Source organism: Giraffa tippelskirchi, chromosome 6 (genome assembly GCF_054371585.1).
Source record: "Giraffa tippelskirchi isolate mGirTip1 chromosome 6, T2T-mGirTip1v1.2.pri, whole genome shotgun sequence".
NCBI classification, from domain to species: domain Eukaryota; kingdom Metazoa; phylum Chordata; class Mammalia; order Artiodactyla; family Giraffidae; genus Giraffa; species Giraffa tippelskirchi.
In genome coordinates this window covers 138,946,941-139,922,115 of record NC_137280.1, presented here as the reverse complement: position 1 = coordinate 139,922,115, position 975,175 = coordinate 138,946,941, and the positions used below count along the sequence as shown (strand labels likewise).

General features: G+C 38.9%; 1 protein-coding gene, 3 long non-coding RNA genes, 1 other non-coding gene and 1 pseudogene across 16 annotated transcripts in view; 5 read left to right on the top strand and 1 right to left on the bottom strand.

The window, feature by feature from the left end:
* Positions 1-18,797: 18,797 nt before the first annotated feature.
* Positions 18,798-565,079, bottom strand: LOC145510507 (uncharacterized). 9 transcript variants are annotated; one of them, XR_014057065.1, is made up of 6 exons: positions 363,502-363,790; positions 349,543-349,654; positions 281,936-282,045; positions 276,499-276,562; positions 167,238-167,401; positions 18,798-19,310 (listed from the first exon to the last, which is right to left on the bottom strand). XR_014057065.1 is itself a non-coding variant. In XM_081501901.1 (4 exons), exons 1-4 carry the CDS (start codon positions 363,621-363,623, stop codon positions 150,756-150,758), a joined length of 375 nt encoding a protein of 124 aa, XP_081358027.1. In that variant the 5' UTR covers positions 363,624-363,790; the 3' UTR covers positions 150,690-150,755. The 9 variants fall into 9 exon arrangements, 1 of the variants encoding a protein (XP_081358027.1); XR_014057063.1 differs by lacking the exons at positions 281,936-282,045; positions 349,543-349,654; positions 363,502-363,790 and adding exons at positions 222,363-222,681; positions 229,792-233,614; positions 277,201-277,377; XR_014057064.1 differs by lacking the exon at positions 349,543-349,654 and having other exon boundaries at positions 276,499-276,555; positions 363,491-363,790.
* Positions 129,827-141,872, top strand: LOC145510512 (uncharacterized). Of its 3 annotated transcripts, none has more exons than XR_014057075.1 (5): positions 129,827-129,884; positions 131,095-131,287; positions 131,963-132,100; positions 137,223-137,344; positions 141,671-141,872. It is a non-coding gene; the product is annotated as an uncharacterized LOC145510512 (long non-coding RNA). The 3 variants fall into 3 exon arrangements; XR_014057076.1 differs by lacking the exon at positions 141,671-141,872 and adding an exon at positions 139,166-139,671; XR_014057074.1 differs by lacking the exons at positions 129,827-129,884; positions 137,223-137,344; positions 141,671-141,872 and adding exons at positions 130,286-130,458; positions 132,617-134,698.
* LOC145510514 (uncharacterized) lies at positions 363,451-384,978 on the top strand. Its single transcript, XR_014057078.1, has 4 exons — positions 363,451-363,688; positions 377,499-377,579; positions 378,480-378,573; positions 383,019-384,978. It is a non-coding gene; the product is annotated as an uncharacterized LOC145510514 (long non-coding RNA).
* On the top strand, positions 367,257-368,528 carry LOC145510510 (histone H4-like; annotated as a pseudogene). Its single transcript, XR_014057072.1, has one exon. The product of XR_014057072.1 is annotated as a histone H4-like (transcript).
* Positions 565,080-958,823: 393,744 nt separating the features above from the next.
* On the top strand, positions 958,824-958,896 carry TRNAE-UUC (transfer RNA glutamic acid (anticodon UUC)). Its single transcript has one exon. It is a non-coding gene; the product is annotated as a tRNA-Glu (tRNA).
* A 12,560-nt stretch (positions 958,897-971,456) lies between these two features.
* The window catches only part of LOC145510503 (uncharacterized), a 12,857-nt gene continuing 9,138 nt past the window's right edge, over positions 971,457-975,175 (top strand). The window contains exons 1-3 of the long non-coding RNA XR_014057060.1: positions 971,457-971,647; positions 972,830-972,974; positions 973,471-973,625. This is a non-coding gene — a long non-coding RNA (uncharacterized LOC145510503). The remainder of the gene's footprint in view (positions 971,648-972,829; positions 972,975-973,470; positions 973,626-975,175) is intronic.

Here is a 975,175-nt window from a genome sequence, read left to right as displayed (position 1 = left end):
AATTCGGAGAAGGCAATGGCACCCCACTCCAGTACTCTTGCCTGAAAATCCCATGGACGGAGGAGCCTGGTGGGCTGCCGTCTATGGGGTCGCAGAGTCGGACACAACTGAAGTGACTTAGCAGCAGCAGTGACTAAATTATTACGATTCCATTTCATTATGATGTACCGGACACATTTATAGGCTTAAGCTCATTTTTACAGCTATATGTAACAGAACAGTGTCATTCTAGCTTACATTAAGTAAGAAGGTAAATGTATAAAATAGGTAGCTAGTAGGAAGCTGCTGTATAGCACAGGGAGCTCAGCTTGCTGCTGTGGTGCTCTAGAGGGATGGGATGAGGGGTGAGAGGAAGGCTTAAAAGATAGGGGATATATGTATACCGATAGCTGATTCACTTTTTTGTACAGCAGAAACTAACACAACATTTAAAGCAATTATAGTCCAATAAGAATTTTTTAAAAATAAGAAGGTAATAGAAGAAGTGAAGTGAAAGTTACTCAGTCGTGTCCGACTCTCTGCAACCCCATATAGTCCATGGAATTGTCCAGGCCAGAATACTGGAGCAGGTAGCCTTTCCCTTCTCCAGGGGATCTTCCCAACCCAGGGATCGAACCCAGGTCTCCCGCATTGCAGGTAGATTCTTTACCCGCTGAGCCACCAGGGAAGCCCAAGAAGTTAATGTTCAATACCAATTTTTCTATGTATGTTTAGTCACTCAGTTGTGTCCGATTCTTGGACCCTTTGAACTGTAACCCACTAGGTTCCTCTGTCCGTAGGATTTTTCAGGCAAGAATACTGGAGTAGATTGCCATTTCCTCCTCCAGGGGATCTTTCCAACCCAGGGACTGAATCCATATTTCTTTTGTCTCCTACATTGCAAGGGGATTCTTTAGCCCCTGAGCCTTCTATACCAATTCTTCTATAGATCCTCCTTTAATACCAGCTGGATCCAGGACTCCAATATCACTCATGTGGGTTTTGGCCACCACTTTCTGTCTCTCTGCCTCCTTAGTCCCTCAACAATACACTCTCTAGACAGTAATCGCCCCTGTGTTCAGATAAACTATTTAAAGCTTCCATTTCTCTTACAGATTCCTAACAGGAATTAAAAGGCATTGGATGATCTCCATCTTATACCTTCTGCATGACATTCTGGAAACAGTTTACAGGTCCCTTCTTATATGAAGATTTCTCTTTGTCCTTGTTCCTCTGGATCCAGCTCTATATTAAGCCTTCTGTTACATGCTCCACAAAATTCTTAGAATTGTTTCCTGTCACACTACTTGTCATTTTTTATCATTACTGCTCATTCAACGTGTGAATGCTCATCTAGATTGTCAGCTCTTGAGGACAAGCGTTGTGTCTGTCTGTCCATTCATTGTAGCCAGAGCCACCCCACCATGTGGGGCAGAGTAGATACTACAGTCATTGCTGGATAAAGGAAGGAGGAAGGTGAGAAAGGTAGTACCAAATGTCATACCCAGAAAATACTAGTGGTAGAGACAGTACTTGTGGATTGGAGCACTTAAAACAAAACGATATTTATAATGTAGTTCATAAGTTGGATTCATAAAATTTAATCTTAAAAATGTTAACCTGTGCTCTGCTTAAATACTTAAAGTGCTTACTGCCCAACGTAATTTCCATTTAAAGCTTACTCTCAGGCTTAGTCTTTGTAGCCTGTTTCAGGAGACAGAAACTTTTAAACTGCTATGTTAACCTATACCTTGAATATCACATCCAAGAAGTTCAATCAAAATAAACCCCTCAAAAATAATGATCTTCCACAAGACTTAGCCTTCTGTTTGCTTAACATGTATTTTTGACTAAACTGGATGTTTTCTTAAAAACTCTTTGTTGTAACTAATTATGGGAAACTTGAGACATCTCATCACTAACTCAATGATTACTGAACTGCCATTTCCGGGGAGTTTCAGAAAATGTTAACTCAGCTTTTCAGGATATACAAAAAGACAATGTTAGATTAGACACCTAAATATTTAATAGAAAAATATCAGGATGCCATGGGCTGTGCTGGATTTCTTGTGTACATTTTCAAAGACACCAAATTGAACAGCGTTTACAAATCAATAAAGAGCTGTATTAGCAGAGAAAACATGCATTTGAAAGTGAAGTCTGGATTTAGAAATAGAAAAACTATTCTTGGACTTATTAAATGGAGATAGCTACTACCCTTACAGTCTATGTCCCCATTACCCTAAAACGTTATTACCCAACTGTACTCATCATTGATATAACAACATCAAGCAGCCCTTAAGACTCAAGTAGCTTCACTACCTCAAATCTGATTGTTCACAGCCATTCTGAGGTACTCTGAGGGACTTCAGGAAACTTGACCTTAAAGGATATTATGTTTTGTAACAAAAACTGAAGATGCTTAGAATCTTTTCATTAACATAACATTTACATATAATCCTAGCAGCCAACATTGACTGTGTCCACTGTGCACCATGGGCTTGAATTATAGTATCTCTCTTTACCACACAAAAACCCTGTATGGTTAGAATTGTCTCAGATTGATATCCATTTCTTTTGTAAAGAGTCAGATACTGAACATCTTAGGCTTTGTGTGTTTCACAGTTTATTGCAGTTTCTCAGCTCTGTAATTACAACTGAGAGTAGCCATAGACATAGAATGAGTGTGTCTCATTCCAACGAAACATGTTCTGAACATGTACTTGTGAATTGTATACACTTTTTGTACTTTGTGAAATATTATTTTTCCTTTTTTTGTTTGCTTTCAATTATTTAAAAACATAAAAACCATTCTTAGCTCATGAGCCTTATTAAAATAGGTAATAGGCTAGATATGGCCTGGGGTTGGGGGGTGCATAGTTTGTCAATCTCTGAAGTATCTAAATATTTCAAGGCAGGGAATTATTGCTCAGGGAGATAGCTCCTAGAAAGTACAGAGCCAGTTCTGACTCTAAGGCCCTTTCTCCTTTCAATTCCTATGTCTCTGTGTCATCGTTATATTCAATGCAAAGGCTAAAATCTTCCTTTTAAAAGACCTTAAAATGACTAACAAGTGAATTAGGCTTGAGTTGATATGTTTCTTCTTCAAGTAACACTAAATTCAACTACAGATTATTACCTTCAGTGGAGCTTTTTAGTCTCATTTGGAAGGGAAGTGGTCCTAGCATATCAAAACTAATAAATTATACTTGAAATTACTGGTCCTTAAAATGAAAACAAGTTAGTTTTCCTATTACTGTATTTTTTATTTGTATATTCTAGGACTGGCAAATGACTTTTTTTCTTGTTGTTAAAACTAGAGACTGTTGAAGCCAACTTCTGGAGAAAAGGTGAGAGAGAAAGACAGGAAGAGAAGGTGTAAGAAATAAAGTATAAATTATGTTCTGTGTTAAAATTTTCTTTTAAATTTAAGTCTTTTAAACAGTCTCACACATTGCTTAGAAGAGATGAGGGGGACAGAAAGAAACATGAAAATAAATCTGGTTGGAAAAGAGGAGACATCAAGAGAGCTTTGTAAATAAATAAAGCTTGAAAGGAGTGAAAGAATAAAACAGTAGTTCCCTAGACAGTGTCTATGGGAGAAAGGATCTTAGAAAATCTTCTTCCAGGGCTAGTTCAATTACAATAGATAAATAAGGAAATAGATAAATAAATAATTTCAACTGGGATCCCAAGGTGGCGCTAGTGGTAAAGACCCACCTGCCAATGCAGGAAACATAAAAGATTTGGGAATGTAGGGAAAATCACCTGGAGAAGAGTTCAGCAACCCACTCCAGTATTCTTGCCTGGAGAATTCCATGGCAGAGGAACCTGATGGGCTACAGTCCAAAGGATGGCAAAGGGTCAGACACAACTGAAGCAATTTAGCACAAATTAATTTCAATTATTTAAGAGTTAACTATTCACCAGGTACTGTGCTAAGTGTTTTCCATGTGTAATTCAACCTTTAGGACACCCTTATGATTGAGGTGCTGGAATTTTGTTTCATAAATAAAGAAACTGAGGTACAGAGAATTTAAGGGACTGCCCCAAAGCACAGTGGAGGTAATCCCAGGAATTAACTCAGGCTTGCATAAGGATGAAGTCTGTGTCCCTAACTGCTATGCTAAACTGTGTCTTCTTCCTATTAATGAATGTGAAATTAAAGTAGAGTGGTGTTATGATTTAATATTTTATATGAGCAATGGACTAATGTAATTTTAATAGCACTTTGTAATTTATAAAATGCATTTGCACACATATTGCACTTGCATTTTGCTATGTGGTAGTTTAGGATTACCTCCTTCTAAGTATATCAGTGAGTAAATTTATATTCAAAGAAGTGATTTGTTCAAGGTCACACAACCAGAAGTGTCAGGTTAGTGGAAGAGAAAGAGCCACCTCTATCTATCTATCTGGGAACCCAGGCCTTGCCACTTACTCAAGTTTTGCACAAACAAACTCTTTCCGACTCTAGTATCCACACCTGAAAAATGGGGGTAGCTTTAATTTTTCAGAGTCTTTCTCAGCATAAAACAAACTAACCTGCCTGAATTTCTAAAAAGAGAAAACATTTTTTTTTTTTTTTTTTTTTGGCCTGATGCTGGAAAGCTTGAAGTGACTTAAAGGATAAAAGACTAGGAAAGCAGGGTTTCCAAATAGTTCTCATTGCAAAAAAGAATGAAGCAATAGAAAGAGGATCCTGAGAATGGTTTCCAAAGCTAGCTAATTATATGGTGTGAAATAAGATCCTTGATGCTTGATTTTTCAGAGCTTTGCATCCAATATGTATTGTGAACCTCTAAGAGGGGACTAACACAGAGAGCATTTCCTAAGCCAGTATGACCCACTGCCTTTTTTAAAATGGAGCATTTTATAGGATTAATGTTCGATAGAACACAATTTCAAAAATTCCACTGCCGAATAAGGTTAGCTATCAAGAACTCTCCTTGTTTTAATCAGTGCAATCTCATCAACTAATTACGTGACATCAATAATGTGCCCATCTTGTGCTAGAAGGCCATAGAGACAGGAAAAAAAGTAAAAAGAAAAAAAATGTCTACAGGGCTTTTTCTGCAGGACAAAGAAATGGACATGTCATGTAAAGGAATAATACTCTAAGATAAGACAGTGGGATCCAAGGGGTCAGTTTCTGGATTCAATCAAGTTAATCAGGGAGTGACACAGAAGTGAAAGATGAAACAAATTTCCTGGAGCTGATGGTAGCAACCTGAAACATATTTGAGAAAAAAAAAAATAGTGGGCTAAAGACATGTTTATTTCAGAACCCAAGTTTCTCTTCCACTCATCTGTGGCAAAGAACTAATGGCATTTCTTTTCATCCTTGGTTCCATGAAATCACTAGCACAGTGACGTTGCCAGTTAATTTTTTTTTTTTTTTTTTTTTTACTGTGTTGGCGATACAGTGACTGTCATGAATAAAAAAAGCCTCCTCTGTTCTTCTCTGGACAAATACTGAAGATAACAGTGCTCTTCAGGGTATACCACATAGGGCTTACTGTAAAAAATAAACACTCTAAATCATCAACAAAACCCAGTGAAAAGAAAGTGAAAATCACTCAGTTGTTTCCTTACTCTTTGCAACCCCATGGCCTGTAGCCCACCAGGTTCCTCTGTCTATGGAATTCTCCAGGCAAGAATACTGAAGTGGGTTGCCGTTCCTTTCTTCAGAGGATCTTTCCGACCCAGGGATTGGACCTGAGTCTCCTGCACTGCAGGCATATTCTTTACCATCTGAGCCATCAAGGAAGACCAGAGAAGAACAAACCCAGAGACGCTGCCAAATAAAGTTAATCTCAAATGGGCAAAGAATGTTTCTTCCATTCTGGATTCCACTGGAATCCAGTGGGCAATAGGAAGCAGCCCTATTAGTGCACATAGAATCATGTAAAAACTCTTAGTTCCACTCTGTTAGGTGCTTTATGCCCCAAGTGATGGCCTCAGAATTCTTGATTTCCTTAGGTCTTTGACAACTACTCAGAAAAGACAGGGAAAGAGAATTCAGTGGCAGAAAAGCTCTCAAGAGTTCTTCTACCCAAATGACTATTTCCAAACTGCTTCCCATCATGACAACAAGGTTCATGACTAAGTGTCAAGATCCACCTTGTATAACTTGTATGCTTTAGATTCTCTTAGTCCTCAGGTAATGTTTTAACCATTTATTCTAACTCAAACATATGCCTGCAAATCAAGATTACTACCAGCATCATACACAGTATAGAAGCAGGGTCTGGAGTCTGGCATATAAAATCTTTAACCTTTAAAACAATACCAACAAAGGGGATGTGTATGTGCCTGCTCTCGCACACACACACAAAGACATGTGGACTTGTGTGTGTGTGTGTGTGTGTGTGTGTGTGTGTGTGTGTGTGTAAAACTACGGTTCCAAGAAGGTAACGTGTCCAAGGCCATCCGGCTGGTAAGAACCAAAATACAGAGTCACACTGAGATTCCACAGACCCTACCACCTACAGTCCTTCCCCTCAACCAGATTGCCTCAGTTTTTCACCACCTTTCTCCCATAGAGATTTTAGTCTTCCTTTTGTTTCTCTTTGTGTCCATCCTTTCAGACATTTCCACACTCCTTTCTCTCTAGATGTATTTCTAAGCCTTCTTACTACCTTCTAGTTCATAGTTTCATAGTGAGCTCCTGACATAAAACATTAATATATGTTGAAGGGGAAAAAAGAAGCTATAGGAAAAAACCTCAAAGCAAGCAGCATGATCATCTTTGGGGAATGGTATAAGGGACTTCTACTGTCCATGTTATTTATTAAATAAGTTAATACTTGTAAATTCTTAAAACAGAGATTCCACTATTTTTTTTTTAAAGAATATTTGAGTTAGAACCACATTAGACCAAATGGTTAACTCCCAGGCTGCAGCCCAGACCTGATGAATAGAAATATCTGGGGATAGTGCATGAGAATCTATGTTTTGATCAAGTTAAGAGATTATTTTGCACAGCAAAGTTTGAAAACCGCTATTACAGTTATTGGGAAAAAAAAACAATGTGCAAATTTAAAATCTTTTCTTCATATGCTATGGCTGAGCCCTCCACTTTATTTTTCATCATTTCACTTTTTACCTGAGAATGTGCTCTGTGGTTACCCTCAGTTGTATTTTCCTTCTAGAATTTAAACTCAATGAAGCACAGGTTTTTTTCTCTTTTCTTCACTGCCATTTCTCTCTCTAATAGTACCTATTAAATGATAAATAAATGTTTGTTGAATAGATTAACAAAGGAAAGGGGACCATTCTATGTTTAGCCTCTCTCCCCAGCAGACATCCACTGATGGGTCTTGTGAACTTGCCAAACACTCCATGTTTTACCATCCTTCTGCTATATGATACCATAAGCTCAAAAGCAGTTCACATCCGTTCTTGACTTTCATCCTCACAAAATGCCCCAAGAAGTTACACGTGCATACATATGAATTAACAGTTCAGGAAACAAAAGCTCATAATAGTTAAATTAGCAATCCATTTCCTAAATGAAAGAACCAACTGGAATAGAACTCAACAGTTTTCATTCTACAGATAATGTTTTTTCCTCATAATACCAGATTTTCATCCTAATCAACTACTTCTTTGTGGTTAAGCCCTGATTCTTTAAGTAGGGTCCCTCACTATCAGCATCACTTGAGAATTTGTCAGAAAGTCAAAATGAGACACAAATACAGACCTACCAACTGGGTCAGAAACACTGAGGAGTGGTCCAACTATTCATTTTAACATACCTTTCAAGTGATTTTTGGTGCCAGATCAAATTTGCAAAGCACTGAGTTGGGAGAGCAAACTGCTGTTAAGATGAAAACGCTATTTCTAAGGAAGAGCACACTGAGCAATCGTCACTAATCATCACACGGGTAAAGAAATTCATGAGATGAGCAGGTAGCACAACGGCAGCAGACAATGAAGTAACGTTCTTGGCACAGTCAGTCCAATGGTGAATGTTATTTTAAAAAAAGCTAGGAAGAATGGATGCCAGAATAAGTAAGTATCAACAAATATTAAAGAAGAGAGCAGGAGACTGATCTGTTGATCACACTGAGTCAGAGTAGAGCTCGATCTGTGGCCAAGAAATACAACTCAGTTTTTCCGTTTCCAAATACCACTTAAGAATGAAATGCTTACATGGATCTTTCCTCAGGACCAATACTGATTATCATCTCTTTAATGGATTACACAGTCTTGGATAAAGACTAACCATTCTCCTGAGTGTGAATTTGCTTCCAGTTATTTAAATGTCCCTATTGTATACAAAGTTTTCTGGGGAATAATTTAAGGAAAATAGGTCTGTAGAGTCTGTTATTGGGCATAATTGGAAATGTCCCATTTCATCTTTCTAGCAATAGTCACTTAATCACCCAGAATAATTTTTGAAGTACAATATATGGGCAAAGAATATCCGATGATACCATGTACATTCATCTTCAAAAAGAATATGTTTTCTCTACTTAAGATATTTACCAGTTGGGTTATCTACTTTTACTTTAAATTTTAAATGTGCAGTTGAATGTCTTGGACAGTGAAGGCAGATACAAAGCATACCAATATCTCTCTTTAGAAGAAGGAAATTTCCTTTTCCTTTTTAAGAGAAAATAGTTTTAAGAATGCATATATATCAGACTTAGAGAGTCAGAGTGAAGGATAAAAACACCCATTGGCCTAAATCAGTAATTTTTCAATGAAGTATCTAATAGTACCCAACTATATTAAAATGAATTAAGCCATCACTTGTTCAATCTATAAGGCAGTTAAAAACACACTGCTGCTTTACAATTTTCCCTACTACCAATGGTAGAAAACATTACTTAACTAGGGCAGCCATGATCATGTATCTAAGCCATTCATTTATTCATTTGCTCATTTAGCAAAAGTTTGAGTCCTTATCACAACCCAGAAACTATGCAAATTATGGAGAATATGATGTTCCATAAAATAAAAAGTCCTTCTCCTTACATACAAACACTCTAGTTCTATTTTGTTGCTTCAGAAAACAAAATCACAATAAGCAAATCAAAGTACACTAGATTATGCCATACAAACATTCATCTTGCCTTCCTCTTATAGAAGCATCCTCATTTTGCTTGGAAAGCGAGCCCTTCTGTTTCCAGCTTACTTGGTGTGATGGCTTAACTGCACTCCTTAGTGCCAGAAATGATCACATGACCAAGGGCTAGTCTGCCAACATATTCTCTTCACTGATGATTGGCTCACATTTGAAATATGACCTGAACCATGCTAATGAGACTCACTTGTGGAATTTATATTGGAACTCCTGGCAAACATGCTTTATCTGCTGAAATTGCTAGATTTTTAGATGATTTAAGCCTGGAACTCTGAAGAGTTACTATAGTGAGAGAGCCTAAGGTAGAATAAGGAAACCAAGAATGAGAAAAAACAAAAAGTGTGATTGACATCATTTGATCCATTTCCTGGCTCTAGCCATGCCTGAAGCTAGACTTACCTCTAGATTTAAATTAGAAGGCACACACACACTCCATATCATTTTTCCTGCCTTAGTATTTCTTTCATCTGACATTTGATATATTTTGCATATTTATTTTCTGTTAGGACCTTCTCCTTCCCTCCCCACTCCAACAAAATATAATGCTCATAAAGTCCATTTCTGCCCCCCCACCCCGAGGCAAGGTCTATTTTGTTCACCACTGTATCTAGATAGGCCTGAATACATGACAGCCACTTAATAATTATTTTTCAAAAAATAAATAGGAATCATTTTATTCCTAGCCTTCCTTCCCATCATCTCCTTTCCTACACATCCACAGAGGATATACGCTCATTGATCCTGCTACTCATTGACCCCAAATCCTCTTAGGATCATCATTCCTTGTATTCAATTTATACTTTTTTTTTTTCACATTTTTCCCTCGATGTTAATTATCAGAAAGAGGTATAAAAAATAAGTAGCCAGATTTTTATTTTGCATAAATCATGAAAATCATCCCTGAAAGAGTTAAATTAATAATTCATTCCCTAAATGAATATGCTGTTGTTAGAAGCTAACATTTATATTCCTAAATATAACACTCTACAAAATACCAATATGTAAGTTCCTGTCCTTCTCACTTGCATATATTTTTCTATCAACATTACCTAGATAGTTTCTAGAATCCTGTACATATTCAATAAATGTCTGCTGCACACTGAATGCGGAGAAGGCAATGGCACCCCACTCCAGTACTCTTGCCTGGAGAATCCCAGGGACAGGGGAGCCTGGTGGGCTGCTGTCTATGGAGCCGTACAGAGTCGGACATGACTGAAGTGACTTAGCAGCAACAGCAGCAGCACTCTGAATGTTGAATAGATGTGAGTTCATTGGTTAAAATTTCACTTTGTAACACTATATTGAGTTTTCACTAACACCTATGTCTTTAATTCTGGGAACTGTCTCCTAATTAAACCACCTTGCTCTATGGGTTGGCTCTAATAATGATATTTGATTCCAACTAATACAGTGCACTGGGAAAACTAATTCACTGTAAAAATTCCTCCGCACCAAAGGCAACAAGGGTGGAGCATATTGGGTTGAAAAAGTTACTGGCAGGAATTGTATTAATTTTTTTTTCCCTGACACTGAAATGTGCCCCCTCTGTGGATTGCCTGTGCTTGTACTAACTATGTAAATGTATCCATGATTGATTTTTAAAATAGCACACCAGGGTATATTCAGCCCCCGAACAAGAAAAATATCATCCAACTGTAAATATCCAGTGGAGCAATAAAACTGTTTTCTTCTCTGCCCTGCATAATTGCAGAAGCCTAGGAGAGAAGGAACGCTTCCCCAAATCTGGCTTCCCATTAGATTGAATAAATGTCAACTTGAAAATCAGGAAACAAAAATGCCATTATGAGGTCTTCTGAAATATAAAATATTCAAAAGGCTCTGCAGCTCAGGAAGAATTTCTCAAACTGCTTGGCACTTTCCAGCTTCAATCTGCAGGTGTATGTTTTAAAAGTTTCTATTCTAATTGCACACTGTTATGTGTGTGCTCCTATTCCCAAATCAGACACTCTGGGTTTCCAGGGGTAATGGCATTGGATGCCTATTAATACAATGCTCTAGGAAATTCAATCTGGTGGATGAGCAGTTCTCAGCATCACAAGAGGCAAAGCAGGGGTACAGCACTGTTGCCAGTTGTCGGTGGGTGTGAGTTTGTTTCTTTTTTCTCATTAATACATAAACAAAAACGTGCACTGCTGAAGTGGGTACACAGCCATCAGTGTTGTTGTTCACTGTTCAGTTGCTAAACTGTGTCTGACTCTTTGCAATCCCATGAACTGCAGCACGCCACGCTTCCCTGTCGTTTACTATCTCCCAGAGTTTGCTCAAACTCATGTCCATCGAGTTGATGATGACACCCGACCATCTCATCCTCTATCACTACTCCCTTTTCCTCTTGCCCTCAACCTTTCCCAGCATCAGAGTCTTTTCCAGTGAGCCAGCTCTTCGCATCAGGTGGCCAAAGTACTGGAGCTTTAGCTTTAGCATCAGTCCTTCCAATGAATATTCAGGGTTGATTTCCTTTAGGACTGACTAGTTTGATCTCCTTACTGTCCAAGTGACTCTCAAGAATCTTTTCCAATACCACAATTCAAAAGCATCAATTCTTCGGCACTCAGCCTTCTTTATAAATTATCAGTGTAATATCTCATATTATCTGGGAGGAAGGAGAGACTGGACGATACATTAGAGAACATTCTAGCAGTAAAATATTTTAACAAAGGGAAAAAAAAATCCCTGCTATGTACAGTCTTCAATAATATTCAGTATATAACTCAGGCTCCAATCACTTCACAGAGTAGTAGATTCCTATGTGGATTATTTGTAGGCCAGCAATTGTGGGTGGGTTCTATGTGGAGCCATTGTCTTTGTCTGAATGTACAGTTACACTCTCTTTGTAGTTTTTTGAAGATTCTCATCCAGGAGAAGTAATATAGGAGGTGCACCTTCTTCACACTTATCATTTTCTATCTCCGTTTTCCCAAATAAAATTACCTAGAAAAGAGCTTAGCATAGTCCTTCCTCATGAAAAACGGTAGAGGGTAGTCACACTTTTCCAACACTTTCTCAAAGGGGAATGGATTCTGGTAGATATGAGAAGCAAACACCAACCACAGCATTGTTTACTACTCCTTGTTTTTGTTTTTTATAAAGGTGTAAGTGGCTTCTCAGATGGCTCAGCAGATCAAGAATCTGCCTGCAATTCAAGAGACACAGGAGACACTGGATTGATCCCTGGGCCAAGAAGTTCCCCTATGGTAGGAAATAGCAACCCACTCCAGTATTCTTGCCTAGAGAATCGCATGGACAGAGGAGTCTGGCGGGCTACAACCCAAAGGGTTGCAAAAAGTCAGGCACAACCAAAGGACTAAGCACACAGGTAAACTGGATACACAAAACTATTTGATTTTGCATCTTTTAAATTTTAAAGTTCTTGAATACATTTCTCTTATTTGTTGTTTTTCTGTATCACTTCATTTGTGAACTGTCTATTCATATACCTTGTCCATTTCATCACTGGATTATTTGGGATAAGTATTTCTTATGATATCATGTTAACAAGTAGGCGCAATTGAGATCTAATTTGGACGAAATCTGTAGAAGTGTCTGTTGGGAATATGTCCTGAGTGTTAGATTTGTTAACAACATGATCTAAATCTGAAAGAGAAACTACTAACTGAATATTTAAATTTTCATTAGTACAGTCTACAGCTCTCTATTTGATTTCCTACATGGAATTCTTTATTTCTATTGTAAAGTCTACAGAATGGAACACTCTGAACAATGGGGAAGGTTTCTGGATATTTAAAATAACTTACGACCGTTTTTGTTTCCCATCCTGCCCATACTGGACTATCATCACTGATAACAAGCTAAGCCCTCTCCAGCTACATGCAGACGCCCAAGCCAGTAAACATTCTTCAGGTTTTCTCAGCTGTGGCATTATGGACATTTTGGGCTAGATAATTACTTGTTGTGGGGGTATCCTGTGTGTTGAAGGATGTTTAGCAGCATGTCTGGCTTCTTCTCATGAAACACCTCAGTTGTGATAACTAACTCCAGACATTGCCAGACATTCCAAGGATAAAACTGCCTCCATTTGATAGCCATTGGTCTGATTTGTACAGAAAAATCTTTAATAGGCTTCAAACAAAACTGCTTCCAGTTGAAAATGACTAATCTCATTTATATATAGAAATATTTGATAGTCTTCAAGATGGAAACTCAGTCTTGTGCCAATGCAAGCTATTTTTCCCGGTGAAAAACCAAATCAAGACAAAAACCACACAAAAAGAAATCAAAGGCGAGCAATTTGACATGGAAGGGTACACTAGAATAGAATGTTGAGTTACACCACTGATAACTTTTGAAAAGCTAACTATATTACACAGTGTGTTCTGTGGTTATATTTCTACAGAAAAATACGTTAAAAAAAACAAAACTACAATTTCCAGAAAGATAGATTTGAAAGGTACTTGTGAGGCTGCCACAAAATGACTGCACGAAGAATTACTTCACTAAAATAACTGTGAGTCGAGTTCTATATCCCACAAGGCCTCCCTCTTAATCACTCCTGACTTCCAATCCATCACCAAGTCTTAGGTTTTGCCTTAAAAAAAAAGTATTTTGAGTTGATCCTCTTTGTTTCCATGTCCTTCACCATCTACCAGATGGGGCCCTCATCCTTTCTTACGGGGGTGAAATCTTCTTAACTAGTTTCCCTAAATCCACCCATCCCATTTCTATCAATACAAGCAAGAACAGCCAGAGGAAGCCTGAAAAACATTTCACTCCAACAACATCAGTCCTGTGTCTTAAACACTTTGGTAATGTCTCACTGCTTCAGCATGAACCCAAAGTTCATATCATAGTTCAGAGCCACTACAGAAGAAGGGCTCAGCCTATACCCAGCTATGTCATTGGCTGCCACCTTTCCCCCTTGCTCACAATGCATCAACCACATTGACCTCCTTTCTGTTCCTCTCTCACCTCAGTCTCTTCACACACACTCCTCGCTCTGCCAGAATGCTCTTATTTCTATTTTCATGACCAGTTCCTTCTCATTTTAAGTTCCAGCTCCAGCATCACTCTCCCTTTTACTCTAATCTTATGTTTTCCTTTTTTTCCCTCTCTTATACCAACCTATTATTTTCCTTCATAATACACATCTCAGTTCAATGCTTCATTGACTCTGTATACAATTGCATGCTTAACATCCATCTCACAAGTCAAATTAAAATTATGAGATCAGGAGCCACATGTGTCTTGTTTGTCTGGTGACAACACAGTGTCTCACGCACAGCACATGTGAGATACAGATAAATGGAGATGTGAATGATCATTTGCCCCTCAATCATCCTTGCATCTATAAGCCCGATAGAAAAAAAAAAAAATTAGCTTCCCTATAAAGCTGAATATCCTCCATGGAGGCTAAAACCACCTCATTATCCCAAAGGAAAGCAAAGATCCAGACTGCTATTTCTCAAGGTAGAGGCAGGGGGATAAATGAGAGCCTGATGGCAAAACCACTCAGGGTTTCCCTCACCTCTTCAAAGGGCAAAACTGATCTATCATTTGTCACCCAGGTACTCTCTTTTGTCCTTTTACTCCCTGAAGTTTTATTACGCTGTTGTCAATACTCAGCAGCGAATGCTGCAAATGGGAAGAGCCCAGCTCAGAGAGCCCGCACCTTCTTTGCATTTTTGTCCTTCATTACAACAAGTGGGCTATTTTTATACCTGTTAGCTGCTAACAATTGGCAAAACCTCAAGCTTGGAATAAAATATGACAAGGGCCAAGAGAGGTTAACAATAACAGTGCTTGCACTGCAGCCAGCTTGCCATTAATAATAGCAAGGAGAGGGATTAGAAGCAGAAGGAAGCCTCTTGGACCCCAGCAAAGACACCATCTTAGGGTAGATAGTTACCTGGTCCACCCAGCACTGCCACCCATCTCACTCCATCCCCTAACTCTCTGGCTTAAAATCCTTCAACATAGTGAATCTTAGAACCAGAAAAGTCTCATGGCCTGTCAGGGCCTTATACTTCCTAAGGTAAAACAACCATAAGATGTTGATTTCTTACAAATAACATAATACACCATTTTGAAACTTTACAAAGTTCTTTCAAGACAATATATTTGCACATGAGAGAAAAGAGGCATCCACAAGGATGTTCCTTGCCTTGTGGATTAGTAACAAAAATGTGAAAACAATCTACATGTTTATCATAGAGGAATGTCATATAAATTTTGGCACATTCATGCCTTGGAATGTTACTAAATGACTCTCATTCATTTTATATGTCAGTGATTGCTAGCTGACATTGCATGTATTTTATTATTATTGATACATATCTACTATACATTGTAAGTGGATTTAAGGTTCATTTCCATTGCTAAAATGCAAAACCATGGGGGCATAGAATCTGTGCTCAAAACAGTTCTAGGCACATAACAGCCACACAATAAATGTTTGTTGAATGCATAAAAACAATACAGGGAGTGTGCGGTATATGCCAACTCTGCAGCACTGAAGGACATACTAGAAAGACAGGAAATTGATTCTGAGTGGCCAGTTACCACATCTTCACAAGGTCAACTTATTTATCCTAATGAGACACTCAAAACCTTAGCTAAGGTTTTGAAATCCAAAGCCTCTTATAAATGAAAGAAAAATGAAAGAAATACTGTTACAATCTTCTTGCATCATTTTGACCTACCTTTGCACCAGTGGTTTGCCACCTAGTGATGATACCAAAGTATCTTTTAGAATAAAATGGACAAACTCAGTAGATGCTGAGCCTCCCTGAAAACAGAGTGTTTCTGTATTCTCTCTCTCTCTCTCACACACACACACACACACACACACACACACACACACACACACACACACAGGGCAGGGAGCGAGGGGACAAACAGATGAAATGAGCAAGCCTGGCATTCAGAGCTGACCAGGACACAGAAGATTATAGAATAAAATGGTCCTGAGTATAGGTTCAACATTCTGGTCAAATTAGGTTGAAACCACTTGATGTAGCTACAAGACCTTGGGTAAGGCATTTATTCCCTCTGAAGGTCAGTGTCACCATCTTAAAGAATGGGCATAATATCTCAAACTAACACAGTACCATTTTAGGGACAATTTATATAAGGAATTTAGGATAGCACCTGGCACAGGGCAAGTATTGAATATGTGACAGTTATATAGTTGTATTTGAGGTTCTAACAAGGAGTTTCATGTTCTGAGGGTACATTTAAGATTGCTACATTCGCAAGGCATCCCCTGGACCAATATGGCACCTCAATAATGACATATATTTCACAAAGAAGGGGCCAACATGGGTTGGTAAGGACAGTTCTTTCTAAGTTATTTTTATTCATGATAAACAATTAAAAGCATGCCAGCTAGAATAGAATGTCTGTCTCTTCCAATCCTCACCTCCTTTCCACCCTTTCCACCCTGGCAATTCTGAAGCCAGAACAATGAAATGAGGGCTTGGATGATGCTACCCAGTGAAGGGAGGCAGACACTCTTTATAGCATCATTTTGTACAAGAGCAGTAACCATCATGAAGCACTATGAAGATCTGATTTCATTCCCTTTATACTTTGGGTTTTTTTTACGCGTACCCACTCCAATAAAAATGTTTTAAGCATATATTCCTACTATATGAATATTCATATATTATACATATGTCCTCTGAACTAATACAGTATACACAACTTATAAATGTTTTTAATAGATACTTTAAACAGATGAGAAAAAGAATCAAATGGAAATTCTGGCACTTTATTCTGTACCAATGGGCGGCTTGTTCATATCCTGGGATGGGAGGATCCCTCAAGGAGGAACCGTCTTTTAGATACTCCTCTCTGAGACCTTTGTACCCTTAGGATGGGATGGTTTGCCCATTCCCATTCTTGTCTAAGCAGAGGCGGCTGAGCTGGGGGAGCACAGGGTTAATACATGTCAAATCTGCCCTCACACACATTTGGCTCAAGTTGGGTTTTGTTTCAGTTGCCAACATTTTACAATCAGGATATTTCTTTGACTTAAAGAATTAGGAAGTCCAGAATATTGGGTCCCTGTTGTCTACTACTGTGTGGTTGCACCTGAATATCAGTCATGTACTACCCTTTAATACAGTCTTTGACAAATCTGCAACTCTCACTTGCCAAACCTACTCTAACTCTGTAGGTATTTGAGTTTGCAACAACTCATAAGATTCTGGGAGCCTTGGGCCAAAAGTAAAGAGGAACATGTCTAAAACCAGAGAAATTTGACTTGCCAAGACGTCACATCTGGTAGAGAAGCAGGAACATGGCAGGGATTAATCATGGGTTTTCAAGCCACCCTGGGTTTTCAGATACTGTGATCTCTATTCATTTTACTCTGCCACTGAAGACAGATTAAAGGGCTATCTGAACATTCTTCTTGATCTAATATTTGCACTTGCCCAAATAAGAGCAGAACCCTTTTGTCATGACAGCATCATGCAGTGCACTGGAGCCACATGGGAACCTAAGGGTAAGGACAACATGGGAGCCTTAGTCTAAGAGTTCTCCTAGGAACACTTATCAAGAGAACCTCCTATGTTTTGAATCAAGTACAAAAAGTTAAATTAATAAAAGCTCTACACTCACATACCTACGATGACTATAAAGAGTACCATGCTGACTAATGATGAGCCATTTAGGGGGATGGGGAGGATAACACCCACTTAGACTTAGGACCACTGATAAACTGTTCTCCCACTGCTCCATAATGCAGGTTCCTATGGCAAACAAACAACCTACCATTATTTAAAATTTCGCTATTTTGTTAAACATGAATTTTTGCATTACTCTGGATTTAAAAAAAAAATCTGGTGGGAAGGGAAATGGAGACTTAGTGTTTAATGGGGACAGAGTTTCAGTTTAGGAAGGTGAAAAATTTGGGAGGTGGATGATGGTGAGTGTTGTGCAATAATGCGAATATACTTAGTCCCACTGAGCTGTACAGTTAAATATGGTTAAAATAGAATGTTTTATATGACTTTTACCACAATTTAAAAAAACAGCATTAAAACAAAATTTGGCATTGAAATAGGATTAATCTGAATGCTATCCTTGAAGGTTTTTGGCATCCCCTCAACTTAACCCACTCCGGTACTCTTGCCTGGAAAATCTCATGAATGGAGGAGCCTGGTAGGCTGCAGTCCATGGGGTCGCGAAGAGTCGGACACGACTGAGCGACTTCACTTTCGCTTTTCACTTTCATGCGTTGGAGAAGGAAATGGCAACCCACTCCAGTGTTCTTGCCTGGAGAATCCCAGGGATGGAGGAGCCTTGTGGGCAGCCATCTATGGGGTCGCACAGAGCCAGACACGACTGAGCGACTTAGCAGCAGCAGCAACTTATGTGCCTGGAGTTAATGCTTCATTCTCTCCCTGTGGCTCTAGCGTCACCCTGGTAGCAGGTCTCCATCTCCAGCCACAGGGCCCAGTGCCAAGGTTAAATGGGTTAAGCATTTTCTTGTTTGTTATTTACCATATTCAAGGGAGGCCCTAGCACCATCCCCATATTCAGGCCACTGCACCCCTGTGGTTGCTGAGGGAGCTCCTGCAAGACATGCTTGGCCCAGGGTACATGGCTTTGGGGTTACATTTAATTCCTGAAGAGAACAGAATTGGGACTCCTCACTTACTTACGCTCTGAATAAGAACATGATAACCTTACAAACACAGCAGTAGCTCTCACACTACTGATTCTGGCCAATAGGGACTTATTTTTAATTTTTTTTTTATCAAGTTTTCTCATTCTCCTGAGATCCTGTGATAACTCCCAAATGACTCATCTCCACCTGCCAGCAGTCAGTTCTTTCCCACTTTTAAAAATTCCAAAGCCAAAGGTTCAAAGTGCCCTGTATAGCAAATATCCAAGACTCCTCTTCTCCCACAGCAGAAGGGGTGCTAAAAATTCTTTTCTTTTAGATGATGAGATTCTTTGAAAGGTCAGAGGAGAAATAAATTTAGCACAGGCAGTAAAATGCAAAGATCCCATCAAAGAGTTCCAGGGGAGTGCAATTAGAAAGGTATGCTGGTGCTGAGACTGCTCTATTGATCCCAAGTGAGAGAAACCACAAGTGAGCAGAGAGCTGACAAGGTGCTGGGAGTGAAATTCTAGTGCTGTCACCGCTTCTCTCGCTGTCCCATTGCTTCCTATTGACGTGCACGAAAAATGAGTTCAAATCAGCCTGTTTGGGTTTCTGTTCTTTTTCTTGTATCTGAGGACAGACAGACTGTAAATAAACAAAACAAGCAAAACAATTATTTTGCATTTGCTCTTTCAAGTTAAGGGAATGCTAAGGAAAGAAGAGGATCTGGGGCTGGTCATTATGGAGCTGGCACGTGGGTAAAAAGAAGGAAATGATCCTTAACGTGTCCTGCTGCCTTCCCTTGCCTCCCTACCACCCGCCTCACTGATGCCACTTCTACTATTTCTCTCTTCTACGCAGAGAAAGCCATCCTAAGGAAGGTATAAGGCGAGTCAAGTTCTAATTTCTCCAGGGCAATATTTCACTCTAAAGCAAAGGCCCACAAACCCTTTTTTCCCCAAAGCCCTGTATTAAATATCTGGAGTTTTGCAAGTCATACCATCTCTTCACAACTACTGAAGTCCACCATTTTAGCACTCAAAATGAACAGGGAGAAACAATACATAAACAAACAAATGTGTCTGTGTTTATAACCAAAACAACTGTGTAGGCCACAGTCTGCCTTCCCCTCACATTAAGTTCCCCTTGACTCTTGAAGATTAAAAACAAAGAAAGGAAGCAAGCAAGATGCAGAAATACAGTCTTGAGCAGGACGCAAGAAGACTTAGTTTTTTGCACAAACACAAGGCATTCCTCAGCTTTGGAACCATGCGTCTGTGCTCTTCTTATGGATGGTGTTCTATTGGAGACCCTATCTTTGGGTCTACACAGGACTCTTAATTGAATGGAAAATTCTAACACAAGCAGAATTTTGCTTCTGCTAAGAAAGGAAAGCACAAATTTCACATGAGATTGCATCCTTTCTCATTTAGACATGAGCTTTACGTCAAAAGTTGCCAGAAGTCACGGTGTGTTACCAGAGTGATGGTAAGTTGCTTGAGCATGACCTAACTGGAAAAATATAGCAATCCATGGCCTTACCCACTGTATCTGTTGCAAAATTCGCCTGGGCCACTGCTTCATTAGCTAGCTAACTTTAGACTGAGAGTAAGGGGACAGGAGGAATTCATCATGTTCTCTGGGACATGCTCTTGGATCATGGTCTCCTCTTAGAAATAGCTTCCCAAGGGCTGTTCTCTGTGGCAAATAAAAAATCACAGACATATCTCTTTTATTCTTAAGCTAAAAGATACTCCAAAGCAGTCATTTTTAATACTTTCAACTCAGGGATGACTTCAAGTATTTAATAAAAGCTATATACATGTCAGGAAAAACAAACACACACAGGTTTATATGTCATTTTAAAAGGCTTTGAACACTTGCTCTCCCACTCCCCCACCGCATCCTCCAAAGCCTATCTAGAGATGCCAGCATAAGCATTTCCTGTCTCAGAGACATGATATTTTTTCTTAGCATCAGGTAAGACCAGAGCAAGGGTAGAGACCAATCCACATTACCACCCCCTCCAAGCTCCATTATCCCCTCAGATAGCATGGCAGCAACCCAATCGTTTTCCCACTTGGAAAGGCCATGGAAGCTCAGCCCTAAGTGCCAGAGCTTTCTTGGGAAGGTCATTCACTAAATCAAACTACTCCTGATGCTATCCAAGCACATACTAAAACTGGAAATATTTTTCACCAAAGACCTTATCCAGTGACTATTTACAGGGATTACAATAAGAGTAGTTGTTTATTTTTGTGGAGTCCCTTGAGAAGAATTGAGATGGCCTTTCTTTCCTCCAAAAAGCTACCTCCATTAGAAATTCATTATCTTATTTTAATCCATTTTATCAATGACAGTGGTAGAGGCAACATGCTTAACCTTATTTAGTATTTGAATGTTGCTTGACTCAAATGTTGATGCTGATGTTAAAAGAATGTTTACGGTTCATGCTAAAAAGAAAGCCATTCAATGTTTATTTTTTAGATAAAAACAGTATGAAGAAAGCAGTTCAGGGTGTGGTCTTTCCTGCCATCTATATGATCCTGGACCAACACTAACAATAGCTACCATTTCTTGAGTGTTAGTTATTTTATCAAGTGCTCTCACTGTGTGAGGTGACTTAGTCCTTTTCATAGTCATATCCAATAGGAGGTGAAGACTGATGCTTAGGGACAGGAAGGGACTTTTTTTGGTAATGTATAACTATTGGTTTGTCCACAAAGTTTGTTTGGGTTTTTCCAGAAGATGTTATGTAGAAAACAGGAAATTCAAGCCCTACTTTCCATAAGATGTTACATAGAGAACATGAAATTCAAGCCGAGGTCCTCAGACATCAAGCTCTGAAGTCTTATCTATATCTGACATATTAAGTGCTACAGTTATCTTAACCCTACCTCCATGGGGCCACAGGTCATTCAATTTTGAGGGCTTCAGCTCTAAAATTTAACATTGAAACTAGATAACTATCTCCAGGATACCTATCATCTAACTTATTTCACAAAGTATGACTTCTTATTACTTTTCATAGTATCATTGCCTTGGATCACTTTGTAAAAAATATTTATTTTAATTGGGGGCTAATTACATTACAATATTGTAGTGGTTTTTGCCATATGTTGACATGAATCAGCTTTTATATTGATTGTAAATTTCAATAATTTGCAAGTGGAAAGTAAAAGTGTTAGTTGCTCAGTCATGTCCAACTCTTTGCAACTCCCATGGACTGTAGCCCATCAGGCCCCTCTGTCCATGGAATTCTCTAGTCAAGAATACCGGAATGGGTTGCCATGCCCTTCTCTAGAGTATTCTTCCAACCCAGGGATCAAACCTGGGTCTCCTGCATTGCAGGCAGATTCTTTACCATCTGAGCCACCCGGGAAGCCCAGATGTAAGTAAAAACAACCAAAAAAGCTTAAAAAATTGAACTTTAATATTAAGTTCTAAATTTGGCTTGGTCAAATTTTTCAGATATAAATTTATTCACAGGTCATTAGGCTTTGTCAATGTACTTGATGGAGACTCCTTCAGTAGACCTAAACTACTAACAACATGCAGTTATATTCTTCCCAAGGTTTACATCAGATACTATCTCTGGAGCCAGCTTCACGGGGGCTTGAGAGGGTGGAGGGAAAGAAGCACCAGAAGAGAAGGCATCAATGTGTAGGGAGCCCCTCTTTGTTCCCAGGGAAGAGAACGAGAGTTTTGTTTCAGGCTGGCCTCTGACAACCTGCTGCAAAACCTGGAAAGAGGGTGGGATCAGAAATATTAGGTACAGAGGCTAATCCAGTTGACAGTGAGTTTGTGTCTTGGTTTGCCCTGTAACTGTTGACAATTTCATAATTTTTTTTCAAATAGTTAGGATGGGGATGAAGCCTTCAGAGAAGAGAAACAATTTTAAAATGTGACATGATTAGGAAGAAAAGCCATGATGGGTTTTAAGAGAAGTCTTAGAATTTAGAAAGAATTGTGAGAATTTACTACTCAACATGATGGAGATTTACAATGGAATGGGACAGAGTTACCTTTAGTAAGGAAACTATCACTTATTAAGTGATTAATCACATGCCAAACTACCTGTTACTAAATTATCTCTGCACAATGAATCAAGGAAATATGATATTTCCATCTTATTTATGAGGAAATTGAGCTCGAGAGAGTTCATGACTGGCTGAAGTTTGCGCAGAGCTGGGTGAAGAATAGGATTGATATTTGCAATAAAATGTCAAAGGGACATGATATGCAGTGTTTCATAACAATGTTTTATAGCTTACATTGTATATTTGAATGTTCTGTACAAGTCCAGAACAATTTTGACTCTGTTTGGACCCTGCTATTTGATCCTGAGGATGTTTTGACTCCATGGTGGTGAGCACCATATTCACATTATACTAACATAGATGATTTTTTTAAAAATTTTGGAGTAAATGCCATCAAACCAATTTAATTTGTTGACCAATATTCTATCCAACACTATTAAGTAGTGATTTTTTTCTGACTTCTTTTTAATTTTCATTTTGTTAAAATTTTTTTTAGGTTCAAGCCTTTTGTGAATATATTTCATAGAGGGTTTTATTAAACACTGTGACCATAGCAAGCATCACCTCTCAGTTTTCTTTCAATTCCAGTGTTTCTATTAAGCACAATTTTCCTAGGTCAAAATTTTAAAACATTATTATCTGACCCACAGTCTTTGTCAATTTTACTTCCTGATGACTGCATCTGTTATATGATTATTTACAAGATAAATGTTCAAAAGTTTGTTTTTTTTCATATTAGCTGATTCATTAAAAAATTGATCTATTACCCTCAGACTTTCTAGGATTTCTCTTTTGTCAAAAATTAATATATCACATCACTGGTCTAGCTGTTCTGTGTATTATTAATCTCATTATGCTTATGCAGTTGGTGATTTGTGAAGCAAAGACAAATGTTTTGGTAAAAATGGGAAGGTCAAAACATTCTCATTGAGAAATGCATGATATACTATTATAATTAGTAATAAATTGTCCTAATTACAGTGAAGGGGAGAAAGAAAAGTCATTTAACAGTCTGGCAATTTTTTCACTAGTGAGTAAGCTCAAATCCCAGTTTATTTGACTCAAATAGTCAACTGGCAATCAAGTAGCAATTAAACAACTCAAATCTCAGAGATGTATAACCAATTTCATATTTCTGTAAGAAAACACATGATGAACAGGATTAATTATGCTTAATGTAGTCAGTTTCTCAAAAAACAGTAAATTCATTCTCCCTAATTAGCAATTAGGAATAACATTTTCCTATACTTTTTCATATCTATCACCAATATTGTACATTGGTTTCATTTTAAACCTTTTTTCTCTCTCCTACAAAGACTAAGAGTAGAATTGAGCTATTTGGATCAGGATATTTAGAATCAGACTGACCAATCTTTCTAAAAGAAGTAAAGAAATTCCAATTACAACAATGGGTAAGAGCTGAGCCTGCAATTCAAAGACTCATGAAAAGCTACTGTAACTATTTGACTCCTGTAGTAAAGTGTAAATATATCATCCAAAATCAAAAGGACTGGGGTTGAAGTTCGTTTCTGCTGCCCTGTCACTATGGTTATGGAACCACACACTTCTCCCCATTTGTCTAATCCAACCCACTGAAGGATGGCAGTAATGAAACTGAGTCCCTCTAATACTGAGTTCCTCTGCTGAGTTTGTGATTAACCTCTTTATCCAAAACTTCACTTCCTTTCTTTTCTTCAACGTCTTCCTTTCAATATTGAAGTGTATCAAAGAAAAGGGGGGAGATTAAAACTATATACAGCAAGTACTCCCCACACAAACATCCAAGTAGTGAACTTTCAAAATGAAAAGGTGCGTTCCATCAACATCAGAAGTGAGTGAAATGGCAGCATGTCCTCCGTCTCCTATTGCTGATGATCCATCAGATCTACCATCTCCCACCTCCTTTCCATCCTCAAGTCAGTCCTCTTCCTGCCTGTTCACTAGATGCTAGCCCCTGTATGCCAGCTGTTGTACTGTATGTACTACTGTATTTTTCAAGTTACTGTACTAGAAGATTGGAAATGCTTTCTTCATTTTTTTATTTGTTTCTTTTTATTTATTATTGGTGTGACAAGTATTATAAACCTATTACAGTACAGAACTCTACAGCCCACTGTGTTAACTGGGTATCTAGGCCAACTCTGTTGGACTTAACAAACGGGACTTCCAAAACACACTCTCAGGACAGAACTCATTTGTACGTAAGGGACTTACTGTACAAGCCCCTGTGTCCCTGTCCTTTGGTGTAAAGGCATTTGCTTTAGTTTTCCAGGTCTCTCTTGAGTCTCTAAAGGCTAGTTCAAGAGTTAATGTGAATTGGTACAGCCACTATGGAGAACAGTATGCTGCTGCTGCTAAGTCACTTCAGTCGTGTCCGACTCTGTGCGACCTCATAGACAGTATGCAGGTTCCTTAAGAAACTAAAAACAGAGCTAACGTGTGATCCAGCATTCCTGCTCCTGGGCATATATCCAGAGATAAACATAGTTCAAAAGAACACATGTACTCCAATGTTCACTGCAGTGCTGTTTACAACAGTAAAGGCATGAAGGCAGCCTAAATTTCCATTGACAGAGGAATGGTACATATATACAATGGAATGGTTGTTGTTGTTCAGTCACTAAGCCGTGTCCAACTCTTTGGACCCCATGACTGCAGCATGCCTGGCTTCCCTGTCCTTCACTATCTCATCTATAAAACAGAATAAAATAATGCCATTTGTAGCAACAGGGATGGACTTGGAAATTATGATAATAAGTGAAGTCAGTCAGACAAATATCATGATATCATTTAATATGTGGAAATAAAAAAAAATGACACAAATGAACTTATTTATAAAATAGAAACAAACTCACAGACTAGAATAATGAACTTATGGTTACCAGGGGAGAAGGGTGGGGAGAGGAGAAATAGGTTGGGAATTTTGGATTGACATGAATACACTGCTATAATTAAGATAGATAACCAACAAAGACCTACTCTATAGCACAGTAAACTCTGCTAAATACTAATAACCTAAATGGGAAACAAATTGGAAAAAAAATATACATATATGTGTATTACTGAAAAACTTTGCTATACACCTAAAACCAACAGAACATTGTTAAACAACTATATTGCAATATAAACTAAAAGTTTTTAAAAATAAATTTTGAAAAATTAAAATAGTATAGAGTTAACAATCAGGAAATGTGAAGATGTAGAAACAAAGAATAGCTGTTGGGCTGGGAAACTGATAATAATTTAGACTATAAATTCAACAAAATCAGAATCACTGAATAAACAATTCTCTAAAAGATATGCACCAATGCTTGATACACATTCCAAAGTTGTTTTTATAGGAAGCAAACTCCCACCAGAAAAAATGACTAAGAAGTTTTCAAAACTGATGAAAAATATCAATCCACAGACCCATAAACCTTAGTGAACCACAGGCAGGTTAAATACAAGGAAAAATACACCTAAGCCTATTTTAGCAGTCAAACTGCTAAAAATCAAACACAAGAAAAAAATTCAAAAGGAAGACATTTGGGAGCACTATAATAAAATGAAAACAAGAAGATAGTAAGATGATATCTTTAAAATGTCGAGAGTGGGGAAAAGAAGTGGGATTGTCACCCTACAACTCCATATGATATAAAATTAAACAGTAAAAAAATATGCTCAGACAAAAGGTGAAAAATGATCTCCAGCGCACTCACTACAAGAAGTGCAGAAAGACTTTTCAGGTTGAAATTAACTAATTTCAGAAGGAACCTTAGACCGCTGGAAAAAACGAAGAGTAACGAAAAAGTATGAGTATCTAGGTTAAATGTAAAATATCTGATTCTTATCTGCCCTTACATAGTTATCTTTATTAAATTTGTTTAAAACACTACTGATTACTTGAAACAAAAATAGTAATTATTTATTTATTGGCATATGCAGTGATAAAATACAAGATAATAAGAGCACAAAAGGCAAGAGGACATACTTTGCTGACAAGGTTCGGATAGTCAAAGCGATGGTTTTTCCAGTAGTCATGTATGGATGTGAGAGTTGTACCATACAGAAGGCTCAGTGCTGAAGAATTGATGCTTCTGAACTGTGGTGCTGGAAAAGACTCTTGAGAGTCCCTTGAACTGCAAGGAGATCCAACCAGTCAATTCAACAAGAAATCAATCCTGAATATTCATTGGAGAGACTGATGCTGAGGTTGAAGTTCCAATACTTTGGCCACCTGATGTGAAGAGAACCTGATGCTCACAAACAGTGAAGGCAGGAAGAAAAGGAGATGACAGTGGAAGAGATGGTTGGATGGCATTACCAAGTCAGTGGACATGAGCATGCTCCAGGACATGATGAAGGACAGGGAAGACTGGCGTGCTGCAGTCCATGAGGTCACAAAGATTCAGACATGACTGAGCAACCGAACAGTAGCAACATAAAATTCTAACACTAGTTTTGAAGTCATACACTTAAGAAATGACTAAGATAACTTGAAGATGAATATTGTAAGCTCTAGCTGCTGCTGCTAAGTTGCTTTAGTCGTGTCTGACTCTGTGCAACCCCATAGACGGCAGCCCACCAGGCTCTGCTGCTCCTGGGATTCTCCGGGCAAGAACACTGGAGTGGGTTGTCATTTCCTTCTCCAGTGCATGAAAGGAAAAGTGAAAGTGAAGTCGCTCAGTCGTGCCTAACTCTTAGCGACCCCATGGACTGCAGCCTACCAGGATCCTCTGTCCATGGATTTTCCAAGCAAGAGTACTGGAGTGGGTTGCCATTGCCTTCTCCATATAAGCTCTAGAGAAATTGCTAAAATTTAACATTAAAAATCAATACAGAAAATAAAATGCTAAATATTTAGTATAGTTATATTTATATAATATATATATCACTCAAAGTCATTGAAAGAATAAAGAATAAAACAGGAAAGAAAAAAATTAAAGAAATAATATTAAAAGATATAATGTTTAAATTCAACAAATTGATGGTTAGATTAAATGAAAATAATCAAAACATTCAATGACCATCATCAAATAGTTTACACATAATAAATGCTAGAAAGGGTGACGAGACAAGGAAGCTCTTCCACACTGCTGGTGAGAATGTAAATGGGTAGAGTCACTATAGAGCACAGTATGGAGACTCCTAAAATATTAAAAATAGAGCTACCATAGGATCTAGCAATCTTACTCCTGGGCATATAACCAGAGAAAACCCTAATTTGAAACCATACAGGCTACTCAGTGTTCACTGAAGTATTTACAGCAGCCAAGACATAGAAGCAACCTAAATGTCCATCAACTGAAGAATGGATAAAGAAGATGTGGTACATATATACAACAAAATATTACTCAGCCATAAAAAAGGAATAAAAAAATTCTATTTATAGCAACATGGTTAGCTCTGGAGTTTATGATACTATGTGAAGGAAGTCAGAGAAAAACAAATATGATCATCACTCATATGTGTAATCTAATTTTAAAAAATGATACAAATCAACTTCTTTAAAAAACAGAAATATACTTATCAAAAACAAACTTATGGTTACCAAAGGGGAAACTTTTGAGAGATGGATAAATCATGAGCTTGGGATTAATATAAATATATTACTATATATTAGATAGATAACCAACAAAATCTACTATATAACACAGGAAACTCTACTCAACATTCTGTGATAACCTAGATGAGAAAAAATCTGAAAAAGGATTAAAATAAGTATATGTATAACTGATTCACTCTGCTGTACATCTGAAACTAACACAACACTGTAATTCAACCATACTCCAATAATTTTTTTAAAAACAGACTATGTAAAAGACATAGATTGCTAAACTGGATAAAAATGTGAAATCCAAACATTAGATGTGTATATGAAACACAGTTCTATTATGAAGACAGATATATTCAAATGTTTAAAAGAAATGTAAAAAAAAAAAATGTACCATGCAAACACTAAGCAAAAGAAAACTTGTCTTTTTATATTATTTCCAGAAAGAATAGATTGAAAATCAAGTGCTAACAGAAATAATAGATCAATTTACCGAAGAAATATAATACTAAATATGTATGTATCTAAAAACAGAGGTCCCAGACTCATAAGGCTAAACACTGTTCAAGTAAAAATTTTTTTAAAAAGTCAAATCTATAACTCTAATACTACAGAAACTTAGAAAATAAGAAAAAAAAATTCCTGTTCATTTTATGAGGTCACTATAACCTTGTTAATACAACAAACCAGTAAAAATATCTTATAAGAAATTAAAACATACCTTGTGACTGTAGACACAAAATACTTATGAAATATTTGCAAATATAATCCAGTAATATATAAATTAGATAATATATCATGACCAAATTGATATATGTTAGGAACACAGGTTGATATGACACTAGAAACTCAACAAAACATATCACAATATAATTCAAGAGAGTGCATAATCACTTCAACAGATGCAGAAAAAGCATCTGAAAAAAATTAACACCATTCAAGACTAAAAACTCAGGAAAACTAAAAATAGAAATTTTCTCATGATAAAAGACATTTAAGATAAATATGTATCTAAAATTGTATTTAATGGTGACAGATGTAACACTTCCTAATATCAGGGAGAAAAGGTAAGGATGCTTATTTCCAATAATCCTATTCAAAGTTTTACTAGTCCTTCTAGACAGGGTAAGAAAGCAAGAAAAAGAAATCAAAGAGAAAACTTAGTAAAGTAGCAAAAATTTTGGTTTATAGACTGTGTGACTATATAACTACCCAATAGAATTTACAATCTATTTGAACAAATAAGCAAATTTAACAGTCACAGTTTATAAAATCAATGTTTCCTACCAATGGGCATTAAGAAAATCAACTTAAAGTATTTATAATAGTATCAAAATAATCAAATAGCTTGAAATAAATAGGAAATGTGTGAAAAGTTTATAGTGAAAATAAAGTAACACTGAGTGAATTTAAAGAAGATCTAAAAATGGATATCTAAATCATGTTCATAGATAGAAAGACTCAATATTTCAAAGATATCATTCTTAAATTGATTTATTCTTAAGGATTCAGTAAAATTCTGAATAAAATTTCTGGAGGCTACTTAACTAAAACTATTTGGAAGTGCAAAGAATATTGAATAACCAACAGCCTTTTAAAAAGAAACATATTCATAGAACTTCAGTTCAGTTCAGTGGCTCAGTCGTGTCTGACTCTTTGCGACCCCATGGACTGCTGCACTCCAGGCCTCCCTGTTCATCACCAACTCCCGGAACTTACTCAAACTCATGTCCATTGAGTCGGTGATGCCATCCAACCATCTCATCCTCTGTTGTCCCCTTCCCCTCCCACCTTCAATCTTTCCTAGCATCAGGGTCTTTTCAAATGAGTCAGTTCTTCACATCAGGTGGCCAAAGCATTGGAGTTTCAGCTTCAGCATCAGTCCTTCCAATGAATATTCAGGACTGATCTTCTTTAGGATGGATTGGTTGGATCTCCTTACAGTCCAAGGGACTCTCAAGAGTCTTCTCCAACACCACAGTTCAAAAGCATCAATTCTTCAGCACTCAGCTTTCTTTATAGTCCAACTCTCACATCCATACATGACTACTGGAAAAATATACAACTTAGGCTATCTGATTTCAAGACTTTCTATAAAGTTACAATAACCAAGACCATGTAGCATTCATATAAAATAGATGTATATAAAAGTAACAAATATGAGTAATCATTAGAAATTGCTATCCATTCAATGAGAAAAGTTTCTTTCTAATCTATAATCAGATTAGATAAACACTAGATAACTTTAAGAAAAAAATAACCCTTGATCCTTCTCTTACTCCATACACAAAAATTAATTTGATGTGGATCACATATCTAAAGATAAAATCCAGAACAATAAAGCTTTTAGAAAAAAATAAGGCAGAATACATTTGTAAAGTTTGAGGTAGACAGAAATCATGAAGAATAAAAGATAAATTAAACTTAATCAAATTTAAAAATTTTGCTCTTCAAAAGGGACCATTATGGAAATGAGTAGATAAGCTATGGAGTAGGAGAAAGACCTTTATAGGATATATCTAACGGAAAAAAATGTATCCAAAGTAGACAAAGAGTTCTACAAAACAATTAAAATGATGACTAAGTCAATAAAACAATAGGCCAAAACTAAAACACACAATCACAGAAGATAAAGGAATAGCCACTAGATATTAGAAGATATTACAGAGCAAAGCAAACTCAAACTACACTAAGGTATGACTTCACACCAATAGAATGGTTAGCTATTTTTTAGTTAAAAATAGCAAATGTTTGAGATGAAATGCTTATACAATACTGGTAAGAATTTAAATGATAGAGTTACATTGAAGACATTTGGTAGTTTTTTTTGTGTGTGTTTTTTTAATGAAACCGTGGTTCTCAGACTTTTAAGTCAGGATCCCTTTACTCTCTTAATTCTTAAGAAGCCCTAGGAGATTTTGTTTTTATGGTACTTATCAATATTTACTTGCTAGAAATTAAAATTGAGAAAAATTTAAAACATTTCCTTGTAATTCATTTAAAATAATAATATATTTTAATGAGACACAACAATATTTGTCAAAACAAAACAAAAATTAGTAACAGTCATACTGTTTCACATTAACAAAATCTCTTCAAATCTGTCTTAATCGAAGACAGCTTGATTTGTATTTCCTTCTCTGCATTCACTCTCTTGATACAGTTTAGGATGAAGCATATGAAGAACATTGTGCCTTACAGAAAAAGGTATTGGGAAAGAAAGGGCTATTTTAATAGCCTTTTTCAGATAAATGGATATTTTCATAGATGAGAAATGAACACTTAGTGGTAGTGGTATTCTTGAAAGTTACTTGCAGAGTGGAATCAAACCATATCAATAAAATTTTTTTACTCAATTACATTAAAATCTACTGACCCATCTTACACTAGCAATTGAACCTTACCCCCTGCAGGATTTTTAACACCAGAAAACGAACATTTGGAAAACACTGGTTCTCTGAGTTGTGTAGATCTTCCAAACATTGACTAACTTTATTATACAATATTTTGATATTACATTTGGCAATATCACCACCAATGTCATTAGAAATACTGCAAAGCTATTAAGCTCACGGTAATAAATAAATGTTTTCTGAAATTCTAAATTTTGCTGCAAAGTTAAAATTTTATCACTGACAACAAATTTGGTTAGGTATTGTCCTTGAAGTGACAAGTTTATTTTGTTTCCGAGAACGTATCTGTCAAATATACAGATCTAAATAATCAGTTTGTCAATTAAAAAAAAAATAACAACAAAAAAACCCAGCACTCCATGAAAAGAAGTAGCTAGTTCAGCTTGTAACTCAAAACAACTGCACAAGTGCTTTTCCTTAAGATAGCTATTACACTTTCAATATGTAGAAGTACTTGTAGCAGGCAATTGAAACGATGAGTATTCAAGAGACAGTTTTAACATAATTAATTTATAGAGTCATCAAGGATGTCCTTAATTGAAACCAGTGTACTGAAGATATGTGGTGGAGAGTAAACAGTCATACCTCAACTACTCATAAGGTTCATTCATTTTGTACCTAATGATACTTTTGCATCATTACTGTAAATGTCAACTCAGTGAAAAAGGCAAATGCCTGGTTAGTATTGTCACAAAAATGATTTTGACCTTTGGAAACCCCTACAATGGTCTTTAGGTGCCCAGAGATCTAAAGACCACATTCTGAGAATAATTGTTTAAAAGTTAAGCATATATCTACCCTACAACCCAGAAATTACATTCTAACATGATTATACAAGATAAACAAAAGTGTATGTCAATCAAAACACTGTAAAGGAAGTTTATACCAACTTCATTAAAAATCACTTAGAACTAGGGGAAATTAAAACAAATATCTAGCAGCAGGAAAGAAGATATACAAATTGTCATACATCTATAGAATGGAATGACTAGAATATAATGAAAATTAAACACATAGTAGATGCAACAGCTGTATGTTTTTGTTCAAAACATTATGTTAGAGAAGCAATACATACTTGAGTATATACTGTGCAGTTCCATTTGTATGAAATTTAAATACAGAGAAGATTGATGTATGATGAAAGAAACCACAGTTCCCAAGGAGATGAGACTGAAATGTGGCTAAAGGGAAATTTCTTGGGGTGGGGAGATTAATGCTTTGTACTTCTTTGTTCTTATTTGTTGGAGCAGGAAATGATAACCTATTTCAGTATTTTTGCCTGGAGAATTCCATGGACAGAGGAGCCTGTCGGTCTACAGTCCATGGGGTCACAAAGAGTCAGACAAGACTGAGCAACAGACCACACACATTCTTGTTTGTACTTGCAACTGTTTGGAGTAAATACAATTTTTAAAACAATGAATTAAATGCTTAATATTTGTACATTTTATGGTGTGATGATTCTATCTCAACAAAACATAAATAATCGTTTTATATTTAAATTTTAAAAAAGAGTATAACTTCTTGAGTTTTTTAGGTTATGCCTTGTTCACTTGGAAAACACAGACTAGAGAAACCATGAGCAGTCTATCAGAGTCTCTGAATGAACAGATGCACAGAAAAAACAAAAGCATATTCAGGTACGCATGAGTAAAATCAGCATTTTCTGTGTATTGGAGATATTTTCACTACCTCATGAATTTACATTTCCACAAAAAAATCTTAGTAGAAAATAAATCTCAATTACTAAACTAAGTGTTCAACTTATAAATTTACAAAAAATAACAATACAGAACAAGGGAAGTAGAAAGAGGTAATAAATGTTAGATTTAATAAAATAGAATACAATATAGATCAATGAAGCCAAAAGTTGATTATTTGCAAAAACTAACCAAATAAACAAATCTGTCAAGATTTATCAAGAAAAGAGAGAAAACATAAATAATAACTATTATACCTGAAAACAGGACATGACAGAAAAAGTAGGGCTATTAAAGCAGCCAAAAGAACAATGACTTTATGCGAACAATTTTGAAAACCTAAATAAAACACCTAGAAAAATAAGTTACCAAACTGACCTAAGAATCTAGCCCTTCAGTGGAAACTAGACAGTGATTTCACATTTGAGTGGTACCAAAATTTCAAGGAACACATTCAAATTTCACATACCTTTACCCATTTAACAGAAAAGGAGACTCAGGTGAGTTTTAGCCTAACACCACATCAGTTTTAGCCTGACACCAAAACAACATGTGAAAGAAAAATAAGAAGTCTACCACACTAATTAATATACAGTTTAAAATTGCTTATCATATGTGAAACAGAATGCCAGTCCAGGTTCGATGCATGAGACAAGCGCTCAGGGCTGGTGCAATGGGATGACCCAGAGGGATGGGATGGGGAGCGAGGTGGGAGGGGAGTTCAGGATGGGGAATGCATGTAAACCCATGGCTGATTCATGTCAATGTATGGCAAAAATCACTACAATATTGTAAAGTAATTAGCCTCCAACTAAAATAAATAAATTAATAATAAAAAATACACCTTAAAAATAAATAAATAAACATTAATAAATAAATAAAATTGCTTTAAAAACCTTACCAACATGAACCCAACATATTACTGTAATATACTATGATAACCATGATAAAATTGGATTTATCTCAACGATGTGATAATGGTTTATTGTTAGAAAATGTAGAACTGCTTTTCACAGTAATATCAGATTTAAAGAGAAAAAATTAATATGATTATTTCAATTGATACTAAAAAAGTGATACAATTTAGCATATATTTAGGGAAAAGAGAGCTTCCCTGGTGGCTCAGAGGGTAAAGAGTCTGCCTGCAATGTGGGAGACCCAGGTTTGATCCCTGGTTTGGGAAGATCCTCTGGAGAAGGTAATGGCAACCTACACCTGTATTCTTGCCTGGAAAATCCCCATGGACAGAGGAGCCTGGTGGGCTACAGTCCATAGGGTCGCAAAGAGTTGGACATGACTGAGCGACTTCATTTTCATTTTCTTAGGGAAAAGAGTACAATTTCTTACATCATTAGGAACAGAATGTTGCTTAGCCTGATAAATCAGTTCAGTTCAGTTCAGTTGCTCAGTCGTGTTCGACTCTTTGCGACCCCATGAATTGCAGCACGCCAGGCCTCTCTGTCCATCGCCAACTCCCGGACTCTACCCAAACCCATGTCCATCGAGTCAGTGATGCCATCCAACCATCTCATTCTCTGTCATCCCCTTCTCCTCCTGCCCCCAATCCTACCCAGCATTAGGGTCTTTTCCAATGAGTCAACTCTTCACATGAGGTGGCCAAAGTATTGGAGTTTCAGCTTCAACATCAGTCCTTCCAATGAACACCAAGGATTGATCTCCTTTAGGATGGACTAGTTGGATCTCCTTGCAGTCCAAGGGACTCTCAAGAGTCTTCTCCAACACCACAGTTCAAAAGCATCAATTCTGCGGCGCTCAGCTTTCTTCACCGTCCAACTCTCACATCCATACATGACCACTGGAAAAACCATAGCCTTGACTAGACGGACTTTTGCTGGCAAAGTAATGTCTCTGCTTTTAAATATGCTATCTAGGTTGGCCATAACCTTCCTTCCAAGGAGCCTGATAAATAGCACCTACTAAAAAAATAAACTTGGACTTCCCCGGTGCTCCAGGGGTTAGGAATCTGCCTGCCAATGCAGAGGACACAAGCTCTGACTCCTGGTACTGGAAGTTCCAACATTCCATGGGGCAAATAAGCCTGTGTGCCACAAGTATTGGGCCCACGTGCCCTGAAGTCTGTCCTCTGCAACAAGAGAAGCCACCACAATTAGCAGCCTGTGCACTGCAACTAGAGAAAACCTGTGCACAGCAAGAAAGACCCAGCACAGCCAAACTAAATAAATGAATACTTTAAAAAATAACCATAGCAAACACAGTAATAAATGGTTAAATTTTTTAAGCATTCTCTTTAAAATGGGAATGAGTCATGCATGCCAACCATCACTGTTAGATTTAACGAAATTACAAAGACCCCCACCATTACTGATGCTGAAGCTAAAATTCCAATACTTCGGCCACCTGCCGTGAAGAGCTAACTCATTAGAAAAGACCCTGATGAGAAGAGCTGACTCATTAGAAAAGACCCTGATGCTGCAAAAGACTGAAAGCAGGAGGAGAGGGGATGACAGAGGACAAGATGTTTGGATGGCATCACCAATTCAATGGACATGAGGTTGAGCAAGCTATGGGAGATGGTGAAGGAAAGCCTGGCGTACTGCAATCCAAGGGGTCACAAAGATTCGGACATGACTGAGCGACTGAACAACAACAACAGCCATTACAATAGAACTAGAAATGTAAGAAATGAAAACAAAGAAATAAAACTGACATTATTTGCCTATTATACTATAGTTTACATAGACATCTCCTTCCTCAAATATATAGACAATTCATTAAAAATGATAAGAGAAGGTGGCGTTTATCATTTACTTTGTAACTGTGACTTCATGGATCTTGCTATATTCAGCTTAACCATTAGTAGAAAGTTTATATCCTCTTGGAATTTAGGGGAAATATCATTTTTAACCTTGAGTAAGCTGAATATAAGTGATAATTATTTTCAGAATTGTAGTGAACATGTCTTTCAGCTGGAGGACAGTTAAATCTTTTTTTCCCCTTGTTTAACTGAGGTTAACTGACTAACTTTAGTTTCTATTATCTGTGATACCTGAATATGAGTCAGACTTTTTTTTTTTTTAGACATCTAGACATTTAGACGTCTAGACATCTTTCTGATGAATTAATTTACTAGGTGTATACTTTACATGTGGTCAGAGTAGTATTTCAGATGATGGAAAGTTCTATAGCAACAGGAAGGCCCCTCTGGACAGCTAAAAGGCAAGGGGCCAATTACAAGAGAATGGAGATTTGTTCATAGTATGTTTCTCATCCCTCAGCTTTTTCCTTGAATTCTCATCCCAATACAAAGATGCCCATGTTTGGGGACTGCTTTTAGCAAACCGTCTCTTTCTTGATAATATAAAATTGGAATGGAAAATTAATAGTTCATTTTTCCTGTTCTTTGAATAGAGGACTCATTATTGCAGGAGATGTGGGGAGGCCCTATATACTGGGCCATGGTCTGCAAGAGATAGAGAAGCATGGATCATACACTCAAACGTCATTCAAGAGAAGAAAGAAGTCAGCCCAGAGAGGCACAGAACCCAAGTCACCCGCAGAACTCTGTTCCATTTCCTGATCCCACCTTCAGCCCAACTCTACTTTCTGACAGCAGTTCTGTGAGACACACTTGTCTCTTTTTAGTCAACACTCCCACTTCAGCACATATATTGTTAACAATTAAAGTTAGCCATGTAACATATGATATAATTTATAGGCAGAGTCTGAAAAAAATGGTACAAATGATCCTATTTACAAAACAGCAATAGAGTCACAGATGTAAAAAATAAACTTATGGTTACCAAGGGGGAAAAGCAGGGAAGGGATAAATTAGGAGGTTGGGATTGACATATAAGCACTAAATATAAAACATGTAACTAATGAGGACCTACTGAATAGCACAGGGAATTCTACTCAATACTCTGTACTGATCTGTAGGGGAATAGAATCAAAAAAGAGTGGATATATACACAAAAGATTCACTTTGTTGGACAGTAAAAACTTAACACAACATTGTAAATCAACTATATTCCAATAAAAATTAATTAAAAAAATAAAGTATTTTCACCTCTTAAAAAATTAAACTAGTATTGTGAGCTTCTGCTACTTTTAAGCATAGAGCCTTGACAAAGACATATGTAGGTAGAAAAATAAGGTGCATTAGTGCATTACAAGGATATTTTATTTTAGCAAAGCAGATGTTAGTGATCTTGCCAGATACTTCTAAATAAGTGAATCTTATAAGACAGCATTTTGTGCCTTTTTCTAACTAGGTCCCACGGTCTCCAAGGGCATCCAGCAGTATATTAGTGGGCATTCAAAGGCACAGGATAAACATGATGCATCTTTCTGCAGTGTCAAATTTACTAGATATTATGTAATTTAAAATACCTTTTTTTTAATTACACTAAGACTTTGCATGAATATTTAAGATAAACTAACAGACTTCAGAGAAATTTCCTACTTTTTGGCAGACTGCTTGAGGCTACGTGTGAGCCTCATGGGGTCCCCATTGCTCTCCTTTGCCTTTAGGGGTTCTTCAGAAGAAAAGTTTGAACACTACTCATGCATTATAATACCAATAATCAGAACAGTCCCGAAAGTAATTCCATTTGCCAGAATGTATAATTTAGTCTCAGATCTTCTTCACAATTTCTCATTTAATCATTACTATTTTTTAAAAGGACAAACATGTGGAGGTCTACAATAGCTTATGCAAAATCCTACATTATTGAGTCACTCTCATTCTACATATTCACATTACTGGATCCAAAATACCAATATGAAAAATGAATTAAGACTTCTCTGATGGTCCAGTGGTTGAGACTCTGCCTTCCAATGCAGGGGACATGGGTTCTATTCTTGGTCCAGAAAGATCCCACATACCACAGTTCAACTAAGACCATGTGCCACAACCACTGAACCCACATGCGCTAGAGCCTGTCCCCTGCAACAAGAGAAGCCATCACAATGAGACGCTCACATACGACAACTAGAGAGTAGCCCATGCTCGCTGCAACTAGAGAAAGTCTACACACAGCAATGGAGACTCAGTGCAGCCAAAATTAATTCATTAATATTAATGGATGTAAACATATTCAAACTAAAGTTATGAAAACAAGGTCACTAACTTTACATATAAACTTAAGGGGATCTTGAAATGAAGGTTTTACTAATAGGAGACGTTCGATAAACTATAGCTTCAGGGTAATGGGGGACTAAATACAGTGTTAATAGAATAAGGTAAATCTTAATGGTATATATCCAATAATAGTACTGACTTTTAAAAATGAGAAATAAAAGTTATGTAAAATCAGTTTCTTTTCTGAAAATACAAAACACTCAATGATTCTCTATATTTTCCATGATCATTTATTTATGAGTGTAAAATCTATAGCAAGAGGTCTCAAAAAACTTACTCCAAATGACTAATAGTAGTTGCCTTTGAGAGAACAGATCTAGGTCTAGACAGACTCTTAACATCTCATTTATATCCTCTGCATGCAAACATGGTCTTCAACTCTTTATAAAAGCAATTACTTTGCAGCCACAATATTTCCAGATCTTCTTTGGGCACTAAGAGATAAAGGGGAAAAATCTATAAGGCTGCCTACAATGCACAAGTGAAAACTATAAAATAGAAAGAAAGAAAAAAGAAAAGTGATATTTGATTGTTTTTTTTAAAACATGAAAAGATCCATTAATGATTTGCATTTCTAATTTCTACTAAAAGATTTCTATACTTATAAATGCAAAATGTGTTTATATTTTAATAACATCTTAACCTAAGTTTTCTAAGATAAGTATAATTTGGTAAACCATAAAATTGAGCTAAATTCAATAAACTAAAGCAAAAAAAAATTATTAAACTCTCTCCAGAGCAATGATTGTTTTCAAGCTCTTGGTTAAGTGTCTATAAAAAGAGCAACAAGATACTTAGCTATCTCTTTATTACCACTTCCCTGATTGACTTACTAGGTAATTTCAGATATGCTTTATTTTCAGTCTGGATTCAGTTTCTATTGGCACTGACTTCAAACAAAAGAGTTTTAATTTTCCCTGATCACTAACTCCCAAATTCCAGTTCTGTGTCAAACAGTTACTAGTAATAATTTGTAAAAACATTAGAATAAACTAGCTGAGTCTTTCTTAAAGGTATTTCTGGATTTTGTTACAGAATCCTAGGGTTAGTGTATATTATAGACAAAAATGAATACTGATTATACTTTTCATTTATCTTATTTATCTTTTTATTCCCAGAAAAAATGGAAATGAAGCAGGAGAGCCTTATTCAGGGACTTAAAGCTCATTACAGGGAGGGCAGGATCTGGACACTAATTCTCAGTCCAGGATTATCCTTTCTATGCTCCCTTGACTCTGGGTAAAGCAAATTATTTGGAGTTTCATACATTGGATTTTGACATATTTAAATTGAAGCCTCATTAATTTTCTCAGGGGTCCTTGTGGGTTTCACATGTTTTCCATATGGATCATAAGAAGAATAAGTACCACTTCCCCATTGTATATAAACATCAGATTTCATTTTGTAAAGGCACCTCCCTATCTGGGAAATATCAGTGGTGACAAAGGCAGTCTTCAATGTTTCTTTATAAATTATGTCTGGCTTCACAGTAAATGCCAAAAAAGAGGAAATCAAAATTGACACTGCTGGCTTTCAAGAGCATAGAATATCCAAGCAGGAGAATGAATCAAAGTTTCAACATTCATGACAGTTATAAAATTCTATGGGAGCCCAGAGACAGTCACATCACACAGTTCTTTACCTTATCATTTTTTTAATGTGTAAAATATGCAGCCACATAATTTAAAACCTATATAAGCACTAGGCCAGGGAATTTTTCTTATCAATTTGATAGCCAGATTTTTTCCAAGGGTGTATTCTTTTATATATACCCTTCTTAAAAATAAAGTTTATGATTCTGATTTTCTGAGTAATAGCAGGCATTTTAGAGAATTTGGAAAATGCAGAACACATACATGTATCTTCATTTGACTGTGTTCTATTTATGTGCCAGGTACTGAGATAATGCTCATACAATATTTTGTTCTTCATAATAAACTTACGAAGTAACTTTTATTCCAATTCCTACAGAATTGCATAACTGAACTGGAGGAAGAAAAAGAGAATTCTTGTATAAGGTCACACAGCTAATAAGCAGAAATACCAGGACTCCAAGACTTGAATTAATGTCTTTTAAGACATTAGAAGATCCTAAGCATTTTACCTTATATCATCTGCTTGTCTTAGAATTTCTAAGACTCAGATCATAGAGGAAACCAAAGGGTCTAGACATTTGCTTAATGTCAACTACAGAAGCAGGACTGTTACTATATTCTGCAATCTGACACCCATTCTCACGAAAACTGATTTCCTTTTGCTAATCTATTTTTCAGTCCGCATCTTACGTGACTTCCTCTCAGTAGCCATTTGATGCTGTTACACCTGTCTCCCAACTGAAACACTCTCTTCTCCTTATTTCCATGACACCTCACTCTGTTGTTCACTTCCTATTTCTCTGCCCATCCATCTTTCACACCATTATAAGTTTTCCTTCCTCCATCCAGCCATGAATGCTAAAGCTCCTCAAGGCTCAGTCCCAGTATCTCCCTCCTGTCACCCCGTACATTACCATTCATACTCAAAGCTTTCATTTCTACTCATCCACATGAGACAATCAAGGAGCTCTGACTGGTCCTACAAATACATATACTCAAAGGCATCTTTAAATCTTCAATCCAGCCTTTCAAAGTTACCTTAAAATGCAGTTAAATTTCAAAAAAAAAAAAAAAAAAAGGATGTTTCTCTCTCCAAATCCAGTGTCCTTTCAGGGTTAAATAATTTGGTGAGCAACAACTTTATCCCCTTCTGTTAGACAAGATGCCTGGAATCACCGTGAACACCAGCTTGCCAAACCCCAGCCATAAAACCCCATCCATACCAACGCCTATCACAAATGGTTTCTCTCCTTCTCAACTGTTAATATCCTTGTCTAATCCATCTTCTCCTTGTGCTCAGAGACTTCCACTACCTCATGACTCATCTCTCACAAAATCCCAACCCCTTTTCCACAGTGGCCAGAGTCATCTTTTTGAACGTCACAGTGGCTTTATCTTAGGGTAAAGTCCTCAGTCTTTATAATTGCCCTACAAAGCCCAGGAAGAATTAGCTCCTCCTTGCCTTTTGAGGTTTCTCTTCTAGTTCTCTCCTCTCACTCTCTATACATCACTGAACTTTGTTTTAAAATCAAGAAGCCAGGCGATTTCCCAGTGGTTAAGACTTTGCCTTTCAGTGCAGTGCGTGTGGGTTCCATCCCTGGTCAGAGAGCTAAGATCTCATGTGCCTCTTGGCCAAAAATAAAAACTAACATAAAATAGAAGGAACAAATTCATTGTAACAAATTCAATAAAGACTTTTATAAAGTCTGAATAAAAAAAAATCTAGAAGTCAGAATTCCTTCATCTACCTGGAGTATCCCATTCCTCTCCATCACACTCACTAAAATTTCCTCTTTCCTGTGCATCTCACATACAACTCTATACTGTTTGGCATCCTTAATTCTCTTTCTCTCTTACCCTACAGAACAGAGCCCAAGATGTCTTCTCAACGGAAGCCTTTTCTACCCCATCCCTGATTCTGGAAGACCAGAAAACCATGTGCTGTCCCTTCAGGATATGTATTTCAGTTTATAATTAGTTCCATTACTGTGACTGTTTAATGTCCATGAAGCAGGGACTGGATCCCCAGGCCTACTGAAGCACCAAGCATTGTATGTACTCAATAAACATGAATGAATCAATTTTTGCTTTAAAAAAGGATCCAATGTGAGAACCAGAGATAATGAATAACACTAAAATTGAAAAGGCTAATTGTTTCCAAAACTATTACTTTAAATAACTAAATACCTCCCTTGGGGTATTCTGACTGCACCAAGAGTACTGTAGTCTATCAAGCTGTCCATGTTAGAATGCTAAACATCATATTGATTCCTTCCTTTCTTTCTATCAGTTGAGCCTGTTGCATTTATCTGCAATATACACCAAGATGTCTTCATTTCTCTCCTCTCAAGCATCACTGAAATCTGGTCAGAGGCACTACATCTCTTGATTGGATTGCAATTACCTCTTATCTAGTCTCCCTACTTTCTCCCTCATTCTCCTAAAATCACTTCTCTACTCAGAAACTAGAATTATTACTGAAATTAAGTAAATTAGATCACTTCAAATCCCTATTTAGAAACCTTTAATATTAAAAATATACTCTCTATCATGTCACCATTTTGTTGTTCAGTCACACAGTCGTGTCTGACTCTTTGTGACCCCATGGAATGCAGCACCCCAGGCTTCCCTGTCCTTCATCATCTGCCGGAGCTTGCTAAAATTCAAGTCCATCGAGTCGATGATGCCATCCAGTCATCTCAACCTCTGTCATCTCCTTCTCCTCCTGCCTTCAATCTTTCCCAGCAAGAGTCTTTCACAGTGAGCTGGTTCTTCGTATCAGGTGGCCAAAGGATTGGAGCTTCAGCTTCAGCATGTCGTCATTACTCTATCATATCATCATTTTCTTCCTCTTATCATTACCTTAAATTGTTTATTTTCATCCAGTTTTGACAAGGATGTAAACTCCATGAGGGTAAGAATGTAACTACCATTCCAAGCACATAGTAGGTGCTAAAAACTACTGTTAAGTTACTGAACACATAGTGACTGTAATCTATTTTACCAAAATTCTTTTATAGGAAATTTTGGCAGAGCTCACTTACTGGATAAAGTCAGGGACTCATTTTACACTGAGTCTCACTGCGAGCTTCAAAAACCAGAGGAAGCTCAAGAAGGGACCAAGAAATGACTTCTAGTGATTAGGCCTCCACAGAATGCTTATTATGTCTTGAATAAAATGTACTTAACAATTCATGACTTTCAAAATTCATATGAAAGGGCCTAATGTGATACTCTAATTTCCTATTCTTTCCAGTCCTAACACTAAGTGTGGCTAACAGGGCAACAGGGTAATAATCTTCATTATCTCTTCCTCTTTTCAAAATTACTTATGAAGTGCTTCAAATGAAAAGGGGCCCACTGGTGCCCCAGGATAGAGAGTCTAAGCAGTAGTGCTTTTTTGTTTATGCTAATTAAGTAGTCTGCAGACTGGTTACTTAGCAATATCCCTCATTGAGATGCACAGTGCTGGGAACCTAATTATATGTTTGATGCCTAAAGTGGTCATTATTAAGATGTGAGCAGGCAACATCCATGGACTGTATGCTATTTCAGGGGTCTGGCATGATGAAACTCATGGCACGTACAAAGCCATTTTTGGAAAGATGTGCTGAATTACACTGTGGTATTTTATTACTGATTGGGTCACAGTGAACACAAAAAAGAAAATTATTTTCTTAAACAAAATTATTTAAGTATATTTGTACATATTTAAATGTAGTAGAATATACTGATATCACATCCTTTGCTTGTGGGTTTGAAAAATTTCCCTTAGCTTTAGCATATTCCTTGTTCATGTGAAGCAGTTTCTACCTGCCTTCAACTGGTGTGAATATCAACTTCCTCAATCAATCAGCTCAGTATATGTAGAAGAACAACTGCATTGAAAATCAAATTTCTCGTGGGCTTTAATGGAACTCATCAATACTGTGTGTTGGGGGGGGGGATCTATAACTCTTTTTTTCCAAACAGAAAACAAACTATTGATTTTTTTCAACAGAATTTTACTGTTTTAAGGGTTCTTTTTCCACTCAAACATCAGTCTCCTGCCATTATCTGTGTGGCAGAGATGAAAATGTGCTGATTTTATGCAAGTACAGCTGACTAGAGATCGCTCCACAGAAGCAAAGCAAACACATGTAAACAACATAAAATATTTAAATCGCAGAAACATTAAGAGCAATTTTGGTGATGGGCATGAATTATGTTTAGTGGACAGATCATCTACACAACAGCAAGGTGCCCATAATCCTCCAATGTTCTTACAGACAACAGAAAAATCATAGTTGGGAATAAAAAACTAGAAATCTGGCATATCTCAAGGCAGTCACCATTTAAATGTATCAGATATAAACATGAACTGAATTCTGTTACTGTGGTTGCATATGTAGTTTGCATATTTTCCTCAAGCTTAATCAATATCCATTTTGTCTCACATTAACAAAGCCTCTAAATATTTAACTTAGAGAACATGTGTAGCAATTGTTTTCTGGAAAGCTGATGGAAGACACACATTTGGTTCACCACTGTATCCCCAATGAAGGTAAAAGTCAGTTGCCAATACTAAGGGTGAAGGGGTGGAAGGGAAACCGCTCCACAATAAGGGGAAGCAGAGAGATGTTAAGTATATAAAAAAGACATTCATTATCTTTTCATGGTTGTCTCTCTGGCATTTACTTAACACTGCTTCCTCTAGTACACTTTCATCAATTTAAACAATTTTCCTATCATCATATTACTTTTACAATTTTTGATGATGATCAGACACATTCCTTTTTGTATGAAAGGCACCTCAGGGTAATAAAATAGTTATTCATAGAGAGTTATTCTTTAGAGACATATGCCAATAATAAATGTGTGAGAAATGACAGAATTTGAATGTCATCATTTTCCATCCCTTACTGAACCAGAAGAGCCAAGCAATAATAATCAATGGCTTATAAACACAAATGGCGAACACCCCACAGGACATTTTATAATGGATGGACTGCAATGATAACACAAAAACCTGATAAGCAATCTTAACAAAAAGACAGACAAACTGACACTACATATCTTCTAAAATAGAGCAATAAGAAATATGTGGACCACCTTCAAAATAAGTCCCGAATTTGCACCTGAATGATAAAGCCTCTAGTCACCAGGTAGTTTACATGAAACGCAGGGGATAAATGAGCACGTGAAATCACTCCATGTGATGTAACCACAAAAATACAGAAGGGGAGGAGGGATAAATTGGGAGACTGGGACTGACACATACACACTACTGTACATAAAACAGATAACTGATAATAACCTACTGTACGGCACAAGGGACTCTACTCAATATTCTGTAATGGTGCACACGGGAAAACAGCCTAAAAACAGGTTGGAGGTGTGTGTACGTGCAACTGATTCACTTTGCTGTACAACTGAAACAAACACAACACTGTAGGTCAACTATATTCCAATAATTTGTTTTTAAATCCAGAAGGTAAGAAATTCTAGAACACAGCAAATATTAAAAAAAAAAAAAAAAAGAGAAAAAGAAAAAGAGGAAGCTTACAGATTACTGAGACATAAGTTAAACAAATGCAATGTGTAGAAGTTGATTATTCTGAACAAGGCAACTGTAAAAATAATTTATGTGATAAATGAACAAACTTTAACACTGAATGTTTATTTGAAGAGATTGAGAAATCTTCCTCACATTTATGGTGTGATAGAAATATTGTGGTTAATTCTGAAAAAATACACAAGAGATGTTATCATACAGAGGTATGTACCAGGCAGGGTATTTACTGAGGGTTATGATGTTTGAATGTGTTTTAATTAACCCTTTTAGGGGGAGAAAGCAGCTTTAGATGCTATGTCTTGAAAATTGTTTAAGCCGCATCATGGGTGCATGGAGGTTCATTCTATTACTACTTGTACTTATAATTTAAATTCTCCCTTACAGTTTGAAATGAGAGGTTCTGTGGCAGGTTCACAATAACAAAGCACAGATAATTTGTTTCATGCTAGTATTTATAACTCTCAATACCTAAGGAATGAGCTGTTAAAATCTTCCTAGGTTAGTCTGCTTTTTTTAAATGTTTCTTCATTTTTATTAATATGTAAAATTCACACAATCCCAAATGTACAGAAAAATGCCAACAGAGAAAAAAATACCTTTAAAAAAATCCACTAAACCATTTGGCAACAAGAGTTGCCAACCCAACATCCCATTACTATAGAGTACTTTGGTATGTGTTTCCTACGTCCTACTATACGACTTAAGCACATTCTATAACAAAGCATAGATCCATCAAAGGCAGAAAATTGACACTGATGCATTACTAACATTTAATCCTGAGACTTCACTCTAGTTTCTCCAATTGTTTCAAAATATCTTTTATAGCAATAGAACACTGATATCTTGTGTCTTTAGTATTCTTAAAACTGAAATAGCTTCTCATTTTTTTTTCCTTGACTTTCAGGATCATTTGAAGCCTACATTCTTCAGGTTAGGTTTGTTTGATATCTCCTCTTGATTAGACTGAGGTCTGCACATTTGGCAGTAAACATCACAAACAATGCCATTCTTATTATTGCATCCCCATCAAATGACTCACAATTTGATTAGTCCCAATGTTTGGTCACTTGACTGACTTAAGTAGGATAGTTTATGCCACTGGAAAGTAATTCTTTAAAAATCAGTAAGTAGTTTAGAAGCAGACACTCTGAAGCAATGTAAATATTCTGTTCCTCATTAATCTTCATATTTGATAATTTACTCATTTATATCAGTAGGGGTGCTGATATAAATGCATGTGCTTTTCTTTTAATTCACTGTATTTTAACCTATCCCTGTCGATTATTTTGTTGCTATTATTATGCCAGATTTATTCAATATAAGCTCTTTGAGCTGGCCTTTGTGTCTTTTTGGCATTTCTCTACCCTGAGCAGTTGCTTGCTTTATTTCAAAATAAGATGTTTCAGGTTCATCTTACATTTTCCTTGCTCTATCCTTACAATCAGCCATTTCTTCAGAGACCCCTAATTATTTTAGAAAAAAAGGTGGTCTGCAGAAGTCCAAAACTGGGTGATATGTTTGTCTGGTGCTACTGGGGTGTCACTGTCTCAAGGGCATCTCAGTAGACAGAGATTGAAAACACATGAATATTTATGAGTTCTTTGATATATTTATATATATATAAACACTGCATAAATTATAACTTTACTTCTAATTCTAATCCAGCACCAATGGGTTTATTTTAGTTTCAGTTCAGTTCAGTTGCTCAGTCATGTCTGACTCTTTGAGACCACATGAACTGCAGCACGTCAGGCCTCTCTGTCCATCATCAACTCCTGGAGTTTACCCAAACCCATGTCCACTGAGTTCGTGATGCCATCCAGCCGTCTCATCCTCTGTCGTCCCCTTCTCCTCCTGCCTTCAATCTTTCCTAACATCAGGGTCTTTTCAAGTGAGTCAACTCTTTGCATGAGGTGGCCAAACTACTGGAGTTTCAGCTTTAACATCAGTCCTTCCAATCAACACCCAGGATTGATCTCCTTTAGGACGGATTGATTGGATCTCCTTGCAGTCCAACGGACTCTCAAGAGTCTTCTCCAACACCATAGTTCAAAAGCATCAATTGTTCTGCACTCAGCTTTCTTTATAGTCCAACTCTCACATCCATACATGACTACTGGAAAAACCATAGCCTTGACTAGACGGACCTTTGTTGACAAAGTAATGTCTCTGATTTTTAATATGCTGTCTAAGTTGGTCATAACTTTCCTTCCAAGGAGTAAGCGTCTTTTATTTTAGTTTACTCTTTTCATATTCTGGACTCCTGTTTCCACCAGTAAAAACAAAGATACCAAGCTCTTATTATCGTTAACATATTCATGGTGGAGAGGTCTGACAGAATGTGGTCCACTGGAGAAGGGCATGGCAAACCACTTCAGTATTCTTGCCTTGAGAACCCCATGAACAGTATGAAAAGGCAAAAAGATAGGACACTGAAAGATGAACTCCCCAGGTCAGTAGGTGCCCAACATGCTAATGGAGATCAGTGGAGAAATAACTCCAGAAAGAATGATGGGATGGAGCCAAAGCAAAAACGATACCCAGCTGTGGATGTGACTGGTGGTAGACACAAAGTCCAATGTTGTAAAGAGCAATACTGCATAGGAACCTGGAATGTTAGATCCATGAATCAAGGCAAATTGGAAGTGGTCAAACAGGAGATGGCAAGAGTGAACGTCGACATTCTAGGAATCAGCGAACTAAGATGGACTGGAATGGGTGAATTTAACTCAGATGACCATTATATCTACTACGGTGGGCAAGAATCCCTTAGAAGAAATGGAGTAGCCATCATGGTCAATAAAAGAGTCCTAAAGGCAGTACATGGATGCAATCTCAAAAACTATAGAATGATCTCTGTTTGTTTCTAAGGCAAACCATTCAATATCACAGTAATCCAAGTCTATGCCCCAACCACTAACGCCGAAGAAGCTGAAGTTGAACGGTTCTATGAAGACCTACAAGACCTTCTAGAACTAACACCCAAAAAAGATGTCCTTTTCATTATAGGGGACTGGAATACAAAAGTAGGAAGTCAAGAAACACCTGGAGTGATGGGCAAAATTGGCCTTGGAGTACAAAATGAAGCAGGACAAAGGCTAATAGAGTTTTGCCAAGGGAACACACTGGTAATAGCAAACACCCTATTCCAACAACACAAGAGAAGACTCTACACATGGACATCACCAGATGGTCAACACCAAAATGAGATTGATTATATTCTTTGCAGCCAAAGATGGAAAAGCTTTATACAGTCAGCAAAAACAAGACCGGGAGCAGACTGTGGCTCAGATCATGAACTGCTTATTGCCAAATTCAGACTTAAATTGAAGAAAGTAGGGAAAACCACCAGTCCATTCAGGTATGAACTAAATCAAATCCCTTATGAGTATACAGTGGAAGTGACAAATAGATTTAAGGGACTAGATCTGATAGATAGAGTGCCTGATGAACTATGGACAGAGGTTCATGACATTGTACAGGAGACAGGGATGAAGACAAACCCCATGGAAAAGAAATGCAAAAAAGCAAAATGGCTGTCTGAGGAGGCCTTACAGATAGCTGGGAAGAGAAGAGAAGCGAAAAGCAAAGGAGAAAGGGAAAGATATTCCCATATGAATGCAGAGTTCCAAAGAATAGCAAGGAGAGATAAGAAAGCCTTCCTCAGTGATCAGTACAAAGAAATAGAGGAAAACAACAGATTGGGATAGACTAGAGATCTCTTCAAAAAAATTAGAGATACCAAAGGAACATTTCATGCAAAGATGGGCTCGATAAAGGACAGAAATGGTATGGACCTAACAGAAGCAGAAGGTATTAAGAAGAGGTGGCAAGAATACACAGAAAATTGTACAAAAAAGATCTTCATGATCCAGATAATCAAGATGGTGTGATCACTCACCTAGAGCCAGACATCCTGGAATGTGAAGTCAAGTGGGCCTTAGAAAGCATCACTATGAACAAAGCTAGTGGAGGTGATGGAATTCCAGTTGAGCTAATTCAAATCCTCAAAGATGATGCTGTGAAAGTGCTGCACTCGATATGCCAGCAAATTTGGAGAACTCAGCAGTGGCCACAGGACTGGAAAAGGTCAGTTTTCGTTCCAATCCCAAAGAAAGGCAATGCCAAAGAATGCTCAAACTACCGCATAATTGCACTCATCTCACATGCTAGTAAAGTAATGCTCAAAATTCTCCAAGCCAGGCTTCAGCAATACGTGAACCATGAACTTCCAGATGTTCAAGCTGGTTTTAGAAAAGGCAGAGGAACCAGAGATCAAATTGCCAATATCCGCTGGATCATCGAAAAAGCAAGAGAGTTCCAGAAAAACATCTATTTCTGCTTTATTGACTATGCCAAAGCCTTTGACTGTGTGGATCACAATAAACTGTGGAAAATTCTGAAAGAGATGGGCATACCAGACCATCTGACCTGTCTCTTGAGAAACCTGTATGCAGGTTGGGAAGCAACCGTTAGAACTGGACATGGAACAACAGACTGGTTCCAAATAGGAAAAGGAGTACGTCAAGGCTGTATATTGTCACCCTGCTTATTTAACTTATATGCAGAGTACATCATGAGAAACGCTGGGCTGGAAGAAACACAAGGTGGAATCAAGATTGCCGGGAGAAATATCAATAACCTCAGATATGCAGATGACACCACTCTTATGGCAGAAAGTGAAGAAGAACTAAAGAGCCTCTTGATGAAGGTGAAAGAGGAAAGTGAAAAAGTTGGCTTAAAGCTCAACATTCAGAAAACTAAGATCATGGCATCTGGTCCCATCACTTGATGGGAAATAAATGTGGAAACAGTGGAAACAGTGTCAGACTTTATTTTTTTGGGCTCCAAAATCACTGCTGATGGTGACTGCAGCCATGAAATTAAAAGATGCTTACTCCTTGGAAGGAAGGTTATGTCCAACCTAGATAGCATATTGAAAAGCAGAGACATTACTTTGCCAACAAAAGTACATCTAGTCAAGGCTGTGGTTTTTCCAGTGGTCATGTATGGATGTGAGAGTTGGAAGGTGAAGAAAGCTGAGCACTGTAGAATTGATGCTTTTGAACTGTGGTGTTGGAGAAGACTCTTGAGAGTCCCTTGGACTGCAAGGAGATCCAATCAATCCATCCTAAAGGAGATCAATCCTGGGTGTTCATTGGAAGGACTGATGTTGAAGCTGAAACTCCAATACTTTGGCCACCTCATGCGAAGAGTTGACTCATTGAAAAAGACCCTAATGCTGGGTAGGATTGGGGGCAGGAGGAGAAGGGGACAACAGAGGATGAGATGGTTGGATGGCATCACCGACTCGATGGACATGGGTTTGGGTAGACTCCGGGAGTTGGTGATGGACAGAGGCCTGGCGTGCTGCAATTCATGGGGTCGCAAACAGTGGGACACAACTGAGCGACTGAACTGAACTGAATTCACTTCTTTGATAATTTCCCTGAATGTAACCAATCTCCCATCACTTTCACAACTGCCTCCCTTATGTAGATCACCCCCGCATCCCACACCTGGCTGCTACTTTCCTGACTATCTGCCTCACCGAGCATGTGCCACCACACCACACAGAAGTCCTCCTCTCCTCATGTAATCCCTGGCACCCTATGCATAGATAACATTCTCAGCCTTTCTAAGCCCTGATTGCCTATTCCAAACTACCCTCCCACACAGACACACCCTTCCTCTTGTTTGGGCTCCATATTTCCATGCCAGGCTGTCCTTTGGCATGGACATAGCCACCAACCTTAAGTTCTGACATCTCACGATCAGTTACTCTCTCCACCCTCCCCACATGTGAGGTAACCAGTGGGAACACCCTCCTTACCTTGCTTACCACATCAGGATGTCTCTTTATTTGGAAAACTTTCTCACACTGCTTCCAGTCTGACCTTGATATTCTGGTCACCCCATGTGCACATCTTCTTCCTGCCTCTTAGAATCTGACATCTTGTTCAAAATCACCCCTCAACCAGCCCAACATAGCCATCTCTCACATTTCCTCAGGCTCCAACACCACGTGCTAGGTGCCCTTATTAATGCCTACATTAATGCCATCTGCTTGGCTTGTCTTTTAAAAATTAAATGTTTTATTTTATGGCTCTTATCAAGAAGAGAAGAGACAACAAATTGTTGGCAAGGATGTAGGGAAAAGGGAACCCTAGGGCATTATTAATGGGAATGTAGAATGCTGCAGCCACTATGGAAAACAGTGTGGAAGTTCTTCAAAAAATTAAAAATAGAACTACTATATGAATCAGCAAGTCCAACTGTGGGATTAAACCCAAAAGAAATGAAATAATTATCTCAAAGAGATATCTGCACCACATGTTCAATACAGTATTAGTCATAATATGCAAGGCACAGAAATAACCTAAGTGCCCACTGACAGATGAATGGAAAAAAAAAATATAGCAAATGCACAGAGGTATCAAATAACCTTACTGTGGTAATCATTTCGCTATATTTGTGCATCAAATCATTCCATTGTATACCTTAAACTTACATGTTACATATTGGGGTGGAAAATCAGTGATTTGTTGATATGTGTTTGCTTTTTGTTTTTTCCATCAACCTGCCACAGATACAAACACTTTTGTAAGATACACTGAATATGAATTATAAGTAAAATAAAATTAGAAAATAAGACAAAGAGCAACAAAACATAAGCCTCAGTTTTAAAAATTAAACAAACAAAAAAAGCACTCTGTCAAACTGGTCTGGACTTTTCAAAGTACTCATTCTTGATGTCGGTTATCTCATCATGGATGAGTAACAGTGCACTATGGCGCCGGGCTGCAGCCCACACTCGGAGCAGCACTGGCTATACCGACCCAGATCACAGCTAATTATAGCTTGGCTTCTGCTCATTCTCTCAGACCTCGTGCATTTGCATATCTTCATAGGGACTTTCCATGCTCTTTGAGGTCAGACAATGTTTTCTATTTTGTTAGCATCTCCCAAAGCATTCAGTCTGATAGAGCTTAATAAATTCTTATTGATCAACAGAAAGCAATTTATTTAATTCCTTTGATTCTCTCCTCAGCTTTTCTCCCCTACTGCATTCTATGTTTAAACATAACACATTTTAAATCCTTTTTGCAAGTTGCAAACTGGTGACCTACCAGCTAGATAGGGACAATAACGAACTCTGTCGCACTCAATCTACTGTAAGTAGGCCTTTAACTTAATTAAAAACACTGGTAACCCTGGGCCTATGGCAGCAGCATGAGGTGTTTGTGAATAGGGTGGGTCACTCAACACCCCACAGGCCTCACTTGGTTAATCCACTTATTTAAATTACCTGTTTGGAAACTTTAGCCTTTTGAAATCACAACCACTAATCGAGACAAATAAAGTTGAGGTCAGTGGACTCCACACACACAGTAAAAAGCACAAAAAAGAACCCCAAGGAACTATTGCAGGAGCTTATGTTTTCATAAAAGTTTATAGGTTCAAAACACTTAGTTATCCCATTGAAATCCCACAAAACCACATGAGAGGGGCTGGATAGAATGTTCTTATTTATAGGCAAGAAAACTGAAGTTCAGAAGATAAGTAAGCTTTTCAGACACCACAGCAAGTAAGTAAAAAGACTTGGCCTCTGAGTCAATGTTCCTATGTAGCAGGGCAGGGTCTAGACAGCATGTATTGCACATCCACAAACTAGATATAATAGTTTCATATCCAAAATGTTTTCCATACAGACTGCAATGAAAAATGAGATTATTTTTCCACTAATGTACAAAATTATTTTCATATTTATCTCTTCAAACTTCACAGTGAATCTGTGACAGGAACAATAATTTTTAGCTTGAAACTAACCAATTAAAAAAATTTTTTTTCTCATCTATTACTTTGTGGGCTTCCCTTGTGGCTAAGCTGGTAAAGAATCTATCTGCCTGCAGTGTTGGAGACCGAGGTTTGATCCCTGGGTTGGGAAGATCCCCTGGAGATGGGAAAGGCTACCCACACCAGTATTCTGGCCTGGAGAATTCCATGGACTATATAGTCCATGGTCACAAAGAGTCAGACACAACTGAGCAACTTTCACTACTTTGTACTGTACTTCCTCCTTGAACCAACCAAACCTGACACTATTTCTGAATCAAAGATGCTCTACTGGGCCCCAAGCCACTTTGGAATGGTCCAGGAATGGATCAGGTTGTCAAACGAGACCCTGCAGCCTCACTTTTTGTTGAAAAAGGTTCTAGACTATTGTTTGGAATCCCAGTGACAAAACATCAACTTTCATCCAGGCCAAACTCCAACATCTCACTCAGAAGCTCCCGGAGAATACTGATGAGGAATTCTTCTGTGAGTCTTATATCACAGCAAAAGAAGCAAGGCCAAACTTCCATTAATAGCCTTCTGGAACAGACTGTAAGACATTAATGCTTTGGGCTCACAACACATTCACAAGCCACAATTGAGTACCAGCTTAAATAAGGGCGCTTGGCTTTCTGTGGTCCTGGGAGTTGTTTCAGCCAGTGAAAAAGCCTGGCTCCACACATTTTACCATGGAAGTGTGCTTGGTCAGTAGTGTAGCCACAAGCCACATACAGCTATTTAAAATAATTAAAATTTGGTAAATTTAAAATGCAGTTACTAGACACACTGCAAACACTTAGTGGCCATAAGGGCTGACAGAACACCAAATCCATCTTGTGCCTCAGCCACAGGGAGAGGGCTTGAGCCACAAGGACCAGGCTTCTGCATCCTTAGGGATAGTGAAGTGCAATTCTGAGACTGAGACAGTGGTCCAGAGGCTTGGGCAGCTGTGAGACATGAGCCACTGAAACAGCTGGGAGATAGATACTCCATCCAGTGAAAAGGATCTAGACTCCAGCAGCATCTACAGCAAAAGGCAAGGAGTTGTAATACTCCACTGAATAAAGTCCTTCCAAATACAAAATGGCAAATACAAAATCGAACAGGTAACATCATTCATTTTACTCTCTATCTGCCTTTCCTTCTATCCTTGGGAGTTATACAGTGATTCTTCACTTCTCCATCTGACTATAATCTCTTTGGGTGTAGGTGCCATGACTCCCTTTGTACACTGTAGCTCTAGTATCTGGCACGTCTTAGGTGTTCATAAATATTGACTGAATAACTGTTGACTTTAACAATTATCTTTAGAGCACTACAATTAGGGTGAATACAGATCCTGTTTTATCACATTTATTTCAGTTTATACCAGTTGCTCTAATATATTTATTAATAAAATCCTCTTTTCCTCTCAAAAGTGACCCAAGTTGTTTCATAAATTATAGTCACTCCAGCTTAAAGGACATCTAGCCAAGGTGCCAGGAAAACACTAAGAACAGAAAGAGTGACTATAGCAGAATCTTCAGTTAACTCCTTCAGTGCATCTGCAAGCCTGCATTTAATCTAACAGTACAGGTGATCCCCTTAAGAGACAACACATTCAAATTTAACTTTTTTTTTGTTTTAAATCCTAGCTCAGATATGCATTACCCTACTGGTTATAACCTGGCTTCTTTGGTGTCAGGAGGCAAGAGAACATTAAAATAAATGTATATAAAATTAGCAGCATATGCTGGTAACTAAGTTGTATGTATAAAATGATCTGTTGATATTCTAATCTCCAGATGGTAGCAAAGTTAACTCCTGCAGACTGAGAACTTTCTAGAGCTGAAATTAATGTCTTTTGGCTAAACTCAAAAGGATAATATGACAAACTAAATGAGGCTGGCCCTGAGTGTATAATAAGGCACACACTGTATTCCTGTCTCATTCCTAGGTATGGTACAATTTTAGGGGGAAAAAAAATATTTTGGTCAATTCATTATCCATTCATCTCTGTATATGCTTGGCGGAGAACTTATTTCTAGAGACAGCATCAATCAGAGTTTTCTCCTTTAATCATTTTCTAAAATAATTTTTCTATAAAGGTTGTTTGGTACATTACAATATCAATAAGTATATATACTTTTTCTTGAAACAGAAAAATATTACAATATACCTATGTCCTACCCACTAAACTATGTTTGTTTACTTCAAGAATCATTTGATGAAGTGGTTTGGAAGAATACACTGATTTCATGAAAAATATCTCTCCTTTCTCTAGATTTTCCAATTTCCATAATAAGAGAGACAGGATAGATCTTTGAATTCTCAGATTAACAGAGCATTTTGGAAAATAAATTCCTCAAACAAAATATTCAGTTACAATGTTATTTGAAGTACATCCAGTTTTTCAATGAACTTTTACATAATAGATTCAGATTAATCAAAATCCTTAAGACTCTAGATAAGTTAATTACAGTGGTTTCAATTGGAGGATAGACCATGTTGTATTTCAACCTAAATTATTGGTAATGGAGAAAAGAAGAAAAGAGCTGCCTCTTTCATTAAGAAATGAAGTTGATTCATAATCAATAGAAGAAAGACTATCTCTGACAAAGCTCTGAGCTACATTTGTGCTCACCAAACACATGTTTACACTTGGCTTTTAGAAACCTATCAAAGCTGGCATATTTCTCTAGTTCCATTTTCTTCTTACCCTATAGACAAGAAGCTTGTATAAGTTAAGAGTCAAATCAAAGGGGAAAATACATCTTTAAGATATTAATAATTAAGTTCCCATGTTTAATCGTTTCTTTTTTTTTGTTTTTGCACTGATACAAATTATCTAAGACTCACATGTTGCAATATGATTGATCTTTTGCCTCAGAACAAAGCTGTACACCAAATGGAATTATGAAGTCCAGGTCAATCAGGCCACATGCACAATTATGCAAATCTGATTTGTAATAATGACTTTATGCTATTTATCCAAACTACGATTCATTCACTCTGTTGAGAATTCCTCCTCTTCTTATAAAAAGTCCTCTCTTCTCTATGTAAATCCCACCAGATAGGGTTAGAATGGGAAGGACTATATGATCGGGTCACAGATTTTGATTGATGATCAAGTCTCAGTGGTATTACAGGAAACACTCTTCGGCTCTGTAAACTCCTCTATCAGAGATGAATTATACACCGGTAGATTACACCCACTTACTCTTCCATCAGGACTCTTTTGGTTGCAAGTGACACAAAGCCCAGGTACAGATGTTGACCCATGGGATCATATGATGATAACCCTATGTGGTTCCTCCACCTCTCAGATTTGTTCCTCTCCTAGTGGCATTATACTCAGATTCTATGTGGTAGCATTTGGCTTCTAGAAGCACAATGACATTTGCCCACATCTAAATCCAGCATAAATGTATCAATTCTTATAAGTTCTCTAGACTCTTACTCTTGACTATGAGCTTATCTATAAGCCGACCATTGAAGCTGTGATGGTGACTGACAGGCATAAGTGTCATGTTCATATTAACCTCATGGACCAAGAGCAGAAACAGGAGGTTCTTACTAAGCAAAATCAGGCACTGGTACAAAAACTGAGAACTGACTGAGGAAACATTTTGTAAATGTACCGCACTTCAAATGTGAGAAAGTTTCCTCTTCTCTAAATTGCCATGCCTGCCTCAGAGGCAACTTCCTTGATAATGCCAAATATCAGAAATTATTGCTTGAAAATCCCCTGTTACTCAAGATACTGCTAACTTCTGTATTAAATGAAGATGCTCACTGATAGGACATGTTAACTATGACTGTTTCCTTGAGTCCATTTATTAGGTCCCTGAGATCCTTCAAGAGAAACTGAGGATGTGAGAATAGAAGGAAAACACTTGTAAATGACTTTTCCCATACTGCAAAATCCTGCCCCTCTCATTTCTTAACAATCTATAATCACAGAGCCTCTAATTTGGAAGATGTGTGAAAGCACCCTTTTCCAGCTTGAATTTCTCAAAAAGATTTCTACCAAATGGACTCCCAACTTTGGACATTTCTAGGACTCAGAATCATCTAGTATTGGGATTACCAGATAAAACATACTGCCCAGCTAAACTGGAATTTAAAATAAATAATGAAAAAAAATTTAATATAATATATTCCAAGTATTACATGGGACATATTTATCCAAATATCCAAACAAAAATTATCTGTTGAATATTTGAAATCCCAATGTAATTGGGTGGCGTGTATTTTAGTTGCTAAATCTGGTTACTCTATCTGCCACCCATAACCACCATTCCCTCTTTGAACTATTCTGACAGTTGAAAAGTTCTCCCTTATCCAAAGTCTTAAACTTCCAGAGAGCAGTTAGGACTATCAAACTGAATTCCCATCAAATATTTGGTCGATCAAGTGCTTATAGCAGTATAGTTATTTGTTTTCAAACTGTGTGGCACAGCCCAGTGTCCTAATGGCCTCTCTATGGAAAAGATGGGGAACAGAACTACTGAATTAGTCTCATGCCTTCCATATATGCCTCTGCTTTACTCTAGGGTATTAATTTAAACTTGAAGGTTAGAATCTACATTTTTTAATGATTGCAAAATATTAAGAGAATGAAAAGACAAGTCATAATCTTGAAGAAACTATTTGCAAACCATCTATTTTATAAAAGACTGGAATTCAACAACAAAAAAAAACTCTTAAAACCCAACAAAGAGAAAACCAGTTATTATTATGATAATACTGTATTGGATATTTTAAAGTTGCAAAGAGAGTAGCTCTTTAAAGTTCTCACCACAAGAAAAATAACTGCAACTATATATGATGACAGATGTTAACTAGATTTATTGTAGTGATCATTTTGTAATACATACAAATATCAAATCATTACATTTTATACCTGAAACTAATATAATGTTATATGTCAATTATAGAAAAAAAACACAAAAAAGAAAATAGACAACCCAATTAAAAACTGGGAAAAAGATGTGAACAGACATCAAAGAAGACATGCAGATAGCAAACATTGATATGAAAAGATACTCAATCTCACATATCTTTAAGGAATTACAGACTGAAACAGCAATGAGATATCACTGCACATTTATCAGAAAGGCTAAAATCCAAAATACTGACAACACCAAGCACTAGCAAGGATGTAGAAGAGTAGGAGCTCTCATTCATTGCTGGTGGGAGTGCAAAACGGCAAAGTCATTTCAGAAGACAGTTTCACAATTTCTTAAAACACTTTTGGAGGCAACAGACTTGTCTTTTGAAAACTTGAGCATTTACTTTTGAACTCCTTTGAAACAGGGCATCTGTGCTCTCATTTGACTGAATCAAACCATGGCCACGTGTTCCCTTTCGATAGCATGCTGACATTCTAAGATTACACCACCTATCCCTCTCAATGTCCTGCATGTGTCAATGCTCTAACTAGCTCTAAGTTAAGTGAATGCTTGACTTAAGGTACCCCCAAACGCCCTACCAACCTTTTATTTTTCTTCACTGATATTAAATGCCCTAGTCTCTAAAAGTTTGCCTCTTGAACACATTCTTGTTCAGTAATAGATTTAGCAGAAATAAGTGGAAATCCATATGCAGGATAACTGAAAGGTAAGCTGTGCTGAGAATATTCCAGTTATTATGTTTAATTACTGGAAGTTATAGGAGCTTTCAAACATAAGATTTGTTACTCCATTTTATTATGCTTTATTGCAAACACATTGTACAAATAATTGTCTTTCTCTGGATAAAATATGAAGCAAATCTTGGCATTTTGCATAGGCAACAGACATAGCCTACATTCATTTGTCTTATGTAATATTTTTCAGTTTGGATATAAATTTCATCATGGTTTCTTTAGAATAGGCAAAATCAATTGCCATATAGCAATCTTTCTCTGGTTTCCTGTTGTCAAGAAAATACATACATTATCCTCCAAGAAGGGGAAAACTATGCATCAAAAATTTATTTTAGCCAATCCCAGAACAGCTCTCCATCTCCAGCTACTATACATCAGAGAGCAGTTAAAAGGCATTTGTTTTTGTATATACAAAGAAAATTCCTGTATTTTTGTTTCACTTCTTTTCTGATGGGATAAATGGTCCCTTTAATGGAAGGGAAAACACTGGGGAGATAAAGGATTGTAGTGGAAGAATTCCAGAATATATTACTCAATAAATATACATGGAGTGCACTGTGAATAATGGCAAAGCCTCAGAACTGCCCAGAATAAAATGATATGTTTATTACAGGAGATACTAATAGGCATGTTAATATACTCAGAAGGGGCTACAATTCCATTAAGAAATCACAGTCTGACAAATCACTCCAAGTTTGGAATGAGGAGAGTCGTCTCAATGATACACATTGTATTTATACAGTTATAATACAGCTTTTATAAGTTAAAGAAACACTTTGTTGCCATTAGTTTCTCAGAGAAGCTGAGTTAAAAGCATTAAATCATCAGATGGAACATGAAAGGCTGACCAATGCAAGATAGGTCATTAGACTGTGTGTAACCTCAAGAAAGGCAGAACAACAATCCATGGGTAAGTACATAGAGAGATGGATTTTTGCCTCAACATTAGGCAGTTGTCCAATAATTGTAACTGTCGATTAAATAGCTCTTAGAAGTGAATATTGGAAAAGGCCAAGCAGAGACATTTAACAATAGTTACTAAAGGATTTCATTCATTGCACAGGTCGTTTATTCAACAGAGTTCTAACCCATGTCATCATCGATTTTTTCAAAAGCATAAACACTTAGGCTAATTGTAGCAAAACATGAGGGTGTTAAATTAAGGCTTATGGAAGTTTTAAATTTCTGAGTGCATTTCACTACTTTAGATGTAAACAGTGTTGGGTCTACTTTAGGTTTTCATTTTCCTTTACAGGATCTCTTGATTTTCTCAGCCTGTTCTTTTACTTAAAAATTTTTTTTTTAATTGGAGGATAATTGCTTTACAATGTTCTCAGCCTGTTATTATTAACGAAGATGAGGGACCATTTTTTTGTTTGATTTGGTTTTGGTTTTTTGTTGCCCAATCTAATGCCCTAATGCTTACTGATATACTGCTTCAGAGGAACATTCCTAATGCTGACAGTGTCAGTGAAGCTATATCTCAAGCTGTCTTAGTTAATCAATCTACGTCAAGAGAAGATTGGGGTATTTCAGAGACCCAAGGGTAGGAAAACCACAGTATGTGTGTGATCCATAAGAACTGGAATTGGGAAGAGGAAATACATCAAGTTCCAAAGCAATCTTCCCATTTTCCTGACTGGCATGTGTATATGGTACATGAATCCTGCTCCCACCAAACAAAAGTAATTTTATAATTTGGGTAACTTTGATACCAACTTTCTTCCCAACTCCATATTAATCTATAGCTCTAGCAGTGTATACTATGTTTTTAAGTTTCTAATTCTTAGTCCACATTGTTAAAATAATCTGAGCAATTTATCCTGAGTCAGTAAATTCTCTGGCTCAATAAACTTTTCCAGGGTTTTTCAGTTCCACATATAGGTGATACCATATGATATTTGTCTTTCTCAGTCTGACTTACTTCACTCACTGACAACAAAAAGCAAATAATCCAATCAATAAAATGAGGAGGAGACCTAAATAGACATTTCGCCAAAGAAGACATACAGATGGCCTATTCACACATGAAAAGATGTTCTATGTTGCTAATTATCAGATAAATGCAAATCAAAACTACAATGAGGTACCACCTCACATCTGACAGAATGACCATCATTAAAAAAATCTACAAATAATAAATGCTAACTGTTCTGCACTGTTGGAGGTAATATACATTGGACCAGCCACTACGGAAAAAAGTATGAAGGCTCCTTAAAAAAAAAACCTAAAAACAGAGTTACCATATATCTCAGCAATCCCTTTCTTGGTCATATATTCAGAGAAAACTCTAATCGATAAAGATGCACACATCCCAGTGTTCACAGCAGCACTAAGCACAATACCCAAGACATTGACAGATAAACGGATAAAGAAGATGTGGTACATATATACAATGGAATACTATTCAACCATAAAAGGGAATGAAATAAAGCCATTTGCAACAAAATGGATAGACTAGCAACTATGCCAGCCCTTTTAAAATAGCCCTTCTTCCCCTTTAAAATAGCCCTTCTTCTGGTCCCTATTTGTTTATCTATCCTCAATCATTTCTCTCAAAAGTCCCTATTCAGTTTACTTTCTGTTGTTCTCAACCTGTTTCAGTGTAGAGAACCGATTATTTTTGTGTGATGGATACTGAGGAGCTGATTCTTACATTTTATGGTGTGCTTGCAAGAATCCCTTAGAAGAAATGGAGTAGCCATCATGGTCAACAAAAGAGTCCGAAATGCAGTACTTGGATGCAATCTCAAAAACGACAGAATGATCTCTGTTCGCTTCCAAGGCAAACCATTCAATATCACGGTAATCCAAGTCTATGCCCCGAACAGTAACGCCGAAGAAGCTGAAGTTGAACGATTCTATGAAGACCTACAAGACCTTCTAGAACTAACACCCAAAAAAGATGTCCTTTTCATTATAGGGGACTGGAATGCAAAAGTAGGAAGTCAAGAAACACCTGGCGTAACAGGCAGGTTTGGCCTTGGAGTACAGAATGAAGCAGGGCAAAGGCTAATAGAGTTTTGCCACGAGAACGCACTGGTAATAGCAAACACCCTATTCCAACAACACAAGAGAAGACTCTACATGTGGACATCGACAGATGGTCAACACCGAAATCAGATTGATTATATTCTTTGGAGCCAAAGATGGAGAAGCTCTATACAGTCAGCAAAAACAAGACCGGGAGCTGACTGTGGATCAGATCATGAACTGCTTATTGCCAAATTCAGACTTAAATTGAAGAAAGTAGGGAAAACCACTAGACCATTCAGGTATGACCTAGATCAAATACCTTATGAGTATACAGTGGAAGTGACAAATAGATTTAAGGGACTAGACCTGATAGACAGAATGCCTGATGAACTATGGACAGAGGTTCGTGACATTGTACAGGAGACAGGGATCAAGAAAATCCCCATGGAAAAGAAATGCAAAAAAGCAAAATGGCTGTCTGAGGAGGCCTTACAGATAGCTGGGAAGAGAAGAGAAGCGAAAAGCAAAGGAGAAAAGGAAAGATATTCTCATCTGAATGCAGAGTTCCAAAGAATAGCAAGGAGAGATAAGAAAGCCTTCCTCAGTGATCAGTGCAAACAAATAGAGAAAAACAACAGATTGGGAAAGACTAGAGACCTCTTCAAGAAAATTAGAGATACCAAGGGAACATTTCATGCAAAGATGGGCTCGATAAAGGACAGAAATGGTATGGGCCTCACAGAAGCAGAAGATATTAAGAAGAGGTGGCAATAATACACAGAAGAACTCTACAAAAAAGATCTTCATGACCCAGATAATCACGATGGTGTGATCACTCACCTAGAGCCAGACATCTTGGAACGTGAAGTCAAGTGGGCCTTAGAAAGCATCACTACGAACAAAGCTAGTGGAGGTGATGGAATTCCAGTTGAGCTATTTCAAATCCTCAAAGGTGATGCTGTGAAAGTGCTGCACTTGATATGCCAGAAAATTTGGAAAACTCAGCAGTGGCCACAGGACTGGAAGAGGTCAGTCTTCATTCCAATCCCAAAGAAAGGCAATGCCAAAGAATGCTCAAACTACCGCACAATTGCACTCATCTCACATGCTAGTAAAGTAATGCTCAAAATTCTCCAAGCCAGGCTTCAGCAATATGTGAACCGTGAACTTCCAGATGTTCAAGCTGGTTTTAGAAAAGGCAGGGGAACCAGAGATCAAATTGCCAATATCCGCTGGATCATCGAAAAAGCAAGAGAGTTCCAGAAAAACATCTATTTCTGCTTTATTGACTATGCCAAAGCCTTTTACTGTGTGGATCACAATAAACTTTGGAAAATTCTGAAAGAGATGGGCATACCAGACCATCTGACCTGTCTCTTGAGAAACCTGTATGCAGGTCAGGAAGCAACAGTTAGAACTGGACATGGAACAACAGACTGGTTCCAAATAGGAAAAGGAGTACGTCAAGGCTGTATATTGTCACCCTGCTTATTTAACTTATATGCAGAGTACATCATGAGAAACGCTGGGCTGGAAGAAACACAAGCTGGAATCAAGATTGCCAGGAGAAATACCAATAACCTCAGATATGCGGATGACACCACCCTTATGGCAGAATGTGAAGAAGAACTAAAGAGCCTCTTGATGAAGGTGAAGGAGGAAAGTGAAAATTTGGCTTAAAGCTCAACGTTCAGAAAACTAAGATCATGGCATCTGGTCCCATCACTCCATGGGAAATAGATGGGGAAACAGTGGAAACAGTGTCAGACTTTACTTTTTTGGGCTCCAGAATCACTGCTGATGGTGACTGCAGCCATGAAATTAAAAGACGCTTACTCCTTGGAAGGAAGGTTATGGCCAACCTAGATAGCATGTTTAAAAGCAGAGACATTACTTTGCCAACAAAAGTCCGTCTAGTCAAGACTATGGTTTTTCCAGTGGTCATGTATGGATGTGAAAGTTGGACGGTGAAGAAAGCTGAGCGCTGCAGAATTGATGCTTTTGAACTGTGGTGTTGGAGAAGACTCTTGAGAGTTTCTTGGACTGCAAGGAGATCCAATCAATCCATCCTAAAGGAGATCAATCCTGGGTGTTCATTGGAAGGTCTGATGCTGAAGCTGAAGCTCCAATACTTTGGCCACCTCATGTGAAGGGTTGACTCATTGGAAAAGACCCTAATGCTGGGTAGGATTGGGGGCGGGAGGAGAAGGGGACGACAGAGGATGAGATGGTTGGATGGCATCACCGATTCGATGAACATGGTTTTGGGTAGACTCCTGGAGTTGGTGATGGACAGAGAGGCCTGGCGTGCTGCAATTCATGGGGTCGCAGAGAGTCGGACACGACTGAGCGACTGAACTGAACTGAACTGTGTATCCAAATAGCCTGAATGATCATTAGCAACACTGATGACAGTCAGTAACTGTCCTGGACTTATGGAACTCACTTATTGGATCACTAAGCATTTACTAAGTACATTCTACATGCAATGTGAAAGGCACTGGAGATAAAACAAGGGATTGTTGCTGTGTATATCCTGATTCTATCACTTGTATACAAAATGATTTCAAATAAATATCTTCTATGCCCAACAGCTTCTCATTTTTTTTTTTTGCTTATAAAAGTAGAAATTATGCAACTATGTAAATCATCATGTGGTATAAAATACTGTTGTTCTTCTGTAAAACTAATCAAACTCTTGAGTCAAATGATGAGGGAGCATCTCCTAGATTTCTAGTTCTCTTTTATCATTTGTGCTTTTTGTCTCTATTTTTGAATGTAAATCAAAAATCTCTTCTGTCAGTCCCAATAGCTACTTCAGTAGACACTGATTCTCTGTTCCTTTATTCAATAGAGATTTTAATGATACTATTTAAAGAGTCAAAAATCAAATTGGAGGTTTACAATGACAGTCAAATTTGGCATTCATTCTCTTAACAAACTGTTTATTTCTGAGCCAGCGGCAGCAGCTAGCACTTAGGATGCTGAGTAGGTGGGTCCTGGAGACAAAATCGAGAGTGGCAAGAATGGCATCCTCTGGTACTAGATATTCTTCCACATTAGTTTCTCAAATGGCTCTGTGAATTTTTAACATATTATTGAGAGAGGTGATTATAATTCTAATAATAAAAACAATAATCAGTCTTTTAAAAAGATTGTGCTTATAAGAAGTTTTCTGTAAGTAACTTTGTGAATTTGGCAAGTACCCTATTAACCTTCACAGTGTGCCAATTATTTTTATGTGTCTTAAGAAATAAATATTTCAAGGTAGCTTGATATCTAATTTTTTTTTTATCACTCAGGGATATTTTCAATCAAGAAGCAGATCCTGTATTGGATACTAAAGTTCAACTAACAGTGAACTGTAAAACATCGAAGGGAAAAGGAAAATATTCAAACTAAGGACCCCTTTGACACTGGCGGAATGTTGTGTTAGTCTTTAGTGGCTTTAAAATAATTGGGAAGTTGGAGTTGACATATATACACTGATAAATATATATTATATATATATAATATATATATATATTATAGATAACTAATGGGGACCTAGAGTATAGCACAGAGAACTCTACTCAATACTCAGTAATGACCTATATGGGAAAAGAATCTTAAAAAAGAATGAGTGCATATACATACATACATACATATATATATATATATAAATATATAATTCCCCTTGTTGTACAGCAGAAACTAATGTTGTTGTTTAGTTGCTAAGTCATGTCTCTTTGTGACACCATGGACTGTAGCCCACAAGGCTCCTCTGTCCATGGAATTCTCCAGGCAAGAATACTGGAGTGGGTTGCCCTTTCCTAATCCAGGGGATCTCCCCTACCCAAGGACTGAACCTGTATCTCCTACATTGGCAGGCAGATTCTTTACCACTGAGCCACTTGGGAAGCCCAGACATCTTCACCAACACTGCCCTAAAGCAGACCTGTGAAAAGGGTCAGCCACAATCTACCCAGCTCCAGGGATCAAACCTGTGTCTCCTGTATAGGCAAGGGGGATTCTTTACCACTGAGACACCTGAGAAGCCTGCAGAAAATAATACAACAATCTAAATTAACTATACTTCAATAAGAACTAATTTAAAAATTAAAGAAATGCTGATAACAACAAAAAAAGACTTGCATTGGAGATTCATAATAAGGCAGTCTGTAAGGAAGCTATTCTATTTCAGAGATGATAAAATAGATGTAAGGAGGTTAAGCGACTTACAATAAACAAAGAGACTTGCATAAAATACACTTTTATCCTTATTTTCTGGATAAGGATAAAACTCAGGAAGAGATATCAAAGCCACAGTTAATTTCTGCAAAGAGGCAAAGGCACAGGTTTTTGTTTTTATCTTGGTAATAACCCTTTTCCCATAGCTCCTCCTTCAGTTCATTTGAGATGGTCTAGTTACATCAAGACCTACTGGTTCTTATAAAATGGCCAGTTTACAAAATGAAAATATATCACTTAGGGCTAAAGCACAATCTGGAAATTAATCCCCTTGTAGTGTGGTTGTTGTCAATAACAATGACAACAGTAGTTGGTTGGGTCACTAAAAGCCTGTTTGTTTCCTTTTTGGCTCAAATACATTCCCTCTTTCTTTCCCTGGGCCACTCCCTTTCATGCTTTGTCCACTTCAAATGCTAATTGAGGAATAATGGTTTTTCCTCCAGGGTAGGTCATGATCTGAAAGTTAATTATGAAGTATGCTGCCAAATTCTTAAGAGAATGGGTCTGGGTCTGAGAGACAGAGATTGAATCCTGGCTCTACCATTTACTGGCTGTATAACTTTGGACAAGAGTCTCTACCTTTCTAAACATCAATGTTTATATATAAACACCCTCTAAACACAGGGGGTGAAAGCTGCACATATACAGACTAAATAAAATGATGCATATAAAACACTTAACACAATGCATGTTATACAGTAAGCCAGCAATGGACAAATGAGAATTGCTGTTATGTTTACACAAATTCGCAACTACTCTATGTTGACATTTATTATAAAAAGTCAAGCAAAAGTCAAAGAAGATATAGATTATAACTGGATTCATTAATTTATGATACATTTTTAATTTTACCTTCATTGGATGCATACCTTGTCACATATGTTGATTTATCTAGAAACACATGCCCTGTTGTGATTACTGTTCCATCTGCAGTTGTCCTTCGACAAAAAGCAATTGTCACACAATCTATCCTGCTGTTTTGTTGTCACAGTGGTCACAAGCTAGTAATGTCATTTAGGTTCCCCCTCTGCATTCAATCTGTCACTATATCTTGTTTAATCTTCCATGGCATCATTAATGTCAGCCCTATGCTCTCCATTCTTGTAAACATAGCATTCAAGCCCCTGTAGTCACAAATTTATGCCAAGTCCAACCTATTTCCAATGAAATTTGCATGAAGCATTTCCTTAAGAAATCAATGAGACCAATGTCTTGCCCAATTTCAGAAGTCCTGCCCTAAGAACTTCCAACTCAAACCACAAGCAGTATAACATATGTGCTTATTTCCCGTATGAGTCTCATTTTGGAATTCTGCATTGTTCTCCCTTGTTATAGCACATCAATGTAACTCAGTTTGCTTACATCTTAGCAGGCTTCTTTATTTGAAGGGTGAAATTTACATAGTATGTGATTAATCTCTCATAGCATCTGATTTCTAGACACACTTATTACAGTGACCACTGACCCAGCTGTCTCAATTAGTCACTTAAGAGTCCATCTGTACAAGTGGCCCTGAGTTTTCATAACCCTATATCATGAATTCAATTATTTTTAAAGAGTCAAAATTCCTTTCTTCTTATCTTTACCAAATTTTTCTCCTTCAGCTGATAAACTATGACATTCAAGCTAGGAAGAAATTGCACACCGCCAACTACCCCCCTTTACATTCATCCAAATATAGGCCTCTCAATTCACTCAGTGTTGTCTGACTCTTTGCGACCCCATGGACTGCAGCATGCCAGGCTTCCGTGTCCATCACCAACTCCCAGAGCTTGCTCAAACTCATGTCCACTGAGTCAGTGAAGCAAACCATCTCATCCTCTGCTGTCCCCTTCTCCTCCTACTTTTACTCTTGCCCAGCATCAGGGTCTTTTCAAATGAGTCAGTTTGTTGCACCAGGTGGCCAAAGTATTGGAGCTTCTGCATCAGTCCTTCCAATGAATATTCAGAACTGATTTCCTTTAGGATGGACTGGTTTGATCTCCTTGCAATCCAATAGACTTCCAAGAGTCTTCTCATACATCTCAGTCCAAAAGCATCAATTCTTCAGCACTCAGCTTTCTTTATAGTCCAACTCTCACATCCATACATGACTACTGGAAAAACCATAGCTTGGACTAGATGGACTTTTGTCGACAAAGTAACATCTCTGCTTTTTACTATGCTGTCTAGGTTGATCATGGCTTTTCTTCCAAGGAGCAAGCATCTTTTAATTTCATGGCTATAGTCACCATCTGCAGTCATTTTGGAGCACAAGAAAATAAAGTCTCTCACTGTTTCCATTGTTTCCCCATCTATTTGCCACAAAGTGATGGGACCAGATGCCATGATCTTAGTTTTCTGAATGTCGCGTTTTAAGCCAGCTTTTTTATTTTCCTCTTTCACTTTCATCAAGAGGCTCTGCAGCTCCTTTTCACTTTCTGCTATAAGGGTGGTATCATCTGCATATCTGAGGTTATTGATATTTCTCCCAGCAATCTTGATTCCAGCTTGTGGTTCACGCAGCCTGGCATTTCGCATGATGTACTCTGCATACAAGTTAAATAAGCAGGGTGACAATATACAGCCTTGATGTACTCCTTTTACAATTTGGAACCAGTCTGTTGTCCCATGTCCAGTACTAACTGTTGCTTCTTGACCTGAATATAGATTTCTCAGGAGGCAGGTAAGGTGGTTTGTTATTCCCATCTCTTTAAGAATTTTCCACAGGTTGTTGTGAACCACACAGTCAAAGGCTTTGGTAGTCAATAAAGCAGAAACAGGTGTTTTTCTGGAACTCCCTTGCTTTTTTGATGATCCAACGGATGTTAGCAATTTGATCGCTGGTTCTTCTGCCTTTCTAAATCCAGCATGAATATCTGGAAGTTCACAGTTCACTAGTGGTGAAGCCTGGCTTAGAGAATTTTGAACATCACTTTGCTAGCATTTGAGATGAGTGCAATTGTGCATTAGTTTGAACATTCTTTGGCATTGCCTTTCTATGGGATTGGAATGAAAACTGACCTTTTTCTAGTCCTGTGATCTCTGATGAGTTTTCCAAATTTGCTGGCATATTGAGTGTTGCACTTTCACACCATCATATTTTAGGATTTGAAATAGCTCAGGTGGAATTCCATCACCTCCAATAGCTTTGTTCATAGTGATGCTTCCTAAAGCACAGTTGACTTCTGTCTCCAGGATGTCTGGCTTTAGGTGAGTGATCACACCATTGTGGTTGTCTGTGTCATTAAGATCTTTTTTGTATAGTTATTCTGTGTATTCTTGCCACTTCTTCTTAATATCTTCTGCTTCTGTTAGGTCCATACCATTTCTGTCCTTTATTGCGCCCATCTTTGCATGAAATGTCCCCTTGATATCTCTAATTTTCTTGAAGAGATCTCTAGCCTTTCCTATTCTATTATTTTCTTCTATTTCTTTGCAGTTGATCACTGAGGAAGGCTTTCTTATCTCTCATTGCTATTCTTTGGAACTCTGCATTCAGATCTGAGGGTATATCTTTCCTTTTCTCCTTTGCCTTTCATTTCTCTTCTCAGCTATCGGTAAGGCCTATTTTCATATGTATATATACATATATATCATAATTATTTGTTTATATAAACAGCAGTGAATCTCAGTACAAGTACATGGGGGACAGGGGAACAGAGGAGGTGACTAGGAAGGCATATTAGAATTATCAAGATGGAGGAAATTCATTTAAAAACAAGTAAATAAAACATGATTGACAACAAAGGTATCCTGAGTGGTGCTTCATCTCTCACTTTATATTTTCAACAAGCAGATAGGCCCAACAATGACAATGAAATAATCTAAAATTATTTTAAACCATGTTTCTTTAAAAAGTCAAAGAACCGTATCTCCTTCTTGCTTTTAGCATGTATTTTAAAATGTATTATTTAGTTTGAGATTTCAAATAATATTAAAAACACTCCATTCTTAGGCACCCCTAGTAGGTTTTAGAATTTTTAAGTTCACATGAATCTGAGAGAGTAGCATTGAAACACAAACATACATTCAGTTCAGTTCAGTCACTTAGTCATGTCCGACTCTGCAACCCCATGGACTGCAGCACACCAGGCTTACCTGTCCATCACCAACTCCCAGAGCTTGCTCAATCTCATGTCCATTGAGTTGGTGATATCATCCAACCATCTCATTCTTTGTCATCCCCTTCTCCTCCCGCCTTCAACCTTTCCAAGCATCAGGGTCTTTTCCAATGAGTCAGTTCTTCACATCAGGTGGCCAAAGTATTGGAGTTTCAGCTTCAGCATCCGTCCTTCCAATGAATATTCAGAACTGATTTCCCTTAGGATGGACTGGTTTGATCTCCTAGCAGTCCAAGGGACTCTCAAGAGTCTTCTCCAACACCACAGTTCAAAAGCATCAATTCTGCATTGCTTAGGTTTCTTTATAGTTCACCTCTCACATCCATACATGACTACTGGAAAAACCATAGGTTTGACTTCATGGACGTGTGTCGGCAAGGTAATGCCTCTGCTTTTTTATTACTATAAAATATATAGATACCCAGTGGGAATTTGCTGTATGAGACAGGGAGCTCAACTTGGTGCTCTGTGTCAACCTAGAGAAGTGGGATGAGGTGGGTGTGGGAGAGAGTTCAAAAGGGAAGGGATGTTATGTATACCTATGGTTGATATATTTTGATGTATGGCAGAAACAAACAAAGCATTGAAAAACAATTTCCGTCCAATTAAAAATAATAATACAAAAAACTAAAAAAAATAATAACAATAATCACTTTACTTGCCTCAAGAGTTCTTTCAAGTAACGACTTCTATCTGAAATTTTCTTTCACCAAGAATGCAAATTTACCTAACTAACCACATTATAATCTCCAGTAAGAGCTCTTGAAAGAAGCTGAGTATAAGAATTTGTCAAAACTTGTCAGTCCATTACCGTCCAAAAGAAATTAACACATTTAACTGATTAACTAGCATAAAGTGAAACTTTGGTATGCAGTAACCTCAAAATGTTGTACAGGAGACAGGGATCAAGACAAACCCCATGGAAAAGAAATGCAAAAAGCAAAATGGCTGTCTGAGGAGGCCTTACAGATAGCTGGGAAGAGAAGAGAAGCGAAAAGCAAAGGAAAAAGGGAAAGATATTTCCATCTGAATGCAGAGTTCCAAAGAATAGCAAGGAGAGATAAGAAAGCCTTACTCAGCCATCAGTGCAAAGAAATAGAGGAAAACAACAGACTGGGAAAGACTAGAGATCTCTGCAAGAAAATTAGAGATACCAAAGGAACATTTCATGCAAAGATAGGCTCGATAAAGGACAGAAATGGTATGGACCTAACAGAAGCAGACGATATTAAGAAGAGGTGGCAAAAAAACACAGAAAAACTGTACAGAAAAGATCTTCACGACCCAGATAATCACGATGGTGTGATCACTCACCTAGAGCCAGACACTTGGAATGTGAAGTCAAGTGGGCCTTAGAAAGCATCAGTACGAACAAAGCTAGTGGAGGTGATGGAATTCCAGTTGAACTATTTCAAATCCTCAAAGGTGATGCTGTGAAAGTGCTGCACTTGATATGCCAGCAAATTTGGAAAACTCAGCAGTGGACACGGGACTGGAAAAGGTCAGTTTTCATTCCAATCCCAAAGAAAGGCAATGCCAAAGAATGCTCAAACTACCGCACAATTGCACTCATCTCACATGCTAGTAAAGTAATGCTCAAAATTCTCCAAGCCAGGCTTCAGCTATATGTGAACCCTGAACTTCGAGATGTTCAAGCTGGTTTTAGAAAAGGCAGAGGAACCAGAGATCAAATTGCCAATATCAGCTGGATCATCGAAAAAGCAAGAGAGTTCCAGAAAAACATCTATTTCTGCTTTATGGACTATGCCAAAGCCTTTTACTGTGTGGATCACAATAAACTGTGGAAAATTCTGAAAGAGATGGGAATACCAGACCACCTGAACTGCCTCTTGAGAAACCTGTATGCAGGTCAGGAAGCAACAGTTAGAACTGGACATGGAACAACAGACTGGTTCCAAATAGGAAAAGGAGTACGTCAAGGCTATATATTGTCACCCTGCTTATTTAACTTATATGCAGAGTACATCATGAGAAACGCTGGGCTGGAAGAAACACAAGGTGGAAACAAGATTGCCGGGAGAAATATCAATAACCTCAGATATGCGGATGACACCACCCTTATGGCAGAAAGTGAAGAAGTACTAAAGAGCCTCTTGATGAAGGTGAAAGAGGAGAGTGAAAAAGTTGGCTTAAAGCTCAACGTTCAGAAAATTAAGATCATGGCATCTGATCCCATCACTTCATGGGAAATAGATGGGGAAACAGTGTCAGACTTTATTTTTTGGGGCTCCAAAATCACTGCTGATGGTGATTGCAGCCATCAAATTAAAAGACGCTTACTCGTTGGAAGGAAGGTTATGGCCAACTTAGATAGCATATTGAAAAGCAGAGACATTACTTTGTCAACAAAAGTGTGTCTAGTCAAGGCTATGGTTTTTCCAGTGGTCGTGTATGAATGTGAGAGTTGGACTGTGAAGAAAGCTGAACACCGCAGAATTGATGCTTTTGAACTGTGGTTTTGGAGAAGACTCTTGAGAATCCCTTGGACTGCAAGGAGATCCAATCAATCCATCCTAAAAGAGATCAATCCTGGGTGTTCATTGGACAAACTGATGTTGAAGCTGAAACTCCAATACTTTGGCCACCTCATGCGATGAGTTGACTCATTGGAAAAGATGCGAATGCTGGGTAGGATTGGGGGCAGTAGGAGAAGGGGACGACAGAGGATTAGATGGTTGGATGGCATCACCGACTCGATGGACATGGGTTTGGGTAGACTCCGGGAGTTGGTGATGGACAGAGAGGCCTGGTGTGCTGCAATTCATGGGGTCGCAAAGAGTCGGACACGACTGAGCGACTGAACTGAACCTCAAAATGTAGTAATTATAGATGTTTTCTACTTTGTGTCCCTCAATTAACATTTGCTAAATAGTTAAAAGCTCAAGTGTAGAATCTTTAGCAGTAGAAAGAACTTTTGAAATAATCTAGTCCATTTTTTCTGTCCTCCATGAGAAACTCTTCTACTTGAATTTTGTCTGAAGCTTGAGGTCAATAATTTCCAAGGACAGGGTACTTATTCTTTCTAGAAGATTCTATTTTACTTTTTTTTTTCATAAAAGAAAAAAAAATTTCATGTTTGCAACATGTACTCATTGGTTCTAGTTATGCCATGTGGAGCCACCTACAACAAGCTTAACCATTTCAACATGATAGATCCTCAAATATTTCCATTTCACACAAACTTCAAAGTCTTCCATTATCAAAGCCACGAGTTGCTCCAATTGTGCTTCTTAAAAAACTGAGACCAATTAAAACCATGAGCTTGAGAATCAGACTGATCTTTTAACAGTTCTCAGGACTAGTTTTGTACTGCATTAGCTGCAGGTCCTTGAACAAGTGATTTACCCTCTGAAATCTAGGTTTTTAACTGTGAATAACAGCAACCAGTTCACAATTTCGTTATGATAATTGGTACACACTGTATGTAACTTGCTTAAAGCACCCATTAAAACTTTCAAAAAAAGCTTTGCTGTTATCATCATAATGGTTTTGCTCTACCTCTATCACCAGTCATTGTCAATTATCTGACAGATCTGTAAATATAAGAATAAGAATATTAAACATAATGAAATTACTATTATTATCATGATTACAGTTACTATGTCATTGAATCTGTCTAACTGGTATATCCAGTCTACCATTCAAACCATTGCTTATTAATGCTTTCTTTAAAGATACAATTCTGTTTTCTGATTATTTCAGTACCTATTTCATGCTTGTACCTGACTTTTTTTATTTATACTGATAAAGTTAAAAAAAAAAAAAAAAGCTGGTCTACTTATAATAGACTCTGTTGGATACATGGGTGAATTCTTCATAGCAACAGGACATGTTAAGATTTAAGCACATGCACACACATACAATATAAAAATGGAACAAACTCCCATATCTTGCTGGTACTCTGAAGTGTGAATCGAAAGCCCTAGGAACAGCAGTTCTACAGAGATAAAACTCCAGACATATGTACTCAAAAAGACTGAGTTTTGCAAAGTAAATAACAAATGAAACTGGAAGTGTTTCTTCCCCAAACCTTGAATCACTATGACAGTTCCAGTATGTGTGAATTCTCAGATACTTATCAAAATGATACCTGATTTTTAACTGAAAGCAGCAATGTGTGGATATGTATTTTGCCCTACATCCTGCCACTAGCATTCATCAAAATCTACAGAAGCGTTGAACTAGTCTAAGACTTCAGTTATGGGAACTTTATCCCTGGGAATTTAAATGCAGAGATCATATTCTAAATTGGCACTGTTGCTACCATTGCAAAACATGCCTTAGCTGCCAGGGTGTTTTTGTAAATTGTATCTCTGCATGTTTTAATCAAAAATATTTCTATCATAGAGGGCTCAGGCTCTGAAAGCTATAGAAACAGACCAAGATAACCAACTATTTCCACCATAACTAAATCTAACAGCTGGCTTCAACTGTCATTGAATCAACTAAGTGTCTAGTTGGCAGAAAAGCTATGTGTAGCTATGTCACTGACAGTTATCAATATACTAAGGCTTTGGCTTCTATTTTTAGTCTGACCTCAATAAATTATTGTAAAATTATAGCTACTTCCCAATGAAGATTGAGCTATTCAAATCACAAGGTCTCATTCAGCAGAGTCAGTGATCCTCAAGCATGTGAAATACTTTCTCTCAATGCAAGAATTATGTTAAAAAATCAGATTTAAGATGCTTTCACAACACAGTAAGTCAGTATAATTTATGGTCAGACTACCAGAATGGAAATTGTCTCAAAGATATATATACATGCACACACGCAATATAGGAAAAGAACACACACACATACACAAATATGTATATGTGTATTTGTGTATAATGTATATGTTCAGTGTGTTTTTTCTTTCAATTTTACCCAATTAAACAAACCTTTTTAAAAAATTTACTTTTCCACATTTTTAGAACCCTTTCCTCATTTTATCCATACACTACTCTTCTTATAGGGAAAGTTGAACAGATGTGTCCTTTTAAAGATGAAGAAATTGTAGTAGATAAGGTTCTAATAAATTTAACAAGGTCAAAAAAACAGGAATTGAGGGCTCTTGACCTATAGCTTTGGAAATTTCAACTAAATGGTGGTATAAAAAAAAGAGTAAGAAAACTACCCAGAAACATTTATATGCTTATAGTACATTTCTTGCTTATGAATATATCTTATCTTTTGATGATATATCTATTATTAGGCGGAGAAGGCAATGGCACCCCACTGCAGTACTCTTGCCTGGAAAATCCCATGAACGGAGGAGCCTGGCGGGCTGCAGTCCATGGGGTCGCACAGAGTCGGACACGACTGACGCGACTTAGCAGCAGCAGCAGCAGCTATTATTAGGCTAATTACAGGACAGAACGGTGAGTAAGTGTGTGATGGGTAAGTTTGCTACATGGAAACACTCTGCTCGGTCCTGTGGAACAGGGATGTAAATGAGACAGGGTTCATTTCCTTCTCAGGGATCTTCCTGACCCATGGGTCAAACCAAGGTCTCCTGCATTGAAGTAGATCCTTTACTGTCTGAGCCACCAGTGGAGCCCTAATTATAAAGAGAACATAGCATTTGTGACAATAGAGATGGACCTTGAGAGTATTGCGCTAAATGAAATAAGTCAGAGAAAAACAAATACTATATCACATATTGTACAGAATCTTACAAAGCTGTTTCTCACAGAAACAGAGTAGAATGGTGGTTGCCAGGGTATGAGGGTTTGGGGGGAAATGGTGACATGACGGTCAAAGAATACAAACTTTCAGTTATAAGATAAAAAATGTGGGAAGACCTAATGGACAGCATGGCAATTATAATTAATACTACATTATATATTTGAAAGAGAATAGATCTTAAATTTTCTTACCACAAATAAGAAATAGTAACTATGTGATGTGATCCACATGTTAGCTAATGCTATAATGGCAATCTTTTCTTGCAATATATATGTAACAAATCAACATTCTGTATGCCTTAAATGTATACAGTGCTAAAGGTCAATCAGATGTCAATAAAACTAAAATAAAAAAGGCATGGTTTTCCACTGCCCCCCAGGAAATTTACTCTCTAACAGGGATAAGCATGAAAACTATAAAATATGCTAGTACATTCACTATTTATATTGCCTGTATGGATGTATACAAAATATATACACAGAGAATGGGGACTAAGAATTCTTTTACCCACTGGTGGACAGAGCTTCAGAGACTGCAAAGAAATAGCTGTAGGTAGTTATATTAACAGTGATCAAAACATAGAGTAAAAATTGCACCCGACTCATGACTCTGGCCTTTCCCAGAAGATTCAGGTCAATCTCACCAAGACCTCAGAAGAGGGTTTTGGAATCAATTGCCGTGTTGGCAAAATCCCAATTTAGGAAATTGAGGTAAGTAAAATTAAGTTTTGTCAAATATAAACTTTTGGCCTTAACATGGTTCTATCCAGGCTCAAAATCTGATGTGGGTAAAATCTATTAAACCACTGACATCTGAAAAAACAGATGCCAGCAAATCTAGGGCAATTTTTCTTTCAGCCGGCCTTAATGTTCAGCTTCCCTGGTGGCTCAGTGGTAAAAAAAAATTAACTTGTCAATGCAGGAGATATGGGTTCAATCCCTGGGTCAGGAAGATCCCCTGGAAAAGGAAATGGTGACCTTGCCTGGAGATCCTATGGACAGAGGGACCATAGGGTCACAAAACAGTTGGACAAGACTTAGCGACTAAAGAACAACAGCAAAAGTAAATGTCAGTCATCTTGTCTCTTGTCTTCTTTTTTCCCCCAGTCAGTGATTTGTGTAATGTCTTTCATGTTGTTTTAAATGACAACATCAAAACATCATTTTAACAACTATGACACTGTTATTGATGTTAAAATTAAAAAACAAATTGTCTCATGATTAAGCTAATCATTACATGATTTCAGCCATCATTTTATGATGAACATATAAAACATATTTTAAAAGTCAAGAAATTAAAAACTTCTCTCATACACAGACTCACCTATTCTTACAATCTTAAGGTAGCTATTGCTCTATTACTTTCTCTGTAACTCAGTATGGATGGGTCAAAAGATTAACATCTGTTCTTTTAAATTTATTTCTGTCCTACCTCATTAAAAAAAAATTTGAGGTAGTTAAAAATTTTAACATAGTTCAAAACGTCAAGCATCTCTAGGTTAAGCCTTTCTTAGCTGTTACTAAGGCAAAAGAGATGAAGTAGAACTGATTTGTGTGAAAAATAATACAATTTAAAGTAAAAGTTAATAGGATTTAAACCTCTTGTATGGTTACCCTACATCAGTTCCCTATACCAAGAATTCAATAGAAGGAAAACCAAAAGAAAAGAAATTAATAATTTTATGGTTAGCTTAGAAAACCAATGGCTAATATTATTCCTTGCTGATGTGTCAAGGTATGATTATACTTTTTTAAAAGATTAGGGTGTGATTTTTAGATTATCTTTAGAACTGAACCATGTTTCACTATTAAAAACACAAAATTTTTCATGATCTTATAAAAATTAATATCTAGCATCAAGATGCTTAACAGAAAGATATTTATAATAACATGCCAGTTTCAGAGATGCCATTGTTTAAAGAACCATGCCATGCATTCTCTTTTTAATCAAGCTTACACATTTTGGCCATAGAACCCTTAATATTAACATCTTACATTCATTTGCTTAAACTTTTTTTTTCAGAACACATATCATTGAGGTATCCTTTTTCCCTGGAATTCCTCAAAATATTTTCACCTCATCCCTACAACAAAATGTTTTTAAAGGCCTGAAGATGATTATAATAGAATACACACTACAAAACTGCAACAAATGCATATCTCCATTTGCTTCTGAAAAGGTTCATATTTAACAATGCTAAGTATGCTGCAGGAGACGCATACGTGTTGGCATCAAAGGGAACTTAGAATAAAATAAGCATTTTCATGGAATTATAAAAAATGTTTACATAAAGAAACCCATCTAGTATTACAAATTTATGGTTTATCTTTATAGAAGTACAAGCACCAGGACAGAAGAATATATGTACAAAGATGCCTAATGAAGAAATACTTCTAAGGGCAAAAGCAATGAGTGTGCTATTTATTAATAGAGAAATTGTTAAATATTTCCTGTTAAATATGACCTGTTTCCTCTTTATTTCAAGTATAGCCTGTATTAGTATCTGTTCCTTCCAAGTGAAGAACCTTAACTCTCACTAGTCTAAAGGAATATGATAATAAGTCATAAAGCATCTCTCAGAAATATGTTCAGGCACATTTATGGTCGTTAGGTGAAGAGGGTCAAACGAGACTATCCTTCAAGAAGCCCAGACAATATTTTCAATGGAACCAGAAAACCCCAAATCCTTTGAATGGCTGATAGGTACTTAACTCACAATCAATGATAGCTCTCCAAGGTCCTGAAATTTAAGTGCCTAATCATTCGTAGCACTAGTCACAAAGATGGCTATGTCAGCCAACTCCAAAAGGCTTAACTTGCCAAGAACTCACAGGAGTTTCAGAGGCACTGTAGTACAAATGACCTTATTTTGAGTACTTTAATCCATTCTCATAGTTTATTTTACACAGTATCTAACTCATATACACTTGTGGTTAAGTGCAAAGATGTCTTCTATTTAGTTTAGCAAAAATTTAACTCTAAAATGCTGCAAAACACCATTTAAGATGTTCATCTTACATTAATTAAAAACATACTATATATGTGTGTGTGTGTATATATATATATATATATATATATATATATATATATATATATATATATATATTTACCTATCAAACTGAGCACATTTAAGATTCTAACCAAAAATGTGTTACTGAGGCTACAGAGAAACCAATAATCTCATATACCATTAGGTGTAGTTGGATGATTCAAACCCTATAGAGAATTTTGCAATTACTAACAACACTCTACATGCATTCACTCTCTGACCAAGCAACCTAGGTGTTTATCTATAAGAATTAAACAAAAAATGTTCACAACTTTGTAGAATATTTTTGGTGGCATTAAATATGACAGCAAAATATTGGGAAAAATCGAAATGCCTAGGCATACAAGACTGTTTGAATACATAATAATATGACATTGTGTAGTATTATATAGCCATATAAAAATAAAATCTTTATGAACAAATATGAAGTGATTTGTAAGATACACTTTCAGGTAAAACTATCAAGGTGTGAAAAAATATTTATCATGTCTACATTTTGAGTAAAAAATATGGGTAAATACGAGTAAAATATGTAAAATATGTATACATATATATAAAACATATATACATAAATTCATGTGCATGTATGCAAACAAATATATATTTCTTTGCATACATGTGTGCGTAGGTAGCATTTGTTTGAACATAACCACTATGATTAAATAGAAAATAATAAAATGTTTACAAATGGGAATGTAGGAACAAGGTAGAAAATAAAGATAAAATTAAGACTTTTCTGAGGATACCTCTGCATACAGTTTAAATTCTAAACACATAAACATTTTATATTTTCAAAAACTAAATTAAAATGGATAAAATTCAAGTCTAACATAAAAGACAAAGAGGAAATGAACTTAACACTAAGCCACATTGATTATATAAGCACATATAAAAGCAGGTAATTCAAGTATATTTCTTGGTCAGAAACACTCTAAAGATGAAAGGAACTTCAAAGAAACATGAAACTTCACTTAGTGTGTATCATAAAAAATAAAATCATAATACCCACCTCATAGTTCTGCTCTTAAATCTACATTAAAAATACATTCACAAAATAACGGAAATTGCACATGGGGTATATGGTGATCCTCTTTAATATCTTCACAATTTTTCTATAAATCTAAAATAATAAGTTTAAGAGGGAAAAAATATATATACAACTAAATATAATACTCACTGAACATTAGATGTTGGCATTGTTTTGTTGTTGTATTCTGGTAGAAAATTTTACTGAAACTAAAATTTGAATAATATACCACATTCAACAATTTCTGAGCAACGAGATAATTCAGCCACAGTGAGGAATCTAAATTACCTTATAATTATACTATCTATAGGGTATTATATTTATACACATGCACACAAATATCTATACAGAGAAAAGAACTCTTCATGGTTTTTAGGGGAGTTTCACACACTATCTTACCTAAGCCTCACAATGACTCATCAAGACAGAGCAAGGCAGCTTGAACAAGATAGAGCAAACTCCCTTGAGCAAATGAGAAAACATGTGTAGAGATGTTCAAAGACTTGTCCTTCTTCACACAGGTAAACACCTTATCTGTGATGGAGCTAGCACTAGAATTCCACTGACTCCTAGTCCATTGTTTTTCTTCACATACAATACATCCTTTTCCCACATAAGGGGATTAGGATCCTTTGAAATTAATAAGGTACTGATATCTCAAAAATATTGAAATTTGATGTATTTCATTTAGGGTGGAGGTGACTATCCTGTCCTTTTACAGAAAAGTATATTCAAGTTACAGTCTCAGAAGGTATAATTATTATATGGAATCTAGGCCATCCTGTATGCTAGTTAGGAAACTCAAAAACACTGCGGCGGTGGGGGGAGTAAAATTTATAGACATTTACTCTCTCAGTAGGTTTCTGACATTACAGTACAGTACTGTTTTATACAATGGAGGCTGTGTGGTTATCTTCCAAAGTCTTAAGCAGTCTAGCTCCATCCAAGCTTTTAAACATTGCCTTCTACTGTTCTTCAGCATAAACTCTATCATTTATTAGCCCAGTCTACTCATGGTAACATTTCATTTCTTTGCTTTTAAGCTATTTCCTCTTTATTTCAAGTATAGCATGTATTAGTTTCTGTTGCTTACAAGTGAAGAACCTTAACTCTCGCTAGTCTAGAGGAATATGGTAATAAGTCATAAAGTAGCTCTCAGAAACCAAGGCTTTTGAAAGAAAATAACCAGGGTGTTTGGGGGAGTCTGGTTTTCTGGAAGTTCTGAACAGACTATTCTGATTATACACTCTGAGCCTTTGCTTTATGTCCTGCTATGATTGGGGATGGACAGTTGATCACAGTAAAAATCTACGTATAATTACTGGAAGACAGGAAATGGATGATACTTAGGTGAAAGTGACATGTGTGGAGCCATTATCTTAAGTTAAATTATCCCTGTACATTTTAGGAATTTTTCTCTGGTCTTTTGAGAACACAGTGTTAAAATACTTATTTCTACATCTACAGCATTCATTGTCAAATGACACATCTGACACAAGTTTGCAATTTAGTTATAAATCTCTTCCACTGACTTTCAAGTGGTTACTTAAACCATATCTTGCCATCTCACTGAGATCCTGTATAACTGTAAGTTTTTTTAGAGAGAAAGGAAAAGACAGACCACAGTTTGACACCAATTATCTGAAGAGTCACGCGTGCCCACCTGTATACCTGCACTTATTCCTTCAATGATTCCATGAGGTAGTGACTGTTACCATTCAATTTTCTCAGATGAAGAAACTGAGGCTTAGGGGAGGAGTAAACTTGCTAAGATAACATGTGCTGATATGCACACAGGAGGTTTTAATAATAAAAGACACTAACTGATTCACTGTCCACATGATGCTTTTGAACTGTGGTGTTGGAGAAGACTCTTGAGAGTTCCTTGGACTGAAAGGAGATCCAACCAGTCCATCCTAAAGGAGATCAGTCCTGGGTGTTCACTGGAAGGACTGATGCTGAAGCTGAAACTCCAATACTTTGGCCACCTCATGCAAAGAGCTGACTCATTTGAAAAGACCCTGATGCTGGGAAAGATTGAGGGCAGGAGAAGAAGGGGACGACAGAGGATGAGATTGTTGGATGGCATCACCGACTCAATGGACATGGGTTTTGGGTAGACTCCAGGAGTTGGTGATGGACAGGGAGGCCTGGCATGCTGCGGTTCAGGGGTCGCTAAGAGTTGGACACGACTGAACTGAACTGATACACTTGGCATGTAATCATGGTTTATCAATCCAAACAACAATCTAAATCTAGTTCATGTCGTATTGTGAATGTGTGTTACCTCCTTGTTTAAATTTTAACCTCATATTATATACGTAATACCTTACAATATGCACATATTTATGTCACCCACTTGCTTAGCACACTGTCATCACACTATAAACCCCTAAGAAGTGATTCAGACTGGCTAATACATAATTCTCAAGAGCCATAAAGTCATCATCATAACCATATTTTGTGTATGGTATTTTAACTCTGACAGCAAAACTACACTCTCACACTTCAGTGGGTTTATCTCCTTGAAATGTAGACCTAGTCACAACTGTTAGGAAGTAATAATCCACCTCACTCTCCATGACCCAGAACCAAAAGACACAATGGGATGACAACTTTCCCCAAATCACACTTTTTGCTTTTATTGGTAATTCCAATTAGCCATCAATGTAGTCATGAGATTAAATAAACTAGTTTTAAGCAATATGAACACGTTTAGAATGTAAGCGCAATAGGGACATAGTCTTCATTTAGTACATGGTAAACAAGCAATAAATATTCACTGGATTAATAAAATCATATATGGAGATCTTTCTCAGTATTTTTCCAACTTGGAAGAAATTTCTGATTTTAGTCATACAAAGTTCATCATTAATTAAAAACTACCTCTCATGCCTGCATTATAATATTAGACCACTAGATGGAGCATTGAATTCCACCCAAATATTTGGGTACCGTTTTCTACCCTGCCTCTTGTTAACTGTGATATCAAGCAAGTTATTTCATTAGACTTTTGGTATTCTAATGGGTTTGTACAAAAAATTGGAAAGCTGACTTCTGGCTGGAAGTCTTCCTGAACTCTATATATTATTATTATATAGTTTAAGAATCAGATGGGATCAGAGATTATGTTTTATTCATCTTCATTTCCATAATACAAAGCATAATGCCTGAAATACATGCAATACATGTAGGATGATGAAAGAAGTTAATATTAATAAATTACTGGGATATATAACCGTTAAAGACCTTTACTATTCCATGAATTTATAACTATATAGTCTCACAAATAATCAAGCAAATCTCAAAAATCTTTCCTTTTGATGTTACCATTTATCAGTGTTAAATGTCAAGCTACTTCCTTATCTATGTAGTCATTAGAAGGAGATGGTTACATTGTCCAAATTATCTTAGTGATAGAAAATAATTTAAATTCTAAGTATCAACAATCTACATGTGATCTCCAAATAGAAATTTTTATTGGATAGACATAATGTAATAGAACAAAATGGTAGAGAGAATGTCATAGAAAATACAGAAACTAATAAAAGGTATATGTGAATTTACATTCAAAATTAGAGTATTATTTCCCCAAGTGGGAAAACACTAATACTGAAAAATCCCCATAAAAATTTCTATGATCAAAATCTTTGGGCTAGGATATATTCTTTGACATCTTACTAGAGTTGCCAAAGTATGCAACTGTATCAAAACTTTGAGATATCTGAATTTGTTAAATACATTTCTCAAACTTTCTTGAGCACAGAATCCACGTTTTATGGAAGAATCAATTAAGACACTTATCACCAGTGCTTAATAAAACATACTGTGGAAACACTGTTACTGAGCATGGAACCTAGAAGAAGCAAGCAGAGCACATTCTTGTCCATGCCCAGTGGCATTAAAGTCAATCACTTTCAAACTATGGTCTTATAAAATTAAAAACAAACCAACAGAATGAACCTCTATTATTCCACTGTGTTATCCATGAATACATCTAGTACTCCTCATTGTATCTGGATTCTGATGCTCCTGGGAGACCTTACAAGAAGCAGAGATCTCATCTGCATTTCAAAACCTGGGAGCCATAACCTTACTATTTGGAACCACAAACCTCTTTAGAAGAGACTTTGAAGGGCTCTTCCAGTATTAACGTTTCTCTGTGGCCTTAGTTCGATCAATGAGGGTCAAGGAGTTTCAGTGCTAAAAGCAACTGCAACAGTTTATCATTAGCCTAGTACCATTCAATTGACATTCCCATGCTCCTTGGAAGAAAAGCTATGACCAATCTAGACAGCATATTAAAAGAGACATTAATTTGCCAACAAAGGTCTGCCTAGTCAAAGCTATGATTTTTCCAGTAGTCATGTGAGAATTGGACCATACAGAAGGCTAAGTGCTGAAGAATTGATGCTTTTGAACTGTGGTGTTGGAGAAGACTCTTGAGAGTCCCTTGGACTGCAGGGAGATCCAACCAGTCCATCCTAAAGGAAATCAGTCCCGAGTGTTCATTGGAAGGACTGATGCTGAAGCTGCAACTCCAATACTTTGGCCACCTGATGCGAAGAACTGACTCATTTGAAAAGACCCTGATGCTGGGCAAGATTGAAAGCAGGAGGAGAAGGGGACGACAGAGGATGAGATTGTTGGATGGCATCACCGACTCAATGGGCATGAGTTTGAGCAAGCTCCTGGAGTTGGTGATGGACAGGGAAGCCTGGTGCACTGCAGTCCATGGGGTTGCAAAGAGTTGGATACTACTGAGCTGAACTTAACTGATTCAATTGATTCAAGGGCTATAATATACCTGAGCCTCATTTAAAAATCAAAGGCCAAATTAGCAACAGCAGAATCATACTGTAAATTCACAACTCTAAGTCAGTTTGGTTTCCATGTGTTCACTGAACAAGAATTTATTTTAAGCCTACTATGTGCTTGGAATTGCACTGAGAGAAGTAGCAAGTTCTGAGTAGTCCAAAACACTAATCCAGTATAAGGAAACTCATCCAAGACGTATTCAATACTGAGTCTTGATGGGGTCACATCCCATCAAGAGATCATTTTAACATTAAGGGTCCAGCAAGAAACCCCTAAGTGATGTCTTCCCTCAAACAAGGAGGCAACTATGTTTAAGCTATGTTTTTAAGGTTATAAATGAATGGTGATTAGAATGAATTACTATAAACTTGGATACTTTTTTTGCAATCATCATCATCAACATTGTGAATGCCTTTCATTGAGAAGACCCAGAGAGTTGTTTTCCAAGTCAGGGCCACTCCAGTAGTCACTCAGACGGCTGCTCCCCTGTGGCCTCATTAGCTGACTCTCATAAGGTACACACTGGAATAGTGTCCTAGATTCCCACATACCTACTCTGACATCTAAAAAGCACTTTCAGTTCTGAAAGACAAAAAACTCAGCATTCTTGCAAATCTCATAATAACTTCCAAACATCCCTGGCTCAGGATGAGAAAACTAAAAGAGATAAAGCAGTTATTACATTAAAAAAAAAAAAAAATCTTGGGTACTATAGGTTTGTCCTCTTCTCTCCTGCATCCTAAAGCAATTATTTGATTTTAATAACACATTTTCCCCTTAGAAAACACTCATTGCATTAACTTTCAAACTGGACTTATTTGTAATCGCCATGGTCCTAGGATGCTGGCAAATCTACCAACAGACAGTGGTTTCCCTGTTAAATTGTGGGCTTACAACCAAAATCTCCCATGGTGATACTTTAATGTCACACTGAGTCTTCTTGGCACTACACATTGATTCCAGCCTTGCTCACTGCTATGGTGGGAGTGAAGAAGGCACATCAACATGTGAACTGAAACTATGTTCTGGGTTACAGCTTGCACAAAGATGACACTTTGGACTCCTTAGTTTTTCAAAATATAAAACATTATTTAAAAAATAACCAAAATAGTGGAATGTATTATGCACTTGTGTGTCATGCTCTGTTGTATCATTTTTTTCACTGTGGTAAAAAACACAAGATTATATCTACCATCTTAACAATTTTAAGTGTACAATTCAGTAGTGTAGTATACTCACACTGTTGAGCAACAGATCTCCAGAACTTTTTTATCTTGTAAAACTTGAATTCTGTTAAGCATTAATTCCCACTCTGCCTCTCATCAGTCCTTGGTAATCTTTCTATATTCTGTTTTTATGATTTTTCACAACATTAGACATATCATATAAATGGACTAGTACAGTATTTGGCCTTTTGCAACTTCCTGGTTTTACTTTGCATGATATCATTAAGGTTCACCCATACTGTAGCATGAAACAGGATTTTTTCTTTTTAAAGGTTGCATAATATTCCTTTGTATGTAAACATGTTTTCTTCATGTATTCATCTGCCAGTGGACATCTGGGTTGGTTCCATCATCACACTCTTGTGAGCAATGCTGCAATGAACACAGGTGTGCAAATCTCTTTTCAAGATCCTGCCTTGAACTCCTTTGGCTTTATATCCAGAAGTGAGATTGCTAGATCATATGGTAATTCTATCTTCAGTTTTCTGAGAAAAGTTCACACTGTTTTCTATAACTGTTGCACCATTTACCTTCTTACTAACAGTACACAGTTCAGTTCAGTCACTCAGTTGTGTAAACAACTCTTCTTATATTTATTTGTCCTCACTAACACTTGTTATTTTCTACTCTTTTGATAATGGCCATCCTAATGGATAGGAGATCATCTCTCATTAGGGTTTTCATTTTCATTTCTCATATGATCAGTTATGTTGAGTGTCTTTTCACATGCTATTAGGCCATTTATATATCTTCTTTGGAGAAATGTCCATTCAAGTCCTTTGTCTATTTTTTTAATGAGGATTTTGGCTGTTGTTGAGTTACAGAAGTTCCTTATCTATTGTATATATTAACTCTTAAGAGATAAATGATTTTCAAATGTTTTATCCCATCCCTAGGTTTCCTTAAACTCTCTTGATATTTCTTTTGATGCAAAGAAATTCTGAGTTTGGGGCAGCCCTACTTTTGCTTTTGTTGTGTTTGCTTTTAGTGTCATATCTAGGAAATCATTGCCAAATCTAACACATGGAAAATGTCCCCTAACTTGTCTTCTAGAAGGTTTATAGTTGCAGGTCTTATATTAAGGTTTTAATACATTATGAGTTAATATCTGTATATGGTATAAGGTAAGGGACAATTTCATTTTTCTGCATATAGATACCTAATTTGTTAAAGAGATTGTCCTTCCCATTGTAGTCTCGGTACCTTTGTTGAAAATCATTTGCCACTTATATGAAGGCTTATCTTTGTGCTCTATTCTTTTCCACTGGACTATGTATCTGTCTTTATGCCAGTATCACAGGATCATGATTACTGTTTGAAATCATGAAGTATGAGGCCTTCAACTTTGTTCTTCTCTTTCAAGTCTATTTTAACTATTATTTCTTGAGATTATGTATGAATGTTAGAGTGTTTTTCTCTATTTCTGCAGAAATTATCATTGGAACCTTGATAGAGATTGCATTGAATCTGTAGATCACTTTCCATAGCATGGACATTTTAACACTGTTAAGTCTTCCAATCCACGGGCACAAGTTACTTTCCCATTTATATTTTCTTTGATTCCTTTTACATCACATCATTTTAATAAGGCCTTTATTAGATTCTTAGAACATTAAAAGCCAATAAAATTATGTAGGCAATATTTGTTTTTAATCTGAGGCCCAGTTATCTGAAGTTCATGAAATTTTGAAAATGGACACAACTTTTTGAGTGTGTATCTTCTGTGGATTGGGATGGAAAGATCAATGACACCCATTAATTAATGAACCTGTATTTATTCAGCACTAAAGCAACTCCTATGAGTCTGGAAGTGGGTATACTTTAGCTAAATTGAGATACAGTCCTGCCTTAATGAAGTTGTAGACTTTTGGTGGGTGAATGATCTATAAAAGCTCAAGATTATTACTTCAATGTCATTTTTATTACTTCATAATAATTATTATTCAAGTAATTATTATTACTTCAATGTCATTTTTTAAAAAGGAAGATATCTCGTCAGAGAGAGATACAGTAACTTGCCAAAGGTTAAAAAAAAAAGCCAAAAGATGGCAGCCAGAAGTGCAGCTGTAGAGCCCCCAGACTGCCAGTTCAGTGCTCTGTATTTCTTTTACTGCTCCTCCACTGATACCATTACTAAAGACGGGTGTTGAGGTGGGTGACACACAACTCGCCTCACAGTTGCCATTTCCAAAAAGTCAGGCTAATGTGGGATAGTCACAATGTGCTTACCTCATTTAATTTATCCCTTCCAACATCTCTGAGGCAAAGATTTTGTCCTAGACTCAAGGACTGACAGAAGGCTGGTTCTGAGCTGATAGCCAAAGTAACCAAGTCAAAAATCTCATGGAGCCTCAACTTGCTCTGTTTTTGTGACAGTGATCAGATCAGATAAGGAAAGGCAAGTCACCATTATCTCAAGCTATTGATCCACTCATATAGCAGTGTTCTCTAACACTACATATTGAAAAGCCTTCAAAGGCTTTTCTAGTCCTATAGGCAGAATGTCCTAGATTTTATTTTTCCACTAAGGCAAAACAGTGTGTCTGTGTTGTGGGGATGGGGTTACTGCATGTACATCACCTTTTCCTCAGGCCAAGTAGATCATTATTAAAACACTCATTCACTAAAAAGTCCTGATTCTAAGCACATTCGCCCTATTCAACGTATCTCAAGTCCATAACTTTCTCAAAATTGAAGCACAAAAGATGATTGTCACACCTCAAATTTAAAAAAAAGGATATTGAGAGATTTCCTACTGATGTGCATTAAAATCCCAGTAAGAATCCTTTGTGCCATTTAAATCCTCAATAAAGCACCAAAAAGAAATCATTAGTTCTTTCACATCTAAAGGGTAAGAGTCCAAAGACAGCCATTTCTTGAAGGCAGTAAGAGGTTAGAGTGGGGACACTAGAGCCAGAATCTCAGTGCAACCATCCACACACAATTACCAACCACTAGCCTCAGGTCCATTATCAACACAGTGGGGAGCATAATAGTACCTATTCCATAAGACTGCTGGGAAAATAAATGAAGTAATTAGTTCAAGATCCCTAGTATAGTGTCTCACAATCCAAGGACTCTAAATTATTATTATTGAATGAAGAAGAAAACATTAAGTTTATTTCTAATGAGATACAAAAAACAGTCACCTATACACAATTATCACAAGGCCAGGTTTCTACTTGGATGTGCTCCAAGTAGTCTAGCGGTTCCTAGACTATGTATCTACCATCTGCATCTGTCCCTATCAGTAAAGATCATCGTTTATGCTTCCTTTGTTTCTCCCACACATTCATAGTGTCTCAAAAATTAACAAAAGGATGAACACGTTCTGAGCAGAAAAGAACAGATGTTGGTGTTCTCAATGTAGAAAGTACCTCCCTGAATTTTAATATTTCTATTATATTTACACAGAGAGTGTACAAGGGAATGAAGTTAGAGGCTGAATAGAGAGGTGAGGAGGGAAGAAGTGAGAGCCAGCATATTTGGAATCAAAAATGAGGATAGGCTTTTCTTTCCTTCCTCCCTAACTCTCTCCCTCCCTTCTCTGATCTGAACCCTTTCCAAATTCATATGTTGAAATCCTACCCCAGAAGGATGATGGTACTAGGAGGTAGTGCCTTTTAGAGATGGCTTAAGTAATGAGGGTGGAGCCCCAATGAATAGGATTAATGTTCTGATGAAGATACTTCACAGAGTTCCCTAGCCTTAACCACCATGTGGGACATGGCAATAAGGCACCAGCTATGAACCAAGAAGAGGGATATCACCAGTAACCAAACCATGCTGGTGCCTTGATCTTGGACTTCTAGCCTCCAGATATAAACCGTACCATATAAACGTTGTTTACAAGCTATCCACTCTGTGGTATTCTGCTAGAGCAGCCCACCCAATAGACTATGGTGCTCCCTCCCCCTTCTTCCTCCCCTCTTTTTTTGGCTGGGGCTTGAGAGTAATCTAGAATGATTATTTAAGAGAAAAACAAACAGAAGGAGAAGCTAGGGGAGATGCAGAGATCAGAACCAACATGCCCCAAAAAGCATGTATGTATAGATAGATAGATAGACAGACAGACAGACAGATATATCAATGTGTATATATAGAATTAAGATTTACAAGAAAGATAAAAATATAAAATATAATATCTCTTAGGCTTTGTCTTAACATTCATAGAACAGTATGTGTTTCATCCTTTGATCTAGCCTTTATTTTATACTCTCCCTTTCTTATTAATCACTTTTACTCCTTTGGCTCTCTTTCAATCCTACTTCAGTTATAAAAGTCAAGCAATGTATAGAAAAAAGGAAGGAAGAAAGAAAGAAAGAAATTAAATCAATTTAATTTTTAAAAATTAATGAGATTTTACCATGTGGGAACAAATGGTAATTCAACAGATGATTAAAAAAAAATATTAACCAAGACAGTGCTATGAATTGGGTGAGAAAAATAGTTTAAACTTTTTGTGGTGTTGTTTCAAATTAAATAGTGACAGTTGGGAAATGCATGTCCTCATTCATTATTAGTGGAAGTGTCATGGAAACACCCTATCTGTTGGGTAATTTGGCAGTGTACTTCAGAAGGCTACAAAAAGATCTCTATAGTTTGACCTCTCAATTGCACTTTTAGGGCAAATTTTTTAAAGAAATCATTAAGAATTTATGCAAATATTTATATACAGGACAGTTTAAAAGGTTTTACTTCTATATTGAAAAATTATAAACTATAAATAACTGACAATGAGGGATTATTTAAATAAATGGTTATCAAGAATAATTTATTGAGAGTGATTAATGACATGTGAAGACGTTCATAGTAGATTAAGTGGAAACAAAGATTATAAAGCATTGCATAGTCCATATGTCAGTTTAATAAAAATAATATTTGTGTAAAGTTCCTTGTTTGATCAATACTGAATGCATGTATGAGAAACTATTTTGCCATAGTTAGGCATACTATGGCTGGTTTTAGTCCCATAGAAGCAAAATAATCTTTCAGACATCATCCGTTACAATATATTTCTAGCTTTTAAGATACATTACTAACTTTTGTTATTTTCCCTCATAATACAACACAAGGGTTGACGGGCTTAAGGCCAAGTATCCACTAGTGGTAACTCCAAATTATCCCCAAATTATATTCAATTCATGTCCAACAGTGTATATCCTCAGTATCAACACTCATTTTTCTTTCCTTCACTTATATAGAATGAAAACTTAACGCCTATAATATTAAACAGCTGTAGAAATTATGATATGCAAAGATTGTGATACTAAAAAGACTCACCAGTAGGCTGATAGGCAGCATCATAATACTACTGTCCAAAATGTCTGTACTGGCAGATACATAAAGTCTGCATTTGGGAATGGTAGTCTTACGAGTAATTTTCAAGAAGAGGATGAAAACCAGATGAAAAGCTGAGAATCAACTATATATTGAGCACACCAATCAGGATCCATTCATTCTTTTAACGCATAGAATTTAATATATAGTCATAGTTCAAGAGATATAGGAGCATTAGAAAGGCAAAGGGAACATCTAGGCATTTCAATGATAATAACTACACTAAACAGCAACATTGCTTTTCTTTGGGATTGGAATGAAAACTGACCTTTTCCTGTCCTGTGGCCACTGCTGAGTTTTCCAAATTTGCTGGCATATCCAGTGCAGCACTTTCACAGCATCATCTTTGACGATTTGAAATAGCTCAACTGGAATTCCATCACCTCCATTAGCTCAAACTACCCTACAATTGCATTCATTTCACATGTTAGTAAAGTAATGCTCAAAATTCTCCAAGCCAGGCTTCAGCAATACGTGAACCGTGAACTTCCAGATGTTCAAGCTGGTTTCAGAAAAGGCAGAGGAACCAGAGATCAAATTGTCAATATCCGATAGATCATCAAAAAAGCAAGAGAGTTCCAGAAAAACATCTATTTCTGCTTTATTGACTATGCCAAAGCCTTCGACAGTGTGGATCACAATAAACTGTGGAAAATTTTGAAAGAGATGGGAATACCAGACAATCTGACCTATCTCTTGAAAAACCTGTATGCAGGTCAGGAAGCAACAGTTAGAACTGGACATAGAACAACAGACTGGTTCCAAATAGGAAAAGGAGTATGTCAAGGCTGTATATTGTTACCCTGCTTATTTAACTTACATGCAGAGTACATCATGAGAAACGCTGGGCTGGAAGAAACACAAGCTGGAATCAAGGTTGCCAGGAGAAATATCAATAACCTCAGATATGCAGATGACACCACCCTTATGGCAGAGAGTGAAGAAGAACTAAAGAGCCTCTTGATGAAAGTGAAAGAGGAGAGTGAAAAAGTTGGCTTAAAGCTCAACGTTCAGAAAACTAAGATCATGGCATCTGATCCCATCACTTCATGAGAAATAGACGGGGAAACAGTGTCAGACTTTATTTTTTGGGGCTCCAAAATCACTGCTGATGGTGACTGCAGCCATGAAATTAAAAGGCGCTTGCTCCTTAGAAGGAAGGTTATGGCCAACCTAGATAGCATATTTAAAAGCAGAGACATTACTTTGCCCACAAAAGTCCATCTGGTCAAGGTTATGGTTTTTCCAGTGGTCATGTATAGATGTGAGAGTTGGATGGTGAAGAAAGCTGAGCACCACAGAATTGATGCTTTTGAACTGTGGTGTTGGAGAAGACTCTTGAGAGTCCCTTGGACTGCAAGGAGATCCAATCAGTCCATCCTAAAGGAGATCAATCCTGGGTGTTCATTGGAAGGACTGATGTTGAAGCTGAAACTCCAATACTTTGGCCACCTCATGCAAAGAGTTGACTCATTGGAAAAGACCCTAATGCTGGGTAGGATTGAGGGCAGAAGGAGAAGGGGATGACAGAGGATGAGATGGTTGGATGGCATCACCGACTCGATGGATAGGGGTTTGGATAGACTCTGGGAGTTGGTGATGGACAGAGAGGCCTGGCGTGCTGCAATTCATGGGGTCACAAGGAGTCGGACACACCTGAGCGACTGAAGTGAACTGAATTGAAACAGCAACAACCCCTGGAGCTAGTGTAACAAAGAAATGAAATGACAATGATCAGAAGTGAGAAGCTCCAAGGGATCCAGGACCTAGAATTCTGAGAAAGGGCCCTTCTGGTCCATTGCTGGTGCCTTCAGAGCTCAGAGGAAGGCTCCAAAAATTTGAAACCTGTTGCATGCAGGAAAGAGTGCATAGGTTTCATTCTGGGAGTATGGGAATAATGTGGAGTTTAACACCAACTGATATAGAGTTCAACTGCTGCCTTAGTAGAGCTCTGAGTAAAATGTAGTTGGTAAAACAATGAGGAAAGAAAGGCAATTCCTTTTACCAACCCACCATCTTTCAGCTTTTTTCTTACTCTTCCAGTTGGCAGGACCTGCCAGGGAATCAACAGCAAAGACGATTTATGATTTGCCCTGTTTTTTCACAGCATTACAAAGCAATGCTGAGGAGTAGGTTTGGTGTAAATGACAAGACTTTAATAAAAAATATATGTATATATACTAATGGAAAAAAACCCCACAACACTGAATGCATCAACATGTTAACAGTGGTTATTACTGAATGATGAGAGATCATGAATGATTTAATTCTATTGACATTTTCCTTCATTTTCTAATTCTTCTACAAAAAATAAGTCATAACAGTTTTCTAACCTTATACAGAAAAGCTGCCTTCTGATTAAAAGGATGTTAAATGATATCGTATCACATTTGGATGTGAAAGTCTTTGGTATATTTGAGAGCTTTTTAGGAGAAAATTTCTCATTTACACTAATTTCCCTAATGACATCAAGAATAAAATGCAAACTCGTGTTTACCAAGCTAAACAATGATTAATGTTAAGCATCTGGAAGCATATGGCAAGACTAATGAATAGTTTTCTCTGTTTGAATATGGTAACGGTTTTGTGAAATTGCTAGCCTGGGGTTTAAATGAGGTTACTAGATCAAAACCAAATATTAATAATCTAGTTAATAATTTTGGAAACACCATTTACCATGAAAATGGGGTAAATAATTATTACAGAAATAAACATCCCCTAAAGAACATTAAAATTTAGCAATAATGGACATTATCTTAATCTGTTGCTGCAGCTTGTTTCAGTTTTCCCTGCAATTTGACTGGAGTCACCATCATTACCAAAACCACCTTTACCACCACCACTGTTATTATGCAATTATCAATATGTGTTATACAATTATCTACTTTTACTCCTCACAATAAGCCTATGGAATTTGTGCTATCACTTCCACTTTGGGGTTCAGGTAATTGAGCCACAAATGGTCTAACTGCCTGACCCAAGATTATACAACAAACATTAAATGGAGAAATAGGACTCCAAAGGAGCTTAACTTCTTTAGGGTATTACATTAATACACTATTATAATATTATTAATCAATTTAAGGATATTTTAATACATTTAAATTCTATTATAATATTAATCACACAAAGATATTATATTAACCAATTCAATTTATTTGTCATTGTGTTACTTCTGTAGTTCATATATGTAAACTAGTTTAAAATCCTACAATAGAATGTGATCACTCTTTCACTGTTGCCCCCACCAATGCATATTACTTAAATTAAAAAACGATTAGTAATTTGCCAACAATAACAAAAATAAAGAGTTTCACATGTTAAACCTATGTTTCTACAGAGAGTATTAAATGTCCAAATAATACACTTCAATAATTATTTACTTAAAATTCTTAACGTGTTCAAGGAATATGTGTTAGTAAATTTAAGAAGACTGAAATCACATCAAGCACCTTTTTTCCATCACAATGGTATACCAGAAATCAATTACAGGAACAAAATTGAAAAATCTATAAATACATAGAGATTACACAATGCATGCCTGAATTATCAATAAGTCAAAGAAGAAATCAAGTGAGAAATCAAAATAATATCCTGAAATAAAAATGAACATACAATTTACAAAATGTGTGAATATACAATACACCAAAATTGCAGCAAAAGTAATTTTAAGAGGGTATTTCAGAGGGATAAATGACTAATGAAAAAAAGATTGCAAACTAACTCTATACCTTGAAGACTAGAAAAACAACAATACAGGAATACAAAAGACCAAAAAGACTATTATGTACAATTATATGCAAAAAATTAGTCAACATCTAAGAAATAGATAAATTCCTAGAAACATATAACCTAGCAAGACTGAATATAAATAGAAAATCTGAAAAGATCTACTACTAGTAAGAACATTGAGTAAGTATGCAAAATCTCTCTCAAAAATTAAAGTTCAGGTTTCACTGATGAATTCTGCCAAACACTGAAAGACGAATTAACTCTGAAAAAAAGAAGAGAAAGAAACACTTCCACTTCCCATGAGACCAGCATTACACTGATACCAAAATCACACTACTAAAAAATAAAAAAGAAAATTACAGGTTATTATCCCTGAAGAACACAAATGCCAAAATCCTTAACAAAATTAACAAATGGAATTTAACAGTAAAAAGCTCATATATCATGATCAAATGGGATTAATTCTGAGGATGCAAGAATGCTTAAACATGTGCAAATCACTCAGTATAATACAACACGTTAACAAAATGAAGGATAAAAATTATACGATCATCTCAATAAATGCAGAAAAAGAATGACAAAATTCAACAGTCACTTATGATAAAAAATACTCAACAAAGTAGATATAGAGGGGAATGTACCTCAACACAATAAAGGTCATGTATGACTAGCACACAATTAATATTCCACTTAACAGTAAAAAGTTAAAAGCTTTACCTCTATAGTCAGTAGCAAGACAGGGATGTCTACTCTTGTTACTTTTATTTAACACTGTACTAGAAGTCCTAGCCAGAGAAATTAGATTACAAAAAGAAGCAAAATGCATCCAAATCAGGATGGAAGAAGTAAAACTGTCATTATTGGCAGATGACATAATATTATATGTAGAGAACCCTAAAGACTCCTTCAAAACGTTGTTAGAACTAATAAACGATGGATGGTGGTAAGGTTGCAAGACACAAAATCAATATACAAAAATCATTTGCATTTCTAACACTAATAGTTACTATTAGAGAGAGAAATCAAGAAAAAAATCATGTTTATAATTGCATAAAGTAATAAAGTACTTAGAAATACTGATAAACACCAAGAGGGTAAAAGACTAACAACCATAAGAATTAATAAAAAAAAAAAATCAAAGATAACACATATAAATGGAAAGATATTCTGTGCTCAATGATTAGAAGAAAATTGTTAAAATGTACATACTAACAAAGAAATCTGCAGATTCAATGCAGTCTCTAACACAGTTTCAGTGTTATTTATCGCATTAATGGAACAAACAATTTTAAAATTCTTGTGAAACCACAAAAGACCCCAAATAGCTAAAGCAACCTTGACAAAGAATAATAAAGCTGGAGGCACATACTTTCTGATTTTAAACTACATTATGAAGCCATATTAATCAAAACAGTTTTATATTGGTATAAAAACAGACACACAGATCAATGTAAGAAATAGAGAACCCTCAAACAAACCAATGCACATATGGTCAATGGATTTAAAATAAACAATCTTAAGAGTATGCTATGGGTAAAGGATAGTCTTTTCTATCAATGGTGCTGGGAAAACTGGACAGCCATGTGCAGAAGGATGCAACTTGAGCACTACCATACAGCTGACTCAAAAATCAAATAAAATGCATTAAATACTTGAATCTAACACCCAAAACCATAAAATTCCTGAGGGGGGGGGACACAGGTGAATAACTTGACATCAGCCTTGGTGATGACTTTTTGATGTGACACCAAACATAAAAACAACAAAAGCAAACATAAATAAGGGCAACTATATCAAACTAAGAAGCATTTCCACAGTAAAGAAAACTAACAACAAAGTAAAAAACAGCTTATGGAATGGGAGAAAATATTTGCAAACCACGTATCTCATAAGAGGTTAATATCTAAAATGTGCAAGAATTCATGCAACTCAATAGCAAAAAAAAAATAACCCAATTAAAAAATATGTATAAACTCTGAACAGACATTTTTGAAAAGATGACAGAGATGACATAAATGATCAAAATGCACATGAAGAGGTGTTCAACATCACTAGTCACCAGGGAAATGCAAATCCAAACAAAAATGAGATCGCACCTCTTAACTGTTAAGGTACCTTGTATCAGAGACAAGAGGTAAAAATGATTGGTAGGATGTGGAAAAAGGCAAACATTTGTATACTGTTGGTGGGAATGTAAATTGGTACTTCACTAGGGAAAACAGTATGGATGTTTCTCAATAAATTAAAATTAGAACTACCATATGCTCCAGCAGTCCCACTTCTGGATATATACCCTAAGGAAACACAATCACTACCTCCAAGAAAGAACTATTTTCTCACATTCATTTCAGTATTATTCACAATAGCCAACTTATGGAAACAAACTTAGTGTCTTTTGATTATTGGGAAAAAAATGTGACATATATGTACACGCTATATATCATATGTATATGATATGTGCATCATACATACACATAATAGAATATTATTTAATCCTAAAGAAGAAAACCCTGACATTTGCCATTGTGACAATATGGATAGACCTGGAAGCCACTACACTAAGTGAAATAAGCCAGAGAAAGATAAATAGAACATGCCATAATATGTGGAACCTAAAAAAAAATAAAAACTTAAAAAGTTAAATGCATAGAATCAGAGTAAAATGATGGTTGCCTAGGGGTGGTGGGTGAAAGAAATAGGGACAGGCTAGGGAACACTGCAAACTTTCAGTTATAAGTGAATAAGGCCTGAGCATCTAACGTAAAGCATGGTGCACTATAATGTAGAAAAATGAAACTTCTACGAATGTAGAACTTAAATGCTGTCACTAAAAATGTGTTAGTTAATTTGATATTGGGAATCCTTTCACAATGTATACATGTATCAAATCACTACATGTACTCTAAATATATTACAATTGCATTTGTCAATTAAATCTCAATAAAGATAAAAAACCATAAAATCAATATGCAATACATAGTTCTAGAAAAGCACTTTTGATTAAGTACAAAAGATGAAACTTCTTAAAAAATAAGAACAAGGTCCCTTTTCTGTGGGCAAATTGGTCTCCTCTTAAGGGAATGGACATTCTGGCATGTCTTTGGTTAAAAAAAAGGGGGGTCCTGAGACAAGGTAAGGAAATTAGGCTTATATTGGTGGTCAAAAGGAGCCACCTTCCTCTCTTCTGAGGCATCCTCTATTATGTCTGGCCTCCAAGGTGGCTAGACGTCCTGGGACATACTGGGTGAGCAGGAGGACTGTGATTTTTTGCCATACTGAGCAAGAAGGGAGCTAGCTATGCAGTCTGTGGATGTCACTAAATGGAAGAAACATATACTAGCTTGTGAGTCAGAGTATTCATTTTTACAAAATAACCTACAAAATTGGAGAAGAGAATCAAGTCTAGCTTAATTGTTCAAATGTGGACTAAGCTATGTCACAGGGCAAGCATGGAAAAGTCACATGCTCTTGAATGACTAGGGTAATGAGCTATTGGTGATAATGGTGACCTGAGAAAGTGCTTAGAAAAATAATCTTGAACAAAACTCCAGCTGTCCTTCTCTATGAACATGCTCGAAGAAATAGGGTTTGACAACATTAAGAAAACAAGTTCACTGTGTCGATTAGGTTGTGTGAGACAAGGATCAGCAAATTACTGCCTAAGAGCTAAAAATAGATTTATTTTTAAATGGTTAAAATATCCAAATGATGAAGAATATTTCATGTCATGCTGATTACATGAAAATAAGATTTCAGTATCCATTAATCACATTTTACTGGAATACAGTCACTGTATTTTTCATGAAGTCTCTAGTCATTTTTACAATGACAGTATAGTTGTAATGGAGACCACATGGCCAAAAAGTCTCAAGTATGTACTATTGGGTCTATTACAGAAGAAGTTTGTCAATCCCTACTAAGAAAGATAAAATAAATAAATAAATAAAACAACCAGATAGCCAATAGAGCGCCTTAAGGATGTGTGTTCACTATTAGAATTTTATGATTGAGTGTGCTAAAATCTCACGGGCTTCCAGGGGATGCAATGGTAAAGAATCAGCCTGCCAATTCAGGAGACACAAGAGATGCGGATTCAATCCCTGGTTCTAGAAGATCCCCTAGAGGAAAAAGTGGTAACCCAGTATTCCTGCCTGGAAAATTCCATCGACAGAGGAGCCTGGCGGACCACAGTCTATGGGTCTATGGGGTCACAAAGAGTGGACACTACTGAGAACAGATGCAGGCAAAATTTCAGAAATATATCACTTATAGGATATCTGTTAAGTATCCAAATATATCACCACCAGATTTTAAGATCATTCCATTATGGAGAAACTGCTCCAAAGTGATCAAATGTGGGTGGGCCCTTACCATCTCTTAAATTCCCTCTTTATTACAGAACAGGAACCAACTTCTGAAAAAGGAGAAAAAGGGAAGATGACTACCATTTTTTCATCCCCAGATCATTAAAAATAACTTTCTATAATGTATATAATCTGACAACTACCTCAGTCATTACAATTCATCTTTGAATTGTACTAAAGCATATAATTTTGCTTATTTTAACAGTTTTCTGAAGGGGAGAAGATGGAACCCAGGGAATCCCAAAACCCCTGGGTTGGGTGCTGATTGCCAGTCAGGCTCTTCTGCAGCTGAGCTGTGAAAGTAACTGGCTGGTTCCCACTGAGCCCCAAGCTCCATTGGTTGCTTCCTACTGAGCTGTGACTCTGATCGACAGCTTCACTGCCTCTCTCCTGTGAGAGAGTTTGCCTGTGATTCCTTGCTGTTAGCAGTGCACTGGTACAGGCACTAAGAGTGAAAATGAAAGAGCCATGATCTGTAACTCAAAGTTTTGTTTCCTTTGTGTTCTCTTAACAAAAAAGGTGGAAGAAAGGAGGGAACTCTAGCAATAAGGGAAGGAGAGAACTAGGCATGTAAATCAACTTACTGGACATATAAAATTGATGTCCTACAAACCATGGGTTTTAGATCCAACTCAATAACATATCTAGTTTAAATCATAACTTAGAGTCCCAGAAAGAGGATGTCCTTGACTCTAGATACATGTATTCTAGAAATTGAAAATATGCATTTATATGACTGATGAATTAATAAAATGTAAATCCTATTAATTCATATTTTGTGATTTTGATATGGGTAGATGCATCTCTCAGTGCTCAATCAGTCACTGGACTAAGTGATGGAAATCTAGAATCTAGTCTCAGGAAACTGGAATTATACCTGAGTGTCTTTAAGAACCCAACTTTGGGATCATCATTTCAGTACCCTGATCTTTCCTTTTGTCATCTCTATAAGACAAAACTTTACAAAAATGACATAAATCTCTTTATTGAGATTGGACTATGAATCAGGTGATGCTAAGTTATTGCCTTGAACATCATTTTCTCAATAAAAACAAGATCCCTCCCCTTAGCTCCCATCTATTAAATAAAAATGAATTCACCTTACTTAACCAAAGAGGTAAAAGGCTTGTACAATGAAAAGAAAACTACAAACCATTACAGAAAGAAGTTAAAGAAAACTTAAATAAATGGAAATAAACTCATGTTAACAGAGTTGATGACTTAATAATGTAGAGATATCAATACTACTTACAAGTCTATTGTATTTCCTTTCAAAATCCTGTTGACATTTTCTACAGAAATATTAAAAAAATCTCAAAATTCATATGGAATTTCAAATGACTCCAAATAGCCAAAACAACATTGAAAAGGAAGAGCAAAGCAGAAAACTCACATTTCCTGACTTCAAAACTACTACAAAGTTACAGTAATTAAAACACTGTGGCACTAGAATAAAAACAGACATTTAGATCAATGGAATATAATAAAGAGCCCAGCAATAAACCCTCTCACTTAAAGTCAAATGATTTTTGACAGGGTGCCACGAACATTCAATGGAGAGAGGACAGTCTTTTCAACAAATGGTGCTGGAAAAAAAACTAGATATTCACACACAAAATAAAAAAACGTTGGATTCATAATTGACACCATATACAATAATTAACTCAAAATGGATCAAAGACACAAGATTTAAGATCATAAATTGTAACATTCTTAGAGGGGGAAAAAATAAAGGCTTCACAACATTAGACTTGGCAATGATTTCTTAGATATGACATCTAGAACACAGATAAGAAGAAAATTTTAAAAGTGGTCTTTATGAAAATTAAAAATTTTGTGCAGACACTAGCAACAGAATAAAAAGTAAACCATGGAATGGAAGAAAATATTTGCAAGTAATATATCTGTTAAGAGATTAGTATCTAGAATATATAGATGACTTCTAAAACTCAGCAATGACAACACTCAAGCAAACACGAATTCAAAAATGGGCACAGGATTTCAATAGACTTTTTTTCAGAGAAGTTATACAAATGGCCAGTGTGCACATGAAAAGATGCTTAACATCACTATTCATTAGGGAAATACAAAGCAAAACTACAATGAGATATGACATCATACAATTGTGAGAGTTATGAGCCAAAAATAAAAAAAAAAACAAAAACAGAAAATAGAAGTGTGGGAGACGAGGTGGAGAAATTGAAAAATGTGTGCATTGTTTGGAATGTAAAATGGTATGCATACTGAGGGAAACAGTATGACGTGTTCCTCAAAAAGAAATAAAAATAGAATTACCATGTGATCCAGAAATTCTGCCTCTGGGTGTACACCTAAAATTATTGAAAGTGGGGCTGCAAAGAAATCTTTGTACACCCAAGCTGACAGCAGTATTATTCACAATAATGAAACATGGAAGTGACCCAAGTGTCCATTCATAGAATAATGGATAATCAATGTTATATATATGTATGAAGGAGGATATTCAGCTTTAAAAAGAAACAGAGTCTAAGATATACTACAACATAGATGAATCTGTGGACATTTTGCTAAGTGAAATAAACCAGTAACAAACAAATACAATGTTATTCCACTTATCTGAGGTACTTAGAATAGTCAAAATGATAGAGACAGAAAGTAGAATGGTGGTTGCTAGGAAGTAGGGGAGAAAGGAGAATGGGAAATTATTACTTAATGAGTACAGAGTTTCAGTTTTACATGGTGAAAGAGTTCTGGAGATGGAAGGTACTGATGCGTGCACACCACACCACTGTGAATGTATTTAATACCACTGAACTGTACACTTAGAAGCAATTAAGATGGTAAATTTTATGTTATGTATATTTTGCCATGATTTTAAAAATGAATTCACCTTTGGACATGCCCTCTAATTCACAAAATTATTTCAAAAACGGCAACCCCTTATTTTGTACTTCTGAAAAGTATAAAAGTCATACATATCCAAAGTGTTTTTCATGTATGTAAAGAAACATTTTTCAGAAGCTAATTATATTACGTTCCAAATTTTAAAGAAGGTTATATTAGGTAACCATTCCTGATGGATTTGAGTTGATACGACAAATACTTCGAGCTGGCCTGGGCAGCTACTCCTTTACAACAGGGCATCTACGTGTGTGAACTACTACTTTTATCCCGTTTTACCTTTTTTCCCCTCACAGTACGTATCATCTTCTAACATAATGTATAATTTACTTAGTAATTACGTTCATTATTTTTTGTTCTCCTGTCAAGCTCCACAAGAGTAGTTATTTGTCCATTGTGTTCACTGATACGCACCATGTGCCTGGAATAATGCAGTCACATAGTGAATACAACAGCAGATACTGATTTGGGCAATTTTTATCCACCCCAAGTATATACCAGTAAGTTACAGAGGGTAGATTGGTCACCAGTTCTTGAATTATTTAACACATATTTATTAAACACCTACTATGTGTTAGGCCCTCTTCTAGGTCACTTCTTTTATATCATTTCCATTATGTCACTCACTGTGGCTGAGTCCGAGTGTGGACTCATAGGTTCCTACGACTAATGGAGCAGATTTACATCCCCAGGTCCCTGTTACCCATTGGAAAAGATGGCCTGAACTAGTCACGCCACATAGTGCTGCCTAAGCCCCATTTCACTCCAGGTGACAGAACGTAGCAAAAAGTCTGAATGCAGGTCATAAATAAAACAGAGAAAGCCAACCATTCTGAGGCTTACCTATTGTGACTATTTCTCAAAAGAAACCTAGTTGCTCCTTAATGAATAACCGTTGATTGAATGAAAAAAAGTCTATCCTCTAATGTTTTTCCCCAATGCTCTCTACCACAAAATCAGTGGCCTTTCATGGTATCTCATTTGCTTAATACAGCATTCAAAGAAATTGCTCTCAAAATAAGCTTCAACATACTCTGTCCTCAGTAGCATGCTCTTCTGTTTGTATGTTAGCAATGACATAAAACCGAACCTAACAAACTTTGAAACTCTAGTGCTTTGTGTTTCCTTTTTATTTGTTTTTTCGGGTCTCATTTATTTTCCTGATTTTTCTTGTCCTTTGCTGCCCTTAGTCCCCTCCACTTTCTGTCTTCAAATGTCTCATTGTCATGTGTTCTGATGTATAAGCTCTTGGCCCTAGTTTCCTGTTCGCAATCAAAGCTCTCTCCCTTTATCACTATATTTACAAAGGAGATTTTCCTAATGAAATGATCTTTGCACTCATCACTTCTAACTTTCATTTCATATCTGCTTTGCTAGATCCTCGGCAAGGTCCCCTTCCATTTCTAAAATTCTATGACATTTGTGCATGATAAATATTAAGGAGATCATAGAATTCATCACTCCTCTCTAAATTTTTAGCATTACAGCCTGCTTTTTCATTTCAATGATATTTTACAGTCAATTTGCCTTTAGAGTTTCCTCAGAGAATCACTTCAAGTGACTGGAGGTTTCTGAGCTTCCAAAAAACAGAACATCTGTGTCACTGGCAAGTACACTCCATAACCATCTTAATGGCAGGTGCGGAAAGAGCTAAAACTTTTGGTATATCACATGCTAGAGAAGGCAAATTGATGGAAATGATAGCCTAGCCCTCTTCTTCTGGGTGAACCCACAGCAGATGGTACCAGTGGCTCCTGGAATAACTTTGTGCTGAGGGAGGAAGTAGTTTCCAAATACTTTTCAACCTAGCAGGCTTTAGATGGATCTGCATATGTTCTGCAAACTGAATCTTAGAACTGGCCTCAGTCTTCCTTTAAAACAGAGTATTTCCAAAGGAGGCAACAATATACAATGGAGAAAAGACAATCTCTTTAACAAGTGGTGCTGAGAAAACTGGTCAACCACTTGTAAAACAATGAAACTAGAACACTTTCTAACATCATACACGAAAATAAACTCAAAATGGATTAAAGATCTAAATGTAAGACCAGAAACTATAAAACTCCTAGAGGAAAACATAGGCAAAACACTCTCCGACATAAACCACAGCAGGATCCTCTATGACCCACCTCCCAGAATATTGGAAATAAAAGCAAAAATAAACAAATGGGACCTAATTAAAATTAAAAGCTTTTGCACAACAAAGGAAACAAAACTATAAGCAAGGTGAAAAGACAGCCTTCAGAATGGGAGAAAATACAAATGAAACAATGGACAAACAATTAATCTCAAAAATATAAAAGCAACTCCTGAAGCTCAATTCCAGAAAAATAAATGACCCAATCAAAAAGTGGGCCAAAGAGCTAAACAGACATTTCTCCAAAGAAGACATACAGATGGCTAACAAACACATGAAAAGATGCTCAACATCACTCATTACCAGAGAAATGCAAATCAAAACCACAATGAGGTACCATTTCACGCCAGTCAGAATGGCTGCTATCCAAAAGACTACAAGCAATAAATGCTGGAGAGGGTGTGGAGAAAAGGGAATCCTCTTACACTGTTGGTGGGAATGCAAACTAGTACAGCCACTATGGAGAACAGTGTGGAGATTCCTCAAAAAACTGGAAATAGAACTGCCATATGACCCAGCAATCCCACTGCTGGGCATACGCACTGAGGAAACCAGAATTGAAAGAGACAAGTGTACCCCAATGTTCATCACAGCACTGTTTATAATAGCCAGGACATGGAAGCAGCCTAGATGCCCATCAGCAGATGAATGGATAAGGAAGCTGTAGTACATATACACAATGGAATATTACTCAGCCATTAAAAAGAATACATTCAAATCAGTTCTAATGAGGTGCATGAAACTGGAGCCTATTATACCGAGTGAAGTAAGCCAGAAAGAAAAACACCAATACAGTATACTAACACATATATATGGTATTTAGTCAATCGGTAAAGATAACCCTGTATGAGAGACATCAAAAGAGACACAGATAAACAGAACAGTATTATGGACTCTATGGGAGAGGGCGAGGGCGGGACGATATGGGAGAATGGCACTGAAGCATGTAAATTATCATATGTGAAACGAATTTCCAGTCCAGGTTCAATGTGTGATACAGGGTGCTCGGGGCTGGTGCACGGGGATGACCCAGAGGGATGGGATGGGGAGGGAGGTGGAAGGGGGGTTCTAGAAGGGGAAAACATGTACACCCATGGTGGATTCATGTCAATGTGTAGCAAAACAAATACAATATTGTAAAGTTAAAAAATAGAAAATAAACTAATAAAAAAAATTTAAAACAAAAAAGGCCATTTCCTCATAACACACCCTGAACATCTGTAAAAACAATTTCTCCTCAAGCCCACAACTGAACCTCATAATAAAAACTCACCACCCAATATAAAAAAAAAAACAACAACAGTATTTTCAGATACGAGTTACTGCCTTTACTATGCTTCACCTACATCTTATTTCATAGAACATACCACATTCTAACATAATAAACAATTTACTTAGTAGATCTACTGTTTTTGTCTCTCTTGCTAAAATATAAGCTTCATAAGAGCAGAGATCTCTGTTCACTCTGTTCAACTCATGAGTGCCAACCATTTGGAATAATGCCATGCATGCACATGTGCTAAGTCACTTCAGTCATGTCCAATTATGTTTGACCCTATGGGCTGTATCCCATCAGACTCCTATGTCCATGGGATTCTCTAGGCAAGAATACTGGAATGGGATGCCATGCCCTCCTCCAGGGAATCATCTAAATCCATGGACTGAACCTGCATCTCTTACATCTCCCGCATTGGCAGGTGGGTTCTTTACCACTAGTGCCACCAGGGAAGCAAATACTTCAGAAAGAAGCCTCACTATGGAAATACTCATTTCTTTCTCCATCAGCATCAGAATCTCAGGGCCCAAGCCAGAGTACCTTGAATGAAGCCTCAACACTGTACTAACACAACCATAAGAAGGCAAGTGTGTGTGTGTGTGTGTGTGTGTGTGTGTGTGTGTGTGTGTGTGTGTGTGTGTGTGTGTGTGTAAACACAAGGAGGCAATAGCAGATGTCTCATTGCACCCTGTCTCCACTGAATCAGGATCACTGTAGAGAGATGGCGGCCTGGGAATTTAATTTCTAATGAGCTACTTACTCATTCTTACATACAGTTTTAATTGAAAATCATTTTTAAATTAATCCGTGTTGCCAAGATGGATTATTCACTAAACCATCTCTGGCCAGTTCCTTCATCTCATTCAAGCCCCTTCATGACCTTTCTGCAGCTTAGCTTTCCCTGACAAAATTCTAATAGTAGCCAACACACAGTGTTGTCTAACCCCCAGGCACTGTTCTAAGAACTTCACTGTATATGATACACCTAATGGTCATTTAACACCATGTGATAGGTACTATCATTATTTTCATTTACATGTGAGGAATGATATGGCACAGAAAATTTAAATAACTCACCTGCAGTCACACAGTTATAGGGGCAGATTTAGGATCCAAACTCACATAGACTTGTTCTGGAAACTATGTTCTAGACAGAGTTTTTTCAACATTCTACCTCAAAGGAAACTGCTGTCATGCAAGTCCTAGATCCTCTCAAACTTCATCCCTTTATTTAGTTACTCTCTTTACTAAGAAAGCTTTTCCAGTCACTCCTTTACCAAAATCCTTCCTGTTGGAATCATACCCATGATCCAAGGAAAATTCTATTTACTCTATGAAGCCATCTTCAAATACCCATGTGTAAACTATCCTCCCCTCCACCGTGGTCACTTATCTTGGTTTCCTACTGTTCTGTCTACATCAGGTTTGGGTGTAGAACTAACCAGATAGGACTAAATATTTTGAAATACTAATTCTAATTAAGACATATCTCCTTTTTCCCACTGACCCCTTCCGTCATTAAAGCACTGGCCAAATCATTCTGTAACCTAGGCTTCTGGAGAAAGATAAAATGTCATGAAGAGAAAAAAGAAATTATTGGCTTTTAAGTTTCAAAAGCCCAGCACATTCTCAGTAGAGAAGAGAACTTACTCTTAAGCAAAGGCCATCGATTTGGAAAAAATTTTGATAGGAAAAGGCCAGAGGTATCTGACTGACTTTCATTTCCACACATCAATTCAGATAAAAGTTCCCAATTGGGATGAGGAGGAGATGGCAGGGAAGAAGTGAACAGAGATTTTAGGTCATGAAAAAGGGGAGTTCTTCAAGTGCAGATGTGACAAAATCAGTTAAGGGAGACAAGAGAGTGCCTGTATATCAATTGCAGGGTAGAACCCAATAAAGCAGAACTCCATAGAAAAACTGGTTTCTCTCTACATAGGCAGAGGGCATTATGCAGCCTAAATATGACTTCAGAGCAACAAAACAACTGATTTGCCTAGAGCAGCACAAAACCCGATGTAGTCTTAGCACCACAGAAACTTCCTTAGCCTATGGTTACATTTAAGCAGCAGGATGCTCACATGTCCCAAAGCAGTGTGGGAAGATCTGAGAGAAAGCTGTGCTTGAACTGTGAGTATAAAGGGTGATTCAGCAATATTTTGCATGGATAATAAAACGTATAGCACACGAGTATCATGCGTATATTATCATAGACAGACACTGACCAGTCCATTTTCTTCATGTGCCCTCTGCCAATGGCAATTCCAGTATGCCAGGATTCTGATAGTCACCACCTATTTCTATTTTACCTTCACTTTGCATGAAAATATTTCTCTTCATTATGATCAACCCCTTAAGTCCTGGCAAATAAGGGGTTTAATCCATATTTATAAATGAATAAATGAAGTTGAATTAATCTCACAAATTTGGAAATTGGTATTTTTGGCAGGGAAACCTTCCAACAGTACCAGTAGTCATCAGAGTGGCCAGTTAGAAGACTTTAGAAGCTGATGTTTCTATCACAGCTTGTTATCCCCTGTCTAATCACAGATGTTTGGTGCAGATCAAAAACATCCCCAAGTCCTGAGTGAGTTCTAAACACAGCAGTCATGAACACAGGAAAGAAGCACATGGGAGATATGGCTATTTTATCCTAGTTCACAAAAATCACAGTCCATTGAGTTCTTAAAGACTCACAAAAGAGGTGACATTTGCTGAGGTCCCGCCTGAGAGAGCCTTTACGAAATTTGTTAAAAATGAATCCCATTGTTTCCAGCAAGTTTTCCTTGGGGGAAAGTTAGATGCTGGATTATCCTTAACTTCAATACGTATCCTTAACTTCTGTATGTATCAGACAACTATAGGCCTTTGTTTTTGATCAAGAGAAAAAAAGGATATCAATGCATACATTCTCTTTTAATGGGTATACATAGTGAGGACAGGAAAAAAAAATGAAAAACAGGAAACAATAAAGCAAGTCATTTTACTGTCTGACCACTACCACTATGGGAGCTTTTTGAGGAAAAAACTTATATTTCAATTATTTTACACATAAGAAAATTTAGAGACTAATTTAAAAGGAAAGATATGAAAAGTGAGCATCCAGGGGAATAATTACTCATTGAATGAGTGTTTGAAGGCTTATAATAAGATATAGGAATACTGAATATTACTGAATCAACTTAAATCTAGTTAACTTTGTGAATGTATTGTTTTTATGATCAGTCCTCCAAAAAAATAAGATGTAGGACCCAAACTCAACTTTGGGGCAAAATCAGGCAGTATTGGTTCACTTGAGTACTTTTGACAAAACTGGTTTCATTATAGGTTGGTGGTCCTCATATTACCTGTGTCCTTATTCTGGTGGTCTCATCTTTGGCTTAGAGGCATAACTAATGGCTGCAGCAAACCAGCAGGGATAGATGGACTCAAGTGATGGGAAGAACACAATCTTCAGAACCAGTCATGTCTTTTTCACATGTACTGAACCAAGTAAAGCCTGAGGCATGTCAATTAAAAACACTCCACATTTTTGATATTTTAGCATATCCCTTGAATTTTAGATAGGGAAGTAAAATGGAAAGCAATGAAAATGTGAGAATGCATTACAATATCAGGGGTTAAATGAAGGATAGACTGGGATAGCTTATAATTCAAACAACTTAAAATGTTTTACTAAAGTATTCCTAGTACACTGGCTTCCCAGGTGGCTCCAGTGGTAAAGAACCCGCCTGAAAATGCAGGAGACTTAAGAGATGCGGGTTCGATCCCTGCATTGGGAAGATCCCTTGGATGTGGGCATGGCAACCCACTCTCGTATTCTTGCCTGGAGAATCCCATGGACATAGGAGCCAGCGGGCTACAGTCCACAGGGAGGCACAGAGTTGGACATGACTGAGTCAACTCAGCACAATGATGTTAATACATCATTTAACAATCAACTAACAAGATTACTTAAAATGAAAAACTTCTGTCCTCTCAATCTCCTTTCCCAGCCTTCCACATCCAAGAGATAACATCTTCAACCCTTTTAGTTGTTCCTTCTAGTATTAGCTGTCATGTTTCCAATTAACACAATTATATATTCCAAAGCTATTGATTTTCCTTATTTAGCTATTACTCACTGGTTAGCTACTAAGAAAGATGATCATATAACTCCTGTGTCAACAGTCACCCCACCATCTCCACCCACACTGACTTCCCCTACTTCTTCCACTTGATAGGAGCTTCATCAGTTTTAATTAAATCCATACGTGATTTTTAAAATCATTATTATGACTATGTAAACACTGTTCATTACTAAGCTAAGCTAAGTACTATTTCATTCCATTTCAACTTTTAATTTTCCTGGAATTAATTGCCTCTTTTATTCTTTACATATTTGTCTTTCTTTGAAATTTGTCTCTTTCCAAACACTCCAGTGTTCCATCTCTAGGATGATGACCTCAGCTGGGATAACGGTAGTAATATGGCTCTGCTCCATGTGGCTCCCTCCAGGATGCTAGCTGGATGAATGATGGCCATCATGATGGCCGAGAGAAAAAGGCAGAAGCAGAAATGTGCAGGTATTTTTTCTAGGTTCTTCATATGTTACATTTGCTAACATCTCACTGGCAAAGCAAAGGTCACATATCAAACTCAGAATGAAGGGGCAAGGAAGTAGACTCTGATACTCAGATCCTTTGGTAGGAGAAACTGCAAATAAGTACCGATAAAGGAAAGGATGAAGAATCAAGAGCATTCATTTATAGTCAGTCTATCACAGTCATTAATTAGGTGACCACAGTTCTGTTTCTAGATTCTCTAGCTTGATCTCTTTACTTATTTGTTCCACTCATGGACCAGTATAATAATCTCTTTGTTGTTATAGATTTATAATAGGTTTTGAAATCTAATAATGCCAAGCCTTCAGATTTATTGTTGCTCACGAATGTCTTGTCTATTTTTGGTTCTTTGTATTTCCATATAAATTTTAGAATCCGCTTGTCCATTTCCACAAAAGATCTGATGAGATTTTGATTGGGACGGCAATGAACTGACAATATCGGTCTTTACCTAAGCCATAGGCTCCTGTAAAATGAGAAAAGTCAAGAAATCTCCTCCAACCTTGTGTGTTCCAGGAAAGAGCTTCCTGCAAAGAACTACTACCCTTCATTATATGACTTAGTGATTCACAGATGGCCATACTTATGTATGACAAACCCAGATAAAGATCCCCCAAATTGCCATTTGTTGCTTCAGAAATGATTTGCTGATCTCTTTGTGTTAGTTGCTCAGTCATATCTGACTCTTTGTGACCCCATGGACTGTAGCCCAACAGGCTCCTCTGTCCATGGAATTCTCCAGGCAAGAAAACTAGAGTGGGTAGCCATTCCTTTCTCCAGGGTATCTTTCCAACCCTGGGATCAAACCCAAGTATCCTGCATTGTGGGCAGATTCTGTACCCTCCGCCACCAGGGAAGCCCTAGTATCTTTACATTCATTGACAAAATATCTACCTGCTGCTGCTGCTAAGTCGCTTCAGTCATGTCCGACTCTGTGTGACCCCATAGACGGCAGCCCACCAGGCTCCCCCATCCCTGGGATTCTCCAGGCAAGAATACTGGAGTGGGTTGCCATTTCCTTCTCCAGTGCATGAAAGGGAAAAGTGAAAGTGAAGTCGCTTAGTTGTGTCCGACTCTTAGTGACCCCATGGACTGTAGCCTACCAGGCTCCTCCGTCCCTGGGATTTTCCAGGCAAGAGGACTGGAGTGGGGTGCCATTGCCTTCTCCGACCTGCCTGCTAACTTGACTGAACTAAACTTTAGTCAAGCTTCTCTCCTCCCCACAGACTCCTGAATTTTGACTTGTCCCTTAGTTAAGCAAACATTTGAGAGTGCAGAACAAAGGGTCCCTTTTCCAAGAATCAACTGTTTACACAAAATCCTTCCCTGAACGACTATCTGAGGATAGTACTTTGCTCACCTTACCTGTCTGCCCCACTCCCCCACACCAAGTTCTTTCTAATCTCGCCTACAAAAAAAAAAAGTGTTTTCCCACCTGACTTTTCAGACATATGTAGATATTCTGGTCAAGGTGATGTCCTGCTTGCAACAGTACTCCTTTCCTTACTACAATAGTTTTCCATTCATTTTAATGACCCCTTTGAATAAAATATCTCTTTACCTAAATCTGGATTTTTTTTTTTAAACAAAACTATGGGGCAACTTGGGAATTAATATCTTTACAACATCAAGTTTTCCAGTCCATGAACAAGGTATAGTCCTCTAGGTAGAGCTTCCTTAATGTTTCCAAGTAATATTTCATACTTTTTACCAATGAGATCATGTATTTCTTTCCTTAGCTTTATTCCTAATTACGTTTTTTTTTTTTTTTTTCCTGGTATTATTCTAGTGGTATTTTTTAAATTATTTTTCTAAATGTTTGTTATGGGTGTAAATATTGATCACATACCTAGTAATCTCACTAAATCACTTACTAATTATAAGAGGTTGTCTATGGATTCTTTTTTGATTTTTCAAATCCACAATCATGCTGTGAATGGAGACAAGTTTATCTTTTGTTTTCCAGTCCTTATGTTTTCTATTTTGAAGCATTGTTTCACTGCTCTGGCTAGGCCCAACAGCACAATATTTAAACATAACAGTGATAGCTAGCATGCTTATTTCATTCCCTATCTTAAGTAAAAGCTTTCAATAGTTCACCATTAAGTATTACATTTGTGGCAGTTTGTTTATAGCTTTTCTATATATTTTTAATATTAAGGAAAATCTCTTTGTAGTTTAAGAGTTTGTATCCATCACTAGTAAATACTTTTTTAGAAGAGGAGTTGGAATATAAGATTTTTAGGAGAGGAGCTGGAATATATTCATAGAGGTGAAAACTGAGGCACATTATATTTAATTGACTCTTTAAACATCATATGGCAAGAAAGTTGCTTCACTTCCAATCCAAGTATCTGGATATCACTTTTGCTATCCTCTCAAAAGGAATATATCCTCATGTTTTTTTACTATGCTTCCATATAGCAACTGAAGCATCAAGTGAAAACGCTGGAAAATTAGTAACTTACTAATACACATCCACTAGGGTAGAGAGGAAAGAATAACTTTCACAGTCATTATGGAGGGCAATTTATGAACACTCATTAAAACTCTTATACTCACATCATTTGACTGTAAGATAATTTTTAGAAATGATGTTTTTAGGTATCAGATTTAATAACCAAACAATGATGTATGTACAATAAGATTTATTGAAGCACTGTTTTTAATAGTTAAAAAAGAGAAATAATATAATACCTAGCAATAGAGGAATGGATAAATACAACTATTTTTTAAATTTATTTATTTTAGTTGGGGGCTAATTGCCAACTATGGTAACAGTACATTAAGTTTAAAATAAAGAAAAAAATAAAGATGGCCCAAATGGGAAAATATCCTTTTTGTTCAAAAATCTATATGTATATACATGCATATTTAAAGTGCAAAAGTAAATATTAAAAAGTTAGTAGTTAACATTTTATAAACCACACAAAGTGTATATAGTACATATGCTTCTACCTGTGCTAAAAATAATATTAAAAGGATGATGGCAGTAGGAAATGATATTGTTAGTCACATACAAACAAATTTTTTGCTATTTTGATTCTGAAATTTTGTTATTTATCAGCCTTAGACTGAGCTTTGGCCTTAAATTATTCATTTCTGAAAATAGTGATTGAGCATTGGACCTTTTGGGAAACAGTATGAAATTTTAGACACTGCTGGAAACTCAAGCAGCATATGGATACTGACAATCGCTATTAAGTTCAATTATGTGTGGGTTCTGATCTCGGCTAATACTACCAAACTGTCATAAAAACAATTACCATTTATTAAACATGTATATGACTTGTCATTTGCTAAGTATTTTGCACATATCAGCTGTCACCAGCATGCTGTAGCAAAGGAAAATTAAGCCTTCTATGAACAACATTTATCATTTACCTATATAAATAATAAATTTCTGATATAGAAGGGGCTTCCTGGTGGCTCAGAAATAAAGAATTTGCCTGTGATGCAGAAGATGCTACAGGTTTGACCCCTGGCTTGGGAAGATCCCCTGGAAAAGGGAATGGCAACCTGCTACAGTATATTTGCCTGGAGAATTCTATGGTCAGAGGAGCCTGGCGGGCTACAGTCCACAGGGCTGCCCAGAGTTCGACACGACAAGCGATTGAGCACGCATGCACACACTGATACAAAAGAAAATTAACCTGAGATGTATATGTACAGAGACTACACTCTAATTTGCAAAAGGGGTTTGCTGTGACCGCTTTCATACTCATCTGTTCCTGTTTCGGAAGTGCACTCAAAGAACGAAGCTTTTGACATGGCAGTAATTAATTGAAAACAGGTCAAGCTATTTCCTTATAAATCTTCTCTATCTGAATTGACATCCTTGAAGCATTATCAAAATAGAATTCTCTTTAGTTACTATTTAGATATAATTTATGCTAAGCCCTCCCCACCCTTAATGCCATTCCTTTTCTCTATATCTTACCAAATTAGTCAACATCCTCCATTGAGTACGTCTTTTAAGCATATTTAAAAGGCTACCCCTTTTGTCATTTCAAAGATATTATATAAATAGAATCATAAAGAATGTTTGAGGAATGGCTTTTTCACTCAACATAACTCTTTGAAAATTCATCCAAGATGTTGCGTGTATATAAGTTATTTCTTTTCATTATTTTTTTAAACTTTTTATGTTGGAGTATGCTAAGTTGCTTCAGTCATGTCTGACTCTTTATTATAGCCCACCAGGCTCCTCTGTACAGGGGATTCTCCAGGTAAGAATACTGGAGTGGGTTGCCATGCCCTCCTCCAGGGGATCATCCCAATCCAGGGATCAAACCCCCATCTCTTACATCGACTTCATTGGCAGGTGTGTTCTTTACCACCAGCATTCTTGCCTTGAGAACCCCAAGTAATGGATTGAAAAGGCAAAAAGATACGATACTGAAAGATGAAGTCCTCAGGATGGTAAGTGCCCAAAATGCTAATGGAGCAGACCAGAGAAATAGCTCCAGAAGGAATGAAGAGGCTGAGCCAAAGAGTAAATGACACCCAGTCATGGATGTGTCTGGTGGCGAAAGTAAAGTCTGATGCTGTAAAGAACAATATTGCATAGGCACTTGGAATGTTAGGTTCAGAAACTCAGGTAAATTGGAAATGGTCAAACAGGAGATGGCAAGAGTGAACATCAACATATTGGAAATCAGTGAACTAAAATGGACAGCAATGGGCAAATTTAATTCAGATAACCATTATATCTACTACTGTGGGCAAGAATCCCTTAGAAGAATGGAGTAGCCCTCAAAGTCCAAGTCTATGCCCCAACTAGTAATGTTGAAGAAGCTCAAGTTGAACAGTTCTATGAAGACCTACAAGACCTTCTATAACTAACACTCCAAAAAAATGTCCTTTTCACTACAGGGGGCTGGAATGCAAAAGTAGGTAGTCAAGAGATACCTGGAGTAACAGGCAAGTTTGGCCTTGGTGTACAAAATGAAGCAGGGTAAAGGCTAATAGAGTTTCGCCAAGAGAACGCACTGGTCATAGCAAACACCCTCTTCCAACAACACAAGAGAAGACTCTACACATGGACATCACCAGATGGTCAACAATGAAATCAGACTGATTATATTCTTTGCAGCCAAAGATGGAGAAGATCTATGCAGTCAGCAAAAACAAGACCAGGAGCTGACTGTGGCTCAGATCATGAACTCCTTATTACAAAATTCAGACTTAAATTGAAAAAAGTAGAGAAATTCATGAACTTTCAGGTATGACCTAAATTAAATCCCTTACAATTAGACAATGGGAGTGACAAACAGATTCAAGGAATTAGATCTGCTAGACAGAGTGCCTGAAGAACTATGGATGGAAGTTCGAGACATTCTACAGGAGGCGGTAATCAAAATCATCACCAAGAAAAAGAAATGCAAAAAGGCAAAATGTTGTCTGAGGAGACCTTACAAATAGTTGAGAAGAGAAGTGAAAGGCAAAGGAGAAAAGGAAAGAAACCCATCTGAATGCCGAGATCCAAAGAATAGCAAGGAGAGATAAGAAAGCCTTCCTCAGTGATCAATGCAAAGAAATAGAGGAAAACAACAGAATGGGAAGACTAGAGATGTCTTCAAGAAAATTAGAGATACCAAGAGGATACTGCATGCAAAGATGGGCACAATAAAGAATAGAAATGGTATGGACCTAACAGAAGCAGAAGCGATAAAGAAGTGGCAAGAATACACAGAAGAACTATACAAAAAAAAAATTTTAATGACCCAGATGACCACAATGGTGTGATCACTCACCACGAGTGAGATATCAAGTCTGGGGTGTGAAGCCAAGTGGGCCTTAGGAAGCATCACTATGAACAAAGCAGGTACAGGTGATGGCATTCCAGCTGAGCTATTTCAAATCCTAAAAGCTGATGATGTTGAAGTGCTACACTTAATATGCCAGCAAATTAGAAAAACTCAGCAGTGGCCACAGGACTAAAAAACATCAGTTTTCATTCCAATCCCAAAGAAGGGCAATGCCAAAAGAATGTTCAAACTCCCACACAATTGCACTCATTTTACATGCTAGCAAAGTAATGCTCAATATCCTCCAAGCTAGCCTTCAACAGTATGGGAACTGAAATGTACAAGCTGGATTTAGGAAAGCCAGAGGAATGAGAGATCAAATTGCCAAGACACACTGCATCTTAGAAAAAGCAAGAGAATTCCCAAAAAAAATCTACTTCTGCTTCACTGACTATGCTTAAGCCTTTGACTATGCGGTTCACAACAAACTGTGGAAAATTCTTAAAAAGATAGGAATACCAGATCACCTTACCAGTCTCCTGAGAAACATGTTTGCAGATAAAGAAGCAACAGTTAGGAATCAGACACAGAACAACAGACTGGTTCAAAATTGGGAAAGGAGTGAATATTGTCAAGGCTGAATATTGTCACCCTGATTCTTTAACTTACACACAGAGCACATCATGTGAAAAGCGGGGCTGGATGAAGCACAGGCTGAAATCAAGATTACCGGAAGAAATATCAAAAATCTCAGACATGAAGGTGACACCATCATTGTGGCAGAAAGTGAAGATGAGCTAAAGAGCCTCTTGATGAAAGTGAAAGAGGAGAGTGTAAAAGTTGCTTAAAAGTCAACATTCAAAAAACAAATATCATGGCATCCAGTCCCATCAATTCATGGCAAATATATGGGAAAACAATAGATACAGTGACAGACTATTTATTTGGGCTCCAAAATCACTGCAGATGGTGACTGCTGCCATGAAATTAAAAGACGCTGCTCTTTGGAAGAAAAGCTATGACTAACCTAGACAGCATAATAAAAAGCAAAGACATTACTTGCCAACAAATGTCCATATAGTCAAAGCTATGGTTTTTCTAGTAGTCATATACATATGCGAGAGTTGGACCACAAAGAAGGCTAAGCGTCAAAGGACTGATGCTTTTGAACTGTGGTGTTGGAGAAGACACTTGCAAGTCCCTTGGACTGCAAGGAGATCCAATCAGTCAATCCTAAAGGAAATCAATCCTGAATATTCATTGGAAGGACTACAGCTGAAACTGAAGCTCCAATACTTTGGCTACTTGATGCAAAGTGCCAACTCACTGAAAAGATCCTGATAACGGGGGAGACTGAAGGCAGGAGGAGAAGGTGATGACAAAGGATGAGATGGTTTAACGATATCACCAACTCAATGCGACATGAGTTTTTGCAAACTCTAGAAGATGGTGAAGGACAGGGAAGCCTGCCTGGCCTGCCGCAGTCCAAGAGGTCGTAAAGAGTTGGACATGACTGAGGGACTGAACAACAAATTGGAGTCTAGTTGATTAACAATGTTGTGTTAGTTTCAGTTGTATAGCAAAGTGATTCAGTTATGCATATACAGCTATCTTTTTCCAATTCTTTTCCCATTTAGGTTGTTACATAACATGAAGCAGGACTGTGGTTTTCAGAGTTAAGTAGAGAATGGGGGCAGGAGGGAAGTGACCATGGCTATAAAAGGGCAACAGGAGGGATCCTCGTCGTTCCAGTGCTCTGAATCCGTACTCTTTCAATGTTGCTGTTGTTCATTTGCTAAGTTGTGTTGACTCTTTGCGACCCCATGAATGGCAGCAGGCCAGACTTCCCTATCTTTCACGATCTCCCAGAGTTTGCTCAAACTCTTGTCCATTGAGTCAGCGATGCTATCTAACCAATCTCATTCTCTGCCACCTTCTGCTCCTCTTGCTCTAAATCTTTCTCAGCATCAGGGTCTTTTCCAATGAGTTGGCTCTTCCAATCAGGTGGCCAAAATATTGGAGCTTGTTTGTGATGTTGTATTACAGTCTGGCAAGACACTACCATCATGCGAAATGGGTTTAAAGGTATGTGGACTGTCTCACTATTACTTCTTATAATTGCCTGCATATTTACAATGACTTCAAAATGAAAAGTTTAATGTAAAAAAGACTACTCTGTCAAACTAAGCTATTATATACAAAGAAGAAAAGCAGTTCACTGGTGCCCATGCCTGGGAGGGACCTTTGGGGGAGAGGAATAGCCTTCGAGATGGATTGAGAAAATTTGGGGGGAGGGATGGAAAAGTTCTCTATCCTGACGTTGATAGTGGTCATTTCATATACATATACATCTGTCAAAATTGAACTGTACACTTAAAATGGAAGCAGTGAATTGTACATAAATTGTACCTTAATAAATTTGATTCAACAAACTCCCTGGATAGCTGGTGTATCATTATCCTCAGGAGAACTTAATGATCGAGCAGCAATTCTCTTTCTGTTTTCTGAAGTTTACACTGGCAATTTCTCTAGCTCAATTAGATTGGAAGGCCACCTTCTAGACAATCAAGGTATATTTCGTTAAAAATATTTCCACAAGTTAAAAGATTTTTAGGATCCATTCCTTTTTGTTTGTTTCAGAGTTGACATTCAAACATCTATTTGTAGTATATATCATTGTTTATAGGAAGAAATTAGAGGTCCCACTATCTTTTTTTTTTTTTTAGCCTCATCCCTGACAATATGTCACCTTGTAATTATCTCAAGCTGAAAGAAAATAAAGAGAAAAGAGAAAAGGAAACTGAAGGAGAAATAATGTTTTTCTTTTGAAGATAGACATATTTAGACTGGAAAAACACCACAATCAACATTTTTCACATATAATTATAAAGCATATTGCAACCTAAAATATAGAATGAAGAGAGCCCCAGATTTTTTAAAGCTTTATCAAATCAGTCACAATCATCATGACTTTTATGGCATGTAAGGTGTTTCTGAGTCCTGAAGGATAAACACGCGGAGCTACCCACCCCCACGCCAAAGTTAACAGAAATAACATATATTATTTCTTAAACACACACACAGAAACAACTAAAACATTAGAACTAGTTTGAAATTAGGATTTCAAAAATGGAATACAGCTTGTTGTAGTATAGAAAGAAATTGTCATTTTATGTATAAAACATTCTTTATCTCTTGGCACTTAAAGAAATAGCATAAGATTTTCATTGGATATGTTCCGAACCTATTTTTCTTCTCATTCTTCATCTCCACAGTATATTTCTATTTGAACAAAGGCTATATAAGTAAATAACTATATGCCCTTTGTCCATAGAAATAATTTCAGCATACTAAAATATTAAAACTAGACAGTTTTGCCTGGCTGGAGTTCATAAAATAGGAGAATGCACAATGACATCTCCAGTCAGTAAATTCAGTAGATTAGGTATGCTGCTACTAAATGCTGTCTGAGCTGACAGCCACCACCCACCCAATGAAAGGTTACTAAGTGAAATGCCTACTCCAGCTCACTAAGCTAAAACCAACACAAATTGAAAACACTGGGACCAGCTTTCTGAAAGTGGTTCATTTGGCACCCAACAGCAACTCTTCTTATACTATGCCAGTAACTCTTTTTTTGTTTTAATTATTTAAAAAAAAAAAGCACAAATGATTCACTAAAAAATTGCTACCATGAGTGTTTATTTAGGTAAAGATGCATCTATCTGAAATGAACACAAATCTTTGCTCTTCAAAGTGAGAGCACAGTCATTTTGTATCCTTAACATATGGTTTAATTTACTTTCCTCATTATTGATTACCATCATCAAAATTATATTAATTGAAATTCGTAGGGAGTATAAATAACAGCCTATCTTTCTGAGCCCATGGCTTTCAAGTAAATTTACTTGGAGCATATTTCCATTTTTCTTTTCTGTACAAGTAGTTACTGATTCACTATCCATTTTTCAAAAGATAAATTAAAACCAAAAACTCCTTCCTGTTCTTTACTTTCCACCAAGTCACAGCCTCTTAGAGTGGTACATTTTCCTATGTTAATTATTGTATCTTTGGATAATATCCTTTACAGGAGGACAGGGAGATGATTGATCAAGACTGCGTTTGTGTGAACAGAAAGAAAACTACATTGGTGCTAAAAAACTAGCATAGTTGCTGATATTAAAATACACAAAATATTTTTTTCTGAATAGGATGCCCTCAAAAAATAAGAGCCACCATAGGGAACTATATTCTGCTGCTGCTGCTGCTAAGTCGCTTCAGTCGTGTCCGACTCTGTGTGACCCCATAGACGGCAGCCCACCAGGCTCCGCCGTCCCTGGGATTCTCCAGGCAAGAATACTGGAGTGGGTTGCCATTTCCTTCTCCAGTGCATGAAAGGGAAAAGTGAAAGTGAAGTTGCTCAGTCGTATCCGACTCTTAGCGACCCCATGGGCTGTAGCCTACTAGGCTCCTCCGTCCATGGGATTTTCCAGGCAAGAGTACTGGAGTGGGGTGCCATTGCCTTCTCCGGAACTATATTCAATACCTTGCAATAACCTATAATGGAAACAAATATAAAAAATATATATATGTGTGTGTATAGGTATATATGTGTATATATATATATATATACACATACACATATATATGCATACATACACATATATATATGTATTTTATATATACATATAAACGTGTATATATATATGTATTTTGGTATTGTTGTGTTGCTCAGTTGTGATCAATTCTTTGCGACCCCATGGACTATAGCCCTGCCAGGTTTCTCTGGCCATGGGGTTTCCCAGGCAAGAATAGGTTGCTATTTTCTTCTCCAGAGGATCTTCCCGATCCAGGGATCAAACTTGAGTCTTCTGCAAGTCTCTTGCATTACAGGCAGATTTTTTAGCACTGAGCCACCAGGAAATATCATATATATAAAAGTATATACAGATATATATCTGAATCACTTTGCTGTACAGCTGAAACTAACACAGCATTGTATTTTTGTTAGAATAACTATTTTTATTTACTTATTTATATTTTAAGGATAAAAAAAGTCATCTTTATCTCTGCTACAGTAATTCTCAGCTTTTGCTAGAAGTGATAAATAAGCAAAAAAATCCTAAATCAATTACATTCAATTAAAAAAAAAAGCCAGATGCACTTGTTTTTTCCTCTATTTCTTCAGTTGATTTTTTACTATTTAATTTACTATTATTTTTCTGTACATTCAGAACTGGCATCAATAGTAATCCCTTAAAGAGTAACTATTTACTAGAAAAAATTTAGGATTGTGTACTTAATAGTCATTAAACTTAGAAACAATTTGTCTTAAATATTCTTGGCTCTTTTATAATGTTTTTCCTTTACCCACGCACCATCTACTCTAGATGTCCAATTATGTTGGTATCACTGAAAGGTACTGATCTTTCATCAATCACTTTTCTACTGTTGCTTCATTTCATACATCTTCTCATCGCTAACTCTTACTCTTTCCCTGGACTCCCTTCTCTCTCCCAGTAGGTTTACTGTTCTTGCTCACCTAATCATTTTTTGATTTTTTCAACTCTTATTCTCAAATCCCTGACAACAGACATTTCGTAAGAGTCAATCATCAGCTGTCACTTATTCTTTGTCTACATTCCTTCCCCATGAAAGCTGTTCTATTCTTAACAACCTCAACAATTATCAGTGCCCTTCTGGAACCTTCTGATGAAAAGCCATGAAGATTTTTACTTCTTCATGCCACACACATATGCAACTGCCAATATTACACCATCCTGAGTGATAGTGTTTCACAACCATGTTTTCATATTGCTTCATATTATCTCTTTGTTCAGACTGATACCTATGCTGCCAACCCAGAATCACTTTAACTCCTCTGTTATGCCCACCCTAGTCAGCTACTTTTATCCATTCCTCTATTCACAAGAAATGCCTTTTCTCATCACCTGAAAAAGCAAGTAGGACATAGCCCCTGACCTTGAGAGACACGGTTGTATGTAGTTGGCAAAATAAAATTAACTGAATAACAAGTATATTTTGATTGTTATCACATGAGAGCTCAGAAACTTAGAGAAACAGAGTTTTGAGAGAAGACAGGACATTCACAAATCATTCTAGATGGAGGAAAGAATGTATGTAGAAGGGTGGGGGAAGGTGGGATGGACAGAGTATGCAACTTACGGAAGAGCATAAAGATCCCACATGGAACATTTAGTGGTCTGTGGCAATGAGGCTGAAGGTAAATGAAGGAAAAAGGAATTGCCTTGTGTTTTACACAAAAACATTTGGACTTTCATTAGTAATGGGAAAATACAGAAGGATTTTCAGTAACTGAGGGTGGGGTGGGCATGGATGAAAGGAGAAGGCAATGGCATGACATGATCTGATTCTAGAAGACACATTGTAAAGTGCAACTCTAGAGTCTTTTTCATTACCCAGGAGAGAAATGATGACAGCTTGGACCAAAAATACCAGCAGTGCAAAGGAAGACAACAGGATAGATCAAAGAGATGTTTGGGAGTTACAAGTAACAGTTGAGATCACCCATTAACAAGGAATCATGAGAAGAATCAGGAAGACATCACATATTTGGCTTTCAATATTTCTACTTTCATCTACAGATCCTACCTCTAACTTTGTGGCCACTGTGAAAGAAAATGTTAACAAAGTAATTCTTAAACAAACCAAGAGAGCCAATTGCCTCAGAGGAGTAATCTCTCTGAACTTTGCTTTTGGCAACTTTTATGGAATAACTCCAATTCTTAATCATAAAGCTTATCCAAGATTCCAGAACAGTATGGTATAGATGGCCCCATATGACCTGCCCTCTGTCTTTCTCTCTCACTCCATGTTTTATCTCTCTTCCTCAAAGTTCATTATGATCTATATACAGGGACCTTCCAGTTGGTTGTTCCTTCAATGTAGCTTGTTCCTCCATTGGAATCTTCCTCCCTTAGATCCCCTTTGTTGTGGCTCTTAACTCACAGGTTACTTTCTGAAAGAGTCTCTCTGCAATCCATGTCAGATCATATCTTATTTGACTTTTCATTGGTTACCTTATCTAATTAAAATTTCAACCCCTTGAGTACAGATGTTTTTTTTTTTTTCTGCCTTGCTCATGGAGGCACCATGAATTCAGCACATAGCACACTGTCTAAGCACTCAATAAAAAAATGAATGACTGAACTATTTTAACTGCCAAAATGCAGCTCTGTACACTTCTCAATGGGCATTCTAATCCATTAAGCCTCTGATGTAAAGCAAGTAAAAATAATAAGACTTCTTGTATGCACAAAAAACTGCAACTCAACGAGGTTTCCTGACTTAGCAAAGTCACAGACCTAGTAATTGCAGGTGCAACACAAAGAACTTAATTTTCCATATGATTGATCATCATTAAAAAATTATAGGCAGTGTTTTCATAAAACTCACTATGAAAAGGATAATAACTAAAGGTCAAGTCAATGATAAAAGAAGGTATTATTTCATTATTCTAAAGTAAAGGAAATACATTTATATATTTAACATGGTATGAGAAATTTTAGGAGTTCACTAAGATTTTTCTGCATCAAGAGTAGTTAAAAGGGTACCAAAATGAGAGTAATCAAAAATGATTTTATTCATGAAAGCAATAACATAGAAAGACATCAATTTAATCTTGTGTACTGAAACAAATGGAAATGCTTATATACTTACTCAGTTTATCCACTTTCTTTTTCCTGACTATAACAGCATTTAGCAAAATGACAATTAACTTCCCTTTCAATTTTATTCCTTTCAGTTGAATAACTGCTTATTTGCTTCTTTCGCTTTTGTCAAGAAAAAAATGAAATTGTGTATTTGTGTGTACACCAACATTGAAGCACTATAGCTATCATCAATATCTTGCAAAGAAGGTTAGTAAAAGCCATTTAAAAATAAATTTTTTACACTACATACCAGGAAATGATATTTTAGCCAAGTACACATGATTCTTTTTTGTCTTGTATTTTGATAATATATTATAAAGTGGGTTATAATGAAACAATATTGAATTTTTAAACATCTATTCACATTGGCTAAATTTCTTCTGAGGTTCAGAAACTCCATTTTTATTATCAACTTTTGCTATTTGGCTTAATGTTGATTACCTATGTTAGATATTTTAAAAAGAGCTAATTTTATTTAAGTGATATTTAAAATTAAATAAACAGTATTAAATTCATATTAATCCATGAATTATAAATTATTGTGTTAATCATACAGTATTTGGTAATAGTGATTTTACTCTTACAAACCAACCTATGATAGGAAACAAATTTCAGAATAGCTTATCACTCTCTTCATTCCTGTACTGTTGATAATATGTATTGACAAAAATAAATATATACATGGGGTCAGTCGGATAATTAGCAATGAACAACAATAAAACATATACAAATCTCTGTTAAAAAATATTATTATTTATGATAAGATTTCTCTTACACGTGTTCATACTTTCTGGGGTTGGGAAATGTTTCACCAGAGACAAGGAAGATTAGATAAGGAGATGGGAATAACACAACAGCTTACTTGCCGCCTGAGAAACCTGTATGCAGGTCAAGAAGCAACAGTTAGAACTGAACATGGAACAATAGACTGGTTCTAAACTGGGAAAGGAGTACATCAAGGCTGTATATTGTCACCCTGCTTATTTAACTTATATGCAGAGTACATCATGCAAAATGCTGGGGTGGATGAAGCACAAGCTGGAATCAAGATTGCCAGGAGAAATATCAATAACCTCAGATACGCAGATGACATCACCCTGTGGCAGAAGGCAAAGAACTAAACAGCCTCTTGATAAAAGTTAAAAAAGAGAACAAAAAAGTTGGCTTAAAACTCAACATTCAAAAAACAAAGATCATAGCATCTGGTTCTGTCACTTCATGACAAAAAGATGGGGAAACAATGAAAACAGTGAGAGAATTTATTTTCTTTGTTTCCAAATACTGCAGATGGTGAATGCAGCCATGAAATTAAGACGCTTGTTTCTTGGAAGAAAAGCTATGACAAACGTAGAAAGCATATTAAAAAACAGAGACATTACTTTGCTGACAAACGTCCATCTAGTCAAAGCTATGGTTTTTCCAATAGTCATGTATGGATGTGAGAAAGAAAGAAAAAAAAGTGAAGTCGCTCAGTCGTGCCTGACTCTGCGACCCCATGGACTATAGCCTACCAGGCTCCTCTGTCCATGGGATTTTCCAGGCAAGAATACTGGATTGGGTTGCCATTTCCTTCTCCAGGAGATCTTCCCGACCCAGGGATTGAACCAGGGTCTCCCGCTTTGTAGGCAGACGTTTTACCATCTGAGCCACCAGGGAAGCCACCATGGATGTGAGAGTTGGACTATAAAGAAAGCTGAGCGCCAAAAAATTGATGCTTTTCAACTGTGCTGTTGGAGAAGACTCTTGAGAGTCCCTTGGACTGCAAGGAGATCCAACCAGTCCATCCTAAAGGAGATCAGTCCTGAGTGTTCATTGGAAGGACTGATGTTGAAGCTGAAAATCCAATATTTTGCTACCTGATGCGAAGAGCTGACTCATTTGAAAAGACCCTGATGCTGGGAAAGATTGAAGATAGGAGAAGGGGATGACAAAGGATGAGATGTTTGGATGGCATCACCAACTTAATGGGCATGAGTTTGAGCAGGCTCTGAAAGCTGGTGATGCACAAGAAAGTCTGGCTTGCTGCAGTCCATGGGATCGCAAAGAGGCAGACACAACTGAGCAACTGAACTGAACTGAAGGAGGATTACTCAGAGTAAGAAAGGAATGTGGATGAGAACTTAAATGTCACATAAGCACCCTTTCAGACCAAAAGGCAATTTTCCAGAAATCTTGAAAAGATTCCACTGGATAGAAAAGTTGAATGGTAAGATTTCAATTAAAACTAACTATGTTTAGGTCACCAAGTCAGAGTGTTTCAGAGCTGAAAGAAGCCTCATGCATAATGAAACCTGATCTCTTTGTTTTACGAATGAAGAATCAGAGAACCAGAAGACATTAGGAACTTGCCAGGATCACAGTTAATAAATGGTAAGGCCACAATTGACAAGAATGCCTCCTACTACTTGTTTGAGAGCAGGTTGTATATCAAGGAGCAGAGGTGACAATTGAATCCACCGTCACCAAAACTTTTGATTTAGAGGAGTTATGTTTTACTCCAAGCCTTAGTTTCCTTACCCATCCAGTGCAGGTCAAATTATACCCACGACATAGGGTTAATGACAGCTTACAATTAGGCTTAATAACTTCATTATCATCACTACTGTCCCACAGTTGCTGCTTATTGTGTTGTATGTACACTGGGACATTGCCTCTAGGATGGGATTTGAAAGGCACAGCAACAATTTCCAAACCATCTCCCACTATATTATATTCATCTTTAATTTGAATTTTTATTTCTAAATAATTTTAGATTTACAATAGAACTGAAGAGATATTACAGTGTGCTACTGTATATCTGTCACTCACTTGCCACAATGTTCACATCTTACATAAATATGTTACCTTCAATAAACCTAAGAAGTTAACATTGGTAGAATACTTTTGAATTAAAATGTTTCCATTAACTATAGAATTTATTTGAATTTCCCCAATTTGTATATTATTGTCCTCCTTCTGTTCCAGGATTCAATACAGGATACCATACTGCATTTAGCATTGATATAACCTAGGCCTTAAATTCAATTTTATGTGAATCATATTAAGAAAGTATCTGTTGCAATCACTCAAATTACTAATTGCATGTTTCACAGAATTGGAATAAAACATTTTGTAATCTGTATAGCAACAAAAAAGACCCCAAATAGGCAAAACAATCTTGAGGAAAAAAAAATTGAGCTGGAGGAACCAGGTTCCCTGACTTCAGATTATACTACAAGGCTACAGCAATCAAAATAGTGTGGTACTGGAACACAAACAGAAATATAGATCAGTGGAACAAAACAGAAATTCCAGAGATAAGCCCATGCACCTAGGGACTCTCATCTATGACAAAGGAGTCAATAACACACATTGGAGAAAACAGTCTCTTAGATAAGTGGTACTGGGAAAACTGGACAGCTACATGTAAAATAATGAAATTAGAACACTCTAAACATATACAAAAGTAAACTCAAAATGGATTAAACAGGTAAGGCCAAATAGTATAAAACTCTTGGAGGAAAACATATGCAGAACACTCTCTGACATAAATTGCAGGAAAATCTTTTCTGATCTACCTCCTAAGGTGATAAAAATAAAAACAAAAATAAACAAATGGAATCTAATTGAACTGAAAAGTGTTTGTACAGCAAAGGAAACCATAAACAAAATGAAAGCCCACAGAATGGGAGAATATTTGCAAACAATGCAAGCCACAAGGGATTAATCTCCAAAATATACAAACAGCTTATGCAGCTATATATATATATACATAAATATAGAATCCAATCAAAAATGGGCAGAAGACCTAAATAGACATTTCTCCAAAGAGGACATACAGGTGGCCAAGAAGCACATGAAAAGGTGCTCAACATCACTAATTATTAGAGGAAATGCTAATCAAAACTACAATATGATATCACCTCACACCAGTCAGAATAGCCATCATCAAAAAAATCTACATACAACAAACCCTGGAGAGGATGTGGAGAAAAGTGAACCCTCCTACACTGTTGGTGAGAATGTAAATTGGTACAACCATTATGGAAAACAGTATGGAGGTTCCTTAAAAAACTAAAAATAGAGCTATCATATGATCCAGTATGTCCACTCCTGGATGTATATCCAGAGAAAGTATTAGTCGCTCAGTGGTTCCCAACTCTTTGTGACCCCATGGACTGTAGTCCACTAGGCTCCTCTCTCCATGTGATTTCCCAGTCAAGAATACAGGAATGGACAGTCATTTCCGTCTCCAGGAGATCTTCCCAACCCAGGGATCAAACCCAGATCTCCTGCATTACAGGTGGATTCTTTACATTCTGAGTCACCAGGGAAGTCCATATTAGGATAAAACCATAATTCAAAAACATAATATACCTCAGTGTTTGTTACAGCACTTTCTACAATAGCCAGCCAGGACATGGAAGCCATCTAAATGTCCACTGACAGAGGAATGGATAAAAAAGAAGTGGTGTACACACACACACACACACACACGGAATATTACTCCATCATAAAAAATGACAAACTTATGTCACTTGCAGCAGCATGGATGGACCAAGAGATTGTCATTGTGTGAAGTACATCAGACAGAGAAAATTACTTACGATAATACTTATATTATACAATACTTATAAGTGTCGTATAATAATTATATAATATGATATTACTTATATGTGAAATCTAAAAAAATGGTACAAACGAACTTATTTACAAAACAGAAAGAATCATAAATGTAGAAAACAAACTCACATTACCAGGCCTGGTAGGGGGAGGATGGATTAGGAGACTGAAATTGACAAATAGAAACTAGTATATATAAATAGACCACTAACAAGGACCTACTGTATCGCACAGGCGACTCATTATTCTGTAGTGATCTATATGGGAAAAGAATCTAAAAAAGAGTGTATGTATGTATATGTGTAACTAACTCACCTTACTGCACAGCAGAAACTAATACAACAATATAAATCAGCTATCCTCCAATAAAATTTCTAAAAACCACTATCGAGAAAAAGAAAGTAACTGTTTAGATCTATTGATCAAAATCAAGGGACTTGCGTGTAAGCAAATAACATTGTGGATGGATTCATTTCATCCATTAGAGTAAGTGCCGCAAGCTTACATTAACCAACCCGCAACACAGCATAGGTGTTCTGTCTTTTGTTTATAAATTAAGTTCTTGAAATACCAAGAGGAAAACAGCAGATATGGACACCTTTGATTTACATGCTTTGGTATCCTATTTTTGTCCTTCAGAAATTATATATTTGTTTCTAATGCCCAAGCCACAGACATAACCTTTCAATTAAGAAAAAAAAAAAAAAAACCCTGCCCTCAGAAATCAGACAGACTCTAAGACAGGTCACTCATTCACCAAGGAAGTAGAAGGTTATTTCACAAATTGGAAAATGAACTAACAGTGTACCTAATGGAAGGTATCTGGCAACATGTTATAAATGCCTATATTCTTCCAAGTACTAATTCCAACACTGCAAAAAGAAAGCACTTGTGGAGAACTATGGGAAAGCACCAATTTCTTTGCATGCAAAAGCCACACGGGGATTTATGGGGCGATGGAACGTGATTACAGCCTGGAGCGTAGCGAGGGCAGGAGGGTAACAGGATGATAGTCTCTGCCCATGTTAACAAGTGACTTTCATGATGGGACTGATATTTCACTGTTCCTCCGAATTTTTTTACCTGGCATCCCATTGTAGATTCAGAGGAGCAAGAAGAACTATAAATATGCCTCATGGCACTGCCTGATTAGCAGAAGTTAGAGAGGGAAGACACTGAGAAGACTTAGTTCGGAAAGTTATGATGTCACAAAAGCACTGGCTCCCTGGGAAGTGCTGGTAAGTGGTGTCGTTCCCCTGCCATTCTATTCTTGCATTACTGCTGCAGGAACCAAGGTAAGATCATTTACTGAGCACTTACTATGCCCAGACATCCTGCCAAACAGATCAGGGTCAAAATTTGCCTGCTACAATTCAGGTGAACAAAAGAAAACTCTACTCTGCATTTTCTATAATTGATGTCATCCCATTTCCAGTCTCTCTCCCCAACAATAGTAGAAAATCTTGGTGATACAAGAAACATCCATTTTTCTTTTGACTTCTTTAAGCATTATACTGTATTTCAGAGATTTCCCATACTGTGTATTGGCTCCAAAATAACTCTTACTTGACATCATGGCAGAGAGGGTGCTGCCTCTTAGGGTTTTGCAGGATCCTTGGTGACTATGATGGTGTCATGCCTAGACTGTTCACTCACTGGTTTAAGGCCCAGTGGCTTTGTGACTCCACTTTCCTTCAGTCCTTGCCTGTGCTAATTCTTCAGGTCCTGTCTGCAAAGCCCCTGGTCATCCACCTGTGGGGAGGTTACCACCAATACATGTATCCCTCTTCAGCTGAGACCCTTAGAAATTCTTCATTCCCATCAGACTACAGAGATTTCTATCTCATCAATAGCACCCCCATCACACAGGTAAATTGCTCTCCCTGATTCCATTTGGCCTCCTCACAACACACTCCGCACACAGCAGGCAGAGTGATTCTTCTCAAATGTCAAACAGATCAAGTCCTACCACTGCCCCAAACCCTCCATGGCTCTCCACTGAACTGAGATTAAAAATCCACAATTCTTGCCAAGGTATATACGGCTGTGTCATTTGGAAACAGCTCTCCACTGCCTCCCTTGATGAGTAATCTACCAACCTCCTTTGCTCATTCAGCTCTAGCCACACTGGCTTCCTTCTTAATCTTCTAATGAACTGAATATACTTCCAACACAGGGCCTTTGCACAGGCTCTTAGCTATTCAGCCCACTTTGGACATTTCCCTCAAGAACTCACATGTTGATCCCCATTGTCTGGGGTGACCTTCTCTCTACCCCATCTGAAATCGCACCCTGGCTCTGTCTTTTGCATCCTTGGCTTCATTTTTCTTTATGGAACTTCTAGCCACCTGACACCTTATACAGCAATATGCTTGATTAGTTTGTCCCCTTCCCACCAGAATATAAATCAAAAGGAAAAAAAAAAAAGCAAATACCTAAGTTTTTACTAATTATCAACAACCCTTTGTGGTTGATTTCAAGATTGCTATTATTTCCATGGTACAGGTGACAAAATGAAGTTCAGTGAGTTTAAATGATTTGCAGAAGCAAATGATGAAAAGGATTGCTTCTACCCCAAGGAAGAACCAAAGTATACACAACATGCAGTTAGGTAAAGGAGTCAACGTGTAAAGAAGACTGCTAGCAACTTACCCTGTGTCAGAGCACCGGGGCCAGAGATGAGACCTGACCAAGCGCAGTAAGTAGGCCATTGACTGCTCAGAGCTAATTCCGTCCTTCCATACAAACAAACCTCCTAGGGGAGGCCTGTTCATTTTTCAAGTGGTCAAAGGAGCTGCTGGGTTGCAGATAATCAAGAAGCCTGGGGGCAATTAGTTCTAATGTTTTGAAAGTGAGAAAGTGGGAAAGCCTCAGCATTTTAGGATGTCATGCTTGGGAAGTTCTTTATTAGGCCTTGAGATCAGATGTTTCTCACATCAGCCATTTTGACTCCTATGTACAAGGGCTTATGCCTTTAGCCTCACTTCCTCCAGAAATACACTGATCACCTCCAGGACACACAGTGGGTGGGTGGGGAGGCTCCTGGTCAGCAGTCCACTGACTATTGATGACGCATGTCTATTCTTTTTGCTGAGCTTCCAGTCCTTGAGAGCCCAGCTCAAGGCTGACTCCTCTATCTCCCCAAGCACCTGGCAGAGAACAGGTGTTCAATACATCTCTGTTTTCTCAAGTTGGCAGTTCACTTAATCAGGGCAGTCCTTTTTCTAATCTGCCAACTTGGGAGAGTGAAGCTCTCTATAAGGATTACTGGGATCAACAAACGAAATCAAATGGATTTTTTAAAATAACATATGAGATACATTGGTTTTATTTAATTTTAAAAGGTAAAACAAATATGTTGTGATCCTTTTAGGGCGCATGGCCTTATGGCATTTGTCAAGGAACATGGTTTTGGAGAGGGCAAAGTTTCAGTTATTGTTAGAGCTACTCATTCCTTCAGAGAGATGACACTTAGGAAATAAAGAAAATTAAATCTACATTCACCCAAGGAGTAAGTATTCTCATCTGTTCTATCTGATTATCAAAAAAAACCCCAAAAAAGTCATAGTGTAAATTAAATTAATAATATTGCCTTACATTGGGCTTCCTAGGTGGTGTTAGTGGTAAAGAACCTGCCTACCAATGCAGGAGACATTAAGAGACACAGGTTCAATCCCTGGGTTGGGAAGATTCCCCTGGAGGAGGGCCTGGCAACCCACTCCAGTATTCTTGCCTGGAGAATCCCATGGACAGAACAGTCTGGCAGGCAGAAGTCCATAAGATCGCAAAGAGTTGGACATAACTGAGGTGATTTAGCATGCAAGCAGCACACTTTACATTAGTCTAATATCAATACTTAAGAGTTTTTGCTTGTTCTAACCAGATAGTCCTGAAAAGACAGTTTTATTTTCTCTTACTTACTATTAGATAATTTAATATGTGCTAGGTACTTTATTGAATGCTTTATTTGAATGATTTATTTGTTCCTCAAAATCATTCTATAATTTTTTTTTTTTTCATTTTCAAGCTTAACCCACTTGCTCAAGATCACACAGCTAAGAGATGAAGCTGGTAATCAAGCCCATGTATTATAGACATACACATGACCATATTTCCTCCTTGAAATCAACCAAGACGAACCATGAATGCATGCATGTATCCATCCAACATCCATCTATCCAACATCTATCCCTCTACAAGCCCTAACCATGTAGAAAGCCCTGTAGTAGCTGCTGGGGAATACAACAAGGAGAAAACAGGCACAGTTCCATCCTCACAGACCTTGAATCTACAGTAGGATAAATAACGTTAAACAAGTAATCAAACATGCACATAATAACAAACTGCAATCAGTGCCAGGAAAGAAAATTACAGGGCACAGTAAGAATATACAACACCTCAAGACAGAGTAACTGGGGAACTAATGTGGATGGTCAGCTGAGGAAGAGCAGTCAGGGAAGGATCCTTGCAATGAATCTGGGCTGAGAGGGAACAAGGCAGCAAGGTTCATGGGAGCACTGAGGCAAGGATCGTGTATTCAATTAGAGCCACATGTCTATGGAGATGCTGAGGTGGGGGACCTGAGAATGAGGGAAGCAAAACCAGAAATCAGAGGAGACTGGGGAAGGGAGTGAAAAGAAAGGCAGGATGGAGAATTGAAGAGAAAGAGAGAAGCTACTAAAGAAAAACTTTAAACTGCTGGGGCACGGTGGGGTGTAATCGCCTTCATGGTGCAGGTTGGAGAACTGTTAAACAGTTTGAAAAGTGGAGACAATGGCAATGAAGAATACTCTTTCACGGGTGCAACTAAGTTCGTTTTTCAGCACAAAGGATTTGAGTAATGCATGAATAGCTCTAAGCAGAGAGAAAAAGCCCAAGGGTGTCTAAAAATTCTTCCCCAAAACTTCAAAAATGCTTTATTTCCTAACTCAGTAGACATTTTGGGCATAGGTCTTTGTTCATCCTGAAAGATGGTACCATGGAGCTCTGCCCCACTGTGCCAGTGGACGGACTCATCCACATACCCAGAAAGCTGTAGGCACTGCAGTCTCTCCAAAGCAGTTGACTTTACATCCTTATAAAGCAACAATTAGTATTATTTTCTTAAGAGATACATTTAAGCGATGTACTTAACAGATTAACGGAAATGAGGTACATGAAATAAGAAAACATCCGTTAAATTTTGAAGCCCTTTAAGAATTCCAAAAAGGCAATACAAATAACAGATCCAGGAAGCAAAGAGACGCTACTATCTAAGAAATTAAGAACCCGCCAAGGGTAGCTGACTAGAGGAACATTTTTTTTTTTTTATTCCAAGTAAGTTAAGGAGCAAGAAAAATACTGCCTTGTCATACTTCAAACATCTCTCTCAAAAATGTTATTTCCTAAAACCTACAAGAAAATCTTTGCAAGATGCACTAGTCTAAAATTCTTCAGGCACAAGTAAGATTTTCCTCCTTCTTTGAAAATATCTATTACTAAGTTTTCACAATCAGGGGATACTCAAGACAGAAAAATCAGTAAGTAAACCAGTAAAGATAGTGGCACTGCATCCTAAAATAGCCTAGCTGCAACTTTCAAGCAGGTTGAAACATTTATCCTTAGAGACCAATATTTGAAAGATATCCAAAACTCGTATACAAAATCTGAAGGCAACTGTCAATATCCAGGTTCAGGGCACTCTCACAAGCTCATACACCTGCAGGTTTGGTTATTCAACTGGAAAAATCAACAGATTTCCAGACAGTGTGTTGTATAGATTGGAGCATCTGGGCTCCATCACCTTGCATTTTTGCAACACAAAAATAAAGTCCTAAAGTAAAAATCTGTTACAATGTGATTCAGCTACCCTTCTCAGAGGATATAGGCTGAACAATTCATTTGCTAACAGTATCTCTGAAATAGATTTGATCTTAGTCTTTTTTTTTCTTAAAGAGTTTTTGTTTCACACAATGCTGAGTATCAAGATTAAAGAACAAATGACACAGAAAGAAATGATGTTCTTTCACTTAGAATGTCCACCGACAAGTCTTTATTTCTGCCCCTCCTTATTGGAAACCATTCCTAATGTGCCAATTAAATTCCTATTACCTCCAGGAAACTTGCAAAACTGCAGCCTCAAAGACTACTGCCTCCTTCCCTTCTGAAGTCCTGGTTATCAATACAATTTGACTCAAGTGTATATAGTCTGGTGAGATAACTTGAATTAAAAATATACATATCTAATACATAGTAAACAAACAGTGGTTACCAAAAGGGAAGGGAGGAAGGATAAAAGAGAAGTTGGAATGAACAGATACACACTACCATATATAAAATAAACAACAAGGTCATACAACATAGCACAGGGACTGTATTCAATATGAAAGTGAAAGTCGCTCAGTCATGTCCAACTCTTTAGGACCCCATGGACTATAGTCCATGGAGTTCTCCAGGCCAGAATACTGGAGTGGGTAGCCTTTCCCTTCTCCAGTGGATCTTCCCAACCCAGCAATCCTGTAATGGAAAAGAAGCTGAAAAATAATATAAATAGATATATAAAGACATAGCTTTGAATCACCTTACGATACACTAGAAACTAACACAAAATTGTCAATGAACTATAATAAACATCTTTTAATGTGTACACACACATACTACAGTTATAAAGAATGTAAAAATTACATTTTACAATTTTGAAAATATATTAGACATATGTGTGCATATGTATATACACACATGAATGCACACATATATACATACACATATAAAATTACTCAGCAATTACATTATTTTAGGTCCTGATCAAATATTTAATTCATTTCATTGGCACAACAACTCTTAGAAACCATTACATTGTTGGTTTCCCAGAGGAGGAAACCAAGGGAATTAATTTCTTCATCAGTTTTTTTAATCTTTGAGTTATTTACAAATTGAGGACGGCAGCTGTCTTGCCTCATCAAATAAGTTCATGAGACCTTGGAGGGCTGGGATCTGTGTTGTCTATTCCATGTCCTTCAGAAAGTCTAGCACACGGTTTCATTTACAGCATGCACTTGCATATGCCAACATGTTTGGATTTAACGTTGAAAAGACAAGAAAGGTAATGCTTACTTAAAATGTTCCCTCTAAAATGACTGACATTTGAGTTCACTATTGACTTGGAAATAAAATCCAAGACCCACTCACATTCAGCACTAGAATCAAATACCAAATGTATATAAATGGGAGGCATTTCCATGTCTGCCATTCTTTTGGTTATTTCTAGCATGGGCATGAGCAGCGTGGAAATAGTCAGAGATGGGGGCTCCCTCACTGTAGAACAATGATGCTGACACTGGGGTTCAGTGCCATTTCATGAAGGGAGCTGCAAAGGCAGGATGGGGAACAATGCTGAAAAAGCTGAGAAAAAAGAAAGGGAAGGGAAAAAAAAAAAAAAAGACATTCACATCCTTTGGATTAAAAATCTGGCAAAAGGAAAAACAGGAGCCAGTCCAACAATTGATAGAATTTTAAATGCAGTCAACCTAAGCTTCAATATTTATTCCAACAGGAAAATTGAACCTCAAGTCTAAAAATGACTCTCAGCTCCCATTCTCTGCCCAAATACACATACATTTACATTTATGGGTGACTATGTGGTTATATTTAAATTCTCAGCTCTAAAAGCTGCAAGACTGTAAATAGACTCATTTTAGCCATTTTATCAACTTGTATTAGCTTTCCTTCCCTGCCATTCTCCAAGGCAGGCAAAGTTCAGACGTGCAGAAAATGTAAATGATTGCTTTTGATAACAGTGCTGGTAGATTCCAAACCCAGAAATCAGCTCATGCTTATTTCTGAGAGTTTGTTGAGTGATGCCTGGTCATGGCTTTGTGCTAAGGGAATGAATTTCAGCATAAGGAGCCAAAGGAGTGTAGTACATCAAGGCAGAAATGAAGAAAAAATGCCACTATTCTAGCACCATATAGTGCCTCAGACCCAGGAGGGCTTGCATGCTGGATGGAAGCAAGGATCAAGACTGAACACATCTCCCTATGGAGGGACTTACGTGTGGTTAATGACAGTGTCTTTTATGAACTTTAAGACAGAGGAAGTCCAGGTCATTACCAGTGGGTCGATTCTTCCAGGAACACTGATGCACTCTTAGAAAGACATTAGCCCTGACCTGGCTCCTCAAGGCTTGATTTCCGGAGAAGGGGACTCCACTCCCATGTGCCTTACTCCTCAATTCACATTCACAAGTGGTGAGATGGTAATGCATGGCTCAACTATTCATTATCTCCCTAAACTTTCATTACCTTAGTATTTCCTCATGATCTCTGTTCAAATGGGAGAAAGCATATTATAGTTCATTGAGGGAAAAATAGGCAATTTAAAATATTTGGCTGTTAAGTCTCTGCAGTCCACCTCATGACAGGAAAAAATTAGAAAGAAGTCTGACTATATCCCCACCCCAAACCCCACCAGCCCAATCTAGTAAAGTGAATCTCTTAACTGAGGAGGGAAGTTTGATATTAAAAATAAAAGATAGTTAGATGTTACTATGATAATACACTCCTGCCCTGCCTACTCCTCAGGTCCTGAGTATGGAGAGCATAGAATCCAATGTAATTTTAAGGGTCGAGGACAATTGTGGTTCATATTATTTTCAGAATTACAGAAGCAGAATGTTTCAGATCCACCCTCCACCGGTGTTTTGATGTACATATGAATCACTTCCCAGGGATCCAGAGCAACTTGGGGAGACCATAAAGACTTTTCCTCCTCTGAGCAGGTAGGAAACATCTGTTGAGAGAATTAAGTTAGAAATCCAAATATTCCTCAAGGTCAAAATGAAAAAGAAATGGCAACAGCCACCATTTCCTCAGAGACCATGGTAGGACGTGAGCAGGTGATTGTACTCTCAGGAAAATGAATAAGAAAAAAAAAAAAGGAATAGTCAAGTCTAAAAAGGAGTTTGGCCCCTTGCCTGCAAATGGTAACATGGCACATGGAAAGCCCTGTTTATTGCATTTGGCTTATGTTCCCCATGATATTGACTGAGCCCTACATGGCTCCTTGGTCTTTGGCCATTTGATAAAATGCAGAGCTGTGTGCACAACCATCAAGGCATCATTCATCAACATCACACCTCTCCTCACTCCACATGAGGGCTGACTACAGCATAGCCACCATCATAGCCACATCAAAAGGAGCTCCAGCATCTCTGGCCTCCAAGCCTAATGCCATCAGATCACAGACAGTCTACCTCTTGCCTTCAAGACTCAGTGGAATACTGTTCACTGGGTTCAGAATGAAGATTCCCCAATGGTTGCCTAGAGATCCTATTTGATAAAACCCAGAAGGGTAGGCAGAACTTTGACCAGTAAGAGGGAGTCATCTATGTTCAGACTTCCCAGGTGGCTAAGTTGTAAAGAATCTGCCTGCCAGTGCAGGACCCACTCCACTATTCTTGCCTGGATAATCCCATGAACAGAGGAACCTGGCAGGCTACAGTCCAAGGACTCGAAAAGAGTTGGACACAACTGAGTGACTGACCATGCATGCACACCTGTGTTTATTTGTCAAACTGTAGCCAGTTCTGTAATCTACTAATTCTTTTTTTTGCTTATTTCCTTGCATGTCTCACTTTTCTTTTTTCCCTTCATTTGCACCATCCTGAGACTAAACACTAGGCTAATCATTAATCTGTTTTGTTCACACACTCTGTTTCCAAGGAATTCTGGACTAAGGCACTCTAGTACTTTAATTCCAGGGTGGAACAGAAGAGGGGAAAAAATCCCTAATTTGACCTGAAATTAATAACAAATGGCTAAATCTGACTTAATTTAGAAGATTGGACTAGTTTGGGAGGCTATGCAGGTATTATAAACTATTACATCTTTATACTTCCAAATCTGTGGCTTATGAATTAAATAGCTATACTAAGAAAGCACCAAAATTTAAAACTTTATGAAAACCATTTGCCTACAGCTTTGAAACACACAATTGTGATTCAAAATTAAGGGCCATTCAGGACAGAGAAAAGGGCAATAAAGGAAAATTTTCATGTCTATGCTACAAAGATAGAGTTCTCCAACTTTTCTGTATCACACATTCCTGGTTTTACAGTAGAAATGGGAAACACAAACAGTGGCTAAAAGTTAACATAGATGAGTATGGGTTTTGGTGTCAAAGACAGCCAGTCTTAGTATTATTTCTGAAGTTCCCCAGCTTTGTGTCCTTGGGTAATTCCAAGGCTCCAAGTCTCCCAATCCATAAAACAGACCCAAGAGCACACCTCAGAGATTTGCTATGAGGACAAACATACAGTTCCTAGGACTGTGCCTGGAGAAGGGTATGAACTTAATAAACATTTGGTATGATCAGCATCATAGTGTGGTTTAAATGCAATTTGAAGAATTCTTCAATTAACAAAGAGAAAGCACCTTGGTTGACACATAGGTGGATATACACTATAGAATTAGGGACAAAGTATTGAATTGGCCAAAAAGTTTGTTATGGAAAAACCTGAAAGAACTTTTTGGCCAACCCAATATTTATCATTCTCCATCAGTCTTACAAGCTTTTCCCACTCTTCCCTATGGTAAAATAGGGCTTCCCTGGTGGCCCAGATGGTAAAGAATCTGCCTGCAATGCACAAGACCTGGGGCTGATCCCTGGATCAGGAAGATTCCCTGAAGAAGGCAATGGCTATCCACGCCTGTATTCTTGCCTGGAGAATTCTGTGGTCAGAGAAGCCTGGTGGGCTGCAGTCTATGGGACTGCAAGGAGTCAGACACAACTGAGTGACTAATACTGAGGTAAAATAGACAACTGAGTATCTTCAAGACAAAATGGAAACTCCTATATTTGATATGTTTGGGCAATGATTACCTTAGTTAAAAAAAAAAAAAACATTCATAATAGAGATTCAGGAAGAAATATATATTCATAAATGAAAATACACAAACAAATGTTTCACACTAATATCCAAGACAAGGCCCCTGAAGTAAATCCAGTGTACTGTCTTTGCCAATCCATTTTATTGGACATGCCAGTCACATTCATTTGCCTATTATCTATGGCTATTCCTATAAATAAAGAGAAAGTTTATGGTCCACAAAGGCTAAAATATTTACTATTTGGTTCTTTAAAGAAAAAGGTTTGCTGATCTCTGTGAAGAAATTTAGGGTAGAGGCAAGAATAGGAGACAAGCTGGTAGCAAAGAGTTAGAAAATGTTAAATGAGGTAAGCTTAAATGGTAAGACAATATCTGTTAGGTGAGGATGGGTCCAAATATAGAACAGGCACAGAAACTGTAAAGTTAAGTCAAGCTCAACATTAGTAGAAGTCTAAGGGCATAAGTGCTGCTTAAGGCTAAATATTAAAACCAAGAATGTAACAGACAGTCTCTTGTATGAACGGAATGCAATAAAAACTGGATTTAATTTGTTATGGTTGTTGATTTATATGATTATTAAAGAAACATTTTTGTGAATATAAAGAATATTTTCAAATAAATATAATTATGCAATATTTTTACTTTATTACTTCAATAAATGAATTGAAGGAATAAAATATAGGAAGTGGAGCCTTTTTTAAATAGAAAAACTAAAGAAATCAATTATTCAAGAATCTCAAATTAGTATAGATAAGACTGATGTTGGGCCAGATCTTTATCTGCACATTGATACATGTCTCTTAAAGGAACAAATTTCCTTCCATTTTCATGTTATAATTGTTTAAAAATTTAACTTATTTAAGATGATGATATATTTCCTTTTCTGAGATAGTTTTATTCATTAGGTAATTATTGTATCTTATTGTGAAGTACTTGTGAAAAATTTAACTTAAAGACTTAAAATATGTCTCAGCTGATTTAATTCAGTAAATCATACTGACTCAAATATTTACTGAAAACTAATCTGCTCAAGAACTCATTTCTTTGCTAAAAAGCTACAATTTCCTATTGTCTCTATAAATTCAGTCTTTCGTAAGTACTTAATAACGGAAAACATCACATTTTCTGGATAATGAAAAACACTTTACAGTTCTTGACATATTTAACAATACAAGACTGGTTAAAGAAATTAAGGTATTCTTATAAAGCCATTAAAATTATCCTAAAATAGTTAATGACATGGGGCATACGTTAAAAATATATTAAATGAAAATGTTACAACAATGGATTCCCCTTTTGTAAGAAAAACATCCATGTATATATTTAAAAACACACAGTGCTGCTTTCTACAATTGGGAGATTATTAGTGACTTTTATTCTCCCTTAGACACTGTATTTTATAAATTTTACTTTTTTCAATGTTTATTTCATCTGTGGTTAGCATAAGTAATAAATTCTATTAAACATCTCGTTAACAGTCTTAATATAAAAGAAAAAAGTTACTACAACTGAAATATAATGCTTTCTGAAGCAGAAAGTGTGATAGTTTTTATTTTTAATGGGTAGTTGGGAGAAAAAGCATATGATATACACAGTGGTTAGGATTCTAAGATTTTGTAGCTAGATTTTCTTCATTTGCCTGAAACCTATTCTCAAAAAACTGATAATAAAAAATTGATCATCTTTTAAAAATAAAGCTTAAATTGTAATAAACTACTCAATAGATATTCAAAGCACTAAAAATAAGTAAAACTCATATTTTTACTCGGTAGCAAAAACTCATAACTTCTATTTATGATTGTATTATTATGATTAACAACCATAAATTTTTGTATAGATAGCACATGACATTTTGTAAGGGTCTTTGGTTACTGTCTTTGATCTTCAAATAATCTTGTGAAACAGGCAGGACAGATATTCCTATATTTCATTATAGGACACCATTCCTATAATGGTGGAAATGAGGCTTAGAGTGTCTGTCATGTAAGTTAACAAAAGCTGTAGAAAGTGTTTGTTGCTTAGTTGTGTCCAACTCTTTGTAACCCCATGGACTGTAGCCCACCAGGCTCCTCTGTCCATGGAATTCTCCAGGCAAGAATACTGGAGTGGGTTGCCATTCACCTCTCCAGCAGATCTTCCTGACCCAGGAATTGAATCTGGGTATCTTGCACTCATCTTGCATGATAGTAAAGTAATGCTCAAAATTCTCCAAGCCAGGCTTCAGCAATACGTGAACCGTGAACTTCCAGATGTTCAAGCTGGATTCAGAAAAGGCAGAGGAACCAGAGATCAAATGGCCAATATCTGCTGGATCATCGAAAAAGCAAGAGAGTACCAAAAAAACATCTATTTCTGCTTTATCGACCATGCCAAAGCCTTTGACTGTGTGGATCACAATAAACTGTGGAAAATTTTGAAAGAGATTGGAATACCAGACCACTTGAACTGCCTCTTGAGAAACCAGGATGCAGGTCAGGATGCAAAAGTTAGAACTGGACATGGAACAACAGACTGGTTCCAAATAGGAAAAGGAGTACGCCAAGGCTGTATATTGTCACCTTGCTTATTTAACTTATATGCAGAGTACATCATGAGAAACGCTGGGCTGGAAGAAACACAAGCTGGAATCAAGATTGCCGGGAGAAATATCAATAACCTCAGATATGCAGATGACATCATCCTTATGGCAGAAAGTGAAGAACTAAAGAGCCTCTTGATGAAAGTAAAAGAGGAAAGTGAAAAAGTTGGCTTAAAGCGCAATATTCAGAAAACTAAGATCATGGCATCCGCTCCCATCACTTCATGGTAAATAGATGGGGAAACAGTGTCAGACTTTATTTTGGGGGGCTCCAAAATCACTGCAGATGGTGCTTGTAGCCATGAAATTAAGAGACGCTTACTCCTTGGAAGGAAAATTATCACCAACCTAGACAGCATATTAAAAAGCAGAGACATGACTTTGCCAACAAATGTCCATCTAGTCAAGGCTGTGGTTTTTCCAGTGGTCATGTATGGATGTGAGAGTTGGACGGTGAAGAAAGCTGAGCGCCGCAGAATTGATGCTTTTGAACTGTGGTGTTGGAGAAGACTCTTGAGAATCCCTTGGACTGCAGGGAGATCCAACCAGTCCATCTTAAAGGAGATCAGTCCTGGGTGTTCATTGGAAGGACTGATGTTGAAGCTGAAACTCCAATACTTTGGCCACCTGATGCAAAGGGCTGACTCATTGGAAAAGACCCTGATGCTGGGAAAGATTAAGGGCACGAGGAGAAGGGGACAACAGAGGATGAGATGGTTGGATGGCATCACCGACTCAACGGACCCGAGTTTGGGTGGACTCCGGGAGTTGGTGATGGACAGAGAGGCCTGGCATGTTGCTGTTCATGGGGTCACAAAGACTCGGACACGACTGAGCGACTGAACTGAACTGAACTGTCCTGTCTTGCAGTTCGATTCTTTACTGTCTGAGCCACCAGGGAAGCCCAAAGTTGTAGAACTGGGATGGAAACTCCAAATCCCATTCTCTTCCAAACACAGCATTCTGCTTCTTGAAAGCATGATGAGAACTGTTCCACCTTGAACAATGGTTAAAGGAAAAATCTTATTGCTCACATCCAGGTATTTAAGACAGATGATGTGAAATTCAATGATAGCCATTACAGTAGAGATTGCCATTTGCAGTCAGAGCTAGAAGATCTCACTTCTAGTCCTTTCCATCACTCTAGTATGCTGTGTGATTTTTGGAGACCCCAAGTCTAGATTTGTGAGATCCCTTCCAGCTTCTTGACTCTGTCTGCTGAACAGTTCACATGAGAAAATAGATGATAATGAAGTCCTTCCATCTGTCCTTTCAGAATGACTCTTGCCTTATCTATGATTCCTAGTGCCCTGGAAACTGAGCTGAATGGATTTTTACCAATGGGCTCCTTGATCTTCAACACTTTTGGTTGGGTTTGGTCAATATGAGGCATTAGCAGGAGATCATGGAGCAGAAGGAGAGTGGGGTTAGGTTACCTCTGGCTTCTATAAGGGAACAAAATTTGCCACCCCAAAGTGTCTCTTTGGCAAGTAGACTATTGCAAGCTGAAAACCATCAAGGCTCAAAAGACAAAGGAGGATATTCTGACATTACCCCTAATTGCATAAAAGAATTTGGAGAACCTGTTCCACAATAGAGCTGTCACTAGGTATATCCGCAAAGAATCTGGGATAGGTGTGCTAAGGGAAACTCTACAAAGCCTAGAGATAAGAGTCTACTCTGTATCCCATTATCTCAGTGTGGCTCAGCAAACCATTTGCTTACCAAGCCTTGGCTTTCCATCTTCCTGTGAAGGCCTTCCTGCCTTTGAAGTCCCAAACCACTACCCTACAGCATCCTCCTCTGTTTTTAGTTGAAGATGATAGTTAAGGTGAGGGCTCTAGTCATGTTGGCCAGTCACTCTTGTTATCTGGGTTTCTACCATGTATACATGTTATTGAAATCTGGTTTAATTTTCTTCTGTTACTCTGTCTCATGTCTAGTTAATTCTTAAGATAGCCAGAAGAATCTATTTGTGGAGAGGAGAGGTTCTTCCTCCCTGACACTCTCTCCTCTGACTCCTTTAAGAGTAGAAGTGGTTATAGCTCCCTACTGTGGCTGGGGCCAGAGTACAGTGCTATTCAGTTTCTCTAAACTCTCCTACATTCGCAGTTTAAGTATGCCATCTGTGTCCTAATTCTTTAGATGGAAAAATAAGGGGAATTTATTTCTCTGGCCAATCTAACTTCATGGAAAAAAGTCACTTTCCCATATGATGGATGCCAAACAGTGTCTAAGATTGGTGGGAACTCATAGGTTAACTTCAAAGGCAGCTTCTCAGACCATCCAATGAAATTCAACACCTTTGTTCTATAGATATAGAAATGGTTGACCAGAGCTTGCCTCAGCAAAGATCACTGGCTTGGGTTTTCCTGGTAGTCTAGTGGTTAATAATTTGCCTTGAAACGCAAGGATACCAGTTCGATCCCTGGTCCAGGAAGATCCCACATGCCATGGAACAACTAAGCCCATGTTTCACAACTACGGAGCCCAAGAACCCTAGAACCAATGCTGTACAACAAGAGAAGACATCAAAATGAGAAGCCCCAAATCACAACTAGAGAGTAACCCCAGCTCACTGCAACTAGAGAAACCTCACATGCAGCAACAAAGACCCACTGCAGTCAAAAAAATTAAAATTAAAATAAATAAAATTAAAAAGAAGATCACTGGCTTTAGTGTCTAAACTGCTAGCACCCAGTTGTCCTTTTCCATCAATAGAAACTTAAGGCTAAAATGGGAGAAACCTCAGAAGTTCCATAAACAATGAAGCAACCAAAGAGAAATGCCTACCTGCAACATTCATAAAATTCAAGAATTCATGAATCTTCACAATAATAAGTTTATATTCACAATAATGGCAAGATTTTTTGTTTGCTGGTAAAACTAATATCCTAATATAGAAATACTAAATATACAGGTTCCTTTTTCCTTTGGGTCATCAATATTAATATTATGTACTTCTTGACGACTGTTTCGGGTGATTCACATTATTTTGAAATTTGAATATAACTGCAGAATTTAATATTTTGGTATCACATTATTTCAAAGTCCTCCAATTCCAGGGCTCAAAAACTGTATTGGACCCTATTTCCTATCAAACAATAGGTTATATAACCAAAGGACCAAAAGCACTTAACTATTATAATGCTGCTGCTGCTGAGTTGCTTCAGTTATGTTCGACTCTGTGTGACCCTATGGACTGTAGCCTGTCAGGCTCCTCTGTCCATAGGATTCTCCAGGCAAGAATACTGGAGTGGGTTGCCATTTCCTATTATACTAGAGTTCCTTTCAGTTCAGTTCAGTTCAGTTGCTCAGTCGTGTCCGACTCTTTGCGACCCCATGAATTGCAGCACGCCAGGCCTCTCTGTCCATTACCAACTCCCGGAGTCTACCCAAACCTATCTCCATCGAGTCAGTGATGCCATCCATCCATCTCATCCTCTGTCGTCCCCTTCTCCTCCTGCCCCCAATCCTTCCCAGCATTAGGGTCTTTTCCAATGAGTCAACTCTTCGCATCAGGTGGCCAAAGGATTGGAGTTTCAGCTTCAACATCAGACCTTCCAATCAACACCCAGGATTGATCTCCTTTAGGATGGACTGCTTGGATCTCCCTGCAGTCCAAGGGATTCTCAAGAGTCTTCTCCAACACCACAGTTCAAAAGCATCAATTCTGCGGCACTCAGCTTTCTTCATCGTCCTACTCTCACATTCATACATGACCACTGGAAAAACCATAGCCTTGACTAGACGGACCTTTCTTGGCAAAGTAATGTCTCTGCTTTTAAATATGCTATCTAGGTTGGCCATAACCTTCCTTCCAAGGAGTAAGCGTCTTTTAATTTCATGGCTGCAATCACCATCAGCAGTGATTTTGGAGCCCAAAAAATAAAGTCTGACACTGTTTCCACTGTTTCCCCATCTATTTCCCATGAAGTAATGGGACCAGATGCCACGATCTTAGTTTTCTGAACGTTGAGCTTTAAGCCAACTTTTTCACTCTCCTCTAAAAAGTTTCATTTTCAAAAACCTTTGTGTGGCAGCACACATTATCAAAGTAATAAATATGTGGGTGAAACAAAGCGACAGAACAATGTTTTCCTCACACAATGAAGAAAAGTTGCCCAGAATGAAGAAATCTCTTGTTTATGTACTGCAGGAGACAGTTTGCATTTCTGACTGTATACTTAGTGGCACAATGTTTGTCCCCTTACTAAACTTCATTCCAGTTTTTGTAGTGTCCACGGCCAAATTGAAGTGAGGGAATACTGATGGATAGAGGTTCTGAGCAAGTGAGATTAAAGATCTTTTTAAAGGATGTTGATGGAGAGTCATTCATGAGACCCATGTAAAAAGCTGAGGGGTCAGCTATGGAGCTCAACACCTGGCTTTGCTTATTCTTAACTACACTTTTCAGGGAAGATTTTCTAATCCAAGTCTTGATTTTCTCAAGTGTAAAATGTTGAAAAGAATACTCATACCTCATTGCATATGACCATTAAATGAGATATAATATGTAAGAGCATTTACTGTAGTTCTAGTATACAAAAGGGATGCAATAAATCCTATTTATTATTTAATTACTTTTATTATGTTGACAGCTATTCATTCTCAACCATAGAAGACATTAGAGATCTCAGTGACTTGAGTGAAATATCTTATCAAAAGACTGCTTTTCAATACATTTGGTATATTTCATTATTCTAGCCTTAGAGAGGAATCCTGGGAATGATGCTCACATAATAACTTAGAATCTCAAACACAATAAATCTTTGAGCAGGCTGTAACTAAAATTTGGCAAGCATCAGGGATCCATGACGATGAACCATTTCTATACAATGAATAAAAATTTCTACTCTTTGAATTTGTCTTAGAAGGCAAAAGTAAACAATCCTGCCTTACAATCAAATATTACAGAGTACTGTGAATATCCAGAGTTCCAGGTCTCCCGCATTGCAGGTGGATTCTTTACCAGCCGAGCCACAAGGGAAGCCCAAGAATACTAGAGTGGGTAGCCTATCCCTTCCCCAGCGGATCTTCCTGACCCAGGAATCAAACCGGGATCTCCTACATTGCAGGCATATGCTTTACCAACTGAGCTATCAGGGAAGCCCACAGTTCTATTATTCTATTCTAGCCCACAGTTCTATTCTATATTAGAATTCATTTGTGATGCAGGTCAACAGAAAAAAAAAAAATTCAACCTAAAAGTTGATAGGTTTTACACAGTGGACTTCAAAACTGAGGACTTAAGTCTGAGACCCAGCATCTCAGATAACACTGAGAGACTGAAAGAGGCAGGTGGGGGAGCCAGGATATATAGGAGTTTTTGCAACAAAGACCAGGTAGTCAGACCATCAAAAGATTACCGTTAATTAAAGAAAATCAGACATCTGAGATTAAGGAATTTAGTGCCTTTCTATGCTGGGAAAGATTGAAGGCAGGAGGAGCAGGGGGTGACAGAGGATGAGACAGTTGGATGGCATCACTAACTCAGTGGACATGAGTTTGAGCAAATTCTGGGAGATAGAAAAGGACAGGGAAGCCTGGCGTTATGTAGTCCATGGGGTCGCAAAGAGTTGGACACGACTGAGCAACTGAATGACAACAATAAATGTATTGGAAGATGCAAGAGCCTTTCAGGACTCACTGGAATCATTCCTTTGATGTGTACCTCTGCTATCTGGGGCCAGGATCCTGGGCTTCTCACTCTGAATCTCCTCAGGGTGTACCATCAGGGTGGCTGCAGTGTCTGACGATTCAAGGGTGGGCATTAAGTTTCCATCTTGAGTTCCCTCAGGGTTCATCAATCGGTGGGGGAGGGAGGATTGGTGAAGGTGGCTGTAGTGGCTGATGGCTGCAACAACCTTTATTTACTGATATGGCAGCCAGCATTTTTAGTTCACACCCAGTAGGGTGTGAAGTCACAGACAGAAGTCAGTGATTGACAACTACCTCTCTGCAGAGAAATTGTCTTGGAGTAATTCAGAGATATGAAAAATGCACATGCCTAGTCCCCACCTCTGGAATTTAATTCAGTAGGCCTGGGGTGAACTGCACAGCTGGGTTTTAATGCTCTTTGTGGTATTACGCACAGTCAGACTTGGGAATTACTGGAAAATGAACTAGAAGTTAGAAAGACTTGGTTCTACTCTGGCTAACTTTACAGAGCACCCTGTGCAACTTCTCTTTCCTCTCCAGGCCCCACTTCACACATTTTCAATACAAAGGACTTACATTACTAGTACCTTTATGATCTCTTCTGGAGTGTTCCATTTTACTTGGGATGCTAAAAGTAGGTGTGATAGGGACAGAGTAAAGGGACAAAAATGGGACTTCCCAGGTGGATCAGTGGTAAAGAATATGCCTGCTGATACAGGAGATGCAGGTTTCATCCCCAGGTCAGGGAGATGCCCTGGAGGAGGAAATGGCAACCCACTCCAGTATTCTTGCCTGGAGAATCCCATGGACAGAGGACCTGATGGGCTACAGCTCACAGGGTCACAGGGAGTTGGAGACGATGACTGAGTACATACAACAAGGAACAAAACAGGTGATTAAGGAGTATTTCCACTAGGGGATTATAAGTAGAAAAAGTATGAGACACCACTGTGAGTTACTCAAGAAAGCAGGTTTGCTTAACCACTAGACTTGCTTAGCAACAAAACCATGCAACAGAAGCAAAAGACATGCCCCAAAACAATGAAACAGTGGTGGCATGGGACCCACATTTTGCCCAGTGAGCTACGTTAATGATCCCTAAGACACAGAAAAAACAATAATTTGTGGACCTAGCTTGACCATGCAGGGAGAAGAAAACTCCCCTGCTCAACCTGGTAGAGAAGCTGATGATGGAAGCATGTCTACTCAAGAAAAAGCAGTTATTCTCCCCCTCCCCACATTTCCTTTGACTCTAAAACTTTAGCCCAGGGAGTTCTTCAGCTGTGGTACCCCCTTGCCAGCAGAGTTGTAAGGCTCACAAGCATCCTATTCTAATAAATCACTTCTTATCTATCACTTTGTTTTTTGTTGAATTCTTTCTGCGCTGAGACATAAAGGACTATGGTACCAGATTTCTTTGGAGCCCCTGAAATGACATTAATCAGTTTCACATAGAAACAGCTAGAAAGAGGAAATACCCTGGTAGATGCATAAAAAGGTCAAAGCACACCTGGTAGAATTTTGGCAAATCAACTGAATTTTTGATAACTCCTTGGAAGGCTTTCCCACCCATGAAGCAAAAAAGCATTATCCACAACCTTCTGTTTCCTCTTATCTTAGAGAAGGGCTGTCTCTGCAGCAAGGCTGCCACTCTCCTCATGCTGAAGTGTTCATCAAGTAAACGTTAATGAGAAACTGAGCCTTGGCAGGAAGCCTGCTGCCACCTCAACTTTCCTGGTGACTGGCAAGACAGTGTGAGTCAGTCTACATAGAGGGAGGAGAGCCACTTAGTGGCCTGTTGACAATGACACAGAGCAGCCAGGAAGCTGATGGACCAAAAGTTGAGGAAATTATGCAGGAGCAAAACCCCTGTGCTTTTGGTTCTAGGCCTTGCTCACAAAATTTCCTGGTTTATCCTGCTTTTCATTTGTCAGGTTTTGTTTCTTTCTTCCCCACTGAAAATAAACATTGTGACCTGGAGGCCCAAAGCTGGAACTAGATTAACAATACCATTTGTTTGGCCTCTGCAGAGTTTTTATATCACTTAAGTCAACATTGGAAAACTGAATTATTTTACATAAAAATCCAATTTTCCAGATTCTCCAGAACAAAGGTCTAGAAAAAGGGGCCACGCACCATCTTTTAGAGCTGAATTATTAGCTGCCCATCTCTAGGGAACATGTGTACTCCAGGCCACTCCTGACTATCACTCCCTACATGGACACTGAGGTTTAATGCCTATGGTCATTTACTAGTTTGCTCCTGATATGGTAATATGTTTTTAAATAGTAAAGAAATACTTTGGTAGTTAACATTTCTAACCAAAGCAGAAGCATGGCGTGAGGGGTGCCTGGCCTCAAAGAGCAGTGTGCTTCAGAAAAATCAGATGATGTAGATTTTCCTACATGCTTAAAATGCAAGTGTGACCTCTGCTTCTCTTAGTAGCACTCCCTGCCTTGTCCCAGTGGACAGTTGCTGTGCAGCCCCTGAACTACATCCAGAGCTTGTGGAGAAATGAGGAAACAATGTAAGAAGGGGCATATTAGAGCACAGTGCTGTTCAGCCCTTGACAGTAAGATCCCTTTAAAAAGAAAAAGAGATTGCTGAAGAAAACAGCAATCTGATTATCTGATTATCTGCTGAGAAGTAGCTGTGGTGAGTGCTTAAGTGCAAAGTTTTAGAGTCAGGTGGCTTTAGTTATGTAAAAATGATGGTTACTTCACCCTTCTGCCTCTGTGTTTCACAATGGAGATAATTAGCAATTCTTACCTCTGAGGGTTCTTATCATGCTTGAATAAAATATCTACTCAAATAAAGCACTAAATGCAGTATATGGCACATAGTAAATGTTCAGTAAAGGTTATTAATATTGCAATTATTGATTGATAAAATACATAATGACACAAAGCTAGTAGGCGTACATTATCATTTTGAATGAATTTATTTTCTATTATCACAGTGGCATCTGCATGCATATGAAAAATAACATTATATATATTTGTCACACATTATTTATTTAGTCCACCGACAGTACTTGGTGCTTAGGGAGTTCTAGCTGCTTCCTCACTGCCTCCAAGGGTTCTCAGGTCTAAGGTGAAGAGGGAGAGATGTGAGAGGAAAGGTCACTATCACAATCCAAGATAGAGTTTTATTTTTATTTCAGCTCCTTAGCTAGCTGCAATCATCCCTGGGAGGCAAGAAATTGGGGGTGGAGGTGGGAGAGGGACAATGAAGGAAAAGGGAAAGAAAGAAAGAATCCTTGGGCAGGTCACAGAACAGGTTTGAGCCTGGCAAGTGAGGATCTCAGATTAAATCAGTGGTTTTCAATTAGTTCTTCAAGGAGCCCTGTAGTTTCAGGGAAGCCCCCCAGGGACCACTCAGGGATAGGGACCAAGAAGCGGACAGAGTAGGGAGCTTCAGAACCAGCCTTATTTTAGACAACAGCACAGCTTTTATGGAATTTTCTCATATTATTTCACGTGTAAAAAGTATTTACCAGCTTTCAAAGTGCTTTCCAAGAACCAGCTGTGCTAGGTCATCTTAAAAGCGGTGGTTTTCAAACTTGGCCACACACTGGAATTGCTCCGAGGAAGTATAAAAATACTGATGCAGGGGACTTAGCCCAGATTTAAATGGCCTTGGGTGCAGCCTGGACATCCTTTGGATGTACAAATGCCTCTCCTTTGATTTGGCCTTGAATATGTTAGCCAAGACAAGGTCAAAGTCACCCACAGGTCTACCCTCAGTCTATTCAACAAAAGAGCATATGAAGTATAAGCAAGTAAAAAATTCAATCCCACAAGGAGCAGTATTTCAGGAAAATTCAGATTCTTAAAGAATGCCAGTGATGTTTGTTTATTTTCTTAAAGCTTTGATTTCTAATTACTTCCCTTCATGAAGATAGTAATAAATATGTAAATACAGTTTGAAAAGAGTTATATATACCAATGTCCACATTAAAAAAAAAAAAAAAAATGCCATTACGTCCTAGATTCCCATGAAGAGTCAATAAGGGAACTGAATGAAGTCTTGCTTTTGGCAGAAAGAAAAAAATTCATTTTTGATTCACTTCACCATAACAGCTCCTTTCCAAGGTTATTTATGTAAGACTTTGCGGCAAGTGTGAAACATTTCAATTCACAGAACGAATAGAAAGTTGTGGTCTGGCCAGGCTTCCAAACAATGTTTGAAACATTTGAAGAGGACAACCTAGCAGATTGTCTGGGGAAAATGAACTGATAGGAATACATGTTGACCTACGTTTACACCACGTGAGGCTTAACATGTTTGAAAAGTGGAGATTATATCAATTTCCTTCCCCTACATTTGCTCATCAAATCCCACCTAGATCACTATATAACTATCTCAAAGAGAAAGATAGCTTCGAACGTATTTTTGGTGAACAGTAAAACAGAAGGAGGGCCATAACATTTCTAATTTTGAAAAGCACATATATTAACTGAGCAAAAGGTATTTTGACTGCATTTTCTTCAACAAGGCGTATCCACACAAGCCACAATTTAAGGCAGTGCCTTCCAACAGAAATACCCTAGTGAGAGATACCGATTTAAAATTTTTAAGCAGTCACAAGAAAATGTAAAAAGAAAATGTGAAACTCATATTAATAATGTGTTTTAACCTCCAAATTATTGCCATTTCAACATGTAATACATATTTCATGTATTAGAAATAGGTGAATTGCACAGTGTGTGAATTATCTCAATAAATCTATTAAAATTATTAGAGATATTTTACATTTCTTTTTTAACAAAGGCTTAAATCTTATGTGTATTTTCCACTCACAGTGCATCTCAGTTTGGACTTCTCACATACACTTCAAGTGCTGGATGGCCCACGTGGGCAATGGCTCTTGTTCTGATATGTGACTGAAATGATTCACATGCACAATGACTCATGCAAAGGAACTAGCACATGCAATGAGGCTAGTCCTCTTTAGCTCACCTCTCCATCCCTTGATGTTCTCAGCAAACTATATCTGAAACTGTCAGGGCTTTAGCCCTTCATCTTCTGAGTCACTCATTGGTGGGAAGAGAAAAAAGCAAGGAAGAATTTCTTCTATCTATTCTTCAACCTCTCTCTGTCTCTCCTTCTTTCCATTTATCACCTGTCCCCATTGGCTGCCCTTTATGTACCCAGATTTATATTACTGTATAACTGAACTGTTTATGTTCTTCTCTGTCCTTAGTTTAAATGCAGAGTAATGACATGTTCAGTATTTTTCTTTCCACAATATGTTTACCTATTGAAACCACTATATTTTTCTATTCCAGTTAAGAGCCCTTGAGATACTAAACATTTCAACCACTAGGGCTACATGAAATTAGACTATGTATTAGAGTTTATGAGAGTGCTTCCAGATCTTCATTGTCATGAAGAAAATTTAAAGATCAGTGAGAGTCTTTCAGGACAATAGAGGACAGCTGATGACCCATCATTCAAAAAGCAAAACAAGTTCATTATGAAAATAAGCAAAATTACTGCATGCAACTGCCTTCTCTCTCAAAATCAGGGATTTTAACAGACTCTTAACAGAGAAAACACCAGTCCAAAGACCACCATGAGGAAGGCACAGTCTCTCCCCTTATGAAATCTAATATCCTCACAGTATTTCATGTTTGCCACAAGCACTGTTAATTCAATGCCAAATCAATGCCTATTTATTCAGGTCTGAACTACCTCCGTGCATGACACTGTACCAGGTACTGATGAGAAACTATCAAACAAGACAAAAATTATCCTATCAATTAAGGGAAATTATAGCCCAGTGAGATATTATGAGTATAATCTAGTGTATGATGATTATGACATAGAGGGTCAGGGCACGTTGTCTACGTATGAAAGGGATAAATTAGCCCGGCAGAAGAGGTTAACAAAGGTTTCTTACTGCAAAGTGGGGCCTTGAAAGATGTATAAAAGCTCCTCAAATGAAGACCAAGGACATGGGCAGCAGGGTGGAGAAACATCCGTAGGGTGGGCTGGCATTGGCAAAGTCTAGAGTTGCCAGTTTAGAGAAAACGAAAGGAGACACAGAAAGAGGGGACAGAAAGAATGAGGTAAAGTGTGGTGACAGGGGAGTAGCCCTGAAGACTAGAAAGAGCCTCATAAACTAAAGCCTTGCCCTTTTTAACTCTAACAGGAAGTGCAGTGTTAAGACAGAGGAAAGATGTGATTTGGTATGCATTTTTAAAAAGATCTGTCTAGCTGCAGAGTGGAGAACAGACAAGAAAACAGGGATAATTACTGGGAGGCCAATTAGGAAGCTAAAAAGGTCTTTGTTCTCAAGGGCTAGTCTTGGGTGGTCAGCTGGCTCCCAAGTGAATGGCACCTGCCAATACATCTCATTTAGTCCACAGGCCATGCTGATAATTAAGCAACTGCATATAGAAATCTGCATTTCCAGCACCTCATGAAAGACAGCCTTGGACACTACAGGCTCACTTAAGTATCCAAAACAACCAGCTGGAGCTGAGTAGTGCTAGCCTCTTCCAGGAGAGCCTGGGCCCTCCCACTCCTCAAGAGCCCCAGCTAGCCACATCACCTTATTTTTGGCCTCTTCTCCAAGCCCCTTTAGAATCTGTAGTATTTGACCTCCACTGGAGAGCCATCTAGTCATCAAACCCAACATGAGGAAGAGTTAAAGGGCCTGTGCTCCAAGATGAAACTGGTGAGCAGGTCATCCCCTGGGCTGGGAAGGGAGAGTCAAGAAACCATGCCTACCTCTGACGTCCCAAGATAAGCTGAAAAGCTTGATTGCAGGATGATGCAAAAAGCAGCTGTACAGTACCATCCAAAACATAATTCATTGTGTTTATCAGAATATATGCTAAGTTTAACTCAAAAGACCATGGTTCAGTTATATCAACAGGAGTCAATTTAATCTACTTCAAACAAAGACCCTTAGTTGGTGGGGGGGAGGGTGGGATGGGGAAGGGACAACATATACCAGTAAGACATATAAATAAATAATGCTCAACAGCTGCTAGGAGTATTCAACTTCTTCTCTTGATTGGACAGAAGTTTTTGAGAGTCTTGAGGCTAGCTAGACACTCTAAGTATTCTTTTAGACAAGACAAGTCAAAAGTCATTCCTGTTTCCAAGTACAATGTTTTCACAGGTTTTGTTTGGAAGAGGGGCCATTTCTAACAGCAGGGGAAAAAAAAATACAATTATGGGTTTTAAGAAAGTGAAAGTGGCACTAGTCCTTAGCACCAAGTATGAAATAAACAAGACAACATTTTCTCCCTGAAGCTTTCCCTTTTGTTTCACTCAAGAGTTTATTTGGTATTAAGACATAAAGGTTTACAAAGATCCAAGAATGAGGTGGGGCTACAATAAGTCATTTAACCTAGCAGTACTTCTGTGTGAATTCTACTTCCTTTAACATTTGAATGTAACTACAGTAAAAGACAGAATTTCTCCTGGCTGTTGACAGGGACAACTTGCAAATTGCCACATCAACAGATTCTGTAGATTTTCTAGCTACTCATTTACTCATCTTCTCTCTTCTGTGTTCTTATTTCTGATTTTTTTTTCATTGTATTATAAAGATCAGTTCAGCTCACCTCAGTTGCTCAGTGCTGTCTGAATCTGCAACCCAATGACTGCAGCACGCCAGGCTTCCCTGTCCATCACCAACTCTCAGAGCTGACTCAAACTCATGTCCATTGCATCGGTGATGCAATACAACCATCTCATCTTCTGTCGTCCCCTTATCCTCCTGCCTTCAATCTTTCCCAGCATCAGGGTCTTTTCCAATGAGTCAATTCTTCAAATCAGGTGGCCAAAGTGCTGGTGTTTCAGCGTCAACATCAGTCCTTCCAATGAACACCCAGGACTGTAATGGCTGGATCTCCTTGCAGTCCAAGTGTTGGGAGCCGTTCTGGAACTACTGCTGGATAACAAAGTCAGGGCACCACTTAAGAGGAAGCTGCAAAGTGGTTTCTCTCCTGCATTGGAACCTTCCTTCCTTCCTGTTTCTATGCTTGTGTTGTGGCTAACTCTGTTTCATTCTTTGATGGCTGGAGTTGTAGGGGCTTCCATGATGAGGTCATGAGAGTCCAGGAAAAAGAAAAATGATCCCTTGCCCCAGAGAAACATTCCAAAAATGATTAAACCTACTGAGGCCCCTGGCTGGTGGGTCCCTAACACTCAGCCAGGGAATAAGGCCATGATCATTTGGAAAACAAGCCCTAAGCCTATTGTGACCTGGGCTCATGAGGAGATTGTTATTGATGACTGGAAAACTTGGATCACGTATCAGGGAAAGTTACAGAAACTAAGCCAATTGCCTTTTCTCATAAAGACTGGGATGCTAGAGATGTTTGTGCCCCTTAGAATCTAAGCGTAAATGGAAAGAAATATGTGAATTGTATTGTAAATGATTTCTAGGTAAACTGCAAAAGACTTGTCCCTCTCAGAAATAGCCTTGTGTTATGTGGATAGATGGTAAACAAACCACCTCTGACAATGGCTGTACTATGAGAAACTTTTGCTCTTAGACACCACTATAGTACTTATTCACCGAAGCAAGACGCTGTATTCGCTGTAGTAGCAGGCTTTACAGAATAAGTAGATGGAATGATATGATTCATAGACTATGTTTTAGTAAAATAAAAATAGGTTTCGAGGTAAACATGTAACCAAAATGTGACAAAGGACTAGGAAAAAACTTCTAACACATCTTAGAATCAGGGGATGTTGATCTGAACGGAAATGTATTTAAGAATCATTACGTAGAAGAACATGTGCTATATAAATAGAGACTAAAGCAATAAAGATTATGGTCCTTGGGCCATCAAAAACTCTGTCTCCTTTCTTTTCCTTTCGCTGCCACCGTTCATCCCTTGGGGACCCCTGGACCAAGACTCCAGCAGTGAGACAGCAAAAGAGACACAGATATAAAGAACAGGCTTTTGGACCCTGTGGGAGAAGGGGAGGGTGGGATAATTTGAGAGAACAGCACTGAAACATGTATATTACCAAATGTGAAATAGATCACCAGTCCAAGTTTGGTGCATGAAACAGGGCACTCAAAGCCGGTGCACTGGGACAACCCAGAGGGATACGATGGGAAGGAGGTGGGACGGGGGTTCGGGATGCAGGACACATGTATACCTGTGGCTGATTCATGTCAATGTTCGGCAAAAACCACCACAATATTGTAAAGTAATTAGCCTCCAGTTAAAATAAATTGATTTTTAAAAATAAATAAATTTAAGTAAAAAAATCTAAAACTTTGTCTCATTTCATTAATCTCATATGGGAAAATCTTGCCTTTCCATTTTGTTAAAGATATTCATGAAGTCACCCTTATTTCAGCTTTTGACTCTGTACCTAACATCAGATGTCAGCATTGGCCCTTACTTTCATTTTCAAGGTTTATAACATTTGGTTAACTTGTTGGTGAGTTTGTTTTATAGGTGGATCCTAAAGTTTGAAAAAAGATTATTATAAAGACTTTTCTGTATAGTTTGTTAGACCAAAAATAATTACATTAAAATATTGCTCAGAGATAAGATACCACCTGTCAGACACACAATCTAGATATCTTTACCACTAAACCTAGCCTTCAGGACTCTAGTTTGAAAATTATCTGTTAAAAGTAGTGTTTTAAAACCTGGAAAATTTCCAGGCTTTAACATTAATAGTATTTTCAAACTATAGAAACAGCTCTTCAGTCATGTTATACTTGGTAAAATGTTGCAGAAGTGCTTCTTGACTTCTTAAATCTTAATGGATCAAGCCTGATGGCTTGTTAAACTTTCCCAGAATTCTAATATAAGATCCATAATTTCTTAAGGAAGGACTCAAGCTTCAGAAATAAGGAAGGTAAGAAGTATGTGTTTGTTCTAAAAGCAATCAGGTCCTGACCTTGGAAAGAGTTACTGGAAGCTCTGGAAAAAAATCTTCCAGTCCAGAAATGGCAAGTGAGTTTTATCTTCCATGCTAATATCAATTAATGTCAATATTCAATTATTTTCAAATAACATAGAAAAGTCCAATGGATAATTGATTTATAATCATAACACAGCTGGTAAGAGCAGACTTTATTTTTGGATTCCAAAATCACTGCAGATGGTGATTGCAGCCATGTAATTAAAAGACACTTACTCCTAGGAAGGAAAGCTATGACCAACCTAGACGACACATTAAAAAGCAGAGACACTACTTTGCCAACAAAGGTCCTTCTAGCCAAGGCTATGGTTTTTCCAGTGGTCATGTACGGATGTGAGAGTTAGACTATAAGGAAAGCTGAGCGCTGAAGAATTGATGCTTTTGAACCATGGTGTTGGAGAAGACTCCTAAGAGTCCCTTGGACTGCAAGGAGATACAATCAGTCCATCCTAAGGGAGATCAGTTCTTGGTGTTCATTGGAAGGACTGATGCTGAAGCTGAAACTCCAATACTTTGGCCACCTCATGCAAAGAGTTGACTCATTTGAAAAGGCCCTGATGCTGGGAAAGATTGAGGGGAGGAGGAGGAGGGGACAACAGAGGATGAGATGGTTGGATGGAATCACCGACTCAATGGACATGAGTTTGGGTAAACTCTGGGAGCTGGTGATGGACAGGGAGGCCTGGCATGCTGCAGTCCATGGGGTCGCAAAGGGTTGGACACGACTGAGCAACTGAACTGAAGAGCTCCCGTTTCCAGAAAAAGAAATATAATCCATTATTACAGTCATTAATTTTCTGACATCTTTTTTCAATCAATGACATTTCTGGAGTGGTATGTTGGGAAGATTCTAAGATCCCTAAATTGGGGTTAACTAGTGATGTCTGCCAAGGGCACAGGAAAGGTGGGAGGTAGTGTATGTGCTAGATGAGTGCTAACCTTGCCTAGTCAGGGTCATGAGAGCTTAAAAGAGACTGCAAAGCACAGTGATACATAGGAGAAAAAATGATAATAAGAATAGACACTGTAGCCAGGAGGAAAATAGGATATATCTCTAAAATAATTATATAAACATCAGGACAAGCAAATAAAATTCAAAATAAAGAACGACCACCAAAAACAAAAGAACTTTAAAATCCAAAATGAAATAATAAACTAGGGAAAAAACAAACTATTTCTAAATTAAATCCATTGTGCAATACATTTAAGCACAGTTTTCCCATTCCAGTGTCTGTTGAGTACCTACTGTGTTCCAGGAAGAACTGAGAAATAGAAGATATATTCAAGAAGAAGAAAAAAAAAAAAGTCTTTTGTTTTTCTTTTTTTGGTGACACCACAGCTCATGTGGGATCTTAGTTTCTGACTTAGTTCCTTAGTTCCTTTCAGTGCACCCTGCATTGAAAGCACGGAGTCATAACTACTGGATGAACAGGGAAGTCCCCAAGAAACTCTGTCCTGAACATCTTGCTTTCCATTGATGGAGACTGACTTACAAACCCAGTCAGTTTAATATAATAATATATATATATATAAACATATATGTTAATTAATATATATTAGTAATATAATTATAATGTAATATATAAAATATATAATAATAATGCTAATAAATATATATTATAATATCCTCTCTATACAGTAAGAGTTACACTAAGGTTTTAAAAAAAAATGTAGTGAAATCAAAAGAGAAGAAATGACATTGGCTCAAGAGAGTCTCAGAAGGTTTCAATTAATTGGATCTTAAAAGATGAACGAGTTTTCATAAATGCGCAGGGGTGCAGTGGGTAGGAAATGGCAAAGCCACCAGCAGGAGCAAATTAGTGGTGACTTAAGAAAACATGGCATATTTTTTTGGAAAAATGGAGAGGGTCATCACAGCCTGTGGAGAGGCTGAGGTTGGGGAGAGGGGAGGGAAACTGGCAAAGAGATAACATAAAAAAGCAGGATGGAATAGGAGGGGGATGGATTGGGAAAGTCTGGACAGTTTTTGAGGGTGGTACAGTTTTCAAATTCCATGTGATCCTTACAATAAATATCATGGAAAAACTTGACAAAACTTTTTGGCCAACCCACTATATAGGATGGGCATGTACCAACTCTGCAATCCAGACGAAATCTGAGGAAGTTGCTAGTGTGAATATCAGAAAGCGTCGTGAAAAAGAAATGGCAGAGTAGGGCAGCGTGGGGACAGGTTTAGCAGCAAAGCAAAGAGGAAGCAATGATCAAGTCAAAGAGAAAACCTTTCTGAGATCACCTGTTGATAAGAATTTGCAGAGGCTAGACATTTAAATGATGTTAGGTTTGCATCATGAAAATGACACACACCAAATTGCAGGAAAAGTTCAAATAGCCATTTTGTCATCACTGGTGGTGGGGGTAATGGGTTGAGGAGGAGGGTATTTTAACCTGGCTAACAAAACCTACATCTGTACAAGATTGGAATACAGCAACAACTCAAATTCTGTAGTTTCAAAGGCCTTGGGTAAAATTCAACTCAAGTAAACAGACTGCAAAATGTCATAATCAAGGGGAGAAACACAAATCTTCTTTTCAATAACTGTCAAAAAGGAGCCTATTCCTAAAATGGTAGTTGTTTGTGTTAGAAAAAACAAGAGCAAAAAGGGATGCTGCCACCTTCAGAAACATTAAAATCATCAAAGAACATTAAAGCAGGTATCCTTCAGTGCAGGGTAAAAAGTCTGGTGAATAGAGTTGGGCTCATTACAGGCATTTTAAGAATCCAACCCAAAGAAAGTTTCTTATCCTACCAGTGTGGTTTTAAGAAAATTACTTGACTTCTCTGCTCCTCAGTTTCCTCATCTATAAAATGAGATAGTCTCTTAAGAGCCAGTATTAGAGGTAGAAATAAAAAAAAGAGATCTCTTGAACATATAGAGGGAACAATTAGATAATATGCCAAATAAGGCTTTCTGATTGGTATTCTGAAATCTCATGGTATAAAGTGCTAAAAGTCAACAAGTAGACTTATACAGAATTTTTATAATTTCTTTAGCTCAGTCTCTTTGAATCTTCATGTTCTATGTTTCAATTGATCCTTACAGGTAATTGTCAAACATGTTCAGAAAATGTTGCTATATCAACATTAATTATCAGCTTATTTGAAATTAAATACAGCACTATTTGCTGAAATCTAGGCTTCTTTGACCCAAACTCCCATTTTGCATGCAAGGAAATTGAAATCCAAAAGAGGACAGGTATCATGAAGATAATAAGTAGCAACCTTGGCACAGCCCCTAGCTCACCATACATTGGCTCAATAAAGAAATAAACCAAGCCATCTGTGAGAAGTGACAGGATGGATTCCCCAGCAAGAGTCTTCTCTTTTCATAAAGCAGTTCTGCTGATGCTTTCATGTTTGACACTAAGATATTTATTATCTGAGATGAAATTTCAATGCATGATGAATTTCAGGGTAAATTCAGTGAAGGCTGTGGAAAACCATAAGAAAAGAGCCATCCTAAGACTTGATAAGTCAGCCACTGTTCTGCTGATATGCTAGGAGGTCCAGAAAATACAAAAAACATTATTTCCATATCCAAAGGAAATGGATGAATACAAAAGTGATCCATGACAAATACTAACACTTGCATGAATCCAGCCCAAGAAAGAATTTATTGATGAGAAAGATTCCAGAGGAGGAAATACACACACCATACACATATCCCCACATACCCTGACAGTACTGGAAAGGTTCTTATCCTCACTACCCAACTTACCACACGTAGTGGTGACAGTCAGAAACAGGGACAAGCACTACCCTCAAAAGCAGCCTTCAATTTCCCTTTGATAACATTTTTGGAGGTGTTTATCGATTTTTCTAGGGGCTTCCCAGGTGGCACAGTGGTAAAGAACCAACCTGACAATGCAGGAGACAGGGGTTTAATCCCTGGGTTGGAAAGATCCCCTAGAGAAGAAAATGGCAACCCACTCCAGTATGTTTGCCTGGAGAATCCCATGGACAGAGGAGCCTAGTGGACTACAGTCCATGGGGTTGCAGAGAGTCGGACACAACTTAGCAACTAAACAGCAACAGAGAATTTTCTACCTTACACAGCAGGTTGGTGATAGACTAATTTGTACTTTACAGGAAAAGCACTGTTAGTGTGCACATATTTGCGACATCTCTGATCTTAAATTTTTACTATGGAAACTGAGACTTTCAAAAGCACAACTAAAATAAAGACTATACCCAAGTCTAGTGAAAACTGTTACGACAGTATCACAAATTGGAGAGGTGCATAAAGGAATTCAGCTCCTTACCATTCCTCAGAAAATTAACCTTGCTAATACCCGTTAAACATGCTAAATAGTTTCAGGCTGGCTTTCAGTCACTCTGGACAGATAAAATGTAACATCTACATTAAATGACAATCTTTTTCTCAACACAATTTCCTGCATATTAATTTTTTTTTTGGCAATAGGGTCAACTTCTTTGACAGTTTCCAAATTCTTATAATGAAACTGATACAGTTTTTTAAAAATGGCAGTATTTTGCTTTCAGCTACAGTTAAGCGGATGCATAGATATACATAATGACTCAGAGGCCACATAAATGGGATATAATATTAATATTTTTGCTCAGGATTTACCCAGGGATTGTAAGGAATCAGCAAGCACTTCACAAGCATAGTTTCACTTGATCTTCACTCTGTATCAAGTGGGCACGAGAATCACCCCCACCCCACAAATGGAGAAACCAAGGCTGGCAGCAGTTCAGTGAACTACAACAAAGTGGAGGAACCTACACTTGATCCCAGGCAGCTTCCTTTTAGTGCTTTTAAATAAATGGTATCACCTCTGCCAAGTATCATACAGTGCTTCCTAAATTGTATGCTTTACAGTTTCTGATACTACTATTTATATTATATTCTATAATCAAGAGGGGTCACACTGAGAAAACAGACCTGTGATTATAATACCAACCGGAGTTATTCCAAGGATTAAACAAGTGTGTATACACACACACACACACATACATATAAAGACAAGTACTCAAGCAACAAGGTCCTACTGTATAGCACAGGGAATTATATCCAATATTCTACGATAAACCACAATGGAAAGGAATATGAAAAAGAATGTATATAGACATATGTATATATTAATATATATGTGTGTATATAAGTGAATCAGTTTTACAGTAGAAATTAACACACTGTAAATCAACTGTACTTAAAATAAATTCTTTAAAAAAGAATAGTACTTTTGACAAAGCACTCAATAAGTGGCAGCTTAAAAGTTCTTTCATGCATTTTTACATACATAATTCACATATAGTGAAGTGTTTAGTGCCATTTCATCAGTTTTGATGAATAAAGGCACACATCATTTTCATTACCCCAGTAATTTTCCTCACATACCTTTTCCAGGTAATCTCTTATTAGAAGCAAGTACTGATCTGATTTCTATCAGCATCCATTAGTTCTGACAATTACTTATTTCATATACATTATAAACTAAGTATTTTTGTGACAATGGGATACTTTCACTCATACTGTTTTTGAGGTTCACCTGTTTTAGTATGTTTATCTATCAGTAACATTTTTTATTGTAAGATTGCATTTCGTGAATTTATCAGAGTTCATCCATTTTCCTATTGATGGTCATCTGAGTTGTTTTCAGAGCTGGATTACTATAAATAAAATTACTATGAGCATGTGCGGACAAATGTTTTCAATCCTCTTGGATAATACCTAGGACAGGAACTGCTGAAGCTTGGGTATTGTATCACTTTATAAGAAACTGATAGATCATCTTTCAAAGTGGTTGGAGCATTTTCCACTTCTCTAGTGCTATATCAGAGTTCCGATTGCTCTGTATCCTTGGAATGTTTGGTACTTTCAGTCCTTTTAATTTTAGCCATTCTGATAGAGTGGTGGCATCTCATTGCCTTTTTAATTTGCATTTCCCTGATCACAAATTATGGTAACCACCACCACTTGTGTTTATGGTCATTCCATATGGTGTTTCATGAAATACTCATGTATGTGTTAGACATATGTGTTGTCAGTATTGTCTCCCAGCCTGTGGTCATGTCTTTATTTTCTTAGTATTTTACTTTGTTCTTTTTAATGAGTAGGTATTTTAAATTTTGATGAAGTTCAATGTCTTTCTCCTCTTATGGTTGTTATTTTGTGTCATTTATAAGACATCTTTGCCTCCTTAAGTTACAAAGTTAGAGATTCTAACATTTTTATTATCTGTGTTGTTGCAGCTTTTCTTTCACCCTGCAATCTGACCCAAATCAATTTTTGATATGGAGTGAGTTTGGACTATTCATTCTTCACATAAATATCCTGTTGCCCAAGGACTGTTGAAGCAGTCCTCCTATCCTCACAGAATTGTTTCAGTGCCCTTATGGAAAGCCAGTTGACTGCACATTTGTGCATCTATTTCAGAACTCTGTTCCTTCCCACTGACCCACTCATTCATAACCTCAGCTATTCTAATATTTTCATTATTTTATATAGATTTTCACTTTTCTATATTTCAAATGCAGTGATTAACCTCAGGAAGTGTATTTTGGTATTTGAAAAGATTTCCCCCTCTCAATGCCATATATATATGTATATATGGCACATATATATATATACACACACACACACATATGTATGTGTGTCTATATATATATATATATACACATACACACACACGCACAAACATACATATACACAGTTATTGTTTGGAAGACAACTGCTGTTGTTCTATCACTAAGTCATCACTCTTTTGCAAGCCCATGGACTATAGCCCACCAGGATCCTCTGTCCATGGGATTTCCCAGGCAAGAATACTGGGGTGGGTTGCCATTTCCTTCTTCAGATCATCTTCCCAACCCAAGGATTGAACCCATATTCACAAATACAGGTGTGTGTGGTTATAGAGACACATACACACCCACATTTAGATATATTAATCATTAAAATTTTTAGAGTTTCATAGTTTTTGGACATGAGTTATTTTTAAAAACTTCCTACTTTCTCAGAGAGCAGGAAATATGCTTAGCTGTGGTTTTCAAATTTTAGCAAAGCATCTGAATTATCTGGAGAGCCTGTTTGAAAACAGATCCCAGAACCTCACATTCCAAGAATTTCTGATTTAATAAGTGGGGCGAAGGGCCTGAGAATCTGCATGTCTAAGAAGCTTAGGTGATGTTGAAGCTGCTGGTTTATAGACTGAACTTTGAACAGCACTGGCTTAGAAACATTCAATGGTTTTTCTAACATTCAGGCAAAGTCTGATTTGCCTTTTCTAAAGTCTGAGTCCATAGTCACTATTTTATACTGTCTTCGCTTGAAAAGACAGCTGAAAAATCTTTTCACTAGAGCATGGGAGCCAGGTAGCATCATGGTAGACTGATGACCCGGCACTGCCTCACTTTCTTCTTCCTTCCTAGAATCTGGGTGGTGGTCTGTGAACCGGAGCATGTACGCACAAGTACCAGATGAATCTAGCCCTGTGATGAACACCCATGGCAAAGCAGACTTCCTTCTCCCTGTATACTCTGTCAACAATCACAGAGTTTTATTTTCCCCTTAAGGGTTGACTGGTCTCTAAACCAGGAACATTTTTATGACCAAGTCCTTTAAAACTTTCTTCAGTGAATTTATATTTTAAGTACTTGGCATCTAGGTGAATATTCCTGACAGAACACATGCATTCTGAATTTAAGATCAATGCTCTTAGGGCAAAGAACTGTCATCAAAATCCCAACCCAAACCTCTAAGTTTCTGTAGGTTTTCAGGACAAGCTTTTGCAGCTTTCCTTTCCAACAGATCTAGGATGTGTGGGCTACGAAGTGCACCACAATGACACATCTGTTATGTAGGATGTTTATACTGGTGCAAGCACTCAAAAAAGGCATACTGTAGGATTTTTCTTTCTGATTGTTAACTTACCTATTTAGCCTTTGAAATCTTGTTAATGGAAAATGAATCCATTAATTATACTTAATCTGCTTTAAAGATGCCCTTGGAATCAAAGAAGGAAAAACAATCTATCTCACTTTACCAAAAAAAAACCACCTTGAATAAAGGGAAGAGAAGTGTTTGTTTGAAATACCACGCTCACATTTTCATCAGTCTGTTAGCACACTTTCAAAGGTACTATGAGGAACATGAACATGACAGCTTGAAGCATGGGCACTGGAGGTTTTTACAAAAACCAGACAGCAAGTGTATGTACTTTATCTTGATAGGAAGGTCTATTCACGATCAACTAAAAGTGTGCACCACACTTACTCCAGCAGTGAGAAGTTCAGAGAATCAATAAAAGCAAGCTTGTGGACAAATAATTTTTCATCAGCTCTGGGCCTCCATCTTGCACAAATGATGAGGCCTATGGTGCCACAGTAGGAAGCCAGGCCAACACCTCAGCTACCTTGCTCTCCCAGTTTCCAGAAGCCTTTGTGTCATAAGCACTTTTTTCTTTGAGGCATATTAAATTGACAGCAAATGAGTTGTCAGTTGAATTGTCTGAAATATTCTCCAGCTTCTCTTGGATATGCCCTGTGCTCCTAGGTTGATACAGACCCACTATACTACACAATAGGTGAGCACAGACTTAAATTCTAGTAAGTCTAGGAAAGAGTCTGGACCCTGACCCCCTCCTGCTATGCAACCTTAAAAAATCTTTTTACTTATCTCTTCTCTGGCTTCCCAGAACAGAAATCTCTATTTAAGATGGTTGTTACCAGTTGTATTTGTGACTTTTCAAACCTTACAGTACAATGCCTGACTCACAATAAGCTTGCCATGAGTGGTGGTTTTGGAGGGCTCTCTTTCTCCTTCCTCCATCTGTCCCTCTCTCCTACCACCCTCCATATATATAGATCATATATCTATATCATATATGTATGCTCTATATACATATACTCCATATATATAGATAATACATACATATCATATATATGATCATATATATGATCTAATACATATATGTATCCCTATACATATATAGAACAAGTATACAACACTCAACAAATAGTGTGTATATATATATATATAGAAATACATATATAATACATACACATGTAAGTATGTGTGTGTACATATATACAATACACACACACACACAAAGAATGATTATCATTGTAACTAAAAAAGAAGATGGGATCACCTGACTCAACCTAGAAGATTCTAACCCTAGCCTAGGTATGCATCTAAGAGTTATATAAAGACAATTATCCCCAAAAACTTAAGATATAATACAACATTTTGCCAAAAGTTTTCTGTGGACATAGAACATGGAAATACACAGTTTATCACATACACCACTTCTTTACATGTCTCTTATCACATAAGGAACAATCTTAATTTCTTTCTTCTATCAAAGACGTCTGCACAAATTTCTCTTCATGCTTAGACTGCCTCCCCTCCGATCACCTCTGTTATTGAGACAGGGTAGCCCTCGATTTCTTCCATTATAATTTTATCCATACCACCACATCCCACAAGCTGGTAACAAAAAACCAGATCATTGCTTAAAAGGAGGGAGGGAGAAAGGCAAGAGAAAAAGAAAAAGAGCAGATGAGGAGGAGAGAAGGCTGTGAAAATGATTAACTATCTTTAAATGTATTTGCCTTCAAAAAAGATAAAAGTCACAAGTCCATACCTTAGCAGTCCTAATCTTCTGAAATCTTGAATGCAAAGTTCAGGGCAACATTGGGGTTGAAATGATCTGCTCAGGCCACCACCAGAGGGATGGTTTTTGTAACCTCCACGCAGGTTCCAGGACAGCCTTTTCCAAGTCTTTGAGGATGGAGGTTTCTTCCAGGTCTACAAGACCATAAGTGAAAGAAGATATTCAAACCAACGTCAACAACAAAAATACAACAATGATATTAGATTCCAGATCATTTGGTATAAAGAAATTAAACAAATGACACATTGTATTCTGACTGACATAACATGCATACTTACTTAAATGGATTCAGTCCTGATCATAAAGAATAATACCAAATCAGAAAAAGTCATAGTATATCAAGGTTAGATATTTTCTGAATACATGACTAGCCAAAATTGCTCACTCAACATATAGGGAAACTAAAGATCAAAGAGGAAATGTGATTTTCTCATAGTGACTCATTATCTGTGGTACGTTTCAACCAGTAAAGCAAGCAAATCCTAGTAAACACAAGCAAAGTATTAACACTACGGTCAATGCTAAAATGAGACAAAGGGACGATACATCACTTCTTTATCCTAAAATACTTGGCTTCTAAGACACCAAACTTGCTTGTTATCAAGAGGGCCACAGTCCGTTGGTTATATCTGTTAGATCTATTCAATCTCCCTATCCCCAACATAAGAGCATCCTGGAACTCAGCCCTGAACCTTCTTTACAAGTACACTTGTCCACCAGGGGGCGTTTCAAGTTCCACAGCTTAAAATACTATTATACACTGACAACTCTGAAATGTGTCTCCAGGCCCAGATATTTCAGGTAACTCCAGATTCTCCTATTAACGGACTGTTCAAAATTTGTACTTGGAATTTTAACAGATATGTCAGATAGTGCATGCCCAAATACCAACATCCTTCCAAAGACAAGGAAGGCCCACACACTTCCTAGTTTATGCTTTCTCAGTCAATGCCAATATAATTCACCCCGTTAGTCAGTCCCAAATTTTTCCAGTCAACCTTGACTCTTCTCTTTCATCCGTGTCCTCTAAAAAATCAGCAAATTCTGGTGGCTCTATCTTCAGGATAAATCCAGCAGCTGATCACTCTTGTCACCTCCTTTATATTACCACACTGGCCCAAAGCATCATTACAGACCTATAGGGCTGTACAGCAGGTGTGTTCAAACCATGGTTGTCACTTTCAAATGGCCCCTTGAGTAAGACAGTGACACTACCTTGCTCAAAAGTCACACTGACATTCACAAAGTCATCATTGTTACCACTGCCTTTCTCCCACTTGTCCCACTTATTCATCTCCAGCCATGCTGGTCTCCAACCTCTTCCTCCAACATGTCTCTGACTACTGGAGATTCGAGCTCTCTCAGTTCCCTTTACCTGGAGTCTTCTTTTTCCCATCAACACTTCATATTTTTGTCACACTGTTACCTTTTCAGCAAGGTCTCTTGTTATCATATTATTTAAAACTTTAAAACCTGACCATATGTCTTCATTCCCCCTTCTCTGTTTAAAACTTGCTGAAGACTTTCTGATATTCTATATGGTTTTCTTGTTTATTACCTGCCTTCTCTAATAAAAATAAACTCCACATTGACAAGGGATTTAATCTCCCGTATCCTTCTATCTCTTCTAGCACTTTCCCCACAACCTAGCAAAAAGAAAGACATCAGTATATATTTTCAAATGAATGAACATAAAAGCTAAGTAAACCTTCTCAAGGTCACTCAGGTGACAAGTGGCTGAGCTAGATTTGAACCAAAAGCATTCTGTCCCAGTAAACTTGATTCTATGTGACTGTGGCTACGTGAATGCCTTCCAGTGCAGGTGTTAGAAATAGATTCAGTTGAATCTGGCATGTATTATTATAGGAATTTGTGGATTAAACAAATGAAATGCCCAGAATGTTTTCTAGAAACACATAAAGAGTACATGTTGCATGCACTGGGATGAAGCTACCTACATACTAATTCCAATTTCACTGTTACTTTCTCCAGGTCTTCCTCAGTTTGCCCTGCCCTTCCCTCTATGACTTTATTTCTTGTCCCTCCCTGAAGGTAGATGAAGACAAGGGATCCAAGATTAGACAAATAAAAGGAAAAAGATGTTTTTGGGAAAAGATGTGGCCCAGGAAGCAAAGGACTTTGCATCTGGGTCTAATTCATCACCAGTTCACCTTGTTCTTTAAGGGTGTAGAGTCTCTTCATTGCTAGGCAAAAATACATGCCCTACAGAGATCTTCCAACTTTAAAAAATGATTATTTTCCTTTTTGATTAATAAAAGGCTCCCTTATTCTTAGTAGTCTAAGATTGGTTAGGAAATAGAGGGCAACACTTAAGAATGAGACTTTGGGATAATTAGAGAACTCAACTCCTGGTTCCACAAGAATAAAACTCTGACTAAGAAACTCAATCTCCTGAAGGATCATATTTTTATTCAAAAGTGAGATGACAGAAATACCTATCCCTTTAGAATGCTTATAAAAATGAAACAGGGTAACATAAATCATTCATTACTGTACATGACATAAGTACTCAATAAAAGTTTGTTGCTCTTAATGTTTTATTTTTATGGTTGCAGGCTTACATTCTGCATGACATTTCGTGATTTTATCTACCTGCATCTCACTGCCCCTCCAAAGCTTGAGTTGTTCCTGTCCTTTATCACATGAGATGGCTTCTGCTGCCCTTGATGTGACTTCGAGTAACTTTCTCTGGACAGTCCTCAGGCTCAGATAAATATCATTACCCCAACTGCCCCTACAGTCTGGGGCAGATGACAGAACTTTGTAACATGAGAAACTTGTTTTCTGGTTCACTTCTTTTGCTGATGCCTGGCAATTTGAGGATGATCTTGGCCCTACTATTATAGCAGGCTGATAACTGTCAAGCCATAGTCTACAATTATCCCTGTATTCCAAGGCCAAGAAACACAAATTTGAAAGCAAACAATGCTATAATTCAGCACAATGATATATGGAATTATTAAAGAAATTGTGCTGACTGCTTTGAGAATTCAAGTCTCCAGTCTATCCAAACACATTTTCTTTTCTTTTTTCCTAACTAATATCAAGAAACTGTCTATGTTTGGGTAGTAACAACACAAAAATATGTCACATACCTTTCAGATTTCATTACACCACAACGTAGTAAAAAATTAAGGTGCTTCAGGGAAAAGTTACACTTCGTTCTAAGTCACTGAAGTTCTACTTCTAAGTCACTGAAGTATAATACTACTTGCTTGGAAATGCATTTACTAACAAATGTTTATTGAGCACATAATATTTGCCAATAACAAGGACTGGAGATATGGTAAGAAACATTAAAGACTTCATTGCTACCCTTGTCCAGTTTTCATTCCAGGCAGCTTTTGTCTTTTGCAATTTCCTAATTTCTGTCCCAGGTGTGGGAAGACATGGCAACCCCCCACAAAATCGATGGTTCACCAACATAGAGACAGAACTGTACTAATATAAGGAGTCTAATTTATGCTTGATATGTAGAGAGAATTCTGCAACTCTTTGTTTACTTGGGAGAAAATCTCATGTCCTTAGTATGCTCCCCACTCCTCACCCAATATACCCATCTTCTGAGATGATACTGGTTTATTTACCACTATCAGCAAAAGTATTCACCAAATCCACAAGTATATGATTCATTAATAAGATGCTACGTGGGTGGTGGGGTGTACAGGACACTGGGCTCAGACAAAAACTTCAGAAATTAGCTTTTCTGAAATCTTTGGAAACAGTGATGGAATTAATGCTATTACACAGCAAAATAAACTGAGAAAGTATATATACTACAAATATTGTCAAAGGGATCACATCAAGATAGACCAACGTGCCTTTTGAATCACCAGTGACTGTATGGTGAGAATGCTCATCATAGAGGCAAGTGGCCTCTTTGTGTGTCGGCCAGCCTTGAACGCTTCAGGGAATATGTCATTTTTCAAGAGGTATCAATTAAGGACTCTTAGGTGGCAGAATGTGAACCACACCCAATGGTTGAGTGTGCATTAAAAATGACTCCTGTGAATACAGCACAAGTATGTGTGCTGATCCACAAACGCAGACACAATCCCAAGAGAGGCAGGCAACTAGAAAAGGCAGGGCCAGGGAGAGAATAAGGGGGACATGAGGGTACTGTGACTCTAAAATGCATCTTGATTAGGATTTCTGAGTGGAAGTGTTTGGGGGAAGGGATAAACTGTGAATTTAAATCTACCTACACCAGCAGGGTTGGGTCTTGCCAGAAACTGGAGAAGCAATGCTAGTATCTTTCAAAGGGAACTGCCACTATGCATACATCACATATATCTCCAAGGCTATGCCTCAAGTATAAGGGAGTTAGAGTTTGGCTTAAGTGACTGACTTGAAAATCATTCAATGAGAAAAGGAGAGGATTCAGATTCAGTGCGCAGTGTATGTTGCACTCAGTCACTTAAGTCATTTCTGACTCTGCATGGACTATAGCCTGCCAGGCTCCTCTGTCCAAGGGATTCTCTAGGCAAGAATACTACAGTGGGTAGCCATTGCCTTCTCCAGGGGATCTTCCTGACCCAGGGATCAAACCTTTGTCTCTTGTGTCTCCTGCATTGCAGACGGATTCTTTACCTCTAGCGCCACCTGGGAGGCCCCCCTGATGCTTAGTGGTGTCCCCCAAGCATGCTGACAATCACAATCGATTCTTTCCTAGATTTTATTTCCAATTAAATCTAGTTCTGAAACTTAGAAATCCCTCATTTTGAACTCTGAGGGAAGAATGCTGTCTTGTCTCCTAAGAATGTCAGTGTGAAAACTGGCCCTACTCAGTCTCTGTCGAGGACAGTGAAGGCATACAGACAGGAGAGGGCACATTTCTTCCAAAGTCAGAGGAGGTCATGTGACACATTGGAATAGTGGCTTCCTGAGCAGCAGAGATAGGGGACCAAATCAATTTGCAAAATATAAATCACATTTTCTACTAGTTGGCATTACTAAAATAATGTCAGGCCCATGCAATGTAATAGATTTAGGGAATTGAGGTACCCCCCCCGCCCCAGAACTATAATCACCCACCTCTGGCTACATATTTGAAGACCTTATTTGATATCCATCCATAGTTTGGACACTATACAAGAGAACTGATAGGCGATAGCCAAAGAAAATCTATGCGGATAGATTTTTAAGGAATATAAAACACATCTAGTGACTCTAGACATCTGAACTTCCAATGCATTAGCACCTGGTTTCCTTATCTGATCAGCCTTCTAAATGGAACAGTGAAATAAAAAAGACTCTAGAAAAAAAGCCACTAAACATTATCATGGAATTTTAGGAAATCTCTTAGCATTAGGGCTAACTTCTGGTATGTATTCTTCTTTGCTACTTAATAAAATATTATCTCAAACCTTATAAAGTCAGTCAAACACTGATGGTTTGTAGGTAGTAACAGCAGTAGCTCATAAGATGTGCTTTTAATAGTATTCATAGAAGACACAACACCCACCCTCACCCCTCTCCATCAGCACCTCCCCACTAGGCCTCCAAGTCTGACACCTGCTCTTTCAGATATCCAGAAACACAGGTCCTCCTTTTGCATTAGGAAATTGATCTGTGTCGCCAGAGAAGCCATCCTTGTTAAGCCTAAAAGCAAGTATACATATGAGTTCCCTAAGTAGATCTGCTGTTTGCAGGACTTGCCTTTTTCTAATCGCCTAATCACAAACTTTCACATTTGCCTGTGGACCAACATCCCATGTAGATACAAACAAGATTCATAGTGGCAGCACATGCTATACCCACATGACCCCAAATGTAAATAGTGGGTGTTCTCTGCTGCCTTAAACCTGAGAGTAGTTGAGTTCATCACACCCTCCTTATCTGTTAGCCTGAATATGCCACTGGATCACATTCTTAGATGGTCAGTGATAGAGTTACCAGGGACCATTTTAAGTGACAGCTTTCCATATATCTCCAGATAGTAACACAATAAAGAAAAGTATTAAAAAGTATCACCTCAATCCTAGAACACTGGTCCCTGATCTCCTATCCTTGGTCACATACGTGTTAGATCTATTGTACTGCGGCACTGTGAACACCACGGAATGATGTTCAGCAAAAACCTATAACAGGAGGCTGTCAACCAGGATACTGTTTTGTCATGATACATCAATTCCAAAGGTTATACTGTTTTAGATTCCAGCCCATGTTTATTTCCTAACTCAGCTACCCACTATCTCTGTTTCTGGGCATGCTATTTAACATTTCAATGCTTCATCTGTAAGACAAACCACAATACCTAATCAAAGGGTTCTTTGTGAGGAGTAATTTGAACACACCAATGTTCAATCTGAATTAATGCAAGGCATATATGTTATTAATTCATGGTGCTTTGAATTTTATTACATAAAACCTTACCATCATTCCTTACAAGGATTTTAGGAGAGTAAAAATAGTAGTATGTGTGACAATACATTTATGTCTTGCCTACTAGACCAAGTCATTGAGAACATGAACTCTATTGTGTGTACTGTTTATTTTCTCTTAGGCCCAGTGTAAGAATGCAAAAGAGTCAATTCAGAGACACATCTGTTTATGGATATAAATTATTCATTTATGACACTCTTTGGTGATTGATTTCCAAATGAAGCTACAGTATTCTTTGCTACCATTACGGTAGTCAAAAGGAAAGACTGGCCTAGGGAGTGACCAGGTCTTCTCCCATGCTGATGTGTTGGGTAAACCCAAATAATCTGAGAATCTGAGAATAACCTGGGAATAGAATAGATCCCAACACCTATCCTTTTAATGAAAGCACAATTGATTACCATCACTATTGGTAATCAACAAGAAGAGTCTCAGATATTATTTTTTGAGCCTGTATGTGCCAGCACTGTGCTGAGCCTGTATTTGCTCATGAAATGTTTCCAATAAATGAATGAGATAATGTTTTTAAGATTCCCCTAAGCCCCTGATGCTGGGAAAGATTGAAGGCAGGAGGAGTAGGGGAAAACAGAGGATGAGATGGCTGGATGGCATCACTGACTCGATGGACATGAGTTTAGGTAAGCTTCAGGAATTGGTAATGGACAGCGAAGCCTGGCGTGCTGCAGTCCATGGAGTCGCAAAGAGTCGGACACGACTGAGTGACATAACTGAACTATCTCATATGGTGAACGTAAGGGCTCAGAGTATTAAAGTAAGACATGCAACATCATAGAGCGTTGATGGGAGCCCTGGAAAGTCTGAGCCTGGGGTCTCTGTTTCCAACTTCTGTGATACTCTTCCCTACTGAGGTGTGAATTCATCTTTGTCTGTGATAAAAACTGTAAATATAGTTTTCCAGTTTGTTACTTATATTCTGACATCACTAATGTAATTTTGTTAAGAATAATCTTTTCATTTCATAAGAGCAAAGAGGTAATATTCCTGATATTAGTGATTTTCTGAAGAGAGAAAAGAAAAACACTAGTAATTATCTAGAATAAGAGGCAAGTGATAGCAATAGGAAATTTAAAGAAAAATAAACGCAAATAGCCTATAAACTCAGCAACACTCATACAAAATGCCAATTATGGATGGGAAAATCAGAACATCAATGAGAATATTAACTGCAAAGGAATAAAACACTACAGATACATTTAAAAGTATGAATGTATAGTGATACTAAGAACAAAGGGCCCCATAGGTCACATTTGGAAGATGACAGAGACTCACATCAATATTTTGAAAATGGTAAATAAAAGAAAATAAAGCATTTGTCCTGCCTTTCCTTGTGACCAATAAACAAATAATGATAAAAAGAAATTTCCATTTGTAGAAGTTTTTCATCAAAATAAAAATAAAATTTGAATGCCAACATTTTGTAAGTCCTAAAGAAATACTAGATACCGCTAATAATTATCAACGCCTGCTATGGTCACAAAAGAAAGACATTTTACATGCCTCTTAATGGAAGCACACAGCCCCATCTATGAAGTAGTCTAGCCAGAAACAGACAACCTGTATTTAATCTGCTAGTAAATTGGAAATATGGGTGACTATGACATTTGCTATACACAGCACAGAGACACAATCAAGAACATCCAGACTGTGGGACTGTCTACAGGACAAACAGCCCTATTGTCTTCAACAAGTAGAGTATGAGAAAAAGAAAGGAGGGTCATGAGGAACCTATGGATTAAGAGACTTAGGAGACATGAAAGTTAATTCTAAGGATGGAACTTATTTGGATCTTGATTTACAAACAAGATCAAAGAAAGTATATAATCCGTAATTTTTAAACTATCTAAATATTTGATAGTTCTAAATAATAAACAATATCTTTAGTGTAGTAATGGCATTGTTATATTTACAAAAAGGATGTCACCTTTTAGTGATGAACACTGAAATATCTGGAAATGAATACAAAGAAAACAGTTGGATAGGGCAGTAGGAATCAGCCAATTAAACCCTCTATTTTGCAGATGAGAGGAGTGACTTGTGATACAGAAGTGGTTGGGGTTAAGTAGATGATAAAAATCAAGGTCTCTAAAGCTCAGTTACTGTAATTCAAGACCAAGCCAGTCCACATGACATCTTAAATACTTCTATGATCCTATTGAAAGTACAACTTATCTTTTATATATTATCAGAAAACTGATAGGAATTTGTAGTACACAGGAAGAGGTGTGCATTGTGTAAATGAACTTGAGATGGGAAAGAGGGCTTTATTTTTGTGTAGACTTTATTATAGCAGTTTTAGGTTGACAGCAAAATTGAGCAGAAGGTATAGAGAGGTCTCATACATGCCCTGCCCCTACACATGCAGATCCACCTCCACCATCAACATCCTGCACCAGAGTGGTACAACTGTTACACCTCATGAACCTACACTGATACATAAAAATAACCCAAAGTCTATGGTTTACCTCAGGGTTCACTCTTAATGTGGTACATTTTATAGACTTTGACAAATATACCCACTATAATAGTATCATACAGAATGGTTTCCTGCCTGAGAAATTCCCTCCTCTCTATTCATCTTTCCCACCACCCCCTGGCAACCACTGATCTTTTTTATTTTTTCCACAACTTTTCCTTTTCTAGAACGTCATATGGTTTGATTCATACAGTATGTCGCCTTTTCTAATTGGCTTCTTTCACTTAGTAAAATGCATGTAAGTTTCTTCCATGTCCTCTTATGTATGGCTTGATAGCTCATATTTTTTTTCAGTTCTGAGTAACAAACATTACATTGTATGTACCATATGTTATTGATCTAGTCACCTACTAAAGGGCATCCTGGCTGCTTCCAAGTTTTGGTAATTATGAATAAATTTGTGTAAAGATCCACATGTAGGTTTTCCTGCAAACTTAAGCTTTTATCTCCTTTGGGTAGGTACCAAGGAGGAGCACAATGGCAGGATCATAAGGTAGGAGTGTATTTAGTAAGAAACTGCCTAACTGCCTTCAAGTGGATTTAATTTAACAAATCAGCACCTAAAATGAAAATCATACATATCCAATGTCATTCTAAAAATGTCTTAGAAAGATAGAATGTTGAGAATGAATTATAGATCTCAGAATTTCTGTGAGAGAAGAGGATTTTTTAGCAGGTCACTGTATTCCCAATAGTATTTCCAGTACTTTGAACAGTGCTGGTACATAGTAAGTTCTCATAAAATGTTTGTTAAATGAATAGATAAGCCCAAAAGGGAAAAAAGAAAATCAGTTTTACAGCAGATAACTGTTTATTAGGTTTAACAAGTGAAGTGAAGACTCATCTTAGGGGGCTGGTAGTGTGAAAAGCAAGTATTTTTCAACAATGGATTGTCACTCAGTTAGATCAAAGTCTTCATCCTGGAGAAGATGTGAAAGCCTGGAATATACAGAGAACAAAGCAAAATCCTGCCTCTCTTCTTACTCTGGGCATGTGCTCATTACATGAAATGGGGAACAGAATCTTCCACACTATTTAAACAGTTCTCTCTTCATTTGCCATGCACGTACAGTTGAATTTATGTAAATTAAATGCACATAAGCTGAGGCTCCACTATAATTACAAAGCCACTGCATTGGAAATAAACTTTCAATGAAATTACATTAGAAACCAGAAAGATTAAATTAGATTTAGAAACATATTTGGCCCCATGAAGAGACAGACTATGGAAACTTTATAAAACAACACAGATACACATCATACACCAGCAGAATATCTGGCTAGGAAAAGAAACAGCCTTGTTACCTAGACCAGGAAAAGAAAGCTGTCATTTAATTTCAAAACAGTAACTATGGAGTCAATCAAACTTTTGAATAAAACCCCTGCTCTTCAAATGTAAGCAATTCACCTACTCATCTGGCCTTAGCTTCCCATGATATAAAAGAGATAATAATACCTATGGTTACAGAAAGGAGAAAAAACATATACGACAAGTCTAGCAGCTTAGTTTTCAATTTTTAAAACAAACATACAAAAAATCATAGTAACAATTCCTAAATCAAAATATGAAGTTCTGGGAAATGCAGGTTTGCTGATCCTAAGCCTTACCAAAGTATGTACTTCCAACCACTGCCCAAGCTAAACTACTATTTAAGAATCAACAGATCTCTGAGTTATATAAATGTGCCTTAGATGGCTATTATTTTTCCCTCACCCTTCTTCCCAGACAAATAGGAAGCTAAATTAGTCACTTATCATGAAGTTCTCTGAAAACATTTAAGTCTAAAGAAATGGCTGATAATTGTTCTCAGCCATCTGGCATCAAGTTATGCTCATGAACTGAACTGAACCATTTGGTAAAAATCCAAAAAAGTTTATGATAATTTTACATCTCACTTACTAAAGGTTCTAAATTGAAAATTTCTAAGAGGAAAAAACAGTATATTAAAAAGGAAAACAAAAAGTAAATCCTTGAGTGCATTCATAATCACATAGGAAAACTTAAAAAAATCCCTGCCTCTAACATCCAGTTTTAATTAATATACACACTTTACCTATTCATACACATACTGATGTGTATACACACATAATACAAACTGCAAAAATTAAACTCTGGTTGCTTTTCTAAGCCCTTTAACATGAATAGCAACACATCATCTTGCTATGAAACAAGCAAAACTTCCAGCAAGAAGCTTAACTACAATGCTTCTCATGTGAAGGAGAGCTCTACATGTACCATGAGCCACTCATCTCCTTCACAGTGAGCCACTAAAAACAGTTCTCACTTGCCGGATGATAATAGACCTCTCAGTTCAGCCCAGTCAGTCAGTGGTGTCCAACTCTTTGTGACCCCATGGACTGCAGCATGCCAGGTTTCCCTGTTCATCATCAACTCCTGGAGCTTGCTCAAACTCATGGCCATCGAGTACGTGAGGCCATCCAACCATCTCATCCTGTTGTCCCCTTCTCCTCCTGCCTTCACCCTTTCCCAGCATCAGGGTCTTTTCCAAGGAGTCAGTTCTTCACATCAGGTAGCCAAAGTATAATAGACCTCTACTTGATCTCTAATCAATTCATCTCTAGCTAACTGCAATCCATTTTTTATAGTATGAATGAGCTTATCATGATAAATTGTTTTTATTCCCCAGCCTAAAACTTTTCAAAGCCTTATCACTGCCCTTAGGATAAAATCTCAAATCCTTAACATGGTTTAGAAGATCCTTGGAGACATGGCCCTTATTTCACCAGTCTCATCTTGGATCGTACACTTCCACTTACCCAGTGTGCATCAGCCATACAACCCACTTTCCCATCACTGTGAGGTGTCATATTCCTTCTGGCCTCAGGGTTTCAAGCACATTGGAGAATACAAATACCTTTACCTCATAAACCCTCAAAAATATATGAAAACAGATTTTGCAATGATTTCTGGATGACTTGGAGTCTCTCTTTTCTCATTCATGTGGAAGTTGGGTTTACCGTTCCAGGAATGTTCCCTTCCTTCCTTTAATAGTGGATATATATTCTCTTTGTTGATATCATATATTCTAATATGTTTTTCTTATCTGAATATTTTCTCTCTCATTCTGCCCTCACCACCCTCACCATGTATATAAGCTGGCAACCTGGATGCTAAATTCACTTCTCAAACAGGGTTGGGATCAATTGAACCCCTCTTCTGAAGTAGTCAGAAGAACATTAATCTCTCAATGATTTTATGACAAGTTCCAGCTTCTGAAAATTACTGGATATTACTCTAAAAATAAAACATTACAGATAATTACCCCTTAGAATGGAACAAATCATTATAATAATTCAAAAAGTTATCTTGGATATGGAGAAGAATGTACTTTTTTTAAAAACAAATTGCCAATGTACATGAAAAGGCTCATTTCTGAGAGGAAATAGAACAGGAAATTGCTTCATGCTTTCTGAAATTCATTATGCTGATGCTAATAACCAACCCAATGGTGTACAGTCTCCTAGAGCCCTGGGAAAGAATTACACAAAGTGTGCTATAAGCTAAGGAAGGAAAGAACATTATAGGTGAGTTTGAAAAGTAGTTTCTTAATTTTTGTTGGAGATGTTATCTTGGAATTTTTTGGATAGGACCTCAGACATGTAAGTTAAAGGAGAAATATGGCCATTATAACTTCAAGGGAAAAAGTAAAATATGGCTTGTGACAGAAATATAGTCAAAGCTATGGGTTTTCCAGTGGTCATGTATGGATGTGAGAGTTGGACGGTGAAGAAAGCTGAGCGCCGAAGAATTGATGCTTTTGAACTGTGGTGTTGGAGAAGACTCTTGAGAGTCCCTTGGACTGCAAGGAGATCCAACCAGTCCATCCTAAAAGAGATCAATCCTGGGTGTTCATTGGAAGGACTGATGTTGAAGCTGAAACTCCAATACTTTGGCCACCTGATGCGAAGAGCTGACTCATTGGAAAAGACCCTGATGCTGGGAAAGATTGAGGGCAGGAGGAGAAGGGGATGACAGAGGATGAGATGGCTGGACGGCATCATCAACTCAATGGACATGGGTTGGGTGGACTCTGGGAGTTGGTGATGGACAGGGAGGCCTGGCGTGCTGCGGTTCATGGGGTCGCAAAGAGTCAGACACGACTGAGTGACTGAACTGAACTGTGACAGAAAAAAAGTAGGTATCAAAGTGATAGTAAAATCTAAGTCCCATTCATATGTATTAACTCATTTATTCTTCTTACCTAGCTTATAAGGAAGGTTCTATTATAATCTCCACTTCACAGGTGGCAAAACAAAAAACTTGTCCAAAATAGCAGTGCTGGGATTTGAATCAAGGTGATTAGACCCCAAAGTCCACATGCATAACCATGGTACTGATCTGCTTTTTTCATCATAAAGTCAGACATGAAGGGGTATCTTTAACATTACACTGCCCACTGATGCCCAAAGCACAAGTGAGTTAGTAGTTCCAGACAATGCAGGAATACACACACACACAATGCTTTGTAAATGAGTAAAACTGTCTTAGAGATCTGACTTGTACCAAATGATACAAGATCTCCTAGTTCCTAATCCATAAATGTACCCCCAAATCAAGGTTCTCCCTTCTTTGACACGTGTCACTGTTTTGATGGTACGTCAGGCAGTGGGTGGCAAATGATTTAGTAGCATAAATACGGGCCCTGTGGGATCAGAGAGGGGTAACCTTCACTTGGTGTAGTGAGAATGAGACGCTGCCACAAGATCTGAGGCTGAAAGAGTATATAACTGAATGAATGCGTGAGAAGACAGGAAGAGATGTCAAGACATTTCTAGGGAGGAAAAACTGCATGTAGGAGAGTCTGGAAGAGAGAATGCTATGTTTTTAAGGAAGTCTCAATATAACCAATCACAACGGAAAAACAAACTGGGATGAGACCACACAGAGCTATCCAAGCCACGTGGAAGAATTAAATGGATAAAGGTATTTTTGGATTTAAGGAGAGAGCAGGACTTCTAGCTGACATGCCTTCCCCAGTCCCCTCTCACTTCTCTACTAGACCACATCCCCATCCCTCCACTCCCCGCATACAGAAATCAGAGAAGAACAAAACTGAATGAGTGACATCCACAGAGGCTAAAAGAAAGATGAAGCCAGCAAGATAAGATGTGAAGGGAGAGCAGGGAAGAAAGCATGTATCCAGAAAAAAAAAAAAAGAATTTTACTTCCTAAGAAGACAAGAAACTACAGGGTGATGAGATCAAAGGATTTAGCAGCAGTATGTCAAAGCCAGCTAGCAAGAGCCACATGTTAAATTTTCAGGAATTTTGTGAGCTGGTTGTTAAATCACTGGTACCTTGAAATCAGACATGTTGGGAATACTTCCTCCCTGAACATCAGCAGATGCTCTAAAATAAGGATTTTGCTTTTGGAGAGCTAGTTGTACAAAATGTATTGAATAAAAGCAATACATTTGCTTAAGAAAGGCAATAAGACTTGGTAGAAATGTCATCTATGCGTCTCGACCCTGCCAAAGATCTGATCAATGGCCTCAATATCCTTAAAGTAAATAAAATTAGGAGTTTTACAAGGTTGTTTCAAATACATAAAAGAACATACCATGAAGATATATTCCAAACAGTATACGGAAAGTAAATACCTAATAACTTTTCCTATTATTATTTATTGTAGATCAGATTTATTGAAAGCTTGCTATATGTGTAAGGCATCCAAATGCATAAAAACTACACTTGGTTACAAGTATTATCGCATTTTACAGGTGAGAAAAATCAGGCTTAAAAGTCAGTGGACTTTCCTGGCAGTTCAGTGGTTAAGATTCTGTGCTTCCACTGCAAGGGGTGTGGGTTCCATCCTTGGTAGGGAGGGGAGATAAGATCCTGCACACTACACAAGCAAAAAAAAAAAAAAAAGTTAAAAAGCTTGACCAATATTGTATAATTATTAAGACACAAGGGTCCCCAGCCACTGACTCAATAGCAAAAGCTCTTAAAACCTATGTATAAGTGCTTCAGAAAGATATTTCAATGTTATTAGACAATGCTGTGAGATGGAGAGTACAAAGTAATTAAGTTATAATATCGAAAATTAACATTATTAAAATGAAACATTAATAATGTTTCTAGAAGGCGTGTATCTTTGTATAACTCCTGTTTTTCTGTCACAATAATTAGTGGTTCCCAGGATTCAAATGGATTAGTTTCTTTATTGCAATAGAAACTCTCTTAAGTGGCCTACAATACACCAGCTTACCAAATTAGACAATACTCTTCATGGTTTTTATCCATGTTAACTGAAGCCACTGGACTACTTTTTTGCATCTTGTACATTTCTAGCCCAACCTGTTAAACAGTACACATACCAAGAGGCAACTATGGTTTGTTCCCAAACCTGTTTAAGTTAGTTTTCTTGCTTATAAAAGTAAATATTTCTACAATGTTATAAAAAACATGTACATCAATAAAATACGTAGAAATACTGGAATTGTTGTTTCCATACAGAATAAGTTGAAAAATAGTGGTACAGGGAATTCCCTGGCAGTCCAGTGGCTAGGACTCCACACTTTCACTGCCAAGGACGCAGGTTCTATCCCTAGTCAGGGAACTGAGATCATGCAAGCCATGTGGCACAGCTGGAAAAAAAAAGAAAAAGAGCGGTGCACATTTCATTGTAAAATGGCAGAAGATGTTAACTTGTACAAAAAGACATCCATAAAGTTGAACAGGAATTGTGAATGGGGATGACAAATGTTAACTACTTTTAGTTGCCATGAGAGTACATGAAAGGCAGAGCAATTCATGGAAGAGGCAGTAATTGGCTTAATTTTTAAGAACGACTAGCATATTGGAAAGTGGATATTACACAAATTTAAATTAATATGACCACACAGGGACCAATGGTAGAGTCTAATTTGAAAGCATATTTTTACAGAGAACTACTGAATTGGAACAGAATAAAGAGAGAACTGCCAGTCCTGGCAAATAATTATTATCCAGTGGTTTCAAACTGAAACCAGAATGAGCTGCTAGGGGTTCCATGAACCCCCTTCACTTTGCAAAGAAAAAAAAAATGTGTTATTTTCATTCTCCCTAAGGAAAAAGGGCCTTTGGCTTCTGATCCAAAATGAGATTTAGAACCTCTAGCCATAAGTCTTACTCCAAGGTAAACAGATGGGCTAATGAGGTAGCTACCGCTTGTCTCCTAGAATGGCAAGTATTCTTGGGCTTCCCTTGTGGGTCAGAAGGTAGATTCTGCCTGCAACGCCAGAGACCTGGGTTAGTTGCAATTGCTGACTTTATTTGCTTGCAAGTACTCATAACAGACATCAGAAGTAAGGGGTAGTGGAAAGCTGAGAAACAATTCTGGGCAGAAAAATGAAGTGGAGTGACCATGTATCTCATTTCAAAAAACTCTTAATTCTATATAAGCTGACAAGAACTCCATATTTCCATATTCAGAGATGAAACATCAAGGGGAAGAAATGCATTCTGTAACCACCACCCCCCAAAAGAAAGCATAATAACAGGACACACATCTTCCAAAAATTACTACCAAGGAATTTAAGCCTCTTCAAGATATTGAATAAACTAAAATAATCACTGAAGACTGAAAAAATTAAAGAAAAATGTCAAAATATTATGTTTTCATATATTCAACATCACTAAAGGAGGAATTCACATCTCAAACATGCCTGTGGGTAAGAAAGAGAAGCAGCTGTATTTGTTCCTATAAAGACATTTTTATAAGACATGTGTCCCTTCTAATATGCTCCAGAATTGCACTTTTAGTAGTGTGTTTCAAAGTGGTGAACAGTTCAGTATAGATCATTAATCAGTGCATGTTTAATTACATACCAGTATTTCTCAAAGATCAAAAATGTCTGTAGTTCAATTATTCCCACGTGGCAGGTCCCATTTTCTACTCATTCAGTTTGGAACAATGTAGTCACAAAATAAACTGTTTTAGATTAAAATCTGTTTGATAGTCCTCCACAGAGCTTATTTCAAAGGGGGAAAGATACATCTGCTTCACATTTCAGGGAGAATACCAACTACTGCTTTCTGCATTACTTTTGATTCTAGAGAACAGCCATGCCCCCTACTTGGCCGTTTCTCTTCCCCACTATGTTCATATAATCTGTTTTCACACAGCTAGCCTTTAAAATTCAAGTCATGAAAAAGAGCTAATCTTTTGTTTAAATGATCTCAACTCTAGTTTTGAAGTCATATACCTGTAACAGAAGCAGATCATTCTCAGAGATTGGGGTCAACGCATGTAGTTACCAGGACAATAACATTCTGAGGAAATCCGATGGGATCCTCGGCAAGAACTCACCTCAGGCAGAGAAGAAAAACTGACAGTATGTAGGGTCTGATATAAGGTAGAAGACCCAGAAAAACAATTTAAAATATACAAGTGGTGCTGGGAATAATTTGCTTGATTACACGTACTGCAAGTATTTTCCTTCATCTTTTTGTAAAGAACTTGTTCATGAAAAAACAAATTTACGTCTGTTGTCTGTGTCATTATGAGCTGAGCTCATTTGGTGTGGAAAACCTACAGTTTAATTGCTTGATTTAAATTTGGCTAGTAGAATGCATACTGAAACACTACTCTTTTAATTATGTTAATTTATAACTGAAGAGCTAAATTTACAAAGGCAATAGCATTAATTATTTACTTGCCCATTAAAGCTGAATATATATTACAAAGCTAATTGGTTTCATAAGTCTGCCAAAAAATTAAAAACAAGTTTGTTCATTGATTTATATCAGAAAGGTACACATATTCTCAGCAGGTTACTTGTTTTTTATTGTATTACATGAAAATATGTGTAAAATACTTTATCTGTACAATATTCTGCATTTCCTCATCCTTCTTGGGTTAAAATACATTTTAAAAAAGAAAGGGTTAGAATTCACTAACATTTATTCAACGCTTATTATGTATCTTATATACTTATTTCATTTATACTTATATACATTATCTCATTTAATCTCAGAACTGAATAAAAAATAAACCATTATCTCCTTTTTAAAGATGAGGAAACCAATGTTCAGAAAGATTAAAAAATGTGCCAAGGCACAGAACAAAACAATCAAATCCAGGACATGCTCTGGAAAGAGTCAGGACCATTATGCCTTACTATTTTAATACCTATTACTCACAGCAAATTGGACACTTGATTCAATACAATTTTCTAAAGAGAAGACTTGCATCAATGTCAAAACCAAATTCTTTAATGAAAAATTATTCATAACTTCATTTAGATACTGGCATAAAAATAACCATAGAACACAATCAAAAGCACAGAAGTCACCAATGAGTGAGTGCTTCAGGGATCTAAAACCAGAATACTACAAGGAAAAAGTACAGCAAGTATACTTGAACCTTGTTTCTGAAGTGGGATTCAATATTGAGCAGATTCCTCGTAGACTGCAACTGAACAAGGGCACTTACAAATTAAAGATTACAATACCTATATTACTACCCTCCTGAGCATATTGTGAAGATCAGATATGAAATTGAGATAAGAGCTATGAAAATTATCAAGCATTATGCAAACCCAAGTTAGTACAATTAGTGTAAGACTGATTTGCACCTCAAGAATTCCCATGGAATTTACTCTGAATTTTCATGCAGATTACAATTTAGTTGCATTCTTACGTAACATGAAAGGCTTATGAAATTTATCTAATATAGAGTAAGTTCAACCAGTGTCTTGTCCACAGAAAAACTCTATTAATATGTGACATAACGAGGAATGATTAGCAAACAGTCTTTAATTAATACTCAATAAAACATAAAATAAGAATGCCTTCAAAAGAACTTGGGTCATTGTATTCATTAATATTTGAAGCATTTTATACCCAGGAAAAAAAAATCCAAGTATTAAGCATGTATTTATGCATGCACACTTTAAATAATATAACTAAATTGCTAATGGTAATAAAGCAATTAGAGCCATATTAATATGTAATGAAAGGCAAATTTGTTTTTTTTTCTAAGAGAGATTTAAATTATACTATGAATGTCTGCAAGTCTACTGGAAAGTAAAACAATACTCCACCTTACCTGATTCCATGAAACTTCCAAATGTGACTTGATGATCTTAGAGATTTTTTATAGTCGTTTCAAACCAAACATATCATCATAAATTTATTTTCTAAGACTACTGTGGAATACTCTATATATCATTCATCATGATGGAGTTTTGCTGAGCTGGGGTGTAAAATCAATAATTAGGTTTACATTACACTTTGATTCTTCTTTTATTCAACATTTAAGCAATATCATATTATTTGTCTGTGAAAAGACAGAGGTTATTATTTCTAAGTATGGGGAAGAGACGTAGATTTATATATTCCTTCCATCATTAAAACAGAACCATTTAATTTTTTTAATTGTGTTTATTAACTAAGACATAAAAATATTCCCTATCTTGGGCTTCTTGGTAAAGAATCCGCCTGCAATGTGGGAAACCTGGGTTCGATCCCTGGGTTGGGGAGAGCCCCTGGAGAAGGGAATGGCTACCCACTCCAGTATTCTTGCCTGGAGAGTTCCATGGACAGAGGAACCAGGCAGGTCCATGGGGTTGCAAAGAGTCAGAGATGACTGAGCAACTTTCACTTTGGGTGAACTAATTAATAACCAACATTTCGACTTATAAAACATGTTGAGCATTGCTGGGAAAATACCATTTAATACAACACAGTTTTGCCTTTTCTGAACTATAAATATTTATAAGAGAAAACTATAAGAGAGAAAAAAGTAAACATATACAATAGTGGGCTCTCACTGAGTTCCTGAAAGAAATGTTATATACAAAAGCTTATGCATTACTCTGCATAAGCAGTAATTGTTTTATGAAAAAGAAATAAAACAAAAGGTCTGTTTTACTCAGTGAAGTGCCAGAACTGCAGAGGACCACAGAATTGGATGTAATACTGCTAAGCAAACAAATACCAGTATTATTTAACATGTGAAAGTCAAAGTGTATTCGGTCAGTTGTGTCCGACTCTTTGCAATCCTATTGACTGTAGCCCTCCAGGCTCCTCTGTCCATGGGATTTTCCAGGCAAGAATACTGGAGTGGGTGGCCATTTCCTTCTCCAGATCATCTTCCCGACCCAGGGATCAAACTCGGGCCTCCTGCACTGCGGGCAGTCTCTTTACCATCTGAGCCACCAGCGAATCCCATGTATGACTTTTGAAAAAATGTCTCAGGATCTAAGGCCACACCATCCTAAGCGTGCCTGATCTCATCTGAAAAACTGTCTCAGGAACTGTTAGAACCTGGATGTATACATCAGCTGGCTTGAATCACCAAACATGTCACAATATGTAGAACAACCTCACGGAAAAAAGACATTTGGCCAAAAACCTCTTCAAGTATGGAAAAATCAAAAACCATGAATGAATTCTTCTAAAATAATGACAAATCCCAGGCTAAACCATGCCCTTTCCAGCATATCACACATCCTCTCACATAAAAGAACAATCAAGAAATGTTCATTTGCATCTAGAGAGCAGATTCATCACTGGCTGGAGTTATTACAGTCCAGTCATTGGAAGCTGGGGTAAAACAGAAGGTGGGATAAACATTCTGATATATTGGCAGCATTCTAATTTTCTTCTACATTGAAAGACAATGTATTTTTTTTCTTTTTTTTCATTCTGTTCACAGAAATTTCTTTTTTAAAAGAGATAACCATTTCTGTAACATTTATCCTACAAATAGTTACTGAGCATGGGCTAGGACTATTCAAAGACCTAGTAGTATCAGAGCTATGACTTGATGAAGAGAAACACAAATTCTGTGAGGTTATAAGCAGCCATTGTTTATACTCTAGGTAACACCAATTCATACAATTTTTTATAGAAAGAAAAAGAGAACGTTGGAGACACCAATGGACAGATCATCCTGTACATTTGTAGAAAGTGTAATTTAGTCAAAAATTTATGGTTCTACTCTAAGATTATCTTTGAAGCTTTTTTATCTATTTTGTATCTGATTTTCAAAATATCTCTAGAATATAGGAATTTACAGTTTGAATTTCAACTAGAAGCTGTAATGTCTTTTGCTAAATGTGCCAAAAAAGGAGAGAAACCAGTGAAAAATACTGCTGTGTAATTTAGGTAATTAAAGTACATTTACTGAAATGGCACCATGGTCAATTTACTTTCATTTTCAAATGTGAAAGATACATACATTTATAAGTAACTCAAACCAGAAACAAGGATTCAACAAAAGAGAACTTCTCTAGTTCAGGCAAAGGTAAATTCCTATACTCTCAACATCACTTCTGTGCTAAAACAAGATTCCCTCCATCAGACACACAGCTTTCCCTAGTTTCCAACACAGTCCTGTTCCACTCATAGGACACCTGTGAGGTAAGAGCCTAGACCACATTAGAGACTTCACTGAGAAGACATATATACATCTCATCCTATGTGCCTTATACTGACGAGCTGGAAGTGACAAGTGCTGCATTATAGCAAAACGCCCACCTGAAGCCTCAACAGGCCCATCTATGACCATAGTTCTGAATACAGTTAGATTTCTAGTGTTTTGCCTCTAAAATCAAGGTAGATTGTGGCAGTCTTTGTCCTAACTACTAGTGTACACATCACTTTGAAAGAAAAACAAAGGAATTAAAAAAAAATTCCTTAAAAAAAAAATCTCAGTTTTGAGCAGAGTCCATCTTCATATCACACCCTTCCTTGTAGGTTGCGAAAACAGTATTTTTTGAAACATGATTTATTATTTCCTATTTTTTTAAGTTGAGATTTTGATCTCACAAGCACAATTAAAGAAAACCACTGTTAATTGGAAAAATGAACAGGTCAAATAATTATGTATAAGAATAATAACTATTCTTGATTTCTAATGACAAAGAGATTCTATAAGAAATACAGATACCTAATGCTACCTATTTATGGTAAAGAGACAAAATTTACACACATTTACATACACACATACCGCCAAGAGCTGACTCATTTGAAAAGACCCTGATGCTGGAAAAGATTGACGATAAGAGGAGTAGGGAACAACAGAGGATGAGACTGTTGGATGGCATCACCGACTCAATAGACATGAGTTTAGATAAACTCTGGGAGTTGGTGATGGACCGGGAGGCCTGGTGTGCTGTGGTTCACGGGGTTGCAAAGAGCCGGACGCTACTGAGCGACTGAACTGACTGACTGATACTGCTATTGTTGTTTTGTCACTAAGTCGACTCTTCAGCAACCCCATGCAGGGACTGAAGCCCACCAGGCTCCTCTGTCCGTGGGATTTCCCAGGCAAGAATACTAGAGTGGGTTGCCATTTCCTTCTCCAGGGGATCTTCCTGACCCAAGAATCAAACCAGCGTCTCCGGCATTGCAGGTGGATTCTTTACCACTGAGCCACTAGGGAAGCCCACACATTTATTAGACATCTGATAATGATTAATGTTTTGACAACCCCAGAAGATAACACTATTATAAAGTATAAAAAACAAATGTCTTTTCCTGTTTTTCTGTTTTAAGCCAATCCTATTTTTACTGGTTTCCTAAGGCATCAAAGACAAAAAATGTCTTTTCTTTGACTCTAGTGGAGTGGTCAGCATGCTAAGTTGTCCCATTACTTAACCTAGGGAACACTCTCATGTGAACAACTTTGCAAAGAGAATTGCAAAGTAGACATAGTACTGCATAATAATGGCAAAGAAATGAGGGAGAAATCATAGTAGACATGTCTACTATGTCAATAAATCATTTTGCTTCAATACAGGGTATGCAGATTAGAGACAAGTGGAGTCAAAATGCACACATATATGGAATAACCAATATGCAAATGTACTGAGTTGGCCAAAAAGTTCATTCAGGTTTTTCCATATTATGGAAAACACCAAACAAACTTTTTCCAACCAAATATTTGTGACACGAAAGTAATATTCTTATGAAAACCTTTATCACACAGAAAAGTATAAAGTGAAAATTGACAACTTTTCCACTGTACATACTAATATAAAAATGGGAGTGAATTAGTTATCTGTTGCTAAATAAAAAATTACTACAAACAATGGTTTAAAAGAACACACCTTCATTATCTCACAATTGTTAATTGGACAGAGATTCTATGCACAAATTAATTAAGCTCCTCTATGTCATCATTTTTAACAAGGTTGTAATGTAATCAAGCTGGATAAGGAAATGGCTATTCACTCCAGTATTCTTGCCTAGAAAAACCCTTGGACAGAGGACCCTGGCTGGCCCATGGGTCCCAAAGAGTGTACATGACTTTGCGACTAAATAACAATAACAATGAATGTAATTAAGACGTTGATCTGGGTTGGGTTCTCATCTGAAACTTAACTGAGGTAAGAATCCACTTCCAAAATCATGAGGTTATTGGCAGGATTCTCTTTTTTACAGGTTATTTGGCTTCTTTTCCATGGAAATTTCTACAAAGAGCAGTTTGCTTCATCAAAGCCATCAAAGGACAGACCATAGAGAAAGTCTGCTAGGCAAGATAAAAGTTACAATTTCTTGCATCTTAATCACAGTGGTATATCCCATCACCTTAGATATATATTATTGGTTAGAAGTAGGTCACTAGGCCAGTCCATACCTAAGGAGAGGAAATATTCACAGGATGCAGGATCGTTAGGGTTATCTTAGATAGTAGACTTGGCAACAAATATGGAAGTTCATTTTCTATATACACTTTGGGAATTCTGTTTTATCCACTTACTAATACTATATCATAGTCTTCTGCCCATTCTGGTCTAGACAGACTTATTCTTTTAATGAGCATATAGCATTTACTTTATATATTTAACTAGTTTCCTATGCCATATCTTTTCAGATGTCTTTATTTTTTCCTTGGTATTTCATCTACAGCATTATAAATAAATTTTCATCTGGACATTGTAAATAAATCATGATTAAATTTGAAAAATGTGAATCAACCTTTAGTAAGGTGAGGAAAAAAAATGGAAACATGGAAAACAAAAAGTAATAACACGGTATACTTAAGCATTAATGTACTGATTTTTAAAGTTTCCATATATTTTAATTTTTTTAATTGAAGTATGCTTGATTACAGTGTCTTAATTTCTCCTCTACAACACAGTGATTCAGTTATATACATATATGACTACCTTTTTTATATTCTTATCCCTTATGGCTTATCCCAGGTTATTGTTACCTCTGCTATACAGTACAACCTTGCTGTTTACCCATTCTATATGCAATAGCTTGCATCCACTAACTAAAAAGTGGCAGTCCATCCCTTTCCCATCCACCCTCCTCCTTGGCAACCACAAGTCTGTTCTCTATGTCTATGATTCTGTTTTGTAGATAGGTTCATTTATGACATATTTTACATTTTATATATTCACTTCAGTTCACTTGCTCAGTCGTGTCCGACTCTTGCGACCCCATGATCTGCAGCACGTGAGGCCTGCCTGTCCATCACCAACTCCCGGAGTTGATCCAAAACCAGGTCCATTGAGTCGGTGATGCCATCCAACCATTTCAGCCTCTGTCGTCCCCTTCTCCTCCTGCCCTTAGTCTTTCCCAGCATCAGGGTCTTTTCAAATGAGTCAACTGTTTGCATCAGGTGGCCAAAATATTGGAGTTTCAGTTTCAACATCAGTCCTTCCACAGAACACTCAGGACTGATCTCCTTTAGGATGGACTGGTTGGATCTCCTTGCAGTCCAAGGGACTCTCAAGAGTCTTCTCCAACACCACAGTTCAAAAGCATCAATTCTTTGGCACTCAGCTTTCTTTACAGCCCAACTGTCACATCCATACATGACCACTGGAAAAACCATAGCCTTGACTAGATGGACCTTTGTTGACAAAGTAATGTCTCTGCTTTTTAATATGCTGACTAAGTTGGTCATAACTTTCCTTCCAAGGAGCAAGTGTCTTTTAATTTCACGGCTACAGTCACCATCTGCAGTGATTTTACAGCTCAAAAAATAAAGTCTGACACTGTTTTCACTGTTTCTCCATCTATTTGCTAGGAAGTGATGGGACCAGATGCCATGATCTTAGTTTTCTGAATGTTGAGCTTTAAGCCAACATTTTCACTCTGCTCTCTCACTTTCATCAAGAGACTCTTTAGTTCTTCTTCGCTTTTTGCCATAAGGATGGTGTCATCTGCATATCTAAGGTTATTGATATTTCTCCCAGCAATCTTGATTCCAGCTTCTGCTTCTTCCAGCCCAGTGTTTCTCATGATGTACTCTGCATATAAGTTAAATAAGCAAGGTGACAATATACAGCCTTGGCGTACTCCTTTTCCTATTTGGAACCAGTCTGTTGTTCCATGTCCAGTTCTAACTGTTGCTTCCTGACCTGCATACAGGTTTCTCAAGAGGCAGGTCAGGTGGTCTGGTATTTCCATTTCTTTCAGAATTTTCCACAGTTTATTGTGATCCACACAGTCAAAGGCTTTGGCATAGTCAATAAAGCAGAAATAGATGTTTTTCTGGAACTCTCTTGCTTTTTCAATGATCCAGTGGATGTTGGCAATTTGATCTGTGTTTCCTCTGCCTTTTCTAAAACCAGCTTGAACATCTGGAAGTTCACGGTTCATGTATTGCTGAAGACTGGCTTGGAGAATTTTGAGCATTACTTTACTCGAGTATGAGATGAGTGCAACTGTGTGGTACTTTGAGCATTCTTTGGCATTGCCTTCCTTTGTGACTGGAATGAAAACTGACCTTCTCCAGTCCTGTGGCCACTGCTGAGTTTTCCAAATTTGCTCACATATGGAGTGCAGCACTTTCACAGCATCATCTTTCAGGATTTGAAATAGCTCAACTGGAATTCCATCACCTCCACGAGCTTTGTTCGTAGTGATGCTTCCTAAGGCCCACTTGACTTCACATTCCAGGATGTCTGGCTCTAGGTGAGTGACCACACCATCGTGATTATCTGGGTCGTGAAGATCTTTTTTGTACAGTTCTTCCGTGTATTCTTGTCACTTCTTAATATCTTCTGCTTCTGTTAGGTCCATACAATTTCTGTCCTTTATTGAGCCCTTCTTTGCATGAAATGTTCCCTAGGTATCTCTAATTTTCTTGAAGAGATCTCTAGCCTTTCCCATTCTATTGTTTTCCTCTATTTCTTTGCACTGATCACTGAGGAATTAACATCCAATATATATAAAGGTCTCATACAAATTAACGTTTTTCTAACCAATAACATGTTTTAAAAAAATGGTAAGAAGACCTGAACATTTTTTTAAAAAGACATACACAAAGCTATCAGGTGCATGAAAATTTCCTTAACATCACTAATCATTAGAGAAATACAAATCAAAATCACAATGATATATCACCTCATGCACATCTTTTCATTTGCTATTGATCTCAGGTATGATTTTGAAAAATGTATTTAAATAATTTCTCTTTATATAGTCTAGATACAAGTTCCTTTTCAGATACATGCTATATATGAATATACAGTATATATTTCTGTCTATTCTGGGGTTATCTTATTTTCTTGATAGTGTCTTTTGAAGCACAAAATTTTAATTCTGATTAAGTCCAGTTTATCTGTTGTTTTAATTGCTGTGTTCTTGGTGTTATTGCTCAGCAACTATTCCTAACTGAAAATCTTACAAATTTATGCCACTGTTGTCTCCTAGGATGTTTAGTTTTAGCTCTTATATGCAGTTTGCATTAACTATTGTATATGGTGAGAGATTTGGTTCCAACTTCATTCATCTCAGGTGGCTATCCAGCTGTACCAGCGTAACTTGTGGAAAAGACTATTCTCTCTCCACTCAGCATCCTTGTCAAAAATCAGTTGACCGTAAGTAAATGTGCAAGCTCATTTTGAAACTCTCAATTCTTATTAATCTGAATGTTTATCCTTAGGCCTGAACAACACTTTTTTGGCTCCGCAGCTTTGTAGTAAATTTTGAAACCAGAAAATTTGTTTCTTCCAATTTTGTTATCCTTTATCAGTATTTTTTTTTTTGTAACACAGATCATATTGCTATTTGTAAATATTTACCATAAACTTATATGATATAAGTACATCATTCAAAACAGATTTGTAAAGTGGAATAAAATGTACACAAGACAATTATATCCTGCTCATAAGAAATTTACTTCAAACCCCAATGACAAAGATAAACTAAAAGGATGGAAAAAAATATGTGTCAATATTAATTCAAGTAAGTAAAAGTAGCTGTATCAAAATCTGACAAAGTAGATTTCAGAGCAAAGAAAATTACTAAAAGTCAAAGGGGTAATGCCTCTTGAAAAAAGAATCAAGCTACCAGGAAGACATATCATAAATGAGTACGCATGGAACAACAGAGCCTCAAAATACATTTTAAAAGTTTATAAGATTAAAGAGAAATTGATAAATCCACAATTATGGCATTTTACACCTCCATCTCAAAAATTTATAAAACCTCTGTCAGAAACCAGCAAGGATATAGACTATCTGAACAATGCAATCAAACTAATGTTCTAGAACATTTCACACAATAGTATACTTTTTTCCAAGAACCTATGGATGAACATGATGGACTACAGTCCATGGAGTTGCAAAAGAGCTGGACACAACTGAGGGACTAAATAACCACAAAAAAGAAACACTGATGTAACATTTAATGAATAATAAAACAAACCTCAAATTTAAAATAATTGATCACATATAGAGAATATTTTCAAAAATATTGGAATCAAATTAGTAATCAATAATAGAAAGACAACAGAAAAATTTCAAAAATGATGAAAACTAATTAACACTTCTGAAGAATCTATGAGTCAAAGAATTCAAAGGAATTTAAAACAGAGCTAAATGAAAGCAAAACACACAGTATATCAAGATATAGGGTATAGCTGAAGCAGTGATAAGAAAATTCGTAGCAATTAATGCAAGGAGATCAAATCAGTCAATCCTAAAGGAAATCAGTCCTGAATATTCACTGGAAGGACTGATGCTGAAGCTGAAGCTTCAATACTTTGGTCACCTGATACGAACAACTGACTCCTTAGAAAAGACCCTGATGGTGGGAAAGAGTGAAGGCAGGAGAAGGGGATGACAGAGGATGTGATGGCTGGATGGCATCTCAAGAAAAGTAAATGTAAGGAAGGACCAGAGCAAAAAATTCAATCAAACTGAAAATAGAAAAGCAATAGAAGAAATGAAAGAAACAAAAAGCTGGTTCCTCAAATAAGTTGGTATAATTAATAAACCTCTATCAAAACTGATGAAAGTAAACATACAGAAAAAACAAATCACCAATATAAAAAATGAAATAATGGATATCATTACAGATTCTGTGGCAATTAAAAAAAGAGTACTACAGATAACTTTATACTCATAAATTTGACAACTTAGAAGAAATGGTTCAATATGTGGAAAATCACAAACCACCTAGGGTAGGCAGAAAAAAGGGCCCTCAAAATGTCAATATCCTAATCCTGGGAAACTATGAGTATGTTATGTTATAAGCCAAAAGGGACTTTGCACTGATGATTAAGTTGACCAATCTTGAGATGGAGAAAGTAAAGTATTAGTCACTTAGTAGTCTGTGACTCTTTGCAACTCCATAGACTGTAGCCCACCAGTCTCCTCTGCCCATGGAATTCTCCAGACAATACTGGAGTGGGTTGCCATTCCCTTCTCCAGGGAATCTTTCAAATGCAGGGATCGAACCCACATCTCTTATGTCTCCTGTATTGGCAGGAGGGTTCTTTACCACTAACACCACTGGGAAGTCCCGAGATGGCGAGGGTACCATGAATCGATCCACGAAGTGTCCAGGTGGGCTAAATGTAATCACACTAATTTATAAAAAGGAGAAAACCTTTCCTAGCTGTGGCCAGAAGCCCAGAGAGATGGCAGGGTGAGAAAGATCTAGCCTAGAGTTCCTAGTTTTTTAGGGGGCCTAAGCCAATGTATTCTGCTTAGTCACTCAGTTGTGCCTGACTCTCTGCGACTCCGTGGACTATAGCCCACCAGGCTCCTCTGTCCATGGATTCTCCAGGCAAGAATACTACAGTGGGTTGCTATGCCCTGCTCCAAGGGATCGTCCCAAGCCAGGAATCAAACCCGGTCCCCCACATTGCAGGCAGATTGTTTACCATCTGAGCCTCCAGGGAAGCCCCCATAAGTCAGTGAAAGCTGGCATTCTCTAGAAGTTGGGAAATGCAAGGTAATACATGCTTCCTTTGTCTTCCAGGAAACAATGCGCCCTGCTAGCACCTCGATCTGAGATCAGTGAGACACACATCACACTTCTGACTATAAAAATATGAGATAATACATTTTTATTATTTGAAACCACTGTTTATTGTAATTTGTTACAGTCGATTAGAAAACTGACACACTACCAAACTACAATCAAGATTAAACAGATTATCTAGTAGCCCTGCTATGCTATGCTAAGCCGCTCAGTCCTGTCTCACTCTGTGACCTCAGGGACTGCAGCCTGCCAGGCTCGTCTGTCCATGAATTCTCCAGGCAAGAATACTAGAGTGGGTTTCATTCCCTTATCCAGGGGATCTTCCCAACCCAGAGATCGAAGTCAGGTCTCCTTCAGTGCAGGCGGATTCTTTACTGTCTGAGCAACCAGCGAAGCCTCTAATAGCCCTAAACCATATAAACTGAATAATTTAAATGCTCCTGTAACGTTATCTTCAGACCCAGATGGTTTCAGTTGAGAATTCTACCACACATTTAAAGGGAAATATTAATGTTACACAATCTCTTCCAGGAAACAGATGTGAGAATGCGTCCCAACTCATTTTATGAGGTCACTATCACCCTGATACCAAAATCAAAGACAGTCCAAAAAAAGAATAAAATAATCAAAACTGTAGACCAGTATCTCTCATGAACTTAGATATAAAAATTCTAAATACAATAATAACAAACCAACCCTAACAATATGTAAAAAGAATTAACATACGATAACCAAGTGAGATTTATTTAAAAAATGTAAGACAAGTTCAACTTTACAAAAAATGTAATCAAGTATATAAACAGGTTAAAGAACAAAAATGATATGATCATACCAAACGACAGATGAAAACATTGGATAAAATCTAACACCAATTTCTGATTTTAAAAACTCTTTAAAAAGTCACTTCAAATGGATAAAAACCATCTATCAAAAAAAGCTATTTATCATCATACTTAATGGTAAAAGGCTGAATGCTTCCCTGCAAGGCTGAACACAGTACTGGAAGTTGTAGCTACTGCAACAACACAAGAAGAAGAAATAAAGAGCAGGCAGGTTGTAAAGGAAGAGACAAAATTATCTCTATTTATAGATGACAGCATTGTCGACACAGAAAATGTCAAAGATTCTACAAAAAAAAAATAATAGAAGTAATAAATGAGTTTGATAAAGTTACTGATAAGATATATACAAAAAATCAATTTCATTTCTATGGACTTCCTTGGTGGTCCAATGGATAATGCAGGAGACACAGGTTCGATCCTTGGTACAGGAAGATTCCACATGCTGCAGGGCAACTAAACCTGTCTGCTGCAACTACTGAAGCCCTTGCACCTATAGCCTGTGCTCTGCAACAAGAAAGAGCAGCTTCCTCAATGAGAAGCCTGAGCACCACAGCTAGAGAACAGTCCCTGCTTGCCACAACTATAGAAAGCCTGCATGCAGCAACCAAGACCCAGCACAGCCAAAAATAAACAAATTTTTAAAAAATCAATTACATTCCTGTATGCTAATAATTTTCATGCAGAAACTGAAACACATAACCGCCTATAATCACTTCAAAGAAAGAAATATAGAAATATACAGGTAAAACTGGTATACACTATATTTGTACACAAAAACAACCTCTGAAGTTTTGATGAAGAAATAAAAGAAGTCCTAAACAAATGGAAACACACACTATATTCATGAACTGAAATATTCAACACAGGAAAGGTGTCATTTCTCCTCCAGTTTATCTATAGGTTGAAAGCAATGCCTATCAATCAAGCAAAGTTTTTTTGTTTTTTCCTAAAATTGAATTGAAAAGGCACAGACTCTTGAGTATCTAAAGTCATCTTTACAAAAAAAACAAATGAAGTAAGAGTAATGGGAGTTATTCTACCAGAAATTAAGGTGTCTGAGAAAACTACAGTAATCATGACAATGTTGTATTGTTGGGGACATAGACACAGAGAATAGAAGAGACAGGAATAGATCCATAAAGATATCCTCAATTGATTTTTAACAAAGAGACAAATCCAATTCAGTGGAGGGAAGGGAAGTCTTATCAACAGATTTTGCTGGAACAACTCAACATCTACAGGCAAAAATTGAATTATGACCTAAACCTCACACCTTATACCAATGTCATCTCATAAAGAGTGAAATGTGAAACAAACCTGTAAAACTTTTAGGAAAAAAAAAGGAGAAAAATCTATAAATAGGACTAGGACAGGAGTTCTTAAATTTTATACCACAACACACAAAAAACTAGTCAAATGGGACTCATTAAAATCAACTGCTTTAGGTCTTTGAAATTCTATGCAAAAAGGACTAAAAGACAAACTACAGACTGATAGGAAATGTTTGCAAATCATATATTCAAGGAAAGACTAGTTTCTTGAATATATACAAAATTCTTACAGCCCAACACTAAAAGAACAATACAATTAAAAATAGGGCAAAACAGATAAACAATTTCACTGAAGAGGATATACATATGGCAAACAAGCAAATGAAAAGATGTTCAACATCATTATCCATTAGAGAAATACAAATAAAACCACACTGAGATAACACTATCCACCTATCAGATTTGTAAAATTAAAAAAGAATTGTGACAACACCAACTGCTGGCAAGGATGTTGAAGATCTGGGTGACTCACATACTGCTGGTGGCATTTTAAATCGGCACAGCTGCTTTGGAAAAAAACAGTTCTGAATTGTTTTTAAATAAAAAATTAAACAGGCAACTATCATATGACCCAACAACAGTTCTCCTGGGCATTTACTCCATTTATGCACTCCTTGCATATTCCAAACAACTGAAAACTTACATTTATACAAACATTGGTGCATGAATATTCATAGTGGCTGTATCTGCAATAGCTAAAAACTGGAATCAGACCAGCTGTTCTTCAAAATATGAACATTTAACAAACTTGCATACCATGGAATAGGACTCAGTAATAAAAAGGAACAACTTGATACACACAACAACTTGGATGAATCTGCAAGAAATTATGCTGAATTAAAGCTAATCACAAAAGGTCACATACTGAAATATTCATTTTACTGGACACTTTTGAAATGACAATATTTCTTAAAAATGTAGAGCAGTATAGTGGTTGCCAAGAGTGAGATACAGAGGTATGGAGGAAAGAGGTGGGTATGGTTACAAAAGGGAAACATGAGAGCAACTGTGAGATTGAAAATGTTAAGCATCTTGCCTGTGAAGGTGATACACAAACCAGGTGATGAAAATGTATAGAACCTAGCACACGTGTGCACACACAGGTGCACTTGAGTACAAATAAAATTGCAGAAATCTGAATAAGATTGCTAGAGTGTATCATGGCGAAGGAAATGGCAACCCACTCCAGTATTCTTGCCTGGAGAATCCCAGGGACAGAGGAGCCTGGTGGGCTGCCATCTATGGGAGTCGCACAGGACTTAGCAGCAGCAGCAGCAGAGTGTATCAATGTCAATATCCTTCTTGTGAATTCTACGACAGTTACGCAAAATATTCTATTGACTGAAACTTGGAAAAGTATACAAGGGATCTTTCTGCATTATTTCTTACAACTGTATGTGAATTTATAGTTAATAAAATTTTCTATTAAAGGAAAAATGTGAACGATAATAGTACAGCAAGATACTCCAAGAGAGACAAGGCCAAAAATTGTTTCTATTCTATTGCCTTCCCTAAAGTTTGGCACTTTCCTAGAATAAGATAACAGAAAGGAGGGTTTTTTGGGTGGAGAGGTTGTCTTTGTGTTAATTCAACTCAAGGCTGGAAAACATAAGCAGATATTTACATGAGAAGGTTTAGTTAAAATGCCAGTAAGAAGTTAATTTTCATAACTTCATAAATATTGGTTGTCTTTTAGATGCTTTACTCTGAGGCCAAACCACAGAATTCTTAGAAATCACATTAAAACACAAAGCATCTGTCTTGGTGCTGCTCTGTCCAGGAACAGAAACTGACCAGGCTGAAAAGGCCTGCGAGCACAGAGCGTGCTAAGATGCAGAGGGAGGCTGGATTACAGGAGATGCCAATTCTTAGAAAGTAGAGGAAAAAGAAGTATAAGATGCATCTTTGATGAAGACTGAAGGCAATTATATTTTTAAAAAATTAAGATCGTATTTCAAAAAAGCATTCTTCAGGGAAACACTAGAGGTACAGTACCTGTGAGAGCTGTGGCCAATACACCAATGAAAAGTATGTTAAATATATCAACAATAACCATCGCATTTGTGTATTTAATGTTCAAATAATTCATATATTTTGGTGGGAGTTTAATATGCACAGATTTTGTTATTAATTTTTGAAAAGAATTTAAAAACAATATATAACTTTTTATAAGTTCACCAATATAATAAAACATTTTGTTGATTACTGAAAAAAAGACAAGTAGAAGAGCTGAGGTGTAGAGTGGGGTTGAGGAGTCAAGAAAGCAAATGAAGATTAAAGACTGTATAGAGGAGGGTGAGAGGAAGACTCTCTGCTGATCTAGTACAGTGTGTGTGAGGGCAGGGAGTACAAGATGACAAACCCCAAGACTGGACGATGAGGGCTCCCCAGTAGTGACTGGCCCTTGGGGACAAGCTGATAGGCCAGAGAAGACACTCCCATATTCCTACTGCTCTGGATTCTGAGTTTGATAAGAAACTTTTTCCTAAAGAATAAATCGAACACTCCCTGGGATTTATCTGGCCCTTACTGATAACCAGAGAACATTTTATTGCTGAATTGTCCTCCTTCAATCCCCATAAGAGAACAGAAGGCTGGGGTTAGAGAGAAAAATTACTGGGAAAAGGCAGAAATGGGCAATTGACTGTAGAGGTATCAATGGAGGGAAGGGGGCTTCGTAGAGACCTGACATCTGAGATGGGTCTTAAAAAAAACGGAAGGAGTTTGCCAAATGGTGACGTATTCTTACTATGTATTTTCTGTTCAGGAGAACGGAGCCAAATACCATCAGAGAGAAGTCATTAAAGACATATATCTTATTTGAAATATGCTTAATGGGTGTCAGTCCCCTCAAGATCTGTAAGAGGACAAAATGAGGGAGGGAGGGGTAAGGAAGGGCAGTTATCCAGGTGTTTTCAGAGATATTTTTCCCCTTCTACCTTTCCCCTTTCATACATAATCCTATCATGTAAATATTATATCTCTTTTTGGGCAAATAAATTCAGGCTAAGAATAGAGGAAATGCCTGGGTCAAGGCCACACCCTGTAAGGTAGAAGAATATTTAAAATACAGGTTTGATTAAAACTCCTGGCTTCTCCATCACCCTCCTATTCTGATTGCAACAGATATGCTCATAGAAGAAGGGATACATTACAGGCATGATGCCCATTACACAAGAGTGGACCAAATGGGTACTGAAATAGCAGGGCCCCAAGAGCAGCAAAGAGGGGAAAGCAAGCAAAGATATTGAGAACTGCTCAAGATGAACTTCACTTCTGCTACATTCGTCAAGGCATTCTTTTCCATCAAGGAAGATGATCAAATGCTTAAAAAAGACCCCAAAAGAGCACATCTAACGAGTCCAACATTGCATTTGAAGATAGCAATGGATGGTGGTAAAGTGAGCATGTTTTAGAAACAGACTGGCTTGGGTTCAGAATTCGGTTCCTTTGGGATCCAGCTCTGGTTCCTCCTCTGACTGAGCACTCAACTTCTTGTCCATCCCTGATTCTATCTTTTGCTGGAACAATCAGTTTCAAGCAGGCTCTATCCAGCTTCACAGTGGTGTACACTGACAGCATCTTACTTTGGGCCCTAGACACATACCTGTCCCAGGAATTCCCTGATGATGCGGTGGGAGACCTCAGTGGGAACCCACTGGCACTCGGAAATGCATCATCTAGAAGTCAGAGTAGGACAACAGCCAATGAATAGATGTTTCCCTTTCATCCCCTAGGCTTTAAAGTTTTAGGATGCATTTCTAAAAAGCTCCTCAGACTGTCCTTCCAGTAAATTCGAACAATAAACTTACTATTGGTGTCCAACTCAGTAACAAGTCACACATTGGTTCTCTCCTTCACTCCTTGTTACTTTACTCCTGCTCCAGGTAGTCATTTCCCAGGAGACTGCTTACAGGAGAACCCAGGCCAAGAAACTAGCTGTATGACTTGATCAAATTATTTTATGTCTGAAACATAATTTTCCCCAAACATAAAATGAAATTAATAATTATATTTTCCCAATATTTTTAGAATTATGAACAAACATATTACACGTAAAGCATTTGGCCTGGTGTTGAGCCCACAGTAAGCAGAGAATAGATGACAGCTATTTTATTCCCTGGTTCCTCTGTAAAGTCATTGCACATCTTATTTGGAAGCCCAGGATGTACAGCAAAGAAGGTCTCCAGCAAACGCCCAAATGCAAGCTATTACATACCCTATGGAGAAGGCAATGGCACCCCACTCCAGTACTCTTGCCTGGAAAATCCCATGGACAGAGGAGCCTGGTAGGCTACAGTCCATGGGGTCGCTAAGAGTCGGACATGACTGAGCGACTTCACTTTCACTTTTCCCTTTCATGCACTGGAGAAGGAACTGGCAACCCACTCCAGTATTCTTGCCTGGAGAATCCCAGGGACGGCGGAGCCTGGTGGGCTGCCGTCTATGGGGTCACACAGAGTCGGACACGACTGAAGCGACTTAGCAGCAGCAGCAGCAGCAACATACCCTATTTTAAAAAAAAAATGTTTGAAGCTTATTACCTAGATACATTAGGGCCCAAGTTCAGAACTCTATCATTGCATCATTGCAAAACTAACAAAAGTTTGAATAAAAATTAAAATATCTGAAAGGTGAGATGGAATTGGGGGAAAGTAGGATTATCTACTGCTGATGTAATACATATGTTAAACCATAAAGTAATGCCAAATAGACCAAACTTGATCACATAGCTAGCTAGCAATTCTAAGGAAATCTGGGGACTGCTTTAAGTCTTTGACATTGCTTCAGTAGAATGCCTATTTTCCTCTCTTCCATCCTCACCAGGTTTCTTAGGAATACTTTTGAATCCCCCATTGTGTTAGGAGGTTTATTTTGAGCTGAAGAAGGTAGTAAAGTTTTATACTATACATTACATAAAATTATGGTAAATGAAATAAACTTATTTGGAAGAGTAAAAATGAACATTATTTCCACAAGTTCTTAGGAAAAAAATAACAAAAATAGCAGTGAAAGAGGAGGCAAAACCCTTCTGCTATGTCAGATTGAAGACATACAGAGGAAGGAAAAAAGAATACAAAGAGAAACTTGTGAGATGAAGCAACCACAACAAAACAGAAATGGCACAGAATGACCTCATCACTTTTCCAAGGGACCTAAATCTGCCCATGCTTCAGCACACTGACCACACCCAAAAAAGTTCTGCTCCTTCCTGGAGCTTCTTTCATTTTAAACAAGCTTCTTTCGTTTTAAAGCAAGCACCCAAAGCCAAAAGAAGTCCTACTGGTCTATGATATTTTGCACATGAAAAATAGAAGATTTCAGATTTGAAAGACAAAACCAATCAGTGTAGAATTCTGTCAAGCCCCTAAGGCTACAACAGCCTTTGAATTGCTATTCAGATTGTCATCACAGTGATCAGTGTAAATTGAGAGATGAGTTGCACATTGAAAATGATGAAAAAGAAGATGATGCAGTGGACTCTTCAAATTATTCTAGCCAGCCATGACACCTCATTAACTCTGCCTCTGTGAGATTTTCTCTATCAAACATTTGTACTGTTCATAACCCTATCACCCAATACACATGTTAATCACCTCATATTTGGAATAATATGAAGAGTTTGTAATAAGACTCCCTTGAACACCATTTTCCTTTCCATCCACCAAAATTCATCAGAAATTCCTGTGTTATATTATCCTTGCCCAATACCAGTAGATAGAGTTCTTGGGTGATAAAGGGATGTAATGAAGGTAAGATCTGATGAAATACAGGAGACAGGCCATCTCATCCTAACTTTACTATCTACACCCTGCTGAAATTTTCTACAAGCCAGTCTCTTGAATTTCATTTATGAAATTAGTAAACGGGAAGGGGGGACATTACAGCCATACTCGATATAATTTTACAGCTGAAGAGGCATTTCATACCACTCCTGGTGGACAGGAAGGTTGAGAAAGCAAGGGTGTTGGTTAGAAAATGGTTTCAATGAGTTTTTTTTGTTTTAATTTAGGTATAATTGATACACGATTTGATTAGTTTCAGGTGTCCAACATAATGATTTGATATTCACTGATCAATATTTTTAAAGAATTCTATCAGTTAATAAAAATTGAAACTCCCTAGGATAGATTATTACCAAATGTCCTTCAGCTGCAATTCTCTGTGATGGCAATACCCTGTAATGCAATTTGATGTAGCTTGGAAGAGCGCCCCAACACATGTCCCCAAATCTGTCAGATCATCAATGCAATCTATCTGAAATGATCCAGATAAGCCATTGGAGAGTTCTTGCTGTACTTCTAAGTGTTCCTTTACATTAAAAATAAATTTCTCCTGCTCCTAGCAGTCTATTTCTTACCAATTATTTAACAGCAATTTATGCATTGTTCTTCTACTACCACCTGGTAGAGCACAAATTTATACTCCAATTCCTACATTTTAACACTACACCCTGAAAATAGCTTTATTTCAACTCAGGGGTCCAATTCATTAACATTCATGCAGTGGTTCATTTTTAGATCTTTCCCTCCCAGTCTTAAGGCAGAAACTAAAACTATGTGGATCCTTATTTCATGGGATGCCAGTTCTATTCTATGAATTTCAATACATCCTTTAGCTAGCCCTATTGCTCTTCTCTGGTCTACAACTGCAGGTAGGCAGCGCAGGTGTATAAGATACAGCTGTAAAGAATCTGTACTCTACTAAATATAACATGCATGGTGCTGGCTTCCTCCAGCCTCAGTTGATAGATAAGACAACTTTCCTGGCAAATAACATGCTTTTCTTTTACTTCATCCATTGTATACGCTGAAAATAACAAGTTCACATGCTATAGCAGATGTGAGAAAGCCATTTCTCTAGATTTGCTATTCTGGGGCAAGATTTGATTTAACCTTCCAGGGTCAAGCCTGAGAACAAGTAAATACTGAAAGAAATCAGGAAGCAAGCAGACAAAACAGATTTCATTAACCCTAGTTACAATGTCATTTTTTTCCAATTATGTTTTTTGTTGTTTAATTTTGGATTTAAAACCAAAATTCAGGGTCTTCAGCTAAAGGTAATGCTTATGCTCTCGGCATTGCATAAGAATTTAGGCATAGCCTCTACAGTTTGTAACAACATGGATGAACTCTTGGACAATTTTAGCAAGAAAAGGTGCTTTCTATGCAGAAGTTACAATTCTTTTAGACACTTTTATAGGATATTTTATTTTCTACCGACAATAATCACACAAATGTAAAACGTGTTTATAAGACTAGTGTTTTGGTTTAGATGAGGATGAAGTTGTGAAATGAATAGATTTTAAATCAATTCTCCTGAGAGTCCAGGTGTAGAGCAAAGACACAGCAAGCCAGCTGACCCAGTGGTAGGAAATGGCCATGTTAGACTGAGGGCCCATACAGAGTAAACTCACATCTCAGTGGCCCTATCTTATGGTTTTGTTTTGCTTCCCAAAGAAGCAACATCAATTTTCTGTTACATCACTTAAATGCATTTAATCAAAATTCATATGCCCTACTTGTATTTTTTAGTACAAAAAATATTTTTTCCCAGTCTATACTTACAACATCCAGGGCAATTAATCTCTAACATGAGTTTCCATTTTACACAAGATTTTATCCACTAACTCTGAAGCATCGTGGGAGAATGCATGACCTGAGCAGTTTTGTGACAACCATATGCATAAAGATAACTGATAGTTTGAGAACATTTCAGCACTCCTTTGGGGAAAAGAGTCAAGCCTGAAGTCCATTAACAGCTAAAAAAGGAGAATGTAAACGATAAAAAGGTAACAAAGTAGGAAACCCTTCAAAGATTGGTTTAAATGGCTGGCGTGAATATTTTATTTTCTACTGGCAATAACCACAAGAATAACTTCTATTTATTGCATATGTACTCTTTCTAGGCATTGCACTTTTAAGCCTCTGAGGTGGCCTTGTTGTTTCTTTGTTTTACAAATCAGGAAATACAGGCTTAAAGAAGGCAAACCACTTTGTCAACGCTTCGGAGCAGCTAAGGGGAAGGGCTAGGATTTGCACCCAAACTTTGTTATGTCCAAAGCCTATGTGGCTTAAAATCATTAGTCTTTTACCTTGCACTTGTCACAGAGCCTCTGGCAAACCACACGTAGGAAGAAGGCCAAATTCAGGTGGTGCTCCAATCTCGCAGGATCTGATGCTTGCTGTAAGCAGGGATTTCTAAGGCACTTTTTCTGACAAAAGTTTAAAATAGCTTGACTCAAGATGTCCCAGACTTTTATCCTGCCCCTCTCAAGCCCTTAGTTCTGAGGCTGCATCGTTGCAAAAGACCACGTAGCCTCTTCTCACGGTGTAAGTTTCCTTCAGCAGAGGAAGAAGCCAAAGAAATGTGCCATCCCCTTCTTGTTTTCTCTCTTTTCTGGAAAACTAGCTTAATTCATTTCACCTGTGTTCCTCTAGGTGGGGCTTGGTTTTCCTTGTCAAGCCTAAACACTTCCAGCTGGGCCAGTGATGAGTGGCCTCTCCAGAAAATAACAACAGTATTGATTTTAAAAATAACAGGTAGACTTGTAGAAATTTAGAAACCATGGGGCAGCACAAAGAATAAAATAAAAATGACCAATAACTACCATTAAATTTTGTAGAATAGACTTCTAGCTGTTGTTGTTGTTGTTTTTTCTATGCATGGGCAATAGATATTTACAAAATAATTTTTCTCATGGAAAATTTCAAAAAGATACAAAAGTAGGCAGACTAGTATAAAAACTCCAATGTACCCATAACCCCACACAATTAATAATTCATGACTAAACTTATTTTTCATCCATACTCCAACCCAGGTACCCCCTTACTCCAGGTTATTTTGAAGCCATCCTAGACATCGGAGCATTTCAACTGGAAAAAGTTCATTATGTACTTTTATAAAATAAATGAGCTTTTCATTAGTCATGATCTAATACCATTATTTCACCTAAAAGTTTAACAATAGTTCATATCATGTAACAATAGTTCATATCAAAGTAGAAATAGGAACACTAAATATGGGCAGTTCATATCATAATACACCCCTATTTAGTGTTCATATTTCCACTTTCTCATGAATCTTTCCTTAGTTAGTTGTTTGAATCAGGATAAAATTTAGGTCTACACATTGCTATGAGTTGGCTTGTCTCCTATATCTTACCTCCTCAAAGTGTAGTCAGGGTGCAGCACCCTGGGCTCCCCTGGGAGCTTGTTAGCTATGCAGAACCTCAGCCAACCCCCACCCTATCCAGACCACCTGAGGCAGAAACTGTGTTATAACCAGATACCAGGTGATTCATATGCCTAGTAATTAAAGTCTGAAGCTCAATGTTTTTAAGTCTCTTTTAATCTAAGTTTCTCTCTCTTCAGCTTTTTTCTTCATATATCTTTTTTAAAAATCTACATTGTCTTCTCAAGTTTCTCACAGTGTGGCTAATGCTAATTGTATCCTCATGGTAATGTATAACACTACTTTTAATATAAAATGGAATTATATCTAAAGGCCTGGTCAGAAGCAGGTTCATTTTCTGGGTAGGACTTATTTACATCACCTGGTCTTTCAAATCTAGAAGGCTGAGCACTGAAGAACTGATGCTTTCCAACTGCAGTGCTGGAGAAGACTCTTGAGAGTCCCCTAGACAGCAAGAAGATCAAACCAGTCAATCGTAAAGAAAATCAACCCTGAATATTCATTGGAAGGACTAATGCTGAAACAGAAGCTCTAATACTTTGAACACCTGATGCAAAGAACTGACTTACTAGAAAAGACTCTGACGCTGGGAAAGATTGAAGGCAAAGGAGGAGGAAGCAGAGGATGAGATGGTTGGATGGCATCACGGACTCAGTGTACATGAATCTGAGCAAACTCCGGGAGGTGGAGGAGGACAAAGGAGCCTGACATGCTGCAATCCATGGTGTCAAAACAGAGTCAGACGTGATTAGTGACTGAACAACAACAACGACAACTGTTTCAAACCTACTTGGTTATAAGCTAGTTTCCTCCCTCTTGATAAAAAAACTGCTTTGACCACCTCTTACACTAAGTAGGTATCAATCCATGGATACTGCAATAAGAACACTCTTAAAACCACTTTCAGAGAAAGCCCAGTTGACAGAATTAAAATGAATATTTGCTGTGGAACATAGCCTAACCTCAACTTCGTTACTCATTTTGATGAGTCTAGTCCACGTTGTCATTTATAGAAGTAAAATGTTAAGAGTGACTGATTTATACATTTTATTCTGATTTTGAAAAAGAATTTAATCCTAATGAATTTTGTATGCTTTAGTGTTATCTAAATTCTTATGAGTCAGAGTTGATATTCTACCTATTATTTTTTTATGCCACTAAGCATCTAATACCATGCTTTACTTATGGCAACTTTTATTACCTGTATGCTGAATTAACTTTCCCGACTCCCTCAGGATTGTTGAACTAGAGTGTATAGCTCTGACTCTTCAATTCATGCCCAGTTGAAGTCTTATGAGTATTTACTGAATGCTTCTTATTTACAAGGCATTGTGCTTGTTTTAATCTGTTAGAGAAATTCGGTTTTTTAGAGAAGTTCCCTGTAAAATATAAAGTCTAAACATGGTCCCCTGAAACATCCTTTCTTTACCATCTAACAATAGTAAAGGTACGAGAGAGATGTATTCCTTTAAACTGGGCCACTGTAACAGGTTGAATACAAGGGACAATCTTAAGATCCATATTTATCTATAAGAAGAGATTTCTAACATAATTTCTAATTATGCCCCTGTTCTCAGTGGGATGCCTGCAGCATTAACTGGAGGTGGAGACTGCATAAAATCCAGAGCTTCTGATAAACATGTTCCTAGTTTTCTCTCACGTCATCTTGAAGAGACCCAATTTAGAAGTGTCCTGCCTAGAGGTCAAAGACAACAATCACACCTTAACAAGGAACCACCGTTATAACACATCTCTGCAGGTTCTATCAGGCACTAACTTACTTTGTCCTTTAAAAGAAAGAAAGAAAAAAAGAACTAGCCTAGGGGCTGAATCCATCTAGGGGAGGAAAACAAGATACATGAAGCCTGACACTGCTACAGGCAAAGCACTAGAGGAAGGTTTTTCTCACATATCACCGGAAGGCAAACCTCTTGTAACTCCTTTGAGCACAGAACTCTTGTTTTAAATTATTCTTGACTCCTTTTCACATACAACAGGTGAAGAGGCGAGTGGTCGAAATAGCTTCATTTTGAAACATATTTATGGGAAAAAGAGCAAAAAACACACAAATAACAAGCACGAAGCCCAGACTTTTCAAGTTTAAACTATATTTGAGGCAAAAGGATCTAGTCCAGCTGCACATTTTGATTATATTTTAAGAGAAAGAAGATTCTAGTGTCCCTCGTTGTGCATTTATAACACCATATAGAATCGCATACACTGAAGATCAGAATAATTCGAGAGTTATTTTTTGCTTGAGAAACAAAAATACTATTTGGAAATTGCAAAAGTCAAAAGAAATGGAATTGTTAAGAAAGGCCTTTGGAAATTCATGAATGCCATGGTCAAATAAATACAGAGGTTTGCTAAAAGGTGTGAGATATTCCACCACAGAAAATCCTTGTTTACCTAGAATCCAAATATCCAGATGTCTGGAGCTGCACTTTACTTTTGTGAGAAAGAGTTAACAGGATGATTAGGTTATGACCCTGAACATTTCAAAGCCTCCAGAACTTCTAAAAGCTCTAGACTTATATTTCCAATTGCTTCCTTGACATCTTTCCCCAGATACATCAAAGGCATCTGGAATTTAGCTTTGTGAAACTGAAGACCTGATTCCCCCTTGCAAACTGGATAGTTTTCACTCTTGCCTCATCTCAGCAAATGGCCCCAAAATTTACCAAGAAACTTAAGTCAGAAACCCAGGAGTCAGGCTAGCTTCATGGGCTTGTTCCAGCAGAGTCACACAGAACATGCACTCAGAAAGGTCCTGCACTTAAAATTTAATGCTTTGTGGTTGCCGTCTTGAATTTCTTAATTGGTCTTCTAATTTGTGTTTTATAAGTGAAACCTGATGGAACAGTGAAGCACCCCAAAGGCTTGGAGCTTCGACTCACATGAGGAATTGCCTCCCGCCACCTCCCTGCCTCCCAGGACAGGTTGTCAGTCTCTTGTTTCCTGTTCGGTAGTATCCTGAGTCATCCCTAGATGCCCCCTTCCTGTTACTGCCATGTTGCCCTCTACCCTTGACGGTGACCAGATCATGTTGGTGGCCAGAAGAGGCACTGAGTTTTGCAATGTGGACCTGAGCACAGGTCCATGGACAGTCTAAGGTAAGCACATTTAGCCTGTGTTGTCTCAACAGGGAATAGTAGTGGCCGTCACAGCCTTGGGCTGGCAGTGCCGTCACGTATGTGAGGGCTAATTGGTGGGGGAAGCCTCTTTCCCAACCCTCATCCAGGTACCAAATACATCCTCGCGCAGAGGCTACAATACCTTGGGGGTTGCCTGTTTCCTACGGTTGAAGCAGCAGGCCTACGGAAGTGGGGGATTAACTTCCCAGTACAGGGCACAACACATCCATCTGTCCCATTGTTGGCAAGACAGTAAACCCAGCAGTTAGCTTGACTGTGCCCATACTGAGCTATGGGACAGAAACCAGGGGTACCTGTGAGGGTCTGGACTTTGTCCTACAAGCATCCTGATGCCCAAGGGAGAACGGCATTAAAAAGCAAATAAAAACATCATGACAGATGGAGAAAAAGACCATGGATGAGAAGAAACAGTTTTATATTTTTAGTGACACTTTTTTCCTGTTCTTTGAACAAGGAACTCGCATTTTCATTTTTCACTGGGCCCTACATGTTACACATCCAGTCCTACCAGGAGACATCATTTGGACGTCCGTATTTTCTGCCTACAAGCTCTGATATTTCCACTGCCAAAGTAGACTCTGTATTCACATCTCTCCACCACAAATCTCTTCCCTCCACTACTTTATTAACCTTCCATCAAGGCCTGGCCGCTACAGTCTCTTCACAACACCCAGAATAATCTTTTGAAAAATTGAAGTCACTTTAAAAACTGAAAGGCTCCCCATCATACTTAGAATGATGTTTGAAGTTTTGAAGCCAGGGCTAGCTGCTTCCATTCTACAGGCCCTTCCTTACACAGAGTTTTCCAGATATCCTTCCTAAGTCTTACTCCTACACTATGCTGTTTCCTTCATGTGGCATATGTTGATTTATGCATTTGATTCTTTATTTTTCACCTGTTTTCTATCGGCCTCCTACTCTCATCTGCAGACTCCATGAGGACAAGTCTGTTTTTCTCAGCCAATCTCTATCTGGAGCCTGGTAGAGGGCTTGAGCATAATACTCAACAGTTGTCTATTAATTTAAAAAATATCCATTACAGTTACAGGATCTGAGCTATTATACATCAATTTGAAGACTTCAGAAGTGGGAAACCTGGATATATTAGGAGTAGGTATCAAGTTTACCACAAAGCAGACAACTCCTTTATCTCCCCATGTGGTCAAATACAAATTTGCATATTAATTTTTAAGTTTCAACCCAATCATGGAAATGTTGACTAGGGAATTTATGAGTCTTATTTTCATGAAAGAATGGAAATTCTGTGTTACTTTGGAAAGAATACATTAAATTTTAAGTTGATTTAAAAATTATCTAGAGGGATAAACTCAAAATTCAGCAAGTTTTCACTCTCCCTCCCTTCCTTCTTTCCATCTTTCCTTGCTTTTGATAATAGTCCAGAAAACTCATCCTTCAAATTTCATTATAAAGTTTAATAAGGCAAATAAAATTGTCTTTTAGGTAAAATGTTCAGTATTTATTCCAGTTATTATTTTAATTTCTGGTAAAGGTCTATGTGGTAGGCTGAATATGCAGAGTACATTGTGCTAAATGCCAGGCTGTATAATTCACAAGCTAGAATCAAGTTTGCCAGGAGAAATATCAATAACCTCAGATATACAGATGATACCACTCCAATGGCAGAAACAGAAGAGGAACTAAAGACCCTCTTGATGAGGGTGAAAGAGGAGAGTGAAAATGCTGGCCTAAAACTCAGCATTCATAAAACTAAAATCATGGCATCCAGTGCCATTAATTCATGGCAAACAGGGAAAAAGTGGAAGCAGTGACAGACTCTATTTTCTTGACCTCCAAAATCACTGTGGATGATGACTGCAGCCATAAAGTGATAAGATACTTCCTCCTTGGAAGGAAAACTATCACACCTAGACAGTATATTCAAAATCAGAGACCTCACTTTGCCAACAGAAGTTTGAATAATCAAAGCTATAGTTTTTCCAGTAGTCGTGTATGGATGTGAGAGTTGGACCATAAAGAAGGCTGAGTGCCGAAGAATTGAAGTTTTTAAATTGTGGTGCTAGAGAAGACTGAAGACTCTTGAGAGTCCCTTGGGCTGCAAGGGGATCAAACCAGTCAATCCTAAAGGAAATCAACCCTGAATTTCCATGGGAAGAACTGATGCTGAAGCTGAAGCTCTAATACTTTCGCCGCCGGGTGCAAAGAGCCGACTCATTGGAAAAGATCCTGATGCTGGGAAAGATTGAGGTCAGGAGAAGAGGGCAGCAGAGGATGAGGTGGTTGGATGGCATCATCAAGTCAATGGATATGGGTTTGAGCTAGCTCCAGGAGATAGTGAAGGACAGGGTAGCCTGGTATGCTGCAGTCCATGGGGTCACAAAGAGTCACACACAACTTAGCAACTGAACAAAAAAAGATGTCCACATCCCAATCCCTGGGATTGTGATGATTTCACCTCACATGACAACAGGTTCTTTGCAACGTGACTAAGTGAAAGATCTTATGATGCTGAGATTCGCCTGGATGATCCAGTTTGGACCAGTGTAATCAAACTGATCCTTATAAGAGTGAAGCAAGAAGGCCAGAAACAGAGAGACTGGAAAATGCTAGCTTGCTGTTTTTAAAGACAGAGGATGGGGACATGAGACAAAGAATGCAGGTAACCTCTGGAAGTTAGACAACACAAGGAAATTGATTCTCCCCTAAAGTCTCCAGAAGGAATACACTCCTGCTGATACTTAATTTTAGGACCTCTGCCCTGCAAAACCATAGGATAGTACATTTGTATTCTTTTAACCACCAAATCTGTGGTCTTTGTTGCAGCAGTCACAGAAACTAACATGGCTTATGGTTAAAGACATTTATATAGTTTATGTATTTATATAGTGTACAGCAGAAGCATAGGTGGAAAAAAGCCTTAGTATATGATCTACCCTGCTGTTTCCTATACTTGTCTAAGAATCAGAGTCTTGTGGGGAATTTGTTGTAAACACGACATCCAGTACTCCTTCCTTAGACACAGTGGTCAAGAATTCTGGTCCAATACAGGAAATGAAGCTCATGAAAATGAAATGATGTTCCTAAGGCTGCAAAAACAGTCAACAGCCTGTCAAGAGCAAAACTCTAACCTTCAACCTGCAGTACTGAGATTACTGTTCCACAATGAGATTTTATAGTGACCATGAAAGGATCTTACAAACAATTTATAGAGATTAGAGTATAATTTTGTTTCATAAAAGATTAACATGTTTCAACAGATTGAATCATACATAAAAGTGGGAGGGGGATTTAAGCTAGATTAAAGAGTCTTAAGGATCTATTACAGAACTGAATGTTTGTGTCCCCTCCAAATTCATATATTGAAGCCCTAACCCCAGGGGGACAGTATTTAGAGATGGGTCCTCTAAAGAAGTAATCAAGGTCTAATGATATAGTAATGATGAGGTTAGTGTCTTTGTAAAAAGAGACACAGCAAGCTTGTGTCTGAGCTCTCTCTCGGTACATGTACACAATGGAACGGCCATGTGAGCACACAGTGAAAAAGTGGCCATCTACAAGCCAGGAAGAAAGGTCTCACCAGAAACTGATCCTGTTGGACCTTGATGTGGGACTTCTAGCTTCCAGAACTGTGAGAAAATAAATTCCTGTTGTTTAAGCCATCCAGTCTGTGGTATTTTGTTACGTCAGCCTGATCTGAATAACACAGGACCAAAAAACCAGATGCATGTGTGGTCCTGAATTGAATACTGATTTAAGTAAACCAGCCTTAAAGGGCTTATTTGATTCAATTGGGGAAATGTGAATGAGGTCCAGGTATTAGATTAGATGAAAACATATTGAAATGGAAAAGTGAAGCTTATGAACTGAAAATATACAGACTACAAAATAATATGTATAGTATTACGTTATGTCGTAAAAAATACAAAATTGTGTGTATGCATATGTGTGTGTGTATATATATATATATATATATATATATATTCACAAATTAAAATTTTCTACTATATATATGTATTGAAAGTGAAAGTGTTAGTTAGTCGTGTCTGACTCTTTGCAAACTCATGGACTATATAGCCTGCCAGACTCCTCTATCCATGGGATTCTCCAGACAAGAAAAGAATACTGGAGTGGGTGTCCATTCCCTTCTCCAGGGGATCTTCCCAACCCAGGGATCAAACCCAGGTCTCCTGCATGGCAGGCAGATTCTTTACAATCTGAGCCACAGGGAAGCCCCATATATATGTATTACTTCCATACAAAATTAAACATCATTTTAAAAAACTGATACCAAGTCCTTCTCTACAAAAATCCTGTCAATTTATGGAACGTTTTTATTTTCTTCACGCCTTACACTGAACCATTTGCATTATCCTATCTTTCTCCCAGTGAACCAGTCACAATTATGATTAAATAGCTGTCAGTAAGGAAAGCTGCTAATAGATACCCTGCCTCATGAAAAAGGAAAAGCAACAAGCATCATCTCTCTACTGGGTCCAAGCCTCCGTTCATTTATAGTTGAGGTAACTCATGATTCAATCTAATTCAAATAAGATTTGTTGAGTGAATTAATCCATTTCCCCCAAGAAAGTATTCTCAAACATTAAAAAGGTATGTAATATCATCTTCCGGAGAAGGCAATGGCACCCCACTCCAGTACTCTTGCCTGGAAAATCCCATGGACGGAGGAGCCTGGTAGGCTACAGTCCATGGGGTCGCTAAGAGTCGGACACGACTGAGCAACTTCACTTTCACTTTTTCCTTTCATGCACTGGAGAAAGAAATGGCAACCCACTCCAGTGTTCTTGCCTGGAGAATCCTAGGGACGGCAGAGCCTGGTGAGCTGCCGTCTATGGGGTCGCACAGAGTCGGACACGACTGAAGCGACTTAGCATAGCATAGCAATATCATCTTCTGTTCTAGTAGGAAAGTATTAGGAACCCATCAGACATGGCAGTAGAGGGATATAACTGAAATATACAAATTTAATTCTATTCAATTCAACAGCCTTTACTGAGTATTGAATGTGTTCACAGCCCGGGCTAGAACACTCCACTCCCTCTCTCCTGGAGATGTTTTATTCTTTCTTCCTTACTTATCTGAATTTCACCTCTTTATAAAGACCTACTCCCAATTTCTCCAAGAAGCCTGATCTGACTTCTCTAGGCCAGAGTAGCTATTCTCTTTGTCTGAAAATGCAGGATGCATAATGTCTCTTTGAGCACATATGAACCTTCAGCCCTCAGTTATTTATATACATATAGTTTAACTTTTCTCCCTAGAGAGACTGTACGGCCCTGTGGGGTAGAGTTCTTTTTAAGAATCATCAATATTTTCCACACTGTTCTGTTATCTGGTAGACACTTAATAAATGTTTGTTGATTAACTGACAAATCTGGGATTTGCCTTTCCCTTGATTCAAAAGTATAGTACAAAACTGCTAGCGTACAGTTAATACTTGCTGAAATGGATGCCAATTCGTGGTCTTAAACATGGTAATGATCCTTTTCTAAAGAGTCTTGGATTTTACTCTTTTCTAATTGGCTCCACAAAGGGTAGGGCTGGTGTGTTAATTTACAATACAAAGAAGAAATCTCTTCCTTCCAGTCTGTGCCAAATGGGTTGAAAAACTGAATGAGAACTGGAAGTTTCCACAGTCATGCACCAGGTAACAAGAAGCTTCTTCAAAGGAGTAAAACTGTTCTTTCTCTGCTAGGAGAGCAACTTAAGAAGAAAGAAATAGCCAGGCTGAAACTAGTGTCTTTACCCCCACTTTTCCAGTGCTAAGCCAGGAAAATGAGCTACTGAAGAGGTGAAATGTTGCCAAACCCCTGAGAAATGAGGCATGTGCTGCTGGGTATGCAAGAGGGTTGGTGACATTTAATTGAAGAATTGCCCGATTTTCCATCTGGTTGAGAAAAAAATCAAGGTGAAACAGTTGGGCCCCGATGTGTGTGACTGACTTAGAGGCAGGTGCCATCCAATTTCATTTTCTTAAGGCAGTGAATCTTAGCAATGAGATGGCTCTGTTCCACCGTCTGAGGACGCAATTAGAAACACGGGAAGCTTCATGTCTTGACTCTGGTTCTTCCAGAAAGACATTTAGAGCATGTTAACTTTTGACCTACCTACCATGCAGCAAACACTGATCACAGTTAAGACATTGGCTGTGGAGTCATATAGATTTGTCTTATATTCTTGGATCATTTACTAGCTGTGGACCTTGGACAAGCAGTTCTCTTTGTTGCTTAATTTTGTCACCTCTGAAATAGACACTATCATATACACACACACATATATACACATATCACAATGACTGGCTAGGCAAGTAATTTTTAGGACTTCTTTAAAAATGGAATTTTCTATTGTTATTCTATACTATCACTCAGGGCACTCTGAAATCCTTATAAAATCAAAATTCTGAGTCTACTGAACTTCCAGTCTTGTTAGAAATGGTCTACCCAAGGCAGACTTACAAAAGACTACACTAATTAGAATCATGGGAGGAGCTGCATCTTAGTGTTCTCTCACTTCAGTTTTCCAAGTCTCCAGATTGTTTGTTATGCTATTCCTCATTTGGATCAAGTGCTTTATACCTGTGCCTCGTCACGTATTTATCCCTATTCCTAGCATGTCCTCGGCTGCCAGTCTCAGTGAACCAAGTCCAATCACTCTTCAAGGCTTAGTCCAAGTCACTGCCTCTGTGGAACTGTACTCCACAGTCAGAGGCTACCATTTTCCCCTGGAACCTCCCCACACTGTAATTTGATATTATTTCCCTTTCATGTGTATTTCATTCTATTTTACATTTGGTTATCTATTTTGACAGGCAAACTTTTGGCATCCTCAGCAGCAAATGTCTCGTTTCTCAAGGATTTATCTTTCTATAGAGAGTATAACTCTGCAAAACATGTATTTCACACCTAGAAGGTGTGAAAACGATCCACAGATCTAGAGATTTTTTATATAATTGATGCACAATAAATGGTTGATGAATAAATAGATGAAGCAATTGAAGCCTATTTTTCAATCAGTTCAAGAACTTGACCAATTCTATAGGAGGAACATCCATCCTCCTCCCACCCCTAATTTCCACCATCCCTAATCTAGTATTTCTACTTTTCCTTAGAAAATAGCAATGTCTGCTCTTTTGGAAATTATGCTAAGAATATATCTGCCAATTCTCCTACCCTGCTCCACTCATTCCTGCCCAAATGAGGAGGATGGAAAATCCTCACTAGTAAGATAAGAAAGGGGCCCAAGAACCAGGCAACCAACCCGCTCCAGAGGCTCAGCTTGCCACCACATGGGTAAGTCAGCCTGATTCAAACATGGCTTGCCCATGTTTCCTGTGTGGCTTTTCACTTATACTGGGATGATGGGTGTCAACTGTCCCTATATACATATCTGATAATAATTTTACAAGTCCTGACACTGATTTAATGTTGAGAAGAATACCAAAAAAAAAAAATATTTCAAAATATGGCATTTTTGAAGGAAAAACAGAACATTGTACAGTTTATACATCACAGGGATCAGAGAAAAATCCCAAGAAGCTGTAATCCTTCTTTGAATTGAAATTCTAAATATGATGTTTTATTAATAGGCTACTATAAAATCAAAATGGGCTTCTAGCCAGTGCATTCCTAAATTAGAGGCTTACATATCATTGGAACAAGCTCTTCCAGGATGGCACTAGATTCAGCAGAGGATGTTAAAAGCCCTAAAATAATTTGATGTAAGGTTTAATAGGAGGTGCCCCACCATAAAAGATTAAAAATATCATCTAAATGGAAACAAAGGCATGCATCTTCCTACACTCACGGGAGGTTCACAAACAGCAAGATGAGAGATTCTAACCACAACACCACACATCTTTGTATTCATTTACTGCAATAGCAAATGCAGAAGAGCATAAAGTGGTGGCTTTTCACAGTCAACAATTTTAATTCAACAAGGATCTAATGAGTTTCCATTTGGTATGCAGTATGCTAGTAGAGCAAGATCCCCCTAGGCATAAAAACACATGTCATCTAGCTTGTCATGTACTCCATACCGGTATTTTTGTTTGAATTTCTATCCCGGATAATTGTAATTGGGGCAGTTTCATATTTTATGGAGCCTGAAGCTTACACAATTTGGGAGTATGCTCTTTAAGAAAAACAAAACAAAATTATAAACACAAAATCAAATGGACATTCTTGGAAGGGGTTCTTGCAAGCCAGGGAATTGAGGCTTAAGACACATTAGCTTTTCAGTAAATCCTCCACTGGTTATAGCACAGCAAGCAGTCTTTGTCCTAATAAAATCCTCTAATTAACAGCATGGTCAATATTTACCATAAAAGTCTCTGCAAGTGATGAAACACAAATGATGATGAAGATAATGAATATGATAATAATGAAGAAGATGATAATCAAAAAGAGGAGGAGGAGGAGGGAAAAAAGATTTACACACAGGGCATATCTCTGTATCACTTCATGCTCTTGCCACTGGCCAGTGGAAACCCACATCAGGAGCCTAGATGATAGTACTCTCCTAACTCAGTCATCTTCTAGCTCTTTGCTACTCTCTTGCACACACAAACCCTTGCCTGGAGCCTGCTGCTCCTATAAATGGTCTGACATTCACTGTAACTTATCTTTAGAATGCACCTTTGAGAAGAATCTGAAGGGACTGTTCAACAATCTCTTTCATTTCTAGAGTAGTTTAGAGGAATTTTTTTTTTCTTTTATACAGAAGTCGTGACAAGAGGCTACTGAAGCTTTTCTGCAAATGTATCTCCTGCAATATGTTACTTCTCTTTCTTTCATTACTGTGAAACAGAAAAGGAAGACAACTTTCTCTATAGAAAAAGAAGGTTCAGTGAACACCCTGCAAGGTGTAAAGGCTAAAATTAGGAGAAAACATATGATTATTTCAAACTAGCTAAGTTAGATTTCCAACTTTTTTTTTAAACTGCTCAGTTGGTTTTCAGAGAAATGCTTCAATTGTCTACCTTTCATCTCATGACCTATTTATTCCATAGGTAGTTTAAATGTTGACTCTCCCCCAAGAAACACTGCATTCACCTTATCAGTGTGGGTATAATGCATTTATTTGGGCACCAGGCTGCAGAGGGGTAGGTAGGGATCATTGCATACAGTATTAAAAATAACAAATAGTATTTGAGAGGTTTTTTTTTAAATGGGCAATAAAGTTTATCAGTTACAAATGTATATATTAATAGTGTGTTGTGGAGGGAAACAATGATAGGCAAGGCTAAGTGTGTGCTGGTTGTTTCACTAGGGAGGTACAAAATACTACCAGGGTTAAAAAAAAGAAAAAATTGACAAATTGGTTCATAGGTGGTGGTGAAGACCAAAATGGAAGGCTACCTATGACCTAAAGATGGACTTCTAGTACTATGTGTGTATGGGGGCAAGGGTGCCACTCCCTGGGCAGATAATCAGTTCTTGTGGCAGAAAAGTGCATGATGTGTTTGCGGGAAGAAGAGGATGAATAAACTGTAGAGAAAAGGTAAGCCTGGAGAGGGAGTCAGAGGCCAAGTCTTGCAGAATTATAGCCCATACTAAGGATTTAACTTTTGACCTCATATGGGCCATTTTACATATTTGTGAAAACAGAGAGAAAAAAGACTAAAACAGTTTCCATATGGAGTATGGTGGATGGAAAGAGCTCTTTTTAGGAGTGTGCAAGCCTTTTGTACCAACACAGAGAAAAGACTCCCCAGAGTGGGAAAAATTTCTTACCTCCAAGTTCTCCAAGCCTAACAAAGTAAGACTCTGGGTGGTCATGTTGCCTTTCTCAATTTCAGTTTCCCTATCTGTAAAGTGAAACCTTAGCCATATGGTATTTGTGTATATGTGGCCTCATTTTTTAACTTTATTTTGAAATGATTTTAAATGTGCAGAAAAGTTGTAAATCCAGAATTCCTAGGTATACTTCACCCTGCTTCACTTAATACCAGCATCTTACAGAACCATGGTATATTTATAAAAACTGACAAATCATCATGGGTATAAAACTTTTCATTACACTGCAAACTTTAGATTTCATTGGTGTTTTCATTAACAGCTTTTTTCTGTATCAAGACTCAATTCAGGTCATCTCATTGCATTTAATTGTCATATATCCTTAGTCTTCCCCTATCTATGACAGTTTTTCCACCTTCCTTTGTATTTCATGACCTTGACACCTTTGAAAAGCAGTGGCTAGGTAATTTTGTAGATCATCTCTCCCCCAGTTTTCCCATGGATAAACTGAGACTGTCAATTTGGGGGTAGAATACTCTCTCATTGGCCACATGATTTTGTCTTCTGCGCCAGCTTGGGATTTTATAAAAGGAAGTCACTTCCCCTGGTCTCTACCTTTTTTATCATTCCTCCAGGTCCAACATAATCTGCACATTAGACCTGAAAGAAGCTTAAGATAGACAGTCACAGAAAGTCCTGTGTTCTATCTAGTTTTATTTTTAGGAGCCTCCTTAATCTTCAACCTTTCTTAAATATTATTTATTCTCTTCATTTCTTATATTTGTTCCTTCTCTCTGTACCTTGAAGCTACCATAGATGCAATATGTCTAAAATGACAAGATAAGTATTACCTTCTGTAGAGGAGTTTTCTTTCTGACATGATTATTTTCAGTCTCTAAAACCTCCCAGGGAACCTCTTTCAAGGTAGCCTAGTCCATCTACATTGGCAGGGAATTAGCATATGCGAGAACTGTGTCTGCAAATTTTCTAGACCTCACAGCTTACTCTTTAAAAAGACAATGACTCATTCCTAATTATGTTTTCTCTTGAAGAAAGAACTGTCTTCCTGGATTTAAATCACACCTATCAATGTGCTAGTTAATCTTTGGATGGAATCTGTATAATTGGAACACAACAAAAGCGAGATTTCTTTATGCCTTAAGATAAGCCTCTAAGTCAGTTTGTATAGATAACTTTCATTTTAGATAAATTTGACGGGCAAAATTGGCTGCTTTTGGACTTAAGAAATTAGGATCTGAGAACTCTGCAGATGTCATAAGGTGAACTCAAAGGCCTGTAGAAATGCTGGGTGTTGGGGAAAATATGGAAGAGAAAATAACTGCATTTCTACTTCTTTAAAAGTTCCATCACACTTGCTCTTTTTTCCTTGAACACATAATGCTCTGCTCTGACTCAGGGCCATTGCACACAATGCTCCTTCTGTCTACTTAACTCCCCTCCCCATCTCTCTATTGTTTTCCTTAGGAAAGTCTTCATTCACCTTCCAGACTAGATCAGGTCCTCCTTCAGATCCTTTCATGATTCCATGTTCTTTCCCTTCATAACACTTACACAAAATTTATAATTATGTATCTGTGTTGTAATTTAATAACCCTAATGTCAGCTAACAATAGGAAATAATTATTTTACAATTTACTTTACTGGTATCTAGAGATACAAACTGCATTACTGTTCAACTCTTGCAGAACCACTGAAATAGGCTCTCCATTTTACTCTTCTGGTATATAAACTCACCTGTTTTAACCACTTTGTTAAAAGTTTTGGCAGCAGGTGGAGTACTCTTGCCTGGAAAATCCCTTGGACAGAGAAGCCTTGTAGGCTGCAGTCCATGGGGTGGCTAGGAGTCGGACACGACTGAGTGACTTCACTTTCAATTTTCACTTTCATGCATTGGAGAAGGAAATGGCAACCCACTCCAGTATTCTTGCCTGGAGAATCCCAGGGACGGGGGAGCCTGGTGAGCTGCCGTCTATGGGGTCGCACAGAGTTGGACACGACTGAAGTGACTTAGCAGCAGCAGCAGAAATTATATGATAGATGGTAGAATAGAATCCTAAATTAAAAGATGCAAGAGACAAAAGAGACTCATGATATTAGCATTTCAAAGTTGGAAAGCAAACAGAAATATTCACAAAGAAAAAGGATAAAAAACACCTTAGATGATATTCCTTTGAAATATCTCAATTCTCAAAATATCAGAATGGTTATCTAGTGGTATCCATTTAGTCCTCCTAATTACCTTATAAAACTTACACAGCAAACTTGTAAAAGACGGTTATTAAAAATAAAAATTGTCAACAAAATATGTGAGACTAAGGAGTGCTTACAGAAAAATGACAAAACGTGCTTACGTTTACTAAGCAGTTATGATACACTAGGCTCTGAGCTAGACACTTTAACAAATTTTATTTTCACTTCACCCACTGATATTTTTGGCGTAGTAAGAAAATTAGAAGTAGGTGGGTTTTTTTTGGAACTTTCTTGCTTTTATGATGATCTAGTGGATGTTGACAATTTGATCTCTGGTTCCTCTGCCTTTTCTAAATCCAGCTTGAACATCTGGAATTTTTCAGTTCACATACTGTTAAAGCCTGCTTGGAGAATTTTGAGCATTACTTTGCTAGCGTGTGAGATGAGTGCAATTGTGTGGTAGTTTAAGCATTCTTTGGCATTGCTTTTCTTTGAGATTGGAATGAAAACTGACCTTTTCCAGTCCTGTGGCCACTGCTGAGTTTTCCAAATTTGCTGGCATATTAAGTGCAGCAGCATCTTTTAGGATTTGAAACAGCTCAACTGGAATTCCATCACCTCCAGTAGCTTTGTTCATAGCAATGCTTCATAAGGCCCACTTGTCTTCACATTCCAGGATGTCTGGCTCTAGGTGAGTGATCACACCATCATGTTTATCTGGGCTGTGAAGATCTTTTTTGTACAGTTCTTCTGTGTATTCTTTCACCTCTTCTTAATATCTTGTGCTTCTGTTAGGTCCATACAATTTCTGTCCTTTATTGTGCCCATCTTTGCATGAAATGTTTCCTTGGTAAATCTAATTTTCTTAAAGAGATATCTATTCTTTCCCATTCTATTGTTTTTCTCTCTTTCTTTTTTAAAATTTAATTATTTTAATTGGAGGCTAATTACTTCACAATATTGTAGTGGTTTTTGCCATAAATTGACATGAAACAGCTATGGGTGTACATGTGTTCCCGATCCTGAACCCCCCTCCCACCTCCCTCCCCATCCCATCCCTCTGGGTCATCCCAGTGCACCAGCCCTGAGCACCCTGTATCATGCATTGAACCTGGACTGGCAATCTGTTTCACATATGATAATATACATGTTTCAATGATATTCTATCAGTTCATCCGACCCTCGCCTTCTCCCACAGAGTCCAAAAGACTGTTCTATACATCTGTGTCTCTTTTGCTGTCTCGCATATAGGGTTATCATTACCATCTTTCTAAATTCCATATATATGCATTAGTATACTGTATTGGTGTTTTTCTTTCTGACTTACTTCACTCTGTATAATAGGCTCCAGCTTCATCCACCTCATTAGAACTGATTCAAATGTATTATTTTTAATGGCTGAGTAAAATTCCACTGTGTATATGTACCATAGCTTCCTTATCATTCGTCTGCTGATGGACATCTAGGTTGCTTCCATGTCCTAGCTATTATAAACATGTCTCTTTCAATTCTGGTTTCCTCAGTGTGTATGCCCAGCAGTGGGATTGCTGGGTCATATGGCAGTTCTATTTCCAGTTTTTTGAGGAATCTCCACACTGTTCTCCATACTGGCTGTACTAGTTTGCATTCCCACCAACAGTGTAAGAGGGTTCCCTTTTCTCCACACCCTCTCCAGCATTTATTGTTTGTAGATCTTTGGATAGCAGCCACTCTGACTGGCGGGAGATGGTACCTCATTGTGGTTTTGATTTGCCTTTCTCTGATAATGAGTGATGTTGAACATCTTTTCATGTGTTTGTTAGCCATCTGTATGTCTTCTTTGGAGAAATGTCTATTTAGTTCTTTAGCCCATTTTTTGATTGGGTCCTTTGTTTTTCTGGAATTAAGCTGCAGGGGTTGCTTGTATATTTTTGAGATTAATTGTTTGTCAGTTGCTTCGTTTGCTATTACTTTCTGCCATTCTGAAGGCTGGCTTTTCACTTTGCTTATAGTTTCCTTCATTGTGCAAAAGCTTTTAAGTTTAATTAGGTCCCGTTTGTTTATTTTTGCTTTTATTTCCATTACTCTGGGAGGTGGATCATAGAGGATCCTGCTATGATTTATGTCGGACAGTGTTTTGCCTATGTTTTCCTCTAGGAGTTTTATAGTTTCTGGTCTAACATTTAGATCTTTAATCCATTTTGAGTTTATTTTTGTGTATGGTGTTAGGAAGTATTCTAGTTTCATTCTTTTACAAGTGGTTGACCAGTTTTCCCAGCACCACTTGTTAAAGAGCTTGTCTTTTCTCCATTGTATATTATTGCCTCCTTTGTCAAAGATAAGGTGTCCATAGGTGTGTGGATTTATCTCTGGGCTTTCTATCTTGTTCCACTGATCTATATTTCTGTCTTTCTGCCAGTACCATACTGTCTTGATGACTGTAGCTTTGTAGTATAGCCTGAAGTCAGGCAGGTTGATTCCTCCAGTTCCGTTCTTCTTTCTCAAGATTGCTTTGGCTATTTGAGGCTTTTTGTATTTCCATACAAATTGTGAACTTATTTGCTCTATTTCTGTGAAAAATACTGTTGGTAGCTTGTTAGGGATTGCATTGAATCTATAGATTGCTTTGGGTAGTGTACTCATTTTCACTATATTGATTCTTCCACTCCGTGAACATGGTATATTTCTCCATCTATTTGTGTCCTCTTTGATTTCTTTCATCAGTGTTTTATAGTTTTCTATATATAGGTCTTTTGTTTCTTTAGGTAGATATATTCCTAAGTATTTTATTCTTTTCATTGCAATGGTGAATGGAATTGTTTCCTTAATTTCTCTTTCTGTTTTCTCATCGTTAGTGTATAGGAATGCAAGGGATTTCTGTGTGTTAATTTTATATCCTGCAACTTTACTATATTCATTGACTAGCTCTAGTAATTTTCTGGTAGAGTCTTTAGGGTTTTCTATGTAGAGGATCATGTCATCTGCAAACAGTGAGAGTTTTACTTCTTTTTTTCCAATCTGTATTCCTTTTATTTCTTTTTCTGCTCTTGTTTCTGTGGCCAAAACTTCCAAAACTATGTTGAATAGTAGTGGTAAGAGTGGGCACCCTTGCCTTTTTCCAGACTTTAGGGGAAATGGTTTCAATTTTTCACCATTGAAGATAATGTTTGCTGTGGTTTGTCATATGTAGCTTTTATTATGTTGAGGTATGTTCCTTCTATTCCTGCTTTCTAGAGGGTTTTTATCACAAATGGATGATGAATTTTTCAAAGGCTTTCTCTGCATCTATTGAGATAATCATATGGTTTTTATCTATCAATTTGTTACTGTGGTGTCTTACATTGATAGATTTGCAGATATTAAAGAATCCTTGCATTCCTAGGATAATGCCCACTTGGTCATGATGTATGATCTTTTTAATATATTGTTGGATTCTGTTTGCTAGAATTTTGTTAAGGATTTTTGCATCTATGTTCATCAGTGATATTGGCCTGTAGTTTTCTTTTTTGTGGCATCTTTGTCTGGTTTTGGTATTAGGGTGATGGCGGCCTCATTGGGAGTTTACCTTCCTCTGAAATTTTCTGGAAGAGTTTGAACACATGTAAACCCATGGCTGATTCATGTCAATGTATGGCAAAAACTATTACAATATTGTAAAGTAATTAGCCCCCAACTAAAATAAATAAATTTATAAAAAAAAAAAAAAGAGTTTGAGTAAGATAAGTGTTAGCTCTTCTCTAAATTTTTGGTAGAATTCAGCTGTGAAGCCTTCTGGTCCTGGACTTTTGTTTGCTGGAAGATTTCTGATTACAGTTTCGATTTCCATGCTTGTTATGGATCTGTTAAGATTTTATATTTCTTCCTGGTTCAGTTTTGGAAAGTTATACTTTTCTAAGAATTTGTCCATTTTTTCCAAGTTGTCCATTTTATTGGCATATAGTTGCTGAATGTAGTCTCTTATGATCCTTTGTATTTCTGTGTTGTCTGTTGTGATTTCTCCATTTTCATTTCTAATTTTGTTGATTTGATTCTTCTCCCTTTGTTTCTTGATGAGTCTGGCTTATAGTTTGTCAATTTTTGACAAACCATCAGCCAGCCTCTATTTCTTTCAACTGATCGCTGAGGAAGGCTTTCTTATCTCTCCTTGCTATTCTGTAGAACTGTGCATTCAAATTGGTATATCATTCCTTTTTTCCTTTGCCTTTCATTTCTCTTCTATTCACAGCTATTTGTAAGACCTCCTCAGACAACCATTTTGCCTTTTTGCATTTCTTTTCCTTGGGGATGGTCTTGATCCCTGCCTCCTGTACAATGTCACACACCTCCGTCCATAGTTCTTCAGGCAGTCTGTGTATCAGATCTAATCCCTTGAATCTATTTGTCACTTTCACTGTATAATTGTATGGGATTTGATTTAGGTCATACTTGAATGGTCTAGAGGTTTTCTCTAGTTTTTTCAATTGAAGTCTGAATTTGGCAATAAGGAGTTCATGGTCTGAGCCACAATCAGCTCCCAGTCTTGTTTTTGCTGACGGCATAGAACTTCTTCATCTTTGGCTGCAAAGAATATAATCAATCTGATTTCAGTATTGACCATCTGGTGATGTCCATGTGTAGAGTCTTCTCTTGTTTTTGGAAGAGGGTGTTTGCTATGACCAGTGCATTCTCTTGGCAAAACTCTATTAGCCTTTGCCCTGCTTCATTCTGAACTCCAAGGCCAAATTTGCCTGTTACTCCAGGTATTTCTTGACTTGCTACTTTTGAATTCCAATCCCCTATAATAACAAGGATATCTTTTTTGGGCATTAGTTCTAGAAGGCCTTGTAGGTCTTCATAGAATTGCTCAACTTCTTCAGCATTACTGGTTAGGGCATAGACTTGGATTACTGGGATACTGAATGGTTTGTCTTGGAATCGAAAAGAGCATTCTGTCGTTTTTGAGATTGTATCCAAGTACTGCATTTCGGACTACTTCTGCTTTATTGACTATCCCAAAGCCTTTGATTGTGTGGACCACAATGAACTCTGGAAAATTCTTAAAGAGATGGAAATATCAGACCACCTGACCTGCCACTTGAAAAATCTGTATGCAGGTCAGGAAGCAACAGTTAGAACTGGACATGGAACAACAGCCTAGTTCCAAATAGGGAAAGGAGTACATCAAGGCTGTATATTGTCACCCTGCTTATCTGACTTATATTCAGAGTACACATCATGAGAAACACTGGGCTGGAAGAAGCACAAGCTGGAATCAAGATTGCCAGGAGAAATATCAATAACCTCAGATACGCAGATGACACCACCCTTATGGCACAAAGTGAAGAGGAACTAAAGAGCCTTCTTGATAAAAGTGAAAGAGGAGAGTGAAAAAGCTGGCTTAAAACTCAACATTCAAAAAACTAAGATCATGGCATCCGGTCCCATCACTCTTTGAAAAATAGGTGGAGAAACAATGGAAAGAATGACAGACTACTTTCTTTGGCTCCAAAATCACTGCAGATGGTGACTGCAGCCATGAAATTAAAAGATGCTTACTCCTTGGAAGGAAAGCTACGACCAACCTAGACAACACATTAAAAAGCAGAGACATTGCTTTGCCAACAACAGTCCGTCTAGTCAAGGCTTTGGTTTTTCCAGTAGTCATGTATGGATGTGACAATTGGACTATAAAGAAAGGTGAGCACTGAAAAATTGATGTTTTTGAACTGTGGTGTTGGAGAAGACTCTTGAGAGTCCCTTGGACTGCAAGGAGATCCAACCAAAAGGATCCTAAAGGAAATCAGTCCTGAATATTCATTGGAAACACTGATGCTGAAGCTAAAACTCCAATACTTTGGCCACCTGGTGTGAAGAACTGACTCACTGGAAAAGACCCTGATGCTGGCAAAGATTGAAGGCAGGAGGAGAAGGGGACGATAAGTACGATGAGATGGTTGGATGGCATCACCAATGCAATAGACATGAGTTTGAGTAAACTCTATGAGTTGGCAATGGACAGGGAGGCCTGGCGTGCTGCAGTTCATGGGATCACAAAGAGTCAGACATGACTGAGTGACTGAACTGAACTGTAATATATTTGAGGGCTTCCCTGGTGGCTCAGATGGTAAAGAATCTGCATGCAATGCACGAGACCTGGGTTCGATCCCTGGGTTGGGAAGATCCACTGGAGAAGGGAATGGCAACCCACTCTAGTATATTTGCCTGGAGAATTCCAGGAACAGATAAGCCTGGTGGGCTACAGTCCATGGAGTCACAGAGTCAGACCCAACTGAGAAAGTCACACTTTCGCTTTTCACTATGACATATTTATTCAACAAATATTTATCAGTGCTTGCAATGCATCAGCCACTATGCTTAGAACAAGACAGACAAGATATCTACCTACATAAAGCGTGCAGTCTAGAAGGGAAGACATATGTTAAACAGTCTCTTAATGTTTATGGCATAACTGAGGGTAGCCAGCTCATCCCAATTTGCCTGGAACATTTCGGGTTTTCAGAATGAAAGATCTGCATCCTCTAATACCCTCTCAGTTCTAGGCATAGAGGGAAAGTTGGTCCCAAAGCAAAATGACAAAAGACATAGTTAAATATAGTAATAAGCACTATTACAAAGAAGTGTAGGGTTATCTGAACTAAGAGTGATTAGCCCTCTTTGACAGATGAAAAAAACTGAGCTTTACAAAAGTTAATATGCCCATGTCGGTATGTGGTGAAGTAGGAATCTGCAGCCCAGTAGTTGTGACTCCCAATTACAGGGCTTGATTCCATGCTGAATCCGTAGAATACCTTCTGAGACTTTATATTTGAGAGTACAAATCTAGACTTGCACCAATTGATGAAATGCTTCCAAAAGGTTTGGTGGAGGAATAGTCATCATTGTAAGAAATGAAAGATTTCAGAGCAAATCCTTTGGGTCTGGATTTTGAATGCAACTCTATCCCTATTGGAAATGCATGAAAGAGAAATAGTTGCCTACCCTCTGCTATCCCCACCTTTCAGCTGTGGGTTGCTCAGGAACAAACAAAGGAAAGCATTTTTCAGCTTGACTGCAGTCTTTTGTAGGAAACAAATTGTGTTTCTTCAAGTGTAAGGAATAGGGTAGGAGAAGAGGACCGTTAAAAATTGACAGGGCATAGCTAAATACCTCTGGGCAGTGGAGCAAAATGCCCCTGCAGGGGGTTTCAGCAGACTACACCTGTTTCTTTTGCTTAGAAAGACACAGTTTTCCATTGGTGTAAACTCAGTGAGGGAAGGATTGTGTCTTGCATTGAGCAGTTCTATTTGGCTGGCATCTTTGACAGGATGACACAAAACCAAGTGATTTAGAAAACTGGCAACGTGGGTCAGTAAAAGAGACGGGGTTGTGAATTCCTCCATCACGTTAGCTCCGATGATGGAAGGGTCTTTGGTTTGTTTTGGTCACTGCTGTACATAGAACAGTATCCTACACAAATAAGCACTCACTAATATTTGATGGATGGATGGATGGAGGGAGGGAGGGAGGGAGGGATGGAGGGATGAAGGGATAAATGAATGGATGAATGAGAAGATAATAGTCCTAGTTTATAATTTTGAATGTAGTACATCTACTTTACCTACCTGGACCTTGGCTTTCTCATCTATTAAATGGGAGAATTTAACTGCATGAGTTTTATCCTTTCCAACAAAATTCAGAATTCTGTGCTCCAAGGTCTATACTTCAGGTTAATAATACATCCACAGATAAGATAATTCCTAGACTATCTGTCTGTTTAGTCACTAAGTCATGTCCAACTCTTTGCGACCCCATGGACTGTAGCCTGTCAGGCTCCTCTGTCCATGGGATTTCCAAGGAAAGAATACTGGAATGGGTTGACATTTAAGATAATTCTCAGTATCCAGGCATATTTCTAGATGGCCAACTAGAGAAGAACAGTTCAATATATCATGGCATGCTCATAAAACAAAATAAATTACAACTAACATTGATATTATATGAGTATATCTATTGACAAAAAAAAATCACTGATGGTATTGTTAATTTTTTAAAGAGTTATAAAATCACATAAGCAGTGTAGTGTAATCCAAATATGTATAAATATGCAGGCTTAGACAGAAAGATGAAAAGATTCAAACATACATGCTAGCAGTGCCTATCACTGGATAGTGGATTTATGGATCAGTTTATTTATTTTTTTACAATTATTTCTATCATCTAATTTTCGTTTATGATTATGATGTTGTCATATAAGGTAAACAGGTATAATGACCTAGCATCTATTAGATCCTAGATCTACAGTAGTGAGGGGCTGTCATGTAAGAGTTAGGACATGAGCTCTGAAATCAGACAGCCTGGTTCAAAACCTGGTTAACCCCTAGCTACTGTGTGACCTCAGGTAAGTTACTCAACCTCTCTTCGCTCCACTTTCCTCTTGTATAAAACAAACAGTAATACCCAACTCACAGACTGGCACTGAAGTTTAAAATAAGTAATCTATGCAAAGTGCCTGGCATATATTATACATTCAGTAAAAGTTATCACTATACTAAACACAAAGAGATTTTTTTTTTAACAAACCTGCCAAATGACAGTCATTATCCTCAGACAGTTTTTAATTTGGTGAAGATAGTAAGACTAACACACAAGAAACAAAAAGCATGACAATAACCTCCCAGAGTCAAAAATGTAGAATAACTAATGCCACTCTCTCCCTGAATCTTTACATGTGATGAGCTGCCAAGACCAACCTGGTGGGAATTTCTTACCTCATCTTCATGCCCACCACCACTCCCTCAGCTCTCGTTTATCTTTTATCTGTTCATTACATTAAGCTCCAAAGGGTTTCTTGGCTTCTTGTCTCTACAAATTCCCATCTCTCTACACCAGGGGGCCTCAATGGGGGTTCCCAGATTAGTAGTGTTAGTATCACCTGAGAACTTATTAGAAATGCAAATTCTTGGGCTCCACCAAAGAGTTACTGAATCTGAATCTGTAAGGATGGAATCCAGTAACTGTGTTATAGAGTCTTTGCTGGATACAATACTGTCAGATCAGTTTCCCAAATGACAAATACTTCTGTCCCTCTCTACTCTCCAAATCTCTGTACCTATTGAGTAAATGGTGACAGATTTTCTTCTCCTCTTGTTGTAGGTTTTCCCTCTATGATATTTCCCCAGTCTACTTCTCCAACCTCATCTTCAGCTACTTTTTGCCCTCACAAAATGCTCTAGAAAACTAAAGCAGCTAATTCTCCCTGGACACAATGCATGTTATGATTCTATTCATACATGTCTACACCTTAACTCATGCTAATTCCTAAAATTGTAATGTAATTTCTTCTTTCATCCCATCTTAGATGTTCAAACCCTGGTAAACCTTAAGACCCAGTACCCATTCATAAAACTTCCCCCAGTATACAACCAATCCCCTATAGAGGTGACTGTTTTCTCCTCAGCACATCTGAAGCATTCAACTGGACCAATCATTCCTCATTTCCAATCTTTCCTCCTTCCTTCTTTGGACTCATGATATATTAGCTTGGAGTTGGTGATGGACAGAGAAGCCTGGTGTGCTGCAGTCCATGTGGTCACAAGGAGTTGGACACAACTGAGCAACTGAACTGAACGGAGGGCTACCATAACAAAATACCACAAACTGGAAAACTGACAACAACAGAACTCTTTTCTCTCACAATTCTGGGGACTAGAAGTCTAAAATTAAATTGTTATCTGGGCCATGCCTTTTCTCTCAATGTCTGGTGTTTCCAGCAATCAGAGTTCCCTGACTCATAGACACACCACCTCAAGCTCAGCCTCAGTTATCAAATGGCATCCCCCTGGCATTGTGTCCATTCTCCTCTTCCTGTAAGTTCACCACTCATGTTGGATTAGGACTCACTTCATCTTAACTTGGTTACACCTGCAAAGACCACATTTATAAATAAGGTCACATTCTTTGAAACTGATCGTTAGGATTTATTTCAACATTCTTCCCAATATGTGGAGGAACACAACTCAACCTACAGTAATGTGCATATATGACACAGTACTTCTAATCCATAGCAAGCTCCTTGAAAGGAGGTTCTTCAGCTTATTGCTATTTTCCTTTCCCTATGCATCCTCCCCAAACCTTTGATCCAATCTCCCCACAGGACCTAGTTCTGAAAAAGAACTCCTTTAGCATATTACAGTTGAATGGATAAAAAGCTAAGGACACAAGATGTAAGGTAACTAAGCACTGGTTACATTAACTAGTAATTAAACACTAAATTGTGTGATGTGATCTATTCAGTTGTGGGGAATTGGGAAGTCACAGAAAGAGGTCTATGAGGGGTGGAGTGCTTAATACAGGTTTCTTGAAGGCAGTTCAGTTCAGTTCAGTCGCTCAGTCATGTCTGACTCTTTGCGACCCCATGAATTGCAGCACGCCAGGCCTCTCTGTCCATCACCAACTCCCGGAGTCTACCAAAAGTGGCTAATGAATGGACAGCATTTGGAGAGAGAAAGAAAAGAGAGTATAACTTTCCAAGTAGGGAAACAGTATGAACAAAAGATTGTGGAAATGAGATTTTTTTTTCTATGTATGTAGAACCAGAGCCCTAGCAAGCAGATCTGGAATGAAAGGTGGACACTGGGCAGAAAAGGGAAACAATCCACTGCTTGTCTTATTGTTAGCTCACTGATCATTGTTTGATTTTTCCTCTATTTCTCCTGCTTGTTTATTATTCCTTAGCTGGCTTCTAAATTCCATTTCTGAGAGAAGATAATTGAGTTGGCAGCCTTATATGCCTGTGGAATCCTGGACTTCATTCTCCTGACAGTAATCATCTTCCTGTGCTGGAGGGCAAATGAGAGAGTGAGGATAAAGACCAGGTCTGGTTAAGTTACTGTAGTATCTCCAATGCTTGCCATAGAAACAGGCTCAATACAAGTATCTTGAATGAATGACAAGATAACTCTAAGAATGTCTGTATGTATCTATACACATGCATGTGTGTGTGTGTGTACCTGTGTATGTGTATTTATCAGTGGTTATCCCATTCCATTAACTATAGCTTCCTGATCACTGGAAAAGAACGATTCAATTGTTGCCTTGGGTTCTGAGGCAGTGGTAATTGCTTATTTGACTCCATATTTTGTTGTTTAATCCCCAAACTTGTTTGTATTATTAGTCCATTAGCTAGGACTTGCATTTATTTCTGTTTTATAATCAGCTGAATACAGCTTTGTTTGACCAATATTAAATATACCAAACAATACTAATGAAGAACCGGCTTATATTCAAATTCAAATCAGACAATGAGGTTGAAAATGGTGACCTTAATAAATTAATTCTTGAATTGTAGTGTGAAAAGATCAGAAAAGCCTAAAAGCTAAATACAAAATGTATAATTTTTTCTTTCATACTTTCCCCCTGAATTTCCTCCAGCATTCACACTTATAGTGCGTTAAACAAGCAGTCTACATGGTTTGTGATTTTGTGCCGAATCGTATGTCCTCCTAACAGATAGCATTAACAATGACGATCTTTCTCTGACAAGCAACGGTAGGTTTGGGACAGCATCATGCTTTATTCCCTTCCTTGGGAAGGAGGATTATTAAATTTTTATCTAGTGATTCAGATGAAATATTAAATCTCTTTCAAGGAAAAAAATTCTTCCTAACTTTCTCAGATCTCATAATATGTGATACGTACATTTTAATGACTCATCTAGTATCACTGCCTTCATTATGAAGAGAAGCTTAAGAAAATAAAAATGATATTCTGACTGTAGAGCTCACCATCATTATCATCATAGCAAGTATTTGTTGAAGAATTCCTATATATTAGGCAAAATTTTCCATACTAATTAAGGCAAAACATTAAGTTTTTTAATTTAACCATTGTGATAATGCTATGAGCTAAAAAGTGTGATTACTATTATTTTATACAGGAAGAAACAGATATGAGAAGATAAAGAACTTGCCCTAGGTCATATAGCTAGCAATTCAAGTAGTCAGATTTTAATTCAGATCTCAATGACTAGAGAACATATGTGCTATTTGCTACATTATCATATACTCATTTTTTAACAGAAAAAAAAAGTTAAGCCATAAGAAAATCAACTGACTTTATTAAAAAAAAAATTACATATCAATGTTCAGGGGCTATTTCTGGGCTGAATGCACATTCAACCCCAATCATAGCCATCAACAATCATTTAACCTAGAAATTCCATAAGATTCAGAGGAAATTGAAATAAAAAATACTTGTCTTTGTGGTCCCCAAGTTTTTTTACAAGTAGATAGATAGTCAGCTGTACAACTTTTTTTTTAACCTAAATCTTGAATCTTGACTGATGTATTATACAAAAAAAATAGCAGTCTTAGCTTTATTTGCTTATGCATTCATTTATTCATTTTAAGCATACTTACTAAGCATACCTGAGTACCTCTCATATATGAGGCTTTGTGAAGAACATATAACATTTAAAAATGTAACCTCTCCCATTAAGGGAGAGAATGAAATAATTATCATGATATCTGCTATTCAACTGTCACCATATCCTAGTAAAATTAGAATCAGTATCAGACACATAAAAGTCATGGGACAGGAGCCACACTCTGATTGTAGCATTCTATTTCATTTGCTCCCCAGGTGGACAAGTCTTCAGAGAATCTTTCCATTCATTCAAAACTCATTTTTAAAGCCTTTCTTCATACTAAGGTGCTAAAGCTGAAATATATTAAAGCACTTCCCTTTCTAGAAAACTTAGTAACTAACTTGGATTTTAATACTTAATAGAGATAATGTACTAGAAGGAGGGTTTGAAAAAATCACATGGGAATGAATAAGGTTTGCTTTTGATGGAAAGGGCAAATATGCTTTTCTTAAATTTTAAAAATTACACTGCGTTTGCTGACCCTGTTTGAAATACCAAAAGGATGTCACCAAAATGCCTTTTTTCATTTGAGAAACTTTATGGGTTGTTTGACAGTAGATAAAACCAGGTATTCAGGAATTATGGATTAAGCTAAGGCTCTGCAAACTATGACCCATGGCTAAATATAGCCTGCCCCTTGATTTTACAAATAAAATTTTACTGTAACACAGCCATATCAATTCCTTTACATATTGTCTGGTTCAAGGGCTTTTTCTGGGCTGAGTGCAGATTCAACCTCATCTTCAATATTCCTATCATGGCCATCAACAGTCATTTAACCCAGAAATTATATAAGATTCAGAAAAAAAAAACTGAAGTAAAAATATGTGTCTTTGTGAAAGACACTCATGGCCAGTAGGCACATCACTAAGTATCAGAAAAATGCAAATCAAAACTACAATGAGGTACTTACTCACACCATCAGAATGGCGAGCATTAAAAAGTGTACAAATGACAAATGCTGGAGAGGATGTGGAGAAAAGGGAACTGTCCTATACTGCTTGTGGGAATGCAAGTTGGTACATTCACTATAAAAAACAGTACGGAGATTCTTCAGAAAACTAAAAATAGAATTGCCATATGGTTCAGCAACCCCACTCTTGGGCATATATCTGGATAAAACTATAATTCCAAATGATGCATGCACCCCAATATTCATAGCACTATTCACTATAGCCAAAACATGGAAAAAAACTAAATGTCTATCAACAAATGAATCAATAGAGAAGATGTGGTACATATATACAATGGAATACTACTAAGCCATAAAAAATGAAATAATGCCATTGGCAGCAACATGGATGCAACTAGACACTATCATACTAAGTAAGTTAGAAAGAGAAAGACAAATACCATATGATGTCACTTATATGTGGAATCTAAAATACGGCACAAATGAACTTATGTATGAAACAGAAACAGAATTACTGACATAGAGAACAGACCTGTAGTTGTCAAGGGGTCGGGGGAGAGGAAGGACTGGGAGTTTGGGGTTGGTAGATGCAAACGATTACACTTAGAATGGATAAACAACAGGGTCCTAATGTATAACACATGGAACTGTATTCAATATCTACTGATAAACCATAATGAAAAATAATATAAAAAAGAATGTATATATGTGCATAACTGAGTCACTTTGCTATACAGCAGAGATTGGCACATTTTAAATCAACTATACTTAATTTTTAAAAATTGAAGGAAAAATATTTGTCTTGTGGCCAGACCAAAATAAATAATTTTTAAAGTTTATGATCAAATAAATATTTATTTATCTATATTTTCATACTGGTAAGCAGTACAGTGCTTTTTGCATGATAGCAGCAGAGCTTTGTCATGGCAGAAACCATATATCAGGCAACGTCTAAAGACAGATATTGACATATACTCACTATTGATACTATGTATAAAATAGATAATTAATGAGGACCTACTTTATAGCACAGGGAACTCTACACAAAGCTCTGTGGTGACCTAAATGGGAAGGAAATCCAATAAAGGGGGCTTACATATGTAAACATATAGCTGATTCACTTTGCTGTCCAGTAGAATTAACACAACATTGTAAAGCAAGTATACTCCAATAAAAATTAATAAAACCTTTTTAAAAATATTTACTATGTGGCCTTTTAAAAAGTTTGCTAACTGTTGCTTTAAACCATCAGACAAATTCTTCCAAAATAACCATACTATGTCTGGACTCTTTAGCAACTGCCCCTTCAGAACAGCTTACCTTGGGACCTCTAACAGAATCCATGTGGCTGGGAAAAATTAGGTAATGCTATTCTTGGAATCGGTTACATTTGCGGTTGATATCACTAGGAGCTAATGATTAAACTCAATTAATTTCATTTAGGTCTTACTAAGGACAAAGTCTTTCAATAGCTCAGGCTCAAAGAACTCTGATATAAAAATGAAGTTTGTATAATCAAAACTGTATAGATCCACAGAGTGATACGCTTACACTCAGGATCTGTCCTCTGCCCTATCTGAGATTGCTCATTCCTTGTTAGTCTGGGAGCTCAGACTAAATAATGTACCACTTGTCTCCATCAAGCTCCTTGTTTTAGGATTTCACATATTCCTTTCACACAGAACATGTATCTCAAGTCATTTTAATACATTTGTAAGTGTGATTATTAGATTAAAATTTTTTTCTCAAAAAAATCTGTAATCTTTATGATAATTGTCACCATGTCAATTTCTTGTTCCTTAACAGATTCCTTGAAAGGACTGATGATGAAGCTCCAATATTTTGGCCCCCTGACGCTAAGAGACAACTCATTGGAAAAGACTCTGATGCTGGGGAAGAGTGAAGGCAAAAGGAGAAGAGAGTGGCAGAGGATGAGACGCTAAAAAAGCATCACCGACTCAGTCGACATGAGTTTGACCAAACTCCAGGACATAATGAAGGACAGGGAAGCCTGCCATGCTGCAGTCAATGGAGTTGCAAAGTCGGACATGACTTGGCAACTGAACAACAACTACAACAACATACTCCTTAGGAATTCCTTATATTCCTGAAGAACTTATTACAGTGTGGGGCACAGAGGAAATCCTCAACAAACATCTTTTGAGTGGTATTTATTGTCTATTTAGCAACAAGTATTTATTGCTGTTTACCCCGCATAATACTAGGTTGCAAATTTCTTTTGACTCTTCTCAGAGCCCATCAATGGGGCCCGCATTTATTGGAAATTCAGTGACTCTTCTTTGATAAACTCAAAGTCCAATCAAGTTTGATTTAACAACAGCCAACTAGAGATACCATCTCTGCTACTCATTTTATAGACAATGATGTCACCCAGCAGCTCAAATAAACTTGGTGGCAGCTGTTATTTCACATGAGTGATAATATTTTCATCTCCTAGTCTTCTAAAATAAAAGGCCAGTAGACTGTAAAAACAGCATTAACCATTCTACTACCAGAAGGCCACTGTTTCCTTGTCACCCAGCAATTACTTCTGCTAGATTCCAACAGTTTGCTTTGTCTTTTCTGAATGTGCTCTTTACAGACACTGAAATGCAGCTAGGAATTGCAATGCCAAGTACTATGTTTTTTTTTTTTTAGCAATTTCCATGTTAATAAAGGTTTACAAATAGGACCACCACAAGGGAGATGAGAATAAATGATGCTAACAGTAGCAGTGAGAAAGGAAATGTAGAAATTATCTCAGTTTTTATCAAAACATCTTCCGTGGACTAGTCATGTGGTAAGAAGCTCCAAGAAGAAGTGCTATGATCATGTGAATTTGGGGAAAATCACAAAGAATGGGACCATCTTGAAGATGGGCAAAGTGTGTTACCATGTTCAACACTTCAAGAAACTTTCTACAGTTACAGAAATGTGACACAATTCAACTCAAGAAGTAGAGATTGCTAGTGCTCATTCATATCTGGGTTTTTTTCTACCTTTCCTAGGCAAAGGAAGAATCTCAACATTTTGCCATAGGGTGGAACCCTAAGGCTAGTTCCAGTCAATGAAATGTGAGTGTGTGTGTGTGACTAGTGTCACTTTCAAGTAGAGGCAAAGAAAGGCTTCTGTGTGGGCTTCCAGATCAGTAATTTCATACAAGGAAATCATGAGTGCCATGATGTTCCAAAGACAGAGCCATTTGATGGGAATACATCATGCCACTAAGTCACCCCATGGAAGCCGGCTGCCCTGGGAAGTTTCCCAGGTATCACAGGACTTCGAATAAGCAAAAAAAAAAAAAAAAAATCCTTTTTTAAACCACTGACTCTTCAGAATTCATTTGTTACCACAGCATAGCCTACCCTCATTTATCAAATAGTTCTTAAATTGATTTAACTACAGAATTCTTTATTCTCACAAAAATATATATATCACAAAGAAAAATTATTACAGGGAAATGTACTGGGAATCACCATGATATCTAAAATAGTTTTTTTTTTTCTTCCAGGAATCATGGCTAAAAACATTTTGAGCAAATATAGACCAACCTGCAAGAGAGATAGAGGGAGAATTCAAGAGAGGAAATTCAAAAGTGGAAGAGAGGTATGAGAGCAGACAACTGGGTTGAAAATCCAAAAACCAGAGTTCTCCCTGCTTCTGCATCCCCTACGAACTTTCTCCAGTGTTGTAGACCCAATGTTTCTTTCTTCAATAATCCATTTAACAAGTATTCATTGTATACATCCCAAGCGTATTGCATGGTATGAGACACAATTTGGGATTGACACCTTACCCCTGTCTTCCTTAATTATTCTCTCTGGTGGGCTATTTTCTCCAGCAAAGAGGCACTGTCTATCAATCTCCTGACATTTACCTCAAATTGCTCTGTTTTGATGGTGACTCCATGGTAAAGAACCCACAGCATACGAAACAACTGACAAAGAATTAATTTCCAAAATTTACAATCAGCTCATGCAGGTCAATACCAGAAAAACAATCAACCCAATCAAAAAGTGGGCAAAAGACCTAAACAGACATTTCTCCAAAGAAGACATATACATGGCTAATGTGTGTGTGTGTGTGTGTGTGTGTGTCTGTGTTAGTTGTTCAGGCATGTCTGACCCTTTGAGACAAGATGGACTGTACTTGCCAGGCTTCTCTGTCCATGGAATTCTCCAGGCAAGAATACTGGAGTGGGTTGCCATTCCCTTCTCCAGGGGATCTTCCCAACCCAGGAAATTAAACCCAGGTAATAAACACATGAAATGATGCTCAACGTCACTCATTTTTAGAGAAATGCAAATCAAAATCACAATGAGGTATCATTTCACACCAGTCAGAATAGCCATCATCAAAAAGTCCATAAACAATAAATGCCGGAAAAAATGTGGAGAAAAAGGAACCCTCTTACACTGTTGGTGGGAATGCAAACTGGTACAGCCACAATGGAGAACTGTACTATGGAGAACTTCACTATGTGGAGATTCCTTAAAAAACTGGGAATAGAACTGCCATATGATCCAGCAATCCCACTGCTGGTCATATGCCCTAAGGAAACCAGAACTGAAAGACACACATGTACCCCAGTGTTCACTGACCAACTGAGCAAGCATGCATGCATGCATGCACACATTCACGTCCTATCTTGAGAGCCATCCATTCACTTCTACTGAGCAAAGGCTGGAAACATCATGGCCTCCTACACCTCCCAGTACTGAGGCTGCCATGTCTGGAACCCCAGAAAGGCTGGCAGAGGCTTTTACTATCACTGTGGAAGCCAATGACTGCAGCATCAAACCACAGGGGAACTAGATCCATGTGATCACCTGTCTTTAAGAGGCTTCCCTGCAAGGATGTTAGACACTGTATTCCAACCAGAAACCCAGCTAGACCTTCTCTCTTGCAAAGCTTTAAAGTCAGAAAGATAGCCAGGCAAGCGGTAGCCACAGAAGAAACAAATGCACTTCAAGTGGAAGTTGAGATGAAGACAGGAGACATGCATAAGGCAAAGACTCTTGAAGTGGCAAGCTTATCAGATATCTGAGGATGTACTGAGTCAATAACAAATGGCCATCCTGAATGGTGGTCCAGATCTCCATGGCTCCCTGCTGTGGCATCACTGAGACAGTTGCCTAAATGTTCTCACGCATCTTCCAGGTAAACTGAGCCCATCTCAACTCCTTGGCACTGAAAGGAACCTCACCAGTACTTATCAAACTCATATTCCAACTTGCTTGAGAATGGTAACCAGGTGCTAATCCCCTTACTAAGTCCTCCACAGTGCTAAAAAAATAGTAGACTCACGACCTTAGAAATATTTAGAAATATTTACTGATCTATCTAAGTCAATCTCAGCTGCAGAAAGCTTTTAATGAGCTATAAGTGTTTCTGATCTTTTGGAGCTCATATACTTATAAAATAAGAATAATCAAATAATAATATAAATAAATAAAATATGTTATTAATTTTACAGAAATGTAAAATCATAATAAAGTTTACATATAAACTTTTAAAAGTATAACTCTAATATTTGATTGGTTGGATGAGAGGAATATTAAGCACAGTCTTGACAACACTGGAACATGTGGAAACATGGAAAGCAAGGCATAAAGAATCATGTGTGGCACAGTAGTCAAAACCTTCCTTCTTTAATAACTACCATTTAGTATGCCAGGCACATGAGTGGGTGCCTACATATGCTTTCTACTTCAGTCCTTCCAAGATTCCCAGGTCAGAGATGTCATCATTCCCAATTCACAAGTGAGGAAATGGAGGCTCAGAGAGTTCACATCATTAAGCCAAAGTATGTGAGTCCTAGAGTCATAACTCAAATTCTGTTTTTCCCTAGCTCTTTGAATTCTAATTTTTCACTCTTTACACTGTGCTACACTTAGGGGGAAAAGATGAGCTCTTTCAGCCAGTGAACAAAGAAGCGACAGCTAGGGTAGAAAAGCTCACTGTTGTACCATATTTTCACTGTGCAATTCCTAGTAATCTGACAGCAGAAGATTATTTTCCAGAGTGAGTTTCTCATATAGTAGGGGGAAAAGTAATTACCATCTGATTCTACCTCTACCTTTTTATTTTGTCATGGCAAGAAAAAGAAGAAAGAAAAAAGAAAAAGGCAAGATAGCACGGAGTGTTATGTTTTAAAACAATTAAAAATATTGACTAGAAATTAACTTTGTCCCATTAATTTTTTTCAGAAGAAACACGTTCATGTGTTTATACCACAAAAAATTTCTGTTCTGATAACCAGTTTCTACCCATTACTAGGAAAGTATAACAAATGTATCTAAACCTGCTTATTCTATAACTGGTATTATAAAATGTGTCAAGTTTACATATTCTGATAATGTTGTAAAAAATTAAAAACTGAGAAATGCTGGAGATATTGTTCTTTAAAGGAGAAAATACTTATTATCTTATTTTAGAGGTCACAGATGGCTATTGGCAATAATTCTGTTGCATGATATTTAAATGTTTTAAGAATAACAATTAATAACCAGGATGTAATTTCACATTTCTACTATCTTAAAAGGTGAGCTTATTTTAGGATTTAATGTCTCTGAGGTATTCTTACAAGTTGTCGAATTCACTGTACAACAACAAAGATAAAATATAACCAGCATTTAATTGGCAATAAAATTCAGCAATTATTCGGCAATAAAAAAGGAAAGAAATCCTGATACATGTTACAACATGGATGAATCTTGGAAATATTTTGCTTTGTGAAAAAAGCCAGACACAAAAGTCACATCTTCTATGATTCCATTTATATGAAATGTCCAATACAGGCAAAGTCATAGACATAGGAAGTATATTAGTAGCTTTGAGAGAATGGGGGATTGAGTAAGTGAATATGGGGAACAACATGTAATGTGTGATAGGTTTCCTTTTAGGGTGATGAAAATATTCTGCAATTTGATCAAGATTATATTTGCACAACTCTGTGAGTATACTCAAAACCATGGAATTATACACTTAAATGAGAGGATTGCACAGTATGTGAATAACATGTCTGAGTGGTAAAGAATCCACCTGATAAGCAGGAGATGTGAGTTAGATCCCTGGGTCAGCAAGATCTCCTGGAGAAAGAAATGACAATCCACTTCACTATTCTTGCCTGGGAAATCCCATGGACAGAGAAGACTGGCAGGCTTACAGTCTGTGGGGTTGCAAACGAGTTGGACATGACTTGGCAACTAAACAACAATAATAATGCTATTATAAGGGCTTCCCAGGTGGTGCAGTGGTAAAGAATCCACCTGCCAATGCAGGAAATCCAAGAGATCTGGATCATGATCCCTGAGTGGGGAAGACCCCTGGCGTAGGAAATGGCAACCCACTCCAGTATTCCTGAAAATTCCATGGACAGAGGAGCCTGGTGGGCTACAATCCACGGGGTCACAAAAGAGTCTGGAACAACTGAGCATAGCACAGTACAAAGTTATTACACCATATATTAACACATATGTAAGAAATTTAGAAAAATAGTACAGATGAACCTACTTGCAGGACATGAATAGAGATGTAGACATAGAGAACAGACTTGTGGACACAGAGGGCGAAAGAGAGGGTGGGACTAATTAAGATATTAGCACTGACATATACACATTACCTGGAGAAGGCAATGGCATCCCACTCCAATACTCTTTTGCCTGGAAAATCCCATGGGCGGAGGGGCCTGGCAGGCTTCAGTCTATGGGGTCGCTAAGAGTCAGAAACGACTGAACAGCTTCGCTTTCACTTTTCCCTTTCATGCACTGGAGAAGGAACTGGCAACCCACTCCAGTACTCTTGCCTGGAGAATCCTAGGGACAGCAGAGCCTGGTGGGCTGCCGTCTGTGGGGTCTCACAGAGTCGGACATGACTGAAGCGACTTAGCAGCAGCATACACATTACCATGTGCAAAACAGATAGCTAGTGGGAAACTGCTGTGTAGTACAGGGAGCTCACCACCCCAGAGCTCTGTGACAACCTAGAGATGGTGAGATGAAGGCATGGGTGATGGGAGGGAGGCCCAAGAGGGAGGGTATAGATGTATACTTATAGCTGATTCACATTATTATACAGTAGAAACCAACACAACATTGTAAAGTAATTCTCCTCCAATTAACAATAATTTTTTTTTTTTTTTAATTACCAACAGTGTCCAATGGCAGCCTCTCCCTGAACTACTTTTCTCTTCCTTGGTGCTGAGATCACACTCTTTCCTCTGGCTCATGAGGATCTCATCCAGGCCAGGCCATTCCTGCCACTCCCACCACTCAGCCGGCACCCTTCTACCTCAGACGCTACCTCTAACCTACCACCTGACCCACACCGGGCTCAACTCTCCTTGAACATCTGATGGCTGCTCTCATGTGACCACAGGAAGCTTTCCCTGATTCTCCAGAAGCATCCCAGTAAAGAGCATTCATGATCACTCTGTGTACCCACATGTGTATCCTAGCTTTATTACTGTTCGAGGTGTTTCTACTCTTGCTGGTTCCTCCAGAAGGCAGCACAACACCTGGCATGGAATGCATGCTCAGTGAAAATTTCAGAAATGAGTGACTTTCTAAACTTTTTTTTTTTTAAACCATAAAAGGTTTTACTCTCTCCTTGTTTGTTTTCCCATCAAAGAAATGTAGTTAGAATTTTCCTTAAAAACTTGCAAATAAACTGTTTATTCATGGATGTACTAATGGATCTATGGGTATTAACTAAGCAGATCTTTGCTTTTCTTCTCCACTAATTTCTTTCAGAAGATAGTTATCCTCAAGGAAAGTAACCAACAGAACTGCTAAGACAATGTGTGGTTCAAGGAAGAAACATCTCTTCTTTATATGAACAATGTTTCATTTACTTTCTGTGAAAGTTTTCCCCTTGCTTTGTTTCAGGCATCATCACTCAGCAAATATCTCCAGAGAGCCAGATGGGTACAGAGGAGAGCACAGCAGTTAGGAGTAAGTCAAATCCAGCCTCATAAACTGAGTTCAAACATAACCGCCTCCTTTTGCAAGCTACTTGACCTCTTTAAGCGTCGGTTTTCTCACGTATATGGTGGTGGTGGTGGTTTAGTCACTGTCATGTCCGACTCTCTGTGACCCCACGGACTGTAGCCCACCAGAATTCTCTGTCCATGGAATTCTCCAGGCAAGAATATTGGAGTGGGTTGCCATTTCCTACTCCAAGGCCCATGTATATGATGAGACTAGTAACACGCAATTCCATGAAGTTGTTCTGATGACTAAATGAAATGCATCTAGTATACAGGGTGGACAAACAAGGTCCTACCGTATAGCACAGGAAACTATATGTGATACTCTGCAATTAATAATAATGGAAAAGAACATGAAAAAGAATATATATAGACATATATTTGTGTTTATATATATGTATATAAAAAACTGAGTCACTTTGCTATATAGCACAAATTAAACACAATGGTGTAAATCAATAAATTTAAAAAAAAAATAAAATGAGACACATCGATAAAGCAGTTAGCATAGAACCCGATGGATACACACTAATGATGATAATAACAATGATTCCTTTACCATCAAGAAACCTGCAAGCCTTTAGGGGAGGGGATGGCCATAAAGAAACACCATTAAAATAGTTACCATTCAAGATAAAAAACAATCTCCCTGCCAGGATAAATTCTACTAATAATCTCTGCATAAGTTCTCCAATATAAATATTTAAGAGTGTTTTCTACAACAAACAGAATTGTTTATAATGGACTTTTAAAAAGCAACCACTAAAACCAACTAAAATATCCATTAATGCAGAATCATTTTAATTAAATTATGCTGTGCCCATATGATATGCTAGAGCATGGTTGTTAAAAATATGAAGAGAGCTGTTTAAAAACTGAGAAACTGCAACCCTTTTCTTAGCTCTCTCAGCTCTTTCTATTACTTCTATTTCACCTTTAATTAAGAAGAAAGAAGCAATGGCACTCCTCGTTTATTCTTCAAAATCATTTAACAAAGACATTTATATTAAAAATGAAGAGGAGGTATACGTGCTCAGTACTTAAAGATACCTCAGATATATTAAGTGAAAAAAGTAAAGAATAAAATAATAGGTACAACATAAACCCTCTTGTGTATATGAAAATATATAAAAATAGGCACAGAAGTAGGTCACATCTAGTGGGAAGAATCGAGAACTATTTTACAGTGGATTTGGGCAACTGGAGATGGCAAACTTGAGAAGGGATTTCCAGGCTGAGCAAAGTGTGGGCACGAGGACCTGGAGGTAGACAGGCATAGGGAGAGAGAGGTGAAAGTGTGCAGATTCCAGAGGCAAACAATCAGGGAAGGTGCACAGGTAACATGATTTGAGTTTTGAGGCAGGCGTTAGGCTGAATGTGTAGGAGTTTCAGTAGCAGATGGGGGCATCTAGACTTTGTCTAGTAGGCACTAGGAAATTACAGAAGACTTGTAAAGAGGGAATAATATGATCAGAGTTGCATTAAGGCTGCCCACGTGGAGGGGTATGTAGGCAAGAGTGGAGGGAACAAAGAATGAAGTAATGCATTAGGATACAACTACAAGTTGCCCAGTTTCTCCCTCAGCATATTACAAATGCTGTGTTGATAAACCTTCAGTTTTACTTCCTAATATAATGCATGTACTGCTTACATATGAAATACACCACATTGAATGGATTCAGTGATTCCTTTAGAAAATTCCTGATAGATGTTCCACACAATCTAAAATTACTGATCTCCATTCAATAATCAATTCTCAGCAGATATCATTTTTCAAAGAAATGCTATATTGCCAGTTAAATGAAAGGAAGTGAGATCATTAAAACTGTTTCCTAAGTAATGCATTTTAAATGAAAGGCTCTTTTGAGTCTTTGGGGGAAAAAATATCAAAAGTTAAACTGAAACATTCAGGGAAAGCTCAAATTAATATGTCAATTCTGTCAACATTCAAATTTCTGAGTACAAACCTGGAAGTAACAGCACATATGGTGATTTACTGCTCCCTAGCTATAATTTTAACTGTTTGCTGAAATCACAAAAGAAATGTTATGACAGAAGTTTTCATCACTATTTCAGTGTAAAATATACAAATCTTATAACTTCTCCATTTTGTTTTGGAGATCAATATATTACACTAGGAACCATCAGTGATTTTCATTAAATATGTTCAATGAGGTTGAACTGGAAAAAAATGACAGGTCAGTATGCACCAATTTTGTCCTCACAGTGACAAACGTAATATCTCTCTGTGGACATTATGTATTTCCCTGTCTTTCATCAAAAAGACAATGAACCTTTGAATTATAGGTAAATGAAATTACATGGTTAAAACTCAATAAAACTCTAAGAAAGATTATGCAGCATCAACTGCTGAGATTTACATTTCCTATTTATCTGTTGCCATTGAGGAACTGCCATCAGTGCTCTGGTGAGGAAAAAAAAGTATATGCATATGAATGCTGAACTAGGTCCATAAAAGAGAACTTGACAGAATCACACATACTCTATCCTTCTGTGGGTTAAAGAGTTTTAAAATCTTTGTCTCCTAGAACTTAGCTTTATGCTCTATACCACTAGGTGAATGGGAGATATTCATTGGATGGACAAAGAGACAGAGTTTGCAGAGATGGATTATGTAGAAATGGATAGTGGATTGAAGACAGTACCATTTCACGCTATGGTCTTCATTCCATTAAGAAGAATTTATCAATATACATGTACAGAAACATATAAAAATATGACATGTTGAAAAAATAAGCATCTGTTTACTATCTGTTAAACTCATAAGATACTTGTGTCTAACATTTATCTATCTACCCATCCATCCATCCATCCATCATCTATCTTTAAAGATGCATAATAAAACACCTCGGACAGTTATTTCTAAATTTCCTTTAAAAAGATTGAGCTAGGCATCATCTACTTTAAAAGTGTTAATTATGGAGTATAGGTAGTATTGGTATAAAATTTAATTTTTATTTTAATGATGAAGTAATATAGGCATTCCCAAGAAAGTCACTGATAAGATGAAACTTTCCACTGTCATAACCAGCATCTTAAGTTGCAACAAGAATCTGAAGATAGGAAATTATGATTCTTTTTTTTCTTCTATATAATAAATGCTATATAATTACATTATGACTAATGCAACAAATGAAGAAAAGATATAGAGGGCATAAAAATAAGGAAAACAATGTAGATGCATTCGGTTTTTAACATGTCACTCAAATAAAGACAATGTGAAAAGTTAGATGATTCCCAATAAGTATAAAAATCAATAGTGTTCTTATATATCAAAAATAACCAACAGGAAAAATTGAGAAAGTATTCTAATTATAACAACAATAAAAAACAAAAAAATATTTAGTGAGGTCCTCAAAAGAAATAGGTAGAAATATTATGGAAAAAATTAGAAAACACGAATAAGCATAAAAAAAAATAAAACTATAAAAATTATGGAAGAAAAGATGGAAGATTTTCTCTATAGCCTAGGTATAGAGAATGACTTCCTATTCATGAATCAAAATGCAGTTGCAGTAAAAAATTTAAAAAAAAAAGTCTGGTGCATTTGAGTACATAAAAATATTAAAATTTAAAGTGTGAATTATATTTTAAGCCAGAAAACAAAGTTTTTGCATGGAAAACAACACAACATACAATGTCAAAACACATAAAATTAAGACAAGATATTTGCAATAATATCCGCAATATTACCTTTTAACATTTTTAATTTTTAAATATGGGGAAATAAAAACACAGAAACATAATGGAAAAGAAGGCAAAAGATACTTCATAAAAAGTTTTCAGAATGGTTTTTAAATATATGAAAAGATGTTCATTTTCATATTCAGTAAGAGAAACCATAAAGGACAGAAATGGTATGGACCTAAAAGTAGAAGATATTAAGAAGAGGTGGCAAGAATACTCAGAAGAACTATACAAAAAAGATCTTCATGACCCAGATAATCACGATGGTGTGATCACTCACCTAGGGCCAGACATCCTGGAATGTGAAGTCAAGTGGGCCTTAGGAAGCATCACTACAAACAAAGCTAATGGAGGTGATGGAATTCCAGTTGAGCTATTTCAAATCCTAAAAGATGATGCTATGAAAGTGCTGCATTCACTATGACAGCAAATTTGGAAAACTCAGCAGTGGTCACAGAATTGGAAAAGGTCAGTTTTCATTTCAATCCCTAAGAAGGCAATGTCAAAGAATGCTCAAGCTACTGCACAATTGCACTCATCTCACACGCTAGTAAAGTAATTCTCAAAATTCTCCAAGCCAGGCTTCAACAATATGTGAACTGTGAACTTCCAGATGTTCAAGCTGGTTTTAGAAAAGGCAGAAGACCAGAGATCAAAGTGCCAACATCCGCTGGATCATCGAAAAAGCAAGAGAGTTCCAGAAAAACATCTATTTCTGCTTTATTGACTATGCCAAAGCCTTTGACTGTGTGGATCACAATAAATCATGGAAAATTCTTCAAGAGATGGGAATACCTTACCACCTGACCTGCCTCTTGAGAAATCTATATGCAGGTCAGGAAGCAACAGTTAGAACTGAACATAGAATGACAGGTTCCAAATAGGAAAAGCAGTATGTCAAGGCTGCATATTGTCATCCTGCTTATTTAACTTCTATGCAGAGTACATCATTAGAAATGCTAGGCTGGATGAAGAACAAGCTGGAATCCAGATTGCTGGGAGAAATATCAATAACCTCAGTTATGCAGATGACACCACCCAGAAAGCAAAGAAGAACTTAAGAGCCTCTTGATGAAAGTGAAAGAGGAGAGTGAAAAAGTTGGCTTAAAACTCAACATTCAGAAAACTAAGATCATGGCATCTGGTCCCATCACTTCATGGCAAATAGATGGGGAAACAGTGGAAACAGTGGCAGACTTTATTTTGGGGGGCTCCAAAATCACTGCAGATGCTGACTGCAACCATGAAATAAAAAGATGCTACTCCTTGGAAGAAAAGTTATGACCAACCTGGATAGCATATTAAAAAGCAGAGACATTACTTTGCCAACAAAGGTCCGTCTAGTCAAGGCTATGATTTTTCCAATAGTCATGTGAGAATTGGACCATAAAGAAGGCTAAGTGCTGAAGAATTGATGCTTTTGAACTGTGGTGTTGGAGAAGACTCTTGAGAGTCCCTTGGACTGTAAGGAGATCCAACCAGTCCATCCTAAAGGAAATCAGTCCTGAATGTTCATTGGAACGACTGATGTTGAAACTGAAACTCCAATACTTTGGCCACCTGATGCGAAGAGCTGACTCATTGGAAAAGACCCTGATGCTGGGAAAGATTGAAGGCGAGAGGAGAAGGGGACCCCAGAGGATGAGATGGTTGGATGGCATCACCGACACGATGGACATGAGTTTGAGTAAATTCTGAGAGTTGGTGATGGACAGGGAGGCCTGGTGTGCAGCAGTCCATGGGGTCGCAAAGGGTCGGACACAACTGAGCGACTTAACTACTGACTGACCATGCCTTCCTCCAGGAGATCTTCCTGACCCAGGGATCGAACCTGCATCTCTTATAGCTCTGACATCTCCTGCATTGGCAAGCAGGTTCTTTACCACCAGTGTCACCTAGGAAGCCCCCACCCCAACCCCTACCTCTTGCCAAAAGTCTCTATAATTACATATGTCAAAGTTGAAATTTCTGTCTCTTGGCAAGTACTTCATATTTTCAATAAGTAATATTGGAATAATATTATAACAATTTGAGAAAAATTAAGCTAGATTCTTAAAGAATAACCAAAACATTTCAGGTACAAATAAGTGAGCATAAACAAATGAAAATACACACACATACACACACACACACACACACACACATACATTCAATGAAAGGAAAATACTGAATAATAAATATCTAACTAAAGAATTGAGAATTCCATAGTTTCCCTGATGGCTTAGTGGTAAAGAATCCGTTTGCTGATGCAGGAGACATGAGTGTGATCCCTGGTCTGGAAATTTTCCACATGCTCCACAACAAGAGAAGCCACCACAATGAGAAGCCCCCACACCACAACTAGAGAGTAACTCCAACTCACAGCAACCAGAGAAGAGCCTGTGCAGCAATGAAGATCCTGCACAGCCAAAAATAAATAAATAAATATTTTTTTTAAAAAAGAATTAGGAATTTTTAAAGTATAGAGACAAATTATAAAACTATTAATGAAAATATTAATTATTCTGACATAGAAATAAAAGACTGCTACATGTAGAATATTACCATAAATAAAATTAAGTGCATATAAAAAAATTGAAAAAAATTCCTATCAGTTACAGCAGATAAAAGTGTAACCAATAATGATTTACTCATTGGCTGAGTGCCATGGACTGTAAGCTGAGAGCTAGTGATAGAGCAAAATGCGTCCTCTATAAGGCAGGAATGAGTTGATAGAAGACAGCACAGAGTCTTAGGGGTCTTTAGCACATAAGAGCCAACAAGGGCCCAGCCAGAACAGAACTTCATGGAATTTTTACCAAGTCAAAGTACACCAGGATACAAGTTACACTAACCAAAGACTCTAACACCAAGCCCAAGTAAATTATTGAACTACATCACAGCAAACTGCTAGGTGAGGAATTTTGCCTCAGAGACCAAAGGGACAGAGGACTCCTACTAGTCCCAATCTGCATTTGGTCACCTAAGACACTGCTACTCCATGTGGGGAGGATGGGTCAGGAGCATCACCTAGGAGCTTGTGAGAAACGTAACAGCTCAGGCCCAATGCACACCGACTGACTTATTTAATGCATTTTAACAGGGTCCCAATCAACTCATAAGCATCTTAAAATTTGAGAAGTACTGAATGAGGCCGCACCCTTAACCCCTACATCCAGGCACTATCTCAAAAAGAGAAATGGGGAGAAGGCGTTTGAGATATAGAACACCCTGACCAGAGATCAGAACCCTTACTATTTAGGTGGAGAAAATTATTAGCTTAAGGTAAAATTTAATTGAAAGTTTGGGCCATAATATAAAGAATCTATTTGTGCCCACGCATCTGTGTGTTCTTGCAGGACTGACCTGGCAGCAAGAAAGGCAAAGAGCATGGTAGGGCACATGCAGGTCAGGTGGTGAGCAGGACCAGAGCAAATGAGTAAGACTTCGCATTTCACTGACCTTGTGCTCATATCACTGAATCCACTGTTTTATTCTTTAGATTCCACATATACATGATACACAGTATTTGTCTTTCTCTGACATACTTCTCTAAGCACAGAACACTCTAACTATGTTGCAAATGGCAGGGTTTCATTCTTCATTATGGCTGAATTGTGTTCCTTTGTGTGAATATTGTTCCACTATTTATAAGTGACTGAACTGTAAGTCACATAACCTCTCTAAGCCACAGTTTCCTAATCTATGGTGTGTGGATAATACACATCTAGAATCCATAATCCACAATTCTGAACCAAAAGATCTGAAAAAGAAACGGTTTTCAGAGTTTATTTGGTAGCAAATCTAACCTGACATGAACTCACCTGGTGGTAAAATGTGACCTGAAAGAACATAGGACCATGAATAGTCTTTATTTATTCCATTTAGGATGATGATATATGCATTTTACAGGTTTTTCTGACATCAGAAAAGCATATGGGGACTTCCCTGGTGGTCCAGTGGTCAGGACCCCGCTTCCACTGCAGGGGACAGGGGTTTGATCCCTGGTCAGGGAACTAAGATGCCACATGCTGTGCTGGCATGGTCAAATAAAATGAAATCTAATGTCTAACTGGAGAAGGCAATGGCACCCCACTCCAGTACTCTTGCCTGGAAAATCCCATGGACGGAGGAGCCTGGTAGGCTACAGTCCATGGGGTCGCTAAGAGTCGGACGACTGAGCGACTTCACTTTCACTTTTCCCTTTCATGCACTGGAGAAGGAAATGGCAACCCACTCCAGTATTCTTGCCTGGAGAATCCCAGGGACGGCGGAGCCTGGTGGGCTGCCGTCTGTGGGGTCGCACAGAGTCGGACACGACTGAAGCGACTTAGCAGCAGCAGCAGCAGCAATATCTAACTGTTAAAAAAAAAAAAAAGCATATGACTTGATGAAGGCTTCTGTCTGGGATCCCAGCAGAATATGTACATTGTATTACCTTTCTTAAAAAAAAAAAAAAAAAAAACTGAATTCTAAAACACACCTGGCTTGTAGAATTTGGGTAAGGGATTGAATATTGAAAATCATTACAAGAATTTAACACATGAAGTATCTAGTTCAATGTCTAGAACAAAGTGGATGCCTAAAATAAACTAATTTCCTCTTCTCTCTTTCTTCATTCCTAAATCTCTCACTTAAAAAGTAACTATAGAAAAGATGCATAAAAATGCACATTATAATCATTAAACTTTTAATATCTTTCTCTAAGATATGCAAGTTAGTCATGATTTTGTTTGGTAAAGAAATGAAACTAAGCATAATGAAACTGTGTGAATGAGCCATAAACATAAAACCAGCCATAACAATATATACCACCAACAACACTTTCTGGAAAAGGCAGTCATGAGGAGTACATCATTACTAACATGAGGCTTGGTATCAGGCAGCTTTGGGTTCAGTTCAGGCTTTGCTTCTAACCATCTGCATGACAGCAGGTGAGTTACTTAGATAAACAAATTAACTTCACCAAGCCTCAGTTTTCTAAACTGTAAAATAGGCATTAAAAGTGTCCCTCTCACCCCCATGATTGTGCCAAAGATTAAATCAGATGATGTACGTAAAGCACAATCCTTGTCACATCACTGTATGGTAACAGTAGTCAGTTCAGTCACTCAGTCATGTCCAACTCTTTCTGATCCCATAGAATGCAGCGCTCCAAGCTTCCCTGTCCATCACCAACTCCCAGAGCTTACTCAAACTCATGTCCATTGAGTCGGTAATGGCATTCAACCATCTCATCCTCTATTGTCCCCTTCGTCTCCTGTCTGCACTCTTGCCCAGCATCAGGGTCTTTTCAAATGAGTCAGTTCTTCCCATTAGGTGGCCAAAGTATTGCAGCTTCAGCTTCAGCATCAGTCCTTCCAAAGAATATTCAGGACTGATTTCCTTTAGGATGGACTGGTTGGATCTCCTTGCAGTCCAAGGGACTCTCAAGAGTCTTATCCAACACCACAGTTCAAAAGCATCAATTCTTTGGCGCTCAGCTTTCTTTATATTTCAACTCTCACATCCATGCATGACTACTGGAAAAACCATAGCTTTGACTAGATGGACCTTTGTTGACAAAGTAATGTCTCTGCTTTTTAATATGCTGTCTAGGTTGGTCATAGCTTTTCTTCCAAAGAACAAGCGTCTTTTAATTTCATGGCTGCAGTCACCATCTGCAGTGATTTTGGAGCCCCCCAAAATAAAGTCTGCCACCATTTCCACTGTTTCCCCATCTATTTGCCATGAAGTGATGGGACCAGATGCCATGATCTTAGTTTTCTGAATGTTGAGTTTTAAGCCAAGTTTTTCACTCTCCTCTTTCACTTTAATCAAGAGACTCCTTAGTTCTTCTTCACTTTTTGCCATAAGGCTGGTGTCATCTGCATAACTGAGGTTATTGATATTTCTCCCAGCAATCTTGATTCCAGCTTATGCTTCATGGTAACAGTAACAACTTAATAATTGAAGTCATTTTTCTTACAGATTAAAGTTATAGCCAACTAGATACTATAATCAAATAGACTCATTAGATATCACTGTATGAAAAATCATTTCAATTCCACATCTGATTATGCACTGGGTAAAAATATATTTATAAAGTCAATTTATACATTAATTGGGTTTTAGCACTAATAGGTTGTAAGAGCTGCCTAATACATTTTGACATCCTTACAGCTATCGGGCATATTCTCACACTAAACTACAACTTTGTAAATATTTTGTCTGCAAAAAGCCACAAAATAATTACTGTATTAGACTTCCAACTGCTAAATCTTCACTTGAAGCTTAAGATATTATGTAATACACAGAGAATCGAATTGCTACTTTGCGTAGATTTTCTAAAACAACCCCAAAGTTATGGTAAGTACCACTTATTCACTTTATCTGAACTTGGGAAAAATTAAGAAGTCAATGACACACATTTTATTTTATACATTAGCACATTTTAATTAAATCTCTCAGAATCTATAATAGTATATGTGGATCTAATTAACTAAATCATCAAGCTTCTAAGTGTACCAAAGAGTAAAACATTTGAACTTAAGTAAAGCAAGATCATTAAAGAAGAAAATTTGCCAAAATTTGTTTGAGTCTATAAGGAAAACTGGCCTTTTTATCCGTGCTGATTTTTGGCTTTCTGAAAATATAGATTCCCATTTAAAGAAGCCTGAGGATGTGCATTTCAAAGGTAGTAGATTAACATTACAGACAGCTGTTAGCCTATGAATAGACTGTGATTTAAAGGTTCAAAAAGGTGTCAGAGCCATAACTCAGAGGACAAACTAAGATAGACAGTTGAAGAGAGTCTTAAAAGCCTGCAAAGGAGAGGCTGGCAATTCTTAATGATCTATGACAAAGATAAGAGTTTGAAGAAGGAAGTGGATCTGCTGGCAGCATTTGGGCCAGCTATAACTTACTTGTTCGCTTATTCCTTTAATCAAACAGTTATTGCACATCTAACACTATACTGAACACTATACTAGCAGTGAATATCCAGGAGATCTGGGAGCAGAGAATATGGCTACCAGACACAGGAGCCAAAGACACAAGGACTAACATCACCAAAGATCTGAGCAAGGAAGCCACGGACTAAACTCACAGTTGTTAGAACTGCAGTGCAGTAGCACAGAAATTAACTGAGCCATGTGGCCAAGGTCCTGTATAGATCCACGTGTGTATAATGGTAGAGATGGAGATGGATTAGCATCTGTAGCTGGGGGAACTGGAGAGTTGAAAGGCAGGGCAACTGAGCAAGGCATTACAATTTGTGAACTTGGTTGTCTGGAACACACAGGGTCATTTTACCTATGAAAAAGTCCACAAACATATATTCCATGAGAAATCTCATGTAATAATCTAGTGATGGTGTTAAAGAATTTTCCCTCCTTTTATAAGTTGTTTCATAGAGCAGAAGGTATACATGACATGAGGGGATATATCTTTCACCACCTGCTGGGCTAACTGATGTGGAATTAGAGACACTTCCTTCCCTCTTTCCAGTCAAGGGCCAAAGATTCAAAGTCCATGAAAAGTTTCAAGCTGATTTCATACCCACTCTCCATCCCAACTTTCTTACTAACCTCAGATACTTCTAAAGATGGTCCAGGTGTAATTTCCAAAGTGTTAAAACCATGACTCCCATATAAATATACAGCAAAAATATACTAAAGTTTTTGTTTTGTTTTTTTTTATAAATTTATTTATTTTAGTTGGGGGCTAATTACTTTACAATATTGTAGTGGTTTTTGCCATACATTGACATGAATCAGCCATGAGTTTACATGTGTTCCCCTTCCTGGACCCCCCACCCACCTCCCTCCCCATCCCATCCCTCTGGGTCATCCCATTGCCCCGGCCCTGAGCCCTTGTCTCATGCATCGAACATGGAATGGTGTTCTGTTTCACATATGATAATATACATGTTTCAATGCTATTCTCCCAGAACGTCCCACCCTCACCTTCTCCCTCAGAGTCCATAAAATTGTTCTATGCATCTGTGTCTCTTATTCTGTCTCGCATATAGGGTTATCGTTACCATCTTTCAAATTCCATATATATGCATTAGTATACTGTATTGGTGTTTTTCTTTCTGGCTTACTTCACTCTGTATAATGGGCTCCAGTTTCATCCATCTCAGTAGAACTGATTCAAATGTATTTTTTTAATGGCTGAGTAATATTCCATTGTGTATATGTACCACAGCTTCCTTATCCATTCGTCTGCTGATGGACATCTAGGTTGCTTCCATGTCCTGGCTATTGTAAACAGTGCTGCGATGAACATTGGGGTACACGCGTCTCTTTTCAATAAATAAAAAATAAAGTTTTTATTTATCTTGTTCATGGGAGAACAAGCAAGATGGTTATTGTGTGTTGAACTGTGTCCTCTATAATGATACGTTGAAATCCAAGCCCCCAATACCTTCAATGCAGCCTTACTGGGGAAATAGTGTCTTTGCAGACGTAATGAGTTAAAATGAGGTTGCACTGGAGTAAGGGGGCTCTTTATCCATTATGATTGGCATTCTTATAAGAAAACAATATGAAGGCTCAGAGAGAACACCAAGTGGCAGAGAAGCGAAGTTTGGAGTGATGTAGCTGCAAGCCAAAAAATACCAAGGGTTGCCAGGCAAATATAAGAAGCTAGGAAGAGTCAAGGTTAGAATTCCCTACAGGTTTCAGAGGGAGAATGGCCTTCCCACACTTTTATTTTGGACTGTGACAATGTGAGTTTGAACTCCAGAATCATAAGACAATACAGTTCTGTTGTGTTGTGTGTGGGTGCATGCATGCCTGCTAAGTCGCTTCGTTGTGTCCAACTCTGTGCAACCCCATGGTATGTGGCCCACCAGGCTCCTCTGTCTATGGGATTCCCTAGGCAAGAATACTGAAGTGGGTTGCCATGTGCTCCTACAAAGGATCTTCCTGACCCAGGGATCAAAAATGCATATCTTATGTCTCCTGCATTGACAGGCAGATTCTTTACTACTAGCACCAGCTGGGATGCCCAACCTCCCCAAAATGTGGCAATCTGTTAGGGCTGCTCAAGGAAATTAATATTAATGAGCATTTGAGAAACTGGATATTTATCATGATTTTTATGGAAAAAAAGAAACTTGGAAAAACACTATCAAAGAAACAAAATTGGTTTAATGATCTAGAGGACAGTAAAATCATTACCTTCGTAAGAGAAACTCTGTCTCCTGGACAAAGTTCTACAAGTTACCACATAACTTATCCAAACCTGAGCCTTTAATCAATGGTATTCAGCAAGCAGGTTCAGACCCTGGGTCGAAAATATCTCCTGGAGTACGAAATGGCAACCCACTCTTATACTCTTGTCAGGAAAATTCCATGGATGGAGAAGTCTGGCAGGCTACAGTCCATGGTGGCACAAAGAGTCAGACATGACTCAGCACACATGCACGCACGCATATAGCAAGACAAGCAAGTCACACTCACCTCATTTCAGTTCAGTCGTTCAGTCATGTCCAACTCTTTGTGACCCCACGGACTGCAGCATGCCAGGCTTCCCTGTCCATCACCAACTCCCAGAGCTTGCTCAAACTCACATCCCTCAAGTCAGTGTTGCCATCCAAACATCTCATCCTCTGTCGTCCCCTTCTCCTTCTGCCTTCAATCTTGACCAGCATCAGGGTCTTTTTCAATGAATCAGTTCTTCGCATCAGGTGGCCAAAGTATTGGAGCTTCAGCTTCACCATCAGTCCTTCCAATGAATATTCAGGACTGATTTCGTTTACGATGGACTGGATTGATCTTGCAGTCCAAGAGACTCTCGAGAGTCTTCTCTAACACCACAGTTCAAAAGCATCAGTTCTTCAGTGCTCAGCTTTCTTTACGGTCCAACTCTCACATCCATACATGACTACTGGAAAAACTTAAAAACCACAGCTTTGACTAGATGGACCTTTGTTGGTAAAGTAGTATCTTTGCTTTTTAATATGCTTTCTAGCTTTGACATAGCTTTTCTTCCAAGGAGCAAGCATCTTTTAATTTCATGGTTGAAGTCACCACCTGCAATGACTTTGGAGCCCCAAAACATAAATTCTCTCACTGTTTCCATTGTGTCCCCATCTATTTGCCATGAAGTGATGGGACCAGATGCCATGATCTTAGTTTTTTGAATGTTGAGTTTTAAGCCAGCTTTTTCACTCTCCTTTTCTACTTTCATCAAGAGGTTCTTTAGTTCCTCTTCACTTTATACCATAAAGGAGGTGTCATCTGCATATCTAAGTTTGTTAATGTTTTTCCCTGCAATCTTGATTCCAGCTCATACTTTATCCACCCCAGCATTTCTCATGATGTATTCTGCATATAAGCTAAAGAAGCAAAGTGACAAAATACAGCCTTGACATACTTTTTTCCAAATTTGGAACCAGTCTGTTTTTCCGTGTCTGGTTCTAACTGTTGCATCCTGACCTGCATATAGATTTCTCAGGAGGCAGTTAAGGTGATCTGGTATTCCTATCTCTTTAAGAATTTTCCACAGTTTATTGTGATCCACACAGTCAAAGCCTTTACCATAATCAATCAAGTGAAGTAGATGTTTTTCTCACTTAGATAATTAGAAAACCCACTGGTGGGCCCATTCATAAATGCTCCAACATGATATCAAAAGGACTTACTTTCCTCTCCCAACCTTTTAACCTAATACCCAAGACGTTTACCATTTTTCCTTGACAAGTTGCTATTCACATGCCTGCCTCCCTTGAATCTGGAGTTTTACTAGCATGCTACTTTGGCTTCTACTCCCCGACTTACTCACTGCTTCCAGATGAAGCCTGTCACCCTGTCCACCACCCCAAGAACTTTATTCTTTTTCCAACCCTGATGATGATTAAGCTCCTCCCCTTTAATGTAAGTAGTGCTTTAGCAATATTAGTCCACTTCTTAAATGCACAGGAGCCTTAATGAAATACAGCTATTTCACTAGGAAACAAAAAAACAATACCTCATGACAGAATCTGGAAGAAAGAACAGTCAGTCCATTTTAATGTGAAAACTTAACTGTTTTGTTTTTCTTCGATGCACAAGGAAGGTAAAATGAAATACTCTTTCTTACCTACCAGGAGGGTTTGCAGATTAAGTCCATCCTGCCTTTTGAGAAGGAGATAGAGACTCTACCTTCCTAAGAATTTGGACTCAAGGTTAAACGGGCCAGCAAGAACTGCTGCAAAAGAAAATGGAACTGGGGTGGGGGCATCTGTTCAACATATTTACCATGCACTGTAGCAAGAACACTGAGTAATCAGACTGGAAGCTGGTGCTACAAAACAGAAACGGGTGTCTGGAGGTCTCCAGCCATGCCTGGGGTTAACATTTCAGGTGACAGGAGGAACTGGGTGGGGTGGGGAGAATGGGAGGATCATGGGAAGGAGATCAGGGTAGGCAGAGGAAGGCCCATTTGAAGGGGGAGCTCTTAGAGACCACCAATTAAGCACATGAAACTATTTCAATAGATTCTAAAAATATACAGCTGCATCAGCAAGCACCTGCTAAGTATCAGTTCTAAAAAATTACAAAGATTGAGCAGAAACAGAACAGGAAATAACTTGGTTAAACAAAGCAGAGGAAAGGATGGACTTCTCAGGAACTCTAGGACAACCAAGAATCCAAGAGAAGGGTATTAGGGCTGTTGGCTTTTGGGGGTAGGTGTCAGAACTCCTTTGAACACAGGTGTTTCTGGTCATTGGACAGCACTAGTTTGAGAAACCCTCAGCTGGAAGAATGATCCATGTCACCCTAGTACAGTCGATTTCTGTTTTAAAGCTTAAAATAAAATAGAATCCATTAATTTATCTCTTATTTTTCCCCACTAGGCAGTGCAGCACAAATAGAAGGATGAAAATCTAGGGGTACATTTTTACATTTTATCTTTGGGTGGTAGAAGTTAGAATGATTTCTCCTTTCCAGTGTCAAGTGAACAGAACCAAATTTTTCTGGCTCTCAGCTATGGTAAATGATTAGATAGATAGCAAAGCTCAGTAAAGTGGTGGAGTTTCATTTCCTGGGAGGAAGAGAGGTTTAAATCCACCAGACAATTCATTTGTAACAAGCTTACAAGTGCTTGCAAGAATACAATAACTATCCACCCTGCTTGAACAAGTCAGTGAATGAAAGAAAGGCTTTTGACCTCAAATGAAAAAAAAATTAAAGGGATTTGTCATTTTGACTTTGGTTCTGAATTCAAAATCAATGCCAAGGCAGAAAATGCAATGATGCATATAAATGCTGTCAGTGACTTTCTTTAGAAAATGGGATGAAATACTAGCAGTCACGAGAGAATTCAGGTCTCACACACAATCAATAGGGATCCTTCATTCCAACAACAACAACATCAACAATATAATGATAATAATACGAACAGCTCCAAGTGATTGAATGTTTATTCTGCTAGTGGTGCTAAGGGCTCAATCTGCATTCTCCCAATTGATCTGAAGACACTGAAGTACTTATTTTTCCCTGATTTTACAGATGAAGAGATGCAGACACAAGAAGTTATATAACTTGTTATTAAGAAATGGAATGGTGTTCTGTTTCACATATGATAATATACATGTTTCAATGCTATTCTCCCAGAACGTCCCACCCTCACCATCTCCCTCAGAGTCCATAAGACTGTTCTATGCATCTGTGTCTCTTATTCTGCCTCACGTATAGGTTTATCGTTACCATCTTTCAAATTCCATATATATGCATTAGTATACTGTATTGGTGTTTTTCGTTCTGGCTTACTTCACTCTGTATAATGGGCTCCAGTTTCATCCATCTCAGTAGAACCGATTCAAAAACTACTACAATATTGTAAAGTAATTAGCCCAACTAAAATAAATAAATTTCTTTAAAAAAAAAAAGAATAACAGCAAATTGCAATAATATTTGCAAAGATAGTATTCTGCTCATTTGAGGAAGAGACCTCAGAACTGGTTTATTCTACCTGTTTAAAAAGTTGTTCTTTAAAATGCCTAAAGATATCCTTTGACCAGAAAATGTACAAAGACAATAAATCGATGTGTTAAGACGTATACAATAAAAAATAAATAAATAGAAATGGAGAAACTGGAGTTCAAACTCAGACCCATGAGATAATACAGCCCAGGATCTTAAACATTTTTCATACCATCGTATAACTTAACAGCTCAGAAAAAAAAAAAAAATCTGTGAGGTACTGTCTAATGACGCACCCTCAATTGTGAGCCCAAGAGGAGTGAGCCCAAGAAGCTGCCCCTGGCACTGAAATAAAAAACCCCCCAAATTGAAGACTGCTCTTGAAAGCTACCTAATTTTCATTTTACTGTGATTTGATTTCCTTCCTTGAGATCTTTCTTAATTCTGTTAGAATACCCTCAGTGAAATACAGACTCAGCCCAAACTGTCCTAATGCAAGCTGGAAAGCAAGATCAATCAAAAGTCCATTAGGAGAGGGATGAAGGGGAAGTGGCTGAAAGCAGCCAGCACCAAGAGACTGGCAGGATGCTTCTCAAGTGTTTCTTACGTCTTCAGTATCAGCCGCTTCTTGAAATACTATAAGTCTAGAGTCAATTTCCCATTATCCACCTGTGAATTCCCTACTCAACAGATATATCTGGAAGCCTTTGAATCTCTGTGACCAAAGTGGCCCCCATCCTCATGTCGCTGACTCCAGGCCCACTCCCTCCTCCCAGTTAGCGCTCACCACACAATGGCTGCTGCTGCTGCTGCTGCTGCTAAGTCGCTTCAGTCGTGTCCGACTCTGTGCGACCCTATAGACAGCAGCCTACCAGGCTCCGCCATCCCTAGGATTCTCCAGGCAAGAATACTGGAGTGGGTTGCCATTTCCTTCTCCAGTGCATGAAAGGGAAAAGTTAAAGTGAAGTCGCTCAGTCGTGTCCAACTCTTAGCGACCCCATGGACTATAGCCTACCAGGCTCCTCCGTCAATGGAAGGCCGACCAATTAGGCTGTGTGGTTCCCCCAATTCTCTACTGGGAAGTAATGACTTTTCTTTTGTCTATATTTAGGTCTGTGCCATGACTTCTCTCCCAGCCCAGTGTGCTCAAAGAACCAGAGGCAAGAATGTGTACAATCTAGGAAAGCTCCAGGAGATGGTGATACACAGGGATGCTTGGTGTGCTGCAGTTCATGAGGTCACAGAGTTGGAAATGACTGAGCAACTGAACGACAACGAGGAAAGGGAAAGTGTTAGTTGCTCAGTTGTGTCTGACTTTTTCGAATCCCAGAGACTGTAGCCCGCCAGGCTCCTCTGTCTATGGAATTCTCCCGGCAAGGATACTCAAGTGGGTAGCCATTCCCTTCTCCAGGGGATCTTCTCGACACAGGGATTGATTGAACCTGAGTCTCCTGCATTGCAGGCAGACTCTTTACCATCTGAGCCACCAGGGAAGCCCCAATCAAGAAAAGAGGGGTTAATTCAATGTGGCTGGAGCCAAAAAATATGAATTCATTTCAAGAGGTGGGCTCCAACAAGGATTCACTGTATAGACTATGGAATTATGCCCAATACTTTGTAATAACCTATAACAGAATATAATCTGCAAAAAAACTGAATCACTATGTCGCATGTTGCTGCTGCTGCTAAGTCACTTCAGTCATGTCCGACTCTGTGCGACCCCATAGACAGCAGCCCACCAGGCTCCCCTGTCCCTGGGATTCTCCAGGCAAGAACACTGCAGTAGGTTGCCATTTCTTTCTCCAATCATGACAGTGAAAAGTGAAAGTGAAGTCACTCAGTCATGTCCAACTCTTCGCGACCCCATGGACTGCAGCCTGCCAGGCTCCTCCATCCACGGGATTTTCCAGGCAAGAGTACTGGAGTGGGGTGCCATCACCTTCTCCAACTATGTCGTATACTTGAAACTAAAATAATATTATACTACACTTCAAAATCAACTATACTTCAACTGAAATAAATTAAAAAATAAAGGAAGTGGGCTCATTCCCCCAGCTTATTGAAGATTTGTACTGCATCATCATGGTTCATAAAATAATATTACAAATCAACTATACTTCAACTGAAATATATTAAAAAATAAAGGAAGTGGGCTCATTCCCCCAGCTTATTGAAGACTTGTACTGCATCATCATGGTTCATTCTTTGGAAAGATCACATGACAGAAAGGTATGAATGAAGAAGGTCAAGTGTCAACCTTTGCTTTATCTGATTTATTTTTTCTTTCCTAATCAAGATGAAGCTTGGAACGGTTGAAAGAGCTCAGGCTTTCTAGAGAAGTTGATCTGGGACTTAAGTTGAGGTTCTACCACTAACCAGCTGGTTGACCTTGGGCAAATTATTACTTCCTTCTGTCCCTCTCCTAATCTGCAAAAAGAGTACCAGTACTTATATCTTCTGGGTGGTTGTGATTATACAATGAGATAATATATGAAAAGCACCTCATATAATACTGGGAACCCTGTGGTTGTACAGTAAATTGGAGGGATCATCACTATCATGATCATTAACAATATTAGTAACAGAGGCAGCACTGTTACAGAAAAGAGCAAGTTACATATGTTGGATATGTTCTGAATAAGAGTTACCCCTCAAACGCAAAAATTTTATTTAAAAATTACACACATTTGTATATGTTTAAATAAGCATTGCCTCTAGCTAGGAATATCAAATAGAATCCTGCTCTGAAATAAGGACTAGCATAACTAATTAAGATGCTTTCCATTTATTTCTTCTTTGAAGATACTAATTCAAGAGAATTGCTTAATCTTCTTCTTTCTTAATCTATTTAAGCATGCAAAACATAAATGGACTTTCCTGAGACCCTAATAATATGAAATATAAGATAAGGCCACTTGCTTTCAAATTAAAACAAAATCTATGTTTCTATCTTTCTTCCTAATATAGTGACTAATGGAGCCCTAATGCTTTGATCTTCCATTTGAAAAATATTAAAACATCTTTAATATGCAAATGAACGCAAGAGCTTCTGGGGTCATCTGCAGCAGGTTTTTTCCCCTCTTATAACAGTAATTGGAAAATCTATGGTGGCCCTAAGGATCATTACTTTCAGTATAACTTACCGCTAACAAAAATCCACTAGCTTATCCTTAGTCACATTTGGAAATGAAATTTAGATATTAAATAGTATTGATTTCAATTCAAAAGCTGCTTTGACCACCGCTACATCAACCCCCCTGACTTGGAATGAGGATGGGTAGAAATCATTAAGTCATTTATCTTGTCAAAAATCTTGACACTGTGCCCAGATGTATCAAATGCTGGATGAGGCTACTTTTAGTTCTCATTTCCATCAGATAACTGACTTCCCACAAACTCTTCAGTCAGCCTCGGCCTGGGTCAGATAGCTCTGAGGAGGAGGGAAAGGAATTTGAAAATACACATCACTAAAACTGATGAGAAGGATCTTTTGACATTGGGGGGGGGGTGGCAGTGAGGGTATGAATTAAATTTCTTTCCAAGTGATGTAATGACCTCTAAAGCCCTCATTCACACTCCCAGGGCTTTTCAACACATGACCTCCTCCTTTCTTCATTCAACCAATACTTATCTAGCTTTTATTTTCTGCCAGCATGTTGCTAGATGCTGAGATTACAGCAATGAACTGATACAAAAGAAAGTCCTTACAGATCTTAGAGGCTACTGGGGAAGGCAGAAAGTAAACAACTGACTGTACAAATAAATACACAACTGTAAGTTATGACACCTACTACGAAGGGAAATAATAATAGCATCCTCTGAGAAGGAGTAATAGAGAAATTGATTAGATGGGGCAGGACTCTAGAGAGGAAGCAACATTTAAGCTAAGTTATGGGGTATAAGTGGGATTTAGTCAGAAAGAGGAAGCAGTCCAGGCAGAGGAAAGCTATATGGCAGGAAAGTGGAACTCAGGAGCAATTAGTGACTAAAAGGTAGCATGAGGGATTCCCGAGGGATGCTGCTATCCCATGATGACTGTGGTTTGGTGCAGCCTCTTCTGCAGAGCTTCCTTGATCATAGCAAACATGGTAGAGTTGATTCTAAGTAAATGTGAATACAGTAGATCAAAAAAATCTACTAGAGTTTTCTAGAATACTAGATGTACTAGAGCATTTCATTTGATTCCTCCACCCTCTGCCCCCTCAGAAAATTTCTAAAATGCAGCTTTTCCTCTTGCTGGGTTTAAGGCAGTCTTTGATCAACAGTGTTTCCTTCCCCCAGATCTCCTGCAAAAGAATCAGCCAAGGTAGTTGTTAAAAATTCAAAAGTCCACTGTAGATCTCTTGAATGAGAATCTTTTGGTATGAAGTCTAAAAATTTGCTTTTTAAAGGAGCACTCTGAGCAATTTCAGCACACTCTAAGTTGGCGTGAACTCAGAGGTATTGGACTCAGCAGTGATCCCATGGATTGGACAGAGAAGATTCACTGTGAAGCAGAGCACATTAAGGGCAGGCTGACATCACAAGGATGACACAAAAGAAGCCAGGGGGCACCAGCAAACAGACTCCAGGTGGGACCTGACTGGGAGAGGTGCAGCTCTCTCAGGGAGCATGCAAGGAGCATGCCCACAGGACATTTCATCCACAAAACATAACACCTACAACACCCATCAGTATTAACTTGCTTGGGCTGCTATAACCAAGTATTACCAGTCTGGGTGGCTCAAACAACAGCAATTAATTTCCTCACAGTTATGGAGGCTAGAAGTCCAAAATCAAGGCATCAGCATAGTTGGTTTCCTTTGTGGCTTCTTTCTTTAGTTTATAGATGGCTGTCTTCTCTCTGTGCCTTCACATGGATTTTCCTCTGTCTGTGTAGGAATGCCTGTCTGTGTACTAATCTCTTCTTAAAAGAACACTGCTCTTATTGGATCAGGAGTCACTCTAATCACCTTATAACTCAGTTGCCTCTTTTAAGATTCTACTTCCAAAGGCAATCCCATCCTGAGGTACTGGTATAGAACATCAACATATGAATTTGGGAGAGATACAACTTAGCTCACAACAGCTCCTGACTCTCCCTTTGCTGCATTACAAGCTTAGGTGTCACACATCAGGACAATCTCTGTGCACCTCTTTTGATCCTGGGTCTCACTGTCAGTTTGTCAGATACAAACCAATTGTATCTTCTGACCTAACTTAAGCTCCTCAGAAGTATCTATTTTTAGAGGGCCTGACAGGCTACCTGGGGGTGCTTTTCTGATTGTCCTTTCATCTTTACTGGTCCTTCTAGGTCAGTCACTGGAGGTGGGGCTCCGCCTGAGTGCTGACACACTATATTTATTTTTCAATTTTAATGCAAAAAATATATATCACTCCTACTATTTTACTCATAATCACCCTGTCTTCATTTCCATATAATTCACTTAAAATATAATTGCTGGCCAAGATAATAAATGTATGTAACAGAAAAATAATACTCAACTCAAGCAAATTATATGTTCAGTAATACCTCTTACAGAACATAAGTATTTGAAAATTGAATTCTTAATCAACAAGAATATTGTTTAAATGGAAAACATTAATAGTTCAAAACTGAGAATATGAGGCAGAAAGATTCTATTCAGACTGAAAGTTATTCTTAATACGAGAGCAAAATGTGATTATATCATTTATCAATGAATCAATGGAATATGAAACACTTTTTTTCTAACTAAAACCAACATTTAATGAATCTTTGACAAGATTCTGAAATTCAGCCAGTTACCAAAAGAACAAATTAGTGTCTATTTTTGACTCAAAAAGTAGTGACAAAAATCGTACCACTCATTTCAATCACATCTTGTTTTGAAGACATTTTTCTAATCTTAAAATAATTTGTTTACACAGCTGTTTCAGCTCTAAACGGAAAATGTGAGATAATGCAGTGGCCTTTCCTAACTGCCACACGTAACCATTTAAATATAAGCTCTTAGATCATATCACTGGCATCCAAAAAGGAAGCTGATGAAAAGGAAGCTATGTCAAATACCAAGCAAGGAGTAGACCTTGCTGTTCGCCCAACAAAGCCTGTTCCTATTTTATAATTTCTCCATGCCATTTACATGACAGACAACACTTGGAGGTTTCCAGTGAACGACACCAAGCTCCAAAAGCTTGCAGGAGAATTCTTAGGCATCATCCTCTAACCCAGTGATCTTTAACATGTCATCTCTGGATCACAGCAGCACCTCTGATGGGGAACTTATGAGAAATGCAGATTCTCAGGTGTCATCCTTGATCTCCTGAAATGGAAACTCCAGGGATGGGGAAGATAGCCATCTACAATATGTTTTAATAGGTCCTCTGGTCAACTTTGAGTCCTGCTCAAATTTGGGAACCACTGGTCGAGACCAAAGTCAGAGCCCCCAGTTTCCTCTAGGTACTTCTGGTGTTGAGTAAGAGGAAGGCGTGAATAGCAGAGAGAGTGGGGGCTGATGTCAGGGAAGAGGGAAGGCAGAATGCGGACACAGGGGTCAAAACCAGTCAGGGCACATCATAGACTCTGGTACTGACTATGAGTACTTTTCCTTTTCATCTGTTTCAGAAATTAGGACTTCATATATGGCTTCATTGAAAAAATAATTTTTTAAATTAAAAAACCCTCTGTTACAGGGAGTACTTCCCTTAGAACAGGAAAAGAAGTGTCCTGAGCTTTAAAAATCCCCTGCTCAGCCTCCTCTGACCACACGTATTCCCAGAAGAACAAGGGAACGTGCCCACCTGGGGCCCAGGACCTTCCAGACTCTGTTCCACACTTGGGGTCCCCGAATTGCCAGACCATACATGCCCACATCGCCTCCTGGGCCTGTGCTGCTGGCCTCTTGCCCAGCGTCATCTCATGGGTAGACTACACCATAGGAGTGCACTAAGAGGTCATGTATTATATCTTGTTTTTTAAATGTTCTATAGATTATGATGTTTTAGCATCTTGAAAACAACAATAACAAAAAACAGCTGTTTTACTGGAGAGAATCTATGCCTCCTGGGGCTAGCTGATTCTTAGAGAGAGCAAAGGACCCAGTCAGATGTATGCCTTTGAATGCAAACCAGCCAATCCTAAATTTATGCCGCAACCACTGCCTTATTAAACTCTTGTACCCTATGCCCCAAAGCATTCCAGGGCAGGTACCAGGTGACCAGAAACCATTCCTGTAGCTTAGATACCTCGGAAATATTCAACCAGCCAACCCTAAATATTTACACTGTCCTGCCTTGCTGTTCCAGCAAGACATTTTACATACATTGGTTTGTATATTATGGGTATTTTCCTATATGAAACACTACAAGGTGCAATTATCCAAGTGGCCAGACCCACAATTCAAGGTTGGCAAGAAAGATCTACACTACAGAGGAAAATGTGCCACAAATAGATGATGAAATGAGTGGATCATCTTTTATGGTGAGCCATCAATGAAAATTCTTTGCATTTTTCTGATTATAATGTAAGCCAACAGAAGAACCCAGTGAGCAGAGAGAAATGGCACTAGTCAGAAATTTTCTCAGAAAACACCCACATGGAATTTTAAATAAGCTTTGAATTAAACTAAAAACTGCCTTTTCCTAAGTTATTTTCTTGCCTGACAATAAAAGATATTTTTAAAATTATTTTTAAAGTCAGACAAGGTGTAGGTAACATGACCAGATTTGTCACAAACAGACCACACAGCTGATTTGCTGACTGTAAATTTCTATATTTGGCCAATATTTGGCCAAACCTAGTTATGTTTTGAAGGGAGAGGAAATTATTTTTATGAAGTTTGATGATTATGTTAAGCTGCAATAATTTCATCACTTTATAAAATTATCATGCTACACAAATCTTCCATTTATGAGAAGTATCAGCATCTTCAATGCCCAAGGCAAGGCTTGTCATCCTAACACACAAGACAATCCAGTCTTAACTTCAGGCAGCCCCTGATACATGTACACTCAGTGCATACAAGTTTCCTTCCAAATCTCATATCCTGAGGTTGTACTTTTTAAAATAATCTGCCCTGTGAATGGACAGTGGGAAAGTTCAGATCCAATATAGGACTGTGCAACTATTAACATATGAAGAGGTTCCCTGTAACACAACTTTAAAAGTCCACAACAAGTTGGTAGTTTCAAAGAGCAGCCCTCCACAGTATCTTTGGAGGGCACTAGGGAAAGCATGCAGTCACGATACCCTAATTTAGAATTACAGCGTTCTCCCTATGGGAAAATGCCTTCTGAGATTCAAACAAATGACACATCATTTGGAACACAGTGCATTTGGAGGTAGAAGACAAGCTCCGGTACTGTTAAGACTTCCTCACAAAGTAAACATAACTGCCTTTCAGGCAGAAGGTAAATTCTCTGGTAAGACTCAAGCGTTCACCTAAAATTGAGAGAGGAAGACATTCCCATATGTTCTACTCTTGTCCTTGTTGTTCAAGAGGATTCTATGTTGGTCAGTATTACCCATGATGAAAAATCCATTGCTAAGGTCAGTATAACTCCTGACTTTTCAAACAGGCTTATGATAAAAAAAAAAAAAAATGAGGAACAGTGAAGTACTTACACAAGTCTCTCAAGCTTACAAACACATGCAGATATTCCTAATTCTCAGAGTTTTATAGATCAGTAGCTTGACCCTCTCACTATACTACGAGTTAGTATAGCACAGTAACAGAGAACAGGGCCTCCAGTTCCAACACTTAACAGTTGGATGACCTTGAGCTTTCTTTCTGTGAAATGAGATTAATAGCAGTATTCACTCCCTTATGTGGTTGCAAAAATTAAACGAGTTATTACCTGCAATATGCTTACAGTATCACATATAGTCAATACTAAATAATAACACCACAATGATTACTATATTCAACAGGACCACTTTCCCATGTAATCAATCTCCTCACACAATCTCTCAATAAGAAAAATATACGTCAAAAGTTACAAATTTTAACTTCTTCTAAAAACATAGATAAAATAACTTGCTATTAAAAATACAGAAGTACAACAAGGAGGCATATATGTGCGTGCACGTGTGTGTGTATGTATGTGTGTGTGTTTATATACAGTCAAAGGCTGTCAAAAGATAAATTTTATATGTACAAAATTTATATATATACCATATTATTATATATATTATACAGTATGAATAATATAAAATTTATATATATGTGTGTGTGTATACACACACACACACACACACACACACACACACACACACACACACACACACACACACACACACACACACACACACACACACGGCTTCCCAGGTGGCACAATGGTAAAGAATCCGCCTGCCAATGCAGGAGACGCAAGAGACACAAGTTGGACCCCTGGGAAGATTCCCTGGAGTTGGAATGGCAACCCAGTCTAGTATTCTTGCCTGCAAAATTCCATGGACAGAGTCAGTGTTCTATAGTCCATGGGGTCACAAAGAGTTGGACACGACTGAGCAACTTAGCACACACACACATGTATGTATCATTTATCTTTGGGCAGCTTTTGATTTTGAAATGCTGAATAAGTTCCCTGATAGCTCAGTTGGTAAAGATTCCATCTGCAATGCAGGAGACCCCGGTTTGATTCTTGGGCTGTAACGATCCACTGGAGAAGGGATAGGCTACCCACTCTAGTATTCTTGGGCTTCCCTTGTGGCTCAGCTGGTAAAGAAACCGCCTGCAATGTGGGAGACCTGGATTCCATCCCTGGGTTGGAAAGATCCCCTGGAGAAGGGAACTGCTACCCACTCCAGTATTCTGGCCTGGAGAATTCCATGGACTGTGTAGTCCATGGGGTCACAAAGAGTCGGACATGACTGAGCAACTTTCACTTTCAATAAATAAGTAAAACAACCCTCAATCACTCATTAAACAAACATACATACAGAAGAGAGGACACTACTGATTTTGAGCCCATCTCATCACTGAATGCTGACACAAAGCATGGCTTGCTCCTGCACAAATAAAGCCAGTTAAGAAATCAGCAGACCCCACATTCTCATCAAGCCATTGAAACATGCTCCTGATGTGTCTCGAGGAGCAGAGGGGATGCCCAAGCTCCTCCTCTATGGAGGCAGCATTCTCCTTCTCCTAAGTGCTGCCAGGTATCTTTTAGGTAACAGGGATGGACTACAGCTACTGAGCTCAACTCTGACCAACATGTTTATCATTGAGAAGTGTGGCCAAGGACCAGGGTCAGTGTGGTTTTTCAGGATCAGAGGCTGCCATGCAGAGGATAAATTTTGAGCTGTAGAGTCAAAGGGCTTCAGAGTTCCAATCCAACTCCCAAGGGCTGTATGGTCTTTGATAAGTTACTCTCAACAGCCAAAGATATCCCATATGACTATGAATGACAATGGTACCCATAGGTATATCATGAGAGTTCAACCTGATGAATGTAGTCAAGTGTCCAGCACAGTTTCTGGCACCAAGTCAATGTCCATCTGAGTTACTGTTTCTCACCTACACTGCTGCAGCCTTGTTGTCCCTATGGTACCAAGATCCCACGACAATCTGCATTAGGATCATTATAAAACAACTGTACAGCCAGTCACAAACTCTTTCAAAACTCACAGTTCATTTGAAAATAAGAAGACAGGAAAACAATTAGTATGCCTTGCAAATAAGAAAAAGTCAGGTGGTCGGTTTTCTGAAACCCCAAAGCTAGACTTCAATTCCACATAATGAACTTTTCCACTTAGAGTAACTTTTATTTAATAAAATCTATAACATTGTATCTTCACTTAAGATGATCTTGCTTCCCACCATCAGTGGTGTGATGTCTCAATGTTCTTCACAGTTCAAGTCCTAGAAGAGGTTAATATATAGATGCAGTACCAACTTGCACCATGAGTACAGCATGGACTTTCATATGTCAATTGTTACACTAAATGCTTTACATGTGAGACCTCATTGAATGTTCAGAACACCAAAATGAAATGGATGCTGCTAACAGACCCATTTTCTAGATGAGAACACTGAGTCATGGGGAGGTTAATGAGTTCCCCAATGTCACACAGCCAGAAAAGTCAGAACTGAAGTCCAAGTCCTTTTGGACTCCAGAGTTCTTAACCAAAATGAACTCAGTATAACAAACCTTTAGTGTGTCATGATCTTTTCTGTTTTCCTGCCTCTGGGATGGTTTCCATTACCTCTCAGGAAAGATGCATGAAGTGAAAATCTTGGAGGTAGACTGTATTTTCCAAAGAGGATCCACTATAATATCTTTCATTCCACATGCTCCTTTTTCAAAATATGAGCTTGATAAAGGGAGTGGTTAGGGTATGGACTCCAGATTAGTTGGTTTGCATAGCAAAGGGCAAGTGTCGGCTATCTCTAAAAACTAACTAACCCTTTGAGGGTAGTCTCTCAAGCACCAGGAAGGTTCTAGATGTAAAATCATCATAAATACAGAAAATAAAAAGGCATCTTCCACAGATGGTTCCAGACCCAGCCATCAACTCAGTTCAAGACTTAAGGTCTTTTCAGTTGAGGCGCCAAACATTTTATAGCAGAGAAAATCTATCCTTGCTGTGTCTAGTCTGAATTCCTGACTGACAGAACCATGAACATAGTGAGGGAGCTGTTTTATCCCATGACATTTTACAGTAGAATAGTTTGTTATGCAGCAGTAGATAACCAATACTAAGTTTTGGCTTGAGTGATGACCGTTTCAATCAGTTCTAGTTCATTTTGCCTTGTGGAAGGGGGAATTCCTGAGTATACTCTTTCTCTTGGCATTACATTTTCACCAATTAGTGCTCATGAATGATATGAAAATGTGTTTAGGTTATTTTTCCCTATGCCTGCGGGAAGAGTTCTCACAGATTAGTGGTGCTAATTTTTCAATGTTCTATGAAAATTTCCCTTATTAAAAAGAGAAGAGACAAGCTGCAATTTTTAAATCTGCACCACCTGAGGCAGCCCCAGTGAAAAACATGTATCCTGACCTTCCTCAGCAAAAATGAGTTGCAGTCATTTGTCTAACTTGCACCAAACCAGAAGGATAAATTCTCCAGAGTGTGCACAGAACAGTAAGAAAGGAGCAAGCAGGGTTTGAAGAGGTCTTTCGATCTGATTTAGCTTGCATTTCACAATAACAGAACTCTGGTCTCAATATGATAGTAGCACCAACACAGAAGAGGGAAAAATTTATGTATTTTGAGGGAAGATATGAAAATTAAAATTCAAAGGCATACATCTATTTGAAAAAAGAATCTAAGAGCTTTGAAGATTCAACCCCATGAGACGTGGAAAAGTGACATGACAATCTCCATGTTAAGATAAAGAGAGAAATGAGGAAAGGCAGGAAAATAAATTAGGGACAAAGCTGAATTCTTCTCCTTCCACCTTATCAAAAATCACGTCTCTGGGGAGTTCAGAATACAGTCCCCTGTTGAGAAGGTAATTTTAAATGACAGGGGGAAAAAAGCCCTCATAGACTTGACTTTAAGTAAAAATAGTCACAGGTTATTAAGGCTTTCATCAAAAAGTAAAAACAAATGTATGATAATGTGTGACTTCCATTTTATCCCAATATATGCAACTATATATTTAGTAATAATTTTGGTCATAAAATCTAGAAGTTGCTTTGGGCTCAGAACAAAAAAGGATGAGTCAAAAATGACTGCAAAGTGTTTCTGATTCTATTCATACTTAAAATAGTCACTTGAATTTTTACTGAAACCTACTACACCCATCGCACCGTGGTATGATTTTCATGTCAGACAACACAGGCACACTTTCCAGAGTATATACTCTTCCCTTGAACTAAGGGAACTAATTCAACAAAAATAATCCATCAATTTGTTACTTCACAACCTTGAACAAAGACTCTGCTGTGCGACCAAATTATTTAGGTCCAGATTCTCAAACTGTGGTTGATCATCTGAATCAATAGAAGATTTTACTGAAAGGGATCTATGCAAAGATGGTGGTTTCACTCAGTACAAATGAGACAAGCTGCAATTTTCAAAAAACCTTTCCTCAATATCAAGAAGAAACGATAAAAATATTACTAAAAATAACAGCAGCAGTAGCAGCAGCAACAAAATAGAAATTCAGAAGCATTCAAGAGTCTAGATTAAAATATGGGACTTTCAAGCATGGTGATTGTACCTAACAACACTGCATCGTACACTTGAATTGGCTAAAACAATATATTTTTTTTTTGGTAGAATCAATGAACACTGCTGTAAACTGTTGCCAAAATCTGTTTGTGAAAGTCTTTGTATGTTTGATGTACATTTCCACCAGATTTCAAGTCATTCTGGCTACCAAATGCCACTATCTTGATGGTAAAAATTCTGGGTGCATAGTTTTGTGCCTGCCTGGTACACTGTTAACCAAGAACTGAAAGGCAACAGTCAGTTGTAAATATTAGCAGATTTCATGAACACCAGAGCCTGTTTTCATAGGGCAATTGGTGGTGAATCTGTTCACACAACTGGATGGGATTGGATCAGATAAGTGTGCTTCAATTTTGGCTTTCAACCAGCTTTGTACCACTATCTGTGAGGTTCTGTGCATGTATGGAGGCTTCACATAGTGCTTCTAGGTGCTTTTGACCTAGATTTGTCAGTTTCTTTCTTGTTTACATCACAGCTGGGATATCAACAACCAAAATGGGATCTGTGACTTTTAAAACCTAAATAAGTATTTTGGACTATGTCACTAACCAGGTTGTGAGACCCTATAGTCAATTACCTCAATAATTAATCAGATTTTAAAAATAGGTACTTAAAAGTTGCTATGAAGAGTAAAACTACTCAAAGTATTGGGGATACAGAGTGAAGGAAAGATGTGAAAAATAATCACAAGAATATTGCCTTCTTTAAGGTGAGACACCATTTCCTACAGGGAGGGATGTCACAATACAAATTTTAACTGATATTAAAATATTATATTTGTTTCAAGTGTAGGACATAATGATTTGATACATGTATACACTATGATCATCATAATTAGTTAATATCCATCACCACAATACTTGCAAATTTTTTCCTTATGATGAGAACTTTTAGGATATACTCTCTGAGCAACTTTCAAACATACAACACATGATCATTAATTATAGCTGCACATTACATCCCCAGAAATTACTACCTTATAACTGGAAGTTTGTACATGTTCACCAACTTCACCCATTTCACCCAGCCCTTCCCCTTCACCACCTGTCTCTGGCAACCACCAATCTGTTCTCTGCATGTATGAGTTGTGTGTGTGCGTGTATGTTTAGGTTCCACATGTAAGATCATATAGCATTTGTCTTTCTCTGTCTGATTTATTTCATTTAGCATAATGCCTACAAGGTCCAACCATGTTGTCTCCCATGGCGAGATTTCTATCTCTTTTACGGTTGAATTATATTTCATTGTGTATATATGTGTGTGTGTGTGTGTGTGTGTGTGTGTATACACACACACACACACACACATATATATATATATATATATATATATGCATGTGTGTGTATTATAAATAGTGCAACTAATATGGGGCTGAATATTATCTTTTAAAGACAGTGATTTAATTTCCTTCAGATAAATATACAGAAGTGAATGCTGGAACAGATGGCAGTTCTAGTTTTAATTTTTTGTGGAAACTCCCTATTGTTTTCCACAGTGGCTATATCAGTTTACATTCCCACTAACTGCACAGGGGTTCCCTTTTCTCCACTTTCTTGCTACATTTATCTTTTTGGTCTCTCTTTTTTGTGTGTTTTTGGTAATAGTCATTCTAACAAGTATGAGGTAATATCTCATTGTTAACACATCTTTAAATCGCAAGACACTGTACCTGTGGTGAAGTTCGTGGTTGAGGGGCAGAAGGCTTCTGCGTCTTACTGAGGACTCTCTTCACCCTCAAAGCAAAAAGAGTTACTCTTTAAGAGGCACTTTAAGGAACAAAGGACCACATTTGACCATTTTTAAAAGACTTGAGCTCTCAAAAAATCTTACATTGTAGTTTTGAAAGCACACATTAATTTCAACACATCTGCTATTAATTTTATTGTTAAACCTCATACTGATCCTTCAGAAGAGAGAATGGTTATGGTCAGTACACACACATGGTTATCAATTCAACTTCAAGATTTTGTTCCTAATAATAATGTCAGTACTATGAAAGCAAGAAAGAATGTATTTCATTAAAGCTTTAGGAAGGAAAAGGAGTGATGGTGATTATAGCTAATGATATCATACTATACACATCAATGCTGCTAAGACAGTAGAACTTAACTATTCTCAATACAAGAAAAAATAATGGTAATTATGTGACAGGAGAGAGGTTTTAGCTAATGCCACAGTGGTGGACATTCTGCAATACAGAAACAGGTCAAATTAACATACTGTACACCTTAAACTTATTCAACGTGATATGTCAATTATATCTCAATAAAGGTGGAAAAATAAAAATAAAATAGAACTTTTCTATTAGGCTGCAGTCCATGGGGTCGCGAAGAGTTGGACACGACTGAGCGACTTCACTTTCACTTTTCACCTTCATGCATTGGAGAAGGAAATGGCAACCCACTCCAGTGTTCTTGCCTGGAGAATCCCAGGGATGGGGGAGCCTGGTGGGCTGCCGTCTATGGGGTCGCACAGAGTCGGAGACGACTGAAGCGACTTAGCAGCAGCAGCAGCCCGATTTGTCCCTCCCTGCCTTTCAGCCTCATTCCACTCCTCCTATGGTGGGATGAACCTCCTTTGACTTCCTCTGAAGCACCAGGCTCTTTCAAGTCTTAAGGCTTTGCTCATCCTGGAACCTCTTCCTTCACCCATGATGCAGTCAACTACTCTTTTCCCTTTAGGTCTCAAGCTGAGCTAGAGACTCTCTGACCCCAGAGATTAAGTCACTCTCTCACTGCGCTAGGTTGTCACAGGGCCCTGCATTTCATGTGTCTCCTATTATGATGCGAATAGAACAGAGAATTATGTGTGGACTCTTTGCTTGATGTGTATCTCCTTCAACAAAACCTGAGCTGCAAAATGGCAGAAAACATAGCTTACAACCTATGTACCCCAGAACCTAAAACCTCCTCACCTCCTAGTGGATCCTCCATACATAACTGTTAAATGGATTGATAACAAACATCAAAGACTTTTCCTCTTGAATAGGATCAACGTTCACTTCTTTCCTAAATTCATTTCAAATTCTATTTTCTCTAGAAAGCTTTTCTTTTTGTTTTATAGTTGATTTACAATTTTGTGTTAGTTTCTGGTATACAGAAAAGTGACTCAATCTCCCTCCTGCACATGCTATATATACATATGTATATATATTATATATATACACAGACAAACATGGATATATCATATATATTTTTCCATATCCTTTTCCATTATGGTTTATCATAGGATATTGAATGCAGTTCCCTGTGTTATATAGTAGGATCTTACTGTTTATCTATTTTACATACAGTAGTTTGTATCTATTAATCACAAACTTCTACTGTATCCCTCCCCTCCTCCTTTGGTAACTTTAAGTTTGTTTTCCAGGTCTGTGAGTGTGTTTTGGAAATAAGTTAATTTGTATTGTATTTTGAATTCCACATATAAGTGACATCATATGATATGTTTATCTTTCTCTTTATGACTTACTTCACTTAGTATGATAATCTCTAGGTCCATCCATGTTGCTACAAATGGCATTATTTCATTTGTTTTTATGACTGAGTAGTATTCCACTGTATATCTATAACATATCTTCTTTACCCATTCATATGTCAATGGATATTTAGGTTGACTCCATGCCTTAGCTATGTTGAATAGTGCTCCTATGAACATTGGGGTTCCTATAACATATCTTTTTGAGTTAGAGTTTTAATCTTTTCTGGATATATGTCCAGGAGTAGGACTTCTGGATCATATGGTCTTTAGTTGTAGTTCTTTAAGGAATTCCATACTATTCTCCAGTGGCTGAATCACACCTTATATTCCCATTGACAGGGTAGGAGGGTTCCCTTTTCCACACCCTCTCCAGCATTTATTATTTGTTCAGTACAGTTCAGTCCCTCAGTCATGTCTGACTCTTTGCGACTCCATGGACTGCAGCACTCCAGGCCTCCCTGTCCATTGCTAACTCCCAGAGTTTACTCAAACCCATGTCCATGGAGTCGGTGATGCTATCCAACCATCTCATTCTGTTATCCCCTTCTCTTCCTGCTTTCAATCTTTCCCAGCATCAGGGTCTTTTCCAATGAGTCAGTTCTTCGCAACAGGTGGCCAAAGTATTGAAGTTTCAGTCTCAGGATCAGTCCCTTCCAATGAATATTCAGGACTGATTTCCTTTAGGATGGACTGGTTGGATCTCCTTGCAGTCTAAGGAACTCTTAAGAGTCTTCTCCAACACCACAGTTCAAAAGCATCAATTCTTCAGCACTCAGCTTTCTTTATGGTTAAACTCTCACATTCATACATGACCACTAGAAAAACCATAGCTTTGACTAGACAGGCCTTTGTCGGCAAAGTAATGACTCTGCTTTTTAATATGCTGACTAGGTTGGTCATAGCTTTTCTTCCAAGGAGCAAGTGTCTTTTAATTTCAAGGTTGCAGTCACCATCTGCAGCGATTTGGGAGCCCAGAAAAATAAATAGTCGGTCACTATTTCCACTGTTTCCCCATCTATTTGCCATGAAGTGATGGGACCAGAGGCCAAGATCTTAGTATATTAATGTTGAATTTTAAGCCAACTTTTTCACTCTCCTCTTTCACTTTCATGAAGAGGCTCTTTAGTTCTTCTTCGCTTTCTGCCGTAATGATGGTGCCATCTGCATATCTGAGGTTATTGATAGAAATTTCTCCTGGCAATCTTGATTCCAGCTTGTGCTTCATCCAGTCCAGTATTTCTCGTGATGTACTCTGCATATAAATTAAATAAGCAAGGTGACAATATATAGCTTTGACATACTCCTTTCCCACTTTGGAAACAGTCTATTGTTCCATGTCCAGTTCTAACTGTTGCTTCTTGACCTGCATACAGTATTCTCAGGAGGCAGGTCAAGTGATCTGGTATTACCATCTCTTGAAGAATTTTCCACAGGTTTATGGCTTCCTTTGTGGTGCAAAAGTTTAAAATTTTTATTAAATCCCATTGGTATATTTTTGTTATTGTTTCTATTTCCTTGGAAGATTGACCTAAACCACATTGCTATAATTTATGCCAGAAAATTCTTTGTCTATGTTATTCTAGGAGTTTTATGGTATTGTATATTACATTTAAGTCTTTAAGCCATTGTCAGTTCATTTTTGTGTAGGATGTGAGTGAATGTTTAATTTCATTGATTTACAGGTGGCTATTGGCTCAGGGGTAAAGAACTTGCCTAACAATAACAGCAGATGCAGGTTTGATTCCTGGGCCAGGAAAATCCCCTGGAGAAGCAAACAGCAACCCACTACAGTACTCTTGCCTGGGAAATCCCATGGAGAAAAGGAGCCTGGTGGGCTACAGTCCATGGAGGTCACAAAAGGGTCGGACATAACTTACCAACTGAACAACAACAAGCCAACTTCTAGAAAGCATTTCCTAACAATCTTCTATATGATATCAAGTCTTTGGCATGCAGGAAAAGAATCTAATAGAGAGATATTGTGGGTTCAGTTCCAGACCACTGCAGTAAGGAAAGTCACACAAATTTTCTGATTTCCCAGTGCAAATAAAAGGAGTGTTTCCACTATACTTCAGCCTATTAATTATGTGATAGCATTATGTCTAAAACATTGTCATATCTTCATGAAAAAATATGCATGGTTAAATTACTAACCATATCTGAGCCTTCAGTGAGTTATAATTTTAGGCAATAGTGACATCAAAGATCACTGAACACAAATCACCATAACAAATATAAAAAGAAAAAGTTTGAAGTATCATGAAAATTGCAAAAATAGGACCCAGAGATACAAAGCAAGTAAATGATGTTAGGAAAATGATGTTGATAGATTTAATCCAAGGTTGCCACAAACCTTCAATTTACAAAAATAAAAACCTACAATATCTGAAAGTATAGTAAAGTGAAGCCTGATAAAACCAATTATGCCTGCCCCTTATCTAAGGGTAATGCCCGCCAGAATTTCAAACACTTTGGTAAGTGTTCAATAAATATTTGATACACCAAACTCATTAGTTTGATTTTCTTTTTAAATTTCTATAGAAAATGAGCAACCTCATTTGATGTTTTAACATAAACAAGGAAAGCGTCAAAAGTCAAAACAGTCATTTGTCTTGGCTTAACATTCTTAATGTATACACCAAGAATAAAGACAAACAATAGCAGTGAAGCAGATAGTCATCTTTTTTTAACCAAAGAGGTATTTCCAACATTCTATAACTGGATATAAAAAAGAAAGTTTCTGAAGGAAGGGAGATGATAGTTATAAATGAATGGCAAGTTCAAAAGAAGGCTTATCATCACATATTGAGCATCACCCGCAAAAAATCATCTTTATTCAAAAGTTTCTTACCAAGTATTGCTTCCTTTCCCCTTCAACGTATCATGCAATCTTCCTAAAGTCTCCTAATCATACCACTGGCTCCCTCTTGAGCTTGGAGTTACAGCTGTGAAGTAGCAAAACTGGTTGACAGCTACATGCTGTTGGCTGAAAACTCCATTCAGTGTGATCTCTTTGAGCCTGAATTCACACTCAGCACCATGTACCACACTATGCTGTTTTAGAAAAACAGCTTGGTCCTTAAGAGATTAACCTTCCAGTCACAGGAAGATGCCTCACAGCCCCTGGGCACAGTCAAGCTGTGTAAAAACAGTGAAAGACTTAAATGGAGCTTTGAAGTATCAAACCATTTATTTGTATATCTATCTATGTTATAATTGTGTGTATGTAGTATTTACTCATGAAATGGAATTTGTCTGGCTCAGATAAAACTCTGAAAAGCATAGTGCTTTGCTTTTAGGTAATGTTTTTACACTTTCAAAAACCTTCACACAGATAATAAACAATTAGACAAAGAGAATAATATCCCTGACTTGGGAGGGTGTTTACACTGAGATTCTCAAAGTGCCTGTGAGCATGGAAGGAGAAGCATTAGCATAACCTGGGAACTTGTTAGAAGTGCAGATACCCGGGTCCTATCCAGCAATACTGATTCCCAAACATTGAAGATGAGTTTTACATGTCCCCAGCGACTGTAAGACATGCTCAAGTTTGAGAATTGCTGGCTTAGAGAAAGACATACAGCAGATTTGGCATGGTGATGGTGAAGATCACAGAAAATGCTCACCAATTGTTAGGGTTGAAACCTCACTCCTCCACTTCAGCAAATTGTTCAATGACATAGTCTCAGTTCCTCCATTTCAAAAATGTAAGTAATAGTAATATCACAAAGAGTTCCTGCAAAATTTAAATGGTAAGATGCATGAAATGCTTGGGATAGCATCCAGTAAACACTAGCAATTTCTGAATGGATCAGATTCATTAAAGTTGGGAAAGGCCTTGAGGCCAAGAGGGTAGGAAAACACTAAAATTATATATGACTAAAGAAAGTATAAGCCAATAAATAAATGCCAGTGCCCCAATGTTCAAAGCAGCATTATTTACAACGGCCACGATATGGAAACAACTTACACGTCCATCAACAGATGACTGGATAAAGAAGATGTGGTATATAAATACAATGGAATATTACTCAGCCATAAGTTAATGAAATTTTGCCATTTTCAGCAACATGAATGGACGTGGAGGGCATTATGCTAAGGGACATAAGCCAGAGAAAGACAAATACTGTATGATATCACTTACATGTGGAATCTAAAAAATACACTAACTAGTGAATATAATAAAAAAGAAGAAGGCTCAAATACATAGAGAACAAACCAGTGGTTACCAGGGGAGACAGGGAGATGGAGAGGGAAAATATAGGGATAGGGGATCAAGAGGTACAAGTTATTATGTATAAAATAAACTACAAGTATATATTGTATAGTACAGGGAATACAGCCTATATTTTATAATATCCATAAATGGGGTGTGACCTTTAAAAATCATAACTCACTGGGGCTCCCCTGGTGGCTCTGTGGTAGAAAATCCATCTGCCAATGCAGGAGACATAGGTTCAATCTCCGGTCTGGGAAGATCCCACATGCCACGGATCAACTAAGCCCCATGCACCACAACCACTCAGCCTGTGCTCTACAGCCCAGGAGACGCAAACACTGAAATCCACAAGCCCTAGAGCCTGTGCTCCAAACAAGAGAAGCCACCATGATGAAAAGCCCACACACCACAACTAGAGAGTAGCCCATGCTCTCCGCAGCTAGAGAAAAGCCCTTTCACCAATGAAGACCCAGCACAAACAAAACTAAAACTAAATAAAAAAGTGTGACTCACTATATTGTACATCTGTAAGCTATAAGATACTTTATATCAACTATATTCATATATCAGTTCAGTTCAGTCTCTCAGTCGTGTCCGATTCTTTGCAACCCCATGAATCGCAGCACACCAGGCCTCCCTGTCCATCACCAACTCCCGAAGTTTACTCAAACACATGTCCATCGAGTCGGTGATGCCATCCAGCCATCTCATCCTCTGTCATCCCCTTCTCCTCCTGCCCCAATCCTACCCAGCATCAGGGTCTTTTCCAATGAGTCAACTCTTTGCATGAGGTGGCCAAAGTATTGGAGTTTCAGCTTCAACATCAGTCCTTCCAATGAGCACCCAGGACTGATCTCCTTTAGGATGGACTGGTTGGATCTCCTTGCAGTCCAAGGGACTCTCAAGAGTCTTCTCCAACACCACAGTTCAAAAGCATCAATTCTTCGGCGCTAAGCTTTCTTCACCGTCCAACTCTCACATCCATATATGACCACTGGAAAAACCATAGCCTTGACTAGACGGACCTTTGTTGACAAAGTAATGTCTCTGCTTTTTAATATGCTATCAATTAGTATATATATATATATATATATATATATTTATTTATTTATAAAAATAAATAAATAAAATGACAATGCATGCATTCACTGCAAGGTTAAGTATTATTTTTATAAGTTGATTCATATGGAAATCCCAGCCTACCTCACAAGCATCACAAAATCTGATAACATCATATAAGTTCTCTCACGAGCTTTCCTTATCTATAACACAGATGGAGGAAGAGTAAGCAAAGATGGATATATCGTTACATCTTTATAACAGTTCTGCTATTTTTCAAGTCAATACATGTTATATCCAGAAATTCTCTGGCTGCCTTGTTTCAGTACCATTATTGATATTAAACATGTTTCTGTGGCTGCAGGAAAAATAAAACAGATATGTTTTTGTGCAAAACAGCTTAGAGGGAAGCACTGTTATCTCATAGCTGCTCAGAATCCTTAGTTTAAGAAACGGTAAATCCTCCCAATTGTACAGCTTGCAAGCATGCTTTTTTTTTTTTTTTCCTTTTGGCACACGGAAACAAGTCAAAGGCATCAAATGCTGGCTCTGACAGCTGTTGTCTCTCATTTTCAACATGACATGATGAGTTTCAAGACTTCAAGGCTGCTGCCCAGAAGTGGTAGTGAGGCCTGAGTAACTGGTTTGAAGAAAGAAGAAACTGAACAAAAGGAAAGAACAAACATGGTCTCATTTTTATTCTCAAGCTATCAGACTGGAGTTTATTTACTCCTGGTGGAATTCTACAAATCAAACCATGATTCTTCATGGTGCAAAATAAGCAAGGGTATATTCATCCTGTATTATATATGCACACTCTAGTGCCACAAAAAGATCAGATGGACACAGGAGGGTGGCTGGGCAGAAGAAACCTGCTTACTACCTGTTGAGAGTGTGATATGATTTCTTGCTTCCTCATAAGCCAAGAATATTCTCATTATATTTATATTTATTTAAAGCTACATATTATTTATATGTACCATACAAAGCTACATTATTTCCTTACAGAATGCAAAATAAAATTCATTGTTTTGGAATTGTGTACTGTCATTCCAGTAAGAGGAATTAGTGATTTGCACATTAAAATCCCTCTTGCCAATATTGAAATCCTCCATATTCAAATAGGAAGTAGATTCCATGTGTGAGGGAGTGAATGGTAACTGTAACCTAGTATGCTAGAAAAGATGGTGATGGTATTAAGTGGAACAAGGAACTGGCAATGACCCACAGGTCAAATAGAGCCACCATGGGCTAAGAGTCATTTCCACACTTTTAAATGGTTGAAAAAAATCCAAGAATAACATTTCATAACTCATGAAAATTATGTGAAATTCGAATTTCAGTGTCTATAAATAAAGTTTACTGGAATGCATACATATTGTCTGTGACTATTGTGATGTGACAAAGAGAGACACAGTATAGCCAACAAAGACTAAAATACTTACTATCTGGCTCTTTTTAGAGACAAATTTACCCACATTTGAGTTAAAGAACAAAAGAGGAGATGGGTTTACTGGTTCCATCTTTCACTGTTACACTTCCCTGCCAATTCCAAAGAAACATACACTCTTAAAAAATGTAATAATTACAATAATAGCAATAGCCACATTGCTTCCAGTGTTCTGGAGAAATGAAGCCTGCAAGATTTCATTGAATCCTCACACTAAACCTGTATTGTCATTATTATCATTCCAATTTTACAAAGGAGGAAGCTGGAGCTTAAAAAGCTTAAACTTGCCTGGTTAATAATTAGGACTTTTTTTTTTTTTTTACCTCTTTCAAACATCATTTATTCTTCAAAATATCACTCAGTACATTACTTTTAGTTTTGAGTATCTACCCTTCTTGTAGGACAATAAAAAATTGGAAAGTACAGCATGATGGAGGCTGAAAGATAAATTCAGTGTGAACAATGAAGGAAAATAGCATGCATTCTATAGTTGGTGCTGTTAGTTGTCTACCTATTATCTATATCCTCTCTTTTTGGTTAAAAGACCCTGATCCCATTCTTGGTGGATCTTTACCTATCCCTTCCTAAATCTCCTTGACAGCCAGAGAGATCCAAGGACAAGGTTTGAGTCAAGGAGATGCAGATAAAAGTCTGTTGGGAACTCTTGGAAAATATTTTGTTATAATAAAAGGAAAACTTATAATTGGAACCACTCTTGTTTTCTCTTTCTGTATGTTTTAAAAGTGGATGTGACATCTGGAATTAGAGCAGTCATCTTGTGATCATGATGCAACATGCACAGAGGTAAAACAAAGAATTGTAGAGATGCCACTTCTGAACCAATGATAGCAATAGCTATGTCCAGATTTCTTCATTTAGGTCCCCACCTGCAGCCATTCCTAATTGATAGAGCTACACAGCAAAGCAATACAAATCTAACTCATCTCTGCATTCAGTCCTTCCTGTTTCCTGGATGAATTGTCCCCAACACAAAATTTTTCAAACTCATGATATTTATAAATAAACAAATATTCTATATTTAACCCAGCTAAGACTTTATTAGAACCTAATAGCCATTCATTCTATCTTTCATTCTCTCACTCAAAAAATATATTTTAAGAATCTATAACTACATTTTTCCTCTAAGAGTTCTATAGTATCCATCCTTACATTTAAGTCTTTAATCCATTTTGAGTGTGTATGGTGTTAGGGTGTGTTAGGACACTCTCCAACATAAGCTGCAGAAATATCTTTTTTGATCTATCTCCTAGAGTAATGAAAGCAAAAACAAAAATTTAAAAATGGGACCTAATTAAACTTGAAAGCTTCTGCACAACAAAGGAAATCATAAAACGAAAAGACAAACTACATGACATGAGAAAATTTGCAAACAATGTGACCTACAAGAGATTAATCTCCAAAATATACAAACAGCTCATGCAGTTCAATATGAAAAAGTAACAACCCAATCAAAAGTGGGCAGAAGATCTAAATAGACATTTCTCCAAAGAAGACATACAGATGGCCAATAAGCACATGAAAATATGCCCAACATCACTAATTGCTAGAGAAATGCAAATCAAAACTACAATGAGGTACCACCACATACTTGTCAGAAAGGCCATCATCAAAAAATCTACAAACAATAAACACTGGAAAGGATGTGGAGAAAAGGGAGCCCCCCTACATTGCTGGTGGAAATGCAAACTGGTACAACCACTATGACAACAGTATGGAGGTTCCTTAAAAAACTAACAATAGATTTACCATAGCATCTAGCAATCTGACTCCTGGGGATATACTGGAAGAAAACTGTAATGCAAGGAGATACATGCACCCCAATGTTCACAGCAGCACTATTTACAACAGCCAATACATGGCAGCAACCAAAATGTCCATCAACAGAGAAATGGATAAGAAGGTGTGGTGTACACACACACACACATATAACTGAATTTTATTTAGTCATAAAAAAAAAACAAACAATGCCACTTGTAGCAACATAAAAGTTCCTAGAGATTATCATACTAAGTAAGTCAGAAAGAGAAAGACAAATACCATATAATATCACTTACATGGGGAATCTAATAAAAAATGATACCAATGGACTTATTTACATAACAGAAACCAACCTACAGATATCACAAATCTCAAAATCAAACTTATGTTTACCAAAAGGGAAACATGGGAGGAAGTGATAAATTGGGAGATTGGGATTAACATATACACACTACTATAGACAGAACAGATAACTAATAAGGACCTATTCTATAAAACAGGAAACTCAGTATTCTGTAATAACCTATATGAAAAGAAAAACTGAAAAAGAATGGATGCATGTGTGTGTGTATATATATTTATATATGTGTGTGTGTGTGTGTGTGTGTGAAACTGATTCACTTTGCTATATACCTGAAACTAGCACAACATTTTAACTCAATTATACTGCAATAAAATTTTCTTAAGAATCTATTAATATACATCAGGCACAGTTATAGATATTTAAGGAAAAGAAAGCCTCAGAACTCACAGAAGAGAAGAAACTCTTCTATAACCAGAAAGTCTAGTTGCAAGGGATCACTTCTGGTACCATACTCTGGAGCACCATGCGAAGCAACCATAAACAATCCAGTTGCTTACGTCAAAAAGATCTGGGTTTGAACTCATGTTTTCCACTTTTGAGCTGGGGAACTTATAAGAGTTACTTAACTTCCTCCTGAGCCTGTCTCTTCATCTGTAATGTGAGAATTATAATATCTTCTCATAATGTTGGTGGGTGATTCAGTGAGACAACTGTTGTGCCCAGAACAGCCTGACACAGAGTCAGTTAATGGAAGTTGCCATGATTATTGTTGTTATCAGCATACCAGGATATGAACAACATGTATTTAAGTGTTGATGAGGAAAGAAGATCGGATGGGAGACGGTAGACTTGAATCAGAACAGGCTGTCTGGAGAGAGGGACATCTTAGCTAGAAATGGAAAGATGAATAGGAGTTTGCTGGAGAGAAGTAAGAGGTAGAGTGGAATATTTTGAACTTGGATAACTGCCTTAGGGGAAAAGTGTTTGGCAGAGAGGGCAGATGGAGTAAATACTGGCATGAGCCCAAAGAACTGGCTGGCAATGAAACCGAAAGGCCACGCTGGAGCCAGATCGTGAGAGGCCTCATAAATACCAACCTGAGTCTGATGCTTTATCCCATAAGCAAGGAGAAACCTCTGAAGGATTGTGAGCAAGAGAGTGACATAACTGGGTCTCTGTTCTGGATGGATAATTGGCAGCAGAAAGGCAGATGGACTGGAGTCGCGAGAAATTGAATAACAAGAACCATTAGGAGGTTATTTCTATGAATCAACCAAAGGATAATGAGGAATCAAACTAGACAGTGATACTGGAGCATTGAGCAGGTGGAAAAGGGTAGCTTTTAGAGGTATTTGGGGAGCAGAAAGATAAAATTTAGAAACCAGTGGGTTTTAGAAGGTTAAGAAAGTTGAAACTCAAAATTGACTCTGAATTGTCTCAACTGTGGGGTTGCTGCTGCTGCTGCTAAGTTGCTTTAGTCATGTCCGACTCTGTGCAACCCCATAGACGGCAGCCCACCAGCCTCCCCCCTCCCGTCCCTGGGATTCTCCAGACAAGAACATTGGAGTGGGTTGCCATTTCCTTCTCCAATGCATGAAAGTGAAAAGTGAAAGCAAGGACGCTCAGTAGTGTCCGACTCTTAGCGACCCCATGGACTGCAGCCTACCAGGCTCCTCCGTCCATGGGATTTTCCAGGCAAGAGTACTGGAGTGGGTTGCCATTGCTTTCTCTGAACTGTGGGGTTGAGGGGCTATTAAATGCTACTAGCTATGAGAGGGATGTTCAGGAAGGATATTAATAAATGAAAATTCAAATTATAAGAATATGGTATTTTGGGGAAGTTAGCTATTTCTGTTGAGTCCTTACTCAAAAGTTGCCTAAGCCTTCTCGAATGCCACTCAAGCCTTCTTTGTCATGTGGCATCAGTGCATGGGAACAAGGATTGGCCACATTCTTTTCTTAACAGGCCGTTATGAACACTCGTGAAGGAAGTTTAATGAAAAAGATGATCTTCAGCTCCTCTACTGACAACTCTATAAGGGTTTTGCAATTGAGAAACACAACTCATACTCTACTGTCCACCTTGCTGCCACCATGTCTAGTGCAGGGCCTTCAAATGTAAGTGCTTAACAGGGTTGTTACTTTGATACAATGGTAAATCACACTTCTTAAGAGTCAACTTGAAACTCTTCAGTGGTCATCATGCAAACTCTGGAGAGACGACTGTGGAAGCAAGTATCAGAAGGAAAGAGTGTGGAGCTATCTGCATGAATCTGGACACTCAGTGCTTTGTCCATACAAAATACAGCATTCTATGGCCTGAGTCCCAAACTCTTCTCCGTGTTTCTATGTATGATCAGTTCTCAACCTATGACCCAGCTTTGCATGTTCTTCTCAATTTGCATCCTTCCCATCCTGCAAAGAAAGAAGAAATGGCAACCCATTCCAGTATTCCTGCCAGAAAAATCCCACAGACAGAGGAGTATGGCGGGCTACAGTCCATGGGGTTGCAAAGAGTTAGACATAGGTGAGATGAATCATCAGCCCACAAAATGGTGATTTAAAACAGTGGTCCCCAATCTCTTGGGCACCAGGGACCACTTTCATGGAAGAAAATTTTTCCACTGATCAGGGTGGGGGTTGGTTTGGGATGATTCTCATAAGGAGTGCACAACCTAGATGCATGCGCAGTTCACAGTAGAGTTCACACTCCTATGAGAATCTGATGCGACAGGAGGTAGGACTCAGCTAATAATGCTAGTGATGCTAGTGGTGGGGAGCTAGCTTGGCTCCCTGGCCTGCCACTCACCTCCTGCTGTGTGGCTCGGTTTCCAACAGGTCATAAACCGGTACCCACAAACTGTTTCAGGGCACATGCTTCCTGTATTAATCCTGCCAGAGATGATGTCATGCACATCACAAGCCACAGAGGAATCCTCTTATACTTTTTTCCATCTCTAACTTCTCTTGTTCTGTGTTCTCAAGCACCATTTCCCATTGCTCTCTAGAACCTTGGTTCCATGCATACTAATCATATATGCTAGGGGAATATAAGCATGGTGAAATAAGTTTGGTAAATAATAGATCCTTTTAATATGCTAAAATGCCCTGAATATATTCAGGAATAGAAGATCCTTCATAATATTTCTCATACTGACCTGATAGTGGATGTTTTAAATGAGTGTATCATCTCCAGGATGGATAAACAAAAGGTATACTGACCTACACACAAATATCAAAGAGTATTTTTAAATTTTTGGTCATAAGATATAGGGAATGAATAAATGAATGAAAAAGAAAGAAAGAAGGGAAAGGAGGAGGGCAGGGAGGAAAGGGAAAATGAAGAAAGGTAAGTCAATGGAATCATTGAAAAAATTACCTATTTTTTTTTAATCTCAAATTATTATCCCCCGCCCCCTTGAGATGCAAGCATACTCTATTCCTGACTGTATCAAGAGAAGAAGAATAGCATCAGGGATTCGAAAATGCAAAGAAGAAATTCTGAGGCATCCAAATTTAGGAAACTCCCTTTTAGAGAAAGACTATTATCTTGGGCAAACCCCCAAGAGGAGTCAGTCCCGTGAAAGAGGCAAAGTGCTCACAAGTAGGTGAGGGGTAACTCCAAAGGCACGGCCATCTATTAAAGCTGACAGCTGTCTGCCACCAAACATACTTCTCTCCTCTGTCCATTTTGTGAACCTCATTTGGTCAGCACTCCTGCTCCGTAAGGAATCAGTGCACTAATGTGAACTGCTACCACTCAAAAGTAATGGAGTGAGAATGCCATTATTTTAAATTGTTTGAAGCTATGCAGTCCCTAACTTCATTAGCTCCCCTTCTAGGAAACCTATCTACCAAATTCTGTGCCATCTACAGAAAAGGAAGAAAGCCACAGAAATGTCATTCTATTACAAATGCCATTCTCTTCATTACAATAACTCACACACAAATGTATATACATTTGACTTATGGTAGGCAGGAAAAGGGTCACACAAATATGCCCATGTCCTAACCCCTAGGATATGTCAATCCAATGAGATTATACTAGAATATCCTGGTAAACTATGGAAGAGCCTGAAAAGCAGAAGAGGTGGGAAAAACAAGAGTCAGAAAATGAGGCAGAGGAGAAGGCAAAAGCTGATAAACACAAGGAGAGTTCACGACCATGGGCTGAGGGCTGTTTATTCCATGAACTAAGAGTAGCCCCTGGCTGAAAACCTGGAACCACACAGAATTCTACCAAAAACTTGAGCAAGTCTAAAAGCAGACTGCCCCTCAGATAACAGCCCAGGCCTATCAACACCTTAACTTTGACCTCGTGACCATAAGCAGAGAATCTGAGTCATCTTGTACCTAGGCTTCCGACCCATGAAAACAGACAATAAATAGATATTTTTGTAAGCCATCAAATTTTTGGTAACTTGTTACTACAGTAATAAAAAATTCAAGATTTGTGTGAGTAATCCAAGAACATCAAAGATCCAACACGGTGAGCCTTACTTTGATTCATTCACCCAAATATCTGTTTTTGGAGTGTCTCATCTACTCTTGTTAGGCACATGGTGGTAACTTTTACATGAATTAAGCTCCCTAGTGGTGAACAAAAATAGGCATCCCCTCCACTGCTTTCAGTCCAGTTGGGGATAGAAATATTAAATGAACAACATTTACGTAAATACATACGCAAAGAGCAGTCAAATGGAGGGGGGGTGCTCGGCACTAAGAGTCTGTATCAGAGGTTCTGGTAGGAATGTGTCAACTAAAATTCCCTGGCATGTTAACAAATCGAGAAGGTGCAGATTTGAGGTAAGAAAGACCAGTGAGAAACTGAAAATGCTGGAATTGTAGGATTGGGCTGAAGACGGATGTAACAGCTAGATCGAGAGGGTGTTATAAACTACTCTAAGGGTTTTCCATAAAGAAAATACAAACAGGACCCATGCTTCTAAAAGAAAGGGACTGTTTACTGATTAATCCAAAGGAAATCTTGTTGATTAATAATTCTAGAAACTGTTATATACATGAAATGATATTCAGGCTGCCCCTGTGAGCAAAGTTTTAATCCATGGCTTAGGAAATGAAGTACAGAGTCTGTCCTTCAAACATCAGCTCACCACAGGTTTAAAGAAGCCCTAATTTTGGCACTGTAAGACTGAGAGAGGCACCGAAGGTGATTTATTCTCTCTGAGATTCAGTTTACTCATCTGCAAAATGGAAAGGATACTTTTATGCAAATAGGAGACACAATAAAAACTTGCTGAGTCAAGAAGGGAATGAATTCCTGCCCTGCCTGACTCAGGATCACATGAAAACCAAGTACGTGAACATGCTTTGTAAAGCGGAAAATATTTTACAAATATGAATAATTTTTATTAAGCAACAACATCTTCATACAAGAAGAGATGACTTAATGTTTCCAAAGACAGAAATAATAGTTACCCTAAACGGACTGGAACAGGTCAGTGAAGGTCAAGAAATTTCCACCCACTTATGCCTGGGACAGTGGCCATCTGCTGTAGACAGATCAGGGAACTATGAGCAGAGTGACAAGGAGTTATTCCAGATCAAGCATCTTGAACCCTAGGTTTCTAAACTTGCTCCAATTAGAACTAGAATAATATAGTTGCTGTTGTTGTTTAGTCACCTAGCTGTGTCCGACTCTTTGCGACACCATGGATTGCAGCACTCCAGGCCTCCCTGTCCCTCACCATTTCCCGGAGTTTGCCCATGTTCATGTTCATTGCATCAGGGATGCATTCCAGCCATCTCATCCTCTGATGCCGTCTTCTCTTTCTGCCCTCAATCTTTCCCAGCATCAGGGATGTTTCCAATAAGTCATCTGTTCTCATGAGGTGACCAAAATACTGGAGCTTCAGCATCATTTCTTCCAGTGAATATTCAGGTTCGCTTGTCCAGGGGATCTTCCAACCTAGGGATTGAATCCAGGTCTCTCACAATGCAGGCAGATTCTTTACCATCTGAGCCACTAGGAAAGCCCAAGAACACTGGAGTGGGAAGCCTATCCCTTCTCCAGGGGATTTTCCCAACCCGAGAATCGAACAGAGAACAATATAGTAAGTCCCCTATAAACCAACAAGTTCCGATCCAAGAGCACATTTGTAAATCCAACAAAGTTATCCTAGGTACCCAACTAACACAATTGGCTACATAGTACTATAATGTAATAGATTTATAATATTTTCACACAAGTAATACATAAAAAAACAAACACACACAAAAACATTTTAAACGTAAAGTGTAGCACCTTGAAAAGTACAGTAGAACAGTACAACAGCTGGCATACAAGGGCTGGCATCAAGTGAACAAGCAGAGAAGAGTTACTGGATGGAGAAGGGAGAAGAGGTGGGAAATGGTAAAGCTGAAGGATGGTAAGCAATAGGAGATGGAGGGCGAGCAGCAATATCACTCATGCCTGACATTGATGACACAGGTTCTGGTTTGCTGCCAGAACCAGACATTTGTTAGCATCTTTGAAAATTCGCAACTTGAAGGTTTAGGGGACCTTCAGTACAATTGCCCCAGTAACTCTGGGGGGTTATTAACGTAACACATGGTTATCGTTAAAGTAAAAATCTGCCAAAAATTACGATCATTACAAGTTTGACATTCTCTAAAACAAAATGTTTGTAGGTTGACCACTATCCTTCCTTGGAAACCTGAGAAAATGTTATTTCTACGAGAGCTCTCTTTCTGAAATCTTTCCAGCCAAGAATTTCAGTCCAAGTAGTTTCATATCACAGAGAGAATATAGTAGTATTAAAAGCCTGAGGTGTGGATTCCAAGACAACTGTGTCTGAGTCACAGCTCTCCCAGCTAGTATGAAAGTTATTTAAGTGCTGAGGTTCAGTTTTCTCATCAGTAAAACAGGAGGAATGAGAGGACCTAAGACACCTGGTTGAGCTTTGTGCAGTGACTAGCACAGAGCAAGACTTGGCAAAAACACTACTATCATCACTGCTGCTAACTGATCCATGTCATCTGAGAGAACCTCAAAGAGTGAATTTTTTTAAGATAGGAAAAAATATTGAAAAAATAAGCTGCATCTCACTAATTGTTTATCAGCCTATTTCTTTTCTCTCTACTATTAGCAAAGGGAAAAATAAAACTGAAAACTGCCTACACAAGATTTCCCAGCTGTGCTACTCATCTTCACTGGGAGTTGTCTGTTCAAGGCAGAAATAAAAACTGCAAAAATTCAGGGTTGTGTCAAGTACAAAAACCAGTACATCCTAATTTCAAAGCCCAATCTCAATTGCTGGCATTTGAAATACTTTGGAGATAGGAGTCATAATAATTTCAAAAAAGCCTTCCCCCCAGAAAGCAGCCAGACCAAGTCATTCATCTGCAATATCATAGCTGAGGGCTTAAAGCGAGCCCAGAGTTCAGGCATGTGGTAATTAGGTCTTACAAAAACCAGTACATCCTAATTTCAAAGCCCAATCTCAATTGCTGGCATTTGAAATACTTTGGAGATAGGAGTCATAATAATTTCAAAAAAGCCTTCCCCTCAGAAAGCAGCCAGACCAAGTCATTCATCTGCAATATCATAGCTGAGGGCTTAAAGCGAGCCCAGAGTTCAGGCATGTGGTAATTAGGTCTCTAAATTTACTCCACTGGCTGGGAATCCTGTCAAAGAAATTCTTATCACGGGCAGAGTTAATTATACATAAAATGACAGAGCAGACATGCTGGGAGACAAACCTGGAGAGAGAGATGGCCAGAGGAAGGGCAGTGAGAGGCTGTGTTTAGATCTGGTCCCTGTGAATATGAAACCCTACCAGCCTACAAGTACAAATGAGTCTAGTGGGATTGGAAAACACTGTCTTCAGTGTCCAAACAGACTTATTTTGAGTTCATTCATCGAAAGGTAAAATATACTACAAAACCAGTAACTGAGAACTTTCTACTCTTCAATTTACTTCCTCACCAGTACAAGAAGTTCTTTATATTCTTCTTTCATTTCATTCATTTGTTCAAACATCATTGACTAATTATAGACATGCATCAGACAGAAAACGTGACGTGGAATGACAAAGCCCTCCCCTTGCACCACTAACAGTCTAAACAGAAACAGAAATCAAACAGCAAAACACAAAACAAATAAGTCTTTCTATACTGTGATGAGTACTTCATAGGAAAAGAACGGTGCAAGGAAAGGCACGTTTGGGATAGAGTGTATAATTTGAATTGTGAAGGACAGTGGAAGGGGGTGATATTCACATTTCAGACTGGAAGCAAAATAGAGATATTAAGAACAAGAGGAGTGTCCCAGGTCAGAGGGTTTTAAAATCCTTTGTTTCCTTTAGGTCTCTTCTTTAAAAAAAAAAAAAAAGAAATTATTTATTTACTTGCACTGGGTCTTAGTTGCTGCATTCAGGATCTTTAGTTGCGGCATGTGGGATCTAGTTTCCTGCACAGAAATCAAACTGGGGCCCCCTGGATTGGGAGCACAGAGTCTTAGCCACTGGACTACCATGAAGTCCCAGTTCTCTTTCTATCCTTCCTTCGTTCCAGTCAGCCAGACCCCAGAGTATTGGTTTAGAATAGTCCAAATACTGTTACAGATAAAGGGAGGATATAAAAGAAGAGAAACCTTGTCTTTACCCTTAAAAATTTTTTACCTAATTGGGGCAGCAAAGCTTTTATGTATGTGAGACACATTATAAACAGTGCCAAAGAGCATACTGGACAGACTCAAACTAAGCAGCCTGGGGCTATGTCTCCAGGCCACCAAGGCTTCCCTGACTCTTGTCCTTTCCTTACTCACACCTCATTCTCTCCCCACTGGGTTCAGAGGCTTTTCCCAGCTGGGCTCCCTCTCCTCCATCCTCTGGACCATGAAGACCACCTCTGTCTGCTGTCACACCTCCCTCTCTTACGAACCAGATGGAATCCTCCCAAAGTGAACAAGGATCCAGAGTGAGCCTGAGTTTGTTGTGTCCCTTTGGATTTTGTGAGTTGGACCACTAGATTTTCATACACTGCCATTCTTAGCTGCTAAATTCCTGCCACTGACCATTCTTTCTCAGCTTAGGAGCCATCAGTGTCCCAGTCTGCCCAGCATGAGTTACTGATATGTTCTGAGACAATGTTTTTTTTCACATGTATTTTTTGGGGTGAGTTATTTTTGTATACTCCCATTACATATAGATACTTTCTTTTCAAATATGAATAAGTTCAATATTTTTAAGATGCACAAAAAAAGATTTATGAAACTAGTGATCACATTTGCAGTCCATGCACTAAGTGCCCTTTGAGAGGTGTCTTTGAAGCTGTTTAGAAATCTTCAGTAGTCCACATAAGCTGCAATCACCAGGAGTCCATGTCATGATCATATAACTCTCCTCTGAGCCAGCCTCAGCAGGCACCCCAAGCACCAGTGCAGAGAACACCAGGATGGGCATTACCTAGAACATATTATTGTCCTCAATTATAAACTCTCTTTGAGAATTGCCCTTGTGAGCCTTCCTACAACTAACGGGTGGTCCAGGCAGGAGCATCAAGGCTCGGTTTCCTTGTCTCACCTTGGGACAATGGTAGAGAGCCACTCTAGCTTCAGAACTCCCCATGAGGTTGGCAGAGGCGTCTTTGAAACTGCATCATGCCCTAACTTCTCCATCTGCTCAATCTTTCTTTCCCTTCCCTTCCACAAATATTGATCCTAACTGCCCTCATTAATTGAAGTAATACACATTAATTTCTGTCTCAGAGTCCAGTTCCTGGAGATGTAATATTCCCCAACCAGAGACTGGAGGAATAGTCATGTGGATTCATCTTAAACTTCCTGCATTTACTCAGCACAGATGTGACCAGGTATTGTGTTCCCTTAAGAAGCTTATATTGCTCCAAATCTCTATCAAATTACCAATGGCATTGGTAATTGTTCACAGAACTGGACCAAAAAATGTTTTAATTTCTTTGGGGACCAAAAATACCAAAAACAGCCAAAGCAGTCTTGAGAAAGAAAAATGGGGCTGGAGGAATCAGGCTACCTGACTTTAGACTATACTACAATACCACAGTCATCAAAACAGTATGGTTCTGGCACAAAAATAGAGTTATAGAACAATGGAACAGAATAGAAAGTCCAGAAATTACCCCATGCATCTGTGGTCAGTCAGTCTACAACAAAGGAGGCAAGACTATTCAATAGAGAAAAGACAATCTCTTCAACAACTGGGGCTGGGAAAACTAGACAGCTCCATCCAAAAGAATGAAATTAGAACATTCTGTAACATCATACACAAAAATAACTCAATATAGATTAAAGAACTAAATGTAAGACTTGATACTACAAAAACTCTTAGAGGAGGAATACACTTTGATATAATTTGCAGTGGTATCTTTTTTCAAATTGTCTCCTAGAATAATGGAAATAAAAACAAAAATAAACAAATGGGACCTAATTAATCTCAAAAGCTCTTGCATAGCAAAGGAAACCATAAACAAACAAAGAAAAAAAACAACCCACAGAATGGGAGAAAATATTTGTAAATGATCTGACAAGGGATTAATCTCCAAAACCTACAATAGCTCATGCAGCTTAATATTAAAAAAAAAAATCAAAAAATGGGTAGAAGACCTAAATAGACATTTCTCCAAAGAATACATAGAGATGACCAAGAGGCACATGAAAAAATACTCCATACTGCTAATTATTAGAGAAATGTAAATAAAAAATATAATGAAGTATCACTTCACACCAGTCAGAATGGCCATCATCAAAAAGTCTACAAACAATAAAAGCTAGAGAGAGTGTGGAGAAAAGGGAACTCTCCTACATTGTTGGTGGGAATGTAAATTTGTATAGCCACTATAGAGAACAGTATGGAGGTTCCTTATAAAACTAAAACTAGAACTACCATAGGATCCAACAATTTAACTCCTGGGCATAAATCTGAAGAAAACTATAGTTCAGAAGGATATATATACCTGAGTGTTCATTGCAGTGCTGTTTACAATAGCTAAGACATGGAAGGAACCTAAATGTCCATTGAGAGAGGAATGGATAAAGGAGATATGGTACATATATCCAATGAAATATAACCCAGCCATTAAAAAGAATGAAATAATGTCATTTGCAGCAACTTGGATAGATCTAGAGATTGTCATACTAACTGAAGCAAGTCAGAGAGAGAAAGACAAACATCATATGACATTGCTTATATGCAGAATATTAAACAATGATACAAATGAACTTATTTACAAAACAGAAACAGACTTACAGACTTAGAAGACAAACTTATGGCTACCAAAGGGTTTTCTTTTGGTTAGGGGGAGGGATAAATTGGGAGTGGTATTCACAAATACACACTACCATATGTAAAATAGATAAACAACAAGGACCTTCTCTGTAGCACAGAGATCTCTGTTCAATATCCTGTAATAACTTATATGGGAAAAGAATTTGAATATAATAGATAGATGTATACGTATAAATGAATCACTTTGCGGCATACCTGAAACTAACACAACACTGTTAATCAACTATACTCCGATATAAAATAAAAATTATAAAAAGAAGATGATAGCTTTACTGTAGAGCTCAGTCTTTTTTTTCCCACAAGTATACATAAGTCCATTAGAAACTTGTCTACAAAATCTAATGCACTAGTTGTTATTCTAAAGAGTTTGATCCTTAATATCCAAGGTAGTTGCAGTGATCCAATGTGGACCATCTGTTGTTGTGTCAATCTGTTCAGGCAAGAGAGTTAAAATCCTAGGAGAGTCTGGAATCACAAGTTTCTTGCATTCAAAAATAATGTGGCAGCATTTTCAGCCCAGCTGTGAAGTGCTGCATGACTAAGAAAATACAAGTCCCCTAGGAGACACACTGTGCTACATGATAATGAAATCAGGACGAGGCCAGCTTTAGGATCTAATTGGTTATCTGAGGGGCCAGTTTTTTGTTGTTGTTGTTGTTTTAAAAACCGGGCTTTAAATAGAAATTTCTTCATTGTAAATACTCTTTTAACAGCAGCTTTTCTACTCATCACTTTCCATCTTTTTTTTTTTAACTCCAACTTTCCCCCAAAACACTCTCTCCAAAGGAACAGTTCTGCTCCTGAATAATAATTTTGTAAAAATAACATGAAATGCTTGCATTTATAGGGCTGAGGACTGACAATATATATCGTTTTGCATGTGTGCTAAGTCGCTTCAGTTGTGTCCAACTCTGCAACCCTACGGACTGTAGCCCGCCAGGCTCCTCTGTCCATGGGATTCTCTAGGCAAGAATACTCCAGTAAGTTGCCACGCTCTCCTTCAGGGGATCTTCCTGACCCAGGGACCAAACCTGCTCTCCTACAACTTCTTCATTGGCATGAGGGTTCTTTACCAGTAGCTCCACCTGGGAAGCCCAGGTATATTGTTTTAGAGCTTAAATGGGGTCGCAAAGAGTCGGACACGACTGAGCGACTGAACTGAACCGAACCGATCAGCATAAAAGTTCTGGGTTGATATTTACACTTGGTGAGGGCTGAGTCTAGACAGGGAAGTAAAATCAACATGAATTTTTATCATGTAAGAGTTAAAAGTAGAAGCCATTATGTGCTACAGATTAGTTAGCACATTTCATTGGTGTAATAATGGCATCACCCTCCTTGTTAAAGGGAATCTAGTGACACAGTTGCTATGTCATGAAGATGTACACCATAACTTGTGCTTCCACTAAATCAAAAGGTTGTAATTGGTCAAGGATTTTTAAAACTGCTTGTGTTTTCCTCCAATGTTCCACCCCACCTCCACTCTTTTATTTACTATTTTGATTCAGATATTTGGGCTCTGGTACATCTGAATGTACTGATTCAGAATTTCTTTCTAGATATGCTCTGGACTCTGCATTTTTCAGAAGCCAAATGCGATTCTTATATATAAGAGCATTTTGTAACTAATCCTTTGACAAATGAAATCATAAATGGAACCCCCAAACACAAATGAACTATGCCACATTTTGATCTTTTCATAAATGTATGCATTCCAATCACTTGTATGTGACTGTCCCCCAACCATGAAAACATCCACCATGACCTTCAGTTCTTCACTCTTTACTTCCTTGGTCTCCTAGCCTGCTGGCCTCTAAACCTTGACTCATGCTAGTAAACTGACATTTCTCTTTCTTTTTGGTGGCCACTCTGGACAAGATTTTCACCCTTCAGATCCATGCACCACATCACAGGGAAGAGACAAACTGAGATCACAGGCAGTGGACTAGCTGAGTTGTCTTCCTGTCCATTTACCACATCAATAGAGAAAAACAAATTCATTCATCCACTCATTCATTTAATCCTTTATTTACTCAGTATACAGTTATTGAGTATGGATATCCCTGGTGACTCAGTGGTAAAGAATCTGCCTGCAATGCAGGAGGTTGCCTGCAACACAGGAGACACTCGTTCAATTCTTGGGTCGGGAAGATCCCCTGGAGAAGGAAATGGCAACCCATTCCACTAGTCTTGCTTGGGAAATCCCATGGGCAGAGGAGCCTGTCAGGCTACAGGCCATGGGGTTGCAAGAGTCAGACATGACTTAGTGACTAAACTACCATCACTTGTTGAGCACCCCATTACCCAGCATGGAGAAGAAAATGGCAACTCACTCCAGTATTCTTGCCTGGAAAATCCCATGGACAGAGGAGCCTGGCAGGCTACAGTCAGTGGGGTCACAAAGAGTTGGACGTGACTGAGCAACTAAACCACCATTACCCACCAAGCACTTTCTACACCCTGAGGATACAGTCATAGAGAAAACAGGCTTGGGACTCATGTTATGGTGTTTATATTCCAGCAAGCTTTAAAGTAATTAGTTACTTTTTCAATGAAACTTGTGAATACTATAGAGAAAAAAGTGTTTAGTGAAATAAGGCAGAGCAAGACAAATACTAGATGATATCACTTATATGTGAAATCTGAAAAACAATATAAATGAATACATATGCAAAAGAGAAACAGATTCACAGATATAGAAAACAAACTTGTGGTTACCAAAGGGGAAAGAGAATTGTGGAGGGACATACCTCAGGTGCAAAAGTGCTTAGCCAAGTGGTTGGAAACCCAAGGGAAGATGGGCAAGAAAGGAGCCTGCTATCTTAGATCATGCCTGATCTTTAACTACACTAAAGATTTTCTTTGTATTTAACAACCATGTGAAGCCCTGGGAAAGGGAATTAGGGGATGTGATCTGCATGTCAAGCACTCTGCTCAGATCTAGAAGATGAATAGGAGAGGCAGCAGGGAGAGCTGTCAAAAGGCTATGGCATGTGGAAGATGACCGTAATTGAGAGGAGAAGAGCAGCAGGCAGTGGAGGTGAAGAGAAGTGGGCAGTTTGGGGATTTAGGAAAGATGGATGATTGATGAAAACAGGGGATGAGGAACAAGGTGGTGTCAAGGATTACACCCAGTGATGGACACATTGCTCCTCCCTTGTGAACCCTCATTCATGGTCTCTCCTCCAGGATGGAGGGGGAATAGCAGATGAGAGACACTAAGAGAACAGATTTCAAGTGATTTGTGCTCCACATGCTGCTCAAAGCTTTCATCTACAACATAAAGAAAATAAGAGTATTTCCTGCGTAGGATCATGGGGAAGAATAAATGACTTAATACACATCAGCTACTGAGAACAGTGTCTGGCACCCCATAAGCTCCTGTCACTATTACTTCTTCCTTCACTGGCTCATGCGGGAGAAGTGACAAAGGTGTGGGAGTTAAGAGTGTGAGCTCTGGAAGCAGTTACACCTAACTCTGGATCCTGGATCTGGCATTTCAGCTACTATTTACTATTTAGCCACTATATCATTTTAGCTCTATTTTCTTTGCAATTAATTTTTTAAAAGTTGAAATTTCTCTTTAGCTCTATATTTTTTTCCAAATATAAGCTATTTCAAATGTCCAAAAATATGGAAAAAAAAGAGTCAGGCATTCCATACACACTCCCAGATTTAACAAATGTTTACACTGTGCTTCACACCTACTTTTAAAGATGTAAAATGGTGCAAGACCTTATTAAAGAACTCTCTCCATTGATTTCCATTTCTTTCCTTCACAGAAGTAACTGTTATTCTGAAATTGGTGTGTCTCTCTCTGCTATGGGCTTCCCTAATAGCTCAATTGGTAAAGAATCCGCCTGCAATGCAGGAGACCCCAGTTCAATTCCTGGGTCAGGAAGATCCACTGGAGAAGGGATAGGCTACCCACTCCAGTATTTTGGGGCTTCCCTTGTGGCTCAGCTGGTAAAGAATCCACTGCTACAGGTTTTTAAAAATACTTTTATTACATATGTGCGTGTGTGTGTATACATATATCTCTCTCATAAAAGTAGTACTGTTTTGTATGCTTAAGATTTTCATATAAATGGTATCATACTGAAAGGAAGTAGAATTTTTCTCAGGAAGAAAGAATGGTGTTAACATTTGAAAATCTATTGCTAGAATTTATCACATAAATCGATTAATAAGGAATTAACATAACTTTCTGAATATACTATAAGCATTTGCTAAATACTTAATACTTATTCATGATAAAATGCTCTTCAAATTGCTAATGCATCACATAACACCAAAATTTCTTAACTGGGATATTATTAACATTTTGTTTCAGGAAATTCTTTGCTGTGGGGGCTAAATATAAATTATAGAATGTGTAGCCTGAAAGAGTCTCCTATTCATGACAATCAAAATTGTCTCCAGACATTGCCAAATGCCCCTAGTGACAAAAATATCACTTGGTTGAGAACCACTGTTAGGCAATTTTTTAATCCCTATGAGATTCAGTTTTCTCACTTACAAAATGGAGAAAATAATAGGACCAAATGCTACAGAAAACCTGTGCAATAAAACGACACAGTTACAATGCATGCCGGCAGTTTCCCAATAAGCCCTCAATAAATGTATTTGCTTGATGGTGGTCATGGTGATGGTGATGATGGTGCTGCTGATGATACTGATGCTGATATGGGCAGGACAATACTGTTGAAAGACACACAAGCATGTTTGTGGTTTTGTTCTAAGGTTTTCCACTTCACTCATCAGAGAGGCCCTCTGTAGTCATTTCTTTAGCGGGGATGATGCAGAAGAGTCAATTTCCCGCTTCAGGGAATGTGTGGTCTCACTGACAAGTAGCAATGGTTTTGGGAAAGATGTGCCGAATAAAGTGGAAAATTTTTCTGCCCTGGTATAGAACAAACATCCTAGGATGAGGGGAAAAGGAGGAATCAGGATGCTACTAGGAGGATTAGAGGACAGAGTGGCCTCTGATAGGAGGATCAAACCTGGAGGAGTTGCCAAAGGGACACAGGTCACCTCAAGAGGCCTCCCATCTTCTGTGGGGCAACCCACGAGGGTCCACTGTTCGTCTTCCACATCCCTGGGAAACCAGCAAGCTCCAACATCTCATCTAGTGGGTTTACATGAATAGTGTTTATCATCTCACCGAGGCTGCCAATAGCTGGCCTTGCAGGCTCTGTCCAGCAGGGAACTCCACACGTACTGCCAGCACACTGCTCCCCTGAAATCAAGCAGGACCCTACGGGTCCCCCTGAGCACAAGAAACTTTCTGTGTCCCCCATTTCTTGTTTGTAGGAAAAAGGGTTCAGCCTCCTATACCTTCCATGAGTCCCAAAGGGCCAATTCAAACAGTGACTAACTAGTGGGGTGAGGGAATGCAGAAAGAAACAAGAGCAAAGTGATGGGGGACCTTGTCATGGCTCCTCCTTGAGAGACATGCATACATATCTCTGAGTTCCTCTACAGGAACTAATGCCCCCACCCAGGTGGAGGATGGTAACTTCAGGCTGAGCACAAGCAGACCCCAGATGGGTTAGAACCATAATACTGATGACTGAGATTCCTGGAACATCACCTTATTACCTCCCCACCAATCAATCAGATAAAGGTCCTGTACCCTGCAGCCCTACCCTCAAATGTTGCCTATAAAAATTCTTCCTAGAAAACCATCAACAGGTCTTTTGAACATGAAAAGCCCTATTTTCCTTGCTTGGCTCTGCAATAAAACCTTTCTCTGCTCCAAACTATGACATTTCAGTCTGTTTGGCACATGAACTGGGTTCAACAGCACACTCGGTGATGCTATCTGTCCAGAGTGAGCTGCACTATCCGTGCCCTGGACACTAATGGACACCTCGTGCATCATGACCTGTGGGAACAGCTCTCCTGGACATACAGATGGCCCTTGACAGTCTGGAGAAAGAGGATGTATGGATGAGAAAGTCCATTCCTCGCCCTTACATGGGAAACAAAGGAAGCACCCCAAGACCCTCAGTGCTGCATTACAACTTTGTAGTTGTTGCTTTTTATCATGATGACTAATGTTTGTTGCTGGGCAAGTAACAAAACTTGCCTGAGTCTCAATTTCCTCTACTATACATGAGCCTGGAATCACTCAGCTCTGAGCCTGGAATCACTCAGCTCTAAAATTTTATGGTTTATCTCTCTCTCTCTCTCTACTTTTCCACAGATTAACTGTTCTTCATAAATATGTAGTAACGGCTTGAGAAATATTCAGATGTCATCAGTTTTAAGTCACGAAAGATTGAGATGTAAAAAATAATGTAAAAATGAAAAGTTGGGCTACTTTAACAGACAGCATGAATTGACTGCCGGGGAGAACTTGCTTATAAAATGCCAAATTAATGGCAGTTTTACTCAGTTTTTATTCACTTCCCTCATTTTCACCTGCGATGATTTTTAAATAGTGCTTGTACCCGAGGCCAGAGTGTGCCCAGACTGTAGCATCAACAGTGAAACGAATGTCAGAAATGAAAAAATAAGTGATCTTCGGGTAATGGCAGTTTCAGGCACTACCCCCATTTTAGAGAAGGAAACTAAGGCTTTGAAAAGTTAGATAACTTGTCTCACATAATTATTAAATGGAGAAGTCGGAATTCAAAGCCAGGCCTACAAGACTGTAAACTCCACACTCATAATCAGAGAATACTCAGGTACAGATTCTATACGTTTTATTCCATGTGTCATTTATATTCATCTTGCCTCACTAACTTGCAGAGTTAGTTGAATGGTCAAATATCATAGCCAATCTTTCACCTTTTTTTTCTTTCTTCTTTCACCTGACTGATTTACTCAGATCCCCTTCATTTGGAAAACCCATAATTTACAGGTTTGTGTTGAACTACAATGTCATCCACTAAAGGAATCATTTAGGGAAAACAAAAGCATGAAACTTTCTAAGAATTTTCTAAGTTACTCATGAGGTTTTGCAAGTAGGTCACTGACTCCCTTTTAGAGTAGAGCTAAATTCAAAGGGGACTATATTAAAAAATGAGTCATTCATCTTTCAGAACTAATTTTAAATGGTTAGAGAATGAGAAAGTTTGTGTAAATATGCTATGGTTATTAAATTCTGGTTTGGTCTGCACTGCAAATGGGTGTAGGTAAATATCAGCCATAGAATGGTAATTACTCAAGTTTGTGAACTCCCATATTGCCGAAGCTCCACCCGAGTGGATTTCCAACTTAAACTATTGTTATAATCAGACTGTTTCTTATTTTTATTTTCATAGCAATGAGACCATAAACTGAGAAAGAAAAAGATGGATACGTTTGAACAGATAAAACAGTTTAAACTGGCATGGCAGAAGACACTATGAAAATAAAGTGAAAGTCGCTCAGTTGTGTCTGACTCTATGCGAACCCATGGACTATACAGTCCATGGAATTCTCCAGGCCAGAATACACGAGTGGGTGGCCTTTCCCTTTTCCAGGGGATCTTCCCAACCCAGGGATCGAATCCAGGTCTCCCGCATTGCAGGTGAGTTCTTTACCAGCTGAGCCACCAGGGAAACCCAAAAGATACTATAAACACAGCTAAAAGACAAAAGAGGAGTAAAAGATTGACAATGTAGGTAATATACCTACGGTAAATATTTAAAATATCTAAAGAATTTCATCATCAAACAAAACAATCTAATTGAAAAAGGACACAAAAATGTAATGACAAAAGCATTAATGACCAATAATCCTTTGAAAAGATAATTGAGATCACCATTAATTAAGGAAATGAAAAATAAGACAGATATGTAACTGTTTTATCTTTCAGATGAACAATGACAAAGTGCCTAATACCTAGTGTTGGTAAGAGAAGGGCAATAGACACTCGTATACTACTGATGGAGAGTAATTCTGTAATAGCTATAAAATTTTAAGCACAACTACTTTCTAACAAATCAACATCACTTCTGGATAATTTTCCTATGAAAACACTAGACACTTGCTTAAAGGTACATATATATGTTCAATAATGGTTAATAGTAAAAATTTTAGGAAAAATCTAAATGACCATTATTAGGGAAGTGAATGGAAGAATCATAAATCATCCTTAAATAAACTACTATGTGGCCATTAAAAATAATTAGGTAGATGTGTAGACACTGGTATGGAAAGAGCTTAATATATTTTTCATAATAAAGTTTAGGCAACAAAAGCTGTCAAGCACTATTATATTCCACTTGTAGTGATATCAATAATTATTATTATAAAATATTAACAACTGCAAATGGTTACTGAAAAATGTCAGTATGGATATAAACTAATCTGCAAATAGTATTTATCTTTTGGACCTGTGACTAAGGTTGTGTTGTGTAAACATCTGTATTGTTTGTCCCTTTGATAATAAGCATGTATTATTCTTTTCTTCAATTAGAAAATTGCTGGAAAATATTTTTTAAGCAGTTAATCATTTAATCATTTCACTTTGAAAGGCTTCTCAGTTCAGTTCAGTCGCTCAGTTGTGTCCGACTCTTTGTGACCCCATGAACTGCAGCACGCCAGGCCTCCCTGTCCATCACCAACTCCCTAAGTCCATCCAAACCCATGTCCATCAAGTCGGTGATGCCATCCAACCATCTCATCCTCTGTCGTCCCCTTCTCCTCCTGCCCTCAATCTTTCCCAGCATCAGGGTCTTTTCCAATGAGTCAACTCTTCGCATCAGGTGGCCAAAGTATTGGAGTTTCAGCTTCAACATCAGTCCTTCCAATGAGCACCCAGGACTGATCTCCTTTAGGATGGACTGGTTGGATCTCCTTGCAGTCCAAGGGACTCTCAAGAGTCTTCTCCAACACCACAGTTCAAAAGCATCAATTCTTTGGCACTCAGCTTTCTTTATAATCCAACTCTCACATCCATACATGACTACTGGAAAAACCACAGCCTTGACTAGATGGACCTTTGTTGGCAAAGTAATGTCTCTGCTTTTTAATATTCTAAAGCAAGTGAATAGACATATTCTAGGAATGATCATTCTGTATCTCACCAATGATAGTTCAGAATTCAGGGCAGTCATCTGAAGGAGAGTAATTGAATCTATGTTAACAGAGTAGGGTTTTGTTTTTTGGTTTTGGGTTTTTTTTTTTTTTTTTTTTTGGTAAGATTGAGGAACACATGATGAGAAAATATTTAAGTTTATTTTAATATGTTAGGTCATTTACTTTCTTCTAGGTATTAGTTAAGCCATGTAAGATGGCAATAATTATCCCCACATCACTTTCTTGGTTAGCTGTGCAAAGCCAATGAGTCCATACAGGTAAAAACAGATATAACCTGCAGGATAGTCAATAAGTGACGAATTCTTTAACTCTGGATAACTCCCAAGTAATACTATATCAGTATTTCTTCAAAATATACACATTTGCTTTAGTACTTTCCCTGTGACCCACTATCTAAATTGCATCTGCCAGCATGCTTGTGGTCTCTGGATTTGTAACATCATCCATCAAGCACAGGCAAACTCTTATGATACAACAGGTTGATCAGAGAAAAAGATGGGCCAGAAAAATTCCAGTGTCTGGGAGTTACACTTAAAAGAGCAGAGAGTGATATTATCAATGTTAGTCATATAGCATCTAAAACTTCGTTGTAACCTCCTGTGTGGTGGCAATAAAATTTTAGTAGGAGCTGTCACTAGCATTCGTCACCTCCTCCAGATCCTGGAGTAGATGATGACTATCCCCCCAAATCTGATAAAGACAGACTAGAAGAGTAGAACTTTGCTGCCAGATAAACCTGCCTTACCACATGCACTTTTGGGTATGTAATTCATGGCAAAGCCAACACCAATCCGACACTCATGTCCACTTTCTCCCTTACAGTCTTTCTCTACAGAAAAGGCAAACATTAAATACAGTACGATTTCCTCAGTCTTCCCCACAGAAAGAGGTGGCCAAGAGACATTGATCTTCCCAACAAGACTACAGACCCAACTGTCAAGGCTACTTTCTTCCCTGAGACAGACTGGATGGAACAGTTACCTCTCCCCCATCCTTGCTTCTGCCTGGAATGCAGACATGCCTCCTGTGGAAGCCAAGCTAAGTCTAAGAGGAGAAGGCTGAGAATATCAGAGATGAGTACCTTGATATCACTGAGTTCCTTAGTCAGAGTCAGGAGCTGCCTCCTTCCTCAGAGTTCTTTTCCCATTAGAAAAAAAAATTCTGTTTAACTCAATATTAGATGGATGCTCTGCTACTTGCTACTGAAAATCATTTCTAGTACACACTTAGTGTCAGTTTACTAATATGTAAAACGGGGCGAGTAATGTTTATCTTCCAGTGATGTACAGAAACATACACAACATCTAGGTATATAAATATGATAAAATCTGTGATATATTCACATATATTTAAATCAGTGCTCAAGTGATAGTCCTTGGAGAGGCCCTATCTGACAACTCCATGTAATTAGTATCTCTCATCATTATCCACTGTATTTTTCTTCATAGGAATTTGTATGAAGGAAAAAAATAGTATCAGCTTTTGTTTCTCTAATTATTGTCTGAGACTTTCCACTAAAATGAACCCTTAATGAGACTAGAATCTTTGAGTTTATTGCTGTAACTCCAGCACTTGGAAAAGTGTTTAGCACGTAAATCATATTCAATAAATATTTATCAACTACTGAATGAACAAATTAGAGTATGTAACATGTTGAGGTATATAAACACCTTAATAAATAATAGTGTTTTAGCTGTTGATAAAATAGCTAAATAGAGAGTGATGGTTAATGCACAAGCAGCACCCACTGGGAGAGACAGAGCCTGACAGCAAGAGGTCATTACATCTACCATGGAGATCTAGCATATTCGTGCATATAAAGTCATATATACAGATGTTCACTGCAACACCTCTCTTGTTAAAGCAAAACAATGCAATTTAAATATCTGTAGGAATGCAAAATACATTGTGGTACATTCATATCTCCCTTTATTAATCACAACCTTGTGAAGGGGCTCAGGTAACTCGATGAAGTTATGAGTCATGCCTTGCAGTCACTCAAGATAGATGGGTCACAGTGAAGAGTTCTGACAAAATGTGACCCACTGGAGGAGGAAATGGCAACCCACTCCAGTATTCTTGCCACAAGAACCCCATGAACAGTATGAAAAGGCAAAAACATATGACACCAAAAGATGAGCCCTCCAGGTCAGAAGAAGTCCAAGTGGGGAAGCATGGAAGGGTAATTACTAATAACTTCAGAAAGAATGAAGCACTGGGCCAAAGCGGAAATGACGCTTAGTTCTATATGTGTCTGGTGGTGAAAGTAAAATCTGATGCTGTAAAGAACAATACTGCATAGGAACCTGGTCCATGAATCAAGGTAAATTGGATGTGGTCAAGCAGGAGATGGCAAGACTGAACACTGACATCTTAGGAATCAGTGAACTAAAATGGATAAGAATGGGCAAATTTAATTTCAGATGACCATTATATCTACTACTGTGGGCAAAAATCTCATTGAAGAAATGGAGTAGTCCTCATAATCAACAAAGAAGTCTGAAATGCAGTACTTAACTGCAATCTCAAAAAACGACCGAATGATCTCTGTTCATTTTCAAGGTAAACCATTTACTGGACAGTAATCAGACTATTCAAATATTCAAATAGTAATCAAATAGGAAAAGGAGTACATCAAGGCTGTATATTGTCACCCTGCTTATTTAACTTATATGCAGAGTACATCATGAGAAACGCTGGGCTGGAAGAAACACAAGCTGGAATCAAGATTGCCGGGAGAAATATCAATAACCTCAGATGTGCGGATGACACCACCCTTATGGCAGAAAGTGAAGAAGAACTAAAGAGCCCCTCGATGAAGGTGAAAGAGGAGAGTGAAAAAGTTGGCTTAAAGCTCAACGTTCAGAAAACTAAGATCATGGCATCTGGTCCCATCACTTCATGGGAAATAGATGGGGAAACAGTGGAAACAGTGTCAGACTATATTTTTTGGGGCTCCAAAATCACTGCTGATGGTGATTGCAGCCATGAAATTAAAAGATGCTTACTCCTTGGAAGGAAGGTTATGGCCAACCTAGATAGCATATTTAAAAGCAGAGACATTACTTTGCCAACAAAAGTATGTCTAACCAAGGCTATGGTTTTCCCAGTGGTCATGTATGGATGTGAGAGTTGGACGGTGAAGAAAGCTGAGAGCCGAAGAATTGATGCTTTTGAACTGTGCTGTTGGAGAAGACTCTTGAGAGTCCCTTGGACTGCAAGGAGATCCAATCAATCCATCCTAAAAGAGATCAATCCTGGGTGTTCATTGGAAGGTCTGATGTTGAAGCTGAAACTCCAATACTTTGGCCAACTCATGCGAAGGGTTGACTCATTGGAAAAGACCCTAATGCTGGGTAGGATTGGGGGCAGGAGGAGAAGGGGATGACAGAGGATGAGATGGTTGGATGGCATCACCGACTCGATGAACATGGGTTTGGGTAGACTCCGGGAGTTGGTGATGGACAGGGAGGCCTGGCATGCTGCGATTCATGGGGTCGCAAAGAGTCGGACACGACTGAGCGACTGAACTGAAGAGATGACTCTACATATGGCCATCACCAGATGGTCAATAGTGAAATCCTACTGATCATGTTTTTTGCAGCAAAAGACAGAGAAGCTCTATACAGTCAGTAAACACAAGACCTGGAGCTGACTGTGGCTCAGATCATGAACTCCTTATTGCCAAATTCAGACTTAAATTGAAGAAAGCAGGGTAAACCACTAGACCATTCTGATATGAGCTAAATAAAATCCCTTATGATTATATAGTAGAAGTGACAAATAGATTAAAGGTATTAAATCTGGTAGACAACATGCCTGAAGATCTATGGACAGAGGTTCATAATGTGTAGGAGGAAGTGACCAAAAAAAAAAAAAAAAGAAAAGAAAGAAATACAAGAAGGTAAAGTGGTTGTCTGAGAAGGCCAGGCCTTATAAAAAGTTGAGAAAAGAAGAAAAGAAGCAAAAGGCAAAGGAGAAAGGGAAACATAAGCCCAACTGATTGCAGAGTTCCAGAAAATAGCAAGGAGAGATAAGAAGCCTTCTTAAGTAAACATTGCAAAGAAATACAGGAAAACAATAGAAGGGGAAAAACTAGAGATCTCTTCAAGAAAGTTGGAGATACCAAGGGAACATTTCATGCAAGGATGGGTATGATAAAGGACAAAAACAACCTCAGATATGTATATGATATGACTCTAGTGGCAGAAAATGAAGAGGAAGTAAAGAGCCTCTTGATGAGCGAGAAAGAGGAAAGGGAAAAACCTGGCTTGAAACTCAGCATTTAAAATCCAAGATCATGGCATCCAGTCCCATCACTTAATGTCAAAAACAAGGGGAAAAATTGGAAGCAGTGACAGATTTTATTTTCTTGGGCTATAAAATCACTGTGAATGGTGACTGCATCCATGAAATTAAAAGATGCTCACTCCTTGGAAGAAAAGCTATGACAAACCTAGACAGCATATTAAAAAGCAGAGACATCACTTTTCCAACAAAGGTCTGTATAGTCAAAGGTATAGTTTTTCTAGTAGTCAGGTACGGATGTGAGAACTGGACCTTAAAGAAGGATGAGTCCCAAAGAATTCATGCTTTCAAATTGTAGTCCTGGAAAAGACTCTTCGGAGTCCCTTGGACTGCAAGGAGATCAAACCAGTCAATACTAAAGGAAATTGACAATGAATATCCACTGGAAGGACTGTTACTGAAGCTGAAGCTCCAATACTTGGACTACCCGATACAAAGAGCATTGGAAAAGACCCTGATGCTGGAAAAAACTGAAGGTGATAGGAGAAGGGGGTAGCAGAGGATGAGGCAGTTCATCAGCATCACTGATTCAATGGACATGAAACTGAATAAATTCTGGGAGATAGTAGAGGATAGATGAGCCTGGCGTGCTGCAGTCCATCAGGTCACAAAGAGTTGGACATGACTTAGTGACTGAACAAAAACAACCACACCCATGTCATGGAATACTGTGAGCATCCTGACAGAGGATGAGTGAGTGGATGGATGAAACTGAGTAAGGTCTTTAATCCTATAGTGTTGTCCATCAAATCTGTACACTGTGTGTGTGTGTGTGTGTGTGTGTGTGTGTATCCTACTAACTAAAAGGCTTACAAAGACAATGAACAAAACTTCCGTTTTTCAAAAAGAAGAGCTACTTGTCAAAATGGAACAAAATTGCAAAGGAGATTTGAGATTATCGAATTTGGCTTCCTCTTTTAGAGAGCAAATAGCAGACTTAGTGAGACTACAAGTAAACTTGATCAATCTCATAAGGATAGTGAATGATAAGAGTTGAGAGTAGTAATACTTTCTAAACAATACACTACTGATGGCCCACTGGGTGGCAGGTGCTCACCTAGACATCTTACACACACTAGCTCTTTTCATCCTCATGGCCACTCTGAGAGGCAATTTATAGTCAACTCTGTTGTAAGGAAGCTTAGAAACAGCCAGTTACCAGAGATCTCAAAGGTTCCTATGTCAGAGGCCCAGGGTTCAAACCGAGCATCCCATACATCATGCATGTTATCCTCACCCCACATGTCTTCTGCATAGTGTGGTGAAACAACTCAAACACAACATCCCTTGGCCATTCTTGATCACATTCATTTTCACTTTTATGGGAGATGATCCCAAATGTTGATTATCATGAACTCTTGGATATACTTTTCAAAAAAATTTTGATAGTCCTCTCCATTTTGAAGTATGCACATTCAGCTCTGCATGGTTTCTTCCAGGCAAACAAACACAAATAGTCAATCAACAGGATGGCCTGTCAACAGATTCCAATAGTGCAATGTTCTAATAAAAACTAGTTGTCTGTCCTAGAGATCTAGCACGTGTATGCATAAAAGGACATAGACACAGATGATCACAGCTACACCTTTTTCATAAAAGCAAAATAATGCAAGGTGAACATCCACCCACGTGTAAATAAGTGTAGTACATCTAAATCTTCACATACTATTCAGCAATTAAGAAGAACGACCTAAATCTATGTGTATTCATGTGGACAATCTACAAAATATAGTGTTAAGTGAGAAGAAAAACATAGAAGTAATCATAAAATATGGTCATATTTACATAAAGTAATCACAAAGCAAAACATATATATTGCTCTCTGCACCAATCATACAGTGTATTCATGCCAAAACATCCACAGGACACACACACCTAACTAATATTAATGAGGCAAGGAAGAAGTTGAAGGCTGGGGGTGCAAGTGCAAAATACCTCTGTTCTTCCCTACAAGAACTTTACCAAATATGTATTACTTTATACTTGTACAGTAAAAAAAAAAAAAAAAAAAAAAAAAATTACTAAAACCATTAGTCAGGAATGGAGTCTGAAAATAACAATGTGTCCCGTGCAACATATAAGCAAATCTCCCACTTAATTCCAAGTTTCCTTTCATGAGAAATCTCTCAAATACTAGACAGTTATCATTTAGGAAATAGAACAATTTATTTTTCAATTTAGAACATCCACAAAAAATAAACATTTTGATTGTATACTATCTTTGCTTGGCTCTGAGAAAACAATGATCACTTTAATCCCTGTTTCACATAAAAACAACGACAACGACCACCATCACAATATCCCATCCACATGCTGAAGCAGCTTATCTGATTAGTGAATAGTCCCAGGGAAGAGAAATCGAAAAACTCTATAATTATTTACATTCCTTCTTGAAAAGAAGGTGAGAATGCTCCTGGGAAAGGTAAAGTACATTGAAGTATTCTTCTGAAGAATACTTCTGACTCCTATTTCCAGAAGCCCCACACCATCTCCACCAAATTAAGAGGAAATGGGTTAAGGAGAACAAGGTAGTGAAAGCAAATTGTCCATTCACTCCTGGCCGCCTCAGAAGTCATTACTGAACATATTCCAGAGGATAATAAATAAAACTGATTGGATGTGTGGTTAAGAGCTTTAAAGGAAGCTGAAGCACCTTTAAAGAGAATTGTGCTGAGAGAAGAGTATTAAAAAATGAGGTATTTTCCTCTCTTCACATTTAAATGTGGTGGCTTGGGAGAGAAACCATACTTGAAATGGATAGGAGTAATTTTCCATCATTATGGAAACCTTAAACCACCTTTGACTGCTTCCACCATCATCTCTTAACATCCTAGTAAATTGCAGTTATTTGTTCCAAACAAACAGAAAGGCCCATGGTAAAATGGAGCCATTTAAGGCTGCAAGAATACGACACCTGTAATTCAATTTCACGGCAGCTGGTTTCACAACATGCTCCTCTACCTCCACTTATGACATAGGAAACTTCCCTCCAAGTGTAACAACTCTTCTCTCACTAAGCCGTGGGCTCAAGGCGATAAGTGGACCTTAAATGGACAGAGACACTCATCACAGGTGAGGTATAACTCAGGTTCACTTCCCCGGGCAGCTTGACAACCACAAGCCACTGAGGCTAGCAGGGAATTATTAAAGTCTCAACTCCCAGTACAAAGCAAGGAAGAATTCTAGAAGAAAGAAGTGCTCTAAAAAAAAAACAAAACAAAAAAATCACCAATTATCACAACAAATCTCTAATATGCAACACAGTAAAGGAGCTATGAAAATATGTGTTTGCATATGTATATACGTATATATTTAGAAAACCTAAACTATCTTTTGTAAAAGAACTGTAAATAAAACACAAGCTTGCTAGTAACTATGGCTGGTTAAAATCTGATTGGTGGAATGAAATCCTAAGAAGTTAATCAACATCTGGCGACTATCTAAACTAGTATTAATATTAATAATATCACTGAATGAGTATTTACCCTTGTGCTAACTGACTTCCGTATATTCTCACAACTTCAAGAACTGCAGACTGCCACTGTCACTCCCATTTTAAAAATGAGAAAACAAATCTCAGAGAGCTTTATACTCACCCAAAGTCACACAGCGTATAAGAGGCTAACGCAGATGATCAAACCCTGGCAGAGTGATTCACACCTAGCTGCATCCCGCAGTGTCCTGAAACTTGCCAGTGTGGATCAAGGGAATGCTTTCAAAATGCTGTCATGAAAACTTCAGACTTCTGGCTATTGTTTACAAAGTGTTACCCCACATAATGCCTTCCTAATTTCTTCTATCAATACCCTAATAGTAAGAAAGGGTATAATTATCCTCATTTTACAGTTCAGGACATGGAGACTCAGATGACACCAAGGGAGTTGCCCTGAGTCTCACAAGTGGCAAAGGAAAACTTGATCCCTGAGCTTGATACCAAAATTTGCCTTCTCTGTAGGTCTGAGATTGGAATATTTGTTGACGTTCAGGGTGTTGAAGTCAAGTTGATATGAATTCACATTGACTGGGTGGGTGTTTATTAAAAGGTCAGTGGTTCTATTTGGATTTGATAAGAATATATATAACACAGGACTTCCAGATACTTATCTTTGCATCAGGAAGTTTCTCAAGGTTTGTGTTCAAGTGAGTGCCGGCTGTTTTAGGAGGTTTATCAGATTTGCAAACATTTACTGATGATTTCAAAATGGCTTAAGTCAAAGAAGCAAAACTGTCTTTTCAAGAAGAGAGCACCAGGCAGGGAAATTCTCTTTTCTTCAAGTCCTCCTACTCATATTTATTAAAATCAGCTAAGAGATGTAGCAATAGAGAGAATTACAATGACACATAAGAAAGAACTTTTCTATTTTTTATAGCTAGAGATTTATCACCTGTGCATCATTAGCTATAGGCAGAATCTGAACTATGGCAGACATAGAGACAGACAATCCCAAGCTTGGGAGCTCCTTCCTCTGCTGGAAGGGAACCAAGGTCATGAGCAAGTGCCTCTGATACAGATGAAGTAGGCTGAGGGCTAGGATGCATCAGAGAAGAGAGCTCTGAGATGTTGGTACAGCATCAGGTACCACAGAAGTCTACTTAAAACAAAGGAAAGTATTCCATAGCAAGGTGCAGCCTCAGGTTCACAGACACCTGTGAGAATATTTAGTGTCACTACACTCAACTTCTGGTGTACAGGACAAGACCACATGGACTGTCTAAATATTGTGAGAGGAGGCAACAGGGATTCTTGCCCCTTTCTCTGAAAGTTGCCTTCAACAACCTTCACCATCTTACAGTCATGAACAGTCCCAGAACCTTCTTGTTTGACCAGCAAATTTAACAATATATTCAAAGCTGAATACAAAAGATAGACCATCATATCACAGATACCCATGAAAAGTGCATTTCTCTTCTTTCCCACCTTGATGGGAGAAAGGGAGATACTAAAAAATGTTTAGGCCAAAAGGAATAGCCACCTGTCTTAAGGGAAAACACCACCCTGGTCATAAAATCGAAGAAAAGCAAAACAGATCTAGAGTGTATATAAATGGGTTGACTCTAACTATAGCATTAAATGACTATAAAAGAAAGCAGCCATTCACATGTGTTACTTCACATACAGTTTCCACAGAAATCGGTTCAGGTACAAGGAGTGTTGTGGGGCTAGGAAATAGGAACAAAATCTGAGTATTTGCAATGACACACCCAAAGCATCAATTTTTCAGTGCTTCAATTTCAGGTAATTTTAATTTTTCTGACTTTGGGGGATCAGTTTTATTTAATATGAAAAAGATAAATGAGTTGTGAGAAATACAGTAAAACACTCAACTTTTATTTTTTAACAGAGCACCTACTGAATACATCACTGCAATAGTGGAAAGGCAAAGAAGCTTGGGTTCTTCCTAAGTAACAGGTCACCTTTATCAGTCACAGAATTATATGCAAACCATTCCCTGAGTCTCTGTTTTCTTATCTTCAGATAGGAAGATAAGAATAAAGCTTTCTTTTATCTTTCCTTTTGAGAATGTTGTGAGGATTAAATATGACATGAAATATAATTAGAGCAACACCTAAAATGGAGTTAGCACTCAAGAAACATCATCATCATCACTGTTATTGTTCTAGATCATTTTGTGAGCCAAGAGGACAACTCTCAAGCGAAAGAAGAAAACTCAGGGAAACTGATATATGGTATGGCAGAGTTAATGAGCTCTTGACTAATTTCAATCAGATACAGTTATAACTAGATAAGTGTTTCAAGGTGATATCAAATAATTGATTTAATAAAATTATGAATATAAATTTCAAAGCTTGTTGATGAAAAGTATCTGCCTTAAGATGCTAAATTATTCCAGAAAAACTGCCAGTGTCTGGAACTTTTGTTTGTTTTCCTTTTCTATTAAAGTCAATAAACTTCCATTGAACATAGGTGATGAGCTGGCTGACGAGTTGGTCACCATGGAGGATACAAAGACAAGCTCAGCGATTACCTTAATGGTGTGTAAGGTACTTTTTTCAATATCCACAGTGACAGAAAACCTTTGTCCTTGAATGTTAGCATTGATTATTGGAAACAGTTCAAATGAGTTTACAGCCAAGAGGAGGCAGGTGACTAAACTGAGTAATAAAACCCAGGCCTGCTCCAAGAGTCAGATTTTCCCGTGTGCCTCAAAATAATTCTGAAAGTAATTTTTCAAAGGGCTTTTGCAAATGAGCATTGGCAGCACTGCTGAAATTAGTGCATGGATCACTAAGGTGACTACTTTAAAAAGACAGCATTAAGATTTCAATATTTAAGGGCTGGAAAGACCCCCACCCCCTGCAGCAGAGCCCATATTTTCTCCTCCCTTTATATCTTCCAAGGCCACTTAGTCCTGTTATGCACACACAATGCAAGCCCAATCAAGCACCTATTCTACCATCCTACCAACTGTGAAAGACGCCCATAGGTGGTGACCCATGCATTTACCCCCTCACGTTTCTAAATGGTTCAAGACACTTTCTTATTTCAGTCTTGCTACACTCAAATGAAGCATAACCCATTGCCTTCTGCTGCTAATGTATTTTCTGTTGCCCGTGCTACTACCTCAGAAGGCTTCCTAGCATTCAAGCTCACAGGTCTCCTAGGAAGCACAGCAGCTGCAAAGAAACCACTGGAAACAGTGTCTAGAGGGCAGTGGGAGTCCTTGCTATGATCCAGTTGAATGGAAGGACCAGAAGAGTCCTGTCAGTGCCATTTGCATGCAAAGCCCCAATACAGCCTAGACCAGTAACTAAGGTGAGGGCGCTGGAGGGAATGCCTCAAAACCACTTACAAAGGTAAACAGACACATTAAAGCTTCTCACAGACATCAGATAGCATGCTTTGACTTTACCCTTGACTGCTGTGTGACCAGGCACACATCACATCACCCCTGAAAGCCTAAGTTTTTTCATACAGGGATTTTAGTAGTTCCTAATTCATTAGACACTGCAGTGATTAAATGCAACAAAGCCCTTTGACACAGAGTAAGCACTTAACAAGGCTTCTCAGGTGGTGCTAGTGGTAAAGAACTCTGCCAATGCAGGGGACATAAGAGACCTGGGTTCAGTCCCTGGGTCGGGAAGATCCCCTGGAGGAGAAAATGGCAATCCACTCCAGTATTACTGCCTGGAGAGTCCATCGGATTGCAAAAAGTCAAGCACAACTGAAGCAACTTGGTACACACACACAAGCACTTAACAATTATTTATAGTTATTATGATTTTTATTACTTAGAAGGTCTTCAAGACTATAACTATTTGCTTAACGCTTCCAATTAAACTGTTAAATAACTCACAGATATTTCTTCATAAGAAACATGTACTTACCAAATACATAAGCACAAAGCTTCTACCATGCCAAACACCATTCTGTTTTCACCTTAAAAGAAGTTACTTTTTTCACTGAAAACCTGTGTTAGTCCGTAGAAGATTTGGATTCAATAAGAATTTTAGAAATGATTCTGCAACAGCCCAAAAATAAAATGTCCCATGGTTTAATAAATGCCTTACTTTCCTGCTTTCTGAAGTAACTGATAACCCTTGGTCTTAATTTCTGTCCAGTGGAGATTAAACCTTACCAGGTGATAGTAGGTGAGCAACACAGACCACAGCTAATTGGATTTTTAATCTTCACTAGTCTTTAGCAACAAATACCCACAATGTTTATTTGTTGGCTGCAATGTTAAATTGTCAGCCAATTAAATGCCAAAAGGAACAACTGGTTAACTGGATATTTATAGTGAGTCATACTTGGTTTTCAGAGCAACATTTTAAATTATTTCCAATCTACAGTATACAAATTACAGCTGCCACTGAATTAAAATGAGAAATGTAAATACTCATCAGCCAAGGAAAATTATCTTTAAGACTAACTGAGATATAATTACTTAAAAATTAAAATATATAGAATAATAATAGAAGCAAGTAAAAGGAAACATATTTTTTTGTCTTTAAGCAAGGCATAATTCTACAAATAGTAGCTATTGAATATTAGAAACACAGTAGAGAAGGACTCTAAAGCAAGTGAAAGGTAAATTGGGTTGATATTTGATATTCCTAATACATTGTTAGAACATCAAAAATTTCAGTCCATGAAACTGACAGGCAAACAATTATACTAAAGATTGTTTTCCTTAAAGTTCTAATTATTGAATTCATAGCTAGTTTTTCTCCCAGATCTTTCTTAGCCCTCATTATTAATTTTCCATCATCATATAATCCCAATGCTTTATTTCTTTAAAGTGAGATACGGAATTTTCAGTTACAGTTATGGAACAACATTCCTCAGACTCAGAGTGGACTCAGTGTAAACTGAAAACTACTAGCTGTTCTGTGTGTGTCTGTTTCAGTATTCTGGGAGAGAAGCTGGAGCCCTGGTAAATTCTAATTTTGTCCTGTAGGGAATCACTTGTATAAGCCCATTTAGATATACAGATATAAAGCCTAACTTCACTATCTTGAAAAATATTGTTTTGGGTGAGATGAAGGGGATGATATAAGCTTCTAACTGTTTCTGCCCCCAAGGATGTGCTCAGAGACAATGAAGCTGGAACTTGCCAGGAAAGAGATGCATGCCTAAACTGGGTAGATGTCATAAAGCACACCTAGCCTGGCCTTGGTGCTGGGCCAGGGCCAGGATATTGGTGTCCTACCCCTAAATGTGAGCAAGCAACTCAGATGTGAGTAAGCATCTGTCAGCTCCTAGAGTGCCTCCCCTGGGCCCTGGCAGGGGTGGAGGAAATGCACGTTACCACTCTCAGTTATCACCGAGCAACAAAGGAGAGGTGGAGAAAAAAGGAGAGAGAGGGAGGGGAAGAGAAAAGGAGGGAAGGGGCGACAGGAGGAGGAAGGAAGAGGAGAAGAAGAGAGAAGGGGAAGGAAGGGGAACATAGATGAAGGATAGATGAAGGAAAGGAGGGGAGTGGGGAGAAAGAACAAATCAAGTCTTTTGTCTGATGCCCTGGAAAACTTACATACAACAAAATCTCTGTTCTGATCTGCAATTGGTTATTTTTGTTCATTTATTTACTAAATATGTTTTTCTCTCTCTTTATCCCCGGGGTTAGGACAAAGGCTTTGGAGTCAAATGCCACAGTTTGAAAACCCAGATGAGAGACTTCTTAAACCCAGTAGTCTGTGACCTTAAGAAGACCAGTTAATCCCTCTGCATTTCAGTTTCCTCAAATGAAAACAAGTAGAATAATAAATCCACCTTTCTTGGTGCTGCTATGAGAACTGGATAATATGTATAGTGTTCAGTGTACTGCCTGATACATAAGTAGCATGTTGTGTGAAATATAAAATATCTCTATCATAAGGGTACTACCAACACTTTCAAATCATATTTTTAAAAAATATCTCATAAAATACTGATTGCAGGTATAAAATGTTATTCAGCATTTACTTAAATCCTAGCTACCCAAAGTCACTCTAAAAGCAGCTCAACAAAATAGGCTCAAAACCCAAGGAAATAAAACATAAAAATCTTTCTAAACCATGAAGCTGTAGCTTTCTAACCATACAGCTATTCAAAGATTCCACTAAGAGAAGTAAGTACACAGACTCCTCTCTTTTTTAGCTATATGAAACTGGGGACATATTAAACAATGTCTCTTAGCATGCTCTCCAGGCTGGACTTAGGATTAAGCCTTGGAAAAACTACCGGAAAGGAATTGAAGAGAGGATGAAAGAAAAGAAACAGTTCAACAGTGGCCTAGCACATGACAAAGGGTCTGGCTCATAAACATGAGTGAAATGAATGAATGAATGAATGAAGAAACAGGAAGAAAAACTGCAGCTGACTGTGAATGCCTGATTAATGTGCTCAGCTATGTCACATTAAACTGAGAAATGAGGCCAGGTACCCATAAATGACCTCACTGTAGCCAAGTGGTATAATAAGCTTCCTCAGTTGGTAGTGAATTTGTATTTGGGCTGACCTTGAATTCTACTCATTAAAGTTCTATTATGGAAAATGAGGCACAAAGAGAAGAAAAAGGTGAGGGATATGGTCTTTGGAGAATAGACTGCTGAATTTGGGGGCACTGGAGACAACAAGGTCCCAACACAGGATATGTGAAGAATTTTGCTTGGGGTTTTAGATGAAAAATTCCTCCTACTTCTCAACAAAGAATTTATTTATCAAAATAGCAACTCAAGTTTACTGTGTACATTCTTGTGATAGGCACAGGGAAGACTGCCTACAAGACTTCAATTCCTCAGAACAAAACTCAGAGAACTGTATTATTATTGCTATCTCACAGATGAAGAAACAGAGGCTTCGACTTGCTAACCACATAATATTTCTAGTAAATGAATAAACTAGGACTCAAAAGGCATTCTGAGTCAAGATTTATGTTTCTATTTTGATAAAACAAGATTTATGCTTTGAGGTCACCATGCTTCTATTCATTCAGAGATATTCACTGTCTACATATATTAGATGCAGTAAGTAACATCACTTCCTTTTAAGTAGAAGGCACTGCTCTTTCTCCTCAAGGAACACAAAAGCAGGTTGGAATGTGATGTATGAAGTTAATGGCAGAAGAGACTAGTGATGAAGAATGGAATCTCTGAGTGTCTGCCTGGCTTATTTTCTCCTTGACAACTCTTTATATGTTATAACTAAATACGAAGAAATAATCAAAATGGCCCTGTTGATCCCCAAATGAAGAAAAATTATGTGAGCAGGGAGAGACAATATTAGAATATAATTAGAAATAAGTTGCCATATTTTGACTCAAAATGCATCATTAGTGGAAAAATGCTACTTATCTAAAACCAAACTTCCTCTTATTGATATTTAGTGGAAAAAAGTACAGATTTTATAACTCATGTTCTATATGGTATCTGAAGAAATGAAGAGAGCAAGTATTTTGGGAAAATAATAGCTAAAAGTGAGGGGGGAAAAAAATCACTCAATGCCTTGAAAGACCAGAAAACACTTTTGCTTCTCATGTTCAGTGTAATCCTCACATGGAGGTTTCCCTAACAATAGAGGAGCAACTAACATACACATTTTCAACCATACTCTGAAAATTACTCTGTTGAGTCACTCACATTTTATTACAAATATGCCCTTTAAATGTGGTGCTAGAGAAGACTCTTGATATTCCCTTGGACAGCAAAGAGATCAAACCAGTCAATTATAAAGGAAATCAACCCTGAATATTCATTGGAAGGACTGATGCTAAAGCTCTAATATTTTGGCCACCTGATGTGAAGGGCCTCATTGGAAAAGACTCTGGTACTGGGAACGATTGAGGGCAGGAGGAGAAGGGGGTAAGAGAGGATGAGATGGTTGGAAGGCTTCACCGACTCAATGGACATGAGTTTGAGCAAACTCCAGGAGATAGTGAAGGACAGGCAAGCCTGGCATGCTGCAGTCCATGGGGTCGCAAAGAGGCAGACATGACTTAGCAACTGAACAACAACAGCAAATGTCCTTTAACCTTTGGGCTTTAGCCATGCCAAGCTAGTAATGTAACATTGTAGCTCCTATCTACACCTGAATGAAGCAAAAGGCAAGGAAGGTAAGTGAACTGGGCTGAATTGTAGCCCCTGCAAAAGGTATGTCTAAGTTCTAACGTGTGAATATAACCTTATTAAGAAAAGGAGTCTTTGCAGGATATATAGTAAAGGAAAGGATCTTAAGATGAGTTCACCCTAAATTAACAAGGTAGACTTTAAATTCAATGACAAATGTCCTTAAAAGAGAAGACAGAGGAAGAAAAACAGTGGCACAAAGAGATGGCCATGTGGAGACAGAGGGGAGACTGGAGTTACTACCAAAAGCCAAGGAACGCTTGAAGCCACCAGAAGCTGGAAGAGACACAGAAAGATGCTCCTCTCGAGGCTTTAGAGGGAGCATGGCCTTGTGAACATCTTGATTTGGGACTTCTGGCCTCCAGAATCATGGAAGAATACAGTTCTGTTGTTTTAAACCACCAAGTTTGCAGTAATTAGTTATGGCGGCTCTAGGGAACTAATAACAGCAAGCGTTCCCAGGATGATAAAAGTAAACCGCAGTAGCTTCAATCTTTCATGAAAGCTCAGAGTCTGAGCACTCATCATCTGTCAGAGAAGACTCTCCATGTATTTGCAGTTTTGATTTCTTCTCCTCAGAGCTGATTAAATCTAGTCTGATTCTGTTTTAAACTCAGTGTTCCATTGGTTATAGACATTCTTAACTTCAAAATTAATCTAGTTTTAAACAAGCCAGCTGCCAAGTCAATAAAATCACCTCCTACAAGTGAATAATAACTGTGAAAAATTTATAAGCAGCAGTAAGAAGGAACTAAATCACACACAGGAATCCTTCAGCCTGTGGCACGCCCACCCCAGATGAACCAGAAAGAATGTCAAAGCTGTGGAAGGTGGGAGAGAAAAAACAGTAAGAGGAAGGAGACCATTAGCACAGGACTCTGAAAAGAGCATTCTAAACTTTTAAAGTGCAAATGCAATTATTTCAATGTTCACCTCCCCCAACTGTTACAAGTAATACTTATTCCTTCTTCTTCTTCGAATTACAAAGGTGTTCAGTGTCAATATTACATATTTTACACCCGATTCCCTATATTTCTGCAATGCCAGTTACACAACTGTCTTTATAACTAATTCAATAAGCCATTTAAGGGTAAAGACAATCTCCTATTTTCTTCTCTTACATTCTCAACTTCTTTTCAAGGCCAAGTAAGAAGAGACATTTAAGAGATACTAATTGATCTATCTTTATATTCCTGTTATAAGTTTCTATTCTAATAACTATTTTGACTAATGAATACCAAAACATTGGCATGTCAGTTAATATCTAAAACATAGGCAGCATTCTCATTTATGTGTGTCTATACAAACACTAACAAGCCACAAAAATATTTGACTTTAAATCAATTCTGGAAAGAGCTATCACCACATCTAGGTATTCTAATAATATGTTAGATAATTGTTTTTCACAAAGGAGAACGAGAAAAAAGAAAATATCTCCCATGAAATGCACAATGTAGTGCTTGCATAAATAATATTAAACTCAAATGTTCCTGTCGAATGTCTAAATCTGATACATTACACTTTTCATCGTATATAATTACCTATAAGCCTACCCTGGTTCAAGAATATGTCAAATACTTTTGGGAAAAATCATAATAATAACGTTAATTTAGCCTTTATCTGGTCTAGACACTGTTCTAAAAATTTTACATTTATCAAATTTACATATTTATTAAACCGTTAAATACTTATGGAGTAATTTCATGTGTCATCTTGAGTGGGCCAACGAGTATCTAGAGATTTGGCCAAAATTTACTCTGGATGTTGTATGAGAGTGTTTTGGAAACACTCTGGTTGTTGTGTGAGAGTGTTTCAAATGAAATGAACATTTGAATTGGTGGCCTGAGTAAAGCAGATTTACCTCCCTAAAGTGAATGGGTCATCCTATCACCTGAAGACCTGAATAGAACAAAAAGACTAAGTAAGAGGAAACTCCTCCTTCCTGAGTGTTTGAGCTGGGAAATTGGTCTTCTTCAGTCTCTGGACTCAGACTGAAACATCTGCTACTCTTGGGTCTCGAGTCTGCTACCTGTTAGACTAGGAAATACACCATCAGCTCTCCTGGTTCTCAGGATTTCAGACTCAAAATGAACTACACATAGCCATTCTTGGGCTTCCAGCTAGCCAACTGCAGATATTGGTATTTCTCAGCTCTCAGAATCATGGGAGCCAATTTCTTAACTATACATCTATTAAAAAATAAAATAAAAATTTAAATTCAGGCTTTGTGGGGGAACAGAAAAGGATATCTGCCTGTAAAAGGCAGCACTAGCAATTCGATGGGGCAACAAATAAAAAGCTCTGATCACAGTTCCTAGGATGGATTAAATGCTCACTAGATATTGGGTAAAAATAACGAATAGAGATATTGAGGTTAAACTTTAGCATCAATTTAGTACTTTAATGCATATGTGCAAAAGTAATATTAAATCTGGCAGTCAAAAAAACCAACAATGTAATGGGGGAAATACAAGATGACCTGGCAGCCAGGTTTAAGAATAGGAGCCTAGATGTCCAGGAAATGAGCATTTACTAAGTGCCTAGTTTGTACCAGGCACTTCAAAGACAACACAGCTTCATCAGTCCATTGAATTCTAACAGCCACAATATGCAGCTGATCTCTTCTAAGCAGCTTCTGTCTGGCAGACCTGTGTTTGTTGCTAGGAAAACAGTGGTGAGCAAAATTAGGAGTTTCCAGCCTCTTGGAGGTCATAGTCACTAATTAGCTGGTGAGGACTGATTGTATGAAGTGCTTACCTGGGCAAATTTTCCTGTAGAGGATCAGATAGTAAACATTTTAGGCTTTGTAGGCTTTTTAACACAAAGGCAGCCTAAACAATATGTAAATAAAAGAGCACTGCTCAGTTCTACTAAAAGCAGGAGGAGGCAGGGTATACTCTGTAGATCCCTGGATAGCAGAAGAATCAACTAGCTCCCATTGCAGGGGAATTAAGAAGGATTTCAATAAAGAAAGGAAAGGGGTGAAGTGAGCTGTGCTTTGAAGAAACACTAGACTCCCTAGAAAGGCCAGAAGTGGAAAGGGGACTCTGGGTCTCAGGAACAGACTATGCAGAGACATGGAAGCATTAAAGGACACGGCTGACTGGGGAAAAATGAGGAACCATGAGAACTGGGAGACCAGGGTCAGAGAAAAAGGAAAATTAGAAAAAGGGTTTTTGTACATAGCTCTGTGGCGGTTAGAAGCAAAGTTCATATTATCTTTCAGTGTTTCTAAAGGTCAAGCTGCATTTCTCCTCCCAAAGCTAAATGATAACATGATGCAGTTCAAAAGCTGGTCATATCAAATTGCCATCTAATCATTTAATTAAAGCCCCATGCTGGCACCAGCCATCCTCAGGGCCCATTTTTCATTTGGGCACATTTCATTACACTTTTCAAAGCAAATTTGCCTTTTCAAAGGCAAAAAATGCAAATGACTAAGTTTGAAAGGAAATGCATAACACTCTGCATAATGACAGAGATTTTCTTGGAAAGCAGTAATGCACAGAAATAGCTATCTTTAGGGACTGAGGATGGCTTATCAACCCTATAGGAACTCTACAAGATATTTCATTACAGCACCAGGATGCAAACGGAAGTGAAATACCAAATACACAAAAAGCAAACAGCCATCCCCAGTCTTCTTTTTCAGCATCACTGAAACCACATTTTGAAACAAGATGCATCCTTTGGACCGGTAAGACCAAGGCAGGCATTGACAAATTGAGGACATTTATAGTGTGGCCAAGAAAATGATGAAAAACTAGGAGGAACTGATCTGTTCAAAGACAATAATAGGAACAGCTAAAGGCCAATTAACATAAAGCATTAGTGGGCAAATTCAAGTACACTCAAAAAAATCCTCAGGAGTAAGAAAACATCCACTTTGAGGCAGTAAACTGCATGCTGGTGGTATTCACAATAAGGGAATGAAAGTGATCTTAACCACATAAATCAGCATCTTCCTCTTCAGTGCGGGGAAACACTCAGAAGCACTGCTCCTCAATTACTGTGCCTTTTACCTTGAAAGATGAAGCTGCAGCACAAATTTTATGAATCCGCAGATCCCAAAGTGAGAAGCAATTAGTTCAAAGAAGAGCGAGTGGCAAAAAATGAACACCTGTTAATTTATTCTTTACCGTCAAGGAGAGAAGGAAAGCGTAACTTTAGGCTGCCAGACAGACCCTTTCTCCCCATGACAGTGCCACCAGCATCTGGAGCAGCAGCATGCACTGTGAAGTTGAGAGTCTGGATAAAGTTCAGGGCTGCAGACTATTGTGTTTCATGGCCAGAGCACATGTAGATATTTCAAACAAGAGCTTCTGATCAGGGAGGTTCGCTAGTACTTGAATCATGGCTGGTTAGCTCAGCCAAAGCCTCCATCAACAGTAAGCAAAAGACCTCATTCTATTCCTTATATAGAAAGGATGGCCATCCCCAGCCAGGACCCCTACAGATTCAGGCATTCAGTTCAGAATACCGACCCAGCTTGGGGACATGGGGAAAAACTGGAGGGCAACAGGACTTTTGACACAGCTTGCCTTACAGGTACTTTTTTTTTTTTCCATTTTCATTTTAATTACCTTGACAAACTGTCATACAAACATACCTGTGTAGAAAATATTAGGCAAAATCATAACATCACCAGCACACAGAAATTGCCCTTATGCACTCTTAGAATACCCACTATCCTTACTACTAACAACATAGGATAGTTTTGCATGGTTTGTATTTTGTATAAATGGAATCATATAGTAGATTCCATAATGTTTGGATTATTTGGGCCCATATTAAATATGTGAGATTCATTCATATCATTAGGTCTAGTGGTAGATTGCTGATTAGTAATTTCCAGTATATGTATATACCACAACTTATGTATCTATCCCACTATGCATGGTTGCCTACATCATTTCAGTGCTTTGGGCTTTCAAGAACAATGTCTCCATGAAGATCCCATACATCTGTTTTGATGAGAATGGCAGATTTTCATCTTGCCACTTTGATGTAAAAAAGAAAAGAAATGGCAGTGTGACATTTTGCATGGCTGTGTCAAATTTGTAATGTTAAAACATGGAATCTTCACCTTTTGCTTGGAGTAATAAACAAAGCAGATGTTCCTGACTCACGTTCTTTCTCTGACCCTTCCACCACCTACAACTCTACCCCTGTCCCTTAGCATCCTATCTTGTTCAAGAGACTGAGACTGGAGAGATATGAACAGAAATGAACATTAAAGAAGGCCAGCAACTCACATGCAATATTCATCACTCTCCTAAAATGAACAACAAAATGTGCTTTTAAAATCACATAAGGATTCCTTAAAGAAAAATTTTAGGTAAGAAATAATCCTGCCTCCAGCACAGGAATCAATAATTATAAGAGACTCTATTTTTGAAGTGTATCAACTAGCAGCAGTCATTGAAAATTATATAAAATTCACAATAATTCAAGCTTCAGATGGGAAAGGCTATGGAGGTAGAAAGGAAAAGAAAAATTCTGTCTGCCAGGAGTGGGTTCAAGCAACTGGAAGTCTAGAAGGCCGTGGGACAGGGAGATGTAGCTGGCATTGGGAAAGCCTTCCTAGCAAGGTTTTTCTATTGCATGTTGCTAATCATATCCCAAATTTCTCATCTATGTGACTGCATACTGACCTAAACCCTGGGTTTAAGACATTGATTGATTTAATCCAAACACAGCAGTCCTTTTATTTATTTGTTTATTTTAAGGCCATAGTGATTGGTTCAGGGATAGCTTTAATCTACTTCTGAGCCAATCAGTGTAATTCCTTCTTTTGATCTCAGACATTAGGTTGAGGGCATTAGGCTCCATGACCTAAGACAGTTCAGTCATTGTGAGACTCAGTCTTTTTTGAGAAGACTAAAACATAGACTCTATCGAGTCATCCCATCTGGACTACGTGGTGTGAAATAGCATTTTTGGAGGGAAAAAGCAGGATATGGCAGGAGGGGCATGAATTATATAGACCTCAAAAACCTTAAGACCTCCTTAATGCATAGGACATGTACTAGAGAGCTTCCAATAATATCTTTTTGTCCTAAATGAAACTGTACAGAAAGGGAGAGTAATTCCTCTATGTTTCTCACGTGAGCTAATGGATCCTCCTTTTAAAATATTCAGATTCATGTCAATGTATGGCAAAAACTATTACAATATTGTAAAGTAATTAGCCCCCAACTAAAATAAATAAATTTATTAAAAATAAAAAAAAATAAAAAATAAAATAAAATAAAATAAAATATTCAGATTCAAATTGGGATTTCTAGTGGGGCAACAAAGACTTTCAAAGGTGAAGTAAGTGATGCTTGATCTGGACCTGAAAACATATGAGGCATTCAGTGGATAGAGTTGACATTCAACTCTGTTCCCAGAGCAAGCACACTAGGAAAGAAGATGTCAGGAGCGTCTGTGGTCAAGCACCTAGACTAGAAAGGCCTCACCGCAGATTGGGAGGTAGTACTATGAAAGGCTTAGGACAGGTCAGAGATCAACAAGCTTTTTCTGTAAAGAGCCAGACAGTAAATATGTTGTTTTGCAATCCAGATGATTTCTGTCACAACTACTCAGCTCGGCTGTTGTAACACGAAACTAGCCATAGACAGTATGTAGACAAATAGGCATGGCTACATTCCAGTAAAGCGTCATTATGGACACTGAGATTTGAATTTCATATAACTGCCATGTACCACAAAATATTGTACTGATTTTGACTTTTTCAATCCTTTAAACGTGGAAAAAAACATTCTTAGCTTATGGGCCATAATTTGCTGACCACTGAGGCAGAGTGAGGACAAAATATCTACATTCATACTCTTTCTCCACAATGCAGAAGTTACATGCATGTGTGCTAGGTCCCTTCAGCTGTGTCCAACTCTTTGAGACCCCATGGACTGTAGCCCGCCACACTCCTCTATACAAGGGATTCTCCAGGCAAGAATACTGGAAGAGATCCCTCCTCCTCCAGGAGATCTTCCCAACCCAGGAATCAAACCTGTATCTCACATCTCCTGCCTTGGCAGGCTGGTTCTTTACCCCTAGTGCCACCTGGGAAGCCCTGGAAGCTACAAACCATTGGACAAATTACTACTTCATCTCTCTAAACATCAGTTACTCCACAGACAGACAAGGGATAATTATAGTGCCTAACTCACAATTTTGTGCCAAGAATTAAATAATCTAATCCACAGAGAAATGTTTAGCATCATGTCTGATACATAGCACCCAATGAAGACTAGTTATCTTTCTTATGATTGATTAGGAAGATCCTTGGATGTGAAGCTACATATCTTAGTAAGAGAAAGTGATCAATGTTTTCTGCCTTTGGAACTTCACAAAGGCACCTGTCACAAGGACAGGTTAGAAAGAGGAGTATCTTTTTTAAATTGACCTAATGTGTACCATCGGTCTAGCTTAGGACATTCAGATGTTTATTAGCATCTTGCTTTTCATTTAAGCAGCATTCAGTGTTTCAAAAAGAAGTCAAGATTTTGTTGTTTTTAAAAAATCATGCTCTCAGTTCCATGTAATGAATTTCTTTAGAAACAATTTTTTTCAGACACTCAGCTGAGCTAATAAATATTTTAAAACACACGGTCACTACTGGTTTGAACTGCATTTGTCAGTTTTGATAATTTATTCATTGACTAGTTAGTTCAGCCAAATCTTATAGACTGTGTCTCTTTCTACAAGCCCAGATGGTACTCCATCACATAGATGATGGGGAATAAGACCCCATACTTTATTTGTCAGACACCCTACTGGGGAACATAACCAAAAAATGGTTCAGTAAAGATTTGCATTTAAGGTCTCTTAAGATTCTCTGATTCTCTCCACCACTCCCCTCTTAACACATACTAAAGATCCTAACCTCATTTAAGATAACTAGCAAATCCCAGGCTTCATAAATATCACAGGGGAGCTAATGAGATGACTTACAGAAAGTTTGAAGTTCATTGTATAACAGGGCACCAAGCCAGTTTGATTTCTTTGGTCCATGCTACAGGAAAACCAATTAGAGTTTGTTTCTGCTTGAATGATACAAACAAAAAGCATTATAATTTGGTTGAATAGATCTGTTAAAGCAAGAAACTGGGATCCTTACTAATAGTAATAAACATGGGCAATAGATATGTGTATTACTCTGTTCCTGCCTCTGACTTGGGTATTTACTTAATGAGCAACATGTACTTGTTGAATAACTAACTATTGTATATCAGGCACTGCGCTAAGATCTCATGAAATCTTGAAATAACCTTTTTCTCCAGTTTTACGGATGAGAAAAGTGAGGCTTAGAGAAATCATGCTCTCACTCAAGTTCCCAGGGCTTGAAAATCTGTGCTCTCAACACCGTCTCTTTCTCCAGTCTCTCTCTTTGCCCACCACTGAGTCACATGGAACAAAGGACCACTCTTTGCTCAGCACCAGCCTGCAGACCCCTGCTGGGGAGAGCAGGCAGAGAGTCAGATACGGACCCTTTGTGCTCTTTCCCGTCTCCACCTCTGCTGTGCCAGTTCTTTAACTTAACCGTGACCGGATTAATTTTCAAAAGTACGTCTTCAGGATATCTCTCTTCATCTGGAAGATTACTATCTTTATATCCATTTTGCAGATGAAGAATGTAAGCCTGGGGGGAATAAAGCAATTTGTTCAAGGTCCAAAACTAGTGGATGAATGAGTCCTATTCTTATTCAGATCTGGATCCAAACATCACAGACTTTCTAAGACTATTAACACTTGAGGATAGTCGCTAACGTTCCTTCTGTAGCCCCTTGGAGAAGGAAATGGCAACCCACTCCAGTATTCTTGCCTACAGAATCCTGTGGACAGAGGAGCCTGGTGGGCTGCCATTTATGGGGTCGCACAGAGTCGGATATGACTGAAGCGACTTAGCATGCATACATGCCTTGGAGAAGGAGATGGCAACCCACTCCAGTATTCTTGCCTGGAGAATCCCAGGGACAGAGGAGCCTGGTGGGCTGGCATCTATGGGGTCGCACAGCGTCGGACATGACTAAAGCGACTTAGCAGCAGCAGCAGCAGCAGCAGCTGTAGCTCCTATTCTTATATAGAAAGCTCCATCTTTTCTTGAGACAGCTATATAAAAATAAACACAAATTATCAATCATTTCCAAGATCTTTAAAACACATATACATATATAATCTACATATACAACATAGGCATTAATGCTAATGTTAAGCTAATAATTTGAGCCTCAGTTTCTCCATCTGTGAAATGGGGCTAATAGTACCATATCACTGCATTGCTATAAGAATGAATTTTTAAAAAAAATACAAGTAAATACAAGCAGTACTCTAGCAGCTACTATAGAGAAGACACACTGACCTGCCTATCTTTTGATATCTGTCCATCCCTCCTTCCACTTGTCCATCTCTCCATCGCTACACCACACACATTTGCTGATAGAAAGAGCAATGGGCTGGAAAGCTGGGTTCCTGGCCCAACTCTATCATCAGCTTTCTGCCAGGTTCTGTGACCCACCTGGAAAATGAGGGGCTTTACTGGATCACCCCTAAAATGCCCAATATCCTCAGAATCCACACAAGCATGTCACCATTAGAGTACATTGTGACACAATGGCAACCACAGTCAGCTTTCCTGAGTAATAGGCCAGAGGATGAAATCATATGCAGTTCTGTCTTAATGATCCAGCTGGTTTAGCTGGCTACACATTTTGAAGAAAGCTATGACTAGTCTGTGTAGTGGCTGATGAATTTCAGAAGGTGATTTTATTGTGGTTATATAAACTAACTTTCAAACTACTGCGACTCTGCGTTGTTTCAGCATAAAGACCTGTTTTGATCAAGCGGAAAGCATCAATCTCTGACTATTTAAATCTTGAGGAGGACATATCCCTATTTGCAATAAAACAGGATTTTTAAGGTTTGAAAATACCACTGAAGAAAGAGTCTCTATATTTCTCAACAATATAACTAGCTTGCAAACATATGACTAAACTCTCAGCTAGAAAAAGAGAGTACACATAGCAGAGACTTGAAAGTTGGCTAGATTTAGTTTCAAATACAAGTTCAGCCCTAAGTAGCTGTATGATTTTACACTATCAATCTCATTTTACTATTTTTATATCTTCATCTAGAATATGAGTAAAATAATACTTAACTTGTATTATGAAGATGATGAAGAGACAATGGAATAGAATATGTCAAGCATCTAAAAGTGCCTTATGACTTAAAGTACCTGAAAAGGAACATACCCTCAACATGAATTGGGATTTTTTTCTTCCCTAAAATCCTGTCACTTGCAATTCACCGCTTCCTGCCTCAGTGGACACCATCACTCACTCACTTGGACTAGCAGGAAACTTAAGAGTTATCCTTGTCATCCTTCTACCGCTGGTAACTTCCTCTCCTCATCCATTTCATCAGCATGCCCTGTCCACTACATCTCTCAAATCTCTCCTATCTACCACCCCACTCACTTCTTTCCACTGCTCCCATTGCCCTTCATGTTCCCACATTCTCAGGTCTGAACAGTACTATTTGATTCTCCACCATGCAGCCAATGTGATTTTTCTTAATTGGGGTATAGTTGCTTTACAATCGGAGAAGGTGATGGCAACCCACTCCAGTATTCTTGCCTGGAAAATCCCATGGATGGAGGAGCACAATGCTGTGTTAGTTTCTACTGTATAACAAAGTGAATCAGCTATATGTATAACATATATCCCCTCCCTCTTGTACCTCCCTTCTACCTTCTATTCCATCTCTCTAGGTCATCACAGAGCACTGAGCTGAGCTCCCTGTGCGCTTCCCACTAGCTACCCAGTTTACATATGGTAGTATATATATGCTAATCCTACTCTCCCAGTTTGTCCACCCAGTCCTTCCTCTGCTGTATCCACAAGTCCGTTCTCTACATCTGCATCTCTATTCCTGCCCTGCCAATATGCACCATTTTTCTAGATTCCACATGTATGCATTAATATATATTTGTTTTTCTCTTTCTGACTGACTTCACTCTGTATGATAGACTCTAGCTCCATCCACGTCTCTACAAATGATCCAATTTCATTCCTTTCGTGGCTGAGTAATATTCCATTGTACATATATCTACCATGCCTTTCACCACATCCCTCCTTATCTTCTGGACTCCCTGATATTCCTAAGGTAAGACCAAATTCTTCAATAGGGTCTTGAAAGCTCGCCATGATCTTCGCTCCTGGTCACTTCTTAAGCCCCGTCTGACCCTACCACCCACCTCGCTCTATCGGTTTTTACTAGCATCAGCCTTTCCTGGATGCCTGAGGGTTTCCAGGACTATCCAACCACATGACCTGTACTTATACTTGAACACTCCATTTATCAGCTCCCACATATACCTCATATCTTAAGAAGTCATCCCTTCCACTTCAGGCTAGTTCAGTCCTCCACACATGCTTCTGTGTAGCTTCATAAACTTTTGTTTTAAAATCTACAACGGCTTATAGTTAGATGTTTGTGTAATTCTTTGCTTAGTGTTTATGCCCCTCCTGTAAGTTCAAGTAAATTCAATGAGCAGGAGGGATCATCATCATTTCTGCTATTCTTGTTACTGTTTTCTGATAATTAACAGAGAGCCAGGTCTAGAGTGAGTGATCAATAAATATTCTTGAAGAAATGAATAAAAGTTATCTCTATGCCCTCTCTCCTCCTCTCTCTCTCCCACAAATATTTATTGGATGTCTACTTTATGCCAGTTACTCCATTTGAGAGTATTAACATTCTTTCTCAACCTCTGTTTGAGCATTTTTAATAATGTGGCCCTCATTACCTCCACAAATCTTCATTTGCAGATAATTCTAATACTAACTCTTTTTCAAAACAAGAACTTTATGAAATGTATCTCTCTGTAACTGCTATTTCTTTGTATACATGGCTTATATTTTGCTCTCAACATCACAGAGAATAAAAGCAATGATATTTACAAAAATTCATGATATTTCTTTGTTAACTGAGTTTCCATCAATATGGTGAGATTTACACTTGGTTTCCATGGTTCCTACAGTAGCATGTTTAAGGACAGATAAAAATGAACTCTATCTAAAAATATCTAACTTAAAAAAGATATGTTACATATCAGTTTCTAAAAACAGAAGAAAAGGAGAGGAAGACAGAACAGAAATTTAGGGACAAATTCAGTGCTATCATAGATTCATCATAGTCCCTTGCAATATTTTGTCAGATTATCTTGTTTGCCACTAGACCACGAGTTTTTTGAGAGTAGGTTCACATCTTCACAGTGGAGTTTTTATCCCAGCACTTAGAGCAGTAAGCCTTCAATACATATGCATTGAATAAATGAAACATGAAGACCAACACTAGAGCCTAGGCTTTAAGTTAAATAATAAAAACTCTGTGTTATATTCTCCCACATGGTAGAATGAGTTAACCAATATTTGAGATAAAACAATGTCTACAACAGATTCAGTTTTTTAAAGTTGTAAAACAGTACACAGAGTGTGATTCTATTTGAGTAAAAAAACAAAAAAATATGTGCATACAGATAAATGCACAGCATATGCCTAGATATCATCTTGTAAGCCATCCACACTCTTGACAGTTGTTTGTAGGAAAGTAATTTGCCTAAATGGGGTAGGCACATTTACTTTTTATTTCACCCAAAACTGTACAGCTTTGGATTTGTTTGTGTTTTGATTTGGTTTCACCTTTATTTACAATAAGAATATGTTCCTCTTGTGATTAAAGGAAACAAATTACAGAGCTATTACACAGTTAGAGGAAAGTAACAGGCTGATAAAGAGTCTGGAGCCCATGAGAAATGAATAACCACCAAAAGAAATGGAGACATTCAGCCTAGAGAAGACCAAGGCAAAACACATTAACTGTCTCCAAATTCCTACAGAGCTGTTGTTCTGCAAAAGGGAGCAGGCTGCCCTCTGCAGGGGGTTCTTTCCCTCCTTTGAGCTTTTCAACAGCCAGTGTTACACCCTTAGAAGTACAGATTTCTGCAACATAGAGTCCCTAAGATTATGTTCCAAATGGTGTCTGGGTGATATGGTGTGGGTCCATAATCTGCTTTAACTTTCTGAAGAATTCAGTGACCCCCAAATAAAGGAGGATCAGTTGGGACTGAATGGCTACTTATCATTACTAACATAAGGGGAATCATACACTTTAAAATTTCTATATCAAATATTAAAAATTAGAAAAAACTGCAGTTCTGTATTTGTTTGTTTCTCCGCCATGCAAATTATTTACTTTTCAAAATTAAGTATTACAGTTCACTGAGGGCAAAAACCATGTCTCGTATGACTATATTTTCCTCTATATCAAGCATAGCTTCTTGTACAAAGAAGGTGCTTAATAAATGTTGAAAAAGGATATTGAGGAATACATGAGAAAATTCTTGTGGCAAATTCTTCCCTTTTCATTGTTTGATATAGTGATTATATCAGTAAAGTAGAATTTCATATAGGAATTGTTGGTGACACAATGATGATGATGATAACTAATGTGTTATTAAGCACTGTGTGTCAAGCACTTTGTTAAGCATTGTATCTGTAATAGCATGAGTAATTCTTACAGCAACTACTTTAAAAATGAGGCTTAGATTAATTAAATAACTTATTAAGGTTATATAGGTAATAAGTGATTCAAATCAGCTCTAGCATGTGAGGTCTTAACTTCTACAGAAAATTCTACTGAGCAAGTACAGTCACCTGGATTCTGGTCTTTTTTTTTGGCCATGCCATGTAACTTGTGATATCTTAGTTCCCCAACCAGGGATCAAACCTGCACCCTCGGTATTAAAAGCATGGAGTCTTAACCACTGGACCACCAGGGAATTCCTTGGACTCTGGTCTTAACTCTGTCATAGTGGTGTCAAAAATTTAGGCAAGGTGCTTCTCTGTCCTTTATTTTTCAAATCTGTTATGTGGGAAACAGTATACTAAGAAAAATCTGGAAGGTAACAGCATGATAATAAAGAGCATGTACTGGGCTTATTCATTATGAGCAAACTTTTACACTTCTGAACATAATTATAATACTCTTTTTAAAATTAGTGTCTGCTAATGGGGTTATTTTTGTTTATTGACTTGTGTATGCTCATATGTTTTTATTTATATCTAGTAATTTTGGAGTATCCTGGATGTTGTACATGACACTTTGTGTTTGGATTCTGTTATACTCCTCTGTATAGGCATGTTTGTTGTTGTTGTCATTTTCTTATTTTAGCACACATTTAAATTTATGTAAAATACAAATTCTGCCTCCACTGCAGTGGACATCAACTGAAATCTCAGTTCTTTTACCTTTCACATTTGTATAGTTCAGAGGTCATTTAGAGATTTGGGCAGTTTATATGAAAAATTAAGGGCTCCCCTTTATGGTACTCTCCTTTATAGAATTTTCTCCTTCTCCAGCTTCTCAAGTAGCCCCAAATTCTTTCTTCCAACTCCTAATGCCAGTAAGATTGCAGTTTTTAGCTCACATAGCAGTTAAAAAGTATAAGTAAACAGGAAACTCACCCAGTGTCATTCCCTTCTTTCAAATATCAACTCCCCTCCAATATCTGTCTGCTTTATGTCACTCTCCAGTGTTTTCATTATATATTTATACAATTCTATATAGAAACATATTATATGCACATCTCCATAACTTATAATAATTGGTGGGAGGGTGATCAAATGGGAACCAGTTCACCTACAGTATGGAATTTGAGGTCAGGCAGACTTGAGTCCTCACCCTGACTCTCCCTTAGACAAAAGAATTCTAGCCACTGGGTTGATAATGGATTACAAGTGATTTCTCAGCCCTTATGACCTATTACCTTCATCACAGTTTATTCCAAAGTACAATATTTTCATTTTCTAAATAAGCTGGAACATAAGCTTGAGAAGCACTGTCTCAGACAAAGGTATTTCACCTCTTATAGTCTTTTTCCATCAGTCAAACGGGCCAATGATGACATCTCAAAGAGTTATAACAATTAAATAAGATAATATAGGTAATGTGTGAGACACTGAACATAGAGGCATTTAGGAAAAAAATCATTATATTATTATTGCTGAAAAAAATTAATGCAAATGTAGCTATAATTTTTATTGACTTAATATCAGCAATAATTAATGGCAATATAACTGTGATAGTAGTCCCCCAAATTACATGAGAATATTCATAGCTTCTCCTCCCTCCACCTTGTAAGGATAATGCACCTGCTAGCTGAGTTTCCAGTACTTGACTCCTCCTGAAGTTGTAACAGCAATAAGAATTAAAGTAACATTCCTGTGTGCTAAGTCCCTTCAGTCATGTCCGGCTCTTATGACCCCCGGACTGTAGTCACAAGGCTCCTCTGTCTCCAGGAATCTCTATTCAATTTTCTTATCTCTATTCGATATCTCAAATCAATATTCTTGCCTAGGAATCTCCAGGCAAGAATACCGGAGAATCCCATGGATGCCATGCCCTCCTCCGGGTGATCTTCCTGACCCAGAGATCAAACCTCCACCTCTTATCTCCTTCATTGGCAGGAGGGTTCTTTACCACAAGCACCACCTAGGAAGCCCAACGTAACATTAATTTTTTTGAAATGCTATATCAGGTAATGTTCTAGATGGTTTATGTGCATGAACTTATTTAATCTTAAAATGAATCCAATAATGCAAATATTATTACATGTTCTTATGAAAGAGAAAACTAAGACTCAGCTTGGTAAAATCATTTGCCCAAGATTAGACACCCAGGAAGGGCTGGAGCCAAGGTCTGAGACCAGGTAATCTGCTACCAAGGTCAGCTTTCTCAACAACTCTGATTTGGACAAAGGTTTGATGCGTGCATGCTCAGTAGCTCAGTTTTGTCTGATTCTTTGTGACCCCATGGACTGAAGCCCTCCAGGCTCCTCTATCCATGGAATTACCCAGGAAAGAATATTGGACTGGATTGCCATTTCCTTCTCCAGGGGATCTTCCCAACACCAGGGAGGGAACCCTGCGTCTCTGTGTCTCCTACTTTGGTAGGTGGATTCTTTTACCACTGCACCACCTGGAAAGACAAAGGCTCAATAGATTTACACTAAAAGAGGCAGGAGGCAAGGGGCACTGCTTGATGGGGGAAAAAAAAAAAACTGGATCCACAAATAAAAGAAAAAAAGTCCAAAAAGAAATGAACTTTGGAGAAAGATCTTCGGAGAAAATATAGAGCATGTAAAATGAAATATTTGGGGAGGAGGGGATTTGGGGAAGAGGAGACTAAAGATATATTTCTTCAGATACACTTGTTACATAACTTGTTTTGTATTCCTTCTAGGCAATTTCAAGACCTGAGATAAAGATGCAAGTTGCTTTTTAAATTCTTTATGGTTTAGGGGCATGGAATATTTTTATTTCTGCTAAAAATGTGACATCATATTGACTTTCTTTTGTTCTCAAACAATGCAGCTTCTGCTGGGTAATAATGGTGATCCAGACTATAAGACTGATAGTGAGGGTCATGAGGTCTAGTGATTAAGAGAAGAATAGGATTTGACATTTAAATTCCAACTTTGACTCTTACCAGTTGGGCCCTCAGACAAATTATTTAAACTCTCAGTGTGACAGCTGTCTCATCTGTGAAATGTGAATAAAGTATCTACTTCACAGGTATATTGGTAGTGAGAAATGGAGTATTTTCTACCATATCATTAAACAAGGATGTCACAGTCAACAGCCCCATTCCAGCCCTCCAATATGAGCTCCTGAGCCCTAAGGACACTCAGGAAGGAGAAGAAAACCTGTGATCTGATAGCCATCAGGACTATAGTTGATCCCTACAATGAACCCCACAGGAGCTCAGGATGTGAAAAAAACATATCCTGATACTGGCCCAGGATAGCTGAGTTGCATATGAAAGGCATGATTACAGTGACCCCAGACTCTTGAATCTTCCCAAACATAGAAAAATGCTAAATTCCTTAACTTGGGATATCAGTTTTTCTTTAATTAACAATAATCCTTTGATGTTCAGACTATCTGCCCTTTGTTGCAAAACTTCTGGCTCCTCCCCTCGTTTCCTTGGTGCAATTTTTTCAGGGTCACTTGAGATGCTGTCCTGGGCTTGAAGTCCTAAAAGTTCCCATCGAATAAGACCTACCTCTCAACTTTAAGGCTGTGAACATTTTTTAAGTCAACAGTAGGACTAGATGAGAAACTATATGAATATGTAAAGTACCTGATATAATGCCCAGTATTGTAGGGAATCAAAAACTGTTAGCTCAATTTCCTTCTCCTTTCTCTTCTTTCTCCAACTCTTGAATCAAAGCACTTCCTGTCAGGAATAACTACTACTTTATGAGAAAAACCACTGACAACTACTACCTTATGAGAAAAATCATTGCCATAGTATCAGCAGTTTGGTTAGTGGCCTAATTAAATAAAGTTATTAAACTCATGTTTATTTCAAATAGACCATATGATAGGCTAATAGAGGAGAAGAAAAATGTAGAGTGACTAATGACGTCCCAGGAACAGCCAGCCTATTGCCTCATATACAGTCATATGTTTGCATGCTTAGTTCCTCAGTCATGTCCAACTCTTTGCGACCCCATAGACTGCAGCCCACAAGGCTCCCCTATCCATGGGATTTTCCAGGAAAGAATACTGGAGTGGGTTACCATTTCCTGCTCAAGGAGATCTTCCTGACCCAGGGATGGAACCAATATCTCTTGCATCTCCTGCACTGGCAGGCAGATTCTTTTACCACTGCACCACCTGGGAAGCCTACATGTTTGTTTACTCATCTATAATTTGTTTACTTTACCTATTTGGAGTCTCAGACTCAGAAGGGGCTGTCAGATGAGAAATTCAATCTGAAGTGATTCCCTAAACACACTTATTCTGGGGCAGATCCTGGTTTATTTCAGGCTGACAGCTGGCACCTGTGGCCTGTATTGAAATATACTCTCTGACACTGATAGAAAGAGACAGGTGGCAGGACTGCCACCAAATGCCACATTTGATCGATAAAGTGACCTAAGTATCACAGGCACCAGGAATGTTATTAGCAATCACTGCTTCCCCTGCAGAAAGCACCTACAGGCCAAGAAGGAACAGAGAATGTAGCCCTTGAGTGGCTGGCTGTATATCCAGATGTATGTACCTGTGTGTGAGGGAAGACACTATATTTAAAGAAAGAGCACTGGACCAACATGGACTAAAGGAAAGCTGGGTTCAAATCCTGACTTGGCTCTTAATATGCTACAGGGCCAAGGGTAACTTATAAATTTGTGAACCTCCGCTAGCATCCTTCTCATTTCCTGCCTCTGTTCTCAGCACTTATATGCTACTTCTTCAGGCAATCCGTCTTGGGTCACCCCCATTCCCACACAAATTTCATTCTCCTTGTAATCAACTCAACACCCTGCACTGTGTTCATATCACATTTGTAATGAGATAAGTGTTGGTTGCTTATCGACTTACTGTCAATCTTCCACACTAAACTGTAAGCTCCATGAGGACAGAGACTGAATCTTTATTACCAAAGCTTATCCCCAGTGCCTTACACAGTCATCTTGCCCAAGTCTGCTCACCTCAGCATAGAAGCCACCAAAACATCACATATTGACTGCTCCAGACTCCTCCAAATCCTTGCTCTAAAACCACTTGCTTTCTGGTCTTTTTCTCTCTTCTCTTCTTTTAGAGATCCAGGCTCTTCTCCATCAAGTATCCCTCTGTCTCTTTTTGTGCAAATCGGTTTAACCTCTTGGCTTCCTTGGTTCTGTTTCTTAACTTGCCAAATTGTAACCATATCCCAGAGATGCTGTGAGTTCAGTTCAAGATCACCGCAATAAAGCAAATATTGCAATAAAGCAAGTCACACAAAGTTTTCGGTTTCCTAGCGCATGTAAAAGTAGACATGGCACCTGAATACATTACGCTGTAGTCTATTAAGTGTGCAAAAGCATTGTGTCTTTAAAAAATTATGTACTTACAGTAATTGAATACTTTACTGCTGAAAAATTCTAACCATCATCTGAGCCTTTAGCAAGTCAAGACCATAGATCACAGATGACCATAACAAACATAATAAAAAAAAGCCTGTGTTACTGCAATCATTACCAAGTTGTGATACAGAGCCACAAAGTTAGAAAATGGCATACTTGTTAGATGGAGGATTGCCACATATCTTCAATCTGTAAAAAAGCTTTTTGCAAATTGCTTTTTACAATTTGCGTTTTTTACAAATTACTTTTTATAATTTTTTTTTTTTTTTACAAAGCAAAACACAAAATCCAAAGCACAGTGAAACAAGATATGTCTGTATAGCTTCTGAGTAGACTTTGTAAGACATTATCTGGAGTCAAACTTCAGCTCCAGCACTTCCTAGAGGTATATGACCTTGGGCACGGTGTTAGACACATTGACCCTGTCTCTAATTCTAGCACTAAGTTAGTTTGGACTTGCCGTTTCCCTGCCTGGGGTGGTCTCCAACTGACTCTTTCCTGGTTGCCTCCTTCCTGAAGGTTCAAGTCAAACAGGACTCCTGAGAAAACTTTTCCTGAGCCCAAATCCACCACTCTCTACTTCATTATTCTTTTAAGTTTCTTTCATAGCATTTATCTCTGGCTGATACCATCTAGTTTATTTACTTGTTTAGTATCAGTCTTTTCCCACAACAATGAAGATCATAAGGTCAATCATCTCTATCTCCTTAAACACAACAGCCCAGTACCAAACACAACTTCTGGCAAAGACTGGCTTCTCAACAAATATATTTTGAATAGATGAATTAAATATCTAACTATTTCATAAGTAAATGAGTGAATAAACAAAAGTCACTAATGTATGGTAAAGTCTAAATATCCAAAAACATGTAAAAATGCCTTGTGTCATCCAGTATTCTCAGCTGCAAGCAACAGAAAACAATTCTGGTTGATTAAAGCACAAAAAGAATTTGATCAAACAGTATTAGTTAACTCAAAAACTTACTAGAAAAATTCAAAACCTGCTAGGGGCTTAGGCGGAGAAGGCAATGGCACCCCACTCCAGTACTCTTGCCTGAAAAATTCCATGGACAGAGGAGCCTGGTAGGCTACAGTCCATGGGGTCGCGAAGAGTCGGATGCAACTGAGCGACTTCACTTTCACTTTTCACTTTCATGCATTGGAGAAGGAAATGGTAACCCACTCCAGTGTTCTTGCCTGGAGAATCCCAGGGGTGGGGGAGCCTGGTGGGCTGCCATCTATGGGGTCGCACAGAGTCAGACACGACTGAAGCAACTTAGCAGCAGCAGGGGCTTAGGACCAAGTATATTACCCCAAATCAAGTCACAGAATGATATGAGGACATCATTGCTACTACTGTTCTCAAGCGTTAGACATGGCAGCTGGCATAATGACTATGTCAAATGCTTAGAGACAGTAGCAGCAGTGAACATTAGTAGCTTAAGAACCTTATCAAGAACGCTGCCCCTCCAACTGTTGGTTGAACACCAAGATTCACCAAGTAATTAGTTCAAAGCCAGGGCTGAGGCAGACACAACCAGTTGGCAGACTGTAAGCCAGATGCCCATCGTATTGGAAGAATGTGAGGGAAAGCAAGTAACCAACATTTTCAGCTTCTATAAATAGGGAAAAGGCTGTGATGTCCACCTTGAATCACAGAGTGAAGAGTTCTCCAAACATGGGGATAAGGATCAGATACTGAACAGTCAAAAATAATGACAAATTTCAAGTATAGTGCTCAATAAATATTAACCACAAAACAATCCAATTACCAAGCTTCTCTCTTAGAAACAACTGACAGTCAATTTTGTGAAAAGGGAAAATACAAATAAAAACTGCTGCTTAACTCTTTAAAGCTGTATCAAGTTGGAAGCACACATTTTACATTTTCATGAGTTACTCAGTTTATCAACTAGCTGGATATTAAACGTGTTTGAGTATTGATTTGAGGGAACTTTTGTCCTGCATAATTCAGTGCTACCAAAAAAAACAGGTTAGACATGCTCACCAACACAGCTCTGGGGATGTGAGTTTGCTGCCAAATAAGCCAGGTCATTTTCATGGCTTGCTGCTCATCAAGAAAGACAAATCTTCAACTGCTTTTCCAAAACGCAAAAGTCAAATACTTTTCACTGAGGCAACTACTGACTTCCTGTGTCTCTGCACTGTGCAACATTCTCTAACATTCTCTAATCCTCTGAGTCAGTGATTTGGTTTGTACACACCCAATTTCATCTAACGAACACTGGCTAGGACTTCAGAATCAAGATACCATCTACTCTCACCCAAACTTGTATGATCAAAGTCACACTCAACCAAATTTGAATCTTCACAGGTGTCATAGAAGTCAGGGGAAAAAAAAGAGAGAGAGAGAGAGAGGAGAGATGATATCCCCCAATGGAATTCCAGCTGAGCTATCTCAAATCCTAAAAAATCACACTGTGAAAGTGCTGCACTCAATATGCCAGCAAATTTAGAAAACTCAGCAGTGGTCATAGGACTGGAAAAGGTCAGTTTTCATTCCAATCCCAAAGAAAGGCAATGCCAAAGGATGTTCAAACTATCACACAATTGTACTCATCTCACAGGCTAGCAAAGTAATGCTCAAAATTCTCCAAGAAATTCCAAATGTTCAAGGTGGATTTAGAAAAGGCAGAGGAACCAGAGATCAAATTGTCAATATCTGTTGGATCATCGAGAAAGCAAGAGAGTTCCAGAAAAACATCTACTTATGTTTCATTGACTACACTAAAGCATTTGACTGTGTGGATCACAACAAACTGCAGGGAATTCTTAAAGAGATGGGAATACCAGACCACCTTCCCTGCCTTCTGAGAAATCTGTATGTAGATCAAGAAGCAACAGTTAGAACTGGACATGAAACAATGGACTGGTTCCAAATTGGGAGAGGAGTACGTCACGGCTGTATGTTGTCACCCTGTTTATTTAACTTAAATGCAGAGTACATCATGCGAAATGCAGGGCTGGATGAAGCACAAGCTGGAATCATGATTGCAAGGAGAAATATCAATAACCTGAGATATGCAGATGGCATCACCCTTATGGCAGAAAGACAAGAGGAACGAAAGAGCCTCTTGATGAAAGTGAAGAGGACAGTGAAAAAAGCTGGCTTAAAACTCAACATTCAAAAAATGAAGATCATGGCATCCAGTCCCATCACTTCATAGCAAATAGATGGGGAAACAATGGAAACAGTAAGAGACTTTATTTTCTTGGGCTCTAAAATCACTGCAGATGACTGCAGCCATGAAATTAAAACTTTCCTTGGAAGAAAAGCTATGACCAACCTAGATAGCATATAAAAAAGCAAAGTCATTACTTTGCCAACACAGGTTCATATAGTCAAAGCTATGGTTTCTCTAGTACTTGTGTATGGATATGAGAGTTGGACCATAAAGAAAGCTGAGTGCCAAAGAACTGATGCTTTTGAACTATGGTGTTGTACAAGATGCTTGAAAAACCCCTGGATTGCAAGAAGATCAAACCAGTCAATCCTAAAGGAAATCAACCCTGAATATTCACTGGAAGGACTGATGTTGAAGCTGAAACTCCAATACTTTGGCCACCTGATGCAAAGAACTGACTCATTAGAAAAGACCCTGATGCTGGGAAAGATTGAAGGCAGGAGGAGAAGGGGATGACAGAGACAGAGGATGAGATGGTTCGATGGTATCACCAACTCAATGGACATGAGTCTGAGCAAGCTTTGGGAGTTGGTGATGGACAGGGAAGCCTGGCGTGCTGCAGTACATGGCGTAGCAAGAAGTCAGACACAACTGAGCAACTGAACTGAACTGAATGATACTGTCATAAGTTCCTGGTGCCTAGATCATGGTTTCACTCAAATCCCTAGTTTTTTTGAGCTTGGTTCTTAGCTTTTCCTTATTTCTGTGAGATTTTCAAACAGAAAAACAAATAACAAATAGATACGGTCACGTTATTTCACTTTCAAACAATGAACTTTATTGTGTATGTGTACTGAGAACATTTAAGATCTATTCTCTTAGTAACTTTCAAGTGTACAATACATTTTGCTTAATGACAGTCATCTTACTGAACACTTGTTCCCTAGAATGTATGCCTCTTATAAAGGAAAGGCTGCACTCTCTTTGACTCATTTCTCATGTTTCTTACATCCACTCCCAAGTCCCTGACAACCACTAATCTGCTCTCTGTATCTATGAATTTAGCTTTTTTAGATTGCATATATAAGTGAGATCATACAGTAGCTGTCTTTCTCTGTATGACTTATTTCACACAGCATAATGCCATAAGGTTCATCATGTTGTTGCAACATGGCAGAACTTCACTATTTTTATGGCTAAATAATATTTTACTGCAAACATATACTACATTTTTTATCCTTGCATCTTTGATCTTGTTCCTGATCTCAGAGGAAAAGCTTTCAGACTTTTACCTTTGAGTATGATGTGAACTGTGGGCTTGTCATATATGGCCTTTATTATGTAGAATTACGTTCTTTCTACATCCAATTTGTTGAGTTTTCAATCATGAAAGGATACTAATTTTTAAGAAAAAACATGTATTCTGTGTATAATGTGTCTATCATTATAGTCATATGGTAGTTCTATTTTATTCTATTAATGTGGTGTATCACTTACTGAGTCACAGATGCTGAACAATCCATGGGGATATATTAATATTTCATTTTATCATGGTGTATGATCCTTTTAATGTGCTACTAAATTTATTTTGCTAGTATTTTGTTGGAAATTTTTGTGTCTATGTTCATCAGTGATATTGGTCTAGATTTTTTTTCCTTAGAGTGTCCTTATCTGACTTTGATATCAGGCTAATGCTAGCCTCACAAAATGAGTGTGAGAATATCACCTCTCTTAAATCTTTAGGAACAGTTTTATAAAGAGTGGCATTAATTCTATCAACATTTACTATTTAAATTTACCAAGGAAGCTGTCTGGTCCTCAGTCTTGTTGTTGTTGTTGTTGGGAGGTTTTTGTTGTTTTTTTTTGAGTTACTGATTCAACCTCCTTATACATTATTGGTCTGATCTTATTTTCTATTTCTTCATGATTCAGTCTTGGTAGATGAGATGACTATTTAACCATAAAAAGTTGCCCAATTTTTGGCACATAATTGTTCATAGTAGTCTCTTATGATAATCACCTTTGTATTTCTGTGATATAAGTTGTAATTTTTCATTTATAATTATATTTCTGTGAGCACTTTGTCCTTTCCAGAAGCTCACTCACAAGCTCTCAGGTTAACCCAGGAAAGAAATCACAGGTCAAGAAGGTCTCATTTGGCACTACACTCTGCCTCCTTGAAAGGAAGTGAAACTGCTACTCTGACTCTTCTCAGTGTGTCTATCTTGCATTGTTTTTGTTCCAACAGTGTGTTTGAACATCTCCACTGGACACCCCGACTTCCCCAAAGCCATTCTAATCTATGAATAATTGTCAGAATTGTGGATTTGGAGGGGAGGATGGTAGAAAACTCCTATTCCACCATTTTGCTGACGTCACTCCCACAATGAGCTTTAAATGACACGGTCTCCTCTAGAAATAACTTGAAGATGGTTGATAGAATAATATTAATGGTCAAAGTTTAATTAAATATGCAAAACACAGGCTCTGGGGAAAACGCCTTATTGGCATCATATCATTTTAACCTTCTCAAAACCTTCAAGACAGGTAATCACTTTTTAATCCATTTTGCAGCTGAGAAAGTTGCAGCGTAGAATGGTTAACTGCCCACCCAGGATGCACTCATGGAAATGGCATAGCTGTCAATTCTATCTTAAGCCAAAACCCATACACTTGACCACTTTGCATAAGATTGTAAGAATGGGATTCATTCATTCACTCATTCATTCATGTAATAATTATTTACCAGACATTTATAGTATGCTAGCTTCTGTTCTAGAAATGGGGAAAGATAAATAATTCTCTGTTTGTGAACTTACATTTCAATGGTGGAGATAAACAACAATAGTAGAAACCAAATAAATAAGCATTATACTTTCAGATAATAAATATAAAGCAGGAAACTGAAGAAGGCTAAGGAAATACAGTGAAATAGGGGTGGTATTGATATTTGGTAAGAGTCAGAAACCATATAGGCATTTGAGACAGGCATAAATGTTGAGTGTTATCATCTCAACCCTGAATTTTCAACTGGAAGGACTGATGTTGCAGCTGAAGCTCCAATACTTTGGCTACCTGATGTGAAGAGCCAACTCACTGGAAAAGATACAAATGTTGGGAAAAGATTGAAAGCAAAAGGAGGAGAGAGCAGCAGAGAATGAGATGGTTAGATGCATCACCAACTCAATGGACATGAATTTGAGCAAACTCCAGAAGAGAGTAAAGGACAGGGAACCCTGGCGTGCTCCAGTCCATGGGGTCAAAAAGAGCTGGACATGACTTAGCAACCGAACAACAAACAACACCATCCCTCGGATAGGGGTGAGTCTATTGTGTCTGAGCCACAAGAAGACATGTGTGGCTAGAGCAAAGTGAGAGGGCATACAAGTAGAGAGTAGTCAGGCTGATAGGCAGGGCCAGATGATAGGGAAACTTTGGAGTCTGGCTTTCACTTGTAGTCCTATAAGTGGTTTATCCTTAGAATGAGATTCAATAAGCCTTCCTGGACGGTTCCCTTATTTATAAAATAAGAATGTACGAGATGTAGGAGCAGGAGACCTGAAAAGTCCTTTCTAGCCTTGACATTCTGTAGTGAGACAGAGAAAATGATGAATGACAAGGAAAAGGTAAAACTGAATAATGAATCCAGTCACTGAGGGTGGTCACCTTGAATGTCTCCATCTTTCTGCATATGAGTTAATGTGAGCCTTTATAAATAAAGCTACTCTTTTCAAATATTGTAGGTTCATCTGATAACCATGTTAGTTTCATGATTCATTAACTAAAAGGAGATAAGCCAAATGCCCCTGACATTCAAATCAAGGAAATTAAAAACATTTGGAAAATCAATGCAAAACTCTACCACTCTGGTGAAATATTTTGATCTGATGAAGGTTCAATGTGAGACAGTTATTGAATACCTCTATTGAATTGAATTCTTCCAGGAAAAAATAGCTCCTAGGAGTGACTGTTTTGGGTCTAAGTCAAATTATCTTTGAATTAAAAAGAGTCAAAATAATCCATGAAATGTCCCATTCAGAATATAAAGCAAACCAAAATATATTTCTTGTGACTATTCCTAGTGATACAAACTTTGCTGAGGAAAATACCTTTGGATTTTGTATACACACGAATAATGCCAAGAGCCAGGCTAGCTTCCCAGGGTGTCCAAGTTCCAGAAAATTTATTCATTCCTTCAAGAAACTTACACTCTGGAGAAACCTACAGTCAGGAAATAATTAAATGTATGAATTAAAAGCATGAAAAGGTGCTACAATGAAATAGTATTGTATCAGAGGTGTAAATGATAGGCTGATAGAGCCATTGCACTAATGTCAAGTTGGAGAGGAAGCTAATGGCATAATCACAGACAGTAAGCAACTAAAAGTAAATGTGAACCCAAGTTTCCTGATTCAGAAGCTATACATCATTTTGCCAAATGAAATGCTAAGAATAGCTAACATTTCCAGACTTTATTTAGTGCCAGAAATTTATTCAGTGCCAGAAAGCTAACAATACTTGCATATGCTTAATTAAGAGAATGCATTATTGAGCAGGATACCAAAAATCCCTGCTCAACAAAACTGGATCATTTTACTTTGTTTCTTCAACAACTCCAATGCAATTAAAAAAAAAAAAAAAAAAAGCCTACAATGTGTATGTCTCCTATAGAAACAATTGTATAAATAACGGTAAATGAAAATAACTACAAAGGATGCAGAATATTTCTGGTACATATGTAACTGAGTCTATTTAGATTAAAATATATTCACAGACAAGTATTTATTAATATAATGTTAAAGTAGAAAAAATAATCCATTAAGCAGCTGAAGCAATTTTGAACAAAGTAGTCATTTGAATGTTTTCTATTTCTATTTTCTTATAACCTCCCATGGAACTCAGCCTATAGAGCTTATAATAAGTTTTACCCATTGCAAATAACCAAAAAAAAAAAAAAAAAAAAGCTTTTTGCCCTTAAAAAGCTTTTATAAAGCTAAAAAGAATGATAAGACATTTGACTTTTTTCACACAGCACATGACTATTTAGTTTAGAAACATTCCCATCATCAGCATACAAAAAAAAAAAAAATCAACATGCAACCATTTGCAAATGTTAAGCTATTCTAATCATCAGGGAAAATGTGAGTACCTTGGTAACAATAAATGAGAAAGAGAAATTTTTTTTAAAAAGTAAAGTTAAAAAATAGAAAATAAACTAATTTAAAAAAAAAAGTAACTCTAGAATCAAAGCCTCAAAACAAGATTATAAAAGTTTTATCAAAAGATCTGATACAAATGTCAGACGTTTGATTATTATGATGGTTCTCATTGGAATGTGACCTTTCACCTCAAAATCATTCCAAGTAATGAGGGCAAGAATATCTTAGCCCTAAAGTTTTCAGTGACTCCCAACAGTCAGGCATGTGAGTTGTCCCTGAAACTAAAAAATGTGTGAGTGGGAATGGACTCACTCTTCAGATCATCTATCTCAGCTTCCTAAATCATGATATTTAGAAAGCATGTTCATTTTAGCCATTATAAGTGTAGAACAAAACATTATTAAAAATCTGTGAGCTAAAGTGAGACCACACTTACTAGATCTCTATAGATGCCTAAGCACCTAGTCTACCCCATTCTTGAGGATGATACTCATTGACCTATGGAAGGGAGCATTCAAAAAAACCCATTCATTCTTTTTCATGACTGAGTAGTATTCCATTATATATATATCCTTTATCTTCTTTATCCATTCATCTGTTGATAGACATTTAGTTTGTTTCCACGTTTTGGCTACTGTGAATCGTATTTCTATGAACACAGGGGTGCATGTATCTTTGTAAATCAACTATACTTCAATTTTTAAAAATTGGTACCATTTTTCTAGATTCCATATATGTGTGTGTGTGTTAATATATGATATTTGTATTTCTCTGACTTCCTTCACTCTGTATAACAAGCTCTAGGTTCACCCACACCACTACAAATGACCCAATTTCATTTCTTTGATATGGCTGAGTAGTATTCCATTGTATATATGTACCACATCTTCCTTATTCATTCATCTCTTGATGGTTGACTCCATGTTTTAGCTATTGTGAATAGTATTGCTATGAAAACAGGGGTGCATGTATCTTTTTATAAATCAACTATAGTTCAATTTTTAAAAATTTAAAACTTTTTATTGACCATCACACTCCAACCATATCACAGGACCTATTGTGTGCTTTGCTAACTAATGTCCTCTCTGTCCTCCAGCCACAGAAATAACACTTAGCCTTAGCAATATGCCTAAGAGGTTAAGCAAACTCCTCCCACTTCAGTTGTGGAAGTTGTTCAGCTCATTCATCTCAGATCTTCATGTCTCCTGCACATTCTCTAAGTTCTTAAGAGAGTTCTAGTTAAGACTAAGCCACCTGTCATCACTGTCTTGTGCAAAAGACTCTTCAAGTTGTATGAAGGGATTTGTAGGGATCAGACACTTGCTCCAAACCATGAGAAAAACAAAGACAAAAGGAGGAATGAAAGAATCTCTTATGTTCACAGGGCATAGGGATGACACATGTAACCATCTACTGTCAAAGGGAGAGTGTACACTGATGGGTATAAGCAAAATACTATCAGCACATAAAGAAAAGAACAGGATGGTCAATATAGAGGACTCTATAGAAGTTCTGCATAGAGAGGATCTTGAGTATTAAAGGACATAGATTTTTCTTGATGGAAAAGGAAGAGTAGCATATTCCGAAAGGGACTAAAAAAGTGAATACATATTCCCAGTGAATATGTGGAATGGAAATGGTACATAATCAGGTAGCATAGCAGACACATAAGCACTACTGGTTGCATGAATGATTATTAGGTAAAGGCTATGGAGCAGTGAGTGAGGGTAAATAACACCTAGAAAGAAGTTGAATATATGGAGAAAAGCTTTGAAGTCTGTGCTAAAAAGAGAAGATTGCATCTTGGAAGCAGTAAGGGTCACGAGAAGTTTTTCAGAGCGGAAGGATCCAGATCTATGTTTTAGGGGGGGAAATGTGGGAATGGGTAGGGCAGAAGAGATTAGTAAGGGAGATGATTTCAAGAGTTCAGCTACTTTGCATTAAGACTAAATGTGATGAGTAAATGAAACAGAAGCAAACAAGAGGGAGTGGTATTTGATAAGGAATTATGAGGTTAATTACAAAGTTTCTGTGAAAGGATATGGGAGATGCAGACAGGGAAAATAAAAATGTTCTCTTTTCTGAATCATTGGGCTCATACAAAAGCATTCACTGAGATGAGGAATGCCTGCTCTTCTATAGGAGACATTCTCTCATTCAAACTGAAAAGCAAATGCACAGGTACTTGAGGTGATCCCATGGGGAGAAAAATCAGGCCTGGCCTCATGGTACACATTGTCTTATAACCCAAACTTACATCAAGATTTCAAGTCTGAAAATAAATACATTCATACCGATTAAAAAGAGAAAAAAATTTAGTAATACCTGTCACAAACGTGGAATTAGATAAGAACTGGAAGGTCACTAGGGGATCAGAATTGGGAAAAGAAAAATGATTTTTCTGTTCATTTTATACCCTTCTGTACTGTTTGAAATTGTTATAATGAATTGAAATTATTAACTTTAAAAAAAAATTAAATAATAACTAAAAATCCATTCAAAGTTCAATAGACCCGAAAACCCAATCTCAAAAGGATTGAGAATATAAAGAGAATTCATGTACATTCATGTCCTAGAGGATGTTTGCTTCCTGTTGTTGCATAAAATACATTTAATGTATTTGTCCTGAAACTTGGTAGAAAATTTCATAGAGAAAATCCAATTTTTCGTTATTTTCTTTGCTTGTTATTGAATGTGAGACCCTGAAGACATTCATACTTTCTTTCATATGGGCTGTATTTTTTTTCTTTTCTTTAAAAGAATACAGACAAACCACATTTTGTTTTCTATAAATCAAGATCCAATTGATTGATACATAATGTCATCCAAACTTGATATCCTCCTGTGAAGAAGCAACTCAATTTCTGTATGTGTAATTCATTTAAAAAGCCATTACCACAAAGAACCCTTCCCTATAACTTCTATATTAAAGAGAGCCACCTAGGGAATGCTCCAGCAAAAAAAAAAAAAAAAATAGCTACATTCCTTCTTTTTTCCCCCAAGCTCCTCAATAGCAAGGGTCATGAAGTATTATTGGTGAGAGTACATATTATTCACAATTGTTTCCTTATGCTGATTTTACGGACATGAGATTTTATTCTGGAATACTGCAGACCTGACTTCTTTTTCCATGAGCATGTCATTTTTTACTTTTTAATTCACATGTATTTGTTCTGATTACAAAAATAATGTAAGTTCAAAGTAGAAAGTTCACAAAATACATTTACAGTGTGAAGAAAATTTAAAGTACTGAGGAAGGAAGGATGGAAAGGGGGGAGGGAGGGACAGATGAAGGGAGGGAAGAAATGAGGATGGAAGAAAGAAAGAAAAAGCAGCCTCTGATACTCAGAGGCTGACCTACCACTCACTGCTGGCCATGTTGTTTTCCAGTTGAATATGAACTATCATACAAAATACCAACCCCAGACAAGATCAGTCTAAGACCATGATAAAATGAGACTAATCAAGGCTACTTCACAATTTTGTCTCAGCACAGATGAGTACAAAGTCACTGTGCCTCCCACAAAATATCAAGCACTCCTTCTTTCATTCAAAATGTATGCCTGCTACTTCTTTACCAATTACATCTCTATCCTCACTCATCTGCCCTCCCTACAGATAAGATTTATTAAGATGCTCAGTCACAGAACTTTCCCCACTTTCTGACAGCATTTTTGTTTCCTTATAATCTCCCACAAGTCATCCCAAAGCCCAAACTCTGTAATAATCTTTTCTAACACTGTCTTGCTAAGACACCCCATGATTCTCCATGATGTTTGTCCTCCTTGGCTGTGACTTGTTCAGGTACAGGTACAGTCTCAATGGTCTTTTACTGGCAACATTTGTAATGTTATCGCTGCAATATTCTGGTGTATTTCTTCTTTCTTTGCACTGTGACAGATAATAGCTAACAATAGTTAACACTTACTGCATACTTTACCATGCTCCAGTCACTGTTCTAAGTGCTTTACTTATATCACCTAACTTAATTCTCACCACGACCCTGTGCTTGTGTGTGTGCTAAGTCTCTTCAGTCGTGTCCGACTCTTTGCAACCCCATGGACTGTAGCCTGCCAAGCTCCTCTGTCCATGGCATTCTCTAGGCAAGAATACTGGAGTCGGTTGCCATGCCCTCCTCCAGGGGATCTTCCCAACACAGGGATCGAACCCACATCTCTTAAGTCTCCTGGATTAGTGGGCAGATTCTTTACCACTAGCACTACCTGGGAATTCCAGCCATTGTTCTGAATACTTTACTTACATTACCTAACTTAATTCTCATGAGAACCCTATGAAATAGATATTATTTCTGTTTGAAAGAAGAGAGACAGAAAAGCAAAAATAAATCAGTTACATGTTTTAAATCAAGGATTCTCCACTGTCACAATATTAACATTTTGGGCTGCATAATTTTTTGTTTTTGAGCGGAGTTGTCACGTGCATTACAGAACATTTGCAACGCACCTGACCTCTGTCTACTAGATGCCAGAAGCAGGTCCTTCTCTCCCCTAGCTCTACTAACAAAGTGTCTCCAGACATCACACATGTGTCCTGGAGACAAAATCACCCCTGGTTGAGAACCCCTGCTTTAAGTGATGGGGATCATACTGCATATAATTTCATTTCTAGGTTTTTTATTTAAAAATTTATTGTAAATATTTCCAAATATCAACTTGATTTTTAAAAACAAAACTTTAAAACCACAAATTTTAAAAGGTATAGAAATGTATACACTTTCATTTATTTAAACATTCCCTACCATGGACTATTTCCTTTGTTTTCCATTTTTTGTTATTGAAAATAATTCCCTATGTAATACCTTTGCACACAAATTATTTTCTATTTCTCTGACTTTTCTCCTTAGACTCATTTATTAGGAAAAGGAATTATGAGGCCTCAAGGTATTTTTATTTTCTTTTTTATTTTCTTCAGAAAAAAAGGTATACCCTTTACTTTCATTTTATGCACCAATGTATTCCACTAAAATAAACAAGATAAATATCTCTCTTCCCTGAACAATCTGAGTAAGCTTCATTACTACTCTTTTTGCTGAAATATGTGTTATCTCAATATGTGCTATATTCAGAGAGTGCCTAATTTGGAACAAGAAATCCAACATCCAGACTTAAGTAATCAGAGATAGCAAAATACAGAGTGAATGGGATTAAGTGGCTGGAAGATGAGGCCTAAGAGACTGTGACCAAGTTTATGAACAATATTTCATGCCAGATGCAATGGGTTGAATGGGGTCCCTTACAATTCATGTCTATCCAGAACATCGGAATGTAAACTTATTTGGAAATAGGATCCCTGTAGATATAACTAGTTCAGACAAGGTCTTTCTGGATGAGGGGTGGGCATAATCCAATGACTGGTATCCTTATAAGAAAACAGAAATTTGGACACAAAATGAAAATGACAATGAAAACACAGACACACACACAGAGAAGGTCACATGAAAACAAATGCAGAGACCAGAGTGATACTTCCAGAAGCTAAAGCTTGCTAAGGATTGTCAGCAACCACCAGAGGTTAGGAAGAAGGAAGGAAGGCTCCTGGCTCCTCCTCCAGAGCCCTCAGAGACAGCATGGCTTTGTTGACACCTTGATTTCAGACTTTTGGCCATCAGAACTGTGAGGGAATAAATTTCTTTTAAGCCACTTCAGTTTGTGGTACTTTGTTACAGCAGCTTGATGACACTTATACACACAGCACGAGGTTTGGCCTTCACTTTGTCAATGAAAAACCACTGAAGCAAGTTCAGTAGTAAATGGTTAGTAGCCTAAGGGAGGTCAGTAATCTGCAGGTGGTGGAGGGGGAACAAATGCTTATTTTATTGTCTAGAAAAGAATAATTACATATGTATGTGTGTATGTATGTGTTTATTACTCTCACTATAATTTTACAAAAAAAAATAATATTTTAGCACCAGTGTAAGGCTGGAAACAAATAAACTTAGACTATGATTTAAATTTAAATATAATTTTATAATTTCTTCACTTCTTCCCTTTGCTAAATACTAATAAAATTTAGTCAGGGGGACTTCCTTGGTGGGTCAGTGGTTAAGAATCCTTGCAATGCAGGGGACAAGAATCTGATCTCTGGTCAGGGAACTAAGATCCCATACATCACAGTGCAACTAAGACCTTGAGCCACAACAACAGAGTCCCTCTGGAGCTCATTTGTCACAACTAGAGAGAAACCATTGTGTCGCAAGGAAAGATCTCATGTACCACAACTAAGACCCAATGCAGCCAGAGAGAAAGAAAGAAGTATAAAAAAAAAAAAATGAGCCATGAATCAGCACAACTCTACCTATGGTTCATTAAACTCTGGCTAATTCTAGACTATTCACAAGTTTAACAATCTTCGAAGTCTTCCTTACAGAGAATCATTCCCACATACATAGGAAGGGACCCACAAAATACACCAGCATTTTACAAACCTTCTGGAAATCAAATGCACTCTCTTGTACCCTCTTGGTATTTTTACATGTTCAACTTATTTTAGTTCATTATAGAATAAATCATGAACAATGGGAACCCAAGAATTGAACTGGGGTCTCTTGCATTGCAGGCAGATTCTTTACCAACTGAGCTATTAGGGAAGCCCTAAAACAAATTCTGGAGATCCCAATTCAATTTGATCATTTAACCTAAAGAGATGCTCAGATACTCAGAAAGACTTAGGTCCAGCTACTCAACTAGCTATGGTTTTTCCAGTAGTCATGAGAGTTGGACCATAAAGAGAAAGCACCAAAGAACTGATACTTTTGAACTGTGGTGCTGGAGAAGACTCTTGAGAGTGTCTTGGAATGCAAGGAGATCAAACCAGTCAATCCTAAAGGAAATCAACCCTGAATATTATTGGAAGGACTGTTGCTAAAGCTGAAGCTGCCATACTTTGGCCACCTGATGCAAAGAGCCAATTCATTGAAAAAGATTCTGATGCTGGGAAAAGTCGAAAGTCAAAGGAGAAGGGGGCAGCAGAGGATGAGATGGTTAGATAGCATCTAATGACCCAATGGCCATGAATTTGAGCAAACTCCAGGAGACAGCGGAGGACAAAGGAGCCTGTCATGCTGCAGTCCAAGGGGTCTCAAAGAGTTGGAGACAAGCTAGCAACTCAACAACAAAAACGAACAATTCAACTAGTGCAGAGCATGGCTAGTACTGTTTAAAACCATATATTTTAACTCCAAACTTATGGTTCTTTCCTCCACTACTCTACTTTGTCTTTGTTGGTTTTCTGCCTGCTTCACATTTTTCATGTTTTATCTCCCCAACTCAGCATCCTTCTCTTGAAAGTCTAATACCACTTCTTGGGTATCTCCCCATAGGCCTTTTTCTGGCTAAGCACTCAGTACCTGGAAAAGAAGAAACATATAGAAAGGCTGACAATCAGATGTGATCCTGTTGCTCCAAGTATTAGCCCTTTCCTTCATCTTTCCAAAACTTTAGCTAAATCCAGTCCCTTCCTCTCATCCAAGGCTCTTCTGCTCTGTCAACAGTCTTGCGCATGTTTTATCTTTCTTTGTACATCATTGAATCATATGCCATAGCAAGATATGATTGGGTTAGATAAAATTGGTAAAGTTGTTCTGGGTCAGTTAAAACTATAATGTTTTTTGTCTATATCTAAAGGAAGACAATTTACAAGAAGAGCAAGAGAAAGAGATGCTATGGACTATGTGATAAAAGTTGAGGTATTTACTCTTTGTCTCACCAGCAAATATGTTCTTAATCATCTAACCTGTACTGCTTTTTCCCTGTCGTGTGATACACTGTAAAACACTTTAGCCAAGAGACTCAATTAATTAAATTTAAATGAGGCCCTTAATTTCTCTAAGACTCAGTTTCCACACCCATACATAGTGTGAGAATTCTAAATTTATCCTATTTTCCTAAAAAGTGTCTGTGAGTTATCGAATATCATAAAACTGTTCTATAACCTACAAGGTGTTACATAAAGAAAATAATGACCAGCTTACTAGTTAAAACAGGTAAATAACTCTCTGCTGGGGGAAAAAATAGTAAATTGCCAAAATAAAAGGCATTAAACAAATACTAAGTACTCCTGGTAAAGAACTATTGCTTGCATTAGCCAAATACGTTTGTCCAATTTCTGTGATGCTTTTTCTTGCTTCTCTAGAACTCTAATCAAAAAAGCAATGACATTCCTCAGTTTGGAGAGCCTGTCACATTAACATATCAATCCAGTGATGGCTTTTCCAAGGGCCTTATGTGGAAATATCCATTCACAAGGAGCCTATTATATAAATAGCATGAAATAAATAAATAAGAATGGCCATCTTTGTCATTTTTCAAGCTCTCTTTGCTGAAGTAAGGAATCAGTTTTTGTGGTTAAAGGTCTAACAACTTCTGATCTTAACCATTAGTACCAGACAAAGATTAGGGCTCCACTGATTTACTGCCAAAGCCCAGGGAGGTATTTCAGAGATTTGTCTTTAAACCTTTACACCTTGATAATGCATCCCATTAATATAATACATTTGAGTATATACTCCTTAATATATGCACTTCATGGTAAATTACACATGTACTATTATATCTGTATATTATGCACTTTAGAAAACATACAAAATGTTAAAAGGGTGAAATAAAAGTATACAAATACAAAGCTCTTATTGAAGAGCACTTGAATAGTTTTACTGACCTCCATGCAGTATGAGAACCCACATAAGACATTATCTTCTATCACATCAAGGAACTATACTACTAACAGTGGTGGGTATCACCTGATTGTGCTCTATCCTGTCCCAAATAATAACTATGTTTCATGCTGTATGCTTATGATAATAGCACTCATCAAGAGATCGATCTTTTCTCCACTGTACACATTTGTTCATTACCCACTGGAACACTGGGACATTGTCTGATGTCCATATTTCTCAGAGGGCATTGATTGAGCTGGAGCCTCTGGTGATTTATCATTTTCCAGATGAAACACTCAACATCACATGCCCTCCTTCTCTATAATTTACTTTTCTGTGGGGGCTGAAAATACTGCCATTTGGTTGAAAGTACTTGCATGCCTTTGCAGCAAAATATTTTTACTAGCAAGGGAGAGAAAAGAAACAAACCCAACATCTGGGACTGTAACCCAAAAGGCAATGCTGATAAATACCCACATACATATGAACTTTAGAAAGTACTTAACAAAGGTAATTTTGTAAACTATCAAATTCCTTGGCAACTTCATTTTTCCTTTAATTTTACATTCTGTTCTTTACTAAGCCATTTTAAATTATAACACAAAAGTAATGTTTTAAAATCATGAGCACCACATAAATGAATGCCGTTCAGGAGATAATCCATGCTTACCCTATTTCTGTGGGTATTCTCATTACACATAGAATATTGATCACCTAGGTGTAGGAACTTGAGAATAAAGAATGAGGACTCAAATGGGAGATTGAGATTCAGCCAAGTTCTTAGCAAGATGCTCAAGGGCCAACTGTGGGACTTTGGCAAGTCACTTAACTTCTATAAACCTCCTAGAATGCTATCAATTCAAGTACTGAGAACTGGGGACAATTCATGGCTACCAACAGTCTTCTTTCTAAGTCACACCTCAAACCCCTCATCTTGTGAATCCAGAGCATGAGATCTCAAAGGAGACCTAGCAATCATCAAACAACATATTAAAAATGAGGAAACAGAGGACCACAAAGTTTGACCACTTGCCAAACTCATAAAGCTAGTATTTTCAAACACCAGAAACGATGATTTTGACTTAAGGAGGAAAATTGTTTAACAAATAAATGAATTCTCCCTGAAAGTCTTCAATAAGTCAAGAACTGAACCTGTGTCCCAAGTACAAGTCCATGGCTCTTTGCACAGTATACATCTTTGTCACTAGTCCTTACACATACTAGGTGCTTAAAGCATTCTTGTTAAAATAAGCTGAAGTGTTCTAGCTGAAGGGCTACTTTGAAGCTATTATAGATTGCATTCTCACCCCTGCCTCTTTAAGCCTAGTGCATTTTCTAAGTATTTTCCAGTGGCTTCAGAGAAGGTTTATACACACGTGGATATTTTTCAGCTATGCCTCTGATAATAGGGAGTTTGAATCAAACTCCATCTGTTGCTATAACCAATGTTTATCGTGCAGTTCTTAAAAGGGCTGCTCTCTACGTGAGCTGTTTTCTTTCCAGCTTAAACAGCTAAAATACTCTGAGGCTTCCAACTCCATTTGTGGTTTGCATCTGACCCCCTCCTGCGTCTTCAGCCTCCTCATCTCACCTCCATCTCTTTTCAGATTCTTAGCTCACTATTCCCCAATCATCACTCACACATGCTCAAATCATTCCCTTACTAAAATCAAGTAAAACAAGGTGAAACATTTTCCATTTGGTGCTTTCCTTCTGCTACACCCCACCCTCCTTCCTTAAGGCACAAACTCCTTAATAAAGTTGTCTGCACACACTGTGTCACTTATTCTCAGTTTCTGCTCTTACCTTCACCTACTATAATCTGGCTTCTGCCTCCAGAACTCCAACAAAACTGCTTTCTCTCAAATGGTTGTTAAATCCACCTGGCATTTTCAAGGCCTTCCTGACACACTGCATTGTTTTGGGTTTTTTTCATCATCTTTTATTGAAGTATAGTTGATTTACCATGTTGTGTTTTCTGCTGTCAAAAAGTGACTCAGTTATACATATATTCTTTTTCACATTCTTTTCCATTTTGGTTTGTCATAGGATATTGAATATAGTTCCCTGTGCTATATACAGTAGGACCTTGTTGTTTATCCATTCTGTATATAAAAACTTAACATCTGCTAAATGCAACCTTCCAGTCCATCCCTCCCCCAAACCCCTCCCTTTAGGCAACCACCAGTCTGTTCTCTGTGTTGGTGATTCTGTTTCTGTTTCACAGATAGGTTGGTTTGCAACACTGCACACTGCTGATGTGCTTTTTTTACCCAGCTCCAATGACCAGTATTCCTTGAGTTTCCAATCTCCTTAGACACTCTTCATGTTTGGGGCTCCCTTATTTACCTTACTCCTTAAGTTCTGATATTGCCCAAGGTTCTGTTCTAATTCTTCTTTGTACACAGTGATCATACCCATGACTTCAATGATCTTCTACACAGTAGTGAATGACAAGTTCGCCTCTCTAAGCCAGGCTTATGGAGACTGCCTACCAGAAAGCTTCACTTATCAGAGTGGTGGATACTCCAGGGTTCCACCCAGATCCCTTCTTCAGAGCTGGCACAGCTATCCTACTCTCCTCCATCTACTTGCAATATCGGCTGCTAACGCCTCACAGCTATGTCCCTCACTGGCTGGACACTGGCCTTTTCTGAGAACTGTGCCATTCAAGTTCTCTTGTGCATTCAAGCTATGCCCTCTTCCGGAAGGCAGGCGCAAAAAAATGGTTCATGTAGGGATAGAAAGACCAACACCTCTTGCCTCCATGTTCAGTACCATGAAGTGGCATCCAGAGCTCCAGGTTGAACTGGCTAACTTCTCATTCTACACCTGCTTTTCCCTCTGTCCATTCTTCGTCTCATCACTTCTCTATAGGATTATCTGTAATGAGAACTCCCAATAAATCTTCTATGTTCAAACTCTCCATTTCAGAGTCTCCATCGCAAAGAACCATCAAATGAAAATTCATCACACCCCACTACAAATTTATACAAACTATTTTTCCTTATTTAAAACTTTACTCTTTAATAGAAACCATATCTAAAAAAAAAAGTCATATGAGGACTCAGGGGCAAAGGCAGAGATCTCCAAACAGCTACATTTTCCTTAACTTGTCAGGCTTGAGCAGAGTTTAAACCAGCCCGGCCCTTCCCAGGTCCCAGTCAATTCCATTGCAAATTGTCTGCACTTCATCCAAGGGCCTAATTCAAGCGTATTCACAGCTTCTGCCTCCTTTTTTTCCATCTGCTGCAAGATTTACCATCTCAGTATATGGCACCATCATGCACTCAGGTGATCAGGCCACATACTCAAGAATCATCCTTGACTTCTTCCCCGCATCTCAAGTACTCACCAAGTCATGTCAATCCCATATCCCCAATATCTTTCAGATTAATCTTTTTTTTTTTTCTCCATTTTTACTATAACTTCCTCATTTAAGGAAAACAGTTCCTTTCCAAGACTACTGCAGGGCATCCCAACCAGCAAGCCAGGGCTAGAAGTTGATCATCTCACCTCTGGGCTGGCTATATGGGGCCTGAGGTTGGCAGGACATTCTGTTACAGAAACTCATGTCCATGTGCCCATCACATAGTGAGGCCAAACAATACCAAAACGTCAGAATTTGGAGCAGAGACAGGTTTATTGAAGGCCATGCAAGGAGACAGGTGGCTCATGCCTTAAAAAAATCCAATTTTCCCCAAAAGCTTGAGGCAAAGCCCTTTTCTAGGAAAGGTGAGAGAGATGTGTGGTTAATTGTTGTGAACTTCTTGGTGTCAGATCCTTTGTTCTTGAGGGAAGGTCACAGTCAGCTAATCATGTTCCTATAAATCTTCACCAAACAAACGTTATTCTCTGTTCTGACAAGAAAGGGCAGTGTCACAAGGCATAACTTTCACCCTCCAAGGTCCTGGTCCTGGCTCAGAGGAGGCAGAGCCCAGCTAGCAGCGCCCTCAGTGCCACGTCCCCAAACCCTGCCCACCTGTCACCGCTGAAGGAGCCAGGTGCCTAGGACCCAACTGGCCCTCAAGCTCCTCAAACCATTGGTACCATGGGTGCAGGTCTCTCAGACCATGACCCAAGTAGACAGCTGCTTTCATTAGGTTGCAGACAGGGATGAGGGAGAGGTTCACTGCCACCTCGAGGTCTGGGCCTGGCCAGTGTGTGGACTTGGCATGGGCTCCAGAGCCCTGCAGGACACAGCCCCCAACATGTTCCCTGGGCCCCGAGCTCACCTGATGATCCAAGGCCCCTGAGGAGGGAAGGATCCGCCTCTTATCTCACTCTCAGCCTGAGGACCAGCTCTCTTCCGAGTGTTGGCTGAAATGAGCCCACTTTTGCTTAGTCGCTCAGACATGTCCAACTTTTTGTGACCTCATGGACTATACCCTGCCAGGCTCCTCTGTCCATGGGATTCTCCAGGCAAGAATACTGGAGTGGGTAGTCATTCCCTTTCCAGAGGATCCTCCCAATGCAGGGATCAAACCCACACCTTCTGCATTGCAGGCGGATTCTTTACTGTCTGAGCCAGCAGGGAAGCCCAATGGGCCCACTGCTGCTGCTAAGTCACTTATTAACAATTGGTCACTTGATAGAGGGGCCCATTGCTGTGCCAACCAATGGCTGAACAGGACCACTAATGGTCACTCATTGACAGTTGGTCGCTTGGGGGAGGGGTCCACTGCAGTGCCAACCAATGGCTGAGAAGGACCACTAACGGTCATTTATTGACAGTTGGTTGCTTGGGGGAGGGGTCCACTGTAGTGCCAACCAATGGCTGAGAAGGACCACTAACGGTCATTTATTGACAGTTGGTCGCTTGGGGGAGGGGTCCACTGCAGTGCCAACCAATAGCTGAGCAGGACCACTAACGGTCATTTATTGACAGTTGGTCGCTTGGGGGAGGGGTCCACTGCAGTGCCAACCAATAGCTGAGCAGGACCACTAACGGTCATTTATTGACAGTTGGTCGCTTGGGGGAGGGGCCCACTGCATTACCGACCAATGTCTAAGCAGGATCACTAAGAGTCCCAAGGTAACTGCTGCCTGGTAACAGGGTGTGGGGTAACTGCACATACTAACAGCTGCGTGCTAAGGGCTGTGCACAGCCAGGCTCTATTATAATACCACTCATTTGCATCTATCCAAGAATAACCTCTCAAGCTTCCAAATTACCACCAGGGTCCTGCCATTTGTCATACAATATTATCATTTTCTATGCCATGCTGCAAAAAAGACAAGAAACTGCTCTTGCCACTTAGTCCCATTGGTCCCTCTGCCACATGTTTCCTCTTCCCTGTGCTAGATGATAAGTCCACAGGAACTCAGAAACTCAGTACTTTTTTTGTCTTTCTGTTTCCCAGAGTTCAGCCTAAGACTGGCATATAGTAGTCACCAAATATAATATTTGTTGAATAAATCAATAAACCAGTCAATCTATCCCCCAAAAGAAGTAATGAAGCAGAGTCTGAAAAGGTAAAGGGGTAATATTGAAATAAGAACAGGAAAGCAAAAGAAACTAGTTTCTCATCCTTCCAACAATCTTGTGATTGGTGCTGAATTGACTGCTACAAAGAAAAAGCTATTTTAGAAGATAAGAGAAATGTTGGTAAAGTTCTGGAAAACAAGGTTTTAAATTACAGCCACATTTTGTCATTTTGTCCTTTTTAGTGTGTAATCTTTAAGAGGGTTTATAATACCAGCTTGTGCAATGAAATAGTTCACCTGGCAGATGAATCAATAAATACAAATTAACAACAATAATTAAGGAAGAAAAAGTAGACAGGAGACAGAACTAGAATTGCTGAGTAAACTTCATTTGAGGAAAATCCCTCTCTGGAATGGAAGTTTTATATCTTTGGTCCTTCTTTTAGCATTATAATTCTTTTTGATAGTGGAAAAGCACTGGTCAAAAAGTGGAAAAGTAAGTGCTCATGTCCCGGCTCAACCATGTACTGCTGCTGCTGCTGCTAAGTCGCTTCAGTCATGTCTGACTCTGTGCGACCCCATAGATGGCAGCCCACCAGGCTCCCCCGTCCCTGGGATTCTCCAGGCAAGAACACTGGAGTGGGTTGCCATTGCCTTCTCCAATGCATGAAAGTGAAAAGTGAAAGTGAAGTCGCTCAGTCGTGTCCAACTCTTAGCGACCCCATGGACTGTGGCCTACGAGGCTCCTCCGTCCATGGGATTTTCCAGGCAAGAGTACTGGAGTGGGGTGCCATTGCCTTCTCCAAGCAACCATGTAGGAGGATGGAACTTAACTTCTTTGAACTCACATGTCTTTGCCTGCAGTAAGAAAGGATTAGACTGGATGGTGTTTAGTTCCACTTCCAGGTCCAAAATTCTATTCTGATATGTCCTATGTTCTTTTTAGTTCTCTGAAAGTGTTAGTCACTCGGTCATGTCTGACTCTTTAGGGACCCCATGGACTGTAGCCCGACAGGCTCCTCTATGCATGGGATTTTCCACGCAAGAATACCGAAATGGGTAGCAATTCCCTTCTTCAAGGGAACTACCCTTGGCCCAGGAATCGAAGCAGGGTCTCCTGCATTGCAGGCAGATTCTTTACCAGCTGAGCTACCAGGGAAGCCCTGGTTCTCAGAACATCTGCCAGTTCTCTGAATATCTGCCAATTCACTGTCTTCTGAAAATGGGAAAATGAATTCCAACTGGCTAGTGTTTTGTTAGTGTTATCTAAAAGTAAACTTCAAAATAGGGATCAGGAAACTACTCCACGGAAGCAATGCATATTAGCAAGCTAGAAGCTTTTTACAGGCACCAATTTCAGCCTTATTCGTCTTCATCTCTTAAAGTATGTGTTTCAAACAGGAAAGATAATGAGAGACCAGACATACTTATTTACCAAGCTGATTTATGGAGGAAAAAGGAGAAAATAAAACATGGAAATTTAGACAACTGTTGACTCAAGGGATCACAAAAGAAAGATGTCTCAGAAACTAGATCAGAAATGGAAATCCAGTGACTATTGGCAAGTAATAACGGGATCTAACCAAGGATTAATTATCCTTCCTCTTCCATTACCTTGTTCCTATTAGGTAGAGATGAGGTAGATAAGGCAAGTTTGGTATTCTAAAAGTATATGGCCTCACTTTCCTGTATAAACTATATCATATCACTTTACTCATTTATAAGCTCTGTTCTGTCTATTTATATTTACTGGTTAATTTCCAGGAGACCAGTATTACTAATTTCTTTTTCTCTTGCTTAAAAGAGAGGCACGTTCATATCAAAATGTTCATATCCTGAGCAAATATATTTTTCATTCTTTTGAGGGGGGTGAAATATGAAAGAGAATCACCTGAATAAAAATTTGGACCATTCCTAAGATGTGGCCATCTGGCAAATGCCTCGAGGCATTAGAATTCAGTTATGCGTTAGAGATCAAGATAAATGTAGCCAAAAAATATAACTCAAACATATGCTCTTCCTAACAAAGTAAATAAAACCATTAATTCCTACGTTAAGAGAATTCTCCTCTGCAACCACACACACTGAAAGAAGCCCAAGGGCTCTTTGAAAAAGTCTTATTAGTGGCGACATTAGAGGAGCTCTGGCCCTTTACAAAAAAGTAGGCCCTTCATTGGGAACAAACGCACCTCACTGCCAAACTTTCTAGAGGTGCACACCCTTGGCCATCTTTCAACTACAGCAGATTCTCCGCATGAGAGAAGGGTGAGTTCTCGACTGAGGAGCTATCTTTAAGCCTGGCATCTCAGTATTTCTAGGAACAAAGTTGCCAGTGATCTTTTGTTTGCTATTTAGAAAAGTTTACTTTCCAGTTGGCCAGGATGCTGATGATGTTTCCATTAAAAACACATTCCTTAACTCTCAAACCTCACCTTTGGTCAATAACTTTATTCTAAGTAGCAAAATGTCTAATGAGAAGAGCAAGCCTTACATCATATACTTCCTATGGACAAGACCATACAACCAACTTTTTAGTTGCTGTCGGTTTGCTTCTCGGGAAGCCATGTCTGGACGCGGCAAAGACGGCAAAGGTCTGGGGAAAGGCGGCGCTAAGCACCATCACAAGGTTCTGCGCGACAACATCCAGGGCATCACTAAGCCTGCTATCCGCTGCTGGCTCTTCATGGTGGTGTGAAGCGCATGTCTGGGCTCATTTACGAGGAAACCCGCGGGGTCCTGAAAGTGTTTCTGGAGAACGTGATCCACGACGTGGTCACCTACACCGAGCACGCCAAGCGGAAGACTGTCACCGCCATGGACGTGGTCTATGCTCTCAAGCCCCAGGGCCGTACCCTCTACTGTTTCGGCGGTTAAGCTTTCCGATTTGCCCTCAGGAACTTGATTTTTTTGCAACCAACTTTCATTCACTCTTCACCAGTCCTGCAAGGTGGGTCTATACCACTAGCAATCTCATTTGACACCAAGGGGACCTCCTCAAGTCACACTATTCACCCAGAGGAAGTCAAGGTAATCCCTCTCAAGTAGTAATGGGTAAGAAATTCTCCATTTGGCCATGAGCAAATGGAGTTCAGAGGTGAGATGTTTTACTAAAGATCACTGCAAACAGGAGGGGCGTATGTCCAGGCATTAGAAGAAAAAGTTATGGCCAAAATGTCAAATTCAAAGGCAAGCAGTGTTTTACATGTAATGACTGATTTTACCTTCATTATATGAGACTTGGAACTGCTCAATACAGATGTACTTTTTAAAAGGACAAGGAGAAAAGCAAAAAATAAATTAAAAAAACAAAACAAAACATTACCCCCGCCCCCAAAAAAATGGGAAAAAGAAGAGTTATAAAAGAGCAAGAGGGTCACAGTTTAAACAACAGCAAAGAGAAGGAAGCCACGCAATAGGCTGGCTAGATAATTATAGACAACTCATTTCACTTCCCTGATTATCTTTCAAAGATTCTAGAATGCACATATTACTCCTGCGGACATCTGTAAGAAGCTTGTAAAGTGACAACACTGAAATCTGAAAAAGTCTGAACGTCCCATAATTGCAAGCTGTTACTGTTACCAACATTCCAATCCAGTTCAACTTCCTTTCCCTGAAATTCTATGAATGTAAACTTGAAACATAACCACAGCCAACTTTTCAAACTTTTCTCAACAACAAGGCATCCTCTGTAGCCCTAATATTACACATCTCCCAGAGATAACTTGAAAGAAGCAAGAAATGAGGTTGGAAAAATGAAGATCAATACAGACCTGATGTTCATAATAAAGCCAAGTTCAATGTGGGACAACTCCTAAATCCTATCTGTCAAAAAGAAGATTATCACAAGATCAGCAACCTCTTGTCACACTGTACTAAAAATCATAATTTAAGATTTTTAGAAACTTTAAAATACTGCTGCTGCTGCTGCTGCTAAGTCGCTTTAGTCGTGTCCGACTCTGTGCGACCCCATAGACGGCAGCCCACCAGGCTCCTTTGTCCCTGGGATTCTCCAGGCAAGAATATTGGAGTGGGTTGCCATTTCCTTCTCCAATGCATGAAAGTGAAAAGTGAAAGTGAAGTCGCTCAGTCGTGTCTGACTCTTCGAGACCTCATGGGCTGTAGCCTACCAGGCTCCTCCGTGCATGGGGTTTCTAATCAACTAAAATATAAGCAAAATAAACCCATGTTATTTCTGAAACAATTTATATCACATCCAACTTCTGTTTTATCTTTTGTTATCGATCATAAGATTTTTCACTTCCTCCCAACCCCCCCACCACCCTGATTAAAAACAAACTTAAACAGGGCTCACCGGAAGTAACAGGATTCTGTTGGGAAACAGTAAAAACGTGGCACATATCTTCTTTGTTTTCAGGGTGGGTCTGTATATGCATCTCTGTATGTTTCACACTTGCTAAGAACTCAGTTTGTACAATGAATATATGGCCTTTGGGGCTTTGTAAAAAGGGCTCCTTAACCGAAGATAATTAATTCTGTTAAGTATTTTTCTTTAACACATATATAAAGATACCAACCACTTATGCCCAAGGGGAGCTGCCACCTCCTCCTGCTTCCCTCTGTCTTCCATATACCGATTCTGGTACATTGTACCCATGGCGCAGTGAAGGTGGGACTCAGCTTTCACTCCTGAGGAAGTCTTCCCAAGCCTATTTTTGGAACTGCCACCCAACATTATGTGACATATATTAAATGTATTCATGTCCCACTTTAAATATGTATGTGTGTGTGTGTGTGTGTGTGTGTGTGTGTGTGTTGCTACAAAGATTTTGCAATGTTTTAAATAATTCAGCTTTTGAACTTTGGTTATAAGTAACTCATTTTCTCAGGGATTATTAAGAAGTGAGAAAATCTAACTTACAAACTGTTTTCAAATGTAATATAATTTTTCAGAGCTTAGCATGGAACAAGACATGAAACTGGTACAATATTATGTTTCACAAACATCTTTTTAAACTTTTCACTTTATATTGGAGCATAGCCGATTTACAATGTTGTGATAGTTTCAGGTGGACAGCAAAGGGACTCAGTCTAAAATATACATGTATTCTCGCCCTCCCATCAAGCCTTCCACATGACATTGAGCAGTTCTTTGTGTTATAAAATAGAACCTTGTTGATTATCCATTTTAAATACAGTGTGTGATTTTTCATATTTCATCTGTAGCCACTGATCTATATATTTTTGTCCACGCCCTGTGTCTGTTACTCTCATCTTTCAGGGTCTTATATGTAGTTAACCTGTGTTTTATTTATCATATACTTAGGCATATATTATTTAAATTATGCATTCTAAATGAGGGAAATTATACCCCTAAGAGGATGAAAACTGGTTACTGGGGAATTTAAAGTCTTACTAAAATTGTATACGAAGCACACATATACAGATAGAACATAAACAGATAGACAGTCGATATGTAATATAAATTTCCATGGAGTAGGGGGCAATTAGAAAAAAATATTTCTAGAAAAGCTCTTGGGGAGTATAATAGCAAAAAGGCTGAGAAATACTGCTTTGGATTGTACTCATATGCTTTATATACATCTGTTTGAGTTTCCTAATGCAGTTGAAGCTATTTAAGAACAAGGATTATATCTTCTACTTTTCCTGAATGTTTATACCACCTGCTCAAAGATTCCAACTTTTTTTGTTTTCCACCCTCCTGAGAAAACACTGCAGCCTAATTTTATGCAACTTTGAATTATGCAAATTTGAAAGAATGTCATAATAAATACCCAAGGTTCAAAATGCGAAATAATGCACATTTCTTCAAACTAAAATTTGACAAGAATTGCCTGGCTTCAAAGCCGGTAATAGCCATGTGAATTGACAGTCAAGTTTAATGCCAGGTGGTAGCATTCTAAGCATAGAAATTCCTTCCATCTTTCGTAGGGGACAAATTATGTATAGGAGAGGGACACTTCTCTCCAATAAAATAATTGTTTTCATTTCAGAATCTATTGAAGAATACATGCAGTGACTCAATATATAACTATTATGATTATATTTGTCTTTATAATTATATATAGTATATAACTGTATAGAATTATATATACCAAAAAGTAAGTTTGGAGATGCTTGAAAAAAATCTGTGTAACTATTACACATAATCTTATACAGCAGAGTCTATTTTGGTCATTAAATTATCACGTTCACTTTTCTTTATTGCCTATGGCCAAGGATATGGCTATCACTGTGCCATATGGGATACTGATTTGACTAGACTTCAGGCTACATGTACCACTGGGGACAATCAGCAGAAGTAAGAGCCAAGAAGCACACCTTAATGTCATCTAGAACACTGGGCTCTCCACATCTGGCCCAGTGCTTGGCATATAGTAGAAATGAAAATGAATTATTTATTAAATGGATGTAAGATCTTGGTCACAGCCTTGCAGGAACACTCGATGCTGAAAGGCAACAAAATGCCTATTGTAATGACAATATATAGCCCCATTTATTACAGAAAGACATGTATAACTTCATCAAAATGTGATGCCAAGCCTTCTGACGGGCTCCCAGTACACTGAGAACCACAACAGCGATATCAATCCCAGGCGCAATGCTGGGAAAGGGAGATCCAAGTTCAGGTTTCCTTCCGTTCCCTCTCCCAGAGACTGGGGGCGAGTCGCTTGTGTCTCTGCACCTTGATTTCCCCATTAATAAAATGAGGGCATTGGATAAGTGACCCCAAAGGACCAACAGTGTTTGAAATATTATGAGTTTTATGCTCAGTAAAAGCTTCTCAGTAATTTCTTATGGTCTGTTCTGGGTTTGAATTTCCAACCTATATTGCTGAGCCCAATAAAGAAGAATCTGTTTTAAAAAGTCCTAATATTTTTGCCTCTGAATTTTGCATGGTAAGCAGAGACTAAATTCCACCACATGTGTACAATATTATGGCCTTAGATCATTAAAAAAAAAAAAAGGAATTTACCTTCACATGTAATTCAATGTAATAAGCATAAGTTTTGTTTAAAAAAAGGGATGACAATTTCCTGACTTTAAAGGTGCTTATAATTATTGAAGAAACAAAAACTAGGTATATAAAATAATCAAATAACAATAAGGCATGATATCTGTTTAAATGCTTAATTGAATGAGCTCAACAGCAAAAATATAAGGTACTAATTAGTGCTAAGAGTGGTCAAACTGGGAAAGGTCAATGTTACAGAATTTCTGAAAGACTCAATGAAATCTCTTCAGTCCTTTATAGACAAGGCTGATCCCTAACTTGTCCGTTCACCTGGGTAACCATTCCCAGTTCCTTCCACCATTTCTCTTACATGAACCAACCTGATCTGGACTCATCCCATCTCTCCTCACTACCCTCGTCCTTGTTCAAAACAGGTCAGTCAGGACTAAGATGAACTGGTTATCGTGTTCCTTTCCAAAGGAAATTAGTGTGAACAAATGAAAGCCATGTAGTGAGGAAAAATACATTCAACACAACAATCTGGCTTCCAAATTCTGCTTAAAATACAAAAGCCATATGAGTTGGAACAAAATGACTTACGCTGTGGTTACCATGCACTGAGCAGGCTGTACCACTTCATCTTGGCACTGTTTGAAGAAACTTGTCCTGAATACCATTTGGACAGAACCCAAGGTGTTCATGCCCTAATGAGAAGCACAAATCATTAAAAGAAACATGTGGAAAGCAGTTTCCCCACTGGTGTGTAATTTCTCAATGTTATTACCAGCACAGACAAATGCTTTGAAGGTGAACAAAAGCTAATATGAAGCACTGCAATAAACACTAGTGGTATGTGTTACTGTACCTACCCTCTCTAAAGTTTCCATAGTGTATTCCAATTCCTCTACAATACCATCTGAAGAGATGACATGATGCTTAGACACATCTGGGATTTCACCCAAGTATGGTGTCCTTTCATGCCCCTAATATGGTGAGTGCAAGAGTCCTCAAATCACAAGTTTGTAAAATTCTGGAACCAAGGGAGGTATCAGTGCTGTCAAAGCTGGGAATAAATGGAGTTTTTGACCATACTTTCATCTAAGTCTAATTAAGGAGAGAACGAGCACTTGGAAAGAGATTTTTATCCACAACGTCCTTGGGCCAGAGATGGAGTGGTCAATGTGTGGAAGGCTATTACCTACCTCCTCAGACTGTGGCTGTCCCTTTAGAGAAGAAGAGATTGATCTTATGCAAGACTCTGTAAGATGCATAGCACAACAGAGCTGGTGTGTGTAGTACAGGTGACAAAAGGGACACTGATTGGAAATCAAGCCATCCTATTTTTTCATGCCCCACATCTCTGATCTAATCCCTTGACATGATAATTTCAGAGTTTTAGGACATATCACTTTTTAACATTTAGTGTTCCCATGGGTACTGGCAGTAGTGGAGGAAGGAGACACTCCCAAATGAATTCATAAGCAGAGAACATCGACACTGGAACAGAAGCAAGAGAAGAAAAACACAGTGGCTATTACATCATGAATCTGACTGACAGAAGCCACTTCAACACTTTTGGTACTCTATAACACTATCCGGTGGGTGGGAGGCTGGATACTAGCAGGTCTGAGTAAGAATCAGAGTGTAGGAAAGATTGGGTTGACCAATAAGACATTAGTGAAAAACCACAATGAACTTTTTGACTGATTCAAAATGTATACCACTCAGAACTTATCTGTGCCCAAAAGCTACTGAAGTCAAGAGGATGTTTAGATTTCAACCCATTTATCTTTGCTTATGATTTGGTCATCTAAGGCAGGCCCAGGTAAAGGATTCTTCAGGGGACTACATTTAGCACACTCATAGAAGATTACCTTCTATAAACTTCAAGAATAAAATACAGAAATAAATCTGGTGGAAAAAAAATTTAATTTACATATAATAAGCAATATTTGAAAATGGAGGTCAAAATTCAAGAATCTGGACATTCTGAGACCCTAGAAATCCTGGATTTCACAGACTAATATGGGGTGTGGCCTTTCTATAAATGGCAACATCATGTTTGTGATCACACAGGTAATGACATATAACTCATTGCTATTCAGCTGACATTTACCCTACTTATCTTTGATATGACAGCCACTGAAGTCAACTCTGGGATGGAACAAGCAGCTAAATACCAAATTAGACCCTCAAATCATCCTCTCACAATTTTCATGCATAAGCTGTATAGCTCCCCTTTCAGAGAAACAAAAACAAAATATTTATATAGTAGATTCTAAAGCAATTAAAGAAATAGAACATAACTGATTCATCAGGTTAAGGGATATCATCCATTTTGACAGTGCACTACCCTAAAATTGGGAATTTTTTGTGTATGTGATTCATTTTCTCTTTTCCTACAAAGAGACAGATTACCTACCATTTATTGCTTTTTCCCTCAAGGAGGAAAAATCATTCTATCTGTAGGCAGTATAGTCCATCTTTTAGTCAGTTCTTTTGCACTGACTCACTCAAATTTGTCATCCCGGTGTTGTGCTTTTTCATGGTGCTTTGTGGATATTTTTTACTATCAGAATTGACATGATGTACAACCACCAAGCGACTATCTTGGCTAAAAGTCCCTGAGCTAGGGAGTCTAATGACCTTCTTCGGATCAAAGCCCAAGACTGACTTTCTTCCCTAATTCAACTTGTCTGTCATCTAACTTATCTCTGCTGGATTTCTTACACTGCTTTTACTAAAATCTGTCACTAGAATTCTTTAATCTTATTATTTAAAAATAAAGAGAGAGAGAGAGAGAAAGGAGATTTAAGTCTCTTGCATTTTTACCTGAATCACTAATTCTTAAACTTCCATACTGAATAGAGGAACCTTTTCATACAGGATATATTAGACCGAACTTTCATCTAAAAATGGGTAAAAAGGGTTCCTGTGTTAGCTGAGAATACTGTGGAGAGAGGCTAGCCAAGTAAAGATGATGAATCTAGACCACGATCCCACAATTATTTCCCATCTTCACCCAACCACCCCACTATGGATCTTCTACAGTACAAAATTTGAAAATGACTAATTCATAATATTATGCAGATTCGTTTTAAATAATGGTTAAACATCTTACATCTGAAAAAAATGAGCATACATGATATCATCAACCTACTCTAAATATGGCTATCACTTGCCTTTGACTCCAAGATTATTAAAACATTCAGCGCAGTTCATTTCAGTAGCTCAGTCATGTCCAACTCTTTGTGACCCCATGGACTGCAGCACTCCAGGCTTCCCTGTCCATCACCAACTCCCAGATCTTGCTCAAATTCATGTCCATTGAGTCAGTGATGCCATCCAACTATCTCATCCTTTTCATCCCTTCTCCTCCCACCTTCAATATTTCCCAGCATCAGGGTCTTTTTTAATGAGTCTGTTCTTTAAATCAGGTGGCCAAAGTATTAGAGCTTCAGCATCAGTCCTTCCAATGAATATTCAGGATTGATTTCCTTTAGGATTCACTGGCTGGATCTCCTTGCTCTCCAAGGGACTCTCAAGAGTCTTCTCCAACACCACAGTTTGAAAGCATCAATTCTTTGGTACTCAGATTTCTTTATGGTCCAACTCCCACAACCATACATGACTACTGGAAAAATGATAGCTTTGACTAGATGGATCTTTACTGGCAAATTAATGTCTCTGCTTTTTAATATGCTGTCTAGGTTGGTCATAGCTTTTCTTCCAAGGAGCAAGTATCTTTTAATTTCATGGCTGCAATCACCATCTGCAGTGATTTTGAAGTCCCAAAAAATAATCTGTCACTGTTTCCATTGTTTCTCCATCTATTTGCCATGAAGTGATAGGACCAGATGCCGTGATCTTAGTTTTCTAAATGTTGAGCTTTAAGCCAACTTTTTCACTCTCCTCTTTCATCAAGAGGCTCTTTAGTTCCTCTTCACTTCCTGCCGTGAGGGTGGTGTCATTTGCACAGCTGAGGTTATTTCTCCCAGCAATCTTGATTCCAGCTTGTACTTCATCCAGCCTGGCATTTCCCATGATGTACTCTGCATACAAGTTATATAAACAGGGTGACAATATATGCCCTTCATGTACTCCTTTCCCAATTTGGAACCAGTCCATTGTTCCATATCCAGTTTTAACTGTTGCTTCTCAACCTGCATAAAGATTTCTCAGGAAGCAGGTAAGATGGCCTGGTATTTCCATCTCTTGAAGAATTTTCCAGTTTGTTGTGGTCCACACAGTTAAAAGGTTTCGGCGTAGTCAATAAAGCAGAAGTAGATGTTTTTTCTGGAACTCTCTTGCTTTTCCAATGATCCAACAGATGTTGGCAATTTGATCTCTTGTTCCTCTGCCTTTTCTAAGCCCAGCTTGAACGTCTGGAAGTTCTTGGTTCACACACTGTTGAAGCCTTCTTGGAGGATTTTGAGCATTACTTTGCTAGCGTGTGAGATGAATGCAATTGTGCAGTAGTTTGAAGATTCTTTGGCATTGCCTTTCTTTGGGATTGGAATGAAAGCTGACCTTTTCTAGTCCTGTGGCTGCTGCTGAGTTTTACAAATTTGCTGTCATATTGAGTGCAGCACTTTCACATCATCATCTTTTAGGATTTGAAATAGCTCAGCTGGAATTCCATCACCTCCACTAGCTTTGTTTGTAGTGATACTTCCTAAGACCCACTTGACTTTGTACTCTAGGATGTCTGGCTCTAGGTAAGTGATCACACCATCATGGTTATCTGGGCCATTAAGATCTTTTTTGTATAGTTCTGTGTATTTTTGCCACCTTTTCTTAATATCCTCTGCTTCTGTTAGTATAATTAAAACATTATACTCTAATTTCATCCTAAAAATTCTCATTCTCTAGTAATAATTCATAAAGTCTCAGATTTTATCTTGAATTCCCTGAAAAAAAATCCCAAATTTGCCTTCACTTGTTAAAGTGTTTAAAGAACTTCATGTGCCCAGTACTGGTAAGGACGTTAATATTTTTGGCTAAAGTCTTCTATGAAAGATTCACACTAAAGTTCAAGAGCCCCTCACTTTGTTAAGGGTCTGGAAAAACCTGGAAGAATTGTGCAGTAATTCTTGGAAACTGATGCATTGATGATCTCTCTAAAAAGAGACACTCTTTTCTGCCCTTGGAACTGCTATTATATATTCATTCCAGTCAAAAAGGTCTATAATCTCTGCCATGGTTCTTATAATCTTATTTTTCAAACGCATACCATCCTAGAAGTGGCATTCTGGTGATTTGCAGAGAAATACTTAATCACCAGATAAAGCTCTCCCTCCATAACCTGAGAATGTTCTCTGTATAAAGGCATTGTGGAAGAGCGGGTAAATAGAGGAGAAAATGATGGTTATTTATAGAGATATTTACAGTATTGTTCCATCATGATCCTGCTTGTCATCAAGTATTAAAGAAGATCCCTTTGGAAAATGCACACTTTCTATCTTCTGAATGTTTGCTAAGCAAACCAACTGTTTTTAAGGTTTATTGGAATAAAATAGCTATGGGTATTACTGCCACTTAATGATTCACAGGCTGAAACTATACTTACTTTAAAATGGAGAGGAGAAAATACACTTTCTTCTTTTAAAGAAATCAGCAGGGGACCTATCTGGAGCATCTGGAGGAGAATTACAGACAATTGCAGACAGATTATCTCCCACCTTCTTAGAGCCTACATTCACCAGATGATTAGCCTCAAGCTAATCAATGATTTAAAAATGAAATCATGCTTCCTGTGTCCTTCATGAATAAAGAGGCTACTAATGATTTATCATCAGTAGGGTAGGTATTCTGTTATAGAACAGAAAGAAAGTCAGTTATCTAGTCTTTCCTACCTTCATTTCATAGGTACTTATGGAGCACCTACTATGGTGTAAAGCAGACTGCATCCTTTGAAGTTTATGGACAAGAGAGCTGCCATTTGACGATGTAAGCAGACACCAAGAAGACTATCTGTTTGGTGAAGTTGTCATAGTATAGAATTTGTGACTCTCAGCCCCAAGGAATTCATAAATGATGCTTCCTAATTCCTAGATTTATCTGCATGTGTCCATTGCTGAGTTACAGAAACAAAGCTCATAAAAAACTGAAGGATAAGCCAGTGAGAAAAATAGTTGAATGCAGGGACCAGGGAGATGCACAGTGTATCCCAACCAATGCATTCTTAAGAATTATAAAGAAATAAGTTCAAACTCTCACTTGCTGTTTGACTTTATTTAAGTGCAAACTCAGACTCTCAATGTCCCCATTTATAAAATGGCAATCATACCTGATTTCACAACATTGTTGCTATTAAGTGAATAATCTTTATGCAGTACTTATCACACATTAATTCAAAAATTATTTTCTGAGCACCTGTTATGTACCAAATATCACCATAAACACTGGGAACACAACAGTGAATGAATTGAAAAATGGTTCTAAGGATTTTTGGAGGCCAAAGAGTGCAATGAAGAGAAAGTTGATGTCCATCAGTAGAGGGAGAGTTAGCCACAAGCTTAGTGCCAGGTATAGTGAGTGTAGGCATTACCTGTCAGGTGCGCAGGTTGAGTCCTGCCAAGTATCCCTGCATCATTTTTTTTCTAGGTTTCCTTGGTTGTCCAAAGTCCCTTATGATTGATAGCTGCATTCAACATACATCTCCAGAAAGCTAACAGTAACTAATAATAACTGAGCATATACCATGTGCCTAAAATAAATTTCACTCTGACTAGGGATATAGTCCCCTCTCTAACATGGTTTTCCCATCTATTTTGTTTTAATCCAGTTAGCATATGTAGTATATTTGTTAATGTGCCAAGTTAGTATAACAGGAGCTCTGCTTTCCAGATTTCCCATCCCTGAAGCACTGGCTACATGAGACATCTCATCTGAGAACTGGAAGACAAAAGTGAAATTGTTGCCACCTTTTTAAATTTGAAAGGTAGGTGCAAGGCACAAGACAGAGTTATAGCTCCTGTGTGTTTAGTTGCTGGATGAAGGTCACCAGTTTTTCCTGCAAGTTAATTCTAACGTGGAAGTTGGAAGCAGTAAGTTACCTGTGTGGATTCACCTGTCCTCAAGGACTCTGGCCCATTCTTGCAGGTTCCAGTTTGTCTTTGCTTCCTCTACTTCACATCCATCTTCCTTCCTGACTGCCTGGGTGGCTCACTTCAAATTTCAGCACAAGACACCAAAGCAACAGCCTCTCATCTACTATGTAGTTAGTAGATGAGAAATTATCATTGTGAAAGTTAAATATCTATATAAATCCTATGTATGTTATCTAGGGCTTCTACTTGTCTGACTGATAAAGTGTTAATTTCAAACCTTATTTCTCTAAAGGCAGTCATTCTCCTTTCAAAGTTCCTGGGAAGATGACTGAAGGAGAAAGCCACTTTGATGAATCTCTATCTTTTAATGATTTTGAAAAAAAAATATTTTACTGAGATATAATTCAGATACCATAAAACTACCTTTAAAGAATACAGTTCAGTGGTATTTAGCATATTCGCAGATTTATACAATCATCACCACTATTTAACTCCAGAAGGAGTTAGAAGAAAACATAGGCAAAACACTCTCCAACATAAACCACAGCAGGATCCTTTATGACCCACCTCCCAGAATATTGGAAATAAAAGCAAAAATAAACAAATGGGACCTAATTAAAATTAAAAGCTTTTGCACAACAAAAGAAACTATAAGCAAGGTGAAAAGACAGCCTTCAGAATGGGAGAAAAAAACAGCAAACGAAGCAACGGACAAACAATTAATCTCAAAAATATACAAGCAACTCCTGCAGCTCAATTCCAGAAAAATAAACGACCCAATCAACAAGTGGGCCAAAGAACTAAATAGACACTTCTCCAAAGAACACATACAGATGGCTAACAAACACATGAAAAGATGCTCAACATCACTCATTATCAGAGAAATGCAAATCAAAACCACAATGAGGCACCATTTCACGCCCGTCAGAATGGCTGCTATCCAAAAGTCTACAAGCAATAAATGCCGGAGAGGGTGTGGAGAAAAGGGAACCCTCTTACACTGCTGGTGGGAATGCAAACTAGTACAGCCACTATGGAGAGCACTGTGGAGATTCCTCAAAAAACTGGACATAGAACTGCCATATGACCCAGCAATCCCACTGCTGGGCATACACACTGAGGAAACCAGAATCGAAAGATACACGTGTACCCCAATGTTCATCACACCACTGTTTATAATAGCCAGGACATGGAAGCAGCCTAGATGCCCATCAGCAGACGAATGGATAAGGAAGCTGTGGTACATATACACAATGGAATTTTACTCAGCCATTAAAAAGAATATATTCGAATCAGTTCTAATGAGGTGGATGAAACTGGAGCCTATTATACAGAGTGAAGTAAGCCAGAAAGAAAAACACCAATACAGTATACTAACACATATATATGGTATTTAGTCAATCGGTAAAGATAACCCTGTATGCGAGACATCAAAAGAGACACAGATAAATAGAACAGTATTATGGACTCTATGGGAGAGGGCGAGGGCGGGATGATATGGGAGAATGGCATTGAAGCATGTAAATTATCATATGTGAAAACATCTCAAGTATAAACATAGGGCTGGAGAGAAAGGAGATTCTCTGTATATAACTCCTTTCTACAGAATGCTATCTAATAGCCCAAAAGTTAGTGGAGATTTCTTATGCATTATATATGGAGGAAAAAAAAACAGTCTTGGGTACCTACTTTGAGAATTCTATTGGGTACATGAACAATTGTAATATGCTTAATTTTGAGAAAACAAAGGTATAGCAGAAAAATAGCAAATGCTTACTGAGCACATACTACATGCCAAATTTAATCTTGATAATAATCCCACTGGGCACTATTCTCATCTCCAAGTTGCAGATAAAGATATTGAGGGTCAAGAGTAAAGTCAGTAGCCCAGGTTCAGAATAACTAAGAATCCAAGGCAGGGATCCTGACCTGGTTTGTATGTCTATAAGGACTGTATTTTAATGGTTACATTCATCTGCCAATAATTAACTGCATGACCCTGAGAAACCAATTAACTACCCTGTGCTTCTTCATCTATAAAATAAGAATATTGGCATAGATAACAACCATAACTACTTTTGGCTTGAAAATCCAAAAGTATGGATAAGTAACTTTTGAGTTTAAAGAGGAAACATTATTATCAACACCATCTAACATACAAGTCCTCACTTTGAGAAAAGTCTGACACATAGTAGGTGCCAAGAAAAGACTGAATGAATAAGAAACATTTTATTGAATGTAAAAAACATTTTACAAAAGCAGGAATTGAGCCTTACAGAAGAAAAAGTGACTTGCTTACAAGGCACACAGTAAGTGATGTAAATAGCTTCAATACAAGCAGCTTCAAATCAAAATGTTGGAACTTGACTGAAAAGATAAAAATTGCATGAGTCTACAATTCCAAGTTGCCTTAATCTTTATGACAGGATTGTTTAAAATGTTTTATACCAACCCATGAACACATTTATGATGCTTTTACAAATTGATTCGGAAAGGGGGTGGCCACAAGGCCTCAACTGTAAGAATCTTGCAGAAAAATTTAATTACTGACTTTCAAAGACTGTAGAAGTTAGATTATTCTGGAATATGAATACCAAATGAAAATATCTAATATCATGGAATATCCAAATGAACAATGCAAATTTACTTTTAGAAGACTATGTGTGGGTTCACTTCAGTTCACTCTCTCAGTCATGTCTGACTCTTTGTGACCCCATGGACTGCAGCATGCCAGGCCTCCCTGTCCATCATGTGTGGGTAACCAAAGAACATAGCCTTTGCTGAGTTAGGGAAAGCCAACCTACATTAGCAAATGTAAGTCATAAATTTTATAAAGAGGCATAGTTTAATCAATTCAAGTATGAGTTGCAGTTTTACCATGCTATGCTTTTCTTTTTGGAGGTTTTTTTTTTTTTGGATAATCCTGATTTAAATAATAGTTAAGAATTCTAAGTTCCATGTGAACTGCCTGCAAAACGGAATTTCCAAAGTGCTTAAAATTTATTTTCCTTAGTATTTATAATAGTTCTCCTTCAGCTGTCATGTACTATTTAATTGGTCATCAAATTATTTTTCAAAGATTCTGTAAAGGTAAGTTTCAATCTCATTGCCCTTCATAAAGCTTACTATAAATGCTAACTAGTTGTTAGATCTGGGGAAAAAAGTCTAAACAGGAAATAATGTACAACAAAGAGCATTTTTAAATCATCATATTTATTTTTCTCAAGGATTCTAATCTGGAACATGCTACTAAAATATCATTCCCAGTGCATGGGAAGAAACACATTCTTTTAGGGTGGAAGTGTTAATTAATGTGCCTGACATAGAGAGAACAAGAAAAAGGTTAGAGCTGATGCTTCTGCTAATAGCATTTCTAAAAATAGAGGGGTTTTGAAACAATGCATTTTCATGTTAGTTAACTTTCTCAAAGCCCTAGGATTAGTGATAAGATACATTGATTGGCTAAAATAAAATCACTGGTTACACAGATATTATTTACATGTACTAATGAATCAACCAGTTAAATCATTTATTTCTCATCATAACTGATGTCATAGTAGGCAAGGTGTGATGGGTTCCCTCCTTCATATAATCTCCCCCAATGTTTTTTCTTGGGTTAGCAACAGGAACAGATTTCACTCTGAAGTGATTACCAAAATGCCGTATAAACTGTTAGCACAAAATACAAATCTACTTATGTATCCTTTTTCAGTGTTGTCTAATGCCATGTCCCAACGACAACTTATCTCATAAACACACTAAGCTTTCTTCTGGTCCTCAAACACATGAAGCTTTTCTATAATTCCAAGTCCTTGCCTGTCTCTCCATGTTTCTCTGCCTAGAACATCCCTCAATTCTCCTCCAGCTAAGCTCTAGCAAGTCATTCAAAGCACAGATCAAGTATCTCTTCTGATAACATGTTTCCTGACTCTCCTAAATTTGGTGGATCCTAGCAGTTGTCTCCAGAGAAGGCAATGGCACCCCACTCCAGTACTCTTGCCTGGAAAATCCCATGGACAGAGGAGCCTGGTAGGCTGCAGTCCATGGGGTCGCTAAGAGTCGGACACAACTGAGCGACTTCACTTTCACTTTTCACTCTCATGCATTGGAGAAGGAAATGGCAACCCACTCCAGTGTTCTTGCCTGGAGAATCCCAGGGATGGTGGAGCCTGGTGGGCTGCCATCCATGGGGTCACACAGAGTTGGACACAACTGAGGTGACTTAGCAGTAGCAGCAGTTGTCTGCACAATAGCCATTTCCAATCGTTCTCTTCCTTGCTGGCCTCCCATTTGAGAAACTAAAAGTTAATATTCATTTTCTGTGTTTCCTTTGCAGCCTAAGGTATTCAAGTGACTCAGTTCTAGCCAATGAGTTGTGTGATATCTACGTAGAGGCATCCAGCAGTACTTTTACTTCCTAAGAAGAAGTGTGTTAAGAGAACTCCATCACTGACCACCCTGACTGCTTATGTTCTTTGACAGTAATCTTATGAGCCTGTGATTTCTGAGAACCAGGAGCCATTCTGCAACTCTGAGAAAAAAATGATGAGGTTGGCAGAGAGGAAGTATGGGAAGAGCACATGTTTATGACATCATGTTGAAAACAGTACCAACCCTGGGATCATCTACCAAAAAGGTCTGAATTGTTTTAGTTATTAACTGCTTTTGAGAGAATCCAATGGATATTCCTAGCAAGGGGAAATACTCCCAAAGCATTCCTATGATCTCTCTGTCTCTCAGGGCATCTATTCCTACTGTTGTTATATTTTTTCAATGTACACCTCATTTTAAAGACTGTAAAGAGTTAACAGGGGCTTTCCAGGTGGCGCCAGTGGTAAAGAATTTGTCAGTGCTGGAGACAAAAGAGATCCTTAGGGTTTGATCCCTGGGTCAGGAAAATCCCCTGGAGGAGAGCATGGGAACCCACTGCAATATTCTTGCCCAGAGAATCCCATGGATAGAGGAGCCTGGCGGGCTACAGTTCAAAGGGTGGCAAAGAGTCAGACATGGTTGAGGAGGCTGAGCACGCCCACATGCACAAAGAGGTAACAAGCACTGGCAAGGATGTAGAGAGAGAAAGGAAACCTTGTGAACTACTGTCGGGAATGTAAATTGGCTCATTCACTCTGGAAAACAGTATGGAGGTTCCTCCAAATTAAAAATAGAACTACCACATGATTCAGCAATTTCACTTCTGGATATACATCCAAAAAAATGAAAACAGCATATTGAAGAGAGATCTGAATTCCCATATTCATTGCAACATTATCTACAATAGACAAGAAATGGAAATAACCAAAGTGTCCATCAACAGATAAATGTATAAAGACATTGTAATATACATATATGCACAATGGAATATCATTCAGCAACAAGAAAGAAGGAAGTCTTGTAATCTGTGACAAGATGAATGGACTTGGAGGACATTATATTAAGTAAATTAAGTCAGACAGAGAAAGTCAAATATTGTATGATATCACTTTTACATGGATTCTTAAAACCTGAACTCTTAAAAACAGAGAGTAGAATAATGGTTTCCAGAGGCTGGGAGCTTAGGAGGGGCCAATGGTGAGAGAATTGGGAAGGCAGTATTGCAACGAGTAGATAAGTAAATCCTGGAGATATAATGTACAGCATAGCGATTACAGACAACAATAATGTATTTGTATTATAAATATCAAAGTTGCTAGGAAACTAGATCTTAATTGTTCACACCACAAAGAAGAACAGATAATTACGTGAAGTGATAGAAGTTCTAGCTACACTACAGTGGTAATCATGTTGCAATATATGGATCAAACCAACACACTGTATAACAAACTTATACAATATCATATGTCAATTATATATCAGTAAAAATAAAGACTATAAACTCACCATTCCCCTAGCATCAGATCAAGCACAGAGCAGAAAAAAAGTCTATTCATGGCTATCCTTGCCTTCATGGGACCAGAAAACACACCATAAATCATTATCAGCATTTTGTTCACACACATATTTGAAAAACAATATGTGGTTTTGCTGAAAATTGCTTTGAAGAAAAACAGTCATACATGTGATAGGATATTGAACTCAGAAAAAAAATATTATTCAGATTATCAAAGATACTGATTTTCAAACTTTAGGTTTGAGGATTATTTTTTCACCAACACAAATATATATGATGGATGGGAGGAATGATCCTGCCTTCTAGGCTGGCAAATGCCACAGTGACCCTTGAGGTATCTCTGAAGACCCTGGGATGCAAGGGAGCATAGACTGAAAATGACAAATAAAAAAAAAAAAAAAGACAAACTTATTCCAATTAATTTAAAAAGCAGGACAGGAAAGCCCCAAAGGCTATAATGTTCAAGTGAGCACCCTTAATGGCCACAGAACTGGAACTAGAACCCAGAGGCTTGGTGTCTCCATCCCAGCATATGCTGTTCTATCCCGTGATCCACTGACCTACCCAAACTGAAAGTCAAGAGACATTTGTAAAGGACTGAAAAATCCGAGATAGATGTTTTTCTGGAACATGTTAATATATCCCAGGAAAAATGGAGAATATAGGAAAACCAACCAGCTTGGGAAAATAAGGATTCCTGTCTGTCTCACCAGACAAGTCAAAGTGTGCGAGAAAAAATGTGTTTAGGTCAAAGGTCATACCTTTCAGACAATGGCTGCAGGTCAGTTCTCTCATGGAAGTGGGGAAGTTCAGCTAAAACAGTGTCAACATTTTTCATTTTCTGGGTTCTGTGAGGCTTCTTTCTGCCTATTACACCCTGAGAAATCACTTTATACTCGCTTCCTTGCAATGTGCTCCTGCTTTGTTGTATAAAAGCCAAAGGGAAAGTAATCTCTAAATGGGTCTGCATCCCACAGAGTATTCACTTAGATGACATTCAAATCTGTTTTTCAGGTTTTTTTGGTGCCATTACAAGAAATCATACAGTCATTACACTTCAAATCTGACAGTTCTTTCACAGCATGAAAGGCAGAAATTAGGTCCAAATGTATTTATTTAAATGCAAGGTTTCACTTACCACCAGGACATTTGTGAAGACTGAAAGATGACAGCAGATTGGGACGTCTGCATGATTGTTATTTCATGAACCCCCAACTGTGGATCGCCAAGCTCAAATATTTTAAATTCAAACAATAAGCCCGTTAAAGAGAACTTTCAACTTCTATCTCTCCCTCCAGTTATTCAAAGAATTTCATTTAATTCACTTAGCAATCACATTTCTGAATGAAAGAGAAACTTTTGCTAAGAACAGCTTCAGAAATGAATTTGAAGACAAACGATTCAATCAGGCAGCACTTAATTAATCAGATCTCAAAACTTCCATCAGAGTTGTACCTGAGAAGGAAGCACAAAATGTCAATCTTACTTGCAAAGTGTCCACTCATGTGGACACTGCTCTTGCTCCTTATTTTGTAGGGGTAGGGAGACAATTTTCCTATTAAGTATCAAAGCTCTTATAGCCCCTATATGCCTCCAATGGCAGTGGACAGAAGGGAATACATGAGCTTGATTAAGACTCAACTTTTTGTAACTCTTGCCTCCCTTTGGTGACCTCAGCACCTGAGGTTGTACCTCCCCAGGCCCTTTACACCAGGAGTCCCTGATGATCTGAGGTAGAGTTGATGCGATAGTAATAGAAATAAAGTGCCCAATAAATGCAATGCGCTCAAATCATCCCAAATCCATCTCCCTACCCTGGTTCATGGAAACACTGTCTTTCACAAAACCAGTTCCTGGTGCCAAAAAGATTGAAGACCACTGCATAGTTTACACCGTGAGTAGGAGACAGGAAGGAAGCCCTTCATTCTCAAAGTGTCCTGACTCAGGATGCCTTGCCACTATCTTTAGGGCTCAAAAGGGAAACCAACTCCTTGATCTCTCAATACTTATGCTTTCATCTACTTCCATCTGACCCAAGTCTAGCAGCATGAATTTCATTATGCATTTTACCCTGTTTATATTCTGTCATCATAAGAAGGCCCCTATTCTCAGGTCCTCCCTTCATCTGCTATCTTCCAATCCCCAAAAGTAGTGTGGATGTATGTCCCAAGTTGTCATGGATGGAGAAAAGCATATAACCATGGTTTCAGTAAATTACTGTGTAGAAATCTCAAGGACCCTCAAGACAACAAGGCTAACGTTCTATATTTCCCTACATGATTACTCTCTAACACCCCTAGACAACTACTGATTTCTCAACACATCTTACTAAAATCTTCAACACCTCCTTTCCATTCTAACACTTAGCTGATTGACCTTGGCTACTATTTCTCTGAAAAACAACAAAACAAAACAAACAAACAAACAAAAACACTGAAACCATTGGAAGATAATTTCCACAGAAAACCACCTTACTTTTCCCTCTAACTCTATCCTCATACTACAAGAACATAATCATAGCCTTTACTCTACCTCCCCTCATATTTCAGTAGAAAAATTGCTTGTATTTCTAAGGTCAATGCATTGCACTTGTGTATTAGATTCAATCTCCTCCCACCTACTCAAAGACACAACTCTGGCAATTCTTCCTTCTCACTCTAATTTCTTCCTCTCTATTGGATCAATTCCGTCAACATACAAGTATGCTATTGTATTGGTAATGTTTTTTATTTAATTGTTTGAGCCCACTGCGCTTACCAGCTACTTCTTCCCTTTACAGTAAAACTCTTAAATGTTGTCTCTACTATAGTCTCTAATTCTTCCCCTCCTATTATCCTTTAAATCTCATCAAGCTTTTAATTATTTCCCTATTGGTTAATGTCTCCCACATTCATAATTCCAAAAGTCATTTCTCAGTCATCATAAAACTTGATGTATTAGCAGCATTTGACACTAACATCCTGTTTTACTGGAAACACTGGAAGGGTTTTGTGTGAAAGATCAGAAGGTCAGGTCAGTTTGGGACAAGTAACATTTCAGATGTACATGATTAGACATCCAAGGGGAGATGTTAAGTAAGCAGTCTGGAGTTCAGCGGATGGGTCCAGGCTGGAGATCAAAACTAGGGAGTCATCATCATGTGACCCGAGATAAAAACCATGAAACTGATGAGAGCACTAAGGAAATAAGCAAAAACTCAAGCACATCTCAAGGGAAAAGGGGATAGTCAGACATCCCAGTAATCAACAGTTCAAAGACAAATAGAGATAATGGGAAAGGAGATGATGCAGAACCTTGCAGGAATGGTGAAAACTTCAGGAAGATAATCAAGGGTTAGGTGGAGAAACATTTTAATCACCAGAGATTCACAGGGGCTTGGGAAAGCAGACTGGCCACATGAGGCCCCACTTGTGTAAGAAATAGAAAGGAAGAGGAGATTATACTTCCCAAGATCTGCATGTGGTGGGGTGAATGAAGGGTAAGGAGCAAGAATTTAGGGAGTTGGATGAGATGGAGAGTGAGAAAGAGACAGAGAATAGAGAAATATGGTGATCCCTGTCCCAGAACCTCTAGGACAGGTTATCAAACTTACCAGTACACAGAATGTTCAATGTAAATGGACTTTTCAATGGAAACTGTATAAGTATCAGATTCTGTGCCTGGCCATAATGTATATCTAAGAGGGAGAAGGCCATAGGGATGCAGATCTACTGGAATAAAAGCAGCACAGTGAAGTTTTATAATCCCAGGTGGAGCTGGGTTGGGGGTAGGTCTTTGAGCTGGCCCAGATCCTGAAATGGAATGCCAACTGCAAGAAGGCTCACATGGTATACAAGTTTCATATATACTATCTTATTTAATAATCACCTGTGCTTATGGTGTTTGAACTAGTGTCCCATTTTACAGATGAAAAAAATTAATGAAGTCATATAAGTTGCTCTTGTTCCTCTGACTAATTTATGGTGTTCTGGGACTCAAATCCAAGCCTTCCAAACCACAAAAACCAATCTATGCCTTTCATTCACTATTCCTTTCTCTGATAAATGATCTTAGTAATAAAATGCAAAAAAAAATGTAGTCCACTGTTCTTATAATTCATCTCCATTATGCTGAGTATCCAGGGAATCACAGAGTTAAGGTTTTAATATTATTTATCTCAACATGTGGATGACTAAATTGCTTTCATTGTTTTATACCATAGATTAGGGAATCTTTCATTTACAATTAGTGTATTATTGACACAAATATTTTCCTTTTAAAAATAAACTAAATTGCTAAGACTCAAAAATCAAAAGAATCTATACAAATATCCCAAATTCTAGGTCATCGTGCAAAATCAGAAGGTTAGACAATACAAAACCTGCACTCCCAAAGAGCAACAATTGTCTGGAGCTGAATTTCTAACCTTTACACTGGGTATGTGTCCTTCACACACACACCTGTCCACTCACTCCCTGGAGCACCAGCAACTTCACTCTTTCATGTCCTGCCTAGTCCCTGTGAGCACCCAAATTTGTCATTCCTGCCCAGGTTCAAAACATTCCATGTCTACCTCATTCTTGCAATGAACTCAAAATACAATTCAAAATAAACACTGACCCATGTCCAAACACATAACGTGCAGACTAATCCTAGAGTCACCTAAGCAAGTATATCTTCTGCAGTAGAAATAGGATACACTAGGGTATCATCTCTTCATAGATTACTTCTTTAATTATCAAGAGAAACACAAGAAGCAGATGTAGGTTCCAATGCTGTCGCTGCCTTCTCTCAGTTACTAAAAGCAGGGGAAAACATGTTGAAGGATTTTTCTCATGTTAACTAGGAAAATACAGGCAGGCCTTTCATGAAGTGGATTGTGTCTTACCACTGGAATGACTAACAAGAGCTGTAGTTCCTAGCACTTCTCCAATATGGGAATTCCGTGGGTATGAGTACTCAACCTGAATGCCATTTATTTGCCAGACATGGAGTATATAGGCCAAAGAACCTAAGATTAGCTGGGTGCACTGTCATATTGTTTTCATTTCTATTTTGTAAGACAAATTGAGAGAGTGCCCAGATATGTGTTTAGCAAACACATATTGAAAACAAAAGAAACTTTTAACATTATTCTACTTTGGAATTTGTGTTCGACTTTTTGCAACCCTATGGACTGTAGCCCGCCATGCTCCTCTGTCTATGGGGATTCTCCAGGCAAGAATACTGGACGGGGTTGTCATTTCCTTCTCCAGGGGATCTTTCAGATCCAGGGAGTGAACCAACATCTCCTACGGCTCCTGCATTGCAGGTGGATTCTTTACCACTGAGCCACCAGGGAAGTCCTTATTGCACTTATAGTCATCATCAATAGCAGGATGAAAAAAAGGGGACATGAGAACTATTTTTGCAAAACTGGAGTATAGGCAGTTTAATAAGGCCAGCTTCTTATTTAACAAAGAAAAAGAAATGAGGCCCTAGGATAGACATTTACTAGCCAAGACCACTCAGCTCTTTAAGACAGAGCTCAAAAGTTCTATTTCACTTTTGGCCACAAGGAACAAGCCCAAGGACAATCTTGGGCTGAGTGAGTGGTGACCAAAATAAGAAACATACAAGGGAAATGAAAAAAAACTGAACTGGGCTTCCAGAACAGAAGGCTCCAAATACTGGTTTTATATCCAGTCTATTTAGGTACATCAGCAGTATAGGTTTGAAAACCTTTGCTCTTTAATACTATCCTCCACATATTGACCTTTCTCTTTTCTCTTCCAGCTTGAGTCTTAATCCTCCGCAGGATTTTTGTTATTTGGGGGGATATCTAACAACCATTTTTATCTGCTTTTGGGACATCCCAATCTTTTTGGAAATTCTACTCCTGTGTGGTGGGCAGACTCAGTGAGCCTGATAATCAGGTTGTTCTGCCAGTGGGATGGATATATGACCTGGGTTAGGCCAACTGGATTCTTTTGCTACCATCAGCACCACCCCAGATGATAAGTCTTGAGCTGAGTGATGCAAAAATGGGAAACCATAGGTTGGAGCTCATTCCTATCCACAGTGAAGACAGCCTTGGTAAGACCATTTGTTCTTGCTCTTCCATGGCTATTCCACAGCTTCCTTGTGTTCTTTCCTCTTCTGAGCATGGTTCGCCATCCTTTTATTCTGTGAACTTTTATTGGGTTGGCCAAGAAGTTTGGGTTTTTCTATAAAATCTTAAAACTTTTTGGCCAATCCAATACAGCCATGCAACAAATCATTTGTCTCTTTAAGCTTGGCCATACCAGCTTTCCTGAATCCAAAGAACTTACATCAAAAAATCTCTGTTGGGTATTTGTCTGCCTCTATAGAGCTTCTGTTCACTCCTGGCATTTGCTCTCTGGTAGCTTTAGCTTGCCCATGGCTCATCATGGTGTTCCAAGCCTCACTATGTAGCCATGACTAGGAAAACTTAATGTAAGCAAGGGGGAGTAGTTCTTAAACATGCCTTTCCATCTAGGTCATCCATGAATCCAAAGTGAGGAGTTGGGGCCTGTGAATATGCATTTTCACTAGAATTCTAATCGATTCTGATATAAGTTGTCCCTAAAATATGCTGCTCTGTATCAAAAATACTCAACATTTGTTCCCAACTGGCTGAATGCCTTCTTCTATCCATATTTCTTTGCTCAGGTTGAAACTGTACAAGTCTCTGTATCCCCATCTATTGAAGTAAAATGCTGATTCAAGAATTAATGACTGGGAAACATGAAGATGTAGAGACAAAGAATAGCTGTTGGGATGGGGAACTGGCAAAAATTTAGTCTATAATTCTGCCACACAGCAGAATCAGCAAACTCACAGTTTCCTTAAAGTATAAAGGCCTGTCCCACACTCCCAAGTTGTTTTTACAGGAAGCAGACCCCTCTCCATTGAAAACTGCTGACCACAAGAAAACAGATCCTAGACTGGTTTGAAACCATAGGCTGATGATACTTGAAACTTCACCTTGATGCCAACCAACCTAAGAACTGTCCAGGAGCTAATCACACCTTGCTCCTTGAATACTATAAGACTCCTCACTACCCCCTCCAGAGTGGGTCACACAGTTTTGAGGGCATTATCCTGCTATGGCCCCCTTCTCCTGGAAAAGCAATAAAAGCTACCCTTTTCTACTTCATCTAAAACTCTGTCTGCATGTCTGTATTCAGCACCAGTGAACAGAGGCTAAGTTTCAGCAACAATGTTTGTGAGAAAGAAGGTCTGTTGGGCGCAGTTCTCTTCACCTGCCAGGTCCATCCAGTCTGTAGAATGGTTCAGGTGACCACTCTCTCTGTGCAGTGACCATGAGACTTTGCAAGAGTTAAAGAATGGTCAATCAGTTCATACCAAGCCATCCCTAAAGTAGAGTCTGTGGTGTGGTTTTCTTCACCAGAGGCTATGAGTGACAGGCAATGCATGTGATGCTACAAGATACCTGAGTAACAAAGCAGGTTCCTGACTACCTTGCCAGCATGCCTTCCACGCACCATTTAGAAAGTCTTTCTGACTTGGCTCATCCTTTGAAAATATGATCCAAGATTTAATGAAATGTGTTTAAATTAACAATTCTCCTATCTAGGAGGTACAGACCTCTAATAAATAATTGGAAGGCCGATTACTTACGTATCCGTATTCTCTTGTTAATCACTTTAATTACCACCTTCTGAATCTTCTATGCAGCAAAAACTCAAAGAAGTCTTTCTCTCCAGAGAATGATAACACTTTCCTGTGAAGCCCTAAACTTCTTTATAGAAAACTAGGTCTTAGAGTACTAGGGTAAGTCTCATTTTTACAGAAACGTATGATCCAAAATGTCCAAACTTCCAAAAATTATAAATGAGAAAGGAACCATACTTATTTTTGAAAATAAGACCAAAAAGTATCTACCTTGGGAGTTTACCTAAACAGTCTCTCTGTAGGTAAGTTTATTTTCTAGCTTCTTTTTGTATTCAGTGCTTACAGAGGCCTAACATGGGCCAAGTACTCAGCTAGGAACACCAGAGGTCTCAGATAAGTTCCTTGCCTTCAAGGAACTGAGAGCTTAGTAGTGGAGACAGATAAGAAAAAAGCATAAGAAACACACATGTGAATTAATGTAAATAAGTATGAACACAGTGTTATGAGATTAAAGAAACCAATCATTCTGTGATGAGAGGAGTTGAGAAAGAGAAAAGACAGGGGACTGAACAGAGTTTGAGAGAACCAGCAAGGTAACCAGAGCAGGAGAGTAGAGGCTGGTTAAAATAGACTCAAGATTCTGTACAAAGGTATAGACATGAAATGAAGAATCCAGGGTAAGACTGGACAATAAGAGGAGAACTGGGAAGATTTGTTGTGAAGTACTGATATGCTAATGGAAAGCTAATGAAAACTTGTGATCTATTGAATGTTTTCAAAAAATAATTTTAAGAGGAGGGGAGCAGATGGACTGAAGGGACAAGCTGGGGCAGAGGGATCGGATAGAAAATTGCCTTTGGATCACAAGAGAAATCTGCAGGAACCAGGACGGAGAGGAAGGAACTAGTCAAGAGCTATTTCAGAGACACAATGGACTGAATTTGCTTACAGAGGCTCAAAGTTATTAGTAGCATGAGTTTTGGGGTCAAGTGAAGTTGAATATAAACTGGGGCTCTGCCACCCACTAAATGTCGAACATTATACTGGTTATCTTATCTCTCTGAGTTTCACTTTCCTCAACTTTAAAATGAAGATCGTGTTATCGAGAGGATTAAATAAGCTAATGGTGTAAAGCACTTAGTATAAATTAAAGCCTAGCATATAATAAACGCTTAACATTCACTGAATGCTGCTATTATGACTATCATTATTATTACAAATATTCTAATGAATAATTGATGGAGAGAGATAGCAGAGAAGGTCATTGGAAATCACTATCAAGCTTGAAAGTCTGGTAAATGATAATGCCATTAATGACAAAGGCAATGACTATAACAGTGAACATTTACTGAGAGTTTAACATATGCCAGGCAGTGTTTTCAGAGGTTCGCACACACAATCTCCTTTAATCCTTATAAGAATCCCTGATATTATTATTTGCCCTTTACAGAGGCAAAAACTGAGGTACAGAAAGTTGAATAGCTTGAGTAACACAGCCAATAAGTATAGGAACATAGAAACTTTGGTTTAAGAGCCTACATGTGCACAGAGAAGACAAGGGATGTTCTGGGATAGGTAAAGGGACCTTGGTGAGGGAAGAGAGATATCATTAGCTAGTTGGAGTTTAACAAGCTCAGAGACACTGACATGGAAAAACGTAGTAATAAAGTTGGAAATGAAGGTATGTTCATAAATCATTTTTCTACTCAAAAGAAAGACCAAGGAACAGAGAACCTGAGATAGCAAAGCATGAAGAGCTACTGCTAGCAGAAGATTAATCAGAAAGGCAGAAGGGCCTCAAAAACAACTTTGCAAGGCAAAGAGAAAATACAACCGGAATAATGCAAGCTCGATTTCCATGCAAACTTCTCAGGAAGCAATCCACGTGTGAAGGAGAGAGGCATCTGTATTACTCCATTCTCCCAACATTTACATCCCCAATGTCAGCCGTGAAAATCACACGGCTAGTGTTGTTCCTTGAACAGCTCTGTCTCAATGAAACAAAAGGGAAACCAGGATTTTTCCTCTTGGGGCTGCTCATCAGGAGGTTTCAGATGGCAGAGAAAGGAAGAATGTGGCTTTCCTGCCAAGGACTTCACCAGGGGCGCCTGGGAAATCCACAGCCAGCATGCCCCATCTGGTTCTGAATGACAAAGCTCACTTGGCAGTTACTTCTGAGGGGAACAGCCTGCATCAGTTAACCCTCCTAGTGAGCGCTCCCTGATAGAGCATTCACAGAAGACTGCAGGGAAGGTGGAGTCTCCACTGCTAGTCTGGAAGCTTGCCTGAGAAATCTTTCCTCATCCTAAACTTGTCACTATTCTTGAATACCTGAGCTTTTTCCTTCCATCTTCAGCATAAGAGCATCCTTTTTAACTACCCCAGGGTTTATGGAATGTTTTCCTCTAGAGAACATAACACCTGGGTAACCTACCTGACCTATGACTTACATCCCTGTTCTAAGGCTGCATATAAACACACACAACCCTCACCCCTACACAGACACCTCTGCAGTCAAGTTTATGCCAAATGAACCTAACCCTCATTTTGATTGGACAAGGGATAGACACATGACTCAGAGTCCACCAGTGAGATTCTCTCCTCTGGACATTTACAAGCTCTGGATGGTTTGAGCTAATATCATCAAGGGGCAAAGACCACCATTTGGGGAGTCTCTTTTTGCTGTAGAAAGATTGATGCAAAAAGCAGACACACAGGGAATACCCCAGATCTTCCTTCCAGTCCCTTCCAAGGCCTAGATGAACTTACTGCTTTAAAATGTTATGAAATAACCCTGTTTTTCCAATGAATTACCTTTTTAGGATTAGTTAGAATCAGGATCTGTTTCTTGTAACCTAAACAATCTCCACTAAGATATACAATAAAGAAAATTATATAAATGCAAATGTTGCTGGAAATTTCACTCTCCAGACACCCAAGATAAGGCAGAAATGAGCCCTTTCTCTCTGTAATATATTTTTGAGCAAAAACAACAATGATGATGATAAACAGAGTTGCTTATAGCTTTCACTTTTCAAAGTGTGTGTATTAGTTTATGTTATTTAATCAAGGCTGTTGGTATGGCATTTCAGTCTTTGCTAGTAGGGACTGAAACTAAAGCACAGAAAAATACCCTCATTCAGCCTAATTTATCTGCATTCCTAGACCTTCCATGTAGTCATGTTGGAAATTTACTGGTTTGAAACTTTGTAGTGTTATTTGAAATCGATATTTGGGATGGATGGATCACTGATTAGGAAAGCCTCATCACCACTTGATCTTTTCTTTTTTAACAGTAATGTAGCTCAATTCCTTTGAACCTACTTACAGTGAAAATAACACATTCAACATTTCCTTTTGGAGAATGGATGTTCATGTTTGCAAACCTCAAGTTGACATTTAATATGCAAGATTACTGCTGGACAAATTTCAAAGTATGAAAGATGAGCATTCTGCTCATAATACACCTTCAAGAGCATAAGAATGTATGCATATTATCACTATTTTTTTTAACTTTGCTGTATCTCCTAACTCAAAAAATCTGTTGTGTTTTTAAGTAGTTTCTCTCCACCTACTAACTGCTCTTCCCATTTCCTGTCTAACTTCTCCGGGCTTTCAAAGCCCTGACTTTTGATGCTTGCTTATGTTTCAACAGATAGCATTAACATCCATTTGGCTATACGAGGCTGGGAACTCGTTGAAAATAGGGAATTTATCTTCTGTCTCTGCATTCTCAGCACCAAATACATAAGCAATTTTTAACTATTTGCTGGATGTTAAAAAGTGAGCATGCAGCTCAGGGACAAAGAGCATATGGCTTTAGACTTCGTGGGTATCAATTCATGTTTATTAATGAAGTGCATACCCTTTCACTCATGACACACATTTATGCTAAATATTATGGGGAGGAGAAAGTCGAGGAGAAAGCATAAAACATTATTCTTTCTTTGATGAAGATTACAGACAGAGTATTTATATAAAACTCATCACTATTTCTTTAGCTTTACTGAGCTGTGATTGACAAATAAAAAATGTATATATTTAAGGTGTACAATATATTTTGATAAACATCTATGCTGTGAAATGATTACCACCATCAAGCTAATCAGCATTTTCACTTCATACAGTTATTCCTGTGTGTGTGTGTGTGTGTGTGTGTGTGTGTGTGGTGAGAACACTTATGATTTACTATCTTAGCAGATCCCAAGCACACATTACTATTCACAATAGTCACCACAGTGTACATTCACAATAGCCACCACACTGTAAAAGAACTTATTCATCTTATAAATTAAAGCCTGTACCCTTGGAAACATGTCATGGCTACTGTCATAATCATCATCATCAACCTATTTATTAATCATTTATTATATATCAAGCATTCTGTTGAGTTCTTAACATGCATTATTTAATTATCACAAGCCCTTATGAGGGAAGTGTTATTACTAATAACTGAGCCTCACAAAGTTTTAAGCCATTTGCTCAAGATGACAGCTAGAACATAACTTTGAACTCAAATTTGCCTATCTCTGAAGTTAATACCTAACTCCATGCCAGAAAGAACTATACCATCTTTAAGGGTATAAGGAATACAGAGAAGAGACATGGGATGAGGCAAGACTTAAAAAAAAAAAAAAACCTCTTGATAGATCTCAGAATATACTAACCTGAGCATCCTTATTTGGACATGGGCATGTATTATAAAACTGCAGAACTTCTAAATAGTCTCTCTGAAGAAAAGCCCTTAAGTAATGGTACAAAACAGTTTCTATAGAAGTTGAAAGCTTGATGATGAGCCAAATTTACTGCTGAAGGTTAAATTGGAAGGCTCCCAGGCATCATGGCAGAGGATGGGGCAGGCCCTGTGTGGGATTTATCGGTCCTGAGGAGAGCAGCAGCCCCAGCACCACTAATCAGGTCATACATCAGTAGAGTGATTACTGTTGACTCTTCTCGACACACAGAAAGACAAACAAGTTGTTTGAAAGTAAACAAAAGCAGAGTCTCTCAAGCTCCTTCATCTAGCACAGGAAAGCTATGAAGCACCTTGGTAAAGGATTCATCATCTTTAGGTGTCACCTAGGTCATAACAGAGGTGTTAAGTTCCGTGCAAGATGGCTTATATCAGAGATACAAAACGAAGAAGCCAGGAAGAATACGGCAATAACAATCTCCAAAAAAACGATTAGTGAGAGTGAATTCCCTTTATGGGCACATTTACATAAACAATGTGATTTGAAAGAGCTCTGAACTGAGAGTCAAATCTGAATTCTACTCTCGGTTCTGCCATTAATTATCCCATAGGATTTTGTTGAAATGCTCTGAGCCTTCATCTCCCTATTTATCAAACAAGTGGTTGGCTGATGAACCCTTTAGTTCTTAATGTTTTAAACTGGCATTGATTACAGGTGGAAACATCATTTATGGAAATTGTCTAGATTGACATTCAGTAAGTTAGTCAGACAAAGACAAATATCACAACACTTTTATGTGGAATCTAGTAAAAGAGTACAAATGAACTTATCCACAAAACAGAAATAGAGTTACAGATGTAGAAAACAAACTTAGGGTTACCACAGAGTAAGTGGGGAGAGGGCTAAATTGGAAGATCGGTACTGACATATACACACTACTATATACAAAATAGATAACAAATAAGGACCTGCTATGTAGCAGAGGGAACTCGACTCAATGCTCAGTAACGGTCTATATGGGAAAATAATCTAAAAAAAGTGGATATATGTATATGGATAATTGATTCACTTTGCTGTTCACCTGAAACTAACACAACCTTGCAAATCAACTATACTCCAATAATTTTTTTTAATATTATTTAAAAAAAGAAAGGACATGTGGGTTGTAGTCTGATTGCCCAGATGAAAAATTCCCTTCTCCTCTCCAAGCCTTAGTTTCCCTGTCTGTAAAATAAAAACATTGGATTTAAAGGTCTCCAAAGATTCTTTTAGCTATAGAGGTCTTAAAATCTCTGTTTTCTTAATCTTACAATACTAATTTTAGAAAATAACACAGGTAATCATTTTGCCTCTAAGAGGAAGGAATATTTTCAGCTCACCCAGGAGTCAAATGCGAGTAAAATTCTGAAATAAAAACAACAGAAGGATAGATTAGACTCTGACAATACTAACAATCTATGTTCTTATCCGTGGGGGAAATGTAGGGGCTGGATTTTTACAGGCAGAAACAGAAAGAACATTTACAAAACTTTCCTTGTGAGAATACAAATGCAAATGCAGGTTTGCTGGCTGAAGTTCAGCTGAGTAGAGTCACAAGGTCAGATATGCTGGTAAAATTGTGTGGGTGCAAACTCAGGCATAACAACAATGTAAATCATAACATTTCTTTATCTCAGCATCTTGTCTTCCTTAACATGGTGCCTTGAAAATAGCATGTGTGTGTGTATTAATGTGTTTAAAGCATACCTAGATATCTCTGACTGACAGGTTTTGGCAGTGCTCTGTGACACATGCCAAAGGAGATATGTGTTAAAGGATCAAAGTGAATTTTCAAACAGCCTATTAAGTAGCAGAATTCAAGACTGATGTACATATCGCCATCTCCACACCTGTAGGGAACTCCATCCACTCAATAGAGAAGTCAGAGTACCTGCTATTAAGACAATTCAAATTTTAAGAATATTCCTTCTGAGCATTTTGAAAGCAATGGTATCATTGGAAACTTGAGAGATACTAAAATTTATGGAGATTTCGATAGGCCAGCTATGCAGGATGCTAAGTACTTTTGAGGCAGGAGATAGATGGGCCCCTCTAGGGTAAGCAGCTGGTATTCATTCCCTGTGGATAGAAACTCCAAAATATCAATAGGAGGACAATCTGAGAGCGGAAGGTAGGCCCCACACAGATAAAAGACATCACATATTTTTCATTCTGGAAGTCAAGAAGATGTTTCCAACTAGAAAGCTCCTTGGAGGTCAAAAGGAAAGTGATGCTAAGTTAACCATTGGCCTTTTCACTAGGATCCATCTTGGCTGAGAGATACACTCCCACATGTGGGAAGATCCCGAGACGTATTGAATATGGATTCAGAATCAGGAGATAAAAACACCTGGCCAAAGGGAAGCTGAATGAAACGCCCCATAAAAGTGCTTCAGACTCCACAAGGGCGTGACTATCTCTGAACCCACCCATGTATCTACACATGTACTGTATTCTTTCTCCTAATAAACACTTTACTTGTTTCACTGCTTTTCATCTTTGTAGGAATTCTTTTCTGCAAAGCTGAAGGGTCAGGGCCTTGTCACTGACCACTGGTCTAACAGCTAGGATTTGGTTCGCTCACTGCCGAGACTTGGACTCAGTCTCTGGCCAGAGAACCAAAACTCTGCTTCAAGCCACTGAAGGATAAGGCCACCCAAGATCACTTTCTAGGGATGTTCTCATTAAATCCTCACAACCACCTATGGAGGAAATATGAACTTGCAACCATCTACAGGGTTAGGTTCTTTGCCCCAGTCACATGTATAATCAGCAGAAACACTGGCTTCTGAACTGAGGTGCAGCTAATTTCAGAGCACCTAGATCTTTCATAGCTGCTAGTCTATTGGTGTTCCTATACTTCTGCTACTCACGTGCTATACAAACATGGAGGTGTTATGCAAAACTCCCCAGTTCAGCTTTTCCTGCTAAAAAGGGAGAACAAATACAATAATAAAATCTTTGTGTTTTTTACTATCAAAGACAACATAAAATATAAACATTTAAATTAAATCAAACTCTGCAACGCCTATGAAAATAGAGGCAAGCCAGTTTCCATTTTCATGCCTGAGTTTTCCAATCCATCAGTTTGTTAAAACAAATGTTTGATTTTACAGAGATGTGTTGAGGATGACTTTTTTTAATGTAAAAATTCCCTGGAAAATTGAAAAGCTATGCACAATTTGTTTCACTATTTTCATCATCATTTGAACATAATAAAATAAAATATAGTTCTTGGAAAAGAAAAAAAAATTCCTATACTTCCTATATTTTTCTTTAAAAATATCTTCCTTTAAAACTGTATCTCATATGCTGAAAGACTTTAGAAGCCTGAAAGATTACTTTGCAAGAGACATGTGCATCCAAATGAAATTCTGTGATTATTCAATTGTTCTAATCACCCATCTTGGAGGTGTAAATTTGGAGAAGGCAACACTATCAACAGAAGTTGTCAAGAATATTTTCAATTAGCATCATTTTGACCCTGTCAATGGTACAAGCATCGATGCTCAATTCACAAAGTAGTGAGCATTAGCAACCATTAGCACCAGCCTCCCAGATGGGAAGCATGAAGAATCTGGCTACACAAGAGAGAAATCACTCTGTACAAAATGAGAAGTTGACGCTTTTAGAAATACAATTTGCTGTTTGACATATTTCATTAACTATGCACCACATCAATGAGCTTTAAATTTGAAGTTTATACATAACAGGGAAGTTGATCTTTAGAATGGAAAAAAAATGTCTAGATTTTGTCTAAAACTCAAATAATTTCTAGAGCAAGAAGGAAAAGATTGGCCGTTCAATCTAGCTAGCCTCCAGTACCAAATACTTGGAAAAAGCATTTGATAAGTCCTAAGTCTTGCAAATGTGGTACCTGATGGCAGTTATTTCCTTTTGAGTACTGACTGTGTTTTGGCTCTGTTGTATGAAAAGTAAAATTTACCAATCTTAAAAACTAGCTATAAAACTGCAAGGAAGGAAATGGAAACCCACTGCAGTATTTCTGCCTGGGAAAGCCCATGCAGGAGGAGGCTGGCGGGCAACAGTCCACGGGGTCGCAAAAATGTCAGACATGACTTAGCAACTAAACAACAATAAAACTGCAAAATATATTTGTTAGTGGTCATGAATAATCCAAAATCAAGTCAAACTAGCTAGAACTAACAAAAATTCACATGTTGTTCAGCTTAATATATAAAATGAGACTGAGTTCTGAACTTGCTTCTTGTCTCCCCAAATGTAAAAGAGTCCAGTTTTATTTTTAATTTTTCTTTTTTCGTCACACTGTGCAGCATGCAGGATCTTAGCTCCCTGATCAGAGACCAAATCTGCACCCTCCTCTCCAAGGGAAGTGAAGCAGCTTAACCACTGGGCTACCATGTAAGTCCCCAGAGTCCAGATGTATATGTATATATATATGTATGTATGTGTGTATATATATATATATATATATATATAGTCATGTGAGTATATATACAGTCATGTGACTCTATTAATTCTGTTTGATCTGAAAATAGCACCCACAATGTTATAAGGGTTAACAAGAATCTGAGAATCTCAGTTCTATGCAACATTGTGACAAATACCATTGCCTGGCAAATTTAACAGTCACTTCTCCCTTTCTTTTGCGCTAAGAGAATCCTAACTTGTTTATCTTCCTCCAGATGGAAACATCCTTCAGGGATGCTAGATCACTGGCTAGCTTCAGGGGAAATCTTGATTATTCTAATCCAGGCAGAGTGGTTTTATTTTCCCTGCAAAAAAATTGCTTTAGGCATGGACTTGTGATAAAATTTGACCAGAGAAATTTAAAGCAACATCTGTTTGGGGACTACCAGAAATACCTTCCCATTTTAATAAAGGCAAAAAATCAGATGTTACAGTTTTCTAACTGGTCACTGTTTTTTGGTTGTGATGCTTTGAATTGCTTTGAACTTGGCAGCCCACATAAGAGAACAGGAAAATGGGGTGGGGTGGGGTGGGGAACAATGAGGTCCATGACAAGTCACTAAACTGATGAATCAACTGACTTTGCAATCTATCTCAAGACTTCTTATAGGATGAAATAATAAATACTGTCATTTTTTTCTGTTACTTGCAGCCCAAAGCACCCTAACTACTTTATATGTCTACCCCTAGACTAAAAATTCCAGTTCTATCATAAGACCACTGATGAACATATAGTCTTAAAATAATTCAGTCACCCACACTAACAGCTTGCCCTGTATTACATAGTTGGGGAAACAATTTTGTATCATAAGAGATACAGTGCTTTTGGCAATTTTATCACGTCTACTAAATAAAAGGTGATGCTTATTAAAATATGTATCAGGAAAGACAAATGGTACCAGAAAGAGTTTGCTCTTAACATTTAAGTCCTACATAATAACCCTTTTGTATAGTCATAAAGAATATTATATTCAAGGCTCTGAGAAGTCTCTAAGACTTCAATAAAACAAGATTAACTTTATAGGACTTAATCAGGGGTTTGTTTCCCAAGCTTTCTTCCATAGAATCCCTTTTTCTTTAAACATATTAGTTGATCCAGTGGAATAAATACTTACCAAAAGAACTTTGAGAAGAACTGTGTGCTTGCTTGGGCTTAGTTGCAACTGACTCTCTGTGATCCCATGGGTTGGGGCCCACCAGGCTCCTCTGTTCATGGAATTATCCAGCAAGAATACTGGAGTGGGTTGTTACTTCTTCCTCCAGGAGATCTTCCTGACCCACGGATTGAACCGGAGTCTCCAGTATCTCCTGCACTGCAGGTGGATTCTTTACCCACTTAGCCAAGCATTAATTTACAGTAAAAATTTTGACTTCAATACAACAGAAGACAATATATCAAAAATTTTCACCATTTAAGCCTTCCTAGTTGTAATAAATGTTTTTAAATGAGAATAACTAACAATTATGAAATGCTTAATCTGCATGGTGCACTGTCAGAGCCACTTTAACTCATGAATTGCAGACACTCAGTCACAGAACCTCATTTAACCCATGAAGAAAAAGAGGCACAGAAAGACAAAAAACCCTATTATGCTCTGACTTAAATCACTCATACTCTTCACAGTGCCAGAAAAGGAAAAACTTTATCTTACACTTAACATTTTTGAGCAAAAAAACCCTATCAGAATAACATGTGGGAATTCAGTGTCAACTAGCATCTGAAAACCTGGGCTGATGGCTCCAGGATGCAGAGATGTTGATATGATCTGAAGATACTTCTAATTAAAAACACAGTTGGATTTAACTTAATCCTGACACAAATAGCTACAGTCTTCCTCTTAGCAGCATTTGCATTTGTAGAAATCCTTTGGAATTGTTTAGGCTTTAATTTTTTAAAACCCGTAAGACCTTGGCACATCTTTCATGAGTAAAAGGAAAGACAGCTGAAGTTTAAAAGGTTTTTGAGCATCTCAACACAGTATGTTTCCTGAAGATTGGGGAAGTATTCCAAAATGCTGAGTATAAAGTGGGCATAAAAATAAACATTTGTCAGTTGGCTTCTACTGCTCGATGTTTTTCATTAGTCTAACTAGTACATCCTTTGCCTAAGAAACACATCTTAGTTAAGTACAGTGAAGATCACCAAATAAAAGTAGAATATCTATGTCCTTACATTGCATTAAAGTATTTTAATATCCTCTTGTCATCTGACTAGCAATCAAGTGATAAAATGTTTTTTAATACCCTAAGTAAACCTACAAAGACAAACACCATGAGTGTGATCAAACCATAAGTACACTTGCCCATGCATGTATATTAACAGAAATAGAGATCATCAAGCAAGCAAGAAAGTTAAGTTTTAGATGAATAAATTATAATTTTAACTCTTAAAAACAAATATATAAATTTTCTTCTAAGGTCAAAAGGCTTGGGTTGAGTGTATTATGCTTCAAAAAAATTCTAACGTTCTCCTTCACACAAAATATTGTATTAAGATATTTGAGAAAGAAGGTAAATAATACATAAATATAAAATCACCTCCATTTATGCTTTTTTCTTTCCCACGTGTTTTGCATCTTTTTTATTTTTAAAAAGTGTGATACTGTTGCTAAAATGGGAAGATATACAAATGTTCTTGTACTGATGTCATTCTAAATGTAGAGGGAGATGTTTTGAAACTTCTCAAAACATCTTTCAAAAGGAAGCTGGAGACTGGGTAGGGGTAAAAGTCATCAGACCCAACTGGTAGATAATGTCTGATATGTCTTCAATTTTTATTTGCTTATCCTCAAAATGTTAAAATAATGTGCATTCCTTCATAGCACATCTCTACAGTCCTAGCAGGCCCCCTGAAGTATTGTCAGTTTATCACACAAGTGTTGCTCACAGAAGTGAGTATGGAGATTATGTCCACTTCTCGGAAGGTTATGCCAGAACTACCACAGGACCACCAGACAGCCTTGCTTCTGGGTTGGACAGCTGCCATTACAGCTTTGAAGAGAAAGGGAAAAAAAGCCACAACAACTTAAAAAAAAAAAAAAAAGGCAAAGCCATCTTGAAAATCTTAATTCTGGTTACAAATAATACACTGGCTTCTGAGAATACAGAAACACCTTTAAATGACTGCACCCTGATGGAAGGCAGATGGAGGCCTATAGAAGTAGCATAAGTTTTGCAAGAGTCTTTAAGAGCAAATGAACCAGGTCATGTTTGAGATACGTTTCCCAAGTAAAATGCTCTGCAAAGGGTTCATTTCTGTCATCCTTATTTATATCATTTTTTTTAAAGATCTGTTGAGTTATAATTGACATACATTGAACAGCATATATTTCAAGGGTATGGTTTGATAATTTTTAGCGTATGTTCATATCTACAGAACTATCTCAACAATGAGGATGAGAAACAAATCCATCAGACCCAGTAGTTTCCTTTATTCCTCTGTAATATTTCTTCTATGTCTCTCCAATCACCCTCTTCCATCCCAGGCAACCACTGACATGAGTTATACGTTACTATAAAGTTAACTTGTATTTTCTGGGATTTTATATAAATGGAGTCAAATAGTATATACTCAATTTTTGTCTGGCTTCCTTTACTCAGCATAACCATTTTGAGATTCATCCATGATGCTGTATGCATCAGCTGTTTTAATGCCAAGTACTTTTACACCTCATGGATATATCACAATTTGTTTATCCATTCATCTGTTGCTAGACATTTTTGTTGTTTCCAGTTTGGGTTATTACAAATGAAGCTCCAGTGAACATTCATGTATAGTTCTTCGGTGTGGACATATGTTTTCTTTATTCTTGGGTAAATACCTAGGAATACAATGGTTGGGCCATATGTTAAGGGGTGCATGTTTAATTTCTTAGGAAACTAGTAAACTGTTTTCCAAAGCAGCAGTACTATTTTGCATTCTCACTAGTTATACATGAGAGCTGTTCCACATACTCAAAAACACTTGGTATTTTCAGGTTTTTAAAACTTAACTTTAAGAGTTCCAGAGGTGTGCTATGATATCTCCCTCTGATTTAAATGCACATTTCCCCAACGATAGTGATGTTGAACATTTTTTCATGTGCTCATTTTCCACTTACATATGTTCTTTGGTCAAACAACCCTTTAAATCTTTGCCCCATTTCCATTGGATTGCTTTTCATTATTGAGTTACATAAGTTCTCTATATAGTCTAGAGAGACTCTCTAGTCCATGTCCTTTGTTTAATGTCTGTTTGGAAAGTATTTTATCCCAGTCTGCACTCTGCTTTTTCATTTTTTAATACTGTGCTTCTAAAAGAGCAAATACATTTTTTTTTCCTTTTGCTCTTTGTATTATGTTAAAAATCTTTCAAAAACTCAAAGTCACTAAGCTTTTTCTCCTATTCAAGAAGTTTCTAGAAATCCAATAGTTTTTGTTGTTGCTACTGTTAGTTTTAATATATATCTGTCCTCTCACTGTGGTAAATTGTAAAAACTGCTCTTTCCTATCTTTCATATCTTCATGAAAACTCATTTCCTACAACTGAGTAAGGCCAGAAGGTGTTGTTCACTTTTTATAAAATGGCAAGTGTGTTTATCCCCTTCTTTTGGAAAACTAATTCAGAAAAAGAAAAAAAAAAAGCTGCAACATTATATAAAACACGTATGGTCATAAAAATTGCTGTTGAATTCCAAGAAAACTCATGCTGATATGAGCAATGGTGTAAATGTTCAAAGAAGTCTAGGGTATAGTGAATTGTTTCCTTAAAGTGTGTTGGGACTATATAAAAATTGATCCTGGCTGAAAAGAAGGAAGATTTTAAAGATTAAAAATAGATGGCATGTTAAACCTTCTGAGATGGTATTTAAAACTGAAGACTAAATAATTTAAAACTTTGGATAAGTTGCTTCCTGCCTTCCTTTTAGAAGCATTTTTCCCTGGTGAGTCATGAAATTATAACTGCACAGTGGTGTGCTTTTTTTTAACTTTTTAAGAAGCATGCTCTAATTGAAATATAAATATTTTGAATTTATTCTTTCCGTTATGAATTTCCAAAGCAAAATGGCGGTACATGATTTATAAATAGGCAAGAATAGTATTTCAAGTAAGTTCAACATAAATGTTGCTGGTTTCCTACTATGTGTATAACTAAATGATGTGCTAAAGCACCAATGCTGGCCATGAAGACACAGAAAATGGAATAAAAAATGAAATCTGTTGTTTAAAGTATTAATTTCTTACAGGTGTCGTATTCATTGAAAGATGTATAACCTCTTGTAATCCACGCCTAGTGAAGAGGTCAGGAAATGAAGAGATGATTTATGTTGGAAGGGAACAGAAAAAATCATCTATATCAATAAGTGGTGGAGAATAAGGAATTTAGGGATTATCTTAAAATAAACTAAGAAAAGACTGGACATGAAGGACTATAAGAAGACAAGGGTGTCCGAGGAAACCAGAATTGAAAGAGACGCGTGTACCCCAATGATCATCGCAACACTGTTTACAATAGCCAGGACATGGAAGCAACCCAGATGTCCCTCAGCAGACAAATGGATAAGGAAGCTGTGGTACATATACACAATGGAATATTATTCAGCCATTAAAAAAAATACATTTGACTCGGTTCTATTGAGATGGATGAAACTGGAGCCCATTATACAGAGTGAAGTAAGCCAGAAAGAAAAACACCAATACAGTATACTAATGCATATATATGGAATTTGAAAAATGGCAATGATAACCCTATATGCGAGACAGAATAAGAGACATAGATGTATAGAACAGTCTTATGGACTCTGAGGGAGAAGGTGAGGATGGGACGTTCTGGGAGAATAGCACTGAAACATGTATATTATCACATGTGAAACAGAACACCATTCCACATTCGATGCATGAGACAAATGCTCAGGGCTGGAGCAATGGGATGACCAGAGGGATGGGATGGGGAGTGAGGTGGGAGGGGGGTCCAGGAGGGGGAACACATGTAAACCCATGGCTGATTCATGTCAATGTATGGCAAAAACTATTACAATATTGTAAAGTAATTAGCCCCCAACTAAAATAAATAAATTTATTTAATAAAAAAAAAAAAGAAGACAAGGGTGTCAAATAGAGGGTTCATTCATCAGATGTAAAGTGTCAATGACCAGTAATCATGGCAACTTCATGAATCATTGTGCTAGAGCCTGGATCAATAGGGATGGAAGAGTATAATTAAAACTTGTCCTTAGAAGATCAGCCAAACAATAGTAAGAAGAATGGCTCAGAGAGAAGAAGGAATAAAGGAAAAAATGTATTTGCAGAAACTTAGGAATAAAATGGAGGGTGACCAGGCTAGGTAAGAAGGATCAGTGGAATTTTTTTTTTTTTAAAGGCAAATCAGAGCTATTAATATTTTAAGGAATGATGCATTCTCTGCTTCACTATATGTTCCATGATTATAGGAACCCCATTTTCCCTATTCATTCTTTCATTCCCAGAAGTTAGCACTCTGAAGTAAGGAATAAATGAATCTCATCTGCACTTTAAGAATACTACTGTTCTTAATCCACAATTCAGTTCAGTTCAGTTCAGTTCAGTTCAGTCGCTCAGTCATGTCCAACTCTTTGCGACCCCATGAATTGCAGCACACCAGGCCTCTCTGTCCATCACCAACTCCCGGAGTCTACCCAAACCCATGTTCATCGAGTCGGTGATGCCATCCAACCATCTCATCCTCTGTCATCCCCTTCTCCTCCCGCCCGCAATCCTACCCAGCATTAGGGTCTTTTCCAATGAGTCAACTCCTCGCATGAGGTGGCCAAAGTATTGGAGCTTCAGCTTCAACATCAGACCTTCCAATGAACACCCAGGATTGATCTCTTTTAGGATGGAGTGATTGGATCTCCTTGCAGTCCAAGGGACTCTCAAGAGTCTTCTCCAACACCACAGTTCAAAAGCATCAATTCTGCGGCGCTCAGCTTTCTTCACTGTCCAACTCTCACATCCATACATGACCACTGGAAAAACCATAGTCTTGACTAGACGGACTTTTGTTGGCAAAGTAATGTCTCTGCTTTTAAATATGCTATCTAGGTTGGCCATAACCTTCCTTCCAAGGAGTAAGCGTCTTTTAATTTCATGGCTGCAATCACCATCTGCAGTGATTTTGGAGCCCCAAAAAATAAAGTCTGACACTGTTTCCACTGTTTCCCCATCTATTTCCCATGAAGTGATGGGACCACATGCCATGATCTTAGTTTTCTGAATGTTGAGCTTTAAGCCAACTTTTTCACTCTCCTCTTTCACTTTCATCAAGAGGCTCCTTAGTTCTTCTTCACTTTCTGCCATAAGGGTGGTGTCATCCACATATCTGAGGTTATTGATATTTCTCCCGGCAATCTTGATTTCAGCTTGTGTTTCTTCCAGCCCAGCATTTCTCATGAGGTACTCTGCATATAAGTTAAATAAGCAGGGTGACAATATACAGCCTTGACATACTCCTTTTCCTATTTGGAACCAGTCTGTTGTTCCATGTCCACAATTACAGTCATAGATTTCAACATTCTTCTCTTAATAACTAATAGAACAAGTAGATAGAAAATTTATATTGCTACAAAAGACATAAATACTATTATCAACCAATGTGACCTAACTGATATTTATAGAATACTCCATACAACAATAGCAGAATATGTAAGTGCATGCAAAATATGTATCAAGATTGGCTATACATGGGCCATTAAAAAGTCTGAATGAATTTAAAGGGATTCAAATCATACAAAGGATATTTTCTCACCAAGATGGAATTTGAATGCAAATCAATAACAGAAGGATAACTGGAAATACTTTCAAATATTTGGAAACTAAATAACATACTTTGTAATAACTTTTGGCTAAAAAAGAAATTTAAAAAGTAGTTTTAACTGGATGAAAATGAAAACATATCAAAATTTGTGGGATGCATCTAAAAATAACACTGAAAGGGAAATCTAAAATTAAACATCTACATTAGCAAACAAGACAGGTCTTAAAAATCAAACCTCAGATTCCATGATAATTAATTAGAGAAAATAATTGCAAAAAGTAAGAGCAAAGTAAGCAAAAGAAAAGAATAAGAAAATAAATTTTAAAAGGGCAGAAATTAATAAAGCAGAACAAAGAAAAAATAGAGATAAACAAAATCAAAACTGGTTTGTTAAGAACACAAGTATTAATAAAACTAAAAACTCCCTAGTATATTGATCAAGTAAAAAAGGGGAAGTTATATATGCTTATTATCTCGATTGTGGTGGTTATTCATGAGTGCATATAGATATACGTCAAACAACAAATTATGCTCTTTAAATACATGCATCTTACTGTATCAATTATACATTAGTGAAGTTTTAAAAAAGAAAGAAATATTGTCTTGTTAAGGGTCTCAAAAGGCTTCTATTTCATATCATGTCTTAGTATCAACTTAGTATCAACTTTTATCAACTATTAAATCCACATATAGCCTTTCTTTTCCTGGAGAATTCATGTGATCATGTGCAATAGCTGTAGCTAGCAAGCTGTGAATAGAAGTATCTAGGGTTCTGGGGAAAGTCCTTACTTTACAAATAAAAGTGAAATACATCTAACTAGGACAGTCTCTCACTCTGATTCTATCTTCTACTTTGAAACTACACATAGTGTCTGGGAGTGTAGCAACCATTGGGTGACTGACAAGCAGCTAAACCAGTGCCAGTCACCACCCACCTCTCTACATGATGTCCCTAATAAGAGAAGAATAAAGCTCAAATGTTTACTTAACTGTTTCTCAGGTTTTACTTGCAGGTAGATACTTTGTAGAGGAAAAAACATAGCTCTTTCCCATCCTTCTTGACTTCTCAGTGCATTAATATCCCTCTTCTACATCTCTACCAGAATTTCACCCCCCTGATTCTCTTCCTGAATCTTTCTGTTAATTTTTTCAGTAAGTCTTAACAAACTACAAAGGTATTCCTAAGAACCATTGGTATTCTTTCACCAAGTTCTAAAAATGTAAAATTCATTCAATGACCAGTAAACATATAGAATATGTTCAGTACTGGCCACCAGAGAAATGCAAACAAAACCACAAGATCCTAATTCACATGCACTAAGATGGCTATAATCCAAAAGACAGATGATAATAAGTGCTGGCAAGGATATGGAGATTAGGATTTTATACTGCTGGCAAGAATATAAAATGGTGCAGCCACTTTGGAAAACAGTGTTGAACATAGAGTTATCATGTGACTCTGCAACTATACTCCTAGGAAATGAAAACATACATCCACATGAAAGCTTGTATACAAATGTTCACAAGAGTATTATTATTCATAGTAAGCAAAGCAAACAACTCAAATGTAAATCAACTATGAATGTAAAACTACAAAGTGGTTGGAGAAGGCTCTTGAGAGTCCCTTGGTGAGCGAGGAGATCTAACCAGTCAATCCTAAAGGAAATCAGTCCTGAATATTCATTGGAAGGACTGATGCTGAAGCTGAAACTCCAATACTTCGGCCACCTGATGCAAAGAACTAACTCATTGGAAAAGATCTTGATGCCGGAGAAGCTTGAAGGCAGGAGTAGAAGGGGATGACAGAAGATGAGATGATTAGATGGCATGACTGACTGGATAGACATGAGTTTGAGCAAGCTCAGGGAGTTGGTGATGGACAGGGAAGCCTAGTGTGCTGCAGTCCATAGGGTCGCAAAGAGTTCAACACAACTGAGCGACTGAATTGAACTACGTGTGAAACGAAAACATCACACTAAGTGGAAGAAGCTAGTTACAAAAGACCTCACATAGTATGACTTTATTTATACAAAATACCTAGAACAGTAAAATTTATATAAAGTAGATTAGGGGTTGCCAGGAGATGGGAGGAGGAGGGTAATGGGGAGTAACTGAAATAGAAAGAATTTTTAGTTAATTATTAAGTAATCAAATATTTAGCTGGAAGAATTTGGTTTTCACTCCCTCCATAGGGATTTAAATTATTAGGTAGTTTACCTGTTTTCACTCATCTTCCAGTGCAAGTTTTACAAAAGAACTGCTATGAAGAAATGCCCAAAGAATAGAGCTCAAAAAGAAGTGTAGATTTTTGCATGTCTCATGAGCCCTGGCTAGAAACCATTTACCACTTACTATTTTAACTTTCAAATATGTAGAAGTATGGCCATGTTATATTGATGAAGATACTTAAGAGTACCTTATATTTGTATCATGCTTACAGTATAGAAGCAAAAGGTCTCTTCCACCTCTAAAATTTTATGTTTATAATGCCATTTGATCTCACAACCCCAAGAAGAAATCAGGCTTAAATTATCATATAATTGTTGTCATTTAACATGTTTGTTTGAACAATGTTTTTCTAAAGCTCAAAAATCTTGGATGATCTATTTAGTCAGTGAACATAAGGAAATTGTGCATTTACACTACAAACTGACTTCTGTACAATCCTATGGTTAAAAATATGTAATGTGGCAGCCAGAACAAAGTTCAAGATATAGAAGTATTAATACTTCTCAAAGAGACAGAGACATAGACATAGAAATAACGATTCTCTTAGCTAATTATCTAGACTATTTTCTTAAGAACTGATTTTAAAGAGTCAAAAATCACCCATGGACTGAACTGCCATGTGACCCAGCAATCCCACTGCTGGGCATACACACTGAGGAAATCAGAATTGAAAGAGACGCATGTACCCCAATGTTCATCGCAGCACTGTTTACAATAGCCAGGACATGGAAGCAACCTAGATGTCCATCAGCAGATGAATGGATAAGGAAGCTGTGGTACATATACACAATGGAATATTACTCAGCCATTAAAAAAATACATTTGAATCAGTTCTATTGAGATGGATGAAACTGGAGCCCATTATACAGAGTGAAGTAAGCCAGAAAGAAAAACACCAATACAGTATACTAATGCATATATATGGAATTTGAAAGATGGTAATGATAACCCTATATGCGAGACAGAATAAGAGACACAGATGCATAGAACAGTCTTATGGACTCTGAGGGAGAAGGTGAGGGTGGGACGTTCTGGGAGAATAGCATTGAAACATGTATATTATCATATGTGAAACAGAACACCATTCCAGGTTCAATGCATGAGACAAATGATCAGGGCTGGGGCAATGGGATGACCCAGAGGGATGGGATGGGGAGGGAGGTGGGAGGGGGGTTCAGGATGGGGAACACATGTAAACCCATGGCTGATTCATGTCAATGTATGGCAAAAACCACTACAATATTATAAAGTAATTAGCCCCCAACTAAAATAAATAAATTTATTAAAAAAAAAAATCACCCATGGGTAGATTATTTGGAACAAGCATTAGAAGCCAAAACATGAATTCACATTTTCCTTTAAATAACTCTTCATGTACAAGCCCAGGCTTTACAATCATTGAGAGTCCCCAAACCACAGCTTCATCAGCTCACTACTCTTCCATTTTTTCCCTGATGGTTTCTTCATGTCATAAAATAAGGCAGTCTTTTTAGCTCATCTTCTATTGTCTCAGTTTGTCTCTTTCTTTTTCTTCTTCCTTTGCCATTATAAATTCATAACACCTTAGGCCTGACCTGCTTTAATAGATTCTCAAATGCTTCTCTCCTAAAGAATATAAAGTCCATTGTAGAGAGTCTGACAGGAGGCAGTGCCTTATAAAATTCCAGTATACAGTAGAAAAAAATACATCCCTTTAAAGTGTAAAGATTTTATTCCCCTATACAAAAGATACTCAGAGAAAAAAGCTCTGTTTAAAATGTCTTGCCCTGTCACTTCATTAATATTTACATTTTCTCTTATGCTGGTGGCTACTTACTGGATATCTAAGTATGTTTCTACTGTAAGGGGCAATTTCCCCCTAGTTTTTCACGGGCCTTTCAAACAGTAGATCAATATTCACTTGGTGGGTTTTTATTCCTCGAAGACACCTAATTGCCTTTGATTCCTCTTTCCTAAATATTTTGTTTGATTGTGACCTTCCTTTGGACTCCACTTGCTAAGGAATGGGTCTATGCTTTCTCTCTGACGTTCTTTGCTCCCGCGCCTTGTGGTTCTTTGCGCTGATGGAGTGCTGGCAGGCAGGGCTGTGAAATGAAGGAGGATTGGGCTGCTGCCAGTCCATACTGCCTCTGTGCAAATTAGAAAAAGACACCTTTCCCTGCAGCAGCCACAGCCCTGCAGGTGCCCAGCCTAGTGAGCAGAGTGACAGCAGGACTCAATACCTCTCATCCTCTCAGCCAAGTGCCCCTCAGCCGAGCAAGTGCCCAACATCCATGAGGTCCTGGGAGTCACCACCAACCTAATGACTCCCTTTCAGTCATCCTTCACAAACCCCTTATAAGCATCTGGCTCCATTCAGCCGTTACCCTCACCCCGACGGCCATCTATAACCTAAGAGGCTGAAATCCCAGGCTGAACATCCCTCGTCCTGTGGATATGTCTCTCTATAGCTGTGGATAAGAGGCAGAGGCTCAACAGGCAGAAAAGGATCACACACCGTGATTTTCAGTCTTATTTTTCGTATCTGTTTCACTTTGAGTAATTTACTCAGCCTCTCTGAGTCTCAAGTTCCTTATCCGTGAAACTGGGAGAGGAAAACCCACCTCACAGTGGTGCAGAGAGGAACGAGTCACACGTTGTCTGTAAAGAGCTGAGCATGGTGCCTAGAGAACAAAAGCCTCTCAAAAATGGCAGCTGCTCTAACTCTTCTGCATGTGCATTTTAAAGAACATTTATTGACGGATAAACTGCCAAAAATCAGCAAGGCATTTCCACTACTGGATTTGTTGCCATAACAAGGCATTTTTGCCTCACTAGCATGGCATTTTGCAAAGCAAAAATTCTTGAGGCCCAAAGGACAACTGTGAATGAATATTTAGAAGTCTCCAACTCAAATGATGTGTTAACTCTGAATTCAGGCTTATTTCCAATGAAATCTGACATTCATCACATAGCAGACTCAGGAAAGATTTCCACCTCAGTTTTCTAACATGCAAATCTTTTGATAAGAATTTTTAACTCTCTGTGGATCAACATTTCTTGAGCAACTACACGTACCAGGATGTTTCAATGAGCTCCCCTACACAGTAATCTCATTTAAATTTCCCAACAACCTTGAGCACTGGGCATTGTTATCTACCTTGTAGAGGTAATAAAACTGAGACTCAGAGGGGTTTGCCTTGCCAAGGTCACACAGCTAATGAGTCTCATTAGAATTCATGTTTTATGATTCTTAAAGAATTTTTTGCCATTATACCACTCTAATTTTCATTTTGATGAAATACTGAATACCCAGGCAATGTGGGGTGCTGAGAGAGAAGTCCCAAAGGAAGAGAGGGTAAGCATTAACATTCCTCCATGGATCAGCAAAGCTGCTAATGGAAATTTTGGCTAACTGAGGCACACTAGAATGGTGGTAATTGCCTTGGACATCTACCAAGTGAGGCTTAGAATTCTCCTGGAGAGGGAGAACTCAGCCTCAGATGGCTGAAACCACAGAAAATTCCCTCAAGGCACCATAGCCTTCGCTCGGGCATCTGAAGGAATATTCAGTGCATCATCGACGTCACCCTGTCCTGCGTAAGGACAGGCTCTGAGAAGCTGCAAGCTCTTGGAGATCTTCCTAGAAACTGGTTTCTGTACAGGGGATATCCACTTGGTTTGAAAAAAAAAAATGTCCAAGTCCTTTTCAAAACAGATTTTTTTGGTATCCATAAAGTTCTGATACAGATTTGTTGCTCCAGTTATAACAACATTTCAAATAACAACAAATATTGGTTCTCAACATTTTATTGTGTGCGCGTATGCTCAGTCACTCAGTCATGCCCGACTCTTTGCGACGCCATGGACTGTAGCCTGCCAGGCTCCTCTGTCCATGGGGATTCTCCAGGCAAGCATAGTGGAGTGGGTTGCCACATTTTCTTAGAGGATATTATAAACCCAAATCTTTCACACACCAGACAAGCAATGATTTTAACATTAATAACAGTTCACTAACAGACCAGGAAAAATATTTTATAGTTATGGTAGTTAATTCTCTCAGTATAGCATCTGGCGTTACATGGTACTCAGAGAAGTACTTAATAAAAAATTTAGGACAAACAGGAAGATAGCCAAACTACTCAATAATTGGCAATAGAAATGCACATGATGCACATAACCATTTCCTTACAAACACATAGCCTCCTTTAACTTTCATCTACAATTCTGGGAAAGAATTCTACTCAGTCATTTGTCTGTTGGCTGCCTCTCTATTTTAACAGTGGTGTTACTGGACTTTTAAAATTAACTTCCTAGCATTAAAAATATGACTAAATGTGGGGCAGGCTTTTAAAGATGTCAATAGACGATAAAGTCTTCTATGTGTATGTTTGTGATGTCCTGAGCATCGTGCTGCAGTATCATATAAATTATCTCATTTGATCTGACAGGAGATGTTCTCATTCTCCTTGTAGAGATGGAAACTAAGGCTGAAGCTACCTATCCTGCCAGGAAATAGTAACTCATTAACTTCCTTCTTCCTCAGCCTCATCTTTCATAAGTAACTGCACCATCACATGCGCAGAGTTATGGGTCAGAAAAGGCAGAAGGCCCTCCTTCTTCCTGAGGGGCTATCAGCTCCCATTGCTTCAATCAACTGCCCACTTGCTTCTTCTCCCCTTAAACACAACTGTTCAGCTCTTAATAGTACTTGCTTTGGCAACTGCCATTTCCTCCTAACCAGACCTCTGGCTCTCCTAATTCTCTTCTCCAACTCATCCTTCAGGTTTCAGAGTTTCAGCACGGTAAATCTAATGATCTGCTGCTTCTGTAGCTAACACTTGGGTGGTTCCCACTTCCAAGCACCACGGTTACCAAACTCTTTTCAGCTTCCTTTCCAGCCCTTTGCTATTATCCCTCCCTTGACAAAGTTATACCCTGATCAGCCAGCCATTCTTTGAACATGTTTACTTGCAGGTGTAAAATTTCCATCATAACTCAACTACCTACCAAAGGCTCAGTTCTCTACGTTCCTGTTTTCCCTCTCAGTCCCCCACTACATAGTATAATGCCTGGTTCACAGCAGAGGCTCAGAACACAGCAGTTTCTCTTCTTTTTACCTTCCTTGCTTGTGGTCCTGCAGCATTTTGTTTGTGGCACCGACATTCATTTTAACCACTGTTAGTTCATTAACCCAGATCCCCAGTCAGAGACACCCATCCCCGTTATTTCTTATTATCTCATTGTCTGGCACAAGTTCTGACATATCACAGTCCCTAAAAAGGTTTTCTGAATAAATAAGGGCTTTGGCAGAGAGGCAGCACATCCTAAAGACATGGAAGCAGGCTCTAGATTTCCTGGACCATGCTCTGGGTATACGTGCAGAGCCCTGCAATTTCACCAGTGGTCTTGAACAAAGGACACCTTATCAATACAGGTGAGAATAATTACATTAAAATATTTTTGCTCCAAAATGTTATAATTCTGTAAACCAGGCCCTCACATATTAAGGGGGATATGCCCCTGATTAGCACCAGCAGCCCGTCATACCATATAGGGAGAGTTAACAGCAAATGACACTGTTGAGTCTTCTTCCTAACTACAAAACTTATCTTCATAAATCTCTGTATATATGTTACAAAGCTAAAACAATGATGCAATACACTCCATGCCCACCTTTGTCCCTGTTGAGAATATTTATCTATTTCCTGACCCTGCAAAGATTTTCATCCCAAGTAATTTGCTTTGAAAGCAACAATTGTGAAAATGGACTCCATTCTGCTGATAGTGATAAGCCAAAATAATAATCAAGTACAGTGACCTCTGAGCAAAACCAGCAGAGATGGAACAAGGTTCACCTGCAAAAAGACCTCATCTTGAGAGCACTTCAAGAGGACATTTTAACACGACTACTCCAAAATCACTTTTGTTTTTTTTATTTTGATATAGGAGCAATATACCTCCACGGTAGCTTTCTTAGTATTATGAATTCAGGGCAGGTGGAGAAGGAGTCTAAAGAAGTCGTTTAAGGGAAAGCTTCATTTTAAGGTATCCTTTGTAAGGACAGACCAGATGAGAGAATCATCAGAATATTAAAATCCTTGATTCTTCTCCTTTTCAGCCCATCACTCTACATCTGGGGCTTCTTCTGGCAAACAAAGAGAAAACAAGACAGAGACGGACATGAAAGTCATGCTTATTAACTAACAGATCCCTTTAAAGTATTTAGTGAGGGATGAGGCAAAGACTAATAATGTAAATAAGACTTGGGGAATTAACTGGTGATTCACCAGTGACGGTCAAGAAGAAATTAGCAGCCCATTCACTGATTCTGTCACCTTAATAATTACAACACATATCAAAAAAAAAAAAAATTCTTGGTAAAGGAGAATTAATACTAACCCTTTAAAAATTACAACAGATATCATTTATTAACACTTTTAGCACTTACATTTGCCAGGCACTGTTCTAAGCCTTTTACAATTATTAACTCAATCTTTATATCAACCATGGGAGTTAGGTGGTATGACCATTACCCACATTTTATAGATGAGGAAATTGAGGTGTCAAAAGTCTAGTTAATTGCCCAAGGTCTCAAAGCAGCAAACAGCAAAGCTAAGGTTCAAACCCAGACTGTTTGGCTGCAGAGTCTGTGCTCTAACATGTGAAAATGTCCTTCTGAAACACTCTCTCCCCAAGACCATATGCTGTATCCAGTTTTGTGCTACACAGCTTATAGCCACTATGTTATTTAATTATTTCAATCACTTTGTGAGATACTTTTATGTCCCCTTTTTATATATGAGAACACTAAGCCCAGGAGAGGTAAAGAAACCCACCAAAGGAACAAAACTCATGATTGGCAGAGCCAATGCTTAGACCAGGTCCATCTGACTCCAAAGTTCAGGCTCTAAACAACTACTCTGTGCTATAAACTTAAGTTAGAGAGTAGTATCCACATCTATATAACGGGTACAGTGACAGTCCTCCTGAGCCACAGCCTCACTAGAATGACTGAAAAAATTAAAATCATTTTACAAATTGCAAAGTTTTACACAAATGTGAGAGAGTGGTGTAACCAAGGGAAAGGAAGCATCCTGATGACTAAGACAGACTAAATTCGTTCATTCATGCAACACCTATTCTTAAGTCTTTGTTATGTATCAAGTATAATAGTCTAGGTGCTGGGCACCCAATAGTTCTCAGAAACAATTAGGAGGTTCCCTGCCTGCAAATATGGAGAAGGAAATGGCAACCCACTCTAGTATTCTTGCCTGAGAAATCCCATGGGCAGAGGAGCCTGATGGGCTATAGTCCATAGGGTCACCTAGAGCTGGACACGACTGAAGCAACTTAGCACGCAAACTGCCTACAAGTAGGATTCCTTCTGGTAAACAAAGGAAGGACAAGAAAGAAAAGGACATGAAAGTCATGTTCATTAATTAGCAGGTCTTTTCAAAGTACATGATAAAATAATTACAATACAGTAGGATAATCTGAAGTACTGACATACAAAGTCAAGTCCCCTTCAACTCTGAGAGTCTACAACTTTGCTTTTAGCTTCGTAACAACAGATGACCTCTATTTTTCCTTAATTCACTGATAACACCAGCCTAGGATTACCAGCCACTTCGCTATTCATCTTAGTAAAGTCTAATCTCTATTAAGAATTATTCTGCACATTCCTTGCTATTTCAGAAAGGTCACTCTTCTCTGTCAAAGTTGCTCATCTACCCTGAACCCTACTGCCCCTTACCTGTTTCTCCCATCTCTGTCACCCACCACATCCACATGCAAATGTATTACTTTGTCACCTGACCCATTATTCCTAAGCACTTTCAAATAACTAAGGCCTCCCTTCACCTAAATCCTAAACCACTTCAGTTATTAATCCATACTAACTTACAACTATTTTAGTTTTCTTTCCTTTTACTCACAAGTCTCTCCCACAAGCAGTCCATTTTGCTAAGTCCCTTCATGTGCTTAGACACAAATCACTACTTTTTGCCTCCTGCTTCCAATATTATCTCTCTGTTGAGACTTCACATGAAGCCCTACTGTGATGGTCTTCCTCTGTTCTCATAGCCCCAGCTTCACTTGTGAATTTAACACAGCGCATTTTGAATAACCTGAATTCCTTGACTTCCCTAAGACTGCATTAAGATGGAGGAGCAGTGCTGGAGACAGAGAAAGTAGGGATGCAGGGCTGGCTCAGTTAAGGTGCTAGAGCTATGACCTTGGATAAATTATTTAATTTTTCTAATCCATGTTTTTCTCCATCTCATAAACTGGGTCTAAAACCTGTTCTCATCCATGAAACTGTTCTGAGAATTAAAGGACCTGATGCATGTCAAGCCTGGTACATAGTAAGACCTCAGTAGTTATCAGCCGTCATCATGATTACTATTACTATTGCTATCAAAAGATGCTTACTCTTTGGAAGAAAAGCTATGACCAACCTAGAGAGCATATTAAAAATCAGAGACATTACTTTGCCAACAAAGGTCTGTCTAGGCTATGGTTTTTCCAGTGGTAATGTATGGATGTGAGAGTTGGACTATAAAGAAAGCTGAGCACCAAAGAATTGATGCTTTTGAATTATGGTGTTGGAGAAGTCTCTTGAGAGTCCCTTGGACTACAAGAGATCCAATCAGTCCATCCTAAAGGAAATCAGTCCTTAATATTCATTGGAAGGATGGATGCTGAAGTTGAAACTCCAATACTTTTGCCACCTGATGCAAAGAACTGACTCATTTGAAAAGACCCTGATGCTGGGTAAAATTGAAGGTGGGAGGAGAAGGAGATGACAGAGGATGAGATGGTTGGATGGCATCACTGACTCAATGGACATGAGTTTGAGTAAACTCCGGGAGTTGGTGATGGACAGGGAGGCCTGGCGTGCTGCAGTCCATGGGGTCACAAAGAGTCGGACATGAAATGAGTGACTGAACTGAACTGAACTGATCACTACTAATACTACCACTGTTATTACCATGATGACTACAGGTACTGCTGCTGCTGCTGATGTATATTTACCTCTTAAACCCCTCTGTCTCCTAATGTTGTTCTTCATTTTAGCCTAACATTAAGCATCCTCTATGATAAGCCCTCAGCCACCCACTCTCAGGAAATCAATCTTTACATTGACTACAACCTTAATACAAAATACAAGCCACCTATGAACTGTTTCCAAAACATCTTCGGTGGACCACGCTGACATCAAGACGTCCTCAGCTGGCTGCACAGACACCCCTGCCTGTTCACCATAACCATCAGCATATTCTCCCCCAGGACCGCCAACCTCTGAGAAATGCCGTGTCTTCTTCGGAACCTCACACTTGAAAGTTGGGAGTAAACCGGATCATTGTCCTTTGTATCGCTCACTACCAACTCCCGTACTCTGGGTGCTCTACCTTTGCTTTATTTGTCTAAGTATTCTCACCCTTTTGCAATGGTTTAAGCCATTACTGCATGCTCAACATGATCTCCAAGATTTTCTCTGCCCTGAATCTCTTTTCTTTGGTGATACATCCACCACCAATATCAGTTTAATGCTATTTTTACCACATGTGCTCTGTTTAAGCCTTTTTTTTTTTAATTAAAATCAGTGTCCTCACTGACATTCAAGTCCTTGATCCCTTGATCCCATTGCATCCTTCATCCCTACCTACGTCATGTATGACCAAATGGATGCTCCACTTTGGTCTGAGTCTTTTCTTTATCCCTCTGCATAAACTGTGCCCATTTCAGTCCTTACAGTTAAGCTTATTTTATTCTTATCATCCAGATCCCTGCAACCTTGTATATAATCAAGTTTACATTTCCTTTAAGGTCCTAGCTAAAGTCTGCCATTGTGTGTGGTTGGACGGGGAGGGGAGCAGGGGGGACTTACTTTAGGTCTGACAGGCCTGGCTTGAGTCCTGATTCTGCTTCTGAGAAGCCATGTGACCTGAGACAAGCTGACTAGCCTCTCAAAGACTCAGTTTCTCCACTCCTAAAACACCTACTACACAGAGGAGCAATTCTCGAACTGTGGCCTACAGACCCATGAGGTGGGGCTGGGGCTGGGGATGGGCACATTATCCTCAGATCCTCTTAGAGTCTGCAGTGACAAAATATTTTATAGTAACAATAAGATGCTGTCTCCCTTTGTCATTGTGTTGGCATTTGCACCAACAGTGCAAAAGTAATGGAGAGTAAAGCTCATGCCCCAGTGTGAATCTAGCTAGTGGCTTCAAACTGTCATAGTGGTCACTGTATTCTTCCCCACTCAGTGCTGTGAGGAGGAAGAAGAAAAGGTCTGTCTCACACAACACCCTAAATGAAGAAGTGTGATTGACAGTATTAAATCTGGACTCTTGAGCGCTCGTTTTCTTTAATATTCCCTGTGATAAAATGAGTGGTCCACATAAAGCACTGATACTGATCACTGTAGTGCATGGTTACTCATGGAAAAGCATGTGTGCAACTGTTTCAGTTGTGTGTTGACGCCACTGGGTACCATTTTTATTGGAGACAGAGATTGAGATAAACTATGGCTATTGTGACTTGGATAGGTAGTAGGCATCTTTCTGAAACTCAAAGAAGCAAGTCTGTCACTTCAAGAAAAACCATTGACAACTTTCATGACCAATGATAAAATCCGATTAAGTAAAAGGTAGAATTTTGGAAAACTTGCATCTTTGTGATCTTGATAGTTTCCTAAGATAGAAAGGCTCTTCTAAGAAGATTGGTGATAAAGGAACACAAGACATTTAACAAATAACATATAGTGAAATGTGTCAACATTTGGAGATTGGCATCATTTATGAGTCAATATTTTCCAAACGACCAATGTATGATGTTAAAATATCATGCATGGACTGTTTACAATAGCCAGGACATGGAAGCAACCGAGATGTCCATCAGCAGACGAATGGATAAGGAAGCTGTGGTACATATACACAATGGAATATTACTCAGCCATTAAAAAAAAATACATTTGAATCGGTTCTACTGAGATGGATGAAACTGGAGCCCATTATACAGAGTGAAGTAAGCCAGAAAGAAAAACAACAATACAGTATACTAATGCATATATATGGAATTTGAAAGATGGTAACGATAACCCTATATGCGAGACAGAATAAGAGACACAGATGCATGGAACAATTTTATGGACTCTGAGGGAGAAGGTGAGGGTGGGATGTTCTGGGAGAATAGCATTGAAACATGTATATTATCGTATGTGAAACAGAACACCATTCCATGTTCGATGCATGAGACAAGGGCTCAGGGCCGGGGCAATGGGATGACCCAGAGGGATGGGATGGGGAGGGAGGTGGGTGGGGGGTCCAGGAAGGGGAACACATGTAAACCCATGGCTGATTCATGTCAATGTATGGCAAAAACTATTACAATATTGTAAAGTAATTAGCCCCCAACTAAAATAAATAAATTTATTAAAAAAAAAAAAATAAAAAAAAAAATAAAATGAAAAAAAATAAAAAAAAATAAAATATCATGCATGGGTACATGAAAGGCAATCAATGGATTTTAAGTTAGTAAAGTAAAAACAGTAAACAATATATCTCAGATTCTACATTACAATAAACTTTCTAGAAACCTCCAGTTGTTGAGTTTCACTGTAGCATCAAAGAGCAATATCCACAACTATTTGAAAAGGTTATTAAAATATTTCCTCATTTTCCACTACTATCTGTACAGATAAGATTTTCTTCATATATTTCAAACACAATATATCACACCAGATTCAAAACAGAAGCAAATAAGAGAATCCAAACATCTATTAAGCTAGACATTAAGAAGACTTGCAAAAATGTAATCACTTTTTAAATGTTACTGCATTTTAAATTTTTATAAATTATGGTATTTTCATAAGGGGGCTTCCCTGGTAGCTCTGCAGTAAAGAATCTGCCTGCTAATGCAGGACACATGGGTTCAACCCCTGGGTCAGGAAGATCCCCTGGAGAAGGAAATGGCAACCCACTCCAGTATTCTTGCCTGGGAAATCCCACAGACAGAGGAGCCTGGTGGGCTACAGTCCATGAGGTCCCAAAAAACTCAAACACAACTTAGCAACTAAACAACACAACAACATTAAATATATGCTATTTGTTAACATGATGACTTTATTATTACTTCAAGTGAATTACTAATGTTTAAATGCTTTAATTCTGAATATAATAAGTATCTATATATCTATATCTATGTGTACACACACACACACACACATATAAAACCCTCACAAACAAAAATTTTGGGGGGTCCTCAAGGAATTTTAAAAGTCTCAAGGGGTCCTAAAACCAAAAATTTTCAAAACTGCTCTCACAGAATTGTTTTGAAGGCTAAATGTGCTTCCCTTATGTAAAAATGTGCAGCACAAACTCTGGTAGCTAATGGATGCACCATAAATATTAGGTTTCTTACAAACATTTAAGTATAATATATTTCAGAATACATGCTCATATGTTTTTGTAGTTTGTCCAATGAGATTAAAATAACTTGCTCAGGAGAAGATATAGCTCCTATCATTTAGATGGATATTTAATAGGTGCTTAATTAATGATTTATGCATTTGAATCTATATAAAAATTCCATTTTAAAAAGCTTCAGTTGTCAAGATGTAATAGTAAATTTCAAATACAGAGACATTTTCATTTAACTTTAAAGATAATGCTTTAAATCACTCTAATAATCGAGCCATGGAAACTACTTTCTCATTTTATTAATCCAAACCCACACCAGCTCTTGCCTGGATAATTCTGACCACCTTCTAAACAACCTTCTTGCCACCAGCCTTACCACCCTTCACCCCTCAACACAGCAGCCAGAGCTGTTGTGTTCATCATCACCGAGATGATAAACTCTACCCTGCTCAGAACTTTCCCAAAGCTTTACATCTAGCTTGGAGCAGAGGCAGCAACCTTGCCAGGACCACCACATCTTGTTCCCACCAACCCTCTAGATTCACCTCCCATTCTTCTTCCTGATCAGGACACTCTGCCCCGGTCGCCGTGCTAGCCTCCAAACACACTAGACCTTTCACACTTACTGTTTTCATCTCTGGAAAATGTTGTTCCAAAGAGCCCTCATTTCTTTCAGACTTTTAGGAGGAAAACTTTTCCTGGAAATCTATTTAAGATTTCTAGCAACCAGTATCCAGATACCCACATACCCAGATGCCACCTGACTCCCTCCTCTTCCCACCCTCTGTGTGCATATTCTCTTTGCCTGCTTCCCTGGTAAGTCACTTCAGTCATATCCGACTCTTTGCAACGCTATGGACTGTAGACCCCGGACTCCTCTGTCCATGGGATTCTCCAGACAAGAATACTGAAGTGGGTTGTCATTTCCTTTTCCAGGGGATCTTCCCAACCGAGCGATCAGACCAGGGTCTCATGTTTCCTGCAGTGGCAGGTGGGTTCTTTACCATTAGCACCACCTGGGAAGGCGACATATTCTCATTTGCAGTTACCAATATCCAACACATCTTGTTTTACTATTTGTTTGTTGTCTCTCTCCCCCAGTGATGTGGCAATTTCAATGAGGACAAGATTTTTGTCTCTTTGTTCTGTTATGTGCCTGAACCACAATAGATGCTCAATATATATTTATTTAATGGATAACTGAATGCATAATTAAACAACTATTAAGAACTTACTGATTCTACTTCCTTCTCAAGAATTTAAGGGATGAAGGTATTTTTCTGATCAGATCCCTCAGAAATACTTACAGGGGATCTTGACCTCATCTCCAACTCTCCCATGGAGAGTTTCTTTCACTATCCATGGAACATGCAATCATTTCAAGAAGACTGGCAATTTTGTTAGAGAATAGTATGAATTTTTTTGTTCTGAGAATGAAGACTAACAAAGCCTCAGGGAGAAGAGGGTAATTGACTTAGACCATCCCAGCAGGGAAAGCAAAATCACTGGGGGAAATAAAGACCGTGATTGGTCAAGACGCAGCATCTCTGAGTTAAACCTGAAGGTAAGAAAATAATATATTGTTTTCTCATCAGGTTGGTTCTCTCATTTTACCCTGAGAACCTCTGCATTGTGGTTAAAGATCTTGGAGAAAACCCACCAGGAAGTCATTAAAAAATCTACACACACCACGAAGGAAGCAAATTTAATTCAATTTCAAGAACACATTACCAAAGAGAGAGAGAGAGTAAAGCATAATGAGAACCTGCTGTCTCAAACTGCAGCCAGGTGGGAAGTCAGGCTGCATGGAGTAGCCTTGACAACAGCTCTGCATCTGGATGGAGGCTTCTTGCCCGGGGCGAATAACTCAGGCTCAATATTGTTATACTTTATCTGGCTCCTGGCTTCAGCTAGCAAAGCACCCCCCCCTTCATTCAAGCCAGAGTATTTCAATTGTCCACCCCAAGATCCATTCAGATCTCTCCAAAGTTCTTTCAAAACTTCTCTACAACAAAGATGGAGCTCACTGCTTCCCTGATATCATTTCCTGACATGATGATACCACAGGAACCTCCTTTCTGGATTTTCTCTCGCCACGAGGGTTCCAACCAAATGTCTCCCTGTTTCTTAAAAACTGCTGGCAGCAAGAAGGTAGTATCATAGGGAGCACATCAACGACATCTGTCGGGTGTGTCTCTTCTCTCTGCCACTTACTAGATACATGGACAAGTTCTTTAACCTCTCAGCCACAATTCCATTTTTCCTTAAAAGAGAGATCATAACTTGTCTCTATCTTAGAGAAATTCTGGAAGAATCAACTGAAATAAGGCAAATATGTAGGGTGTGAAAATCAAGGGCTATTTTCAAAAGTTAGTTAATAAAGTGAAAACTTGCATGAGGTCAAAATATCATTTGCACCCTAGAAACTGCACAGGGTTCTCAGCAAGATGTTTAAACTGTGCCAAGTGCCAGGGAAAATGTGTCAAGCTTCCTAAGACACATCTCTCTGGGGTCAAGACTCACTGAGAAAAATTGCTAGCAGCATCACCCATACAGCTTACATTTTTATTTCTGTCTCCTTTTCTTGAGAGGGGCTGGAGGGAGCAGCAAATTTAACATGTAGTTAAATGCGTATACCATGGTACTCTTCTGTAAAGCACTATACCAGCATAGTGGCTGGTATAAAGTAAACATGCCATATGATATTGCTATTAATTATTGTTTCTGGTTATTTATCTACTTAACATAAGGCTGGGGTGGGGGAAAGAGGGTGCCACATCAGGATTCGTGGAATCTATGGGAGCCTGGAAGTGACTTTCTCACTAGAGGAAAAACAATCCGTAGGAGGCACCCAGGAGAAAAGAGGAAATCATGGGTTCCATCCGGGAACTGAAGAAACCCCCACCTGCAGGTAAAACATTCTGGTTCTCAGATATCTCCCATGGAATTTAAAGTGAGGCAGAAAGAGCCTGAAGAATACATGTTCATTCCTCTTGATATATACTCCTATACGCTGTTGTTGTTCACTCAGTCATGTCTGACTCTTTGCGACCTCATGACCTGCAGCACACCAGGCTTCTCTGTCCTTCGCTATGTCCCAGAGTTTGCTCAAACTCGCACACATTGATTCAGTGATGCCATCCAACCATCTCATCCTCTGCCAATCCCTTCTCCTGCCTTCAATCTTTCCCAGCATCAGTGTCTTTTCCAACGAGTCAGCTCTTCTATAAGCAGGTACAACTGTGATCATAATACTTATCAAAGTTGTTTTAATTACTTATCTATTTTAAGTCATTCCCCACTATACTGCAAGCTCAATAATGGCAAGGACTAGGTTTGGCACATTAAATGAATTTGATAAATATTTGTTGGCTACATAATGAACTATCTATATTTGCATGTGTATTTATATGCATAATGAAAAATGCATACATGTGTGAGCTATTTCACACCTTCAGATTCCCTACTCTTTTCCTCAACTTAAGATCTCACATTAAAGCACCTCCAGACTCAGAACTCATTTTTTATTTGTCAAAGAGTAACCTATAACTTGGAGTTTATAAAAACCTTGAATTATACTTTAGGGCTCTAGTTGCTTTGTCTGTGACAGTCATCAAATTGTTTTTGTTTCAGACTTTCCACTTCAAAAGATATATTCCCCGGATTTTATTGTGCTTTTTAAAAATATCTAATGCAGAAAACTTGAAAATCTTAAGTGAATCTCTCTAGAGCCTCTAAGTAAGCCTCTACAACCAAATACAAAGAAAAGAATGATTCCCATGAAGCACGCATTTCATCAAGAATACTTTGCAAGGTATCTAGTGAAATGAGATTGCAACAACTTACAAAAAGGAAATGAATCTTTCAAAGACATACCTGAAATTCAGTATCCTAATTGTTTGCAAATCCTCCGATTACTTTTCTCTTTCTTGATTTAGTACTGAACTGCTAGCTCTGATACAGTTGTCCAGTGGCTAATTATAATCACTGCAAGAGAGAGTTTAGGAAAAGTAACTATTAATTAGACCACATTCGAGTTTGATGTGAGATTCGACAAAGTTTCTCAACTAAAAATCATGATGAAACCAAGATGCAACCTTTCTAAAATGATGAAATGTACCAAAAGGTTTAAAAAGTTTAAAGGTTGGGATTGTCAGATAAAAGCAAGACATAACCATTTGGAGTTTTCAGATAACCTTCTAAAATAAATTCTATTAGAAACAAATTGGTCCAAAATTTACAGTGTGTGACAGGGTTCCTTAGAAAATGCCACATCTTTGTTTCCCTACTGATTGGTCTGATCTTTCTCACATACATCTACTACAGAGAAAGAAAACCACTGGCTTTGCCCCATGCAAAAATATGTAAAGATCTTTAGGTAAATATTCAGCACTGCAAGTAAATTGTTCTGTCTCTCCCTCTTCATATTTCCTCTCCAAAGAGCACTGTTATGTATGGTGGGGGATTTCTAGTGACCTCGTAATGGCCAGGAATCTGAAGATTTTGACAATTTCAGGGAACCTTCTGGATTGTGATGGCCCTGGGCTAAGTGAATCACCAGGTCATCCTCCTATTGTAAGATGTGACTATCACCCGGAGTTGGGGGATAGGGACAAGTGTTTATGCCCACCACGAGGATCCATGTTTCTAACTTAGGGGCCACTTTTAAGTCCACAGCCATAGAAGCCTCTGTAACCACACAGGGTCTCACGGTGATTGGCGAGTCCCCCAAACACTAGGTTCAGGTTTGCCTCCCACCACCAATTCTAGGCACATCCATACAGTGGAAAATTACTCAGCAATAAAAGGCATAAACTACTGATCCAGCAGCACGAATAAATCACAAAAGTGCATGCTACGTGAAAAAATACAAAATGCTATATACAAGGTAATTTCATTTACATGAAATCCTAGAAAAGGCAAAACTATAGTGATAGAAGCAGATCAGTGATTGCAAAGGCCAAAGAGTAGGGGTAAGACAATAATTTCAAAAGGGCACAAAAATTGTTTATGTAAAATTGGTGACTATTAATGAATGTGAATTATACCTTACTAAAGCCAGACCTGAAAAAAAATATTACAACAGTACAAAATAAGTGAATCGCTTTCTATTTAATATTTGGAATTAAACTTCTCCATTTCCATGAGAAAATAATGTATTGCCAGATGGCCACAACATGTGGAATTCTCAGAGCTAACAGGCTATTCTCAAATGCAACACTTCCCACACTTTCATGTGTAGAAGAATCATCTAAGAAATTTGATTCAGTCTGAGGCGGGACCTGAGATTCTGCATTTCTAAAAAGCTTCCAGGGGATGCTAATGTCACTGGTCCACAGAGAGATACTGAAAATGGCTCTAATAGACCCACAGCCTCTTCTGCTCTGACAGTCTCTGATCACTTCCCATGTATTGATTGTGCTTGTTCTCGACCTAGATTAGGCCAGTTTTGCTGGCATATCTTAAATTTTGCTTGCTATCTTAATTAGATAATGTAACTATTACATGAAACAATGTATTTCCAGTGGGAAAAGAGTTGATTTGCCAAAAACTAAGTTGAATATTTCATAAAGACTAGATCAAGGTGAGTTTATAAAATGGTACTCCTAAGTTAGACATAGACAGCTTTATAAAAGACGATAAAATTTAGAAGACTTCTGCACACAGATGGTTTCAAAACTGTTTTTAAAAACAGGTTTACTGAGGTATAACTGATGTAAGACAAACTGCATATATTTAAACAGTGTAATTTGGTAAGTGAGAGATATGCATAGATGCATGCGCATCACCACAATCAACACAAAGAACCTATCCATCACACTCCAAAGTTTCCTATGTCCCTTTGTAATCTCTCCCACTGCCTCTACCTCCCAGGACTCCTCCCCATCTCTTCCATTTCCTAGCAATTCTGTGGGCTGCTTCAGTCACTACAGATTGCATCTTCTAGACTTTTTGTTTTTTCCTAAATAAATGGAATCATAAAGTATATACTTATTTTTGGTAGGCTTCTTTCACTCAGTTTATTTATTTTGTGACTTCTCTATGTTTCTCTGGGTAGTAATTCATTCCCTTTACTGCTAATTAGTATTCCACTTGAAGGATATACCACATCTTGTTTATCTATTCACCTGATGCTGGACATTTGAGTTGTTTTCAATTTTTGTCTAAAACAAATAAAGGTGCCATGAACATCTGTGTACAACTCTTTGCATTAACAGATATTTTTATTCCCTTTGAGTAAACAATGCCTGAGTTATAGTTCCTTTCAAAACTGCGAAACTGTTTTCCAAAATTTGTACCATTTTAGATTTTCATCGACAATGTATGAGAGCTCTGTTGTGAGCTCTGTTCCTTTATGTCATTACTAATAACTGGTACGGTCATTCTTTTTAAATTTTAATCACTCTAATAGGTGTCTAGTGGTATCTCTTACTCTGCATTTCTCTAATGACTAAATTAAAATCTTTTGATGTCCTTATTTGCCTTTTTTATATGTTTTGGTGAAAGTGACTGTTCAAATCTTTTGCCATTTTTTAAATTGTTTTGTTATTGAGATTTAAGAATTTTTTATAAATTCTGGATAAAAGACCTTTCTTATATATGTGATCTACAAATATTTACTCCTTCTCAAGCCTGTCTTTATACTTTCTTAACTGTGTCTTTCAAAAAGCAGAATTTTTCTCTATGATAAAATTTAGCTTATTTTTTTCTTTTGGACTGTCCTTTGGTGCATTTATATTTAAAGTGGTTTTCCTGTAGGCAACACATAGCTGGATTTTACTTTTTAAACCCAGACTAGTCTCTATCTTTGAACCAGACTTTTTGACAACTTACATTTTTAGTATATGTATATGAGCATATGTGCTGTTTCGATTTTTTTGGTTGGTATATTTGTCTGTGTTTCATATTTGATAGATTTAATTTTTATTGCTATATTTTTAGGTTCATTAATATTTTATTCAGTAATGTGGAAGTTAATTACACACATGGTATGTTTACCAGCACCATTTCAATTTGTGTCTACAAGTTTTGGATATATTTACATATATATATATATGTATGCATGTATATATATATATAATTTTTTCATGTCTGAACATGAGCAATCTTTTCTATTACTTCTTGAAAATATGAAGTATAGTTACAGCTATTTTCATGTACTTGTCTACTGAAGATCCCTGGAGATTTTCCCTCCCTCTGCAGCTCTCTTCAGTCCAGTGCTCTACCCCACAAGTTCTAGTTTTATTGACCTTACTGGACATCCACTACTATATACTCAACTCTGGGAGACTGTTGACTACACCTGGTTTTTCTCTCCCTGAACTTCATCCTGGAAATTCACTCCAGGCTTGGAGTGGAACGATGGCAGGGCTTACTAACTTGTTTCCTGTTTCTTAAGGATCAACATCATTCACTGTTAAATATCCAGTGTCTTGAATGCCCTTGTTTCACATATTTTATATGTTAGCTGTCTCAAGTATGAAAGTAAATCCCAGTCCTAATACTCCACCTTGGCCTGTAGTAAAACTCTTTCTAATTGTCTTAATTTCTTGCTCCACTTTAAGAAACCAAAGCTGAACATCAAAGATGATTCATTATGGATATGGTAGATGCGAAAAAGAACACTCTGTCCCAATTAACAGACATATCCTCAAAGAAAAGGCTTTAACTGTATAAATAAAGAATGGTAAACGTGTGCACATTCATATGATTTAAATTAAATGCTTACTGCTTTAATGTAGCATGTTTAATTATTTAATTTATCAATCTGATTATATCATAAAAGATTGTAAACAAACATATTTCAAGATTTTTGTGAAGAGTATATCTAATTCATATAAGAAGTGTCTAGCAGATCACCTAGATCAATGGTTCTCAACCATGGCTGCACATTAGTGTCCCCTGGAGAACTTTAAAAATGTTTCAATGCCTGAGCCCTACCTGAAACCACATGAATCCTAATCTTGATGGTTGGGCCTGCTGTTTGTACTTTTTAAAGGCCCCCAGGTGACTGAGGCACACTTTGAGATTTGAGATTCACAGATCAGATTTGACCACCTGATACAAAGAAATGACTCCTTGGAAAAGACCCTGATGCTGGGAAAGATTGAAGGCAAGAGGAGAAGGGGACAACAGAGGATGAGATGGCTGGATGGCATCACCAACTCAATGGACATGAGTTTGAGTAAACTCTGGGAGTTGGTGATGGACAGGGAGGCCTGGCACGCTGCAGTCCATGGGGTCACAAAGAGTCGGAGGATACAACTGAGCAACTGAACTGAACTGATCTAGATCTTGGAAGGTGTTCAGTCAATCAAAACTGTTCCTATCTGTATTGTTCACACTTAAAAGGAGACTGTCACACAGAGAAATTACTTGATACGGGGAAAGAGTACTGGTGGACTCTAATCCACCATTTGGCAGGAAGAAATAGTATGGCCTTGGCCAACTGCCTTGATTTTACTGGATCTGAATGGATAAGATAACAAAACATTAGGAATGATTTTTATGCTTATAGTTCAAGATGGTTAGGAAAAATAAGAAAAAAAAACAACTTCAGAGCTGGAAATTCTAACCATGTCTCTTCTTTTATAGGTGAGGAAATTGAGGCCCACAGAGGCTAATGAATCTGCCCAAGGCAATCAATGGCCAGTTAAAAACAAACAAAAAAAGAATCACAACCCAGGTATTGCAGGTTAAATGGTGGTCCCCCCAAAAGAAGAGAGGGATTGAAGTTCTAACCCACAGTACTTCAAACTGTGACCTTACTGAGAAAAAGCATTGCAGATGTAATTAGTTAAGATGAGATGTATTGAATAGGCTGAGCTCCTAATTCAATAAAACTGTGTCCATACAAGAGGTTCAGGTGAAGACAGGGACACAAGCAGAAGGCCATGTGAAGATAAAAGTTGGGAGTGGTGCATGTACGAGCCAAGGAACGCCAGGGATTACTGGCAAACCAACAGCAGTAGAAAGAGGCAGGAAAGGATCCTCCCCGAGAGGCTTCAGAGAAAACATAACCCTGCCAACACCTTGATTTTGGACTTCTAGCCTCAAAAATTGTGAAACAATGCATTTCTATTGTTTTAAGCCACCCAATTTGTGGTGTTTTGTTATGTCAGCCCTAGGAAACAAACAGAGCAGGATTCCTGCCTAAGAACCTTTCCATTATACAGTCAGTTTCTCTAACACAATATATGAATAGGCTTTGCAAATTGCAAAATTTTGAAAAATCATGTTATTACTATTTATCTTGTTCTTTAGTTTGCTTCAAGAGTACACATTTTGTTTTCTACAACTGATTTTAATCAGCTTAAGAGTAAGCAGCCTATAATATCTAGCAGAGTCATTCAAGGAAGTAGAAGAAAATACAGTGTCTATTCAGATACTACAGATTGAAATAGTATACAAACAAAACTATTAAAAAATTCCAAAGTCACCAAAGCCTTCTTGCACTGATTGTTAGCAAGACTGAGTCTCCATATGGCATTTTATTTAGGTTAAACATATAGCTATACATTTTGGTAGATTAAATTTTAATATAATATATGAATATATTACAATATAAGAAACACACAGCAACACACTTAGCTGAAAATATCTGAACCACTATTCTACCACTGTATATAAATGTAAAATAAGTTTTTATTCCACTAACGTAGAATTCTAGTAGGGGTTAAAAATCAACCATATATCATCTTCGTCATCCAAGTAAAGTTTTGGCAACATAACCAATCTGTCCTTAAGATTGGGGAACCCAGGGTATGTAGCAACCACTCCTAACAGTCATTAGCTGAAAGTTGCTGAGGGAGCAGTAGGTGTTAGTTCTCTGAAATTGCTTGCCTTGAATGTGGACTTGTAGGACTGTCTAAGAAAGGGTCAGGAGAAAACCCTCAGGCAGACATGTCTCTGTTGGCAGTTAAAGGTGGTCTAGAATGTACCAGAATGATAAGCCTGAGGGAATGCTACAGTGAACAGAAAGTGGCAGAAGTTCACAGCAGAACCTTTAAGAGTAGGAAACTCTTGATTCAAGTCCTAGTGCCCTCCTTGAATAATAGTTGATTTTACGTAAGTGACTATAAACTTTTCTAAAGTTTCTTTATTCTCTCTACCTAAAACAGTTGACAACAATAATACCTGCCTCAGGGTATTTATAAGAATTCAATGATTCAATAGAAATAAACCTTTACTACATTGCCTGGCACAATCAGTGCTTGATATCAGCCATCATTATAATAATGAATCTTATTGCTATATTAAAATAATGAAATTTTGTGATACATGATATTCACATTGAGATAAGGAGACACATCAATATGGGAAGGTCCTCACTAGAGCAACTTTACCCTGGGTTCCAATTCAAATATTACTATTAACAAAAATTTTCACTATCCATCTAGAAAGAATTTATTATTTTGTTCTTAATAGCTTAAACATAGTGTCCAAAAGTTGAATCAGCATAATCTACCTATACTTAAACCAGCTTAAACAAATATGGGAAGCTGAGCTAGTTAGGCAAAGTGTAGTACAAATTAAAACTTGTTTCTGTACCGAAGAGATAGAATAACTTCTTAGGGGAAAACGACATGAAATTTGATTATCTAAGTTGTAACAAAGGGTAACAAAAATGAAATAACATAATAAAATCTGGATAAAATTATAACTTAGAGCTGTGGTTCTCAACCCAGGGTGATTCTCCCCCTACCTTCCCAGAAGACATTTAGCAATGTCTGGAAATGTTTTGATTGTCACAATTGGGGTGTGGCACAGAGAGCATATGCTACTGGCATCTAGTGAATCAAGAACAGAGATGCTGCTAAAACTCCTGCAATATACAGAATAGCCTCCCACAGTTGAGACTGTGCTTAAATTAAGGAACTCTTATTTTAGAGATATGTTATAATGCCTTAAACCACTGAAGTTTCCAAACAATAAAAACTCCTTCTGATGTGCCAGTGTTTTTAATCATAAAATTTAATGTATTCTTATAAATGTTAAAAAACAGTCATCCAGCAACAAGAAGCATACGTCAAGAAGTCATCGAGTGTTGAGTTGCTATCCCTACTATAACTTTGTTGTGCTTCAACCTGCCAGATAAAAGCAATTTCAACAAGCCAACAACAGCGCTGGGTAATTAAAATGTTGATATAGACACGACCTTGGTTAAGTCACCCTGACTTGTAATAGTTGAAACAATGACAGAGAGAAACCCGGGGGTTCTAAAGTCAGAGGCACATGGGGTTAAAGTTTTTATTTTCAAATTATTTTAAACAAAACACTGGATCATTACAATGACATATATTGCCTTTTTGTTTTTCATTAGTAAACCTTCTGGGAACTTTGACACAACAACTACAAGCTAAACCTGATTACTTGGTTTATAGAACACAGAGAACATTACCGAAGAGCTAATGACAATGTCTATTCACTTAGAACTCTGAGCAACCTGCCGACTTTTAATCAAGTTTTTAAAGGCACAAGAACAAAACAGAAATTGAGAATGAACGTTTTACTCCTAACTATTGGAAGGTAAAAAGGCATGTCGACAATTGTTCAAATAACATCAGCACCAAGATGAGAACGTGTAAGCAGAGAAGCAAACACATTTTCAGCAAGGCATTTTTTTTCTCTAACCAACAAATTCTATAAAACTCAATAAGAAACTGTGCTCCAAATCCATTTTTTCTACTAAAATTGCTTTGTTACAGCACAGTTATAGCAAGACTAAAGAGCTCAAAACACATTTTCTTCTCTAAAAAAGCTAAATAAGATGAGATCCAAGCATCTAACAACTGAGTTTTCAATTTATTAATTATCTATTAATGCATGCTAATAATAAGCTCTTACATAACAGTACTACTATTATTTTCAGTTCCTGATGTTTATATTCATTATATCATAACTGGAATCCTTTCAGTCTTAAATCTTGGACATTTAGCATAACCAAATCCAGAATGAAATCAACTCAAATCAGACAAGAAAGAATTATTAGGAGCATCTCTCAATTCACGCAAAATATAAATAAGAGCAAGAAGAAAACTGTCATTCTGAAATCAAGATTCAGACCATATGAGTGGGCACTTGTCCTCTATTACATGGACAACTCTGACTCAAGCACTTAAAATGCAGTGATATGATTCAGGGTCTATGATATAAAACATCACTAGTTCAAAGCATACAAACAACAAATAAAAGGAGTATGCAGAAAGTTTGTTAGCCCTTCACATTAAAGGGATGAATTATAACTTTTCTAAATTTCTTTCACCTTCACTTTTCTAAAGTCAATATTCATTCATTTGACCAGGACCTTTTCCAACAAAATATATTTTAACTTTCCTAGTACAAGAAAAATTCATAGACTTATCTGTCCCATTCTTTTTCCTCTTCGACATTACTACTCAATGCTGCTGCTGCTGCTGCTAAGTTCCTTCAGTCGTGTCCAACTCTGTGCGACCCCACAGATGGCAGGCCACCAGGCTCCACCATCCCTGGGACTCTCCAGGCAAGAATACTGGAGTGGGTTGCCATTTCCTTCTCCAGTGCATGAAAGGGAAAAGTGAAAGTAAAGTCACTCAGTCGTGTGCGACTCTTAGCAACCCCATGGACTGTAGCCTACCAGGCTCCTCCATCCATGGGATTTTCCAGGCAAGAGTACTGGAGTAGGGTGCCATTGCCTTCTCCGTTACTACTCAATAGGGAAAGGAAAAAGGCTTCTTTTAAGATAATCTCACAATAGAGAAGTAATGATAAATTTCCCACTCATTCAAGAAGTCCCCATCATGAATTCAAATGCCAAAAAACATAAAGAGTATGAGTTCACAAGTCTTCAACTTGTTGAAAAGACTCTATCTACACCAAACAAAAACATTCAATTACTAATAAATAAGGTAATATCACAACAGTTTCAAATCTATTAGCAATTTTCAAAGGATTGGACTTCCTTAAACCATCTCCATTCATTCAGTGATCTGAACACCAAGTTATAGCACATCTAGGGTAAAAAATATTACAAGGAAAAAGCAGCCTGAGAAATGGTTATTTTTAGGTGGAAGCAGATATACTTCTCCAAACATCAAGCTATCAAAATATTTTTTCACTCAACTTCGAAGAGTACAGATGAAGCAGGAACAATGCCACACCTATTCTGCAGTAATTTGTGTGATTATACAGGACAGCAGCCCTTTCATTTGATCCTCTGAGCTTCTATCCTGTTCTCGGCTCTGGACAAACAGCTGAGGTTGCCCATATGAAAATTACAACTCAGGAAGCTCCTAAGGAGCTCAGGTGATTGGGAACAGACCCAGGTAGATCAATAAGAACAAATGAGTACAGCAAGTCTCCTACAGACACACGAGTTCTGTTCTGACAGTGCGATTGTACATCCAATTTGTTCATAATCCCAACAAAGTCAGTTTAGGTACTCAACTAACACAACCAGCTACATAGGATTGTATCGTAATAGGTTTATAATACTATTCACACAAATAATACATACATAAAAAACAAACACACATACACAAAATAAAGAAAACATTTTTCGTCTGACAGTACAGTACCTTGACAAGTTCAGTAGTATGGTACATACAACAGCTGGTATACAAGAGCTGACATGAACATTCGTATCTTTGTTGTTGTTGTTTAGTCGCTTTTGAGTCCTGCTGATTCTTTGAGGCCCTGTGGATTGCAGCATGTCAGGCTCCTCTGCTGTCCACTCTTTCCTGTAGTTTGCTTAAATTCATGTCCATTGAGTCAGTGATACTATCTGACCACCTCATCCTCTGCCAACCCCTTCTCCTTTTTGCCTTCAATCTTTCCCAGAATTAGGGTCTTTTTCAATGAGTTGTCTCTTCACATCAGATGGCCAAGATACTGGAGCTTCCATCTTCAACATCAGTCTTTCCAATGAATATTCAGGGTTGATTTCCTTTGACTGGTTTGATCTCCTTGCAGTCCTAGGGACTCTCAAGAGTCTTCTCCAGCACCACAATTCAAAAGTATCAATTTGTTGGCAGTCAGCATTCTTTATGATCCAACTCTCACATCCAAATACGACTACTGGAAAAACCATAGCTTTGACTAAATGGCACTTTGTCAGCAAAGTGATGTTTCTGCTTTTCAATATGCTAAGTTTGTCACAGCTTTCCTTCCAAGGAGCAAGCATCTTTAAATTTCATGGCTGTAGTCACTCTCTGTGGTGATTTTGGAGCCCCCCAAAATAAAATTGCATCTTTGAAAGTTCATAACTTGAAAGTTTGTATGTAGGAGACTTACTGTATGGTCACTACAGATGATGGGCAAGGTTACAAATGCTATGGGATTAGTGTTGATAGAACTAGGATTCAAAGAAGTCTGCCTCTAGACACCATCCAAGTTCAGCATCACGTTACACTATTTCCCACAGGTTCCTACTGAGAGAGAAATGATTCTCTGAAGCAAAATAAAGGTGGTATAGAAAGGAGAAATGGATTCTAGGCAGGTAAAATCAGCAGATGTCTGTGAGGCCAAAATGATTGATTGATGAGGAAAATGCAGGGAAGAGCTTTCCAAGCAAAGGGATAGTGCTTTATCATGAGTTGTACCTATGTATCAGTAGCACTGGGGCTACTTTTCATTAGCATGCAGGCAGGCTGCCAAGACCAGAACCCCAAAACCATCACAAGTCACCACTGAGTATGAGCACTAGTCATAACATTGTATTCCTCCACTAGCTGATGTGTCTTGACACATAAAAGGCCAAAAGCACTGATAGGACCCTCTATCAGTACACTGCTCAAAGCATACAGGAAAAAAAAACAAACCCAGATGTCAGCTCACAACTGAAACTGCCTTTGCTTTAACCCAACAACAAACTCCTTTCTCTTTCATCTCTTTCATCCAAGAACACAAAGAACTCCCTAGGTACACTTGTGATCCTCCAGAAAGCTGATGAGACAGTCTTTTCACAAGCTCAGATCATTTAACTGATGTGGATCTTAAAAATATTACATATTAATCCCAAAGAACAGACTATGTTTTGCCATATTCATGTCATATTTGTAAGTCAAATCATTAAGTTGATATGTGTGACTAAGACAGGCAAAGGCAGGATGCAAAATGATTTTCTCAGAAAGAGAAATATACCAGCTGCTTGGAACTGTAATTAGTAAAGCTCCTAACTAACTGGCACTTAAAAATAGAAGAAATCAGATAGAACAGATAACTTTTGACAATAATAAAAATCACAGCTCATTTATTAATGTAATAAGGCCTCTCCACTCCATTGATTTCCTATGATTTTACCAGATTCTGCTTTCAAACAAAACAAAAAATACAGATAAACATTTCCAGCTCTACTTCTGTATCCTCCATCAGATTGAGACTTCCTTTAAGTCCAGAGTTACATCTCCAGCATCATTATATCCCCTAGACTGTGCTTGACATGGTTCTGTCCATGGAAAGGATGGAGAACAGCAAAGTCAAGGAGAACAGCAAGGGGAAGATACACCCAGCAAGTGTTATCACTGCATCTGTCACACTACCTACTACAGTTTCTACATGATCACTCAGCAAACATTCATGGAGCTGCTCCCTGGTGGACAGTGAATTCCATGACTGATCGGCAGTATACTTTCCTTTGATGTTTCTTAGTTGACCCACAATGTCACTTTTGATCATTTTTTCAGTTCACCATCCTTTCATCAGCCAAGGCTGAACTGGCCTACCCTCATCCTCTCATCCTCTCATTTTGGCACAGTCTTCTGCGGGAGTAAATTCATTTTTTTTTCCTTGAGGTCACTGCAAAAAAATTTCCCTTGTTTCTTCCTCCCTGCAGGACTCTTATCCCTCCCTGAGCCTTTTTTTGAGTCTAGGCAGCTTTCAGCAATATCACCAGCCCAGTAAAGGCTCTTGGATAAAAGAGCTGTCTGCCTAAGCTCCTCAATTTATCAGAGCCTTCAGACATGAAAGAGTAAACCAATTCCTAGTCAGCAAAGTTACATTACAGAAAAAAGCAAATAAAACCATCAAATGGATTACATACAAGCCTTGAATCCAAAATTAAAGAATATGGAGAAACAAGGTACTTAATCAATTAGGATGAGCACAATGTTCTCTTTACAGCCAGAAACCAACCAATTAAACAAATAGCAAACAACAAACAAGCGTTCAATTCCTGATATTTAAGTAGCAAATGATAATGGTCATTCATTCTAATGTCCCAGCTTAAAGTCTCTGGCTTAATTCTTTAAACGTATTGAATCAGATTAATTTTTTTTAACTGTGTCAACTCATTCAAGGTCATTTTTGTTTCATTCAATCAGAAATTAGCTTTGCACCTTTACTAACATGTACTTCTGCCAGTTATGATATTCAAAAGGGAGAGGTGACATATGAGGTGTTGATTAGGGTTACGTTCAGTGCCATCTGACATGACAGAATAATATAAAGGGAATCCATTTCCACTGTAACTCAAAGACAACATATCTGATGTCTTTTTAACACACTCTACATCTCATACCATGTTATCTCCATAACTACTCATATAAGAAATGCACAGTTAATACCTTACATTTTCCAAATTAATCAATACTTTACAGAAACCTACCTGAGGAAGCAAAGTTTTAAGTAAGCTGCTCCCTATAAAGAGACCACAGGCATATGTCGCAAAAATGTATTTCCCAATTCTTTATTTGGACTGTACTAAATAAGATAGATCAATAGACAAACATGCCAACAGACAAATGATAGATAGATACAGGGGCAGACAGATATGAGAGAGACTCATATTAAGGCATTTCACAGCATAAATTGCTTCTTAAATCGGGGATATTCAGGGTTAAAAAATTAGCATTTTCAGGTCAGTAATATTTAGTCAATGAACTTAAATGTTAATAGATTGTGTTCTGATGGTGGATGTGTGTGTGTGAGAGAGAGAGAGAGAAAGGAGGAGAGGGATGGAAGAAGAAGGAAAGAGAGAAGGAAGAGGAGGAGGAAGGAGAGAATAAATATTAACTTCTAAAAACAATTACTCCCCAGGAGCAGCTCTCACACTGGAATAATGTGGTTTCCATTAAAATGTTAACTGAAGTGAATGTACAAAACTTGAGGGCATGATCTGGTGACTATGTTTTACAACACTGGGTAATTCAATCTTTTTCATACATTATGAAAAATATGATACCCAGATTTTTAATGTGGACTACTCATTATCCTAAGAAATATATTTGCCTTTAAGAATTTAATAGGGGAGATTTTATGATGGAAAAAAATGAATTTGTTCATGCTCAAAAATACTGAAAATGGTGCTGTATTAGTTGTGCATTAATTCATTCACACACTCATTCACTCATTCATCAGTTATTTATTGGATACATTCTATGGGCCAAACCTACATAAATAAAGTTAGGGATGTATGGCCTTTTCCTTATTTCTTTCCTCTGCTTCTTGCTTTGAACAAGCATGTATTAAGCATCTTCTGCTGGAAAACACTACAGTAAGTGTTACATTGGATATGATGGTAAGACACACTTTGTACTTCCACTGATTTCTCAAATAACTGGGGGAAAGGTATATAAACATCTTTTATATTAGGGAGGATGAGCAAGCATTACAGAGAGGTGCTGTTAAAGCAAAGATCTGTAACACAGTAGAGGAAGAGATTTATGTGTCTGGAAATGGAACATTTAACTTGACAAGCAAAAGATGAGAGAGCTTTCGGTAGCAAAGAACATTCAATGCAGAAAGAACTTCACTTGCAAGTGCTTGAAAGTGTGAGAATGTCCATGTTCAGAGAATGATTTTGTTGAATGATATCCTAACCAATGCCTTTTCCACCATTTTCCGTTTTATTCTGGCATCATCCCTTTTCTAGCCTTAAGACAGAATACTGCCATTGATCCAGGGGTATATGGAAACAGAGAACAAAGATGCCAAATACTTGGTTTTTAAGCATCAAAACCATAGTTCACATGGCATACAAGTACTGCATAACTCAGTCAACTTATCTAATGTGGTCTCTGCACAAATCTCCTCTTGTCCTACCTTATTTTCTTTATTTGCACCCTTGACCACCTGCGAGTATTTCTTTATTGTCTGTCTCCCCTGACGCCATCTAGAACTGAGCTCTATAAAACAAGTATGCTTATCTTCTCAATAGCTTCCCTCCATGCATTCATTTATTCAATCAACTAAAACTAATAAAGCTGCAACTGCAAGAAGGACACTGTGTTATTCTTCTAAAATAGAAGCTAGAAATATAAAAGATGATGAGATAGCATCTCTATTTCTAAAGAGTGTATTATTCACAAACATGAGTGTTTGGTTTGGTTATCTATCCTTCTGTAACACTTTACACCTTAGTGACTTGAAACAACAAATTATTATTAATATATTTTGAAATTCTGCTAGCCAAGAATTCGGACAAACCTTAGAAGCATAGGGGACTTCCCTGGTAGCTCAGATAGGAAAGAATCTGCCTGCGTTGTGGGAGACCCGGGTTTGACCCCTGGGTGGGGAAGATCCCCTGGAGAGGGAAATGGCAACTCTAGTATTCTTGCCTGAGAAATCCCATGGACAGAGGAGCCTGAATAGTCCATGGGGTCGCAAGAGTCGGACACCATTTAGCACATGGAACATGTGGCTCATAGCTCCTCACAGCAAGGAAACTCAGGGTCCTTGGACCTCTACACACTGGCTCCGAACTCCTAGAGATCAAAGTGGTAGCTACAAATCCTTTTAAAGGTGAGATCCAGAACTGCCCTAACTTCATTTTCATAGTCATGTTGTTGTTCGTTGTTTAGTTGCTCAGTCATGTCCAACTCTTTGCGACCCCATGGACTGCAGCACACTAGGCTTCCCTGTCCTTCACTATCTCCCAGAGCTTGCTCAAACTCACATCCATTAAGTCATGGATGCCGTCCAACCATCTTGTCCTCTGTTGTCCCCTTCTCCTCTTGCTTTCAATCTTTCCCAGCATCTGGGTCTTTTCCAGTGAGTCAACTCTTTGCATCAGGTAGCCAAAGTATTGGAGCTTCAGCTTCAGCATCAGTCCTTCTAATGAATATTCACGATTCATCTCCTTTAGGATTGACTGGCTTGATCTCCTTGCAGTCCAAGGGACTCTCGAGAGTCTTTTTCAACACCACAGTTAAAAAGCATCAATTCTTCGGCATTCAGCCTTCTTTATGGTTCAACTCTCATATCCATACAAGACTGCTGGAAAAACCATAGCTTTGACTAGATGTACCTTTGTCAGCAAAGTTATGTCTCTGCTTTTTAATATGCCGTCTAGGTTTGTCATAACTTTTCTTCCAAAGAGGAAGCATCTTTTAATTTTGTGACTGCAGTTACCATTGCATTGATTTTGGAGCCCAAGAAAATAAAGTCTTTTACTGTTTCCATTGTTTCCCCATCTATTTGCCATGAAGTGATGGGACTGGATACCATGATCCTCATTTTTTGAATGTTGAGTGTTAAGCCAGCTTTTTCACTCTCCTCTTTCACCTTCATTAAGAGGCTCTTTAGGTCCCCTTCACTTTCTGCCACAGTCATGCTGCTGCTGCTGCTAAGTCGCTTCAGTCGTGTCCGACTCTGTGCGACCCCATAGACAGCAGCCCACCAGGCTCCGCCGTCCCTGGGATTCTCCAGGCAAGAATACTGGAGTGGGTTGCCATTTCCTTCTCCAGTGCATGAAAGGGAAAAGTGAAAGTGAAGTTGCTCAGTCGTCCGACTCTTAGCGACCCCATGGGCTGTAGCCTACCAGCAGTCTTGCTACTGCTGCTGCTAAGTCACTTCAGTCGTGTCCGACTCTGTGCGACCCCATAGACGGCAGCCCACCAGGCTCCGCCATCCCTGGGATTCTCCAGACAAGAATACTGGAGTGGGTTGCCATTTCCTTCTCCAGTGCATGAAAGGGAAAAGTGAAAGTGAAGTCGCTCAGTCGTGTCTGACTCTTAGCGACCCCATGGAGTGCAGCCTACCAGGCTCCTCCGTCCATGGGATTTTCCAGGCAAGAGTACTGGAGTGGGGTGCCATTGCCTTCTCCGACCAGCAGTCTTAGGCAAGTTCAAATTGGAGGAAAGGGAAAATAGATCCAACCACTCAACGAGAAGTGTGTCAAAGAATTTACAGCACCTTTAATACACTACAGTGAGATAAACCTGTCCCCAAACAACTGTGTCATGATGCAAAATGAAAAGCACCAAGGCAGTAGTGTCATCATCAAAAGCATGATTCTGAGTACTGATTCCACTGCATACTAGGTATGTGATACTGGGTAAATCAATTAATTACTCTGAATTTTTGTTTCCTTACATAAGAGGGGGGATAATAACTGTATTCAACTTCATAGAACTGTTTTAGAAATGAAATATGTCACTCACACACATACACACATGCACTCACAAATGTATGCACTCGCAGACACACTTAAAAACACATCTATACACAAGAGCACAATCACACAGAACACCTATATGGGCCAGACATTAGGATACAGTAAACACTCAAAGGATGTTAGTAGTTGTTCTCATTAAGAATGGTACAAATAGGGCTTCCCTGGTAGTCCAGTGGCTAACAATCCACCTGCCAATGTAGGGGACATAGGTTCAATCTCTGGGGGATAATAACTGTATTCAACTTCATAGAACTGTTTTAGAAATGAAATATGTCACTCACACACATACACACATGCACTCACAAATGTATGCACTCGCAGACACACTTAAAAACACATCTATACACAAGAGCACAATCACACAGAACACCTATATGGGCCAGACATTAGGATACAGTAAACACTCAAAGGATGTTAGTAGTTGTTCTCATTAAGAATGGTACAAATAGGGCTTCCCTGGTAGTCCAGTGGCTAACAATCCACCTGCCAATGTAGGGGACATAGGTTCAATCTCTGGTCCAGTAGGATTCCATGTGCAATGGGACAACTGAATCCATGCACCCCAGCTACTGAAGCCCACATATCCTAGAGCCCATGCCCTGTGACAAAAGAAGTCACCACAGTGAGGAGTCTGCACACCTCTCCAACTAGAGAAAGACTGTGTGTAGCAATGAAGTTTCAGCAAAACTTAAAATAGAATAAATAAATTTGTAAAATTTTAAAAAGGATAGTACAAATGAAGTACATGAAAGTGAGTGTTTCATGTTTCCATAATTTTATTCTTCATATTTTCAAATTTGTGCCTTTGAAGTTATCAAATCAACAAAGATGATTGAGAACAATGGAAATTCTTTTTGAGCAAAAAAAAAAAAAAACAAATCAAACTGAGTTACCAGCAGCTCAGGAAGGAGAGGTACAAAGGTTAAACAGAAAAGAATAAAAAAATGAAGCAAGAAAATAATTACCTACATGATGAGGTCCTAGGAGAAATAAAATAGATCTAAGCAAGCAGCAACATTAGCAGGAGAATATTATTTTACATATCTTCTTATTCCATGTTACTCGGAAAATTATAAGTGAATTCCCTTAGAGGGAAAGATATGGTATGATAAGATAGCAACAGTGGGTTTGTTGGCAAAATAAGTGTAAACTCTTAGAAGCAAAAATTTGGTGATTTAAGACCAATGACTTTTAAAAATCAAAACTCCATGTTTCATAGAGAATCAGAACATAAGAGGATGTGGACGAAAGTCCTTCACAAACCACAAGTGATGAGGATGGATGAAACACAAAGATACAGCAAGAAAAGGCTCCACCAACCTACAAGTGTGTGTGTTAGCACAATAAATGCCTACAAGACTCAGAGAGTGAGAAAAGAATATTCCCTTCATTCTAGAATTTTACTCACTTTTAAAAATCTATATTATTAAAAATCTGAAGGAAACCACTAAAAAGTAACTGATTTCTGATTTTTATACTGACTTAACTGGGCAAGAGGTCAACAGATTAGTATGTACTGTGAGTTAGAAATTATAGAATTAACATCACAAAATTCCTATGTTCAGGGAAAATGCCATGATACAATTAAGTACTCTATATTTTTCTCCAATTACTAAAAGTTATCATCAGTAACATTCTTAAGAGTGGTTCCAATACTATAGTTACGGCTTCACGTTGGACATGACCCCCAGAACGTGGACTTCACCCTCCAGGCATTCTTTCATGGGTGACCACAAAGCTAATTACTTTACCAACCAAGAAAACTCCAAGTTCCATTCTTCCCAGATTTATATGTGCAATTTTAAAAAGCAAACCTATTCAGACCAAAGCACATGGGCAAGAAGCCAAGAAAAGTGAACCCTCCAGACCGAAGGACATCAAAGATTAGAGAGAGACAGCAAGACCCTGAAGAGTCACCATCATTCAGATGGGAGTGTTTCCTAGTCCTCTGTGAACCCTGGTTTGGCATGAAAAATGGCTTTGCACATAATGAATTAGCTTTACTAAGGACTCTTAGCCTCTGTCTCCCAGGAGGTTGTAGGAAATACAGAAAGCCATTTGCCACTTTCCTAAAAGTCTCCCATCTTATCACCGGAATGGTTACAACTATGAAATGTCTCTAAGCTCTATTTTCTAGTTGAAGGTTAAGTGGGGTGAAAGGCTACACATTTATACAGAAAAGAGTTTGTAATGAAATTGTTCACTGTTATAACTTCATTTGGGCAAGATGAAAATGAAAAGGAAGGTTATTTGTAAAACTAGTGGCTGGCCTTTTAACGTGACCCCTTAACGTGTCTTCAAAAACCCACTGAGAAGAAAGCACATATTATACACCTTTATCTACCATCATTAAATCACTAAACTAAAAAGATTATATAAAAGGCAGCAGGTATGTGGAATATGTGGGCAAAAATCTGGTCACAGTTGTAAACTGAAAAATGACCATGCCAAGTGTTTCCTATGTATCATCTCACTGAAGTCAAGGCAAGTTTGCCCCATTTTAAAGATAAAGGGGGCACCAAATGGTAAATTAACTGTCACTCAGATATCAAGTGGAATAGAATGGATAACCCAGAATTAACCATTGCTACAATACTCTTGTAATATATAAAAATGCTCCTTATAATGATGTTTTTAACTGAGTATGCAAACTTAGGTTAGTCACTGTCCTTCTTCAACTTATATTCTGTGCTGCTGGCAGAATTTATAATGTAAGGGATGGTGGCACCAAGCTTCTTCAATTAAGTTTCAGTAGAAAGCAGTTAAGAAGTGACTGAATGACAATGTTGTAAGGTCATTTCCTTCCCACTCTTCCATTTACTATCAAATAATCTGCTCTCCTTTCATCACTGTAAAAAGGAATTTTATTAATGCATGACATCTCTTTCCAGTATCTCTGAGTCATGACTTTCTTCTAATATGTTATAAACAGCCTTGTTTATAAAAATGAAACCACACACTAAGCCTTAGCAACACCCCCTGGCAATTAACAAATGTGTTTCAGACCAGTTTTTACTAAGTACAGGAATGACTTAATTAAGGAAAACAGAGAATGTACAATGAAGAGGGGAAGTACAGCACAATGTAAATTTTAAAAATATGTAATACTTAAGAAAAACAGAAAAGTGAGAAACTTCTAGTTGAAAGGGCAGGGCTACATGCAAAGAAGGAAGGGAAAGTCAAAAAGAACAACACAGACCCAAAGGAAAAGCAAGGCCTCTATGAGCTGAGTGTGTGTGCGTGTGTATGTATGTGTGTGTGTGTGTGTACTGTCATTTATTCTAAATTGCAGAGGAAATTAATTTTGAGTTTCAAAATCTCAGTTCTACAGGAAGATACTCATACCACTCTAAGAATAATTGGTTGTGTTTGTTCAAGGTGTGGCAGCTGATTAATCAGGGTCTTTTGAATAAAACAGAAACTCACTTCAAGTTAGCAGGAGCCAAAATGTGTGTATGGAAGGGAGTTGAGGGCTCAGTTTTTAATAGAAGGACATACAGTGCTCAGTGGAACTAAGTCAAGGAAAGAAGTCTTTTGGTGCTTTGTAAATGCTGCGACCAAGACCTAGGAAGCCACCGAGACTCAAATGTGCAGGCCCATCCTTGAGGCTATGTCACATCCTAATTGTAGCACCCCCACTAATGTCTAACTTCTTAACTCCTAGGTCTATATGCACGGAAATGCAAATCAGACAGTCTTGCATCAAGTCAGAAGTCATCCTCCCAGAACCATTCCATTCTCAGACTGGGAAGAAGGAAAGAGTCAAAAGTTCAACTAATTCTCACCACTCGTCTTAGTCAGCTTGGGCTGCCATAATAGAACACCACAGGCCAGGTGGCTTACACAACAGAAATGTATTTCTCACAGTTCTGCAGGCTGGAAGTCTGAGATCAGGTGATGGCATAGTCCAGTTCTGGGACAAGCTTTCTTCCTGACTTACAGATGGTCGCCTTCTCGCTGTGTGCTCACGTGACCTTTTCTCAGTGTACACGTGAGGGGAAACAGAAATCTCTCATCCTATTCTCATAAGGTCACTAATCCCATCATGAAGGCCTCACTCTCATGATTCAATCTAATCCTAACTACCTCCAAAAAGCCCATCTCCGAATACCGTGACACTGGGGTTCAGGGTGTCAACATACATATTGTGAGAGATATAAAAAACCAACCCATAACACGTACGCATATACACACTGAGACTTCAACTGTATACATTTGAGAGAGAGAGAGAGAAAGAATTTTTAAAATGAGGACCATTTTACCTGATGGACTCAGTGAGCATATCCCCTGTGTGTGCACAATTCAGAATACATAAATCTGTTGTTAATCTCAGTCTGAGCATTCTTGTTATGTGAGTATCATTCTAATATTTAAAGGTATGATTTTTTCCTAAAGTATGCCCCTTAGATCCAGGAGAAGTATTTTATCTAGGACTCAATCAAATAAATAGTCACTCAACCCAAAACTGAAGGAAACACTGGCTATGCTCTCATTGACAGGCAATTCATTATTTTCCAAATGGAAACTTCTTATATGTTTTTCAAGGTGAAATGTGAGTATATGTGCTTATACTTTATGCCTAGACTTTATAACATAATCCTGACATAAGATACCATTTCTTTGTACAAATTTCTGTCTTCGATCAGATCCACTTTTGAGGATGGAAGCTGATTATTTGAGAAGAGGAAGAAAGTATAAAGACACAGTTTTCAAGGTGATTATGAAGCATAAATGATGCCCAGAAAACTGAAACCTCTTACTTGGAGTTTATAAAGTTGAAATCAGTTTGGGGAAAATACTTGTAACAACTTATCAGGCATTGTTACAATTAACATGTTAACAGAGCAGGAAGATACATGATGCACTGATACTCTCAATTAATTATTTTTACACAGGAATGAGCAAATATTTTGGAAATTTCTATTGTGTTTCATAGTTACCAAAAAAATTGAATTAACAACAAACCTAATCAGATACTTTTACCCATTAACTGGAAGATTTTTTGTGATGCTATACTAGTTTTATTACAATTCTGTGTCAGTTAGTTTGCATGATTATATAATTGCCTATCTGAACTGACACTACCCACCACCACTAGACACTAACAAACATTCTTTGAAAGCATGTAACTTTGCTTTACTCAGGATCTTCTGGTTGTTTAAAAAATGATCAAACCAGTTCAAGCAAAAGGGAAGAGTTTACTGGCTCATCTGACAAAGTAGTCTAGATGGGAGGAACAGCTAGATCCAGAGGCTCAGTTATTGTCTTCAGGTATCTTTCTCTCTTTCTTCACTTATCTCTCTTTTCTTCTTTCCTGTTTTGGGATTTCATTCTCAAGCAGACTTTTTCAGTGGGATAGCAGACATTTGTTCCAGCAGTCCAGTCTCGTGGAAGCTCTTCTATCAGCATCTATTTCACTTACCACCAAAGATTCCTATTGGTGTCAATGGACAATACTCTACTGCCAAAAGAATCACTGTATCTGAAAGGACACACTGTCTGATTGGGCAGGTCTGGGTGAAGGAAGGAGACAGAAATCATGTAACCACCTGTGGGATATCTTTCTTCCCCCTCAACCTTTGAGGAAGAAAGTGTAGTCTCAAACTCCCAAAACATATGGACCGAACATGATTATTATAAATTGATAAAGAGATTGTCCTCCCATAGGACTTATAGAATGAAAAATTTCATATTTGCTACAAGCTTCAATATAAATTTTCTGAAGTGACACAATGGGAGAAAATATTTGCAGTACACCTGGCTGAAAAATGGTCACCATCCCTAATATATAAGGAGTTATGAAATAGAGGAAAAAAACATCAGTATAGAAAAATGGGTAGAAAGATGAACAGAAAAATAAAAAATAAAACGTAAGTAGTATTTAAACACTTGAAAATATGTTAAACTTTCCTCATAAAAGATATGTGAGCTAAAACTCTACCAAGAAGCTGTTTTCTCACCTATCAGACTGGAAAAAATCCAAAAGTTTGAAACGACTATTGACAAAGTCATAGGGAAACAGCCGCTGACCTCTACATACAAACACATACATATACATGTAGTATCTGTGTACCGAAATTTATCTACTCAGGGCAGAAAGGGAAAAAAATGGAATGGACAAAAATGTGTGTTTTATAAATTTGACTTTTGAATCATGAATGTTTTACAAATTATTATTTTTGAAATACAAAAGCATCACCTCAAAAATAGCAAGCTATTTTGTAGGAATCAACAGATATATGGAAACACAGTCAGAAAAAACCTTTGGAAGCCTGATACCACTCAACTTCAAGATTTACTATGAAGCTATCATGATCTAGGCAGGTTGGTATTGGCAAAAGAACAGACACATAGATCAATGGAACAGAAAAGGAAGCCCGGAAATAGGGACAGCAAATATAGTCAACTGATCTTTGACAGAGGAACAAAGGCAACAGAAAGAATAGTCTTTCCAACAAATAGTTCTGGATCCACTGGATGGGCACATATAAAGATCTGAATCTACACTCGGAACTTACACCTTTCACAAAAAGTTAACTCAAAATGGATCATACACCTAAATATAAAATATAGTAATATAAAACTTCTAGAAGAAAACATTTAAGCCTAGGTGATTTCAGGTTTGGCAATGAGTTTTAAGATACAACACCAAAAGCATAATGTTTGAAAAAAAATAATAACCTCATAGTTTTTTAAATTAAAATTTAAAAATAGGCTATAGGCTTAGAGAAAATATTTGCAAACTATGTATCTGATAAACAAAAGACAGGAAACTGTGAATAATTAAAGCACAGGGGATTTTTAGGATAGTGAAACTATTCTGTCTGATACTGTGATGATGGATATACATCAACCATTTATCAAAATTCAGAGCACAGGGGACTTCGCTGGTGGTCCAGTGGTTAAGACTCTATGCATTCAAATGCAGGTGGTGCAGGTTTGATCCCTGGTCTGAGAATTAAAATCCCATATGACACACAGAGTGGCCAAAAAATAAAATAAATATTTAAAAAATGCACAGCATAGAGTGAGCCTTAACATACATAAAAACGTATGTAAATTTCCAACAACACTGCAGACAAGTTGAGTAATCACAAGAAACAAGAGAATCTAGCCATATTACAAATATATGAAACAACGTCACAGAAGGGGGTTGGGAAAAAGGGTACTGATTTGAGCAATTCTGGAAATGAACAAAATTTGTAAGACTGTTAGGTAGAACAGGAAAAAGGAGTCCAGAATGGTGGTGGCTAAAAGATAAGGAAAGGAAAAGCCCACAAAAATAGAACAAAGGAAGGTCCAAGGACTGGAGTGAGGACCTCAGATAGAACAAACAGCACTCCTGGCTAGCCAAATTTACATAAGGTAGGCCCAGGGGGAGGAGAAAAAACATGGAAAAAGAGGAGCCAGAGGGCTGGGGACCTCTCTTCTCTTCATGTCTTTTGGGTCGGCATGCCTTCACGCCTTGAGGATGTATTTTCCCTTACTTTCTAAATAAAACTGAGCTGTAACACTGGTCTGTCCGAGGGCTGTAACACTTCAGCCTTTGCTTCAAATTTTTGTTGTGACGAAGCAGAACCGAGGAAGTTACACACTCCCCTGACATCTTTGCAGCCATGACTCAGATTTAACCTGGCTGAAACTACCTCGGCGCGGCCCCACAAGGAGGAGGCCAAGCACTTCAGGAGCCCAATTCGGGGAAAGCTCCCACGGTGGAAGCTGAACACAAAGAAAACCTAGCACAGGAGAAATGACAAGAAGCCCAGTGTGCTGGAAACCGGGACAGCAAAAAGCAAACTCAACAGAAAGCTCATGCAGCTCAGTCTCAGATTCCAGAAGACCTCTGGTTAAGGTAGAAGGTACTCGTTCCTATGGCTAGAAGGACATATGCCTAACAAAATCTTAATTCCGTTACAATCTCTCATTTCTTGTTTCCTCGAAACCACCCCCTGCCGCCAAACAGGCAAGTGGCAGTGGGTGCAATTGAGGGACTCTGGCAGGGGCTACTCCTCAGTGTGTCCCAAAGTCTCCACTATCTGCTGAGCCCCAGTAGCTGTTACCCAAGCTGGTGGGGGTTCTTCTGTCCTTCATCTTCTTTGTGCCAAGGATCAGGTCAATGAAAACTGTGAGCACAGGTCAGGTATTTAGCCGATTTTCCAGCAGGTTATGAAGGGGATTCCTCGGCACATTTTTCTCACTGCTTTTTCCTCCTGTCCTTCAGCTCCTCTCTACCGGGACTTGAGTCCAGCCAAAACCCATGATGCCTGGCTTCAGGACCTAAGGAAGCTCAGGCTCTGATGTCTCATTGCAAAAATTCAGTTAGTGACACAGTGATAGGTAAGAGGTGCATTTGTTCAGATTCAGAGAGAAGCACACTCTGCAGGGTGTAGGCCCTTGCAGATGGCAAGTGCTGCTGCCATGGAATGTGGTGTGGCTAGCTTTTGCCAGCTAGGTGAATTCATATGCTAATAAGTGGGAGGATCATCGAAACCACTGGGGAACCACCCACTCCTCTGTCTTTTGACAGTGTCTGGGAACTCTCCTGCCACCTCTGGGTGTGTCATTTAGCTTGCAGATTGGGGATCAAGGTTTAGTTGAATTTGACTTGTCATCTTGCACCCATTTGATTTTAATTGGTTTATGTTATGCCCTTGGGCTACGTCATTCTGTCAAAAGTTGTGCTGTGCCCCCTTTGCTCCTGTTTCATGCTCTTTTCCTGAGCCCCATCCAGACTCACAATGTTGCCTCTACAATATTCTGGAGGGACAACCAGAAACTAGCTGGCCCTTGGGAGGGAAATACTGTATAATATCTAATCTCTCTAGATATTCAGGCCTTCATCTTCCATGTTTCCTACAACATGTGCCACAATAGCATCTCTCAGTGAACCCGCTAAGGTGGGTGACAGGCACACAACACCTGCTAAAAGTCCATCTGTTGGCATCCCTTCAAGGGCAATTGGGCTTCCAGGGATAATGTTTGCAACTTTGGGAGTTAGCCCTGCAGGCCGTTTGGGCCCAAACCCTTATCACTCTTCTCTTAAAAGTTACAAACATACCCCCGGATCAAATCTCCACTCCACTTTTATGATATCTGGTCCATTGCCTCTTATCAATTTGTTCTTAAGCCAATTACTAACTGCTACAACCAGAACCCTGCCCCCTTGTAGGCAACATTGCTCAACCCCACTTATTATTAAAATACTCTTAATGCCCCTAACATGGCCACATAATCCACTCCTTTGTCATTACTTCTGTTATTACCTAAAGTGGATCTATGACAATGAAATGTTTACCATTGGAGACACCCTAACCTGCTCTTATGGAGGACTAGGAGAGGAAATCACTGACTTACCTTCCCTTAGAGCAGTAAGAGGATAAGGCTTATGGCTGTTTAACCAGGTTCCCAGTCTCAGGGGACAGGCTTGGGTTGCTTTACATCATGATATCTATTCCCATCTGTGATGAACAAACTGGCAATGAGTTAAGATTACAACCCCTTAATCCTACCCAGCACTGGTCGGGGGAGTGTGTAACTTCCTTGGTTCTGTCTCATCACAACAAAAATTTGAAGTGATGGACCAGTGTTACAGCCCCATGTTAGAGATCAGTTTTATTTAGAAAGTAAAGGAAAATACATCCTCAAGGCATGAAGACATGCCAACACAAAACACACGAAGAGAAGAGAGGCCTCCAGCCCTTTGGCTCCTCTTTTTATATGTTTTTTCCTCCTCCCCCTGGGCCTACCCTATTGTAAACTGGGCTAACCAGGAGTGCTGTTTGTTCTATCTGAGGTCCTCACTCCAGTCCTCGGACCTTCCTTTGTTCTATTTTCCCTTCCGTGTCTTTTAGCCACTGCCATTCTGGACTCTTTTTTCCTGTTCTAACTACCTAACAAAACTAAGGGCAAAATAAAATGTGTATAAAACACTGTACTCTACTTTATAAAGTTGTTTCCCAAGAGCATAGTAACTAACAATTCTGATACTGCTACACATGTTTACTAGAAATGAACAATTAAGTAAATAGATATTGGATATTAGGAAGCCAAGTTCCTCACTGCTAAAGTAGAAATTTACAGATAAGCAAGGGACAGAAGTTAGAACGATCTATGTAGAACAGATTCAAGTTAGAGACATCAGGATAAACTGGGGTCTACCTTAATATACAGAAAGCTACATGCAGGAATATAGTTATGCATATCAGTTCAGTTCAGTTCAGTCGCTCAGTCGTGTCCGACTCTCTGCGACCCCATGAATTGCAGCACGCCAGGCCTCTCTGTCCATCATCAACTCCCGGAGTCTACCCAAACCCATGTTCATCGAGTCGGTGATGCCATCCAACCATCTCATCCTCTGTCATCCCCTTCTCCTCCCGCCCCCAATCCTACCCAGCATTAGGGTCTTTTCCAATGAGTCAACCCTTCGCATGAGGTGCCCAAAGTATTGGAGCTTCAGCTTCAACATCAGACCTTCCAATGAACACCCAAGATTGATCTCTTTTAGGATGGATTGATTGGATCTCCTTGCAGTCCAAGGGACTCTCAAGAGTCTTCTCCAACACCACAGTTCAAAAGCATCAATTCTTCAGTGCTCAGCTTTCTTCACCATCCAACTCTCACATCCATACATGACCACAGGAAAAACCATAGCCTTGACTAGATGGACTTTTGTTGGCAAAGTAATGTCTCTGCTTTTAAACATGCTATCTAGGTTGGCCATAACCTTCCTTCCAAGGAGTAAGCGTCTTTTAATTTCATGGCTGCAGTCACCATCAGCAGTGATTCTGGAGCCCAAAAAAGTAAAGTCTGACACTGTTTCCACTGTTTCCCCATCTATTTCCCATGGAGTGATGGGACCAGATGCCATGATCTTAGTTTTGTGAATGTTGAGCTTTAAGCCAACTTTTTCACTCTCCTCCTTCACCTCCATCAAGAGGCTCTTTAGTTCTTCTTCACTTTCTGCCATAAGGGTGGTGTCATCCGCATATCTGAGGTTATTGATATTTCTCCCGGCAATCTTGATTCCAGCTTGTGTTTCTTCCAGCCCAGCGTTTCTCATGATGTACTCTGCATATAAGTTAAATAAGCAGGGTGACAATATACAGCCTTGACGGACTCCTTTTCCTATTTGGAACCAGTCTGTTGTTCCATGTCCAGTTCTAACTGTTGCTTCCTGACCTGCATACAGGTTTCTCAAGAGACAGGTCAGATGGTCTGGTATTCCCATCTCTTTCAGAATTTTCCACAGTTTATTCTGATCCACACAGTCAAAGGCTTTGGCATAGTCAATAAAGCAGAAATAGATGTTTTTCTGGAACTCTCTTGCTTTTTCGATGATCCAGCAGATATTGGCAATTTGATCTCTGGTTCCTCTGCCTTTTCTAAAACCATATACACAGGTTAATAGGTACACATATATCTCTTTGCTCTGTTAGCTAAGAAGGCCTAAAAGAAACAACATCTGAATGGCAACTAGCATATCTAGTGCCCTAATTTTGATTTTTATGCCAATCTCCAATCAAAGGAACAGGGGCTCTTCAGAGAAATGGCTGATCCTACAACTAGGGCAGGAAATACATGATAATAAAGAATCATGTGGTAAAAAAGTGCTAAAAGAATTAAAATTTGATGTGGATGTACCAAGAGGGCATAGGAAGCAATTGAAAGAACTCCAAGGAGATCTCCTGGAGTAGGAAATCACTACTCACTCCAGTATTCTTGTCTGGAAAATCCCATGGACAGAAGAGCCTGGCGGGCTGCAGTCACTGAGCCACAAAAAGTCAGACACAATTGAGTGACTAAATGCACACATGCACACCCAATAGCCAAAGCTGGAAAAATCTGAACAACAACAAAAAAATATCTAATGTAGTACTAATTATAATCCTAAATATAAAATAAATATTCATCTCTCCATACTAATATAACAATAATTGAATAAATTTCTGAATGGGATAAAAGGGACAAATACAGTAAAAATTTATGTACTAATTCATTTAAAAAATGAATCAAGGACTTCCTTGGTGGTCCAGTCATTAAGAATCCTCAGGGAAGATCCCACATGAGCAACTAAGCCCATGCACCACAACTACTGAAGCCCACACACCTAGAACTCATCTTTCACAACAAGGGAGGCTCCCACTCACCACAACTAGAGAAAATCCACGCACAGCAATGAAGACCCAGCGTAGCTAAAAATAAAATAATAAATAAAATTAAAAACAAACAAACCAAAAAAATTTTAAGATTTAATGAACCCATTAGGTTAACACAAATAGTATCTTATCATGAAAAAAACAGCTATTTTTCTAAAATGAAAAAAGTTAACGAAAACACTGGATTGTTTGACATTTCTGCAAGTCTCTCTAACATCTGGCTCAATGAAATGAGAACTTGATTCTCATATATGCTTCTATATCCAATATATGCTTCTATATCATATATCTATATAGATATATCATATATCTATTTATCATATATATATCATATATCATATATCTATATCATATATGCTTCTATATCCAATCTGTCAAATAGATTCCAGAAAACTCCACTGTATGCTTATAAGATGATGAGGATAAAAAAGGCAACTGATATGTTAATATTATTACAAAAATAGTCTTGATCTCACGAATCCCTTGAAAGTGTCTCAGAGACCCCGAGACCACACTTTGAGAACTGCCACTCCAGAACTACCTACCATTTAACAAGATACACAAAGGAACATAGTAAATGAAACCATATGGAGACTATCAGCCAAATACAGAATATGGGGAACTCTAGAAAAGAACCTAGTTGTTTCAACAAATAAATTATGAGAAAACAGAATACGGAAACACTTACGAGAGAAGATCTCGTTTGAATCCAGACTTGAACATTTTTTAAAAAAAGAATTTATGAGACAAATGGTAGAATTAAAATACTAATTAGAATTTTATAATATTTAAGAATTGTTAAAATCTTTTAACAATTTTAAATGGAGTACCAATATTCTGTTTATATTTACCAAAAATGCTTACATTTTAAAATATAAGCATAGATTTCTGAAATAAGACAGTTCAGTCTCTCAGTCGTGTCAGACTCTTTGCAACCCCATGAATTGCAGCACGCCAGGCCTCTCTGTCCATCACCAACTCCCGGAGTCTACCCAAACCCATGTCCATCGAGTCGGTGATGCCATCCAGCCATCTCATCCTCTGTTGTCCCCTTCTCCTCCTGCCCCCAATCCTTCCCAGCATCAGAGTCTTTTCCAATGAGTCAACTCTTCGCATGAGGTGACCAAAGTATTGGAGTTTCAGCTTCAACATCAGTCCTTTCAATGAACATCCAGGACTGATCTCCTTTAGGATGGACTGGTTGGATCTCCTTGCAGTCCAAGGGACTCTCAAGAGTCTTCTCCAACACCACAGTTCAAAAGCATCAATTCTTCAGCGCTCAGCTTTCTTCACCGTCCAACTCTCATATCCATACATGACCACAGGAAAAACCATAGCCTTGACTAGATGGACCTTTGTTGGCAAAGTAATACTTACAGATAAAGATGATACAATATTTGACATTTGCTTCAAAATAATCCATGGGAAAGGACGAGAGAACATGGAAAGGAGATGAGGCTGGGTGATGAGTTCAAATATCAGATTACACTATTGTCTCTAATTTTGAAATGTTTCCAATTTTTAATAATAAAAAAAAGGAAAGAAAAAGCTGAAGTCTCCAGATAGGTCCATGAAAACATGGTGCTCAGCAGGCCAAATGCCTTTCTGAAATCCCCATATGCATTCTAAATGAGAGATGAGGCCATTTCAACACACTGCAGGACACAGCCACTGACTCAGAAATAACTATTCAAGGAAACAAAAAAGGCAGTTTGCTGATTTCAGTATAAGGAAAACAGGATGAATTTTGTTAAGTGAGCTTTTAATCTGATGGTTTTCATGACAATAGGTCTTCTAACCATTTCCACTCTGTGCTACAATACAGGAGTTGAGACCTGAAAGGAACTGTGGGTATGAAAGGTGCATGAAAATAGCAAGGCACTGGACACCATGGCTTATACTCCTCTTTGGGAAAATTTTGGAGGCACTACATTATAAAAACCTTGTCAAATGAGAGATTTTATGATGTCCATGCCAAATGAGAAATCACATAGGTAAACGTTATATATGATAAAAATACCATATTTTCTAATCAAGCAACAAACTGCAAAACTGTATGTGTAAAACTAGTAATAAACAGTTGATATTCACAATATAAATAGCATTTATTGTATTCCATACTGCATGCTATGCACTAAAATGTGCCCAGCCCAAACTTCATATGTTGAAGGCCTAACCCACAATAAGACTATATTTGGAAGAAGAGCCTATAAAGACTTAAATAAGTTAAATGAGGTCATACAATTGGGGCCCTAATCTGATATGATTAGTGGACCTATAAGAAGAGACACCAGAGAGCTCCCTCTCCATGTACACTCAGAAGAAAGTCCATGTGAAGATGAACCTAGAAGGCAGCTGTCTACAAGTCAGGTTGCAATTCCCACCAGTAACCACCCTGCTAGATCTGGATGTTTGAATTTCAGCCTCAGGACTATGACAGATAAATTTCTGTCTGTCTGTGGTTTAAACCATACAGACTATAGCATTATGTTAAAGCAGCCTGAGAAGACTAATACACTAAGAAACACTATGTAGTAATTAAAATACGTTTGTCACATATTGCCAAGGGGAAAAAAATGGTCTATCACAAACAATATGCTAAATATGCTCCCATTTATGCAAAGAGAAAATACAATAAAGCATTAAAAATACTACATATGTGTGTATATATGCATTAAATAGTTCTGAATGATTCTGTGAGCAGTAAATACGCTTTTCCCCAAACTTTTCTTTATGTTGTAACCCCACCTCAGGTACACCATTCCCCTTAAGGTAAAGATGTCACAGCAGAACTGGAGATAGAAAATGACATACAATTCTAGACAGTTTCATTTTTAACAGATGAGGCCCACATGTAAAATCTTTGCAAACCACTTTTTGGTTGCTGTCTTCTGTCCTAAAAGAGGAAACAGGGGGATACCTCTCCCTTGGTAGGAGAACAAGGAAAAATGGCAACAAGAGTATGACGTACTGCTCTTAATCTCTGAGGTTTCTCCACTGCGCCCTCCCTCCCAAGGTTCATTTTAATGGTATGGGAGAGATAGAACTCTCTGATAAGTACACGGTTTGAGAGTAAAATTGCCCTGTTCCTGCTTTCCCTCTGAAGAATGGCCGTGAGCATTTCCAAAGGAGGGTTTCACTATCAAGAACAGAAATAGCTGGATGTGGGGGGTGGGGGTGGGGGGATGGGGAGTGAGAAATACGGAAGTTCCAAGGCAGCTCCACCCAGCTTCCATGTCCTTGAAGAAATGTTCCTCATTAGCATAGAAGGGAGAAAGACCACACACCTGGAGGGCTCCTATAGGGACCAGCAGACAGTTGCACAAACACCATGGCCAAGAACCAAATGGGACTGCCAGTGCCTAACTGGATGCCCAAGTGGAACAGGAGTCGCTCAGTCGTGTCTGATTCTTTGCAGCCCCATGGACTGTAGCCTACCAGGTTCCTCCGTCCATGGAATTTTCCAGGCAAGAGTACTGGAGTGCATTGCCATTTCTTTCTCCAGGGGATCTTTCTGACCCAGGGATTGAACCCGAGTCTCCCGCATTGCAGGCAGATGCTTTACCACCTGAGCCACCAAGGAAACCCAAGGAGGTGAGCATAGTTGAATGGGGTTGGATGATACATGCCCTAGAAAATTCTAGGGTGACAGTCCTCATGGGGTCCAGCCGTCTCCTCACTTCAGAAGCCATGACCCTCCTTAAATTCCCAGAATTAAATAAGCCACCAGAAAGAAGGACAAGCAAAGGGAAACTTAATTGTCAGGACTTTAACTTGGACGAAGAGTTTTGCAAGGATTGATGATAATTGTGTTTTCTGCTATAACAGAAATGGGCAATCAAAATAGTAATTATAAAGGAAAATGGTGTGTGCATTTGTGTGTGTATGTGAACACTGCGAAAAGAGTAGAATCAGTGGGTTCTGCGGTGGGGGGCGGGTAGAGAAGGATTTGGAGAACGTGTGAAGGAACAATCTCACTTGTCCCAACCCATATACTTCTGCAAATTGTTTCCATTTTTCACACTGAGCACAGATTACTTTCGTAATAAAGGTTTCCTTGTTTAAGAAACAATGATGAAAGCCCAAGTTTCTCAGAGGCAATTCAATGGCCACTGATGGGGCATCTGCCCTAGTGTGTTCACCATATGATAGTCTGTCTTCACTGTAAACAAGGTGTCAGAGAAAACAGTAACAGGGGAGCCTTGGTGATGTTTCCTGTCACAAAGAAGAGAAGATGCAACTATAAAAAAATTAAAGAATTGTCAAAGGCACCTGACATGATCTATACAGGGTGTAAAACATGTCAACATGTCACAGTACTGCCTCTTCTGCAGCCATCTAAACACTAAATTTTGACAAAGACAGAAAATAACATTAGCAAGCAAAATCCTTGAGTACCACTATATGGAAAGTCTACAAAAGACTAGCTCCTCAAATGGTACATCCCCTCTGTCCTCACCACAGAATTAGTCATATTTCACCTAGTATATACTTTTTCACGTCTTTATTCTTATCAACACATACAGACAACTGCATTTCTAAAAAGTCTATGGAGGTGCGATTGTTATTGTAAGTTCAATATTTACATGTAGTATGGCTCTAAGAAACACTCACTTCAAATCAATAAATGTTTACTGGGGACCTTTTATGTGCAGCCTATTGGAATCAGAAGAGCACGAAGATGAATAAAAGCCAGTTCCTGCCATGGGGTATTTGCAGTCTCTGAGAAGACACAAATATGGAAACGGCTAATAATTATACAAGACAAAATAAAGCAAATGCCATTAATAATTACAAGAAGTGTAGCTGGGGGAGTAAAATGGAAGGAGTATTTAATTCTACACTGTGTTCTGCTTTTAGAGATTGATGAGGATTGAGGTTTCAATCGGTAGACAAACAGCAAGGGCAGTCAGTCACACAATGAGAACTCTGATATCAAATGCAAGGAGGCACGAAAGGAAGGCTAAGGTCCTTCCATGCTTCAGCATCAGGTCTCTAAGAAAACTCATTCTCCAAACCATTCCCGTGAACGATTCATCATCTTATAGTCCATATTCACTCCTTTCAAGTAGCCAGAGGCCAAGTAGGTAGACCGAGTCTAAAATTATTAGAAAGAGAAATAGAAATGCAGTCGGCAAATGCGGGTTCCTTGAGAGGCAAAGTTACTCACACCTCATTCAGGCGGCACCTTGGGAGTCTCTCTAAACATTTCTCTACACTACTAACTATAGTTTCCCTGTTTAACCTGAAAGTGCTGAAATAAAGCATGTAACAAGACTAGAGCTTGCAAAACGAACAGGTAGACTTCTAACCCCTTGGCTTAAAATTCTTCATTTTGGGCTCGAACTGAATAGAAGCCATAATTTCGTGTAGCTAGCTAGCAGGCCATGGGGTCGCTAAGAGTCGGACATGACTGAGCGACTTCACTTTCACTTTTAACTTTCACACATTGGAGAAGGAAATGGCAACCCACTCCAGTGTTCTTGCCTGGAGAATCCCAGCGACGGCGGAGCCTGGTGGGCTGCCGTCTATGGGGTCGCACAGAGTCGGACACGACTGAAGCGACTTAGCAGCAGCAGCTATCTATGATGCATTTATTTATAAGAATTATTTTGGGTGCTTTCATCTGTTGGGGTCCACCATAACTTATGGAGTAGAAGCACTCTCTATTGGAAAAGAGGTCTCTTGAATGCCCATGACTGCCAGAAAAAATTTTACAATTTATAAATAAAAGGAGTAATTGCTCTGTATGATTCTGCAAACTACTCACCAAACAGTGCGGGGATTTTCCCATCCATTATATTTGATATAACAAGTACAAAATCCATCTTTTTTTTCCTACAGAGATTAGTACTGCGTTACTTTTCTATATTAACTATTGAACTTCAGTTCAATATCTTCTGACTTTCTTGAAAACTGATCTACATGTTCATTGACAATAGCTTATGAAAAGTATCTATGATTCCTAGAAAGAGCATAGCTTGGAAGGTACATTAAAGAGAAAATTAGGTACTGTCAAGTTTAAAAAATAGTATTATTGAAACTTTAAATGCTAATAAAAATCATATATTTTAAAATTCTATAGTTCTATACACACAAAAGAAATATATCAACTGCTATTTTGTTTCACTGACCTCTTCAACATATCTTATATGCCAGTACATCCTTGACACCTGATTTAAAAGATAAATATGGTAGTGTTATGGATCTCATGGGGTTTCCCAGGTGGCGCTCGTGGTAAAGAACCCACCTGTCAATGCAGGAGACATAAGAGACGTGGGTTCCATACCTGGGTTGCGAAGATCCCCTGGAGGTGTGCTTGGCAACCCACTCCAGTATTCTTAACTTGAGTATCCCATAGACAGAGGAGCCTGGAGGGCTATAGTCCATGGGATCATCCAGAGTTGGACCTGACTTAGCAACTTAGCATGCATAAATTTCATAGGAGGGGTAAAGGACAAGGCAGCCAACCATTAGGATACGATGTGATAGGACCCACACAGAGGTAAGTACTGGGAGCAGAACAGAGCCCCTAACTCAATCTTTTAGATAGGGGGTGGTATATGGCCTGAAAGCTCAGGCTTCCCTGATAGCTCAGTTGGTAAAGAATCCACCTGCAATGCAGGAAACCCCAGTTCAGTTCCTGGGTTGGGAAGATCCGCTGAAGAAGGGATAGGCTACCCACTCCAGTATTTTTGGGCTTCCCTTGTGGCTCAGCTGATAAAGAACCCGCTTGCATTGCAGGAGACCTGGGTTTGATCTCTGGGTTGGGAAGATGCCCTGGAGAAGGTAAAGGCTACCCACCCCAGTATTCTGGCCTGGAGAATTCCATGGACTGTATAGTCCATAGGGTCTCAAAGAATCAGACACGACTCAGAGACTCTCACTATCACTATACCTTGTTACATTCACCTTTTGGATGTACAGCATATCGAGACATGACCGAGCAACTTTCACTTTGGTATACAGAAGGGTAGGAATGCTCACGTTGTATCCTGAAGAGTAGGTAGGAACCAACAACACAAAAGATCAGGAAAAAACAGTTTCCCAGAAACAGAGAAGAGGTGGTACAAAGGCCTGTGCCTGAGACTGAGGTATGGAGGCATCACCAGGTCGGGAGAGGTATAGGGCACACTGAGAGCTAAGGCTGGGTGTGGGGGTAGATTGTGCCTTTCAGGATTTGAAAGGATGTTAGAGGTTTGGATATTCAAATACTTTTCAGTGATCTGAAACTCACCTCCCATGCTGCTACACTGGCTTCCATTTTGCACCCTGGGGTCTCTGAATATGAGATTAATCCCTCTTTTACTCATGGAACTAAAATCAGTTCAACTTTTTTGAGATGGACTTCTGAAGAACTGACTAGATATGAGGTTTTCACCAATAAAAGATAACCAGAACTGAGCCGGTGTGAGCTAGAAGATCCAGGGTTAATATGGTTCCTTTTGCATCATCTGTGAGCCATAACAAATAACCAAGTCTCCAATTTTATCCTGAGTCCAAATTGGACACTTACTGCTGGAGGACCCTTCGTGGTTTTGGCAAACCATAAGACTCTGGAGGGCAGGTCAACAGGGCCAGCTCTTGAGTCCCCAAAATCATGGCTTAAAGCTCCCATGTACTTCCCTGGAGAACCCCCAATCTCTTCCTCATCAGGCCAAGCACCATTCATAATCATTCTCCCTACAGACTCCGGGGAAGTAATTACTAAGTGAGACCATGAGTTTACTGATCAGGACAGTTTGCAGTACAAGGGAACAAAAACAACCATGTTAATTTCACCAGAGATGGGGTGGTGGTACTTGCCAAATAGAGAAATTGTCGCTCCTCAGAGAAAGCAATTCAATTTGCAGACTCTAATTGTGAACTGAAATTAAAAATAATGGGAGGCATAAAGCACCTGCATACAGAAGTCCAGGTAATGCCAGGGGAAAAGGAAACCCATCCTTCAATAAGCAAGTGCACATTTCAACCTGCTTTCTCCTATAAATCTTAACAATAATATCTACATTTGCCACTATTTAATTGGCAAGAGGTTAGAGGAGGCAATGCAATTAAGTCTAAGAGCAAAAACAGAGGCAGATGTCTCTCTTTCATATTGTATATACCATAGAAGCTCAACATTCAGAAAACTAAGATCATGGTATTTGGTCCCATCACTTCAAGGGAAATAGATGTGGAAACAGTGTCAGACTTTTTATTTTTGGGGGGCTCCAAAATCACTGCAGATGGTGATTGCAGCCATGAAATTAAAGGACACTTACTCCTTGGAAGGAAAGTTATGACCAACTTAGATAGCATATTTAAAAGCAGAGACATTACTTTGCCAACAAAGGTCCGTCTAGTCAAGGCTATGGTTTTTCCAGTAGTCATGTACAGATGTGAGAGCTGGACTGTGAAGAAAGCTGAGTGCCAAAGAATTGATGCTTTTGAACTGTGGTGTTAGAGAAGACTCTTGAGAGTCCCTTGGACTGCAAGGAGATCCAACCAGTCCATCCTAAAGGAGATCAGTCCTGAATATTCATTGAAAGGACTGATGTTGAAGCTGAAACTCCAATACTTTGGCCACCTCATGCGAAGAGTTGACTCATTGGAAAAGACCTTGATGCTGGGAAGGATTGGGGGCAGGAGGAGAAGGGGACGACAGAGGATGAGATGGCTGGATGGCATCAACAACTTGATGGACATGAGTTTGGGTAAACTCCGGGAGTTGGTGATGGACAGGGAGGCCTGGCATGCTGCGATTCATGGGGTCGCAAAGAGTCGACTGAGCGGCTGAACTGAACTGATACCACACAAGAGGAAATGAACTAGGAGAGAGGAAGGAGGGGGAAAGGAAGTACGGATATCAAGGGAAGGAAGTCAATGGTGAAAAAAATCAAAATCACAAGAGCAGAGGAAGGCATAAGACAGTCTTTGCAAAAGCATAAGTAACAGCTCTCCTCAGTGGCTTAAGAACTAAGGACCCCAGATAGAGGAATCAGACCCAAAGTCAAATACTAACTCCACCCTTTCTAGTTAATTGACCTCAGGCAAATTGTTTAAACATAGAAAGGTCCAATTTTCCCCATCTGCACAACAATGCAGGCTTATTGAAAGAGTAAATCAGATACAAGGAATGAATGGCCTTCAGAGAGCTTCTGACACAAGTGTTCAGTGAATTTAGCTTGAAAAAGAATGCCTGGCATATGTCAAATAAGCAGTAATTGTTTTCTGGGTAAAGTTGTAAAGCAGCAAGAAGAAAAACTGCATTCTTTTGAGTTTGAAAGAAAGAGGGACCAATAACAGATGGAAAAATGCTAATTACAGTCCAGCACTGCTACAGCCCCAGGGGATATCTCCATACTTTTTTTGGTTGAGTTGTGTGGTATACAGGATCTTGGTTCCCTGACCATGGATTGAACCCACACTCTCTGCATTGGAAGTTCAGAGTCTTAACCACTAGACCACCAGGGAAGTCCCTGGAAGTCTCAGTACTTTCCACCTTCAGAGAAGGCAATAATAGAATGATCCTATTTTGATTTTATAGCAATAATGGATGAACTTTTTGATGAATTATGCAGTGTTTATTTCATAATTTTGTTTTACAGAGTTGGCAAAGTCTTTCAAAACTAAATATCAATGAATTAATGAATGAATATTAATAGTAACTCAATAAAACTATTAAAAATTTAAAAACCAAAACACTTTTTAATCCATGAGATACTTGGGGCCAGAGAAGTTTTAATGATTTTGATCACGCTCCTGTTATCAGAAAAACCTTAGTATACTGGTCAACTTCATTGTTTCACTGAAATGATCTCTTCCTTTCCAAATGCGTATGTTGAAGCTCTAATCCCCAGCATGACTGCATTTGGACTACTACGGGGCATTTAAGGGGGTAATTGAGGTAAAATGAGATCATTACAGTGGGTCCTAATCTAATAGGATTGGTATCCTTATTGTTTCTTGGTAGGAAAGCTGTGACAAACTTTGACAGTGTGTTAAAAAGCAAAGACATCACTTTGCAACAAAGGTCCCTCTAGTTAAGGTTATGGTCTTTCCAGTAGTCATGTACGGATGTGAGGGCTGGACCATAAAGAAGGCAGAGCACCAAAGAATTGATGCTTTCAAAGTTTGGTGCTGGAGAAGATTCTTGAGAGTCCCTTGGACACTAAGGAGATCAAACCAGTCAATCTTAAAGGAAATCAACCCTGAACACTCATTGGAAGGACTGATGCTGAAGCTGAAACTCCAATACTTTGGCACCCTGATGAGAACAGCTGAGTCATTGGAAAAAACCCTGATGCTGGGAAAGATTGAAGGCAGAAGAAGAGGACAACAGAGGATGAGATGGTTGTATGGCATTACTGATTCAACGGACATGAACTTGGGCAAACTTTGGAAGATGATGAAGGACAGGGAAGCCTGGCATGCTGTAGTCCGTAAGGTCACGAAGAACTGGACATGAGTTGGTGATGAACAACAACAAATAACGAAAATCCTTAATAAAAAGAAGAAGAGACATCTGGAGTGAGCATGCCCAGAGAAAAGGCCATGTGAGGATCCAGCATGTAGGTAGCCATCTGCAAGTCAAGGAATGAGGCCTCAGAAGAAACCTGCCCTGCTAGCACCTTGATGTTGGACTCCCTGTCTCCAGGACTGTCAAAAAATAAATTTCTGTCTTTTAAGCAACACAATCTGTGACATTTTATTATGACAGTCCTAGCAGGCCAATATATTGTGACTCTTTGGCAGACAAAAGTGAATCTAAATCGGATCTGAACCACTCGCTAATGGACTGTCTTGGGGCAAAATATTAAGCCACTTTGGGTCACCATTTTCTCATCTACAACTAAAGAAGATGTCACTGTTTACTACGGATCCTTACTTTGGGTATTTCGAGAATTAAATGAGACAATGTTTTTAAAGATCTTAGCACAATGTTAGATACATAAGAAGCCCTTGGTAAGTGTTACTTTATGATTTGCATGGTTCTGTATCAGTAATACAGCCTGAGACTCTTCACTCATGAGTTTTTCCTACTCAATGCTCTAACATTCGGGCATGAAATTTTACCCTATAAGATTATGCATCATCCACGTTTTTGCCCAAACCAAGACTGTCTTAAAAAAGGAAAATCATGATCAATGAAAAGATAAAGGAATTGCAACTCTAGCTTCTTGATTCCATTTTCTCCAAAGTAGATTCCCAGAAAGGCCATGCATTAGCTTAATAAAACCAGTGTTTCAAATTAGGCTCTTAGCAGCCTCTTCCAAGGCCTAGGGATGTAAATATTCTCCCTGCCTTCTTCTTGTGTATTCTTCCCTGAAAATAAATATAGTCATTACCCTATGAAAAGGAGTTCAATGTGTCTTGGGGAGAGGTAGATCTCTTGCAAAGGCTTTGAAGTGAGACAAGAATCTAATGTGCTTACAGGAGTCAGACATCAGCTATTTATAAGACATTATGAGGGACAATAATGCCTGTAGCCTGTTTCAGAAAAGGAAGTACTTTAAAACATCATGGGTTTTCAAAGAACTTGATCCCCTTAAACACTGAGCGATGTAGAGATAGCTTGCTAGGCTATAGGTTCAGAGATACGTGAATGCCAAAAAACGGGCTGTACTACTTAGAATGTCTATTGCCAAAGCCAAGGAAGGTCTACAATTCATCCTGCCTCCAGTTCTAAGAAATGTTCACCTCCTTTGAACAATTCAAAAGCAACTTCTTTCACCTGTAAATTGGCTTGAGAGAGAAAAAAAAAAACATGAAAAATGACTTGATCATTGCCTTCAAGTGGCAGTTCAAAAAGAGCAGCCGGGTCTTCTAGCTCTCTATGGGGGACAGAACCAATAAAAAGGACAAGACAGAAGTGATTTGTGTTGGATGAACAGAATTTCCTGGCAGAGGGAATTCTTCAACATAGAAGAGTTTGGGGATCATCGACAATAGGAGGTGGGTGTCCATGGCAAGGGTGAGGGCTGCTTATTGGATTCATCTGGCTTTGAGATGACGTCAAAACCTTTCCTATGATGCGCATGGACTTTTTGCTGTTGTCATTGAAAACTCAAAAATATTTTCTGGACAGAGACATTGCTTTGGTTTATTTAAAATATTTACATGTCAAGCAGTTTATATTCATTTTATCACTTAATCTTTATAGCCAAGGACGTAGAAAGCAAAGTGTAAGGGAGAGAGTGGGTGTTGAGTGAAATCACAGAGGGTTTAAATTTTGGCTTTATCTTCACTAGCAAAGCCTCATTCTTGTCATCTAAATGAGGAGACTCAGAAGTACTGAGGTCAACCATAATGTATATAAAACACCTGACAAACAGTGTGATATGATATATAGGTAGCCATCACTATTGTTTTTATAACCATAATGCAGATTTAGAAAGAACCACAGAAATGAAGCAACCTTCATGGAATCACTAAGTCAATAAGCGGTAAGCACAGATGGTGCAGATGCTGCTAAGTGTCTATTACTCATTATCCAGTCTCTCTTTCTTAGTGATAGAGCCTGACAAAATTGTAGATGTGATAGCTGAAGGAGCCCCAGCAGCCTTCTTGCACCATGAGGTACCTCTGAGGATGAAAGTCATGCATTAAGGATGACAGAACACCAAGATACAAGCAACCTGGGTCACTGAAGAGCTTGAAGCTGCTATATAGCCCTGGCATGGCCACATTTGAACTCATTTTATGTGAAAGAATAAGCTCTTTGTTATTTCTGGCTTCTGTTACTAGCAGGTAAAGACAATTCCTAACAGATATGTTAGATCTTTTCGACTCTAAAAGCAGGAAACCTTCTAACCCCATATCCTGGGGCATCCCTCACTTCCAAGCAAACCAGGATGGTTCTCCAGAAATCATGCTCAGGGGAGTATTATCGAGATATATTTTTACATTTCATCTTACATAAGGAACACTTTTTCATGTTGTACAGAGGAATAAATGTTTTGGTTGAATCCAATTCAACAGCTACTGCCTAGGTACCTACTATGCAAAGGAGGAGAGAAGAAACCAAAACAAGGTCCAGTTCCTGACCTGAGGATGCTGCCATCTGGCCACAGTCCATTTGGTCATTCATTCACTAATTCATTCATTCATTCATTGTTCCTGAAAATTAGTGCTATTAATTCATTCATGAATCCTTGCAGTCTACTTATATTAATTCATTCAGACAAAAATTAAGTGTGCTTTAAAGACCAAGTATGGCAACAGCAAAAAAGAAAATAGACATCATTCTTACCCTCACAGAACTTGCATTAGTGTAACTGAGGGAGAGACAGACAATAAACAAGCAAGGGAATAAGTGAACAATCTAACTTCCCTCGTTGTTCAAATGAAGTTCCTTATCCTGGGAAGGGGGAAAGATCTATTTAAAGAGGTGATATTTGGACTGAGAGTTGTATGCCAAGAAGGACCAAATCATTCAGATAGAACAGCAAATGCAAAGACATGAACTAGAAGGAAGTCTGGCCAATTCCAGGATTGGAGAGAAAACTAAAGGAGAGTGGACAGTATGGAGCCAGCGTGGGGATAATAAGGAGGAGGTCAGAGACACTGGAGGGTCAGAGTCTGTCAGGTCCTATAGACCATGACAGTAAATTTAGATTTTTTTCAAGTGCAGCAAGTGAAATGGGAAGGCACTGAAAGATTCTAAAGCAGAGAAGTAAGAAGATCTGATCTACGTTTTTAAAGAAAATCTAACTTCTGGGTTTTTAAAAAAAGTATTATGAAGCTGAATGAATAGCCACAGAAAGTCCAGTTGGGAGCCCAAAGCCCAAACCCAGATAAGAAATAAAGGTGGCTGGCATGGTTTGACAGCAGTAGGTGGAGAGCAATGGGCAGATTTAGGATATATTTTAGGGCTAAAGCAGCTTGACTGGCTAAGAGATCACATTTTATGTTGGCAGGAAGATTTAGCTTTTTCCGTGGAGCTTCCTTTAAAACTCACTGTGTAATTTAAAAAGCCAAGTGACCAAGAAATATCTTACTTGCATTCCTTAATACTAGACAGACCAAACAAACAAATAAAAAAATTAATGTCCAAATAATTCCCACTGTGTGAACAGGCAAATTATTGCACCACTCTGACATGTTTCTAGTAACCTGAATATTCTCCTGTCTTTTCTATCATTTCACCTTAAGATCCGAGCATCGTTTGTTAATAAAGCACGGGGAGCACACAGTTTAATGCAAAGACCCCTGTAGTCCAAGCAGTTGTTTGACAATCAAAATGTTAATTCTCAATACATTAGAGAACATCAGCAGGATGGTATAATACAGTGCACCATCTACCCACTGAGCATGTTCTCGCCTTTCCTCTATTTTTATGTCTGGAACACCTAGTTCACAGGAGCAAAGAGATGAAGTCATTGTTTGGGAACCTTTCCCCTTGCTGCTAAGCTGCTAATGAATTCTGCAAACTCTCTAAGACTGGAGGAGGCTGGCTTTTCTTTTCTGTTCTTTATTACCTCATTCCCCAAGTTGACACTTTCTCTTTTTTTCCACAGAAGTGAAAGCATCATCACAAATGGCTGGAAACGGAATCACATGGTCTACAAGAGGTCTTTCTTGGTGCAACAGGAATCAAACTCTAACCAGGCTTTTATGGATGAAATACTTGTTTGGTTAAAAAAAAAAAAAAAAAATTGAGTTTGACACTGCCTGACACAGTGCTGAAGAAATGAAGGAAAAAGCTGTCTTTATGTTACCATCTCTCCTAAAGGTGACCTGATTGGTTTTTAATCCATATTGCAAGTCTAGGGCAGGTATTGTCCTCTCACTTTTACAGATAAGGAAACTGAGGCTTAAGGAAGTCAGGCAATGTGTCAACTGTAGTACAGGTTAGTACTGCAACTCAGACTGAATTTCTAACAACTCCAAAGCCTGTGCATTTTCACTTTATTGGCTCCCCTTCACCCACCATAAAATTAGAGTGATCAACATGGGGTCTGAAGATGTGTGTTCAAGTCTTCGGTCAACCACTCCCCAGTTCAGGAATCCTGCACTAAATCATCTAATTTCCCAGGGCCTCAGCATGACCACCCTTATGGAATTTGCAGAGGGTAATGAAAATGAAGTATTCTATAAACTGTAAACTTATGACAAATCATTACAAATTTTAGAAAATAAAATGCAAACTACAAAATTATGGTGCTTCTATATAAAATCAATGGAATTTACGTCCCCTATAGGCACACCTCTTAAATATTTTCTTAAGTATTTAATAATATAAAGACTTTAATAATGGGAGATTTTATAATGATTATACCCACCAATACCTTCCAACTTTTATCTATGATCATACTAATGACAATAGTAAGAGTTTCTCACATTTATTGAGTGCTTAGCTTTTGCCAGATTCTGTTTTAGGTAGTAACTCATTAATTCGCAAATCGACCCTGAGGAGGTAGGCATTATTACGGTCCCCATTTTATGGCTGAGGGAACAGGGCATGGAAAGGTGAGGTGACCAGCCAAGTGAAGGTCAGGATGGGAAACCAGAGCACCCTGCCCAGCACTCCACTTATTTAATTACTATACATGACTATGGGCTTATCCAGGACTATGGGCTTCCCAGGTGGCACTACTAGTAATGCAGGAGACATAAGAGACATGGCTTCTATCCACGGGTTGGGAAGATTCCCCTAGAGTAGGAAACAGCCACCCACTCCAGTATTCTTGCCTAGAGAATCCCATGGACAGAGGACCCTGGCAGGCTAGTCCATGAGGTCACACAGAGTTAGACACAACTGAGCAACTAACACTTTCATGCAGGACTATAGCCCATAAAGAAAATCAGTATTCAAACAATCCATCCTTCTTTTTTCAGAAAGGTATCATTTCTTGAGGAGGGGATGCCTATCTCTGATGAATGTTAAAATACTTCCAGGCGAGTTTAGCAGAGTGGAAATATTCAAGATTAACACGCCAGCAGGCAGCATATCACTGACTTTCCACAGCAGCTTAAGTCCTTCCTAATCTGACTTTTCATCAGGTCCTGGTGATTCATGACAGGTTAATGATTTTCTTTCCCGTAAGAGTTTCTCTTTTTCAGTCTGTTCCAGCTGTCCTGATATAGTAATCTGGGATTAGAACAGGAACATCAAATATGAATTTGCTGCTGAAGGGTTCTGAACTCCCAGGAGGAAAGGGTTAGATATAGACAAACTAGTAATTATGAACAAACAGCCATCAGGAACAAACAGCCAGCCTATGCTTTTTCCGGCATAGAGAAGCCAGTGTTTACAGCATCGCTTTCTTTTTGAAAAATTTATAATGAGAGAGAATGTGAGCTAGTTACCAGAAATGATTCTGCTTCTCCTCTGGGCAGCTGATAGTTTTGTCCAGAGTCCTGCACTAACGTGCAACTGTGTCCCAGTGGAGCTGCCTCATATGCCACTCACCTCATGGACTGATTCCCTAACTTTGGAAAAAGTGGAGACAGATGGTCAAGAAGCTTGGAAGTGACAGTTACTCAGTTATTAAGCAGAACCTCAGCAAAAAAAGACAACTTTCTCTCTATACGAACTTTCCAAAGCAAAATGCATTCATGGATTTGATTAAGCAACGTTGAGATTTAAGGCCAATTAATAGTAAATATCTACTATGTGCCAGTCCCTAGGCTAGATTAGCATTCCTATATATTATCTTACACAGTGCTCATAAGAGCAAATAAAAATATGCAGGTGCAGCCATGTTACAGAGATTCAATATTCAAACGTATGGAGAAAATCCTACAGTCGAGCAGAAACATCTTATAATTCTTCACCCATTCTCTCACTCAATGCTAGGGATTATCCAGACAGCTGCCTACAGATTTTTCTTTCGTTCCATCATTTAATCTGGTTCAGTATTTCGCAAACCTCAGTGTGCAAAATAATCACTGTACAGTTATAGACACCAAATCTTATTCACTGCACTTCATGGTCAATTTCAGGACATCTCAAGGGTATTTTCAGGGCCTCTGTGTAAACTTGAGCAGGGCTGAAGGTTGAATCCAACAGGGACATGCGTGGCGGAGAGGGCAATGGGGACTAAAGCCTCGCCTGCATCCTACTGTTTAGTTGATTCACCTGAAAAGAAAAAGTGCCTTTTTACAATTCATTTGTCCAGAGAGACAGGTCATTTTAGGAATGACTGCAGAATTTACATATTTAGATGTAAGTCAACTGTTCATTTTTATACATTTTCTCTTTGGAATATATGCTTCAGGCTCCTACTCAATCATCTCTGTATTCCCAGAATCTTGTTTAATGCCTATAAGAAAACAGATTCTTTCTCACTAAAGGATGGTAACTGTACAATGACATTTAAGTAAATTTTAGAAAATCTTAGCCTACATCCAATGTTAGTGCTAATATGAGTTGTATGTCAAGTATGTAGCAATAATCATATAACCCTCACAAAATCTCTATTAATGGGCATTACCATTATTATTTTATGTTCTCTTATATTAGGAAGTATATGTATTTATTCTACATATTTAAGTAACATTAATATATTTAATAGCATTATTAATAAAATATAGTACGATCTTGCTTTTCTTGTGAAATAATAAACAAAAAACAATGCTTATCATTATATATTATTTTGAAACATACTTTTTATACTGTGAAAAATAAATATCTTATCATGTTAAAGTTGTGTTCTAATGTATTAAAAAACATTTTCCTATGGCTGGACGTTTAAACGCTTTCTAATTATTGTCACTGTAAAAAAAAATTTCATTGACTGTTCTGATATATAAGCCTTTGCCTTAATCTCTGGTCATTAACTTAGAATAGATTCCTAGATGCATGGGAAAAAATGTTAAAGAGAATGAGTTTTTAAAAACTCAAGATACACATATTTCTTAAAATTTACCATGTATGTTTTTTCCTACTTCAAAGTGATAGGTTTGGTTTTCAGGTATGTGATGAGTAGTTTACTTATAGTTGTTTTATTGCTTTTTCTGGCTTTTGCTTTAGAATGATATTTCTTATTACTACCACTACCATTGCCATTAAAAGCTAAGATTTATCAGTCACTCACTATGGGGTTGAGTTCAGCAATTTGCATGCACTATCCCATTTAAACTGTACAACAAGCTATGGAGCCTGTATGGATGTTAATCCCATTTGGTCAGTGATGTACAAATGTTAAGAATAAAGCCCTGTTCCATTCGTTATAAAAGATGTGATCTTGCCCACTCAACCAGCTACCTTTTAGTAGAGGAAACTCTCAAGTAGTGGTTACTAGAAATAAAAAAACTATAAGGCCAGTATAACTATAACCCTTTCATCTGGATGGCAATTTCTAGGTCACAAAAGCACATTCACATACATTATTTTAATTGACCACCAAATCACTTCTATTCATACTTGGAGAGATCTTTCTTTCCATTACTGCCTGTTTGCAATAGGGCTGAAGTGGTAAATGAACCCGTGTACAATGCAGGAGGCACAAGAAACGCGAGTTTGATCCATGGTAGAGAAAGTCCCCTGGAGGAGGAAATGTCAACTTGCTCCAGTATTCTTGCCTGGAGAATCCCATAGATAGAGAAGCCTGGTGGGCTACAGTCTACGGGGTCACAAAGAGTCAGATACGACTGAGCATGCACACGTGCACACAGTAAGTTGAAGAGCCAAACCAAAGAAAACAAAAGCAAAGTAGTATTTCTTATGGATTTATGGAAAAAACTGTTACTCATGAGCAACTAGCAAAAGAAGAGAACTTCAATTATAACCTGACCTTTCAAACAGCAGTGCTGAGAAATGTTTGAAGGAGCACATGACCCAGGGACTAGAAAACCATCTGATGCTGTTCATCCTCACAGGCATGGTGCTTGGGCATTCTGGTCTCGCTCAAAATAACAACAAAATCCACCCACTCACAAATCCCTCTAAGTGAAATCAACATTCATTTGATTGATTTGATTCATTGTTCATTGGAAGGACTGATGTTGAAGCTGAAACTCCAATACTTTGGCCACCTCATGCTAAGAGTTGACTCATTGGAAAAGACCCTAATGCTGGGTAGGATTGGGGGCAGGAGGAGAAGGGGATGACAGAGGATGAGATGGTTGGATGGCATCACCGACTCGATGGACATGGGTTTGGGTTGACTCCGGGAGTTGGTGATGGACAGAGAGGCCTGGCGTGCTGCAATTCATGGGGTCGCAGAGAGTCGGACACGACTGAGCGACTGAACTGAACTGATAGCTGCATGACTATAATTCTACACTTTAAAATACAGTTCAGGTAAGGAAAAGCTTACATTGTCTTTATCAGTTCTAATTCTGATAGTGGCATTCTGAACAAAATGAGAAGTCATAAGAGTATCACTGGCACATTGGTATCTTCTCTTTCAAAGGTCTTCTACCTGTTCCCCGTGGACACTGACATCTTTGTGCTTTCCATAGAACCCAGTTCTGCAGACGTTGTCTGATGGATAAAAGCATGAACTCTCAGTCAGGATTCCTAGGCTCAACTCCTGGCTCTGCCTTGAATGAGCTGTGTAAAAAAGGAAGTAACTAAGTCTCTATGCCCAGCATCCTCATCTGTCAAGTGGGGATTATAAAGGTACAGATTTTGTAGGATTGTTGTCAGGATTAAGTGATTTAATACATGGGAAAGCACACAGTAAGTGTTACTGTTATACCATCATTATTATTACCTTCTACGAACAGCCACTTTTCACATGACACATCCCTATACCTCCAGCTGTCAAGAGAGAGGATGGTTAATACACTGAAATCCTGCTAAACTTACAATAGCCAATTGCTTTAGCACATTACCCCTGGGTTATTTTCTTTTGGGGAGAGGACTACTGAATACTGAAAAGCTGAAATACAAGGAAATTAAACTCTAAAGATAAAATCTCAGGATGTACATATATATAGAGAGAGAAACAGAGAGAGGGAGGGGGGAGAGGAGGAGGAGGACAGGAAGGGGGGAGGAAGGGAGGAGGGAGATTAGACAGGTAGACGGATGGATGGACAGATAAAGAAAACACGTCTTCAAGGTTTCTCAAGGCACATTTCAGATTTGAGACTACTCGAGCTAAAAGGAACCTTGAAAATACACAGTCCATTCTTCTGATTTTACATGTGTAAAAACTGAGCCCCAGAGGGATAGAGTTACTCCCAAATAACCCAATAGCTGTGACTATAATCCAGTTTCATGACTCTCAGTCTAGTTCTCTTTCCACCATATCGTGTTATTCTTTCTCATGTTCACAATTTACATTACAAGAACATTCTTGAAAAAATGCATAAAGATGGAAGCTACAAAGTAACAATGAACTACCTCTTTTCTAAAATACCTTAGAAGTAGTAAAAAGATAGATAGCTTTGATCTTGGCACCCTGCTCTTCAAATATCTCCATTCCCAAAGCAAGAAGTCAAAAATTCCTAAGCCACACCTCTCCATCTGCTCACCTAGGACTCTCACAGTCTTGACCTTCTCACTAGAGGTGTCCAGCTTAAACAACACTTTGTCCATTCCTTCCATTGTTCCTCCTCACACCTGTTGCCTTGACCTGTCTCCTGCCTCTTCATTTCTTCTTGGAATATCCCCTTCCCAATTCTGAGGTCTGCCTCTGGAATCTTGTTAATATTTTGAGATAATCTGTGCACCCCCATGAAATAATCTCTATGCCTGCACATGTAAATAAAATTAACTTGTTTTCCGGTAGAGAATTTTCTCCTAATCCCACAACTTATTGCTGTTTGTGGATGTATCTCCCCCAATATATTGAAAGCTTGTTAAAGGCTAAATCATAACCTGGTTCAGTTTTGAATCCTTCCTAGCAATCCACATGTCTTTATAAAGTGTCCACTAAACTGAATAAGGAAAAATATAGTCTATGCGTCCGGTCCTTTAGAAAGTCTGCAGTGAAACTTTCCCAGTAGTGTCTCTATTCTAAAACATCTTTGCTTTATGCTAACTTATGATCTGAATGTCAGTTATAGGCTATTTTTACTACATGTATCTCCTACTGTAAAATAACGTTAATGCTCATTCCTCTGAGTTGCTTTAGCAACCAGAAGAGTGAGAAGCCACCCAAAAGTAAACCTGTTGTTCAGTTACTTGGTCGTGTCCAACTCTTTGTGACCCCATGGGCTGCAGCATGCCGGGCTTCCCTGTCCTTCACCATCTATTGGAGCTTGCTCAAACAAATGTCCATTGAGTCAGTGATGCCACTCGACCATCTCATCCTCTGTCATCCCCTTCTCCTTCTACCTTTAATGTTTCCCAGCATCAAGGTCTTTTCTAATGATTCAGCTCTTCACATTGGGTGACCAAAGCACTGGCGCTTCAGCATCAGTCCTTTCAATGAATATTCCGGGTGGATTTGCTTTAGGCTTGCCTGCTTTATCTCCTTACAGTCCAAGGGACTCTCAAGAGTCTTCCTCAACACCACACTTGAAAAGCATCAATTCTTCGATGCTCAGCCTTGTTTATGGTTCAACTCTCCCATCCATACATGACTACTGGAAAAACCATAGCTTTGACTAGACAGACCTTTGTCAGCAAAGTAATGTCTCTGCTTTTTAATGCCCCGTCTAGGTTGGTCATAGCTTTTCTTCCAAGGAGTAAGTGTCTTTTAATTTCGTGGCTGCAGTCACCATAAGCGGTGATTTTGGAGCCCAAGAAAATAAAGTTTGTTACTGTTTCCATTGTTTCCCCATCTATTTGCCATGAAGTGATGGGACTGGATACCATGACCTTTAGTTTTTGAATGCTGAGTTTTAAGCTAGCTTTTTCACTCTCATCTTTCACCTCCATCCACCGGCTTTATAGGTCCTCATCACTTTCTGCCATAAAGGTGGTGTCATCTGCATATCTGAGGTTATTGATATTTCTCCTGGCAATCTTGATTCCAGCTTGTGCTTCATCAACCCCAGTATTTTGCTTGATGTACTCTGCATATAAGTTAAATAAGCAGAGTGACAATATACAGATTTGTCTACTCCTTACCTAATTTTGAACCAGTCCATTGTTCCATGTTTGATTCTAACTGTTGCTTCTTGACCTGCATACAAGTTTCACAGGAGGTAGGTAAGGTGGTCTGGTATTCCCATCTCTTGAAGAATTTTCCACAGTTTGTTGTGATCTACACAGTCAAAGGCTTTAGCGTAGTCAATGAAGCAGAAGTAGATGCTTTTCTGTAATTCCATTGCTTTCTCTATGATCCAATAAATGTTGGCAATTTGATCTCTGGTTCCTCTGCCTTTTCTAAATCCAGCTTGTGCATCTGGAAGTTCTTGGTTCATGGGCTATTGAAGCCTAGCTTGGAGAATTTTGAGCATTTCTTTGCTAGCGTGTGACATACGCCCAATTTGGTAGTTGAGCATTCTTTGGCATTGCTCTTCTTTGGGATTAGAATGAAAACTGATCTTTTCCAGTCCTGTGACCACTGCTGAGTTTTCCAAACTTGCTGCCATATTGAGTGTATCAGTTTCACAGCATCATATTGAGTTTCACAGCATCATCTTTTAGGATTTGAAACAGCTCAGCTGGAATTCCATCACTCCACTAGCTTTGTTTGTAATGATGCTTCTGAAGGTCCACTTGACTTCACACTCCAAGATGTCTGGCTCCAGGTGAGTGATCATACATCATGGTTATCTCGGTCATTAAGATCTTTCTTGTATAATTCTTCTGTGTATTCTTGCCACTTCTTAATATCTTCTGCTTCTGTTAGCTCCATACCATTTCTGTCCTCTATTGTGCTCATCTTTACATGAAATGTTCTCTTCGTATCTTTAATTTTCGTGAAGAGATGTCTAGACATTCCCATTCTATTGTTCTCCTCTATTTCTTTTCATTGTTTACTTAAGAAGGCTTTTTTTTTTTATCTCTCCTTGCTATTCTTTGGAACTCTGCATTCAGATGGGTATATCTTTCCTTTTCTCCTTTGCCTTGCACTTCTTTTCTCATCTATTTGTAAGGCCTCCCCAGACCACCATTTTCCCTTTTTGCATTTCTTTTTCTTGTGGATGATTTTGATCACTGCCTACTGTACAATGTCACAAACCTCCATCCATAATTCTTCAGGCCCTCTGTCTATCAGATCTAATCCCTTGAATCTATTTGTCACTTCCACTGTATAATCATAAGGGATTTGATTTAGGTCATGCTTGAATGGTCTACTGGTTTTTCCTACTTTCTTCAGTTTAAGTCTGAATTTTGCAATAAGGAGTTCATGATCTGAGCCACAGTCAGCTCCCGGTCTTGTTTTTGTAACTGATAGACCTTCTCCATCTTCGACTGCAAAGAAGAAAATCAATCTGATTTTGGTATCGACCATCTGGTGATATCCATGTATAGAGACATCTCTTGTGTTGTTGGAAGAGGGTTTTTGCTATAAATTTATAAATAAATAAATAAATTTATATATAAATTTATTTTGCTGTAAATTGTGTGTTCTCTTGGCAAAACTCCATTAGGCTTTGCTCTGATTAATTTATTCTCCAAGGCCAAACTTGCCTGCTATTCCAGGTATCTCTTGACTTCCTACTTTTGCATTTCAGGTCCCCGTAATGAAACGGACATAGGTTTTTGGTGTTAGTTCTAGAGGGTCTTGTAGGTCTTTATAGAACTTCAGCTTCTTTGGCATTAGTGGTTGGGACATAGATTTGGATTAATGTGATATTGAATGTTTTGCCGCGGAACCAACAGAGATCATTCTGTTGTTTTGGAGATTGCCTCTAAGTAGTGCGTTTTGGACTCTCTTGTTGACTATGAGGGCTACTCCATTTCTTATAAGGGATTCTTACCCACAGTAGTAGATATAAGGGTCTTCTGAATTAAATTTGTCCATTCCAGTCCATTTTCATTCATCGATTCCTAAAATGTCGATGTTTACTCTTGCCATTTCCTGTTTGACCACTTCCAGTTTACCTTGATACATGGACCTAACGTTCCAGGTTCATTATTCCTATACAATATTTTTCTTTACTGCATCAGACTTTACTTTTACCACCAGACACATCCACAACTGGATGTTGCTTCTGCTTTGGCTCAGCCTCTTCATTCCTTTTGGAGCTATTTTTCTGCTCTTCTCCAGTAGCATACTGGGCCCATACCAACCTGGGGAATTCATCTTTGAGTGCCATATCTTTTTGCCTTTTCATACTGTTCATAGGGTTCTCAAAGCAAGAATGCTGAAGTGGTTTGCTATTCCCTTCTCCAGTGGACCACGTTTTGTCAGGACTCTCCACCATGACTCCTCCGTCTTGGGTGGTCCTACATGGCACGGGTCATAGTTTCACTGAGTTAGACAAGGTTGTGATCCATGTGGTCAGTTTGTTTAGTTTCCTGTGATTGTGGTTTTCATTCTGTCTACCCACTGTTGGATGAGGATAAGTGGCTTGTGGAAGCTTCCTGGTGGGAGAGACTAGCTATGGGTAAAACTGGGTCTTGCTCTGGTGGGCAGGCCCATGCTCAGTAAATCTGTAATCCAAGTTTAAATTGAACCTGCTAATAGCTAATTCAATCAGACATACACTTTAGCATATGTAGCTATTTTGTATGTATTAAGATATGCTCAGTCATCATCTGGGAAGAACAAAATGTTCTCCTCTTTCGCTCTTGAGCTAATAATTTCCCTTGGCCCTACATAAAATCTCGAGTTATTTAAATAATTCTTATATTTGGAAAGAAAAGTGTTCATTAGCTGAAAATCCAAATGACAGAAATACATAATTTACATGAGTGATAATAAAAATAATCATCAAACAAATTAAGAAAATGAACATCTTCCCAAGGAAGAAAACTCTAATTAATATGAAAGTGTCCTTTTAAGCCTACAAAATTAACAAAAACATTTCTAATGATTAAATCTACTGTTGGCACAAATATGAGAAAAACAGTTACATATACATTACAAGTGGCGAGTAAAGCTGGTAGAATCCTTTTAAAATCAGAATGGCAAAAAGCAAGAACTCTAAAATTGTTCTAACCCTCAGATCCAATAAATCTATTTTTGTGGGTATGTACTCTAAAAATAATTGAAGGGAAGATAATATATGTACAGCAGTATTTATTGCAGCATTGTAAAGAATAAAATAAAACCAGGAAGCAATCTAAATATGCAACAATAAACCAATGATTTAGTAAATTGCAACAGATCCTCATGATGGAATTTCATACTGCTGAATTATTGTAACTATATAGAAATGAAGCAAATGTTTATGGTGTACAGTTAAATAAGAAATGCAAAATACAAAATGCTACATATACTAAGATTCCAACAATGCAAAATGCACATATGTAGTGAAATTTGGAGAGCATTATATAAAAATGAAAACAGTTGTGTAGTAGTGTTCCAGCACCAGTCTAATAAGGAATTTACTTTTTAAAGTATAAATCCTCAAAACTTCTTAAAAGTTAAATACTTACTACCAAAGCTATTTTTATACCAACCATTTCCTTATAAACCCATGTAATTTCTCAGTGATTTTCCTCCATTACCTTATTAGCTAAACTAACATGCAAACATACTTGGAAGAAAAGTTATGGCCAACCTAGACAGCTTATTAAAAAGCAGAGACATTACTTTGCCAACAAAGGTCTGTCTAGTCAAGGCTATGGTTTTTCCAGTAGTCATGTATGGATGTGAGAGTTGGACCATAAAGAAAGCTGAGCACCGAAGAACTGATGCCTTTGAACTGTGGTGTTGGAGAAGACTCTTGAGAGTCCCTTGGACTGCAAGGAGATCCAGCCAGTCCATCCTAAAGGAGATCAGTCCTGGGTGTTCATTGGAAGGACTGATGTTGAAGCTGAAACTCCAATACCTTGGCCACCTGATGTGAAGAGCTGACTCATTTGAAAAGACCCTGATGCTGGGAAAGACTGAGGGCAGGAGGAGAAGGGGATGACAGAGGATGAGATGGTTAGATGGCATCACTGACTCAATAGACATGAGTTTGAGTAAACTCCAGGAGTTGGTGATGGACAGGGAGGCCTGGCATGCTGCAGTCCATGGGGTCACAAGGAGTCAGACCTGACTGAGTGACTGAACTGAACTGAACATGCTTACTGGAAAATGCATATAACTTATGCAATCCACTGAAAGTATAATTAAGTCACAGCCTTGCCTGGTCCCAAAAAACTCATATCCTCTTAGGTCTTCAACACTTTGCTCAAAACTCATCTCCTCCAGGAAGCTCTTCTTCAGTGATTTTCACAGGCTCATTTATTCACTCTTGGTTCAATAACTAATTATTTCCAGTAGTTAATATATCACGTTCCACGCATGCTTCAATTGTTAGATTATGTGTGTTTTTAGCTTTATAAACAATTTCAAATTCTCAGAAGAAAAGACCAGTCATCTTTTTTGTTGATGATTTCTTTCATCAAAACCAAAACCAGTACAAAGGTTTTCATGAAGGGCTTACTCAGTAAATTTGCTCAATGGTTTGAAACCTAAAGTTTCTAACTTCAGAATTTCTAGACAGTTTGCTTGTAAATACAACTACCAATAATACATTTTTTTCTGATACATTAAATCTATCTACATTTGGTTTCTATTTTTGCTTCTCAGATTTTACTTGCTGCCAACTCTTACTCATTACTAACATAATTGTAACAACCGGAAGCAATGGTTCAGATGAATCTGTTTTTACAATGCATCATGTATACAGTTTTATGCATTATCCAACTAATATTCTAGATAGACTCCATGGATGTTAACTTTACGTTGGAGCAACAAATGTGTTTCAATGTGTTTCATGTCACCAATGTGAATTATAACTTTCTCTATGAACTACCTTAAAGGATATGTAACAAACAGGCAAAAATTGGTAAAAAGCAAAAATGACAAAGATCATATCAATCTAAAGAGTAAGAGAACATGGAAACCTAAACATTAATATATAGTCTAGTTAAAGTATGATTTGAGCCGGTGGACAATAACACTGACATGTTGGAAATTAAAAATCAGTGAGATAAGTAATTACAGCATGTGTACTAACACAAAATTAAGACTAACTGAAACAAGTAACACTAGAATCTATGAAATGTATCAAAGTTATTAACATAATAGAATTTTACTCAAAATCATAGAGGATTGTATACAAGTTAATGAGTTATAAGAAATAATAATTGATTATTTTATCTACTCTCTAGGAAATACTGACTGATTTGAAAACTTTTGGTTATTTTATCATTAAAATATACACAAAAAACCATTTAGTTTTGACTTTTGCTGAAGTTCTTTCTAAAACAGCTAGTAGCATTTACCATATTAGTAACTACAGTCAATGAGGTTTAGTTTGTGGCTGATGATTTAAGATCTTGAAGATATACTGGACATTATTTTGTACAGTAAGTAGACATTCGTTTTAAAATATTGGTTTCAGGGCCCACCGTGACCTTTCCAAATTAAATACAGTAGGCCATCCTATGTTCCCATATATATTTCATTATTTATCACCCATTCACTCATTCAATTATCCAAACAATGATTCAGTTCACTTGCTCAGTCGTGTCCAACTCTTTGTGACTCCATGGACTGCAGCACACCAGGCCTCCCTGTCCATCACCAACTCCTGGAGTTTACTCAAATTCACGTCCATTGAGTCAGTGATGCCATCCAACCATCTCATCCTCTGTCATCCCCTTCTCCTCCCGCCTTCAATCTTTCCCAGCATCAGGGTCTTGTCCAATGAGTCAGTTCTTCACATCAGATGGCCAAAGTATTACAGAGTGTCATTTATGGGCCAGGCAGTGTGTTGAAGTTGACTCAAGCTCTACCCCTATTCCCATGAAGCCTAGAGGGAAACAGGAAATTGAAATTAAGCAACATTTATAAAAGCAATCAATTATATTGCAGATACATGACAGGAAAGGAAAACACAGGGAGTGATGAGAATATATAACAAGAGGTAGAAATCCCATCTCAGAGGATAAAGAAGGCATCCTTGGAGAAGTGAAAATTTAAGGTAAATGAGTGGGGGCTAGCCAGACAAATGAGAGATAGAAGGACATTTCTGGGAATAGAACAAACAGGAAAACTCTAAGATGGAGAGGATCTCGACATGTATAAGGCAATGTTCGAACCAAGAGCAGTGTGGCTGTCATATCTAGTATAAACAGAGAAGGATGTAGCTGGAAACTACAAAAGGGAAGAAGACACACAGCCCAAAGTCCAGATGAAGAATCTGTGCTTTCATCCAAGAATGATGGTAACCATTAATTGGCCATGTAGATGCTTTTCTCTAAATATTAGACCGCGTTTATAATCCCAGTCCCAAGATCTTGGGGAGCACCTGACACCCAGTGCTTAATGCTTCTTAGATGACTGAATAAATGATTCCTCCTCTCCCCAAAGAATAAAGAGATTCTAAATTATTGAGGACTCTAATTCAATGGGGAGAGGAGAGGGAAGATTTCAGTCACTACTTTTTACTACCTATCCATTTTATGGTATTTAAAATACATATATACACTGCAACTGGGGCTGCCCCAGTGGCTCAGTGGTAAAGGATCCGCCTGCAATGCAGGAGATCCAGGTTCAATCCCTGGGTGGGGAAGATCCCTTGGAGGGGGGATGGCAACCCACTCCAGTATTCTTGTCTGGAGAATTGCATGGACAGAGGAGTCTGGCAGGTTACAGTCCATGGGGTCGTAAAGAGTTGGACACAACTTAGCAACTGAGCATGCACACAGACGACAACTGATGTCTAAAGGAGCATATTAAGAGGCTCCCAGACAAGCGGACTGCTCTGTAATCAAATAACAGTCCAGCCAGGGCAAGATTCCAACAAAATCTCCCTGGAAAGCTGTCAAATCACCAGCAAATGTTTTGAGATAACCAATAAGCCATCAGAAGAATCTGAACAGGGTTCCAACCTAACAACACAAAAAACTCTAGAAGAAAAGCATTGTCCTCCAACAATACCCTGGGAGTGTGATGAGATGCAATGAAATTTAGGGCTTTGATTAGGACCTTCTCCCAGGGTGTTCTGATCAGGAGGTGTTTTGTTTCCATTCTCTAGCCAGCCCTTTGCTCTTAGCTGAATTCGGGTGTGCAGACCTTTTCTTTCCAAGCATGCACACAAAAGTCTCTCGCAGTTTCAAACGCACTGCCCTCTCCTTTGCAGTCCACTTGGTAGTTTGCCTTTCTTTATTTTTTGAATATGAGCTTTGATCATCTCATTCCCCTGTTCCACCTTCAGTGGCTCACCATTGCCAGGAGAATAAAAACTTCTAAGGTTGCCACATACTGTCCTACCTTCCACATGCCCAACAGGCTGGCCTAACCTCTTCTCACTTAACACTCCACACACTCACTGTGATCAAGCCAATGTTTTGCTTATTCGATGCAATGACAAAGACAACTAGTTTCATATGTTCCTTTTTCCTTGCTTCTGCTCTTTTTTTTTTAACTTCACCATCAATTATCTCTACAACTACCACCAAGATACCTAAAGACATGGGAGTTCCGAGTCTAAAAAACAGCTTCCAGGTCTCTCACTGGAAGTGTTACTTTCCCACACAAAGTACAACTGTGATGATGCCTGGTTTGGTCCCATAATGGCTGCACAACTCAAACCACAGTAGTAGAACTCTGTAAAGATAAATTTTATGAAATTAAAGACATCCTGGGAGAACCAGTTAAAAATGTAGATTTCTGAGCATGCTTCCAAATATTGTGATGAAATAGTCTGATGAAGCCTGGGAATCTGGATGTATAATGACCATCACACCTGGTTCTGATTTAAATGGTCCAAAGATGATACTTTGAGAAACACTGGTCTGCAGTGTTGAGTGGATGCCCTATGTTTCAAACAAACTCCTCTTCTACTTAATTATATATCTCTATGAACATGCTGAAAGCAGAATTCAGCTATATACCTGTTTTTGGTGACTGGAAATTTTTTGAAACCATTAAGAAATGACAATAACATTAGAGTATAGCTCTATGGTGGTTTACTTGGTTTTACATGGTCCGAGGATGCTCATCTCCAACATAATATTTTCAATAAGAAATCATCATGGGGAGGTCAGACTGACATTGGAACAGTGCTCTGAACAATACACCATGGATTAGTACTTCTTTCTTGGCCCAATTTATTCTCTAAGGAACAAGCTTCTTCATAAGAATCCAGGTTTATCCCACACATATCTTTTTTAAGTGTCTTTCAATACTCATGGATTGAAATGGGTATTAGTTTTTAAAACCCAACACTGTTTGGTTCTGTGAAATAGACATCCTATGTTACTACTTTTAAATATGATGATTACATCCAGCATCAGTTAAATGACAAATAGGAAAGAGCATTTTTGGGAAACATGATTTATTGGTAATTCTCTGGGACCTGTAATCTAGCACTGAATGGAGTTTATCAGTGAAAAGCAGACATTAAAGGAAAATTACTCAGAGAAAACCTCTCTGCCCCTAAAAGCACGATTGATATTTTTAAGCCAAATCATTTTATCTACTCTTCACTGCAAATGTTTTCAGCCATCTACTTTCCATCAGGTTAATGTTTCCCGCTGAAACATTTCTGACGGATTTTAGCAATATTTTGTTCTTCATTTCATCTTTGTTTAACTTAGGAAGGTTAATTGTAACTGTGTTAAGGGCAACTAACAGAACTGATATGACAGTCAAAGGAAGATACCTATGCTATTATGAAATAAATTAATATAAAATAAAATTCCATCTACAAACCTTTACGTTTTCTAAAAAAAATTGACTTGACATTTGTAAGAAGAGGAAAAATAACACTGAAATAACATATACAAACATCTGAAAGCAGAATATCTTACAAAGCTTCTGCCTTACTTTTAAAGAGAAAGACAAAAGTCCAAATTATTAAAAGGTATTTATTTCTACATAGAAATAAAGAAACTTGAGGAAAGACCACGTGATTAAAAAATGAATAAAAGTACAAAAACACAAAGCTTGGTTAGTATAAAGCAACAACATTAAAATTTATAATGGCTATTTTACTAGAGATTGTACAATCTTAAATTAACATCATCATTAACTTTAGTGAAAATAAAAACATCAAAGCATATGCATTCTTTGTTAATTGCATCTAATGAAAGTGATAACTGTGGATAAACAATTGTTACAGCAATAAATGGCCACCATTTAAGCCAATGTGAAAGAAAAACATGAGAAGAGACTTTAAGCACAGAACAATGTGGCTCATTTTATTATATCCTTTCATTTTATACAAAAGCCAACTGAGTCAAAGATGCCCACTGACTTGCCAGGATCACACACTGCAGAAATTCTTTCCTCAAATGATCACTGTGCTGTGCTGTGCTGAGTTGCTCAGTCATGTTCGACTCTTTGCAACCCCATGGACAGCAGCCCGCCAGGCTCCTCTGTCCCTGGGGATTCTCTAGGCAAGAATACTGGAGTGAGTTTCCATGCCCTCCTCCAGGGGATCTTCCCAACCCAGGGTTCAAACCCAAGTCTCACACATTGCAGGCAGATTGTTTACCATCTGAGTCACCCGAGAAGCCCAAGAAGACTGGAATGGGTAGCCTATCCTCACTCCAGAGGATCTTCCTAATCCAGGAATTGAACCGGGGTCTCCTGCATTGCAGGTGGATTCTTTACCAGATGAGCTACCAGGGAAGCCTCAAATGACCATTACTGAGTGATATTTTCATATAAAGTCTTTAGGAATTAAAGCATTTCAGGATAATGCTTTCATGAAATAATCATCACTACCTATTTATGCACACTTAATATTTATTCAGGGCCCAAAATTTTCATTCATTTCTTCAACACCTTTTCATGCTCCACAACATGCTTATCCCTCCAGGATATGCTGGGCCCCTTTCTCCATCTTCGTTCCTCCTCTCTTCTCATCACTTTTTTTTTCCTCCCTACTTCCACTTCTCTGTCCCCTCTCACTCCTCACTCTTTCTTTCTTTCTCCTGTCTGCAATCCAGAACTCATGACATACCTTCAGGCACTGGGAAGATTAGAAGATCAGCAACTTTGTTCAATTACTCCAAGAATCAGCGATATTAAGATCCTTGTTGAAAAAGACTGGCGATAAACCTCAAAGTTTAGTCAGAAATATCTCCAAATTGGCTCCCTAATTAACCCATTATACCGATGATCTCTTCATTCTTCTTAGTAATTTTAAGCACATAACCAAGATAGGTTCTGTCCTTCTCCTGTCAGAGATAAGAGTATGCTAGACTCTGATGCTGGGAAAGACTGAAGGCAAAAGGAGAAAAGGGCAGCAGAGGATGAGACGGTTGGATGGCATGACTGACTCCATGGATATGAATTTGAGCAAAGTCTGGGAGACAGTGAAAGACAGGGAGGCCTGGCATGCTGCAGTCCATGGGGTTGCAAAGAGTCAGACACAACTGAGCAACTGAACAACAACAATAGACTAAATGACTGTGCTCCCTCAAAATTCATACGTTGGACTTAATCCCTAATGTGATGGTATTAGGAAGTGGAGTCTATGGGAAGTGATTAGGTCAATGATGAGGGTGGAGCCCTCATGAAGGAGATTTGTGCTCTCATAAAAGAGACCCCTAAGGGCTCCCTCATCTGATGACACAGCAGGAAGACAGCAATCTAGGAACCAGTAGCAGACCCTAACAGATACCAGTTAGGCCAGCACTTTGATTTTTAAGTTCCCAGCCTCTAGGACAGTGTGAAATAAATGTTTATTGTTTATAAGTCACCCACCCTAAACCACTCTATTATAGCAGCTGGAACAGCCTAAAATACAATGACATGGAGACAAATGCTTTAATATGGTTATTCTGTTTTCTAGTGTAACCACTTTAATTAGAAAATGTATCACATCATTTCTGGCAGCAATCTATGCATTTAGATTGGGAGAGAAGGGGAGAGACCATCCACCTCAGCTCCTAACCTTGTACCTGGCTGGCTCTCAGAAACAGTTCAGAAACTTGAAGTTAATTGGCCAATTACCAGCTACACTGAGTAACTGAGTTCTACAATGCATTTAAAATGGTGTTCAGCTCACGTAAGACATCTGACTGACAGTAGCTATTGTAATAAAAATGTGTAGTGAACTAGAATATAAAGAAATCTAGAAGTAGAAAGTTTTAGAGTTGGTTAAGTTGGCTCTATGATTTCATCAAGGAATCTGATCTATCTCTTAATAAGTATGTAACTTTAGCAAATACATGATTTCTGCTACTCTCCAGTGTTTTATATGAACAATAACAGAATTGGAAAGCACTCAATAAATTTGTCTGTCATCATAATCACTGCTTTAAACATGTCTATTTTATGAAAGATTTTACTTGCTCAAGAGTTCAAATAAAATCAAAATGATAACCCATTGGCTAAACAAGCTCTCACATTTCTTTCATTTTCAAGTAGATGTCACTGTTTTTAATCTATTTCTCATAAATAGGGCAGATTGCCCAGCATCACCCAATCTCCACTGGATTTCCTTAAACAGGAAGAAAAGACAGGATAGAAAAATTACTTGGTAGCCACCCTATGAAGACTGCACATTCTTGCCAACAGCAGCGTATAGGTGCCTCAGACTGCCTCCCATCATTCATCTTCCTCTCCACTTCACCAAGAATGGTGGGTCCAAAGTTTTAATGAGAACAAAATGCAACCAGATTGATTTACTCTCCAGCACCTGTTTATGATACACAAGCACCGTTTAAAATAGCATTTGGGTGGGTGTTGCTTTTCAATGGTCAGAAATAACAGGATTTGGAAATAAATGAAAGAACTTTAAATGCCAAAAACAAGCCAAAAAAAAAAAAAAAAGGATAAATCACAGATTCAAGATGCCAATTGTTAGCTGTCATTGTGATTAGAAAAAAATTCAAGCCCACAGAATATGCAGCCTGATTGTAAACAAGTCAGGAAGACAAAATGATAAAGGCAGGACAGAGACCTCAGAAATTCTAAAACAGGTCTCAGTCACCAAAAGCATACTCATTTCACCCAAAGATGATTTCTTACCAGGTTGTTGACCTAACAATGTCAATTAATATACAGCCAAAAAGCCAACTTATTACTGCTACTATGAAGTACTATTTGTATCTCTTACAATAAATGCAGTTTCTTTTCCTAATAATCTATCTTTGGCACACGACACACTCTCCACTTCAACCACAAGTTAAGCCTAACAGGAAGAATATAAGACTATCCTGCTTCCATTAAAAGGATCTCTTGGAATGGCATGCAGTATTCTATATGCTCAGAAATAACATCTTCCACTATAAACAAAAATGACAAATAGACAATAACTTGCTCCTTCTAAAAATACACCAAATTGCTTCTATCATATAACAATGGAAACTTACTTTTGCACAAAAATGTATGAATTGACCAAGACATAGCTTATGGACTGCACTCAGTTCAGTTCAGTTCACTCACTCAGTCATGTCCAACTCTTTGTGACCCCATGGACTGCAGCACACCAGGCCTCCCTGTCCATCACCAACTCCTGGAGCTTGCTCAGACTCATGTCCATCGAGCTGGTGATGCCATCCAACCATTTCATCCTCTGTCGTCCCCTTCTCCTCCTGCCCTCAATCTTTCCTACCATCCAGGTCTTTTCCAGTGAGTCAGTGGTTCTCATCAGGTAGCCCAAGTATAGGAGCTTCAGCTTCAGTATCAGTCCTTCCAATGAATATTCAGCACTGATTTCCTTTAAGACTGACTGGTTTGATCTCCTTGCAGTCCAAGGGACTCTCAAGAGTCTTCCCCAGCACCACAGTTCAAAAGCATAAATTCTTCAGCACTCGGCTTTCTTTCTGGTCCAAATCGTACATCCGTACATGACTACTGGAAAAACCACAGCTTTGACTGGACAGACCTTTATCGGCAAAGTAATGCCTCTGCTTAATATGCTGTCTAGGTTGGTCATAGCTTTTCTTCCAAGGAACAGGCATCTTTTAATGTCAAGGCTGCAGTCACCATCTACAGTGATTTTGGAGCCGAAGAAAATAAAGTGTGTCATTCTTTCCATTGTTTCTCCATGTATTTTCCAAGGAGTGATGGGATCGGATGCCATGATCTTAGTTTTTTGAATGTTGAGTTTTAAGTCAACTTTTTCACTCTCCACTTTCACTTTCATCAAGAAGGCTCTTTAGTTCCTCTTCACTTTCTGCCATAAGGGTGGTATCATCTGCATATCTGAAGTTACTGATATTTCTCCCGGCAATCTTGATTCCAGCCTGTGCTTCATCCAGCTCGGTATTTTGCATGATGTACTCTGCATATAAGTTAAATAAACAGGGTGACAATATACAGCCTTGACATACTCCTTTCCCAATTTGGAACCAGTCTGTTGTTTCATGTCCGGTTCTAACTGTTGCTTCCTGACCTGCATACAGATTTCTCAGGAGGCAGGTAAGGAGGTCTGGTAGTCCCATCCCTTTAAGAATTTTCCACAGTTCATTGTGATCTACACAGTCAAAGGCTTTTGGTGTAATCAATAAAGGAGAAGTACATGTATTTCTAGAACTTGCTTGCTTTTGTTATGATGGAATGCACTAGGAAAAATAATCTAAGAATTTTGGGAGGGAGTGTTTTATAAAATTTATAGACTTATTTCAAGCAATGAATCATAGCTCTATCACAAGAAATACAATTCCCTGCCAGTTTGGCATTTTGGGTTTGTCTTAATTTTTATACACACAGCCTACTGACTGGTCTACTATTCAAGCATATTAACCACAAACTAGAGCATTCAAATGCAAGTGAATCCCAGCTTTTTTCCTAGAAAGCTCACAGAACCTACTGGAGATGGCCTCTGCCTTCAAGGAGCTTATTCTCCTGTTGTGGAAGTGAAAATCAACTATAATGGAACAAGTGATTCCAAACACAATTTCTTGTGTGCTAATATATACAATATGCAGTATGGGTTTTACTTTAACAAAGATTTAAATATACACAATAGAATAAAATTAAAAGAGCTAAACTCCAAGGACCAGTGGGCTACTGAGAGGAATTCAGTCAGGGAAGGCTGTTCTTCATTCTAATAAATCTCTGTCATAAAAAAAAAAAAAGAAACATCTCCAGGGACATTTCTTTCCTACACTTAAAATAACCTTCAAAAACCAACCATTGTTATTTGTGTATAGAATGTATCTATGTGCTATGCACGTGTTATTATTTATCCAACTACTTGCTCATTCACTGCTGCAGTCTCAAACCTGACCTAGTCTGTGCCCTAGAGGTCAATCTAGCCCTGAATATTCAGAACCTTTATTAATAAACTCTTCCTTGCTAATTATTCTATGTTTTGAATTACAAGAGCCTGTTTGTATGGTAATCACATGACCTATAAGTCACACAACAGCAAAATGTTTTGTAAAAGAGGTACTGAACTAAAAACCACAGAGTTTCTATTCCTTCACTGCTATCTTTTCTGATACAACATGTATATATCAAGCAATTTTAATAATCATTATTCCCCAATAATCTGCTCATGAAAAGAACATTTTTCTTACTATACCCAAATATCATAATAGATAAATACATGTATGTTACACACATATATATTCAAATGCACCAAGATGATATATAATAAATGAAGATAAAAATCATATCTTAACCATCTCTGTCTCAATATATTAAATAGCAATTCACTTAAAAGAAAAAAAAGTACGTCTGGCACTGTTAAGCCAACAAGTCTATATGAAAAATCTAAAGCCTAGGAAAGAGTTCAATTTGCAATGAAAATATTAAAATATAGTATATATATATTTTTTAAATCACATCAATGTCTAAAAGTCTGTCACTCCAAGGATGCGTTTGTCAGTATGTATAGTCGAGACATCAATGGAAAGATCTGATTCGTTTAAGCGTTGCTGAATAGCTATGCTGGTCCCCATCTCTGCTGTCACAGCCTTTGATCAAGCCCTCACCATCTGTCTGGCACAGCGACAGCACCAGCCCCGATATGGTCTACTTTCCATGGCTCCCCAACCTGGTTTGTTCCCCACCTGGCACAATGTGCTGGAGAACACCCCTCTTCAGGTTTGCCTTTCAAAAAAAACAATCCTGTCATTCTCCTACTGCAAAAATCCCTACCCACTTTTTGCTGCTCACAGGAGACTTTGTACTCCACAAATGGTCATTGAAGTTCTTTGCTATCTGGCCCCACACTCATCCGCTCCTTCTCTCCAGCATCATCCCCCCAGCCCGTATTCCCACCCTAAGTGACTCACTCCCCCATACAGAACACCCTGTGGCTTTCACAGAGCATTTCTTCTATATCACAAGTTCTAAACCAGAGGCTTTGTGTTCCCCAGAGGCTATTTCAAAATGACTAGAGACAATTTTGTCACAAATGAGGGCTGTGCTGCTAGGTATGGCCTCTAGTGGGAAAGGGGACAGGGATGTTGTTCAACCCAGGAAGCCATCTCTCCATCTGACCTGCTCCCCTATCCCTCAAAATCCAGCTCAGAAGTTTCTTCTTCCTTAAAACAGCTCCTGATTTTCTAGACTGTCAGTCACTCCCTCACCTTCTTCCACATTCCCTTCAGACTCTACTTCAACCTCCACAAACAACAAATCTCTATTTTAGTGTCTGCATCCTCCCTAAACTGTGAACTCCAATAAGCCAAATCTTCTTCTCTGTGACCTTTGATTTGCTCATGGCAGATGCTCTTCAAATGGTAAATGACTGTACATTCTTTAACACAATTTTCTATTCTCCCCTCTAGAAATCTTCACTGTTCAATAGAGTAGGCACTATTCATGTACAAATTAGTTTTTTAACTGAAAACTCTGTTCTTTAGTTGCACTACCCCATAGCAGGAGATCAAGAGACTCATGTAGCTAGTAGCTACTCTACTTAACAGTACAGAAACTTCTACTGGGCAGCACAGTATCTAGATGATCAACTCCATGAGTTAAGGATCCTATCTGTGTTCATATCTATGCTTGCTCCATAGTGGTTGTTCCATAAGTCTCTGTGCAAATGAATGAGGCACAGAGATCCAGGGTATTCTAATTTCAGTTCAGTCTATCTGTTGCACTTGTGCTGAGTTGCTCAGTAGTGTCTGACTCTTTGTGACCCCATGGACTGTAGCTCGCCAGGCTCCTCTGTCCATGGGGATTCTCCAGGCTAGAATACTGGAGTGGGTTGCCATGTTCTCCTCCATGGGATCTTCCCAATCCAGGGATCGAATCTGCATTGCAGGCAGATTCCTTAACCATCTGAGCCACCAGGGAAGCCCTAAACAAGAAATGAAAGCACAGCTAAGGCAGGGACTTTCAGAAAACCCCTGTTTTGCTATTGGTTAGCACAGAGGGCTCTCAGTCCTGAGTATATGTAAAGTAAGTAATGAATAAACTCCAGGACACTGGGAGAAACAATAGGGTCACGTGTTAGGAATTACAAGTGAGAGTTGCACAGCCGAAGTCTATCCTGAAGGGCTTCCTGGAACTGCTGAGCCCTGAGCACCAGCAACCACAGCAAGAAAGGCACACTCATGATACAATTATCATGCATAACTCAAATCTCAATGGAAGATTCAAAACCCAGAGAGACAATGGGGACACTAACAGGGAAGCCTCAGTATATACTGGCTAGGGACACAGGTTTAAGAGTCAGACAGATTTGGGTTCCTGTTTCTCCTCTGTCACTTTCTAATAGGGTAATGTGGGCAAGTCAGTTGACACCTTTGAGCTTCAATTTCCTTATGTACAAAACTCAAACAATAGTATTATATTCGTTACTATTTTACTGTAGGAAAATAACTGAGATACAGTGTGTACACCTTCAACACAGAGACTGATATGTAACAGGCACTGAATAAATATTGCTATTTTCATAATTATCAAAGGCATTATAAAATCTTAAGGACAGAGGAGACCAAGAGATTAAGTTCAAGCTCAATCCTATCTTCTGTTCTTTATCCTCCCTACAATATTCCCCCCAAGTGTTGTCTGACCTCTGTGGTTGTCTTTTAGTCACTAAGTTGTGTCTGACTTTTGAGCAACCCCATGGACTATAGCCCACCAGGCTCTTCTGTCCTTGGGATTTCCCAGGCAAGAATACTGGAATGGGTAGCCATTTCCTTTTCCAGGGGATCTTCCCAACCCAGAGACTGAACCTGGGTCTTGCATTGGCAGACAGATTCTTTACCACTGAGCCACCAGGGAAGCCCCGTCCAGCCTCTACTTGGCATTATTTAATGACCATGAACTTACTGCTTCTTAAGGCAGCTCTTTCTATTTCAGATGACTCTGTAACATCAAGTCACCATGTTTCTCCATGGGGCACTACTGGCATTTGGATGTGGTAGTTCTTTATCATATTGGGCTACTTCATGTATAAAGGACATGGAGCATCTATCTCTGGCCCTCTAGATTCCAGCAGCACACACAATCCCTGATCACTATGGAAACACACAAGCAAATGCACTCATGTATTTCCCATGTTCCCTACAGGGAACTTGATTTAACAACAACAAAAAAAAAACATTGCCCAAACTAAGATCTTCTTCCTGGATTTGATCAAAAACGTAAAGAGGGACATTCAAAAATGGAGATTTCAAGTGTTCCAAGGGCTACATGGAAGAGTTTGCCTGCTACTTCTCAAATCCATTTCCCATCCCTTCCTGCCTCTGCTCTGCATCTCAGGGAATTACAACTCCCAAGATCCTTTGTCAACTGCCTTCCAGGTGGGTTCATCCAATGAGAGGCACTAGAATGTGGGAGAAGAGGAGAAGGCAGAGTATTTATACCTCTCTTACTCTGCCTTGGGCAATATCTCCTCTATGGCAGAGGTCCTTCATGAATCCAAGAGCCCTTTTCTCCACAAGTCCCATTCCAGGCAGGGCAGCCCTGCCCAGGGTCTCATGGCTGTCTGAAGACTCCAGCTTATGGGCTCCTGTGATGATATCCCCTTCTCTTGTTGTCTCTTCAAGCTTTTTATTAATCCCTGGGGGGTTTCATACCTGAGTTGCTCTGTCAGCTTTTCCATCACCTATGCAATGAATTTTCTGTATTGTCAAATCCCTTCTCTTGAAATATACTGAACAGGTTCTGTTTTCATGATTAGACGCTGACAAACACAAACAGGGAGATGATGTTTTTTCCTATCTTCATCTTGGATGAATGACTTAGAGTTGCTAGAAGAAAGGATTACTTTTTCACCACTGGCAGTGGCTTGAGTCACCTCACGTAGTGACTTTTGAGGCAATATGAATTGTTTCACCTTTTCTTTCCTATGCATATAAGTTTAGAAGAAACTGTCAAAGCTACAACTACTTTTTCCCCATGGACATGCTTTTCTCTATGGAAAAATACACCATTCTCCCAAAGGAGACTAATTTTCCTTAGAAAACATCTATGAGGAACAGAAGATGGAGGCTGGATTCAAAGGGCCAGCACGTTCACTTCTTTTCCCTGTCTTTGCTAAAAGTCTAAAAATATAGGGTGAAAAAAAAAATGAGATTGATTCCCAAATGCCAAATGTAGCTGGAGTCCATATCAAATAGTTGCTTAAGGATAGCCCAACTTCTGACAGTTATGACTTGGATGCAGGACTAATGCCCTGGTTTAAAGTATAGAAGTTATTAAAATACATACAATCATAGATGAGAGAGAGAAAGAGAGAAACATACACATACATAAATAATATGCCTAAATTACAGATATACATGCATATGTAGTGGTGTGATTCTGTTTATTAACTAAGATATTTTTTTACCTTCTCATTTGCTTCTATAAACTCACTTAACCAATTATAATGATATGGTCTTCAGAATACTCTGGTTGTCAACAAAAGAAAATCACTCAAACAAACTTACATACATAGGGAACAGGCAGAATTCATTGCCAATTTCAAAATAAACCCATATGTCCCAAGAAGAGAAAAGTCAGTCAAACCTAAAGAGGCAGAGTGACTCTCCAAACTACAAGTCACCAGGAATCAAGAAAATCTTCTCCCTGTGTCACTCTCTCTCTCAATCTCAGATTTATCTGCTCTCATCTCTGTGTCTGGGCTTTTTCTGACTTCTATTCACACACAGATAAGATGGCTGGCTGCCCACAACAGCATCCTTAGCATCTACATTAGCCTGCCTTCAGCTCAAGTGGCTTCCTGAGACTGAAAAGAATCTCTAAGTTCTCAACTCTGAGCAAAGTTCTTCCATCTGACTCAGTTTAGGTCAATTGTCTACTCCTGTCCTCGGGAAATAAGATTAGACAGTATGAGCAGGATTATCTAGACAGCCTTATAAGCAAAGGAGTTCTACAAAACAAGGCTGGGAGAAGAAAGAAGGAGGTAGAGGGTGAAGTAGATGCCCCTAACACATAACTTCAAAAGGGTATTATTACCTTGTTTTAATCTTCCAGATAAGAACAGAGGGGTTGAATCACCTGTCCAGTGTCTCACAGATGATTAATGTCAGAAACATGACTAAGGGACTTCCCTGGTGGCTCAGTGGTAAAGAATCCACCTGCCAATGCAGGAGATACCAGTTCAATTCCTGGCCCAGGAAGATGCGACATGGTACAGAGCAACTGAGCCCTTGTGCCACAATTACTGAAGCATGGGCACCCTAGAGCCTGTGCTCAGCAACAAGAGAAGCCACTGCAATGAGAATCCCATGCATCACTACAGAGTGCCACCCCTACTTGCTGCACCTAGAGAAAAGCCTGCATGCCACAGTGAAGACTCAGCACAGCCAAAAATAAACATAAGTAAATAAATAGAAAGAAAGAAACACGACTTGAATCCAAGTCTCCAGGATTCTTTCTCCTCAACAATAAGTTAGCACCTAAATAATAGAATCGGAGAAGGCAATGGCACCCCACTCCAGTACTCTTGCCTGGAAAATCCCATGGACGGAGGGGCCTGGTAGGCTGCAGTCCTTGGGGTCGCTAGGAGTTGGACACGACTGAGCGACTTCACTTTCACTTTTCACTTTCATGCATTGGAGAAGGAAATGGCAACCCACTCCAGTGTTCTTGCCTGGAGAATCCCAGGGACGGCGGAGCCTGGTGGGCTGCCGTCTATGGGGTCGAATGGAGTCGGACACGACTGAAGCGACTTAGCAGCAGCAGCATATAATAGAATATATGACAGGCAGAATGTGGTAACTTATAGTTTATTAAATATTATTATTATTATAAAGGACCTGGAAGAGTTTTTCAAAAACACAACCTATACTATTTGTCTTCCTATGTGCACTCAGCCATCTGCCTCTCCAAGCCAGCAGCTGCCATCAGAAACCTAGTATGACTCAGAATCTAGTAAAATCCCTGTGGAGAGAACTTGAAAAAAATTCGGCGCAAGGACCAGAAAACTTTAGAGCCCTACAGAAAGTGTGGTGATTGCAGATCTATAAAGACCAGCAGAATAGGCTGAGGGGAGTTCAGGTGCATCCATTTTAAGAACCTTGCACCTCCATGAGCTCTAAATGTCAAGGACGGGGCTAAATGAAGATGATACATTTCCTTACTCTCATGGCTTGGAACAGGGAGGGAGATCTGACTGTAAAATGACTTCTCACGCTTGTGGTAAGAGAAGTTTAACAGTTTATTCCTAATTATCATACCCACAAGGCAAGAAATTTCTTTTTACCACATACAGAATTTCTACAATTAAGAATATTCCAACAAAGAAACCCAATGAGTCAAGACAGGAAAAAAATCTTCCTTCCTGGGAAGCCAAGTATCCAGAGAAGTGGGCCATGTAAACCTGCTCTCCTGGAAGAGAGAGATGAGTACCTGAATAGCAAAATTAAAAAGGCACTTACAGAGATTCAAGTGTGATTCTAAAAAAGACTATGGAACTTGAACACATGATTTTTGGTCTATAAAATTCAATAAAAGAATTAAAAATGAAAAATGAGTTGACTGATGTAATTACAGTTAGTGACCTGACAGATCAAGTATAGTAACTATATCTAATCATAAAACAAAAAGGCAAAGAAAAAAAAAGGCAAGAGGGAAATACTAAGAGGCTTAGATGACAGACACAGCATAATACAAAAGGAAAAAAAGGAACAGATGAAGTAATAGGGGTTATGGTCTAGATACCAATCTAGGAAATAAATTAAAACAAACTTCACTGAACTGAATAAAGATCTGCAATGAAAAATTGAAAGAGCCCTTGAATTTTTTACCTACAAAGAAAACCAAAATCAAACAGGTATCAGACTTCTCATGTGCAATACTGGAAGCCAAAGTATTTATAGACTATGTTCAGCAACTCAAGAACCTTCTACCAACCAAGAAAACCAATCAGGATGAAAGAGAAAATTAGGACTTGTAGTAACTGAGAAAACAAACCACACACATGCCTAATCTAAAAAATACTTGAAAAAATAACACAAACAATGAATGAGCCCAAGCTGATATTTTTTTAAAAATAAGAAAAGATAAACTAAAGAGGATACAGCATTGAACAAGGGAACTTGACACAAAGGCTCTCAGGGAATGTGTAATAAGAATGCTAAATAAGCACTTATAAAACTCAACTGGCACAAATAAAGGAGATTCACTTTCTTAAACTATACTATGCCCCCACTCCAGCCCTGACACATACATATAAAAAAAGTAAGGAGAAAATAAAGGTATTTGCAAAGTGTTATGTTGTGGATATATAAGGCAGAAGGAGATGGGGAAATAAAATTAGCTTAAAGTTATTGTCCTTCGAGGGAAGTAAAAGGGAAATAGAAAGACATTGTATGGCTATAACGAAGAGGGGGGGAAAAGCATTTTGGTTGGGATTGTTATATGTACGTGCTGCTGCTGCTGCTGCTAAGTCGCTGCAGTCGTGTCTGACTCTGTGTGACCTCATAGACATCAGCCTACCAGGCTCCCTCGTCCCTGGGATTCTCCAGGCAGAAACACTGGAGTGGGTTGCCATTTCCTTCTCCAATGCATGAAAGTGAAAAGTGAAAGTGAAGTCAGTCAGTCATGTCCGACTCTGAGCGACCCCATGGGCTGCAGCCTACCAGGCTCCTCCGTCCATGGGATTTTCCAGGCAAGAGTACTGGACAATAGTCACATATATTTGATTAAAATATTAGGCTGGACTATGAATTTTAATTTACTATAAATAGGCACAAACACATCTTTATTCATCAAAATTGGAACTATTACAATCAACACATTTTTGCCAACCAGAAATAAGTGTTTATTCCTGTAGCATAAAAATCTATGTTGCAGAATTCAATGAACTCTTGGAAAGCACTTTCTGCCTCCTGTGGGTTGTGGAAGTATTTTCCCCACAAAAAGTTGTCAAGACGCTTGTAGAACTGGTAGAAGTCAGGTTAATATGGTGAATGAGGCAAAACTTCGAACAATTCATTCAGCTTTTGAGGCATTAGTTGTGCAATGTGTGGTCAAGCATTGTCCTGGAGAGGAATTGGGCCCTTTCTGTTGTCCAATAACTGGCAGCACATGTTCCAGTTTTCAGTGCATTTCATCAATTTGCTGATCATACGTCTCAGATATAATGGTTTCACCAGGATTCAGAAAGCAGTAGTGAATCAGATGGACAGCAGCAGACCACCAAACAGTGATCAGGATCTTTTACTGGCGCAAGCTTAGATTTGGTAAGTGCTTTGGAGCTTGTTCTTGGTCCAGTGACTGAGTTGGTCGTTGCCAATTGTCATATAAAATCCACTTTTCATCACGTCACAATTCAAATGAGAAATGGTATGTTGTTGCACAGAATAAGAGAAGACGACAATTCAAAATGACAATTTTTTTTTATTTGCGGTCAGCTCATGAGGCACCCACTTATCAAGGTTTTTCACCTTTCCAATTTGCTTCAAACGCTGAACAACCATAAAACGGTCAACATTGAGTTCTTTGGCAGCTTCCTATGTAGCTGTAAGATGATTAGTTTCAATGTTCTTCTCAATTGGTTGTCATCAACATCCAGTGGCCAGCCACTGAACTCCTCATCTTCAAGGCTCTCATCTCCTTTGTAAAATTTATTGACCTACCACTGCACTGTACATTTATTAGCAGTTCCTGGGCCAAATGCATTGCTAATGCTGTGAGTCTCTACTGCTTTAGGACCCATTTTGAACTCTAATAGGAAAATGGCTTGAATTTACTTTTTGTCTAACATCATTTCCATAGTCTGAAATAAATATAAAATACACAGCAAGTAATCAGTCATTAGCAAAAAAAAAAAAAAAAGATAAATGTGTATTAAAATGATGTATGACATAACCACATTTAAGAATGTATTCCAATATTAAACAGCAAAGTTCAACAATACAAAACCACAATTATTTTTGGACCAACCTAAATAGAAAAAGGACAGATGATTATTATTGGGATAAAAGAAATAAAATAGAACGTCTATCTTAATAAGATAATTATTTAGACCTCAATTTTCAGCCTTTTAGTAGAAAAATCCTTATCAGACAGAAATGTGGATCATGTTCTGCTTATTTGATATATAAAAAGGGATACACATACAGTTATCTGCGTTTCCCTGATGGCTCAGTAGTAAAGAATCTGCCTGCAATGCAGGAGACACAATGGGTTCAACCCCTGGGTTGGGAGGATCCCCCGGAGGAGGAAATGGCAACCCACTCCAGTATTCTTGCCTGGGAAGTCCCATGGACAGAGGAGCCTGGTGGGCTAGAGTCCATGGGGTCACAAAGAGTCAGACACGACTAAGCACACCCACAGGACATATTTGGACAAAGAGAGAGGATTCTGTCCCTCAGACCATAATGACGTATAAACTGCAATGATGACTTGTCCAGTAAATGAATATAAGAAGTACCTTAATTTTAGCAAATAAAGCAAGAATATCTAAATCACTAAGGAACTCAACTGGAAAACAAAGGAAAACACAAACTCATGTTTTAATACATGCATGAATATCTTTGCTAGAATTTCTTCAAAAATCACTTAATAGGCATCTGGAATGAACGTATTTATCACAGGTGTGTTACAGCAATGGTTTATAAACCATGGTGAAACAGTCTGTTTTCTCCTAGAAATTCCCAAGCAAGGATTTCAGAACAAAGATAAGGGACAGGGCCAAAATATTCTCATTTCCTTTACTTTACACACTTTGCTCCAAAAGCATCTGTTTCAGAAACACAGCTGTTTTTGGCATCCTCATGTCTATAACTTCCAGAAGGCTAAGATCACTGACTAAAACAGCACCACTAGGGACTTCCCTGGTGGTCCAGTGGCTAAGACTCCACACTCCCAGTGCAGAGGGCCTGGGTTCAATCCCTGGTCAGGGACCAAGATCCCACATGCTGCAACTATGAGTTCACATGACACAACTAAAGATCCCACATGATGCAACATGGTGCAGCCAAAATATATAAATATTAAAATAAAAATCAGCACCAATATGACATGTGTCAGAAAAGAAAATTTGTCTAAGGAGGGCAATTTGGCACTAGTGGTAAAGAACCTGCCTGCCAATGCAGGAGACATAAGAGATGCAGGTTCGATCCCTGGGCCTGGAAGATCCCCTAGAAAAGAAAATGGCTACTCACTCCAGTATTCTTGCCTGGAGCATCCCATGGACAGAGGACCCTAGTGGGCTATGGTCCATTGGGTTGCAAAGAGTCAGACACGACTGAAGTGACTTAGCTCACATGCACATATCCTAGAAGAGATCCTAGTATAACCTAGTAAAACAGCTACAATACACACCATACAATTACTACTATTCAAAGAGCATGGAGTGTGGAAGCTTAGCCACTGGACCATCAGGGAAGCCCTTATTGGCGCTGTTTTAGTCAGTAATCTTAGCCTTTGTCTATGAAAGATGATAGACATGAAGATGTCAAAAACTTCATGCAATTTCTACCTTATAAATAGTATGATGGACAGTATTGGTTAGAAGGTAAATCTATTACGCTGAAGTTGGAGAAAGCATTAAGTTAAATGTTCTATCAAATCTTTTTGACTAGAGGTCTCACAGAGGAAAATGTATAACCACATGGTTATGACATGTTTGGAAATACTTGGTGCCATTTTGTTAAAAATAAAATATCTTCAATCAGTAGAATTGGTGAATATTAATAAATCAGTTATAACAGATGTCTGTCAGTGAGTTACTAGAGACACTGGCATAATAAAAATGAAAAGATTTGATAATTTTGACATTCTTAGGACAAGAGAAAAGGAATAAACTGAGTGAAAGTTTGCGAGGTGTACAGGCAGAGAAAAATGACTTCAAATATAGAGATGAGTTTAAGCAAACAAAACTGCCTTGAGATCATGACATACAGAACATGTTTCCATGGGTGCTTGCCTATTTTCCCACCAGCTTAGGAAGAGCTAACGTAAACAGGTTTGTGAATTGACACTGTTTACCAAGGCCAACCTGTGAGCATCACTATATGGAAGAAATCAGCAATCTCATTTGTAGGATAGCTTTTTGACTTTTCTTGTGTTAGTAATTGTTATTTCAGGCAGTTCAGTGCCTGGAATAATGTCTCTACGTCTTGCCATTTGCTTATCTCAATAAAGTAGAATAGAAAGACAACTCCAGTTTCATCAGATTTATCAAGGGTCTTAAAGATTTTCTACACAAACCTCTCAATGGACAAATGGGAAACAAAAACTCTGAGATATTATGTAGTAATATTTGCCTAAGATAAGAGGTGAAAAAAAAGGGAAGTATTAATCATTCAGTAGTGTCCAACTCTTTGCAATGCCATGGACTATAGCCCGCCAGATTCCTCTGTCCACGGGATTCTCCAGGCAAGAATACTGGAGTGGGTAGCCATTCCTTTCTCCAGAGGATCTGCCCAACTCAGGGATCAAACCCTGGTCTCCTACCTTGTAGGCAGATTCTTTACCATCTGAGCCACCACAGAAGCCCTAGTTGGTGTCAAATTAGAACCTCAGTCTTCTGAATCCCCAAACTGGCACAATTTCTACTGTGACACATTTACCATCAAAGGATCTATAAATATTCAAATTCAATTGAAGTACCACTCTCTATACTTCTGTCCACTTCAGTAAAAATTTACTGAAAGCTAGTAATAATTCTATGGGCCCTTCAGGTGACAGAAAATAACTAATCAGTCTTGAGTAGTATGAGCATGTGTTCAAAATATGAACGGGCTTTCCTGGTGGCTCAGTGGGTAAAGCGTCTGCTTGCAATGCCGGAGACCTGTGTTCAATCCCAGGGGAAGAATCCCCTGGAGAAGCAAATGGCAACCCACTCCAGTATTTTTGCCTGGAAAACTCCATGGATGGAGAAGCCTGGTGGGCTACAGCCCATGGAGTCGCAAAGAGTCAGACATGACTGAGCGACTTCACTTTCAAAACATGTATAATGAAATAATTTTCATTATTCTAGGTTCCTAACATTATTAAAGTTCTTACAATCTCTGTGTTAAAGAATCATCAAACAAGAGTACTGCTGCTTTTCCTTCTATCTACAAAAGGTTATAAATAGTAATTATTTCTATCTTAAACATTTAATAGCAGTCATTGGTGAAGTCATATAAGTCTGGAATTTTAAATGCAGAAAAATTTTAATAACAGATTCCAATTTTCTGTTTCATCTTAGTTTTTTGTTGGTTCTGTCTTTCAGTAAATTTGTACATTTTATTTTGATTTTCAAATTAATATTACATGTTTTTATTATCTTTTTAATGTGTTTAGCATATGTATTATTTTTTTGATTGTTGATATTTGTAATTTTTTCCTTGATGATCAGTCTTGCTACGAATTTTGTTAATCTTTGTAAAGAACTAGCTTTGTTTTTCCTTTAGCAATTCCAGATCTTATCTTCAGTATTTTCTTTTGTTTAATTTTTAGGGTTTAATTTATTATTCTATTTCTGGTTTCTAGAGTTGAAAGCTTAGATAGTTGACTTTAGGCTGTTATTCCTTTCTTATACGTGAATTTAAGTCTGTAAATGACCTTGTATGTACTGCTTTAACCAGATCCTTATACAAGTTTTAAGTCAGATTATCATTAAAATTCATACCAAATATTTTTAATTACCAGTAAGATGTCTTCTTTGACACACAGGTTATTTAGATTATACTGTTTAATTTCCAAGCAATTTGTGTTTTACTATTTATCTTTTGAGCTTTTATTTCTACTTTAATTCTTCATAATCTGATAGTATAATCTGAATGATTTAAGTCTTTTGATATTTGATGAGATTTGTTCTATAAACCATCATATATGACCAGGTTGGTAATGATTCCTATGCACTTGAAAAGGATGAGTTCAGTTACAGTTGGATGTAGCAGTCTATTAACTTGGTGGTATTTGTTAAATATGTTGTTCAGATTTTCAATAACCTTATTGACTTAGGGATGCCTGTTCTATCAGTTAAGGAAAAGGTATGTTCAAGTTGCTTGTCATGATCTTGATTTTGAATTTATGTTTTTGGTTTTGTAGTTTATTGCTTTAAAGATTTTAAAAGAATGGTAACAGGTACAATCAAATTTAGGACTGTAAAAATCTTCTTTTAAATTATGTATTATTCTTTATTTGAGTACACGTGCTTTAGAATCTACTTCCCTGGTTATCAGAAAACTCTAGAAGCTTTCTTTTGCTTACTGCTTGCTTCTTGCTTTTTCATTCTATTAATATTTCTGTGCCTGAATATTTAAAGTGGGAGTCTCATAAGGAGCACACTCTTGGGATTATTTTTAATACAAGCTGACAATTTTAGTTTTTTTAATTATCTTTTTATTGGAAGAAATGGTGAATTTTATTTATGATTATTGATCTATGTATTTATACCATCTTATCACTTGTGTTCTATTGGATTCACCTGTATGTATATATATATATATATCTTCTCTTCTTCAGATTAATAATTTACATTATTTTATTTTTCCTCCAATAAATTCTTAGTAATAAATTGCAAGTTCTTTAGTTATTATTCTAAAATATGCATCCTTAACTAATAGTCAAATACATTGCTTTTAACACTTTTACTACTTTCTAAAAATGCTAGAATATAGAACATTTTGTATGATTTATAGTCCTCTAATGTGTTCACATTACTGTCGCTATTGCATTATTTATTTCAAATCTATATACATTAAGTAAAGACATTATCATTGTTTTGTACAGTCAGTATTAACCACATTTAGCCACATATTTCTCCTTTTATTTTTATTTATTTCTTCCTGCATCTCTGCTTCCTTCTTGAGGATCCCTTTTGACTTTATATTTTAGTTCAGGTATGCCACTGATACATTTTTTCAGTTTTTTTTTTTTTGTCTGAAATATCTAAAATGTCTTTATTTTTACATAGATCATTGGGTCACCTACAAATAAAGACAGGATTATTTCTTCGTAAATACATGAATATTTTACTTTCATTTTCACTGGGTGAAATAACTCCCAGATGGGAAGTTATTTTCCTTCATCGCTTATTAAGCTGTAATTCTGTTATTCTCTGGCTTCTATTGTTCTTATTAGCAAGTCAGCTGTTAGTATTACCATTACTACTTTGAAAATAATGTCTTATTTTCTGTTTGGTTTTTGCCCTATTTTTTGTTTTTAAGGTTTTTCTTATCTTTGTTTCTCATCAGTTTTACTGTAGTATGTCTAAGTTTTTACCTTCTTTCTAGTTATTCTACTTGTAATTCACTGAGCTTCTGGAATTTGTGAGTTGATATTTTTTTTTTATCATATTTGGAACATTCATAGTCAATATTTTTGTATACTGATTCTGGCACAAACTCTGGTTTTCTTCTGATACTTCAGTTATATGAAAGCTAGACAGTTACATTATATTCTATAGTTCTTATCCTTCATTTATTTTATAGTCATTTATTTCATCTCTGTGCTTCAGCTGGACAGGTACTATTGAACTATCTACCACTTTATAGCTCCTGTCTTCTGCTATCAAATACATTTACTGAACAATTAAGATATTGTATTGTTTGATTTCCACATGGTTATTTTTCTAGATTTTACATATGTGTTGAAATTATTCTATTTTTATTCATTGCCATTCAGTTTCTTTTTCTTAAATACATTAGTAAAAGTCATTCAAAAAATCTTTTGTCTCTTCATGACAGTTTCCAGATCACCTATCGTGCGTGCGTTAGTTAGTCATGTCCGCCTCTTTGTGACCCCATGAACTGTAGCCCACCAGGCTCCTCCATCCGGGATTTTCCAGGCAAGAATACTGGAGTGGGTTGTCATTCCCTTCTCCAGGGGATCTTTCCTACCCAGGGATGAAACCCAGGTCTCTCATATTGCAGGCAAACTCTTTAACATCTGAACCACTAGGGAAGTCTTAGATCACCTATGAATATATTCTATTGAGATTTTTTCTCTTGATTTATTTTGTTAGTAATATTTAATTGAATGTCAGACATAGGGGTTTCAGATTATGTTATCATTCCCTAGAAACAATTTGCCTTTTTCTTTTTTTTGCTGGACAGAAAGTCACAGTTGATCGCCTTAATCCAACCAAAGATGAATTTGCTTTGAGGCTGAACTGTAGTTTTGTAAGGTAAGGCTCCATCAACCTCTGGATGTCTACTCCCCCTAGAGTGTGGTCTCATATAGTTTCCAATTGGACATCTAGTGTGATCACCAGGTTTATTTTCTCAGCTGCTCTTCAACACTAGTCTTTGTTTCTTCAACTCTGCTTCATTTTTTGTTTTTTTTTTTTTGCCTCCCGCTTCCTTCACTTTCAGAATTCAGCAAATGTGTTGGGGAAAAACAGGTTGTGTACTGAGATTCCTGAAGCTGGGTCAACATTTTTCTCCACTTCACTCCCTGAATTCACCAAAAGTTCTGCATATTTCTTCTTCCCTTCAGAGCAGCCCTCTGCCTGAGCTGAGCCCCATTCTTTGCTTCCTAACCATGACCAGAAGTAGCAGATTTCCCCAAGAAAAATGTAGAGATGAATCATCAGCTCAGGTTTCCATGGCTTTCTATTTTTCTAGTTTTCATTACTTCAAAAACTCTCTGAAGCATTTAAGCAGAACTATTTAAATGGTTATCCACATTCTCTAGTTGTTCTCAACAGGAGCACTATTCTACAAATCACTCCATCCTATTCAAAACCCTTGTTATATTTTAGTTCATTGTAAAAAGTAATAAATTACATCAGTATCTTCAAAGGTTGTCAAGGAAGACAGACAGATGGGAAAAATCTCATATTAAATACTGAGAAGAGCTTTGTGCTATGCAAAGGAATTTACAATGCTACTTTCAATACTGTAAAATTATTATATTGAAGCCAAAGCACAATGCTGCAATGAGTATGACTGTCACAAGCTTTTATATAAAAGATAAAGAGAAACAAGAAAGTGTACCTGTTATTTCCAGCAACAAATCTTGATGTAGAGACCTGAAGGAAGAGGTCTTTTACAACAATTCTATAAAATAATGAGAAAATGATATAGGGATGTTCCATATTGCTCATGTAAAGGGTATGAAGTTGTCTTTTTTTCAGATATATGTATTTAGAAAAAAACAGCAGTATTTTTACTAAAGCATATAAAATCACTCTGATAAAGATGCATTATTATATTTAAAAAATTCTTTAAAAACATAGCAATGTTAAGCACCTGTTCTTACATCTTATTACTTAACCTTAAAATAATAGATTTGGTCAATCTCCCTGCTAGTATATAAATAAAAAATAAAAAATTACTGCTAAGTTCTGAACATTTAAATTTTACAGATTTATTCATTAAAGTAGCCAACGGAGAGAAATTATATAAAGCTGCCTATTTTTGTCTGGTGTATATACTTGATGGATGACATTTCAGGTGACTTTCCAACTTTTTAAGCCATATGGTCTGTTTTATGTAAATAAGAAATTCCCACTTTGTTAATAATTGAAGACCTAAAGTGATATTTCTAACTGGAAAAATTTATCATAATCCTAAGACCAAAAGATTAAAGCTTTGTTTTCAGCTTTTGTATTTTACGGATTTGTTTCAATTTATTGAGGCAATCATGAGGTAACATATCACAACCTTATTTTCAGGAAAATAATCAAGATTCCTTGATTCTTAATGCCCCCTGAATCTATGCAAAGTCTAAAACACATGGTCATCTATACCCCAGCTAACAAGAAAAAGAAGAAATACTAAAGAAATTAATCGTATGCACTGGGACATAGAAAAATAAACTAATAATTAGGAGTCTTGGGTTCTCAGCCTGGTTTCAGCATTTACTAATTTTGTGACCTATGACAAACCATTTAACTTCTGCTAATGATGAGGTTGTTGTAAGGAACAAATAAGGAAGTGTTTAAATGTAAAGTTTTACACTTTGAAAAATGAAAAAGCTCTAAGCAAATGCAACAATCAGTTTGTATAACTCTAAGAGGCATTTTTATCCTATTTCAGAAAACCAACTATCTTCAGACACTTGAGAATCTCGTCAGTTTTCATTTGCATAAAATTATTATTCTAATTACAAATTATTTTCATGTATTCATTAAAGTAGGTTCATCAGGGCATCTATTATGCAATTCTTTATTAGCCTAATTCAAATTATGTATATGAAAGTAATAAAGCTACATTTTTCTTTCAATAATAATTTCAGAAAGTCTCCATTAATTCAACTAACTGAAGTATTACTCTAAATTTTATGCTGTCTGAATGTGAGGGAGGAAAGCTTAAAACTGCAAGAATGAGTTCAATGCAAACACCAACAAACAGTTACTAATACACTTTTCAGGGTCAATATCTAAATATTGCAGATACGTTTTATGCTTTATTCTGCCATTTCTATTTCACCCTCAAGAAACAGAGCCTATATTTTTTAAAAAAAAATAAGACCAAGAGACATTAGTATACAACACTAAGCAATATGAAGAGATCAGAACTTAAAACTCCCTGGTCTCCAGTTCATTTTACATCTTGATAATCCCTAGTTGCCCACCTGAATGATTAACACCAGCAGAATCAAATAAAAAAGATGTTTATCTCCTTGTATTTTTGGACATGACTTAGCACTAAGCAACAACAACAAATTTAAATATGGCAAATAGAAAAGCATGTCTTCCTTTATAGTCTGACATCTCTCATTCCTTTTTCTCCTTCCACCCTCCACTTTTCACCAAGCACACTAGCATTTCTTAAACACTCTGGGTATCTGTACTCTTATCTGTCTTTGCTGTTCTCTTGGCCTGGACTGCCCTCTGGCCATTAAAGTCCCCCTCCATATTCAGGCTGATGATCCATGCCTTCCCATTATTCCACAAAGATGTTGTCTTTAAATGGGTGAATTGTTCATCAACCTGCCTCTTAAACTAATGTATAAGGCCCCTGAAGGCAAAGACAATGCCATATTTATCTTTCTTATTACCTACAGCACCATGGTGCTTAGCATATGCTTAGAAGGCAAGGAGGTGAATGACAGAATTTATGACTAAATGAATGGATGAATGTAGCAGAAAACCAAGTGACTGACATAACATTTAAAAGTTATGCAGCCTGGTAACTACAAACTAGCCTATTTGGGTAGGAGAGCAAATTTAAATTATAAAAAATCTACTTAATTTCTGTAGAAAACAAACATATGGTGATTAGGGGCTCAGGGGGAGGAGGATAAATTGGGAGACCGGGATTGGCATGTATAGGTTACTGTAACAGATAACCAAAATGGGCTTCTGATGGCTCGGCTGGTAAAGAATCAGCCTGCAATTCAGGAGACACGGAAGATGCAGGTTTGAGCCCTGGGTTGGAAAGATCCTCTGGAGAAGGAATGGCAACCCACTCCAGTATCCTTGCCTAGGAAATCCCATGGACAGAGGAGTCTGGCAGGCTACAGTCCATGGGGTCACAAAGAGTTGGACACGACTGAGCACACACACACACACAGAAAAACTAAGGACCTCCTGTATAGCACAGGGAACTCTACTTAACCTGTATGCAGGTCAGGAAGCAACAGTTAGAACTGGACAAGGAACAAGAGACTGGTTCCAAATAGGAAAAGGAGTACGTCAAGGCTGTATATTGTCACCCTGATTATTTAACTTTTATGCAGAGTACATCATAACAAACGCTGGGCTGGATGAAGCACAAGCTGGGATCAAGATTGCTGGGAGAAATATCAATAACCTCAGATACGCAGATGACACCACCCTTATGGGAGAAAGTGAAGAGCCTCGTGATGAAAGTGCAAGAGGAGAGTGAAAAAGTTGGCTTAAAACTCAACATTCAGAAAACTAAGATCACAGCATCTGGTCCCATCACTTCATGGCAAATAGATGGGGAAGCAGTGGAAACAGTGACAACTTTATCTTGGGGGGCTCCCAAATGACTGCAGATGGTGATTGCAGCCATGAAGTTAAAAGACACTTACTCCTTGGAAGAAAAGTTATGACAAACCTAGACAGCATATTAAAAAGCAGAGACATTCTTTTGCCAACAAATGTCCATCTAGTCAAGGCTATGTTTTTTTCCAGCAGTCATGTATGGATGTGAGAGTTGGAATATAAAGAAAGCTGAGCACTGAAGAATTGATGCCTTTGAACTGCGGTGTTGGAGAAGACTCTTGAGAGTCCTTTGGACTGCAAGGAGATCCAACCAGTACATCCTAAAGGAAATCAGTCCTGAATATTCATTGGAATTACTGATGTTGAAGCTCAAACTCCAATACTTTGGCCACCTGATGCGAAGAACTGACACATTTGAAAAGACCCTGATGCTGGGAAAGACTGAAGGTGGGAGGAGAAGGGGATGACAGAAGATGAGACGGTTGGATGGCATCACCAACTCAATGGACATGAGTTTGAGTAAACTTCCAGGAGTTAGTAATGGACAGGGATGCCTGGCGTGCTGCTGTCCATGGGGTCACAAAGAGACACGACTGAGCAACTGAACTGAACTGAACTGAATGGCCCATATAAAAAAGAATCTTAAAAAGAGTGGATATATGTTTATGTATAACTGATTCACTTTGCTGTACAAAGGAAACTAATACAACATTGTATATCGACTGAACTCCAATGAAATTTTTTAAAAATCTACTTAATTTGTAAATCTATCCTGATGTAGAAATAATATTACCCAACGTAATCTGGTATGCAAACTTGGATATTATCATATAAAACTTCATTTAATTGGTCCCATAAAACTGCCCTGGATATAAAACATTAAAAAGATTTATGTTTCATCAATATTCTGTCATTTTTCATGTCTCTCCAAGTATTTTTTACTTTTCAAAGTCTTTAGTAGTCAGACCCATGGAGGTAAAAAGGCACTAGTAATAAAACAACAGTGAAATAAATTTTTTAAGAGCTATGTTATTTTGACAGAACATAAAATCATTAAAAATTGTGCTGTTAAGAAAGTACTTCATCATGTGAAGAAATCTTCCCAATAAGTGAGTAAAACAGAATACAGATTTATCTGCTATGTGAAAGTAGACAGTTTCTATGATACCTCTCATAAGTGGAAATGGCATAAAGCAAATTAGCAATCACTTCAGATACATCTTTCTAACAAATGCACAAAGTAAAGAGAGACACAGTTCAAAGCTATGATGGCTTGGTGTTGAGATGCTGAGAGCAGCTCCTATGGAAGGAGCTCACTGCTCAAGGTGCCTGCAACCTCTATAACGGCGAACTGCAACAAACATTGAATGCTATTTTCACTTTTTGCCGTGTGTGTGTGTGTGTGTGTGTGTGTGTGTGTGTGTGTGTGTAAAAGCGAAAACCCTCTTTGAACCTCAGTTCAAAAAAACAGGTAATAATGTAGGTCTTGCATAAAAGCGAATTTATGTAAAGAGAAACTTCAAAAAGCAGGGAAGAACATTAGTCTTTATTTTTCAGAGAAAATAGCTATATCTATGCTTCTTTCTTCATGTGTGTGTGTTAGTCACTCAGTCATGTCCCACTCTTTGCAATCCAATGGAATGTAGCCCTCCAGACTCCTCTGTCCATGGAATTCTCCAGGCAAGAATCCTGGAATGGGTTGCCATGCCCTTCTCCAAGGGATCTTCCCAATCCATGGATCAAACCCAGGTCTCCTGCATTGCAGGCAGATTCTTTACTGTCTGAGCCATCAGTGAAGCCCCTTCTTTCTTCATATATGTAGATAAAAGGCTGGAAGGGTATACAATATGTTAACAGTAAAGTTATCTTTGACTGGTGTAAATATAGGTGACTTTTTCAAAATCTACTTCAAAATATTTTTTGAGTTTTCTATGTGTTCTGAAAGGCAGTATTTTGTTAATCAGTTAAAAAATGAACACCTATGCATTATTTCAGTTTTAACAGGAAAAAAAATAACCTTAAAATCTGTAGGCAAAAGGACAGAATAGGGTATGATTATCTCTGAAGGAGAACTCAGTGTGTCCCTAAGTTACTATGTGAACCTAAGCAGGCCACTTAATGCTTACAACCTCAGCTTCTTTATTTTTAAAAGGAGGTACTGGAGCAGATGAGTGTTAAAATGCCATGTAGCTATAAAACCCCGGAACTCGAAGCAAAAAGCGAATAGCTTTCAAGAGCCTTGGAAATCGGTTCCATTCTTTACAAAAGACAAGACATAAACATGAACCAAGTAAATAAGGAAACCAAAGTATCAACTGAAAGAACCACAGAACTCCCCCAAAGACCAAATACTCTCTGATTACAATACTGTCGCCCAGATTCCTTACACTCACAAAATGGCCCAGGGTCTCCTGAGTCTATTTTCTCAAAGGCTAATTAATTGTATGCTACATTGGGGTATTCTCAAGATGCTAAGAAGTCATTTGGGGAGGGAACATAAAAGTTATACTAAACAATAATATCCGATTTATAGTCTGAATGTGGTACATACTGTATTGGCTTATTTTTATTTCACAGTTAATCTCCCAGCTCACAAAAGTTTTATCGGATTGGAGGCATGTGCAGTATTCCCTTTATAAAATTTTATAGTCCCTTGCTATTTTCAGGGGTTTGTTTTATAGGCACAATTTGCTGCTTTAATCTCACCCAATTGTCATGTTCTAAATCATGGTGAATAAAAATGTCCTAAAAGGAGAGCTATGCTGAGGGTAGTACTTAATTACACTTAGTGCCTGATTTAAGTGTTATCTGGACATTGCCAAGTGCTGGGCACACAGTAACCCAGCAGTGCAAATCTGCATAAGCTGACACAAGTCATCACTGGTGTTTGACTAGCAGAGCCCACTCATACTTGGATCCGGATCACACTCTGGTGGATTCTGATGAAAACAGGCCCTCCCACCTTCCATCAGTATCTGTGCAAATTAAAGCAACTAATGAAGTAGCCCCAAGTGCTAATGTTCCCAAAGTAGCAAAACCACAGGTTTTATCTGTAAGCCCATCCCTGAACAAGGCAATATCTGACACATCTCTTAGAGAAGCTTCCCTAATTCCCATTCAGCTAAATGCCACGGATGAGTCTTAGTGTGGGAAAGCAGAAACTTACCTGAGGAAAGGCCACGCATTTCTAGGAGTCACTTATGCTTAAGCAAAACTCAGGAACACTTAAGACATGCATGGACTATTCATAGCATTCTCTCCTTAGGCATGTGGAGGAGAAAGATGACCCTAAGAGAAGAGATGGTGTTCCACACAAGCTACAGTTTTTGCCTTCCCCCTTGACCTGGCCCCTGATAACATGACCTCACCTATTTTCATTCATGACCCCACCTATTTCACTCCCTTAATGAAATATTCCCCCCTCATTTGCACCGGTTGGTATCCCTAACTATCTTTGCCTGACCAAACACCACAACTAATCTCTGAACCACTGTAACTGTTTCAGGAAAGGGCTTGTGACCCAAGGCAAATCATGTGAAATCTCCCCATGACTTTCCTGCAGGAGGGATGGCCTCTGGCTGCTTGGATGGTAAAGCTGGGAGCACACTAGTCAGGGAGTGCCTGGGAGGGATGCCAAACAGGGAGACAGATCTTACAAAAAAAGTCAAAGTGTCTGGATCTAGCCATCCTAATACAACATCATCCAAGTTTCATGAGCCAAGCCAATAAATCCTTATTTTTGTCTTCAGTGGGACTTAAGTTTCTGTCATGAACAAGAGAATGAGTTCAGAATAAAAGGAGACATTATTGTAAATGGAACAATACATTTCGTCAGTAAAGCAACACAATTTGCACTCTTCTCTTTTTTATTAAACATTTCCTAAGTAGTGTTGTTTTAGAACACAGAGAGAAAATATGACCACATATTCCAAACAGACGTTGTCATCAATGACAAATACTGCTCTCACATACCTCAAGGTAACATTAGCTAACTCCCTAAGGCCGGGTCCAAGCACACAAATGGGAAAACATGGTAAGCACTGCTGCTGCTGCTAAGTCGTTTCAGTCGTGTCCGACTCTGTGCAACCCCATAGACGGCAGCCCACCAGGCTCCACCGTCCCTGGGATTCTCCAGGCAAGAACACTGGAGTGGGTTGCCATCTCCTTCTCCAGTGCATGAAAGGGAAAAGTGAAAGTGAAGTCACTCAGTCGTGTCCGACTCAGCGACCCCATGGACTGTAGCCTACCAGGCTCCTCTGTCCATGGGATTTTCCAGGCAAGAGTTCTGGAGTGGGGTGCCACTGCCGTCTCCATGGTAAGCACTAAGTAAGTGGAAACTAGCAACAGTCATAGCAGTATATGGAACACAGTCTGTTTATATTGAAAAAGGCTTAATTTACAGCTCTATTGATCTATAGTCATATTGATCTTCTGGTAGAACTTATCTTGCTATTTATAAATATACTAAAGACTACTATCGGAGAAGGCAATGGCAACCCTCTCCAGTACTCTTGCCTGGAGAGTCCCATGGACGGAGGAGCCCGGTAGCCTGCAGTCCATGGGGTCGCTAAGAGTCAGACATGACTGAGCGACTTCACTTTCACTTTTCACTTTCATGCACTGGAGAAGGAAATGGCAACCCACTCCAGTGTTCTTGCCTGGAGAATCCCAGGGACCGGGGAGCCTGGTGGGCTGCCATCTATGGGGTTGCACAGAGTCGGGCACGACTGAAGTGACTTAGCAGCAGCAAAGACTACTAGGACATTTTTAAACAAACTGGTGAAGAAGTTATGGTCTGAATTACCCTCATACATGTGTATGCACTTTTACCACATATATACATGTTCACATGCATAAGTAATAAAGTATATTGATTTATGAGTTTTAAAATTTACATTCATGATATCACAGTATATTCTTTTGAGACTTTTTTTGGCTTGAATTTCAATGTTTTAAAAAATTGTCTATATAGATATCTATATGTGTACATACATGTAGATACATACATATATACATATGTAGATTTCATTCAAGACTTCTTCAGAATTTTATTATGTATATAAATCACAACTTATCAGTTTCTCTATAACGGCATGTTAGGTAGTTTCCACTCATCATTCATTGTCACAGAGCATTACCATGATAAACCCAGTATTACCCATATCTCTTATGTAAACTGTGTGAGAATTTTCCTGAGGTATATAGCCAGAAGTATATATAGGGGTCATAAGAAATATACAACTGCAAATTTACTATGTCAAAATAAATTGGTCTTCAAAGTGTAGTCACACGAGCAATTTAAGTATCTTGAATACTATAGAGAATAAAGAATACTATATTAATAAATGAAAAAGAAACTGATGGAAAAATCTCACAATGGTGAAAGGACTAGGAAAGAACCTAACTTTAAAAGTAATATGTCCAGCCTGACCCATTCCAGCCTGCTCTCTTAGTAACAGCTGCTATTTGTGCATAGCTTTATAATTTTCAAAACACTTTTAATATAACTCTTTAGTAGATACTGAAGACAAGGAATCAAAGGATGAAAAACATGAATGACAAATGGATTCCTACATCTAGGCCCAATACTGCCTCACAAAAACACTGACCAGGATTCTAACTAGTCCTTGCAGCTGCAGCCCAAGTAGTCCTTCTAAAATCCAGTTGGATCATGACTCTCCTCTGCTTCAAACAACGCAGTAACTACCCACTCAAATCCAAAACATTTTATCATTATTAATACAGTCAGCCCACCATGCTCACCATGCATCACTGCTCGCCTCAACCCTAATACCCTCCAACATTATTCAAGAGCTTTAGTTTGGCCCTCACTTTTTCTAACTCACATCTTCAGACATCCCCCAAAATCTCTCCCTTTCCAGTTCCAACTACCCCACTCTTCTAGTTTCTCTGGGATAATTACTATTCTTTTGTTTTTAATGAAGTATATTTGCAATATTATTTTTCAGATGTATAGTATAGTGATTGAGTATTTTTGACAATTTTTACCCTATTAAGTTATTATAAGATAATAGCGATAATTCTCTGTATTATACATCCTTTCACTTATCTATTTGATATGTAGTATTTTGTATCTCTTAATCTCATATACCTGAAGTGCCCCACCCCCAACACTTACCTCTCTCCACTGGTAACAACCAGTTTGTTTTCTGTATCTATGAGTCTGTTTCTGTTTTGCCATACAAATTTATTCGTATTATAATTTTAGATTCCACAAAAAGTAATATCATACAATATCTGTCTTTCTCTGATTTACTTTACCAAGCATAATATTCTCCAAGTCCATCCACATTGCTGCAAATGGCAAAAATTCATCATTTTTAAGGCTGGGTAATATTTCCATTGTATATATATAGATATACCACATCTTCTTTATCCATTCATTTGTTGATAGACGCTCAGGTTGCTTCCATATCTTGACTACTGGAAATAGTGATATTATGAACATTGGGGTACATGTATATTTTCAAATTAGTGGGTTTTTTTTTTCCTGATATATACCCAGGAGTAGAATTGCTGGATCATGTGGTAATTCTATTTCTAGTTTTTTGTGGAAACTCCATACTGATTTCCACAGTGGCTGCACTAATTTATGCTCCAACTAATGGTATAGAGGGTTCCCTTTCGTCTACATCTTCAATAACATTTATTATTTGTAGACTTCTTGATGACCGCCATTTTAACAGGTATGAGGTGAAAACTCATTGTGGTTCTGCTTGAATTTCTCTAATGATTAGGAATCTTTTCATGTGTCTGTTGGCCATCTGCATGTCTTCTTCGAAAAAATGTCTATTCAAGACTTAGGCCCAGTCTTTGTTTGAGCTCTTCGGTTTTTTTGGTATTAGGTTGCATGAATTATTTATATATTTTAGATACTAATCCCTTGTAAATCACACCATTTTAAAGTATTTTCTTTCATTCTATAGGTTCTTTCATTTTGTCAATGGTTTTCTTTCCTCATGCAAAAGTTCTAAAGTTTAATTAGGTCTGATTTGTTTATTTTTGGTTTTATCTTTCACCCTGGGGGACTGATTCAAAAAATATTGCTGCAGTTTATGTCAAAGACTGTTCTGCCTATGTTCTCTTCTAGGAGTTTTATGGTTTCTGGTATGACATTTAGGTCTTTAATCCATTTTGATTTATTTCTGAATATGGTATAAGGTAATGTTCTAATTTCATTCTTTTACATATAGCTGTTCAGTTTTCCCAGCACCACTTTTTGAAGATATTATCTTTTCTCAATTCTTTCATTATCTGCTGTAGATTAATTGGCCATAAGTTTGTGGGTTTATTTCTGGGCTCTCTATTCTCTCCAGTTAATCTCTGTGTCTGCTTTTGTGCCAATAACATACTGTTTTCATTACTTCATCGAGTAGATTTGCAGCAATCTCTTCTGAGGATAGCAAAAAAAATAGACATTTCAACTGTGCCTTTAGATTTGCAAATAGCCCCAGGTGATTCACCTTAAAATCTAAATAAAGAAATAATCAGCCACCAGGGAAGCCTGGGAAGGGGTGTGTGTGTGTGTGCGTGTGCGTGTGCATGCGCGTGTGCGTGTACACATACATATATATAAAACATACATACATATATATAAAAATTTCGATTGTTCCTGTACACATACATATATATAAAACATACATACATACATATATATAAAAATTTAGATTGTTCCTGCATATTTTTTTCCTAGCACACACTATACTCAAACAATTCATACTCCTCATTTCCACACAAGGGAAAGAATGCATTACCTTAGCTTTCTGGAATCTGAGGTCTGGAAAGAAATGCTGGATATTGCATGCATGCTAAGTCGCTTCAGTCTGATTCTTTGTAACTTGACAGGATGTAGCCCACGAGGCTCCTCAGTCTATGGGATCTTCCAGGCAAGAATTCTGGAGTGGGTTGCCATGCCCTCATCCAGAGGATCTTCCCAACTCAGGGATCAAACGCACATCTCTTATGTCTCCTACACGGGGAAGTGGGATCTTTACCACTAACACCACCTGGGAAGCAGGTCTGGAAAGAGATGTTGGATATTGCAGCCATGTTATTTTCAGGATGAATGAAGAAGGGTAATTAGAATGAACAAGGGTAATTATTTGTTATTATTCATCTGGGACAATGAATTTGTCTTATTCTAGATAATTTCATCATCCTCCATTAGTTCTCAGTGTAACAAAATCAGAATACTTCCAGTGACTATGCTTTCAGAATCTGTAGGAAGAAAATTCTTGCTAGAGTAGATGAGCGGGATGGCGGGGAGGGGGCAGTGGAGGGAGGTCCAAGATGGAGGGGGTATGTGTATACACACAGCTTATTCACTTTGCTGTACAGCAGAAACTAACACAATATTGTAAAGTATTTATACTCCAATATGGGAAAAAAAGAAATATAAGAATTCTGTATGAGGCCAAATCAGTCACCAAGAAGCTAGATTATCTGTCCCCCAAAGGTCACTGGAATTAAGAGTATGACTCTAGTAACAGCTCAATATGAGAGACTCTATGAATTCATGTAAACCATCCTTCAACTTATTTATATGTTATCTATATCAAACTTTAAAAAGTCTTTTAAATTTTGTTGAAATTTATTTCAGGTGTCCTTCTTTGCCTCTTTGCTTTAATAGGAGGAGGAGTGGTACTTTAAATTTCCTAACAAGGGCATTCACAATTACGGGATTTCTTTCCATACATACAGGCATAGAAGACTTACATATACTGTATCATTTACTCTTCAAAATATCTCAGATGAACAGATATTATTTCCCAATTTCCAGATGACAGGCTGAAGCTGGGAGAGGTAACAAGGTCTCTCCTCTTCACTCCCTCCTTCTCTTTGTCTCTCTCCTTCTCTCTACTCATTCTACTTCTAGGATGAATTTTCTGATTTTAGATAATTCTTACTTGCATGGACCTGGCATCTATTTCCCTGTGCATCATGTTTCTACAAAATGAGACCTACATTCTTATTCTAGCCCTTAAAACATTTAGAGGCAAGATCCTCTTCTGTATAGGAGCCCTTGCCATGTAAGAGCTTCATACTCATAACTGACACAGCTGCTAAAACTACTACTAATAATGAAGTAGTCTCAGCTTGCTCACTCATCTTCTTCCTCAATGAGTTTTACAAGTGGTTTTTCAAACTTTTTCTGGCTACCAAACTCTTGGTAAGACAAAATCTTTTATGAAATTCAAATACATATTAAGGAGGAAAAATCTGAGGTTCTGATTGAAATGAATGTAGGGAACCAGCGTTATTGTCTTAGACCCCCTACCTCTGTAATTACTCAACCTTCCCTCTCTATGGGACCTCTATTTTAAGGACCTCTATTTAAGGATTTTCCAGGCTTCATGGTATGCAGGCATAAACCACTAATTATATTCTTTCTTGGTCTTTCTTTATCTGGGATGATAAGCTGGACTGACCTGAATGATCAAGTAGTCTGAGGATTACAAAGATTTGGAATAATTAATTGAAAATACCTGTTAGTTTATAGTTTGGTTTATAAAAATATGGACATAGGAGACTAAGAATCACACCATAAAGGAACTTCCTTCCACTTCTTTTTATCTGAGGCTTTTTTGGGCTGTGGAAATTACCAAAGAACCTGAGATAAGAAGACATGTAGGACTCCATGACCAGGAAAATCTCCAACAAAACTGGATCAAGAAGGCATTTTTCTTCTGGAAGTTTCTGAAAACTTCAAACTTCAGGAACTAACCAAAAATGATTCTTCATTTTTGAGAAATCTGGTTTCTCTGAGTCTCAGTTTCCTCATTTCTACCAAAATCAAGCTATATGATGTCCAGAGCCATTTGTATGCCTAACACATCATCAGTCAGTGAATTAAAAGTTTTATTTTACCTCTCAAGAAAATGAACGCACAATACAAGCTAAACTCAATCTATGATTTTATTTTAAATACACATATAGGAAGATCAGTATAGTGGACCTTAATATTCAAACAACTACACTGAGCTGAAGAATGACCAAGTCAGAAGTGTGATAATCACAGGTGTTTTTAACAAAGTCTGTGAGACATTTAGACGAGACAAACTGACTATATATGTACTGCTATCTTGTTCAGTGTCATTTGTGTCTTTTACTCCCTTTAAATTAGAGGTCAAAAATAGGTCTACATATTCCAAAGTGTCTTGTGAACACAAAAAGTTTGAGAATCACTGCTCTAAAATCAATGTTAATGAGTAAACCACCCACACTGAACTGTATACTGCTAGAAATCATGTTGTCACCTTTGCGGCTAACAGAACTCCATCCCACCACCTCCCATAATTAGCGAATGCCACCTCATCTGAGGTGGTACCGTTCTCTTCAGTTCAAATCCCACTGCACCTCATTTCCCAAAGAGCAGCAAAACAAGTAATTCTCAACAACTGTTGCAAAGGCACCAGATGGAAATTCAAAGGATAAATAAGTACATTTAGGCTGCAGCGGGGGATTTCAAAATTTCCTTTCAAATAGAGCCAATTAAGATATAGGAATACTGACGGGAGTTCTACTACAGAGGAAGAAAAAATAATGCACTATCCATGTCACTATTCTAATTGGCTCCACAAAGACAGCATTTTCTAACCATTTGAAATCAAATCCTGCCAGAATGCATAAAATTTACTCAGATATATAGACAACACAATATGACTCCAAATGCCACAGAGCCTCCTAAGCATCTTTTCAAAAAGTGACAGTGTCAGGTTGTTCAGGGGAAAGAACTGAGTGTCATGAAATGAGCTAATCTTCCATGCTGTGATCATATGGAGGAAGAGAGAATCCAGAATTTGTCTACATCATTGCTGTACAGATTTTTAAAAAGGGATATAATGACCCAAATCTACTAAGAGATTTTCTGTGTTTACATTTGTGTCTTAATTCCTGCGAGTCTAAGAGTACAATTTTTCCAGTAAATTAATGTGCCCTTTAGGAATCCTTAGAAATTGCCTAAAGTATATGAATAGCCAATTCACAAAAGGGAAAACCTGAGTGTCCACTAAATATGAGAAACTACTCAGATTTACCCTTAATCATAAGAATTCAAATAGAAATGATGACACAACACCCCTTCTTATCCACCATAAAGGCAAATATTTTTAAAAATCACATTATACCAAGGGTTGGCAATAATGTAAGAGGACAAGCACTGATGAGTGGAATGTGAATTGGAACAGCTATTCAAAAACCTGGCCATTTTTAGATAAATTAGGTATGACTATGGCTTCCCAGGTGGTCCTAGTGGTAAAGAACTCGCCTGCAAGTGACATAAAAGATGAGAGTTTGATCCCTGGGTCAGGAAGATCTCCTGAAGGAGGGCATGGAAATCCACTCTAAAATTCTTGCTTGGAGAATTCCATGGACAGAGGAGCCTGGAGGGCTGCAGTTCACAGTGTTGCAAAGAGTCAGACATGGCTGAAGTGACTGAGCACGCGTGCACATGACCTAGAAGTCTCACATGTGATATTCTGCCCCCTAGAATCTCTCTTGTCAGTTCCTAACAAGTTTATATGGGGATATGTACAAGGGTATTCAACAAAGACAGCATTTCTGTGACAATGGTGATTTAGAGACAAAATATATCTCTACAAGTAAAAAAAAAATGGATAATTTAAAATGTGGGATATGTATTACACAGTACAATTCAGAAACAACATACCAGGTTTATAATAATAACATGGACAGATCTCAAAATCAGTGTTGATCAAAAGAAAACAAGATAAATAATAGCACATTGTTTATATAAATTAAAACTTCATAGTCTCCAAACTAGCAATATATATTTTATAAGAATTCACATAGATGAGGGACACAGAGCATGTATTTTAGAGAGAGTGTCTTCAGGAAGAGTGAAATGATCCTGGAATTTGGAAGTAAAAAGGAAATAATGAATTAAAACGAGGCAAGGATTTCTGGGACAAATAACAGAAGTCTGTTATATGCTGAGGTGTGTGATGAATTCACATTTCTGCAACCAAGAATCAAAAGAAGGGAAAAATAAATAAAAATTTATCTTATCCGACTAAGGACTATAATACAACCCTTCCTTCTTATTAACTACCATAGAAACCATAAGAGTAAATATTAAATAAAAGAATAAAATAAAAGATCAAACCTTTATTGGGTAACTTTTCATTAAGCATAAGTTACCACTAGGAAAGCAAAAAAAAAACAGACATCCAGCCAACTGCCAGGTATCCAGTGTATACCAAATGCCAGGCAGGATACTGCTAAATGTAAAAAAGTAAAATATGAAACTATTGCTCAAGTTTTGTCATTTTGATTTTATCAGGCAGGAATTAAAGTCTCAGAAGCATATATGGAGTTTATAAAATTATGAGAATATAGACACATGCCTGAGAAGATCAGTTTATTCTAGCCAAGCTTGCAACACAAATTTTCCAAAAGAAAAAAAATCAATTCATTTAAGAGCTCTTCTTCTGTACCTGCCTTCAAAGTCTCTAGCACTGTATTTTTTAAAATTTTCAATAGTAGTAAAATTTATATTTGAAAGATGTAGTTCACTTTTAAATGATTATTGCTGAAATTATAAATTAACTTCTATTAGTGCAATTCAAAAGAATTCCAGAGTTTATAGAGCATGTTCACAAAGTCTAGCTCTTTTGGCAATGTGTTTCAGAATCATTTAAGTTAAAAAAAAATGATCAGCCAAGGATACCTGTTAAGAGACTTGTCATAAATAGTGAAAGTGATTTTATTAACACACCACAAAATGAATCTACTGGCAAAACCAAAACTCTTCCAAATTCATTTTAAGCAATGGTTTCAATAACCTAAAAATAAATGTATAGCCTTATAAGCTCTTAAGGTAACAAGATTAGACACTTAGACTCTGGCATTTTTGTGTTAAAAATATACTGCATTATATTTTAAACACTATGAGTGTCTACACAACTGCTATCCATATAGCACAAATATGTAGAGAAAAACATGGCAATGTCAGAAAGCCTAGTTTTTATTCTCTTTTCTTCCAATTACAGTCAGTTCTTCTATAATACATGTTTTGAAGGCAGATGTGTTTAATACATTGATATATTAGGAAACAATTTAAGTAAATCACAAATTTGGCATTTGTATATGCACAATTTTGTCCATCAAAAATACTAAACTAGGTGATGAAGAATTTGCACCCAGAGGAGCCTAGCCATACATGAAGATATAAAACAGACACACTTCAAACATCTACCAGGAACCAGTTCACTGCATTCTCCTACCATACTGTGTTTTGATATTCCTACACTTAGGAGCTTGGTTACATGAAAAAACACTCAACATCCTATTTATGTTGAAGTATCCAGATTCAAAAATGCCAAGAAGTGTATGCAAAAGGCAAGTTTTAAGTCTTGAGGAAAGCTTGAAATAAGCATTTTGAAGGAAACAAGAAATCATGCTGTAGAAAGGGATCCAAGCTTGTAGAGATGGAAAACTCTGAACTTACCTACTCTCATGAACTCATCAAGTTTACACCTACATACAGAGCAATTTCTCCTGAAGACCTGAAGGCTTACTGAACAGTTTCTGCACATAGAAAGACCACATAGAAATGGATAATGAAGACAAAGGTACAGGATCCACAGGAACCCCATCGCCCCCAAGAAGTCACCTGCAATACAGAGGGAACCAACTGCACACTCCTGACCTTTGAGACACAGCAAAAACATGGCAGTTTAAAGGGCACATGGACTATATGGGAAGGAAATTTATCTACTAATTTTGAATATCTGCCAAATGGGCAAGGAATTGTTGGAAGTTTCTCTGGGATAAGAGACACCAGCAAAAATGTAGTGCTTTTAGAATACACACAAAATTAAGCAACGACCAACTTGAGATAGAATGCTATATACATAGACTGTTAAATATGAATCTCATGGTAAACAAAAACTTATAAAAGATACACAAAATTTTTTTAAAAAAGGAATATAAGCATAGAACTAAAGAAAGTCATCAAATCACAAGAGAATAAGAGAAGAAAAAGACAGTGAAGAACTACAAAAAAAAAAAAAAACAGGAAAAAACTAACAAATGGCAACAAGTACATAAATATAAATAATGACTTGACATGTAAAGAGATTAAATGTTCCAATCAAAACACACAGAGTGGCTGAATGGATTTAAAAAACCAAACAGGATGCATTTATAAGCTGCTCATAAAAAACTCACTTCAGATCTAAAGACACATACAGATGGAAAGTGAAGAGATGGAAAAAGGTATTCTATGCAAATAAAAACAAAAAGAAAAGCAGGACAATGATGAGCAGATCAGGTATACTAGACCTTAAAACAAAGACTACAATAAGAGACAAAAAAAAGGCATTACATAAAATCATAAAGGGATCAAATCAACAAGATGATTATAACACCTGAAAATATCTGTGCACCCAATATAAGAAAAACTAAATACATAAAACAAATTAACAAAAATAAAGGGAGAAATAGATAGCAATATAATAATTGTGTGTATGTGTTAGTCACTCAGTCATATCCGACTCTGCAAACCCATGGACTATAGCCCACAAGGATCCGCTGTCCATGGAATTCTGGAGTGGGTAACCATTCCCTTCACCAGGGGATCTTCCCAATCCAGGAACTGAATCTGGATTTCCTGCATTGCAGGCAGATTCTTTACCATCTGAGCCACCAAGGAAGCCCACACACATAACAACAGTAGAGAACTTTAATACTTCAATTATATCAGTGAATACATCATCCAGAAAGAAAATTAGTAAGGAAACACTGGCCTTAAAGGACATATTAGACCATTAATAGATATTTACAGAATATTTTATCCAAAAGCATCAGAATTCTTTTCACGTGCACACAGAACGTTCTCCAGGGTAGATCCCATGTTAGGCCACAAGAAAAAGATGTATAAATTTAAGATTAAAAATCATATCAAGCATCTTTTCCTACCATAACAATATGAAACTAGAAATCAATTATAAGAAGAAACAGGAAAAAGCACAAATACATGGAGACTAAACATAATGCTGCTAAACAATCAATGGATCAACAAAGAAATCAATGGAGATGTAAAAAAATATTTTAAGACAAATCAAAATAGACACAAAATTTTTCATAATCTGTGGTACACAGCAAAAGCAGTTCTAAGAAACCTTTTGTGCTGTCCCAGATTCCATCATACCCTACTGTCTGTTTCTACAAAATATTTCACTTTTTTGGAACAGTCATGGCACAGGTAATGCTTTGTTCCCCATGGCACCATAAGCTTCGTGAGGGAAGAGACTTCTGTCTGCTTACCACTGTTTCTCAAGGATTAGCCCAGCTTTGGCACCTCACGGAGGTTCACTGAATGTCTGTACAATGAATGAAGATTGAATGAGTGAATGAAGGAGCACACTTGGCCATTCGGAGCCTGTGTTGCTCATCTCTAAAACAGAGAAGCAGGTGATAGTCGCCTGCCTCTTTTATGGGGATCTAATGAGATAATGTATGTGAAAGTGTTGTGCTAGCTATAAAGCAATAATTATCATTCATTCAGCACATACTTTACTGCAGTAGTAAAGAGGAGCATAATGGAGTTGATAAAAGCATGGCTGCAGGAGTGAGAGCGGGTTTGCATATCAGCACTGTATCTTATTACCTGTCCATTTTGAGATGAGTTATAGATCCTCTCTAAGCCTCTGTCTCATATTTTGTGAGAATTTTAAAAAGTTAATTCATGAAGAGCACCTAATTATATTTTAGTTATGTCATGTAGTTATGTCGTGTATATCAGATACACTGATAGATTGGTGAAGGGCTCTGCCCCCAAGAAGCTTACAGTCTACTGAAAAGATAAATCAGGCATATAAATGGCTTGAATGCAGACAAAGTTGGTGCCCAAAAGGAGCTATAAAGTGACATAAGGCGTCACAGATTGTAGGAGATCGCTCTTTAGAAATACAACTTTTCTTTCTCTAAAGTTACTAAGGTATCTTCCTGCTAAGTATTACTCTCACTGACAAGCAAGGCTTAAAAAATTCGTACAATGATATTTAATTGTGAGCACTCAATTTCTTGCTTGTATTGTTTTATATGGCAAATTCAAAAGCATTTAGTTAGAAAAAAGAAATGCATATAAACCTCCAACCACAAAAACGTTCATGACATCAATTTGATCAAGAAAGTACCAGGAGAGGATACCATCAAAGGATCTATAGTTGGGAGAAAACTTACAAGCTATATTGGCCTCCAAAAATGTCCTTGACCTAATCTCTGGAAACTGAATCAAGTTAAGGGTGATTATCCTGAATTATCTGGGTGGGTCTCATATAATTACAGGTAAGAAGCACACAGGAGGAGTCAAAAGAGAAGACCTGGTAGTAATGGAAGCAGAGACTAAATGGATGTGTCTTGAATGGAGGAAAGGGCCATAAGACAACTAACACAGGAGGCCACAAGAAGCTGAAAAAGGCAAGTAAACAAATTCTCCCCTCTGAGTGTCAGGAAGGAACCAGTCCTACTCACATGTTGACTTTAGCCCAATGAAACTGAACTCAGATTTCTGACTTCTAGAAGTTTAAGAGAGTAAATCTGTACTGTTTAATCTGCTAAATTTATAGTGATTCTTTAGAAAAACCATAAGAGACTAAAATAGAGAAGACAAATGAGTTCTGCTCTTCAGTTTCCACTCTGATTTCTAATGAGAAAGAATGTTACAAAGCACTCCAGATGACCTCCAATTGAAAGTTCATTGAGTGATAGGTAGAAACTGCTTTAAAATTGTGAAAATAACTTTCTACCACAACAATCCTGATAAAGCGGAAAAGCTAACCATCCAAGAGCACAAAATAACTTGAAGTGATCCAGGATTTTCAGGAACATTAAAACCCATCTCAAAGCTAAAATCCTAGAGTTCTTTGGGAAAAGTTTCTTACTGTCACCATGCTTACATGTTAACTTTATAGGAAAATTAATTCCGAATGTAAGTTGAGAACTTGAAAGATATGGCATAGATATAAAGGAGTGAGTCTAATTTTTATCAAGCATTCTAGAACTAAAACATCCAAATGCATAATTCTTAAAGTAGACTCTGGAATAAGGAGGCAAGCATATGTTCATCCTAACAATACTTTTGTACCACCATCACTGTCCACCCACATCATATGCTCTGGTCATATCACTGTCTTCCTGCTGCTTGCCTTTGCACATGCTGGTCCCTTGAATGTAGCATCTTTCTTCCATCCACCAACTCAAAGACCTAGAAAGTCAGTGATCTTAAATATTAAAGACTCAATTCTAATGTTATGTCCTTAGCTAAGTTTCCTTTGACTAACTCCTAGACAAGCTCCCTGCTTTTTGTACCCCTTGCCATCTTGGACAGAATTTCATTAGCAGTTATTCCATGTTACAATTATTTGTTTACACATCTATCTCCACAAGCAGCTGGAGGTCTCTGCTAAGAGAGACCAATTATACTCTACTCATCTCTGAATACAGAATGCTTAGTTCCATGCCAAGAACATAACAGACATTTAAAATGTTTTGTTAAAAAAATCAATGCATCAATGCAGCCACTTCAGAAAACCAGCGTCAATAACTTACTATTTTGGTATCTTGAAGACTTGACTCCCAGAAAAACACTTGTTTCTAAAAAATCCAATATAGACTTGAAGAGTTGCTTCAAAAGAGGACCTACAAAAAATATGTAAATAAAGCATGGGTTTTGGACTTACTATCACTGCTAATCTAAACAGCTGGTCTTTACAATATGGAATAGCCAATACTTACCATTTTGTCTGCCAGTGCCCCTTCATACAGCTGCAAGCAGCATCCTCCTCTTCTGTCCTCATGAATGCCCCCTCCCCCTCCCTCTCTATTCCTTGGTCCAAAGAGTACCTGAGGTCAGATCTTTCATGGCTAACCTATGTATACCAATATATTTGAATTTGGTTTCTGTCACTTGTAACAGAAAGATTCCAAACTAATGCATGTTGTTAACTAAAAAGTAAAGAGAAGCAAGTTGCTCAACTACTTCTTCATAAAAATGAAATGAGTAGTTTACTGAGCTGCTTTTTTTAAGAGCATAATGCAAGTATTTATTAGACATTCTGCTTATCAACACTGCACTGCATTGCAGAAAAATCTAGAGAAATTTCTCCATTAAATAAGAGTTGCAACATGGCAGAGTGCAGTAAGGGTCCAGAAAACCTGAGTGTTAATTAACTGAATGCCTTTGGACATGGGGCTTTTTAAATCTCTGGGCATCAAAGTGCCAAGGTCCATCTATATTCTAAGCCACTGAAAAACATATATTCTGTGGTTCAGAATACAGCAGCACCTTCACGATTTTTTATTTCAAAATTCAAACTTCTTTTGGTAATGGAAAAAAAAAAAAAAACAGAACTTCTCAATTGGGATTTAAATAAAAATTCAAGTATATAGAATACTTAAGTTTTTTAAAGAAAAACCAGAGCCAATATTCTGTATGTGATTAATGAACTGAAAATAGGAGATTACCTGGAAAGTTACCTTTTTATGCACTTACCTAGCTTGCTGGATAAAAACTAAAAAAGAGGACTAAATCCATCCCCTGCTGAAGTGTGGCTAATTCTATAATCAATCACAGGCACCGCACTCAATAATGCAACATGTACTCAAGTACTCGCTCAGCAACAGTTATATGCAGGACATTGTGATCAGTGCTGAGGGCAAGGCGGGAAGGGATAAACTGGATTTATAATCTCACTGCTCTGTTTAAAAGCCTCCAACAGCATGCCATTGCACTTGGACTAAAAACCATATTCATTACATGATTTTAAAGGCCTGACTTTGAAGACTCCTACTTTTCCAACATCATCTTCTGCCACTTTTTCCATCTATCTCTTTCTTCCAGCCAAAGTCCTTTTTCAGATACTTACACAGCCAAGCACTTTCTTGCCTCAAGGTATATGAATAGAGTCCTGCTTGATATTCCATCTGCATGGAATGTTGTACCCCCACTCAAGTCATGGCTGTCTGGCTCCTTTCTGTCCTTCAGGACAATCTTAAAATAAATGTTACCTCCTTAGCTAAACTTTTCCTAATCTTACCCCCCTTTCCCCTACTACCCTACCATTGTCACCATTATTTTCTTTCTCGGTCTCATGTTAGTTCTCTTCCCAGAGCTTTTCCTATGTTGTGTTTATTCTATTTGCTTGTTTCCTTGGGCTTTGTCTGAGTCTGGGAGAAGGCGGGGATATGGGGGGGTATTTTTGTTCCATGCTGTGTCTTCAGTACCCAGTACATCACCTATTACACAGAAGTCATGCTAAGGTTCAGAGAATGAATGAATGAAAAAATGAGATTCATGTATCCACCATAGCTAAAATATAAAATAGTATACATGAAGCATTTACACAGTAGGGGAAAAAAAAGAGATTCAACGATTACAAACAAAACGTCAAAGAGCAAAACTGCATGAATGAAAAATCTCTCATCAGCTATATGAAAGGACACAACTGGTGAGACCACATTATGCAGGGTCTTGAGGGTAAAACAGGGAAATTTTTATTTATCCCATGAGAACTGGGGACTCATATAAACTTACCATTATCTCTGGGTTTTAGGATTACTCTGCTGCCAATAAAATAAATAATGGATGGAGACTGGGAAGAGGGCAGTGCCCATAGGCCAGGCCAATGCATTACCAAAGAGTAGAAGAGTCAAAGGAAAGAATGAGAATGTGTGAAAGACATTTTGCAGCTAGTTAGATATAGAAGGCAAAAGAATAAGGAAAATATTTTTTATACACCAAGGTTGAAACTGCAGAATGCAGGGAAGAGAGAAGGCTTTGGACTGGGAAACAAAGATGATGGGTTTAACCCTGGCTACTATATAAAACAAAATAGAAAAACCAGACTGCATGAGCTTATTACCTGCAACCATGTTGCTTCCCGCTATGCAAGTCTCCCTTCCAAACACTCCCTTTCTTTCTTTCTCTAATGGAAAATACCTTTAGTGTTTTGGCTGTTGATACAAATAATTTAAAATGCATGAAATACAGATGTGCTTCAAAGAGAAAGTGAAATCCCCTATACTCCATCCTCCACAATAGCCTCTGTTCAGTTTGGAATACGTTCCCACAGAATTTTTATGCATATATTAACGCACATTAAAAATACAGTATAGTATTATATATGCAGTTCTATAAGCTTCTTAATTTTTACTTTAGGAATCATTAACACTTCCTGATTAATACATATAGCTGTTATTAATCTCTTTAAAGGACAGTTTGGTATTACCTTGCAGCATGTTCCATAATGAACTTAATCAGTCCCCTATTGATGGGTATTTAGGATATTTTCAGTTGTTGTCATTGTAAGTAATACCTCAATGAGCACCCTTGAATACAGATCTTTGGGCAACTCTTTGATTATTTCTGCAAGCACGTGGCAGAAGTATTAAATGGGTCAACCTTTCCAGAAAGCACAATAGGAGGATCAGTGGGGCTAAGAAGGGCAACAGAAACAGATTCTCTGGCTCAGCAACTCAAATCTCTCTTTATAAAAGGATGGCATGCAAACGAAGATGAATTCCTGCAGTGATTTACTTCAAGGTCAAATAGGTCTTTATGCACCAAAGAGAGAGCAATCACCCCCACCCTGGCCCTTAAGAAGATAAAAAATATTTTCTGTCAAATAAGGGCAAAACTTGAAAGGAGGGATTCTCACAGTTTGGGATCTGTTTTTTTTTTTAATTTTTATTGGAGGATAATTGCTTTACAATATTGTGCTGGTTTCTGCCACACATCAACATGAATCAGTCACAGGTATATCTATGTACCCTCCCTCTTGAACCTCCTACCCATCTCCCACCCCATCCCACCCTTCTAGGTTGTCACAGAGCACTAGGTTGAGCTCCCTGTGTCACACAGCCAATTCCCAGTGGCTCTCTATTTTACATATGGTAATGTATGTTTCCATGCTACTCTCAACTCATCCCACCCTCCCCTTCACGCACTGTGTCCACAAGTCTGTTCTCTATGTCTGCGTCTCCATTGCTGGCCTGCAAATAGTTTTCTAATTTACACACACCACGACCGACGCAGTCCGACATTCTTGAACACTCTCAGATACCTACTCCTGGGTGTTCTCAAGGTGTTTGGCTCACATCTCAATTTAGTACTATTTCCACCAGAGCTTGACAACTGATTTACTTACCACTTCCCAGTCTAGATTCTGAGCTCCCCAAGGAGAGGGAACTCCTCTTATCCATTATTGTATCTCATGACCTAATGACAAACAGACCCTCGACAAGTATTCATTGTATGAATGAATACACTGACAAGTGTATAAATGAGTGGATGCTCAAGAGGCCATATAGCAAAACTATTTCCATTACTACTAGAAAGTTTGGGGGGAAATAGAGCTGCTACTGTTGTATTTTTAATATCCTGCCACCATCAAATTCTCACTGCATCTCATAAAATTCAAGGAACTGGAGACTGACATTAAAAGGCAGTTGATACGCCTTCCACAGGCTCCCACAGGGAGGGTCCTCCTCAGCCACTCTGGTGAGTATCACAGCAGGCGATGAGATCCTGCAGAAACTGCATCCAGGAGGCCCCACCTACTGCCAGGGCACTGCTGATGGTTAATATTGAGGGGTCTAAGTCACACATGTCATCAAACATAATTTTGAGCATTCACACGTGCACAGGGGCCACATGTGACTAATGGGAACAAGGTCAGGAGAGTGAGCGGGATAAAGAAAGACTGAAACCATGCCATGCAAGAGGTGGCTGAAGAAGCTGGCCTGTTTGACCTGGAGGATGGAGAGGGAGCTGGGCTGAGTGTGTTCACTCCCCACACACATCAGAGGCCCTATTGGAGGGAAAGAAATCAGATCCACTTAGAGCACAGACTCTGGAGTCAGATGGGCTGGATTGAACTTGCACCCCAGCGTTGATATTTATTATTCTGTGACTTTAGGCAATCACTTAACCCCCCCTGCTTTCAATGTGCTCATCTATAAAATGGAGTAATAGTAATTATCTTATAGTGTTCTCGGGAATGACAGAATATCTATAAAACCCTTAACACAACACTCTGATTGCTATCTTTTAATTTAATAAGTGTTAATATAACTGGTAGGTTGGAAAAGATTCAAAAGGTATAATCATAAAAGCAAAATTATGTTTGAATACCACTGCCCCTAAAATATGTTTTGTGGTTTAGCTAAAGTGCTACCCTAGATAAAAATGTAAGCTGTGCAATGACATTGCCGATCATTCTTAGAGAACTTTATCATTAGACTCATTATCAGTTCTGAAAGTCTAGTCTTAGCAGACAAACACACACCTTAATCTTTTCTCAAATGGACGGCCTCTTCCCTTCTCCTCCCACCAGCCACAGCCTTGCTGTCAATGGACCGTCTGCTACTGAGAAAGGAGTATGTTGCCTTTTGACTTGTTCTCTCCTGTTTACCTCTTTCCCCTCAAGTAGCTGCTGTGTGCTCTGCTCAGGAGCATCTCAAACACTCTGTGAATCCATGGACTGTAGCCCACCAGGCTCCTATGTCTGTGGGATTTCCCAGGAAAGAACACTGGAGTGGACTGCCATTTCCTACTCCAATGTCACGGGCTTGGCCATAGGACTTGCTTTGGCCAATGGGATATCAGCAGACATGATGCAAGCAAAAGCCTTCAATGGCCTTGCACAGCTTCACCTGGCCCTTTTCACTCTAGGGATTGGTCACAAAAAAGAGCCTCCCTGAGTAGCTGCTGTGCCCTCAGCCTGAGCCCCAGAATGGACAAATACAGAACAGTCCTTAGCACAACTTTCAACTTGCAAATCCATAACTTCCCAGCCAATCCTAGCATACATCAGCTGAGTCACAGTGGACTTGCAAAGTTGAACTTGTTGAGAGGCATTCCATTTGGGTATTTTATTTTGTTTTGTTTTCTTCACTTTATGGAGCATTTAAAGGGTAAGAACTGACTGCTATACTATCTAATGTGATCTTCTGCCTGTTGGTCCTTGACCAACGATCTTTTGATTCTTCTTAGCTCTTAGAACTCTCTGGAATTGTCTTTCCATTGTCCTACTACTGTTTCCTCATCAGGCTGAGCTTACAGAAACTTGGAATCTTGCCATTCTTATAGAAAGTATTATATTGCCTAACGTACAGTAGCCATTCAATAAGCATTTGTAGAATTAATGATTAGTTGCTGGGTTTGGCAATTTTGAAAAGTATAAAAAGTACTAAGTGAAATTTTTTAAGTTTCCCTCCCTGTAGTATCTCTTTCCAAAGGTGACCCTTCCAGCCTAGTTCTTATGTATCTTTTCAGGAGAAGAAAAAATTCTGTGTACAGGCATAGCACCGGGGAGAGTAAGAGAGAGGTTCATAATTGAAGGAGAGGGAGAGAAAGAAAGAAAGTGGAAGATAATTACAGCTTTTATAGACTTTAGTGCTGTTTTCATACTAAAGGGGTCATATTATCCATTGTGCCCTCCATGTTGTTACAGTTGTTTTAATTTGAAATGTGTGTTGGAGACTTCCAATATCAGCTCATCTGTTCATCCACATCAATGACTCAATAATAACCACCCTACCCCATTCCTTTATTCAGCTACTCTCCATCTGATGGGTCTTTAGTTCTGTTCCAATTCCTCTTGGTTTTGCTATTACAAATGATGCTTCTGAGACCAACCCTGTACATTTCTCTTGAACATAGCCCATCACATTATAGACTGAAACTCTGACCTAAAGAGAGGAACATTCATCCTGTTGGGAGTTCCTGACTTTTATACCCTAGCAATCAAGATTTTATAAAGCTTAACTCTTTACAGCTTGGTTCACAAAACAATATTCATTGATTCTCATTTCTTATTTTAGAATACTGAATATGCCTTTTTTATCAATTAGCAGCCCCTCTTGCCTCCCACCTTCTACTTCAAGGTTCTGATAACACATCCTCTAAGAAGCCAGCCTCCTTGGTTCAGAATTGCTATTCTAAGACATCATCAGGTTGATTGTATTTCCTTCAGCCCTGAGATTAGAAGGTTCATTACTATCAAGACTTCAAAGAGCAAGATGATCAAAACCTGGGGCAGGTTACAATGATTTTAATCCAAATAACAAGAGAGTTTAATTGAAGAATTAAATGACAACAAAACAAAAAGGAAAGAACAAGAATCAATTATACGGTTCTGAAACAAATGCGAGGGATCACTCAGTTACAGGAGAGATTTCTACTCTCAGCACATTATCTTTCAGCAGCAGTTGCCCAAGTCCAGGGTGCCATTTCAGATCCTCTACCAACAGTGTCTGCAGGAAGGCACAGAAAGGAGCAAGTGCAAATTGACAATGTCTTTTGGCTTTTGCTGTGTTCTTGACAACAAAGATCTAATTCACCTACCCAAAGTACTCATTATTCCTAAGTGAATACACATTGTTGCTGCAAAATTGGAAATAAGAGAAATAAAGAAAACTAAGTATTGGAAGGAATGCTATAATACAGTGAAATGTATTATGATACACAAGCATGTTTTTATGAGTGATATAGGTCAAGACAAACTTTTAGTGCTGCCATAAAGATTAAATGAGGGCCTGGCTCATGGAAATGGCTGACTAGCTGATAGCTGTAGTTGTCATTATTATTATTAAAATACGCAAAAGTACACTGCAAAATGCAAAGCACCATAGATCGTACTGTTACCCTTATCAGACAGCAGTTTTATGAAAATCAAAGTTTTTGTTGTTTTCCATAGTAATCAGCAGGGAGGTCAGAAAAAATCAGAGAAGTGTTTACTGGAAGGAACATCATTTCATTCAGATGTCTTCTTTTTCAGATGGGTAACCTAAATCCAGATTTGAGTTGGCCAACTTGAGCTAGACAGCACTTGTCCACAATTATCATGTCTTGTATTTGCTTTTTCCCTCCCCAACAAGTCTAGCTGAGCCTGGGAAAGGGACACAGGGAGTCAGGAAGAGGATGAATAGTGTAATTGCAGAGTGATGCTTGGCATAGGTTTCAGAACCAAATAAAACAAGCATTCCAATCTAGTTCAGCCATTTAGTGACTATCTGGACTTTTTCAAACAATTTCACTTTCCTGACACTCAGATGTCTCATTTGTGAAGAAGGGATAATAATACTCGCCTTCTAGAATGACATGAGATAGGAAAGATACTTAGCAGAACATGTGACACATAGTAAGGGCTCCATAATTAGTGACATGATGATGATGATGGTCATGAAGGTGATGGTGAGAATGATGAAAACACTTTGTGCATCAGTTCCCAGAAGGGCTTTGATATAAGGCAAGTTGATGAAATTTATGTGCAGACACAGGACAAGAGTCACCTTATGGGAAAGCCCTGTGTCCTGGTGGCAGAGCCAATGGCTCAAAAGCTATATGACTCAATGAACTGATAACAGCTAAGCAGTAACTGATGCAACTAAGGTCTACAGGTCAGTGGGAGAAGTTGAACCCAGATGACTTTTCCATTGGATCTAGGTGAGGATGAGAAAGAAAAGGATGTGTGCTAAATTACAGCATTTCACTAATCAATAATATATTTAGTCATTTACTTCCTAACAATGAACATCTCACCATAATTACTCTTGTCAATGAAATATGTACACTGCTGACATATGGATTCAGAGAGGACGGCACCCTTGTCAACATAACCTCCGTCTACAAGTCCTAAGTACTAATACTGCACATTTTCAGGAAGTCTTACATAAATAATAAATACAAATGATTATAGTTATTCTGCAATCTTATAGTCTGTGAAGAATATGTTACATTCTGGAAGGAAGAATATTAAAGAGAGGCATGTAATAAATAAGCAGCAGATGCATCTTTTATAACTGCTCAAATTGGGAAAAAAAAAAAGCAGTAGAGAGCCAAAGGGGCAGGAGACAGGAGAAAAGAGAGGTGATGTAATTCACTTGCAACACAGTAACATTCTGTATTACACAAAACTAAAATATTAATCTCGGTCCCTTGGCTATGAAACTGAAAACATTTGCTCAACCAAGGTTAATGTCTAAATTGTCTAACGCAAATTCAGTACCAGAAAGTTTTGGACCATTTGAGCCTTCTTCAAATCTTGGAAAGTTTTTCAACCACAGGATAAATATTACAGTCAACTGACCACCAGCTCACCTGAAGACAACAAGGGCATAAAAAATAGAAGGCTATCAGCCTTTCAGAAGTGATCATATCCACAAAGAAAAGGGAGTGGGAAAAAGTCAAAATCAATCTAGGCTATGTAAAATGAGAAACTACACTGGCAAATTATCATTTTGCAAATTTCACTCATGTAACATGATAAAATTCTCAATGACTTCAATCATCAACAACTTTCATACATACTGTCCTCCTCCCGATAGTTTGAGAAAATAGTAAAAATAGGAGTAGGCACACATCTGAGAACTGGCTATCAGGGAAGTCATTCTATCATGGTGGTTATATCCTGGCTCTGTTGATAACTCAGAGGAAAACTAAACACTATGGGGAACTTCTGCTGGAGAAAATTCTTGAGAGTCCCTGAATATTCAATGGAAGGGCTGATGCTGAAGCTGAAGCTTTTTCCTTTGGCAACCTGATACGAAGAGCTGAGTCACTGGAAAAGACCCTGATGCTGGGAAAGATTGAAAGGAAAAGGGGATGACAGAGGATGAAATGGTTGGATGGCATCATTGACTCAATGGACATGAGTTTGAGCAAACTCCAGGAGATAGTGAAGGACAGGGAAGCCTGGTGTGCTGTAGTCCATGAGGTCACAGAGTCGGACACAACTGAGCAACTGAATAACAATGGGGAACTTCAAGATGTTCACTTAGGAGACAGTATGAGCCAAATTAGGATCCGATGCATACCAGGCCATAGCTGAATAGGCTCGGCAGGCCATGCAGGTTCGCACAGTAAGTTTGAGAAAATAAAAAGAACTCTGCTCCTGAGGAAGGCCCACCAACATCACAAGCCATGTTCCCTAAAACCGCTAGTCTCAACCATACAAAATGAGAGATGAGACAGGACAGAGTTGTAGTTGGGTGTCTCTATTTTGCTCTCAGAGACACTTGGACTCAGCACTCAGCTCTGCTACTTAATAACTAACTGTGGCTGAACAAATCATTTAAGCTCCTTAAGGTTCAGACTTTCCATTTCCAAATATAGTATCACCAGCCCCAACGGAAAGTTATAAAAATTAAATGAGGTGATATACGCAAAATCTTTAGCATATACAGAGCAAATGAAAAATAGGTAAAATATTGCTTAATTTGCAGGGCTACTGCCAAGAATTAACTAAGTTATAATATATGAAAATCACTTAGTGTGGTGCCTGCGAACTCAATAAATACTAGGTAGTTGTTATTATTGACAAGATAAGCCCTGAGCCTTCCATGCTCTGAGCCTTGCGTAATTCTATAATCTCTGTCTCTTGTAACTTAAATATCAATGTAGGTTTCTTGTCTCCCAGCCCAGCATGCCTGCTACCACCCTGCTCAGAAATTGAGACAGAATATACAATTTCAAGGCAGAAGCCCCAGTGAGGAGCCAAGTGCCAGCCTCCTGCCCATCCCTGCAGAGAGTCCTCCATCCCAGCCTCTGGGCCACGTATGACAGACAGACTTGGTGTCAAGCAATACTTACTGTACAGAATGACTGACAAAACACACATCCAACTTTGGCATTTACCTCAGAAACAGAACTGAGGTCTGAGACGCTTTAAGGATGCTTTGAGGAGGGGTCACTTTGATGTCATATCCATGCAGCCGACACCTTACTCATACCACTGTGTACAACCCGTGCCAACCTCAGAGTTCCCATTTGAGGTGAAGGTGAATGCCGTTCCTTGGACAGCTGCTCAAGGAAGTGGTTAATATTAATAAGGCATCGCTTAATGTTCTGCATTTCTCATAAACCAGTAATGTTTATGTATTAATTCTAGTCACATACAGTTGCAACTATGGCTGGGAAACAATGACAAAAACAATAGTCAATGCTTATTGATGCTTAACTATGTGCCAGGGATCATGCTCAGTTCTTCAGAAACATAACTGCACACACTCACTACAACAATTCAATCCCCAGGGGCAATGGTTGAAGGTCACCAGGTTGCCTGTGACATTCAAGGAAAAACATCTCTTTGACTGACCAACATCACAGTAATTTTTGTTTGTGAGGAAACAGGGAGGGCATGAGAAGTGGGGAATCTTTTAAAATTGTCATCTAACAACAAGACAGAGAGCCAGCCTTCTGTAATGAAAATAAGTCTCATTACAAGTAGAACTTAAACCTTCCCCTCCTTCTGAATTTCCAAGCAGCTGATGTGTGTTTGAGCCACTGTCTTGCAGTTAAGCCCCTACATTTCTCAAGGAAGCCCCTCAATCCACTCACACTTTGGCATGCTGATCTAGGATTGACCAGGGTTGTTTTATGTAAGTGAGATCAGCTTGTTCTTGTATCACTTCCCCCATTTTATAGATGAGAAAACTGAGGCGGTTACATTCAGAAGCACAATGCAATTCTTACCATAAAAGGAAGAATCCTAAGAAGCAGTCCTTTTGAATTTACCCATCACTCTGCATTAGATGGAAAATCCTCAGTTGTGACAACATGCTGGATGATCTCCTGATTTACACTAAAGGCCAAGAGTATGTGTTTCCCACAAAGTAAATGACTCCGCAATAAATTGTTTTATGATGTTAGACTTGAGAGGTCTGATGGTTCTATTAGTCTCATACCATAGGTCTCAGAACAGTACAAACAGAAATAAAACATTGTGTCCTAGGTTATGAGAATGTTATTTTCATTGTTTATGTGAATCAGCCAGGTACAGCACAGTAAGTTGCTAATCTTTTTTGTTTTAATAAATGTGTTTACCAGTGAGGAGAAAGCAGCTTGATTCAATGTCACATAGAGCACTCAATTTTGGTAAATTAAAGTTAATAACATTTCTCCGTGAGCTATGTTAAGACCTCATGGTGAATCACAAAGAAAGGGCACCAAGTTGTGGGGAGATGTAGCAAATGGGCTGGAGGGTCTCTTGCATGCTGGCAGCCTCTCCACTTGAAGAGTCAAAGGTTAATCTGCCTTCTTGTCACAGCTCAGAGACAGGCAGCTGTCCGTCACCTACTCTTCTGGAGTCTATCCAGTGTTCGTGGCTGCAAAACTGAGCAGACTGGAAGCCAAAAATTGCATCAAGAAAGCCATCAACCACAGAAAGTCGAGGCAGAATTATAAATAGAGGTTAGAAATAATTGCAAATGCATAAATCGTCACCAGACAATTCTGCAACTACTACTAAGCATGAAATTAAGTCATATGAAATGAAATCCATTATCAATACTTTCAGTTATAAATTAAGGCTAGGAAAACTACATTTCCTCTCTCTCATCTGTTGAAAAAACTAGAGTTCACTACTGAACAAAGTTTTCTCAACACTGTGAAGTGGTTTAAAGATAGGGAGCTTTATGTTCCACTTCATAATTGATGCTATAACATATAACTGCAGACCAATGCAATACATTGTAATATAATTATTTGCATAATTAATGCATAGTTCTCTGAGACCCCATTAAAACTGTAATCTCAATTTCCCCACTTCTCCATGCTGGGGATTGGAGGCAGGGATCTTCTCCCTTCATGCCTGTGTGTCATGACTCTGTAGCTCTCTTGCCTTTTTAATTAGTCCTCTCTTTCTGATGGCAGGGGTCAGAAATTATAGGGCAGGCTGTTCACGACCAGCTTTCTCTGTCTCTTAATTATAGTCCTTTCTCCTTGAACAACATATCTCCATTTACTAAATACTATCATGTGCATGATCTCATTTGATTTTCACAGTATCTCTGTGAGGGAGTCAGAGCAGGGATTATTATTCTCAATTAATAGATGAGGAAAGATAGTGAAGCACTCAAGATCATGGGTCTTTATCAGGTCAAGAGCAAATTCAGAGGACTCCAAATGCTAGTTCACTTTCCTTTCTGGAATATGACATTGGCTTCCTATTTCAAGAAGTATGTTTCCCTGGTATTCAATACTTGGTCTGCAAACTCAAAAGGGGTCAAGGGAGTAAGATCAACAAGTCAGTCAAATGAGAGCAAGTCAACAAGGGAATGACAGGGAGTACAGCAAAGTGGTGGGTATTTTGAGGGGATTTCTGCCTAAAAACATGTCCATTCAAAGCAATTTTAAATGTGACATGTGCCAAAAAGCACACACTTGGGGATGGGAGGGGAGGCAGTAAACTGGGATGTCTGGCTCCCAATAGTGATCCCTGCATTGTACGTATTTGTCAATTAAGTTGAAGGCATAGGAGAGCGCTTACACAGATGCTTACCTGGGAACCACATCCCTCCACAATGGAGAAATGAGTTCACAAAGGGAAACAAGGCCCTTGGTATTGAGGGCCTAACGGTCTACCGGGAAATGACTCCCTCAGTGAAGCCTCTCATCAACTGCTGCTCTCAGTCAGAACAAACTAGACTTTCTGGTAGATTCCCACAGCCTTTTGCATGCTTTGCAATGAGAAAGAATTGTGTGTACAATGGAAGAAGAATTGTTTGTATAGCTGTTTCACTCCTAAACTTTGACTTCCTTACAGCAGCATGCCTGATCCTTCTTAGCATTCAATAAATGGTTGATCATGAGCTACAGAAAGTTTTGCTACAACCCATGTACTTCGGCAAATAAATGAAACAGAGCAAGTTAAGATGAGCCAATATCTAACCATGAGGAGAGCAACACACCTTGCACACTTATACTCAATTCTTTAAGAGACAGCAAAGCCTAGAGGTTAAGAGCACAGGATTTAGATGTGAAGTAACCTGAATACACACTCCAGCACCACAATGAATTCTCTGTGCAATCTTAAGCAAACACTTTGTAAGAACACTCTGAGACTTGTTTTCTCTTCCATAAGAAAGAGACAAATATAACAATCATGTCACAGTATCATTATAAGGATTCCATGGGAAGAATATAAGCTCTCCCTGATTCTCAAAAATTAATTCATTCAACAAATATAGATGGAGGGTCTGATATCTCAGGGCATCTACTAGGTCCTGGGGATACAGATCTAGTCCTTGACCTCATAGGGCTTTTACTGTAGCAGATAAGGTACATATTAAACAACCATATAATACAATAAATAACCATTAAATAATCATATAGTTATATGAAGAAATATAAAATTATAACTGCATTAAGTGTTTTGAAGGAGACATATATGGTACTATGGTACCTGAGATCGAGAGTGGGAGGAATCGGGCCTGGCTGGGGAAGTGGGGGGGGGGCAGGTATCAGGAAGAATGGGAAATAGCAGTAGAGGAGTAGAGATATGAAATATGTATCAAGTATTATACATATTAAGAAATATGAAATAAGTATTAAGCAGCTGGGAACAGGAGAAAAAAAACTCTGAGCAGAAAGATTGGCTTGTGTGCGAGTCCCATGAGGAAGGAGACAGTGAGGGAGAGAAGTGCACGTGTAAGAAATCACCAGGCAGGTCAGGAGGCCTTGACTGATGGGAGCTACGGGGAGCAGGACCACGAAGAGGCTGAAGCAGCAGCAGGGGCCACCCCAGGCAGAAACTTCTGGACCATGTTCTAGGAGTGATGGAGAGCATTTGAAAGGCATTAGCAAAGACTCATGAGATCATATTTGCTTTTTGAAAATATCACTTCAGCTGCATGCCATGTGAGAATGTACAATGTACAATGAAAGGGGATGGGGAGGAGGGGTACGGTTAAATGGATATTGTGTTCTACTAATAAGACCTGAATGGTCATTTAGACCATAGTTTTGTCTATGAGATGGAGGAAAGTAAGAGAATAGTGCTTTGTAAATGCTAAATAACTTTGTTATTATTATTATAGATATTATTGTTGTTGTTCAGTTGCTAATTCATTTACGACTCTTTGTGACCCCATGGACTGCAGCATACCAGGCTTCCCTGTCCTTCATCATCTCCTAGAGTTTGCTCAAACTCATGTCCATTGAGTCAGTGATGCTATCTAACCATCTCATCCTGTGTCACCCCCTTCCCCTGCCCTCAGTCTTTCCCAGCATCAGGGTCTTTTCCAATGAGTTGGCTCTTTAAATCAGGTAGCCAAAGGATTGAAGCTTCAGCTTCATCATCAGTCCTTCCAATGAGTATTTAGATATAGAGATTATTGATACATATATTATCTCATTTAATCCTTATAAAATCTCAGGAGGGAATCTCAGACTCATTAAGCAGACAGAAATCAAAGTCTTAGAGACCTCAGTGATCCATTCAGGATCAAAACGCTGGCCATAGATTTGGCTTCAAAGTACTTGTATTATCCCAGACTGTCTCTGGAGCAGTTACAAAATAAATAAAGTTAGTAATGCCTTAAAAGATGGCACTGAGTTAACAATGTATCATGAAAAAGAGTGGAGCCTTGGCTCTTGGTTGAACAAAAGAATGTTCTTTTTTTTAAATTTTAGAGCTTTGATATCAAATCTGTGCCGCAAACAAATAAAGTTATTTCAAAGTTCCATGGTAACTTAGAGTCAGAAGCTGTTAGGGTGCTCAAGTACATAGCTCAAAGGCTATAAAAAATCACATGCAGTAACACCATTGATAATCTGTCACGTTCAAAACTGTTGAACTCCTGATGGCAAATATTTTTACAATCCACTCCCCTAAAACTATGCCTTTTGGCAATCTCTTATCATCATCGTCATTACACATAAGTGTATCTATTATCTAATTTTGTATATATTTAATCAAAATACTTTGTACTTCTATTTACACACAAAAGTGCTAAGCAGATCTAAAATAATCAACAAATCACATTTGGGTAAAAAAAAAAAGAACGAAAGAAAAAGAGTAACTCATCTAAATTTTTTACACTGTTCACAAGATCATCCTTCTACTTTTTACCCTAAGGGTTACACATCCAAATACTTGCAGAAACCAGTTAGGAACAGTGAATGTACACAGCAGTCTGGAAATGTAAGGGCTGTCACAAATGAGGGAGCACACACCCCTCCTAAAGGGCAATCAGCTTTTATTCAAACCCACACTCACACAGAAGCTCCCACTCACATGTCACTTTGACCAAGGGCTACAATCAACCCACCAGCCATTCAGTGTTTGCTATCACACGGGGAAAGATCCCCAACTGCTCACCAATTATTAAGTGCAATGTCTTTTTAACATCTATTTTGTAAAGTATCAAGGTTTTGGAGTTCTTATTCTTCAAGAACACTGTCATTTTAAGACACTATTCTATAAATATATTTTAGGAAAGGAATCTTTAGAGAAATATGGTTCTTCACATGCTAATTAAAAGGGACAAACACCAGTTATTTTTTCCTCCCAAATTAAATGCAGCTTTTCCTGTATTTCTCCAGGGTGGTTTCCATTTACTATCTAGCAGATACAGGACAATTATATGTGGAATATGCTGATCTGGTCTCTGTTTAAATAAACTCTCTGCCCTTGGGGGTAAAAGATGCTAAGGAATGAGTAATACATTAACTTTCTGTGTATCCTTTGAACAGTCCTCCCACATCCAAACTATTATTTATTAGAATCCTGTAAAAATATCTTCTCTATTTGCAGTACATCTGTACATTCATTTTGAAGGTATTCAATTACACAAAATTGTTACCAGATTCTAATTGTAACGATTAAGATTTGCTTTATTACTTGTTCTTTAGGTTTCTAGGACTCTTCTCCTTCTCAATATTAGCTTAAAAATTGAAATCATTTTAGAATCTTCAAGTGAGAAGAAATGTATTTCTCTCAAACCGACAAGAATGACTCGCTATCAAAAGGCAATGTTAACTAAAGTCATTACGGGTTCAACAAAAACAATTCATGCCAAATTCACCTGAATTTAAATAAGCTTACTAGCCTGGCTGAGTAATAGAAGCCATAATTGCGGAATACATAGTTTGGATAAAGAATCTGCTAACATTTTTCTTTATAAAGTTGTGAATAAGATGGAAAAAAGTGTGAGACAGATGATGATAAGATGAGGGTAGCAGGCACATACCAGGTCAACCCATCATATACAAAGAACTTCAACTCATGATTGATATAAAATTGGGTAAGTTAAAGAGATGAAAGCATCTCTCAGAGTGTGTCCAAGGCTCTGTTTGTTTGCTTCCCCTGTTTTATGCCCCTTTTCTATATCTTTTCATCAAAAACTAAGAAAAAATCCTAGAAGTCAGTTGTGCTTGTCAAATGTCTGAATATCACATTTAATGCACTGAATGAAATTCTTAAGTTTCAAAATGATCCAAACAGACCTAGGTCCATACCACAAATAAATGCAAACAAGGTTAAACATGTATTTCTGCATCTGCGTTCAAAATGAAATCCACTGTATAAACAGAGAAATAATGTGACAATTCTTCAGAAGGAACAAAAACTTATACCTGGATTCCAGGTTCATCTTAGACTGCAAGTATTTTAAAATAGCACAAGAGAGAAGGAGCAGCAAGTGTTTGTGTTTAACCAGTCCCCATGCTCTGATCCTTGAAAGCTACAGGATTCCAGAACTTAATCTAAGTCTTAATTTCCTCCTTCATAAAATGGCAATAATAATGACTTCTTAAGGAGTAGTGCCAAAGAATTGATGCATTTGACCTGTGGTGTTGGAGAAGACTCTTGAGAGTCCCTTGGACTGCAAGGAGATCCAATCAATCCATCCTAAAAGAGATCAATCCTGGGTGTTCATTGGAAGGACTGATGTTGAAGCTGAAACTCCAATACTTTGGCCACCTCGTGTGAAGAGTTGACTCATTGGAAAAGACCCTGATGCTTGGTAGGATTCGGGGCAGGAGGAGAAGGGGACGACAGAGTATGAGATGGTTGGATGGCATCACTGACTCGATGGACATGGGTTTGGGTAGACTCCGGGAGTTGGTGATGGCCAGAGAGGCCTGGCATGCTGCAATTCATGGGGTCACAAAGAGTTGGACAAGACTGAGCGACTGAACTGGACTGAAGGAGTAGTAAGGACTAAATGACATATTAAGGGTACTAATAGTATTACTAACAATGATGGTAACATCTATCACTCATTTGAATTATTGAATTCAACACTTATTGAGTTCTACATGCATTATCACATTCATCTGCATTCTAAAACAGTATTTGGTACACAGTAGGTTTCTAATAAGGGCTTCCCTGGTAGCTCAGCTGGTAAAGAATCTGCCTGCAATGCAGGAGACCCTGGTTCAATTCCTGGGTCAGGAAGATTACCTGGAGAAAGGGTAGGCTACCCATTCCAGTATTCTTGGGCTTCCCTGATGGCTCAGTCGGTAAAGAATATGCCTGGAATACACCTGCAATGCGGGAGACCTGGGTTCGATTGCTGAGTTGGGAAGATTCTCTGGCGGAGAGCATGGCAATCCACTCCAGTATTCTTGCCTGGAGAATCCCATGGACAGAGGAGCCTAGCAGACTGCAGCCCATGGGGTTGCAAAGAGTTTCAGACATTACTGAGTGACTAAGCACCGCCCAGGTTTCTAATAAGCCCTAGTCCTTGTTATTAACTAGTTGGCCTTCCAGCATTATCTAGGAGAATCATTCACAAGCATTTAATTCAGATTTCACCACTATTCCTTACTCCAGACCCTAGAGTAGAATCTGTAGCTGCCACATAGACTTTTGCCCTTGAGGGGACCAGTTCTATCACAAGCCATGCTTACAATTCACAAAACTTTTTAAAGTAGAGCTCTTCTTTAGAACTGCTATTTGTTTCCCTGTGCATAAGGTCTCAAGAAGTATGGCCGTATTCCACTCTATGTATGTGCCATAACTTCTTTATCCATCTGTTGATGTACATGTAGGTTGCTTCTGTGATGTGGCTATTGTAAATCATGCTGCAGTGAACACTGCAGTACATGTGCCTTTTTCAATTATGGTTTTTTCGGAGTATATGCCCAGTAGTGGGATTGCTAAAAGGAACAAATTTGAGTCAGTTCTACTAAGGTGGATGAACCTAGAGCCTGTTACACAGAGTGAAGTAAGTCAGAAAGAGAAAAAAAACACAAGTATTGTATATTAATGCATATATGGAACCTAGAAAAATGGTACTGATTAACCCATTTGCAAGGAAGGAATAAAGACTCAGACATAGAGAACACACTTGTAGACACAGTGGGGGAAAGAGCGGGTGGGACAAATTGCGAGAGTAGCACTGAAATATGTATATCACCATATGTAAAATATATAGCTAGTGGTAAGCTGCTATATAACACAGGGCGCTCAACCTACTGCTCTGTGACAACCTGGAAGGGTGGGATGGGGTGGGGATGGGAGAGAGGTTCAAGAAGGATAGGGTGTATATACAATTATGGCTGATTCACATTGCTGTATGGCAGAAACCAACACAACATTGTAAGGCAATTATCCTCCAATTAAAAATAAATTAAAAAAAGAAGTATGGCAAGTCTTTCTTAATGGATGGGCACTTATCATTCTTGACCTTCATTACCTTAAGCCACTTTGAAGAATGAATTTAAATTTAACATTTGTAACATGAGCTACATTTTGTATCACGTTATTCCAAACAGAGCCTCAAAAAAGTATTGATACTTGAGTGATATTCTAACATTATACCAAAATTTAATTTTAGTTCTTGTGTATGAGATGCTACCATGGAACATGATACTTCCTGGTGGCTCAGATGGTAAAGAATCTGCCTGCAATGCGGGAGACCTGTGTTCAATCCCTGGGTTGGGAAGATCCCCTGGAGGAGGGCATGGCAACGCACTCCAGTGTTCTTGCCTGGAGAACCCCCATGGACAGAGGAACCTGGCGGGCTACAGTCCATGGGGTTGCACAGAGTTGGACATGACTGAGCAACTAAACACAGACCATGGAACATGATACTCTAGTTAGGAGAAACTAAACAGATTGACAGACATGTAGAATAAGGTAGCTAGGCTTATAAAGCCTATAATCATGATCTAGGATGAACAGTTCAAAGACAATGAATGTTTACACTGTGAAGACTGGGGAGTGGGAGGTTTGAGAGAAATATGGATGTTGTCTTCAAATGTGTGCAATGATTCCCTGTGGAATCAAGAACACAGTATGAAGAGGCACAGGAGAAGTAACCAAAGAACAATGGGATGACCAAAAATACAACCAACCACATTAAGTTTAAAATCAGATGATATAGGAATAGTTGCCACACAGTGACAATCAGCTGGAGTCTGATTTAGACAGTCTCTACCCTACTCTTGTTAGCTTAAAACAACATTCAGAAAACTAAGATCATGGCATCTGGTCCCATCACTTCATGACAAATAGACGGGGAAACAATGGAAGCAGTGACAGACTTTATTTTGGGGGGCTCCAAAATCAAGGCAGATGGTAACTGTAGTCATGAAATTAAAAGACACTTGCTCCTTGGAAGAAAAGTTATGACCAACCTAGATAGCATATTAAAAAGCAGAGACATCACTTTGCCAGCAAAGGTCCACCCAGTCAAAGCTATGGCTTTTCCAATAGTCATGTATGGATGTGAAAGTTGGACTATAAAGAAAGCTGAGTCCTGAAGAATTGATGCATTTGACCTGTGGTGTTGGAGAAGACTCTTGAGAGTCCCTTGGACTGCAAGGACATCCAACCAGTCCTCCTAAAGGAAATCAGTCCTGAATATTCATTCCTGAATATGCTGAAGCTGAAACTCCAATACTTTGGCCACCTGATACAAAGAACTGGCCCATTGGAAAAGACCCTGATGCTGGGAAAGACTGAAGGCAGAAGAAGGAGATGACAGAGGATGAGATGGTTGGATGGCATCATGACTCGATGGACATGAGTTTGAGTAAGCTCCCGGAGTTGGTGATGGACAGGGAAGCCTGGCGTGCTGCAGTCCATGGAGTCACAAAGAGTTGGACACGACTGAGCAACTGAACTGAACTGAACTGCCCTACTCTATGGCTGACCCCACTTGCTTTTATATCTCTTCAGGACTCCTGAATTAAATGACCTCTCCCGTTTCTTCAATCATCAGGATTCTCTAACTCAAATGGAAAGAACACTCGGTGTTGAGACACAAGGTCCATATCTAAGTTCACCGTGATTCTGTATCCTTGGACAAGTTGCTTGAACTCTCTGATCCTCTTTTTTTCTAATCAAGAAACAATGTTTTTTTTAGAACATCTCATAGGCTGATATAAGGATGATGTGAAATCATTTCTTCAAGCAATACTGAAGCACTTGCAAAGGTAAAATATTATCACCAAACACACAGGATGGTTTGTTTATTCATTTCAAGGTAGAATAATATGGCTTCAATATTCTCTTAAAATAAAAACAGATGAATATTTGAAACACCTATATTTTGAAAGAACATAGATGAAATTACATAAAGTCTGATAAAAAATATTAAACCTCTAGCTGTGAATTGGGTGTGTGTGTTCAACACGTTTATCCCTGAGACAAATTAAGTTTATTAATTTAATATATTTTAAATGTACTATATAACACTTCACCTCCAAGAGCTTAGAAACTCTCTTTAAAAAAATTAGACCAGTGTTTGTGTTTGTGTGTGTGTGGGTGTGTGTGGAAAAGAAGGTGGGACTCTATGGAAATTTCCACAAATTTCAAGTTTCAAGACACAGAGAAAATGATACCTCTCCTGAATGACTCATCCTAACTGCTGCACACATTCAAGCATTGGATAATTACAAAACTCTGCATTTGCTTATATCTGATTAGAGATTGGGGTTTTCAAAGAATCACTGAAGGGAAGATACTAGAAGTAAAAGACTGAGCTAAAGAGTTAGAATATGGCACTTAGTGAGATACTTAAAATTCAGATCACAGATGTGGTGCAGTTATTGCACTGAACAGTTCAGCACTGAGGTTCCCAAAGTGTGGCCCTCAGATCAGCAGCAGTAGCATCACTCTGAGCTTGTTAGAAAAGCAAATTCTTCAGCCCACCTCAGACTTACAAGTCATTACTCTGGGGTAGAGAACCCAGGACTCTATTTTAAAAAGTCCCTGAGGCTTTGCTGATGATCCAGTAGTTAAGAATTCACCTTGCAATGCAGAGAACTAAGATCCCACATGCCACAGAGCAACAAAGAGGTCCGGAGCCCACGCGCCACAACTAGAGAAGGCCACATGCCAAAACAAAAGATCCCATTTGAGGCCGTGAAGATCCTGCATGCTGCAACTATGACTCAATGAAGCCAAATAAGTAAATCAATAAATATTTTAAGTAAATAAAGTCTCCAAGGTGATTGTGATGCACACCAAAATTTGAGAACCATAAGCCAAGGGCATGGCTAAGGTAGTAGTCAGATAAAGTAGGATGGAGAACAAGATTCTCTGAAGGAGGAGAACAACCAGGATAATGAGGAAATTTTCTACAATAGAGATTGTAATCATCAAGAATTATGACCAGTAGTTTTGAGGAAAGAGAAGGAGCCAGTCCAGGAGCTGAAACCCTCAAGAATGTTGAGGCTATGACTTGGGAGTTAGTGAATGAACTTAACAGGGGAGGGCAGCCAGTAATATAGACAGATGGTTCAAATCGTCAATCAAATAGCACATGCAAAGGCCCTGTGGCAAGAAGCAGCAAGAGACTGGGGTCAACAGGGGGAAAAGGATATGATTCCCACCCTAAGGCCAAATGAAAATAATAGAATAATGTTAATTTTGGTGGCCAAAAATATCAGAATCAGATTTGCCTGTTTTTAAAGGTTCTTCAGGCAACCAAGTAGAGACAAATACTAACGGTCAGGCTGTAAAATTGTTTAGGAATGTTAAGTGTATGGTTGACTAGTGATAGGGTGAAATGTTTAGAAATGTCAAGGATAATTCTGGGTTTCTGGTCTGCACAAATGGTGCCGCTTTATCAAGATAGGGAGATATGGAGTAACATTAGTAGGCTAGGGAAAATACTCTAAGGCTTCCGATAAAGATTATCTTATTATAATCTTATAACCTTCTAACATGGAATATGACAAGTGCTATAATTCAGGAATAACTACCTTATGTTGATGGTAAACTGTAAAGCCAAAAGGCCAGGGTTCAAATCCCAGCTCTAGCACTTTGCAGCTGGCAACTCATAAGCAAATAGTTAACCATCTCCTCTTTAAAATGGAAATAACAACACTGAGTTCATAAGTGCCAACAAAAGGTCCCTACTCTCCAAGGAAGACCAGTTGTTCTGCAGCCACTCTCAGAGGTTTTAAAACCCATACAAATAGATCAGTGGCAGTTTTGCACTAGTACAAAAGCTTCCCAAACCTAGCTAAGCAGTGAGAGTCCCTCTTCTGAAAGTCAATTCCAGTAGCCACACTTCCACAGGTAAAGGTCAGCAAAACCCCTAACCCTTTGCTTCCAAAAGGTGGACATCCCATTTACCACATCCTCTTCCTATTCCATTCAGTTGCCTGTCCCACAGGCAGAAACCACTATCATCCATATCCTGAACTTTGTTTACATTTCTTTCCTTTAAAAAAATAAAAAATAACTTTAGTGTTCCTTGAAGAAAACACAGGAAGTTGCTATAGGTGATATACCATAAATAATATACTTTTATTCAATATTTTTATATACATCTCCAGGTTAGTGTATATAGTCATAACTCACTCATCTTCTCTGCCATATAACCCACTGCATAAATATTACACAACTTATTTATTCACTTTCCTACTAATGGAGATTTTGGTTATTTCCATTTTCTTGCTATTATAAACAGTGCTTTTATGAATATTCTGGTATGTGTCAACTGTGACACATGTACAAAATATCTGGAGGAGATATACATTAGGAGCAGAACTGCTGAGTCATGAAGTTGACCACTGTTTAAAGTCACAGCAAATGCCACAGGATATTTCTAAATGATTGCATTCCCCAAATCAGTGTATTAAAGTTCTCTCCAACACTTCATGTTTTCAGACTTCTTAATCTGTTCTAATCTAGCAAGTATAAATGAGATTTCAGTGATGTCTCTCTGCATTTCCCTAGGTACTATGAGGTCACATAATGCTTCATATGTATACTGGGTATATGTTTCTTTTCAGGGTAACTCCTACTGAAGCCCTTTGTCCATTTTTCCATTAGGCTGTTTATCTTTTTCTTCTTTAATGATAGTTTTTTATATATTCTAGTCATGACTTTTCATCATTTACATGTTTTTCAAACAAATATTTTTGTTCATAGCTTATCTCTATGTGTCTTTTGAAGAACAAAATAAAGGATCTGCAAACCTTTGGGATGTCTCATAAAACTGACAAGTTTCTAATTAGATTGATGATATGCATGCCTGTGTTTTAAATAATTTCCTTTTATTTCTTTAAAGAGTCATACCAAATTTTTTAATTCTATATGTGATCATTCCAATACTTGAAAATCTCAGGGAATTAAGTCTGTTTTCTGTTTTGTCTCCCTTCTGATATTCTCACTGATAATGGTTGGTTTTCTTGTATATTTCTACCATCTTTGATTGTGGGATCACTTTTTTTTAATCTTCCCCGTGGGGCTCCTATAGTTCCAAATAGGGTATGATTTTCTGTAAAGAGGAATGGTGGATGCTCTCACTAGAAGACGAGGGAGGCTACCAACCTAGAACCACTTAGTACCCTTCCTTCCAGGTCCTGATATTATTTGGGAGCCAGGTTCGGATTCCTTACCTTCTAGTTTACAACTGGCTTACTCAAGGCTGATCCTCAGAAACAGAGCTATGAGTATCACATGCAGAATAATTCTGGTCTTTCTTACCTGTTCCTTACTCAGTATTTGTCACTGGTGGTTCAGTTCAAGGTTTGTTGGATACAAGAAGGGCTAGAGATTTCCCTTGCTTGCTCCAAGCCTAGTAAAACATTGAAATCTAGGTTTATACATTATCTAGGTGCTTTATAGCCTTTGAAGTAGCCTATATCAAGTGACAGTATAAAATAATCATTTTTAGTTTATTGTTGTAAGAGTTCAGGATGTGTAATATCATATAAAACTGTCCACTTGTCTATTACATAGTGGTTCTCTGATGACATGTTGGAAATGTCACCCAATTATGTTGCTCCTAGCTAATCACTTCCTTCTCTGAATCCTAGTGGATTCACTGTCCATAACATCCAATTTAACTCTTAATTATGTGCAATAGTTTAACACTCTCAATCTGCTCTGGGTAAATACATGCTGTCTCCAGGTTTTCCAAGGACAGAAAGCATTGTCTTTACTTGTCTTTTATTCTCCCAAGACCCCAAGCACAAAAGGTTCTTGATCAAAAAATACTCAGTAATTTCATTGTGTAAAAAATCCATACAACTGAATTAAAAACAGAATTCTTGACAACAAGCCCAAAAGACCTACAATTAGAGATCCACTCTTTTTCAAAATAATCCATCCACTTATCACAAGTAAAATCAACAATGCGAAATAATAAATACTTAATATCCTTCATAAAACTACAATTTAAGCTGCTTTTGCAAAAAGAGAAAGAAGAGAAGAGATGGGAAGAGAAATGCTATCATCACTGCCTTGAAGGAAGATGAAACTCTTATTTTTGCGTACAATAAATTACATTTGTTTCCATATGAATCTCTCTCACACACTGGCTTAAACAAGAAAGGGGAACCAGAAGAATATTTCCTCCTCCATGTTTCAAAATCAAAACAGACCTAATGATACAAGCACAATCCCTGAGTGAATAAAATTACAAAGAGTCTAGCTACTCAGGACCAATTTGTAATCAGAGCATCAAGCCATACTGTACAAAAATGTCAATTCTGGCACAGCCCTGATGAGCTAAGATTGAACACACAGGCCAGTTTATCATATTATCCTGACTGCCCTCTTTTAAGACTGGCAGGCACAATTTGAGTACAAAAAGGATTTCAGTGTGAGTGATCTTGTATCTGAAAAAGAACTCACCCAGACTGACAATGTTCTTCATTGCTATTTTTTTTGTTAAGAGAAATAAACACAGAGAAAGCATCCAATATAAATATTTTCTCAAAATCAAGTGGTCCTTTATAACACTTTTCACTATGATATATACAAATAAAAAGCTAAGCGTTAAGAGATACTTTTTTTTTGTTAAAAATGTGTCATTCAAAACAGTGTACTGATACATTTCAAGCATTTTGATACAGTCTCTATTTCTTTGAGCTAGTGAGAGTAACACTGAGACAATCACACCAAAACCTTCATTAAGGTAGGATAGGGGAGGGTGGGATTGGCTGCTTGTAATCCTCTGTGCTGCTTAATTTCATTCTACTGCCATCCAAACAACTGATTTTAAAAAGGAAAAAACCTGTAATTTTAAGTTTGAAGTAAAATTTCCTCCCCACTTTGGCTGGTATGGCATATCTCAGGTGATAACTTAAAACGTGCTTCATTCAGAAACTTCCTGCCTACCAATCAGGATGGAGTTGCCTGTCTCTTCCACTATTTTTTACAAACCAAACTAGTGAGTTCACTTTCTAATTAGTTCATTTGTTCAAGTGTATGTTCCTTCATTGAACACCTGTTTCCTGGGTACATTTTTATGCTTCCTTCAAACTCACTAGGATAACAGGCAGGAGAGTCACACTGAAAAATCCTGTTCTCGGTAAGGTAAAATCTATCATCTCATACCTTGGAAACAGTCACACAGCCTTCTTTAAACCTTCTATAGAAACTTAGCTGAGGCAGGTTAGATGGAATATTTTATTTCTGTTACATGCCTGTACATTAGCCTTACAGCAGCTTTTTCTTAGGAATCGACATGTGCCACTGTAATCCTCTACTTCAAGCACCACTAGCTTCCCTGCTGGTTCTTGACTGTGACACTCACAGTCCCACTCCAGGGCCTTTGTACAAGCTCTCCTTCTTGCAGGGAATGATCTCATAGCAGACACCTCCTAGACAGCATCTGGCTTAAGTCTCAGTAACATACAATTGTTTATCATTCTCGAACTGTTTGGAGTAAATAAATGATGTCTCTGGATTCTTCAGGAACAAAAGCAATGTCTTTACTTACCCTATCTTCCCACGATCCCAAGGACAATAGGTCTTCAACAAATAACTGCTGGTAGCTACATGGTACAAAAAGCCCCACACGTCCTTCCCTCCCCTCCCCATTCTCTCTCTCTTTCTCTCTCTTTCTCTCATGCACACACACACACGAGGCAGGTTAGCTCCGCAGTTTCTCAATCACTACACTTTACCACAGCTAAATAAATCCCAATAGCTCAGTATAAACTTATGTTAACTATCACTGTGATGTACAATGTAAATAAAAGAAAAAAGGTATACATACATGTTATATATGTGAAAGAGAATAAATGCATGCTTTTTGTTCCTACATAAAGCAAAGAAAAAACAGAAGACTCTGGACACATGCTTGTACTAGGAAAGGAGGAACTGGGATCAGGGAAGAAAGAATGCTTATTTCTTGCCAATTTGTACAGTTTAGATTTTTACTACTCATATGCAGTGTTAAAAAATTAAAATTCACCATTTAAAAAAATTCTGCCCCCATCCCAACAATCATCAGAGTTTCTAGAACAGGGTCTTTGCACACAAAGCATGGGAAAACCAGACTTTCATTGGTGCTTGCACTAATGCCTTTAAATGTAAGAGTAATGCCCTCTGGGTTGTGAAGGGGGAAGTGGTCTAGAGAGAAACGTGTATAGGAGTAAATGACACCCAAGTTGGCATCAATGCTTCTTCTATCCTCCAGGATCTTATCCCCAGTCATTTGGTCAAAAAGTCTGTAAAGGTTCACAGAAGACAGCCACAGGGCACTCATCACTGACCCTGCCCCTCCACAGAGCCTTTCAACTACAAATAGTGTTCGAGTTAGTCGCTCGTCATGTCTGACTCTTTGATATGCTATGTACAGTAGCCTGCCAGGCTCCTCTGTCCATGGAATTCTCCAGGCAAGAATACTGGAGTGGGTAGCCACTCCCCTAGGTCCTTAATAAACACAAACATTAGCAGCATCAAGAGAAGTAGTAACTGGTGTGCTGCTGCTGCTAAGTCGCGTCAGTCGTGTCTGACTCTGTGCGACCCCATAGACGGCAGCCCACCAGGCTCCTCCATCCATGGGATTCTCCAGGCAAGAGTACTGGAGTGGGTTGCCAGTGCCTTCTCCGACTGGTATGCTGGTAGTCCTTAATACTTGTCAAAATGGTTCCATCAAATGAGAAGTATAGGGTGGAATGTTAGGTCTATACAGCTAAAGCAGCTAACTGATATCTACATAGGAAGTTTTGCATTTTAATAGAAGACCATGGAAAATCCCAAACTATTTCAAGTAGAGGAACTGCAAGCACCCAGACGGGCTAGAGAAGGGAGCAATTCATTCTGGTGCTAAGGCTACAAAAAGAGGTGCCTCTCCCTTGCACCCAGCCATCGGACAGCAAATCAAAAACAGCACAATGCTGCCCTGCAAATAGGTTCATCAGTACCATCTTTCTAGATCCCATATGCATGCGTTAATATACAATATTTGTCTTTGTTTTTCTGGCTTACTTCACGTATACGTAAAATAGATAGCAAGAGGAGATTTGCTGTGTGACTCAGGAAACTCAACCGAGTGCTCTGTATAAACCTAGAGGTGTGGGATGGGGTGGGAGATGGGACAGGAGTTCAGGAGGTGGGGAACATATGTATATCTGTGGCTGATTCATGATGATGTATGACAGAAATCAACACAATATTGTAAATCAATTATCCCCCAACAAAAAACACAAAATACAGCACCAATAATCTCAGAATGACTACAGTTGAGGGGCAAAGAGAATTAACTGTGCCTCTTCTCCTTGAATAATCAAAGTCTTGTTACTTTGGGTTGACATGGCAAGCCTTTTGGGAGTCAGGGAAGGTACTGTGTTGAGATATTTCTACTGCCTTGTCAGTACTAATTATAATGTTTCCAAAGGATCATCCACAAGATATCGCACCAATGATCTGTGTCTTAACTGTCTCCATAATATTGACACCATGTGATAAAGATCTGTGTGTTAACAACGTCAGAGTACACTGCATACATTTCTGTGTCTGAGGATATATTTAGGCTGGTCTATTTAGTCAGACTCCAAGGCACTCCAGAGGTAGAAAGAAGGGTCCTAAGGTGACTGTGTCCCATCTTTTAAAAAACAAAAGCACTAAAAAGGAAGGGAAGAGTGATCTGAACTGCTCTTCTGCCAACACCCCTGTGCCAGGGGCTTGGCAATGAACTTCCATACATCTTCCACGTCTCCTTGAAATATCACCCTCTAGAACATCAAAGGAAGATCCCCGTCAGGTCATATTTCCTTGCTTGGAAAGCCGACTGGGTATCCCAGAAACCCACAAGACTTTACCAACGTAGGACCTGCCAGGATGCTCTTCTACAAACATCTCTGACACTTGGGATTTGCCCTAGCAGCAAATCATTTAGTCCCGCTTTCCTCCTCCTCAGTATGAGCTTTATCTTGAAATTTTGCAAAGTTCAGGCTATATACATGCAGAAGGCTTCCAAGCATGCCTTCAAAGCAAACAAGGGCTCACCACTGATGTGTTCATCACTCTCAGCTGTACATTAAGATTCCTGGGCAATATAGGTACTACTATTATATAAAATAGATACCTAATAAGGACCTACCGTATAGCACAAGCAACTCGACTCAATCCTCTATAACAGCTTTTATGAAAAAGAAGCTAAAAAAGATGACTATATTTATAACTGACTTGCTTCACTATATACTTGAAACTGACATAACATTGTAAATCAACTATACTCTAATAAAAATTGAAAGGAAAAAGAGTCCTGAGCAAGCAGCCAACACCTCTGGCTCTCACGTTGCCTCTGGCACTAATTTGCTGGGTAACTTCAGGCAAATCTCTTTCCTTCTCTGAATCTCAGTTTTCTTGTCTCTTGTACAAGCTGGTAGAACTAGATTATCTCTAACCTTGGTTGTAACTCCAGGAGCCTATTAATTTTTACAACATTTAGGCTGAGGAACAAAAGTGCCTTTCTGAGAAACTAATTAAATGTACAGATAAAATCACATTAACTTATAAATCAGAATGTCCCTTCTAATTACATCTTAAGCAACATCATGATGGAACTTGCCCAAAGCTACCAATGTAGTTAATCAACAACTACTGATACCATAACATTCCTCTTCCATCTAAAGAACTTAAAGCCTTTGGGGACATATTATATAGCAAAGTTTTCAATGCCAACATTTGGATGTTTTCCTTTTAGAATTTAAAGACAATGACCACTTTTTCTGGAACATCTAGAATTAGTTCAAAGTTTCAATTAGACATTCAAAAATATTTTGTAAGTTTTCTATAGGCACTGTGGATATAACTTCAACTAAGACCATGTCCGTGATCTCAAGAAACATACAGACTGAGTAGCAGATATAAAGAAGCAAATGTCACAATGTAAGTGAAGGAACATATTATGAAGACATTTAATTCAGCGCATGAAGAGTCAGCTTCCCTGGTGGCTTAGTAGGTAAAGAATCCGCCTGCAATGCACGAGACCCAGGTTCAATCCCTGGGTCTGGAAGATCCCTTGAAGGAGGGGATGGCAACCCACTCAAGCATTCTTGCCTGGAAAATTCTGTGGACAGAGGAATCTGGCAGGCTACAGTCCTATAGGGTCGCAAAGAGTTGGACATGACTGTACACTTGAAGAGTCAAGTGGAGATTTTCCCAAACAGTATCTACAATGAGACTTTTAAAACAGGTGGAAGTTACTCAACCAAAAGCAGAAGGGGATGGATTCATGAAAACTCTTCCCAACTGCCAGGAAATCAAAAGCAAATATTTGGAGGAGATTTAACCACCTAAAATTTATCCCCCCAAATTCAAAAGATCCTCACTAGAACAGCTCTGACACTCTACTAATGGGTTTAATTAAAATACAAACCAGAGTATGTTTCATATGCAATACTGTCTTAACGTTCAAAGAAAGAACAGTGACTCATATCAATGTAGCAGTAAGTCAGAAGAATTTAAAAGGACAGATCAGGGTTGCAAGTCGGGGTCTAGCACTTAAGATCTGGGTGACCTGGGCAAGTTACTTAACTTGTGTGATGTCAGTTTTATCCTTGATTTAATGAAACCTGGCATGTGACATCTGTTTAGTAAATACTAGGTAACAGATGAGTCGTTACCACATGCCAGACACTGGGCTCAGCCCTTCAGTCACTGACCAAGATAAGTCCTGGCAGCATACACAGAAAGGACATCTTTTTATCATCTTCAACACCCAGATGAAGAAATGGAGACACGATCAAGTTCAATGACCAGACCGAGGTTATAACAACCAGCAAGGTGTAGGCAGGCCTTAACCTCTAGTGGTCTGCATTCAAAGCCCAAGTCTTAACCATTCAGTGTTTCTTTCCACCTTGTACTTCTACCAGCCATGGCAGAAAAGCAACTTCGCCCTCTGAAGTAGTCGAAATATTCCTAGCTTATTAAAGATGGAGACATTGTGAGGGTAAGAGTGTAAGTTCTCCCCAGTTTGCATCCCATCCACAAATGGCTGTGGTTATTTATAACACATGTACCACACAGCTGCCTATCAGCTCTACCTCAGCTCAATTACCATCCTTGAATAAGAGGTCAGGGTTAAAAGTAACAGATTCAGAAAATAAATTTGGACCTGAAAAGGGAAAGATGACAAAACAGTTTGCTGGACAAGATGTCTGGCACCTTTGGCCACTTTTCAATGAAACAGAAGGGAAAAGATGTTGAGGTTACCGAGAAAACAATTTAAGTGTGCTAGAAAGAGTGTGGGTGTGATGGCAACTTGTTACCTGCAAAAGGAGGCAATGACATATCCCAGAGGAGTCAAAAGCATGATAATAAAGGGGAGGAAAGCCGTTTTTCTTATCCCACAGCTAGATCCACTAAATTGGGAGAAGGGGCTTGACACTATGACACAGCAACACATTGGCCTGGCTCACCGTGTCATTTTGTGTCGAGTATTACTACAAATACTGACACTGATGCACTGAAGCAGCATTTGATGCTTCCTTAAACACTTTCAACTTGGCACAGGAAAAACCAAATCTAAAAAACATCACTGTGATGGCTACACCTCTCAAAGAGCTCTCCAAGTCGCCTCTAGGATGACCAGCGTGTTTCCCTATCCGTGGTACGTCCGTGTGGGCTGCAGCAGGCAGAGAGTATACTACTTTGTGTGTGTTTTGCTAGAAGCAGGAGGGGCTTGGAGCTCTCCTCTCGAAGCTGTTTGAAAGGGATCCACGGCGTCAGATGCCAAGAGCTAGAGAATAACTGGGGCAAACGGTACCAGGCAGATGCAGAGTTGAGGCAGGGACTAAAAATACAGATTTCTGGGCTCTCTTCCCAAAGGTTTTGATTCAGTAAGCCTCTAGTAGGGTCTGGGCACTTGCATTTTGATTAAATATTCATTTGACCTCAAGGATCAGCCAAACGCGACAACCACTGGTGTAGTACCGCGAAGGCTGGACTGAGACTCAAGACAGCAGGGCAGGTCCCAGCTCTGACAGCTACTGGTTGTAGGGTCTCTGGCAAGTCTCTTTACAGTTCTTAAGCTGCTCCTCAATTTCCTCAATTGATAAGGTGGGAAGCGAGAGTGCCTGGGAAAGATCTCTGAGATTTTTGATTCCATCAGTCTAGAATGGAGTACTAGGACTAGCAGACAGCTCAGTATGTCATTAGGACCTTGAACCCTGGTTCAGTTCAGTTCAGTCGCTCAGTCGTGTCTGACTCTTTGCAACCCTGTGAACCGCAGCGCGCCAGACTCGTGAGTCAGTGATGCCATCCAACCATCTCATCGCCTGTCGTCCCCTTCTCCTCCTGCCCTCAATCTTTCCCAGCATCAGGGTCTTGAACCCTGGAGTCAACCAAATCCAGGTCACATTTCCTCACTGCTGCTTCCCAGTTGCTGGGTCACAGACAACTTCACAGGGACAAGTAATAATTTCTTTAAGTCTCAGTTTCCTCAACTATAAAATGCTGACAACAGTAACAGTGCCTATGGCATGGATTTTTCTGAGTTTTAAGTACACAGTGCACAAAGACTGTCCAGGACAGGGCCCCACCGAGTGTCTGATACCTGTTGGCTGTGAACACCCCTGACAAGGTCAACCAGGAGAGCTGTCTGCTGTCCCCTGGAGCTACTGTGATTAATGAGGTTCAGGAGAAGGTAACCCTGGCTGAGCATCCTTAGGCTTGTCTTTTATCAAGAGAAATAAGAAAAAAGCTTCTCTGGGGAGGGCAGGATACCAGAGTGAGGCATTAAACTGTGTCTCTTAAGAGGAAACACGGGGACAAATTAGAGAAGGGTGTTATACCACCTATAGCATGTTTATCAAAGTGTGACTCAGGGACACCCTGCTTTAGAGTCAATGGCGTACTCATTAAATTAGCACATTCCTGTCCCTATTGGATTAAACCCCATGGGGAAGCACATCCAGTACTGTGCTTTTCTCAGAAGCTACCAAGAGACTCTTCCTTAAACAGGGTTTAGAGAATCAGTGGCAAATGCTATTCATGATACAGCCCCCTGCCCCTCAATTCTCCAGCCCTGTGTTCAGGCAGGAAAAAAAAAAAAAAAAACACTGAAGGCAAATGAACTTGTGCATCTGCGTGTTTACCAAAAATCTAAACTTCTTATGCTCTTGTCATCTCCAATGCAACTGGGTTCCAAGCGAGTGTCCAGTTTCGCATAGTGCACGACTCCCCAGAGAAACAAACACTAACCCAAGGCTGGCTACTTAAGGATGTGGATTATGTCAACTTCCTTGGAATGGCAGTGTGGTTTCTAAAACTTCAATACAAAAAGCAAGTACCTCCTGCTTTCTCTGCCTCCTCTATTCTCCATCCTTCCTCTCCACTCCACCTGGCTTCTTTACCTGGTTCCCATTCCTTTCCCCTTAGGCTTTCTTTGCTTACATTCTTTTGTCTGGATATCTTTTCCATCTTTTTCCTTATTCCCACTTCTCTCACTCCTGTTAAGCTTTGCCCTATCCACCCTATACTTCCTTCTCTCCTTCCCTCTCTCATTTTGCCTCTGAATATGTTTCTCTCTCTCCGATTCCTCCCTTGTTCTGCCTCTGTGTGTCTCTCTGCCTCTTCCTTTTCCTGCTTCTTGGTTTCTGTCCATCTGTCCATGTGTCTCTCTTTCCAAACTCTGTTATACACAACACCTTGCTGTCCATTCCTCTTCTTGATGCCCCAGCTCCTGGCTCCCCTCCTAATAAGAAACCTCCAGGAGTCAGGCTTCTGGGCAGCCACGCAGGCTGGCCCTGTGAAATCAGCCAGCACCCTCTACAAGTCAAGGGGCTCACTCTACTTACAAATCCTTGGCAATCTGCTGCCAGAGTCCCGGAGTGAGGAGGATAACTCCTGGGAAGGGACACTAAATGAGGGGCTGGAAAGACGTAGTAGCAATTACAGAGTGGAAACAGCAAGGCTAAATTGCTGCAGTACCTAGAGCCTCCCCTGAAGGAGAAAGTGCTGGACCAAGCACAAGCAGTGGAGGGTTCTTGTTGCATTTTGAGTGTCTGTCACTTTATTTCCATAGTACAAACAGCTCGCTGGCAGGCAGCGGAGTGGCGGTGCCAAGGGGGTGTTGGGAAAGCTTTAGCATCTCAAAATCTCCACTCATCTCCTGAAAACCAATCGACCTCCTCCAAACACAAAGTCTGAGTGAAAAGTGAGTGTCTCCTATGCATGGTGCCTCCAGACAACTTGTCTCCCCACACACCTCCCCCTAGTGGCTCCCCCATCTTCCAACCTGACACCCATCTTTACCTATCTCCTTTACAGACAGAGAGGCTTCTGCCAGGAGCAGAGATAACTGTCCCCAATCTACCGATGAACAAACTGAGGGAGGAAGCCACACAGCTGAGGAGGGAAGATGCCACTTTGGAGTGCCACTGCTTTCAGGGCCCCGGGAGTATTTTGCACATTCACATTACTGGAAAGATGGTGCATTCAAAAGAAACTTTTTCAAAGCGCTGCCCCGCCCTCTGTCATTGTGCATCTCCGTGGGTGGGGGATACACGGTCTCTATTCTCTTTCTGTCCAGCTCTCAAACGACTTGTCCTCACACTGACCCACGCACACCACCTGTCCACACCCTTCCCAGGCGCTCCAACCCAATACCTCCATCTGAGTCTTGGGATAAAAGTGCAACAGAGAGGTAAAGAATAAACTCGTGCCTGGCCCGGGTGTTTCTGCAACTCCCCCTCCCCTTGGGGGAACACAGAGGAGCAAAACGCTGAGGTCTGGCTCGCTGCCCAGCCTAGGGAACTGGAATACCCGCCACAGGGGCCACGAAGAAGGCCGGGCTCGCATCCGAGGATCAGCCAAGTCCGCGTCGCCCCAGCTGAATGGCCCCTCAGTTGCCTACAAGTTGAAACGTCAGTCAGGCACACAATGAGGCCGCTGTTTTCCGACAGGAGGCATTTGGATGCCTCACACACTCACCCCAAATCGGGCCTGAGAGCAGAGAGCGCATTTCTTTACCCATGTTCAGATGCCCCCCCTAGAAGCAGCAGCCTCGGCCCTGTGGAGGGAGCGGTTCCCCTCCCCCGCGCCCGGCTACAGGAAGCCCGCGCAGGCCACCTGTTGGACTCTGCCCGGCTGCCCCAGATCTTGCGCCCCCAAACCCGCACCGCGGAGCGGGGCACCCAGGGTACCCTACCCGTCAGTGACGGATAAATTCCACTCGCTCCTTCTCCTGTGGTTTCGTCTCCTACTCCCCATCACCCACGTACACAGTTCCTGTATCCCAGCTGTTGCCTATAATGAAGCACGCTTAGACCTCCCCGAGGGGCGCGGGCTGCCCTGGGTCTCTGAGCGCCCAGGTGGCTGCGGATCTCTAAGCGCTTACGCTGGGTGCCTGCTTAATGCGCGGGAGGCTGAAAAGCCCCAAATGGCAAATTGATTGGGGAACAGTCAGAGGCCTGCTCTAGGGAGCCCCCTTTCTCCTTGGGAAGCGGAAGAGGTCTCCCTCCTTGGTTTAGAAATGAAGGCATTCGGATTGGAGAACCACTATTGCGTTCCGCTGCCAAATCCCAGGATAGGTGCAGGGAGACTCAACTTTCTCCCGTCTCCCTGCCTTGCCTGCTAGCAATTACTTAGGAGGAAAGGGCGCCGCCTGGACCGACCGGGCTACTCACCCCTGGGTATGGACGCTGCCCCGCAAGAGACCTCAGCAGACCCGCGCGCGCGCGCGTGGAATCCGCGAAACGCCTTGGTGTCTCGCTGCTCTTTCGGGCCACGCGGCGAAGGCTACGCGCTCCAAGCGGGGCAGCCGAGGGCAGTGGATCCCATGAGTAGCGAGTTGGCAGAGGGCGCGCCGCCCGGCTGGGGGCGCATTGCTCCCAGGGCTGGCGCAGGCTGCGGCGGGGAGAGGGGCTCCCGGGGAAGTTGGCGTTGCTGGAGGCTGACTTCGGACTTCGCGCTCGCTTCAGCTCGGGCGGCCGGGCGCGTCCTTCGGGATAAACAGGGACTCGCCGGCGGAATGGGGGCCGGCTGCGGGAAACCTCCGCTAGCCGCCGCCTAGAAAGAGTGCGGCGGCGTCGCGCCGCCTGGAACCCCCAGCAGCGACTGGAGCAGAGAGCGAGCGAGAGCGCCCGGCTGCCTCCTCCCGGCTGCGGGCGCTCCTTGCTCAGAGCCCGGCTCGCCCCAGCCCGCCGCGCCCCTCCTCCTGTCCGTGTCCTCCCCTCCGCGGCTTCACCGGCTCGCGGGGCTGGGCTCCGGCCAGAGGCAGAGCGGAAGGCGGCCGCAGAGCCCGCAGCATGGAGGGTAATCTCGCCGGCTGGGGCTCGGGCTTGGGCTCCGGCAGCGGCAGCAGCGGCCGCCGCCTCCCGCGCGCCCACGTGCCGGAGCCCCGGTGTGCGCGCTCCGGCCCCGGGGCTGGAGGGAGGGAGGGAGGGCGAGCCGCGGGTGGGGGTGGCGAGGAGAGCCTGCACACCCGCGCAGCTGAGGGGAAGCCGCTGAGAGGCTCAGGAGGGCGCGGAGCTCCTCGTCTGTAGCTCCAGGAAGACTAGTGTGCCAGGCTTCCCCAGCTCCCCCCTCCCTTTGCAAAGCGGAGCGAGCCTGCCGGGGGCGGGGGCGCTCCACTGCACAGGATCTGCCGCGAGTAGAGGCTGGAGGCGGCTACGTGTCTCCGCCAAAGGGACAGGTTCCAAGTATCCTTGAACCCCGTCACGTCTTCCCCCGCGGAGAATGGGTTTCAGAAACCCCGGGTGAGAGATATGCCTGTTTCGACTTGCCCTGCCTTCCCCCAAGAGTAAGCACTTTTCCCATGAACCCACAGATTCCAAGGTACTCCTTCCAGGGAGAGAGTTGTCTTGCAAGAGGGGCCTGACAACCTCCAATCAACTGACCGATAATGAATGAGGCTCACTTTGAGAGGTGCCGGGCCATGTCCTGGATCATCGGGCCCTCCGTGGTTGGAAGTTGCGTTGTCTTCTCTGCTCTGTGGACCCTTACATAGGCCCTCCCTGGGCCTCATTGCTCCCACAGTTAAATGAGGTTCCTTCCTAATGGAAGTAAGAAAGACAAACTTGTGTGAGAATTTTAAAATTATAAAATACTTTAAAACATGGGTAATAGTTCAATACTAAACGAGAAGAATGATTAAAATAAGGAAAATTATCACAGAAAAATAAAAAAATGAGACCTCTAAAAAAAACACCACAAAATGCGCATGTCACTGGGCACACACGCAGTGACGCAGTGACGTGGAGCTGTTAAGCTCCAATCTGCTCATTATCTTGATGGGGAAATGGAGGCTCGGAGAAGACACATGGCCTGTCCAAGGTCATACAACCCAATTTGGTGAGACACTTCCGGTTTTGGTCTCTTACTGACAAACCTATGTTTTGTCTGCCACGCACCAGTACACGAATTATGTTCAGCCTTCTTGTGCTGAGACATAGCAAAAAGGTAGAGAGATTAATTTCCTTTGAGGTTTCTCAAAAAAAAAAAAAAGACTTCGTGAAAGAAGTGGAATTTAAGCTAACTTCGAAGGAGTAGACAGAATTCAGATATCTGGAAAACCCAGATCCTTCAAGGGGAGGAAGAGAGGTCACTAAAAGATGAAGAAGGTCATGTTACAGCAGCAGCAAACAAGTTTGGCAGGAGCAGAGTGCTTGCCTAGGCGATGGGGAGCCACGGAAGGGATTTTAGCAGTAAAGGAAAATAATGAAAGCTTCGTTTTAGGACGATCAATATGTCCCTGTACAGGGTGGATTAGAAGGGGAAGAGATGAGGGAGAGGGGAAGGAAGAAAGAAAAGAAATTGCAGGCGGAGAAAACCATTAGGAGGTCAAGGCAGCTATCAGGTGCAGGTGATGGAAGCTGGATGAAATGTAATGGCAGGTAAAGGTGAAACAAATGAAACTCTTCCTATCCTTGCTCTTAAAAGCCTGTTTCATAGCAAGTACTCTGCCATTAATTGCAGGGGACACTGTATGGAAAGGCACATGTGCTTGAAAAATAATTGAAAACTGGGGCTAACCCTCAGAGACAACAGCAGAGCTTTTCACAATAACTGATCTGAAGCTTATCTGGTCCTTTGGTTTCAACATTAAGCAACTGGGAGTAGCTCAGCAACAGACTTTGGAGAAGAATGACTGAAGATTTCTATCAATCTACCAAAAGCAAAAACCAGAAAGAGAAGGGAAAATCTTGCTTTCTTTTATCCCTTGGATGCTCTTGAAGTCACAAATGAATGGCTTCAGGGGTTTCCTCAGGTTCTTCCACTAGAAATAGTCTTTCTGACACTCTAATTGTCTTATGTGGACCAGCAGCAACAGTATCACCAGGGAGCTTGCCAGAAAGAATCTGAGGCCCCAACATACACCAACTGAATCAGAACCTTCATCGTAACAGCATTTCTAGGTGATTTATACGCACATTAAGTTTGAGAAGCATTTCTCTATCTGGTCGTGTCTTTATGGTTCTTCAAACTTTTGAATATAGCATATAGTAAAAACAAAACAAACAAAAAGAAAATTTACATATTACACACACTTACAAGTTAAATAAAAGTTTCACAAAACTAATATGTGATTCACTTCTCTATTTCCTATTTAATTTATATTTTTAAAAAATGATTAAGATTTACTGACTGATTCCACGATCTCATAATTGACTGCAATATGTGGTATGAAATACATTGAGCTGTATTTATTCTTTTTACCTTGAGTTTTGGCTGTATGTTTGTGTATCTTACCTCTTCCACTAGTTTGTGAGTTAAACCGAGGGCAAGGTTCAGATATTTTTTATCTCTGAAATATAGGTCAGAGGTTATCAGAAGGTTTTCTATGTAACAGCAACTCAGTTAATATTCAAGAAGTAAATCAATCAATGAATGTATGAATGGATGGCAGCCAGGGGTTGGGGGCAGGCTGAGGGAAGAAAGGAGAGAAGCTTGGAATGTAGGAAAGAATTAAGCCAAGAAAATATTTATCCAAATCTCCAATTCCCTGAAGCAATATCAATGGACTATGAGCAGAAAAAGTCATTTATAAAACAACCATGCATTCAAATGTTCCACTGGCAGCCAGAATCTTATTTTCCAATAGAGCTCACCTTTATCGCTTCACAAAATTCCAAACCTTGCTTGGTTATGGTGGAAAGCAGCTGAATAACTAATGTAGATTATTAGAAAAGGATAAGAAATGGAGAAGTGGCAAAAACAAGTGAGTTCAAATCTGACACAAAAAACAGAAGCTGCTCAGAATCTTGTCATCCTGAGCCCAGGCCACTGACTAAGGGGAGGAAACAACTAGGATTAATTACTTGGATTGAGGTAGATTTTGTCTGACTGCATGGGATCCTTGGCAATTATATCTTTCCAAAATTCAAAAAATAATTTTTTTGGAGGCAACAATTTCCTTGCCACAGGCTATATATCACATAACATGGAAAAGTACTTATCGTTCACCTATCAAAGAACTTTAGAATGGAGAATATTATGATTTATTTGAGATAACTAAAACCATAACCTAAAGTGTGATTATTTCAGTCAGAGTATTTCATACTGTAAAGAGATCACGTGTCCACCAGTTCAACTTCTCATTTTAAAGAAATCTATGAAAATCATCACAGATTCCCTTATCACATGGTATACCAGAAAGCTATAGATCCAGGATTTGATCTCAGGCTTTCAAACTTAGTCACCATGACTGCCTGTTACACTTTACATGGAAGTGCTACAGACTACACAGTTAGGAAGAGCTTCCCAGGTGGCGCTAGTGATAAAGAACCGGCCTGCCGATGCAGGAGACATAAGAGAAGGGGGTTTGATCCCTGGGTCAGGAAGATCCACTGTAGCAGGGCATGGCAACACACTCCAGTATTCTTCCCTGGAAGATCCAATGGACAGAGGAGATTGGCAGGCTACAGTCCATAGGATTGCAAAGAGTCAGACTCGACTGAAGTGACTCGGCATGCACACTGGAAAAGGAAATGGCAACCCATTCCAGTGTTCTTGCCTGGAGAATACTGTGGATGGTGGAGCCTGGTGGGCTGCTGTCTATGGGGTCGCACAGAGTCGGACACAACTGAAGCAACTTAGCATGCATGCGTGCATTGGAGAAGGAAATGGCAACCCACTCCTGTATTCTTGCCTGGAGAATCCCGGAGACAAAGGAGCCTGGTGGGCTGCCGTCTATGGGGTCGCACAGAGTCGGACACGACTGAAGCGACTTAGCAGCAGCAGCATGCACACACACAGTTAGAAAACCCTGTTTTAGTGTAAAGACTGATTGATGAATTGCCTGAAAAGTCAGTGAGTGAATAAACTTATTGAATGTCTGCTATGCAGAAGGCACTGTAGCAGGTGCTTTGTTTTATTTCATAAAATCTGCATCTTTAAAAAATCCATGAAATAAGACTTTTTAATCCCCACTTTGCAAGTGAGGAAAGGAAGGCTCAGAGAGGGTAAATAATTTGCCCAATATTTTAAGGCTAGAAAGCTCCAGAGAAGGTTTTTAAGCAAAGGTCTATATTACTCCTGTAGCCATACTCTCTCTTTTCCTTATGATTTGCTTCCAAATCACGGATGGTTTAGAGCAAAAACTGGCTGGAAGATGGAAGGACAGAAATCTGATTGGGGCAGAGGATTGAAATAGCTGACTTGATAAGTACACCCTTGTGCTGAGATCCTGGGATGTTTTGAAGGGTTGTTCACATCAAGGTGGAAATACTGTTAAGTACTTTGAGTACCCCCTCCTGTGTAGAATCCACAAACTGACTCAGTGGTGGCCCATTACACTTGAAAGCTACCATATAGCACAGGGAATACTTCTCAATATTCTACAATAACCTAAATGGTAAAAGAATTTGAGAAAGAATAGATATATAAATATGTATAACTGAATCCCTTTGCTATATAGCTGAAACTAACATAATATTAATCAACTATACTCTAACATAAAATTTTAAAAATACTAGTTAATGCTGCTATTGAAAACTGCATTGGCTATAGCTCAAAAGGAAGTTTTTCATCAGGAGAATTTTATTCTCCATGTAAATTAGTGTCTTTTATTTGTTAAGAGTAAAAGACATCAACCTAAGCTAGTTTGAAGGGTGGAGAAGGAAACTCATTTTAAAGAACCAAGAGACTCGAGAGACACAGGGAAATTAATGAAACAAGGCCTCCATAAGGGACAGGAATTGGTGGATGGAGTCTTGCTAAATTTCATATTCTCTCTCTCTTTTTCACCTCAGTGTTGCTATGCTTCTATTTGTCTCTCCTGCTACAAAAGTTTTTTCTGCTTCTCTGCTAATGTGACAGATAACATGAATCACGTGCATTTCAAATAAATTTTGCAACTTGCATCTCTGGGCCTCCAGTCTTTTTTATCAGGAGAGGATATCTCATTGTTCAAATGTTCACCTTCAGCCATATGACAGAATCAGGAGGGTGTAGTCACAGTAGCAACAAATCTCCTAGGAGCTTAGCTCTATGAATTAGACATAAAGCAGGCAAGGTGTGTTGGAGTACATGCCAGCAAAAGTACAGAAATACAGCTACTCTGCTCCTTAACACAATCTAATGCTTTAGAAGTGGAATTGAGGTTATCAGTATACACACACTAGAGTGTTAAATAGATCCCAAGGAGAAATGAGGATTGGTAACATGACAGCTGGTTTAAAGCCCTAAAGTGCAATGGAGCTCCTTTTAAAGATCCCCACAACCCACAAACCTGTGCAGATGAACCAGAACTGATGGGAACTAATGAATGTCCCAGGCACATATATCTGAAGATTCATCTGTGCTGGGTTTCCTTGGAAAGAACCCTGAATCAGATTCAGAAAACCTGTATTCAAATCCTGCCTCTGCCCTTGCTTTTTATGCTGTTCTGGGCAAGTGACCTCACTTTACCAAAATCGGGGTTAATAAGCTTGCCTTGCCTACCTCAGAAAGCTGTTTCAAGAAGCAAATGAGATAATATCTGTAAAGTTAGCACTTTATAATAAGATCTAAAGCACTGAGCAAATGTAACAGATTATTAGTAATATAAGAAATCACAGGAAGCCAATGAGTTGTAACACTTAGGTTACCTTTGCAAATATCTATTCCACCATGCTCCTCTTCGCTTTTCAGAGTAGGAAAAAAAAAAAATCATGCTTCAAGAAATGTAATGAATGTGAGGTATATTTACTCTATTTTTATGAAGCATAGTTGGGTGGAAAAGATCAGTGCAGCTCAAAAGTAAAGGATTCCAAAGTCTCTTCTCTATTTCTGCATCTCTGTTACTGCCGTGCAAACTGGACACAGCAGGGAAGAAGAGGGTGGGATGAACTGAGAGAGTAGCATTGAAACATATAGATTATCATATGTAAAACAGATGGATGATGGGAAGTTGTATAACATGGGAGCTCAGTGCAGTACTCTGTGACAACGTAGAGGGATGGGATGGAGTGGGAGGTGGAGGGGGGGTTCAAGAGGGAGGGGACGTATGTATACTTACAGCTGATTCACATTGTTGTATTGCAGTGCACGCGTGCTAAGCTGCTTCAGTTGTGTCTGACTCTCTGTGACCCTATGGACTATGGCCTGCCAGTCTACTCTATCCATGGGATTCTCTAGACTAGAATACTGGAGTGGGTTGCCATGCTCTCCACCAGGGGATCTTCCCCACCAAGGGATCCAACCTGTGTCTCTTATGTCTCCTGCATTAGCAGGCAGATTCTTTACCACTAGCACAAATTGGGAAGCCCATTGTATGGCAGAAGCCAACACAATATTGCAAAGCAATTATCCTCCAATTAAAAATAAATTATTTTTTTAAAGTGAAGGACTGAGAGTATATAATTTTCAAGAAATAACTAGAACCTTGAGAGGGCAGGGGCGGGGGGGCAGAAAGAGTGGTAATAGAAATAGTAGTAGTAATAGTATCAATAATAGTAATAGCAGCAATACAGTAAAAACAATAATAACCATCTGGTTGCCCTGTTTCAGGCATTGTGCTAAGTGCTTTCCACTCAGTTGCTGATTAAATTCATAGAACCTTCTCAGCTAGACTCCATTATCGTGTCAGTTTTAGAGATGAGGAAACTGAAATAGGGCAAGTTAATAATTTCTCCATAGTCTCAAATACGACAAGTTCAGACTAAGACTCAGTTTACTTCAATCCAAAGTTAAAGCAAATAACCAAGACATTATTCTGTATTTTATATCCTTAGAAGAAAATTTGATAAATGTCAATTTTTGGTGGTAACAAAAACTCTTATATAAAGGAGAGCATCTGACAATTAAAATTGTTCAATCATAAGTCCACATATTTTTAAAGCATGGTACTTTTCCAATGAATGTGCATGATCTCTAAACATGACTAATTTAATCACTATATACCTTAAAAATTATTAATTACTTAAAAATGACAATACCAATTATTGTTGAAAACGCTGAATAACAAGAACTTTCATTCATTACAAGTGGAAACACAAAATGGAATAGCCACTTGGAAGACAGCTTGGTAGTTTGTTAAAAGCTGATCATAGTCTTACTATGCAATTGAGAAATTACACTCCCTGATATTTATCCAAGTGATTCAAACACATCTCCATGCAAAAACTTGCAGGTGAATGCTTATCACAGCTTTATTCACCAAAAACTAGAAGCAACGAAGATGTTCTTCAGTAGGTAAATGAACTCAAGAAGTATATCCATACTATAGTACAGTGTACCTAAAACTCTGAAAAAGCAGAGAAAACATAAACTTTGAGAAACGATCATAGCCAAGACACAACAAAGGAGATAAGACGACTAAAGTAATGTCGTATCCTAGTAAGATCTTGGGAAAGAAAAAGGACATTTGATTAAAAACTATGATATCTGAATAACATGGACTTCAGCTAACAAAAATGTATTGTTGTTTCATTGATTGTGAGAAGTCTACCATAGTAATTTAAGATGTTAATAATAGGAGAAATAGGGTAGGAGATATATTGGTATATGAAACTCTCTGCACTGACTTGGTAATTTTTCTGTAAATCTAAAGTTAGAAGTTTAGTTTTCAAAATGTAACAATCCAAACCAAACCAAACCAAAACAAAACTGTAAAGCCCCAAGAGATAAGCTATAGGAAATACACAGTATTCTTTCCTTGAATAATAAAATAATGAAACCAACAAACTCCAAAGGAAAACAAAACTCAACTAATTTAGACTCAATAGTGAGAAAAAAATAAGTAAATTTTCCAAACAGGTCAATGTCCCCGTCTGAAATCATTAGAACCTTCATATTGTGGTCAAGAACAACCTTCTTCTGCATTTTTCTGCTTGCTAGACCTGTTCTGTTCATATTTAATAGCTATTTAGACATCTTTAAGATAATATTGATCTGTGTCTTAAAGTGGAATTGATTATTCAGCCACTATTAAAATGTGCCTTTATTGTATAGGTATTTGCCTCAGTGCACATTAATGCTATTTTGTCAACAGCATGTATTCAATGGCTAATAGATTCAATCTCAGCTAAGCAGATAAAGTCAAACTTCATGAAGAAAGTTTGATTTAGGTTTAGAAACTAATACAAAAAATGCAAGTGTTGATGTAGAAGGCCATGTGCCAATTTATTTCTGGAAAGAAAAATAGAAGTATCCTTTAAAAAGATAACTGATTTTATCATCTGGAGATTACTTAGTAGAGAAAAATCTGTGTATGCTACCTGAAGACATTTGAACAATTAGGAGGTGATTCAAATCCTAATTTCCACCTATTTTGCTCATCTATTCATTGACTTGTTGGAGGAGAGAAAAGCAAAATGAAGATTTCAAGCCAGTTCAGAATCACTAAAGCCAAGGATTCTACATTCTACAATTCACATCCACTATGGCAAACCAGGTAGTACTGAACAATTCTTTTGGACTTCAAAAACTGTATAATTTTTCCACCAATGCTTCTTCAGTACAGTATTTTCTTTTGAAAGCATATTTAATGTGAGTTCTTTCTGTTGTGGTAGTAGTTTTGAGTAACACAAATATGACTTCAATGCAAGATATTTGTTCTCCCAGAAAATGTTTCTAGAATAAAAATTTGAGATATAGCATATCAATGGAACTGAATTATTTTAGCATTCTAGAAACTCATGAGATTAAACTATACATGTAAGATTTGAATATTTTGAATTTAACAAATGTAATTTATTGTTAGAAAATATAAAAATAAGATATTGAAGGTTTAGAAACCAATTTAAAAGCTGTATGTGTATATATAGAAGACCATGTTCCTATTTCTGGGAAGAAAAATAGAGAGAATCCTTTAAAAAGATAACTATTTTCTATCATCTGGAGATTACTTAGTATAGAAAAATAATGTATATCTTAAGCAGCCAATTTTAACTGAGTGAAATAATTAGGAGGTGATTCAAATTCCAATTTCTATCTTTTTGGTCATCAATTTGTATCATGAAGTATGACCCAGAATTCCATTCCTAGATGTAAATCCCAAGTTGGTATTCAAACAAAAATTCACACTCCTATGTTCATAGCATCACAATTCACAGTAGCCAAAAGGTGGGCACAACTCAAATGTTCACCAGCTAATGAACAGATAAAGAAAACATAGTCTATCTATACAATGGAATATTATTCAGCCACAAAACAAACGGTACATGCTACAACACAGTGAACCTTGAAAACATAACACTAAGTGAAAGAAGTCAAAAACAAAAGTTCACATAGTGTATGAGTTTACTTATATGAAGTTTTCAGAACAGGAAAATTCATGGAGACAAAAACACAGATTAACGGTTTGAGAGAATGGACAAAGTGAGGAATGGAAAGTGACTTCTTCCTGTGGAGTGATGACAGTGTTATGGAGCAAGATAGTGATGATGCTTGCACTTTGTGAATGAACTAAAAGCCACTGAACTGTGTATTTTAAAATAGTTGTGAGTTGTATATTATGTGACTGTTCATCAAAAGAAATTTATATAAATAAATGTATAGCATGAGGACATGTGTTGGAAAGCACATGTACCCCGAACCACTAGCTTTGTGTAATTGTAACTACACATTGTGTTCATGTGGAAGCGGGGGACAGGGGCAGTGATGAGAAAATAAGAAGTGTGGACACTGCCTGCTAAGCCAAAAGAACATAGAGAAAAAGAGCTGCCTTTGCCCTTATAGGGGTAATAGGGGACCAACTCCCTATTACCAATCTGCCACTCAGCTGTTCATTACTACCAAAAACAACAAATTAGAGACACAAAAACAGCCTGCCATCAGGCAGGGGAGCACACAGAACTGAGATGTTCTGTCAGGCTAGGAAGAGGCTGTGGTGGGTACCACACTAGTCCTGAATCATGCATGGCATCTGAGAAGTGCATCCAGAGTATCCAGTGAGGTCTGCAAGGAGATCAAACCAGTCAATCCTAAAGGAAATCAACCCTGAATATTCATTAGAAGAACTGATGCTGAAGCTCTAATACTTTGGCCACCTACGTGAAGAGTCGACTCACTGGAAAAGACCCTGATGCTGGGAAAGATTGAAGGCAGGAGGCAAAGGGGGTGACAAAGGATGAGATGGTTGGATGGCATCACCAACTCAATAGACATGAATTTGAGCAACCTCCAGGAGATAGTGGACAGGGAAGCCTGGCCTTGCAGGCTGGACTGGTGTGCTGCAGTCCATGGGGTCGCAAAGAGTCAGACATGACTGAGTGACTGAACAACATCTGCAAAGCCAGTGTAGGTCTGGTCAGACTGAAGGTGAGGTTGCTTAGCAGACCCACAGATATGAAACCTTAATGGGAAGGGTGGTAGACAGGTAGCTGACCAGTGAAGAAGCATAAACATGAGAACAAAGGCAGGGTATAAACAGGAAACTATGAAGTCAGGTTAAAGCAGCCTTTGCCAAATACGTTTGGTCTCAGTTTCCCATTTTGGGAGTGCTGGAATCTCTCCTGCTATCTCTCAATTCATTTCATGAGTCACAGCAATGTGCAGATGAGGTAGAGGCAATGGTAATTCATGAAGTTGCAACATCAGCACTGATTACACTGATGATCAAAGCAGTTTCCATTTGCTTAGTAAGGACTATGAGCCAGGCCTGAGCTAAGAGCTTTCAAAAGATAATCTCTTTTAGTGCTGACATACCCCTCAAGGCAGGCATATCCCACTCAGTGAGGACTTGAGAAAACTGAGTCATGTCCAGGTGAAAGAACTCTCTCAAGGTCTCCCATCTAGTGACCAAACTGGTATTTGACAGCCAGGAGCCTGAACGTAGAGCTCTTGTAATCACATGTGTGTGCATGCTCAGCTGTGTCCAACTCCTTGAGACCCCGTGGACTATAGCCCACCCGGCTCCCCTGTCCATGGACTTTTCTAGGCAAGAACACTGGAGTGGGTTTCCATTTCCTCCACCAGGGGATCTTCCTGACCCAGGGATCAAACCCACATCTCTTGTGTCTCCTGTACTGGCATGCGGATTCTTTACCACTGAACCACCTGGGAATCTCACACACACCCTCAATAGCAGTTATACTTGCAGAAGGTTTTCAGGGAAAAGCTCAGAAGCCCTGACCTATAGTAATATGACCCAAAAGAAATATGCAAAATGATTTTGAAAGGCTCAGTAGGAAACTAGCAAAGACAATGTGAACACCAGGGTGTGAGGCAATGTGAAGTAGGAGAGAAAGAGGTACCAAATAAATAGACCGAACATGCTTTAGTGCCGTCATGTGTTTACACAACAGTCACCCCCCTAAACTGAGAGCCCCTAGCAGGCGGGATTCCTGAGTTTTTCATCCTGGTGCATAGTACAGTGTCTGTTTCCATGAGTCTTTAATAAATATTTTTTGAATAAATAAAATTGTACTTCTCGAAGAGTGACTGATAAGAATAATAGATGCTTCCCTGGTGGTCTAGTAGTTAAGAGTCTGCAATTCCACTGCAGGGGGCATGGGTTTGATATCCGGTCTGGAAAGGTCACACAGCCATGAGGTGTGACCAAACAAAAAAATCGAACAAAATAAATAGATAAAAATCAAATTTGCAAATTTGGAAAAAAAATAATAGTTGCTACCACTTACTGAAATTTAACTTATGCTTAAAATGTGTACTTTATAAAACTTATATCTCATTTCTACCTCCAAGCAAATGAGGCTAACATAATTGCAAGGAAACTAAAGCTCAAATAACTTTCCCAAATTCAACCATCAAGTTAAAACCCTAATCTCTATGACTCCAAATCCCAGGTGCTTTAACCTCTTCTATTTTCTATAATAAATGATCCATTCTTTAATGAGAAGGAATTAGTGATTATGCACATTTTAGAAGAGGGAAAATGAAAATTATAATGTAATATCAGCTTTTAAAAGAATGAATGAAAAATTATACACATGCCTTGATTACAATTGTGTAAAAATTCACAGCATAAAAGGGAAACAGCAGGAAGTCTGGAAAATAAAACAGTTGTATAAAAATGGTGAAGCTATGGATAATTTTTAACATTGTGCTTAATTTTTCTACAATGTTATTTTAAGGGTAAATAAGATTTGAAGATAAATACAAGTGTAACAAAACAAATTATATGCACACAAAGTGATTGCTTTAAACAGCATCATCGCTTTTGAGCCATGATTGTAGATCCAGGATAATTATATGACATCTTGGGTACCATATTTTCCTAAAGATATGGCAAAGCTCTGTGAAACAGGAATTTTGAGTCTTCTTGAATTCTCTAGTTAAGATTAAAATTTTGAAAATATGATACACTATTCTCCTCAGCGGAACATTCAAAAATATCACTTGCTGTAAATATACTTTCAAACCAGTTTCTCCTTTCATATAATCTATGAAATAGTCTCTGTCTCCATGTATATTAAGTTTTATTAGTTCTGAAAACGTCAACAAAACCATCAGTCTTTCATTCTGGGCCCAGTTATCTTTTTAAAAGCCAGGTCAATATATGGCACTTCCTTCCTTAAAAACCCTCCAGCACTTCCTATTACATAAAGAATAGTCAGAAATTTAAGTCCTAATCTCTATTCCCTCCTACCATCCTCCTTAGACCATATGCTCTCCTCAGAATTTGCCATTCACATTCCTAACATTCATGATTTCATGCCTTTCTTGTAATAGAAACTTAGTTTCAAATGCCTTGCCTCACTTATCAAGTCTCGCTTCATTCCTCAAGATTCAAGGGTATCGCTTCTGTTACACCTTTAATGATACTGCACACACTGGTTTAAATGACTCCACATGCTGTGATCTCAATTCATAAACTTTGTATTGCTACAACTTACTATATTCTTTTATAGTATAATAATAGCAGGTAACATTTATCAAATATATTAGTTCCACATTTTACATGTATTTGCTTATTTAAAATAACAATGCTAGGAGCTAAGAACTATTAGTACCATCTAAAAAAAAAGGAACCAGAGACCCAGGGTGATAAAATTCTTCACCTAGGAGTGTAATGAAGAAGCATCAGAGATGAGCTTTGAACTCAGGTGTGCCTGAGCCAAAACCCTGTGCTTGTAACTACTACATTTCAAAAGTTGCTCTCCAAATTTCCAGTTGTCTCTCTGGGAAATTAACTGGAGGGAAATGGTTTGGGATGGCAGGAACCTATGCATTTGATGTATATGTCAAGTATTTAGCTCCAGCCCATGCTAAGTCCAAGGAAAAAGGAAAAATCAGTAACACTGATCCTGTCTTTATTTAAAATTTGGTATTTTTTCATCATGTATTTCCTTGCATTTATTTTGATGTTTAAGATATTATGTAAAATATTATTTATCTTGACACCTGAGTTTCTTGGAATGCCTTCAGGTTTTGCACCCTACTCCTGGCCCTGCTTAACTGACACACAGAGGGTGCTCAAAAACTCAGCTTGTATTGTGTTTATCTTCTATGTCAGTCTTATCCACATGACCTCAAAAATCGAACTCCTTGAAGGCAGTAACTGTAGGTGATCCCTTTTTGTCATCTTACTAACCCCTAGTCTCTATCTTTTCAGTTTGATCCTCAAAAAAGTGTTTTGACACTCCTCTCTCACTTTCAGCAGCGGTAGACTCATATTTCATAATGCCAATTAGAAGGTAACCCTTTATTTGAAGGACTTCCCAGGTGGTGCTAGTGGTAAATAACCAGCCTGCCAATGCAGGAGACATGAGAGATGAAGGTTCGATCCCTGGGTCAGGATGATCCCCTGTAGGAGGGCATGGCAGCCCACTCCAGTATTCTTGCTTGGAGGATCCCATGGACAGAGGGGTCTGGAGGGCTAAAGTCCATAGAGTCACAAAGAGTTGGACATGAGTGAAACAACTTAGCATTCACATACTTTAAAATGAAAATCTTACCATCTGACCATAGTTTTAACTTTTCATTAGATGCCAGGTCATATGGTTTGTGATATTTTTTTTTTTTTTAAAGTAAGAACTGAAAAGTCAACTGTGTTTCCTCTAAATTCTGCCCCAAAGTTCCTCTTCATGGAAAGTTTTGAAGAACTATTTTTAGTTTCTCTCAAGGATGTCTTTGTCACTATAGTCAATCCTCCAAATACAATGATGGAACTCCTGTTGTTAATGAGTCATGATACTTCATGGAACTGGAAAATATAGGCCAAGGATTTGTTTCAAAGTTTTGAAGGATAATTATCTTCCTTTGTGTAGTCTTAGTGTTGGTATAGCCATTTGACCAAGTGAAGATCCTCTGCAGTGTAAAGAAGCTGTGAATTCATAAAGCCTAGGTTTATATTCTAGCTCCATCATTGAGCATCTGTGTGGTATTTGCAAGCAACAGAATCTCCCCAAAACATATCTGAAAAATTTAGACAATAATAATAACAACACCTCCATCAAGGGAAAATGCTGTGTCTAGCACCCAGAAATTGCTCAATAAATACTAACTCTTACTTTTCATTGAATGCATGTATATTAAAAACTACTAAATGCTAGGTGTTGGCCTAGGCATTAGGAATACAAGTTAGACCAAGCACAAAATCAGTGATTGTTAAATTAAGCTATATGTATTGAGCATTTACCATGTAAGACACTCTACCAGGAAGTATAGGAAAACAGAGAAGTAAGACAAAAATCTCAACATTTAAGACATTAGTATAGAAATGTTATTCATTTAAAACAAAAAAGGAAAGGCAACCAATAATTTAAGAAAATGATAAATGTGATTTTCTTAAGGATGAACCAAACAGTATGTTATTTCCAGTTTAGTATAAGGCTTGGAGGGATTTTTTTTTTTTTTTGCATTGTTGCATCATTTTTTTTTCATCATTCACTATTTGCAAAACAAATATTTTATTTCAGAAGACTGTAAAAAAAAATAAATTAGACTGAGAGAAGTTACAGATTCTGGCCACAATCTGTACTAGTAATGATAGCTTGGTGAAATCATTTCACTTTCCACTATTAAAATGGGGTTGCTCAGAGTATTAGGTGAAATAAGCTTAGCTGGCTTGTTAGCTTAGGTACTACGGAAAGCAGATGAATGATAGAATGAGAAATACAGAGATTTATTGGGGAAAATCCCTGTGAATGTGTTATAGAATGAACTGTGTTCCCCCATAAATCAAATGTTGAAGTCCTAAACCCTAGTATCGCAGAATGTAACAGCATTTGGAGACAGGGACTTTAAGTAGGTGATTAAACTAAAATGAGGTCATTGGAGTGGGCCCTACTCCAGTATTACTGATATCCTTATAAAAGGAGCTTAGAGACTACAGGGAGCTTGGCCAAGGTGGCAGAGGAGGAAAACCCTGAGACAACCTCCTCTCACAGGCACAATGAAATTACAGCTATTCAAAGGGCAACTATTAATGAGAAAGACTGGAATCCACCAGAAAAGATCTTCTACACTTAAGATATAAAGAAGGAACGAAGGAACCACAACAAAAGGGGTAGGAGAGGTGGTCACGGTATAATCAAGACCCATATACCCAGATGGTCAAACCACAGGGGAGAATAATAACATTTGCAAAGGGTCTCTCCAAGGAATAAGGGGTCTGAGAAAAATTATAATCGCAAAGGTTCTCTCCAAGGAATAAGGGGCCTGAGGACCGCATTGGATTCCCTAGCCCAGGGTGCTGCATCAGGAAGATAAGCCCGTAGAACAAGTTTGGTTTTGAAGGCCAGCATGGTTTTCTTTCAGGAGACCCAGCGTGCTGTGGGAAACAGAGACCCCATTTTTTTTCTTTTATTTTTACTGGAGTACAATTACCTTACAATTATAGTCCATATAGTCTACAGGGTTGCACAGACTCAGACACAACTGAGGTGATTTAGCATGCACACACAGCCATACAACCACATGAATCAGCCAGAAGTATACATATGTCCCCTCCTTCTTAAGCCTCCCCTCTAGGTCATCACAGAGAACCAATTTGAAGTCTCTCTATTATATGGCAGCTTCCCACTAGTTATCTATTTTACACATGGCAGTATATATATATATATATATATCAATAATACTCTTTCAATTCAAGCTGGTTTTAGAAAAGGCAGAGGAACCAGAGATCAAATTGCCAACATACATTGATCATCGAAAAAGCAAGAGAGTTCCAGAAAAACATCTATTTCTGTTTTATTGACTATGCCAAAGCCTTTGACTGTGTGGATCACAATAAACTGTGGAAAATTCTGAAAGAGATGGGCATACTAGACCACCTGACCTGCCTCTTGAGAAACCTGTATGCAGGTCAGGAAGCAACAGTTAGAACTGGACATGGAACAACAGACAGGTTCCAAATAGGAAAAGGAGTACGTCAAGGCTGTATATTGTCACCCTGCTTATTTAACTTCTATGCAGAGTACATCATGAGAAATGCTGGGCTGGAAGAAGCACAAGCTGGAATCAAGATTTCCAGGAGAAATATCAATAACCTCAGATATGCGGATGACACCACCCTTATGGCAGAAAGTGAAGAAGAACTAAAGAGCCTCTGGATGCAAGTGAAAGAGAAGAGTGAAAAAGTTGGCTTCAAGCTCAACATTCAGAAAACTAAGATCATGGCATCTGGTCCCATCACTTCATGGCAGATAGATGGGGAAACAGTGGAAACAGTGGCCGACTTTATTTTTCTGGGCTCTAAAATCACTGCAGATGGTGATTGCAGCCATGAAATTAAAAGACGCTTACTCCTTGGAAGGAAAGTTATGACCAACCTAGATAGCATATTAAAAAGCAGAGACATTACTTTGCCAACAAAGGTCCGTCTAGTCAAGGCTATGGTTTTTCCAGTGGTCATGTATGGATGTGAGAGTTGAACTATAAAGAAAGCTGAGCACTGAAGAATTGATGCTTTTGAACTGTGGTGTTGGAGAAGACTCTTGAGCGTCCCTTGGACTGCAAGGAGATCCAACAAGTCCATCCTAAAGGAGATCAGTCCTGGGTGTTCATTGGAAGGACTGATGTTAGAGCTGAAACTCCAATACTTTGGCCACCTGATGTGAAGAGATGACTCATTTGAAAACACCCTGATGCTGGGAAAGATTGAGGGCAGGAGAAGGGGATGACGGAGGATGAGATGGCTGGATGGCATCATCGACTCAATGGCCATGGGTTTGGGTAGACTCCGGTAGTTGGTGATGGACAGGGAGGCCTGGCGTGCTGTGGTTCATGGGGTCGCAAAGAGTCAGACATGACTGAGAGACTGAACTGAACTGAATTCATCCCACCCTCTCATTCCCCTGCTGTGTCTGCATGTCTGTTCTCTACATCTGCATCTCTATTCATCGATAGATGAATGGATAAAGAAGAAGTGGTATACATATTTACAATGAATTATTACTCAACCACAAAAAGGAATGAAATCGGGTCATTCATAGACATGTGGATGAACCTAGAGTCTGTTACACAGGGTGAATAAAGTCAGAAAAAAGGAAAACAAATATTGTGTATTAATGCATATATATATGGAATCTAGAAAAATGATTTTCTAGATTCATTTTTAAGACTGAATCAATTTTTAAAGGTTGCACACAAAAGTTCCGAGACCCAGAGCAGAGCAGTAGTTTAAAAGGAGCCTGGGTCAGGCCCACCTGCTGATCTTGCAAACTCTCCCAGAGAGGCAGGCGGCAACTAGAGCTCATGGTGGGGACATGGACGCTGGAAGCAGCCATTTGGAGAGCTCATGCTACCGTGCAGACACAGGTGCTGGCAAGTGCCACTTGAGAATCCTCCCTCTAGCTTGTTAGCTTTTGGTCCCAGCCACACTCCTACTGCCCAGCCTGTGTCCACCACTTCTGGGATGCCTCAAACCAAACAACTAGCTGGGAGGGGCCACAGACCCAGCCATCAGAAGTCAGGCTTCCCTACAACTTCATGAGCTCACAGCTATCCCTAGATATGACCCTGTGCGTTAGAGAGCCCAGGACACAGCCCCAAGCACCAGTGTGCAGGCACTAGACTTAGCACCACTGAGCCTGTGTATTCAGAGATCCCAGGACCTGGTCCCACCCACGGGCAGGCAACTACCCCAGGACATCATGGGTCCTGACCCTACCCACCAGCAAATGTATGTGGGCCCAGGACAACAGCATCCCTGCAGCCTGCTGAGGCAGGAACCAGCTAACCCGCTAGGGGTCAGCACCTGCCCTGGGACCCACTGTACCCTGGTCTTGACCACCAGAAGGCCAACAACAGCTCTAAGACATGCTGTTCGCCTCAACCAGCAGCCCAGGGATCCCGCCCCCTGAACCAGGGGTCAACACTAGTTTGGGACACCACAGACCTCCTCCACATCATATGTGTCAGCAACTGGCCCCACCCACAGTGATCCAATACCAGCTCTGGAACTGTAGGGCTCTGCACCAGAGACCCCAGGACATAACTCTGCACACCAGTGGACTGGCACCAGTCCCAGGGCCTGAAGTCACCTACCAGTGGACTGGGATCTCCCAAACACTGACCCCATCCATCAGCAGACAGACACTGCCCCCCTCCTCCCCTTGCCTTATCAGGACCCAGCCAACATACCTGCATGCTGGCATCCACCCTGGACCCCACAGGCTCCAACCCTGCCCACCACCAGGCCAGCTCTAGTTCTGGGACAACTTGCACCCCAACCAGCCCCACCTACCAGCTGGCTGCAGTGCAACCACATACTCCAGAACCCTGCTCTGCCCACCAACGAGCCATCACTAGGTCCAAGACCCTCCAGGGTTTAGCAGCCTGCCACCCCATGACCCGGCCAAGTCAATCAGCTGCCAGCAGCCTCTGTACTAGGCAGGACTTGGCAACCAACCAGACCAGGGGCCATCCACACCTATGAAACTACCCACAACAGTTAGCCCACCAAAACAGAAGTACCATGCAGGCCACACTGGGGCACCCCAGACATACAGCTCTGGTGAATAAAGGGGAGTGTGCTACTGGGGTGCATAGGACATCTCCTATAAAAGGTCACTTCTCCAAGCTTAGGGAATATAACCAACCTACCAAACAGGTAGAAATGGAAACAGTAGATTAGGCAAAACAAGGTAACACAACATGTTTCAAATGAAGGAACAAGATAAAACCCTAGAAAAGAAACTAAGTGGAAAAGGCAATCTACCCAGTAAGAGCTCAAGGTGATGATCATAAGGACAATCAAAGAAACTTGGGAAAAGAATGGATGAAGAGAGTGAGAAGTTAGAAGTTTTTAAGAAAAGTTAGAAAATTTAAAGAACCATAAAACTGAGATGAAGACTATAATAACTGAAATAAAAAATAGACTAGAAGGAATAGACAGTAGATTAGATGATACAGCAGAATGGATCAGCAAGCTGAAAGACACGGCAGTGGAAACCACTGAGGCTGAACGTAAAAAAGAATGAAATGAGGACAATTTAAGAGATCTCTACTATACGAATACAGCATATCGTCAAGCATGCTAGCATTCACATTACAAGGGTCCCAGAAAGAGAAGGGGGAAAAAGGCACAGAATGAAGACATTATAGCTGAAAACTTAATAAAGGAAACAGACATCCAAGCCCAGGAAGCACAGAAGAGTCCCAAACAGGAGCAACCCAAAGAGGACCACACAAAGACATGTTGTAATTAAAATGGCAAAAATTAAGGCACAGAGATAATATTAAAAGCACCAAGGGAAATGCAATAAGTTATATATGAAGGAACTCCCATTAGAATATCAGCTGACTTTTCAGCAGAAATTCTGTAGGCCAGAGAGAGTAGCATGATATATCTAAAGTGATGAAAGGGAAAAACCAAGAAATAGTCTACCCAGCAAAGTTTTAATTCATATTTGATGGAACAATCAAAAGTGTTACAGACAAGTAAAAGCAAAAAGAGTCCATCACTACCAAATGAACTTTACAAGAAATGTTAAAGGAATTTCTCTAAACAAAAAAAAAAAGATAACAAGTATAAAAATGGAAATTATTAAAGGAAAAACCTCATCAGTAAAGGCAAATATATAGTAAATATATAGTAGTAAAGGTAATAAATCCGGAGAAGGCAATGGCACCCCACTCCAGTACTCTTGCCTGGCAAATCCCATGGACGGAGGAGCCTGGTGGGCTGCCGTCTATGGAGTCACTAAGAGTTGAACACGACTGAGCGACTTCCCTTTCACTTTTCCCTTTCATGCACTGGAGAAGGAAATGGCAACCCACTCCAGTATTCTTGCCTGGAGAATCCCAGGGACGGCGGAGCCTGGTGGGCTGCCGTCTATGGGGTTGCACAGAGTCAGACACGACTGAAGTGACTTAGCAGCAGCAGCAGCAAAGGTAATAAATCAATCACTTGCAAAGCTAATAGGAAAGTTAAAAGACAAAGTAGTATAATTGTCTATATGTGCAATAAGTAGTTAAAAGGTACACAAAACAAAGACATAAATATGATGTCAAAAGCCGTAACCATGAGGGGAGGGGAGAAAAATACAGGGTTCTATTGTTGTGTGCAGATTCCAAATGTGCGGCAGCTGGAAGCCATCAGCTTATACACTTCTTGCAGGAGGCTCTTTCCTGAAGGGAGATCTGAGTGACATGCCTCCATGACTGAAAATGCTAAAGAAAGTTACTGTTATTCCCTTTGATACTGCTGTTGCTACACCTACCACTACTGAGCCCAAATTTGTTCATTCACTAAATAGAGGACAAGAAGGATGAGGCTTCTGCTGGGTTAGACACCAGTGGGCTGCAGAACCCCCATCCCCATAAGGGTGCTACAACATAGCCCTCTGCTATACAAAGATAAAATGTGAAGGGTCCTCCCTGTGCAAGATACTTTGATAACTGACCTACCATGATGCCTACCATTTCACTGCTAGAAATTTGTCCATGTGGTTTAAGATGTGTGTTTATAGTAATCTCTAACAATACTAGATGCATTAACATCAAACCTGTGCTTTTAACCACTATACTATTTTGGCTTTAGGGAAAACTATACAATTCTTCACAAGAGAAAATGGGAAAGTACACATGAATGGGAGCATGCATTCCTATCATTTTTTGTGTGTGTGATGTATTCAGTAAACTTTATAGTCAATAAAGGCCAATGAAGTCTTTTTAGCTGGTAACAATATACAGACGATAAAAGGAGCAAAAACAAGGTCTACTAATTTTGACAGTTTAAGAAAATTAGTGTAGTACAATCCACTTCTGAATTTCTAGTTTGTCCTATAAGCTGTGAAACTAGACCCTTGTGAGCTCCCTTCCCTTGAGGCCCTCCAGTTATGGAGAATTTATTATTGGTTTAACATTGTCATTTTCCTTAACTAGAGAAGATAGTCTAGTTAGTTAAATATATTTTGACCAATAGTGAGGTTAAATATATCCTGACTTGAGGCAAGTAATTTTCAAATATTTTAAGTAAAATGAGCTGCTTTACAAGATTTTACAGTATACAATTTTGTTTTTGTCTTATGATTCAGCAGGCCCTTGGGAAGACTGTATTGCCCCCAAAGTCACTATGAAAAACTACAAAGAGAAAGTAGGAAGGAACTGACATTTGTTGGGAACTAACTTTGTGCAAGAAACTGTATAAGGTACTCTCTACATATTATCTCACTGACATCCTAGATAGACACCCCCAAATTTTTATATAATGAAACTGAATCTCAGACACATAAATCATAGGCTTGGAACATCATAGTTAGGGATAGAATCGAGAGGCTTGAACAAATTGAGCCTGATTTTTATTGTTTAGGAAATGTGGTTGATAGTAATAGTGACAGTGGCAACAACATTTTTTCAAGAGTGGCATTTTACTCTCACAGAAATAAAAGTCCAGAGATAAGCTGCCTAATGCTGGTACAGCAGCTCCATGAGGTGGTCATGGATCCAGGACCCTTCTATCTTTCCGTTCAGCCATCCATAGTACTGGTTTCATTATCAAGGAGGGAGATGGATGCAAGAGTGCTAGCCATTACAACCATATTCCAGGGAGGAAAAAAAAGAGAAGACCAAGATATCACAAGGGTAAACCTCTCAGGTGAGCCAGCACCGTTTAAGATAACCAGGACTGCCCTCGTGGTCCAGTGATTAAGAATCCATCTGCCAGTGCAGGGGACATGGGTTTGATCCCGGATCTAGGAAGATCCCACATGCCATGAAGTGACTAAGTCCAAATGCCACAACTGCTGAGACCGCGCTCAATAGCCAGTACTCCACAAGTAGAAACCATCACAGTGAGAAGCCTGCCTACTGCAAAAAAGAGTAGATCCTGCTCGCTGCAACTAGAGAAACCACTTATGACCTTTCGATTGCTTTGTCTGCATGTGGTTGCAAAGGAGGCTGGGCATTTTAGTTGAAAGAGTAAAGGAAAGAAGAATATTGCATTGTCTGCCCTAGGTGCACAGCCCATGCCATATTGGCTTTGTCATACTGTTAAAGGATAAAGAATGCAGGGCAGGCTGAAACAAGGATTTATCAGCTGGTGAGATGACTCCTTCCTAGTTGAGAATTGTGTTCTTATTAAAAGTCTATTGCTTATGCACATAAATTGTAAATTTAGGTGTTTTGGTGGGGAGACAGCAGTTATCTGACAGATACTTTGAGCAGAAATTCTAGTGACCTTGATGAGTGAAAAGGTAACTAAAACTTAAATTCCTTGAACAATTTCCAAACGCTTTAATTGACTGGCTACCCAAGGAACTTTGGAGAATATTTCTGGAAAATAAATGAGACTAGAACTGTTTCACTTTATAAATTAGCATAGTTAAATAATCTTATTTGTGGTAACCTAATGTCTCTCATTAGGAATAGGGAACTGGATTTTTTCTTTAGCTTTAAAATTAGATAAGCCAATTTAGTGACATAAATGTAGAGTTTTATAAATGTCTTAATTTGATATTATGCTTATATGTGCTTCAAATGCAAATAAATGTCCTTGTAAGGATCATACAAGCAAAGAATGTTGGAACTTCTAGAATCCACTTTCTGATAAGCATGAAGAGGAAACAGCCAAGCACCAGAGTCAGCAGAGACAGTGGTCCGTGGGTAGCATTCCATGCAGTGTCTGTGACGCTAGGTTCAACATCTGTGTCAGCAACTGTGTCAGCAGAATCGTCTCCACTGGGAGACACAAAGTAATTTGGGCATTTTTCCCAGGTGTATAGCCTCCAATACTTTGTCCCCTATAAAGATTCTTAAAATAAATTCCTTTTCTGTCAGACATAGAAGCAGTTCTATGTATCATGAAGGATATATCTTATTTTATAGATGGAGAAAGTAATATAAATATGGTTTATAACATCTGGTGAGTATGATGTGTTATAGAGTAAAAACAGGTATGAATTAAGGGATTGTAACCAATCTGCTAGACAACATGTGCTGGCAGGAGTCAGGAGGATATAGGCGTTGATGGGTCCTGGGGCTGCTGACAAGGTGGGTGGAATATAAAGTTGGATAAAGGGGAGTTCATTGTTAGAGAAGCCTTTTTCCATGATAAGGAATGAAAATGAGGGCAAAGACTTAAGGAGGGAATGATAACACAGAGTTAGATGGCTCTTATAAGCTCGGAGAAAGCAATGACTCAAACTGAATGAATTAGAAATGCCCAAACTGTCATGGTAGCTAATCAAACGAGAAATAAAAAAGGCTCAAAAGAGCAGGTATGCTTACGATGTGTATAGTGTGTAAGCCTGAAAACCCAACAGCCAACTATGTTTTGTGTGAGGACATAGAGATCATAGAGAATGCTAGGTTATACAATGCAATAGGGAATACACTGATGAACAGGACAACAGAGTCATTGAAAAGCTCAGTGATGATTGTCCTTTTTAGATCAAGGCTAACAGGAAATGCTAGAACAAACGAGGTCCCTAAGAATGATAAGGATGATAGAATATTGGCAGTAATTCCAAGTGGTACTTAACTATTAGAATCAAGGCACAATTAACTTGGGCTTCCCTTGTAGCTCAGATGGTAAAGAATCTACCTGCAATGTCAGAGACCCAGGTTCAATCCCTACGTTGGGAAGATCCCCTGGAAAAGGAAATGACAACCCTCTCCAGTACTTGTACCTGGAGAATTCCATGGACAGAGGAGCCTGGCAGGCTGTAGTTCATGGAGTCACAAAGAATTGGATATGACTGAGTGACTAACACACACAGACACACACACGCTATTAACTTACTATTATTATAGTAAAATAGTGGCAGCCAGGAAGACTTGACATGAAGAGAATTGTAGAAATAGTTAAAAGAACACAACAACATATAGTTCAAAAGCAAAGGAAAAAAAAAAAAAAACCCCAATGATCTGATTTTAAAAACAGGCAGAGGTTCTGAATAGGTGTTTTTCAAAGAAGATACACAGATGGCCAACAGGTTCATGAAAAGGTGCTCAGCATCACTAATCATTAGGGAAATGCAAATAAAAACCACAGTGAGAACTCATCTCAAAAAACAAGTTCTGGCAAATATGTGGAGAAAAGTGACCCTTGTGAATTATAAATTAGTGCAACCAGAATGTAAAACAGCATGTAGGTTATTAAAAAAAAACAAAAAAAAACCTACTTATGACCCAGCAATTCGTCTTGTGGGTATTTATTAGAAGAAAATGAAAACACTAATTTGAAAGTGTTACCACCCCCCAAGTTCAGTGCACCAACTTTTACAATAGCCAAGATAGAGATACAACCTGTGCCCATCAATAGATGAATGGTTAAAGAAAATGTGGAGTATATATACAATGGAATATTATTCAGCCATAAAAAGAAGGAAGTCTTATCATTTGCAACAACATGGATTGACCTTGAGAGTATACGCTAAATGAAATGTCATACAGAGAAAGAGGAACACCATATGATTTTCCTTATATGTGGAATTGAAAAACCTAAAATCTTTTAAAAAACTCACAGATACAGAGAACAGATTGGAGGTTCTAGGAGGGTGGAATGGATAAAGAAGGTTAAAAAGTACAAACTTCCAATTATAAAATAAATAAGTAATGGGGATGTAATATATAGCAGTTACATTATATATAATACTATATCATATATTAGAAAATTGCTAAAATAATAGATATTAAAAGTTCTCATCACAAGAAAAAACTTTATATATGGTGATAGATGTTAACTAGAATTAGTGTAGTGATCATTTCACCATATACACAAATATCAAATTTCTTTGTTGTATAAATGAAACTAATATAATTTTACATGTCAATTATATCTCAATTTTTACAAAAAGAATCCAGGATCCATAGCAACAAGATTGATGGGTAGCCAACACTGGCATCACCTGAACCATGGGTAAGCAAGCCAAGACAAATCCAGCCCACCACAGGTTTTCATACAGCTTATGAGCTAAGATATTCAAAGAATATCAAGGAGACTAAGGCTTTCTGTCACATTAAAAACTGAACCTTTCCTCACCTAGTTTCCAGACCCAAACCAGTTTTCAGGAAGGAATCTGTTGCTCGCCAGGTCCCGGTCCCCAGAAGGACAGGACAGCACTATAGCAAGTGGATACAGTCCTTCCCCAGAGGGACCCATTGCGATTTAATCCAGTAAACTAAGAAAAAAGGAATACTCAGACATTTCAAGAACTGTTAGAAGACTTTCCTGGTGGTCCAGTGGTTCAGAATCTCCCTTCTAATGCAGGGGACTTGGGTTCAATCCTTGATCCAGGAAGATTCCACTTGCTGTGGGACAACAGCCCATGTGGCTCAACTACTGAAGCCTGAACTCCCTACAGCCCATGCTTCATCAGAAGAGAAGCCACCACAATTAGAAGTGCACATGGCAACTAGAGAATAGCCCCTGCTTGCCCCAGCTAGAGAAAGCCTGCATGCAGCAGTGAAGACTCAGAGCAGCCATAAATAAACAAATTAATTAATTTTTAAGAAGACCTGTTAGACACAGGATCTGAATTGACACTGATATATAGGTACTTGAAGTGTCATCACCCTTCCTTTTTAGAGGGAAGCATATAAGGAGGGTCAGGTGATAAATAATGTATTAGCCCATATCTCATTCCCAATGGATCTATTTGGTGCATAGACTCAACCTACAGACATTTTCTTGGTCCCTGACTATATAATTGGCATAGGCATACTTGGTAGCTTGGAAAACCCCTACACTGGGTCCTTGGTCTGTCACAGTGGGATAAGCCAGATGAAAGTTTTTGAAACTGGCTAAACGAATAAAATCTAAAACTATAACTTCCATGGTAGGTGTGGGTATAGCAAGGATTGTGTTAGATTTAAGATCTGAAGAATACAGAGATAGTATATTCTTTCCGCATTTACCTCACAAGTTCAAATTCAGCCCCTACAAAATCCATATGGATCCTAGAGAATGACAGTGAACTACCACAAACTCAAACAAGCATTAGCCCTAATTGCAGCTTCTGTGCCCAAACTGATAACATTTGATAAAACAGATTAAGAGCCTCAAGTACAAATTAGGAGCAAGTAGTCTGATGAACGCGTTCTTTCCCATCCCTCTCAGGGGAGGATCAGCAGAAATTCACATCCAGATAGAATGGCAACAACATAAACTGAAGCCTTGTCCCAAAGCTATGTTAATTCTTCTGCCCACATTTGGACCTAAACCATTTGGACTCTCTGCAGAATATGACGCTAGTCCACTACATGTTTGACATCATATTAATTGAACCAGATAAGCAAGAAGTGCTAACTAAGTATATTGGGAGACTTGGTAAGACACATATCAGGCAGAGGGTAGAAAATGAGACCCTATAAAGATACAGGGTCCAACATATCAGTGAAAGTTTTAAAAGCCCAATGAACTAGGATATCCCAGGATTTCCCCTTCAAAGTAAGGGCCAGATTCTTTCATCTTGTACCTTCTACTGTGGAGAAAACACAGGTTCTGGAGGCATTAAATTCTACATCCTAATATATCAGTTAGGGTCTAGTCAGGAAAGCTTAATACTATAGTTATTAACTACTAACAGGGGTTTGGCTACTAAGGGATAAACAGAACTTGGAAGAATACAGGAAGCACAGATATAGAAGCAGACACTACTCAGTGAGAGCTGAGCCAAGTACCCAAGGACTTGGAAGAGGACACTTTGAACATTCGGCTTCCCTATGCATCCTGTTACACATGTTTAAACTTGTGTACAATGAAGCAAAGATGTTTTCACCTTACAACATGTAGCTATCTTTTGTACAAGTAAAGACGTTTTCATTCTTTCCTCAAGACAGAAGACACAAAATCTCGTCTTCGTATCCACATAAGATTATATTAATTACTCCTCAATTTGGGAATACTGCTGCTATGAACATAGGGTTGCATGTATATTTTTGAATTATAGTTTTGCCAAGATATATGCCAAGGCATGGGATTGCTAGATCATATGGCAATTCCATTTTTAGTTTTTCTAATAACCTCCATACTGTTTTCCACAGTGGTTTCACCACTATGCCGACTTTAAAACATGTGGTGTGCTACACTGACTCCCGTGTCCAGAAAACGTTACCAAGCATCATGCTTCTTTTCATGATGTGTGGCACAAGGTTCAGCAATTTGTACTTCTCCTTGGAAGGAATATATTGACACATTCCACTGAAATAGGAGCCCCTGGAATTTTATGTGCTTTACTTCCTATCCTCTTGTTCACATATATTTTGCCAAGGCGTCAAAGTACTTGACACTTCATGCTGATCAAATAAAAATAGCATAGCATCATCAATGCCAGAGCCCAGTGTGTTAGTTTGTCAAAGGTCAAGATGATTAAGATCATTGCAGACTGTGTCATGGAAGATAGCAGAATGGATACAGCTCTGAGGCAAGATGTAAAAGTATACTCTCGGCTCTGCGAGGTAGAAACATACTGCTTCTGGTGGTCCTTGAAAATAGGTATGGATAAAACATAACCCAGGTCATGTGTGTGTGCTAAGTTGCTTCAGTCATGTCCAACTCTTTTGCGACCTTATGGAGTGTAGCCTGGGGAAGCCCAACCCAGGTCAATATCTGCATACAAAATTCCAAGGACCATGTCAGTTTGCTCTAATAAGAATAGTATATCTGAGATAGTGGTAGCAATTGGATTTAATATCTGATTAAATTTATGATAGTCTGCAGCCCTCCAAGATCCACTCAACTTTTGCATAGGTCAACCAGATGGGCTAAATGGAGATGAGAGATGTATCGCACTCCAACACTTTTCAAATCTTTGATGGCATCACCAATTTCTGCAGTTTCCCCAGGAATACAATGTTGCTTCTAGTTAACAGTTTTGGTAGTGAAGAAAAGTTCCAGGGGCTTCCTCTTGGCCCTTCCTCCCATAATGGCTCTCACTCAGTGTGTCAAAGAGATATGTGGGTATTATACCTATTTCCCAGTGCTGTGTGCTTAGTTGATCAGTCGTGTCCAAATTTTTGCAACCCCATGGACTGTAGCCAGTCAGGCTCCTCTGTCCATGGAGATTCTCTAGGCATGAATGGTGGAGTGGGTCTCCATGCCCTCCTCCAGGGGATCTTCCCAACCTAGGGGTCAAACCTAGGTCTCCCACACTGCAGGTGGATTCTTTACCATGTGAGACACCAGAGAAGCTCAAGAATACCCATATATCTCTTCACATCATACATTGAAGAACTGGAACAAATAATCATGGAATCAGACTGGGGGTGAACAGGACCTATTACGATTAGGGCTTGAACTAAGAGTCCATCTATCACTTGATTACCATAAGCTTTGTACTTTGACTAGGAATAAACGTTCATTCAAAGCCATTGTCTACCAAAAGTCATGTCTGAAAGATCTGTACATTTCCTTTTCTTCCAGTGCTTAGTCAGTCTGGTATGGCCACAGACCCCTTGAAGAAATCTTGGAGGAAGATTTATAGCGTGTATTTATGGCAGTGTTACATGGTCATTCCTCAATGGATCCAGACATCCTGTCAATCAAGGGACGATGGGTCTGTGAATTGGCATTGGTCTAGACATGAGGCAGGAAGTCAACACTCTGATGATACAAGTCAGATCTTCTGCTGCTTCTGCTAGAAGTAGCAGAGTCTATCTTCTGCTAGAATTTGAGGGGTTTGTTGTTGTTGTTGTTATATGGATCAAGCAATATTCTAGTGGGTTATCCATAAATTTTGTCACTGGGGCAACACAATCAATTAATCTCTGCCAAAGGTCTTTGTAGATCAAGGCATTCTGACTATCAGTATGTCCCCACTGCTCTACATGGTAGCAAGTTGTGGGCACCTTATTTTAGAAATTAAGTGCTGCCTCCCAGGCTCTGCTACTCTGTAATACTGTCAGTCCCATTGAAATCAAGAAATGCCTTGGATGGCCTGCATGCCAGCTGAGAGCCACCAGAGCACAAAGCAAGAAAAGCACATCAGAACTATGAAGAAAACCCCCTTCCGGCACCCTCTGGACAGTCCCTTGATTAAGAGGCTGTCTAGGCCCATTGAGGAAGGACCCTGTAACACAGCCACAACTAAATGCCATAAATCTTCCTCCAAGCCTTCAAGCAAAGCTCAACTACATGCAAGGTAGCAGAAGAAAAGCCTTTAAAAGATACAGTGTCAACATCACAAGCAAAATAATAAATGGCAAATTTGGAGCTGAAAGGCAATAAAATGATAACTGTCTCACTTAAGAATGTTGCTTTGAACCATTTATCAAGTATCATGGAATCCTGCCTCCACTGAGTAGGGCCCAGAGGAGTAAAGGGATCTCTAGCAGGTCATGGGCTTCCCTGATAGCTCAGTTGGTAAAGAATCAGCCTGCAATGCAGCAGACCCCGATTTGATTCCTGGGTTGGGAAGATCCTCTGGAGAAGGGATAGGCTACCCACTCCAGTGTCCTGGCCTGGAAAATTCCATGGACTGTATAGTCCATGGGACCACAAAGAGTCAGACACAACTGAGCAACTTTCACTAGCAGGTCTAGGATGTGGTACAAACAGCAATGGACCACATATGTAGCAGTGTTTGGGTTCGAAAGATACTTTAAATGACACTGTATTGAGTTATGATCAATCTGAAAGAAGAATCACATCCTTAACACTAGGATAATACAATAAGGCCATATCATTTGCAGTAGGAGACTATGCACCATTAGGAAAACTTCTCCAGGCATGCAGATGAATTCTGGTAGAGATAAAGCACCCAATCATGGGACATCAAGTGGCCATGGGGACAGAACTGCCTATCATGAGCTGGGTTCTTTCAGATCCAGCAAGTCATAAGTTTAGGAAGTTGCTGAAACAATCTACCGTAAGATGGAAGCAGTAAATATGTGATCAAATATAAACAGGGCCAGAAGGAATAAGTAAGAGGCACAAGCTAATACCCCAGATTCCCATGAAACCCACAGGTGTTGTACTGGTGCTTCTGTCTCTACTCACAAGCACGACCAGGCTGCAGGGAGGTCCCTCGTAAGCCCCCAACAGAAGAAAAAAGGCCAAGCTTTGTTCATGGGCTGGATAGCTCAAAACGGGGGGTTCAGGCTGAAAACGGACTGCAGCTACACTATCACCTTACTTGGGAATGTCCCAGAAAGGCAGTGATGAGAAGAAAGAGGCCTGGGAAGAGAAATTGAGAGATCAGAAACAAAGAGGTTTGATGAAGAGGTATGTGAATGAACTGTGGGAGTAGGAATGAATAATAAAGATCTCTGGTTCACTTGTTAATAACCTTCAGAGAACATCAACAATGCAAGAGGTACTACCAAAGAAATGGACCTGATGACTTGTCAAGTTGACACCATCCAACCTCAATCTCTGGCTGCCCCAGGGCTGGCACAAGGTGATGACAAATGGAACAGCTGTGGTGGCTGGTATGAGCCTGAGATTAAGGGCAGCCACTTGGGAAGGTAGATCTAGCTACTTCCAATGCCAAATGTACAACTAAAAGAGACCACACTGGGCCCCCAATTCAGCCGCCACTCAAGGAGATCAGCCAACTCTTTGGCAGTAATTTGATTATATTGTATTCCTTCCATCCTAGAAGAGACGGGAATTCATCTTGATGCAAATTTTAAAACACTTCTAGTATGGATTTGCGTTTCCTTCACACATAGCCTTAACCAGTACCACTACGTAAGAACTCACAGAGTGGTCCATCAGTAGGGTAATCCTATGTAACACTGCCTTAGGCCAAGGAAGAAAGGCAATAGGCAAATGATCATGGCCCTGAATTATACTCATACTTGGAAGCTGATGGCCTGATAGAGTAATAAAATGGCCTTTTGAAGGCATCCCTGAGGGACCAGCTTGAAGATGATACCTTGTGAATACAGGAAATACATCCTTAAACCAGTGATCACTATATGGTCCTCTATCCACAACAGAGAGTACACATGGGTCCAGGAACTAAATAATGGAATACAAGTGGTCCTGCTTACTATCACTCCCAGAGACCACCTTGGGAAACTTGTCCTTACCATTTTCAAAACTCTGTGCTTTGCATATCTATGAGTCCTGGTTCTAAGAGTACAATGTTTCTATCAGAACACACAGCAAATGTTCTATTACATTTAAGTTATGACAGCACATTAGGTTTCTTGTACCAAACCAGCAGGGGAAAAAAAAAAGTGTCACCATTCTGGAAGTGATCATAGGCAGAATGTGTCTCTGGCACCCAGGTGATGCTCTAGAACATCTCTGAGGGTACTCCTTTACCAGTTTTGATAGCAAACAGACAAGGATAGCTGCCACAGCCTGAAAACAGTGAGCAAAGCCTCAGACTAATCAACAAGCATACATCTGAGTCATCTCACAGAGTAAACACTTGAGGAAAAGAGGTACTATGTGTGAGTGAAGGGAAGGAGGGGAAAAACATGTATCTGTTGTGACTTTGAGGTCAGACACAGTATCAGGCGATAGTCCACTTTGCTAATCTCATTCTTGTAAATTAGGAAAAATAACAAAGAAGTCTGGAGTAATTGGTGCTATATACGATAAACTTACTGTCAGTCCAGTTCAGTCCAGTTCAGGTGCTCAGCCATGTCTGACTCTTTGCTGCCCCATGGACTGCAGTACACCATGCCTCCCTGTCCATCAACAACTCACGGAGCTTCCACAAACTCACGTCCATTGAGTCAGTGATGCCATCCAACCATTTCATCCTCTGTCATCCCCTTCTCCTCCCGCCTTCAATCTGTCCCAGCATCAGGGTCTTTTCAAATGAGTCAGTTCTTCGCATCAGGTGGCCAAAGTACTGAAGTTTCAGCTTTAGCATCAGTCCTTCCAATGAATATTCGGGACTTATTTCCTGTAGGGTGGACTGGTTGGATCTCCTTGCAGTGCAAGGGACTTTCAAGAGTCTTCTCCAATACCACAGTTCAAAAGCAGTTCTTCAGTGCTCAGCTTTCTTTATAGCCCAACTCTCACATGCATACATGACTACTGGAAAAACCAAAGCTTTGACTAGACAGACCTTTGTTGGCAAAGTAATGTCTCTGCTTTTTAATATGCTGTCTTGGTTGGTCACAACTTTTCTTCCAAAGAGCAAGCGTCTTTTAATTTCATGGCTGCAGTCAACATCTGCAGTGATTTTGGAGCTCAAAAAATAAAGTCTGCCACTGTTTTCACTGTTTCCCCATCTATTTGCCATGAATTGATGGAACCAGATGCCATGACCTTCGTTTTCTGAATGTTGAGTCTTAAGCCAACTTTTTCACTCTTCTCTTTCACTTTCATCCAGAGGCTCTTTAGTTCTTCTTCGCTTTCTGCCATAAGGGTGGTGTCATCTGCATATCTGAGGTGATTGATTTTTCTCCCAGCAATCTTGATTCTAGCTTGTGCTTCATCCAGTCCAGCATTTCTCATGATGTACTCTTCATGTAAGTTAAATAAGCAGGGTGACAACATACAGCTTTGATGTACTCCTTTCCCATCTGTAACTACTCTGTTGTTCCATGTCCAGTTCTAACTGTTGCTTCTTGACCTGCATACAGATTTCTCAGGAGGCAGGTCAGGTAGTCTGGTATTCCCATCTCTTGAAGAATTTTCCACAGTTTGTTGTGATCCACACAGTCAAAAACTTACTGTCTGGAGAAAGCAAATCTGAATAGTGCATGTAATTAAATACAGTACATGCTTGGGTGTAACACCAAGATTCACTCTTTAATATCAAGTTACCCATTCCATTAGCATCCAGAGGTATTGTCTGTTGATGGCTCAGAGCTGTTTCCCTTCCTAGGAACTATTTTCAGTTCAACTGTATACACCTCTCCTTGGGGACAGCCTGATAGATGCCAGACCACAGGATAAGAATACCCTTATTCTAGGTTGGAACATCTTAGAAAGTTCATCCCAGCTATATGATCTCTTTGTAACTACATAGTAGATCTCTTTCTAATGTAAGTTCTATTTAATAATATAAAAGAATTTTAATATAAAAGTAAAAATATTAAAATTTTATATATTTAGGTAATAATAAAGCCAGGATACCTAAATTAATAGCAGACAAATTAGACTTTAGACAAAGAGCATTAATAAAGATAAAGGAGGATCGCTAAGGATAAACAGTTCAGCTAGCCAGAAAAACATACAACTTTAAACTGATATGAACCTAATTAATAACTTCATAATGTATAAAGTAAAAATGGGCAGAATTATAAAAGAATTTTATAAATTTACCATGATAGAGACAATCTCACTAATTGATAGATCAAGGATAACTAAAAAAATTATGATGCAGAAGACTTAAACAACACAATTAACAAGCAATTGTGAATAAATTAAAATGATTACTACCAAAAAACTCTCAGACTACAATGCAATTGTCAGAATTTTAAATGTTACCCCCCCAAAAAACCCCAAATATAAAATTTTCACACATTTGAAAATTAAAAAGCAATTAATGGCACATAGGAAATCATAATAGAAATTAGAAAACATTTAAAATTTAATATCAATTAAAATACTACATATAAAAACTTATGTGATACAAAGAGAGCAACATTTATAGAAAAACATAAAACTAGCCTTAAATACACATTTTAGAGAGAAGGCTAAAAGTAAATGAGTTAAGCATCTATCAGTTAAGAAGCCATGACTAAGTTGGGATAACCCTAGGAATTCAAGATTAACTTAACATTAGAACTTTGATTAATGTAGCTAATTACATTAAAAGAAAAATCATGTGATGCATCTTAATACAGGGAAAAAGAACATTAAATAAAATGCAACATTCACTCATGTTAAATACTCTTAGCATACAGAAGTGGAACTTCCTTAACTTGATAACACACCAAAAAAACCTCACAGCAAAGGTTTAAGATAATGATAAAATCTTAAAGTATTCCATTTAAGATCTGATCTTGACCATCACTATTTCCATTCAATACAGTACTTGTAATCTTATCGCAAATACTAAGTTGATTTGAAAAATCATAAGAGGTATACAAAAGCATGAAAATAGAAAAGGAAAAAAACATATAACATATTGTTATATAAGGACAATATTATTCTCTACAGAGAAAATTTTCAATAATCTACAGAAAATTATTTTAATCAATCAGAAATATATTTCATCCAAATACTGTAATGGAAAGCCAGTTTGCTTTTAGTCAACCAGATTAAAAAAAAGGTTAGACACTGGGAATTCCATTTTGATAATTTATCAAAAAATGATCACATAGAGTTGCTGGTGAGTGAAAGCTCTGTGCCCTTATCCATCCTGAAGACAAGTTGTGCCAGAGTAGGAGCCCTGACAGTGGGATTTTTATTACAATGAAAGTTAATTCCATCTTTCATTGTCCAGTTTCTCTGTATGGAGTCAAGAGTGGGGCCAAGGTGAGGCCAAGAACACCAAGGCTTTTGTAGGTGGGATAGAACTTGGCACATTTGAACTCAGGAATTTGTTCTTCCCCCGTTTGGTGCCTGTGGAGCCCTTTGCTGCACAGTCTTTGTAGAGCAGAATGGAGGAGGAAATGATTCCTTTGGAATAGCTGTGATTTTAGGATTATATAGGAGCCACAGAGGTCATTGGAAAATAAAACTGTTAAAATGATGTCAAGGTTTGATTTAACCCCACTAAACCCAGAGATTTCCAAGTGCTTAAAAAGCTTTATTTGTAAATAACTATCCATTTAACTTGGTCTAAATTCTCATGCAGAGAGAGACTGCAGTTTTTGCAGGCATCTATGCTTTATCATGATTTTTTTCTCCCAGGAGTAAAAGCAGACTACCAGCAACATAAGAACACAAACTGAAACAAGGAAAAATACATAATTTAGCCTTTTTTCATGCTCATATCATGTAGTCAATTCTAAACAGTCTTTTAGTTAGTACTGCTACATAACCCTAGACCTTAAAAGAGGAATGAATACTTAAGCAGAACAACTTACAACATACAATCTACCCTCTCCCATTTACAGATGAGCAATCTGATAACAAGACAGATAACCTAGATGAGCAAAATGGCACGAGCAAATTCTGTGGGAAACCAGAGAGCATCTATCCTTTCCAAAGGAAGTAGTGGCTATCTGGCTACTGCTGACTGCTGTAGTAGGAGTTATGGACCCAGTGGGACCATTCTTCTGATGTTTTCATGAGAAGCCAGAAATCCAGATTTTTATGTGAAATCCCTTGATTTTTAAATATTGGCTACTTTTTTCCCACAAAAACTGCACAGGTTATAACAAAGACATCTATCATCTATTTGCCAGACTTGGTGTGTAAGGTTCTATTTTATGGCTCTGAGATAAAATGATTGGCCTAAGACTAGGGGTAGGACTTTCTCTCCAACGAAGACATAAATGTATAGTGAAACAATTATCAACATCACAGATAATCAGGGAAATGCAAATAAAAACCACGATAAGATACTACATTACACCTATTAGGATGGCTATTATCAAAAAGACAAGACATAACAGGTGCTGGCAAACATGTGGAGGAAATGGAGCCTTCACACACTGCTGGTGGCAATGTAAATTGGAATAGCCACTAGGGAAAACAGTAATAAAAAAAATTAAAATTAGTACTATTGTATAATCCAGCTATTCCACTTCTGGGTGTTTATGTTAAGGAAACCAAATCACTATTTCAAAAAATATCTGTGCTCCTATGTTCAGTGGCATTATTTTCAATAAGCCAAGACATGGAAACAACCTAAGCTACATATGAATACATATGTAGCATATGTATTCATTATTTATTCATTATTTATACTATATTATTAGATTATTTGGCCTTTAAAAGGAAATCTTGTCCTTTGCAACAACGTGAGTGAAACTTGAGGCCATTATACTAAGTGAAATAAGTCAGACATAGAAAGACAAATACTGTATGATCTCACTTATGTGTGAAATGTAAAAAATCAACCAAACTCATAGATATAGAGAACAGATTGGTGGTTGCCTGAGGCAGGACGTACACGGGAGTGGGCGTAATGGGTGAAGGTTGTCAAAAGTACAAACTTCAAGTTATAACATAAGTCCTGGGGATGTAATGCGTAGCACACTGACTGTGATTAACAATACTGTGTCATATGTTTGAAAGCACTAAGAGAATAGATCTCAGAAGTTCTCATCACAAGAAAAAAATATGTAATGATATGTGGTGATAAATGTTAACTAGATTTATTCAATGATCATTTCACAATATATACATGTATCAAATAATTACACTATATACCTAAAACAAACACAATGTTATATATGTCCATTATATCTCAATTTTTAAAAATCCTGTCTCTCAAGATCCAGGCCAGGGCTCTCTTCACCCTAGATTGCTTCTCTGGAAAAAATTCATCACTGTTTCCCTGATTATATTCCCTTAGTGAAATATGCCTTTCTTAACCGTATATGTTCAAATGGAAAATCTATAGCTGGGCAGAAGTGTTGAGGAAAAGAAAGGGAGTAATACTGCACTGAATTACAATTAGCAAAGAAATGTCTGACTTAATTTTCCACATATTTAGAAATATAGCATGTATTTCCAGAGAATGTTTTGTATTTACAGCATGTCGATCTAGTTATACGGCTGCAATATAATTGTTTTCCTGCTGAGAATTATGGCACTGAAGTTACTCTGGGTCCTATTACAGCTAATTATAGGCTTGCTCTGAAATTTAAGGGCTCCCCTGCAAGGCTCCCTCCTTCCCAGTTGTACACAATGGACGTGAGAGCATTCTGATTCCACATGTGATTTTCCTTCTCAGGTTCTTGCTAGAAATATGACATTTGGATGTTTAAGGGAATAAATTACCAGAAATGAGCCCAAGTTGATTGGAATAATTCTGACTTTCAATTATATGAAAATGGAACAGCATTGTGTAACAGGAAAAAAACAAAACCCTTCATATATATCTAGATATGGGAGAAAAACTAGATCCACAGAACTTGTATATATACAGATTCTCCCTAGTCTGGCTCTGAGAAAGGAAGGAAGGGTGTGACCTGGGTGAACAGGTTCCCTGGGCTCACCATAGTTTGAGCAGAAGAGTGTAAAGTTCACCAAAACAAAGGGGAAAAAAAAATCTCTCTCTTTAGTTGGTAAGCTTCCTTTGGGCTCCAAGTCAGAAACTGATGCTCTTTCCAGCGATGTCACTTACTACCCTGGGTATGTCACCAATTCATTCAATTTATTTAAGCTTCATTTTCCTTGTTTGTAAAATGAAGAAACTAATCCCTGCCCTGCATTCATTCTAAAGTTGCTATGAGGATCAAATTAGATAGGGGATCTAATTAGATTAAGGTAGCATGCCTCTTTGGGCTCCTACTACCGTCGGAACTGCAAGGTTACATAGCATTTTGAAGAGACAAGGATGTATAATTAGACACTGCTAGCTTTGCAAAGCGCTCAAAATGATGACAACTGTAGCTACCCCTGGAGTTGTGGTGAGGTTTAAGTGAGATGATGCCAGGAAAGTCCTGGGCTCATAGGAAGACCTTAATGGCTTTTCTCCCCTGCATTCATATTTTGTTGAAATACTAAATCTTTTTTTATTATATTACCAGAGGGTTATTTGCATATATAGGACATTGACTAAGATCAGCATTTCTATTTTTTTTATTGTAATCACTGATTTTTACCAAAAACTGAAAGATTTTTGTTTAAAAAAATCAAACAGTGCACAAAAAGTTTCATGGATTTAAAAAACAAAGCAAAGAAGCTAAATACAGAACTCTTGATCTTGAAAGTGTCTGTTTTACTGTCTTCCCCAAAGCACATCAGAAGATAAATGAAGAGGGCGCAGAAGTTAGAAAAAATTTACCTCCAAAAATCCTTTGTAGCAGGGAGGGATATTTCTCTCCTCACTTTTCTAATCCATGCCTTTTATGAAATTAATTTTTTAATTTTTATCAAAGTAGTATTCGGTATGGTTTAGAAAGTAAAAAACACTACAAGGCTCATACATAAAAAGAGCTGTCTCAAGTTCTATCCCTCTCTCTTCCAATTTCAGCTCCTAACAAGTAGCCACTTTCAAATACCTAAGATGTTTCTTATGCTATTTACTTTCTTATTCATGACGAACATGCTTACACTGCCATTCTTGATTTATTTCCCATTTTTACTGTTATTTATTGATTTCCTAAAAGAGAAGATGATGATTTCATTCTCTGAAATCCCCTTTCATCCCATACCAATTTCCCTTCCTGCCATCCACCTCTTAGTAGCATATAAGACCTCTTAGGCTCATCAATAGCAGTGTTCACATCACTATGATTCTGGTTATTTCTTAACAGATGTATCATACAGATTTTGTAGTTACAATTCTTCTCTGATACAAAATTAATGTTTCTAAGAGTTAATAATTGCTGCTTTGTTTTCTCAGCTTTCCACATATTCCCCCAAATTTCTAATATTCGATAGAGTCAAACATATCAATTTATCCAATTCATTGTTTCTTTGTCTTGGAGAGAAGCTCTGCTGAAGCCCTCCATTCCCCAGTATTCCCTCAGCTAGTTACTCTCCAATCTCGCTCTAGAGATGTTGCACTCATATTTCTTTCTCCATCACCTGGGAATTTCTGTTTTGTTGGACCCTCTGCTTTGTTTTATGTCTGTTTTCCTTGATTTACTGGGTCATTTGAGGAGCACGCTCTCCAATAACTTCCTGACGAATGATGCTTGGTATACACATTTTTGAGACCTTGCTTCACTAAAAATATTGTTAGTTTACACTCACTGTAGTCTCACTGGATATGCAATTTCAGCTACTATCGATGACAATTTTAAAAGTATCATCCCACTGTCATCTAACTTCCAATTTCACAGGTGAGCAACTTCAACCCAAATCATTCCCAATTTCTATCTGGAATCTGTGTACATTTTCTATTCCAGGTGCTCTAAAGCCTTCATGTGGGTCTTGCACTGTTATGTGTGGTCCTCAGGGGAAACTTTCAACCTGAACTCCCACTCCTCAGTGTACCTGTCCTCCCATTCTGAGCTTGTTGATATCAGGAGTTAGTCCTTTTACTTGAATTCTCCAATTCGTAAATATTTTCTCACATTGTCTGTTTTTGCTCTGTTTTATGCTGGGGTCACCGGGGGAATCCCATAGCTTAATCTCCATGCTCCTCCAGTAAAATAATAATTTCTTCTTAATAGAAATAGTTTCAATTTCTAATACCTCTTTCTTCTGTAAAAGTTCTTTTATTTTTATTTCTTGACTGCTATTCCTTCTGTTATCTAAGAATTATAGTTATGACTGGGTTTATTCAGATTTTATTTTGTTCTCTCTCATGTCTCTGTTTTCCCTCACATTCTACCCCCTTCCCATTTCCTTGTTTAATGTTTTCATGTCTGATTAACCTTAGTTGTTCAGCAGTACCTATGAAAGAGGCATTAAAAAGCTGATAGAAAAGTCTGTGTGACTGACTGGAGCATTATAGAGTGAGTAAGCAAAGGCCCTGTAGGGCCCCTTGATGTCAGACACTATTTTTTTCATAAATAAGTGCTCCAAAGAGAAAGACTCCAGCCTCCCACCTGTATTATGTAAGCCTGATATCAACATTCTGGAAACCTAAAGATAAGAGAGTAGCAGAACTCCTCAAGATCTCACCTAGGAAGACATCCTATTTTGTCTTAGTTGTGCCTAGTGCCCCAGGGGTAGAGAAACTTTCTGCTGTAATTTTTCCAAGAGGTTAAACTTCTCTCCTCCTTGGCTGGGAGGAGTGAAGGATCTTGTGTTGTGATCTATTATAACTGTTCCTTATTTAGACTTTCCATCAGTCCCTTGATGTTAGTTCCTTTCTGAATCACATACTTGAGATCTACATGATGGTCCCAATTCCTGTCTTTCTAGATTTCTTCAGCTTGAATCACATGCTTCCTATTCCAACCTCCACGGCAGAGAGTTTAGAGCTTTCTCCACTCTGTGAAGCCAGTTACCACTCATTTACCTACTTTCTATTTTCCTCACTGTGATTAAAGTCTGCTGGAGTCCCCTCTCCCCTTCTCACTGCTGTAGGGATCTAAATCTTGTTTACACATTATTTCAGGTCCTCTGAGAAGCAGATGACACGATGGAGCTAGACTTGCAAGACTGGAGGGGAAATCAGTAAAGGGTAAGTGAGAGAGAGGAAGAAGAGATTGGGAGAGGCTTTAGACTGTGATGGGATTCTGGCCCCTCTGAAAGAAGAGAGGGCAGGAAGGAGGATTGGGTAAGAAGAGCATCAGGAAAAAAAAAAAAAAAAGACCGCTGGAATACAGTGCAGTTCTACTTAAGGCCATAGGGGAGTTCCCAAGCAAGGAAATCCATTAGAGAAGTCCTGCTTGGGGCATAAATGGCCTGGCTCTAGTTCCCCTTCCAGGCACAGTCAGCGCCTGGGAGCACCCCAGTGGGAGCATGGTCTCGGTGTGCATGACATGCCTCATCTGATGGTATAAGAGCCAGTGCCTATCAGCCAATGACACTGCTCACACCTGGTCCTCTTAAAAGGTGACCTGTGTGGTGTACCTCCATTGATGCTAAATTCACTTATGTTTTTATATATTTACTTTATTTAGTCACTTTAATGTGATAATTTGGAAAGAGCAGAGGTAAGTCTCTATGCTAAATCGATCATATTTCATTGAAGTTCCAAAAAGCTACTGAAGTTGACTAAGCACACACACACATCTGAAATCATGATGTCACTCCAAGAATAGCATCATTAACACAGCTCAGTTAAACTCATACACCTTCCAATCAACTTCCAAAATTACATGCAAAAGTCTTAAAAAAAAGCTTACCTTTTAAAATGAGAAAATAGTTTTCTTTTATGAGAAAACCAACCAATCAATATATTATTGGTGATTTTCATTTTCTTCTGTCCATTTCAGTATGAGACGATTAAAAAAAGGAGGCTGTTTTGGGGCTACAGTGAAGCTCTGTTCTTATGCATATGTGACAGTGCTAAATATTTTAGAATGTAATAGGTTAATGTTTGAGTCCCCCAAAATTCACAAGCAGAAATCCCAGTAGAATGGTATTAGAAGGTAGAGCTTTTGGAGGTAAACAAATCAAAAAGATGGAGCCCTCTTGAATGTGATTAGTGCCTTATAAAAGGGACTCCTCAGAGCTATCTGGTCCTCTGAGGATGGAACAAGAACTCAGCAGTCTGTAACCCAGAAGAGGGCTCTCAGTAGAACCTGACCATGCTGGCACGTGATCTTGGACTCACAGCCTCCAGAACTGTGAGAAATAAATTTCTGCAGTTTATTAATGTAAGCCACTAGTTTATGGTACTTTGTTATAGCAGCCCAAACTGAGTAAGACATGGAGCTTATATTTGTCTATTACCTCTGAGAAATGTATTCTTCTCTTTAACATATGAGATGAACTAGTTTTTGTTTCAGTTTTAGTTCTTTGAGTAAAAAATTCAAAAATTACAGATAAAGCACAACCTTTATCTATTACTTTTATCTTCACTCTCCAACCCTTTCCCTTACCAAACATGGGTAACCATTGGTAGGGAATGTAATTTTCCAGACCACATTTGTGTATGTGTGTGTATATGTGTGTTTCTGACTCTCTGTATGTTAATATCTATCACTTGATAGATAAATAGACAGCTAGATATTATTGTTTACATGATTTTTAAAAACATCAATTCTGTCTACTTGAAGTATTTTTTTTCTCTTTTCATACAACAGTAAGCTTTGGAAATCTTGATATATCATTGTATACAGGTTTACTTCAATTTTAAATTTCTTGCATATTATTCTTCCATTTGTATTTATTCTAATAGATTATTTAGCCATACTTGTATGGAACATTTATGCTGCTTTGCTTTCTGCTGCAATAAAAAATGTCACAATGTATACCCTTATATATGTCTCTTTGTGCTCACATGTGACTATTTGTGCATACATGCTAGTGTTTTTCTGTGACAGACAGCAAGAAGTGAAATTTCCTGGTTTAAGAATTTGTGTGTTCAGATTCTAAGATACTTTCAAATTGCCCTCCAAATAAGTATGCGTGAGTTTACATTGCATAGTGCTAATATATGTTCATTATCAAGATTACAAAAGCTAAATAACTATCTTGATTATAATGTAGTAACTCTAATGTTTAACAAGGCATTTATCACATGATAGACATAAAATACATTTTGGTAGAATGTATGAATGAATGAATACAAAGAGTCTTAAATACAGTTTTGGAAAGATAAACTACATTATTTTTGTCAGCTAATCTGACATTAATACCACTAGCAATATCATTGGATTCAAAGGCCAAATCTTTGGTTTATATTCCCTGTCGTGGAATGAGACAAAATAGTAATTAACTCAGAAAGAGCAAAATTTAATATGACAAACAAAAATTTTAAAGTCAGGAAACAGATGTTCAAACCCTGGATCTCCCAGGACCTAATGGTATAAACTTAGGAATGGCATATTTTTTTCCTATGTGTCACCTTATATGTTTGTAATGGGGAGAATAAACTCCAAAGTTAAGTGAAAGAAAGTATGCAAAAGGCTTAGGCAAATGATAGCACACTATGCAAGTGTTAGTTTTTAGTCCCTCCTAAAGTTCCATTATTTATAAGTAAAGAGCTGAGTTCTGAACTGTTTGATTCTGCCTGGCTATGACTTCCGCGCTCCCTAACTCCATCCTCCCGAGCCCCACCCTCTTCACCCACCATCTTCACATGCTCTCATTTCTAAGTGGCCTCACTGCAACGTGGGGCTGCACATATTTCCAACATGAAATGTCAATGAGTTTTCCAGATTAAAAAATTAAAAATGTATGAGGAACCACTGTCATGCAAAAAAGCTAATAATACTCATGATTTTTTTCTTATAAGTGAGGTTGTTCATTTCAAGAGCAGCAGTTATTACTATAATCAGTAAAAATGACTCTAATACCTCCTATTGGTACACACAACAGGACACAAGGCACTTAATATCTATCTCAGTTTTGACGTGCTCAAGTACAACTGTGTTTATTCTACCAACATATTGCTCTAGTTCTTAAAAAGATATGAAACGTACAGTACCAGCTGTAAGCCAATTTATTATATAGAAATTGCATAGTTAAATATAAGTTTCTTTAAATGCCAGCTAATATTCAGCAGGAAAGAGAAGCATTTGCTCTAGGAAATCTTCAGATGGTTTAACCTTCGTTTTTGTTTTTTTTTTTCCCGTCTCCTTCTGCCTTGTCTCTGCCCACCTTGTCAGCCTGGGAGCAATGTTCTATCATCTTGTCAGCCCCCTGCCAGGGTGAAGCACATCTGTTACAAGATGTGTACTGCAACCAGAGAGGGCCAAACACAGTGCCACTTTTGGCTATAAGTTTAGGCTAAAGAGGCAACCACCAATTTCACGTTGTTCAGCACTTATAACAATGATAATCATGACATTTTTCATAGTATTTTACATGTGCATTCATAGTTCTGAAGGGCATGGATTTGGGAATCAGATTGCATGGGTTTTAAATATGATTTATACATGGATTCAAGCCTCTCTGTGCCTTAGTGTCTTCACCTGTAAAATGGGATTGATCACTATCTACCTCATGGGGTTTTGAGAAGTACTAAATGGGTAATAGAATTAGCATGGCCAGGCACATAGGTGGATCGGTTCACATTTGCTTTGACTGCTGTGCTCACAGGCCAGTTCAGGTTCAAGTGAAGGGGAAACAGACTACACTTCTTGTTAGCAAGAGAATATAAGAATTTGTGGTCATCTTTAATCTGTCATAGTAGCTAATGCTAGGAATAATATGAAATATGAAGTATGGGCAACTGGACTGAAAAACTATGAGCTCCATCCAATAGCCACTCTCCAGACTCCTATATCTTCCTCCCTCCAACTACTGCAAGTCCTTGATTAAGACTCTCCCAATATACCATGGCAGGTGTAAGCCATCTTGATGACATGCAAAATGATAATATTTTGCACAGCACCTTGATTGTGCCATTCATCCAAGACTATCCAAGTTCTCTGCAAGCAACAATTAAGCCTCTGAACCCCTGCGATGCTCCATTATCTTCTTTTCATAGGTAAGGAAGCACTGAGCCCAGAAGAGGGAATTTGTCAAGGTCACAGGAATAAATGACAGAACTGAGAAGGGATCCACAGCATTAGCAGCTCAGTCGTCATCTACTTTCCCCATTGCCACTGATGCCAGCCCTCAAAATACAAGGAAAGTCCTTGCTGCCCATTTTCCTGGTGGCTCATTGACACTTTGCCCCTTAGTATCATTACTATCTTTGCTTACAACAGTCTCTCTGAATTCAAACTTCTCCAAAGTCAGATGGAGACCATCAAAAGAGCTGGAAACTTTGCATGTTTCTCACTTCACACCCAAAGTCTTCCCCACTTCTTAGGAAGTCATGCACAACTCAACCGAGGCAGTGAGCAGAGCAAGGTACAGGAGTGTGCTTTCATTCTATACTGGGCACAGCTCATTTGCTTTGCTGTCAAAAAGCAAGGAATCCCAGAGAAAAGGAACATGAAAACTATGGGTGTGAGGGGAAGGGGAGTGAGAGAGAGAGAGAGTGACTGTAAATGATATGCCACATTCAGAAGGTATCATTAGCTTTTGGTGAACTATTGACTGCTATCTGATCTTTATCAAATCTTGTAAAGCAAGTGCTATGCCAGCTGCTAAAGCTTGCTGGAGTCATTTCGCTTGTCAGATAAACTGGAACAAGAACAGACACATCACCTTTTGTCAGTGAACCTTCTCCTTTAACTGTCCCCTGGCCCTCATGTACACAGACCTAGGTCACTATGATCATTTCTGGGGAAATATTAATTTTTTGAAGTATACCTGATTTATAATGTTGGTTAGTTTCAGGTGTACAAAGTGATTCAGTTATACATGTATATGGAGAAGGCAATGGCACACCACTCCAATACTCTTGCCTGAAAAATCCCATGGACGGAGGAGCCTGGTAGGCTGCAGTCCATGGGGTCGCTAAGAGTTGGACACGACTGAGCGACTTCACTTTCACTTTTCTCTTTCATGCATTGGAGAAGGAAATGGCAACCCACTCCAGTGTTCTTGCCTGGAGAATCCCAGGGATGAGGGAGCCTGGTGGGCTGCCGTCTTTGGGGTCACACAGAGTCAGACACGACTGAAGCAAATTAGCAGCAGCAGCAGCATCCATGTGTGTGTGTGTATGTGTATATATATATATATATACACACATATATATATGTATATATATATATATATTCTTTTTCATATTCTTTTACCTTAAAGGTTATTATTAAATATAGATGACTGTCCTATACTGTAGGTCTTTGCTAATCATCTATTTTATATATAGTAATGTATGTACGCTAATTCCAAACTTCTAATTTATCCTCCTCCCACTTCCCCTTTGGTAACCTTAAGTTTGATTTCTATGTCTATGGGTCTATCTATGTTTTTTGTTTTTTTTTTAATAAATTTATTTATTTTAGTTGGGGGCTAATTACTTTACAATATTGTAATAGTTTTTGCCATACATTGACATGAATCAGCCATGGGTTTACATGTGTTCCCCTTCCTGGACCCCCCACCCACCTCCCTCCCCATCCCATCCCTCTGGGTCATCCCATTGCCACGGCCCTGAGCCTTTGTCTCATGCATCGAACATGGAATGGTGTTCTGTTTCACATATGATAATATACATGTTTAAACGCTATCTATGTTTTATATATAAATTTCTTTAAATCATTTATTAGCTCAGCAATGTAACCTGTTTCCCATAAAATATTTTTAAAAAATGCTTCTAGAAAAATCTATTCTTGTCACTGTTTTACCATGGGGTTCAGAGATTATTTTACAAGATATAATCCCATTCATACATATGGTGATACTCATTTAAATGATCAAAAATACACAGACACACACACACACAATAGATTCCCCATATAATCTTTCTATAGCCATCTGCACCTCAAGTCACTCTATCTTACTAGTGTCAGTTTAAAATTAGAATTGAAAACTTCGAAGAAATAGAATTTAGGAGGGATCTCGGAAGTTCTCTAGCTTCCCACCTTCACGTTAAATGTAGGTAAACAGAAGTGACACTGTGACTTAGCGACTTGAATACTTCGTAAACTTGGACCCAATATTTAACCTCTTTGAGTCTTAGTTTTCTCATCTATGAGATGTGGATAACAAATAGAACTCATCTCCTCTTGGGCTATGGTGAGAACTAAATAGAATCAGGCACATAAAAGATTTGGAGCTGTGAACTATTTTACAGGAGAAAACACTTGTTCAAGTCACACAGCAGGTCAATGACAGAGCTGGGCTTGAACCTGACACTTATAACTTCGAGTTCATTGATCCACTCAATAAACTTTTATTGGGAGACTACCCTATTTGAGGCACTGTTGTGAGCACAGAAAATTGACAGATGAACAAGACCGTCTTGGTCATGGCTCTTATTGGAGTTTACAAGATAGGGAGGGAAACAGGGTTTATACTTATTGCAACTGTGGTAAAACATTAGAGAGGACCAGAGAAGGGACCTGTGCAACTGAATGAGAGGAAAACCATCTGGGCAAGGGCAGTGATGCAAGATTTCCCTAAGGAAGAGATGTTCAGTTTGTTACTGAAGCGTCAGCAGGATTTGGACAAAAGCAAGTGGACCAGGAAGAGGGTGAAAGATCCTGAAGGAAGAAGAAGAGAAAGATGTTCTCAGAACTGGGAAAAAAAGCCACTGCAGTTAGAGCCTAGGTATCCCACTGACAGAGGCCTTTTCTTGTCTCCATCAGCACCTATAGACTCTGTTTCTGCCCATAAAAAAAGCCCACGCTTTCTTGATGCCTCTTGGAAGCCCTGTGTTACAGTGAGAAAGGGGAAATCCACAGTTCTCTGCTCCTGTCTGGAGCTCTGTAAGCCTCTCTCAGTTTAAGAGGTCCATGGCTTAAAATCTTGACTTACTTGAAAAATAAATTAGGTGGCAGTGAAGTAATGTGTATCTGCTTACACAAACACCTTAGCCTCTGCTTGTCTTGTTTTATGCTCTGATCTCTGGATTGCAAGTCAGAAAATCAGCAGGTTACTCAGGAGGAGAGCTGGGAGAGAGACACATATTCAACCAAGAGTCCACTGAAATTATACCAGTGGTTGTTCATTTCAAAAGAGGGGGGCACACAGAAGATTATATCTTCTAAATGAACAGCTTTCATCCTGTCCTAAGACCAGTTATTACTTCTCTTTCCTGCTTCCTCTATCAATGCCCCACACAATCCTGTTTCTTATTGGGTTCAGCCTGTGCTTAACCTCTATTCTGACCAATTCTTTTTCTATCTCTCCTATCTTAACACAGAAAGGAGGAAAGCTATCCCTAGAAACTCAGGTGCAGCCCTAGTGATGGATTTGTCCAGGATCAGGAATCAGTATTTGGTAAACTGGAAGAGTTGATGCACTGAGCTAAGTGAGCAGTTCATTTTCTCAAAAGGAGATGCACTTACCCTGTGCTCCCAGCCTTGGAGTCCATGGTTTGAGAAGATACCGAAGACTTATTCAAAGCTCACAATTACAAAAAAAAAAAAAAACCCTGGTAACAACTCGAATTCATCTGGCCTTGGAGACACACGAAAGTACAAAGGAAATAAACGTAACATATAATTACTGGTTGCAAGGGCCATGCAAACCAGCTAAGGAAATGAATCAATAGTTATCATAATAACCATAGTCATGATAATGGTTTATTAGACCCTGCATCAGGCACTATGGTAAGGGATTTACACACACTGACTCACTTAGTCCTCCCAACAATGCATTTGTCCTGTTTTACAGATAAGGAAAAGGTACATCAGAAAAGTTAAATAATGTACCTAAGATCACAGATGGAGATAGAACTGAGAATGAAATCCATGCTGTATAATTCCCAACCTTGTGCACATGGTCATGTCAGGATCAATATGATGAAAGGCAGTATGTAAGAGCCACACAATTCAGAGAGAGACATCTGTAGGGTTAGGGTAACGGGCTTCTGAAACTGCACGAAAGTGGTCCAGAATTTGAAGACTAAGGAGGCCTTAGATCAAGGTGGCTCAGTCTCACTATTATTGACATGTTGGCCCAAATAATTCTTTGTTGCAGGGGCAGTCCTATGCATTATAGGAGTTTTAACATTATCCCTGGCCTCTACCCACTCACTGTCTCTCCAGCAATGACTACCAAAAAAGTCTGGAGACACTGCCAAATGCACCTTGGAGACAAAACTACCCAGAGGTGAGAACCACTGCTTTAGAAGAAGTCAGGGAGCCCCAGCAGCAGGAGAGGCCCAGAGAGATGGAGGCCATACAAAGCCAGGGGAGGTCCATTGGACCAGAGAACATGTGTTAAAGAGAATAGTTGAGAAAAGATTAAAGTGCAGATTGGAGCCAGACTGAAGAGGGCTCTGAATGCCAAGGGAAGAAATTGGGAGCTAGGAGCAGGTGCAAATTTTCATTTCTGAGAATAAGGATGGTATGTACCCCTTACTGCCTGTGCATTAGCCCGTGTCCTCCACCCTGTTCTCCAAATATGCCAAACACGCTTGGGTCTCAGAACTTTCATATTTAATTCTCTCCCCAAAGTTATCCTCAGTTACCTGCAGAGCCCCTCTTACTTCCTTGATGTTTTTATTCAACATCACGTTATGAGGAAGGCTGGCCCCACCTATAACTCTCTATTCCCTTATCCCGCTTAATTTCCTTTTGTACATCTGCCTTTCCTGAATGCCAGACCCAAAGTGTCACTTATTCATGTGTTTACCACTTTACCATCCAGCTCCCCCTATTATTACAGAACGTCAGCTATACCAGGGCAAGTAGCAGAAACACTTCTTGGCATATGGCATATACTCAATAAATATTTATTGAATTAATGAATTTATTTCCAAGAGAGTGTTTTAGGAAGGGTGATTCCTAGAAGCCCAGGCACTCCCATGTCCAAACTGTAAAGGGAATGTCTTGAATAAGATGGAAGGTTCACAAAGTGTGGTCTGTGCTCTTCCTGAATCAGAATTAATTAGGGCAGGGCCATCTGTTAAAGCTTAAATTCCTGTGGCAAAGTCTAGAGTCAACAGACTAGAGTAACTGCATGGAAGGACCTGGAAACTGCCATTGAATGCATCCTATGTGGCGACTCTAACATTTTGTGACACAACTATGCCATGACTGTTTATTTTTTTGGAAGTCAAGATTCAGATGCTCAGAATTAATAAACATAAAGTTATAATGTAGAATATCTTGTGTTATTCTATTTCATATAACTGTTCCTATTGCCTATTAAAACTTAAGTAATTATACTATTCTAGGAATCAGCGAACTAAGATGGACTAGAATGGGTGAATTTAACTCAGATGACCATTATATCTACTACTGTGGGCAAGAATCCCTTAGAAGAAATGGAGTAGCCATCATGGTCAACAAAAGAGTCCAAAATGCAGTACTTGGATGCAATCTCAAAAACGATAGAATGATCTCTGTTCGTTTCCAAGGCAAACCATTCAATATCACGGTAATCCAAGTCTATGCCCCGACCAGTAACGCCGAAGAAGCTGAAGTTGAACGATTTTATGAAGACCTACAAGACCTTCTAGAGCTAACACCCAAAAAAGATGTCCTTTTCATTATAGGGGACTGGAATGCAAAAGTAAGAAGTCAAGAAACACCTGGCGTAACAGGCAAGTTTGGCCTTGGAGTACAGAATGAAGCAGGGCAAAGGCTAATAGAGTTTTGCCACGAGAACGCACTGGTAATAGCAAACACCCTATTCCAACAACACAAGAGAAGACTCTACACGTGGACATCACCAGATGGTCAACACTGAAATCAGATTGATTATATTCTTTGCAGCCAAAGATGGAGAAGCTCTATACAGTCGGCAAAAACAAGACCGGGAGCTGACTGCGAATCAGATCATGAACTGCTTATTGCCAAATTCAGACTTAAAATGAAGAAAGTAGGGAAAACCACTAGACCATTCAGGTATGACCTAGATCAAATCCCTTAGGAGTATACAGTGGAAGTGACAAATAGATTTAAGGGACTAGACCTGATAGACAGAGTGCCTGATGAACTATGGACAGAGGTTCGTGACACTGCACAGGAGACAGGGATCAAGAAAATCCCCATGGAAAAGAAATGCAAGAAAGCAAAATGGCTGTCTGAGGAGGCCTTACAGATAGCTGGGAAGAGAAGAGAAGCAAAAAGCAAAGGAGAAAAGGAAAGATATTCCCATCTGAATGCAGAGTTCCAAAGAATAGCAAGGAGAGATAAGAAAGCCTTCCTCAGCGATCAGTGCAAAGAACTAGAGGAAAACAACAGATTGGGAAAGACTAGAGATCTCTTCAAGAAAATTAGAGATACCAAAGGAACATTTCATGCAAAGATAGGCTCGATAAAGGACAGAAATGGTATGGACCTAACAGAAGCAGAAGATATTAAGAAGAGGTAGCAAGAATACACAGAAGAACTGTACAAAAAAGATCTTCATGACCCAGATAATCATGATGGTGTGATCACTCACCTAGAGCCAGACATCCTGGAATGTGAAGTCAAGTGGGCCTTAGAAAGCATCACTATGAACAAAGCTAGTGGAGGTGATGGAATTCCAGTTGAGCTATTTCAAATCCTCAAAGGTGATGCTGTGAAAGTGCTGCACTCGATATGCCAGCAAATTTGGAAAACTCAGCAGTGGCCACAGGACTGTAAGAGGTCAGTCTTTGTTCCAATCCCAAAGAAAGGCAATGCCAAAGAATGCTCAAACTACCGCACAATTGCACTCATCTCACATGCTAGTAAAGTAATGCTCAAAATTCTCCAAGCCAGGCTTCAGCAATACATGAACCGTGAACTTCCAGATGTTCAAGCTGGTTTTAGAAAAGGCAGAGGAACCAGAGATCAAATTGCCAATATCCGCTGGATCATTGAAAAAGCAAGAGAGTTCCAGAAGAACATCTATTTCTGCTTTATTGATTATGCCAAAGCCTTTGACTGTGTGGATCACAATAAACTGTAGAAAATTCTGAAAGAGATGGGAATACCAGACCATCTGACCTGTCTCTTGAGAAACCTGTATGCAGGTCAGGAAGCAACAGTTAGAACTGGACATGGAACAACAGACTGGTTCCAAATAGGAAAAGGTGTACGTCAAGCTGTATATTGTCACCCTGCTTATTTAACTTATATGCAGAGTACATCATGAGAAACGCTGGGCTGGAAGAAACACAAGCTGGAATCAAGATTGCCAGGAGAAATATCAATAACCTCAGATATGTGGATGACACCACCCTTATGGCAGAAAGTGAAGAAGAACTAAAGAGCCTCTTGATGAAATTGAAAGAGGAGAGTGAAGAAGTTGGCTTAAACCACAACGTTCAGAAAACTAAGATCATGGCATCTTGTCCCATCACTTTATGGGAAATAGATGGGGAAACAGTGGAAACAGTGTCAGACTTAATTTTTTTGGGCTCCAAAATCACTGCTGACGGTGATTGCAGCCATGAAATTAAAAGACACTTACTCCTTGGAAGGAAGGTTATGACCAACCTAGATAGCATATTTAAAAGCAGAGACATTACTGTGCCAAAAAAAGTCCATCTAGTCAAAGCTATGGTTTTTCCAGTGGTCATGTATGGGTGTGAGAGTTGGACGGTGAAGATAGCTGAGAGCTGAAGAATTGATGCTTTTGAACTGTGGTGTCGGAGAAGACTCTTGCGAGTCCCTTGGACTGCAAGGAGATCCAACTAGTCCATCCTAAAGGAGATCAGTCCTGGGTGTTCACTGGAAGGACTGGTGTTGAAGCTGAAACTCCAATACTTTGGCCACCTCACGCGAAGAGTTGACTCATTGGAAAAGACCCTAATGCTGGGAAGGATTGGGGGCAGGAGGAGAAGGAGACGACAGAAGATGAGATGGTTGGATGATCGGCATCACCGACTCGATGGACACAGGTTTGGGTAAGCTCTGGGAGTTGGTGATGGATAGGGAGGCCTGGCATCCTGCGATTCATGGGGTTGCAAAGAGTCGGACACGACTGAGTGACTGAACTGACTGAACTGAAGTTGCAGTATCTACATTTTCAGATTAGCAGGTCAATAGATACATGGGAGTACTGTGGTTAAATTTTAAGACTCAGGACTGAATTCTTAGCTCTGTTACTTGTTCCATGACCTTTAAAAGTTACTTAACTTATATGAGCCTCAGTTTCCCTTTGGCAATATGGGGATAATAAAAACTGTCTCAGGAATATTGTGAGAATTTAGTATCATAATTTACATAGATCAGACTCAACAAATGTCAACTATTAGTGGCAGTGATTAAAGTTCTGAGGCTAATGAAAAGAAGAATAATGTCTCATTATTATCCTGGTGCATGATCCAATGACCAGCATAGCAGGAATTCAATATATATTTGCCCGACCAGTAATAAAGGAATGAATGAATGATTTTCTCTGGGTCATGTAACTGGTAAATAACAGAGTCAAGACCCAACCTCCTGTCTCCCAACAACAAATCTGGTGTTCTTTATACTCCACTGGTCCTCCAGCCTTCCCAACTTAGCAATGCAGTGAAGGCAAGGATTTATCTTACTGTTGTACAAGCACCGTCTGAAAAGAACCTACATTCGTGAGTATGAAATTGTAAACTAATGACTCTGCTTCCAAAATGTACTGGGCCCAGCCAGGCAATTTAGCCTTCATCCTTTTCATTATGTCTTCCTCCTTGATGCTCTGGTACAGGAGCTGAGCATGTAAATATTTGTGTGTTCCTGAAACAACAGGCCATCCAGCAGTTCCCTTCTAATATAAAGATGCTGGCTGTGTCTGCCCATCCTTCTGGTTCAGAAATAGATTTGGAAGATGAGTGGCTAGCATGTTCCAGTGAAGTAAGAAGGAAAAAGGGTTATATAATTGAGACTGTGCTCTCACATGAGGTTAGTAAATCCCCATCCTTTTCTCCTAACCTTTCAATCACCACCTCTACCTCCTCCTCCTCACCTCCTCCTGGTAGAGAACAAATACACTTGAACTAACCTAACGCCTTTTCAATCACTTCTGATATGAAAATTACAGTGCTCCAAGCTCTTTATTCATGCTTATGCCACATCTGCATTGAACAGTAACTATTAATTAATGTTAATTTATTGATAGCTCAAGATCTAATTTCTTTGTAGCCACATGAATCACATGACAAAGATTATAGTATTCCTAATTCAATTTAAATATGATCATTATTGTGAAGATGAAAGAAACAATGAAAAATGCAGAATCAATGTGTGCTTTAGACTGGAAAGAGTTCTTTTTAAAAATAATAATAATAAAACCTTGTTTTCAAACTAGAATCCTAATATGTTAAAAGTGATAGAGACCTTAGAAACCATCTGATCCAAACTTCTTTGTTTACAGTTGTGAAAAGCAAAGCCAGAGAGAAATGAGAAACTTTTCCAGAGCTGTGCAACTTCTTTCTCTATAGCTAGCATTGCATCTTCCCAGCCTATGCATCCCAGGATTTGTTTCTAAACAAGTCCTAACATACACCAGGAAGCTCTGCTTAATACAGTTCTCAAGTGGCAAGCATGGAGAGCTATTAGAGGTGATTAGAAGATAACAAGACAGCCCAGGAGTTGACCCTCTGCTGCTTCTTGGAAAGATGCTCCAGCCTAGGAGACTGCAGGTGGAGGGAGGTTGCCAGCTCAGAGAGTGTGGGGAGAACAGGACTGCTAGTCAGATGGCAAAGATTAGAGGCACACGATAAAGCTTCTCTATTAACTTAAGTGACTGGACATGCTCAATCAGGCATCCCAGCTCTATCAGTTATAGATTATCAGTGACATCAGGCACTTACATATGAAGCTGTCCTGGGCCCTCAATGCCTTATTGCTGGAAGATAAGAATCAGAATTCCAAATGCTTATAACCTAGCCTTCTGTGGCTGTGAGACACTGGCAGAGGAGTTTGCAAAACTGCCATTCTTACACACATACACGGAGTAGTGATGGCAATTCATATTAGCTTTTGGAAACCATCCTCTGAGTAAAGATGCACAGGACCGCTCAAAAGGCTTTCTCTTAATCTGTTTTGTTGAACCTTCTTCCAAGGTTAACCAACAAGGGAACAGTAGGATCAGAGATTCTAGATGGAGCTAAATTGGTTACATTGGGGTATTGCAGAACAGTGGCCTCTAATTGTGGAGGGCACTGAGGAGCAACCAAGCCTGCCTAACACTGGGATGTAATTTCAGATAAAATATCACAGAGCTACCACCCGTGTTGCTGCTTCTCCAAATGTCCTGATATTAATATTTTACTGGATAAAATATAAGACTAATTTTTTTCATTGGTGTTTCTCTCTTCCATAAGACAGATAGAAGTAGAAGGCATAGAAGTTATAGCAGGAACATCAGCTGAATATTACTGAGCTCTTACCATCCAACAAGCACTGTCACTGTTTTGCAGGTACTATCTCATTTAATTTTCTCTACCATGTGAAAGGTACTGTGAGTTTCCCCACTTTACAGATGAGAAAACTGAGATGGTTAACCCCAAATTCAATGGGGTGGTAGGTAACAGAGTGAGATTAAATGCCAAGCATGTCTGTCTCCTGAGCACCTAAGATTCAAGAAAGCTGTTCTATTTTTGTATTTTTAAAATTAATTTACTGTAAAATTTACTATTGGGAGTAAAATTTTAGAATGTTAACACAGATATAAATTCTTGTAATCACAACAGTAAAAATACAAAACAGTTTTATCACCTACAAACTCCTTTTGTAGTCAAGCTCTGTGTTTTTCATCACACCTCGGGTCTAATCCTGACCCCTGGCAACTATTACTCTGTTCTCCACTATAGTTTTTTCTTTCAAGACTGTCATGCAAATAAAATCTATGTAACTTTAGGAGGCTGGTTTCTTTCACTTAGTGCCTTTGAGATTCATCCAAATTGTTGCATTTATCAATACTTTGTTTCTTTTACTGCTGCACTGTATTCCACTGGGTGGATGTACTACAGTTTGCTTATCCATTCACTCACTAAATGGCTTGGGACTGTATACAATTTGGAGTAATTATGAATAAAGCTGCCATAACCATTCATGGACATGTTTTTGTGTGAATGTAAGTTTTTACTTAAGTAAGTACTCGGGAGAGTGACTGATGGGTCATATGATTAATTTTATGAGAAACTGCAAACTGTTTTCCAAAGTGGCTGATATTTTTCATTACCACAGGCATATAGGAGAGTTCTAGCTGCTCTGCATCCTCAATGGCATTTAATATTTTCAGTTTTTTAATTTTAGTTATTGTAATGTTTGTGCACTCAGTCATATCTGACTCTCTGGGACCCCATGGACTAGCACACCAGGCTCCTCTGTCCACGGGATTCTCTAGGCAAGAATACTGGAGTAGGTTGCCATTTCCTTCTCCAGGGAATCTTCCTGAGCCAGGGATCCAACCCTAGTTTCTTGCCTCTCCTGCATTGGCAGGTGAGTTCTTTACCACTAATGCCACCTGGGAAGCCCATTCTAAAGGGTACGTAATTTTATATCACACTGGAGTTCTAATTTCTATTTCCTCAATGACAAATAATGTTGAATGTCTTTTCATGTGTTTGTTTACCACCTGCATAACCTCTTTGGTAAAGTTTAAGTGTTTTGCCCATTGTAAGAATGTTGTTTTCTCATTTGTTTGCTTTTGTTTTGTTTGCTGTTGAGTTATGGGAATTTTTGTATAGTCTGAATATAAGTCATTGGTAATACATGTGTTTTGCAAATACATTCTCCCAGTCCGCTTAACAGTGTCTTTGACAGAGAAAAAAGTTTTAAATTTTTGATAAAGTACAACTTATTAATTTTTTTTTTATGTACCATACTTTTGGTGTCAGAGCTAAAAATCTTTTTGATGGGGATTTCCCTCAACAGTGGCTAAGACTCTATGCTCCCAATGTAGGGGGCCTGGTTTCCATTCCTGGTCAGGGAACTAGATTCTACATGCGGCAGTGAAGAGCCTGCATGCTGCAAGTAAAATTCCCGCATGACATGCCACAGCAAAGACCTGACACAGCCAAATAAAAATACTAAATATTTCTAAAAATATAAACACATAAATAAAAAACAATCTCTCTGATAACTTCAGCTCCTAAAGATTTTTTGTTTTATGCAAATTTTTTTGTTTTGTTTCTATTTTATAAATTTCATTGATGATGCATTTGGACTTAATTATTATATGAGGTGGAGGTTCATTTTTATTACCTTTGAAGGCGCAACTGTTTCAACACCATTTGTCGAAATGGCTAATCATTTCTGCATTAAATTGCTTTTGGAATTTTGTAAAAAACTAATTGACCAGGGCATGGAAGGAGTGGGTATGACTAATAATGGATGTGAGGTTTCTTTTTGGTGATGAAAGTCTTCAAAAATCAGATTCAGATAATGGTAGCACTTCTCTGTAAATATTCCAAAAACCATTGAGTTAAACACTTTAAATGAGTAGGTTTTTATAGTATGTAAATTATATCACAATAAACCTGTTAATTAAATAAAATCAGTTACCCACAGTAGTGTGGGTCTACTTTAGAACGCTAGTCCCTCAATCTCTGTGTATCCCTCCCCCAATACCACACTGTCTTGATTACTGAAGCTTTATAACAGGTCTTAAAGTCAGGTTGTATGATACCCTCAACTTTGTCCTTTTCAAAATTGTTTTAGCTTTTCTAGTTCTTGGCCTTTCTATATAAATTTTAGAATCAGCTTATCTGTAATTATTTTTTTAAAAACTGTTAGGATTTTCATTAGCATTAAACCTATGGATGACTTTGGACAAAACTGACATCTTTATTATGCTGGATCCTCCAAAACATGAACATGGTATGTCTCCATTTATTAAGATCTTCCATCCACATTTTGGGGATAGTTTTCAGCATAAGGATTCTACACATGCTTTCTTATGTTTACCCACATGTGTTTCATTTTTGAGTACTATTGTAAATGGTATGACCATAAATTTTTGATTCCTAATTGTGCATGGCTAGTGCACAGAAATATAATTGATTTTTGTGCATTTACCTCACATTCTATGATCTCATTAAATTTACTTATTAGTTCTAAGTGTTATTTTTATAAATTCCTTGGGATTTTCTATCTAGATAATCATGTTGTATGAAATTAAGGACAATTCTATTTCTTTCACTTCCTTCTACTCTGATCCCTAAGACTTTGTTTTTGTGTATTATTTTTCTTTTTCAGGTAAACTCTGAACTCAATTCAAGACAAGAATGAGGATGAGAGAAAAATGAGAGTATTGGATACAGTTTAAATTGCACTAAGTTTTATACCTTCCAGAGATATCTGAGACATCTTTAACGCCATCAACATCTGGCTCATATCAGTTCACTAAATATTTATCTAGTTCCTACTGTATATAGATATTTGAGGTAGATAGAACTAGAGCATAGGAACAAAGTCCTTCATTGGAAGTTTACAATGTAGTATGGGAGGCAGATAGCAATACACATCATTTTATCGCAATGTAATAAATATTAACAAAAAGGTAGACACATGAATGAATGAAAAGCATATTTACTCCAGTCTGACTTAGCAGTGGTGGTTGGGATGACCAGATTACCCTGGTTCAAGCCACTGCCATTTCCCACTTGAACAAAGCAACAGCCTCCTAATTTAGTTACATGTCTCTAATCTTGCCTTCCTGACTATTTTTAGAAAAATCAGTTTCATTGACATATAAGCACACATAGTACAACTCATCTATTCAAAGCACACAATTCAATTTATTGTATTCACACAGTGGTGCTCCATTACCACAGTCAATTTGAAAACATTTTCATTATGACAAAAAGAAAATGCATTTCCCTTAACCATAATCTCCCAAACTCCTAATCCCTCAGTTGTAGGTAACCACTAATCTCCCCTCTGTCTCTATAGATTGGCCTGTTCTGAACATTCCATTTGCATATAATCAAATAATATGTGGTCCTTTGTGACTGGTTTCTTTCACAGAATGCTTTCAAAGTTCATACATGTTTTACTATGCATAGGCACTGCATTTATTTTTATTGTCCAATATTTCATTGTATGCATATGTCACATTTTTTGTATTCATTCATCAGATGATGGATATTTGGATTGCTTCCACTTTTTGAGTATTAGGATAAACACCGTATGTAGGATTTCAATACCTTTAGGCCATGAACTTTTTGTACCTTGTTTTATGTCCCTGGATATGTTCCAATGTCTCCTAGTTTACAGTCTATGGGAACTTGAATAACATTTGTATCCCATTATTGTATGAAAATTATATAAATCTTAATTATGTTGACTTGGTTCACAGCGCATTTCAGGTCCCCTATATCCTTCTACTTCCCTGTATATTCATTCCATCTTTGAGAGTTTGATATTGAAACTCCAACTAAAAATTTTAATTTATTTACTAAAAAATTATATAGTAGAACTGTATGTAACCTTGTTCTGTATTTTTTAGGTCTTCTGTAAATGTGTTATCATACTTTTATAATTTAAAAAAATAAAAATTAAAAAGTATAAACAAGGTAAACACTGTATAAACATTTGTATGGACATGTGTTTTAATTTCTCATGGGTACATATTCAGAAGTGGGATTGCTGTAACATATGATAATTCTACATTTAATATCTGAGGAAACACCAGATTCTCCCAAAATGACTGAACCATTTTACATTCTCACAGCAGTATATGAGGGTTGCAATGTCTCCACATCCTAGCCAACACTTGCTATTACTTATCTTTTTAAAATTATTGAGTTGGCCAAAAAGTTCATTCAAGGTTTCAATACGCTTTTAAGAGAAGACTCGAACGAACTTTTTGGCCAACCCCAATATAATCATTTTAATTGTTGTGAAGCAGTACCTCACTGTGACTTGTGCTTGCCTTTCCTAGATGGTTAATGATGATAAGCATCTTTTTAAATTCTTATTGACCATTTGTATGTGACCATCTTCTATGGGGAAATATCTATTCAAGTCTATTGTCTATTTTTAAACGAGGTTGTTCATCTTTATATTATAGACTTGTAAGACTTTTTAAATATATTCTGCATACAAGTCCCTCGTTAGATGTATAATATACAAATGTTTTCTCCCATTCTGTGGTTTGTCCTTTTACTTCTTTGATGACGCCCTTTGATAAACAGAAGATTTTAATTTTGAAGAAGGCCAATTTATCCAACTTGTCTTTTGTTACACATGTTTTAGCCATCATAAGAAGAAACCATTGCCAAGTCCAAAATCAGAATTTACCTGTATGCTTTCTTCTGATGCTTTGCTTGTGCCCTCCAAGGGTCTGTTTCCCAGTCCTGTGCAAGTTCTATAATCAAATCCCACTGGCCTCCAAAGACAAATTCCCTGGGGGTTCTCAGTCCCTTTGCCAGATCCTCAGGTTGAGAATCTGTTGTGGGTCCTAGAACTTTCTTAACAGTGTGAGAATTTCTTTGGTATAACTGTTTTGCAGATTATGGGTCGTCTGCTTGGCAGCTCTATGGTGGGGTTAAAGGTGATCTCCTGGAAGAGGGTTTATGTCACATGTCTGCTGCACCCAGAGCCCCTGCCCCTGTGGCAGGCCACTGCTGACCCATACCTCCACAGGAGACTCAAACAGAGATCTGGGTCAGTCTCTGTGGGGTCTCTGGGTCCTGGTGTGCACAAGGTTTTGTTTGAGCCCTGCAAGCATCTCTGGCGGGCATGGGGTTTGATATTAAACATAATTTTGCCCCTCCTACCATCTTGCTGGGGCTTCTCCTTTGCCCTTGGGAATGGGCTATCTGTTTTTTGTTGGATCAAACATTCTCCTGTCAATGGTTGTTCAGAAGCAAGTTGTAATTTTGGAGTTCTTGCAGGAGAAGATGAGTGCACGTCCTTCTACTCCACCATCTTGTATCAATCAGGATGAAAGATGATGCTGTTAAAGTGCTGCACTCAATATGCCAGCAAATTTGGAAAACTCAGCAGTGGCCACAGGACTGGAAAAGGTCAGTGTTTATCCCAATCCCAAAGAAGGTCAACACCAAAGAAGGTCAACACCAAAGAATGTTCAGACTACCACACAGTTACACTCATCTCACATGCCAGCAAAATAATGCTCAAAATTCCCCAAGACAGGCCTCAATAGTATGTGAACTGTGAATTTCCAGATGTTCAAGGTGGGTTTAGAAAAGGCAGAGAAACCAGGGATCAAACTGCCAACACCCATTGCATCATCAAAAAAGCAAGAGAATTCCAGACAAATATCTACTTCTGCTTTATTGATTATGTCAAGCTTTTGACTGTGTAGATCACAGCAGTGGAAAATTCTGAAAGAGGTGGGAATACCAGACCACTTGACTTGCCTCCTGAGAAATCTGTATGCAGGTCAAGAAGCAATAGTTAGAACTGGACACGGAACAATGGACTGGTTCCAGATTGGGAAAAGAGTACATCAAGGCTGTATATTGCCACTTGCTTATTTAACTTACATGCAGAGTACATCATGTGAAATGCCGGACTGGATGAAGCACAAGCTGGAATCAAGATGGCCAGAAGAAATATCAATTACCTCATATGCAGATGATATCACCCTTATGGGAGAAAGTGAAGAGGAACTAAAGAGCCTCTTGATGAAAGTGAAAGAGGAAAGTGAAAAAGTTGGCTTAAAACTCAACATTCAAAAAATGAAGATCATGGCATCTTGTCCCACCACTTCATGGCAAATAGATGGGGAAACAATGGAAACAGTGGCAGACTTTATTTTGAGGGGGCTCCAAAATCACTGCAGATGGTGATTGCAGCCATGAAATTAAGAAACGCTTGCTCCTTGGAAGAAAAGCTATGACCAACCTAGACAGTATATTAAAAAGCAGAGACATTACTTTGCCAACAAAGATCCATCTAGTCAAAGATATTGTTTTTCCAGTAGTCATGTATGGATGTGAGAGTTGAACTATAAAGAAAGCTGAGCACTGAAGAATTGATGCTTTTGAACTGTGGTGTTGGAGAAGACTCCTGAGAGTCCCTTGGACTGCAAGGAGATCCAACCAGTCCATCCTAAAGATCAGTCCTGGGTGTTCATTGGAAGGACTGATGTTGAAGCTGAAACTCCAATACTTTGGCCACCTGATGCAAAGAACTGACTCATTTGAGAAGACCCTGATGCTGGGAAAGATTGAAAGCAGGAGGAGATGGGGACGACAGAGGATGAGATGGTTGGATGGCATCACGGACTTGATGAACATGAGTCTGAGCAAGCTCCAGAGTTGGTGATGGACAGGGAAGCCTGGCGTGCTGCAGTCCATGGGGTCACAAAGAGTTGGACACGACTGAGTGTCTGAACTGAGTCTAACTGATCTTCTAAGAGGTTTACTGTTTTAGTTCATATTTAGGTTTTAATCCATTTTGAAAAAATTTTTATATGGTATGAGATAGGGATCAAACTAATCCTTTTGATATAGATAGACAGTTGCCCCAATATCATTTGCTTAAAACACTGTTCATTTCCCCATTTAAGTGTCTTATCACTCTGTTGAAGATTGACTGTACATGTGAGGATTGTTTCTGGACCCTCAGTTCCATTCCTTTGGTCTCTATGTCTACAACAATGTATTATTCACTCTACAGAGTCCTCTTAAGAATATATAAAAAAAATAAGATTATGCCATCCCCATTCTTCATGTCCTGAGGACTTACCATTGCACCTAGAATGAAATCCAACTCCCATGAGTTCCAAGATAATTTTTTTCCCTGTCAATCTCTCTTTCACTTTTAAGTTCTTTCTGCCTTTCTTCCTCCATTTTCTGAGATCTAGCCACAAAAAGCTTCCATCCACTGTGTTTCTTCCCTCAACTCTATTCATGACCATCCCTTCCCCACATTCAAGCTTCAGCTCAAATTCTACCTCAGAGAGGTATCCACGATATCCTGTCTCTTCATAGAAATGATCACTATTAGGATTTATTTTACTTACTCACTTGTTGGATGGCTTGTTTATTGCCTGCCTCCCTAATAGAATGCAACTCGCATAAAAGCAAGGACTTTGTCAAGTTTTCTACCAGAGTCTTTGACATAGTAGGTATTCAGTAAATATGTATTAAATTGTATAAATACATAAATAAATGAGTGAATGAATGAATGAGTCAAAGAAGTCATCCTGGAAGAGGTGGCACTAGAGAAGACTCTAAAGGAAATTTAAGTAAGACTCACTGTAACCTCTATATTAATTATACCCTGAATGGGACCATTTACAAATCCTGCAAGGACCAGACCTATACTTGATGAAATAACGTCAATAGAGAAGTGAATGCATACTTCACCTAGGAATGAGTTTGGAAACGTATATTACTTAATTGGAGATTTGTAGCTATGTGCAGTCTCTTTAATTATGGAAATAGAAAAAGAATAATTTCTCCTTTGCCTGTTTTTCAAACTCTATTCTGAGCCTACCATCTCTCTGGTTGTAGTTTTTCAGCTGCATATTTGTGAATCAAGTCAAACCATTTCTGGGCTGAATTGTGGTGCCAACTTCAAGGCATTCCTTGCTACCAAGACCAGCTGTCACATGAAAAAAATGGAGCCCACTTCCAACTGGCACACAATAGCACATAACAGCTAGACTGGGTAATAATCCCACATTGGCAGCTGGACTTTGGTAGAGTTTTGCAATACCTTTTTTTTTTTTTTAATCTCACTTGCCCCACTCTTATTGGGAGGTGACATGGCATTTGCCCTGTTGCCTGAGTTCCTCTTAGAAATTATATCATATATATTTATGCTACTTGTTAACATTCACCCTTAATAGGAATACAGCAGCATCAATAATGTGGAATGGAATGGACTTTGAAGTCATATGGACTTGGATACAAATTACAACCTTGCTTCTTACCAGATGACTGAACTTGAGCAAAGGAATTAACCTCTCTCTAGTGTAGACTCCTTATTTATGAAATAGAGAATATTCCTCATATCTAGTTGAGTTGAGCAAGAAATTATTCATACATTCATTCAAGTAATTCTTATAGAATGGCTATTATAAAAATAATAGTTGTCATGTGCTGAGCAGAAACCCTGGGCCGAGCAGGGTTCTTTTATCTTCAAGACATTCTAAGACCCAAGCACTATTATCATGTCCATTTTGCAGATGAGAAAACAGAGTCCCAGAGACATGAAGTCTTTATGACTAAAGTAATTAGGCCAGTAAGTGGCAGAGACTGAATTTAAATCTGAACACACCTTTTGCTCTTAAGGACTGCTCTCCATGATAGCTGGGATTTGTGTGAGTTTTGTAGATTGTTAAATCCCTCGTGCTAGGAATTCTCATTCAGTGCCTAGTTGTCAGTTTCCTCTAACACAAAGAAGATGTTCTATAAATCTATGCTAAAGAAATCCACAGATCTTCTCTACTGCCATACACCAGCCTCCATGCCAGACCCTGATGCCTTGACATATGAGGAAGGCTTAGTCTCTGTCCTTATGTAGTTTATAGTCTAATGAGGATTAAATGAGATATGTTTATAAAACACCTAGCACAGTATCTAATGCATAATCAATACTAAAAAAATATATAGTTATAATTTTACAAGACATTATTTCTTTTAAAACCCAACTCAAATTCAAATACCAGTATTATCAATGCACAAGGAGAGAGTAATTATTTTATTCTCTATTTATATTAGAGCATTCACCTTTAGGGGCTGTTACGAGCAAACACAGGGAAGCTTGGAGTTCTGCAGTCCATGTGGTCACAAAGAGTCAGACACAACTTAGCAACTGAACAAACAGATAGTTTATTCTCACTCCTTCTTAAAGGCATTTGCTGAACACATCACTCTGGGTTTAAAAAAGATACCAGTTCTGCAGATAACAAACAAAGATCTATTGAACAGCGCATGGAATTCTATTCAATGTTATGTGCCAGCCTGGATGGGAGGAAGGTTTGAGGGAGAATGGATAAATGTATATGTATGGCTGAGACCCTCTGTTATTCACCCAAAAGTACCACAACATTGTTAATTGTCTTTATACCCCAATACAAAATAAAAAGTTTAAAATTTGAAAAACAGGAAAAAAATACACTAAGTTAAAAAAAAAAAAAACCATTTCTGTAAAATCCACAGAATCTGTCAGAGAACTTGCCTCATTCACCTGGCTACTTGCTTTCATCATTCCTTTAGCTCCAACCAAAGAATGAGAAGGAAAGGTACAACTCACATCCAGCAACCTGGCCCTCGCATGGAGCACCTTTCAGGAAGCCCCAAAGCATATCTGACCTGCCTGCAGGCATTTCTTCTCATACTGGGAGGTGAGCTAGCAACAAGGGAAGTGGGTAGAAATGAACAGAAGTGGACACCAAAGCAGGAAAGGGAGGGTGGAATGAACTGGGAGACTGGGATAGACATATATACACTATTGACACTGTGTATAAAATAGATAGCTAATGAATGTGAACTAATGTATAGCTCAGGGAGCCCTACTCAGTGCTCTGTGGTGACGTAAACGGGGAGGAAATCCAGAAAAGCGGGGATCTCTCTCTCTCTCTCTCTGTATATATATATATATATATATATAAAGATATAGTTATAGATATGCATATAAGTGATTCACTATGCTGTGCAGTAGAATCCAACAAGCAATTATACTCTAATAAAAATTAATGTAAAAAATTGGATGTCATTGAGTACAAACAGCCTAGACTGGAAAGAGGGTAAGTAGGGCTCAAAATTCTGATAGGCAGAATTTGGTTTTGGCATTTCTCTGTCCCCTTTTCAATGCTGTCAAGCATTCAAGGGCTGAGCTGGAGAAGTAAGTTTGGATGTACCACGTGGGGCTCCAAGGAACCAAAGCATGAGCTTCCACAGATGAGCAAAACTTTCTAATAACCAGAAATAAACCCAAGTGTGGCAGTGAGCTTCCCAGTTTGTGCTAGCGGTAAAGAACCTGCCTGTCAATGCCAACACAGAAGACATAAAAAACACGGGTTTGATCACTGACTGGGTAAGGAAGATCCCCTGGAGAAGGGAATGGTAACCCACTCTGTATTTTTGCCTGGAGAATCCCATAGACAGAGGACCTTGGTGGGCTACAGTCCATAGCATCGCTGAGTCAGACATGACTGAAGTGACTTAGTATGTGGTTCAATTCAGTTCAGTCACTGAGTCGTGTCTGACTCTTTGCAACCCCATGGACTGCAGCACGCCAGGCCTCCCTGTCCATCACCAACTCCCAGAGTTTACTCAAACTCATGTCCATTGAATTGGTGATGCCATCCAACCATCTCATCCTCTGTCATCCCCTTCTCCCCCTGCCTTCAATCTTTCCCAGCATCAGGGTCTTTTCCAGTGAGTCAGTTCTTTGCATCAGGTGGCCAAAGTATTGGAGTTTCAGCTTCAACATCAGTCCTTTCAATGAACATTCAGGACTGATTTCCTTTAGGATAGACTGGTTGGATCTCCTTGCAGTCCAAGGGACTCTCAGGAGTCTTCTCCAACACCACAGTTCAAAAGCATAATTTCTTCACTGCTCAGCTTTCTTTATGTGGTAATGAACAACATTTCCTAGAGATTATAGTATCCTGTGGCTACCTGGACTCAGGGCATATCTAGAAGTGAGATTCTTTTATTATCTTCTCTTTCTTGGATACTTTTTCTCAAGAAGCTAAAGTTTTCATGACTTTCTTCATCTTATTCTAAGAGTTGGTAGTTCAGCAGGGTATCTCCTTCTTTTACATCCCACATCAAACATTCCCATCTGTATACCTTTCTCTCAGGCTCTCATTACACAAGTTTCAAAATAATGCAAGCCGTGCTTAACAGCCATGCATGTTTTCTCTTTTTAGAGAATATTTGCATTTTAACAAGGTTTCCTAGCTCTGGAGAAGCTCAAAACACTTTTCTTGACCAAAGATGGAAGCAGAATATCAAGAAAAGTGTTTGGAGAGCCAGAGGGGTGCTCAGCTACTTAATTTTGCTGTCGGCCAGCACTGCACAGAGGTAGGGAATAAACACGTTCCTAGCTGTTGACTAGAAAAAGGGAAAGATAATGAAAAACATCTGAAGCTTATTTTTATAGTTCGTCAAACTCTTTTTCTACCTAGATAGTTTTAGTGGGCTTTTACATTCTGCTTTGTGTTTTCTGCTACTGATCCCCAAAACCCGATTTCATGTCAAATTAAGTAATAAAATATTGTTGCTGTTGTTGTTCAGTTGTTAAGTCATGTCCGGCTCTTTGAGACCCCGTGGACTGCAGCATGCCAGGTTCCTCTGTCTTCCAATAAAATGTTACTACATTTAAATGTCTGACAAATTTTACAATTATCTTTTGAGACAATTACTGTTATTACTGTTATCAGCCCCTCTTAAAGATAACTGAAGCTCAGAGAGGCTAAGTAAGTTATCCTAAATCCCTTGATCAATAAGAGAAAGAATTAAAAACCATGGAGTCTGCACAGGCTTCGACAACAAACTTAGGTTGACAGGGGTAAGAATGGAGGAAAGGGATAGTTAGGGAGTTTGGGATTGATGTGTACACATTGTTGTATTTAAGATAGATAACCAACAAGAACCTACTCTATAGCAAATGGAACTCTACTCAATGTTATGTGGCAGCCTGGATGGGGGAGTTTGGGGGAGAATGGAAATATATGTGTGTGTGTGTATATATATATGTATGTATATAGCTGAGTTCCTTTGCTGTCACGTGAAACTATTACAACATTGTTAATTGGCTATAATCCAATATCAAATAAAAAATTAGAAAAAAACAAGTAATCTGTGCCTAAAGCTTCACTTTAATGTGTTATTAAGTTCCCAAATCAGTTGATCTTGTGATAGGGAGGTTATCCAAGAGGATCTGACCTAATCAATAAGCCCTTTAAAAGCAAATAGTTTATTCTCTAGCTGGTCACAGAAGAGCGAACTCAATGCATTCTGGCTCATCTGGAAGAAAGAGAACATAACCACCTATGAGGCCATGTCGAAGACCTGTGGGTAGCCTCTAGGAGCAAAAAGTGGTCCCTGGTTGACAGCCAGCAAGAAAGCAGCAACCTCAGCCCTACAATCACAACAACTGAATTCTGCCAGCAACCTGAGTGAGCTTGGAAGAAAAGCTCCCACTGAAGATGAGGATTCATCTCAGCTCATCACCTCCCCCTTCCAGCCTAATGTCCTAGGGCAGAGAATCCAGGTAAACCAACCTCAGACTTCTGACCTGCAAACCTGGAAGGTAGCACATGATCTTGTTTTGGGAGATTAAATATGTGGTAACTTCTGCAGCAGTAGAAAATGAATCCAATATTCACTACTGAGATAAAATACATCCCGAAGATTTCAGTAGAAGAAAATAGATATCACCCAATGCTTCACCACTAAGAGGAAACCATGCTCACATTTTTGGCAAATTTGTTTCTATTATTTACAAATACATGTTCAAAACTGGTAAACTGTTAATCCATTTTGTTATTCTCTATTTTGTTCATTGTGGCTTCCCAGGTGGCTCAGTGGTAAAGAACCTGCCTACCAATGCAGGAGACCCAAGAGATGTGGGTTTGATCCCTGGGACAGGAAGATCACCTGGAGAAGGGCACAGCAACCTACTCTAGTATCCTTGCCTGGAGAATCCCCACAGACAGAGGAGCCTAGTGGGCTACAGTCCAGAGTGTCACAGGGAGTCGGACAAGACTGCAGCGACTTACCATGCATGTATGCACATACATATATAAAAAATGTATTTAACTATGCCTTTTTGGAGGCATCTCAGGGTTCAGGGTTAGTCAATTGGTCATGTCTGACTCTTTGTGACCCCAGGGACTGGCCCACCAGGCTTCTCTGTCCATGGGATTCTCCAGGCAAGAACATTGGAGTGGGTTGCCATTTCCTTCTCCATTGGAGGCATTTAGATGGTTTCATATTAACTTTACAATCAACCTCATTTTGATCATTATTCTTTACATAAATCTTTGAGTTAATCTCTCTGGTTTGTAGGATAGATCCCTAGAAGTGCTGTTGATAACCAAAAACCTTTTGAATTCCTTTAGTGTTTTGATATAGACTATCAATTTGCTTACAGAAGTGTTGCAGAAATACTGTTCATACCAGCAGTGTGGGAAACTGCTCACCTCACCATGCTTTCACCCTACTATGTAGTATTGCTTTCAATCTTCATAAATCTGATAGTCAAAATATGACATCTCTTTGTCTTTTCAGTTATGCGTACCTTTGTTAGCCATTTGTACTTTTAATGAATTATTTGTTAATGTTCTCTACCTGTTAGTATTTTTTAGCAGATTGGTAAGATTTCTTTATGTGGTTAGGATGTTAGCCAAATGTTTCTTGCAAATAGTTTCCTCAGATTGTTATTTTGATTTAGATTATTTATCACCTACAGTAACTTCTGTTCACCTGTATACAAATGATCATCTCTTATTTCCGTGAATTTTTCCATTGCTGTTAGAGAAAATTACTTGCTCACCACAATATTAAATAGTGCCATGCATTTTCTTCTACATTTCAAATATTTTCCTTTTTATTTTTCAGTAACTGTAGCCCATCTAGTGTGAGGTAAGGCTTCTCATCTGGTGATGAAGTACCAGTCTAGTGACAGGATGGAGGAGGAGTGTCATGAGAGCATGAACTACACCTTGCTTGGGTCTCCTCCATGGGGCCAGCACAGTCATATACACACCTAATGCATGGCAAGTCAAAGTGTCTCCTGCGCTGAAGTTGATTGGACAGATTCACATGGAATCTCTGAAACACCAGTGAGTCATGGACAGATGACCCCAGGATCCTAACATTGATAAATATACTTGGGTCTAATCTCGTGCCCACAGTAAGCTCAGTGGATAGCAATGGAAGGAAACAGCTTTGTAAAAGCCTTTGTTTCAGCAGTCCCAACTCAGTGGCAGATGCTTCTGGTTCCAGATCTCTTCCCTCCTGCCAAATTTGTCAAATGAAGCTGCAGACGAGAGGGTCTGTTGCCATTTCAGGATCAAAAGGCACACTTCCACCTGCTGTCACATGTCTGATCCTAAACAGGCACCAGGTGATTGGATGTGACAGACATCACATCCGATGCAGAAATCATTTCCAATCACCTGAGAACTATCTCCTTCCCTTTGCCTCATGTTCAAGCCAGATAGCATCTAGAGCTTAACTCAGGCAGAATCTCTGCTGTAATGTCTTTTTTCAGGTCGTGCAATTTCTAACTCAATGTATGTAGATTGCTAATGATAAAGTACAAGGAAATAACTTTAAAATGGGAAAGCTATTGAAAACTTCTTAGCCAGTGGCCCCTTGGTAGTTCTTTTGTAACTTATTGGCCATGTAACTTCCTGAAAGTCTTTGTTCTCAGATCATATCAGTTGAAGCTGGTTGGTCTTATTGTGGCAGAGAAGCTGTATACAGAATACACACAGTTTCAGGTTAAATACATCATCTCTGCATGGCAGAAAATAATTGAGGTGCACTCTGTCCCTTGATGAGGTAATTCATACTTCTATTTTCAATCATCTCACAAATGTTCATGCTGCTTCCTCTGTGGAAGTACAATCTCAAGTCAATATTTTGCTATGACCTCAAAATCCACTGGTGTTAGACAACTATTTTATTATGTTCATGAATTCTGTGGGGTGGGAACTCAGGCATGGCACAGAGAAGCCTGTCTCTGCTTTGTGATGCCTGGGAATTCAGCTGAGAAGACTGGGATAGCTGAGGGTGATTCAAATAGTGGGCCCCGAAGTCGTCTGGAGGCTTCTTCACTCATATGCCTTGTATCCAGGTTGGAGTGTCATCAACAGCTATGGCTCACTGGTCATCACACTACACATAAAGAGAGCATCAGGACTCTTCATGTGACCTCTCAGTGCGACATCTCCAGTGGGGCAGCCCCAAGCAAACTGTACTTACACGGTTGCTCAGAGCTCCAGCAGTCAGTGTTCCAGTGAACAAGACAGATGCTGCATGGCTGTTTATTACCTAGCTTCAAAAGTCACATAGCATTACTTCTACCACATTCTATAGGTCAAAACTCAAGCAGGTTCAATGAGTGGGGACCTAGATCACCATCTCTTGATGGGAGGCATGTCAAGAATTTTGTAAGTGAAGTGAAGTCACTCAGTTGTGTCCGACTCTTTGTGACCTCATGGACTGTAGCCTACCAGGCTTCTCTGCCCATGGGATTCTCTAAGCAAGAATAATGGAGTGGGTTGCCATTTCCTTCTCCAAGAAGTTTGTAGACCTGTTTAAAAGCTGCTACAGAAGCAGCCCTTGAGCTAAGGATTCAGTGCAAGTATGTAGTTCCCCTGGGCAGTGGTTTCAGAAGGCACCCAGTACAGGATTGAAGAAGTGAGACAAGAAGTGAACGAAGTCTCTTCACAGTGACTTAACCAGCAGGTTAGGGCTGTGGACAACTAAGGCTCAGTCTCGGTGGTAACTATGTGATGCCGAGTCCAGGATGCCTCATCACTTCCTAACTGGGAGAAAAGTTTGCTAAACTATTTATGTACCAACTTCTTATAGTCCTTGGTTGAGTGTTACATGTCAGAGAGGTGGTGGTAGCTCCCAGACACTTTCAGAGGGTTCCCACTGGCAGAGAAAGTCCTCAAGAAGAGGCATGGGCTTGAAGGTGGAAGTTGTAGGGTTGGCATATGCCCAGTAATGTTGAAAGCTGAGTAGATATATCGGGGCATGAACAGGGTCTGCTGGGGACTAGCATCAAACCTTAATTCTAGTGCTACTCATCTAGACATGGAATTCAGACAGGTTGATGTAGCTCCTATCCTAAACTGTGACTTCTGAGGGCAGGAGCTATATCTTTTTATCTCTGTACCATTAGCAGCAAGACTGAAACCTTGCACATAGGAGACCTCTGTCCCCAAATTATGAATGACGAAATAAAATAAAGAATATATAGATATCTTTAGGTCAACCCTTCTCCCAAGAAATTCCCAAGAATTTGTTACTATTTTCTACCTTGGGTACCTCTAATTTTTGCCAAAGAATGCTCAAACTACCGCACAATTGCACTCATCTCACATGCTAGTAAAGTAATGCTCACAATTCTCCAAGCCAGGCTTCACCAATACGTGAACCGTGAACTTCCAGATGTTCAAGCTGGTTTTAGAAAAGGCAGAGGAACCAGAGATCAAATTGCCAATATCCGCTGGATCATCGAAAAAACAAGGGAGTTCCAGAAGAACATCTATTTCTGCTTGATTGACTATGCCAAAGCCTTTGACTGTGTGGATCACAATAAACTGTGGAAAATTCTGAAAGAGATGGGAATACCAGACCATCTGACCTGTCTCTTGAGAAATCTGTATGCAGGTCAGGAAGCAACAGTTAGAACTGGACATGGAAAAACAGACTGGTTCCAAATAGGAAAAGGAGTACGTCAAGGCTGTATATTGTCACCCTGCTTAATAAACTTATATGCAGAGTACATCATGAGAAACGCTGGGCTGGAAGAAACACAAGCTGGAATCAAGATTGCCAGGAGAAATATCAATAACCTCAGATATGCGGATGACACCACCCTTATGGCAGAAAGTGAAGAAGAACTAAAGAGCCTCTTGACGAAGGTGAAAGAGGAGAGTGAAAAAGTTGGCTTAAAGCTCAACGTTCAGAAAACTAAGATTATGGCATCTGGTCCCATCACTCCATGGGAAATAGATGGGGAAACAGTGGAAACAGTGTCAGACTTTATTTTTTGGGGCTCCAAAATCACTGCTGATGGTGATTGCAGCCATGAAATTAAAAGACGCTTACTCCTTGGAAGGAAAGTTATGACCAACCTAGATAGCATATTTAAAAGCAGAGACATTACTTTGCCAACAAAAGTCCGTCTAGTCAAGGCTATGGTTTTTCCAGTGGTCATGTATGGATGTGAGAGTTGGACGGTGAAGAAAGCTGAGAGCCAAAGAATTGATGCTTTTGAACTGTGGTGTTGGAGAAGACTCTTGAGAGTCCCTTGGACTGCAAGGAGATCCAATCAATCCATCCTAAAAGAGATCAATCCTGGGTGTTCATTGGAAGGTCTGATGTTGAAGCTGAAACTCCAATACTTTGGCCACCTCATGCGGAGGGTTAACTCATTGGAAAAGACCCTAATGCTGGGTAGGATTGGGGGCGGGAGGAGAAGGGGACGACAGAGGATGATGAGATGGTTGGATGGCATAACCGACTCAATGGATATGGGTTTGGGTAGACTCCGGGAGTTGGTGATGGACAGAGAGGCCTGGCATGCTGCAATTCATGGGGTCGCAAAGAGTCGGACACAACTGAGCGACTGAACTGAACTGATATAGTCTACCTCTGTGTTTTCCATACCATGCTATAAGACCTTAAGCCTGCTTCTCTTCCTGGATTCACTCTTTCAAAAAATTACTCCATCATCTACTCAGTCCCCAACCAAGCAGAAACTCTTGATTTGTCTTTTACCTCTTTTTACCCCCCAAAACTTCCTATATTCGTGTTTTTGTTACATCTGTCTTCAGAAGGTTACTTTATTCCTCTTTTTGCCATTTCTCTCTGTTAGTCCTCCTAGATCAAATGTTTATTATCTCTTGCTAGACTACTAGCTGCAACTGCCTGATTTGTTTTATTGCTTCCAAAATCTCCTGAAATTTCAGTGTATTAAGACTTGAACTCAAACAAACAAACAAACAAAAAAAAGAGTTGAACTCTTCATTTAAATCCTTCAGTTGTTCCAATATCAAGTGAAAATAAACTCTCTTAGCTTTCAATTATCAGCCAATATAGAAGTAAGACAACTAGGTTTTCAAAATTTTCCCCTACCCTGTCTATAAAACTCATTTGTTGATCTAAAGATTTCACAAAGCCTCAAAACCCCCAAACTCACCTTCTATGTCTGGGTCTTCTTATGCTGTTCTCTCTTCCCAGAATACCCTCTATGCCAGTCTCCATGTGACAGTTTCAACTATGCTTCAGGGTCCAGTAGATGCCACTTTACCTATTAGAACAGCCACCACTACCAACCTTAGCTAACTAATCACCACAGCCCTAGTGAAAACCCACATGTCCTCAGTTCTAAGATGTCATCAACTATTTAATACCTCACTGATTTATTACCATATTTTGATACAGTGGAAAGAAAATGGCCTATGTATGTGAACTGTATAAAAAAAATGCTGGAAATGTTAGAAATTGTTGAGGTTCAGAGCATGTCATCCTAAAACATGCCCTCTTGGCATATGGATCATTTTGAGTTAAAGGTGCTTGAGAAACAGTAGTCACAAGATGGACATTCTGACCTTCCCTTTTCTTCCTAAAAGCAGGAAATAAAACTCCCATGTGAAATATGCCCTCCCTGTACCAGGAGGAAGGAAGACTTTCACATCCCTGGAGACTAGGAGTGGAAGCCAGGAGAAATCTGTACAAACATACTTTTTAACCCTTATCTTCCAAGGTACTTTTCCACAATTAACTGCTCTAGCCAAGATGTCTTTTTTTTTAAATTTTTTAATTGGAGGATAATTGCTTTACAACGTTGTGTTGCCAAACTTCTTTGTTTTGTCACATTTTCAAAATTTACTACTCTTTGTCCAATCTAATATATACACTTTGGGCCCACCTTCTTCACTGGATTGTCATTTTTTTTCCTGTGAAAGCTCCATGTACATGTAAAAATTATAAATATAATATACACTTTTCTGTTGTCTTATGTCAGTCCCAATTAGAGACTCTAAGAAGGCAGAGGAGAAATCTTACCTCCCTTACAAAATATAGTGTTTGGTTCCTCTTTTGTGTTCCCAGAGTACTTTTATGATCAAGCATATATTTCACTGTGCTCCCCAGATAGAGCTAGTGGTAAAGAACCCTCCTGCCAATTCAGGAGACATAAGAGACACGGGTTCAATCCCTGGGTTGGGAAGATCCCCTGGAGGAGGGCATGGCAACCCACTCCAGTATTCTTGCCTGGAGAATCCCATGGACAGAAGAGCCTGGCAGGCTACAGTCCAAGGGGTTGCAAAGAGTCAGACGTGACTGAAGCTACTTAGCATGCACACATATACATCTCATTTGAGGTCCTCTGCATGCTCTGAGAAGGTCAGACTTCTATGTGAAATTTCCTGAACCATCCCTCTATATTTTCACTATCACAGAATGTTCTGGATTAATTGCAAACAGATAAAAAGCCACATCCTTCAGTTTACTGGGACTCAGAAGTATACTGGATAAGAACTTGAAACTAGACTACAACTGGCTGGATAAGAATTTCCTGGAAGGGGTCAACCTGAGAGAAGGGACAATGAAGACCCTAAGAGAAAAGAACCCTTAGGAAAACATCAGGAGAAGTCATTGCTCTATGTTCTGATATGAGATCGTCAGATGCTGCCACAAGAAGAGACCAGAGAGAGGCTCAGGAAAACAACAAGAACAAGGTTTATTATACTTATGAGTCCTGAAGATATACAGCCTGGTATCCCACACAGGGCCACATGGGGAAGAAACCAGAGTGATCAGGAGGCAAAAGACGGGAGCAGAGAGACTACTTAGGCTACAGACTTTATTGGGGTTTCCTCAGAAAAGGCAAAGCAGGGCAGTGTAAACATTTAAGGATTGGCTAGTTTGCATAATTTTAGCTAACTTTACAACTGGTTCCTAGTGGTCTGGTAATGAAGAGGAACATTACCTCCTGGGGTATACAGGCCGGAAAGAGGAGGGACAGCTCTGGATTTATTAGTTTGTATTTCAAAGGCATAATCCTGACTGGACCCTTTCCTATCTCTAAGAATTGACTATCCCAGGAAGAGACAGTCTCTCTTCAGCTAGAAAAGTATTGTAAGATATCAAAACATCATAATAAACAGAAATATAAAATATACAATACAGTGATCCAGACTGGACAGCAGGTCTTCTGTCTTAGCATCTGGCTCTCATCAACCCATTCTTTGCTCTACTCACCTTAGCCCTCTTATAAAGTGAAAGTGAAAGTGTTAGTTGCTCAGTCATGTCCAACTCTTTCGACCCTATGGACTGTAGCCCATCAGGCTCCTCTGTCTATGAAATTCTCCAGGCAAGAATACTGTAGTGGGTAGCCATTCCCTTCTCCAGGGGAATCTTCCTGACCCAGAGATGGAACCTGGGTCTCCCGCATTACAGGCAGGTTCTTCACTGTCTGAGCCACTAGAGAAACCCTTGCCTTCTTAAAGGATAAGAACGAAAGTATAAAGGAAAAAACTAGATCACACATGGGAAGGCCCTCTGAAGTTATGGCCATAGTGGGGATAAAAACTTTCCTATTAGCTAAAGAAGAACAAAAGTAGATGCAGTCAGCGGGCTAGAAAAATTAGATTATTCCATGGCAGTGGTAGCTTTGGGGGTCAATGGTACAATACAAATTGACAAAAGTGTAGACAGTGGAAAGACAGAAGACTAGGCAGCTGAAAAAATAATAAATAATAATAATCAATGGGACAAAAAGAATGTCAAAAGTAGAGTAGACTAGAGAACAAGGTACACTATAAATGTGACACCTGTATTCAAGTACATAAGCCCATGGATATACGAGTTGCACTTCACTGCATGATGTTTAGGAACAAATAATAAATATGTGAATATTCACTATACATCCTATCTCACCCCCATTGCTTCTTTTCAAAAGAAAAATTCTGGGTCAAAATTTGAGTCCCCTTCTCATAGAGCTTCTGGACAATGAGAAAAAAACAGAATCTTGGGAGGTTTGTAGGGGAAGAGGCAAAGGAAAGAGAAAGAGGAAAAGGGAAGGGAATAAAAAAAAGAAAAGCTTTCCAGGTAGGATATTGTTGGAAGCTGAAAAAATGACAGAGAAAAGAAGACTGTTAGGCAGCACTTGCCAGCCATGTGGAGAGCTGAGAGAGGCATCAAAGCAAAGGCTGTAAAAATGATTTCTGTGATATAGGAACACACATACACGTTAGTACTTTTTACATGTAAAGTTAAAGTTTAGAAGTATTTTTATTTGCATATTTTATTTCAGATATTGTATCATTTTAGTTTAAAATTTTCCACTTCTTTGTGTTTTTTTTTCCTCTCCTGCATAGCATGCAGGATCTTAGTTTCCCAAAGAGAAACCTGTGCGCCTTGCAGTGTAAGCAGAGTCTTAACCACTGGACTGTCAGGGAAGTCCCTTGTCTCTTCCCTTTATTGTCTATTTATCTGCTGAGGTTTTCTATCTTTTTGTTAATGAATATGCTTTCCTGTACTTCATTAATAATAGTTATAATAGCTACTTTAAAATCCCTGTGTGCTACTTCTGACATCTGAAATATTTTAGGATTAGTCTCTGCTGATTATTATTTATCTTGAGAATAGGTCACAAATTTCTATCCTTTGTATGCCAAGCAATTTGGGATTATATTCTGGGCATTGTAAAGGTATGTTGTAGCAATGGAATTCTGTTACATTCCTCCAAAAATCATTGATATTTTTGGTTTGTTTGTTTTAGGAGACAATTAATTTGGTTGGAATCCAACTTCAAACTTTGCTGTCCAGCAGCAGCTCAAATTGGTTTAGTTCTGTTACTCCTTAGCTGAGCAGTTTGCAGTCCAATAGTAATTTGCTCCTCTGTGTGGTTCAGGGATCCGACAGAGATTTGGAAGAGTCTATACACAGAAATTAGATCTCCCCAACTCTGGTTCTCTCCTTTCCAGGATCCTTTCCTCACTGCCTGACTACGGTTACTCTGAACTCTATCCTTGAGTTCTTCAGGCCAGAAGGGCTGTAGGTTTTCTAGTGAAGGTTTAGATGCCATATGATGTCAACTTTGCATGCCCTCAGGCTAGAATTCATATTAATAAAAAACATCCTATCTAGTCCCGAGGCTACCCTGGTGGCTCAGATGGTAAAGTGTCTGCCTGCAGTGCAGGAAACCCGGGTTCAATCCCTGGGTTGGGAAGATCCCCTGGAGAAGGAAATGGCAACCCACTCCAGTACTCTTGCCTGGAAAATTCCATGGGCTGAGGAGCCTTGTAGGCTAAAGTCCATGGGGACGCAAAGAGTTGGACATGACTGAGCGACTTCACTTTCTTCACTTTCTATCTAGTCCTATTTCCCAAATTTCTATCACTCTCTGGAATCTCCTGCTTTTGTTTATTCTTAGATTCTTCAAGCAGTTGTATTTTACATTTTGTCCAGAGTTTATAGTTGTTATCTGTAGCAGAATAAATCTATTATGCTCATACTTCACTATACTTGGGAACTTAATTATTTTTGATTATTGAATTTTGTTTCTTTGCATGTGAAACCACATATGAAGACTTAGACAAGCCTTCATGGCCTGGGTTGTTTGTTGTTTTTTTTTTTTCGTCCCAGCCAGTATCGAGGCACATCCTTCAATCTACTCTAGGTAAGAATTTTAACCCAGATTGCAATTGAGGCTCACAAATGTTTCTTAAAATAAATTAGCTTTTCTAATTATAATGGAAATATAACCCCAATTAATGAATCTATTGATGGAGTTTATTAAAAGGAAATGGCTATAACATTATTAGAGCACCAACTAAGTGTCAGACACTGAACTAGTCTCCTAGCAAGGCATTTTATTATGTCATATGCTATGGACAATAGCTCATTTTGCCATTGCAGTCAAACTTTGAAGCCTACCTCTACAGTTAATGTAAAGGTACATTAACTGTACAAAACAAGAATGACTCTGTTTTTTTTAATACTACCAGATTCATAGTACTTATATATTTCTCAATACAATGGCTTACATTACTCTTTATATATGAAAAAGTTACATTTAAACAGTCACCTCAACATTTTAAACAAAACAATATGTGGAGACAGCTCTCAAATTACATTCCAATCACAAAGAATGGAACATCAGAATCACATTTTTTAAAGAGCATGCTAATTATTTTTAAAGGGAATGTTGCTAGTGCTAAGATACCCTAGAACATCATGGTCAGTACCCAAACTGACTGCTTGTGAACAATTGTATTCATAATTTGGTTATCAGGAAGCAATGTTTTAAGCATTTTATATCCTAAATGACAATTTGTTGTGTGTGTCTGTGTTTAAATTGTGTTTTAGGAAATTAGTTGGGGATTTGGGGTTGATGAATAATGCATTATAATTCTTCCCATTTAAAATAATAGGAAATATGCTTCTGGGTTAGTGTTTTTGTATAGAATATCTGATTTTTCAAGAATAGATTACTGAACTGATGTTAAGCAGAAATGCCTGTAATTATATCTTTCTATGGATATGCAGGCTTACTAAATATTAAAGAAAAACATTTTTCATTTTCCAAATGTATTTTATAAAACTTATACAAGATGTTAATAAGTATTGCTAGACATCTCCTCACTGTTCTTGAAAAGCCCTAAAGTAAGATATTAATACAAATACAAATGTTTCTGACCAAGAGGCTAAGCATTCTGTTTAACAACACAAACTAGTTTCTTGAATAAGCTGATGTCAAGGCTCAAATCTTGAGGATACACATATATATGTATGTATATTGTATTTATATCTATATTTATCTCTTTATATACTTGAGCTTCCCTGGTGGTTCGGTGGTAAAGAGCCCTACCTGCCAATGCAGGAGATGTAGATTTGATCCCTGTGTGGGGAAGATCCCCTGGAGAAGAAAATGGCAACCCATTCTAGTATTCTTGCCTAGGAAATCCCTTTGGCAGAGAAGCCTGGTGGGCGACAGTCCATGGGGTTGCAAAGAGTTGGATATGACTTTGCAACTAAATAACAACATATATATATATTTATCTGTATATATATAGACACAGAAAGTTGAGTAATGTATGACACATACATTCTTGTGCATACATAACTATATTGACATGCGTCTATACTATATATGGGCTGCATTTACCTTGCAGACTTGTTTTGAAAGACCTGCACAGGATTTTTAAAATGTCCTTCCAATAAGTAAATGTCCTTACTATACATATATAGTAAGTATACTATACCAGCTATGGTATAGCCAATCTCCTCTGGCTGACTGCATTTGGACTACCTGTCTGGACCATGTAGGTGTTTGAGTTTGGAACTTGAGATATAGGATTTAGAAGCAGAAAGATGGGGCTGAGAGCATTATCTCACATTGCAGGGTGGCTAGGATTTCAGTTTCTCTTTTGGCCCTGAATAATCAGTTGTATTTTCTTGTTAATGTTTCAGAGACTTCCCTCCCCCAAGCATTTCCTACCTCTCATAAGGATGTTTTTCTCTTTTACTGTTTGTAAGCATTTTCCAAAATACAACAAATATAAAATAAAAAGATTAAGTTGTAAGTTGTGTATTCAAATTGCAAGGGAATGGGGTTTAAAAAAAGAACAAGCTACAACTAAAAAAGCAGCTAGATCTTCTTTGCCTTTCCATCCTTTCCTGACTCTGTCAAATGTAAACAAACTCCCACAAAGCCTCCTGTTAGAAACACAAAAAAGGGGAAAATGCAAGCTTCTCTTAGGGCATCAACTGAAGTATAAGATAATTTATTTTAATAACCTCTGCCCCTGAGACTGTTGATGGTACACTCCCACAAAGGTACTCCTGGGACATTTGCCCCAAGATGACTTCCTCCACTGAGCAGGTTTTGATGGCCACAGAGCTTCTAATAAAAAGAAAGAAGGAACCACACAAGTATCTTCCTTGGAATATTGGGACACAGGTCATTTCAAGAACAGTATTGGTGCAGAAACTCTTGAACCAGTAACATTTGCAATCATAAATTGCTGGACTAGGGGGCAGACTGGTTAGAGGGTTAGGTTTCAGTAATACTGTGAGGTAGCCAATTTATTCCTAAAGGCAGTGCTGGAATAAATTGAATCTGAAGGTAGAGTAATTTACATTCATTATCATAATGCACATCTAAGTATAGTTAAGTGTTTTCATCCATTATCTCATTTAAATGACCTGCTCAGTCTCCTAATTGCCACAGTCTTTCCAATCTAAAAGTGTCTATAAATATTTACGCAGAAAGAGATTTCTCCCTCTACTCTTTATAAAAGAAAATAACTGAAAACAACCTAATTATTCAACTGTATGAGAACATATATGTTATAGTATATACACATAATGTAGCAAAATTATGACAATGATATTGTCAAGATTTTTTTGTCTTGGCTTTTGAGGAGAATGGTAAAGTTCTTATGAAACATTATTCATAATAATATAAAATGCGTTAAAAATGTAATGAAACATACCAACATGCAGAACCCTATGAACAAGAAGGAGGTTGGATTTTATTCTAAGTGTAAGTAGAAACCATTGAAGTGATTTTAGTAGCATAGGAACAGGAATGGATTTGCATTTTAAAACAATTACCCTGTTTTCTCTAGTTTTTTGTTCCTTCCAAATTTTCTACAATAAAGACGTAATGCTTTTAAAAGTTAAAAACAAAACAGGATTAAAAATAAACTTCTAGTCCTTGCTTTGCAATCTATTTGCCATATACCTAAAATCAACCAAAACCAGGGAACAAATATGTAGACCTGACTTCAGGACCTCAAAGGCAGCAGGACCTCCCTCCCACTGTAGGGAGGCTTAAATACCCCTTGGCTTGTGCCCTTCAACTCACAGTGTAGAGTTGTTTTTATGGGGCAGACAAGTGAGCCCACTATAATACCTCTTGCATGCTTGTAAGTTGCAGCTCAGGAAGATGGTAAATAAACTCCTATCTACAGAAGTGCTACTCTCAAGAGAAGTTTAGAAGAGACAACTGACCTCCATCAATTTGGTTTCCTTTTCTGGAGTAACTGATGCCACGTAGTGACTCCTGTCCTTCAAGGAGACAAAGTCCCAGTGTCTGCCACATTCATTCAATGTTGAAAGCTCTGGGACATGATGTATGGTGAGAAAACCTTGGAAACTCCCCCAGAACCATCCAGTTCTATATGTAGAGTAGGTGAGGGTGGCCTACGTGGTGGCATTTGGGTATGGGGAATGTCACACACCCCTGAATCTCCTTGATCTTCCTGCTAGTATTGCACATTTTGTCCTAATGAATTTGATGGTGTGTTTCCGTATGATTGCTTCCAAAATGTAAACACATTCAGATTAGAGTGAGCTGGTGCTGGGTCTGGGATAACACCTGTTAGGTGCATACAGTTTTTAGAATGATGCATTATCAAAAGAGGGCAAGCCTAAGTCAGAATCTTGTAGGAAACAGGGGCCAGCGGAAAAAGAAAGTGAAGATGTAAGAAATAACTGAAATTTGACTACATTGAGCCCAGTGGTAAGAAGTACAGGGGAAAAGCTCAGAATTTGCTGCTGGCTTGCTTTCTTGCTCACTCTATGACCTTGGGCAAGATATGTAGCCTCACTAACCCTAGTTTCTACTGGTACAAAGTTAGAATGATAACAACTACCTCCTAGGATTGGTGTGATGTGCTGAAAATATCATCTTTAAAATATCTCAGGCTATGCATTATACATAAGAGGCTGGAGGCTCTATACATTGCAGTCCAAAAATCACTGAATGCAGTCCTGTCTTCTCTTCTTAAAATAAGAACACTGAGGGCTGGGGACTTTGTGCACTCAATGGAACTCCCACAATTTCATCACTGCTTTTATCGCCTTTAAAAGGAGATGCATTTTCCAAATTACCCCTAAATCTTCAAATCCTGAATCGTGAGAAGAACACAATTATGTTCCCTAGAATTATGAAGACAAGGAAGCATATTCATACGTTTTGGAAGTTTTTTCAACAAAAGCTGAAGAAAGAGATTTTATATAAATCCTCAATCAAGAAATAAAACAACTAGAACACTATTTTTAGAGCCCTTTAGTTAAGAGAGGTTTTACTATATTTAGTGGCTAAATATAATAACGTATTGTCAATGCATAAGATTCCATAAACTTACTATACTAAAGTGATTTTCTTTTTCCTTATTTGGGAAGAGGGAAGAAGAAAGGGTTACCTCAGGCATATAAGGGTGATTGTACCAAATTCCTTAGTTTCTAACATACATGATATTTTTCTAAATGATATATGACCCTTCCCTTGTTTTCTCCTTTTGGGTTTGCTAATTATGACTTTTTCACATCTTTTCAACAAAATGCAGTTTTTGATATCACATCTACTAGCCACTCATATGAGTGTTCATACATACATACATGTAACGCCCTCTTCACTAGAGCACAAAATGCTCAGTCAATATTTTAGTTGTGTTTTTGAAGTAAGGATGGAGAGATTACTCTAAAAGCTTAAATTTAAAGAGGCACAAAACTGCATTGGGAGTGAAATCTAGATGAAAGGTGCTTAAGATACTTACTTCAAGCAACACTTACTTCTCAGCTGGAGCCTACATTTCAATGAAAGCTGTTTTGGCATCCCTTTCTCTGGCTGGATTTCTATCATCCACATGGCCAGTGTTCCAGATACTGGAAAGGAAAGCCCCAAGATCTCTGCCAGCCCTTGTGGCTGAATCAGTAATTCCAGAGTGGGGAAACAGCCTGAGAGAGAACACTATTTGGGATCCCATATCTGTTGACCTTTCAGATGTCCTGAATGTCATGTTTGCCGAATACAAAAAGGTAGTTTAGCAAAAGGAGTGGGCTTGTGTGACTGTTTTCTGCATACTGTATCAACCATCTGTTACTATTAAAGAAGTTCCGATTAAGGAGGGAAGCCAAAGAACACTCTCTAGGTGTCATTGTGTGGAGTCTACTGGCCAGCCTATCTTACGGCACTGCTGGCTTGTGTCCTCATGGTGGCAGTGATCATTTCTGATTTGCATCAGCCCAACCCATTCAATTGAGGTACCTGCCAGAGGTATATGGATGAGAGATGGGGCTCATTTTCCTAACATATCAAGTTTACTTGGATTTGAGAGGAGAAGGATGAGAAATGAGGTGGAGGAAAACAATCTGTTTTATAGTAATTGAAATAGTATGTGATTGAGTAAAATGCAAAAATCTCATGAATCCTTAACATAAAAATACGTCACCACATTTTCTCTCTTCTCTGCCTAGGGAAACTGAGTAGGCGTTCAGGCACAAATGGTACCAGGAGGCAATGTAGGGGAAGATGGAGGAAAACTGGGTAGGGAGTAGTTCAGTTCAGTTCAGTTCAGTCGCTCAGTCATATGCGACCCTTTGAGACCCCATGGACTGCCGCACGCCAGGCCTCCCTGTCCATCACCAACACCCGGAGTTTACTCAAACTCATGTCCATTGAATTGGTGATGCCATCCAACCATCTCATCCTCTGTCATCCCCTTTTCCTCCTGCCTTCAATCTTTCTCATCATCAGGGTCTTTTGCAATGAGTCAGTCCTCCACATCAGGTGGCCAAAGTATGGGAGTTTCAGCTTCATCATCAGTCCTTCCAATAAATATTCAGGAATGATCTCCTTTAGGATGGACTGGTTGGATCTCCTTGCAGTCCAAGGACTCTCAAGAGTCTTCTCCAACACCACAGTTCAAAAGCAGCAATTCTTCAGTGCTCAGCTTTCTTTATATCCAGCTCTCACATCCATACACGACTACTGGAAAAACTATAGCCTTGACTAGACAGACTTTTGTTGGCAAAGTAATGTCTTTGCGTTTTAATATGCTGTCTATGGAACTGGACATGGAACAACAGACTGGTTCCAAATAGGAAAAGGAGTACGTCAAGGCTGTATATTGTCACCCTGCTTATTTAACTTATATGCAGAGTACATCATGAGAAATGCTGGGCTGGAAGAAGCACAAGCTGGAATCAAAATTGCTGGGACAAATATCAATAACCTCAGACATGCAGGTGACACTACCCTTATGGCAGAAAGTGAAGAGGAACTAAAAACCCTCTTGATGAAATTGAAAGAGGAGAGTGAAAAAGTTGGCTTAAAGCTCAACATTCAGAAAACTAAGATCATGGCATCTGGTCCCATCACTTCATGGCAAATAGATGGGGAAACAGTGAAAACAGTGGCTGACTTTAATGTTTTTGGGCTCCCAAATCACTGCAGATGGTGATTGCAGCCATGAAATTAAAAGACGCTTACTCCTTGGAAGGAAAGTTATGACCAACCTAGACAGCATATTAAAAAGCAGAGACATTACTTTGCCAACAAAGGTCCATCTAGTCAAGGCTATGGTTTTTCCGGTAGTCATGTACGGATGTGAGAGTTGGACCGTGAAGAAAGCTGAGTGCTGAAGAATTGATGCTTTTGAACTGTGGTGTTGGAGAAGACTCTTGAGAGTCCCTTGGACTGCAAGGAGATCCAACCAGTCCATCCTAAAGGAAATCAATCCTGAATATTCATTGGAAGGACTGATGCTAAAGCTGAAACTCCCATAGTTTGGCCACCTGATGTGGAGGACTGACTCATTGGAAAAGACCCTGATGATGAGAAAGATTGAAGGCAGGAGGAGAAGGGGACAACAGAGGATGAGATAATTGGATGGCGTCACTGACTTTATGGACATGAGTCTGAGTAACCTTTGGGAGTTGGTGATGGACAGGGAAGCCTGGTGTGCTGCAGTCCCTGGGGTCCAAAGGGTCAGACGCAACTGAGCAACTGAATTGAACACAAAATTTTTATGTTTATAGTTATCATCTTTATGGCCAGAAATTGGAAACAATCTGAATGTCCCTCAAGTTGTGAAGGGAAAAACTAGCTGATGTGTATACTTATGCTACTAGTCAGCAATAAAAAGGAACAGACTACTAATCCACATCACAACATGGGCAAAACTCAAACAGGTTTTGCTAAGTGAAAGAGACCTAATGTAAATCAAACCAATATTGTAAAGCAATCAGCAATCAATTAAAAATAAATATAATTATAAAAAAGATAATACACTGTATCTTTTCATCTACATGGGATCCCAGAAAAGGCAAAACTAAAGGGATAGGAAACTAAAGTGATAGAAATCTGTGGTTTCCAAGGGCATGAAATTAGGAGAATAAATTAACTGCAGAAGGAATTTTGAGACTGAAGGAAGTACTATATCCCATACCTTGATTGTGTTGATAGTTATGGTAACTATGTAAATTTGCTGAAACTCAAACTGTCCGTTTAAATTTGGTCAATTTCACTATTTAAATTACATCTTAATAAAGCTGATTTTCCAAGGGAGTTGGATTGCTGAGCTTCTGATGTCTTTTCAATCCATAAAGGATGATTCTTAGGGAACACAAATCTTTTATAATGAGCCTGACCTTTTGCCTGAGAGGAAGACATCATCTTTATTGCACTGGACAGAAAACACACATGTCTTCTGCTCCTGAGAGGAACACAGTTTCTACCTTTCAAGATTCAATGTTCTACAGATATCTCTGAAAAGATGATATAGAACAAAGGCAGTCAATTCTCTTGTTTGCAAGACACCAAAACATTTGAGAGACGGAGTGGAGAATTGTCTTTCATTACCAATCACCAATGCCTCCTCTGAACTTCCATGGTTACAGTTTCGAGTCAAAACATCTGAGTTCAAAACAGGCTAACCTACTGACTAGCCGGAAAAAGTATTTTACTTAATCTAGGCCTCAGTTTTCTTATCTATTATATTAGATGAAGATCATAATCACTGTCTTAAAGAAACTGGGTGAGTCAAGTAAGATTGTTTATTTTAAGTGCTTTTTAAACTCTAAGAACCAGACAAATAATTCTATCAGGTACTTTTAATGCTGTTTCATTCTCTTGTCGGGTTTGTTGCCAGCTCCTTCTATTTCTTCATAGTCCTTCAGTGCATTTAACACAAAACTGAACAGGTAATAGGTATTCAATTAATCCTTGAGGGTTGCCTAATCTTTTGAATATCTAGGTACAACTGAACTCTCTTTCTAATTTTCCCTTAAAAATTCATAGCTACTTTTTTTTACTCTTTTCTCTTCTAGCTACCCATCCCCAGTCACTGCTTAAATGGAAAAAAAAAACTAGTTCCTTTTCCTAAAGAAGGCATTTTGAATTCCATTCCAGCATCAAATGGGTGGTTCCTTCTATCTGTGACAAGCCCTTAGCAAATACAAAGCTAAGATGGTATGATGCCCTCAGCATGCTCACCAGGCAAGAAATGTTTCTTTAAATAATCAGCACTTAGTGTACTGTTCATGTGTAGTTAGTGGGGAATAAAAATAGGATAAGAGAAATTAGAAGAAAAAAAATCATCTTTCATATAATGATTTTTAATCATTTTTTTTAATGCTCCAGTGGGTCAACCCAAGAAAGCAGTTTATTCAGGTATACCTCCAATGAGAGTGACAGCAGCATAGGGTCTAGAAAGAAAAATGTGGTTTGGGCCATCTGCTGTGAGGGTAGAAATGGTGAAGTTACGGTGATAATGGGGATGACTGAGGAGATTGCAGGTAGTATCTCATTTGGGCTTCCCCAGCGACTCAGCAGTCAGGGATTCACCTGCAACACAGGAGACATGGGTTCGATCCCTCAGTCAGGAAGATCCCCTGGAGGAGGGCATGGCAACCCACTCCAGTATTCTTGCCTGGAAAGTCCCATGGACAGAGGAGCCTCGTGGGGTACAGTCCGTAGGGTCGCAAAGAATCTGACACAACTGAAGCAAATGAACATGCATGCATGTATGCAATATCTCATTCTGAGGGTAGTCAGCGCACCAAGTAAAAAAAAATGTATATATAGAAGATCTATCTTTGAAAAACGCCTCAGCAAGGTGCCACATTGGGTATGAAAGTATTGTCTCTTCATAAGGTTTTTGTAATAAGCCTCTTAATAAGTAGTACCTTATATAATATCCAGATTTGCTCAAACATCATGCTGTGCTTGGTTTGCAATTATGGGTCCTGTTGTTTTAAAAATATGCAGCTTTAAACTCCATATTATCTGTAAGATGCTAACATCAGGAGCACATGGGCACATAACTAATGAAACACAGGCAGATTCCTGTCTCTCTCCATCACTTCCTCCTCACAGAGGTTAAAATGACAGGCAGAACTCTCTCCTCTCTCTCTTTCCACAAAGACTAAATTCATCTAAATAAGAATATGATGACACTGCACTGTCCTTAAAAGGCTATAATTTCCTTTTTTAAGTTTGCATATCCATTTCTTATTTGATTTTCCTAAATTCCCATAGAAAACACTGGGCACATCTGCAGACAGCTTTTTCACATATAGGCTATATCTAAAATTGATACAAAAGAAGGTCATAATAAGTCTTTTCTCAGTTACATGATTAATGTACTCTGAGGCTTAGGAAAAAGCCAGTAATTGGGAAGGTTTAAGAGTGCGTTGAGTGAATTCATTGCTGTCAGGGACAATTCACCATTTCACTGACGGAGCCAGCAGCAGCCCTTCTGAGAGCAAAAAATAGCCGTAAATCTAAACAGGAAAATATCTGAGTTTTGCTATCGTGTCACATAAAATATCTCTTCTCAGTGCTGGAGGTATTTTTCAAAACTAAGTTAGAGCCATGGCTATGAATAAAACTAGTCTTCTTCAAGAATGAGTAATAGAGACAACATTTTATAAGACTCCAAATTTGACCTTTCTTGGAAATTCTAATATTCAGCAAAAACTTGTCTTTGAGTCCATAAACATATAATTCGTTTGATTTTCTTCCAAATTTCCACTAAGCTAAGATTGCAGTTGGAGCTAGAGAAGTGGAACACTGTGAACTGGAGAGAAATAGAGTGGTTCCCCTTGAACAGAGGGCATGACCACAGGCCAGTGAGCTGGATGTCCCCACAAGCGTGTGTGATTTGGCCCATGCAGTAGTGTCTAAACAGAGCTTATAAAATGTTTGAAGTAATGGGTAATCTAAAAACATGGAGTTCATATTGAAAAAAAATTCATAATTCCAGTTTCTCTTTGAAGAAATGAGATGACCTGGCAATAATGGATGGATGTCACTTCTAGGCAACAATCAGCTGAGACTGAAGGAAGACTTCCCCTTTTGACAGAGTAGGCAGTTTCCAAATTGCCACAGTCTCCACCATTCCTTGATATTTCCCAGACATGCAACGAAGCCAAGGATCAGCAATTGTTTTATCTAAAGTGAAAGTGAAAGTCGCTCAGTCCTGTCCGACTCTTTGTGACCCCATGGACTGTATAGTCCATGAGATTCTCCAGGCCAGAATACTGGAGTGGTTAGCCTTTCCTTTCTCCAGGGGATCTTCCTGACCCAGGAATCGAACTGGGGTCTCCTGCATTGCAGGTGGATTCTTTACCAACTGAGCTATGAGGGAAAGCACAGTTAAAAAGAGATAAGAAGTTTTATACCTAAGTGTCTACCAAAGGTATGGGACATTAAAAGACAGGGCGAGCCCTGATTTATACATCCAGGTTACCTGAATTGTCCCTATGAACACTGAAGTTTGAAACTGTTACCTTAAAAGTTTACTGCCTTTGGAGAAGAGGGGATGAATTAAGAGAATGATATTGACATGTATACACTATCATGTGTAAAATAGATAGGTAGTGGGAAGCTGCTGTGTAGCACAGGGAGCTCAGCTTGGTGCTCTGTGATGACCCTGAGGGGTGAGATGGAGGGTGGGTGGGAAGGAGGCTCAAGAGGGAGGGGATATAGGTATACACATAGTTGATTTAGGCTTTGAAGAGCAGAAGTAAACACTGTAAAACAATTATAATCCAACTAAAAATAATGATGATAATAAATGGTAAACATGAAAATAATAAGTTCACCTCCTTCAGAAAGCCTGCATTATTTGACTGATTTGGTTCTATCATTTAAAATGCTTTCTACCAGAAGGTTCCTTTAGATAGCAATACAACTGAGGTTTTAGATGCAACATAAAATGATCTTCGTGCAGATCATCCAGTAATAAGTAATTTTAAAAGAAAAATATGTCTGCTGTCTTGAGTTAGCACATGGGCTTTCTCACTAACCCAATCACCTAAAAAATTTACCACAGATATTGACATTCTTCTCAGAGCTCTCTCTACTTTTCATTTAAGAACTTGGAAAAGGAAGCAGGTATAGTTACAACCTATAATATGCAACCCTCTGAGTAAGGACAGGTTTGCCTGTAGAAAAGTAATTATGTAATTGTTACAATAAAATATAATTTACCTTACCATCAGAAAAAGTAAACTTTTCCTCATTGAAAGGATCTGACTTTTCAAAAGATTAAAGGTGCTTACTGCAATATTTCTGAGGCAAAAGACAAAAATTTAAGGAATGAACATTGCTTTTAGCAGAGCCATGGAGCTAAAATGATCTGATTGTTGCAAGGACATTGTTCAGAATATTAGATGACTCTAAAGCACCAACAGCCTTTCCATATTTAATATGTCTTTAGACAAAATTAAATTTTAGAACAGTATAAGGTCACACAGTCAATATGCCAACCTTCTTTACATTTATTTTAATCTCATCTCCCAGCATTGTCACCGGATCTTTGCCTTCTCTCCATATCCATAAATAAACCGTGTTGACTCTTGAACCTTCGTTCACTCTCTTGGCTTAATTACCTTGCAAGATAACGAATTCACTTCCTATTTCCATAAAGCAGTCTGTATGGACACCGCACTTTTTTCTCTCCCTGCCCTGCTCATCTTTGGACTCCTCCCCTGTGAAAGTGGGGAAAGGTCTCCTTCCCTCCTTCCTTTTCCAGGTATTTCTCTCTTGCTCTCTTTCTCACTCTCTTCTCTCATGTGCCTGATTTTCCATTCCCCCTTTCATTCAACATACCCTAGCCACAATGACTTCTTGCCATTTCTGAAGCAAAGAACTTTCTCTGACCTCAGGGCCTTTGCACTGGATATTTCCTCTGCCTGAATGTCTGGCTCTCGGGTCTTGTCTCAGGCTCCATCCGCTTCATACCTGCCCTAACAGAGAGTGTTCTGACTCTGTGCTCCCTTTCCCCTTCCGCATGTCACTCATCACCTCTCTTTGCCCAGTGCCTTTATTGTGCTGTGGCATTAGCTGCCTTGCTCTTTTTTTTTTATTATTGTATTTCTTGTCTGTCTCTCTCAAACTAGAATACAAGCTTGGTGAGGTCAGGAATTGAGTCTGCCTTTGTTCCCTGCTGAAGCCCAGTTCCTAGCACAGAGTTTAGCTCTCAAGAAGCTCAGTAAATGTTTGTTGAACAGTGAGGATAAAAAGAGAGGTCCATTGACCTCACGAATATGAGCCACTTAAGTAACCTTTAGTTACAGAAAAGACTGAAGGCAGGAGAAGAAGGGGATGACAGAGGATGAGACGGTTGGATGGCATCACTGACTTGAAGGACATGAGTTTGAGTCAGCTTTGGGAGTTGGTGATGGACAGGGAAGCCTGGAGTGCTGCAGTCCATGGGGTCACAAAGAGTGGGACACAAATTGAGTGACTGAACTGAACTTAGTTACAGAGGCAAAAAGCATGTATCAGACCTCTTTTGGGGGAGAAGGACACCCACTTATTACCCTTATAATTTTGGGTGGCAGTAGGGGTCTAAGGCCATGGTTTTCCAACATTTTATACGTGTAATGGATACCCAAGGCTTTAACTGCAAATCTCAGCATCTTCCTCCAGAGATTCTGTTCTGTCAAAGAATCTTCAACAAGAAACTGAGGATTCTGATATGGATTCCATGGAGCATGTTCTGAAGAAATAACCATTCTAGGACTAAGATGGTATACAGAGTCAATTAGATGTCCTTTTCCCAGAATTTATTTGCACACAAGAAAATTTATAGAAGAGTAGAATAGGGATTCCCCAGTGGCTTAGGGGTAAAGAATCCACCTGCAATGCAGGACACCCAGGTTCAATCCCTGGGTTGGGAAGATCCCCTGGCAACCCACTCCAGTATTCTTGCCTGGAGAATCCCATGGACAAAGAAGCCTGGTGGGCTACAGTCCATGGAGGTTGCACAGAGTCAAACATGACTGAAGTGACTTAGCTCACACAGCAGTAGAATACCTTCCCTTCAAGGGTTAATGTTATTAGAAGCTGTCTGACGGAGCATGAGTTGGTAATGACTGAGGCCAGTAGATTACCAGAGAATTCTTACAGGCATAGAGAAGAAGCCCTGTGAGAAAATGGGGTTGCAAGCTGGGGCACACACAGATGGACAGTGGGCTAGTTTAGTTGATACCCTTCCTGATCCAGCCTTCCTGGCAGATCTCAACTGAAACAGTCTTCCTTAGAGACCCATTTTGAAGGTCTAGAGCAGAGTTTTTGTTTGTTGTGCATTTTAAGTGTGCAAAATCATTCACTGAATGCAAAGTGAAATCTTGTTTCCAAACCTAGGGAGAAAAGGGTGAAGGGGTGAACCTAGGGCTCTATATCCCCCTCGTGAGATGTATCCTTCTCATCCAAGCACAGTGATTCTCAGAGTGATCATCTGAGGAAGAGTTAGGGTGGGAAATCTCAGGACCAGAACCCTCATTCATCTGAGCATGAGTTAGAGTCTATAATTCGAGAATTAAGAGAAATAGGACCTTATTTTGTTGTTATAGGTAGGTGAGGTCTGGGGACATTGGTAATATTTTAAAAGATCCTAAATGCATCTGGTCAAACATGCCCATTTGGGAGACAGGAAAATTGAGAATCAGAAAGTAGATGACAGCCAGCCAATGTTACATGGTTGCAAATCCAAAATTTACTTATTCACTTGATCTTTTAAATATTGACATTTTTGAGCATCTACCGCAGAGCTAGTTCTTATAGAAAAACACATGAATTTGGTTCAACAAACACTTACAAATTTCCTACTATGAGCCTGGCATTGTAGTACATATGGAGACATGAAAACAAATCAGAGAGACTCTTTCTTGAGATGCTCACATCTAGTAAAGAAGAGACAGATTTATAAAGAGAGATCATTGTACAAAGTGATAAATGCCACTCTTGATAAATATATATAATGAGATCACATCTAAAATATAAAAAGCCATCTTCACCTTCATGACAACAAACAAATCTAACAACATGTATTAAATTTAATTAAAGAAGTTTATTATTAAAACTGAGTGGAATCAGCTCTGAAAACAAGCAGGAACACTGTAAAATCTACATCATTAATCATTTGAGGAAAGCACAATAAAACTACAACGAGATACCACTTTACACCTATTAGAACATCTAAAATTTAAAAGACTAATCATACCAAGCATTGGCAAACATGCAGGGTAATTAGAACTCTCACACCCTGCTGGCAGGATTGTAAAATAGCAACCATATTTTGTAAGACTGTTGAGAAAACAAGTTCACTCCATTCAGCTTAATAAGTTAGACTACATTTACTGTATAATCTACCTACTCAATTCCTAGGTATATGTCTCAGAGAAAAGAAAGTCAAGGTTTATACAAAAACTTATACACACACACATAAACAAACAAACAAACAAAAAAAAATCAAGGGGTTCAAAGTGACAGGACCTGACCTCTGAGTGGAGCCTCTGGTACTCACCGTCTACATGGTTGTGCATGGGTCTCCTGACTTTTCTCAAACTGTTTTCTTATCTAACAAGTGGGGATAGTAATTCTTGGCCTGCTTATTTAATGAGATTATAATGAGGAGCTAATAGAGGAACAAATGCAGAAAGGCTTCATAAAATTTTAAAACATCATGCACTGAGTGGTACTTGTCCTGGTTGGCAGACAGTGACTTTACAGAGGCAGGAGACGCCAATGAGGACTGGTTACAGGAGAGATGGCTAGAGGGTGAGAGGATGGAGCACATCTATGCAGACCAACAAAGCCAGAGCTAAGACAGGTGCCTTTGAGGACAATAAAAGGATGGCAGGGAAGGCATCAGGAAGAGCGGACAGGGCAGGAAAGAGACTCCGGGTGCTGGAGAGCAGAGGCATGTACCTAAACAGATAAGGAAAAGGGAAGCAGAGGGCAGAGCCTGGACCTCAGACTGAGGACAGCAGAACTCTTGGGAACACAGTCTCTGCTGTCCTCACTGCAGCCAGATGAACCTTTGTGAAACTCAGCCTCTCATCTGCTCTTAGGATGAAGACCACACCTCTAGACTGGCCCGCGGCATGGCGCCTTCCTGTCCCAGCTCATCACCTACTGCTCTTCCTAGCAATCTGCATATCGCCCCTCTTCAGCAGACACCCCGAGACTCAGTCATACTATTTCCTCAGCTCGGACTCTGTTCTCACCCATGTGCCAAACCTCTACTCATGCAACAGGTCTGAGATGAGCTATTGCTTCAGAGAAGACTGTCCTGGCCTCCCAAACTCCATCAGATTTCCCTCTGAAGCCCTCCCACAGACCCAGAGCACAAATATGGCTGGTGACTTGACCAGGGCCCATCCTACCCATCAAACTGCTACCTCCAATGAGTGTGGATATCATGTATCTTTTTTTAAGCTGATTTTGTGGGGGTGGGGGAACCCACATTTCACGGCATGTGGGATTTCATCCCCTGACCAGTAATCAAACCTACAGCCCCTGCAGTGGGAGCACAAAGTCTTAACCTCTGGACTGCCAGCGAAGTCTCCGAGATCATGTCTTTTTTTGTTCTCCACTGCAAGCTGCACACCTACCACAGATGCAAGAAAGACAGCAAATGACTGAATGAATTAACATCTTGCGAGAAAAGGACTTTCTCTGAACCCTTAAGAATTAGAGAAACAATGATATGTATGTGAGACTAATTTACAAGGCACGATCTATATATAACGTGAGCTTTATTCTTATTCCCATTTTATAGTTGCAGATACCAAGTTCAGGGAGGTAACACCTCCCTGTGCCTAACACCACATTGCTCATGAGTAACTTGCCTAACACCACACTGTTCATGATGTAGGAGGTGATCTGACTCCAGGGCCTGATCTCTTAGCCAGTCTCATCCCTTCGATTTTAAAAGGCAGGTTGATCCCCAGTCCAGCTCTAGCTTTCTCCAGTCCTATCACCTCCAGAAAATTAGCAGGCAGATCTCTCAACAAGGCAGCCACCATCAGCAGCCTGCATTAACCTTTCAGACCTCAGAGGCACCTGCCAAAATGTTCCCTCAACAATAAAATGCTCTTCCGCTTCTAGGCTAAGAACTGAGAAGAATTACAATCCCATTGACTCCATGGGCTAAAAGGAGCATCTGTTTAGTTTACATCAGCAGTGCTGACTTGAAATTAATACTTTGACATCAGTCTTCATCCTCTGTGTGGCCACTCAGAGCTGTGTCCTCCCTGGGTAAGCCTGGAGCAGCTAGCTCCAGGGAGGGGAAAGGGTCAGAGGAGTCCCAACTTTCCCGAATCTAATGAATGGCTTTGCCAGATGGAAATTGCTGCTCAAAGAAAGCTTCTCCTTTCAAGTACACAGACTGTCCTCATTCCTGATACTTACATCTACAGTGGCTGGTTTAAAGTAATTTTCCCCATGATCAGAGGTGCTTGAGTACTACTGGTTAAATATTAGAACACATATTAACAATTAGTAGGGGTCTGCGGTTCAGATGGTAAAGAATCTGCCTACAATGCAGGAGACCCAGGTTCGATTCCTGGAGAAGGGAATGGCAACACACTCCAGTATTCTCACCTGGAGAATTCCATTGGCAGAGGAGCCTGGTGGGCTACAGTCCATGGTGTTGCAAAGAGTCAGACACGACTGAGCGACTAACACACACACACACACACACACACACACATCAGCTCCTAACACGTATGCCAGATGATTTGCCTCTTCTTAAGGCCATGTGGCATTAGTCTCATTGGTGTCTGTCAGGTGGGATGGGGTAGCTAGGGAACAAAACTTATCGAGTGTCTACCGCATACCAAGCATCCTTGTCTCATCAACTTCTCACAATTAAACATTCAGGTGGATATGATTATCCCATTTTTTTGATAATAAAAGAGGCTCAGAGAAGTCATCACTCAAGGTCACACAAGTAGGACAGGCAGGAATGGGTTCAAATCTAGGTATGTCCAGCTACAAATCTGCTTAATGTTTAACAACCAATACTTGGAACAAAGGGTCTAACAAATTTTACCAAAAACGTTCAGTTAATTCAGTTATACCTAGACATATATCTAATAAATCACCTTATTGCAAAGAATGAGATTTGACCACCAGTATTCAAAGAATGGTCCACAGACAGGTGCCAGTCCATGAAGTGTTGGTTACCAGCCTACATGGATGAGTGCAGAAATCAACAGAAAGCATTTAGAAATGTTGACAAGTTGATAAAGTCATAATATCCAAGCATGTTATCATTATTATCATATTTTATAGAAATACCCATAATAAGTAGGAAACAAAAATCTCTAAATGTTTCTTCTCTACAGATAGTTTTTGAGTAGCAGTGAATTATATTAAATTGAGTCTGGGGGTGTGGTATCATTAGAAGAGTACTATGGTAAATACTGTGTCAAACTCAAGGGTGAGTATTCTCAGAGTCTCATGACTGCCAATCAAATGCCAGCTCCTCCATGTCTTAGCTTGTCACCTTGGGCAAATGACTCAACCTCTAGTGTTTATAAAAGGCAAGCATTTAAAAAAATGCTAGCTGCTGCATTTATGTTATACTTGGTTGATATTATTATTATCATCCTTATTACCTGTCTTTTATTGATGCCTATTCTGTTATTAGAATGTATTCCTTTGATTTAAGCTAGTAGCCCTATTTTGAAATGTAAATACCTCCCTAGAGAGTAAGTTACTTAAATACAAAAGCTCCACCGATCATGTATCCCTGAGTCAGTGATAACTGGGAAACAGGGGTTGGGAAAGACCCCAGGATGTCATGGGGTGAGTGGGGGCATAGGAGAGAGTACATGAGCATGACCTATGGACAATAAACTTTGTATGGGAAGATCTTGAAATATAGGAATCTGGAGGCATGCAGAGAGGGATGGGACCAGGCAATAATTTGGGGAATTACCTTGAGGAAAGCAGCAGAGAGAAGACATATACAAAACAGAAGCACAGAGTGTGGTTAAGACTCAGAAATCTAGAGCCAGACTGTCTTGGTTTAAATATTGTCTTTGTCATTTTAATAAATACGTGACCCTTGGATAAGTTACCTTTCTGTGTCTTGATTTTTTTCAGTCTATAAAATGGGAATAGTACTGATAGGAATAGAGTGGGATAATCAATAATCAATTGAATTTCATTTGAGCTATTTCACATCCTAAAAGATCATGCTGTGAAAGTACTGCACTCAATATGCCAGCAAATTTGGAAAACTCAGCAGTGGCCAGGTCACATGACTTGCCTCCTGAGAAATCTGTATGCAGGTCAAGAAGCAACAGCTAGAACCACACATGGAAAAACAGACTGGTTCCAAATCAGAAAAGGAGTAAGTCAAGGCTGTAAGTCGTCACCTTGCTTATTTAACTTATATGCAGAGTACATCATGAGAAACACTGGTTGGATGAAGCACAGGCTGGCATCAAGATTACCAGAAGAAATATCAATCACCTGAGATATGCAGATGACATCCCCCTTATGGCAGAAAGCGAAGAAGAACTAAAGAGTCTCTTGATGAAAGTGAAAGAGGAGAGTGGAAAAAGCAGGCTTAAAGCTCAACCTTCAAAAAACAAAGATCATGGCATCTGGTCCCATCACTTCATGGCAAACAGATGGAGAAACAATGAAACCAGTGACAGACTTTATTTTGGGGGGCTTCAAAATCACTGCAGATGGTGACTGCAGCCATGAAATTAAAAGACACTTGCTCCTTGGAAGAAAAGCTATGACCAACCTAGACAGCATTTAAAAAGCAGAGACATTACTTTGCCGACAAAGGTCCATCTAGTCAAAGCTATGGTTTTTCCAGTAGTCATGTATGGATGTGAGAGTTGGACTATAAAGAAACCTGAGTGCCAAAGTATTGATCCTTTTGAACTGTGGTGTTGGAGAAGACTCTTGAGAGTCCCTTGGACTACAATGAGATCGAACCAGTCCATCCTAAAGGAAATCATCCCTGAATATTCATTGGAAGGACTGATGCTGAAGCTGAAACTCCAATACTTTGGCCACCTGATGTGAAGAACTGACTCATTGGAAAAGACTCTGATGCTTGGAAAGAGTGAAGGCAAGAGGAGAAGGGGATGACAGAGGATGAGATGGTTGGATGACATCACTGACTCGATGGGCATGAGTTTGAGCAAGCTCTGGGTGTTGGTGATGGACAGGGAAGCCTGGCGTGCCACAATCCATGGGGCTGCAAACAGTTGGACACGACTGAGTGACTGAACTAAACTGAACTGAACTGAGGATAATCAAATAGCTCAGAAATCACGTTAAGAGATTATAGATAGAGAGGAAACTTTAGGGAGCTTTGGGAAACCACAGTAAGTTAATGATTACTCAAGAAAGCAGACTTGCTCAGCAACAAAACCATGCAGCAGAAGCATGAGACATGCCCCCAAACAATAAAATAATGGTGGCATGAGACCCACATCTTGCCCATTGAGTTGAGTAAGTTAATGACCCCAGGACATGCTTCTGCACGCACAAAAACAATTATTTATGGAAAGATGACATTTCAGAATGAAAGACCCTCATTGTACTGAAACCTAAAATAATTTTTCCATAGTGACATGACTGTCCTGTTTTGACCACGTAGAGACAAGAAAACTCTCTCATGCAACTTGGAAGAGGAGCTGATGATGGAAGCATGATGTCTATTCAAGAATCAGGAAGTAGTCTTTTTTCCCTGCACACTTTTCCTTTGATTATAAAACTGTAGCTCACTAAGTTCCTGGGGCATAACACCCTCTCACTGTACACTTGTAAGCCTCACAGGCATCCTATTCTAATAAATCACTTCTTATCTATTACTTTGCCTCTCATTGAATTCTTTCTGCACTGAGATAAAAGGACTGGAGCTGCTTGGAGACCCCAAAACAGCACCCAAAAGTTTCAGTACCAACTTCATAGGGTGCTTGTGTGAAAAGTCAGTGAGCGTGTGTGTATATCTATAGACATAAATAGCTATTTATCTATCTTAGTGCCTGGAACATAGTAAGATCTATAGTGTATGAGCCATAATCATTAATACCAGTAGTGGTGTCTGTAGTAACAGAGCATTTCAGCTATGAGAAGCTCTCTCAAAAGTCCTTGCTATTAATTTCAGGACATCCCCTGTGAGTGTAGGAAGAGATGACTCAGCACACCCCAGCCTCACTGCTGGAACATCAGCATGTGACAGGTCAGTAAGCCCTGCTCTGCACACAAATGACAAGGCTCTTGAAAAATAAAAATCAGTCTTCCTGAAGCAGTCTCCTCCTAATTACTCCATAAGATCCCCTGAGATTATGGCCTGAGAATTTGGCAGGCAAAGAAGCTCATTTGCCAAGTGCAGTACTGGGCGCTGCCCACCCTGGACCTGCCTGGCTGTGACAGACTCCGCCTCATCTCCCCACCCCTGGATTGCTCAGTTGCCACATGGGGGAATCAGTATGACCCTAACACCCTAAAAAATCACATTGCAGGTTATGTTAAAACAGTCAGGGGGTCCAGAAGACCTGTAAGACAAAATCTGAACTCTAGAAGAATCTCTGAGATCCTGCTCTGTCTGGCGCATTGTAAGTTTGGGGAATGAATAAATGAAACCTCCAATCTTTTACTTGGTCTAATCTTTTACTTGACAGATGCCCAAATATGAGATCAATGGAAGCAAGTGATTTATCTAAATTTTAAATGGGAATAAAAGGCAACTTTTAATGAAACAAAGTATGATTTTATTTGAACTGAAAAGTATTTTTAAAGACCAAATGGCTGGAACCCCAATGGAGAAATTTCAGGCATTTTGTGGACAAAAAGGGAGATATTTTGGAGTTGGGTAGGAAAGAAGGGAGGCTTCAAATTGCCTCTCAAATCATGCTACAGAGACAATATTCTGCCTACTTGTAAAGAGGGCTCCAACCAGGAAAAGGCAAAGTTGTCCTTACCACCTCCTCTGTCAATAACGTCACACCCCTACTTGGTGACCTCTGCTGGCTTTCCCCAGATAATACACAGTTGGTGTAGGTGGTTCTTGAGACCTCCTGGGAGAATCTTTTTGACCCAGTTATACGTCTTCAGGTACCCATTACTGAGAACTGACTTTTCTTAACTACCATTCCTCAGTAAAAGGAAGTAGGGCTCCTTGGTGAAATGGTTCATTCTAGGACTGGGCAGTTAAACAAGAAGAGCCTGGACCATCTCACAATGCATAAAGATGTGCTCAAAAAACAAAAGGTTGGGCTCATGCCAAAGGGACACAGGATTCAACCTGAACGAGTGGCCAAAACTGAAGTAACTGTAGGCAAAAACAAACAGAATAGTATTGGATTAAAGCCCAAAGTATAAAATTAATACACCCAAATTCATACTGATTCATACTAATATAAAGAAATGACTCACTGAATGAATGAATGAATGAATAATTTTTTTTTTTAAGCTGAGATGGGATCAAACTTGTTCTAGGAAAGCTTAACCTCCCACTTCTTTGAGTATGGATGGGACTTAGTATAACTTGCATCCAAAGAAAAGAATATGGGAAGGGGAAAATAGTAACTGTACTGTGGAGAAACCTGGTTTACACTACCTTAACCAGATGGCCAAAGCTAACACTATTAGGTAGAAGCTATGTTAATGTCATGTAGCCCCTGATGTGACCTGATGAGAAGGGCACTTCGTCTGTGAGGCATTCACCCTCTGAAAGCCATAACTCCGTTACAGTCATGAGGAAAAGATCAGACAAACCCACATTGAGGGCCATTTTACAAAGTGTAAAACTGACGAGTATTACTTGAAACTGTCAAGGTGAAGTGAAATAAGAAAAGACCAGAAGCTGCCAGAGCCCAGAAGAGACTGGGGAGCCCTGACAACTAAACGCAATGTGGTGCCCTGGCTTCCATCCTGGAACGAGAGAATAATATTAACAGATAAGTCAGGTAAAATCAGAATAAAATCTCAGAGAAACGTTGGCTTCTTCATTTTGACAATTGTACCGCAGTAATGTAAGATGCTATCTTTAGAGGAAACGGGGAGAGGTGGATACGGGAACGCTCTGTACTGTCTTTGCAATTTTTCTGGAAATCTGAAATTATTCCAAACTTTAAAAAAAATGTATCTTAAAAAAGTCCTTGAAGAGGCTCAGACAAAGAGAATTGAGCCCCATAAGCTTAGACCAGCAGAAGTTTCTGAATGGACCACTGCATAACTCATCCTGAGCTTGTTAGTCTGTGGCTGAGGGCTTGGGTAGTGAACCAGCAGTGTTAGAACAGGTCAGCTATAAACTCACTCCAATGAATGAGGCTTCCCAGTCCATCAGGCACATGCTGGGGACCAGGAAGTTCCTCTGTTATTAGGCAGGTTCATCCTGCAACCCTTCCACTAGAAAAAATAGCATAGTCTTTTGTACTAAAAGACGATGATAAATGGAAATACACACACACAACTTCCTCTAGTCTGGGCTCAAATCATGGGTTCGCTAGATAAACTATAGGACACCCAGTGAAATCTGAATTTTTAGATAAATAGTGAAATGCAACATGAAATATTTGAGATATTCAATCTGGGGACATATACTAAAAATTATTTATTCTTCATCTAAAATTCCAATTTAACTGGGCCTCTAGTATTTCTATTTGTTAATCTGGCAATTCTACTCAGATATCTTATCAGTGAAGCCTACCTTGATTTTCTTCTTTAAAATTGCAACCCACATACCCTATTCCCCTTTATTTCCTTGATATACACCTTAACATGTTACATAGTTTATTTACTGTCTGTCTTTATATGCTTATATGTAAAGTAAGCTTCCTGAGGGAAAAGATCAATCATTCATTGATCCCAAATACACTGCTGGCACATAGGAGGTGCTCAATAAATATTTGTTGAATAAATGAGTATCTTAAGGGAGCAAGGTTTATTGAGCTTCTATATTGAAGAAGGCATTGTAATAGGCACTCAGGATACTCCCAATAACCTCATGCAGGAAATGTTCAATGTTTTTTACAGGCAAGGCTCAGAGAGGTCTGATAATGTGGAACATCTCACACAGTCAGTAAGCTGCAGTTCTGAGATACCTATCAAGTTTTGCCAAAGTTAAGCCACTTTCCTTTTGCTATGCCAGATAACAAGCTGATCTTGTCAAGAGGAAATTTTTTTATATATCTTTGGTGAGAATTTATAGAAGAGTTCCATTTGGTGTCGTGAAGCCCATGACATTAGGGAAAATGATTCTCAGACAATTGTTCCTGGCTTGCATAAAATGGCATTTTGCAAATGTACAGGACAGAATGCACATGAATGCCTCCCTCCTTGGGGAAGGGGTCCCTGTCCTATATCAAAGCCACCTCGATTCACTTGCCTTCTCTCACATCAAAGCATGCATTTGTTAAATCACTTCAAAATGTCTCTAAGGTGCAATTTTGTTTTATAGTCACTGTCAACGCAAACCATTTAACGTTAATTTCTTACAACCTACTCCACTGTCAGTTTTCTTCATTCTTGATATTTATTTCCTAGCTAAATGTGCATTTATTTGTTGACATTTTTATTAAATTAGACCATAATAAATCTGACTGTGCTTATATCTAATATTTTCCCTTTGTGCTTGAGAATATAAAGTAAGTAGATGTGTTTATTAACTGCATGACCAACTGCCCAGAGCAAGTGGTGAAGAAAAAGTGCTGTAATGATAAACCAAAGGGAGGCAAAGCCTGAATCCCTGTTGTGGGGTTGTGGTACATTCTGAGATCCAGGGTTGCTTCTGATGCCTGCACCATGCAGATGAGCACCTCTAAGAGACAAAGAAGACCTAGTATTCTTGACCCCGTTAATCACTGAGAACTCAAAGAGGGGGATGGGATGCCAAGAGAAACTTTGATGAGTGAGTAGGGAGCACAGGAAATGATCTCAATTTCCTGGTGCCTTGTCAACAACTGTAATCAAAAGATTAAGAACACAGGCTTGGGAGTCAGACAGATAGACCTTGCATTCTGGCTTGGTGGCTTGCTATCTGTCTAAAAACTCTGGGCAAATGCCTAACCCCTCTAAGTTTGAAACATCTCATTTATTAAATGGAGGTAGTTATAATACCAATCTCATAGGACAGTTATAAAGGTCTAATGACATAATGCACATGTATGCTTAACACTGTGCCTAATATACAGTAAGGGCTCCAAAAATAGTATGTGACTACCATTGTTTCCTTTCTTTGCTCCAGATCCCAAGTTCTCTGCTACTTTGTTGCGTCTGGTTTCTGCTGCCCCTCTGTATAATATTTGCCTGTCCTGAGTTATCTGCATGGGAACCATGATTCAGAGTTGTGAGTGGGCCAAGTCAAACAGGAGTACCTTCTTTCCTACTGAGGCTAAGAGATCCCTAGTGGAACCAAGAAAGCCCTGGGGATCTCCAGCAGCACAGAGTATGGCAGCAATCCCCAAATTGGAAGCCAGAGGACCTCTCTCAGAGACCCTAGTGATTTTGTCGGAGTTGGGTTGCAACAGCTTGAGCAAACTGGTTCAGTTTCCCAAAGACTCAGTACAGTAATCTGAGAAAATTGGGACAATTTCTTACCAGCCTGTTATTTCCCAGATTATTGCTTCTTGTTATTCAGTCGCTCAGTCGTGTCTGATGCTTTGCGACCCCATGGACTATAGCTTGCCAGGCTTCCCTATCCTTCACTTTCTCCCAGAGTTTGCTCAAACTCATATCTATTGAGTCGATGATGCTGTCAAACCATCCCATCCTCTGTTTTCCCCTTCTCCTCCTGCCTTCAATCTTTCCCAGCATCAGGATCTTTTCAAATGAGTCAGTTCTTCACAACAGGTGGCCAAAGAACTGGAGTTTCAGCTTCAGCATCAGTCCTTCCAATGAACATTCAGGACTGATTTCTTCAGGATGGACTGGTTTGATCTCCTTGCGGTCCAAGGGATTCCTTAGAGTCTTCAACACCACAGTTTGAAAGGATCAATTCTTTGGCATTCAGGTTTCTTTATAGTCCAACTCTCACATCCATACATGACTACTGGAAAAACCATAGCTTTGACTAGATGGACCTTTGTCAGCAAGGTGATGTCTTGCTTTTTAATACACTATGTAGGTTCATCATAGTTTTTCTTCCAAGGAGCAAGTGTCTTTTAATTTCATGGCTGCAGACACCATCAGTAGTGATTTTGGAGCACAAGAAAACAAAGTTTGTCACTGTTTCCATTTTTCCCCATTTATTTGCCATGAAGTGATGGGACCAGATGCCATGACCTTAGTTTTTTGAATTGTTGAGTTTAAACCCAGCTTTTTCACTCACCTCTTTCACCTTCATCAAGAGGCTCTTTAGTTCCTCTTCGCTTTCTTCCATAAGGGTGGTATCATCTGCATATCTAAGGTTATTGATATTTCCCCCAGCAATCTTGATTCCAGATTATTGCTTAGTGAGCTGCAAAGTGTTGGGCAGATGTTCATGAATATCTTTTCCAGTAATCTAGGCTTTCTAGCAAACGAGGGAAGAGAAACTTTTACAGAATCTAAATTTGTGAAAGAAGTCAAGAGAACAATGATTATGTTCTGTTCTTATTAGGATGATATTGGCTATATTATTCTTGGGGGGGCAGCAGAATGAATGGATAGTGTCTCTCTTGGGGAACTTGTAGATTCATATCAAATTATTTGGGACACCTTCAAATCTGATCCAGGATGGTAAGAAAGTTTTCTGTGAGTGCTTCTAGGAGTATGGTTTTCCTATAATTTCCTACTAACTAAATAATATAATGCACAATCAAAAGTTACATAAAATTAATACAGCCAAAGAAGTATGTTATTGTCCCATCAAATGGGCCATATTAATCTACTGTGTTCTGACAATGAGGGTATGATTGATGTAATAAAAGATTTGCTTCCCTAGATGTAACTAAGGTTTGAGTCATTGACCAGCAAATTACCTGTTTAAAAACACATGTGCCAGCATTAAGTTGTGAAATCTATACCTATGGCTGATTCATGTTGAGGTTTGACAGAAAACAACAAAATTCTGTAAAGTAATTATCTTTCAATAAAAACATAAATTAAAAAATGTTAACATGGCGGATTATAATGACAAAAAATAAACTGTATATAAGTTTTCTATAACACAAGTATGAGTGGAAAGGAAACTATAGAATAAAAAGCTTTGAGAAACAGTGTAATACATCAAAAGGAACACTGGAGTACAGCTAACTGCTTCTCTGTTCCTGGAATAATAGTAACCACAATTACCATTTACTGAGTGTCTACTATTTGTCTAGCCCTTATACATAATGTGTTATTTATAATACTTTATTTAATTGACACTTCTTATGCAGTGGCTGTCAAAACACAGCTTGCATCAGAATATCCTGGGGCTTGTTAAAACATGAAGTGCTGGACCCTAACCTAGAGTCTGATTCAGTCAGTGGGAGGGGAGAAGGGCTGCAGAGAACTGGCATTTCTGAAAAGTTAGAGGTGATGCTGATACTGCTAATTCAGGCATTACTGTTGAGGACCCAGCTCAGCAAGAGAGGCATTGGGTTGCCCACTTTAGAGACACAGAAATGGACACTAGGAAGGTTACAGGATGGACCTGTTGTTTCACACCTTCAGGAACAGAGCCAAGCCACATTGGTGCATACTTGAGTCCAAGACCTATGTCCACACGGACACAAGAGAAGAGAAAGGAATAGGAAAGGGAAGAAATCTACTTTGAAATGACTGTTTTCTTGTCCAGGAGAGGAAGAGAAAAGACACTTTATTCAGAGTCAAAAGCTTGGCTCCATGACACCTCATGCAAGCACTGAGCCTTGGATTCCCCATCCATAATAGGGACATTATCTCCTTTCAAGATTGTTGTAATGATCAAATCTAAGTGAGATGCAAAAGCATTTTGGAAAATCCAAAGCGCTACAGAAATGTAAGGTATTGTTAGAAACAAGTGAAATAAATTAAAAGACCAAGATCTTCATTAAGAGGATTTCCAATTCTTCATACTTTTACAGAGGCAGCACTAGCTACACAGTAGCTATGAGGCCCATTTCTACCAATTAATGAATATGGGACTGTGGACCTATCCTCATGGATAGGCGTTCCTCCTATGGAAAATGTAGGCAACCCTGTGTACTTCACAAGATTTGGGGAAACTCCACTGACTTAAGACAGGCAAACATTTTGTAAACTGCAGAGCACTCTACAGAATAAGAAAATATCTTCAGCAATAGCATAAATACTATTTTTCAAAGAATCAAATAGGAAACAACTTGATTTTTTTCTTTCCTTTTTTTCCCTTTCTTTTCACTTTTTCCTTTTATTTCATCCACTCCCATGTTTTCTTCAGTTTAACTCTGCTCGCAAGCCATCATAATTTGTGCATCAAAAACAAACTATCCAATGAACAGATCAAGCTAATGTGTCTTGCACTGATCATGGGGGTCACTTTGTGTCAGTTAATCACTTGAAATAAAAATCATATTCCTTATCATGACTTACTCGCCTACATAGAAAGCCCTGGCTCCTTCCTGGTCTCACCTCCAACCTCCCTCTCCTTGTTCTAGGAAATCTACTTATCTTAATTTGGTCCAGCTGCTACAAGAAAAATACCATAAACTATGTGGCTTATATAAACATTCATCTCATTATTCTGGAATCTGAAAAATCCAAGATCATGGAGTTGTCAGATTTGGTGTCTGGAAAGGAACTGCTTCCTAATTAACAGCCATTTATCCACTGTGTTCTCACATGGAAAAATGAGTCAAAATGTTCCCTGAGGTCTCTTTTATAAGGGTACTAAATTCTATTCATGAGAGTGTAACTCTTATGACCTCATCACCTCCAAAGTCTCCATCTAGGGGAGATTCCCACATAGGGAATTAGGATTCAACATATGAATTACTTTGTCAACACAGGTCCGTCTAGTCAAAGATGTGGTTTTTCCAGTAGTCATGTATGGATGTGAGAGTTGGCCTATAAAGAAAGTTGAGCACCGAAGACGATGCTTTTGAACTGTGGTGTTGGAGAAGACTCTTGAGAGTCCCTTGGACTGCAAGGAGATCCAACCAGTCCATCCTAAAGGAAATCAATCCTGAATATTCATTGGAAGGACTGATGCTAAAGCTGAAACTCCCATACTTTGGCCACCTGATGCAAAGAACTGACTCACTGGAAAAGACCCTGATGCTGGGAAAGATTGAAGGCAGGAGGAGAAGGGGACGACAGAGGATGAGATGGTTGGAGGGCATCACCGACACAATGGACATGAGCTTGAGTAAACTCTGGGAGTTGGTGATGGACAGGGAAGCCTGGTATACTGCAGTCCATGGGGTCACAAAGAGTCAGACATGACTGAGTGACTGAACTGAACTGATATGAATTTGGGTGGGACATAAACATTTACTCTATTGCATTTCCCTTCCTTGTATTTGTTCTTCCAACATACAACCTATATTCCTGTCTCAGGGCCTTTATGTAGGATGATATTTTCCTGAGCCTGTAGCAACCTCTCCAGACTGTCACTAGCCTGTTTCCCATCATGCTGTCTTAGCTCAGGTCTCACCTCCTTGGAGGGACCCTCCCAGAGTACTTTCGGTCCACAGGAGAGCAGAAGTCCAATTTCTATACCAGGTCACTCCATTTCAGCATCGTCTTGACACTCTGTGCAATCCAAATCAGTGGTTCTCAGCCAGGGGCACACAGCCACCTGTGAAGGTATATAGAAATGTGTGGGACAGTTTTGACTAACAGGATGATGAGAGGTATGCCTGGTATTTAGTGGATATGTTGCAGAAACTGGCCGTCAAGAAACCAAGTGACCCTTGGAGAGTTGGAGAACTCTGATTTATTACACCAGCAGGCCCAGTGGAGTTAGCACTCCAAGCTCTGAGCCCCAAGCAGTGGGGTTACAAGTTTTTCATAGGCAGTGCATGACATCAGACTATAGTGGGCAATACTGACCGTTAATAGGCTGGTTTAAACCAGGGGCTGTGAGTGCACGGAAACAACAGTTAGGAGAGGGTGGGGGAATGCCTGATCTTTACAGGGACAAGCATGGTTAAGCAAGATTTCAGGGGCTGGGTAATTGCAAGAGCAGGGGCAAGGGTGAGTGAGATAAGCTTCAGTTTCTAGCATTCTTGTAAGTTTCCAATTCCCCAAAACTATGTGATCTATACGATCATGCAAGTGGCAAGCTGAGTTACAGAAGCAGAAAGAGTATATTAGACTCCATTTTGAATTTCATAGGTCCCTCCACAGATGTCCCCGTTGAGAAACACTGATTTGCTTGTTATCTATCACCCCCATTTGAAATGTAACCTCCCATATCAGTTTCCTATTGCTGGTATAATAGATTACCACAATTTAGTGGTTTAAAATAACACAGATTTTTTTTTTTACAAGTCTTGAAGTCAGAAGTCTAAAACCAAGGCTGCATTCCTTCTGGAAACTTCAGAGAAGGCTCCATTTCCTTGTTTTTTTCCAACTTCTGGAAATCACCTACATTCCTTGATTCACGGGCCCTTCCTTGCATCATCCCATTCTTTGATTTTCATTGTCATATCTCCTACTTATCATACCTCTACTTGTCGTATCTCCTAATTATCCTTATCTCTTATAAGAACCTTTGTGATTGAAGGAGGAAACAGACAGAACAGGCTCCATCTTGAAAGCAGGACTCCATCTTGGGCCGGACTGTGGCTTTGAACTATATGCCCAGTATCTATGGAAACAACATACCAACTAGAAAACCAGACGACCGCCAACCATGGAAGAGCCCCAGGGCTCATATCTAGATTCTCCATCGCCTAAAAGAATACCCTAATTATCTGTGTAATCAAATAGAATGATAAATTCTATTATGCTTATTGGGGTATGACCACAGGCCTATTGATAATTGTCCACTGTTAGCTACCTAGGCTTAAGGCGTAGGAATCACAGGTTAATTTTGATTGTATCTTTCTTTTCCTTTGTTCAGACTAGTTTCAGAGAATTTGAGGAGGTGGGTTTGAGCATGTACACTTAGGGTATATAAGGTTTTCACAAAAACTGGTCGGGGTCCTTGGCTAAGAGGAGACTCTGCCTTGGGCCCGCCGGTGTAGTAAATTGCACTCCAGTATCTGCATTGTTCTTCTGAGTGAGTTTTTTTCCCAGAACGCGTGGCTACAACATGATTATATTGATTCCACTAGGTAATGCAGGAAAATCTGCTTAGCACAAGATCCTTAACTTAATCAAACCTGCAAAGTTCCCTTTGCTGTATAAGGTAATGTTCATGAATTTCAGGGATTTGGACACATCTTTGGGGGCCCATTATTCATCCTACCACAGCTCCAAATGGGCAGGGACCTTGTTTGTCTTGTTCAATGGTATAGGTCTAGAACCTGACACAGACCCCGGCACATGGTAGCTACATACCTAAAAAGTGTCTAACACAGGGCAAAGGAATATTAAATCCATTGTTCACTGCAGTCTGGTAACCATGTCTGTGAGAGGACTCTCATGTGAATACTGACATATAAAATAAAGATGCAGTTTAGAACAATGTCATTGGCCTTCATGGAATATGGATTTATTCATGTTGAAAACTCCTTTGCAAGCCAAGTTCTTATTCCAAATCAGCATTGTGACTTTGTCAGCAACTGCCCCAACCCTGAACTTTCAGAGTAAATCTTCCCACGAGATACCCTCAGCCATAAATCTTCCTACTGGCTGTTTTCACAAGGAATTGGATTTAAATGAGGATAGGGAGTTAATCCTAAATGCTCACATTTACAGCTAAATAAGGTCTTATTCTAAAATAATATACCTAATCTTAGTATAATATACCTAATCTTAGTTCTTAAGGCAGTTGATGTTATATAGGTTTCCCCTTGGGGGTTGGGTCTGGAGGAATGTAACAAAATAATGCAGACTATTCAGAAAGGCCAGCATGAAACCCAGACTGCAAATCAAAATATTTGCAAGTTTTGTCCTTTGGAAAATTTTTCTTGGCTCAAACCAAGAACAGTGTGACATGCCATAAATTTCCTCAGGCCAGGCTGACACACACAATTTACAAACCCACCCTTTCAATTTGCAGAGCCCTGTTGCTTGCTGCTATATCCTTCATGCTCAAGGGAGTTGAGGTCTCCATTGTATGGAGACCAGAGGCTCAGAGAGGAAGAGCAGTGAGACAATGGAAGCAATGCCAGGGTCAGAAATCATATCTTCTGGCTTTCTGGCCAGAGCTCTTCTTTTTCACATCACTGCAAACCATCTGTGCTCCTTCCAGAATAGGCTTCTCTGAGCCCAAGGGAAAGTCAGAGAAAGACTGTTTGCTGATAGGAAGTTTGTTAAACTCAACTGTAGAACTCAATTATGGGGAAAACTACTGTCTCAGGATTCCAAGATCCAACATAGAAAGAGGTACTAGAACCCATCCATATATATATAATTTTAATCCAAATCAGCCAGGGTTGCCTTGGCTGCTAGTGAAATGAAGGTGGAGGTGGGAGGAGGAGCATGAAGTGGGAAGACAGATGGGAAGACTTAGAGTGAATCACTGTCTTTATCAACTACCACATGTATCAAAGGGAAAGTCTTGTGTACAGAGCAGATTACATTTGCTGCTAACTTCAGGCAGGGCTTCTGACAAGCTGAGGAAAGGATTACTCTTTTTTATGGAAATTCAATCTAGTTTGATGCTGGAAGGCATGGATTCATCTAAAACAGCAAGTGACAGGCACAGCAACGCATCAGACACTGCTCAGGCAAACAGTGGAGTCTAGAGCCCACCCATTTCTGCAGGAGCCCTTGATGGTCAGTGCTCTTGCTGTTGCCATGGAAGTGGTGGGGATTCATTAATAATTTTACAGGTACTTCAGGGTAGGGGCCAGGAAACAGCCTCTTCAAACTGTGTGGTGTAGACTCTTCATGGTTAATTCAGACCAGCATACACAGCAATAGATTGCAGGCTGTATGCACAGAGCCTGGGGGATGGAAGGCTTTTCTCATACCTATGGCCTTGGGAATGTAGTTCTCCATTCTTTTGCAAGCCTAGGGAGCCCAGAGGAGAAAGCCAGCACAGAAGTCAGGGTACCCCACTTGGTGTCTTTACTGTGACATCCTTGTGACTTTTAATCCTGGAAAAGACCAGCCCCCTCTCCAGAATACAGGTCCTCACGCCTGTCCAATGACAGATGTGGTGGGCTGTGGCAGCTATTGCTATTTTGTCTTCCCCAGAAGGTCCTCTGACCCTCTTTTGTTTTGATAATATTCTCCCCTTTCGTGGGGACTGAATGGGAGGAATACTGCATTCCTTCCCCAAGGGCCCCACTGGTCATCTATACACACACAGCAGGCCCTCTGTAATAGTGGATTTGGCATCTGGAGATTCAACCAACCCAAAGGCAGATCCAAAATATTTAGGGGGTGAAAATGTCAGGTTTCAAAAAGCAGAGCTTGAATTCCCACAGTTATTTACAGATCATTTACATGCACTTACAATTATTTACAGAGTATTAGGTAGTATTATAAGTAAAATCAAGATTTAAAATACAAAGGAGGATGTGCCTTAGGTTATATGCAGATTCCTTGCCATTTCATACAAGGAACTTGAGCATCCCCAAATGCTGATATCCTTGGGGGTCCTGGGACCAATCCCCTATAGATATGGAGAGACAACTATGCACCTTTGGCCTAGAGGATACACAGGAGGCAAAGGATGGGTCAGTCATAGTGCCCCAAGCCCCAACCAGGAAGGAATTCAAGAAAAGGACCCAGGTAGAGCCAGCGAAACTGCCTGGTTTCTAAATCTAGCTCTGCCACTTGCTAGCTGTGTGAATTTGGACAGCTTACATAACTTCTCTAAATCTCAGTTTTTAAGTAGATATATTAATAGTGGCTTCCTCAGAATTGTATAATTTAATGCAAGAATGAGCGTAAAGCTAAGAGCATAAAGCAAATACCCAACACATGCTAACTATGCTACATTCTATTATTATTTCCTGGTGTTTTTCATACAAATGTTGAGAAAGAATTCTTCTGTCTCTGGAGTTACAAAATTGGTGATGGGAAGTTGACAGTGCCAGGTTACTTTGCCTGGCAGTACAGAAAAAACTGTCTGCAATACAAGAGAACAAAGATAGGCAAAAGCAAAGGTGAATGATGATCACAGAGACAGAGTCAACTTTGTTTGAACACCTTGATCCATCCAGACCTGAAAATGCTAGTTACATTGACTGATGGCTGTTCTTTTGTCCTAAATCCAGTTTGAATAGGGTTTCTTTCACTTTCAAATTAATACAAGAGGATTTGATTAAATAATTGCTAAGAGTTTTCTCATTTCTCAAACCATTTGGTGGCATCATTTCGTTTAACTTATTCACCATACCTTTAGGGTTATATAAACTATCAAGGGGACTTTTCCTGGCAAAGAAGATAGTACTGAGATGTCTTCATTGCCCAAAACAAATTGCCCACACATATCTAGAGAAAGGAAAGTTTAGAGGACTGATTTGGATTTGTGAGATTATTTTTTTTTAAAGGGGCCAAATATATTTGAGACCTGACATTTTAATAGGACTTAATATAGTGAATAATGGGAAGAATTCACCTTCATTTATACTTACTGATGATTGGGGAATATATAGAAGATGTAGTTTTACACCACTACAATAGCACATATCAAAGACAGCACTGTTGAACATGTTGATTTCTGTCACTGGAGAATATATGGCCATAGGATGGCCTTATATATTGTTAAGGAGTATAAGTTAATGGTGTAAGTCTGGATAGCCATTACAGTATGAAGTTAACATTTACATAGTGACAACTTGGCACACTCACCATCCTAGGACATATAGCAGAAAGTCTTGTGCAACAGGAAACTAAGAATGCTCAGATTGGCTCTAACCACATAACAGCAAAAACTTAGAAGCAGTCACCAAATGCCAACTGAAAGAAGAATGGATAAATTCATTGTGGTATATTCACTCAGCAGCATATTATATGCCAGTCGAAAAGAGTGCAGTATGGCTACTTACAACCAGATAGGTAACTCTGAACAATATAATATTAAGTGAAAAAAGTAAGAAAAGAGAAAAATAAATGGAAAAAAAAGAAAAACTACAAAAGATTATATTCAGCTACCATGTTAATAAATAAAATTAACTGTAATTAAATAGTATATATGTTCATATTTTAATATAGAGGTGTGATAGAAGTAATGAGGGAAGAAAGAAGTAAAGAAGGAGAGAAAGACAAAAGATCAGCTCAAGATTCTGATGGAATTTCCTTTTGGGGAGAAGGCAGCAGATCAGAATAATGGAGAATCTCACAGGTAGATGTTAAGTTATTGTCAACATTTTAATTTTCAAACTAGTATCAATGTAAAGAGTGTTTCCTAAGTAAAAAATTATGATTAATATAATTCTGTGCACCCAATTTTAGGAAGAAATTTCTGAGGAAGGGCAGTAGAGATATAGGAAAGGGTGTTTTAGAAGGCCTTTTATCCCCCAATCACTTTCCTCTCTCCCAATTGATTTTGGCTGGAAGCTGGAAGGAGTGTGTGTGCATGTGTGTGTACATGCATTTTTTTGGTGAAGAGTAGAGGGAAGAATGACACCACCCTTATGGCAGAAAGCAAAGAGGAACTAAAGGGCCTCTTGATGAAAGTGAAAGAGGAGAGTGAAAAAGCTGGCTTAAAATTCAACATTCAAAAAATGAAGATCATGGCATCTGGTCCCATCACTTCATGGCAAATAGATATGGAAACAGTGACAGACTTTGTTTTCCTGAGCTCCAAAAATCACCGCAGATGGTGACTGCAGCCATGAAATTAAAAGACACTTGTTCCTTGGAAGAAAAGCTATGACAAACCTGGATAGCATATTAAAAAGCAGAGACACTACTTTGCCAACAAAGGTCCATTTAGTCAAAGCTATGGTTTTTTCAGTAGTCATGTATGGATGTAAGACTTGGACCACAAAGAAAGCTGAGCACCAAAGAACTGATGGTTTTGAACTATGGCATTGGAGAAGACTTTTGAGTGTCCCTTGGACTGCAAGGAGATCCAACCAGTCAATTCTAAAGGAAAAGAGTCCTGAATATTCATTGGAAGGACTGATGCTGAAGCTGAAACTCCAATACTTTGACCACCTGATGCGAAGAACTGACTCATTGGAAAAGACACTGATGCTGGAAAAAATTGAAGGAAGGAGGAGAAGCGAACAAAAGAGGATGAAATGGTTGGATAGCATTACCAACTCGATGGAAATGAGTTTGAGCAAGCTCAGGATTAGGTGATGGACAGGGAAGCCTGGCATACTGCAGTCCACGGGGTCGCAAAGAGTTGGACATGACTGAGCTGAGAGACTGAACTGAGAGGGAAGTTAGGGTAGCAGTGTAAGGTCAGGGAAGTCATAAAGAACATATCATTTAGGGCATTTTAAGCCAAAAGAACTTATGCTTTTATTCTAAATACTGATACCAAGAAGGACTTTATGGGCACAGAAGCCTTCTTGCGTCCCCCAATTCTTTGATTACAGGAGATAGGCTTCATTTAGCCTGCATGACTCTCCCTGTTTCAAACAGTTGCTAATTAGGAAAGAAGGGATTTAGAGACAAGGGAGGAGTAGTCAAAAGAAACAAAAGTGCAGCCATGGGGCAGGGTCCTGTATCCCCCTCATATATACATAAAATATTTTTGAGTTATGTTGCACATACTGAAACCACCAGGTGGGAGAAGTTAACGGTATGCTCCCCATACGCAAGTAGACCCCAGACTAGTTGGAGCCGGAAGACTGATGATGCTGACTCCCGCTTACTCCCACAGATCAATCAGCAGAATTTCCATGAGCTGATCATGTTCTCTTTGAACCATTATTATAAAACTTCTCACTTCCCTTTCCAGGTTGGGACACACAGATTGAGGGCATTAGCCCACTGTAGGCATTAGTCTACTTCACCCAAAACTCTCTCTCTGAGATTTGATTCAGTGTCAGGGTAGAGAGGTTGGATTTGGCTTCAATACCATGGGAGCCATGGAAAGCTCTTCAGCTGAGACATGATCATATTTAGCTTGTAAAGATTTTGCACTTTGGCTCCAAAATGGAGAAAGAATTGGGGTGCAGGGAGGTGGTAGGAATGGAAACAGAGAAGGTGTGAAGCTCCTGCACTCTACCTGCCAAGGGAGATCTTGGGACCAGGAGGCAGCAGCTGATCATGGAGAGGCAAATCTAAGACAATGGAGATAGACACAATGTCTTTCTAAGTTATCCATTTTCCTTTCCTAAGAGACAAAACAGGGCTTCCCTGGTGACTCAGTTGGTAAAGAATTCACCTGCAGTACAGGAGGCCTGGGTTGGAAAGATCCCCTGGAGAAGGAAATGGCAACTCCCCCCACCCCAGTATTCTTGCCTGGAAAATCCCATGGAGAGAGGAGCCTGGTGGGCTACAGTTCATAAGGATTGCAACAGTCAGATGTGACTTAGCAACTAAACTACCAAGAGACGAAACAAAACAAAAACAAACAAACAAAAAGTATCAAAAGCATTCATCCATAATTCTTCATGAAAGTGAAAGTCGCTCAGTCGTGTCTGATTCTTTGCAACCCCATGGACTATATGATCCATGGAATTCTCCAGGCCAGAATACTGGAGTGGGTAGTCTCTCCCTTCTCCAGAGGATCTTCCCAGCCCAGGGATTGAACTGGGGTCTCCTGCAGTGCAGGCAGATTCTTTACCAGCTGAGCCACAAGGGAAGTCCAAGAATACTGGAGTAGGTAACCTATCCATACTCCAGGGGATCTTCCCAACCCAGGAATTGAACTAGGGTCTCCTGCATTGCAGGTGGATTCTTTACCATAGGAAAGCCCATAATTCTTCATTCATCACATCAAATGATGAATTTATATACTTCCCATTAAACATTAGAAAAGATACATTTGATTAGGAGCAAATTCATTTCACCAGAGGCTCTCATAAAAGAGGTGGTCTTTGAGAAACATTAGTGAGTGATACTCCCTTTTTTTCCCAACATGCTACAGCTGTAATTGGGAAATCAGCAATGCATGTACTCATTAGAAAGAAAAATGAATGGCCTCCCTATAATATATCCCTCCAGTTTATGACTTGGAAAGCTAGACCATAGGAATTGCCAAAAAATTTATCTAAAAGTGACCAGAAACTTTGATGGCCCTCAAGCCTCATCATTCCTGCTTTTAGCCAAAATGCAGGGAACACCCAACCATTTAAATTTTCTATTCAGGATTTTGTGACAATTAAATCAGACCTTGATGAATTTGGAGGGAAAAACACCCAGAACAGTGATTATGAGTACTAATTAGGAAGGAAAATAGTGGCTTTGATGAATCTGTGCTTGGTTTGTCCCTTAATTAATTGATTGGCTGCTATTATACTTGGTGGTTGATTGGTTGAAATATTCCATTAAAATTGGATACAGTTGGGGTCTTTTGTTCAGGAGAGTTTTCCAAAGATGAGGAGTGAATGAGAAATGGTGGCATGAAAGCCATACATATATTTATTTATTTATTTTGTTGACTGAAGAGGGAATTCTTTTAGCAAGTTTTTGAGCATATGTCTTCATTCAAGTGGAGAAGGCAATGGCACCCCACTCCAGTACTCTTGCCTAGAAAATCTCATGGATGGAGGAGCCAGGTAGTCTCGGAGCTGCAGTCCATGGGGTCGCGAAGAGTCAGATGTGACTAAGCGACTTCACTTTCACTTTTCACTTTCATGGGTTGGAGAAGGCAATGGTAACCCACTCCAGTGTTCTTGCCTGGAGAATCCCAGGGACGGCAGAGCCTGGTGGGCTGCCGTCTATGGGGTCGCACAGAGTCGGACACGACTGAAGCAACTTAGCAGCAGCAGCAGCTTCATCCAAGTACAAGATAACCTCTGTATCTCTGGGGACGTTTGCTTTAGAGACAGTGAACAACTTGCTTGTTTTGCTAAATGTAAGGGGGTCCACAGTAGTTCTTGTGGCTTAACCATATACTCCACTCACACATGTGTACATGAGTGTGAAAGTGCCACATGAACTGTCATAAGCTAGACTGGCACACCCTCCCTGCCTCCTGTGTCCAGGGAAATGGCTCTGATTGTCCATCTAAGACACGAACAGGATTGGCAGATTGATAGCCTCCTCGATTCCATGGGTGGTGGTGCATGGCCATGGAGTGATTTGTCAGGTTAATTCTGATAGCGAATGAGACTCTGGCATGCTAACTAGTTATGCAACCCCCGAGCTGTCGGCGTCCCCCAACTTCTTAGAGGGACAAGTGGCATTCAGTCACCTGAGATTGAGCAATAACAGGTCTGTGATGCCCTTAGATGTCCAGGGCTGCACATGTGCTACACTGACTGGCTCAGCATGTGCCTACCCCACGCCAGCAGGCGTGGGTAACTACCCTCTTTGAACCCTCTTTGTGATGGGGATAGGGATCTAATACATTACCAGGAAAGTGTGTCAGTGAAAAAAAAAAAATTAGAATGCAGGAATGTATTTTTCCACTCAAATCCCTCTAATATTTTTGGTAACCTTAACTCCTTTCCTCCTACAGAATTTTGTGACATTGACTGAAACAGCAGATGGCAGAAGCCAAGCTCAGGCTTTTCCCCTGCTGCTCAAGGACCACACTGTCCTTCCTTGGCACTGGAGGAGCAATTGTAAAACATACTTAGACTGATCAAAGAGTAATCTTCTGGGGACTACCTAAAGAAACTGTAAATCTGACTCTCACCAAAAGATCAGTGGAGTCACCCATGTACAGGATCCTGCATCAGTGTTTCAGCTCATCATCAGAGCTCCAGCCTCTGAATTCTGTTTTGACACCTGTATCCCATGCCTAGACGTGAGACCTCTTCTTGACTCTGCAACACGTAGTAAGAAAAAAAGAGAGATTGACTGCCCAGAGCCAAGCTGCTGCAACTTCCTGCTGCTGCAAAGGGAATTCCTACTATCCTCATGACAACTGTACTTAAGAGCAATAAATATCTTTGTATTTAAATGACAATGGAATTATGATTCTTTGTTTTTTAACAAACCCACACTCATTGGGGATAGGGGGAGTGGTGGATAGGAAACTAGACACTTACAGACCAAATATTTCATCTCTTAGGCTCTAAAAATGGAATGTTATGCAAAGTCTATAATTACTCTGATTTCAAAATAGGAAAGAATTCTGGGGGCATATTCAGAGACAAAGTGCAAGAACCTGCAGATAACCTGCCTATCAAACCTAGAAGTATCCTGCTCTTGCATCAGAGATCAGATTGCTTATTGACTGGAAATGGGCTGGCAAGATTGAAAGATGGCCATGTCTGCTAACGGACATAGTTATGCTATGAGAATATTTGTCCTAAGGTAGATGTGTGGAGTCCTACATAGGAATAAAGACAAGAAGATACGTTTCTTGGAATGGCCTGCTGTTGTTTTTGTCTCACCTTGCGGAGCAATGGAGTGTGAATTTCCTACACAATGTCCTGCCTGCTCTGCTCCTCCAGGCTCCTAGTTTTAATCAGCACAGTGTATAATGTCACTATGACCCCGGCAAGTGGGGAGAAAGAGTGATGAGGTTTTCTATAAACTGCTTTGCTTTAAAACTATTGCTAGGTAGACTCACAGACATAGAGGACAGACTTGTGTTTGCTAAGCGTGAGGAGTATGGGGCAGGGAAAGATTGGGAGTTTAGGACTAGCAGATGCAAACTAGTATCTATAGAATGGATAAACAACAGGGTCCTACTGTATTGCACATGGAATTACATTCGATGGTAGTTTAGTTGCTAAGTCGTGTCCAAATCTTACGACCCCGTGGACTATAGCCTGCCAGGCTCCTCTGTCCATGGGATTCTCCAGGCAAGAATACTAGAGTGGGCTGCCATTTCCTTCTCCAGAGGACCTCCCTGGCCCAGGGATCGAACCCGAGTCTCCTGCATTGCAGGCAGATTCTTCACTGAATTATCTACAGGTTCAGTTCAATTCAGTCGCTCAGTCATGTCTCTTTGCGACCCCATGGACTGCAGCACACCAGGCTTCCCTGTCCATCGCCAACTCCCGCAGTTTACTCAAACTCATGTCCATTGAGTCGGTGACGCCATCCTACCATCTCATCCTCTGTCATCCCCTTCTCCTCCTGCCTTCAATCTTTCCCAGCATCAGGGTCTTTTCCAATGAGTCAGTTCTTCACATCAGGTGGCCAAAGTATTGGAGTTTCAGCTTCAGCATCAGTCCTTCCAAAGAATATTCAGGACTGATTTCCTTTAGGATGGACTGGTTGGATCTCTACAAGGGAAGTCATAAAACATAATGAAAAAGAATATGTCCTTCTGGTTAGTGTAGAGCTTGAGAGTCTTTGATTCCCTTGCTAACAGCAGAAAGATAAGCTAATTACCTAGGTAGCATGCGCAGGCCTTTGCAAGAACTAGAGAATATTTCCCTTCATTCAATAACATGAGGTTACCATTTCAGTTTTCTCTTTTCTGCCCCTCCCTCACCCCTTTTTGTTCTTAAAAAACAGAGTCGAAGTGAAATGGAAGAAAAAACAGGTATTATATTGAAATGCTAATCTCATTTCATTAAATGAATTGTGGAGGCTGAGATAGTGATCTGCATCCTCAAAGAATAATTTCTTTAAATACCTTGAGCTCAATATTCCCTTCTGGACAACATTTCATCTTTCTTTCTTTTTTTTTTTTTTAAAGCATTAAATTATGTTAAAGTGTCCCAATTAAGCCTGGCTTTTAGAGCATTCAAGCTTCAGGGGATGTGCTCAGTCATGAGGGTGAAGTACCAAGGCACCCCCGAAATCTCTTCTTAAAAACAGGTCTTCCCTGCCTTCTCCGGCTGGCTTACATTGCCTGAAGCAGCTCCCCAAAGCTGAGCAGGGCCTATTTCAGGAAACAGCAAATAAACACAGTGTTTCAGGTCAAGTCCATTACAAAGTTGGTCAGATCACTTGCAAGCTTCTCTCAGAGGCTTTGGCCCCAAAGTTTCCATATTTATTGGGGGCAAACCTCTACCTGAAAGAGCATTCATTATAATTCTCTAGGGAGGACAGCCACTGATCCCAGTCACATCCTTTGTAATAAGCTTGGGGTTGAGTTCCTGAAGGTATTCAAGGCCAGGTCTATTCTTGTTGTGCCTATTGGTTTTGAACTTGGGGAAGTCAGATTCAAAGTTATTTTTAATTACATTTTTTAAAAAGACCCTGTAACCTAGAATGAAAGTGTGGAGAGCATGCGAGAGAATCCTGACTCCCAGAAGAGAGGGAAACCAGGCAGGGAATTAAACGAAGCAGGTGTTTTCATAAGAACTGGAAGAGACTGGAGCAGATGGGAGGGAAGCTGTAGTATTTCTGAAGGCAGAGAATTTTATCCTAGAATAGTAAAGTGTCTAGAATATGTTGGGAGAGAAGAAGAGGGAAAGGGAGAGGTAGGAAGAGCTACTAAGGCAACAATAATAATTAACTATATTCAGGAAGGTTCTAGCTCTTTGGTACCAGAGGAGAGAATACAAAGGCAAGCCATTCTTTCTGGGTGTATATCATGGCTCTGAGTTTCTAGCAATAGAAACCAACTCCAGTTGATTTAGGCAGAAAATGATTCATTGGAAAGACATTGGGTAATTCCTGAATCACGAAGGGCTAGACAAGAGACTGAACTGCTACTTGGTCAAAAATAGAACCCAAATTCACGCAGCAGGTCTATGAATTCCCCACTTTCTGCCACAGCCCGGCCCTAGAACCTCTAGTTTCCACCACCCACAGCACCACACCCCAAGCACTGGAGAGTTAGTACATTGCTAGCAATTGTTCTCCTTGAGAACAGAACCTTGCTACAACCACCCACGCTGCTAGAAAGAAGCCTCAGAGATCTCTTCACAGACCACTAGCTCCTATTTAAAGTCTGAGTGAGTGTGTGTTAGAGTTTAGCTCTCATTCTTAAGCTCTGGCTACAGCCGTAGCTGGCAAATTGACTTTCTGTCATCTTCACCCTCTCTAGTGAGACGTGAGGCCCATGTTTGGCAAATTCATCAAACAAAGGAAAATATTTCAGATAGAACAGCAAAAACAAACAAACAAACAAAACAAAACTACTATATGATGAAAACTTTTTGAGTTACTAAAAAAATTAAGTGCACTAGGATAACACAGTTCTGAGAAAAGTCAGGTGCTGTATCAATAGCTGGGCACAGCAGTGATGAGCACTGGTTCTGGAGACAGAGACCTAGGTTTGATTTTGGCTCCAATCTTTCCTACTTATGTGATCTTGAACAAGACCCTTTAATCTCTTTAATCCTCAGCTTCCTTATCTGGAAAATGCGGTTAATAATAATTTGCCGATGTTGATGCCATGGCATCTGCTGTGACATCTGTCTTATTTACCTACTTAGTATTTCTTCACAATCATTTTGTACAAATGGTTCCTCTCTTTCCTATGGAGAACTTTTTCACTATAACCCAAGTGGGCCAACTCAACTCATTTCCATTCATGTAAGTGGCTGCCATGATCTGTTTACCCTCAAAACATTTAGGATACCAAGTGGGTGACATTTCCATACCAAACAATTCTCCAATTCTCTGCAGATAGCAACCAGGTATCCTTCAATTTAATTCAGTTCTGACACTAAATAGACAGAGTTATCACAGGCCCAAGTGAAGAGCTCAGTCCCTAACACTGTCCTCTACTTCACACACCAATCACAAAGAGTGGGTTCCCAATTTACCCCCATTTCTGTCTGACTTAGCTACAAATTGTTGGTTCATAATACCTCCTCCTTCTCGGGACGGATAATTTTCTATAATGGCTGACAGAATTCAGGGAAATAATTTATCATTATCTGTTTACTATAAAGGATATTATAAATGATACAAATGAACAGCCAGATGAAAAGGTATAGAAAGTGAGGTTCACCAGTGTTCTCAATAAAGGCAGTTCTGTTCCCACAGAGCTTGGGCTACACTACCCTCTTGGCACATGGGTGCATTTTCCAATCTCAAAGCTCTCTGAACCTTTTTGTCTAGAATTTTTAGGAAGTTTCCATTATATAGGCATGATTGATTAAATCATTGATCATTGGCATTGGTGGTTAGCTCAATCTTTAGTCTCTCTCAGTCTTTGGAGGTTGGGGGCAGAGATGAAAGTTCCAACTAAGATGGAAGTTCCAATCACATGGTTGGTTCCTTTGTCAACTCTCCCTTATCCTGAAGCTATCTAGGGGCTTTCAGCTACCAGTTTTCTCATTAACACAAACTCACATGTGGTTGAAAGGGGCTGATTATGAATAATAAAAGACACTCTTCTCATGCCTATCACTCAGGAAATTTCCAAGGGTTTTGGAAACTCTGTGCCAGGAATAGGGGTGAACATCAAATATATATTTCTTACTATATAACACCACAATGGCATGGGACTCAGGCCTAACCAATCACTGGCCTTAGTGCTTGCCTCAGGGATGGGCATAGGTCTGAAGTTGGGCCAAACAGACTCCTGCTGGAACCTTTCTCCTGGAAATGCCTAGAAAAGCCATTTCTTTCCCAAGGCTGCTACACTGGTGAGAGGTGAATCTGGATCTGCAGAAGCCATCTTTTCTACCTCATAGAGAGAGTCCACCTGAGGTAGAGAAAAAAAAAATGGAGTCCTAATGACATTGTCTGCCCTCCTCCATCCAGCTGAATACAAAGCCAGATGCTCAATGGGTTTCTCAGTTAGAAGAGTCAATATATCCCTTTTATGCTTAAGTTAATTTGTACTGAATGTCTGTCACTAACAACCTAAAAAGTCCTGAAGATTCCAGTTGTTGAAAGGATTACATGAGATAATGCTAGTAATATACTGAGTGGGGTATCTAATGGTGTTTGGATCCTGACCTTCCTTGTCATAGGTGAGGACATCGAACTTCTGCTGCTACTGCTGCTAAGTCGCTTCAGTCGTGTCCGACTCTGTGCGACCCCATAGATGGCAGCCCACCAGGCTCCGCCGTCCCTGGGATTCTCCAGGCAAGAATACTGGAGTGGGTTGCCATTTCCTTCTCCAGTGCATGAAAGGGAAAAGTGAAAATGAAGTCGCTCAGTCGTGTCCGACTCTTAGCGACCCCATGGACTGTAGCCTACCAGGCTCCTCCGTCCATGGGATTTTCCAGGCAAGAGTACTGGAGTGGGGTGCCATTGCCTTCTCCGCATCAAACTTCACTCTCAAAAAAAACATTACTTTTGACAGACTCATTTCATAGAAGGAATCAATGGACTATGTGTTCAAATTGACAAGAAGGCAAGAAACCTATCCAAGCGCTATGTGAACTGGAAAAATGAGGGCTTGAATACAGGTCTCCAAACTTTCATTTGAATATTCTTTCACTGATATGGTCATTGGTGATTAGCTCAATCCTCAGCCTCTCTCCCATTGATGGAGGTCAGGGGCAAAGATGAAAATTCCAACTCCAAAGTTTAGTTACTTTGAAGGTACAATCACTGCTGAATTATTGATATTTAATATTATCTAAACACTTATTAGGAGCTTCCCTGGTGGCTCAGATGGTAAAGAATCTTCCTGCAATGCAGGAGATCCAGGTTCAATCCTTGGGTCAGGAAGATCCCTGGAGAAGGGGATGGCTATCCACTCCAGTATTCTTGTCTGGAGTCTTCAGTGGACAGAGGAGCCTGGCAAGCTACAGCCTATTGGATCACCAAGAGTCAGACACAACTGAGCGACTAATACACACGTGCACACACACACACACACAAACACTTACTATGTGCTGGTAGCATTTCTTCCCTGCATTATCTCACTTAATCCCACAGTGTACATATTATTGCTCTCTCTCCCCCTTTTGCAATTGAGAAAACTGAGTCTTAGAGAGGTTGAGGGATCTACCAAAGTTACACAATATCAGCCCAGGACTGTCAGACTTAAAAGACATTTCTCTTAACTAGCAAATCATGATGTGTCCTCAATAAACAAATAGTTCATGTCCTTGTTACTGCTGAAAAGTCAACTGAAGCCTAGGATCTCTGTAGCTTTGACATGTAGCTTGATGTCTTAAGAAAGTCACAACTTCAACACTGTGCTTCTGCCATTTCCCATATGATGCAAACACCTCTTTAGAGCCATATCCCACATTTTGCTCATTTTTACAGAAAGCTAATTCTATATGTATTCTCCATGCCCAAGTTTAGATGTATCCAGTTAAGCATACTTAGTTTTTATCTAAATGTGCCAGATCCCAGGTGAAAAATTATTGCCTGCAGTATAATTACATATTCAGAATAATGTGTATGTCTGCTGGGGGTCTAAGAATCAATAGCTTATTGTGCAATATAATGTCCACTTTTTTGCCATAGATATAATTGAGAAAACTAAAACTTGTCAACTGGTTGTATATTAATGATGAATTTGAGACTTTGACAAGAAAGTAGAATTAATCTCAGTTGACATCATTGACCAAGAAGACCTCCACAACTTTCTCATCTGTCTGCTATACCCAAGATCTGAGGAAAGCCTAGAACTAGTAAAGATTGGCACAATAAAATAAGGCCTGTTTTATATGTTTTCCAAAATAGACAGTCATTTGCCATTTGATAAACATTTACTGATTATCTTCTCTAGACCCTAGGGGTAGAGGGGTGCACAAGACAAGGGCCCTACTCCCTCAGAGATGACATGTGAGTGGAAAGTGACAAACAAGTAACCAAATGCACAGATGGATAAGATTGTTTCAAATAGTGATATATGTATGAAAAAAATAAAACAGAGAGTGGGTTAGACAGAGACTAGAGGTGATGAGTCAAGAAATGGCAATAAATAGGTATTTGTGAAAGGCTGCCCTGAGGAGAAAATATATGAACTGAGACTTGGACGATGAGAAGGAGTTGGCTCTATAGAGATTTTAGAGGAAGAGCATTTCAGGGATAGGGCATAGCATGTACAAAAGAAATACAGTCAGTGTGACAGAAGAGTAGAAAGCAGAAAGAGAGAAAAGCGTAAATGACATTAGACGGGTAAGCAAAGGTTTCATCATGTAGGACTTAGCAGGTCACTGTAAGAAACTTGAATTTTACTTTAAGTGTAGAACAAAGCCATTGGAAGGATTTAAACCAGAGAGTGATGTGATATGATTTATAAGCTTTCTGCCACTCCAGTTCAATTGCATGTACTTACTGCAAATTTAAAGTTCTAGAAGAAAAATTAGCTCCAAGTCAGAGCTGCCTGTGTACAAGCTACATTAAACTCTATGGATTTTTTTTTTTTTACTGGAGAGAATGGAAAAATTCTTTTCCAATTGCTACATTCTTATAAAATGCTTTTAGGAAGAATTTATAGTATCTGAATTGCCAACAGACTCCTGGAAAATTTACGCTTGCTGTTACGGTTAAGCAGAGAGTTTTCTGAATGACTTACTAAACTTCACTGAAAAGTAATGGCCAGGAAAGGCAGAAAAACTTTTTTTTTTTTTTTTGGTAAATAGAGATCTTTATTTTGCCCTGAACCAGCCCTGGTAAGTTCCTTAGCCACACCCGACTCTTCACGACCCCATAGACTAGCCCACCAGGCTCCTTTGTCCATGGGATTCTCCAGAAAGAATCCTAGAGTGGGTTGCCATGCCCTTCTCCAGGGGATCTCCCCAATCCTGGGTATTCTCCAGTATTCTTGCCTGGAGAATCCCATTGACAGAGGAGCCTGGTCGGCTAACAGTCCATGGGGTCACAAAGATTTGGACATGACTAAGCAACTAACACACTTGAGCCCTGGTAATGTGTCTACTAAAGACCATGGATTGTGCTTCCTAAAGCAGTTAATGGTCACAATGAATCATCTATCCACAGTCTAATGCTGCAAGAAAGAGCAAGGGCTCTGGTCACCAGAACCAGCTCCTTATCTTCCTAGTTGTATAATAACAGTCAGGTTATACTCTAGTTTTCTAACCTGAACTCAGGAATAAAAATGGTATTTACCTTTTTAGGTTATAATATGAATTAAATGAAGCAATCCAAGTAATGCATTAAGTCTAGGACAAAGTATAAATACTTGTCATCAGGGGGTCCACAGTTGAAAGGTGGGTAGCTAGGCTGAGAGGTATATACCATAGCACTGTGGACGATAAATGTCACCTGCTCTATCAGTAAATAAAGGATGTTGCAGACATCGAGTCATCCAGCCATCTAGACATCCAGCCATCAGCCACTGCAGCCTCCTCTGACTATGTCTTCTGAGGGGATTCAGGATGAAGAAAAACAGGATACTGGCCATAGACAGTTAAGGTGCAAATCAAAGAAATGATTTCTTTTTTTGGCCACAGAGTGGCATATGGGATCTTAGCTCCTCCATCAAGGATCTAACCTGTTCCCCCTGCAGCATGGAGTCTTAACCACTGGGCCACTAGGGAAGTACCTGGAATGATTTCAGTGAGCCCAGGCTCTTGATCTTCCCATACATTGTTCTTGGTGTTTTTCAGTTCCAGGTCATGTCCAACTCTTTTCATGATGCCCCAACCCCATGAACTGCAGTATGCCAGGCTTCCCTGTCCCTCACCATCTCCCCATACATAGAAAAGTGCTAAACTCATTAACTTGAGATGTCTTCCTTTTTTTTAACTTAACAGTAATCATTTAATGTTCCAACTACCTGGTTTTTAGGTCATACCTGAATGGTCTAGTGATTTTCCCTACTTTCTTCAATTTAAGTCTGAATTTGGCAATAAGGAGTTTATGGTCTGAGCCAGTCAGCTCCCAGTCTTGTTTTTGCTGACTGTATAGACTTCCTCCATCTTTGGCTGCAAAGAATATAATCAATCTGATTTCGGTGTTGATCATCTGAAGTGATGTCCATGTGTAGAGTCTTCTCTTGTGTTGTTGGAAGAGGGTGTTTGCTATGACCAGTGCATTCTCTTGGCAAAACTCTATTAGCCTTTGTCCTGCTTCATTCTGTACTCCAAGGCCAATTTTCCTGTTACTCCAGGTATTTCTTGACTTCCTACTTTTGCATTCTAGTCCCCTATAATGAAAAGGACATCTTTTTTGGGTGTTAGTTCTAGAAGGTCCTGTAGCTCTTCATAGAACCATTCAACTTCAGCTTCTTCAGTGTTACTGGTTGGGGCATAGACTTGGATTACCATGATATTGAATGGTTTGCCTTGGAAATGAACAGAGATCATTCTGTCGTTTTTGAGATTGCATCCAAGTACTGCGTTTCAGACTCTTTCATTGACTGATGGCTACTCCGTTTCTTCTAAGGGACTCTTGCCCACAATAGTAGATATGATAGTCATCTGAGTTAAATTCACCCATTCCAGTCCATTTTAGGTTGCTGACTCCTAAAATGTCGATGTTCACTCTTGTCGTCTCTTGTTTGACCACTTCCAATTTACATTGATTCATGGACCTAACATTCCAGGTTCCTATGCAATAGTGCTCTTTACAGAATCAGACCTTGCTTCCATCACCAGTCACATCCACAACTGGGTGTTGTTTTTGCTTTGGCTCCATCTCTTCTTTCTTTCTGGAGTTATTTCTCCACTGATCTCCAGTAGCATGTTGGGCACCTACCAACCTGGAGAATTCATCTTTCAGTGTCCTATCTTTTTGTCTTTTCATACTGTTCATTGGGTTCTCAAGGCAAGAATACTGAAGTGGTTTGCCATTCCCTTCTCCAGCAGACCACATTTCGTCAGAACTCTCCACCATGACCTATCTGTCTTGGGTGGCCCTACATGGCATGGATCATAGTTTCATTGGATTAGACAAGTCTGTGGTCCATGTGATTAGATTGGTTAGTTTTCTGTGATTGTGGTTTCTGTCTGTCTGCCCTCTGATGCCCTCTCTCAGTGACTGCCATCTTACTGAGGTTTCTTGACCTTGAATGGGGTATATTTCCTCACAGCCCCCGCTCTTGCCCTCGGATGTGGGGTATCTCCTTTCAGCCGCGTGCCGCTTCAGTGCCACACAGCCGCAAGGTTATGGTTTTTCCAGTGGTCATGTATGGATGTGAGAGTTGGACTATAAAGAAAGCTGAGTGCCGAAGAATTGATGCTTTTGAACTGTAGTGTTGGAGTAGACTTTTGAGAGTCCCTTGGACTGCAAGGAGATCCAACCAGTCCGTCCTAAAGGAGATCAGTCCTGAGTGTTCATTGGAAGGACTGATGTTGAAGCTGAAACTCCAATACTTTGGCCACCTGATGCAAAGAACTGACTCATTGGAAAAGAGCCTGATGCTGGAAAAGATTGAGGGCGGAGGAGAAGGGGACAACAGAGGATGAGATGGTTGAATGGCATCACCGACCCAATGGACGTGAGCTTGGGTAAACTCTGGGAGCTGGTGATGAACAGGGAGGCCTGGCATGCTGCAGTCCATGGGGTTGCAACGAGTCTAACATGACTGAGCGAATGAATTGAACTGAACCTGGCTTTTGTTGCAAAAACACTTATATAGCCTGGCTCCTCCCTTTCCTTTTCAGAACAGACCCTCAGAGCTCTCTGAGAGGCTATCTCCCAGGCTTAAGTCTTCAGTATGCCTGCCAAATAAAACATAACTCTTTAACTTTTAGATTGCTTTTTTCCAGTCAACAGCACAAACTGTTCTGTGTGGAAAGGCAAACTGAACTCTATGGGCAATTGTGCCTTTTGTGATACTGATGATCAACTATGGCCTGTGGATCAAATCTAGCCCACCACCTGCTTTTGTATGGTCTGTGAGCTAAGAAGAGACTGGAAAGCCTGCAAAGCTGAAACTATTTACTACCTGGTCCTTTTTGAAGAAGTTAGCTGACTCCTGCTCTAACCAGCCAAACTGGCTATACTGTAACTAACTAAATTGCTATTCTGTTAATAATTCTTTCCATTTACATTGAGGTTTATTTTGATAAAACTTCAAATTCCCAGGTGGCGTTTCATATTCCCCTGGATATTTGGCCTGTAGTTGTACCTACTGTACATGCTGGGTGAACTGTAATAGGTGGATTAGGACCTCATGGTTACCCCACCTATCATCTTAAGGTAAAATGAACAAACAGAATGATGTGCATTTTCCTACTCAATTCTCAGTGGGAGAATTCTTTATGAAAGTACTACCCAGAATCATCAGCTAATATCACATTGTTATTGTTTAGTTGCTCAGTTGTGTTTGACTTGTTGTGATCCCGTGGACTATAACCCACCATGCTCCTCTGTCCGTGGGATTTCCCAGGCAAGAATACTGGAGTGGGTTGTCATTTCCTTCTCCAGGGGATCTTTTGGATCCAGGATTGAACCCGAGTCTCTTGCATTGGCAGGCAGATTCTTTACCACTATCGCCACCATTACTTTATTTAAATAATTGTTATAAATCACCAATTAAAGAAATACACCAGTAAGTACTTGCAGATTACTTCTCACTAGGCATACGAGTTTTCCAGCAGTAACTAATATAATCTCATTTGTATCTTCAAATGAGAAGACTTCCATGTTAAGCACATGGACACCTAATATTTAAAGAAACATAAAAACCCTACAAGATCTCTGACCCATTCTCTATCAAAAGCTTTGGCAGGCATTTTCTGTTTAGCCTTTGATCTTCCTGTCAAAAGATGTCTGTCAGTGAGCAAATTGTCAGGGAAATGCCCTTCCAAGTTCCTTGCTCTTGATCTGTTTCTCCTCAGACACTCAGGAGAGGTCTCTGCTTTAAAGAGAGAGAAGTGTTATGAAAGTGCCGTGCCGCTGGTGTACACGAAATCTAAGGAGTCTTTCCCTAATCAGAAAAAAAAGTCATTGTCTCTAATGATCTTTCATCTCCATATTTTTCCTTATGGATAAGCCCTTTTTTCCTCACCCTGTAACATGCAAAAAAGTACCTCTGCCACTATATGCCAACCATTATACTGCATATTTCCTGTGTATCATCTCTTTTAACCCTTATTCAACCTTGTCACAGTGTGTATTGTCCACTTTTCACAAGTGTGTATGCTGAACTTGGAAAAATTAATTTGCCTTGGGTCACAAAGCTTATAAGTGACATACCTGGGATTTGAACCCAGAGCTTCTAATTCCCAAAATTGCTCTTAAAAACTACAACCCACTGAGTTTGGTTCTTTGCTTTTGTCTAAATTTAACTTGGATTTATCATTCCCAATTTCCTTTCCAAGATTACCCAAAGATAAATAATGTAAATTATATACAAAAGACATGGAGTTTTTTAAAAAGAAAAGAAAGGGTTTATTAGAAAACAATGTATTTTTTCCATAAGTCTGGCTTGGACAGCGTTTCACAGACTTTATGAACCAATAACATATGTTTCCTCTAGGATAAGACTGATAGATCTGGGACACTGCTAGCTGGTTTCTTACTCCTTAGGACTTGACAACTGGCTGAAGTGACCCACATTTGTGTTATTAGAACACAAGGCAATGAGAAGGCATGGATCATCTTCCATATTCATTCCTCAGAGTTCATTCAAATCTGTTGCAAGAACCTATGTATCACTGTTCTAATACTTACTAACCTGTTTATAATCTGATAATGAATATATGATAAATATTACCATCAGTATTCCAAAATTCATTCTACTGTGCTTATGGTATTTTTATGGCATTTTTATTTTTAAACTAATTTTATTGAGGTATAGTTTGCATACAACAAAATGCAACTATTTTAAGCCTACATTCTGGTGTGTTTTGATACATGTATGTTCCTTTTTAAACACTACCTCCATAAATATAAAGAACATTTCTATTATTCCACAAAGTTGCCTCATAGTCCTCTGTAGTTTAGCCCTGAGGAAACTCACCCCAGACTCCCACTAGTATTAGTTTTGACTATTCAAGAATTTCACCTCAAAGGGCTCATACAGTATGTACGTTAATATTTTAGAGGTCTTTCACTTAGTAGAGTAACTTTGAGATTAATTTAAGTTATATGCATTGGTAATTTATTCCTTTTATTACTAAGTAGTGTTCTATTTTATGGATATGCCACAATTTGTGTATCCATTCATCTGTGATGTACATTTTGGTTGTTTTTAGTTCAAGACTATTATGAACTGTTTGGAGAAGGTAATGGCACCCCACTCCAGTACTCTTGCCTGGAAAATCCCATGGATGGAGGAGCCTGGTAGGCTACAGTCCATGGGGTCGCTAAGAGTCGGACACGACTGAGAGACTTCACTTCCACTTTTCCCTTTCATGCACTGGAGAAGGAAATGGCAACCCACTCCAGTATTCTTGCCTGGAGAATCCCAGGGACGGCGGAGCCTGGTGGGCTGCCGTCTATGGGGTCACACAGAGTCGGACACGACTCAAGTGACTTAGCAGCATGAACTGTTATGGCTAGGCTTCATCTATACATGAACCAAGAACTTCCAGATATACAAGCTGGATTTAGAAAAGGCAGAGGAACCAGAGATCAAATTGCCCACATTTATTGGATCATAGAGAAAACAAGTGAATTACAGAAAAGCATCTACTTCTGCTTCACTGACTACACTAAAGCCTTTGACTGTGTGGATCACAACAAATTGTGAAAAATTCTTAAAGAGATGGGAATACCACCTTACTTGTCTCCTGAGAAACCTGTATGCAGGTCAAGAAGCAACCATTAGAACCAGACATGGAACAATGGACTGGTTCAAAAGCTATGAAAAACCTAGACAGTGTAGAGAAAGCAGAGACATCACTTTGCCAACAAAGATGTTTATAGTCAAAGCTATGATTTTCCCAGTAGTCATGTATGGATATGAGAGTTGGACTATAAGGAAAGCTAAGTGCTGAGGATTTGATGCTTTTGAATTGTGGTCCTGGAGAAGACTCTTGCGAGCCCCTTGCAAGGAAATCAAACTAGTCAATACTGAAGGAAATCAACCCTGAATACTCATTGGAAGGACTGATGCTGAAGCTGAAACTCCAATACTTTGGCCACCAGATGCGAAGAGCCGACTCACTGGGAAAAAAAAACCCGATACTGGGAAAGATAGAGGGCATGATAAGGGGGTGACAGAAGATGAGATGGGTGGATGGCTTCACCGACTCAATGAACATGAGTTTAAGCAAGCTCTGGGAAACAGTGTAGGACAGGGAAGCCTGGTGTGCTGCAGTCCATAGGGTTACAGAGTTGGACATGACTTAGTGACTGAGCAACAACAACAAAATTATGAACAAAGTTGTATATCAGAGTACAAGTCTTTGGATAACATGTATTTTTATCCCTCTGTGTAAATATCTACGAGTGGAATGGTTGGATTATACTGTATGTCAATTTTACAAGAAACTGCTGAACCATTCTCAAAAGTAGTTCTGCCATTTTACATTCCCACCAGAAACATGTTCCACAGCCTCAATCTTATGTCTCAGATAATGGATTTAAACTTCATGATATTTCTGTTTGGTGAGTAGAAATGTGATTCTCAAACTGAGTGATTCTTCAGGAGAGAAACTGTCCTCAGTGCCAATTTCTGTGATGCTGTAAGGATAAATAACATTACCTTGACTGTTAAAAATCCAATTTTATTGGTTAATGTCCAAGGGAGAATGCTGACAGGTTTTCAAAGAATATGACTCAAAATCCAGACTGTGAAAACTACACTGACTTAGGTTCTCTGTTGCTTAGAGACAGGACTTCGATGAGAAACTACAGTTTGAGTAATGGCCATAGAACAATAGCAACTCAAGATGACCAGTGACTTTAAAATGTGACCCACCGCAAACCATCGTCTGCTGCCTGCAGTCTCTCTTACTTAGGCACTCAGGGTGGCTTTAACTGAAGATCCCCTGAAGGAGGGTATGGCAACCCAATCCAGTGTTCTTGCCTGGAGAATCCCAAGGACAGAGGAGCCTGAAGGGTTACAGTCCATAGAGTCGCAAAGAGTTGAACATGATTGAAGCTACTTAGCACGCATGTACACATACGGCATTGTTACTAAATATGACCTGTGTGAGAGGATTGCAAACCCTAACCCTACACCTAACCCTAACTCTGATCCTAGGACAAGGCTCAAGAAGTCCAATCTGTGCCCATAATAGCACTCTACAAATTGTTCCCACCAAGGGAGTGAGGGAGTGGGGTACATCATGGGGCAAAATGAAAAAACAGTGTCTGTGTTTGGCCTTGGCAAAGAGCAGCCTGGCCTCATGGCAGATAAAGGCCAAATTCTGAACCTGAAGGAAGAGATGCTATTATTACAGTGTTGCAGAAGCACTTGTGAGAAATGGCCAGCTGTTTATAAGGCGGCATACTTTATACTTGTATAGCACTTCCCAGGACTTAAACCATTTCATATATATATCATCTCATTGAATTCCCACAACACCTTGCAGGTCAGGGTGGGGGCAAGCTAATCAATATTACTATTTGACAGAAACACAATGAGGTTTCAAGTAACCCAACAACTTGCCCTACTTCCCACAACCAGATTGGCAGACTAGTACCAGAGCCTTTGTATTTTGGTTCCCATTTTTGTTTCTCAGTTTTAACTCTTCTTGCTGCCTATCATGGGTAAACTGGGTGACAAAAACATAACTTTATCAACCTTCACCAAAATTCCCTGGAATATACTATTTTAATTTCATAATAATGATTAAAAAAAACAACAACAACAACCAACAGCAATGGCATTTATTGAGGACTACTTGCCAGATACTGTGCTAACTGTTTTACATAAACCCCTTCATGAATCCTCTTCACACAAGCCTATGAAATAGGAACTATTATTAAGCCTACTTAACATGGAAGAAAATGAGTTGAAGTGATGGTAAGTGGACAGGAACCCAGGCTGGACTTCCTTCAGGCTCTTAATCAATAAAATATACTGCCTCTTGCTGTAAATTCAGTTTCTTACATTAAGGTGGAACCCCTCCAACTCCATGAGATTTGACATTGTAGCAAAGAGGCTGGAACACAGGGCTCACTGTGAATGTACATATCAAATTTCTACATCACCCACTAACAAGAATCCATTGTCATAGCAACAGACTTATCAGATATTCCAGATCAAGCACACGGAAGTAACATTCTCAAATGATCCACAAGGGAATGTGCCTTCATTCAGGGCCATCATTCCAGATTTCATCTGAGTTTTAAAAAAATTCCACTTGTTTCATCTTTTAATTTAAAAGATGCTCCAGAAAGCCCAAGTAGCAGAGAGGACATTCATGAGAGAAGTAGGACACAAAAATCATTTCTTATAAGAGATACAGGATAAAACAAGGTTTCACAGCATGTGGGCCCATTTTCCTAACATGGGAACCTTTCATTTTGTATCCTTTTACCCCCTAGAAATAAATTCTACCTTGATTTCCTGGCAGTCCTACAGTATAGCATGCCAAGTGGCCTATAAGAAACAAGAGTTCTGTTTCAATATAATTTTCTTCAAGGGAATCCATTTTACATGCTGAATCCAGAAGCCAATGGTAAAAAATATATTTCCCATCTTATTGGTAGCAGATGAGGGTAGTTGAAAGGCACAGGACGTACTTATAAATTATTCAATGTTTATCTAAAATTTAAACTTAATTTGGAATCCTATATTTGTATTTGCTCAATGTGGCAATCCTATATGAAGCCAGACTAAACAAGGTTCAGCTTTACCTCTATCATCTGCCATCTGACCTGTTCCTTTAGGTCGGTTATCATGAGCCTGTATACGAACATATCCAGTTATTTAACATGTTCATTACCTCATCTATCAAACAGGGTTAATGTGTCTATCTATCTTATAAGTCTGTGCTAAGAATTAAATTTTTAAATACCTAGCATGTGTCTGGAATATACTAGGACTTCTTATATGTTTATTATTATTATTATTATTATTATTATTATTACTACTAATACCAGTCATATTCAAACCAGTAAATATAAATGATCACTGAAACATTTCTACTAAGAATAATAAAAGAAGTACCAAACATCTTTCTAGAAACCTAAATGATGTGATGAGTCAATGACACTTGACTAATAATAAAGATGGGCTCAATAAAGGACAGAAATGCTAGGGACCTAACAGAAGCAGAAGATATTAAGAAGAGATGGCAAGAATACACAGAAGAACTGTACAAAAAAGATCTTCACAACCCAGATAATCATGATGGTGTGATCACTTCACCTGGAATGTGAAGTCAAGTGGGCCTTAGGAAGCATCACTACAAACAAAACTAGTGGAGGCGATAGAATTCCAGTTGAGCTATTTCAAATCCTGAAAGATGATGCTGTGAAAGTGTTGCACTCAATATGCCAGCAAATTTGGAAAACGCAGCAGTGGCCACAGGACTGGAAAAGGTCAGTTTTCATTCCAGTCCCAAAGAAAGGCAATGCCAAACAATGCTCAAACTACCACACAATTGCACTCATCTCACACACTAGTAAAGTAATGATTAAAATTCTTCAAGCCAGGGTTCAGCAATACGTGAACCGTGAACTTCCAGATGTTCAAGCTGGTTTTAGAAAAGGCAGAGGAACCAGAGATCAAATTGCCAACATACATTGGATCATCGAAAAAGCAAGAGAGTTCCAGAAAAACATCTATTTCTGCTTTATTGACTATGCCAAAGCCTTTGACTGAGTGGATCACAATAAACTGTGGAAAATTCTGAAAGAGATGGGAATACCAGACCACCTGACCTGCCTCTTGAGAAACCTGTATGCAGGTCAGGAAGCAACAGTTAGAACTGGACATGGAACAACAGACTGGCTCCAAATTGGGAAAGGAGTACGTCAAGGCTGTATATTGTCACCCTGTTTATTTAACTTCTATGCAGAGTACATCATGAGAAATGCTGGGCTGGAGGAAGCACAAGCTGGAATCAAGATTGCCGGGAGAAATATCAATAACCTCAGATATGAAAATGACACCACCCTTATGGCAGAAAGCAAAGAAGAACTAAAGAGCTTCTTGATGAAAGTGAAAGAGGAGAGTGAAAAAGTTGGCTTCAAGCTCAACATTCAGAAAACTAAGATCATGGCATCTGGTCCCATCACTTCATGGCAGATAGATGGGGAAACAGGGGAAACAGTGGCTGATTTTATTTTTCTGGGCTCCAAAATCTAAAAAAAATCTGCAGATGGTGACTGCAGCCATGAAATTAAAAGAAGCTTACTCCTTGGAAGGAAAGTTATGACCAACCTAGACAGTATTTTAAAAAGCAGAGACATTACTTTGCCAACAAAGGTCTGTCTAGTCAAGGCTATGGTTTTTCCAGTGGTCATATATGGATGTGAGAGTGAGACTATAAAGAAAGCTGAGCACCGAAGAATTGATGCTTTTGAACTGTGGTGTTCAAAAGCATCAATTCTTCGGTGAACTGTGGTGTTGGAAAAGACTCTTGAGAGTTCCTTGGACTGCAAGGAGATCCGTCCTGGGTGTTCATTGGAAGGACTGATGTTGAAGCTGAAACTCCAATACTCTGGCCACCTCATGCAAAGAGCTGACTCATTGGAAAAGACCTTGATGCTGGGAAAGATTGAGGGCAGGAGGAGAAGGGGACGACAGAGGATGGGATGGTTGGATGGCATCACTGATTCCATGGACATGGGTTTGAGTGGACTCTGGGAGTTGGTGATGGACAGGGAGGCCTGGCGTGCTTCGTTTGGTTCATGGGGTCGCAAAGAGTCAGACACAACTGAGCGACTGAAATGAATAATAAATAGCAATTTATTCAATTCAACCTAGTAAACATTTGTTAATTTCCTGAGATATGAAAGAACAGAGCTAAGTACTAGAAAAATCATAAGCCATCAGAGCTAAAAGGAAACGTTCACGATGATCTCATTTAATGCCGCTCACCTTACACAAGAGGAAGGAAACAAGTCATCAGGGCAATAAACAAGTGATTACCCAGTATCATAAGTTAAAAATGGTGGCAGAGCCAGGACTGACCATCATCCTCCTGATGCTGGATCCAGAGCAACTTTGATTCATCTTCTCTGCCTGCTTGTGGGAAGAGAGTCCTCGTCTCCTGAAGCACACACTCTGGTAGGGACATACTAAACTGCAGCAAACACTGTTTTTCTTTTTTTTGCTGTGGATCCACTAAAGTAGAGTCAATTTTACCTAATAATTTTATTCTCCCCCCCCAAAAATCCAGTAAATTAACAGAAAAAAAAAGAGACAAGCAGGGGTTGTTATCTTCATTATTCTTAGCAAAAATAGAACTCTATTGGCAGATACAAGATTTTAAGTTGAGTTAGAATCTGAAGTAAATGCTAGACCTCCTGCCTTCTTCCCCTGGAGCTGGGTGTCCCACCCATAAAAGGAATGAAACTTATTGTGAAGCAAAGTGAGCCAGCAGGTGTTTCCCAATGAAGATATCTTTACACAAAACTGCACAGGAAATCGGAATGAGCCTGGGGATCAGGCAGAAGAAACCAACCAACACAGTTGGCCAAAGATCAAAAGGGCCCCATCACAAAAGCCAATGACCTTCTTCTCCAGATGACCCTGAAGAAAACCCAGACTGAAATCAAATGCCAGAACAACAGAGTAATCAGAGTTTGTAGATTAGCAAATTTCAGAAATGCAGGGCAAAGATGTATTTGAGGACATAGAGCAAACGAGTGGCCCAGTTGGCCTCAACCCAGGTCTGCTGATCTCTGATGTCCTTCTCAGCAATACCATCCTATGATCCATTCTTTTCTATTCTGTCCTATTCCATCCTGGCCCGGTCTCTTCCCATACCTTATCTGATTAATTGATTCTGCATATTTTTAAAATTGTATTTACCATTTAACCATTTTTAGGAGTATAATTCAGTGGTACTGAACTGTATGCTCACAGTGCTATGAAACTATCACCAATATCCACTTTCAGAGCCTTTCCATCATCCCAAACAGAAATTCTACACCCATTAAACAATGACACTCTATTCTGCTCCCTTCAATCCCAACCAGTATATTTTCTCTGAATTTGCCTTTTTCTAGGTACATCATACACTAATTTTCTCTTTGTGTTTATTTCAATTAGCATAATGTTCTAAAAATCCCTCAATGTTGTAGTAGGTGTCAGAATTTCATTCCTTTTTAAAAAGCTAAATAATGTTCAATGGCAAGTATGTATCACACTTTATTTATTCATCCATTGATGGACAGTTAGGTTACTTTCCACCTTTTATCTATTCTGATTAAAAAATATGTGAAGTGAAGTGAAAGTCACTCAGTTGTGTCCAACTCTTTGCAACCCTGTGGACTATAGCCTGCCAGGTTCCTCTGCCCATTGAATTCTCCAGGCCAGAATACTGGAGTGGGTAGCCATTATCTTATGTAGAGGATCTCCCCAACCCAAGGATCGAACTCAAGTCTCCCACATTGCAGGCAGATTCTTTACCATCTGAGCCACTAGGTAAGTCCAAGAATCTTGGAGTGGGTAGTCTATCCCTTATCCAGTGGATCTTCCCCACCCAGGAATCAAACCGGGGTCTCCTACATTGCAGGTGGATTCTTTACCAGCTGAGCTACCAGGGAATACTAAAAAATATGGAAAGGACCTAAATAGACATTTCTCCAAAGCAAACACAAAGATGGTCAACAGGTACATGGAAATGTGCTCAATATCATTAATCATCAAGGACATGCAAATCAAAACCACACCTCATACCTACTAAAATGGCGATTATCAAATATACAAAAGATAAACAACCCAAGTATCTATCTATAGATGAATGGATAAGGAAATTGTTATGTGTGTTTGTGTGTGTGTATGTGTGTATATATATGTGTATATATATATATAGAGAGAGAGAGAGAGAATGAAATATTATTCAGCTATAAAGAAGAATGAAATCCTGCCATCTGTGACAGGGATGGACCTTGAGGGCATTATGCTAAGTGAAATAAGTCTGACAAAGAAAGACAAACACCATATGATTTCACTTATATAAAGAATCTTAGACAAATAGAAAGAGGTTCAGAGATACAGAGAACAAATTGGTGGTTGCCAGAGATGGGAATTGGGGAGGTAGAGAAATGGAAGAAGGTAGTCTAAGTGGTAAAAAAATAAAATAAAAAAATTAGTTTAATTTTTTAAAAAAAGATAACAGTGTTAGTGAGGATGTGAAGATAAGGAAACCCTTGTACACTGTTTGTGGAAATGTAAATTGGTGTAGCCACTATGGAAAACAGTATGGAGGTTCCTTAAAAAATTAAAAATATAACTATCATATGATCCAGAAATCTCCACTCTGAGTATAAATCTGAAGGAAACAAAATCAAGATGACAAAGAGTTATTTGCCCCTCTATGTTCACTGTAGCATTTTTCAAAATAGCCAATAAACAACGTAAGTGTCCATCAACAGACAAATGGACGAAGAAGATACATATATACAATGGAATATTATTCAGCCCCCAAAAAGAAGGAAATTCTGACATTTGCAATGACATGCATGGACTCTGAGGGCAGTATGCTAAGTTAAACAAGTCAGACAAAAAAAGACAAGTAAGTATGATCATGCTTATGCATATGGGATCCAAAAAAAAAAAAAAGCTGAATTCATAGAAAGAGTAGAATGGTGGTGGCCAGGGGCTGGAGCTAAGAAGAATGGAAAGATTCTGGTGAGAATACACAAACTTCCAGTTATAAGGTAAATAAATTCTTGGGATGTAATACATAGCATGGTGATTATCGCTAACATAACTATATATTTGAATGTTTACAAAACAATGTATCTTAAATGTTCTCACCACCAAACACACAAAAAAGGTAATTATGTGAGGTGATGGAGGTGTAACTAACCTTATTGTGGTAATCATTTTGCAATATACAAATGCATCAAATCATCTTGCTGTATCAAATCTCACTTTAAGATCAAACTTACACAATATTACAGATCAATTACATCTCAACAAAACTGGAAAAGATCATCATAAGTGGGATAAGTGATATGAAAACCTAAAATAGTTAGGGTAAGGTTCCTGAGAAAATGATGTTTAAGTTGAGTGCTGGAAAATAACCAAAGCAGTGGTCATTAAATTGTGACCCACAGGTAAATCCATCACCCTCTACTTTTATAAGTAGCTTTCCTGAAACACAACCATTTTGACTAGATTACATACAACCTATGGCTGTTTTCACGATTTAAGAGCAGATGTGAGTAGCTGTGACAAGGACCCATATATGGTTCACAAAGTTAGAATATTATTATCTGGTCCTTTACAGGAAGTATGCTAAAATCTCACCAAAAGTCACTGAAGAGGAGATACTGATTGGAGGGGACGTGTAGAAGGAGAGGACACGGCATGTGCATCAGCCTGAGAAGAGGGAGCACACAGCAGTCACAAAACTTTGCATAGTTGTGTTAGTTTCTAGGACAACTGTGACAAATTATCATAAATTTGGTGGCTTAAAAGAAAAAAACAAAAATTTATCTTCAGAGACTAGAAGTCTGCAATAAAAGTGTCAGCAGGACTGGTTCCACCTGGAGGCTCTGAATGAGAAATCATCACATGCTTTCATCCAAACTTCTGTTGGCAACTCTTGCAATTCTTTGACTTCTAAATTCATCACCCCAATCTCTACCTCCATCTTTACATGGCCTTCTCTTCTTTGTGTCTCTCTGTCTTCTCCTTTTCTGTCTCTTATAAGGACCCTGTCAGTGCATTTGAGGCCCACCCTATCTAGGATAATCTCAGTTCAAAATTCTTATTACTCCCAATGATATTCACAAAGAGCCTTAGTTCAAATAAGTTCACTTTCTGAAGTATCAGGTGAGCCCACACTAGAGTAGGCAAAGAGCACATCAAGTCCAGTGTGATGGAAAAGGAGATGAGAGATGAAGAATGTCAGGCGACAAATCTAGAGAAACTGACAGGAATCAACTCTCACCGGCCCTTGAAGAACATACCAGTGATCAAGGAGATTCCTGTAAACCTTGGAAGGAGGGGGAAAAAGAATATTACTATACAATTTAACACAATTTTTTTTAAAAAAGTTCATGTAAAAGATCCTGTTTTAGTTGGATAAGCCCCAAAAGGACTCCAGAAACACATTTCCCATCATGTTTTCCTCCAAATGATCAGATTAACCACCACACACACAAACATGTTTGACAGAAAAATTAATATTTGAATCATAAAGTCTTAGATTCAAGCCATTAGGATCTTTGAGGTGTAATGTAAGTATTGTGGACACTATTTTTATCTGGTAATTTCCATTGTCTTTTATTTTAAGATATGTTTGTCAAAGACTGACTCATTTAGACACGTGTTCTCAGGCTTGCTCTCCTTCTTCCTCAGGACTGAGGCTATGTTGACCCTAACTGCTCTACCCATATCATTCATTACTGCCAAAGATGACCCCTGAAGGAAGGTCTTTAAGCCATGTCCATGCTGTGCTAAGAACACTGCCTCAGGTCTCAACCATCACTAATTCAGCTTGATCTTGTCTCTGAGTTTGGTAACTCCACAGCTTCCTTCACTTCACAGACTCCATTTGCTTCTTGCAATGCAGTTCTGGTGGTAGGAATCCTGCCTTGCTTCAGGGAATGAAGTTCTGAGTGGATAATTTCTTTTGTATACTGCCGGCTCAATGTTAGACTCTTGCCTTATTCTCAATCAATATCCCATTTAGGTTTGCAAGAATTATTAATGGCGAGATTGTTGCTGGGTTCCTACTATCATCTGATAAGCTTCTGCAGCAAGTGCAAATGGTAGACCACAGATCAGAGGCAAGAAATGTTAATTCTGTTTCTTTTTGTGTGTATACTCAGTCATGTCCAACTTTTTGCGGCCCCATGGACTGTAGCCTGCCAAGCCCCTCTGCTCACGGAATTTTCCAGGCAAGAATCCATTTCCTGTTAAATTGAACTTAATGTCTCTTCTGAGCCTACCTTCATTGTGGTGAAAGCTGCTGCTGCTAAGTCACTTCAGTTGTGCCCAACTCTGTGCAACCCCATAGACGGCAGCCCATCAGGCTCCGCCGTCCCTGGGATTCTCCAGGCAAGAACACTGGAGTGGGTTGCCATTTCCTTCTCCAATGCATGAAAGTGAAAAGTGAAAGTGAAGTCGCTCAGTCATGTCCGACTCTTCACGACCCCATGGACTGCAGCCTAGCAGGCTCCGCCGTCCATGGGATTTTCCAGGCAAGAGTACTGGAGTGGGTTGCCATTGTCTTCTGCGTGTGGTGAAAGCTGAACTTACTCAATTCAGGATGCCCCAAACATCCTTTTCCCCAAGGCTACTTGGGACCATGACACAAGTGGGGAGGAACTGGTAAGGGCCATGGTTATGTATCTGTGTTGGCATCCTCAGAGATAACTGATTCCAATCCTCTGCAAATCTGGCTCTGCTGATTGTGGCCTCCCCTTGATCGAAGCCATATCTGTGCCAGTCTGTGATCTGGGGAGTTTGGTGGTTCAATCTAGAAACTTCATGCAGTCATTTCTGCTCCATTGTTCTTACATCATTCCAGGTACAAGGGATTGCTCAGCTCTTACCCACTCTCTGGGGTTTATGCAGAGATGGGGGAAGTACATCCTTGCTTTCGGATTCCTCAGATCCCTCATGTGATGCTCTCTCTACCTCCAGCCCAAAACTCAGAGGAGGGTAACATAATGTGAGGTCTCGCCCCAGGGATCCACCCAAAATCAAGTCTTTGTTTCTTCACCACCTCCCTCTGGTCAGGTGACAATTTGATCTAGTCTCAGAGATAAGGAAACTGAATATGTGACTAACTGTGCTTTTCTAAGTTGTTTTTTTTTTTTAATCTTATACTTGAACCTCAGCTTTGGAAACTCCAAAGCCAGAAATATTATTCTTTTATTTTCTAGTTCTGCTGTCCCACCCCCTTCTTTGAGAGTAGGAGAGGTAAAACATTCTAGCTGTTGCGTAAATGGAAGAAGGGCTCTGAGGTAAGAGAAAGTAAAGGGGGGACATCAATTAATACATCCAAGTAATATCCCACTGCTGCTGCTGCTAAGTCGCTTCAGTCGTGGTCGACTCTGTGCGACCCCATAGACGGCAGCCGACCAAGCTCTGCCGTCCCTGAGATTCTCCAGGCAAGAACACTGGAGTGGGTTTCCATTTCCTTCTCCAATACATGAAAGTGAAAAGTGAAAGTGAAGTCACTCAGTCGTGTCCGACTCTTAGCGACCCCATGGACTGCAGCCCACCAGGCTCCTCCATCCATGGGATTTTCCAGGCAAGAGTACTGGAGTGGGTTGCCATTGCCTCTCTCTCCTTATGCGAACTGCTTGTGGAACTACACATACTCTCAAAAAAATGGAATCCAGTCTACATTGCTTCTTCTATCATCCATTCACACATTCTTTCACTCTCTACTCCTTTGATCCATGTATATTGAGCCCAGTGATATGTTAGGGATTTGCCTGGCACTCGGCATACAGAGGTGATTCCAAACACAAGGATGCTTTCACAAAGGAGCTCTGTGTTTAGCTCAGGGCTACTCAGTCTTGTCACTACTGACATTTGGGACAGGACAGTTGTGGTGAAGAGCTCTGCTGTGCATTGCAGGATGTTTAGCATCATCCCAGCCTCTACTCACTACATGGAAGTAGCAGCCCTCAGTGTGACAATCAGAAATGTGCAGACACTGCCCGATTCCTTTGGGAGGAAAACTTGCCCTCAGTTGAGAATCACTGCTCTAGCTGGAGAAACAGGCACATAAATTTATAATACAGTGAGGTCAATGCATGGATATAGGCACACACAGGTTGGCATGGAATCCTAAAGAAGGCATCCAGGCCACCCTGGGGTGAGCTGGGGTGAAGTGAGATAGTGATGCCTCAGCACCTAATGTTCTGAACCACAGCCCACACTGTCGTTCCACATTTCTGCTCTGTCATTCACCACTTGCTTACTCATCAATAAATATTTCTGAGAATTGATTCTAGGAGCTACACACTGGACATGCACAGATTAATAAGATATGGCCCCTGCCTGCACAGAGGCCACATATTATTACAGTTAAGACCACAGGCTCTAGCATCAGCGTTCTTAATTTCAAACTCTAATTCTAACACCAGCTCTGTGACGTTGGGCAAGTTACTTAACCTCTCTGATCTGCACTTTCTAATTCTTTACAATGAGGATAATAATGGCAAGTACCTCTTAGAGTTAATGATATTAAATGGGATAATTCTTGTAAATCTCTTAGCATTTGGTCTGGCAGATGGAAAGCATGGAATAAATGTTAGTTTTTATCACTGACTGTCCAAGTTATATATTATTGTGGGAAGGTCTTGTTTCAAGCTATGGCCTCTCATCAGTGCCAGTACAGTTAACTGGACTATGTCTGGTCATGTCCTGATATGTGACAGGCAGAGATGCAGTTATCTTGTCCATCACTGGATTTCCATTAGAATATTATTAAGATTAAAAGTACTATAAAATCTTAATTAGGACATTAATTTCCACTGTAATAAATTAAATTTTCAGGTCAGCAGCCATAACTGTAATAAACAAATAAGAAAAAAAAGAAGAAAAAAGCTGAAAACGAAACCTCAGAGTTTCAGATTTTAGCCTTATTTCTCAGTTGATATTTTCAGTTAAAATTTGCTTTTCTTCAATTTTAATACACAAACATTAGTTTGGAGACTCTATCTTCTCTTTGGCTTTACACAATTCCTAGAACATGTTTGAGCATAACAATTACCCCAGCATAGAGAAGCTTGGGGATGGTTTAATAACAGTCTTCAAATACATGAAAAGTAATTATATACAGAACATGATGACCAGCTGTTCCCTACTTCCACAGAGGACCAAGAAAAATAAATAGGCTGAAAATTACAGTGGCTGACAATTTGAGGTGGATTCACTGAAGAACTTTGCAAAGTATAAAGTCACTGTACAAAACTTAAGAAAAGAGGTTAGGAAATGTGGTATAGCAAAAAGTACTTGACAGAGATTTCAGGGAATGTAGTTTCTTATACCAGGAGAAGGCAATGGCACCCCACTCCAGTACTCTTGCCTGGAAAATCCCATGGATGGTGGAGCCTGGTAGGCTGCAGTCTATGGGGTCGCTAAGAGTTGGACACGACTGAGCGACTTCACTTCCACTTTTTACTTTCATGCATTGGAGAAGGAAATGGCAACCCACTCCAGTGTTCTTGCCTGGAGAATCCCAGGGACGGGGGAGCCTAGTGGACTGCCGTCTATGGGGTCGCGCAGAGTCAGACACGACTGAAGCGACTTAGCAGCAGCAGCAGTTTCTTATACCAGATTGAAACCAATGACTTTCTACAAGGTTCTGAGCCTCTGACACTGTTTTTTAATCCATAGAATCTTCCACACGTTCCTTACAGAGGTGTCATAGCATAGCCTGAATTTCCCCACGACTCGACAGCCATGAATACAAATGAGGTTATTTTAGAACAGAAGTCCTCAACTGGGGGTGGTTTTGGCTCCCAGGGGTCATTGGGCAATGACTGAAGACATTTAATTATCATGACTGGAGAAGGTCAAGGATGCAGCTAAACATCCTACAAATATAGGATACCCTTCCCTCAATGCACATGCATACTACAAAGAATCATCTGGTTCAATGTGTGAATACTGCCAGGATTGAGGAACCCTGCTTCAGACTAAGAAGCTAGCCTTCTCAAGTTTGTGCACCTACTTATTTAAGCCTATGTCTAGTGTCCAGGTTTTGCCAGGTAATTTGAGAGCCTTTGGGTACCCTAGGGATTGTTATTCACTAGTATTTCTAGCTTTCTGTCCCCTGGGTCATGGTAAGGCTGCACTTTCCCACCTCTTTTCAAATTGTGGGTAGCCACATGACTTGCTGTAGCCACTAAAATCTCATGCTTCCCTTGTAAGGCAAATGGGTAATTGACTGTGTCCTTTCTACTACGGTTGCAGTCTTGGAAGCACAGGTCATGGTCACAGTAAGTCCTAATCCTGCCAGTTTCACTAGTCACTGTGATGAGCAGTGCCCCCTACTCACCTGGTTGGACATGTTAGAAAAAGCAACTCTCCCCATAGTTGGGCAGATCCAACATATGACTATTACAAAGATGCAAAATATGATTACAAGAGCAATATGTTACGAGTGCAGGTTGTCAAGCCAAATCTCCTTCACTCAAACTTACCTCTGCTGCTTACTAGCTGTGTGATCTTGTGTAAGTTTTTTAACTTCTCTGCCTTCCAGTTTCCTCATGTGTAACATGGGGTAATAATAGCATCTTCCTTTGACATCAAATGGGAATATGAACACAGAGCACTTAGTAAAGTGTTCACTCATTTTTCTAAGAACTTCTTAAATATTAAGTTATTTATTTCTCATAACAGCTGTGTGAGATTATTATTAAAATTTTCCCCATTGTACAAATGAGGAAACTAAGAATTTAAGTGACCTGTCTAAGCACACAGAATTAGTAAATGACAGAGACAGTATCCAGCCTGAGGTTGTTTGGCTACAGAGTCCATGCGATTAACCATGACACAATTACATGATGATGAAGATGATGTCATTTTCTTAAAAATACTGTCTGTTGGACCACATTTACAGATTAGCATAAGGCTCAGACTCAGTCATCAGAGAGTTCACAGATGATTAGGGAAGATAAGACATGAACTTTAAAAATGCCCAGATAAGGTAAAATGTGCTAAGTGCCATAAAAGAGATAAGGATAAGTACTTGGCAATTTTATTAAACCTCCCATTTAACCCCCAGTTAACCTGAAAATTCAATTCACCAGAAGTATTACCCATATGTTGCCATTAATCAAAGTTTTATAGTATCAGTTGAACTCATTTAACCCTAATAAGCAGATGATTGCATATGGATTGCAAGAGGATTTAGAAGCACAATAACTCAGAAATCAGCTCCATGGCTAACTGTTTTCCTAAAAGCAAACGGAACATTGCTGAGCAGAAAGGGAGGAAAGGAGAAAACAGTAAATGTTTAGCACAATGCGGTAATGAAGAGGAGACAATGCTGGTTGGTGGAAGACTAAGTAGGTCAGAAGAGAAAGAAAGAGCCCTTGGCATCACTGATGTTATCTGGGTAACGTCTGTCAGAACAGATGGCCCTGCTTTTTCAGCAGACAGTCCAAAGGACAGTCACTGGTGAGGCAAGGTGTGCGTCTGTATATAAAACCAATTGTGCAGGAGGACAAATCAGCTCTTCTTGAGCCCCCAAGCAGGATTATAAAGAACGTAGAAGACAATGAGATTTAGGACATGGACAGATGAACCACAGAAAATATTATGATGCTTCCCTTTAAAAAACGACCTCCTTTCCTTCCGATCTGGGAAAATCCAATTCATCCTTCAAGACCCAACTCAAATGCCCTGGAAGCTGTTCTCTAAATGTTTCAGAAAGAATTATGTTGTTTCTGTTTCTGTATTCAGGTGGTTCTTTATTTTTGTCTTCTTTATACTAGCTTCCAGCTGACCTTCCCTGGTGGCTCAGAGGTTAAAGCGTCTGCCTGCAATGCGGGAGACCCGGGTTTGATCCCTGGGTTGGGAGGATCCCCTGGAGAAGGAAATGGCAACCCACTCCAGTATTCTTGGCTGGAGAATCCCATGGAGAGAGGAGCCTGGTAGGCTACAGTCCACGGGGTCGCAAAGAGTCAGACACGACTGAGCAACTTTACTTTCACTTTCATACTAGCTTCCACATGGCAATGTACAAATAGGCTTCTCTAGAAAGGAGAAAAGAAGGCAGTCCTAAGAATTATAGAAAGTTTTATCACGATCAATATATATACCACCTAAGGCAAAGGTCTGGAACATTTCTCTCTCTCTAGACAACTATGTTCTTTTTCTAGTTTTTTGAGCCACATGTCAATGCTTGTGAATTAGTAGTACTTGGTAAGCAGATATCTCATTGCGAAAATTAATTTTATGATATTCCTTCCTCAGTTTTCTTAAATAATAAAATGAGATCATACCCCAAGCCAAATCCCAAGCAGATAAGTGAAGTTCTGTTAGTAGGAGACAGAGAGGGTGTAGGGAGCAAAGCTCAGATTTCATTTATGAGAAAGACCAGTTGTGTTGACATGTGACAGCAACAAACCAGAAATTCATCGAAATGATCCTATTTCCTCCAGTTTGAGAGCATACAAGTTCATGCTGATGATGGAGTTGTAACAGTCTCCTTGAAGATACTTTCTGAAACAAAAGGCAAAGGAGAAAAGGAAAGATATACCCATTTGAATGCAGAGTTCCAAAGAATAGCAAGGAGAGATAAGAAAGCCTTCCTCAGGGATCAATGCAAAGAAATAGTGGAAAACAATAGAATGGGAAAGACTAGAGATCTCTTGATAGAGATTTCAAGGGAACATTTCATGCAAAGATGGGCACAATAAAGGACAGAAATGGTATGGACCTAACAGAAGCAGAAGATATTAAGAAGAGGTAGCAAGAATACTGAGAAGAACTATACAAAAAAGGTCTTCATGACCCAGATAACCACTGGGTGTGATCACTCACCTAGAGCCAGACATCTTGGAGTGTGAAGTAAAGTGGGCCTTAGGAAGCACCACGGTGGACAAAGCTAGTGGAGGTGATGGAATTCCAGTTGAGCTATTTAAAATCCTCAAAGGTGATGCTGTGAAAGTGCTGCACTTAATATGCCAGCAAATTTGGAAAACTCAGCAGTGGCCGCAGGACTGGAAAAGGTCAGTTTTCATTCCAATCCCAAAGAAAGGCAATGCCAAAGAATGCTCAAACTACTACACAATTGCACTCATCTCACACACTAGCAAAGTAATGTTCAAAATTTCCAAACCAGGATTCAACAGTATGTGAACTGTGAACGTCCAGATGTTCAAGCTGGATCTAGAAAAGGAAGAGGAACCAGAGATCAAATTGCCAACATCCGTTGGATCATCAAAAAAGCAACAGGAACATCTACTTCTGCTTTATTGACTATGCCAAAGCCTTTGACTGGGTGGATCACAATAAACTGTGGAAAATTCTTCAAGAGGTGGGAGAACCAGACCATCTGACCTGCCACCTGAGAAATCTGTATGCAGGTCAAGAAGCAACAGTTAGAACTGGACGTGGAACAACCGACTGGTTCCAAATCGGGAAAGGAGTACGTCAAGGCTGCATATTGTCACCCGGCTTATTTAACTTACATGCAGAATACATCATGAGAAATGCTGGAGTGGATGAAGCACAAGCTGGAATCAAGATTCCTGGGAAAAAATCAATAATCTCAGATATGCAAATGGCACCGCCCTTATGGCAGAAAGCGAAGAAGAACTAAAGTCCCTCTTGATGAAAGCAAAAGAGGAGAGTGAAAAAGTTGGCTTAAAACTCAACATTCAGAAAACTAAGATCATGGCATCTAGTTCCACCACTTCATGGTAAATAGATGGTGAAACAATGGAAACAGTGAGAGACTAGTTTTGGGGGCTCCAAAATCACTGCAGATGGGGACTGTAGCCATGAAATTAAAAGACACTTGCTCCTTGGAAGAAAAGCTATGATCAACCTACATAGCATATTAAAAAGCAGAGACATTTGCCAACAAAGGTCTGTCTAGTCAAAGCTATGGTTTTTCCAGTAGTCATGTATGGATGTGAGAGTTGGACTATAAAGAAAGCTGAGCACTGAAGAATTGATACTTTTGAACTGTGGTGTGGGAGAAGACTCTTGAGAGTCCCTTGGGCTGCAAGGAGATCCAACCAGTCTATCCTAAAGGAGATCAGTCCTGGGTGCTCACTGGAAGGACTGATGTTGAAGCTGAAACTCCAATACTTTGGTCACCTGATGCAAAGAGCTGACTCATTGGAAAAGACCTTGATGCTGGGAAAGATTGAGGGCAGGAGAAGAAGGGGACGACAGAGGATGAGATGTTGGATGGCATCACCGACTCAATGGACGTGAGTTTGAGTAAGCTCTGGGAGTTGGTGATGGACAGGGAAGCCTGGCGTGCTGCATTCCATGCGGTCGCAAAGAGTTGGGCAACTGAGCAACTAAACTGACTGACTGAATCCCACTTCCCTGGGGTTCAGTTTCCCTGTTCCCATATCTCATGACATTTTGTACCACCAGTTTGGGACTTTTGTTTGCTATGGCCAAGTCTGCCTCCCCAACAAAACTGTGGCCCTTGTTTGCCTGAGAATTAAACTTTGCTTGTATCTCTTGAGCTTGATTGAAAAGATGACCTTGCCATTCATTTTTTCTAGTGACAACCTAAGAGCTAGGTCAGACCTGTCCTCTCTTTCTAGAGAGCAATGAAGGTGTTCATTCTTATGCACAGGAACACATGTGAGCTCATCCATGTCTTCATTAGAATCAAGGAATCAAGGGTGTTGTCTACTGTGGTTATCTCTTTATTCTTGGTGGACCCTAAAATCACTGAGGCCAGAAATACTTCAAGAATTGACAATCCCAGAATTAATATTAGCAAATTTGAGACCAAATGTTCCCTTGCAGGATCATTTCCTAGCCACCCTCCTAAACCAATTTCATCCAAATAATGTTGTGAATATGTGGTCCTGGATGACTACTGAATAAAAGAATTCCTGGATGGGCATCTCCCTTCTGAGACTTGTAACAGGCATATAACAAATGTTGCAGATGAGACCTAAAGCAGATCAATAATTTTTCTTGTAGTGTGTGTCTGTGTGAGTGTATGTGTGTGCGACATGAACAACTCTGAGTTGTTTCTGCTTCTTACAATACCATCTTCATCTTTTCATTAAAAGGATTTTTATTACCAAGCATTCATTTCACTCTATTAAATGCTCAGTAATGTAAACTGATATTTAAGTTTAGGTATAATGAACCTAGACAGCATATTTAAAAGCAGAGACATTACTTTGCCAACAAAGGTCCATCTAGTCAAGGCTATGGTTTTTCCAGTAGTCGTGTATGGATGTGAGAGTTGGACTATAAAGAAAGCTGAGCACTGAAGAACTAATGCTTTTGAACTGTGGTGTTGGAGAAGACTCTTAAGAGTCCCTTGGACTGCAAGGAGGTCCAACCAGTCCATCCTAAAAGAGCTCAGTCCTGAGTGTTCATTGGAAAGACTGATGTTGAAGCTGAAACTCCAATACTTTGGCCACCTGATGTGAAGAGCTTTTCATTTGAAAAGACCCTGATGCTGGGAAAGATTGAGGGCGGAAGGAGAAGGGGACAACAAAGCATGAGATGGTTGGATGGCATCACCGACTTGATGGACATGAATCTGGGTAAACTCCGGGTGTTGGTGATGGACAGGGAGGCCTGGCATGCTGTGGTCCATGGGGTCGCAAAGAGTTAGACACAACTGAGCGACTGAACTGAAACTGAACTGAATAATGAATCTTACACCATGTTTCCAGTCAGGACATACAAAATCAAGCTGGTACATAATCTGACCTCAAATTCTTAAAAAAAAAAAACAAAGAAGAAGAAGAAATTCCTTCCCCTTTTATTACTGTCCAATGTGTACTTTTACATGCTGTATGTGTTACAATTCCCGCTGCTATTATGAGGGGATAATTGTAAACAACAGGCATGACATTCTTTTGTAGGCAGCCCTGGAGATAAGACCTGTCAACACTTAAATAGGATAATAAGCTGGAAAAATTCACTTGGAGATTAAGATATTTATTTTTTCATTCAACAAATATTTAGTAGTGCACCATCATGTAAAGGGAATCCAAAAAGGCCTTGCTCCTATTCTGTGGCACATGCAATTTAGAGCTAGAAATTGCCAAATTAATTCATCTTCTTTCCTCTTCCATTTTGGAGAAATGATGACTGAGTTTCAATTTTTGTGACTTGCCCACAACCTGTGTCCAATGAATAATAAAGGCAAAACACTGGATATAGGAAGAAGTAATTACTTGAAATATGTATTTGGTACAGTTATTTCTAACATTAATATTATGAGTACTATAGTTCAATTTGTCTTCACTACCTCTACTAATTTCCTTCTATACCCTTCCCACTGAACTCCTCCAAAGAGTATTTTAAATAGAGTACCAAAAATGTTCCAAGTACCATGACTGAGGAGTTTTATAGAATAGTATCTAAGAAGGAAATAGAAATTAGTCCACAGAAAAACATTAAGAGACTATGGTTTCCACTTATGGTTAGAGGGGTAATTCTGGTATTGGTCACAAAGGAATTCAGACAAGCCTTCCAGCTGAGAACAGTCAGAAAATATGGGCAAGATATGAAAGTGTCTCCTTAAAGGCATCAGAGAAGTAGTAATGTTGTGAAAAATTATTAGACCAAGGTCCTGGAGAAGGAAATGCAGAGTCAGACATTTAGCGTCAATTTGATCATAGGATATATACAAATTGGAATAGACATTAGAGGCTGAGGATTACTTTTGACAGCCCCCTGGAGAGTTTTCACACAGTAAACCCAAAATAACCTATGAGTAACACAAGTGAGTATAGCACGTCCACAGGCAGAAACTCAGTATTAAAAACACCAACAACAGACAGAAAATAAAATCTAAACACAATTATAATACCTTTAAGAATTTAATACTTTGGCCACCTGATGTGAAGAACTGACTCATTTGAAAACATCCTGATGCTGGGAAAGACTGAAGACGGGAGGAGAAGGGGATGACAGAGGATGAATTGGTTGGACGGCATCACCAACTCAATGGACATGAGTTTGAGTAAACTCCGGGAGTTGGTGAGGGACAGGGAGGCCTGGCATGCTGCAGTCCATGGGGTTGCAAAGAGTTGGACATGACTGAGCGACTGAACTGAATACCTTGTAATTATTCCAATAAACTATATCCAAGATCAACACCCTGGAAATCATAAATCAGTGATTCTCAAAGGATGGTCTTGGGATGAACACCACGAGCATTACCTGGGAACTTCTTAGAAATGCAAATACTCAAGTCACACCCCAAATATACTTGGACTCTGAGATGGCCACCCAGCAATTGGAATTTAACAAGCCATCTAAGTGATTCTGAGGCATGCTGGAGTTTAAGAATCTCTGCTCCAAGGCATTATCAAGAGAACTTAAGGAAGATAAATAAATTGGGAGATATACCATGTTTTTGGATTAGAAGTCTCATAATATGATGAAGTTAATTTTTTAACTGAACTCTAAGTTTAAAGTAATTCCAATCAAAATCCCAACTGATGGTTGTGTATTATGTGTGCTCATAACTTGGTAAGCTTATATGTTAAACATTCATGTGGAAATGCCAAGGGCAAAGAATAGATAGGAATTCTTGAAGAAGATCAGATAGAGAGAACTTGCTGAACAGATATTAAGACATTATAAAACTTCAGTAGCTAAAACAAAGAGAGAGACAAAGAGAAAGAAAAAAGCCCACAAATAGACCCATACTTAAAATATATATATATTTTATTTATCATCAAATTTTCATTATAGAGAGTTTTTAATAAACGGTTCTAGGTCAACAGGATATCTCTGTAGGAAGAAATGAAACTTGAACCTACCTCACACCAGAAACAAATATGTGATTTAAACAGAAAAGTCTAAACAATAAAACTAGAAGATAATAGAAAAGGATACCTTTTCCTATCATGAGGGATACCTTAAACAGAACTCAAAATAAAGAAATTGATAAATCAGACAAAACCACTTTGGAAAAGATCACCCGTGTCAATGAAAGAGAAGCATACATCTATCTTTCATTTTCTCTTCTGTGAATTAATCACCTCAAATTCTTTCCCACGTCTACAAAGAGATTATGGAAGGATGAACATAGCAGCATTACAGGTAATAATCAACATCCAGAAACAACCCAACCATCTATCAACAATAGAATGAATATATTGTGATATATCTAAATAACACCATGAAGATAAATATACTGCATGTACCTCATGGGTGAAGCCCAAAGTCACAAAGATGAGCGAAATAAAATAGAAATTATTCCATTTAAATAGTTTGAAATGAAAAAAAACTAGCCTGCAATATTTAGGGATGCTTAAATAGATGATAAAAATGTAAAATATTAGTGTCTACAATAAAAAGCAGGACAGTGGTTACCTTTCTGGAAGGAAGATTATTATTAGGAAGAAATATGTGGTCCTTCTGAGGTGGTTGGAAGGTACTATTTCTTTATGTTTCCTCCCTTACCTCTGGCCAAAATAATAAGAATTGTAAACAAGAAATATGTCTTTGAGGAAATACACCATGATGGTCGTCATCATTGCTGGCCCTCACTGAGTGAGTACTACACATTTGGGCACTGCTGTCTAAGTGCCATATGTCAGTTAACCTCATCTGATTCTCACAGTAACCCTATGAGGTGGTACTACTATAAGGGTCATTTCAAAGATAAGTAAACTGAGGTACTGAGATATTAACTAACTTTCTCAAAGTTACACAGCTGAAAAGTATCAAAGCCAACAGTTCAAACCCAGAGAACCTGACTTCAGCGCCCACACAAACCCACGCTGTTAACCCAATCTCAAACAGTGGGAGTTCTGATGACAAATACAGGATTGTAAGGAAAAGGGAGTTTTTCTGGTCAGCATTTCTTCCTCTCTCATGAGACTCCACAAAGACAATGGTCTCTGTTTGGTCTCTGCAGCTACAGACCCATAGAGGCCCTTGTAGGAGACTGATTCCTTGAGGTGTGAAGGTCCTCCCAATTTTCAAGAGATCTTTTGGGAAGAAAAGAGCCTAGCAATCACCAAGGAAAAAAAACTCATGACTCAGAGGAAAAACAGAATATCTCAGAGTGTTTGCCCTGAAACATCCTTACTTAATGGCACAGCAATAAAGTAACAGAGCTAGGAAAAGGAAGAGCCACAGAAGGACAAGGCTACTGGCTTCTGGAGGGAGACCTACATCTGAGTCAGAAAAGAAGATGTTGTTTCTTTAGGCAGCTAAGGGGAAACAGTGATAGACGTACAGGGAATATATGTTTTCCAGAGTGCAGGATCCATAGCCCTGGCTGCCCATGGAAATGCTGTGGGTGGGGTAGAGCAAGTAGCATCACATGAGGTGACAACAGCAACGTTGTTGGGGTGTAGGGACATATCTTTACATTATGTGGAATCCCACAGGGAGATGTGCTATGCTGTGCTAAGTAGCTTCAGTCGTGTCCAACTCTGTGCGACCCGATGGACGGTAGCCTGCCAGGCTCCTCTGTCCTTGGGATTCTCCAGGCAAGAATACTGGAGTGGGTTGCCATGCCCTCCTCCAGGGGACCTTCCTGACCCAGGGATCGAACCTGTGTCTCTTAAGTCTCCTACATTGGCAGGCAGGTTCTTTATCACCTGGAGATAGTTATTCTTTTATCATTTTCCTTTCAATTTTCTGACTATTACAAAGCCTCAATTTGACACTAGTATGGTTTCAACAACTCTCCGACACCTATTACTAGTTCTTGTAACAAAGAGATTTTGGCAGGTAAAAGAGTATTTAACTAGAAGTGAAAAACGTACTTTCATCTTCATTGTGTTCACTTTTATGGCTTCCTTCTATTTATGTCAACAAGTCTTTATTTGCAGAAATAAAAAGTTCTTTTTCAAGTAAATTTATGTATGAAAAATATAAATGTTTTAAAGAATTATTATATAAAAGTTTATAGAGCCTGCATGCATATATGGCAAAAAATTGTGATGATATTGTAGTGTGGGTAATCTTCTAAACTCTTTGAATAATCTATATCCTGTCCTCATTCAGTGTACTACCCTGCAGTTGTTGGTCCACACTGGGAGCATCATGTCTGTTTCTGAAGAGCACTCTCTAAAAGAGATGAAGACACACTAAAGCTATCCAGAGTGACCAGAGAAAGACCAGAACACACAGTAATAACCCAGCATAAGATCTTGAGCATAATGGAAGCTTCTGCACAGGGCCATATGAGCTGCTGTGAAGAATCTAAAGAATTGTCACGTGGATGGACCTCTGTGGGATCTGGTCTTTGTGACTACAAAAGATAGACACATTTCTATCTTCCTAGACATACATAACTTGCAAAAAACAGATTTTTGTACAATATACAAAACATTCTTGCAGCCCAAACCATCCACAGGTAGAATGTAATAGTAAAAGAACAAACTTGGGCTTCCCTGGTGGCTCAGATGGTAAAGTATCTGTCCGTAATGCGGGAGGACCCAGGTTTGGTCCCTAGGTTGGGAAGATCTTCTGGGGAAGGGAGTGGCAACCCACTCCAGTACTTTGCCTGGAGAATCCCATGGACAGAGAAGCCTGGTGGACTACAGTCCATGGGGTTGCAAAGAGTCAGACATGAATGAGCAACTGAAATCACTACCACTACTACTAGGGACCAGAATGTGTATAGGTTCCAGTCTTCCCACCAATAATTCCTGGTAAATGAGATTGCAGACAGAACCTTAACTCTGAACCTTGTATTACTTATGTATGATGTGAAAAAAACTGGCCTAGATGAAGGAAAGTGGGTAGGTTCATCCTGATAATCCTGATTGCTTGGAATGCTGCCTGAAACTTCTCATGGAGAAAAATTTTGAGGCCGTATTTAGAGTCCTTCATATGGCAAGAAGGACTGATTATCAACACCTACCCCAGATCAGAGAGGTGAATCACCACATTTCTGATTGCCTTGGACCAGATGATCATTATGATTCCTCCCCACATCAATTTCACATCACTTTTTAAAATTTACAAATAAGTGCACTTCCAAAAAGGAATGCCAGGCTATCCATTTTTAAAAAAAAATTTTTTTAATTGCTGTATTCATTAGAGTAGACTTTGTTTATGGATATTATTGCCTTCTACTTTTACGGTATTATTCCAGAGTGACAAATCATGTAGCCAATTGTACCATTCTGTTCTCAGAAGCAGGCTTACATAATTATTCAAAATTCACCTGTCCTTTAGGGTTTTGAAAAATGTGCTGGTTTAGTTGGACTGCCTGATTCATGAAAGGAAATTTCTGTTCTTCCACTCTTGTAGGATTGACCAGCACTTCTGAAGTGTGAACAAAGCCTTCATTCACTGCATAAAGATGTTCTTAACAATCATGCCCTCATACAAGGGGATTTCCTCCCCCAGACAAATCGTGACGGTATCTTGTAAATCTGCCTTTACAGTGAGTATGTGAGTTCCATTTCATTTTATTTCTCTCTACAAACATAATAGGCAGGATAATAGATGATCCAGTACTCGAATGCTATGGAAAGAGAATGCATTTGTCAAGAGCCACTGTAGACTCTGCTGATGCCCAGTTCTGCTAGATTGTGACCACGCTTCATTTGTCATCAGCATTCCGCTTAATTTACCACAAGTGTCATCTCCCAGGGCTGTCAGCTTGGAAAGATGATGCCCCTGTTGTGTGGGCTTTATGGGTACTGAGTGTTGAGGGGCCGGGGCTGTAGGGAATGGGCTATCATTCATAATTTCCCACATTGCTTAGTCGAGGCAGGCAGATGACTTGGAGCCTGAGGGAAAGGGGAACTTGAAGCTAAACAGATGGGCAGGCAAATATCCAGCAGCATCTGCTGCTGGCTAAGCTGTTTCTAGCTACTTGTCTTAAAGAGTCTTCATGCTACTTATGACTTGAAGTACAGATCTGCACTGTCCAACACTATAGCCACTGGCCACATGTTGCTACTGAGTATATGGAATGTGGCTAGTCCAAATTGAAATGTGTTGAGTGTATAAAATACACACAAGATTTTGAAGACTTAGAACCAAAAATAGAATGTAATTATTTTAATATTGATTCTGGGTTGAAATGACCATGATACTGACAAACGGGGTTACATTACACAAATACTTAATAATTGATTCTAATTTTTTAAGGTGGCTATCAGAAAATTTAAAATCATATAAGTGGCTTCCATTAGGTTTATAATATTGTGTTGCTGTTGTTGTTTAATTGCTAAGATACGTACAACTCTGTGATGCCTTGGACTGTAGCCTACCAGGCTCCTCTGTCCATGGGATTTCCCAGGCAAGAATACTGGAGTGGGTTACCATTTCCTTCTCCTGGGGATCTTCCTGACCCAGGGATCAAACCCACATCTCCTGCATTAGCAGGAGGATTCTTTACCACTAATCCACCTGGTAAGCCCCTAAAATGTTGCTTTAAAGTAAAAAATTTATTAACCCTCATCCCTTTATTCTCCAGAGAGGAAAAGAGAGATCCTGATTAGGTCAGCAGTTGATATGGTCACATGGCTAGTGAGTGACAGAGCTGGGATGCGTCATCACATGTCTGACTTCCAGTCTTGACCCTTTTTATTCTACATCATCTCCTAAGAAGTGAAAGTCACTCAGTTGTGTCCGACTCTTTGTGATCCCATGGAATTCTCCAGACCAGAATACTGGAGTGGGTAGCCTTTCCCTTCTCCAGGGGATTTTCCCAACCAAGGTATAGAACACAGGTCTCCCTGCATTGCAGATGGATTCTTTCCCAGCTGAGCCACAAGGGAAGCCCAAGAATAATGGAGAAGGTAGCCTATCCCTTCTCTAGTGGATCTTCCCAACCTAGGAATCAAACCGAGTCTCCTGCACTGCAGGCAGATTCTTTACCAACTGAGCTATCAGGGAAGCCCTCATCTCCTAAGAAGAAGCACTCAACTCTAAGAGTAAGGAGATGTGTATATCATTTTGTGTTCAATCTCTTACCTGTGAGGGACAGTGCTGACTTTTCTATGCCTCAGTCTCCACTTTACTAAAAAGTGCAAACACATTTCCCATGTTGATAGGGAAATCAAATTATTTTTTAAAAGATCTTCAAAAACCTTCAAAGACAACACAGTTTTTGGCAGTTTTTTGTGTAGAGCTTAAGAGCACAAACACTGGAGCAAGATCACCTATATGGGTTTCAGTTCCGATTTTATCATCACCATTTTGGATTAGTTATTTAAATTCCGTGTTTCTTGGCCATTTGTATGTCTTCTTTGGAGAAATGTCTATTTAGGTCTTTTGTCCATTTTTTGATTGGGTTTTTTGTTTGGATGATATTAAGCGCCATGTGTTGATTGTAAATTTTGGATACTAATCCTTGCTGATGACATCATTAGCAAATATTTTCTCCAATTCTGGGGGTTGTGTCTTTGTTTTATTTATAATTTCCTCTGTTGTACAAAAGCTTTTGAGTTTAAATACGTCCCATTTGTTTATTTTTATTTTCATTACTCTGGAAGACAGATCGAAAATGATATTGCTACAACTTATGTCAGAGAATGTTTTGCCTATGTTCTTCTCTAAGGGCTTTATAATGTCCTGTCTTTAGTTCATTTTGAGCTTATTTTTGTGTATGGTGTTAAAGAATATTCTAATTTCATCTTTTAACATGGAGATGCCATTTTCCTGAAACCATTTGTTGAAAAGACTGTCTTTTCTTCACTGTATATTCTTACCTCCTTTATCATAGATTAATTGAGCACAGGTGCATTGGTTTATTTCTGGGTTTTCTATTCTGTTTCACTGATCTATATTTCTATATTTGTGCCAGTACCACACTGTTTTGATGACCATAGCTTTGTAGTATAGTCTGAAGCCAGGGAGTCTGATTCCTACAGTCCATTTTTCTTTCTCCAGAGTACTTTGGCTATCTGGGGTCCTTTGAATCTCCATACAAATTTTAAGATTTCTTGTTCTAGTTCTGTGAAAAATGTCATTGGTAATTTGAAAGGAATTTCATTGAATCTGTAGATTGCCTTGGGCAATATAGACAATTGTCATTTTGACAATATTGATTCTTCTAATCCAGGAACATGGTATATCTTTGCATCTCTGTCATTTTTTATTTCTTTTATTGGCATCTTATAGTTTTCAGAGAACAGGTCTTTTGTCTCCTTAAGTAGGTTTGTTCCTAGGTATTTTATTCTTTTTGATGTGATGATAGGTGGGATTGTTTCTTGAATATCTCTTTCTGATCTTTCATTGTCAGTTTATAGAAATGTGACAGATTTCTGTGTATTAATTTTGTAACTTGCAACCTTACCAAATTTATTGAGGAACCCTAGTAGTTTTCTGGTAGCAATGTTCAACGTTGATAATTATTAGAGAAATGCAAATCAAAACTGCAATGAAATATCACCTCACACTAATCAAAATGTTCAACATTGATAATTATTAGAGAAATGCAAATCAAAACTGCAATGAGATATCACCTCACACTAGTCAAAATGGCTATTAAAAAAAAAATCCACAAAAATAAATGCCAGAGAGGGTATGGAGAGAATGTAAATTGGTACAGCCACTATGGAGAACAGTATGGAGGTTCCTTAAAAAAATAAAATAGACTACTGTATGACCCTGCAATCCCACTCCTGGGCATATGTCCAGAGAAAAATATGGTCCAAAAGGATACATACACCCCAATGTTCACTGCAACCCTGTTTACAAAGCCAAGACGTGGAAGCACCCTAAATGTCCACTGACAAAGGAAAGGGTAAAGATGTGGTACATATATACTATGAAATATTACCCAGCCATTAAAAAGAATGAAACAATTCCATTCGCAATAAATTGTTAGACCTAGATATTGTCATTCTGAATGAAGTAAGTCAGACAGAGAAAAATAAATATCACACAATAGCACTTATATGCAGCATTCAAAAAGAAATTATACAAATGAACTTATTTACAAAACAGAAACAGACTCACAGACTCAGAGAATGAATTTGTCATTACCAGGGGTGAAGGGTAGGAGGAAGGGATAGTTAGGGAGACTGGGGTTGATATGTATGCACTGCTGTGTTTGAAATGGATAACCAACAAGGACCTACTCTTTAGCAAAGGGAACATTGCTCAATATTATGTAACAATCTAAGTGGGAAAAGAATTTGAAAAAGAATAGATACATGTATATGTATAACTGAATCACTTTGCTGTACACCTGAAACTAATACAACAGCGTTAATCAACTATGCTTCAACATAAAATAAGTTGTAAAAAATTCTCTGGGTCTTAGCCTTCCCATATGTAATACAATATACCCTATGGCTTTAGATTAGTTAATACATAGAATACACTTAGAACAGTGCTAGGTATTTGGCAAACACACAAATAGTGTTAGCTATTATTATTGGAGGTGCTACACCACATTACTACAAGAAATTTCACCCAAGTTGTTTTAAGTTAGACACATAAGAACTGTTCTTAAATGTAAGCTCATGAGTGATCATTCACTCTGTGTGATTTTAGAGATTGGAGAATGACCCAGTGCCCCTGAAAGAGGATGAGTTTCACTGTCTCTAAAAATAATAATACTATTTACCTTTCTGGGTTGTTGAGAGAATTAAATGCCTACTGCACTGCCTGAAAATAAATATTAATGTTCCATTTAAACAACAATAAGAACTCTTTCCTGTCCACTAGTATACATCATGATACCACATTAGATATATATTTCTTCAATTTAAAGCTTTGGTTCTGTTTCATTCCACTACCTCTTTCTTCCTTCTCACTCCAAACATACACAGAATCCTGTCAGTTCCACACAAATCTCTAGACTCTGGCATTCCTCTACCTTCAGTTCTCTTACCGCTCAAACACTGACCAAACAGCCCACACCAGTGGCCTCTTTTCTTTCCACAAATGATCGTCTGAAGCCTCAAGTCCCTGAAATAAGTCTATACCACATCTCTCTGAAGTGAGTTTTCAAAAGCATAAGATAACAATATGCCACTGCCTTTTCTCAGTCTTTTTTTCAGTTTTCATTCACATCCTCCTTTTAATTCTCTTTGTTTTCCTGCTACTTCAATGACCACTCATAGTCTCTCTCCTCCCCTTTGTTCACTCTTCCCCTTTCTCAGCTCTATCTTCCTTAAGGTCTAGCATTCTCCTCCTCACTCTGCCTGCTCTACAGTGGTGACTGAATTTTCCCCATGGTTTCAGCCTCACTGCTATACATATGCTACAAGTCTCTCTCTCTCCTCTCCCTGTCTGTCTCTCTCCTCCCCACATACACCTTGCCTTTCTCACTCCCTCTTTCTACCTGTTTTAAGCATCCAAGAACATGGCCCTTCTTCACATGAAACCCAAGACAAAATCTTATCTCCCTCCCTCAAGCTCCTCTCAGATGCCTGAGATTTATTAGTGATCATACTATATTCTTCCAGTTTTTCAAATGTGGCATTTTCTTAGATTCCTCATATTGTATTATGACAAATCTACACTTGAATCCTCACTTCATTTCATTCTAGCTCTGTTAGTCAGGGTTCTCCAGAGATACACACTCAGAGAAAGAGAGAGAAAGAGAGAAAGAGTATAGTTGATTTACAATGTTGTGTTAATTTCTGCTATACAGCAAGGTAAACCATTTATACATATATCTACTCTTTCTTAGATTCTATTCCCATATAAATCATTACAGAGTATTGAGTAGAGTTCTCTATTCTAGTGATGGTTTTTCCAGTAGTCATGTATGAATGTGAGAGTTGGACCATAAAGAAAGCTGAGCACTGAAGAATTGATGCCTTAGAACTGTGGTGCTGGAGAAGACTCTTGAGAGTCCCTTGAATAGCAAGGAGATCAAACCAGTCAATCCTAAAGGAAATCAATCCTGAATATTCATTGGAAGGACTGGTGCTGAAGCTGAAGCTCCAATACTTTGGCCACCTGATACAAAGAGCTGACTCTTGGAAAAGATCCTGATGTTGGGAAAGATTGAGGGCAGGAGGAGAAGCAGGTGACAGAGGATGAGATGGTTGGGTGGCATCACGGACTCAATGGACATGAGTCTGACCAAACTCCGGGAGATAGTGAAGGACAGGGAAGCTTGGAGTGCTGCAGTTCATGGGGTCTCAAAGAATCAGACACAGCTTAGCAACTGAACAATAATGACAACTCTTATTTAGATTCTTTTCCCATATAGTCCATTATAGAGTATAGAGTTCCATGTGCTATATAGTGGGTTCTTATTAGTTTCCTATTTTATACATAGTAGTGGAGAAGGAAATGGCAACCCACTCCAGTATTCTTGCCTGGAGAACCCCAGGGACAGAGGAGCCTTGTGGGCTGCCATCTGTGGGGTCTCACAGAGTCAGACACAACTGACACAATTTAGCAGCAGCAGCAGCAGCGGTGCAGATATGTTAATTCCAGTTAATCTCAATTTATCCCTCCTCCACTTTCTTCCTTGATAACCATTGTTTTCTACATCTGTGATTCAATTTCTATTTTGTAAACATGTTCATTTGTACCATTGCTTTTTAGATTCTACATATAAGCAATATCATATGATATTTTTCTTCTTCTATCTAACTTACTTCACTCAGTATGACAATCTCTAGGTCCATCCATGTCACTGACAATAGCATAATTTTGCTGTTTTTGGTTTTGTATATATGTACCATATCTTCTTTATCCATTCCTTCATCAGTGGACATTTACGTTGCTTCCATGTCTTTGAATCAACTATACTCCAATAAAGATTAATTTTAAAAAATAAAGGCTATGTCTAAAGTCATTATTTTAAAAAACAAAAATGAGAAAGAGAGAGAGAGAGGAATTGGCTCATGCAATTATAAAGGATGAGAAGTCCCATGATTAATTCTCTGTAAGCTGGAAACCCAAGAAGCCAATGGTGTAGCAGCTTGGGGTAAGTCCAGGGACCTGAGAACCCAGAGAGCCAATAACATAAGTCCCAGTCTGAGTCCGAAGGCTTGAGAACCAAGAGAGCTGATGATGCAATTCCCAGTCCAGGACAAAAGAAGACCATTGTTCAAATTCACATAGTCAGAGTTAGGGCAAATTCTCCCTTCTTCCAATTTTTTATTCTACTCAGGCCCTCAGAAAATTGGATGATGCCCATCCACGTTGAAGAATGCAATCTGTTTTATTCAGTTTACCAACCTAAATGCCAATCTCATCCATAAACATCCTCACAGACACAACTGGAAATGTTTACTCAAATACTTGGAACCTTCTGACTCATAAAATTGACTCAAAAAATTAACCATCACACTAGCTATGTAGCTTTGACAAGTTGTTCAACCTCTCTGAGTTCCAGCTTTCTTATCTGTAAAATCAGGAGATTAAATGAGGTAGCATCCTCATTATACTTAGCACATCCTTTTATAAACTTGAATATCCACCTCAAACTAAATTCCTATCTGAATGCTAGTTTGTTGATTGAGATGTATTGTCCATGGTGATTCTCCTTCCCCTCATGAATAAAAAAATACTCATTCAATGTCAAGCATTATTTTTATCATTGTAACTCCACATTTAACTTTTAGAATTAACTTCTAGGTTCTTTGACACTTGTAGTAACTCATCATGACATATATAGCTTTCTTACAAAATGTTTTTTGTGTCTCGTCATTGTTTTCCATTTCCCATTCATCCCTACCATTTCCACTGGAATTTTATAATTTTATATCAAATCTGTATCTCATTTCCAGCAATGTATTCTTCTTCTAATCCTTCTCTTCATTTACCAACTTTGCCAGACTAATTTCCCTAAAACTCTACTAGATTATTGATCCTAAAAGCTGGGGTTTGGGGAAATGGAGAGTGACTGTAATAGGTACAAAGTTTCTATTGAGGATGATGAAAATGCATAGTGGAATTTTAAGTTGGATGTTCTGGATTCGATATTGGTGATAGTTGCAGAACCTCGTAAATGTACTAAAAAGTCACTAAACTGTATACTTTTAAATGGCGAATCTTATGGTATGAATTGTATCTCAAAAACAAAAATAAAAGAGAGGATAAAAGTATGTTGGCTAGTGCCTAACTTATAGACATTAAGTAATTTGCTAAGCTTCCCTTTGCCCCCATCAAAAATGGTAAAGCTAGGATCAACATCAAGTTGTTCTGATACAAGGACTATGCTCTTCACCACTCCACCAATATTGCCTCTCACATGAAAGCAGGGTTCTACTGGAAAAGAGAAATAGTGAAACAAGCCCTTCTGATGGTTCTGCCGTTTTGACTAAAATGCTTTTTGCTTGAGCATATGATCTATTAATGGTGATTACAGAACAAAGTTATTCATATCTTTTGCTTAATGAAATAATCTGTTGGGACTGTATTAATAAATCAAGCCAAAGACACGAAAGATTATATAAGATAACTTATAGGAAGGAGTAAAAAGAATTAGAAAAGTGTGGGGAATACTGATGCTGCTTTTGCCTAAACAAAACATGGTAAACATTGTTTTTGCCAAAGAGATTATGGAAAAATCAAATTAAACTTAAGGGAAAATTGGTTTGATAAATAAGTCTTCAGCTAGAGACTGTGTATTAAAGCAAGGATTAAAGAGAAAGAGGAAATATTTCTGGAGTCCCAACCATGATGTAATGAATCAGATACACATGGCTTCACAACCCTCCTCTGCGGCTTTCTCAGCCAAATAACCTTGGCCAAGTTACTTAATTTCTCCTATCATCTATTTTCTCTTGTGTAAAATATAGACAACAAAAATTTATCGTAAGGTTATTATTGTTATATAAAGGGCAGAAAATAGGTACACTAAATGGTAGCTTTGATTAGTTATTATTATATAGGCCAGAAAATGTCCTTAACATTTGGGTGGGGATTAAACGGCAGTGCTAGAGGGACAGCAAAATTTCCCCATGTCAAACTCAACTACCTAAATACAGATAGTTCACCCCCTAGATCCTTGATCCATAGGAATTTTTTTACTTATGACTCTAAAGGTTCACAAATAAGCATCTTTATTTTCCCTTGATGGAAAAAAAATATAATAATATAAAGATGGGATTTTCTTTCAAAATGGCAGACTAAGCTGACATCACAAAGCCCTTCTTCCCACCTCAAATAGTGAGAAATTTTTAAAATTTCTCTTTCATGATGATTTCAGTCACAGACACCTTTAGTAAGGGATTTAACAAAAGTTCAAAGAACATATAAGCTATAATTTATGCAAAATGTTTCAAAGACTAAAAAAAGAAGACACCGATCCAACTGACTTTATGAAACTAAGACTTTTTTTTTACTAAAGTAAGAAAAGGACAGTATTAGAAAATAGAATTGATGACTGACTTAATTTATATACATGAATATAAAGAAAATACTCATTGATTGAATCCAGCAGTATTTTAAATGTAATAAATCATGACCAAGTATTCATTATCTCATGAATGAAAGATTATTCCAATATAAGAATATCTAAAGAAAAATAAAAATAACAATACTCACAGACTAATGGGGAAAAACAAATGGTCACTTCAACCCATGCAGAAAAACAGTAGACAATATTTTATGTATTTTTCTAATAAGAGTTTTTACCAAAGAATAACAAAAACTATAATTCATATTTTCATAAAAGGTTCAAAAACCTTTTAGAAACCTGAAGCAAATATAATACTTAATGATCAAACTTTAGAAGCATTCTCATTAAACTCAGACACAAGACAAATATTCCCATTATAATGTCTGTGATTATTTTACTGAAGGTCTTAGCCAATGGGGTAAAACAGGGGAAAGGAACTGACGTTAGGATTAGAAATTTTTGTTACTTGCTAGTGATTTGTCTACATACAAAATTAAATTCAAAGAAAAAATTCAAGCTTCCAGAACTTAATAATTCAGCAGGGTTACTAGATATAAAAATCAAGTATAAAAATTAATAACTATTTCTATATTGTCAATAGTCAGTTAATAAATATAAGAGAAAACTGTCACCACTCAAAATAGTGATAAAAATGAAGAACTAGCTCTAATAAAAGAAGTTTAGCACCTTATGGAGGAAATATTTAAATGTTACTAAAGTTCACAATGCTGGGAAAGATTGAGGGCAGGAGGAGAAGGGGACGACAGAGGATGAGATGGTTGGATGGCATCACGGACTCAATGGACATGGGTTTGGGTGTACTCCGGGAGTTGGTGATGGACAGAGAGGCCTGGTGTGCTGCGGTTCATGGGGTCGCAAAGAGTTGGACACGACTGAGTGATTCAACTGAACTGAACTGAAAGTTCACAAAAATCTCAATAAATGGAGAAACAATCAGGTTTGTGGATGAAAAGATTAAAGATAGATAGAAAGATATCTAGATATCTTAGATATAAAGATATTCTGAATTAATCTGTAAAATTAAAGACCATTATCATTAAAACCAAAAAGAATTCCTATAAAAATACAATGAGGGGTATAGCATTAATGTATGTATAGGTAAATGGATCAATAAACAGTATAGGAAACATAGAACACAGACTAACGCATTGGCAAGTTAGAATTTAAGAAACACAGCATCACAGATATGAAGGGAAAGCAAGATTATGTAAGGAATGCTATTTCCATTTGGAAAAAATTAAACCTATCTTTCAGACTGTACACAAAGATTCCAATAGATTTAAGACTTAAATGTTAAGAACAAATTTTAGATCTTATTTGATGAAGTATAGAAGGAGGTCTTTTTGACACTAAAATTGGAAAGGGTTTGTTTAAACAAGATCAAAAAGCAAAGTTAAAAAGGAAAACAATTGTTAAGTTTGATCATATTGAAATTTATCATGGGTGATAAAAGTACCACAAACTATAAAAAGATAAGTAACTGACTAGAAGGAGTTGTAACACAGAATAAGGATTAGTGAGAAAAATGCATATAAGTGCCTAATGCCTACAAATGAATAAGGAAAAGAAAATAAAATGGGAAAAGTAGCAAAAGATACAAAATAAAATCAAGACAACAAATAACCATAAGAAAAATGTGCAACCTCACTCACATCAAGGAAATTAAGTTTTTATGGCACTTTTCCACACATATAAAATTAATAAAAATAAAGAAAATTATAGTAATACCAAACATTGGTAAGGATGTGGGAAAACAAACAGGATAAAACAGTATTATAATTACTTGAGATAAAAACTTGGTGAAATCCAGTGAAATTTAAAATGGGTATAATCAATATTGAATACAATTAAGCAAGAAGCAAAAGTAACTAGAAAACTTCATGTTTATAAAATTTACTCAGCAATTCTGTCTCTAGGTGTATACAACAGAGAAACATTTGCCCATGTGTACCATACATTACATGCAAGGTCATATTTTGAAGCAAAGTTTGTAATGTTCACTAATAGAAAAATTGATAAACTGACTACTAAATTATGGTACCTTCATAGATGGAATACCAAATAAAGTAGCCATATCTATACAGATGAATAGATTCCAAAACCATAATGTTAAATGAAAATTTAGCAACTTGCAGAATGATATAAACAGTAAGTTAGAGATTGTACAATTTAAAACACACAATAAATACCATAAAACATTTCTTGGCAATATAAATGTATACAGTCAAAAAAGGGATTGGGAGGAATTCCAAGTAGTATTGCCTCTGGAGATAAAAAAGAAATACAGAGAGAATATAACTGAAGACCCAGAAGAAGAAGAGAGAGACAATAAAGAAGAAGAAATATTTGGACATATGATGGCTGAGGATTTTCCAAAAATGAAGAAAGACATCAATGCACAGATTTAAGAGACCCAATAAACTTTTGCTTGGGGTATAGGGAGCTACAAAAAGCATTTCTTCCTTATTATAGCAACATAAAAATCAGAAAAACTGCAAGTTCATGATTTTTCTTGAAACTATCAGAAAGCTAGAGACATAAGGTAATAACAACTCTGAAAACTAAGGAGAGTCAGGTGCTTGCCAGGAGAGGATGCAAGCACTCACTTACCTGGAACAGGCAAAGCTTGATGCTGGTAAGAGGAATTCAGCTGGAACTGTCCATGAATTGGTAAGACCAAATGTGGGCTGGCAATATGTAGAGGCCCTTGGAGCTGCAAATACAGGAGGGGTTTATATGACCCAGTTGCACTGACAGTTTCTTCTCCACAGACCTTATTGTGATGTGAAAGTCACTCAGTCGTATCTAACTCTTTGTGACCCCATGGCTTATATAGTATGTGGAATTCTCCAGGCCAGAATACTGGAGAGGGTAGCTGTTCCCTTCTCCAGGAGATCTTCCCAACCCAGGGATCGAACCCAGGTCTCCCACAGTCCAGGCGGATTCTTTACCAACTGAGCCACCAGTGAAGCCCCATAGACCTTATTATGCACATGCAAAAAAGACCAGTGGGAATCCTGAGAGGGTGTTCATTCTGATACAGATGTGGGGGTGGGGAAGAGCAGCCACAGCTGGAGGGCACAAAGCCTATGCAAATTCTTCTTCCTTTCTGCCCTACAAAACTGGGGCAGTGTGACAAACAATGACGTCCCCCAAGTACTCAAGTGAAACCCCACTGAAACTGAGGGAAAGGAATAGGAAAACATTTTTCTATGCTACAGGGAGGGGCAGGACACAGATGAGCCCAGAACCAGAGCTCCGAAAGGGGCAGGAGCTTTGAGATGATTGCAGCCATGAGACCCACAAACTCAATACACCTGAAAAAGACAGATTTATTCAGGACAAAGGATGCTCATCACCCAACCTTCAACCAACAAGCATCCAGCAATAACGGAAAATTCTGGGAAAGGGAGGCAGAGGATTAAAAGGGGCAAAAGAGTAGACAGAAACCTACCCTGAGGTAAAATGCAAAAGAAGACCTAAAGTTGATGGCAGAGCCCACCTTAAGGAAAACTATTCAGCAAACTACTTCCCATCCTAAACACAAGGTATGGCTTCAGGAGTGTAAAAGCTGGTACACAGAGAGCAACTATAACAACTGCAAGCCCCAAACTCAGTCATTTCCTATTAGATTAGCTCAAAATCCTACAGCAAAGGTAAAGACTGCATTCACAAAGGTGATTGAATGAAATCCAAAATTCTTCATGATTTAAAAAAAAACTCAACCTAGAAATAAAATTTGAATTGATTTTGAATTGAATTGCTTTTGAATTGATGCTTTTGAACTGGTGTTAGAGAAGACTCTTGAGAGTCCCTTGGACTGCAAGAAGATCCAGCCAGTCCATCCTAAAGGAAATCAGTCCTGAATATTCATTGCAAGGACTGATGCTGAAGCTGAAGCTCCAATACTTTGTCTACCTGATGTAAAGAACAGACTCATGGAAAAGACCCTGATGCTGAGAAAGGTTGAAGGCAGGAGGAGAAGGTGATGACAGAGGATGAGATGGTTGGATGGCATCACCAACTCACTGGACATGAGTTTGAGCAAGCTCTGGGAGTTGGTGATGGACAGAGAAGCCTGGTGTGCTTCAGTCCACGGGGTCACAAAGAGTCAGATACAACTGAGAGACTGAATTGAACAGAGGAATAAAAAAGTAACCTCCTTTATCTAATAAAGATTTTTTTTTATAAAGTATAATAGCAACTGAAAAATAAAATATTAGAATTCTCTCTTTGAGACTAGGAGAAAAGCAAGGGTGTCTGATGTCACCCATCTATTCCATATTGTACAGGTTGTCCCAGCAAATACAGTTAGGCAAGAAAGGGATATTAATCATGCAGAGATTGAAAAGCAGGAAACAGGACTGTCATTATTCATGAGTGCTAGGATTACATATGCAAAATATCTAAATTATCTATGATAAATTAATATACCAGTGGGTTTTGCAATATTACTAAGCATTAGAAATCCAATAATAATAATATGGCCCCCAAATACACCAGACAAAAATCAATATCATTACAAGGAAAAATAGACCAGTTGACAATCTGAGTAGATCTAAATACACCTCTCCTAGTAATCTGACAGAAGAAATAAACAAAACATCTGTGAAGATACTGAAAATGTGCACAATACAAGTAATGATTCATGGTCTAAAGAATATATGCAGAACATCATATTCAATGACTGTAAAAGGCACAGTTGTTTCAAGCACATGTGGAACATTTATGATCCTGTCCTGACCCTGAAGGTGCTACAAATGTCAATGGACTAAAAAGACAAAGTTTCTGACTCCAGTACAATTAAGTCAAAAATGAAAGTAACTAGAAAACTTCATGCTTTTAATCAAGAAATATACTTTGAAGGACCCACCAGTTAAAGACAGTGAAAAAGAAATTATAAAATATCTTAATGAAATACTAATTAAAATGCTATTTATAAAAATGTGAGATTCAGCCAAAGCTGTATTTAGAGAGAAAATTATGGCTTACATATATATATTAGAAAAAGGAGACTACCAATTAATGTGTTAGGCATCCATTTCAAGAGGTTACATCCAGAAAGAAAAAATAAACCCAAAGGAAACAGAAGAAATTCAGTAAAGTGGATCAACAAAGCCAATATTATTCTTTTGAAAAGAGTAATAAAATTGATAAGACTCTAGTGAGATGATTAAGGCAAAATAGGAGAAAGAACAGATATATATATATATATATATATATATATATATATATATATATATATAAAACAGTAGGAATATCACTAGGAGTCTGAGAACAATTTAAAAAGAGAGGATATTAAAGAACTACTTTCAGTTCAGTTCAGTTCAGTTCAGTTGCTCAGTCGTGTCCGACTCTTTGCAACCCCATGAGCAGCAGCACGCCAGGCCTCCCTGTCCATCACCAACTCCCAGAGTCTACCCAAACCCATGTCCATCGAGTCGGTGATGCCATCCAACCATCTCATCCTCTGTTGTCCCCTTCTCCTCCTGCCCCCAGTCCTTCTCAGCATCAGGGTCTTTTCCAATGAGTCAACTCTTCGCATGAGGTGGCCAAAGTATTGGAATTTCAGCTTCAACATCAGTCCTTCCAATGAACACCCAAGACTGATCTCCTTTAGGATGGACTGGTTGGATCACCTTGCAGTCCAAGGGACTCTCAAGAGTCTTCTCCAACACCACAGTTTAAAAGCATCAATTCTTCCATTCTCAGCTTTCTTTATAGTCCATCTCTCACATCCATACATGACTGATGGAAAAACCATAGCCTTGACTAGATGGACCTTTGTTGGCAAAGTAATGTCTCTGCTTTTAAATATGCTGTCTAGGTTGGTCATAACCTTCCTTCCAAGAACTACTTTAAGACAACAAATTTGAAAATTGTGATGCAACGGATAAATTCTTTGAAAAATACAAGTTAAGAATACTGAATCTAAAAGAAATAGGAAACCTGAATCATTCTACAACTGTCAAACAAATTGAATCCATAATTTAAAACCTACCCACAATGACTTCTACCAAATATGTAAGGAAATACAATACTAATCTTTCACGAACTTCTCCAAAGAACAGAAAAAGAAGGAAAATTTCAAAATTCATTTAACTGTATCTTGATTTAAAAAACCCTGTCTATGACATAATGAGAAAAAAATTTAAGCAAATCTTACTCAGGAATATAAAAATATTTTTAATTGACACATTTAATAATTTATAAAAAGGGTAAAAATTATAACCAATTTGGTGTTTATTCCAATGACACAGTTCAGTTCAGTTCAGTTGCTTAGTCGTGTCTGACTGTTTGCGACCCCAGGAACCACAGCAAACCAGGCCTCCCTGTCCATCACCAACTCCCCGAGTCCACCCAAATCCATGTCCATTGAGTCGATGATGCCATCTAGCCATCTCATCCTCTGTTGTCCCCTTCTCTTCCTGCCCTCAATCTTTCCCAGCATCAGGGTCTTCTACAGTGAGTCAACTCTTCCCATCAGCTGGCCAAAGTATTGGAGTTTCAGCTTCAACATCAGTCCTTCCAATGAATACCCAGGATTGATCTCCTTTAGGATGGACTGGTTGGATCTTCTTGCAGTCCAAGGGACTCGCAAGAGTCTTCTCCAACACCACAGTTCAAAAGTATCAATTCTTTGGCGCTCAGCTTTCTTTATAGTCCAACTCTCACATCCATACATGACCACTGGAAAAACCATAGCCTTGACTAGACAGACCTTTGTTGACAAAGTAATATCTTTGATTTTTAATATGCTATCTAGGTTGATCATAACTTTCCTTCCAAGGAGTAAGTGTCTTTTAATTTCATGGCTACAGTCACCATCAGCAGTGATTTTGGAGCCCAGAAAAATAAAGTCTGACACTGTTTCCACTGTTTACCCATCTATCTGTCATGAAGTGATGGGACCAGATGCCATAATCTTAGTTTTCTGAATGTTGAGCTTTAAGCCAACTTTTTCACTCTCCACTTTCACTCTCATCAACAGGCTCTTTAGTTCTTCTTCACTTTCTGCCATAAGGGTGGTGTCATCTGCATATCTGAGGTTATTGATATTCCTCCCAGCAATCTTGATTCCAGGTTGTGCTTCATCCAGCCCAGCATTTCTCTGCATATAAGTTAAATAAGTAGGGTGACAATATACAGCCTTGACGTACTCCTTTTCCTATTTGGAACCAGTCTGTTGTTCCATGTCCAGTTCTAACTGTTGCTTCCTGACCTGCATACAGGTTTCTCAAGAGGAAGGTGAGGTGGTCTGGTATTCCCATCTCTTTCAGAATTTTCCACACTTTATTGCGATCCACACAGTCAAAGGCTTTGGCATAGTCAATAAAGCAGAAATAGATGTTTTTCTGGAACTCTCTTGCTTTTTCGATGATTCAGTGTATGTTGGCAATTTGATCTCTGGTTCCTCTGCCTTTTCTAAAACCAGCTTGAACATCTGGAAGTTCACGGTTCATGTATTGCTGAAGCCTGGCTTGGAGAATTTTAATCATTACTTAACTAGTGTGTGAGATGAGTGCAATTGTGCAGTAGTTTGAGCATTCTTTGGCATTGCCTTTCTTTGGGATTGGAATGAAAACTGACCTTTTCCAGTCCTGTGGTCACTGCTGAGTTTTCCAGATTTGCTGGCATATTGAGTGCAACAGTTTCACAGCGTCATCTTTCAGGATTTGAAATAGCTCAATTGGAATTCCATCACCTCCACTAGCTTTGTTTGTAGTGATGCTTCCTAGGACCCACTTGACTTCACATTCCAGGATGTCTGGCTCTAGGTGAGTGATCACACCATCGTGATTGTCTGGGTCGTGAAGAACTTTTTTGTACAATTCTTCTGTGTATTCTTTCCACCTCTTCTTAATATCTTCTGCTTCTGTTAGGTCCCTACCATTTCTGTCCTTTATTGAGCCCATCTTTGCATGAAATGTTCCCTTGGCATCTCTAATTTGCTTGAAAAGATCTCTAGTCTTTCAATTTTTAAAATAGCCAATTTTAATAAGTATGCTATAGTTTTATACAATGATACACATTACAAGAAGCTGGTGAAGATATACAGAATCATTTTGTACCACCTTTTCAACTTTTCTGTAAATCTAAATTATTCTAAAATACAAAGTTAAAAAATCAGTATGTCACCACATTGGCATGAAGGAGAAAAATATGTGAGTGCTTCCAAAACTAAGGAAAAACTATTGAATGAAATCCAAAATTCATTCATGATTTTACAAAATTCATCTAGGAATATAAATGTAACTTCCTTTATCTAATGAACATTGTCTTTATAAAGTCTAATATCTAATAGCAACTGAAAATGAAATATTGAAAAATTCTCTCTGAAACTGGGAGAAAGACAAGGGTGCCCAATGTCACCCGTCTGTTCCATATTTTACAGGTTGTCCTAGCAAATACAGTTAATCAAGAAAAGGCTATTCATGCAGAGACTGAAAAGGAAGAAACAGAACTGTCATTATTCATGAGTGCTAGAACTGCATATGTAAAAAATCTAAATTATCTACAATAAATTAATACAATGTGCCAGTAGGTTTTGCAATATTACTAAGCATTAAAAATCCACGTATTTTGTATATACTAGGAACAAATTAGAAAATGAAAAAGTAAATACCAAGAAATATATCTAACAAAAGATGTACAAGACATCTCTGCAGAGAAGTTAAAGAACATTAAGAGAAATAATAGAGGGATAAACTATGTTTGTGGACATCTCAATGCTGTAACAATGGCACTCCTGCTAAACTGATCTATGGATTTAAGGTAATTTCAATCAAAATGCCAAAAAATTTGTTGGTGGGATTTGAAAAGTTACTTTTAAAATGTATATAGAAATGAAAAGGACTGATATTACCCAAAATACTCTTGAAGAACTTGTATCACTTAGTATAAAGATTTAGTATAAAGCTATATAACTTTCAAAAAAAAGTATGGTATTGGTTCACATAGAGGGATAGACCAATGGATTAGAATAAAGAGCCTCTTGAGAACCACATCAAGATTCTTTCAGTGCCACTTTAAAAAAAAATTAATTTATGACTGCACTGGGTCTTTGTTGCTGTGCACAGGCTTTCTCTAGTTGTGGCAACTGGGGGCTATTCTCTAGTTGTGGTGTGCAAGCTTGTCATTGCAGTGGCTTCTGCTGTTGCAGAGCATGGGCTCCGGGGTGTATGGGCTTGAGTAGTTGCAGCCTGTGAGCTCAGTAGTTGCAGCTTATGGACTCTAGACGGTGGGCTCAGTAGTTGTGGCACATGGGCTTCGTTGCTCTGTGGCACGTGGGTCTTCCTAGACCAGGTATTGAACCCAAGTATCCTGCATTGGCAGGCAGATTCTTAACCAGTGGACCACCAGGGAAATCTCAGTGCCACATTTAACTCCAGTTTGCTATCGCAATAGCAAATCGGTCTTAACTGACATCTCATGTGTGCAGGCTCACTGCATCTTGCTTTGGACTCACACTGCATACCTGTTGCTTCCTGCCCTAAAACTTGCATCATGCCAAGGCACACAGCACTCACACTCACACAACCTGGTGGCAGAGAGGAGTGAACACTCATGAAACCAGTCTTGGGCAATGGAGAACTCAGTGGAGAAATCTTTCTTCCTTTTGTTCCTAGGCAGGTGAGTTGCATCTTGTAAGGTTTCTTAAAAGTATTGAGCAGAAATCATCTATAGCAGTGGCCAGTTTGATCACACATCCTTGAAATGGCTTTCTTTGTTTTCTTATTTCAAAAGTTCCCCAGTCTTGTACTTCGGCTACCTGCAGTTCCCAAATAAACCACCTTGATGCAAACTGCCTCAGGGCTCTGCTTTCAGGAAAACCCAGATGAAGACAGTTTCCCTACTGAATAACAGGGTAAGGCTGGCTTTGACAATATATGATGCTGGCACCATTGGATATCCATATAGAAGTAATAAAATTTGACCCCTACTTATATCTCATTTGAAAAAAATCAATTTTTTGGTGGATTATAGATCTAAATGTGAGAGGCAAAACAACAAAACCTTGAAAAGTTAGCATGAGAGAATATTTTCATAACCTCAAGGTAAGGAGATGACTTTTAAAGAGAATACATCACTACTATAAAATAAAAGTTTGATAAATCTGACTACATAAAAATTAAAAAAGAACATCTGTTCATCAAAAGGTATCATTAAAACAAGGAAAATACAAGGTACAGAGTAAGAAAATAAATTTGCAATGCATATAACTAACAAAAGGTTTGTATTCAGAATATAAAATTAAATCCTATAAATGAATAAGAAAAGCCTGGCAGAAAAGTCAGAGACTTGAACAGTCACTTTACCAAAGAAGACATCCAAATGACTACCAGACATATGAAAATGAGTTCATTAGTCATCATGGGAATGCAAACTAAAACCACAAGCCACTGTACACATCTACCAGCCTGGCTAAAAAAATTTTTTAACCAACAGTTCCAACTGTCACCACAGATATGGAATAAGGGACACTCTCAAATTCTGCAGATGGGAGTATAAATTGATGCAACCATAGGAAAATTAAGCACTATCTACTTAAACTGAATATATATATTACCTATGACTTAGTAATTCTACATCTAGAAAAGTATATCCATTCACAAATGCAGAGTCATGTGCACCAAAATACTTGGACAAGAATGTTCACAACAGAACAATACCAAAACATAACAGCAATAAACTGAACAAATTAATGACTGTATATTCACACAACCGAGGGCAGCAATGAAAAGGAAAAAACTATAGTTACACACAACAGGGATGATTGTCACAAACATGATGTAAAAATTCAGTCTTCGGTGTCTGTTCAAATCTGGTTATTTAAAATTCCCAAACAGCCAAAACCATTGTGTTTACAGATACATATTCTGGTGTTAATACATAAACAAAAGAAAATGACTTTCAAAATCAGAATAATAGTTACCTTTAAGGGGAAGGAGGGAGGTGTTGTTGAGACCATTCATTTGGGGGGCTCATTGGTGCTATCAATGCTATTTCTTGAACTGAATTCCAGTTATACAGATAAGTATGTTATAGTAATTCATTAGTGCCTTCCCTGGTGGCTCAGCAGTAAAGAATCTACCGGCCAATGCAGGAGACACAGGTTTGACCTCCAGGGTCAGGAAGATCTCTGGAGAAGGAAATGGTAACCCACTCCATTATTATTGCCTGAGAAATCCCATGGACAGAGGAGCCTGGCAGGCTATAGTCCGTGGGGTCACAAAAAGTTGGACATGACTCAGAAACTAAACAACAACAATAATCCATTAAGCTATATGTTTTCTCTTCGGTAAATGTGTAGTATTTCACAGAAGAAAAACTCTAAAACAAAGAGAGGGAGGCAGCACAGTCCTATCACATACTGGGTTTTCACCAAATTCTAACACATTATTATTACGAAGAGAAAGTCTTTGTAATAAGCAACTGAAAGCTGGGGTATAAGACATGGAGAGGTTTTAGTCATAAAAATTCCTATCACCATTGCCCAGATAACAGAATTTTCCCAATTCTTTTACACACTTGATGACATTTTTGAGGCCGAGTGGCTCAGAATAGTCAAGTGATTTCCTAGGTCAGAAAGCTACTAAATACCTGTTGCAGGACTTGAACCTAAGTGTTGAGTCCAGTGTTCTTTCTCCTAACTCCTGGAAAAGAAACTACAGGAAGGGTGACTGGGCAAGTGGAAAGTGCTGGTGTTGGGATTTGTGTACCCAGTCCTAAGAACTGGTGATTGTTTAGTTTTTTTATTAGCATACATTTGTGGATTTCCTTTGTTTTCGCAGAGGACAATCTTGCTAAGGCCATTTAACACACTATTAACCAAAGACATACTAATGCACAGGCATTAGTTTGTGTAAAAATCTCCTGGTCAATAACGTGTTAACTAAAGAGACAGCAAAATGGGAAAAAAGGCTATGGTCATTTGCCACAAGAGAAGTTTTCTCTCTGGGTTCTGGGTGCTCGAACCTGGGTTATTACTAGGGTGAGGTCAGGTTGAAGTCTCAGCTTCTGTTTATCTCTTTTAATGACACCTATTGCTGCAATAATAATCACCCTCCCAAGTTTTGTGTGCTGAAATTCACTCTTTTCAAGACTTTTTAAGAAACTGTTATATCTTACCTATGAATAAATTACCCACCAAGAAAGCACTTCAGTCTTGGAATAATGTGATATGCCTCGACCCCATTAAACTACATCAATGTAACTACACAAATGCTAATTGTAATACTCTGTTATTTGCACACAGAATCAAGGGGCAATGTCCTGCCTTAAGAGTTTAATGGCTCTAAAGCAGCAAGAAGCAGACTTTGTTATCCCTCTCTGGCTTTTCAGCAGCTGGTGGCCTCTGTAGGAAAATGCAAATGCAGAGGCATAGTAGTTGAACCTTGGATATGTTTGCATTTACACCTGCTAATTAAATCAAAGAAAAAAGCTCTGCTTCCCAGCTGAAAATATTCTAAGCTGGAAGCCCAGTTCAAGCAGAAGCCAAGAACGCATTGTACAGGTCACCTGACACATTGCTATCCAACAAACATATAAAATGAGCCAAAATTGAGAACAACATATATAATTTTAAATTTTCTAGTATTTTAAAAGATAAATAGGTGAGATTAATTTTAATGATTTATTTAGCCTATTGTAACTAAAAGATTATTATTTCAATATATAATCGATATTTTAAAAGTTGAGTATTTTAATTGTTATTTTCATATGCAATCTTCAAATCTGATGTGTTATTTTAGACTTATAACTGTAGGGGAGGAAAAATCCTTTTCCTCTTCCCTCTTAGGTCAAGTTAACTGAGACCTACAAATTAAACTGACAAACTATATGCTAACAGGAGAAAGGCATACAAGTTTTGCTTGATGCTAACATTTAAATTTTTACACGTGCCCAGGCTTTTGCAGAAAAGACATGAAGACCAAAAGAGGTGGTGAGACTTAGGGTCTTGTGACCATTTTAACAAAAGATTATAAATGTGGTGAAGTGATTAGACTTGAGGAGTATAGGCTTCTAGAGGAAGTAAAGTTGTGGGAAGATGAATACATGGTGGAAACTAAGTGAAGATAGGGGTTGTTTTAGTAAGGTTTGTTTGCACAGACTCATCTCCATGCCAACTTTCTGTCTCCAGTATAATGTTTGGTTTCTTCCTCCCAGGTACAGAAGAGAGGAGGAGGAACACCTCACAAGGGGAAATTTATGCCTTGGCAGGTTACATAAACCCTCTAACCATTTAGTTGTCTTATCTGTAAAAGGAGGATAGCAACAGTATCTACTGCTCAGGGATCCTGAGCATTAGATGAGATTATTACCAATCACAATCAGTTTCCAGAAGACACATACCTATAATAATCTAAAAATATGGAATTTATAGCATGTAATTAATATTTAAATATAGTACTCTTTTAAAACTTGTGTATATATAATATATTTACATATATATTACATGTTACTTATGATGACCATCTTCCTAGCAAAAAAACAAATTCTGTTGAGGCACATATTTTAGGTAGGTGTACTGCTGAGTGGAAAAAAGTTGATTTTAAAGTGGCTTTTTCCATGTTATCTTATTTCTGTAAAACAACAACTACATACAAACATCAATTTTATCTCTGTCTATCTATCTGGAAAAGATGACACCAAAATGCTAACAGTATCCCTCTGGGAGGTGATACTGGAGGAGGGGCAGATTTTTTTTTACACAGCGTTTTATTCTAACTTGAACATTAAACATGTGTTGTTTGTAGTATATTTTTCAAACTATTGAAAAATAACAACTCAGAAGCATTTTGGACACTTGGTGACTTATAGGTAGCCAGCTTGCTCAGGGAAAGTAAAGACTCCATCAAAACACTTGATGCACCATATCTCTGGGAGAAAAAAACCTGTGCAGAGGTGCAGATATCCCTCTTCAGCAAGCCTCTCAGAAGAAACAAATAGGCTAACTGGGGACTACTAACAAGGTATTCACTAACCAGGAATTCATTTGGGTAGCCTGACTGACGTTGTCCCCATGACCCACATCGAAAGTGGGTTTCAGCCTAGCTAAGTCACATGGGAACATTTCCTCAACAGTATAATGATAATAAGATGTAACTGTTCACTATGTGAGGATGAGATGAGATACCGTGAGTGAGATGTCTAGCCCAATACCTGGAAGAGAGCAGAGGTGCTTAATGAATAGGAACTGTCTGCAGCCAGGCCCAAAGCCGCCCTCTCATCCCCAGGGGAGAGGGAAGGAAAAGACAATACCCCCAAATTCCCCCTCCCTTGTAAACAGACAAGATGACTTTGAAACCTCTACTAGCTTGAAAAGTCTCAAGTGCAGCCTGTGAGCCTGGAAATTCTGTTAGAATCCCAAAGACTGTAAACAAGAAAAAGAAAAATAATTTAGAAAAAATAACTTACTCTTAGCCATAAAGGTCAAGAGCTAGAAAGCTGAATTTATTCTGTTCACAGGGAGAAAATTAAAATTTTGATAACACATTTAGAAACAAGCACTAAAAACAGATAATACAAATCCACTCAGGAGAAGGTAATTGTCATAGAAGAAAATCCTACATAATAGTAACAATAACTTGGCTTGGAAAAACTAATGTAACCAAATTCACATAGGTAGAAAGTGGCAATACTGGGATTTGAAGTGAGTTTGATTCCATCAGCTTCCTTTTCTTATTATAGCCATAAAATCCTCAGGTTTGAAATAAATGTTAGAAGCCTAGTCAGTTTCTTCATTCTTAAAATGGTATTAATAATAGCAGACCAAGGAATTGTGTTTCAGTTTGTAACTTATCTGTTAAAATATAATTAAGGTCAATAGATTTAGGAAATGAAAACACCACGTGTCCCATAAATTTGAATTTTTATGAACAAAGAATGTTTTAATATTAGAGTATGGATATACTTGAGCTTCCAAGGTGGTGCTAGTGGTAAAGAACCCATCTGCCAATGCAGGAAACTTAAGAGACCTGAGACACGGGTTTGATCCCTGGGTCAGGAAGATCCTCTGGAGGAGAACATGGCAATCCACTCCAGTATTCTTGCCTGGAGAATCCCATGGACAGAGGAGCCTGGTGGGCCACAGTCCATAGGGTCATGAAGAGTTGGACACAACTGAAGCAACTTAGCACGCGCGCGCACGCACACACACACACACACACACACACAGATATACTTACACTAAAAATAATTTGTCATTTTCCTGAAATTTAAATTTAATGAGGTGTCTTGTATTTCATCTGACAACCCTAAATATGATGTCAGCCCAGCATCTACCTATGATCTAACCAAGAGAACAGATTTCCTTGAAATGTTGAAAGGTATAATTCAAGGCAAAGAAATGACATTTTATAGTTTTTAAATCATAAAGAAGCTGTGAAACACTTTACACTTGACTAATAACCTCCTTTGATTCCAGTCCTCCCAAACTGACATTCAAAGAAATTATGCCACTTGCTCAATGTCATACAGCTAGTAAGTTAAAAAAAAATCTGACATTTAAATTTGGGTAATCTAAAGCTGCTGCTACTGTTGCTAATAATGGTAAGTGCAACTGTAATTTATTAAGTGCTTACAATATTGCCTGTTGGGTGTTATGGTTAGACGTCATAGATCATGTCTTCCTTTATGTGAGGATAAACTTCTGCACAGAAAACGTTCTCATTGAAGGCTGTTTAGAATCTTCCTTTCCCCTAGATTCACCCCTAATTCCAAAATGATAATGAGTAACTAAATTGAGTAGTAGCACATTCTATATAATCTAATACAAATTTGACAAATTTCAGGGAAATCACTTGCAAAACCATCATCTATTAATATTTACATAGTTGCCTCTTCTCTTAAAAGGCTCTGGGACACTTAGAAACAGGCGGTATGCTTTGGTCTCCACTGCATCATCCTTCATTGAGCCTAGAGTCAGCAATTTGCAAAGAGAAGGGATATTTTTTAAAATTTGTTGAATGAATGAACAAATGAATGAACAGAAATATATAGAGTATCAATTCTTGATTCTGGAAGAGATGAGAAGACATCTCTTTTCGATAAATGATTTAAAACTATTACTGAGAATTTTTTTTTTAAAGAAAAAAAATAGATTGATCGATAGGTACTGTTACTTTTGTAATATAAGCCTTGCTTCCCTAAGCTTGAAAAAATATTGTTAGGGTAGAGGGGAATAGAGGCAAGAGCTAGTCTTTTGTTTAATCTCAGTGTTGTGGTTCTTCAATGGACAATGCACTCATTGTGCAGCCCACAAAATAAATGGAAAGGAATCCTGGAAAGAGCCCATCTGCTGTGACTGCCTTGTGAGGATTTGTTCTTAAGAGACTTCAAGGGTTTGACTGGTACTAAATATTAGGAGATGGCTGAACTGAGGGAAACTAATGAGTTTGTGAAGTCGCTCAGTCATATCCAACCTTTTGCAATGCCAAGGACTGTAGCTTACCAGGCTCCACTATCCATGGGATTTTCCAGGCAAGAGTACTGGAGTGGGTTGCCATTTCCTTCTCCAGGGGATCTTCCCGGCCCAGGGATTGAACCCAGGTCTCCTGCATTGCAGGCAGGCACTTTATTGTCTGAGCCACATGAGTTTAAACTTGCCAACTTACTTCCCTGGTACAGAAAAGGGTAAAAGAGAGGAGGGGGATTTGGGGAGAGAAGGAAGGGAATTGAGGAATGAAGAATGATGCAACGAATATTGGGGAGAAAATGAATTCAGTAAGGGTCAAGAGTGTGAGTTCAGGTCCCAACTCTGCACCCTGCTAGGGACAAAATTCAGCGAAGTCATTTCCTCCCTGAACTCAGTTTCTTCATCTGTAAAATGACTAGAACAATATTTCCCAGGAGAATGTATTCTCAGGATCCATAGGATATTTTCAGGTGGTATGCAGAAGAAAAAAAGTGCATTTCTGTAGTTAATTAAATTTGGGAAATGCTGGATTAAGAGAAAGCAAAATGGATTTTTTTATTCTTTTATTTCAGAATTTTCATTCTTTGAAGTTCAAATATGTTTTCTTTTCTCATCTTTAAAAGGGTTTAATAGTGCCTTCTCCGTAAAGTTATTGCGAGGATTCAGTTCAGTTGCTCAGTCATGTCCAACTCTTTGCGACCCCATGGACTGCAACACATCAGGCCTGCCTGTCCATCACCAAATGCCGGAGTTTACCGAAACTCACGTCCATTAAGTCGATGATGCCATCCAACCATCTCATCCTCTGTCATCCCCTTCTCCTCCTGCCCTCAATCTTTCCCAGCATCAGGGTCTAGGTTGGTCATAATGTTTCCTTTTAGCTCTGATGGCTTATGATTTTTCTAGTACTTAGCTCTGTTCTTGCATATCTCAGGAAATTAACAACTGTTTCCTAAGTTGAATTGAATCAGTTGCTATTTATTATACAGTTCAGTTCAGTTCAGTTCAGTCGCTAGTTGTGTCCGATTCTTTGCAACCCCATGAACTGCAGCACACCAGGCCTCCCTGTCCATCACCAACTACCAGAGTCCACTCAAACCCATGCTCACTGAGTCGATGATGCCATCCAACCATCTCATCCTATGTCGTCCCCTTCTCCTCCTGCCCCCAATCCTTCCCAGCATCAGGGTCTTTTCCAACGAGTCAACTCTTCTCATGAGGTGGCCAAAGTATTGGAGTTTCAGCTTCAACATCAGTCCTTCCAATGAACACTCAGGACTGATCTCCTTTAGGATGGACTGGTTGGATCTCCTTGCAGTCCAAGGGACTCTCAAGAGTCTTCTCCAACACCACAGTTCAAAAGCATCAATTCTTCCATTCTCAGCTTTCTTTATAGTCCAACTCTCACATCCATACATGACCACTGGAAAAACCACAGCCTTGACTAGATGGACCTTTGTTGGCAAAGTAATGTCTCTGCTTTTTAATATGCTGTCTAGGTTGGCCATAACCTTCCTTCCAAGGAGTAAGCATCTTTTAATTTCATGGCTGCAATCACCATCTGCAGTGATTTTGGACCCCCCAAAAATAAAGTCAGCCACTGTTTCCACTGTTTCCCATCTATTTGCCATGAAGTGATGGGACCGGATGCCATGATCTTTAAATAGATGTTACTTTACATTATTATGGCTGTCATTGCTATTATTATTACTAATCTGAAAAGTAGACTGATAAAGAATACAGCATCCTCCCAACTTGGACTCTAGACTTGATTGACTGACGGAGTATCTCACTGAGGGCTAACATTTCTCATTATACTATCTGAGAAATCCTGATCAGAAGGACCCTAAAGCCCCTTTCTTCTCGGATATCCTGACACCACAGTGAAGTAAATTCCTAAACACAGCCTGCTCTACCCAGAGCAAGAGCACTAAGACTCATAATAAGGACAAAATGAAATGTATTGAATGAACAAACAAACAAATGAAATTTTTTAAGTTGAGAGCCCACACATTCCATCCAGTTCTGAGGCCTAGATTGCAGCCCCAACTCCCAGCTAAAAGCACTTTTGAGTCTGTGGTTCTTATGTATGAAAAGGGACATATGAACTTCAGTATATCCACAAATGCTCAATGCCATACCTTCCCAGGCTAATTTGCTCATAATCATCCAAGCTATTAGCTGTTTCATTCATTCACTCATTATTCATTCATTCAGCAAATATCTATAAAAGTTCCCCTATGTTCCATGCATTGTTCTAGCAATGAGGATATTACAAAGATGAATCATTCATAGAGCAGACCTTCACAGTAATTAGAGTCTCCTTGAGGAGAAAAAAAAAATACACACAGTAATGGTCATTTAAGGTGAGTCATGCTGAGCAGCAGTAGTTTAAAGCAGTAGCGGATTATAGTCAGCTTTGAGAAGCAGGACAGTCTTCAGGAGAAAAGCATATGGCATTAAAATGAACTTAAAGACACAGAAGTAGACTCACAGACATAGAAAACAAACCTATGGTTACCAAAGGGGAAGTAAGGGAGAGTGATAAATTAGGAGTATGGGATTAACAGATAAATACTACCATATATAAAATAAAAAACAAGGACTTATAGTATACCACTGTATAGCACAGAGAACTATACTCAATTTTTTGTAATAATCTATAATGGAAGAGAATCTAAAAGAGAATATAGATATATTATATGTATATAATATACATATAACTAAATGACTTTGCATACAGCTGAAACTAACATAACATTATAAATCAACTATACTTCAATTTTTTTTTTTTTATAAATTTATTTATTTTAGTTGGGGGCTAATTACTTTACAATATTGTAATAGTTTTTGCCATACATTGACATGAATCAGCCATGGGTTTACATGTGTTTCCCTTCCTGGACCCCCCACCCACCTCCCTCCCCATCCCATCCCTCTGGGTCATCCCATTGCCCCGGCCCTGAGCCCTTGTCTCATGCATCGAACATGGAATGGTGTTCTGTTTCACATATGATAATATACATGTTTCAATGCTATTCTCCCAGAACGTCCCACCCTCACCTTCTCCCTCAGAGTCCATAAAATTGTTCTATGCATCTGTGTCTCTTATTCTGTCTCGCATATAGGGTTATCATTACCATCTTTCAAATTCCATATATATGCATTAGTATACTGTATTGTTGTTTTTCTTTCTGGCTTACTTCACTCTGTATAATGGGCTGCAGTTTCATCCATCTCAGTAGAACCGATTCAAATGTATTTTTTTTAATGGCTGAGTAATATTCCATTGTGTATATGTACCACAGCTTCCTTATCCATTCGTCTGCTGATGGACATCTAGGTTGCTTCCATGTCCTGGCTATTGTAAACAGTGCTGCGATGAACATTGGGGTACACGCGTCTCTTTCAATTCTGGTTTCCTCAGTGTGTATGCCCAGCAGTGGGATTGCTGCGTCATATGGCAGTTCTATTCCCAGTTTTTTAAGGAATCTCCACACTGTTCTCCATAGTGGCTGTACTAGTTTGCATTCCCACCAACAGTGTAGGAGGGTTCCCTTTTCTCCACACCCTCTCCAGCATTTATTGCTTGTAGACTTTTGGATAGCAGCCATTCTGACTGGTGTGAAATGATACCTCATGGTGGTTTTGATTTGCATTTCTCTAATAATGAGTGATGTTGAGCATCTTTTCATGTGTTTGTTAGCCATCTGTATGTCTTCTTTGGAGAAATGTCTGTTTAATTCTTTGGCCCATTTTTCGATTGGGTCGTTTATTTTTCTGGAATTCAGCTTATACTTTAATTTTTAAAAAAAGAAAAGAAAATCACATTACTTGCATGAGGACATTCAAGACTTAAAAATAAAATTTGACCTTGAAGGATATGGACATGTGGACCTTTTAGGCAGAAAGAACTCCTGGGCAAAGAATTCCACATCATACCAACAGTGTAAATCATATAACGTGACCAATCACATGTCAGGGCCAAACAGCGTGTGAAGCCCTGGAATGACAGCCCAGGTCTGCTACATGCTGGTCACTTGGAGAAAGCAGCTAGCCTCTCTATTGTCCTTGTCATTTCTAAACTGTGACTATTACTGTGAGATGAGCAAGCAACACTAATAAAACTTATTTAGCACTTGCAAAATGCCAAGCATTATTTTAAGCCCTTTGGACGTATTGGCTCCTTTAATCTCCACAACAAACACATTTCTCAGGTGAAGCAATTTGACCAAGATCAAAAAGAAAAGAGGATTGAGCCTAGGTTTTTCCTAATTCTTGCTGGCTACAGACCCAAGTCAAACCCTAATCATTAATATTATTATCTCCATTTCACCAGTGAAGAAACTTAGCAAAGTTGAGAAACTGGCTGGCTTGAAGTCACACAGCTGATAAAGGACAGAGCTGAGGTTCAAACTCAAGCCTGTCTGTGCTCTTGAGTCCATGCATGTTCTTATAACACCAAACAAGTAGCAAAGGTGTATAAGATAACTTATGATATGCCAGGCACTGTTCTAATCATTTACACAGATTAACTAATTTATTCCTTACAATGACCCTGGGAGGCATGTATCAGTGAGAAAAGTGAACTAGAAAGGCATCAGGTAATTTATGGAGGTCCACAAAGCTTAATTGGTGCATCTGAGAACTGGGCTCAAGCTGTCGAGCTTCTGAGTCTGGGTACATCCTCTATAAAAAAAAAAAAAAAAAAGGGAGGGGTAGGGAATTTTCTGGTGGTTCAGTGGCTAAGACTCCATGCTCCCAAAGCAGGAGACCCAGATTCAATCTCTGGTCAAGGAACTAGATCCCACATGCCACAACTAAGATCAAAGATCTTGTGTGCTGCACCTAATACCTGATATTGCCAAATAAATAAATTTTTTTTTAAAAAGTGGAGGAGGAAATGAGGGCATTTTGGAAGTTCAGAAACCCTTTCCCCTCACTCAGAAGACGCTTTAAATGATCTAACTTGCAAGGTTAGCATGTCTAAAATACAAAGTGCACTCTTGGAAATTACTCCTTTTCTGATTTGGATCATTCATATTTTCGTTGCATGAACTGAGTAGGAGTTGGGGAAGGATTTCATCAAATGAATGATGTGGAACTTTCCATACATTCAACCTGATTTTGTCTATATGTACCCGTATAGAACACAGTTTAAATGTTTAAAATAGGAGCATGCACCCAAGCGTATACTTGTGTTTGTGCACACACACTATATGGGAAGAAGTGGAGGTGGGTGTTAAAAATACGATAACTGAGTTAAAAGATACAACTTAAAATTAGAAAAGATTAAAGTTTCCAAAGCTTAAATGAAAGGAGTCCTATGGAGCCTTTTTATTTCTACCATTTTGTGTTCTGTAACCTTCTTTTTAATGGTAGCTATCGTCTCAACCTTGGTGGGCATTTTCTTAAGCTAGAAATGATCATTAGCTCTTAGAATTACAAAATGCCAATAATTGTCTGATAATCTGTCTCAGTTAAGCTATCTCCTGCTGCTCTCTTTCCCTTGTTTTTATTCAGAGTGTTAAAATGCTTAGCAGGTGGACTTTCTGTTGAAAACTGAAGGAAAGATGTATTTTTGCTAATCGCTTTGTGCAAGGGTTGGTTAAGAAATAAGAGCTAGTGTTAAATGACAAGATAAATGTGCAATTAAGGACAACTGTGTAGGAATTAAAGAGCAGGAAAATATTACAGTGAGTCTAAGCTAATAGCATGAAAATAAAAACTTTCTACTCTAGAGGCAATTTCCTGCTTCCTTGTTTTATGTCTTGTGTCTTTTTCAATTAGTTGTACATCATGGGAAAACAAAAAAACAATCTATCTTTCACTTTCATTTGAAACTACAACACGGGGATGTTATTGGTAGAAATAAACAGGTCATTTTAAAAGTATATTATGTGTACTGTACATTGTGTGTTATATATTGTAAAGTATTAATAATGATATTTATTTCAATTTAATAAATTAACTAACCATTCCCGAGAATGACTATGTACCAGGCAGTGTGTTGACATCACATGCATTAGTTCATTCAAGCCTCACGATGTATAAAAAAGAGTGGCGTTAGCCAATGAGGAAACCATGGCTTAGAGAGGCAGTGTCATTTATCAAAGGCCATGCAGATGATGAGTGGTGACACAGGATTCTAGCCCATGACATCGGACCCAAAACTTGTTCTTTTAATGGCCATACTGCATGCCAGTTTCACCTGTTCTACTTTCTCCAGGCTTGAACAATTCACTTGAAACAGCAGAGAAACCTGATAATGGCTAAGTTATATCTGATATTTGCATAAAGTGGTGCTTCTCAAACTTGAAGTGTGGGAGCATAGAGAAGTGCCTGGGGCTATGAAGCCACAGGGTTTAAAATGATGTCACTTCCTGGAGTGTTAAAGTTAGTCAATGGGTAATTAAAAACAGTATTTTTACATTGAAACATATATTATGGTATAGAATTCACACAATATCTTAAGGTAAAATATGATAAGGATTTAAAGAAATCTTGGGGTCAGCTGTATCTCCCAAAAGGGCTAAGCCCACACCCAAACCTGATTCATTCTTCTCATGTCACCACCACATCTCAGCCAGCCCAGCATCCCTCTTTCTTCAGATGACAGCACCAAGATTGTCCTCTTATAGAACCACCTCATACACACTCCCTCGTGGTGACTCAGTGCTTGACCCCATTGCCAGCTCTAATGAAAGACTGTGATCTAGATTTGACCTAGGGGACCCAACTGTAAGTAACTGGGAAAGAGAAATCCTGGTGGTTCAGCTGGTAAAGAATCCACCTGCAATGCAGGAGACCTGGGTTTGATCCTGGGTTGGGAAGATCCCCTGGAGAAGGGAAAAGCTACCCACTCCAGTATTCTGGCCTGGAGAATTCCACACACTATACAGTCCATGGAGTCACAAAGAGTTGTACACGACTGAGCAACTTTCACATACACCCACACTCGGGCTGGGAGGATGATAGCCTGGAGCTCCTCTGAACCATCTGCCCACTACCTGGGCATAGCTTGCTGAGAATGATGCCAGCATGGAGCAAATCAGAGGCAAGAGACAGAGCAAGACCACATCCTGCTGAAATCGTCTGAAGCCTGGCCATACTTGAGGCAAAATCCTGGACCCATTAGTTATAAAAACAGATAAACTCTTTTGGGGAAAGTCCTCTGCCACTTGCCAACCAAAATTATCCTAATACAATGTCCGTCAATCCCTTTGATCATTATAGAAACTCACATATCAAAACTGTTGACCATAAGGTGGAGGAAAAATTTCATAGCTGGTGGTGGTGTTTCTACAACTAGTTCATCTGTGCATCATGGGAGAGGAAGGATCAGAACCTCAGAAAAAAGAGAGGCTCATGGAAATGAATTGCCAGGACCTCCACTTACCCAAGTACATAAATCAAGTAATGAAATAAAAATGATATATCAAGAAAATGGGCAGGATTCCCAGAATAAATAACTCTTTCTGTTCCCATCATAAGGCAATGGTGGCAATGCCTGGATAGGAGTGACCTACACAATGAGACAAAGATAATAAATGTGACTAAGAAAATCATTCTCCATTTTAGCAAAAAGAGAGAATTTAAGAATGATGCACGCACACACAGATATATATGTATTTCTACCACCTGTTCTATTCTTCAAAGGACCTGAGTTTAAAATTAACTCTAATTTTAATCGTTGGGTCTCTTAACTTTGAAACTCATTACATTTTATCTCTATAATAGCAGAGTTGTGTCAAAGGAAGACCAATGTCAAAGAAAGCTGAAAGTTCTGAGGTCTAGTCTCAGCCCTGTTCATTACTGCTGTGTGGTATTGGGAAAGTTCATTGGCCTCTTTGACCTTGAAGGAATCCCCATGTTTGGCCCAAACATAATGATCTCTGCTTCCTTCCCAAAAGTTGACACACACTCATCACCTTTGGCAGACTAGTCTCCCTTTTGCCCTGCCTGAGTCCAGCCAGTTACCTCCATACTGGCTGTTCCACATGCATCTGCCCCAATCTTGGCTATTGGGACATCTATTTCAGCATCTATATCAAGATTCACCTACCCTGGAAAGTCCTCTTTATACTGTTACAGTGTACATATCTCTTCCTTCTGAGTTTTCATATCATAGAGTATCAAGGAGGATGTCTAAAATTTCATCTCATTGAATCCCATCTTCTTTCCATCAAACTTTCGTTTCTGTACACTCAAATGCCTGCAGGAGTAGAGCTGGCTGATATTCATATAAATGCCTGAGTAGTATGGGGTGTAAGAAAATGGGGTGAAGATCTAACTGAAAGTAACACTTGCCTAGTTAGCATGATTTCTAAAATATTACACATACATAACAGCCAAACCAAATGCACACGCAACCATGTCAGACTAATGGACCATCACTGTAGACACGGCCTCATATCACCTCAGCCATGACATGATCAAGAATCCTAACTGAAAACTGATATATGATGCACGCTATTTCCTATTCCATGTTATTTCAGCTGTATTAGAAATCCTTTGGGCTTCCTTGGTGGCTCAGATGGTAAAGAATCTGCCTGCAATGCAGGAGACCTGGGTTCATTCCCTGGGTCTGGAAGATGCCCTGGAGAAGGAAATGGTACCAACTCCAGTATTCTTGCCTAGGAAATCTATGAACAGAGAAGACTGGTGGGCTACAGTCCATGGGATTACGGAGTTGAACACTACGGAGTAACTAACGCTTTCACTTCACTTTCAGAAATCATTTAAGAATCAATTAGTACTGGAGTCTTTGCTGATTTGGAAGCACTCAACTATCACCAATCTCTTGCATTGTTTCATAATTATTTTAAATGCATGCTTGGTCTTATTCCTCAAATATAAGCTCCTTGAGATCAGGATGCAAGCCATCGTGTGGCATTTAAGGTTAAATGATGGACTGCTTTTCTTCACTTGACTCATGTACTCTGTACCCTGACCATGAGAATATCTCATTTGAAGAGACTTTCTTTGGAGGCCTGTTTTAAAAAATGAAAAATGAAGTAGTGAAGCAATTAAATCCAAAGTGCTCACCAGCAAGATGTGGGAGAGGCTCTCTCTTTTCACCCAGAAATGTTGATTGCGGTATGATTTTTTTGTTTTGGTATCTCTGCAAAGTGAAAATTCCTCAAGCATTCATCACCCAGCAATTACACATAAATGTCGCAATTAAGTTTCTCTTTTCCCAGGCTGGTGTCAGGAGAAAAAAATAAATAAATAAACCACATTAAATCCACTTAGGCAAGGCAGGTTTGAAATAAAAAAAAAAAAAAAACACTTTAATGGGCCAAAATTATGTCAGTGATTCTCAGCTTCTGTTGGAGAGGAGAGGAATCATGATCAGGGTTATTAGACTGCTGGCCTTATCATTTCATGATCAAGGTGTTTTCCTCTGCAATGTCAGTCAGCTCAGGGCCTGCTGTCTCTTGCTGTTGTTTAGTCGCTCAGTTGTGTCCGACTCTTTTGCACCCCATGGACTATAGCCTGCCAGGCTCCTCTGTCCAGGCAAGAATACTGGAGTGGGTTGCCATTTCCTTCTTCAGGAGATATTCCTGAGACAGGGATGGAACCTGCTGTCTCTCTCTTTTTCTTTTTAATTGAAGCATAGTTGCTTTACGATATTGTGTTGGTTCCTGCTGTATATCAACATGAATCAGCCATATGTGCCCTGCTTCTTGAACCTCCCTCCCTTTCCACCGTATCCCACCTCTCTATGTTTTTGCAGAATCCCAGTTTGAGTTCCCTGAGTCATACAGCAAACTCCCACTGGCTATCTATTTTACATACGGTAGTGTATATGTTCCCATGCTACCCTCTCCATTCATCCCCCTCACTCCTTCCCACCCCCTATATCCACAAGAGTGAGGATCATTTAAGTCAAAGCAGCCACCCCACACCAAGGATGCAGCATCCTCAGCATGTGACCAATGAAGAGATCATGCTTACTCTCTGTTGCTAAAATGGAACGAAGAAACTTTTTAGGGCTTTGTAAGCTGCTTTAAAGAAAAAAACCTGTATTCATGCCCAGAATAGAGTTGATACTTCAGTATTGATCTGCAAATACATGTTGCATAAGTGAATTATCTCATAACTTTGTTAGGTTTTATATTTGGTAGTTCAGCAAAAAGAAGGAAAACAGAGATATGGAATGTAGAAATTGATAATCAAATGACATTATTTTACTGTGGAATGGAAAGGAGACTTGCCATTGCTTTTTTTTAAAGTTATGTATACATGTATTTGTTTCAATAAGTTTTCTCAATAAGAATGAAAATTTCCCTAGAATATCTATCTCTTGTGCGCATGACCTCCTTAACATCAAGAAATTATGCTCAGGGAAAAAATATTGACATATTTAGGCTACTTATGATAATAACAATAACAGTATTTACAGAGTACTTATGTTCAAAGAACTTTGCTTTCATTTTTATAATTAATCCCTCTAACAATCATTTGAAATAACTAATATTATCCTCTGTTTTATAGGTAAGAAAAATGAGATGCAGATTAATTATCTTACCCACAGGATATAATTACTAAATAGTATCATTGGGATATGAAATCTAAGGCAATCCAAGTTCAGAGATAGCAAATATAAACATTGTATTATTTCTTTTAAAATCCCACCTTTACTGTATCAGCTGGTGTTCCAGTGACTTGCTTTCTCCAGACACTTGTGTTCTTAAAGAGGCAACTGTCTTAAATTCACAAATTGGCATCTCCAGGTCTCTCTTCCAGGGGACAAAATTCTTTGTCAGATATCACTTATTAGCAAAGCAATTTGGTCAACTATGTTTTGGAAACTTGGACATAAGCCCAGTCAAACCAGTTGCTCTCCTGCAGGACCACTCAGAGCCTTCAATATGCCACAGCACAAGGAACTCTGCTCAATGCTCTGTCATGAATAAACTGGGAAGGAAATCTAACAGTAGATACGTGTATATGTATGACTAACTCACTTTGCTGTACAGTAGAAACTGACACAAATTGTAAAGCAGCTATACTCCAATAAAAATTAATTTTTAAAACTACAGACTCCTCAGCATTGCCTCCCAGACCAGACCTGTCGAGATACAGCTTCTTAGGACCTTCCCAAACCCCACTGCACTCAACTCCCACCTCCACACCCTAATCACACTCCCCCATCTTCAGTACTTCTCGCCAGCCGGTCGCTTCACTCCCTTAGAGTCTGAGCTCTCCCCACACTCTCTCAGCTCTGTGCACTACCGACTCCTCCCTGGAACCTTTCAGGTCTCAGTTGAAATGTCAATTTCTTTAGAAACCCTTTCCCTGTCTGAAGCCCATATGGCCCACTCTGGTTGTCCTTCTCCTGTTATTTCTTTTATTTCCTTCACACATATTGTTCATTTATTTACATGCTTGATTATGGACTACCAACAGTTTTCTGAATAAAATGTCCATGAGGAGCTAAGGTCCAGAAGGACAAGGACTCCGTCTTATGCGGTGCTGGATCCTTACCACTTAGCACAATCCCTGACACATACAGATGCCCAGTAAATGTTTATCAAGAGCATGAATAAATCTCTAGGAGGCAGACCCAATCTCCTTTTCTAAACAAATCTGACCATGATCATCCCCCTATTTTGTGTATTAATTGAATTATAGTTGATGTACAATGTTGTGATAGTTTCACCTGTATAGCAAAGTGATTTATATGTGAGTGGTGTGTGTGTATACACATATATTCACACATATGTATATACATTCTTTTTCAGACTCTTTCCCTTATGGATTATGACAAGATACTGAATATATTTCCCTGTGCTGTACAGTAGAAACTTGCTGTTTATCTATTTTATATACAGTAGTGTGTATCTGCTAATCCCAAGATCCTAGTTTAATCCTCCCCCCTTTCACCTTTGGTAACCATAAGTTTGTTTTCTATGTCTGTGAGACTATTTCTGTTTTGTAAATAATTTCATTTATATCATTTTTTTAGATTCCACTTGTAAGTTGTATCACCTTATACTGTCTTTCCCTGTCGTCTTACTTCATTTAGTATGACAGTCTCTGGGCCCATCTATGTTGCTGCATATGGGAACTCCCTGTGCTATACAGCAGGATCTCATTATCTATTTTATGCAGGGTATCAATAGCGCATATATCTTCTGCGGGATCACAACTCAGTCCACAGCATCCATTTTAATGTGTCCTTATGGGAGAAACTGAGCTAATTCAACAAGAGAATTCAGAAATTTCAGTAAGTCTATTTATACTTAAAACATGCATCAATTCTAGAATTACCATTTGTCCTAGCTGTATTCTTTGAAAATGGAAAATCCTGTATTCTTTAGGCTATAAAAAGTGCTAGACATATTTAATCTTTAAATTAATCTAATGGAACATAATTACACTAATTAGATGCATTTAAAACTTTTATCAGAAATACCTCACAATATTAATTTTAAAGTATAGCTATTTTAAGATAGGCCAGAGAGAGGATAATTTAATTTTCCTTTATTTTGAATAAGAGTGAGATTTTACTTGGTCTAGCTGTGCTTTTCACAAACTGTGTTCCATGGAACACAATCTTTCTGTGAGATATAATAGATATTGAAAAGTAGGGGGTAGGTGGAGATCAAGATGGCAGAATAGAAGGATGTGAAACTCGTTTCTCTCAAAAATACATCTACATGTGGAACTGTTCTCATAGAATACCTTCTGAATGCTGGCAAAAAATTTCATACAATCAAAGGTGCAAGAAAGATCACCATATAATCGGGTAGAACAAAAAGGGAAAATAATGGAATTGGGACGGGACCTGTACCTCTGGGAGGGAGCTATGAGAGAGGAAAGGTTCCTTCAGCCTAGAAGCCCCTTCACTGGCTGTGAGATAAGCCAGGACAGAAAGGAAATATCAGAGACTCAGAAGAGAGTGCGCCAGCCAGCTTGCAGCAGGCAGGACACAGAGAGACCGGAACAGAAGGTTCTGGCCACCTCGATGCACTCCCCAGCTGGAGATGCGTGCCTGCTGGTGTGCAGAGCAGCTGGGTGCTAAAACCCAAGCTTCACTGGACAGACCTGGGAAGAGGCCTCAGCCTGGCTGTGCAAAGACAGTCCCAAGGTCTTGAAATGCAGTCCCAAGGCTGCAACTGGAGATGTGTTTGTCTGTCCCACACTGCCTAGCCTTTAAAAAATTACTAATAATGGAATTATTTTTTCCCCTGGAGAATACTGGTATTGAACAGTCCCTCCCAGGTTCCCACCCCTGGGCTAACTGTAAATCCTAAGAATAGACAATTGAAAGATTTCACTCCTTTGCCACCATCAGGCATGGTGATGATTCTTTAGTTGGTCTAATTGTCATTCTGTCTACTTAAGTTTCCAGGGAAGAGGCTCTCCTCCTGCAAGGGTTATGAACTGTGGTCTATGAAGTCCTAAATGTTTCTGTATCAGTTGGGTTCTTTTGGCCCCCACTTTATCAGCTTGTGCCATTCTCTCCCTTATCCATGAACCTCCAGCCAAACAGGTTTTCTTCCAGCTTCTCAAGATGCTTTAAGTCCTATCCTGATTGAGGACTTTATCCAGAACACCCTCTCCTCTTCCCCTGGCCACTCCTGCACTTGGCCAGCTCATTCTTCAAACCCTGGCTTAAACAAGCTCCTTAGAGATGCCTTGTACTATCCCTGAAGTCTCTAAAGCATTACTAAGTCAATATATCCAAATGCAAAGCTCTATGAGCAGTCCCACCATCCATAGAGTTACACAAACTGGAATCACTAGTCTTAGTCTGCTGGTGACAATTGTACCTAACCCATAGGTAGAGCCATCTGAGAGCTGAAGATGCAGAACCCTGGCTCCAGCTGTGACTGGACTTGCTGGATAAGCAAGCCAGACATCTGCTTTCCTTCTTAAGCTATTGGGTTAGCCAAAAAGTTTGTTTGCGTTTTTTTATGTTTGAATTTTTTCCTGCTAGTTTGAGCAGGATTTCTAATATTACATCTACAACAGTCCAAGCTAATAAGTTTACTATCGTTATCATCATCATCAATATATTTGTTGTTATTATTGTTATCTATTTGGAAAAAGAAGCAAACCCATCTCTGTAGAAGATGTGCTTGTGAACTCATTAGCAAACAACAGAGTAGGCTTGATGACAAGTCAAAGTTTCATCCAGATAAATGGGTTTAGGAACTAGAACATCAGAGGTGAGCTTTCTCGCTCAGGTTTCACTGCCCTTAACCTTCAACAGTGCTCATTTTTCACATTCACCAAAACCATTTCACTAAACTTTGAGTACTCCATTCATCCATCCACCTCGGTGTCACTGGGAGTGATTTAGAAAGATTACAAATCTCTGTGCCTTTACATTGTCCTTAGAACACAGACAAAATCTAACCTGAGATCTCAGGGCAGCATGAACCACAAATGCCATGACATTAAGTCTAATCTTGGGGGTTGGGGGGGTTGAGGGGGGTGGGTATGTAGTGTGAATGTGGCGTGGGAAAGGCTGGGTGGAAATCATGACCTCGGGTACGTCCATCAGCACATTCAGTCATCCTGGCCATAGTGACTAATTCAGCAATGGGCATGTAACCTCAGTTTGATCATCAATTTGAAAAACAAAGGGTACATATGCTTTGTCTAGGGAATGCTCAGACAAAGACTCCCTTTCCTGAATAAGTGTAAAACCCCAGGAACTTAACATGACCATCCTGGGGACCCAAGGTGAATCAGATTTAAGATGCCACTGAACCTAAGAAAGTAAAAGCAAAAATGGAGAAGAAATACCAAAGCCTCTGTTACATTGTTGAGTTACTAGATCTCCTCACTTGGAGCCAGATGGTACTCCTGGACTTTTCAGTTTCTTGATTCAGTCTATTTCCTTTATAGTTTAAGCCTGCATAATAGTGTTTTCTATAACTTGCAACTAAAGCATCTTGAGATTTGTTTTTATATACATGCCTTTTTTGCAAGAAGAGTCAAATTTTCTATCATTCTCAGGATACCTGTGACCCCAAGAGTATTTTAAAACCATGAACTAAAGAATTTCTAAGATTTTTTGCAACATTAGCATTCTGTGATCTTCAAGTTGATTTTGTTTTTAAATTCCAAGTTTAGCTGATAATGCATAAAACTGGGAAATATAAAAACATGTTTTCAAATAAAAGTGGACTTCTCTATTAAGAAAAGAAAAATGCTTATTAGAAAAATGTTTGAAAATGTGAAAAAATAACAGAAAGCCACTATTAATATCTGGAGGGTTATTTTTATACGAACTTTTATGGAAGTTTTAATGTGAGAAAGCGCATACTATACGTACATATTTTTTCATCTAACTTTTTTTTTCACTTGATACTATAGCAGAAGCACTTCTCTAGATTATTAGAAACCTTTTGCAAACATCATTTTTAATGGCTGTATAACTTCCTACTGAGCACTATAATTCCCTTAATGTGAGACAAACTGAGTTGCTGCTTTTGTGATCATATTTCCCATTTTTGAAAATGGATTCTTGACTGAAAGTAAACAAAGGAACTACCAGTGGTGGAAGTGTTCATTGCTATGGCGGGTTAAGTCACAGGGGAGCTTGGAGAAGGAGGTAGGGACACATCAGGATGCTCCAGAGCCCTCTGTCCTCTCTGGGTGTCATCTTTACCTTTCTCTTGTTGTATAATACCATCGTCTTATTCTGAAGCCACGCTGAAGCTTAAGGTCACTGGTGACCTTCAAGGTACATGTTCAGTCATCTGGAGAGACTGACTCTCAATAAATCCTGGCTTCGACTAGCTTGAGTCAGGTGCTCAACCTGAGCCCATTCAACTCTGCCAGGGTAGAGAGTGGAAGGTACATTGTCACACAGTACAAAATGCTGGATAGGAATTCACCACCTTGAATTTGAACCTCATCCACAGTGATCAGAAGAATGAGCAGTGCCCAAGATAGAAAAAAAAAAAAAAACAACAGAAGACTGGGCTTATTTATTCATACTCTTTGAAAATACCCTCAAATTATTCACCGTAACAAAACAGGTTACAAATTAAACGCCATCCTCCCTATATTCTCAATCTTCAATTTCTTCACTATTCTTTGCACTAAATACCAACCTCTAGAGATGATTTCCCCAACAACTATGAGTTTTCCTGCTGAGCTCCATGGAGTGCTTGGATTACAACTTATATTTTTCATTACATGGCTTTTATTGCTCATTTTGTGTTCAATTTCTTCAAGACCAGAGCTAGCTGAGGCTAGCTTATGCTAATTTGCAAGGCTACGTAGGCTTTCTTATTGTTTATAATACAAAACACTTCTCTCCAGAATCTGTCCTGACAAACAGCTAAAAAGTTAGCTTATTCTACATACTGCATTCCTTAGGCTTTTGATGTCTCCTGCCTGCCCCTGGCTACCCCACGGGTTGGGGAGGTGGGGGTGCAGAAGGCAGTACAGGGAGGATAGGTGAGAGAAAAGGAACAGAGGATTAAAGAACTCCTCTGGGCTCTACTGTGTGCCTTGTAAGCATTCAGTGAGAACTCCCTGAAGCTTACACTCTTTTGAAGGGCACAGTTACTAAATGTGTATCTCTAAGGAGACAGAAAAAAAGCTGGTGTAGCCTGTTGCTCCCTGATCTGATCAGTAGCTACACACATCTCACATTTCTTAGCTGTTCACAGTCTGAATGGCATTGACTGAGGAGTTTTCCTTCCTGCAACAGTCTTCCTCCTCACCAAAAAAATTAACTAGAAACTCTATTGGATGCTGTACGTGACGGAAACAAAGATAAGGCAGTGCAAATCCTAAAGAAGTCTTCCAATCTAATGAGTGGGCAAAAGGTTACAAGGAGGTACAAAGTAGAATATGAACTTGGACAAAGGAGGTATTCATTCTGAGTATGAGATTAGAAAGGTTTATGGAGAAAATAAATTTACTCTAAGTCCTTAATATTGATATGATCTGGATGATGGTAAAGGGGATGGGATAAGGGTAGAGATGATAGTCACATAAGGAAGGGAAGTCGCTCAGTCGTGTCCGACTCTTTGCGACCCCGTGGACTGTAGCCTACCAGGCTCCTCCATCCATGGGATTTTCCAGGCAAGAATACTGGAGTGGTTTGCCATTTCCTTCTCCAGGGGATCTTCCCGACCCAGGGATCAAACCCAGGTCTCCCGCATTGGAGGCAGACGCTTTAACCTCTGAGCCACCAGGGAAGTCTCATAAGAGGGTAACACAAACATGAAAGCAATGGTGATAAAAGAAATGGGACTGTTCAGAGAACACTGTGCTAGGGCATCTGAGCTTTATCTTGCAGGTAATAAGAGAGTCATAGAAGGTTTCCCAGATAGGAGAAAAACGGGGTCTTATTTTCACTAAAAACAAAATCACTCTGGAGGTAGTTGAAATGATTGACTGAGAGAAGGAAGAAGGATCATACACAGAGAAAGCAGAGAGGTTGTGTTTATGTCTAGGCAAGAATGCCTAGGATAAGAATTTTAGCAGTAAGAAAAGAAACAATGGAAGAAAACTACAATCTAAGCTTTGCACTTACAACACACACTTGAAATTGCTTAGAAAGGAGGGATTCATGTGGGCTAGATTGTCAGGGAAAAAAAGGAGATAGATCTTAAGGAAAAATAAAGGTACAATTTATTAAAACTGTATGATGAAGCAGCACTTTATTAAGTATTTCTATGCTTCTCTAATTTGGTTTAATCTGAATGATGTACAAAATCTGAATATTTAATGAAAAGAGAGGAAAGAAGGAAGGTTTCAAACACTATAAACAGTGGCCCTGAAGCCTGCTGAACAGTACTTGCTGGGAAAACTTAGTGGGTCAACTAATTGCCTTTAGTGAGATCTAAAATCAGATGGATATAATAGAACTGCAAGATGAGCTTTTTGAACATCACATAGGGATAGTTAGATGTGGGCTAAATATGGTGATGATCCAATTCTTCTAGGATTTCAGACTTTCTCAGAACTTAAAGTCATGTAACTGATCTGGCAGAGATCCTGCTTATCAGCTAAGGATAAGGTCCAGAATGACAGAGCTAAGATGGGAATAGAGCTGTGGTTCTGGACAAGGACTTGTGACTGTCTAAATGTGGATCAGGAAGGGAGAGTATATGAACACAGGTTTGTAGCAGTCACTAGTGTAAACCATAGCATCTTAACTCTGAGACAACTTTTGGGAGTTTTGTTATTCCAACTTGGCAAACTGCTGGTCTACAAGTCAGAATACACCCCAATGAGACTTTTTTCTAAAGTGCACAGCCTTCAAGATTAATTTGCAGGAGACTCTAACATTTAAAATTGGGAAATTACAGATAAAAATATAAATCTCTTGGTTTCTCATAAAGAATTTGAAGATTTTGATAACTCTGGGTCTAATGGCAAAAATCTGAGTATCAGCTTCCCCCTTTGAGGGTTAACCAGAAGCTTTGTTACCTCTTAAGTCTCCTCAACATCAAGGCCAAAGTATAGCCATCACTTACACTGAGACTGTGCTATAATATTTCCTATAAACAAGTTTCCATCAAAAATAGGAGAATACAATATACAGCTGGAGAACTTTTTTCTTTTTCAAGAAAGATGGGAGAGAACAAATGTATATTCAGATGTGAAGGCAATTTCTATGCGTTTAATATTCAAATGAAGTGTGCCTTTGTGTAAAGAATGTCATTTAAGACAGATACTATCTTGAAACAAATACAACCCGCTTTAGTCATGATTCACCTATCTGGTCCCACTGACATTTGAATTTGTGGCTCTGGGCTAAACTGAACCCACTGTTGTACAAGTGGAGGAAGTGAAACAGAGAGAAAATCTCAAATCTCAGGAACACAGACCTCAGAGTGTCCTTGACCACTCTGGCACCAGAATATAAACCCATGAAAATGTAACTAACAGTAAACTAACTGGTGTCCAAGTGAATGGTTTGTGCTAAAAAGACAGATGGTGAAATAAAGCAGTCGGGAGGAGTGGACATAGGAGTAGGATTTGATCTAAATTTTGGAAGGTATTATGGACACATCATACACAACACTGCAAATCCTTTTGGTGGTGACCAGTTCTGTGAAACCTTCCATCAGCTCTGCACAGGTCCTGCTCTGAGGCCCCAAAATGGAAGGGAATTAATATGCACATCCTGATGAGGGTGAAGGAGGAGAGTGAAAAAGTCGGCTTAAAACTAAACATTAAAAAAACTAAGGTCATGGCATCTGGACCCATCACTTCATGGCAAATAGAAAGGGAAAAGGTGGCAGTAGTGATAGATTTCCTCTTCTTGTGCTCTAAAATCACTGTGGATGGTGACTGCAGCCTTGAAATCAGAAGACAATTGCTTCTTGGCAGGAAAGCAACGACAAACTTAGTGTGTCAAAAAGCAGAGACATCACTGTTCAAAGGTCCAAGGATATAGTTAAGGCTATGGTTTTCCAAGTGGTCACATATGGTTGTGAGAGTTAAACTGTAAAGAAGGCAGAGCACCAAAGAATTGATGCCTTCAAACTGCGGTGCTGAATAAGACTCCTGGGAATCCCTTGGACAGCAACAAGATCAAACCAGTCAATCTTAAAAGAAATCAACCCTGAATACTCATTGGAAGGACTGATGCTGAAGATGAAACTCCAGTATTTTGGTCACCTGATGTGAAGAGTTGACTCATTGGAAAAGTCTCTGATGCTGCAAAGATTGAGGGTAGAAGAAGAAGAGGGTGTCAGAGGATGATGGCTGGATGTCATCACTGATGCAAAGGATATGAACATGCGCAAACTCTGGGAGATGGTGAGGGAGGCCTCTCTTGCTACAGTCCATGGGGTCACAAAGAGTCGGACACAACTGGGCAACTGAACAACAACAATAATACTTCTTGGAGTAATCATCGAATAAAGGGGATGGGAAATAATAGCTAAATGTGCCCCCTCTTTATTTTCTCAAAGTTCATACTTGTAAGACAACTTCATATAGCTCTCAAAAGCAATGCTCTCTTGGGTGTGGAGAAAAGGGAACCTTTCTATCTTCTGTACCATTTGTGGGAATGTAAATTGGTGCAGCGACTATGGAAAACAGTATAATCATTCCTTAAAAGCTAAAAGAGGAATGGATAACGATGTGGTTCATCTATCTAGTGGAAAACTGCTGCTGCTGCTGCTGCTGCTGCTGCTAAGTTGCTTCAGTCGTGTCCGACCCCGACCCTTAGCGGCCATATGGACTGCAGCCCACCAGGCTCCTCCGTCCATGGGATTTACCAGGCAAGAGTACTGGAATGGGTTGCCATTGCCTTCTCCAAGTGGAATACTACCCAACCATAAAAAAAAAAAAAATGAAATAATGCCATTTGCAGCAACATGAATGGACAAACAGACAAAGATTATTATAGCACTTATAGGTGGAATTCAAAATATGATACAAATGAACTTATTTACAAAACAGAAATAGATGTACAGACATTGAAAACAAACTCATGGTTACTAAAGGGGAAAGAGTAGGGAGGGATACATTAGGAGTTTGGGATTAGAAGAGACAAACTGCTATATACAAAATAGGTAAGTAACAAGGTTCTACTGTATAGCACAGGTAATTATATTCAATATCTTATAATAAATCATGATGGAAAAGAATATGAAAAAGATTCTATATCTGTATCTATCTATATTGATAGATAAATAAAACACTTTTCTGTACAACTAACAGAGCACTGTTGGTTAAACTGACTATACTTCAATTTTTTAAAAAGCCACATTTTCCTGTAATGGTTGCCAATCCAATAACATAGTTCCCTTCTTCCTCCTCTAGTGTCTTATTTCATGCTGCTTTAACAAAAATGGCAGAGACTGGGTGACTTAACCAACAAACACTTATTTCTCACAGTTCTGGAGGCTGGGAAGTTCAAGATCAAGGTACTAGCAGATATACTGTCTACTGAGGACCCACTTCCTGCCTTTAAACAGCTGCCTCTTCACTGTGACTTTAAAAGAGAGGGGTCTTTTGTGTCTCTTCTTACAAGAGCACTAATCCCATTCATGTGGGATCCACTCTCTTCACCTAATTACCTTTCAAAGGTCTCACCTCCAAATACCATCACACCGGGCATTAGGCTTCAACACATGAATTTTGGAATAACACAAAATTCAGTCCATAGCACCCATTCACCCTAATCATCATTCCAGTAACAGAGAACACATCCCCCAGTAAACTACTCTCCCTGAAGCCTTTGTCTCAGGTCTTGATTTAGGGAACTTGAGCTAAAACACATTTAGTTGTGGTGTTCAGTCACTCAGTTGTATCCGACTGTTTGTGACCCCATGGACTGCAGCACGACAGGCTTTCTTGTCTTTCACTATCTCTTGGAGTTTGCTCAAACTGATGTCCATCGAGTCAGTGATGCCATCCAACCATCTCATCCTCTGTGGCCTTCTCCTCCTCCTGCCTCAATCTTTCCCAGCATCAGGGTCTTTACCAATGAGTCAGCTCTTCACATCAGGTGGCCAAACTTCAGTGTTAGTAACAGATAGATAACATTTCAAATGGGAAAGAAGGCAGATGGTACTCAGGACAGGACTGTATGTCTACAATGTACCCTTTTTGGCAAAAGAATACCTGGGAATAACTGGTTCCCTTGGTGTTTTATCATACAAACTCTTGCAAATTTTAATTAAAGGATGTCAGAAATGTCCTAAGAACAACTTGTTCAGTGATTCATTGCCAAAAGTAGTTGAAACAGAGATGTAAACTTAAAATATCACAGGACTTAGCACTAAAGTTTATTTTCTTTTTGTTTTGTTTTAATATTCAAGTCAAAATATTCAAGAAACTTTCAACTGAATACAACTGTCAACATTTTCAGAACTTTCCCAAGATATGTCCCAAATTCAACTTATCTCATTATTTAAGACAGCGTTTTATATTTTAAGTGGGCTTAAATTTTATAGTCTGGTTTGACCTTCCTTAACAATTTTGATAAGTGAAACCTATGTTTTTTTCATTTCAGGATCCCGAAGGTAAGATTCAGGATGATTTCTAAAGGTTCTTAGTCAGGAAAACATGTGTATGTGCTATCAGACAGTGCATGCTAAGTCACTTCAGTTGTGTCTGACTCTGTGAGACCCTATGGACTGTAACCCACCCAAGCTTCTCTGTCCATGAGATTCTCCAGGCAGGAATACTGGAGTGAGTTGCTCTGCTCTTCTCCAGTGGATCTTCCCAACCAAGGGATCAAACTCGTGGCTCTTACACGTCTCCTGCATTGGCAGGCAGATTCTTTACCACTAGCGTCACCTGGGAAGCCATATCAGACAGTGAAAGTGAAGTCGCTTCAGTCGTGTCCGACTCTTTGCGACCCCATGGACTGTAGCCTACCAGGCTCCTCCATCCATGGGATTTTCCAGGCAAGAATACTGGAGTGGGTTGCCATTTCTTTCTCCAGGGGATCTTCCTAACGGAGGGATCGAACCCGGGTCTGCCGCATTGCAGGCAGACTCTTTACCATCTGAGCCACCAGGGAAGCATTCAAGCACTGTTCCCTAGATGACCTTGGCCAAGTTCCTTTCCCTCTATGTTCTTTATTATATAGCTTCCACATATATAAAATAAAGGACTTTAACCATAGTCTTAGGAGGAAACTTACATATTTTGTAATTAAACCCTAGAGTGTGAATCCCTTAATTAGACACCCCAGAAGAGCTTCCCCTCTTCAGCATGAATATTCCCCAGAGATCCCCATCACATACTTTCCAAAACAGCCCATTCAGTGTTTTGGAGAGTGCTTATCTGTTCCTGCTGGCAAAAGTGCCAATTTAAAATTCTCATGAATGGAGAAAAGACAGTTGTTTGTTTTCTGCTTGCTTACTTACTTGTTTATATATCTGGCTTATAGCAGTACTACTAGTACTATGAATCAAGGCAAATTGGAAGTGGCCAAACAGGAGATGGCAAGAGTGAACATCAACATAAACAGGAGATGGCAAGAGTGAATGTCGACATTCTAGGAATCAGTGAACTAAGATGGACTGGAATGGGTGAATCTAACTCAGATGACCATTATATCTACTACTGTGGGCAGGAATCCCTTAGAAGAAATGGAGTAGCCATCATGGTCAACAAAAGAGTCCGAAATACAGTACTTGGATGCAATCTCAAAAACGATAGAATGATCTCTGTTCATTTCCAAGGCAAACCATTCAATATCATGGTAACCTAAGACTATGCCCCGACCAGTAACGCTAAAGAAGCTGAAGTTGAACTGTTCTATGAAGACCTACAAGACCTTTTAGAACTAACACCCAAAAAAGATGTCCTTTTCATTATAGGGGACTGGAATGCAAAAGTAGGAATTCAAGAAACACCTGGAGTAATAGGCATATGTGGCCTTGGAGTACAGAATGAAGTGGGGCAAAGGCTAAAAGAGTTTTGCCAAGAGAACGCACTGGTCATAGCAAACACCCTCTTCCGACAACACAAGAGAAGACTCTACACATGGACATCACCAGATGGTCAACACCTAAATCAGACTGATTATATTCTTTGCAGCCAAAGATGGAGACGCTCTATACAGTCAGCAAAAACAAGACCGGGAGCTGACTGTGGATCAGATCATGAACTGCTTATTGCCAAATTCAGACTTAAATTGAAGAAAGTAGGGAAAACCACTAGACCATTCATGTATGACCTAAATAAATCCCTTATGATTATACAGTGGAAGTGAGAAATAGATTTAAGGGACTAGATCTGATAGACAGAGTTCCTGATGAACTATGGACGGAGGTTCGTGACATTGTATAGGAGACAGGGATAAAGATCATCCCCATGGAAAAGAAATGCAAAAAAGCAAAATGGCTGTCTGATGCGGCCTCACAAATAGCTATGAAAAGAAGAGAAGCCAGAAGCAAAGGAGGAAAGGAAAAATATTCCCATCTCAATGCAGAGTTCCAAAGAATAGCAAGGAGAGATAAGAAAGCCTTCCTCAGTGATCAAGGCAAAAAAATAGAGGAAAACAACAGAATGGGAAAGACTAGAGATCTCTTCAAGAAAAATAGAGCTACCAAGGGAACATTTCATGCAGAAATTGGTTCGATAAAGGACAGAAATTGTATAGACCTAACAGAAGCAGAAGATATTAAGAAGAGGTGGCAAGAATACAAAGAAAAACTGTACAAAAGAGATCTTCACGAACCAGATCTTCACGAACCAGATAATCACGATGGTGTGATCACTCATTTAGAGCCAGACATCCTGGAATGTGAAATCAAGTGGGCCTTAGGAAGCATCACTACGAACAAAGCTAGTGGAGGTGACGGAATTCGAGTTGAGTTATTTCAAATCCTGAAAGATGATGCTGTGAAAGTGTTGCACTCAATATGCCAGCAAATTTGGAAAACTCAGCAGTGGCCACAGGACTGGAAAAGGTCAGTTTTCATTCCAATCCCTAAGAAAGGCAATGCCAAAGAATGCTCAAACTACTGCACAATTGCACTCATCTCTCACGCTAGTAAAGTAATGTTCAAAATTCTCCAAGCCAGGGTTCAGCAATACGTGAACTGTGAACTTCCAGATGTTCCAGCTGGTTTTAGAAAAAGCAGAGGAACCAGAGTTCAAATTGCCAACATTTGATGGATCATCAAAAAAGCAAGAGAATTCCAGAAAAACATCTATTTCTGCTTTATTGACTATGCCAAAGCCTTTGACTGTGTGGATCACAATAAACTGTGGAAAATTCTGACAGAGATGGGAATACCAGACCATCTGACCTGTATCTTGAGAAACCTGTATGCAGGGCAGGAAGCAACAGTTAGAAATGGACATGGAACAACAGACTAGTTCCAAATAGAGAAAGGAGTATGTCAAGGCTGTATACTGTCACCCTGATTATTTAATTTATATGCAGGGTACATCATGAGAAATGCTGGACTGGAAGAAGCACAAGCTAGAATCAAGATTGCTGGGAGAAATATCAATAACCTCAAATATGCAGATGACACCACCCTTACAGCAGAAAGTGAAGAGGAACTAAAAAGCCTCTTGATGAAAGTGAAAGGAGAGTGAAAAAGTTGGCTTAAAGTTCAACATTCAGAAAACTAAGATCATGGCATCTGGTCCCATCACTTCATGGCAAATAGATGGGGAAACAGCGGAAACAGTGGCTGACTTTATTTTTCTGGGCTCCCAAATCACTGCAGATGGTGATTGCAGCCATGAAATTAAAAGACGCTTACTCCTTGGAAGGAAGGTCATGACCAACCTAGACAGCATATTAAAAAGCAGAGACATTACTATGCCAACAAAGGTCCGTCTAGTCAAGGCTATGGTTTTTCCAGTGGTCATGTATGGATGTGAGAGTTGGACAGTTAAGAAAGCTGAATGCAGAAGAATTGATGCTTTTGAACTGTGGTTTTGGAGAAGACTCTTGAGAGTCCCTTGGACTGCAAGGAGATCCAACCAGTCCATCCTAAAGGAGATCAGTCCTGAGTGTTCATTGGAAGGACTGATGTTGAAGCTGAAACTCCAATACTTTGGGCACCTCATGCAAAGAGTTGACTCATTGGAAAAGACCCTGATGCTGGGAAGGATTGGGTGCAGGAGGAGAAGGGGCCAACAGAGGATGGGATGGCTGGATGGTATCACCGACTTGATGGACATGAGTTTGGATAAACTCCGGTAGTTGGTGATGGATAGGGAGGCCTGGCGTGCTGGGATTCATGGGGTCGCAAAGAGTCGGACACGACTGAGCGACTGAACTGAACTGAACTGAACTAGTACTATGGCCATGCTCAGTCATGTCTGACTGTGAGCCCATGGACTGGTAGCCCACCAGGCTCCTCTGTCTATGGGAGTTTTCAGGCCAGAATACTGGAGTGGGTTGCCATTTCCTCCTCTAGGGGATCTTCCCTATCTAGGGATTGAACACATATCTCCAGTGTCTCCCGCATTGGCAGATGGATTCTTTTACCCGAGCTACCTGGGAAGCCCTTGCTCCAATATAGTTCAATGTGGGAAAGAGGCTTCACAAGTCTGAGTTCCGAATTCACCAACAGTACCAATGATTTTCTTGCTATCCTTTGTTTTATATTCATTTTAGTTAGCTCTGAAATTTCCTTCCCCAAAACTCTTGGATTTTGTGGCTTTAATTAAATCCCAATCTGCAACACTGAGAAATGATTTTTTTTTTCCCCCAAATGCTACATGATTCCTCAGAGCACTAGAAGTGGCATGACCTGACTGGTGGCAGACACACACGGCAAAAACCAACCTCTGCCCCTGAGTAGGCCTGATTGTACTCCTATCTACTCCTATCCGAGTACTAACCAGGCCCAACTGTGCTTAGCTTCTGACATCAGACAAGATCAGGCGCATTCAGGGTGGTATGGCCGTAGACAGCCTGATTCTACTTACTTCTCTGGCATTTAGTCTGTTTCATGCCCAGCATCAATATAGCTGGGACTGAGTTATTTCAATCCCTCAGTCTTAGCCTCAGGGTAATGCTTCAAAAACTCTTCTCAGAAGCAAGTGCATGGCCGAGAGTTCTGACCTGGCTCTCTCCTTGACTCCAGCCTGGAAAGATCTGGAGCCAGGCACTGGCTGGGTCCTCTGGTGTGGGTGTCATCTGATTAAGCATCTGTAGGTGTCAGAGCCTGGCTGACATCCAGATCTTTCCTTCTGGCTGGGTTTCATTGACCAAATGTGGCCTTTTAGCTCACATCTGTCCTCCAGACTGGCCACATACTGGGTACTAGTATTTTGGCAGACTGTAAAAGCACCCCTATTACAGCTGTCTCTGTGTGGTCCTGCACATCCAACCCTCTTAATTAGCAGACTTGCCTTAAGCTCATTATTCAGAATGTTGCCCCTAAACCCAACAGTACAGTCCTCCCCATAGAGATTTTGCACATTTCTCATTAGATTTACTCCTAGGGACTTGGTTTTATGCCTGCTCCTATAATGAAATCTAGTTTTTAAATTTCTTTTTCTGTTTGTTTCTGGTTTATGAAACTATAACTAGATTTCTACAGGAAAACCCTACAATAAAAGGCTCAGTAATAATGCAAATTTGGATATAATTCTCTGACTGGCCTCCATTATCATAGGTATGTGGCCTGAAGTTTGTGTTTTTCTTGGGGCAGGTGGGACATAATTAGGAAGTGACTGCTTCAGCTTCCTGGCTGTGTGGGATTTCCTTGGGTCAGTATATAGTCAATTGAGTACAGAGTAAGTTTCATCATTTTCATTTTGTGTGTCAGCACAGAGGATCTAAAATATTTTGCTTTATATTAACCTCACCAAAAATGAACTCACATTTTACTGAGTGAATTTTTGGATCACACATAACATTATGTGGGATATTGAAGCATATTGATTTCATTCCCAACAATCTTGCTAAGTTTATTGCCTCTAATAGTTTTCTATAGATTCTTTAAAATTTTCTATGCTACCTATAAATAATAAAATTTTGTTTTCTCCTTTCCTTATACTTTTTTCACTCTTATATTACTTATATTTTTATTTAAACTCATACATTTACAATATATTATCAGTAGGCCAAAGACCATTTTTTTTAAAAACAAAAAAGAGAAAAGCATGTTCTATTTTCGAATAAACCAGTAATGATAGGTGCCCATAAAAAATTATATAATTAGTGTGCATTAAATGATGGCTTAGGAAAAGAAGACTTCAGGAAATACACTTTTTTTTCCTTAAATGAATACATTTAGCTTAATGTGTTTTGAGTATCTTAGTTCTCGGTACTATGGTGACGCAGAGACATCAATACACAAAACTGGCCTTTGAGGTGAATAATGAAATGTGATCTATCTTTTTTTTCAGCTTTATTTAGATAAAATTACTTGACAAATAAAATGTTTGAAGTGTACATCATGATGATTTTGTTATTTATACATTGTGAACGGGTTCCTCAATTTAGCTAAGTATCCTATCTATCACCCCACATATTTCTTTTTTTTTTTTTTTTTTAGTGAGGACATTTACATTCTACCCTATTAGCAGATTTCAATTATAAAGTAATGTTATCAATTACAGTCACCATTACACATTAGGTCCTCAAACCTTTTTCATCTTACAGCTCAGAGCTTGCACCCTTTTAAAACCTCTCTCTATGTCCCCTCTTCTCAGTCCCCACCAATCACTTTTCCACTCTCCTTTTTCCATAAGTTTTTCTTTGTTTTTAAGATTCCATACGTCAGTGAGATCATACAGTATTTGTTTTTGTCTGGCTTATTGTACTTAGCATAATGCTCTCAATCTACTGTGAATCACAGGATTTTCTTCTTTCTCACAGCTGAATAAAATTCCATTGTGTGTATACACACACACATACACACACAGATTTAACACTTGAACTACATGGGTTTGAACTACACAGGTGCATTTATATGCAAATATTTTTCAAGAGTAAATACTATAATACTACATGGTTCATAGTTGGTTGAATCTGTGGATACAGAAGAGCAGCAGATATGGAGGGCGCACTAAAAGTTACATGCCGATTAACAATCTCCATTGGTGTCTACATATATTTATATCTATTTCTGTAGATAGATATAAGTACAGATATAGATTTATAGAACATCTTTTTATCCAATCATCTGTTAGTGAACATTTAGGTTGTTTCCATACCTCAGCTTTGTCATATTGTGAATAATGCTGCAATGAACATGGGGTGCAGATATTGCTTCAATACCCTGTTTTCACTTTCTTTGAATATATATCCAGAAGTATGATAGCTGGATCATATCCCAGTTCTATCTCCAGTTCAACAAAGAATGTAAGTGTTTACAGTAGACATTCTCATAAGAGAATCCAATATCAAAGGGAACGTTCCAATATTTCACCATTATATATAATGTTTTCTTTAAGTCTTTTATAGAACTACTTTATTAATTTAAGAATGCCACTATTTTTTATTTGGTAAAAGTTTCGTTATATATGGATACTGAACTTCTAACAAACACAGTTTTCTGCCTCTACTAAAATTAATGGAGGATTAATTACTAATGTTTAACACAACTTAACATTCTTTGAATAAATACAACTTGATTTTTACATAATATATAAATATATAATGATTTAACCTTTTTACATAATGCTTGATTCAAGTTGCTAATATGTTGCCTGGAATTTTTGCATTTATTGTCATAATCAAGATTGCTCTGTTTCTTACACTGTCATGTGTTACGCTCACAAAATAAATCGGAGAATATATATTTTTTTCTGTTCTCTGGAAGAGGTGGCGTAAACCTACTAATATTTCTTATGGAACATGGATACTATTCAGTAATGAAGCCATCAGGGTTTGCAGGTTTCTTTGAAGGAAAGTTATAAAAAGTGGATTTAATTTTTAGTTGTTACAGGATTTTCAGGTTTTTTATATCTTTATGTATTCATTTAATTCATTTGTAATTTCCTAGGAATTGGTCCATTTATTATAAAATTTCAAGTTGTGGCATTAAATGTTCTGTAATATCTTCTTGTTGTATTTTAAAAGTATCTGAAGACTCTGTAATGATATCTTTTTAAGAAATTTTTTATATTGGCTATTTGCATTCTCTCTTTTATCTCTTGCTCTGTTTTACCAGTAGTTATGCCTTATATAATTTTTCTCAAAGAAGCAAATTTCAGCCTACCTCTTTTCACTATTGTTTGTGTGTTTTCAACTTAACTAATATTTATTTTTGTCCTCTATTTACTTTGGATTTTGCTATTTATTGCACTCTTCAATTATATTCTATTTTCCCAACATTTTAACCTGTTTGTCTCATTAGTTATAAAGAGATTAGTTAAAATTTTTACATTATAGATTTGTTCATTTCTTCTTATAGTCTGTTCTTCATTGGGGTCATTTGAGCTTCTTTGTTTGTTTCTTCAGATATTTTCAGGCCAGATTCTTTAGAAAGATGCAGATATATCTTTCAGTTGATCAACTTCTTTTACATTATAAAGTTAATTTTTTATATCTAATAATATTTTTATGCCTTAAATTCTAGTCTTTCTGATATTAATTTGGCTACATTAGCTTTCATTTGATTAATATTGACATGGTTTAACCATTTCTGTCCATTTACTTTCAATTTTTTTCTCTATTCTTATGTTTCAGCTCTCTTTCTTAAAAACAATATAGAGTAGTATTTATTTTTAATCCTGCCTGAAAATTGGATATTTTATTAACTAGAATTTTCAGTTTACCTACATTTATGTTATTATGATATATTTAGGTTTGATCAACTGTTTCATCCTGTGCTATCTATTTATTGTACCTAGGAATAAATCTGTCTAAAGAATTAAAAGAACTCTACTTGGAAAACTGTAAGACACTGATAAAAGAAATTGAAGATGATACAAACAAATGGGAAGATATGCTATGCTCATGAGTTGGAAGAATTAACAGACTGGTTCCAAATAGGAAAAGGAGTACATCAAGGCTGTATATTGTCACCCTGCTTATTTAACTTATATGCAGAGTACTTCATGAGAAATGTTGAGCTGGAAGAAGCACAAGCTGGAATCAAGATTGCCGGGAGAAATATCAATAACCTCAGATATGCAGATGACACCACCCTTATGGCAGAAAGTGAAGAAGAACTAAAAAGCCTCTTGATGAAAGTGAAAGAGGAGAGTGAAAAAGTTGGCTTAAAGCTCAACATTCAGAAAACTAAAATCATAGCATCTGGTCCCATCACTTCATGGCAAATAGATGGGGAAACAGTGGAAACAGTGGCTGACTCTATTTTTCTGGGCTCCAAAATCACTGCAGCTGGTGACTGCAGCCATGAAATTAAAAGACGCTTACTCTTTGGAAGGAAAGTTATGACCAACCGAGATAGCATATTAAAAAGCAGAGACATTACTTTGCCAACAAAGGTCTGTCTAGTCAAGGCTATGGTTTTTCCAGTGGTCATGTATGGATGTGAGAGTTGGACGGTGAAGAAAGTTGAGCGCCGAAGAGTTGATGCTTTTGAACTGTGGTGTTGGAGAAGACTCTTGCGAGTCCCGTGGACTGCAAGGAGATCCAACCAGTCTATCCTAAAGGAGATCAGTCCTGAGTGTTCATTGGAAGGACTGATGTTGAAGCTGAAACTCCAATACTTTGGGCACCTCATGCAAAGAGTTGACTCATTGGAAAAGACCCTGATGCTGGGAAGGATAGGGGGCAGGAGGAGAAGGGGACAACAGAGGATGGAATGGCTGGATGGCATCATCAACTCGATGAACATGAGTTTGGGTAAACTCCAGGAGTTGGTGGTGGACAGGGAGGCCTGGAGTGCTGGGATTGATGGGGTCGCAAAGAGTCGGACACGACTGAGCGACTGAACTGAACTGAACTGAACTGAATATTGTTAAAATGAACATATTACCCAAGGCAATCTAGAAATTCAATGCAATTCCCACCAATGGCATTTTTCACGGAACTAGAACAAATAATCCTAAAATTTGTATGTAAATTTGAAAATTTGTATGCAAAATTTGTAGTAAACCCTGAATAGTCAAAACAATCTTAAGAAAGAACAGCACACCTGGAGGTATCAGTTCTGTCAATTTCAAATTACAGGCATATTTTGTTCTATTGCAATTCAGTTTACTGAAGTTCACAGATATTCTTTTTTTATATATGTATAAATTGCAGGTTTGTGGCAACCCTGCATGAAGCAAGTCTATTTGTGCCATTTTCCCAACAGCAGTTTTTCACTTAATGTCTCTGTCTCATTTGGTAATTCTCACAAAATTTCAAACTTTTTCATTATTGTTATATTTGTTATCATATCCTGTGGTTAATGATCCTTGGTGTTATTAGTACAACTCATTCAAGGTTTAAATGATGGTTAGCACTTTTTAACAATAAAGTATTTTTAGGAAATAAAAAGCTATTGTACACTTGATAGACTAGAGCATAGTGCAAACATAACCTTTTGTTATAACCTTTTTGGGAAACCAAAACTTTGTGTGACTCTTTATCATAACATTTACTTTATTGTGGCAGTCTAGAACTGAACCCACACCATCTCTGAGGTTTGTCTGTATACTGTAAAACTACAGTAATCAAAACAGTATGGCACTGCCACATAGACAGACTTAAGGTCAATGGAACAGAATAGAAAGCCCAGAGATAAACACACATCAATTAATCATTGACAAAGAGGGAAAGAATATACAAGGGGGAAAAGACATCCTCTTCAGTAAATGATGTTGGGGGGGAAATGGGCAGCTACATGTAAAAGAATCCAACCAGACTGCCTTCTCATAGCATAAAGTGTTAGTCGCTCTGCCATATCTGACTCTTTGTAATCCCAAGGACTGTAGCCCACCAGGCTCTTCTGTCCATGGAATTCTCCAGGCAAGAATACTGGAGTGGGTAGCCATTTCCTTCTTCAGGGGATCTTCCTGACCCAGGGATTGAACCCAGGTCTCCTGCATTGCAGGCAGATTCATTACCATCTGATCCACCAGGGAAGCCCTTCATACCATATATAAAAATAAACTCAAAATGGATTGATGATTAACTGTGGAACTTGAAGCCATGAAATTCCTTGAAGAAAACAGGAGCACTACACTCTCTAACACCAGTCTAAGCAATATTTTTGGCTCTGTTTCCTCAAACAAGAGGAAAAAAATCAAAAATAAACAAATGGGACCTAATCAAACTAAAAGCTTTGGCACAATGAAGAAAACTATCAACAAAACAAAGGCTGCTTACTGAATGTGAGAAGATATTGTAGATGACATATCCAATAATGGGTTAATATACAAAATATACAAAAAATTCATAAAACTCAACATAAAAAGCCCAAACCCTCATTAAAAAATGGTCAGAGGACCTGAACATTTTCCCAAAGAAAATGTACAGATGGACAAAAGACACTTGAAAAGATGCTCAACAAACTAATCATTAGGGAAACACAAAACAACTAGATGTCACCTCACGCATGTCAGTACTGCTATCTTCAAAAAGACAACACATAAGTGTTGGCAAGGAAGTAGAGAAATAGGAACCCTTGTCCACTATTGGTGGGATTGTGTATTGGTGGGAATTTACAATCCCACCAATAAATTGGTGCAGCCATGGAGGTTCTTCAAAAAAATAAAAATAGTAGTGCCTTATGATCCAGTAACTTCACTTCTGGGTATTGACTCAAAAAAAAAACAAAAAACACTCATTTGAAAAGATATGTTTTTATCAATGTTCACCGTAACATGATTTACAATAGTCAAGATATAAAATCAAGCTTAGTTGTCTATCAGTAGATGAGTGGATAAAGAAGATGTGGTATTGGACTTCCTTGGTGGTACAGTGGATAAGAATCTGACTGCCAATGCCAGGGACACAAGTGCACTCTCTGATCCGGGAAGATACCACATGTCACAGAACAACTAAGCCTGTGTACAACTACTGAAGACTGTGTGCCTAGAGCCTGTGCTCCACAACAAGAGAGGCCACTGCAATGAGAAGGCCATGCACTGGGAAGGAGAGTAGCCCCCGCTCACTGCAGCTAGCAAAAAGCCTGTTTGCAGCAAGGAAGACCCAGTGCAATCAAACATAAATAAGTAAATAAATCAACTATTAAAAAGAGAAAATAGTTCAGGCCTTACAGAAAAGATGTGGTGTGTATATACATATATACAATGTATATATGTATATATTATTTGTGTGTATATATATATATGAAATATTACTAAGCTATGAAAAAAATTCTTGCCATTTGCAATAACCCAGATGAATATAGAGGGCATTACACTATGTTAAGTAAGTCAGACAGAGAAAGACAAATATTGTATGACCTCACTCATATATATAATCTAAAAAACAAAACAACCAACAAACAAAAGCAGATTCACCAATACAGAGAACAAGTGGCTGCCCCAGGGGTGGGGCGTGGGGGCAAAAGAGGTGAAGAGGAGTAAGGGGTATGAACCTCCAATTATAAAATAAGTAACCCATAGGGATATAATATACATCATAAGGAATATGGTCAATAATCTTGTAATGAGTTCATATGGGTACACATGGTTACTAGACTTAGGCTGTTCACTTCACAATGTATGCAAGTATCAAATCACTATGCAATATACCTGAAATTAATCTAATACTGTATGTCAACAATATTTCAAAAAATAAAGCAGAAAACAACAAAATGATATGATAAATTGTTTCCAGATGTTCTGTTTGATTCATTTTCAGACTTACTAAATTATTTCCAACAATCACTTAGTCCCTTCAAATAGCTTCTATTTTTACTGTATTTCTTTAAACATAATCAGCAATGTTGTTTTCATATCTGCCTCTGTTAGCACCAATATCTGAAGTCTTTGTGGGCTTTCTTCTTGCTCTCTCTGCTGATTTCTATTTATTGATCCTAATAAACGACTCTGTGACTAAACAACATCAACAACAAATCCTTTCATTGTGCCTGGATCTTTGAGTATATTGAACATTGTATTTTAAAAATTGTTTTGCTCTGCCATGTACCTGGGAACCACTATGAGTACAGGAACATCTTTTAGCTCGGTTCAGTCGCTCAGTCATGTCCGATTTTTTGTGACTCCAGGGACTGCAGCACGCCAGGTCTCCCTGTCCATCACCAACTCCCGCAGTTTACCCAAACTCATATCCATTGAGTCAGTGGTGCCATCCAACATCTCTTCCTCTGTCGTCCCCTTCTCCTCCTGCCCCCAATCCTTCCCAGCATCACAGTCTTTTCAAATGAGTCAGCTCTTCGCATCAGGTGAACAAAGTATTGGAGTTTCAGCTTCAACATCAGTCCTTCCAATGAACACTCAGGACTGATCTCCTTTAGGAAGGACTGGTTGGATCTCCTTGCAGTCCAAGGGACTCTCAAGAGTCTTCTCCAACACCACATTCAAAAGCATCAATTCTTCTGTGCTCAGCTTTCTTCATAGTTCAACTCTCACATCCATACATGACTACTGGAAAAACCATAGCCTTGACTAGACAGACCTTTGTTGGCAAAGTAATGTCTTTGCTTTTTAATATGCTGTCTAGGTTGGTCATAACTTTTCTTCCAAGGAGTAAGTGTCTTTTTATTTCATGGCTGCAGACACCATCTGCAGTGATTTTGGAGACCCCAAAAATAAAGTCTGCCACTGTTTCCCCATCTATTTGCCATGAAGGGATAGGACCAGTTGCCATGCTCTTTGTTTTCTGAATGTTGAGCTTTAAGCCAACTTTTTCACTCTCCTTTTTCACTTTCATCAAGAGGTTCTTTAGTTTCTCTTCACTTTCTTCCATAAGGGTGGTATCATCTGCATATCTGAGGTTACTGATATTTCTCCCGGCAATCTTGATTCCAGCTTGTGCTTCATCCAGCCCAGTTATTATCATATAAGTTAAATAAACAGGGTGACAATATACAGCCTTGACGTACTCCTTTTCCTATTTGGAACCAGTCTGTTGTTCCATGTCCAGTCCTAACTGTTGCTTCCTGACCTGCATACAGATTTCTCAAGAGTCAGGTCAGGTGGCCTGGTATTCCCACCTCTTTGAGAATTTTCCACAGTTTACTGTGATCCACATAGCCAAAGGCTTTGGCATAGTCATTAAAGCAGAAATAGATGTTTTTCTGGAACTCTGTTGCTTTTTCAATGATCCAGTGGATGTTGGCAATTTGATCTCTGGTTCCTCTGCCTTTTCTAAATCCAGCTTGAACATCTGGAAGTTCACTTTCTGTTGGCTTGGAGAATTTTGAGCATTACTTTGCTAGCGTGAGAGATGAGTGCAATTGTGCAGTAGTTTGAGCATTCTTTGGTATTGCCTTTCTAGGGATTGCAATGAAAACTGACCTTTTCCAGTCCTGTGGCCACTGTCACATTTTCCAAATTTGCTGACATATTGAGTGCAGCACTTTCACAGCATCATCTTTGAAATGGCAAAAAGGTGGGAACATCTTTAAACTAATTCAAGGTTTGAGACTGCCTAGAAGACTGAGAAGACTCAATTCCTGACTGTAACTCCTCAAAAGAGCTTTGCCAGTTCTTGTTCTCTTTCCCATTATTAGTAGTCATTCAAATCTGTAGGTGAATATGGTCAGAGGATTAGTTAGACTCCACCTTATAAGTGTCCTGGAGTTTTATGTCCACTGTATCCCACAGAGTGACCAAATAACTTCCCTGAGGGAGCACAGCAAGTAAATGTTAGAGCCAAGACTTGAATCAAGGCATTTGCATCCCCCTTATGCCATATCTGATTTCCATAATTAATAACTGTGATAATGATGGTATTATTATTTCTTTTTCTTTTCCCACAACACAACCTCCAGGGAAACATTTTACTTAGCAATATTACATTGACATTAGAGCCTAGATATTCTAAAAGAACAACCCACAGATGCTGAAGGCAGAAGCACTGCCTTTTACTATCTGAACTGTCAATGGTCAGAAGCAAAACCTTCAAGTTGAGTAACTTAAGAAGTGGTAAATGAGTAGAGGGAGAATACCAGTGTACCTCTTGGGTTAGTGCTGCCACTGTTGCAGAAATTTAATGGCACCATCTATAAAATAACAGGGCATTTTTTTCATGGCACATGTCAGTGGGCATCTGATTGATACACTGCATTGTTTTCGATCACAGTTTTACGAGGCCCACATTAAATATTGAAAACTGAGCTATATATTTAGAACAGTAATTAGTCTGAAGTAGCCTCTGTGCCTTATCCCCTGTTAAAGTTTTCAAGTAAACCAAGGATGATGAATATTTAATATACTGTACCTCATTGCCATCTGATAATAAGATTTGTTATAGGGTTATAAAATGTTATGTTAGGTTCTAACAGCACATCATTAATATTATAAAATGTAGTTGGGCTCCCTTGTAGAGCTGCCTGATTAAAAAAAAAAAAAAAACAGTAGAATTATAAGTGATATCAACAATTTCCTCCAAGGGCTTAGACGACAATCAGACCAGAGATGAGATGTATTTGAGAGTTAGATGCACTCATGAAGCACTAAAGAGGAAAAAAGGAAGAAGACAACGAAAGAAGCAAAAGCAACTAAGGAAAAGACCGGGGGGTGGGGGGCAAGAAAGTAGGGCAAATAGAAGAGTTAGAGAGTCGTTAGGTATGGGGATTATCCAAGGGTAAAATGGAAGTTTGGATGGAAAGAATGCTCAAGACCCACATGTAGATCCTAGGATCTTATGGTCCCTCTAAAGAGGATCAGAATATGCAACTTTGGCAAAGGATTATTTTGAGCTAAAGATAACGGAGAAAAACCAGACTTAGAAGATCTCTCTGCTCCTCTCTGTATCTGCCTAAAAGCAGGACATAAATTTCCCTTGTAGGGACTTCCCTGGTGGTCAAGTGATTCAGACTTTGCCTTCCAGTGTGGGAAGGTCCTCCCTGGTCAAGGAGCTAAGATCTCACATGTCTCATGGCCAAAAAACCAAAGCATAAAACAACATTGTAAAAAATTCAATAAAAACTTGAAAAATGGTCCACTTTAAAAAAAAAATTCTTAAAAATTCCTTTGTGAAGATGTCTTCCTTTCACACCAGGAAGAGAAGCACCACCCTTATGGAGATGGCACCAAAATGAGTCTGCAAAAGAAAATCTTACTAAATGACACTTTCTATTATTAGTTTCCCCATATATTTTGGCACATATGTTGGCAATTTGATCTCAGAAGTTCTATACCTTACCTAATTAAACTTCATTTTCTCCTGTTAATCTGTCTCATGTCAATTTCATTCTTATACTAATCAGAAGAACCTAGAAGGGTAGAAAAATATTTTTCCTTCCCCAATAGTATGTAACTCTTATTATGCATCCATTTCAGCATTAAGTGCCTTGGGATTAATACCAAAAGAAATATAAAATATCATCTTTAACAATAAAATTTGTCTACTGAACACTGAGAGATTAATATAAAATTTATGCCATGAATTACATTTATGTGATGAAAAATATCACAGAAATTAAATTTGTCTCCAAAAAGTTTATGAGACTGAGAGGAAAATCTTGCAAAATGGCAAAGTAGAAAATAAAATTATATGTAGATATATAAAGAGAAAAAGGAACAAGATCAGAATAAAATACATCAAAATAATCACACATTATCAGACAAAATAGACTTTAAAATAAAGACTTACATGAGACAATGAAAAACACTACATAATGATCAAGGGATCAATCCAAGAATATATAACATTTGTAAATATATATGCACACAACATAAGAGCACCTCAGTACACTTAGGAATAAACCTACCAAAGGAGGCAAAAGACTTGTACTCAGAAACTATACGATACTGATGAAATAGATCAAATATCACACTGACAGAAAGATATACCATCTTCTTGGACTGAAAGAGTCAATATTGTCAAAATGACTATACTACCCAAAGAAATCCACAGAGTTAATGCAATCCCTGTCAAATTACAAATAGCATTTTTCACAGAATTAGAACCAAACATTTAACAATTTTTATGGAGACAAAAAAGACCCAGGATAGCCATTTTTCTTGAGAAAGAAAAATGGAGCTAGAGGAATCAGGCTCTCTGACTTCAGACTACACTACAAGGCTATAGTCATCAAAACAATACAGTTATTGGCATAAAAACAAAAAATATAGATCAATGGAACAGGGCAGAAAGCCCAGAGATAAGCCCATGCACATATGCTCAATTAATCTATGACAAAGGAGGCAAGATTATACAATGGAGAAAAGACAGTCTCTTCAATAAATGGTGCTGGGAAAACTGGACAGTTACATATAAAAGAATGAAATTAGAACATTCTGTAATACCTGTAATATCATACACAAAAATAAACTCAAAATGGATTAAAGACCAACATGTAAGATCAGATATTATAAAACCCTTAGAGGCAGAACACTCTTTGACATAAATTCCAAGATCTCTTTTGAGCCAACTCCTAGAATAATGAAAATAAAAACAAAAATAAACACATGGGACTTAGTTAAACTTAAAAGCCTTTACACAGCAAAGGAAACCATAAACAAAATGAAAGACAACCCACAAAATGGGAAAAAATATTTGCCAATGGAGCAACTGACATGGGATTAACCTCTAAGATATACATGCAGCTCATGCAGCTCAATATCAAAAACAAACAAACAACCCATTCAAAAACTGATGGAAGATCTAAATAGACATTTTTCCAAAGAAGACATACAGATGACCAAAAAGCACAGGAAAAGATGTTCAGCATCACTACTTATTAGAGAAATGCAAATCAAAACTACAGCGAGGTATCACCTCACACTGGTCAGAATGGCCATCATCAAAATATCTACAGTGTTGGAGAGGGTGTGATGAAAAGGGAACTGTCCTACACTGTTGGTGATAATGTGAACTGGTACAGCCACAACTGAGAACAGTATGGAGGTTCTGTAAAAAACTAAAAATAGAACTAACATATGATTTAGCAATCCCACTCCTGGGCATATATCCAGAGAAAATTCTAATTCAAGAAGATGTCTGCACTCCAGTGTTCATAGCAGCACTATTTACAATAGCCAAGACATGGAAGCAACCTAAATGTTCAACAATGGAGGAATGGATAAAGAAGATGTGGTATGTATATATACATACATACATACATATATAATGGACTATTACTCATAAAAAAAGAATGAAACTGTACCATTTGTGGTGACATGGATGGACCTAGAGATTATCATACTCAGTGAAGTTAGTCAGACAGTGAAAGACAAATATCATATGATATTGCCTATTTGTAGAATCTAAAAGAATGGTTCAAACGAACTTGTTTGCAGAACAAAAATGGAGTAACAGATGTGGAGAACAAACTTGTAGTTACTGAAGGAAAAGAAAGGATGGATATATTGGTAGACTGGGGTTAATAAAATATATATACACTGCTGCTAAGTCACTTCAGTTGTGTCCGACTCTGTGCGACCCCATAGACGGCAGCCCACCAGGCTCCCCCGTCCCTGGGATTCTCCAGGCAAGAACACTGGAGTGGGTTGCCATTTCCTTCTCCAATGCATGAAAGTGAAAAGTGAAAGTGAAGTCGCTCAGTCCTGTCCGACCCTTAGCGAACCCATGGACTGCAGCCTACCAGGCTCCTCTGTCCATAGGATTTTCCAGGCAAGAGTACTGGAGTGGGTTGCCATTTCCTTCTCCGATATATACACTACTATACATAAAATAAGATAACTAATCAGAATCTACTGATTAGGACAGGGGGCTCTCCTCAATACTCTATGACCTATAAGGGAAACAAATTTTAAAAAAGAAAGGATATAAGCATATGTGTAGCTGATTCACTTTGCAGTACAGCAGAAAGTGATACAGCATTCTAAATCACTATACTCCAATAAAAATTAATTAAAAAATAATGACAGAGATTTTTCTCTAAAAAGGTTTAAAAGCAGGTTTCTTCTTCTTAATGCTTTTTCTATACTTTCCAAATTTTCTGCAAAGGTACATATTGTTTTTTAGAATTATAAGAAAGGCAAACTTTCTCTTGCCACTGAAACATACATAGAGTGGGCAAAGCCTTTATTTATAGTAAGAACTACCCCATATGTAAAAATTTCTAGAAACAAAAATTTAAAGGAGGTTACAAGCCCTATATTAGGAAAACTAGTTGACTCCTAGTATATTATTATATTGTATTAATCCCAGCAGAATTTTTCTATAACTTGGCAAAACTCTTTGAAATTTTATCTGGAAGAATACAAAAACTATAATAACCAGAAAAAGACTTTCAGATTTTAAAAAGAGAGATAATTTCAGTCTTCTGATTGACCAGGTTGACACAGATTGGTGATACCCAGCGTTGGCATTTATGGTGAACATGTAAATTAATTCTACCCTCATGGAACAAAGTTTGGCAATACGTATGAAAATTTCAAAGGGATGTGTTCTATGACCATGTGATTCTTGATGCCAGTAATTTAAGGGGATAACCAGAAAAGAGCACAAACATGTTCAGAGAAGTGTTATTTTGTTCTTACAGAGTGAATTGAAAAACCTAGAAACAACCTAAAATATTCACCATATGATATTTGCTAAACAAATTATAGTTCATCTATACAAAGAAACTATATAGCCACTAAAAGTGTTATAGATATAAATTCATGGCATCTTGTTAAGTAAAAGGAGAGATTATAAAACAACATGTATAATATAACCACACATAAAATTATAAGCATATAGAGAAAGATTCAGAGAATGAGTCATTTAAGGATATTGAGATTTGAATTTTTCTTTTTGGTTTTTTATTTATATTTTATTCTATTCATTTGTGACCCCATAAGCTTGAACCATTTTCATAATCAGAAAAAGCTGTGAAGATCATTTAATGTTAGAAAAAATAAGTAGAGAGAAAGAAAGACAACCGAGTATATTAATGTAATCCAGGAAGAAAACATGAATCTAAAACACTCACTTTAGTGAACTGCTTCCCTCTCCTCCTTTATCACACTTTATGTGAGAGTCCAAGCAGTTACAAAGCTGAGAAGTTTACAGGTTTTTTTTTTTCCCTCCTTAAACCTATAACATCAATAACAAGCAGGAAAATGCCCAGAGGAGAACAAACAGGTTTTACAACTCTGGGTAAGATGTGAGTAACTTCTGCAGAATCCCAAGGGAAAAGAAAAGGATTGAGAACATGCAACAGAGATAGATTTGGGTTTGGTGTGAGAAAGTATATTCTAACGGTAACAGCAAGCTCTGAATTCCTAGAAAACTTTAAAGAGATTGGGACCACTCCTTGTCAAATATGGTTTATAGGAAATGGACTCAAAAGAGTAGTCATTGGACTAGATGACCTTTAGGTTACATTCCAGTACAAAACTGACTCAATTTCCCTAGAGTCACTTAAAAGAGACAGTATTCTAGGTACTGACCAGAATGATGCCCACAGGGGATTCTGGAAAGACAGTGACTTGAAAGCAATTCCTTTACTCTTCATCCCAATTCAAATCTTTCTCTTTTTAATCAAAGCCTAGGGCATCTGATGACTGAGTGAACATTTGTGGGAATCCCAGGGAAGAGAACCAGTGAGGGGTTTTCCTTCTCATGAACTGGAAAGACATATGGAGATCACTGATAGAAAACGTGGAGCAAGGATCTCTCCCCTAAAATGTGGATCTTGGGAAGGTTTGGCCTGAAGAGACCACTGGATCCAGGGGACAGATCAACAGAGGTCCAAGTATATACTGGACCTCCCAGGTCCCTGTCACGGAGAGGGAAATACCCTACTTGCCCTTCGTGAGTTCTTTTGGCTGGTCTAATAAATAAACAGACATAATACAGATGAACAGGAGAAAAAAAATTAAATCATGTGCACAGAGGTCTCATTAAAAAGGACCTAAGAATAGGCTAAAGCTGGCAGCATTACTTTTTTTGACCCAAAGAAACAATAAACTTGTAAGGAATTGACAGAACAGAGAAACTTGGACTTTGGGTGCTTGATTAGTGAAGAATCTCAACAGCATTTGGACTTGAGGTAATAAAGAAATAACAAGATTTGTTTATGTATTTCTCACCCATCTCTGGTGATAACCTCCCTCACATGGCAGACTTATTACCTGGGTCCAGGTAGACAGAAAGAATGGTCAAAGTGTCCCCCTTGCATTGGCCATTTCTTATGTAAATTTAATTCAAAATGATCATTTTGGTTCAGCATATTTGGGAGGTGGCCTACCCTGAGCTCCCAAACTCCAAATGTCTAGAAAAATTTTTTAGAGGTGAGTAAAGTAATCCTGTTCTATAGACGGGTAAAGTATAAGAGACAGAGGAATAGGGAGATTTACTTCGAATAAATAACACCTCAAGGGTCAGAGCGGGGTTCCCTGGCAGCTCAGATGGTAGAGTCTGCCTGCAGTGCGGGAGACCTGGGTTTGATCTCTGAGTGGGGAAGATTCCCCAGAGAAGGAAATGACAACCCCCATTCCAGTATTCTTGCCTGAAAAATCCCACGGACAGAGGAGCCTGGCAGGTTACAGTCCATGGGGTCTCAAAGAGTTGGACACAACTGAACGAGTTCACTTTCACTTTTTCACTTTCAAGGGGCAGAGCGGCCCAAGAGAGGAAGAACAGTTAAAAAGAAGGGAACATTGAACTAGCCTTTGAGAGATTCTAGAACAGATAAGTAACGATCTGGAAAGAAAAAGAAAATTTAGAAATATCTGCACATACTCTCCCTTACTTTCCACTCACTTTGGCCCAAAAATCTTTACAGAGATAAAAGATGAGGTTTCCAAACAAACTGTTTAGTAGATGAATTTAGAGAGAGAATGTTCAAGGTCACCATTTAAACCTGATTTAGTGGCATGGGAAAAAAACAAAATTCAGAGTATTAAAAAATACATAAAAAGATAAAAATCATGAGGGAAAAAAGCCGATAATAAACTGGAAGAGGTATATGAGAGATTTAACAGACAAATAAAAGGAGCTCCAGGAAAAAAGAACAGAGAAGAGAGAAAAAATAAAACAAAGAGAGAAGATATATAAAATTCAAATTATTCTCAATTGAAATTCCAACATGCTTTTAGTAGAAATTAGAAAGCTGATTCTAAAATGTACATAGAAATGCAAACATTTTAGAATCATCAATGCAAACTTTAATATAAGATCAAATTTGGAAGACTTGCACTCTGATTTCAAGACTTACATGGAAATAAGTAGACAACACCTAAATGAGAATGGAAAACCTATTTATTCAGATTTTGCAAAGGAGTCAAGCACCACACTTGCATCTAGCAGAAACTCAAAAGCAGGCAAAAGAGTTGGAAAGCTTTATCATAGAAAAAAGGGAAGGCTTTATGTATGCCTGAATTGGAGATTGTTGGCATGAGGGATCTGGAAGTAGGTATTTTTTGACAAAAATGCTTCAGGCAATTCAATGGGGAAATGATAAACTTTTCAACAATTGATATTGGAATATCTGGTATTTAGATATCTTTCATCATTTTGTTGTCCTGCCTGTAAATTTTCACTAGAAGGTATTACTGCTTGCTCTGTACTTTTCTATTATATCTATTTGGAAAAAAATAACCAGCCATTATCTGACAGTATACAAAATGATTAACTTGAAATAGATTGTAGAACTAAAGGAAAGGCTAAAACTGTTTTTAAAATGTACATTGAAGAAAACCCATCTCTTTCAGTTAACGCTTTCTTAAATAAAACATAAAATGCACAATATATAAAAAGAAAAATTGATATTTGGGTGTTGGGGCCCAGGACAGGCTGCCCCAAAATGTGCCTCAATGGCATAGTAATAATTATGAATTAAAGTTACTTAAAAACAGCTGATGCAAGAGGGACACTTTTATCCTCCTCTTTGTTTCCCTGAAAGCAGGAAATAAATCTCCCATGTGAAAGGTGCCCTTCCTGTAAGATAGGAAGACATCCTTATCATCAGAGAATGGGAATTCATAGCTGAGTAGCCTATATAAACCAAACTTATAACTTCTTTACTCATTTACCACCCAAGACCAAACTGCTCAAATTCCTAAGTTTCTCTGTCCTGTCAGTTCCTCACAAATTTAATGTTTCTTTGTGCAAAAAGATATAAAACCTGCGCTTGGTCATACTCTGAGCATCATTTTATGATCTTCCATGTATATGAAATTAAATTGATTTTTCTCTTGATAATCTCTTGTCATTTTTACTATTAGTCCTGCCACAAGAACTCAAGAAGTGTAGTGGGGGAAATTTTCCCCTCCCCAGAATGGGTTTTATTAAAACTAAAACCTTTTTTTTTTGAAGTTCACCATTAAGGAAACAGACTAGAAGAATATATTCTCTATACAGATATCAAGCATAGGACTTATAACAAGAATATGGAAAGAGTTCTCATATTTTGGTAATACAACAAACAACCCCAAAATTTACAGACAAAGATTTGAACCAATCCTTCCAAAAGAATATATACTAAAGGGCGAAACACATGAAAAAAAACCCTCAATATTATTGATCATGAAGGAAACACAAATTAAAATCAGTGAGCTAGCACCATATGACCACTGTAATAGCTAAAATGAAAGAATCTGACAATATCGAGTGTTGCCGAGAATGTGGAACATATAACACTCTCATAAGAGTTATCAAGGATGGAAAAAGGTACAGCTACTTCCATTATCAGTTTGTGTGTGTGTATGTGTGTGTATGCACACGCTCTGTCAAGTCTGACTCTGTGACTCCATGGACTGGAGGCCTCCAGGCTCCTCTGTCCATGGAATTTTCCAGGTAAGAATACTGGAGTGGGTTACTATTTTCTCCTCCAGGGATTTTCCTGACCCAGGGATTGAACCTGAGTCTCTTGCATCTCCTGCATTGGCAGGCAGATTCCTCACCAACTGTGCCATCTGGGAAACTGGCTAACAATTTGACAGTTTCTTAAAAAGCTAAACATAAACCTACTTCACAACCCAGCCAATCTACTCCTAGATATTTACCTAAGAGAAGTGAAAATGTGTTCACATAAAACATTGTACATAAATGTTCACCACCAATTTATTTGTAAGGAGACAACCATGATGTCTTTCAACAGATGAGAAAATACAGATTTTTCATCAAATGGAAGATCCTTCAAAATAGAATGTTCTTCAATGGAACATTCTTCAAAAATAAAAAGTTACAAAAAGGTGATATAAGTAACAACTTGAATGAATCTCAAATTTATTATTCTGCATGAAAGAATCCAAATTAAAAAAGAGTACATACTCTATCAGTTCATACAAAATTCCATTTATATACAATTCTGCTGACAGAAAGCAGATCAGCAACTGTCTGTGGATGAGAATGGAAAGAAATAAGATTCCAAAGGAAGAAAGTTTTTTAGAGTGATGCAATTTGCCAGTATTTTGATCATGGTGGTCGCAGTTGTAGTGATGACACATCTTTCAAAACTCATGAAATTGTACATCTTAAATATGTGCAGTTTATTTTGTATAACATGCCTAAATAGCTTTAAAACATGAATAAAAATGGTTTAAGAGATATACAGAAAACCTTATATTCTTTGAATGGGGAGTTAGTATATATTTTAAATGCTATACAATGTTTCTGAAAACCGTATTTGAGCTTTCCACAAAGAAAACATTTTAAATTCTAAACTAATCTATATAATTAAATAAAACTCATATATTACATAGGCTATATACTTTGATAAATAATATTAAATGCTTAAAATATTTGATAAAAATTTCTGGTCAACCCTTAGACTAGAAGGAAATTATAAACTAGAAAAAAAAACCTTATACTAAAATCTAGAGCACAAATCAAAAACTCTACTGAGAAAAAAAAAAATTATGTTTAATATCTCTATCATTAAAGGAGAAAGATGAAAATAGAGGAACTTAGAATTCCTCTCTGGAAATCTAAAAAATAAATCAAAAAGCTGAAATTCATTTGATGACAGGATTTGATGAAAATGAAAACAAAGAATTTATAGGAAAATTAAATAAGCTCATCTCAGGGAAAAACAAACACATGCACACATACATAAGTGATCAGGAATTAAAAGGAAAACCTAACCACAGGCAAAGGAGAGATAAAGAGAATTACAATAGAAGAAACATTACAGGCAAATATATGGCAATACTTTTGAAAACTTAGAGGGAATGAATAATTTTCTTGGCAAAATAAAACATCATGGTTGACTTAAGAAATAATATACATGAGAATGCAATGTATGACAAATTGATATTTCATTTCAGAGTAGAAAAGATGGATTTTTTAAAAATCACGTTGATATAAGTGCCATCCACCAGGAGGAAAACAAAATGGAAACCTAACTTACATAATATCAAGTAAAGACAGAATAGAGTGGGTGGGAGAAAGAAAGAAAACAGAAATCCTGCAAAAAAAAATTAGGTAACTTCATGTATAATTTCATAGTAAAGCAGACTCTCTTATTATATTTATAACTAGAAAATAAGGGTTTTAAAAACCACAGTTCCCTATAAAAGTTTAAATATTTATAGCAAAATATGAAAGTCTAATGCTGAGGATGGAAATTTAGTACATATAATATAAAAATACTCTTACGAATTGACAAGGAGACTCCTCAAGAGAAAAATAAGCAAGGTTATGAATAGAAATTCACGGAAGAACAATTTCAAATAGCAAACAGAATATGGAAAAAGCTTAAAATCACTACTGGTAAGGAAAACATGAACAAATCCAACAGTCAGTTATGATCTTATAAACATCACTAGCAAAAGCTGAATAACAACTATTGCCTGTGTTGGTATGGGGAGAATAGGGTCATTCCAGCATGTTGTTGGGCTTCACTGGTGGCTCAAATGGTAAAGAAACTGCCTGCAATGCAGGAGGCCTGGGTTCTGTCCCTGGGTTGGGAAGAGGCCCTGAAGGAGGGCATGGCAACCCACTCTAGTATTCTTGCCTGGAGAATCCCAATGGACAGAGAAGCCTGGTGGGCTACAGTACACGAGGTGGCAAAGAGTTGGACACGACTGAGCAAATAAGCACAGCACAGCATGTTGTCCACTTTGAGAAATTTATTCCGTTAAAGATAAAGTCTCAATATATACAGATAGGTAGTTTACAGATGTTTCATGCAACATGACTTGAAGTGACCAAAAAACAAAACAAATAAGAACCACTAGATATAAATAATAATTATCAAGTGAAGTAAATGTGTAAGTTGCTCAGTCATGTTTGACTCTTTGTGACCCCATGGACTTTACAGGCCATGGAATTCTCCAGCCTACAATACTGAAGTGGATAGCCGTTCCCTCTCCAGGGGTTTTTCCCAACATAGGGATCAAACCGAGGTCTCCCGCATTGTAGGCAGATTCTTTACCAGCTGAGCCACTAGGAAAGCCCAAGAATACTGGAGTGGGTAGCCTATCCCTTCTCCAGTGGATCTTCCCAACCCAGGTATACACCAGGGTCTCCTGCATTGCAGGCGGATTCTTTACCAGCTGATCTACCAGGGAATCCCATCAACTGAAAGGGGGCTGAATCAGTTACAATAGTTCACATCATGAAATACTGTGCTGCCGTGATAAATAATCAACTAGAATTTCAACAATATTTCTTTGAGTGGCAAAAACATAATGTAAAGAAGTGTGTGTATCAGTTTAGCATGTGTTTAGAAGAGAAAAACTGATGACGATGGATTAAACAAAAGTGAAAGTGAAAGTTAGTTGCTCAGTCATGTCTGACTCTTTGTGACCCCTTGGACTGTAGCTCATCAGGCTCTTCTGCCATGGAATTTCCTAGGCAAGAATATACTGGAGTGGGTTGTCATTCCCTTCTCCAGGGCATCTTCCCAACTCAGGGATCAAACCTGGGTCTCCTGCATTGCAGGCAAATTCTTGACCATCTGAGCCACCAGGGAAGCAGATAGTGGTTTCTTTTAGAAATCAGGGGGTCAGTAGTTGCTGGTACAAATTCAGCCACACAAAATGCTATCATGCACCCAGATTCTTATGATGTCACTACTAAGGTTCTGGCTCTTCTCTTCACACTTGTTCCATCATGACCCAAAAATGATACTGTCATTTCAGAATTTCCACTTCCAAAGAAGGATGAAGAAAAGAAACTAAAACTAGTGAAACCAAAGTCATCCTATTTATCAGGAACTAAAACTCTCCCAAAAACGTAGCAACTTCTCCTTGGGTATAGCTGAGGAGTACTGGGACCCTTGCCTAACCCATCCCCCAAAGCAAGGACACCTGCTGTAAATTGAAATTTTAAGCTTTTCAGCCTCTATTAGTAGAGAAAGGCTCAGGAAAAGATGTTTTATAATCTTCAACTCTCATGAAAATACATTTGCACAGTATAATCTTATTTTTATAAATCAATGACAAAAACTCTACATGAATATGCATATATGCTTTTGTCTATGATTATATGAGCATGAAGAAAAACATACACTTACACAGTTAAGCTTTTATGTGGATTTCCTCAAGACAAGTTGTATGGGTGGAGAAGGCATAAAAAGAAAGAGGCAAATCAAAGAAAATATCATTCACTGTAATGTGATCATATGCATGCATTTAAATAAAATATAGCAATAATTATTATGTTTCTAACATATTATTACATTAAAATAGTAATTTCTATCATACATACTGATATGTATGATATTTCTATCATACATAATGGGATGTCATTTTTATTTTTTAGAAAATATATGTTTGTATGTGCCTACAAAAATAATATCCAGTATTCACTGAGCTCTTATTTTGTGCCATACACATATATCCAATGACATATATCTTTTAATCCTCTCAATAAGACTATGAGGTGAGTACCTTGTGTTATTCCCACTTTACAGATGTGGGAAATAAGGCCTGGAGTTCAGTGGCCTTCCCAAGATCACCCAACAGGTAGTGAAAGAACACAGGTCACATTAATGGTGATCATCCTGGAAGTCCAATAAAGGTACGTGGCTGGAGAGAAAGGAACAGAGCCCCCTTTATTTACTGTAAAACATTTTCCCTACTTTAAGATAAGACTGTTTTAAAAACAAGTTGAGATTTTTTTAAAATTTGACCTACATTTTGCCATAAAAGTGAAGCAATTTTGTTTCCTTTTCTCTCCCTGTCCCATTATTTAAATTTATTTTCTCCACTTATTTCTCTGTGTTTCTTTAGTTTAATTTCTGCCTCCTAACACTGCTCAGTCTCCTTAATTTTTCTCTCCCATCCTCAAAATAAGGTAAATTCTATCCCCTAGTTCCTCACACACATACACACAAATCCTAAGGAGAACAGAAACCAAGCTCTCTAGTCAAGCTTACAGAGAATTACACATGTCAGAGAAATGCATTTTGATGTGAAACAGATCTGAATGCAAACTTCTAGAGAGCTGTACCATCAAGAATTATTTGAGGAGGGTGAGCAGACAATTTGCCTGGGGTACCATCAGGCAAAATTTACTGTCATACACAGTAAAAAAGACACAGACCCAAGACAGAGAATGAGGATGTCTTCAAAGTCCCGGCTTTAAACAGGGATTGGAATGCTGCACTCCAGTGTCAAATCCCACAGCAATATGAGAAAAATTTTGACTCAGAGAGAGAAAATCTCTTCAGCCTCTTAAATCACTAGATCTTTGCCTCTGCTTAGTTCCTGGCTTTGAGCATGTTCCAAGCTCCAGTTGGAAATGGTGATAGGAGTGGATTAAACACAGTTGGGCTTTTACACTTAAACCTTGAGCATTAATGGTTTAGCAAAACAAGGTTTTCCCATACTTTCAAGCCCAGCTATTGATAAGCCCCCAAGTTTAACTCAGCTGTAGGAAATATGCACGTGTGTTGGCCATAAACTAGAGTACACATCTCAAAGTAGAATCAGGAGTCTAGGAAAATAGCCAAGTCAAGATTGCCTTGGCTAGGAAAATAGCATTTTCCACATTTTTGCTGGGCTTAAAAGAATAAAAATTTTCTTAACATCAACTTAACAAATATACTAACAATGGGACATTTAAGGGAAGTGAGAGATATCTTTCAAATGAATCTATTTTTCAAAAAGAACCACACTTGCTATTTTACATATGGTAATGTATATGTTTCCACGCTACTCTCAATTCACCCCACCCTCTCCTTCCCTCACTGTGTCCACAAGTCTATTCTCTATGTCTGCATCTCCACTGCTGCCCTGCAAATAGGTGCCTCAGAACCATCCTGCTAGATCCATACGCATGTGCTAATATACTGTGTGACACAGGGAGCTCAATTCAGTGCTCTGTGACAACCTAGAGGGGTGAGATGGGATGGGAGGTGGGAGGGAGTTTCAGTATCGAGGGAATATATGTGTATCTGTGGTTTATTCATTTTGACGTATGGCAGAGGCCAGCACAATATTGTAAAGCAATTATCCTTCAAGGAAAAAAAAAGACACCACACACACAAGTGTTAATATCCTCTACTGCAGAAAGAAGTTATTTCTGCAAAGCATTCTCAAAAAGTCTGATCACTGAACATGAACTCATTATTTTTTGTTGTTGTAGCAAATACAGAGACATGCTTTCCTCCACAGCGGGCTCAGTTTCAAAAATATTATTTGTTCTTACAACTTGTTCCAAGATTGTGAGTAAGGTTTGACCTAGGTTGCAACATCTAGTATCCATACTTCTCGCTATACCTTTTATCTGGAAATTTATCTGAATTCTCAAAAGACGGTGGGAGCGAGACATTGAAAATGGCAATACACTGTGAAGACATTAGTAACATAACCTAAAATGGTGTTTCCCTAGTGTAAAGGGCATACTTTGGGAGACAGGGAAGATGCTTGGGCAAACTTGGGGAGGTGGGAGGGACAGGGGGCCTGGCATGCTGCAGTCCATGGGGTTGCAAAGAGTTGGCATAAAAGGAAATTCACTAGGATTCTCGATGTGCTAAAATTTTCCCATTCTTACTAAAATACTTCTAGGAATGAGATTCCACGGTCGTTCCCCTCTGGGGGACATTACTATGGGGCGAGGGAGGAAGGGGCTTGAACACGGTGGAAAGATTTGGGTGTAGTGAGGCAAAGGGAAGTGTGACAAGCACACAATGAGAATGAGTGAGGATGAATTTCCTTCCTTTTTTGAAAGGAAATAACAACCATAGTAATAGATAAGACACCCACCATGGGCCGCTCATTATATCAAGTGCTCTTCTTGTAACCCATACATGAATACTTTTATTCCTCCCATTTTCAAGATGACAAAACTGGGCCTTTAGAAAAGGTACTTGTCCTTGGTCACACAGCTAGCAAGTGGCAGAAGTGAAATGCAATCTCCCTGTGGTCTGATTCTAAAGCCCTTGTTTTTAATCACATTAGAGGAAAATGTTGCTCAATATTAGATATAAACAGAATAGAAAACTTCTATCAAGTGTGCACATGAGTAAGAGAAGAGAGGGGAGTGGAGAGGAGGAGGTAAGAAGGGGGAGAGAGAGAAAGGGAGAGAGGGGGGAAAGAACACAAGACTTACCCGTACAACCACAGGGAGTCACCCAGGGGTAAGGCAGATTATGTTGTTTCCAAGCTGGATCACTTGCTTGCATCCTTCATCTACCACTAATTCAGAATCCTCTTCCTATCATATACTCTTCATATGTGTGTGTGTGTGTGTGTGTGTATGTATATATGCATACTATTTCTCTATTCCCACAGATAATTCAAAATCTTTGTTAATGAAATGAAACAAGGAAAAGGAGCCAAGCTGTGAGATTCAAATTGCAGCAAAGTCAAAGTTGGATTGATTTTGAGCAGTTGTTAATTAAACTTCACCTGGAAGAGGTGTCTCCAGAATTCAGACCAAACTGAACAACCATGAACATATATTACTCCATTTCCATTACAATCCACTCTGTTAATTCTGCCTGAAATAAACAAGGCACTGAGCCGCTATACCTGCCCATTCATTTCTCAGCAGCCCAAGGAGAGTATAACAGAGAAACTGTCCAGAGGATCACATAAGCTAAAATCTACAGAATCAAGAACTTTTATAACTTAGTCTCTATATTTGCTGGATCTTTGTTTTATTTTTTTTTATTTTTTATTTTTTACATAGAATATGTTTTTATTTTATTATTTTTTTTGTATGGCTCTTATTTTATTTTATTTTTTTATTAAATAAATTTATTTATTTTAGTTGGGGGCTAATTACTTTACAAAATTGTAATAGTTTTTGCTATACATTGACATGAATCAGCCATGGGTTTACATGTGTTCCCCTTCCTGGACCCCCCTCCCACCTCCCTCCCCATCCTATCCCCCTGAGTCATCCCATTGCCCCAGTCCTGAGCATTTGTCTCATGCATCGAACATGGAATGGTGTTCTGTTTCACATATGATAATATACATGTTTCAATGCTATTCTCCCAGAACGTCCCACCCTCACCTTCTCCCTCAGAGTCCATAAGACTGTTCTATGCATCTGTGTCTCTTATTCTGTCTCGCATATAGGGTTATTTTATTGACAGAGAATAGAACTGTCTCTGAGCAAAACAGCTTTATGAGGAGTGTATAGGGTCAGTGGAAGAAGTAAAGAAACTACTAAATAGCCAATCTTAGAAGAAAAACAGGAAGCAGGGATCCAATCAGCAGGATCCTATCAGCAATCAGGGTGACAAAGAGCAAAGCAGTAGCTCTGATCATCTTTTGGTGTTAGAATCACTTAAGTCAATATTTAAAGTCCCCAAGTGAGACTAAATCCAGTTACTTTTATTTGGGTCATTCACTGACCCTTTGACTAGGAAGAATAAGGCAACTTACTGACAGTCCCACCCAGAAGCTATATTTAAATAAAAGCTGGGGAGACAGTTCCCCAAAGTGGGAAAAGAGTAAAATGGGTGAAGAGTTAGAGGGTAAAAATCCAATACAGTAGTCCTAGGCTTTGATTTCTCTTAGTGAACTTCCAAAAACCATCCCCAAGGAAAAAAAATGCAAAAAGGCAAAATGGTTGTCTGAGGAAGCCTTACAAATAGCTGAGAAAAGAAGAGAAGCTAAAGGCAAAGAAAAAAAGGAAAGATATACCCATCTGAATACAGCATTCAAAAGACTAGCAAGGAGAGATAAGAAAGCCTTTTAAAGTGAACAATGCAAAGAAATGTAGGAAAACAAAAGAATGAGAAAGACTAGAGATCTCTTCAAAAAAATTAGAGATACGAAGGGACTGTTTCACATGCAGATGGGCACAATAAAGGACAGATACAATATGGACCTAAGAGAAGTAGAGGATATTAAGAAGAGGTGGCGAGAATACACAGAAGAACTATACAAAAAGATCTTAATGACCTGGATAAGAACGATGGTGTGATCACTCACCTAGCGCCAGATATCCTGGAGTGCAAAGTCAAGTTGGCCTTAGGAAGCATCCCTATGAACAAAGCTAGTGGAGGTGATGGAATTACAGCTGAGCTATTTCAAATCCTAAAAGATGATGCTATGAAAGTGTAACATTCAATACACCAGCAAATTTGGAAAACCCAGGAGTGGCCACGGGACTGGAAAAGATCACTTTTCATTCCAATCCCAAAGAAGGGCAATGCCAAAGAATGTTCAAAATACCACACAACTGCACTCATTTCACATGCTAGCAAGGTAATGCTCAAAATCCCTCAAGCTAGCAACAGTATGTGAACAAAGAACTTCCAGATGTACAAGCTGGATTTAGAAAAGGTGGAGGAACCAGAGGTCAAATTGCCAACATTTGTTGGATCATAGAAAAAGAAAGAGGATTCCAGAAAAACATCTAATTCTGCTTCATTGACTACACCAAAGTATTTGACTGTGTGGATCACAACAAACTGTGGAAAACTTGCCAAGAGATAGGAATAACAGATCACCTTACCTGTCTCCTGAGAAACCTGTATGCAGGTCAAGAAGCAACAGTTAGAACCGGACATGGAACAATGGACTCGTGCAAAATTGGGAAAGCAGTATGTCAAGGCTATATATTGTCACCCAGCTTTTTTAACTTACATGCAAAATATATCAAGCAAAATGCCGGGCTGGATGAAGCACAAGCTAGAAACAGGATTGCCAGGGGAAATATCAATAACTTCAGATATGCAGATGACACCACCCTTATGGCAAAAATTGAAAAGGAACAAAAGAGCCTCTTGATGAAGGTTAAAGAGCAGAGTGAAAAAGCTGACTTAAAACTCAACATTCAAAAAACTAAGATCATGGCATCTGATCTCATCACTTCATGGCAAATAGATGGAGAAACTATGGAAATAGTGACAGACCTTATTTTCTTGGGCTCCAAAATCACTGCGGAAGGTGACTGCAGCCGTGAAATTAAAAGACACATGCTCTCTGGAAGAAAAGCTATGACCAACCTAGACAGCATATTAAAAAGAGACATTACTTTGCTGACAAAGGTCTGTATAGTCAAAGCTATAGTTTTTCCAGTAGTCATGTATGGATGTGAGAGTGGACCATAAAGAAGGCTGAGTGCTAAAGAACTGATGCTTTTGAACTGTGGTATTGGAGAAGACTCTTGAGAGTCTCTTGGATTGCAAGGAGATCAACCAGTCAATCCTAAAGGAAGTCAGCCCTGAATATTCATGGGAAGCACTGATGCTGAAGATGAAACCCCAATACTTAGGCCACCTGATGCAAAGAACAGACTCATTAGAAAAGACCCTAATGCTGGGAAGGATTGAAGGCTAGAGGAGAAGTGGATGACAGAGGATGAACTGGTGGGATGGCATCACCAACTCAATGGACATGAGTTTAAACAAGCTCTGGGAGATGATGAAGGACAGGGAAGCCTGGTGTGCTGCAGTCTATAGTGTCACAAACAGTCAGACACAACTGAGAAACTGAACAACAACAGCAATAATTGTTCTTGGTCTCAGCTGTATTCTTTCATTCATATTCCATTTCCCTTTTCTTCTCTCTCTCCCTTTTTCTCTCTCTAGAAAGGAAGAAAGGGAGATGAGAAGACGAAAGGAACATTTAGAAAGAATGGCTTTCAACAGCATGCAGGGCAACAATTCTGCCTTAAAAGAATGAGCTTATGACACAGGCAATTTTTAAGACTTTGGGTTTGGCAACTTAAAACAACTATTTTCCAAGAGGATGAATTTTGATGAATGTGAGGCTCTTTGTTGGGCTGACAGCTTGATATGCAAATCTGGGGGAGAAGATGAAGAGCATAGAGTGTGTAAGAGAAGAGAATTTAGAATACAGTGAGAGGAGAATATGGAATGGGAATCAGACTGCTCAGACATGTTAACTGAGGCTGCCTCCTTGGGGAAGCAATTTGTGGTCTGTGCACCATGAATGAACTGTCAGAGGTGATCAGCAAAGCAAGAGTGGAAAGCAAAATAATGGAGTATACATGTAGAGGGCAGTCTAAGATTAACAGAGTGCCTGGCTTAATATCTGGTGGCGTTCCAAGTTGAGTATGTCCCTCCTGAGGGATGGTCAAATTTCTCGGCTTTGGATTTAAAGACATATCCCTCATTCCTTATAATAAATTCCTCTCAAATTGAGCCAGATGGATTGGTTTCTGGTTTATTTCTATCAAAATAATTCCAGTGTAAGACAAATAATTTCAGTGAAGCTTGGGATGAAACTTGATGGCCTGGCCAGGAAGCCCAGTGGACAATGCCAGCAGGGTGCAGCCTGGATGCCAAGATGGAGCATTAGATTCAAAGAAGGAGAAGACTGGGAGGAGGGAACCCTGCTATATAAGCTTCAGTATCAGAAGCAATGGGGATGGAGATGAGAGCATGTTGGCAGAGGTCATCAAGATGTGACTGTTGACTTGACTCACAAGCTAGACCCAAGCATCAGAGGCTCCTCACCTGCTACCCCTATTCTTGGAATTTGTGCTCCACTTGCCTTATCCACACTAGAAGCTGCCCAAGGACAGAGCCTGGAGATAGCCATATGGTGTTGAGATCATCTGGAATTTGTATGTCACTGACCCAGATAGGTCCTCTATATAAACTTTTAAGATTTCACAGGCAGGTGCAAAAAACTGCTCATCTTGCACCCACCCATGACAAGCCTCATAAATACATTTCCTTGTTCATTAACCCTGCCACCTACAATTTGAATTGGTCTTCTTCACTCTTTAGTTTCTCCTTGCCTTCCACATATGGGGGCTACTTTCAGATTATACTCAGGAAGTTCCCAGGGAAGTTGTGAACCAACAGAGTCACGGAGTGGCAGTTCCAATCAATTTACCAACTCAGGATAATGGTAGATACAAGCAGAGATTCAAAACTTGTAGGTCTGGGGGACATTCTGATGCTATCCCCATGGCCTGTGTTGGGTAAATCCTAACACTCCTACCAGCCTCCCTCAGAATGTGAGCACCCTGAGTGATATGAAGAGTCATCACTACTTTTCACAGCTCATGAGTGGTGAACAATTACTGTGATTAGCAAGGATACCAGGTCCATGTGCATGATGAACTTGCAGCTTTGGACAGTGAGGAATTATGGTGATTAGCTATTCAGTGATTAAAAGTTCACTGAGTAATTCAAAACCTTGGCTACTGTGGGAAAAGAGATGGAGAGGGGCATGCCCACTGCAAGGGGAGTGGATGCTGATACAGAGCCACTAACGTGAGAAGCAAGAGATGAACATCAATTATCATTAACTTGGTTGCATCCACAATGACCCATAATAAATTGAGCTTCCCTGACACAGAGAAAGGAGGATAAAAAGCAATAATTAGCAAATGGCCTTGTTTGTGGAGAGGAGGGACTGAACCGCAGCACGCCAGGCCTCCCTGTCCATCACCAACTCCCGGAGTTTAACCAAACTCATGTCCATTGAGTTGGTGATGCCATCCAACCACCTCATCCTCTGTCGTCGCCTTCTCCTGCCCTCAATCTTTCCCATCATCAGGGTCTTTTCAAATGAGTCAGCTCTTCACATCAGGTGGCCAAAATATTGGAGTTTCAGCTTCCACATCAGTCCTTCCGACAAACACCCAGGACTGATTTCCTTTAGGATGGACTGCTTGGATCTCCTTGCAGTCCAAGGGACTCTCAAGAGTCTTCTCCAACACCACAGTTCAAAAGCATCAATTCTTCAGTGCTCAGCTTTCTTTACAGTCCAATTCTCACAGCCATACATGACCACTGGAAAAACCATAGCCTTGACTAGACGGACCTTTGTTGGCAAAGTAATGTCTCTGCTTTTTAATAGGCTGTCTAGGTTGGTCTTTTCCCTTTCATGCACTGGAGAAGGAAATGGCAACCCACTCCAGTGTTCTTGCCTGGAGAATCCCAGGGACGGCGGAGCCTGGTGGGCTGCCGTCTGTGGGGTCGCACAGAGTCGGACACGACTGAAGCGACTTAGCAGCAGCAGTAGCTAGGTTGGTCATAACTTTCCTTCCAAGGAGTAAGTGTCTTTTAATTTCATGGCTGCAGTCACCATCTGCAGTGATTTTGGAGCCCCGAAAAATAAAGTCAGCCACTCTTTCCACTGTTTCTCCATTTGCCATGAAGTTATGGGACCAGATGCCATGATCTTAGTTTTCTGAATGTTGAGCTTTAAGCCAACTTTTTCACTCTCTCTCTCACTTTCATTACAAGGCTCTTTAGTTCTTCTTGACTTTCTGCCATAAGGGTGATGTCATCTGCATATCTGAGGTTATTGATATTTCTCCCGGCAATCTTGATTCCAGCTTGCGCTTCTTCCAAGCAGCGTTTCTCATGACATACTCTGCACATAAGTTAAATAAGCAGGGTGACAATATACAGCCTTGACGTACTCCTTTTCCAATTTGGAATCAGTCTGTTGTTCCATGTCCAGTTCTAACTGTTGCTTTCTGACCTCCATACAGGTATGTAAAATAATGAAACTGGACCCCTAACTTACACTACTCAGAAATATTATTTCATTAAAAATGGATTAAAGACTTAAATGTTAGAACTAAAACCAGGAAAATCCTAGAAGAAAAGATAAGAATAAAGCTCCTTGCAAATAAAACCCCTTGAGTCGGACCTTGGTGATAATTTTGTGGATATGACACCTAAAGCACAAGTGAAAAAAAGTAAACAAGTTGAACTACATCAAACTACAAATCTCCTATACAGAAAAAGACATCATCAACAAAGTGAAAAGATAACCTACAGAATGGTAAAAAAATATGTGCAAATCATATATCTGATAATAGGTTTATATCCAAAATATACAAAAAATCAAATAAGTCAATTTAAAAAATGGACAAAGGACCTGAACAGACATTTTTTCCAAAGAAGATATGCAAAAAGCAAACAGATACATGAAAATATGCTCAATATCACTAGTCATTAGAGAGATGCAAAACAAAATCACAATGAGATAACATCTCATAGAATTGGCAATAGAATTGGCATTATCAAAATGACAAGAGGCTCTTTCAAGAGCCATCTTGGACTCTGTGAAGGCCTGCTGGGAATAGGACTTCTAAAACGACAAATATGTCTGGAAGGCTGTGTTCCCAAGCCATTTTTGCTGGCTATAAGTGGGGTCTACGGAACCAGAGGGAACACAACACTCTCCTGAAAACTGAAGGTGTATATGTTTGAGATGAAACTGAATTCTATCTAGGCAAGAGATGTGTTTCTGTGTACAATGCAAAGAACAGCACAGTAACTCCTGGTGGAAAACCTAACAAAACCAGAGTAATCTGGGGAAAGATAACTCAAGCTCATGGAAACAGTGGCATGGTTCATGCCAAATTCTGAAGCAAACTTCCTGCTAAGGCCATTGACCCAGAATCCATGTGGTACTGTAGCCGTTGAAGATTTAAACTTATTGGGAAAAAAAAAAAGTGTGGATTTGTTAAAAACAAACAAAAAAAAGCGACAAGAGATAACAAATGCTGGGATGGATGTGGATTGTATACTGCTAGTGGGATTATAAACTGGAATAGCTACTATGGAAAACAATATGAGAATCCTTAAAAAATTAAAAACAGAACTCATATGTGTGTATGCTCAATCGCTTAGTCATGTCCAACACTTTGCAGCCCATGGACTGCAGCCCGCCAGACTCCTCTGCCCATGGAATTTTCCAGGGAAGAATACTGGAATAGGGTTCCATTTCCCACTCCAGGGAATTTTTCCAACTCAGGGATCAAATCTGAATCTCCTGAGTCTCCCACATTGGCAGACAGATTCTTTACCACTTGGCACCACTGGAACTAACATACAATCTTAACAATTCCCCTTCAGGGAAATATCCAAAGGAAATAAAAACACTAACTTGAAAATATACCTGCACCTCCATGTTCACATCAGCCTTATTTGTAACAGCCAGGGTATGAAAACTGCCTGTGTCCTGTAACAGATGAATGGATAAAGACGCTGTGATATACACATGCACACTGGAATATTATTTAGCCAAACTATTCTACACGACACAATTTCTATCTAGATTCCTCTCCACCTTGTAAACAAAGACATTTTGTTGACATCTTCTGAAAAATGTCTAGGCTCTCACTATCCCCTCTTAAATAGAATTCCCAGGATTGAGGGTAATTCCTCAAATGGAAGGCTTCCCTTGTGGCTCAGGTAGTAAAGAATCCGCCTGCAATGTGGCAGACCTGGGTTCGATCCCTGGGTTGGGAAGATTGCCTGGAGAATGGAAAGGCTACTATGGTCCATGGGGTCGCAAAGAGTCGGACACGACTGAGCGACTTTCACTTTCATTTTCCTCAAATGGAATTTGACATATTTTCTGAACAATTAAACACTTGGTACTTGTGACCTCTCTACCTTACCATCTACTGCAAAATGAAGTAACATTTTCTGTACCTGCAATTGCACTGTTTATTAATATTCAACTTGTGATAAAATATGACTCCTTTTCCTGCCTTAGACATTCTTTGAGCCTATATATCAGTCTCTACATTTCTAAGAAGGTTACCCTGACTAGTTTTGACTTCTTCTAACCCTCTACCACTGGAATCAAATATCACATCAAAAGTGATATTGGAAAAAGAACTCCTCTAGACATCACAAAAGCCTATTTTAAAAAAAGGCAGCAGAATATATATGACAAATTCCACCTGAATAATCCAAACAGCAGGTGTCTTAGTGTCTGCCATTTTTTTCATGAGCTCTAAGTTGTACAGGTGGAGTCTTTTCTCAAAGTCACTTTCTCTTAGGCAGCTGTGTCTTTTCTGTCACCAACAATCTCTATCTAGAAGTAGCACTATCTTTATTTAGTGCATCCAGTGTACTGTAGGAGATGATGCTTCATGGAGTTACAAGTTCCTCATCATTGGAAGTAGGTAACAAAAGGCAAATTGTCTCTGCTTGAAGATGTTACAAAATTCAGACTAACAGCAACTGCAAGGCTGTAAATTACTGGATGACCCTAAGGATCCTTATAATTCTTAAATTCTACAAATTCCATGATTCTTGTTGTTTCTTGCCACCTGGGCTTGCAGTTACCTGCTTCTCTTACTTGGCACTTGGAGCATAGCTCCATGAAAACCACTGTTCCAGTTATCTATTGCTTTATAACAAACCGTGCCAAAATGCAATGACAGAAAGCAACAATCATTTTATCATGTTCATGGATCCTGTTAGGTTACAATTTGGAGCAAGGAACAATAGGGCTGCCTTGTCTCTACTCCGAGTGTCTGAGCCTCTGTTTGGAAGACGTGCAGGGCTGGGGTGACTCAGATGTCTGGATATGGCTTAAACCACTGGGGGCTGGAACCATCTAGAAGTTTTCTCACTCACAATACATTTAACATCTGTGCTGGGATGACACAGAAGCTAGTTTCAGCTGAAACTGTTGACTGGAGCATCAGGAGGCTGCTCCATGGGGCTTAGGCTTCTTCAGAATACAGCAGCTTAAGAATAGTCAAAATTCTTACATGGTGGCTTAAAACTCCAAGGCCAAGTATTCCAAGAGCAAGTGGAAACTTCATTGTATTTTATGACCTAGCCTCAGAAATCATCTAGCATCACTTTTTTTAGGTTCAATCTGTCAAAGACCTTCCCAGATTTAAGGAGTGGGAAAGATGTTGAAAAATACGTAGCTGCATTTTAAAGTTGCCACATTCTTTACTGCATTAATTTAAAAATTTTAGAAAACACTAATCAAGTTTCTTTTCTTCTTCGTCTTCTACACATCCAACTCTAATTGAACGTTCGCACCTGTGTAGCTTACAGACAGACTTTGGGGCTTCTAAGCACAACAGGAAGAAATGAGTGAACCAAAGTGTCCAGTGGACAAAACAGATTTTTCTCTGGAGCCAAGAAGACATACACATTTGGAGTCAAATGAAGACTGATATTCTAGACACCTGCTGCTTCCTTTATAGACCCTAGGAGATCCAAGATTAAGCTCTGCAGCACTCCAAATCCTGGGAGAAAAAACCTTGCTCAGACTCAATTTATTGGACACTGACCTTTCCTCCACTGAAATTTGTATGTGTTCCACAGCCTCTCAATGTTCTGTTTTGGCTAATTGGTTACCTACACATATCTCATCCTCGCCTGGGGACTATAAACATGCCTGAGCCTGGTAGAAGAGGTGCAGAGAAAGAGATGACTGTGCTTCCCACAGAGACCCATCAGGTTGAACTTCTGAGCAACAAAGGAAAGGAAGGAAAGATATCTCAGCAAGGGAATTGAAATGCTAAAGGAAGCAATCCCCTCCTGGCTGAGTGTGGTGCCATTCTCTGTACCAACCACCTAATTACTCCTCACTGAAGATCAGCAAAGCCTGATGTGAGTTAAAATCATAAATCAGCCCAGTGTTTCTGTGGGAAGGGTATGGAGGCAGGTGTGTTGACTAAGATGTGCAGCAATAAAAAAAATGAAGGTTTTGGTCAAGTCATTGACCTTCTGTATGTTTAGCTCAGGATACCAGCATTCTGGGTTTGGAGATGTTGGCCTTTCAGTTCAAACACCAAACTTTTGAAATTGAAGATGGATTATCAGTCAGCATCTCTATCTTCTACAGTAGACCCAGCAATATTGCGCAAATGAAAGAAATAAGAATGCTATATGGTATTGGTCAGTCTTTATAATGATAGTTAATGTGAGTTAACAAGTTAACTGAGCACTTAGCATGCAAGTGCCAAATTGTTTAACATGTGTCACCTGATTTCACCCTTGTACCAATCCCGTTTTAAACATACAGAAACTTAGACCCACAAGGGTGAAGTAAACTACCCAAAATTACATTGTTCGAAAGTGATGGAGCCAGAATTTGAGCTAAGACAGTCTACATCTAGATCCAGGATTTTAACCACCAGGAAATACTGCCTCTGCTCAGGAGTTTATATGAGACCCCTCCTAGGCACTTCCTGGGCATTCAAGGAGGGCTGGAAAAAGTGATCCCTGATCTGAGTCTTCAGGGTAATGAGAAACCAGCTAGGCTGAGCAAGGGTAAAGGGTTTTACAGGGGAACCACTGCTGGTACAAGTGTAGGCAAGAGCCTGAATGCTGTTGAGAGTCAGGATATGCCTACGTGATCAGTCACTCACTTGTGTCTGACTCTTTGTGACCCCCGGGACTGTAGCCTGCCAGGCTCCTCTGTCCGTGGGATTTTCCAAGCAAGAATACTGGAGCGGATTGTCATTTCCTCTTCTAGGAGATTTTCTCAATCCAGCAATTGAACACATGTCTCCTGTGTCTCCTGCATTGGCAGGTGAATTCTTTAACTTGAAGCCACCTGGGAAGCCCCAAGAGCCAGGATAAAAGTTCCTTAAAGTCAGGAATCAATCAGGTTTTCTTCCTCACCATGGAAGCCTTTGGTGCCTGGCATGTTCCTAGCTCATAATAGTCACGTCAAAAATCAAAGGAGTACAGGAGTCACAAGCATGGACCCTAGAGTCAGACTGTAGGTGTTGCGCTACGTTATTTCAAATGTGGCTGCACCTCTGTAAACTTTGGCTTTTCCATGTGTAAAAAATGGGAGGCGGTAGTAGAATCGGCCTCCTAGAGTTTTTGTGAGGGAGGATACAATGAGGTCATGTAGGTAAAATACATATATAGTCTAGTCCCAGCCATAGAGTCAGAGATCATTTTAAAAAGGTAATAATAATTGTCTACCATTAGGCCCCTAACAAGGAAATGAACAATTGGTGTGGGTATGATTATTAGAGGGCATGAGTTATTAGAAGGATTCCAGTATGAATCTAGAGGGTGAGAGACAGGGGTACAAGGGAAAGCTGAGGTCAAATTGGACATCCCCAATTTCCCTGTTGTATAATCATAAGGTATTTGATTTAGGTCATCCCTTAATGGCCTATTGGTTTTCCCTACTTAAACTGTCTTCAGTTTAAGTCTAAATCAAATCCCTTACGATTATACAGTAGAAGTGAAAATAGGTTCAAGGGATTAAGAGTGCCTGAAGAACTATGGATGGAGGACTGTGACATTGTACAGGAGGCAGGGATCAAGACCATCTCCAAGAAAAAGAAATACAAAAAAGCAAAATGACTGTCTGAGGAGGCCTTACAAATAGCTGAGAAAAGAAGAGAAGCCAAAGGCAAAGGAGAAAAGGAAAGATAAACCCATCCAAATGCAGAGTTCCAAAGAACAGTAAGGAGAGATAGGAAAGTGAACAATGCAAAGAAATGGAGGAAAACAATAGAATGGGAAAGACTAGAGATCGTCTCAAGAAAATTGGAGATATCAAGTAAACATTTCATCCAAAGATGGGCACAATAATGTGCAGAAACAGTCTGGACCTAAGAGAAGCAGAAGATTAAGAGGAGGTGCCAAGAATAAACAGAAGAGCTACACAAAAAGGATCTTCATGCCCCAGATAACCACGATGGTGTGATCACTCACCTAGAGCCAGACATCCTGGAGTGCGAAGTCAAGTGGGCCTTAGGAAGCATCACTATGAACAAAGCTAGTAGAGGTGATGGAATTACAGCTGAGCTATTTCAAAACCTAAGAGATGATGCTACTAAAGTGCTGCATGCAATACGTCAGCAAATTTGGAAAACTCAACAGTGGCCACAAGACTGGAAAAGGTCAGTTTTCATTCCAATCCCAAAGAAAGGCAATGCCAAAGAATGTTCATATTATGGCACAATTGCTCTCATTTCACATGCTAGTTAAGTAATGCTCAAAATCCTCCAAGCCAGGCTTCAACAATACATGAACCAAGAACTTCCAAATGTTCAAGCTGGATTTAGGCAGAAGAGCCAGAGATCAAATTGCCAACACCCGGCGGATCACAGAAAAACCAAGAGAATTTCAGAAAAACATCTACTTCTGCTTCATTGACTACGCTAAAGCCTTAGACTGTGTGGATCACAGCAAACTGTGCAAAATTCTTAAACAGATGGGAATATCAGACTACCTTACCTGCCTCTGAGAAACCTGTATGCAGGTCAAGAAATAACAGTTAGAACTGGACATGGAACAATGGACTGGTTCAAAATTGGGAAAGGAGTATGTCAAGGCTGTATATGGTTACTGGACTTGTTTAGCTTATATACAGAATACAAAATGAGAGGACTTTGGATTCCTAAATCTTAGCTTTGGATGAATTTGCCAACTGCTCTGGAACACCTATGCCACTGAGGCTAATCTCTTTCAGCAGCTAACATTACCTTAACTAATAACGTCACGGAAAAAGATATAAATATTACAAACCCAGACACTCACTATGACCATCTTCAGAATCCCCAGGATCTATACTTCCATGAGGATTTCCTGCAGTGGCTCAGCAGTAAAGAACCCGCCTGCAATGCAGGAGATGCAGGTTCAATCCCTGTGTTGGGAAGATCTCCTGGAAAGGGGCATGGTAACCCCCACCAGTATTCTTGTCTGGAAAATCCTATGAACAGAGGAGCCTGGAGGACTATAGTCCATGGGGTCACAAAGAGTACGACATGTCTGAAACAACTGAGCATGCACACACACTCACATACTTCCATGAACATGTGCTTCTTTATTAGAATTACCTTATGTCCTCAACTTGAAAGCAGGTGGTAATAGATAAAAATTGCAAGAATGTAAATTCATTTTTATATTACTTTTAATTTATTTAATATTTTGGCTGCATTGGGTCTTAGTTGCTGGGCATGGGCCTTTTTTAGTTGCATTGAATGAGGACTACTCTTTAATTGTGGTGCCTAGGCTTCTTGTTGAGGTGGCTTCTCTTGATGTACAGCATGGGCTCTGGGTGCACTAGTTCAGTAGTTATAGCACATAGGCTCAGTTGCACCATAGCATGTGGGATCCTCCTGGACCAGGGATCAAACTCATGTCCCCTGCATTAGCAGGTGGATTCTGAACCACTCTACAACCACGAAGTCCCTGTAAATTCATTTTGGTCTGGAGTCCTAACTACCTTTGTGTCCTCAGCAACTGACATAATACCAGGAAGAGAGTGAGTGTTCAATAAAGAATTACAGAAGTAACTATCTTTATAACCATCATCCAAGGAGAAAACAGTTGAATGGGATTTGAATAATTAGGTTTTCCAAAAGGAAAAGAGAAATTTCCTTTGGGAGGCACTGTAAGAAGCAAGATACGTGCCACAACTTGGTAACAGGGTGATAAGAGATTGTTCACATGTCCATTCATTTCTTCAAAGCTATTTATCAAGTATCTTTATATGGTCTGGCAGTATTCCAGGGGATAGGGTATTACAAAAATAAAGAAGATCTCTGTGTTCATGACTCTTACATTTAAAAGAAAGCAGGATATGTCACCCCAGAATATGCCTCTTTAGCCATTAAAGAGGAAATCACATGTCCAAGATGGTGTCACTTCCGCTAAAGCCCATTATATCAAACCTAGATTTAACATCTGACCTAATGGCTGTTTCAATCCTCAAAAAACAAAAAAAAAAAGTAATTTTAATCTGACAGTTTGGAATTTTCCAGTGAGCACCAATGAGGTGATCTGTCACTTGAGCCCTCTTCACCACCACTTCCAACCCCTAAGTCAAAGAAAGAAGAGGTAATCTGAACATAGACCTTGCCCTTACTCCCCAAAGAGATGACAGATAACTGGGCTGGAACAATACTTTCTTTTCGTTTGCTAATAACTTCCTTTCCCCACCTACCTCCTGCCTATAAAACTCTCCCACTGGATACAACTCCTCTGAGTGCTCTTCTGTTTACTAGATAGGGTGCTGCCTGATTCAGGGATCACTGAAGAAAGATAATTACGTCTTCACATTTACTCAATTGAATTTTGTTTTTTTAATAATGATAAAGATTATTTTGAGGTGATTATTTTTGAGACACTGCCTCCATAAGAGAAGCTCTGCAAACAGAGAAGAAGTTACACTTCAGTAAGAATAACTTACATTTATAAAAGAAATCTCCATTTGTAAGAGCATTTCTCTCTGTACCAGGATGAGAAGAATGACTAAATCGCAGGCAAATATCAACGGAGAAGGCACTGACTTAATTTGTTATTCAACAAATCTAACACTTGTTTACCGTGCCTTTCCTGGTAATCCCGTTCAAATGGCTTTTCCAATCCTCAACATCTTCTTTTTTTTTTTTTCTGTCTTTAGCTAAAGATGGTATTTAAGTGACTTGGGCCACCTCTGGGAGTTACTCAGTTTGGAAGGTACCTCTCATGTATACATGAAGCACACATGTTAATACACTTCCTTTTGTTTTTCTTGTTAGTCTTTTATTACATGAGGATCCAGCCAAGAACTCAGAAGGATAGAGGTACAATTATTTTTCCTCCCTTACATATTTTACTGCATTTCTACACATGTACTGAAACACTTGCATACAAACCTGGGTCAGTTTGAGCTAGGTACTCAGTCGCCTGGGCACATATTATAACAATGAGTGTGTGAGGTTAGCAATGATATGATGAGAGATACATTATGATAATAGTCCATTCTCTTAAAGCAAAGAATATCTGCTCCAAAATTGTGAAGAAAGGAAATCTGAGAACAAATTAACCAGATCCACACTTAAGAAGCTGAACCATGCAGGAAAAAAAAGTGACCACACCAAAAGTAGGTAGTAAAGATAATGTTCTATGGCTGGTCATTTAGTTGATGAAAGTATCAATCCATTCTGTTTCTAAGCTCTTGTTTCATAAGAGTTAATCATATAATTTGGCTCCAGGAACACCAGCAATGGCAGATGTGCTGTCCAACTGACCAGGTTAAGAAAAATAAAGGCAGATGGTTTTAGATTAAAGTCTGGATGGTGATGCTGCCGTTAGAGAATTGACATTCTGTCACCAGGCCAAGATTCTTCTATTCTATTTACTTTACTCTCTAAATTATCTGCCACCTGGTGGTCCAGGGAATCATTTAGAAGTTTAATCATAGGCAGTTCATAAAATCTCTCTAATTTGAATTCAATGATCCAGGCAAGAAATATTTATTGAATGCCTACTGTGTGTAAAATAAGACTCTAGCTGCTGGGGAACACAACTACCAAGACAGTAAGCAAAGAGTGAAAGCAAATAGGATGACTTTAAATTCTATTAAGAGCTATTAAGAAAATAAAATACAATAATGGGGCCATTACAGTGTTTAGAGAAGGCTTCTTGGAAGAAGTGACATGAGTTGAGATAGGAAAGATGACATATCTGTTTTCTACTACCACATAACAAGTTGCCACAAATTTACTATCTCGGAGTTTCTGTGAGTCAGGAGTCCAAGTACATATTAGCTGAATACTTTGCTCAGGGTCTTGCAAGCCAAAATCAAGGTGCTGGCTGGGATTGCGATCTCATCTGAGGCTTGGGATTCCCTTTCAGGTTCAGTCCTCAGCATGATTTATTTCCTTGCGGCTGTATGACTGTGGTCCCTTTTTTCTGCTGGCTGTTGTCTGGGGACCACTGTCAGCACTGAGACACTGCCCTCTGGTCCTTGCTGTGCAGCCTCCTCCTCTTACAACATGCTTTCTAATAGGCCGACAAGAAAGCATCTCTCTGATACTTCACCCTGTTTTAAAGGGCTCACTTGACTAAGTCAGGCCCACCCATGAGTCTCCCTTTTGATTAACACAAAGTCAACTGATTAATAATCTCATCACAGGAGTGCTGTAACATATTCATTGGTTTCACTCATAGTCAAAAGGAGGGACATGAATACTAGAGGGAATCTTGGGGATCCTCTAAAAAGTCTACCTACCAAAGATGAGGACCAGTTATCCAAAAGGAGAAAGCCTTTCCAGGCAGGGTCACCAGAAAGAACAAAAAAGAAATATGATATTTTCAGGAAAGGGAAGGAAAGTTGATCTATTGAAGCATCATGGATGAGGCAAAGGGCAGAAGAAAGTAAGGAAGGAGGAATCCCCAGGAATCATCTGAATTAAAACATGGGGCATTAGTGGCCATGTTAAGTTTGGATTTCATTTTATGTGTAAGTAGAAGTTGACTAATATTATCTGAGCCTGCCCCCTCCTCTTGCCTCCAGCATGATATCAGCCTCATTAATGGCATAAAGAATAATCGATCCAATGTCAAGAGAAATGAGAGGTTTTTACTTGTTGAAACTACCTCTTATTTTGAGGAATCAGGGCCTGTGCTGAAGGTTCTTTACAGGTCTGAAGTTCAATTTTTTTCTAGATACTATTAAAGAGACCAGGTAAATGCAAAAATAATATAAATGTAATCATTTTCTAGTGCTGGTTGACTTAATTAGAAAGGAATCTGGTCTCCTGCTTCTTCTAGGCATCTTCCAATGCCCATGAATGCACCCTTGAGTCGCCTTCATAAATTCTATAAAGAACAACAAAAATATTTAAAAAATAAAAGCATTTCTGAGAGTAGTATACAGTTTGTTCTTTGGTCAGGCTAGAATTCATAATTAGTGTTTTTGAAATTTCCACCAGTGCAGATTTTCTAAGCTAATACCGAGGCAAAAATTTATTGCTTAGAAATGCCAGCTCATCACAGTCACTTTTTTCCTTTGCCTTCCTAATCTGAGGCTGACAGGGAGATCCAAGTCTGAATTAAACAACCTAGAGAAATGTCACATGTCCTAACTGACCTAGGAGTCGGAGGTGTAACTGCTTTCTTAGTTTCTTCGATTGAAGTACTAGCAGGATTTACTTGAGTCTTCCCTTTGAGACTCTGACTAGTAGAGGAAAAAAGTTCTTAGGAAATGATAGAACTTAGATTCCTAAACTTGAAGACCCAACAAAGACTGTTGGATAATTCTCATTTCTTTTTTAAGTGCCTTGCTTAGCTGCTCAGTCACTCAGCCATGTCCAACTTTTTGTGACCCCAGGGACTGCAGCCCGCCAGGCTCCTCTATCTATGGGATTTTCCAGGGAAGAATACTGGAGTAGGTTGTCATTTCCTCCTCTAGGGGATCTTGCTGACCCAGGGTCTGAACCCAAGTCTCCTGCATTGCAGGTGGATTCTTTACCACTGAGCCACTGGGGAAGTTTTTAAGTGCCTACTCACTGGTATAACTTTCCAAATGTCATGTGGACCAGGATTTGGACTAAGGCAATATAAGATTCTTTTTTCTCAACATCCCATCTTGTTTCCATCACTGAAGCCTCATATTATAAAGATTATGTTACATTGTTTCCCTCTAAGGAAGTAAGAGAAATTTATTCAGTGAAGCAATCTAAAAATAACTTATTTGAGAGCCAGTGGCTTCCATGGTTACCGAAAGACCTTGTTGCTTCTCTGCTCTAACAGGCAACCACAACTGGGGAATCATTTTAATTGAAAACAACACACACTCAAAATAGCATGAAGGACTCTAGAACAAGACTGTGCAGCCCTCCATCCCATGAAGTGTAATCTGCTTCTTCACAGCCCCATGAAAAGCGCATGCCAGGAAGAAAGGAATATACTCAAAAAGTAAATGAAACCTGGATCTGAATCAATTTCTTGGTTCTGGGAATCCCCACCATGCTGTTATGCTCTGACAAACTCCAAGTAGCTCACAATGTAAATTTCAAAGATACTGTTCACAAATAACAACTGATCATATACTTAATATCTACTAATGGCACCAAAAGGAAGTTATTTTTTCCTTAAATAAAATTATATCACATGACTTTACATGAAAGTTATACATATATCATATGGTAGTTGGTAAAGAAATAAGGTATGTATGTGTACATATATGTTTGGAACATACATGCTCATATATTTATGTATTCTTTCATGCATAGTAAGTCTCAAAGGTTCTGATACTTGCAACTTGTTTCCTATAGCAAAGATCCAAGAAAAATTTACTTTTGAACAAAGAATTTCATATTTTTATCACAGATTCTCAGGTCTAGTATACCCAAAATGTATTTATTAAATTTAAGGAAAACATACACCAAAATATATTAAAATTACCTACACATTAAACTGAATAGCCAGAGTACCAAAGATATGTTTAGTTAATTTAGTCATCAGTCATCTAGATTAGAGGTGTAGGCAGTCTCTTTGACAAAAACTGGCTCAAAAATTGTTTAATACCAAATAAATTAGCTTCGATATTTTTTTGCACCAAAGGTTCTTTCTTACATTCAGCAATAATGATCAAGTAGCTGCCATGTGTCAACCACTATTCCAAGATAAGGGAAATACTGTGAGCAAGATGTATGTCCTCATGAAGTTTATATCCTAATAGGAAAGACAGATAAACCAAGATAGTTTCAAACCATAAATGAGCTTGCAATATTTAAGAAAATTAAAGTGATTTGATAGAAAGTAAGGTAGAAGTAAGGTATTCCCTGGTGCCTCAGACAGTAAAGAATCCGCCTGCAATGCAGGAGACTTGGGTTGGATCCCTGGGCTGGGAAGATCCCCTGGAGGAGGGCATGCAACCCTCTCCAGTATTCTTGCCTGGAGAATCCCCATGGACAGAGGAACCTGGCGATCACAAAGAGTCAGTTACGACTGAGTGACTAAGCACACACACCAGCTCAAAGTATAAGGGAGCTATTTTAGACAGCATAGTCAGGAAGGGTTTTCTAAGGTGACTTTGAGCTCTGACTTCAAATAAGTAGGAGGAGCCAGGCATGAAAAGCATCACAGGAAGCACATGTGGGGAGAGAGAACAACAAATGCAAAATCCTGGAGGTAAAAAAAGAGCCTGGCTTGACAGAGAAACAGGAAGTAAGCCAATGTGTTTGGAGCGGAGAAGACAAGCAATACAAAAATTCATTGGAAAGGAAGCCAGAATGGGCCATGGTAAGGAACTTAGATTTCGCTTTAAGTGCCTTGGGAAGCCATTAGAAGAATTTAGACAGATAAGTCGGAGAAGGCAATGGCAACCCACTCCAGTACTCTTGCCGGGGAAATCCCATGGACGGAGGAGCCTGGTAGGCTGCGGTCCATGTGGTCGCTACGAGTCAGACACGACTGAGCGACTTCACTTTCCCTTTCCCTTTCATGCACTGGAGAAGGAAATGGCAACCCACTCCAGTGTTCTTGCCTGGAGAATCCCAGGGATGGGGGAGCCTGGTGGGCTGCCGTCTATGGGGTCGCACAGAGTCGGACACGACTGAAGCGACTTAGCAGCAGCAGCAGTACCTACAATGAGGAGAAAAATTAATCGCAGGAAATACACTTAGAAGTGACACAGATGATAGAATTAGCAGATAAGGACATTAAAATGGTTATTTTAAATCTCTTCCATATGTTGAACAAGGTAGAGAAAAGCACGAGCGTGTTGAAAGAGAGACATAAAATGTATATATTTCTGGGAATTTCCTGGTGGTCCGGTGTTTAAGAATCCACCTGCCAATGCAGGAGACACAGACTCAATCCCTGGTCCAGTAAATCCCACATGCTGAAAAGCAAGCCTATGCATCACAACCACTGAGCCGGTGCTCTAGAACCAGTGTGCCATAACTACTGAGCCCACATGCCGCAACTACTGAAGTCCGAGTGCCTAGAGCCCATGCTCGCAACAGGAGCAGCCACCACCACGAGAAGCCCGCACAATGCGACCAGCGAGTAGCCTGCACTCAATGCAACTAGAGAAAGCCTATGCAGTAACAAAGACCCAGTGCAGCCAAAAATAAAAATTAATAATATAATATATTCATACATATATATAAAGATAGAAATTGAAACTTCTAGGGATGAAAAATGCAATGATTGAGATGAAAAATGTATTTGACAGGATTAACAGATTAGACATTCTTGAGGAAAATATGAGCATATTTGAAGACATAGAAATAAAAATTATGTGAAATAGAAAAATTAAAATGCTAAAAAATGAGCATAGAGTCAGTGACTTGTAGAAAAGCTTTTCACAGCTTAATATGCATGAATTTAGGTTCTGGAAACAGTGAGAGATTTATTTTGGGGGGCTCCAAAATCACTGCAGATGGTGACTTCAGCCATGAAATTAGAAGACGCTTGCTTCTTCGAAGAAAAGTTATGACAAACCTAGACAGCATATTAAAAAGCAGAAACATTACTTTGCCAACAACGGTCCATCTAGTCAAAGCTATGGTTTTTCCAGTGGTCATGTATGGATGTGAGAGTTGCACTATAAAGAAAAGCTGAGCGCCAAAGAATTGATGCTTTTGAACTGTGGTGTTGGAGAAGACTTGAGAGCCCGTTGGACTGCAAGGAGATCAAACCAGTCAATCCTAAAGGAAAGCAGTCCTGAATTCATTAGAAGGACTGATGCTGAAGTTGAAACTCCAAGACTTTGGCCACCTAATGCAAAGAACAGACTCATTAGAAAAGACCCTGATGCTGGGAATGATTGAAGGCAGGAGAAGAAGGGGACAACAGAGGATAAGATGGTTGAATGACACCACTGACTTGATGGATATGAGTTTGAGCAAATTCCAGGAACTGGTAACGGACAGGGAAGCCTGGTGCGCTTCAGTCCATTGGGTCGCAAAGAGTTGGACATGACTGAGCGACTGAACTGACTGAATTTAGGTTCTTGGAGGAGGAAAAGAAAAGCAAAAATTTTTTGAAGAAATAATAGCTGAAAAATTTTCAAATGTGTTGATCCAAAAAGCTCAAACAACCCGAAGTTCAAAAAATAGGAAAAGACCTACACCAAGGAATTCATAATCAGATTGTTTAAAATCAGTGATCTTGAAAAAAAAAATCCTAAAATAGTCATGAAAAAGCTTCCATGCGAATACTAATTACTTAGTTATCTGTTACAGTGCAGGTTCTGACTCAGTAGGTTTGGGAGGGGTCTGAGATGCTGCTTTTCTAACAAGGTGACCCCAATGCTGACAGTTTGATAATCACAGTTTTGAGAAGCAAATTCTTAAGATTCCAATAGCCAAACTGCTTTGACTTTCTGAATTAACCCAAAATAACAAGAGATTCATAATTTAAAGTGAGGAGATAGACCCAGGGAGGCAAAATAGTGTTTGGGTTTCCAGGCAGTTTCATACTACACATTAATAGAGAGCTACATCAAGACCTAGTCTTTGAAAATTTGTCTTAAATTCGTTTTGCCAAGCAGAGTAGACTTTTCCAGGCTGTCTAACAACCATTCCTTCTTATTTGTTGGTTTTATTCTGATTTCCTTTTGAAATTTTATCCTCTTATTTATACTCAGGTTATCAAACCAGTCAATCCTAAAGGAAATCAACCCTGAATATTCATCGGAAGGACTTATGCTGAAACTGAAGCTCCAATACTTTGGCCACCTGATTTAAGCAGCCAACTCACTGGAAAAGACCCTGATGCTGAGAAAGATTGCAGGCAGAGGAGAAGGAGACGACAGAGGATGAGATGGTTGGATGGCATCACCAACACAATGGACCTGAATTTGAGCAAGCTCCAAGAAACAGTGAAGGAAGGGAAGCCTAGTGGGTTGCAGTTCATGGCGGTCACAAAGTTAGCAACTGAGCAACAACAAAATATATGCTTTGAATGGAGATTCCCTCCAAACTGCAAGGATGGAACTATAACCCAGCCCTAGCTAATCAAGTTACCGTTTCTCAAAAGAGAGATTCTTCTTCCGCTTGAACCTGGAAGAATGTAGGCTAAATATGCAGCAATTAACTTACTTCCTTTAGAGGAGAATAAGAATAGCATTGGGAGGGAGCAGAATTTGCCACCCCAAAATATGTCTTTGGCATATTAAGTATTTTAATTTGCTTATTTTCTAAGCAATAGTAGGCATGAAAAAAACTCTGAAAACCAAGTATGAGTTACCCTTTTGTAAGAAACATTTATATTTGTAATGGAAATTTTCCCTTGTAAGGGTTTCTCCTCCTCTGTACCAGAGGGGGAAAAAAGATCAAATCTCTAGAAACTCTTATCAGTGGAGAAGACAGTGGCTTAAATTTGCATCAGAACCTTACCCTTGTTTACTGTGATTTTCCTGGTCACCTTCCATAACTGACTCTGCCCATACTTAACATTCACTTTTGTTTTTAGCTAAAGAAAGTATTTAAGGTTAGGGCTTTGGCCATTTTGGTGAGTTACTCAGTTTTTCTGGATTTCTCCCACATATGTGAAAAAGTGAAAATGTTAGTAGGTCAGTCATATCTGACTCTTTGAGACCCTGTGGACTGTAGCCCACTAGGCTCTTCTATCCATGGAATTCTTCAGGCAAGAATACTAGAGTGGGTAGCCATTCCCTTCTCCAGGAGATCTTCCCAAACCAGGGGTCGAACCCGGGTCTCCCACAATGCAGGCAGATTCTTTACCATCTGAGCCACCAAGGAATGTTATTAAAAGCTTGATTTTCTCTTGTTAATTTGTCTTATGTCAATTTCTTTTTTTTTTTTAATTTATTTATTTTAGTTGGGGGCTAATTACTTTACAATATTGCAGTATTTTTTGCCATACATTGACATGAATCAGCCATGGGTTTACATGTGTTCCCCTTCCTGGACCCCCCTCCCACCTCCCTCCCCATCCCATCCCTCTAGGTCATCCCATTGCCCCAGCCCTGAGCATATGTCTCATGCATCAAACATGGAATGGTGTTCTGTTTCACATATGATAATATACATGTTTCAAAGCTATTCTCCCAGAACGTCCCACCCTCACCTTCTCCCTCAGAGTCCATAAGACTGTTCTATGCATCTGTGTTTCTTATTCTGTCTTGCATATAGGGTTATCATTACCATTTTTCAAATTCCATATATATGCATTAGTATACTGTATTGGTGTTTTTCTATCTGGCTTACTTCACTCTGTATTATGGGCTCCAGTTTCATCCATCTCAATCGAACCAATCCAAATGTATTTTTTTAATGGCTGAATAATATTCCATTGTGTATATGTACCACAGCTTCCTTATCCATTCGTCTGCTGATGGACATCTAGGTTGCTTCCATGTCCTGGCTATTGTAAACAGTGCTGCGATGAACATTGGGGTACACGCGTCTCTTTCAATTCTGGTTTCCTTGGTGTATATGCCCAGCAGTGGGATTGCTGGGTCATATGGCAGTTCTATTCCCAGTTTTTTAAGGAATCTCCATACTGTTCTCCATAGTGGCTGTACTAGTTTGCATTCCCACCAACAGTGTAAGAGGGTTCCCTTTTCTCCACACCCTCTCCAGCATTTATTGCTTGTAGACTTTTGGATAGCAGCCATTCTGACTGGTGTGAAGTGGTACCTCATTGTGGTTTTGATTTGCATTTCTCTAATAATGAGTGATGTTGAGCATCTTTTCATGTGTTTGTTAGCCATCTGTATGTCTTCTTTGGAAAAATGTCTGTTTAGTTCTTTGGCCCATTTTTTGATTGGGTCGTTTATTTTTCTGGAATTCAGCTACAGGAGTTGCTTGTATATTTTTGAGATTAATTGTTTGTCTGTTGCTTCGTTTGCTATTATTTTCTCCCATTCTGAAGGCTGTCTTTTCACCTTGCTTATGTCAATTTCATTCTTAAACCAGTCAGAAGAGCCTACAAGCGTAGAGAAAAATCTCTATTTCCTCAACACAGTCCAAACAGAACAAGCAGAGCCAAGGAGAAAGAACAACTAGGTTCTGCTGTTTCATGTTCGCCCGTAGATCACTCCATCTTTGAAGTGAGACCTATGCCTGACTCTTTAGGTACATAAGATAAAAACTTTGTTTTTTCAAAAGCAAGTTTGACTATGTATTTATATATATATAAAGAATGTTAACAGAAACCAAAAGCGTGAGTTAAATAAACTTTTGTGATCTATCCCAGGAATGCAATCACAATGTATAACACAATTTATATTGTTGATCATGGATTTCAAATCAAATCTCAGTATTCTTAGAGACATCTCTCCCTATTTGCTGTAACAGCTTTTGTGGCTAGAGGGAAAATTCAGTTCTGCCTGACTGAGTCAGAGTAGTTTGCCAAAGAGTTCCTAAAATTGTGTCTTCCCCAAAACTCAGAAATTTGTGTCTCAGAATATTCTTAAAATAGATGTCAAAAGAGATCTGGTGAATAAAATGAAAGAGAAGCATATAAACACCATGCACATAAACATCTTGACTGAGAAAGAGGACACTCATTAACCAAGACAATAACTAGCTGATTTGTGCTTGCTTTCTCTCTCCTGTTAAAAATAATTTTAATTAAAAAAATATTTACAATTTACACTGAAATAGAATTAGAGTCCCAGATAATTCCAAGAAGACAGTACAGGGAAGCAAAATTTGCCACCCCAAAAGATGTCTCATTGGCATGATATTAATTTATGCTGATTATTTTGAAGAATGAGAAGACTCAGGAATTTTTTTTACCTCTCTCTTAGCTGCCTAAAGAAGTTAGATTAAGTATGTGTTCCTAGAATAGAGCTATCATCAGAGATGTCTGCAAAGAATATGGACTAGGTATGCTGAAAGAAACTCAACACAGCCTAGAGATCAGAGTCCTCTCTGCACTGCCTCTACATGGCCCAGCAAATATTTATTTACCAAACATTTGCTTTTCCATCTCCATGTAAACTGCCTTACCCCCTTTGAAATCCTAAACCACTACCCCCCAGTATCCTCTTTGTCTTTAGCTGAAGATCTATCGTATTGAAAGTAAGAGGTCCTACCATTTTAGTGAGTTACTCAGTTTTCCTGGGTCTTTCCCATGTGTACATGTTATTAAACTTTCATTCGATTTTCTCCTGTTAATCTGCCTCATGTCAATTTTATTCTTAAATCAACCAGAAGAACCCATAGGGGTAGAGGAAAACTTCTAGTCACCCCAATAGGAGAAACTTTTAAATTAAATATCATGCATTTTCATGAACAAGACCATAGGATACATCTAATGGAAGAAGTATTTAGGGAAGTTATTTTCACATTCTCTGAGGAAATTCCATACTTTACAGGGATTGAGACAGATGATCTTTTCTTTTACTTTTAAACTGCTATGATTCTGTTGAGAAATAATAGTGGAGTAAGGTTACAATTCTAGTGGCTCCTGAGAAGTGTACTTCCTCAAAGAGAGGAAGATGAAAGTAGGACTCCTGGCCCACTGGTAACATCCATAAACAAGGAAAGACAAACTTCAAGTGGTTAGCATCAGAAACCTCTCCATCTGCTTTGTCTATTATGCATGTCACCATGGAGATAGGAGGAGTGGTCTTGAAGGAGATGGGTGAAATAGTATAAAATCATGGCTTAAAAAATTTGTATTTGAGGCTCTCCCTCTGAATCAGGCTTGTAACTGAATATCGCCCAGTTCCCTGGCATGACTGTTATTGTTCAGTCACCCAATCATGTCCAACTCTTTGCGACCACGTGGGCTGCAACATGCCAGGCCTCTCTGTCCCTCACCACCTCCCTAAGTTTGCCCTAGTTCATGTCCATTGCTTTGGTGATGCCATCCAGCTATCTCATCCTCTGATTCCCCTCTTCTCTTTCTGCCCCCAGTTTTTCCCAACATCAGGGACTTTTCCAATGAGTCAGCTGTTCTCATAAGATGACCAAAATACTAGAGCTTCAGCTTCAGCATCAATCCTTACAATGAATATTCAGAGTTGAGTTCCCTTAAGATCGACTAGTTTGATCTCCTTGCTGTCCAAGGGACTCTCAGGAGTCTTCTCTAGCACCACAGTTTGAGGGCATCAATTCTTGGGCACTCTGCCTTCTTGGGCACTATGGTCCAGCTCTCACAACCGTATGTGACCACTGGGAATATCATAGCCTTGACTATGTGGACCTTTGTCAGCAGAGTATTGTCTCTGCTTTACAACACACTGTTTAGGTTTGTCATAGCTTTCCTGCCAAGAAGCAATTGTCTTCTGATTTCATGGCTGCAGTAACCCTCCACAATGATTTTAGAGCCCAAGAAGAGGAAATTTGTCACTGATTCCACCTTTTCCCTTCCTATTTGCCATGAAGTAATGGGGCCAGATGCCATGATCTTAGTTTTCTTAATATTCAAGTTTAAGCCAGCTCTTTCACTCTCCTCCTTCACCCTCATCAAGAGGCTCTTTAGTTCCTCTTCACTTTCTGTCATTAGAGTGGTATCATCCACATATCTGAGGCTGTTGTTTCTCCCACCTATCTTTATTCCAGCTTGTAACTCATCCAGCCCGGCATTTCTCATGATGTGCTCAGCATATAGATTAAACAAGCATGGTGACAGCAAGCAGCTCCGTCGTAATCCTTTCTCAATCTTGAACCAATCAGTTTTTCCATACAGGGTTCTAATTGTTGCTTCTTGACCCACATACAAGTTTTTCAGGAGACAGGTAAGATGGTCTGGTATTCCCATCTCTTTAGGAGTTTTCCACAGTTTATTATGATTCACACAGTCAAAGGCTTTGGTGTAGTTGATGAAACAGAGGTAGATGTATTTCTGAGATTCCCCAGCTTTCTCTATGATCCAGCAACTGTTGGCAACTTGATCTCTGGTTCCTCTTCCTTTTCTAAACCCAGCTTAGGTATCTGGAAGTTCTTGGTTCACATAATGCTGAAGCCTAGCATGAAAGATTTTAAGCATGACCTTACTAGCATGGGAGATGAGTGCAATTGTCTGATGGTTAGCATATTCTTTAGTACTACCCTTCTTGGAAATTGGGGTGAAGATTGACCTTTTCCAGTCCTGTGGCCACTGCTGGGTCTTCCAGATTTGCTGACATATTGAATGTAACACCTTGATGGCATCATCCTTTAGGGTTTTGAATAGTTCTACTGGAATTCCATTGCATCCACTAGCTTTATTGACAGCAGAGGTTTAATAATATTTTATTACTCAACAATAAAATAGCTCAAGTCTCTGCTGGTCTCTAGCTTCTTTTAAGTAATGTTCAGACACTAAAGGCTTGAGCCACCTGGAAAGTGGATCTTGGTTATCTAGTTGTAATAATATAGCTCTGTGTGTGTGTGCATACACGCACACAGGCACGTGAGCATGCTCAGTTGTGTCTGACAATAATATAGCTGCTTTCACTTAAAATCAATGTTGTGCCTTTTAAATACAATAAACTGTTAATTCTGATTCCCACACATCAATTCTGGAACCCAGTAGGATTCTAAGAATGCACAAGTGAAAAGAATTTATTCCCTTCTATTATTTCTAAAATAAATAATAATTCTTCCTGAGAAACACAGTGTAAAGATTCTAAAGAGCCATTGTTGTTCATGCTAAGATGCTCAGTCATGTCTGACTCTGCAACCCCATAGACTGTAGCCCACCAGACTTGTCTCTCCACGGAAATCTCGAGGCAAGAATACTAGAGTGGGTAGCCATTCCTTTCTGTGGGGGATTTTCCCAGCCCAGGGATCAAAACTGTGTCTCATATCTCCTGCATTGGCAGGTGGATTCTTTACCACTAGTGCCATCTGGGAGGCCCATTGTTGTCCGTAGTAATCCCTTACTCATTTCAGACTCCTTTTCTCTGGGTTTCTGGAATCCGATCCTGGCTTCTTGCTTTCCTCTCACACACACAAAAAGGAAGAAGATGAATTAAGGGCCGAATAACCACTGCCCTGATAATTTGACTGGGAAGAGGCAGTGATACCTTCCAAAACTTAAAACAATTTCTGGGCTTCCCTGGTGGCTCAGAAGTAAAGAATCCTCCTTCCAATGCAGGAGACATGGGTTTGATCCCTGATCCAGGAAGATCCCACATGCCGTGAAGCAACTAAACCTGTGCACCACAACTATTGAGCCTATGCTCCAGAGTCCAGGAGCTGCAGCTACTGAGCCCATGGGCCACAACTACTGAAACCTGCACTCCTAGAGCCTGTGCACCACAACAAGAGAAGCCACCACAGAGAGAAGCCTGAGCCCCACATTAGAGGGTAGCCCCACTTGTTGCAACTAGAGAAAAGCCCCTGCAGCAACAAAAACCCAGCACAGCCAAAAATAAATAGATAAATTATTATTTTTTAAAATCTTAACTGTTCCAGTGTGGGTTTTTTTGTTTTTTTTTTGTTTTTGAAAGATACTGTCCCATTTCAATGGGAAAAAAACATTTCCTGCAGAAGGGCAGTAAATTCTGCCTCATATCCCAAACTCAATCAATAGTAAGCCGTAGGAGATGGATTAGTGGATCAAACACCTGTCTATTGCTTTCAGCCTTTCTGGAACCATGGGAAGTCATCACAGTGTTACATATTTCTGGGGTAAATAAACCTAGCCCCCAGGAGTCTGCAATGAGGGCCCTTCCAGAGGAGACCACAAAAATCCAATCTTGCTTCATCTAACTGAAAGGTACCTAACACATATTCTATTTTAAGTCTTGAAGGAATATAGATTTACTACTGCTTGAATTCTATGGCCAAATCTTGAATCCCTTGTCAAATAATTTCAGTTTCACAAATATCGTGGGTCCATTTTGAATACACTCAGATTTTGTGACAGTGGTCCAGGTTGTTCCTGTTAAAGAGGACAGGGTGGTATCTTGTTGAACACTAAAGGTACTGCTTCCTGTCATTTGTGGTGTGAGTGGGTGTGGCGCTATTGTCTCATTCATTCATTTGTTCATTCCACAGATATTTGGAGACTTACGTTGTGCCAGGTATGATGGGACATGGAAATGTACTGGGGACCATGTCAGCTAGGTAGCTGACAAAGTCCCTGTTCTTGTGGAGCTTACAGATTAAATGGGGGAGAGGCAAGTAAATATTTAAATAGACAACTCAATAATCAGTGAGGAAAGGAACAGGAATGGTAAGTCCAAGGCATATTGCGGACAGAGAGAGGCACAGCTAACTCAGGTTTAGGAACATAAGCAAGTCTTCCCAAAGAAGATGGCTTCTCAACCAAAAAAAATGAAGGGTAGGAACATATGATGATGGCAGAAAAGAGCTTTACAAAGCAAATAGCATGTGCAAAGGCCCAGGGGAAGGAAGAACATAGCCCATCAGGAAACTATAAGTAGCTGTCTGGATAAGGCAAGGAATGTGAGACTGCAGTATAGAGAGAGATGTGGCTTGAAAAGCAATAGGACTCAGATCAAGATAAGCCTCTGGGGAACATCAAGGATGCGATCTTTGTTCTTGGGAAAAATCCCTTCTCAATCTCCCTTGAAAATGGAGAAAATATACCTGGTTTAGTTAATACAAATCTCATGCATTCTGTCAATAAACTAAGGGCATTGTGCCAAGGAGCCGTACAATATCTTGTAGAAACAGAATATTTGGAGAGAAGACCACACAGCAGAGTCTTCAAATGCTTTTGTCCCAGGAATGATACGAGCAAAGGACAGAGTTGGAATCTAATCGCTCAGCAGCCTGGTCTTGGCAGAATGAACACTGCTAGTGCCCCAACCTTGGTTCCTTAGTCATGAGCCCCTACCCTCATCCCACCTCTGCCTCATACATAAGGGCCACATGCAAATAAAATCAATAGGAATAAGGGACCCTGAAGAACAAGGCTCAGTTCACTCCTTCCCAAGAAAGGCTCTCTCTTTCAGAGTCTAGAAGATGATTCATGGGGCAGCAGGGAAAGAATAAGTTAGTAAGTGGAACAGAACTGGGGATGGCCTTCTCAAGTTCTGCAGACCTGTGATCTTTTCTAATGGTCTTGGCCATGCCATAGCTCATAAACCAATGTTTCAGCCTCCACATTGCTTCATCCGTCCTAATGCTTCATGGAAGGGAACTCCAGAGGAATCAGGTGAGTCAGTTTACAAGAGGTAATTTGACTGTCTCAGTTTTAAGAGTTATGCAAGTTATGCAGCTAATGAGTAAGTTATGCAGCTAATGAATAAGTTCTAGGGTCAGAATTCTAGAACTTCCAACCTAAGATGTTTGACCGCCAAATACCTGCTCTGAACTATTATGATGTACCACAGAAAAATTCAAAACAATGTACATGTGATTTGTACCAGTGTCACCTCCTTGAGAGCATGTGTAAACAAGTTGTCATTGATTACCTTTGAAGCACAGCCTTTACTATGCTAAACTGAAATATGGTGTAGACCACGTCAGATATGCCTCTCTCCTCTACTACCTAGAACAAACTCAAACTCCCTTCCATAGCCTCATACACTCTATAGCACCTGGCCCCACTTTCCTCTTCAACCTCATCCTTGAATCCAGCCACATAGCCTCCTTCTGGAGCTTCTCACACTAGGGTTTCATACATTCAGGAAACTCTGCTTGGAGAAAACCTTCTGTTTCTCACCCACTCTCTCCTCTCACCTACTTCCAGGACAATGCTAAAAAGACCATCTTTCAGAACAAGCCTTGAGTAAAGACCCAGTCTAAACGGTTCCTAACCCCCATTCTGCATCCATCATTATTCTCCATCACATTCCCACTTGCTTCATAATATTCACTGCAACTATGTACTGCTTTATTCTTGTATTATTCACCACCTCTCACACTGAAATACAAGTTGCAGAAAGGTAGCACCCATTTCTTTCTATCTATGCCTTGAACACTCTTTGGAACATAGACAGGGCTGAATAAACATTTGTTGAATAGATAAATGAGTTTTCAAGGGAAAGGGATTCCTATGATGGTTTTTTAAATCTGGCAGCTTTTCATGTCTCCTATATAATTGCAAAATCCAGTTTTCAAACTTTCCCAGACTTCCCTTGTCCAAAGAATAGTAACTTCTCTGCACATACCACAGATTGCTCCCTGCTGGAATCACCTCACAGTATTGACTATGAGCCCAGGGCTGAGTCAGCAAATGTTGCCTAGAGTACACACCTTTATCCTAGGACTGCAGGAAGGCAGGAAATCCCACTACTCCCACATCTACTTGCCAATAAAAATGATAAAGGTGAAATCTCCCAGAGCTCTGGGAGTTGATGCTCCAAACTCCTGCTATTTGCATTGGCTACAGGTAACCCAGTGAAAGAAACCGACTCTGGTCCCTGAAGTCACTACAATAAATATTATTTTGAAATGAAGGGAATATTGACGGAAAGAGACAAGTCTTTGTTGAGAGTGCAACCGATTCTCTAAAAAATAAACAGTTGTTGGCAGAGAGCCCACTGGTGTTTTATTTGAAAAGGAATTGTACAAAATTATTTTAAATAAACAGTTCTACTCTCTTAGGGTGAATGTCACTGAATGTGGTGGATAATGGTAGAAAACCTTTAATATGAGTTTAAGCCAAAGCCAAGAATAGGTATTTAGTTAAGAAGTATGTTTAACTTAAGCTTGGGCTTCTGTGTCTCTGTAGAGGTAGGTTAGTCTTCCAAAATATAAAGAGCTTCAAGCTGTAGGCCATAGGTGAGAGCAAACCTGTTGCTGTCCCTGGGTGCATTGATGGAACCAGGGTGTGAAGGCTCAATACATAAGAAATTCAATGCAGCCTAAACCACTAATCCCCAACTCAGGATCTGGAATTCACCTCACCCTCAAGGTCTGAGACAGAACCTATAGGCATGAAAGCAAACTCTGTTGAGAACAAGGACTTCCCAGTAGTCATCCCTTGAGTTAGACACATTTCCTCAGACATGGGAGATGCCAGAAAAAGTGTGAAGTGGGGAGGGGGTGAATAATTGTGTTGTGATGTACAACTTTAATCCTGGGGATACAGAAAGTCAGTGCTGTTTTCTTCTTGTGCAAAGGGATTTCCTAGATTTGAAAAAGTTCCACCAGAACTGTGTACAAGGCACACTTACAAAAGGAGAGATAAGGATCATGTTCTACAGAGCATTTTTTAAAGAGCAATTGGGAGGCTAGGACCAAAAATGCCTCTCGGGATTCCTTTGAGTTGGATAAATGGGGCAGGTGACGGGATGGAGGAGGAGAGCTGAGAACCTCATTCTCTCCCACTGAGAACCAGTTAGAAGGCTTTCATCTGGAAAGCCTTAATAGACTGGAGAGCCTTAAGAGACTCTTTTCAGTTGAAATTCATAAATAGAAGTAATACTACTTTGTATTCAAAGCACAATTACATATTTTGTTTCCTTTTGGTTCATAAAGCTATTCATCATCTGTAAAATGAGATGGGAATTCCTACCTCATAGGACAGGGTTGAAGAGAAAGCAAGATAATATTGGCATAAGTCTTGGCATTTTGCATAGCCTGTTGTAAGCGTACAATTCGTGGTCGCTGCTCTTACCTTGGCTGTTTCTGATCTTATTACTATTGCTGTTCCAGACTGGGTTTCCTGGGACACAGATTAGCGTACAAAGCCTTTATTGGGGAGCCCTCTCATACTCAACACCTGTGCAAGGGAAGAAAAGGAAGCAGGGTTGGTAGAGGCAGAAATTGACTGACCAGTCCCCATGAAGGTCTCTCTCAGTCCCACCGAGAGCTCTGGAAGACACTGGCTCTGGGGAATTGTCACTGATGGGGCAAGGAGCCTGGGTCTTTACGCTCCCACAGTGATGAGTCATTATTAGAGGCTGCCTAAGAGGAGGCAGACTTCACTCAAGGTCTGAAGGTTGCCTCAGCTGAGGCCAACTCCAAAGAGGGCTCCAAGCTGAGGATCATTTTCTAGAAGTATTTCCAGAAGCTGACAGAGTAAATCATTGATTTCTTAGGGGATCTCTGGGTGTGTCATGGAGTTTGGCCCATTTAGTAAACAAGAAGAGTGCTTCAGAGTGCTTCCACAACTTGTCCAAGGCCAGAGTAAGTAAATAGCACCACTAGGAATGCAAGCTAAGTCTTCTGCCTCTAATCTGCCCTCTTGAGAGGCCCATGACTCTTCTGCAACATTTGGCATTTCTCTCCTTGATTGTGCCAGCAACTGCTCTGCCTCCTCTGAGCCTACACAGATCAAGGAACATCTGCTTAATACTTTCCCCACATCTTTTCCTGAGGATCAGGTAGTTGAGTTTACTCAAAAAAAAAGGAAAAAAAGAATTATGGAAAAGGGAACTTTTTCAAATTATGTTTACCTTTTCAAGAATCATATTCCTACTCTGCTCCCCCTCATTTGAAATACATGCATGTGCACACACACGAGACCCCCAGAGTGTCTGTTGAAGGGAATATTTTGGCCATAGATCTACTAAATTAGAGTATCTAGGGACGGAACCCTATTCTACTTTTAGTCACAAGCACCTCAGAGGAGGTTCAAGCACACTAAAGTCTGCAAACTATCACTATAAATTCAACATATCACTGGTCCAAAGTTATGATCACGATTTTTCCCTTTGTGCCTATGAACTGACTCCAAATGCACCCAGATTCAAAGAATTCTCAGGTTAAGAGGTATCTTGGAGTATATTATGTCTCCATTTTTGAGAAGAAAAAACCAGTGCCAGAGAGGAAGGATGACTTGCCTAGGGTAAAAGAAGAGGTTAATGAGCAGCAGAAGACTCCCAGTTTCAGTCTAGGCCTTCCTATAACTCTAACAAGCTTCTGTCGAATTTTAAAAAAGCCATGTCAGAATTGAGAGTTAAGTTTTACTTGGGGCAACATGAGGACTGCATCTTGGGAAACAGAACCGCGGATAGCTCCTAGAAATTGCTCCAAAGAGGTGAGGAGGAGAAGGTTGATATATATGTGATTTTGGTGAAGGGGGAGTTCATGCAATCAAGCACTTATCTTTGCAAAAGTTTTCTGCTAGTCACGAGGAGCTGATGTCACAAAAGGGATTAAGTACTTTTCTAGATATGAGGATTGGGCTTATAAAGCCAGTTCCTAAAAATATCTAACTATCTGAAGACCTGTTCTGCCAGTTTCCCAGACCATAGTTTGCCTCATTTCTGCCCTCCACCCTGAACTCCTTTCAAGGGGCACTAAAGGTCAGCAGCTGCAGCAGCACATGATTTAATCCTTGAAGAAGTAGATGGCAAGTGCCCATGGCAGGTGACAGATTGTAGTTGACACCTCAAAAAGGAGTTTCAACCAGGTTCAGCAATGAAAGTTACAATTAAAAAAAAAAATCCAAGACTATTATCAACAATATTGTAATGGAAAACATCTTGTGATTATTCGGATTTGTTATCAATTCCACCCTCCTCCACCATTTCCTATACCTACTCCCAACTTTGGTATCTTGAGACTAGAGACACAGGTCTCTTATTTAAACTTGGTTTACCCAATGGGAAGAGAAGACCCAAAAGCCATCGATGCTGAAAGGAACAGTATTTCCTTCTACAGTTTTATAATATATTCTTATTCAGAAGTGAAGTTGGGTTTCCAAATCTGTTCCTTAGAGAAGGAGAGAGGGGAGAGGAAGGATACTGCATTTCAGAGGATGATCATATTTCAGATTATTTTTTACATTTGAAATCTCTCAAGCTTTGATTACTAGCAATAATAGTAACAAAAATGATAATGATGGTGATAGAAAATCAACCTACAGTTTCTTCTTCATTAATCCCCACACTCAGTGACTCAAATAAGCATACAATCTGAAAGATGTGGCTGCTTCTATTGACATCTGTGGTTCTCCAGGTCCCCAAATGGCCTGTTGTTAATTTCATTTACAGCAAATTGAGGATATAAATAAACTCTTAATTTGGGTGCCTATGAAAATATGGCAGGCTGGCATGTCAGCACAGCCAAAAATCTGCTTTAACCAGTGTTCCTGCCCATTAATTCCATTAAAAGTTGCTAAACTCAGAGCCCAGCTTAGAGTCAAATATAGACATCTTCTGAGCCTGTTAAGAGAAACAGTCTGGGATGGGGAACCCCTGCCAAGGAGTCAGGAGGCTAAAGAGTTCACTTTGTGTTGGCTTCTACCAACACAACATTTATGTTTAGAAAACATTTTTCCTCTCCTAGTTCCTCAAGCATTGATTTCTGCTGGGTGATTTTCATAATCGAGCCGTGTGACCTAGAGTCATTCATAGCATCTAAGACTAGAGAAACTTCAGGATATCTCATGGACCGCAACTCTGTCTCAAGTTTGCCTGACTTCTCATCATCCCAGAAAACAAAACAAACAAAAAATATTTCATTTTCTTTTCAATAAAAATAAAATGATTATAGATACAGTCTCAGGAGTGATATAACTACAGACATGACCTCAGAATACAGAGATCAAGAGACTGGTCATCTCTGATACTCACTAATCATTTATTGATCACAAGTCCCAGTTCCTCCCAGGATTAGTCTAGACTAGAGTCAACTGAATACTATAATTCAACATGAAGCTTCTCAATAACAAGACTAATCAGAATGTCTTCTCTCTTGCCACCAAAATATTTCCATTTAGGAATATGTTACGTTCAAAATAGAAGGTTCTGAAGAACTAGGGAATGACTAGTAAAGAATGACTAACAGGCACCATACTTTAGCATAGATTTCAGGGTACCAGTTGTATCAGTTATTTGTGTACCATACGTAGGAATTAACCCTGACTAAATGTAAGGGAGGAAGTGGATTTTAACCAGAGGATCAGCAGTGACTCATAAACTTGAAGGAAAAGCCAACTGAAGAAACTTACAGAGGGGCTACTCAAAGTTTCCAATGCCGAGGAAAGAGAATCTGAGTGATCACTGCTGGCCTGTTGGCTGTCCACTACCCACATCTACCCTGGTCCAGGGGCAGGGACCATGTTCAGCTACTTGGGCAGAACTGCAAGGAGCTGTGAACATTTGGTTCGGTTCAGTTCAGTCACTCAGTCGTGTCCAGCTCTTTGCGAGCCCATGGACGGCAGCACGCCAGACCTCCCTGTCCATCACCAACTCCTGGAGTTTACTCAAACTCATGTCCATTGAGTTGGTGGTGCCATCCAACCATCTCATCCTCTGTCATCCCCTTCTCCTCCCACATTCAATCTTTCCCAGCATCTTTCCAAAAAGGAAAGAATGCTGGACAAGCAGATACAATATGGCCCCACCCATGCAAGTGTCAGAAAATATGTTTGTTTTCTTGTGGGGATTTTTCTGACTATAAGACTCATTCATTTTTATAATACAAAATGTGCTAGAGAGCGACTTCTTCTCACTTTGTGGAGGGGACAGTTAAAGAAGATGTCATCAGCACATCCAGGAGCAAGCCCCCTAGAAACGATCAGGAAATGTTCAGACTGTTAGGAAAAGGACAGGAATGTCCATCCAAGCTACTTATAAATGTCTTTAGCACTCACAGTTACTTCATGACTTGCTTAGAAAATGAAACAGATATTATTAACTGGACTGTTTCTTGCTAGATGATAAATGATATCATCTAATCAGACATTAGACTCACCAAAGCAAGAGCATCTCTCATATACCAAGGCAAAAAAACTAAAAAAAAATCTTGAAAAAAAGAAAAGAACTTTTAAAGCTGTAAGCCAGTATTACGACTGTAAGATCCTTTTCTTCTATCAGTTCAGTTCAGCTGCTCAGTCGTGTCCGACTCTTTGCGACCCCATGAATTGCAGCACGCCAGGCCTCTCTGTCCATCACCAACTCCCGGAGTCTACCCAAACCCATGTTCATCGAGTCGGTGATGCCATCCAACCATCTCATCCTCTATTGTCCCCTTCTCCTCCCATCCCCAATCCTACCCAGCATTAGGGTCTTTTCAAATGAGTCAACCCTTTGCATGAGGTGCCCAAAGTATTGGAATTTCAGCTTCAACATCAGTCCTTCCAATGAACACCCAGGATTGATCTCTTTTAGGATGGATTGATTGGATCTCCTTGCAGTCCAAGGGACTCTCAAGAGTCTTCTCCAACACCACAGTTCAAAAGCATCAATTCTGTGGTGCTCAGCTTTCTTCACCGTCCAACTCTCACATCCATACATGACCACTGGAAAAACCATAGCCTTGACTAGACAGACTTTTGCTGGCAAAGTAATGTCTCTGCTTTTAAATATGCTATCTAGGTTGGCCATAACCTTCCTTCCAAGGAGTAAGTGTCTTTTAATTTCATGGCTGCAGTCACCATCAGCAGTGATTCTGGAGCCCAAAATAATAAAGTCTGACACTGTTTCCACTGTTTCCCCATCTATTTCCCATGGAGTGATGGGACCAGATGCCATGATCTTAGTTTTCTAAACGTTGAGCTTTAAGCCAACTTTTTCACTCTCCTCCTTCACCTTCATCAAGAGGCTCTTTAGTTCTTCTTCACTCTCTGCCATAAGGGTGGTGTCATCCGCATATCTGAGGTTATTGATATTTCTCCTGGCAATCTTGATTCCAGCTTGTGTTTCTTCCAGCCCAGTGTTTCTCATGATGTACTCTGCATGTAAGTTAAATAAGCAGGGTGACAATATACAGCCTTGACGTACTCCTTTTCCTATTTGGAACCAGTCTGTTGTTCCATGTCCAGTTCTAACTGTTACTTCCTGACCTGCATACAGGTTTCTCAACTACTATACAATACATTGTTGGGAGTAACACAGAGAAAGAAGACATAGTAGCTCTCTAAGCAATAACTAAGATAATCCACAAACCCTCAGCTATACATACTCTCTTGCTGGTAGGTTACTAAGAGACATAGAAGTTAGGGCTCTGAGAGCTTTCTTCTGATAACTAACGTGACAAAGAGAGGAGCCATAGCCCATCTCACATTTGCATGTGAGCTTCTAAAAGTATTAGTAGAATAAAATAGAGAATTAATAGAAAGACAAGAAAGACATAAACTGCACAACAGTTATTTCATGAGTGCCTACTTTGTCTCAATAAATAATAGCTCTTTAATTATATTGAGGTGTCTGAAGTTAACTATGAGATATTTTATATGGTTCTTGCCCTCAGGTAAAATTTAACGTACTTGGAAATCAATCATGAATTCATTAGTCAGTACAAGTCACCAGACACTCACTGGTAGATGAAAAAGTGTCATCCTGGTCCTCTATACAGCTTACAATCTGGTGGGAACAATGATGTCAGACTATAGAAGAAACATTAAATAAAAGTGCTGTCATGACGCACTGACGTGAAACAGTCCAGTTAGGGGTGTGTCACCATAAAACTGTAACTAACACAAAGAGACACAAATTTGTTAAAGATAACACATTCAAGGCTATCCCTGTAACTCTGCACTCTGATAGGTTTTCTTGAATATAAGAGAATGATGAAGACTTATGCAAATTCCCTGAACGGAATCTTGCACAACTCTAGGTTTTATACACACAAACACACACACAAATTCATTCTTATTGTATATATTTGCTATGTGTGTAAAGCATTTTTTCAAATTATGTCACTTAATCCTCTCCTTGGGCTTCCCTGGCGGCTCAGTGGTAAAGAATCCACCTGCAGTGCAGGAGATATGAGTTCAATCCCTGTATCAGGAAGATTCCCCTGGAGAAGGAAATGGCAAGTCACTCCAGTATTCTTGCCTGGGAAATCCCATGGACAGAAGAGAATGTAGGCTACAGTGCACGGGGTCACAAGAGTTGCACACGATGTAGCTACTAAACTACCATCACCACCAATCCTATCCCCATAACAACACAGTGGATTGGGGCTTTTTTGTTTGCTTTACCAGATAGAAAAACAGAGCTGGGAAACACCAAGCAACTTGTCAGGAGTTTTATAACTACTAAGTGAGGCAGTCAAAATTTGAACCCAGGTCAGTGCAACACCAGAGCATGCTCTCTGAACTACTCCACCACACTGCTGTGAGAATTTCATCCATCACTTGAAACGTGGTGGAAATCAGCAAGAAACCTGCTGTTGGAACTCAGTGAATCCTGAGAAGAAACACTATGAGCCCCATTTAGATATACTCTATTTGACTGCTGACCCCTTCTCTCTGGATCTTAACTAAAGAGTTTCAAGTATACAAGGGGCAGCTGACCTGGGGCATGCTTTCAGTGCTATGAAAAACCAGGGGCCAAATTCCAAGTGACCTTGGCATCTCTATGGAGGGGTAGAGGACTTTTTGTTTACACAAGCAGAGATCAATCACTATGACTATTGGTCCAATATGAGTGAATTTCAGGGTGTGTGTAGAATTCATGGAGAAGAGACTAGCTGAAAAGATATAGGCCAGAGCGGCTCTAGCCATCTCATCACCAGGGGAAAGCTGGTATGAGAACAGAGCCAAGAGAGAAAATGGGCCAAGAGACCAGAAGGAGAAATCAAGTCCTGGTCAACTGCTTATGCTCCTGTGACCAGCTAGGTTGAAAGCATATTCCACCATCAGTCCTTAGTTATAGGAGCCAATTAAGACCCTTTTCACCTAAAAATCAGTCAAATATTTTGCCATTTCTAATCAAAAGAATATTAACTTTCTCAATGTATCAAAGTGATTCTCAAAGAGGCTGAGGGTCTTGCCCAAGGTTGTGAAGACTTTAAGTGGATGAGGGAGTTCACAAACAGAGATCCCTCAATTCCCAGCTCAGAGTAGCGATACATTTTGTGTATCTTATCTATCGACATCAATAAAAAATGTTCTTTTCCCTTTCAAATAAGAGGGGTTTAAATACTTTCTGATCCAGAATCTCCTATGCAGTGGCCCAGACCCTAATTCATGGTGTTCTCATCTGATCAGGACAGGAGAGGCACTGGACATAATTTCCAAATGTGCAGAGTCACAGTGTCTTTAATTATCTCTCTGACATGAAAGAACAGCCCTTGGAGCAAGAGCTGTATGCCTGACTGTCCTCCTCAGCATGGTTTCCATGGCATGGCCACAGACAGCTTCTAAATTTAAGCTCACACTGCCTTTTAATTGGGTGGTTATGTGTTGTTTCCTGCCCACACTTGCTACAAGCTCAGCCTGAGGCTACTAATTACCAGCAGGACCGGTCAGTTGTCATGTCTGCACCAACTCCATCATTTCTGACATCCTCACACAATGACAGGCTCGCCCTTTTCCCTTTAGCAAATCTGGGTTAGCCCAGTGTTTGGCTTCATTCTCATGAATGCAGGATACCAATATTCCTAGCTGTGACTTCAATTATTTCAGCTGGAGTTTTCTGCAGCTAAAATGTGTCTGCTCACTCAACAAATATTTATTTATTCAGAGTCTTTCCTGTGCCTGACCTTCTGCCAGGCCCTGAGTATACAGAAGGGAGGTAAATATAGAGGCTCTTGCCCTAATGGAGCCTCTTGTCCAGTGGGAGAGATGGACAATGACCTAGTGAAGAGTCAAACAAGGACAAGCTGTGTTCAGAGCCAAAAGAGAAGAAATGCTAAGAAGGAAAATTGCTGTTGTTTAATCACTAAGTCTTATCTGACTCTTTTGCAACCCCATGGACTGGGTAGCCTGCCAGGCTCCTCTGTCCATAAGATTTCCCAGGCAAGAATACTGGAGTGGGTTGTCATTTCCTTCTCCTGGGGATCTTCTGGGCCCAGGAATCAAACCTGCGTCTCCTGCACTGGCAGGCGGAGAAGCCATTGGAGAGTTCATTCGTACATGTCTTCTGTCAATCAGTGATTGATGGAACACCTACTCTAGGTCAGGCACCAGTCTAGGCACTGAGAGGACATCAGCACAATAAAAACCCACCTAATTCCCACCTTCCTGGAGCTCACATTCTAGATGATGATTCTAACACTGAGAAGTTTTATTTGCTCTATATTTATAAAAGGAGCACTTCGGTTCTCTATAAAGAGAGGAAGAAGGGAGTTAGGGCAGCTCCAGAGGTTTCTGCAGGAGAGACAGAGAAGCATGAAGGAGCTCCCGCACTTCACTTCACTGCAGGGCAGTACTCCCGACACCCCATTAGAAAGGCATCTTCTGCTACTTTTTGACTAGAGCGGTAATGACTCTGTGGATCCATTATTTCATCTCCCCAGTGATAAAAAGTAATATTTATAAGAAAGCTGGCTAAAGTTGAACTCTAGTCTGTGGCCCAGAAATGAACAGAACTGGGCAGCACCTTTGAGACTCTTTGAAACAAGAAGCTATACATACCCTGGCTGCATGGTGAAACGGTCCTTGGGCTAAAAGAAAAATATATGGTTGATTCCTCCGTCTACCCCAGTGAGACATTCCTTTCTCCTAATGGCCTAATTATCTTTTCATAGTTTTCCTTCTTTTTCCATCCCTTTCCCTTAGGCATGTGTGTGTACGTGTGTGTGTGATGAAAGCAAATTTGACCCAACAGAGAATGAGTTCAGAACAAATGACAACATAACAGGGATAAGCCAATGCAGCTTTTCTAAAGATGTAATCCAACGATCATCTGTATCTGTAGCAGGATCCCTGAAGAGTAAATATGTGTCCAGATTTCTCTGCATCTAACTCTTATTCCTGCCCGAGGACTTTCAGAATCTACATCTCCAGGGAGTGAAATCCAGGAATCCTCATTTTCTCACATATATTATCTAGGGATAATTTTTTTTTTTTTGCTTCAATTCTCTCACCATGAGAATTAACTCATTCAACTAAAGATAATTTGTGCACCTCTCCATGATTAGGACACTATTACAAGGTCTCTAAAAGCCCTTCCTCACCTGAGATAGGAGAGACAGAATGTCACAGAAGTTAAGAGGTAAGTCAGATAGGTTCAAATGCTAGCCCCAGTAACAACAACTTACGTAACCAAGACAAGTTATGTAATGTCTTTGTTTTCCTCACCTGGATAATGAAGATGATACCACATCATACATTTATCCTCAGGTTAGATCTGATACATGCTACATCCTTAATACAAGGCTATAAGATGTTACAGAAAAACAAGAATGAACTTTTTGGCCAACTCAATAAACAGTTATGATGCTGATAGTTCTCTAATTTTCTTCTTCTTTTTTGCCTTTGCTATTAGGACCTGGAGAGAGTATTCAAGTAGTAACAGATGGAAAGAGAATATGGATAACAGATATCTGTTCCTTCCTCCTAAAAGTAAATTTTTTATTCACCCTAATCAGCATTCTAGGAACAGCTCTTTAGCTGAGGACACACAGGATGGCAGCCTGAATCCCTTATGTAAATATAGAAATAGTTATTCCCACAAGGAACAGAGGCAGAACTCCCACGCCCAAACTCTCCCAGGCTCACTCAAGGCAGCAAAAGCTGGGCTTGTCAGAAAACACCTCCTTGATCCATCCCTAGAGATCTTTCTAACCTAGAGTTAATTTGATGGCACTGGGGAAGGGGGAAAGGGAAAGGAGGCATCCAATGCCAGGGCCAAACTTTAGTTCTGTTTTTAACTTGAAACCTAAAAAGGCAATGTCATTCACACACAAAAAAAGAACCCCAAATAGTACAGGAGGAAGGGAAACCTAAGGCTTAAGAAGTAAAATATACTTTTCAGGATGGGTAATAATGATAAATCAAAAGATGACTCTCTCACGATTTTCCCTATTCTAATTGTTCCCTCCATGCATTAACCCATTCTAATCCTTTTCAGATAGGACCCGCCTAGCTAACTTTTAGTTATTCTGAGTTTGGAAGCCAAGGGGGTTCAACAAAATGTGGACTCTCTGGATGAAGGAAGGGGAAAATAACAGATGGAAACAAGATGCGCTTCCCAAACAGGCCCTCAATCCATGAAGGCAGAAATGATGCACATTTAAACATTAAAAATGCCAACATGAACACCTGTTTATGAACGACACCACTTTAAGTAAAGAACAAGGGCACGTGATGGGGCTTTTCTCTTGAATTCTTGAGCATGCTTAGACCTGGGAGATTAAGTTTATGGTTGTGGTGGCTGCTGTCTTTGCCCAGGACTTCTATTCCAGTTCCTCTCATACCATCTTGTTCTAGAAAGGTACCCTAAAACTTTGACACAAAAAATGGAATATAATCCTGTTAATGTTTATCATATGGCCACAGTCTTTGGTCCAGGTTACATCTGTGACCGTAGCCAATACCAAGGCACTTTCCAGGAATCACCTAAAGGGGCTGGCTGAGAAAAATCTCTTTTCCTCTCTATTCATGAAACCTCTTAAACCATATGAAGGCATTTGGCCACTACCTCGAAGTATCCTGAATAAAAAGCTGGTATTAGAAACGAATGTAAAATCTTAGCGAAAGTACTCTTTAATTATAAAGTTCTATTTAAATGTTGTCACTATCATCAATGGATTCAGTGTGAGATGTTGTGTAAATGTTACTGCTGTGAACTGCAGGCTTATGTGCCCTAAAATTCATGTGCTGAAATCCTAACCTCCAGTATGATGGTATTTGGAGGTGGGGCCTTTTAGAGGTGATTAAGTCATGAGGGTGGAATCCACATATGGGACTGGCGCCCTTTTAAGAGACCCAAAGAGCTCCCTTGCCCCTCTACCATGTAAGGGCACAGACAGAAGAGGGCCACCTATAAACAAAGAAGTGAGCTCTCATCAGATACCATATCTGCTGATGCCTTGATCTTAGACTTCCCAACCTACAGAACTGTGAGAAATAAATTTCTGTTGTTTATAAGTCAACCAGTCTATAGTCTTCTGTCACAGCAGCCTGAGCAGACTAAGACTGTAGCTCATCTCGTTTTCTCCACCTAACACACACACACACACACACACACACACACACACACACACCTCAAAGAACAAAATAACCTATCATAGTTGCTTGTGTAAGTGTGAAGTCCTATGCCTGCTCACTGCCTGCAAGAAGCTAAGGAAGCCAATGAAATTAACTAGCACTGCTTTGTGGCAATAGCTGCTGTCCACGGTTCTCCTCTAACCGATTTTATATTATCTGAAGTCAGGAGCTCACAGAGAGGCTGGTCTCCTGTCTCCAGATTTGCTTTCCTTTGCAGTAAACCAGGGTTGCCCAGAACACTGAACATGTTCTGTCAAAGGGACAAAAGACAAATCCAATGTTAAACAGAGACGATACTGCTTATCCTCAGTTGTTTCTCTGTGTGGTGGTTGGATCAAATCCCTCAAAACTCCATAAGGAAATGGAACCACTGAAGCTCTTAGGTGAAAACTTAATGGTGCCAGTTTTTTCAAATGTAAGCAGAACTTTAGAACTTTTGTTGTCAACCATTCATAAATGCTGTGGTCAGATGAACATGCAGTCTCAAACACCTTGTGAGGAACCAACTAATGGTTTATATTGCCACTAATATGTTACAAAAGGCTTAAACATTTCGTTAAAAAGTAAAAGTGGAGAATTTGGAGGAGGTGCCAGAGATGTAAATTGGGAAGAAGTCCATGGCAGAAGAAAGACTTTGATGAATGCCAGGGGTATAGTGTATGTACACCATGTTTGATTGTCCTTTTGGTTGAAAATTGAAGCTTCTGAATCTAAGCCCTTTCAGGATTGTCAGAGGAAATTTATAAAGTTTTCCCATACATAATATTCTCCTGTGAAGCTTCACAAAGTAAATTATTATAAAATGGCCAGCTCATTATGAGATCATACCTGTGCCTCCCATTCTGTAGGGACAAAGAGCTAGAGAACTGTTCTTGTTAATCTTGGAAGAGAGGGTGATTTTGTCTTCTGGAAACTATCCTCCTGTGAGTTAGTTCTCTAGACTAGGATAGTCACAGTTACTTAACTGATTTATTTGAAAATGCCCATCTTCCTGGATTTCCTAAGGCTATGTAATAGTATAAATTAATGACAACTGTTAGAAATTTATTGAAACAAATTTTAGCTTTTAGATTCATTGGAATATTTATTAGATAATCATTAGGTATAATATAATTTATTGAAATTAATTATACCAGGTACTATAAATAAGACAAGCAAATAATGAATCTGAGACTATAAAAATCAAATTGAAATATACTGCATCATATTCTGGAGCTTTGCACACAGCCACAGGAACACGAGTCTAAGGAAACTGGCTATAAATACATGAATTCTTATAGAAAACCCTGCTTCCAATTCAAAAGGGTAATCTTATGGTAGGGTGGTGGCTAGAGGTTTTGAGAGAAAACTCTGCCAAAAATTCCTATTAAATGCCTTGGCATTCAGTCTTAGAAATCCTAATTTCTGATTTATAAATCCTTTCTATAGAATGCTTTCAGGAGTATAAAAACATTCACTGGTTTATACAAAGCTAGGCTGAAAGACCTATTCAGTAGATCATTTTTCTCATATTGATCACATATGTCCAAGCTTAACAGATTTGTGAGAGTAGAAATAAAATGAATACACTTCTTCCAGTAAGTTAGAGAAAGTGAAAGTTAGTCACTCAGTCACGTCCGACTCTTTGTGACCCCATGGACTGTAGCCCACCAGGTTCCTCTGTCCATGTGATTCTCCAGGCAAGAATTCTGGAGTGGGTTGCCATTGCCTTCTCCAGGGGATCTTCCCAACCTAGGGATCAAACCCAGGTCACCCGCATTGCAGGCAGACTCTTCACTAACTGAGCCACCAGGGAAGCCTTTAGTTAGAGAAAAAGATCTCCAAATATTATGCTAAATACAATATTGAAATAGCTACTTCAGAGCAAATCCTGGAAGATGGAATAGTAATCAAAAGCGTTATACCAAATTCCAACTGTCAAAATAAAACTGATTGCACCATTCTGATACAGATTGGTTCAAATGGTCAAGTTAGAACAACACAACAAGTTCTTATTTATTATCATGCAGATGACAAGTCTTGAACTAAATGCTTCCAAAAATACAAACTTGCAAGAATAGCACTGTCCTTAAAATTTCCATCTCCCTGGTGAAATAAGATTTAAATACAAAACCTAAAGGTAATTAATCTAATCTAGCACACAATGAAGGGCAAAATTTTCAGCAATCACTCAGTTATTCTACATTTGTTAAATGCTTATGGGACAAGCAATATATGAGACATTGAGTATAAGAAATGAATTACATTTAATCCCTGCCCTTGAGAAACTCACAGTGAGATGTATTATTTTCCAAATTGTTTTCCATAGACAGTAAAATTTCTCAAACCACTTTTACCATGGAACATTTTTTTCCAGTCTGAAGAGTGTTCTTCAGAGCAACATGAGAAACGATGGTTTCAGTCCATAAGTGATATAAAAATTTAAGTAAATAAAATTTCTAGATTATACTTTGAGAAATCTTAAAGGATAATATGGATTTTAATCAAAACACTGGATGATGGATAGGCCTTGGACTGGTGGGTAGATTTAAGGCAAGAAGAGCTCATAACAAAGTACATGTACAAAGTACATGTTAGATGATACGTAAAATGACTGGATCACCTAGACCAGAGATCCTCAGGCAGAATATTGGGAAATAAAATTTGAGAGGTGAATTGAGACCAAGAGAAGAGGAGCTAAAAGCCAAAACTGAAAACTTAATTCTTGATTAAGAAAGTGACATGGAAAAAGCCATATTTTCAAGAAGCAACCAAGCCATGATATTTCAGTGTAACCTTCACATAAAGAAAAAAATCTGGAATAAACTCAGAAGATAATAGGGCCCAAACTCTCCCTAAAGAATGGATCAGCATGATTGTAATGACAAATGATCAAAAAATGATACTTTCATAAGAAAGCATGCTAAAATTAGATATACATAAAAGGCAAAAGATGTATAGAAATTTTCAATTTGCTTTTCAGTAGCAGAATCTGTCTGGGGTGTTAGAAAGGAGACCATCAATCATAAGGGCCAGAAGTATTGGACTTTAACCTCTGAGGTCCACTGAAGGCAACGTGATAGAGCTACAAACTTACTGAGCTGTATACTTGGGCTAACTGGGTTCAAACTCATTGCTGTCATTTACTATTTGTCTTTTTCCTATCTAAAATATTTATTTTGGTTATATATAATACAATCACTCACATTCAAGAAGGCTGTACAATGCGTAAGCTTTAAGAAATTTTATACCTTCATTTTTTTACATTGTAGTCTTTCAACAAATATTTTCTAAGTATAGATTACACATCAAGGACTAAGCTAGGCATAGGAGGTACAGCATTGAACAAGACAATATGATTACTGTCCCTGTGGAGCTCACATTAACCACACAAAGGCTTTTTGTATTAAAAGACAGAAAACTAAGAACACATCCCTTGCACCATTTTCATAGAACAGCTCACCATGGTAGATCTAATGTCTTCAATGGTGTGCTACATAGATGTCAGAAATGATAAGGATGCATTAATTTACTGTAGATAATAACTAGACTTTTAAAAGAAAGTATGAAATCATCAATCTGTATTAAAACCAGCAACTGACATTTTTTGCTATTCAGAGGATATGATCATCATCACTAGCACTTAGGATACCAGAGTGGGAAAAGTTCAGAAAGAACAAATCATTCTACCTCGCATTTTTGCCAATAAAGGAACTAAAACCAAAAGAGGAGAAATGATTTGTCTGAGGCTCCATAACTATTCAGAGGCAGAAAGGGAACCAGAATCAAGTTGCCCTTTACATCAGCCCAGTGCTCTTTCCAATGCAGTCGAAAAGAACACTGTTAAAACAATGAAGAAGTTGGAGATTTTAGAGCAGACCTTCTGCAACATCCTTCCATTTGGAGAATTACCCTCCCCTTTTGTTGTCTTCTAATTCAGCTCACATGGTTTGGCTGAGGCTCCAGCCTCCCAAGTCTCAAGGGAGGTCACATTACCTAGGCCTTGCCAGTTAGAATGCTTCTTCTCTAGACACACATTTAACATTTCCCAAGCCAGATCAGGTGATGTCCTCCCTAGGATTTTTGACAAATTGTCAGGAAAGATATTTCTTTTAGAACTGTAAACCATATGGATTCTGAAAGTTTGGAACTCTTGGAGCAATGTTCTCTGCCACAGAAAGAGACCCTGCTAGGAAAAAAAGGAAATAAAACAGAACTAAGATAAGAAAGGATCAGGCAAGAAGTGTCATGACTAAGTCACCTGGATCCAGGCTTACCTGAAACTAGACCTCCCCCAGACTATTCCTTTACTTAAACTAGCTTAATTTTTTTCACTTACAACTTAAAAAAAAAGAAATACCCCCAAAATACATGTACTAAACATTTACTTTCAGAATACATCCAGGACTATCATTTCCAACTTGAAATGTCTCTGGAGTACCATTGAAAAAATCCATAAATGTGATGGCCAAACCAAGAGTTTCCAAGATGTCTAGCAGGAAGTGTTGAGGATGATTATTAGTAGTTGTTTTTTTCTCATTAATAATTTTTATATTTATTATATGTTGGAAAGATCACAATTTGGAAATATTGGTTTAATAAATACATTATTAAAATTGTTTTATTTCCTTTTTATTTATTCTAATGTGGCTTCCAAAAAAGTTAAATTACATATGTGGTTTAATTAGATTTACATTGAATAGTGGCACTGCCTAACACTATGCCACATCTGGAGTGAACTGCCCATCACCCAAAGGCTCCCAGATTTCTCCTTTCAAGTAACCTGAGTCTGCAATGCTCTGTATAAAATGGACAGGTCCCGTCTCCACAGTCTGACTCCCATTTCCTATTTCCCCATTTGCTTTTTTAAATTGGTATATCAAAATTCTTTTATTTTCAAATTTAAATTTGCATCAAAATTAGATTCATACATAATTTACAGACTCACATAATTTCTTGAGACTTATTACCAAAAAATAGCATTTTTCTATACTCCTCCCACCTCACTTCCTTCTCAAAAACAACCATTCTCAAGTATTTTAGCTGTTGTTTTTTTTTAATTGTTCCCCTCCATATATCTAAATAATGTGCTTCTATTTCTTACTTCTTGAATTTTCAGGTTAAGGTTTCTTCTCATCTATAGAAGATTAGAAATTTGGAGGAAGGCAGCATACTATGGTGGGTAAGATCATGGCTTTGTAAACATACAGATCTGGGTTACATGTCAAATACTGCCTCTGCCAGTTACTGGTTGTGTGACCTTAGGCATGTTACTCAATCTCTCTGTTTCTTCTCTCATGGGGCCTAAATAAGATCGTGTATATGGAGTACTTTGCACAATGTCTACCACATGAATAAGTACTAAATACATAGCAACCATTACTATTGATATTATAATTATTTATCATTGTTAGCAATAGTAGTGGTAGTAGGTACTAACTGCAATTACTGTGCTAAACATCCAGGATGCAAAATGAAATAAGGTACAAATCCTGCCCTTCAAGTTGCCAACAGCCATTCAGAATATTGATAGGTATCAATTAAGGATACCAGCCACAAGTCCAGGGATGAGAGAGAGCGAGCTATGAACTTGAGTGGATGGGAAAGAGTCTACTCTCTGAAAATAAATAAGATTTATTTTATTCATAGATAAATAAAAATCTGTAGTAAATAAATGTATTACTGCTCCCATTTCTGCCAGCAAACATTCATGGTAGCAAATCTAAAAATAAGTGAGAAGCAGAAGTAACTTTGATGAGCCAGCCAAATTCCCCATTTTATAGATGGAGAAACTTAAGTCCCTTTAGAGAAGAAGCTTGCCCAGATCACACAACTAGCCATCAAAAAAAATGAGGATGAGAGAAAGCTTTTTGAAGTTTGAGGCTTCTCTATGTCTATTCTGAATGGAGTAGCTAACCACATTTCTGCACATAATTTACTATAATCTCCATCTCAACTCCTACCAGTTTCAGAATTGTATCATTTCCTGTGGTCTCTGTTGCTGTCATTAGTTAATTTCTTAAATTGACCTGAATTCAACATCTTCACTGTAGTCATTTACTGTAAATTTCAAATAGTAGTTTGTTGAAAGACATATGTTTCTCTTGATAGTATCAGTATTGATCTAAATCCTTCTTATAAGTGGTATCAGAAACAGGAAGTGGAATTATTCTCTGGTTTTGAGGTTGATCTTGCTTCCTTTGGTGGGGATCTGCTCCAGGCAACATGTGAGTCCAGCCCCCAGGACCCAATATTCCAATTCCTGCTGCCTAGACAACTTCACAGACTAGATCAGAATTCCTAGCTCTAGATTAGCATCTCCAGCTAGGGACAGCCATGTTCTAATTCAATTCAACTTTTTTTTTGATGAACTAAAACTCTTTAGTTCTAAAATTTTAAATGCTTATGCTACTTAGTTCCATAGTTTCCACAGGAGAGTAAACATGCAATCTATTACTTTCCTGGCCTCTCAACCAGCGATATAGTCAAGAACATCAAAGTTGGAATGTTTTTCAAGACAGTCCATAGCCCTGATCCAATCACACTGCACATTCATAAAAATTTATTCTAGAAAGTCAAACAGCCAGGGATTTGAATGTATTATCCAAAACATCTGAGATTCTCCATTCCCAGTGACAGGTCACAGGGAATTTTACACTTTTCCCACTCTTTGATAGCTTCATGGCTTTCTCTTGTTTCATCACCAGCTGGATTATGGTCCACTGATGGTGGTGGGTTCCAAAGAGACAGAAGGCTGTTTTCAATCCGTTTGTTATTTTAGTGACAAAGAATCATCCCATAAACCTTGTTAAAACCTCATTTAATCTAGAAAAAATGGAGACACCAAGATACTTCAGCAGGAATATGGTAATGTCACCATCTATCAACCTGAAATAACAGAGTGGAAGGGGGCCTAGAAAGGCTGTCCTGGGAGACATGTGACCCCTGAGAAGGAGTCAGCAATTAGCTACCACGTCATTTAACCCTCATATTATCAGGAATTAAAACCTTGCACACTTATTCTCTGACTTCAGTTAGAAAAATCTTTTGTGCAGTCAAAACACCAGGAAAAATGAAGTAACAGAAGAATAACTCATTCATCTCATTCCTGACAAGCCAGTCTTTGGGCTCCTCTAGGAGCTCAGCTGGCAAAGAATCCACCTGTCATGTGGGAGATCTGGGTTTGGGTCTTCCCTGGGTTGGGAAGATCCCCTGGAGAAGGGAACTCACTCTAATATTTTGGCCTGGAGAATTTCATAGACTGCATAGTCCATGGGGTTGCAAAGAGTCAGACACGACTAAGCGACTTTTACTTTCAACTCATTCATGGACCTTAGAGCTCATCTGTTGCACTTTTAAAATGTGTAAGCTAAAACTTGAGAGTGAAGTGACCAAGGCTCTCCCTGAGACTCTTAAATGGCTTTAATGTCATCTGAAACATGATTTGCCAATACTCATTATTCTAGTCTTGACTCTGTTGCTTGTTAACTGCATGATGCTGACTAATTTGCTAAACTTCTCCAAGCCTCAATTCCCTCATTTATAAAATGGGCATAACAATAGTGCCTACCTCATGATGCTGTTATAAGGATAACGTGAGATATATGCATAAAGTGATAAGCACATAGTAAACATCTGATAAGTGTCATTATTATTTATGATGTGAAATTTTAGTATGGTGCACCTATGGAGAAATATCAATCTAGTCTCTTTCCCTTTCTCTTTCACAGGTGTCTTCTTTAAGTACAGAAAGTGGAGTCAGGAAACCTGGACTTCAGTGTCAGCTTTGCCATTCTCTAGATTGAGTGACCTTGGGCAAGTCAGTTTATTAATCTAGCCTTAGTCTCCTCACATATAAAAAAGCAAAGTGAGATCAGTTTATATCTATTGTCTTAAACATCTCTACTATTACATAAATTCTAGAATTTATACCATTAATTGGCTGCCCAGACCATTTTTCTATATTTCAGTTAATGGGAAAAGCTTCTATAGGAACTCAGCCCCACCGACAATCTCTCAGGAACTAGGAGAAGGTGGAGCTCTAAGCTCAGCTCCCCATACTCAAATCACAATCAAGGATTTACTCTGAAAACCACCAAACAACTCTCCAAGGGAGAAAAAGCATGGACCTCCTTAAAGACCCCACCCATCTCAAGAAAGTCCCCACCTCTTTCCTCTGCCAGCCTGCCATCAGTTCAGTTCAGTCGCTCAGTCATGTCCGACTCTTTGTGACCCCATGAACCGCAGCACGCCAGGCCTCCCTGTCCATCACCAACTCCCGGAGTTTACCCAAACTCATGTCCATTGAGTCGGTAATGCCATCTAACCATCCCATCCTCTGTCGTCCCCTTCTCTTCCTGCCCTCAATCTTTCCCAGCACCAGGGTCTTTTCCAATGAGTCAGCTCTTTGCATCAGGTGGCCAAAGTATTGGAGTTTCTGCTTCAACATCAGTCCTTCCAATGAATATTCAGGACTGATTTCCTTTAGGATGGACTGGTTGGATCTCCTTGCAGTGCAAGGGACTTTCAAGAGTCTTCTCCAACACCACAGTTCAAAAGCATCAATTCTTCCATTCTCAGCTTTCTTTATAGTACAACGCTCACATCCATACATGACCACTGGAAAAACCATAGCCTTGACTAGACAGACCTTTGTTGGCAAAGTAATGTCTCTGCTTTTTAATATGCTGTCTAGGTTGGTCATAACTTTCCTTCCAAGGAGTAAGTGACTTTTAATTTCATGGCTGCAATCACCATCTGCAGTGATTTTGGAGCCCAAAAAATAAAGTCAGCCATGGATCTTTCCAATTTTCCATCACTTTCTCCAACACTATGGCAGCTTCTGTCCCACTTTCAAGGAAGCTTAGTTATTGAGAAAGGGTATAATGTTGCTGAGGGAGAAGGCAATGGCACCCCACTCCAGTACTCTTGCCTGGAAAATCCCATGGACGGAGGAGCCTGGTAGGCTGCAGTCCATAAGGTCACTAGGAGTCCAACACGACTGAGTGACTTCACTTTCACTTTTCACTTTCATGCATTGGAGAAGGAACTGGCAACCCACTCCAGTGTTCTTCCCTGGAGAATCCCAGGGACGGGTGAGCCTGGTGGGCTGCCGTCTATGGGGTCGCACAGAGTCAGACACGACTGACGCGACTTAGCAGCATAATGTTGCTGAAAAGACCCAATGTTGTCCAATCAAAACATTTTCACTTTTAAAGTCACCAAGAGAGACAAAGGGAAGTCTAGAAATCAAGTTCAGAGTGGCCATCTCTATAAGATGGTCTCTGAAGCCCAACTAACTCTACACTCCAAAAGTGTAGGAACCATTTCTTATAAGCTAGGTGTTGTTCTAAGAGCTTCAGCTAGATTATCTCATTGACTCGTCACCATAATCTTAGGAGGAAGGTACTTTGGTATAACTATGCTACACACAAGGAAACTAAGGCATAGCCCTGCCATGATCAAGTTTGTAAATTTCCAACACACCTTACTAATTTGTCCACTGAAACTAAGATTTATTTTGCTAGTCTTATTTATTTTGTGGTTTTGTCACAGTTTTTTTCCCCCCTTCTTAGGCAGTGCTTGCTTACTATGTTATGAGTTTTAATTGAGCCTTCTTCATGTCTGTGTGAAAGATACATAAAACCATTAAGTACTATTGAAAGCTCTCAGCAGGAATATTGATTTTTCCTATGGTTCTTCCCTGACATGTTTATTACTGACAATTTAGCCATATGCATGTTAAAATAAATTGACCTGGCAAGAGCCTCTATATATAATCTGAAAGATCTTCAGTTGCCCAATTTTATATCCTCAGATGAAATTATATAGTTTAGGGGTGAGAAACAGGGAAAAATCTGTCATTTTAGCCACCAACTATGAGACTGTATGGATGGATACAGAGGGGTTTTTTTTTTCACTCTCTTATCTTGAAAGTCTTAAAAAAAAAAAAAATTATCCTTTAAATTGAGTCCAAAGTTCTGACAATCTGAAAAGCTAATAGCGTAAGTTCCAGTTCCAGGATAAGAGAAAACCAGTGTCCCAGCTTATGCAGTCAGGAAGAGAGAGAAAATTCTCCCTTCCACAACATTTTTGTTCTTTTCAGCCCTCAACAAACTAGATGAAGCCCACCTGTACTGAGGAGCATTCTGTTTTACAGTCTGCTGACTGAAAAGCTAATCTCACCCAGAAACACCCTCACAGACACACCCAGTCAAGCTGATTATCACAGTTTTACTGTTCCTCCAAGTTACACGACACCCTATGGAAGTCAACTGTACATTAGAAACTGGTTTTAAAAAAAAAAACCAACAACTGGAATTTTTTAGAGACTTGCTGGCCATCCAGTGGTTAAGACTCCACACTTCCACTGCAGGGACCTGGGTTCTGTTCCTGGTCGTGGAACTAAGATCTTGTATGTGGCGAAAAAATACTTTAAGGAAAAGAAAATAAAATGAATATGAACTAGGCTTTACAACTTAAAAAAAAAAAAGTCAAAATCAATCATGGACCTAAATGCACAGTGTAAAGCTAAAACAAAATTTAAAAACCTAGGATTTTTTTCTTTTATATCTTTCAGGAAAAATGGACTATCTTTTGGATCACAGAAATTTCCATATATTTGTCTTTCTTCTAGTCATCTGTAAAACTTCTTAAAGCCAGAACTCACATTATGCAAACATGTATTCCCCTCAAAACTTAAACTGGTTCTTAGAACATAAGAGGCACAGTACAGGATGAGTGCAGGAAATGAGTGCAAAATGAATACCAGAAAATATAGAGTCATTGAACACTCAGAAAAGAATTATGAGACTGGCTCACTTACAATGACATGTATAACTCATAAGCAAAAGTACTTTTGAGGAGAGACCCACCATATATAAATCTGGTATTTAACGGTTAAATGATCAACTGGAAAGAGTATCACCCTTCCCAAGGTTATTTACACATATCTTCAGTTTCAACTAAATTTATAACAACTGTGGTCAACATCTTAATTTTTCCCTTACTAAATTACTATGGAGATGAATTTTAGCAACTTAATCCACCCAGCTGAAATTAATTCTTCATTAAAGCATAACTTTCTTCCATAGGGAAACTTCTAAATCCACCAGATCTAAGTGTGAACACCTCTGGGTTTTTTAAATTATTTTTCTTAAATCAGAAGCTGAGAACATTTTGCCATGGATTAAATCACCTCAGGTCTCACAGATTGGGTATTCTCAAGCTAAAGTCATAGTCTCACGTTGCAATTCTTTTGCAGCTGGAGAAAAACCACTTCATGTTGCTATGGGAAAGTATGTAAATGACCCAGGAAGACGGCAAAGGGTTTAGGTAAGTCCATACCTCCTAACATTTCTGCTAAGTTCAATATCAATATCCTAAAAAGCTGTGGATTACATGTATCCTCACATTGCTTAATAGGCTTTCAAATGAACAAGAACTTACTGTTTTTGAGTTAAAAAATTCAAAAGGATGTGAAGACAAGCCAGACTGGGAGAAAATATTTGCAAAAGACATTTCTGATAAAAGGTTATTGACCAAAATATACAAAGAATTCTTAAAACACAACAGTAAGAAAATGAACAATGTGATTTTAAAATGGGCCAAAGATCTGAATAGGCACCTCATTAAAGAAGATATGCAGATAGTAAATAAGAATATATAAAGATGGAGAGCATTACATGTCATTAAACAACTGAAAATCAAAACATGAGATACCACTACACATCTACTAGAACGGCCAAAATCCAAAACACTGACAACACCAAATGCTGGCTAGGATGTGGAGCAATAGGAACTCTTATTCATTGCTGACGGGAACACAGAATGGTACAGCCACTCTGAAAGACAGTTCAGCAATTTCTGGCAAAATTAAACACACTCTCACCATATGATACAGCAATTGTTTCTTGGTATTTACCCAAATGAGGTGAAAACTTACGTCTGCACAAAATCCTGCACATGATGTTTATGGAAGCTTTATTTAGAAATGCTCACTTGGAAGCAACCAACATGTTCTTCATTAGGTGTCTGGAAAAATAAGCTATGGTACATCCAGACAATAGAATATTCAGTGCTAAAAAGAAATGAGCCCAAGCCACAAAAAACATGAAGGAATGTTAATGCATATTACTAACTGAAAGAAAACAGTCTGAAAAGACTACATACAGTATCATTCAAACTACATAACATTCTGAAAAGGCAAATCTATGGAAATATTTATAGTAAAAAGATCTGGCATTGCCAGGAGTTAGGGAGGAGGAAGGGATGGGATAAATAGGTGGGACACAGAGGATATTTAGGACAATGAAACTACTCTACACGATACTATAATGGTGGATACTTGCCGTTACACATTTGTCATAACCCGTAGAAGGTGCAACACCAAGAGTGAACCCTAATTTAAACTGTGGATGTTGGGTGATAATGATGAAGTTTCACTGATTGTAACAGATGCACATTTCTGGTGGGATATGTTGATTGTGCGGGAGGCTGTGTATGAGTAGGGGCAGGGGATATATGGGAACTCACCACACTTTCTTCTCAATTTTTCTGCAAACTGAAAACTGCTCTAAAAAATAAAGTCTAACTTAAAGAAAGTTGAGACACTTGCTAAACCTCAGAATCTACTCTTACAATGTATCCAAATTCCTTTATCTTTGTAATTTTTAAATATATCTGCTTATTCTTAACCAAAAAACATTTAACAAAATTCATTATCCCTTTGAAAATGCCTTTAAAACTTTTTCAAAGCATCTCCTCTTTAACTCAGTAATACCAATTAAAGGAATTGACCTCAAAGAAATAGTTTCACACATGCAAAAGAAATGTACGCAATAGTACTTACAATGTAGAACGCTGTTTATAATGTAAAAAATTTAAAATAACCAAATGTCCATCAATGGAAGAAAAGCTAAATAGAATGTGATATCAATACTATGAAATACATAACATGAATGCGCTGAACCTATCTGGGATCACATGACAACATATTCAAGGCATATTGTGTGATAAAAGAAAGTTACAAAATAATGTGTGTACTATAGCTTCATACTGGTAAGGAATCACATGTACTAAGCAAATTTACATAGTTTGATAATTACCCATAATCATAAGTAGACTGAAAAAGTTTTATAAGGATAAACCCCAAACTAATATTTTTTTATGTCTGGAAAGAGAAATAAAGTTAGGAAGAAGATATATCAAAGTAGATGGTCTTCCCTGGTGGCTCAGCCAGAAAAGAATCCCACTGCAATGCAGGAGATAGAAGATGTGGGCTCAATCCTTGGGTCAGGAAAACTCCCTGGAGAAGGAAATGGCAATCCACTCTGGTATTCTTGCCTGGATAAGCTCATGGACAGAGGATCACGGTAGGCTACAGTCCATGGGGCTGCAAAGAGTTGGACATGACTAAGCAACTAAACACTCATCCATATGAAAGTAGACCTTTATTTTTATCTTCATTGTTAGTGGTTTTTATAATAAGCTATTCATGTACTACTAATATAGTTAAGGTAAAGTAGAAAAGGAAAGACATACCCATTTGAATGCAGAGTTCCAAAGAATAGCAAGGAGAGATCAAAAAAAAACTTTCCTCAGTGATCAATGCGAAGAAATAGAGCAAAACAATAGAATGGGAAAGACTGGAGATCTCTTCAAGAAAATTAGACATACCGAGGGAACATTTCATACAAAGGAGGGCACAATAAAGGACAGAAACCTGGTATGGACCAAATAGACATAGCAGATATTAAGAAGAGGCAGTAAGAATACACAGAAGAAATATACAAAAAAGATCTTACGACCCAGATAACCATGATGATGTGATCACTCATCTAGAGCCAGACATCCTGGAATGCGAAGTCAAGTGGGCTTTAGGAAGCATCACTACAAACAAAGCTAATGGAGGTGATGGAATTCCAGTTGAGCTATTTCAAATTCTCAAAGATGATGCTGTGAAAGTGCTGCACTCAATATGCCAGCAAATTTGGAAAACACAGCAGTGGCCACAGGACTGGAAAAGGTCAGTTTTCATTCTAATCCCAAAGAAAGGCAATGCCAAAGAATGTTCAAACTACCACACAATTGCATTCATCTCACATAACAGCAAAGTAATGCTCAAAATTCTCCAAGCCAGGCTTCAACAGTAGGTGAACCAAGAACTTCCAGATGTTCAAGCTAGATTTAGAAAAGGCAGAGGAACCGGAGGTCAAATTGCCAACATACGTTGGATCATAGAAAAAACAAGAGAATTCCAGAAATACATCTACTTCTGCTTTATTGATTATACTGAAGCCTTTGACTGTATAGATCACAACAAACTGTGGAAAATTCTTAACGAGATGGGAACACCAGACCACCTGACCTGCATCCTGAGAAATATGTATGCAAGTCAAGAAGCAACCGTCAGAATCAGACATGGAACAAAGCACTGGTTCCAAATTGGGAAAGGAATATGACAAGGCTGTATATTGTCACCCTACTTATTTAACTTATATGCAGAGTACATCATGAGAAATGCTAGTCTGGATGAAACACAAGCTGGAATCAAGATTACCAGGGGAAATATTAATAACCTCAGATATGCAGTTGACACCACTCTTACAGCAAAAAGTCAAGAGGAACTAAGAGCCTCATGATGAAAGTGAAAGAGGAGAGTGAAAAGTTGGCTTAAAGCTCAACATGCAAAAAAACTAAGATCATGACATCCGGTCCCATCATTTCATGGCAAGTAGATCGGGAAACAATGGGAACAGTGACAGACTTTATTTTGGGGCTCCAAAATCACTGCAGATGGTGAGTTCAACCATGAAATTAAAAGACACTTGCTTCTTGGAAGAAAAGCTATGACAAACCTAGACAGCATATTAAAAAGCAGAGACATTACTTTGCCGATGAAGTCCATCTAATCAAAGTTATGATTTTTCCAGTAGTCATGTATGGATGTAAGAGTTGGACCATAAAGAAAGCTGAGAATGGAAGAAGTGATGGTTTTGAACTGTGATGTTGGAGAAGACTCTTGAGAGTCCCTTGCACTGCAAGGAGATCCAACCAATCAATCCTAAAGGAAATCAGTCCTGAATATTCATCAGAAGGACTGATGCTGAAGCTGAAACTCCAAAACTTTGGCCACCTGATGCAAAGAACTGACTCACTGGAAAAGTTCTTGATGCTGGAAAAGATTGAAGGCAGGAGAAGAAGGGAACGACAGAGGATGAGATGGTTGGATGGCATCACAGACTTGATGGACATGAGTTTGAACGAGCTCCAGGAGTTGGTGATAGACAGGGAAGCCTGGCCTGCTGCAGTCCATGGGGTTGCAAAGAGTTGGACACGGCTGAGCTACTGAACTGCACGGAATGTCCTCCATGAACTGAAACTTTAAAAAAGATAGAAAAACAAGGTTGGAAGAAAGCGCTCTTATTAAAATACTAAAAATTTAATAACCACCATCGGAACACTGACTTCTAATAAAGCGTATGTTTTATTTATTGAATTATTCCACTTTTACATGTGTGATCAAGCATGAAAGTTGGCTTTTAATTTACTTTACAAGACTTTCTCCATATTCTTCCCCCCAAACTACAGAGTGTCTTATTTAAGCAATAAAATTAAGCAGATTTCACATAATTCAGCACCTTAGGCACACCTAAAGAGCCAATCCAACAAGCAAGATCTTGAGAGTGGTGGAAACAGAAATAGAGTCTTTATACCTGTGAGACCCATCATATGTATCTAATCCAAAAAAGCAATCCTCTTCTTCAAACCTCTGAAACAAGGTTTAGACTGCATTTCCCAATAAATTTCTGAAAGGCCTCATTGACCTTGTTAGAATGTAGACACTGTCTCACTTTTTTTTTTTTTTTTACATTGTAAAAGATTTTATCTTGATTTGATGGGCACCTGCATTGAGATTTCAGCTAATGCTGTTAGAATTGGCAGATGATACTGGGGTGAGGGCAGTTTCCTGGAACCATGCTGCTCCATTATCTTCTGGTCGCCAATCTAGATTAAATGGCATGCACAGAATTAAAACAAGTTTTGTATATAACTGGAGTCCACCCTAGGCTTATCAGATTCTCATATGAGAGCATGCACAATACCATCTGCACAAGTTCACCTTGCATCAATTCAGAGTAGGTATAAAAACAATCAAGTGTATCTAGAGTGTGAGCTTTGAAGGATCCAATAAAGTAATGTCCCACTCATTTGATGACCTTTTACTCGTCAGAAAAAGGAAGTTCAAGGTACTTGGACAAAATCAAACTCAGGGGATTCTTTATTTTCTGTACAAACAGTGGTTCTCAATCAGAAGCATTTTATCACTCATGCCCAGGGGACATTTAACAATGGCTACAGACATTTTTTAGTAGTCGCAACTAAGGGAGGTGATTACTACTGGCACCTGGTGGACAGAAGCGAGATAAGACTAAGCATCCCACAACACACAAGCTTCTTAACAACAAAGAGTTACCCAATTCAAAATGCCAACAAAGCCAAAGTTCAGAAATATTGTCCCAAGCTACCATCTTTGTAATTTTTTCTTTTCACTGTGCAAGTAAGCATCTTAGAACCATTGCTCATAGTCTTTATCTTTGCCTCTTCACCTCCCAATAACACCACATCTCACCTCAATCTGGACCCAGCTCCCCTCATTCCAGTGAAACAATTGTCTCTGAAGTCATCAGTGAGCTCCTATCACCCAAACCAATAAATCTCATCCTGTTTGATCACTTAAGGAAAGACTCTCTCCTCTTGCTTCCAGAACCCTGAATTTTCCCAGTTTTCCTTTTCTCTTTCTTCCCTGGCTTATTAGTTAGTTTCTTTTATTTATATCACCATTATGCATTAGAATTCCATGATTCAGCATTAGACCATCTCTCTTTACCTTTTCTCAAGGTAACTGTAGTACTTTCCTATTGTTGCTCTAATTACCAACAACTTGGCAGCTTAAACAGTACACATTTATTAGTTTACAGTTTTAGAGATTAGAATTCCAAAATGGGTCTCAATGGACTAAAATCAAAGTCTTATCAAGGCTATGTTCCTTTCTGAAGACTAGGGGAAGATCTACTTGATTGCCTTTTCCAGCTTCAAGAGCTGCCCCTACTCCTTGACTAGAGGCTCCTTCCATTTTAAAAGCCAACAGTGACAGGTCAAAGGCTTCCTCACATCACATCCCTCTGAAACTGACTCTTCTCCTGCACTTGTCCACTATTAAGGACCCTTGTGATTAAGTCCAAGTGGACTTAATAGAGATTATCCACGATAATCTCTATTGCACAATCAGCTGAATAACAACCTTAATTCCATCTGTTATTTTAATTCCCCTTTGTTATGAACCCCTTTGGGCTTCCTCTGTGGCTCAGCTAGTAAAGAATCTTCCTGCAGTGTGGGAGACATGGGTTCGATACCTGGGTTGGGACGATCCTCTGGAGAAGGGAATGGCTACCACTCCAGTATTCTGGCCTGGAGAATTCATACATATACAGTCCATGGGGTCACAAAGAATCGGACACAACTGAGTGACTTTCACTTTCACTTTGTTATGTAAGATAACGTGTTCACAGGTTCTGGGAGCTATGTCATGTCCATCTTTGAAAGGCCATTATTCTGTCTACCACAGTAATTTCAGTTACTATCTGTTTGTACACAGATGACTCCCAGTTTCATATTTTGTATCTCTAACTTAGACTTTTCTTCTCAATGCTAGATCCAAATACTCGAGAGTTCAAGAGGAAACTTCAGCCCCAAACCAAACTCATACCCTTCCTCCCTAAATATGGTCCTTTGCCAGTGTTCCCAGCTTCAGTGAAAGGCATCATCAGCCATTCAGTTACATAGGCTAGAAACCTGGGTGTTGGTCATCCTTAACAGCTCCTTTTTCTTTACTTCCATTTTCATCCAATTACCAAGTCCATTTACTTTCTAATCATCTCATGAATTCCTCTACTTCTCACAATCTCCACCTCCCCTCCCAACTATTCTCATTCAAGAAAACTTGAGCTCATTAGAACTACTGGAGACCCTCCTAACTAGTCTACCCTTACCTGCTCTGACCCCCACCAGTGCCTACTCTTCATCTGGCAGAAGTATATTTTTGGAACTAAATCTGATCAAGTCATCCTTCTGCTTAAATTCTGTAGCAGCTTCCTGTTTTTCTAGGGATAAAAAAAAAAAGCACCTGAATACAGCATACCAGGGTTTTCCAAGCCTAATCCCGATATCCCTCTCTAGCCTCACATGGTAACAGACCACAATGGTTTTCTTCCAGTCTGAGAATGTACCCACCTCTCGCACCTTACAGGACCTTGGCACTCACTGCTCTCTTCCTAGAATATTTCTTGCATTTCTCTCCTGCTATATCTGGCTCAAAATTTCATCATCAAACCTTCTTAGGGAAGCCTTCCCTGCCCTCCCTTGCTCAGTCCTTAAAGCACCATGCCTTTCTCTTCTGCAATTAGCATAATTGAAATTTTGAAATTTTGTGTGAGATTATTGAATTAATAGTTCTCTCCCACATTTCAGTATCTGTTCCATGAAAGCAGGACAGTGTCTGTGCTCACTGAATCCCCAGAGCCTAGCTAGTTTTAGGCACAATGTCAGAACTCAATTGCTATTTCTTAACTGGATAAATGACAATGGTATGTGGAATCTTTAAAAAATGATACAAAGGAACTTATTTACAACACAGAAACAGATTCACAGACTTAAAAAAACAAACTTATGGTTACCAAAGGGAAAGGTTGGGAGGAGGGATAGACTGGGAAGTTTGGGCCTGACATATATACACTACTATATTTAAAATGGATTACCAACAAGGACCTACAGTATAGCACAGGGAACTCTGCTCAGTATTCTGTAATAATCTAAATGGGAAAAGAACTTGAAAAAGAATAGATATATGTATAACTGAATCACTTTGCTCTATACCTGAAAACTAACACAACATTGTTAACAACTACACTCCAATATAAAAATAAAAATTAAAATAAATATAAATGACAAAGAGTAAGATGTCTATTACTATAGTCACAGCAATGATTTGCTAGTCATCTCGCTGTTCACTTAACAATATTCTACTGAATACATGTTTTTTTTCAAATACCAGCAAGCTATCCTATCTTACTTTAATTTTATTTCCTAATTAAAATCTCTAATTGCATGAACACAAGTTTAACAAATGTACTATAAGGTTAAGAGGAAAGAAAAATGCTCTTTTGGCATCCCTTGATTTCTCCTCTAGTTATCATTTTCTTCCCTCGAGATATATTTGGACCATTCTACTGGAATGTGGCTTGACTCTCTGTCCTCAGCATCACTGGCAACAATTCTCAAAGCTGCCAATGGCAGTTGTGGACACTCATTGGAAATGACAGCAGACTTCAACATGGCATTGACTTGCATGACGTTTTTCTAATGCTTAAGGAGTTTGGTCATGTGTCAGAGCTGCTCACATTAAATGATCTATTAGGTGCCATGATCTCCAGAAAGGTCATCTGTCACATTGTAGGCCAGAAGTGTCACCTCTGTTTAATGTGATAGGAAGCCAAACTCCCAAACTAACTAGAGAGAAATTGGCATATGTCACTGCTGGCTGATCAAAAAACTGAGGCTCTCAATTCACACCCAAGATTGTGCAAATGAAAGTTCCCCACTTTAACCAGTGCATAAGCTAAATGTTTAATAGAGTCTATGACTTAATGGCTTTTGAATTTTAATAGTTACAGTATTATTAGCTTAAAATACTCTTACAATGAGTATAAAGCAATGCCTATAATGAGTTTAATTATGACTAAGGGTGAAAACCTTTTTTTTTGGGGGGGGTGGCTACAAAGTGAGAATTTTGGAGAGTAGAAAGTGAAAATACTAAGCTGCATTTACTAAAAAAGAAAGATTTTTCAACTGTGAAAAAAGTCCAAGAATTCATTTTCACAGGTAAGGACTTCATGATATTTGTGAGGATCTGGGATGAATCCTAAGTTGGCCAAAGGCAACAAACAACACACCCGGCAAGATCTATCTGAAAAGAAAAATCACAACATCAATAAATAAATTAGTAAAGTGTCCCTGAAGATAGGGTATATAGACTCTTCAGAAGCACCCTCAAATGGTTATCACTAAGTTAACCAAGCCTGGCAAATGTTAAGAATTAATAGTAAGGGAAAATAATATGATTTAAATATTTGTGCTAAAAAGTGTGTACATGTATTATATCTAAAATATTTTTAATATCACAAAAGATATCAACTAAGTGGACGGAGGTTCATGACATTGTCCATCAACTAATGGACGGAGGTTCGTGACATTGTACAGGAGGCAGGGATCAAGACCATCCCCAAGAAAAAGAAATGCAAAAATGCAAAATGGTTTTCTGAGGAGGCCTTACAAACAACTATGAAAAGAAGAGAAGCAAAAAGCAAAGGAGAAAAGGAATGATATACCCATTTGAATGCAGAGATCTGAAGAATAGGAAAGAGAGAGAAGGAAGACTTCCTCAGTGATCAATGCAAATAGAGGAAAACAATAGAATGGGAAAGACTAGAGATCTCTTCAAGAAAATTAGAGATACCAAGGGGACATTTCATGCAAAGATGGGCACAATAAATGACAGAAACGGCATATATGGACCTAACAGAAGCAGAAGGTATTAAGAAGAGGTGGCAAGAAAACACAGAAGAATTGTACACAAAAAGATCTTCACGAACCAGGTAATCACGATGGTGTGACCACTCACCTAGAGCCAGACATCCTGGAATGAGAAGTCAAGTGGGCCTTAGGAAGCATCACTACTAACAAAGCTAGTGGAGATGATGGAATTCCTGTTGAGCTATTTCAAATCCTAAAAGATGATGCTGTGAAACTGTTGCACTCAATATGCCAGCAAATTTCAAAAACTCAGCAGTGGCCACAGGACTGGAAAAGGTCAGTTTTCATTCCAATCCCAAAGAAAGGCAATGCCAAAGAATGTTCAAACTACCACACAATTGCATTCATCTCACACGCTAGCAAAGTAATGCTCAAAATTCTCCAAGCCAGACTTCAACAGTATGTGAATTGAGAACTTCCAGATGTTCAGGCTGGACTTAGAAAAGGCAGAGGAACCAGAGGTCAAATTGCCAAAATCCGTTGGATCATCAAAAAAGCAAGAGAGTTCCAGAAAAATATCTATTTCTGCGTTATTGACTATGCCAAAGCCTTTGACTGTGTGGATCACAACAAACTGCGGAAAATTCTTAAAGAGATGGGAATACCAGACCATCTGACCTGCCTCTTTAGAAATCTGTATGCAGGTGAAGAAACAACATTTAGAAATGGACATGGAACAACAGACTGGTTCCAAATAAGAAAAGGAGTACGTCAAGGCTGTATATTGTCACTCTCCTTATTTAACTTCTATGCAGAGTACATCATGAGAAATGCTGGGCTGGAAGAAGCACAAGCTGGAATCAAGATTGCCGGGAGAAATGTCAATAACCTTAGATATGCAGATGACACCACCCTTATGGTAGAAAGCAAAGAAGAACTAAAAAGCCTCTTGTTGAAAGTGAAAGAGGAGAGTGAAAAAGTTGGCTTAAAACTCAACATTCAGAAAACTAAGATCATAGCATCTGGTCCTATCACTTCATGGCAAATAGATGGGGAAACAGTGGCTGACTATTTTTCTGGGCTCCAAAATCACTGCAGATGGTGACTGCAGCCATGAAATTAAAAGACACTTACTCGTTGGAAGGAAAGTTATGACCAACCTAGACAGCATATTAAAAAGCAGAGACATTACTTTGCCAACAAAGGTCTGTCTAGTCAAGGCTATGGTTTTTCCAGTGGTCATGTGTGGGTGTGAGAGTTGGACTATAAAGAAAGCTGAGAATGGAAGAATTGATGCTTTTGAACTGTGGTGTTGGAGAACTCTTGAGAGTTCCTTGGACTGCAAGGAGATCCAACCAGTCCATCCTAAAGGAAATCAGTCCTGAATATTCATTGGAAGGACTGATGCTGAAGCTGAAACTCCAATACTTTGGCCACCTGATGCGAAGAGCTGACTCATTTGAAAAGACCCTGATGCTGGGAAAGATTGAGGGCAGGAGGAGAAAGGGATGACAGAGGATGAGATGGTTGAATGACATCACCAACTCAATGGACATGGGTTTGGGTGGACTCCGGGAGTTGGTGATGGACAGGGAGGCCTGACGTGCTGCAGTTCATGGGGTTGCAAAGAGTCAGACACGACTGAGGGACTGAACTGAACCGAACTGAGTAGTGTCCATTCTTACCTCTTTTAAATCATTTATTAGAAAAATAGTCATTGTTTTTAATACATGGGAATGTATGCCATGTAAAATAAATCAGAACGATGTTTACAGGTGTCTAGGGAGTAATGACGAGACAGTGAAATGATGAGGAAGCAGAACGTAGGTGGGACATTCAATTCAACACAAAGATGGAGCCTTAATGAGCTGGGCAATCACAGAATAGATGCTTCCCTTTTTAAAGCTTTCTTCAGGGATTCTCTGATATCTCAGTTCGTAAAGAATCCACCTGCAATACAAGAGACTCCGGTTCGATTTCTGGGTTGGGAAGATCCCTTGGAGGAGGGATAGGCTACCCACTCCAGTATTCTGGCCTGGAGAATTCCATGGACTGAATAGCCCATGGGGTCACAAAGAGTCAGACATGACTGAGCAACTTTCACCTTCACTTTCAGGGATTCTCCCTCCTTTCTACCTCACTATCTCTCTTCTAGTTCTTCTGTGATTTGATTGGTAGAGAACATCCTCCCTAGTTTTTCTTTGGTTCAGAATTGCATCTGTGATAGTTGTAAATGAGAAGGGAGAAAAGGAGTATGGAGAGACTTCAGTCTTTGTTGTTTGGATCATCAACAGCCAACTAGGAGACTTGTATCTGTGAGTTATACTATATTAATCACACTTTTCAGATTTGCAAGAATTGCAGCTGTAATATTTTCCAAGGGACTTCTGAGCTCAATAACTTGTGTGCTTCTGGGTCCTGGCTCTGGGGTTCCTCAAGGAAGGCTAGGAAAGCAACGCAGATGAATTTTGTGAGCCTAGTTTAGTTTGTGAATATATGCAAAGTCTAACTCCAGTTTGTGATTATCAACTTAGTCAAAGTACACTAAAGCAAGAGTTAGGGAAGATATTTGAGAGGGGGAAAAAAAGAATAGTAGACTATGCTTCTAACCTCTGAAGGAAACTAGTAGTTTGGTGATGTTTTGGAAAGAAGAAACATTCTGATTGCTTAAGAGCCTAAAATGTCTAGGCTCCTTCCTTTTGTATTGTCTCTCATGACAAAGACTGAATTTGGATAACAGGATGATTGGCTTGAAATAATTAGGAAGAAAGCACTATAATCTGTTCTTTGGGCAAAGAAAAAAAAGTTATAAAATGAATTCCTTCACTCATGATTTTTTACATTAAATGAGGCACTTCCAAATGTGGGATGGAAACACAATTCTATTCTAAGGGGGAAAAAAATAAAACTGTATTTCCATTTTTGCAGCTCATTATCTTTCTTTGTCCACTATGTATAATCTGCTCCAAGACTTCAAATTAGGGATATATTCATAGCATTATTCTTGCTAACCTTGATATTAACCCCAAAGCTTCTGGACAAGTGCTATTTTGGGGCTTTGCATATAACCTGTTCTTTTCCCAAGATGTACTCACTAGGACAGAAATGTTTATTTATACAATTATCTATTTACTGTGTTCCCACCTAGCTAGTCTGGAAGCTCTATCAGGGACGATAGTGACTGCCTCTTTCACTACTTCATGTCAGTGCCTATCATAGAGTTTGCCCCATAGCAAGTGCTTATGATGGGCTGAATTATGCTCCTCCAAATTTGTATGTTGAAACTAACTTCCTGTGTGACTATATTTGGAGATGTGGCCTTTAAGTGGGTAATTAAGGTTAAATGAAGTTCTGATCCAATAGGACTGATGTCCTTGTAAGAAGAGGAATGGATACCAGAGCTTACATTCTCTCTGTGTGTTCACAGAATAGATGCCATGTGAGTACACAGCTTGAAGCCAGCTGCCTATAACTCAGCTCACCAGAAACCAACCTGGATGGCACCTTGATCTTGGACATCTAGCCTCCAAAATCATGAGTAAATAAATTTCTGTTGTTTAAGACACCCAGCCTGTGATATTCTGAGCTAATGCATTTCTCAATAAATTCTTAAGAATTAAATGGTGTTGTGCTATTAATGATGATTATAAGAAAATACCGGCTGATAGGATATAAATGCCAAGTGTGTAAAGATAAAAACTAGTAAACCAATTTTAAATAGTTCAGAATTTAGTTCCTCCTAAACACACAAAAATAATGCTATCCACAGCTCAAAGATATTTAAATTACATTTCATAAGAATAGATGCAGAAAAACATATTTCATTCTTGGTTGGGTTATTTTTTAAGTAAGTAGAAGCTTTCATTTCAATTTTAAAAACATACTTGACCTTCTTAATCCATTTTGGCAATTCCCACGATTATTAAAAAACAAGTCAAAACATTCATATAATCCTACAAATGCTAAATAATTTTATGTCCAAAGTACCTTCATTGCCTGAGGCCATTTTTTCTCTTGGACATGGAATTGAAGAGGGATTAATTAATATTTCTTTAGGACATGAGAAATTTCTTCTTGCCCAAATATATATGTTTTCCCCACTCCACCTTCATCAATATTATGTTTCTCTTATCTTCTCCCCAGTGCCCAAATCATTTGCCTCATTGCAGTATCACAATTAGAAATCACAGATTTATTTGTGTATTTCTTAATCTGACTCTCACGAAACAGTAAGCTCCATGAGGAAAGAAGTTATGTCTAATTTTATCCTAGCACAGTATTCTCTGTAACAAGCACAATGACCACCATTTAATAGGTAATTAATGAATATTTGTTGAATAAATTAATGCATGTTAGAGGAATAATTAAAGTTTTATGCTTTTCACTGAACTCCAAGACAAGGTAAACCTTGGCTTCATTTTAACATCTAAAACCAATCCACCTAAGTCAGCTACTTCCAACGAGCATTTGGAATTATTTGCATACCCTCAGAGTTCTACACTGCAACCACAGGCAACACAGAAGCATTTTCTTTTGCCAGAGCTGAATGAAGCCATCAAAGGAAATAAATGTTGCCAAACAGTCTTCTGGGTGATTGGTAACAGAGAGGATAAAACCGGCCTTGCCAAGTGGACCAGTCATTCTCTCTGAATCAGCACTCATCATGGTTGACTTAGCACTCAGGAACTGTTCTCCATAAGTCCAAAAAACAAATACACTTGCTTGATGAATGTGAATGTGTTTGGTTTTGCAATTCACTCTGACTCACAGTGAGTGATGTGTGGTGCTAGGGGTCATAATGAAAAATCACAAAAATGTAATCATTGGTACCTATAATGAGCTTCCCTTAGCTAAGTCCCTAGAAATTGTATCTGAGGAAAGATCTTTCCCAACATGCTCAGGTGACCTAGGTCATTATCCAATCATTCATATTTTTGAAAAAGCCTTTGAGAAATAAGCTGGCAGTGTTTCATAGTTTTTAAAATCAAGTCCGTCAGGGAACACATTGTGAAAAAGCAAAAGTTTATGACACAAATCTTAATGTTGGTTTAAAGTTTAATAACTCTTTCTATATTCTCATCTTCTAGTCATTTACTGTGTGTATGTAAGAAAGTGCATTATACTCAGAGGGCCTACTATTCAGTGAGGATTAAATTGGGGAGGTACATTAAGGCTTTTAGGCCATTAGGATATCATTTAGTTCATTGGAGAGGTCATTTACTTACAGCAAGGAGCCAAGGTCCTTCTCAAAGATGAGCCATTTAATCCCAGATCACCCAAATGTTCCTGCCCAATGTGCATTTTACTAGTTTAATTTCCTCTGTAGGTTTTCTTTTATTTGTCCTATTTTATTTCTCCCAATTTATAGTCACATTATCTAATTTAAACTTAATTAAAACTTTCAATTAGAAAAAAAAAAAACAGATAGTTCTGGATACCTCCCAAGAAACACTTCATTAATGGGAACTTCCTAATAAGCAAAATATCTCACTGTGCAGACTAGATCCAAAGTGAGGGCTTCAAACATCCAACATGTTTTTTTCAAAGCCTGGGTCATGTTGGTCAGGGACAGCTAAATTCCTCAAGATTAGAGTTTGGAGCCTAACGAAGATCAGCATCCCTGGCTTGAGGTACTGTGTTCACCTGATGACTGTGATTGACTCAGAAGTGAACCATGATCTAAATGAAAGCAAATAAAGCCAAACCAATGAAATGACTTTTCTGAAACTATTGGGGGAGATGCTCTATCTTCTCTGTGCTTTTCAAGCTGATAAGTTGTAATTTTGGAGTTTTTAGAACCATGGAATACCAACAAAGAGGTAAGCACAGCCAAAAAATCCAAGTGACAAATTATTGAAACTGTGATTTAAACACTTGATCCAGCTGTACTTGAAGCAAGCTCTACTACTGCACTTTCCAAGTACACAGACATCTCTCCCCTCCCCCCCCAAAAAAACCTCTCCACTTTTATTTTTTCCCTTAGATGTCAAACCTACTGAATCAGAATCTCCATTTCAACAAGATTACTAGATGATCTGCATGCCCATTAAAGTATTAGGAGCAGTACCTTCAGCCCTTCTGAGTTTTTCTCACTTGGAGCTGATATATTCTTAATGAATATAAGTAGGTTCCATTACCATCTCTGTCTTTTATGGAACATGATACTAAAAAATGTTCAGTTGTGCAAGATCATGCACATAGTAAACGGTGGATCTGGAATCAAAACTCAGCCTACCTGTCTCCAAAGCTCGTGTCCTTACCTCATGGGCCATACCACAAGGACTCTGTTTACCCCTGAGGAACTCCTATCAAATGAATCCACAAACTGATAGGGAAATCAGCAAGTTGGAAATTCAAGGAAGAGTTGCAGTTCAAGTCCAAAAGTGGTCTGCTGACAGAATTCCTTCTTGATTGGAGAAGGTCAGTTGTTATTCTGTTAAAACCTTCAACTGGATTGGATAAAGCCACATTATGAAGAGTAACCTATTTTACTCAAGGCCCACCACACTAAATGTTAAACTCATTCAAAACAACTCAACCAAACAAACAACAACAACAAAAAAAACCTTCCCAGAAATATCCAGAAAACTGTTTGACCAAATATCTGAACACTGTCCCAGGCAAGTTGACACATAAAATTAATTATCACCATCTCATGGATCGATGGAGGTAATACCTTTATCTCCTTGTGTGGAATCTGGCAGATTCACCCATCTGAGAAACGAACAATAAATGCTAATCTCTAGGATGAACCTAACTCTCTTGCCTGGCACAAGCTCACTCTCTAAGGAGTTTTATATGCCACCACAGTTCAGCTTGGAAACTCAGCAGAAGCCAGGGCCACATTTGCTCCTGCTAAAGTGAAGAAGAGCTTAAGAGCCTCTTGATGAAAGTGAAAGGGGAGAGTGAAAAAGTTGGCTTAAAGCTCAACATTCATAAAACAAAGATCATGGCATCTGGTCCCATCACTTCATGGCAAATAGACAGGGAAACAGTGGAATCAGTGGCTGGCTTTATTTTTTTGGACTCCAAAATCACTGCAGATGGTGACTGCAGTCATGAAATTAAAAGACGCTTACTCCTTGGAAGGAAAGTTATGACCAACCTAGACAGCATATTAAAAAGCAGAGACATTACTTTGTCAACAAAGGTCCATTTAGTCAAGGCTATGGTTTTTCCAGTAGTCATGTATGGATGTGAAGGCCAGACTATAAAGACAGCTGAGCACCGAAGAATGGATGCTTTTGAACTGTGGTGTTGGAGAAGACTCTTGAGAGTCCCTTGGACTGCAAGGAGATCCAACCAGTCCATCCTAAAGCAGATCAGTCCTGGGTGTTCATTGGAAGGACTGATGTTGAAGCTGAAACTCCAATACTTTGGCAACCTGATGCAAAGAGCTGACTCATTTGAAAAGACCCTGATGCTGGGAAAGATTGAGAGCAGGAGAAGAAGAGGATGAGATGGTTGGATGGCATCACCAACTCCATGGACATGGGTTTGGGTGGACTCCAGCAGTTGGTGATGGACAGGGAGGCCTGGTGTGCTGTGATTCATGGTGTCTCAAAGAGTTGGACATGACTGAGTGACTGAATGGAACTGAACTGAGGGGCTTTCCAGTTGGTTGTAGAAGGTTATTGTCAGTACAGGTAAAGGCTAAAAGGGCCACTGGTCAAGAGAAACATGAAGGGTACCCTGAGAGGACACACTGGCCAGGTGGGATTTCTGGTTTTCTGTCCTAAATGAATGTAGGTACCCTAAAAAGAAAAGGAATGCTATATAAAGCTGGACTCACAGAGAACGCTTTATCAGAGATCCCTATCTTTTTCTGATTTGCCTTCCTTCTTTTTCGTTTTTGAACACTGCACATAATCTGCTTTAATTTTTTAAATTATTTTTTCATTGGAATATAATTGCTTTACAACATTGTGTTAGCTTCTGCTATACAACAGTATGAATCAGCTATATATATACATATATCCCCTCCCTCTTGCACTTCCCTCCCACTCTTGCTTTATTTTTTTAATTTATTTTTTATTGAAGGATAATTGCTTTACAGAATATTGTTGCTTTCTGTCAAACCTCAGCATGAATCAGTCATAGGTATACATATATCCCCTCCCTTTTGAACCTCCCTCCCATCTCCCTCCCCATCCCACCCCTCTAGGTTGATACAGAACCCCTGTTTGAGTTCCCTGAGCCATACAGCAAATTCCCGTTGGCTATCTATTTTACACATGGTAATGTAAGTTTCCATGTTACTCTTTCCCTACATCTCAACCTCTCCACCCCTCTCCCCATGTCCATATGTCTTCCTCTATGTCTGTTTCTCCACTGCTGCACTGTAAATTAACTTTTCAGTTCCATTTTCTAGATTCCATATATATGCATTAGAATATGATATTTATCTTTCTCTTTCTGACTTACTTCACTCTGTATAATAGGTTCTAGGTTCATCCACCTTATTAGGACTGACTCAAATGCATTCCTTTTTTATGGCTGAGTAATATTCCATTGTGTATATGTACCACAACTTCTTTATCCATTCATCTGTCAATGGATATCTAGGTTGCTTCCATGTTCTACCTATTGTAAATAGTACTGCAGTGGACAATGGGATACATGTGTCTTTTTCAATTTTGGTTTCCTCAAGGTATACGCCTAGGAGTGAGATTGCTGGGTCATATGGTGGTTTTATTCCTAGTTTTTAAAGGAATCTCCATACCATCTTCCATACTGGCTGTATCAATTTACATTTCCACCAACAGTATAAGAGTATTCCCTCTTCTCCACACCCTCTCCACATTTATTGTTTGTAAACTTTTTGATGATAGCCATTCTGACCAATGTAAAGTGATATTTTATTGTAGTTTTGATTTGCACTTCTCTAATAATGAGCGATATTGAGCATCCTTCCATGTGTTTGTTAGCCATCTGTATGTCTTCTTTGGAGAAATGTCTGTTTAGGTCTTTTCCCCACTTGTTGATTGGGTTGTTTGTTTTTCTGGTATTGAGTTGTATGAGCTGCTTGTATATTTTGGAAATTAATCCTTTGTCAGTTGTTTCATTTTCTCCCATTCTGAGGGCTGTCTTCTCACTTTGTTCATAGTTTCATTTGCTGTGCAAAAGCTTGTAAGTTTAATCAGGTCCCACATGTTTACTTTAGTTTTTATTTCTATTACTCTAGGAGATGGGTCATAGAGGATCTTGCTTTGATTTATGTCATTGAATGTTCTATGTTTTCCTCTAAAAGTTTTATAGTTTCTGGTCTTACATTTAGGTATTTAATCCATTTTGAGCTTATCTTTGTGTACGGTGCTAGGAAGTGTTCTAATTTCATTCTTTTACATGTAGCTGACCAGTTTTCCCAGTACCACTTATTGAAGAAGCTGTCTTTGCCTTATTGTATATTCTTGCCTCCTTTGTAAAAAATAAGGTATCCATAGGTGCATGGGTTTATTTCTGGGCTTTCTATATTGTTCCAGTGGTCTATATTTCTGTTTTTGTGCCAGTACCATACTGTCTTGATGACTGTAGCTTTGTAGTATAATCTAAAGTCAGGAAGGTTGATTCCTCCAGCTCCATTCTTCTTTTTCAAGACTGCTTGGGCTCTTTGGGGTCTTTTGTGTTTCCATATGAATTGTGAAAATTTTTGTTCTAGTTCTGTGAAAAATGCCATTGGTAATTTGATAGAGATCACATTAAATCTGTAGATTGCATTTGGCAGTATAGTCATTTTCACAATATTGGTTCTTCCTACCCAGGAACAAGGAATATCTCTCCATCTGTATATATTGTCTTTGATTTCTTTCAGAAGTGTCTTATAATTTTCTGTGTACAGTTTTTTGTCTCCTTAGGTAAGTTTATTCCTAGATATTTAATTCTTTTTGTTGCAGTGGTGAATGGGATTGATTCCTTAATTGCTCTGATTTTTCATTGGTAGTATATAGAAATGCAAGTGATTTCTGTGTATTGATTTTGTATCCTGCAACTTTGCTAAATTCACTGATTAGCTCTAGTAATTTTCTGATACCATCTTTAGGGTTTTCTATGTACAATATCATGTCATCTGCAAACAGTGAGACCTTTACTTCTTCTTTTTTGATCTGGATTCCTTTTATTTCTTTCTTTTGTCTGATTGCTGTAGCTAGGACTTCCAGAACTATGTTGAATAATAGTGGTGAAAGTGGACACCCTTGTCTTGCTCCTGATCTTAGGGGGAATGTTTTCAGTTTTTCACCACTGAGAATAATGTTTGCCATAGGCTTATCATATATGGCCTTTACTATGTTGAGGTAGGTTCCTTCTGTGCCCATTTTTTTGAAGAGTTTTATCATAAATCGGTGCTGAATTTTGTCAAAGGCTTTTTCTGCATCTATTGAGATGATCATATTATTTTTATCTTTCAATTTGATAATATAGTGTATCACATTGATTGATTTGTGTTTATTTAAGAATCCTTGCATCCCTGGAACAAACCCAACTTGATTGTGGTATATGAGCTTTTTAATGTGTTGCTGAATTCTGTTTGCTAAAATTTTGTTGAGGATTTTTGCATCTATGTTCATCGGTGATATTGACCTGCAGTTTTCTTTTTTTGCATTGTCTTTGACTGTTTTGGTATCAGAGTGATGGTGGCTTCATATAATGAGTTTGAAAGTGTTCCTTCCTCTGCAATTTTTTGAAAGAGTTTTAGAAGGATAGGCATTCTGCTGCTGCTGCTAAGTTGCTTCAGTCACGTCCGACTCTGTGCGACCCCATGGACTGCAGCCTACCAGGCTCCTCCATCCACGGGATTTTCCAGGCAAGAGTACTGGAGTGGGGTGCCATTGCCTTCGCCGCATCTATAATCTCTTCAAAAATTTTCTCACACCCTTTCTTTTTCTCTTCTTCTTCTGGGACCCCTATAATTTGAATGTTGGTGCATCTGATATCATCCCAGAGGTCTCTGAGACTATCCTCAGTTCTTTTCATTCTTTTCACTTTATTCTTCTCTTCAGAAGTTATTTCCACCATTTTATCTTCCAGCTCACTGATTCGTTCTTCTGCTTTAGATATTCTACTATTGATTCTTTCTAGAGTATTTTTAATTTCAGTAATTGTGTTGTTTGCCTCTGTATGTTTATTCTTTAATTCTTCTAGGTCTTTGTTAATTGATTCTTGCATTTCTTCATTTTGTTTTCAAGGTTTTTGATCATCTTTACTAGCATTATTCTGAATTCTTTTTCAGGTAGTTTGCCTACTTCCCCTTCATTTATTTGGATTTCTGTGTTTCTAGTTTGGTCTTTCATTTGTATAGTATTTCTCTGCCTTTTCATTATTTTTTTTTAACTTATTGTGTTTGAGGTCTCCTTTACCCAGAATTCCAGGTTGAATTCTTTCTTCCTTTTGGTTTCTGCCCTCGTAAGGTTGGTCCAGGAGTTTGTGTAAGTTTCATACAGGGTGGGATTTGTGCTGAGTTTTTTGTTGTTGTTGTTGTTTGTTTTTCCTCTGAAAGACAAGGCTGAGTGAGGTGGTAATCCTGTCTGCTGATGACTGGGCTTAAATTTTATCTTTGCTTGTTGTTTAGATGAGGCATCCTGCACAGGGTTCTACTGGTGGTTGGGTGATGCCGGGTCTTGTATTCAAGTGGTTTCCTTTGTGTGAGTTCTTACTATTTGACACTCCCTAGGGTTAGTTCTCTGGTAGTCAGGAGTCTTGGAGTCAGTACTCCCACTCCAAAGGCTCAGGGCTTGATCTCTGGTCAGGAACAAAGATTCCACAAGTGGTTTGTTATGGCATTAAGTGAGACTAAAACAAATATCCAAAAATAAGAAACCAAAGATGAACCCCAGACAAATGGCAGTTACAAAATCAGGCAAATAATAACAAAAATAATGGATACACCCATAAGCAAAATCAAAACAGTCCAACTAACATAAAGTACAGTAAATTGACCTGGAGAACAAAGGAAATCAAAAATTATATTTACCAGTTAAGAACAAAGCTAACTAAAGCACAAACTGGAAAACAAAACTAAAGCAAGGTGCCTAACGGGAAATAAAGCAATGAAAACAAAACTAACACATATGTTGAGAGGAAAGGAAAGAAAGAATAGTTATGCAAAGTTACATACACGTAGATGAAAATTTATATACATTAAAGGTTAACTGCAAGGGAAAGAGAACAGTAGGCAAGGCAAACATAGGCACAAATGTAGAAAAAAATATAATAGGTTTCCAAAATTAAAAATTAAAATTATAAAAAAGAGAAAAGAAAAAAAAAAGAAGAAGAAAGAAAAAACGAAAGCTCCATAGAACTGCAAAAGCCCAACATAGAGGCAGAGGTTTATGACAACAATAAAAAGTGTGACTGAATATACACATATATACCCATAAGCAAAATCAACACAGTCCAACAAAAGTAAAGTACAATAGATTGACCTGGCCAAAGGAAACCAAAAATTGTATCTACCAGTTAACAACAAAACTAAGTAAAGCACAAACTGGAAAACAAAACTAAAGCAAGGTCCCAAGTGGGAAATAAAGGAGTGAAAACAAAACTAACAAATATGTTGAGAGGAAAGGAAAGAGAGAAAAGAAAGAAAGAATAGACATGCAAAGTTAAATAGAGGTAGATAAAGAAGATTTATCTACATTGAAGATTAACTGCAAAGGAAAAGAACAGAGGGAAAAGCAAACAAAGGAATAAATGTAGAAAAAATAATAGGTTTGAAAAGTTAAAATTAAAAAAAGAGAAAAAAAAAGAAGGGAAACTCCACAGAACTACAAAAGCCCAACGTAAAGGCAGAGATTTATAACAACAATAAAAAAATTGTGACTGAGGAAAAAAAGGAAAAAAAAGCTCAAAAGCTTAATTAGATTTCATAGTGCCAATAAAATTGACAACTACAATGGGGTGGGAGGGTGGATAAAAACTTCCAAAAGAATCTACAGAACAAGTCAAAACTTAAGAGTAATAAATGTTTTTCTTGAGTCACTGCTGTCAGAGTCCTTTCCCTCTCTGGGAGTCACAGTCCACCTCACCTCCCTAGGATGCTCTCCAACACTGTGCTGATCTCTGGACCTGCTGTGGGGGCAGCTCAGATTCTAACATGCTCCTACTCCTGTGCTCTTGCCTCCAATGTCCACAGCTATCAGAACTAGTGCGTTTTCTTTTGTGGGAGCTCTCAATGTCCTTTTATACATTCCATAGACATAGAGTCTGCCTAGTTGATCACATGGATTTAATCTGCAGCTTATACAACTAGTGGGAAGGTTTTGGGTCTTCTTTCTTAGCCACACTGCCCCTGGGTTTCAATTGTGGTTTTACTTCCACCTTTGCATGTGGGCTGTCCACTGGGGTTTGCTCCTGAGGCTTCCCTGGAGGATTTGGGTTTGCCCCTGTGAGGGCCAGGTGTGGAGGTGGTAGAGCTGTTTGGTTTGCAGGGGTTCTGGCAGCACCAGATACTCAGAGGAGTTGGCAGCTAGGGCAGCAGGAAATATAGTGCTCTAGAAGGGTATGGCAACTAGTATTGGCCAATATGTCCCAGTATTCTTGCCTGGAGAACCTCCCCCCTGACAGAGAAGCCTGGCAGGCCACAATCTACAAGACTGCAAAGAGTTGGACATGACCAACTGTTTTTCTTTCTATAATATTTTTCCATATTTGCCCTAATTGTTGTTCCATTTTCCAATTAGACAATAGTTGTTCCATTTTCCAATTAGACACATCTTGGGGTACCTATAGGTTACCATATCCAGAAGATATAATTCCTAGTGTAGAAGGCACCCTTGACTTACTGGGATGATGGTCCCTCCTGACTTCTCACATGCATCGCCTGTTTTATCAGAAATCATGGGTTTTTAGACCCAATGTCTCTGGTATAGAGCAAAGCTCAGACAGCAGCATGCCAGACAGGAATAATGTTGTATATGATTGTGTTTTCTAGGCCCTGGATACCATTTAGTCATATACAATAGGAGCTGCAAGTATGACCTCTATAAGGAACTGGGTAGGGAGGTTGGGGGTGGGGCTGGAGGATTGGTTAGCTACTTCCCTGAAGAACACCTTGAGTGCACAGTATATGGTCCATGGTCAATTTCAGGTAACATCAAGTGAAGAGTAAGTTCATTTATTTACAAATTGGCCCAAGTCTTTTTGTCCACATATTTGAAGGGAAATACACTTGTGAATTTCTTCCTTCAGTGGGAAGGATCAAGTAGAAACTCTGTACATCAGGAGCTATCCTAGGGAGATAAAGGAGTGAGGGAAGAGGGGGTACTTTACTAAAGGTCAATGGCAGGATTTATATTAGGCTTCCTGGACTTGGCATGTCAGCACCAAGAAGAAGCAGGGATGAACTTCACCTCAAGATCCTGCTAGAATACTCTTGGAAAGCAGAGAAGCAATTGAATTCCTCACCTTTTCACATCTCAGTACATCATAAGGATACAGTCCCCAAGAAGTGAATTTAAAAAACCTAAAATGAAAATCTCATCAAGTCATTCCATCGCCTTAAACCCTCAAAGACTTCTAACTGCCTTTATGATTAACAATAACAATAATAAGGTCAAAGAAAGCCCTAGTTGCCATGAGCAGGGGCTACTCTTACTTGTGTGGGCTTCTCATTGCTGTGGCTTCTCTCATTGTGGGGCACTGGCTCTAACGTGCTCAGGCTTCAGCAGTTGTGGCACGTGGGCTCAGTAGTTTCAGCTCCCAGGCTCTAGCACACAGGCTCAATAGTTGGTGCACAGGCTTAGTTGCTCCACAGCATGTGGGGTCTTCCTAGATCAGGGGTCAAACTTGTATCTTTTGCCCTAACAGGTGGACTCTATCACTAAGCCACCAAGGAAGCCCCTGGCAGGCAGATACTTAACCACTGGACCACCAGGGAAGCTCCCATAAAATGCAATTAGTCAAAAGCCTTGGTGGTACTAAATAAAATGAGATGCATCTTCATGCAACACTACAAGCAAGGCATCACTGGGATCTACTATGTGGCATTATCATTAATGACATAACGATTATGACGATGCTGATGACAATGACATCACAATTATTTCCTGAGCACCAGCCCTTTATAATCCTAGAAGGATAACGCTTTTCTTTTATAGATAAGGAAAATAAGACTTGTAATTTGCTGAAGTTCACTCAGTAAATAAGGGCAAATGTAGAGTTTTAATCCAGTCATCCATGTGATTCTAAATGTGGTCAGAGAACCACAAACCTCAGAATTACCTGTGTTTACTTAAAACACAGGATTCTGATACATTCCCTACAAAGACTGAAATTAGAATCTCTCTGAGTGGGGTCCATTGAGTTTCCCCTTAATGCACTTTAATATTTCAGAAGGGTCACCAAACTGCACTCTTTTCATAAATTGTCTCAAAGCTATTGCCTCTGTTTGTTAAGATCTCTCTGCTTTCCATACCCTTAAAAATGGACCCATGACCACTCTGAAAGAGATAATCTCCCCTTATTTTAGCTCCTAGAACCCATATGTAACCCCAGCTGGTCTGATAAGAATAATGAACTGGGAAGAATAAAACAAACTGGCGGGTTTTCACATACATGTGCGTGAATACATATTCATAAATAAATATCTTCTTTAACTTCTTAGTTTGAAGAAATCATAGATTCACAAGAGGTTGCAGAGAAATGTACAGGGAGCATCAGTGCATATTTTACCCAGTCTCCCCCAGTGTTAACATTTTGTGTAACTATAGTACTATATCAAAATTAGGTGGTTGACCTTAATCAAATATATGAACTTGTTAGTGTATGTTTATGTGTGTGTGTGGTTCTATGCAGTTTTGTCACATGTGTACCTTCCTGTAACTAACTCTACAATCAAGACAAAATCATCCCCAAGCTCCACTGTGCTACACCTTTGTAGCCGTATCCCCTCCCATCCTTCACTCCTGGAAAGCACTAATTGTTTATCTGCAATTTTGTTCTTTTAAGGATATTATATAAATGGAATTATAAAATATGTAGCCTTTTGTAATTGCCTTTTTTCACTCAGCACAATTTTCTTGAGGTTTATCCAAGACACACTGAGTTGCTGTATCTATATATCAATAGTTCATTTCTTTTTATTTCTGAGTAGTATTTTGCGGTTAGATCAAATGTAGTTTGTTTAATCATTTACTCATGGGAAGACATTTGGGTAGTTTTCAGTTTGGGACTGGATAAAGCTACTGTGAACATTCATGTACAATTTCCTTATAAACATAGTTTTAATTTCTTGGGGATAAATATTCACAATTGTAATCACAGAATCATACGGTAAATCAATTTTTAGTTTCAAGGGAAACTGCCAAACTGTTTTCTAGAGCAATGGTACCATTTTACATTCCCATCAGCAATATGTAAGTAATCCAGTTTCTCTTCCTCCCTGCCAATATTCAGTGTTGTCACAATTGTGTCATCTTCAGAAAGAGACTGTTTTATTTCTTCCTTTCCGATCTACATGCCTTTTCTTTCTTTTTCTTGCCTTATTTCTCTGAGTAGAGTTTCCAGTACTACATTCAAGTAATCTACAGCAAAGTAAGAAGAGAGACACAGAGGAACAAGAAGGAGAAAACAGACAATAGTGGGAGCCCTAACACATCAGTAATCACTTTAACTGTAAATGGTATGAATACACTAATTAAAAGACAGATTTACTTGTCTGTATGAATGAAAACTGAATGAATAAAAAATTATGAAATGAAAAAAATGAAATAAAAATGAAAAAAAAAAATAAAACAGTATGACCAAATTATGCTATCCATAAGAAACTCACTTCATACATAACATGGGCAGGTTAACAGCAAAAGAATGAGAAAAAGATAGATGCAAATTATTATTGCAAAAATTGTGCAAATACTGATTTTTTTTTATAAATGCAGGAATGGTTATCCTGGTATAAGACAAAGTAGACCTCAGGGCTCAGAAAATTATAAGAGACAGAGAGGATATTTACATAATGATTAAAAAGTTGATCTAGTAAGAACACATAGCAATGTTAAGTATGGATATAACAAACAATAGAGTTGCAAAAAAAAATATCTGAAGCAAAAACTGATAGAGCTAAAAAGATAAATAGGCAAAAATGTAATTATTGTTGGAGACTTCTGTACCCTACCTTCAGCAATTAGCAGAAGTATTAAACAGAAAATTAGTGTGCGTGCTCAGTCACAGGTGTCTCTCTGCAACTCTATGGATTGCACCCCACCAGGCCCCTCTCTTCATGGAATTTTCCCAGTATGAATACCGAAGTGGGTTACCATTTCCAGGGGATCTTCCCAGCCCACGATCAAACGTGTGTCCCCTACATTATAGGCGAATACTTTACCATTGAGCCACCAGGGAAGCCCAAGAAAATCAGCAAGGATATACCATTTAACAACACCATATTTTGTTAGTATCTAACTGACAAAAATGTTGAATAGAATATTCTTCCTAACAATGTAATATATACTCTTTTCGAGAATATACACTCATGTAATATTCTCCAACACAGATCACATCCTAAGTCATAAAACAAGTCTTAAACTTAAGAGAATTTAAATCACATGGTTATTTCTTTGAACAAAATAGAATCAAACTGGAGATCAATAACAGAAAAACAATAGGAAAATCTTCAAACATGTGAAAATTAAGGATTCTCTAAATCCTCCCCTAAGACTCTTTGCTTACATCAATTGTTGATAATAAAATTGTCCTGTCCATCACTTACCCACATATTTGTCTTTCAAGATCTAAGGAAAAGAAGTAAAAATAAATGAAAGCACAGAAAAGTGAAATTACATCTCCAGCTTGAAAAACTTACTCTGACCCTCTCATTTTATGGAAATTGGAGACTACTTATGAACTCCCAGAGCTTTAGCCTCTGCCTGAGTTTTGCCTGCAATTCATAAGTAATGTAGGATTTTGAACTTATTCAACTGAGACTTTAGGCATCAAAGGTAAACCTACCCTTTCCTTTGGCTATCTACTACTTCCTGATGACAAACAACTTTAAGGTGAATAAGTAAGGGAGAGATGGGTCCAATGGGCAGCAGTGTGATGATCTGCAATCAAGTGTAATTTTATCAGAAAATTGCATCTTGCCCTTTTTCAGAGTCAAGGAGTAATGCATGAATCTAGCAGAAATGATTCCCTCTTACCCCTTGAAGGACTGGGCCTGGTTAGTCAAGACTTCAATCTGTTTCATTCAAAGCTAAGGACCTCTAAGTGATTTTAATCAAAACGCTGATGGCCAGAAAAAGAGCACAGACAGCAATGCCCTTTTCACTTGGGTCTCAGAACTCAAGGAGAGGAGCCTCAGAAAACAAGACTGCGGTGTTTACAGAGGTAGCATTTGAATTGTTCTGACAACTGCAGGGCAGGTAGGACTTGAATTGTTCATTCCTGCCTAGACTGAGAGAGTCTAGAGGCAGTCAAAGAAAACATACTGCACCCAGAAAGAGGAGAGCTCCCATTTTGTTTACAAACACAGATTGTGATTGTAAGCCTCTACCTTTGGCTTCTCTAATCAGGCTTCAGGTAGCATTGGCTCCTGTGTGGAAGACAGCTACCTGGTTCTAGTGAATGGTTATGTTTTGATGGAAAACTTAGTTCCCTTCTGTTGTTTAATCCCCTTCAATGACACCTGATACCCTTGGAATATATGTCCTGCGGCCTGCAGGCAAGCCCTCATGCACTGCCCTCTGTACTGTGTACCTTCAGTTTCATCTCTCACCAACTTTCTCCCCTGTTCTACACTCAGAATGAGCCTCTACTCTATCATGTTCTCTCTCATTCTTGGGCCTTTGACTATTCTGTTCTCTCTATATAGCACACGCTTCAGCCTCTCCACCTGGCTGATTCTCACTCATATTTCGGGTCTCATTTAAATGTCACTTCTTTGCTGGATCCCACCTATGCCAGACAGACACACACACAGCACCCTGTCCTGCCCCTCTTTGAGCCCCTCTCCACTTTGTAATTATCACTTGCTTAATTGTGTCTCTCCCTGATGTGCTCCACGTAGACAGGAACCACATTTAGCTTGTTCATCATTTATGCTCTCATACACTGTCTAGTACATGATAGGTACTTAATAATTACTTGTTGGGTAAAGAAAGAAAGTAATAATCAAAAGAAAAAAAGCATAAAAGTATTATTTGGGTGTGTTAAAGTTGCCTCCTTAAGAGTGTTGACTGGCAAGGGGTAAGAAGGAATTGTACGGTAGGAAGGAAAAATCCTATCTTGAAAACAATGTGGGTTAGATTTATGTGAATTTGTCAAAACTCTTCAAATTATACACTTAAGTTCTATGCATTTCACTGTATGTAAATTTTACATTAACAATTTTTTAAAAAGAAGAAAAATAAATCTGCCTCGTTTATAAACACAAGGCCCACTGAAAGGTACTGTCACTAGGCATTTATAATCAGGGCATGACCTCTGATTCCAAACTATAAATTCACATTAAAACCATCTGTAGAACTTTTTCGAGATATCAGTTTTTTTCCACAGGCCAACTCAGTGTGCTTCAACAAACATTTGGTGGATTAATATATAAACAATCATCAGAGAAGGATATTTTTATCTTGCAAAAAATCACTACAGCTTCTTCTTTCTTTGCTTACTACCTCACTGTGCAACAATGACTCTTCCATGCCTTTCCATTTATTTTGATAAGAAATAGAAAAGTAAGCGAAATATGAGACCATAGTTCTGGATTTTAAAAACATGATAATAGGCAACAACTTAACTTGCTTGGACCTCAGTTTCTTTATCAAATGAAGGTGGTAGACCATGCTCTGCACACCTCAAGATAAACAGGTGTGTGTAAAAATGTTTTTATAAACACTAAAGCACTAGAGAAGATAAGTTCATTTTATTACACTAAAACTCAAACTCAAGATCATAAATTCATGTTCTTTACTTTCTCTGTATCAACCCAGTAGAGAGTTAGAACGAAGTTCGGACATGAATATGACTAGAAAGGAACAGATCAAAGACATAAAACAGATGCTTAAAACTCCATCCAGAATGCATCATGTTCTGATAGACTCCTGTCCTAGATTTCTCTATCATCTACTATCTGTGTTTCTTCCAGTATTCAATAGCAGCAATTGGCAAACTTTTTCCGTGAAAGATCAGGTAATAAATACTTAAGATTTTGAGGGCCATGTGGTCTCTTTAACAACTACTCAACTTTGCAAGAAGGCAGCATAGAAGACATGTAAACACATAACTGTAGCTCTGTGCTAATAAAATTTCATTTATAAAAACAGACAGTGGACAACCTTATTTTTGTGAGCCAGAATTTGCTGATCCCCATTCTAGAGAGATCCTGAAGAGCAATCTCTCTGTTATAGGTTGAGTTTCCTTGGAAGTAGATTCTGAGATAGAAATTGGCCTGTAAGGGCTTTAGTAAGATGAGTTCTCATTGGTCAACACCTTTGGAAAGGCAGGAAGCAAGACTGGACAAAGCAGGAAGCTCAGAGCGATGCATTCTCAATAAAAGTCTCAGTCAATGACTCTTCAGAGTTGTACCAGGTTGTGAGTAGGGGACAAATCTTTAAATATATACCCCATATCTTCTGGTCTTTCCTTAGGTTCTCTCCCAAGAAGGGGCATGACTCTGGGCAAGGAGGAGCTTTTCAACTGGGAAAATTCCTATAAGAACTGGCAGCCTGCAGAGCTCCCAGCAGCTGCAGGAAGATGCCCTTCATTCCTGAAGGAAAATCAGGGCCATCTATCATACTCTCCCTTGAGATTCAGCTCTCTATTCAAAAAGCTACAATTTGTTTCAGGTCAATGTTTCATTTGCATAAAATGCTCATTTTAAAAGTTTCTAACACCACTGCACCCAGATTTTTAAAATGTTAGCATATCCCCCAACTTTCTCTCTGAAAGAACATGGGAAAAGTCAGATCATTCTGGTTCATTGCTTTCTCATGCTGCATTCCAACCTCCAGTCTCTGGTGGACAAGAATGGCAATATGGCTAGGGGTCATGTCCAGAATTTTTTTAAGACATTTCTTAAAGTTTACTCCAAATAAGGCAAGTTTTTGGTGACTATGTTACATTAGTGTAAGCCCTATTGGTAACAAGATTTTCTGCCAAATGTCTTTTAAAGACAGAGAATAAAATCCCAGGAAAGGAAAATCATTACAGAATGTCGTCCAACACTAAAAACTTAAGAAATGTGCTTTATTGGGTTTAGTGTATTCAGTCATATCCAAATGTTTCTGTTATAAAGTGGATTGAGTTATGTTAAGAGTCAGGTTGGGTTATTTCTAGGATGTTTTCCAAGTGTAAGATTCCCAAGGATCCAGTAGGTTCTTTAACATTTTACAAATTTTAGTTTCACTCATGACTTACATTTTAAAGAAGAATGTTTAAGCTGACCTTTGTCAATAAGTCAGTGCATGGCATTGTAATCAAAATGCATTCTGAGTGGTTTCACAACAAGAACTGTGTCTGACTGGCAGAAGAAGGAGCTACAGGGTATCCTATGTCCTTTATGTCCCCAAGAAATCAATCCAGGTGTGAAGACAGCCTCAGGGCTTTGAGGGCCATTCTTATCAAGATGAGACCCGAATGCCTGGATTTTCTGATGGTGAGAAGAATCAGAGAGCTGGTTTTGCACATCCTTGGGCCTGAGCGCTCTCTTCTGGGTTTTATTTCCCCAGTGACAAATGAGGGAAAGGGTCCAAATGAACTTTAGGCTTCCTCTCAGCCCTTACATTTCATGACTTAAATGTGAACTAGGTCTAGCAACTTGCCTTCCATCTGTGCCCCTGGAGAACCAAATCAAAGAGAAACTATCAAAGGAATACACAAGCAATGATGTAATTTGTCTTTGGATAGACATAAAATTACTGTTGAGAGAACAATTTCCTGTGTTCTTCTTAAGTGGCTCTCCAAGAGAGCCAGGTTTTCATTTCATTAAGGCTCTAGGTCAGATACAGACAATAGAGAAGTTCTTCCTAGTTAACTCAGGCTGTGGTGTGCTTCACAAAAGCGCTTGAAAAGAATACAGACCCTGAGCTCTCTGCAAAGTTTACAGTCTCATCTAGAGTTAAATAAATAAACTAAGTTAGTGATCTGTAAAACATCTGTGCTAGCATGCAGATAAAGATGGAACCAAAACTACTTACAGATAAATTATTAAGCCAGAAAATCTGTAATGGTCAGAGAAACAATACTTTGAAATTACTCAAGCCCAGCATCATATTGGCTAAAAGGCTATTAGCCAATATCTAGGGACTCAATACCTCCTGCTTCAAATACTGTACTGGCTTGGCCAAAAAGCTCATTCAGGCTTTCCTGTAACATCTTGTGGAAAAACTGAATGAACTTGTTGCCAGCCCAATAGTTGGATCTTCCTGTCAGTCTGAGGTTTCTAATTGAGCATCAATCAATTTGCATTTCTACCACTGAGACACTGAAATGTGTGTAGGCATATCAGAGGAAAGAAACCCTGATAGATTGTATAGATTACCTCTACTTCTCCATGTAAGGGTCCATGAGGGAATGAATCATCTATAATTGGTAAGAGTACTGCCTGGGATCACCTTAATCATCTCCTGACATGCAAAAATGAAAATCACCTTAGAAATACATTGAGAAAGAAGAGACAAGTGGGAAAAGTATCAGGATATAGCCAGGATGCACATTACAGTCGTCTGTTTATTTTAATTGAATGGTTTGTGTCTTCGGGCAATCTCATTATTCTCCCCAGAGCAGAAGTGTTGAATGAAGGCACAAACCTCATTAACCTTTGAATGTAGAAATCAATAATCTGCAATAAATTTAAGCTAATTTGTTGCCAATAAATCTCCCCAAAGGCTGTGTTTTGTAACTGGGGATATTGGAGGATATGGCAAGAATTTCCATTTCAGCATCAAGATGGTATCTGGGGTTTACCTTGTTGGTTTTTTGGACCTTCTAATGTGAAACAATTTATTGACATTTACATAGAACATGATTTTCCAGTGGGGTTAATTATCTGTTTTTTCAGTTGAAAACATAACGAGACCTTTTCTCTTTCCATGATTCTTTCTAATAAATGACACAAATAAAGAGGCAGGCATTCACCTGGCAGTTCTTTCTCATGTACCTGCCCTGAAAATGAGGAACAGAGCCCACACTGAGGAACTGGGTAAAGATTCTTTGAACACAAAACTGGCTTTACTCAGTGACTAGCACATAGTAGCACCTAAATATTTGTTGAAAAAATAAATTAAGGCTCTGACCTTTGAGACTCAACCTTTGTTTGCTAAGTTTATGTATTCCTATGTAAGTATGTGTTGTACCAATGTATGTACATGTGTATATATATATGTATGTGTATACATGTGTAGATATGTACACTGTTATTACATATACAACAAGCCAATCTGATCACATGGACCACAGCCTTGTCTAACTCAATGAAACTAAGCCACACCATGTGGGGCCACCCAAGATGGACAGGTCACGGTGGAGAGGTCTGACAGAATGTGGTCCATTGGAGAAGAGAATGACAAACCACTTCAGTATTCTTACCTTGAGAACCCCATGAACAGTATGAAAAGGCAAAAAGATAGGACACTGAAAAATGAACTCCCCAGGTCAGTAGGTGCCCAATATACTACTAGAGATCAGTGGAGAAATAACTACAGAAAGAAAGAAGGGATGGAGCCAAAGCAAAAACAACACCCAGTTGTGATTGGGACTGGTGATAGAAGCAAGATTCGATGCTATAAAGAGCAATATTGCATACGAATCTGGAATGTTAGGTCCATGAATCAGGGCAAATTGGAAGTGGTCAAACAGGAGATGATAAGAGAGAATGTCGACATTCTAGGAATCAGCGAACTAAGATGGACTGGAATGGGTGAATTTAACTCAGATGACCATTATATCTACTACTGTGGGCAGGAATCCCTTAGAAGAAATGGAGTAGCCATCATGGTCAACAAAAGAGTCCGAAATGCAGTACTTGGAGGCAATCTCAAAAACGACAGAATGTTCTCTGTTTGTTTCCAAGGCAAATCATTCAATATCACGGTAATCCAAGTCTATGCACCAACCAGTAACACTGAAGAAGCTGAAGTTGAACGGTTCTATGAAGAGCTACAGGACCTTTTAGAACTAACACCCAAAAAAGATGTCCTTTTCATTATAGGGGACTGGAATGCAAAAGTAGGAAGTCAAGAAACACATGAAGTAACAGGCAAATTTTGCCTTGGAGTACAGAATGAAGCAGGGCAAAGGCTAATAGAATTTTGCCAAGAGAATGGACTGGCCATAAAAAACACCTTCTTCCAACAACACAAGAGAAGACTCTACACATGGACATCACCAGATTGTCGACACTGAAATCAGATTGATTATATTCTTTGCCGCCAAAGATGGAGAAGCTCTATACAGTCAGCAAAAACAAGACTGGGAGCTGACTGTGGCTCAGATTATGAACTCCTTATGGCCAAATTCAGACTGAAATTGAATAAGGTAGAGAAAACCTCTAGACCATTCAGGTATGACCTAAATCAAATCCCTTATGATTAAACAGTGGAAGTGAGAAATAGATTCAAAGGACTAGATCTGATAGACAGACTGCCTGATGAACTATGGATGGAGGTTCATGACACTGTACAGGAGACAGGAATCAAGACCATCCCCAAGAAAAAGAAATGCAAAAAAGCAAAATGGCTGTCTGAGGAGGCCATACAAATAGCTGTGAAAAGAAGAGAAGTGAAAAGCAAAGGAGGAAAGGAAAGATATTCCCATTTGAATGTAGAGTTCCAAAGAATAGCAAGGAGAGATAAGAAAGCCTTCCTCAGCGATCAGTGCAAAGAAATAGAGGAAAACAACAGAATGGGAAAGACCAGAGATCTCTTCAAGAAAATTAAAGATACCAAGGAACCATTTCATGCAAAGATGGGCTCAATAAAGGACAGAAATGGTATAGATCTAACAGAAGCAGAAGATATTAAGAAGAGGTGGCAAGAATACACAGAAGAATTGTACAAAAAAGATCTTCACAACCCAGGTAATCACAATGGTGTGATCACTCACCTAGAGCCAGACATCCTGGAATGTGAAGTCAAGTGGGCCTTAGGAAGCATCACTACGAACAAAGCTAGTGGAGGTGATGGAATTCCAGTTGAGCTATTTCAAATCCTGCAAGATGACAGTGTGAAAGTGCTGCACTCAATATGCCAGCAAATACGGAAAACTCAGCAGTGGCCACAGGACTGGAAAAGGTCAGTTTTCATTCCAATTCCTAAGAAGAGCAATGCCAAACAATGCTCAAACTACTGCACAATTGCACTCATGTCACACGCTAGTAAAGTAATGCTCAAAATTCTCCAAGCCAGGCTTCAGCAATATGTGAACTGTGAACTTCCAGATGTTCAAGCTGGTTTTAGAAAAGGCAGAGGAACCAGAGATCAAATTGCCAACATCCGATGGATCATTGAAAAAGCAAGAGAATTCCAGAAAAACATCTATTTCTGCTTTATTGACTATGCCAAAGCCTTTGACTGTGTGGATCACAATAAACTGTGGAAAATTCTGAAAGAGATGGGCATACCAGACACTTGACCCACCTCTTGAGAAACCTGTATGCAGGTCAGGAAGCAACAGTTAGAACTGGACAGGGAACAACAGACTGGTTCCAAATAGGAAAAGGAGTACGTCAAGGTTGTATATTGTCACCCTGCTTATTTAACTTATATGAAGAGTACACCATGAGAAATGCTGGGCTGAATGAAGCACAAGCTGGACTCAAGATTGCTGGGAGAAATATCAGTAACCTCAGATATGCAGATGACACCACCCTTATGGCAGAAAGTGAAGAAGAACTAAAGAGCTTCTTGATGAAAGTGAAAGAGGAGAGTGAAAAAGTTGGCTTAAAGCTTAACATTCAGAAAACTAAGATCATGACATCTGGTCCCATCACTTCATGGCAGATAGACGGGGAAACAGTGGAAACAGTGGCTGACTTTATTTTTCTGGGCTCCAAAATCACTGCTGACAGTGACTGCAGCCATGAAATTAAAAGACGCTGACTCCTTGGAAGGAAAGTTATGACCAACCCAGATAGCATATTAAAAAGCAGAGACATTACTTTGCCAACAAAGGTCCGTCTAGTCAAGGCTATGGTTTTTCCAGATGTCATGTATGGATGTGAGAGTTGGACTGTGAAGAAAGCTGAGAGCCAAAGCATTGATGTTTTTGAACTGTGGTGTTGGAGAAGACTCTTGAAAGTCCCTTGGACTGCAAGGAGATCCAACAGTCCATCCTAAAGGAGATCAGTCCTGGGTGTTCATTGGAGGGATGTTGAAACTGAAACTCCAATACTTTGGCCATCTGATGCGAAGAGCTGACTCATTGGAAAAGACCCTGATGCCGGGAAAGATTGAGGGCAGGAGGAGAAGGGGACAACAGAGGATGAGATGGCTAGATGGCATCACCGGCTCGATGGACATGGGTTTGGGTGGACTCATGGAGTTGGTGATGGACAGAGAGGCCTGGCATGCTGCCGTTCATGGGGTCGCAAAGAGTTGGACACGACTGAGCGACTGAACTGAATAACTGAATTACATATACACATACATATATAGAAAATATCTGAGCAAGAGTGGGATACTGACCTATTTATCTTGCCAAAGTGATTGGAACAATAAAATATTAACTAGTTATGGAGAAATGATTGGGAAACAGGTTACAGGAAACCCAAAGGACCATGAAGCTGTGTTACAAAGAAAACTCCATGAGAGCAGCCTCTCTGTATATTCATCACTAAGCTCTAGTGCCTGAAACAGAGTCTAGAACACAGCAGATATTTGACAAGTGTTTGATAGTTGGATGGATGGATGCATGAGTGGGTAAGTGAGAGAAGAAATTCGTATTATGAGTAGGAGAAGTAGGAGACCCATTTCGAGTTTTCTGTGAATGGTTTACATGGACAGTGGACAATATGTGTAGACTAAAGCAACAGGATCCCCCCTGGTCACACATAACAAGGGACTAGCATTCAAATGACTGTTACATGTTTTTGGATAGGAGAAGACTTTCGTCTCCATTCTCAAGACTCTGACCATTAAAGGTGTAACACTTGCATTCATACAGAGGTAAAAAGTTACAGGAGAGAAAATAACATTTGCCTTGTTGGAGGTTTATAAGAACACTATGGCCAGACCTATTTGGACAGAACAAAGGACACTAGAACCAAGAAGTTTGCAACAACCTACTACACTGTTCCCCCTTATGTATAAAAGAAGCCTGGATTCTTCCTCGGGGAGATGGTTTTTTGGGACCCTAGTCCCACTATCCTCTCAATTTGATAGCTTTCTGAATTAAGTCTCTGTTTCTTGCCCCAACAACTTGTCTCTTGATTTATTGGCCTATTGTGCAGTGAGCAGTACAAGCTTGGACTTGGTAACATATAGATCTCAGAACAGCATTGACCCTCTGACAATCAGACTCAGTACTGAAGTGCTCCCAAGAGAAAATGTCACCCCACTGCTTTAACATCAAAGTGAGGGCTAATTTCACCCTCTAATGCAATGGCTCCAGTTCAGGTTTAGTTGCAATCATTCAACCAGAGACTGGCTGACCCTGCTGGTTCTCCGCTACCCCCACACTAGAGATCCTGTGCACTAGGCTTTTCTACTTAATGAGTTGAAATTCTTTTCCTAAGTGAGGGAAAGAGAAATGGTAAAGGTGGGACTTCCCTTGTGGTCCAGTGGTTAAGAAACCACCTTGCAAAGCTGGGGATGTGGGTTCTCTCCCTGGCCGGGAAGAAAGTTCTGTCCCTTAAGGAAGACTTATTAAAAGGATACCTCTCAAAAGGGTCATCCCCAGGCCAACTGCATTGACATCATCTGGATGGCAGTTAACAATTCAGATTGCTGGCCCTGCCACCAGTGATTCAGGGCATAGGTCTGAGATAGGGCCAAAGAGTCTGCATTACCAAGAAACCTGGACAACTCACTAGCTCCCTGAAGCTAGAGATCTGTGATTCAAAAATAAATCTGTCCCTCCTCCTCCATAAGAGTCTCATAGTGGCAGTAAAGTAGCTGGTAGCATAGTTAAGAAAAAGTTCTGAGTCAGTACACATGTGTTGCATATCTGTTGTGTGACAGGCAATGGGTAAGCTGTGTGCCCTGGTGTGAGGCTGTCTGAGCTCAAACCCCAGCTCTGCCACTTACTCACGGTGTGTGACTTCAGCAAGTTAATTAGCCTCCTCACACTTTAGTTTCCGATTTGTCGAATGAGAGTGATAACCACAGCACCTCTCATTTGAGTGTTAAAACAGAGGCAGGCTCAAGATAAGTGCCCACTAAGATTTACTGTTATTATTCCTGTGTCAAGGGAATTGGGGATAATCTATGGAAAAAGAGACAGATACTTGTCTTCTTGATGCTTCAAAATTAACAGGAAATGCAAGCATTTCTGAACAATCTCTTAACAATGCATTAACTAAATATAAGTGTGAGAATCCTTGAGGGAGAATTGCTTGGGGTTATTAGCATATACAAGACCATGGTCCTAACTGGGATCCATAAGGATTGCATTACCTGACGCAGGAATTATTTGGTAAAAGCCATGAGTAGCAAGAACCAGGTTCTGTGAGTCTCAGCATTTTACTCTCTGACCTTTAAAGATCTGGTAAGACTGTCCTTAGAAAAAATTATGAGTCTTGTGCGTTTTACTTGGAAGTTCTTATAAATTGTTTTCTGTTTAAAAATATACATATATTTATACTTAAAAAAAAAAAAGTCTAGTCCCATTCCTGCCTTTAAGTGAAAGTACAGGAATCCAAGGCAAGTTTATCCCTTTGGTCAGTTTCCCCTCTTATAAAATAGGGGGTGTGGTTGAGATGATTTCCAAGGCCCTTCCAGCGATGGCAGAGAAGCAGGCCAGATAAGAGGTAAGCTTTGCCGAGACTGGAGCACCAGAGCCAGGCTGTGAGAGCCAGAGGCTCCCAATGTGGAGAGAAATGCATGTTTTCACATTGTCATAAGTAATGGAAAATTATTTGAGAAACAAAAGCAGGGAAAGGAGATAGGAAGGGGAAGGAGGTCCAAAGATGGAAGGGAGGAGAGGGACAGTCAAGGAGAAAGGAAATACACGGAGAGAATTAGCTCAAAGTTGGGGCAACACCATTAAAAGGTGGAGTTTGCAAGTTCCTAGCTCACTCAGCGCTGCTCCTTTGCTCTGCTCCCCTCAACTTAGATTCCATTCTAACTGCATTACAGAACCTTTCAGCAGCTTCAGCCCTCCTCATGTATTTCCTGAGTAGCAATAATAGATGAATGACAAGAACTACCAACCTACTCCCAAGGTAAAGATTGGAAATTGCCTTTATGTGAGTGAGAAAAAATTTTAGATTAGCCTCTCTGCCTATATGAACTCTTTTCTCTGTTATAAACATTACTCTGAGCTGGAAAGACAAAACACAAGAGTAGAAAGATGGAATGTTAAGAGCCTGCCTCATTTTGCAGATGGAGAGAAAGGGTCCCCAAAAGAGCTGTGACTTGCCTAGGGTCACTGAGCAAGGACATGGTGGTGCTGAGAGCTGCATACAAGTTACCAGTCAACTAGTCCTAGTAACAAAGTCACAAGGACATGAGGGAGCATTTTGCATTCTCACACTTACATACATCCTGCAATAAGTATTAGGAAAATCACCACAGGGCATCCATGATTTGGGGGACATCGTGGCTTAGAGTAAAGCTAAATTACGTATCTACATTAAAGGACTTCCCTGGTGGTCCAGTGGTTAAGAATCTGCCTGTCAATGCAGGGGACATGGGTTCTATCCCTGCTCCAGAGAGATTCCACATGCTGCAGAGCAGCTAAGACCATGCATGAAAACTGTTGAAGCCTGCCCACCCTGGAGCCCAAGCTCCGCAACAAGAGAGGCCACCGCAATGAGAAGCCCATGCACAGCTACTAGAGAGTAGCCCTCACTCACTGCAACTAGAGAAAGCCCATACACAGCAACAAAGACATAGCACGCCAAAAAAAATGTAAAAATATAAATACTAAAAAATAAAATTAACATTTAAAAATGTGAATCAATATTACAGGCAATATTGAGTCAAATGGAATTGTTGATACATGGATAGTCAGTAGTGCCCGACGAGATTTTTGAGAGAGATCATGTTTCTTAGTCTTTCAGTAAGGAAAAAAAGACCAAAAAAATCCATCTAGCTTGCAAACTTTCAGAGCGTCCTCTGAAAAGTCACACAGCTCACCCTGCAGTGTCTCCTTTCCTTGCCTGAGTAAGCCTGGGAAATGAGAGTTGGGTGTTCAAAGGAGTCAGACAAGCATAATATTATATATACACCCGACATCCATCTCCTGTATGAAACCTCATTGTTTCTGTGTAACAAAAAGTAAATATTTACCGTGAGCCTGGAGAGGTAGGGAATGATCAGCATTCAGGCCATCAATCACTGTGAGCCACGCTCCCATTTTAACAACCCTTGTAAAAGAGGGCAGGCAAGGACAGCCAACACTGGCCAGGAGATAAGAGTTTGCCAGAGGAATCAAATGTCTCGAAGTGGAGGAACATAAGGTGAGCTGTCCATGCATGCAGGCTGTGAACGGCCCTGAAGATAAGTTTATGAAGTTGAGGCAGAAAGGTGGCGTGGTTAGGAACACAGTCTCTGCAGCTGGACCACCTGCTTCTCCACTTGCCAGTTGTGGGAGGTTGAGGAAGACAATTCCAGCTCCATCTGTGATGTGGGGATAATAGCATAATCCACTTCATAGGTTGCTATGAGGATCAGATGAGTCAATACAGCCAAAGTGTTTTTAACAGGAATGGGGACTTAGAAAGTTGCTCAGTAAACATCTCTAGGACGGTGGAAGATAATAGCCTCTCTCGGTTGCAAGAAGAGGGCAAGAGAGAGGGGACATAAATACACCTATGGCTAATGCATGCTGATGTATGGCAGAAATCAAACCAATATTATACAACAATCATCAATCAATTAAAACTAAATATAATTTTTTTAAAAAAGATGATGGCTTGAGGGTGGTATATAATCTATTTGCTGTCACGCACTCAACTCAGTTACCTAAGAATTTGATCAGCTGATTAAGGACTTGTTTAACTGTCTGTCCCAGCTCACACAGCCAGGAAGAGGCAGAGCTTAGCTTTAAGCCTAAGTGGTCTGCCTCCAGAGTTGATGGCCTTAATCTTTACTTCTCTCTTAAGATATCACTTACATTTTTTTTTTCTTTTATTCTTTCTTTCCCTGCTAGTCACCTTACTCTCCTCCAGGTACAGGAATTGACTGATTCTCCACAGCAAAGTAAAGTGTTCAAGTGAAAATAAAAGCATCATCAAGGGTAGGAAAGCTTATGCTGTAGCCCAATTGGAATGGCTGGAGGAAATGGAAACGATTATGCCTGGAGTAGGGGATATTTTGGGCTTCCCCAGTGGCTCAGTGGTAAAGAATATGCCTAAATGCAAGAGATGCAGGAGATGCAGGTTCGATCCCTTGGTGAAGAAGATCCCCTGAAGGAAGGCATAGAAACCCACTCCAGTATTCTTATCTGGAGAATCCCATGGATTGAGGAGCCTGGAGGGCTGCAGTCCATAGGATTGCAAAGAGTTGGGCATGACTGAAGTGACTGAGCACACAGGGGATATTTCAGCAGGGGCAAATCTGTGTGTGGGGAGAGCTAGGATGAAGAAGGAGGACCAGCCCATTCCCCAGGGCTCAAGACAGAGACCTAGTTCCACCAAGCAAGAGGTTATGAGGAGAGAAATTCCAGTGCAATGTGAAAAGAACATAACAGGAATCTCTCATAGTGACTAAGAACTCAAATTCAATCAGACAAATCCCAGCCCCCCTCTTACAATTTGTGTAACTTAGGACAAGTTATATGACCTCTCTAACTAAGCCTCCATTTCTTTATCTATTACTGAGGAGGGCTTAGCAATACCCAACTTGTAAAACTAATGCAAGGTTTAAATAAGGTAAAATATGTAAAAAGGTTAGCATAGCTTATCTTAAGCCCTCGGTGCATGTGTCTGTAAACTGATCTAGATTATGAATGTGTACAGATATTATTTATATTTTCTTCTTCTCCAGAGACTTTTTAATTTAATTTTGTCCCCTTTTTAAAAATACATGCATTTTTATTAATCATTTTTATTGAATTAGTTAATTTATAATGTGTTATTAATAGTCTCAGTTGTACAGCAAAGTGACTCAGTTATATATGTATATGTATAATATGCATGTGTGTGTATATCTATCTATCTATATATATATCTTTTTCACATTCCTTTCCATTATAAGTTACTACAAGACAGGGCATATAGTTCCCTGTGCTATACAGTTATTCTTCAATTTTATACATAGCAGTGTGTATATTAGAGAAGGCAATGGCATCCCACTCCAGTACTCTTTTGCCTCAAAAATCCCATGGATGGAGTAGCCTGGCAGGCTTCAGTCCATGGGGTCCTTGAGTCGGACACGACTGAGCGACTTCACTTTCACTTTTCACTTTCATGCATTGGAGAAGGAAATGGCAACCCACTCTAGTGTTATTGCCTGGAGAATCCCAGGGACAGGGGAGCCTGCTGGGCTGCCGTCTATGGGGTCGCACAGAGTCGGACACGACTGAAGCGATTTAGCAGCAGCAGCAGCAGCAGCAGCAGCAGTGTGTATATGCTAATCCCGAACTTCTGATTTATCTCTGCTCCTACTCCCCACTATCCCCTTTGGTAACCATAAGTTTGTTTTCTATGTCTGTGAGTCTAGTTCTGTTTTGCAAATAAGTTAATCTGTAACATTTTTTAAATTCTGTATAAGAGCAATATCATATATTTATCTTTCTCTTACTTACTTCACTGAGTATGATAATCTCTAGGTCTATCCATGTTGCTGCAAGTGGCACAATTTCATTCTTTTTCACTATTGAGTAGTATTCAATTGTGTATATATATCACATCTTCTTTAGCCACTCATCTGTCAATGGATATTTATGTTGCTTCCATGTGTTGGCTGTTGAACTGTGGTGTTGGAGAAGACTCTTGAGAGTCCCTTGGACTGCAAGGAGATCCAACCAGTCAATCCTAAAAGAAATCAGTCCTGAATATTCATTGGAAGGACTGATGCTGAAGCTGACACTCCAGTATTTTGGCCACCTGATGTGAAGAACTGACTCACTGGAAAAGACCCTGATGCTAGGAATGATTAAAGGCAGGAGGAGAAGGGGAGGATAGAGGATGAGATGGTTGGATGGCATCACTGACTCAATGGATATGAGTTTGAGCAAGCTCTGGGGGTTGGTGATGGACAGGGAAGCCTGGTGTTCATTAGTCCATGGGGTCGCAAAGAGTCGGACACAACTGAGCAACTGAACTGAACAGTGTTGGCTATCGTAAATAGTGCTATAATGAACACAGAGGTGCGTGCATCTTTTTGAATTAGAGTTTTCTCCAGATATATACAGAGAAGTGGAATTGCAGGATCATATTAACTTCTTGTTTAAAGGGTTTTGGAAAGTCCTTCCTTCCAATCCTTTCATTCATTTAGCAGCTATTTCCTGAGCACTGGTGTGAAGCTCTGAGGACAGAGCATGAACAAGGGGGGAAACAGTCTGCTTACATTCCAGTGAAGTAGGCAAGCCTGAATAAAGGCTCACCCAACTAGCTATTTAACTGTAATTATAGTACGTGCCATGTAGGGTAAGTCTAGAGCCACTACATTAACATTGAACAAAGGCATTTATCTAGACTTCGACAAAGAGATCATGGGGATCTCCAAGAAGTGAGTTTTGGGCTAAGTCATCACAATGTGATTCTGTGATTCGTAGCTAAACAAAGGCCTGTGTGAGCCTAGAGGAGGGAGTTATCAATCTTATAAGACCTAGGAAAGCTTCACAAATGAGGGCATCTGAAGGAGCATTTCTTCAGGAAGAGAAAGTAAAGAATTTTTGTGTCACAGAACTTCGTAAAGACTTGGAGAAAATATCACATCAGCATTTCAGATAATACTACTTTTTTATAAGTAAAAAACTATCAGTAAAAATTAATGTACACTTATTCTTTAAATATTGTTCATTGTAGTGTTATTTCTCAAGGAAAACTGGAAATACTCATAACAAATAATCATCCAAAGGTCCAGTTGAGGAATTTCAAGCTAAATTAAGCGCAACAGAACTTTCTACTTTATATGACAAGTATATTAAATATTATATTCTTTAAGAACCTTGGGAAATATTACTTAAAATACTAAATAAAAATAGGCAGACAAAAAATCAGTTATAGTGTGACAACAACCATATCATTTAAACCTCCAAAAATTATACTTTTGGAGGTGATGAATATGTTTATGGAAGATTGTGGTTAAAGTTTCACAGATGTATATTTATCTCAAAACTTAATCAGGTTGTATACATTAAATATTGCAACTTTTTGTATGTTAATCATATCTCAGTAAAGCTGTTTCTAAAATGAAACTAAAAAATGCAAAATTGTAGTCAGAGTAATAAACCATTAAGCAGACTCACCAAGGAAAAAAGGGAGAAGACTCAAATCAATAAAATTAGAAACAAATAAGGAGAAGTTACAGCAGATAACACATAAATACAAAGGATCATAAGAGACTACTATCAGCAACTATATGCCAATAAAATGGACAACCTGGAAGAACTGGACAAATTCTTAGAAAAGTATAACCTTCCAAGACTGAATCAAGAAAAAATAGAAAATATAAACAGACCAATCACAAGCATGGAAATCAAAACTGTAATCAAAATCTCCCAACAAACAAAAATCTAGGGCCAGATGGCCTCACAGGTGAGTTCTACCAAACATTTAGAGAAGTGCTAACATCTATCCTTCTCAAACTCTTCCAGAAAATTGCAAAGGAAGGCAAACTCCCAAACTCATTCTACAAAACAACCATCACCCTGGTACCAAAACCAGGCAAAGATATCACCAAAAAAGAAAATTACAGGCCAATAGCACTGATGAACATAGATGCAAAAATCCTCAACAAGATTCTAGCAAACAGAATCCAGCAACACATTAAAAGGATCATACACCATGATCAAGAGGGATTTACTCCAGGGATACAAGGATTCTTCAATATATGCAAATTAATCAATGTGATACACCATATTAACAAATTGAAAGGTTAAAACCATATGGTCATCTCAATAGATACAGAGAAACTTTCAACAAAATTCAATACCCATTTATCATAAAACCTCTCCAGAAACTAGGCATAGAAGGAATCTACCTCAACATAATAAAAGCCATATATGACAAATACACAGGAAACATTATTCTCAACAGTGAAAAACTGAAAGCATTCCCTCTAAGATCAGGAACAAGACAAGGGTGCCCACTCTCTTCAGTATTATTCAACATAGCTTGAAAGTCCTAGTTATGGCAATCAGAAAAGAAAAAGTAATAAAAGGAATCTAGATTGGAAAAGAAGAAGTAAAACTCTCACTGTTGGCAGATGACATGATACTATACATGGAAAATCCTAAGACGGCATCAGAAAACTGCTAGAACTAATCAATGAATATAGTAAAATCACAGGATATAAAATTAATACACAGAAATCCCTTGCATTCCTATTCAGTAACAATGAAAAATCAGAAACAGAAATTAAAGAAACAGTCTCATTCACCATTGCAACAAAAAGAATAATATACCTAGGAATAAACCTAACTAATGAGACAAAAGATCTGTATGCAGAAAACTGTAAGACACTGATGAAAGAAATCAAAGATGACACAGATGGAGATATGTGTGTGTGTGTGTGTATGTATATATATACACACACACACACATATATATACACACACATACCATATTCTTGGACTGGAAGAATCAATACCGTCAAATGACTATATTACCTAAAGCAATCTACAGATTCAACGCAATCCTTACCAAACTACCAATGGTATTTTTTCACAGAGCTAGAACAAAAATTTCACAATTTGTATTCAAACACAAGAGAACCCTAATAGCCAAAGCAATCCTAGAAAAGAAAAATGAAGCTGGAAGAATCAACCTTCCTGACTTCAGATTATACTATGAAGCTATAGTCAAGACAGCATGGTACTGGCACAAAAACAGAAACATAGATCAATGGAACAAGAAGAAAACCCAGAGATAAACCCACACACCTATGGGCACATTATCTTTGACAAAGGAGCCAAGAATATACAATGAAGAAAAGACAGCTTCTTCAATAAGTGGTACTGGGAAAACTGGACAGCTACATGTAAAAGAATGAAACTAGAACACTACCTAACACCATACACAAAAACAAACTCAAAATGGATTAAAGACTTAAATGTAAGGCCAGAAACTATGAAGTTCTTAGAGGAAAACACAGGCAGATACACCACCATTATGGCAGAAAGTGAAGAGGAACTAAAAAGCCTCTTGATGAAAGTGAGGGAAGAGAGTGAAAAAGTTGGCTTAAAGCTTAACATTCAGAAAACTAAGATCATGGCATCTGGCCCCATCACTTCATGGGAAATAGATGGGAAAACAGTGGAAACAGTGGCTGACTTTATTTTTCTGGGCTCCAAAATCACTGCAGATGGTGACTGCAGCCATGAAATTAAAAGACGCTTACTCCTTGGAAGGAAAGTTATGACCAACCCAGATAGCATATTAAAAAGCAGAGACATTACTTTGCCAATAAAGGTCTGTCTAGTGAAGGCTATGGTTTTTCCAGTAGTCATGTATGGATGTGAGAGTTGGACTGTGAAGAAAGCTGAGCGCCAAAGAATTGATGCTTTTGAACTGTGGTGTTGGAGAAGACTCTTGAGAGTCCCTTGGACTGCAAGGAGATCCAACCAGTCCATCCTAAAGGAAATCAGTCCTGAATATTCATTGGAAGGACTAATGTTGAAGCTGAAACTCCAATACTTTGGCCACCTCATGCGAAGAGTTGACTCATTGGAAAAGACTGTGATGCTGGGAAGGATTGAGGGCAGGAGGAAAAGGGGATGACAGAGGATGAGATGGCTGGATGGCATCACCAACTTGATGGACATGAGTTTGGGATAACTCCGGGAGTTGGTGATGGACAGGGAGGCCTGGCGTGCTGCGATTCACGGGGTTGCAAAGAGTTGGACACGACTGAGCAACTGAACTGAACTGACACTATTCGACATAAATCACAGCAAGATCCTCTTTGATCTACCCCCTAGAGTGATGAAAATAAAAACAAAAATATACAAATGAGACCCAATTAAATGTAAAAGCTTTTGCACAGCAAAGGAAACAATAAACACGATTAAAAGACAACCCTCAGAATGGGAGAAACAAGGAAGCAACTGACAAAGGATTAATCTCCAAAATATATAAGCAGATGATACAGCTCAATATCAGAAAAACAAAAAGCCCAATCAAAAGATGGGCAGAAGAACTAAACAGACATTTCTTCAAAGGAGACATACAGATGGCCAACAAACACATGAAAAGATGCTCCACACAGCTCATTATTAGAGAAATGCAAATCAAACTACAATGAGGTATTGCCTCACACTAATCAGAATCGCCGTTATCAAAAAAACTACCAACAATAAATGCTGGAACGGGTGTGGATAAAATGTAACCCTACTGCACAGTTGGTGGGAATGTAAATTGTTACAGCCACTGTGGAGAACAGTATGAAGATTACTTAACAAACTAAGCATAAAACTACCATATGACCCAGAAATCCCACTCCTGGGCATATACCCTGAGAAAACCACAATTCAAAAAAAAATTTCAAGGCACATGCACTTCAGTATTTATGCAGCATTATTTGCAATAGCCAGGACATGGAAGCAACCTAGAAGTCCATCAACAGATGACTGGATAAAGAAGTTGTGGTACATATATACAGTGGAATATTACTCAGCCATTAAGAGGAACAAATATGAGTCAGTTGTTGTAAAGTGGATGCCTGTTATACAGAGTAAAGTAAGTCAGAAAGAGAAAAACAAGTATCATATATTAACACATATATATGGAATCTAGAAAAATAGTACTGATGAACCTATTTACAGAAAGAAATGGAGACGCAGACATAGAGAATGGTCTGGTGGACACAGCCAGGGGAAGAAAAGAGTAGGACAAATTGAGAAAGTAGCACTGACATGTAAACACTATCATGTGTAAAACAGACAACTTGCTGGAAGCTGCTATATAACACAGGGAGCCCAGCTTGGTGCTCTTGGAAAACCACCAAGATGAGTCGAACGGCTGGGGAGACAGGGTCAAGCATGACGGGATATATATATATATAATTATGACTGATTTGTGTTGAGGTACAACAGAGACCACCACAACATTGTAAAGCAATTATCCTCCAATAAAAAAAAAAATTATATAAGATGATAGAGATGCTAATTATCACATTGGCATTCTTATTATAACACATAAATGCATTAAAGAACACATTGTGCACCTTAAATGTACATGTTATATGTCAAATTAATTTCAATTACATTTTTCTTAAAAATAAAAAAATTGTAGTGAGAAATATGGAAATAAATATTAAAATATTCATATCAGATTTTTTTCAGGATATAGAAAATTTGGTGGATTTTTTTCCGACTTGTATGTACTAAGTTTTCTATAAGAAGAATGTATTACTGATTTTTGCTGTAATAGGAATAAATACATTTTCCTTTATTTCCTTTTGGGGAAAGCTCTTCTGATCAGGTTTACCTGCCAGAAAAATTCCCTGCCAATATCTTTTCCTCAGCTGAGGTGAAGCCTGGGAAACACCTGTATTCACTCCTTAACATTGAAGGATTTCTTTAGAAGAAGAATGTTTATCTTTGAGAAGTTGCCAGTTGAACCACTCAATCTTGAAGTAGTTTGTGATATAAGCTACACAACCAGGGCATAACACTGAATGATTGGAACACAGGACAACCAGGTGCTGACAGAGAAGAGGAAGAAAGCTCATTTTGGAGAACAGAGGAGAGAAGAAATAAGTAAAAATGATCCAGAATAATAAATTTCTAGGGAAGAAAGAGGACATCAATGAAGAATAAAGAGAAACAATAGAAAATCCATTAGTTTGGCCATCTTGGATCAGATTCTGCAACTGTGCATAAATTCTTCAGCCCTTCTAATAGATCTTCCTATCCAGTGTTGATCTGCTTGTCTGTCTCAGTGTCTGTCTGTCTGTCTCTATTTATGATCTGTGTGTGCCCCCTCTTTGTTGTTGCATACATTAAATGCAAATAATGACTGAAATTCCTTAGTCAGGAACTGATTTGCAAGCAGCAGTGTTTGGAAGCCTGGGCAATCATAAACTGCTCTGCTAGTCCACGGTAGGACTAAGGAGGCTCTCATGGAAGGCAGCTGTTAGGCAAGGCGGGAGATCAGTCACCAGCACAAACGCGTCTCTCATCATTGGCCCTTTGGCCATCTTCTGAGCCAGGGCTCCAAGTCAAGTTCTGACCACAATGAAGTTGACAGAATAGGCTCACAAGCAAGTGAGGTCAATGAAACTCACTCAGAGTAAGACACTTCCACGAGGAGGAAGTCACCCATAGAAAGAGATGGACCTCGCTAGACTGATGGTTCAACCACAGGAATCAGCCTGACTCTTTGATATTGTTAAGTGTTGGCAACCATGCCTTCTGTATCCATGTGTATATGAGCCTGACAAAGTCAACCTCAGCAGTAAATACACAACCACCTATATGTCACTCTCACACCACATCTCTCTAAGGACCACCCACCTTCGATGTCAGAATACCTCCATGACCTCTGTGGTCTGCATAAATACCTGCCTACCCCTTTAGAAATACATGTGTATCTGATGCTATATGACTGTTTTTCAACAAATGAATTCAGCTGGTACTGCACTAGACATCGTTCGGGGTAAAGAAACTCAAAAGTAAGGCTTCTATTCTCAGGGAACTTATCATTTATTGGAGAAGACAAATGAATACACCAGAAAAAAGGGGGGAAAAATCTACTATAAAAGGTGTTTCCACTCAGTCGCTAAGTTGTGTCAGACTCTTTGCAACACCATGGACTGTAGCCCATCAGGCTCCTCTGTCCATGGAATATCCCAGACAAGAATACTGGAGTAGGTTTCCATTTCCTTCTCCAAGGGATGGCCCAACCCAGAGATTGAACCACATCTCCTGATTGGCAGGTGGATTCTTTACCACTGAGCCCCCAGGGAAGCCATTATAAAAGGTAACATGATAATAAACAGAGGTAAGAAGAAGTAAGCATGCTATTTTAAAGGCAGAATAACAATGTTTGAGGAAAAGATCCCTGAGAGAATTGTCCTGCTACAATGAAAATATACTCAGGTAGGCATGGGTAGTGGGGAGCAGGAGAAGTAACCATTTAACACTTTCAAACATAGTATCTTCAAAAAACAGGGGACATCTTGTTCAACAGACCATATGCCACTGAAAGAATTAAACTGAACTCATCAATGGCACCCCACTCCAGTGCTCTTGCCTGGGAAACCCCATGGACGGAGGAGCCTGATAGGCTGCAGCCCATGGGGTCACGAAGAGTCAGACACGACTGAGCAACTCCACTTTCACTTTTCACTTTCACGCACTGGAGAAGGAAATGGCAGCCCACTCCAATATTCTTGCCTGGAGAATCCCAGGGACGACGGAGCCTGGTGGGCTGCCGTCTGTGGGGTCGCACAGAGTTGGACACGACTAAAGCGACTTAGCAGCAGCAGCAGCATCTGCCACCTACCATGCACAGGACAGGTTAAGTTTTGATGAGAAGCCCATAATATGTGATGCTGTCAAGAGAGGAAGGGCAGATGAGGGCTCTACTAGTGGCAACGTGAATGCCATAAGCCCTTAGGGTGAAGGAGAACAGCATAACAAGAAAGAGTTGCTAGGAAGGTTATACCAGCCCTGCCTCAGAGTTAGGAGGAGGTGGCTTAATATTATATTTCAAATTATACCCCAAATATTGGATCAGGTATTTCTTGAGTTCCTGAGTCCATACATCTAAGTGCCTTCTGGACAATTCCCCTTAGATTTCCCATAAGAACCTCAGAGGCAACACGTCAAAAGTAGAACTTAACCTTCCAACCAAATCTCCACCTCCATCCTCTACTCTAGTCCCTTCCTGTGAAAGGCATCATCATTCATCCATCACCCAAACAAGAAACCTGAAAGCTATCTTCCACTGCTCCATCTCTCTCATGTCCCACATCCCCAAAATGCAAAAAGGAAAGGAAAGGGTCAGTCACTCAGCCGTATCTGTCTCTTTGTGACCGCATAGACTGTAGCCCGCAGGCTCCTCTGTCCATGGGATTCTCCAGGCAAGAATACTGGAGTAGGTTGCCATTTCCTCCTCCAGGGGATCTTCCTGACCCAGCAATCAAATCTGGTTCTCCTATATTGAAGCAAATTGCTTACCATCTGAGCCACCAGGGAAGCCTGAAAGCTATCTTCCTCTTCATCTCTCTCATGCCCCATATCCCCAAAATGCAAAGTCTTGCCCATTCATCTCTAATCCCTTTCTCTTCACTTCTATGGCTACCACCAAAGCTCAGAACACCTTAGCTCAGATCTCATCAGTGGTCAGTCACCTGATAAGACTCTCAAGGTTCCATCAGTTTTCCATACAGAAGCCAAGATAGTATTTCCACAATGCAAACCTCTTGTATCACTCTTTGCTCCTGTTCAAAGTGCTGTACTAGGCACCTTTTGTGCTCAGGATAACGAGCCAAGTCTGTGTTTCATGAAGATTTCATGAATCCTCTCTGCATCTTCTGCCTCATCTTAAAGTCTTCCATCCTCTTAACTTTCCAGCCACCCTGGGCATCTGTCAGATTTTTAAATGCACAAAGCTCTCTCACATAAACAAGGTCTCTGCATATGCTGTTTCCTCTGCCTAGAAACTTTTTATTTATACCTGGATAGGTAAGACTACCTCTAAAGGAAACCTTTCTCTGACCTCAGAGACCAGGTTAGACTTCCATAGTGTATACTACCATAGCATCACTTCTGACTGTAAGTGCACTTCTAATTGACAGTTTCCCTAATAGGCTAAAATTGAGTGCTTTATTTATTGCTGTATCTTTGATGCATAATAAAAGCTAGGAAGACACTATATTTGTCAGATATTTGTCAAATGAATATAAATATTTATGTGTAAATACTTGTGTAATATTTTACACAAATGTGTAAATATTTGTCTTATGAATGAATAAATAAGAGCTTCTTGATGTCACTGGATATAGGAGAAAGGCCACCTGCCTATCCTCCTACTAAAGCCCTTATGAGACTGATGCTGACATTCCCTTCTTGTTCCTAGTACCACTGGCCTCATCTGGCTTCTCATTAATGGCTCTCCCATCATTTCACTAATTTCTTATCACCTCCATTTTCCAACTTAGAGACTAAGTAATCAAGCTCAAAGCTTTCTGGGACAGCTCATCCTTCAGAAAATTACCACAGTCTAATCCAACTCTGAGTTCTCATCTTCATCCTCTATCCCCTACTTATATAGGGATTTTACTGGATGAATTGTACTACATTAATTGATTGAAATCTTTTAGTTCACTCTCAGGTAGTTAAACTTCCAAACCTGAACACAAAATCTTTATCAGAAAAGCAGCATCTCGGGAGAACATTTTTCAGCTAGACAAAATAGCAATTCAAAATATACTGCCAACTTTCCTTCTGGATTTGGGGAGCACTCTGATATCAGACCAGCTACATTTTTGCCATGCAAAGGTTGGCTTGGAAGGACTCAGGAGAGACAAGAACCTCTCCAGGTGTGATCCATGGATTCATCTACAGTGACATCAAAACAGAAACTAAAGGTAAGCCCTTGGAAACATTTACAGCAAGGTAACATTGCTGAAATACTTTGTGTTATATATTTTTTTAAAGCACCAGTCCATAAAACCTGGAAATTATTTTTTAAAAATCTGGTCCTTCAATAACTTCCCTGATGGTCCAGTGATTAAGATTCCATGCTTCCAATGCAGGAATTGTGGGTTCGATCCCTTGTCAGGGAACTAAGATCTCACATGCCATGTGGTATGGCAAAAAAAAGAAAAATCTGATCCTTCGCTACAGGTAGTTTGGGAAATGCTGGAATAAACAAGTCTAAAAATATTCGGCAGGAATGTCTTCCATTAGTTCTCCTCCCATCCTCTTCATGAATCTGTAGTCCACAGTTAGCTGTGTTCATCAGTAAAAGAAGTTCTATAAGAACCTGATTTGGTGAATTTAAAATAATTCAAAGAATAAAGATATTGATGGCAAAAGAAGAACCAATCTCTTTCATAACTGTAATTGTCCACAATTGCTGTACCTAATGATCTAATGTCATGCAGTAATATCCATGACAGTTAACAGCCATGAAGCAGCAGTATGTGCCAGGCCATTGAAGTTTTTCATGTGTATTATATAATGCTCAGAATTCCTTGGAGTAGGTATTATTATAATCATTTTAAGGATGAGAAATTCAGAGCTAGATAGTTTAATTAAATTGCCCAAGGTCATACATCTAGCAAATAGTGACATCTAGACTGAAGATTTAATCCCAAATCTTTAATAAGCACCAGACCCTGAATCCTCAACAATAAACCTACACTGTCCTTCTCCCATCCATATTCTTTATTTTAGTCCACTTAATTACCATTATATAATTGCCCTTTATCTTTCCAAAGAAACCAAAGCAACTGAAGTATAATACAACAGAAAGAACAGTGAACCTGAGATCAGCATACTTGGACACCAGACCTATACCTTCTACTAAATCATTATATGATATTAAGTAAATGTTATCAATTATAGCATGGAGATAACCATGTTGGTACCATTTACCTACTTCACAGAATTTTTTTTTCCTAATTCTCTATTTTATTTTCATTTTTTTAATTTTTTCTTTAATTTTTTTTAACTTTACAATATTGTATTTGTTCTGCCATACATTGACATGAATCCACCATGGGTGTACATGTCTTCCCCTTCCAGAACCCCCCTTCCACCTCCCTCCCCATCCCATCCCTCCGGGTCATCCCGGTGCACCAGCCCCGAGCACCCTGTATCATGCATTGAACCTGGACTGGCAATTCGTTTCATATATGATAATTTACATGCTTCCATGCCATTCTCCCATATCTTCCTGCCCTCACCCTCTCCCATAGAGTCAATAATACTGTTCTATTTATCTGTTTCACAGAGTTTTTAAGAGGTTAAAATGAAGTAATAAATGGGAAAATTCTTTGGAAACTGTCAAAAGCTGTTGTTGCCTCGTAGATATTACCATTGTTATTAATCTAGAAAATCGAGATTTGACTATGTTTATCCCAGAAGATGGTTGGATGGCATCACTGACTCGATGCACATGGGTTTGGGTAAACTCCGGGAGTTGGTGATGGACAGGGAGGCCTGGCGTGCTGCGATTCTTGGGATCTCAAAGAGTCGAACACGACTGAGCGACTGAACTGAACTGAACTGATCCCAGAAGAGGTTCAGAATTACTGAATTATTACAGTCTTCTTGTGAAACAGACAGTAAACTATTAAATTAACAATTTCAATCAATTGCTTTTATCAGCCCAGATTTATGCAGCAATGTTTTAAGAGGCATAAAAATTATACTTCCTACCCTCAAAGACTTTACTGCCTTGTCCAAACAACACTACTTACATACACTGAAAATACAGAAAGCAACACAAGATCATGCAAGTGACCGAGGACTGGATGGCATGACACAGACGCAGAGAAACAAATCAGTGAGAGCTGAAATGATTAGGAAGGGCTTCAAGAAGGAGCAACCTTTGAGCCTGGACAGAATCCTATTGTAACTGAATGCTGGAAGAGAGCTCAGAAATTGCTCCCACCTTCTGCACAGGTACAGAAATGACTTGCCCGAGATCTCTCAACATGGAGGTGGAGGTCAGGACCATGTGATCGCAAAGCTTCCTCATCATCATTTCTGCAGTTCTATTTTTCAAGGGAGATATGTTTACCCACAGCAATGAGGTTCTAGTGTGGGGACTTTTAGACAGGTTGACAGATCTGTGGCAGATATATTTCTGGATAAAGAAAGGAAGGCTGGCTTACTTAGCAAGTACCCTCTCCTCCTATGCCAGAAGCTAGCTCTGCCTAAAGAGTTAAAATAGGTAATAATAAGATTCCAAACTTGAAATGCTCTACCTGCTGAAACACAATCTTTCTGATAAATTGTGTCCCTTGGGAGACTGTGGAGGCAAAAAATGTCTCCAGGGCCTCCTGACAAAGAACACATGATAGCCATGTACAATTTGCAGTTGCTCAAAACAGCATTCTGCCCTCGCCCACCCACCTCCAAGATCCAAATAGGAACTCACTATTAAAAAAGCAGGCTCTCAGGACAATTCTCTGAACTCTCTGAATCTGGACGTGAGGCCACACTTGCATAAAGAGCTGGAGATGTGTGGTCAAAACAAGGGCAGATGGTACTTAGAGGTCCCATCACAGGTCTGGATGCTGCTTCTCAGAGTGATATTGAGGCTGCTTCAAGGCAGACCTGAGATGGCACAGAGGAAGATACAGGATATGCTTTGAATCCCAATGCATCCAGTTTCCACATTGGCTTTCCAATGCCTGAGCTATTAAGGAATGGGAAATAAATGACTAGAGGATGCTCTCCAGCCAGACTGTGGATTCTTGCCCATGAAACACCCTTTGTTCCCCTGCTGAGGCCATTGGCAGGCAGGACAGAATCCAGAGAGGATGCACTCACCTCTCCAGGGCGGGCTGGCCAAATGGGCAAAGGGTTGTTGGCAAGTGAGAACCCCAGCTCCAGTGGGCCCTCACCATGTCAGGAGTCTGCCACTTAAAAATGTGTTCCCTCCAAATTCAGCCAAGAGTGACTACCATGTGGTGACCCTGCTTGTCCTAAAGAGCAGTATGACTGTATCCAAACATGTCATGCAGAGAGAGGAATAAAAGAATGTAATCGATTTCCAGAGCTTCAGGCCACTGCAGCAAATCTGGGCCTAGGGATGACTGAAAATTTATTGACTTCTCAATGAATATGAAAAAGAAAAAAAAAAAACAAAACACACCAGAACAAATAAACAAAAATGGCTCAAGATGAAGATACAGTTAATTTTTACTAAACACCTCAGTGTCTTGGTGGCTCATCTCTGAATGGTGGAGAATCTTGTGAACAAACTTCAGAGGATCCAGATGCCATTCTCCGCATCAGTTTCATTCTCTCTGGTTGAAGAGCGCTCTACTAGGCTGCACACTTTGCCAGCCCTCCTTTACTACTTCCTTGGATCTGGACCTTATTTCTGCCTTTGGTCCTAGAGGATTAGGTCAGGAAAGCCAATCATATTCCCTTTGCCTTGCAGATTCCTATCAGTGGGAATCTGAATCTGGACATGAGGCCACACTTGCAGTACTTTCTGGTACAGAGGGAAGGGAGGACATCTTTACACATTTATGCTCTGCTTTTGGGGAAATGCAGGGAATGGCAAAGAGCTTTTCTGATATCCACTTTTTCCTAATTGCCTTTGCTGCTGCTGCTGCTAAGTTGCTTCAGTCGTGTCTGACTCTGTGCGACCCCACAGACAGCAGCCCACCAGGCTCCTCTGTCCCTGGGATTCTCCAGGCAAGAATACTGGAGTGGGTTGCCATTTCCTTCTCCAATGCATGAAGCTGAAAATAATCCTTAATCCAACGTGGTATGTTTTGGGGTGAGATATTCTGCTACCCTTCACATGACGCACATCCACCATTCTATGGTAGAGACCTTCTCCTACCTCTTACGTTTCTCTCAGAGCAAGGTCATATAGTGACAAGTTTTTAGAACAATTGTTTTCAAGACAATAGGGCTATAGAACATAGGTCTAAGTATAAATAATATGACTGTATACATTCACTGGCTATCATACAGTAAATGCTTAATAAATATTTGAATGAGAATAAGGGAAAAAGAAAAAAATGCATGCAGACCCTATATAGCCCTTTACTCATGTGCAAAGAGAGAAAAACACACTCTAGTGTTTGAGAACAGGCCCACTTGGTGAGCCCATGGTATTTCTGTCCAGATACTGGGTCCTGCCCCTCCTTTTCCAGATGCTTTTCTCCCTCCTTCAGGGAGAAGCAGAGATGATATTAGCAGATTTCTTTCCCCTGCATTCTCTTGTAAACTGTGCTCTCTTCTCACTTTATCAGTTAGAATGTTTTGACTCCAAGATAACAGCAAACCTCAAGTAGCCCAAATTAAACAATGAGAATTTTCTTATCTCATATTAATTTTAATAAGAAGCTGGAATTAGGGTGTTCTAGGGTTGATTAACAGAGCAGCTCATCAGCATCATTAAGGACCCAAACTCTTTCCATCTTAAATAAGGAAACAGCATTCAGACCCCTCCAGCCAGTGTCCCTTTATGTCTCCTTGGTTGGGATTGCTTTGACTGTTCACACTTAAACCAGTCACTAGTAAGAGGATTGGGGGCATGATTGGCTTGGATGTGGCTTAGGCTCTGAGTTGCAATAGGATAAGAAATTGGGGCTCTTTCAGTAAGAAAGAATGGGAAATGGCTACTGGGTAGGTAACATCTTTCCCCACCACCAAACATTGAGGGCAGTCATTGCTACAGAGGAGGGAATAACAAGAACAGAAAAAAAATGCTCTTATTTTTTGGTTCTCAAGTCTTCAAAGCCTAGGCTGGTTATATACAGGATATTTAGAAGAATGAGATACGTAACAGCAAAAGCTTCCCTAGAGCCTAAGACTAGGTAATGATCACACAGGTAATGGTGATGAAGCCAAGGGAATTTAGACATGCAATACCCCAGGCTTCTCACTTTACCTGTGCTTCCTCCTGCCCTCTACCTCAGCCCAGGCAGAACGTAAGCAGGAAGGACCACAGGGTACAGGAGAGAATTAGGCGTTCAGAAACATGGAAACAGAGTGTTCCCTAGTTCCACTGGGAAGGAGATCCTTTCCATCCCAATAAGCACCCAAAAACCACAGTAACATGAGCCATTTGAATGTGTGACCCTGAAGAAGCTTTGTGACTGGAATAAAGAAGGAACTCAAGATCAAAAGGTGTACAAGGCATGTCAGTTCAGTCGCGACCCCATGGACTGCAGCACACCAGGCTTCCCTGTCCATCACCAACTCTCAGAGCTTATCCTAACTCATGTCCATAGAGTTGGTGATGCCATCCAACCATCTCATTGTCTGTTATCCCCTTCTCTTCCTGCCTTCAGTCTTTCCCAGTATCAGGGTCTTTTCAAATGAGTCAGTGCTTTGCATCAGATGACCAAAGTATTGGAGTTTCAGCTTCAGCATCAGTACTTTCAACGAATATTCAGGACTGATTTCCTTTCAGATGGGCTGGTTGGATCTCCTTGCAGTCCAAGGGACTCTCAAGAGTCTTCTCCAACACCACAGTTCAAAAGCATCAATTTTTTGGTGCTCAGCTTTCTTTATAGTCCAACATTCACATCCATATATGACTATTGGAAAAACCATAGCTTTGACTAGACAGACATTTATTGACAAAGTAATGCCTCTTCTTTTTAATATGTTATCTATGTTGGTCAACTTTTCTTCCAAGGAGTAAGCATATTTTAATTTCATGGCTGCGGTCACTATCTGCAGTGATTTTGGAGCCCCAAAGTATAAAGTGTGACACTGTTTCCACTGTTTCCCCATCTATTTTCCATGAAGTGATGGGACCGGAGGCCATGATCTTAGTTTTCTGAATGTTGAGCTTTAAGCCAACTTTTTCACTCTCCTCTTTCACTTTCATCAAGAAGCTCTTTAGTTCTTCTTCACTTTCTGCCATAAGGGTGGTGTCATCTGCATATCTGAGGTTATTGATATTTCTCCTGGCAATCTTGATTCCAGCTTGTGCTTCCTCCAGCCCAGCATTTCTCATGATGTACTCTGCATATAAGTTTAATAAACAGGGTGACAATATACAGCCTTGTGACACTATGGAAAAAGGAGAGACCCTGAATTCATTATGATTAAACTTCACCCCCGTTGCCCCAGTAACACAAACTGAATTCATTTACCAAAAAACTAGAGAGTGTTATGTCTCTTGAACATATATGTTGATAGATGGAGATGTCCACCTACTTCAGATACATTTTCTGCTGAGTTTCACTGCCATTCTTCAACTAATTTTGAAAATAAGTTTTTTACTATCCTAAGGTTCCCAGACTTAGGAAGAAGTAACGCCAGCATACTGCCTAACACTGCCTCACAATCCAGTTTAAAGTAGGTTCCTCCTCTAAGTACTCTTTCATCAAACCTTGTTCATTTCAATATATCCCTCATGCATTTTGGAATGATACATTCATCTGCTTGTTTAAGTATTTATTTTCTGTTTCCTCTGCTGCTGCTGCTAAGTCGCTTCAGTCGTGTCCAACTCTGTGCAACCCCATAAATGGCAGCCCACCAGGCTCCGCCATCCCTGGGATTCTCCAGGCAAGAATACTGGAGTGGGTTGCCATTTCCTTCTCCAGTGCATGAATGGGAAAAGTGAAAGTGAAGTCGCTCAGTCGTGTCCAACTCCCAGTGACCGCATGGACTGTAGCCTACCAGGCTCCTCCGTCCATGGGATTTTCCAGGCAAGAGTACTGGAGTGGGGTGCCATAGCCTGTTTCCTCTACTATGGAGTAAATTAGACAAGGGGAGCTTCTAATCACCAACTAGCAGAGTGCCTAACACATAGTAGCTGTCAATAAATATTTATTAATTAAACAAATAAAGACTTAACTACAAGAGCTGTGCTTGTGGTCACTATGTTGCATCACATTATAGACAGCAAATTTGGTCTTCCAAACAATTTTTTGCGATTAAGATCATTAAATAACCCAGTTCACCGGGGAGAAAGGTGAGGCTTGGATGGGTCGAGTCTATCACTCATCTGCATCATGTCAGTAATGACAGTGTCAAGACCTTAAATTAACTAAGACCTCTGGACTCCTGGTGGTATGTTTTGCCCATTGCATTGGAGGTGAGCACCTCCTACCTCTGACAGCACCTAAGACCCAAAAAGTGCAGTTTCAAATGAAACAACCCAGCCAGGGAAGAAGTGACCATGTTTCTGTTCACATCCCAGTTGGTTGCATTGCCATGAATTTCCCAACAAGCTTCAGTGCCCCTCTCTAGCATTTCCAGAATGCTCTCATAGCTTATGATGTCAAGATATGTGTTCTACAATCAGAACCTCAGGTGGTCAACAGCCCAGGAGGCACACAGTCATTCTGTCCTATACACATTCTATCCTGTACCTTCAGGCTAGATGACTACTCTTTGGAGTATGTGGAAAAGACCACAACAAACTTCTCAAGCTAATAAAAGTCAAAGTTGAAGAGAAAGAATATAATGTGAACTCCTGCTGTTCTTGAATTAATTAGAAAAGTGTTTTTCTTTCTTAAAAAAAATAGAACATCTTGTTCTGTGCAGTTGCTAAAAAGTTTTCCTTTTCATTTAAAAGATTAAGTAAAGCCATGTACATGCTCTTACAATACTTTTTTCAAAAGAGTACACTGTTCCTTCAAACTTGGAGAGTTCTATTTCATGTTTCCAGACTGGCCCAAGGTTCCATGTCTTCTTTGTACTATTATTCTTAATAATTCTTCATGTTATCATTGTCTGGAAAGCCACATTCCAAGACTAGTGCTTAGGGTTCTTTAGTTTTTTATTCGGCTTCTTAGCAAAATGACTTAAGATTTAGTACTGTTATAGTCTTCATTTAGAGATCAGCTATCCTACTACCAGGATCTGTAAAGTGACATCTCATGGTACATAAATTGTCTGCAATAACCGCCCTAACCCCAATTTTTATAGCATCAGAACTACAAATTTTAATTTTTAAAGAAGAAATTTCTAATCTTTCCAAAATTTAAAAATAAAGCTATAGCAACCAAAGTTTTAAAAAATCTTAAACTGTTACAATTTCAAGAACTATTCCATGGTCTGAAATTGATTTTCTTAAAGCCAGAAACCACATGATTGATTATGTGTTGTCACAACAAAAAAAAAGTGATGAATCGATTTTACCTTGTTAAAAAAACAGAACAGAAGACAAACACTCCTTCCTCCTGCTTTCATAGAGAATTGTATATTTTAAAAGGAAGAAGTAAACACTGTGAGAGTTATGTAAAGGCATAGAGTACTGTGAGACCATGAAGAACTTTGCAAAACTGGTCTATATGTCCATGCATCAAGAAGACAGTGGTCTACAGAATTGTCAGAAAAATAACAGGTACGATTCTAGACAGTTAAATTCACAGCTAGGGAGGCAATCCTGAACTTGGAAAAATACTCAAGGAAGGTAACAGAATAACTGGGAGCAAGACAAAAGGAAATGAAAGCTATAGAGATGAAGAGCAAAGTCTCTAGAGCACAGCCATGCAAAAGACACAGGGATGGCAGCAGAGAACATCAGAAATAGTGATTCAAAGATAAGCAAGTCAAAGAATGTTACTGTGGAATGTAGGAGCAGATTTAAAAGCCAAGTGGCATTGCTTTGGTCTTCCCCGGTGGCTCAGCAGTAGAGAATCCACCTGCAATGCATGAAGCACAGGAGCTGCAGGTTCGATCCCTGTGTGGGGAAGATCCCCTGGAAGAGGAAATGGCAACCCACTCCAGTATTCTTGCCTGGAGGAGCCCACAGACAGAGGAATCTTGAAGGCTACAGTACAGAGTCAGACACGACTGAAGCGACTTAGCACGGCACAGCATAGCACTGCTCTAGCAGACAGGGAGCAAACGGAAGGACTGGACACTCTAAACACATTTTGAAGAAAGCAGAGCCATCAGTCATAGACTTACGCCTTCTCATGGTGAAGGAGGTGACTGAAATGACAAATCAGTTCAGACCTAAAACCAGAAGGTAGACACTACCGAAAGGCATTCAACTACTGATCGCAGAGATCAGTTACTAGAACCTTCCCCTAAAATCTCAAATATGCTCCTGAAGGTCTAAATGTCCCTCCCAATTCATGGTTTCAGGAACATTTTGAACTGACATTTCTCTGGGTTATAAGAAAAATAAACAAGTCAACCTTGCTGCTTCCACCAACTTAAAAAAATTGCATGGCATTACCATAATAAGCTATGAGTTTATTTTAAAATGATTACTTCTGACAGGCTCCCCAGTCTAAACTGAATATCTGTGACATAAAGAAGGCTCTCTACCTTTTTTTTCCTTCTTTAATTTATTTATTTTAATTGGAAGCTAATTACAATATTGTAGTGGTTTTTGCCATACATTGACATGAATCAGCCATGGGTGTACATGTGTCCCCCATCCTGAACCCCGCTCCCACCCCCACTCCCCATCCCGTCCCTCAGGGTTGTCCCACTGCATCAGCTTTGAGTGCCTTGTTCCATGCATTGAACTTGGACTAGTCATCTATTTCACATACGGTAATACACATGTTTCAGTGTTATTCTCTCAAATCATCCCACCCTCGTATTCTCCCAAAGAGTGCAAAAGTCTGTTCTTTATTCTGTGTCTCTTTTGCTGTCTCACAAATAGGGTCATTGTTACCATATTTCTAAATTCCATATATATGCGTTAATATACAGTACTTTCGCCTGGAAAATCCCATGGACAGAGGAGCCTGGTAGGCTACAGTCCATGGGGTCACAAAGAGTTGGACACGACTGAGCGATTTCACTTTCACTTTCATACTGTATTGGTGTTTTTCTTTCTGACTTACTTCACTCTGTATAATAGGCTCCAATTTCATCCACCTCATTAGAGCTGATTCAAATGCATTATTTTTGATAGCTGAGTAATATTCCATTGTGTATATGTACCACAGCTTTCTTATCCATTCATCTGCCGATGGACAGTGAGGTTGAAGAAGCCTCTACCTTTAAGAAGAGCTTTGTTCATACCATGTTCTTTAAAACATTTAATCAATGGGCACATTTTAACGTCAAACAAGATCAAGGTAAAAAAATCAGTTTTCACTTCTAAGAGATAAACAAAGGAATCATATTTCTTTCTCATGGACTTCCTTAATATAATAAAGCCATACATTATGGTCCTCTAGTTTTATCCTCTGGTATCTACACATTTCAATGCCATCAGTATAACATATAAAACTAACATTTTTGTAATCATATTAAAAGTGTCATACTATTGTTGACATTTTAGAAAAGATTTCCAAAGAAAAAAGAAGAAAAATCACCTATACTTGTAGTTCTCTGAGATCTTCATCCTAATATTTAGATCTTCTTATTGTTTATTTTTCCAGAATTTTTACAAACAGGAAAACTTTGGTAATTCCATTCAAATTACATTTTTAACGTTTGGTTAACTTGGCTTGCTGATATCACTCTGTGAAAGTTCAATGTCATGATTATTCTTATATGTTTTTTTTAATAAAGGCTCTTCTGCAGTGTTTCAGTTCATTATTATTATTTCATGTTTATGAGGTAGTTATCAATCAATCAATAGTGTGTTTACAATACATATATACTGATGATTCATTGACAGCAGCAGATGGAGAATTAGGAGACCAGAATCCTTATTCCAACTCCTTGACTATTTGGCTATGTGACTGGTCCAAGTCATTTCTCATACCAGCACCACCCCATCATGCTGAATCTTACTTCCTTCATTTATAAATGAAACTGGTCAAATTAAGTTGTTTAAGTAACTTTTAGTTCTGTTAGTTTAAAATTCACTGGGCCAAGCAACAGAGAGGTGAAGCTGTTAAGAATGACTCGGGCAAGCCCATGATCACAACAGGGGAAAATGGAGAAACCATACTTATCACTAAGGTTCAGCCTGTGAAGAACTAGAGAAGGGGAAAAAAGTTCTCTGTTCAAGATTGTTCTGGCCAAAAGTATCGATAAATAAATAAGCAAGCATACACCGTAAAGTGTTAAATGAACAATGAAACATAATTAGATATAATTTTAGAGAGTGAAAAATATGTAAATACCATAAAGCAGGACATAGGGAAAGAAAATAATAATTTGATGATGATTTAATTGTCAACCTGCAACACCTGAGAGAACAAACTATCAGATTTAAGTTTAGGAAAATGTATGGATTCTTGATCAATGTTTAAAATTAATAGCTCTAATGTAAAGTTTAATAGAATTTTTAAAGTATTCAATTCATAGAGTAATAAAATAAACTAGAAACTACTTAGGAAAAATCACAATGAGAAAAAATAGAGCATACAGAAAATAGGTACTGAAGAAAGTATGATTAAAACAATGAATGAGGGCTTCTTCTGTGGTAGAGAATCCGCCTGCCAGTGCAGGAGACACGGGTTCAATCCCTGCTCACGAAGATTCTACATGCCATGGAGCAACTAAGCCTGTGTGCCACAACTACTGAGCTTGTGCCCTAGAGCCTGGGAACTGCAACTATTCAGCCCATATGCCACAGCTGCTGAAGCCCACATGCCCTAGAGCCCATGCTCCACAACAAAAGAAGCCACCACAATGAGAAGCCCATGCACTGCAATGAAGAGGAGCCCCTGCTCACTGAAACTAGAGAAAAACCCACATGTGGGAACAAAGACCCAGCACAACCAAAAATAAGTCAATAAATAAAATTATCTTAAAAAAAAAAAACAGTGAATACAAACGTGGATCAATGGTCAGTAGCTTTGAAACCTATTAGGACATCAGTTCAAGGCAGATGGCAAATTAAATTTCAGACATATTAAAATGAAACACAATATTTCTAATCTAGAAAAATATAGTTATTTATCAAATATAGAAGAGGAAAATGACTTTCTAAACAAATTCAATATATATAGGATCACAAAAGACAATATCTAGACTTAACAAGCATAAAACAAACTTGTAGATTATGTACATCAAAATTAAAAGGCTGAAAATTCTACTTCTAGTCAAAATGAAGTAACAGGGACCAGATTTCCCCTTTCATCCTAAACAATTAGAAAATTGGAACCAGCATACGAAACAACAGCTTTCAGACATTGAACAACAGGCAATGGAGGACTGTGATCTCTGAGATAATAAACAAGGTGAACCCTACAATCATAAGCTTACTGCCTGTAAGCAATTTCTAAGCTACAGTACAGGGAAGAGGAATAAAATCTCACAGAGTGTGGTGGTTCCTTTCATTTGAGGAGATGTACATCAGACATAAATTTCAGTGATCAATAACACAAAATTCATCATTTGCTACCCAATTAAAAATTTCCAAGCCTGCAAAGAAGCATATAATCCATAAGCAGGAGAAAAATCAGTTCAAAGAAACAGACCCCAAAGTGACAGATAATGGAATAGCTAACAAGGAGAATAAAATAGGTATAATAAATGCTGCCCATATGTTCAAGAAGGAAGATGAATACTTGAACATATGGAAGAAAGGAAAGATGTATTTTTTTAAAAAAGGAACTAGTTATTAACAGTGGATTAAACATAGTAGAAAATCACTTTTGTCAATTTCAAATTCTTTACCAAATGAAGATATCTTTTTAAAATCAAGATTAAATACTTAGACAAAGACTGTTGAGAGAATTTATAAAAAATAAGATTTTTTGACATTTGAAATTCAATTAATATAGTTCACCATAAAAAGGAAAATGATAATGCAGAAAAGACCAAATTTAACACCCATTCATAATATTTTTAAAAAACTCATAAAATGAGGGATTCCCCCAAATTTTCTCAAACAACCAGGTATCTCAAAGAACTATTGATTTCTTTGATTTTCTCTATTTTTCTATTTTACTCATTTTTTTCTCTGCTCTTTATGATTTTCTTTCTTCTACTCACTTGAGACTTTATTTGGTTTTATTTACCTAGTCAGGTGGAAACTGAGTAAGTGATTTAAGACCTCTTTATTTCCAAAAAAAATCATTTAGTGCTATGAATTTCTAAATATGCTTCAGCACCATCCTACACACTTTGATACACAGTGCTTTCAATTTTTCATCTCCCTTTAGATTTCTTTTTTGTCCCATGAGTTATTTAGAAGTATATTATACTGTCTTCATATATATGGGAATTTTCCAGATTTCCATTATCAGTTTCTAGTTTAATTATCCTGCAGTTAAAGAACATATTTTGTACAATTTTAATCCTATTAAATGTATTAGAACTTATTTAGTATCCCAGAATAAGGGATACTAACTTGGTAAGTGTTCTATATGCCCTAGGGGGAAAAAATGTGGATCTTGCTATTGTTGGATGGAGCACTCTATAATTGTCAGTTAGAACAAGATGATCGAGAATGTTAAGACCTGGAGTCTTATGAATTTCTGTTTACTTGTTCTATCAAGTATTAACAAAGTATGTGCATCTCAAATTACAGTTATAATACATATATTTAGACTGTTGTGTCCTCTTGATGAAATGACCCCTGATCATTATGAAATTATCTTTATCCCTGGTAATATTCTTTGCTCTGAAGTCTACTTTATCTGATATTAACTTAGCCACTCTAGCTTTCTTTCCATTGGTGTAGAATAGTATATCCTTTTATTCTTTTTCAGTTTTAACCTCCTTATGACTTTATATTTAAAGTAGGTTTCTTGAAAAAACAACTCATAATTCTTATTTTTTAATCTAATCTATTTCTGTCTTTTAAGTGGGATATTTAGACCATTTAAATTTGATGTGATATTTTTAGACAGTAGATAGTTTTCTGTTTGTACCATCTGTTCTTTGTTCTCTTTTTCCATCACTCCAGGATCACCATCTTTCATTATCCCATGTCTAATATCCTTAAAAACCACTGTTTTATATATTTGCCTATTTTTTTTTTGTTTGCTTATTTCAGGTAGGAGAGTGAATCTAGCCTCTGTCACTCTATGCTGTCCAGAAGTTGAAGTCCCCGGCATCCACTTAATAAGCAAAAATTCTTATTATAAAAATCTAGAAAAAAGGTCAATGCCTATTAATTGGTAAAAAGATAAACAAATTGTAGTATGGCCATATAATCAGTGGTAAAAGAACAAACTTCTGATATATACAAAAATATAGATGAAAGCACCATACTAACTGAAAGAAACTAGATACACAAACTCCTTACTGTAGGATTCTATTTATACAAAAAAAAGAAAAAAGAAAATGACAAAGCAGAGAAGTGGTTGTCAGGTATTAAGGGTAGAGGGAATGGATTGGCTGCAAGGGGACACAAGAAAACTTTGGGGATGTGGAAAATGTTTTATATCTTGATTGCATGAAAGTGAAAGTCGCTCAGTCGTGTCTGGCTCTTTGTGACCCTGTGGACTATAGAGTTCATGGAATTCTCCAGGCCTGAATACTGGAGTGGGTAGCCTTTTCCTTCTCCAGAGGATCTTCCTGACCCAGGAATCGAACCAGGTCTCCTGCATTGCAGGAAGATTCTTTACCAGCTGAGCTACCAGGAAAGCCCCTTGATTGCATAGTGGTTATATAATAATATATTTGTCAAAACTCATTAAATTGCACACTTAAAATTACTGTATATTATTTTAGGTAAATTATATTTCAATAAAGCTAATGCTTTAAAGGTCAACAAACATGGTGCCAGAGAAGGAGATTTTTCCATAAATACAACAGTAAAAAATTTTAGTATATAAAAGGTCACATCAGTCCATAAGAAAAACACTAACATACTATAGAAAAGAGGGCTACAAAATAAACAATTCATGGGAGAAAAAGGATATAAAACACTCAATGCTGATGAAGGAGGGAAAACAAAACATTATCAGACCTTTCTGGTGGGAATATGATGTGGCACAATCTCTTGGAATGAAATTTGGGTGTCTGGAGAAGTCTTAAGTTATTCCAACTCTTTGAACTAATGCATATATACATACAAATCTCTTGGAAGGAAATATTCAGAGATATAAACAGACACTTGTAAAAATGAATGTTCACAGTACAATTAGTTATTAGAGCCAAAACTAGCATGAAAAACTTGATATTTAATATGAGAAAAATATTATTACATTAATACCTTATAATTTGTCTTTTTAATGGTACTTTTACAGTCATCAAAAATTATATTTTCAAAGAACAGCAATGAATTGACAATGGTCTTGATATAACAGTAAATGAATAGTAAATAGGACACAAAGGTGTTTAATTTCATTTTTATTATTTGTAATGAAATAAGCATTGTGTGTGCATGTGTGTATTTGAAAGTCTATAAGGAAATACACCACAAGGTTAACTGTTATTTTCAGGTTGTACAATTATAGGTCATTTTTTTCTCTTTTTACATCCTTTTCTGAGTTTTAACATTTTCTACATTGATACTGCATTTCTTATAAAAGCAAAAGAAGATAAATGTATATATAAACATTTAAGTATTGTTAATCTCAAGTTAGAGAGAGAAAATTAATCTGAGTTTGTTTTAAGCAAATAGGTGAGAACATGTTCCCACTCCCCTCAAAGGAATAAGCAGCTCTCTTTTTTAAAGCATATCAATTTCTTACAAACCACTATCATTACTGAACAGATTGCAAGTTCCATATTCTTTCAAAAAAACCTTTTTTTTATCTTTCACTAACATTCACAAGTATATGTTAGACATCAGGGACCTAGCATCTGCAAGCCAAAATTTCTTCCCTCGAGGGCTCCTCAATCTTCCGAAGAAGGATAGTTTATAGCGTTCCAAATGGAAAGTTGACTGGGATATTAGTAGACTACAGCTACCCTGAGACTAAATATTAATAGTAAGAAAGAAAAAGAATGCATCCATTTCTTATTCACTGATTCACTCAAGAAATATTTATTGAATACTTACTAGTTTCAAGCACTGTTTAATTTCCCAGTTTACTAGTAGTTAACAAAACAGATGTAATTCCTGTCCTGATAGTGATTAGGCAGTTAACAAATAAAGGAAATATGTGATACAATCTGTACTGAAGAAGAAACAAGCTAAATTCAATGAAAGAGAGTAATGAAAAGAAGGGTGCAGGGGGAAAAAAAAAAAACCAGGAAGGTATCAGAGAAGGCTTCTCTGGGCCGGTGGCGTTTGAGCTGAGACTACAGGATGGAAATGAACCAGCCAGGCAAAGACAGACCAAGGCCATCAGGCAAGCCTGAGCACCAGGGCAGCTAGAGATAGCAGGCATATAGGAGATCATGCAGGGTTTATATTCTCAGCACTCAAGAGCAGACTGAAATCTGCGCCTCATATTTACATTTTTCTCATCTTTGACAGGTATTCTAGCAAGCCTGAATTTCAAGGGGCATTCTTGGAAATACTACATGCACAAGATGCTATAAGGACTTGAGCCAGTTTAGACACTCCTTTTTCACTCTATACAGAAGAGGAACAACACAGAATAACAGAACTGTTGTGAAGGAAACTGAAGGTGAAAGATGCCATGGTCACAGAAAGTATTACTGTTCTGCCAAAAAAAAAACCCAACAATCAGTTGAGACAGAGAGGGTTCTTTTGTATTAGAGATATAAATTTATTAGCATTCAATAACATCCAACTAGAGCTATCAAAAATAGCACTTCAGCATTGATTCAGAACTGTAGGGTGCACTATCAACATAATTAAAATGAAAGAATCTAAGCTATTTCCCCATCTTGCTTCCTTATTATTGTCTAATTGTTCAGAATGTCTGTCTGTTATGGAGACAAAGCAATTAAGCCCAGCAAGTTGCAACAATGGGGATCATAAAGAGGGGGCCTGCTTCATTAGCAACTTGGATATCAGCATAGAAAACATTAAAGAAAGAAACGTAATTGTAATTGGAAATAATTGGATAGCACAGATCGTTTAGCTGGGGAAGATACACTATCTGCATTTGCAGGCTTTTCTTTCATTTTGTGGGTCTTTTTTCACCTGGGCTCTTTAAATTGAGTTTCATAAACATCACAGTATCAGAGTTGAGGTACCAAGTGGCTCAGTGAGCACCAAATTCTTTTCCAGATAATAATAAATATCCCCTGGAAATCCAAAAGAATTGTACTTCAGCGTTGATTGTCAACTGGCCCAGGAAGAAGAGAGGAAGGGGTCAATGCTTCTGTGAAACTCAAATCATCAGAATAAAAACTGCTGTGTCTTTCCTGCCCCACTTCTCATAAATTCAGGGTTATCTTCCAAAACCCAAAGTCTACTCTCAGAACACAAGTTTTTTAAATAGTAATCATCCTTAACACATTTATAATGCAAAAGATTATGTTATAAACAGAAAGAACCACAGATATTTTCAGACTGGGATTGACTATAATTTCCAAAGCCCCATCATTTAAAAGCTGAGGCTCAGAAAGACCGACATGCCTCAAGTAAAAGCAGGTAGAACAATCAGAAGTGGAAAACACAGGCTCTTTGATAATAACATAATGATAATCATAGTTACTATACATTGTATTAATACTGTGTGTTAGACACTATGTCACATGTTTCACATATATTGTATCATTTTAACACCATGAGATTCAGAAATGGTTAATTTTATGGATTCAGGGACCGTATAACCTTTCTGAGAACCAATCTGCTCTACTGTGATTTAAAACTAAGATTTGAATGTAGTTGTGTCTGATTAAAAAGCCCATGCATGTAACTGCTAAACGATCTCATCTCTCTATACCATGGGAAAATACATTAAATAATGTGTCCTGTTTTTCCTGTCGCCAAGCCAGAAGGAGAAAAGAGTGGCACAGGTGGGAAAACTAGTCAATTCCTTAGAGCAAGGATCAGCCAACCACAGATCACCATCTGGGTTTTTTTTTTTTTGTAGATCACAAGCTAAGGATGGTTTTTTATTTTTTAATGGATGAAAAGGTCAAAAGAATACTTTGTGACACATAAAAATTATATAAACTCAAATTTAGTGCCTGTAAGTTTATTTGAACCCAGCCACCATCATTCATTTATATATTGTCTGTTGTTGATAATACATAATTGTCAAAGCTGAGGAACTGACACAGACTGCATGGCCCACAAAACCAAAAATATTTACTGTCTGGCTCTGTACAGGAAAACTTTGCCAACCCCTGCTTTAGACCACACTTAGTTCACTTCAGAAATAAGAATGTGGAGACTTCCCTGGTGGTCCAGTAGCTACGATTCCACACTTACAAGGGAGGGGGCCCAGGTTCTACGCCTGGTCAGGGGAGCTAGATCCCACATGCAGCAACTAAGACCTCGAGCAGCCAAATAAATAATTTTTAAAAAAGAAGTAAGAATATGAAGTGAAGTGAAGTGAAGCCACTCAGTCATGTTTGACTCTTTGTGACCCCATGGACTGTAGCCCACCAGGCTCCTCCATTGGTCCATGGGATTTTCCAGGCAAGAGTACTGGAGCGGGTTGCCATTGCCTTCTCCAAGAATATGAAGAAATATTCATATAATCAAAGTTCCATACTTGTAGGGAGAGGAGAAAAGAAGAGAGGACTAAGGGGTAAGAGGAGGAGAGAGAGAAAAATGGCATGGCATGCTTCATCTCGACAGTTGAATACCATTTCTCTACATGGGTGGTGTGTGTCTCTCAAAGGGTAGAGCCATTTGGTGTGCTTAATGAACTGCTTGGTCCTCCATGCTGTCAAAAGAAACACTCTAAAAGAAAATGCCATTTAAAATCTTAGTGGTAGCTATCAGATGGTGGCTCTTAGGCTATTAATTTTCTCTTTAGATCACAGACTTGGGCAACAAAGTGAGTCAGGAAATGTAGCAAAGGCCCTCCTCTCCTTATACCAAAGAAACACAAGGGAAAAACCATAATAATGTTGGGCCTTGAACCCTATTATGTTCTGCCTGGAAACCACATAAATTCAGCTCCCTGTGAACATGTGGGGGAAAGATGAATTTAGCAGATGTGAAAGTGATTTGTCCACCATTGGTCTACTCAATTCCCCAATTGCAAAACTCACAGATCCTTCCCTAAATACAAGTCAACACAATGACTCACTTGATTAAGAAAATGAGTTAACGCTTCCATCCAGCAGAATCTTTCAGCAAATGAGCTTGGATCAGTTTCATTTCACATTGAATATTTAAGAATTGCCTTGACTTCCCATACAGACTATCTATGGGAAAATTACAATGATCTGCTGACACTTGGGTTCCAGTCTATATAACAGCTGCATTAATTTCACCAAAGGCTACTTTGTAACTCCTTTGAATCCAGACATCTTGTATTCTTCTGGTAAAAACCTTCTCTGGAATTGTTCACAGATACTTTGAACATTTAATGTACATAAATTCAGTAACATGAGCTGAGAGCAAGAAAGAGACAACTATTTCCATTGTATGGCTATATCCATGGGCATTCCACTAAACACACTCACCCCCCACATCTAGGAGAGGAGACATGAACGTGCTGTTCACTCATTCAGTCCTCATTCTCATCCTCATCTTAAAATGTAAACATTTCATCATGTTGAGTGTGATTCTGGTGTTAAAGGTACATGCTCTTCAAACCAAATGGCATCCAGATACTTGATGCTGGGAAGGATTGGAGGCAGGAGGAGAAGGGGACGACAGAGGATGAGATGGCTGGATGGCATCACCGACTCGATGGACTTGAGTTTGGGTAAACTCTGGGAGTTGCTGATGGACAGGGAGGCCTGGGGTGCTGCGATTCATGGGGTCACAAAGATTCGGACACGATTGAGCGACTGAACTGATATATGTACCTAAGCTAGTACAGCTGAAAGTTGGTTTTTCAGCTGATTGAGGATTAGACTGACAAAATTTCCTCTCACATTTCACCAGGCTCTATTTCTCTCTAAATGTAGCAACTCAGATCCCACAGCATCAAGGAGGGTAGTTTGTCCATCTTTATCTAAGAAACAGGGGATCGTATGCCACATCTGCACATAAACAAGTGGCCAAGATCTTCAGTGTATTATTAATAGGTTAACATTTGCAAAAAGAACAGTCCAGGGGGACCCTCTCTGTCACTGCTCAAAGTAAGAAACTGACCTCCTGGGGTATATTAACTCAGCTGTAAAAATGGGGCTTTATTCAATGTCCAAATGCTGAAGGAAAATTGTTTATATTTGGAAAATTAAATTGCCAAAACAAACAGAAATATCTTCTCAATGCACACATGGCAGTTAGAAAATAATTCCTCTTTGCATTATTTTTCATCCACGGGATAATTTCATCCACAAAGATAATTTTAAATTATCTTTGCTATTAGATGATGGTGGTGATCTCCATGAAAGAAGAGGGGGAGAGTAGGGTAGATGACCTCCCAAACTGCCTTGTATTACTTGAAACACCTGTCTAAAAAAATAATTCTTGATGACTTCTGATTTTTCACGCCGAAGTCAGATGAACTGTCCATCCCAGCTTGTTATCTGTAGAGGAGCAGCATTCCAAAGACAGATTTGGATCTGATAAATCCTGTATTCTGATTTCCAGAGCAAAAAGAAAACGTGTTTTTGAAAAGTTTTAATATGCATTATACTGTTTGGGCTACACAAATCTCGGATTCAATAACAACAAATAAAAGTAAGGACAGATTGAAAGGAATGACAGAAAGTCCTCATTTTGTGGTTTTCCCATGGGTTCTCTTTAACATAAAGGTTTCCCTTGGTCATTCAGTCACCCTACATGGACTGTCATCACTTACAGCTTCCACGAGGGGAACTGAAGCGTGTCAAGGTGAAGGTCTTACTCAGCTTGAGTTACAGACCCAAACATGGAAACTAAGAGGTATGGCTCCTTCTTGGGATGCTCTTACTAGCAGGGAAGTTAAAACGGATTTATCAAACTAATAGATTCCTGGGTCAAAAAGCAGAGGTAAGAATAACTATTTCAGAATCAATTTGATAACTTAGAAAAGTGGTCACACTATCTTGCATTTTGTATTTAGAAGCGGTTTGAAGGAAAATCATGGAAGCATAACCCCATACCTATGGTAAATCTTCATTTGATACAAAAAAAAAGAAAAACCCTTGGGGGACTTGGCAGTCTAGTCGTTAAGACTCCATGCTTCCACTGCAAGGGGCACAGGTTTGATTCCTAGTCAGGGAATTAAGATCCCACATGTCATGTGGTGTGGCCAAAAAATAAATAAATAAATAAAATTTAAAAATAATAATCCTTGGTATTTTTCTTGAGATTTATATTTTTGAAGCAACTAACACCTAGGACATATTTGTTGTTATGTTTAGTCGCTAAGTAGTGTCTGACTCTTTGCAACCCCATGGGCTGTAGCCCGCCAGGCTCCTCTGTCTATGGGATTTTCCAGGCAAGAATACTGGAGTGGGTTGCCATTTCATTCTCAAAGGGATCTTCCCAACCAAGAGATCAAACCTGTGTCTCCTGCACTGGCAGCCAGATTCTTTACCACTGAGCCACCAGGGAAGCCCCAGAACATATTTACCTATATAATAATTTATAAGGTTGGCAGAGTAGGTAACAAGATGCCCAGTTTTAGAAACCATGTAAAATAATTTGTTATACTAATGAGACACTCTTTTGATATATTATTTTTTCCAATTCTAAAGATAGTAATTGGCTACTTTCAGGAGTTCAGAAACTTACTATCAAGGAAAGAAGGAACATTTTGGTGCATTTTCCTTTTCTGTGGCTGTTTCATGCTGCTACAGGTACATATGTGTGTGTGCATAAATTTTTAACCAAATTGAGGTCTTACTTTATATTTGAGATGTTTCTTTCTTGCCTTTATTCCATATTAAAATTTGAACAGAATCCTAAGAAGATAGATTAAGCAAACATATCTCTATTCCTCTCCATAATTACAACTAAAATGCCAATACTTTATATAGAAAACACATGTAAAAAGGCTCAAAAATGTGGAGAAGAGACAGATAAGCCAGGACATTAAGATCCAAGCAACAACATAGTGGTGAGTACCCCAGATTGTTTGTTTGCCTCATATATTCCAGACTTGGAATTGAAAAGCTACCAACCAGGAAATGCAAACAAGCACAAACAAAAAAGCACTCCCCCTAAATCCCTACTCTCTTTTGCCAATGACCAGGAAAGGGACGGCTTAAAAAGAAACAAGACTTTTAGACAATAACCATTCTACTTCAGCCAAACACCATGAAAAACCTAGGGCCCCATCTCCACCCATGTGAGCAAGTAGCCTACACCTGCACCCTTATGAGGGTCCCAAATCAACACCTCTAACTGGAGTGGTATTAGGAGATGAGGTTGGAAGCTAGAACTTCCTCAATGGTCAGTAACAACTGCCCCTTCATTGTGTTAGGAGACTACGTGGGGAGCCTAGACTCCCACCCCCACTCAGCATTAACAAGATTCCCCACCTCTCCACTGGGTAGTATCAAAGGCAGCTTAAATAACAGTCAGGACCTTTGCCACTGCCCAGCAGTAACAAGGCTACTGTCCCATAGTGTCAGTGGAGGCCATGTAAGGAGCAGTAACAAGGCACTCTTGCCCTTCCCCAGGCAAGGAGTTATCAGCAGAGTTCTAGCTGGGATATCATCCCTCTGCCCAGAAGTAATAGGGAACACTCCCTTTCAAATGTCAACAAAGGTCAAGGGGGGAACTCAGACTTCTGTCCCCACCTGACAGTACAAGACAGTGTTCCCCCTTCCTCTACCAGAGGGGTGTTAGGGAAAAGCCAGCCAAAAAAAGAAGTTTTAGAAAAGATTTACAGTCTCATAACTTAGTATTCAAAATGTCCAGGTTTCTGTCAAAAATTATTCAGCATACCAAGAACCAGGAAGGTCTCCAAATGAATGAAAAGAAAAAGACAATAATTCAAGGCTATCTCCAAGATGACAATTATTTTTAAATTATCAGACAAAGATTTTTAATTTGATATTAAAAATGTTAACAAGCCATTATGGACAAATGTCAAACAAAGAAAAAAAATAGAAGTCTTCAGCAAATACATAGCAAGTCTCAGTAAAGAAATGGAAGTTATTGAGTACCAAATGGAAATTCTAGAACTGAGAAGTTCAACTGAAACTTTAAAAAAATCAGTGGATGAGGTCAACAGCACAATGGAGGGGAGAGAGGAAAGAATCACAGAATGATAGAATAACAGAAATTATGTAATCTAAATAACAAAAAAAAGAGCCCCCACCCCCTCAAAAAATGAGCAGTACCTCAGGGACATATGGGACTGTAAGAAAAAATGTAACATCTGTTGAAATAGGAGTCTGGGAGGGAGTAGAGACAGACAGCAAAGCTGAAAAAGTATTTCAAGAAATAATGTCTAAAAACTCTAAGTATGGCAAAAGACATAGACCTAAAATTCAATAACCTAAACAAATCCTAACCAAGATAAATTCAAAGAAATCCAAACCATGACACGTCACAGTTAAACTTCTGAAAATTCAAGACAAAGAAAAAAATTCTTTAAAGCATCAGGAGAGAAACGACATTTATGTAGAGGAGAAAAATAATTCAAATGCTGGCAGATATCTAATCAGAAATCATGGAGGCCAGAAGGAAGTAGCACATATTTAAAGTGCTAAAAGAAATTCTCTGTCAATCCAGAATCCTATTTGTCCACTAAAAATATTCTTTAGTAATAAAAAGGAAATCAAGAGTATCTATTGCCAGAACACTTGCCCTAAAAAAAAAGAAAAAATTTAATTAATTTTTTTTAATCTAAAGGAAATTCTCTAGACAGAAAGGAAACAGTAAAAGAAGAAACTTGGGATATCAGGAAGGAAAAAAGAAGACAGCAAGCAAAATTAGGGATACATACATTAGTCCTTCTTTAGTCTCTTGAGTTTTCTAAATTATGTTTAACAGTTGAAGCAAAATTTTAAACACTCTGGTGTATTTCTACAAGTATGTACAGAAAGTATTTGAGACAATATTATCTAGAGAGAATGACAAAAGAACATATACAGAGGGACTGCAAGGAGACCCAACCGGTCCATCCTAAAGGAGATCAGCCCTGTTTGTTCATTGGAAGGACTGATGTTGAAGCTGAAACTCCAATACTTTGGCCACCTGATGTGAAGAGCTGACTCATTGGAAAAGACCTTGATGCTGGGAAAGATTAAGGGCAGGAGAATAAGGGGATGACAGAGGATGAGATGGTTGGATGGCATCACAGACTTGATGGACATGAGTTTGAGCAAGCTCCAGGAGTTGGTGATGGACAGGGAAGCCTGGCGTGCTGCAGTCCATGGGGTTGCCAAGAGTTGGACACGGCTGAGCTACTGAACTGCAGGGAATGCCCTCCGTGAACTGAAACTTTAAAGCAGCGCCAGAAAGATAGAAAAACAAGGTTGGAAGAAAGCGTTCTTATTAAAATACTAAACTGGAAATAGAACTGCCATATGACCCAGCAATCGCACTGCTGGGCATACACACCAAGGAAACCAGAATTAAAAGAGACACGAGTACCCCAATGTTCATTGCAGCATTGCTTATGATAGCCAGGACATGGAAGCAACCTAGATGTCCATCAGCAGACGAATGGATAAGAAAGCTGTGGTACATATACACAATGGAATATTACTCAGCCATTAAAAAGAATACATTTGAATCAGTTCTAATGAGGTGGATGAAACTGGAGCCTATTATACAGAGTGAAGGAAGCCAGAAAGAAAAACACCAATACAGTATGCTGCTGCTGCTGCTGCTAATCGCTTCAGTTGTGTCCAACTCTGTGTGACCCCATAGACGGCAGCCCACCAGGCTCCACCATCCCTGGGATTCTGCAGGCAAGAACACTGGAGTGGGTTCCCACGTCCTTCTCCAATGTATGAAAGTGAAAAGTGAAAGTGAAGTCGCTTAGTCGTGTCCGACTCTTCATGACCCCATGGACCTCAGCCTACCAGGCTCCTCCATCCATGGGATTTTCCAGGCAAGAGGGCTGGAGTGGGTTGCCATCTTCTTCTCCGCCAATACAGTATACTAACGCATATATATGGAATTTAGAAAGATGGTAATGATAACCCTGTATGCGAGACAGCAGAAGAGACACAGATGTATAGAACAGTGTTTTGAACTCTGTGGGAGAGGGCAAGGGTTGAATGGTTTGGGAGAATGGCATTAAAACATGTATATTATCATACGTGAAACAAATCGCCAGTCCAGCTTTGATGCATGATACAGGGTGCTTGGGGCTGGTGCACTGAGATGACCCTGAGGGATGAGATGGGGAGGGACCACAAATAAAAAAAATTGTCGTTTTGAAGTGTCATCTTTTCTTTTTCTATGCAACAACAAAAAAAACATTTCTCAATTGGATTGTGATGTGCAACAAAAAGTGGATTTTACATGACAACCAGGGACAACTAGTGCAGTGTTTGGACTGAGAAGAAGCTCCAAAGCACTTCTCAAAGCCAAGCTTGCACCATAAAAAGGGTCATGGTCACTGTTTGGTGGTATGCTGCTGGTCTTATACACTAGAGATTTCTAGTGAAAAAGAAAAGTGAAAGCCACTTAGTCGTGTCCAACTCTTTGTGACTGCATGGCCTATACAGTCCATGGAATTCTCTAGGCCAGAATACCGGAATGGGTAGCCTTTCCCTTCTCCAGGGGATCTTCCCAACCCAGGGATTGAACCCAGGTCTCCTGCATTGCAGGCAGATTTTTTACATGCTGAGCCACCAGGGAAGCCCTTTCTAAATTCCAGCAAAACCATTACATCTGAGTAGTATGTTCAGCAAATAAATGAGATGTACTGAAAACTACAATGCCTGCAACCAGCATTGGTCAACAGAAAGGGCCCATTTCTCCTCGATGACAACACTTGTTCACACATGGCACATTCAAAATTGAATGAACTGGGCTACGAAGTTTTGTCTCATCTGCCATATTCACCTGACCTCTCGCCAACCGACTACCACTTCCTCAAGCATCTTGACAACTTGTTACAGGGAAACTGCTTCCATAACCAGCACAACATAGAAAACGCTTTTGAAGAGTTCACTGAATACCGAAGCATGGATTTTTATGATACAGGAATAAACAAACTTATTCCTTGTTGGCAAAAATGTATTGATTGTAATGGTTCCTATTTTGATTAATAAAGATGTGTTTGAGCCTAGTTATAATGATTCAGGATCCAAAATCACTATTACTTTTGCACCAACCTAATAGATAAGCTCTTTAATATTGATACATAGCCCTGAATGTAAATCTCTGTTCATTCATAATTATCTTTAACAATTATGGTTAAATGCCAAGAGATATTGTTTCTAAGTCTACAGATATTTTCACGTTTTTAAGGATTTTAATATATACTTTCGAGTTGTCCTCCAAAAAAAATTTACCAAGCTGCATTCCTACTAGCAATGTATTTCAGTGCCCATTTTATCCTATGTTGTCACTAACACTGGCTAATATAATTTTCAAAATGCTTTCCAAGTAGATTGGTAAAAATAGTACTCTGATTTAAGATTGGCAAACCTTCCATTGCTACTATAAGGGCTAAACACTAATGAGGGGTATTGATTATAGAATTCCCAACTGAGGAAGACATGCTCTATGATCCAAAAGTATACCTAAATGTCTAAGAAGGGAACACATGAAACTTGGAGGTAAGGTTTAGAAAATGTGAAAAGAGCTCTTACAGTTGCAGAAGGGAAAGTTCAGAAAGTAAAATCAAGGTGGTGCAAATTCCTGGAACATGTGCCTTTACTCCCATTTCCTATACTTATCAGACATGCCAAACTGATCATAGAACTCCTCACTGAGTTTAGAAACAATCTCAGTACCCTTTTCAATACAGTACTCCAAGCAGCACTTGATTACAGTTGGCCCAAAAGATAAAGCTTCTGTACTCTCCTTGATTTAGTCGATTATAACTTTCAGGCCATGACAAGACGAAAATACAGATATAATTTAATGTTGCTTTGTATTTGAACAAATGCAGTTTGTAGCTGGATACCAATGCCAGTCTTTGAGAGGATTTGTTCACACAGCACAGAATCAGGCTCATTATCACTGCTGGAAAATTCTCCTTTCTCAGGGCAGGACAAAAGGAAAGAAATAATACCTGGAGTCCAGGAGACAATCTGAACAACAGTACCTGACTTTCCCAGAGTGGGCTCCCAGAGGGAAGAAAAATACAATCAGAGGATCTCCAAATACCATCTGACCTTTAGCAAAGACTATTTCCTTTGTGAAAACAAGAGGAGGGAAGACTGGGAGTGAACATCTGCTTCTGTGGTCTCCCTCTTTGATCTGGAAAGCGTCAGGTCACAGTCACCAGAACTCATCAACCTCAAATACTCTCAGAAACAAACAAACTGAGGGAATTCCCAAATGATTCTCAGACTCTGAAGACTCGGAATGCATGGAGAGTTTATTTTTCACCTTAGCATCAACTCCCCATGGAGAGGCACTCCCAAGAGGGAACCTGAAACAGAGGTGTTCCTGGGAGAGGGTTTCTTTTTGGTCTGAGACTAAGGTTTTCTGACAAGAGGCTGAAGCGTTAGCTAGTTAACTGCTACACAAGGGACCCAACTGGATCACAGTCATTACCAAGCCAATATGACAGCATTAGAGTCCCCCTCTCCCCAATTTGTTCTTCCACTTTCATTTAGCATCTCATCCCACAGTGCTACTACAAGGATTGTCTGCTGATGTAGTATTAATACAGTAAACCAAATGACCAATATATTGGGTTGGCCAAAAAAGTTCATTCAGGTTTTTCCATAAGATGGTACAAAAAAACTCAAACGAGCTTTTTGGGAAATGCAGTATTATAAAATTTAACCACCACCAAGAGAACTTTCCCAACACAAAGAAATAGGTTTATAATTCTCCTTCATCCAACCTAAGCATTTATACAACTAGCCCAGCCTATACTTTCTGGTTCTTTGAGCCAATCAGATCACATCTCACAACCTGTTTTTCCCCAATGCTGGCAGTATTCCTTTCTATTACAAGCAAAATCCTTTATTCTAGCATATACATCTCTAGTCATGCAAGCTACACTCTCTCATTACATTTTGCTATGTATGATTATACAGGTACACACACACACACACACACACACACACACACACATATACACACCTCTCTATCTTGTTGGGGTCCTGCTGCTTGTTACATCCCACATGTAGCCAAGATGGGACCATAATTCCCTCCAGTGGGATGGTGAGAGCTTTTAGATGGTGAGGGCAAAGAAAGGGCACAGAGACCCTCAAGATGAGAAGGAGTCTGCCCTCCATGTGCATTATTTTAGAAACAATCAAAACTTTATGCTGCAAAGATTAACACTGTGTAGTGTAGAGAATCTGCAGATCATACTGTGAATGACTTAAATCCCAATGGTACAATGCCCTCGCCACACTGAAGCTGCTTACAAGTGCCCTATATTTAAAGAATGTCTTCTATACTAAAGAATCACTTTCTCCACCTTAACCCTCCAGTTCAATTTTTAAAGGCCCCTTTCTATTATTAGCATCCATTTCCCTCCATATGTTAGTCTCTGGGAAAAGGAAAGAAAAACACAGCCAGGTACACACACACACACACACACACACACACACACACACACACACACACACACACCACACACACAATTTCCCTAAGCTAGAAAGTCCCCATCCTTATTTCTCTACCTGAAAATTTCCTCTTTAGCCTTCTCTCTCTGGTTAAGTGCTCTGTGAAAATGTGGACTGAGCCTGGGTGACTTAGGCATTTCCCTGTAATGTTCCTTCTGTAATCTACTCCAAGCCACCTGTCTGCCTTCCTACTGCACTGTGTGTGAGCTTATGATCTTGCTTGTGATCCTCCTTTGTTTCTCATCTTCCTTTCTCTAGCATTTAGCCCACTGTTAGGCACTTGGATGGTATGGATTGAATTTTTCTGCATTATTAGATAAGTGAGTCCTCACAATGGTATCATGCCCTAATATTAGTTAAGAATCTTAGAATTGAGAGTGGCCAAGATGGTGAAGTAAAAGGACCCTGAGCTCAACTCTTCTCACAACCACACCAAAATCACAACTAATTGCAGAACAAGCATCAGCAAAAAAGACTGGAACTTACCAGAAAAGACATTCTACAACTAAAGACATAAAGAGGGAACCACAGCAAGATGGGTAGGAAGGACCTGCAATATAATCAAATTCCATACTCCCCAGTTGGGTGACCCACAAACTAGAGAATAATTATATTTCAGAGGTTCTCCCACAGGAGTGAGAGTTCTGAGCCCTAGCCCAGCATCATGAAGACAAGCCCCCAGAGCTTGGCTCTGAAGGCCAGTATGTCTTAATTGCACTTCCCCTACAGGACTGGGGGAAATAGAGACTTCATTCTTAAAGGATGTGCACAAAATCTCAAATGCACTGGGACCAAGAGAAAAAGCAATAATTTCATAGGAGCCTGAACCTGACCGACCTGCTGGAGGGTCTCCTGGGAAGGTAGGGGTGGGAGGAGTGGTAGCTTATCCTGGGAACTAAGACACTTATGGCAGAGGTATCAGGGAGCATTCATTGGCATGAACTCTCCTGGCAGTCAACATATTGGGTCACTGGCACCAAGACATGGCCCCACCCAATAGCCTGTAGGCTCCAGTGCAAGGATGTCTCAGGCCAAACAACTAATTATGTGGAACAGAGCCTCAGCCATCAGCAGACAAGCTGCCTAAGGTCTTCCTGAGCCCATAGCTGCCTCTCAACAAATCCCTAAACATGGTCCTGCTCATCAGAGGGCCAAAACCCAGCTCTACCCACCAATGGACAGGCACCAGCCACTCCTGCCAGAAAGCCTGCACAAGCCTCTAGACCAGCCTCACCCACCAGGGAGCAGATGACAGAAGCAAGAAAACTATGATTCCACAGCCTGCAGGGTTCATAAACACAGGCTAGACTCTACACCAAAACAAGCTGGCCCTTGGCCTTCGGGTAACATGAGAGGAGTGCACTTTTGGGAGGCATGGGATGTCTCCCACAGAAGGCCACTTCTCAAATGTCGAGAACCACAAACAACATACCACACACATAAAAATACAAACAGCTGGAAGAATCAATATTGTGAAAATGACTATACTACCCAAAGCAATCTACAGAGTCAATGGCTGCTGCTGCTGCTAAGTCGCTTCAGTCGTGTCCGACTCTGTGCGACCCCATAGACGGCAGCCCACCAGGCTCCACCGTCCCTGGGATTCTCCAGGCAAGAATACTGTCAATGGAACCCCTATCAAATTACCAATGGCATTTTCCACAGAATTACAAAAAATTTTACAATCTGTATGGAAACACAGAATACCTCAAATATCCATAGCAATCTTAAGAAAGTAAAATGGAACTGGAGAAATCAGACTCTCTGACTTCAGGCTAAACTACAAAGCTACAATAATCAAAACAGTGTAGTACTGGCACACAAAAAAAATACAGATCAGTGGAACAGAATAGAAAACTCAGAGATAAACCTATGCTCCTATGGGCAACTGACCTATATCAAAGGAGGTAAGAATATACGATAGAGAAAAGATAGCTTCTTCAATAAGTGACACTGGGAAAACTGGACAGCTACATAAAAAAAGAATGAAATTAGAATACTCTCTAATACCACATATAAAAATAAACTCAAAATGGATTAAAGATATAAATGTTTGGCCAATAACTATAAAAATCTACCTATAAAAACACAGGTAGAACACTCTGACATAAATCTCAGCAAGATCTTTTTTTGACCCACCTCCTACAGTAATGAAAATAAAAACAAAAATAAATAAATGGGACCTAATTAAACTAAAATTTTTGCATAGCAAAGGAAACCATAAACAAGATGAAAAGACAGCTCTTAGAATGGGAGAAAATATTTGCAAACAAAGCAACTGACAAGGGATTAATCTCCAAAATACACAAACAGTTCATGCAGCTCAATATCAAAAAAACAACCCAATCAAAAAATGTGGGAAGACCTAAATAGACATTTCTCCAAAGAAGACATACAGATGGCCAAGTGACACATGAAAAGATTTTCAACATCACTAATTACAACAGAAATGCAAATCAAAACTACAATGAGGTGTCACTTCACACTGGTCAGAATGGCCATCATCAAAATATATACAAACAATAAATGATGGAGAGGGTTTGAGGAAAAGGGAACCCCCTTACACTGTTGGTGGGAATGTGCAGTGGCACAGACACTATGGTGAACAGTATGAGGGTTCCTTAAAACACTAAAAGCAAAACCAGTACACGACCCAGCAATCCCACTCCTGGACATATACCTGGAGAATACAATAATTCCAAAATATACATGCACTCCAATGTTTATTGCAGCACTATTTACAATAGCCAGGATATGGAAGTGACCTAAATGTACATCAACAGATGAATGCATAAAGATATGGTATATAAAAATACAATGGAATATTACTCAGCTATAAAAAAGAATGAAATAATGCCACTTGCAGTGACATGAAAGTACCTATGAATTACCATATTAAGTGAAGTAAGTCAGACAGAAAAAGACAAACATCATATGACATCACTTATATGTGGAATCTTTTAAAAAATAATTCAAATAAACATATTTACAAAGCAGAAATAGACTCATAGATATAGAAAACAAACTTACAGTTACCAAAGGGGAAAAGAGGGATGAAGGATAAATTAGGAGTTTGGGATTAACATATACATTACTATATATAACATAGACAAGCAACAAGGACCTAGTATATAGGACAGGGAACTATATTAAGTATCTTGTAATAACCTATCACGGAAAAGAATTTGAAAAAGGAAAGGTTTAATGACAGACAAAACCCAATCTATTTGCTGTACACCTGAAACTAACAAAACATTATAAATCAACTATACTTCAATTAAAAAATTTTTAATTAAAAAAAGTCTTAGAATATGAAGGTTGGAAGGAACCACTAGACTCATGTTTCCATCTCTCGTTTTCAAAGAGGAGGCCTACAGAGAAGTGATTTAGTTAAGGTCACACAGTGAGTAGACTGACATGGCCTACCTAGACTCACAGCCAAGTCCTCTTTCCACTGAAGGATATTTTTGTATTATTCTTTCATGGAAGAAAGATGTATAGAGCATCCACTGCTGCAAGCTCTACAAATATTATGGTAAAAAGTAGAGAAGGTTTCCTTCTCATAGGCTCACAGTCTAGGGGGACTACAACTAAGTATTTAGATTACACAGACCAGGATCATAAGGAGGCAATGGAGGCAACTCATGAAATTTGAGGTCAAATCCTGACTTTATTACAATGTCAGCATTTGGTTCATCAAGGATTTTGGATCCCAGGCTTTTTTTTTAATGTTGCATTAAAATATTATTTATCTTGATTTTGAGGGTTTTTTGCAGCTTCTTATATTTTGTTGCTGAGACAAGTACTTCCCTCATCTCACCCTTGTCTTGGAGTTGTAAAGAAAAAAATTTAAATGAAGAAGAAAACAAATGACCGAGTATCTGTGACATACATCTTCAGAGAACCTTCATGATTTTCTACAGTTGCCTGTTTCTGAATGAGAGCAGACTTTATACTTTGGAGCATGGACTTCTTAATTTATTGTCTAATTAATAGACAGTAGGACTCATCTCATAGTTCCAAGATTAGAAAATCATTTCTTAAGATGTGCCAATTTATTAGTTAATTTTTGTAGGCCTCAGCTAATTATGCAAAATCATTTCAGTTTAAGTAAATTATCATAACTGCTGGCAGCTTAGATGATCGACATACACCTTGAGAATGTATGTCACGTGGGGAACACCATGGGGTTGTTTCAAGGCATTATCACCAAGTAAAATAGGACTTTTGTTTGTATATTAATATCAATGCTATTCCTTTGGAGTTGTCCAGTACTATGTTATTACCAGTGATGACAATGACATAAACATTAATATAAATAAAAAGAACATAAATAAGAAAATAAAACTAAGCAAAAATGCCAAGTTACTATAATGGATAGGCAATTACCAAAGGCCATTGACAACACAGAGAATCTGCAGATCATACTGTGAATGACTTAAATCCTAATGGTACAATGCCCTCGCCACACTGAAGCTGCTTACAAGTGCCCTCTGATGCTAAGATGACTCTTTGATTCAGCAGTTAGAACTAAGAGCAGAGAGCCAGATTTACAGATCGCGTGCTGGCATCACTATTAGCCTGCCGAATTACCTTGGGCAAGCAGTTTGACCTCAACATGTGTCCATCACACAGTCATGTGGCTGTTACATCGCTTCCTTCCTCCAGAACTTGTTGGAAAAAGAATTCTATATAATATAGTAAGTAAAAACAGTAAGACTTTCTTCTTTCTAAAGAACTGGAAACTTTCAGGTTACAGTGTTCACAGAGGACCCATCTACACCCATTGTGCAGGATGAATGTAATGAATGACCAGTGAAAGTTACAATTTCTTGATGAGCTCTCAGCACAACAAAGAATTCAACAGCAATTTAAACAGTTAACCTACACCAGGATGCAAGTAAGAAAATAAAACTTGTTTATGTTAATGGTGTTAATTGTTGTTGTTTAGTCATTAAGTCTTCTCCGACTCTTCTTGCGATGCATGGACTATAGCACGCCAGGCTCCTCTGTCCATGGCATTTCCTAGGCAAGAATCCTTGAGTGGGTTGCCACTTTCTTCTCCAGGGATCTTCCCAACTCAGGGATCAAACCCACATCTCTTGCTTGGCATGCGGATTCTTTACCATTGAGCCACCTGTTAATCGGTAAGTTCAGTTCAGTTCAGTTCAGTCGCTCAGTCGTGTCCGACTCTTTGCCACCCCATGGACTGCAGAACGCCAGGCCTCCCTCTCCATCACCAACTTCTGGAGTTTACTCAAACTCATGTCCATTGAGTCGGTGATGCCATTCAACCATCTCATCCTCTGTCGTCCCCTTCTCCTCCCTCCTTCAATCTTTCCCAGCATCAGGGTCTTTTCCAATGAGTCAGCTCTTCCACCAGGTGGCCAAAGTATTGGAGTTTCAGCTTTAGCATCAGTCCTTCCAATGAACATTCAGGACTGACTTCCTTTAGGATGGACTGGTTGGATCGCCTTGCAGTCCAAGAGACTCTCAAGAGTCTTCTCCAACACCACAGTTCAAAAGCATCAATTCTTTGGCGCTCAGCTTTCTTCACAGTCCAAATTTCACATCCATACATGACTACTGGAAAAACCATAGCCTTGACTAGATGGACCTTTGTTAGCAAAGTAATGCCTCTGCTTTTTAATATGCTATCTAGGTTGGCCATAACTTTTCTTCCAAGGAGTAAGCGTCTTTTTTATTTCATGGATGCAGTCACCATCTGCAGTGATTTTGGAGCCTCCAAAAATAAAGTCTGTCACTGTTTCCACTGTTTCCCCATCTATTTCCCATGAAGTGACAGGACCAGATGCCATGATCTTAGTTTTCTGAATGTTGAGCTTTAAGCCAACTTTTTCACTCTTCTCTTTCACTTTCATCAAGAGGCTCTTTAGTTCTTCTTCACTTTCTGCCATAAGGGTGGTGTCATCTGCATATCTGAGGTTATTGATATTTCTCCCGGCAATCTTGATTCCACCTTGTGCTTCATTCAGCCCAGCGTTTCTCATGATGTACTCTGCATATAAGTTAAATGAGCAGGGTGACAATATAAACCCTTGACATACTCCTTTTCCTATTTGGAACCAGTCTGTTGTTCCATGTCCAGTTCTAACTGTTGCTTCCTGACCTGCATACAGATTTCTCAAGAGACAGGTCAGATGGTCTGGTATTCCCATCTCTTTCAGAATTTTCCACAGTTCATTGTGATCCCCACAGTCAAAGACTTTGGCATAGTCAATAAAGCAGAAATAGATGTTTTCCTGGAACTCTCTTGCTTTTTCAATGATCCAGCAGATGTTGGCAATTTGATCTCTGGTTCCTCTGCCTTTTCTAAAACCAGCTGGAACATCTAGATGTTCACGGTTCACGTATTATTGAAGCCTGGCTTGGAGAATTTTGAGCATTACTTTGCTAGTGTGTGAGATAGTGCAATTGTGCGGTAGTTTGAGCATTCTTTGGCATTGCCTTTCTTAGGGATTGGAATGAAAACTGATCTTTTCCAGTCCTGTGGCCACTGCTGAGTTTTCCAAATTTGCTGGCATATTGAGTGCAGCACTTTCACAGTATCATCTTTTAGGATTTGAAATACCTCAACTGGAATTCCATCACCTCCACTAGCTTTGTTCATAGTGATGGTGTTAATGACTGATTTCAATTCATATGTTAAACCTCCTGGGATGTTGACATTGGCTCTTTTGTCAAAACAAAGAATCTGCCCACCCTCAAATACAAGCAACTCACTTATTAGCCATAAAACCTCATGCAAGTAATTTAAGAACTTTGTCAGTCTTGGCTCACGGCACCACCAATCTTCATGCGGTTCCCCTGAGGGTTAAAGATTATGTGCATACAAAACACTTAGTACTGTGGCAGGAATATAGGAAACGTGTGACAAATGTGAGTGATGAGGAGGAGAAGAGGAGAGAAAAAGAAAGGGAAAGTTTGGGGTTGATAGGTTCCAACTATTGCATTTAGAATGGATAAGCAACAAAAAATATAACAAAAGGAGCTATCTTCAATATCCTGTGATGAACCATAATGGAAAAGATTATGGAAGAATGTATATATGTGTATAATTGAGTCACTTTGTGTAGCAGAGATTGGCACAACATTGTAAATCAACTATACTTGAAAGAAAAAGAAAGGAAGGAGGGAAGGGAGGGAGTGAGGAAATTATGCTTCTTTACATTTCACTTTGTCTTTCTCACAGTACCTAGAACAATACCCAGCAGAGGAGGCACGAGTAGATGTTTGGATGAATAATAGGTGTTAATATGTTCCAACTACTATACTAAAAACAAGAAAAAGAGGAAGAAGGGATAAAGGAAAAAGTCAAGAAAAATACATGACCCCTATCCTTGGGTGTCAGGCTATTTGTTACTGCTTCCAAGTCCATATATACTTTAACTTCCGACAACTTCTTATACACAAAATGGCCCATCAGGTACACTGCCCAGAGCTTTGTCCTTTCAAAGAATTATTCCTTGTCACTGTCTTTAATGCCCAATCTGAAGACTGCAATGCAGCTGTCATTCTTCTCAACTTGCCCTCACTTCCTGTGTCAACCCACCCATAAACCAACTGTGGCTTTCCCCCTCCTCTATCAGTTGGTCATAAAGGATAGCCCATAGAGAATTCCTTAGCAGTCCAGTGATTAGAGCTCTGCCCTTCCACTGCAGGGAGCACAGGTTCGATCCCTGGTCAGGGAACTAAGATCACTCATGCCACACAGCATGGCCAGAAAAAAAACACGGAAATCCTATGTGGCCAGAGGTGTAAGCTGAGGAAGGGGTCCTAGTGCAACACTGATAGATAACATAGATTTCTGGGCTACTTGTTTATAAAGTTTGCTTGTACTCACTAGCACTACTTGTGCTGAGTCCCAAATGTACCACCTCCATCTTATATGGTATGGCTGGGCCCTCTCCCTCTTCTTACTCGGTAAGCAGGTAATGACAGGTAATGGTGGGCAGTCTGGGATACATGGTATCCTGGTGTAACCCAAGGCCTATCACTACCAGGGTGCAGTAATATGATAGGAGTTGTTTTGCAAAAAGTGTTTAAAGGCATATTATGCTTATTCTAGACCCCTAAAGTTCTGTGCTCCACTCAAAGCTGGCAGCCTTTTGTATCATTTGATATATGGGCTGGAACAATAATCTTAGCTGTGGGGTAGGTTGTTTCAGACCCAAAGAGGCCTCCCAGACATAGTTTCCTTCTTAGTGATATGAAGTGCAAGATACAATAACTTGTTTTTTACTCTGGAGAGAATGGCCTAGAATGCCCCTATGACAGGACTCTTAAATATTTTACTAATGTGCAGGCCTCTGAATCTTTACAGGGTTTATCACCCATCCTATTGAAAGCATGTGTTTTCCTCAAAAGCCTCTAGCACTTCTGGTGGGCCTGATTAACAATAAAATCGTTGCAATAGATTAATGTGATAGTCTGCTTGATGTACAAATGGTCCAGATTGCTTCAGAGAGCAAGAGAAGTTAACACAGCTCTCAGGTAAAACTGTAAATGTATATTGCTAAATGTAAACTGTTTCTTATTGGAACAGAAAACAGGGTATTTGCCGAATCAACTGGCCACGTGCTGAGGTCATATTAATCTACTCATGAAGTGATAACATACCTGTGACAGCAGACACAATTAGGACTTCTATGTGGTTGATTTGGGGAATATTTTTTTAATCCTTCAGGGCACTCAAGTTTCTTAAGGTATCAGAGTTAAGAATTAATTTGAGACATTCTGAGTACCACTCCAGCATCATTTAAATGCTTTAAAATGGCACTAACGTCAGCCACCCCCCACCACCACCACTATTCTGGAATGCAATATTGTCTTTGATCGACTCTATTTTTGTCTGGGGAAAAGCTTTCAAAGCTTTCTCTTGGCCTTCCCCACTATGATGCCTCTTGTTCCATAGGCTAAGGAACTGATATGGAGGTAGTGACAATTACCAAGTATGTTAATCCAAATTTTGCATTCAGAGAGAGAAATTGACTACAAGGAAGTTTTGTTGGCCAAATGGACCCTCTGTTTGGCCAGGACTTGGTCAAGGACCTTGACCAGGATTCTGTTTATTACCTGAATCCATATGCCTCCAGTCTCTTGGTATCAGTCTAGGTATCGTGTCTCCAGATATCAATGTCAAATCAAGCCCTGAGTATAGTGGTTCTCAAAGTTTGGCTTTACCTTTTCCCCAGCGCATAGTTACCAGGATAAGTGTCCAGAGGTCTCGCTGAGAAAAGACTAAGGAAATCATTCATATATTTATTTAACCATGGTTTTACAGGGTCCTTTTACCTGGAAACTCAACCTCCTCCTCTTCAGTCAATGGATTCTCGAAAACTGGACCAAGTTTGAAAACTGGCAAATGACCAAGACTTTTATTAGGGCACCTGTCCTCAATCTCCTGAGATTTGTCTTGAAGATACCCTTGTTAAATGAGTAGCTGGCACTCATCTAATTTATCCCTAGGCACCCTGTGTTCCACTAAGCATATTACTCTTCTCCGTGGGTCAGATCCTCTTCACTACTACTGAGCCTGACAGTCATTGTGATCACTGCATTCATCTGACTTCTGATGATTACACTATACCATCCAGTTTCTATTGTTTCAAGGACTCTATCATTGCCACTGCTGTCAGTGAGGCCAACTTACAGTGACATCTCCTACCATCAGACCTGGCTTAGAGGAGAGCCATCTTCATTCATATGTCAACACTAAGCTACTTATGCTGTGGTTAGCAACTGAGCTGGAAAGGCAGGAGATTGGACAAAGTGTTTTCTGTGAACAAGTCAGGGTTCTATGACATTTTTTATCCTTTCTGTTTCCCCTCGTTGCCTTGCTGCCCCAACAGAGATTCATATGAGTTGTCAGAAGGTCTGGAAATACCATGGACCAATGTCACACTCACAACTAAAGGATCCAAAGGCTTTGGCTATAAGCCTGAGGCAGCAGGGCAGAGAGAGATCCATCTGCATTGGAATCTAACTGCCCACCCACAAAGGGCAACAGACAAGTATGCTGGACAGAAACCAGGGCAAGAAGAGAGAATGACCTTCAGCTTTCTCTAAATCCTGGCCTAGAGCACTGTCTGGAAGGGTGAGGAGATATTAGGGAGCAGAGCCAACCATGTATTCTCTGGGAATGATGGAGGAGATACAAAAGATGAAAGAGCATCACCAGCTTCACAGGAAATGCAAATGATCCCAGTATGTGGAGTCTCCAAAAACCCCACCTAGCTCCCAAGAAAATGAGTCAGCTGTGATTGTTCACTAAGCCCAGAGAGAGTCAACTCCAAACACATCAAGGGCAGAAGGAAGAAGAAACCAATGCCAGTCTTCTAAACCATTCTTACCTTTTACTATTACCCTATCCAGCTCCCTTAGATTAGCCAGTTAGGGTTCCAGTTGGGAGTAAGAAAATAAGAAAAAGGTAAAGAAACTGAGAAGCCAACCAGGCCCTCACCTTCAAAATTCACCCTTCCTGCTGGAAATTGTCAGCCCATGCCAGACTGGAGGAGGGGGAAAAAGGTTAACCTTGAGGTTCCAAGTCTTTCCTATTTCATGGGACAAGATATATTAACTGCTGAACTCAGACTTCTTGGGGAACTAAAAGGTCTAGTGAATTTGTTTTATAATCTAAGAGCACAAAGAGAAACTACAGGACCTGCCTGATTGCACCCAGGGACCTGGGAAGGTCTACTGACACTGAGAATGTACGTGTGTTTGTGTACCCTGGTGCAAAGGAGGGTGAAAATAAGAGACACTGCACAAAATAAAGCTTGCTTTTTTGTGTGTGTGCTCTCTGAGGCCCACCCATTTAACCTGTCAGTTACATATGATTTAACTTTTTTCTTAAAGTTAATTTTTGAGCAAATGTATTTTGTAGCTGCCATCTTGACCTCACAACAGTCAATCCTTCCTATCCTCTGGAATGGGAGACCTTCAGTTCTTGGAAAATGTATATTGATTTTCTCCCCTACAATAAGAAGTGAATTCTCAGCTCTGAAACCACTGCTGTCTGGTGTGTTGTTGTTGTTTTTTTTTCCTTCCAGCTGCTTTTGAAAAAACAAATTGTATTGAATTGTATACTTTATACATCTCAGGGCTCTGGGTTTATTATCCATCAAACACTAGGTAACTTGTTTTGAAATATTTCTCATAGCTTTTCCATGGGTTTTCCAGTCCTGGGAGGGAGAACAGCATGAAATTCTGGAGTTTTCAATTCCCTCTTCTAACACGTAGGTAACAGAGGTGGGACGACTTTGACAAAACATGACAACTCTTTTATGTCATAATAAAATTGCTAAGGCTTTATAGAAATCCTCACACTAGGGACTTTTTTCTTCCTTAATAATAGGAGAGAAGGTAAATAAAGCCATTAAATAAATTTCCTCTTTCTGCTGAAAATCTCTGGGGAAGGACTGAGAGGAGGGGTAAAAGACAAACCAGACTTCTCTGAGACAGCTAGATTTTATTACCTCCCTTTTACCCATGAGTCAATTAATAAAGAGGTGAACAAAACTAATACCTCCCTTTTTTAATTCCAGTGTACAATGCAATAACCAGCATAAAGTTAATGCTCAGAACCTATTTGTTTAATGAATTGCAGCTACAATTATAGAATCAGTACCAGGATACCAGCCAGAGTGCCAGAGCTATGTAGGTCATGCTGAGCAAATCAGAGGGTTAAGGTCAATGATGACCCAGTACAGTCAAAAAAAATTTTTTTTTTAAAGTTAAAGTAATTACTCTAAATTATCACATCAATCCCCCTAAAACATCACATTATGATTTTTAAAACACTTCATATTGTATGAAATATTCGTGTTTATTTTTAACAAATGTACTCATTTTATGTTATAAATACATATATTATAATCCATTTGCTAATGCAGGAGACACAAGAGATGCAGATTCCATCCCTGGGCCAGGAAGATGCTCTGGTATAGTAAATAGCATCCCATTTCAGTATTCTTGCCTGGAAAAGTCCACGGACAGGCTACAGTTCATGGGGCCACAAAGAATCAGACATGACTGAGCAACTGAGCACATGCATAATATACACACACACACACACACACACACACACACACACACACACACACACACCCTAGTTCAAAGGTTGGCACCTTCTGCAAATATGAAACACACTTTTCCTTCTCCTTGCATCTGTGTAGAAACAATCTACCTTGCTAACCAATCTCATCCCCTAGTCTTAGGCCCAAAAATACAAAAACAAAAACATGAGCACTTCCCTGGAGGTCCAGTCGTTAAGATTCTGTGCTTCCACTACAAGGGCACAGGTTCGATACCTGATCAGGGAACTAAGATCACACATGCCCTGCATATAGGAAATGGCATCCTACTCCAGTATTAAGTGAAATAAAATGTGAATGGTCCTAAGAAAATCAAACAAAACCAAGGTGCATCTGATTTATTCTGGGCCTGCTGGGGGCTGGGGTGGGATGGATGTGAGGGAGGGAAGTAGACTGGGGCAGGGAAGTCACTAAACAGGAATGTGGTATCTGGTAAAGTTCAGCCTTAGATTGATAGAGAGGGGTGGGAGTAGGGGTGTGAAAAACTGGACGTGATCTGAAGCATAAGTCACACCATAGAGGGTTTTCTCCTTGAGAATCTATCAGTCATAGGCTGCTCTGGGGAGGGGGGCAGAATGAGGACTGTAACCTCTTGGGATGGACTCAGCCAAGTTCAAGGCTTCAGAGAAGACTCCATTAGCCACAACACTAGCAGCTACCAGGGAAGCAGGGCTTCAGAAGGTAAGGAGAATCTGGGCAGAGTCAAAACAGTCAAAGACCATCTTTTTTACACTATAAAGTCTATAGGACCACCTAGTCCTTGAGAGCAAGCACTGGTCTTGTTGGGCTTATTTTTTTGTTTTTAACTTCCTACATCCCTCAGCACAGGACCTGGAGGGCTAAAATCAACTCTTCCTCCTCTTTTTAGGCTGTTAGGGAAGAATCTTTGAGATGGGGACAGAAGTCTTCCTACAAAAGCGTACAGCCTCTCACAATTTTAACCATCTACTGGAAATTCAGGAAACAAAATCTCTCCATGTGCTGCACTGAGGCATGTCTGTGGCCCCCAGGCTGACTTCTATCACCACTCATCACTCTCAGTTCAGTCAGGCTCCTAGAGAGTAAGTCAGACTCTAGCAGTTTTCTAATGGGAAATCGCAGCCCTTCTTGGTGAGCAGCCAACACAGTAGCAGCCATCTTCACTGGCCACCTGGGGAGATATTTGCTCACAGTAAAACCCCAGACTTCCTGGAAAGCTTCCAGGCTCAGAAGCTGCCTTCCTGGGTCTCTCCAACACTGCTCACAGGAGTGTAAATGGATAGGACCATTGTGGAAAGAAGTTCATCAGTAAATATAGGTAACTTTGATTGAATACTTACTCTGTGCCAGAAACCAACCAAAGTGTTTTACACACTGACATTTCATCCTCACGACAACCATACAAACTCGAGTTATTATCATCCTTGTTTTAAAAGACACATGAAGTGTCTTTTAAATATTCATTCAATATGAATTACTGGGTCAAAGAGGAGGAATTTCTCTTCAAGAAACACTGCTTAATACAAAAGACCTTTACCCACAAAGAAGTTTATCAATGTGATGTTTGTTACAGTAAAAAAAAAAAAAAAAAAAAAGACCCAGAGAGTAATATCTTAACATCAAATGAAAGAGAAATGTTTACTTCACAGTACCTCTCAACAAGAAAAATCTTATATAGCCATTACACTCATGTTTATGAGATTTATAGTAAAAGTGAAAAAAAATGACAAAATGATGAGATTTTCTGTTCAGAATGATCACAACAATGCAAACTTAAAATTATACACGGAGGGTTCTCTGGCTCAAGACAGCAGAGTGAATATGCAACACTATTTTCACTGTAATAGAAAATTCTAGTACTTTGAAACCTCAGATTATAAAAAGTAAAAATAAAGCCATGTGTGTTAAACTGTGAAAATTCAATGTGAACTCAGAAGCTTGTAAACAAGTATCATTTTTTTCTTTTTGTAGGTTAACACAGTAAAAGTTTATTTCTCACAGACATTTAACCCCATTCAGGTGAGACATTCCTCTTCCTTCTTGTACCCATACCATCAGGAACACAGGATTTCAAGGCAGCTACAGAAAGAAAGAGAGTAAGAGAGCTGAAAGGTGTTTGAATAGTCAGCCTTAGAACCGGCTCTTTTTAAGCCCTTTCACTGACATGCTTCAAGATGTAGTATTTGGCTCACTACCACTACTCAGGTGAATTCATAAAACCCAGATCTCCAAACCCATCTTTCATTGAAAGGGCTCCCTACATTACTCCTTAAATGAAGGTCTCATATCTTGGGATAAGAATAAAATCAGAATTGGGCAGGATCACCATGTTACTGCTTAGAAAGTAGACATGGTGAAAAACAAAGGAGTCAGCTTAGGGGTGTCCCATTGCCCAATATGATGATCAAAAAATGAACAATAGTCATAGCTAATCGAAAAATTGTGAGCAATATGATGATCAAAAAAGGAACAATAGTCACAGCTAATCGAAAAATTGTGAGCCTCCATAAGACCATGACTACATAATGGAACACAAAAGAGACTGTAAAGCATATGAAAAGAAATTTTAACACAAAACAGAAATGAATAGGGCATCCTTTTTATAATTTTTAATTGTAACAGTGCATTAATACACATTTGAGTCAGTGTATTTTTCACTTGAGAAGCATATATATAAGAGATGAGGTGTTTGGATGGCACCACAGATTCAATGGACATGAACTTGAGCAGACTCCAGGAGATGGTGAAGGACAGGGAAGCCTGGCATGCTGCAGTCCATGGGGTCGCGAAAAGTCAGACATGACTTGGTGAATGAACAACAACATACACACACACACACACACACACACACACACACACACGTATATTGTTTCAAGTCTAACTCAAAAGCAAAATGTGAGGAAAATGCTCCCCAATAAGATAGATACTATTTCAGGAAGGACAACCAGTGCCAACAGTCATTCATAACAACCAAGTAGAAGGAGACTCCATGCTCATTAGCATCAATGATCGGACACAATAACTAATTAAAAAGAAGGTCCAGCCGAGCACGCCAAGATGATAAATTAGCTACATTTCAAAGACTAAGGCCTAAGCAGACTTGACTTCTTATCTCCTAAACCTCAAGCTGACTCTGTTAGTTATAATGAAGTTCTGGAAAGGTATATATAAATTTCAATAATTTTACCTAACCAGCACAAAACACTCTGATGGCGTGACAGTGGGATACACAATGGTGGCCAGGTAAAACATAAAGAGTGCATCATCTGGGTTAAAGACACCAGATTAAAAAGAAAAAAAAAATTTAAATAATAAATAGCATAATAAATATACCCTGATCGTGAAGGGGGATCTGGCCTAATGATGGATGGCTTGGGTTTGAATCAACTTGGACCTCATAACCAAGGCCCACAGCCTAACCAACTGGACACCAATCCAGACTCTAAAACTTCTATTGATCTGAAATAGTATTTTTTTCCTTTTGAGGCTGGCAAATACCAGGAAGATGTCAAGTATTATCTAGTGAAACCACTGTCACCTTAAGAAGGTAAACTTTGGAAAAAATAAAAAGACGAAGACTGGAGATAATAAAAAAAAAATTTTTTTTATCCTTGATATTCACACTTTACATTGGATTTTTCAATCATAGTATCATAACCAGTTTATCAATCACAAAAAAAGTGTTTGTGCATATTTCTTCTATATCTTAGGTACTTACAGCATTTAAAATATTCTGACATATCAAATTTATAGTTGTAGTAAACTCTAAAAAGTTTATTAAATGCTTGCAATCAATGTTTAAATATTTGGGGGAAATTTACTAAATTCATAAGTACCATTTTATCAGTTGTGAGGTAGTATACAAGTATTTAGAGATGTATTTATTTATATTTTTGGCCACTCCACATGGCTTGTGGGATCTTAGTTCCCAGACCAGTGATCAAACTAGTGTCCCCTGCATTGGAAGGCAAATGTCTTTACCACTGTCCTACCAGGGAAGTCCCTTTAGAGGTGTATTTACAGCAATGTCTATTTTTAAGTTAGTAAGAGTTTAAAATCAATCTTTATACCCAATACAAATTGTAGTGAATCTTTTTCTCCCAGGAGTCTTTTGGGCATTAATAAATACTATCACTCTCCCATCCTGACACCGCTAAAATGGTAGAAAGGAAATGATATGTTCAAAGATTTCTTGAACACAGACAGATGGACAAGTGCTGGGTGATGAGCAGAGAGGAAGAAACTGCATCCCAGAAAAAGTCCAGCGTCGGCTGAAGCTAAGGGGAACCGGACACACCGCAGAGGATGCGGTGCTCAGTCACTCAGCCGTGTCCGACTCTGCGACCCCACGGACTGCAGCCCACCGGGCTCCTCTGTCCATGGGATTCCCCAGGCAAGAATACTGGAGTGGGTTGCCATGCCCTGCTCGAGGGGATCTTCCCGACCCAGGGATCTGACCCAGGTCTCCATAGCAGAGGATGAGGGGTGGGAAATAGAGCAAGAACAGGCTGATGGACAGCCAGTGCCCCACCCACGCAATGCTAAGAATTTCACCACCCACCTTCTGGTCCAAAATCTCAAAAAAGCACTCTAGAGAAATTAGAAAACAAAATCTGAGGAGAATGAGGCTAGCTGGCAAGAATATCCAGGTTTTAAAAGAGGAAATGAAGGGAATCAGAATATGCCACTCCAAAACACTCCACTTAAGGATTACTTTGAGCTAAAGGCAACTGAGACACAGCAGATGCAGAAAAAGCTCTTTTTTCTCCCTTTCTGTCTAAAAGCAGGGTATAAATTTCCATTTTTCAAGGTAACAATTTCCTTTTACAAAAGTGTCCCAGGGCCCTCTCCCACACCAGGAAGAGAAAAGTCACCACTGAGAATGGTACCAACTTGAATCTACATAAACAAACTTTACTGATATAACCCTTATCTTCCAGTGTGCATGCCAAGTCACTTCAGCCATGTCCGACTCTTTGTGACCCTATGGACTGTGGCCCACCAGTCTCCTCTGTCCATGGGATTCTCCAGGCAAGAATACTGGAGTGGGTTACTATGCCTTCCTCCAGGGGATGTTTCTAACACAGGGATCGAACCCACATCTCTTACATCTTCTGCATTGGCAGACGGGTTCTCTACCACTAGCACCACCTGGGAAGCCCTTTATCTTGCATTAGTTTCTACCTTAAATTTACTGTCCCACAATCGCCCCACTCTTGGAAGCCCAAATCTCTTTTTTCATTGTCTTGTCACATCTACAATCTATCACTCTTTGTTAAAATGGTAGTAGATCAGCTCTCAGGCCTAACCACCCTTTTGGGGCTCTCCTTTTCTGTGAAGCCCCCTGCCATGTATTTATAAAATATATTAATATCAAATAAAATCTGTATGCCCTTTCACCTATATATCTTGTCTTTTGTCAGTTTAATTTGCAGAACACCAAAGACGGGACAGAAGAGGATAGAGAAAAAATTTTTTTCCCCTTTCCTAAGATGCAATAAAAGGGACATGTCATGACTCAATGAAATAAAGTATTAGGAGTTGGATTTTTAAGCATAAGGAGAAGAGCTGCCTCAGACAAGCAACATTCCCACCACCTTTGAAATGTTCTCCAAATAGGCAACTGATCTCCCCACTTTGGGGCCTGTTCATCAGCTTCCTTTCCCTCTCTTTTTTGTAACCGTTATCTTCAAGAAGTACCAGTGAACATTAACAAATTTAGAATGAGATGAGTTCTCAGACATACTCCGTCATGCCCTGCCTGAGACTAAGATGACGTGACGTGGAAAATCCACACATTGGACAGTGACTGAGCTGGGGTTTTGACTTCTAGTTCATTACTAGTATAAGTGGGGCCGTAAGGTGAAGTCTTCATATGGAATCCAGAAGCACTAAAATCTTCTCTAAGAAAAAGAAATTATCCTATACATAAAATTCCAAACACACATAAGGAAAGAGCTGATGTGAATTTATATTCCCTTGAACAAACTTCCACCATATTCATTGAACCAAAGAAATGTTTCCTTCACTTGAAAAATAATAATGTAAGAGCTCTTAGCATGTTGTTCCCGGCCATGAAGCCACTGTTGCTTGAATAGACGCGATTCATAGACTTTCATATACTTTAGTAGAGAGGAACAGAATTTGTCACACACACGCACGCGCGCGCACACACACACACACAAAAGTATACGGAAAAAAAGGTTAGAAGTAGTCTCTTTTTTCCTTTTTTTTTTTTTTTTTTTGACTTGCAATGAATCAAAGATGTGAATTAGCAAAGATTCTCAATCACAGTCCACAAAGTATCAAGCCTGGTGTGTCAAAAGGAACTTTGATTATTAAGACTAGCCTAGAATGAACTGCAGCTCCCCATATACCTCAAAGAACTTCATTTTCTTCTCTGGTCCTTCATTTTCACATCTACAAATTGAGGGAATTGAATAGCCCAGATAATTCTAAGAGTTTCCTTCTTAGTTCTTCCCATTTCTAGGGTTCTATATCATTACTCTTCATTTTTACAGTTTATCCTTTTATTCCTGTAAGCATGACCACTAACCTTTGCAAAATGCACTTGTATTAAAAGCAAAGAATATCTATAACTGATATCTGTTGGCCAGTAAAATTCAAACTGTGAGTGTTTGGACTTCCTAATGGAATAAGGAACCAAACTGGGCTAGTCAAAAGCTGTGAAAACTTCATAACCCAAAACAATGTGAAAGTTGGCACCAAGAAGAGACATTTAGAAGCTGATGGAAAATCTTAGAGTAAGCTCCCAAACAATACTTCTGGATACATAGTCGTTCGTCAAGGGAGAACTATGCTCCAAACTTGGAATAGGACCCAGGCTGGAAATCAACCTGATTTAGCAAATTTTATTAAGTTTCGATCTTATGCAAATCTCTGTGCTCAAAGCTAAGGAAGATACTGAAAGTGTTCAACTTGGCCCCCATCCCTAGTTCATAGTTCATAGCACAGCAGAGTTTAGTCATTAAGAGCATGGATTTTGCATTCCTTCCTGACTTCACCTCTTGCTAATCTTATGAGTTTAGCCAAGTTACTTAATCTTTCTAAGCCTCCATTTTCTCATCTGTAAAATGAGGGTGATAATAACAGAGGATAATGCACCTCAAGCACCTTATCACAGTGTCTCAGACACAATGAATTTTCAATAAATATAAATTTACATGTTATACAGGTTATAAATGCTATAAACAGCAGGCAAGGCAAAAAAACAAAGATAATAAAGTCAAAGGCAAGATGCAATAAGTGTTAAAGGAGTTTGGGTGATGTGATGACCACAGGACATGAGGCAGACTCTGGTGCTTTTCAGGGTCAGGAGGCTAACTTACCAATTAATTAATTAATTAATATGATGTGTTAGGTAACAGTCAGAGAAAACGATGATCCATGGAAGCCTAAGAGAGTGAAAACTATCCTTCACCCCTTTCCTCTTGGGCTTCCCAGATGTCTCAGTGGTAAAGAACCTGCCTGGCAAGCAGGAGATGTAGGTTCGATCCCTGGGTCGAGAAGATCCCCTAGAGAAGGAAATGGCAACCCGTTCTAGTATTCTTGCCTGGGAAATGCCATGGACAGAGGAGCCCAGCAGGCTACAGTCCACGGGGTCACAAGGAGTTGGACATGACGCGACTAAACAGCAGCAGCAGCAACCCATTCTCTTACTGGTATGTTTGTTCCTATATGTAGCTCAGTTCAGCCAGATTGATATCAGATCTGTTCCAGTACAATTTTCCAACCGCTAAATAACTACTGAAATAGCTAATACCTTAAGAAGCAGCTATCACGAATAGTCCCATTTTACAGATGCAGTAAGCACAGAGAGGGTATTCAACAAAGGTCATATAACTAGTCATATAACCAAGAGAACCTTGTCCAGAGGTTCACCATCCCAGTTCCTAGAGGAGTGACGAGCACACAGTGGATACAGTATAGATGTGTTGACTGAATGAGCTGAGAAACCTGGGATTTGCACTCAGCACTGAGGGGGCTCACCCACTACCCCCACTCCCTTTCTTGTTATTAATGGGTTGTAATGTGTCTCAACAACTGCTTCCAAGCCTCTCTTGGCAAACAACAGACCTTAAAGTTTTGTTAAAGATAAATGTTCATTATTAATTTCCTCAAAATTTAACAGTGTGGGAAACACAGTTTTGAAGCCATTAGTCCACTGTGACTCCCTTTGCCTAACAAAGTAATAAAGCTATTTTTTCCTACTTCATCAAAAATATTGTCTCTGAGATTCAATCCGGTGCCAGTGCAGAGGCCAGATTTCAGCATCAATATACACCCCTTGATTACTGTTAATATTTCCATTTTTCAAGACAGGAAACAGAGGCAAAGAGGAGTTCAGTGGCAGAGTCAGTGTTCAGACCCAGACAGTGTGATACCAGAGTCCACTCTAAGCACCTCAGCACATGTTACACTTCCTTCACAATTTCACTGTGGGCATCAATCAAGTTGACTTTCCGTCCCTGACTGGAGAAGTAACAAACAGTGTGTCTTTGCTCCTCTTAGAATAAATCTTCATGGTGAGTTCCCAAGCAGTGACTTTTGGGGGAAAGCTAAGGCTGACCCCAATCGTAAAACTAGATTCCAGTGGGAGGAAGGACCTGGAGCCAACAGTGAGTGATGAATGGGTGGGGTATTGGATGTGAGAGGTGCAGCATATGAGTGACAGCAGCTGCCTTGTTCATCTTTTACCTGCCTTCTCTCCTTGTAGAGTACTCACCCTACTACATTTTAATGAAAGGCTGATTTGGGCCATGATTTAGTGGGTTCCTTAAACATGCGTCTTGCAAAGACAGAAACGTGCCTGCAAGACTTTACTTCTCCTGACCTTGGAAGTTCAAAGGCAGAGTCAGGCTCCTCCCTGCAGCACTGTAGGCAGTTGCCTAGGAGATGGGGTTTCAGTGGGTGGGAAAGACTCTTTCCTGGGAAAAGGGGAGGGGGGACGCCAACCCTTTCTGCTCTGTGAAGCCAGAAACTCTCAAAGAGGGGAAAAATAACTTTTATTCCACACTGACAGATGGGGCTTATATGCAAAAAACTGCATGAGAGATGAAATATAGTGATTTCAATTCACATTAAAGAGGAAAAGAGTTATTATCAAGGCATTTCCTGAGAGGCCCTGTGAATAGAAGCCAGGAGACAGGGAGGAATGGGGTTCCTACAGAAGATCTAGAAGGGGGAAAGCCATCCCCTTTCACAAATGAGGTCCCAAGCACCCTCCCTACCTCACCTTGAAGACTCACACCTTGCCTCTGTGTGTTCCCATAAGGGTTCCATGCCTGAGACTCTCCCCTGTCTTATTATGCAAACTTCTGCTCATCCTCCAAGACCCTATGTGAATATGTCTTTGTGTATCTTCCCTCACCTTTCTACCTGGCTCCTTCATTGCTGCCCCTATTGCACTTTGTACATCCTTTGATCATCTTATTGATGCTAAATTTTTAAAGGAAAAGGATAAAAAGAAGGTAAAGAAAGAGAGGAGGAAAAAGGCACTATTTCACGTGTGAATTATTGTGAAGAGGTAGGTACTATTATTTCCAAATTACCTATGACTAAACAGCCTTTAGACCAAAAATTCTTAAAGAGATGGGAATACCAGACCACCTGACCTGCCTCCTGAGAAATCTGTATGCAGGTCAAGAAGCAACAGTTAGAATTGGACATGGAAAAACAGACTGGTTCCAAATAGGGAAAGGAGTACGTCGAGGCTGTATATTGTCACCCTGCTTATTTAACTTATATGCAGAGTACATCATGAGAAATGCCGGGCTGGAAGAAACACAAGCTGGAATCAAGATTGCCGGGAGATATATCAATAATCTCAGATATGCAGATGACACCACCCTTCTGGCAGAAAGTGAAGAAGAACTAAAGAGCCTCTTGATGAAAGTGAAAGAGGAGAGTGAAAAAGTTGGCTTAAAGCTCAGCGTTCAGAAAACTAAGATCATGGCATCTGGTCCCATCACTTCATGGGAAATAGATGGGGAAACAGTGGAAACAGTGACAGACTATTTTAGGGGGCTCCAAAATCATGCAGATGGTGACTGCAGCCATGAAATTAAAAGACACTTGTTCCTTGAAGAAAAACTATGACCAACTTAGACAGCATATTAAAAAGCAGAGACATTACTTTGCTGACCAAAGTCCAAAAGTCCATAGTCAAAGCTATGGTTTTTCCAGTAGTCATGTATGGGTGTGAGAGTTGGACCAAAAAGAAAGCTGAGCACTGAAGAACTGATGCTTTTGAACCGGGTGTAGGAGAAGACTCTTGAGAGTCCCTTGGACTGCAAGGAGATCCAACCGGTCCATTGAAAGATTGAAGGCAGAAGGAGAAGGGCACAACAAAGGTTGAGATGGTTGGATTGCATCACCAACTCAATGGACATGAGTTAGAGTAAGCTCCGGGAGTTGGTGATGGACAGGGAAGCCTGGTATGCTGCAGTCCATGGGGTCGCAAAGAGTCGGACACAACTGAGCAACTGAACTGAACTGAAACAGCTTTAGAGAGGCTAAGTAACTTGCCAAGGTCACATGTATAGAGCAGAGTCAAGACTCCCCCCCTGCGGCCATCTAATCCAATCTGGTTTTAAGCTCTCTTCCTTCTTAGATGTTATCAATCACTGCTTTTATGGTCGTTTTTTTCCGGTAGACCATGAACCCTCTCCTTGAAGCAGCAATTCTGATAAATCTGTTGCTTCATTTCCCACAGTGTCCAGACCAGTGCATGGCACAGACTAGGGAAAGGTTTGCTGAAAGGAGGAGAGAGAAACACGAGGAAAGAAACAAGGAATAAAAGTGATTTAATGAACAAAGAGATGGCAAGTGGCGAGGGGATATGTGCCTCCACCCAGCATGTGCAAGTAAAGTTATCCCAGTGAATCCACAAAGTCCTGGAGCTCTGTTATGAGCTCTGCAAAGACAAACACAGTCAGGCACAGGCTCTAAGCTGCAAACACAGTGGCAGGATCACATTAACCTTAAACAGTGCCTGGTATAGATTATACCTTCTATCTGCTACAAACACAACTCTTTAAGGATATTATCTAGTAGTTGGGGCAGTCTTGTTCTTAGGGGAACGCTATTTGTTAACAGTCACTGAGCCAGACCCATTCAGTGTGCTTAGGGCAATGATTTTCAATTGCTTTGCAATTCTAACAGTCTAGCGGTGCTTGGCCTCAGGATAGTGGACCTCCATTTTTAACAGCACTGTATGGCAAGCATTTTATCATTATCGTTTTTGCCGATTACCCACATAAAGTCAGCTTGTTGCAAGATTTCAAATGATGCTGAAATGTATAACTTATAAAGCATAAGTTCCTCTGCCTCTCTCTCAGCTTCTACTTTCTCTCTCCCTTGGAGATAACCACAAAGAACCACTGACACACACAAATAAATACATACTCTTTCCACAGAGGGAGTACCATAATGTGTACAGTCCTAGAGTCAGCTTTTCTCACTTACCAGTTCTAGACATCTTCCCATGTCAGTTCAAAATCTTTATCATTCTTGCTAGTATCTCTATCATACTTCACTGTAGAGATGTACCTTTATTTAACCATTCTCCTACTCATAGGTATTAGAGCTGGTTCCATTATTTTTCTATTAACAAGGTTGCAATAAAGATCTCTCTTGAGATGTAGATGGTGATGTAGATAACATAGATAAGATAGTATATATCTGTGTATATAGATGATACAGATATATACCTTTGAATCATATGCATATAATTTGTAGTATAGATTTCTGGGGTGAGACTATAGGCATGCATAACTAATTTTAATATTAATATATATGACAAACTATCCTTGGAAAAACTGGACTAGTATATACTCCGATCATGTACTATACATGATGAAAAGAACAGTTCGGAGACTGTGATCCCGGCAAAAACTTTTCTTAGGAGCTTTGGTTTATAGTTTGTTATAAAACAAGAACATCTCTAAGATTCCAAATCTATGCGGAGAGGGTGGGAAGTGTTAGAAAATCAATTTAAAAATTGTTCCTGGGAGATCATAACCCTAGGATACTGGAAGAATTCAAGTGAATCCCAGAGGTGCTCCTCATGCCACTCCGCTCCATGTTTAGAAGGGGTAGAAAATATTCTCCATTCCTACTTTTCTCACTCCTCAATCCCACACACAATCTTGCTAACATGGGCTCATCAAACCCTGGGGCTCTAACCCCAGATGCCTGCAGTGGCCAGAAAGTGAAAGCAGGAACAAAGGAGGCCAGGGTAACCCAAGACAAGCAGATCCAAAATCCCTACTGTTACGCTGCATCACAGAGTTGAGCATTTGGCTACCATGTTTTTATGCCAACTGGCCAAGAAGAAACTAACTTACTAGAAAGAAGATGGCAAGAGTTGCACAGGATTTCCCTGGTGGTCCAGTGGTTAAGACCCTGTACTTTCACTGTAGAGGGCACAGGTTCAATCCCTGGTTGGGGAACTAAGATCCCACATGTCGTAGTGGGGCCAAAAAAAAAGAAAACACGCACACACTTGCTGCAAAACAAACGCTGAATGCTATTTTTGAAGAGAAGGGGGAAAAAAGAAAAACATTTTTAAAACTTGCTCATTATTTCAGCCACAGGTAAAACCTATCAGTCAGGTTTCACTTGCTTGGCTTTAAGCATAAATTGCCTGGCTCCTGGCACTGGAAACCTGAAACCATTTCACTTGTGGCATCTCTTACTCCTCCTCAGCACCTCCATCATTTTCTCCAGCTCATTTTTTACTCTGCTGCTGAAGAGGAGAAAAAAGGTTCATTCATGTAGGTAATAAATGAACCCCTGACTTTGGAAGAGGGATAATTAGCGCACATTATCACTTGGGCTAATAAGATCTGAGTAGTGCTGCCTGTGCCCAACACGCCTAATCAGAAATTTAAATTAAGCAGTCCCACTCTCTGTGATTAAGGAGATATTCACTGAAACACTGCACTCCTAATTCCTCTGTATTTCCATTCACCAACTCAGTATCAAATGTTTTATGACACTGAAAATATGCTTAGTTTAAAAGGAACAGATGCCCAAATCTCCTTGCACTCGTTTAGAGAGACAACCTGATTTTTCTTTATCTGGGGTGTTATCAGTCAGGATTACACACAGACAAAGAGACACACAAGTGACTCCAACTGGATTTGGTTGAAATTGTTTCTTTATGAGCTATATAAACAGAGCTTTAACAAAAATCCCACCACCACGGAGGAAAAGAAAGGGGTTAGAATTGGGAGGGGCTAGAAAGGGATATGGCTAATTCTAGAACCAAAAAAAAGTCCTTATTTTATTTCAACAATCATTTTGGCAGGGAATAAGTTACCCTTGAAAAATCTGACAAAATTTTCATAAACTTCTACTCTACATCTGACCCTCTTTCAGACACTGTTGCACGGTAATGGTCCTGTCTAACAGAGATCAGTTTCTATACAGACATTTAAATCTGTCTGAGCCGCTATGTACAAAAGACCTTACACAAGACTTTATGCTTAAAGACGCTAAGCCTAAATTTCATCTCTTATAAAGCAGATCATGCTAAAATTAACAGCCTCTCTTCATTAACAGTAAAAGGCTTTGGCATAGTCAATAAAGCAGAAATAGATGTATTTCTGGTACTCTCTTGCTTTTTCGATGATCCATCGGATGTTGGCAATTTGATCTCTGGTTCCTCTGCCTTTTCTAAAACCAGCTTGAACATCTGGAAGTTCACGGTTCACGTATTGCGGAAGCCTGGCTTGGAGAATTTTGACCATTACTTTAAGACCATGTGAGACGAGTGCAATTGTGTGGTAGTTTGAACATTCTTTGGCATTGCATTTCTTTGGGATTGGAATGAAAACTGAGCTTTTCCAGTCCTGTGGCCACTGCTGAGATTTCCATATTTGTTGGCATATCGAGTGCAGTACTTTCACAGCATCATCTTTTAGGATTTGAAATAGCTCAACTGGAATTCCATCATCTCCACTAGCTCTGTTCGTAGTGATCCTTCCTAAGGCCCACTGACTTCACATTCCAGGATGTCTGGCTCTAGGTGAGGGATCACACCATCGTGATTGTCTGGGTTGTGAAGAACTTTTTTGTACAATTCTTCTGTGTATTCTTGCCACCTCTTCTTAATATCTTCTGTTTCTGTTAGGTCCATACCATTTCTGTCCTTTATTGAGCCCATCTTTGCATGAAATGGTCCCTTGGTATCCCTCATTTTCTTGAAGAGATCTCTAGTCTTTCCCATTCTATTGTTTTCCTCTATTTCTTTGCACTGATCGCTGAGGAAGGCTTTCTTATCTCTCCTTGCTATTCTTTGGAACTCTGCAAATGGGTATATGTTTCCTTTTCTCCTTTGCTTTTGGCTTCTCTTCTTCTCAAAGCTATTTGTAAGGCCTCCTCAGACAGCCATTTTGCTTTTTTCCATTTCTTTTTCTCGGGGATGGTCTTGATTCCTGTCTCCTATACAATGTCACGAACCTCCAACCCATAGTTCATCAAGTATTCTATCAGATCTAGTCCTTTAAATCTATTTCTCACTTCTACTGTATAGTCATAAGGGATTCGATTTAGGTCATACCTGAATGGTCTAGTGGTTTTCTCCACTTTCTTCAATTTCAGTCTGAATTTGGCAATAGGGAGTTCATGATCTGAGCCACAGTCAGCCCCTGGTCTTCTTTTTGCTGACTGTATAGACCTTCTCCATCTTTGGCTGCAAAGAATATAATCAATCTGATTTCAATGTTGACCATCTGGTGATGCCCATGTGTAGAGTCTTCTCTTGTGTTTTGGAAGAGGGTGTTTGCTATGATCAGTGCGTTCTCTTGGCAAAACTCTATTAGCCTTTGTCCTGCTTCATTCTGTACTCCAAGGCCAAATGTGCCTGTTATTCCAGGTGTTTCCTGACTTCCTACTTTTGCATTCCAGTCCCCTATAATGAAAAGGACATCTTTTGGGGGAGTTAGTTATAGAAGGTCTTGTAGGTCTTCATCGAACTGTTCAACTTCAGCTTCTTCGACATTACTGGTCGGGTCATAGACTTGAATTCAGTTCAGTTCAGTCGCTCAGTCGTGTCCGACTCTTTGCGACCCCATGAATTGCAGCACGCCAGGCCTCTCTGTCCATCACCAACTCCCGGAGTCTACCCAAACCCATGTTCATCGAGTCGGTGATGCCATCCAACCATCTCATCCTCTGTCGTCCCCTTCTCCTCCCACCCCCAATCCTACCCAGCATCAGGGTCTTTTCCAATGAGTCAACCCTTCGCATGAGGTGGCGAAAGTATTGGAGTTTCAGCTTCAACATCAGACCTTCCAATGAACACCCAGGATTGATCTCTTTTAGGATGGATTGATTGGATCTCCTTGCAGTCCAAGGGACTCTCAAGAGTCTTCTCCAACACCACAGTTCAAAAGCATCAATTCTGCAGCGCTCAGCTTTCTTCACCGTCCAACTCTCACATCCATACATGACCACTGGAAAAACCATAGCCTTGACCAGGCGGACCTTTGTTGGCAAAGTAATGTCTCTGCTTTTAAATATGCTATCTAGGTTGGCCATAACTTTCCTTCCAAGGAGTAAGTGTCTCTTAATTTCATGGCTGCAGTCACCATCAGCAGTGATTCTTGAGGCCAAAATAATAAAGTCTGACACTGTTTCCACTGTTTCCCCATCTATTTCCCATGGAGTGATGGGACCAGATGCCATGATCTTAGTTTTCTGAACGTTGAGCTTTAAGCCAACTTTTTCACTCTCCTCCTTCACCTCCATCAAGAGGCTCTTTAGTTCTTCTTCACTCTCTGCCATAAGGGTGGTGTCATCCGCGTATCTGAGGTTATTGATATTTCTCCCGGCAATCTTGATTCCAGCTTGTGTTTCTTCCAGCCCAGCGTTTCTCATGATGTACTCTGCATATAAGTTAAATAAGCAGGGTGACAATATACAGCCTTGATGTACTCCTTTTCCTATTTGGAACCAGTCTGTTGTTCCATGTCCAGTTCTAACTGTTGCTTCTTGACCTGCATACAGGTTTCTCAAGAGACAGGTCAGATGGTCTGGTATTCCCATCTCTTTCAGAATTTTCCACAGTTTATTGTGATCCACACAGTCAAAGGCTTTGGCATAGTCAATAAAGCAGAAATAGATGTTTTCCTGGAACTCTCTTGCTTTTTCGATGATCCAGCGGATATTGGCAATTTGATCTCTGGTTCCTCTACCTTTTCTAAAACCAGCTTGAACATCTGGAAGTTCACGGTTCACGTATTGCTGAAGCCTGGCTTGGAGAATTTTGAGCATTACTTTACTAGCATGTGAGATGAGTGCAATTGTGCGGTAGTTTGAGCATTCTTTGGCATTGCCTTTCTTTGGGATTGGAACGAAAACTGATCTTTTCCAGTCCTGTGGCCACTGCTGAGTTTTCCAAATTTGCTGGCATATCGAGTGCAGCACTTTCACAGCATCACCTTTGAGGATTTGAAATAGCTCAACTGGAATTCCATCACCTCCACTAGCTTTGTTCGTAGTGATGCTTTCCAAGGCCCACTTGACTTCACATTCCAGGATGTCTGGCTCTAGGTGAGTGATCACACCATCATGATTATCTGGGTCGTGAAGATCTTTTTTGTACAGTTCTTCTGTGTATTCTTGCCATCTCTTCTTAATATCTTCTGCTTCTGTTAGGTCCATACCATTTCTTGCTTTTATCGAGCCCATCTTTGCATGAAATGTTCCTTTGGTATCTCTAATTTTCTTGAAGAGATCTCTAGTCTTTCCCAATGTGTTGTTTTCCTCTATTTCTTTGCACTGATCGCTGAGGAAGGCTTTCTTATCTCTCCTTGCTATTCTTTGGAACTCTGCATTGAGATGGGAATATCTTTCCTTTTCTCCTTTGCTTTTTGCTACTCTTCTCTTCCCAGCTATCTGTAAGGCCTCCTCAGACAGCCATTTTGCTTTCTTGCATTTCTTTTCCATGGGGATTTTCTTGATCCCTGTCTCCTGTACAATGTCAGAAGCGAGGCGGCTGCGACGGCTCGGCGCAGAAGCGAGGCGGCTGCGACGGCTCGGCGCAGAAGCATGGCCGAGAGGAGCTAGGCCGGGCCGGGGGGCCGGGAGCCGGGGGCGGCGGCCGAGAGGGGCTAGGCCGGGCCGGGGGCCGGGGGCGGCGACCGAGAGGGGCTAGGCCGGGCCGGGGGTCGGGGCGTCGGCAGACAGGGGCTAGGCCGGGCCGGGGGCGGCGGCCGAGAGGGGCTAGGCAGGGCCGGGGGCCGGGGACGGCGGCGGCGGTGGCGGCGGCAAGAGGAATTACCCAAGGCCCAAGGTAAGAGAAACCCAAGTAAGACGGTAAGTGTTGCTAGAGGGCATCAGGGGGCAGACACACTAAAACTAAAATTACAGAAAACTAGCTAATCTGATCACACGGACCACAGCCTTGTCTATTTCAATGAAACTAAGCCATGCCGTGCGGGGCCACCCAAGACGGATGGGTCATGGTGGAGAGGTCTGACAGGAAGTGGTCCACTGAAGGGCATGGCAAACCACTTCAGTATTCTTGCCTTGAGAACCCCATCAACAGTATGAAACGGCAAAAGGATAGGACACTGAAAGATGAACTCCCCAGGTCAGTAGGTGCCCAATATGCTAATGGAGATCAGTGGAGAAATAACTCCAGAAAGAATGATGGGATGGAGCCAAAGCAAAAACGATACCCAACTGTGGATGTGACTGGTGATAGACGCAGAGTCCGATGCTGTAAAGAGCAATATTGCATAGGAACCTGGAATGTTAGGTCCGTGAATCAAGGCAAACTGGAAGTGGTCAAACAGGAGATGGCAAGGGTGAATGTCGACATTCTAGGAATCAGCGAACTAAGATGGACTGGAATGGGTGAATTTAACTCAGATGACCATTATATCTACTACTGTGGGCAGGAATCTCTTAGAAGAAATGGAGTAGCCATCATGGTCAACAAAAGAGTCTGAAATGCAGTACTTGGATGCAATCTCAAAAACGACAGAATGATCTCTGTTCGTTTCCAAGGCAAACCATTCAATATCACGGTAATCCAAGTCTATGCTCCGACCAGTAACGCTGAAGAAGCTGAAGTTGAACGGTTCTATGAAGACCTACAAGACCTCCTAGAACTAACACCCAAAAAAGATGTCCTTTTCATTATAGGGGACTGGAATGCAAAAGTAGGAAGTGAAGAAACACCTGGCGTAACAGGCAAGTTTGGCCTTGGAGTACAGAATGAAGCAGGGCAAAGCCTAATAGAGTTTTGCCACGAGAACGCACTGGGAATAGCAAACACCCTCTTCCAACAACACAAGAGAAGACTCTACACGTGGACATCACCAGATGGTCAACACCGAAATCAGATTGATTATATTCTTTGCAGCCAAAGATGGAGAAGCTCTATACAGTCAGCAAAAACAAGACCAGGAGCAGACTGTGGCTCAGATCATGAACTGCTTATTGCCAAATTCAGACTTAAATTGAAGAAAGTAGGGAAAACCACTAGGCTATTCAGGTATGACCTAGATCAAATCCCTTATGAGTACACAGTGGAAGACTTGAATTACCGTGATATTAAATGGTTTGCCTTGAAAATGAACAGAGATCATTTTGTCGTTTTTGAGATTGCATCTGAGTACTGCATTTCGGACTCTTTTGTTGACCATGATGGCTACTCCATTTCTTCTAAGGGATTCCTGCCCACAGTAGTAGATATAATGGTCATCTGAGTTAAATTTACCCATTCCAGTCCATCTTAGTTCACTGATTCCTAGAATGTCAATGTTCACTCTTGTCATCTCCTGTTTGACCACTTCCAATTTGTCCTGATTCATGAACCTAACATTCCAGGTTTCTATGCAATATTGCTCTTTACAGCATCGAATCTTGCTTCTATCACTAGTCCCATTCACAACTGGGTGTTGTTTTTGCTTTGGCTCCATCCCTTCATTCTTTCTGTAGTTATTTCTCCACTGATCTCCAGGAGCATAGTGGGCACCTACTGACCTGGGGACCTATTTCTGCTTCACTGACTATGCCAAAGCCTTTGACTGTGTGGATCACAATAAACTGTGGAAAATTCTGAAAGAGATGGGAATACCAGACCACCTGACCTGCCTCTTGAGAAACCTGTATGCAGGTCAGGAAGCAATAGTTAGAACTGGACAGGGAACAACGGACTGGTTCCAAGTAGGAAAAGGAGTACATCAAGGCTGTATATTGTCACCCTGCTTATTTAACTTATATGCAGAGTACTTCATGAGAAACACTGGGCTGGAGGAAGCATAAGCTGGAATCAAGATTGCTGGGAGAAATACCAAAAACCTCAGATATGCAGATGACACCACCCTTATGGCAGAAAGTGAAGAAGAACTAAAGAGCCTCTTGATGAAAGTGAAAGTGGAGAGTGAAAAAGTTGGCTTAAAGCTCAACATTCAGAAAACTAAGATCATGGCATCTGGTCCCATCACTTCATGGCAAATAGATGGGGAAACAGTGGAAACAGTGGCAGACTTTATTTTTCTGGGCTCCAAAATCACTGCAGATGGTGACTGCAGCCATGAAATTAAAAGACGCTTACTCCTTGGAAGGAAAGTTATGACCAACCTAGATAGCATATTAAAAAGCAGAGACATTACTTTGCCAACAAAGGTCCGCCTGGTCAAGGCTATGGTTTTTCCAGTAGTCATGTATAAATGTGAGAGTTGGACTATAAAGAAAGCTGAGAGCCACAGAACTGATGCTTTTGAACTGTGGTGTTGGAGAAGACTTTGAGAGTCCCTTGGACTGCACGGAGATCCAACCAGCCCATCCTAAGGGAGATCAGTGCTGGGTGTTCATTGGAAGGACTGATGTTGAAGCTAAATCCAATACTTTGGCTACCTGATGGGAAGAGCTGACTCATTTGAAAAGACCCTGATGCTGGGAAAGATTGAGGGCAGGGGGAAAAGGGGACGAGAGAGGATGAGATGGCTGTATGGCATCACCGACTCGATAGACATGGGTTTGGGTGGACTTAGGGAGTTAGTGATGGACAGGGAGGCCTGGCGTGCTGCGATTCATGGAGTCGCAAAGAGTCGGACACGACTGAGCAACTGAACTGAACTTCATTAACAGGCACCATCAAGAGAGCGAAAAGACAAGCCACAAATGTGGAGAAGCTATTTGCAATGAATATAACAACAACAACAACGATCAAATATACAGAATATATAAAGATATCCTCAAAACAAATAAGGAAAACATAACTATCACATAAACATGGCCAAAAGTCTTTAAAGAGGCACTTTACAAAAATAAAAATGGCTAGTAAATACACAAAAAGATGCTCAATCTCATTAGAAATTAGAGAAATGCAAACCACTGAAATGCATATGAGATGAAATTCTGAGATACTAATTCACACATCATGATGGCAGGGGGAAAAATTCTAGTAATACCAAATGGTCATAAGAATGTAGAACAGTGGAATACTTACACACCGCCAGAGGAGGTGAATTTTGTTTTAATCACTCTAAGAATTTATTTGGCATTAAACTTGAACTGTTGAACTATTTGGTAACAAGCTTGAGGACGGGCATGCTCCATGACCCAGCAATTTCCAAATCTGCTCTTAAGTTCTTGAAAATGTACACCAACATTCAATACATGTTTATAATAGCAATGGTTACAGCAATAAAATTCAGGAAACAACCTAAATATCTATCAACTGGGCTCCCCTAGTAGCACAGACGGTAGAGAGTCTGCCTGCAATGTGGGAGTCCAGGGTTCAATCCCTGGGTCGGAAAAATCCCCTGGAGAAGGGAATGGCAACACACTCCAGTATTCTTGCCTAGAGAATTCCATGGACAGACTTATCTAGTCTATCAACTAGAGAACTGATATTTTATGTTATATTCACACTGTGAAGTACTATACAGTAGGGAAAAGGAGTTAAAGGTACAAGTACAACACAAATGAGCCTCAGGAGCATAGTGAAAAACAACAAAAGCAAACTGTAAAATAATTCATATGGTATGATTCCATTTTCATACTGTCTTAAGATACGCAAAATTAAATCCCATGTCAAGCCCAACAGTTTGACCTCAAAGATCATCACTTGTAAACTCAAGCCTGTAATCTTCAGTGGAGAGTGGGGGCAAGTGGGAGTAGAACAAAGGGCTGCACAAGTGGCTACAAGTGAGCATCCATCCATGAATTACTTTGACCTCATGAAAGGACACTCCAGAGGTCTCTGTGGAGGAAGTCAAGTGCACAAGGAGGCTGAGGGAAGAGACAGTAGTGGCCCGCATCTCTACACGTCATGCCTGGTAGACTGGCTTCAAGGAGTTTTTCCTGCTGCTCTGAAAAGATATCTTAATACTTGGAGCCCATTAACCAGAGCTGAAGCCACAGGCTCTTCCCAGTCAGCCTCCATTGTGCCTTCAAAGGACAGGCAGCTAGAAGGTGTTAGGTTGTGCCCACTCTTTAAGTCCCATGTTAACACCGGCCTGAAATCAGGAAGCCCCCTCATGCCTGGGCATGAGGATCCCTCTTTCTCTTTCCTAAGGGGGGAAAATGGAGAAGACATAAGCAGGTATGCAGCACCAACAATGGTGTAGACACAACACACAGGATCACATCTAATCCACACTCCAGCCCTGTGCAACAGTTAAGATTATCCCCACTGATCAATGAGGACATCAATGCTCAGAGAAGTTAAGTAACTAGCTTATGGCCACCCAGCTAGAAAGTGCCTATAGAATGGCATTTAAACCTAAGCCAGCCGGCGTCACAGCCCCATAACCATTCTTTTAGGTATCAAAACTACTTCCTGCAGCCTAAAGCTGAAGGCCATGTTAAACAACAAGGATGGGTGGTCCAGTGGGTCTGGAAGACAATCTAGAAGAGTATGAAGTGCCTAAGTTACATCTACTACTGCAAAACATGGTTCCTGGCTACTGAAAAACCCGTATCCCCAAAGCACCCCAGTTGGAAGAGAAGAAACACACATGAGATTTTATTATGGGAAGGATTTCTAAGAGGAGGCAAGAGAAAACCAAGAACTGAAAAAAGAATAAAAATGTAATAAAAATTATGGGTCTCAGAAAACTCTCATCCTAAACCTTGTTGAGACCAGAAGTCGTTAATCTCTCGATTCAGATCGGGGTCATGGTACCAGCACTCGGCTTTCTGCCCCAAATCCCTCAAAGTAAATTCAATCTCCTCAGCTCAGTCCCATCCCTTTATCCTGCAGAAGTTAATAAATTAGCTATCAGAGGCTGCTTCTGTCTCCCAGCTCACCCGATTAATGATAATCTACGGGGGATGAACAATGTTCAGGCTGATGCCAGTGGAATACTAAGGGAATTGCTATTAATTCCTCAGAAAGCAACTCTCCTCTGACAGGTTCCTCTGCAGAAAGACCCTGCATCTATCTCAGCCAAATGAAGCTCCTTTAAAGCCAACCCTTGCCTCATACTGGGCACTGTGTGTGAACCAGTCACAGCAATGAGCGGTTTCCATGGAATAGGAAAGCAGGGGCAGGGGGCAGGAGGCTCCTTGCTTACCTCCTGCCCCGATACCTAAGCTCACCCAACATCTCACTTGTTTCCATGAACAGCTAGTCTTCTTCACAGCTCTTACCCCAAATACCACTTACTGTTTCATTTTTATACCCTGAGCCAGATGCTGTGGGGCATTGGGTACTGGTTAGGAGCGCTACTTTTAGGGTGAGACTGCCTGACTAGAAAGCAGGCTCTGCCTTTTACCACCTGTGTGGTGTCAAACAAATTGCTTACCTCTTTTGAATCTCAGTTTCTTTATCTATAAAATGGTTACAGTAATAATAACCCTATTCACAGAAGGATAAAAGTGGACAAGAATGGACATTAACAATTTTTATTATTATCATTCTAATTACCTTATCTGAGTAAATAAGTGGGTATTATTATCCCACTTACACCTTTAGACCCCAAGACTCAGAGAGAAAGCCATCTATTTACCCAAGGACACAGCTCATCAGAGGCAGACCAGGAGTCATATCTACTTGGCATCAAGCCTGGGATGTCTCTTCTCTGAATTCGTCTCTCGTGTTTCTTTCAGATTTACTTGCAAGTCCTCTCTCTGAAACAGAGGAAGTAGCCTTCATGTCAAGACTCTCTTCTGAAATCTCCCACAAGGAAGGAAGCCACTCTCCAAGAGGCTCAACATTGATTCAGAACAGGGTAGGAGTTCTCCCACAAGACTGGAGGAGCAAGCCACGGGGGCTGTGCATCAACCAAAGAGCTGGGTCACTGCCTGGCAATAGGCAGCTCTCCTGCACTCCAGCCACCACCCACCCCTAGTGCTGGCTCAGACAGTTGCATGCATCACTCTGGAACAGCTCTAGAAAGCAGACTCTCTCAGCACAGCTTGGACCCCAATTTCAGAAAGGCGTGGTAAAACTCAGAGATTATGAAAATCTGATTTGGAGGATGTAGCAACTTAGAAAAAATAGAAAGTCTGAAAGATAGCTGTTATTCTTCAGATGATTTCTATCTAAGCCCAGTTTCTCTATTGGGATATTTACCCTCAGAACAGTTTGGGTTAATATAGAGGCAGCCTGGTGCTTCATAAATGGTCAACTATCAGTCATTATTCTTGTAGGAAGTAGCTATGGCAACCTCAATTCCACAAGTTTGGAAGGAAATCACTATCTTGTTAGTATCAATTTCAAAGAGCAGAAATAACCCCCAAAAGGTAGCAGTTTCCTTTAATAATCTTTATATTTGCGGAGCATACATTTATGGAAAGTGTTCCAAATACCTCTCTAGTCTCCAACATTTGTAAGTTCCTTTCTCATGCAGAAGAGACCGGCCTCTTTCACATCTCCCCAGCGAGCTTTAACAAGAGCAAGGGGCAGTAGCATACTACCACAAAGCTTATTTGAGAATGTGTGCATGCTCAATTGCTAAGTTGTGTCTGATTCTGCACCCCATGGGCCCACCAGGCTGCTCTGTCCATGGGATTTCCCAGACAAGAAAGCTGGAGTGGGTTGCCATTTCCTTCTGCAGGGGATCTTCCTGACCCAAGGATCAGACTCGAGTCTCCTGCCATTTCTCTTGCATTGCAGGCAAGTTGTTTGCTGCTGAGCCACAAGGAAGCAAAGCAAATCATGACCAGTTACAAGGGAAGAATTCTATCCTCTACACATAATCTCTTTAGCTTATCTCTTAAGACCCACTTTAAGAAACTCCCTGGTGGTCCAGTGGTTAGGACCCTCTGTTTTCACTGCTGGGGACCTGAGTTCAATCCCTGAGATTCATGCAAGCTCCTAAGGTTCACACAAGATGCATGGTGCAGCCAAAAAGGTAGAGGAAAAAAGACCCACTTTAAGTTCCACATTTTCCAGAAAGCCTTCCTAACGACCATAGGCACAATTCCAGCCAAAGAAGACCACAAAAACTCCTAGAAACAGTTTCAGTTGGCCCCTTATTCCTTATTGCTCTATTCCATGATGATGATAATAATTCAATCCATTGTTTTATCATCACCGAATGCTCACAAATACATTTACCATGTTCTTGAGTTTATGTTGGACTTTTATGTGTATTTTTTCTCCTTAAATTGATGGTAAGCTCACTGAGGAAAAGGGACCATTTTCTTGCTTATTTGTACTCCCTATTACCTACTATGACTCATGATACAAAATTGCAGTTCAGTGAGTATAGGTCACTTGAAGGTGACACCAGTTGTGTTTGTGCCTTGCCAAACTTATGGTAGTTTTACTGGCTTTTTTCTGTCCTGTTATGAGCCAGGGAAACATAATGGAGCCACTGTATCTAAGCTGGATGAAATTTTCTTCCCCTGATAAGTCAGGAGGTCCTTATTTCTAGGAAGTCACTTTTATTTGCATGTGACAAAAGAAAGAGGAAATAAGGAGGGCTGTGTCTGGCAGCTACTGCTTTATGTCAACAAGAATAGGGTTTAAAGCACTCGAGCTTTCCATGTTGACTCGCTCAGCTAGGTCATAAAGCTCTATTGTTTTTAGTCACTCGACCCATTTCTCTCTCCAGCTAGCATATCTTGCACAGACCCAGCTGCTCCTGCCACTCATCATCTCCCATCACAAGCAATAGGCTTGACCAGTCATGGCTCCTTTTGGTTGGTTCAGGAATGAGCACATGGTCTGAGCAGAGCCAATCAGAGCCATTTTATAAGGTTAATAATGTATAGGCATTAAAAAAGGTAAGTTATCTTTCTGTATGGGGGTCCTGAATTGGGGCTGTACCCAGCTAGAACTGTTAGAAACCATCTTCCTTACCAATATGGGAGAATCCCTATCTGTGTTATGACAGAATGAACTCACAAACATAGCAAAAACAAGAAGAGGAAGGAAAAAGAGCCTCCCTAACAACATTTGAGCCACAGAACCCAGCCATGCCTAATCCACCTTGCACCCTTGGACTTGCAGTTTCTTAAGCAAATCCATTCTCTTTTCACTTATGTCAGTATAAAGTGGGTTTCTGTCACTTACACAGCCAGAATTCTGATAAATACAATAGCATCTTAGCAGGAACAGAAAGTATACTCCATGAGGGAAAGAGCCACATTTGTCTTGTTGTGCCCATATCCCTAGTGTCCAGCTCAACAATTATTTGGTAAATGAAAGAATACATCTCTGTATTCATTAACACCTCAGCAGGAAATGGTCCAGCAGTGAATAACCAAGAGGTCCAGCAAGCATTTGAGTCATCACCATTTGCTCTTTGAAGAAGAGAACCATTCCTTGTCCTTATTCAGTCTACTGGATGAGATTTTCAAAAGGGCACCTGACAGTTTATTAGTTAAATGCTCCAAGTTACCAACTTGACAATTCCTTGGTGAAATATTCCAGGTTTCACCTGTGTATCTTGATCAAAATGCTTTTCATGTTTGAGTGAAGTTGCTCTGCAAGACTTTTGGGGTTCTTTCTCATTCTTTAGCCCACTGCAGACCCTTACTAAATTGCAAAGAAGATCTCTGAAAGGATGTTTCTTAGGTATTTTAAAATAACTTCCATTCCCCAAAGTAGAATCCTTCAGCACTGGTAACTTAGCAACATGACAAAACACCTCCACAAGCAAAAAGAAGCAGGAAAAATTTGGTCTTTTGTCATACTTATTTACTTGGAATAAGCGTGTCACTTACTGATAAGCAAAACAAACAGAATTGCCACCATACGTCTGTCTTCTCTGTTGGTGTTGAAAGAGATGTTTGTATACAAACAAGAAGCCAACACAAATGGAGTCTCTAGCAAATCTGCAATATTTCTAAACCCCTCAGTTAGTTTTTCAGCCCCACTACATCTATATGACATACTGGAGATTTAAAAAGAGAAAATATTTGGAATAGATTTTAAAGTATGGTCTTTTTCCTATGCATTGGTAGGGAGGTATGGAATACCTAAGCAAAAATATTCATGTGTATCCTGGGCACCAATATATCTGGAGATATCAATCAAGTGCTTGGATTAGGAATAAAACATCCTGAGGACATCACTCCTGTTCCCTGTTTTTTTAGATCTGCATCCAAGGTTAGTAAATGACCTCCCTTAATGAGATGCTGTGTCATTAGCAGTGCTACAGGGAATCATGGCAGAAAGTGAAGAACATTCTAACACTGTGAAGAGGTCCTCCTGATACAGAGAGTCCATGCAACAACAGTGTTTGTGCTTTCTGAGTTTCATAGGCCTTTTTGTTCCTTCCTTTCTTTCAAGTATAATTGCTTTATAATGTTGTGTTACTTTCAGGTGTACAGCAAAATGATTCAGTTAGACATATATTTTTTCAGGTTTTCTATTATAGGTTATTACAAGATTACTGAATATTGTTCTCTGAGCTACACAGTAGGTCCCTGTTGCTTATTCTATATATAGCAGTGTGTGTCTGTTAATCCCAAATTCCCAGTTTATTCCTATCTCACTTTCCCTTTGGTAACCATAAGTTTGTTTTCTATAACTCACAGGCTTTTTTTTTTTTTTTTTTTTGGTTACACTACGTGGCATGTGGGATCCTATTTCCCCAACCAAGAATCGAACCCACGTCCCCTGCATTGGAAAAACAGAGTCCTAACCTCTGGATCACCAGGGAATTGCTCACAGGCCTTTTTTGATGTTGCACCATGGTGACCATGATCATCAGCCAATGAGATCACAAATGCCATCCCAACATGTGCTCTACCTCAGGTAACATAATAAGACAACTCCAAAATGTCCCAGAGTGATCTTACTTATGAGGAGGTTAGTCCCTACCACTCCATTGCTTTAAAATTTTCAAGGAACCCCCACCTCTGACAGGAAAAAGGCCACATTTCTTAGCATGGAACACAGGGACACTGGTGATCTGGGACCTCTACACTGAGCCTCATTTCATACCACACAGTCTCATGCTTTTTTCTCCAAAAGCACAGATCCTTGCCCCAGTGCCTTTGCTCAGTCTCTTCCCTTGTTTGGCTTCCCCAGACTACTCGGTAGTCAAAATCATACCCATTCCAACCAGGAATCCCCTGCCCACTCCTCTCTTCTCCACCCCACAAATGCACAGGCTGGGTCAGAGCTCCTTCCTGGTGTTCCAAAATGCCCCACACCTGCTGCCTTCATTGCACTCATCACAGGTCGTTATCATTTTCTCTTTATTAGTCAGCTTCCTCCACTAGACTGAGATCTCCTTCTGGACTAGAACTGTGTTCTCAGGCAATTCTGAATTACTAATGCCTAGCACAGAGACTGGCATCTAGGAGGCACAACCAAAATATTTCTTGAATAATGAATAAATTAGCTTCTATTTTTTCCCCAAAATAAATCATAATTTCTCTTAAAGCACAACCCACAAACACACACATAACCTTGCACATGCATATATACAAGCATACACACAGCCTCACACATACACTTCTATGACAACTTTTGAAAAGAGAAGAAAGGAATTATAAAACAATTGGGAATAGAACTGCCATATGACCCAGCAATCCCACTGCTGGGCATATACACCGAGGAAACCAGAATTGAAAGAGACGCGTGTACCCCAATGTTCATCGCAGCACTGTTTACAATAGCCAGGACATGGAAGCAACCTAGATGTCCATCAGCAGACGAATGGATAAGGAAGCTGTGGTACATATACACAATGGAATATTACTCAGCCATTAAAAAAATACATTTGAATCGGTTCTACTGAGATGGATGAAACTGGAGCCCATTATACAGAGTGAAGTAAGCCAGAAAGAAAAACAACAATACAGTATACTAATACATATATATGGAATTTGAAAGATGGTAACGATAACCCTATATGCGAGACAGAATAAGAGACACAGATGCATAGAACAATTTTATGGACTCTGAGGGAGAAGGTGAGGGTGGGACGTTCTGGGACAATAGCATTGAAACATGTATATTATATGTGAAACAGAACACCATTCCATGTTCGATGCATGAGACAAGGGCTCAGGGCCGGGGCAATGGGATGACCCAGAGGGATGGGATGGGGAGGGAGGTGGGTGGGGGGTCCAGGAAGGGGAACACATGTAAACCCATGGCTGATTCATGTCAATGTATGGCAAAAACTATTACAATATTGTAAAGTAATTAGCCCCCAACTAAAATAAATAAATTTATAAAAAAAAAAAAAAAAACCATGAATGTATAGTTAAAAAAAAAAAAAAGAAACTTCACCATTTGAATCTGGACATTAATTTGAAACAAAAGGAGATCCTAAAAAAAAAAAAAAAAAAAGG

Bases quoted from the DNA above. Each gene is read 5' to 3' on its own strand.
- LOC145510507 (XM_081501901.1), bottom strand. From the start codon at position 363,623: ATGTCTGAGCGACTAAGCAAAAGTGGGCTCATTTCAGCCAACACTCGG. The intron at 276,563-363,501 runs GTGAGCTCGGGG...TTTTGCTTTGAG, and splicing joins CAGGGGCCTTGGATCATCAG to GGTGAAGAGAGTCCTCAGTA. The intron at 150,781-167,237 runs GTATGGACTTGT...TCTTCACCTTAG, and splicing joins AGAAGATTAGGACTGCTAAG to ACCTGAGAACCCTTGGAGGC.